At 39.2% G+C, this 975,324-nt stretch overlaps 7 protein-coding genes, 2 long non-coding RNA genes and 1 pseudogene across 20 annotated transcripts; 7 read left to right on the forward strand and 3 right to left on the reverse strand.

Moving 5' to 3' along the window:
* Positions 1 to 1,361: 1,361 nt before the first annotated feature.
* STK38L (serine/threonine kinase 38 like) lies at positions 1,362 to 88,148 on the reverse strand. Of its 2 annotated transcripts, XM_082738522.1 has the most exons (15): positions 87,982 to 88,078; positions 50,274 to 50,390; positions 31,014 to 31,158; positions 27,467 to 27,518; positions 21,277 to 21,399; positions 20,945 to 21,028; positions 13,420 to 13,543; positions 11,801 to 11,955; positions 11,351 to 11,453; positions 11,111 to 11,172; positions 8,193 to 8,310; positions 7,657 to 7,780; positions 6,608 to 6,703; positions 4,305 to 4,396; positions 1,362 to 4,199 (listed from the first exon to the last, which is right to left on the reverse strand). In XM_082738522.1, exons 2-15 carry the CDS (start codon positions 50,278 to 50,280, stop codon positions 4,072 to 4,074), a joined length of 1,413 nt encoding a protein of 470 aa, XP_082594648.1. In that variant the 5' UTR covers positions 50,281 to 50,390; positions 87,982 to 88,078; the 3' UTR covers positions 1,362 to 4,071. The 2 variants fall into 2 exon arrangements, with proteins under 2 accessions (XP_082594648.1, XP_082594649.1); XM_082738523.1 differs by lacking the exon at positions 50,274 to 50,390 and having other exon boundaries at positions 87,982 to 88,148.
* On the forward strand, positions 44,229 to 49,871 carry LOC309868577. The gene is made up of 2 exons (XR_014313732.1): positions 44,229 to 46,030; positions 49,508 to 49,871. It is a non-coding gene; the product is annotated as an uncharacterized lncRNA (long non-coding RNA).
* A 120,456-nt stretch (positions 88,149 to 208,604) lies between the features above and the next one.
* On the reverse strand, positions 208,605 to 215,732 carry MED21 (mediator complex subunit 21). The gene is made up of 4 exons (XM_082738573.1): positions 215,504 to 215,732; positions 210,950 to 211,064; positions 210,288 to 210,388; positions 208,605 to 209,083 (listed from the first exon to the last, which is right to left on the reverse strand). Exons 1-4 carry the CDS (start codon positions 215,543 to 215,545, stop codon positions 208,907 to 208,909), a joined length of 435 nt encoding a protein of 144 aa, XP_082594699.1. The 5' UTR covers positions 215,546 to 215,732; the 3' UTR covers positions 208,605 to 208,906.
* On the forward strand, positions 215,722 to 221,602 carry LOC309868576. Its single transcript, XR_014313731.1, has 3 exons — positions 215,722 to 215,809; positions 215,937 to 216,041; positions 221,453 to 221,602. It is a non-coding gene; the product is annotated as an uncharacterized lncRNA (long non-coding RNA).
* A 3,434-nt stretch (positions 221,603 to 225,036) lies between these two features.
* On the forward strand, positions 225,037 to 267,471 carry TM7SF3 (transmembrane 7 superfamily member 3). Of its 5 annotated transcripts, XR_014313723.1 has the most exons (14): positions 225,037 to 225,677; positions 236,359 to 236,513; positions 238,168 to 238,318; positions 241,055 to 241,175; positions 241,891 to 242,062; positions 246,791 to 246,968; positions 251,973 to 252,059; positions 254,380 to 254,460; positions 255,285 to 255,437; positions 257,979 to 258,076; positions 258,656 to 258,818; positions 260,268 to 260,545; positions 262,919 to 263,031; positions 263,410 to 267,471. XR_014313723.1 is itself a non-coding variant. In XM_082738518.1 (13 exons), exons 1-12 carry the CDS (start codon positions 225,587 to 225,589, stop codon positions 260,528 to 260,530), a joined length of 1,713 nt encoding a protein of 570 aa, XP_082594644.1. In that variant the 5' UTR covers positions 225,037 to 225,586; the 3' UTR covers positions 260,531 to 260,545; positions 262,919 to 263,059. The 5 variants fall into 5 exon arrangements, 4 of the variants coding, with proteins under 4 accessions (XP_082594644.1, XP_082594643.1, XP_082594646.1 ...); XM_082738518.1 differs by lacking the exon at positions 263,410 to 267,471 and having other exon boundaries at positions 262,919 to 263,059; XM_082738520.1 differs by lacking the exon at positions 263,410 to 267,471 and having other exon boundaries at positions 225,382 to 225,677; positions 236,472 to 236,513; positions 262,919 to 263,059.
* A 1,343-nt stretch (positions 267,472 to 268,814) lies between these two features.
* On the reverse strand, positions 268,815 to 299,431 carry FGFR1OP2 (FGFR1 oncogene partner 2). 5 transcript variants are annotated; one of them, XM_082738563.1, is made up of 8 exons: positions 299,151 to 299,408; positions 283,890 to 283,969; positions 282,390 to 282,538; positions 279,733 to 279,850; positions 277,826 to 277,968; positions 275,382 to 275,495; positions 272,637 to 272,750; positions 268,815 to 270,821 (listed from the first exon to the last, which is right to left on the reverse strand). In XM_082738563.1, the coding sequence occupies exons 3-8, from the start codon at positions 282,522 to 282,524 to the stop codon at positions 270,684 to 270,686; spliced, it is 762 nt and encodes a 253-aa protein (XP_082594689.1). In that variant the 5' UTR covers positions 282,525 to 282,538; positions 283,890 to 283,969; positions 299,151 to 299,408; the 3' UTR covers positions 268,815 to 270,683. The 5 variants fall into 5 exon arrangements, 4 of the variants coding, with proteins under 4 accessions (XP_082594689.1, XP_082594691.1, XP_082594688.1 ...); XM_082738565.1 differs by lacking the exon at positions 275,382 to 275,495 and having other exon boundaries at positions 299,151 to 299,431; XM_082738562.1 differs by lacking the exon at positions 283,890 to 283,969 and having other exon boundaries at positions 299,151 to 299,287.
* Positions 299,432 to 299,488: 57 nt separating this feature from the next.
* On the forward strand, positions 299,489 to 328,398 carry INTS13 (integrator complex subunit 13). Its single transcript, XM_082738513.1, has 17 exons — positions 299,489 to 300,113; positions 301,079 to 301,315; positions 303,308 to 303,382; positions 308,106 to 308,308; positions 308,678 to 308,758; positions 310,021 to 310,111; positions 311,882 to 312,010; positions 313,789 to 313,873; positions 316,486 to 316,575; positions 316,753 to 316,842; positions 318,125 to 318,303; positions 319,384 to 319,554; positions 319,806 to 319,960; positions 320,251 to 320,481; positions 322,326 to 322,465; positions 326,940 to 327,075; positions 328,041 to 328,398. The coding sequence occupies exons 2-17, from the start codon at positions 301,091 to 301,093 to the stop codon at positions 328,078 to 328,080; spliced, it is 2,121 nt and encodes a 706-aa protein (XP_082594639.1). The 5' UTR covers positions 299,489 to 300,113; positions 301,079 to 301,090; the 3' UTR covers positions 328,081 to 328,398.
* Positions 328,399 to 347,907: 19,509 nt separating this feature from the next.
* On the forward strand, positions 347,908 to 348,395 carry LOC309868570 (ATP synthase-coupling factor 6, mitochondrial). Its single transcript, XM_082738576.1, has one exon. It carries the CDS (start codon positions 347,982 to 347,984, stop codon positions 348,306 to 348,308), a length of 327 nt encoding a protein of 108 aa, XP_082594702.1. The 5' UTR covers positions 347,908 to 347,981; the 3' UTR covers positions 348,309 to 348,395.
* Positions 348,396 to 407,973: 59,578 nt separating this feature from the next.
* ITPR2 (inositol 1,4,5-trisphosphate receptor type 2) lies at positions 407,974 to 902,116 on the forward strand. Of its 2 annotated transcripts, XM_082738459.1 has the most exons (58): positions 408,028 to 408,547; positions 438,629 to 438,699; positions 496,132 to 496,247; positions 497,059 to 497,145; positions 499,129 to 499,287; positions 505,567 to 505,665; positions 505,942 to 506,025; positions 506,318 to 506,464; positions 511,124 to 511,219; positions 525,335 to 525,379; positions 536,116 to 536,181; positions 538,086 to 538,171; positions 540,862 to 540,961; positions 541,456 to 541,616; positions 552,291 to 552,432; positions 554,865 to 555,026; positions 559,349 to 559,521; positions 561,793 to 561,912; positions 562,028 to 562,213; positions 563,581 to 563,832; positions 564,425 to 564,569; positions 566,375 to 566,525; positions 591,454 to 591,647; positions 595,663 to 595,792; positions 597,732 to 597,789; positions 599,537 to 599,702; positions 600,734 to 600,907; positions 624,653 to 624,742; positions 624,860 to 624,985; positions 628,391 to 628,513; positions 629,144 to 629,344; positions 631,402 to 631,653; positions 634,468 to 634,593; positions 654,686 to 654,814; positions 656,038 to 656,158; positions 672,178 to 672,368; positions 677,729 to 677,871; positions 683,243 to 683,351; positions 738,270 to 738,378; positions 738,909 to 739,096; positions 745,428 to 745,611; positions 746,048 to 746,304; positions 749,684 to 749,884; positions 752,364 to 752,474; positions 756,620 to 756,715; positions 758,731 to 758,853; positions 792,225 to 792,332; positions 801,861 to 802,053; positions 804,678 to 804,803; positions 816,104 to 816,279; positions 823,556 to 823,720; positions 827,030 to 827,225; positions 830,984 to 831,076; positions 842,049 to 842,179; positions 843,280 to 843,445; positions 853,748 to 853,908; positions 898,538 to 898,699; positions 899,415 to 902,116. In XM_082738459.1, the coding sequence occupies exons 1-58, from the start codon at positions 408,456 to 408,458 to the stop codon at positions 899,499 to 899,501; spliced, it is 8,106 nt and encodes a 2,701-aa protein (XP_082594585.1). In that variant the 5' UTR covers positions 408,028 to 408,455; the 3' UTR covers positions 899,502 to 902,116. The 2 variants fall into 2 exon arrangements, with proteins under 2 accessions (XP_082594584.1, XP_082594585.1); XM_082738458.1 differs by lacking the exon at positions 538,086 to 538,171 and having other exon boundaries at positions 407,974 to 408,547; positions 536,116 to 536,267.
* LOC309868829 (large ribosomal subunit protein eL21 pseudogene) lies at positions 541,717 to 546,696 on the forward strand (annotated as a pseudogene). Its single transcript has 3 exons — positions 541,717 to 541,761; positions 542,328 to 542,510; positions 546,204 to 546,696. The product of its transcript is annotated as a large ribosomal subunit protein eL21 pseudogene (transcript).
* Positions 902,117 to 975,324: the final 73,208 nt, after the last annotated feature.

Raw genomic sequence — 975,324 nt, forward strand, 5'->3', positions numbered from 1 at the left:
GTCCCAATCGGTGCTTTCACTGTTTTGTCTTAACAATGGCATTATTGAAACGATATAAGTCAGGAACAGTGAGGAGCACAATTAGGGTGAGCAGGATTCTGACTGGCCCCCTCTGCACTTGGTGGAAAGAGTAGCATGACTGCTTATCAGTGTCTTCCACGGGACAGAACATAATGGTACCTGTGTGCAAACCTAGGCCACTCGCATCACTAGTTTACATACTATTCTGAGGCATTTTAAATTTAATTTTGAGGTTTTTTCAGTTTCTGTTTTCTTGCAAATTGATTTTGGCTTGGTGGGGTAGTTATATACAAACCTGTACAACTATCTTGATTATTTAAACATAATACAATTGAAACTTCAAATATTGTGTTCTTGATGTGATATTTAAGTGTGATGGTTGCATATATTTACAGAAGAGTCTTTCTTGAGTTTTGGATAACACCTGTCTCAAAACTTGAAAATAAAACCAAAACATCTCACCAACAGAAATATTATAAACATAGTTTTTATTCTTTTCTTACCTTCAATGAAAAAAGCCTCATGTCACCAAAACATTTTTTTGAAACTCAGTAACTAAACATAGCACTTGACAGCCTGATGATCATTTTTCTAGACAACTGCTGAATAATTTATATTGCTTTTTTAAAAAAACTAAGAACTATTTTTATTACTTCATTTCTGCTTAAAGTGGCAATGTGCCCTCACATTTTTTCATAAAAATCTAAAATATATCTAGTAGTCCCAAGTGTTTCGTATTTATGTTTGTTCTAAGTGTTTCATTAAAACTTTTTAGAAATAAGTGCACTTCTAAAGAGAAAATATATGTTAAATAAAGACGAGAAGAAATAGTCATGGTTATAGCAAAACAGTTGTTCTGAATATTCTGAAACTTAACACCTCAGAGCGAATGTGATTTAGTTGCTAGGGGACTTCTCTCCTGATTAAAATCTCAACTCATTAATTTATAGATCATCAAAAGATGGATAGCTGGTTCTTCTACAAGTAGATATGGTTTGATTGTCTAAAGGTTTTCTACAAAAAAACCTCAAAAATTAATGAACTTAAAAAATTTTTACATTTACTGATTTACACAAAGATCTACAGATGTTTTAAAAACAGAAGTAGTATGATATTATAGAAATAAATGAAACCCTATCTTCAGACTTAGCAACCAAAGGAAGTTTGCAGTTTTCCACATGTTATTTTTCATTCAGCTATTAGCTTATTAAAATCAGCTATATATTTCATTCAGAAAAGGTTGTTTTATAAGAAATTCCTTGTTTTTAGATAGCACTATGCTTCAATAAATTTAAACTATGTTAGTAAGAAAAGCATAAAAGAAAAATAACATAACTTGCTTTAATACAAAGGTTTTTTTAATAAAAAAGTTGAAGTCTACATTAAATCAGGAAATCAATAAATCTGAATTATACAAGCTTTCTATATACTTAGAAAAACCAAAAACACACAGTTTATAATAAAACTTTTTAATTCAAAATAGAGTCTAATTTAAAGAAAATGTCATTATGCCCAGTTGATTAGATAGGGTTTTGTCATTTAAATTAAATGGTTCACCTGAAACATGGTAAGTGTATAATAGAGAAAATTCGATCTTGAGGGTACTTTGCAAATTACCTAGCTAATTTGCATCATGACTCAAATTCTTAGCTTCCAAAGGGCAGACACAGTCTTTAATTGCTTTTAGATAGGCACTTAAGAAATGCTTATGACGAGGAGGAAACCCCAAAGATTGTGAATCACTCTGTTAACTCCAGAGAAAAATGAGACTCTAAACAAAGTCAACTTTCCAGAACTGCCCTTCCACTGCCAAGAAATCATAACTATTTCCAAGTTCTTCCTGCTAATAAAAATGAGGGAGATGGAAAACAACATGCTCTTCTCTTATTTGATTAAGAAGCAAACAGGTAATTCAGTTCCATTCTAGGAAACCCCCCTCCATGGTCAACTTGAATTATTAATGACATTTTTCTGTGCTAGAATAGTTACCATATTACAACTAGAAAATGATGCAGTTTCCTCCTGTCTTACTCATTCATTATTACACTAGCAAAACAGTCAGTCTTTTTTAAAAGGTGGGGGGATGCGGTGGGGTGAGAAAAATCTCATAAAACTGAGTAGCAGTTGCAGCTTTTTTTTAAAGTTAGAGGGAGTTATAATCAGAAGAACCAGAGCTGGTCAAATTGAGATAACCCTAGAATTTTAATAGTTCTCTCTCCTAGATACTCAGCCACATGATCCAAATGAGAAAAATGGAGATGAACTATTAGATGAACATATAATAAGTACCAAACAAATACTAGAAAGAAAGAGTGGAAAGAAGAAGGAAAGAGAGAGAACGGGGGGAGAAAAGCCAACCAACCAACCAACGAACCAACCAGCATGGCCTTGTTGAAATATGTGGAGCTACCTAGCAGCAGCGTTTATAAAAGCTTCTGTAGATTTGCATAATGATCCTGTGCAGTTCTTCCCCATTAAGAAGAACCTAGCTACAAATAAACCATCACTTTTGATTTTGATCACAGATCATGGTTACAGTTGTATCAATTAACAGTTAAGACAAACATTAGGCCATTCTTTGATAAAGTATTGTTCCTTAACTAGTACTTACGAAGCCAAAACCTCAGAGAGTCATTTTAGAATAAAATGTTGAGCTAAAAAGCGTGACTTAATTCTTCAGGAAAGAGCTAGAGAATCTGATGCTGACATGATCTCCCCTATCCTCCTCACAACCTCACCGGCGCCCCACACCTCCCCCCAACCCCGCCTGCATTTACTTCCTTAATTCCACGTAGGTTAACCATAGTGATGTAGCTGAACATGAACAATATTGCCGTTGAATAAGCTGAGCACTATCAAAGATCTGTCATATCTGAATATGGCATTCCCACAGGAAAGGAAATTTCTTCTCAGTTGTGAACATCCACTCTGTTCAGGATCTTTGGTACATTTGGAGTGTAAGAAAATAATGGCACAATAATACAAGTACTATCAAAGGAAAGATTTTCACCAAACAAAAGAAAAGTTAACCAGCCATGATATGTAACAACTTTCGAGAAAACCAAAGTAGATAGCTCTTTGTTCTCTACAAGTCCATTTCCATGATCAGAAGTTTGACATTTAAAAAAATAGTTTAATAAAAATACACCAGTTCTACAAGCAGCCTTCATGGTCATTTCTTAAATTCAACTCACCATAATCAAATCAAAATAATGCCATGTCCTTTTGTTAAAAAAGAAGTCCTTTTGTCACAAGAAAAGCAACTTTACATTTTATATAATACAGTACATCTCCCTATGAGTATACAGACTACGTATATAAAGGTCATCAGTATTTCTGAATGCAAAGTAAATATATTAGTGGAGTGTTTGAGTGAAGGTGTTAAAGTTCCTCTTTAGTATAAACTTGTCACTCCCGACTGTGCAGTTTGTGAAATAACATGATGATAAATTCTATTTTTTAAATAACCAGTGTATTTCCTTTTTAAAACTTCTTAAAACCATTACAGAAATTGTCTTCATGTCTGTTCATTCTATAGCCGTCCAAACCAATAGGGCAAGTATTCTAACACCAACTATGGAAGATGGCTTTTTTTGATTATCTAGACCCATAAGATTTGCAGTAAAACAGCAATACTGCAGTGTAACCTACAGGTTAGCCTATGTTGCTTTAAATGATATGTTTCTCCTGAATTGATCAGAGGTGTTACAGTACAAAGCCACGGCACACACAGGCAGAATGGACCTTAATACGCGTGTAGGCAGTGCAGTTAAAAAGGGACGTACATTTCTTTTATTCCAGTACCTTCGTATAATAAAGTTAACACAAATAATAAAATATTAAAAAAAACAAAAACAAAAACAAAAGCCAGCTGGCACTGCCAACCAATTCCTGTAGTAGTCTTAGAAATCCTAATCCTGTAGAATTTCCTCTTGTAGTCATAAGCACCACCGTCTTCGGGAGTATTTCAGTGTATTGGTATCTATGCCAAGCAAGCCTGGTGATGCAGCTACCTGAGTTCTCTTGGTTGTGGGCGAACGTGATCTTTATTCATAGTTTTCCAGCTTTCATGTAGGTGGGAATAGAGCCGCGCTGAGTCAACCCTTCAAACCTTTTATAGGTATAATTGAGAAAAACCCAGTCTTTGGATTTGTAGTCCGGTTCTGTGGTGTTTGGCACTAGGAAAGATGGGAAAATTAACCAAGAGCAAAGGAATTTCATTAGCGACCCTGTAGGCATCTTTAGAGACTGTGAAGTGTTAGTTTTGTCATAGATTATCTTACCTGGTTGTAAAATATCAGATTCAGGAAAGTCATCGAAATTTGAAGTATCATCAATGCTTTTGATTTCTATAGGGATTGCTGCTGGCCTTTCCCTATAAAAAAAGGATCAAGTAGTAGCATGGCAAATTTTCTTTAACTCTTTGTTTTCCAAAAATGGTTCTACTTGCAAATTCTGCTTCCTGTTCTACAGATAATAGAAGAGTCGAGAGAATTTATGGTGGACTTGAAAACTGCGAAGTGGATGTCATAGTTGAGTGTAATATTTTCTGAAAACATGACCATTTACTTGGAATTTTTATTCTTTATACCCAGACTTTCTCATGCTGTTTTGTTTAAAGTGGAAAAATAAGAGTTAATGAAAGGGAATGTAGAACAGAAAAGATTTTGTTCAAACAATTTCATAATTGCATAATGTACGCTGGCTATTGTGTGTACTGGATTCTAGCTAAACAATTCAGGAAAGAATTCTTCTACTAAAGGATCCAGAGATTAAAAGTCATTTGGGGAATGTCTGGCTGGCTCAGTAGAGTGTGTGACTCTTGGCCTCAGGTTCATGAGTTCAAGCCCCACACTGGGTATAGAGATTACTTGAAAAAATAAAGATACTTGAAAAACAAAAAGCGCTTTGAGAAACTAAGGGGGGCAAAGGGACTACACATTTGCAATGAAATCTAAATCTAAAACTTTCTGCCATCTAAATGTTAAGGGAATCAGGGAGATAAGGTTAAAAAAATCAGTCATGAAACTATCTTACCATGCTAACAATGTTTAAAAATAGAAATAGTTAAAAGAAGCTATCCATTTTTATTGCTTCTATTTTTTTCAACAAATACTTAACTGGATGTATTAGGGGACAAGTGAACAAAGCCAGTTACCTAAAGTCCTAAGTATTCTTCGCAGAATCATTCCAATTTCTTTATACTTAATGTGATAACTTAATAAATGTATATTACTTTAGTGACAAGAACCAGAGACTCTGGTGTCGTTAACTAACAGCGTGACCTTAGGCAGGCAACTCCTTGCTCTGTGACTATTTCCTTACTATCAAAGCAAGAGATTGCACAAATGGGCTCTAAGCATCCTTCCAACTGTGAAGCGGGGAATCCTCATTCTGTTCAGTGAGATGAGGTATACAGTGTAATGCAGCGTATCAGTTAAGAACCAGGACACCCAGGGGTCCAATTCTAGTTAGAAATTCTAGCTGGAAAAAAAAAAAGAAAAAAAGAAAAAAGAAATTCTAGCTGGATTATTTACTGGCTGTGGCACTGCAGGCAAATTACTTCTCTGTGCTTTAGTTTCCTCATTCGTAAAAGAGACATCATAATGGTACCTATTTTATAAGGTGTATTATGAGGATAAGATAAAAAATGCACATAAAGTCCTCAGAACAGTGCTGGACATAACATTAAGTGGTCCAAACAAACGAGTTGTTATTACAGCAGGTCGAGTGCCTGGCACACTGTGGGAGTTCCCGTGAAGATGTGCCTGGAGCCAGTGACACATTAGGCTGTCTCGAAGGAGGGGCAGATGCTGGCCAGGCAGGGCAGGAATGCGGACAAGAACGAGTGGAGAGAGAAGAGCATTTCAGGCAGAATGAAGAGCAAAGGGCAAAGCCCCGAGGGGAGAGGAGGAGAACCACCCTCGGAGATGCCACTGGGACCCATGAGGCTAGAGCCACACCCCATAGTCCTGAAAGCAGTGCCTCGGCCTTAATTTCATTCTAAGCACAAAGGGGAGTTAGAAAAGGGTATGATCAGTGTTATGTTTTGGAAGTCTCACTGTGTGGAGAGCAGCCCAGAACTACTGAAGGTACTCTGGCCACCAAGTGAATTAAAGGCCAATGCTTACAATTAACAACTGCAAGCAAATTCGTCAAAGTTATTTGCATCATTTCACTTTTCTCACAGTGTTTAAAAAAAGGGACTGTGTCTTCTTATAACTTCATAAAGAAGATGGTATATTAGAGAAAGGAGCAGTATACAGCATGACAGAATAGGACAAAATGAGGGGTTATCGTGTGAAATAAAACTACATCCCTGTTGTGCGGACATCAGCTTGCATCCCGTAACTCTGAATATAAAAATCGAAACAGGTGCGCAATAGGTGGTTTCCCCTTTACAGTGGGCATTCGCTAAAACCAGTCATTTAGCTATAGTCTCGCTTATGTAGTCCAGAGAACACTGGAATAACACTGTAACAGCAATGAGTATTTAGCAGAGTCAGAGACAAACTGATTGCTAAACCTAGTAAAAACAAACAAACATTTTACTTAGATCTCTCCTGTTGGAAGCCTATGAGCGTACCTGATGTGCCCCCAGTCTACACCTTCAAAGAAAGGATGACTTTTTATTTCTTCTACTCCACTATTTCCAATTCTGTTTTCAGAATCAATACAAAATCTAGAAAATGGAAACAGAAATGATCATATGCAAATTACATATACAGTACCCTATTTCCATTTTTTTCCAAACATTTCATTTTTTTCCTCTGTTTACCAAAGTCAGCTCTGTTTCCTGTGGGAAATGTGGGAGAGAACAGAAATCCTCTGTAATTGCACTGTACAGAGAGAACCACTATAAACAGAATGAAGCCATTTCCTTTTAGTCTTTTATTACAATTTTTAAAACTATGTGTTAGCACAGTAGTTGTGTTTTAGGGTGATTCTTTTCATTTAATATACTGAGAAAACTTCCCAAAATCATTATATATTTTTCTTTAACTTCATATTCTAAAATTTGCTTGTGGAAATATTAGTTTATTTAGCCAGTCCACTCTAGTTGAACACTTAGTTTTCAATTTTTCATTACTAAAAACATCATGATAATCTTTACACACATCAAATTGTCTGCATAAGCAAAATTCCTAGAATTACTGGGTCAATGGTCATAGACAGTTTAAAGATTTTTGATAATATGCTGTCAATTAGCTGTTCTCATAGGTTGTCCCAATATATATTCCTTGTAGCTGTTCACAATAATACCAACTTCATCTTAGTTGAGAAACAGAATGGAATCCTTTGCTTAGGAAGAATTTCATATATAGACCTGTGATAGGCACTGCTACTAGCGATTTATTTTCTCTTTTCTCTTTAACGAAATAGGTCATTGCGTACAAACAGGCGTGGCCTTTGAAATGATACAAGACACCGTCCCTCTTCTTATACTTTCACTGCATGCTTCCTTTTAATTGTTTGCAGTTTTTAAAAAACACATTTTCTTTATTGATCTCTTTGACTGTATGGATCAGTAGTGGTCCTTTTCCTCCCACAAGAATAAAATGGACAATTCAATCTTTTTAGGTACCTGTGAAGTTTCAAAATACCATAAACTCCTCTAGGGATTTAAGCACTAACCTAAGAATTAAGTCCTTGGCTTTCTCAGATATAGGTACCTCTGGAGGAAATACCAAAGTTTCTTTCCAGTTCATCACTTTTCTATATGTTTCTTGAGGAGTTTCAGAACAGAAAGGTGGATATCCTGCATATGAGAGAAAATACAAGTTTTATCATCTTTAATAATCAAATATGCTCTACCTACTATGTATGTGTCATAGGGGAAAAAAATAGCCAGAAGTGCTCTATTCAGCAATAAAAAACGTCACCATTCATCGATTTATAATAAAATCGCTAATAAAGGCAATAAAATAAAGGATTCAAAGCATCACCCCCTTTATCCAAAAGGCCATGTAGATGCAATTTTCACACATGGGAGTTCTGGTTAAATACCCTGTTCCTGAATTGCTACAGAGCTCACTGGTATTTATGATTATTGACACTGGGGGATGTCAAGGAGTTCAGACATTTCAGATATTACATATCTGTAATATGCTCCATCCATGGCACTAATGGAAATTTCTATAGTATATACGTAAACAAATGATAAGACATACCTATTAGCATTTCATACATAATCACTCCCAAAGACCACCAGTCACACAGCTTGTTGTAACCAGTCTGCATGAATACTTCTGGAGCAATGTAATCTGGTGTCCCAACTGTGGAATATGCCTACAAAGGAAAAGCTTATCAAACCAGCATTCTTTAAATATTTGTTAAAAGATCCGAGTATGGCTCATTATTGGAAAAAGTAATACAGCAGTTAATTTTGCATTTAATACTTGTTTCACATGTTTATCATGTAGAAAGCTTAGTGACAGGTACCGAATCAGATAATACATTATTTAAGATATGATTTCTGGCTGCCCACCACCCCCTCTCCAAGAAGCTCAACTAAATTATTTATATATTTAGCCCTAAATCCTGTGAAAATTAATAGAAGGACAGCTCACAAAAGTGGCCTCGGGATGCTAGAAGGGGTAGCTATGCTGCTGTACTCCTCACTGTCAATTACAGACCTTATCGGAGGAATCACGAACAGGCAAAGAATCACCTATTGTGGGCCCCAACAGGGAAAGATGTACACTGCGTCTCCTGTGTGAAAGCAGCTACCCCTGCAACTCAGCCAAGGAGAGACCTTCACCACCCTCAACTCCTGCTTTGCTCCAGTGAACTGTTGTTCAAAACAGCCCCTTTCAAATCCTCCTTCTTCTCTTAAAATACAAGTTTTCTTCTTTATTTGTTGGAGTTGCCAGTGGTTTTGCCAGCTTGCCTGTCCCAAATTGCGATTCTCTGTTATTCCCGAATAAACCCACTTTTGCTGGCACAATAATTGTTTCATTTTTAAGGTTAGCCATCCATTTCAAAAAGAATAAAGAGGCCGAACCAGTGGGCCGGAGTCCACCACTCACTAATAATGTGAGTTCTTGGACAGGCGACTCAAGCACTCTGAACCTCGTCTTCTGCTTACAGGAAACTGCAGTAATCACACACAGCTGACAGGAGGATGAAACAAGAAAAGAAATGTGCTTTGGAAACTACAACCTGCTGTATATATAAACAACAGGTATTTTCATGATAAACCAAATTCCAGGGCACTGCTTATCCATCAGAAAGCAATGGAGTGCTTCATTCTTAATTCATATAAAATCTTACAAAAACGACTTCTTTACAGTAGTTGTTCTCAATTAAGGGCAGTTATGCCAGGGACCATTTGAAAATGTGTGCCAGCAGATTTCGTCATTTCAAGGACCTGAGGGTGGCAGGGGGTGGGGGTGGGGGTGATTGCTGATTGGCATTTAGTTAGCAGGGGGGATGCAAGAGCCAAAGGATTTTCCAGCCCCAAACACTAAGAGTCCCCTCTACTTCTCCCTTGGTAAATAAACATTGGAGAAGTCGGGGCGCCTGGGTGGCTCAGTGGATTAAGCCACTGCCTTCGGCTCAGGTCATGATCTCGGTGTTCTGCGATCGAGTCCCGCATCGGGCTCTCTGCTCAGCGGGGAGCCTGCTTCTCCTTCTCTCTCTGCCTAGCTCTCTGCCTACTTGTGATCTCTCTCTGTCAAATAAATAAATAAATAAAATCTTTAAAAAAAAAAAACAACATTGTAGAAGTCATGATAATGGCCACAAGAATATAAAACATGACAACAGGAATCACCCGTGAAGGCTCTGTTAAGTCGAATTCCCACCGTACTTTTAAGCAGTATTCACGTTCCCCCTTAAAAGCAGGAAATACTGTAATTCTTCTCTCAGTGGTAAAATCTAATCTGAAAGTGGCACATTTAAAAGTAGAAGGAAGTTTTTTGTCATGAATTCATAGCTCCATAGTTTTAAAATTCTTTTTTTCTAACTTTTAAAAACACTGAAATGTTTTATGAGCACAGGAAGCTTATAGTTAATTACTTGGGCCACTGACAGAATGAGTTTGACCAAGCAAAGTCTTATTATTTGGTTTGAGAGGGTATTGGACTATTATCGTCCAGTCTGTTAACCTCACCCAATACTCAGACGGAATGATAAATTAATTTCCCTTTCATCACTTGGTTGAGTTTAACAGGTATTTATGGAGTGTCTGTATGTGCCGGGCATACAAGAGATCAAGAAAACAAAGTCAAAAGGCACATTCCTAACCCTGAGAATGTGCATGGACCTAATTAATAGGATAAAGGAAAGAGGAAAAGGGGCAAACAATTCTTATAATTGCTAAGTAATAAAGGAGAAACAGTGTGGGGCAAAAGCAGGTTTTTTTGTGGGGCTTGACTTCCATTTAAAGAGTAATTAAGTTTAGGGCGCCTGGGTGGCTCAGTGGGTTAAGCCGCTGCCTTCGGCTCGGGTCATGATCTCAGGGTCCTGGGATCGAGTCCCGCATCGGGCTCTCTGCTCAGCAGGGAGCCTGCTTCCTCCTCTCTCTCTCTGCCTGCCTCTCTGCCTACTTGTAATCTCTCTCTGTCAAATAAATAAATAAATCTTTAAAAAAAAAAAAAAAAGAGTAATTAAGTTTATCTGTGGTAAAGTCTGCTTTCTAATTTTATTTTATCTGTTTTATCTGTTAATATGCCAAACTTCTTGTTTACCTTGTCTATAAAGTCCTTAGAAACACACAACCACCTTACTTATGCTGACTGGCAGTTGTTTCAGAACAAGTACGAAAAATGGAACACACAAGGCATTCACTACAATCACATTCATCTCAGTGAGTTTTATATTGTGCTAATTACTAGTAAACAGGCTGCTTAATTATAAGTATGAGCCATAAAATGCTATAAAGTTAAATCACAACATAAATATCAGCATTCACTTTTTAGGCAAGGAAATGTTACAGAGAAACTAAGAGAACTATGTGACCCCAGAAGCAGTTCTATCCTTGCTACAAAGTAAGTACTAATGATTGTGAAGATATGAAATGATCAAGCAAAACCCCAGTGAACTTTTAGGACCAGGTCAATCTTTCTTAAGGACCCGGCTAACTTACCAGCTGTCTCCTGTTCTTCTTCCATGTTTCTGCTTTCCTCTTTGAGTTCATGTTCTGAAATGCTAATTTCAACAAGAAAGAATTGTAAATATGAGGGGAAAAACTCCACCAAAAACAAAACCACATACATGTAAATACACTGGTTTAAGGAATGAGGAGAGGAAGAGAACTTTCAGTGCTCAACAATGCTGAATTAAACTAGCTATATTATGTCACACAGAAAAAAAGAATTAAACTTACAGAAGTCACTTGGTGGGTTGTGTGTAAGGTTTCTATAGAATTCGGTCCTATGAGCTTTTTTCAATCCCGTGCATAAACCAAAATCAGATAATTTTACATGACCCTATAAAAAAATCCAGTAAAATCAAGAGATTATATTAACTTTGAAACAAAGCCTTAGGGCAGTCATTATAAAAATTCTTAGCATTATAAAAACTCCTACAGGTGGTAAGTAAAATTATAAATATTTGATGATGACGAATGTTAAAAGTAGTAAATGGAAGAAGACAAAGACAGCCATCCTCCCTTGAGGTCATTTTCACTACCAAGTCTTTTCCTGTCACATCATTCTATGACATCACATAGTTGAGCAATAATATAAATGGTAGCTGCCCATCCAATCACAAAATCAGCTCTATTATTCCATTAAAATAATCATCAACCCAATAATTCACCAGTTTCTTCACATACCTTGGCGTCCAATAAAAGGTTGTCTGGTTTAATATCCCGATGGATGAAACCCAACTGGTGGATTGCATCAATTGCTAGAACAGTCTCTGAAATGTAGAACTGTGTCTCCTCTTCTGTCAAGGTATCTTTCTTCATTAGCAATGTCATCATGTCACCTCCATAAGGGAAACCAAGTATCATGTATTAGAAGCACATCAGGCTTCCTCTGTATCTGTACAACCTCTGCCTCATTTCTGCATTGTACGACCCACCCAGTAGACCGCCAACCATCTCTAGGGCCAAGTAAAAAAAGTGTCACTGCATTAGCAAAAGTTTCACGACATCTGATGATTTTTAAGGCAGAAAGTAGGTGATAATGAAGTACTTTCTACCACTCAACATCCATAATAATTGCTGAGGAAAATATGCTGAACTGGGGAAATGAATCAGAGTAAGCACACCTGGAAATGGGATAAAGTCTTTCAAATTCAAGTTTCAAAAATGTTCAGAGCTGTTCAATCCATCAAAAAATAGAAAATTATCCCACCAAAAGACATTCTTTTATTTTCAAGGAATTTTTTCTTTAAAAAGGGGCAAAGAATAAAAAATGGTGAACTTACAACTCAGAAATGACAACTGTTAATGTTTTTTATGATGCTTTGAGTCTTTTTAAAAAAATGTAGAAGTGTTCTCTGTCCTCCATCCCATTTTATTCCGCTTTCCCTTTTTGCTGAGTAACCATCAGTGTGGACTTGGTTTGGTGGGTATCCTTCTAGCTTATTTTAAAAATATGTTTTCATATACATATATCTTAATCTATGAAATTATGTTCTTTCATATTTTAAAAAATTACATAAATGGTATTAACTGTACATATAATTCCCCAGCTTGCTTTCTTACTCCACTGTTTCTGAGATCTTATTGAAATGATAGAGCACCTGACTTTTAGCTGCTGTAAAATATTTCAGCATGTAATTATGCCACATTTTATTTATCCATTCTGCTGACGGACATTTATCGTTCTTGCAGTTTTTCATGATCACAACAATGCTTCCGTGGTCTCGCAGGTCTCTGTGCGTGTGTCCAGGAGAATCTCCAGGGACTATGCTAGTTCTAAAATTGTAGGATTATGGGCCGCATGCCCTTTCAACTCCACCGGTATCTATGAACTGCTCTCCGTAAGAGTTAGAGATTAACTTAGATAAAAGAGAGGCCAGTTTCTCCCACAGTCTCATCAGAAACAGATGAAATGGTAGCTCATTTTAATTTGCGTTTTCCTGAGTATGAGCAGAGTTGAACATTTTCCTATGTATTTATAGGCCAGCCAGAGTTTCTCTTCAATATGTTATTTGCCCATTGGGTTGTCTTTCTCTTTAGTGACTTACTGTTCTTAACTCTAGACTTGCAACAATCTAACTAACTATACCCTGTTAACCAGACTGATAGTATTTAAAATGTGCCAAATGTATCGTTCCTTCAAAATAATCTGATTTGTGGTAACAATTAGCATTATTATGGGAGGAACTACAGGAAAACCATGACTGCTAGGAATAGAAGGAAAAAACCTAAGCAACAGGATAATAATTACATGTAAAGATGAGCTTGTGTCAGTCTGTCATTGCTATTATGTTTGTTTTTACCTCCAGGGAGAAATTCCATGATCAGATAAAGGTTCCTCTTATCTTGAAAACTATAAAACATCTTCACTACCCAGGCACCATCTGCTTCTACCAAAATATCTCTTTCTGCTCGGATATGGGCCACCTAGATGGATGTAGTTGGAAAAAATGATTTCAACACATTACACATCTTTCAAGTTGACCTCTTAAGAGACCCATCCAGTTCCTTAACAATCATGAAGGAAAGAGGGAGTTTTAGAAAAGATTTGAAATACATACACATGTTCATATCCTCATTATATATACAGAGCCTCAGGAAATCTTTTATCTTTAGGCCTGGAAAGGTGGGATCCACAGGTATGTTACAGAAAGCTGACGCTTCTGAGGTAGGAAAATTATTAGTCCATAAACTTTCCAACCAGAATCCTTCTTTGCTAAGGATCCTGGCTTTGTTATACAAATTTCAGCCCCTGGCCTTTTTTTTTTTTAAAGGTTTATTTATTTATTATTTGAAAGAGAAAAAGAGAGAGAACCGGGGAACCCGGGAAGGAGCAGATGGGGAAGGAGAAGAAGGGAGAAAGAATCTCAAGGAGACTCTGTGCTGAGTGCAGGGCGTGATTTGGGGTCAGATCTCATGACCCTGAGATCAAAACCTGAGCCAAAACCAAGAGTTGGACACTTAACCGACCACACCACCAGACGCCCCTGGCCTGACTTTTGAAAGTTAAAACTAGTAAGCAATGCCTTAACAGGTTGTAGATCCTTAGCAGACTGTTTTTAACTGCTATTAGTAAAAAAAAAAGAGGGGGGGGGGCCTTATGTGATTTTTAAACATTTAGGTTTGTTTCTTTTTCTAACAAGTAGAAACATTTATAATAACTTTGTATTATCTTGACAAATATAATTATATTATTTTCTGAAATATAAAAACCTCTATAATATCTATTAAAATGATCCACAGCAAATTAGTGTAACTTTGGGGCTTTTGCTGCTGACTTGTCAGACATACAATTACTAAGGATACTTTAATATGAACATTTTACAGACTGGAAAATTTTAAAAACTGAGTAATTTATTGGGTTGGTATAATCAATTTTCAGATGTTTTGCATTAATATATTTATATATTTTCTCTTCAAAGGTTAACAATAATATTTGATTTTATCCTTTTGCTGTTCTTATTGTGCATTATTATGAACTCTGACCCAAAGCACATGAGAACCCAGATTTCCTAAGCCTTTTCACAGTAATGAAATATGATCTGCTTAAAATGTCATAGTTGGGATTACTGTATTTATTACCTAGTACAATAAATGCTCTGAGATCAAAGCACAGGAAAAACAGTTGAAAACGAAGAACTTGTTTTCTGGCATGAATAAAACTTTACAATCTCTCTGGATCTGTTTCATAGAGTGAACAATGGTATCAAAATTCCTACCGATGGTTTTTTACAAAGCATTGTAAGATTAGTAAAGGAAAACCCTTAAACCTTTGATGCTGCATCTGCTGCTGTCAGGAAAAGTTATGTCATCAACTTGGCCTGATTGTTTTAAAATATCTTGAAGTTAGATTACAGGATGTTTTTAAAATGGGTCTATGTTTTCAAAGAATAGGAAGTTATTGCACATAGTACCATAATATCAGGGAGATAAGTTGCTACTTTGTGGATTGGTTAGTATTAAAGTAAATGTAATTAAAAACTTCACATAATAACATATTAGAATTGAGTGGGAAAAGGTTTCCTAAAATGAAATTCAGTGGTTGCAAATGCAGATTAATTTATATAGGGGGCAAAACAGACTTGATGTTTGGGCTCCAGTGAGATTTTCCCCTGCATTCCGGAATAAAGTGATCAGAAGCTCTTCAACAAGCTCTTCTGGCAAAATATTCTAGATTAGTGCTGTCCAAAAGAAATACAATGCAAGCCACAGACTTCGTTTAAAATTCTCTAGTAACCACATAAAATATAAAAACAAACAGGTGAAATATTTTTAATTATATATACTTTATGTAACTCCATGTATCCAAAATGTTATCATTACAGTACATAATCAATATAAAAATTATTGAGTTTTATTTGGTAGGAAGTCTTCAAAATTTGATATATATTTGCCATTTACAGCATATCTCAATTCAGACTAGCTACACCGAATAGCCACATTGGCTAGTAGCTGAAGACTATAACTGGAACGAACTGCTCCTTTTGTCCCTTCTCCAAAACCCTATCCAGGACTAATCCCATATGGCTTGGTTAGATCCTGTTTATCTCTTTGTCTCTGAGAATCTACATCTTGACCCAGTCCTTTATTCTTACCATTATCTGTAATTCTCTAATACATTGTAATACTTCGACCTTCCTTGAGTTCCAAACCAGCCTCTTCCCTATGGAATTGGCAGGTCTTCAAAAAAGTCCTCCATCATCTCACCTCTGGACAGTTCCTTCACCTTGTCATCCTAACTGATGATTCTTCTCATCAGGCTGTTGTCAGTTCTGTCTTCCTGCACAGTGAGCTCTCAAGAAGATCTGTTCTCCTCTCATGACTTATGTGGCAAGGGGGTAGGTTTCCTGCTCATTCTCATGCTGCTTCCATACCACTGTGACACTCTCCTTCTCCGCAGTTCCTTGAAGTGCACACTGTGAAACTCCCATCAGCCATCACCTATCCTCAAGGCTATCATTTACAGAGTTCCTAGGCAATTCTTCTCACTCACTCATAACTTCAGCTCCTGGCTCACTATCAACTTCCTTTGCAGTTTCTCCATTCATGGATGGATTTCAACCTCCATAAGGGTGAACCGTCAAATGCCCTATCTACTGACTTCTTCCTCCTCTACAATGATCTCTTCTGCCTCTGCACCTCAGCCACCCATGGTAGTCATCCTAGCCTTCTCATCAGCTAAAACTGTACCCCCTCTAAAATCTCCATTTTGAGGAACTCTATTTTCACCTTTCATCTTCCAGATCTCTTATTCTTATATTTCAATCTCCCTTCCATGGATTCTACAACTTTTTCTCTATTACTCTCCTCAGTATCTCGTATCTTTTTCTACCCAGCCTAGATTCCATCATTATAATCACTCTTTTTGCAAATACTCTGAACTCCCTCGTCCCCTTCCTCCCTTGTATTTGCCTGGCAAAACACCAAATTTCTCAAATTTCTGTCTATTCTCTACCTACCCCAGAGCAATTAAGTATTCTACAGAAAGGTCACCCAACTATGCCAACTAGTTTCGTGGTACAGTTATAACTGCAAATCTCAACAGGCATTCAACTGTATTTCCCCGGGAAGTCTGCTTTCCCACCCTTTAAGTCAATAGTTGTGACTATTTCACAAATTCTCCTTCTTTATGCCCCTAGCAAGCTATCCGTCCTCCTCTACTCTGAGATGATGACGTCACTTATTTGCACTCAGGCAGAAACATGGTACCTGAGGCTGCTAGTCAATCACCTGCATTTGTTCCCATTTTCTCTGCATCTTCTTCCTGTTTTAATGGATAGGTACACGTCCACTCCTATCTATCAAAGATCAACTCTTCTTTTTTTTTTTTAATTGTATTTATTTATTTGACAGAGAGAGAGAGAGAGAGCGCGAGCAAAAGCAGGGGGAGCAGCAGGCAGGAGGGAGAGGGAGAAGCAGGCTCCCTGCTGAGTAAGGAGCCTGAAAAGGGGCTCGATCCCAGGACCCTGAGCTGAGGGCAGAAGCTTAACCCACTGATTCATCTAGGCACCCCAACTCTTCTGTCTTCCAGTGTATTCCTATAGTTATCCTCCCCTCTCCTGGACCTTTAATTTCTTTTCCTAATGCATTCTTCTCATCAGAATCAAAACATTTCCGGTCTTTAAAAATAAAAAGAAAAGAAAATCCTTTTTACCCGAAGTCTCCCTTTATAAACCTGTTCTTTGTACTGCCTCACATGAAAGATTGATTTGCACTCACATTCCCCACTCTTTGCTTCCCATTTTTCTATCTCACCATTTCAGTTAGGCTTCTGCACTGGAAATGCCCTTGCCAAGTTATTAAAAATCTCCATATTGTGACATCCACTGGCTTGTCTTCCTCTTGTACTCTCTCAGCAGCATTCAGCTATGTGGAACACTTTCTTCTCTTGGCTTCCATGACACCATGTTCTCTCAGTTTTCCCCACCTGATTAGAGGTTCCCTCTTGGTCCCTTTTGCTGGCTTCTCTTCTGCCTTTTGTTTCCTAGGACTTGTATATAGGCCCTCTTTCCTTCTCTATCTAGTTTTCTAGGCAATTTCATCTTGTCCCCAATAGATAGTCAATATATTGATGGCTTCCAAATTATATTTCTAGAGAAACTTCTCTCCAGATTCCAGCCAACTGTGAACTCAATATCTCTTGGATCTAACAGGCAGCTCAAACTCAATATGCCACAAGGAGAACTCTTCATTCCCGCTATCTCCAAATGTTCTTTCTTCAGTCTTTTCTAAATCAGAAAACAACACCATCATGTATCCCATTCTTTTTTTTTTTTAAATAAAGATTTTATTTATTTATTTGACAGACAGAGATCACAAGTAGGCAGAGAGGCAGGCAGAGAGAGAGGAGGAAGCAGGCTCCCCGCGGAGCAGAGAGCCCGACGCGGGGCTCGATCCCAGGACCCTGGGATGACGACCTGAGCCAAAGGCAGAGGCTTTAACCCACTGAGCCACCCAGGCGCCCCATGTATCCCATTCTTAAATGAAACTCTAGGTGTTATCCTGATTCTTCCATTTTTTCCTCACTATCCTCACCCATCCTCTCATCCCCCAATGTACAGGACACCACAGGGCATCCTGAGGGCTCTTCCACTAAAACATATACTTCATCTGTCAGACTCTTCTTCAGATTCTCTGCTGTGAGCTACAATCCCATCCTGGCTGAAAGTGGTTCACCAATTTCTAAATCACCTTCTCTCCTTCCCTTCTTGTTTTCCCCATCAGCAGCAAAGGGATTGATTCATCTTTGTAAAACCTCAATCAGACATACTATTCCCCTGTTCAAACAAAAGCGTCTTCCCATTGCATTTAGAATAAAACCAAAATGCTCTATTTTGGCCTTCAGAGGTCTCTGGGATCTGCTCCTTTTCTACTTCTCCTACCATTCTTTGTGCACTGAATTCTAGCCACAAGGACCTCTGCATTTGCTGTCCGGAGATTTGTTCTACATGATCTTTTATGTCATTTTTTCTCATTATCCTTTCATCAAATATTCTCTCTTCAAAGAAACACTCCCTCATCTAATTCTTCCTCCTAAAGCCAGATCATCTGTATCAATTTATCCTTTTGTACAAACTTTCTTTGTAGTCTTTCTCAATCATGACTATTTGAGATAGCTGTCTATGTCCCCAGTACTAGAAAAAAAAGTAAGAATCAGGTTTGTCCTGTTAATTCCGCCTGTGTGTTAATCTACAACACCACAGGCCCATCTGGCACATCGTTGTCCCCCAGTAAATACTTGTTGAACACAGAGAATAGAAATAAAGTAAAAGAATGCAGTGGAAATTCAAGGTGGGTCATATTTGAATAAAAATAAATATTTACTGCCATACTAACTATGGAAGCTTTAGGCAGGACTTTCCTTAGCTGCTGCTAAGGTGCTGACTTCCTTCTGAGGAAGCCAGGACCGAGCTGGGTGAGACCCTCACCTCCTCTGGTGACTAGCACCATGTGGGTACAGCACTGGGCCTCTTGTCTCTGGCTTGCTACCACCATCTACCTACTCAGCCCTCATCCTCCAGTCACAGAGGATAAGATCAATGCCCTCATCAGAGCAGAGGGTGTAGAAGCTGAACCTTTCTGGCCAGGCTTGTCTGCAAAGGCCCCTGGCCAATGTCAACATCAATATCCAGAGCCTCATCTGCAAACAAAGGGCTGCAGATGTACCTCAGCAGGAAATCCGGCTCCCTCCACGGAGGCTGCCCTGGCTGAGGAGAAGGAATTAGAATCAAAGAAAGGAGAATCCGAGGAGTTTGATGAGGACCTGCAGTTTGGTCTTTTTGCCTAAACCTCTTCTGTAACTTGTTCAGTCAAAAGTTGAACTCTGAAGTAAGCGTTAGACAGGGACTGAAAGACTGAAGTAGAACATTAGGTAGAGAGAGGGGCCATCCTCCCTCTATACCCAGTTGTTGAGACCTGCCCTAACATATGATGAGGGAGCATGAGGCTGGCTGAAGACAAAGCAAAAGCTGGCGCCTTGTACCCCCCTCTCCATCGGCTCCCCCTCAGTCCTATGTGCAGCATCCCTCAGGCAGCCCTGACTGCCATGAACAATAAGCAAATAGTTAATTTGCAGAGCTCACATTCCTGCTAGACAGGAGTCTCCCTTGGCTAACAAATGTCCTAAATCTCACTAACAAAGACGACTGAAAGTCTCCCAACTATCTTAATGTTAATGGCTGGTCTAAAGACAACATTGATCAAGCCGCAAGGGGCAAGGCCTCAGGTAGGCCTGGGACATCCTGGCACCTTGTAGGCCCGCTTTAGCATATGAAAACTCCATTGAACCCTTCCTTCCCCTCACCTTCCCCCAACCGCAGGGCACATAACCTGCCATCCCTCACAACCCAGGGCAGCAGCTCTTCCTGCCCACGGGTCCTGTCCCCGTGCTTTAATAAACCACCATTTTGCACCAAAGATGTCTCAAGAATTCTTTCTTGGTCATCAGCTCCAGACCTCAGCCCACTGAACCTCACCTAGGTTCTAGAACTTCATCACATATGTAATCCATTTAGGGTTCTCTAGAGCCTCTATCCAGACTAGAAACAGAGGGGAACACATAAATAATACTATTGATGTTCTCGGATTTATGGCCCACCCTTAAGCTGCATTAAGGCACAGGAAACATAGAGAGTCCAGGAGTATGACATTGGGGGAGGGGGTGGTTTACAGATTTTGGAAATATGTTAAATCAGCAACTTCTCAGAAGACTGGTCTTGCTTATATGTGATAGGGATTTAAAAAACGGAGAACTGTCCCTTGTTTTCACTGAAGTCAGAAAAGAAGGTACTTTGTTATGGAGTAACAAATTCCCGTGATGATGAACCCCCAGGGTGACTGAATGTGGAGGTGGGGCCTCTAAGGAAGTGATTAGGTGAGGTGAGGCCAGAGAGGGAGAGGAGGATAGCATCCTTGTAGGAAGAGGCACCCGAGCGCTCCGTTCTCTCTCTGTACACACACCAAGGACAGGCTATATACCTGGTGGGAAGGCAGCCATCCGCAAGCCAGGAAGACCGCTTCACAGGACTCAAACCCTGCCAGAACCCTCGTCTTGGGCTTTCAGTCCCCAGAACCGTGAGAAAATAAATTTCTGTTGTTTAAGCCATCCAGTCTGTGGTATTTTGTTATGGCAGTCTGAACAAGCTAATACAGTTTCAGATTATAAATTTGGAAGAAATTTTAGCTATAAGAATTGAGAAACAACAAAACAGGCTATCAAAAAATTAATAGACTCTATACAGTAAGATGTGTAGACTTCTTTTTAGAAATTCCAATATTAACACCTAGTCAGTGGTATTCCTTTTGGTTGTGTGTTAAAAGAACTCATACCTGCTCTTTTTCGAGCATATCAGCTTTTCTCAATATCTTCATTGCATAGATATGGCCTGTATCTTTCTTCTGGACCAGCCGCACCTAGAATGTAAAAATTGACCATGCTATCAGTGTTATGCAATCCCTACTATTGATTTAGGAACAAAAGGAAAGTTCTTTTAAAGAGATCAGGGTTGCAATCACCATTGCTTATATTTTTAGGAATTCTTAATATTAAACTATTCTGATACATTAAGCTATTTTAATACATATTAGCCTATTGGAATGCATATGTTAAGCTATCTAAAGCTATATATTTTCAACAGCAGTGCCTTTAAAAAAGAAGTAACCTCTCCAAATGCTCCTCTTCCTATAACTTTCAGAGACTCAAAGTCATCCAGGCCAAGTCTGGTCCTCTTGAGCCGTAAGAACTCTGTTTCCTTTCGGGCATGTTGTGATCGGCGTAATTTTTTCTATCAAAAAAAGACAATTTAAAAGGATGATTCTAAATTTAGATTGCTATAAAGGAAGCCTGTAGTATTAAAAGAAAAGATACGTAAAATGGGGATGAAGTATCTTAAATATTATATACTAGTGTTAGAACTTATTTACCAAAGTTGAGTATTTGTTAAGCTTGGAAAGAATAAAACAATCTAAAGAAAACATTTTTTAAATTTTCACCAATTGATAAATCTTTATTCTTGAGGTGGACTCCATTAAATATTTCATCTTAATGAAGTTCATCTTATATGTCATGTATATGCTAATTAAATCCATAAAGAAAAGTTGAACTTTAGGAAATGCTAATCGTATTCTGATCATGAATTTTACCGTCAGGCAATCTAGTTTGCTTCAATTCTCTAATTTCCAGGTTGTTCTGTCACAACTACTGAAACTTAGGACACCAAGAGAACACCACAGCAGTGTTTCCATGGAGATTTACTTATGATAGAATTTTTTCTCAGATAAATTTTAATAAATTACTTTGAGATTTGGTACACAACTTCCTAAAAATATGAGATTACAAAATAATAATTACATGAAGAATTCATTAAGATATTCAAGTCAGGAATTTCATAATATGCTTTCCAAAGATCTCCAAAAAATAACTAACGCTGATAAAAAACATTATGAAATACCCAAAGGTTACATTTGGAAGGGACATTCACTTTATTGTTCTACATGTCATTTTCCCCCTGACCAAACAAAACTCTGTTGACATTCTGTTAGTTCCCAGTAGAGGTCTCATATATTAGGAATTAAACAAAAATAAAAGTTAAGCACCTGTTCACGGTCAACTGAACCCCACCAGGCTTTCAAGAGTTCCATTCTGAGGGCAAGTCAAGTTGAAGTGACCATTTTAGCTCAGAAACACTGCTTTGTACAATGTATAACCACTGAATGGTGTCTTACTATTCCTGTATATATCTATTTTCAAAAAGGTATGGCAAACTATCAATTAACTGGAAATGGGTAAATGTGCATCACCAGTGCAATGGAATTCTGATACTTCCAACAAAATTAATCTAAGAAGATGTGATCAAGAAATTATATCCTCAATTTAAACATCTTTAAACAGCTGAATGAAGTTATGCACACAGGCACATCAATGGTGGAAACAGTGAAGACTATTTTTTGGTTCAAAAATGCCCACTAACTTGTGGAGCATAAGGAATAACATAGAGGACATGGGGAGATGGAGAGGAGAAGTGAATTAGGGGAAATCGGAAGGGGAGATGAAGCATGAGACACTGGACTCTGAGAAACAAACTGAGGGTTTTGGAGGGGACAGGGGTGGGGGGTTGGGTGAGCCTGGTGGTGGGTACTAAGGAGGGCACATATTACATGGAGCACCGGGTGTGGTACATAAACAACGAATCTTGGAACACTGAAAAAATAAAGTAAAAATATTTTTAAAAGCCCACTTAATAGTTTTTTTGTTGTTGTTTTTTGTTTTTTGTGTTTTACAAATAACTGAATTACTATAGTAAAACAAAAGAGCCCCAAAGAGCAGCTTATTTTAAGACTAATTAAAAAGGCCACATGGTGGCACTATAGTATCATGTCTTTCAAGCAGCAAAGAGGTTGGGGGGTGGTTATTACATAAATGAATAAATGTAAGAATTCTGAAACTCTTTCTGGGTTTCTGATTTGTGGAATATAAAATGGAGTTGGGTGACAGTTGACAACCAATGACAGTTGGGTGTCATTTCAGAAACTTGTTTAATCTGAATGGAAAAGATCTCATTGCATCCATAATCATGCTCAAAATCAACAGGAGAGAAGCCATTAAAGAAAATAATGCTCACTAATATTTAATAGCTTGTGTAATGCAGCAAGTAAACAATGTTTATGCAGTCTGGGATCACACTATAACATTGTCACATTATTTTTTTAAAAATACACATTTTTTAAAGATTTATCTATTTTTATTTTAGAGAAAGAGGGGGTGTAGCAGTGGGAGAGGCAGGGAGAGAGAAGCAGACTCCCCACTGAGTGGAGCCCAAGGCCCCAAAACCCTGAGATCATGACCTGAGCCAAGACCAAGAGTCCAGCGCTTAATCGACTAAGCCACCCAGGTGCCCCACCACCCCCGCCATGATATTAGTCTTAAAATCAGTGTTGCAGTTCAGAGGGAGGTGAAACAAGCTAGCATTAAAAATATATATTGATGAAGCACCTGGGTGGCACAGTCGGTTAAGCATAGGACTCTCGGTTTCCATTCAGGTCGTGAGATGGAACCCTGTGTAGGGCTCTGGGCTCAGCTTGGAGACTCTCTCTCTCTTTTCCCTCTGTCCCTCCTGCACATGCACTCTCTCTCTCTTTCTCAAATAAATAAGTAAATCTTAAAAAATACATTGATGACATGATGAGCACTGAGTATATAGAATTGTTAAATCACTATATTGTACACCTGCAACTAATCTAACACTGTATGCTAGGAATTATACTATACTAGGAATTAAAGACTATACTAGGAATTAAAGAATAAACTCAAAAGATATATTGATAAAAAAAGCATGTTGATGTATCTGCTCATGACTTGTATAGATTAAGTAGCCTTGAAAAACAAATTAACATTTTTGTGGTAATCATATTCTCTTTTGCCAACGAGGAAAATCTGTGGGCAGGCTTAGCATTTCATGGCTCCCTTTTGCAGTTTAAATTTGTTTATTTTGTTTTCCCATTAGAGTGTATAATATTCCATGTCTGATGGGATTTTCTTAAGTGAGATGAAACCAGACATGCATTGTTTTCTTCCTTTCTCCATTCCTTTTTAAATGGGTAATCCTCAGATTCTCAATCTGTGGGATGCTGAGTTTTTGTACAAGACAGTGTACACAGAAGTTCTGAGATAGGAAAGAGTTCTGCTGGCAATTTCATCTCCATATATATCCTCTACATGACCACAGTACATGGTTTAATTTTCACAAGTAACTTTCACAAATTATTTTACAAAAATTTTCTATTATGAATGAATTAAGGATAAATACTAGCTTTCAATTTAAAACTAGATTTTAATAAAACAATTTTATTTTTAAAAAATCCACCGCAGGGCATCTGGGTGGCTAAGTCAGTTAAGTGTCTGCCTTCAGCTCACTTCATGGTCTCAGGGTCCCAGACTGGGCTCCCTTATCAGAGGGGAGCCTGCTTCTTCTTCTCCCTCTGCCCCTCCGCCAACTCGTTTTTTTTTTCTCTCTCTCTCTCAAATAAAAAAAATAAAATCTTTAAAGAGAAAAACTCACCCCATATAATGATAGTTACAACATATTTGATATCAAGGTTAAGAGAGGATGTCTATTTTGTAGAATTCGCCATGATCTAAGACCTAGCATGGGGCCTAATAATAAGCACTTGTGGAATTAAAATTTTAAAAAAAATTTAGAAGTTTTATAGTTATTATGGGCCACTAACTGTTTTTAGGTATAAATCATATCACATTTTTTCCAAGTTGATTAGAAGAATTAAAGAAAATAGCTCTAAATGTATTTTCTCCTTCCTGCTGCAGAACAGAGATTGCAAACTGAAAGCTACTAATTGTATTCAACCTACAGATGTATTTGATTTTACCTACAAGTTGCTCTTAAAACACTTGAATTATTCGCCAGTATTTTAAAAAAGCAAATAATGTCACATAAAAGTCCAGATTTCCAGCCTCTCTTGAAAAACGGGAACTTGGCCACACGGGGCCAAAAAGGCAGTCAGTCCTCTTTTGATGGACATCAGTTCTCTAACTGATGCCAGTCATCAGGTGACATGTAGAACAGGGCTGGTGCTCTTGTCTCTTTTCAGTAAAGTGAAAAGAGGTATGTCTTTATCAAAAGATAAACTGTGAGGATCTGATATTTTAGAAAAAGAAAAAAAAAATAGAGCCTATTTCTTTGTGGAAATCAAAAAACATTCTTGGGAGTTGAACGTGCAAACAAAGTGTGTTGGATCAAAAGAATATATAACCTAAGATATCATGAAAATAATCCAGCCAGCTTCCCTCATTCATGTTATCTGCTTGACCCCTGAGCATCTATTTTTATAATTTCTCTTTTGAGAATTCAAATTAAGATCTTATGCTTAAGATTCATTTATATATATAATGTTTCTCCATATATGCAAATATAATGATGTGTAATATGCATTAATACAATTATATTGTTAATAATAAGGAAGTTATTAATGCTAATGAATAAATGAGAAAAGGTGTGTGCTTTGCTTTATTTTTTCTTTATTGACTGCAATACAGATCTAAATCACTACCTTTCTCCTTAAAGTTTAAAGAATATAATTAAATGAGTTTTAAGACATTTATCATAGTAATTTTATGCAAATAATTTAGGTTTTCTATGCTGAGTCAACTGATTAACAAAGTAACCACATTTGGTACAAATCATAAAATGTTTTATTTTATTTAAACAGTGCCAGCAGAAAAATAAAGGAACAGTCTTAGGAAAGGTACAGGAAAGATTAAATAATGGTTTGATTTCAAGTCATCATTTGGAAGATCACTCTTAAAGTACAGAAATTCCTTTCTGATCACTGAAAACTGCTAAACTGATCACTCTCAGTTGTATCTCCCTATTGCCTGGACATTTCTTAGTAAACTACTACCAGCCAACCTTTCCATATGTTCTGTCAATTTACCTTGCTGTGTCCTTTACTGCCTTCTTTATAGTTCATTGTTTGGCAATTGTTTTCTATTTATCTCTTAATTCTAATGTAAGTCTCCCTATTTTTCTAAGATTCAGATCAGTTGTTGCCTCTTTCATGAAACCTTTTTTGGTCCCTATATTAAAAAATCCCTGTATTTTCAAAGTTTGCCACATTCTATCATGTATACATATTTTTATGCACACACAATCATCATCACTCCTAACTGGTAAACTCCTGGAGGGAAAGGCCATTGTTCCTTTATTCACCAAATATTTATTCCATCTGTAGCCCTCTGCCGTGTCTGGAGGTGTAAAGCTGAATGAGACATCATGAAGTGTCTACTGTGGAAGGGGATATTTTAGCGCTGCTGCGGGGACAGGAATGGTGCTCGTGCAGAACCCAGGGAAGATTTCCCCGTGGAACGGAGGCTCGAAGTGAGGCCCAGAGCTAACTGAAGAAGAATGGGAATTGCATAAGGGTAAAGAAGTTCTAAATGTCAGAAACAGCCTGTGAAAGGTCCACAGGCAAGAACGTGGAAGTCAGAGTAACCCAGCAGTGGCATGGGGCATGGGGCTGGGGGACAAGAGATGAGGCTAGGATGAAACGCGGAGACCTAACTGTGAAGGCTCCTGCACTCATCCCAGAGTACTCGGGACCCAATAATGGGTCATAAGCAAAAGAATGATGGGATCAAACCTGTTTTTAGATAGAGAACTCTGGGTGGGGTGTGCAGAAAAGCTGGGGGTGGGAGTGGGGCCCAGACTGCAGGAAGAGAACCCAGCTGGGGGCAGTTTTTCTTCAAGTGAAACACATAGTAATTTAAAGATGGGGAGAGGCACTGGACTAGAGAACTCAATGGTCTTAAGAAATGTTCAGGAAAAACTGTGAGAAGATTTGACAATTCACTGATTCTTCTTGGAGCCCACTTTTCCTGTTCAGTGCACTTAGGTTACTGTAGACCCTGTTGACTAATCTATGTTCTCAGAATTGAAACGATAAAAAGCTGCCTCCTTTTAAAGATCTTCATCATAGCAAGAAAGTAAGAAGCCCATACTCAAATGATGAAATCCACATTACCTAAGTTATAAAATCATCTAATATCAATACATGAAAAAAGTCACTGGGGTTGTCATTATCCAGTAATTAGTCCCTTCCCCAATAACTTGCTTGGGATATAATTGACATACATATAACACTGCAAGTTTAAGGTCTACAATGTGATGTTCTGATGCACATACATATCATGGAATAATTATCACAATAAGGCTAGTTAAAATACCCATCGCCTCATAGAAGTAATTTTTTTTATAGTGAGAACAGTTAAGATCCACTCTTAGTAACTTTTAAGTACACAGTATCATTCACTACAGTTGCAGTAATTACAGCTAACATTACCTCTTCATCTGCTAATCCTTCCTCTTCCATGGCCACTTCTAATTTCTTCTGCCTTTTCAAAGAAAAAATAATTTAAATTTTAAATGCATTCCTAACTATTCCCATTTAAGAAATGTTCATTTATTTATTCGAGTTTATCACTTCAGTTTGCTATGCTAAAAAAAGATATCTCAAGTTGAATCAAAATAATCATTAAGAATACTTTTCTTTCTCAAAATATAAATCCAACCCAGATTTCACTTTCTCATATTGGCCAAAAGAAAAATTTGCTTCTAATGCTGCTTAAATCAATGATTAACAAAGGTGACTAATATTCTAGTAAGGAAAATCTGTTCTCTAATATGCAAACCACCAAAATCATTAACATTTATCAGTGTTTACATTAGAAGTATATAAAAGTAACTATAGTGACTAAAAGTACAAATATGTTAGGTGGATATCCCTTTTTGAACCCTGATTCTAATACTTATTAGCAAAATGAGCTTGTGGAAGGTCTTCATTTAAAGTCTAAGCTTGATTTCATAATCAGTCAAGAAAAAATGTTCAATGCAATTGAGTGTATTTTATTCTAATTCTTTGCAAACTGTACATTAAAAAACCCCCACTAACCACCAGTGCGTTTGCTTTTCTAGGTACAGCCAAGTCCAGCTATTCCTCGTTTTTAGATGGTATCACCGAAGTTGGTCGAGCTAAGCACTGTGGGGAGATGGGGAGGAGAAGGGAAAGGGCCAGCGGATGAAGGAACCCGGAACTACAGAGATGGTTGTGACACTAATTTTGCAACTCATTTCCAACTGAATATTCATCATTTTACTTCTATCATATTGGTTTTGCCTAAAGATAAACCTGAGAGAGCTCTTTCTGATTAGTTCTGTAGTATGTTAGAGTAAGACTAACTTTCCAGGATTTACCTCCATGGGAATTCAAGGGTTGAGGACTGAAATCATCATATACATTTTTTTAGCATTTGTCATTTACAATATGTCTAACGGTAAGCTCTTTCCTAACCCCTTATTCTTACAGAAAATTCATAAAAATATCTAATGGCTGTTCATTAATCAGTATCCCAAAGGCAATGATACCGAATGGCATGTTCTCTGGCTACTTCCCCAACATTTGTAATAGACACCTTGGTGCGTTATCACACTGATTTTTATCTTTCATTTACACACTATTGTCTGAAGCCTAACCGTCAGCATGGAGTAAGCTCTGTGCCCGCCGTCGTCTTCCTCTGGGCCCCACAGAGCCACTTGCTGAACGATTCTGGTTTTCTCCTCGGCAGACAGAATGCACAGTGGAGGAGGACCTCTAATCTGGGAGGGCCCATTTGCATACAGGCAACTTGATTCTCCCCAATCTCCACTGCCCCCTTTCCTCACTGCTTGCCAAGACTAAGACCTCAGGGAATCATCCCTTACTCTGGAGAGAGAGGCAGTAACCTTCGTCTGTTTCTACCATATCTAAACAAGAAGACCTGTGGCTTCTCTGGTACCTGAAAAGAAAATAGTCTTCCTCCTAAATGTCCTGATACTTTGTTCTGATTGGTACTTTATTTGGGCTATGTATTTACTCAATGAGTCAAGCCTTAAAAATTCATCACATGTAGTCCTAAAGTATAAGCTTTTAGAAAATAGGAGCTGTTTAATATGACTTCCATGGCACCAAGCTGAGACTGCTTCCCCCCTCCCTTCTTGAAATAACAGCAAATACTTTCAGTCTTACTTCCCTTTGTTTGAAAAGAGGGCAAAACTGAATTACTGAAAGATTTCATCAAGAAAAGACAATGAGCCTTCAAAATTCCGATGCGTAACTTCAGTGTCTGTCTCCTGAAACAGCGGTCTTTCTCTCCCTGATTCTCTTCTACTTTGTTCACTCTCCCTTGGTGACTGGATGAATTCCAGAGACTTTCATTGTATTTACAATTAGTATAATTACTCATATGTTTGGATTCATTTCTAACTGATTGTGTAGTTTCTATTTGTGTCAACTTTTGGCGTTTTACTTTTTCTTTTTCCCTTGCCTTATTTTGAAGCAGGATTTTTTCCTCATTCCATTGTTTCCCTTCCACTAGTTTGGAAGTTATAAACTCTATTAGTCTGAAATGAATCAATCTTTACCTCTCTGTATGTTGTGCCTCTACTGCGGTGACACAAAGATCTCTAGGAACACTTTAATGATACTTACTGCCCTCCTGACTGATAGTCCACTGCGGGAAAATATCTTAATTCTATTTTTAAAAATGTATAAGACATTATCATTATTGCTACTGTTTTTACACTATTTGTGTTGAGATTTATCCCCACACTTATATTTAGATCTGTTTGTGATCACTTTCTTTCAGCCTAAATTGAATCTTCTGGAAGTTTTGCTGATGGTGAATTTAGTTTAACCTGCTTCCTTTTTCCTCTCTTCCTTCAGGAACTTAGGTTAAAGATGTTAGCTCTCTTTGCTATTCTCCGTATCTCTCAACTCTCCTTCCTCTCTTTCTGCCTGTGTGTCTCTAGGTTAACTTCTGAATAATGACTTAAGTTTTATTTTCTAGTTCAATTCTCTGCTCAGCTTGGCTGATCGGTAGTTAAACCTGTCCAACATTTCAGACCTAGGCAGGCACCACTTTTGTCAATCTTTCTTGCTCCTCATTTCTATTCTATTGTTGTCACGATCCTTAATTCAAGCCCTTTCTAAGTGCCTGCACTACACATCACTAGCCTTTCCTGTTTCTTATCTCTCCACACACAACCCAGTCTATACATGACAACTAAAGCACTTTTCTGGAGAAACACCGTGATCACAGATTCTGTTCAAAATCTTCAGGCCTCTTTACTCCCATGAGAACAGCTACATTAGCGAAGCATCTTAGGCTCACAAGGAAAGCTGAAATCCAGCTCGAGCTAGACTGGTTCTTGCTTGACTCAGCACCAAAGGCCATTTCCTCGGTCGGTATTATCCTTCTTCCTGCTCTTTCATCCCCCTCTTCTCCCATTAATGCATGTGTAATTAATCCTCTTCCTTGAGAGCCCTGATAAATGCCACCACCACTTATGACACCTTCCCAGTTACTTTAGTCCAAAGCAACCTCTCCCTTCTTTGCCCTTCTCTTAGTGACGCTTTCCACTCTTTCATGTAATATTTATGGGCCTTATCTCCCTCTTCAGAGTTTTCTGAAGGCAAAATAACACGTCGTTCGTTTTTATTCCTCCACCTCCGCTTATACTATACATGTTTTGGATAATTAATAACATTAATTATTCATGAAGTATGAACATAAATCATAATTTCATGGTTAGAAATGTTTTACTGAAGCTAGTAGTTGACGTGATTTAAGTATATGGGGGCACAGGACAAGAAAAATGCTGCAAAAATAACTAGAGACTGTCAGTACAGGAAACCTAAAAACAGCATACATGGATCCACAATATTTATATTATTAGTGTTAATTATATTATTGTTGTTATATTAATTATAATATTAATAAACATTTACACCCTACTTACAACTTAACGGCTTATTAAACCAAATAGAAAATTCTGACCAGCCTTTACTATACCTGGTTTCTCTCTCTTCATGCTGTAGAATTAGGTTGCTGTAAAAATTCTCCAATGTGAGCTTGGCCACGGTCACCCTCTCCCGGGTGTGGTTGCTCATAGGAAAGGTGCTTGTAGTCCCTGCCGTCATTGCCATAGTAACTGAAACTGAAACAACATATAAACACAAATTGTTCAGTAGAAAAACACTTTCTAACCCTCATAATAAACTCTGGAGATGGTTTAATTTCTGCTAAGCAAAATTCTACCCTAACAGTTATGCTATCCAAGTCTTTCACATTATAAATAACACAATACCAGTAAAGAAAGAGGAAGCAGCAGAAATTATTTTCGGGTTGGTACCACCAGGGGTGAATAAGAGTCAAGAAGCACCAGTCCACACACAACATGGACACATTTTATACAAAAAGTTGTACTCAACGAGCACTCAAAACAAGAGGTTCGATCTATTTTGTTGTTGTTTTATTGATCACTAAGTAAAATCTACAAGATTTTGTTACTACATATGCCTGCACTAAACGTAAGTCTCTGTAGAATTAATGTAGTCCAGTTAAATAGTAAGAAGTAGCTTCCACCATATAAATTCTAGGAAACATGAAGCCGTTTATCAAATCTGCACACAAACGTCAATCTGAAGCAATTCTCACATATATAGGCTTTGCAGGTAAACTACTTTTTTTTTTTTAAGATTTTTTTTTTAAAGATTTTATTTATTTATTTGACAGACAGAGATCACAAGTAGGCAGAGAAGCAGACAGAGAGAGAGGAAGGGAAGCAGGCTCCCTGCCAAGCAGAGAGCCCAATGCGGGGCTCAATCCCAGGACCCTGGGACCATGACCTGAGCCGAAGGCAGAGGCTTTAACCCACTGAGCCACCCAGGCACCCCTGCAGGTAAACTACTTCTAAAAAGAAGCTCCTTTGGATGGAGGCTCTGTTGCCCTATTTCAGTCTGAATCCTATTTCATTTCAGAATGTGCTGTAACAAGGTCTGGTGTACTTCTCCAGGCTGTGAGGTCCATTTCATTTCCAAATGACAGTTAAATACCCATAGGAGTCAGGCAGAAAACACAAATGAATCAAGCCAGGTAACAGCAAGGATGTTTTAGGATCTTAACTGGGCAATGTGTGTCTACCTAAAGCTCAAGTGCCAACTTCAAAAAACCATGGGCCAGCCAAATGAAGTACTGGTTTGAAGAAGATAATTTGGACAAAAAGACAAGGACTGTAGCAAAATGGCTGCTTTGTGAGGGTGGTGAGGCAGACTAAACTGTGGTGGCCACTGCTGCTGGGCAGTGACCCTAAGAGACTTGTCTCCTACAGTCTACAGTCTACATCAGGACCAAAGAAAGACTAGAATGGTTTCATACAGTAAAGAGGTTTTTGCTTGTCTAGATAGAGATCATAACAGACCTAGAGAAGATCCAGATTGCCAACAGTGAGCATCCAATATTGCACTATTAGCTGGAAAGCATAATTCCCCTAAACCTGACATCTACTCCCTAACTGTGTGAAGATACAGACCCCTGAGTATGGACCTGAACTGCAGTAGACTCCAGGGTTAATGGAATGAACAAAAGTCCTTTCTTGCTCCTCAATGTCAAGCAAGTCAACTATAGGTTGAAAGCATACAATTTAACTCTGACAAATTCCCGGTTCTACTTCTCTCTTACTGGCTTTATACCTCAATGTACTGCATAAGCCTCAACATCAGTATGTCTAAACATGAATCTATTCTTTTAGACTCACAAACTTGTTCCTCTGCTGACTACTCCAAAGGTTTTTAGAACAAGAAGTTGATGTCACCTGTTCTCATTGCCTATAGTAAATCCAATTAGCTTGGCATGATAAACAAAGGCAACTCCGGGACACTGAATGGTTGTGCCTATCAGCAATTGTATGATATCTTATTCACCGATTTCTCCTTTTTTCTCCAGAGGATTTAAGAGAGTGGCCCTTCCTAAGCATGAGCGTGTCTCCTCCTCACAACAGCCCTGCAAAGTAAGGAACTGAGGCTCAGAAAAATCCCAAGGCTAGTGTGTCGTAGAGTCAGGATCCAACTCCAGGAGCTGTCTCCAACTTGTCTGTCTAGCCTCTCTACTGCCCCACCCCCACCCCTCTTCTCCCAACATACCAACTCTTTCTTGCCTCCAAACCCTTGTGTGATCTATCCCCAACCACTTCTGACCTTTAAGACCCAGGTTAGCTCAAGTCTTCCTGCGATCACCTCTCTAACATTCCCCACCAGAAGAGGCATAATATTTGGTATTCTTCCATGTGTGTTGCCTAGCACCTGTACCAGTAGGTCATCCATCTCTTCCACTGAACTAGGGGAATGTCTGGGCAAGAATCTTCCCCATTCAGGGGCACCTGGGTGGCACAGTGGGTTAAAGCCTCTGCCTTCCGCTCAGGTCAGGATCCCAGGGTCTCAGCAGGGAGCCTGCTTCCTCCTTCTCTCTCTCTGCCTGCCTCTCAGCCTACTTGTAATCTCTGCCTGTCAAATAAATAAATAAAATCTTTAAAAAAAAAAAAGACTTTTCCCCATTCGTTTTTGAGTATTTACCACAATAGCATTGTGTCTGACACACAGTAGGCTTCAATGAATGAATGGGTCAACCTGACAAATGGGGGCTGGAGGGAGAATTGAAAGAATTGGCAAAAAATAAGGTTGGCTAATATGCAACTATACGAAATTAGTGAACTTAGGAGTCAGAAATTTTGAGATCTAATCCAGGTACTGCTGCTAAGGATAGTAAGGTCTTCTTCCAATCACTAGAACACTTCGAACTCAAGAGGGCTTTTATAATATTTGCTTTGCTGGTTCACCGGCATCGTCTAAGGCCATCTGAGCTGATACGCAGCAAAGCCACAGTGACTTATACAAATGTAAGACATTATTTGAGGCACCTAATTAAATTTTTTAAATGTGCTAAATGGTTTAACATAATGCACATTATTTTTAAAAATAAAAAATAAAAACAAATGGAACTCAAGAATTATCATGGCCAAATCATTTTTGAGTACTGAGTTCTCACTCTTCTTGGAATGTTATCGAAAGTAATGCTGCCACACCATCTTTAGAAACCACAGAGTCACTGGATTCATGGTCTGTCCTTCAGGATCAGATGTAGAAAAGTCAAACAAGGACAAGCAGAACAGGCAGGGTATACAGGAGACATTCTGAGTCCCACTTAATTGGGATTTGAGGATGGAGGGAAGGCCAAGGAAGATGGACTAGAAGTTGAGGAGTTCAAATAAATTCAGGAAATCCAAAGTAAATGAAATTAATCACGTGTCATATTTCAAGACTTCTCAGAATTTTTAATATGCTAACATGCATCTTAAATGCTCAAAGGGGGAGAGATATAAAATTGGCAGTAGAATTCCAAGGAGCTTCCTTATGCATGTAAGTTCATAGCTAACGCTCATCAAACACAAAGAACTTTTTTTTTTTTTCAACATTTGGAGGTAGGAAAACTTAGAAGCTCCAACACAGAGAAATATCTAGGGACTTCTGAGGGTTTTCACATTTGTCCAAAAGATCTGTATCTGATAAGGAATTTTCAAATTGGTTTGCCAGTTCCTAGGAGGAAAAAAGGCCAAGACCCAACTATGGCTGTGCATGTTCCTTTCAAAAAGCAAATGGTGAAAAAAACCCAACCAACCAAAATCTTCTGTAGTGCCTCCTATAAAAAGCACAAAGAAATCACACCTAAGTAATGCTTGCGCAAGTCAGAAAGAAAGATGTGTGATGAACTCAGGGTCTGGCCTTGGAGGACAGATTACTGGCTGTCCAGGGACCTCGTGAAGAAAGCTCTGCCCTTCAGCTTCCAGAGATCCAGAGCAATCAAATTCTGGAAGCTACGTTAGCCTAAAAGAGTTCACAAGGGACTGATATGCATGGCATAACAGCAATTTACTGATTTACACAATAAGAAATTGAGCAACAAGGAACAGAGACTTGTATCGTCTGGCAAATGTATTCCAACCTTGAAGGCAAACTAGATGTAAAACCTTAATTAGGATCAGAAGATTGCTTGGTGAGCACGGCATCAAAACAAAGAGAACCGTTATTCAGTTGTTTAATGGCATCAGACTGAGGCAGATTCTAAAAAAACAAATAAATAAGAGATGCATCATGATCTTGCCCAAGGTACTTTAAAGTAGATGGCCAGCATTAAGCTCTCCTGCTGACTGGGCTTTCCCAGAATGAAGCAAAATTGAGGGGCTAGATATGGGCAGAACTATTACTGAGCAAAACTTTGGGGGACATTTTTGTGAAACAAAAAAAAATTGCTAGGGAATTCAAAACACTTCTAAACATCAGTAATTGTGTGCATCAACAGTACACAGCAATATGACGTTGTTTTAGATAAAAATGTAAGAACCTGAGGTCTTTATAAAAGAGGAATAAACACAGGGTCAGGTTTCTCCCACCATAAGATGATGTAAAGAGTTTAACTCCAAAATCCAAAGGTGGATGTTGAGTAATAAAAAACAATTTCCAGACACTGTATCATCTAATCATGATTAAGTCCTTCTACTCTACTTATACATACACAACTGCAAGTCCGTGTACTGTGTTTAAAAAACAAATCAGAGCAAAACCTATTCATCTTTGTATTCGTCTTTGTAATGAAAGTATTACAACACCAGATGAAGTGCTGAGCACACAGTAGGCATTCAGTAAATGATGGTAACAGAATTCAAATTTAATAGAGTTGAAATTACATGTCTCATACATAATAGTTTTCTTTGGATTAAAAACTACAGAATCATTTAGTGTTGGGTTAACTTCAGAAAAAAAAATCCTCCTTGAGAGACAATTGCAGAAAAAGCCAAAATCCTACCCTTAGTCTTGATTAAATAATGCCATTTAGAAATTAGCTTTAAAAACAAGAAAAAAGGGGCGCCTGGGTGGCTCAGTGGGTTAAGCCGCTGCCTTCGGCTCAGGTCATGATCTCAGGGTCCTGGGATCGAGTCCCGCATCGGGCTCTCTGCTTGGCAGGGAGCCTGCTTCCTCCTCTCTCTCTCTCTGCCTGCCTCTCCATCTACTTGTGATTTCTCTCTGTCAAATAAATAAATAAAATCTTTAAAAAAAAAAATAAATAAATAAATAAAAAATAAAAAATAAACAAGAAAAAATAATTTCCTTCTAACTAGATACAAATTGGCTTTAAAAATTTCAAATTGAACAAAACCAACAACAGAAGTGAACAAATTATTACAAAGAATGACCTAGATGACTGGCACTTATTATATTGCAAATTTATTCCTCTAATGGATTTAACACGGTCCTTTGTCTTTTACTGAAGCCCTTTCTTTAGTCAGAAAAAGAACAGGATACAATTTGCAAGTCTAGAATTCCTGGACTGATAAAAACAACACTAGGTGCCCTTGAATTTCCTGTTCACGTGTTTTCGCCAGACTCCCCTATTCATTAATGTAGACAGTACCAATAGTTAAGTCCAACATTCTTTCATTTATTAAGCCTGGGGAAAGGAGATAACAAATCTGGAACTTAAGTTACCTATAAATAGATGTGTCTCCAACCATTTACCATCAAATTTCTAAAGTAGGAAAACAAAACTGTTTTACCTGACTGGCCAAACACACTACTTAACTGGGGAATTCACCTTAGTTTCCACTACTACGTATCAGAGGAATGAGTATCCTTAACGTTACTGTATTGCCTTGGAGTATAAAAACTTTTCTAAATGCATTTAGTCACAACCATAATGCCCCAAGCTACAACGGGTCTTCAGATTGGATACTGTATATGCTGGGTCCCTAAGGATAGAGCAGCCACAGTTTCTTTCCCCTGGGCAGTATATTCAGAAGAGCAAGAAATTCAGTCAGGTGAAGGCTCAAGTTCCAGCACTCACTCTTCGTGGTTGTATTTTTCCAGTTCATATATACTGCAGATTTATACCATGTGCCAGCACTGCACACATTACTGAGAATACTAAGAAGGATAAAATATAGTCTCCCCCTTAGGGAGTTCACCATCTTATAGGCATGCAAAGAAGGGAGAAATTAGCTCTCCAAGGGTTTAAGAGTAGTCAAAGGTTTTACAGAAGAGGAAATACTTGAACTGAATATTGGGGTGGGTGGGGAGGACTAAGGGTTCACAACTCAGATGGACAGGTCAGAGGAGGAAGAGGTGTAAGGGTGTGAAACAGACTGACATCAGAAGTGTAGACATGGCTTGAGTATATTCAGTGAAACAGCAGAAGATGAAGGTGGAAGCGCGGGTAGGAGTCATGATAAAATACCTTTCTGTCATGTTAAAATATACTTAGCACAAATGGGAGCCATTCAGGGCTTTTAACTAAGTAAAAAGTACTGGCCAACAAATAACATTTCCTGAGGGCTTATTACTCAAGTATCAAGAACTCTGCTAAAAATGGTATATGTTTTAATGCAGCCAATCCTCCTGTCACCAACAAGACCATAAGACCTGAACCTTACCACCCACCTGCATGTACCTACCTACCTTTGTCCCACATTTTCCTTAAGTTCTTCTTTCCAGGTTATCTTTCAACTCAGGCAAAGACCTAATGGGCACAGCATCCCATGACAGAAACCAACACTACCCCTCAAGCTGTAACAGCTGCCATGGGGAAGAGCTCCAGAGGCCCAGACCACCCAGACCAGTTTGAACTTACCCACTGACTCACACCTGCACAGATGGACTCAGGGGTGACCCCCCAGTGACCTCTACCTCATTATCATGCTAAATTCTCCACCCAAGGAAGAGCACAAGCCTCATTAACACAATGTACAATGTATGTCTAGGCATATTTCCTTGAGGCACATGTATGACCATATGGCTGCCTCTACATACAATGACAAGGATCCCCTTTCTAAATACTCATCCTAACCCTAAATAAAAGGAACCCGTTCATTCCTGCTTGGGGAATCACAGCTTTGGAAGTTATTCCCTGTGACCTCCTTATGAGGTGCAAATAAAATTGACTTTGTATGACAACTCCACCTGATGTAGTTTCTATGTATAAGTCACCAAGGAGCTAACTCATGTTGTTCGATTACATGTTAGTTCAGTTACATAACTCATGTTATATTTGGTTATACCTCTCAAATCCTATCTGTTTGGCACTTCAGATAGAGTATGCTAGTACAGGGAGGATGACAAAAAAAAAAAAAAAAAAGGCTGGGAGTAGATTAGATTGAAGGGATATAAATCAGGTTAGGGGGATGCAATAATACATAGTCATGGATTACAAACTTGTGGCCTGCAGTCGTATCAGGCTTAGCTTGTACTGTGACTTAGAAATTAGAAGACTTTGGGGCACCTGGGTGGCTCAGTGGGTTAAGCCCCTGCCTTCAGCTCAGATCATGATCTCCAGGTCCTGGGATTGAGCCCCACATCGGGCTCTCTGCTCATTGGAGAGCGTGTTACCCACCCACCCCCCACCCCTGTCTTCTGCTCTGCCTAATTGTGATCTCTCTCTCTCTCTCTCTGTGTCAAATAAGTAAATAAAATCTTTAAAAAAAGAAAAAGAAAAAGAAACTAGAAGACTTCACATAAGAATTCAGATTTTTGGTCCTCTTGAAAAATCAGCTCAGTCAGTTATGAGGCCACATTACTGCCTGTAACGGAGAGGCAGCTGCCCCCTTGCAAAACAGGACATCCTGCACAAGGCCACCAACTTTCTACTCCTTTTTGCCCAGCATCCTCCACACATTTTATTACCTGACTGCTTCTGGTAAGCAGCTGAAATCACAGACTTTGGTTTAATATGAAAGAATGAGGACCTAATTTAAGATAGTAGCAGAAAAGATTAAAAGAGGGGCTCATATATTCAGAGGGAAAGATGAAATCTATAATTACCTCTGGGTTTCAGATTGGGTGAGTGGGAAAATGGTGATAGCACTAATAAGAATAGGAATTATAAGAGCTAACGTGGTAGGAAAGAAAATAAGTTTAAGTCTGATTCTGTCTGAACTATGTCACCAGACTCAGTTTAAAATTTAGGCTTTAAAATGTGAACTCTAAAGATTTACATTTAGAAATGGAAATGTTGGGGCGCCTGGGTGGCTCAGTGGGTTAAGGCCTCTGGCTTGGGCTTATTAGGTCATGATCCCAGCGTCCTGGGATCGAGCCCTGCATCAGGCTCTCTGCTCACCCAGAGGCCTGCTTCCTTTCCTCTCTCTCTGCCTGCCTCTCTATCTACTTGTGATCTCTGTCTGTCAAATAATAAATACACAAAATCTTAAAAAAAAAAAAAAAAAGAAATGGAAATGTTCCTGAAATTAGCAAAGAGAAAGGGATGAAGAACAACATTCATAAAATACCTAAGAATACCTTGATCAAGAACAAAAAAAAAAGTTAGCCTTTTTATGAGGAAATCTAATCATTGTGGAAGGAAGGGAAGAATTACCAATTAATGGGTTGGAACAACTGGTTATCTATGTAAGCAAGCCAGATTCATTCCACTCCAACGGGCAAAATAAATTCAAATCGTTCAAAAGTGTGATCATAAAAACTAAAGAGGAAAGAAAAGAGGAAGTAAAGTAAAAAGAAAAGTTTAACTTCAAAAAAATTACAAGGAATATTGATGAGTAATTATCTGATCTTTGAATTGGCAGAACTGTATTTTTAAAATCACAATAAAAATAATGCTACAGGGCACCTGGGTGGCTCAGTGGGTTAAGCCTCTGCCTTTGGCTCAGGTCATGATCTCAGGGTCCTGAGAGCAGGGTCCTGCTCCACAGAGAGCCTGCTTCCCCCCTCTCTCTGCCTGCCTCTCTGCCTGCTTGTGACTTCTCCTTCTGTGTGTCAAATAAATAAAATCTTTTTTAAAAAATAATGCTACATATTATTACATAAAAATTTGGAATCTACATATATAGATGTCAAACAAGAGTAAAAGACAGCATTCGGGGAAAAAACTGCAAAATAACAACATGTATTTAAAGTATATATTGAGGGGCACCTGGGTGGCTCAGTCATTAAGCATCTGCCTTGGGCTCAGGTCATGATTCCAGGGTTCTGGGATCAAGCCCCGCATCAGGCTCCTGGCTGGGCAGGAAGCTTGCTTCTCCCTCCCCAACTCCCCCTGCTTGTGTTCCCTCTCTGTCAAATAAATAAATAAAATCTTCAAAAAAAAAAAAAAGTATATATTGAAGTATAAAGGTGTATCTTAAAAACAACAAATTCATTTCTTAAAATATATGAAAAGCTTGTAACACAGCTTTTTTTTTTTTTAAGATTTTATTTATTTATTTGCCAGACAGAGATCACAAGTAGGCAGAGAGGGAGAGGAAGAGAAGCAGGCTCCCTGCTGAGCAGAGAGCCCGATGTGGGGCTCGATCCCAGGACCTTGAGATCATGACCTGAGCCAAAAGGCAGAGGCTTTAACCCACTGAGCCACCCAGGTGCGCCTTGTAACATGGCTTTTTAAACATTAAAATTGTAAAGGGAAAATAAGGACCCTAATAATAAAGAAATAATACTGATGGACAATATATAAATAAAAATAGCTAACATCTAAAAAATGTTCAATTTTCCCAAGTGAACCAAGGATATGGAAACTTTAAAATAATACATATGTTCCCTATGTGAAAATAGCCATAATTTAGGGGGAGACCCTCTTGGTCCAGGCTATCATGAGATGACTTTCTCATACATGTGTGTTTGTGTGTGGTTTTCTCCCAGCTTTACTGAGATGTAAATGACATATAATGTTTTGCAATGTTAACAGATACCAAGTAATGATCTGATACATAGATACAATATATGCTCACATCATGAAATGATTACCACAATAAGGTTAGTTATCTATCACATTGTATAGTTAAAATTTTTGTGTGTGTGGTAAGAATTTCTAAGATTTACTCTCTTAGCAACTTTTTAATATACAGTACAGTATCATTAACTATAGCCACCATGCTGGACAGCACATCAACAGAATTTGTAACTGAAATTTTGTACATTTTTGCCATCTCTACCCATTCCTCCTCCAACTGCTCTTACCCCTGGGTCCACGGCACCACCAATCAAACTGCTATTTTTATAAGTTCAATTTTTTTTAGATTCCACATATAAGTGAGATCATACGGTATCTGTATTTTCTGTCTGATATGTTTCACTTAGCCTAATACCCTCAAGGTCTATCTATGTTGTCACAAGTGGCAGGCTGTCCTTTTTTATAAAGGCTGAATGATATTCTATTATATTGAAATACCATATTTCTTTATTCATGTCTACCCATGAGTAGACGCTTAGGTTGCTTCCATGTCTTGGCTATTGTGAATATGTTGCAATGAACACAAGGATGTAACTCTCTCTTTGGGACAATGATTTCATTTCATTTGCACAGATCTCTTGATGGAATTACTAGAACATAGAGTAGTTCTATTTTTAGTTTTGGGGGAAACCTCCATACCAATTTATATTTCAACCAACAGTGTTTGAGAGTTGCTATTTTCCCATATCCTCACCAACACTTGATATCTCTTGATAATACCTATCCTAACAGGTGTAAAGTAATATCACATGGTGGTTTTCATTTGCATTTTTCTGGAGGTTAGTAATATTAGCCACCTTTTAATTTATGTGTTGGCCATCCGAATATCTTCTTTGGAAAAAAAAATGTTTATTTAAGTCTTTGTCCATTTTTAATCAGATTATTTGCTCTTCTTGTTATTGAGTTACATGAGTTCCTTATATATATTAACCTATGTCCTGAGCTTTTTCTTTGCTGGGAGATTTTTGATTACTGATTCAATCTCCTTACTTATTACTGGTTTGGTCAGATTTTCTATTTCTTCAGAATTCGGTCTTGGTAGATTGTATGTTTGCAGGAATTCATCTGTTTCTTCTAAGGCTATCCAATTTGCTCGCACTATGTTGTTCACTATAGTCTCTTAGGATCCTTTCTATTTCTATAGGATCAGCTATAATATTGTCTCTTTCATTTCTATTTTATTTGAATCCTCTTTTGTTCTTGGTTAGTCTAGTTAAAGGTTTCTTACTTTTGTTTACCTTTTCAAAAAACCAACCAAAAGTTTTGTTAAACTTTTCTATTGTTTTCCTCATATCTACTTATTTCTGCTCAGGTCATTATTAATTCCTTCCTTCAGGTAATTTTGGCCTTAGTTTATTCTTCTTTTTGTAGCTACTTGAGGAGTAAAGCTAGCATATTGGAGATCTTTCTTTTTTCCTTAATGTACGGATTTATTACTATAAACTTACTATAAACTCTTAGAATCACCTTTGCTGCATCCCATACGTTTTGGTATGTTGGGTTTCCATTTTCACTTGTTTCATATTTAATTTTTTTTTTCTTTTGATTTCTACTTTGACCCACTGGTTGTCTGGGGTGTGTTGTTTAATTTTCATGTATTTGTGAATTTTCTAGCATTCCTTCTATTACTTACTGATTTCTAGTTTCACACCATTGTAGTGAGAAAGATACTTGATATAATTCCTGTCTTCTTGAATTTGTTAAGACTCATCTTGTGGCCTGTTGGATGGCATGTTTTGTTTTAGTCTGCTAGGTCCATTTGGCCTAGTGTTATACTTATCTGCTGTCTGCTTATTGATTCTCTGTCTGAACGATCTATCCACTATTGAGAGGGGTATTAAAGTCTCCAACAATTATTGCATAGCTATTTACTTCCCTTTAGTTCTGGTTAGTATTTGTGTTATAGATTAGGCACTCTGACATCAAGTGCATAATTATTTATGGTTGTTATATATGCTTTTTTTTTAAAAGATTTATTTATTTGACAGAGAGAGATCACAAGTAGGCAGAGAGGCAGGCAGAGAGAGAGAGGAGGAAGCAGGCTCCCTGCTGAGCAGAGAGCCCGACGCGGGACTCGATCCCAGGACCCTGAGATCATAACCCGAGCTGAAGGCAGCGGCTTAACCCACTGAGCCACCCAGGCGCCCTATGTTTTTTTTTTTTTAAAGATTTTATTTATTTATTTGACAGAGAGAGAGATCACAAGTAGGCAGAGAGGCAGGCAGAGGGTGAGGGGGAAGCACATTCCCTGCTGAGCAGAGAGCCCGATGTGGGGCTCAATCCCAGGACCCTGAGATCATGACCTGAGCTGAAGGCAGAGGCTTTAACCCTGAGCCACCCAGGTGCTTGGTTGTTATATATTCTTAATTAACCCCTTTATCATTACATAATGACCTTCTCTGTCTCTTCTGACCATGTTTACCTTAGTCTATTTTGTCTGATTTAAGTTTAGCTATCCCTTGCTTTCTTTTGATTTCCATTTGCTCGAAATAACTTTTTCCAACCCTTCACTCTTGGTCTATGTATGTCCTTAAAGCTTAAATGAGTCTCTTGTAGACAGGACACCATTGGATCTTGTTTTTTAATTATTCCGTTATTCTGTATCTTTTAATTAGAGAAATGATAGATAAGGACTTAATACTGTCATTGTGTTGTTTTCTGTTTTGTATATCCTTTCTTCTTTGCCTCCTATTTTGCTGCTTGTTTTATGAATAATGACTTTTTCTTTTTTTGGCAGTATGCTTTGACTCCTTTATGATAATCTTTTGTGTTACTACTGTAAGTTTTTTGTGGTTATCATGAGGTTTACACTGATAACATCCTATTTTTTTATTATTACGTTCAACTAGCCAACATATAGTGTATCAGTAGTTTACATCCTGTTTTAAGCTAGAAACAACTTAACTTTAGTAGCTGGCAGACACTTCACACTTTGACTTCTCTACCCCTCATAGTTTAGTTTATTGGTGTTTTAATTTATATCACTTTGATATTGTATATTCAATAATAAGGTTTTATAGTTATGCTTATTTTTATAAGATGCTTATTTTTAAACTAGGGTTGTGAATTATGTGCCACCATTACAATATTTAAGAATGTGACCAGTGGGAGCACCTGGGTGGTTCAGTTGGTTAAGTGTCTGCCTTCAGCTCAGGTCATGATCCCAGGGTCCTGGGATCAAGCACTGCATCAGACTCCCTGCTCAGTGGGAAGCCAGCTTCTCCCTCTGCCTGCTGCTCTCCCTGATTGTTCTCTCTCTCTCTGTTAAAAAACATAAATAATCTTAAAAAAAAAAAAAAAAAGAATGTGACCAGTGAGTTTTTACACATTCGTATGTTTTTATGATGTTAATTAGAATCCTTTTATTTCTACTTGAAGAGCACAACTTTAATATTTCCTATAAATTAGGTCTGGGGTAATGCTTTTGTTGATTCGGAAAGTCTTTATCTCTCTTTCATTTGTAAAGGACAGCATTATGGCATAGTATTCTTGGTTGACAGGTATTTTTCTTTCAATATTTTGAATATAACATCCATTCACACCTGGACTGCAAGGTTTCTTTTAAGAAACCACCTATAGTCTTATGAGGGCACCCTTGTATAAACAAGTTGGTTTTCTTTTGCTGCTTTCAGAATTCTCTTTTTTCTTTGACTTCTGACAATTTATAATGTGTCCTGGTATAGCCCTTTTGGGTTCAATCTATTTGAGATTCACTACACCTCCTGAATCTGGATGTCCATTTCTGTCCCCAAGTCTGGAGAGTTTGCTGCCATTCTTACTTTATTATTTTTTAAGATTTTATTTTATTTATTTGGGGGCAGGGGGAATAGCAGAGGGAGAGGGACAAGCAGACTCTGTGCTGAGAGTGCTGCCCAACACGGGACTTGAGGCTTGATCTCAGAACCCCGAGATTAAGACCTAAGCTGAAACCAAGAGTTGGAGGCTTAACTGACTGAGACACCCAGACACCCCTCTCATTCTTGCTTTAAAGAGATTTCTGTCCCTTTCTCTTCTGAGTATGCATAATAATATATGTATTCATAATATATATTTGCATCTCCTAATTGTGTCTTATAAGTCTGTGGACTTGCTTCACTCTTCTTTTTTCCTATATTTCAATTCACTAACTTTTTTTTCTACTTTGTTAAGTCTGTTACTGAAGCTCTCCATTGAATTCTTGAGTTCATTAAATTCTTCAGCTCTAGAATTTCTGGGTTTTTTTTTAATAGTTTCCATCAAAAAGCTTTGTTGAACTTTTCATTTTGTACATGTACTGTTTTCTGACTTTCATTTAGTTGTGTGTCTGTGTTGTGTGTTCTTGTAGTTCATTGAGCTTCTTTAGGAGGATTACTCTGAATTCTTTGTCAGATAGTTCACAGACTCTATTTCTTTAGGGTCAATTTTTGGAGTTCTGTTAGTTTCCTTTAGTGGTGTCATGTTTACCTGATTCTTCGTGTTCCTTGATTCCTTGTGTTGGTGGTATCTGCCATTTAAGTAATTGGTCTCTTCCCCCAGATTTTATAGGTTTAGCAGGGAAAGACCTTCACCAGTCAGCTCAGCTTGGAATACCAGACAGTTCAGCTGGTAATATCTATGGGCAGGCAGGGCTTACTATCAGGGTCTCTAGTTGGGTGAGGCCACTACCCATGCTCTGAAGTTAGGGTGGGTGCAACTACCTCGTTCTGTGGTTGGGTGAGTCTGCTGGCTGGGTTCCACATTCTAGCAAGGGCAGTAGGAGGGCTCCCTGATCAGGTGGAGCTGCTGGCTGTGCCTGCTGTCAGGTGGGGCCACTAGCTGGATTCTACAATTACCTCTGGTCAAGTGAGGTCACAGGCTGTGTTCCCTGGGATGGTGGTACCACTGTTTGGACTCCCAGATTGGGCAGGGCGATGGCCTGGGCTTTGCAATCACTCCTGTTTGGGTGGGATCTCAGACTGTGCTTCCCGACTGGATGGTAGCTCTGGCTGGTCTCCATGCTGAGGATGGCTGCAGACAGGTCTTTGTGCTTAGACAGGCTTCTGGCTATGCTCTGGAATCAAACAGACTATAGACTGTGCCCCAAGGTTGAGCAAGGTCTCAGGTTGCACTTCACAATCAGGTAAGCTGTTGGCTGTGCTCCATCCACTGTTGGAGAAGATTGCTGGCTGAGTTCTCTGGTTGGGAGGGGCTCTGTTTGTGTTCTATAGTTAGTTGGGCTAGAGATTGTGCTCTGCAAATGGACCGGGTTGCTGTCCAAGCTTCCTTACCAGGTGAGGCTGCAAGCTATGCTCCCACTTGGACAGGTCACTGGCTAGCTGGGCTCCCTGCCTCGGAAAGGCAGCAGGCAGTGTTCAACAATCAGGCAGAGCCATAGTCTGCACTCTGTTGCAGGGCAGGACTTAGGGTGGGCTTGGCAACCGGGTAGTATCACAGATTGGGCTCTAGAGCTGTCCAGGCTCACTGTTCAGGTTCCCAGGTTGTGCAATGTCAGAGACTATACTAATAGTGTACTCACCAGGGCTGCTGGCTTGTCTCCCTGCCCAAGCAGGGCTGTAGGATAGGCCCTGTGGCTGCACAGTTTCTTTGGCCAGATGGGAATAGAGGCTATACTCAGCACTTGGACAGAGTTGTGAATGTCCTGCCCTTGTGGGGCCACAGAACACGCTCCATACTCAGTATGGTTTGTTGGCTGGGCCCAAATAAGGCAGACCTACCAATCAAGCTCCTTAATAGACAAGGCCACTGCCACTGATTTGGCATTGCAGATGGGCAGAGCAGCTGGCTGGGGTCTCTGCTCAGGCACCACTGTGAATAGAAATCTGGTCCACCAAGATCTGAGCACTGGGTGGTATATCCCCAGCCTCCTCCTCTATCTGATCCCCAGTAGTAGAGCCTTGCAGATTTTCCCAGTAAGCCTTGTGAGGTAAGACCAAAATGGGAATCCCTGGATGTATCCCACAAGGTCAGAGGAGCTAGATGTCCACCTTGGGCTCTCCTTTCCACTGGAAAAGCCATAGGCCCAGGGGGCCCTTCTCAGTACAGCAACTGTGCCGGCCAGCAAGGCAGGAAGTGGGGGCCAATGAGGTCAGAGTATGTGGTCCTTCTCAGTCTCTGTGATACAGGGGATTGCTTCAGCCTCATATCTACGTTCTGGGATTATTACAATGGTGATGTCCATAAGTAGTTGCTAGTTGGTCTTCTTAAGAAGGAGGCTGAAGTTGGAAGCAATCTATGTTACTACCTTGATGATATCACTCCCTGTGCTTATGTTAATTGATAGGAATATAATCCCTTTGGTAGGGAGTATAGCAATTGGTATGAAGAAACTTAAGGTTTTGAAGGGTTTTTTGAAATAATAATTTTACCTTTAGGAATCTAATAATAAAAATTGCAGCAAAGATTTACAGAGTTGTTTTTAAATCAAAGCATTATTTAAAATAGCAAATAAAACAAATGATTAAAACTAGGTGAAATGAGGGGCGCCTGGGTGGCTCAGTGGTTTAGGCCTCTGCCTTCGGCTCAGGTCATGATCTCAGGGTCCTGGGATCAGGTCCCACATCAGGCTCTCTTCTCGGCAGGGAGCCTGCTTCTTCCTCTCTCTCTCTGCCTGCCTCTCTGCCTACTTGTGATCTCTGTCTGTCAAATAAATAAATAAAAATCTTTAAAAAAAAATAGGTGAAATGATTGATGGAATGATTATAGCATGAAATACCACAGAAATACTGAAGAAAATTTCCCCCAAAAAATTTGACATGAGAAGTAATATGAAGTAAACAGGATACAAAGATCTATAGGTAAAATATGAACTCAGTGATATGGAAAAAAAGGGGAGTAAATTATGGCATAAAATTATGGATAGTTTAGATTTTGTCCTTTATCATTTTTTTAAAGATTCTAATTTTTCCATAATGGGAAAACAATAATTTTTATAATAAGAAAAAAGAAGTACATGGGAGCAGTAAAAGGGAATTAAACTGAATTTTTCAGCCCACCTGGTTTTCCAGGTACCTCTGTACTTGAGAGTTTTTTCCTATGAACCAAATTCTTAGTTCTGGTTTAGTGGAGGATAATGAGGAACAGCAAAAAGAGTCTGAGTCATGGAATAAAGTTAAATACAAACCACAAGACTAATGAGAATTCTGAAAAGTTTTCCAGTCATATCTTATATTTTTTAGGAAAACAGATTTTTAGTGGTTTATACTCATGAATGTTTATAAGGGCTCAAACTGTTTGTCACTCTCTTAACTAGCTTGTCTACTGGGGAGTCCAAAGGCCCATCTCAAAATCAAAAACACAAGGTAGCACAAGTCTTACCTCAATTAACTTGAAGTCTTATTTAGAGTAAGGGAACTACTCCCAAATCATAAGAGACAAAATGAGAGCTCTAGCTTCAAAGATCTCCACACTCCCCTTTACTCCTTCTTTAAAGGAGATACAGCCTGATTTAAAGCACCAGTGTAACAAAAAAATGCCTATTTTGTGCTAAAAGGTGAAGGTTTGGTGTGACCAGAGAAAAAGCAATGGAATGGTGAGAGGTGGTGTGAGGCACTGTAAAGGGAAGGGAAGCAGCTCACACACTTCCATCACTCAGTTGTCCAACTGGAAGAAGCTGCTCATCTCTGAACTCCTGCCTTTCAATTTCTTAAAAGTAAGTGTCTAAGAGGAAAGGGAATGGGAATGGGAATGGGAATGGGGGAGAGGGAGAGAGAGAAACGGGCTGATGTTCATACCCAAAATGAAACCTGAAAACAGGCTTCAGTTTAAGTGAGGATATAAAATACGAATTTTCTGGAAATGACTTTGATTAAAAATATAAGCTCATGGTTGAATTGTGCCATTCACTCAAAAATATTCAAAACTTCTATGTCACTGAAGAGGTTCAAGAGAGATGTAGGTTCCTTTATTGTACCAATTTCTTTTATATTCCCTAATTTGACTTTTAAAATTATTACTGCGTTCTCTTGTTCACTTTCCTTTTCAAACAACAACCACTCACTGAAAGAGATCAGACTAATCTAACATCCTAAGAGCCAGAAGCAGCAATTCTTTTTGAGGGCAAGAATTGGATTAGACTAAAAATAAAACATGGTATCACCAAGTTCACAATTTTAAGATGTAAGTAGCTCTGAGTTACTTTTAGCTATTTTGAGTCATTTAAACTCTCCCAAGAGGCTTTTTGACCATCACAAGTGACCAACAAAAACTGCTCCCAGCTAAAAGCAGACACACCATGTGACTCATAAGATTCAGATATTGTGTTAAACACTCAGATTACTTGCCTTCTGCAACCGTGAGAAAATCCAGAAGCTACTTCACCTCATTTAAGGCACTTAAATCTTTAAGGCAGAAAAAAATGTTTTTAGTGCTACTGACCTTTATAATTAATACCTGAACAGCTGATTAGCTAAGTACCAAACTGGGTCATACCATTTGATTGGCTTGTGATCTTTAGAACACGATTCCGGTCTATTTGGAAAACAAATATAGGCGAGAGGAAAAAATTCCTAAGATGGAATAAAAAGTAAACTGTATAGTTTGTTGTCATCAAGGATATCCTGTAATTCAAGTGGGTAGACTGGCAAATCCTCCCATAAATCAGTTTATGAGTTCAATTCTGTTCAGTATTTTTCTGGATTTCAGTAAAGGTCTAAGGTGGCAAATTTAGTTCAGCAACACACAAGACTGCTAGAATCACAGCACCCAACAACAGAAGCTGTATTATCTAATCCATCTCCCTCATTTTACAGAATTGTGGCCCACAGTCATCTGGCTACCTGGTGGACAAGGCTTGACTTGAACCAGTCACTCGACCTTCCGCTTGAGCTCGCAACCTAGTGGGAGAGTCCATGGTGCAGTGGGCACCTCTGGGACTCTGTATTACCATGTGGAGAAGCTGGCTCTCAGGACACTGACAGCCCGGGCCAAGTTCTGTACTACATGGTGTCCATGAGATCTAACACTGATGTCCAAGTCCAACGCTAAATCACTGTTTACCATCTTAGGATTACAGATCTGTGGATCAAATAACTGGTTTCGGCCTGCTTTTCAGATGATGAAAGAATGACATTTTTACTCCAAACTTTCTAATAAACCCAAAATATTATGACTAAAGCCTTCTTGAAAGTGATTAGGATTTCGATTACAGAAGTTAACTGCCATGAAGTGAACAAAATTCAGCCTGGGACCCACCTCTATCTATGATGATTTCCTCATAAAAATATTCCCCAAAGTGAGGTTTTCAAAATTTTAGATACCACATGGAATCACAGGCACTCCTTGTCCATGGCAGTTGAGCACGAGGGCAAAGCTAAGTGTACGTACATCCAGTTGTCTGGATTCTGCCCTAGGTATTCTATAACATGAAATAAGATCTCTAAAATATAAAAATGTACTTTTTTCTTTACAAACTGGAAATATCTTTTTCTATTTATGAAAGCAAAATGTTTCCTGTAAAAACGTGAAAATATCCGGAAGTATATAAATTCCAACATGAAAGTGACCTCACACTCCTACCTCCCATATCAGCCAGTTTTAACTGTTGGCTGCCAGACTGGTGTTCCACTGCCTGGATTTAAATTCTGGCTCTGTCACTGAGAGCTCTGAGAGCTCTCAGGGTGTCAGTGTCCTTATCTACAAAACAGAGACAATGATGGTGTGCAAGATTTAACAACTAGTGTTTATTAAGTACTTTATGAAGTATAGGTATTATTCCGAGCACTTAAACCATATTAACAAGTTTTAATAAAGTGGCTGATGGATAGACATTAGAGCACTGAACAGTGCCTGAGCTTCAGTCACATGCTCACTGAATGTCAATGGTTGTTCTGATGACCTTCCCTAACCTTAACATGTACACACACACACACACACACAGACGATTTTAATACAAATGGGCTCCTATAAACTGCTCTGTAACTCGGTTTTCCCCTATTTTAACATAAACAGACCCACTTTATCTTCTTTAGGGAGCATACTGTAATAACATTTTCCAACATACAGTGAGTTGCTTTGTGCTTTGTGTATCATCTCATATAACCCTCATACAAACCCTAAAAAGAATGTGCTATTTATTACTATTCCTACATAGACAGGAGGAAAGAAAGATTCAACTGGGTCAAGTAACTTGCCCAAGATCATATAGCTAACTGTGGTGGAACCAGGATCTGAACTTAGTGACCACAGTGCTCTCCATTCTCTGTAAGGCCCTACTTTTAAACTAAAGTCCACTAAGAGACACTTAGATAGATGGCTTCCATTTTGCATAGGTCTTTATAGCAATGCTGCAGTGAACATACTCAGATCACAGACTACATACTCTTTTATTTCCTTATTGTATTCTTCTGGTGTGCAACTGCTGAATCAAAGAATATTCACATTTTAAATTTTGACACACAAGGCAATATTCCCTTCCAGAGAGATAGTGCCTGAACATCTGAACAGCTGAACATCTACAGGTATGTGAAAGAGGTAACACTGGGTACCGTCCATCTTTTTTTTTTTTTTTAATTTTATTTATTTATTTGACAGACAGAGATCACAAGCAGGCAGAGAGGCAGGCGGAGGTGGGGGGGAGCAGGCTCCCCGCTGAACAGAGAGCCCAATGTGGGGATCAAACCCAGTATCCTGGGATCATGACCTGAGCTGAAGGCAGAGGCTTAACCCACTGAGCCACCCAGGCACCCCACCGTCCATCTTTTTAATCTTTGCCAGCCTGATGGGTTAAAAAAAAAAAGAATCCTACTGTTGTTTATGTATTCCTTTGACTAAAATGAGTTAAGCGTATTTTCACATATTTTAAATATTTCTTCTTTTCTAAGCTGTCTGATTTAAGTTCCTTGCCCACTTTTGTATTGGAAGATTCATTCTTTAATAAAGTGAGACTATATTTTAACAATATAGTTATCATAGCCCAGTTTTAATTATTTTAAATAGCTTAAATCATACCTTAATGCCAATATTTAAATAATTTTGGTTTATACAACTTACAAAAACAGTCAAAGAATGCTTTAGCTCATGTAGGAATTACAGTCATTACATTAGAAGCAGGGCACTTTCCTACAAATCAGTAAGATCAAGTCAAAACTATTATCACACAACTCACAGGTTGAAGATGTAAATAGAAAGAGTTTTCCAGACTAAGTAAGAGTTTCTGTTATTGGGATATGGCATTAAGATGCTATTAATACCATATGATTTCACTTATTTGTGGAATTTAAGAAACAAAACTGATGAACAAACCATAAGAGACTCTTAAATATAGAGAACAAATGAAGGGTTGTTTGAGGGGAGGTCAGTGGGGGAGTGGGGTAACCAGGTGATGGGCATTAAGGAGGGCATGTGATGTCATTGAGCACTGGGTATAATATGCAACTGATGAATCACTAAATTCTACCCCTGAAAGTAATACGTTAACTTGAATATAAACAAAATCTAAAAATAGTGAAAACAAAAAGACCCTATTGTTTGGACCCTATTTATTTAGGACAGCATACATAATTTCTTTTTTAAAATGATGCCAATTGGGTGCCTGGGTGGCTCAGTAGGTTAGGCATCTGCCTTGAGCAGATGGGATCAAGCCCCATGTGGGGCTCCCTGCTCAGTGGAGAGCTTGCTTCTCCCTCTTCCTCCACCTTCTGCTCTGCCTACCTGTACTTTCTCTATCTCTCTGTCAAATAAATAAAATCTTAAAAATAGATAGATAGATAGATAGATGGATAAAATAAAATAATGCCAATTTACTCTTCAACAGATGACTTCCCAGCATAGATAATGACCGTCTGGGAAGCAACTAACCAATGTCATTGTCGTTATTACCACTGTCATCACAGTGGCTTATGGCTACTATCATTAAGGACCTTACCTTCTCTGCACCAGACAGTACTGTATGCATCACCTCACTTAATCTTCACAACTGTCTGAGGTAGGTACTATTTCCCCATTTAACAAATGAGAAACTGAGGCTTCAAGCCATTAAGTTTCTTGCCAGAGGCTCTCAACTAAAAGTGGCGGAGCTGGGATCTGAACCCTGTCTGAACCCAGGGCTACTACTGTTCTGTTGTTCTAACATCACTCCTACATTTTACAATCAGACTCAACCAGTTCAACAAAGCTAAAGCCAAAAATAAATCTGCTAACCTCCTAAAGACCACTCAAAAGAATTACTGGTCTATTCTTACGCAATCACCTTATTTATTCTTAATAAATCTGAAAGCACTGTTATAGTTCCTGGTTTTACAGAAACTGAAAAGAATCAAGTAGCCCATCATCCTAGGAACGAGGCAGTGTTAACCTTCCTCCCACTCAACACACCCTCTTGCCCAAACAGCTGTACAAACTGTTTAAAGAGTTTAGAATCTTTTGGGAACCTTTGCAATTATTTCACAGATTATTTAAAATATGTAGTCTATCCTATGCTATCATCACTTACTTGCCTAAATAGGAGGAAAGTATCAGAATGCTTTACTCTGTGAGCAGGAGGATTAACCAACACTGAGTGGCAGTCAGAAACCCAGCAAAGTTGCCACAGTAGGATTGAAGTCCACGTTTAAGCTGCCTCTAGATGCGTTACCAAGAGCCCTGAAATAACCTCAGAAAGCCGGAGAGGTCTCCAGAGTGGTGACAAAGGAGTGTCTTTGATCTGTTTGGCAGCCTTACAATCAGAAAGTTCTTCTTGCATCTAACCTAAATATCTCCTACTGAAATTCAAACCCATTTATTTTTCTCAGATTCTCCATAAAAATGAACTTCAACTGCAGAAATTAATTTGCCCAAATTCTCATAACAAATAAGAAAAGAGTAGCTAGAAGCAGCACTGGTTTTCTTGAGTCTCATCATTCCATAATCCCAATCTCTTACATTTTCAGTCAGTTTGGCTAAGGGAAAAACTGCTCATCTTCCTCAAAAAAACCGTGAAACTGATCTGAGAATAAAGCTATCCTTCTGAAATCCTTGTGATTTGTATTTATTTAAGAATTTAAAAAAAACAGAAACCCTTCACAAACTTTTAAAGGTCTTTAATTAATAAAAATAAAATCATAAGTAACTCTTTTATCAACTACCCCTAGGTTGGGGACAGTGTGACACGTTTCACAGGCACAACAATCTTTCATCTTCACAATTCTATGAAGTAGATGTTTCTAGACTTAAAGATGAGAGAACAGAGACTTTTAAGTCCCACCCCAAAGATATACAACTAGTAAATGGAACCTGGTCTGCTTTGTATCAGGGACCAAGCTCACAACCCATTTAACCATACTGTCTCTCATGTGACTTTTATTTTCAAATGAGTAAGCCCCACTTTACAGAGTACTTTCTTCCTGAAAGTACCACACTCATTATTACAAATTTGATCTTCCTCATCTCTTTCCATTATAAAATGTGTGGAAAAATAACACCCCAAGATTTCACAAAACTAGAGTCATACTTATGAATACAGCAGACATTATTCATTTTTTTAAAAAAATACCACATTGTACACTGTCTTCTTTTTAAAGATTTTATTTTTAAGTAATCTCTACACCCAACATGGGGCTCAAACACACAACCCTGAGATCAAGTGTCACATGATCTATGTACTGAACCAGCCAGGCACCCCTAGTGGACATTTTTTAAAAACTAAAAAAAAAAAAAAAAAAAATATATATATATATATATATATATATATATGTGTGTGTGTGTGTGTGTGTGCGTGCGCGCACTAAGACTTAGGAGTGAGTATGATCATCTACAGAACTTTTGCACTAGATAATCATCTTGTCACACAGTCCATTCTGAGACTCTTCTTTGTTCCATTCATCTATCCATCCATCCATCCATCCTTCTAACCATCCACCCATGCATTCTCACACCTAAACTAAACTATTTTATTTTCAGAGCTGTAAAAATATTTTTTGGCACCTGGTTGGGCAAACCTCTCCCCTTTTTCCTTGTGTCTCTTTCCTCAAATTTTTACATACTCTTTCTTTTTTTTTTTTTTTAAGATTTTATTTATTTATTTGACAGAGAGATCACAAGCAGGCAAAGAGGCAGGCAGAGAGAGAGGAGGAAGCAGGCTCCCTGCTGAGCAGAGAGCCCGATGCGGGGCTCGATCCCACGACTCTGAGGATCATGACCTGAGCCGAAGGCAGCGGCTCAACCCACTGAGCCACCCAGGTGCCCCTTACATACTCTTTCAAATGAATTTTAGAATCTGCTTGTAAAGTGCAATTAAAAACTTGGAATTTTGATTGGGTATTGTCTTTTTTTTTGTTGTTAAGATTTATTTATTTTAGAGGGAGAGAGAGAAAATGCATGCAAGTGGGAGGCGGGGCAGAAGGAGAGAGAGCGAGGGGGAAAGAAGCAGACTCCTTGCTGAGCACAGAGCCTGACGCAAGGATCCATCTCATGACTCTGAGGTCATGACGTGAGCCAAAATTAAGAGCTGGATACCTAACCGACTGAGCCACCAGGGGCCCCACATATTGTCTTTTTGAAAAGAGGAAAAAACATGGTTTAAACTAAGCCAGCATCAGCCTTGGGCTTCAAATTACCATTTTTATTTTGGTTCTTTGCCAAGGTATTTCTGCCACCTGGGGACAAGTTTCCAGATTGAAGGTTATGGTTTTTTATAGTCCTTCTAAAAAAAACTGCATCCAAACTTACAGTGTCTGTTATTGATTGCAGAAAACAAAATAAGAATTCAATAAGCCTATGAAGTGGTATTTGCAAGACAGTTAAGGCCTTGGGATCACCAAAGAGAAAAATAGAAGAAACCAGCTAAGCCAATACTTCCACAGGTTTCAGGTAAGGCTCATCAAAAACTGGCCATCATTATCACCTGATATACACTAGACTCTTTGCTAGAAGGAAGAGATCCAAACAGTAAGAGATTATATGAGCACTCAAAAATCCCATATTTTTTAACAGAGCAAGACTAACTCATAGAAATAATTAGTACATGCAACAAAGTCTGGATGGGCCTTTGAGATACAAGCAAGGCTTCAGAACAGGGAAAAAATGGGCGCAGGCTGCAGTTCCCAATAAGAACTAGTAGGTTGGGTAGCTCAGCTCTAGCTTCACTGAATGCTTCACAGTAATCAAAATTTAATGACACCTATTCAAAAGTCCACGTGAAGAAAAATGGGATGATCTCAATTTGCTTGATAAAGCAAGACTAAGCCAAGTTTACAACACCTGAATAGAAGGGCTGAGATTCTTTGGGAAAGCATCACCCTTTGTTCTTGCTGAAGCTACTCCCCATGATGTGCACAAACTGTGGCCTGCACGAGATGATCCAACGGGAAATCCCCCCAATGCTTTGTGGCTCGAGGGACTACTCGGTACCAGAACCTTATCCTACTCCCCTCTATGCAACCAGAAAAGTCCCTATTCCATAGGACTTGCATCCGCAAAAACCTCTACCCAGTTTCCCAACATCATGGAAATTTACTAGTTCACTCAGAAGACCTAGTATGTGGGCTCATCTATTTGTGGAAAGAGGTAGTTCTTTCCAAAATTATTGAGTCAGAAAATTTTACCAGCACTAGATTTGTTTAAAAAAAAAAAAAAAAGGGAAAATTTTTTTTTTTACTTGAATAAACAGGATGAACACTGTATCTCCTTCCAAGGAGAAAAAAAACAACTGCTAAACATAGCTGGGAATATTGGTTGGGAGGAATTAGGGTGGAACCTTTTTTTTTTTTAATTTAAATCATATGCAAACTCTACAGTTATTGAATTTAAAAATCATTATTAAATAATGCAAAGTAAGCATCTCACTGATTTCTTTACCACACTGACATGCCAGTGAGCATCATGTTAGGAAGGGTATTTTCTTTGAAAATAAGTAAAAAACTTACCTGTGATTGCTATTAAGGCAGTTTCACTAACATCAGGAAGTTTAAACTATTTAACCCTCTGAGGTTCTTTCCCTTCAGTTCTCCATGTTGTTTATACTTTTAAAAGGTAATTATTAGTACTCTAAATTAAGCAGAATACAGCAGGTGTGAACAGTTCTCACAAGAAGCCCCAGAACTCTGCTTCTAATTAGATACACTATAAATCATAAAACATCATGTCATACTCTATAGCTTTTACTAAGTGAAATTGGGAAGGTTGTTGGGTTGTACATTTTTAGAAATGAAATACTCTATATAGTTCCCCACAAACTTTAAGAGTTGTGAAGGTCAAAAGGAAGAGGCAAATTTGTTTTTTAAAAGTCACTACTCAATGTATGTGCACTGGAACAATAAAAATTCTATACCCAGGATAATGGTTATTTCTGTGGAAGGAGGGAAAAAGTACAGGAGGCATCTCAAACCCTATTAATATTTTATTACTTCATAAAATCCAAGACAAATCTGGCAAAATATTAATATTTGTGCAGCAGACACATGAATGTCCCTTATACTTTTCTCTGTAACTGTACATGTTTATAATAATTCATAATAAAAAATTCGACTATTTTTTTGTAATGCAATCTTAAGAAAAGAAAAATGACAAAGATGCCAAGGAACTTTAAAAGCTTCTTGTGGATTGATTTTTTTAAAGCTACTTATCTTCATACATACATAGAATATCTTATTTTCTACTGGTTTCCTTATTAACATCATCACCAGACAGTTTCAGTAAAAAAGCTCAACTCTCCAGGGACAAAGGAGTCTCAGGGAGTAGGGTGCAGTGAAGGTGATGGGCGTGGGAATAGCCGGGCAGGGGGAGGAGAGAGCCTGGAGGCAGAAGACCACTACTCAGCAGAAGAGGCCCCCAGTTTTCTAGACCTAGATCTTCCGGGAGGCTTCATTATTTTGTTTGAAGTATCATGACTTCCCAGAATACCAGAGAGATCTATATTTAAAGGATTAAAAGCATATCCCATACATACTAAAATATTTCCAGATGAAACAATATAACATCAAGGACTTGCTGTAAGATAATAAGAAGGGAGTAGGTGGGGGTACAGATGAGACAGGACTGGTCATGCTTTGATAGGGGTTCAGGCTGGTGAGGGTCCGTGGAAATACATAATCCTCTCCTGTTGTGTATATTTAAATTTCTTCATAATAAAGTCTTTTAGGAAGAAAATCCAAAACTAAAATAAATGACTGAATGATTGCCACATTAAAAGGCCCGCCCCATTTCAATGTTGGGCCTGTTCATGGCAAGGGGATCAGGCAGCCAGGCCAGGCTCATCCTGACATGACCACCAGTCAGCCAGGTACCCTCATCTTAGTCAGCAGGTACCCTCATTTTGCTTTTGCGTTTATCCAACCGAACAAAAAAACAAAACAAAACAAAAAAAGTTTGGACAAGCTAATATTAAGTTTCCTTTTAACTATAACATGATTATTGGATTTCTAAAACTGACTTACAGTACAACACAATTAAGAACTGCAAATGTTATTAGCGATCTACTACGGCCAAGCGGGGGTTTCCCTCATTTATTTACTTATGTGACAAACACTCGGGGGATGGTATGATGTGCCAGGCAGCGCAACATGTGGGTAGAATACAAAGTAAAATGGCACAGAATCTCTGCTTTTGAGATCCAGTCTAATCGTGGCAGACAGATGTATAAACAAATGACAATACAATGTAAGTGAGATAATAGCACTGCCAGCGGCCTTCACAGTGACAGAGAGCAGGGAACTACAGATCATCTCATAAGCAGAAGGAGAAAGGTAAGTGGCTGGAGATGACACTGGATAAGAAAGTAGGGACCAGACTGAAAAGAGCCATGAATGCCATACCAAGGAATCTAGATGGTATCTTGAAAAGTGATAAGGAAGTTATTTTAAAGATTGTAAGGCTGGAAATGATGCGGTCCAATTTACATTTTAGATGAGCTTTTGGAGCAGGAATCTAGAATTGGTGACGGTTCATGGTGTTTGGGGAATCAGAGGATGGAGAAAAAGAAGGGAAGGGAGGTTTACCTGGTAGTTAGAAGATATTCCAATGGCCCAGCAGGATATGATGAGGACTTGAACCAAGGCAATATTAGTGGAGATTACTGAGATACTGTTACAGCTTTAGAAATGCAGATTTTAGGTGCTCTATTTCTCTCCCCATCTTTCAAGATAACAAACATGTACTGCATGAATTACATACAAACAAATCATGGAACTCTACATCAAAAACTAAAGATGTACTGTATAGTGACTAACAAAACATAATAAAATAAAATAAAGTAAAATAAAATAAAAAACGAGCTACAGCATGAAATAACAATGTCTATTCATCATTGGTGGGGTACCAGCTTCAAGCACAGTGCAATGTGCAGATGCTTAATAAATGCGGGTTATGTGTAGAATGTGATGAGTTTTGATGAACTAATGAAACAGACAGTACCATGTGTCATATTAACAATGTCATGATAAAAAGCACAAGTAAAGGAAGACAAAAATTATTTTTCAGGTGATTTTTGTGCCCTTCTATAACCCTCCTCCCATCCCCCCAAACTTTTAGGCAACATCACCAATAATCCTTACTGCTATTTCTGAAAACAATAGAGTGGATAGTTAATTTGTTGTTAAGAGTTAGACTACTCTCATGTACAGACTATAATAGAAGATAGTTTTTTCCCTTACAAACTAAAAAGTACCTTTTAAGTAACAAAACGGGCTCTTCTAAGAAAAGCATTAGAAGTACTCAGTATAATGTGCCACAAACCATATAAACTTTTGTTTTGATTTTCATAAAACAAAAGTAATATTTTCCCCTCAAAAACCATTATCTTTGTTTAAATAAAAATAAAAAGTAAAGCACAGAAGAGTAGATCATCTGAATAATGTCCTGCTGTCATGACTATTACTCTGAAACTGGAAAATTATGCCCTTTAATTACTACCTTCTTATAATTTCAGATTCTCTCAGCAGTAAACCTGTGGTCCTAAACATCAAACCTTGTAAATTTTATTCTATTCCAAACATAGAACCTTACAAAATGTTAATATCACCCCAAATGTCACTGAAAATAATAACAAATGTATAATTTATAATAAGTATACATAAAATGTATAATTTATAATAAGTAATTTATAATATATAAATATTATATTTATAATATAATAATAATATAATTATGTGCCAGGTATGGAGTGCCTGGGTGTCTGTTAAACAACTAACCGGCTCAAGTCATGATCTCAGGGTCCTGGAACCAGGCCGGCCTCCCTGCTCTGCACTCAGCAGGGAGTCTTGCTTCACACTCTCCCTTCCTCCTCTGCTTGCTTCCTCCCCACCCCAACCCCAGCTCATGCTCTTTCAAATAAATAAATAAAGTAAAATCTTTAAAAAAAGATCGGTGGGGCACCTGGATGGCTCAGTTGGGTAAGCCACTACCTTCGGCTCAGGTTGTAATCCTGGAGTCCTGGGATTGAGTCCCTTGTCAGGCTCCCAGTTCCTCAGGGAGTCTGCTTCTCCCTCTTGACTTTCTCCCCTCTCATGCTCTCTCTCACTCTCTCTCTCTCAAATAAATAAATAAAATCTTAAAAAAATAAAATAAGATTTGTGTGCCAGGTAACAGGCTTAATATTTAAGCTACAGTACCCATTCAACCCTGACCCTCGCATTAACCCTAAGAAGTGGTACCTAAAGTTACTGCCATTTTGCAGTAGAAAAAAATAAATGGGCTCAGAGAAGATTCGTTATCTTATCCAACGTCATACAACCAAAACAAGCTTGTCAGTAGCCCAGACTCTGCCACTCTGCAGGACGGACTGCCTCTCCTGAACTGTGTGAGGTAGGTGGGCAGGTGTTACTAACAGCATTTTAAAGATGGAAAACTAGAGGTTCAGAAAGTTGACAAGACTTGCCTAAGGTAACACATCTAGAAATGGAACCGGCAACTTAGGCTCCTGGTTCAGGGGCTCTACCACTCCACTTCTAATACTGCGCCTGTTCCATGAAAGAAATCCTAACTACTTCATGGGAATCAGCAAAATAGAAAATCCCCACGGTTGTTTAAAAACAATCAAATCAAATCAAACACAAAATGTCTGTCAGCGTAGCACAGAGGTCATGAGGTTCTTAAAAAACAAAAAACAAAAAAGGCAGTAAATTTCTTTTTGACACATCTAGACTGCCTTTAACTCAAATCATAAAAGGAGCTAATTTAGAAAACAGGATTTCCCAAATTTCGAAGGTGTGTATTTACATTGTTTTCCCAGTATTTACTTATGTGTTCCTTCTAAAGGCCCCATTGAACTGCCAAAGTTTTCAGTACTTATCAGAAACTTGGGGAAAGGTTAAAGAGCAATTTTCTGTCCCCCACCCTCAGAGAAAACAAGGTCTACGATTAATCCTCACAGAATCTACCACCAAATAACCAGCAGGTGCAATATTTCTCTGAGGTACTGTATGTATGTGGGGTGGAGGTGGTTTAAAAAAAAAGGGCGGGGAGAAACATTAAAACAAACCACATTCGGGGGGGCTAATTTCTTCTAAGTGACTTACAGCTAATAAGGCATCTGGCTGTTGACAAGATGATCCCGCCCTTGAATACAAGGAAGTTGCACCCAGTCTCACAAAGCAGATGCAATCACCCCAAACAGAAATCTGGACTTCCCTCCAAGACAAATATGGAATTCAATCTGTGTGATGCCTTGAATGTCGCTAATTAATTTGCAATCCTTTAGTATGACCATACAAGGGAGGGAAAAGAGCTACCTTCCTAGTCCTTCCTTGAGGGGGAAGCCATAGAGGAAAAAGCATAATATTTAAATCCCATAGCAAAGTTTTAAAACTTTTCCATTAAGATACACACCCTAGCTGAGTCATCAGCATAATACACTGCAGCCAATCACCTTGGTACTAACTACCTTTCCTATACATGGTTGTTCCAACTCTGCTAATTCTACTCAAAACAGAATGGGTAAGAAGCTATATAACTTGTTTCATTCTTTTCACTTAGTCATTTAACCCTATAATTTTTAGAGGAAATGCATTGATCTTAATTCATCTAAGCACTTAACCTATAGTTAAATGAATAAAGAAACCACAACTGAGTGAAAATTATATCTGAAACAACCAATAGCCAAAGCAATAAAAGCAACCTAAAGAAAACTGCTTCAGGAGCCAATGAAAATGTTTTGAATCCAAAATAAAGATTATGAGGAGGAAAATTCTCTTAAACTAAAAGTACTTGAGGGGTGCCTGGGTGGCTCGGTGGGTTGGGCCGCTGCCTTCGGCTCGGGTCATGATCTCAGGGTCCTGGGATCGAGTCCCGCATCGGGCTCTCTGCTCAGCAGGGAGCCTGCTTCCTCCTCTCTCTCTGCCTGCCTCTCTGCTTACTTGTGATCTCTCTCTGTCAAATAAATAAATAAAATCTTTAAAAAAAAACAAAAACTAAAAGTACTTGATGCCATCTACCACATGAAAAATGTGTTTCCCACTTTCAACATCACATTAAAAGACAAAACAGTTTTAGGTGAATTCTTCTCTTAAACTAAAAATTAATTTTAAAAAAGTAATTAATTCTTCTTCAGATACCAGCTGATAAACCTTATGAATCTACTTCGAAGACTCTGCAACTAGACTGCCTGAGTTTGAATCCCTGATTGCACTCTTGTCAGCTTGTTTGATCTCAGAGAAGTGAATTCATCTGTGTGGGCCTTAGTTTCTTCATCCACCGAAGGCGTCCTTGTGAGTTAATGCAAGTAATACATTTGGAACAGTACCTGACACGGTAAGTGGGCAGTTTGAAGAAACTGTTATCATTTCTCTCACCACTGTTGTTAACTTGACAATCATATTCCCTTTGCCACCTTTAAAGCACGTGGAAAATCTACTGAAGATAATTAGATCTCTGAACTACCACTCAGCTAAAGAAAATAATACATTGACAGTTTGGTCAGCAAGTTATATATTTCAAAGAACTTAAGTCTGTGATTTGACATCATAAGGACTCAACTGTAAGAACAGTTTAGGATTCATGTGGATCTCTTATGGGCAGCTGTTACAGATTTCAAGTGGTCCCTGAGTTGCAAGTATTAAACTATCGAAATTAGGAAGCCAAAAATACTTTGCATTCAAAATAATCACAATACACTTGGTGAGACAGAAGCTACTCTTATGTAAGACTTATGATATTAGGCACTGTTCTAAACAGTGTATCTTAAATACATGAAGAACTTCTATGAATCAATTTAAAAAAACAAATGAAAAAATAAAATAAAAAGAGCAAAAACCCCAAATAAGAATTTCACAAAAGGGAAAACACAAATGGTCCATAAATTTAATGTAAGATGCTCAACTACAATTCTAATCAAGGAAATGAAAATTAAAACCCCAATGAGGTATCATTTCACACCCCTAGGTCAGCAAAAACTTAAAAGGCTGTCAATATCTAGTTTTGCTGAGGAAGTAGAACAATAGGAACTCTTATTCACTGCTGATGAAGGTACAACTGCTTTGGGGAACAGTCTGATACTCCTCAGTAAAGCTCAGCAGACACATACCCAATGAACAGACACATACCCAATGACAAGCAACTGCACTCCCAAGACATAAGCCAAAAAGATACACGTGGAGTACAGGGGGCATTACTTAATGATGGTCACTGGGGCACTGTTCCCACAGACAAAAAACAACAACAACGACAAAATACAATGATCATCAACAGAAGAGGAACAACAACAAAAATAGTGTGGTATGGTCCTATAACTGAAAACTACACAGCAGTGAAAATGATCTAAGTACCACTACGTGGATGAATATCAGAAACAAACATAAGTTGGGAAAAAAAAAAAAAAAAAGAGGCAAGTCATAGAATATAAACTGTCCTCATTTATATAAATTCAGAAATAAACAAACTAAAAGATCACTCAATGGAATATATTCCTAGGTAATGAAACTATAAGTAAAGCAAAGGGATGCTTAAAAAAATTAAAGACAGTTTAAAACTGAGAGACAAAGGGCGCCTGGGTGGCTCAGTGGGTTAAACCTCTGCCTTCGGCTCAGGTCACGATCCCGGGGTCCTGGGATCGAGCCCCACATCGGGCTCTCTGCTCTGCAGAGAGCCTGCTTTCTCCTCTCTCTCTGCCTGCCTCTCTGCCTACTTGTGATCTGTGAAATAAATAAATAAAATCTAAAAAAACAAAAACAAAAAACCGAGAGACAAAAGGCATATGGGAAGCTTCTGGGATACTGGGAAAGTTCTATTTATTAACATCCATGGAAATTATTGCACAGATACATTTTATGTTCTTATATGTAACACACTTTAAACAAAAACAATTTGGGCGCCTGGGTGGCTCAATGGGTTAAGCCTCTGCCTTCAGCTCAGGTCATGGTCTTAGGGCCCTGGGATCGAGGCCTGCATCGGGCTCTCTGCTCATTAGGGAGCTTGCTTCCTCCTCTCTCTCTGCCTACTTCTCTGCCTACTTGTGATCTCTCTCTCTCTCTCTGTCAAATAAATAAATAAAAACTTAAAAAAAAAAAAAAACAATTTAACATATGGGGCGCCTGAGTGGCTCAGTGGGTTAAGCCTCTGCCTTTAGCTCGGGTCATGATCTCAGGGTCGTGGGATTGAGCCCCATGTCGGGCTCTCTGCTTAGTGGGAGCCTGCTTCCCCCCCACCTGCCTGCCTCTCTGCCTACTTGCAATCTCTCTGTCAAATAAATAAATAAAATCTTTAAAAAATAATAATTTAACATATTCCTTTTACAAGAGTTGTGGGGGTGCCTATGTGGTTCAGTCAGTTGAGCATCTGGCTCTCAATCTCAGCTCAAGTCTTGATCTTAGTTAGGGTCATAAGTTCAAACCCTGCACTGTACTCAACCATGGTCATGGAACATACTTTAAAAAAAAATAATCTTTTTAAAAAAAAGTTGTGGTTAAGACTACATAATGAACTCATCATTGAAACAATGTAGACATTTCAGACTAGGAAAGTAACTATTTAAGATAAAGAATGCAAGAAATAAAACCTGCAACAGAAACAAAAATACTGAAAATTTACAATTGAGTCAAACTCATTCACAGGTAGAAAAGCAAAAAAGTAATGATATAAAGCATCTTTTTGTCCAAGTGTGTTCTACAAAACATTTCTTCTTAAATGTCTGAAGGAAAATGGGTTCCAGTAGTGAAATAAATTTGGGGAATAATGAGTTAAACAAGTAAATCTCCTAAAGAACAAACAGAATTTCCCAAATTCTTTGACCCTGGAATCTTTTAACATGGTGAATTACGTAGTGGCTCTTTTAGGACTTGTGTTTCATGTAATACAAACTGGGAAACATTTGGTAACACAGAGGTCATATTAGATACAATATTACCCCCAAAACTAAAGCAGGAGAAAAACATTCTAGTAAAAAGATACTCAAGAGGTCTAAGTCTTCGGTAACTGAGTTGACTAAGCCAAATCCTGGATGGTCGGAAGCAGAACCCATACCAAACAGCACCCTTAAGAACTAAGTGAACCATCATTCTGTGTTATATGAACATGAATACACCTTTATTGTGATAAAAGGCAAAATATGAGGGAGGCAAAATGACAGAAAAGATCTAGATGGAATATCAAAAAGTATTTCTACAGCTTTGGGGTCACGGTAGACTAACAGGCAGAGGTTTTTATTTTATTTAGGTAGAGTCCAGCACAAAAATCTAGGTTTCAAATCAGATCTCTTGGTTAAAGGTTTTTCTATTTATCTTCTAATAAAATTAGAAATTCTCTAATTTCGGGGTGCCTGGGTGGCTCAATTGGTTAAAGCCTCTGCCTTCAGCTCAGGTCATGATCCCAGGGTCCTGGGATTGAGCACTGTCCTGGGATTGAGCGCTGTACCAGGCTCTCTGCTCGGTGGGGAGCCTGCTTCCCTCTCTCTCTCTCTGCCTGCCTCTCTGCCTGCTTGTGATCTCTCTCTATGAAATTAAAAAAAAAAAGAAAGAAATTCTCTAATTTGCTACTAAAGTTTTCCCTAGGTACAATAAATCTATGAACTGAATCGGAAAATTCTTCATAATACACTTTTATTACCATAGGAAAATTACATGATAGTGCTCTTTGAAAGAAAATATAAACACTGCACATTTATTTTTAAAACTTCTTTATAATTAGATGATTATCATAAACTTTCACATACACCAGTCCTCATGAAAACTAACTTTTGGGTGGCAATGAAATATATTTTAAAGGAAAAAGTTGTTGAACATGTCTTTATATATCAAAAATGTTGAAATATTGGGACGCCTGGGTGGCTCAGTTGGTTAAGCGGCTGCCTTCGGCTCAGGTCATGATCCCAGCGTCCTGGAATTGAGTCCCACATCGGGCTCCTTGCTCGGCAGGGAGCCTGCTTCTCCCTCTCCCTCTGCCTGCCTCTCTGTCTGCCTGTGCTTGCTCCCTCTCTCTCCCTCTATCCCTGACAAATAAATAAATAAAATCTTTTTAAAAAAAAAAGGTCCACAGTGTTCAAAAAAAAAATGTTGAAATATTATTTGACAAGAGTCAAACAACTGTCTTTTCAGGGTGCCATTGGGATTCAAATGCGGAAATGTGGTACTGCAATGGGTCTTTACAAGGCGAAGGCTCTCAGACTGTCTTCTTCAAAGGGCTCTTGGTGATTTACTGCAACCTAGGCCCAATCCACAACTTTACAGTCTCAGAAATCTGATTTTTATCAGCATCAATAAGGTAGAGGCAACAAAAATTAATATAAGCCTCAAGAGAAATCAGAATACAAATTTACTAACAGAGAATGACAAATATAACTGTGATAGAAGCAAGAATGTCTGTTTATGGCCATACATGGCCCAAACTCTCCTTATAGCTAGACTTCTATAGGCAGTTCCTGAGTACTCATGGAATTAGAATTAAGGAAGTCAGAGGAATTGAGTATTTAATGATCTTCTTTCATTCTACAGAAAACTTTTATTTTAAATTAAGCAACTACTGCATTCAGTCCTCTCTCAGATGCTAGGGATACACAGATCTCAGCTTTCAGAGACCTCATGTGTAAATAACAGCTGACAGGCATATATTTCAGAAGTCTATTATATTATTATTAATAAAACCAAAAAATTTTGCAAGCAATTTAAATGTTTAATAATAGAACTGTGATTTAAAAATGGCAAATCCGAATGATAAAAGAAAATGCAGTTCTTTAAGAATAGCATATTTAGGGGCACCGGGGTGGCTCAGTGGGTTAAAGCCTCTGCCTTTGGCTCCGGTCATGATCCCAAGGTCCTGGGATCAAGCCCTGCATAGGGCTGTCTGCTCAGCAGGGAGCCTGCTTCCTCCTCTCTCTCTCTGCCTGCCTTTCAACCTACTTGTGATCTCTATCTGTCAAATAAATAAATAAAATCTTAAGAAAAAAAAGAATAGCATATTTAAGCAGCCATTTGTGACATGGGAAAACTATCATGATGCAATGTTAAATGAAAAAGCAAGCAACAAAACATATAATAGTACACAATCATATATACATATATGTGTCACATGTATACATACACATATGTATATATTTCCTATCCCTTTATAACGCAAAAGAAAAAGACCAGAAAGAAAACCAACCAAGTACTGTTAATGGTTGTTTTTCTTTACACCTCTTTGAATTTTCTAATTTCCTAAAATAGCTTGACATGCCTTTTATCACCAAGGGAAAAAAGTACTTGTTAAAGTAATTTCAATCAACATGAATATAAGGATCCCTTCAGATTTATCTACTAGAAGCTATCCACGAAAGCCAGTCCTTGAATCTCCATCTTTGTTGAAGAGAGCTCCTCCTACCTGCCCCCCACAACCTTTACACAAGACTCTCCACAGATGAGTAAATCAACGTACCTTTTCATCCAGCCGGCTGTCTCACATTTCTCTGAACAGTTCCACCTAAACACCTTACAGACAACTCATACATAATTACATCCAAAAGTAAATGCATACTTTTCCTCTACAGCCAACCCCATTTCTGTCCATGGCACCCACCTTTCTTCCAATCAGAAAGCTTGGAAAGCAATTCAACTCTCCCTCTCCTGTTTCAAGTTCATTAACAAATGCTGTCCAAATCCCTCTCCCAACCTACCTTATTCTTCATTCTCATGACCATCATCATATCAGTCCAGGCCCCGCTCACAATGTCAGTGACATAACTGCAGCATCATTCAAAGAGGGTCTTCCTGATGCCATTCTCTGTCATCTGTACATCACTGCTCCTTCTCTAGAGCTTGGATGATGTAATTCCTTGGCTCAAAAACATTTACAGCCTTCTTTCTGCCACTCCAATCTAAACTTCTTTGCCTGGCTTTTATTAAACCCCATCATTTGGTTCCACCCTAACTACTTAACTTTATTTTCCATTATTTGCCAGTCTCCTCCCTCATCAACCAACAGACATACCATAATCAACGCTACCACCAAGCCCTGGAATACTTAAAAATAGTCCTTCCTTTTCCCCTCTATGAATTATTACCTCTTCTAAAAGCTGTTCTTGATTTCTCCTGCCTCATTTATGCTTCACTTCAGAACTTGTCTAGCACTTACTATGACTCTCCCAATTGGGCTTTGATTCCATACTCCTGTGCAAGTGGATTTGCTGTCATGTATATTAGTCTTCTATTAAATTCCACAGTTCTTGAGGACAAGAGCCATACCTTATTCTGTCCCCCACACCATTTAGCATGATAAAAACACAAAGAAAGGGCTAATATTTGTTGACTTGAAGTAATCAACTTCAGCCCCAGCTTCTCTTTCACTATGTTACAGATACCGCTACACACATTGTAACAATTTGGGCAGGTCAAGCACAGTCCTAAGGAATACAGCAGGAGACAATTTCAGTACAGTACTATGGAGGTCCATTAGATATAACACTGTAGTGATGACAAGGGGTCTCCATGTCCCAAAGATGGAACAACAGAGACAGAGTTCTAGGGAATAACTGGCATTCTCAAAGTCTCTTTCAAGGGAGTAGTAATGAGGATCTCAAACACCTTCTAACCTCCATGGCAACAGGAACTAGGTCTTCTGAAGGAGTGCTTTGACTGGGGTGAACAACAAAGAGAAATGCCTATTCAAACAAAAGACCTGAGCAGAGTCCTACTTATTCATAAAATGCTATTACATAAATCAGTAAATCTCAGGTGCCATGCTGCTATCGGTTAAGAGATGATAACTCTTAAATATTATATTAACTCATATTAAATGTTTCTTATATTTTCATGTGCAGAGTAGTAGTACCCATATTTATGAAGTTCGTTAGAGTCTTCAAATGGCTTTCTAAACCATCTTTTATTATCTGACCTCTCCTAAATACAGGGTGAAATGGATACAAAGGGTCACATTAAAATACAATTTATATACAACAACTATTTTGTTTGAGTCTACTTTAAGTATACATATCCATATCATTCTAAAAGTAAGAGCTACTTCAAAACCTGACTATTCAATGACTTAAGGAGTTTTCTCCCATGGAAATGGTAATCTTTTAGAATGCTTAACCTATAAACACTTAGCATAATCTCTATAAAGCTTTCTCCGTTTTAGAAGAGCTATTTTAACTTACCCATTTTGTGCTGAGTCAATTAAAACATATACGGAATTCCCTAAATACAAATGATAAAAACCAGTTTTCAACAACATCTCTATTTATAAAAGTTGACATTTTTCTTTAAACTTAAATAATTTGTATTCAATTTCAAAGTGTAATGCCTGGGTTGTCAATAAAGGCATTATTACTGTCTGGACATTAACCCCAAAATAGAAGTTTTTTGAAGTACTATGATGCTTCTCATGGTTCCTTTTAGCAAGTGGACAGTGTTGAAGGATGATGTGATGGCACATGGATGCCTGGTTCATACCGCAGCATCAGGCATCTGTAACACACTCTTGGCTGATGAGGAAGTATACCTGGCAAAAACTAAGAATGAGGACTTTTACACAGAGCCTGCTGCTCTTGCTAATGAAAGCTGGCACATCCTGACTGCTTCCACAGGCCAAGCACATGCGAAACACACTGAACGTCTGATACACCCTGCGATACATTGTGCTCTTAAAACCATGACTGGCAAACAGTAAACCAGCGTGAAAGTTTATCACCATTATCTTCATGTCACTTAATTCTGAGAAGAGGATGAATATATTTGAATACATTATGAAGCAGGCATCATTTTACTGTAGCTCCCATCCCCTCGCCCATTTACGGATACAAACATAAGTTTAGAAGACATAGCAATTTCATTTGTTTCAGACCACAGAGTTAAAATGGTAGATTCAAAGCCTTTGCTAGTTGCTAGGTAATCTTTTTCCTGTTTGACTGAGATATCGTTGACATACAGCACTCTGTAAGTTTCAGATATGCAGCATAATGACGTGACTTACATATACCGTGACATGATCATTCTTGTAAGTTTAGTTGGCATCCATCACCTCACACACATACAATAAATAGAGAAAGGAAAAAAATAAAACTTTTTTCTCCTTGTGATGTTAGGAGAACTCTTAGGATTCACTCAATAACTTTCCGATATACCATACAGCAGTGCTAGCCACAGTCGTCATGTTGTACTTTCCCTTCCTAGGACTTGCTGACTTGTAACTGAAAGTTCATACCTTTTGACCACCTTTCTCCAATGCTCCTCCCTCCCCTCAACTCTGGTAACCACAAATCTGACCATTTTTTCTATGAGTTTGTTTTATTTTGGTTTAGATTCCACGTAGAAGGGAGATCGTATGTACTTGCCTTTCTCTGTTTGGTTTATTTCACTTAACATAATACTGTTCAGGTCCACCCAATTGTTGTAAATGGTAGGATTTCTTCATTTTATTAATGGCTGCATAATATTCTGTTGCGTGTGTGTGTGTGGGGGTACGTGTGTGTGCATGCACAATTTCTTCTTTCCTTCTATTTTAAAAAATATTTATTTATTTTTAAAGATTTTATTTATTTATTAGACAGAAAGAAAGATCACAAGTAGGCAGAGAGGCAGGCAGAGACAGAGGGGGAAGCAGGTTCCCCGCTGAGCAGGGAGCCCGATGAGGGGCTCGATCCCAGGACTCTGAGATCATGACCTGAGTTGAAGGTGGTGGCTTAACTCACTGAGCCACCCAGGTGCCCCTAAAAATATTTATTTATTTATTTGAGAGAGAACAAGCACCCAGGGATAAGGAGCAGAGGGAGAGAGAAACCCAGACTCCACACTGAGTGCAGACTCCCACACCAGGATTGATCCCACAATCCTGAGATCACAACCAGCCCAAACCAAGAGCTGGATGATTAATTATCTGTGCCACCCAGGTGCCCCACACATACTTTCTTTATCCATTTGTCTGTCAATGGATGCTTAGGTTGTTTCCATGTCTTGACTACTGTAATATGCTGCAATGGACATGGGGGTGCAGACAACTTTGAGTTAGTGTTTTTGTTTCCTTTGGATATAGTTCCAGAAGCCACTATACTTGTAAGTAAGTAAGTCACTATGTCACTTGATTCATTGATCAAGTGGACTTTAAGCTTAAAATTGAAGAACAGGTAGAAAAAGTTTAGCTATTATTGTAACTATGAAAGAAGCTGGTCATGCTCTGGAAAAAAAAAAAAAAAAAAAGACAATGAGAAAGGTCCAGCAAATTATTTGTTGCAGAAAAACAAACAGGAAGGTGTTAACAACAATGCGGTGTTAGGTTCCTGTGAACATAAACCCAGAATACGAGTATTAAAGAAATAAAACTGCCATTTTACAAATAAGTAAATATGATACCATTAAGCATTACTGGGATTTGGGGCGCCTGGGTGGCTCAGTGGGTTAAAGCCTCTGCCTTCGGGTCAGGGTCATGATCCCAGGGTCCTGGGATCGAGCCCCGCATGGGGCTCTCTGCTCAGCAGGGAGCCTTTCTCTCTGCCTGCCTCTCTGCCTATTTGTGATCTCTGACTGTCAAATAAATAAAATCTTAAATTAAAAAAAAAAAGCATTACTGGGATTTGATGGGATAGGACTCTGAACAGGAATAGAGCAATGGTGGAAAGGTAGGGCATAAAAAGTTGCTGATTTGGAATATTCTAGAGACTGAAGCTGACACAGAAATAATGGAACTTTTGGAATATCTGCTAGAATTCTTCCACAGCTAAAACTCAAAGCATCTGATAAATGCCTTGCTAAACCTTCCATCTCTCAAACAGGGAAAGAAATATTCTAGATATGAATGTGACCACAGGAAGAAATTAGCTGATTAAATTGAAGTACTGGTAAACCTGACCGCAATTTTGAAGTTTTGTTACAATAGCTGGGAATGTGGAACATTAGAGAACACAAGTTATAGAACATTCATAGACTATAAAAGCAAATCTTGCCTGAGACTCTAAAAGGGAAGTTGCATGATATGTTTTAGAAAGCTCTCAAGAATACAACTCTGGTTAAACTAGCTTTGATTGAGTAATATTTACTGAGCATCCACAATGGGCCAGGTACTGTTCTTGGCAGGAAGGACACAGGTAACATAAAACACCTGCCCTTATGGAGCTTACATTCAAGTTGGGGAGAGACTAGAAAGTGCAAGGGCTGAGGGAGCAATTAACATTTTAAATAAGGTCATCAGGAGAGGTTCCCTTGAGAAGGAAGTTTGAAGCAGATAAGAAAAAGTGGGTTAGGGCGCCTGGGTGGCTCAGTGGGTTAAGCCGCTGCCTTCGGCTCAGGTCATGATCTCAGGATCCTAGGATCGAGTCCCGCATCGGGCTCTCTGCTCAACAGGGAGCCTGCTTCTCTCTCTCTCTCTGTCTGCCTCTCTGTCTACTGTGAACTCTCTCTGTCAAATAAATAAATAAAATCTTTAAAAAAAAAAAAAAAAGAAAAAGTGGGTTAAACCTGGTGATTCACAGACCTGTACCCCTGGGGATAAAAATATATGTTTATAAAAAATAAAAAGTTAAAAAAAAAAAAAAAAAAAAAAACCTAGGGGCACGGAGGAGTAACTGCAAAGGCCCTGAGGCAGCAGTGTGTCTGTAAGAAACAGCAAGGAGATCAGCATGGTAAGAAGAGAGTGAGTGCACAGGCATAGTAAGAAAAAAGAGTTCAGAGATGTAAGCGGTACCAGAATGTGAAGCACTTGTAGACACTGTAAGGATTTTTGGATTACTCCCAAATTATAACCATTAAGAACTTAAGAACTCACACTTCTTAGGTCCTATTACTCAATGTCTACATGAAATACCTGTATTTGACTAGGCGTTGTGAGGAAAATACAAAGGACGTAGAAACCATGATTATTTCCCTGGAGACAGTGTCCGTTTTAAACTCTGTTTAAAGTAAATTATAAATTGAAAATGAATTTAAAATAATAAGGAAATGTTCTATATATATTCAGGACTTGATCAAGTACCAGGTTTAAACCTCTAGGTTTTAAGGGCACCTGAGTGGCTCAGTTGGTTAAGAGGCTGCCTTTAGCTCAGGTCATGATCCCAGGGTCCTGGGATGGAGCCCTGCCTAGGGCTCCCTGCTTGGCGGGGAATCTGCTTCTCCTTCTGCCCCTCTAAACACTCATGATATCTCTCTCTTTCTCTATCTCTCCCTCTCAAAAATAAATAAATAAAATCTTGAATAAACTTCTAGGTTTTAAAGTAAATAATTTCTAAAATTACATCACCAGAAGTATCCAGGAAAGAAGGGCAAGAGAGAGAATTAAAGAAAGAGAATGAGTTAGAAAAACATGGGGGAGAAAAGTATAACCAAACAGTATAGCCCCCACTCTCCCTAGTCATGTGGGAAAAAAGCAAAACTTAAAATGATTTGGTATAAAAATAATAGAACTCTTGTTATAAACGCAAAGGATATTAATGACAGAGAAAAGGGGAAGATTTGGAAAAGACTGGCTGCACAGAGAGCTCTCCAATGAACTTAGATTTTAAAGACACAGATAAGAGAAACTGAGAAGAGGCACACGTAACATGGATGGCTGTAAAAGAAACAGAGGATGGTATCAGGAAGCCAGATGCCCACAGTGAGCTGAACTTAAGAAAACCATTAAGGGCTACAAAAGCAGCTTTTGAATATTCATTTGGAAGGAAAAATTTGCAATCGGCCTGGGTAAGTTGGTGCAGGGAAACAGTGTAGTTAACATAGGACAGGGGGGAAAAAAAAAGGAAGAAAAACCACTTCTGTTTTTCTTTTTTAAAATACTGCACTTGCATACCCCTTTACAGTTCACATATTTCTATCTTCCCACATCTTTGCTGGGGAGATACAAGCCCTGTGTTATAGAGGAGGACTCCCAGTAGGGTGCCCACCTGCCATCCACCTCTGGAGCTCCGCCTCTCTTCTACAGTGGAGGGTGGGGAACTATGGCCATAAGTGGATGTGAAACCAGGGAGCTGAAGCCCAGGACACGGGAGGCCATCAGACAACTGCCCCCAGTGCCCTGCAAATCTTCTCACCTGGCCAGCTGATTGGTTTGCTATCTCAGGCCCACATGCTCTACATACTCGGATAAACCATGAGGACCAGAGAGCTGCGCTGAAAGACAGGAGACAAACTGCCCAATCTTTCAAAATGAGGAACGAACATGAGCATTACAAAAGAAAATGGACGTTACAAAATGTTACAAAACACTCATTGTTGTGCTTATCATCCAGCCTGAGGAAAATTCTAGAATAGATAATAAAGCAGATGGCTTTTGAACAGACAAAGATGGGTGATCACTAAAAATGTACACAGATTCGGGAGGAAAACATCTTGCCAAGTAACTTACTTCCTTTGTTGGCAAATCTTAAGGACAAATAATCTCTATGACTCTGAAAGGTACCCATCAAGACCCATTCTCCAATTTTTTTTAGGGTGAGGAAGGGAGAAAGATGAAGAAAAATGGACTGAGTATTGGATACATTTATAACTGATTAAGCAACAAAACTAAGAGTCATCTTAAGTAAGTTCTGCAAGGCTCACTGGGCTTGGGCAGTTATATTATCAATGAAATGGATAAAGTTTGATCCTTATCAGATGTATTCTTTTCAAAGTCTTCATCCCAAACTGGAATCGGGAGAGAATAATCAGACAGGGCACAGTGGAGTCAAAATCCAAAACAATTTTAACGAAAAATTAACTTTAACCAATGAAATTTATAGAGAAAAGGTAAAGAATTATGCTTGGATTCAAAAAAATGAAATGCTGGCACAAATGGTGACAAACCACTATATATATAAAGAACAACTAAAGATTTCTGTTGAATAAAGCTTGATATAAACTAAAAATGTAAAATGGCCATCTATGCAATCTTACTATTAGGCTAAGCTAATAGACATATAAGGTCAAGACAAAGGAAGGTGAATGTCATACTGTACACTGTACTGGTCAGCTCATACCTGGAGAAGTTTGCAATACTTGGCAATACATTATAGTCAGTACAAAAGGCCAAGGCGAAATGCCCACCTAATTTGAAAATTAAATCACCCTCTGGGAGTAATATCAGCATGAATCAAATAGAGTGGTAGAAATTAGCTATCAACATAAGTAATTCCAAAAGAATGTGTGACTGAAAATATCTGGAATACCCAACTCTGATCAAAACTGAACAGGATGTAGTTTCCAGGAGGTAGGATTAGAATGTGAATTAACAAAGCTGAAACCTGGAGCACCTGGGTGGCTCAGTGGGTTAAAGCCTCTCTGCCTTTGGCCCAGGTCATGATCCCAGGGTCCTGGGATCGAGCCCCACATGGCTCTCTGCTCAGCAGGGAGCCTGCTTCCCTTCCTCTCTCTCTGCCTGCCTCTCTGCCTACTTGTGATCTCTGTCTGTCAAATAAATAAATAAATAAATAAATAAAAGAAAGCTGAAACCTTGTGGGGCACCTGGGTGCCTCAGTTAAGCATCTGACTCTTGGTTTCAGCTTGGGTTGTGATCTCAGGGTCATGGGATCAAGCCCCACACTGGGCTCCATGCTCAGCACAGAGTCTGCTTGAGATTCTCTCCCCCCTCCCCCTCCCACTCAGGTGATCTCCCTCTCTCTCTCTCTCTCTATATATATAATAAGTAAATAAATAAATCCTAAAAAAAAAAAAAAAAAAGAAAGAAAAAGAAAGAAAGAAAACTGAAACCCTATCAGTTTTGTTTTCTTCTGGCTAAATAAACTGTGCTAACAGTTACATTAATAACAGTTATATTAATCTGGGGGGAAGAAAGCAGGAGTTTAACATGCAAGATTTTGCCTGTGTTCCTCTAACACTGCCCCAAATTAAAATGAGCTGCCCATATCCAAAGTAGCAGTGGGCAGAGGCATCCTTATAAAAAAAGACACTCCATCAAGCTATCATGGCTTATTGACACTTGCCATGAAGACTGTCCTACTGGGTGACAGTGTGTTGGCCAAATGATGCATGCTTCCATTCTATTCACCGTTATATTAATAAGTTCATTAACTGGCATTCTTGTGGTTATATAGTAGTCTCTTGGTCACTTGCTAATCATAAATAAATTTCCATAATCCTAATTATTTCTGGACATACACAAAACAATTCACATTTACAGAGCTGGAAAAGTGAGGTCAACATCTTAAATATTATATATTCTAGGAAGGAGATGGACAACACAGTCCCAGGCTCAGAAGAGGTCTGAGCAGATACATAGATTTCTAAGTGATTATGAGAGAGTGGTCCCTAATGACATCAGAGCACGTGAGATCATCCGGCAACCAGAGCATGTGGAGGGAGAAGAAAAGAGGATCAGGGCAAAAGGCTAGAGAACACTGGCCACCAAAAGAAATGAAAGTTAGGTAACCTGTAAACTGCTGAATTCCTTGTCTCAGCAAGGTACTAAAATATGTAGACATAGACAAGCCATCCACTTGTCAAGGATTAGAGAGAACACACAGTAGAGAATCTGACTCTCTGACCTCTACAGCAGCTGTCAGCTTTGAACATGAGCCAAAGGCTTTCATTCAATCCAGTATTTCTCACAATCTGAGAAATAACTTTTTATCATCATTACAGAAACACTAAAATTGTGCCTATTTTTTTTCTTTGGCTTTGTTAGCTGGTCATGGAAAAACGTTTTGAAGAATTAAAGCTTCTTGTTTCCTGAAAGTGAAATGTACTTGGGTTACCTGGACAGGAGACCACAGCCTCTAGATCTAATTTCTCACCCTATTTTTCCTTCTGTGGGTCCTGTTATATGAGTAGGATGAATACACAGTTTTATCCAAACACATTTTCCTACTTATGCTTCCCTTCCCTTTTGGCCACCTCTGCCTGATGGGGGCTAGATATGTAATTTGTGGTTTTAAATCTTAAATGTTTTACTACCTTTCAGAAATGTACTGTAACTTTCACTAATATTTAAAAATTACTGATTTCTGTTTCCCCTTCTACTCAATACTAAAGACAGAGGCACAGGTATATATACAAATTTTGTTTTTATTAAATCCAGAAATATTTTATTAAAACAAACTGTCGTTTTTGGCATAACAATACACCCAGCGTATTTCCAGACATGATTACTGGTGGTTCAACTTAATCTTAAAATATGGCACATGTCCCACTAAGTGGCACCTGGAACAGGTGTCAGAGGTATTTGACCCCTTCTAAACATTTCTCCAGCTCCTACCCTATCCCTCCCCTGACACTCTGCAAGCCTTCTCTTTCTTGTCCCTCTTGTCTTTCACTTTCCTCTTGGTAGTGCCCAGAAACTTTGATTATTCCCACTAATGGCACTAAACCTAACACAGCTGCCAAGCCCCAGCCTAGAATACAATGGATATAATTCTAATTAACTTTTTGATTGTCCTTAGAAAACAGCTATATTCTGTTTCAGCAGAGCACAAGACAGAAAGGGTAAGTGGCTGTAGAAAAGAAACCTATGTGAAAAAAGAAACCTAGCTTCCTAGTTCTGGCGGTCTAATATAGATTATGTACACATAGTTCAGAATCATAATTTGCCAATGCAGGGGTTTTTTTTTAAAGATTTTATTTATTTATTTGACAGACAAAGATCACAGGTAGGCAGAGACGCAGGTAGAGAGAGAGGAGGGAGCAGGCTCCCTGTGGAGCAGAGAGCCCGATGTGGGGCTCAATCCCAGGACCTTGGGATCATAACCTGAGATGAAGGCAGAGGCTTTAACCCACTGAGCCACCCAGGTGCCCCTCTTTTTTTTTTTTTTTTTAAGAGGGTTTTATTTTTGGAGAAAGAAAGAGGGAAAAAGAGACAGGGAGAGAGGAAGAGCTCGAATGAGAGCAGAGGGAGAGGGAGAAGCAGACTCTCTGCTTAGCAGGGAGTCAATGCAGATTTTGGAAGCCCAGAAAAGTGGGAGGGGAACAAACCAGGGCCCACATTTAAGACCATTTAAAGTTTAAGTCATGCTAATTTATGAAGTATAGTAAGGGTCAGAGTAAAGAAGATTTTAAAAATATCAAGGCTGGAACCAGAACAAAAGGACTTTAGCACTAGATATTACAGTTCTGGGAAATTTTCATAGGTTCCATAAAACTTTATGGGAAAGGTAAATAATTGTGTTCCTACCACAGTCCCCTCCCCTGAGTCAAGTGCTTGGAGCTATGCTCTACGCTGTATTCTCTTTAGAGGACAACCCTAGTGGCTCTGGGCATTCATCAGAGGAAAGGGTTTCAGTGCATTGCTTTCCCTCTTCATCTCTCTGGCTATTGGTATCATTCATCACCTTTTCTGCTTAATTTCACTAAGTGGAAACAAGAGAAATTTATTACTGGAAGTATACTTGCGGGCTAGGAGTGGGAAGCACAGCAGAGTTACCTCCACTAGGCTATAAGAGGCACTAGAAATACTTCCTCACAAAAGCTCAGAGTGCTAGAACTGGATAAAATAAATATATTTAAACAAACAAGCAAACAAAAAACATGGGAGAAGCACCTGGGTGGCTCAGTGGGTTAAGCATCTGCCTTCGGCTCAGGTCAGGATCTCAGGGTCCTGGGATCAGGCCCCAGGAAGAGTTCCCTGCTCAGCAGGGAGTCTGCTTCTCCCTCTCCCCCTACCTACCACTCCCCCTTGCTCATGCCCATGCATGCTCTCTCTCTCACTCTCTGAAATAAATAAAATCTTCGAAAAAGAAGACTTAAAAAAATGGCAAGTAAAATGCTACTCTATTAAGACAAGTCCATTTATCCTATCTAGCCTCACGTCCCAACACTAAAATAACCCAGGATCTTGTGGCTCTCTAAACAGTCTCTTAGATCTCTATGCCATCATGGCCTCCTGCTGCCTTTTGGCCTGAAAAACTCCTACTCACCCTTCAAGTTTAAGCTCACACACTACCACCTCCCTGGAAGGCTTCTTTGATTTTCCTAAACAGGTGTTCATTCTCCTTAGCTGCTCCTCTTACTGTTCCTTTATTACAGCGGCCATGTGCTATTGCAATTATTTCTATCCCTGCGAGTGTGGCTCTCTAGTTCCCTGCCTGCTGTCTGAGGGACCACCAGGTCCTTCCATCTCTGTATCTCCTGGTACATGACATGTACCTCACAGGTAATTCACACAGTGAAAGAAATCCCTCGGTCTCAAGATGGAGGAGCAACAACTATCCATCCAAGTCTCTCTTTTCCAATCCTACCCAGTTTAGAACTTTATTATCTATCTCCTAGGTCATTTAGTCCCTTCAAAACAAAAATACAAATTTAGAAAGATACATGCATGCCTATGTTTATTTCAGCATTATTTACAATAGCCAAGATATGGAAAAAACCCAAGTGTCCATAAATAGATGAATGAAGATGTCATATATCCATACAGTGGAATATTACTCAGTCATAAAAAAGTATGAGATCATGTCATTTGTAACATGAATGGACCTAGAGAGCATTATGCCTAGTGAAATAAGTCAGACTGAGAAAGACAAACACCATAGGATATCAATTATTTGGGGAATCTAAAAAACAAAACAAATAATAAACAAAAAGCAGAATCAAGCCTATAAATACAGAGAACTGATGGTTGCCAGAGGGGAGGGGTAGGGCTGGGCAAAATGGGTGAAGGATAGTGGGAGGCACAGGCTTCCAGTTATGGAATGAATAAGTCATAGGGATGAAACACACAGCATAGGGGACGTAGTCATTGATATTGTAATGGTATTGTGTTGGTGACAGATGGTAGCTACACAGGTCTTGAGCATAACATATAGGGAAGTTGAATCACTATGTTGTACACCTGAAACTAATGTACCATCATGTGTCAACTATACTCAAATTAAAAAAAATTTTAAATAAATATAAATAGTCTCTTCATTGCTCTTCTCATTTCTGGTCCCTCTTCCCTTGAATGAAGTCCAAATACACTAATGCCACTGTATTATTACTAAAGTATGACTTTAATTAAATGTACCACATTGAACAGTTGATGATGCAAAGAATGAAAAGCTTTCTGAAAAACACCTGTTCTCAAAGCTCTGTGGGCTGAAATCCAATAGGGCAGAGAGAAAAGTAAATAATTAACATATAATTTATCAGGTGTTATAGAGATAGATCCAATTCATGCTAATCCCTCTTCCTGGCCTGGCCTTCACTCTTAAATAGCCAATTCATATTTCACTTTATATGGGAAGTCTTCCTAATCTCTCCAGCCAGAAGAAATCCCTTCTTCCTCTGCTCCCATAGCGCCCTGCCATTCACTTATCACTTTCTGTTTGAATTACAGTTTATTTGTACCCATACATTATGTCTCCTACTGGATAGAACCTTTCTAAGTAGAAGTGCAATATATTTTACTCATCTCTATTTTGCACGGTACCTCATACAGTGCACTGCAAATAGACGATAAATGTTGAATTATGATGATTAACCTCACTAAAATATTATGAGTCTGTGGCTCCTTTAGGATTTGCCAGTATTAAGAACATTGATAGGCCAAATACATGCAATTTGGATGGAAATTTTTCCACTCTAGCCACAAAAATAGAAAAAGTCTTTTCAGTTTGGCTAGATAATAGTGGACATATGGAGAATATCCTCAACCAGATTTGAAAGATGTGTCCAAATGAAATGGATCTCTATTGTAAAAACACAATAAAAGGCAACTCCCTCTTGCTATAAACCAGGCAACCAGTCTCTGCTGACAAATACCAAAAAACTATAAAGTGCAAACATGGTGTGGTGTTTCCACCCTGGGGCCAACTTAATGGGCAAATGCTTAAGAAAAAAAATACTCAATTTAGTAAAAATTAAATTTAGTCAAACAAGATACTGGCACAAGATAAAATTCCAAAGATAGATCATTGAATAAGCTCTCTGATCTCTCAAATAATACAACTTGCCAGAGTTCAATACATGAAGCTTGTCCATTCTCTAAAGCTGACATCCAATTTCCTACAATAGTGACACTATAAGATACCTCATCAAGCCCTTGTTAGGATCTCCATCTCTCCAATTTCACTTCTGAAATGATAATCTGTCCTCCCTCTGCCCTATTCCTTCACTGTAATCTTTTAGTTAAATGCCACACTTGTACACAGGATGAGGGAGGCAGCAACTTAACCACCATTCACCTGAATCACAGGGATGGAGCACTTTGAAATTCCATGATTTAAAATGCAGAACTAAAATTCCAACTTCTCAATTTTGACCAAAAAGGAAGCTCAAATCTCAAAACTATAATGCCCTTTAAGAAACTGCTGTGCTGGGGTGCCTGGGTGGCTCAACGCATGAAGCCTCTGTCTTCGGCTCAGGTCATGATCTCAAGGTCCTGGGATCGAGATGGCATCAGGCTCTGCTTTCCCCTCTCTCTCTGCCTGCTTCTCTGCCTACTTGTGATCTCTTTCTCTGTCAAATAAATAAAATCTTAAAAAAAAAAAAAAAGAAAGAAAGTAAAGAAAAGAAAGAAAGAAACTGCTGTGCTGTAATGATATTTATCTGCTCTTAATTGGCTTGAATGAAGTCAGAACATTTGATTATATCATTTACTTCACATTAGAATTGCTGAGAGCAAGAACTGTGTCTCATCAACTAACTTTGCACAGTCTTTGGGAAAGTGTGTGTAGCATCTTTTAATCTAGGGACTTGAGTTAAAGGGAGGATTCTAGGAGGATATGTGACAACAAATGCTTTAGGCAACTCTAAAGCACAATACAAATATAAGGTGTTACAACTAGAATTCTTCCAGTAAGCTCTCTCTAAGAGCAAGTCCCCCTCTACAGGAAATATGAGTAGAACTGAATTATTTCTATCTACTTCTTCTAAAAAGATTTGTTTGACATGCAGAACTGTAAATAATTCCTAAAAACGGGAGGAAGGGAAGGAAAGAAGGAAAACTCGGGTGGGACTAGAAGAAGGCAACAGCAGAGGAGACGTTTTTTAAATAAAATAAAACAATGTAAGAGAAAGCAAACGGGATCTCAGGGATCAAGTTCAAACTCCATCATTCACTATCTACCCACATGACCCTGGTTACTTCTCCAAAGACTCGAGTTTCCTCATGGGTAAGCAGAAATAACTCATACGGTTGCCTCAGGGATTAAATGAGATGATACTTATATAGAGTCCTTAGCATTATGTCTTATACATAGTAAGCGATAAGTGAGTGATTACTGTTGTTGATAAAATTATTATTAGACCTGTACACTGACTGGTGACATTCAGGAAGAAAAAAGAGCCAAGAACATGTCAGAAGGGAAGGTGACAGAGAGCTAAGTCTATAAATTCCTGTTGGGAGACCAAGTTTGAGAAACATAGATTACACAAAGCATTTTTCATGTAACAAATGCCATACTGTGTCTCCAGGATTGCTGAAGAATCTACAGAACTCTACAGAAATCTACAGATTTTGTAGCCAAATTCTCAAAGTCATAAAAGCAGAACAGCCATGACTACATGTAGACAGAGCAAGACCCCCACCACCAACTCTTAGTGATGTGTACCAACACTCTCCTGTTTCCAAACTTTTGATTTTTTAACTTTTCCTATACAGAATGAAAGCTAGGCTCCATAGCAAAGGCACACCAACTCGGCTTGCCAAAAATAGATGGCATTAACAACCATGCATAGTCATTTAGGTTTCTGTTATCTTGTTCTTTATCCTGGGGAAGTTGTTGTATTTGTGGTTGATTTTCGGTGTTAAGTAATTTTTAACTCTATCATCTTTAGTAATTGCAAAAGTAAGGAAAGTGTTCCGAAATTAGGAATCAGATAGACACAGCGAATAATTGTAAAAGGTAAGAAAACAAGGGGAAAGGTATGAGAAACAAGAGGTAGGGGCTAACACTGGATGCTGCCTATGTATGGGGGATCAGACTTACAAGTTGTAATAACGTCTATGCCTGTGGAATCAGGAAGAATCAGCAAAAGACAAGGCAAACAAGAAAGCGACATGTGTGGCCAGAGAATCAACATCAGTCGTCAACTGGTCTGAAGAAGGCAAGGAGCTTGTTTAACAGTTTAAAAACTAAGCATAGCAGAAGTACTACTATTGCAAAACTGCCAAAGTTCGAGGCCTTTTTGAATTTACCCAACATCTGTGTGAATGATCAGCTCACCGTATGAATTGGCACTGCTAAGGTCTTCTGTAAGACCTGTGCAGAGATCATCTAAGAGGTAAGCTACCTGTCTCAGTGGATGTTCAACAGAGACAAGACTCGTCTATTAGGGGAAAAGATGCCCCCAAATTTCTACCAGCAAGGAGGTGAGAGAATATCTGATTTCCCTCTGAGGCATCGGCTCACACCCCTCTTTATTAAGAATAACCTTTCAAAACCAAACCTGTACTTAGAAAAATGTTAACTTTCTTTCTTTCCTTTTTTTTTTTTTTTAATAACAAAGCATAATTGTCTTAGTATCTGCATGAGGGGCACCTGGGTGGCTCAGTCAGTTAAGCATCCAACTCTTGATTTCAGCTCAGGTCAGGATCTCAGGGTTGTAGATGGAGCCCTGAATCAGGCTCTGCCCTGGGCGTGGAGTCTGCTTAATGTTCTCTCTCTCCCAGTCCCTCTGCCCTCCCGGCAACTGCCTCAGATGTGTGCTCTCTCTCTCTTTCAAATAAATAAATCAATAAAATCTTAAAAATTTAATAAAAAAAAAATTTAAGTACCTGCATGAAATTATGGGCTGAAGATCCTAAAAATTTTTGTCAGTCAGGTGGTAGTAAATGGAAATAATACACCATCATTATTAATTTAAGCTGTGTAAAAATACATATATATGTATACCCATATACATATATATTTAAATTTGTTTTGCCATTTTTGTCTAATTGTAATAATAATATATGAGCTTAAATCCTGGCTTTAGTTCTTCTACTCTCCCTATTAGATTTTAAGCTCATCAACCATAAATTATCCTACTGTGGGCGTTTTCTACCATCTTACCCAACTCAGACAAGGAGAGGACACTTACTATATTCAATCTCAGAAAATGTGCGTCTGGAACGCTATGATGAGTTTGGTCAATCAAGACATGGACAAAGGAGCTGATGTATCTGCATCTTAGTAGACGGTACCTCTACCACTGCCGAGATATACTTTCTCTCCTAAACTTTAAATCCACTTGAGTTTACTGTGATCCCAGTACTTTGATAGCCAATTACAAACGTGAACTTTTCTTGGAACTTCATTAATAAAATTATTTGGACCATTCATTCAACAAAAAAGCATTTACTGAGTAGGTCTACAAGAGGCAGGGTACATTTCTATGGCACCTTTTATTTTACAATCCCAAAGAGCTTTCAAAGGTGCCCTAACAGAAAGTATCGGTAACTGAGCTTCTCTTATTTTATACATGTACCACACTCTATTCAAAACCCTGATTCATGAGGCATCTGGCTGGCTTAGTCAAGAGCATACAACTCAATCTAGGGGTTGTGATTTTGAGCCCTGTATCAGGCGTAGCGACTGCTTAAAAGTAAAATCTTTTTTTAAAAAAAAGGAAAAAAACCCCACCCTGATTCAGGCATAATATATTTAGCTGCTTGTGGAAATAAAAACTAGAAGGGCTAAGACTATCAATCATTAACTAAATTCCAACTTCACAATTCAATCCAAAAAATACCCAGTGCCAAGTGATTTTTTATTTAAGTTATAAGCCAAAATATACTATGATTCAAACATTCCATTAGGCAAAGGAGTTAGTAGAGTTACAGTTTCTCATTTCTAAATCCGTATGGGTATGGTACTAGGTAATAAGTCAAATTTATCAAAAGCCCCACTCAAAGGTTACGATTATTTTGCACCAAGAGCAATTTCTTGCAATTGATTATTTCACATTCCAAAAATAACTTACCTACCTGGGTGTTGTTTATTTTGAAGCTCTTTCTACAAAACTGACCACTAAATCTACATGTGCCAGAGAAATGTATTTTCCTGAATTAATTTTTTTAAAAAAGACCTGAGAAAGACCATCAAGAATGGAAGAGAAAATAACAATAGAGATTAAGCAGAGATATACAGGTATAAGCCAGAATGCTTGAGCTGGAACCCTTATTCTATCATTTTCCAGTTATTTGGTCTTGATACCTCAGTTACCCTTTCTACAAAGCGGAAATAATAAAAAATACCTACTCTGTACAGTTGTTATTGGAATTAAACCCAGGTATTAGTACATGTAAGGTTCTAGCAGCAATCAGCATTATATAAAGGGTTTACTTATTATGATTATCATGACTAGATCATCAAATCATCTAAATAAACGCCTTTTCCTATTCAAAACCTTCCTTAATTGATCTAGTACAATTTAATCCCTCCCTCTTAGGCTTCTCCACAAAATGCATGTGTATTACAGTTATTTGGGTCCATTTCCCTCACATTAAATTGTGTCTCTCTAAAGACAGAGATGACAGCTCATCTGAGTACATCAGACAGCAAATATTGTTCACTGCTGTCCTTCTTTTCCCTCTCTCTAAAGGTTCTGAACAATCATACCCTGTCAATTAAGAAATCTTTACCTGGAGACCGGAGCTTTATGTAACCAGTACACTTAAATACTGGTCTTACCTTGCTAAATCAGAGCTCTTAAGACTTAAACAAAATTTTGTGGGTGTGGAGAGAGAGGGAGGAAAGAAGGATTGATTTAATATGTTTAAACAGCTAAGGATTTTTTTAAACTATTTTTTTTTTAATTCTTATACCTTAAAAGCTTATTTGCATTATTTCATTCAAAAAAGCCCATGGTACTTTTAATATAAAAATACAGTAGCATAATTTCTGCATATGTCAAGTCTAACCTAATCATAACTTGCCCATCTGCTGATTTTAATGTAATCCTGGGGCTGCTAGAAGACAATATGCTTGCTTCATTCACCCAACACTATTTATGTAAAATAAAATCATTTTAACATTACATTGAGATGCAAATCATTCTGGCTTTGATTTGTGTCCTCTTTTCCCTCTTAAAAAAAAAAAAAAAAAAGCCCCCCCCCCCCGCCCTGCCCCCAAAACACAACAAGCCTCCAACTTATTCCGGATCACTGAGAAAACACTTTCTAAAGTATTATCCAACTTCACTCACACAATGACGTTGCCCTCACTTTGAGAGAACAGAACTTTTCTGAAAACAAGTGACTGAATTGAGTGCATTTTCTACAAATTTTCCTCTGGTTTTATAGTGTTCTACCTTTTGAAATTAATTTTTCAGCATAAAAACTGCCAAGGACACCTATTCATTTGCACAAATTTTCCTAGTTTCTATTCTTTGACCCATTTTAAAACAAACTAAAAAACAGAAGACTGAAAAAGAATTGTACCCATTTAATGTGGCTTTTCTCATTTTTTTCATTCCTCACTGTCAGGACCTTTCAAAGGAGTACAAAAACTACACCCAATTTATTTCTCATCCTAAACACATCTCAGCCAAATGGAAAACATTATCTATCAGCCATCTTAACCAGGAGAAAACGCAAAGCTAAGCTACATCAAACCTTTTTTTTTTTTTTTTTTTTTTTTTACTTTTGAGATCAGGATTTTTCACACAAAAGTACTTTAATGAACCCATGCGATCAACAAAGGTAATCACAATTTAACATCGTATGTTGAACTAATTTCTCTTCCTCAAACAGTCACAATGGTGGCTAATTCACCTATAATACCTCTCAGCTACGGGGAGAGTATAATAAACTTAATTGTTTTATATATCCTGAGGCAAAAAAAAGAAAGGTTGATCAAAGACAAAGAGGTTCCCAGTATCTTATATACACATATGACTGAGACAAAAAGGTCTGCACAGGGTAAGTAAAATTGGGCTTAAGCAACAATGGATCCTGCCTTAAAGTAGGGAGACCTGACAAATTACCCCATCCCCACCCCCTTGAAGACAAGGTCTCACTCCCATCTTACAACTAGGAGGCACAAATTAAAACCGTAAGAGTTGTCTTCTCAGACTTTAGCCGTAAGAAAACTAATATTGAGGCCTTTTCCCAGCAACTGACTTCTGTCAAAACTTATCACAAGTTACGTGAAACAGACAAGAGCGTTGGTTCTGCATTTTACCAAGTGAGAACAGCTTCACAGCTTTTGGACAAGCCACCACTTCCAGCACCTCCAGCTCTCTCCCCACCCCCCAATTTCTTTTTATATCCTTCCTCCAAACTTGCAATCCGAAAAGTGATCCCACAAAACAAAAGCAGCATCAGTAAACGGGAGGCCACCGGTTTTGGAAAATAAAGTTTGTTCCCTTGCCGTCGACCTGATAACTTTTTAAAGATGAAACGTCTCCTGCTCGACCGGGTACAACCTTTCCTATTCCCTTAGCAAACAAGCCCTCGTCTGCCCCCGACAGTAAAGAGAAAAAAGGGGAGTGGGAGAAAATGATGTTGAAAGGAGGGTCTACCGGGGCCAGGGGCAGGGACCGATTTTGAGACCGGCGTTGAACACTCCGTGCTTCTGGGAGCTAGCAGGCTTTACCGTGTTGTGTCGATCTGAGAAATGTTTAGCAATCTGACGCATCAGTTTTTAGGAACGGTACACAAGCAGCCCCCACAATTTGAGCCATGCCTGGAATCCTCCTTCTCGGAGACATCGGCTGGAGGGCACGGGACGGGCGAGCGGGGGGCACCAGCGGAGGTTCCGCGACATTTGTTATTGTTTATGAAGCCCAGGCAGGGACCGGGATCGGGGTGCTCCGGGGCCGAGGAGTGCAAGGGGAGAGGGGCAGGGAAGCACAAAGATTCCTCCCGGGGCTCGCGGCTACCTCTCCGGGGACGCGGGACTAGTATCACCTCGGGGAACCAGAGGGCCGAGGCCGTCGCTGGAGCTTCTCTGGAGAGACACTGCCAGCCCCGACATTAGCCCGGCTGTCGCTGGACCCCCAAAGACACAGATCTCCTCCGGCTCCTGCTCGCAGAGTTGGGGCCCGCGCCGCGAGCGGGGACCCCCAGCCGCGGCCGCCGCGCGCCGCATCCGCGTACTCACCTGCCTCCGGTCGCGCCCGCGGCCGGCTCAGCCTCCGCACGGACCGCAGCCGGTCCGCGGCCCGTCCGCTCCCTTTTGCCCGCTCCGCCCTCGCCCCGCCCCCGGGAGGTGGCACCCGCGGCCGCGCCGGAATCTCGGGGCGGCCTTCCTGAACTCTCGCGAGCCCTCCCTCCTCGGCTTCTCGGTGGCTGGGCCGGTCAGGCTCGGCCCTGACGTCATACGCACCACAGCCGGAAGTAGCCTTCTGTCGTCAACGCCGGCTCGTCTGCCCCGCCCACCTACTCCTTGTGAATTCCTGATGGCCCTGGAGCAGTGAACTTGGCAGTCACTACTTCCCTCATTCATCAACCTCACCTCACTTACCTTTTCTGTATTCAAAGCTGGTTCAAAAGCTGGTCCTTGAGAGAGTTCCAGTGTGGTGCCATATTAGTCCTAAGTGACAGAGTTTTCCTTAATACTTACCAATGTAATGCAAAGAGTAAGTCACAATGTAAAGCAAAGAAATGGAAAGAGGTCTGGAGATAATCCCCACGAATCCACACATTTTGCAGATTAGGAAAGGGTGGTTAACAAAGATGACTTGGCTGACCAATTTGCTTAATCAGTAGCTGTGGGATCTAAAAGCCTCCCAAGTTCCTTGACCCTTTTCCATCTCACCATGACTCCACTGCAAAGGCTTGAAAGGGATTCAAATTTGGAAAAGCGACGAAAAACTTGCTTAGATGGTCTTGGAAAATCTAAAATACTGACAGTACTGGGATGCTTTAGGATCTGAGAACTAGGAGGGAAAAGTCCCTGCAGTATAACTCAAAAGGGATGGCTTTGTGAAGAGGATGCATTTGACTTTGGAGAAAACACTGGGCAAACCAAATAAGAGAATCATTCACAGTTATTGTCAAAAAATTCATCTTTGATCTGAATATTGGAAGTGTTACAAAATACCCTTGACTTTAGAGACTAAGACAGTATATGAAAATGGTGTTATACTTGTGAAAAGCATAATTATCTTTAGTTTCACCAAGAAGAAGTGATAGATGCAAAGGACATAGGGAAGCATCATGACATCACTTCTCTCTTCTCTCTCTCTCCCTCTTTTTTTACGCCCTGTGCTTTCTCATATATAACTTGGTAACAGAAAAAGCACTACTTTTGTAATTAATGCATTCTTGAGGATATCAGTTCCACCGATATCATATGGTCCTTTTGAGACTCAAGTAACAAATGCTATATAAGGAGGTTTAATTGTGATCAAACATGCTTGACAAAGGCCTGTACACCTCTCTCCTTTCACTATCCACATACGTATATTAATTCAAATGAGTAGAATGGAGAACAGTTTATGGAGTGTTCTATATCAAATTTACACTTTCAACTATGCCATACGTTTTTCATAGCACTGGAGTAATATGGACTAGTCTAGGGTATCAGAGTAGGATAATATGGAGGCTAAAGCTTTGACCTTCAGATTCTAAACTGAGGCTATTCTAAACAAATTCCCATAGGAAGTTGTTGAAGTGCCTAAACTGATATAAATTAAAGTCATATGCCCTTCAGGAAACACGGTGAAGTCTGGGGACATTTCTCAGAATATTGTTCTTAAATGCATAAGATAAATTTTCTAGGGCTACAAAGGAAATTGATTTTATTGGCATACAGTTATCAAAATACTAAAAAGTGAATTTGTGATATAGTTATGTGATAGGCAGTTTCTAAGATGATTCCCAATAATCCTCAGTTCTGGTATTCCTGTCGTGTGCAATGCCCTCCACTTGAGTGTGGGTTTAGTGATTTTGTTCTGGGAAAAAAATACGGCAGAACTGATGGGATATCACATCTCATAAGTAAGTTACAAAAAGAATCTGGCTTCCTTCTTTGCTATCCTCTCTTGCTCTCTCCCGTGTTCACTCTGGTAGAAACCAGCTTGCCATGCTGTGACCTATCTTATGGAAAGGCTCACTTGGCAGGAAACTGAGAGAGGTCTCTGGTCAGAAGCCACCAAAGAATTGAGGCACTCAGTCCAGCAACCCATGAAGAACTGCCAACAATCTGAGTGAGCTTGAAAGCAGATTCTTTCCTAGGTGAGCCTCAAGGTGATGCAGCCCTAGCAGACACCTTGATTGCAGCTTGGGAAGGGACCCTGAGCTACAGACCCAGCTAAACCATGTCAGTTTCCTGGTCCACAGAGACCATGAAATAATAAGTATTTGTTATTTAAGCCCCTAATTTGGGGGTTAATTTATTACACAGTCAAAGATAACAGTTACATATTTGTGTCTTTATTAATGCATTAAATAACAAGATCAGGACCTACAGTAATTTTGCAGTAGCAAAGAACATAAACAGTATTTAAGATATCTGCAACAACTTTAATGTGATAGAAAATATGTATGATTTCTCTTGGGCATGAAGTCACAAGTTGCTAGTATTACCATGGTTTACTGAGTACATGCATAATAGAAGAAATGCTCATTTACAGTTGGGCTTTAGTGGAAAAAATATGTAAATATGCATATATGTTAAATTATAAGTATGTATATTATGGATATGTTTACTTCATCAAGTTTCATAGACCCAAAGTAAGAACCCATGGCCTAAATAACAAATTATTTGTAGTTTCTTCCAAAACTCTTACTATCACCTCACTCAGACATTAGATCAAAGTTCAGGTAATAAACTCAGTTAACAGATATAGACCATGGCCACTGCTAACTTTATTAAACTACATCTAAACATAAATTTTTATCCCTTAGCTTTTGCTTATTCCCTCTTCTCCAGATCTATGTTAAACATAGATAGGCTAAAAACTTGGTCTGGAATGTGAGAAAAATTGTGGCTGAAAACTTCTACAGCTCTCAGAATTCACCTGATTTTTGTTTTCAGCATGTAAGCAGAAATCTTAAGCTCCCTGACCAAAGTGACTCCTTTTTTTAAAGATTTATTTATTCATTTGAGACAGAGAGATAAAGAAAGAGAGCAGGAGCAGGGGGAGAGGCAGAAGTAGAATCCCCGCTGAGCAGGGAGTCTGATGGGGGGATGGATCCCAGGACACTGGGATTATGACCTGAGTTAAAGGCAGATGCTTAACCATCTGAGCCACCCAGACACCCTCAAAGTGACTCTTTACTATTACTCTTACTCTTCTAGGTGTGCCTCATAGTAAGTAGCCAATGAATGCCAAATGATGGCAGTAAATAATAATAGAAGGAAACTATTAATAAAATCTTTCCACTGGGTGAGTAGAGCTGCTTTTCTATATATGTAGCTTTGCAGTTGTGGGATATGGCCAAAGCAGGCTTTAAATGCATTTAACAGAATACACAAAATGTAAAAACAGATGAACCAAGTTCTTAACTCAGGAAACTTGAAAAAGAAAAGAGATCTAAAGAAAGTAGAAGGATGTAAAGATTAGTGCAAAACCCCTTCCAGGGGTTCACAGCCCTTATGTGCACCATGTATTACAGATCAAAACATAATCCATCCTAGGAATGCCCGGGTGGCTCAGTGGGTTAAGCCTCTGCCTTTGGCTCAGGTCATGATCTCAAGGTCTTGGGATCGAGCCCCATGTAGGGCTCTCTGCTTAGCAGGGAGCCTGCTTTCTCCTCCTGCCTCTCTGCCTACTCTGATCTCTCCGTCGTATAAATAAATAAAATCTTAAAAAAATAGTAATCCATCCTAGCTACAACTCTGTTTTTCAAATGGTTGTAAATTCTATTATATTTAACAAATTCAAATACAGTTCTAAAATATAAAGGCAGAAACTGATGCATGAGGAAATTTTTTTTTTTAAGACTGAAATTGATATGTAACAACAGAAAGGTGATTCTTTGAAAAGTCAAGGATGTAGGAAAAAATTTGGCAAGACTAATTTAGGAACAAAAAGAAAAGAGACAAATAATAAGAACAATAATGGAGATATAAATGGTATGGAGAATTTTTTTTAAAGGGTAAGAAATTGTGATTAAAAAAGAGAGACTATTGGGGCACCTGGGTGACTCAGTCGGTTAAGTCTCTGCCTTCAGCCCAGGTCATGATCTCAGGGGTCCTGGGATCGAGCCCCGCATTGGTCTCTCTGCTCAGTGGAGAACCTGCTTCCCACCCCCACCCCGCCCGCCTGTCTCTCTGCCTACTTGTTCTCTCTCTCTCTGTCAAATAAATAAATAGAATTTTAAAAAGAGAGAGAGAGACTATTAAGACAGGCTGGTTGAACACTCCCCTCTGTGTGAATGAAAGAGTAATGTTAATTCCTGATTCACTCCATATTTAGACTAAAGAGCAACTAGTGTTTACGGAGTCTGTGTATCAAGCATTGTGTTCTTTACTTGTACTATCTCATTTAATCTTTACAATAAGCCTGTGAGATAGGTATTACTATCCCCAGTTTTCAGATAATGGAACTGGGGCTCAGGGAGCTATGGTGACTTACCTCAGGTCACGCCAGATAGCAAATGACCAAGGCAACCACTCAGATTCCCAATAGTAGACAAAAGAAGCACAACAGAGCAAAAGCAAGAACAAGAAATCTTGTTTTACCCACTTACAGCACGCACAGTAAATGTTAGTTATTACTGTTACGATAATCCCTCTACTTTAAATGGGTTTATGATACCACCTCAAATATGCAAGAGATAAGGGCAGAAATTCACTTTCAAGGATGTTTATCCCAGCATTATTTATTCATAACTGTGAAAAGTTGGAATCAACCCAGATGCCTAAAGGTAGGGGTCAGTGCAATAAATTATGGTGGATCCACATAGTGTAATAGAAAATATGTATTATAAATCATAAGTAGACCAATTATTGACATGGGAAGATGTTCAGAATATAGTGTTAGGTTTGAGAATTCTTTTAAAGCAGGTTGCCAAGAGTGTAATATCCTTTGTATGAAAATTATTTTTAAAATAACATGTGTATATATGCAGACATTCATAATATGCATGTTCAGATGCATATTTCAAGACTGAAAAGAAAGTCACTAAAATAAAAGTTTTCTCTCAATGTGATTATGAAAAAAAAATCATGATGTGCAATGTTATGCCAGTAGATTTTTAAATTTTTTTTAAATGAGAGAGAAAAAGAATAGGTGCTTTTCAGTTTTCCATGAAGGCTGTCCTGATGGAAATTAATAGAATTAATTAATTTTCTTACTATGGAAAAAAATGAAAAGTTTATGGAATAATGTCTTTCCAGTTTGCCCCTGAGAGTGTTTGATTCCTGGCTCTTCTTCTCATAGTTCTGACTTTCAAGGGGGCTCTAGCTTAGCCAGGCTAAGTGCAATTGAGTTTCTTTGAAAATAAGGGCTCTGTTCTGTAAGCTTCCGGGGCCTTTCACTGGACCATTTGATCAAACACATGACAGTCCATTCAGAACTCTCACTAGACTGCTTTCTGCAAAGCACTTTATAAACCTGGAAACAATGACTTTTAATTGATCTCTGCTTTAATTTTTAACTTGCTTGACTAAATGGCAAACTATTTATCACTGAAGGTCTGAAGCATTCCCAGATTTGGGCTCTTTCTCCCCCAAAGTGAAAAGCACCTACATAAATCAGATGCCTGGAGAGAAGCATTAAGGAAAAGTGAAAAATACATTATGTTGAACTCTCTCTTTGTGTTATGTTTATTGCTCTGCAAAGGGTAATAAATAACCAAATGGGATTTTAATTCCAAGGACCTGGTTCTGTTACTAGCTGTATGACCTGGGACAGATCAAGAAGAGTTATCTGAGGTCTTATTTCTACTTCTGTAAAATGAAGAAAATCAACACAACAGTTGCTGCAAAGATGAAATATGATTATATATGGTAAAAGCACTTTGAGACCTATAAGACCCCATTGCCATAATGGAAATAATATTAGATTGAAGAGAGAAAGATCTCAGCATCAATAGCTACCTCCTAGGATCACTATGAGAATTAAATAAAATTAACTAAGATAAATTAAGCACCTAGTGTAGGACCCAGAACATATTCACATTCAGTTCAAGTAAATTACCATGTCTGCTAATAATAATATTGAGCGATACAACAAAAACACATGTTTCAGAATGGAACCCCCTTTTCTCCTGTCAACTACAAGTCAAATGGATTCTCTGCATTTAAGGAACATTTTTGATGATGTTAACATCCATGAAGAGAAAAAAGTCCCTGTCAGACCTTCCCGGCTTTGATTCTTGTCTGCTTTCATTGATGCTTAGAAATTCCTGATACTAACAGAGATACAGCTATAGTGGATTTTCCGTCTGTGAAATAGGAAATCTAGTGCATGAGTAAGACAAGCCTAAGTGATGCTGTAGTCACAGACTATCACGGAATTTTAGTGGCTTCAAATGGTGAGGATTTATTCATTGTTGATGCTTTATGGCCTTTGTAGGTCATCCATAAGGCCTTGCTCATCAGAGGCACTCAGGTTTCAAGGCCAGTGCAGCAACCATCACCTGGGACATTGTTTGACCTCATGCCAAAAGGAAAAGAAGATTAGAGGTCTCAGTTAGAGATTTCTGCTTACAACACATTGGCCAGAAGTAGTTGCATGACCCTAAACAAAGAAAAGGGAGCCAGGAGATAGAATCATCTGATTCTCCAGGAAGGAGAGAAAACCAGAAATATTTGGCACTGTACCAATGACTACCACACATTGCACACTGGGCATGTGAAATTGTCCTGGATATGTGAAACCCATTGTCCAAATGCTAGCTGTTATGATTCCCTTACCTCCACGTCCTAAAGAAAAGCTGACAGTTTTAGTTTCTTAGAAAGGAAAACTGCAAGACACTATGATATTTTGTGATAATACGTGCTGTATTAAATATAGTTTAAAATTTCTAACATCAGGGGCACCTGGGTGGCTCAGTGGGTTAAAGCCTCTGCCTTTGGCTCAGGTCATGATCTCAGGTTCCTGGGATTGAGCCCCACGTCTGGCTCTCTGCTCAGCAGGGAGCCTGCTTCTCCTCTGTCTCTGCCTGCTGCTCTGCCTACTTGTGATCTCTCTCTCTGTGTCAAATAAATAAATAAAATCTTAAAAAAAATTTTTTTTCTAACATCAAGTTAAAAAAGAAAAAAATTTGTTCGGTGTCTTTGGGTGCCTAAAAATGATCTTCATCGACCTTAGAAATTCACTAACATTACAATTAAAAATTTTTAAAAGACTTTTTCTTCTTTAAACTGAGATGTGGTTTTTCCTTAAATTTTGCTATCTTCTTCATTCCTAATGTTGGGGTTTGAGTATAAGAATTTTGTTTTCTCAAGTAAGAGAAAGAAGCCTCCACCAAAGACTGTTTTTCATCACAATAGTTGAATTTGACTTATAAAAAACCCATTGATGTTTAATGTAGGCAGCCCAAGAAAAGCCGAAATAATTTGAATCCATTCTAGAAAATTATTAAAGTCACTTTGTTGTAGAGTACCTATTCATACTCTGTGATTCTAGCACCTAAAATTATTATACTTTAAAATCAAATACTTTCCAGTTTTAAAAGAAATTTTAACGCTAGCACTCCTATTTTTAACAGTCAGTCATGTGTGTATAGCTTGGTTTGGGATCTGCTCTAGAATTCCTATCCTTTATTTGGCTTTTCCTCTATATTAGCCATTTAATATGGAATATGTAAAACAAAATTGATTTCTTTAAAAGTAATTATGACTCTACTTCAAAGTCTGAATTGTTAGAATTAGCTCTTTGGAGATAGTGTGAGGTCTCCGAAAATCGTAAACCAAGAGGTTTTAGTTGGGCTTTCTTTTTTATACTTTCCATCTTTGGGGGTGGGGATTTCTTTCCTTTTCTTCTAGCCACCAATTCCTTCAGTTATCTGCTTTATTTTTAAATATTTATTTATTTATTTCTATTTGTTTTTTTATGTTGACTTTCCTGGGAGTAAACCAATAGTCCAGATAGAGACTGTCTCTAAATCAAACCCTCCTAGTGGTGTGGGTTCAAGTAGTGTTTCTATTGTATTCTGAGGCCACAGGGAGAGTCAGATATGGGGCAACTAGCAGATCTGTTTTCCATGGTTGGAAGCCAACTGTCCATGCTCAGAGGCAGAGAATGGGACAGACCAAGTGGGCAAGCAGGACAGAGGGTCTCTACCTGGTCACACTGAATGTTGGAAAGAGGACCACATTGGGGTCCACATCTGGACCAAGGGCTGATTCCTTAGCCTTGTGGTCTTGGGTACATTTCTTAAACTTTCTAAACCTCAATTAACTCATCCATAATAGGATGAGTTATCAGAGGAGAATTGTTACTAGGAAATAAAAATTAAGATATTTGAAGGAGAGCCAGTGTTTTTGAGTAAATATAGAAAAAAATTATGTTACATGTATTTTACAATAAAAAAATTTTGTTATTTAGAGTACAATTACAACTATGTAGTACTTAGACTGGGCAAAGTCTGAATCATGTTAGGGATTTTTTAGCATAATTTTTCTGACACAATTATATGATTTAATAGATTGACATCCCTTCAGCTGACATTAGACATTACATCACAATCATACAGAGGGGGTCACTCTTGAAAAAAATACCTGTTTGCTGAGATCTTTTGATGTCCACATTCTTCTATTTTAAACCTTTGTTTTCAACAGTTTCCACTACGTTGAAACAGTTAAAATAATTGAACTCCCTTCTCAGTTATCTCTTCCCACTAGAGGATGTCAACTGGGAGAAAGGGAATGCACATTTTATACTTCTACACTTATTGCCAAACTGCTCTCCAGAAAGTGTACTAATTTCCACTATAACCAGCACACAACACAAGCAAATTCCCACTTCCCCACTTGCTTTTTCATGCTAGACTTTATCCATATTTTTAATCTTGCCCAAGAAAGACAAAGACCTTCGCACACTATTAGAGAGAGACCCTGGTGTTAAACAGAAAAAAGCTTTGTGTGGCAGCTCATTTTGTGATAGGTCAACTGGCTTGTAAATATTTTCATGTTTTAATGACTTGTGCGTCTTTGGACAATCTTACAACTATGGGGATTCAGGGAATGGGTACCCGGATGAGAAAGGTCCTCTTTCTCCATCTGAGAGAGTCGTGAAAGCTAAAGGAGGTAAAGGTACCTAAAATGACAGCTACTTCATAGGGGCACCATCCGAGCTCCTCTTCTTCCGTCAGCACGGAGGCTATGATTGAGGTCAAGAGGGTAGGGAAGTAAGTCACAGATCCTGTGGCTTGTTTGAACATAGAGAATTCACACAGGGTCTGGAGCAGACAAGATCATAGCTAGTGTTGGTTGAAGCTCTCTGATCATTTTCTTTTTGCTGAGTAGTTCTATAAATCTAGACATAGGGATTGTGGAGGAGAAGTTACTGGATCCGCTACACTCTCCAACCACCCTGTGAGTCAGGTTGTTGCTTTCAAAAGGTTACCGCACACATTTTATGCTGATTTGGTTTCCTGGAGGAAGTAACCCAAATAGGGCTTTCAAAAAAATGATTTTTTTTTTTTTTTAATTTCTGACTAGGCCACACAGTCAGGGCCTTGTGGACAAAGTTAAGGAGATTATCTTCGTGTAATAGCAATAGGAAGCTCTTGAAGGGTTTTAGGCAGAGGGGTGACATGTCACATTTGAATTTTAAAAACAGACTGACAATAGCGTGAAGAATTAATTTGAGGGGAACCAGAATGGATAGTAGTGGACCATTAGGAGGCTGAGTTTTATATTTATAAGCACTAAGTTGTATATCATAAATGGCCTGGGGGAATAATACCATGGTAAGCAGAAATGAGTATGTGGTCTACCTCTGCATAATTTCCATGACTGAATGGTGCAAAGATGATCAGATATTAAAAACCAGATAAATTAAAATCAGATCAATTATCTTACTCAAGCTAATTTTTTCTTTCACTTCCATTTAAAATTTTCTTATGGATTAATGGTATGCTAATTAGCCAACAGAAATGGTTTGCTGTACAATTACATTTTTCATTATGAATTGCTAACATTTTTTTCTGACTTACATTAACTTTACTCTGTATTAATTTCTCTGAATTTGATTCTCTCTAACAGGGTTAAATTTCTGGACATGCAAAGCTAAGGATCAAGCTCTGTCCTAAGCAATCTAGACAAAGTTTCTCGTTAACATCTTTGTGTGGTTCTCTGGTTACAGTATTTCCTATGATAGAATCATGCTGGAGTAAAATTCTTATAGGAGGATTAGTACACATATTAACTTTAATCATTTTAATACTTAAAATAGGCCAGTTGTAATGCTTGAAATATTACATTATATATATTACATTACATTACATTACATTACATTACATTACATTACATTACCTCTCATGTATATAATGGCCCAGTTTTAGGTTGGATTTCCTGGGAAGAAAACTCTGAAACTATCAGGTTAAACTGTGTGGGAGATTTATTAGGGAGTGATCTCCAGAACTACTCAGGTGAGAGAGAAAAAGCCTCAGGGGTAGGCAGAGGAAGACCTTGAACTCAGATGCAGGTCCAGCAGAGGCCTCAGTCTATCCCACAGGGAGCTCTGGAGTTGGGATGACCCTTCAGAGTTGTCCCAGTTGAGGCAAAGAGCCAGGCCTTTATACCCCAACCTCAACCAGCCGTTGGGGCGAGGGGGCGGGGAACTCGGCTGTGGGCGCTCAGAAGCCAATGCTCCCAGAAGCCGCAGGTTTGAGTGATGCCAGCAGCATCCACTACGGGCCCACTGAAGGCTTTGTCCTCAGGCCCAGGCTTGTGTACTACATACACCAATAAAATACTGCTCTTCAAAAATGCCCCATTTTGCCTCCTGATATGATATATTGGGGTCAGAGCACTTCTGTATTATCCTGCTTACTCTCAATCTAATCATAAAGAACATCAGACAAACAAAAAGTGAGAGGTGTTACAAAATAACTGGCCTATCCTCTTCAAAATATAAGTGTCAGGGTGCCTGGGTGGCTCAGTCAGTTAAGCATCCAACTCCTGGTTTCGGCTCAGGTTGTGATCTCAAGGTCATAAGACCAAGCCCCAGGTTGGGCTCTGCACCAAGCATGGAGTTCACTTAAGATTCTCTCTTTCTCTCCTTCTGCCCCTCCCCATATACCATGCATGCACACTTTCTCCCTAAAAAAAAAGAAAACAAAAGTAAATGTCATTTACAACAGACAGGCTCAGAATTCGTTCCAGATTTTAAAAGACTAGAGAAATAAGACAGCTAAATGAAACACTTACTCCCCAATTGCTTTTTGACTAGAATTTTGTTATTACTTGCTATTAAAGACATTATTGGGACGATTGGCAAAAATAAATTAGGTTTTTTGATTCTGATCATTGTTCCATGGTTACATAACAGAATATCCTTTTTCCTAAGAAATACACATAGCAATACTTAAGCATAAGAGGGTAAAATGTTCCATTTGAACAGTACCATTTATTTTTATCTCAAATATTCCCAAATCTTCCCTCAGAAAAACCACAGTATCTGTCAATGGAGAACATGACATTTTCAGTACCTAGGACTAATTACATCTCATACAATGTGTTTACCTAAAATGCATGCAAGAAGAATAAATTCTGTTTTCTGAAAAGGCTCTTTCTGGGGCACCTGGGTGATTCAGTCAGTTGAGCATCTAACTCTTGATTTCAGCTCAGGTCATGACTCAGGGTCGTGAAATCAAGCCCCACATCAGGCTCTGCGGTCAGCAAGAAGTCTCCCTAAGATCCTCTCTCCTCTTCCTCTGCCTAATCCCCAACTCGTGCGTGCACTCTCTCTCAAATAAATAAATAAATCTTTACAATAAAAAAGTAAATAAAACAAAGATCCCTTTCTTATGGTTCTTTACAAAAGGTGGCTTCATTTATTTCAGACTTGTGCAACTAAATCCTTCCTGCCTATGTATTTTGATCTTTAGGTCCAAAGGCCCTGCATGATTTACCTTCTTTGATATTTTTTTAAACAACGATTTGTAAAAACAAATAAATAAATAAAAATAAGTAACAATTTGTTGTGAATTAGTTCCATTTTACACAGATATCATTGTTGAACCTCCATGGGAATTACAGTCCCTTAAAAAATGCTGAAGTCATCTGGTTTGTTCGAACAGTAAGGAGCTTTGAATGCTGCTGAGTCTGAATAAAGAAAGAATAACATTGTTATAAACTTTTATAGTTACTTAATGCTTTCTGTAAAGGATTCCAAAGTAATTTACAGGCATTTAATTAAGGAATGAATACTCCTGTGAGCACACTGCATATTATTCTCCTTTTAAAGGTGAGTAATAGATCAGTTGGTTAAGCATCTGCCTTCAGCTCAGGTTATGATTCTGAGGACCTGGGATCAAGCCCTGCAACAGGCTCCCTGCTGAGCAGGGAGCCTGCTTCTTTCTCTCCCTCTGCTGCTCCCCTGCTGTGCTTTCTCTCTCAGTGTCAAATAAACAAATAAAATCTTCTGATAAAATGATTCAACTAAAGAAACATTAAAAGGAGATAGTTACATGTATACATACACACATTATATATTTAAGTTATTATATGTAATATAAAATCAACAGAAAACAATGTCTATAAAATAAGCCTAATCCCCTTTATTTACTTATCTTTATGCCTCTAGCGTGAATTTATGGGGTGACCAAGCCATCCCAGTTTGCCCAGGACTGTCTTGGTTTAGCACTAAAAATCCTGCGTCCTGGGAACTCTTGCAGTATCAGGCAAAACAGAACAGTTAGTGATTGTAACTATACCTTCTTTTTGTCTTTCAAGGTAAATGAATTAAAATTGATTATTAAATGTCAGAGACTCCACTAGTTAATAAATTATAGACTGGTCTTGTGGACCTCTGATCTTAAATGCTCACTCGGTTCCATAATAAGTGAAACTTGGGTCATCTTACACAGGTTTTTGCACTCTCCACTGAGCGTTTTGTCTTTTTTTTTTTTTTTTAAGAAGTGACTATGTAGAGCTACCCTATGGCCCAGCAACTACACTACTAGGTATTTATCCAAAGGATACAAACATAGTGATTCAAAGGGGCACATGCATCCCAATGTTCATAGCAGCAATGTTCACAATAGCCAAACTATGGAAAGAGTCCAGATGCCCATTGAGAGATGAATGGATGAAGTATACATACACATACACATACACACAATGGAATATTACTCAGCCATCAAAAAAGGATGAACTCTTGTCCTTTACAATGACATGGATAGAACTAGAGGGTATTTTGCTAAGCAAAATGAGTCAGTCAGAAAAAGACAAATACTCTATGATTTCACTTTAAGTGGAATTTAAGAAGCAAAACAAATGATTGTAGGGGGAAAAAAGAGAGAGGCAAACCAAGAAGCAGACTCTTAACTATAGAGAACAAACTGACAGTTACCAGAGGGGATGTAGGTGGGGGGATGGGTGAAATAGGTGATGGGGAGTAAGAAGGGCACTTGCTGTGATGAGCACTGGGCATTGTAAGTAAGTATTGAATCACTAAATTGTTGAAACTAATATTACACTCTTAACTAACTAAACTTTAAATAAAAACTTAAAATATGCATATTGTAATTCCTAGAACACACACACACACACACACACACAATTCTTACCCCAGTGTTCAAACCCAACCTACTTTTCTAGCTTTATACGCTAAATTCACTTTCCTGGAACTTGCAGTCTAGTCAGTGTTCAGTGAACACCCCGTCTTGCTTCTGCACTTTTGTCCATATTGTTCTCCCTGTCCCTGAATGTCAAATCCTTTAATTTCTCAGATCCTTTAAGAGTCACCCCAAATATTTTCTTATTCACTCATCTATTCAGTCTTTCTAAAACAATTTTATTTATTCATTTATTTATTTTTGGTCTTCTATCTGCCAGGCATGGTGGCAGCTTCTGGAGAAGCAGTGGTGAGTGAATTAGAGTTCTTCAAGATTTTTCCCTAGTGGTGGAAACAAAGAAACACATAGGATTTTCAGGATCTCCATTCTGTGAGTGGGAAGCTGTAAGTGGAACATTTAACTCAGTTTGGGGTGACCAGGAAGCTGAATCTAAACTAGGACCTCGCCTAGTCTAACATACGTCACAGGGATCCTGCTGTCTCCTCTGAGGTCACTGTACTTATCGTTCACTCCACGTTTGATTATGTGGAGTTCGACAACACAGGCATTTTTAAACTTTCAGTCATAGCTCCCTGATGCAGCTTTAAAACTACTCTTAGTGACAGAGGGCATGATCTTTCCTTTCTTTGTTGTCCTACCCCTCCTCCCAACTTAGAACAACATCTCCTGTATTTTATAATTAGCACCCAGGTGCGTAGAAGAACTCATTTCCAGTAGACTCTTCAGTGTACCTGCCTGAATCTTTTTTATTCTCTCAATTTTTCCTTCAAAAAGTATTTACTGAATACCTGCTATATATCAATAATCACTCTAAGTGTGCAAAATGTTCAAATGCTATGAGAAAATATGTGCAGGATACAAACAGAATAAAGGAAGGAATGATTTCTTCTTGTTTTCTTTCTGTTCCAGTTTTCATTTTTAAGGAACTATTATAGAACTTAAGAAAAGGTAGTTTAATTGCTGTATATAATAGCCATACACATGGCTATACATAAAAGCTGTTTCATTCACTGTTTAACCTCATCTTTCTTTATATATAAAATATGAATAATTTGAAAATCTCTACAGTCCTAATTTATAGTGTATGATTGCTGATGATGGGGATCATTGCTGATCCTTACAGGGCTGCTGCTGTTGCTGCTAGGGTCAAGATCCAGTGTTCCTGCGTGAAGCCGTTCATTAACATAATTCTTCCTTTTTCCAAAGTGGCTGTACCAACTTGCATTCCCACCAACAGTGTAAGGGGGTTCCTCTTTCTCCACATCCTCTCCAACACTTGTTTCCTGCCTTGTCAATTTTGGCCATTCTAACTGGTGTAAGGTGGTATCTCAACATGGTTTTGATTTGAATTTCCCTGATTGCCAATGATATTGAACATTTTTTCATGTGTCTGTTAGCTGTTTGGATGTCTTCTTTGTAGAAGTATCTGTTCATGTCTTCTGCCTTTTTTTTTACTTGATTATTTGTTTTTTGGGTGTTGAATTTGAGAAGTTCTTTATAAATGGTGGATATCAGCCCTTTATCTGTAGTGTCATTTGCAAATATCTCTTTCCATTCTGTGGGTTACCTCTTTGTTTTGTTGACTGTTTCCTTTGCTGTGCAGAAGCTTTTTATCTTGATGAAGTCCCAAAAGTTCATTTTCGCTTTTGTTTCCCTTACCTTAGTAGACGTGTCTTGAAAGAAGTTGCTGTGGCCAGTGTTTAAGAGGTTGCTGCCTATGTTCTCCTCAAGGATTTTAATGGATTCCTGTCTCACATTGAGGTCTTTCATCCATTTAGAGTTTGTCTTTGTGTATGGTCTAAGAGAATGGTTGTGTTTCATTCTTTTGTATATAGGTGTCCAATTTTCCTAGCACTGTTTATTAAAGAGAATGTCCTTTTTCCATTGGCTATTTTTCCCTGCTTTGTTGAAGATTAGTTGACCATAGAGTTGAGGAACAATATCCAGATTCTCTATTCTGTTCCGTTGATGTGTCTGTTTTTATGACAGTACCGTGCTGTCTTGGTGATCACAGCTTTGTAATACGGCTTGAAATCAAGCAACGTGATGCCCTCGGCTTTGTTTTTCTTTTTCAACATTTCCTTGGTTATTTGAGGTCTTTTCTGGTTCCATACAAATTTTAGAATTGTTTGTTCCAGCAGTTTAAAAAATGCCACTGGTGTTTTGGTCAAGATAGTTTTGAAAGTATAGATTGCTCTGGGCAGCATAGACATTTTAACAATGTTTATTCTTCCAATCCATGAGAATGGAATATTTTTCCATCTCTTTGTGTCTTCTTTGATTTCTTTCGTAAGTGTTTTGTAGTTTCTAGAGTATAGATCCTTTACCTCTTTGGTTAAGTTTATTCTAAGGTATCTTACGGGTTTTGGCACTATTGTAAATGGAATTTATTCCCTAATTTCTCTTTCTATTGTTACATTGTTAGTGTATAGGAAAGCAACTGATTTCTGTACATTGAGTTTGTATCCTGCCACATTACTGAATTGATATATGAGTTCTAGGAATTTGGGGGTGGAGTCTTGGGCATTTTCCCCATAAAGTATCATGTCATCTGTGGAGAGAGAGTTTGACTTCTTCTTTGCCAATATGAATACCTTTATTTCTTTTTGTTGTCTTATTGCTGATGCGAGGACTTCTAGTACTATGTTGAACAAAAGTGGCGAGATTGGGCATCCTTGTCCTGTTCCTGGTTTTGAGGGAAAGACTCTCAGCTTTTCCATACTGAGAATGGTAATTTGCTGTGGGTTTTTCATAGATGGTTTTTATGAAATTGAGTAAGGTTCTTTCTATCCCTACAGTCTGAAGAGTTTTAATCAGGGAAGAATGTATTTTATAAATGCTATTTCTGAATCAATTGAGAGGATCATATGGTTCTTGTCTCTTCTCTAATTAACGCATTCTATTACATTGATTGATTTGTGAATGTTGAAGGATCCTTGCAACCCAGGAATAAATTCCACCTGGTCGTGGTGGTAATCCTTTTAATTATTGTTGGATCCTATTAGCTAGGATCTTGTTTTGGCATCCATATTCATCAGGGATATTGGTCTCTAATTCTCCTTTTTGATGGGGTCTTTGCCTGGCTTTCGTTTGCTCCATCTCTGTTTTTATCTAATATTATTTTACCTCTCCTTCCCCTATGTTCTTCTGTTTTGTTTCTTAAATTCCACATATGAATGAAATCAGGGTATTTGTCTTTCTCTGACTGACTTACTTGGCTTAGCAAAATACCCTCTTGTTCCATCTATGTTATTGAAAGAGGCAAGATTTCATTCTTTTTTGATGGCTAATTAATAATCCATTGTGTGTGTGTGTGTGTGTACAAATATATACCATGTCTTCTTTATGCACTCATCTGTTGGTGGGCATGTGGGCTCTTTCCATAGTTTTGCTATTGTGGACATTGCCACTATAAACATTGGGTTGCATGTGCCCCTTCGAATCACTATGTTTGTATCCTTTGGATAAATACCTAGTAGTGCAATATATATCTTCTTTATCCATTCATCAGTAATGTATATAATTTGGCTATTATAGATAATGCTGCTACAAACATTGGGGTACATGTATCTCTTCACATATTTTTTAATTCCTTGAGTAAATACTTAGGAATAAGAATTTTTTACCTTTCTGTTCCAGGCAAAAGTAAGGTAATAAAAAATTTGAATTGGGAGATGATAAAATCAAAGAAATCCTTTAGTCTGGTTGCATAGGAACAGAAGCATTATTGAATGAGGGACAAGAAGACACAGACTGTAGCTGAAAGACCAAGGAAGGGCCCAAGTTAAAAAGACAAGAACTTTGGGGGTGGCCTTGAAAAAAGAAAAGAAAAGACAGATGACAGAGATATTTTGCTAGTGATCCCATCATAAAACAGATACATTCAGGAGAGACTTTGAAGAAATGATCTCTATAGTAGATTGACTCTGGGCAAGGGCAAGAAAGAAATAAAGAATTACATTGTGAGCCTGCATAAGTGACTGAATAAAAATTATAACTACATAACAGAAAAAAGGAAAGAAAGAAGGAGAGAAGAAAGAAAGAAAGAAAAAAGTAGGGAGATGAATTTGGTTTTGAAATGTTACTATGAAGAGGGTTCCAAATAATTCCATCACTCCCTGTACGTTCAAGCTGCTTCTCCCATCAAGAGTTAGAATTTATGACCTCTCTTCCTGAATCTGGCTGGACCTAGACTGCTTTCACCAACAGAATACAGAGGGAGTACTGTTCTGGTACTTCTGAACTCAGGTAGCTTCCACTTCCTCCCTCTTGGAGCTTGGAGCCATCAGGGAAGAAGTCTAGGATACCCTGCTGAAGAGAGATATGTCACGGGAATAAGATGACACATGGAGGATCATCAAGATACCAGATGTATAGGCCCAACTGCTATCTGACCCAACTGCCTGAGAGACTCCAAGTGAGACTTACAGAACTACCCAGCTGAGCTATCCAAGTCAACCCATGGAATCATGATTTATAATAAAAATGGTGGACATTTTAAGCCACTAACTTGCGATGGTGTGTTCGGCAGCAATGGCTGACCACAATGGTTGCTTCTAATATAATTATAGTATATTCAAGTTAAAAAGTACAGCAACAGAAGATAAAGCTAAGTTGCAAGACTGGGACACATGCAGAGGGGCTGTGGCCTGAGAGAGAGTAGACCAGCTGGTCAGAATTCATCATTCTCTTGCCATGGTCCTAAGAATATGGAAATCCACAATTATTTTGAAGGCCCGTAAATTGAACCATCAATCTCTCCTTACTCTCATCTCCCATGCATTAGGCAGAGTGTAGGGTAGCCAGGCATTGACTTCCCATCCATATCAGCCCTGTAGTAGGATTGCAGGTACAATACAGGAGGTCTGTTTAATTTGAATTTCAGATAACAATGAATCATTTTTAGTATAATTGTGCCCCCAAGGATTGCATAGGACATACTTATACTAGAAAACAATTCATCATCTGTCTGAAATCCAAATTTAACTGGGTACCCTGGTTTCTGTTTTTGCTAAATCTGGCAGTCTTATCATCTGCCACAGAATAGAGAGTTCTTTCCTAAAAGGAGAACAAGAACAGCCACTGTGGGTCTGGACTTCCAGTGTTTCCCATTGCATTCAGAAGTTTGGAGGCCCAATAGTGTAATGGCTGGCTCCTGAAGTGAAGTCAGCCAGTCCACAAATCCCACTCAGATACACAGTTAAACTTTCTAGCATTTCATTCTTACATATAAATAGGCAGCCTGCTATTCCATGAAGCCTACAATGTTAAAGAGAAAGATCAGGAGAGATAAATAGAAAAAGTGGTCTTAAACCAAAACAACTAATGCAGGGAATAGGACAAAACTACTACTACTACTACTACTACTTCTTCTTCTTCTTCTTCTTCTTCTTCTTCTTCTTCTTCTTTTAGGAGAATACTTTTATTATTATAGTCTTTTTTTAAAAAACTAACATATAATGTATTATTTGCCCCAGGGGTACAGGTCTGTGAATCATCAGGCTTACACACTTCACAGCAACTACCATAGCACATACCCTCCCCAATAGGACAGAACTTTTTAAAAATGGAAATAAAATCCCTGGAGAAATTGAGGTGATACTGTATTCCTAAAACAAGAATAAGATGGTATGGGGAAGGAAAAGTCAGAGAACAAGCCTCATTCTTGGAATTTGAAATACAGCTGCCAAAACAAAATATTAAAAAGAAATTTAATTTTATCTTGGAAGATAAAGTAAGGAGATTTGACAGAACATAGATAAAAAGACATTAAGATAAAAGAGAGGAAAGAAAGTTAAGAAATGAGGGATCATTCCAGAAAACCCAAACTGGTTAAAAAGCATTTCAGAAAAAAAAAGAAAAAAAAGAATCAGCAACAGAATAGAAAAGCTAAATGGAGAAACAAACTGTCTTTGTATTGCACGCGGCCATTGATTGCAGAACAGCATAAGTGGGGGGAAAACCAAAACTGAAAGAAAGAACCCAGACGTGTCACAGAAATATATAAAGATAAAATCCTAACTAACAGCTTCTAGAAAAAGTTTACACACATACACACATGTGTGTGCGTGCGCACACACATTATCATGAAAGAGATAAAAGGCAGGCATGCCTCAAGACTTATCAATGGTAGTGCTGTCAAAATTCTAAAAAAAATGAGTTTCAACCTAGAACTCTACATCCAGCATATTGATTAGGTTGAAGGCAGAATACAGACATTTACAAGTACATAGGAACTTGGAAATTTGGGGCACGTGGGTGGCTCAGTTGGTTGGGTGTCAGACTCTTGGGTTCTGTTCAGGTCATGATCTCAGGGTCATGGAATCGAATCCTGCATCATGCTTCCTGCGCAGTGAGGAGTCTGCTTGTCTCCCTCTCCTTCTGCCCTCCCCCTGTGCACTTGTACTCTATCTCTCTTAAATAAATAAATATTTTTTAAAAATTTACTTTAAAAAATGCATCCTTTCTTAGCAAGCTACTTGAGTATGGTCTCCAGCAAAATGGAAATAGAAATCCTTAAGTAAGGAGAACAATGAAGGGAAGTACTCAGATGGTATCTATTCAGCAGGTTTAAGAGAGAAACTCCTTCATATAGCCTGCAAGTATTTACTGTGTGCCTACTACATGCTAGGCCCTCTCCTAGGGGATGGAGATTCAGCAGTGGACAAACAAGTCATCATACTACTAACATTCCAAAGAAGGAGGTAGGAAAGAAGTAAGCAAATGTGTATGTCATCTAAATGTACGAAGTGACAAATGCTATGAAGGAAAACAAAGCAGGGGAAGGAGAGGTGTGCCCGCTCAGATAGGGTGGACAAGGAAATCTTCTCTGAGGAGTGACACTTGAGGTGAGACTTGAATGAAATGAGGAATGGAGCCATATGCAACTCTGGGGGAAGAGTATTTCAGGGAGAAGAAGGAACAAGTGCAAGGGCCTAGGGGTAGACACGAGCTTTGAGTGTTGAAGAGTGGGAAGGAGGCCCCTGAGGCTGGGATATTGGGAGTCATAGGAGGTGATGTCAGAGAAATTAACAGGCCCAGATCACAAGACCTTTCTGTGATCAGCTATGATGATAAAATCATTGGAGGGCTTTGAGCGGGAGAATGAAGTGCACAGCCCCACAGAGGAATACAGGGAAAGAAGGATTTCATAGGCTAGAATGTGTAATTGAAATGAAAAATATTAAGGATCATGGCAAAGAATGAAAGTAAAAATAGAAGGTAATTTGCAACTCTAGGGAAAATGGGTGGTACAATAAATAAATATAAATTGAGGACATTATGGAGCTTCCCGCTACAAAAAATTTAATTCAGCACAATAATATAAATAATTTTCATTGACTTTCATCTTTTAGGATGGGATCGGAGTCAGCATTAAACAGAGTAAGTAGAAGAGCACCATCGTTATGAACATGGCTTCTAGAACCAGACTGTCTAAATTTGAATCCCAGCCTTGGCATTTAACAAGGTGACATTGGGAAAGTGATTTAACCTCTGTGTTCTTCATTTTCCTTACCTATAAAATAGGAATAATAAAAGGTATCTACCTCATATGGCCATAAGGCATAAATGAGTTTATATTTGTAATGTAGATGGAACAGTGGTCCCATCTTAGCACATGGTTGGCATTAAATTGTTTCTTTGAATTGTAAAGTATGGTGTGATGAGAGAGCAAGAGAAAAGTGCTCTACCCAAATCTCTGAAATTCCATTATTACAGATTCTGTTGAAGGCTTCACAATCTTTTAGAGCCCCTGTGAAGTAAAAGTTCTCTTGAGAAGGATGACATCTTAAATTCTCATTTGCTCCAAAGTCGTTTGAATTAATCAAGTCCTTTCCAACCTTGATCCTTGCCTGAGTACACAGGCAGCGGGATGGTTGACTGACATAGGGGGAGGGGCTCCGCTCCAGGAGAGTAGACAGCTTCAAAAAGGGATGGGGGAGGAGAGTTGAGTAGACAGCTTCAAAAAGGGATGGGGGAGGATAGTTCAAGAAGGAACTAACTAGAACTCCAAGACAAATAACCTCCCAAGCTGGCCAAGAACCAGACTTCAACCAAGAGAGTCTTGGCTCCTGTTTCCCCGTGGCCAGTCCTGTCTGTGTCACATTGACACGTTTAAACAGGACAGACCAGGGAATGAGTGCCAGGTTTGCCACAGGCTCAAGCTATTTACTAGCAGATGGAAAAAGTCATGTTATTTCTGGGGGTGCCATGGAGCCAAACCCCAAGGACCTCTTTCTTCACATTTATTTTTGCCCAAGGCTCAGTGGCCCCTACAGTGAGCTTGATCCCAAAGGGTGGTCCCTGAACCAGGTCAGCCTTGAGGGCTTGGGATGGGCTGTTTGTTCGGGCAGGAAACAGCTCACAGAAACTCCACCCGCCTTTGGGAGTGGTTGCCTTGGGAGACCTTTCAATCCTCTCGGACTGGGGCCTCTGGCTGGCTCAACTCTCCTATTTCCACAAAAAACAGTGTCTGCGTTTGAGTGGAAAGAACGTCTGTACAAGTTAGGACCTGCCCCTTTGCAAGATGAGAATTTCTGGTCCATAGGCAGTCTGCTTTGGGAGTTGATGAACTCCGAAATGTGACATTTCCAGTAAGCCCTTCCTGGCTTTTAGGTTTCACTTTGAGAGAAACGTGATGCAGGAGAAAACCATGCTGGCTTAAATAGTCACCATCCGGATTTGCATCTAAAGTATAGAAATCATGACATTTTAAACCTGGAAGAGACTTATTATCATCTAATCCCCTGCCTTCTTTTTGTATATGAGGAAACTGAGACATGAAGTAACCGAGTGACCGGGATTAAACTCAGGTGTATTGACTTACAGAATAGAAATTGAGTTCATCAGACACCATTTGTAACCTGGAGAGGACTGGGGAGAGACTATATGGGGCTTGGTGAAAACATTTATTTTCCTTGTATGATAGAACTATTATCCACAAATATGCAAAAATAATTTCAAATGCTATACAATTTTTAATAGTTCTTAAATGCTTTACAGATATTGTAAGACAGCAAAAATTTAAAGATGCCTGTAACCTGTGGCATGCCGACTGAGCGTTGTTACAAATCAACTCACCTTAGGAGCTGGTAAAGCACTCCAAAGTGGAATATAACTTTTAAAAAAAAGATTTTATTAGTTATTTATTTGTCAGAGAGAGAGAGAGAGAGCACAAGCACGAAGAACAACAGAGGGAGAGGGAGAAGCAGACTCCCCACTGAGCTCCATCCCAGGACCCTGGGATCATTGCAGGGCTCGATCCTGGGATCACGACCTGAGCGGAAAAGCAAACGCTTAACCAACTGAGTCACCCAGGCCCCCCTAGAATGTAACTATTGGAAAGAAATAAGTAGGCGATATCTCCCTTACAGTTCCACTCCCACTCAAATGGCCAGGTTTAGATGTCTGGTTGTTTGTGAATGCAAAAGAAACTCAGAAGCTTGGGATTAGCAATGACCAGGTCAGTCCAGCTCCACATGTCCACTGTACTGTGGACCCCGGGGTCCTTAATCCAAAGCACTTGGGAACTGGAGACATGAAAGAAACAGGAGAGGACAGAAAGTTTGGGAGGAAACAGCTAAGAATCAGACATTTAGGATTATGTTCAGCTGGGAACTAGCCCATCACTCTGGAACTCTCAGGAAGGTATGCCCATGGTCTAGGCTATGAAGTGTATCCACCCTGAAATATGGGAATACTAGTATGACATCAGACTGATAAAATGAGCATATGGAGAAAAAATAAAATGACTGTATGCTTAAAAAGGTGGAGACAGGGTTAGAATTGGGAATGCAGAATGTCAGGATAGAAAGCAAACTTCCTTCGGGTAGTATCAGTGAAAATAGGGTAGCCTATTTGCTCACCACTTATCCCCCTCTCTCTCTGACTTGTTGCTCTGCCCCCACCCCCCTTTTTTTTAATGAACTTTATTTTGTAGAGCAGTTTTAGGTTCACAGCAAAGTTGAATGAAAAGTATGGAGTTCCCATATATTCCCCATCCCCACACAAACAGCATGCCCCACTATCCACATGCAGTTCCAAAGTGATGCATTGGTTACAACTGATGAGTTTATATATATTGACACATCATTATCACAGTCTATAGCTGACATTGGGTTTCACGCTTGGTGTTGTACATTCTCTAGGTTTTGAAAAATGCATGATGATAACAAATTTTTAAAAAATGCATGATGAACGCAACCCACCATTATAGTATCATACAAAATTTTCACTCCCCTAAAAATCTTTTATGCTTTGCTTCTTCATCCTTCCCTATCCTATAATCTCTGGCAACCACTGATCTCTTTTATTTCCAAAATGTCATCTAGTAGGAATCATATAATACATAGCCTTCTCGGATGGGCTTCTTTGTTTAGTGATAGGCATTTAGGGTTTCTCCACATCTTTTTTAGCTTGATAGGTTACTTTTTTTTTTTAAGCTCTGAATAATATTCTAGCATTTGGATGTACCATAGTTTATTTATCCATTCACCTACTGAAAGACATCTTGGTTGCTTCTCAATTTTGGTAATATGAATAAAGGTGCTATAAATATCTTTGGGTAGGTTTCTGTGTAGATATAACTTTTCAGCTTTTTTTGGTAAATACCAAGAGATGTAATTGCTAGGTTATATGGTGAGAATATGTTTCGTGTTTTAAGAAACTGTCAAACTGTCTTCCAAAGTGACTGTACCATTCTGTATTCCTCCCAACAATGAATGACAGTTCCTATTGCTGCACATCTTCACCAGCATTTGGTGTTGTCAGTGTTTTGGATATTAGACATTCTAATAGGTGTGTAGTGGTATCACATTGTTGTTTTGATTTGCAATTCCCTGATAACATAGGTTGTTGAATATGTTTTCATATGCTTATTGCCATCTGTACATATTCTTTGGTGAAGTATCTGTTCAAGTGCTTTACTCATTTTTAATCAGATTATTATTTTATTGTTGATTTTTTCTTGAGATCTTTATATTTTGGATAACAGTACCCCCCCCCCTTTTAAAAAGAGTTTATTTATTTATTTGACAATGAAAGAGAGAGACAGTGAGAGCAGGAGCACAAACAGGGGGAGTGGGAGAGGGAAAGCAGGTTTTCTGCTGAGCAGAGAACCCGACACAGGGCACCATTCCAGGACCCTGGGGTCGTGACCCGAGCCAAAGGCAGATGCTTAATGACTGAGGCACCCAGGCATCCTGGATAGCAGTCTTTTATTGGATATATCTTTTGCAAATATTTTCTCCCACCATGTGTTCTCTCATCCTCTTGACAGTGTTTTTCACAGAGCAGAAGTTTTTAACTTTAATGAAGTCTTGTTTTTCAATTATTTCTTTCACAGATCATGATTTTGGTATTTTATTTAAAAAATCAGGTCATCTAGATTTCCTCCCATGTTATCTTCTAGAAGTTTAATTGTTTTGCATTTTATAATTGAGTCTATGATACATTTTGAGTTAATTTTTGTGAAGGATGTAATTAAGGTTTGTGTCTAGATTATTTTTTTCTATATGCAGATGTCTAGTTGTTTCAGCACCATTTGCTAAAAAAGTATCTTTTCTTCATTGTATTGCCTTTGCATCTTTGTCAGGGTAACTTGTTGGGTTTCTACTGAGATTCCATTGAATCTCTAGATCAAGTTGGGAAGAAGTGACATCTTGACAATACTGTGTCTTTCTATCCATGAACATGGAATATCTTTCCATTTATTTAGTTCTTCTTTGATTTATTTCATCAGAATCTTAAAATTTTTGTTCATATAGATCTTGTATATATTTTGTCGGGTTATAGCTATGTAGTTCTTTCTGCGGGTGCCAATGGAAATAACATTATGCATCTTATTTCAAATTTTACTTGTTTGTTGCTGGTATATAGGAACGCAGCTGGCTTTTGTGTATCAACCATGTATCCTGCAGCCTTGCTCTAGTAGCTTATTAGTTCCAGAGGTTTCTTTCATCTATTCCTTCAGATTTTCTATAGACAACTTATACTTTTTTTTAAGTTTTGTTCTGCCTGTGTTTTATTTCAGTTATTCCATTGGAACAGCAGAGTTGAGAGGAGTTGGTAGGCAGACAGTTTCGCCTCTGACTCCCCATACTGAACTGAGCAGAGCTGGAATCAGCTCATTTGTGTTTAGGTCAAAGCATTTGGAATGATGATGAAGGAATGAGATAGTGGGTAAGTAATAATCACTTCACCAATTTTACAGATCTTTTGGCTGATTTTTGGCTACTGTTTCCCCCAAGTGTTTTCTTTACCCAAATAACCATGGATGGCTAGAGATGACTTCTCATTCTCAGACCTGGTATAAAATTTAAAATATGTAACTGGCCAGTCTTTGAGTTTGTCCTTTTGCAACAATGGCTGCCCAGCTGATTTCCAGAAAGATATCTTCTCAATGGGGCAATCAAGGAACTTTAAAAAATAAAATAAAAGATACTTTTGGTGCTGTATCCTATCCCTCACCCCAAATCCCAGAACTGCCGGGTCAAGTCAAGTACCCCCTACAAGCAAATATTCTACAAATGTGCGTTCAACATTGATTTGGTAAGGATATGGATAAACTAATTTTTTAATCAATTAAAAGCATATTTTAAAATGTTTGCTTGCTAACTCACTTCCACTACTGACCTACAGGAAATGCTCTAAAAGCATTTAACAATAAGTTCCCATTTTTCTGAAGTTTTCTTCTTTTCTTCAGTTTTGTTCACTTGTAATTTTATGAACCAGAAAGGATTTGGGGGGTATATGAATGGGTGAGTAAAACAAACCATTTGTTGTTTCTCAAGAAACAGCACTAGGGCACATACAAATAGATTCAGGAAATTTCAGCTGACCACTAGTAAACATGTGCATCTCAAACGTATCCAGATTGGGTGGACTGCTTCTAATAGAGTGTTGTTTCATTTCCTTTTGAGGGCAGTGCCTACCTCAGCGAGACTGGAACCAATTTTCATTTCCTAATACATAAGCAATAGATAGAAAAACCAGAGTTAGTCACTGCTTTCCAATTCATTCCAGGGAAATGTTGGAGTTGATTTGTTTTTACCAGTGTTATTTTAGAATCCTTTTAAAGCCTCCTTCCCCCATCCACCTCCTTCCATAGCTGTCCACTGGCCTGCCTCTTTAATTGTCTCCAAAACATTGGTCCCATCTAGTTCAATCACATAGTTTCTTTCTAAGATACTCTTCGTTGGCTCACTAACTTGAAGTTGACAACTTGCTCCTGAATAATTTAACTCCTTTCTTGAACTGCCTCTTCTTAAGACCTCTTAACTTTCACTTCTAAAGGTGGGAGGAAAATAAAGGTGTTAGAGACTCACTACATAATTGGCTAAGGAATACATAAATCTTTTTACCCCCACCCTCCCTAACAGCAAGGGCTTTCACTCAGCCTGATGTAAGGCCATAATATAACCCCACCTTGGTCTATATTCCTCACATTCCCAACTTTACATACACTTGAGTGTGACGATTTGGCTGGGATGCTTTTTTCTGTTTTGTTTTGTTTTTTGTTTTTTAGTCAGGAAGGGATGGGCTCATGGAAAGAAGAGGTAAGTTTGATTCATACTGTAATTCTACACTGACCAATTGGAACAATATCAACTTCTATTTAAAATTCCATATTTCAGGAGCAACTGGCTGGCTCAGTCAGTGGAGCATGAAGCTCTTCATCTCAGGGTTATGGGTTTGAGCACCATGCTGGGTGTAGAGATTACATAACAGAATATTTTAAAAAGTAAAAAATTAAAACAAAAATAAAATTCCATATTCCACAAGTATATTGGGCAATGTTGCTCTGGGAAGTAATTTGGAACTATGTATCAAAACCTTAAGAATATCTACACCAGGGATACCTGGGTGGCTCAGTGGGTTAAAACCTCTGCCTTCAGCTCAGGTCATGATCCCAGGGTCCTGTGATCGAGCCCAGCATCAGGCTCTCTGCTCAGCGGGGAGCCTGCTTCCCCTCCTCTCTCTCTCTGCCTGCTTGTGATCTCTGTCTGTCAAATAAATAAACAAAAATCATTAAAAAAAAAAAGAAGAAGAATGTCTACACCAGTCAAGTTGCCTAAAGTCAGAAAGCCAGCTCAAATTATTTTAAGTAAAAAGGGAATGTATTAGGTCAAGTATTTGGATAAGTCTAGGGGAACCAGAAACTCAAATGATGTCATCAAAAATCTCCCTTCTCTCTCCATCTCTCTCAGCTCTGCTTTTTCCTTTGTTGGTATCATTATGGCTAAGATGGCCCATATCAGTTCCAATCTTAAATTGTCCTAGGTGCCCATAATTTCAGAAGAAAAGAGATGTTTTTATCCCAGTATCATTATCAGACTTCGAATAATTCCCTCTTACTGGCTCTGCTTAGATCATATGCCCACTCTTGACCCAGTCACTGTGGGGTGGGGGGGTGGGGGTTAATAGGAAATAAGACACTGTGATTAATCCAAACCATGTGACAAAAAGTTCCACCAGACGAGGGCAGAAGAAATTCCTGAAGGGAAGTGGATAAGTGAAATAAGAGCTCAGTTCTTCATAAGAAAAAGAAAGAGGAGGTAGGGGAGAGGGGGAGGAAATCTAGGCAGGCAGAAACAAGAGATATCTATGTTCAATGTTCTATGAACTTACCCTTAGGAAATAATCAAGGGTGTGAAAGAGTTACAAGGTTATTCATCAGAAAATTATTTATAATACTGTAAAATCAGAAAGAATTGAAATATTCAATAATAACAGATTGGCCAAAAAAAATGTTACATGTGTTCAATAGAGCACCATGCAGCCTTTGAAAAGTATGTTGAAGAAGAAAACTTAATGACATGAAAAAACGGCCATGACACATTAAGCATAACAGCATGCAGAGCATGGTCCCAATTTATACGCATTTTTATACATACATACATTTTGTCTATACAAAACATAATATGTAAATATTATGAAAGATTGAAAGAATATATAATGCTCCTTACTTCTCTTTGCTATAATTAGGAGTAATTTTAGTCATTCTGGTACTTCTCTCTATTTTCTATAGTAAATATATATTTTTAAAAATAAAAACATTGAAAACCTTTTAATTACTCACTGTCAATTTAAAATTAATCATACTAAAACTCTCTGTGAAAGAAGGCACTGAAATGGAAATCCTAACTACTGGTAAATAGCAAACTTTGGTTAGACTTAGGAAACTACTTAGGAAAATACATTATTCAGCAGTTTTTGAAGATTAGCTAAGACCCGAAAGTGTTCTCTATTATGTCACATTTCCTTGTTTTGAGGCTTTGTGTATTTGCACACAGCTAAGTCCCTCCGAATTAATCAAACAGCTAGATTCATGCCTAAGCATGGGGCCCAGATACCTGCACAGAGAGTCTGAGCTTCATAATTACTCTTCAGTGTATCAAGAATGGGAAACAGGGGCGCCAGGGTGGCTCAGTGGGTTAAGCCTCTACCTTCAGCTCAGGTTATGATCTCAGGGTGTGGGGATCAAGTCCCGCATCAGGCTCTCTGCTCAGTGGGAAACCTGCTCCTCCCTCTCTCTCTCTCTCTCTGCCTCCTTGTGATCTCTCTCTGTCAAATAAATAAAATCTTAAAAAAAAAAAAAAAGAATGGAGAACATATTTCCTGCTGCAAGGGACAAGAAATTTTTCTTGGTAGCATTAAAAATATTCAGATTAGAGGAAACTACTTCAGCGAAGCAGAGAGCAATAAAAATCCCAAATGAACAAATCTCTAACTTCTAAATTGCCTACTCCCCTTATTTCAGTTTTCCCTGGAGAATTTCTTTTTTGAATAAGATTTTGCATCATCTGGGGTGCCTGGGTGCCTCAATGGGTTAAAACCTCTGCCTTCGGCTCAGGTCATGATCCCAGTGTCCTGGGATCAAGCCCTGCATTAGGCTCTTTGCTAAGCGGGGAGCCTGCCTCCCTCTCTTTCTCTCTGCCTGCCTCTCTGCCTATTTATGATCTCTGTCTGTCAAATAAATATATAAAATCTTAAAACAAACAAACAAACAAACAAACCTGGAAAGAGCCTGGAAAGCATTGTGAAGAGCTCATACCTGCCTTGAACTGTATAACTCTAGGTTTCTTATTTTGTGCAACAAATAACCCTCTTAGTTGTTTAAGCTTTGATATGTCAGGTTTTACAGTGGAATGCAAATCTAACTAACATGTAGGAAAGCATTCTTGGTATTAATCATGTTGTTGAACAAAACCAGCAGGTTACAGAGCAATGTGCATAGCATGTATCCCATTATTTATTTACATGTGCGTGTATATATACATACATATGTATATATTTTATATATGCATTACATATATTATATATAATTAATCTATATAAAGCTATAATATGTGTTTAAGGAAAAAAGGGGGAGGATGATATTCACCTGTCTGGCCAAATGGACTAAATCAGCCTCCTTCAGAAAGAGGATTGGCAATGACATCTAGTTAACCCCTCCCTCTTTTTCTGTAATAACTGGACTTATGGAGGAATAAAACAGTCAACATATGAAATATTTTTTTGTGCAAGACAGAAAGCAGGTGTTTCTCAGTTGTCTTAAACACATATTGATGTGCCCAGGACACTGGAAAGCCAAACACTACATATAATGCAATCCAATCCAATTCTTATCCTAGTAGAGTAGTAGCATTTCAGATTTCTACCTTGTCATCGTCTGGGAGTTCTCCGTGAGAAAGCAAGAAACCCAACCTTTAAATTTCTGAATAAAGAAAACCAGGTAGCTACCTATGTATGGAGTTTTGAACTAGGAATCAGAAAATCTGAATTGTAGACCTAGTATACTGAAAAACTTCGTCTGTAAAGGCAGTGATAGGACTTGTCTTATTCCCTGACAGGAAGTTGTGAGAATCAAATGATATAATTACTATAAGATGCTACGCAAATATAAATTAGTAATAATAGTAGTAAAAACAACAAGTAATGTTCTCTGCATGCCAGGCACTATTCTACATACTTTATACATCTTAACTCATTTAGTACTTGCAACAATCCAATGATACCATGGGATGTGATTATGTGGCCCAGAACACTGGGCCCTCAAATATTCTGAAGTCAATTCTCCCATACAATTTTATGTATGGCCTATGTTTATTAGTATTTTTGCATGTTAACTAATACAGGAAATGTGTTCAGTTATGATCTAGTTGAACACTGAGCTGCTTCTCTATTTTTGCACTTCTAATCATTTTTAAGAAAAGAAGCAAGAAGCTACATGAGTAAGGAAAACTGTTAAAGAGGCAGGGACTTTCATTTATCCTTTCCTTGCCTGTCTGTCTTAATCCCAAGAAAAGAGAACCACTAGTACATTTCCGTCCTCTCTTGATTCACCCTTTCTTGGTTCCTTCTCATGGGAATGAGTGGAGTGATTGGTCAGAGTTGGGCACAATCATTGAACCACTTTCACTGGCAGGCTAGACCTATGTTGAAAGCTAAACCTCAGGGCTCATGACTGTCTTGTCCTCTCATTCACTTCTGAGCCCAGGCCCAACAGACTCTACTTCCTATGGGAGTGACAAGTACATGTGGGCGGGGCCTGGAGCCCATGTGTTAAAAAGGGGCTTGTGGTCCTTGCCTTTTGTCTGCTGTGTGGATTAGTGAACTCAGGTCTATTCTGAAAATCTGCCTATGTCCTCACAATAGCGTGCCTGAATAGACAGGTACAGAGGTCTATTAATCAGTGTGCAAAATAGGGACCCCCAGTTCAGCTAGATTCAAAATGCGGTCTCTAACACTACAGTCTATCTCAGCCTTGCATTTTAGGGGATTTGTGGCTACTGCCTAGATTAAGAGAGTGGTTCATATCCTTTTCATTGGCCTAGTGATCTTTTCATGTATGTTCCTAGAGAGAAGAGGGTTAGTGATATCCTAATCTCCTAAAATAAATCCAAATTGTAACTTAAGAAACTTTATCTCCTCTCCTAGATGAAACCATATAGTCTTCTTCCATGTGTCCAGGTTGTAGCATAGGATTTGACCCAGAATAGTGGCTCAGTAAATGCTTGTTGGGTGAATTAATAAAGTGTGCTAAGAAAGAAAAAGTAGAGTTTGAAAGAAAATTTGGAAAAGAGAAGAGGTTTCCAGAAAGATGAGAATGTAAACTTGGCTTAGACTGAAACAAAGAAGGGTATAGACTTTCATAGAATCAAGCCAAAGTACCTAGAACTGAAACATCTGACTTTGGAGCTAACAGAACTATCCAAACCAAAGGGCCAGGGTCAGAGCAGAAGGATAAAAGCCCTCAGGCAGAAGCAGAGATAACAATTAGCTGTCAATAGGATGGCTGCTCTATGACACATCTCCCCACAGGGAGGTCTTGAAATATCCCCTATCTGACTCCCACTGGTTAAAACATCTTTAGAAGGTCAATGAAGATATTTGTCAATATCATGTATTTTACATATCAAAGGTGAGAAACTATGAGAGTTAAACTTCCTCTTAAACAATAGATGAAAGGCATAAAAGAAATGATATGGGTAATCCTCCTACTTAAAAATACATATTGTTTTAAAAAATACATATTGTTTAATTAATTCATTAATTGTTTATTGAAATAATACATGTATAGTTAAGACAATCAAATAGTGAAAAAAGGCATGTAATAAAAACCAACACTTTCTTCCTAGAAACATCACCAAAGGCAAGGAAAGCAAGGGCAAAAATGAACTATTGGGACTTCATTAAATAAAAGCTTTTGCACAGCAAAAGAAACAGTCAACAAAACCAAAAGACAACCGACAAAATGGGAGAAAATATTTGCAAATGATATATCAGATAAAGGGCTTGTACCCAAAATCTATAAAGAGCTTATCAGACTCGACACCCAAAGAACAAATAATCCAATCAAGAAACGGGCAGAAAAAAAAAAAAAAAGAAAGAAATGGGCAGGAGACACGAACAGACATTTCTCCAAAGAAGACATACAAATGACCAAGAAACACATGCAAAAGTGCTCAACATCACTCGGCATCAAGGAAATACAAATCAAAACCACAGTGAGATACCACCTCACACCAGTCAGAATGGCTAAAATTAACAAATCAGGAAACGACAGGTGTTGATGAGGATGCAGAATAAGGGGAACCCTCCTACACTGTTGGTGGGAATGCAAGCTGGTGCGGCCACTCTGGAAAATAGCATGGAGGTTCCTCAAAAAGTTGAAAATAGAGCTACCTTATTACCACACTACTGGGTATTTACCCCAAAGATACAAATGTAGTGATCTGAAGGGGCATGTGAACCCCAATGTTTATAGCAGCAATGTCTATAATAGCCGAACTACGGAAAGAGCCTAGATGTCCATTAACAGATGAATGGATATACCACATCTTCTTGATGTGGTGTGTATGTATATACGTATGTGTGTGTGTGTGTGTATATAGTGTGTATGTGTATATATATACACACACACATACATACACACATACGTATATATATACACATACATATATATACACATATACATAGATGTGGTGTGTATATATATGTATATATGCATGCATTAAATAAAAGCATGTGTGTGTGTGTGCATGTGTATAATGGAATATTATGCAGCCATCAAAACCCCCGAAATCTTCCAATTTGCAATAACATGGATGGAACTAGAGGGTATTATGCCAAGTCTAAATAAGTCAACCTAAGACTAAATAATCAATCAGAGAAAGATAATTATCATATGATCTCACTGATATGAGGAATTTAAGAAACAAGATCATTAGGGAAGGGAGGGAAAGATGAAACAAGATGAAACCAGAGAAGGAGACAAACCATAAAAGACTCTTAATCTCAGGAAACAAACTGAGGGTTGCTGGAAGGGAAGAGGAGTATGAGGGATGGTGTGGCTGGGTGACAAACATAAGGTAGGGTATGTGCTATGGTGAGTGCTGTGAATTGTGTTAAGACTGATGAATCACAGACCTGTACCCCTGAAACAAATAATACATTATATGTTAATAAAAAAAATAGAAAACCTAACACTTCTTGTTTCACCGTTCATTAAACCCCAACAATGGTTATAATTGGTGACTCTTCACTTTTTAGATATTTCTTTGGCATTTTGTTGTTGCTATTGTTAGAGAAGGAGAGAGGAAAGGGAGGAGGGAAGGAGTAGAGGAAGAGAAAGAATCTTAAACAGGTTCCATGCCCACCTCTGAACTGAGGTAGATCTCACAACCCTGAGATCATAACCTCAGTTGATATAAAAAATTGGTCACTTAACCAACTGAGCCACCCAGGCACCCCAAAACGTGTTTCTAAATAATATGATTTAGAAACTAAATCTTAACTAACTTTAGGAATCTATTAACTTCTTATGGAGGATGAGATCTAACTCTACTTTCTCTATCCTCATTCATATAAGACTTAGGTCATGATTTGGGGGTAAATCAACAGCATTATTATAAAGTACTTGTTTACTGTTGAGAAAAGTAAGTTTTTAAAATTTTACATCTTTTTAATTTTTTAAAAGATTTTTTTTTAAAGATTTTATTTATTTATTTGACAGAGAGAGATCAGAAGCAGGCAGAGAGGCAGGCAGAGAGAGAGAGAAAGAAGCAGGCTCCCGGCGGAGCAGAGAGCCCGATGTGGGGCTCGATCCCAGGACCCTGGGATCATGACCTGAGCCGAAGGCAGCGGCTTAACCCGCTGAGCCACCCAGGTGCCCCAAGATTTTGTTTATTGAGAGAGACAAAAAGGGAGAGAATGAATGAATGAGGGGAGAGGGGCAGAGGGAGAGGTAGACTCCCTGATGAGCAGGGAGCTTGATGGGGGACTCAATCATAGGACCCTGGAATCATGACCTGAGCGGAAGGCAGACACTTAACCAACTGAGTAACCTAGATACCCCTAAATTTAAAATCTTTTTTTTTTTTTAAAGTTAATCACTGCCTCATTTTTTTCTTTTTCTTAATTTCCAATGTTCATAATCCTTATATTTTTCTGTCAATCTCCTATGGTTGTAGCGAGAGTTTTTCTGAATGCCAGACACATCATTTACTTAATCAAATCCCTTCATACCCTGAAGCCCTCTACTCTGGTTCCCCATCCCCGTGCTCCAGTCTTGATGGGTCTTTAGGCACAGGCTGACTTCCAAGGACTCAATTTGTCATTTTCTTTTTTTTTTTTTTAAAGATTTTATTTATTTATTTATTTGACAGAGAGATCACAAGCAGGCAAAGAGGCCGGCAGAGAGAGGAGGAAGCAGGCTCCCTGCTGAGCAGAAAGCCCGATGAGGGGCTTGATCCCAGGACTCTGAGATCATGACCTGAGCCGAAGACTGCAGCTTAACCCACTGAGCCACCCAGGCGCCCCTTCAATTTGTCATTTTCTTATGGCACATCCTTTATTTCTAGATTCCAGATACCATTGCTCGGTTGTATTAAGTTGATGGGTTTGTGCTTTTTGCAAGTATTAGTGCTAGTATTTTTTTTTACTCATTTTTTATCAAATAATAAAGACCAGATGCAATTAAAATATTCTAAAAGTTATAGAACTCCTGTTTAACAAAAATGAGAGAGCCATCCAATAATAAGCAGGCAGTACCAGCATGAAAATCCTTTACTCCTTGGGCATATTTGGTGTATGGAAGATGATGAAGTATTAGAGAGAAATGTGTTATAAATGCAGTCCATGTTGTACTAAGGACACTGTGAAATCTCAATAATCTCTTCACTTGGTATCTCTCCAAACCAATATCTTTAAGGCAACTCATTAACCGTGTGTGTATGTGCATGTGTGTATGTGTATGTATGTGTGTGATTGAAGGATAAGCTAATTTTCTGCAAGTTGAAATTTATTTTTTTTCTTCATGTCCCTAACCCTTATGCCAACAGAATACTCATTCTTAAGTTCCCTCAAAACAAAACTCCATTTGGGGCACCTGGGTGGTTCAGTGGGTTAAGCCTCTGCCTTCAGCTCAGGTCATGATCTTGGGATCTGGGATCGAGCCCCGCATCAGGCTCTCTGCTCAGTGGGAAGCCTGCTTCCTCCTCTCTCTCTGCTTCCCTCTCTGCCTACTTCTGATTTCTACCTGTCAAATAAATAAATAAAATTAAAAACAAAACAAACAAAAAACAAAACTCCATTTAAAAATAAGATAAGTGATTCAAGTAGATTTTTTTTTTAATTACACTGGGGAATAGTGCATAGCTTTTCACAAAAAAAAGGAAACAAAGGAAGAAAGGGAGTCCTTTAGCTGTATCTTCATTCAAATCTCTATATTGGGCTTTCAAACCCCTCTTCCTCCCTGTAGCAGGATGCCTTCCTGACAACCATCCCTGCTTCATGGAGTTCCCCCCTTCTCCCTCCCAAACTCTCTCTTATGCCAGACTCTTGCCCTCTGCCCAGCTCTTGTTCCAAACCTGCACAACAACCGTTTGTGATTACTTATTCCACTCCCGCAGCATGCCAAAAGCTCCTAGATTGATCCTCCAGCTAATTGGGACCCACTTTCTTTAGAAGTCAGTGAAGGATTATTAATAATAAATTTTCTTCTTACATGTTCAAATTCAAACAACGGATTTCTTCTATGCACTAAAATTAGAATGGACTAATTTCAATTTCTGCACTTATGTAAGGAGATGCACCTAAAAATCTAGGTTTACCAGCATCAAATTTTCAGCTTGGGGGGTAGGAGTGTTTTATGCCACTTAACAGACTCATGCCTGGGTGGCTGGCAAATGAACATTGGGAGTGGGTTGGTTGAAAGTGGATCAAGTGAAATCAAGGACCACCATGGAGTCTTCCAGAGAAAGACAAGTCAAAGAAAATACTGCAGGGGATGTGGGGAGGGATTTGCGAGTACAAGGCAGCAGCGCATCCGCTGTTTCGTTCTTCTGGGCTGTGAGGAGAACTGTTGGACTTTCAGGCTGAGAAGTAGGCAGAGACTAGATAAGGGAGAGTCCTGGGGCCAAACTAAGGAGTTTTCAGATTTCATCAATAAAGCAACAGCAATGGATTCCAGTGGGAAGTCTTAGACTCATCTTATATGTAGAAAATAGAAGGAAACGTGAAGAAGGAAGAAAGAAAAAAGGAAGGGCAAGGGCACCTGGGTGACTCAGTCAGTTAAGTATCCAACTCTTTTTTTTTTTTTTTAAGATATTATTTATTTATTTATTTGACAGAGATCACAAGTAGGCAGAGAGGCAGTCAGAGAGAGGAGGAAGCAGGTTTCCCGCTGAGCAGAGAGCCCGATGTGGGGCTCCATCCCAGGACCCCGGGATCATGACCTGAGCCAAAGGCAGAGGCCCTAACCCACTGAGCCACCCAGGTGCCTCTAAGTATCCAACTCTTAATCGTGATCTCAGGGTGGTAAGATCGAACCCCCAATACTGTAGTTAACAATACTGTATTGTATATTTGAGCAGATTTTAAAAGTTCTCACCACACACACACCAAGCTGCAACCATAATGCTTTTATTGGACCGCATACCTTGCCATACCCAATAGCATGGAGCCTACTTAGGATTCTCTCTCTCCCTCTGCCTTTCCCCCCGACATGTGCATGCTCACTTTCTCTCTCTCAAAACAAAAAATGAAAAGGAAAAAATGAAAGAAAAGAAAAATAAGGCAATCCTAAGACTTTGAAGAAGTCTTGACATTTATTTACTTAGTCTCACCTCCTGCTCAGGGCTGGAATCCTTTCTTCAACCCCGTACTAAATGTTCCATGCCCCAGAGTTAACTAAACTTTCTATTTTGAGGTCACTGTAGGTCCACCTACAATTGTAAGAAATAATACAGAGACATTATATATATTCTTTATATAGTTTTTCCCCAAAGTTACCAATTTTTTAAAAAAATTATTTTTATTTTTTTATTTGACAGAGATCACAAGTTGGCAGAGAGACAGGCAGTGAGAGAGGGGGAAGCAGGCTTCTTGCTGAACAGAGAACGCAATGTGGGGCTTGGTCCCAGGACCCTGAGATCATGGCCTGAGCCAAAGGCATAGGCTTAACCCACTGAGCCACCCAGGTGCCAGTTCTTTGCAATTTTATCACATGTATAGATTTACATGTTCACTACTACCACTAGCACAAAACAAAGTAGCTTTATCACTAGGATCCTCCTTGAATGGAAATTGATCTCACATCATAATTATATCCTTCTAGGAGGAAGCTTTTGCCTGTCTCCCCATTTCTAAAGATTTTTTTAAAATTTATTCGAGAGAGAGAGAGAGAACACAGGTTGGGGGTGGGGGAGAGGGAGAGGGAGAAGCAGGCTCCCTGCTAAGGAAGGAGCCCAAAGTGGGGCTTGATTCCCAGACCCTGAGGTCATGACCTGAGCCAAAGGCAGGCACCCAACTAACTGAGCTACCCAGGCACCCCGAATTCCATCCTTCTTGACCTGGTCTTTGATGCCTGTTTCTAGACCTCTCTGATGCAATCACTTATCCATAAGGGTCTTCGCCAAATAACTGCAACTCAATTCTCTGCTGATACCTTCTTCTACACTGCTTGGATAGAGATGATTGCTTTAACTGCAGTTCTGCTCTTTTGATAGTAGCACACAGTGTTTGGGTTAGCACTGAGTTCAATGACATAAAATAGAAAACTGAAATAACTTACACAAGTAAGCCTGTGAGATACATCCAGGCTCTAGAGCGGCTCTGTGATGTCATCAGCATCCAGCAGCCTCCTTCCTCAGTCTGTCATCCTGTCCATTGTGGTGGATTCTTCTGACATCTCCTCGTTCACTCCTATCTGTGAGGGAGGTTGATAAATATACTTTTCAGGGTTGCCAGATAAAATATTGCATGGGACATGTGTCTACTAATGCAAATTTAACTGAGAGCCCTGTGCTTTTATTTGTTAAGCTGCAACCATAATGCTTTTATTGGACCGCATACCTTGCCATACCCAATAGCATGGGGGGGGGGGTTCTAATTGAAAGCTGAGTGTCCACCAGCAGTCTCTCAGTCTCTGCCATGTGGAACCTTCTGTTTTCTTCTGTTGCTTGGTCTTCCAGTTTTAACCCATGTTTCCCTTCTTTATCCCTAGGGTAATATGCCAGTTTTAGTTTTTCCTAGGGTTCCTCATCTACTACTATTTCGAATAAAGTATTAAAATACTTGTATTTTTAGCAGCACAATAAACTCCATGGCGCATTTGAAGTTTCCCTTGAGAGGTGAACTAAAAGAGAAGCATTTAGCTTAAATTGGATGTTAAAGATAACTGAATTCTAATATAATTTGTCACATTAACTTTACAGCCTAAATAATTGGGTTCACCTCCCTATGTAAAATGTCTCCTAGCTTTACTGTTTTAATAGTACTTTATGCTGTGTTTTAATAGTTAAATTTAAGATAACTAGTATAGTATCAAAAATGGTGATGTAATTATATCAAAAGGAGGACAGAGGGGAAATCGAGGAGAGGAAGTAAACTATTTCATCATCCATTATAATAGGATGGGACAGGAGGTGGGGGCCAGGGGAATGGGTAAAGCTGGTTAAAAAGAATAAAGTTCCAGTGGCACCTGGCTGGCAGAGCATGTGACTCTTGATCTCAGGGTTGTGAGTTCAAGCCTCATTCGGGCAAAAGATTTCTTAGGAAAAAAAAAAAGGTACAAACTTCCAGTAATAAGATGAGTAAGTTCTTAGGATGTAATATACAGTATGCTGACTGTAGTTAACAATATCGTATTGTATATTTGAGCAGATTTTTAAAGTTCTCACCACATACACACCAATTATGTCAGGTGATGAATGTGTTAATTAACCTTAATCATGGTGATCATTTTGTAATATATATACATATAAAATCACTACATTGTACACCTTATACTAATAAAATGTTACATGCCAGTTACATTTCATTAAAACTGGAGGAAAGAGAAACAAAGAGATGGGGGTTCAGGATTCGTCCCCTTGGACCTAACAGACCTTTGTAACTGCCTTTGACTAGAAGAATGTATCAGAAGTGATTTTCAGGATTGGTCATAAAAGGCAACAGGCTTCTGCTTGGCTCTCACTCTCCCTGGACATGTACCTCTGGAGCCCCAAGAAGCCATGTAAGAAGTCCAGCTACCTCGAAGCTGCCCCAACGGAAGACCACATGGAAAACCCAGAGGTTTCTAGGAGCTCCACCTGTTTAAGCCTCTCCAGTCCAAGCCCCAGAAACATAAACAAACATTCAAGATGACCCAATCCCAGTCTGGCTATATTCTGAATATGAGAGAACCACTAGCTATAGCTCTCAAATTCCTGATCCACATAAACAGCGAAAACTAACATTTGAGTATATGGCTTCAAGCCACCATATTTTAAGGTGAGCTATTATGTAGCATTCCAGACACCTGGGTGGCTCAGTCAGTTAAACATCTACCTTCAGCTCAGGTCATGATCACAGGATCCTAGGATTGAGTCCCGAGTTGGGCTCCTTGCTCAGTGGGCAGCCTGTTTTTCCCTCTCCTTTAGCTGCTCCCCCTGCTTGTTTTCTCTCTCTCTCTCTGTCAAAAAAATAAATAAAATCTTAAAAAAAAAAGATAAACAGAACAGCCCCTTCATTTCTCACCAAAGATAATATTATAGTTGCTAGTTGAAGGTGTATCCCTAGAGATTATTTTGTGAAATTTCTAACAAACTTAAAAAAAAAAAAAATACAAAGGAGGAGCGCCTGGGTGGCTCAGTCAGTTGAGCCATTAACTCTTGGTTTTTGCTCGGGTCACAATCTCGGGGTTGTGGAATTGAGCCCCGCATTCGGCTCCATGCTTATCAAGGAGTCTGCTTAGGATTCTGTCTCCCTCTGACCCTCCCCCTCATTTTCTCTCGCTCTCTCTCAAATAAATAAATAAATCTTTTAAAAAATAAATAAATTTTAGGGGTACCTGTGTGGCTCAGTCATTTAAACATCTGCCTTGGACTCAGGTCATGATCCCAGGGTGCTGGGATCAAACCCCATTTCAGGCTCTCTGCTCAATGGGGAGTCTGCTTCTCCCTCTCCTTCTGCTGCTCCCCCTGCTTGTGGGCTTTCTCTCTCTCTCTTCCCTCTGTCAAATAAATAAATAAAATCTTAAAAAATAATAATAAACAAATAAATTTTAAAGATTAAAAAATACTATATATTATGGGGATTAAGACACACACTTGTGATGAGCACTGGCTGATGTATGGAAGTATTGAATCACTATATCGTACACCTGAAACTAATAAACACTGTATGTTAACTAACAAGTTTAAATAAAAACTTGAAAATATATCATGGACATCTTTGCCCATCAGCATAGAGGTCAACCTCATCCTTTAATACACACATAATACTTCACTATATGGATGTCACACGATTTGTATTCTCCTCCCTCAGTGCTATATATAAATTTCCAGTCTTTCTGAAATAAATATTTACATCAATACAATTTTATAACAAAATTATAATCATATAATCATACCATTTTGTAAACAATTTTTACATTTGACATTGTATTTCTGATGATATTCTTTAAAATATTAACTTTATTGCTAGAATAATATATATCTTCTGAATGTACCATAATTTATTTAAATAAGTCTATTGCTGGACATTTATGTTATTCCTGATTTAAAACATTGCAGTTAACATCATCATACATTCATTTGTATAAACTTGTCCTTAGACAAGTCTATACAAATACAAATAAATATAAATATTTATTAATAAATACAAATAAAATATTTAAAAATACAAATAAATACAAAATTATTCTCCTTAGAATAAATGTCTAAAAATAAAATGCTGGACCAAGAGGTATGAACATTTAAGATTTTATACAAATGCAAAATGTAGGAAAAGGTCATTCTAATTAATGTTCCCAACAACAGGAAATGAGACTACATACTTTTTATATCTGATCTGATCATTAAACATTTTTTTATCTTTGATGATCTTGGTGGTTAAAATTACTTCACTTTTAATTTACGTTTCTTTCATTATTATATATTATAAAACAGAGCCAACCTCAGTTTTCCTTCATAATGTCCTCTGAGATTATTGAAGTAAAAACTCAGCATCACAGGGAATCTTGCCCAAGGAATTCAGAAACAGCCTTACCCACTGATGACTAGGTATTTCACATTCCACCCCTTTGCTTTAATATTTTTGACATTCCGGGGTACTTACTTGAGGCAAGGATACTTATGAGATGTAGGTGACATTGGGAGACCATTAACGCAGACTGGTGATATTAGGCTACAAAAGGAATTTAGGACCAGTGGGAATAAAACTGCTGAGAGGGGAAGATCAGTCTTGTTATTTGAACGGATCTTGACAGACTATACAGCAAGATGATCTCAACTGCCCATTCCAGTGGCCTCCTGTAGGCTCTTGGGAAGTAAATGTTCTTATGGTGCTGGTTGAGGTACTCATGATTCACACAAAGGTCTTGAGTCTGTACAGATGTTGCTGTTACTCCTTGAGGCCTTGCTGCAACACCTTGCCCCTCTCCCAAAACACATAACTCAAGATACCACCCTCTCAGTCGGGGGCGTGGATGGAACTTAGGTGGTTTGCATGCCATTATTCTCCCATCCTTCCTCCCCACCCATGGTAGACATAGCTAATCCATCTTGTGGCCTTTCCTGAGAAGTCCAGCTGTGGCCTCCAAATGCTCCAAAACAGTACTCCAAATATCCACCACCTATCAAATATCTAACAGAGTAGATAGATAGCAGATATTTGGAATTGGCAAGAGCATGACTGTGAATAGGATCCAAATGAGTAGAGATGGGTATTTTCCTCTTCATCTAGGAGCAACTACTCAAGTATCCATACCTGTTGCCATTATGAGATCTGGTGATAAAGGTCTCAAAGCGGAGGCTGGTTACTCTGAGGTTTCTAACTAAGTTGTTCTCTCTCTCTCTCTCTCTCTCTCTCTCCTTTTAAAATAGGCTCCAGAGGAGCCCAACATGGGGCTTGAACTCACGGCCCTGAGATCAAGACCTGAGCTGAGATCAAGAGATGGAGGCTCAACTGACTAAGCCACTCAGGTGCCTCTAGCCAGGTTGTTTTTAGACGAGGGCTGGATGTCAGGGAGGTAAACTGTACTTATTACTAATTAATGTTACTTCTCATCAAGCCTGGATTTGGCCCCACTACCCTCCTCAAAACAACTCCAGAGGGGCACCTGGGTGGCTCAGTGGGTTAAGCCTCTGCCTTCAGCTCAGGTCATGATCTCGGGGTCCTGGGATCGAGTCCCACATTGGGCTCTCTGCTCAGCAGGGAGCCTGCTTCCTCCTTTCTCTCTCTCTGCCTGCTGCTCTGCCTATTTGTGATCTCTCTGTGTCAAATAAAGAAAATCTTTAAAAAAACAAACAAACAAAACAACTCCAGATGGCCTCTACCAATAGTTATAGGTAAAAGCTGCCTGCATCCCATCAATGTTGACTTTATACTTTTTTTTTTTTAGCTTGACAAATGGGAAACTTGATGGCAAACTGGCAACAAAGGAGTCAAAGGATGGTTTGGAAGCTTATTTCAGCCTGGCCCATCTCGGGCTGAGCAGGCATGAGGTTTGTGATGCTGCACTGATGCAGATGGGCTCGGGGACAGGGTAGTGAAGTTCCTGCAACAGACCCCCAGCAGTGGAAAAGAGTAAACCATATGGCTTTTTCAGTCTGGGAAGGAAGAAACTGAACCAGTATCATTTGGAAGTCAGGTGGGGCATTGCTCAATTATCTGGACATTTGCCCTGATCCAGCAGTCTTACACCCGCAAGTAGAGAGTTTGGGGAGCCAGATCCAGCTCCAAGAAGTATGAGTTGGGAGGTGCCAGTGTAGGTACCAAAGTCATAGTCCTAAAGTGGCATTTGGGTCCTTTCCAGGTTAACTTTGGAGGAAAAATTAAGGCAAACTGAAAGTCTGTCAAAAACAAGAGCAAATACCAGGCTTGGGAAATGCTGTGGCAAAGAAATCTCAGGGACACAACTGTAGGTGACCAGCATGGGTGCCACCAGATTCTGGGCCCCAGAAGTATGACTTTATTTCAAGCCACTTTGGTGAGGCTATGGCTGCTGAGATAGGTCCCCATTAAGGGCCAGACTAATTTTAGAGTGGACGTCCAGCCACGAGGCTCTGAGAAGGGCAAGGACAGAAAAGGTGGGGGCACATAACTGCTTTAGACTTTCCTTCTGAATGTCCCTTGTTCCCTCCTAGGGTTCTTTTGTCCTTGTTCATTTTCTTACGCGGCTTCTGAGTCCCTTTCTCTTTCTTCAGGTGAGGAGATCCTGTCTTCTGCCTTTTCGAAACCAAAACTATTTGGCCCTCACTTAAGACATTCCATTTCATGTCATATTCTGATTATTTGTTTACAGGTTTCCCCCACTGTACTAGACTTTGAACCACATGTTTTGTGTCCTTACGTCTCCCCACAATGTATGGCAGAATATCAGTTAGTTCTTTTTATTAAATGCTCATAACTTTTCTTCTTTCCCTTTTCTCTTTGTTCAGGTGTGGGCAAATGACAGCCTGCATGCTAAAAACAGCCTTCTCACAGCCAGCAAGGCCAAAAATATTTATTATCTGGCCCTTTACAAAAAAAACAAAAACACAAACAAAAATGGAACTTGCTAACCCTTGCTCATTTTTAGTAAGAAAAGAGATTTCCCTTTGAACTTCATTCATCAAACCTCTCACCGTGTTCCCTCTCCCCTTCTAAAATCTATAAGCATTGAAATTGTGAAGTATTTTGAGAAATTGTCATCATTAAATAGAAGCTCAGTTAAGGAGGTGTCAGGGGTTTCTTAAGGGCCCTGTAGTAAGCTCACGTACAACCAAAGAAGCATCTAGAAACTTGTCAGTCATAATTATCATTGAGAAATAATGAACTGACATTTTAGATTCATAGGTAGTTTTCTCTGAGCACAGGTGATATAAATCTGCCATTTGTGTTCCAATCCAGCTGGAACCATTCTCTCTTCCCTCAATGCTTTGAGAACTCTGTTACAGTGTCTATTTCAATTGGCCTTGCCTTCATTTCTTTGCAGGAGTATACTTACAGACTAAGGTTATAAAACCCTGTGGGAAGGAACTCTTTGGTCCAACCCTGTAGCCCCCATAGAGTTTTCCCAAGATAAATGGTGATTGAAAGGGTGTCGTTAATACAATTATGAAAAATAGGTTTATAATAACACCGATCTCATGAAACCATGAGCAAAATTTCCAAAGAGATTCTTCATTCCGAGCTTCACACATACACATGTTCAATCCTGTTTATTCCACTCATATCCCTGTTTACTTTTCTCATATATGTGTATGGAAAGAAAATCATCTCAAGAATGCCTGGTATACAATAAAGCACTCTGTTGTTTGAGGGAAAAAAAAGGCAAGACAAAACAATTCTCTTGAAAAAGTAAATGCCTTGTCTGGGGTCAAGCAGTTTTCTCAGGAAATCAGCATTATTGTGAACCGGAAAACCCTCTGGACCTTATTTCCTTCACTATTCACTTCGCTGTTGAACTTCAGCCCTGGTAATGAATCTTATTTAGCAATCCAAATGACAGACGACCCAATCAACCTCTGGTTTTCATCTGTGTGAAGTCGTATTTATAGTTCAGGCCCCACGGAGTCTAACCAGGAAAACAAAGAATCCCTTTATTTGCCTTTGTTTAGGTAAAACTCTCCATGGTCAGGTGGACAGAAATATGACTTGAATTAGCCTAAGTAAAGGGGATGGGGAACAGGGGTTGGTGGTTCACCAAATCCTAGAAGGAGGTGAATAACCAAATGATGGGGAAAATTGGGAGGCAACGGAGCCTCTGGAACAATGAGAACCACAGAGCTGAGAGCTGCCATAACTGTAGCCTTTTCTATTCGGAATCTCTGCTTCTTTTTCTAGGCTACCGTCATTCCCCACGTAAATCAGCTCTCTCCACCAGGAGGAAAGCTACCCATACATAAGTCTATTTTTTTCTTTTTAAAATCTTATAGTTTTATTCTTAGAAGTGAAGAGTCCCTCTCACTTTTAATAGGGAAAACCTTTGTGCCCAGGTTGAGTCAAACCTAACAGATGTATTATACATGGAAATGACATTCAACTTAGCCTTGAGGATAAGAAGGAAGGGAGGGACGTTGAAGGAGAGACTGTTCCTAGGAGAAGGGTATGGGGTTGACAATTCCAGAGACGTTCTTGGTCCTTTTTCATGGCATGGAATGATACAATTATATAAATCCTTACGCTAAAGAAAAGAAGACTAATAAAGAACAATCATGGATACTTTAGCTCAGAGAAAAGACTTTCCTCATAGCAGTATAGCTAAAGGCAAGGAGAGGTGAAATGTTCACATTCATTCAGAGTATAGAAGCAGAGTCAGCAACTATAGGCGTCCCATCAAGGGCAGGGAGAGAAAATGATAAGGAGGGACTATAGTATGTAGCGCCTGAAATGGACCCTTCCATTAAATACCCTAAGGGGTTTGGTCAATTTTCTTTATGTAAAAGGCCATAATAACCCCAGGCTACCTTAGGGTTCCTCTAAGCCCCACCCCAGGATGGCTGCTAGCCCAGACAGTGGTTTTGTACAAATCTGAAAGGCACATCTTCCTTGAGGCAGACCCAGCCCACTCACCTCCCTGGCACCGCGTCAGGAATCCCGAGCTGAGTGCTGAATTTCGGCCTCCACCCACCCCTCGGCCAGGAACCCTTGCCCAGTATCCAAAGTGTCTATGGCAGTTCTGGCCTGCCCGGAAGAAGGTAAGGTAGTCAGACTATCCCTTGTCAAAGTAAGGACTTCCAACATCTGCAAAAGTAGGCTCAGGTAGCTGGGGCTTGGTGATAGAAGGCATCACAGGAATGGCAACAACTGAATTCAAAGGGATCTGGATGACAACCCACTTCTGGGTACCAGAGCAGAAGGGACATCTCTGGGAGTAGAGAGACCAGCACTGACTGAGGAAGCTTCAGAGGGTCCTGGAAGGAGTCAAGACACACCAATGATGAGGGTCCATGCATGCTTGTCTCTCCCAATGAAAAACAGGGTTCTTGGGGTTTTTTTTTAAATCTAGAAAATTTATGTTAAGCAAAATGCCTTGATGGAGATGAAACTTTTTGTTCTCTTTCTTTTTGCCTCTGAAACACTAAAAATAACTCCCTTTTGAAGGGGATGGTTGTATAAGGATTTAAGGAAGCTATCCTTAGTCACCCTGAACCCTGGGGGATCAGAACACAGTCTTACTGAGAGTGGACAGTCTGCCAGGACCTAAAGCAATGGTCAGAATAGAGAAGCATCATCCCAGTGCCCCTGGTCCAGGGAAGAAGGTCCAGGCAATCTGCCACTGTGCTCTTTTTATTTTATTATTATTATTTAATTATTTATTTTTATTTTATTCCCTGTTTATTTTTGTTCTTCGAAGGAGCCGCCCATGAATATTCCGGTCACTGCATGAGTCAGAGCCTTGTTCCCCAAGAACTGCTGAAATATGGCCTCCATTCCCTCCCTTTCCCCTCCTTCTGGGGCTCAGATTGAGGCAGCGCTCCCCAGTCCCCATGACTGTGCATGAACTGGGAGCTAGGCTGGGTCTCAGAGTCTAACAACATGACGGAGTCCTGGACTGCAGGGCACAGGCAAGAACCGGGTGCTAGCTAAGTATGGGACAAGAATCGACCTTCAAATCACCTAAGAAAATAAGGGATCATTGAAAAATTTGGGGGAAAATTGACCTGCAATTAGGGGGAAAATATTAGATTGTTACCTTACTACATCTTAATAAATTATAGATAGGTCAAAGATTTTAATATAAACATTTTTTAACATAAAAGTAATAGAAAATAGAAAAAACTAAGGCAAATAACATTGAGTATAACAACTAAATTCTTTCTGTGTGGCAAAAAAAAAAAAAAAAAATCACTTAGGGGCGCCTGGGTGGCTCAGTGGGTTAGGCCTCTGCCTTCAGCTCGGGTCATGATCTCAGGATCCTGGGATCGAGCCCCACATGACTCTCTGCTCAGCGGGGAGCCTGCTTCCCCCTCTCTCTCTGCCTGCCTCTCTGCCTACTTGTGATCTCTCTCTGTCTATCAAATAAATAAATAAAAATCTTTTTAAAAAATCACATATAAGGTTGAAAGACAAATTACAAACTAATAATAATAATTATTATGTGGGAATAATAATAATAATGTGAGACAATAGGTTGCTATCCATGACAATAAAAGAATTTGCACAAATTAAGAAAAATTTAAACTCAAAAAAATGGGCAAAAATCACAAACAGGTAATTAAAATTCAAATGGTCAGTAAATACATGAGAAAAAATCCTTAATTTCACTAATATTCTCAGAGGCAAATTGAAATAGTATTGAGATGTCTTTTACTTATTACTTGACAAAGATTTTTTAATATTTCTCAAACTCACACATTGACAAGGTTGGGAGAAACATGGACTTCCCACTTTTTCTGTGGACATGCAAAATGTACATGTTTTCAGAGAGCAATCTGATGAGAAATAATAAAATATAAGATGTATACACTCTTTGGTAATAGTAGTACTTGCAGAACTTTATTCCAAGGAGGTTAGTACATAGTCAGACTTTGTTTATAGTTTTGAAAAATAGGAAACAACTTTAGGATCCCTCAGTAAAAGCTGGTGAAGTAATTATGGTACAGTATCCATGGAACACTACACAGTCCTGAAAAATGATATAAATCTGTATCGACACAGAAAGATGGCTTTGGTTATTGATTCTTTGAGACCCCACTATTCACCTGGATCAACCGCCACCTGTCCTCATTAGCAAAGTTTCATAATTCTCATTCTCCCCCGTGAACCATGGGCTTTGGCACCTGGTTTAGAGTCTTCCAAACAACTATCATCCAAGGTGATTTGAATGTCCGTGTAGATAAATCATCCCATTTCCAGTCTCACGAATTCTAAAATTCCTCATCTACAATAAAATACCGTCAATTAATACTCTGCACTCGCCTATCTTCATGGCTACATTAGGCACAAACCTATCTCTAAATTTACTAAATTACTCTAAAATACTAATTGTCGCTCTCTCTCTGACCACATTTTCTTATCCTCTCAACAAGCCTGTTCAATTCGCATAACACATTTCTCCCCTTGCTTCGGGTCCTCTAATCCACCCCTCTATTCATCGTAGACTTAATGAGCATTTCACACATTCTCTTGCCAATATTTTTAACTCCTTTGCCTCATTATCCTCATTGTACCTGCTGCAAAATCTCCCACCCTTCATGGTTTATTTGGATGATCTGTGTTTTTTCCATGCTTTGGCTACCAAACAATATTAGAGTATCACATGCTGGCAGATAGGTACCACTACAAATTACCACTCCCTAATTTCATCTGGGCCCTTTTCTCGAGTTCAGATCCCACAGAGGCAGAGCCTGAGATGGAGATTGGAATATAAATGGTTTATTTGGAGATAATCCCAAATAGAGAAATAAAGGGGTGGGGAGAAGAGAAAGGAAGAGAGAGAAAAACAGGGGGGTGGGGGAAAGAGGAACCAACACAGGGCATGTTAATGAGCAGACTGTCACTGCGGGTGACTGGGGCTCAGTCCCACTGGGACCTCAGAAAGACTGCATAGAACCCACCTTCGAGTCATCCCACCCCACTCTTCTCTGTTGTTGGTTGAAAAATACTATCAGGGGCTTTGACCCCCCCCCCCATTCCAAGCTGTCCCGTGCACAGGCCCTACAGGCTCCTGGCCTGTGAATCCCCTTAGGCTTCTACCAGAAAGCCACGGGCATGTTCACACCAGAACCGCACATCCCCAGGCCATATTGGTGAGCCACCAACAGCATATGCTGCAGCCTCGGTGTGGCCCAGCATTCTTTCCATGTCACTCTAGTCACCTTCATCTCTCTTCCCTACAACCATTTCAAAAATCCTCCCGTCACTTCAAACCTCTGATGCTCCTGGTTGTGCCTTCACTCTCAGCAGATGACCTTGCCTCCTAGTTCACAAAAAAACAGTGAAGTTCTCAGAAAGGAACTCACCCAACTTCCACCAACAATTCTAGCATCCCATCTATATCTACACTCATCACTTCTCCCTTCTCCCCTCTTCAGAAGAAGGGCTTCTAGCCCCCATCTAAGGCCAATATCTCCGCCTGTTCTTGACCTTGTCCCTTCTGTCCTCTTGGTGACTGTTCTCTTTGCTTCCTTTCTCTTGCATCTTCAACTTCTCTGTGTCCCTTGCCTTCTCTCTCCCATTCTAAAATAAATGAACAATCCTTCCTGGAGTTCACCTTCCTTCCATCTACTGTTCTCTCTTCCTCTTCAAACCAGATTTATTAAAAGAACATCTTATGGGGCGCCTGGGTGGCTCAGTGGATTAAGCCGCTGCCTTCGGCTCAGGTCATGATCTCAGGGTCCTGGGATCGAGTCCCGCATCGGGCTCTCTGCTCAGTGGGGAGCCTGCTTCCCTCTATCTCTCTCTCTGCCTGCTTCTCCATCTGCTTGTGATCTCTCTCTGTCAAATAAATAAATAAAATCTTTAAAAAAAAAAAAAAAGAACATCTTATGTACGTGGCCTCCAGTACCTCCCTTTCCATTCACTACTGAGAGAGAGAGAGAGAAAGAGAAAAAAAGAAAGACTGGGGGGCAAGGGGTGGTAGAGGCAGAGGCAGAGAGAGAGAGAGAGAGAATCTTAAGACTTCAGGCCCAGCATGGAACCCAATGCAGGGCTCCATCCCCCTACGCTGAGATCATGACCTGAGAGTCAGATGCTTAACCAACTGAGCCACTGAGCCTCCCCTCTTCCCATTTCATTTCTCTTGCTCAACAATAACTGCTCTCAGGAGCATCATAAATGACGTTCTTGTGGCAAAATTCATCCTTCTCTCTCTTGACTGCTCAGCAACATTTAATTGCGCAGAATACTTTCTCTCCTGGGCTTTCATGGCATCTAAGTCTTGGTTTCCTCCTTTCTCTCTGGCCACCTCCCCTCAGTGTCTTATTTCTCTCTTAAGTGATGCTGTCCTCAGCAATCCAGCATTCTCCACCAGTGTTCACATCCATGTCAGCTCCTGTAATTACCATGCTAAGGCGGAGGTCTCCTAGATCCACAGAAACAGCCCAAGTTTTTCTGCTCCAGAAAATATCCAAATATCCATTTGCTTAATGCTCATACTCAATTCTGTCACTTTGGCCAAATTACTAAACTTCCCTTAACCATTGTTCCTGGGTATAAAACAGAAATGAAATTTTCAAAATTTTTAAAATTTTAAAAAGGATTTTATTTCTTTACTTGAGAGAGAGAAAGAGAGAATGAGCAAGAGAGCACAAGCAGGGGGAGCGGCAGAGGGAGAGCAAGAATCAGGCTCCGAGCAGAGTAGGGAGCCTGACTCAGGGCTTGATCCCAGCACCCTAGGAGCATAACCTGAGCCAAAGGCAGATGCTTAACCGTCTGAGCCACCCAGCACCTCACAAAAATTTTAAATTTTGAAGTAACTATGGCTTCACAGAAAGTTGCAAAGACAGTACCCTGGTACCCTTTACCCTCTTTCTCCTGGAGGTTGCATTTTACATAAGTATAGTACTATATTAAAAGAAAACCAACATTGTAACAATATGTGTAGCTCCATACCCTTTTATCACCTGTGCAGATCTGCGACCCAGCACTGCAATCAAGGCACAGACCTACTCCATTGCCACAAAGAGCTCCATCGTCTGTGTCTCTTTGTACCTATTTCTTTTTTTTTCAATTTTTATTTTCATTACATCCTTGAGAGAAGGGATGTGTGTGTTATTTGGTTTTGTGTTCTCAGAGTCTCATGGAGCACCTTGCTCTTAGAAGCCCCTGCTAAATATTTATGAAAGCAAGGACGGAAAAAAGGAAGGGCATTCCATCCGTGAAGGCCAGAGACATCAGCCTAGTATCTGGGGCAGACTCTGGTTCTGCCTAGCTCCATGTCTACAGCCAGGCACCTGAGGACAGAGGCCTCCTTCCTGGATTTTTACCTCCCATTGAATGAGATGTTGGCAGATTTGAGAAGAGTCAGAGTGATGAGGCTTGTCTCCCAGGAATTCCAATCGTCACAGCCCCTGTCTGTAGGAGGGAGGAAGGACTTCCTCAATCCAGCACCTTTTTGAGGAATCTCTCACATCACCCGACATGGCCAGTTCCCCATTCCACCTATCTGATGTTTGCCCTGCTCTGCCTCACACCATCAGCACACCACAGCTCTTCCTGGAAGAACAGGGAGCCGGTCCTGACCTCAGCCTCTCTGCTACTCAGTGGGTGGGTGGGGCACGTTTGTCTCAAGGCTTAAGCAAACTGGTCAATCCCAGGACATGATTTCAAAATTCTGCTGAATTGTAATTGATCTTGATGGAGAGGTAATAGTTCTCTTTGCTCAGTAAGTATGATAGTTAAAAGGAGAAATCTGAAGCTGGCAAGGAAAAAAGAGTTAAGAATCTGCACAATTAAAAAAAATAATAAAAAATTTTAAAAAAAGAATCTGCACAATTAAAAGTACACTCATAGCTATAGCCCCCCACACACAGAGAATGTGTGTATGTGTGTGAACCACCAAATTACTACTCCTATTAGAAGGAGAGATAAAGGAGTGTTTATCCAACAAAGATCCGTCTCATCCTAATAGGGTTTAATCAGGGCAAAAGTAAAATGTGTATTCCCGTAAATAGCATGGCTTTAAGTCTCCGAGATGAAAAACCCTAGCCTGGAATCTTTGTGTCAGCAATGAGCAGTTTGTGTTGTCTAGTCGGAAAGTCTCAAGGGGCAATTATTTGATTTCCAAGCTTCAAACTCATTTATCAGTTGTAGTTTATGAACTTGGTGCAGCAATTTGCGAGCTGATGTCATGCTTCCAGCCGGGTGGCTTGGAAATGGTCCATCTGGGGATTCATTTTCAGTGGTGGAAGTGAGGCGTGGAATTAAGGCAATACCTGGGCTCCCCGGCAAGGGGAAATTTGGGGGTTTGGAAGCATAGCATGCCTTGTACATTGTTTGGAGAACGCACTTGATCTCACATCAGAGTGTGTTTGATATTAAAGATCTGAATCGCAGAAAGCACACACAGAATGGTCATGGTTAAAAGGACAGGCATCTTTGTTGTGTTCATGGGTATTTCCTCAGAGCTCAAAATAATGCCTGGTGCATGGTGGGCTCTCAGAGAGTTTATGATGCCTGAATAGTCAAAATGTATACTGTGCGCAAGGGAGAAAGAATAAATCAATAAACCAATAGGGATTAAATTGCCAACAAACCCAGGGCACATTGGGTAGCAATGTTACAACTCAGACTTAGGTAAAAAGCCTGCAGGATCACAGCAAAGTGAAACAGAGGAGAAGGAGAAACCAGGAGTCAGAAAATGGGCGCCTGGGTGGCTCAGTGGGTTAAAGCCTCTGCCTTCGGCTTGGGTCACGATCCCAAGGTCCTGGGATCAAGTACCGAATCAGGCTCTCTGCTCTGCAGGGAGCCTGCTTTCCCCCACCCCCCGCCTATCTCTCTGCCTACTCGTGATCTCTCTCTCTGTCAAATAAATAAATAAAAATTTTAAAACAAAACAAAACAAAAACCCAGGAGTCAGAAGAACAGAAGGACAGACGGGACAATCAGACCAGCTCTGGAACCTGACCACGGTCCAGGGCCAGCCTGCAGTGGGTTTGGGGAAGTTGGTCTAGTCTGGAGGGTGGGGTTCGATGGTGGGAGTCCAAGTGACAGGCTAGACTGAAAGGTGGACAGAGTGTAGCCCAACCAGAGCAAAACCCAGTCAGTGGTTGAATCTTCAAGAGAAAGATTTGGTCTTATAGGGGAGGGACTTGGCAAGAACTCAGCAGGGTGACAGGGTCTAAATATGAGCAGAGAACTAGAGTACAGGACAACAGACCTGAAGTCAAAGCCCAGGCTTACGGGGGTAACGTGCTCAATGGCTGGGGAAGGCTGTGATCTGGTGGGTCTGCACTGATGCACAAAGCATCCAACTTTCTAGGTCATCACTGGCACTTCTAATGCTAAGAGTTCACTAATGATGGGCGAAGGCTCGTATAATAGGTAAGACCGAGCCTACAGGGAAAGGGACTCAGACTAATTCCCTCATTGTGTGCTCCACGGCATCCTTAATATGCTTCTAGGGAACCACTTATCACACTCGCAAATTGCTTCCAGACTTTTGTTCATTGCTGGAGCTAGGGATTATCCGTGTTCATTATCACTTCATCCCCAACACCAATATTGGCACACAGTAGGCACATACTATGAATAAAAGAAAGAATCAGGGTCTCCCCATGGAAGAGGCTTAGGAAAACAGAGATGGACTCGGTAGAGCTGACCTGACTTACATCCCAGAAGTACGCCACCCCCCATCTGCCTTGTATTTCCTTGCATCTGCTGGGACTGGCACCAAGGAAAAGAAAGACCTGAGTCATGACCTGCCTCACAGTGGCAAATCTCTGCACCACTGCCACTTTTTCCAGGAGCAGTCCCAGGTTTTCTGTTGAAATTATCCATATAACCTTTGAACAGCATATTTTCATGCCAGTGTTTTCTTCTCTGGTAAGGAAGAGAGCTAGTAAAACTGCATGAGGTTCAAGGAGAAGAAAAGGGAGGAGGAGAGAAAGGAAAGAGGGAGAGGAAAGAAAGAAACGTAGAATATCCCATGACCACTTGCACGGACTGGATTTGGTTGCTAAGTGCCCCCCCTGCGTGGTCACAGTCCCCATCCTGCCCTCCACTCTCCCCAACACGACAGCAAACCACAGTGTCCTGAGAGCCATCCCAAACAGAGAGGGAGCCCCCTCGTGCTGCTCTGGGCTTCAGAACGTTACAGTTCAGCTCTGTGGTGGTTGCTGACCTCTTAGTGCTTTGGTCCTTGTAATACCATCATCCCTATCAGTGGCACAGAGCTGGAAGGTCTTGTACTTGAGAGCACCTCTGAGGGCCAAGCTAACAGCTGGAAGAAGGGCAGATGGGGTAAGACAAAGACAGACTCTCTGGGTACATGTGTTTTTTTTTAAAGGAATAAGAAAAGTATTATAAATATAATTCCAACTGGGCAAAAATCCTACCCAATAGGAAATTGTAAATGTTTTAAGGAATAACAAAGAATGTAAACTGTTTGCAGAAAGGCCAATAGATGATATCATTGCCTCTACAAGGACTTGGTGTCTGAAGAAAAATAAACTGGCCCAAGAGGCAAACAGATGATGGGAACATATCTGGAATGTGTGATTCTTTGCCCCATATTTGTATACCAAATAAGAGTAAAGGGTTTCAGGCATAATTCTAAGAGTGGGGGAGAAACAAAAAAATAAACCAAATGGTTTGGAACTAGCAAAAGTAAGTTCCAGAAAGAGAGGCTCTAGAACACATGGGAAGGATCAAGAATATCAGCATTTCATTCAGGGGTGCCGGGCTGGCTCAGTTGTTAGAGCACGCAACTCCCAACTCACACAACTCCTCCTCTCATGGGGTTGTGAGTTTGAGCCCGACGTTGGGTATAGAGATTACCCCTCCCCCCACCCCCCAAAAAATCAGTATCTCATTCAGACATAGAAAGGATGGGATTTAAAAAAAAAATTTTTTTTATGATTTTATTTATTTATTTGACACACACACACACACACACACACAGAGTGAGAGAGGGAACACAAGCAGGGGAAGCAGGAGAGGGAGAAGCAGGCTTCCCGCGGGCAGGGAGCCGGATGCAGGGCTCAATCCCAGGACCCTGAGATCCTTAAGCAGAGGCTTAACCCACTGAGCCACCCAGGTGCCCCAAAAGGAAGGGATTTTCAAAACCACAATAAGATACCACCTCACACCTGTCAGAATGGCTAAAATTACAAACTCAGAAAACAACAGATGTTGGTGAGGATGCGGAAAAAAGGGAACCCATTTTTAACTGTTGGTGGGAATGCAAACCAGTACAGCCGCTTTGCAAAAGAGTTGGAGGTTCCTCACAGAGTTAAAGATGGAACTACCATACAACCTAGCAAATGCTCTTCTAGGTTTTTATCCAAAGAATTTAAACATAGTGCTTTGAAGAGGTACATGAACCCCAATGTTCATAGCAGTGATGTCCATAGTAGCCAAATTATGGAAAGAGCCCAAATGTCTGTCGACTGATGAATGGAAAAAGAAGACATAGTATACAAAGGAATATTACTCAGCGATCAAAAAGAATAAAATCCTACCATTTGCAACAGTATGGATGGAGCTAGAGAGTATTATACTATGTGAAATAAGTCAGTTAGAGAAAGACAAATGTCTTTTGATTTCACTCATATATGGAATGTAAGAAACAAAATAAATTAATATAGGGGAAGCGAAGGAAAAATAAGATAAAAACAGAGAGGGAGGCAAAGTACAAGACACTCTTAAACACAGAAAACAAAATAAGGCTTGCTGGATGGGAGCTAGGTGGGCGGATGGGCTAAAGGGGTGATGGGCATTAAGGAGGGCACTTATTGGGATGAACATGGGGTGTTATTTATAAGCAATGAATCACTAAATTCTAACCCTGAAGCTAATACTACACTACATACTAACTCAAAGTTTTTTACAATTAAATTAAAAAAAGAAAGGAAGGGATTTTGATTTTTCCTCATAATGCCTTGTTCTTTTTTTTTTTTTTAAAGATTTTATTTATTTATTTGAGAGAGAGACAGTGAGAAAGAGCATGAGCAAGGAGAAAGTCAGAGGGAGAAGCAGACTCCCCATGGAGCTGGGCGCCCGATGCGGGACTTGATCCCGGGACCCCGGGATCATGACCTGAGCAGAAGGCAGTCGTCCAACCAACTGAGTCACCCAGGCGTCCCAATAATGCCTTTTTCTTGTTAACCTAATATTCACTGAGACCCAAATGGGAAGTAAAGCAGAGCTTCTGGCAAGTTCTACTCAGAGATACAGGTAGTTTTGGAGTCAAGCCCAAGGATCTGTTACTAGGCTACTTTTCCAGGAAGTAGAATGCTAGTTGGAGGCTTGGGCATGGGAGAGGATAGGCAAGGTTTCAGTGGGATGAAATACATTTTAAGAACCTCATAAATACAATAATTACCCTCATGGCATACTTTATTGGTTTGGGACCATGCTTTTTCTTTTTGAATGACAAAGGTAGCCCAATACAGAAATATCTAATTAGTGTGCAAAGGGGATAAGAACACACACCCCATAATGCTATACAACATAAATGCAAAATACAGTTTACTGGAGGAACCTTATAAGCATAGAAGAAGCCGAGAGCAGAGTTCATACCATGCCCTGAGTTATTTCCTCCCAGCAAAGCATACTTAGGCTGAGACTAAGCAGATCTATTCCCAAGAAGAACTGCTATACAATATGGTGCATACTTACAGGGAAAGGTAACAGTGTAATGATGACAGCTTTCAAATCAAGTTGTTAGGAAGGGGAGCTGTCTCTTATCTCTAAAGGAAGGATAATAATAATACCTATCTTATAAAGCTATTAGGAAGATTAAGATAATCAATACATATAAAGCATGCAGAATGCTCTTAAACACAAGGAAGCATTTCTAAAAAAAAATTTTTTAATAGGAAGCATGCATCGAGTGTCAACTATAAATCAAATCCTGTTTTAGGTGCTGAAAACACAATGGTGAACTTGGAGCTTCTTTTCTAGTGGGTATGGCAGATGATAAATCAATAAACCACCAATGTAAAATACAATGGCATGTAATAACAAGTACTCTAAAGAAAATAAAGTTATGAAAGTGTTTTTTCACATTGTGTGGCATGATATTGACAAAGATCTGAATGGAGAGAGGATACAACTCATGAGGCTATCTAGAAGGAAAGGGTATTCTAGGCAAAAGAAACAGCACATACAAAGGTCCTGAGGTGGGAATGCCCTTAGAGCACTTCCAAGACAGCGAGAAGACTGATGTGACTTAAGAGGTGTAATGGGGAAACGGAGGGAAATGAGATCAGAGAAGTATGCAAATCACATAAGACCTTGCAGGCGTGACAAAGACTTTGGATTTTGTTTAAGAATAGTGGTAAGCCATTGAAGAGGGTTGACCCATGAAGTGACATTATCTGACTTATGTTGTAGGTTTGTGGTGTAAGAAAGGGGACAAGAAGATTTGCTCAATGGCGATGCTCCAGATGTGAGAGGACAGCACCTAGGATTGACTGCTGGTGTCAGTAGAGGTAAGAAGTCAGATTTGAGGGGAGAAGTTACATGGTCTAAGTCTTGTTGGCAGGGCTGACACAAGGTTTGAGAGAGAGGAGTCACTCAAGCGTTGGTTCTGAGCAACGTGGAAGATAGGTTGTCACCATTCATTGAGATGAGCATCATTCAGGAAGGAGCCATTGGGATAAGGAGTGAGGGCGCACATGGTCTTGAACATGTTAATTTAAAAATACGAAGTAGACACTCCAATTCAGTTGGCAGTAGCAATGAGATTTTATAGAACTTTAATCAAAACTGCAGCAAGTGTTTCTGAAACAGGTTTGTGGGCCTGTAAGGGAGAGGAGAAGGACAGACCAATGTTAGCCATTCTGCGGAAGGGAAGCATTGAAAGAAAAATGGGGGCACCATGTGTGGAATGTGTGGAATGTTCTGGAATGGTGTAGAGGATGGCACCAGCAAGGTAACAGTGGCAGCGTTTGGGCAGGTAGAGGAAGGGGAGATCTCAGTGGGGTCCAAATAACTCCTGCACCTCACTGTAAGATTGTCTATAGATTCTGAAGTCCAGAGTGTGAGGCAAAGATAAATCACTTCATATTTCTAAGCCTCTGCTTTTTCTCTGTAAAGTAAGGTGGATAGACCAATAATACCAATAAGAACTAATAATTATCAAATATTTTTCTGTATGCTAGGCACCACACGAATCACTTGACAAGCATTGTCTCATTTACCCTTCACAACAACTCTGGCAGATAGATGTCATTTTACAGATGACGTCACTGAGATTTAGAGAGGTCAAGGAACTATACTGGGATCCCATAGCTTGTGAGTGGTTGAGGGACAGAAACCAGGATCAAAATCCAGACTGTGTGACCTTAGATCCTGCTAGACTGTTCTACTTCCAGCTCTCATGCCCTATTACTGTAAGAGAAAAATGCCACCTCCTGTATGTGTTAAGATAGTACAAAGCCCTCTTGAGAAGCACCAGTGTGTTGAATTTAGGGCACCTGAAAATGTAGCAGCTGGCCAGCATCTAGTGGTACGGTAGGCTGGATGCTGGCCCCTGCCCTCCAGCTCCCCACTCCCCGCTCCCATGGACATTAGGATGTCCATGACCTGATGTCTGGAACCTGTGACCATTATAGTAGATAGCAAAAGGGATTTTGCTGATGTGATTAAGTTGGGCATCTTGAGATGGGAAGATGGTCCTGGATTATCCAAGTGGGCCCAAGGCAATGACCAAGATTCTTCTAAGAGAGAAAGTAATGAGAAGATGGAAGTAGAGAGAGTGAGATTTGAACATGCTATGCTGCTGGCTTTGAAAATGAAAGAAAAGTCCACGGAGCAAGAATGCAAGAAATACAGTGTTAGAAGCTAGAAAAAGCAAGGAAACAGATTCTCCCCTACAGCCTTCAGAAGGAAGCAGCCCCCTGCAAACAACATGACTTAGCCCAATAAAGGCAATGCTGGAATTTCTCGCCTTCAGAACTGTAAGAGAAAAAATCTCTCTCTCTCTCTTTAAATATTTATTTCTTTATTTGAGAAAGAGAGAGAGAGAGACAGCATGGGGGGAAGGGACAGAGGGAGAAGACAGAGAGGGAGAGAGAGTCACAAGCAGATTCCACATTGAGGGTGGACTTGATCTCACAACCTTGAGATCACAACCTGAGCTGAAAATAAGAGTTGGACACCTAACCGACTGTGCCACTCAGGTGTCCTGTCTCATTTTTAAGCTGTCAAATTTGTGGTCATTTGTTACAGCAGCAGTAGGACGTGACTGCAAACAGGATGGTGTGGCAGGAGTGGCCACAACTGGGCGAGGATCTGGTGACGTCTAGAAATGATGAGGTGGTGAAAACCCCGGACATCCTCAGGGGTAGGATCATCTGTGAGAAAAAGCTAAGACGTGACCACAGGCTGAGGTTGGCTGTACTTTCTAACATAGTTCCTAGAAGACCATGTTTCCCGAAGGTCAGGACCTGACCCCTTACTATTAAAAGGCAGGTTGAATCAAAGCGACTTCCACTGCTTTGAGTTGGCATTCTTCAGGGTTGAAGACAGCCACATTTCTGCCAAAGGAGATGGGGTCCCAGGCACATTGCAGATGAAGGAATGGCAGCCAGCACTGTGCCCAGTGCCTAATGGCACTCCAACAAAATTCATCTCTTATTTCCTCTAGATGGAAAGAAACATCCACACAAGAGGGAGGGGCGGGGAGAGGGAGAGAGAATCTCAGGCAGACTCCGCACTGAGCGTGGAGCTCAATGCTGCGCCGGATCTTGTGACCCTGAGATCACAACCTGAGCTGAAACCAAGAGCCCCTGGCTTCACCAACTGTGTCACCCAGGTGCCCCAGTAGCCTAACAGGACAATCTAAATTTCCAAGAGTCATCCCTTGTAAAGTCTGCTGGTCAAAAAACAAACAAAACAAAACAAAAACTGGGAATAGTGCTTGATTTCTTCCCAAGGAAAACAGTCTTCACAGAACAACATTGTATCGTTTCAGATCTCTGAGGGTTTTTAGAGAGCTTCAATAACCTTTGAGTGACATTGAGTCAGAATGTAATGGGTTTGGGCTCATAGTCAAGAGAATTTACAAATCAAACAGCAGATACAATGTCATATTTATTATTAAATTATTCTGATTGTTAAAAATACTGCCTGGTCATCTTAGAAAATTTAATAATGTAGAAAAATGAACAAGAAAAAAATATAAGTTACCCGTAAGAGAACTACCTGGATATAGAACTATTAGCATCTTAATAGTTTTATTTTTATTTTTTATTTTATTTTTTTAAAGATTTTATTTATTTATTTGACAGAGAGAGATGACAAGCAGGCAGAGAGAGAGGAGGAAGCAGGCTCCCTGCTGAGCAGAGAGCCTGATGCGGGGCTCGATCCCAGGACCCTGGGATCATGACCCAAGCCGAAGACAGTGGCTTAACCCACTGAGCCACCCAGGCATCCCTATTTTTATTTTTTATAAAGATTTTATTTATCCATTTGACAGAGAGAGAGCGCACACAAGCAGCAGAGGGAGAGGGAGAAGCAGGCTCTCCACTGAACAGGGAGCCTGATGTGGGACTTGATCCCAGGACCCTAGGACCCTGGGATTATGACCTGGGCTGAAAGCACATGTTTAATGACTGAGCCACCTAGGCACCTCCTTACTGCCTTTTTTTTTTTTTAAGATTTTGTTTATTTATTTGAGGGAGAGCATGAGAGGGGGGAAGGTCAGAGGGAGAAGCAGAACTCCGTGCTGAGCAGGGAGCCCAATGTGGGACTCGATCCTGGGACTGCAGGATCATGACCAGAGCCAAAGGCAGTCGCTCAACCAACTGAGCCACCCAGGCGCCCCACCTTACTGCCTTTTTAAATGTACTTTATTTCCAGACAATTTACACACACACACACACAAATACATGTTTTTTTAAATTCAGATAATTCTGAAAAACTACAGCCTGAATTTTTATTATATCACATTCTCCCAAACTATTAAAATATTCTTGAAAAATCTGAGTTTATTGGCTGTATCATATGGATTTACCATACTTACTAAGGATTTTACATTATTGGATATTTAGATTATTTTTTCAAGACTCAGTAGAGTCTTGTACTTAAATGTCTGTGAAAACTTATAATTATTTCACTAAATACTTAGAATTAGAATTACTGGGTTAGGAGATAGTTATTTTAAAGGTTCTGACATGGGGGTGCTTAGTTGGCTCAGTCAGTAGAGCATGTGACTCTTGATCTTGGGGCTATGAGTTTGAGCCCCATGTTGGGGACAGAGTTTACTTAAATAAATAAATAAAGAAAGCTTATAACAGTTTATATTCCCACCAAACTTAAACCCATTCTGAGTATTAACTTCTTAAATTAAAACCTAAGACACAGGAACAAAGAGAAAGACTCCAATAGTTATAAAGACATACTGGACCATAAGGAATCCACCTTTCCTGAACAGACAACTGGGATTTCTGCCTAGGAATTTCTGGTAGAGTTTCACATATACAGGCAATTCTTTATTTATTTATTTATTTATTTGACAGACAGAGATCACAAGTAGGCAGAGAGGCAGGCAGAGAGAGGGGAGGAAGCAGGCTCCCTGCTGAGCAGAGAGCCTGATGCAGGGCTTGATCCCAGGATTCTGGGATCATGACCTGAGCTGAAGGCAGAGGCTTTAACCCACTGAGCCACTCAGGAGCCCCTATATAGGCAATTCTTAAAAAGCAGTTTTTTCCTCTTTACTTCTTTTCTGGGGTGTGTGTGTGTATGTATTTCCAATAAGCATCCTCAATATTTATAAACAGGAAAACAAATTCTCAGAAACATGAAGACAGGCATCTAACTTCAGCGTTCTACAGATAAAGTCTTGTTAAATTAGTATTCCGATCTCTGCACATCATTCCAAATAAAATATAATAGAGCGCAATCAGAACATTTGCCTTTTTCACGCATCCAATGCGATCCAATGAAAGACCATTTTGTGTGTTTGTTGTTGTTTAGTTCACCAAAAGAGATTTTTAATAGAAAAAAAAAAAAAAAGGCAAAAAGAGTCTTAGGTAGGGCAGCTTGAGCTTCTTTGCTCAAAATGGAGGAGAAAACATCCTTTTTCTATCAAAAATGCATTAAAACCCCCAAATCTTCCTTTGGCCCTCTACCCTCCCTATCTCTTCTGCCATCTCTCTCCTCCTCCACCCACCCAGACTTTTGAAAGTTGTCTACACCTGCCGGAAGTCCTCCCTTCCACACCTCCCACTTGGTTCACAGTTACAGCGAAGCTCCATCCCAGCCCTTCCACTGAAACATGGCTTACCAGAGCCATCAGTTAACTTCTATTGAGAAATCCAGTGATGGCTTTTTGTCCTTATTTTAGTGACTCTTTCTGCTGAATGTAATGCCACGGATTACTTCTTCCTTCCTGAAATTCCCAACCCTTGACTTAGGTGACACTGTACCTTCCTGATGCTCCTTAAACCTTTCTAACTCACTCTTCTTGGCCACCTTCCTAAGCAACTCTTCCACTGCCCACTCCGTAAGTCTTGGTGTTATCCCATTTTTGCAGCAGCTCTCTTCTCTTTTTGCTCTCTGTGTGTTCCCTGGCGGGTCTTACACACTTTCCTAGTTGTAACAGCCACCTAAATGCTAAGTCTCCCAAACACATACCTCCGTCAAAGACCTCAGACTCACAAATCTGTCTGTTCAACATTCCTTGAAACCTATCTCCGCAGACACTGCAGGTGAACAGATCCCCATCTTCTCCCCTACATGCTTCTCTACCATTCTCTGTTGGTGACACGACCTAAGGATCTAAGCTGAACACCCGAGATACTTCCTTGGTTCCCTTGCACACCCCTTCAGTGAATTATAAGCTGCAAAATGTCAAGCCATCCATGGTTGAATTCAAACATAACAATCCTAGCCCAAGAAACATTGGTCTGACAAGACTAATTACTGCTAGTTTGTTATATTAGTATAGTTGGTATTGCTGTTTCATTATTTCTTCTCAAATAATGAAAAAGCAACTCAACCCCCTTTAGGGTTCTCTCAAAGAACACCAACTCAAGGGAATCAATACCCAGCCAAACTACATGTTTTCCCAGTCCATCCTTACGGACTCACATAACAGACCGCTGCCTGAGGCCTCACTGTTGCTGTCCACTCTAACCACGCTTTTTACTCTCTCTAAAGTCACCTGCATTTCCTTGACACCATTTCTTCTTAAAAACTCATCCTCCCCTTATCTCTCTCATTTTTGGGCACTGTGTAGATTTTACCACATTGCTCTGGCTGTCATGGCCTTATTTCTCCTTTGTCCCTTATCTAGATTCTAAACACAACTAAACCCGAGGTCTGACCTGGGAAGAAGTGTAGAGGAGGGAAGATAATTTAATTTATAATCCAATATCCTTTCCTTTTGTGCATTTCACATAATCAAACACTCTAGATATCATGACAATATCTATCCTAAATATCTCTTTAATCTGTCCTTTCCTTTCCAAACAATGATCCTTTGTCTGGGCTCATTTTCTCATCTCTGATCTGGACCACTCCATAAGCCTCCAGCTTTTCCTCCCTGCCTCTAGCATTATTCCCTTCAAATCCACTCTCCATTAGCTTCCCAGTGCTCTAATTCAACAACCTAACTTTGTGTTCCTCCACTCCACCACACACACACACCCCGCACACACACACACCATTTGGTTACCAACTCACCAGCCATGGGAATGAACTACCTTGAAAGTGGGTCCCCCATCCTCTAGTAGCAGCTGAGCCACCCAGATGATGTCAGATGAAACAGAGATGAGCTGTGCCTAGCAAGTTCTGACCAAATCACACAATCCTAAACAAAGAAATGAAAGTAATTGCTCTCAGCTGCAAAGTTTTAGGATGGTTTGTTAATCATCATTAGGTAACAAATGAGGTAGTTCTGTTGACTAAAACCAGAGTATCTGTGACCTTTCCTCCTCTGTCAATCATACTGCTTTCTTTCAACTTTGTGTACCTTGATTTTCCCTTGTTTAATTTTTTATAACATGGCTAAGTGATTAGTTAGAATGATTTCTCATTATCAAATGCTGTGGGAAAATGCATATATTTGACGTATGTTATTTCCCACTTTTCAGAAACACAATAATCATTTTTTACTAGAAGATACACTTTTTCAAAAGTCTTACCCAAAAACATATCATGATGACTTTTGGTGCAACAAGCAGGAAATTATCAGAGAGAAATATAAAGGCATGCGAGAGCTTGTATGTCAGATATGTATCTTATATGTATCTTATTCAGGACTGGTGGATACTGGCTGTGTTTTCTGAGTGAACAGACTTTATGAAAAGTAATCTGCCTAATTCACCCAGTCATGTCAACCAGGAGTGCCAACCATCCTGCTTCTGACTTTTTCAAGCACTCCGGCCTACAGACTCTAACACGCTATAAGACCTGAGTAGGATCAAAACTTCCTTCCATTCAGAATTGCTTTGAAAATTCTGACCTGCAAAAGAAGAAATAATCCTGGACAAAAGTTAGTAAATTCAATATCATATCAGATCTGAATGCCAAGAATTAATTGTAATTATTTTCCTATATTTACTACATCATTCAACAGCTTTGCCTGCTACATTAGAGAACGATAAGCTTTGAACTAAACATCTTCTTGTCTTAAAGCCAAGACAAGTTTGGATATCTGCTGGTCTACTCTTCCCTTTCAGGAGGAATGAGATTCTTCATAATCAGCCCTATTCTTATGTCTGCAGTGAGCAATCTTTCCTAGTCTTCCTTTCCTAGCCCTATGACCATAAACACTCCCCACTCCGATTATTATTACCTCCTTCTAGGAGAGATGTAGAGTCTCTCCCTTTTGAGTGAACATCTCCACTCTAAGTTACGTGTTTGGCAACATTACTCATTCAGTCGGTCAGTACTTTTTTTTGAATGTTTGCTATGTTTTGGGCATCGTTCTGGGAACTTTAGTTTTAGCCAGGAACCAAAGAGATAAGGTCTGCTCTCATGGACTTTAAATTTTAGGGGCGGGGGGTGATTCTGTCACTTAAAAAAATCAGTGAACAAGATAATTTCAGGTATTGCTACAAAGAACACATAACCCAGTAATGTGCTAGAGAGGCTGGGCAGCCACTTCTGCTGTGATGCCAAGAGAAGCCTCCTAAAGTAGGGAGTCTACAAAGATGAGCCACCCCTCTTGCTCTGGGCTTGGTCTGACAAGCTCTGTAATATGCTAACAGCCTTCTTCAGTGGCAGTAGGAATAGGAAATAATCTGAGGGGGATTCTTTTGATGTGAATTGGGGTTTTTTTTTATTTTTTTTTTCTCTCGTTTCCTCTGATTGGAGCCAGCAGAGATGTCAGAGCCCTGGGTTTCAGAAAGCGGGCACAGCAGATTAGTTGCCTCAGGCGGCCATAACAAATCACTACACACCTGGTGGCTTGAAACAACAGAAACGTATTCTGTTGCAGTTCTGGAGGCTCCAAGTCCAAGATCAAGCTGCTGGTGGCCACGTTCCCTCTGAAGGCTCTAGGGAAACGTACTTCTTGCCTCCTCACAGCTTCTGGTGGTCTGCTAGCTATCCTTGATGTTGCTTGTTTTGTGAGAGCACAACTTTTCTCTCTTCACATGATTTTCCTTCCTGTATCTCCTCTCAGTCTCTGTGTGCAAATTTCCATCTTTATATAAAGACACTAGTCATTGGATTTAGGACCTACCTTAATCCAGTGTGACCCCACTATAACTTGATTATATCTGCAAAACCCCCTTCCAGATAATGTCACCTTCAAACATTCTGGGTAGACAGGAATTTGCAGGGGAACACTATTCAACCCACAAGAGACAGAACAAACTAGAACTCTAATTAGTGGGAGGAAATACATCCCAGCAACTTGATGGGGCTGAAGAGTGGGGACCTCTTGAGAGGCATGGCCTGTGGAATCTAGAAGCAATATTGTTTACCATACGATTTTTAGTTTGTGCCCAGTGTTATCAATCCCTTATGTTATCCTTAAGAGTTAAGTTAAACTTGTTAAGCCACTAAATGCTCCTAGGAAGGGCTTCAGAAAACGGGTCCCTCATTAAGCAAAAAGAGTGAAGAGATCACGGCAGCCCGGCGAAGCGATTGTTACACGGCCAAGATTAATCGGCAGTCTCCATCTGAGATGACAATAAAAACCAGGACCAGCTGGCTGTCCCCAGAAATACTTGGAGACAGAATCTTTAATGATGCAGGCTTCATTCACTCACCCGACAACATTCATCCAGCACCTGCCATGTGCCAAGTACCATATTCATATTTGTGATAAAAGGCTGAGCAACAGGAGACTGGCCTCTGTTCTTGAGAATTCCACTGGCATCAAGGAGGATGAGAATTTGAAGAATGTCATTTGGATATAAAGGAAACTGTGACCCCATAATGCTCTGTTGACGACACACAACTTGCATTGATTATAAAGTGATTGATAGTACAACAAATGTTTGTTGACTGCCTCCCACATGCCAGGCTCTGTGCCAGATGCTGGCATTCAGAAGCAACATACTTCTTGCTCCCCTCCCATAGTTTCCCCTTCACTGTTCCATGGAATCATTAGACCCAAGAAATCTACAAGATATTGATGTCCACTGATGACCTCCCCAAAATAATTTCTTTGATTGACTTGCTTCATTCAGAAATAGCCCCATCATAGTATCACATTTCATATGCTAACTTACTCATTCCAACCTGAAAAACACCCAGGTCAATCCCTCAATGTCCTTTTCCTTTACTCCTGTTGAAAACCCTATACCACTGCATAAAAACACATAGCACAGTTTGTTGAATAATGTAGACATTCATTCATTCATTCATTCATTCCCATTTATTGAGCAACTACCATATATCAGGCAGTAGGATAGACATTAATTTTAGTTTCCTCTTCTTTCCTAAATAAAGATTGCACATTTGTTTGTTGGTCTTAGGAATAAGTTTCATATAAAAGAGATAAAATTCTGAAAAATGATCTCATTATAATTTAACCAAAAAAAGAATCACTATAGTTCAGAAAAGTTACGACTCTTTGAGATCTTATAAGATCCCATCTCCAGCTTTTCTTTAATTTTGAATTTCCCCATGGACATAGTCCTGTCTTCTTTCCTTTTTGCCTTCTCCTTGTATCTCCCATTGAAGACAGCCACTCATTATTAAGTTTGGTCAACATGCAACATTTGCAATATTATCTCGGAATAAAAGCTAGGTGAGTAATTTGCATCTATGTTATAAAAGCTTCTAGAAATGAATGTCTAAGCCATCACTTGTGAACACACCTGATACGACTTGGTTCACTTTTCCTTTGCAGCTATGGACACCACGATATTTTGAAGCCAGCATTGTGTGGCAAGAGTCCATGAGTTTGGGATCAGGTCTGGCTTTGTGTCCCTACTCATCCGTTTTCTGCCTGGGTGAACCTAGGCAATTTACTTGAGCTTTTTTTTTTTTCCCCTGCTGAAAACAACAGCTACATTTTGGGGCTACAGTGAGAACTGGAAACAATCAGTGAAAACTGTCTGGCACTTAACTCTTTGATGCCCTTACTATGATTAGTCTAGTCACGCCCCATAATCTATATAATCTCTTGGGTCTACTTATGGTTGCTTCTGACATTTCCACTTTCACCTGTTAGGTATCAGGTACGAGGGGTGCCTGGGTGGCTCAGTGGGTTAAGGCCTCTGCCTTCAGCTCAGGTCATGATCTCAGGGTCCTGGGATTGAGTCCCACATCAGGCTCTCTGTTCAGCAGGGAGCCTGCTTCTCCGTCTCTCTCTCTGCCTTCCTCTCTGCCTACTTGTGATCTCTGTCTGTCAAATAAATAAATAAATAAATAAATCTTTAAAAAAAAAAAAGATATCAGCTATGGTTGGATTTGTAAATGTAACCTAGCATCTTCCAAATGCAAAGGGGAAGAACACCGAGTCAAGATGGCATGGCACAAAAGTCAGTGTGCTCAAACTCGAGCTGTGAGATCTGAAACAGACTAACGACCATGGGCTGCTGGTGAGGTCATAAGCCTAAAATAATTTGGCAGAGCTAACCCAGACTAGCACAAACAGACTTCTGAATTGGCACATAGCACAAAAGGTAGTTCTCCTTATGCCCAAATATAGATGTTGACTCACACAGTCTGGGTGAGACAGCTGAGGAACAAAGTGATATCATCCGAGGAGGCAGGATGACATCATTCTGCAAATGTTTTTCGTCTGTCTGGTTTTTGGCATTAGACGTTTTTGACTCCTATTTCTCATGATTTCCGTCAGTCGCTCTTAAAGACTACCCTCCTTGAGGGAGGCAACATCAGCTCCTATCTTTAAATTTCCTGTACGTTATAAATATTTTTCCATGTCTGACACGGTATCTGGTTTCCCCTTCGTTTATTCTACTGAAACTGGTCTCAAAAGGCCACTAAAAATAGGCTTGTTGCCCAATCCACTAGATTCCTTTTTGTTTCCTCCCCTCTGGAACTGTGCACTGCAGGGGACACAGCTGATCAACTCCTCTTTCTTGCCCTACTCTTTCTTTGCTTCCTTATGCTTGTCTTGGGATTCTCTTTCTTCTGAAGATCACTTCTTATGAGCCTACTTCACTTGTCTCTCTTCCATATCTCCCCTGAGATGCTCTCCCAAGCGAACATTCTGGCCTTTTCTCTGCCCACAAGCGCCCCAGGCACACGTGTCTCCCAGCTTCCCCATTCTAGGTGAGCACATTTGCAACAACCTTCGCCAAACCAAACCTGTTCAGGTCACTGCCCCAACTAAGAATCCTCAAATCTTTGATTTTTGCCATTGCCTTTAGAATAAAGCCCACGCACCCTAGGAGGACAGCCAAGCCATTCCTAACCTGGTCTTAGGGATCTTCTGAGCTTTGCCTCCCACCATGATGTTCCTCTGCCCTTACTCAGGCGCTTTCTGTATCTCTGTACTCTCCACCTCCAAAAGTCTTAACAGTTCCTCTGAGATCCAGTTCAAGTCATTTCCTTAATCCCTTTCTCCCTGTTGCCCCAGTAGCATTAGTGGCCCCCTCCTGGTTCCCAAGACAGTTTTTGCCGACTGCTAATGTAGCACTTACCACATTCTCTAACTGTCTGCTCTGCCCTCATCTGTCTCTTCCCTTAGATGGTGACTTCTGGAGAACAGTGACATCACCCTTTGTGGCTGAGTAGTCACACCACCAGCACTGCGCCTTGCAGATAATTACATCCTCAATACAAGTAGTTCTCCATTTCCACGGAACCCGTTTTTCAAAGATCAGTCTTCTAATCAGGTCCAGTTATTTTATTACTTAAAATGGGAGAGACAGAGAGAGAGAGAATAGCTTTGCCATGAATAAAATGTATTCTAGGCCATATTTAGGTTTTCATGGCAGAACTCTTTTTCACTCTCTCTATATAATTAAACTGTGGCCAAAAGAAAGCTGTTCCACGGTTTCTTATGCATGACCAACTTCCAGGTCAGCTAGATTCCAGTGCATAATCACCAGAAAGAACCAGGATGTCTAATCTACCCTTTGCAAATAAAAGGGCCTACTCAATTGTATAAACTCTTCTAAGACAACAGGGTATCATTTAGTACATTTCTTCCCCCAAGGAGATGAAATAAGGCCTGGATGTGTATTATAGCAGATACACATAAGCTCTAATTTTGTTTTGCAAAATAAATGGTTACTTAAAACTAAGCCTGGATCAACTCAAATACATCGCATAGCTAACCCAGACAGAAATAAAGCTCATGATGCTGATCGAGAAGAGCACTGTCTTTCTTTCACCTGCTCTACTCAGTCAAGATCTACTTCAGCAACGATCTTTGTGTAGGATTAGCTAGTGGAGTTCTTCGGCTCAGGGTTTCATAAGAGCAATAGCCAAATCTGTTGTGAGTGACCGAATTTCCACTGTTCGAGGGCATGTACAATTTACAATATGTATCTTCATAAAAATGAATGATCTGTATGGAGACCTGGCATATATATCATGTGGGGATTATTTCATTTCCTCAAAATAGCCCTCTGAAGTTGAAACTATTATTATCTCTATTTTATAGATGAGGAAACTGAAGGTCAAAAAGTCAGGTCACTTCCTTATGTTGCAGAGCCCTTCAGCAGTGACCTGGGAGTTAGGAACAAAGTCCGACTCCAGTGAACTTAGGGGACAGACAGATATTTTTGGTATTGGTTGCTCGCACCTGCTCATGAAGAGATCGATGATAGCCCGTAAGCAACATGGTTAAGGAAATGTGGCCAGCCAGGTTTGAATCTTTATGCACTTTCTTCCAGCCCCATCTCGAGGACTGATTCTCCATCACTTCTAGGTACAGAAGACTTTTATCTCTTTGATGTTAAAAAGAGAGTGGGCAAGGTAGAGATGCCAGGGGGAGTTAAATTGTATGAATGCAGTTTCTAGCTCAAACTTCAGCTTGTAATGACATGCAGATAAGTGGAGACCCTGCTCAAATCCCTTAGGTCTAAGCACACCCTACTAGAAAGACTTCTGCCTTTTCCTGGATCTATCCTCCACCTCCCAGAGAAGCTTTGTAGCCTGGAGCCCAGGGGACTCTGGAACAGGATGGTCAACCACTACCATGCAATCACTTCATTCATATGGACATTTCTTTTGTAAACTGACCCTTCTCTGTCACTCATTGCAGTGTCCACTGGAAAAATGCTCCCTTATTGCTTATGAAGTAGGAGAGCCAACATACTAAGGTTTATCCAACCTATTCCATTTTCAGCAGAATTCTTGAAAACAGCGCTGTGTCCTTCTACTCCCAAGATAAGCTATCTGCAAATATTTCTTCTTAATCTCCTGTTATTATGTTCCTGGCATGATCAGTTTTTTTCCTGAAGAAGATGGCTTCCTACATTGTATCTCCAGGAATAAATGTTACCTTCTCTCAAACAAATCACCTTGAGGCTATCATTTAAAGTTGGATTTAATAATTACTCAGTGCAGAAATTAATGCATTCTATTAGCTGAAATTGAATTTTTTAAAATCTTAACAATGATGATATGGCAAGACACAAAACACACACCATATGCTGAGGATGTGGGAAAACAGACATTCTCATATATTGCTGGTAGAAGTATCCATTGATGAAACTTTTCACAGACAGCAATTTGGCAATATCTATTGAAATTACAAGTGCATTTACAGATGATTCATAGGTGATTCACAGCAGCATTGTTTCATAACAGCAAAAGATCATAGTCTATCCATCAATGCAAGTTTACAATGCAAACTTAAAAAAGACTGAGAAAGCCCCATCAGTGATAGGGAATGGTATTTAAACCACCTGTGTGACTGTGTGTGTGAGAGTACGCATGTATGTGAGCTGCGGTGTGCTGATTCATGTTCAACCTTACTCAGTTCCCTTAGTTCAACACAATTAATTCCCTAAGTGTGGCTCCATGAGTGTTGGTTGACAAGTAAGAGGAAAGTCAAACAATGAAAATATAGTCTGGAGAGGCGCCTGGGTAGCTTAGTTGGTAAGCAACTGCCTTTAGCTCAGGTCAGGATCCTGGAATCCTAGGACTGAGCCCCGTATTGGGCTCGCTGCTCAGTGGGGAGCCTGCTTTTCCTTCTCCCCCCAGCTCATGCTGTCTCTCACTCTCTCTCTCATAAATAAATGAATAAAATCTTTTAAAAAAAGAAAAGAAAGTATTTTCTAGAGCGTCATTTGTTCATCAATGAAGTGAGTGACTTCTTTGCCAAATTGGATAATAATTTCAAAAACTGGAAGACTATTTCCTCAATTTTTGTTACTTTCATGAGGACATACTTAGGTTTAATTTGTATTAACATTTTGCCATCCTTTTCTTAATTCTAGACAATCATCAAAACAAAAATGATTTGTATCATTAACTGATTTCTATGGGGGAAATACTGCCCCCATGGCCAACTTCAACCAAGCAATGTGACATCATTGAATACACAATGGGAAGAGATGAACATACCTACAGGAACAACATTATATAGTGTTTCCATCATATAGATGTAGTAGATGCAAATAAACTCATGACATACATATAATAGTGTTAGGAAATAAAATAATCAGGAAGTGATTTTTTAAAGATTTTATTTATTTATTTGTCATAGAGAGAAGTGAGAGCAAGCACAGGCAGACAGAGTGGCAGGCAGAGGCAGAGGGAGAAGCAGGCTTCCTGCCAAGCAAGGAGCCTGATGTGGGACTTGATCCCAGGACGCTGGGATCATGACCTGACCCAAAGGCAGCCGCCCAACCAACTGAGCCACCCAGGCATCCCAGGAAGTGATTTTTAGCATTTCTTACCTTCTTTTTTTTTTCTTTTTCATTTCTTACCTTCTTAACTTAATTGAAAGTTTACTTATTTTTTCATAGCTGTTGTATTTAGTAACCAGCTCACAAAATTCCTGAAAAATGTAACAACTGGCTCTTGTTTACTTATGACATGGTACCATACTAATTATGTGTATAAATGTTTACAGTTAGACTGTCCCACCAGAAAGGAAAACACATTTGGATGAAAATCTGAAGAAAGTTCAAATGTAGGGTCTTTTAAAAATGTTAAAAGCGAGGCTAAGGAAACACAAAGAGATGCTGAGAAATCTGTGAATACATCAAAAGATGTTGAATTTAAAGTTCAAGTGGATGAAGTGCATGGTATGTAAATTATATCTCAATAAAGCTGTTTTTCAAAAAGGGGAGATACTGAGGCTCCCAGGGACTAGAAGTGGCAGGAAGCCATTACCACGAGAAGAGAATGGTTTAACCAGAGCACTGTGAGAAATAAGGACCAGCAAGAGCTATAGTTATAGAAGGACTCAGTCATCACCTCAACTGTAGCTCAAAAACAGAGGAAATTGGGGATGGGAAGTTTGGGATAGCCCAAACTTCCAGCTTCTACTAGTGCCTCACATCGGCCAAACCCAACTGTAAGTCAGAGAGGACTAGGGAAGATGGCTGATGAATTCATAGGGGTCAACTCCCTAGTGCCCAGAGCAGATATCTAAAGGTTAGATAATGGATCTGAGGGCAAACAGAGAACAGTATTTATTGGCTCCCCTCAGAGACCAGCAGATAGGAATCTGCAAAACTGAAAATAGATTTACCGTTATAGTAGTGAAATTATAAGTGATCCTCCTCTACTACTTTCCTAAATTTTTATTATCATGTTATAATATCTTTTTTAAAAGGAAGGCTTATAGGAAGGCTAGAGCAACAAAGCACCAAAAACAAACCAGAATTACGCCTCTAATACATATCAGCTTAATCTTTTATTACCACAGCTGCTTAAAATTAAGCTGAATTTGAAAAGTAAAACATGTTAAAAAAACAAGGTTTTAAACACACAATAAAAGTGCAAAAACATATGCCTACTTTTAAGTTCAAATGAGGTTAGCATTGTTACCTCACACACACGCGCGCACACACACACACATATTTGCTAATCAAGTATAAGTATAGTATATTTCTGGAAGAAACACAAGAAACTTGTGTTCAGGGAAGGAGAAATACAGAAAGACATAGACATTTCACTCTAACATTTGTAGCTTTTGAATTTTGAGCCATGTGAATATATTACCTATTTTGAAAAAGAAGTAACATTTAAATTTAAAAAATTAAAAATCAGGGATGCCTGGGTGGCTCAGTTGGTTGGATGACTGCCCGGGGTCCCGGGATCAAGTCCCGTATCGGGCTCCCAGCTCCATGGGAGTCTGCTTCTCCTTCTGACCTTCTCCTTGCTCATGTTCTCTCTCACTGTCTCTCTCTCAAATAAATAAGTAAAATCTTTAATTAAAAATCAGGGGCGCCTGGGTGGCTCAGTGGGTTAAAGTCTCTGCCTTCGGCTCAGGTCATGATCTCAGGGTCCTGGGATCGAGCCCCATGTCGGGCTCTCTGGCTCAGCGGGGAGCCTGCTTCCCCCCTCTCTCTCTGCCTGCCTCTCTGTGTACTTGTGATCTCTCTCTCTCTGCCAAATAAATAAATAAAATCTTTAAAAAAAAAATTGAAAATCAACCAAAAAAAAAAAAAAAAAACAAGTAAATCTGTGGTAGTCCACAAATCAAGGCAGGTCACAAATCACTTGATTCTCTACAATGTGTGTCATATCCGGCAGAAGATTTAAGAGTCAGTGTAAGTATTGCCACTTTCCCTTTTTCTTACCTCATAGATCATGGAAGTATCTATCAAGATGGAACTGCTCATAGCCAGAGTCCATAATTTATAAAGAGGAGACATGTTCCCTTCCACCACCACGACACTAACATTGGACATGCAGCATGAGTGCGAAATAACCTTTGTTGCTGTAAATTGCCAAGATTATGAGGTTGTTTGTTGCCACAGCATAGACAAGTCTATCCTCACTGACATAAGATGGAACCAGACGGCTCCTGGAATTATTTCCAAATAAAATATGCGATTTTTAAAAATAGTTAGTCTCTCATATTTAAAACAATACACATGTTAAAACCCATGGAAATATTGCTGTTTTCAATGACAGTATGTATATTAATTTGTGACTACGAATACTAAGCTGACAATTGGCAATTTATATATCAAAACCTCAAAAGTGCATACTGTTAGGCCAAACAATTATGCTTCCATGAATTAATGCTCACAGAATAATAATGATGATCATGGCTAAATTTTATTGAACAGCTATTATGCACCAGGCATATTTTAAGTACTTTACATAAATTACTTTAGAATGTTCATGTAATCCTATGATGTATGACCTATTATTATTATTATTTTTTAAAGATTTTGTTTAAGGGTGCCTGGGTGGCTCAGTGGGTTAAGGCCTCTTCCTTCAGCTCAGGTCATGATCCCAGGGTACTGGGATCGAGCCCCGCATCGGGCTCTCTGCTCAGCAGGGGGCCTGCTTCCTCGTCTCTCTGCCTGCCTCTCTGCCTACTTGTGATCTCTGTCTGTCAAATAAATGAGGGAGCAAGAGATGACAACATGAGGGAGGTGGAAGGAACAGAGAGAGATGGATTAGCAGCTCCCCATTGAGCAGGAGCCCAAGGTGGAGCTCATTCCATCCTAGGACCCTGGGATCATGATCTGAGCCAAGGGAAGACACTTAACTGACTGAGCTACCCAGTCACCCCTGACCTATTTTTTATTACAACACTTTTACACAAGGAGACTGAAGCTTGGAGAAGCTGAACAACTTGTTAAAAATTATATAACTAGTAGAGTATCCAGAACTTAAATCCACCAGCCTGATCCCAGAGCCCATGCTTTCTTTTTTTTTTTTCTTTTGAAGATTTTATTTATTTATTTATTTGACAGACAGAGATCATAAGTAGTCAGAGAGAGAGAGAGAGAAAGAGAGAGGAGGAAAGAGCTCCAATGTGGGGCTTGATCCCAGGACCCTGGGATAATGACCTGAGCTGAAGGCAGAGGCTTTAACCCACTGAGTCACCCAGGTGCCCCAAGCCCGTGCTTTCAACCATTATGATATACTGCTACTTCTCCCTTATTTTAAATTTAATTTTAAAAATTAATTAAAAATAGGGGCGCCTGGGTGACTAAGTTTGTTGGCTCAGTGGGTTAAAGTCTCTGCCTTCGGCTCAGGTCATGATCCCAGGTTCCTGCAATCGAGCTCCGCATCAGGCTCTCTGCTCAGCTGGGAGCCTGCTTCCCCTTCTCTCTCTGCCTGCCTCTCTGCCTACTTGTGACCTCTATCTGTCAAATAAATTTTTTAAAAAATTAATAATAAATAAATAAATTTAATTCTCCCCTTTATTTCTTTGACTTACACATTTCTTAATTTCCAAATGTATGTCTTTTTCTAGTAATTTTTTCCAAATTCATTGAAGAATAGCAATTGACAATAGCAATTGACAAATATAGTTGTACGTATTTAAAGTGTACAAAGTGATGATTTGATAGAGATACACACTTCATAGAATGATTGCCAAGATTGAGATAATTAATTAATATTTCTATCACCCCATACCGTTAATCCCCCCCGCTTTTTTTTAAATGGTAAGAATGCTTAAGATCTACTCTTGGCAACTTTCAAGTACAGATCATCGTCAACTTGTGCTGGGGTTATGTTCCAATAAACCCACTGTGAGTTGAAAATATAACAAATCAAAACTGCATTGAATGCACCTAGCCTACTGAACATCACAGCACAGCCTCACCCACCTTAAACGTGCTCAGAACATTTAACACTGGCCTACAGTTGGGCCAATCATTTAACACAAAGCCTCTTCTATAATAAAATGTAGAATACCTCACATAATATGTTGAATACTGTACTGAACGTGAAAAACAAAATGGTTGTACAGATGAGCAATGGTTCTAAGTTTGTTGGCTGCCGCTGCCCAGCATCATAAGACAGGATCATACCTCATGCTGCCAGGGAAAAGGGGAAAGATCCAAATTCAAAATCTGAAGTATGGTTTCTACTGCCTGCCTTTGTTTTCATGCCATCATAGAGTCAACAAATCGTATGTCTAATGACTGTAAGCTACGGATCAACTGTACACAATAGTGTATTATTAACTGTAGTCACCATGCTGTCCACTAGACCCACAGAAGTTCATCTTTTTAATACTGAAAGTCTGTCTCCTTTGACCTACATCTCCCCATTTTCCCCTGTCCCCTACCCCTGACAACCCGTTTCTATGAATTCAGGTTTTTCTTTATAGTCCACATAAAAGCGATACCATACTTATTGCTATTTCTTAAATAGCTTTAAGGATGTAAATTATAGCACTGCTTTAGAATAACAAATTGGGGAAACAAAACTAACATCCAAATGTGAGAGAGTGTTGAATCAGTTGTGACTATAGAATACCATGCCTATTCAGCCACTTCTTAAAAATCATAAATAAGAGGCACCTTCGTGGCTCAGTCAATTAAGTGTTTGCCTTCAGCTCGGGTCATGATCCCAGGTCCTGGGACAGAGTCCCACATCAGGCTCTCTGCTCATCGAGGAGTCTGCCTCTCTCTCTCTTTCTCTCTGTCTCAAATAAATAAAATCTTTAAAAAATTAAATGAAATAAAAAATAAAAATTATGAAGAACATGAAAAGATGTCTGCAGTATAAAAAATGAGAATAAGTTTTTTAAAATATTGTTCCATTTTTTAGAAAGCATATGCATAGACAACAGCCTAGAAAGCTTAGTGACAGATCTGGATAGTAGATCTTACATGAGCTTTTCTAAGTGTCTCCAGGTATTGTCTGATTTTCCACAACAGCATGATAAATCCTAACATTAAAAATGCCATGCCGAGCTCGCACAGTAGATCCTGAAACAAGAGCTTGCACGCAGTTATTCTAGTTAGTAAGCCACCCCAGGGAATAGGTGTGGGGATGTGGAAGAGTGAGATGGGATGGAGGGAAAGCCAAATCAAAGATTAACTGTGTCATAAAGCTGATCACCACTGTGGGAAACTAAGACGTTTTCTCTAGAAATCTGTCTAAAGAGCCAGGTAGAGTGGACCTCGCCCTGGTCTGCTTAAGAGACATCAGGCAGGAGGATGTAACCACAGCTCCCTTCCCCATTGGTCAAGGGGACTAAGTCCCTCCTATTTCCGGTCTGCACATCTGCCAGAAGGGCTAAGAAGGTTGCTGTAGGCATCGCACTGGCCACAGCTGAGGAGCCAGGGGCAGAACGCTGGCGCTAAGCCAAAATGCTTATGGAAGTGCTGGAACAAACTGAAGTTAAAAAAAAAAAAAAAAGGTGAAATAAGAGGATGAGCACTGGGGCAAAAAAGACGGGGCCTCACATAGCATTGTATAAAGTTGAGAGATTGAAATACCAGCTTCAAGTCATGACTCTTTTCTTAAATAAAACGCGGTGAAATGGGGCGCTGGGTTGCTCAGTCAGGTAAACATCTGCCATTGGCTCAGGTCACTATTTCAGGGTGCTGGGATGGAGCCCTGCCGCCTGCATCGAGCTCCCTGCCTAGTGGGGAGTGTGCTTCTCCCTTTCCCTCTGCCCCTCCCCACTACTCCTATTCTCTCTCAAACAAATAAATAAAATCTTAAAAAAAAAAAAAAGAATGTGGTAAAACCCAAGTTTTATTTCCTTTTTCATTTAGCATAAGAGCTCTTGTAGTAGGAAAGCCTAAGTGTGAGGCATTGAAACTCTTTGTGTCGCCCCATCCAGTCAAGATACTAAATAAAAACCCATATCACATCTCAGAGGGGCATGGCAGAGATTAGAACGAACCTCAAAGATTTAAGGGATGTAGAGGCGTGGCTCCCATTAAACAACCATCCTGGCATTGACAGAAACCAGATTGTGGATGATGTGTACCATCTAGACATTGACAAGGGAAAAGCACCAGTCACAGCTCCCAGGCTGGACGTGGAGTCCTCGTGAGAGCAGACTAGCAGGGCCTCAAGCACACACCACATGGTTATCGGTCTGGTGAGTATATTCCTTTCCATATCAATCAAAAAGTAGGGTGAAAAGCAGTATATACAACAGTATATATTCCCAAGCTTGTCCCAAGACTATGTAAATTCTCCCTTTTCCAGTAATAAGGAGCTGTACTTTAGGTACATTCTACAGAAATTACATTGGTCACTATTTTGAGGATACATGTTAATAAGCAAGATGTGGGATACATTCTAGGTGCCTTATAAGACATATATAATCTAGAGGGTGAGAAATTAACCCTGTGAAGATCTAAAGACATTTGAGTGCAGGCCATGCAGGGATGTCCCCCAAAGTACTTCTTACCTGTAAGCAAGCAGCACACCACTTCTTAGGTCTCTTAGGTTTTGCTTGCAGAATGTTCCACACTGAGGTCCACTGCGTGAAGCCATTATAAGGTGACCTGGAAGGTTTCTAGCTTTAGTAGATCTCACAACAGGAGAAGGCTTTGCAGCAGGTCCGGTTTTCCGTGAAAGCGGCCTTGCTGCTTGGGGCCATGGGTGCCAGCAGATCCAAGGCCATGTGAGGAAGAGGGGTCATGTGGGCTCTTTGATAAGTCCCAATGACAGGACCACCACGCAGCATCTCGGCTTCTCAAAGCAACGCTCTTCCATTTGCTGCAGAGAACTATACACAGCATGGGAAGGGAAGCTCCTGGAAGGCTGCTGGGCCCAAGATAGCACGAATACCTCACTGTAGGACATCAAGGGTCCGTGTGGCCAGACGTGCTCACCATGAGCTGAAGGCTCTCAGCTCCCCAACTTATACAGTGAGGGGGGCCTAGGAACAACATATGGTAAGAGAGCTGGAGGCTGCTCGAGAACATGCAGAAAACACAAAGAAGCTACATGAGAGATGACCCAAGACCTCAGGATCACCGTGCTGTGTACAGACTGGCACCTCTTCCTTGTTACAGTGTTCCTGTGACCACCTAACAAAGGAAGAAAAACCCACGCTGGGTTCATAGACAGATCAGCTTGGAGAAGTTTGTAGGGGTGCACAATGGACTGTTGCCCAGAACATTTTCATTCAGGGGTGGTCTTGAAAGACAGTGGTGAAAGCAAACACTCCATACAGGCAGACCGCTACTTAAAAGAATGATTAAATTATCTTTGTACACATTCACATATTAACTCATGAATCTGTTACTTCTATCCACAAGATTTATATAGGTGGGGCTTAAAAATAACATGTTAGGGACACCTGGGTGGCTCAGTCGGTTAGGTGTCTGCCTTCGGCCCAGATCATGATCCCAGGATCCTGGGATCAAGTCTTGCATCAGGCTGCTTTTTCAGCAGACAGTCTGCTTCTCTCTCTGCCTGCTGCTTCCCCTGCTTGTGCCCTCTCTCTCTGTCTCTCTGACAAATAAATAATTAAAACCTTTTTTAAAAAAATTAAAAATGACATTTGTATTGTTTGTTTAAATTACCTGGATTTAAATTGCATCACCAATAATGAAAATGAAGTATTTTTTAAAAGATTTTATTTATTTATTTGACAGAGAGAGACATGGCAAGAGAGGGGACACAAGCAGTGGGAGGGGGAGAGGGAGAAGCAGCCTTCCTGCCAAGCAGGGAGCCTGATGCAGGGCTCAATCCCATGACCTTGGGATCATGATCTGAGCTGAAGGCAGACATTTAATGACTGAGCCACCCAGGTGCCCCAAAAATGCAGTATTTACATTACAGGTTGCCCCCGCTATCCAAAAGCAGAGCATTCCTATGAAACCTTTCAAAGGAAAGGCATAAAGCAAAGAAGCAATTACCATTAACTTATATGGAACATTTTGAGCATTCTCAGACCCTCAAAATAACCCCCCAATCTGATACCTTAAGACACATCTTGCTAAAAGATGCACCAAACAAATCAAGATAAAGCTCATGCCCACAGAGGCCATTCAAAGCAACAGCAGCTTGATATTGAGGTGCTAAGTTCTTGGGGAAGGAGCTTGGCAGTGTCACTCTTATTGCCTTTCTAACAGCTGGCCACAAAACGAATGCTAAACACTATTTTCAATTTTTGCCTTTTCTCCTAAGAGCAAAAATCGTCTTCAGCTTTCTTTCAGTTAGCGAAAACATGTACCAGTGTAGGTCTTTCAAAAAAGTGAGGTGATGGGACGCCTGCGTGGCTCAGTTGGTTAAGCAGCTGCCTTTGGCTCAGGTCATGATCCCAGCGTCCTGGGATCGAGTCCCACATCGGGCTCCTTGCTCAGCAGGGAGCCTGCCTCTCCCTCTGCCTCTGCCTGCCATTCTGTCTGCCTGTGCTCGCTCTCTCCCCCTTTCTCTCTCTGATAAATAAATAAAATCTTAAAAAAAAAAAAAAAGTGAGGTGATATGGGGCGCCTGGGTGGCTCAGTGGGTTAAGCCTCTGCCTTCAACTCAGGTCATGATCTCAGGGTCCTGGGATCGAGCCCCACATTGAGCTCTCTGCTCTGCAGGGGGCCTGCTTCCCTCTCTTTCTCTCTGCCTACTTGTGATCTCTCTGTCAAATAAATAAATAAAATCTTTAAAAAAAAAGTGAGGTGATGTAATGCAAACTTTCGAAAAGCAAGGCATACCTATACGAACCATGTTGATAAGAAAGAATGGAGGGGAAGACTTCCAAGACCATACAGAGAGCACACATAGGAAGTAACAGGCCCTTTGAGAATGCTATCATTATTGCCTCAGCAGTGGGAGATTTGGTGGTGAGCAAAAGAACAAGGAGGCAAAGTGAAATAGCAGAGGGATAACAGGATTTCAGAACCAGACAAATGTGGCTTTGAGTCAAGGCTCTGCCAATTATGAAATGAATGCTTTTGGAGAGGTTATTTAATCTCTCTAAACCTCAGTTTTCTTTTTTGTGAATCAAGGTTAATGATACTCTAACTAGTTGTGGTTTTATTTGTTGGTGGTTTTTTGTTTGTTTGTTTGTTTGTTTTGTTTTATTTTGTTTTTGGTGGGCAGCACAGCAGGTTTATTGAGTGATGGTACAAAGCTCCCAAAGAGGGAGGGGACCTGAGAGGGTTGCCTGATACTTTAGTTTTTAACTATGTTTCTGCCAAGTATAGTTGTGCAACCTGTGAACTGAACAAAAGTACCCAGGGAAGAGGTCAAAAGGGGCTGACATCCCATTCTCAGACCACTGGGAACATCCTACCATGCACAGGTATTTGCATTTCCAATTTGCAGTTCTCCCCCTGTAGTACTTCATTCCTGACTGTTATCAGGGTTTGAATGAGATAACATATGTAAAACACCTAGTGGGTAGTAATAAATGATAGTTGCTCTTGTATTTTGTTGTCCCCCAAGTCCATCAGTTACAGAAAGCACAAGGCTTGCATGATAAAGATGGTCACAAAAGGAAGGGCATGAAAAGAGACACATAGATGATGGGACAGAACAGAGAACCCAGAAATGGATCCTCAACTCTATGGTCAACTAATCTTTGACAAACCAGGAAGGAATGTCCAATGGAAAAAGATAGTCTCTGCAACAAATGGTGTTGGGAAAAATTGGGTAGTAACATGCAGAAGGATGAAATCAGATCATTTTCTTACATCACACACAAAATAGATTCAAAATAGATGAATGACCTAAACATGAGATCGGAAACCATCAAAATCCTAGAGGAGAACACAGACAGCAGCCTCTTTGACCTTGGCCACAGCAACTTCTTGCTAGATTTGCTCCAAAAGCAAAAATAAACTAGTAGGACTTCATGAGGATTAAAAGCTTTTACAAAGCAAAGAAAACAGTCAACAAATCCAAGAAACAACTGACAGAATGGGATATATATCAGATAAAGGGCTAGTTTCCAAAATCTATAAAGAACTTACCAAACTCAATACCCAAAGAACAAATAATCCAATCAAGACATGGGCAGAAGACATGAACACACATTTCTTGAAAGGACACATCCAAATGGCCAACAGACACATGAAAAAGTACTCAGCATCACTTGGCATCAGAGAAGTACAAACCAAAACCACAATGAGATACCACCTCACACCAGTAAGAACAGTTAATATTAACAAGTCAGGAAACTACAGATGTTGGTGAGGATGTGGAGGAAGGGGAACCCTCCTACACTGTTGGTGGGAATGCAAGCTAGAGCAGCCATTCTGGAAAACAGCATGGAGGTTCCTCAAAAAGTTGAAAACGGAGCTACCTACAAACCAGCAATTGCACTACTAGAGTTTTACCCCAATGATACAAATGTAGTTATCCGAAGGGGCATCTGCATCACAATATTCAAAGCAGCAATGTCCACAGTAGCCAAACTACAGAAAAAGCCCAGATGTCCATGGACATATAAATGGATAAAGAAGATGTGATATATTTATACACAAACACCCACACAATGGAATACTACTCAGCCATCAAAAAATGAAATCTTGCCATTTGCAATGACATGAATGGAACTAGAGGGTATTATGCTAAGTGAAATAAGTCAGACAAAGACAATTATCATATGATCTCACTCATATGTGGAATTTAAGAAACAAACAGAATCATAGGGAAAGGGAGGGAAAAATAAAACAAGACAAAGTCAGGGAGAAAAACCTTAAGAGACTCTTAACCATAGGAAACAAACTGAGGGTTGCTGGAGGGGAGGGGGGTGAAGAGATGGGGCAACTGGGTGATGGGCATTAAGGAGGGCACTTGAGGGGCAGCTGGCTGGCTCAGTGGGTTAAAGCCTCTGCCTTTGGCTCAGGTCATGATTCCAGTGTCCTGGGATCAACACTGCATTGGGCTCTCTGCTCAGCGGGGAGCCTGCTTCCCCCCCACCTCTGCCTGCCTCTCTGACTACTTGTGATCTCTGACTGTCAAATAATAAATAAAATCTTTAAAAAAAAAAAAAAAAGAGGACACTTGAGATAATGAGCACTGGGTATTATATAAGACTGATGAATCACTGACCTATGCCTCTGAAACCAATAATATATCATATGTTAATTAACTGAATTTATTTTTTTTAACTTTATTTATTTGTCAGAGAGAGAGAGAGCACAAGCAGTGAGAGCGGCAGGCAGAAGAAGAAGCAGGCTTCCTGCTGAGCAAGGAGCCCGATATGGGACTCGATCCCAGGATCACGACCGGAGCCGAGGGCAGACGCCCAACCAACTGAGCCACCCAGGCGTCCCTGTTAATTAACTGAATTTAAATGAAAAGGAAAACAAAAAACAAAAAGGGCGGGCATGTCTCTGACCAAACCTGCTTCCTTGGATAGACTTTAAAAGCCAGAAGGGCTAGGGGACCTGTCTTAATCACCTCTAGATGTTCCCAGCACTTAGCACTAAATAAATATTTGATAATATTTGTTAATAAATATTTGAATGACAGCTTGATTGAATGAATGAAATGATAATTTTTTTTTTAAAGATTTTATTTATTTCACAGAGAGAAATTACAAGTACACTGAGAGGCAGGCAGAGAGAGAGAGAGAAGGAAGCAGGCTCCCTGCTGAGCAGAGAGCCCGATGCGGGACTCGATCCCAGGACCCTGAGATCATGACCTGAGCCGAAGGCAGCGGCTTAACCCACTGAGCCACCCAGGCGCCCGAATGAAAGGATAATTTTACCCCCCCCCTTTTTTTAAACAAAGTAAGAGTGACCAAAGCATCTTTGAAAATATTTGCTTGGGGGGCGCCTGGGTGGCTCAGTGGGTTAAGCCTCTGCCTTCGGCTCAGGTCATGATCCCAGGGTCCTGGGATCGAGCCCCACATCAGGCTCTCTCCTTGGTGGGGAGCCTGCTTCTCCCTCTCTCTCTGCCTACCTCTCTGCCTACTTGTGACCTCTCTGTCTCTCTCTGTCAAATAAACAAATAAAATCTTAAAAAAAAAAAAGAAAAGAAAATATTTGCTTGGAACCCTTCTTGAGTGTTTTTCCATCTGTTGGGTTCAGCGTGCGAGTTCTAAGTCTACATTTTCCATCAGTCTTGAGGCCATGCAGAGAATAAATCTGGGTTGATATTCAGAGTATGTGGCTTCAACTGTCTGAAATTTAGAGAGACAATCCTGAAGTAGTGAAACCAAGGAAGTGACAGCCCCACAAATCCTCCAAGCTCCTCTCTCTGTCCCTTTACCAGGTAATCAGCCTGGCTTCTGGCCGGCGGAAGTGAAACGAAACCACCCAATAATGTTATGTTGGTCAAACCTAAGTCTGTTCATTTAGCATTTTTCAGCTGATTCTTGCTGTCACTTCCATTCTTTTAGACTACACAAAGTGAGTCTGGTTCTCTCTATTAAGCTTGCTGAACTATTTGGTTGGTGAAGGCAGCTGCTAGGATAGGGAGGAATTGCCTGTGACCCTCTTTTGGACATTTCCAAACTCCTCCCCCTTCTCAGCTGCGCAAAGGAGGCTGCAACCTGACTGTGGCACTAGAAGCAGCCCAGGGAGCTTCCAAAACAGTCCCCTTGGGGGGCAAAGGAGGGACGCAGGGAGATAGTATGGAAACCAAGTCTTCCCCTAAACAAAACTTTCGGTCAAATCCAGCAAAACAATGTTTTCAGGACAGCAGATTCAATTTTCCTGCAGTTGCCTCTGATTTAGTGTAAGTGATCTGAACGAGCTCTAAAACATGATACGATGGCATAAAATCCAATGTGCATGCCTCCTGTCGGTCATTTCTTCTGCGTGTGCTCCCTCCGCTCTCCCACAGCCTGGTTATATGCCTCTCTTCCTCCTAGTTCACCGCCAGCTGGGCTTATTAACTTGTCAGAATTAAATTTTACACATTGTGCTGACAGTTTTAAACGGCACTGAGAACTCCAGGCCCTGGAACGATAATAGCAGAAAGGAGCTGCCACAAAACTTCCCCATAGAAGGGCAGCCCTGGTGAGGCTCAGAAGGAGCCTTTGTTCTCCTCAGAACAGCTAATCTCTCCTGCTAAATTTGCCTTGCCTGCAATCCCAGAGACTTCTGAGGAGTTCTGTTCTTTGATCACTTCTTCTGTTGCTTCTAACACGTATCTTCATCACAGTGGGCCAAGTCTTTGACTGGTTTTAGCTGCCTGTTCTGAGGTGCTTTTAGGATAGACTGCTTTTTTTTTTTCATAGATTTTATTTATTTATTTGTCAGAGAGGGAAAAAGAGAGCACAAACAGGGGGAGCTGAAGGCAAGAGAGAAACTGGCTCCCCAGCCATCAAAAGAAATGAAATCTTGCCATTTGCGATGACGTGGATGGAACTAAACAAAAAAAGAAACTTGCTTCCATATAAGTAAGGATCCTGGTGTAGGACCCGATCCCAGGACCCTGGGATCATGACCTGAACCAAAGACTGACACTTAACCAACTAAGCCACCCATGCGTCCCTAAGGACAGACTGCTTTTAAATTAATCCTTATTTATATTCATTAACTTTGATGGAAAACAAGCAGGAAGATGCTGTCATTTTTCTAGGAGGACAGGATTTTTTAGAATTAATTGAAGCCCAGATAGCAAACTTTGGGGGCCTTTAAAAGAGCACATCTCTATAAATGCAGTTTAAAATCTTTTCTCATTAAATTATATATATATACATATATATATTTTTAAGATGTTATTTATTTGACAGAAAGAGATTGCAACTCAGCAGAGAGGCAGACAGAGAGAGAGGGGGAAGAAGGCTCCCCACTGAGCAGAGCCCAATGCAGGGCTCGATCTCAGGACCCAGAGATCATGATCTGGGCTGAAGGCAAAGGTTTAACCCATTGAGCAACCAAGGCTCCCCTCTCATTAAGTTATATTAACTCGAGTTACTTCACAGCAAAATGGTACCAAGAAGGAGAAAAAAATTACATTCTGCATAATTATTGTTTTGGAATGCTGCATTATAAAATCACAAAAGATTTGAAGAGAAGGTGATACAGACGTTTTTTAGATAAGCTTTTCTACTTTTGGTTCTAACAAAATAAGTGAGGCCTATCATTCTGGTCCTGATCTAGGAAGTTCTAGGCTCCTTCAATTTCAAAAGAATTGAGCAAGACTCCCCTCCTTCCCAGATTCTTTCCAATGCCCACCAAACATGGGCTAATTAACCCTTAAACCTCATTTCTTTTTTTTTTTTTTCTTAAGATTTCATTTATTTATTTGACAGAAACAGAGAGAGAGAGACAGTGAGAAAGGGAACACAAGCAGAGAGGGAGAACCGGGCTTCCTACTGAGCAGGGAGACTGGTGTGAGTGAGACTTGATCCCAGGACCTTGGGATGATGACCTGAGCTGAAGGCAAATGTTAACAACTGAGCTACCCAGACACCCCTAAACCCCATTTCTCATATAACCCAGAAAACAACAACAGAAAGAGGAGTTGTAAGGGGGTAGGTTACAGCACGGACCCTGGTGCCAGACTAGCTCTACCATTTGCTACTTTTGTAACGTTGGGCGAGTGGCTTAGGCTCTCTGGGCCTCATTTTCCCCACCTATAAAATGGAAATAGTAACAGATTGCAGCACAGAGAATTATTATGGGGATTAAATGAGTTCATCTTCCTAAAAATGTTTAGAATAATGCTGTAGCACTATAGGAGTCTTGTTAAATAAAATTTTGTCTAGCAAAGTCTAATCCTGACTTTTATCTCTGAAATCAGAAGAGTTTTATCCATGAATCCAGTAGAAGAAATTGTTAGTAATTTTTAATGCCTTTTATATAAATAACATATCAAATAAGCACATGCATTACAGATTATAAATAGGCTAGATGTCTAACAATAAACAAATTGTTAAAATATCAAGACATTTAATTTTAATGAAATACAAATTTATTATCAATATGTGCTTAAGTATAAAAAAGGTTGCTTTATTTATTTATACATAATACAAATATATTATGGGGGTGCTTAGCTGGTTAAGCATCAGACTCTTTTTTTTTTTTTTTTAAGATTTATTTATTTGACAGAGGGAGACACAGCAAGAGAGGTAACACAAGCAGGGGGAGTGGGAGAGGGAGAGGCAGGCTTCCCGCTGAGCAGGGAGCCCAATGCAGGGCTCAATCCCATGACCCTGGGATCATAACCTGAGTCAAAGGCAGACACTTAATGACTGAGTCAGCCAGGCGCCCCAAACATCAGACTCTTGATTTTGCTTACATCATGATCTCAGGGTCATGAGATCAAGCCCTGCATTGAACTCTACGCCAGGCATGGAGTTAGCTTAAGATTTTCTCTTTTCCTCTCTCTCTCTGCCCCTCCGCACCCCCACTTGTATGCATGCTCTCTTGCGCTCTCTCTTAAAAAGTAATATGTATTATGATTCTACTTTTTAGTATTTAACATATAATACATATAATATCTTATATAATGTACTATGTAAGAATGCAAAAAAAAAAAAGTCTGAACAGATAAACACCAAAATGTTCATAGTGGTTATTTTGGGGTGATTAAATAATGGATGGTTTTTATTTACTTCTTTTTCAAAAATCTCTATCTTCTAAATTATCTCCAAAAATATTCATTACTTATGAATAAAGGGAAACTAAAAATTAATAACAAAAATATAGTTTTATGATTGTAGAAATATATTTTTTTCTGTGGGAATCTTTAAGGAAAATGAAATATAGGAGCACCTGGGTGGCTCAGTCAGTTAAGTGCCCTCAGGTCAAGTCATGATCTCAGGGTACTGGAATCGATCCCTGCTTAGGAGGGAGCCTGCTTCCTCTTCTCCCTCACCCCTGCCGATGTTCTTTCTCTCTCAAATAAATAAATAAAATCTTTAGAAAAATGAAAATGAAATGATTAAATTCCTCTAATTCCATATAATCACAACTTCCATAAGCTTCAAATTTAGTAAAGATATATATATAGATAGATATAGATATATACATGTATATAAATATATATACATATATTTATCCCATTGCCTTAGATGCTTTAAGGCACTGAAAGGTATTTTAAACAATCTTGCATTTATTACCTTGGATACTTTAAACATTTGTTCTCACTTTTATCATCATTAGCTATAGTTAACTAGTTTTATTTTGGTTTATTAAGTATAACCAAATTTTTATTTTACCTATTTATTTTAACCTAAATTTTATTTATCAAACATACAGTACAATATTAGTTTCTGGAGTAGAATTCAATTATTCATCACTTACATACAAGACCCAGTATTACAACAGGTGTCCTCTTTAATAGCCCATCACCCATCTAGGCCATCCCCCCCCCACCTCCTTTCATCAACCCTCAGTGTGTTCTCTATTGTTAAGAGTCTTTTGTGGATTGTTTCTCCTCTTTTTTTCTTTTCCCCCTTCCAATATGTTCTTCTGTTTTCTTTCTTAAATTCCACATATGAATTAAATTGTATGGTATTTGTCTTTGACTTTTTTCAGTTAGCCTAATGTACTCTAGCCCCATTCATGTCATTGCAAATGGCAAGATTTCATTTTTTGATCACTTAGTAATATTTCATTGTATTCTTTATCCATTCATCAGGTGATGGACATTTGGGCTCTCTCCATAGTTTGGCTATTGTTGATAATGCTGCTATAAACATTGGGGTGCATGTACACCTTTGAATCTGTATTTTTGTATCCTTTGGGTGAATAACTAGTAGTGCAATCGCTGGGTCATAGGGTAGCTCTATTTTTAACTTTCGGAGAAAGCTCCACACTGTTTTTCAGGGTGGCTGCACCAGCTTGCATTCCCACCAACAGCGCAAGAAGGTTCCCCTTTCTCCACATCCTCACCAACATCTGTAGTTTCCTAGGTTGTTAATTTCAACCATTCTGACTGGCATCAGGGGGTATCTCATTTGGTTTTGATTTGTATTTCCCTGATGGATGAGTAATGTTGAGCATCTTTTCATGTGTCTGTTAGCCATCTGGATGTCTTCTTTGAAAAGTATCTCTTCAGGTCTTCTGCCCATTTCTTAACTGGATTGTTTGGTTTGGGGGTATTGAGTTTGATAAGCTCTTTATAAATTTTGGAGACTAGCCCTATATCAGATATGTTGTTTTCAAATATCTTCTTCCATTTATAGGCTGACTTTTAATTTTGTTGTATAACCAAACCTTTAAAACAACTCATTACACTAAATTTGAGAACTGAAGTAGACTTCTATGAATACCATAATTTTAATTAACTTTCTATAATCTAGCAAATAACAGAAATGAAAAGTTTTTAGGCATTATTATGTTGATTATATATATATAATATATATATATTATAAATAGGCCTATTACAATGGGCATGTTATGCTTATTATTGCCTCTTATGAAGCAAGATGATGACTACTTAATTGAGTACATTTTCCAAGAACCAGAGAGAAAAGTTAAATATACCACCTTACCAGTACTATCATTAAGGACATTTTACTAGATCACCTTGATTTGCCCTTCTTCAAATGTGACTTTATTTCTCCTCAAGCTCAATTATTCCATCCAGACTCCTCTGTGATCCCTGTGGTTCTTCGTTCAATCTCCCTTTAAAGGATTCAACAGATTTTTAAGTAAAATCCTTGTGAAAATACCAGATGCGACTCTCTGTTTGTTTTTACCCAAGATGGGAATTACTTTCTCTCTCATAGTGAGAACCTAAAACCTAAAATTCACAATGAATCTGTACCTTGGGGAACTGATAAATCCATATATTTTAATTTGAAGGAAGTCAGACTTGAGGAATAGAAGTTGATTTTCGTTCTCTCACAAAACTAAGAAACCAATTTTTCTCTCTCACTGAATCAGCTATTAAGTTGTTAATTCACATAACTTTGCTAACCACTAGAAAGTTATTTCAACCTTGCTAACCCTGCAACTACCCTCTCTAGCCATCTTACTTCTTTTGTCCCTATGGGAATGTCCCCCATGGCCTGTTGAAAAGTTTCCACCTTACTTCTCTCAAATAGGTTCTCAGATTTAGAAGGAAAAAAAAAAATTCTGAAAGGAAGTGACCCAGTTTTCTAGAGTGAATAAAAATGTTCACCTGCAGTGGAAATATTATAGTATTTTTTCCCCAAGCTGTAAGATGGTGGAACAAGTAGTACTTTGTATTTAGAAGTACTGAATAAACAATGTCAAAATCTTATTTAGAAAATCTACCAAGAATCAATAAAGACAACACAGAAAATGACAGAGTTTTTTAAAAAAGCCTCTTTCTCTTGCTATCTAATTTCTCTATTTACTGAAAGCTTCAATGAGCCTTTCTATTCCAAACCTCACAGTATGAAGGCAAGTTTGTTAACCAGTGATACTAGGTCAGGAAAATATTTTACTCAAGAAAACAGATAGTCCTTTTATGCCATATAAAAAGAGAATGATATTTCAGAAAAACACTCAACTAAAGCTCAAAATATGAAGTATTAAACTTCTTCAATCTATATGAGAAATTGTATATATACATATATATATATATATATATATATATATATATATATATATGCTGAGTTTTTCATACTCATATGCGTTTCCCTTAAATTTATTGACTTTTTATCTCTTGCTGCTAAATCTACAAGGAATAGCTTTAAACTACTTTTTATAGTGCCTAAAAAGTTAACTCCAATTTTTCCTACCACCTCCTCCTGCCTGCCACTCCCAGGAATCCATTCTAATTCCTTACATTTAAGATCTTTCCTTTATTTATCTATTCAATAAATATTTGAAGGCTCACTCTGTTTCAGTCACTTAGGCTCTCAGATGTCATGGTGAGAACAAACGGACGCAACCTCTGCTCTTACCAAGCTGATTGTCAAATGTTCAAATATTAATCAAATAATCACCCTCAGGTAGTTATAATTATGAACTGAGGTTCACGTTCTGGGGAAAAAAAAAAAAAAGAACACAACCCTAGAGAGTGTGAGCAATGGGATCCTCACCTAGACTGAAGGAAGAGGTAAAGCTTTTGAGGAAACAAAGAACCAAGAACCAAACAAGAACCAAAACTGGCTGGATCTATAATCCCAGATTTAATCTCTTTTCATAACATCATTTGGTAAGCCATGCAAACAGCCTATTTATTAATTCTAGGGTGAGCAGAACAACATTTAGTCTTACCCTTTTCCCACAAAAAGTATTCCTTCTCATTGAGGAAATACTTACTATCACTTATCTCAGCATTATATATTTTAGAGGTCCCCCCCCCACCCCCACACACACAAACAGAACCTGCTGGGTATTTCCACAAATTTTCTAAAGGAGAAAAAAGAGTGGAAAAAAAAAAAAACAGCATTTTTTCACCGTTTTGCTTCTCTGTCAAATGAATTACCCTTTTGAAATATTTTCTGTAAAAACAAAGATGTTTCACAGACTCTGATTTGCAAGCTATTCCATAAATATTATTATCATAGATTTCCAGTTTATTCTTTTTAGATCCTCTATGGGAACCTGTAACTCCAGATCAAATTACTCCTCACTTACATTTCAGTTAATGGAGCACATTAGATAATCTTCATTTTCAATCATTGATTATTTTGAAACAATGTAAATAAGATATTTCTTAGATCAAATTTTTCCTAAAACTCTAGATATATTTGGTCACTTTTGCTTTGGTTGTTTTTATGTGTGGGTTGTTTCTTTTTTTTTTTTTTTTTTCAATTTATTCTTATTACAAAGTTAACACATGTAAACAGAGAAAAAAAGTTTTTCAATAATAAAATAAAATGAAAATTTACCAGCCCTGAGCCAGAGATCCTTTCTATTAATATTTTGTTATATGCCCACATATATTTATATATCATTTGCCCTACTTCCTCAGAATTTTCATAAGGTATTTGAGTAAGGAAAATGACATTACTTTTCCTCTCAACCATAATTAATAATCCATTTCCATCTTTTGTCAAATATTAAGTTATATAAACATTTATGGAGTAGCTACTGTGTGCCTACTACAAAAATGATATGATTCCATTCTAAAGCTGCCATGTAAGTCAGTATTGGCACCAGGGTTTAAAAAATACAAGTTTGTAGGGAAACCTGGGGGACTGGGTTGGATAAGCATCTGCCTTTGGCTCAGGTCATGAACCCAGGGTCAGCCTCCCTGTTAAGTAAGAGTCAGCTTCCTCCCTCTGCCCTTCCCCCACCCCCATTTGTACTCTCTCTTTCTCTCTTTCAAAAATAAATAAATAAATAAGATCTTTAAAAAATAGATCAAATTCATTTCAGTTATTTAACTCTATTTTTCTCTTATCATTTTTAAAAATTCTGCCAAGGTTTTCCTTTAACTCATAAATTTCATCTTTTTGTTATCATCACAGCATTTCGATCTACAGAAATCACTAGGAATCCTGATTTTATTATCTGCCATTTTAGCTAAACCCCCCAACACACACTTTCGTGTCATCAGTGAATTTGAAAATAATTTCATCTAAGCCCTCATTTAAATCATTAATAAAAATGTCAAACCATTGATAGGATATGGTAAGACTAGCTAAAAGAGAAAGGACAACAGCAAAGTGGCTCACCACCCCAACTCCAGTGAAAAGACAACAGAAGAAAAGAGGAGGAGACTGTGGACCCAGAAAAGTCTCTTGCTGGATGCACAGCAGGAGTCGGGCATAAGAGAAAGGAGGGAACCTCAGCTACCTTGCATATCAAAGGCAGTACTCCTGGTGTTTTTCAGGCATTATATGAACTGTCCTAACAGCGGAAGCACTCAAAGAGAGGGAAAACTTTACATAAGCCTCTTCAATTAGGGATTATTGCCATAATGAAAGCTATAACACAACAAGGAACCAGCTAGCTTAGCTCACAGGCTCTCCTCAGGGGCTCCTGGTTGGAGAGTGATAAAACCCACCCTACATCTTTTTAAAAGAGTTACATTCCACTGCAATTTACCCAAAGAACACAAAAATACTAATTTGAAAAGATGTATGCACTCCTATATTTATGAAGTATCACTTACAACAGTCATATTATGGAAGTAGTCCAAATGTCCATCAATAAATGGATAAAGAAGCTGGGGGCGGGGGCGGGTGATGGAATATTATTCAGCCATAAAGAATGAAATGTTGCCACTTGCAACATGGTTGGATCTAGAGAGTATGACGCTAAGCAAAATAAGTCAGTCAGAGAAAGACAAATACCTTATGATTTCACTCATATGTGGAATTTAAGAAAGAAAGCAAAGGGGAAAAAAGAGACAAGCCCAAACCACTCTTACATATTGAAAACAACAACAAATAGAGAATAAACAGATGGTTACCAGACGGGAGGTAGATGGGCGGATGGGTGAAACAGGCAAAGGGGATGAAAGGTACATGTATCTTGATGAGCACTGAGTAGTATATAAAATTGTTGAATCACTGTATTGTACACCTGAAACTAATAGAACACTGTTAACTACACTGGAATTAAATTTTAAAATAAAATCTCAAAAAATAAAGGGATATATTAGTCAGAAGTAAGTTATTCTGGAATGACAATGACATTGTAGGCCATTCTTCCAACAATGGCCTACAATGATAACTCTTTACCTATCTTGGAAATTTCCTGGCAGCTGCAAAATCTGCCAGATTCTGCCACAGCTCTGTTTTATGGCTCTATTCAAAATGTCTTCTTCATTTGGGTTCATAGGCCTAAAGTGTTGCCCCCACCCCTTCTCTTGGCAGAGGGAGGACAGAAGTGGAACAACGCAGTGGCTCAGAAGCCTTCTGCTTGAAAAAGGCACGAGTCACCCTTTTTCATTCTATAGGTGGGAGCCAAGTTCATAGGGTCGAATCCCCTCTCAGGTGTGGCAGTTTGGATAAAGGGTTAACAAGATGTTTTCTCTGCTGCTTAATAATTTGACCTTAATGGGGGCACCTAAGTGGCTCAGTTGGTAAATGTCTGCCTTTGGCTCAGGTCATGATCCCAGGGTCCTGGGATCGAACTGCACATGGAACCCCACATTGGGGTCCCGGCTTAGAGGGGGGCCTGCTTCTCCCTCGGCCCCCTGCTGGTGCGTGCTCTCTCCCTCTCTCTCTCAGGTGAATAAATAAAATAAAATAAAATAAAATAAAAGGAATTTGACCTTTATTCATCTCACTAGCTCTGTTCCCCTGGAGCCCCAGATTAGAGTTCTGTATTAGCAATATTCCTCAGCCACATTGCTTATAATAAAAATAATCTCTGACTGGAAATCGCATCTGACCCGAGATGAACTATAAATGCCCTTTAGATGGATACCTGCTGGAGGCGGTGTACCTTTTAGCTTCCCTGAGTGTGACGCAGCTTGTCCTCATGCGGACAAGGAGCTGTTTCTGACGTTGTTACAGAGATATTGACTCCACTGGGGAACAAGATTCTAAGTCAGAGTGATTCCTGCACCTGACCCAGGTGGATCTCGTCTTCCTGCCTTTGAGCTGATCCTGGGCAGCTGTGCGAGATGATGTCCCACTGGCAAACCGTGGTTCCTGTTCTCTTGGTTTTGGGGTTTTTTTTGGGGTTTTGTTTACTTGTTTGTTTGTTTTTTGTTTTTTTCTGATTGAATCTGATGCCAAAGTGGCCGCTGGTAGTTTTGTACATCTAAATGCTGAGTTGAACCTAAGAATACCCCCATGGTGGGCCTTATACACAGAAATTGCCTATTCACACACAGTGAAGCACTACAAGGCAGTATGTTCTTACTGCGAGAGGAGCAACTGACTAGAAACGGTAATAAAATCTACACAGGGGATTCTCCTACGGGACTTTGCTACCTTTCGGCACATGTTAGATTGATGGAGAACTACTGATCATCAGAGGCAGTTAGAAAAAAAGACATGCGTGGCTCAGATACCCGAATCTGCTTTTTACTTCTGGTGAGCACCAGAATCCTCATCAGTGAGTTTACTATTTTACAGGCCATTTTACTGAAGAGAAAAAACCCAATTGGAACTCAATTAAGAAAGAAAAAAAAGTGGACTTATTCATGTAATTGAAAAGGGCAGGGTTGGAGCTATAACCAATGAACTTGAGTCTCCAGGACTCTCTTAGTTCCTATCTCTAATTTTTTCACTCTTTTCTTTTTTATTTTTTTTTTTAATATTTGTTTATTTTTTTAAAAGATTTTATTTATTTGACAGACAGAGATCACAAGTAGGCAGAGAGGCAGGCAGAGAGAGAGAGAGAGAGGAGGAAGCAGGCCTCCCTGCTAAGCAAAGAGCCCGATGTGGGACTCGATCCCAGGATCCTGAGATCATGACCTGAGCTGAGGGCAGGTGCCCAAATGACTGAGCAACCCAGGCATCTCTAATTTTTTCAGCTTCTTGGCTTCATTCTCGCCTACTCCAGGAGGAATTGTTTTCACGTGACAGAGCTAATGACATCTGTGGCTCACATTCTTCCAATGAACATCTATCCTCTTTTCATGAATGATTTCACTTAAAAATATGATGGGATGCTCTTGTCATCTTACTTATCTTAATTGGACTGAGCTTTCATTTTACAGTGATTTTTCTCCCACTTACGGATTGAAGACTTTCTATCCTTCTAGCTAGAGAATCCAGGGGAAAAGTAGAAATTGAGTAAACTGATAATCAGAAAGCTCTACATATGGTAGGGACCATGGTGATCATGTAGTCCATGAGTTCTGCCTTCATCTAACATTATATTGTCCTTCCCAGGATGTCAGCCTAGGCTTTGTTCTTATTCCGATCATGACTTAAAAGTCTATTTTTATTAAGAATATTCACAAACTTACGTTTATTCTGGACTTTAAACTCAGCTTTAGATTGGCTCCCTGGAAACAGTTTCTGAGGAGTCTCATACAAGAAGTTGCTAAACAGTGATCTCAGAAGATACACCTGTAAGGAAGTAAGGAGGGCAGGATTGGGTATTGGGAGAAGTGGTCATAACTGAGGCCTCAGATTTCTACAGGCTGCTCTAAAATTATTCCAAATTGGAGCAAGGTTTTTTTTTTATTCTTGCATTAGCAACACCTGAGAGAGCTTTAAACATGGGTCAGATCAATCCCTGCAGCCAAAGGCAATTTCAAGTCTTGAATGCGCCTGTGAGCCAGCAACAGCCGATATTCCCAGCAGCTTGGAAAGGAGTACATTGGCCCTGAAGATGGGGTCCTGGTGAGGAATGTAATATCTACATACTTCTTTTTTTTTTTTAAGATTTTATTTATTTGGGTGGCTCAGTCGTCAAGCGTCTGCCTTCAGCTCAGGTCATGATTCCAGGGTTCTGGGATCAAGCCCCACATTGGGCTCCCTGCTTGGCGGGAAGCCTGCTTCTCCCTCTCCCCCTGCTTGTGTTCCCCCTCTCACTCTCTCTCTCTGTTAAATAAATAAATAAATAAAATCTTTTCCTTAGAGATTCTATTTATTTGACAGAATGAGAGAGAGAGAGAGAGTAAGAAAATGAGAAGGGGGAGGGTCAGAGGGAGAAGCAGACTCCTTGCTGAGCAGGGAGCCCAAGAGGGGCTCAATCCCAGGACTCCAGGATCATGACCTGAGTCAAAGGCAGATGTTTAACCAACTGAGCCACTCAGGCACCCCCTACATTCTTCTTACACAGACTTTTATGTTGGGACAGATTCCCTTCTTTTCATTCTCCTACTCCTTCTATATCAGACAGCACCTTATTACAGCCATCCCATTATATGTCTCCCCTATTTCTTTTCACTCACATTTATGCGGTTATTATTTTCAATTTTTCTTTTTTTTTTCCCTTGTACATATGGTGTTTGAATCTTCGTAAGCCTGCTTTTCTAAACCTATCTGTTCTGATAGAATGCAATTATTTCATATAGTTTTCTCCCACCGAACCAATCTTTTCTTCCTCATGGGATAGAAATGAGTTAGAATATTAGTTTGCCCTTTGATGTTCTCTACTTTCAAAGGATATTTCAGCACTCTTGGCAGCAGATAAAGAAAACAAGCCTAATCCAGTGAAAGAGAAAAATACTTCTTAGAAGGGCTAAAGGTCACACATTAGGCAAGAACGCTGAAAAGACAGACGGGCAGGGATGGAAGTGAACAAAGCACAGCCAAGATGCTGCAGAAAGAGTCATGGGAGTAGGATGCTTTCCTAGTGCAGACCCCGCTGGAGACCCACATCTGTGCTGCTGGCACCTGCTGCCTCTGACCACCTTCCCCCATCCCCCGAACGCATGGCACCTCCGTAGACACAATGATGATACTGACGTTACCAGAATTAACTATTAACCAGAAAGACTGTCATTCCCTCTCAGCTTCCATGTTATGAATCAGAGCCCTCCATTCTTTATTTCTTCCTTGTGATTCACCCTGAGGGGAGGGGGGGGAGATATTCATGTACTAGGCTACCAAAACAATAAGTGACTTATAGAAAAATATCCAAGACATGTAAGGATTTGTCAGTGCTATTCCTTGAACACAATTAATTTTCAGAATAGTGGTATATTTGGATTCTTTGCCTTACCTCTCTAACTTGTCCCTCTGCGGTGTTTATGATTTATAGTAGGAAAGCATCTTTTATGTAATCTACCTTCCTATGTCCTCATTACACTCCAGCAACAATAGCATTTTTGCTTGTCCCTGTTTTTTATCCTCGTCTGAGGTCCTAGTTTGAGATGGAAAAATGTGTTCTGTTGAGGGAAAAAACAGGTCTTCGGTCCTATAAAATGGAGAAGCATTACAAAGTATATAACTCCCTTTTGAAAAATCTCAAAGCACGGTAGCATATTAAAGGTTTGGGGATTTTTTTTTTTTTTCCAGATTTATGTATTAGAGGGAGAGAGCACAAGCAGGACAGAGGGAACTGGAGAAGCCGACTTCCAGCTGAGAGGCGAGAGCGGGCCTCGAGCCTCGATCTCACCACCCTGAGGCCCTGACCTGAGCCGAAGGCAGTCGCTCCACTGACGGAGGCACCCAGGCGCCCCAGGAAAATGCCGAAGTGGAAAAACAGATTTCATTTTAGTTCAGCTTCGACCATTCTTTACCCGAATATTGTGGCTGTTCAGTCGACGCCGTCCTCCTTCCCGCGCCTCAGGGGCAGGAAGCCCGACTGCTCCCTGCGGCAGCCGCTCTCCTCCGCCGGTTCCTGAGGAGGTGCGGGCGCTGAGGGCGCCGGCCAGAGGTCAGGGAGCGGGCAGAGCGAGGAGCCTTTGTTTTCCTTCTTGTGCTTTGGGCTTGGGCAGTAGCGGTGGCGGGACATTGAGGGCAGCGGCAGACTGCGGCCACGGCAGCGCAGTGGCAGCCACAGCGGCGGAGGACAGTCAGCAGCGGCAGCAGCAGCGCCGACGGGGCTCGGCTTCCGGCACCCTGAGCCGTGAGCGACTCCGGGCTTCCTGCAAAGGCGACCGCTGCGCGACCTCCAGCCCAGCGGGGGCAGCAGTGGTGCCCGGGGAACCTCAGCCGCACAGGGCTTCTGGGACGTGGGCAACACCCCTCTCCCTTTTGCTCCGGCCTTAGGAGAGGGCCTCATCCCACGGTTATTGTTATCCAGGGAGCATCTTTCTCCTCCACCCCTTCCAACCTTTTAACACTTCAGCCGGCAGTTCCCTGTCTTCAAGGCTAAAGGTTGGAAAACCCGGGCGTTGTTTCTTCTTCTTCTTCTTCCCCTTCTCCTTCTTCCTCCTCTTCTTCAAGATTTTTATTTATTTATTTGACAGGCAGAGATCACAAGTAGGCAGAGAGGCAGGCAGAGAGGGAGGAGGAAGCAGGCTCCCCGCTGAACAGAGAGCCCCCTGCGGGGCTCGATCCCAAGACCCTGAGATCATGACCTGAGCCGAAGACAGAGGCTTAACCCACTGAGCCACCCAGGCGCCCCCTTGGCGTTGTTTTCTATTGCTCTGACTGCACACAGAGAGGAACAAACATGGTATTTTCCTCCCAGAAAACATAACAATTTTCAGGACTATAGGATTCTGCCTGACATAGTTTAAGAAATGCCAACAGCCCAAATCCTGTCCACATTTCTTCTATTTTCTAGTTGTTGCTTTTTCTGTAAATAAGTACTTGTGAATGCTATTACTTTTTACATTTTATTCCATATTTTTGACCCAAGTATTACTTAAATTCCATGTTCCATTCACATGTTCTACCTAAGAATTCTCATCGATACCTAGTGGATCAAATATTGTTTATTTTGTTCACCATCATTCTGTGCAATGGTACAGAGATAGATACAACTCTTAACCAGCTTATTTACTTTTAAGATAACTTACACGCAGTTAAGTGCACAAATCTTAAATGTGCAGCTTGATGAATGTTTAAATATGTGTAATATACATGTAGTATACATCATAGATACACACACACACACACACACACACACACCATTATGTAAGCATCAACTAAAGATGTAGAACATTTCCAGCATCCCAGAAGGCCTCCTCATGCCTCTCTGTAAATACTCCATTAAACATAATGAGTACTTTGAACTCTATCACAGATTAGTTCCACCTGTTTGGAATGTCATATAAATGGTATTATATAGTATGTATTCCTTTATGTCTGGTCTCTTGCAGTATTTTGCATGCAAATTTCATCCATGCTATGAAGTACTGGTTTGCTCATGATTATTGTAGTAGTATTATTATTGTAGCACCACTTTATCATTCATTCACAACTTATTTATCTATTCAACTCATGATGAACCTTTGAGTTTTTACCAGGTTGGAGCTACTATAAATAATGTTTCTATGAACAGTCTTCTTATATTTATCTTTTGATGGTTATACCACTCACGTCTGTTGGTGTCATACTCAAAAGTGAAACTACTGGGTCACAAGGTATATGCACATTTGACTCTAGTAAATATTGCCACAAGAATTTTTCAAAATGGTTGTACAAATTTGCATACCCACAAGCAATGTGTTGCTAAACATTCTCGCCAAACCTTGGTGCTGCCATTCTGGTTTTTCAACCTTAGTATTTCATTACAGTTTTTATCTGCTTTTTTGATATTTAAGCATGATGAGAGCCCTTTACACTCCCTGGCTATGTGGACATCTTCTTTCTGTAAGGTATAAATTTCTTCTCCTTTTAAAATATTGGGTTGTTGGTTCTTTTTTTTTTTTATCATTGTGGGAGTTTTTATAATCTAGGATGAGTTCTCTGTCAGATACATGTATTGGAGATATCTTCTCCCGGCCTATGGCTTTTATTTCCACTCAATTGATCCCATCTTTTGATAAATAGAATTTTTTAACTTTAATGAAGTATAACTTGTCAATCTTTGCTGTTATGGATAGTTAAAGGTATTTTTGTCTAGACCAAGGTCATGAGGATATTTTCCTGTTTTCTTGAAAAGCTATTTTTGGGACACATTCAGGTCTTTGATCATCTCAAAGTAATTTTTTAGTGGAGATCGGTGTTAATATTTTTCCATATAGATATCCAGTTGATCTGGCACCATTTATTGAAATGACTATCCTTTCTCCTGCTGAATTCCAATAGGCTCCTGATTGTAAACCATGTGACTATATTTACGTAGATCTATTCTAAATTCAGCATTCTATTTGCCTATTCTTTCTCCAATATTATACTGTCTATTGTAGCTTTAAAGTTACTCTCGATATATGATAATCTACAGTTCCAATCTTTTAACTCCATGATTGCCTCCTTCATTCTCAGCTCTTGCATTTCCATGTATATATTTTTAAAGAGAGTCTTTAGTCCAAGTTAATGTAATTATTGAAATGCTTTACTTTAACTGTACCCGGTTTCTACTGTTTTTTTGTCCATTGGTTTTTTTCCCTTTATTTCTCCTTTCTTGCCTTGTTTTGTATCACAAAATTATTATTACATTTTTCCCTTCTCTTAGCTTTTTTTCCTTTTTTTAAAAAAGATTTTATTTATTTATTTGACAGACAGAGATCACAAGTATGCAGAGAGGCAGGCAGGGAGAGAGGGGGAAGCAGGCTTCCAGCTGAGCAGAGAGCCCAATATGGGGGGGTGAGGGGGTTGATCCCAGGACTCTGAGATCATGCCCTGAGCCAAAGGCAGAGGCTTTAACCCACTGAGCCAGGTGCCCGCTCTCTTAGCTTTTTAAACAGCTTCGTTGAGACACAATTTACATACTAAGCAATTCACCTACTGAAAGTATACAATTCAGTGGCTGTTGGTATATTCAAAAAGTGTGCATCTGTCACTACAATCAATCCTACAACATTTCATTACCTCAAAAAGAAATCTCATAACTTTCAGACATCACCTTCCAATCCCCCATATTTCCTCAGCCCCAGGCAAACACTAATCTACTTTCTGTCTTTATCGATTTGCCTATTCCCAACATTTCATAGAAATGGGAACTCAATGGTTATCAGTATGGTATTATCGTGTGTGTGTGTGTGTGTGTGTGTGTGTGTGTGTAAGACACTAAGAAGGAAAAAGGAGAAGTTGTGAATAACACAGTGAGTGAGGCTAGAGTAAGATTTTATATTTTTTGAGCATGGGCAATTATGCGTGCTTAAAGATCAGATTTATAAATAAGGATATTGAATTTCATGTCCTTGGTGAAGAGAAATTAACATTTCACGGATGAATCAATACTCCTAAGTGCAAAAGTTTTGGTTCTCAAATATCTGCTGACAAAAGACTGTATGTATTTTAGCACGGTAATAAGAGTCAACAAGCTGAAACCAGTTTTTCCCTTCAAATGACTTCAAAGGAAAGGTGGACCTCAGCCACTCCTATCTTTTTTTCTAGAAGGTAAATAAAAATGACTAATGCAGTTGGTGATAGAAAGTCTGTATTTTTCTTCAATGGACAAAAAGACCTCTTAAGAATTTTGAGTTTCATCATTATATGTTACGTTTATTATTCAGATCAACCAAATAATTCTGTATGGTAGGTTATGACTATTCTTATTTTATGATACAATATCTGAGGCACAGAGTAGTAATGTACCTTAACCAAGATCATATGGCTTGTAAATGGTATGGTCCGGGTTCAAACCCAGAGCCTATGCTCTAAATCATTATGTCTTATGTCTCCCAACAGTAAAGAGTTATTCAAAGGTGATGTATCAATAATATTTCTTTAAAAAAAAAAAGATTTTATTTATTTGACAGAGAGAGAGATCACAAGTAGGCAGAGAGGCAGGCAGAGAGAGAGGAGGATGCAGGCTGATGCAGGGCTCCATCCCAGGACCCTGGGATCATGACCTGAGCCAAAGGCAGAGGCTTAACCCACTGAGCCACCCAGGTGCCCCTGTATCAATGATCTTTCAACCAAGAAGTTCTTGCAGCAATAATCAGGAGACTGGATAGTAAGATTCTACATTTCCTAAGCTCAGCTTACACCCATTGAACTTAAAGCCAATGCTTCTGATATTTTTCAGTGGCTCCATTAAATTTCCAACAAAATCATGGGAGTAAGATTCAATGCTCAGTCACCATGTAAGTCCTGCATTCTGCATGATCTGCTTTAGCTGACAACTATTCCTTTGTTTTGATTTAGCCAAACTGAAAACAAAAACAAACAAACAAAAAGACTGACATTGAACTTGCATCTCAAATCTGAAAAAGTCTTTCTGAATTCCCATGTATCAACCATTGTTAGAAAGAATAACTACAAATCAAGGGAATTAAGTTTAATCCCTCTAATAAATAAAGAGAGCCTCAGCAGGGGTTAGGGAGAAATCTCTCCCAGCAGGGCTCTCCAGAAGGATAGAAATTTACTATTCTGCATTATTTGCTGAAGCACTGAGAATAAGCCACTGTCTGAAAGGACAAACTACATCAGGGTGAAACTTAACTCTCTTCCAAACTTAAAGTGCATATTCAATCTTTTACTGGACTTTTTCTTTGGAAGAGGCTTGTCTTCAATAAGCAATTTTTCCACTGTGGGTTGAGAACAATAATTTCAAGATCATAGATATGACCATGGTATCTAGGGGTTTTCTTAAATTTTTAGCTGTGGAAAGAGAAAATTGTAATTTAAGAAGAATTTTCCAGTTTTAGCCAGGTCAGGGTCTGAAACGTAAACATGATGAATGTACATAGTATGTATAATGGACAAGGGAACACTCCACTTTCACCCTCAGCAGGATTCTGTGACTTAAGAGGCTCCCCCATATTGTCAGAATGCTTCCTGCCATGATAAAACAATTAAGATAAAATACCAAGCCATAAAAAGGCCTCAACTACAGGAGAAGAGAGTAAAAAGAAAAAAATGTAACCACTAATAGTTGTATCTCTCCCATCACAATTTGATGTAAACATCTTCTTTTACCTCTACCCTTAACCAATGTTAGCAAAGTAAAGGGATCCTGATGTCTTATCTTTCTTTTGAGACAGCACTTCTCAAACTTTTCCATCTCAAGACTGCTTTACATTCTTAAAAATTATCAGATTCTGAAAAACTCTTCTTGGTCATGTGGATTATATCCATTAAAACTGACAAGCTGGTAAGGTGTTGATTTATTTTGCCATAAAAATAATAAACCCATTATACATAAATATGAATAATACAGATTTTATGGAAATTAACTATATTTTCCAAAAAACATTAGTGGGAAGAGAAAGATTTTGCAAATTCTGGATTGTCCTATCTGCTTCAGCATTCAAACTATTCTAACATGCTGTTTTGGTTCAAGTGTGTGAAGAAAACCTGGATTTGCAATTTGAACAGGGAAAAGTATTTTAATTGTTTTTTCAGATAATTATCAGTACTCCTCTTTGATAATACACTAAGAATCAATAAGTGACAGTTTATTAAAAGTCAGTTTCCATGTGGAATCCAAAATCATTATCAATGAACTTTCTTAACTGCATTACATTAAAATTCATTGCACTTGAATGGATATTGTATCCATAGGTTATTTTGGCCAGTTGGGGCAAATTTAGTTTGCTGAGCTACTCAGATCTTCCATATATTAGCACATTTCATTAAACAATATTTTAGAAATCACAGTTGTTAATATCACCACTGATCTCATCAGAAAGATGTAAGAAAGATGTAAAGATGTTGGGAAGCTATCAAGCTCATGCAGAAGATACAAGCTTTCCAGAACTCTAATTTTTTTTATAAGTAATGGGAGGGTTTTTTTTTTTAAGATTTTATTTATTATTTGCAGAGAGAGCATAAGCAGGGATAGCAGCAGGCAGAGGGAGAGGAAGAAGCAGGCTCCGTGCCAAGCAGGGAAGCCCCACAGGGCTCTATCCCAGGACTCTCGGATCATGACCTGACCCAAAGGCAGACGCTTAACTGACTGAGCCACCCAGCTGTCCCCAGCATTCTAATTTTCACTTGAAAACTCAAATTTAATCATTGGTATCAAATACTGTCAGTTGTGTTCCTTGAAGTGACAGGATTACTTGATTCATTTTCGAGACAGTCTCTCTCAAGTTACATTAAGTCTGAATAACCATAGTTTGTCTCTTAGTCATTAGTAAGTGATGCTCCCTGGAAAAAGCTGCTAGAAGAGCTCACAGGTCAAAAAACTTGTGTAAGTTCTTTTTTCTTGATACAACCGTAATACTTGGATATGCAGCAGAAGTGCGCTACATATGCTTCATATTTTTTGTCATACAGTGTAATAAAAAGATGTATACAAGATTCAATAAAATTAAGTTTTACTGCTTCATCGAGGTCATTCTTAAGTGAACTAGGATAATTTTTTTGTTCCTGTGAGTGTATGACAGGGAAGAAGATCATGACTAGTTTGCTTCCAGGGTCTTGATTCATGCTAAGGCTCCAGCAGTTTTATCCACCATTTCCTTTGCCCATCAGTACAAATGCCAACAGAGTGAAAAAGGTGAGTAATGTCAGCATTTTTATGAATGTAGTTTTGACTTTGCAGACCCAGGGGTCCATGGGCCATACTTTAAAAATGAATCCCTAATAATAACATAGTACATTAATACCTGAGTTAAAAGTACTGCTTTCTAGGGTTTTTTGAGAGGAAGACCTCCCTAGAAAAATATTTTGACTAAATGTTGCCACTGAGATGACCTGATATTTATTTAAGTATATGGGTTGTTTTCACATGTCATCACATAGGCCTATGATCCCCAGACTTTTTAATCAGACACCCATCTAAGCAATGTTGAGTTGATATTCCTGATATAGGCATAATTATTTCTTTATAAACTACATAGGTGGTGTTGCAGTAATATATTCTATACATTATAGGTCACACCTCCAAAGATAGGAATTTTGAAAGGATGAGATAAAAATAAACACTATTCTTAAATGGAATAATAATTTATATATAATATAACATATACATAATTATATATGTAACATATATACAATTCATAATAAAATAGCTCATTTTATTATAAGTAAAACATTTCTTTGCCTTCACCAAAGAAATTTCAGTGAGACAAATGTAATTGAATAGGTTGTTTCTGTAAAATTTGGTTTGGTACCATAGGATAAAGTGATATGAAGTTCTGGTTACTAATTAAGTTTATTTCAATATTTGGTGTTAATGGTTCACACAGCTAAAAAAAAAGATCTTGCAAAGAATTATGAATTCAAGTTGAAGGGTTAGCTGCATTTACTAAATCAATCCACCTGCCTATTGACATTTATGTAGTAAATTTCTGTTTTCCCAGATATCAGTAAGTTGTCTTGCAAGCAGTCAAAGTTTCTGCATTTTCATATTTTAAACAAATAGGTTTACAACTAAGCTTTTGGAATATTTAAAAATAGACTAGATAGTTTTATTTTAGATATATTCTAAGTATTTAGATAATAAAGTTTTATAGATGACATAAATCACTTTTGGCAAAAAAAAAAAAAATCCCTCAATGATGGAAATATTTTAAGACATCTGTTATCAAAACATCTTATATGTTTGTACAATGTCTTAATGTATACAAATGTCTTATACAGAAGAGTTTCTTTCAAAATGTATATACTTATTCTTACTCATTGTTAAATGTTCCCTTTCCCCTGAAATGACAGATTAAATGTGGGTTTTTTGTATGTTTATTTTGATTCTCATTCTTACTTCCATGGAACCACTTTGAAAGTAGTTTTGTAGATTCTTTTAAAAAGTTAAATATACCCCTGTTATACAATTCGATCATTCTACTCCTAGATATTTACCCAAGAGAAATGAAAGCATATGTCCATACAAACACTTGTACATAAATATTCATAGCACTGTTTATTTTGGACAAAAATTAGAAAAATCTAAATGTCCATCAACAGATGAACTGGTAAACTCTGGTAGATCCATACAATCAAATAACACACAGCAGTAAAATGAAAGAACTAGTGATTCATGTTGCAACATGGATGCATCTCAAAATAATTATGCTAAGTGAAAGAAGTTATACAACATACATACTGTATGATTCCATTTATATAAAATTCTAGGAAATACAAACTCATCTATAGTGACAGAAAACAGATTAGTGGTTGCCTGTGGACAGGAAACAGTTGCAGAGAGGGACTAAAAGAAGGAATTTTGAAGGGGCATGAGGAAAGTTTTGGGCATTGCTACTACACATCTACTAGAATGGCTAAAGTTAAAAGACTTTACTAAGTGTTGGCAAAGGTGTGGATCAACTGGAACTCTCATACATTGCCAATGAGAAAGTAAAATGGTACAACTTTGAAAAATACTTTAGCAGTTACTTAAGAATTTAGATACATACCCAAAAATTACTCCAGCCATTCCACTCCTAGATATTTATTCAAGGAAAATTAAAACATGTCCATACAAAGATATGTATATAGAAGCTGTATTCATAAAAACCAAATCTAAAAACAGCCCAAATAATCATCAGCAGGTGGGAGGATAAACACATTTGATATATCCATTAAATGGAATACTATTCAACAGTAAAAAAAAAAAAAAAGAATGGATTACTGATAATCTCAACAATATGCACAAGTCTCAAAATCATTACTCTTCTTTTTTTAAAGATTTTATTTATTTATTTGAGAGAGAGACAGTGAGAGAGAGCATGAGCAAGGAGAAGGTAAGAGAGAGAGAAGCAGACTCCCCATGGAGCTGGGAGCCCGATGCGGGACTCGATCCGGGTACTCGGGGATCATGACCTGAGTCGAAGGCAGTCACTTAACCAACTGAGCCACCCAGGCGTCCCTCAAAATCATTTTTCTTAATGGAAGAAACCAGACAAAGAAGTTATATACTGTATGATTCCATTTATATAAAATTCTAGAAAGTACAAACTATAGTGACAAAAAAAAAAAAAACCCAGATCAAAAGTTACCTGAGAATGGGGATAGAAAGAGGGATAAATTAAAAAGATTCAGGAGGAAAATTGTGGGGTTGATGGAAATGTTATCTTGACCTTGATAATGGTTTCATGAGTGTATGTGTATGTCAAAACTTGTCATCTCCCACCCACATGTATTATCATCAGTTGTACCTGAATAATTTGATAAAAAGGGGGGAGGCTGGAATATGATGGTTGATGCTAAGTGCTATCAATCAATGCATTGGGGGGAAAAATTAAAGGTTAGATGTACTGATTACCAATTTAAGGCAAATCTTAAAAGCCAGAAGTCTTCCTTGGTAGTAGTCACTCAGCTCTTGTAGTCTAAAGGCAGAAGGAGGTGAAAATCAGATTCAGTCTTTATTTATAAGATAAGTGAAACTCCAGAAATATTTGATTCTCAACCCAGGCAAGTCAGCTTTACCAAGGTCAGGGAATTGATTAGGAGGGAGTGATCCCAACACTGAGAATAGGGATTTTGTGGCTAAAGCACTCAAAAATCTTAAATCCTCAAATCCTTCAGGTCCCGCACAAGTGGCTCACTCTTGCCCATTGAACACTAGCTCTACCTACTCCTGGAAGGTGATGCAGAATCTCTGCTTTGCGGGGTAAATGCCATCTCCATCCACCTTTTCCCAGGATACCACCACACCTCATATCCCCGCTACCAGATAATAACCTAATGTCAATCATGATCTGACACAGCTGAGGAGGTGCAAGACCTTGTGAGGAGGAGAAGGTGCTATAGGACCTAACCAAGGTGTACTGGCAGGAGCTAAGAAAGTACTCATGGGGGACGCCTGGATGGCCCAGTTGGTTGGACGACTGCCTGCGGCTCAGGTCATGATCCCGGAGTCTCAGGATCGAGTCCCATATAGGGCTCCCAGTTCCACGGGGAGTCTGCTTCTCTCTCTGACCTTCTCCTTGCTCATGTTCTCTCTCACTCTCTCTCTCTCTCTCAAATAAATAAATAAATAAAATCTTAAAAAAAAAAAAAAAAAAGAAAGTACTCATGGGACTGGGACATGACAGGAGGCTACAGAATCTAGAAGATAGAACATAAAGTTGAACAGGGAAGAGCTTATCAATATAAGATCATCCTTCTGTCCTACATTTAACATCTTCTGTTTAACAAGTAGCTCATAATATTCTTAAAATATGTAACAATCAGCTCTTGCGAGAGTTGAGAAGAGCTAGCACAGCAGCGGCCATGGTTCATGGCAGGAGACCCTGGCACCACACCAGGCTTCCGGATAGAATGGGAATGATACGATCCTTAAAAAGCAAGGACCAGGGGCGCCTGGGTGGCTCAGTGGGTTGAGCCGCTGCCTTCGGCTCGGGTCGTGGTCTCGGGGTCCTGGGATCGAGTCCCGCGTCGGGCTCTCTGCTCGGCGGGGGGCCTGCTTCCTCCTCTCTCTCTCTGCCTGCCTCTCTGCCTACTTCTGATCTCTCTGTCAAATAAATAAATAAATAAATAATCTTAAAAAAAAAAAAAAAAAAGCAAGGACCATGTGGCTGTGCTTAACCATCAGAAGCAAGATGAGCTCAATTATTCCCAATGAGCTGCAAAGTCAGGGTGGCTAGTATGGACTCAGAGAGCTATGGAGATTGCTAAGAAAGCATCAGTCCTTAAGAGCAAGAGAGATAGTCAGCACTGCTCAATCAATACAATCAAAAGAAACCAAGGATGGATGATGAAACTCCTAAGAATACCTGTCTCAAGAGAAAGTCATGATCTCTTCCCTATTTCCAAACCTGAGCCCCCTTTCAGGTTCAGAACCTATTGATTTTATGTGGAGCTCCCAGGAGAAAATCATATAACACCAGAGCAAATGTTTATGATAATTCTCCCAAACCCATGCCAAAGGGACCTGTGGGCATTTATTCAGGTCACTGTCTATAAGGGAAAGAGAAATACGAAGGCATTTTGAGGAACACTGGCTCTAGGATCTGATTTGACATTAATACCTGGGAATCCAAAGCAATATGATGGTCCCCTATTGGGGATGTTCATAATAAATAATAAATGGTATCCTGGCCAAGATCTCACACATAGTCAGTCCATCGGTTCCATGACTCATCCAGTGATCATTTTCCCCATCACTAAACTTTATGGTGAGGACTCTCACATTAGTTTTTCAGACCATAGCATTAGAGTTATGGAAGTGGGAGCTCTGAAACCATCCCTCCCATTCTGCCTTGGCCAAGATAATAAACTAAATTAATGTGATATTATAAATAAAAACAAATATTGTAAAAGTTTGAAAAAATATTATGTCATTATAAATATTGTAAATTAAAAAACAATATTTCTGCCTGGAACTATGGCAGAAATTAAAGTCCCCTTAAAGACATGAGAGATACTGGGACTGTGATCCACCACATCCTTACATAATTCACTAGTCTGGCTCCTACAAAAACCTCTATGTCCTAGAGGATGATGTTGGACTACTGAACATATATAAATTCATTTACTCTTGATAATAATCCCATGAGGTAATTAGTAATATTATCCTTGTATATAATATAAAATATTTTATTTTATAATAGTGCTGAGACACAGGTAACCTGCCCAAAGTCTCATGGCTAGCAAGTGGCAATGCTTAAGCAGTTTTTACATTGCTTTGCCATATGGGGCTGCCCTTCAGCTAGGATGTAGCGATTCCTAATGTGTGCCCTGTATAACACACACACACACACACACACACACACACAGGAACACACACATGTAGCTCCTGCTACCAAACTAGCTAATCCCCAGGTATCCTTCTGGGTCACAAAATATCCTCTCCAACTACCGCGTGAATAGAACCAAAAGTCAGGGTCAAACTGCCCTCTTGTGGTGAAATATCGCTCTTTGGTCTCGGAAGCCCCAAACTGCTGCATCGGGGCCTTAATGAAGACTCCTACCATCTGAGGCCTTCCTTCAGCAACCAGAAAGAAAAAAAAAAAAAATGAGAACCCTAAATAGGCAGAGACAGGATGAGGAGCAGGAATGTGGTAACAGGGAGTTTATCTTTCTAAATCCTACTTACTGTTGAACTTTGGAGGAGTATGGCGGACATAAGGTGGGTCAGTCCTGTGGAGGAAGCCTCTTCCAGCAGGATCTGCAATAGCTAAGAGCAAACCAGTTTTGCCTAAATTCAAACACAGAGGAGGGGCACCTGAGTGGCTCAGTCATTACTCAGGTCACGATCCTAGGATCCTGGAATCTAGTCGCATGTTGGGCTCCCTGCTCAGGGGAGCCTGCTTCTCCCTCTCCCACTCTCCTTGCTTGTGTTCCTTCTCTAGATGTCTCTCTCTCTCTCCCTCCCTCTCTAGATGTGTCTCTCTCTCTTTCTCTCTCTCTCTGTTCTCTCTGTTAAATAAATAAATAAAATCTTAAAAAAAAAAAAAGATTCTCTCTCCCCTTCCCTCTGCTTTTCCCCTCCCTCACTCGTGTGCATGCATGCTCTCTCTGAAAAAACAAACAAACAAACAAAAAAAACCATAAAAAACAGATGAAACAATATAATTATGCTGCTTAAAACTGTCCTGCCTTTATACCTTATTATAGAAAACATGACCTTTAGATGTAGCTTGCTTTAGGGGCACCTGGGTAGCTCAGTTGGTCAAACTCTCAATTTCAGAGTCCAGAGTGCTAACCATTACACAATGGAACCCCACTCAAACTCTTAATTTCAGCTCAGGTCATGATCTCAGGGTCATGAGCTCCTGCTGGGCATGGAGCCTGCTTAAGATTCCCTCTCTCCTTCTCCCTCTCCCCCTCCCCATCTGCTTGTACTTGTTCCCTTGTTCCCTCTTTCTCAAAAAAAAGAAAGAAAGAAAATAAATTTAGTTTGCATTAAATATTGTTTTGGTAAATACATACATCTCAGTTCAAGAATATTATTACAGGGTGCCTAGGTGGCTCAGTGGGTTAAGCCTCTGCCTTTGGCTCAGGTGATGATCTCAGGGTCCTGGGATAGAGCCCTGAATTGGGCTCTCTGCTCAGCAGGGAGCCTGCTTCCTCCTGTCCCTCTGTCTGCTGCTCTGCCTACTTGTGATCTCTCTCTCTCTCTCTGTCAAATAAATAAATAAATAAAATCTTAAAAAAAAAATTTGTCTTTGGAATCTCCTTGTTTTTCTTTAAGTTATATAAACATATATTTATAGGCCTACCCTGAGCATATGTAGCCTTGTTCAAGAACACATGGAAACCTATGGACCACATATCTAAATGTATAAAATTTATAAATCAAGTTAGCAAAGCATTAAATTAAAAAATAAGTATGCTTGTCTTCCTGCCTTGAAAAGCAAACCTTCCAAACCTAGAAAGCCAGATTTAAATTTCTTTGACTACCGATGAGGTGGAATATTTTTGCCTTTTTAATGGCCATTTCTCGACTATGAAATGATGATTTTGCAATTTTTTTAATGGGTTGTTCATCTTTTTCCTACTGATTCTTATTTCTTAAGATGGCTTTATCTAATCTAGATACTAATCCTTTGTGCAGTTACAAGTGTTGCAAATAACTGCTTCCAAGTTGAGCTTGCATTTTCGCTCTCTTTATGTAGTCTTCTGATGAACAGAAGGTCTAAATTTTAATGCAGTTCAATTTAACCTTTCCTAAATTGGTTAATATATGTAAGTTTGAAATAGTGTCTGACACATATTGCTTACCGTAATTTTTGTGTTATTTTCCTTTATGATGGGAATTTTTTGTATCTATTTTTAAAAATGCTTTCCTATCCTGAAGTCTTAAAAATATTTTCCTAAGGGCGCCTGGGTGGCTCAGTGGGTTAAGCCGCTGCCTTCGGCTCAGGTCATGATCTCAGGGTCCTGGGATCGAGGCCCGCATCGGGCTCTCTGCTCAGCAGGGAGCCTGCTTCCCTCTCTCTCTCTCTCTGCCTGCCTCTCCATCTACTTGTGATTTCTCTCTGTAAAAAAAAAAAAAAAATTAAAAATATTTTCCTAATAATGTATTCTAAAACATTTTAGGTATTTGTCCTTCATCTATGTTTTTAATCTACCTGGCATGAATTTTTTAAATAATGGTTTTATTAAGATAAAATTCATATACTATGAAATTAAGCTTTTTACAGTACACAATTCAGTGTTTTTAGTATATTCACAGAGCTGTCATGACTAATTCCAGAACATTTTCATCACCCCAAAAAGAAACCCCATAGTCATTGACTTTAATATATGGCATATATATATCCAGTGTTCCAGCACCATTTCTGTTCTTTCCCCAGTGGTTTCTAGCATCATTTCTGTCAAGATCAAATTTTCCTATCTGTGTGGATTTATGTTAGATTCTATCTCTGTTCTCTTCCATTGGTCCATTTACCTATCCCTGTACTAATATGCTCTGTTAATTACTATTTTTTAAAGGTTTTATTTATTTATTTGAGATAGAGAGAGCAAGAAAGTGGCAGAGGGAAGGAAAGCAGCAGACTGAGCAGCGAGCTCAATGCAGGGCTTGATCCCAGGACCCTTGGGATCATGACCAGAGCCGAAGGTAGTCACTTAACTCGGCTGAGCCACCCAGGTGCCCCTGTGTTAATTGCTCTTAAAGTAAGCTCTGTCATTAATGGTATCTTTCCTAATGAATATCTTCATATCTATTGACAATTTGTACTTTCAATACATTTTAAAAATAACTTGTCAAATTCCACAGAAATCTCAGTTGGAAACCTAGTTAAACTTGTATTAAATCTATGAGTCTGTTACGGAAAATTGTCATATTTACAATATTGACTCTTCTGTTTCATAAAGATAGTATTACTGTCTTTTGGTCTTTAAAAATGTTTTAAAATTAGGTTTTAGAATGTTTTCCTTAATTTTTTTAAAAAGATTTTATTTATTTATTTGACAGAGAGAGATCACAAGTAGGCAGAGAGGCAGGCAGAGAGAGAGAGAAAGAGAGGGAAGCAGGCTCCCTGCTGAGCAGAGAGCCCTGCTGAGCAGAGAGCCCGATGTGGGACTCGATTCCAGGACCCTGAGATCATGACCTGAGCAGAAGGCAATGGCTTAACCCACTGAGCCACCCAGGCACCCAATGTTTTCCTTAATTTTTGTCATACATTTGAATTGTACTTACTCTTTGAAACATCATTTTTGATACTATGGAAAGATTTTATTTATTTATTGAGAAAGAGAGAGAGAAAGAGACAGAGCATGAGGGGCAAGGGGAGAGGGAGAGAGAATCTCAAGTAGACTCTGTGCTGAGCCTAGAGCCTGACAGGGGCTTCATCCCATAACCCTGAAATCATAACCTGAGCCCAAACTGAGAACTGGACACCCTAACCAACTGCACCACAGAGGTGGCTCTGGAAGCTATTTTTTAGAACTATTTTTTCTGGGGTGCCTGGGTAGCTTAGTGGGTTAAGTGTCTGCCTTTGGCTCAGGTCATGATCTCGGGGTCCTGGGATCAAGTCCCACATCGGGATCCCTACTCATCTGGGAGTCTTCTTTCCCTGTGCCCTTCCCCCTGCTTGTGCTCTCTCTCACACCGTCTCTCAAATAAGTAAAATCTTTTTTTTTTTTTAATATTTTATTTATTTATTTGACAGAGAGAGATCACAGGTAGGTAGAGAGGCTGGCAGAGAGAGAGAGAGAGAGAGAGAGAAGCAGGCTCCCTGCTGAGCAGAGAGCCCGACGTGGGACTCGATCACAGGATCCCGAGACCATGACCTGAGCCTAAGGCAGTGGCTTAACCCACTGAGCCACCCAGGCGCCCCAAATAAGTAAAATCTTTAAAAAAAGAAAAAAAGGTATTTTTTTTTCCTACCATTTGTGGCTGGTGTGTTGCACACTGTTTTTATATTCAACAATCATTCCAAAATTCATCTATGGAATCCTCTTGATTATCTCTCCAGGTTCTTATTTCATCCTTAAATAATAATTTTGTTTCCTTTTTTTTTAATCTTATAATTTTTAGGTGGCGCCTGGGTGGCTCAGTGGGTAAGCCGCTGCCTTCGGCTCAGGTCATGATCTCAGAGTCCTGGGATCGAGCCCCGCATCGGGCTCTCTGCTCAGCAGGGAGCCTGCTTCCTCCTCTCTCTCTGCCTGCCTCTCTGCCTGCTTGTGATCTCTCTCTGTCAAATAAATAAATAAAATCTTTAAAAAAAAAAATCTTATAATTTTTATTTCCTTTTCATGCTTAGATGGATTGTTTAGGACTATCAGCACCAAAATGTGTAGATATGTTTATAGCAATCATCCTTGTCTTATTCTCAAACTGAAAGGAAAAACATTTGACCTTTCAATATGATGTTCACTGTATTTTGTAAGACCCTTCATATTTTAAAAATTGTTTCTCCTTTGCCAAAAGTTTTTTTCACAAATAGATGTTGAATTTTATCAACAAGTTACATGATCATATGATTCCAATTTTAACCTACTGTGACAAATTACTATTTTTAATCAAATCAAAGATTCTGGCAATTGTAAAGCATACCATTTTATGTTACAATAAAGAAGAAAAAACAAAATTCCATTGAACAAAAACAAAATCAAAATCCCAATTTTAAGATACAATTAAGAAAAAAATGGTAAGCATCTTATTAGCATTCATAAAAATACAAAGTTATTTATTTATTTATTTATTTATTTAAAGATTTTATTTATTTGACAGAGAGATCACAAGTAGGCAGAGAGGCAGGCAGAGAGAAGAGGGGGAAGCAGGCTTCCCGCTGAGCAGAGAGCCCGATGCGGGGCTTGATTCAGGACCCTGAGATCATGACCCACGCCGAAGGCAGAGGCCCAACCCACTGAGCCACCCAGGTGCCCCTACAAAGTAATTTATAAAGATAAAACTGCCACGTATCCCTAGAATTAAACATAAATTTGTGATATATTCAATTTTTAATATGTAATGGCTTTTAATTTGCTAGTATTTTTGCATATTCATGAGCAAGATTGGTTTTAATTTCTGCACTGTCCATGAAATTTTGACAATGAGCTTTATGTGAAATTAGAATTTTTCCCTCTGAATGTTTAACAAAACTAATAAAACTCTCTAGACTTAGTGCTTTATTCATGGAGAAGACTTTTGACTGTATTTTTTTTAAAAAGATTGTATGACCATGATTTATATATTTCCTTGAGCCTGTTAGTTACATTTTTTTTCTAGGAATATCCTTTTTATCAAAAATTTTCAAATTTCTTAGCATAACAGTACTCAAATTTTCTCATTTGAAAATCAGTGTGGGTACCTGGGTTGCTCAGTCAGTTAAGTGTCTGCCTTTGGCTCAGGTCATGATCTTAGGGTCCTGGGATAGAGCCCGTATCCTGCTCCTTGCTCAGCCGGGAGGCCTACTTCTCCCTCGCCCTCTGTGGTCTCATTCTCACTCTCTCAAATAAATGAATAAAAATCTTTAAAAATATATTTTTTAAATAATGCATAGGACTTTAACCCTTCATACTGTATATTTATATCATCTCTCTTTTTTCTTTGACCAAACTCGCAGAAGGTGTCAATTTTATTACTTTTTCAAGCCCAACTTTGAGCTTTTCATATTTTCTCATGGTATGGTTGTTTTCTTATTTCTTCCATTGCCTTTATTTCCTTCCTTCTTTCAACTGGAAGCTTAGCTCATGAATTTTATCAGCCTCTTTTTTTCCCCTAAAATAAGCAAGGAAGGTAATACTTGCATTTTCTCCTAAATGCTTAGAAGAATGTCACAAGTTTTTACTTGTTTTTTAACAACACTGAGTGCTTTTATTACATAGAACTTAATAATTAGCAAAAACAACTTTGATTTCACAGCACTGTTATGCGAGGAGAAGTTCTTTTTGTGGAGATTGAGATAAGGGCTGCAGCTTTGCAAGGATGAAATTTAAAATTTACTCTCGCGACCTGATTGCAACTGCTCTCTTTCCTCATGAACACATTCTAGACCAAGAAGCAGGACACTTTCATCTGAAGCTTTCAGAGCCCTCAGTAAAGCTCCATCTGCAGTATCCAGCACTATTAATCCCATTGAGAGGTTTTCCTCCTTATAAAACTGTATCCCTCAGGGACGCCTAGGTGGCTCAGTTGGTTGGGCAGCTGCCTTCGGCTCGGGTCATGATCCCAGCGTCCTGGGATCGAGTCCCACATCGGGCTCCTTGCTCAGCAGGGAGTCTGCTTCTCCCTCTGCCTCTGCCTGTCATTCTGTCTGCCTGTGTTCACGCTCTCTCTCTCTCTCTGACAAATACATTTAAAAAATCTTTTAAAAAAAAACTGTATCTCTCACTATCAATAGCTTCAGAGAGGGTCTTCGTATTCTCTTGTGTTGCATGTAGATAACCAATGTAAGCCATGCGAATCCAAAAGCCATTACAGGTTAGGCTTAATGAAGAGCTCTGGTTCACAACTTGAAATAAGGTTGTTGTATGGACCTCTGCACCCTGGATTTTTAAAGTCTGTCTCTTTGGGTGGTTCCTTTTTAAAGCTGGGAGGCTCAGACACTGAAGACATCTTGATTAATGATTTATTACCTGCTGCAAGGTCACCTCCCTTGCACATCTACTGCTCTCCCCATGTTTCTGTACATAATATTTTCATTAAGTTCTGAATTATGTCCTAATCTCCATTATAATTTCTTCTTTCATCCCAGAGTTATTTACATTTCATAGGGTTGGGCTTTTAATATTTACTATTAATATTTTCTTTATGAATTTTATCCTAAATGTACACGTAAGATGTTCTGAGAGATTTATTACTTCACAGTGAATGAGTGCCTCAGCCCCCTTTGCCCCAGCCTTAGCCCCTGGGGGTATGTGATGAGAGAAGACGAGGTTTTTTTTCCTACACAAGTATTATCAAGTAAAAACAAATCCACACTTAGGTACAAAAAAACTTTATTGGAAAATATTGTGGCAATGAGAATGCTCTGAAAATAAGATCTCCAACTGTCTCAAAGATCAGATGGACATAAGGAGATGGTTGATAAGTGGAAATCTTTTTCAGTGGTTAGTTAATTTTCAGGAAGTGTCTGAAGATGTACTATTCCACATTCCAGTGCAGGTTCAGACTGAGGGTGGATTAAAGTTCAGGGGTTTGTGAGGGGAGAAGCCTAAAGTTTGATTAGGTCCTTTTAAGGCATTTTGTCCAGATTGGTCTGTGGGGACAAATAGTTCAACTAACCATTTAAGAGACAAACAATGGGAATTTGGAGGTCTGGGTCCAGCTTTGTCACACATGAACAAAGCCATACAGGGAAAGGTAGTTCTTTGCAGTAAGTCACTGCCAGGAATACAATAAGATGGAGAAACCGTAACTGTTTTCCAGGAGCACAGTACTCAATTGTCAATGGCCAGGTGCTTCATAGACAAAGGACAAGGAGATGGGTTGGCGACTGTTTTACAGATCACACGACTACTTCTCTCCCTTTAGCACGTTCTGAATGCGTGTATCTTCTCTGGCATTTGCATGAGGAATTACAAGGGCCCAGAATGTCTATTCCAATAGTATGTTCATAGTAGAAGCCATGACCAGTGTTATCAGATTGAGCTCAAAGTTATATTTAGCAATAAAGTTATATTTAACATCCTCACTGGTCACTCTACCTAGACCAAAGTTGAATTTGCATGTCCCTTCTCCCCACTAGACCAAGTACGTTAGCACCCATATCCAACAAAGCCATGAAGGGTTGGGTCCCTCCTTTCCTGAATTCTCCAGAAAATTCCAACAGGGATATAGGGTCTATGGTCCTTTGGGAAGAAAGAGACCATAGCCCCATTTTTAAGTTTTCTTCTTAAAACAACTTAAATCTGGGTAGAAAGGGAGGGAAGAATTAGAGGATGAAAGACACAGACATCCATTGTTTTCTGTCCTCCTAAAGCCATGTACCAGGCAGCAAAACTATCACTGCCCATATACCCATTTCAGCTTTTAGGACTTCCTCACCCAACAGCCATGTCCACAAAATGACAGCTAAGAAAAGCTATTATATACAGTCTTTATGAATTATGTCATACAATCTTTACGAATATTTCAGAATGTGTATTGTTCTTTTTCTGTAATACCTTAAACCAGAAAAAACAGGCAATTTCAAATATAAAAAATCTCAGATAAGGATAACAGTAATCTAACAGTTTAAGGCTATAACTTTTTATACTTCTCTCTTGGGGCTAATTGTGTTTTTCAGTACTTTGAATATTACTTTCTTTTATGAGTTATCTTCCACCTCATGCTAGTATTTAAAAATAAAATTCATTTTACAGGGCACCTGTTTCGCTCAGTCAGTTAAGTATCTGCCTTCAGCTCAGGTCATGATCCCAGGATCCCAGGATGAAGCCCTGCATCACTGGGATCCCTGCTCAGCGGGGAGTCTGCTTCTCTCTCTGCCTCTCCCCACCTCCCCACCCCTACCTTGTGTACTCTCTCACTCTCAAATAAATAAATAAATAAAAATAAAATTCATTTTAAATGGGCACCTGGTTGTCTCAGTCAGGGGAGTGAGACAAGTAGGACTCTTGACTTTGGGGTTGTGAGTTCAAGCCCCATATTAGGTGTAGAAAGATTACTTAAATAAATAAAACTTAAAAAATAAAGAAAGCATGATTACTCATGGGATGCCTGACTGGCTCAGTTGGTAAAGCATGTGACTCTTGATTTCAGGGTTGTGAGCTCCAACCCAAAAGATTACTTAAAAATTTAAATAAATAAATAAATAAAATGCATTTTAAGTGATGCCAGAGAGAATAAGCCAACATTTTAAATATCTATTAGTACAGATAACATTTAACATAACTTTAAAAATTAATGACTCTAAATTGTAATTTGGAGTTATAATGTGCCTTTAAGCAGTATTTTCTGAGAACTGTGGAACAGCTTGATTATGATGGGAGTAACAGGCAGAATCTCAGACTATTGTTCTTAAACTTTCTTAAACTCCGGATAGTAACAGATTGCAGGAAATGTAGCTCAGGATATTCTGAAAAATGTAGCCTCAGGAGACAGAATCAGTTACAATGTAGAATACATTTCAACTCCAGCATTCTTGTGGAAATAATCAAAGGATTCAAGGAGAAGGAAGAGTTGGTGCACAATCATACTTGATCACACTGACACAAATGTTAGCAGTAACAAAATAAGGTGGAATGCAGAAAATGTTAAAGTAACTTATGTAGTAGAATTAGGTTCTGGTCATATTAGAATGCAGGAATAAAAACTTAGAGGTTAATAAGATCAACAGAACCTTCAGATAAATAAAAAGGATAAGAAGAGTGGCGCCTGGGTGGCTCAGTGGGTTAAGCCGCTGCCTTCGGCTCAGGTCATGATCTCAGGGTCCTGGGATCGAGTCCTGCATCGGGCTCTCTGCTCAGCAGGGAGCCTGCTTCCTCCTCTCTCTCTGCCTGCCTCTCTGCCTACTTGTGATCTCTCTCTGTCAAATAAATAAATAAAATCTTAAAAAAAAAAAAAGGATAAGAAGAAATCAATGACTCTGGGAACATACTTTACAATGCAAATTAAGAAGAATGGAAAAAGCAGATCAAGAGATACGGGAAAGGATAGCTCAGGATGAAGAAAAATCCTCTCACAAAAGCACAGGAATTCTACAGATAGAGAAGATAATTTCTTAGTAGAAACACATGTGGAGGTGAAGTAGAATGAGTATGAAGTTCTAGAAAAAGAAGAACATTTCCAGAAAAGTGATCTAGTCTCTTATCCAGCCACACTAGCCTTCTGTTTCTTTTTCTTTCTTTCTTTCTTTCTTTTCTTTTTTTTTTTTTTTAAAGATTTTATTTATTTGTTTGACACAGAGGGAGGGAAAGAAAAAGAGAGAGAGGGCACAACCAGGGGCAGCGACAAGCAGAGGGAGAGAGGCAGGCTCCCAGCTGAGCAGAGAGCCTGATTCCAGGCTTGATTCCAGAACTCCAGAATCATGACCCGAGCCAAAGGCAGGGGCCAAACTGACTGAGCCTCACAGGTAGGTACCCCATAGCACTCTGTTTCACCAAAGCAACATGGTTTCAGAAACTTTCCTTGCTCAAGCTCCAAATTTATATAATGAAACCTCTGAAGAGGCAGAAGGATACTAGCCTAAATTGAAATGCCCCATATCTCTACACTTACCATCTCTCCGGCTTGAGGGATGTTTTGATTTGCAAAAAAAACTGTAGAAATTTGATAAAATAAAGATAGAAACATCACAATAGAATTTTAAAGTACATCTGTTTAATTATATTATAACCATTAATGCAATATCTACCTCAGTAATTTCATTTCAATAATAAAAAATGATGGTATAATGATGGTTTAAAGCTGGTTCAATCACAATTTTAGAGGCTTACTTATCAAGAGTGAAAATAGAAGACTATTAAAAAATAGCTAAAAAGGTAACGTGTCATAGTGCTTAATGTTTCTGTAACTGTTGGTAAGGCTTACATCTAAATTTGATGCAGAATTCTTAATGGCACTGAAATAGTTCTTTTCTCAGCCACATGGTATATACCAGTTCTAGGAGTCTGGAAGAGACTGACTATGGGTACCACTCCTTGTCTTCAGTTGTGACTGTGCAATATCAGCAAGTGCACTTTGTATCTTTTCCAGAAGCATGTCCCCTCGATAAACAACATCCTCCAGACATGTAGCAGCTTCGTGGTTTTCTTCTTCCAGCTTATACAAGCTAGCAGCCTTTGTAAGACACAAATTAAAAAATCTTTTGAGAAATGAAAAACTTGGAGGTTAGTAAGAGTTGAGAAGGAAATAAAAAATGAGAGAAGTATTTACTTTTAAATCTGGAGGACTCTGAAACCATTATGATAGGTTTCTTGGTGTCAGGAATTCTAAAATCACATGATTTTTTAAGAGTTATCCCCTGACTGAATTATTTAAAAGAATGAATTTTCAGTCAGACATCTCTGAATGTCTACATATGACTCTCTTCCACACGGCTTGTGGACATTCTACTCCACACCCAGAATACTACCCAAAAGAGTGGAAAAGAGCCAAAATGAGAAAAATAGAAGTTTACTTATAGCTCAAAATTGGACAACCAATATACTCAGCATGGTCTTTAATAAACTACACTACTTTACAATTAACAAAACCTCAATTTTAAAATTTAATCATGGAGAACCTGGCTGGCTGTCTATGGAGCATGCGACTCTTGATCCCAGGGTTTTGAGTTCAAGCCCCATGCTAGGAGTAGAGATTACTTAAAAATAAAATCTTAGGGACGCCTGGGTGGCTCAGTTGGTTAAGCAGCTGCCTTTGGCTCAGGTCATGATCCCAGCATCCTGGAATCGAGTCCCACATCGGGCGCCTTGCTCGGCAGGGAGCCTGCTTCTCCCTCTGCCTCTGCCTGCCATTCTGTCGGCCTTTGCTTGCTCGCTCTCTGACAAATAAATAAAATCTTAAAAATAAAATAAAATAAAATAAAATCTTAAATAAATAAATAAATAAACAAAACAATCTTAAGGAAACTGAATACTATAACAAAAGATATTAAATCTCCTTTGGGGAACCTAGTTGGCTCAGTCAGAGGAACATGTGACTCCTAATCTTGGGATCATGAGTTCAAGGCCCATATTGAAGTAGAGATTACTTAAATAAATAAATAAATCTTTAAAAAAAAAAATCTATCTCCTTTAATCAAAATTCTCTACTAGCGGGGTGCCTGGGTGGCTCAGGGGGTTAAGCCTCTGCCTTTGGCTCAGGTCATGATCTCAGAGTCCTGGGATCGAGCCCCACATTGGGCTCTCTGCTCAGTGGGGAGCCCACTTCCCCCCCACTCTCTGCCTGCCTCTCTGCTTACTTGTGATCTCTCTCTCTCTGTCAAATAAAGAAAAAAAAAATTCTCTACTAGCAAATTTCTCAAAGGAATAAAGATTTTTACCTGTAAAGCAGCTGTAGATTCTTCACTGGGTAATGAATCTATCAAAACATCAATGTCTTTTGCTGTTCGTGCAATCAGTGCTGCAAAAAGCTGTGCATATTCTAAAGAAAGATATCACTCATTCAGAGTATTAGGGAATGTCAAGTTTTCAGAAAAAGAAATTAAATTTGAAGCTAATGAAAGCAGAAAACTTCATAAACTTCTTCTGTACCAGACTTTGAATGATTAAAATGTAATTTTAACACACCAATCCTATTACATGTTTGAGAATTAGCCTTACTATTAACTCAAATTGGGAATTAAACATAATTATTTCATTGTTAAGGACAATATGCCAGTCAATTGAATAAAGAAATCTGTTAATGGGATGTCTTCCTTATTAAGGTCCCTCAAGTGAAATTCAGCTAAATTCATATAAATTCATCTCTAAAGGAGTAACAATCTATTATTTGACATGAATAGAATTATGAAATGTTATATAAATTAACTGTAACAAATTCATTTCTTTTATAACAAAACTTTCAGTAATATTCTCAAACAACAAGACTGTAAAAAAGCTATAAATAAGTTACATTTCTCAATAAACTTAATCTTAAAAAATTACATGTATCATCATGTATATGTATATAATGGTCAAATTAAGACAAGCCAAGAAAATTTACCTTCCGTAGGATTAGCTGGCTGATCTTTGTTAATTGCTGTCTGAATATTACTAAAGGAAGCAGGAGGACCACACTGCTGCAACACTCCAATGGCATTACAAAACTGATCTGCAAGCTTGAGGCCAAAGAAAATGTGTCAGAGTTAGAAAGGATTTATCAGTTTTCAGGATTTTATCTGTAATAGCAACAAAAATAAGTTTCTATAATAATGACCTCTGAGCAAGGGAACAGAACAGGAATAATTTTGGATAAAATTAGCCAGTTATTATTAACAACAATTAAATATGTTAATCAGGCAAAGAAACAAGGTTTGGTATCAACATACTCGAAACAGTTAAAAGGAAATACAATATAATCTTTGTTTTTGTCCCAAGGTAAGAGAATAATAAGAGAAATTATGCCAATATTTGTTATAAGCATAAGTAAGGATTTTGTGGGGGGAGGTAGCGGTGGGAAAGAGCAAATTTGACTGGCAAATAAAAGTCATCCTAGTGCCCTAGGATAAATTTTAAAATGTATAACTCATATAACAAAGTACACAGTTCCCTTTTTTTTTAGACTAAAGTAGTTACAAGGATAAAGAAAGAGCATGGAAAAGACTCCACCTTAAGAAATCTTAAGGCCATTGATGGATGAATGAATGAAGAAACTGTTATACACACACAGAGGAACATTATTCAGCCATTAAAAAAAGGGGGGGGGGGGATACACCTGGGTGGCTCAGTCGATTAAGCGTCTGCCTTTAGCTCAGGTCATGATCCCAAGGTCCTGGGATCAAGCCCTGTGTCTGGGCTCCTGGCTCAGCAGGGAGCCTGCTTCTCCCTCTCCTCCCCTGCTCCTGCTCTCTCCCGCTATCTCATTTGAATAAATTCAATCTTTTTAAAAAGTGGGGAGGAGGATTTTGACATTTGCAACATGAAAGGACTTTGTGGGCATTACATTGAATGAAATAAGTCAGAGAAAGACCAATACTACATAATGTTACTTATATATGGAATCTAAACAAAACAAAAACTGAGCTCACAAAGGACAGACTAGTGGTTATCAGAGATGAGGTGCAGGTTAAAGTGAGCAAAAAGAGTAAACAGGGTCAAAAAGTACAATCTTTCAGTTATAAAATACATAAGTCATGGGGATATAATGTACAGTATGGTGACTACAGTTAATACTGTGTTGTATTTTTGAAAGTTGCTAAGAGAGTAGGAGTTCTCATCAAAAGATAAAAATTTGGGGCACCTGGGTGGCTCAGTGGGTTAAGCCGCTGCCTTCGGCTCAGGTCATGATCTCAGGGTCCTGGGATGGAGTCCCGCATCGGGCTCTCTGCTCAGCGGGGAGCCTGCTTCCTCCTCTCTCTCTCTCTCTGCCTGCCTCTCTGCCTACTTGTGATCTCTCTCTGTCAAATAAATAAATAAAATCTTTAAAAAAAAAAAAGATAAAAATTTTAACTTTGTGGGCGCCTGGGTGGCTCAGCGGGTTAAAGCCTCTGCCTTTGGCTCAGGTCATGATCCCAGAGTTCTGGGATTGAGCCCCGCATCGGGCTCTCTGCTCAGCGGGGAGCCTGCTTCCTGCTCTCTCTCTCTCTCTCTCTGCCTGCCTCTCTGCCTACTTGTGATTTCTGTCAAATAAATAAATAAAATCTTTAAAAAAAATTTAACTTTGTAACTACAGTATGGTGGCATGCTAACTAGATTTATTGTGATCTTTTCACAATATACACAAATATTGAATCATTATGCTGTACACCTGAAGCTAATATTATGTCAATTATACCTCAATTTTTAAAAAAGAGAGAGAAAAGGGACTCCACCTTAAGTATTTGGAAATGTTTTCTCCATGACTCAAGTTGTAAATTCCCACTGCTCTAAAACTATTCCTTAAGCAGTTCTGAAGACTGAGAATACCACTTCCTTACAAGCAGCAAACTTAAGACTCCTATCCTCCCAAACAGCTTCCCTCAATTGTCCTGACCTCTTGAACCTCAGTTTTTTTTATTTCCAATCAGTGCATGACAACTTCCACTAAGTTTCTCTGCCATTAAACAGAACTCAAAATCAACTGTTTCCTTTAATATCTAATTTGTACTGAGAATCTCCTAGTTACTAGCAGTCTAACTTCAGACTCTCACTTTCATCTTCAAATCCTTCTATTCCTTTTTCATTCTATCATAATTGCCTCTGTAATTATCTCACAATAGGATTGTTACAATAGCCTCCTTCTTGTTTTCCATTTCACTATGTTATTTTACCCTGCTTAAAAATTTGGGGCTCAGGGGAGCCTGGGTGGCAAAGTTGGTTAAGGTCCAACTCAGGGTTTTGGCTCAGGTAGTTATCTCAGGGTTGTGAGATCAAGCCCTGTGTCGGGCTCCATGTGGAATATGGTGAAGATTCTCTCCCTTTCCCTCTTCCCCTCCTGCTTATGTGCACCCTCTCTCTCAAATAAATAAACCTTTAAAAAAATTTTTGAGCTCACCCCAACATGGCCTTTAAGATTAATCTCCAACTCTTCAGGCTATTTCAAAACTTTCAATAATCTAACTCAACTCTACTTATTCATTTTCTACTAATCCTTTATATATACCTAACTAGTGATAAATTAATTCCTGACTATACTGTGTTGCTCACATTCTACTACTTGAAATGGAGCAACAGTAAGTGCTCAAAAAATGCACAAATGTGTATTCTAGTTCTGGTTCTGGTAACCTGAATAGGGTTTTTCATTTTTAAGTTGGAAACATTTTCACATTACACTATTGTTCTAAGGAATGGAAAAAACACACATGCACAAAATTCAACACGGTGGCTATCTGCTGTGTTCTTCAAAAGCTCTCAAAATCCACCATTTATTCAACAAATAGTATCAAAAGTAAAACTCTATTGTATATAAACATTAGATTGATACAGTGAACAAGACATAGTTTCTGTCCTCATGGAGTTCTCAAGACGATAAAAACAAATGTTATTTTAATAACTTTACAAATAACTATAATTTAGATCAATGCTAAGAAGATCTGCTCTATTTTAATGCCTATCACTCTACATTCCAATTTACCTCAGCACTTACAGTTGAAGACATTTGATTCATTATAACTACCTAACCAAATACTACTTTCATGTTATTTAAATGTCTCTTGAGTATATGACATCTTTCTAATTAGACTGTGAACTCCTTAAGGAGTATTTCTCTGTAAACATGATAATGCTTACATACACAGTAGGCATTCATACTTGTTAACCCAGAGGTTTCTCCCCAAAATCCAATTGTCAGCTTGCTAACCCTGGAGTTAAGGCCATATTCACTTTCTCCTACTAACTTTCTGGTTACAAGACGTATATGAATATGCAACATTTCTCCTAAAATAACATTTGTACCCAGAAGCATCATTACAATTTGATTTTGAAAAGCCTCAAAGAAGATCTCTAAGAGGGAAGTTGGCTGGCAGCCCAGGCAAGTTACCATAACATAGAATTTATCCTAGTGATTTCATCAACATTTAGGGGCTAGCCCTCTCAGTCCTAAAAGGTCTTATTTTATGTGCAGAGTAGATCAGTTTTTCACAGGCAGATTCACAGCCTGGAAGTGAACAAAGATTGATGATGCAATGATAAGAATCCTCACTTCTTAGCCTCCAGTGTGAAAAAATTGGCAAGGGACCAGATACTTAAGATTTTCCAGTTAACATTTTCTCTCTATACAGACATTTTACCTGGGACATCAAAATATAAATAGAACGACAACGAAAAATATAACTACTAATGGGAACCCCTTTAACTGTTAATGGTAATGAGTATATGAATCCTTCGGTTTGCATAAACTCGCCGGTTAGGCAGAACCGGAAAAATAAGAACGATCAACGGAAGGGGGTCGACTTAAAAGATCTGGCCCTTACGAGGAAGACACATTATGTGTCTGAGACACATTAAAGACGACTTAAATAAGTGGGAACATACACAAGCGTTACAAAATTGACTCTCGTAAGCACGTCAGTTTTCCCCATACTGATGCTAGAGAGCGCCAAGAGACGGAACGAAACCCTTTGTCTATAGGAACCAACTAAGATGAAACAAAACTCACCCCACATCACTCCAGCCTCAACCTGAAAGTCCAGGGAAAGAAATACTCTCGGCTGACATTTAACGAAAACAGCTCATCAGGAGCCCAGTCTCTCTCCCGCGGCTTACACTGATAAGGGAAAAAGCAGCTCCTGCTGCTTCTCCCCTTACCCCCGGAATACAAGAGATCCCAGAAGCGCTACTGACAATAAAATAAAACTGCTCCCAGAGAACAAGACAGGACCGTGACGCCTAAGTGTCCTGACAGACAGAGCCTCTACTTTTCAGGCGAACGAGGCTGCTCCCTCCCTCAGCTCTCCGCAAAGCCCGCAGCCGGCCTCAAACCTCCCAGGACGCCGCGCCGCCTCCCGCCGCCGCCAGCGCTTCTTGCTGAAACCCCGCCTCAGTCCGCTCCCCACTTGCGGGTGTTTTTCTCGGGCCCCTTTTCCTCTCGTTAATACATCGGAAAAGGGAAGACAGAGACTAAGAGAGCGAAATGGCTCACCGAGTTCACCGCGTCCTGCAGCTGTGTGAGCCGGTCCGCCATGTTCCTCCTGCAAGCTAAGGAAGCTAAAGCAGCTGCTCGTACGCGATTGGGCAGTTTCAGGACGCGTGGTGACCAATCACAGAGGAGCGTTCTTAGAAGGGGCGGAGTCAGCAGAACTCCACGCCTGGCGAGAAGAGGGTGGGTGGGACTTAGCTTTATTTAGGCTAGCTCCATCAGCAAAGCATCTCTGCTGCAAGCATTTTGAGTAACTTGGACGTTGTTGGGAGTCCATTCGTGATTTGCGTCCAACATACTGTTCTCGAGGTTTTGGGGTGTTAAACATTCTACAGGGATTGTTAGATTCTGCGGTTTGAAAAGTAATTTTCTCAGCCCTCCCTTGTATTCATGTTTAAACATTGCCTTGAATACTTGTGTTGCATTGGGTTTCCAGGTGGAACGCAAAACATATACACAGCAGGCAACTCAAGAATCTTTGGGGGTCGCGATACGATTTTAACGTCAACAAATCCAAATTAAAATTCACCAGGCAGTCTTGGTAAGCATTCGGGTGCCGCCTCTGTTGCTTTTGGAGGCGGGGGTGGGGAGGATCTCCCAAGTGGAGACTGGTTGCATACTTTAATTCTGAGTGTAGGTGTGCTGGGGAAGCTGACACACATGGGATGGAAAACATCCGAAAAATTAAGTACTAAATCGAACTATATTGATGGTGTAAGAAGAGAATGGTTCTTAGAAAAGAGAGGTTTCTGTGGGCAAAGGTGAGTGGCAGAAGAAGAGCCATTTGGAGTTCAGAGGTAAGGTGTGAGTGTAGGCAACTAGTAAGAATCTCGTTCCTTTGACAGCGAGAAACTCACTGTGGAGAACAAAAGAGGGTTATGGAAAGGAGATTGGAGGTTGCAGTGTGTAGCTGGGAGAAAGAAGATTCCTGGAAAATGAGCCTTATGTGTAGGTAGGGTGGCAACAGTTTTTAAACAGGTAAGATGTGCAATTTAGACTTTAACCTTGAGACCTGTTGAGGGTTTAGGTGTGAAGGAAGATAGTAGAAACTTGGTATCTGGCTTTTCGGTGACTGGAGCATGTGATGCTTGATCCCCTGGTTGTGAGTTCAAGCCCCAGGTTGGGCATAGAGATTATGTTAAAAAAAAAAAAAAGAAAGAAAGAAAGAGAGAAGGGAAAGAAAGAAAAGAAAAGAAAGAGACTTGTTATCTAAAAAAAGTTATAGCCTGGGGATGGTATGGCAAGAAATGAGCCTGAAATCAGCAAATGACTGGTTAGCGGGCCTGGGACAAACTCATCTCTTACACCCTGCTTCTCTTGTTAATTATCCCTGATCAGCCTACTGGGGTTGGGGGAAATTAGGGAGAATTATCCACTGAAAACTCAGCTTGTCGGATTTACCCCCAATGCTAGCTGGTAAACTGTACTTCTGCTTCACCACTCCTTCCTCTCAATCCCTCTTCATATCTGCTGGGACCTAATTAGAAACCTCTCCAGAGGGGCGCCTTGGTGGCTCAGTGGGATAAAGCCTCTGCTTTCGGCTTGAGTCATGATCTCGGGGTCCTGGGATTGAGCCCTGCGTCAGGCTCTCTGTTCAGCGGAGGGGCCTGCTTCCCCCTCCCTCTCTGCCTACTTTTGATCTGTCAAATAAATAAATAAAATCTTAAAAAGAAAAGAAAAGAAACCTCTCCAGATGAGACACCTCCCCTGACCATCATGGGATTAATGAGAAATGACTCTAATTTTTTTTAACCGCAATATGGAATAATCTTGTGATTGTTTCTTCTCAACCTCAGTTTAGAGTATACCTTATTGAATGCTTGCCATGTACCAAGAAATATGTTAGATGCTGGGTTTGCAAAGATGAATAAGCCAGGGCCTCACTGGGAGGAGGGCTTTGCAGTTCCAAGAATGAAATGGGTTGGGCCTAGACTAGGGGGTTGACTCTGATAAGAGAAGAAGAAAGGCTCGTTTTGAAGGAAATGTTAGCAAGAGTTGGGCCCAGTTAGATATAGAGGGATGGGGGCACCTGGGTGGCTTAGTCAGTTAAGCGTCTGCCTTTTGCTCAAGTCATGATCCCAGGGTCCTGGGATCAAACACCACACTGGGCTCTTTCCTCAGCTGGGAGCCTGCTTTTCCCTCTCCCTTTGCCTGCCATTCTGCCTGCTTGTGCTCTCGCGCTCTCTCTCTCTCTCTTTCTCTGTCAACTAAATAAATAAAACCTTAAAAAAAAAAGAGAGAGAGAGAGGGATGAATAAGAGAGCCCATACTGTTTTGGAGAGATCCTGTTTTGGAGAATACTGTTTTGAGGCCCAATTGAAGAGAACTTGGGCACCTGGCAGAGAGGTGCCACTTGAAGACAATCATGTTACGACAGAGCTTTTGTCCTGTCATTATCTTCTTACAGGTTTTCAGTAGCTCCACTGAGCCCTCAGGCTGGTGTCCAGCCATCTCTGCCTAGTTTTCAAGGGTCACTATGATCTGTCTCCAGAGAACAAATCCAGCCAACTCTCCCAATAATATTTTGAGTGAAATCAGAATATTCACCCATGGGGACATCTGGGTGGCTCAGTCAGTTAAGCATCTGACTTTGACTCAGGTCATGATCCCAGGGTCCTGGGATCAAGCCCAGCATCAGGCTCCCTGTTGAGCAGCCTGTTTCTCCCTCTGCCTGCCACTCCCCCTGCTTGTGTGCACGTTCTCTCTCTCTCTCTCTCTGAGAAAATTAAATAAATAAAATGTTTTAAAAAAAGATTATTCATCTATTATTTATCCCTGGACCCCTGGGCTTCTTAAGACTGTTTTGGCCATGGACACCTTTATGAATCAGATGAAAGCTATGGACCCTTTCCCCAGATCAGGCTCAAAATTTTGCATACATCTTTAAGGGGGTTATGAATCTCTTGAAGCTGTGGACTTCAGGGAAAACTCCACTCGCCCAAAACAGTCTCTTGTGTCTAGCTTGGGATTTCTTTTCTTTTTTTTTTTAAAGATTATTTATTTATTTATTTGACAGAGAGAGATGACAAGCAGGCAGAGAGGCAGGCAGAAAGAGAGGAGGAAGCAGGCTCCCCGCTGAGCAGAGAGCCCGACGCGGGGCTCGATCCCAGGACCCCGGGATCATGACCTGAGCCGAAGGCAGCGGCTCAACCCACTGAGCCACCCAGGCGCCCCTTCTTTTTTTTTTTTTTTAAGATTTTATTTATTTGATTGTCGGAGATCACAAGTAGGCAGAGAAACAGGCAGCAGAGAGCCTGATGCGTGGCATCCTGGGATCAGGACCTGAGCCGAAGGCAGAGGCTTTAACCCACTGAGCCATCCAGGCGCCCCTAGCTTGGAATTTCTCAGCAGCAACACTATTGACATTTAAGCCTGATTATTCTTCCCACCCCTTCCACCCCCAGTGCTGTCGTGTGTTTTGTAGAATGTTTAGAATGATCACTGTCCTCTACCCATGAAGTAATGATGGCAAACACCCCTTCCAGTGGTTACAATAAAAAATATCTCCAGATATCCCCAAATGTCTCCTGCAGGGCAAAATTGCTCCCAATTGGGAACCACTTCTTTAACTCTTTCCTTATTCTTTACCTTCATCCAAATGATTTCTTTGCTGTGATTTCTTTACTCTTTTACAGTTTTACCTTTTTTCATATAAATTTTATGAATTACTGGAGTCTACATGGACCTCTTCTTTTTTCTTTATATGATTCTGACACTTTTTCATATGCTTTTTCACTTGCTGTTCTTGCATCTCCAACTGGATTACATGGTTTGAAGAGCAGAAACCCAGTATTACGTATCTCTTAAACATATAATTTTGGTATGTTCTTTTAAACTTCATATTATTTTTGTGGTAATTTTTACACCCCGTGTGGGGCTAAAACTTATAAACCCGAGACCCAGAATCACATGCTCTTCCCACTGAGCTAGTTAAGCACTCTTTTCTTTTTCTTTTTTAAGATTTTATTTATTTGACAGAGAGAGAGAAATCACAAATAGGCAGAGAGGCAGGCAGAAAGCAGGTTCCCCGCGGAGCAGAGATCCCGACATGGGGCTTAATCCCAGGACTCTGGGATCATGACCCGAGCTGAAGGCAGAGGCTTTAACCCACCAAGCCACCCAGGTGCCCCTAGTTAAGCACTCTTAAGCTTCATATTATTATAAGTTTCAAACATATACAAAAATTAAATAATAAGGGACACCTCGGTGGCTCAGTCGTTAAGCATCTGCCTTCGGCTCAGGTCATGATCTTAGTTGTACTGGGATCAAGCTCTGCATTGGGCTTCCTGATCCACATTGGGAAGCCTGCTTCTCCAGCTCCCACTCCTCCTGCTTGCGTTCCCTCTCTTGCCGTGTCTCTCTCTGTCAAATAAATAAATAAAATCTTTTTAAACATAGAATAATAAAGTGGACACTCATGTATTCATCATCCAGCTTTAATTATCAACTCATAGCTAATCTTGTGGTTAGTACTTTCATTTTTTTAAATCTGTAGTGACTCCTTATCTTTTCAGAAAAAAAAATAATTAACAATTCTTTAACCTAGCATTCTAGACTCTTAACTACCTTTATTACCTACTTGACCACAATTTATTAAATATGTAAAACATTTCAAGCACTGGGCTGAAATACTATAAATAAGAATTGGCAGGCGCCTGGGTGGCTCAGGGGGTTAAAGCCTCTGCCTTCAGCTTCGGTCAAGATCCCAGAGTCCTGGGATCAGCCCAGCATAGTTTAGGGAATCTGTGCTCAGCAGGGAGCCTGCTTCCTCTGCTCTCTGCCTGCCTCTCTGTCTACTTGCGTTCTCCATCAAATAAATAAATAAAATCTTAAAAAAAAATAAGAATTTGCTATACTAGATTCCCTTTGTTTCCTTGTTGACCATCCACTTACCTTATTTTAAATATTTCTTGTTTTTTATAAAACCCTCCCTGAAACCCTACAGTAGGGTAATTGTTCCCAATCTTCACCACAATTGTTCCTTATACTTTTGTTATTGCACTTAGCATATTGAAATGTAATTACTCATACATGAATAACTGACTCACTACCATGAGCTGCTTGTGGGCAGAAACATTTAAATTTCCTCCATATTTCCAATACCTAGCATTTACCTGGCACATAGAAGCCAATGCATGCATACTTCTGGACCAAATGAATACATTTTCTAGGATAATAATTTCCATGTAATAACTATTAAGTAAATATTTATTGGATTTAATTTAGTAAACACAGTCAAAATAATGTAACCCATAGAAACAAGAATTAAAAAAAAAATACAGAGCAAAAGTGAGATTAGAGTGAGATAGGATGAACGGGCAAGTTTCACAGAACGTCCTTCTTGCCTTTCCCCTAGAAAGATGGGAATATTCTGTTCCCATCTCTATCCTTCCTTTTTTAAATTTTTTTTTTAAAGATTTCATGTATTTATTTGACAGAAATCACAAGTAGATGGAGAGGTAGGCAGAGAGAGAGAGAGGGGGAAGCAGGCTCCCTGCTGAGCAGAAAGCCCGATGTGGGACTCGATCCCAGGACCCTGAGATCATGACCTGAGCCGAAGGCAGTGGCTTAACCCACTGAGCCACCCAGGCGCCCCCTTCCTTTTCTAAATTTTAAGCAGACTTTAAGGCACTAGTAGTTATCTGTATCTTTGGTTTAGGAATCTTCTCAGTTTTTGCATTTCCTTTCTTTTTTAAGAAATAATTTATTTACTTATTTGACACAGAGTGTGAGAGAGCAAAGGCCAGGGGAGCGGCAGAGGGAGAGGGAGAAGTAGACTCCCTGCTGAGCAGATATCCAAACATGGGGCTCTATCCCAGGACCCTAGGATCCTGACCTGAGCTGAAAGCAGACACTGAACCAACTGAGCCACCCAGGTGCTTCTGCATTTCCTTTCAATTCATAGGAGTGACAAACTCATCTGCAAAGCTGCTGAGCCCATTTGTTTCACAGGTTGCCAGTGGAACTCTGACGTGAGCAAGGAACCTCAGCCAATATTCTTCCTGAGCTGTCACGGTATTTCAGAGCCAAGGTACTAAAGCCCTCTTCTGACTGCTGACACATCTGTCATCAGCTGTCCTCTGCAGGCAAAGGAACTGCGATGCAAAGGTATGGAGGGGAGACAGTGGGATGAGTTCAGGAAACTACAATTAATTCAGTGTGGCTAGCATAGAGGAATTGAGTTTAGTTGCCACACGAACCTGGAGAGGTGGGCAGGGGCTATATTATGAAAACAATTGTGTCATACTCAGGAAGGTGGACTGTTATCCTGAATGTATAAGAAAAATCTTTAAAATTATACATCTCTTTAAAAAATTAATATTTTATTTCAAAGCAATGCATATTCAATGTTGAATTTTTACAGAGTGCAGAAACATGGAATGAAAATCATTCTTGGGGCACCTGGATGGCTCAGTCAGTTAAGCATCTGACTTTTTTTTTTTTTTAATATTTTATTTATTTATTTGACAGACAGAGATCACAAGTAGGCAGAGAGGCAGGCAGAGAGAGAGAGAGAGAGAGGAAGCAGGCCCCTGCCCAGCAGAGAGCCTGATGTGGGGCTTGATCCCAGGATCCTGAGATCATGACCTGAGCCTAAGGCAGGGGCTTAACCCACGGAGCCATCCAGGCGCCCCAAGCATCTGACTCTTAAACTCATCTCAGGGTTTTGTTTTGTTTTTAATTTGAGAGAATAAGTGAGAGAGAACATGTGAGGGGAAAGGATCAGAAGGAGAAGTAGACTCCCCGCTGAGCAGGGAGCCCGATCCCCGATGTGGGACTGGATTCCAGGACCCCGGGATCATGACTTGACCTGAAGGTAGTCGCTTAACCAACTGAGCCACTCAGGAGCCCTCAGCTCATGTCTTGGATCTCAGGGCCATGAGGTCAAGCCCTGCACTAAAGTTAATTATTAAAAAAGTTAAAAAATAATCATTCTTAATCCAATCACCCAGAGATAGCTCTTTAAAACATTTTATTTTTTCAACTTTTCTATGTATATAAATATGACTAAAGTGAAAACAAGATAAAGCTCATACTGGGTATATTCGGCGCTTTTTAACCTGCCTTTTCATAAACACTTCACAATGAGATGCTTTCTAAATCATGATTTGAGAAGGGCTACACAGTATTCTACTATACAGATGCATCATGGATTATTTAGTCAATTCCTTATTGCTGGGCATTTAGACTGGGTTTCGTTGCTCTAACACCTTGATGAAGGGGCCAATGGGTGTCTCAGTCAGGTAAGTGTCCTACTCTTGATTTTGGCTCAGGTCATGATCTCAGGATTGTGGAAATGGGCCCCACGTGGGGCTCTGTGCTCAGTGTGGAGTCTGCTTGTCCCTTTCCCTCTGCTTCTCACACTGCTTATGTGCTCATTCAAATAAATAAATAAACAAAATATTTAATACTTGGTAGTTTTGTGCACTAATTTTATACAGGTACGTAATGTTTGTACATATATATGTACTTAAATCTCAAAGTGGAATTATAGTACCAAAGGTATGAATATTTGTAAGATTTTTGTGCAGATTATGTTATAAAAACTTGTCAATACATTTCCAAAGATTCCAAGAATGTCTGCTTCTCAGCTCTTGCACCCACACTGGATATTCTTCTAAAATATTTACAACTTAGGTCTTAATTTTTTTTTAAGATTTTTGTTTTGGGGGTTCCTGGGGAGCTTAGTCGGTTAAGCATCTGCCTTCCGCTCAGGTCATGATCCCAGAGTCCTGGGATCCAGCCCCATCCCACATTGGGCTCTCTGCTCGCCGGGGAGCCTGATTCTCCCTCTGCCTTCGCCTGCCACTCACACTGCTTGTGCTTTCTCTCACTCTCTCTCTCTCTTTCTGTCAAATAAATAAATAAAATCTTAAAAGAAATAAGGATTTTTGTTTTCAATTTATTTGAGAGAGAGTGCACATGCGCAAGTTGGGGGATGGTAGAGGCAGGGAGAGAGAGAATCTCAAACAGACTCCAGGCTGAATGCCCAGCCTGAGGCAGGGCTCCATCTGATGACTCTGAGATCATGACCTGAGCTGAAATCAAGAGCCGGAAGCTTGACTGAGCTATGCAGGCACCCCCTCAAGTCTTAATTTGATTTTTGTTGTTTTTGTTACTAATGAGTTCAAATGTTTTTCTTTTATTGGCCAGTTTTCTTTCTTTTCTTTCTTTCTTTCTGGTCATTAACTTGGCTTTTATTTCTTCTTCTTCTTCTTCTTTTTTTTTTTTTTTTAGATTTATTTATTTATTTTAGAGAGAAAGAGCATGAGCAGGAGGTGCACAAGGAGAGAGAATGTTAAGCAGACTCTGGGCTGAGTCCAGAACCTGGTGATGAGATCACAGCTGGAGCTGAAGCCAATAGTCATTCACCTGCAAGACTGGGCCACACAGGTGCCCCTTGACTTTTCATATTGCTGTTGGAGTTTTTTGACTTTCATAGAATTTTAATTTTTAAGTAGCTAAATCTACCAATCTTTTCCTTTATGGTTTCCTCCTTTGTTTTTTTGCTGAGAAATTTCCTCCCCTGTATGCTTCTACCCACTTCCTGCTTGGTGCTTCCAGATTCAAATAGATTTTTGCTTAAATGAACTCTTTTAAAAGGAGGTTCCTTCCACTTTGAGATCAAGTTTTGTTTTGTTTAAAAGCATTTATTTCAGGTCTCCTGGGTGCTTCAGTAGGTTATTAAGCATCTGACTTGGCTCAGGTCCTGTCTTGCCATCCTGGGATCAGCCCCACCTCTGGCTCCCAGCTCAGCGGGGAGTCTGGTTGATCGGCTTTCTCTGTCTCTACCCCTACTCGTGCTTGCTCTCTCTCTAACAAATAAAGCCCTAAAAAATAAGAATCACGTATTTCTTCTAATTCTCTTATAGTTTTAACGAATACTTTGGAATTTCATTTTGCTAGGGTGAGATAGAGTTCTAATACTGCCTCCCCAACAGGGTGCAGTCAGTCATCAGACTAACTCATTTGATGATTCAGTTATCATCAATGGTTGGTAACTGAATGGTAGATAAAATAAATCTACCCATTGATTCAAATGTTACCCTTATTATAACCACTCTTACCATCATCCTGGGATTTCATCTACTGAGAGTTACAGGAATGAGGACATGTAGGAGACAGTAGAGGGAAAACAGGAAAAAAATTGTGCCCTTTCAGATTACGGTGATTGCTACTGGTTTTAGTTTAATAGTGGAATAACCGAATGTGTATTTTTCAAGATAGTTGCTCATTAAAATACCTAAATGAAAAGTTTAAAGAGCAGGCAAAAGAAAACAGAGCAATCTTCCCCCAAAAAACTGAGTCTCCATATCCAATTACTCAATTCTGTCACATGGTCTGCTGTCCTTTAAACAGCCCTCAGGTGTCAAGTTTGAGAGAGCAAGCTGGGTCAAGGTCTAAAGTCTTCGAGGATATTTCGCTCAGAGAAAGTGAAACTTTATTGTTAAAAGTGGAGCTCACCACTACAGAAACACGACCCGCCCCGCATTTTCCTACTAACATCGGCCTGAGCAGCGAAGGGAGACCGCCCACTGATCGTGGGTTTTGAGTCCGGGCTTCGTGTCTTTCCCTTTGGCGAAGGGCAGTTAAGCCCGGGAACAGGAGCCTGGAGACGTTAGGCCGCAACAGAAAGTTATTTTTTACTCTAACGGCGGTTTTCGTAAGCGATAAAGATACAAAACTGAGAAGTAGGGGTTACACCACAGAACTTTCCGGGGTCTCCTCTGCCCCCACCTCCCGCGCGCCGGGCGGCGAGGACCCGCGGGTGCGCGGCGCTCAGCTAGCCGGCTGGGCGCAGAGAGATAGGCGCGCGCCGGCCGGACCCGCCCCTCCGCCTTCGCCCGCGGCGCCGGGGGACCCGCGGCGGTGACGTAAAGGGGGCGGGGCGAGGCGCGGTGTGGGGCTGCGGGGTTTCTGCCGGAAGAGGAAACCTCCCGGTGGGACGCAGGCGTGCGGCTAGCCTTGGACGCCCGCCCTGGGGGGCCGGCAGGTGTGCGGTGGGGGCGCCTGGCAAGTGATGGGACCGTGCGCCAGCGCCCCGGGATAGCGCGGGTGAGGCGACAGAGCCCCGCCCGGGCAGCCATGGGGCTCCTTCGGCTCCTGGTCCTCGCGGTGCTGGCTTCCGAACCCGGCGTGGCCGGAGGAGCCGAGACCGTCGGGAATTCCAGCGAGGGTAAGGGCAGGGGAGCCTCAGTTCTGCAACCTCAAGTTGGTTTTGCATTTCTTGCGGGTTCGCAGTCCACCTCGGGATCTGTGCATTTCGCAGGGGTGGGTGGTGAATTCAGAACCGGCGGGAGTGGATCAGGGTCTTTTCCAGCTGAAGGAGATTGCCATTGCCAAGGAGGCCTCACCGTCAACCTACTTTAGGCTGAGGGAATGGGAAGGGTTAAGTAACTCTCCTGGTCAGACACGTTTTTAATCTCCCTTAGGGAGCAACCATGTGTTTGTAGGTTTAAGTTGACTCATGAAAACACTTCTTTGCTCTCAAGTGGTGTATCTGAGACTCGCCTGGGAACTTAGTGCAGAATGAAGGGCTTTATTAATCATGTTCCTCCAAGCTGCTGCGGGTTTTTACACTCCAGAATCTAGATGCTTTTCAGATTGGTTATGCTCTACGGAGTTTGAAAGGAAAAGTGAACCCAGAGTGGGACTTAGGATGGTATAGGTCATGTGCTCGGTGAATGCGTTTTAGCAATAGCTCCTGGTTTGTTAATATAAACCATAAAAAAGCAGTAATTATGCTAGGCTGATGATAATCATGTGCTTTTCCGTGAGCTTCATCACATTCTTAGTTTTATTTTGAGCTTAAGAGACCAGTTGCACTTCTGAACCAGTATTTTCTGAATAATGTGGTTGTGTTCCTAATTGCTCATCTTAGAAAAGCTTTTGTGCAAACTGAATCTTAGAGTCATTGCACAGGAGTTAAGGCCAGAGCTGAAAAGGGCAGTTATATTTATGCAGAGAAAAGCCTTGTTAATGATAGGGCACTGACATTTCACTGTGCGCAGTAAGTGCCAGGTGCTTTCCATGGCATTGTTAATTAATCCTCACAACCCTATGAGATCATCACCCTCTTCAGAGGAGAATGGTAAGGCAGAGGATGAAACTGGGGCCACAATGATGTTCATTACACAGGTCAACAGTTAAGAGGGGGCACAGGTGATATTTGAATTCATGTGTGTCTGGCTGTAGTTTTAATTTTCATGGTCCTTCCACTTCAGCAAAGCTGGCCTCCAATAAAGATATTTTACTTAGTATGGTGCTTTACATTTAATTCTGTGAATTCTCATTCCTCAAAATAACCTTATGAGAGAGGTAACGGGGTGATGTTATCTCCATTTTATTTTTTTTAAAGATTTATTTTCCAGCGAGTGATTGCGTGCAAGTGGGGAGGGGCAGAGGGAGAAGGAGAATCCCAAGCAGACTCCCCACTGATTGCAGAGCCTGATGTGGGGCTGACTCCCCCGACCCTGTGATCATGACCTGAGCCTGTGCATTTGTATTTAATATTATCTTCCATTCTTGTTTTACATATATATTTAGTAGTTTACATGGAATTACAATAGTAATTGGAGTTGAGCGGAATGCCATGTGGGCCTTCTAGTATTTGTGTTATTGCTGGTTCTGGATTTAAGGCAGCAGGCTATTCTTGTGGTTCATTGCAAGTGATCTTTTTTAAAAGTATGTAAAAGGTAGTGTGTACATTTCTGTGTTTCCTTTCAGCTTTTTGGGGTAATGAAAATTCGTAAGATATAAATAAGATATGGGGAGGGGCAGTTGAATGCCTACCAACTTAAGTATCTGGACTGTTTTTTTTTAATAGTTCATCTGAAGAGGATATGAAGACTTAAGATTTCACAGATCTAGAATTTGGTTGTGTCAAAGCACAAACAAGTAAATTTTAGTAAAAAAAAAATAGAGTTGGATAATTATACGGTTCAAGTTTAGGATCTGATTGAGAAAGAAAAGGAAAAGATTAGTACTGGTCAGCTCTTTTTAGAAAGAAATTATTAGAAGGAAAAATAACTCGGGGTGGGAATGGAGGAAGGGTATGAAAAATAGAAGAGAGTTCCTGGCTGTGGGTCAGATGGCAAAAAAATACCTTTGGCAGAAAAAGCAGAGCCATTGTTTTTTAGAGGAGAGCCACAGCCAGAGTGCTCTGTCTCCATGTTATCCATTTGCCTGCAGTATCATTTGATGTGCTGTCTTTTTCCTTCCCACTCACAAAGTCACAAGATCTAATTATGCCTCATAAAGTGAATCCTTTTCCAGGTGGCTTAGAGGAGAAGTTCCTGTTAACTTCTTCAGGGTATAGTTTGGATACATGTCTTCTTTTGCTTTTGTCTGTTTTATTTTATTTTTATTTTTAAGATTTTATTTGACAGAGAGATTACAAGTAGGCAGAGAGGCAGAGAGAGAGGGGGAAGCTGAACAGAGAGCCTGATGCAGGGCTTGATCCCAGGACCCTGAGATCATGAGCCGAAGGCAGAGGCTTAACGGACTGAGCCACCCAGGTGCCCCTGTTGTCTGTTTTTATAAGTAGAAATTAAATGCATTTTCTGCCATTCTATAGTGTTAAAGTCTTGATTTTTTGTATTTTTCCTTGTCGCTCCTTGGAAGTCTCTTTCTCATTTTGATGTTTATGATGGACATGCTGGACATGTATAGTCCCCTTCTTTCTACTAGTTTATTCGTAGGGCCATATTGAATCCCTGACTTCTTTTTTAAGTAAGGAGATGAGTCCCTGAAATGCTGGGAAGCTAAGAGAAGTTCATAATGATACTTTATTGTGTAGCACTGGACAGTTTAAAATTTGTTTCTCCTATTTATTTTATACTTTCAGCAGCCAAATGATGTATGAGGTACGTGACTTCCATTTCACCTTGGGGAAACTGAGGCCTAGAGGAAGTAAATTACTTTTCTGAGGTCATAGCATTCAGCCATCCTTCACTAAACATTTACTGTGTGCCAGCTATGTGATTGGTACTGTACTAGACACCAGAGTGTCAACTATAACAAAGCCCTGCGTAGCCACAGCTGGTTTGGCGAATATTCAGTCTTCTCTAAAATTGCAAAGTGGTTAACAGACTGCCAAGGTAATACTGCCAAAGGATTTTCACGCAGAAGTTAGGTTAAAGATGACTAAGAATGGGAAAAAATGTATTTATCCTTTCCTAATTCATCAAACATCATGTTAAGAGTTCTCAGACGTGGCTGAACATTAGAATCAGCTAGAGAACTTTTTTTTTTTTTTTAAAGATTTTATTTGTTTATCTGATGCACAGAGAGAGATCACAAGTAGGAGAGAGGCAGGCAGAGAGAGAGGAGGAAGCAGGCTCCCTGCTGAGCAGAGAGTCTGATGAGGGACTCCATCTGAGGACCCCAAGATCACGACCCGAGCCTAAGGCAGAGGCCCAACTCACTGAGCCACGCAGGTGCCTTGTCCTGGAGAACTTTTTAAAAAGGCAGTTTGGTGAAGAGACAATTAGAAATTGAAATGTAAAAGAAAAAATGAATTTCTGTTAGCATCAAGGAACATAGAATATTTAGGGGTAATTATAATGGAATATGTAAAGATCTTTACAGGAAAAACCATATACCATTCTTGAGACAAATTGAGAAACTAAGTAAGCAGAGGGATATCTCAGATTCATAAATTAGAAAATTTTATGTTATAAGGATATCATTTCTTCCTCAATTAATACATTCATTGCCATTCCAATCAGATTGCTGGCAGCTTATTTTGTGGAAATCGACAAGCTGCTTTCAAAAATATATATGGAGATGAAAAATGGCCAAAATAGTCAAGACGGTCTTGAAGAGAAAGAACAAATTTGGGACAAAATCGACACCAATGCAATATTGGTGTTAGGATAGACAAATAGACCACTGGAATACAAGTAAGAGCCCAGAAACAGACCGACACATATGGTCACCTATGTGAAAACTGAAATTGCAGAGTAGTAGGGAAATGGTGGTATTTTCAATAAAGGGTATTCTATCAACTCAGCATGCATATGGAAACATGAACCTTGACCCTCTGCCTCACACCATATGTAAAAATCAACGTTATATTGATTTTAGTCTTAAATATCAAAGGTAAAACAAAGGTCTAGAAGTTAACATGGAGAATGTGTCTTCATAATCTTAGGATATGTTGGCAAAGATTGGGTTAGAATGACACAAAAAGGACTAAGCATAAAAAAACCTCAAGAAATTGGTTTCGGGGTGCCTGGGTGGCTCAGTGGGTTAAGCCTCTGCCTTCGGCTCAGGTCATGATCCTCGGGGTCCTGGGATTGGACCCTGCATCGGGCTCCCTGCTCAGCAGGGAACCTGCTTCCCGCCTACCTCTCTGCCTCCTTGTTATCTCTGTCAAATAAATGATAAAAAAAAAAAAAAAAAAGTTAAAACTAAAATTTCTGTTAATCTAAAGGTAGTAAGAGTGGAAAGGTGAGCTAACAGAATAGTAGAAGTACACTGACAGAATGCTCATATCAGTGATGTATAAAGAACTAAAATTCAGTCATGACAGTCTTTTTTTTTTTTTTTTTAAAGATTATTTATTTATTTATTTGACAGAGAGAGAGAGAGAGATTACAAATAGGCAGAGAGGCAGGCAGAGAGAGAGGAGGAAGCGGGCTTCCCGCTGAGCACAGAACCCGATGCAGGGCTGGATCCCAGGACCCTGGGATCATGACTTGAGCTGAAGGTAGAGGCTTTAACCCACTGAGCCACCCAGGTGCCCCAGGACAGTCTTGAACACAGACCTTTTTACAAAGGGAGTGTCCAAATGGCTCATATACAAAACAAGATGTTCTTAACCTCTTTAATGATTAGGGAAATGCAAATTGAAATCGCAATGAGATACTACTACGCATCCAACAGAGACACTGATGATACCAAGTGTTGGTGAGACAGTTGGGCAACCACAATACTTTTCCACAAGTTGATAGGGGTATAAATTGGCAAAACCATGTGGGGTAAGTTTTTGGCAGTAGCTACTAAGGCAGAATGTAAGTGTACCCTATTACCCGATGATTCTACTCGTGGGTTCTATCCAATAGAAATGTGTACGTATGTGCACTAAAAGACATGTACAAAAAATTGCTTGGAGTTACTCATAATAACTTCATATTAGAAGTAATCCAAATGTTGATTAACAGAAGAAAAGATAAGTAAACTGTGGTATATTCCTTTTATGAAGTATACAACAATGAAAATGAGTAAGTCATGGTTATTTAAGAGTAGCTTGGATTAATTTCACAGGTATGCTATTGATTTTTAAAAAGCTAGACACAAAAGAATTCATCCTTTGTGATTCTACTTAATTAAAGTTCAGAAATGGGCAAAGCCCATCTGTGGTGTTTGAAGTTAGGATCATGGTATTTCTGGATGGGAGGGAAGGCTTAGTGATTGAAAGGGACCACAGACCTCTAAGATGGTAGAATGCTCTTTCTTCACCTACCATGTAAACTTCATGTACTTCTCTGTATGTATGTTCAATAAATGTTTTTTAACTGACACTTGTACCCTAGCCCCTTTGATTTTTATTTAACCAGTCTGGATAGGGGCCCAGGCAGCAGTAGTTTTTAAGAAGCCCCTCCAGATTGTTGTAATGCACAGCCAGAAAGATTTCCTTCCAATAAGGCCACCTTATGAGTGCTGTAGGAAATTCGAAAAGTAAAGAAATGTGCAAAGAAAAGGGAAAAAAATCATTTAAAATACACCCCCAGAGGCAACTGCTTTTAAACCCCTACTTATCTTGTAAAGTGATCAGGTTTTCAAATCGTGGATACCGTTTCTTTTATTATCTTGTATCTGCCAGGTTCCTGCTACAGGTATTTGATTGGGGAAAAAGGGTTAGTGAGGCATCATCTTTCACATAGCTTCTGGAAATCCAGGAATTAATAAGTGAAAGCTGTAGTCAGGTGCTTTTCTTAAATTTAGAAGCAGAGACTGTAACTTAATGTTTTGATCCTAATCATTATATATTTTCAAATGGACTGCTTGTTTTTATTTCTGATTTTCTTAGCAGGACTTCTTAGGTAGTTTAACCATTTAGGATGAAAAGTGATCTGTTACACTGTCACAGGAAAAACCTCAGATAGGTTTTACTGCCTGATATGTATGTATGCTTTCTAGTAGACTCTTTTACAGAAAGAACTATTTCTTTATTTTTATGCTGGAATGGTAACAGCTGGTATGTTCATCAGTACGGGATTTGTTGAAAAAATATGGTTACATACAGAATGAAATATTATGTAACTTGTAAAATGCTAGAGCTAGAGTTATCTATGTTGATATGCAGAAATATCTAAGATCTATTAAATGGGCTATACCAAATGTATTTATATTTTTCCATTGTATGTAGAAATATTTATTATATCTGCCAAAGTCCTAAAAGATATATGCCAAACTGTTAATATTGATTATTCCTGCAGAGTGTATTTGCTGTGGATATTGATTTTCTCTGCATTTCTTACCTTTCTATAATAAAGGTTATGTATTATCTGGAAAAATATTACGATTTTAAGGGAAAAAGAAAACAAGTGATGGAAGTGTTGAGAGAGTATCATCATTTTGTCTAGGTTCTTATTTTATCTGTGTTCTTGTTTTTATAAATTTGAGATGAAGACTTGAGGTAGAATCTGTGTTTTGAGTGCTGTCAGGAATGGAGGATTTTTCCAAATTGTACAGTTTCAGTTTTTGGTAAGAACGTCTCACCATCATTATAGAAATTTGATAAACTGTGAAATGTGTAAAGAAAAGAAAAATCCCTTAAAATATACTCGCAGTGATACCTACTTTCAATACCCATACTTACCTTAAGTTACCAGTTTAATAATGTGTTTTAATTTTTTTTTAAGATCTATTTATTTATTTGACAGAGACCACAAGTATGCAGAGAGGCAGGCAGAGAGAGGAGGAAGCAGGCTCGCTGCTGAGTAGAGAGCCTGATTCAGGGCTTGATCCCAGGACCCTGAGATCATGACCTGAGCTGAAGGCAGAGGCTTTAACCCAGTGAGCCACCCAGGTGCCCCTGTGTTTTAACTTCTATGGTTCTTCTTCATTACTGTCATTTGAAACACTGAAAGTTTTGGTTCTCCATGTATTTTTGAGTTGCGATTTACTTTCACCCCTGTGTGATAGGTTACGGGAAGATTAAGAAAACCTTGATACCAAGACTTAACTAGTTGATAGCTTTATTTATTTAGAGTTTTTATTTATTAGAGAGACAGAGAGCATACCCACAAGCAAGGGGAGTGTCAGGTAGAGGGAGAATCAGGCTTCTCACTGAGCAAGGAGCCTGATGTTGGGCTCTATCCTAGGACCCTGGGATCATGACCTGAGCCAAAGGCAGAGGCTTAACCCACTGAGCCACCTAGGCGCCCTGGATAGAGTTTTTATTCAAGGTCTTTGTAATGGGGGATAAACATACAAGATTATCTGAACAGTTTCTAAGATATACTCAAAGGCAATAGAAATCTTGGACAGCCTTCACATATACATTTGAACCAGTTTTGATCACAGGACCCAATAGGCAGAACAGCTGGTCCATAAGAACTTCATAAATATTTGTCAAATAGAGAAAATGGGGAAGAAGAGGAGAAGACTTAAAAAAAAAAAAAAGACTGAAAATATAACTAGAAAAGGCAGTGAAAAATAAAAAATGAGCTTAGTGCTTTGAACAGTTAAAGGATGGACAGTTGAAGGACCAATTAGTTCCTAGGAAAATAAACATACTGCTTTCAGATTGGCAGACTAGAATTTGTGGATATTTTTAAACCTTGGAAACTTGAGGATAAATGGGACCAAAATTAAAGTATGATACATGCAGTATTTTTAGTGCCACTTAATGAGACTTACTTAATTTTATGTATAATTTGGCTCCCTAATAAAATAATCATGATGATGGGAAAGCCTGAAAAATGTAGAAGTGTTTTTCTTGTTTCCCTTTATAAAAAGGGACTTCCCTGTCCAGAGTCTATTAAATTCTTCCTAATATTTTTACCTCTGTTCTGGCTGGAGCTTAGTTTTACATAAAAGGTAAAATGTGGGCGCCTGTGTGGCTCAGTGGGTTAAGCCTCTGCCTTCCGCTCAGGTCATGATCTCAGGGTCCTGGGATCAAGTCCCGCATTGGGCTCTCTGCTTGGCAGGGAGCCTGCTTTCTCCTCTCTCTCTCTCTCTGCCTGCCTATCTACTTACTTGTGATCTCTCTCTGTCAAATAAATTAATAAAATCTTTGGGGGAAAAAAAAAAAAGATAAAACGTGTTTCTGCTTACATAATTGGGAGGAAATATACCATCTTCATTTGTCATTGTTGCCACTAATTAAAATTTTCCCTGGAGTTTCAGAAATTAAATTGTAGCCACCAGTAACTTTTTTTTCCTATAATCAATTATAAAAAAAATAATGAAGGTAATATAACGGCATCACGAAGTTTGGGGAATTTAGGCAGAGTGAACTTTGATCTCAGCCTAGCTTTATTCATTTATTCTGTTCCACTTCTTGGTTAACCATTGTTCATAGTCTTTTTAAAATCATCCAGATGGAGTATTTGTGTTTAAAAAAAAAAGGTGTTGGAAATTAGCCTGTTTGGGAAATAATACATAAGAATGAGTTTGAAGTTTAATGTCTGGAGTATTTTCCTTTACCACCCACTGACTCTAATTTCCTTCCAAAATAAAATGATAGTTCCACAGTGGGACTTACAATCTATTGTCAACTGTTTCATTTTATTTTATTTATTTATTTTTTAATATTTATTTATTTTGACAGATATCACAAGTAGGCAGAGAGGCAGGCAGAGAGAGAGGAGGAAGCAGGCTCCCTGAGGAGCAGAGAGCCCGATGCGGGACTCGATCCCAGGACCCTGGGATCACAACCCAAGCGGAAGGCAGAGGCTTTAACCCACTGAGCCACCCAGGCTCCCAACTGTTTCATTTTATTAAATTTAAATCTTTTTTTTCTATTTTTAGACTTGAAATCTGCCCCACCCCCACTCCTAAGGACTGCTTATGTAATGTGTGGGAGCTCCTCTGTTATTTCTGCAGAAAGATGCCAGCTACAGGGTAGAGGATGGGACGGGCATCCAGGACCACACACATAAAAGCAACCTATTTAGTGGATTGTTTGAGAATTGGGTTGATGAAAGAAAGAACTGGGGTGCAGGTGGGAGAAAGACACAGTGCGTGGATGACTAAAACACAAAGGGAGGCAAGCAGACAGATGACAAAGGCTTAGATGAGGTGTTGTAAAACTCGTGTGGACTTTGAACTTGATTCTTGAACCAAAAGTTCCTTTTTCCAGCATGCCCAGGGTTCAGGACTGCATGTGAAGTATATGGTGTAGGCACTGAGACATTTTTTGTCAGTGTTGATGGCACCTTCCTTTGCAAGCTAGGTGATAACAGACTCATTTGACAGATGAAGAAATAGAGTTTTAAGGGGATTAAGTAACCTGCCCAAGATCACACAGCTTATAACTGGTGGGATAAAATTGAAGCCCCCATATCCCTCTGGGCTGGGCTGACTTCAGAATTCACTAGATCAAGTTCTGTATTTAATATCAGTGTATTCATAATTGTTAGTGCTTTCTTAGGGTTGTTAAACCCTTAAATTCATGGGCTTTGTTTTTGTTTTTAAAGGTTTTATTTATTTGAGAGAGAGAGAGAGATAAAGTGTGTGCAGGTACAAGGGGGAGGCGGGGCAGCGGCCCCAGGACCTGAGCAAGGCAGATGCTTATCCCATTGAGCCACCCAGGCACCCTGTTTTGTTTATTTAATTAAAAAAGATTTGTTTTAAAGATTTTATTTATTTATTTATTTATTTATTTATTTTTAAAAAGATTTTATTTATTTATTTTACAGAGAGAGATCATAAGTAGACAGAGAGGCAGGCAGAGAGAGAGAGAGAGAGAGGGAAGCAGGCTTTCTGCTGAACAGAGAGCCCGATGTGGGACTCGATCCCAGGACCCTGGGATCATGACCTGAGCGGAAGGCAGAGGCTTAACCCACTGAGCCACCCAGTTTATTTATTTAACAGAGAGATACAAAGCAAGAGAAGGAACTCAAGTAATGGGAGAGGGAGAAGGGAGAAGCAGTCTTCCTGCCGAGCAGGGAGCCCAATTCAGGGCTCAATCCCAGGACTCTGGGATCATACCTGAACTCTGAAGGCAGAGGCTTAACAGCTAAGCCACCCAGGTGCCTCAAAATAATCTCTATACCACGTGGGGCTTGAACTTATGACCATGAGACCAGGAGTTACATGCTTTACTGACTGAGCCAGCCAGGCACTGCCTGGGGCTCTGTTTTGACTGGAATTGTTAAGGCTGCTTACAACGGGGGAATGTTCTGGCTCTGGGCACTGGGCATCTAAGGCATCCTGAATACTCTTTTTTTAAAAAAAATATTTTATTTATTTATTTGACAGAGATTACAAGTAGGCAGAGAGGCAGGCAGAGAGAGTGGAGGAAGCAGAATCCCTGCTGAGCAGAGAGCCTGATGCGGGGCTCCATCCCAGGACCCTGGGATCATGACCTGAGCTGAAGGCAGAGGCTTTAACCCACTGAGCCACCCAGGCGCCCCCTGAGTACCCAGGTGCCCCCTGAGTACTCTTTTGTTCGAATCTTTCAAAACACCTATCTTATGCTTTAGTGCTCAGTTACACAATTGAGTAGCTGCTTCCCCTTCTTAAGCTTAACTGTCCTCATCAGTAAAAGAGGGGCAGCAATAATTATCTCCCCAGGTTTTTCTCAGGATTAAATTAAGAATGCATGTATGCTTATGTCTGTGATTTCTACAAGTTGATATTACAGGTATAAATGTCACAATGAAACGTTTCTCCCATGGCAGGTCTTCTTGAATTTTCCGTAGGGAAGTTTAGATACTTCACGCTCAACAGACCCTCTCCAGAGGATGCCATTTTGCGTCATATTTCCAGCAATGCATCTTTCCTTATTTTCCAGATACACTCACAGTATCAGAATACAACAATTTCTTTTACTAAGGTAAGTACGGAGAGTTATTTCTTTAAACACCATTTCCAAATTTGGGGGTCTTGTATTTAGTAGAAACATGAGAATTTGATGCCTCTTTATGTGTGACTTTATGTCCTTCAAAGAAAAAAATCAAGATTGGAGCCTGTCAAGTAGGTGGTTTAGACTGGCTAAGACGTGTGCATCTCAGGCCTTTCTTGAGTGTGGTGACCTCTGACCTAAAGAGGGGGTGAGCAAGTGCCATGTTTCAGAGTAGGGTGGTCTTTACCGTCTCCTGGTCGCAGTTAAGCTTTTCTTGTGATTTCTCACCATTTTTACTTTCTCTTCTGGATCTTTAATGATTTTTACCTCTGCATATGTTTTAGTAGGTTTCCATCCTTGTTCAGCCATATAGTGTTTATGGACTTTAAATATAAAAATATATATTTATATTATATAATAATTTATGTAATATGACAGTTATAGCTCAGTTTTTTTTTTTTTTAAGATTTTATTTATTTATTTGACAGAGGGAGAGAGATCACAAGTAGAGAGACAGGCACAGAGAGGGGGGAAGCAGGCTCCCTGCTGAGCAGAGAGCCCCATGCGGGTCTCAATCCCAGGATCCTGAGGTCATGACCTGAGCTGAAGGCAGAGGCTTAACCCACTGAGCCACCCAGGCGCCCCATATAGCTCAGTTTTTTATTTTATTTATTTTATTTTTTTTAAAGATTTTATTTATTTATTTGACAGACAGAGATCACAAGCAGGCAGAGAGGCAGGCAGAGAGAGAGGAGGAAGCAGGCTCCCCACTGAGCAAGAGAGCCCGATGTGGGGCTCGATCCCAGAACCCTGGGATCATGACCTGAGCCGAAGGCAGCAGCTTAACCCACTGAGCCACCCAGGCGCCCCTATAGCTCAGTTTTTTAAAGAAACTTTCCAGAACATGAATTCTTTAGGGGTGGGGCTCATGTTTTTGTTTTCATAATGATAAAGTTAATTTGTATATTGGACCTACAAGATGGAGTCTGCCTCAGTGGCCTGCTCCATGTCACAAATCTAAACCTGAGTTAGCTTGTACTTACCGGGAAACACCTGTCCAGGAAACCTAACATGACAGTCACCATCCTCCAACTCTGCTCTAGTTCCTTTACGAACCATAGAGAATAGGACCTGCTCTCCTTCCTTATAAGGAAATTCCTGACCTCCTAGCCAATTATGTCCTGTTTCTGTTTCGCTTTTTCTAACACCGTACAACTCACTGTTGCCCCAGATCCCTCAGCTGCTTCTTCACTGCTTCTAAGGCACTACACTGCCCTAATCTGTGGGTTGTTTTTCCTTGACACCAAAAGGACACCAATAAAGGACACTTTACTGAATTGTTTCAGTGTTGTCATTTGACCGTAGTCTTAGTACTTGACATAGTGAATCTTAATTTGGGGAATTGGAAAAATTGGGAATTAAACTGTGCGTCTCCTATTCCTATCAAAGATCGTGTATTGAAATAGTTCTTTGTGCATATGTGTGAGCATCTGTGTGTAGAGATGAATTCTTTAAGGAAGGTCTGTGTTTCTTCCTTCTTGTTTTGAGAAGGTTTGGAATAGGACATACAGACGAAATCCAGCCTAGAGTTGAAATATTTTGCTCAACTCCCTATTCACAATGACTCTCTTCTACCTTATTGCAGACTCTCCTTCACAATACCTCAGGAACAGGCACTGACAAAGGACTGGTTTTCATTCTTAGACCAGAGCAGAGTATGTGCACTTGGCACTTGGAGACTTTAGATGCTGAGCCTGTCCAAAACATGGCCATCCCACTCTCCTATTCAGAAAGAGGTAACCTTTCTATCTTCGACTTCCTATTGACTCTCCAGAATGTGGAACTTATTTATGAAAACTTAAGGAAACTGTAATCCTTGTAAAAGTATTGATTGTAAATACAGTATATTGAATCAAAGATTTTTAACAGCAGGGGAGCCAAAGAATTACATGGTGATTGAAAGCCCAGGTAGGGGTGTTGGAGAATGCAGTCATTAACCCCCCCAAAATTTAAGGAGGCCTTGGAGAAGCAGGAACAAAGGCAAGACACAGTTCTGAACACTTTACCAGGCAGAAGAAGGCATGGTAGAAGAACTGAGAGTATTTGGAGAATGGCAGAATGGGGGGTGTGGCTGAAGCCTGAAGTGTGAAGGGCCTTGTATGTAATTTGAGGTTTGTATTCTATTCTGAAGGAACACAAAGAATTTTGAAGCAGAGGAATGCTATGCATTTCCTCTGTCAGAAAGTTAACTCTAGAAGCGGTGTAGGGAGTGTTGTGGAGCAGGCATAGCAGGGTCAGGACTCAGCTCACCTTTAAGGGCTCAGAGTGAGAAAATGGAGGGTGGCACTGATGAGACACGGTGACCGGTGGTTATGGATTATAAAGGGAAGAGCATAGGCTTCCCATTTGGGCTGCAAGGAGATAGTGATGCAAAATAGGATTGAGAGAGAGTTGTGGTGCTGGGCAGTTTATGCCATCCAGATGGGAAAGATGGTGACTTTGGTTTAGGACACAAGGAATCTGAGATGCTATAGGACATCTGGGTGGAAATGTGTAGTAGGGAGTTTCAGGGCATGGAGTGGAGACCTGAGGTTAGATATCCACCTGCAAGGTTCTGAGTAAAAGCCATGGCAGCGAGTAAGATTGTCCAGGCATATACTCAGAGATTTAGGGGGGAAAACAACAGCGGATACTTTCATAGTGCCTACCACATGTCAGGCACTGTTTCTGGGCGATGCTTACTGCTGAGGAATTAGCATACGACTAAGGAGGAGTCAGGCCGGTAAGAGAAGAGCCCAGAGGTTCTGCTTTAAGTAAGGAGTGTAAATAGTGTGTTGTAGAGAGGTTAAGGAAGTGACTGAAAGTGTCCATGTGATAGTGCAGTGAAGGGTGGCCTTTAGGGAGAGTCATTTTAGTGGCACAGTGGGGACGAAAACTTGATTACGGTGATTGAGGAATAAAGGTGAGCTGAGGGTATTTAGACTACTCTTACATAGTGTTCTAGGGAGCAAAAGGTAATGACCTGGTAGAAAACCACAGACTTTGGGTTTTCATCAAGGATAGTGTACAAAGAAGAATTAGAGTAGAGCTTCCATTGCAATCCATATCATTTTCTCGGGTGTAGTAAAGATTTGTAAATGCAGGAGAAGGAGAGTGTGGAAGAAGATGGAGACAGATATGCATGTTGGGTTTCTCCATTCCAGATCTGGCCAGGGGGCGTCCACCACCAGAATTCCAACAATTGATGGAAACCAGGACCCAACTGTGGAATGATTGCATGAGTGTATCAAGTTGAGATCTTGAAGATCTTTAAATTGATTTACCAGATAAGATCTGTCTTATCTTAACCTTTCCACTTGGGTCTATCTAGACAGTTGTTTACATAGAATCGAACGCATGTTATGTGACTTCTCTAAGTTTTGTCATTAGGATTGTATTGTATTAGGATTCCTAATAAGAAGAGCTGTTTTAACCACATTATTAAGAGGATGAAGTACCTAAAATTTGTATTAAATATCCAAATGCTATTCCAGTACATGGTCTTGGGAGTCTTTTGAGGTCTTTTTTATTTTTACTCTTTTATGTGCACAAAGACTCCTCCAACACTGAGGGTGATGTCATCTTTCTAACAGTTTAAAGGAGCATGTGAAAAGTAGACACCCCTTTCTTTACTGCCAGTGGAGTTCCTTTTCTCTTTGGCACTGTTTTTTCCCTTCTGTCCCTGGATTCTTAAGCTCTTTTTATGGGATCACAGACCCCCCCCCGAAATCTAATAAAAATCTCTCACCTTAAGAAATGCATGCATTCAGGGTGCCTGGGTGGCTCAGTGGGTTAGGGCCTCTGCCTTCGGCTCAGGTCATGGTCCCAGGGTTCTGGGATCTAGCCCTGAATTGGGCTCTATGCTCAGCGGGGAGCCTGCTTCCTCCTCTCTCTTTGCCCCCCTCTCTGCCTACTTGTGATCTCTGTCAAATAAATAAATAAAATCTTAAAAAAAAAGAAAAAAAAAGAAATGCATGCATTCAACCTTTGGCATACAATTTCAAGGTGTTCATGGGACCTCCAAAGCCCATTTTTGGATACCAGCTTAAGAATGTCCGTCTCCAGACCTTTTCAACTCTAGAGCAGGGTTGACAAACACAGACCATAAGTCAAATCCAGCCTCTGCCTGTTTTGTACATAAAATTTTACTAGAAACAGCGGACGTTCCTTTGCTTACATTTTGCCTGTGGCTGCTTTCGTGCCTCGAGGGCAAGGCTGAGTGGTTGCCGCAGAAAACATCTGGTGTGTGAAGCCTAAAATATTCACCATTTTACCCTTTACAGAAAGGCTTGCTGACCTCTGTTCCAGAGCCCTCAACCTCAGTCAAGTTTTCCCTCTTTAACCTCAGTTCATGAGGTAGTTACAAAACCAGAAGCTCTATTATATTTAACTCCTAAATGGAAAGTTCTTACAAGAGTAGAGTTCTGTTTTTCTGAGTACAGTGTGAATGTAGAAGGATTCTGTGTTGAGTAACTTCCTTATTTTTCATACAGATCCTGTCCCTGGAGGCTGTAATTTGGAGTTTGATTTAGATATTGATCCCAACATTTACTTGGAATATAATTTCTTTGAAACAACTATTAAATTTGCCCCAGCAAACCTAGGCTATGCAAGGTATGTCTATCTTCCTATCTCCTAAAACTGCTTATAGGACATCCATGAGTAGCTGTTGTATTGATTCAGGGAACTCCCCAAATCCATGGTTCTCTTTACGGAAATGGTTTAATTTTTTTTGGAATGGAGGTCATTTCAGCGTTGTAAGTAATAGTTGATCTGTCACAATTAATATTGTCTCCCTCCATCCTTAGAAAGAGCTAGATGTTGAGTTTCTTTTGTGAGCTTAGAAGTACATTTAGTTTCTGTAGAGTTTTGAATATAGAAAGCATTCTGAAACCATGAAACACCCTGTATTTTTTTTAAGGATTTTGTTATTTTAATTAAAACTCTGCCTTAGTTTCTACTTTGATAGTAATGGTAGCTAACATTGAGTAACACTTCATTGCTGTCTGTGTATCATCCGTAGTGTTCTTGGTCACTGAATCCTGACAGTTTTCTTAAGAAGGGGTGGTGGTGCTTTTACCGAGTGGCGCCCAAGGGTCATTGAGATGCTCATGTCCACACAGCTAACAAACGGCAAAGCTGGCATGTCCCTCTGGGCCTAACATGAACATGCGGTTATTTCACCATACTCCCCCTCAGTAGCTTCCTTTTAGTCGTAATGCCAAAATTGGAATGGATGCAGAAGTTTGAAATGTGAGCTTTTGGTTCCTTTTATAGATGGGACATGCATCACAAGAGATTGATGTTCAGTTTTGTTGGTTGACTTTAGAGGCACAAATCCTCTGCCGTGTGACATTGGGACGGGCCGGGACTCTAGGTGGAGGTTGCTGTATGATGTCTATCAGTATTTTCTGCCCGAGAATGACCTCAGCCAGGAGGGTTTGCTAAAGCATCTGCAGAGGATGGCAGAGGTGCCTCAGGTGAAGGCCAATGCAATCAAGGTAAATCTGGTTCTTACCATTTGTGTGGCCGAGGCTGTGGCCCTACTGTCAGAGTCGAGAAAGGAAGAAGCTCCTCTTCCTTTACTGTTCCTTAGTCTTTCTGGGATTCTCACTTTATTCTCTTTCATTCTGTTATCATATCTGTTACGATGTCACTATGCTAGTGATATCCCCAAGTAATGTTGGCTTTTGAGGAGGTGCATGTAAATTATGTTATGTTTTAATTGCTGTCACATACATGACCTGGTAATCTTCAGCTACAGATGGAAGTGATTTTTCTTTGTATTCCCGTAACTATTATATAAAAACTTTTGGCAAGTATAGAAGTTACAGTGTCTTTTAAAAAACAAGGAGAAACTGTATCAGGATATACACATTGTCATTAATATTTACTTATTTATTTATTTAAAAGATTTTTGTTTTTATTTATTTTAGGGAGAGAGAGTGTAGATGTGCATGTGGAGAGAGGAGATGGGTAGAGGGGCAGAAGGGGGAGGGAGAGGGACCGGCAGACGTCATGCTGAGTGCAAAGCCCCATGTGGGGCTCGATCTCATGACCTGGAGATCAGGACCTGAGCCAAAACCAAGAGTTAGCTGCTTAACTCACTGAGCCACCCAGGGGCCCCTGACATTAATATTTAAGCCCAAACTCAGAAGTCTCTAACTTGAAGCAGAAGTTTTCTCTGACCTTTGGAAGCCCTGTAAATTCTTGGAATACCAAGTGTGGGGTATGGGCCAGCAGCATTGGTAACACCTGCGAGTTTGTTAGAATTGTAGACTCTTTGGCTCTACCCCGACCTACTGAATCAGAAGTTGCATTTTGAGGGCCCCAGGTGATTCCTATGCATATTAAAATTTGAGATTCATGCTATAGATGATTTTTGTGGAGGGCAGGATTTATGTCTTAAAAAGTACTTGATAGCAGTCTAATAATATAGAAGTTCATCCTTCAGTCTAATGGTTTATGGGTATAGTTTTTCTAGACTACTCTGATTCTTCTAGAAGGTTGATAGGTTACCAGATTTTATAGGAAGCAGTGGCCTTTGTGATTAGCCTAGGCCCTCAGTCTATTGCAGAGCAAGATCTCATTTTGTCGTCTTGTCACCTAAGATGTCATGGTCATATGCTAAGAAGGAGCCTTACACAAGAAAACTCATTGTGCTTATTCACAATGGAAGCTCTTTTGGACAAGTTTACCGGTTGCCTTTTTACGGAGAAAATTTTGAAGATCATTTTATTTTATTCTCATGAAGAGTGTAAGAATCATATACTTTATAACTTTCAGGGAAGAGTTAGAATTTTGTATGCCAGAGTTGAGGGAAACCCTCGTTGACTAATGAGGGCATGTTGAAAAGAGTCAGAGCCTGTTTAAAGAGGCTTGCCCTGACCAACTTTGGGGCAGTTCAGTCATCAAAAAGAATAATGATTGGTTATAAGTTTTGAATAAATAAAAATAAGCCCATATATGGGGCGCCTGGGTGGCTCAGTGGGTTAAAGCCTCTGCCTTCAGCTCAGGTCATGATCCCAGGCTCCTGGGATGGTGCCCCACATCGGGCTCTCTGCTCAGCAGGGAGCCTGCTTCCTCCTCTCTCTCTCTGCCTGCCTCTCTGCCTACTTGTGATCTCTGTCTGTCAAATAAGTAAATAAAATCTTCAAAAAAAAAAAAAGAATTACATGTGATGACTTTATAAAAAAAAAAAAGTCCATATAAATACTAATGAAAGGAGGAAAAAAAGAGAAAAAGAAAACTCCTCAGTTGCCAACATTGGAGGAGACTCCTGTACCAAGTTACTCTGGAAATCAATACAGGGGAGGAATTTATGCTGTGTTTTCAGAAAGAGGCCCTGTAATTCATCCTTCTGGATGAGAGAAGGCTCTTCATGGAAGAGTGCCAGCCAGTAGATGTAGAAGGAATAATAGGATGAGAAAATCACCATATTCCACCCTCAGTGAAATAAGTCAGGCAAGGATCAGCAGGATCAACGACTGCCGGGGAACAGGATAGTCTCAGCATGCTCAGATTAATTCTATTTGCAAAGGAAAAACTTACTTTTGGAATGGAATGATTTGATGGTCTTGGTCTTATCTATATGGTCTGTGGGGTTCACTGATAGTGGGTAGCTGGCCTTATGTGCTCATATGACTCCATCTGACATCGTCATGACCACCTGTGAAATGTTCTAGCAAAACATGTTTAACCTGAATTCAGTCCACTGGAGTTGCTGTTTATAGGATTACATGGGTTTAAAGAATAAGTTGGACACCTTGAGCATATCCAGACTGTGGAATGTTCTTTTTTTTCTTTTTTTTTTTTTAAAGATTTTATTTTTATTTTAAGAGAGAGTGTGAGCTGGCGGTGGGGGGTAAGGGGCAGAGGAGAGGCCAGAGAGGATCTTAAGTAGCTCCAGCACTGAGTGTGAAGGCCATCGAGGGGCTCAATTTCACAACCATGAGATCACAACCTGAGCTGAAACCAGGAGTTGAAGGCTGAATTGTACCACTCTCTGCCTACTTGTGATCTCTGCCCCAAAGTTGGTCAGGGCAAGCCTCTTTAAACAGGCTCTGACTCTTTTCAACATGCCCTCATTAGTGGGACCTAGGCGCCCTTTAAGATTTTATTTTTAGTAATTTCTGTACCCAACCTGTGACTTGAACTTACAACCATGAGATCTAGAATCACAGGCTTTACCAACTGAGCCAGCCAGGTGCCCCTGTAAGATAGGTGCTCTGGGGGTGCCTAGGTGGCTCAGCACGTTAAACAACTGACTCTTAATTTCGACTCAGGTCATGATCTCAGGGTTATGAGATTGAGCCCTATTTTGGGCTCTGCACTGGGCATGGAGCCTACTTAACATTCTTCTCTCCCTCTCCGCCCCACAATAAAAAAGCAAACAGAAAAAGACAACTGCTCTTAATCTCTTTAAGAATCATTGGTGGGGGGGCGCCTGGGTGGCTCAGTGGGTTAAGCCTCTGCCTTCGGCTCAGGTCATGATCTCAGGGTGCTGGGATCGAGCCCCGCATCCGGCTCTCTGCTCGGCAGGGAGCCCGCTTCCTCCTCTCTCTCTGCCTGCCTCTCTGCCTACTTGCGATCCCTCTCTCTGTCAAATAAATAAATAAAATCTAAAAAAAAAAAAAAGAATCATTGGTGGGGCACCTGGGTGGCTCATTGAGTTAAAACCTCTCCCTTCGGCTCAGGTCATGATCCCAGGGTCCTGGGATCAAGCCCCACAAAAGGTTCTCTGTTCAGCAGGGAGCCTGCTTCCCCCTTCTCTCTGTCTGCCTCTCTGCCTACTTGTGATCTCTGTCTGTCAAATAAATAGATAAAATCTGGGACGCCTGGGTGGCTCAGTTGGTTAAGCAGCTGTCTTTGGCTCAGGTCATGATCCCAGGGTTCTGGGATCAAGTCCCGCATCGGGCTCCTTGCTTGGCCGGGAGCCTGCTTCTCTCTTTGCCTCTGCCTGCCTCTCTGCCTGCTTGTGTGTACTGTCTCTGGCAAATAAATAAACTCTTAAAAAAATAGATAAAATCTTAGAAAAAAAAAAGAATCATTAGGTGGGTGGGAGAGAGTGATGGGTAGGACTGTCCTAGATATCGGAGGTAAACAGCATGCATAAAATGGTTGGATTTTGGTTAAGGGGGGAAAAAGCTATGAAAGACATTGTAGGGGCATGTTTCTTCTATTACATATATTACCTTCCTAAAAACAACCTTTAAAATGGAAGGTTTTTTTGTTTTTTGGGTTTTTTTGAATTTATTTTTATTTGAGAGAGACAGTGAGAGAGAGCATGAGAGGGAAGAAGGTCGGAGGGGAGAAGCAGACTCCCCGTGGAGCTGGGAGCCCAATGCAGGACTCTGTCCTGGGACTCCAGGATAGTGACCTGAGCTGAGGGCCGTTGCCTAACCAACTGAGCCACCCGGGTGCCCCTAAAATGGAAGTTTTTTTTTTTTTTTTTTTTTTAAAGATTTTTTATTTATTTATTTGAGAGAGAGACAGTGAGAGAGAGCATGAGCGAGGAGAAGGTCAGAGAGCAGAGAAGGTCAGAGAGCGAAGCAGACTCCCCATGGAGCTGGGAGCCCGATGCGGGACTCGATCCCGGGACTCCGGGATCATGACCTGAGCCGAAGGCAGTCGTCCAACCAACTGAGCCACCCAGGCGTCCCTAAAATGGAAGTTTTGAAGTGAAGAACCACGCATAACAACTTGCATGAAATGTTTTCTTATTGCAGAGTCTGTTGACAAAGATAGCTGGGTCCTCTCCACAAGATGTTAATAAACACTTGTCTGCTGGCAGTTCGTAGCTAGTAGTAATAGCTAACATTTGTTGAACACTTACTCTGTGCCAAGCATTGTGCTAAGAACTGAGGAAAGAAGGACTAGGGAGCAAGATAAATGCAGTTCTTGCTGTTGTGTTGTTTACAATCTAGTAGAGGACAGGAATTTTTTAAAAATTTTGTCCTGATTAGTGTTTACACTTTATATCTTATTTTACTTAAATTGTTACCATTTGATGCTGTGCAAAATCTTTAGAAGCATTTTGTATAAGAACTTGCTTATATTAGCACATATAACTATAACTGTGCAGGACAGTTGTTTGAGAGAGCTAACTGGATTGGTATATATTTTAAACAAGAATTATAATATAATTTAATATCACCTGTAGGTGGGATTATAATAGAATAGCTTTTTTAAAAAAAAAAACACTAATCACACATTATTTTTGGCTTCAGGTGGTTACCCTAACAGCTAATGATAAGCCACGTGTTTCCTTTTCCTCTCTCCGAGGACAAGGTGTCATTTATAATGTCATTGTTCGGGATCCACTTCTCAATACATCTGCCGCGTATGTTCCTGTTCACACGTACGCTTGCCACTTTGAGGCCAAGGAGGGTAATTGTTCTTCCCTTGGTGAGTATGTGGATTTAAACTTCGAAAATTTCTTCTTTGGCTTTGCAGATTGAGGTCAACCAATCCAGAACTTAAGAAGATTAAAAAATGCTTTTGTCTGGTCTTCATTCATTCAGCAAAGGCCTTTTGAGCCCCTCTGTTGTTCCACTCTCTGTTTTAGGCACAGGGATATAGCAGTGGAGCAAACAGACAAAATATCCGCCGTCCTGGAACTTATGTTTTAGCAGGGGAGATGAGACAGACAAGATAAATTTGTAAAATATTCATCATGTGAGAAACTGCTGAGTGCTAAGAAGCAAGCATGAAGTAGGAAAGGTGGGTAATAAGCAAGTGACCGTGAGGGAGGAAGTTTGAGAGCCACGGCCGGGGAGGCCGAGGTGGAAAAGCTAACCTTTAGGTGGAGACGAGAGGCACAGTGGGGAGCGCTGCCCGCCTCTGGGCTGTAGTGCCTGCAGAGGGAACAAAGACCCTCGGCAAAGAGCCTTGCTGGAGGAGGGGGAGAGGTGCAGCCTGCTAGGTCTCGGCTGGGTGGAAGCTCCTATTCAGAGTGAAATGGAAAGGCAGGGAGGGTTGAAGCACAGAGTGCGGTCTGGCTCCTGTTTTGATGGGATCACTGGGCTGCTTTTCTGAGAAAAGTCAGGGGCAAGAAGAGGAACAGAGATGGATCAGACTATCTGGTAATTTCCGGTGAGAGAGGACAGTGGTTTGATTGAAAGGACAGTGGTTTGGATAGGATGGTGGTAGTGGAGGTGTGGCAAGATCATTCTGTGTGTGTGTTTAACATTTTATTCTGAAATAGTTTCACAGAAATGATGCAAAAACACGAAGAATTTCTGTGTAATCTTTACTCATATTCCTCAAATGTGAACATGTTACACTTTGCTTTTTCTTCTTTGTGCTAGTGTGCACGCTCTCCATATGTATGTGTTCAGATACTACTCTCTCTGAGCCACTTGAGAGTAAGTTGCAGACATAGACATTTTTCCCTTAAATATTTCTATTTTTTTCTTATGTAACCATAGTAAAAATGATCACATTCACAGAAATAACTTTGATGCAGTACTATTATTTAACCTATAGACGTCACTGAATTTCACTAGTTATTCCACTGATGTCCTTTATAAAAAAACTTTCGCGTGTTACATTTAACTGACTTCTCTCTTTAGTATTCTGTAATCTGGAACAATTCCTGAGTCTGGTTTTGTCTTTTAAGACCTTGACCTTTTTGAGGAGTATAGGCTCACTTTTTAGAACATCCTTCAGTTTGGGTATATCTGATGTTTCCTCATGATTAAATTCACATTATGCATTTTTGGTGGGAATACAAAAAAATGATATTGTAACCTTCTTAGGAGGCATTAGATATCTATTTCTCCCATGACTCATGGTGATAACCTTGAATATTTGGTTAGTGTTATGCCCGAGTTTTCGCGTCTGAGAGACCACCAAGGAGCCAAGCAGTGATGGAATCACATGAGGGTTTATTTGACCAGCTTAAGCTTGGGCCCAAGTATACCCCGCATAGCGGAGTAGGGACTTGGACCCCGAGCTTAGTCAAGGCAGGGGAATTTATGGGTCGTTACAAGAGGCTGGGGGGGGAGGAGAGAATTTACTAAAGCAGGGTGGGGGTTTCTGGAACCAAAGCAGGGTGGGGCTTCCTGGAACTAAAAGTATAGTAGGGGAAAGTTCAGCCCTTGGGTACAGGGGTCTGAGATGGCTGTACTTATGCTAAGGCTAAACCTGAGGTGGGATGGCCTTAATTTTTCTTGGCCTCCACAGTTAGGGGTGTTTCAAGGGAGTGCTGGGATAAGCCTTCCTGGAGTATGTTCAAGAACAAGTAAGAGGAAAGAAATTGGAGAAGAGTCCAGATAGCACTTTCCAGGAGTTTTGCTCTAAAGAATAAATTCCATTGTGTTCGGGGACAAGGCTTCCTTCTTCTCCAGGAGAGCTGTATCCCATCTGTCTTCCATTGCCATGCTCAGGATCCTGGAGAGTTACAATGTAGGAAACCCAGGCAGTTATATGTTCTGCATTTTTTGCTGATAGACTTAACCTAGGTTCCTCTAGGCCCCTTCCCTTGAGCCCTTCTGCACCAGAGCCTCCCCCAGTCCGAAAGCCCCTCTCCCCTGGGTTTCCATCTCTGTGTGTTAGTTGAGGAGAAAGGGAGCTCTGATCCTATTCCTTCAACCTAGAGTTGACTACTCCTGGTGATGTTGGTCCTATTGTTGCTTTCATTTTCAAGCTTGATGTGTATGAGGACATTTTTCCTGAGGTTGGAGTAGGGAGGAGGTATCCACATTGCCTTTTTTTAAATTTTATTTTTTATTTTTTATTTTTTTAAAGATCTTATTTATTTATTTGACAGAGAGAGATCACAAGTAGGCAGAGAGGCAGAGAGAGAGAGAGAGAGAGAGAGAGAGATGAGGAAGCAGGCTCACTGCTGAGCAGAGAGCCCGATGCGGGACTCGATCCCAGGACCCTGAGATCATGACCTGAGCCGAAGGCAGATGCTTAACCCACTGAGCCACCCAGGCGCCCTCCACATTGCCTTTTAATTAAAACCTTGGCCCTACGTATCATAACCTAGGTGATACTGTGATGAATAAAGACTCTACTAGGACTGTCTTCTGTCCTTCCAGACCATTCACCCCTTTGTCTTCATTGCCCCCTAAAGTGCCCCTTTTGTCTTGAGAATTGTCTCTAGATTCTACTTCTTATGAAACCTGCCATCTGGTTTTTCCTGTATCATTTTTTCCTGTCTTTTCCTGGTTCTGTGATTGGGGTTTCCATTTAGTTCCTCCTTGTTGTCTGGTATCATGGAAGCAAGCTAACTGTGTGTCTGTTTTTATTGGGTTTGAAGATCTTGCTAATCTTGCTGGAAACTGCCACTAGATTTTCATTAGAAAAACACTATCCCAGCAGACTCCATGCTTGTGGTATAAAGATTAAATCATAGAACAACAATCAGCCACAGTTCTGAAATAAGCAGAATGTGGCGTCTTATCTTTTGTTTCGTCTTTCTTTTGGGTGCTTTGTTCTCAGAAAAGCTGCTGCGTGGGTATATATCATGTCCTGCAAATTCTGGTCTTCTGCCTTGTGTTTCTTATTTCAATGTAGGTCTTCTTGGTATCTCTATCTGAGCACTCTTAGGTGTTTTTTTTTTTTTTAAGATTTTATTTATTTATTTATCTGAGAGAGAGACAGTGAGAGAGAGCATAAAAGGTGAGAAGGTCAGAGGGAGAAGCAGACTTCCCATGTTGCTGGGAGCCTGATGCGGGACTTGATCCTGGGACTCCGGGATCCTGACCTGAGCCCAAGACAGTTGCTTAACCAACTGAGCCACCCAGGCGCCCCCACTCTTAGGTGTTTTATGTGTTTTGATCTATGGTTACATTGTAACATTTTCCACATGAGCTTGTATAGGTGTTTTGATTTTGTTTTTAGTTCAGGGATTATTTTCTTCTGTTTATCTCAAAGGAGGCATGATGGTGAATTTAGTGTATTTTTCTCTTTGGTTAGTTGTATCTTTTGGTTCACGTTATTTATATTTGAGTTGGTGCCTATTAAGGGCCATGAGATTTGGGATTCGTTGGCATCATGAGGTATATTGTGCTTGATTGTTAGTTATAATGTTACATTTTTTTCAGAAGCAATATGTGTAATGAATATGGGCAATGATTTGTTCATGTGTGACTTATGGTGTAGTACATGTTCTTTTATTTTAATGTGAGTTTCAGTTAAGATTTTTTATGGTGAAGAACTTCAAAGAACCTTCATATACTAATTTTTCAGCATTAATGATTTTGATTCATGGTTTTGATTTCAGCTATATACCCACCTGAGTCTTGGCCTCCTAGCGCTCCTTTATTACTGGATTTTTTTTTTTTTAATAGCAAATCTGTGGCCAGCATTTTGTTCACAAAATTTCAGTGTGTATGCACATACTTGTGTGTGTGTGTGTGTGTGTGTGTGTGTGTGATATAGGCACAGTAATCACTGACGCAAGTTTCAGTGAAAAATACCAAAGACAATTCCCTAATACCATCAAATTAACAGCCAATATTTACATTTTCCCAGTCATCCCAATTGTTTTTCTGTTTTTTGTTTTTTAATTTTATTTATTTATTTATTTATTTATTTATTTTTTAAAAGATTTTATTTATTTATTCGACAGAGAGAAATCACAAGTAGATGGAGAGGCAGGCAGAGAGAGAGAGGGAAGCAGGCTCTCCGCTGAGCAGAGAGCCCGATGCGGGACTCGATCCCAGGACCCTGAGATCATGACCCGAGCCGAAGGCAGCGGCCTAACCCACTGAGCCACCCAGGCGCCCCTATTTTATTTATTTTTTTAAAAATTTTATTTATTTATCAGAGAGAGGGGGTGGAGAGAGTGAGCACAGGCAGACAGAATGGCAGGCAGAGGCAGAGGGAGAAGCAGGCTCCCTGCCGAGCAAGGAGCCCGATGTGGGACTCGATCCCAGGACGCTGGGATCATGACCTGAGCCGAAGGCAGCTGCTTAACCAACTGAGCCACCCAGGCGTCCCTGTTTTTTAAAAATTTGAATCAGGTTTCAGATGATGTCTATACATTGTATTTACTTGATGTGTCTTTTAAGTCTTTTAATCTGTAGTCCTTTCCATTGCCCTCCTTTCTTCTTGCAGTTTGTGAAGAAATGAAACTATTTTATGCACAAACAATTCCCCAAGAATATGTCAGCAGTAGTGCTGCATATTTTGTCGGAAGCAGAGATTGTCTGGTTCCTCTTTTGTTATAGTAGTAGCATTGATGGTCATTGCCCGCATAAAACAATTTGTTAAGGATGGCGAGGGTATTTCCAAAGTAGGTTTATAATTCATATGCTTATATTTGTACATGATCTATTATAAATTAAAATAAGTGTACATACTATTGTCAGTGCCCTTTGCTTTTTTCATGAAGCCTTGTTCTCATAATTAAATAAAAGGTTTGGATATATTACCCACTAAATTTTTTATTATTTTTAGGAAGAGTATCAACCAAAGTGTTCTTCACCCTTTTTGCCCTGCTTGGTCTCTTCATTTGTTTTTTTGGACACAGATTCTGGAAAACAGGTATTACTGATGTAGTTGCTGTTTACATGACTTATGGGTTATTTTGCTTAAATTCTGCTGGGGTATTTGAATTTTAAGGAGGCGAAGCAACTGCTTATCTCTAGCTATCTTCATAGATTTGTGGCTGGGTTCTTTTCAGTAAAGATTTTACTTAATTTACTTAGTTCAGTAAAGATTTTACGTAGTGCATTTTAATTTTTTCTTTTAATAATGGATTATAACCTCCTCTTACTAAGAGGGGAACAAAACTGGATTTATTCAGTGAACTTCAATTCCTAGGTCGGCTAGCTGACTAAAAGTAACTGGGGTTGGAAATCAGGACATTTGTGTAAGCATGTGTGGATTTTGACAGTGGTGACTGATGTGATTTCACATACATCGAGCAGCAGGTCTGTGGTATATGTATATTGAAATGTCTCCTTAGTCCTGGGAGGTTCAGACTGCAAATAGGAGCTCCACAATCATCTCTGTGAAACCCATTTGGGGAGTGGGACACAGTAGTTCCCTCTTATCCGTGGGGCATACTTCCCAAGTCTCCTAGTGGATGCCTGAAATTATGGATAGGACTTGAACCCTGTACATACATATATATATATATATATTTTTTTTTTTCCTATCCATGCATATCTATGATAAAATTTAATTTATAAATTAGGCACAGTAAGAAATTAACAATTAATAATAAATAGAATAATTATGGCAAGATAATAAATAGAATAATTATGGCAAAATATTTATTGTCTTGCACTTGTGAGATGATAAAATGCCCATACAATGAGATGAAGTGAGGTGTAAGATGCAGGTAAGAATTGTGACATGGTGGGACGCCTGGGTGGCTAAGTTGGTTGGAAGACTGCCTTTGGCTCAGATTATGATCCTGGAGTCCCAGGATCGAGTCCCGCATTGGGCTCCCAGTTCCATGGGGAGTCTGCTTCTCTCTCTGACCTTCTCCTCACTCTCTCAAATAAATAAATAAAATCTTTAAAAAAATTAAAAAAAAATTAAAAAAAAAAAGAATTGTGACATGGTGTTAGGCTATTGTTGACCTTCTGTTGGAACCTCAGAAGGAGGATCATCTGCTTCTGGGCTGTGGGGTAACTGAAGCCATAAGAAGAGAAACCGTGAAGAAGGGGACTACTAGAAAATTATGCTCACTGAATTGATTTGAATTTTAGGGCTGCCCTTTGTGTAACAGTGTTGGCAATCACTAAAAAAAAAAATCCTTATTCATTAACAAGAACTATAACAGAGCATCAAGGAAAGAGTGAAAATAATACTGATCTCAGACTTTTTAAACTTGCTTTAATAAATTATGAATTGTGGGGGTGCCTGGGTGGCTCATTTGGTTAAGTGTCTTGACTCCTGATCTCGCCGTCATGAGTTCAAACTCTGTGTTGGGCTCCATGCTGGGCCTGGAGCCTACTTTAAAAAAAAAAAAAAATTATGAATTGAAATATGCAACCCCTTTATTATTATATTTTCTCCTTGATTGAGTAGAAAATATTCTGAAGAATGTTTAATTCCTCAAAGTATAGAGTGATTCTATAGTAAAGAATATAATTGCTTAGCTCTGGGCAAGGTTCCAAAAATGTTACTAGGTATTTTAATGGATGAAGAGAGTGATTAATTATTCAGCATAGATAAGAAAGGATGAATTAAAGGAAGGTATAGAAATTACTTTAAAAAAATACTTATTTATTTATCTGTCAGAGAGGAAGAGAGAGCGCATGCACAAGCAGGGGGAGCAGCAGGCAGAGGGAGAAGCAGGTTTTCTGTTGAACAAAGGAACCCAATGTTGGACTCGATCCCAGGACACTGGGATCATGACCTGAGCTGAACACCGATGCTTAACAGACTGAGCCACCCAGGCTTCCCAAAAGTCACTTTTTACTTTGAAATATTTGTTATTTTTCCTTACATTTTATTTTTCTCATGTAACAAATTAAATCTATTGTGTAGTTTCAAATCAGACACAATGACAGAAGTATACCATTCTTGTTTTCAGTGGGAAGCACAGGGATATTAAAATGAGCTATGAAATTAACAGTTAACGACTTACCAATTGATACTGACCTCTATGCAGTGTATCTAATAGTTAATACTTTAATACTGTATTCATTTAATATTTACTCCCAGCCACTTGTAAATTTTTCCTGTCTTTCAGGTGTATCTTTCCTCAGAATGTCCTAATATGTGTGAATTCTGAATGCTTAAGCATGTATTTGTAGGTTTGAAATTTAAATTGCACTGTGAAAAGAATACCTAACCATAACTTCTATTTTTTTTTTCTTTTCTTCTTTTTCTGGTGGTTTGCTACTAGAATTATTTTTCATAGGCTTTATCTTTACGGGTTTCTTCTTCTACATACCAGTTACAAGACTGACACTTCTTACGTATGATGGTAAGTGAAAATAATAGAGTTTGGGAAGAAAGTGGTTGTGTTCATGCTCCCCCTTTCTTTCTATAGTTTGAACAGTATTGTGTGTGATAGCTTGTTATGTGTGTAAATAATGAGCCACTTACACTTGAAACAGCTTTTCTATGCTGCTCATTTAGACCTTCTCTTCTGGAATTTTAATTAATTAATTAATTTGTTTTTAAGACTTTATTTATTTATTTGACAGACAGAGATCACAAGCAGGCAGAGAGGCAGGCAGCGAGAGAGGGGGAAGCAGGTTTTCTATTAAGCAGGGAGCCCGATGCAGGACTTGATCCCAGGACTCTGGGGTCATGACCTGAGCCGAAGGCAGAGGCTTTAACCCACTGCGCCACTCAGGCGCCCCCCTTTGGATTTTTAATTTGCTTGGTGAAATCCGTGGTACTTAGGGAAGTGAAGGGCTTTGTTGCTGTAGTCCACCTATGTGGTATATTGAAGATACGCGATTTACAGCTATCAAAATATTAAGATTTTCTTTATCTTCAAACACAACCCATCCTTCTTTGTCACATTTAGCAGAATGCTTATTGCCCCTTCTTCCTTAGCCCCAATTTAAGGGTTGTGCCACACCTATCACTTGCCCAGGAGGTTTGGCTCACCTGCTGGTTTCTGCAGCTCTGACCAGCCTGTCCTTAGGGAAGGCCTCCGCGTGCTGGAGTCCTGACATTGCCTCAGTGCTTGACCCACAGAAAGGCTAAGGCTTCCTCTGGCAGTGGCATCGTGTGTCTAAGGCATGTGGTAGAAAAAGCTGCCTCTGGTCAAACAGTTCATCTTCTCCTTCCGTGCAGTTCGTCTGATTTTGACAGCCGTCGCTGGAAGCGTTGGTGGGATTCTCCTGGTAGCTGCTTGGTGGCGATTTGGAATCCTCCTGATTTGCATGCTGTGTGTTGGATTAGAGCTGGGCTTCCTCATCTCCTCAGTGATGTTCTTTGCCCTGCTGGGTAGGAGAAGTGTAATGTTTTCTGCGTTCAGTTTACTGTTTGCAAGACCTCGTTTGGGTTCTCTAGGTGCAAATACTGCCCCATCAGGGACTTGGGGCCTTGCCTGTAGAGTTCTGGTAATTTCTATGGATGATATGGCACTTGAGGGAGGGCCAATACAAAGTGACTCATGAGCACTGAAGCCCGGTGTATCCCATAGATGAGCTTGCCACAGCTGTGCTGGCAGCTGGTTTGGGAACCTGGTGCTTCATTCCTGGGTTGTCTTTTACCCTGACCTTCACTCCCACCATCTATCTGCCAGACTCCGGGCGTTCTCACATACCTACTAAAGGGTGGCAGCATGGGATGGTTCTGGGGATTTTTTTTTTTTTTTTTAAGTTTTAAGAATGTGGTTAACTTGTAATTTAACTATCTTTTGTAGGGTTGGAGAAATTTCCCTTTATCCTTCTAAGGTTCCTCAGCTGGTCTAATCATTAAATTAACATAAGATAGATTAACAAAAGGACAAATTTAGTTTTGTATGTATAGGAGCCCCTTAAAAATATGGGCCCAAAGGCTGTCCAGCAGCTGAGGCTTCATTGTCATCCTAAGCTAAGGAATGGGGTAGGCGCCTGGGGTTGCAAGGTGGGGAGTGCAAGTCGCAAGCAAAGAAGAGCAGACGTGTGGTAATCAGCTTTTGCCTTCCCAGGCAGGTGAGCCTCTCAGATAGAATAGTTACCATGCGTAGCTGCTCTCTTTCTGGGTCAGGCTCCCTGTATAAATGCTTGTAGGCAGTTAGTGAAGCAGTTAAAGTTTTTCCTGACTCTGCTGGGTCCTGATTGCCTTCAACTCAAAATAATCCACATGCCGAAGTGTGCATTTTGGAGTGGCACATTCTCTCCCCTTCTACTTTGCGATTGTATAAGAACTTAACGTTTCCTGATTGTTGTCAAAAATATTAAAAAAAAAAAAAAGTATTTATATTCTAAGATACTCTGCTATATTGTTTTCTTTTTGTGGTAATGTTTAGGTCTTCTGTTACGTATATCAACATCAGATTAAGGTTGATAGAAATGTTAGATCTAAGAACTATCTCTTGAGGCCGTCATCTCTTGAGCACACATGATATAATTTACAGAGTGCGGGTGGCTCTCTGAAGATATTTTTTCAAGACCAGATAGAATTGACAAGCAGTGTGTTTACTGTCCATCCCAAGTCCCTTTGTTCCGATTTTAGCCAAACCTACAGTCAGGTTCATTCTCACGGGTCCCCTTGTGGGTAGCTTTTTAATCTAGATTGATACAAAGTAGCAGTGTTTAGATCTGGCTAAAGGATAGGTTCACAGGGACATTTGTTGAAAATGCAGATTCAGGGCCCTACTCCCTAAGTGCTAAATGAACTACTTAATGAGCTCCCTTCCCTTTCTTTGCCAGTGCTTGGAGAATAGAGGCATGATTGGTTCGAATTTTTAATAGTTAATGTGTTTATTTGTGAACTGTCTCATTGATGAAGGGCAGTTAGGGTGACCTCCAGTGGGTGCAAAATCGTATTTTTTAAGCATTAAAATTTGAGAAATACTAACCTCTCAGATCTAATGCAATCTCTACTGTTTTCACTTGATGATGTCAATAGCAAAGAGTTTATGCTCTGAAAGGGTCAGTCTTCACATACCTGCATCACAACTACTATTTTTAATCCCTGGATTTCTTGACTTTTTTTTTTTTTAAAGCTACATGTGTCTTTTGTGGAGGTTAATGCAGTTAAACTACAGAATATGATCCATAAATTCACCTCCCTGCAACCTGTTGCAGTTCACTTTCTGAGAACGTGGAGTCCCAAGGTCACATCTTACTATGGAACTCTCCCCCTCTTCCAGGATTTCTGGGTCTCAACATATGGGCCACCTCCAGTTGGACTGAGTGGTGGTGCCAGTATCAGTATAACTGTCTGGCTTACGTCCTCGATATTTAAATGTAAGGGTTTAGTGGAAGCTCAGGCAAGTGGTTAGCCCCCGTCTTTCCTGATCTTCCAAGATGCAGGGCCTGGCAGGAAATTCACTGATAGCAAAAATCTAGTGAATGGATTTTGCTGCTCATATTGGTTAGGAGTTCATATAGTTAGCTCTGAATGCCATTTACTTGCACTTTTTACTTTACAGTACAAAATCATAAAGTGATAGAAACATAGAGCAAGGAAGGATGATATGGAGCTTGGACACGAAATAGTTCAGTCTTCTCATTTTATATGTTAGGAAACTGGGTCCTAGTATCATGACTAGTGAACGGAAGAGCTTGGACTAGTCCAGCCTTTTTTAAATTTTCCAGGGACTAAAAGCAGAGCATTTACCTGCTTGATTGTCCTCTCACTCCTCATCCTTCTTAGACACATCCTTCAAAGGGGATTGTACTGGCAGTTAAACGAAAAACATCAGAATTCATTTCTAATTGCCAGCCTGTTCCCTGGTGGTCATAATAAACCTTCGATGCCTGTCTGTGTTTAGATGTTGAGAAAATGAAATTGAACTTGGTAAACCTGCTATTAACTCTTGCTTTCTTTTTGCAGGAAACTTGAAGATTTTTCAAGACGATGGTGTGTTCTGGGTGACCTTCTCTTGTATAGCTGTTATCATTCCAGTAGTTTTCATGGGCTGCCTAAGAATAGTGAGTGTTTTCATCCAGTAAGATTTATTCATGCTACTGTCCCGGACCTTCAGTTGCTGTTCACTTAGTGCATCACTTTGTATGTTTTATTTACTGGGGAGAGCTACATGAGAATCTTTAGGAGATGATGAATTTTAAATAGGCTTGTTACTGTGAAAGCAAAAGAAGTTCTGATTACAATTAGTACACAATGTTTTTTTTCATCAAGTGAGGCAGATCACCATTGTCTGTATGCTTTAAATGGTGGGAGCAGAGAGGTTGGGCTCATGTAAATGCACAAGCAGATAGATTGTTCATTTCAGCAGTCTCTCCAGATGAAGCGTTCTTCGTCTAGTTAGACTTTATTAATGAGGTCCTTCCCCAGGAAAGACATTTCTATGATTAAAGTAAACCATGTTTTAAGAACTCACTGTGGGTGTCAAAGGTGGTTGTCAGTTTAACCTTACAGGTAACCTTTATTCAGCTCTGAGACTTGACCCCGTTTCCTGTGCCCTAAGGGAACAGAAGTGAGTGGGGAGGGTTAGAATCCACTCCTTGTTCTGCCAGTGGCGACGCCTAAACACTTGTACTCTTCCACAGCTGAACATACTGACTTGTGGATTTGTTGGCTCCTACTTGGTGGTCTTGGCCTTTGACAGTTACTTGTACACAAGCCTTTCTTACATCACTTTGAATATACTCAAGAGAGCACTCCACGAGGATTTCCACAGAGCTTTCACAAATGTGCCTTTTCAAACTAATGGTAAGACTAAATCTGGAACACTAGCCCACTTGTACTAACAAGAACACTTGGTAACTAGATTGAAAGAAGGTTAACTGGACCAGAGGAGGAAACTCACACTATACAGATGCTATTAGAGTCTTCTGTTAATGTTCCCTTATGACCATAGGAGCAGAAAATTCAAATTTGTAAGGAGGTTAAAGTTCATACTTCTAAAAATCTTCTAAATGAACTTTGTTAAGAAATTTCTTAACCAGGATTACTCTAGTTACCTGGTCCATTTCCAGTTGGGGTGGGATGAGAATGACAGTCTGATTTTTAAAGTTATTCCTTTGTTTCCCTCCTTTAAAGAAGCATGTAATTTGCTACTTGAAAGAGAAAAAGTGATTTTCAATCAGTAGGTGTTACTGTTTCTGCAATTTTAAGATGCTACCCATTAAAGCTTCTCCATTAACTGTTTGAAGAAAAAAAAAGTACTAAATTAGATTACTAAATTACTAAATCAGATGTTCACAACGATGTGTAGGATGTTTTGGTTTCAGATATGTTAAAATATGGAATATGGAAAAGCATGTCTTGGAATTGAAGATCTATAAGCATAGTCCTGATTGCTGTGAATATTTAAGGGCAAATCTTTCCCTCTACCATCCTGAGCCTGCCCTCACTGGATAAGAGGTTGATGGTAGAGACCTTGAAATCCACGTGTCTTGCAAGTTTTACATACAAAACAATATATATTTTTTTAATTTTTTTAACAGACAGAGATCACAAGCAGGCAGAGAGGCAGGCAGGAGGGGGGGGAAGCAGGCTCCCCGCTCAGCAGAGAGCCCGATGCGGGGCTCGATCCCAGGACCCCGGGACCATGACCTGAGCCGAAGGCAGAGGCTTAACCCATTGAGGCATCCAGGAGCTCCAAACAATATTTTGACTAACCTTTGCCAGCAGCTGTTAGTCTGTTGAACTGTTGAACCTTCTGTACCTGCTCTGCATGAAGGGGTGGCCCCCGCATTGAGTGGAATGGGAGAAAAGAGAGCAGAGTGGCGTCTCATGGTCCGCACATGTGTTCCGCAGATGTGTTCCACACATCTCATGATGTGTGTTTGTGGGGTATAGCTGGAGGACTGGACTACTTTCTCCCCACCCCAGCCCCAAGAAAACACAATGAACCACCACACCTGTGGGCACTGGTCATAGAGTATTAGAATTCCAGGGATCCAAACAATGGACTTTATAGCCTTTCTGGACTTTCAAGTGCCTGTAACAGAAAATTCCCATTTTAGAATTTAAGACTAGCTTCCTTATTCATTCCTCGGTTATAAGTGAGGAAATACACATTTGGCCAAACTCACCAGAAAGTCTAATATTGCCGAGAAAGAATGACACAGATTTAAACTCTGAAAGGTTAAGTGTTAGAGCTCTTTTAGGTTGCGAAATACAAGAGTTCAAACTGCTGTTTTGCTGTTTTTTTAGACTTTATTATCCTGGCAGTATGGGGGATGCTTGCTGTAAGTGGAGTGACGTTACAGATGCGAAGAGAAAGAGGGCAGCCATTTTTTCCTGCCCACCCGTACAAGTTATGGAAGCGAGAGAGGGAGCGCAGAGTAACGAACGTTCTGGACCCTAGCTACCACATCCCTCCATTGAGAGAGAGGCTCTACTGCCGACTAACCCAGATCAAAGAACTCTTCCGGAAGGAACAGCCAGCTGGAGAGAGAACACCCCTGCTTCTGTAGATGCCAAAAGGCTTGGTCAGTGTGATCTTGAAGTACAAGTCAAGCGTTTCCCCAGCTTTGGTGTATATGCCCAGCCTGCTTCAGCCATCTCCAGTGCAAATCTGAGAAGAAAGTAGGCTTTTGTATCTATCTGTGCTTTGTACTATATTGTGGTGTCCTTATTGATATATTATCAAAAGGTACCCTTCTTTCATTTATTTTTAATTGTGGTAAAATTACATAGTTACTGGATCAATCATAAAGTGTATAGTTCAGTAGGCACTTTGTTTTTGCCTCTTACTGCTTAAAATGCTAATTTAAATATTAAATTATGTCAGTTATTTGAAAACAGGTCAACTTACATAGATAATAAAACTTTGATATGGATATAATGGCCTCCTTTTTTCCTTTAAAGGCCCTTAAAGGAATGTTGACATCTCATTTCCAATTTAAAGTGCATTAGAATTGTTTCTTAGGAAACCAGTTGGCTCCTACCCCAATCTGTAGTCCCATAAGTAAGGAAACCTTCTAAAATTTGCATTTTGTAGTTCTTTCTGCTAAATTGGTGGGTATTAGCATTGATGTCAAATACAGGTTTCAAAAATTTTCTTTTATATACTTTGTACCATCTGTGTTTTTGTGATGAGGAGGGAGTCAAAAAGGAGTCATGTAATTTAAAGGAGCTGCTTTGAATTAGGACCTTGGATTCTGTAAGGAAAGTCCTTTCAGTTTTGACCCTTTTCCTCCATAAGCAAGCACGTGGATGCCCTGCAGTGCATACTCACTCCTCATGGCCTTTTGTCTTAACTGTCAGAGAGGCTGCCTTTGGTTCTGCTGTGGATTGTAAGCTGGGGACTGTGGCATGCCTGAGTCATAGTGACGGTACTTGTTGTTGGTCGCATATATATCTGTGAGTTAACCACTATTTAAATGATGCTGCTTTTCACAGTTTTTCGTAGATTTCTGAAGTTTCAGGTAACTGGAAAATTTTCAGTTTTTGCATTTAAAAGTGTTTTGGAAAGGCTGAAATAAAGTGCAGACATACAAAACTAATCATTTTTGCTTTGCAAAATTAAACACAGGTGTTAACTATTCTGTAATCCTGTTTATATTAACTTCAATAATACTTACTTGAATTTTTTTAATCCCTTTAGGGCTTCTGACTTCTGTCATATCTTTGCACATTCTAACAAAGTTCTATGGAATGTTTGTGAGTTATTTTCCATACCATCAAAATGTATTGCTACTGAAGACTAAAGACAGAGCACACTTTTTTGGAGGCTTGAAACAAATTGTTTAAAAATTTTCATAATTTGAGTAATAAAAAGCCACTTTGTATAATTTTTATAAAATAATAAATGCCTATTTTGAAAAAATGCTGAAGTCTCATTAAATTTTTTTTTATGATTTTATTTATTTATGACAGATCACAAGTAGGCAAAGAGGTAGGCAGAGAGAGAGGGGGGGAAGCAGGCTTCCCACTGAGCAGAGAGCCCAATGTGGGGCTCGATCCCAAGGACCCTGAGATCATGACATGAGCCGAAGGCAGAGGCTTAACCCACTGAGCCACCCAGGTGCCCTTCATTTTTTATAAAATTTTTTGACCAACTCTATTTGTATGATAGCAATAAAGACATGATAGAAGTTTCATAGGTATAAAATGACTTCCATCTGGAGAATTCAATCTTTATCTTAAAAATTAGTTTAAGCCTAAATGGAACAATAGGAAATGAAGGAAATTTGAGGCAGTGTGTATAGCATATCGCTTGTTAGAAGGAAAGCTGGTATCTTTGGTGGATTAATTCATGTTGGTGTCCTTAGCACTTCAAGTTTGTCCAACTGAAGAAAAGTAAAAAGTAGTAGTATCACCAGAAAATTCATTATGCTATTCTTAAAATGTTTTAGTTTTGATTAACCTGTTATAGGTTAGCTCCCAGGTTATCAAACCACAGCAGTTAACTAGTGCTATGCAGAAGGTTGGGAGAGAAAATGGGTTCTACCAAGGAAACAGACTATTAGACCAGGTACAGACCTTAGAGACCATGAGATCTGACCCTTTACTTTATAACTGAGGAAATTCTTTTTTTTTTTTAATTTATTTATTTGACAAAGATCACAAATAGAGAGGCAGGCAGAGAGAGAGAGGAAGGGAAGCAGGCTGCCTGCTGAGCAGAGAGCCCGACGTGGGGCTCGATCCCAGGACCCTGAGATCATGACCTGAGCCGAAGGCAGAGGCTTAACCCACTGAGCCACCCAGGCACCCCTAACTGAGGAAATTCTTGACCAAGGAGTCATTTAAGTCACTATTATCAATAATAGTGCCCAGATCAAATTTGGGATACCTAACTTCCATTTAAATGTGCTTTATACTGTATCAGAATGAAAATATAAATCATTGATTATTTTCAGTTTTCTTCTGCTGGTGAATTGGTGACAACACAATGAGAAGGCAGCCTTCTGCAAGCAGAGGAGAGGCCTCAGTGGAAAACAACCTCGATCTTGGACTTCCAGCCTCCAGAGTGGTGAGAAAATAAATTTCTGCTTAAGCCACTCGTGTATCGTATTTCATGGCAGGCCTAGCTAGAAACTAATACACTTTAGAAATCATTTTACCCTGATTGTTGATTGGAAGACTTCTGGGCAATCTGGCCACTGTGATCATAAGGACCACTCTATGAAGTGGAGGTAGAGAGGGGCTCAAGCTAGTGGAAACTTGGGCTTACCCAGGGACTACCATATAATCATTACATTCCGGAGGTTGTCAGTCTGGATCAGGCTATATCACCACCAACAAGAAATCCCCCACATAAAATGATAGTAGTTTTATTTTGATCTCACTTTTACTTATTACATAAATAAGTGTTGAATTCCTAAGTGCCAGGCTGTGCCTTGGGTACTAGGAAGAAGATGGCGGAATATACTGGCATGGCCCCTGCTGCATCGTTTGGAGAGTGATGAGACAGGTACTAGAGTAGTTACCCAGAGGAGGTACGATATGCAATGAAATTTAAAATGGACGAGGGGGCGCCTGGGTGGCTCAGTGGGTTAAAGCCTCTGCTTTCGGCTCAGAGGTCATGGGATCGAGCCCCACGTCGGGCTCTCTGCTCAGAGGGGAGCCTGCTTCCTCCTCTCTCTCTGCCTGCCTCTCTGCCTACTTGTGATCTCTCTCTGTCAAATAAATAAATAAAATCTTAAAAAAATAAATAAAATAAAATGGACGAGGGGATGGAATCCACGATGCCAGGCGAGAATTCCTTGAAATGACACTGAAGCTGAAATTGGAAGATGAGTAGGAGTAACTAAACCATGGAGGCTGAGTGCATGGTTGAAACCATAAGGCGAAGCTTCGAGGCCTTCCCTTCTCTGTGGAGAGCCCCCAGGGGCATCTCTCCCTCTCCCCGCCAGTCCTTGCAGCCCTTCACTTTGGTGCTTGGTGGGGTCAGCAAGCCCATTCTCAGCTTTCCACATTTCGATCCAGAAAGGATGTTGTTGGTGTTGTTTTTTAAAAAATGGAGATGTAATTGACCTCCCACAGTATGTGAGTTTAAGGTATAATATGTGGATTTGGTATATTGAGGTTACGGTAGGATTACCACCAGAGAGTGAGCTGATGCCTCTGATGTGTCACATAATTATCATTCTTTTTGTGAAAACAGGATCCAGTTTCTTGGCAGCCTTGAAGTTTATAATACAGTAGTGTTGACCATAATCCCTAGTGCATTTGAGCTCCAGATTTTGCCTATTAATTCTGAGTTCATTCCTTCCTTAAATAACATTTCCCCAATTCTCCTACCTTCAGCTGCTGGTCACCACCATTTTGGGGTTTTTGAGATTCCACGCAGAAGTGGTATCATCTAGTGTTTGTCTTTCTCTGGCTTCCCTCACTTGGCATAGTTCTCTCAAGGTCCATCCATGTTTTTGGAAATGGCAGGCTTGCTTTCTTTTTCACGGCTGAACAGTATTTAATTTTATATACACGCACAACCCCTCCAAATCTTTATCTGGTCATCCATTGATAGACGCTTAGGATGTTTCCTTGTTTTGGTTTTTGTGACTAATGCTGCAGTAAACATGGGAATTAGCCATTTTTATAAGATCTTGCTTTTCATTTCCTTTGGCTATATACCCAGAAGTGAGATTACTAGATTGTATGTTGGTTCTGTTTTTATTGTCTTCCTTGTTAAATTTTACCTATACTATAAAACTGCACAGAGCACACCTTGTCTTTTGTTTACCTTTTTCTTTTCCTCCCAAGACCCTAGAATTTAGCAGGTGTTTCCTGGCAGCTGGGTCAGAACACTTGAGTGATCTGCAAGCTGTGGTCGTCAAATTCTTTCCTTTTGTTGGAGTCCTATTAATATACCTCTATATAAGTATAATATACCTACTCCATTGCCCCCAGGGTGAATTCCTTCCTTTGGAAGGAGGTTAAAGGATGGCCATATCAACCTTTTTTTCTTTGTAGTTCTTAGGGGCTAGAAGGCTTGTTCACCTGAGGTTCATGGCTCCTCCTGGTAATGGGTTCTCTATTGTCCAGACTGGCTTGTGTGTTATCTGGCCTGCCTGAACTTGTGGTGAGTGCACTGGGAAGGACATGGATGCCTGTGTCTGGGAGCTTTAAGGAAGGGGGTGGAAGATTAGAAAGTGATGCAGATGGATGAAGTAGTTGAGACACACTAAATGTGCCTTTGCTCCCCAGTTTTCCAGTCAGCAATTGAACTGGACCTCAACACCTTTTTAAAAAATTTTTATTTTAGGGCGCCTGGGTGGCTCAGTGGGTTAAAGCCTTCGGCTCAGGTCCTGGTCCCGGGGTCCTGGGATCGAGCCCCACATCGGGCTCCCTGCTCAGCGGGAAGCCTGCTTCCCCCTCTCTCTCTCTGCCTGCCTCTCTGCCTACTTGTGATTTCTGACTGTCAAATAAATAAATAAGATCTTTAAAAAAAAATTTTTAGAGAGTCGCACAAGGACACAAGCAAGCACATGAGCAGGGGGAAAGGGCAGAGGAAAGAGAGAATCCCAAGCAGACTCCACAGAGTGCTGAGTGCAGGGCTCTATCTCACAACCCTGAGAGGACTTGAGCCCAAACCAAGAGTTAGACAGTTAATCAACTGAGCCATCTAGGAGCTCTAACACCTTTATTTAGAGTAGGAGACCGTCCATATATCAAAATTACTTGACAGTGAATATATGTATTGCTAGGGCTGGGCCTAGGGTCTAGAGGACTATTTTCATGGACAGAATTAAAGGCTTTTCTCTGAGGGGAAAAAAAAAAAAAACAACACAACAAAAAACTCTCATCTTGCTTATTAATGTCTGAAGGTTTTGGGGCACCTGGGTGGCTCAGCCAGTAAAGCATCTGCCTTTGGCTCACGTCATGATCTCAGGGTCCTCGGATGGAGCCCCGAGTCATGTCTGGCTTCCCTACTCAGTGGGGAGTTGGTTTCTTCCTTTGCCCCTCCCCATGCTCATACTGTCTCTCTCTTCCTCTCAAATAAAATCTAAAAAAAAAAAAAAATGCCTGAAAGTTTTTTAACACTAGCCTGTCTTCCATTTCACAAGTAGAACTACTCTTCTTCCAAACCAACTCTCCCTCCTGAATTCCTTCAATGATACATACCGGTGATTCTCTACTGAATTTTCTCCTGAATGATGTTTTTAACCTCTTATATTCTATAGGTCTAGAGTCTGCATGACCAGGAATAAAATTATTATAAAGATTTTTATTTAAATTCAGTTAGTTAGAGATAGGTCTTAAAATGAACGTATTCTAGAAGTTAACATTTGAGGTATTCATTCACTTGATCTCACATCAACCATTGATTTGGGAGCACTGAATATTTGACCACTGAGTGTAGCTGAAATCTAAGATGAAGCTGATACATCCGAGGCATTTTAAAGTAGCCAAGGGCCAGCCCTATTCGTCCTGAACTGTCTGTACAGACAAAAGCAATTTGCTGAGGCTTGGGGTTATGCAGTGACAAGCTCTTGGAACCCAGATTCTAACCAGCTTTCCTCTGTTAGATTTATAGAAAGATGAAAATGTAGCTTTCCTAGCAATGTCTGATACCCAAAAAGTGTATATCCTGTGCTTCAAGATAAGGATGTATTTACTCTGGGTCTAGTTCTACCTACTGTACTGATTTCAACATAGTGAATTTTCTGACAGCTTTAGTTATTCCAAAGCCATGGGGTTTACGCTTTGCCTTTTATGTGAGTTTAATCCTTTATTCCTTATGTGGCAAAAACAAACAAACAAACAAAAACTTGCAAGGGTTATCATTAACTGAAAAAAAAAAAAAACCAAAACAAAACTGAGGAACCAAGGTGTAGTTGAGATTCCAATTGTGTGTGGGGGTGTGTGTGTATGTTTAACAGCACTTAATAGATTAAGTTTTTCTGATTCACAAGAAACTTGTAATTACCTTTGGGAAGACATGGGTTGTAAGAGACTGACTTTGAACTGTAATATTTTCTGTATGCTGGATTTTTAACTGTATACCTTTATTTTTCCTTTATGTAAAAGATAAATTGTAACAAAAAGGAATATAACAAACTCTTGAGAATTTATACACTGGAAATAGGTATAGTACATAAAATACATACATAGATGTTTAGGGAAGCATTGTTTTATGTTAATAAAAATTGAAAACAGTCTGAATTTCTATCACTAGGAGAAATAGTTGGATAAATTATGACATCTATACAAAGACAGTTTGGTTTTCAGGCAACGAAGTTTTTTGTAGCTAAGTGTCTAGTGTATGTAAAACAATGAATTAGAAGCATACTGATGTTATTTGCTTCTGGACATTTCTCCCTATGCCTTTGATTTTTACGTAGTTGTATGTTCAATTTAGTATTAAGGTTTCTGTTATGCAAATTTAGGTACATGTTTTTGTTCCTGTTGCTAGAATCTTTAAGCTGTGGTATATAATAAACTACATTGGGTAGATGTTGATTATAAATTAATAATTGACATAAACTATTTCCCTATTGTATGATATTTAGGTTGAATCTAATTTGTTCACTCTAGCACGAATCATAATGTGTGTTAACCAGGGGAAGCAGTGGAGATAGCCAGAAATGGTAGGATACTGATATATTTAGAAGGAGGGTCAATAGGATTTGCCAATGAATTGGGTGTAAAATAGAACAGGAAGTAGAGACGAAGATGCCACCAAGGTTTTCGGCTGAAAAGATGGAGTTATCATAAGCTGAGATGGCTGGACAGTGAGTCTGAGATCTCTCTTTGATAGTTACACTTGAAGGAGTCTGGAGTTAATGAGAGGTTTAATGAGAGCTGTAAAGCTGGGAGTCATCAGCATTACAGGTGGTATTTAAAGTCATGAGATTGGATGAGATCACCAAGGAAGTGAGTAGGAATAGAGTAGAAATAAGGACTGAGCCCTGGGGCTCTCTAATTTTAAGTCAGAAGAAAGAACAAAAGCAGCCACAGAGGTAAAAAGAAAGCCCCTTCCAATTAGAAATTATTCTTCATTGCTGTTTAACTAAAAACTGACTCCTATTTTACTCAGACTGTCAGAAAAGGTGGAGATCAAATGAGTTAATGATCTATGATCTTCCAATCATTGAGGCAATTTAGAAATAAAATACTTTGTAAGTCACCCTTATATAAAGGAGATCAATTTGAGCAGATAATACTTCATCTGTAAGGTTGTATATAATTGGTTTTTTAGAATAGTAGTGGATAGATGATAAATAGATATTGTTTTTTAGGGTTGCTGTAACAAATCACCATAAGGGGTGGTTCACAATTCTGAAAAATTAAGAAGGCCAGAAGTCTGAAATCAAGCAGGGCTGGCCCCTTCTGGAGGCTCTGAGGGACAAGGCATTCCATACGTTTCTCCTGGCTTCTGGTGGTATAGTGTGGCCCCAAGGCTTGCATAACTCCCCACCTGTCTTCACATGGCTTTCTCCTCATGTGTCTGTTTGAAATATCCTTGTCTCTTATAAGGACACCAGTCATTGGATATAGGGCCCATCCTAAATTCAGGATGATTTTATCCCAAGATCCTTAAATTTTCAAAAACTTAAATTATGGTCATATTCACAGGTACAGAACATCAGAACCAGGACTGGACATACCTTTGAAGGGACACTCTTAAACCCACCACATACAATAAAAAGGCTTGCAGGATAAGGAATAAGTTGCAGGCCAATTCCTAAGAAATACAGGTGTAAGTTGTTGCTAAGTACTAGCTTTGTGGTAAGAGATGAGATGCCATAAAAAAAACCTGTATGTAAGGATAAATGTAAGCATTGTTCTCAAATTAACTTGGAGACCATATCAATTTCAACCATTTGTCTTTATTGATAAAATGGCTCCTATGCAGTACACACTCTCAGACATATATTTAAGGTTTTACTTTAAAAAAAAAATATGGATGGAAAACTGTTGCTATATAGTGAAGTAAATGTCTTTAAACACCAAGATCTTAAAATTATATCCAAGTAAGAAGACCAAGAATAAATTAACTTATTTATAAAAATAACTATCAAGTAACATTTTGTAACAGAGCTGCCTCAATGAATTGCCTCAGACTTAATCTCAACTGTGTAGCTTATTTTAATTCTGACTTGGGATAAAAACTGTATAAATGAATGTGTCACCAAATTAACAGATACTTACCCCAAAACCAACAGAAAAGCTTAAAATAAAAACTGTCATTTATAAAATATCAATTAAGGCCTCTGAGAATCTGTTCAGTGTTTGGGCCATTAGCCCTTTTCAGTCAGCCCCATCAACCCTACTCACCCCAAAATTAGGATAGAAAATTCCAAGGTGAAAAGTAGTTTTCAATTTTATCAATATATGAAATTATACACAAAAATTACCATGTGAATATTTCTTTAACAAATTATATACCCCAAAGTGGAATTTCCTATTGTGCTAATTTTAATATAAATGAATATATTTGATCATATGTGACTTTTTCTTTTATCCTTTTATTTTATAATCACAAAATAAGAAAAATTTAGATTTCAACTCATGTTAAAGTACATTTATGTCTAGTGGCTTTTAAAAATTTACATACTGGATATATATTTTGTAAAAAACAAAACAAATACTTATAAATCCACAGACTTCCTTCCCCTCACCCCCCTTTGACTGAGAGGTTATAAGAAAAATCTTACAGGTTATGAGGACCAGATAGAGGTTAAGAATAGATCCAGAAAACAATTGTTTTTTTGAAATTTTAACTTACTTTCTGTATCTCTTAAGAATACTTAAAAAAAAAAAAAACTTTTAAAAAAGGGTTCAGTGAGGCAGAACAATTCTTAATTTACTCTGAAATTACCTTACCTATGCTGTATCAAACATTTCAACTCTTTCAGCTAAGAGCTACATAATATCCTTAAGATCAACCAGAGAAGAGAAAAATCTCATCTTCATTATTGATTTAGAACCAAAACTTAAATCTTTCAAAGGAGTAGTTTAACCTACTAATATGTCTAAGATCTTCTTTCTTAGAAAGTAATATTCTTTCTCTTTCATTCCTGAAATAGTTCATATACTTAAGCAACTTATGGACAATTGTTAGCTATTTTAACTATGGCAAGTTAGCTAAAATGAAATCACCTCTTGTTTATGGTGCACATAAAACATTCTTATGGCCTTGCTAAATGAATTTTCTTTGACAAAAATTTACATTTCTGGGAAGGTAGACAGGCAATCATTAAAGCTGAAGTCTCATGGTACATAAAGCTCTCTCTTAACTCTGATGCCATACAAGGTGGAGAAATAAAATTTAGTATGACAATCTTTCTTCCTAAAACTGTGGCAAAATGTGAATAATTTCATGAACTCCCAAACATTTACCGGGGATAGTTGGGCTTACCCAAGTGTCATCCAGAATGCCACCTGCACTGCTGGAAGCTCTTGACAGTTTAGCACTCAGAAAATCTTTAGTTTGTTCATCCATTAACAAAGTTTCTATTTTAAATTTTATTTTGGAATAAAGTCTATGACCATTAACTATGCATTTTTTGTTGCTATCTCAAGAATTATCATTGCCAGTGCACTGTACATACTATAGAAAAAAAATAAAGCAAAGGGTAGCTTGAGACAGATTTTTCTGCTAATTCATTCACTTTAGTAGACCAGTCCTGGTGACCATTTAGAGCCTTGTAAGAAGCTCACACACTTACAGGCTCTTCAGCTCTTCCTCAGACTCAGGTCACTATTGGTCACTAATGCTGACAAAGATGAACTTTCAGACATATCATCCTTCCTAAGGTTCAGAAATGATTCTCGAGTTATTTGAAGGATCTCTCTCAAGCCTTTGTTTTCTTGCTAAAAGAGGGCAAAAAAACAAAGATGCAGTCAGCAGGACAGCCCCGAGAATACAAACATATCTTACGCCAAACATATGAAGGTATGACAGAAGGTTCTATCATTGGCAGACATACACTAAATGATATATGCAGTTGAAGTTGACAACTTGAATCCAAAGAATACTTTTTTTTTTTAAGGATTTTATTTATTTATCAGAGAGAGAGATAGGGAGAGAGAGTGAGCATAGGCAGGCAGAATGGCAGGCAGAGTTAGAGGGAGAAGCAGGCTCCCTGCCAAGCAAGTAGCCCGATGTGGGACTCCATCCCAGGACGCCGGGATCATGACCTGAGCCGAAGGCAGCTGCTTAACCAACTGCGCCACCCAGGCATCCCAAGAATACTTTTTTAAAAAAAGATACAAGAACTGTGCTCAGTGTTTTCCACCAGTGCAAAGCCTTCTTTTTTATGCAGCTCTGATTGTAGATGGAACCTGAGAAATTGCCTTATTTTAAACTCACAGTATAGATGAAGAAAATAACATCTAGGTTTATATTTCTATAAACTCAGCAAAGCCTGTGAATAATACCCTGGGACTAGGACCTCCTAGTACTTTAGTCCTTTTACTCCTTTCCATGAAAGCATGGAATGCAGGACAAGCCATCTGGTCTGGTTTGTTTTCTTCCCTCTAATTTGAAAGCAGCAGGGTTGGCTGAGTGAATTGGGATATTTTTCAAAAAGGCAAGTGACCAGATCTAGCACTAATAACTACCACCCCCCCCCCCCCCCGATTAGTTACTGTAAGAAATAAGCAGACATTTAAAAATAACATTTGTAATTCTCAACCACTTTGTCTTCAGTCTTTCTAAATTTTACTGGTACAAAGCAGGGGTCAAACTATATACAGCCTGGCTTGAGGTCTGTTGTTTTTAAATTAAACTTTACAGGAACATAGGTAAACTCAGTCTTTTTTGTGTATATTGCTGCTTTGTGTTACAATGGCAGAGCTGAGTAGTTCCAACAGAATGTTTGGTTTGCAAAGCCTAAAATATTTCCTATCTGGTCCTTTACTGAAAAAGTTTGCTTAACCCTGTTTAAAGAATGCTTAGAGACAGAAATCACTTTAGGCCCTCAATAACCAAAAGTATCTCCATTATGATTTCAAAATGAAACTTTTAAAACATAAAAGTTGGGGCACCTGGCTGGCTTAGTTTTTGGGCATTTGCCGCTGGCGCAGGTCATAATCCCAGAGTCCTAGGATCGAGCTCCACGTTGGACTCCCTGCTTGGCGGGAAGCTTACTTCTCCCTCTCCCATTCCCCCTGCTTGTATTCCCTCTCTCTCTGTCAAATAAGTAAAATCTTTAAAAAATGAATAAAGTATAAAAGTCTGTTCTACTGATCTGAATTATTCAACAACGACTGATGCTTGTGCTGCCACAAATAAAGGACGGAAAAGCTTTTATATTCCTCAGAAAAATACAAGTGCCCTAAGAATATCCGTGGTTTAAAAAAACTTTTCCTGCATCATCATCATTTCCAACAGAATGAAGAAATTTTTTAAATCACTAAATTAAAAAGCATATTCACCCAGTAACAGGAAGCAACACAGGATCAAAACATCAATGTTTTCAAATACTGCTTTACTGATCCTCGACTCTTCTATTACTATGGAAATGGTCCTGCATTATATGCCCATATAACCAGTATCCAGGTTAAGAAAGAGAACATTGCCAGTTTTCCAGAGAAGTGTATACATATATTTTTAAATGGGATGTATTTTCTGGCATAAATCTTTGTATGGACAGTTTTTATCCACATTTGCAATTTAAAACTTACTTCAAGTTGAAATATTCGCTCCTGTTCCTTGCAACCCTGTTGCTCGTCAATTTCAATAGCTTTCCTCATTACTGCTGCCATTTCCGTTATCTGATCAACATGTGCTTGTAATTCCTGAAAAAAAGAGATGGGAGTTGCAAATCAGTGAAATACTTTCGTTTTATTTTTGGATCCTCTCCTTTTTAAAAAGTCTGCATTGCCACTTAATATGGATGTAATATTCTTACATTGCCATTTAACATGAAGGTACTTTATAAACCAGTTTTACCAGAAAGTTGACTGACCATGAATGTGCTTTTGAAATCAGAGTTTTATCAGGGCTACAAGTAAGGATAAACACCACAATATAACTAAACCCACTAGCAAGAAGAAGTGTACTCATATTTCACATTCCTCTCACCCTACAAATGATCAACAACTTTTCCTTTTTTATACCTACATATAGTACTAATTAAAGTAATGGGGAAGACAAAAATTGACATATTTGATCTCTTTACCCCTAACATCTTCATGATTCACAAGTCTTTTCTGTATTATCCATGTCTAAAAACTGATCTCAATCCAACCTAGAAACTTTTCCAGATTATAATCTTCCTTGAGAGCAGGAACTGTATCTTGTTTATATTTGCCTATGTCTGGTACATAATGGATAATAAATATTGAATAAAATGAACAAAAGTCTGCTTTTGAGTATTAAAATATTAAATGTCCTTCTTTGCAAACTGTTCAAATATCACTTAGGTATAAAATGGCCACATTTATTTGGTGTAGCAGGTATACAAATTTCTTCCAATCTCATGCTATTATTACTTTTTGCACACCTATGATATGCCAGGCACCGTGCTAAGCAATGGGAATAGGAAACCTATCAAGACATGTTCCCTGATTTCAAGGAGCTTAGAGTCAAGTGAAAGAGACAGACATGAGGTTTAAAAATCAACAGAAACTTAATAATAATTTTTTCAACAAATAGCTTCTAAGATCATTGTTCACTGGCAGTTGGGGGTGATTTTTATTATATTAAGGTCAAACTCAAAAGCTAAAATCTCCCCCAATAACCTTGTCTCTTAAATTGTATATATCTGATTTGTAAAAAGGATTTGGAAAGGACCTCCAAAACTTACAAAACTAGTAAACTGTGGAAAAATATGGAGAACAAATAGTATCTAGCAAACCACACATTTAGTACATTCTAACCAACAAAAATGCAGATCCTTAAATTATTTTAATGGGGACACCTATACAATGCTAGTATGCAGAAAGGCAAAACAAAAGGACTAATCTGCACTACCCAATATGATGCTATGCAAATGTCAATTAAAATTAAACACCTTTTAAAAAAGTTAATTCAGTCCGAGTTGCACTAGTGACACTTGAAGTGCTCAATAGCCAAGTGGCACTGGTGGCTTCCATGTTGAATAGCACAGATAAAGAACATTTCCATCATTTCAGGAAGTACTATTGGACAGTCCTGGATTAGATTATGGTAGCAACAATAATATCAAGACAAACATCTATCATATTCTGAAATAGTTTTTTAAAAAGATTATTAAAATCTCTCCCTCTGGAAAGGGAGCATAATGTTTAAAACCAAGCTTTAAGTACAGACAACTGTAGCAACAGACTGAGGATGATGAGTAAAAATTCTGAATACCAACATTTTCTTCAGTTTATCGTTTAGTGTCCTTTAAGGGTAAAAGGCTGTACAGGAAGCAAATAATTCTTTGCCTTTAAAATGGAAGAAAATGAGATTCCACTAATTTTTTCAGGATAGAGTCTGTTCTAATTAAATCATGAGAAAAAAAACCCACGAAGATTTCAAACAGAAGAGTTTTATAGGCCCAGTTCACGGAGGGTTCATTTATTACAATAAAATCTTTTTTTTTTTTTCTCTTTTTTTATAGCAGGCTCTCTGCCGAGCAGAGAGCCTGACGCGGGGCTCGATCCCAGGACCCTGGGATCATGACCTGAGCCGAAGGCAGAGGCTTTAACCTACCAAGCCACCCAGGCGCCCCATTACAATAAAATCTTTAGGGAGGTATCCTAGGTCTTTTAGTGAACACAGAGGCTAAGAGCTGTGCTTTCAAAACTGTCTGAAAAGCAAGAAGAGTCAGTAACATAATCCTTGAACTGTCAGTAATACAATCCTTGAACTTTCTTGAAATGCCTTTCATTTATAACTTTTTAGGGTTATTTCAAATTTGCTCAATAAAGACCTGCCACAATAATTAAAACAAAAAAGACAATGTAGCATATATTACTAACATATACATATACATATAGTATGAAACCTAAACAAAGGCATCTTTAGGTTATTGAGAACTCAAACTAAAGAACTACAAACTATTACAAATCTGAGTTAAAACTGTTCCTTTAATAGTTCGAACCAAAACTTCTATGAAATCAGATTAAAATAACTTCCAAGAAAATACTTTGATGTCCACAAAGAGGGTAGCTGTTTACACAATTCTGCAGCAACAAAATGAAAATCTGGCTTGAACAACCTTTAAAGCCTGCCATTACCTAACAGGCTGTGTATGATACAAAGGGAATTAATGACAGATTTAAAGTTTCTACACTGAATATTTTTGCATGGCTATCAAAAGCACAGTATATATATATTTAAGGCAATTTCATTTATTTGCTGATTTAAACTGGCAGGAAAATTCAATGTCAAAGAATGTTTTAAATGGACCTTCCCCCTTCCATCCACACCCCAAAAGTTGACTGTTTTATTTAGTGTACATTCTGATTTGCTTCCAAGTGCCTCCTCTCCAGTCCATGTTGAGATGCTTCAAAGATGTGTCGAGATGCATCAAGGAAGAATCCTTCGGAGCTGTTACGATGTACCATGTCAATCTGTAGTATAGAGTCATTATAATGTTAATACGGATATTATCCGTAATTTAAAAACTGAATGAGTGTTAGTTCATGCGTGTTAGCCAACTGTTTGAAATGTTTGTTTTTTTAAGATTTCCAAAAAGGCATCTGTTCAAAAATAATGTAAAAATGAGTATTTGGAAAAAATGAGTTCTTCTCAAACTTTTTATTGATTTTCCAGTCTGTACTCAAAAACTTCTAAGTGAGGGTAAAATTCTGTACTACAGTTGGTCTTAAAATGATCTCTTATGCCAAAATGCTGTTATGTGTAACTCCGCTTATTACCCCTAAATGCATTATAAAATTTGTGTTTAGGCTCATCAGAGTATCAACACCTAAACACATCTTGGAATATTTCTGCACCTCTATCATACAAGTTTCTCTGCTCACCCACTTCTGTTTGTTGACCCTTCCACCCCAATAATTAATTCAAGGCTAGACTTGGATGAATCTGTCTTCTTGACACCTTCCCATATTATCTTCATGAGAACTTATCTTGCTCCATTAGTACTCCCGTATTAAATCATATCTCTATTTTAGGATTCATCACATCCTACCTTATATATTCTGTTTGTATTTCCCTTTATACTCTAAGCTCTTATGGCAGAGTGATGGAACTTATTATTTACTCATCTTATTATAATAACTAAGCCAGGACAAGTGTTAATAAGTGTTTGTTTAATTGAGATGAAGTGTCTCCTTTTTGGGAAAAATCAAAATCACAAACATTAATATGTATTAGTTGGAATTAACATACAAGTCACTGAACAGTCATTTTATGGAAGGATCAGCACTCAGATGAATTCAATCTACATAATAAAAGATGGTCTACAGTTATCTTAAGAAATGTTTAACTTTCCTAATTAATAACACTGCACTAGTGAATGGTAAAATCTAATGTGTTCTAGAAAATATTTACTTTTGGAATAGCTGCTACCAGATGGAACTACCAACCTGCAGTATCTCATGCTAAACATTCTTTGGTAGAGCAATCTCTTTAGATCTTAACAAATTTCTTAGGTTTTAAACATAAGGGCCTTTTGCAATTTCTCATGATTATATTTATTTTACCAACAATTTCAGTCAATTCATCTTTGTACCTTTAAAAGAAACACTCAAGTTATACATTTAAATTTTTGTTTTTATAATGATCTCATTAAAGATAGATAAATTTATATTCAAAAGATTGCCACTTAAACATCCAAGATTGTTCCTTCTGGTTAGAAGATGAATAGTTTAATTAGATAACATTAAACCCATATTTATTAATTTATTATAAAATTGACACAAGAGTATCTATTACTAATTCTCTTAATAGGAAAACTTGTCACACAAAGATCTATTTACTAGGTATTAATTTTAATAGAATAATTTATAATTTAAAAATACCTACAAGCACCAATATGGGAGAATTAATTTAAGGATTCTAAAATGTGTTTCAGTTATTGAGAAAGATAAATGCATGTCTTAAAACAATATTTCTTATATAATGTTAGTTTTAACTAATAATAGTTAGCTCATCATTATGCAATACAGGTATAACTAGAAATCACAATATTCTAATATTTTTATTCACAGCAGCAGTTAAAATTCAGCTTAAAATGTAAATAGGAAAGAATTATTCTACTTGTCTTCATAGCAGTTGCTAATAAACAAAGGGACATACACAAAGGAAAGAGACACAGGGATGTCAATAACTGAAATGAACAGAGGAGGAAAAAACCAATTTCTAACCAGTTTAGCTCTATCTCTAAAAATGGTGTTAAGTGATATGTGATTGGGGAGTAGGGGTGGGGTCAAATCTTAATATGTTGGCTCTTTTCCTCCTTGCACCACCCCCACCATGGTTTTTCCATCATGATCAGTATAATTTACAGTCTGGATTAATTAGCCTCATTCAGAAAACACTCTTAAGAAAAACAGATCTACCTTTAGCTGGCTTCAGATTTCTGAAAACGTTTTTCGGCATTTCAATTTTTGTTTTTGCAACAAATGTCAATACACAAATTAGAAGAACTATTTCTTAAAAGCAGATAAGCTTATAAAAATATTTTTTAATATACTTACCTTTACTTTCCAAATAAAGTTTATTTTTGAAAATATGTTAGAGCTACTGGGAACAATATGAGCTAAGAGAGTAAATCAAACAAAATATGTAACAAGAAGTGACAAAAATGAGGAAAAGCAGAAAATATCAGAAAGATGAAATATTCGGTATGTTATATACCTGTGATTTAAAAAAAATCTCAACACAAGTTAACCATTTATGCTTCTTTTTCATTTCAAATTATACTTATAAAATGGATTACCTTGGAGTGTTGTTCTTTTAACTTCGTTATTATACCCGGATCATCTTTTTTGCTGGCCATTAGCAGTCTAAACATTTGCTCTCGATACTTGCTCATTATAAGTTCCAAGGCAGACTGATGTTCTTCCAGGGATGTACGTAATTCTATCAGAATCACAAGAACAAGAGTATATTTTACTCAAACCTGAGTTAAAGATGTACACAATAGTCTCCTCTCCACTGTATTTACCAAAAAAGCAACTTACAAAGAGGGTGTTTTGAAAAGAAAATGTGTAAAAATCTTGCCATAAAGCAAGCACACCAAATGGGGGTCCCTTGTTAGTTTTTTTAAATGACCATTTAAAGCTTAGTTTTAAAGAATCATTTCAACAAATATTTACTGAATAATAATCAAGTATCAGATAATGCTCTATATTAGGAATACACAAAAGACCATGGAGCTCAGAGTCTAGAGGAGAAAGCAAATACATAAATAATTATAATACAACGTGTAAAGTACAGAGTAGAGCTCTACCCAAATATATATAAACAAAGTCTGTGAGCAGAAACTGGTGAGTTTCATATTATTGAGATGAACTTGGATTTCTAAAGATAAAAAAGGGAAGGGCATGCTATGCAGGGAGGCATGAAAGTGGGTTTTGTGTTCAGGAACTAGTGCGGGGCAGCAAGAACAAAGGTCTCATGGAGAAAAGAGGTATGGGAAGAAGACAGAGTAGAGGCCTCGAGTTGATGTTGAAAGCTCTGGATAGGGACGCCTGGGTGGCTCAGTTGGTTAAGCAGCTGCCTTCGGCTCAGGTCATGATCCCAGCGTCCTGGGATCGAGTCCCACATTGGGCTCTTTGCTCCGCAGGGAGCCTGCTTCTCCCTCTAACTCTGCCTTCCACTCTGTCTGCCTATGCTCGCTCTCGCTCACTCTCTCTCTGACAAATAAATAAATAAAATCTTTAAAAAAAAAAAAAAAAAAAGAAAGCTCTGGATAAGGAAATAAGTTTACAATGAAGGTTCTAAAGCAGAAAAATAACAACCAGATATATCTTTGAAAAATGAATCTGATGCCTGTGTTGTAGAAAGACTGAAGGGGGAAAAGAGATTCAAATCACAGAGGCCAATTAGGACAGATCAAGCAAGAGACTTTGAACACCAAAGCAAGGGACTGAAGTAGAGAAGAGAAGGAAAGGGAGTTATTTCATAGGTAATAACAATGGCATAAACTGGATATTGAGGCTAAGAATCTAAGATGACTCCACACAAGGTAGACATTCATATGTAGTAAAGGATAATGACGAATACATTATGGTTGGGGCATATGGATCACAAATGAGAATACCAAAAAGAAAATTTAGTTGGCCATTTCCCCATTTTTGAAAATATGAATTGGTCCCAAGTTAAGAGTCCAGTTGTATATTACAGCTCTTTTAATTTTTTTTTTTTAAAAGATTTTATTTATTTGACAGACAGAGATCACAAGTAGGCAGAGAGGGAGGCAGAGAGAGAGGGGGAAGCAGGATCCCGGCAGAGCAGAGAGCCCGATGTGGGGCTGGATCCCAGAACCCTGGGATCATGACCTGAGCCAAAAGCAGAGGCTTTAACCCACTGAGCCACCCAGGCACCCCCTACAGCTCTTTTAATTTTAACTAAATTCAATTTTAACTAAAATCCAATGAACTGTGCCCTTCAAAAGGGTATATTTTATGGTATGTGAAACATCTCAATAACAGTAATAAAATAACTTATGCAAAAGAAATGAAAAATTATTTTATAAAAATAAATGTGAATCTAACTTTAAAGCCCACTCCTTTATTCTCAAAGCATTCTGATAAGCCCCTTAGCAACATAATTCATTATAGCATTCTTGGTTCTCAACTTTAGTTGTCAAACTCCTTTGTTTTTTAAGATTATGTATCTTACCTTTGTTCTCTTGTTGCAGTTCTCTAATTTGTCTGTTTTCTTGCTGGATTCCCATAACTAATGTGGACCGTGGCCGATGCCTTGCAACTTCATTAAGTTCTTGAATTTCTTCCTGATACTAATGAAAAGATCAGAAAAGAACATGTGGAGAGAAAATATTTGAAAGTATATATCTCAGATACATATCTGATAAGGGTCTAATATCCAGAATATATAAAGAATTCTTACAACTCTCAGTAACAATAAAAATAATAATTCTAATTTAATAATAATAACATTAAAAAGTAGGCAAACAAGACGAGTAAGTTTTGGGGAATCTAATGTACAGCATGGTGACTTTAGTTAACAATACTGTATTATACACTCAGAAATCAGTAAGAGTAGATTTTAAATGTTTTCATCACACACGGTAATTATGTGAGGTGACACAGGTGTTAACTAACTTTATTGTGGTACTCATCTTGCAATATACATGTGTATCAAATTATCTTGTACACCTTAAGCTTACACAATGTTATATGTTAATTCTATCTCAATAGAGCTGGAAAAAAGTGGGTAAGGGATCTGACAAGACATTTCTTTAGAGAAAGTCTACAAATGGCCAATAAACATATAAAAAGATGTTTAATATTACTAGTCATTAGGGAAATGCAATTCAATAGAACAGTAAGATACCACTTCACAACTACTAGGATGATTTTTTTTTTTAAAGATTTTATTTATTTATTTGACAGAGAGAGACACAGCGAGAGAGGGAATAGACAAGCAGGGGGAGTGGGAGACAGAGAGGGAGAAGCAGGCTCCCTGCTGAGCAGAGAGCCCGATGCGGGGCTCGATTGTAGGACTCTGGCATCATGACCTGAGCCAAAGGCGGGTGGCTTAACCGACTGAGCCACTCAGGTGCCCTACTAGGATGATCTTAATCAAAAAGTCAAATACCAAGTGTCGGGCAGAATGTGGAGTAATTGTACTGTTCAGTGGAATATAAAATGGTGTAGCTGTTTGGAAAAGTCAAGCAGATCTTCAAAAAGTTAAACACAGAGCTATTATATGACCCATTCATTCTACCCCCCAGGTATATACCCAAGATAACCGAAAATATATGTCTACACAGGAACTTATACACTAATATTCATAGGAGTATTATTTATAATAGCCCCCCAACAGAAACAATCCAAATGTCCATCAACTGATGGATAGACACAATGCACTATGTCCTTATGATGGAATATTTCAGCAATAAAGAGGGATAAAAAACTTATAACATGCTGCAACACGGATGAACCTCAAAAACATTAAAAAACCAGTTACAAAAAAAAGCCACATCCTGTGATTCCATTTATATGAAATGTCCAAAAGAGACAAATCCACAGAGATAGATTAGTGCCAGGGGCTGAGGGAAGGGAGAGCTAGGGAACATCCGTTAATGGAGGCGAGCCTTTTGGGGTAATGACACTGTACCAGAATTAGTGAGTATGGTTACACAACCTGTGAACATACTAAAATCCAATGAACTATGCCCTTCAAAAGGGTTAATTTTATGTTTATATCTCATTAACAATAGTAAAAGAACATGTGCAAAATAATTAAAATGATAAATAAATGTGAGTCTAACTTTAATATTGTTCTACTTCATTTTCAAGGCATTTTGGTGTGCTGCTCAGTAATTTATTTATTCATTATAACATTCCTGGTTCTTTAACTATTATATTCCTTTGTTTTTACAACTCAATTCAGATATATGTTCCTTGGAATACATAAGTCAAGCTGGACAGTTAGGGAGATATGTAATCTGTTTAGGGCAACAAAACAAGTAAACTTGCTCCATTATTTCTAGTAGCAGTATCCCAGGATGGCTTCTTTTTACAAAATGGATGAGTTTCAAAAGAAAGTCTATGAATATACATTTCCCTCAACTCATTACCATCAAAATACAAGAAATTATATAATTCTCTTTGAGTTGAAAATTTTTATCAGAAGGAGGCTTTTAAAATGGTAGCTAAACTCCATGGATCACTGGAAAGTTCTTATATACAAGTTATTTAAGAAAGTTCTTACATATATTCTATGGATTATAAGGATAATAAGAAGTGAAGTGAAGTCCTTTTCATTTCTTAATTGGTAGCAGTAAGTGAAAATGAAGGTAGGAAGTACAAATTCAACAACTGCATAATGTATAAACCAAATATATCTCTGTCCAAAAAGCAAATAATCAAATATGCAGCTTTTAGAATATACAAACGTATATATATATATAACTTGGACATTGAAAAAATTATAGGGTAATCTACAAGTCAGGGTACTTTATTTTTTAATTTTTTTAAAAAAGATTTTTTAATTTATTAATTTGACAGACAGAGATCACAAGCAGGCAGAAAGGCAGGCAGCGAGAGAGAGAGGGGGAAGCAGGCTCCCGCCTGAGCAGAGAACCTGATGCGAGGCTCAATCCCAGGACCCTGGGATCATGACCTGAGCCAAAGGCAGAGGCTTAACCCACTGAGCCACCCAGGTGCCCCAAAGTTTTGGGCTACTTTTAAGTTTTATAGAACATTAAGAAAATAACAAATATTAATTAAGCAGAAGTTTATGATTCAAGCAATGCATAAATGTCTGACTGCTTTTTTCAAAATGGAATCAACAAGAAAGAAAAATCAAACCTGCTTCATCGCTTCTACTCGCTTATTGAGAGCTGTGGTTTGCTCAATCAGAGATTCTGCTGCATCGTCATGATCTCTCAATCTTTCAACAAGAGCTTTGGCATCAGCTAGTGCCTTCTCGATTGTGCAACTCATTTCTAAAGGAAAACCTGTAAAATTAAAATCAAGATTCAAAACGAAGCCAGCATATCATCTTACTATTTTAGTTTCATGTTAACATAGATATGCTTAAATTACATTTGTTACAGGATTATTCACTGCACAGAAAAACACATAAGAACACTTGTGGTTTTGCTTCTGCTGGGATGGCCCAAGCTGGAAAGTGAATTTATAATACTAAAAAAATTAGAGCATATATAAATGATTTGCAGACATAATCAGAGCATATTTAGAGCTCCCTGAATTTATGGTGGGGGAAAAAGTACAAACCAAGTGAATATATTTTATATTATACAGAAATTGTGCTCTTCATGAGAGCACTCCCTTATCTTGTTATTTGTCAAAAAGATTACTTTATTAGTTCGTACTCTGAGGTCCATGTTTGTGAGTTGCTAACTATGAGATCTTTCCTAGCCTCTGCTTGGTCAGGTGACCTGAGACACTATTCACAATACATACTTACTGACCACCCATGGTGGTCTGTATGTGTCATGCTGTGTCAAAGTGTCCTTCTTTTGGAGGAACTACTTCTTGTATGAACTACTATAATCCTCACTCTTGCGCTTCCTTAGTAAACGGTTAAAAAAATATGACTTAGAATATCAGCCATTATGGGAAATTTTCAATACATTAAAATCAATAAATAATATTTTTAAGAGAAGCTCAAAAAATTAGGAGGCAAAATATGAAACACGAAATAGTTAGCTTCTTTCTTCACTTAGTATTCAGAGACCTCAAAATAAAATTGTAAATTTAAAATAATCTCTCTCAAAGACTTTAACCTTCTGAATCTTACTATCTTTGAATTTTTCTCTTTATACTAAGTTTTATCTTACCTTCTATATGAGCCATCCTTTCTTCAGAGCTTTCTCAAAAAGTAAAGTCAAATTACTAGTAAATTATTTTACTGAAGTAAAATTACTAGGCCAAAAGCCAAGTCTACAGATGTTAAATTAAAACTCTGTGATGGATCCAAGCCAAAGGCTATAATTAAGGATTTCACCAGCTTTAGGAAGACAGAAATTTGTTACAAAATGTAAGATTGTTAGATTCTACTATACTAGTTCAAACCTGAATAAGAGGATTTAATTAGAATAAGTTAAAATATATAGCTGCCAACTTAGAAAATACTCAATATATGACATTACCAGAGAGTTTTAAAAATTAAACAAGCTAGAAATTAATATAATTCTGGCTCTCCAGATAAAACAGCCAAAAGACCTGTCTTCTAAGATTTGAGAGATTTAGAAAAAGGTACTTGAAAAAACCATAAGCAAAGGGGTCATTAAAGTTACAGCTGTCCCATACTGGCTAAAACACAAAAGGACAACTATCCAATACCTGTCTAAGATGCTGCTCCAAGGAAGACACTGGATTCCAACAATGCCCTGTCCTTTCTCTTAACTTCCAAGGAGATATACCTAAAATTATAGATGGATAATAATACAGATTTCTTACTCATATGGGGCCACCATATCTCCCCATTAACCCCACTAGTATGACACACCAGATCCTTCAGAGTAAAATTTTGAAGTTATTTGATGCCCCCTCACCAAAAAGAAACAAAAACAAAAACAAAAAAACCAAAACTGGGAGGGGGAAGTGGGGGCAAATTGACTTGAAATGAGTAAATAAATAAAAATAAAGATACATTTGTCTTACAGTAAAGATAACTGGCTGTAACAAATAATGAAAGAAAATAATTTTAAAATTTTGAAAGTCTAGAGAAAACTGTAGAAGACTTTAAAGACATAAAGTTTATCTTGGCTTAAGAGAACAACTCAACTACTAAGAACCTCTAACAATCTCTGGTCCCAGCCTGTAAATAATATTATTGGGACCACTACCTGAAGAATACTTCTTTATGCTCTGTAACAAAACATCTACAAATATAATACACAGGATCTGTTTCCAAATAGAATACAATAAGGCTCCTACATATGATTAGATTATAGGTGATATAGACATTAAAGAACTATACTGTGCATAATTCGGTAAGCATTATGCATAATTCGGTCTCCTTCATCCCCCACCCGTAAAAAAGAGGGTAGAAGGAAAAAAAAAATTAGCTCCTAGATTCCTCTAGGCAAAAGAATCCAGAGACTGACAGATTAATTTGGAAGAGAGCCCTGAATCTAGATGGATTCTTCTTAGGTAATCCTGATTTTCTTTTTAAAATATGAAAAAGTTATGCTGTGTTCTGGGGATATTAACTTCATAACATGACACCAAAGAGCCACTGCTTATTAAATCCTATGCCTTAATTGAGTAGCTAAGATATCTTTTTTTCCCTCAGAGAAATCACAGACTTCAACTAAATTGGTTAAAGCATCTTCCGAACTTACCCTAGGGTCTTTAAACCTAATGTTGCAATGTTGCAAAGCCCTATTGCTAAAGGAAACCACTCTACATTTTCTACTAGTTGAATAATCATGAAATATTGTTACTTTCTGCTTTTCATATTACCATCCATTAGTGACACTCTTACTCCAACAACCAACCTACTGAACAAAATCTCATGATTGTGTTTCCATTCCGTAAATCAAGAACTGTCCAACCCACAAACAAAATTCATCCTCTAGGGATAAATCTTGACATTACTGCTTGTTAATAGGTTTCACAGTAAGCACAAAAAGTAACAATAACTGCAGTCACTCTGATAAAACTAATTTTGTTACTGGAATCCAAACTGATCCAGTAAGTTAACTGTGGTTGTCTAAGATAGAACAACTTGCTTTAAAAAAAAAAAAAAAAAAAGCAAATTTATATACTAAGAGCTGGATCATTTTTGGGATAATTCACTTCTTTGAAATACTGCAAAAAAAAAAAAGTTCCTCAGATATCCCTTAATAAACAATGAATACAATAACTATTTAATGGCTTGATACAACCTAAAGTAGCAGAGACACACAATAAAAAAAAAATACCATACAAGCTAGGATGCTATGTTTTAGTATATATAATATAATAATGGAACTGCCTTATACTATAAACAGATTTTTTAAAAAAATTTTATTTATTTATTTGACAAAGAAAGAGCGAGAGATGGAACACAAGCGGGGGAGAGGGATAGAAGAGGGAGAAGAAGGCTACCCATTGAGCAGGGAACCCAGAATGGGGCTCGATCCCAGGACCCTGGGATCATAACCTGAGCTGAAGGCAGACGCTTAACAACTAAGCTACCCAGGTGCCCTATGCGAGGGCCTCATATATAACAGTAAAATCATCAATCTATGGAGAAGTTCAAAGATTCCATCACAGACACACAAATCTGGCCTGATAAATTCCAAAAAGAAACATGGGATGATCAAGTTGTAAAATCCTGAGGATAAGAGCTGCCACAATCAGAATGGTAACTTGATAGCACCAGATGAAACCTCAAATGGACACTAGAAACTCCAGAAAACATTTCATTCCAGTAGGAAAAAAAACTGGCCACAATATTAGGAAAACTGATGGGAAAATTTTTTGGACAGCAGGGGATATGGCCAGTGCATGCTTTATTTGTAAATAATCTGGAAAAATTTAAAAGATGAAGTGAGGACTAGAACGATTCCTAAAGGATTTTTTTAACATCTCCTAGTGGATTTTATAGAGCTGTCCCTCTATGCTCTAGGAATATGTAACTTTCTTTAATATACTAGTATGTTTATGTTATGGACAGGTTGAAAAAGTCCTCCACTGAAAAGCCATAATAATTGCAATAATTAAAATACTACTATAGTTTGTATTTCCCACCAAAAACATTCTAACTTCTCAATCAAGTACTATGGAAATGTATTTAACTGGCACAGTTATATTTATGAATTTAAATTATGCAACACGGTTTCTTCCTCGGAAATCTTCTGTCTTCATCATTCCTAGTCCTCAAACAGGATAAACCCAAGGTCTAACTCACATACAACATTACCAAATTTCTGAAAACTAAATACAAAGAAAAATTCTTAAAACAGAGACAAACAACACTTATGAAGAACAAACAATCTGAAGGGTAGCTAGAAGCCAAACTGACTGAAATTGAAAGTGGAACAGTTAAAATGCAGAAAGAACAGAACTGTCACCCTAGAATGAAATTGAAAGTAGAACAGTTAAAATGCAGAAAGAACAGAAATGTCATCCCAGAATTCTATATCCAGCAAAAATATCCTTTATATATGAAGGTGAAATAAAAATCACTCCCAGAAGAAGAAAAAGAATTCATTTCTAACAGATTTGCTCTAAAGGAATTTCTTCAGAGAGAAGCAAAATGGTATCAGAAGGAAACTTAGAGCATTAGGAATAAAAGAAGAGTAACACAAAGAGGCAAATATAAACTATTCTTGAATGCTTTAAAATGTCTGATATTTGAAAATAACTGTAATTGCTGTCTGACAGAATTTTCAGTTTACATATACATAATATATAACTATGACATAAAGGTAGAAGGATAAATGTATCTATACAGTGATAAGATTTTAACTTGTCACCTGAAACTTTTATATGTCAACTGTAAGTAAAACAATTTTATATAAGTATATATATATATATATATATATATATATGTACATACATATAAGTATACACACACACACATACATAAATACATAATTCCTAGACAAACTCCTAAAGAACCTGTACAGAGATAATAGCCAAAACCACAATAGATGAATTAAAATAAAAAGTGTTCAATAACACAAAAGAATGAAAAGGAGGAAATAAAGGATCAAAATATTGAAGGAACAAATTACAAGATGTTGGACCTAAATCCAAACATATTATTACACTAAATGTAAATGTTCTAAACACACTAACTCTAAGATATATTATCAGAATGAATTAATTAAACAGGACCCAGAGAGGGACTAAGATGGTAGAGTAGGAAGATCTTCAGCTTACCCTGTCCCACAAACATACCAAGAAAATAGTCACATCTGTACAACTAACTGTAAAAATGACCTGAAGACTGGCAGAACACACCTTCACAGTTAATGGCAGAGATGAGGCTCTATTAGAAAAGGTAGGAGAGGTAGAGACTCATTGGGAACCAAACCCCTGGTGAGACAAACCACAAATGGGACAGATACCATAAGCATGGAGAATCTAGAGTATCAGACCCCACCTCAGACACTCCAAGCACCTCAGGCCCTGGGGCCTTCAGAAGACAAATCCCCTTAACATCTGGCTATGGAAACTAATGGGGCTTAACTTCTGAAATTCTTAAACAGTGGGGCGTACTTCTGGGGACTTTAAAAATCAGTGGGCTTAACAAAAGAGGTAGGAGGCAATAGGAAACTGAGTCCTTGCTCTTGAAGAGCCAGCTTAACAAATAATTCAGGCACAGAAGCAGCAGTTTGAAAAGCGCGTGGGGTATATGTGAAGGAGATTTATTTCCTAGTCTCAGAACATATGCTGGAGGAGCAAAGATCTTCAGGAGATTTCCCTAAAAGAAAAGTGATGGTGGGAGCCATTTCTCTTCCCCTCTCCTAGTCTGGATAGCTGGACACCTGCAGGAAATAGCACTAATACTTGCTAACACTACATGCCCTGCCCCCACATTCCTCTGCCACCTTCCTGTTCCACCCCACCCACCTTGGTAGGCATCCCTTCAAAGAGGTTCCTGCTCCTCCACATCTTGCAGGCAGCTCTGGCAGGGAATGATGCCATTCCAAAGAAACTCCTTCCTTGAGGAAGAGGCACCTAATCCTATAAACTAGCTTGCCCACAGTTCCAGGAGCCAAGTCTTTCAGCAGACTGTACAGAAAGAATGCTCTGCCATATGGCATGCCTGCAGCTTCAGCGAGAGGCAGACTGTAGATATCTACTCTGACTGCCAGTTCTGGCCCTCAACAAAAGCCTCTGTGGGCTCTGTAGGGAGAAAGCCCTTTCTTTCGATGTACCAACAGAGAGGCTAATTGCAGACAGCAGGCCCAACTGCTGACCCTGCCCACCTCTCAGCCAATCACAATCTCACACAGGCTCCCCAACAACTGAGGGACTAAATACTGTCCAGTGTCTCCACAGTAGGCAAAGCAGGTAAACATCAACTGGGCTGAAGGCAAACATGGCTCAGCCACAACAGGAGGGCACATATAGCCCACACAGGGGACACTGCTGGAATACCTGAACCTGGTGACCAGGGGACATTGTGCTACAGGGCACTACCTAACTCTTCTGCATAAGGTCATGAAGATACTAACTGAACTTGAGAAAAAACTGAATGAACTTATGAGAACTTCAACAAAGAGAAAATATAAAACAGAACCAGCAAGAAATAAAGAATTCAATAATGGAAACAAAAAACACACTAGAGGAAATCAACAGAGGATTAGAGGAGGCAGAAGAATGGGTTCAGCGATCTGGAAGACAGGGTAATGGAAAACAACCAAGCTGAACATCAAAAAGAAGAAAGAATTAAAAATGAGATTACATTAAGGGAACCCAGTGACACTATTGAGCATAATAACCTCTGCAATATAGAGATCCCAAAAGGAAGGAAAAAAAAGGGACAGAAAACCTATTTGAAGAACTAATAGCTGAACACTTCCTTAATCTGGAGAAGGAAAAAGACATCTAGATCCAGGAAGCACTGAGAAGCCCCAACAAGATTAGCTCAAGGAGGTGTACACGAAGACACGTAATGATTAAAATGGCTTAAAGTAATGATAGAGAATTTTAAAAGCAGCAAGAGAAAAGAAAGCAATTATATACAAAAGAAACCCTAGAAGGCTATCAGCTGATTTTTCAGCAGAAACTTTGCAGCCCAGAAGAGAGTGGCATGATATATTCAAAATGCTGAAAGGAGAAACTAGCAAAGTTATCACTGAGACTAGAAAGAAAGATAGTTTCCCAGACGAAAAAAGTTCAAGGAATTCATCACCACTAAACTAGCCTTACAAGGTATGCTAAAGTGAATTCTCTGAATGGAAAGAAAAGGCCCTTAGGAAAAAAAATTCACAGGTAAAAACAAAACTATAATAAAGGTAGTAGATAAATCACTTATAAAGCAAGTATGGAGGTTAAAACACAACAATAATAAAATCAATTATGTCTACAAAAATTTGGGGATACACAAAATAAAAAGATGTAAAATATGACATCATATACATAAAATGTGGAGGGGGAAGTACCAATTTAGTGCTTTTAGAATGTGTTTAAACTTAAGCAACCATAAACTAAATAATATAGACTGCTGTACATTTAAGTTATTATATATGAACCTAATGGTAACCACAAATCAAAACCTACACACACACACACATACACAAAAGAAGAAAAGAATCCAAGTCTAACAGTAAAGAAAGCCATCAAACCACAAGGGATAAGAGCAAGAGATGAAGAAAGAAATAGAGAAGAACTATAAAAATAACTAGGAAACAACAAAATGGCAATAACGCAAATACCTATCAGTAACTACTTTAAATATAAATAAACTGCTCCAATAAAAAACACAAGGTAGGGGCGCCTGGGTGGCTCAGTGGGTTAAAGCCTTCGGCTCAGGTCATGATCCCAGGGTCCTGGGATCAAGCACCACGTCAGGCTCTCTGCTCAGCGGGGAGCCTGCTTCCCTTCCTCTCTCTCTGCACGCCTCTCTGCCTACTTGTGTCTACTACTACTGTGTGTCCAATGGATAAATAAAATCTTAAAAAAAAAAAAAACCCAAAAAACACAAGGTAACTCAAAGGTTAAAAAAAAAAAAGCAAGACCCATTTAAATACTGCCTATAAGAGACTTACTTCAGACTTAAAGGCTTGTATAGACTGAAAAGGCTGGGAAAACATATACCATGCATATGGAAAAAAAAAAAAAAAAGAAAAAAGCCAGGTTGGCAATACTTTTATCAGACAAAATAGACTTTTTATTAGTTTTTTAAAAAGATTTTTAAGTAATCTCTAAACATGAAGCTTAAATTTACAACCCCAAGATCAAGAGTCTCATGCTCTACCAACTGAGCTAAGCAGGCACCCCAGACAAAACAGATTTTAAAGCACGGACTGTAGCAAGAAACAAAGAAAAGCAAGAATTTCATAACAATAAAAGGATCACTCCATCAAGAGGATATAACAAATGTAGATTAACTATGCATCCAATATATCGGCCCCCAAATACATAAAGCAATTATTAACAGACATAAAGGGAGAAATGAACAGTAATACAGTAATAGTAGGGGACTTTACCACCACATTTATGTCAGTGGATAGATCATCTAGACAGAAAGTCTACAAGGAAACAAAAGCTTTGCACAACATATTAGACCGGATGAACCTAATAAATATACATAACACTGGATCTCAAAACAGCAGAATACACATTCATTTCAAGTGCACATGCAACATTCTCCAGTACAGATCACATGTCAAGTGGTAAAACAAATCTCAATAAATCTGAAAGGACTGAAATCATACCATGCATCTTTTCCAAGCACAACAGCGAATGAAACTAGAAAAAATCTGGAAAGAACATAAATACATACAGGTTAACAACATACTACTAATGAATGTGTCAACCAAGAAACCAAAGAAATAAAAAAAAATACATGGAGACAAATGAAAATGAAAACAGAATGGCTCAAAATATTTGGGAAAAAGCAGAAGCAGTTCTAGGAGGGAAATTTATAGTTATACAGGCCTACCTTAAGAAACAAGAAAAATCTCAAATAAACAACCTAACTTTACACCTAAGAGAGTTAGAAAAAGAGCAAAGTCTGAAACTAGCAGAAGGAAATAATAAAGATTAGATCAGAAATAAGTGAAATAAAAGCTTAAAAAAAAAAAAAAAAGGAGAAGATCAAGGAAACCAGGCACTGGCTCGGTGAAAAGATCAACAAAGCTGATAAACCTTTAGATAGATTGATCAAGGAAAAAAAGGGGAATTACAAACACTAACCAAAGTTAGAGGGTTAATAAGCACAGGAAAAGATACTCAACATGATCAGCTATCAAAACCACAATGAGATGCTTCACACCCACCAGGATAGCTATAACAAGACAGATAATAAGAATTGGTTACAATGTAGAGAATTTTTTTCTCAATAATTGATAGAACTTCCACACTGAAAATCAGCAAGGATACAAAAGACATGAACAACCAACAACGAGGTGGATTAATATCAACAAGAGCAAAACACATTATTTTTAAGTGCAGATAGGTCATCACTAGGATATATCTTATCCTAGATAATAAAACAAACCTTAACAAATTTAAAAGAATTGCAATCATACAAATTATGTCCTGTGACCATAATGAAGTTAAACTAAAATAGGTAACCAAGAGATAAGAAAATCTCCAAACATCTGGAAATTAAAAAACACAAAAGTAATCCAGAAGTCAAAAAAGAAGTCTTTTTGGAAATCAGAGAATATTTTCATCTAAATAAACATGAAAATACAAGGTATCACAATTCTGTCTTGCATATATAGCAGTACTTTAAAGAAAATTTGTAGCATTAATTTCTTTTATTAGAAAATTTAAAAGATTTCAAATCAATCAATTACCTAAACCTCAAGCTTATGAAACCAGGAAAAAAGCAAATAAACTCCAAAGTAAACAGAAAGAAGGAAATAATAAAAGAGCAGAAATCAATGAAACTGAGAACAGGAAAGCAACAGAGAACCAATGAAACCAAAAGCTAATTCTTTGAAAAAGCAAATGAAGTGGATAAACCTTCAGCAAAACTGAAGGGGAAAAAAATAAAAAAGAGAAAATATGTAAAATAACCAATGTCAGGAATGAAAGAAGGGCTATCACTTCAGACTTCTAATTCATTAAAAGAATAAGTGAATACAATAGTAATTTTCATACACATGAATTGGATAATTTATTTATTTTTTTTAAAAAAGATTTTATTTATTTGACAGAGATCATAAGTAGGTAGAGAGGCAAGCAGAGAGAGAGAGGGGGGAAGCAGGCTCCCCACCGAGCAGATAGCTTGATGCGGGGCTCAATCCCAGGACTCTGGGATCATGACCTAAGCTGAAGGCAGAGGTTTTAACCCACTGAGCCACCCAGGCACCCCAGAATTGGATAATTTAGATGAAATGGATTAATTCTCTAAAAACCACAAACTGCATAGTCACAAAAGAGGAAATAGAGAATTATTAATAGTCCCATAACCATCAGGTATAGCAATTATAACTACTAATATCCTATAACTATTCTATAATAGTCCTAGAACTATTAAAGAAATTAAATTTGTAGTTAAAGATCTTCCACAAAAACGTCTCTATTTGGATGATTTCAATGGCAAATTCTACTGAACATAAAATAAATAATACAAATCTTGTACAACCTCTTCGAGAAAATAAAATACTTCCAAACTCCTAAAATGATACCAGCATTATTCTAAAACCAAAACCAGACACATTCCAGAGAGACAGAGAACCACAATGCAGTATCTCTCATAAACATAAAATGTAAAATATCCTCAAGAAAATATTAGCAACTCAAATTCAACAACATATAGAAAGAATAATACACAATGACCAAGTAGGGTTTATCCTAGAACTCAAGGCTGTTTCTATATTTCAATATTAATCAATGTAATCCATCATTAAAAAAAAAAAACAACAACCTACTTCATCATACTAATTGGTGCTTTTGGGGGGGGATCCCAACGACATCCTTTCGTAATAAAAATTCTCTAGAAATAGAAGGGGATTGCCTCAAAATAAGAAACAGCATCTTTAATATAGTCAACATCATACTTAAGTGAGACTGTATTCAAAAAATGAAATTTTGGGGTATAAAGATAATAAAACATATGTAGGATATGCACACTGATAGCTACAAAATGCTAATTAAGGAAACCAAAGAGGGTCTAAATAAATGGAGACACACTGTGTTAATAAATTGGAAGACTCAACATAGTACGGATGTCAATCTTCCATAACTCATCTACAGACTTAATGCAACTTCCAATCAAAATCACAGCAGGTCTTGCTGTAGAAATTGACGAGCTAATTCTAATATTTCTATGAAAATGCAAAGAGACTAGGATAGCCAAAAGAATTTTGAAATCAAAGTTGGAGAAATCACACCACCAAATTTTAGGACTTACTATAAAGTTACAGCAATCAAGACAGCATGGTATTGACAGAGACAGAAGAGAATAGAGGTCGGAAATAAGTCTAAAGAAACATGGTCCTTTGAAAAAGATGTACAGACACTTCACAGGGGAAAGGATGGTCTTTTTCTTTTCTTTTCTTTAAAGACTTTTTATTTATTCATTTGAGACAGAGAATGAGAGAGAGAGGTAGAGGGAAAGTGAGAAGCAGACTCCTCGCTGCGCCAGGACCAGACTCGACTAAGGGCTCAATCCCAGGACCTGTAGATAATGACCTGAGCTGAGCCCAAGGCAGAAACTTAACCATCTGAACCACCCAAATGCCCAGGAAAGGAAAGTCTTGTCAACAAATGGCTATATGCCAAAAAATTAACCCCAACATAATTCTTACACTTTATATAAAAATTAACTCGAAGTAGACCATAGACCTAAACGTAAAATGAAAAGCGGAGAAAATCTTTGTGACCTGTGATTAGGCAAAGATTTTTTTAGACAGGATATCAGAAGCTTGATTCATCAAAATAAATAAATATATAAATAAATAAATAAAACAAACTAGACTTCATCAAAACTAGAAACTTTTTAAAAAAAACCCAGAAACTTTTGCTCTGGGAAAGGTATTTTAAGACAATCTGAAAAGACAAGCTACAGACTGGAAGGCAAAATTTGCATATCACATATATCACAAAGGACTTTATCTAGAATACATAAAAAACTCTCAGAACTAACATTAAGAAAATCATCCAATTTTTAAAATGAGCAAAAGACTTTAACACTTAACTAAAAAGATATAAAGGTGGCAAATAAGCACATGAAAATAGCATCATTAGCTATTAGGGATATGCAGTTAGAACAAGGAGATCCACTATACCCCTATTAAGGTGGCTAAAATAAGAAGTACCGACATTTCAAGTGCTGCAAGGATACAGTATGACTGCAACTGCCATACAATGCTGGTGACAATGGAAAATGATATGGGTATTTCAGAAAATGGTTCGGCAGCTTCTTATCAAATTAAATATCTAGAGCTAGATATGGTCTTTATGACCTCGCAATACTACTTTGGGCATTTACTGTAGAGAAATGAGTGGAAAAGCAAACTGTAGTACAGCAATACATGGAATGTGATACTGATACAGACAACAATATAGATGAATCTCAAGGGCATTAATGCTGAGTGAAAGAAGATAGTTTCAAAATGTTACATATTGTTTCCATTTACCTGGCACTGCCAAAAAGACAAAACTATAATGTACTTCCTGTCCCCAAGGTTTTGCCTTTGTCATTAATTCATCTGGTTGTTATTTGCATGTATGGTAAAAGGAAGCTATCTACTTATATTTCCTTTGTTTTATGGGGACAACTAGTTGCCTTGGTCTCATTTATTGTATAGTACATTTTTCCAGAACTGAATTTTTTCCTATTGAAATATATTTGACATATAACATTATGTAAGTTTAAGGTGTACAACATATTGATTTGGTATTTATATATTATAATATGATTGCCATTGTAATGATAATTGGCATCTCTATTATGTCACATTATTTCTTTCTTATGGTTGGAATATCCCCACTCATTTTAATGCCACACGTGTTTTCTCAATAAATAGATGGGTATGTTTTTGAGCACTCTATTCTACCTCTGGGTCTTTTTTATCTATCTCCACATCAATACTATGTTGCCTCAACTGTTATAGTAGTAAAATACACCCTTACTATCTGGCATGGCAAGTAACCCTCTTCTCTTTCAAAATTGTTTACTTATTCTTAGCTTTCTCTTAAACCTAACTCAATCCAAATGGACCTCTGGGGCACCTGGGTGGCTCAGTTGGTTAAGTGCTGGACTCCAGATTTCCCTCCAGGGCACCTGGATGGTAACTCTTGATTTCTGGCTCAGGTCATGACCTCAGGGTTATGAGATTGAGCCCTGCATCAGGCTGGGGTGAAGCCTGCTTAAGAGTCTTTCTCTCCTTCATCCTCTGCCCTTCTCTTCCTCTAAGAAATAATTGGAAAACAACAACAACAAAGCCAAATGGACCTCCAGAGCACTCTAGATCAAACTGCTAGGTATTAATTTTAATGAATTCAAATTGTTGGTAGATTTCTAAACCCAAGGAATACCACCTTATATTCTTTTGGTCAACAGGACAAGTGTTATTCCCATTTCATCAATAAGGAAATAGACTCTGGGATCCCAAATGTAAGGAGCTGAATGGCAGCACATGCAGCAAGGAAGGAACCACGCTAGCACCAGAAATAGAATTTCTGATCCTGAGTCTAGCACCATACTTAGAAGCCTTCGTGGATCCTCAGGACCATTTACCTGTAGCTATGTAAAAACCATCTGTCTCCCTGGGTGAAAAAACAAATTCCTTGACCTGCTTCACCAATGGGATTTCCAAAATATTAGAAAAACTGTTTATCAAGCCAGCAACAGAAAATAAAAGGGGGTGTAAATGAAGAAAATATTAAAAAAACCCACCAAATTCCAAATATTTTCCTTTATAATTAATAAAAACCTACCATCCACTTTAAATAGGCATCACAGTTAATTATAAAATCAATTAATGTTTACTGACAGGTTTTTTGAAGTTAAAATTAACACCCACTTTTAAAAATCTTCTCTAGATTGCATAATGAAATACTGTCAAAATAAACTATATTTAAAATTTGCTTTATAACTATAAAAATATACCTATTTAGAAAAAGGAATTCTAAATATCAGGTAATTGAAAGCATAATTCTGTTAACACTTCAGAAAGATAGTGACACAGAGTTTCTAAGAATCTGCATGCTCATTTCCTGTATGTGAAACAACAGAAAAGTTTAAAATATTTTATAACATGCATTTACTTTGCCAACTTTTTTGAAAATCATTGTTTTCTCTCCCCTTTTTGGCCAGTAAGTGGAGTGGGAAGAAGACTGCTTTCCAAACTCTTTAACGATTGTTAAATATTTAAAAATAAACTCCAGTAAAAAAAGGGAGTATTTTCCATTTATCTGCCTATTTTTACAGTGCTTGTCATAACTGGTCACGGTGCACTCACATTGTTTTCTATATGTAGGTAAATTATAGGTGAAATTTTTCTAAAGTAGGTTTTCCCCTGCCTGTACTAGCCATATTCTCGCCCACTTTGCCACCCAAAGATATCGGCAGACTCCTGGCAAAGGATTCAGAACATTCTGCTGCTTATAAAAGAGAAACCACCACCCACTCAAGACAGCAACTGCCAGCTGTTTAGTTTTACATTTTGGTCAAGAAAAATGTAAAGAATTTCAAGTCACTCTTCTTTCTCTTTTAACCACAAATCTACTATCCCATAGCTGGACATACACAGAAATTATGACTGATGGTTATGACTGGTGACTACTGATACACCACAGATTTGTCTTTAAATATTAACAACCACGTTTAGTTAAAAAATTTTATTGGACTGTTTAGGCAGGTACTGCAAATATTAATTAGTAGATGATATTAACAGATACATATTGAGGGGCGCCTGGGTGGCTCTGTCAGTTAAGTGTTTGCTTTTGGCTTAGTTTGTGATCCTGGGGTCCTGGGATGGAGCCCCACATTGGGCTCCCTGCTCATTGGGGAGTCTGCTTCTTTACCTCTCTCTCTCTCAGATAAATAAATTAAAAAAAAATTTTTTTAAAGATACATAAGGAAACAGAAAAATAAAAAGGCATAGTTATGGCTTTCTTAGAAACTTTTAATCTAAAGAAATCAAGAATGTATGTAAATTACATATGTAATTAAACATCTTATACAGACAATATATTATTGTATTTGAGAGCGCAGAAAATTTGCACAATCTTTGAAAATGATGGGAACAACATGTTTGGAGCTTTATGAAGAAGCTAAATTTTTAAAGTTGGAAAGATAGAATTTAAAAGGACACAGGAGAACTTTTTTTTTTTTTTTTTACCTTAGAATTGTAGCTAAATATAAGTTGCCTATACTTATAGATTCAAACAGGTATGACAGGTCAAGGAACTAACCTAATCTAAACCAGTTATTTATAATCTATGGGCCAAGGAGCCATTGGAAGAGTTACATGGATGTACACACACCAAATATGATCTTTAGTCTAAAATATTTTTCTCACATATATAAATATTTCTCTATTTTTCAAATACAGACAGATACTAGTATAATAAAATATAAAATGATTTAAAAGCAGTTTTTTCCCATTATGCATAATCTCAATTAACAAATACTAAAAATACAATTACTTGTGTTGGGGTACAGAGTTTCTCATTTTCAAAACAGGTCAGGGGACTTTAGCTAACATACAATGTTCCTTCTGGCTCTAAAATTCTGTGATTTTTTAAAAGCACTAAGGACTCCTATTATGAATATTTAGAACTACTGCATTATAAATATGTATACATATTTACAAATGTATATACAAATGATGCCTATTATGTATATACAAATAATGCTTGCTATCCCCTAAACACTGGACTAGCTTTTGTTACAAAGATGAACAAGCCAGGATTCCAGACTTAATCTCAAATTGACACAAGAGACAGACACATGAACAAATTATACAGCCTAATAGATACTCCAGAAGAATCATTTCAAGTGCTCTGGGAGCACCAATGGAATTATTGATATCAACTGGGGGAGTCTGAGAAGACAAGAATCTATGAATTGGGTCTAGATGGGTGAAGAGTGGGGTAGAGAGAAAGAGTAAGCATTCTAGACAGATGATACAGCACAAAGGCACAGAGCTGTGAAAGTGCATGACAAGTTTGGGCAGCCAGTTCTGGTTTGGTTGCATATTAAGGTATTTGGAGGAAAAGCAAGAAGAAACTAAAATATAAAATGAACTGGAACAGATAGTTAAAGATCCTGAAGCATATCATGCTTACCAATTAAGACTGAACTCCATTAGGCATAGAGTTAGGGGAAAAGTTTAAGGAAAGGAGTGATATAAACATTTTAGGATGATATCTCTATGGAGGGATGATGGTGGAGAAACCAGTGTGTGTGTGTGTGTTGGGGGGGGGGGTCGGGCAACTGCAATAATTCTGGTGAAAGAAGGAATAATATAGAGCAGAGCGAGTGGAAATGCAGAATCCAGGATAAAGGTTTCCATTGGGACAGGAGAATAGATACTGGTACCATTATCAGAAATGGGATACGGAAGAAAAGCAGGAGAACAGCAGCATTCCCTGGAAGGCAGTTTCAAGAAAGAGGGAATAGTTCCATCCATGAAATAGGCTGCAACGCTGAAAACTGAAAACCGATAGGGTCCCTCTTCCCTCCTCTCCATGGTAAGCTCCCAGGTGGGTTGAGGCAGGAAGAAAAAGAGACACGAAGATGCGTCCAGACAAGGTTCGGACCAGACTTCAAGAAACTTTCCGCACCTGAAAGACCCGGAAAGAGGAGCTGGGGCCCGGGAAAAGGAAGTACCGCTCCAAGAAGCGGGAAAGGAGCCCCGGGAATCGGAGGGCGGCCAGTAGTTCCAGAGATGCGAAGAACGACGGCGGCCCTGGGAAAGGAAACTTCAACTCCCTACGCCCGCTCTTGTCCCTCGATTTATTTCCACTTACTCTGGTCTCAATCCCTCGCAGCCGTCAGTGGTGGCGTTACGACTCAAAGCCTCTGCTAGCAGGAACCTAAGCACCCAAGGGAAGAGATCCCTCTCGCCTCTTCAGCTTCTTCGGCCAGCAGACGCAGAACCCAGCAGGGACTGTCAGTCGAGGGGCGGCTGCAGGGGTCAGCGGAGCTCAGCCCCATCACTGGCCCGAGGAACACCTCCACTGATCGCCTGCGACCAGAGCTCGCAGAGCCCTCAAACCTCGCGAGATTTCCTGCCTCACGTTGCCGGGTGGTGGGGGAGGCAGAGCCAAGAAATTTATTCGAGGCTTCTCGCAGACATGCGCGAGAGGTGGAGGCGGTTCCCTTCTACGTCCCTCCCCATCAATCTACTCAGGCTTCTGCTTGCCTTCTCGCAAAGTGTCGCGAGTTTTGCCAGGGGAAGCCGACCTGGGTGGAGAGGCGAAGAAGGGGAGGCCGGGTGGGAGGGCCGTGCGCCTCAGGGCCGTGGCTGGTTTAGCCGGTGCTGTGGTTGGTACTTCGCTGTTGGGGAGGCTCTGAGTTCGCCCGGATCAATCTTCCCAAAGGGTTATTGGGAAAATTAGCGGGTAGAAAATCTTGGGGTTCGGAGGCATTTTTTTTCTTGGCTCCGCCCTCTTCCTGTTCTGAGAGCTGGGCGTCTGGCCCACCGAGGGGGAAGGGCTGCTTGGCGGGGCTGAGGAAGAGGGCTTTGCGCACGCGCGAGTCCGAGTGTGTGTGAGTGTTTGTGTTCACGCGCACGCGCGCGCGCTCCTGCATTTAGGAAGCCTGGGAAGGACCGGTGTGCTAGGAGATGAGCGGGGAAAGCATAGTCCCCAGTCTTTGGTACCAGACACTCCTGACTGTGCGCTGACCCTCCCCACCCAGCCAGCAGCCTTTTCCAGAGAGGCTGTGGTCCATAGCCTCTGTTCGTTTTCACTGCAGGACCAGGCACGAAAGTAAGCGAACCTCGATCCTGAGGTCTTCCCTATCCACTCACCTTGTACTTTCCACCCCCCACCCTCCAGCAGAGTGTGTTGAGGTTTCTCAAAGAGTTTGCATGAAGGGGAAATGCGTTTGAAAGCAGAAGAAAATAGCTAGGTCGTAGAAAGTCAGTTCGTTTTAATGAACACTTTTGCTCTGCTTACCATGTGCTTTTTGAATGTGGATTGTCTTTTCAGTGTAAGGTTTTATTAGAGAAGCAAGGGAGTTTTTATAAGAAAAAGTTTAAAAGTTTCTCCTCCCCAGCAGTGTGGAATGTAGCAACTGAGTTTTTCTGTTCTACATGATAAATTACTGTGGTGTTACAAAAAGCTAAAGGGGAGACTGTATTTGGGGTCCTTATTCCTAATGCGAAGACCCGATATGCAGTTGTCTTAGGACATGTTTATATGGGGGCTTTTCTTTTGCTGTCACTCCTCTTTCCTGTTAATTCTGGCCCACCTCAACCTTATTCAGAAGTCTTGAGACTTTGGAGGGAAGTCCAACTGCTGACTTGGGTTAGTTTGAGGGTTTTTGTGTGATTGATGTCAGTTAGCAAGAATCATCAGAAGCGTATTTTAAGAGTATTTGTCATTGATTATGTTTGGTATTACATAAGGGAATCAAGTGCAGTTATTTGTAAACATTGTTTTTTCCTGGCAATTTTAAGTTTATTCAAAAAGCAAAATATATATATACTGTAATTTTGCCTGTGACTGATAGAGTGACAGCTTACTATGGTGTAGCTTATCCCTCCAATTGATAGTTACTTTATGGTCATGACCTCCTTAAATCTTGTCCTTTGTTGGATAAATTTCTTTGAATACTGATTATTCATGTTCCCTACCAAATCTTTTTGAGGAAAAAACATTAATTAGGAACAATTTAAGGATATTAAATGTCATATATGAGACATTTGGCTAATATATTTTATCCCTTACAGGTTAAAACAAAAATGAAGATTTTTTCTGAATCTCATAAAACAGTATTTGTTGTAGATCACTGCCCTTACATGGCAGAATCATGCAGACAGCATGTCGAGTTTGATATGCTGGTGAAGAATAGGACCCAAGGAATCATCCCTTTGGCACCCATATCTAAATCATTGTGGACTTGTTCAGTAGAATCTTCCATGGAATACTGTAGAATAATGTATGATATATTTCCTTTCAAAAAGCTGGTGAGTGTGAAGTACAAGCAAAATCATCATTGGGGGCGGGGGATGGACTTAACTGTTATATTTTTTACATAAGAATTTACTATAGTTTTGACTTACAGCTGTTTACTACTTTAAAAAATGTGGTATGTGGAACTCTTTTGGGGGATTAACATGCTATCTATATTTAATTAGGGCCAATAGCAATAATAACAGCTAACAGTTATGGAGCATTTACATGTGCCAGTCATTTCCAGAGTGCTTCATATTTATTAACTTCTTTAATTTTCACAACAATCCTGTAAGGTACCTACTGTAATTACTGGGACAATATTCAAAGTGTATAATAACCAGAATAGAATTGAGAATAACCATTGAGACCGTTGCCGGTCAAAGCAGAAGGGATGTTGGGTGTAAGCAATGTCAGATTGTTTTGGTAGATATCATGTGAATATCAGCTTTGTTTATTATTGCCATGTTGGAGATCTAGAAATTGAGGTAAATAGAAGAAACTTGTCCTGAGGCACACAGCTAGTTAGAGACAGAACTAGCATTTGAACCTAAGCAGGCTGGCTGCTTATAGTTTTAGTGGATACACACTAAATTGCTGCAGGATTTAGCCTTATTACAAGAAAAGCTCTTAAGAATGCTAAGTGGAAATTATTTTTTTCCATAAGAAGAGAGATTGAGGATTGATAGATTCCAAATATGAAAATTATCTTCAGGTTTCATCATCTCAGCTGTTTTATTTTGGGAGTCATTTGGTTACCCACAAATGGATGATTTGCTTTGTCTCATTTGGAGCAGCCTAGGCTGAGACCTAGCCAGTCTCTTAGACTACCACAGGCAGGAAAGTGGCAGTAAGGCTGAACATAGAGAATCTAATACATTCAGATATATTCCAAATTAAAATGTAAATTGTTTTTAGTCCCTCTGCAAATTGTGCATGATGTAGGGTAAAAGAACATAAGGAAGATATGAGGGGAAGATAAGTAGTAATTTCTGATAGAGGCTTTGGTTCAAATTCTGGCATCATTAGCTACCACATTGTGACCTTGATCATATTGCTTAATTTTTCCAAACCTCAGCTTCCTCACATGTAAGCATAACACCTCTTTCTGTGATGTAAGATTTCAGTGAGATAATATAACTAAAATGGCTAGTAGAATATGTCCCTGTTAGAGAAGACTTCAGAGAGAAAACCACTTACCAAATATATTAGGGATGCAAAACTCATATTTCATGGATAGTTAGAAAAAAGATCATGGATTAGATCATGTAGTCCAGGGGAAAGAAATAGTCTTACCCTCCTTCAAAAGGGAGTAATCATCCATCATCTTATATACTTTCTAATATATCCTTCTAATATATCTATTATCATTTTTCTCTGTAGTATTTTTTTGTTTGCTTTTTACTTTAGGATAAAGTCCAGATGGACTATTTTGACATTCAGTGCCTTTCGTGGTATGGCTAGTACCTGTTTCTCTGAGCCTGTCTCCCACCCGTTTGCCTGCTGGGACCTTTTCACTCTTCTGAGGGTACACATTTAGAGGCCTATGCATTTGCTGTTTGCTATACCAGGAATTCTCTATCCCCAGCTCCATTTATGGCTGGTTTCTTTTGGTCATTTGGTTTGCAGTCAGTTGCCAGTTCTGTGGAGAGCCCTTCTCTGACCACTGAACCTAAAGCAGCTAACCAATTTGGTTTTCATAGCATTTATCACTCACTGAAATTCTCTTGTGCATTTACTTATTTGGATTCTTCCTATACTGCCCTCTATCTTACCACTGCCCCCAAATGCCTGACTTACCCCATATTGTGAGTGATAGAACTTTTATTCGTTGCTGTATTCCCAAATACCCAGTGCCAAGGATAGCACCTGGCATATACTAGGCATTCTAGAACTATAAAGTGAATGAATGAATCAGCAAGCCAGTGCTAGAGACTGCATATTAAATATGATATGATTGAGTGGAATTGGATGTGAATACTAATTATGTCTTTGAACTCTGTTAGGTGAATTTCATTGTGAGTGACTCTGGAGCACATGTTCTAAATTCTTGGACTCAAGAAGACCAAAATTTGCAGGAGGTATGGTTAGGTTTTGAGCTGTAGCCATTTCTGAAAATTATCTGAATGTGGTAATAGTTTCTTGGAAAACAATTTGAAAGATTTTTTCTTTTTATCAGTATACTATTTGCCTGTAGTTTTAAAACAATACTTAAATGAAAAACAGCTGTCTTCACTCCAGTCTTTTCCCACTTCCTAGAAGCAAACTTTCAACTCTAGCTCATCTAGTATGTACTTCCGTATTTCTAAATAATGGTTTTTACTGCTATTGATTGAGTTCTCAATTTAAACTTTATTTTTTATCATTATTGTTAATGAAAATTTAACTTTTAGATTTCTTGTCACCCATGCTTACCCTCTTACCTTCCCTCATTTTCTCAGTGTTGTTATATCGGAATTTTTGTTAATTTAGAATTGCATATTTGCAATGATATCTGTATAAAGTGTTATTTACTGCTAAGCTAAGTAGTATATATGGGTATATCCTTTCTCTTTTTTAGGTTTTACTGAGATATCACTGACTTACAGCTCTGTATAAGTTTAAGGTGTACCACATAATGATTTGACTTAAATATTTTTTCCTTTTTTGTGTAACTTTTTGTTTATTGCTTCAATTTATCATTTCCTTTTTTTCTTAATTTGCTTTATTTTATATGTATCTTGCTGCTTTTCCTCATGTCTCTATAAAACCTGTCAATATATAGGGGTGCCTGGGTGGCTCAGTGGGTTAAGCCTCTGCCTTCAGCTCCGGTCATGATCTCAGGGTCCTGGGATCGAGCCCCGCATCGGGCTCTCTGCTCAGCGGGGAGCCTGCTTCCCCATCTCTCTCTGCTTGCCTCTCTACCTGCTTGTCATTTCTGTCTGTCAAATAATAAATAAATAAATAAAATCTTTTTTAAAAAGTTAGTATTTTTATCATAAGTGTATGAGAAATTTAGCAGCTTGTTTTTTGCTTGAAATACTTCTTGGAGCATAGTCTTTTGCTCTAGTTTGAACTAGCTGCTTTCTAGGCCTGATGGTTTTTAAACATTATTTGTCTAAGAATATTGAGATTTGTGATAGATTATGTTCTTTGCTGTTGTTGAGTTGGGTGACAGACTTCAGTTTCCTGGGTTCTTTACTGATGAATATGAATATGAGAGGCATTAGTGAAATATTTGAATACATTTTTTTGAATGATTTCATGTTAAAGTTTTTTTGTTAATGGATATCCTTCAATAGAAATAATTTCATCTAAATATGTTGTAAATGGAACTTTTTTTAAAAAAAAGAATTATTTATTTATTTATTTATTTATTTGTTGGTCAGAGAAAGCACACGAGTGCACAAGCAAGCAGAGTGACAGGCAGAGGCAGAGAGAGAAGCAGGAGCCCGATGCAGGACTCGATCCCAGGACCCTGGGATCTTGACCTGGGCTGACGGCAGCAGCTTAACTGACTGAGCCACCCAGGCGTCCCGTAAATGGAACATTTTTAAAGAAAATGTGTTTATCACAGTATTTGGTCTTAAAATGTGATTAGTGTTGTAATATGTAAACATATCTAATCTTTTATTCTTTTGAGGTAATACACTCGCGCAGTGGGCTTTTATTGTTTTGGCTTTGCATTGATATTACTCCAGAGCATTCTTAATTCTTTCTTTACTTTAAAAAATAATGTTAAAGACTCTGTACATTCTCTCTGCATTTTCTTTTTGAAAGGGCATGTATTTTTGCTTTACTTTTTTTAAGAGGTACTATGAAGGAAGCCTGAAGCCTCTCTAGTTGTGTCTGAATAAAAATCAGTACAAATTTGTATAGGTTTTCTTTACTTCACCTCTGCAGTGCTATAAAACTTGTGCATTTGATAATGGTATGTATAGTAATGATAAGAGAATTGCTACTTCCCTCTGCTTTCTGAATGTGAAGGCACATTGTATCATGGTGATTGCTTTTAAATTGTGAACAGAAGGGGAAAGTAGTTAGGAAGGCAACTATATAGCAGATCACTGGTGTTTAAGATTATATAAAATAATTGACATTTTGTATACATTATGTATAATCTTGTTTGTGTTAACACATTTAATGTTTAGCTTTGGTTAACCATGTCACACCTTTCCCTAATTATTGTGAACAATCATGAGTAACAAGTGAAGTAGACTGAAGATGAATTTTGGGGCTAGAAGGGTTGTAAACATCCTTTGCTTCGACTCCTTTCATGTGCAGGTGAAGGAACAGAGGCCCACGGGAGCCAGACGTGTTTTGACTTATTTATATACCTGGGACCAGGGCTCTTTCTGTTACAGCACATGACTCTATCCTATACATCTTAAATTTTATCACCCAAAATTGTTGGAGTTCAGACGTTTGGGTCTGGTTTTTGTAGGCTCAATTAAATAAAGTTTGAAAGTATTGCACTAATATGGGACAGATTATATTTTTTTCACTTTTAGGTTAGGAGAGATTGACCAGGGTTACAGTGTTTAAAGGCATAGCCAGAATTTCATTCCATCTCTGTCTGATTCCAAAAGTTAAGCCTGCTTTCTGCTACTTTCTCTAGGACCACAACATCCCTAAAAAGCTACTTTTTTGTTTTTTAAAGATTTTATTTATTTATTTGACAGGCAGAGATCACAAGTAGGCAGAGAGGTAGGCAGAGAGAGAGAGAGGAAGGGAAGCAGGCTCCCCACCGAGCAGAGAGCTTGATGCGGGGCTTGATCCTAGGACCCTGAGATCATGACCTGAGCCGAAGGCAGAGGCTTAACCCACTGAGCCACCCAGGCGCCCCGAGCTACTTTTTTAATTGAGTTTCTCCTATGTACCAGGGACTTTGTATAGTCATTTATACACAGTTTTTTTCTTTCTTTTCTGATTACTTTTCATGAATAGGTAATATTTACATAGTTTAGAAATTAAATTTACATATATACATACACATGTACTTATGTACACATATACATATTTGTATGTGTAGTAAAAGGTAGACCTTGAAAACTTTCCAGTTCATCCCCTGACCCAGTTAGTGGTGTGCTAGACCCCGGTTATACCAACTTGGAACAGGTGAATGTGTTCAACTCCTACCAACTTTGTGTTCAGTAAAGCTTGAAATCTGCCATGGTGGGAGTATTTTATTTAACCATACATACTGGCAAAAACAAGTTAGGACTTCCCTGCACCCCCAACTTCAGAGAGAGCTGATTTACCAGCAAATTACTGTTTATCCCCACCACTATTAGTTTTTTATGGCTCATTCCAGAGTGTCTATGCATATACAAGCAAAGTCCTTCCAGTTTGTTCTCTTTCAAGATTGTTTTGGCTGTTCTCTGATTCTTGCAATTCTATATTAATTTTAGAATCACCTTGTCAGTTTCTACAAAGAAATCAGCTGGGATTCTGACATGGATTAAGTTTTAATTGTAGTTGAGTTTGAGTAATGTTACTATTTTAACAATATTAAGTCTTTCAACCCAGGAACATGGGATGTTTTACATTCATTTAGATCTTTCATTTCTTTCAACAGTGTTTTGTAGTTCTCAGGGTATAAAATTTGCATTTCTTTTGTTGATTTTTTCCCAGAGATTTTATTCTTTTTGTGCTATTATAAATGGAATTGTTTTCTACATTTTTGGGTTATTCATTGAAAATGTGTTGCAGTACAATTTTATTTTTTATTATTGATTATGTATCCTGCAAATTGCTGAACTTGCTTATCATTTCTAATAGTTTGTTAGGGGATTCCTTATGATTTTCTACATACAAGATCATATAGGGGCGCCTGGGTGGCTCAGTTGGTTAAGCATCTGCCTTTGGCTCAGGTCATGATCCCAGGGTCCTGGTATCGAGCCCTGCATTGGCTCCCTGCTCTGCAGAGAGCCTGCTTCTCCATCTCCCTCTCCAGCTCCCCCTACTTGTGTGCTCGCTCACTCTCTTTTTCAAATTAATAAAAATATTTTTTTTTCTTTTTAAAGATTTTATTTATTTATTTGACAGACAGAGATCACAAGTAGGCAGAGAGGCAGGCAGAGAAGGGGAAGCAGGCTCCCCGCCGAGCAGAGAGCTCGATGTGAGGCTCGATCCCAGGACCCTTGGATCATGACCTGAGCTGAAGGCAGAGGTTTTAACCCACTGAGCCACCCAGGCGCCCCAAATAAATAAAAATATTAAAAAAAAAAAAATTCACGTCATCTGCAACATAGAGATAATTTTACTTCTTTCTTTCCAATCTGGATTCCTTTTATTTCTTTTTCTTAATTGCCCGGGCTAGGACCTCCAATATAGTGTGGAATAAAAGTGATGAGAGAAGACAGCCTTCTTCTACTCCTGATCTTAGAGGGAATATGTCCAATCTTCACTATTAAAGATGATGTCATCTGTAGGTTTTTTGTTGGTGCCATTTTCTGCTTGAGGAAGTTCCTGTCTATATCTAGTTTGTTGATTGTTTTTATCATGAAAGGCCCTGGATTTCGTGAAATGCTTTTTCTGTGTTTATGAAGATGATCATGGGGTTTTTGAAAAATTTTATTGGTATTTATGTTAATTAATTTTCAGATGTTAAATCAACTTTGCATTCCTGGGCTATAAGTCATGGTGTAGAATTTGTCATGGTGTATAAATCTTTTTATATGTTGCTGAATTTGGTTTGGTGGTATTTCGTGGAGGTTATTTGTGTCCATATTTGTAAGATATACTGGCTGTAGTTTTCTTGTGATGTCTTTGTCTGACTTGTACATACTCTTGTCAATATAATCATTTTCTCTTTTTCTTCAGCTAATGGCAGCATTAGCTGCTGTTGGGCCTCCTAATCCACGAGCAGATCCAGAATGCTGCAGCATTCTGCATGGTCTTGTTGCAGCAGTGGAAACCCTGTGTAAAATTACAGAATACCAACATGAGGCTCGTACTCTATTAATGGAAAATGCAGAACGTGTTGGAAATAGAGGACGAATAATTTGCATTACTAATGCAAAAAGGTGAGACATTAATCACAATAATTCTTTCACTAAGGGAATTTTAATGTCTTATTACAGTTTTTATTTGAAAAAACAGGGGCAGCATGTTAGTGTTTAGGCATATTTCAAGTAGCCTTTCTAATATTGAAGCCGTATTTATCCAGTTCTAACATACTCATTTCAGTGAAATCTACTTAGATTGTCATCATATCGGTTAATTTGACTTTTTTTCTCATTAGTTTTTCAGCTGATTCTTTGGTATTGTGAGTGAACATGCTAAAGACAGTTCTTATTGAAGTAATTTTAAGTGCTTATAACAAGATACTGCAGCTGAATAGTGTGTTTAATTTTTTCACTGTATATTCAGGTTTGTTCTTTTTTATGCCATAGTGATAGTCATGTACGAATGCTTGAGGATTGTGTCCAAGAAACAATTCATGAGCATAACAAGCTTGCTGCAAATTCAGATCAGTGAGTATGATCATAAGTGAAATAAATACTCCATTTTATAGTCCTGTGTTTCATTATAATTATTCCAATGATTATAACAGTAATTGGTAGCATTCCCTTAAATTCTCCACTGGCTCTACAAATTAGCCAAAAAATGTATGTTTGATCAGAAAATTTTTCCATTTTCTCTTTCATGTTAAAATTTTACTTTTTTTTTTGATAGGAAAGGTGATTAGAAGGGTAAAATAATACATATATTTATAAAGCATACTTATTTTGATGGCTTGCTCTCATACTTTGTGTTACAAACTTGTAGTTGGTAGGATTATTTAATATGTACCAAATCAAAACATAACTAATTGCATTGTATGAATTTTTTAAAAGGATTAAAGTTGGGGCACTTGGGTGGCTCAGTTGGTTGAGTGTCTAATTCTTGGTTTTGGCTCAGTTCATGATCTCAGGGTCATGAGATCAAGGCCTGCATTGGGCTTGGCACTGAGCATGGGGTCTGCTTAGGGTTCAGGGTTCTCTCTCTCTCTCTTCCTCTGCCTCTTCTACCACCTCCCCTCCACTCACCAAAAAAAAAGTAAATAAAGCTATTAAAGACATGTTTAGGACAGTTGCAATGTGGAGTTTATATTTGATTGAACTATTACTAATTTTCTTAATTGGAGTACTGGTATTATTGTCAATGAGTGGGATTATTTTCTATTATTATTACCTGATTTTTGTCCTTAAAAATCATTAGTTTTTGTTTTTTTTTGTTTTGTTTTAAGATTTTATTTATTTATTTGACAGCCTGAGATCACAGGTAGGCAGAGAGGCAGGCAGACAGAGAGGAAGGGAAGCAGGCTCCCTGCTGAGCAGAGAGCCCGATGTGGGGCTCGATCCCAGGACCCTGGGATCATGACCTGAGCCGAAAGCAGAGGCTTTAACTCACTGAGCCACCCAGGGGCCCCAAAAATCTTAGTAAAAGAGATACAAATACACAATATATTCATTTTCTCTGTGGCGGTTATCTATTAAAAATTATTCCTGATTACAAGACATTTTCCTTTATTTTTCAAACACAAGAAAGTATCATTTTTGCATTTATAGTAAATTCATATTCGTATTAGTACAGCAATTATGTGGTTTTTCTAAATATTTAGCTTTTATATTAACAGCAATATCCGATTATAGAGATATACTGTTTTGATATATTAAACTTTCAATAGTTTACCAACCTGGATTCTTTACATACTGTGTATTCTTATATTCTAAGTAAGAAGTTTCTCTTTAAGTCTCATGCAGATTCAGAAGTGTGAGCTGGTCTTGATCCATACTTATGCAGTTGGTGAAGACAGCCTTGTATCTGATCGTCCTAAAAAGGAGGTAAGTGCGGAAGTAATGCAAGGACAGATCACTGTTATTTATTAATAAGAAGCGCTGAGAAGGGTTAGCATAGTGGCGCCTGGGTGGCTCAGTGGGTTAAGCCTCTGCCTTCAGCTCAGTTCATGGTCCCGGGTCCTGGGATCGAGCCCTGCATTGGGCTCTCTGCTCAGCGGGGAGCCTGCTTCCCCCTCTCTCTCTGCCTGCCTCTCTGCCTACTTGTGATCTCTATCTGTCATATAAATAAATAAAAAATCTTTAAAAAAAAAAAAAAAGGGTTGGGGCGCCTGGGTGGCTCAGTGGGTTAAGCCACTGCCTTCGGCTCGGGTCGTGATCTCAGGGTCCTGGGATCGAGTCCTGCATCGGGCTCTCTGCTCAGCGGGGAGCCTGCTTCCTCCTCTCTTTCTCTGCTTGCTTCTCTGCCTACTTGTGATCTCTCTCTCTCTCTGTCAAATAAATAAATAAATAAAAATTTAAAAAAAAAAAGGGGGTTAGCATAAAAATGATCATATTGCCAACATTTTCTGCCAAGGTCTTGAGAGTTTCAAAGCAATCTCTATGGCAAAACACTTAGGATGATTCTTATGTTACAATCATAGATGTTAAAATGCTTTCTGTTTTGCTTGCCTGTTGAAATTTAAATGTGTTGCAAAACCATACATAGTCTGTATTGTTCCTAAAATTTCAGTTACTGTAATGGATTTCAGTTGCTTTAATGACTTTTTATTGTATAAGAATCTATTTTTCATCATTAGAAAGGCAATATACTTTTTAACAAAAATAGACTTCGATAAAATTAATTTTACATGTCCAGAGGACAAAGCTAAAACTAATTTTTAATCTTGGTTTTACTTTTTAAATAAATTTGAACAATTTTAAAGGGAAAAGATGAGTCTGCTGATTTTTAAATAGATTGTATCACATAATATTCTCCATCAGTGTTGTGTTTAGAAAATAGATGTATGGATTTATATAGTTATATTAAATGTGTATGTTCTTATGTTCTGGTTTTTCACTTAGCCTTAATTTATATAAACATGGGAAGTATTACCTTACCCAAGTGTTCAATAGTTAAGTGGTATTTTTAGGTCATTAACTCTATCATTGTGTTTTTAGGTGGTTTCCAGTGAAAGCCCCTCCCTTTTTTTTAAAACGTTTTTCTGCCTCTTTTGATAATGTGGGTGCATGTTGGCTTTATTTTGTGATAACTAAAAATTTATTTACACTAAATATTATACCCTGGACTGAGTGAAGGCTTATATAATCTTGTTGTAAGTAACTTTTGGTAGCCTGATTGCATTTTTTGGTGATGAAATATGACATTTATGGCAATTTCCATAAATATTAAAATAAGTAATTTTAGTTACAGGGCTTTTTCCTCTCCACAAAATTAATTGTTTTCTATAGTATTTCTCTCGGCCATTTCAAATCGTTTTGCATATAGATAAATAGAAGTAAAAACTATAAACTAAGATAAATATTTAAATCAAAGACTATTCCACACTTAAGTTGCAAGAGAACAAAGACTTTGCCTATTTGCTACATCTTCAGTTCAGTTTCTGGCAGATAATATAGTAAGTTCTTAGTATTTATCTGTTGAGTGAGTGTATGAGAATTTTTTGCTAAAATAATGATCATAGTTAATTTATGGGCCTTTTTATTTTTTCTAAATTCTAAAAAGTAAAAATACTTATATTCCTATCTGTAAACATATTGGCACTAGGTTACACTATATTAATGTTTTATGGGTTTTTTTTAATACTTTTTTTGTAGTTATCTCCCGTTTTAACCAGTGAAGTTCATAGTGTTCGGGCAGGACGGCATCTTGCTACCAAATTAAATATTTTAGTACAACAGCATTTTGACTTGGCTTCAACTACTATTACAAATATTCCAATGAAGGTAGGCAGCTCCTTTTCTTGCTATTTTGAAAGCTCTGCTTTGCTTTTTAAATTTTTTTTTTGACATGTATTGTTTATTTTAATTGAACCTTAACTTTTTCTCCCCATATCATATTTTCTGTTTTGCTAGCCCACATTCAGTGTCTTTGACCAGGTCAGTACATAGTGAAAAGCAACAAGAAAGTATCACAGAACAAAATCCTGTATTTTTTTTTTTAGTAAGAGCACTGTATATCAGCTTTTTTGTTTTTAACTATGTTCTCATTATTTTCATCAAAATCTAATCTGTGTCTTAAATGATTACTTTTTCTGTGATTCTTTTCCTGACAAGTATGTTACTAGATTTTATTTTGTGCATCCTAGTGGATCTTTTATTTCCTTTATTATTGTTCTTACTCATCTAGTATGAAGGTGTTTGTAACTAATAGGTCTGACGGGGAAAAAATAGCTTGTAGTTTTAAAAGTTTATTATATTCCAGCTGAAACGGAAGATGTAAGTCACATGATTTTACTAATGGATTTTGTTAGGAATCTGTTGGTACCTATTCATTTCCATTATTTTATCACTCAGTTGCCTAGGACCAGCACAACGCCTGGCCCATAATAAGCTTCAGGTGAATTTTTACTGAGCAGAGTTGAATTTAATTTTATTGGTTACATTTGCAAATATGAAGTAGTCACCATATCTAAACATTCAAATTGGCTTTAAGTCCAGTTTCATTGTTTTGCTGCCACATGATGAACACTAAATTTTTTGAGAAATATGATCAGTTTATTATTAATTTCCTCCTTATACCAATGGCTGGTTCTCTAATAGAGATTGTAGCCTTATCCAGTGGAATGGTTTGGATGCAGAAGCAATTATCAAATAAATTAGCGTAATATATTTTAATATATGTAATTTCATGAATTACAAGAAAAATACTCTGAGGGTGACAGATACCTTGCTTTTTAAATTTGATCATATTGGGACACCTGGGTGGCTCAGTTGGTTAAGCAGCTGCCTTCAGCTCAGGTCATGATCCCAGCATCCTGGGATCGAGTCCCACATTGGGCTCCTTGCTCAGCAGGGAGCCTGCTTCTCCCTCTGCCTCTGCCTGCCATTCTGTCTGCCTGTGCTCTCTCTCTTTCCCTCTCTCTCTCTCTGATAAAAAAATAAAAAAAATTAAAAAAAAAATTTGATCATATTTGTGTGCAACTGGTGTGACTCTTTCTTCATATCTTTTTCTTGTAAATAGATAATATTGAAGTTCTTATATACTAATTAGTGAAAACAAGTTACTAAACTTGTTTATTAGTCTGTATTTGCTATTTCATATAACTGGTATTTGCTAATTTCTTATAGGTATTTAAAGATGCTATTTCCTCCTGTAAAGAACTACTTCACTTATAATTTGTATAAACTCTTTCAATTATATAATATTTACATATAAATATTTACATATTTATATGTAAATATTATGGCAGTGTTGGCAGGACGGTACATTTGGAGTAAAAAATCTAACGGTTTGGAAGAGTCATCATTTATGATAATTCTGATGTAAGAAAAATCATTAAATACTTTATTACTTATATATAGCTAGTAATTTTTATATAGAGTTCATATTGCCTTGGAAAACTATTGCATCTTTAAATAGATTAATCACTGAGCAAACTTTCCCATTATAGCTAATTATTGTTGCGTGTATTTTACCTCACTTGAAGTAAGAAGCAAAACGAACAATAAGTAACTTAATTATTTTGAAAATAAAACCAAGTTATTTTAAATTTTGCTTGAAGGAAGAACAACATGCTAACACATCTGCCAATTACGATGTGGAACTGCTTCATCACAAAGACGCTCATGTGGATTTCCTGAAAAGTGGTAAGTAAGAGATGTTGGAAGCTAGTATTCTGTAAGATCTGACATATGAAAGCATACTAACAACTTTGAGAAGTTGGTCAGTAAACAAACCTGATGGATAGTGGCCATTTCCTTCCACACTTATTCCACAGTATTATCTGTTAATGACCATGAAACTAGCATTCTGTAGAATTTTCCTCTGGGAAACACGAGGTGACTAGAACAAATACTGAGAGGGATAGCCATGACAGGCATGTCATAGTTTCCTTTTGCAAGCAAACTGCTTTGGGGGAAAAAAAAAAACTGCTTTGGGAAAGCAAAAAGAAAGAGAACTGACTTGAAAAGTGATAGACTTCCAGCTTGCCTGCATAAAAACCAGTTGTTTTTAAATTTAAATTTGTTTTCTTTCCCCTAAAAATTAATTGAGTCAGTAGATCCCATCGCCAAAATCATTTCTGTAACTGTATCAGCATGGTTTGGGGGAGAAGACTCTGGAGATAATAGATAAGAGTTTTAGCTAAATCTTTGCCACCATCTTAGCAAGACCCATGTCTCTAGACTTCAGTTTGCATACTTTACTGAATTGAAGATTATTAGATGAACTATAATATTCCATCCATTCCTAAAGTTCAGTGATGTTGCCTTTAAGTTTTGGCATTTGTGTTAAGTCCTTTAGAATATTTTCTATGGAAGTTGATGCTATCAGAGAATAAATGGTTGACTTTAATCATGTTGTATACAACTTTTCTGAAGTTAATACCTTCAACCAGTCATAACATTTGTTACATGTATAAGGAATCTTGAAATTAACCTAATACAGATTTCTAACATGAGAAAAACTGTTAAGATAAATGGTTTTATTTATGTTTAACAAAGGAATGTAAATAACTTGTTTTTAAAAATATAGTATGTGGAAATTACTAAGAATCTGAGGTAATAACCAACTTTTAAAATGTTTACTTTTTTTTTTTAAAAGATTTTATTTATTAATTTGACAGAGAGAAATCACAAGTAGACGGAGAGGCAGCCAGAGAGAGAGAGAGATAGGGAAGCAGACTCTCTGCTGAGCAGAGAGCCCGATGCGGGACTCGATCCCAGGACCCTGAGATCATGACCTGAGCCGAAGGCAGCGGCCTAACCCACTGAGCCACCCAGGCACCTATAAAATGTTTACTTTTTAAAACAAAAATATTAAGAGTGTTCTTTGTGACACAAAATATTTCTTTCAGATAGTTATTGATTGACCTGTTGTATGTGTGACATATGGGCAACCTATGTAAAATGCTAGCTTTGCAGTAGGAACAGGGTGCTGTGAGAATGTAGGGATTGCAGGTGATTATGCCTCCATGGTTAGGCAAGCTTTCCAGAGATGACATAAGAGCTGGATTTTGACGAGTAAGCTTACACTTTAGCCTGCACATCTTACCTGAGCTCCAGATCTACAGATTCTACTGCTACTGCCTAATTATATGTACTGCCTCAGAGTCCTAAAACTCAACACTCCCAAAACAACTGAGGAGCTCTGAGCCCTGAATTGGTAGTCATTGTCGCCTTTTTTATTATTTTTTTTCCTTAAGATTTATTTATTTGAGAGAGAGAGTGTTCGCATGTACACGGTTTGGAGGCGATAGACTGAGGGAGAGGGAGAAACAGACTCCTTGCTGAGCTAAGTCCCAGAACCCCGGGATCATGACCTGAGCTGAAGGCAGAGGCATTAACCCACTGAGCCACCCAGGTGCCCCTCTACTTACCTTTTAGATGAAAACTAGTTTTCACTTTCTCAAAGAAACTGTCCCCTGATGTCTTAGATTAGGTCAGATCTCTTTTTATAGATGCTCCTGGTACTGTATACATCTTCTTCAAAGCTTTGTCAACTTTATAGTTTGCATTTGTTCATTATGATTTTATTAGCATCTAGTCACTCTAGATGTTGTGCTTTAGATTCCATTAAGGCAAAACATGCTCACTGTTCTATCTTTTTTTATATTTACTTTGCAGACCGTTCATTTTATGTTTCTTCTCATAAATTCATTAGGATTCAGGATGATCAGTTGTGTATTTTAGATTTCTGAAGCTTTCTTTAAGTATTTAACCTTGTTGTCTTATCATTTAATGGTGTTAGAGGGGAGCAGTTGTAGATTCTTAAAATTTAAAAAAAAAATTGCTCCTAAAGCGCCCGGGTGGCTCAGTCGTTATGTATCTGCCTTCTCTTCAGGTCAAAAAGAGGTCCTAGAGTCCTAGAATCAAGCTCTGCATTGGGTTCCCTGCTCCAACTGGAAAGCCTCCTTTTCCCTCTTCTACTCCCCCTGCTTGTGTTCCTGCTCTCACTGTGTCTCTCTCTGACAAATAAATAAATAAAATCTTAAAAAAAATTTTTTTTTATTTTGCTGTTGATTTTCAGTGCAGTGACTGAAATGATTGATTAATAAGAAATATGGAGGATAGTTAAATAATTTATTTTAATCAAAGCTAATATCTAAGTTTTACTTGGTATCTTTCTAGGAGACTGTATAAAAATGATGTTCTCCAAGAGGTATTTTCTTGCCTAGAGTTTAAACTGTTCTGGAAGTCTTGGGTTAACAATTTGAAGTTTGTGATCTATTTCATATTGTTTTTCTGGCTTATTCTTAAAGGTGATACCCACATAGGAGGCAGCAGTAGAGAAGGCTCGTTTAAAGAAACAATAACATTAAAGTGGTGCACACCCAGGACAAATAACATTGGTAGGTATTTTAAAGAAATTGAGAGAGAAAAGAACCAATCAAAGGTTCTTAAAGTATGTATGTCTTTTTGAATTTTTGTTTTTCATTGTGTTAGGGCCTCAATGAACATTTTTTTCTCTTTTAATTATGGAAATATTTCTTTATATTCTTTCAAATCAGTGTTTTCTTCCATTTCAGAATTACACTATTGCACTGGCGCTTACCGAATTTCACCTGTAGACGTAAATAGTAGACCTTCCTCCTGCCTTACTAATTTTCTTCTAAATGGTAATTTTCAACATTTAGTTGTTTTGTCTGAAAATATTACAAGTGCAATTATTAGTAAGAAATGTGAAAATCTGAATTCTAGAAAGCTCTCTTTAATATAGTCTGAACATATTTTATCTCCTAAAACACTTCTAAAGTTACGTAATAGTAAGAACCCTTTTAGCAGTTTTACTGTTTAAAAATAAGATGAGTTTATGCCTTTCAGATTGTTGTATCTAAAAAAAGTGTTATTTAATATATTTTTTAAGTATTTTTAAAGATTTTGTTGTTAGAATCTAAGTTGATTTTTTTTGTAGAATAGTACAGACTATTTGTTTTGGCCTATTGAATTTTAAATTGCAAGTATATATGAATTTCTTTTTTGCACAGTTTACCTTAACCATATATACTGTATTTTCAATATTATACCATATGATTCTTAACACATGACTTTGAATTCATGGTTTCCTTGTGCGAAAATTGAAAAAAAATTATTAAGAGTCCATTTACTGGATTTAAATTCTTTTTTTTTTTTTTTTTTAAAGATTTTATTTATTTATTTGACAGAGAGAGATCACAAGTAGGCAGAGAGGCAGGCAGAGAGAGAGAGGAGGAAGCAGGCTCCCTGCTGAGCAGAGAGCCCGATGCGGGACTCGATCCCAGGACCCTGAGATCATGACCCGAGCCAAAGGCAGCGGCTTAACCCACTGAGCCACCCAGGCGCCCCTGGATTTAAATTCTTAAAATAGCTTTACCAGTGATCACAACCCAGGTTTGAAAGCACTGATGTGATGGGCCAAAATTAAGCAAAATTTGATTATCAGCCTCCATAAAGTCCAGATTAAATAACCTTTTGTCATGTAAAATAAAAAGTAGTTAGAATAACCATGCTGATATATAGGAGGTATTGTGGAAGTGAATGGAGACTTTTTGCTTTCTCCCCCAAATATTGTATAACTTTGATATTTGAAGAGTTATCCAACAGTTGTCTCCATTTTCTTCTTGATGTCCGGGAGGAAAATCTTACGTACTTGTAATGTATAAATTTTGTAACCAAACGTTATACCAGAGACCACTATACTTACTTTGGAAAACTGCATAACTATGTAAACTTGGCATGACCAAGAGAAAACTGAGGCTAGAATTCAGGCTTTTAGGACTTGAAATGCAGATATACTGAATTAGCCAATGCTGCTTAAAATATGAAGCTTAATGAAATGAAAAATCTAGACATAAATTTTAAGGGAAAAAATAAGAGTTTATTTGAACTTCATCACTGATAGAATAATCTTGTTTTTGACAGGTCGTTCTGTTTTATTGGAACAACCACGAAAGTCAGGTTCCAAAGTCATTAGTCATATGCTTAGTAGCCACGGAGGAGAGATTTTTTTACATGTCCTTAGCAGTTCTCGATCCATTCTAGAAGATCCGCCTTCAATTAGTGAAGGATGCGGAGGCAGAGTTACAGACTACCGGATCACGGTAAGATTCCAATATTTATAAATTTTATGTTTTGACTCTGTCACCATTTAGCAGGTAGTTACTGAATGGCTGTTACATGCTAAGATCTGTTACAAATGGGGTTTGGAGAAGTTAATGATATATTATTCTTCTGATTTGACTTTTCTGTCAAAAGAGCTCTTTATCACTATATACTCTTCCTTATATATTCAGTGTGTATCTAGAAGTATATGGGTAGCAGTGACCCCTGAAATTGTAGGAAGGAATGGAAATTGATTTGAACTAATATTTCAGGTGGAAGTTTATTTTGTTTTAAGTTATTACTTAATGGCAAATAAAAACCTTTCAATATTTGGCCACCGCTGCTTTGGAATAACACTAAATTTTTGTTATTTAAAGGTATATGTAAGGAAGTTTTATTTTGGGTAGAAGTTCTGTTCTGATTTTAATTTTTTCAATCCCCCTCCCCTCTTTTACATTTGGTACTTCAGAGTTGTTTACTTTGAGGTGGTGGTAAAAATTAAATGTGATTAATGTATAGGAATATACTTTATAAATCAAAAAGTGTTACATACTGCAGGTAATTATTTTTGATTAGGCTTTTTTTTTTAATCTTTTTTAATAAGGAGAAAACTAATAAACATTCATCACAGAAAACTTAGGGAATACAGATTTCTTTTTTTAAAATCAAAAACAAAGACTATAAATTACCTATAATTCTGTCATTCAAAGATAACACTGTTAACATTTTGATGTTATGTCAAGGTAATTTTTAAAGTAAGCATTGGTATTCTAATATGATTAATCCCTGATATAAAAGAGTTAAATTATATAAGTGAAGAAAAATGAATGTTCCTTGGTTTTTAAAAAGTAGAACCATGGATGCATTTATGTTTGAGGCTTTCTTCATCTCCCCTGTAATAAAGGCGAATAGGTTTCGTGTTCAAAAAGAAAGGAAAAAATTAGTAAGGGGACTGTTACAGGAAATACTTTGTTGCATATCACAGGACAGAAGACATCAGGGAAACAGACTATTACATGTAATCCATACTGAAACATTAGAAAATAGTTTCTAATTTTATTTTATTTGGTTATCATTAGGATTTTGGTGAATTTATGAGGGAAAACAGATTAACTCCTTTTCTAGACCCCAGATACAAAATCGATGGAAGTCTTGAGATCCCTTTGGAACGAGCAAAAGATCAGTTAGAAAAACATACCCGTTACTGGCCTATGATTATTTCACAAACCACCATTTTTAACATGCAAGCGGTAAGTATTAAATAGTTTTCAATCTTTCTTCTAGATTGGTTATATATTCTTTATAGATATCATTTCTCGAGCAAAGAATCAAATATAGGAATTTGCTGTAGATTAAGAATTACTAATAGAAAATTGAAATGATGGTTATAGGTTATCTCACCATGGTGATGTTTAAAATCAATTGAAGTTCTCCCTAGATGCTTTTGATATTTGTTTTTCAAGACAGATTTTCTTTTTATTTCTTAAAAAAATTCTAACAGGTAGTTCCATTAGCCAGTGTTATTGTGAAAGAATCTTTGACAGAAGAAGATGTGTTAAACTGTCAAAAAACAATATACAACTTAGTTGATATGGAAAGGAAAAATGATCCTCTGCCTATTTCCACAGTTGGTACAAGAGGAAAAGGCCCTAAGAGGTAGTATTTTTCTTACTTTCTCTGTATATCACATTACTTGATACATACTGTTTTTAAGCTAACTTATTTCATATGTAAATTATATGGTTGGAGGTATGATTGAGATGAAATGATACAAAATACAGAATATCAGAACTGGATATTATAACTTAGAGTTACATCATGAACTGTCTAGGAAGAAAAAGTCCATGTGTAATGATTCCTTTTACTTTATTTTACCAGTAGCAAATGACTTTCAATATTATTTAAAGAGTATTTCTTAAGAACCCAATTTTAAATCTTTACTTCAGAGATGAACAATACCGTATCATGTGGAATGAATTAGAAACCCTTGTCAGAGCTCATATCAACAACTCAGAGAAACATCAAAGAGTCTTGGAATGTCTGATGGCATGTAGGAGCAAACCCCCAGAAGAGGAAGAACGAAAGAAACGAGGACGAAAGAGGGAGGACAAGGAGGACAAATCAGAGAAGGCTGTGAAAGATTATGAACAGGAGAAATCTTGGCAAGATTCAGAGAGGTGACTCTTTTTTTTTTTTTTTTAAGATTTTATGTATTTATTTATTTATGTGTTAGAGAGAGTGAGAAAGAGCGAGCATAATCGGGGGGAGTGGCAGCCAGAGAGAGAAGCAAGTTCCCCGCTAAGGAAGGAGCCTGATGTGGGGCTCAATCCCAGGATCCTGGGATCATGACCTGAGCTGAAGGCAGACTCTTAATCAACTGAGCCACCCAGGAGTCCCAAGAGGTGCCTCATTGACAATAGGGTACCATGGTGCATTTTGGTGTATCACATGCTGCATGTAGCACATTCATACATTCATTTAATACATGTTTATTTAATTTTATAACTAGTTTGATACCAGTTTTTGCTTTATGTAGTATGAATATTAAAAAAATGGTTTTATTTCTTTGTTCAGTAAATACTGAATGCCTTGTTTGTGTTGTGAATTTGGTGTAAGATTCTTGCCCTGGAAAAATGTACAATGTTGTGGTAGAGATAGACATGTAAGTCATTGATTATACCAAAGTGTGGAAGATGCAGTTCTAAAAATAGGCACAGGATATCCTTGGGAGCATAGAGGAAGAGCAGTCTTATTTCTGAAAACCTTCCTCAGTAATACACTCTTTTCCCTTAGTTTGTGATTTAGACAGTAACATCAAGGTTAAAATTTTTAAAAAAACATAAAAAGTAGTAAATACTTCTTTTTTTTTTTTAAAGATTTTATTTATTTATCAGAGAGAGAGGGAGAGAGAGCGAGCACAGCAGACAGAATGGCAGGCAGAGGCTGAGGGAGAAGCAGGCTCCCTGCTGAGCAAGGAGCCTGATGTGGGACTCAATCCCAGGACGCTGGGATCATGACCTGAGCCGAAGGCAGCTTCTTAACCAACTGAGTCACCCAGGCGTCCCAGTAGTAAATACTTCTGAATAAAAGTATCATAACATTTCAGCTGGCTTTGGCTTCTACCTCCTTGCCAGAAATCAGAAAAATAATCAGGTAAATATTGTAATGGCCATGTTAGTAAGTCCCTTAAAAACGAAACAGAACCTACTATGGAAAATTTCAAACATCTATAACAACAGAACAAATAGTTACTCATTTATTTTTAACAATTCATGGCAGATCTCATTTCACATATATCCACAGCCACTCACCTCACCACCACCACCACTTTTCCTCCCACATGGGAATATTTTGAAGCTAATTCTAGAAATCATATCATTATATCCAAAAATAAGTAGAACATTTTATTCTCTTTGACCATAGAAGTTCATTTCTTTCTTAGGGCTACTGAATTTCTGGAACACAATTAGCTCACTTTAAGAAGAGTGGGAAAAGGTATTCTCATTCAGACACCACTGATGTTTATATATTTTGAGATGTTTCTGTTCTCTGATGAAACTCAAAATGAGATTAGAGTTTAGTTCTTAATTTGTGAACTGTAAATACATTTCCACAGCATGTAAACTGGGCCACAAATGTTAGTAGATTTCTTAATCTTCAGTGTAATTTGAAATAGTATTTTGTCCATATTTGTAAAAATTAAAATTGTGACATTTCTTCCAAAGATCACACTTCTGACATTTTAAAATTTAACTTCCTAAACTTTCCTCGCATGTTTTCTTATTTTACAGTGAACTACATTAGTGAATTATTACATTATTATGATGAAGGAGAAGGGAAACGTGTTTAATTCATTAAGTTCTCTTACCTGATTTTAGGAGGAGGTTGATATTTAGATTAGTTTCTAGGTTTCCTCTGTGAGAGCAGCTATCTTTTATTAAAACCAATTTGCAAAGTCTAGTTTAATTATTGAACCCGTTAGATTTAACACTTTCAATTTTATTTTTTGTCCCTCTGAAAGATTAAAAGGAATCTTAGAACGTGGAAAAGAAGAGTTGGCTGAAGCTGAGATTATAAAAGATTCGCCTGATTCCCCAGAACCTCCAAACAAAAAGCCCCTGGTTGAAATGGATGAAACTCCACCAGTAGAGAAATCAAAAGGTAGAGTGGGAACTGTGGTGACAACTGTGTTTGTAAAAAAGTTTTCCAATTTAGTTTTTCTGCAGTGTCATTTAATATTATTGCATATGTGAGGAAGAGCTACTAACTGCTTCTGGATGTGGTTTGGGAAATTCTCCTTATAGCCTTGGAAAACAAAGGCAGAAAATGAATTTGTTGGTATTAAAGGAAAAGTAGTGTCATACCTTCATTATCGAAGCCTTTGGAAAATAAACACTTTTATTATAAAATCTGTGTTTTAGGAAATTTTAATTATGTGAACTTGAATTCATTTATATTCTTGACTCTATATCAGGTATGCTAGGTTTACTGAACACAAACTCTTCCTTAAACTCGTACTGAACTTAGGGAAAGATCTAATTTACCTGTCTACAATTTGGTGTGAATGACTTTCAGTAAAGGTATTATAAGTAATGTTTTCATTGTTAAAAACAAACCAATCAACCCACAATGTTTTAATTTCATTTTATCTCTGAATAGAGTGAAATGCTTAATTTCTTCTTTAAGGAATTCTGGCTGTCAGATATGAATTGGGCTTGGAAGCTCCTGAAATTGTAGGCTTTAGTTGTCTTGAAGATAAATTAGAATTAGTCCTTTTAGAATAAATGGCAAATGGTGTAACAAGGACTGTCTGGTTTCTTGCTACTATGCCTTCCCTAAGGCAGTAAGACTTGGGGCTGGATGTATTATGACTTTTGGAAGGTGATCCTAGGGAGAAGCCTTGTTTGTTTTTTATATACTTCCATTGTTTATATATAATGTGATACATGTAAATACCTCTCCATTTACTGATTTCTTTGAAGTCAGAGATAAGGGTGATCTTACCGTATTTGCCCTTCAGGCATTTGCCAGAGTGCTTGGGAAATAAATAAATGTCTGATAAATTACTCTGTTTTTCACAGGCCACAATTTGCCAATTGATTAGGGTGAGAAATTTAGGTTTAATCTAAACAATGTTTCTATGTTCCTTGGAAAATAGAACTCTAAAAATTATTTATGGCAGAGTTAAAAGAAGTTAAAAGAAGAGTTAAAAGAAACCAAAATCCTATTAGTAAAAAATAACTAAATGAAAGTGTGTCCATAGGGTAGAATTTATATAGCCCAAGAATAGTAATTACTGTTCCCTTTTGCTAATGTGTATCATTCATATTTCAACTTAAGCAAATCCTTTTTCAGGAAGGACTTCCCTGACCTCCATTTATAATTAAGTTAGATGCTTCCATTGCATCCCAGGATTACACTAGGTAGCATTTAGAGTCTTGGATTGACATTGCTTATGGATATCCTGCCTCTACTACTAATCTGAAACATTTAAAAAGATTGGGCTTTTTATTTTTAAGAAGGCTCCATCCCCAATATGGGACTCGAACGCATGGCCTGGGGACTCAGAGTCTCACGCTGTACCAACTGAGCCAGCCAGGTGCCCAAAATGCTAGGGCTTTTTAAAATTTACTGTGTGGGACACTTATGTGGCTCAACTGGTTAAGAATCTGCCTTCCACTTGGATCCCTCATTGAGCTCCCTGCTCAGTGGGGAGCCTGCTTCTCCCTCAGTCTGTTACTCCCACTGCTTGTGCTCCCTCTCTCTCTGAACAATAAATAGATCATATCTTTAAAAAATAATAATAATAATAATAAAATAAAAGTTAGTGTTATATCATACCACTCAATTTCCTGGTGCATAGAAGTTAAACTATTACTTGAATGAGTGAATGAATGAAAATATAAGGTAAAGGGGAAAAAAGCAGGCTACGAAAACACATATACCATTATCTCCATTTTATTTATTATTTTTTTTAAAGATTTTATTTATTTGACAGAGAGAGAGGTCACAAGGAGGCAGAGAGAGCGTGGTGGGGGGAGGGTGAAGCAGGCTCCCTGCTGAGCAGAGAGCCTGATGCGGCCTCGATCCGAGGACCCTGAGATCATGACCTGAGCTGATGGCAGAGGCTTAACCCACTGAGCCACCCAGGCACCCTCCATTTTAAGATTTTTTTTTTTTTGACATAGAGAGAGAGAGATCACAAGTAGGCAGAGAGGCAGGCAGAGAGAGAGAGAGGAGGAAGCAGGCTTCCCGCCGAGCAGAGAGCCCGATGCGGGGCTCAATCCCAGGACCCTGGGATCATGACCCGAGCCGAAGGCAGAGCCCCAACCCACTGAGCCACCCAGGCGCCCCCCTCCATTTTATTTTTAAAAAGAAATTTGTGTACACACCTACATCTGCTGGTCACTTTTTTTTTCCTTGTCATTCTAAATAGATCCCTGATGCTTCACAGACTGGAAGCACTAAATAGATTGGCCCCTATGAGAAGTGATTTTGTTGCAAATCACTCTCTTCAACTCTTGTAACTTTCCTTTCAAGGCTGATACTTAAAATTGGGGTTTTTTTTCTGTTCTCTTTTACAACCTAAGTCATATGTCTCTTCTGATTAGCAACTTCTGCGGGTCTTTTATTATATACTTCAGTTTCATCTGGTTTGAAAAATGACTTCCCGGGACTGTCCAAAGTAAATTTTGTGCCAGACATATACTCTGCATGTAAGTTTAGGCTATTCCAAACAGACCCTCTAGATTTGGTGAAAATCTCTTCAGCTCTTGTTTTGATGGGCAGTTCTGTGAGTTAAACAGTTCCATCACCCAGATGATTCTCTAGGACTATGCCTTTGTAATCATCCTACACTCCCCTTACTTTCAGTCCTGCATAATCATTGATACATTTTCTTTTCCTATAATTGTGCCTTTTTCAGAGTGCCCTATAAATCATAAAGTATGCAGCCTTTTGAAGTTGGCTTATTTGATATAGCATAATACATTTGAGATTCATCTGTGTTGTGTGTTTGTCAATGGTTTTTCGAAACACATTATAGATAACTAGTTTTATTAGAATCTGCCAACTTATTTTTCCAAACTGGGGTATCATTGTGTGTTCCCACCAGCAGTTAGAGTTCTGGTCGTTCTGCATCCTCCAGAGCCTTTGCTGGATTTCTTTTGTTTCTCCTCTGATTGGTATGTAGTAGTATTTCATTGTGGTTTTAATTTCCATTGCCCTCATAACTGATGATGGTGAGCCTCTTTTCATTTGCTTATTTTCCATCTGTATATATTTCTTTAATAAAGGGCTCATTCAGATATTGTGGTTACATTTAAATTGGGTTGTTTGAGAGTTTTTTGTTGCATTTTGAGAACTTCTTTTTTCTTCTGGATACAAATGCCTCATTGGATACGTGATTTGCAAATATTTTCTCCCAGTCTGGTTTGTCTTTCTCCTAACTGACTTTTATGAGCAAAAGTTTCCAATTTTGATGAAGTCCAGTATATAAAAAAAAAATTTTATGGTTATGCTTTTGGTGTTATTGATAAGAAAATTTTTGCATTGCCCAAAGTCACAGAGTATTCTTACATACTTTTTTAGGAGTTGTATACTTCTAGATTTTACATTTAGGCCATGATCCATTTTGAGGTTTTTTTAAAAAAAATTTTCCATATGGTGTAAGATATGAGTCAATGTTCTTTTTTCTTTTTCTTTTTTATGTAATGTCCCAATTGTTGCAGCAGCATTTGTTGAAAAGGCTATTTTTTTCTTCATTGAATTGCCTTTGCACCTTTATCAGATATCAATTAATTTTATATGTGGAAGTCTGCTTCTGGGTTTTCTTTTCTGTTCCATTGGTCCATGTGTCTATTCTTTTGCTAATACAACACTGTTAGGATCACTATAAGCAGAGTCTTAAAATCAGGTAGTGAGTCTTCTTTTTTCTACTTTTCAAAATTGCTTAGACTGTGCTAGTGCTTTGCCTTTTTCTTGTATTGTGTAGGAAAGAGATAACATAGCAAACTTGAAACTATTATCATTAAGTTTGGCCATTGGTTGGCATCTAGGAACTTGGCTTCTAACACATTCCCTGAATGATGAAGTTATTTTGTCTTACATCTGAACACTTGCCTTCTACCTGAGAGTCTAGACTTTGGTAATTGTAGTTTGGTAGAGAATGCTTTTCTGTCCAGCTCTTAATAAAAACCCAGGGTTCTGAGTCTTACACGGGCTTTTGGGGCAGAAATTTTCTACATACACAGCTGCATTTTTGCTGCTGGAGGGACCGTGCACTTGGTGTGAACCCTCACTGTAGGGAGAGAGCATGTAAGGCTTGCAAGTGGATTCTTCTGTCCTTTGCTTGGTGTATCTCTTGCTCTTATTGATCTGGCTGTGTATCCTTACTCTGTTGCTGCAGTGGTTCTTAGCCCAGACTGTAACTTTATATTTAGTTACTTTAATCCTTCCAGCAAATCACCAAATTAGTAACTGGTCTTGGGGACCCCTGGACATTTAGAATAAGGGGAAGATGATATTGCTTTAATTTTATAAAATGAACAATGGAATTAAAGGTGAATTTTTTAAATTTGAAAATTTTAAAGTAATGAGTTCTACCTTGTTTCTCTTCTTTCATATGTAACACCAGGGCCAGTGTCCTTATTGTCCCTGTGGAGTAATAGAATTAATACTGCCAATTCCAGAAAACATCAGGAGTTTGCTGGACGTTTGAACTCTGTTAATAACAGAGCTGAATTATATCAGCATCTTAAAGAGGAAAATGGGTCTGTATTATTTATTGTAGAAATTGTTTTTCTTAATTGCTTTATTACAAGTTAAAGTAATAAACACTGCTTATTTGTTGTGTTCAGCATTTTTTTTTTTTTAAGATTTTATTTATTTATTTGACAGAGAGAGATCACAGTAGGAGAGAGGAAGGGAAGAGATCACAGAGAGAGGAAGGGAAGCAGGCTCCCTGCTGAGCAGAGAGCCCGATGTGGGACTCGATCCCAGGACCCTGAGATCATGACCTGAGCCGAAGGCAGCGGCTTAACCACCTGAGCCACCCAGGCGCCCCATGTGTTCAGCATTTTTTTATTGCTAATATAATGAGTTGATACATGTTACCTATAAAGAGAAAAAATTAACTCCTTTGATTCTTGGTACTTATAAAAGACTTGATTATATTGATTGTAACTCTTAGAGGATTGTATTGTAATCTATTGTAATCCTTAGAGGATTTCATTGCTCAATAAACATCACAGAGGGAAAAATCAGGAACACTTAATATACAATACTGACTCTTATTAAAAATGGGAGAGAAATATATTTCTATTAAGTACTACAGTATTAGAAATGTTGATTTTAATTAAATAAATCTCAGGTCTGATGATTTTAACATCCTTTTTGGAAGACCTTTTGAAAATGTATTGGTAAAGGAGTTCTTTAGTGGAAAAAAATAAATTTTTGAGTAAATGGTAGAGGTTTTTTCCTTAGTTTTAAGCTTGAGTGGGTACCATGAAAAAGTAGGGAAAGTGACTTTATTTCTCTGAGCTTCAGTTTTTGCTCTATCTGTGAAACAAGGAAGGTAGAGTAACCAGAGCGACCCAACTGTAGTCCTTTTCTAAAGGACAGATGTTCTTTTGTCCTATGAATATATAGTTTAATTTTGTGTGAAAGTTGGAGAAAAAATATGGGTAGTTACTGAATGTTTTGTTTTACCACTCATTTTTTTCCTTCTGTTTTTCAGAATGGAGACGACAGAAAATGGCAAAGCCAGCCGGCAGTGAAGAATAACTTGCGGAACTAAAATTTACTATACATACATATTTTGGGCAGAATTTGATATAAGTACTTTTACAGCAAGATTGTATAGTTATGTTGCCTGGACTGGTTTTTACATTTTTAAAATATTTCAACTAACTTTATCTTTTTTGTATTAATTGTAAAATTGGCACATATATCAAAAAATATACATTTGAAATTTGTCCTCCCAAATCACACAAATTTATTTTATGGTAAAAGGATGTTCCCTCTGGAAATGTTTTTTAAAAAATTCTTAGGCTTCTCTTTGCCAAATAAAAACTAAAAATTTCTGAAGTGCAAAATATTGGAGTATTCTTTTAGAAGACAGGTAATTTATTGGATGGCTGTCATTTTTAGAAATTTAAAAAAGAACTCTCAGGATTTAGGTGAGATTTGTAATACTCAATATAAAATATTTTCTCTTAATCTGCAGCATATATACAGTGCTTTTCCAAATAAGAATGTTGTTTTTGTTTATATTTTATTTTGTGTAGGTGGTGTAGGTGTTAGCCATTTAAAAGCAGAATTTATATTTATCCATTTGAATAATGTTGCATGTTTTTCCTGCTAAAAATGTACTGTCCACTGACTTCTCATATTAAAGAGAATTATAAAGATTACTTCATAGACTTAGAAGAAAGGAAGTTACTAGGTTGTTTGCTTTTAACCCAGAATAGAATCTTGGTCTCCTTATCTGTCAAATGTCATGGTTACAGGGTGTATGTTTGGTGAGACTTCTTTTGCTGCTTCTTCTGGAGGTTTATAACATGCTACAAGAAACAGGTTTCAGTGTTAAATGCTAATTCTAGGCTTGTTATTTTTCCTTGAGTGTTTAGTAGAGGAGACAAAAGCTTTGCTTAAACATAGAGATTCAGTATTTTCTATTTAAACTACTGCAGTTTAAACAAGGGTTTGGTGGGCTCCCTTGTCAAGCCAGTGAAATTTACATTGCTCTCTTTTATCAACTCCTGTCTTGGTCCCAGCCCTTGCATCTGTCCACTCCTCTAAGCTATAGTGTTTTTATCTTCACAACTGTGTATAAATATACACCTATGCACAGGAATGAGCAGGCCTGATTAGTGACTTGAAGATTTAATTATTGCATCTTGAATTATTGCATCATATATAATTCTGTTTGTGTTCTGATCTTCTGATCTTCTGTCTTGTTCTTGATACCCAGTTTTCAACTTGTGCCCACTTGGAGTCCCTCATTTGTGTCTTCATCCAAAATCATTCCTTTGCAGTGCATCTTCAAAAGCTGGGATCCGTTTGTACTCTTGACTTATGCTTCTCCCTTTCCAATGTGCTGGGACCATGCTACCTGTTGAGTCTTGTCTTTTCTAAACTGCAGTCTCCATTTTTAGGTACTACTTATGAACTGTTGTTATACTCTACCAAGGGGAAGGGGAGATATTTCTGTGGCTGCATTTAGAACTGCTGTACCAATGGCCTTCTGTATTATTCCATGTTGTTGGTTGTCAGCGTTATCCAGCTGACTCTTCAACTGCATAACTGTCTTTTGAGCATCTCCCAATTCACCACCCCCACAGAGTGTCAGGCTATACTTGGCCTTATCTTAAGATACATACTCCAGCCTTTTGATGAAAGTGACCATTTTGGGACAAACATAGAAGAATGACTGTTAGTTGTTGGTTCTTTTGAAACAGGAACTATATTAAGGACTTATTGGTCAAGAGAAATAGAATTTAAATTTTAAAAAAGTTACCCATACAAAACTGGAATCTAAGCTTAAGTCCAGACTTAATGATTGCAGGAATCAAAGTTACTCTAGAGAGAACAGGTGCACTTCTAATTAAAAGATTTTGACAATAGCATTATGGTAGCAAAAGACATCCCTCGTTTTTATCTCTCCCCAACCCCAAAAACAAAAATTTGGCTTTCACCCAAGACAAAAGTACCTTTGAGGGAACTGCGGGATCCAGCATCGGATGCCAAAGAACCTAGGAGGAATCTCGCTTACCTGTGTGTCAGGTAATGGGTAGACAGACCTTGGTCCTAGCTATGGACTATGCACTAGTTTGTGAATTGGATCCAGTCCCTCTCTGCCATGGTCCAGGAGCCCCTAGAATGTATTACCTGAAATAATTACCCATGAACAAAAGAGCCTTTGTGGAAGTCCATATTTCTAGAGAAGTTTTAACACACCACTAGAGCAAAAAACAAAACAAACAAAAATACAGATCTGGACACACTGAAGTGGGTACAAGAAATAGCTTGACTTTACCTGCATCACCCTTCCTCCAAGGCAGCACAGCCTAAGGCTTAGAGAGACCTCAGCCCATTATCTGTCTCACAGGTGAAAGGGAGAATGTGTGAGCGTGCACCAGATTTTCCCAGCTGTGCAGGACACTACCAACGGGTCTCCTTTACCCATCCAGAGTACTGAATCATGAGTGACATGACTGGAAGGCAGAAAAAGACTGGGAGAGTGATAGAACTCTTGGCATTGAAGGTATGTGAATCCTACTGACTGCATTCAGACTCTTGAAAGAAACACACCCACAAGCTGTTGGAAATGTCTCACCCATACCTAACCACAACTGGCCCATGGGCACCCCCAGCACTCTGCATGTCTCAATCATACCCCCACCACTCTGGCCACCTTGCTGTGCACACTCTTGCTAGCAGTGGTGAGAAACCTGATAGATAGTTGGTGGACATAAATGCAGAAAGCTGGCTCAAATTTGCAGGCCAAAGAAAGATCACAAACTTGAGTGCCACATTTGGGGAAGTAAGAGAGGTTGACAGCATTCTGCCCTGTCCGGTGCACTGCAGGATCCAGAGAAGGTGTACAAAGTAAAAAATGTTGCCACAAGGGGGAGCAAGAAGTGTGGAACAGATATAACCAGAGATGGTTTCGAGATAGCCTTAGAATCCAAGAGGGCTGAAAATAATCTATCACTCCCAAAGACAGTTAATAAAGATTGGAAGAGTTGACTGCTACTTGGAGAACAAAGTCAGCTACGCAAAACTTCAAGGCATGTGAAAAATCGAAGTAATGACCTCACCAAGGGATCATAGGCGAAATTTCTGTAACTGATCCCAAAGACATGGAGACCTATGATCTACCCAATAAAGAATTTGAGTTAGCTGTTTTAGGAGACTTCCCATGAGATACAAGAAAACACAGAAAGATAACAATATCTGAAAAACAATACATGAAGAAAATGAAAAGTAGAACAGAAAAATAATAATGAAAAATTCTGGAGAGGAAGAATACAGTGGATGAAAAGGAAAATGCAATAGAGAGCATCAGCAGTAGGGATCAATCAGAAGAAAGAATCTCTGAGATAGAAGACAAAGACTTTGAAATTATCCAGTCAGAGGAGAACAAAGAAAAAGAATGAAAGAGTGAAGAAAGCCTAGGTTGCATTTCAGTTGCATTTCTCTACACCAACAAGACAGAAGAAAGAGAGATTAAGGAGTCAATCCCATTTCTAATTGCACCCAAAACTATAAGATACCTAGGAATAAACCTAACCAAAGAGGCTAAGAATCTATACTCAGAAAACTATAAAGTACTCATGAAAGAAATTGAGGAAGACACAAAGAAATGGAAAAATGTTCCATGCTCCTGGATTAGAAGAACAAATATTGTGAAAATGTCTATGCTACCTAAAGCAATCTACACATTTAATGCAATTCCTATCAAAGTCCCATCCATTTTTTTTCCCAAAGAAATGGAAATAATCCTAAAATTTATATGGAACCAGAAAAGACCTCGAATAGCCAAAGGAATATTGAAAAATAAAGCCAAAGTTGGTGGCATCACAATTCCAGACTTCAAGCTCTATTACAAAGCTGTCATCATCAAGACAGCATGGGACTGGCACAAAAACAGACACATAGATCAATGGAACAGAAGAGAGAGCCCAGAAATAGACCCTCAACTCTATGGTCAACTAATTTTCAACAAAGCAGGAAAGAATGTCCAATGGAAAAAAGACAGCCTCTTCAACAAATGGTGTTGGGAAAATTGGACAGCCACATGCAGAAAAATGAAATTGGATTATTCCCTTACACCACACACGAAAATAGACTCAAAATGGATGAAGGACCTCAATGTGCGAAAGGAATCCATCAAAATCCTTGAGGAGAACACAGGCAGCGACCTCTTCGACCTCAGCCGCAGCAACGTCTTCCTAGGAACATCGCCAAAGGCAAGGGAAGCAAGGGCAAAAAATGAACTATTGGGATTTCATCAAGATCAAAATCTTTTGCACAGCAAAGGAAACACTAACAAAAGCAAAAGGCAACTGACAGAATGGGAGAAGATATTTGCAAACGACATATCAGATAAAGGGCTAGTGTCCAAAATCTATAAAGAGCTTAGCAAACTCAACACCCAAAGAACAAATAATCCAATCAAGAAATGGGCAGAAGACATGAACAGACATTTCTGCAAAGAAGACATCCAGATGGCCAACAGACACATGAAAAAGTGCTCCACATGACTCGGCATCAGGGAATTACAAATCAAAACCACAATGAGATACCACCTCACACCGGTCAGAATGGCTAAAATGAACAAGTCAGGAGATGACAGATGCTGGCGAGGATGCGGAGAAAGGGGAACCCTCCTACACTGTTGGTGGGAATGCAAGCTGGTGCAGCCACTCTGGAAAACAGCATGGAGGTTCCTCAAAATGTTGAAAATAGAACTACCCTATGACCTAGCAATTGCATTACTGGGTATTTACCCTAAAGATACAAACGTAGTGATCCGAAGGGGCACGTGCACCCGAATGTTTATAGCAGCAATGTCCACAATAGCCAGACTATGGAAAGAACCTAGATGTCCATCAACAGATGAATGGATCAAGAAGATGTGGTATATGTACACAATGGAATACTATGCAGCCATCAAAAGAAATGAAATCTTGCCATTTGCGACAATGTAGATGGAACTAGAGGGTATCATGCTGAGCGAAATAAGTCAATTGGAGAAAGACAACTATCATATGATCTCCCTATATGAGAAGTGGAGATGCAACATAGTTAAGGGGGTAGGAGAAGATTAAATGAAACAAGATGGGATTGGGAGGGAGACAAACCATAAGTGACTCTTAATCTCACAAAACAAACTGAGGGTTGCCGGGGGGAGGAGGTTCGGAGAAGGGGGCTGGGGTTATGGACATTGGGGAGGGTATGTGCTATGGTGAGTGCTGTGAAGTGTGTAAACTTGGCGATTCCAGACCTGTACCCCTGGGGCTAATAATACATTATATGTTTTAAAAAAATTAAAAAAAAAGAAGCCCCCCCCCAAAAAAAAGATCAAAAACAGGGAAACTTAAAAGCAGCAAGAGAAAAAAAGGCTTTTAACTTTCAAGTTAATCCCTGTAAAGCTATTAGCAGATTTCTCAGCAGAAACCTTACAGACCAGAAGAGAGTGAGATCTAGCAGGAGTGCTGAAAGAAAACAAAATTCCTGCCAAACAGGAATACTTTGTGACTAAGCTGTCCTTCAGAAATGAAGGTGAGGTAAAGAATTTTCCCAGACAAAAGCTGAGGGAATTCATCACCACTAGACTTGCCTTATAAGAAATGCTAAAGGGAGTTCTTCAAGTTGAAGTGAAAGGACGCTAAATAGTAACATGAAAATATAAAATATATAACACACTGAAACAGTAAGTATAAAGTCAAATTCAGAATGCTGTAATACTACACTGTGATGACGTGCTATCCACTTAATTCTAGGACAAGATTTAAAGGACAAATATTTTTTTTTAAACTACAGTTATCATAATTCGTTAATGAGCACAAAATAAAAAGAAGTGAAGTGTGTCATCAAAAATGGGGAAGGGGAAGGAGTAAAAGCATAGAGATTTTGTACATGCTTGAAGTTATCAGTGTAAAATATACTGATACAAGATATTTTCTGTAAGCCTCATAATAACCACAAAGCAAAAACCTACAGTACATTCACAAAAGAGAAGAGAAGGGAATAAAAACAAATCACAATAGAAAATCCTCATTTCACAAAGGAAAGCAGCAAGAGAGGAAGAAGGGAACAAGAGAACTATAAAATAGCCCGCAAACAGTAAGATAACATTAGTAACTCCTTACCTATCAGTACTCTAAATGTATATGGATTGAATTCTCCAGTTAAAAGACATGGAGTGGCTAGATGAATTAAAAAGCAAGACCTAACTGTATGTTGCTTACCAGAGACTTACTTCAGTTTTAAGGAGACACATAAGCTCAAGTTGAAAGGATGGAAAAAGATATTCCATGCAAATAGAAACCAAAAAAGAGTAGGGTAGATATACTTATATCAGACAAAATAGACTAAGCCAAAAACAGTACCAAGAGACAGAGAAATTTATTGCATAATGATAAAGGGGTCAATTCAATAAGAATATAGAGCAATCACAAATATATATGTACCTCAAATCAGACCACCTAAATATATTGTATATACTAAGTGATCTGAAAGAAAAAAGACAACACAACAATAGGAGATTTGAACTACCCAGTTTCAACAATGGACAAACTCCAGATAGAAAGGAAATATTTGACTGGAACCATATATCTTTTTAAAAAGATTTTATTTATTTATTTGACAGAGAGAGATCACAAGTAGGCAGAGAGGCAGTCAGAGTGAGAGGGGAGAAGCAGGCTCACCGCTGAGCAGAGAGCCCGATGTGGGGCTCGATCCCAGGACCCTGGGATCATGACCTGAGCTGAAGGCAGAGGCTTTAATCCACTGAGCCACTCAGGCGCCCCTGACTGGAACCATATTTTAAACTATTCTATATACGTCTGTTGGTGTACCAAGAGACGTATATAGAACATTCCATCCCAAAGCAGCACAAAATACATTCTCAAGCATACATGGAACAGTCTCTGGGATAGATCACACAGTAGGTCACAAAACAAGTCCTAATAAATTTAAGAAGATTGAAATCATACAGTATACATTCTGACCACAATGATATGAAACTGAAGTCAATAACAAAAGGAATACTGGAAAAATCACAAATATGTGGAAATTAAACAACACACCCCTGAAAAGAAGAAGTTAAACGTGGCCCAAAGTTAGCAGAAAGATCAGAGCAGAGATAAACAGAGGTCAGAAAAAAATTGAATAGATCAACAAAATTAAAAGCTGGTTTAGTAAAAGCAAAAAGAAAAAATCTTTAGCTAAACTAAGAAAATGAGAAGACTCAAATAAAATTATAAATGAAAGAGAAGATATTACAGCTGATACTACAGAAATACAAAGAATAATAAGAGATTACTATGAACAATTATGTGCCAACAAATTGTATGATCTAGAAGAGATGGGTAAATTCCTAGAACCATATAACTTACCAAGACTGAGTCATGAAGAAATGGAAAATCTGAGCAGACCAATAATGAAATTGAATCAATAATAAATAACCTCCCAACAAAGAAAAGCCCAGAGCAAGATGGTTTCATTGGTTAATTCTATCCAAGATTTATTTATTTTTCTCTCTCTTTTTTTTAAAAGATTTTATTTATTTATTTGATGGACTGAGATCACAAGTAGGCAGAGAGGCAGGCAGAGAGAGAGAGAGGGGAGGAAGCAGGCTCCCTGCAGAGCAGAGAGCCCCATGCAGGGCTTGATCCCAGGGTGGGACTTGATCCCAGGACACTGGGATATCCTGACCTGAGCCAAAGGCAGAGGCTTTAACCCACTGAGCCACCCAGGCGCCCCATCTATCCAAGATTTAAAGAAGTAATGCCAAAAAATTGAAGAAGACAGAATACTCCGAAACTCATTCTGTGAGACCCCATTATCCTTATGTTAAAGCCAGATAAGAACATTACCCAAAAACTACATCTGATAAATACAGATAGAAATTCTCAACAAAATACTAACACAATACTAGCAAACCAAATTCAACAGTACATTCAGAAAAAGATTATTCATACACCATGATCAAATCAGATTTATCCCTGGGATGCAAAAATGGTCCAATATATGCAAATCAGTAAATGTGACATGTGACGTTAATAGAATGAAAGATAAAAATCACCTCCATAGATGCAAAAAAATTTTTGACAAAATCAAACATCTTTTCATGATAAAAATGCTCAAAAAAGTGTGTACAGAAGGAATGTATCTCTACATAATGCTATATATGATAAGCCCATCACTAACATTATACTCAATGGTGAAAGGTCAAGAGCTTTTCCTAAGATCAGAACCAAGATAAGGGTGCCCACACTTACCACTCATTAAGCATGTGATAGTGGTAGTCCTAGCCAGAGGAATCAAGCAAGAAGAAGAGATAAATTGCATCCAAATCAGAAAGGAAGAAGGGAAACTGTCTTTGTAGTTGAGATTATCTTATACATAGAAAATCCTAAAGATTACAACAAGAACTTACTGGAACCAATCAAGAATTCAATAAAGCGGGGCGCCTGGGTGGCTCAGTGGGTTAAGCCTCTGCCTTCGGCTCAGGTCATGATCCCAGGGTGCTGGAATCGAGCCCCGCATCGGGCTCTCTGCTCAGCAGGGAGCCTGCTTCCTCCTCTCTCTCTGCCTGCCTCTCTGCTTACTTGTGATCTCTCTGTCCAATAAATAAATAAAATCTTTAAAAAAAAAAAAAAAGAATTCAATAAAGCATCAGGATAGAAAATCAACATACACAATTCAGTTACATTTCTGTACACTAACAATGAAATGTCTGAAAAAGAAATAAAATATCCCAATTTACAGGAGCATCAGAAGAATACAATACTCAGGAATAACTTTAACCAAGGAGGTGAAAGATCTGTAACTGTAAGTTACTGAACTGTAAGTAACTGAAAACTGTAAGACGTTGATGAAACACATTGAAAAAGACATACAAAAAAGTAAAGATATCTCATGTTCATGGATCGGAAGAATTAATATGTTAAAATGTCCATAATACCTAAAGCCATCTGTGGATTCAAAGCAATCCCTATGAAAATTCCAATGGCGTTTTTCACAGAAATAAAACTATCCTAAAATTTGTACAGAACCATAAAAGATCCTGAGTAGCCAAAGCAATCTCGAGAAGGAACAAAACTGGCGACATCACAACTACACTACAAAACTAATTTAAACAGTATAGTGTTGCCATAGAAATTGACACATAGACCAACAGAACACAACTGAGAGCTCAGAAATAAACTCTCACAGATACAGTCAACTAATATTGGAACAAGAAACCAAGAGTACTCAGTGGGGAAAGGCTAGTCTCTAATAAATGGTGTTTAGAAAACTGGATAACCACAAGCAGAAGAATGACATTAACCCTCTACCTCACAAAAACTAACTTGAAATGGATTAAAGACTTAAAACATAAACCTGAGGGACGCCTGGGTGGCTCAGTTGGTTAAGCAGCTGCCTTCGGCTCAGGTCATGATCCCAGCGTCCTGGGATCGAGTCCCATATCGGGCTCCTTGCTCCGCAGGGAGCCTGCTTCTCCATCTGACTCTGCCTTCCACTCTGTCTGCCTGTGCTCGCTCTCGCTCACTCTCTCTGACAAATAAATAAAATCTTAAAAAAAAAAAAAAAAAAACAGAAACCTGAAACCTGAAACACACAAAAAAGGAGAGAAAATTCCTTGATGTTGGTCTTAGCAATGGTTTTTTGGAAAATTCCCACAAAGCACAAATCACAAAAATAAATAAGTGCGATTATATCAAATTGAAAAACTCCTACACAGCAAAAGAAACATTTAATAAAATGCAAAGGCAACTTATGAAGTGGAAAAAAATAGTTGCAAACCATAGATTTGATATAGAAAAAATATAAAGACCTCATAAACTCAATAGCAAATAGGTACTGAACAGACATTTTTCTACAAAAGATGTACATATGGCCAACAGTACATGGAAAGGTGTTCAGCATCACTAATCACCAGGGAAATGCATATGAAAACTTCAATAAGATATTGCTTCACAACTGTTAGAATGGCTATCATCAAAGAGACAAAAGATAATAAACATTGAGAAGGATGTGGAGAAAACAGAACCCCTTTACTCTGTTGGTAAGAATGTGAGCAGGTGTAGCCACTGTAGAAAACAATATGGAGGTTCCAAAACAATAAAAATAGAATTACCATCTCATCCAGCAATCCCAATTCTGGGTATATATCCAAAGGAGATAAAAACATGATCTTGAATAGGTATCTGCACTCCCATGTTCACCACAGCATTATTTGCAATAGCAAAGATAGGGAAACAACCTAGTGTTCATCAATGGATGAATGGATATAGTAGATATGTTATTTATATAAATGGAATATTCATCATGGGAATGAAGGAAATCCTGCCATTTGGGATAACATGGATGGAACTTGTGGGCCTTATGCTAAGTGAAATAAGTAGGGCAGAGAAAGATAAATGCTGTATGATATGTCTTACATGTGAGATCTTAAATTATCCAAACTCATTGAGTATAGAACAATGGTTACCAAGGGTTAGGGGCTGGGGGAAATAGAGAAATGCTGGTCAAAGAGTAGAAACATTTAAGACTGGAGTAAGTTCTAGGGATCTAACACACAGCATTGTGATTATAATTAGTAATGCTGTATTATATACTTGAAAGTTGCTAGAAGAGTAGAAATTAAATGTTCTTACCACAAAAGTAAATTGATAATTATGTGATGTGATAGAGGTGAGAGCTAATGTTAGGGTGATAATTATTTTGCAATAGATGTGTGCATTAAATCAAGTGTATGCCTCAAACTCTCCTAATGTTATATGTCAATTATATTTCAATAAAGGTAGAAAAAAGATTCTACCTACTTAAATCTCCTTTATTTATGTAATCATAGTGTAAGACAAAATATTCACAATCCTCTTATCACCTGATATGTTTGACAAAAAATTACAGTCATAAATACTGTGAGATTTTACTCCACAAAGTTCCATTTTATTTTAATCTTGTTCAGAATCATTATAGGGACATGTGCAAACATCATTATAACAATGTCGCAGATACTTTTTACATATGTGGATTGATTGACATTGACATTCCTAAGTATTAGGAATCAGCCTGCACAATACACACCTTAATTTTGGAGGAAGATCACCAGGTGTTTGAATGCTCAAATACTTCTCTTGTATTCCTGACTTTACGGTACACTTAGGTACCTTTATCTGAGGATAAAACAGTCTATGGTTCTTTGTTCAAGATAATTTTATGAAGCACTGAGTTATCTGTTTTGATATTACTGACACATTTCAATTAAATTCACCAGTACAATTACACTTATGGAGAGGACAAAACTGTCCAGATGCTAATTTTGTTATGGACATGCCACAAATGTAAGCAAATCTGGAAGTTTCCATATTATTGCAAAGATCTGGAAACTTTGGGATCTGAATTTATACTTATCAACTTTGATTACACTGAGATCTCTACTTCCATAATTAAAATCAGCACATTTGATTGAACCATATGAAATTGCCATCTTCATGTGCAAGATGTAATTGAGTATTGGCAATTTCATATGGTTCAATATAAAGACGTAAGTATATTCATTCTGAATATTCAATAGAAACTATAAATGTAGGAAGTTGTGTATATCAAAACAAGTTCTTCCTATGAAACGTGAGAACTTAATTTAGTATCTGCTGAGAAATGTTCCATTTGTCACATTTTAAATTAATTCCATTGTTGCTCTGAATCAGTTGAAAATGGAAAGCTCTAAGGGAGAAAAAGGGATATTAAGTTAAAATGTCCCTGTAATTTCTTTCTTAGTAAGAAATGGGGGTAGCAACAAATCTATTTGGATTAGAATATTAAAAGGAGAGAGAAAATATTGTTCCATTTAAAAACTGATGTCACATTATTTTTATATACTTAACACCTTCAAGGACAGTCATTGGGGATCATGTTTAAAGGGGGTAAAAAAGGGCACCTGGGTGGCTCAGTTGGTTAAATGCCAGACTTGTGGTTTCAGCTCAAGTCATGATCTCATGGGTCACAGGATTGAGCTGTGTGGAGCCTCACTGTGCATACCACACTGAGCCCTCAGTGGAGCCCCAAGTCGGGCATTCAGTGGGGAGTCTGGGATTCTTTCCCTCTCTGTCTGCCCTGCATGTCCTGGCACATGTTTTCTCTCTCTCAAATCAATCAATCAATCAATCAATCAATCTTTTAAAAAATAAAATGAAGGAGTAGAAGAGAAGGAAAAAGAAAAGTTGGAGAAGAAAAATAAAGAAGTATCATAGGACCTGGAGAAGTGTTCAGAAGAGTAAAGCCTAAAAGAAAGCCAACCAAAGGATGTACCAACCAAGATACTGATAAATGCTTCCGAAAAACATTTCCCACGGAATGGTGAGAGCAGAAACTACCTTGCAGCTTGAATAAAGTTAGAAGTAGGAGATGTAAATGTGGTCAGTGGTTCCAGAAGTACAGTAACAAAAGCATCCTTGCCTGTTAAGGTAGCTTGATGAGAAAGCAGAATTGAGAGAAAATTTGCTATTTTTTGGTGGTCTTAAGATCAGTATGATGAGTTTGCTAGCAATCTAAAGATAAAAATACAAAGGATAACTAAAGATTCAATAATTCTTTGCTCATGTATAGTAGAATTTTAACTTATTATAGAATTTATTTGATGTTAAATTATTTGTGTCTTTGTGCTGAAGCTTGTATTGAGTAACTTGGCTTGGCTGTTTATGACATTTTTCACATTTGGAAGGGGCACAGCCAATGGGGCAATTTCTGTCCATAACCAATGAGTCATTACATGGTTTGTTTATGGTAGTGATGGCCTGGATGAGAACAATTTATAATTGACCATCCAAGCTTCCAAAGGGAAATAAGTGATTACAATTGATTGGTAGTGTGTTAATACAATTAACCCAGAGGATAAATTATGTATTGCTTATTTTCTGACAATTTGATTCATCAGCTGTTTATTTTCCCTAATTTCTAGATCAATTAGCCCTGCTTCTTCTGAAGTTACTGATGCACATGGATTTCTGGTAGCATTACTTACTTTTCCTTGGGTTAATGAGATCCATTTCATAATGGAACAGGGGCTAATGTTTTGGAGGTTGGGAGAATGGTGGCTCTTGTTTCCGTGGCAGGGATTCCATTTTCTCCGTAAGGTTGATACTGAGAAGACAGTGGTACCCCTCTCCATAACTGAGGTGAAGACAGAGCTTCACACTCCAGGATAGGTGGGTTTCAGGACCTGAATACATACATTTATTAATCACTATTACTTACTAAATTTCTCCCTTGAAACAGGACTAAGAAAAGTCTTCTATTTCTTACAGAAATGGTACGCCACACTTGCTGTCGCTATTATAGTCAATATACAAATACTTTCCAACAGAGTAAGAAAAAGATTTCTCATCCAGAGACTATTTTCCATGCTAGATGAGGCAAGAATGCTGTCTTCAATTAACGACCCATTGTCTGGCTCCAGAACAAGGCAGGCTACACTCTGCGTGGTATTCTCACTTGTGCCAGTTTTGTGTTCTGATAACACAGCATAGGCAATGTTTGGATGGACATTTCCATCAGGCCTCCTTAAGATAAACATCACTTCCTAGACTCTCCCATTAGGATACAATTTTAGAGAACTGCCATTGACTACACATAAAGCATCTTGATACCAGGAGATAATAGTAGATCCTGTCTCAGAGTTAACACAGTTTGTTCAGAGTTAGTGGAATTTAGATAGTGAATTTAGTAAAAAACCAAACCAATTCTCTCTCTTTTTTTAACAAATAAGTAGAAACTATTTTTTGTATGTGTGTGTGTGTGTGTGTGTGTGTGTTTGTGCAGAGTATTTAACTGTGGCAAGGAGTATTTCTGCATAGCCTCAGTGCAATGGTCAAAAGCATCTGAACAGCTAGGCCCCCAGAATCTGAGACACAAAGAATAAGTTCCTGAGGGGAATACTGAAAATCGAATTCTCGGGGATCTCCATATGGTATTTGATGAGTTGCATTAAATTGCAGCCAGCTCTCTGGGGCTGAAGGCTATTCATTTGCTGATTTTATTTCAAGGGTCAAGTGAGCTGAGTTGCCTGATCATAAAATGTGTCATGAGGGATTGGGAAATGAAGTCTGTGCCAGGTAGTTGCTGTTATCAATTGAATTGGATTAACAACTGTTGGAAATGCTGGTTTGACCTAGGAGGAGCAAACAAGACATAAATTTCAACAAATACCACTCTTCATTTGAGTGCTGAATGTCTTGATGCTTGACTTGTTTCCCCCATATTTACTTTTTGACCTGCTTTGCACAGGAAAGTGGGAAGATGTCTATTGATACTCAGTAGATACATGTGTACCACATAGTAGCCCCCGGGAGGAGTGAAAGGGACTGACTTCTTTCACTGTTTTTGCCTTTGATTTGGGACACTACCTCCATCTACTCAGGAATCCATTTCATCCATCTCAGGCCCTTCCCTTCCTCTTCCCTGTTCTTTCTCCCTCTTCCCTTCTCTCTTGTTCCCTTCTTAATCTTCCCTCATAATCAGTTAGTAGACTTTGCATTTTGGCTTGACGCTGCTTTGACATATTCATGAAGTTTGTTAGTTTCCAAATTTCCTAATTTTTTCAACTTTAAGTTAAGTATGAAGAAAATCTTGAAATTAGCTCAGCAAATAAACTTGGTATCTGAAGTTGTGGAGGCTGTGGGCCCGAAATCCTAAATTGATTGTGTGTGTGTGCATGCATGTGTGTGTGTGTGTGTGTGTTTTAAGAGCTCAACAGGGAAATGTTTTTAAAGCTCAGGATATTAAAGTTATATAATTGAACAAAAATGTAGAAATGAACTGGGGCTCCAATTTCAATTAAGACATTTAATTTCAAAGAAGCTAGAGAACAGCTCAAGCTCAGCTTAGCTGTGGTGTGGTGCTGTCTGGGAAGGAAGATGAGGTGACTGGTTATCACAAAAATGGGGATACGCTGCAACATAACAAGCATAGGGCCTTTACGTACTATGGGAAGCACTACGTTGGCAAGATGAGGGTCATACTACCAGAAAAAGAACAATAAATTTAGAAGGCAGAATGGGACCGTCACTTAATGAACAAAAAGACCTTTGTATTTATTTTTATTTTTTATTTTATTCTTTTTGGAGAGAGAGAAAGTGTGTGTATGTGCACATGTATGTCCATGTGAGCTGGCGGGGGTGGGGGTGTGGAGAGGCAGAGAATCTTAGGCAGGATCCATGCCCAGCAAGGAGCCCCACTTGGGGCTTTATCTCATGACCTTGAAATTATGACCTGAGCTGAAATCGGGAGTTGGATGCTTAACCAGCCGAGCCACCCAGGTGTCTCCAAAAGGACATTTTAAAAGTGAGACCTGAGCACTGCTGCATATTTCATGAGACTGATTAACAGTAAATGTTCTGACTTCTAAGGAGACGAGCTTCAAACAGACTCAGGTTCCATTAATCTTACCAATCCTTGGTGATAGAAAAGCTTCCTTGTGGGCATCTGGGTGGCTCAGTGGGTTAAGCCGCTGCCTTCAGCTCAGGTCATGATCTCAGGGTCCTGGGATCGAGTCCCACATCGGGCTCTCTGCTCAACGGGGAGCCTGCTTCCTCCTCTCTCTCTCTCTGCCTGCCTCTCTGCCTACTTGTGATGTCTCTCTGTCAAACAAATAAATAAAACCTTAAAAAAAAAGAAAGAAAGAAAGAAAAGCTTTCTTGTGTGTGGCATGTCCTCAGGTTTCTGAGATTCAGAATGGAGAGCACATGCCACAGTCTTTCTTGCTTGAAGCAATTCATATTTATTAAAAAACAAACTGGTTGAACCTTGTCTAAGCGACGTTTCTAGAAACCTGTAGCAAATCTATATAGAATGGTGCACAATTATTTAATTTAGATATTGAATCACACATAGGAAATCGCCCAGAATTAAAAATCGTCTGTGAAATTTCCCATGAAAGTTACCATACAAGTACGTTTCCATATGAAACAGGTTCTAAGAAAATCATTCTGGGGGTGTCTGGGTGGCTCAGTGGGTTAAAGCCTCTGCCTTCAGCTCAGATCATGATCCCAGGGTCCTGGGATTGAGCCCCGCATCGGGCTCTCTGCTCAGTGGGGATCCTGCTTCCCCCTTTCTTTCTGCCTGCCTCTCTGCCTGCTTGTGATCTCTCTCTCTCTCTGTCAAATAAATAAATAAAATCTTAAAAAAAAAAAAGAAAATCACTCTGATATGAATTATCTAGTTCAGAGATGAGAAGGTGAGCAGGGATAACAGCTTGTATTTCATAAACATTCACCACACACCAGGCATTCTGCTAAGTGCATAGTTCATTTTATCTTCACAACAAATATACTGGGCTGTTATCCTTTATGTATACATGATGAGTGTGGAATAATAAAATTAAATACGTATCCAAGGTTACACACATAGTATATTATAGAGCTATATTTTAAATTTCTGTGTGACTGTAGATATTGAATTCTTAATCACAATACTGCAGGTGTTTATCGTTTATCATGAGACAGAAGCTAAATGAAAAAAAATTTACCAATAGAAACTGAGTTTGTTAGCAAGCATAAAGATGCAAAAGATGATTGATTAATGTTTTTCTGAGATAATGTAGAAATAATAGTAACTAGACAGAGCATGTTCTAAGTGATAGCTCAAAGTTCCTTGCAGAATTGTGAACCTTTGATATATCCGAATATTGCATTTAATGTGTATAGGGCATAAGATGGTACTGTATTTTCTTGTTGACTTTTCTTGTGTAGTATATCTTAAATTTATTCCTCCTGAAAATCACTATGTTCCTTGTAGAAATATTGAAAAACACAGAAAATGTATAGAGGAGGCAATAAAAAAAAAAACTCTACTTTCAGCACACTGAACATTTAAAGTATTTTAATCTTAATATTTTAATGAACATTTGCTGGTTCCCACTCATTACTATAAAGATTCATTGAAAAATAGAGCAAATAGAGAAGTGAGCAAGGGTGGTCCAAGATGGTGGCAGCAGAGGAGGCCTAAATTTCTTCTGGTCCCAGGAATTCAGCTCGCTAAGTATTAAACCATTCTGAACCCTTACGAACTCAACAGGAGATTGAAGAAAAGAATAGCAGCAACTCTATGAACAGAAAAGCGACCACTTTCCACAGGTAGGAGATGCGGAGCAATGAATCTGAGGTGATATATGGGAAGACAGACTACGGGGGAGCGAAAATTCATCAGTCAGCAACCCCCAAGTGACAGAGCAGCGGAGCGCAAAATCAGAACTTCCAGAAGTTTGCTCCAGGTAGGGACGTCACTCTGGTGGCTAAACAGGGGGTGGGGCCCTTGTGGGGACAGTGTGGTGTCAGGACCCGTGGGGTCACAGAAAGACTGGGGATATCGGAGTGTAGCAGAGCTCCCAGGTATTAGAGCGGGGAAGCTTCTGCATAGACAGAGCCAAGGAGGGGCTCTTGACTCCAGGTTACCTTAAACCATGATCCATGGCACAGTCGGGCCACAGCTCTTCTAGCAGGGACACAAAAAGTGGCAGATCCAGCGAGACTTATCTTCCTCCCCTGGGAGGAGTGGTACAAGAGATTGACGCAGGCATCTGCCATAGGAATCTGCTGGGTTTGGAGACTCCAAACACGGCTGTGCATCAGACATAGAAGTGCTCGTTCACAAGCTGGATGAGCACAGAGCTTGGCTAGAGACCAGGGAGATGGGAAGGATGGGCTGCTTTTGTCTGAAGGCACACTGAGGAGTGGGGCCCTGTGCTCTTGGCTCCTACAGGCCAGAGATTGGGAGGCCACCATCTTCATTCTCCTCCTCCAAAGCTCTACAGAAAGCGTTCAGGGAACAAAAGCTTCCAGGAGCAAACCTGAGCAGATTGCCTAACCTTGCCCTGGGCAAGTGTGGTGCAATTCTGCCTTGGGCAAAGACATTTGTGAATCACTGCAATAGGCCCCTCCCCCAGAAAATCAGCAAGAAACATCTAGCCAAGACCAAGTTCACCGATCAATGAGAACTGCAGAACTCTAGAGTGAGGGGAAAGCAACATATAGAATTCATGGCTTTTTCCCATGATTCTTTCATCTTTCAACTTTAGTTTTTAAAAATTTTTTTATTTTTTTACTTTTTTTAAAATGAAATAGATTTTTTAATTTTATTTTATGATATGTTGAATTCTTTTTTTTTTTTAAAGATTTTATTTATTTATTTATTTATTTGACAGAGAGAGAGAGAGAGAGAGATCACAAGTAGGCAGAGAGGCAGGCAGAGAGAAAGGAGGAAGCAGGCTCCCTGCTGAGCACAGAGCCTGATGTGGGGCTTGATCCGAGGACCCTGGGACCATGACCTGAGCTGAAGGCAGAGGCTTTAACCCACTGAGCCACCCAGGCGCCCCTATTTTTTTACTTTTTAAAAATTTTCTTCTCTCCTTTTTCAACCAACTTATTTTATCAATTCCTTTTTTAAAATTTTTCAATTTTCATTTTTTCAGTCATATTCTATCCCTTCATTGTATTTAAACTTCTTTTCTAAACTTTATTTTATTTTTTCAGTGTTCCAAGATTCATCGTTTCTACATCACAGCCAGTGCTCCATGCAATACATGTCCTCCTTAATACCCACCACCAGGCCCACCCATCCCCCCAACCTCTTCCTCCAAAACCCTCAGTTTGTTTCTCAGAGTCCACAGTCTCTCATGGTTTATCTCCTACTCCAAGCATAAGAAATAACATAGAGGACATTGGGAGAAGGAGATGAGAAGGGAGTTGGGGGAAATCGGAGAGGGAGATGAACCATGAGAGACTGGACTCTGGGTAACATTTTTTTTTTTTTTAAGATTTTATTTTTTTTATTTGACAAAGAGAGAGTGAGAAAGCACAAGCAGGGGGGAACAGCAGAGGCAGAGGGAGAAGCAGGCTCCCTGCTAAGCAGGGAGCCTTATTCAGGACTCCATCCCAGGATCATGGGATCATGACCTGAGCCTCAGACAGATGCTTAATCAAGCCATCCGCCCCATGTATTTAACCTTACTTTTTGTATATATGTAAGTTTCTCTTTCCTTAAAAATTTGGGATGCAATTTCTTCTAAAAGACCAAAATACACCCCAAATCTAATGTGTGGCTTTGTTCTATTCACCAGCCTGATCACATTCTTTTTTCTTTTTTCTTTCTTCTTCTTCTTCTTCTTTTTTTTTTTTTTTTTCCATTTTCCTTTTCCCCCTGGCTTCAGGTCTCTTCTGATTTGTTTAGTGTATATTTCTCTCGGCTCGTTGTTACCCTTCTAGCATTGTGTTCTCTCATTCATCTATTCTTCTCTGGACAGAATAGCAAAACAGAAAAACTCACCTCAAAAAAAAAAAAAAAAAAAAGAGAGAACAAGAAGCTGTACTGACTGTCAGGGACATAATCAATATGGACATTAGTAAGATGTCAGAACTAGAATTCAGAATAACAATTATAAAGATACTAGCAGGGCTTGAAAAAAGCATAGAAGGCACTAGGGTATCCCTTTCTGGAGAAATAAATTCTAACCAAGTCGAAATCAAAATGAAGTACAGTGAAAAATGGAGGCTATAACTGCTAGGATAAATGAGGCAGAAGAGAGAATTAGTGGTATAGAACACTAAATGATGGAGAATAAAGAAGCTGAGAAAAAGAATTTGTGATCATCAAAACATCCCTACAAGAAATATTTGAAAGTGGTCCCTGAAGCAAAGAGAGAACCCAAAAGCAACACAGACTAGAAAGGAACAGAGACAATATACAGTAACAGTTATCTTACAGGCAATACAATGGCACTAAATTCATATTTTTCAATAGTTACCTGAATGTAAATGGGCCAAATGCCCCAATCAAGACACAGGGTCTCAGATTGTATAAAAAAGCAAGACCCGAGTAGAACGGTGGCGGCCGCGGAGGCTCTGGCAGCTCCGGACTGAGTGCAAGGTGACTCGGAAGAATCACCATGATTCTTCAAAGGCTCTTCGGGTTGTCCTCTCTCATTCGGTCTGCGGTCTCAGTTCATTTGAGGAGGAACATTGGTGTTACAGCAGTGGCATTTAATAAGGAACTTGATCCTGTACAGAAACTCTTCGTGGACAAGATTAGAGAATACAGAACTAAACGACAGGCATCTGGAGGACCGGTTGACACTGGCCCAGAATACCAGCAAGACCTAGAGAGGGAACTTTTTAAGCTTAAGCAGATGTATGGTAAAGCAGACATGAATACATTCCCGGACTTCAAATTTGAAGATCCTAAATTTGAAGTCATTGAAAAACCGCAGTCTTGAAGAAATAATGTAAAATTTATTCGAAAATTTGTTCTAGATTAGTTGTACAACTGGATCAGAATAAACATACATTTCTCAACTGTCAAATGTTCTTTTAATTCTGATTCCAAATAAATTATTTGGTGATGTTGGGAAAAAAAAAAAAAAAAAAAGCAAGACCCACTGGTGTGCTATCTGCAAGAGACTCATTTTAGACCCAAAGACACCTCCAGATTGAAAGTGAGGGGGTGGAAAACCATTTATCATGTTATGGACAAACTGCTAGAACTCATATAGGAATTCAGTCAAGTGGCAGAATATAAAATCAATGCACAGAAATCAGTTGCATTTCTATATACCAACAACAAGACAGAAGAAAGAGATATTAAGGAGTTGATTCCATTTACAATTGCACCCAAAACCATAAGATACCTAGAATAAATCTAACCAAAGAAGCAAGGAATCTATACTCAGAAAACTACAGAATACTCATGAAAGAAATTGAGGAAGACACAAAGAAATGGAAAAATGTCCCATGCTCATGGTTTGGAAGAACAAATATTGTTAAGATGTCTATGCTACCTAGAACAATCTACACATTTAATGCAATCCTTATAAAAATACCATCAACTTTTTTCACAGAGATGGAACAAATAATCCTAAAATTTGTATGGAATCAGAAAAGATCCCGAATAGCCAGAGGAATGTTGAAAAGAAAAGCAGAGCTGGTGGCATCACAATTCTGGACTTCAAGCTCTATTACAAAGCTGTCATCATCAAGACAATATGGTACTGGCACAAGAACAAGCACATAGATCAGTGGAACAGAAAAGACAACTCAGAAATGGACCCCCAACTCTATGGTCAACTAATGTTCAACAAAGCAGGAAAGAATATCCAGTGGAAAAAAGACAGTTTCTCCAATAAATAGGGTTGGGAAAATTGGACCACCTCATGTAGAAGAAAGAAACTGGACCACTTCCTTACACCATGCACAAAAAGAGACTCAAAATAGATGAAAAACCTAAGTGTGAGACAGGATTCCATCAAAATCCTTGAGGAGAACACAGGCAGCAATCGCTTTGACCTCAGCTCAGCAACTTCTTCCTAGACACATTGCTAAAGGCAAAGGACAAAAATGAACTATTGGGCTTCATCAAGTTAAGAAAAAAAAAAAAAAGCTTTTGCAGAGCAAAGGAAATAGTCAACAAAACCAAAAGACAACTGACAGAATGGGAGAAGACATTTGCAAATGACATCAGATAAAGGGCTAGTAAGCAAAATTTTAAAAAATGTATTTAACTCAACACCTAAGGAACAAATAATCCAATCAAGAAATTGGGAGAAGATATGAACAGACATTTCTGGAAAGAAGACATCCAGATGGCCAAAAGATACATGAAAAAGTGCTCAACATCACTCAGCTTCAGGGAAATACAAATCAATACCTCAATGAGAGACCACTTCACACCAGTAAGAATGGCTACAATTAACAAGTCAGGAAATAGCAGATGTTGGTGAAAATGCAGAGAAAGGGAAACCCTCCTACACTGTTGGTGGGAATATAAGCTGGGGGACCCACAATGTAAAACAGGATGGAGATGTCTCAAAAAGGATAATAGAGCTACCTTATCACTGAGCGATTGCACTATTGGGTATTTATCTGAAAGATACAAATGTAGTAACCTGAAGAGGCTTGTGCACCCCAGTGTTTATAACAGCAATGTCCACAATAGTCAAACTATGGAAAGATGTCGTGTATATATATATAATGGAATATTATGCAGTCATCAAAAAATGAAATCTTGCCATTTGCGATGATGTGGGTGGAACTAGAGTTTATTATGCTAAGCCAAATAAGTCAATCAGAGAAAGGTAAGTATCATATGATCTCACTGACATGTGGAATTTGGGAAACAAGGCAGAGGATCTCAGGGGAAGAGAGGAAAAAATGAAACAAGATGAAACCAGAGAGGGAGACAAACCATAAGAGACTCTTAATCTCAGGAAACAAACTAAGGGTTGCTGGAGTGGAGAGGGGTAGAGGAAGGGTGTGGGTGATAGACATTGGGGCGGATATGTGTTGTGATGAGCACTGTGTAGGTGTGAGACTGATGAATCACAGACTTGTACCCCTGAAATAAATAATACATTATATATAAATAAATTAATTAAATCTTTAAAAAAAAAGTAAGCAACTACCACAATCTTTCCTTATATCCTGTTAACATTATAAATAGTCTCATATCTTGTCAATGTGTTTTTGGAGTTTCATGGGTGACATCACCATTTCAGTAGAATCTGGGTTAAACACTGTGTTGTATGGCAAAGGTTTGCTAGTTCATAAGAATTTGCTGAAAGCTGGGCGCTTGGGTGGCTCAGTGGGTTAAGCCACTGCCTTCGGCTCAGGTTGTGATCTCAGGGTCCTGGGATTGAGTCCCGCATCAGGCTCTCTGCTCAGCAGGGAGTCTGCTTCCCTCTCTCTCTCTCTCTCTCTCTCTGCCTGCCTTTCTGTCTACTTGTGATCTCGCTCTGTCAAATAAATAAATAAAATCTTAAAAAAAAAAAAGAATTTGCTGAAAGCTATATGTCCTATGACTCAGTACTAGTCAGCAAAAAAAAAAAAAAAAAAAAAAAAAAAAAGAATTATAATCTTTGAGTCCATAGTTTCTTGTATCCTGCAGGAATTTGCAAGTTTGGGAAACTCAGAAAGGAAGGAATCAGATAAATCACCTAACTGAGTAAAGGATGAGGTCACCTTAGAATAAGATTGAGTTTTCATAATCATCCCACATGTTGAGTCAGATATCCTATCCCATAGAAATTTTGTATTTATGCTCATGCCAAGAGGTAAAATTGTTTCTGTAGAAATGAGGAATAAATGAATCTGTTGAGAGACTGTAGGAGTCTCTTATGCTTATGCTCATGAAGATGCTTTTGGTTTAGCTGACTTGACAGGTGCAACTGGCTGAATTCAAGGGGGGAAAATGGGAGGCTGCCAATGTCTCCCTTGTTGTTTCTGAAGGTGTCAAGAAACTGTAAGATGACTGTGCAAATCGCTCCAGGTAGACTGGAACAGAGCCATTCCAGTGGCTGAGAAATGTCATTGAAGACAGTCCTTCTAAAGGTGTGGCTATATTCTGTATGACTTCATCAGACATACAGGACCCAAGAAAATGAGAGTGCTTGGATAAGGCAAGGAGGGCTTGTGAATGCCAAGCTTGACTGATTGATTCTGAGACAAGGTCAGATGAAACAGGAGGCTTTTGTATTTTTGTTCTGTGGATTAGGGTGTGTTCCTGTATTTCCCATTCTGTAGAGTCTGGTTTTTCTAATAATATTAATACTGCAGAAGTTCTATTCTGAAGGAAGTCAACATTTGTGAATGAAGTAGCTGATAATACCATAGAAGGAATGCCCTCAGAGAAAGCAAAAGAGGGAAGTTTGGATGGCTCAGTCAGTTAAAGCATCTGACTTCGGCTCGGGTCATGATCCTGGGGTCCTGGAATTGAGTCCTGAGTAGGGCTCCCTGCTCAGCAAGGAGCCTGCCTCTCCCACTCCCTCTGCTTGTGTTTCTCTCTCTCTCCCTCTCTCTCTCTCTCTCTCTCTCTCTCAAATAAATAAATAAATAAAATCTAAAAAAGAAAAGGAAAGAAAGCTAAAGAGTATTCTAGGTTTGTTGTCAAGGCACTTCCTTAAATGAATTTTGCGATACCACTGTGTGTAGTGGGCTTTTAATCTTCACATGCCTTAGAGTATTTGGCATAAGGTCAGGATCAGGGTTAGGAGCGAACTAACTGTCTTAAGGCAGCAAATAAGCTAGGAATTGATGATGCCTCATCTTTAAGGATCCAGTGATCTACTTTAAGGTGGGTAATGAAACAGACAGGCTTGCTTAGTAACTGTTTGGGTCTTCTTTGAGATTTTTGAAGTAATCTCCAACCTTCAATACTATATCCTAAAATTTGTGGAAGATACTTAGAGGAAGCTTGATATTGAAAAACTTGCACTGGCTCCGGCACTATTGCAGAAACCTCATATTCCATAGGCCAGTAGAATTGTAGACAGTGACCTCGTGAAGGAACAACATGCCCAGGATCTTCAGCCAAGACTGGAAGATTCCACAGGTGCTTGCTTATCTTACTTTTGAATGGGTTCATAGTCGCTAAAGAAGGATCCAAGTGGAAATAGTCTGCCAAAGAGATGCTTTTGAACACCAAGAACTTCAGCAGCTGCTTTCACAGTAATTTCAGCTAAAATGGTAGAAACTCCTTTGAGCCTCCTTGGACCCTGACACTGAAGATTTAAAAGAATAACACAGCATGGATTATTGCTTTATTAGCATTCTTTTAATTTTATGTAGTTCTTTAGAGTATATATAATATTCTCACATATCGTCTCATTGCTATCTCTAGTAATGAGGAGGGAGGGAATGGCTAGTATTATAATCCCTAGTTTATAGTTGGAGAACCTGATTCAAAACAGCTAAATAAAATGCCCAAAGACACACAGTAAGTGCCTGATGCTGATTCAGGTGTTCTGACTTCAAACTGGAAGGTAGGGAAGTCAGTGGAAAAGTTGTGGGTTTTGGAGTTAGAAAGTTTACCAATTCAGTTTGTCACTTGGATTAGTTATATGATCTTGAGTTATTTAACTGATATGAACCTTAGTTTCATTTTCATTTTTTTTTAAAAGATTTTATTTATTTATTTGACAGGCAGAGATCACAAGTAGGCAGAGAGGCAGGCAGAGAGAGAAGAGGAAGCACGTTCCCCATGGAGCAGAGAGCCTGACGCGGGGCTTCATCCCAGGACCCTGGGATCATGACCTGAGTGGCAGGCAGAGTCTTTAACTCACTGAGCCACCCAGGCGCCCCTAAACCTTAGTTTCTTAAAGTAGGTAAAATGACGTTTACCTTGCAGAGCTATTTTGAGTATTAATTGATAGAAGGCACTGTGCCAGTTCCTTGGCACACAGATAAGTCCTTTACTCTACTGTGCATTTCCTGTTTCTTTCTTTCCTTTTCCACTTTGCTGGGAGCTTTCTTATCCTTCTCCTCCCTGTTTGCCTCCTTGTGTCCTTCTGCTCGTCCTACCTTGTGTCTTTTCCCCCCTTTACATACTTCCTTTTATCCTGCATCCTTCTCTTCCTTCCATCCTTCCCTTCATTTTGCTTTGCTATGTTATACTTCTTTATCTCACACCTTTTGCATCTAGAACAACAGTGGATCTCCTCTTAGATGGAAGTACTGGCTTGGGAGTTACCAAATGTGCTCTTTGAAGGAAAAGTGCCCATGGTTGGGCTTCAGTTCAGAGTTGAGTCATGACACCAATGACTAGAAGACCTTGGCTGTGCTGAATGAAAACTCAAGCAATAACTCTCACAGATCCCAAAATACTTTGAGGGTGGAATAGCCCCAGGGTACTGTTGAAACGAGCAGGCATGCTAAACCAAAAGATTAAGTATATAAAACTATAAAAAGTATTCTAGATCTTTGAAGAGTAGGAATATATGATTTATTTTTAGGGTAAAATGAGTGGGTTATGTCTGTGATGCATTCTTTTTTAAATTTTATGTATTCATTTCAGGGAGAGAGACAGAGAGAGAACAAGCAGGAGGCAGGGGTAGAGGGAGAAGTAGACTCTCCACTGAACAGGGAGCCAGATGCAAGATTCGATGTCAGGACCCTGAGATCATGACCTGAACAAAAGGCAGATGCTTAACCACCTGAACCTCCCAGGTGTCCCTTGTGATACATTCTTAAGGCTTGCATTTCTTCCTTCGTCTCCAAGGCTTTCAAATGTGGTAACTCCTTGTGGAAACCACAAGGCTTGCTAGTCTCTCCATCCTTATTTTCTGCCACTCCCCCACTTGCCCTGTGTTCTAGCAATACCAAATTTCATGTGGCTTCCCAAATACACAGGTTTGTTGTAACCATTGGTTTTTGTAACTATTAAACAAGTCTGTACTTGTAAATCACACCAATGGTTTTTGTAACCATTAAACAAGTCATTCCTTCCACCTATAGTGCCTTTTCCTCCTTTTCTAGCTAGCTTCTTCAACTTCAAAAATATGTCATGGACATTACTCATCTCAAAAGTTTTTGCCAACATCCTCGCCCAAAATTGAGTTAAGCTACTGATTTTTTTTAAAAGATTTTATTTATTTATTTGACAGGCAGAGATTACAAGTAGGCTGAGAGGCAGGCAGAGAGAGAGGAGGAAGCAGGCTCCCTGCTGAGCTACTGATTTTTTAAAAAATATTTATTTAGGGGTGCCTGGCTGGCTCAGTGGGTTAAAGCCTGCCTCTGCCTTCGGCTCAGGTCATGATCCCAGGGTCCTGGGATAGAGCTCTGCATCAGGTTTTCTGCTCAGCAGGGAACCTGCTTCCTCCTCTCTCTCTCTGCCTGCTTCTCTGCCTACTTGTGATCTCTGTCTGTCAAATAAATAAATAAAATCTTAAAAAAAAAGATTTATTTATTCATTTGAGAGAGAGGCATGGGTGTACCACGCATGTGTACAACTTGGGGAGGGGCAGAGAGAGAATCTTGGAGCAGACTCCCTGCCATGGAGCCTGCGGTGGGAGCCTGAGGTGGGGCTCAAGCCCATCGCCGGTGAGATCAAGCCTGAAATGGAAACCAAGAATCAGACACCCAACCAACTGAGCCACTCAAGCTCCCAGCTACTAATTTTACCTCTGTATCTAGCATATGGTTCTGTTACTTCATTCATTGCACTGAGATTTTTGAGTTATTATTATTAGTTATTATTTTTTACATTTCTGCATACCCTTCTGGACTATTAGACTGAGTTCCTTAGTGGCAGTTTATTTATTTTATCTCCTACTCCTAGCTCAGGAAACTGGCAAACAGTTGGCACTCAGAAAATTCTTATCTAATGAATGAATGAATAAATGAACAAAACAATGAGAAAAAGTTGCAATCATAAATGCAAGAACACTTTATAAATTGTGAGTTGCTACATAGGAGTTAGTTATTATTGGCCTGAAGTATACGTTTCATAGTTTTGCATAAAAATCCTTTTAGAAATGAAAAGCAACTTTGCAAAGATAAACTTCAACATTTTAGGTTAAGAGAAAAAGCAAATGACAAGGTTTCTTCCATATTGGAAAGTTATTTGAAGAAAATTAAAAAATATATTCAATATGTAGAACTGCCTTTTGATCTATTTTTTCATAGATACTACATGAGCACAATATAAAATTCACAAGGCACTTTTTTTTTTTTACCCCCTATCCTGGTTGCCCAATCTCCAGTTTCTCTCCTTCCTTTATCATCATAAATATAGGCCTTTATAGGCCTGAATATGAATATCATCATATTCAGACATAGTCTATGTTTGTAAGGCATGTGTATACGGGATGCTGCCTTTTGAAGGAGAAACAGAGAAAGGAGTTTTTTCAATTAATGCATCGGTCCTGGGTATAAAATAAAATGGTATAAAAAATAAAAAATTTAGTTCTCAAGATGTTACTCATCTGGAGAGGTTTTTTTCCCAATTCAATGAAATTCTACAATAAGCTTTAATATCCCAGTGAAATGTCTCTACTTTTGTGAAGATCTTCTGTTCCTCACTCTTTCCCCAATGTAAGATTTTATGTCAAATCCTGATGAGGCAAAGATTTAGATCTTTCAACCAAACCCATAAGCTAAGCATCATATAGAGCTGCCTTGGTATTTTTAATGAGGACACTTACCCATTTGGAGAAGCAATTAAGCAATTAAGCTTTCTTACTCACTCAATTCCAGGCCAGCATGTGAAGGGTAAAGATGATGGAGGCTGTTTGTGTTTGCTGAAACAGAAATCTCCAGTTATTAGCATCGTGATTTCATAATCTTCTCTCATCTTAGAGGTCAGTCCTTGCAAGGTCTTGGTAGGAGAATTGTGTTCCAGCTCTTGACAGTTTGATTTTATAAACAATATAATGTTCAATTTCACATAAAACAAAGTATGACATTGCTATAGAAAGGAGTTTTAAGGGGCACCTGGGTGGCTCAGTGGGTTAAAGCCTCGGCCTTTGGCTCAGGTCATGATTTCAGGGTCCTGGGATCGAGGCCCGCATTGGGCTCTCTGCTCAGCAGAGAGTCTGCTTCCCTTCCTCTCTCTCTGCCTGCCTCTCTGCCTGCTTGTGATCTCTGTCTGTCAATTAAATAAATAAAATCTTTAAAAAAAGAAAAAAGAAAGGAATTTTAAAATTGCTTGCTTTGTCTCTGTGGCGGAGCATTGATAACAAGAGTTAAAGATCTGTTGAAGTCTTTGTCAACTTTAACCATAAATCCAGTTTAAAAAAAAAAAAAACCCTAATAATAAATACTCTTTCATCTCATGCTTTTTAAAAAAAGATTTTATTTATTTATTTGACAGAGATCACACGCAGACAGAGAGGCAGGCAGAGAGAGAGGAGAAAGCAGGCTCCCTGCTGAGCAGAGAGCCCGATTTGGGGCTCGATCCCAGGACCCTGAGATCAAGACCTGAACTGAAGGCAGAGGCTTAAACCACTGAGCCACCCAGGCACCCCAGGCTTTTTTTTTTTTTTTAAGATTTTATTTATTTCTTTGAGAGAGAGGGAGAGAGAGAGAATGAGTGGTGGCGGGGAGCAGCAGGAGAGAGAGAGAAACAGACTCCCCGCTGAGCAGGAATCTAACAGGGTGCTGATCCCAGGACCTGGAGATCATGACCTGCGCCAAAGGCAGACACTCAACTGACTGAGCGACCCAGGTGCCCCTTATCTCAGGCCTATTAAGTCCTTATGAAAAACACAAACTTTGAGAAGAAATCACAATATAGTCATTAAACTCCTTAACATACTTGGCTAAGTATTTCGCCAAAAAAAGTTTTACCAAAACCTAGCAACTGTTTAATATGACTGACAAGGCTTGTGTATAAAAATGCTATATTCTATTAAATTTGGATGTTGAATTATTTTTCTTTTCAAACTGGCTTCTTCATAGTTGATGTTATTTATCAGCCTTTAAGAATACTTTAGTTTTCTGGGTGCCTGGGTGGCTCAGTGGGTTAAGCCGCTGCCTTCGGCTCAGGTCATGATCTCAGGGTCCTGGGATTGAGTCCTGCATCAGGCTCTCTGCTCAGCGGGGAGCCTGCTTCCTCCTCTCTCTCTCTGCCTGCCTCTCTGCCTACTTGTAATCTCTCTCTGTCAAATAAATAAATAAAATCTTTAAAAAAAATACTTTAGTTTTCTTAGTTAGTGCTCTGACACACCTACCTATAAACTATTACAGGATCAAGCTGGAAAATTTTAACCCTATTTATTTTTACTATCTATATGGATGCAATGCTGAACAGATAGGTAAGAGCTACTTGGGTGCTTACCTGACTTATTTGCCCTTGGAAGGCATATGGAGAAATTGGGTAATAGAATAATTTTCCAATAATAGCATCTACACCTAGCATGCCACAAAAAACTTGAATCCCCTCACGTGTGGGGGGAGCAGGAATAGTCAGCATATTCAGGGGCGCAGATGTCAGAGTCAGCCCAGGATCTGGTATCACTGAAACTCTTCTGATCCCAACAAAGGGGCAAAGCAGAACCAGCATTGTCTACCATGTATTTCTTACTGGTATCCACTGCTTTGGTATAGTTAACTCCATTTAGGCTACTGGATATCACTGTACTGAACCTCAAAGTGTTTGAAAACAAACACAGCAACATTTGAGCTCAGCCAATCAGTATTTCCTGGGAAGGGGGAAATAGATTTTATCTATAGAACAATAGGTAAGGTTTAGAATCTTTTTGTGTTTATATATCACTGACATCAATTAATGGAGAATTAAAATAAAAATTCTGGGGGCACCTGGGTGGCTCAGTCAGTTGAGCCTGGCGTCAGGCTGCACGCCAGGTGGGGGAGCCTGCTTGGGATTCTCTCTCTCCCTCTCCCTCTGCCCTACCAACCTCTGCTTGCTCTCGCGTGTTCTCTCACTCTGAAATAAACAAGTAAATCTTAAAAAAAAATAAAAATAAAAATTCTCCTCGCTTAAAATACGACTGCTCTGCGGTGACTGTCAAAGGAGTAAGAGAGGGAAACTCAGTAGTGTGCATTGTGACATAGTATCCGCTCTGTACTGCTAGCTGTTGTGACCTCCATCTAGCTCTACCTAGAGATTAAGGTGAGACTCTTCGAAGAATGAATGAATGTGATAATATCATAAAAAAATTACAAAATAACAACACCAAAAAGCCTTCCTCAGAGACAGCCTTATTCTCACTTTCATCTGTCCAGGTATTAGACACCAGAATGCTCGTCCCACTTTTGCCCATGTCTCCCTCCCTTCGGGAAAACTTCCCTCTCCTACCTTTGATGATCTGATGTAGCTGCCAATTACAGGGACTCATCTCTCTGGCCAAAGGGGTGAGCAAATGACTCAGTCATTTGGTCAGTCATGATACCCAGTGCCTCTTGCCACCAGGAAAGACCGGATTTGGGTAGGAGACCCAGGCTTGGCTTACCAAAGTCTTTTCCTGTTTTCTGGGATTTTTAATCTGAAAATGTTGGGACAGAAAATTTCTCACTTTCTTCCAGGTTGCTCTGTCAACCTCCAGCTACCTTCCCCAGTCCCCCACCAGCTCCTCCCTCTCAGCCTCTCTTGAGGCTCAGAACAGCTTCAGTCCAGATGAACAGTCCAGCTCAGAACAGCTAAGTCATATTCAGGCACTTTTGAAAATGTGGAATAATCCTCGGTGCCAGTTATCAATTTATTTCTTTCTTGTGAGAAGGAATTGATTTTTTTTTTTTTAGAGAGTTTTTTTGTTCTTTGTTTGTTTGTTTGTTTGAGGGAGAGCGAGAGAGAGTGCATGCACACAAACATGGGGAGGAGGGGCCGAAGGAGAGGGAGCGAGAGAATCTTAAGCAGGCTCCACCCCGAACACCAAGCCCACTTGGGGCTTGATCTCATGACCCTGAAACCATGACCTGAGCCAAAATCAAGAGTCAGAGGCTTAACCGGCTGTGCCACCCAGGCACTGCACTGAATTGCTGAATTGCTCTTTACAGCATTTCCTCATTACGGTGAGTACAATGCCAGTAGAGGGTATGGGACAGACATCTCAGGAAGAAGGAGCTTTGTGGTGTCAGGGGTCAGTGTGCACTGTTTCGCTCTGTTAGCTCCTGCTGAAAGGCGCATCCACGTTGTGTGGAGGGGGAGGTCCAGGGACACCGAGACATGCTGGCCGCTGGTGACCTTGCAGCCACGCCCAGGCCCAGCTGACCCCTTCACCACAACTCTTCTTACAGGGACACTGGATTGTTCTGGACCTCCTGTCAGCAGTGGCACCTGGACCCTCTCTGTGCGCCATCTGACCAGCCTTGGCTCGTCTGTGCCCTGGAGGGTGCTGCTTGCAGCCTGGTGACTGAGGACAAGCTTTGGTTCAGGTAACCCAGCAGATGTCCCTGCCACTCCACAGGTGGCAACCGTACTTTCCTTAATGAGGTCTAAACCCTACCCTTGGGGAGTGGGCCCTCCTCCAAGTTCTCTCTTCCTTGGGAACTCTCCAACAGCCTAGATACCCACCCTCTAGAGTTGTCTTTATATCTTTTAAATTTACTCTCCTATTCTAGTTTAATAATTCTTTATATAAAACTTCCCTTATTATTAGTGTGTATTTTCTGTCTCCTGATTGGACCCAAACAGAGTAACCCATTCTTATTCTTTTCTTTTCTTCCTTTTTTTCTTTTAAAAAAATTTTTTTTTGCTTAAATACAGTTGACTTTTTTTTTTTTTAAAGTAAGTTCTGTACCCAATATGGGGCTTGAACTCATGACCCCGAGATTGAAAGTCACGTGCTCTACTGACTGAGCCAGCCAGGCACCCCTAGCCTGTTATTCTTTTTTTTTTTCTTTAAGATTTATTATTTTTATTTTTGGTGCATCTGGGTGGCTCAGATGGTTAACAGTCTGCCTTCGGTTCAGGTCATGATACCAGGGTTCTGGGATCAAGCCCTGTATCAGGTTCCTTGCTCAGTGGGGAGCCTGCTTCTTCCTCTTCTTCTGCCATTCCCTCTGCTTATGATCTTTGGCTCTCTCCATCTCTCTTTCAAATAAATAAATGAAATATTTTTTAAAAAGCTTTATATTATTTATTTCAGAGAGGGAGCAGATGGGTTGAGGGGGAGGGGCAGAGGGAGAGAGAGAAAAATCTCAAGCAGACAGCCCACTGAGTGCAGAGCCTGACATCAGGCTCAATTCCAACACCCTGAGATCATGGCCTGAGCTGAAACCAAGTTTGGTGCTCCACTGACTGTGGCACCCAGGTGTGCCCCACTAACCTGCTATTCTTAATATTACTTTTAGTTTCTGTGATTGGCTTGGATCTTTTCTGACCTCTGTGTTGCTTATGTTTTTATTTTTATTCTACCTCTGGAGTTCTTTATAAAATGGGAGAAGCAATGGCTGTCTTATGTGCTATCATGCGTAAGAGAGAGTTTGTAAATTATAAAGTAGCATTTTATGTGTGTTGTTCTTATTACCTAATGATGCTTCTTATCTTTCTGGATCTTCTTTCTCCTCACCCTCTGTCTGAACGTTTCTGGAAGGCTGGTTCTTGACTTTTGCCTTTTCCCTATTCCCTTGCTTCCCATAGCGTCATGCCAGTCTCTTGCTGGAACTCTGGGCTCACATCTCCATTACTATCGTCAGTTATTCTTCACTGTCCAGAGGTTGGAGGATAATGTCCTAAATGTTTAATTTGACAGTCAAGACCCCATTAATTGCATAATGTGCAAGGCACTGTTCTAGATGCTGGGCACACAGAAGTAAGTAAGATAGGCAAAACCTTTACTTCGATGGAGTTTATATTCCATAGTTTAATCATAATCTATCCATTCAGACACATCTCCATCAACTTGTGTTTCAAGGGAAAGTGAACATTTCATTGTTATTTTCCTGTCCCTTTACTAAGTATTGTACCTGAAATGATCTTCACCTTCTTGGTCCATCCAAACCCAAGCTTTCTTCAAGATCTGGTTTAAACCCATCCATGAATCCTCAGTAGAAACCCCCAAAGCACTTTTTATAGCAGTAGTTCACAACTTTGCCCCATGACAACTAATCTGAGAAATAAAATATGCCCTTTTGTAATAGTGGATTCATATGCATCTATTCTCAGTGGGTAAAGGAAGAGTTTTTACCAGAATCTCAGCACATGGGTGTGAAGAGTCTCCTCAGCCATAGAAAGCTATGGCTTCTTCCCTGTTGAGAACCACTGGTCTATACCTTATGCTTCTCAATGAAATGTGTGCTGCTTTTAAAACATTTTCATCATTCAGGGCACCTGGGTGGCTCAGTGGGTTAAAGCCCCTGCCTTCGGCTCACGTCATGATCTCAGGGTCCTAGGATTGAGCCCCGCATCAGGCTCTCTGCTCAGCAGGGAGTCTGCTTTCTCCTCTCTCTCTGCCTGCCTCTCTGCCTATTTGTGATCTTTCTCTGTCAAATAAATAAATAAAATCTTAAAAAAAAATTTTCATCATTCAGATTCTCGTGCATCATCTCTTTAAATAAATGGTAATGCATTAGAAAGAAGTCAGTGGAGGGGGCACCTGAATGGCTTAGTTGGTTGAGCGTCTGACTCTTAGTTTTGGCTCAAGTCATGATCTCAGAGTTGTGAGATCAAGCCCTGAGTCAGGCTCTGTACTTGGTGCAGAGTCTCCTTGAGATTCTCTCCCTCTTCTTCTGTCCCTCCCCTTGCTTGCATGTTCTCTCTCTCAATAAATAAATAAAAAAGAAAAAAAGAAAGAAGTCAGTGGGTCTACTGCTTCTTGACAGTCTTCTCAGCCCACAATTCATGGTTGTATGTACAGAGGGCCCCCAATTTACAATGATCTGACTTACAATGGTTTGACTTTATGATGGTGCAATACGTGTTTAGTAGAAAGCACATTTTGAATTTCAAGTTTGGATCTTCTCCCCGGCTAGGGATATGGAATGTGATCCTCTCTTATGATGCCAGATAGAAGCAGCCACAGTTCCCAATCAGATGTAGGATCATGAGGTACATGGCTGGTTTACTTATGCAAACCCTGTGTACCCATACAACCATTTCAGTACAGTATTCAATATGTTACCTGAGATATTCAACACTGTATTATAAAATGGGCCTTGTACTAGGTGATTTTGCCTAGCTGTAGGATAATGCAAGGGTTCTGAGTACATTTAACATGAGCTAGATTAAGCTATGATGTACTATAGGCAAAGTGTATGAAATGCCTTTTTGACTTACAATATTTTTCAATGTTCAGTGGGTTTGCCAGAACATAGCTCCATCATAAGTTGAAGAAGATCTGTATTACACATAGAATGTTAAGGAATATTGAAATGATCATTGGTTTTAATTGTAAATTGCAAATATATATGTAGAAATAATTATATATATAAATTATATATGTGTGTGTATATATATCTCACCTTAACAACCATTGCTAATGCTTTCCATTTTTTTCCCCAAAGGATTTTGAAGCCCATTCTTTGGTCTTGTGCACTAACTTTCAGATGGAAAAATCAAGGTTACAGCTAAATATAAGAGTTAAAGCTATAAAACTTATAGAAAAAAACTTAGGGAAATACTTCATGACCTTGAATTAGGCAAAGAATTCTTTTTTTTTAAAAGATTTTATTTATTTATTGGACAGATAGAGATCACAAGTGGGCAGAGAGGCAAGAAGAGAGAGAGGAGGAAGCAGACTCCCTGCTGAGCAGAGAGCCTGATGCTGATGTGGGGCTTGATGTGGGGCTTGATCCCAGGACCCTGGGACCGTGACCTGAGCCGAAGGCAGAGGCTTTAACCCACTGAGCCACCCAGGTGCCCCTAGGCAAAGAATTCTTAAATAGGATATAAAAAGCACATAATTATTAGAATGATTAAAAAAATTTAAGTTGACAATACCAAGTGCTGGCAATGATGAAGAAACTCCTGCATTGCTAATGAAGTTGCAAAATGGCATAAGCAATTTGAAAATTACACTGAGAGTTTTCTACAAAGCTAATCACATACTTATAGAATTTATCAAATGTATAGCTTATTATTATTATTTTTAGGGGCAATGTAATAATACAGAACCGCAAATATGAAGCTACCTTAAGTATTAACATTTTGTGGGGCGCCTGGGTGGCTCAGTGGGTTAAAACCTCTGCCTTAGGCTCAGGTCATGATCTCAGGGTCCTGGAATCGAGCCCCGCCTCGGGCTTTCTGCTTGACAGGGAGCCTGCTTCCCCCTTTCTCTCTGCCTGCCTCTCTGCCTACTTGTGATCTCTGTCGGTCAAATAAATAAATAAAATCTTTTAAAAAAAGAAAGATTAACATTTTGCTTTTCAATGAGGCAATCTTTCCTTACATCATCTCTTAATATATTTTTTTTCTGCATTTAAATCACCACCTAGCTGTCTCTTTCAGGTAGACATCCCCACCTCATTTGTCTCCTAGAAACACTTCCCATCCTTTAGGACTTTTAGCTGTTTATCTTATTCCCTCTTTAATTTCTCCACATTCTTTCACACAAGGAGAGTGAACGTAGCCACTAATGAAGGGCTTCATCTTTTTTTTTTTAAGATTTTATTTATTCATTTGATAGACAGAGATCACAAGTAGGCAGAGGCAGGCAGAGGGAGGGGGGAAGCAGGCTCCCTGCTGAGCAGAGAGCCTGATGCGGGGCTCATTCCCACGATCCCGAGACCATGACCTGAGCTGAAGGCAGAGGCTTCAACCCACTGAGCCACCCAGGCACCCCATGTTTCATCTTGTGTAAATATAAAAAGAGCATTTTAATAAAATGATTACTAGGGAACGAATGTAATAAAGTACTAGCAACATGTTTGAAGCTGCCTTTGGAAAATTAGCCACTTCCACCCTTTCCCCATGTCTGCTGGTTCTGAGGATCCATCCTTGAAATCCCTAGGAATACAATGATGGTGCCCGGAGGGAATGAAAGGGAATGTGAATCTGGACAAATTGCCATTTGCTTCACAGTAGCTTCTTGAAGATAATGACCCAAGAAAGTTAGAATCCCTCATCCTGATGAGTCCTGAAAACAGAAAGCTCCCTCCAACCCACAGTTTGTAGTCTTCTTATTAGGTATTTTATTTTATTTAAGATTTTATTTATTTACTTGAGAGAAGACAGTGAGAGAGAGCATGAGAGGCGAGAAGGTCAGAGGGAGAAGCAGACTCCCCATGGAGCTGGGAGCCCGATGTGGGACTCGATCCCAGGACTCGATCCCGGGACTCCGGGACCGTGACCTGAGCCGAAGGCAGTTGCTTAACCAACTGAGCCACCCAGGCGCCCTTATTAGGCATTTTAAGTTTTAACTATAGAATGCATCAGTCAGAGAGCGGCAAATACCATATGATTTCACTCATAGGTGGAATTTCAGAAACAAAACAAATGAGCAAAGAGAAAAAGAGAGAAGGGTGGGGGAGAGGCAAATCAGGAAACAGACTCTGAAGGAGAGAGAACAAACTGCTGGTAACCAGAGGGGAGGTGGGTGGGGGGTGCAGGAAATAGGTGATGGGGATGAAGGCGCACGCTTGCGATGAGGACTAGGTGATGCATGGAAGGGTATTGTACCTGTGAAACTAATATGACACTGTATGTTAACTAACTGGAATTAACATTTTTTTAAAAAATGAAGTTTTAACCGCAGAATGATGAAAGGAAAGTGGTGGAATGAATAGGAATTCTTTGGATTGAAGGGAGTTAGACCTGGATTCTTGTCCCGTATGCAATTAAGGAGCTGGGACACCTTGGGAAAATCTGTTTTCTCGGAGTCTCAGTCTTGCAGTTGTTAAGTGAGGGAGGGTCAGACTCAAAGCTCCCTATGGTCCCTTTTGGCTCTTGCGATTTCTGATCTTGTACTTATAGGTGTCACGAACATTACTAGACTGAATTGTTGTCTCCTGTGGCAATCTTAAGAGCATTAACAGAAGTAACTTCTCTTGCTTACTTGGCTCTCAAGAGGGAAGCACTTCAGTGACTTGAGAGGGTTGAAGAGAGGGAACACTTCAAATTCCCTTTCATAACATACACTCTTAAAGAAATCCTAAGCCAGGTTACTGGATAGTTTGAGAATATGTCATTGAGTCACTTACAAAGGGCTACTAGCCATTTAAATATGTAGAAACTTTGTTTTTTTTCCCTCTATTCCTTGCAACAAGTGGTAGCAATTAGGATTTAAGTAAGTCAGGCTTTGCCAGAGTTTAAGAATCTGTATTCCTTTTGGGGAACAAGATGATCGAAGAAGTAATTAATAGAGAAATGATCTCACAGTTTAAAAATCTTGACTTTAAGGTCCTCTTCCAAAAGAAAAGGACATTTTATATGCAAGGTCTAAAAACCATGCCAATACAAAATCTGTGGCTAGAAAATTCATGAAGTTTTGAACTTATAAAGATTAGAGTTTGCTTCTTTTTCTTTCCTGAGCACTCTGCATGCAATGTTGCTCCATAACTGTTTATTTACAGTGACTGTGGGGGTCATTCCTTTTTAGCCTAATTCCAAAACTAGAAAATTCAGAGACAAGAGAGTAAATGATTTGTTTCATTGATTATCAGTTTGGTTTCCATTGATTTTCATCTTTCTGTATTCTTATATTTTAGGAGTATTAGCTTTAACAGCTGGATTTTTATTTTTATTTTTTTAAGATAGCCTCCACGAGGGGTGCTTGGGTGGCTCAGTGGGTTAAACTTCTCCTTTTGGCTCAGGTCATGATCTCAGGGTCCTGGGATTGAAACTCGCATCAGGCTCTCTGCTCAGCAGGGAGCCTGCTCCCCCCCCCCCCCGCACCCCCTGCCTGCCTCTCTGCCTACTTGTGATATCTCTCTGTGTGTCAAATAAATAAATAAAATCCTTTTTTTTTTTTTTTTTTTTTTTTAAGATAGGCTCCATGCCCAATGTGGGGCTTGATCTCATGACCCTGAGATCAGGAGTTGCATGTTTTACCAACTGAACCAGCCAGGCACCCCTGAAACCTGAATTTTTAAAAATTCAGTCTGACATTTGCCTTTTTTTAATGGGAAAATTTAACAGATTTTCATTTATTAGGATTATAGAAATAAATCTTATTATGTCTTTTCTTTTTGCATTACCTTTCTGCCTCCCCACCTCACTATTGCTGCCTTTTAAATTCATTAAGTTTTCTTTTCTTCTTAGCTGGTTGAAGATATTATTCCAATATCTTCTGGCTTCTATCATTGCTGTTGAAAAGTCAGGAGTCGGCCTAACTGTTATTTCGCTATGAGTAATTATTATTCCATTGTGGATTATGTGCCTTCTCTTTGCATGCTTTTGGAGTCTTCTTATCTTTCAATGTTTGCAGCTATAACTAGGTATAGGTCTTTTTTCCCTCTCATTTTGCCTTTTTCATTTGTTTCAGTTTGGTTTTCTTGGTCTGTGTCTTTTAACAGTTCTGGGAAATTCCCATCTATTATCCTGACAAATACTATTTCTTACTTATTCTATTACCTCATTCTGGAATGATAATTATAACTCTCTACATCCTAGGTCTTTCAAATTTCTATTTCAAATCCTTCATCTCTGGGATATATTCTGAATTTCTTTGTATCTTTCTTGCAGTTCTCAAATTGTCTCTTCAGGTGTAGCTAACCTGCGATTACTTCAGTGTCCCTTGATATTTTTATCAATTTAATTTTTGACTTCTTGAAATTCTATTTGCTTCTGTTAAAAATCTTTTCATTTATCTCTAGTGCCTCATGTTCTTTATTTATATTTTGAGTTTTCACTTTTATTCCTTTAAACATATTAGATATAGTTATTTCATATTCTGTGTCTAATAGCTCCAACATCAGAAGGCTTTTTGGATTGTTTTCCCCCTGTTGTCCCTGCCATCTCTTATTCATGGCACCTTTCTTTCTTGTATTTTATGGGATTCAACAGAGTTATTCCTTTTCCTTGGATCTTTATGCAAATGTTTGAGGCCTGGATTTTATTTTCTTTTGCCAGACATCTAAGGGGCAATAAATCTGAATTAAATTTTTAGCTTAAGTTTGCTTTTTTGTATTTTTGTCATTTTAGATCACAGTCACTGTACAAGTTCAGGCTGGAAATCCTGGTGAGAATCAGACCATTAGTTTCTGTCAGAGAGTGCTTTTTACTTGGTTTGAAGGTCTGAATATTTCTTACTTTCTTGCTATCTCAGGACTTTCAAAAGATATTTTTATCCAACATTTTGTTGTATTGGGAGAGTCGTTTAGAGCATCTAATCTGCCAGATGGAAGAGTCTGGATATGGTAGAGTCTCATAAAATTCCAAGTTGATGCAATTAGTTTTTTGTCAGCAGCACTGCTTTTTTAGCACAAGGATCCCAGTGACTAAAATGCCCCACAATTTGGACTGAGCTTAGTAAGAATGAATAAGTGAGAATTTACTACACAGTAAATGAGACTATAGTTCTAACTCTGTGACATCCACAACATAGAACATGACACTCACCAACTTTTAGGAGTCACTATCCTTAAAATCTGTACCACTGACTTTGAAATGTGAAATGTGAGTTTTAAAAGAGACTTGGAAGACATTTCTCATAATAACTTAGTGAACAAATTACATTGATTTAAGTGGAGGAACTACTGTGGGAATTGTCATAACCGATGCTGGATAGGAAGGAAGGTATAAATTCCCAAGGATGGATGTAGCTGGGTGTGTTGTGTGGACACCGAGAGAAAACATTCCTCTTTGCCTTCTTCTATTTTTTCTTTCGACTTGATCAGTTGCCCTGTGGTCAGAAACAGGTACTGTTTTCTAAGAACATTTCTAGAAAATAGTTCACTTAGGAAATTCATGTGAATAAACTATCCTTAATGCCAATATCAAGATGGTAAACACCATGAACTAGAGAAAGACAGATGACTATATCCCTGTTTCTCCCTCCAGAGAACATAATGAAGCCTGTTGTAGTAAGAGTTCCACCAAACCAAAGGAAAGAAGGAAGTCCTATACTCAGCTGTGGCTTTTTGTAGCCAATGCAGATCAAGATTTCTTCTACCGTAAAAAGGTTTCATGTCTTTGATTCACTGAAGACTGCTATTAGAACTTCCATTATCTCTAGGAAAGCAGTAGCTGAGTGTGGCTACTCCCTAGAGGGAGAATAGCTCATGGCCAGTGATGCCCCCACCCCCAACCCCCAACTCCCAGGTCCTGATCAGGCAATCTGGAATGCTGGTCAAAGACAGACAGTCACGCAGTTCAGAATGTGTGTGCATAATTCTCACAAATAGCAAAATGGGTGAATAGGAGTGGGAGAGACTAGCTTCCAGGTATGGAATGAAAAAGTCACAGGAATAAGAGGCACAACATAAGGATTATATAGTCAATGATATTGCAGTAACAGTGTATCAGGACAGATGGTAGTTACACTTGTGGTAAGCATATAAACTTTTCCAGTCACTATGTTGTATACCTGAAACTAATGTAGCATTTTGTGTCAACGGTACTCAAAGAAAAAAGAAAAGAAAATCTCAGATTGAAGCTTATTCAATTATTCTGTTCCCACAGTGGTCTGGCATTGTTCTAAGTACTAGGAATACCAGAGTGAACAAAATAATCCCATCTGTTCCATCTGTAGAGACAGTTCGCTCCTCTGGTGGGGGACAGACAAAAAGAGACAATTCCATTATTAGAGTTTTTTTTTTTTTTTTAAGATTATTTATTTATTTATTTATTTGACACAGAGAGATCACAGGTAGACGAAGAGGCAGGGAGAGAGAGATAGAGGGAAGCAGGCTCCCTGCTGAGCAGAGAGCCCGATGCGGGACTCGATCCCAGGACCCTGAGATCATGACCTGAGCCAAAGGGCGGCTTAACCCACTGAGCCACCCAGGCGCCCCCCATTATTAGAGTTTAATGAGGGCCTGGAGAGGAGTGGTAAGAACGGCTACCTAAACCATCTTTATGTCCATTTACTGGTTTTGCATTGAGCTTTGTAATCAAAATTATAGTATCTGTCACAACAAAGCATATAAAATGGTATGCTAGAAATGATCTCCCCAACATAACAGAGAGGGGGAAGGTGGGGTGGGAAAGGGAGCAAAGTAAGATGATGGAAAATATAATCATTTCACCCTTTTTGATCTTTCAGAGAAGTTTTCAATATATTATATCAAGAAAGGCTGCTTAATCAGTGAAACATTTGTACATTTGTCTGACATATGTAACTCTTAGACAAGAGTGGGGAAAAAGAAGTGAAGAAAATTTTTAGTTTGTAACTAAGGAAATCAAATTTTAGTATATTTCCACGTTCACAAAAACAGTCTTATTTTAAAAATAAGTTCTTTACGTAAGGGATATTTTTGGGGGTGCCTGCGTGACTCAGTGGGTTAAGTCCCTGACTCTTGGTTTCGGCTCTGGTCATGATTTCAGGGTCCTGAGATGGAGCCCCAGGCCAGGCTCTGTGCTCTGTCGGGAGTCTGCTGGAGAGTCTCTTTCCTCCCTCTATCCATTCCCATCTGCTCCTCCCCCTCTTGCTCTCCCGCTGCTCATGCACACACCTGCTCTTTCTCTCTCAAATAAGTAACTAAATAACATCTTTTTAAAAAGGAATATTTTTAGGGCAATGCAAAGAATTCTGTATAATATAATGATGAACACTTGTCATTATACTTATACAGAAAACTATGTGTTTGTCCAAACACACAGAATATACAACATCAAGAGGGAGCGCTAATGTGAACTAGGGCCTGCAGGTGATGAGGACATGTCAGTGTTGGTTCATCAGTGTAACAAAGGCATCATTCCGGTGGGGGAGGGATACTGTAATGGGGGATGCTATGCCTCTGTGAGGGCAGGGAGTATACGGGAAATCTGTATCTTCCTTCCAATTTTGCTGTGAACTTAAAACTGCTTGGCAAAGTTTTGATTAAAAAAAAAAGAAGAAGAAGAAGATTTTCCATCTTGGATGAGGTTTTTTTTTTTTTTAAAGATTTTATTTATTTATTTGACAGAGAGAGACCACAAGTAGGCAGAGAAGCAGGCAGAGAGAGAGAGAGGGAAGCTGGCTCCCTGCTGAGCAAAGAGCCTGATGTAGGACTCGATCCCAGGACCCTGAGACCATGACTTGAGTTGAAGGCAGAGGCTTAACCTACTGAACCACCCAGGTGTCCCTTGGTTGTGAGTTTTGAGCACACCCCTAACAACACAGTCATGTAAGGAAATCAGATACTACAGACTAGAGAACCCCATCAACACACAAGCTCTTCAACGAACAAGAATGGCTCTAGCACTCAAAAATGTTGGGAGTTGTCTTAGGAATAATGGCTAAATAAAGCTTAGTACTTCCCAAGGGGCATCAAGACCATTTTATCTCCTTCAGAAGCCAAGCCCGAGTGCTGGCTTACCGCACGAGCCCTCCCTTTATACTCATCTTATAATTTGGTTCTCGCTGCTTGTCAGCACCTGCGCTTCTCCGTGTTCTAGCTACTGGAGCTCTGGGCACAAAAGCAGAGTTTGATAAAGTTTAAGTATTTTGGCAACTGTCTCCCTGGTGGCTGGGGTAGGAAATAACCTTTGACCTCTCCTCCTTTGTAGTGAAAGTCAGGCTTGGGCTTGTGAGCTCTCTTCTGCACTCTCCTGGAAAAGCAAGGCTGCCATATTTTCTCCTGGGCCCCAGCCATCTGGCCCACTCACCATGCATTGTTTTCTTGGATCAGGAGATCGGGGCAACCACCATTCTCCCTGAGGGGAAGCAGGTGAAGGGAAGGCGGTGGTAGGAGTGGGAAAGCCTTGTTAAGGAATATTATGGGCATGATGCTTGCCAAGATAGCCTCGCATGATGAGAAATCTTTATATTTTCATATCTTCAATCGCATTCTTCTGCTCTGTGTGCCTTTCTCATGGCTAGTCCTATCTGAAATTTTTACTTGTTTTCTCTTACTGAGGAAAAGAAAAAGTCTGCATTTAGTTAAAATCATTACAGTGAGAGACCTAACTGTAAAGCACCTGGCCCTTTGTTTCACATTGTCAGGTCCCAAAGATAAGTTGCGTCAAAAGTGGGACATAAAAGAGGGTTTTCGAAGTCTTAGGAAGACGAAATGTTCGGATACAGACTGTAGACGGGATGCTGGATGGGAACCCTGGGTGCTGGTGATAGTTGGTAGAAGGGAGTCGGGCGTCAAGAGAAAGGAGGGATATAGCATGAAAGAAGATACTTAGCCTACCTCATACATTTTGTTCAGGGCAAAATTAACAAGGATCACATAGCATACATTTACCCAAAGGCAATTGTCCTAATTACCAGCAGGGGGACCTCCCTTAGTCGGGTGACTGCATTTTGAATGTTCCTTATGGAGTAGGAACACCAATTGGCTTTTCAGCATTAATATGGGTACCATAGTTTTGCATGTAGCTTTTTTTTGTTTTTAAGATTTTATTTATTTATTTGACAGAGAGAGATCACAAGTAGATGGAGAGGCAGGTAGAGAGAGAGAGAGAGAGGGAAGCAGGCTCCCTGCTGAGCAGAGACCCCCGATGCGGGACTCGATCCCAGGACCCTGAGATCATGACCTGAGCTGAAGTCAGCGGCTTAACCCACTGAGCCACCCAGGCGCCTTGCATGTAGCTTTTGAATAAGAGGCAACTTTATACAGCTTTTTATTGTGGGTTAAACAGATTGATTAGACGGAGGTAGACTGAAGTTTTTATTGCTTCTTTTTTTAAAGTAAACTCTATGCCCACAGTGGGGCTTGAACCCAGGATCCCGAGATCAAGAGTTGCGCGGTCTACCCACTGAGCCAGACAGGCATCCCACAGGTTTTAGTGTTGTTGATTCCATGACAGGTTTAATTCTCACGAAGTTAAAAAGATATTCATTCAAGATTCTTTTTATTTTATTTTATATTTTTTCTGTTTGGTTCCTAGTTGGTTAATTCCAGTTTTTAAACTTACCTTCAGGCACATTTTGTCCAGTCATGGGAAATTCCAGTTGAGTGTCCAGTCTTGCACAAGAATCAAACCTGACCCTTTTCTACATCTCATATCCTATATCCAAGTTCTGTTGGTTCTTACTTCCCAAATATAGCATATTCCTAAATCAAGTATGTCTCAACATTACCATCTTAGTCCAAAACACCATTACCTATTTCCTCGACCACCGAACTAGCTTTGTAACAGGTTTCTTTATTTCCATTACCCCTTTGCTTCCATCCACCCAGCTGTCAGGTTGAGCTGTTGAGTCTCCGAAGGTTCAAATGACAATTTTTTTTTTCTCAAGGAAATCATGTTGGTGGTCACCTCCCCTTCCCCAGTTTGTTTTTGCCTTATCTGGGTGGTCATCCCTGGGTTATCACTGGACAGGTGATGTTTGGGAAACTACAGGTTGCATAAGTAAGTACAGATTCCTGCTGTGGAGTGTAGAGCCCCAAAAAGAATATTCTAGTTCATGTTGGACAGGAAGAATTTTGCCAAGAATTCAACCAAAAAGTGATACTCACCTTAAAAACTTCTACTTCAAAATAAACAAGTTCCAGGACAAAATCTTAATGTGATCAGAGACTCCAAGGGTGTGAGTAGAAGGTCATATATCTTAGAAAGAATAAGGTCCAGGATGTTTCAAGGAAAAATAAACTTCAGGCTATACAAATAGGATGACCTCAGTAAATGCAATAGCATTAAGCATGGGCCAAGTTGAAAGGAACATTTGCTTTTTTTTTTTTAAAGATTTTATTTGACAAAGAGAGACACAGTGAGAGAGGGAACACAAACACGGGGGGTGGGAAAGGGAGAAGCAGGCTTCTTGCTGAACAGGGAGCCTGATGTGGGGCTCAATCCTAGGACCCTGGGATCATGACCTGAGCCGAAGGCAGACGCTTAACGACTGAGTCACTCAGATGCCCCAGGAACATTTGTCTTAAAGGAATTTCTTTTTCCCTCTAGATTTCTATTTGCAAGCTTCAAGTAGCATTCTCTTCTCCATCTGATCTGAGGTATGACTATATCTAGCCCATCTATAATACAGCTGTAGCAGAATGAATGCTTGTCCACAATCTTCACTGTATGAGAAGTCTACATTTATCTCTTTATAACCTAGATTCTGTTCTAAGCCCTCATTCTTCCAATGCAGGAGAAATTGATCTCTGTTAAATTGGGCTAAATTGGTGATTTCCTCCCAACCTTCCCAGAGTTGGCTCTAATTTCTGGAGAATGTTCCAAGTGACAAGATATGGGATCTGGGGGCTGAGGGTTTGAGTCTGGTCTCTGGCTGTCATCTGTCCATGCGGGAATCCACTGTGACAGCCAACCCTGGGAACATAGTACCTTCGGCCTCCGTGGCTCCCACAGGGACTACCCCTCATACCTCTCTGTTGGCCACACCTCAGAGTCATTTCTCTTTGAGGCCATTCTTGCTCTTTCCCTTTGATCTGAGAATCCACAAACCCATCTGGAGCTTCGGTAATCTGCTCTTCCTGGCTGACCCTTGAACGGGGAGAAGCAGGGACAGCCCCTGCTCAGAGGACACATTAGCATCTATGTTCTGAATTCTTTCTAATAACTCTCCTTCCACAACACCTGGGACAGCTTTGTGTCATCTTGGATGGGAACTTGTTCTCTAAATTACCACGTAAACTTCTATATCTTATTTATCCCCTCCTTATATCCCATTCCCTTTGGGGCCTGAATTTTGAAGATTTCAATGCCAAAAGAAGTTTATTTTTTTCCCTCTGCTTTCTGTTAACTTAGTCCACCTGGGAGTAACAGAACTCAGAATAACCTATCTGCTGTTTGAAAGAGGGTAAGAATGAGGAAGTAGAAAAAATTTTAGGGGAAAACAATGACTAAGACTTTGTAAGTGTATTCTACCTCATAGATTTCTGCTGATCAATTCCCTAAACAGAGGTAAGTGGAATGACATCTGATGAAAGAAAGGCTCAATATTTTGATGCATGCTAAATCATGCATACAAGCTCTAATAAAATTCATAGGACCTCTTAAGAAAAAATATTATTTGTAACAAATGGAAATTATTTAGGATATAATCAGCTTATATGGGGTTCATTTCTGCTCTGGTCTGACTGCAGAACCCTACCTAGGCTAATCATTTTGCCTTCTAAGCCTGGATTTCTCCTTCATAAAGGGGGAATAATAACCCCACCTAACAGGTTTTTTTTTTTTTAAAGGATTTTATTTATTTATTTGACAGACACAAGTAGGCAGAGAGGCAGGCAGAAAGAGAGAAGGAAGCAGGCTCCCTGCTGAGCAGAGAGCCTGATGCGAGGCTCGATCCCAGGACCCTGGGATCATGACCTGAGCCGAAGGCAGAGGCTTTAACCCACTGAGCCCCGGCGCCCCCTAACAGGTTTTAAATAAGATTTAAATTATCTTAGGGGTGCCTGGGTGGCTGAGTCGGTTGGGCTTCCGACTCTTGGGACTCTTGGTTTTGGCTTGGGTCATGATGTCAGGGTTGTGGGATCAAGGTCTGGAGGGTGGAAGGGTAGCCCTTGGCTCTGCATTCAGCAGGGTATAAGCTGGAGTTTCTTTCTCCCTTTCCTCCCTCCCGCCATTTGTCCCTGGTTTTACGGGCATGCGCATGCTCTCTCTTTCAAATAAATAAATCTCTAAAAAAAAAAAAAAAAAGATTTACATACATTATTTTATTTACTTATTTGACAGACAGAGATCACAAGTAGGCAGAGAGGCAGGCAGAGAGAAAGAGGAGGAAGCAGACTCCCTGCTGAGCAGAAAACCAGATGCAGGGCTCGATCTCAGCATCCTGAGATCATGACCTGAGCTGAAGGCAGAGGCTTTAACCCACTGAGCCACCCAGGTGCCCCAAGATTTACCTTACATTAAATAATGAAGGTGATGCATGATAGTCACTCAGTAAATGCTTGTTTGTTCATTCATTCATCCATGTGTTCATGTGTTCATCCTTTCTTTCATCGGATATGCATGCCTTACTCCTATAACAGCAAGACTACAGCCACTGTTAATAAACCTTTTGTAATATGTACAAACACATGTGACTCTGCCCTAGCCATTTATCTAGTCAGTAATAGATATGAGCCCTAAGAAAGTGCAGTGCAGGTAAGCCCGCTCACATTCTCGTGGGTTCATACTCTCATGGATCTGATGAACAATACTCATGACCAGGGTCTTCTGCTGCCTTACTCATTTTTAGCAAATGAGATCTGAGCAGAAATAGTACCTTTGGTGACAGAGAGCCTTTGTTTGTGCACAACGTGGACAACATCATCCCCCTCACCTCTTCTCTAAATGGGTGATATCAGTGATGTGTTCCCAGCTTCACATAAAGAGCTGGATGGGATAAAACCTTAGGTGAAGAGTGGAATTCATAACTATTCTTTTTGTTTTAATTGAAGTATAATTTTCATACAATAATATGAAAAGTCTTAAGTATTCAATTCAATGAGTTCGACAATTCTATAAACCCATTCAACTACCAGCCAAGACAAGAATTTAACCTTTTTATCACTCCCCCAAATCACCCTCATGCCCCTTCCAGTCAATCCCCAATATGGCAGAATTTTCTATTGTAGGATCTCCCAAATGTTCTTAGGGATGTCGTCTACATTACTTACCATTTGAACTCTCATAACTTTCTTCTATTGGAAGTAAACTAATGAGAGGTTTGCATGAATCATCTCAATATTCATAACTATTCTATGAGGTAGGATTTATTATTTCTTCCATTTTATAGATGAGAAAACTAAAGCTTAATGAGATGAAATAAATTGCCCAAAGGTCAAACAGGTGTTAAGCTCTTAAGGTCTCAACAGCTCTTAATCCCAGAGCGGGGATTTGAACTCAGATTGGTCTGATTCTAGCACCTGACTTTTAAATCACTATTCTAAAGAGCAATTACATCCTGAAGTTTAGCTGACAAGTGCCTTTTTCCTGGATCTGGATTTTGTACATCTGTTACTGTGACAAAAGGAGAAAAAAGTCAGCTGGTTGATTTAATACCATCTTACAGGACAACTTCCATTCCTTTTATGATACCTTGTAAGTTCAGTTACTCTTTCATTAACTTGTGCCTGCAAGACTTTTGCCCGTTGACCGTGAAGAACCATGATGGAGATCACCCTGACGTCGACAGTTAGAAGGCTGAACAGTTATTTTTTTTAAGATTTTTAAAATTTATTTGACAAAGAGAGAGACAGCGCGAGAGAGGGAACATAAGCAGGGAGAGTAGAAGAGGGAGAAGCAAACTCCCTATTGAGCAGAGAGCCCGATGTGGGACTCGATCCCAGGACCCCGAGATCATGACCTGAGCCAAAGGCAGTCGCTTAACCAACTGAGCCACCCAGGCAGGGCAAACAGTTTGAGCACTGACTATGTGTCAGGTGCTATGTAAAACACTGCATCGAAATTTCCTGATTTAGTTCTCCTAATGACTTTCGGGCAGGATCTATTATTAACAGTTTTACAGACTAAAAATTTGCAGCTTAGCGAGCATAAGTGACTTTGCCCAGTGCTACACAATTAGAACGTGGCAGAGCTCATTCTGAATCTTGTCCTGAATGCCTGTGTGTCATCCCCTGTTGTAAACAGCCTTTTAATCCTCTAGGTAGGTCCTTAGTCCTATTAATAAAGAATGGTCTCAGTTCCTGCCTGAACTAGATTTCACCACTATAAATATGTGAGCACAAACTCTGCCAGCTGGCAAGCTTTTAGGTAAGATCCTGTTAGTCCCAAACACTTAACTCCACCTGGTCTTCAGAAACTTGGAAAACAGCTGGCCCTTGGCCAAATTGTGAGGTACATGAAGTTTGTCTTAGACATTTGATCCTCCTCAGCTCTCTGCCCCTACCCTCAAAGTATCCTCTCAAACAAAGACTCTCTTTCAATTCCTGGAGCCCAAGTCTTGCCAGAATTACTGAGTTTACATGTTCGGACCCTCTGATGCTCCTCGGGCTCCTTCCCTGCCCCTGCCTGTTGATTTTTCCATCTGTACCTGAGCCAGTTTCATTCTGGCTATCCCACCCAAGCTCGTGCTGATGTCCTCTTGGAGGGAAGTTGGTGAAGGACCTCCAGATGCCTGAGGCTCTCTAGAGCAAGGCAGCCTCAGGGGTGTGTCTCCCAGGACTGATAGGACAGGAAGACAAGGCAACTTTAGTGGCAACAACAACTAATAAATAGACATGAATCTGCTCCTTGTGCTGTTCAAAGGACTTTATATGTAGGCATTTATTCAGTCCTTACAATAGTCCTATGAGGTGTGTTAGTCAAGGCTCCAGCAAGAAAGAGGAGGTGCACACAGATGGAATTCTGAAGAGAAGTTAAAGAGGAAACGTATTGGCAGATGTGTAAGCAGATTTAAGGGAATCAATCAGGAACCTTGAGGCACCGAGCAAACTAGCTGCAGTCAAAAGCTGTTCCCACTCACAGGCTGAAAGGGCAAGCAAGGAAATGGTGTAACTAGAGCCTGATGAAGAGCTATTATTCTAGGAGAAGCTGCTCTAAGAAGCCATCTGCAGTCATGGAGGTATGTGGCCAAGCCCCAGGGTGTGGAGCTGAGGGTAGCAGGTGAAGAGAGAGAGAGAGAGAGGAGCTCAGGGGTTGGTGATGTGTTGGGGGAATTAATACTCTTATACTCCCTTCCACCTTCCAATTTCCCTTTGACTGAACAACTAGAAGTCTGACATCAAGGGAGTCTCGGTGATATAGACTTAAAGTATCAGTCGCCATGGGGCTCGGTATGGGGCAAAATGACAGTGAATAACTAGTCCATAAAAAAACCAGGGCACAGAGAGGCCAAGTAACATGTCCAAAATGGCAGAACCAGGATCTGAACTGAGGTTTTCACGTTTGGTCTAGTGTTAAGTTCTCCCACACTCGTGGCTTACAGTTTCTCCAACTGCCTTCTCCAGAGAGATTTTAGAAGATTCCTGTGGGAGGTGTTTTAGAGCAGGTGCCCCTAATCGTATTATTCCCAATGAACTGGGACAGACTCTAGGACCAGGCATGTGGGGCTCCAGTGGATGACATTGTTGGGATGAATCTGGGCCAAGCATGGAAACTCATACAGCTCTTCAAATTGTTCCCACTAGTGACAGAGAGGAGTCCTTGTTACAGATAAAAGGTTCCATTCACCTGTTCAAGATATCCCTGAACACAGTAGCCTCTTGGCAGAAATTACTTCATGACAGACACAGGTATTACTCGTAGGCTTTGGCCAATTCAGTGGGTTAATGGTAACTAACACGATCAAGTTTATGAAACAGATCACAAAATACTAAGTTTGTCAGAAAACCCCTGGTAAGATGGGGAAAATCATTTTGCCTCAACTTAGGAGAAACTGAGACTTGAGGTTTCTGTGTGAGAGAAGCCAGTACTCAATTTGAACTTCTGCAAAATAAACAAAATAAAATAAAGAAAGAAAGGAAGAAAGAAAGAAAGAAAAAGCCACCCACCTGGGTTGAACCCAATCAAGGCAGACCAACTGATAGAAAATATCATTGTGTGGAGACGTTTCCTGTGAAATAAGAAGAGGAGGTACAGAAAAACACTCTTTTGTGCAAAAGATAAAGAATACAAGAGAAATGAAATGATTAACCTATGTCTTTTTAAATTAAAGAAGGAAAGCTCTAATGAGAGCCTTTTAGAGTTTGGTCTTTTATTTCAATTAAGTTTTTTGTTTTCTCCTTTGTAAAATTAGGCAGCGAGCTGGTACTTTTTATATAAACCAGGACTTCTATCAGGAAAAACATGAGGCTGGGAAAGAGAGACGAGGCCCAAGATGATGCACAGGAGAGTAAGGAAAATACCAACATTTCTTATGTAATTTAGCAACAAAAGTGTGTAGCATGTAATAGGATATTAAGGCTTGGCATTATCACTGTAATTTGAGAAAGGAAAGCAGTCTTACTGACCTAGTGATTTTATGATAGAACTCTGTGAAAAGTAAATGAAGTGTATTCAGCTTATGATCAACTGAATGTTATATCCCTAGACAACGTTCTTTTCTACTAGACTTTTTTCCCTCTCCCATCATTTGTTCAAAAAGTGTTCTTTTAAAATTCTATCCTACTAAACTACTTGAAATATGGCTTTAGGGAAGCAATCTTCATTATTTGTCATGAGAGTGGTATTTAATTGGCTTTACTGTTCTTCTTTCCACAAGTTAACCATTTCTAGGAGTTGGTTATTAACAATGTTTATTATACAATACAATTTTACATTGCAGCTGGTTTCTTTTGAGCCGTAAACACTGGAGGTGTACTCTACATAAATCGTCATGCACACATGAAAAATGTGCTCCCCATATTCCTTTCTTCTGGACCCCAGATTTGTTAGGATGCTGTGGGATTGACCCTGTGGGGTTTGGGGACCATAAAAGGTTGTTAGAGGGGGCTCCATTTGAGCAATGATCTCAGGAAAGAAGAGTCACAAAGGTAAGCAACCTAATCTGCATGCATCCAATCCTCCCAAGGACTTGGAGCTTATACTTGCATTTAGAAGTAAAAATAAAAGGGGAGTCTGGGTGGCTCAGTTTTGGCTCAGGCCGTGGTCTTAGGGTCATAGTCTCAGGGTCGTGGGACCTAGCCCGAGTTGGGCTCTGCACTCTGCAGGGAGGAGTCTGCTTGAGATTCTTTTCCTCTCCCTCTGCCCCTCCTCCTATTTACATATGTGTACTCTCTCTTTCTGTCTCTAAAATAAAAATAAGTAAATCTTAAAAAAATTAAAATTAAAATTAAGGAAGCGCTAGCAGCCAAAATGAAGTCCAATCCTTTTATGACTTCTGACCATAGCAAGAACAGAAAAAGTCATTTCAAGGCACTTTCCCACATTTTCAGGAAGATTATGCCTTTTCCTCTTTCCAAAGAGCTGAGACAGAACTAGAACGTTCAATCCATGCCCATCCGAAAGGATGAGGAAGTACAGGTTGTGCAAGGACACGACAAAGGTCAGCAAACTGGCAAAGGAGTCCAGGTTTACAGGAAGAACTATGTCATCTAAACTGAACAAGTACCTTGCGGGAAGGCGAATGGTCCAACCGTTCATGTGGGCATTCATCCTGGCAAGGGGGTTGGCACTATTCTATAACTGGACAAAGACTGCAAAAGGTCCTGAACATAAAGTCAAATCTCACCAAGCCCGAAAGGAACAGGGCGAATCAACGGAAGAAACAATTGAAAAAATGCAGGAATAAAGTAATCTTAGACACGACTTTAAATAAAAACTGTTAAAATGAAAAAAAAAAAGTGAAAAGTAAGAATGAAATAGGAATACCATTATCTCATTTATAAAATGGAAGATACAATTGAGTAATGTCTTTAAGAATCCTAGAAATGCTTTACCTTTAAAATACTATTTAAACCAAGGGGAGGGGCACCGGGGTGGCTCAGTCATTAAGCATCTGCCTTTGGGTCCTGGTATCAAGCCCGCATCAGGGTCCTGGCTTGGTGAGAAGCCTGCTTCTACCTCTCTCACTCTGCCTGCTTGTGTTCCTGCTCTGGCTATCTCTCTCTCTCTCTGTCAATAAATAAATAAATAAAATCTTAAAAAAATTAAAAAACCAAGGACATTTGTTTGTAATTAATACATATAGGAACGGTGCCTGGGTGGCTCAGTCAATTGGGTGTCCAACTCTTGATCTCAGGGTCATGAGTTTAAGCCCTGTCTTGGGCTCTTCTTTGGTGAGGAGCCTACTTTAAAAGATACAAGAAGTGGCCATGTTATGGTCTGTAACCAGTTAGAAATAAAATATGATCAACATTGTTTTTCAGATTTATATAGGTAGTGATTTGATTAAGGGGATAGAGAGGAAAAAGAAAAGGGATTAAAAGCATGCATTGTTTCTACTCTTTCATACTTTGGGAGGTAGGGAAAACCATGTTTGCTAAGCTATGACAATGCATCATCATCTACCTGTCAACTCTCCTGTATTTAGGGTGGAAAAGCGAACTTATCCTTAATGGGGGAGGGGCTGGATAGTTGCTAAGCCACAGGCTGTGCTATTACAATAGCAGTCCCCTCTAGGACTTGTGTGCTTGTTGGTAATGCATGGCTTCCATAATGCACATCCACTATTTTTATTCGCCTAGTGTCTTTGGCTAAAATCTGGGACCCATCTTTGGGAACCACGTAGCCCTGGGCACCAACATATCCTCAACAGATGGCTGCTGTCCCACCAAGCCGTCTTCCTGCCCTAGACAGCTGATGTCCTTGTGGAGAGGACAACACCCAGCAGGAGGGATGAATGTTGCCAAAGGTAGGCAATTTAAAAATATAGGCTGTTTTGATTAGATAGACACTACTATTAGATAATCGATATTTAATTCCTCGATTCAGGATAAATTTCCCTTTTATCTCTGCATATCGTGATTTCAATGAGTGTAACTTTCAGCAAGTTACAGATTTAACAAAGAATAAAATGGTATAAGCTGTTGCGGGACTGTCTTGATATTTATTTATTTATTCCATTTTATTTCTTTTCAGTGTTCCAAGATTCATTGTTTATGCACCACCCTCAGTGCTCCATGCAATACGTGCTCTCCTTAATACCCATCACCAGGCTCACCCATCCCCCTACACTCTCTCCCCTCCAAAACCCTCAGTTTGTTTCTCAGAGTCCACAGTCTCTCATGGTTTGTCTCCCCATCTGATTTCTCCCAACTCACTTCTCCTCTCCATCTCCCAGTGTCCTCAGTGTAATTCCTTATGCTCCACAAACTTGACGTTGAACTCTATCCATCTAATGAAAATACCGTGATTACATTCGAAAGGCATTGTAGTTTGCTTTATCTAGTCATCTCCATACTGCTGTCAACTTTCCCTTTCACCTCCACAAACCCTTGAAAAATATGGTGAATTTCATTGACTCTCTAACCCACTAGAAACTATGTACTGACTTTATACAAGTACTGACTCATGTAATCCTCACAACAGCCCTGTGAGATGATAGCTCTTTTCCTCCCAGTTTATAGGTGATGAAAATGAGTCAGAGAGGTTCACTTTCCCAAGGGCACACAACTAGTGAGAAGAGAACAGGGATGAGGTCTCAGACGGTCAGGTCCTAGGGCCCAGGCCCTCACCTACTACCTGAAGTGTCTCTGCATGTTGGTTTGACTTATTCTCATCTTTGCTCTCACGCATACTGATTTATAAATAGGGTTGTTGGCCTAAGGGTTCATACCTGTGTCCCCTTCCCTTTCCTGCTCTGTGTCCCGATTCCTGTCTATATCCATCCTGTTCTCCCTGTGATCACACCATCTGATTCCATGGTACAGGTATTCCCCTATATGAGGTGAAGTCCAGCCATGAGGTGATTGCCCATTCTGCAGATATTTGAATCCTTGGGAAATCTCATGTCAACCAGAGTTATAAGGAAAAAACAAAGACTGGGTCCTGGATCCAAGCATTCTCTATAGATCTTGGAAAAGGGGATAGCCCTTTAAGATACATGGTCCCTTTGGATTGTCTATGATATGTGGCTTTCAAAATTCTTGACCACAGCTTATCATGAGGAATATATTTCTATTGCAACTCACAGCACATATATTCACATACAGAGAACTAAAACAAAAGGTCATAAAACACTTTACTAGGTGAGATGTGCTTCGGAAGTTTCTATTCGATTTTACTTGTTTTTTTAAAAGATGCTGGTCCAGATCCAGTAAACTGATTTCATAACCCACTAATAGTTCATCACTGGCAGGTTGAAACATACCACAATAAAAAAGTATTTTTAACTCATTGTATAATGAATTTTCACTAATAATAAATTTAGGCTAAAAATGATTCGTTCGTTCCTTGATTATCCACAAAAAGTCTTGCGACTTATTTGTGTTCTCCTCTGTTTCAGATCCTTGTTGGAGACCAAAATGCCAGTAAGGGCAACATCATGGGAGAGATACATGAGATAAGACATGTGGGTGTCAAGAAGGTATTTGTACTTTCCTGAATGCCAGCTAAAATTGCCTCTGCAGAGTTATCATCCGCTAAAATATTAAGATTTGGTCAGTTGCATTCATGTAGGAAAGCATCCTCTCTAAGTGTTGATAGTGAAGTGTTTATGGGTGGTACACCACAATGTCTAACGTTTATCTTAAAATAAACGTGAACACCAAAACAAAGACTGGGGACGGCAGTTAGAGAAGCGGCACCACACCTCAACGACAGCAGATGCCACCATTGTCTTGCTGCCACTTCCCCAGTCCCCTCTGTAATTAGACCTCCAGTTGCTGAGCCAATGAGTACAAAAGAGGAGGTGGGGAGAAACCATCACTGACCTACTGAGAGTTAGATGTTGAAAAGTCGGCATCATGGTTCTGGTTCTGGGATGGAGGTAGCAAGCACACGGTCTGTGTTTCCCACTGTGTGCATCTGTAACACCTGAAAGGCCCACATGAAACAGCTACCTGAGGATTCTGAAAAATAAGTAAGAACAGGCAGCTCGGGGAAGAAGACCAGAGTTTGTAGGTATGCAAAAATGGTGGTGGGTTTATTTTTTAAAAATTTGCGTTGCCCAGCATGATTCAAGACTATTTGAAATGGGGGGTACCTGGGTGGCTCAGTGGTTTAAAGCCTCTGCCTTTGGCTCAAGTCATGGTCCCACGGTCCTGGGATCGAGCCCCGCATCGGGCTCTTTGCTCAGCGGGAAGCCTGCTTCCTCCTCTCTCTCTTTCTCTCTCTCTCTCTCTCTGCCTGCCTCCTCACATACTTGAGATCTCTGTCTGTCAAATAAATAAATAAATTAATTAAATCTTTAAAAAAAAGAAAAGACTATCTGAAATGGGGGCACCAGTCAGTTAAGCTCAGTCAGTTAAGCGTCTGCCTTCGGCTCAATTCATGATCCCAGGGTCCTGGGATGGAGTCCCACATTGGGCTCTCTTCTCAGCAGGGAGCCTGCTTCTCCCTCTGCCTGCCACTCCCCTGCTTGTGACTTCTCTCTCAAATAAAATCTTAAAAAAAAAAAAAGACTATCTGAAACTGGGATGTGGACATCATCATGGACAGAGGTCCTCAAGTCTCTTGTTCAGGCACAAGGAGCAGGAAAGAGGGTAGACAATGAGTTTCTAGATGTAAAACTGAAGGCAACATTTTTAAAAGAATAAGTTGGCCAATTATACTTTATCAAATGTGAAACTTTTACTCTGTGGAAGACACTATAAAGGGAATGGAAAGACAAAGTATAGACAGGGGAAATTTTGTAAATTACATAGTCAACAAATACTTGTGTCAGGAATAGTAGAAAGGACTTAGAAAATTAATAATAAGGAAATAAACGGTCCCCTTCCCTCAAAATAGCCCAAAGACTTGAACAGACACTTTATGTAAGAGGCATATGGATATAATTTTTGGACAATAAACAATGTGCAGAAATTTTGTATTTTTTTATTATTAAAAAATAATTTTTAAGTATTTACACTCATCAAACTGAAGCCTATGAATGCATCATTGGTTCTCAGCTAAATTCTTGATTATATTAGTAAATGAATGACTTATGAGAACCTAGAAAAGAAAGCTGTGCTAGAAACAATCACAGATTCACAAAGAGCAAGTTCATTCTCCTTTGAAAGAATTGCTATCAGAAAAGTATGAACCAGTTCAAGGCCTTTGTGAAAGCCTCATAAATTCTTTCAGATACAACTGAAAAATGTGGTTTGAGCGTAATACAATTAAGCCATTGATAAACATGATTTCCAAAATCAGGAGGGAGGTACACCTTTCTTGTTTTTTTTTCTTGACTTCCCTTAATAAATATTTTGCTTGGTGATTTGATTCATGATAGAGAAAGAAATTCTTGTGAAAAGATCTGTAGTCCATGAAGATAGAAGGATTATGCATACTTGGATATCATGATCAGATTTGAAGTAAATTATTTTTTAAAGATTTTATTTATTTGACAGAGAGATTACAAGTAGGCAGAGCAGCAGGCAGAGAGAGGGGAATCAGGTTCTCTGCTGAGCAGAGAGCCCAATGTGGGGGCTTGATCCCAGGACTCTGCGATCATGACCCTAGCTGAAGGCAGAGGCTTAACCCACTGAGCAAACCAGGCACTCCAAATTTTAGTAAATTCTTGATAGTGGAAGGGATAAGTTGAAGGGATGAGATGAAGCAAGCAAAATAAAATTGATGTCAATGATGATTAAGGGTTTTGTTTTTAACTCCATAAAACCAATCATATAATTGTAATATGGAGTTTTGCTATAGTATTTATAAATAAGACCTATATTAACTTAAACTAAATCTGAGTTATTTCATTTCCTATTTCTGCTGTATAAAAACTGTCACAAGTTGAGTGGCTGCAAAGAATAGGAATTCATTCTGTCACAGTGTGGAGGTCAGCAGTCTAAAATGATTCAGCAGGGCTATGTTTCTTCCTGGGACCCTCAGGGAGAATATCTTCCCTTGCCTGTCGCATCTCCTAGAGGCTGCCCACACGTCTTGTTCTGTGGCCCTGCATCTCTCTGACCCCTGTTTCTGTCGTCATAACTCCCTCTTGGACTCTGGCCCTCCTGCCTCCTTCTGGTAAGAACCCTTGAGATTACACTGAACCACACACATCATCCAGAATAATTTCCCGTTTTCAAGATCCTTCACTTAATGGAATTGGCAAAGTTCTTTTTGCCATTTAGGGTAATAACATGCTCACAGGCTTCAGGGATGAGGACATGGATATCTTTAAAGGACCATTATTCAGCGAGCCACAATGAGTCAACAGTGTGATGTTATCACCAAAAACTATCAGATCATTGGACACATTAATATTTTGAATGAAATACCACTCTGATAACATGTAATAACTATGTTAATCATATAACAAGCAATAAATGGAATACTTCAAAGGAAAGGTTATAGTTTCACTCTAGTCTTCCTTATCACACACCTTACTTGGATAATTGTGTCCAGCTCTGAATACCACACTTGAAAATATAATCAAACTGGGACACAATCAAAGAAATATTCTGAAAGAACATAACAAAGAGGAAATAGAATTAAGAATAAGAATTATCTACAGAGAAAAGAAGTCAGGAGAATGTCTGGTTGCTGTCTTCCCACTTTGAAGGGACAGCATATGGGATAAGCATCAGAGCCGTGAAAAGCTATAAAAAGGCAAACTCGGAAAGGAGCTACACATCACGGAAATGAGTTCAGTTCCATGGAAGGAAGAGCTGCCCAACCCACAGTGGGTGTCGTGCAGAGCTACGAAGTTCTTTCACGGGATACTTCTGTGCATTAACTCCTTATGATTTAAAAACATGTTTTCATTTAAATTCAATTAATTAACATATAGTGTATCATTAGTTTCAGACATAGAGGTCAGGGATTCATCAGTCTTCTATAATACCCAGTGTTCATTACATCACATGCCCTCCTTAATGCCCATTACCCCATCCCCCCAACCCTCTCCCCTCCAGCACCCCTAAGTTTGTTTCCCAGAGTTCAGATTCTCTTACGGTTTGCCTTCCTTATGTTTTATATAAAAGCAATGCGAACATATGGAGAGTTCTGAGCCAGATGAATTTCAATGCCCCTCCCACATTTCAAGTTCCTGTGATTCCAATGACTAAATGTCTGTCCCTTTTTGAGGAAAGGAAAGAAAAATAGCCAAAGCAAGAGAGCCAGTGAGCAGATAAGGGCTTTGCAAGGGTCTGAATGGGCTGTTTTCATGACGGACAGATTTATGATGGAATAATTTCCTCTGTTTGTCTTGTAATGAGTGTTTGTACCTTGTGCTTGCAGCAAACTCCTTGCCCCGTGAACATTTCCAGCTGGATTTCAAAGAAAGGAAATGGTTTTGCTTAAGTGACAATTAACAGAATTCCTGTTGATTAATTTTTTTCCTTATTGTTTTCAGCACAGCTAATAGGTAGCTATTTTTTTCAAAGTAATAAACCTAAAGGCTTATAATTTTAAGATAAAAGTTTACATTTAGTTTGTGTACACAGCATATGACTTCCTCAATGCCCAAGCTTTCCATAGATCCTTTTACCGTGAACACAGAAATGTAAAATATGAACCCAGCATAGCAGGCGGTACTTCCCATCAATCTAGTCATTTTTCTTTCTACAAAGAAGACTTTTCTGAATAAGTTCCTCTCTCACCCTCTCACTCTCTTACTTGTCTCACACACTTCCTTGTCTCTTTTAGCCTTCTCCCTTTCTCCCCCTTCTCCCTCTCCTTCGCCCTAGTTTGTTAAGAAAAGAAGGAATCAGATGGTACACCCTCATTTTCCCACGAGCAACCCCATGACGTGCTTATGTCTGTGCCCATCCCTTCCTCTTTCCTTCTGTTTCCATGAAAGAAGTGTTCCTCCCTCTCCTCCTCCTTTTTTTTTTGAAAAGCACTTTTTGTAAAGATGAAAGGAGAGTTAAGTTCTATGTTTATGAAGAATTCGGGGATGTCGTGGTAGAAAGGAACAGGCCACAAATGAGTGACAAATGTGAGCGAGGCTTATTTTTGCCCCCATAAAAAGAGAAAAATAAGATGATTTCAGAATTCTTACTAAAATTTGGTTGCAGGGCACCTGGGTGGCTCAATTGGTTGAGTGACTGCCTTCAGCTCAGGTCATGATCTTGGAGTCCTGGAGAGTCCTGCTTTGGGCTCCCAGCTCCATAGGGAGTCCACTTCCTCTGACCTTCTCAGCTCTCATGTTCTCCCTCACCGCTCTCTCTCTCAACTAGGTAAATAAAATCTTAAAATAAAACACCACAAAATCTTAAATAAAATAAAATTTGGTTGCATTCAGCTTGAGACAATTGGTCCACAAGCATTTACTACCCTTTTACCTCGTATGAGGACACAGTTCTGTTTTAGAGGCAGACGTGTCGGAACTCAGGTATAGTGATCACAGCTCTGGAGTCTGCCTTCACTGCAGGCATGAGCTTATTATCCATTTCCTGAGTCTGCCCAGAGTCTTTTCATTTTTTATCGGATAGTCATGTATTCGTATGCGAAACTTTTCTCCTGAGATGAAGTTTTGCAGGTACTATTGGCTGGATAAGCAATTAGTGAGCATTACATGAAAAATAGAACTTTGTCAGGAAATTGACTGTTAGGAAATAATTGGCCTTAGAAAGTTAGTATCATTTCACTATACTTCGGACCTATCTTCCCACAGGATAATTTGGTTCATTTTTTCTGAGAGTTTATCATGACCCTGAACATGAGGAGATAATGTCTTTTACAATAATTTTTCTCTTCCTCGCCACCTCCGTCCAATCCATCATCAAGTCCTTTGACTCAACCTTTGAGATAATTTTAAGTGGGTCCACTTATTTATAACTCCGTCACCACGACTCGAGTTCACACCAATATTACTTTTTACCTGGACTACTACCTTAACTCTCACTAGTGTCCCTTTATCATTTCTTGTTCCCCTTGAACCTCCCCCCGTCCTCCCCACAGAAGCCTGGGCATTTTTGAGTCAAATGCTAGCTGACCAGTCAGATTGCAAGTTCTCCATCAGACAACCAAATTTGGATGTCTCGGCAGATGGATGTAGACTTTGGAATTCAAGCTGGAGTAGAAAACTTGTCAGTAAAGGTAGACTGGTAAGAGAAGGGGTCCAAGGTCTGAGGCCTGGGTTCCCCCTTTGTTTAGATATTGGGGATATGAGAAGGAACCAGTAAAGTCTGAGAAGCGCTCAGTGAAGTACAGGGAGAACCAGGACTGTGTGGTGTCCAGGAAGGCAAGTGATAAAAATATGCCAGACAGAAGGGAGTGGTGAACTGTGTACCATGCTGCTGACAGGGCAAGGAAGAGGAAGTCGGAGGACCATGGATTTAGCATCATGAAGGTCACAGAGGACTTTGACAAGAGTAGCTTCAGTGGGTCTGTGGGGCAAAGCCAAAGGGTAAAAAGGATAATGGGAGGAGGAAGACTTGAAGCAGCAAACAGGCACAACTCTGTCCAGAAGATTTTCTGTAAGGCAGTGAGTTCCTAACAAGAGGACAGAAGGCACAGGAAATGACATAGAGGCATTGGCAGGTTCTTTCGTAAGCTCTGTTTAACTTGCTTCTGTTCTCTCGTGAGCCAAGAGGCCCAGCTCTCAGCAGGATGAAAGTTAAGGATTGGGCAGGAGCTGTTGGCATTTGAAGAGGGAGCAGAAGGTTTGAAGGAGTCATCTAGAAGCCTGGAGAAATGAGCGGATAGAGAGAACATGTTATGACTGCCACATTCCATTGAGGTCCAGTAGTTAAGTGTTGAGAATGGGCTGGGTCTGTGTGGTTTTACCTCTCTCTCAGGTACTGGAAGTCAGCAGCACAGGTAGAGAGCAAGCTGAGCATCAGCTTTGACCAGGGATGGGGTTTACTAGGTGAGAACACAGAGAGAGAGGACAATGAGAGTTGAGAACAGTACATGGAAGGATTATAATGATCAATTCTAATCCAACTGAGTAACACAAGAAAATAGGACGTGGGAGAGGCAGGGTGCCCTGGAATCATGGGGAATCAGTGTGATTATGGGGATTTACAGCTGTAGGAGTGAGGGTAGTTGGAGAGATGGGAAGTGGATGGCAGTAAGTGTGCGAGCTGATTGAGAATGACATTGCGAATAAATAAGAGGTAATGATAGGATGGATGGCATACCCGTGGGGCGAGCAGCTGAAGCAGAGAGGAGGACTTGGAGTGAATTACGTTGGAGGCCTGAGCGGGAGAAAGACCATTTACATAGATATTGAAAGCATTATGAGTTATGTCCAGAGAAGTGTTGGCAAGGGTAACAGTGAACCCAGAGGTAAATCTGCAAGGAATGATTCAGGGGTCTGGTGATGACTGCGACAAGGATGATGAATGCATATTTATAGTCTGATGACATAGAATATTCCAACCTGGGAGCCATAGAACAGTAAAACCAAGACCTTAATTCTGGAATATAATAGATCTCGTAGAAGAGATACAAAGCGTTATGACAGTGGTTCTCAAATTTTAGCAACTGTTCTGATATTTCTTAAGTGATTTGTTAAAGTACAGATTGTTGCTTCCCCTTCCCAAGTTCCTGCTCAATAGATCTGGGAGCGAGCCCAACAATTTGCATTTCTTTTCTTTTCTCCCTTTATTTATTTATTTTTTTTAAGAGAGAGAGAGTGCTTTTGTGTGTGCGTGCGAGTGGGGTTGGGGGGCAGTAAGGAGGAGAGGGAGAGGGAGAGAGAGAATCTTAAGCAGGTTCCATGCTCAGTGCGGAGCCCGCCTCTGGACTCAGTCTCACGACCCTAAGATCATGACCTGAGCCAAAATCAAGAGTTGGACACTTAACCGACTGTGCCACCCAGGTGTCCCAACAATTTACATTTTTTTTTTTTAGATTTTTTATTTTATTTATTTGTCATAGAGAGAGAAGCGAGAGCGAGCACAGGCAGACAGGGTGGCAGGCAGAGGCAGAGGGAGAAGCAGGCTCCCTGCCAAGCAAGGAGCCCGATGTGGGACTCGATCCCAGGACGCTGGGATCATGACCTGAGCCCAAGGCAGCTGCTTAACCAATTGAGCCACCCAGGCGTCCCCCAACAATTTACATTTTAACAAGTTCTGAGGTGGCACTGATTCTGATGGTCTAGGGGGCCACATTTTAAGAACTTATCTGCTATGAAAATTCAGAAGGGAGATGAATTGCTTTTGGCTGCAGAGATCAAGGAAGGTTCATGGAGAGTAGTCTTTATTTTGCTGCAAATGTTTAGAGACAGCAATTTGACATCATCAAATGCCATATATTGACTAATAAGGAAAGTCATACTTTTGGGTATTTTGGGTTGACTTATTCTGCAAGTTAGAGATGCAGAGGAAATGTAGTTCCTTTATTTCTCTAAAACTTCATTGTATCCAATCAACACATGGTACACCTTCAACTTATGGAATGACATGTGCCACTTATATCTTAAAAAAGCTGAAAAGAGAAAAATACAACTTCCCAATTGTCTAAAGCAGATCTGCTCTTCATCAAGGCTCCACCTGCTGGATGACCAGGAAAATGCTGACTTCCGTCCATTTCTGTTTAAAATTTGATCCATTGCATACATTTAAACAATCTCTTTAGGTAAATGTCGAATGTTTGGTCTTTTAGATATCACCTGGCGGGATGTGGTTTTTGACTTTGTGGCTTTGGGGGGGATGGTTTCCCTGTTCTGTATTTTGGCTTCTCTGTTCCGTGTGGTAACGTCTCTTGTCTGCCAGGGTGCTGCTTGCTTGGCAGGCAGTCTTGGCTGAGGTCTGCCCTGCTGTAACTCATGGTCTTGTCATTTAGCTTGACTGGAGCTCAGTGGTTCTCCTTGACTGACTTGGCGTTATCTTGCTTACTGTAGTTCCTTCTGACTTTCTGCCCTGTCCTCTAACTGGCCACTAGCCTACTGGATCTTGGATCATCTCACCCTTCAAAAGAGTGCAAAGTGATTTGTACAGCGGCCCTATGGCAACACGACGGGGTCTCAGTTCACATGCCATCCCATTCTTACCCTTAGAATCAGCATGTTGGGGTCCCATCTATACCCCATGGAGTAGAAATAAACTTTGGGGACTTGGTTTCAAACTGCCCTCTCTGTCCATTTACACAGGGTCACTGTTTTTTTCTCTGATGGGACTTCCTGCCTCTCCCATGAGTGTGGCGATCGCATGAGGCAGCCTCCTTTGGGAACTCTAACTGAGACCCCCTGTCTGTCCTCAGTGCTGCCCTCAAACTAGCCAATGGGCCTTCTTCCCTGCCCCCTGTTACTAAAGTGAGATTCAGAATGTCTTGCCTCCCTCGCCTCCTGTCTCGCCCATTCTTTAACCATATGTTGTATATTCTGAGACCGTCTTTCCACCTCCCTCCCTCATTATCCCTCTTACCGTCTCCCTTTTCTTTTCCCTCTGTGCCTTTTGCTTTTTTTTTTCTTTCTCTTTCTCCCCCACAACCCCTCATAGAATGGTAATTATTTCTATGAGAATTACATCCCAGTGGTTTCTATTCTATTACATTTTTTAAAAGTACTGTCATCACCGATATCACAACCTAGCAATTGGTCACAGTTTGCAATTTTCTTCCTCTTTCTGTAACTTTTAAGTTTATTGAATTTAAAAAAAGTCCCTCTTTTGTCTTGTTTAGAACTGATAAAACATATATATTACATGTCAAGATACACCACCAAAATAATATTTAATTATAAGCCTTGTTATTGAACTAATATGTATTAAATATACTTATTATGTATACACATATACATATTCTCTATGCCGAATGAAGGGTGTGAACTCATGACCCCAAGACCAAGAATCACATGTTCAACTGACTGAGAGCTAGCCAGGCATCCCTAATATATTTTTAATGTGAAAGTATTTGACATCCCTTAATTGTTATACAGAACATGAAATCTGCCTTTTTGTCTTTGGGCATCTCTATAATTACTAATCATCTTAATGATATATGTTTTTAGAATTTTTTAAATATATGCTTTGGAGGGCATGTGCCTCTATTGATATTGTTCATAGGTGACAATACACGATTTGATTTTTTTTCCCTTAGAGTACCAATTTTCTAAACTGTCATCCTCGCTCCAAATGATTTCTTAATAACATACATGACAATACATTCCTATCAGTGGTAAGTGGCAATCCAAGAAGTCTAGGAGCTTAATGTTTTTTTAAAAGATTTTATTTATTTAATTTGACAGACAGAGATCATAAATAGGCAGAGAGGCACGCAGAGAGAGAGCGGGGGAAGTAGGCTCTCCACCAGACACAGAGCCTGATGTGGGGCTCAGTCCCAGGACCCTGGGATCATGACCTGAGCCAGAGGCAGAGACTTTAACCCACGGAGGCACCCAGGCACCCCCAGGAGCTTAATTTTTAAAAAAAGATTTTATTTATTTATTTGAGAAAGTGTGCTTGGGGTGAGGGACAGAGGGAGAGGGACAAGGAGATTCTGTGCTGAGTGTGGAGTCAGAAGTGGGGCTTGAGCTCATGACCCTGAGATGATGGCCTGAGTGGAAAACCAAGAGCCGGACACTTAATGAACTGAACCACCCAGGGGTCCCAGAAGCTTAATTTGTATTGTGAGTTTGGAAAGGTAATCCAATTTAACTTAAACTTTAATATTTTGTTCAGAAAATAGGGAGGAAAGTAGCAATTTGAGTAGAAGATGAGATTTTGTGTGCTTCTCGGTGGGTGTAGCTCTGTGAGAAGGGAATTGTTCATTTGTTCCTCTCTCTGTTTGAGTGACCTCATATCTTGGAGATTGTTGAGTATATGACAGTTCTTGATGAGATTCTGATGTTCAAAGGATAATGTTGTTTTTTACTTTATTCAAATTTTACCTTAATTCTGATTTTAGCATTCCATCTTCAAGCCCAATGAACTGGACTATAAAATTCATTATTTAATATCAATATTTTCTTTTTTCTTAATACCTATCCAATTTTACATATTTTACATGACTTACAAAAATAAGCTGACACTTTTTTTTTTAAAGACTTATTTATTTATTTGAGAGAGAGCGAGCAAGCCTGAGCATGCACACTGAGGGGGGGCAAAGGAGAGGAAGTCTTAAGCAGACTTCCATGCTGAACATGGAGCCTAACCCCCGGCCAAAACCAGGAATTGGTTGCTTAACCCACTGTGCCACCCAGGTGCCCCTAGGCTGGCACTTTCTAATGGATGTTTAGGTCAAACTCCTTGAGGGCAGAAACAGTTTCTTTTCTCTTTTGGATAACTACCATTTATCATAATTCTTGGCACATAGTAGGTGCTCAATAAGTATTTGTGGAATAAACAAAAAGCCAGTGTGTCCCATTAACTTTGAATAAACAGTTACATTTAAAGATTTCAAAAAGCTCATGTCTACTTGCTTTATAAGAACATTTTCAGGTGGATGACAACCCAATTAGTTTTGTTTCCAAATCCTGTCTTATTGGGTCCAAGTTGACTTAGTCATGGATGAAAAGAGCACAGAAAGACTCTGTCGGGGAAAAATGTTAGAGACTGATACTTCCATCAACTTGGTGGGAAGAAATGGGTAAATATTCAGAACTGGAGCAGCACGAAAGCATCTAATGCAACATAAACCTTAATGGGGCTCTAGAGAAAGGACAGAAACTCTACCAGAAAGACATATGACTGGTGCTGCGGATGATATCACTTGGACTGGTGGGCTGTGCGGCAGTAGGGACAAGAGTAGAGAAAAGGAGATTTCTCCCTCCATTTCTCTGTCTTTGGTCTAAGAATAGGGCTGACAAGAAGAAAATCTGTGAAGGAAAAAATAGAAGGTTATGTAAACAGTAAGTTGGAAGAATGTCTTAATGACTGAAAGATGACAAAAGTCTGAAAATGTAAAGTTAATGTAGATGTGTAATATAGCTGCTGAAAAACCAATGTGGTGCAAATTTTCATGGGTGTGTGCATGCTTGTGTATTCGGGGAGATGGCATATAGCAAGAAATCCTAGTATTAGTATTGGACATATGGGAAGGAGATTTCAAGTGCCGTGGGAAGGGAAGAGTTATAACCTGTGAGTAAAAGAGCATGTTCATCAAAAGTAAAGAGAACAGATGCTGCTAAAGTTTTCTCAAATTTTCTACCCCTGTGCCCTGGCCACCCTCTGATCCTACCCACTGCCATTGATACATTCAGAAATTCTGCCATGCAAAGGCAGATGTTTAAACAGTCTACAAGGAAGTGAGCCTGTATTCAAAACCTGGGGTTGGGATATGTTAGTTTACACACAAACCCCATGGGTAGGAAGTGACGTCTGAGGCAGGTGTCCATCCTTTCAGGGAAATGAAAGTCTGTGTGAGACAGCTGTGATGGGTGAGTATTTGAAGGAAAACAGAGTACTAGAGAAGATTAGTACAATCGTCTTAAGGCATTCTTAAGAGTGATACCATCTGGTTGAGCTGAATTTAGGTCCATATATTTGAATATCTGTACAAAGCTCCTATTGAGAAGAGCTTAGCATTTATCTTTCTATCAATATTTCTGTGTCATTTATTGCAAGGCTTAGTCAATATCATGCCTGCTCCAGTTTGATAAGCAGAGATTGCAGGGGTGATCGTGGCTCAGCCCAACGCCCATAGCTAAGGCAAAACAGTAACAAGTCTAGTCGCAACACTTTCCTGGAACATGGTCCCCAGAAATAAGCAGACTCCAAACACCGATAAGGTTGTTATGGAGAACTGCATTCCGATCTTAAATCTATTTCTGCCAAGAAGGGTGGATTCAAATTCTACAGGCCTCTTGGATTTTCACTTGGCACCCTTTTCTGCAGAGATGTTCTGAGAGATGCCAGGAGAGTGGCCCTGCAGAAACTGAATTACTAAAATGCCATGAAGGTGTATGTGCTCTGTGCATGATTTTACTATGAAGAATGTAGTCAACATTTCCTTGAAATATATACATATATACATTTCCTTGAAAATATACGTTAATAGGAAAAGTTAATTAAAATACCATGATCAAAAGTTTCCAAGGATATCTTCTGCACAGCTGAATCTGATGATTCCCTTTTTCTATTTCCTTGACTTCATTCTGCTCTGTCAACTTAGACTTTCTTCAGAAAAATCCCGTAATTTATCTCAAGCTTTTCAACTTAAAATCAAATGTCATTTATTGCTGTTTTAAAAAATTTTTTCATTAAAAACATAACATATATGTCTAAAACATTTAAAAAGTAAAAAAAAAGAATACCCATAGGTTTATCATGCAAGTCTTTTTTTCATTTATTTTTTCTACATTTTTGTGACCATACTCAATATAGAACTTTCATCCTGCTTTTGAAGTCATGATATAAATCATTTTATATATTATCACATATTCTTTTTGTTTTCTTTAAAGATTTTACTTATTTATTAGAGAGAGAGAGAGATCACAAGTAGGCAGAGAGAGAGAGAAGGGAACAGGCTGCCAGCTGAGCAGAGAGCCGGATGCGGGACTCGATCCCAGGACTCTGGGATCATGACCTGAGCCGAAGGCAGAGGCTTTAACCCACTGAACCACCCAGGCGCCCCACATACTCTTTTTTTTTTTTTTTTCTTTACATTTATTTATTTATTTCAGTGAGACTGAGAGAGGGAACACAAGCAGATGGGGATGGGGACCGATCGAGGGAGAGGCAGGCTTCCTGCTGAGCAGGAAGGCCGATGCAGGCTCAATCCTAGGACCCTGGGATCATGACCTGAGTTGAAGGCAGATGCTTAACTGACTGAGCTAGCCAGGTGCCCCATATTATTACATATTCTGAACAAGAATCATTGGCTACATATGTCAGCAGCTACAGTTTATATCACTAATTTGCTATTGTTCAATGTTTACTTTATCTCCAATGTTTGTTTTTATTAGTACTATGATAAACACAATTGTGAATAAAGTATTTTTTTCAAATATAGGATTATAGCCTTAAGATATATTCAGTAGTTCCATTTTGCCATTTAAAATGGTTGTAGAAGATTTGAGTTTGGTTGTTTCAATATCAGCCTTGGTTATCATAACTAAAAAATATTTTTCTAATCTGATACGTGAGAAATGGCATCTCATTATTATATGATTTTAATTTCTTGCCTATAATCAACGTTTTGCCTATAACATTTGTTGCAAAGTTTTCCCATTTTTGTCTTCTACTTTTTGATTTTATTAGAGTTTTGACATAAAAATTCAAAGTTGTACAAATTAAACTTACTTGATATTTTGCTTTATATTTTTATATTAATGCATAAATATTTCTAAGCTAAGAAATCCCTCATTCATAGACTGCTGAATTTAAATTCAATTTTGGGGGGGATATTTTAGAAATATTGAATGATAATATATTCACCGGAATTTATTTTTATCTTAAAATATTATGTGATATCCTAAAACAGTACTAAATTGATTTTCATCATATAAGTGAATAATCACCTCAGCATCTTTTCTTGAGGAATCTTATGCCTTCTCATTGCTTTTTGATGCTTCCTTTATCAACTACTGAGTTCTTACAGATAGGCTTGAAGACTGTGGCTATGTGCCCATTTGCACAAGTAGTTGGCACCACATGCCACTCCCCCACCCTCACAGGTGGGTGAGTGCAGGTCACATTTCCAGAAGCATTCCTTGGGAGGGCCAAGCTTCTGATCTCCCTGAAGTTTACTTCTTTGGTGATTGATCAATGTGCCTATCATTTAAATAAACACTCACCTGGCTCCTCTCAGTCCCTCAGATTTACTTGGCCCACATACCACCAAATGACTTGAAGATAGAAAAGCCCACAGAAAAAGCCCATTTCCAGAGCGTTCATCATGAGCAGCTCATGGAATGGAAGAATTATGACCAGGATTCTAGAGTATTTCCTGCATTACTCACTTTAGTGTTATGTGTGGGTGTGAGGGGAGATGCAAGGGAAGTACAGGACAGAGTTCTTGCCTTGAATGAGGGTGATCTGGATGCACATGCCTGAGATAACGCACACGAGCAAGCCCACAGGTGCACACTTAACACCGTGCGTATGAAGGAGAGGAAACCACAGCATATTGGGGAGGGGCTGGGAGTGGGAAAAAAGAACTTCCGGAAGTTCTCCCTGAGTCTCCTCCCTGGTGTTTCCTTTATCTGAATTATGGTGCTATTTTCTCTTTTCTCTCCATGTATCTTACCAACTGAGGGACTTTGGGTTCCCTAACTTCTCTAAGTCTCAGTTTCTGCAGCTATAAAATGGGGTTAAGAATAGCAATTATCTCATGGAGGTTATTACAGAATGTATGAAGTGTGCTCAGCACAGAGACTCAAACATCAATGTTGTTAATTTATGTTAGTTTCCTTCTTCACAGTGCGTGCCTTTCCCCTCCCTCAAGACTTGTTCCTAATTCTTTTATTCCCATTGGCATTTACTATTGGCAAGTTTGGACTTACTTGTCTGTGTTCCCTCATCAAGATAGTTTAAAATTCTGAAGTAGACATTCAAGAGCCATCAGAAATTCAGAAATCAGGATCTTGGGACCTGGACTGCACTTTGAGAAATTTCTCTTAATTTGGATTTTAAGACCGAAGAGGTCAAGCTGCCCGTCTTATGATCTCCAGAGGTCTGCAAGAAGCGAGAGATCATCAAAGTTCTGCATTACACCTTCCCTGTTATTTCCCAGGGGACCACAAGCGTGACAGTGGTGTTATATGGCCGTTTTCTCTGTGGGTTTTATCTGCTCCCTTCTGTGAAGAGATAAAAGCTGTCAGCTTGTGGAAGACAGAGATCCCATCTGACATTCTTTGGTGGTTTTGGAGCACCACGCTGGAAATTTAGTCACTTTTGTTTCTTTTGTCTCAAAATTTATGTTTCCTATTATGTCTGAAATTTTCTTAGTAAAAATCAGATTTCTTTCAAAAAATTCACATATCCCTGAAAGAGATAAAAATTTCAATAATTATCAGTGATTACCACTGTTTACTGAAGGGACTGATGGGTAAATGAAAAAACGATGGACTCAGTCTCCGGAGGTGGGCGCTGACTCAGTCACTAACGTGTCTTCTCAAACAGGTCACAATCTCTGATGCTTGGTTTCTTATGACCCTCACAACTGCTTTTCTCTCAGATAATGATAATCAGAAAAGTAATTAACATTTATGGAGCACTTACTTTGTGGCAAGTACCAGGTCAAGCCCTTTAAGTGTATTTTCTAATTTAAACCCCTCACAGGGGACCATAGGAGGTAGGCACCATGATTGCCTTCATTTTACAGTAAAGGAAAATGAAACTGTGGTTAATTTTTTTTTTTTTTTTTTTTGGGAAAGACTGGCAAAGGGGAAATTAGCGACTTAAATCAGTTCTATGTGATGCTTATATTCTTAAAAAATTCTGCTGTATAGTCATGAGATCCTCTGAAATGATTGATAAATGCTATCCTGATATATAGATGGAAATATAAAGTTGCATTTGGGAAGTATCATTATACACTGAAGTAGGAAAGATTTAAAATACTGATATATTTTTCTGCAAAATTTCTGTTCTCCTTTGTTATCAGAACTAGGCCATGAGCAATTCAATGGCAGATAATATAAGTATCTGTAGGTGCTATGACCCTATCGAATAAGTTGAAAGAATATTTTAATAGGATATTAATTTGGGAATTTCAGCAGAGGCATCAAAGTACAATGAGATCAAGATGCAAATTTTTAAAGGAACTATTTGAAAACCAGGGCTATAATGCTTAAAAACCCTGCTGCCAGATCAAAGATCTAAAACGGTTGCACTGTTAGAGATAAGAGAGGATTCTGCAATGGTGAGTGCTGTGCTATGAGTTGCTGCTGTGTTCTGAGTCCTGCTCTGCCCCAGGGCATGGGAAAGGACCCTGGTGTGGAGGGGTGGAGGTAGTGATGGACTTCTAGTCTAGTGAGAGGAACTTCAAAGGCTCCACTTGAGAAGCATGGTGTTTGTCTTCTGTAGGGAAATAAAGTAGACTGATTTGAGAATCCAGCTTTGGAAATAGAGAAGTGAAGGGTCAGGAGATGGGCTGGACAGCATTCTTGGCAGGAAAATCAGACTTGCTGATGCTCTGAGATTGGCCTGCATTTCCAGAGCTTTCTCAGTCTAACAGATTGTTTCTTGTGAACCACGCCTTAAAAAGAGAGCAGGTCTGAGATTATTCCTAAACTTTTGTCTAACAGACAACACTTAGACAGTGATCAAAATTTATATCCTCAACAAGGGGCAGATGGCATCTGGGGAAGAACATGTCATCGCTTGTTGAGTATTCTGTCTGGAAAGGCTGCACTTATCTAATTCTGAAGAAACGCAAGACAAATCCAAATTGAGGAATACCCTAGAAATAAATGGCCTATATTCTTAAAAAATGTCAATGTCATTAAAGGTGAAGGATGGCTGAGGAATTGGTATAGATCAAAACAGTCTAAAGATATTTGACAACCAAATGTTACATGTGATCCTGAATGGGGTTTTCTGTGCCAGAGGAATAAACTGCTTTAGATTTTTATTTTCTTGTATTTATTTTATTTTATTTCTTTTAAGATTTTATTTATTTATTTGACAGATAAAGAGATAGCACAAGCAGGGGGAATAGCAGGCAGATGGAGAAGCAGGTTTCTCAATGAGCAAGGAGTCCTATGTAGGGCTCCATCCCAGGACCCTGGGATCATGATTTGAGCTGAAGGCAGATGCTTAACTGACTGAGCCACCCAGGTGCCCCAGAACAACCTGTTTTAAAGGACATTATTTGGACAGTGGATACATTGGAACATGGGCAGTAGATTAAAGTTTTAGATCAATGTTACATTTTCTGAACTCAATCACTGTACTGTGGATATATAGTAGTCCCCCCAGATTTCATTATTCACAACGGTGTTGGTTACCTTCAGTCAACTGTGGTTTAGCAGCAGGTGATTCTCCTGATGAATCATCAGAAGATCAGTAGCCCAACACTGTCACAATGTCTATGTCACTCACCTCACTTCATCTGATCACATAGGCAATTTGTCATCTCACATCATCATGAGAAGAAAAGGAGTCTATGTACAGGTTGATAAGATATTTTGAGAGAAAGATGTCACATTCACATAAATTTATTATGTATATTGCTATAAATGTTCTTTTTATTATTGTTGTTGTTAATCTCTTACTATGCCTAACTTATCAATTAGACTTTATCATAGGTATGTATATATGTATAGGAAAGAACATAGCATAGATAAGGTTTGGTGCTATCTGTGGTTTTAGGCATCTATTAGGGATCTTGGAACGTATCTCCTGAGGATAAGTGGGGACTACTATATAAGAGAATCTCTTTATTCTTAAAAATACATGAAGTATTAAGAGATAAATGGGCATGATGTATTCAACCTACACTCAAGTAATTCTGAAAATAAATTGTGTGTCTGTGTATGTGTGTGAGTGCGTAGAGAAAGACAATTATAAACAGACAAGGCAAATGACAAAAATGTTGAATTTGGGTCAAAGTTCTGTATTCTCTTTATAACTATTCTGTGTTTGAGCTTATTTTAAAATGAAAATGAAAAACAAGTCATTTTCTCAGCAAGGCCTCCCACTAGCCAATGTTTGTTTTAACCTTGTCTTGTACAACCTGTGCCCATGCATAGTTCCCCCTTCAGACATGCGAGTACCCGCTAAATCAGAATCTCTGGTGATGGGGCCCTGGGATCTGTGTTTTAACCCTCTAGATGGTTCTCATATACACTCAAGTTTGAGAAGCACTGGTTTTGACTGCTCAGGGGCTCTGCCTGGAATTGGGGTGTGGTGTTAATTCAGGCATGGGGGAAAGGTGATGACTCTCAGGGAGCTGACCACAGGATCTGGCTCACAACAGTGGCTGAGGATAGACACGAGATTCTCTTTCTTTATTCTCTCCAATACCATCCACGATTCCTCAAGTACACAGAATTTTTTAGTCCAAAATTTCACATCAAAAGTATCAATGACTAATGTATATTTATGAGAGAACAAATGCATTGATTCTCCATAGAGAATATACATCAGTTATGGTGAATTGGCGGTGTTGTCCATTTTCAGCTGAGATAGTGAGGGGAGGTAGAGCTTTTTCCTCATCTCCATGGAGGATATTTTGGAGGGGAAGATGTGAAGAGTGCTAGCGCTCATGACTCTCCTAACTGGAGATAGGTTGGTTCTTGGTATGTCAGACTTATTGATCTATCTGAAAGGGAAAGGAAATTGGAGAAAGATGGAAAGATTGATGGAATGAGGGGGCCCATGGAGTATTTTATATGCTCATTCTGGTGCAGTAAGGACGCCAGAATGCACGGCAGGCTACAAAATTTTCAGGACCCAGTGCAAAAGATAACGTGGGACTTTTGTTCAAAAATAAGAATTTCAAGATGGTGCCAGGGAAATATCAAATCAAGCATGGGGCCCTTCTAAGCACTCGACCACGTATTACAGCACAGGTTGCACAACTGTAAAGCAGACCCTGCCTGAATCTCCTATGGACACAAGGAGACCACAGCTGCTAGGACTCTGCCCAAGGGGAGAGGAGAGGACTCTGCCTGCGGGCTACACTGCCGATGATGGAGCTTCAGGGTTTGCAGAAGGTCATGCCAGGGGCAACTCTCCCACTTCAAAGAACTGTGCACTGCAGAAATCCTTCAGAGTAGCTAAAAACATCACTCGTGGGCCCAAGAGAGAGCTAACATTTGATACTGACCTGAATGCAACCAGTCAGTGCTGACCAGACAAACAGCAAAGAGGACTGGAATCATGCATCCAGTTCAGAGTGATATGTTAGCCCATTTCGTCCTGATTCTACTTCCCTAACCCAACATGGAAGGAGCTCAAATGCGAAGATGTATGGGGAGGAGAAAAGGACAGCCCCACACTCCCTTCCTCATGGCTGCCGCATTAATCTAAGGAAGTCAGGAAGAGATGTGACCAAGTTTTCAACTGACCTGGAATGGGGTATGTGTGTATGTTTAATAACTGAAAATAACTACATCCAAGGGCTCTCCTTGAAATGTCATTACGGAACAGAACATATAGATTTGATGTTGCAAGGCTGTCACTTAAAAACTCATATTTTATTTGTACTTCATGAGGCAAACTGCTCAATAAGCCAGTTACATATTAAAAATTGTATTTAGTACTAGGCAGGGAATGAGGAAAGCTACTCATGATTCAGTTGACAGATCACAGTTTTCAAACCCTTTCACTTCTAGTCTTGATCTGAGGAATCCAAAAAGTGAACAGTGGCTATAAATCACCCTGAAACTATCTCTGATGGAAGAACTTTTTTTTTTTTTTTTTTTTTTAAAGATTTTATTTATTTATTTGATAGAGAGAGATCACAAGTAGACAGAGAGGCAGGCAGAAAGAGAGAGAGAGAGAGGGAAGCAGGCTCCCCGACGAGCAGAGAGCCCGATGTGGGACTCGATCCCAGGACCCTGAGATCATGACCTGAGCTGAAGGCAGTGGCTTAACCCACTGAGCCACCCAGGTGCCCTGATGGAAGAACTTTTTATTGCACTTATTTTTTGATATAATCAATCTTTTGGGAGTAAACATTTCCAATATTATACTATGCTCTATCTATTACCTCTCTTGTAGATTATTTTAGGGCAATGATGACTGGACTTTTGGTGAAGTGATTCATAGTCTCAGCACAGGAGACTCTTTAAATGTCATTTGGTTGAACTGATGTTTGTGACATCTTCTGTTATTCCCATCAGAGGTAATAAAAATATTTAAGCATTAAAAAATTCCTTATCAGGTGTGCCTGGGTGGCTCAGTCAGTTCAGCATCTAACTCTTGATTTCAGTTAAGGTCATAACCTGAGGGTCATGAGATCAAGCCCTGAGTAGGTCTACTTGCTCAGTGTGGTCTGCTTAAGATCCTCTCCCTCTCTCTCTATCCCCCTCCCCCTACCCCTCACCTCAAGTGTGTGTTTTCTCTCTCTCTCTCTCAAAAAAAATTCCATATTAGTTATTATTACATCAATCTATCAACTCTTTATTGAAGCCCTGAATGAGGACTGCTAGCCCCATAATGGATAAAACATGAATTAGACACTCATTCTCAAGAGGTAAGGCTCAAGATGTATGGAAATAACCAGAAGGCAAGGTGGAAAGTATTGAATGGTACCTAAAAAGAGATGTACCCTTAGGCTGGGCAACTGGGCTCCTTCCCTGGGCTTTGAATTGTAGAGGGCCCTATTCTGGACCAAGGAGACATGCCTACCATCAGCCCAAGTTTCCTCCCACTCCTAGAATATGTTCTGGGTATATGAGACCCCAGAATCCTACACATAGATGGTCCCTTACCCATCCTCCCGAGTGTGGACTGGACATCTGGTATGTGCAAGGTGGGCCCAAGAAGTGGTTGAGGAATGACTCAACCACTTGTAGAGATGTACATGTAGAAATGTAGAGAGGATGAACTCAGAAATGTAGGCCAATTCTCCCTGTACTACCTGTAACAGTTACTTAGCTTCATTTGCAACGTTTAATATTCAGACTGTTATGAGTGTCTCCCATTACTCTTGCCCTGGAGACCCACAAATATTAGGGGCAGGGTGGTCTGGCTATGGGAATTCATGAAGAGTGAGAACTTGGCCTTGGCCAAGAATCCGAGAAGCCTCACTGGGGAGGTAGAGCTTGAACAGGCAGAGATGGGAGAAGGGAAGGAGGAGGAGGAATTTCTGGCAGAGGGGGACCTCACATTCTAAGACATGGATCTAAAAGTGCCAGCTTGTATGTGGGAAGTCTAGTTTTCTGTGAGGATATCAGGAGTGGAAGAGGGAGAAACCAAGGCTAGAGAAAGAAAAGGAGACTGGATCATGGACTGCCCGGAATGTTGGGACATGGTGAAGTGTCTTGTATTCTCAGCACAGGAGATTCATTTACATGGACTGATGTTCACAACATCTAATATTCACTCCAGCAGGTTAGGGTCTTTGAACTTCCTTCTGTAGACAATGGGGCATCCTTGTAAGTTTGAAAAGTTTTGATCCTATCAACTTTGTAAGAAGACAGTGCTGGTTTGCCATGAGGATGGTGAGTAGGGGGACTGGAAGGGTAGGGGACAATGATCAGAAACACTACAGAATGGAGCAAGGATAGTGGGCAAAGTGAGATAATAGAAGAGGAAGAAATATGTAGAGAAAGGAATAAAGAGTGACTCCAAGACTTGGTACCTGGATTCTTAAAGAGGTTGGTGAAGCCATTTGATGAAAATATGATTGCTAGGGGTGTCTGGCTGGCTCAGTCAGTAGAGCATGCAACTTTTGGTCTCCAGTGGTGAGTTTGAGCCCTCACGTTGGGGGTAGAGTTTACATTTTTTTTTTGACATGAACTGAGCTGAAGGCAGATGCTTAACCAACTGAGTCACCAAGGTGCCCTGATAGAATTTATTTAAAAAAAAAAAAAAAAAAAAAGCAAAAGTTGATTTTTATTGGAAGCTGGGACATTTTTGACCTTGCATAGTTAGTCAGATGATTAGTGAGGAATGAAGTGATATGTTTTACCCTACTTAGCGTTTCACTGAATCTTTTCAGTTGTACTCTAATACCTTTTCCTGGTCTGAGCAGCTAGATATGAGGCCGCCCTTGCCCAAAGTAGGGTCAGTTAGGACCAAGGGCACAGAGGTCAAGTTAAAGAAAAAAAAAATGGCCAAACACAAGTGTGAATTTGAAGAATACTTTTTGAGGGAGTATCTCTCTCTCTCTTTTTTTTTTTTCTTCAAGATTTTATTTATTTATTTGCCAGAGAGAGAGAGAGAGCACACGCACAGCAGAGGCAGAGGGAGAAGCAGGCTCCCCTCCAAGCAAGGAGTCCGATGTGGGACACGATCCCAGGACGCTGGGATCATGACCTGAGCCGAAGGCAGCTGCTTAACCAACTGAGCCACCCAGGCACCCAGTCCTGAGGGAGTCTCTTTTAACCTTACCTTTTGTTCCTCTCCATCCCCGATCCTGAGACTGTTTTTTACTGACTTTTTTTTTTTTTTTAAAGATTTATTTGAGAGAGAGAGAGAGCATGAGAGAACATGAGCAGGGGAGAAGGGTAAAGGGGGAAGAAGAAGCAGTCTTCCCACTGAGCAGGGAGCTCCAGGTAGGTCTTGAGGAGGGGCCTGAGATGGGGCTCAGTCCCAGGACCCTGGGATCATGACCTGAGCCGAAGGCAGAGGCTTTAACCCACTGAGCCACCCAGGCACCCCCATCCCAATATGTTTTAACATAGCCACAGAGATGTACAACCATCACAATTTTAGAACATTTTCATCTCCCCCCAAAAGAAACCCTGTGTGCTTTATTTACCTACTCCAAGCCCTTTTTACCACCGGCCATAGATACACTTATTCTGGACATTTCCTATAAATTGAATCATATATGATCTTTCACTTAGCAGAATCTTTTTAAGGTTCATCCATGTTGTAGCATGAATCAGTACTTCATTCCTTTTCATGGTCAAATAGTGTTCCCCTGTGTTTATCTATTCATTAATTGATGGACATTTGGGAAATTTCCACTTTGGGCTTTTATGAATAAAGCTACTGTGAACATTTGTGTACAAGTTTTGTGTGCATATATAAATGTTTTCATTTCTCTTGGATATATACCTAGAGATGGAATTGCTGGGTCAAATGGTAACTTTATGTTCAACTTTCTGAGGAAGTCCTAAACTGTTTTCCAAAGCGCAGTGCCATTTTACATTTCCTCCACAGTGTTTGAGGGTTCCAGTGTCCAAGGAAAAACATTTATGACTTTGAGCAATAATTGTTGAGTATCCATTACATGTATGGCACAGCACCATGCAGTAAGGTCAACAATAGAATGAAATACCCAGATCCCCCAGATAAACAGAAACCTCCATTTTCAGGGTCATCATTTTGTTCCATCTGAAACTTTTAAATAGTTCATGTTCAGTGTCTCAGAGGCCTCAAATAATAGTACCATTTCTTAGACACAGGAGGGTTTCTATCATGCAACAGGCATTTCCAAGTTGCTTAGTACCCTTTTCCAAATGAGAACATGGAACTAAAGAGATCTGTCAGCTGCATGGAAGGACAGTGACTGGGTCCAGTTTATCTCAGCACTTACAGGCTTTGCGGGGGCATTTCCTGGATTCTGGGTCTAACACTCTATTCTCTTCTTTCCTGCAAGCTTTTTAAGCATACACATTTGAATATGAAGCTTATTTTTCTTCCATATTCCATTATGTGATTATAAGTCTCAACCCAAACCATCAACGAACTGTAAGACATGTAAGACATCTCTGCACTATAATTTAAGTTTTGGTCAGGTGCACAATTTGACATACCCTCCTCTGCAGGCACAGCCCCCTCCTCACCGTTTCTGGAGACCTTGCTCTGTGGCGAGTTGCAATTCTTTGATTAGTTCGCTAGTGTCATAACCCATGTTGAAAAGGGTTTGCCTTCTCCAGGTCTTCCAGAAAGGTAGGGCAAAAGACTTCTAAAATGATAAGAGGAGGGGTATTAAAGCACAGAGGTGTGGAAACGTGTCCAGCCACTACTACCATTTGTGACTGCTGGAGTTTTAACCGTCAGCATCTTTAAATTAAAACGTATGAAGATTTTCAGTGCTGACAATGGGCTCACGAGGTGGAAGGTTAAAACTGGCTTGGAGTTAAGGAAGCAACAGGAGGCCTGTCCTTGGAGACTAGCGAAGGTTCCCCACTACCGGTTGGCTACAAGAATTGCTGGCTCGGCCATGTGAGGTTTACCTCCATGGAAGTTCGCGTCCACCTGGACACCTACTGACAGGTCAAGTTTCACTAATGCCACATACTTGAGACAAAACCTACATACTCCAAGGAACTACACATCCATCCATCATCCTCCCTTCCCTCCTCCCTCTCCCTCTTCCTTATTTTCTTTATTATGTATTTATTCTTTATTTCCACCCCCCCCCCCCCTTACTTCAACACCTTCCTCTGCCTGCGTCAGCAAATTACCCACCCCCACCCATGGTCCCCGGCTCCACCTTTCCATCTTCAGGCGTTTGGCTGGCTCACTCCACCGCTCGCGTCCTCCGCGCCCGGCCCAAGGCCAACGGTCACCCTCCCTGCCCCTTGAAAAACTCGGGGAAGACGTCTTGGCCCCGCCATCCTTCGCTTTCCCCGGCGGGGAATGTCGCACGCCAGGCCCGGACGCTCCAGGGCGACTATCACGCGCCCTCTCCCCGGCTCGGGGGCCCCGCTGCCCCTCCAGCGCCCGCGGTACACCACAGCGCGCGGCTTCCCGGGTGGCCCGGCCTAGGCACAGTCGCCCCGCCCGGGCCCAGCTCCTCCCCCGGCCGCCGCTCGCTGATTGGCCTCCCACCCCCTCTCCCCCGGCTCCTCTCCTCCCCTCAGCCCAATGGGCAACGCCACCTGGTCCAAAAATTCCCCCGAGGGGACCGAGGGGCTCTGCAACCACCAGCACCCGCGGGGCGGCGGGAACGGCCGCGGTGGGGGCGCAGAGCGGGGAGGGGACACGGAGTGGGGAGCGGAGGAGGCGGGAGGAGGAGCAAAGGTGTTGGAGAGAAAACTTCTGAAAGGAACAGGAAACCTGCCGGGGAAGCGGCGGCTGCAGTTCTCGCGCCGCCGGGGCTGCGCACGTCGCGGGGTGTCCACGGCCGCCGCTGCGCTCCTGGCCCGCTCCCCCGGCGCGGGGGCCCGGCTGAGCCACGACACTCGGTCACTCGGGCCGTGCCCTTCGCCGCCGCTGTCGGCGCTGCAGCCGTGCGCTCCGTGCCGCCCCCGCCGCGGCGGCTCCCCAGAGAGGGCGGCGAGGGCGCAGGAAAGAGGAGGGACGTCTGCTTTCGAGCATGAAGCAGCATGTCTGATAAAATGTCCAGCTTCCTCTACATAGGGGACATCGTGTCCCTGTACGCGGAGGGCTCGGTCAACGGCTTCATCAGCACCCTGGGGTAAGCCGGGGGGCGAGGGCTGGGCAGCGCCCGCGCTCCGTCTGCGGAATCGTCCCCGCCCCTGCTCGCGCCGCCGCGTCCCCCAGCTTCCCGCCGGGGGGTGGCCGGGCCGCGCGGCTGTGTCTGCGCCCGCGGACAGCGCCGGGCGCCCGGCTCGCTCGCAGGAAGCTGCCCCGAGCGGCAACACTTTCTCAGCAACTTTGTAATCTCAAGCTCAGAGACTCATCAGAAAAGGAGGAAGTGATTCGAAAGCCCGGAGACAGGCCCCGGGGAGAAGTCTTCGCTGGCTTCTCCGTGGGTTGTTTTCGTTAAAATGTTTGTTTTCCCTTAAAGGTAAAGCAAAACTGCACCTCTCCCCGGGTTTGCTAGCTCCCCACTCTCAAGCCCCTGTCTGTCGGGGCCGGGTTTGTGAGAGCCGTGGGTAAAAGTCTGTGGCCTCGGACGTGAAACCCCAACGATGTGGTCGTGAGCCCCGGTGTGGCTTTGCCCCTGCGCGGGTTGGTCGCTCACCGTCCCGTCGCCTCTGAAATAATTTCCTCGGGACTTCGCGCATCGGGGACTTGCCCCCCGCCTCACGGGTAGTGGAGGGGCGAGTGCAGCGCCGTGACCCCCGGGGGGGGGGGGTCTCTGAGGGCCTCTTGGGTTCTAGAACTCAGACGTGCTTTTCTCCTAACCGGGTCTTGCCTCACTGAAATCCTGAACCTCGTCTGGAACTCGGCCAAGTGCACGGCTCTCTTGAGATTCGAGTGATTTATGAGTGGGGGAGATATGTATATAAACATACCAAGTGCTAGTTGGTTGAATAGGACTTCCTTGATTACTAGCATTTTTCTCTCTGTCCTGATTGTGAATACAAGTTAGCAGTTTAAACGCACAAGGCAGTGTATTTCGATGCGCACGCATTTTTCTGGGTTACCTTATGGCCTCAGTACTTCAGACTGCCCCGTCTACAAGATTTCAGGCTGCGGAACTGGTGTTTCCACTCCTGGCTGGTCACTGTTGTCTGCTGGTAGGTTTTAGGGCACATGACTGAACATGCAGTGTCCTTGGACCGTGACTGCGAGCCATATTATAACGGAGTGGTGCCTACACGAGGAAGTCACCTAACTTAGTACAGCGTGTGTTAATTGTGCATCTCCCCTAAGAGGCGAGAGAAGGGAGGGAGGAATAATTTAATGCCTTTAAGGTCAGTGTTAATTGTGAAACTGCAGTGTGGAAGAAAAATGTATCAGCGGCAACTGCCCGTGTTGGGTTTGTAAATCAGGAGCTACCGTTTGTTCCTGACACAGTTCACAGTGTGAGGTCAGTTTGGGCGCCCCCAACAACATTTTGCAGATGAACTCCGCTGCACTTCACCTTTTCCAATCATAGACTCTCTGGGTGGGAGTTTGGAAATGCTCCAGGGCCAAAATGTTCAGGGTCAAATCCTGGCAAATCCACCTGTGAATCTTATGACCCTGGGCAAATTACAGAATTGCTCTGTAACTCAGGTTCCTCCTGTCTAAAAATGGGAATACTACTGGCTTCTGCCTCATAGGACTGTGTTGAAGAAAGGGAGTTATTATATGCAAAGTGCCTAGCCCAGTACCCGGCACCTAATAAACACTTATGTGTTTGCTCTTCTAATCATCACTACCTTGGTGACTGTGGGCAATAGTTACCCTTGTGGACAAAATAATGAAAAGAACTAGGAATAGAGTATAAAGCCTGGGTAAATAAAGGGCTATGTTTTTGTAGAGTCTTGTTCAGCAAAGTGATGTGTTTGTGTACCTAGACCCACATGGGGCTAAAGGTGAAAAATCAGGAAGCTACAACTCTAGCAGTTGTAACTCCATGAGAGTTTAGCAGGTTCCTCTTAGAGGTACTTCCTACTGCAAATATGAGAGGATTTTCTTAGGCTCTGTGACCCAGCTTCTAAGTTTGATTTTTCAGTCTGTGAGAAATTAGAATGCCCCAGTTGCAAAGATTTGCATTTCCTCTTTTTTCTCCAGTTATCCTTTAACCAATACCTACTTGATGTTTCTGAATCCCAAATTAATGCTGACTGAAGTATTGTTCTCCCAGCTTGTGTAGGTGCCAGAGGGGCCTAATATGTATTTTCTCAATTAACTTTTCATCTAAAGATCTATTTAGGAAACATTTATATCGATTTAAGGAAAATTGCTTTAAATCCTGTAGAATGATGCTGCTGCATATATTTTAAATAGTCTCTTTTGCTAATGGTATGTTTTAGGGTTGTCATATTTATTTACTTGTGAGAGAGATCACAAGTAGACAGAGAGAGGGGGAAGCAGGCTCCCCACTGTGTAGAGAGCCCAATGTGGGGCTCGATCCCAGGACCCTGAGATCATGACCTGAGCTGAAGGCAGAGGCTTAACCCACTGAGCCACCCAGGTGCCCTTGTTGTTTTTACTTTTTAAAAAGGAGGGAGGCGGGGCGCCTAGGTGGCTCAGTGGGTTAAAGCCTCTGCCTTCGGCTCAGGTTATAATCCCAGGTTCTGGGATCGAGCCTCGCATCGGGTTCTCTGCTCAGCCGGAAGCCTGCTTCCACCTCTCTCTCTGCCTGCCTCTCTGCCTATTTGTGATCTCTGTCTGTCAAATAAACAAATAAAATCTTAAAAAAAAGAAAAAAAAGAAAGGAGGCACTAGGGATGCCTGGCTGGCCCAGTGGGTTAAGAAGCGATCAAGCGATCAAGTCCTATGCTGGGCTGCTTGCTCAGTGGTGAGCCTGCTTCTCCCTCTGCCTGCTGCTCCCCCTGGTTTTGTTCTCTCTCTCTCCCCCTGAATAAATAAATAGAATCTTAAAAATAAAAAAAAAAAAAAGGGAAGGAGTTTGGGGATCTGCTGTACAATGTCAAATATAGTGGTAATTGTTCCATCTCCCCTTTTAAATTTTCTTTACCCTGAGACTTACTTCCCCAGTCATTGCTGTATGTGACACTTCATATTTCTGGGTCCATCCACTTGACCAAATGGTTAGATACCATACAGTGGGAATGAGCACGGCAGAACTCCCAGGATGGGTGGGATAGAATAGTGAAAAGGTGTTTAACTTCATTGTCTATCCTCCACACGATTGAGAAGTTAGCAAATGACACGTGTGATATGTGTATTTGTGTGTGTGTGTGTGTGTGTGTGTGTAAGTGATTGCTGCCTTTGGTTTGAGGTTTCTTTGTAGGATCTACCAAGAATCAACACCTACTAGTTAAGGTCTCAGGAAGCCATCAGTGGCATCACTGATACAGTGGCCACAAAGTATCATCGTCTCTTAGCCAGAGTGACACAAGATTGTGTCCCTTATTTCTTACTTTCTGCTTGATTTTGGCCAATTCAGTGAACTTTTCTCTTCCCTCTTTCCATGTTCAGTGACGGACATTATGTAGGGTGGTGGTGTGTCACACAGTTTATAATTCTGGCTTCATTCCTCAGATGAATAAAACTGTAAATGAGTACCTTTTATTGTTCCCATTTATAGTCCCTTGAATTTGCCTTCCTGATCTTTTACTCTGTTTAACATTTTTGATATTCAAATACTTGTAAATTTGATTTATTATTATCTTTTCTTCTTTTTCCTCATTGAATTATATGGCTCTTTTTATAGCTTTAAACATCTTTCCCTTCCTAGGACTGGCTGATCAGTGAAGAGTCAAGTAGATGACACAAGGAATGGTTATAGTCAAGTGTTATTTTAGAATAATTTGTAGGTTATCTTTAGTCTTCCAAATAGAACTCTTTAAGTTAACACCCAGTATTTCCTGCTTTAACTAGCTGTATAAACTTAGCTTTGTTTTGGCTAAGGCATATGTTATTGTGATAAAAATATCTAAAAATCCATTGAATATTTGCATGCGTGTTCACTGGGGAGGAAGAAGACAGTATAATCTTGAATACTCAGTTGTTTTGGAAAGTCTAAGGGTTAGTAGTGTCACCTTATGGAACTTGAAATCTGCTCAAGTACGAAGACAGTTTCTGAAGTGGTGAACATAAAGGCTATTTTAAGCTAAAATGTCAACTGTTTCTTAAATTTATAAGTTATTCCATAAATAACATTGCAGCTTTTAGACCCTCTCTTGTGGAGAAAGCTCAGTCAGGTAAACAACCGTCCCTCCTAAATGCCCCCGATGCTTCCTTCTGATTGACTAGAATTCACAGACAACTGCTTGGCCTCGTTCTAGGTTTAATAGATACTTTTTTTTTTTTCTTAGGTAGCACGTTTCATAATCTCATTTTCCCTTGGAACTGTTCTTGTACAGATGGAATATAGATAACTCACAAATATAGACAGAATACAATAGACTCATAATTTAAAACTCAAATCCCAGGCACAGGGTGTCTCTTCATATATAAATCTGGAAGAAGAAGTAATAATGGACTTTTATGACAAATTAATAGCATAAAATAAGAATGAATTTTACTTTTTTTTTTTTTGAACACCTGATCTTGGTAACAGATCATCAGATTATAATGAGAAGTAGAAGTTTAATGACCATTCATTCATTCATTTATTTAGTAGGTAAAACTGTACCTTTCAAATGTATTGATGCCTTTTTTGTTTATGGTTCTCTTTCTTCTCCCATGTAAATTTAGATAGGAAAGTTTTAAAAATATGTCTTCAGAAAACCATAATTCTAGTTAAAAAATACAAAACAATATATATGGAAAATAGTGAAAGAAAATAGAATAGCATATTAGCAGTGGTAGAACTGCATGGTGAATGAATAGGTGATTTTCATTTTCATTTTTGTATCTCCTGTATTTCCCAGATTCTAGATATGTTTCTTAAATTAAACATCTATTACTGGTGTAGTCAGGAGAGTTAGCTAAATTGAAAGTGGTATTTTTAAAGATTCTTCAGTTTCTTACTACTGTTAGTCAAGAGTATTTATCTTTTTTTTTTTAAATTAAGGATTTTATTTATTTATTTGTCAGAATGAGAGAGAAAGAACAAAAGAGAGGGACCACAAGCAGGGGGAGCAGCAGGCAGAGGGAGAAGCAGGCTCCCTGCTGAGCAGGGAGCCCCATGTGGGACTTGATCCCAGGATTCTGTGATCATGATCTGTGCTGAAGGGAGGGACTTAACCTACTGAGCCACTCAGGTGTGCCAATAGTATTTACCTTATTAAGCATAAATAAAATTTTGTCCTCCTTATGGTCAATGAAGGGAAACTACAAACTAGTTCAGTAGGTGTTGCTGAAATAGATGGTCATTTGTCTATCATAAACAACATTTATTCCTTATTATTACTGGTTTTGAAAATGTATTATGAAAAAATGTTTGACCAGTAATGCTGAGCAATTCTTAATGATTGATTTAACTTATGCACTAACTAGATAGATTGTTTTATTTTAGAAGTCTGTTTATTCATGAAGTAAGAAGTGTGCAGTTTAGCACGGCTGACTTGTTCATGTTTGTAATCTCAGTAGTCACTATGATACTTTTAAATCCTGAGTCACCTTCTATAGGCAATAGTTTGTGAGGGATTTCTTTTTGTGTATGTGTGATTGAAATGTTTTTGTTAAGTATCTTCAAAATGGATGGATTAGATTTTTTTTTTAAGATTTTATTTATTTATTTGACAGAGAGAGAGAGATCAGAAGTAGGCAGAGAGGCAGGCATAGAGAGAGAGAGAGAGAGAGAGAGAGAGGGAAGGAAACAGGCTCCCTGCTGAGCAGAGAGCCCCATGCAGGGCTTGATCCCAGGACCCTGAGATCATGACCTGAGCTGAAGGCAGAGGCTTTAACCCACTGAGCCACCCAGGTGCCCATGGATTAGCTTTCTTAAAATAAAAAGTAACAATTGGTTAGCAAGAGCTATTTTGTAGTTTATACCAACACATACTCACAGAAATCCAACCCAGAATTGAGAATAAATTATGAGGTTATTAAAAAAAAGCATTTTAATCATAAAATTACAAATGTACTTACATCATGAATCAAGTCCAGGTAATTTTCCTTGTGATGTGGTTTATACTGGAGCATGCCACAGATAGAATCATTAATTCATTCAACAAATATTTAGTGAGCCCTGACTATGTGCTCGGGATACAGTGGGAAGAGATGCTAGATTTTTTTTTTTAAAGAGATTTTATTTTTTTGACAGAGAGATAGAGAGCATAAGGAGGTAGAGGGAGAGAGAGAAGGAGGCTTTCTGCTGAACAGGGAGCCCGATGCGGAGCTCCATCTCAGGACCCTGGGACCTGGCAGACGCTTAACGACTGAGCCACCCAGGTGCCCCAGAGATGCTAGATCTTAAGTGTTTAATTATCTCAAAAACTAAAATTATCTTTGGGAATTTGTAGTATGAGATTTCCTTTGAGAGCTTGTCTAGGATCTATGGGACTAACGGTATTGACACCTTCTTTGCTCTCCGTGCTAAAAATGCCACAAGGCAAGGGAACTGTCATTTTTATCTTTGTATGCTTAGCACCTCACACGATTCCTGCTTAATAAATATTTGTGAAGTAACTAGTGGTTACCAGTTACCATTAGTAACTAGTGATGGAGGTAAGGCTGATGTTGTTCTAAGTGCCTTTTAAAATAGTAATTGTGGGAAAATACACAATTTACCATCTTAACCATTTTAAGTGTAAAATTCAGTGGCATTAATCACTTACAATGTTGTGCAACCATCGCCTGTATCCATTTTCAGAACTTTTTCCATCATCCCTTTCGACCATCACTCTGTCCACGTCCCCTCCTCCTCTCTGTAACTCTTAGTCTACTTTCTGTCTCTATGAATTTACCCATTCTAGGTGCCCCACCTAAGTGGAGCCATATAGTATTTGTCCTTTTGAGTCTGGACTTATTTACAAGCATAATGTTTTCAAGAACCAACCGTGTAGCATGCACTAGTCCTCCATTCCTTTTTATTGCCAAACAGTATCCTGTTGTATGGATTTAGCATATTGGGTCTCTCTGTCTATCAGTTGATGGGTCTTTGGGGTTGATTCCGCTTTTTAATTATTATGAAAAATGCTGCTATGAATATTCATGTATAGGCTTTTGTGTGGATATATATTTTTAATTCTTTTAGGTATATACCTAGCAGTATATAGAATTCGTGGGTCATTGATAACATATTTAACATTTTGCCTCAGCCTTTCCTATTCTTTATTTTATTAAAAAAATTAAAAAAAATTTTTTTAAGATAAAAAAATTTATTAACATATAATGTATTATTTGGCCCAGGGTTACAGGTCTGTGAATCATCAGGCTTATCCATTTCACAGCACTCACCATAGTTCCTATTCTTATCCTGCTTTACCTACCCCCCCCCATACTATATCTCAATACACACAATATAATTTACTCTTTAAATATCCATTGTTTATCATCTGTCTATAAACTCTTTGAAGGCAGGGATCTTTCTGTTTTGTCACTGAGTATCTCAAGTGCTTGGCTCCATAAATATTTTTGAATTAGGATATATGTATTCTCAAATCTCTAAGTAACTGTTAATATCAGTTCTTCTCTGGAAAAAAAAAATCAATGAAAGTGCTCTTACTTATTAAATGTTTCGAGAATCCATACAGGTAGTCCTTTCAAAAAAGATGGAAGTAGTCATTAGTTTTATGGTGCCATTAAATCTTACTATAATAGGTAGTTTAATAATGTCTTGGGTCATATCTCTGTGCTTTCCTGCAGTCTGGAAAAGGTACTGTATATAACCTTATTTAATGGTTTGCCTGTTATAGCCACATTAAACTAAAGTTGATATTTCTGAAAGTTCAGTTTTGTTTTTAATGTGTACAAAGGGTGAATTTGTAAGCATTTGATGAGACAATTTCTTACTTTAAATCAGCTCTTTCTCTTTGTGGATAGTATATAACACATCTGGAGAGACTTTTTAAAATTTTAACTGCTATTGGCAAAAAAGTTTAGTTGGAAATAATTTGCTAATATGAAACCAGAGAACAGTGGAGGGAATTTATAGCACTTAAGAGAAGAGAGCATATGACAACTTGTAATTTTTATTTTTGAAATTTAAGAATAAGTGTCTGGAAAAGGATAAGCATTTAAATATAGGTTGAAGAAAACAAATTGCTGTGTTTTTCTTCTTCATTAATTTATATTCCATCTATTGCCTGAGTCTCTTAGAATGTGCTTTGCCTTAGGCTTATTCCAAATTACACATGTTTGGCCATTCTCTTTTTAAGAACATAAAATTCTCCAGTGTTGTTATTTGCTCTTATTCTTGGAATCTTCACTGGTAGCAATGTACAAATAAGAACTTCATTGAGGTATATTTGCACATAGGACAGAGAAATAAAGTGAAAAACATAGATATGTACAAATTACAAAATAATTTCGAAGTAAAACAATGTCATTCTATTTCCTCTAGTTGTAATGCACCATGATCTTCTATGATAGGTGTTTAAAATGTAATATCTTTAAAAAAGTACTTTTGAGATGAAATATACAAAACATTATCAGAGTTTTGCTTCATTTCCAATTAATTCCATGGAAGCACATCATACCAATTAAAGATAGTGACTTAAAAAATATATCACGCAAATCACCAACATAGTTACATTAGGGATCCAAAATAAGTTAATGATTTAAGGACTAGTTACTTGTGTTTGGCTGAAGTGTTCAAGGTCATTGCTGATATCAGGGACATAACTACTTAAACATTTGCATTTCAAGTAGATTTTTGGCTTCAGCCACATTTTCAAAGAGGGTAATTTCAAACCTGGTTTGTTAAAATAGGCAGGAAAAGTAAGGAAAGGAATTTTGTTGTACTGAAGACTCGATACTTGTGGCTAGGAATGGTGAATATTGTGACATTTAAATCAAATTAAGTCTCATTGTCAATGAAAGTCAATGAAACTTATTTAAAATTTACTTAATTATGGGGCACCTGGGTGGCTCAGTGGGTTAAGCCTCTGCTTTCAGCTCAGGTCACGATCTCAGGGTTCTGGGATCGAGTCCCGCATCGGGCTCTCTGCTCAGCAGGGAGCCTGCTTCCCCCTCTCTCTCTGCCTACTTCTGATCGATCTCTCTCTCTGTGTCAAATAAATAAATAAAATCTTAAAAAAAATTTACTTAATTAATCCATCTCTTCCATCTCTAGGATTACTAATAAATGAGAAAAAGGCCTTTATTTACCTTTCTTCCCTATTTACCTGGCAGGACATGATTTAATAGTTGAGTTCCAATTCTAAACTCATGTGAAGAATGGGCCTCTTTCCTGATCAGTACAAATGAAGTTATTGTTATCTGTTAGGGTGAAACCCAGTGCTTATTTCTAGTTGTAGCTGCTAAAGTATCTTTCAGAAAGTCTTTTAAAATATTATCAAGTTGCAAGTATAAAAACACTGTCATTATTGAGGAAACTGGGTAAAGAATTGTTTAGGTAAATTGTCATGTAGGAGTTTTTTGTTTTTTGTTTTTTTAAAGATTTTATTTATTTGACAGAGAGAGAGATCACAAGTAGGCAGAGAGGCAGATGGGGGTGGGGGGAAGCAGGCTCCCTGCTGAGCAGAGAGGACCCTAAGATCATTACCTGAGCTGAATGCAGAGGCTTTAACCCGCTGAGCCCCCATGTAGGAGTTTTGAGAGGCAGTGATTACTTTGGCAATAGTTAGATAAAGTTGTACTATGACAGTTTTCTAAAGAGTAGATCAAAATTCATTTTGCACATTTTTTTGAAATGGAAATTATAATTAATGTGATAAACTCTAAAGAATTGACGCCAACTGCAACATTTAGTTTGAGCTCTGTTTAATTTAGCAAAATGCATTTTTTATTTCAATTTCTGTATCATAGACTGCTAGTTATTCCCTCAAATTCATTCTTCCTTTCTTCCATACTAACAGAAGTATTTGACTTTATGGGTGCCCAGAATAAAGACCACATTTCCCAGCCTCCCTTGCAGCCAGGGTGGTCATGGACTATACTTCGAGGTCAGGTTTTTAAAGGAGGCTTTGGCTGCCCGCTACCCTCCCTCCCCTCCCTTCCCCCCATTTCATTTAATTGTTATATTAGCTGTAAGAAGCCATCTTGAATCTTGCTGATGGACCAATATATTGGGGATAATAGAGCATCCATAAGTGAACCTGATCTCTGGACATCCTCAAATCCTGGCTCGACTTTATTCTAATAGAAGATGGAACTGGATAGGCAGACAAAGGCCAGATCATATATTCCTCATTAAGTAATGTGAAGTCATTGGAGGAATTTTAAGCAGGAGAGTGAAATGATCAGGTTTTGTGCTAGGAAGATCAGACAGTGGTAAAGAGAAAGGATAGAATGAGGTTGCAAATGGTAGGCATGGGCAGAATCAGGGTCTTACCTGAAGGAGGCCTGAACCAAGGAGCTGTACTGGGGATGAAAAGTAACTTGTCTTAGAATCACTGAAGGGACAGTAGTGTTTCACTTTAGATCTGAAAAGTTTTATAGATTAAAATATTCAGTGTGACTTTTGAGGCTTTATTTTAAAAGTGAAACACATGGACTTGAAAGAAGTTTCTCTTTCATTTGCTTATGGATGGATGAAAGGTCATTAAACTTCAGGCTTTCCTGGGCTCTGAGATACAAGCCTCATCTTGTTCATGCTTTCTTCCCCTGGCTCCCTGCTTTGGGAGATGTCTCCCTGTGCCTCCCCCCATTTTTTTTTAGTTGCATATATATTCTGAGTTTCCTCTTACCACAGGGGCTTTTCATGTGTTTTCTTCTCTGTCTGGCAGATATCCCCCCTTAAATCCCTACCTTTCACCTAATTTGTACCTATTCCTTATCCAGATTTCAGCTCACTGACCGTTCTTCAGTGAACTTTTCCTGATCTTCCAGACGGTGTGAGCTCCTTTTTTGTGTGCTCCTACAGCACCATATTTTTCCCCTTCAGAAAATTTATCACAGTTGTAGTTTTAATTTTACTTAAACTCTGTAAGGACAGGGCCTGTCTGGTTTTGTTCACAATTATGTTCCTAATGTTGCACAGAGCATCTGTCAGGTAGTAGGTACTCAAGAAGTTTTGAGTTTGGTTCAGACAAACCTAGTTTCAAATCACAACTCCAGTCTTCTTGGTGTGACCTTAAGAAGTTGTGACCTGAATGCTGAAACCTCAATTTCTTTATCTGTAAAGTGGGATTATTGCTTAGTTTTTACGATTGCCCTGAGATTAATGGCAATTAACATTTGTGAAACATTTAGTAAGCATCAGACCCTTAGCATTGGGCACCTAAATTAAGTAGGTAGAAACCACTGTTATTACTATTGTTATTATTATTATATCAAAAAAATCAGCATGAATCTCTTTTTGGAAACTTGGTTGAGTTCATAGGGCATCGATGTTGAAAGTTCTGCTGCATTATGTTTATAAAATTTTGTAGTAAACCAGTATAAGCTGGTATTTGCTTAATAGGCTGTTCAAAGTCACACTTCCTTATCTATTATTTATTTTGGTTTTGGCTTTTTTTTTTTTCTTCCTCATTTTGATAATGCACATTACCAAGTTGCAGGCACTTATATTTATCTTTAATTAGTGGGTTTGATGCCTGCTATCCTTTTGATGTAATGCAAACACCTGAAGTGTATCAACATTAGTAATAACCTTAGAATTGCTTGGCATATATATACCCTATCTTCCCGGATTGGAATTTTGAAGTCTTGTTACATTTTAAAGACAACCTGTTATTTTAGTTGCTAACATTCCCCCCTCCCCCTTCCCGGTAGAACACAGTGCTCAAAGGAAAGAGTTTTGTTTTATTTATTGAAACAAAAACAAATGTTTGCTTTGGAGCCATTAGGATAGAGATTTTGCACAATTTTCCACTGAACAGCTGGTGCTACTGTAGCTTCTCTTGTTTCCTATTGGCCAAGCATTCCCAGGGAACATCTGTGACTGGTAGAGGGATTAGCAAAAACATTTATCTAATTTGGATAATTAATCAGTTTATAAATAAAAAATTAGCCTGGGATAATCTTGTTAAATTTTGAATAGTGACCAATCAAGTGATCATGGTTGCTTATCTTGGGAATACTAATGACTTTTAGACAAAATCTTAGGGATCTGAAAGGCATGGAGGGTGTTCTCACTCCTGCCTCTTGGATATAGTTAATGAACAAAAATAGGGAGGCTCTAGCTTTCTTTTAGTTATGTCATAAAAGGAGATTTTACTATAACTGGAATCTTAGTATATATATCACACAAACTGTTGAAGAATCCTTATAAATAAAAACATTAAAGAAAAACACTTCACACACCCCCCCCCCCCCTTATAAACTCTTTTTTGAAAGTTTCTCTGTGATGCTTCCTTTGAGCTCACATTAATTCCTGACGTTGCAGTTAATCCCAGTTTGCTATTTCTAGTCCTACTGGAGTAATGGGATAAGAGCTCCAAACATGTCACATTCCTTGTTATGACAGGACTGGTGAATCTGAAGACCCTCTATGAATCAGGGTGCAAGAAACAGAAAACCCAGCTGGAACAATGGTCAGCAAAGAGAACTTTGTAATCAAAGTAACCGAAGAGTGTATGCATAGCATTGTTATAAACTCTATCTCTTGATTCTGTTTTTTTGTTTTTGTTTTTTTTAAGATTTTATTTATTTGTTTGACAGAGAGACACACACAGAGAGAGAGGGAACACAAGCAGGAGGAGTGGGAGAGGGAGAGGCAGGCTTCCCCCTGAGCAGGGAGCTTGATGCGGGGCTCGATCCCAGGATCCTGGGATCATGACCTAAGATGCTTAAGGACTGAGCTACCCAGGTTCTCTTTATTCTTGAACTAACAAGTGTTAGTTCCACCCTTAGGCAAGCTTCTGCCTATGGTGACAGCATGGCTGCTAGCAGCTTCTGCCTATCCTCTTACCCCCAGAGCTGAAAAGAGTGCCTCATTTCCTCAGACCCCAGAAGTACAGCAGTTACCTCTGTTGCTTGACTGGGATAGTGGTCCCACTTTCAGCCAAACACTGTGGCTAGGGAATGAGATGCTAGTGCTTCCAGAGATGACATGGTCATGCCCTGAGTGGGAGAAGAAGAGCCCTTCTCCATTATTCTGTCAGGGTTTTGTTGCCAGAGAAAGACAGTGTACAACCGGATGGGAAGGTAAAGACAACACGTGCCCCCCGCAGCCGAAAAGGATTACCCATTAACCTCAAGGAAGCTATATCTCCTATGTCCTCACAATCAGGTTTTCAAATGTGAAAATTTAATTACCTTTTGTGCTTGTAGAAGACTGTTCTCTTTCCAGCTTACTATTTTTGGGCTTTTTATACTAGCATTTCAGGTGGAGTTTACTTCCTGATGAAGAGGAGAATTATCTGAATACTTTTACATGCTGTAGTAAAACCTCAAGTCTGGTCCAGTCCATACTTCTTTGGGCATCAGCTCTTGGAGGAAAGGACTTTGAGGAAATCTAAGGGTGGGGGTCATGGTGAGGGGTCAGAGGTAAGGCAGCAATGTATTGCACCCAGGTAATACCCCAATATTGTTGCTATGAAGTAAAAAAAAAGAGAGAGAGTTTATGAAACAGACTTTTTCAAAATAAAAACATTATTCATAAGCACCTGAATAAACATGCTTTGATATATGAATGTCATCCATGAGAGTATATACATGAGACTCTCTATTTCTTACAGTAAATTTTATTGTGAATGTATTTCCTTTTAATGTAGATAGCTTTTGTTTAGGCACAGGTAGCTTGTCCACTTTGGAGTAATTGTGGCAGCTTATGTGCATACAGTGTACATGATTAATTATTATGATGCAGATGTATACAAAGCAGGGTGTGATGTAGCAGGATTTAAAATACAGATTTGGGGGGCACCTGGGTGGCTCAGTGGGTTGGGCTGCTGCCATCGGCTCAGGTCATGATCTCAGGGTCCTGGGATCGAGTCCCACGTCGGGCTCTCAGCTCAGCAGGGAGGCTGCTTCCCTTTCCCTCTCTCTCTGCCTGCTTCTCTGTATGCTTGTGATCTCTGTCAAATAAATGAATAAAACCTTTAAAAAAATACAGATTCTGAAATAAAAGATCATTATTTTAGATCTCAAAAATTAGAAAATTTTGTTGTGAAAATAGTTTTAATTAAAAATTCCCTTGTAAAACAAATGTATTTTGTGCCAGAGCTAGATATGAATTATGATTCCTAATTAATATGTAATATTGAAATGTGATATTTGTGTAACCTTTTCAGAAATGGCACAGTAAATTCTTCTAACTCTTAAAAGTCAATGTCTTCAACTCAATTTTTTTCCTATTTTAATATTTAAAACTTAGGTCTACTTGACTATTGAAGAAATCGGTTAGTTATGATATAATTATCTAGAAATCATATTTAATTTCAAGGTTGAAATCAAATCATTAAATAAATAGATGTTTGATAATGAGCTTTTAAAGGCAATGTGGATTTTGGAAAGAGCTGTTGAAGTACTGAGGTTTGAATTCTATTCTGCCCTGAAGAGGTTCTGAGAACTTATACAGAGTATTTAATATCTGAATTCAGGTCCCCATCTTTATGACTGAGTCTTCCAGGTGCCCCCCAGGTCCCCATCTTTAAATTGGGATTATAAGTGTATGTGTCCTCTGTTTTTCAGTGGTTCTTTGGGGGGGGGTGAAATGATGTTATACCTGTGTGAATGTTTGGAAAGCTATACTGGTACATGCTGGATGTTCAAAAAATTCATATATATTTTCTTTAAACAATAAATCCTAAGGAATTCACCTAAATCTACTCACTAGCATGAGTTGAATCATATTATACATTTAAATATCAGCGGTTTCTTTTTCCAGATTTGCTATAATTTAAAAAGCCAGAAAATGTTTCCCCTATTTAACGTTTCCCAGAAAATGTTTTCCCACTGTTGTGGCAGTGATGTAAATAAAATGAAAATTTTGATTTAAGTACATAACCCAGGATTTTCTTGATTTTATTTTGTCTTTATTGATGAAGGAACATATTTGGAAAATAGAAATAATTTATTTTAGTTATGCACATATATATATAAATTTACATATAACTAAAATAAATTACTTGTATATATATAAAACATATGTATATATATGATTAAATATCTTGTTTTAGGCAGCATTTTTAAAAAATTTCTTTGAGAGAGTGCAAGCAAGACAGCAGAAGCACGGTGAGCAGCAGAGGGAGAGGGGAGAAGCAGACTCCCCACTGAGCTGGGAGCCTGCTCTGTGGCTCCATCCCAGAACTCCAGCATCATGACCTGAGCTGAAGGCAGACGCTTAATGACTGAGCCACCCAGGTGCTTTCCACCTTTCTTTCTTTTTTTTTTTAAAGGTCCAAGTAGTGGTTTTTAAAAAAATATATTTTTAAATTTTTTAAATAAACATATAATGTATTATTAGCCCCAGGGGTACAGGTCTATGAATTGCGAGGTTTACACACTTCACAGCACTCATCATAGCACATACCCTCCACAATGTCCACAACCCCCCCCCCCCCAACCCTCAGTTTGTTTTGTGAGATTAAGAGTCTATTACTGGTTTGTCTTCCTCCCAATCCCATCTTGTTTCATTTATTCTTTTCTTACCCCTCAACCCCCTCACGTTGCATCTCTACTTCCTCATATCAAGGAGATCGTATGATAGTTGTCTTTCTCCCGTTGACTTATTTCACCAAGCAGTGGTTTTTAAACTACACTCCAAGTATCATCTGATTACAATTCAACAGATCAGCCATGGTATTTGGCGTGTTATTAAGGTATACTTTATTACTTTTTTCTTTTTTTAACGAGGCATGAGAGAGGAGATGAGATAGGATTTAGGGTTTATTGATTGTTAAAAAAGACATCTGGCCAACTGTTTCTTCTAACTCCAGTGTTCAGGGAAGTTGAAAGGGTGAAATACCCAGCACAATTATGTGTGTAAATCAAGATATCCATAAATTAAAGGAAATGTAACGTTGAATGAGGGAAAATAAAACATTTCCTATCACATCCTTTCTTTTCCTGTTTTTAAATTCCAAGCCCTTTAAAGAAAATTCGGCTACTTAGCAGTTCTTCAGGCCCTGTTTGGAATGCTAATGAGCCTGGCCTAGTCACAGCCCCAGCACTGCCAAGTTCTAGGAATTTAGATTTTCTCCAGGCATGGAAGGGGCTTTTGACTGGTGTGTGAAAGGAGGGGAAGACTGAACATCCCTTGATGCTGTGCTTAGAAAAGGGGAGAATTGAAGAGGGTGGACACGGGGAAAGTGGCGAGACGGCTTTCTTCTGTTCAGAGAGAATTCAGTGGTTTAGAATATTGAATAAGGCAGGGAACCAAAGAGGTGTCATTTCAGTCACTTAACATTGAAATACAGGACACTGTGGGGAAAAAAAGCTATAAGGATTTTTGGAGACCTTTTACTGTAGGGACTATCCATCAGATTGCTTTGTGATAGGAAACTGAGAAAGGAAGGGGGGAGGGTTCTCTCAGTAATGTGCAATCTTGGTCCAGAGGGACTCTCCTGCCTTTCACAGACCTTCTTCTGATAGGACAAGACTAAGGGCCAAGGGGGACCGTGAAGGTTTTTTATTCTTTATGATTCAGGATAATTTCTCCTCATCCTGGCAGAAGATGCCACGTCCTGCGTGGATATGGTCTCTTATGACAAAGCCCTCAGTGTACAACCCAGAAACAACACACAGTTGAAGAATCATATCTTTCTAATGGATGTATTTTTTTTTTCCATGTAATTTGTTTTTGTGCACAGCATTATAACTCAATGTGCAGATCTAGAGGAACTTTACAAAAAAAAAAAAAAAAAGGCTGAAAGCTGTGTTGGTTTGTGGGGGAGAGTGAGTATATTACTACATCTACAGGTGTTTCTTATTGCATGTCCCGTAAGATAGGGTGACCGTGGAGGTTTGTCTTTTCCTTCTTGGATTAGGAGTTGGGCTGGAAACAATCAGTTTGACAAGATAATTGGACCCGAAACACAGTTGCTTAAAAAGATGGTCTAAGGGGTGTCTGGGTGCACAGCTGGTGGTGTCAGACTGTTGATTTTGGCTCAGGTCATGATCTCAGAGTCGTAAGATCAAGCCCCATTTTGGCCTTAGTGCTCTGGTCAGAGTCTACTTAGGAATCTCTCTTCCTCACCCACTGCCCCTACCCGCCATGTGCTCTAGCTCTCTCTCTCAAATAAGTAAATAAATCTTAAAAAATTTTTTGGCTAAGTTTGAAGCTTGACATCATAGAAGAGAAAGAATGAGAGAAACAGATACAGGTAAATAAAAGCGCGTGTTACCGAAAGATAGTAGCCGGTTTTATTCTTGGGACAAAATGGCTGTTGGTGATGTTGCTCTTCCCTCACCTCTTCCGGGAGGCAAGAGAGTCGTACCAGATGGAAGAGGGTTGGGAAATCTTACCAACATGTCAGGTGAGATTGTCTATCCCGAGGGAGACATCTTTGAAGAGAGAAGGTAGCGTGTAGCTGGTAAATAGGAATCAATGAATTATTTGGGAAAATCACCATAGACATTTGATTACTTGGTCTTTAGTTTCATTCCCAGGAATGGCGGGAGGTTGAGAAAGAAGTTGTTTCACCTTGAAAAGGAATCTGCTTTTGGTAGTCTCAGAGTAGGAAAAGCCAAATCACATTCTTAGAGGAAATTTTTGTGAGAAGATAATTATAATGAATCAGCTGCTATGAAAACATCTCCAAGAGACCATTTTGGGTAAGAGAAAGCAGTGACTCTTGTTCCTGTGTGTGTTTTTCTTTTTCTTTCTTTCTTTCCTTTTTTTTTTTTTTTAAACCAAATAGAAATCTGATCAATATCAGTTTAGTTGAAAACCATTTTGCAGATGAAAAGGAGATATCTTTCCTTTTGGGTTCTGGAAATACACCTGTGAAACAGATAACCTGTATATATGCTTCAAAAGGAATTGGAAAGTGGGTACTGAGATCCACCCAAACATTTAGATGATGGGCAGACTGTAGAAGATGATACCTTTCTTGAGCTTGTCTTTGTAAAATTATTTTCCTCTGATTTAAAATTCTACAGATGGAGCTTATAACTTCAAGAGAAGCTTCTCTAATTTTAATTTCCCCTATAACTTTTCAGAATTATTGACATTTTGCATTTTGCAACTTGATTGCTCTTTGGTTCTATCAAATTATAAGAAAGACATGTTCAAATTCAAATTAAGTTGCTAAGGAAAAAAACAAAGTTGCCTATTGATGATAATGATGTTTGTAAACTGGGCCCTTTATAACTTCACAGTAGGGGGAAATCCTCCTTTTGAAGAGTTATTTCTTTGCTTCCCATTAGTTTTTTAAAAAAATCATTGAACTATATATTGGTCACAAATAGCATCGTAAGAAGAGAAGACTGTATATGATCTATAGGAGAGGGTCTAAATCCTCTTCTCTCTTCAGCCTTTAAAGGGCTAATATTTGAGACACTTTCCAGTTTATTAGGCATTAAGACAATCAGCTATTAGCTATTAGTTTTATTTCTATAGAAAAAGAATTATTAAAGGAGTTCACCTCAAAATATATTTTAAAAGAGAGTGAGGTTTCTGTCACATCCCTGTTCTGTAGAGTGTCTTCTCTGAACAAAACTGTGCTAAGCTTAAGGGATGAAAATATCCATAAAAACTTTGAGATGTCAGGATTCTAAGGTATGTTTGTGTTCTAAGAGTTTTCCTTAATCTTTTGGGGGTCATATGTCACTTTGAGACTGAGGAAATTCAAACAAGTGTTCAAAAACACAAGAGTTTATGTGCATTTGATGGTGTTCAAGATTCCCTGAAGATTAGCCATCGGATCCAAGCTTGGGAATGCTTGTGCTAATGTGTACTAATAGCTCTTCATGAAGCTGGAAGCTTTGGGTTTGGTTTGTATTGCACTCTGTTGTTTCCTCAGTGCCTAGCACAGTGCCTGGCTCATAATCAATGAGTATTTGTTGGATAAAATGGATATTTTTTTTTAAAAAAGATTTTAATTATTTATTTGACGGACAGAGATCACAAGTAGGCAGAGAGAGAGGGAAGCAGGCTGCTGAGTGGAAAGCCTGATGTGGGGCTCCATCCCAGGACCCTGGGATCATGACCTGAGCTGAAGGCAGAGGCTTAACCCACTGAGCCACCCAGGTGCCCTAAAATGGAAATATTTTATTTTGGACATATTTGGTATGTGGTTCATCTAATCTGGATCTTCTGGTTGCTTATAATTTACCAGTTCTGCACTCTATAGGACTTTTTTTTACTTCTTTTGCAAGGGATAGGAACCCAAGTAGTTTAAGCACAATAGGAGCTTTTTGGTTTGCATTACTGGGGAGTCCAAGAGGAGGTTCTGCCTTCTGGTTCAGCTGGGACTAAGGGTTCACTTGAGGGGACCAAGGATTCAGTTGAGGAGACTAAGATTTTGTCTCTCTTTCTCTCTCTCTCTCTCTCTTTTTTTTTTTTTTTTTAACTTTTGTCCTTCTTGTAGGACTTATTCTCTGGAAGACTTTTTCCACTTATGGTGAGGAAAAATGATTTCTGGCAGTTCTATGCCTACACTTTCTCTCATAATGCTTGATTTTATAGGGAGATAGAACCCTCCCTTTTCCTTTCATTGTTCATATCTGCTTCTCTAGAGGCACTTGGGCCCTGCTGGGGCTGTGTTCTCTCCTTTGGACCAAGCACTGTTGTTGTCTGGTGTGATGGGAGAGAGAGGGGGTCCGGCTAGGTTTCATACCCTCCCTTGAGTTGTGGAGGGATCCCATTGTTTCTTAACCATGCCATCTTAAGAGTTATTCGGTGGGAGGGGCACCTGGGTGGCTCAGTCATTAAGCGTCTGCCTTCGGCTCAGGTCATGATTCTAGAGTCCTGGGATCGAGTCCCACATCAGGCTCCCTGTTCCACGGGAAGCCTGCTTCTCCCTCTCCCACTCCCTCTGCTGTATTCCCTCTTTCGCTGTGTCTCTCTCTCTGTCAAATAAATAAATAAAATCTTAAAAAAAGAAAAATGAGTTATTCGGTAGGAAAGGGAAGTTTCTATAAGAAGCAGGAGAAAACATAACAGATGTCCAAGACACATTTCATATGTGATAGTTTAATTAAGGTTGATATTGTGGTCTTAGGATGTCAGTGGGTCCATTGAGTGTCCCTTACCGAGCAACTGGTTTTCTGGATATTGTCATCAAAGAAACATAGGTCCTCAAAGAAGGACTTGCGCTTGTAGAATTTTTTAGGATTAAGAGAGTAAATACCAACATTTGTGCAAAGGGAGGAAGAAGTAGGAGAGCATTATAGGAATCTTGTGAAATCTGTCATACAGCTGCTTTCTTCAGACTTGTAGGGGCAGTAATTTGGATTTACTGAATGTGATGTCAAGTCTGGCTTTAGCTTTTCACTTGCTCTGTGGTGTCTCCAGCAGAATGTTGGTGTGGACTGAGTGTACTGTCCTTGACAGGGCTTGTAAATGGAACCAGAGCAGGTTGACTTTGGTTGGGGAAGGAAGTACTTTGGAATGTATGGGGATTGTTGAAACAACTTTCTGTGTGCTTTACTAAAGGAGAAAACACTCCATATTGATGACCAAGATTCCAAATGACTGCAATTTCAATTATTCTTGAAGATCTATTTCACTAGATATTGGTTTTCTAATAATTCATATATTTTTTTCTTTAAAAAGAAGAGGAGTATTTTTGTAATACTCCTTTTGTGGCCCCAGACCCTAGAAGATCCTTTCCTTTTTCTTCCTTCATCTACCCATCTCCATCAGACCCTGTATTTTTTTCTCCTCTTCCTGCCCCTGCTGGCCAGGCTTAAATCTAGGCCACTAAGTTCCCTGGTTCATACCTATTCCCCTAACTAAACCTCCCCACCCCTAAGAAACATATATTGTTAAAATTATTATTATCCAATTTTTGTACAGTTCTAGCAGAAGTCTGTATGTCTCAGGGAACTTTTATGTGTGGTTATGATGATCACTGTGTGAAGAACTAGTATTAGGATTAAGAGTGTCCTTGCATTTAGAGATAAAGTCATTACCTAATACTAAATACAACATCTAACTTAGGAGTATTACTATTTCTGTCTGCAGGAATTAGAATTTTTTTTTTTCCTGGCCTGGAAACAAGGGAAATAATTGAACACATGCATGTGTAGCTTTCTTCAGTTGTCAGACTTTTCTGCTTATTTTTGTTTATCTTTGATTTTACCCTCAGTTGGCTCTGCTTTCAGAGGTCATGGGTGTTGCTTTATTTTCAAGTTAGAATTCATTTACCCCATCCCACAGAGGTCTTTGCTTTTTAGTTAAAACACTCCAGAAGAGGATATATCTCTCATTTCAGCCACAATTAGACCCTTGCCAATAACACAAGTATGTCTGGGATTATTTTCTTCCTGCACAGAAAAAGCTTAAAAGGGGGTCTTATGCCCATTGATTCTATCCTTCCCGATTATTAAGTGTGACTTGAAAATGACAACTGTGTTGTTGTTTTTTTTAACTCCCGTTTATTCACATTTAGCCACTGTTAATTAAATGTTGGAAGCTATGTCTGTGGGAGGTATTTTTTTAAGAGTTTTGAGCTCTTCCCTTTCCTGGTAGTTCTTAGAAATGTCCCAGGTCCTTATTGACTCGAAACAAGAGTCATCTGCTTGTAGTTTTAACAAAGAAGTTGTTATACCCTTCAACTTTCTGGAAAAGAAAAAAAAAAAAAGTCCAGGTTCTCATGCTAGAATAATTGTGGGAATTAGTCTATAGCTGTCAGAGGTTTTTCTGGCCAGGGAACTTCTCTTGCCAACTGTTTCTTCCTAGGTATGTTTCTCTTTTATGTGTAATTAGCCAGGAAGTGGTAGATGATTCTCATACTCATCTCCGTTTGGAGAAGGTAGCATACTTAAAGGGAACAGGGATGAGGCATGTCCTTACAGCTATAAAACTTAATCACCAATAGCATTGTGCTCTGAAGATTTCCAAAGAAGGAAGTATTTTTGGCTAACTTATGTTCTGCTTTGCCTAGGAGCCCTTAGTGATTGGCTTACTCTTTGAAGTCTCTTTTAGCCATTCCCTTCTAGAATGTGTAAACGTTATTATATGATTTGCTGAGGGGATGAGCCAGGGATGAACGGTTAGTTGTATCATCATCACATATTTATTTTATCTTTCCTGCCTATGATCTTTCTGCTGTTTCATCATCAACCTCATTTTGTCTTTTGCAATTTGGTTTCTTGACCTTCCTGATTTGCTCATTCAATTCATTCAGGAATGAAGTACCCATTCATTCATTCAGTTTTTTTTTGTGTGTGTGTGTGTACTGACTGCTTGCTAGTCACCGTGCTACATAGTGAGGGTATAAAGATTAAAAATACACTGCTTCAGGGGGCACCTGGCTGGCTCAGTTGGAAGAGCATGAAACTCTTGATCTCGGGTTTAAGGTTTGAGCCCCATGTTGGGTGTAGAGATTACTTACATAACTAACTAACTAACTAACTAACTAACTAAATGTAAAAAAAAATATACTCCTCCTGCAGTCCTCAAGGAAGGTCGGAATGACTAAAAGCAGTAGAAGTCTGGGGTGGGGTAGGTGTCTATACTTGGAAGAAACGAATGTCACTAGGGTGAGTTTTCCATTTTATGACTTTTTTTTCCCTGAGAACACCTCCAAATTGGTGCCAAATTGGTTTGGGTGGCAAAAACTCAGAAAGGAATGTCCGTCTGGTAGGAGTAAGCCTCTGGACCTGAACCTTTGCCTTGTGAGTTACTTTTTCTAGGGCCAATGATTTTCTAGCTCTTGACAGATGATTGAGAACTGATAGTAGTTAAGGTCAACTCAGCATCACTAAATAATTGGTCTCAACTGATAGAGAGATGCTCATTCATATCTGGAGGAAGGCATTTTGCAAATGCTTTTGATTTTTAGGAAAACAGTAATAGGCAGACTAGGAGAAAATGCTGCACAAACTGACTTGCAACATTCCCGGATTCCAAGAGGTCAAGGAGGCAGGGGAGAGAGGATCAAGAAAAGGAAGTTATCAGATGCAGAAGGAAGATCTGAGAAGAAAAAGCCATGATTTCTTTCTTTAGCTGGATTAGGGCTTTAAGTTTTCAAAATATATGGACAAATTCTCTCTGAACTCTTAGTTACATATTTCCCTTTGAAAGGCACCGTGTAGTTTACTGTCTCCCTATCTTCTCCCCCACTCCCAGTTTCATCAGTATCTATGCTCTGAAGGTAATTGCTTCACAAAATGACGGCTTCCTACAGTGATTTCTAAAAAGGATCATATATGCAAGACGTCATTGCCTTTGGAGTCCACACGACACCGCCCTTTCTAAAAGGTCTTTAAGTCACTCACATGAAGTGATAGCAGTGATCAAAAAATTTAAACACAAGGATTCATCCAATCTTTTTAGGAGCTTCCACACAGTAGTACTTCAACATTGAGAGTTTATACTATGAGTTAAATGTGATTTAAATTGATTTGGTCTTTCATGGAAAAATAACTGTAGACATTTTCAAGACCTAAGAGCAAGGACAATTTCAATTTTGGAAGGAACCAGTTTTAGAAATATTAGCAGCAGCAAACATACTTCAATATGGAATTAAGCATATTTTTAATATATAAGCTTAAAATATTTGTGTTAGTAAAAAATGTTATTGTAGTAAGGCATATAAAAGAAGAAAATAAAAAAAAGAAGACACTTTTATTTTGTTTGTTTGACCTTTAGAAACCACACATTTCATTTTCTTTTTTTTTAAGAAGAACATTAGCTTTTTTTTTTTTTTTTAAAGATTTTATGTGTTTATTTGAGAGAGAGAGAGAGAGCGAGAACGCGCTCACAATCAAGAAGAGTAACAGGTAGAGCTAGAGGGAGAAGTAGATTCCTCTCTGAGCAGAGGGAACGTGGTTTGGGACTTGATCCCAGGACCTTGGGATCATCACCTGAGCTGAAGGCACACTTAACTGACTGAGCCACCCAGGAGCCCAAAACCCCATGTTTCAAATGACAAATGAAAGTGAAATTAATTCTTCTTGTCATTATAGGCAGGCAAAGCTGGAATATAGCGATGAGTGAATTTGGTATGTTGCATTTGTTTTGCTTTTATAAATAGAACACTTTTTGGCAGAAAGTTTTGACAGTGTTTATTTCCCTCTTTATGGGATTTGAATTGTTCATGGTTTGGCAGGGATATGTTTGAGAGACCTATCAGTTATAAGGTATGAAATTGGACATCTGAAGAATTTTCTGTTTAGTTACTCTGAATTATGAGAAAAATTACTAGGCATATAAACAAGAATCTATAGGCTTGAGATTGGTTCTTTACTTGGGCAACATGAGTTCTGTAAGTACAAAATGTCTATACTACTAAGTGGCAAGCTCTTAAGGTTGGTTTTTTTGTTTTTTTTTTTTTTTTTTTACTTATTTGACAAAGAGAGACACCGCGAGAGGGAATACAAGCAGAGGGAGTGGGAGAGGGAGAAGCAGGCTTCCTGGGGCTCGATGCTGGGCTCGATTGCGAGCTTGATCCCAGAACCCTGAGATCATACCACGAGCCGAAGGCAGACACTTAATGACTGCCAGGCGCCCCAAGATCTTAAGATCTTTTGACACTATGTTCTAAGACCATGGTGAGTGAACAGAACAAAATCACATACTCGTACTTTGCTTGGAGTGATAAAATAATACATCGACTTAAAACCATTGATACTAACCAGTTAAACATTCACTCTATACTGAAAATATTATAAATGTCAGAGTTTGCTATTGAAGAATGATACCGCAGGCCAGCTCTAATTACAAAATAGGAGAAATGAAAAAAAAAACTACAGAAGGAGAAGGCACTTGGGAGATCACAACTATCTATCCCATTTAAGAAATAAGGCACAGAGAGGTTAAAGGACCAGTGTAGGCACAGCTGATTTTGTAGTGGCAGACCAAGGATTAAAACTTAGGGTTTTTTTTTTTTCCTTCTGTTCTAGTGCTGTTTCTTTCTTTCTTTCTTTCTTTTTTTTTTTTTTAAAGATTTTTTATTTATTTATTCGTTATATATAGAGAGAGAGATACAGAGCGCAAGCACAGGCAGACAGAGTAGCAGGCTAGAGGCAGAGGGAGAAGCAGGCTCCCTGCCGAGCAAGGAGCCCGATGTGGGACTCGATCCCAGGACGCTGGGATCATGACCTGAGCCGAAGGCAGCCGCTTAACCAACTGAGCCACCCAGGCGTCCCTAGTGCTGTTTCTAAATGAAGGTGAAAGAGGGAGGTGAATGTGTGCCAGGGCTGTGGGGGCTGTCGGGTGGCAGGTGGTGGGGACGTGTGGGGAGGAGGGATAGTTTAGGTAAGATGCCAAAGGGTTGCAGAATTTATGAGAAATTTTATATGGCCAACAAAGTGAACCCAGATTTGGGGATAAAGTTATTTGTGGTCAAGTTCTGGAAGAACTTTGAGGGCAATTCTTTTCTCCTCCTCTTCCTCCTCCTCTATCTCTTCCTCCTCCTCCACCTTCTTCTTCTTTTTTTTGAAGATTTTCCTTATTTATTTGTTAGAGCAAGAGTGAGAGAGTGAATGAACACAAACAGGGGTAAGAGCAAGCAGAGGGAGAAGCTGGCTTTCCACCGAGCAAGGAGCCTGATGTGGAACTCAAATCATGACCTGAGCATTCCATCCTGCTTATGAACCTAGCAATTCTAACCCCCTTACTTAGTACACCTTTTTTATAATATCCATGGTGTAGTCCACACTGTTTCTTTCCCCCTAAATTCATTTCATTTAAATGTGCTTTAGAGTTATTTCATTAGAAGTGAACTATATCACTTAATGGTATGAGGATCCAGGGACACACAGTGGGGAAACAGCAGGAAAATAGTATACTTAGTTTATAAAGTATTCACACTGGAAATAGTTTCTTTTGTGGTTTCTGAAGGAAAAAGGTACAATTGTTAACTCTAAGGAAATAAAAGTTATTTTATCAGCAAAATTGGGTTTATCTGGGGATAACAGAGAATTGCAATTTGGGTCAGGCAAGCAGTGGCAAAACCATAGGCAAGTCCAACAAACAAAGGGGAGAACCATTGTTTTACGGAGAAGGAGGAAGAAGTTGGGAGGGGTTGTTTTGAATGAGAATCTATTGGAGAAAAGCATGAGTCCAGGTTTATGATAATTTCTTGATGGTTGAGTTTCAAGGGTTGTTGATTTCTTATAGGAGATGCAGTGTGTACAACTTTTCTTGTTGGGTCCTGTAATTAATGATTATTTCTATTGATGGTTGCTTTTTTTTTTTTTTTTTTGTTGGGGTCTATAATTGATACTTCTTTATGAATTGAGTGGTATGGTTTCCCCTTCTAGTGTCCCCTTCTATTCTCCTCACTCCGTTTTTGTAAGATTTCCCTTTATTCACATGACTAACATATTTTACCACTATGTGACATTGTCTTTACATTTGGGGGAATAATAAGGGACTTATTATCAAAGGATAATTTGCTTTCTTTTGGAAATCTTTAAAAAATCTATAGTAGCCATGTATTTTTTTTTTGGAAATCTTTAAAAAATCTGATAGCCATATATTTTTATACACCAATTTGTTTATATTCCATGCATATTTCTAAAATGCTGCTATTTAGTTTTGCCCCTTCAATATAAATGGAATTATATAACAGTTACTAGTTTGGGACTTGCTTCTTTTAAGCTCAACTTTATGTCTTTGAGATTTTTTCACTGGGTTTAAAGGGGCTATATGAGTTACAGTTATTTAAAACAGGCTATCTTGGCCTCGTTCAGGATTTGATATTTTTGATAATTTTCTGAAACCCATCTGGATGGGGAATGCTTCCCACCTTCCTTTATCTACATTTAGGCAACTGTTTGTTGGTTCCAGTTATTTTTACTGTTTATTTGATTTACCAAAAATAACATTATTGACCAATTCAGTGATTCAAAAAGTCACCCATTTACTCAATGAATAATTATTTAGTATCTTCCATGTTTGAGGCCTCATGCTCAAAGTTGGCATGTTATGGTGAACAAAACAGAAATGGTCTGACTCTCTTGGAACTTATAATTCATAGCATTAGAGACTTATGTTTGAAAATTATGATGGAACGTGAAAAGTTTTATTGATAGAGGGTAGCCTAGAATACAGTGGGAATGCAGAGCAGGTGTTCCTGATCCATTTAAGGAGGGAGAGTGATTTTAAAAAGATTTATTTATTTATTTGAGAGAGAGAGAGAGCAGGAGGGGCAGAAGGAGTGGGAGAGAGAATCTTTCATGATTCAAAAATACTCAGGAGAGACTCTCCCCAGAAAGCATGGAGCCCCACCTGGGGCTCAGTCTCATGACCCTGAGATCATGACCAGAATCAAAAACAAGAGCTTTGGAGAGATTTTTTAAAAATACAGATTCTTGGTGAAGTTCCCTGTGGAGGAGCCATTGGAGGGTACATCTGGACTCATGCAGAGAGTCTAGAATCGTACTTCAGGGGGAGGTTGACACTTGAGGTGTATGAGAGGACATTGAGCTCCTTGATAAATATCGTTATATGAGAAAGAATTGGAGAGAAATCGTCTTATTCATCCCAGAAAAAGAAAACTTAGTTTACATAGTTCCAGAGGAAAGAACTGGGACTGAAAAGGGAAAGTTATTTGGGAAGCAAGTCTCATTTTATTCACTGACTCATTTATTCATGTAATAGGTATTTAATATCTACTATAACTCATTCTCAAAGTTGCCAAAGATATAATAGTAAACAAGATGGATTCAGTTCCTGACTTCATGAAGCTGCAATTTATTGAAAGATTCAGACAATTAAGCAAGCAATTTAATGAAAATGTGATAAGTATAGTAAAGGGAAACACGGGGTGCTATTTCCCCTCCATATAAAACACCTCTCTGATATTAATACTCTCAGAAAGATGGTAAATGATGAATACTCTGACCTTGGAGGTACTCACGAAGAGGCTATGGGGGTAATGAAGAAGTAGCTCCAATAAATACCATTAAAATCCCATTTAACTTTTAGCATCAATGATTGTCTATGTCTTTGAAACAGACTCACACTCCTCACTTTTTCCCCCGTTCCTATCCCCACTTTTCCCTTTCTTCCATTCTCATTTGCAGTTATTTAAGTCTTCATGGTGGAATGATTCTGGGATTTTCACAGATGTTTTTCTATAATGAATAGGACTAAGTCTTAGAACTGAAGTCATTCTTAGGTATTATGTTTTAATCTGGGCTATCATGTAATTGAGGATAGGCGCAAGTATGTAAATGCACTGTGATCTGACATAGAGCTTCAATTTTACCCCTTCCTCTTGATGATTAACCCATGCAGGCAGGGACTCTTAGTAGGCATTATAGCACGATTCTGTATTTCTGGGGGAATGGATAGGCACAAAGAATGAGTAGAATGTCAATGCTACTTTTCATGTAATTTTCTAAAAAGATTATCATTTTTGATCATTATATTTTGAATTCTTAACATGTTTTAAGTAATTAGAAAAGCTGCCTTTTAATTCATAGCTTTTAAGAAAAATTAAGTATTGTGATATTCTCAGGACTCTCTGAGCCTTTCACATTCAGTGTTCTAGGCTGAAGCTGGATATTGTGGAGGTTTGGGTTTACTTTCTCTTGACCCAATGTGACTTCCTGTTTCTAAGAAAAACAGTTTTAAAGACTTTTAAAAGGAATATCTTGCATGCTTGGCAACTCTTGTAAAACCACATGTTAGTAAACCAGTGCAAATGAAGTATATATAAAAAAAAAAAAAATCAAAGAACCATATTGCTTGACCAAGTTAGCATTTTGTTTTGTAGAAATTGGATGCCATAGAAAAATTTGGTGATTTAGGAAGTGTCTGCTTTGGGTAACCAGATAAATCAGGAACCAGAAGTTTCATTTTGATTTAGTTTGTCATCCTAATTCAAGGGGACATTTGATCACAAATCGGGGTTTCCTCAGTTCTGAATTGATGTATGATACTATTGATGATACTAGTGATCTTGGTTTTAGGTTTTTGTTTGTTTGTGTTTTGATTCGTTGCAACTTGGGCACCTCCTTTCAAATGAATTCACAAATTTAGAACTAATTCGCATGCATTCTTACAATATCCTGGAAAACAATCCAGTTACTCCTGCCACTTACTCAGTGAAGAAAATGAATGTTAGTGAGTAAGCTTTGGTAGTTAGATAATTCTCTTTGAATGGGAGGTTGATGTCTCCTGGCTCTCAGGTCGGATTCAGCTCTTCTCTTGATATTGTCCTAGAAATTAGCCTCCAATGAATATTTTAATAAGAATTAAATATGTTTTTATAACTATAAGGGTGATTTACTCATTTGGTTAGTATTCATTGAGTACCTAGTATGTGTCAGACATTCTTCTAGAAGAGACCGTATGGTAAAGAATAAGTCAGGCAAGGTCCTTGATTTTTATTTAGCTATTAAAGACTTATTTAAAGACTTACTATGTGCCAGAAACTGTACTAGGTTCTTTAGAGATATTAAATCATGTAATTGTCCTAGCAATGCTATGAGGTAGGTATCTTTATTCTACAGGTGTAAAGAAGGAGGCTCAAAGTCACATAGCTAAGAAGCAGCTGACCCAGGGTTTGAATGAGGGAATGAGAGCTCATTACCACCCACTTTACGGTCCCTGTATGATCTCCCTAGCTATCACACATTCCTTGTTAAAAAACAAACAAACAAACAAACAAACAAACAAACACCCCTCCCCCGCCAAACACACACACATAGGGAAAAAAAAAAAAGGAAAATCAAAACTATGTAATCTGACCACTGTTAATATTTTGGTGTCTGTGTTCCATTCTTTATATGTGTATGTGTAGAGGGTGTGTGTGTGTGTGTGTGATATCTTATTGGTTTGCTACCAGTTATTTTCATAAACATATTATAAATATTCTGCAGGCCAGTACATTTTAAAAATAGACTTAAATAGTTTTATAGTATTCGTCATTTGTTTATATCATGATTGGTTACTGGTTTCCTTCCACTTAGCAAAAATTTTCAGTTTCATAAATGCTGCTTCAATTAGTATCTTTATGACAAAATCTTATTACAAATTTATGATTGTTAAAAAGTTTCTTAGTGAAAAATGGTGTTCATACTCTGAGTAAGTATGTATACAGTAGCCACATGTGGTCTGTGCTTTCTGAACATGACAAGGTTATCAGTATCAATATGCTTTGTCTTCCAGGTTAGTGGATGACAGATGTGTGGTGCACCCGGAGGCGGGAGACCTCGCCAACCCTCCCAAGAAATTCAGAGGTAAGAAATACATATCTGTTTTTTTTTTAAATTATGTGACATAAGGGCCCGAGATTATTTTTGTGTCTTAAAATAAAGTCATGTTAAAAGTTTATTGAGTGTGGGGGCACCTGGGTGGCTCAGTGGGTTAAAGCCTCTGCCTTCGGTCAGGTCATGATCTCAGGGTCCTGGGATCAAGCCCCACATTGAGCTCTCTGCTCGGCAGGGAGCCTCCTTCCTCTTCTTTCTCTCTGCCTGCCTCTCTGCCTACTTGTGATCTCTGTCTGTGAAATAAATAAATAAAATCTTAAAAAAAACCCAAAACTTTATTCAGTGTGAAACTTTCACATATAAATGTGTCCACTGAAAAGTCTTTCAAAAATTTCTTTGTTGTTTTTCTTCTTTTACACATTGAAGGATTTACAGGGAAAGAGTAGTTTCAATTTTTGTTTTGCTGGATGATAGTCCATCTGTTGAAAGGAAATCTTGATAATGAATTCTGAAAGCCTACTTTCTAAACTAATAAATACAGCCAAATATTTATTTATGTATTCCTGGGGCAATTATGCTGTAAAGATTTGTGTTTCATTATCAGCTCTTTATCTTAGCTTTTAAAATGTCACTTTGGATGACATGTAATAATGAACAATTGTTTTAGAGTTCCTTTCTAAGTATAATTTTAGAGTTAACTTGATAATATCAATTGAGACATTGGCCATAATAGGAGACCAATTATAATTCAACTCTTAGGGAGGATTAATGGAATTTGCAAAGAAACAAACTAAAACCAGCAATTAAAAGCCTGTTAAAATCAATTTCATAATTTGTTTGTACTTACAATAATAGAAATAATTTTAATTGATTAATTTTTAAAAGATTCTATTCATTTATTTGATGCAGAGAGAAAACACGAGCAGAGGGAGGGAGAGGAAGAAGCAGATTTCCCACTGAGCAGGGAGCCTGATGCGGGGCTCGATCCCAGGACCCTGGGATCACAACCTGAGCCTAAGGCAGATGCTTAACTGATTAAGCCAGTCAGGCGTCCCAATAAAAATAATTTTAAAGCAGCATTCATTTTGAACACACGGTGGAAGCATTCCTTCTCATAATGGCGAAACGCAATTTTAATGTGGGATAAAATTCCAGAGAGAGAAGGTAGAAGGGATTCCCCAGGTCCCCAGGCCCAAGTCAGGCTGTGCTACTTCCTACATTGGGGAAGGGAAGTATTTTTCACATTTGGCAAATATTTTCCTTGTCTCACTCCCCGTGATGGACACTTTCCCACCCAATTCTCATTATAAGAATGTATATATTTCATTTTCTTCCTACTCAGAACCTTGAGGAGAGAATGACAAGCCCGATAAATATTTTTTGAGTTAAATCTGTCAATCTGAATGAGAACTCCCATTTTTTCCTCCACGTGGAAAAATTAACATAAAACCGCTGTGGGAGAGACACTGGCCATTGGAAGCACTGATGGAACCAGTCACTAGGGACTCTCCCCTCACTCCGAGCATGTGAGGTGTTCCCTCAAGGGTCCTCACTGAGGACGAACTCGCCATATAGCCACCAGGAAGGAGAGTCAGCGGTGTGACCGATGAGTAACTTGCCGTGTGGTTGGAGCATCAATGATAAAAAGACAAGTTTCCAAGGCAAACGCGGACAACAAATCTTTCTCTGTACCAGGAAAAAACATGGGGTTCAGGTTTTGACTGTGCGGCTCACTGGCTGTGTCATTTTTAAGTAGGTCACCTAACCGCTTTGAGCCTCAAAGGGCATTTGTCGTTGGCTGGTGAGAGCAGGGTGGGTAATAATGAGAACAAGGCACGGAGAGCCACACAGAGCTCAGTTGAGGCTGGAGACCTCTCAAGAGAATAAATGGGAAGTGCTTTAAATCCTGGTAGAAATGACAGTTTACTTATCATCGAAAGGCATAATGTATTTCCTTTTAACATATTTGACTCAGCTCTTACGTTGTACTGTCTTCGAGGGCAGGATTCTGCTTTTTCCTTGTTTTCTAATTATTGGCCCATGCTAGACAACCCAAAACTAATCGTTCAGTTCTTTCGGAGGAGAGACCCAAATGTTCCCTGGGGTCATGGGATAGAACTTGGTTCTTCAGGGCCCCTCCACACCTCAACGCCGCAGGTGGGGCAGTCTTATTCCTTTGTCAATCAAGGGAGAGGAATCTTCCAAAGACAACCTTCAGGGTGGATGGCCACCTTTTTTTCCTTTTCCTCTTTCCCAGCGAAGCAAATTGTTTTAAAGCATGAAGATCATTGAGGCAGCCCCGTGGTAATACTCCGTGCCCAGCAGATAATTATATACAGATGCTTGGTGTCATGTTTTTCGACGGGCATTGATTCAAAGTATGAATCACTCAGGTGCTCCAACCCACCCCTGGAAGGCTGGCTTTTCCTGTAATCTAATACTCTCTGCCATTGTCCCTGCTAGGTTGCTCTGATTTTTCTACCTCTAGTTTAAGACTGAACCATTTTTCTTACCCCCTTCATTGTCAGAGAAGGAGGGTCCCTTTTTTTTTTTTAAACTGGGGATTGAGGGTTTCCTTTAGTCTTTTCCCCCCCAAGATTTAGTATGTTTTTTTATTAATTATTGTTGTTAACATGTAACGTATTATTTGCCCCAAGGGTACAGGTCTGTAAATCGTCAGGCTTACACACTTCACAGCACTCACCTTGGCACATACCCTCCCCCACCCTTGGTCCATAATCCAACCACCCTCTCCATACGTTTTCCTTTTATCTTTAAAGCTCTGGCTCTTCTGTCATGATTCTTGGAACCCCGGCGTGGCAGAGTCCCAGTAAATAATGCCCTGCAGTGGGCTTGCCTTGGTCTTCAGACTGCTCAGCAGCCAGAAGTGTGCCTTCTTGTCCCAGATGCCTTGTCTTTTCACATAGATTTCACAGTTCTTGCATTTCACCATTCTCTGCCTGCATGTATACCCTCTGGTTTTAAAAATCATTGTTCTTTTCATGGACTGGCCTCCCAGCATTGCCACCCCTGCATTTCCAGACTCCTCGGCCAAGTTTCCAGGGCACCCTCCCTCATTGTTACTTTTTAGATAAGGTGAAGAAACATTAGTGTATCACGGTTCTGCTACACCTCAGTTCCTCTGGCCTCAGCCATACAAATGATAGTCTCAAATTAATTTGGAAAGAGTTTTGTTTTTCATAGTCTGTTGTTTGTCCGAGCGAATCCTACAATTTTAGAGCTGCTAGACAGTTCAAAGTTAATCTAGTGCAACTCCTCTAGTTTTTGGAATGAGGAACTGGAGCTCCAAAAGGGTTAAAATGATTCTCTCCAATACCCAAAGTTATACAGTGAAATATTCTTTTGACTATGTCACATTGCCTCCTGTAGGAATAGAGGAAACCAAGGTTTAACAACAACTTCCTGAGGGCTATTTAAAACCTGATTGACGGCCATTTCTCAGTTGAAACCACACAGTCAGACTAATATTAACTGATGGGCAGTGGCTTTCTCTTGCCAGTGCAAAATTCCTCTCCTGGTCAAAGACTTTCTATTTTCTTTAAAGATAACCCTTAAACTTTGGAATAAATTCTGATGGACAGAGGAGTTGTAAAACTACTATAGAGGATTCCTCTTCACCCAGTTGCCTCTTGTGTCAGCCTCTTCCATAGTCACGGTGTATTTGTCAACGCTAAGAAATTACCTTTTGAATATTACTATTGGCTAAGTTCCAGACTTCCTCTGGATTTCACCAGTTTTTTGACTCTTCTCCCTTCCTCATTCCTGATCCCATCTGGGACCCCATGGGGCATTTAGTCATCCTGCTTCTTAGTCTAATCTGGTCTCTGACATTTTCTCAGTCTTTCTTTGTGTTTCATGACCTTTAAACCTTTGAAGAATGCTGGCAAGGTGGATTTTATAGAATCTCCCTCATTTGGGGATTGCCTGATGTTTTTATCATGATTAGGCTGCAGTTAAGTTTTTTTAAGATTTTTTTTTTTTTTTTAATTTGACAGACAGAGATCACAAGCAGGCAGAGAGGCAGGCAGAGAGAGAGGAGGAAGCAGTCTCCCTGCCGAGCAGAGAGCCCGATGTGGGGCCCGATCCCAGGACTCTGGGATCATGACCTGAGCCGAAGGCAGAGGCTTTAACCCACTGAGCCACCCAGGTGCCCCTGCAGTTAAGTTTTTGAGATGAATACTACTGAGGGGACGCCTGGGTGGCTCAGTTGGTTAAGCATCTGCCTTCAGCTCAGGTCACAATTGCAGGGTCCTGGGATCAAGCCCCGCAGCGGGCTCCCTGCTCACTGGGGAATCTGCTTCTCCCTCTGCTTCTCACTGTTTGTGCTCTCTTTCTCTCTCTCTCTTTCTGTCAAATAAATAAATAAGATCTTAAAACAAAACAAAACAAAACAAAACAAAACCAAAGAATACCACAGAGGTTCACTGCCCTTCTCTTTGCAAACATATCAGGGACACATAATATCAACATGTTTTATCACTGGTCTCATTATAAAAAAAAATTTTATTTATTTATTTGACAGAGATCACAAGTAGGCAGAGAGGCAGACAGAGAGAGAGGGGAAGCAGGCTCCCTGCTGAGCAGAGAGCCAGATTTGGTGCTCAATCCTAGGACCCTGGGATCATGACCTGAGCTGAAGGCAGAGGCTTTGACCCACTGAGCCACTCAGGTGCCCCTGGTCCCATTTTTTGTCATAGAATGTAATCCTTCTCATTCATACTAATTTATAGCAGTTGTTTTATTGACTTTATAGTCTTTTGGTTTTCCTTTCTCCCCCATAGTTCCTTAGACACTTCTTTTCCTACCTCCCTTGCCCTCTACTCTCTAGAAAGCTCTTCTCTGATGTGGATTTTTCCTGAAGCCTGTGCTCTATTAATACATGTGCATTCTCTTTTAGGAGAAAAAGCTAATATAAATCCAGGCAAGACAGGTTTATGTGTGCCTTTATTACCATCAGTGTGATAAAACACAGAAGTAGTAGAGAACCCAGGAAGCCACCCCCCCAGAGCGATGGAATGAAGAGAAGATAGCCCCTTCTGGTGGCTTAGGTATTCCTCAGGGTTTGTCCCTTTGGTCTTGAAATGTCTAACTCTGAGATTCTGTGCTCATTTGACATGTGACTATTTCATCATCTACCATACCTATCAAGTGGACACATCTGGCAAGCAAATAGTCATCCCGAAGCAGCAAGTTAAAATGTTTCTGGAAGTAGAACTTAAATAGAGAAATCTTCTGCTCTGTGGTGCAATGCTAACATAGGTAGTGAAAATCATAGTCTTTGGAGAAGAGTGACAAGATTATTTTTTCAATTCAGTTCCGTCTCTTTGTATAATTCAGGGAAGTCCCTTTAAAGGCTGGGACTCTCACTTTTTGCCTCCAGTCATGAAAGTTACACACGCAGGCCCACAAGTGAGAAAGCCATCTTGCTACATAGTAGCTTTGAGTTTTTATGTAGTCGACCATGTCTATCTTGTCTAACACAGTGATTTTCTAGTATAAATACCTCCTTTACCAGTTTGACAGTTGCTGTGCTGAATTTCTTCAGATTTGGGGTTAGTGTAATTTTTAAAAAAATATTTTATTTACTTTTTTATTTGACACAGAGAGAGAGAGACAATGAGGGTGGAAACACAGGCAGGGGGAGTTGGAGGGGGAGAAGCAGGCTCCCCACTGAGCAGGGAGCCTGATGTGGGGCTTGATCCCAGGACCCTGGGATCATGACCTGAGCCAAAGACAGATGCTTAACAACTGAGCCACCTAGGTGCCCCCGTTAGTGTAATTTTTTGATGAAGGCTGAAACAAGTTCAGGTTTGAAATAACTAACACTTATGGAACATTTAATACATGCTACACTGTGCTTGGGGCTTCCTATGCATTATTATGTGGTAATCACAATAACCCTAAAAGTGAAAATTGTTGTTATTCCCAATTTTGTGGTTGACAGAGTTAAGTATAATGAGGTTATGCAGCCATCTTGAGGTCCCTGACTCCAGAGCTGTTTGTTTGTTTGTTTTAAAGATTTTATTTATTTATTTGACAGTCAGAGATCACAAGTAGGCAGAGAGGCAGGCAGATTGAGAGGGGGAAGCAGGCTCCCTGCTGAGCAGAGAGCCCGAGGCGGGGCTCGATCCCAGGACCCTGGGATCATGAACTGAGCTGAAGGCAGAGGCTTAAGGCACTGAACCACCCAGGAACCCCCAGAGCTGTTTGTTTTTAATCACTCTGCCATATTATGTATTGAATTATCCTCTCCTATAAGTTTTACTCAGTGGTTCTGTATACTCACATAGATTAAATCTAATCCCGCTTCCACACAACAGTCCTTTAAAGTATTTGTTTAGAACGATCACATTTCTGCACATCTTTCCTTCTATAGGCTTACTTTTTAAAACGTCTTTCACTTGTGGCCAGTCACAAATTCTTCATGGTGATTTCTCTAGCTTTCATTACACTGTCTTGTTTGTTTTCTGGTTGGGTTCCTGTTTGTCAGTGTAGTTCTTAGAGGTGTGGAAAGAAGAGAACGTAGTACATCTGGGTGTAGTGTGATGAGAATTTTCCTCTTTTTGGGATCCCATGTTTGTGGCTCGAGAGTCTTGGGCAGTACTCCTTCCCTCACCTCCAGATGCTTTTCCTGATGCTTTTCCTTTGAGTCTCTGAATCCTCATTGTCTTCCTCCTGTGCTGTATAATTGGTTCTTTGAAACCAAGTAGAGACTCTGTTACATTTCCTTTTATTGGCATTGATTGGCTTATTATTCCAGCCTGCCACTCACCCTGTCTCTCACTCTAGCTCTCTCTCAGATCTTAACTCTTATCCGAATTATTTATTCAAATTCCCAGCCTTACAACACCTTGAAATTTGTTCAGTTGGTAAAAGGTAGATGTGTGATCCTCTGAATCCATGTTTTATTTCAGTGTTATTGAATATCTCTGAGGAGAAATAGAGTAGGATTGCATTAGTCAGAGTCTCTACAAATCAGACTTTGGAAGACATGGTTGGAGGTACTCCATTTAGGAGGTAATCTCTGGAAGCCCGGATGAAGCGGTGGGGGAGAGTAAGTCTAGGGAAAGAAAAGGCAACAAATTGTTCATTGATGTCCATCACTGTGGCAACTGGAACTCTGTGCTGCTAGGGCCTTCTGAGACTTCCTCAGGACCATGCCTCAGAATCTCCTGCCCAAGGACAGAAAAGCTGGGGCCAACTTGCATCTTCTGTGGGTTACGGGTTGCCCCTACAAGGGTGTTATCACTCTCTTCCACAACACTTCTGGGCTGCTCCTGCTTGTACCTAAGAAGTTCTTCAAGTAAAAGGGAAAGCTTTCAGGGAAAGCTCTCACAAAGAGAAGAGAGATGGGGGAACTGGAGGTTGGAAGCTCTCAACATGCTGGAAACTGTCCACTGTAGTTGTCAGTGAACTTGGGCCTGAAGACACATAGTCACATTACTTGTACATGTTCAGAAGCTGCACCTGTTTCTTTACTTGAAAGACCTGCAGTTAGGCTATAAACTGTTTGAGGGTAAAGATTGTGTTAGCCTTGCCTTCTGGGGAGTTACCAAGATCAAGAACAGTGCTTTGCATATTGTTAGTGCTGAATTAATTTTTGTTGAAAGAATGAGTAAGTTCTAGAAAAAATTATAATTCTTAAAGGCAATATAATTTCAGGCCTGTTGTCAGATACTCTTTTGGGGGGGGCGTGTTTTAACACCACCCAGCATATAACAAAATTGCTGGCTGATTAGTTGTTTTATAATAAAGCAATGTGTAGACCTGTTACTTTGTTATAGTCTTCAATTCTACTCCTCTAGATTTAAGTTCATTGGTGTCAAGGATGCCGTCTAACATATTAATCTGTAGGGTGAATAGCAGAAGATGAAAACTTCTACATGTATTGAGTGAAGTTTATTAAGGTTATAACATTTTGTGGTTTCCTACAAAGAAGTCTAGAAAATTCCAATGGATTTCCAAGCAACAATTACATGATTTATACCTAAAAGTCTTTAAAGTCTCCAGTGGCATGTTACTGCTGCACTGATCCTGTGTATTTGTAGTACGTTGTCATAGTAAGATAAGTCCCTATTATTAAACTCTTAAGAGGCAATGGAAATTGGATAATAAACTTACTCTTCTCAGTGAGGTTTCAGAGAAGGGCCAAAGGATGAAATGGAAATGGACTGCTTTTCCTCTTTGCTTCTTCTGTTGGATCTGGTCAGGACTGTAAAAGTGCCTGGGCTGTAAGATGCTTCAGTCTTTAATGGAGGAAGTTGCTGTGGTTCTCAACGGTCAGATAGGACTACTTTGCAAGCCTCACGAATTGGATATGTAGGCTAGCACTGGCATACTTAATTATGTATCTAAAATAAATATGGTACACGAACTTTGATTTGTGGCTCTAAGTTGTGAAATTTAGTTCTCTCCCTTAAGAGTAAGAACTAATGGGCAGAAAATGAACACTTGTCCTGTGTGCATTTCGTGGCATAAGGACAACTCTGACACCCCCACTTTCTAATCCTCTCTCCAGGGGCTGATTTTCCTGTGCTGCTAGCTCATTGTAAAAATCTCGCTTCAGTATTGGGTATGAAGTTAGTTTGTGTCTACATTCCTCGTAAATATTGAATAAATACCCTTTGTATGAATTTTAAGAGCCAAGACTACTCTTTCTGAGAAAGAAAGTTCTACATGTAAATTTCTTAACTTTGGGGGCACCTGGGTGGCTCAGTGGGTTAAAGCCTCTGCCTTTGGCTCAGGTCATGATCCCAGGGTCTGGAATCGAGCCCCACTTCGGGCTCTCTGCTCATTGGGGAGCCTGCTCCCCCCCCCCACCTCTGCCTGCCTCTGTGCCTACTGTGATTTCTGTCAAATAAATAAATAAAATATTAAAAAAAAATTTCTTAACTTTGAGTGGTTATGTCGGCCTTTATCCATGTTACCTTGTTTAATTCTCAATAGCCCCGTTTTACAAACGTGGAAACTACACTTTAGAGAAGTCAAGCAACATGTTTAACATTACACAGCTAACTAGGTGGTGAGGCAAATTTGTTCTTCAACATTATCAAGTCTTGGGATATATTTCGTAAGATTTATTCAATATCCATTGTGTGAAATGTAGCATGCGAACTCATTGGTATGGCTCAAGTGAGTCAGAAATGAACACTGCTCTCAAGGAATTTATAATCTAATGAGGGAGATAAGATGTACATACATACAATTATAGCACAAGGTAGAAGCGATAAAGCCTAAATAAAAAGGTGTGGTGAAGGTATTGTAGGAGGATGGAGATTTTAATTTCCTGTTTTGAGAGATGAGGAAAGCTTCTTAATAAAGATAGCATTTGACCTGTAGCTTAAAAAATTTGTATCCACAGGGAAGGGAGATCTTGATTTTTCAGGCTGAGGGTGAACCTTTTCATGAAAATAGTTCCTAGGGTAATAGTTGGTACACCAAGCTGAACTGCATCTTCTTTTCAGTGACAGAATGCTTGTCATTCTTTAACTGTAATGCTGAGATGAAAGCACTAAGCCATTTACCTCAATACATTTGGTGTTCTAGGAGATACAAAAGTTAGCCAATGATACTTAAATGTCACCAAGCCTGCTCTGCTGCTACCACTGAGGATGTCACGTTTATTTAGTTTTTACTATATGTCTGGTGATGTTTCACATTCTATTAATCCATGTGATTCTCATGTAACCTTAGGAGGTATGTATTATTATTGAAACATTATTATCTGCATGAATTAGATGACCACCAATGGCTTATATAAGGTAGAAGTTATTTCTCTCCCATTTCATAGTTCCTAAGTGAGTGGATCAGAACCATCTTGGCAATTCTACCATCCTCAGCACATGGCTCCCAAAGTTGTTCCAGTAGTCACCACTTCCCAGTCAGTAGAAAGAGGGAGGGGCACCTGGGTGGTTCAGCTGGTTAAATGTCTGCCTTCAATTTGGGTCATGATCCCAGCATCCTGGGATCTAGCCCTGTGTCAGGCCCCTGCTCATTCTGTTTCTCCCTCTGCCTCTTTCCTTGCTCATTCTCTCTCTCTCTCTCTCTCACTCAAATAATAAAATCTTTAAAAAAAATGAAAGAAAGAAAGGGGGTAAAAGAAATCCAGGGCAAGTAGATTTTTCTTTCTGGAACATCTGGAACTTCATATATCACTCCTTCTCATATTTCTTTGTCACATGGGTAGCCCCCCAAAATTAAGTCCATATCCTAATACCTGGATCCTATGAATGTTATCTTATTAGTAGGAAGAAAGACTTTTTGCAAATGAGATTACATTAAGAATCTTGAGATGAGATCATCTTGGATTACCCAGGTGGGTGCCATATCCAATGACAAATGTCCATGTAAGAGACAGAAGAGGAGAAGACACAGAGAGGAGAAGGCCATGCAAAGACAGACACAGAGCAACCAGTTATGTTGCCACAGGCCATGGAATACCTGGGGCCACCAGCAGCTGGATAAGATAGGATGGTTTCCTAGATCTCTCAGAGGGAATATGGCTCTTTTGACACCTTGATTTTGGACTTATGGCCTTCAGAATTATAGGAGAATAGTTTTTGTTGTTTTTAGCCACCAACTCTTTAGCCATTTGTTATGGTAGCCACAGGGAACAAACACATATGGCCACATCTTGTTGCAAGGAGCCTGAGGAATGTGGTGGTTAGTGGGCTGACAGCTGACCATTTGCCTACCTAAACTTAGGAGTTCTGTTACTGAAAGGAAGAAGACAATGGATACAGGGGGTGAAGGGTAACATTCTCTGTCACCCCCCATTTTACAGCTGAGGAAATTGAGATTGGAGAACTTCAGTAACTTGCTCAAGTTTTTATAGAAGCAAAGCTTTGATTGAAATCCAGACCCTTAACTATTAACTGTATTGCTTTTAAGCCCAAGGGGCTTCAGAAGCACGAAGAGGATTGTATTTGATTTAGGAATTCGGAAGAATGGAGGTGAGCTGGAGCTGTGGAAGAATGTGCGGTTGTTAGCCAGGTGGAAAGGAGCGGGTCGAGGAGAAGCATTTCTGGCTGAGGTGCAGAGGAGTGCAGTGGCATGACCCCTTTGTGTTTGTGGCTTTTCAGAGTGTTTAAAGCTTAGGAGAATGTGGAAGAGTGGCAGAGATGAGCTTGGAGGAGGTCAGATGCCCCATGGCCTTATATGCCGCATTGAGGCATTGGATACTTATGTTAAGACAGTGGAGGGCTATTAAAGAATTTTAAGTTGGTCTGAGACATGATCAGAATTGAAATTTTGAAATACTGTTCTTTTACATGGAGAGGTTGGAAATATATAATGGGATATCAACGAGGAGACTATTAAAAATAGTTGAGAAAATTTGATAATGGACTAAGCTAGTAGCTTTGGATGGTGAGAAGGGGATGTATTTGACCATATTAGGCCTTGGTAACTTATTGTGTGAGGAAGTGGGGTAGGCCGTAGAGGCGAGGGAGAAGCATATGTCCCAGAGTTCTCCCAGGTTTCCGTTTTGGGCAATGTAGTAGATGGTAGTAGCATGTATTGAGATAGGGAATACAAAAGAAACTACTTGATAGGGGAAGGTGATTGTATCAACTCTTTCTTTCTTACTATCTGTCAAAACATCCCCCAACTGAGTGACTCACTTAGCATCCATTTATTTAATTCATGAATCTGTGGTTCCTTGACTGATTCTTTGGTTCTGAGCTGGCCTGGCTGATTTCTGCTAAACTTGCTCAAGTATCTGTAGGTATTTTGCAGCTGGATAGTCTGGGATGGTTTCACTCACATATCTGCCTGTGGATAGGCTGTTGATGGGGGGTGCTGAGCCATGTGTCTTACTGCCGGGAGGCTAGCTCAGGTTCTTCACATAAGGATAGTATGACAACAGCAAAAAGGGCGAACACCAGTGCTCATCACTGTTCAGACCCTGCTTGTGTCACAGTTACTAATGTGACACAAGTATATTCAGATGCAAAGCATGGAGACATTGTCTGTGCCTTTTGATAGGCAGAGCTCCAAAGTCACCAGCAATAAGATGTGTGTACAGGGATGGGAAGAACTTATGGCCTCTTTGCAGTTTACCCCAGTAATGAGCTTGGTTCTGGCATCCTTTCTGCCAGAGAAGTAGATTTAGAAGATTGCTGGATATATTGACCTGGAGGCTCAGAAATCTAGATGGAAAAATGGAGATTTGAAATTTATTAAAATTTGGATTAAATTTAAGTCTGTGAGAATGAGAAAAAAAGAGTACCCTAATTGGAATCTCCAGGAATATCAACATTTCAGGTGCCAGAAAATAACATCTCAGTATCAAGAGCCACCATGAAGTACCACTGCAAAAATGGTTTAAAAAAATATTGAAAATACCAAGTGTTGACAAGGATGCAGATCAACTAGGACTCTCTTACATGGCTCGTGGTAAACAAGATGGTACAGCCATTTTGGAAAAGAGTTTGGCAGTTTTTTTATTAAGTTAAATATGCACATACTATATGACCTCCAAATTTCACTCTTGGGTATTAACTAAAAGCAGTGAGAAATTAAGTTCACACAAAAATTTGTACATGAATGTTTATAGCAAAAACTGGAAACAATCAAAATCTCAACTGGTCAATGGATAACCAATACATGCAGTGATATATCTGCTTAATAGAACATTACTCAGTAGTAACGATTGAAGGATTGATATGCCTGGCAACACAAATGAATCCCAAAAGTGCTATCTAAGTGGAAGGAGCCAGTCTCAAAAATCTATGTAATATATGACTGTGTTAATATACCATTCTGGAAAATGCTGAGGCAGGAGGGATGAATTTAGCCAACTCAAGATAGAGTATCCCTGAGGTGGCTAAACATTCTGTTGACCCAGAAGTACTCTTGACTTCACTGAAAAACAAAACAAAACAAAACAAAGTCTCTCCACTCTACACTTGTGTGATTGTTTTTATTTTTTGTTTGTTTGTTTGTTTTGCCTCTATGGCTTGCTGTGTGGAAGATGGAGAGAGACCTTATTCATTTAGATCTCTTTGCTTGTCCTTAGTGATGTCTTCAGATATTTACATAATAGCAGTATTAATTTTGGGGAAAAGAATGATCCTTATGTTATCATTTAACCACTTTATTTTAGTCACTTTAAAGGATGTTTGCTCTTCTAAATGATCTGGAGGGTTAGAGGTTTTCCATCTATGTAATATTTATTTTTTGCATTATATTAACCATATATTTAACTTTGTGTTATTAGAAAAATAACCTAGTTGGGCGCCTGGGTGGCTCAGTGGGTTAAGCCGCTGCCTTCGGCTCGGGTCATGATCTCAGGGTCCTGGGATCGAGTCCCGCGTCGGGCTCTCTGCTCAGCGGGGAGCCTGCTTCCTTCTCTCTCTCTCTCTCTGCCTGCCTCTCAGTACTTGTAATTTCTCTCTGTCAAATAAATAAATAAAATCTTTAAAAAAAAAAAAAAGAAAGAAAAATAACCTAGTTATTTTATTCCTGTGGAATTTCCTATAGAAAGTGCCTTCTTTTTATAATGTAGTTTCTAGGAACATATGGTAAGAAGCATGGACTGTTTGTAGAACTGAGGCTATAGCTCACTCAAAAACTCTTCACGGAAGTAAATAGTGGTGATTTTTTAAAAAAGAGATCTATTTATTTCTTTGAGAGGGAGAAGGAGTGTGTGTGTGGGGGGGGTGGGTAGGGCAGAGGGAGAGGATCTCAAGAAGAACCCTGCTGAGTGCAGAGCCCTACCCAGGGCTCCATATCATGACCCTGAGATCATGACCTGAACAGAAACCAAGAGTCGGTCCCTCAACCAACTGAGCCATCCAGGTGCCCTAAAAGTCGGGATTTTTAAAACATTTCTATTATCCTGTCTGGTAGGCATATTAAAAGGCGTGTTAAAAAGTCAAATCACTTCAGTTTTCTCATGCTCTAGAGCATAAACTATGTTCATGTTGGAGAATGTCATATACATATTTGTTAAGTGGAAGTATAAGTGAATTAAGATTGTACTTCTATGGTTTCTGGTAGGTGGCCCTTACTTGTTTCACTCTCTTACAAGTATTAAATAAATTAATACAAGTTATATTTTGTTTATGAAAGTCTCTGTGTATCTCCATGAATCTTACAAATCATTAACTTATTTAAGCTACCATTAAGATAAAAGTTTGATTTGTACATTATGTATTCAAGTTCAAGTAAACTGCCTTTCCTTTCCAGGTGTTGATTTAGTGAGTGAGCCGTTTAAAGATCTTCTCTGATCAGGTGCCATTGTTTACATTTTGTGGCTTTCAAAGTAAACACAGCAATTTCAGAATAAAGCAAACAGGTGCTGGCGGGTGTTATTATTTGTTTTACAAATGCTTGGAAATGGTTTGGAAACTTTGTCTTTTAGAGAATAAAGTAGGTAAAAACCTAAGAAAGCAGCCCTCAAAAGTAGATCCAACCCACTTGGCAATGCGCCACTGACTCACCCTTGTTCTTCCTGAACTTGCTTGCCTTTTTCAACTGGAGACCTCTACAAAGAGAGAGGGATGTCCTGAAAATTAAAGTGGGAGTCCCCAGGAACTCACTGAGTCTTGGTAATTCTCTAATGTTGATCTATATGACTGGCTGCCATGTGTGTGCATGCGTGTTTGTAAATGTGTATGACCATCTTCCACTGGATGGACTTCGAGGTGGTGAGACTTAAATTTCCATAGGCTCTCAAGGGACATGTGGAACTGGGAGATAATAGGCTTATCTAAGAGCCTCCTCTCTTGAAATCATAGGTATGGGGAGGCTAAACCTGGCTTTTTAACTAGCATTTTCTAAATGCGAGAAGTTTCAGCTCCTGTTTGGAAACAAGAATTTGTCCCTCTGATTCTATTTAGATGTATTTCATGAAGTACAAATGCAGCCAGAGTTGTAGAAAGCTTCCCAGTTATGCTGCGGTCCTTCTGATTGCATCTGCATAATTAGATACCTTGATGTGGGTCAATATTAGAAGGAACGGAGTTAAACAAAGTTAATTGTGGGTCACCTGGGTGGCTCAATCAGTTAAGCGTCTGCTTTCACCTCAGATCATGATCCCGGGATCCTGGGATAGAGCCCCACATCGGCCTCCTTGTTCATCTGGGAGCCTGCTTCTCCCTCTGCCTCTGCCTGCCACTCACCCTGCTTATGCTCTAGCTTATGCTCTCTCTCTCTCATAAATAAATAAATAAAATCTTAAGAAAAAACCCTCAAAATAGAGTAAATTGTGTGGCCAGGTTATGAAAGAAAAAATCTGATACCCATGAAATACCATGTTAAAAAAAGTGTGACTGTCCAGAGGGCAAGCATAAAAACAAAGCAAAAAGCACCCAATTGAGCGTAACTAATATTTTGATTTAAGGCATTAACAATGGGGCACCTTGGTGGCTCAGTCGGTTAAGGGTCTGTTTTCAGCTCAGGTCATGATCCCAGGGTCATGGGATCAAGGCCTGCATCAGGCTCCCTGCTTGTTGGGAAGCTGCTTCTCCTTCTCCTTCTCCCACTGCTTGTGTTTCCTCTCTTGCTGGGTCTCTTTCTGTCAAATAAACACAATCTTAAAAAAAAAAAAACCACACCAAAGACATTAACAATGGAATTTCTTTAATTCCTATTTCTTTCTCACCTTATTTTCTTTCTATATATTTCGTCAACATTGCTAGTAAAATGAAAGGCTGGTATTTCTATTAATTGGCTTATATGTATGTAAGCCAGGGGAAAAGGACAGTTCCCCACTTTCATCCTAACACAAGGGATGGGTAACACTGTTCTAGAGGCTTCTTTGGATATATTGCCTATCTCTTGCTTGCCTTCCTAAGTAAAATTTATTCAACAACCTGGAATTGAAGATTTCATCACTTAAATAGCCTAGAACTTATAAGTAGCCTAGAAACACTGACTTAGTTGGATAAAACCTTTGGGACTTGGAAACTGATCACTTACAGAGCAAAGGGGCAACTGGGAGCACTTATTACACGTGCCCTGTGAGCCACGCCATGGTGGTGTATGGCAACCAGCCTCGCTGAAGACAATCCCCTCGTGGTTGCCATAGGCCATAAGAGATGGTCAATGCAAAATGTAGATTAGGTAACAGAAGTGGTCGAAGGGCAAAGGGCTTCTTGTGATTCTGTAGCTTGGAGTCCTCCAGATCCTTTTAGGATGCTCTCTAAGATAAAACTTTTTCATTACGAGACTAAGACATTAATTGCCTTGTTTATTCTCTTTCTTGAGTGGATAGTGGAGTTTTCTGGAGGCGGCATGAAGTGTGGTGGTGTCACCTTTCTATTGTCTAATGGATTATGTGCTTGTGATTTACTGCGCTAGAAAGTTCTCAGTTTAATTTGTCATACAGTAAATAAAGTAGAAATGGCCACAAAAGGAAATATCTTTGGGGTTCTCAGTAATTTTTAAGACTGTAAAGAGGTCTTGAGACCAACAAATTTGAGAACTGTTTGCTAAAGGAACAGTCAGGGAGCAAGAGTTAGGAATAAATTTCACTGAGCTCTGGGAAAGGGCATGTGTTAAAAGCAGTGGATGGACAGGGAATAGGCAAGAACTGTGGTCTGGAAAAATAATTAGAAGTCAGGATGCCAACAGGTATACCAAGGAGGCAGAATAAATAGAGGGGACAGGAGAAATATCTATTTTCTGTGTGCTTTTCAAGGTTCAGCGTGGTATCTCTAGTGCTGTGCCTACAGTAGGATAGGCTTGTGAGGAATATTTGTGAAAGATTGAATTTTTAAGTATAAAGATTGTAGAACCAAATAAAATTTTGAGAAACATATGAGATGCAGTATTTGTCGCAGTAATACTTTTAATGGAGGGAATGAATATACAAGAGGAGGAAAAAGATTTATATGTCATCATGTGTCCTAAGTGGGAATTTAATGTTTTCAAGGTAATGTTTAATGACATTAGAAGATGTGAAGTTTAAAAAAGGCTTTATGGGAACTGGATATATTTTATATACAGTTTATATAAATGCATTTCCAGTTACCTAAATATGATATGCCTGCATAAGTGTGTATTTTAGTAAATGTATATGACTGCTTGTCTCGCAAAATGATAAACCTGGTTAACCTTGGGGCATGAAAAGAGTGTTTTTTTTTTTTTTCTTTATACTCTTTAGATTTTCCCATTTTTTCCAGTGGTCATTTATCAGTTTTATATTCAGAAAAACCCATTTTTTTTACACACACAGACATATACACACATTTTTTTAGTTTATGAGGCTAGAAAAAACTAAAGTTGTTTTATATCATGATAGCTTTTCTACCTAAGGCTCAGAATTTTTAAATTTTTTCACTGCCTCTGTGAGGCTGGCTTGAATGTCTGGAGGGAGCACAGGCAAGCGAGAATTCCAGGGAGTGCACTGGAAGCCAATTATTGCTGTTATCAGAGAGCTTTAAAGCAAAAGGTTACTTGAAAACCAAATTCAACAATACATGAAAAAAATCATTCATGATTAAGTGGGACTTATTCCCTGGATGCAAGGGTGGTTCAATACTTATAAATCGATTAGTGATACATGACATCAACAAGAGGAAAGATAAAAATCCATATGATCATTTTAATAGATGCAGAAACAGCATTTGACATAGTACAACATCCATTCATGGTAAAAACCCTTAACATAGTAGGTTTAGAGGGAACACACCTCAACTTAATAAAGCCCATATATGAAAAACCCACAGCTTCTAGAACTAGAACAAATAATCTTAAAATTTGTATGGACCCACAAAAGATCTTGAATAGCCAAAGCAATCTTGAAAAATCCTTAATGGGGAAAAACTTAGAGCCTTTCCCCAAAGATCAGGAACAAGATAACTATGTCCACTCTCAACCACTTTCATTCAACACAGTAGTGGAAGTCCTAGCAACGGCAATCAAACAAGAAAAAGAAATAAAAGACATCCAAATTGGTAAGGAAGAAGTAAACTTTCACTATATGTGAAGTAAACTTTCACATATTTTCACTATGACATCATACTATATATAGAAAACCTGGAAGACTCCATCAAAAAAATACTAGAACTGGTAAGATAATTCAGTAAAGTGTTAAGATACAGAATTAATACACAGAAATCCATCGCATTTCTATACACTAATTGTGAAGTAACAGAAAGAGAAAGTAAGAGAAAGAAATCCCTTTTATAATTGCACCAAAATTAGCAAAATACCTAGAAATGAACTTAACCAAAGGTGAAAAGTTTTCTGTACTCTGAAAACTATAAAACATTGATGGAAGAAATTGAAGATGACACAAACAAATGGAAAGCTATTGCATGCTCATGGATTGGAAGAACAAATATTGTCAAAGTGTCCATACTACCCAAAGCAGTCTATCAATTTAATGGAATCTCTGTCAAAATACCAACAGTATTTTTCACAAAACTAGAACAAATAATCTTAAAATTTGTATGGACCCACAAAAGATCTTGAATAGCCAAAGCAATCTTGAAAAAGCTGAATGAAACTGAAGGTATAACAATCTCAGATTTCAATTTATACTATAAAGCTATAATAATCAGAACAGTATAGTATTGGCACAAAAATAGACACATTGATCAATGGAACAGAATAGAGAGCCCAGAAACAAACCCATGATTATATGGTCATTTCGTCTTCAACAAAGGAGGGAACAATGTGCAACTGGAAAAAGTGTCTTCAACAAATGGTGTTGGAAAAACTGGAAAGCCACATGCAAAAGAATTAAACTGGACCACTTCACATCGTACACAAAAATAAACTCAAAATGGATTAAAGACCCAACTGTGAGACCTGAAACTGTAGAAATCCTATAAGAGAGCACAGGCAGTAACTTTTCTAATTTTTCTGCATCAGCTATAGTAACATTTTTCTAGATTTGTCTCCTGAGGCAAGGGAAACAAAAGCAAAAATAAACTATCGGGACTACATCAAAATAAGCTTCTGCAAAGCAAACAAAGGAAATATTCAACAAAACTAAAAGGCAACCTACTGAATGGGAGAAGATATTTGCAAATGACATATCCAATAAAGATTTAGCATCCAATTTATATAAAGAACTGATACAACTTGACACCAAAAACCCTCAAATAATCCAAGAAAAAAATTGGCAGAAGACATGAATAGACATTTCTCCAGAGAAGACAGATGGCCACCAGACACATGAAAAGATGCTTAACATCACTTATTATTAGGGAAATGGAGATCAAAACCACAATGAGATATCCTCTCACACCTATCAGAATGGTTAAAATAAAAAACACAAGAAATAAAAAGTGTTGATGAGGACATGGAGAAAAAGGAACCCTCTTTCACTGTTGGTAGGAATACAAATTGGTGTAGTCATTGTGGAAAATGGTATGGAGGCTCCTCAGAAAATTAAAAATAGAACTACCCTATCATCCAGTAATCACACTACTGGGTATCTACCAAAAAATTTACAAAAACACAAATTCAGAGGGATACTGGCACCCCTATGTTTATTCCAGCATTATTTACAATAGCCAAGATACAGAAGCAACCCATGTGTCCATTGATGGATAAATCAGATGTCCATAATGGATAAAGAAGATGTAGTATATATACATACAATAGAATGTTAGCCGTAAAAAAGAACAAAAGCTTGCCATTTACCACAGCATGGATAGAGGTAGAGAGTATAAATGCTAAGTGAAATAAGTCAGTCAAAGAAAGACTACCATATGATTTCACTCATTATGGAATTTGAGAAACAAAAGAGCAAAGGAAAAGAGAGAGAGACAGAGACTCAGACTCAACTACAGAAAAGAAACTACTGATGGTTATGAGAGGGGAGGTGTGTTGGGGGATGGGGAAATAGAGAATTGGGATTAAAGAGTACACTTATCATGATGAAAAAAATAAAATAAAATGATAAAAAAAGTGAAAGGACCATAGACAAGAACTAACTCAAAGAACATCATAGAGTTAAATATAAGAGTTAAAACTATTAAACTATTAGAGTCAAACCTAGGAGTAAATCTTTGTGACCTTGGGTTATTTCATGATTTCTTAGTTCTGACACCAAAAGCACAAGCCACAACAACAATAACAACAACAACAAGATGATAAACTGGACTTCATCAAATTAAAAACTTCTGTGTTTCAAAGGACAACATCAAGGAAGTATAAAGACAGCTCACCGTCTGGAAGAAAATACTGCACGTCGGGTATCTGGTAAGGGACTTGTATCTAGAATATATAAAAATCTCTTACAACTCAATGGTAAAAAGATAAACAACCCAATTGAAAAATGGGCAAAGAATCTGACTAGATATATCTTCAAAACAAGATATAGAAATGGTTAGTAGTCACATGTAAAGATGTTAAAAATAATTAGTCATCTGGGAAACGCAAATAAAACCCACAACAAATATCAGTTCACAATTGTAAGGATGACTGTAATCAAACAGGCAGATAATGGCATGTGTTGGTGAGGATGTGGAGATATTGGAACCCTTATACACTGCTGGTGGGGATGTAAAATGGTACCTGACTTTGGAAAAGAATCCAGAAGTTCCTCAGAAAGCTGAAATAGAGTTACTGGGGACCCAGCAAATGCATCCCTAGGTATATACCCAAGAGAGATGAAAACATATCCACCCAAAAACTTGTACAGAGATTCATAGCAGCATTATTTATAATAGCCCAAAGTGGAAACAACCCAAGGGCTCACCAACTGATGAAAGGGTAAACACAATATGATATATCCCTTCAAGTAAAACATTTTAGCCACAAGAAGCCATTTATTTAGCCATAAAAACCAATGAAGTACTATAACATGGATATACTTTGAAAACATTATGCTAAATGAAACAAGTCAGTCACAAAAGATATTGTAGGATCCCCTTTATATGAATTGTCTAGAATAGGTAAATATGTAGAGACAGAAATTAGATCAGTGATTGTCTAGGGATGGGGAAAAGGGCATAGGGTTGATGGTGTTGAGTACAAGGTTTCTTTTTGAGGTAATGAAAATATTCTTAAATTCGTTTATGGGTTGGTTAGCACAACTCTATAAATACACCCAAACCACTGAATTGTCCACTTTAAAGGAATTTAATGGTAAGTAAACTGTATATGAACAAAACTGTTATAAAAGTAGAAGGTATGGAGCTAACATGTGATAAAATGTTAAAACTCACAAATAGTTACCCAGTTGAAACAATTTAGTGTACCATTGTGTCTGTCCAGTCAGCCAAAATATGTAAAAATTATAAGCTTTAAGAAGGGCTATGTAAAGAGAGAGAACAAGAGAGAGTGGGGCTTTGTGGAACTAATCACTCTCACAGTGGAGGAGAATCTATAAATTGGCATAGACTTTCTGGAAAGCTATTACATGAACCAGACATACTTTATAAGGCTTTGGCTGAGGGAGGAAAATATAAAATAACCAGCAAGCAAAGAATTCTGATCTTAAACGTTAAATAATAAAAGTTCTATCTCTGCCTGCTCATGAGTTCATGTTCAATGATGAACTTGCTCATAAGATGTATTACTAACTCATAAAATGTATAATTAACATAGTTTGTGGAGTCAATACCGTATGGGGGAAATTTGAGGACAATTTTGGTGTGTGTCCCATAGAAAATACTGGCTATTTGTTGGGTTTTTGCACACAACTTGTGGGTATTACCGGAGTTCCACTTACACAAAAAAGGGTTCTAAGTTCAGTCAGTGTTTCCTTGTGGTCTGATCTAACAAGATATTTAGATGGGAAGGGCTGATAATCTTAGTCAAAACCTCTGTTCCAGTTGGGTTTTAGAGTTGTCCAGAAGAGGCCAAAGAATTTGCAGAAAAAAATTTAAAACCATGTTCCTCATTATAGCTAAAAAGGGAAAACAATAAAAATATTCAACAACTTAGGGGTGGGTTAGTAAACCATGAAGTATCAGTGCCTTTAAAAAGAACCATGTACTTTTCTATACACGTTCATGGGTATACATTTCCCCTACTTAAGGAAGAGCTTCACGAAGGGAGAAACTATAAATGTCTTGTTCATTTTTCATCCCCAGCAAGTATAGTGTTTGGCACATACTAGGTACTCAGTTACTGACTAATAAATAAGTCTGCAACATTTTATTTTTTGTTAACAGTTTTTCCATATATTTGAAGTATTTCTTCATTAAAAATTAAAAAAAAAAACCAATGTACCTACCATTATTTTTACTATATATAACATTTTGTTTTTAATTCATTGTTTGATGTTTTGAAATATTTTCCTTTAAATTTGTTAGGCTATCTCAAGTAAAAAAATAAAATAAAATTATTAGTACAATGAAAAAAATAAGAGCAGAAAATACTTTTTTATCATTGTAGAATACTAGGAGCTGCTATTTGGTGCAGATTCTAGTTGTTCAGTCAGTATCCCACAAATGACAGCCCAGAGCCCATGATCAGTTTTCTGCTTTTTGGTGGAAGGGCAGGTTTAGGGTGTTAGAATTTTTCTTTTTTCTTTTTTCTTGTTTTTTAAAGAGAGGGAGAAAAGAGAGAATCTTAAGTCAACCCCACGCCCAGCATGGAGCCCAGTCTCACAACCTTGAGATCATGATCTGAACTGAAATCAAAGTGGGATTCTTAACCCACTGAGCCACCCAGATGCCCCGGGCATTAGGATCATTTTACAATTGAAACAAAAAGCCTGAGGAGTAGGAAAGCAAGAGGGCGAAGGTAAATACTCCTCTTGCTTGATAATTATCGCTTGTTGGAGGAGTAGAAAGGGAAGAGGAAAGACAGGAGTTGCCAATATTAGACCAACATCAGCTTCCTCCTGTTTGTCTCCTCCCTGCAGTTGTCCTTGTCACACTTGGGGCTCTGCCACCTACGAAGCGCTCACTTCAGCCCTTGGGGATGTTTTCCAAGGCTAATTTTATTCTTCTTAAGGCTTAACAGATTTATATTCTGATTTTTTCTTTTAATTTTATAAGTACTTTCCCATATGGCTACAAATTCATTATAATGATCATTTGTCTTTGGGGGTCATGATATCCTAACTTAAAAAAAAATTCTATTGTGAAGTAAAGCATACATTCAAAGATATTAATGTGTATACCTCTGTGTGTATGTGTATAGATACGTGTATAGATATATGCCAAAATATGGGCATAGATTTTATAGATAAAGTAATAGAACTAACTGAGCAGAGCCCAAAGTAACCCTGCTCTCTCTCTCTCTCTCTCTCTCTTTTTTAATACCATTTTTAGAGCAGTTTTAGGTTCACAGCAAAATTGAGTACAAAGTTTAGAGAAGTCCTATATACCCCTTGCCTCACACATGCCTCGGGTCCCTTGGTGTCAGCACCCACTATCAAGAGTGATACATTTGTGGGGCGCCTGGGTTAAGCCGCTGCCTTCGGCTCAGGTCATGAACTTGGAGTCCTGGGATCAAGCCCCGCATCGGGCTCTCTGCTCAGCAGGGAGCCTGCTTCCTCCTCTCTCTCTGCCTGCCTCTCTGCCTGCTTGTGATCTCTCTCAATAAATCTCTCTCAAATAAATAAATAAAATCTTTAAAAAAAAAAAAGAGTGATACATTTGTTATCATTCATGAACCTATATTGACATATCATTATCGCCCAAAGTCCACATTTTACACTAAGGTTCACTCTTGCTGGTATATGTTCTATGGTTTGACGAATGTATAATGATGTGTATCTACTGTTGTCCTATCACATAGTAGTTTCCATGCCCTAAAAATCTTCTGTGCTCCACCTATTTATCCTTCCCTCCATTCTAAACCTGTCAACCTTAATCCTTTTTCCCTCAGTTTTATTAAGATGTATTTGACATACAACATTGCATTAGTTTAAGGTGTACAACATAATGATGGGATGTGTGTATATGTATATCAAAATCATTACCATAATAAGTTTAGTTAACATTCATTACCTCACATAGTTATAATTTTTTTCTTGTGATGAGAATTTTTTTTTAAAGATTTTAAAAAATATTTTATTTATTTATTTAAGGGAGAGAGAGAGTGTGAGTATGAGTGGGGGGAGGGGTAGAAGGTGAGGGACAGAGAAAATCTTTTTTTTTTTTTTTTTTTTAAAGATTTTATTTATTTATTTGACAGAGAGAGATCACAAGTAGGCAGAGAGGCAGAGAGAGAGAGGAGGAAGCAGGCTCCCTGCTGAGCAGAGAGCCCGATGCGGGACTCGATCCCAGGACCCCGAGATCATGACCCGAGCCGAAGGCAGCGGCTTAACCCACTGAGCCACCCAGGCGCCCCGGGACAGAGAAAATCTTAAGTAGACCTCACATTGAGCATGGAGCCCAATGTGGGGCTCTATCCCACGACCCTGAGATCATGACCCGAGGTGAAACCAAGAGTCATACACTCAACTGACTAAGCCACACAGTCACCCCAAGATTTTATTCTCGTAAGTAGGGCTTGAGCTTACAACCCTGAGATCAAGGATTTCATGCTCCACCAACTGAGCCAGTCAAGTGACCTTCTTATCATGAAGACTTTTAAGATTTACTTTCTTAGTAGCAACTTTCAGGTATACAATACAGTACTGTTAACTATAGTTATCATGCTGTACATTACATGTACAGAATTTATTTATAACTGGAAGTTTGTACCTTTTGACTGACTTCATGTACTCTCCGTATCTACCTCCCACCACAGCCATCACTAATCTGTTTTCTGTCTCTATGGCTTCAGTGTTTTTAAACTCTACATGTAAGTGAGATCGTACAGTATTTGTTTTTCTCTGTCTGACTTATTTCACTTAGTGTAATGTCCTCAAAGTTCATCCTTATTATCACAAATGGCAAGATTCCTTTCCTTTTTAATGGATGAAAAATACTCCATTGCATATTCCGTTAATACTCCATTTCAATAACATTCCGTTGTATATGATACATACCACATTTTTAAAATCCATTCATCAGTTGATAGATATTTAGGTTGTTCCCATTTTCCATATGAGGAATAATACGATGAACGGAAGTGCAGATATCTCTCAAAGTGATTTTGTTTCTTACAGATATATATCCAGCAACAAGATTGCTGGATCACATATGGTAGTTCTCTTTTATTTTTAAAGATTTATTTACTATTTTATATATAGAGAGAGTGAGAGCATACTTGGGGTGGTGGGGGTACAGAGGGAAAAGGAGAGAGAGAATCTCAGTCAGACGTCCTGCTGAGCACAGTGCCTGATGGCAAGGATGCATCCCACAACCCTCAGATCCTGACCTGAACCCAGAGTCAGACACTTAACTGACTGAGTTATCCAGGCACCCTGGTAGTTCTATTTTCAATTTTTTGAGGAACCTACACACTGTTTTACATAGTGGCTGCATCAATTTACATTCCCACCAACAGTGCACAATGGTTCCCTTCTCTCCATATCCTCACCAACACTTGTTATCACTTGTGTTTTTGGTAGCCATTCTAACAGATGTGAGCTTATCTCCTTGTGGTTTTGATTTGCATTCCCTTGATGATTAGTGATGTGGAGCACCTTTTCATGTGCCTGTTGGTCATTTCTGTGTTTTCTTTGGGAAAATGTCTATTCAGAGTCTCTGCTCATTTTTTAATCAGATTGGTTTTTTCTTTCTCTTTTTGCTACTGAGTTGCATGAGTTCCATATATATTTTGGATATTAATCTCTTGTCAGATACATGATCTGCAAATATTTTCTCCCATTCTAGCCTCCTAGACTTTGTCTACAGCTTTGCCTTTTTTAGAATGCCATGTAGTTGAAGTCATACAGTATATAGCGTTTTCAGACAGTCTTTTTTTACTTAGTCTATGCATTTAAGGTTCTTTCAAGTCTTTTCATGGCTTGAGAGCTCTTTTCTTTTTAGTGCTGAGTTATAGCCCATTGTTTGGATGTCCCACATTTTCTTTATCCATTCATCTACTGAAGGACATATTGGTTGCTCCTAAATTTTGACAGTTTGCGTTGCCACAGACATCTGTGTACAGATTTTGTGTAGAGATATGTTTTCAATTCAATGTCATTTTGCATTTCCATCAGCAGGGAATCAGAGTTCCTATTGCTCCACATTCCTACCAGCATTTGATGATGTTAGTGTTTTGGATTAGGGGTGTTCTCATAGGTGTGTAGTTGTAGCTCATTGTTGTTTTAATTTGCATATTTCATATGATGTTGAGCATCCTTTCAATTGGTTATAATACCATCTGTGTATCTTTTTTTTTTTGGCGAGACATCTCTTTAGGTCTTTTCCCAGTTTTTAAGTGGGCCATTTGCTTTCTTGTTCAGTTTTATGAGATTTTTTGTGTATTTTGGATAATAGCCCCTTATCAGATATGGTGTTTTTTTGGGCAAATATTTTCTCTCAGTCTGAAACTTGTCTTCCCATTCTCCTGACTGTTTTTTTGCAGAATAGAAATTGTTAATTTTCATGAAGTTTAGCTTATCAATTCTTTCTTTCAAGGATTGTGCCTTTGATATTATATCTAAAAAGTTATCACTATACCCAAGGTCATCTAGGGTTTCTCCTATGCTATCTTCTAAGAGTTTTAGAGTTTTGCATTTTACATTCAGGTCTATAATGCATTTTGAGTTAATTTTTGTGAAGAATGTAAGGTCTGTGTCTAGATTTTTTTTTTTCTTGAGTGTGGATGTCCCAGCACCATTTGTTGAAAAGACTGTTTTTTTCCTCCATGTATTGCCTTCCTTTGTCAAAGATATAGTTGACTGTAATCATGTGGGTCTATTTCTGGGCTCTCTGTTTTGTTCCATTAATCTATTTTTCTACTTTTCACAAATATACTCTCTTGATTACTGTAGCTTTATACTAAGTCTTCAAAGTTGGATAGGCCTTTTCTTTTCTCTTTTCTAAGGACAAATTGAGCTGAGGGTGGGAAGATGGATACCAAAATGTTACCTTTTATATAATAGAGGCCAGGTTTGAGGATTTGGTTTTAAGTATTTTGGCCCAGTGGGTATGCTAACTCCGAATTTAGAATGAAGTAGAACTCTACCCTGTCATAGGCAGCACTCGGGTTATGAGGAAGCCTCTTCACTTCTGCAGGCATGGGTAAACAAAAAGGTAGAAAAATGACAGTTTGACTCTTTGACTTCCTGTTACCAGGAAGAAGCAAGGAAAGTGGGGAAGAAAGTCTTCACTAATGGTACTTTAAGAAAAACAACATGAGTGCCTGCTTAAAAACTAGAACCACAAGTACCTTGGAAGCTCCTTCTTTACCCCTTACTTTACTGTGTCTGTCCCCTTTCTTCTTCCACATAAGTGACTGCTGTCCTGACTTTTGTGTTAACTATTCCCTTTCTTTGGTTTTATTATTTATGATCCACATGTATATTCCTAAATTGCATGTACATGTCTCATTGTTTTCTGAGTCCATGAACTTGGACAGAGAAAAATTCCATCTTTATTTTCACTAGTCTCTTTTTTTTTCCCCAGGAGTTTCATTATTTTTGCTAATTTATTGCCTTTAATTTTGGATGTAGGTAATAAAATACTCTTGTGAGCAAAGGGCTTTACTAGATTGCCAAAGATCCATGGCACATTCTTGATAGGGTATTTCCTGAGCAGTAGCATTGCTGGATCTTGGAAAACATGTTTTTACGCAATTGCTAGGAAACCGGCAGGCACTCTGCTCTATCCTTTCTCACCAGGATTCCTCATCTGTCATTGAACACAGATAATGTGAGTGTCTGTTAGTTCTCCGAAGGATGGTACATAATCAGTCCATTCTAGAAGCAGAGGAGAGGTTAATTTTTTTTTTTTTTTATATATATACGATGAATTCCTTAAGGTATAGGGCTTGCTTCTCTCTTGGAACCACAGTTTTGGCATTCAGCTTCTGGTGGGGGTCTTCTTTTTCCTGCTTTGGTGTAATACAGTCAGACAAATTGAGCTTTAGACCCTGGCTTTGCCTCTACTAGGAATGTGGCTCTGAGGGGTTATTTCACCTGACTCTGTCTCAGTATACCCACTGTAAAATGATGATGATACAGACATTCAAGGGTTATTTGAAAATGAAATAAAATAATTTGTGTAAAGTAACTAGCATGCATGCTGGCAAAGGTAGGATCACATTTTTTTTTTTTTTTGTTTGTTTGTCCTAACCCCCACCCCCTATCTTATAAGAAATCAGAGATATAGATGTTAAGAAATAGTTAAAGTTTCCTTCCTTTCTTCCTTGCTTCTTTAAAATGCTGACAGTTGTTTTTTTAATTTCATATTTATTATTTTAATGTAATCCTAGATGATTCTGGTGACCTCTATCTTGCTGTGAGTTTCTTTAATTCAGACTTCACATGGGCTTAGTGGAAGGGTTCCCAGTAATCAGAAAAGGGCAGCTCTAGAAAAGATGGTGTGGACGTCACATACTGTGTTCCTGGGCTTCCCACAAGCTGCTATTCCTGTGTCTTACGCTTTCTCCTTTTGTCTTCCTTCACCACCTGTAATGATGTGTGCATTTTTGAAGACATTGTTCTCACCTTTCATGAGGTAGCTTGTGTGTGCCAGCTCATAGTATTAGTAATTTTGTACTTAATTTGTCTAGATTTGCCTGGGGTTTGCAGAGCGAGGGTAATTTCCTTAGGTAAGATATAATTTACAACAGAATGACACCTCACAATTTAAATAGCAGCTGTTAAGGGAAGGCAGACAGTAACAAACTACTCCTGCCCTCTTAAAAAAGAGGTATGCTGTGGTGAAATGAATAGTGTATTTTGGAACATACCTGGTTGTCCTACTGTGGCTTGATTTACGTGGACTAAGGGCAAAAACAAAACAAAACAAAACAAAACAAAACAAAAAAACAAAAACAAGAAAAACACCAAACCCTCCTCATTTGTCTTTGTTTTCAAATGTAACACAAGTTCCATTTCCGTGAGGGAGTTTTGAAAGAATATCTGTTTTGTTACGAAGAGAAGGAAATTCTTTCAACTGGTTCATGTAATGCGTATGGCCCATGATCTACTTCTTGGGAGGGGTATTTCTTTCGAAAGGTGAGAATCTCGATGTCCGCATCATTCATTGTAAAGTATTTATTGAATCCTTCTGAAGTGTTAAATATTTTGATAGATCCTGGATATCTTATTGTAAAATAATTCAGATACTTTTTCTGCCCTCATGGCACAAATGACCTACGATGTCCAGTTTGAGCTTGGCCTTCTGACCTTGATCACAGAGAAGACTATGTGCAGGGTTGGATGTGGCCCACAGAGTATCAACAACCTGTTGTTTGAAAAACCATAGATTTTGTAAATATTTCCTTTGATATTTCCTTTGGCATTTAAGAAGAATGTTAAAAAGGAATGCTGGCTGATTTCCTCTGAGCTAAGGAGAATATGGAAAATCCCTCTTCCCATCCTTGTGTCCAGGTCAAAAGACGGGTATGTAGGTTGCAGCAGGAGAAACAACCCCCGTGGGACCTGAAATTCAATAGTATAGTCCAACTCCTGGGTCAGATATCCTGTTCTACCTGGAGCTTCTTTCACAGTCTGGTCTGTGGAGTTTTTAGGAGCCATCATGGCTAGAAAGACTGTGGGAGAAAGGCTGGTGTTAAGGTGGGAAATCTTTTCTTCTTCATTTAGGGCAGTTGATCTTGATCTTGACAAACTGGTCAAGGAAGGGCCAATTGCAAGGCAAAAACAACAAAGGGGGGAAATTAATGTGAACTAACGTTAATAATCATCTATCATGTACTAGGTAGTATTTAGTTATTTCTACCTTTTCATCTTCCACTTATATTTTTAAAATTGAGAAGAGAAGACATTAATGTATGTTAGGTGGGTATTTAAAATACAGATTTAGGGGCGCCTGGGTGGCTCAGTGGGTTAAAGCCTCTGCTTTCGGCTCGGGTCATGATCCCAGGGTCCTGGGATGGAGCCCCACGTCGGGCTTTCTGCTCAGCGGGGAGCCTGCTTCCTCCTCTCTCTCTGCCTGCCTCTCTGCCTACTTGTGATCTCTGTCTGTCAAATAAATAAATAAAATCTTTAAAAAAAAATACAGATTTATATCTGTGTTTAGTTAATGAAGAAAGAAGATTAGAAGTGGGGAGTGGAGAGTGAGAAGGGTAGAGAGAGGATGAGGAAGAGACTGGCTCTCCATTACCTAAGAAAAGAGATGGAAGAGAGAGCCATGTGGAAGGGAAACCAGGCAGGAGGAGATGTCTCAGCTGGACTGTTAATTTGGGCATTTTTCTTCAGAATCAAATTATACTAACTACTATTGTCCTTTGGACTCTAATTAATACGTAAGTAATTATTCTCAACACTTCTAGAACTGTCTTTGAATTTCTACAAATTCTTAAGTAGAAGAGTCACAGCGGCTGCCTCCTACCCTCATGTTCCCACCTTGCACATTCCAAAGAGGTATTTTTTTAAGGACTCTACCTAAAGTATCATCACACCATAAAGTAATTCTGAAGAGTTGCATAAAATCAGAGATGAATGTGGATCAGTTAGAGAAAGAACAGTAAGCTAAAGAAACATTTTCATGTATTTGAGAAGGTATTATGCATAGATGAAAACTAGTCATTATCTCAACTGAGAATGCAATAGGAGAACTATCTTAACCATTCTGAGGAACTTAGCATAGGCAAGAAACACTTTGTTACAAAAAAGCAGGCTGTTGAAATTAAGGTGAGTTTTTAGAGGTCTCAAGTGAAATCTTTAAAATTTTTTTTTAAAAAGGAGACTGTTCACCCATGGTAGTTAATTATCAATCCTGTTTATGCATTTGAGCCTCCAGACTGTTAAAAGGTAAGCTGGGGCACATTAAAATTTTGAAGTGTTTATGGGCAAACATCAGTTGGAATTGGGCAGTAGTAGACTACAGTGGTTAGGAGTGTTCCGATGCCACAGCCGGGGCGAGGTTTTTACAGGGAAGGTGCAAAAGCAAAGCGATTATTTGATTGTTTTTAGTTTCCAGTGTTATGCAATTTGGGAAAGCCTAGTTGGCTTTTTGTTATTGGTTTCATTTTCTTGGATTCCTGGGCTTGGACTCTGGCTTAGGTGGTTTTTTGCTTATGTAGGTTACCAAGCCACTGGAGCTTGCTCAGTCTTATGGCCTCCCTGTTTACTTTAACAAGACTGTAGACACATATTTCTCTAATTCTATGGGATTATGCATGTGCTAAAAAGAATTTTATGTCTGGGCTTGAAAGCATATTATTTTAAACTTCTTTTAAATAAAAAATAAAACATATTATTTTAAACCTTTAAAACTTCTTGTATAAGATGAGGCTTTTGACATTTTAAGCTCAGTTAATTGAGTTGATGGGAGTTTGTTGTTAGGGCCTGAAATAGAGAAGGGAGGGAGATTACAAATCAGTCTGGGTCACCACCATCTGGGCCTTGTGGCTGCACCCCTGGTTCTAGTAGTTTGAGATTAGTCCTGGTGATGGCACAGTGACTGTGGGAACTGTCCCCTCAGAAGTGGGCACCCATTGTTCTGAACTCTAGGGCAGTGGTTTTTCAACAGTTTGATCATATGCCCCGTCAGAAAGACAGTGAGCGTAATAAATATAAGTTGACTTATAAATTCTTTATGTTTATTACTATAATACTGAGTTGTATATATTATTGAACATACACAAAAATAAATTTTAAAATAGAAGATAAAAAATGTAAATTTAATTTCTAGCATTTTCTTCCACACTCTACTATTTTGTCTGGGCATTCCTCTGGAATGTGCATACCATTTTTAGAACCTTTGCCCTAGTATTTTGCCATTAGGATGACTCAGCTGTTTTTGTTACCTGGGTGATGTTAACAAGCTGTGTGATCTTGAGCAGCTATCCTCACTTCACTTATTTGTGAAGTGGACGGTGATCGTAGCTCTCTTATAGAATTGCTTTGGAAATTAAATACAATGAGATATCTAAAGTTGTTAGCACAGTGTCTGAGATATTAAGCACTTTTCCTGATGCCATGGACAAGTTTTTCTCCACTTCTATCTCACCTCTTCTGTTTACCTACTGATTACCTACTTCCTTTTCTTCTGCCTTAGGATTTTTGCTTCCTGCCTTCACTCCGTGTGTGTCTGCTGGCTTTCTTCTCTCATGTACAGAGAGGATCTCTTTGGGATAATTGGTTATAATCACATGTCCTATTTTTCTGAGACAGTCCTGGTTTTCACCTATCGTCTCAGTATAATTACAAGGTTCTTTTAACTTTAAAGGTGTCTTGGTTTGGAAATAAATGGAAAGCACATGGTCATCCTATTAATCAGTCACTGTCAAGTATAGTGGACCTCTGTGGGGAGGATCTCTTGAAGGAAGACCACCTCCTTGGCCTTCATTCATCTGTAGGTGTAGCCTAGAGGTGGTTCTCCTCAGATGAGGTATGAATCTCTAGTTTGCCCTAGCTGATACCCAAAGAAAGAGGTTCCATAAATGACTATCTATAAGGAGGTGGCAAGGGGAGTGATAAGTATGGCGCACCTCAGAGAGATGTCTAGTGTAAGAGGTAACCATAAATTACATCCAACAATGTATTGCTTTGAGAAAGGGCAGGGCAGTTGGAGTCTATAGCCTTGAAAACTGTCTGCCCAGATTGCACAATGAAAATCGAGGATTTATTGGGTATTGAACTTGGAAGTCTAAACCCACCACCTGAAGCTCAACATTATGGTGAATATTTTCCAAACTGAGAAAAAGTTCTTTTGGTTTGGAATGAAATGTGCTACTATTATATAAGGTCATGCTAAAGTTCATAATACAATTTAGAAATAGGCCATTTTATTCTTCAGCAGGCTGTCTGGAAGGAACCAGACAAGTCTCTTGTTTTCTAGTGGTTCATGTTCTCTCCTAATGTTGTTCCTCGTCTGGTTCCATGTTTTATCCCTGTGGGACATTTGGCAGATATTAATTAGCACTTGTGAAGGTTATTCTAACAATGTTGGTGGGGGGAGGGAATAAATGATTAATAAGTTATGTACATCTTCAGTTTCAAGTGATTCCTATAACTGTGTTTCTGAGGCATAGTATTTAAAAAATTATTAGTTATTTAGGGAGTCATAGATGAGAACATATGTGATAATAAGGAAAATTTTTGATGTTTACTCTTCCTTGGATGACATTTATTGGAATTGATAACATAAGAAACTGATGGATAAATTAACTTTTGCATTCCCTGAAGTCTGCAGGCTTGGTTTCCTAAAATGAACATGATATTTGGTTGTGATTTTTAGAATACTTATAATCCTGGCACAATACTTGAAAACAAGGATCTTTATTTCCTCTCACAGAATCAAGAGCAGGTAGTGAATGTGGTAGAACACAATGAGTATATTTCATTGTTTCCCCAGGAGAAAAGAAAATAGAAATTGAAACTGTATGATTACCCCAGTTAGGAAATCTGACTAAAATATGGCTGCAATTCAGATTTTTCCACTAATGCTTGACATTTTACATTATGAAATAAGCAGTAACTTTTCCTTTAGAAGTTTTCATAAGTACTGTGTCTGAATGACTGCTGCTTTGGATCACAGTCCATTTTTAATTCTCTGACCTGGACATTCATAAGTCAATGCCAACACATTGTGAGTTTAGTTTCTTCCTCTAGTTTTCTATCTTTAAATTGAGGAGTAGGTATAACAACCTATAGGAACTTAATAGAGAATCATGCTAATCCTGTTGGAGAAGGGCTGGAGTTACATGTGCTGTGTGACACCTTACAGTCAGATCCCAGCAATGAATCTCACTTGTTTTTGTCCCTCAACATGTACTCAAAATTAGGGATTTCACCAGATTTCTCTTCCCATTCCTTTACTTCCATTTTTTAAATTTCATCTACTCCTGTGGTTGAAATAGTTATCTTTGTTCTGATAGATTCTAAAATTTCTATTTCAAACTTTATGATTTTCTCAGTCTATCCATTGACTCATCATCCATGGGTTTCCTGAGGGAAATGGTATTTTAGAATCTCATATACTGTTTTGCAATTTAAAAAGTATCTTACTGTGGGGCACCTGGCTGGTTCAGTTGGTGGAGCATGCAACTTTTGATCCTGGAGTTGTGAGTTCAAGCCCCAGGCTGGGTGTAGAGGTTACTTAAAAAAAAAGAAGGGACACTAGGTTGCTCAGTCAGTTAAGCATCCAGCTTTTGACTTTGGGTCGAGTCATGATCTTGGTCTTGAGGTCAAGCCCTGTGTCAGGCTCCACACTCAGTGTGCTTAAGATTCTCTCTTCCCCCTTCTCCTCTTGCCTCCCCCTTGCATGTTCACTTGCTCTCTTTCTCTCAAAAGAAAAAAAAAATTATCCAAATATCAAGGAATGACCGTCATAATTGCCACTAAGATTAAAAAGAAGGTCTTATCTCCTGTGGAAAATGGGACCCTCCCCACCAGTGGATAAGTTCTGCAGACATTTTGGAAATCATGTTACTAAAGTTTTAGTGAGAACAAGGTTTGGAGATAATATAGCTAAAATTCAGGTGGGAACAAATGTGAAAACAATGAAAAAGAATGATTTCTTTGTAATAGTATAGCATTGATGGAGTGTTTTAAAGTTGATTAGGGAAGGCTTCCCCGAGGAAGTGTTTCTTCAGGGCTTTGAAATTATAAGGGACTTGAATTGGTGGAAAGCTGATAGGCTAAATAATTCAGAGGACAGACTAAAACACAGGAAAGCCAGAGAAGCTAGGGGTTTGTTTCTTTTCTAGAGAAAAGAAGAGAAGAGAATCTGTTACAGGATAACAAGAAGAGTTAATGAAGAAATGGCACGAGATAGATGACTTGGTGAGGAACACTCAAAATGAAGTAAACAAATTTTTATCTGATGCAGAATTCTTGAATTGGAAAATATGTTAGAAGCATTGTTAAAAGAAATTGATCCAGTGGTGTTGAGACTGACTTGGAAGGGGAGATACAAATGATGGAGAGACATGCATAGACATAGTTACAGTTGTCCTGCTGATAGGTAGTGAGCAACTCATTTCAGGGCAGTTTAGCAAATGAACAATGATTGCTATGAAAGTAGAACAAAAGACATATTAGATAAAGCTTATGGAATTTGATTAGATAAAACTTCATATTTGAATGAGTAGCATGAAGAAGAGAGGAGTTGAAGATGTTTTTAAGTATATACGAGGTTTGAGCTGTATGAAATTAACAAATTCAAACTTCTTAAATCTACCAAAATGGTAGTTTTATATGGGTCCTTGTATACACAACTAGTTGGAGGTGATTACTCTCAAAAATGGGCAGTGTTGGGGTGCCTGGGTGGTTCAGTCTATTGTGTATCCGACTCTTGGTTTCAGCTTGGGTCATAGTCTTGGGGTTGAGGGATGGGTCTGTAGGGTTCCACGCTCAGCAAGGAGTCTTCTTGAGATTCTCCTTTCCCTCTGTCCCTTCCTGGTGTGCACATACATGCTATCCCGCTCTCTCAAATAAATAAACAAATTTTTACCAAAAAAAGGGGTAAGGGCATCAATGAGGAACCAAGAATTGTGAAGGTAGCAATATTACCAATTATGTGAGAACAAAAATTTTAAGTGATTTGGGATATTTTCAGAGCTCTGAGCTGGGAGCAGAGTACATTGTAGAGCTGAGAACTAACTAACTAACTACATGCAAATATCATGAATAATTTTGTTTTTTTGAATTTTAAACATGTACACTTACATGTACTAACTGGAAGTCCAGTAGAGGAACTTTGGAAGATTGGTTACCTCTTTGGGGTTTGGTTCTGACCTGGGCAACTACTCAGTTTTGAATTATTTGGCTATTTGGTAGGAAAAAGTTATTTTGTGAATTTGAAAGAGAGTCTGGAAACATGTTTTTCTCACGTTTATACTCATTCTTATGAGTATACTCATTCTTAGCCACTAAGAGAATTGGGCTCAACTAAAAAATGAAACAAAAATAATTCTCTGCTTCTCTTTCTCACTTACACACACACACATGCACGCATGCACACACACTCACACACACGCACACCCTGATGAGAGAACACTTGAGATCTTTGAAGGAAAAAGCAGGTACATACAACAATGCACTATTTGTTTATTGAGATATAATTGGCATACAGGATTATATTGGTTTCAGGTATAATGATTTGGTATTTGTATATATTGTATATATTGTGAAAGACAACCACAATAAGGCTAGTTAACATACATCACCGTATTATTTTTTGTGGTGAGAACTTTTAAGACTTACTCTTAGCAGCCTGCAAGCACACAATACAGTATTATTCACTATAGTCACCATGCTGTAGATTACATCTCAATGAGTTATTTATTTTAAAATTGGCAATTTGTACCTTTTGACCCTTTCATCTGTTTTGCCCATACCCAGCCCTTGCCTCTTGCCTCTGACAACCGCCAATCTGTTCTCTGTATCTCTGAGTTTGTTTTTTTTGTTTGTTTTAGATTCTACATGTAAAAGATCATAGGGCATTTGTCCTTCTCTGTCTAGTTCCCTTAGCATAATGCCCTCTCAGGGTTCATCCATGTTATCACAAAAGGCAAAATTTCATTATTTTTATGGCTAACAAAAATTCCACTAATATGAAATATATATATATATATATATGCCTCATTTTCTTGATCCATTCATCTGTTAATGGACACAGGTTGCTTCCATGTCTTGGCTATTGTAAATGTTGCAATGAACATGGGAGTGTGGTATATCTTTTTGAGTTAATGTTCTTGTTTTCTTTGGGCAAATACCTGGAAGTTAGTTTGCTGGATCATATAATTCTTTACTTTTTTTGTGGAACCTCCGTACTGTTTTCCATTGTAGCTGCACCAATTTACATTCCAGCCAACAGTGCACAAGGATTCCTTTTTCTCCACATCCTCGCCAACTCTTTTTCTTGTCTTTTCAATAATAGACATTCTAATAGGTGTGAGGTGATATCTCATTGAACAACACACTATTTTCAAATACCCAACTTGGCTGAATTGCCTTGATAATCCTCTACTTTTCTTCATGCACATCTTAGTGGTGAGTATTATTCAGGAGTGGCCCACATTTGCTTCAGTAATAAAGAAGATAACAGCAAGGCTAGATTAAGTTTGTGATGTTCTACAGCAAACCAAAGTGGTGTGAGTCTCTGGAGGAAATCTCCCAAAGGAAAACACCTTTGAAAAAGTTGTGTCACTAGACCAGCCAGCTCTCCAAGGAGGCATGCCACATTAAACAGGAACAAGTAGCAGCGAAGGAAAGAAGCTTACATCTTTAAGAGTGGCAAATTGTCAGGTTGTTTCTTCTCATTTTTTATTCAGACTCACGTCCAGTGCTTCCTAAATACCACAGAAACACTAGCCCTGTCTTCTCTAAGCTCAGTGAATGTGGGGCATGGGGCTCAGTAGAATGGGCTCATTCTCCAGGTTCCGTCCATTTGCATGCATATTTTATTGGGTCTTTAAAGAAGCAGCTCATGAAGAGCCATGCAAGAATGGGTTTGTGTGTGTGTGTGTGTGTGTGTGTGTGTGTGTGTATGAGAGAGAGAGAGAGAGAGAGAAAGGGAGAGAGAGAAAGCTTAAGAGAGTGAGAATCAGTGATTACATTTTGAGCTATTTGTGCTCTCTTTGGGCGAAAGGGGTGAGATGTTTTGTATTTGTTTATTTATTTATTTATTTATTTTAAAGATTTTATTTATTTATTTGACAGAGAGATCATAAGTAGGCAGAGAGCAGGCAGAGAGAGAGTGGGAAGCAGGCTCCCTGCTGAGCAGAGAGCCCGATGCAGGGCTTGATCCCAAGACCCTGAGATCATGACCTGAGCTGAAGGCAGAGGCTTAACCGACTGTGCCACCCAGGCGCCCTGATGTTTCATATTTAATTCCACTCTTTGTTTGCCCGTGGCTAGGTACTATTGGGTTAGAAAAAAATTTAATGCTCAGTCTCTGAATTTGAGGGAGTTGGGAAATAATTGAGGAGATAAGCATCTATGTATAAAATAAAGAACAACAATAAACTATTTGTAATCATTATTGGGTGGTAAGTATTATATGGGTCTGAGGAAGGGCTTTTTTGTGAGGTGATTTAGTCAGGAAAACATCTGGAAAAATAAGGTTTATATTTTATTTTATTATTTTTTTTTAAGATTTTATTTATTTATTTGACAGGCAGAGATCACAAGTAGGCAGAGAGGCAGGCAGAGAGAGAGAGAGAGAGAGAGAGAGAGAGAGGAGGAAGCAGGCTCCCCGCTGAGCAGAGAGCCCAATGTGGGGCTCGATCCCAGGACCCTGGGATCATGACTTGAGCCGAAGGCAGAGGCTTTAACCCGCTGAGCCACCCAGGCACCCCTGGGGTTTATATTTTAGAATTGAATTTCATTTAAATGAGCATTTATTGAATATCTACTATGGCAGACTGTGTTTTCAGTAATGGGACTAAAATTTGAATTCTGAGTGAAAAACCACTCAGGTGTGATTCTCTTTGTATAGTTTAGGTAGAGCCACTTACATGATTTTTTATAATTTTTTCCCCACAAAACAGCATTATTATGAGTGCCGCATTATTGTCTTTTTTCTCTCTTTTTTAAAGCAGACATTTTTTAATTTTTGCTTGGTTAAATTGTGATTTTCCCATAGACTTCTAGACATTCTCTAAGTGAGGATTTTGTTGCAGGTATTTCTTGCTTTTTGAGCCTGGGGAAGGCATTCAAGGGTGCTTCTTCAAATAGCATGAGTCAGCTATCTCGGTGGCCATTGTTCTAAAAAGCAGATAGCTCCACTTTGCAGTTTGGGTTATCGAAAAATAATCCTGTACCCTTTCCCGGATTGTTAGCGTATCCAGAATTTGTGCCTCAAATAAATTTCTATGTCTGTGGTGCTGAGGGTGGCTCTCGTCTTCTGCCTGGATTCAGTCGCACAGAGTGGGAACATGACAATGTGTAATCCTTAGAAGTGCAATCCAAACCATCAGTTGAATCAGCTCCGACTTAGTGAAGTCATATCTGCTTTGTGTCTGTGTTTGTTCAAGGATAAAAGGAAAGAAGCACCAGGGCTCCTTTATGTTCTCATGTTTTCATCTAGCAGGCAAGGAGCACGGGAGGTCTGTTGTTCGTCATTCCTGGATAAGATCAAAGCCCGCCTGTTCTGGCAAAGCCGTTGCTAATCTGCAGGCAGGATAGGCCTCTATGACCCTTGAGAACGTTTATAATGCTGCTACCTGGGAAATCTCTCTCCCTTTAGCAGAACATTTTATCTGCAAAAAGTTGCACCTGCCATCATTTGCCTAATTTTAACAGAACTTCTGCTGATAATCTAGAAATGAGTAACATTTGGCCTGCAAAATTACTTTTCTCCACACTCAGTTTTCCCTTTGAAGGATCATAGTAACCACTTTCTTAATAAGGCCAAGTAGAGGGTAAGACACTCCAGAAAGAGCGGGTTTCTTCTTGCTTTATTGGTTTCTTTTATTTTTATACGCATATCACAAAGAGGATCCAGTAGATTGTTGGCTCCTAGGACTGTGTTCTGTGTCAAAATAATTAATGCTTATGACAAAAATTATAGATCGTACCCAAGGTTGTGGGATTTAATTCGACATCCACGGATTAATGGAAGTGACTGCATTCATTTCTAGTACTCAGTTATTCATGTGTGTGTTCATTCATTTAGCGCACATCCTCTGAGTGCCTGCTCAGTGCCAGACATCCATCGGGTTGTGCTGTGCTGTGTAGGAAACTGAAGCAAGGTAGCAGAGTGTGGCTTGGAAAGGGGTTGCTGTTTTTGCAGTGCCCGTGCTGGTCTCACTGATGTTTGAGCAGAGGATGACTAGGAGAGAGGGTTAATTCTGCAAAAATCTTGGGGAAAAAGCAAAGGCGGACAAGAGCATCCAGGTCAGAGGCCCTGAGGTAGAGGTGTCCTGCGGTAAATGCCAGGAACAACTTGCAGGCGGGGTGGCTGGGGTGAGCTAGTGAGTGGCCTGAGGGTAGCAAATGGAGTCAGGAAGGTTGTTGCGGGTGGTGGGGGCAGAGAGCAGAAGCTGACTTCTTTGAGAAGAAGGTGACTGGATCTGGCTTGTGTGTTAATAGGCTTACTCTCTCTGCCACCCCTCTTCCCCCATCATATGGGGAGTTAACAGGCAGAGGGCAGGGGTCAGGAGGATTTTGCCTTATCAAGGGGAGAAACTCTGGCTATTTGAATTAGATTGATGAGTTGGTGAGAAATCAGATTCTAGGTAGGTCTTACAGGAATTTGATTGTTTTGGACTTGGGGTACAAGAGATGGGATGCATACTACGCCGGCTCTTTTGTTGATAATCACGGTGACTCTTCACCATTGTGCCTGTGGGATTTACGTTGTTGCATGTGGAAGCAGTTCATCCTTTTTCATTATTTCTTTTTAGGATTCTGTTCTATGAACATACCACAATCTGTCCATTCTCTGATTGATGGTCTTTCGTGTTGTTTCCAGTGTGGAGGGCTTGGATGAACAATACCGCTGTGAACATTCTTTATGTGTCCTTTGGTGGGCAAAAGCAGTCCTTTCTCCTGGGTAGACACAGAGAAGTGGGGTTGCTATGTTGTTCTTTCTCTGACTTTCCATGTCGTTCTGGTGTGCTTGCTAACGTTGCTGCAGGGCACTCCCTTGGCTTCTTGTGGACCTGCCCTAGGAGTTCTTCCCTCCCTGGGCACACGTTTGGAACTGACTTTTCTTTTCTTTTCTTTTTTTGGTTTCCTGTAAAGCATCTTGTAACCATCCTCTCTTTCTTTATGCATTTTTGCTTCTCTTGATTAGCAAAGCAGAGTTCAGCTCATGCCTGCCTACAACTCACTGTTGGCAGCCTGGCAGCCCAAGATGATTTGCAATGGCACATTTTCTAGCGGGAGCAGCTGCTACAGGTTTTTGAGGGGCCTGGATTCTTTCCTCTCAGGGTGCAATAAAAGCTGTTGGCTCTGGTAGAAGATGCACCTTTGGGGGCCACCTGGGTGGCTCAGTCCATTAAGCGTCTGACTCTTGATCCCAGCTCATGTCTTGATCTCAGGGGGGTGAGTTCAAGCCTTGTGTTGGGTTCCAGACTGGGTGTGGAGCCTACACTAGAAAAAAGACAGAGAGAGAGAGAAAATGCACCTGTGAACATACACACTTTTTCTTAAAATTTTTCGTACATTTTTTGGGGCAATCTGTGGACCTCTAGGAATCCCACCAAATGGTGGATTCATGGTGCCAAGGATGAAGAATCTTCTCTATTTTGTAATGTCTTAAAAATGGGTCAGTATTGGGGCTCCTGGGTGGCTCAGTGGGTTAAGTCTCTACCTTCAGCTCAGGTCATGATCTCAGGGTCCTGGGATTGAGCCCCACATTGGGCTCTCTGCTCAGCAGGGAGCCTGTGTTCCTCTCTCTCTCTGCTCACCTCTCTGCCTACTTGAGATATCTCTCTCTGTCAAACAAATAAAAATTGAAAAGAAATGGGTCGTATTCTTCAGTGTGCCCCAACTCTTTAAGATCTGCTCTGAGCTGTCACTGTCAACAGATGTGGACAAAGGACCATGTATGCATAGATAGAAGACTGACTAATTCAGAAACTCTGACGTAGCTGGCTGAAGAGGTAAGAATTACTAGCACTTAGAAAAGTCATTGTAATTATTGTGGAATCCTTATTCTGTTCAGTTCTGCAACCATCTGAGAATTTTTCTAATTGTATCCTTCACCACTCTTGTTAAACTGCCTAACTAGAGATTAAAAGAAAGAAATTGCAGTTCAACTGGACCCTCCCAGGCCAAGAAGGCCTCGCCTTGGCCTCAGGGACAGCTGGCAAGCGATGGGGAGGTACCCGCCTCCTGTTCCCTCCCTCACCAGGAACCTGCCCCTCCTCAGCCTGGGCGCATTTCCTATTTTCTTAGTGGGTGAATAATTGGGTGCTGCTCCATCAGAGAGGTCATGGAAAAGAACGGGAAAGGGCTCAACGAAGCACACAATTAAACCATCTGTAATCAGCTAGATCTTTTCCTTGGAAAATAAATGTGTTTTTGGTTTAAAAGTTACTGGTCTGACATATTTACAAAAGGAACAGGAAGGACGAAGGAAAGATCCCTTCTCCTTGTCTGCAGTGACCGTTTCCACTCTGCGAGGGTAGCTGCCGCTCTTCGTAGTTTCTCTTCCCAGAGTTTTTAATCACGCATATGAAAGCTGGTATAGATTTGTTTGTTTTTCCTGGGCTGGAATCACGTTGCACAGAATTATGGGGCCTGTGTCTTCCACTTTGCAGGGTAGCACAGATACGCTTTTGTGCGTGTGCTGCATTTGTGCTGGTTTACCTTCCCCTGATCTTGTTCATCTTTTTAAATGTGACTGTTTTCCTTTAGCTGTTTTTAGAGTAATGAGCTGGGACCCTCACTTTCAAAGATGACCAAAAAGGTTTTTTTTTTTTATACTTATGAACTCTTGGATTTTAGCCTATTCAATGTGCTTTTGTCCAAGTCAGCTGTTAATCTGGATGATTAGATAGTCTCACCTTTGTTCAGTATGAGCCTTTTCTTTGTTCTTTTTTTTTTTTCCCTTAAGATTTTATGTATTCGACAGAGAGAGACACGGCGAGAGAGGGAACACAAGCAAGGGGAGTGGGAGAGGGAGAAGCAGGCTTCCCGCCGAGCAGGGAGCCCGATGCGGGACTCAATCCCAGGACTCTGGGATCATGACCTGAGCTGAAGGCAGATGGTTAACGACTGAGCCACCCAGCCACCCCCAGTGTGACCCTTTTCAAGTGTTGCTGATGTGACTCAGTGGTCTGAGCTGAATTCCTCACTTTCGCCTAAGGCAAGGTGTTCTAGCCTATTCTCTTCCCTAAAATAAAATTAAATTTTGGAACAAGGCTCAATTTTATTTTGTGCTGTGTTTAGGAAAATTTGTCTCACAAGATTTAACCAGATCTACCTGCTGCACCCCTGGGTGTGCCTTATCAGTCGATCTCCAAATATTTTTGAAAGCTGCTGTGTGCAGGAGAGCCAGCTAAATCCTGTTATGTAGCAAACAAGTCACCCCAGTCTTCTTGCTCCCATAACAAACTATAACCTGAACAACAAAAATGAGTTCTTATTATATCTTTAAAGTTTAACTTTTATCTTAAGAATATTTTTGGGAAGGGGTGCCTGGGTGGTTCAGTGGGTTAAACCTCTGCCTTCGGCTCAGGTCATGATCTCAGCGTCCTGGGATCGAGTCCCGCATCGGGCTCTCTGCTCGGCGGGGAGCCTGCTTCCCTCTCTCTCTCTCTCTCTGCTTGCCTCTCCATCTACTTGTGATTTCTCTCTGTCAAATAAATAAATAAAATCTTTAAAAAAAAAAAGAATATTTTTGGGAAACCACGGATCCATAGAAAGGTAAGCAATTGAAAACCATATGCAAATATAATAATATTTTTTTTCAAATTTATTTTCTAGTAATTTACATACCATAAAATCTACTCATTTTAAGTGCTTAGTTCAATGAGTTTTGGTAAATGCATACAGTTGTGCAACCAACACTACAATCATACTTTCATGACCACAGAAAGTGTTTTCTCATCTTTGTATTCATTTCTTGTCCTCATCCCATTTCTAGGCAACGATTGATCCTTTGGATGCTATAGTTTTGTCCAGTCTAGAATTTCCTGTAATTGGCATCCCATAATACGTAGTCTTTTGTGTCTAGCTTCTTTCACTTAGTAAGATGTTTTTGAGACTCATATTAGTAGTAGTTCAGTCTTTTTTTTTTTTTTTTTTTTTTTTTGAGTATTACATTAAGAGTTGAGTCCCACCCTCCCCTTTTGGACTATGATGAATAATGCTGATATGAACATTGCATACAAGACTTTCTGTGTACATATGTTTTTTTTTTTTTAAAGATTTTATTTATTTATTTGACAGACAGAAATCACAAGTAGACGGAGAGGCAGGCAGAGAGAGAGAGAGGGAAGCAGGCTCCCTGCTGAGCAGAGAGCCCGATGTGGGCCTCGATCCCAGGACCCTGAGATCATGACCTGAGCCGAAGGCAGTGACTTAACCCACTGAGCCACCCAGGCGCCCTGTGTACATAGGTTTTAATTCTCCTTTGGAATGGGATTGATGGATTTTATACACACACACACACACACACATATATATATATTTTAAGAATTTACTTGTTTATTTAGAGAGTTAGTGAGCTGGGGAGGGGCAGAGGGAGAGAGAAAGAATCTCAAGCAGACTCTGTAGGGGAGCTCAGAGTTGATGCAAGGCTTGATCTCACAACCCCAAAATCATGACCTGAGCTGAAACCAGGAATCCGATGCTCAACCAACTGAGCCACCTAGGTGTCCTGGGATTGCTGGATCATATATTAAGTATATGTTTAACTTTTCAAGAAATTACCAGCATATTTTTCTAAGTCTTTGAACCATTTTGCATTCAGACCATGATTGAGGATATGATCATATATATATATATCAATATGAAGGTTCTAATTGCTCTGTATCCTCGCCAACATATGATATTATCATCCTTTTTAATTGTAGACTTTCTAGCAGGTGTGTAGATATATATAATCAGAGTTTTAATTTGTATTCCCCTAATGAGCAAAGATATTGAGCATCTTTTCTTGTGCTTGTTGGTTTTTTATCTATCTATCTGTCTATATTTATATATCTTTCCTTTGTGGTTCCTTTGGGTTGTATGTGTTCCTTATTGTGGTATAAGATTACTGCCTATATTCTGAATCCAAGTCCTCTGTTAGATATATGTATATGTTTTGCTTTTGCAAGTTAATTTTAAGTTCAATTTTGATAAGAAAATGTCCAATTCATTTACATTTTTATTTGAAATACAAAATATATAATCTTATCCAAACAAAATCATAACATATTTTGAGCACAATTTTATGATCATGTGAGAGAACAAAAGAAAAAGAGTCAAGAGAAAGTTCAGAGAAGAGATAAAGGTTAAATACTGGGGAAAGAGCAAAATAAGAGAGTAAAAGGAAGACGTAAGTAGGAAAAAAGAAAGAATTAGATAAAATGAAAAAAGAGAGATGGAATGAGAGAGACCTCAAGAAACAGAGGAAGAGAACAGCATACACGTTTGAAATTATGGGGGGAAAAAGGAGAAATAGCTGTGAAAGGAGAAGACCAAAAAAAAAAAAAAAAATCCAGGGAGAAGAAAATGCCAGAACAACTGTTTCTTTTAGTTTCCTTGTCCTATATCCTGCATCTTCTACTGATGCTTCATCTCTCCATTTCTGACTTCTCACATCCAGCCTGCTTTCTGGAAGTCTCACTTTCCTTTCCACTTCCCAATTCTTCAATATTTTACTATTCTGACTTCCAGACATGCAAAACAGCTGGGTTGTCCTTTCCATCTTCAGAGTATAAAAGCACAGACTCTGTGGGCTCCTGGGTTACACAGTCCGTTAAGCGTCCGATTGTTGATTTCAGCTCAGATCATGATCTCAGGGTTCTAGGATCAAGCCCTGCATCAGGCTCTGCACTCAGCTCAAGAGTGCTGAGTTTCAGCACGAGTTTCCCTCTCCCCTTCTCTCTGTTCTCTCTCTCTGTCTCAAATAAATAAATAATATCTTAAGAAGAAAAGACCCCACAGGCTCTGAACTTAGGTGTTTAGGTTTGAATCATACCTATGCTACTTGCTAACTGTGATGCTGGGCAAAACCTACCCTCCAGCTCCAGTTTCGCTGTCTGCAAAGTGGGAATGGCAGTGCTACCTGTCTCATGTTTTTCTGTGAGGATTAAAAAATGCATGTGAAGCTCTTATCATAGTGCTTGGTATGTGTGTAGCACTCGGTTATTGAATGTTAGCTGCTAGTGAGGTGTGTGTGTGTGTGTGTGTGTGTGTGTGTGTATTGAGGGAGGAGGTGTTTCTTGGTTATCATTCCCTTTACTTTTGGTTCTTCATTCATCTTCTTTTATCCTGGCAGTATATTACCAAACTAAAATATTTATGTGACACAATATCAGAAGTATCATGCTTCCGGAACTCCCAGATAGAAACACAACTGTATTTGTTCATCTGGAATGTAAAGTTGACAGTAATAATAAAGAGTATTTATATAGTGCTTTAACTTAGAACATTTTAACCTAGTACTGATGGATATTTAATAGACTTACAGAGTCCAGGGCTAGAATTTCCTGGTCTCTGTAATAGGGAGATGCCAAACCAAACCATGGGGTGATAAATACAGCTGAGGAAGGTGAGAAGTCTGAGCTTTTTATCAGTAAATGCTGGACATGAGCTCTACCCTTTCCACACCAGTCACCTCTGCCACAATTGCCATCATTAAATAGAAGGTCATATTTGCAAGGGGCTCCTTCCCAATACAAGATCCCCTTTTGTAACATTTCTTAACTACCTCTGTCTGAACATTATTGTAGAAGTTTGCTTGCTTGTGATTAATTTGTATTTTTTGGATTTTTCCAATTGCTAGCCCGATTTTCTTCGTACTTATAAATACACTTACACACTTAGAAATTTTGCTTTGATCCTGGATCAATATGGAAAAAACATGTCTTCTATTATGTGTAGACTGTCAGTTATAGAAAGTGAGATTATGTCTACTCTTCTTTTACTCTGTTAGACAACATTTCCTGGTTCCTACTCTTGTTCCTCAAATAACATGACTTCTATATTTTGCTTGCTTTCCCACTTGCCTAACTTTGGACCCAGGTAATTTGTTACACATTTTAAGTGGTGTATATAAGTGAGCCTGATATTCTGTCTATGTATAATTGAGCCCAATGATCTGGATGCATTCCTACTTCCTCTGGTAGTGATCTCATTCTTCTGTTAGTGAGCCTAAAAGGGCTACATCAGCTTTCAGCTCTTACATCAACAGTATTCATTTACTATATTTGGAGTGATTGTATACTTTATCATCTAAGCCAGGACACTGAGAGTGAAAGGGGACACAGTTAATAATTAGGCTCAGGCAACAGGCATAAACCAGAGTTGTCCTGGGGAGGGATGTATGGCCATTGTAATTATATTAATTTTAATTAAGCCTCAGGTCTGGCTTTATTTATTTACATATTTATTTATTTATAAAGATTTGTTGCTAATACCCCTTTGGTTCCCCTCTATCATGTAATTAAGTGGTTGAAGTTTTTTGAACATAAACCCAGAACTTTATATTTAGGTTTGTTTAAAATTTAATTATGTTAATGTTTGCCCTGTGGAGATTATAAAATCTAGATTTTTATCTGTCAAATTAGCTATTGCTTCCCAATCTGCGTCATCTGAAAATCTGATAAACAACTTTCCTGAATACCCTTCCCAGTCCTTGGTAATGAGAAAGGTGCCTTCCCAACACCCGCAGCACCTGTCCGCCCTCAATCTCAAGGAGATATCAGGCAGTAGGGGTCAACTGAGAACCAAGAGCACAATTGTTCTCTTCTCATGTTCTCCTTTTAACAAGAGAAAAGGGACCCTTAAACCTTGAGACCCTCAAAGCTTCGGGAGCAGAAAGAAGAGATTCTAATGATTGCTTCTCAGGTATCTAGGCAGAAGTTTCCTTCTGCAGGTTCTGAGCATTTTCTATATACCAGATAATAGGTGCTGAATGTAGAGTTACATGCAAACATGTTAATTAGTGCAAGATACTCCAGTAAAGAGTGGGGGTAAGAAGGAGGAAGACAGTTTTAACAGGGCATCTTCCTGTTCCATTGTAATTGCCTATGTAAAAATTTGATGCAACAATTAATAAAAGGATAGTTTTGGGGGGTTTCCAAAGTCATTCATAGAGAAAAAAAAAAAAAAAGTTCCTTTGGTCCTCTCCTGTCCTCTCGACCACAGAATTTCTTTCAATCTCTCTCCTATTATGACATATCTATTATAAATGCATTATGTATCTACCTAATGTGGATCTTATACATTTGTACTAACTTGTATAATATTTGTACTTTTATTTGTATTTATGTAATATGTGCAGATATAAATATAATACATTTGTATATATATAATATGTATGTTTTAAGTTTTTCAGTTCTGTTAACCATAGCTGGTACCCATGTGTAGTCCTTTAGAACAGACTTTCAAATACTTCTTAAAGCAACTGTCAGTAAGAGATACATTTTACATTGTAATCCAGCACACACACACACACACACACACATACATCCCAGAAACAAGTTTCTTGAAAGAGTACTTGCTAGTTGCAGTGTCCTCTATTTCCTTTCCTTCCCCTCCCCACTGCCTTCCCCCAACCCTTCATGTTCCATTCCATTTCAGTCCATTCCAAAGGGGCTAACTGAAGCCATATAAATTAATTTTAAACCTGGTTTGCACAATGACAGTTGGTAAAACACTGTTGTAAACTTATTTATTTTTTTGAAGATTTATTAATTTGAGAGAGAAGGGAGGCAGGAGGAGGGGCAGAGGGAGAGGGAGATCGAGAACCTCAAGCAGACTCCCCGCTGAGCATGTGGAGCCTGACCCTGGGCTAGATCTCATGACCCCAAGATCATGACCTGAGTGGAAATCAAGAGCCTGAGGCTTAAATGACTGAGCTACCCAGGTGCCCCAAGTGTTTTCCCTTGACTCCTAAATTGTCTATAGTGATAGATACTTTAATCATGGTAGTAGTCAATAGAAAGCTAGTCTTACTTGGGCATAAATCAACAATGATAATGCTGATTAGGACTCTATGATCTTTTAAAAAATTATTTTTAGTTAATTAATTAATTTTTTATTGTGCTATGTTAGTCACCATACAGTATATCATTAGTTTTTGGTGTAGTGTTCCAAGATTCATTGTTTACATATTACACTCAGTGCTCCATGCAATACTGCCTTCCTTAATACCCAACACAAGGTTCACCCATCCCACCACCCTCCTCCCCTCTAAAAACCCTCAGTTTGTTTCTCAGAGTCCACAGTCTCTTGTGGTTCGTCTCCCCCTCTGATTTCCCACTCTTCACTTTTTCTTTCCTTCTCCTAATGTCTTCCACATTATTCCTTATGTTCCACAAGTAAGTGAAACCATCTGATAATTGACCTTTTCTGCTCAACTTATTTCACTCAGCATAATCTCCTCCAGTCCCATCCCTGTTGATAGAAAAGTTGTGTATTCATTCTTTTTGATGGCTGAGTAATATTCCATTGTGTATATGGACACATCTTCTTTATCCATTTCTCTATGGAAGGACATCTGTCTATGATCTTTTTTGTTCATATGGATACATTGCTGCCCACAAAATACCTAGTACAGTGAACTGGTTTTGTTTGAGGTTTTCCATATGAGAATAGCAGTTAATTCTGTACCTAGATGATGAACAGCAAGCAATTCTTCAAACTAGATATTTCTATTACATAACTATATTGGCATAAAATAGCCCGTTAGACTTTAAAAGTTGTTTTTTTTAAATGCCTAGAGTTATAATTGCCATGCTAAAATTGATTAAAAAAGGGGAGCTATCTCTATAAAGTTAATTTATCTGTATTAACAGTTTAATTGTTCAGCTATTTGAAAGTTGTTACTTTTGAAGTAGAGGGTGTGATGCTCTAAAATTCTCTGCCCAAGTGCTTCTAGTTTGCTACTTCGCTGTTCTCTTAGGTCAGAGCTGCAGATACGTAGATACTCTTAAATATTTTTGGTCCTTATAGAAGTTCAGCATTTCTTGGAGTATGAAACCAGGGAAAGATAGACTGTCATATTGAGTGTTTTAATTTGAGAAATACAGAATGCCTTTGATTAAATTGTGGTGGGCTTTGGGGACAGATTGATGTGGATTAGGTCTAAAAACTAGTTTTGAGACTTTGGGATGAATCACTAAAATAGGCCAAGTTTCTCTTTCTTCATTCATAAAACTAACTTTTATCTTAAAAGATTTTTAGAATTAGGGGCGCCTGGGTGGCTCAGTCGTTAGGCATTGCCTTTGGCTTGTGTCATGATCCCAGGGTCCTGGGATCGAGCCCCACATCAGGCTCCCTGCTCAAGCGGGAAGTCTGCTTCTCCTGCTCCCACTCCCCCTGCTTGTGTTTCCCTCTCTCGCTGTGTTTCTCTCTGTCAAATAAAAAAATAAAATCTTTCTCAAAAAAAAAAAAGTTTTTTAGAATTAAATGAGGGAATGTATGTGGTAACCATTGATATATGAGACACCATAGTATATTATAAACATAAATAAGAATATAAATAAAAATATAGAACATATTATATAAAAACTATTATATATGTGTATCTATATTTTAGGTATATATATACATACAAAGCATTTATGTTTGTATAAATTCACTTCTGTTTGTTTTTTTTCCAAACTTGGTATTTGTGTAATTGGGTTCAGAAACTTGCATTTAGGGGCACCTAGGTGGCTCGGTCAGTTGAGTGTCTGCCTTCGGCTCAGACTGTGATCTTAGGGTTCTGAGATGGGGCCCCATGTCGGGCTCCATGCTTAACTGGGAGTCCGCTTCTCCCTCTCCCTCTGACTCCCCCTCACCTCGCAACTGCTCATGTTCTTGCTCTCTCTCAAATAAATAAATAAATAAATAAGATCTTTCTTTTTAAAAAAAGAAAGGTAACTTGCATTTAGACTTCTGAACCAGTCTGTCTATGACATTCTTGATTATTAATGTTAATATGACACTTTGAGAATGGGATAATTGATTGCAAAATTATACATTATGATTTTCTGATAAATATTCCACTTATCTGTCGTATAATGGTTTGTCTAATGCTCAAGTTTAAAGCTTGACTAGAATGAAAATTAGCATTGATGCATTTGAATTTTATTTTTCTCTGTACTCCCAATGAAGCATAATAAATTTCCATTTACTTTTGAGTATTTACCCATTAATGTATGAATGAGGTGATTAATGTTTTTGAGACTAAGATTTTTGTAACATATTGATGTTTTAAAAGATTTATTTAATTACATATGCCTATATGGCATATTTCCCATGAAAAACTATTCATTAGTTTCTTTTCTTTTCATTTTTTAAATTAGTTTATTTTGAGGTATTATTGTAGAGATATATGTGTGTGTACACACACACACACACACACACACACACACACACACACACACAAACACATTGCAAGACTGTGGTAGCATGGAAACCGAGGCACATCTCACTCTCTGACCAGTTTTTTTTCCCCACTGTATATACTTGCTAAATACATTAATAATTGCTTTAATAAATTCTTTAACAAGTCAATGTTTAATTGGCTAAAATCTCATATACTGTGAGGAAGTACTCTTCTTATTTGGCAATAAAAATGGAATTTTGTGAGGAGATCATGCTGTGGTAATCAAACCAAAGATGAGCTCAGGATGTGAGATGGATGCTGTTTTCACATATTTAGGGCCGTGGTATAGAAGTCAGATTAGATTTGTTCTAACTGGCCTCGAGGTGTCCATGTACAATTTTAATAGCTTTTCAAGTGGTACAGATTTTGCCTTTGTATGACACACTTGCTCACAGATGGTGTCATCCCAAGGTGACAGAACACTGAGTTGGGTTCAGATGATCTCAGTTCAAATTCCAGCTGGATTCCTTACCAATGGTGTGGTCTTAAGAAAAGCCTCCATTTCCTTCTCTGGGATGGGGGTGAAATAATCCTGATTAACTCTCAGGGTCTCTTGACTATCCATGTATAGTACTCTTGGTGTTATACAAGAGTACTAGTAAACTGGAATGAGCAAACCTAGTGTGGTCTGACCATCCCTACTACCATGAGGCCAGACTGTCCCCTGTGAAGGCATTCAAGCACCCTGTGTGTGGTTGAACTTGTTCATATTGACGATTTACTTTGATCTGGAGTTTCTATCATGAACAACCTCAGCAGCTCATTCTGAATTTTTACTTCTTTATCTCAAAGAAGGAAAAGATCAGATTTTATCTGAAGCCCCTTGGAGTTTGAACATTTTAGCCATCTAGGAGTCTGTAACTACAAAAAGCTATTTCTCTCTCTCTTTAGTAGTAAAATAGCTGACTTTTGCCTAGAGGAAGTTATCCTGCATCTTCCTGGTTGTCCACCCAGGGACTTTGATAAACTTTAATGTCTGATAATCCCTGTAATAAATTTTCTTTGGCCTTTGTAAAATTCTAGAGAACTTTTTCACTCTTACACACCCTCTCTATCCTTGCCTTAGGCTATGACCCAGGGAGGTAGAGGTTTCCTTTGAGATTTCCATGCCTAAGCGAAACAAAACACACTCTTTTTAAAAATACACTCTAAACATAAAGAGTTTTTATACAAACACAGTATTTCAGGGTGCTTTCTTAGAGAAACTAAAAGACAAAAGAGAGCTACAGTTACATTTTCAGTTAATGAATGTGTTACCTGTCTTCTGATCAACTCTGAATTCTAATTACTAGTGTCGGATGGCCCCTTGTGTGCCTGTCTCTTACCCTAGGGAGAGTTTTCTTACTACTTTCCATTTTATCATTGGGAAGGTCCCATAATATTCATTGAATGCTGCTGCGTCCTGTTTATGTCATAAAGAGAAAAAGGAAGGCTCCAGACGCCCTCTCTCTCCACCTTTCTCCACGTGGAAATAATCAAGCCCTTGGCAACCATGTTCCTTGTAATCAGTATGAGGTAATTTTATAGGCTACCATGAAAGAGCCATTTGTTGAATGCCTGCTTTGTGACAGGCATTTGCTGATGGTTTAATGTCTTGTGTCATTTAAATTTGACAACATCTCTAGGAGGGTAGAGAAATGAAAGTTTTCTTTCCACCATTACCAAAGGAAGTTGTTGGCCATTACATAATTTTGCATCTAGTAGTTCAAATGGGGTCCTATAGACAGTTTCTAGGGATGTAGAAACTGCCTTAGATGCAAAGGTGTAGTACAGATACAAAGCAAAACATTTCAGAACTATTTAGATAGGTGTTGTTAAATGGAGGTTTAGACTGGTTTCCTACCAGATTTACATGGAATCATGTGGAAAAGGTAGTTCTTCGGAATGCACATTGTATGCTCTATACTGTTTGAATGGCTTTCATATTTCTTTTCTCCACTAGCATTTAGAAGCAGGCAAAAAATGCTACTGATTCTATCAGTTTAAAGTGAACACTTTTGGGAGGCTTACTTTCCTTCCAGAGTAGTTAAAAAAAAAAGGTTTTAATTCTAAGGCATTGTTCTTATAATATTGTCTAGCTGAATATATCATGTTTTATAGGATTACTCACATTTCCTGAGCTGCTGTAATTCTGCACAATTATTGACCTTAGGTCTTCAGGTTAAGCTTTTTAAAAAATTTAACTCAAGTTACTTCCTTTAATTTGTGCTTTTTTAGTGTTGGCTCTATGAGGCAAAACTTTCCTTTAAAAAAAATTTTTTTTGAGTCTTGAAATGCTGAAGAGAATGTTGTTACTGAACTAACAAAAGACACTGGGTTGCTTTCTGACTGGAAAACCTTTGTCTTTTTTTTTTAAATTAACTTTTTTTTTTTTTCTAAAAAAGATTTTATTTATTTATTTGACAGGAGAAGAGAGATAGCAAGAGAGAGCAGAAGCAGGGGGAGCAACAGGCAGAGGGAGAGGGAGAAGCACACTCCCTCCTGGGAGCCCATTGTGTGGTTTGATCCTAGGATCCTGGGTTCATGATCTGAGCCGAAGGCAGACACTTAACTGGCTGAGCCACCCAGGTGCCCCAGAAAGCCTTTTTCTTATATACCTTTGAATTTAGAGAAAGAGCAGACCAACAAATACTAGAGGGCAGGGTGAGAGAGTATAGCTCTGAAAGAGTGGGATTTCTACTTGGGGGGGTGGTGAATGTGGGATGTTTTGGGAGGGGGTGAATGTGGGACGTTTCCACCTGTGCTGGTGTGAGGGATTGTGTCTGCATATGTTAAAGGTAATAGAGATTGCCTCCTCTGCTCACTGCCATGCTGTTTTGGGAAATTTTAGAATTTTATACTATCACACACTGTGGCATCTTAAACCACAGTGAACACCTTGTTGTGAATTGAGCGTTTTTGGTTTGTGTTCAGGTTCAACCCGAGAAATCTGCTTCTTGTTGCTCTTTGCTGGGAGCTCTGTAAGGATTCGGTCATTTCTTAATCTTTGGGGAGCAATTGCTGAATGAATGAAGCAATATTAATAATAATATCTTACATTGATAATAAGGCTTTCAAGTTCACAGAGTACTTTCACAAGATTTTCTTTCTGCGAATCTCAGCAGTCCTGTGAACGAGGCGTGGCAGGTATTAACACCTTAATTATGCAATAAATTGAGAATCAGACAAGATATGTGACTTGCCCAAGACCAGTAGATCTTTTTTATGTTTTCTCAAAAAGGAAGAGAGACTTAAACACACACACATACACACCCCCGTCACCATCACCACCATCAACAAGAAAAGCATTTTTACGGACATCTGTGTATGCCCCACATTCTTTCCCATCAACCAAAATAGTCCCTTGATACTAGTTCCCACACAGAAACGGACCCGTTCTTTATTTACTGTAGCGGGGAATGAGATGTGGCCAGTGGGGGGCTGCTGAGGATGACCAGGGAACCAGGGCCCTTACGATGGAAAAGCTTTTGAAATCTGAGGCTTTGCATCTCAGACACCGTGGACGAAAGCTTGTTCATCTGGCCATCTTCACCCTCCTTTCTTCTCGCTTCTCCCCACACCACATCTCACTGGTTATTCAGCTTGTTGACTCTGCTTTTTTCTTAGAAGTCTATGGCTAGCCCCCGATGACTGGACAGCCCACATTCAGATGCTCGCTGTCCCCCAGCATGCCGGCAGAGGGCTTCCTGCGGGTCCCCTTGACTTTCCTTCACATCCTTTTTCACACACTGTGAAGAGCATCAAGTTCTTTAAGAGTTCGACAGTCCCTTCTCTTAATCTAGCACATAGTGCTCTACAGATCCCGACTTTGGGCAGCCACTCCATTCTCAATTCATAGCCTAGGCTGTAGTTTCCTATATGGCTGACAGGTCCCTTGGCAGTCTCCTTCTCTGCCATCGGCTCTGTGTGGCATGCCCCTCCTCCCCTGTGTGCATTTGAACCCCCTTGGCAATGTGCTGAGTTAATGTTGGCTCATTCAAACTTGGTTTGTGTCTTCATTGGGTGGACTACTCTGACCTCCCCTGGTGAAGTGGGCGACATGCATCTTTGTGTCCTGTGGTACCTTCTGAAGAGCCCCAGCGTGAAACTTCCAACACTGTCTCATCCACAAGAATGTGAACTTTTGGGGGACAGGACCTGGTTCTTAGCGCCTAGCAGCACAACCAGGCCAGTCAGCATGGTTTGGCTGAATGTTTGGCTTCACTTCACAATAAACTCAGCCACAATGATCAGGACCGTGACGCTCCCAGTCTGCTTGCCAGCTACCCAAAGATACCACTAATTAGGAGGGTGACTGGGGTGATCTAGAAAAAATATTTTCTCCCTTAAAGGACCATTTCCTAATGAATTTAGTTAAGAATCTGAAGTAATGGAGGGACACATTTTTCTTTCTTTTCCTGGATGGAGGAAGTCAGAAGTATAGGCTACAGGTCATGGAGTTCAGTTCAACTTGAATATGGAGCTGTGTTTTTGCTACACTTAGACAATGTAGAATTCAACTTCTGGCCTATACAGAACAGAATAGTCTCTCCCATTACATTAGGAGCATTCCTTTTGTGATATTCACAGCCTCTATATTGGTGTTAAAAAAAATTTGTATATTTTCTTGGTAGTTACTGATATGTAGGAAATAATTTCTAGGGCTTATAAAATATATTGCCAAGGGAAACAGTTTTGAGGTCTAGTTATTAGGTTCTCACACACATGTGCCAAGTGGTGATACCTATATCGTACTATAATTGTGATGGCCTCTCCGCCTACTTTCAGTGGGTGGAAGGTGTCTGTTTTCCCGCTATGTATGAAATGTTTACTCCTCCAGTAGCTTTTAAGCCAGAAATGAATAGTTTTCTGTAGCCTGTATGTATATCAGGTGGGAGGACAATCAATAGAACTTGCTTATAAGTACAAGCTGTAGAAAGGGTCACTGCTTTTTCTGTGTTTTTAAATTTTCTTTAAAAGTGTATAGTCATATTTCTTGGTCATTTTATGCCATTTAGAACTGTAAGAGAGATTTGAAAAGAGATCAAGTCCATCACTTAATTTAGTAATTATTTTTTTAAAGATTTTGTTTATTTATTTGAAAGAGAGAGAGCATGAGCCTGAGCAGGGGGAGGGTAGAGGGACAGAGAAAAGCAGGCTCCCCATTGAGCAGATAGCTCAATGTGGGGCTCCATCCCAGAACCCCAAGACCATGATGTGAACCAAAGGCAGATGCTTAACTAACCCAGCCACCCAGGTGCCCCAATTTTATAATTATTTTTAAAGAGAAAAGATTGAGTATATATAATATAGTCCAGAATGTAGTGAAATTGAATTTTATTTTATTTTTAAAAAGATTTTATTTTTTTGAGAGCGAGTAAGAGAGAGCACAAGTGGGGTGAAGGCCAGAGAAAGAAGTAGACTCCCTGCTGATCAAGGAGCCCCATGCAGGGGCTTGATCCCAGGACTCTGGGATCATGACCTGAACTGAAGGCAGCCCCTTATCCAACTGAGCCACGAGGTGCCCCCCGAATTTTATTTTTGTGATACATATTTAAAAAGTGAGAATGACCCTAAATATTAACACATCAACCAAAATAAAGCAAGTATATCACATTAAGTTAATACAGTTTTTTTGTGAAAAAAAAAATGAAGATAATGTTGGGGTTTTTTGCATCCCTACTTCTTTATCATAGAATATTGAGAGTTAATCTTTATTCTGGTTTGTAGTCCATTTCACAAACATACAAAATCATTAGCATCTGGAAGGATTCTTTCATCACATTTGTAACATCCTCATTAAAAAGAAAAAATATATTTGGCTTTTGACTTAGAGATAACACTCCCTGTATTATTCCACTGTGATGTCCCATCTTGATATTTAGTACAGATATAAGGAAACTTGGGGAATGGGTGACCGAAATGCGATTTAATTAATTATTTATTTTTAAAAAGATTTATTTATTTATTTGAGAGAGAGTAAGCAAGCATGAGCGGGGAGAGGAGCAAGGGGAGAGGGAGAGAGAGAATCTCAAGCATCGCAAGGAGTCTGATGCGGGGCTTGATCTAATGACCCTGAGATCATGACTTGAGGTGAAATCAAGAGTCAGACAGTCAACCGACTGAGCCACCCAGGCACCTCTGAGATGTAATTGTTGTGATTGATTGTTTCTACTTTTTGCATCACATTGGCTGTCAAAGATACATACCATGAATAAATAATTAAATTTGCAGGGTGAGGTAAAGTAGTGAGAACCACTAATCTCATTCTATTCACTTCCTAAGACCAGGTACCTCATTGTCATTAAGAAGTACCTTATATATAATGTAATGATTATGTTGACTTGACTTTTTAATAAATTACACTAGCTATGTTAGCTTTTCAAAAACCTAAACTAATGAAGCAGAAGGTATTTTAGCAATCTAAATAATTATTTGGAATGGATGTTATGGGGGAGTTTGGGAGATGGGCTCGGTGTTCTTTCTACTCAGGGATTAAAGGTTCCAAGGCTAGGCTAAAAGGAAAATCTAAGAAATGCTGGTTGCCTTAGTTACAGTGTTTTTGTTTGTTGCTTTGTCATAGACTGCCTCTTTAAGGTGTGCCCTATGAACCGATATTCTGCCCAGAAACAATATTGGAAAGCTAAGCAAGCCAAACAGGGGAACCACACAGAGGCAGCCTTACTGAAGAAATTACAGGTAAGGGCTAGTTTCCATTGGTCTGGCTTAGGCTAGACCCAGAACAGCAATAACAAACCAGCTATTTTGTATCTTAGTGATTTCACTCAATGCACAGAGATTTAGAATAGATGTAGCAACACATTGAAAGTGGAAGGGACTTTGAAGTCACAGGGTGTGATCCTCTCGTTTCCTGGCATGGAGCTAATACACTCCTGCTGCTAATTCTTAGGGTGTGCCAGACTAATTCGGAGATTCACATCAAACTGGAAACAATTCAGAATCTCTGTAGGAATCTCAAATCCAGTTATATTTTACTTGGCATAGTACTTAATTTTTTTCTTGAAAGACTAGAAAAAGAAATTGAAAGTCTGTTGCTTCTGGTTTGGGCTGAATGTAAATTTGATAGAACTTAAAATTTTGTGCTATTAAAATTCCTGTTACTTTCAGAACTGAAACTATTTTGAGTCTTTTGAAATTCACCTGCTATTTTTATATTATTTGGTTTGTCTGACAGTATTCCTTCTGAAATTAATTTTGTAAGACCAAAGAGCCTAGTACTTTTCTGACATTTTTAACCTAAAAGCATCCCAAGATATTTTTTGGCCACATTTCAGCATCAAATTGAGACCGTTATCATACTGTATTACAGTCATTTATTTAATGGTTGGTCCCTTATCCACAGTACCAAGAGTAAAGCAACCAGCCTATTTTATTCATGGTTATAGTCCTTGTTCCTAAAATAACCTGTTTTCTGTTGTTGTTGTTGCTGTTAATTGTTATACTCTGTTTACTATGTTTCCATGCTGAGTGTTTGATAATCATTTTACAGCATGCTGCAGAACTGGAACAAAAACAAAATGAATCAGAGAATAAGAAACTGTTGGGAGAAATTGTGAAATACAGTAATGTTATACAAGTAAGTCTGTTTACTCTCTCTTAAAAACGGTGACTATCTGATGGGTAATTTTCATTTGTATAGGCATGTCAAGCTGCATTAAAATTTGAGGATATAATAGTTCTTTCATGAAGATTACGGATATCATGATATTTTCAGTTGATGTTCAGCACAGTTTTCTCTATGTTTGTGAATGTGTCTGATGCATACACATAAGGAAGTGAATTATTCTGGATAATATGCACAGGTCATTATTACATCAAAAGGATGAAGATGGGGAAACATAATTTTTAAAGGTCTCTACTAAAATCTTCCTTTAGAATTGATGGGACCACCATGTAACACCCGAAGCTTTATTTTTCATTTTGTAGAGAGAAGAAAAGTTTCCTATTGTACTTCTATATGGAAACCATCCTTGAATTGTTATTAAACAAGTTATTTCACTGATTTATCTCAGGCTGCATCCCTCTCTTGTGCTTCTCTTAGATCTTTTAGCTTTTTACTTGCTTATTTGTTAATATGTGCCCCACCTTGTTCCAAAAAGAATGCAAGGCATTTTCAAAAATACATACCACACAAGATAAAATAGAAATAAATAAGGCAACTGGGTCAAAGGGAAAGAAAGGTGGTTCAGCGACTAAGGTGAAGTCAGGGGGGAGGCGTGTTTATAAAATCCATGTTGTAAAGTCTGCTCAGCTTTGCCTGGAAGTCTTATCCTTGCTGTAAGGGAAGCAGAGTATCCTACAGCACTCCCCTAGGAGGCCCTTGACATAGAACTGAGTCAAAGGTCTGGAAGCACAAATGTTGCCAGGAAAACCAGAGAAGTATTTCTCCAATGAGCTCTCATAAAGAGGACACTGTTTAATAGAGTCAATAACAGCCTTAACAACTTCCTTACAGTAAACACTACAATGAGGTGTTTCATAGAGCTGTTTTAAAACATAGTATCGCCCGATGTTTTGTTATTGGCCAGTGGCAGAATGGCAGCCCACAGGACCATCCAAGCAGCCCTCTCCTGGGATAAGATGAGAGCGCCTGGCTCTGTAGCAACCCGGATGTAGGACCTCATCTAATGGCAGATTATAGGACGCCAGTGGGTGGGTTGCATGTCCCTTGAGCAGTCCTCCATTAGTAGAGTTTTTCTTAACCAAATTTTGATTCATATGAAGTGCCAGCAAGTGGAGTCTATTTTTTTTTTTTTTTGGTCAGGAGCTGGAAGTGCAAATGTTTGGGTGGTCAGTTAGGGACCAAGCCACATGCCCTATCAAGGTAGATTCTGAAGGAGTAGGGTTGGGCCGTGAGGGTTTCGTTGGCTCAGAAGAGAATTTCTTTCTTATATTGTAAATATGAAAATGACCACTCTGTTTTGAAATGATTGTCATAATAGACAGGAAAGGTTATTTGTTTTAGCTTTCTTGCTTAGTCGAATAAAGTCTTGGGAAGGTTTTGTCCACAGGGTCCAAAAAGTCTGAGAAATGGTGTTTCCTCTGCTCATCTGAGAAGGGAGTAGGATCAGTGTCCTCCTGCAGGAATTATTTGGGATGCAAAGCCCGCCTCTTCACAGAGGAAGAAGTAGGGCTGCCCGTGGCAAGGATAGTTAATGACACTAAGAGGTTTGGTCCATTATTTAGCTTCTTGGTTATTTTTCTTAGTATATTCTGGTTTTGTGTCTGTGCAAGAATGGAGAGAATGAGATTTCAGGGCATTTCCTGGTCTCCTTTGGGAAGTCTGGTTTTATCCTATTATTTATCAGTAGATGAAAATTTTCGGAGATCTGCTCTGGTTTGATTTCTCCATGAGCCCTGTTCATTGTGGGCTGGAGGTGAAGGGGAACCTGAGAAAGTCAGCTTGGGAAGATGGCGAGTATAAAGCGAGAAAAGAGCACCTTTGTTTAACCTGCACTCGAAGCTATAGCATGTGGACACAAAATATATGTACAAATGCATACATGTAATTAACAGAGGACATGGAAGAATAAAGGCAGTTATATCTTTTCCCCCACAGCTGCTGCATATAAAAAGCAACAAGTATCTGACTGTCAACAAGAGATTACCTGCTTTACTGGAGAAGAATGCCATGCGTGTGTCCTTGGATGCTGCAGGAAATGAAGGGTCTTGGTTTTATATTCATCCCTTCTGGAAGCTGAGAAGTGAGGGTGACAATGTATGTAAAAATAAAATTAAGGGAGAAAGAATGTGTTCCTAAAGACAATAACTGTTAATAAGTGAGAGAATCCAGATAGCACAAAGGCACAAAGAGAGGATGTGTGATTTTCAATCAACACATTATTTTTATGGTAATCTCTTTAATAGGCTAAAACTATTTATAGTGCAAATTGTGCTTGGGAATCATACAAAGACAAAATTCAGGTTAATTAAAAAATCATCTTCCAGCTGGAATTCATGTGAAAGAATTTAAGTAATGTTAATATTGGCTGAACCTTTCAAAGGAGAGAGTTTGCTTCCTTTCCTAATCTGAAGGGAGCATGGTTGTAAGGAGAGAAAGCTATGCTTAGGAAATGTTGTTTATCCCTTTGAATTAATAGAGAGTAACAGTGACTTACGATGATATTTCATTTACTGGCTCTATCTTCAGCTATTTATGGTCTATACATCTTAAAGATGTATGAAGTATGAGGAGCTATATAGATGGGCACTTGCTTATTGATGACAATATTTAAAATATGTTTGGGAATACATATATGTTGTATCATGTAAATTTTAGTAGTTGCTTAAGCATTTCCCACTAGTTTATAGAGTAGGGAACATAAAAATTATGTGAAATGATTCAATAGGGTCAATTGTTGGATATTTTTGTTTGTAATAAAGTAGCTAGTGACAATTCCTAGCACATGAGAAATGCTCAATAAATACTGAATAACTTTTGTAAGTAGAATACCTTACAAGTATTGGGTCAGGTGTCAAGAAAAAGAGTTGAGATTTAAAAAAACTTAACCTTATACATTCAAAGCAATATAAAAATATAATTATTCTGATGGGTTTCTTAATACTTGGATTACATTTCAAATATGTTTTGGATATTTCTTGTCCTAGAAATACCCTCTTTTATAGTGAATCTCTATTTTCAGTGAATTTTGAAATACAAATTCAATTCCACAGGATGCAAGCTTCATGGTTTAATTTGGTTAATAAATGATCTGATGATATCTTCCTTAGGTAAGGTTTGGGAGATGCATGGCATGCAGGAATGCAAGGCACCTTAAGTCTTGTGTTGGATTCCTTAAAAAAAAAAAAGTCCTACTTGTTTATTTTTTGGCATCAAGTGAAGTGTGCTCTGAGCATGATCTATATGTTAATTTCAGTAGGTAGTTAATTACAATCAACTCTCAATTATTTAGGGACTGATTATGCAGTTTAAGAACACCCCATGTCTTCTGGTGCCCTTTTTTGGAAATGATTGAATAAATGAGGGCCTTTCGATTAGCTGTGGATTTTATAAATTCATTCTATTTGTTTATTTATTTGTATATTCTAGTCCTTTCTTGTTCCCAAAGGCCTTTATAGGATCCACTGAGAGTTGAATGTAATGAACTATTTCAAATAATTAGTTTTACTGGGGTGGGGGGAACCTCCTACCCAAGCATTCCGTCTTGGTAAAATGGACAGTGTAATTGTGAAGTGCAATATAGAAACCCTCCTTCCGTAGATGTTTCCATAAAGCATGGCTACAACAACCTTCCACATTGCTTTTTGCTGGAACAGCTCACTGTTGTCGCTCACCATTGTGTAGCTATTGTATGTGATTAAGATTGCTGCGAAAACATAAGCACACCCACATCCACCTGTTTGCCATACAAATAATTGTATTGTAGTGCTCCTTTTCTTCTCTAGGATTGGGTGGCATTCCCTAGCAATAAGTATCATTCTAAAATTCTAAAATGTATTTTATTGAGGGCAGTTGGAAATACTGTCACTTCATAACAAGTGATTTAATTACTACTCATTTTCTTGAAAAGCATATTAAGCTAGGAAAAGGAAATTGTAAGGTTCAAAGGATTTTTAAAATTACATGTTACTATTAAGCAATTAGTAAGTTGAGATTCAGGTTGTGAGTATCCAATAAGATGTTTAGTGACTGAAATGAAATGTTAAGAGAGAGGCTGATGATAGTTTGGGGAGAAAAATGCTCATAGCCTCAAAAATCTGTGGGTTCTACTATTTATAGAATGATGAGTTGGATAGTTTTTGGGGAAAAATAGATTCAGGGATCCCTCAAAATTTCGGCTGTAAGGAGGATCTTGTTTGCTGTTGTGTAGTTAGAAAGTCATTGGGGATAGCAGAGTACATAAATATTTCATTTTCATTTATTTTCCCATGATTGAGTGGTTAATTTTTCATTTTCAACTTTGATCTGAGAAGACATGAGTTTTTTACTTTGAGAGTAGATTTTAAAAAGGAGAAGAGCCCAGATAGTCTTTCAGTGAAGAGAAAAATTCAACTCTTGGACAAAGAGCCTCTTCAAACAGCAAGTAGATTTTATAATTTTGCAAAACTGGATCTCTTAGAATTCTAGCGAAGGCAGGACTAGATCCCTGCTGCATTGGTTTCTACTGCAATGCCACGCCAAGTGTCACTTCCAAAGAAGGGTAGCTGCCAGTGGTATTATATTGCTCTGTATTTCCAGTAAAATCTCAGCTTGTATCTTCATGGCTGTTGCATAGAATCAACAGAAGTGCTTTTGGAATTGGAATTTTTTTAAAAAAGATTTTTTATTTTTTAAAGATTTTATTTATTTATTTGACAGACAGAGAGATCACAAGTAGGCAGAGAGGCAGGAGAGAGAGAGGAGGAAGCAGGCTCCCCGCTGAGCAGAGAGCCCGATGTGGGGCTCCATCCCAGGACCCTGAGATCATGACCTGAGCTGATGTCAGAGGCTTTAACCCACTAAGCCACCCAGGTGCCCCTTTAAAATATTTTTTTTATTTGTTTATTTGACCGACAGAAATCACAAGTAGGCAGAGGCAGGCAGAGAGAGAGAGGAAGAAGCAGACTCCCTGCTGAGCAGAGAGCCCGATGCCAGGCTTGATCCCAGGACCCTGGGACCGTGACCCGAGCTGAAGGCAGAGGCTTTAACCCACTGAGCCACCTAGGTGCCCTGGAATTGGGATTTTTAGAAGATGTTTGTGTACTAGGGTGAGTGTGATGTGGCAGAAAATGATGACACCCTTAAGTTCCTTATTAAATACACAGCTTCTCAGAAGGCATCAGACCACATCAGTGGACTAGTCCCAGGCTACATGCTTCAGAGCATATTATCAAGTTTGATATTTTCCAAGTTGTCTAATTACGTGTGAATTCCCTGAGAACAGGGACTATTTGTCACACTTTTGTATTCTTTTTGCACTCATCTGTTCTTTTTATTTCTTTTGATTAGCATCTGGTCCATTGCATGTACAAGATTTTTTTTTTTTTCCCACCTTGGTTAGTCCAAGTAACCATTGTCAAGAATAAGACTGAAGACTTGGAAATGAGTGAATTAATGTTAGATTCTCTTTGTTATTACTGTTTTTATGAACCCTTGCTGTTTAGAGCATTTTGGCTATATGGCTGATCTCTTAAAAATATATAGTAGAAGACTTTCCGGGTGGTGTTTTGAAATAAATATTACATATGGATTGACCCAAAACTTACAGAAAACTATAAGAAAATAGTAAATAAGAAAGGAAATAAGAAATAAGAAAACTGACTCAGATCAATGGATATAGGTGCAAACAAAAATATTCTTTTAATTGGAAGGACATAGCTAGAATATATCATTATATTTAGCAGTTCATTGGCCAATGTTTCTCTGATGCAAATAAGAAAGACATTGTAGACCAGATCCAGTTGTTCTTTGAGAACTTGGAATATCAGGTATAGCACCAGCATGATGTGTATTAAGTCCCAATATTCATAGTACGGATGGCTGTGTGGACTTCCTTCTGGCCCTGAGAGTCGGAGCTACCGTGGTATCATGTGCGGTGGTATCAAGTGTGTGTGTGTGTGTGTGTGTGTGTATGTACGTGTTTTGGAAGGGGATGTTGGACGTATGTTTATGTCACATTGACTTTTATATGTTTCTGCTTATACTTAATTTTTAAAAAATACTTGACCCATTTTGGTTCAAAGATAGAAAACAATATAAAGATACATTGCTTAAAGTCTCTTAACCTTTTTTCCGGCTCCCCAGTGTCTTCTGTCCCCTGTACCACAGTAAACTTCTAGAAAGATTTCTGATGCTTGTACTCTTCCTCCCTCATTCCCCCCTCCTTTTTTTTACACAAAGAGAGCCCAGCTCTGCCCCCTCCCCTTCTCCCTTCACATTGTTTTTTTACGGTATTCCCTTATCTGTGCATAGAGAGCTTCTAGGATGGCTTTGCTGAGTTCCAGCACCAGCATCCGACTGATGATGGACTTGAAAAGCAGGTGATGAATAGAGACCAATCCTGTGAGCGGTAGAAGCTACTCTGCAAACCTAAGAACAACTTCCCTCTGCTTGAATAGTGAGCTTGAGGCTTCTTTATCATAGTTTGTGACAACAGAACTATGTGTGAATGTAGACTCCCGTATATAACCCATAAAAGCTTAATTTAAATTGGAAATAGGAAATTATGTTCCTGAAAGCCTTGGTCTAGGTTAAGATACAGGGAGGAGAAGTTTTGTTTATTTTTATTTTCTGAGTCCTAATTTGTTCTTTCAGTTATCTGTCCAACTAATATAGTATAATACTTGGTAAGTAATATGCAAAGAGACATACTAGTTTTCATTTCTGAGATGGTGAGCAGTTCTATGTGAGAATTGAGCGTATAAGTCTTACGGTAATAAGTCTTTTTTCAAAAAGATTATTTACTTACTTATTTGTTGGAGAGAGAGAAAGAAAGAGAGGGAGAGGGGGAATACAAAGAAGAGCGGAGGGGGAGGGACAGGCAGGCTCTCCACTCAGCATGGAGCCCAATGTAGGACTCAATCCTAGGATCTCGAGATCATGACCTGATCTGAAATCAAGAGTCAAAGGCTTAAGTGACTGAGCCACTCAGGCGCCCCATACAGTACTAATTCTTCTAATGGATTGTAACAAGAGAAGCTCTAGCAACTCTAAAATTAAACTGCTTATTATTACCATTAAGAAAGCAGAACTTTTGGGGCGCCTGAGTGGCTCAGTCAGTTAACCATCTGCCTTTGGCTCAAGTCATGATCTCAGAGTCCTGGGATCGAGTGCTGCATCGGGAGCCTGCTCGGTGGGGAGCCTGCTTCTCCCTCTGACTGTTGCTCCCCCTGCTTGTGTTCTCTCTTTCTCCGACAAATAAATAAATAAAATCTTTGGAAAAAAAAAAAAGCACAAGTTCATTTCCCACAATTTGAGTTATGAATAGAAATTCTTAAAGATAAATTGGACGTTGTTAATGATAACATAAATGAAAAAATCAACTTAGATTTAATTCTCTAGATCATTTCTCCCAAAACCAACTAAAAATTTTTTTATATATGTTTTCTTTATTTTTTTCAGTAATCTCTACTCTCCTGAGATCAAGAGTTGCAGATTCTACTGACTGAGCCCCCCGGGCATCCCCTAATTAAAAAAACAAAAAAATATTAATTCAACTTAAATTTTTTTTTTAAATTTTATTAAACCTTTTATTTTAATTCCAGTATAGTTAATATATAGTGCTATATTGGTACCAAGTGTATTACATAGTGTAAAACATGCACAACTTTTAAAAATTATTGTTCCAACTTAAATTTTAAGGCATTTAGATTTTAGAGAATATTTAATGAAAAGGTGGGCTTATGACTGAAAACTAGCAAGATAAATATTTTTACCTTAAACATTTTTTTTTTAAAATTTCATACTGAACTCCAAAGTTTAAAGAACAATTGGATGTGAAAGATAAGAGTGAACCAGATGCTTAAGGACCAAACAATAAGCATATTTCTACAGGGTCATACCTAATTGTGCACTTCCTGAATCCAGATGACATTAGGATGTTTAATGTATTTAATGTATTTCAAATTTAATAGACTTGTTTTTAATCCCACAGATAACAGAAGTGAGTAACGCTTTCTCCTTGCACTTAATGTGCTTCTAATATATAGGCAGATTGATGTGGCAGGTGCTCTGCTGTGCTCACGGCATAAGATCCAGTGTGGAGGGGAGACATCCTATTTATAAGCATTAAAAAAGTTCTTACCGAAATGGGAGACTGAGAAAAGGGCCCGCATGAGCTTTATGAATCCAGGCTGATAAGTACTGTGGAACATAATGACATGATCATTTACCAGAAAATATTTTACTCTAAGAGAAAAAGAACTGAACTAATATTTGTGCAGAAGCCAGACCAGGTGTTGCGTCAGTAACTGGACTTCCCTGCAGTTATTTCTAGCTTCAGATGTGGTACCACAGTTCTGCCCGGTGTCTCAGTTGCAACTTATTTCTAATTCCTAGATTGTGGTGGGTGATAAAGTTGTTCTGATGCCTGTGAACGCGGGACAGCCGCTGCACGCCAGCAACATAGAGCTTCTCGATAATCGAGGGTGCAAGGAGGTGAGTTCGGGAGGAAAAAAAATGGGTTTGTCTATTTTTATCATGAGAGGAAGAGAAGTCATACAGCTTCATTCGTTGTTTTCATGAATGTAATTGTGCTAATTAATATTCCTAAGATCTGGGTAGGTGGTGATTGCTATTTTTGCGTAGTATTTGTGTTGAGGTGCCTATCTTATTGGCCACAGTTATCTTTTTTCTCTTTTTTACTATTTGGAGGAACAATTTCTGGTACAAATGAAGCTGCAGTTTTATAATTTAACATTTCTTCATTAATAGGTGAATGCTGTTAATTGCAACACTAGCTGGAAAATCACTTTATTCATGAAATACAGTTCCTATCGAGAGGATGTACTAAAAGGAGTAAGTATGTGCTACATGGAACATTTGCTTGAAGAATGGAAGGTTGAACTTCTGGATGTAAAACCTGTGTATTCACTAGTATTCATAGTTCAGGAGATGTTTATAAACCTTGATAGTCACTAAAGTGTTTCACTGAGTTTTCTTCTCTATAGTTTGACATGTGTACATAATCATTAAAAGCCAAGTAAGTAGTAGAAGGGCCCAGAGTATCAAAACCAGGAGACATCTGCTTCTTATGTGTATTTGTTCTGACTTTTCTTGGAAATGCATTGTTCTCTTCCTGTTTTCCTAGGGTGATGTTGTTAGACTGTTTCATGCAGAACAAGAGAAGTTTCTGACTTGTGATGAATATGAGAAGAAACAGCACATTTTCCTTCGGACAACCTTGCGTCAATCAGCCACTTCTGCTACCAGTTCTAAAGCGCTCTGGGAAATAGAGGTGTGCAAATAATGTTTGGATTTTAATAAATATTTATATAAAAAGACAAGGTTACTAAGCTGATTATTTTATTGTTATAGACATCATTTATGATAAATTCATAAAACAGTAATATTTGTGGACTAACTTGTACCTCTTCATTACTGTGATGAATTTGAAATGTTGCTACTTCCTTTTCCTATACTCTCTGGGGCATCTCTTTTCTTGTCCCCTCTCTTTCTTCTCTCATCTATTAAGGGAATGGAAAGATGCTGCCTTTAAAAATCCATTGTGAACTGTTGTCAACACTGATCTGACCTCAAATGATGTGCCTCAGATGGCATTGGAGTTATGATGGAACTTTGACTCACTTCCGGTATCAGAACTACACAGGCACTGAGAAGAACATTTGTTTCTTCTGGAGATGCCACTTTTATTGGCTGAAGAGACCCATAGTTAAGAATTCATCCATCCTTTAAAAAGTTTTTCTTAAATGTTGCCAATATGGTAGAGTAATTAAGAAAATGTAAGGTGTGGATTTTTCTTTTTTTTTTCAAAAGATTTTATTTATTTATTTGACAGATAGAGATTACAAGTAGGCAAAGAGGCAGGCAGAGAGAGAGAGAGAGAGAGGAGGAAGCAGGCTCCCTGCTGAGCAGAGAGGATGTGGGGCTCGATCCCAGGACCCTGGGATCATGACTCGAGCCAAAGGCAGAGGCTTTAACCCACTGAGCCACCCAGGTGCCCTGTAAGGTGTGGGTTTTTCTTTGGTGTCTTTATATATGATGAAGGAGATAAGAGAGACATGATTACCTGTGAACAAGCCAACATACGACGCATTCCATCCTGATTTAATGGACATCCAGACTTATAGCTGTGGTTCTCAACCATTTTAAACCCATCACTTCCCCTTTATAGCATGTATTTTGTGATACTTCTTTAATTTTTTAAAATGAAATATGTAGGTAATATTATTTATAGATTTACATGAGTAAAAATGAATAATATCCCTAAGTGACAATTTAGAAAACATGAAAGGAAAATAATTTATAATAAATAATGGATAATAAAAACAATATGCATTTCAATATGTAAATAATTATTCTAGTAGATATAATATCTGTACCCACCTTGAATGAATACATTTGGATTTGAAAGGCAAGGTAGAAAATGAGGATCAGAAGACATTCTATGCAGGGGCACCTGCATGGCTCAGTCAGTAAAGCATCTGCTTTCAGCTCAGATCATGATTCTGGGGTCCTGGGATGGAGCGCCTTCGTGGGCTCTCTGCCCAGCCAGGAGCCTGCTTCTACCTTTCCCTCTACCTTTGCCTCTGCTGCTCCCCCTGCTTGTCTCTCTCTCTCTCTCTCTCTCTCAATTAAATAAAAAAATCTTAAAAAAAAAAAAAAAGATCTTCTATACAAGTACAGGAAAATGAAAGAGCAGGGGTAAAAGTGGGCTTGTAAATATCTCATGATCTCGTGTTAGGGGAAGTAATAACAGAATGCACTTATTTGTACATGATTTTAAAAAAGAAGGAAATAAACATTAATATAGGGATAACAACACAAATTACAGACTCTTGAAACAGAAAATGAGGAAGTATGATGTTTATGCCAATGAGCTGAGCCTTAGTTATAAATGTAATATCAGAATGATTCTCTAAATTATGACATGGTTTAGAATAGAGATGAACTAGTACAAAAAGCATGTTTTCTAACTTGAAGCCCTAGTACATATTGAGGCATACTTTCAGTCTCTAGCATTCAGAGGAGACCTTATCCTTCAAGAGGATAGGTTTACAGGGAATTGAGAAAATCTTAGGAAAAACCACCATCACCAAAACTACATGATATTCTTTTAAGAAATCTGACAATGTCTCTTATCAGGGTGAAAGATAACTGGCAGCTCCCAAATAAATACATAATTAAAATATGTATTTTTCACACCATAGATTTCTTATCATTGTGCTCTAAAGAATTAAAGAAATACAGGGAGAGCAATAATGTGAGGTATAATTTTAAAGCTTTCTTAATGAAATATAGTCATAAAAAAGTCCTATAGTGACTTCCCTATACAACGAGTTCCCTTATTTCCTATGTCTCTGCCTACATGGTATTTGGCTCTAAGTCTTTTAAAGGAATTGCGAGTCTTCTCTCTTATATATTTACTATTAGTTTTATAGATTTTGCTGTAACTGTATCATTGTGTTGTCATCCTTTCCAACAAGGCGTGTAGTCGAAAATACTGTAACTACTACAGCCCACCAAGCAGTCATTATGGAGAGAATGAATCCATTATTTAATAATTCTGAAATAATGTCTCAAATTCATTTAAGCTTCCCTCTTTGTAGTGGATTTCCCTTCAATTATTGGACTTTTCATCTGACTTGTTATGAAAACGTTTTAATACGATTATATGTGAAAGTGTTACCAGTTTATATTTGTGGATGGTTCATTTGTGCAGGAGGCTTGAACGAGGTGGGCTGTGGGACATTTCTCTACGGTGTGCAGCATCAGCCAGTGTGGTCGAGGCGAAGAGATATTTGGTGTAGCAAATTAGGTTTCAATGTTACTGGAAGGATCAGACAGGGAAAACCAGGGTAGGGAATGCAGTCTTTTTCTTCCTTTTCTTCCTTCCTTCCTTCCTTCCTTTCTTTCTTTCTTTTTAAAGATTTTATTTATTTACCTGACAGAGAGAGAGATCACAAGCAGGCAGAGAAGCAGGCAGAGGGGGAGGGGGAGAGCAGGCTCCCCACCGAGCAGAGAGCCCGATGAGGGGCTCGATCCCAGGACCCTGAGACTGTGACCTGAGCCAAAGGCAGAGGCCCAATCTGCTGAGCCACCCAGGGGACAGTCTTATTGGAAGATCGGGCAAGGCTAAAGGTCTCACGGCTCCTCCTCTGAGCCCTCAGACCTCTCCCCCCCTTGCTTCAGGAGGCTGCCCGAGGCACCTGCCACCCCTTTACTAGAACCTGAAGAGGAAGCGTTCTTTACTTTTCTCTGCTTTCCATCGTAATGGAAGGACCCAGAACCCTGCTGCTGAGGCTTCCCACCCCAGGATACAGAGAGAGGAGCACTTGGAGGGGTGGGTGGGTCCTGAGTGCCACAGACAACGTCCAGCCTGGGCTTGATCTCCTGTGACCTGCAGCATATATGGTATTTTAGCCAATACCCCATAATGTCCGTAGCATCCCTCTTAAATCACTGTGATGGATGAAAACACCCTCCTTTCTGTATGTCCAATTGTCCCCTAGTGAGTTGTACCGACATTGCTAGATCAACTATTGTCTCGGATATTTCTTAGTCTGGGACCCTGGGGAGCTTCCGGTTCTGTGTGAACTTCTAGCAGCTGTACACAAAATGTGTGTGCGTGTCCGTGAGACAACCAATAGATTTGATCAGTGTGTCAGAGGTATCTGTGCCTTTGCCAAAAGTGTTCGAGGGTAGCTGGTGTGATTAGCAAAAGATTTGTGGAAGAAGTTTGATTTGAGAACTTAGAACTTAGCCTTGGAAGATGGGTAGGGTTTTGGCCACAGGATTTTTTTTTTTTAAAGACCTCATCCACTTTTAAGTATTTTCCTAATTATTACATTATTTGAGCCACCAGGGTAGGGGAAGACCTAGAAGCTAGAGTCTAGCAAAAGCATTAGAAAGTTTATATGTAGTAGCACACAGAATTTGAGGCTGGGGCAGGAGTCCAACCGGGGGTGGGGGTCAGCATTAGCAAAAAGAAGGTAACCTGTTGGGGGAGAATAATAAAAAAAATTCTCCTAGTACTTAATCTTCAAAACAATTAAAAATCATTCTGCATGTGACGAAACTGGCTTGAAGATGTCAGATTACTTGCCGTGATCATACCATAGGAATTGGCGGAGCTGGGACTCAAGCACAGTCATCTTCAGACAGTAAAATGTTGGCTTTGCTGCTGCCCCAAGCCGCCTGCTTCAGAGCCTCTCCTTTTACTCTCAGTGAGCCTCGTGGCTCAGCATCTGGGGCAAGGCCACTTCCAAGGACAGGTATCAAAGGCCAGGGTATTATTGAAAAAGCACTTGTGGAAAGGGCCAGTAATTAAGTTCATTGAGAGCTCCAGGCCTTGGCATTTGTGGTTCCCTCTGTCTGGAATGCTATCGTCCAATCTCTCTACGTGACTGTTCGTTCTTATCCTGCAGGTTTCAGCTCACATGTCATGTCAGAGTGGCCTGGCCTAATCACCACATCTCAAGAAGCCTTCCCTAGTTACTCAGTCACTTGCTCTGTTTATTTCCTCGTGGTACTTGCCGAATCTTATTTAGTGAAAGCTCTAGTCTTCTCCATTGCCTAGAAGAAGGTGTAGAGTAAGCTTTTAATATGATTTGCTCAGTGAATATTTGAGGGACCGATGGGAGAGAATCCCTCAGCATTTCCAGTTTGGGCCTGGGAAGCCTTTCTCTTGGAGTAAGACTGTATTTACACATTTAAGGCCTGAGCATCACGTGTGCACACACTGAGTGAACTTACGTGTCTTTACTCCTTTGTGGGGGATTTTGTTTTTCTGCCATATCGTCCTCTCAGGCAAACATATATTGGATTTGACAAGGGAGCCTTAACAGGCAAATGCTTTGTATGAACTGTTGGCACTGGCTTGCCAGCAGCATGAATATCTTTGAGACTTTATTGTCGTTGCTCTTTTTTTCTGTAGGTCGTTCACCATGACCCGTGCCGTGGGGGTGCTGGACAATGGAACAGCTTGTTCAGATTTAAACACCTTGCAACTGGGAACTATTTAGCTGCAGAGGTAAGACTGATGGATACAGTGCTATTACATCTCTGTCTCTGAAATAGTGAAATAAGCAATTGGGTTCTCCAAAAGAAGCTGTATTCGTAGGAACAGTCATTATGCAAAATTTGATTATTGTCTTTCATGATCTGGATTGGCATATAAATTATTGTTAAAGTGTGAATATTAATCGAAGCACTGCAATAATTTTTGTCTTAAAAATTTAGACAACAAGGGGCCCTCTGTGATTTGTGACTTGTGATTTCTGCTCAGATCATGACCTTAGGGTCTTGGAACTGGCTCTGCATTGGGCTCTGTGCTCAGCCCCAAGTCTCCTTGAGATCCTTTCTCTCCCTTGGCCCCTCTCCACATTCATGGGCACGCTGTCTATCTCTAAAATAAATAAATGAATCTTAAAAGAAATGAAAACAACAGTAACAACAGAGCACTGGTGCTTGGTTTACTTTAAGGTCAAGTGCCATAGAGTATCTGATTTGCATATTGTATGCTGTTTGTTCTAGACTTTTTTATTTAGCTTCAATCTTGCAGAATGTCTGCCTTGGAGACATGATCAACTCATTGTTGGTGAAGTAGAGCCTTGATAGTTTCAGTCATCTTCACTGAGCCTGGTTTCACTAGTGGATGACTTTTATTGTTCAAACCATTGGAGAGGAAAGGCGTTTCTCCCTGAGGCACTGAACTGTCCTAATACTGTTAATAAAAATGGTCAAAACAAATAAAGGTCTTTTCTTTCTCCACTAAAAGCATGTTGACAATCAGGTAGCTACGTAACAGCATAGAAGTTTTACAAATGACTTAATTAAAGTTTGGTTATCCAATGTAAAAATAATTTTGAAAATATTTGTTTTTTAGATGGTTGAAAATACACATTCATTCTACTCTCCTCAACTCTGTTTCTGTTTTTCAATTTAAGGTTTCCTCTGGGATGCAAAGCCAGACTTGGCCTTAGGATTTTTAGTATTCTTATCTGACTTACGGTTTTGGATGTGAGGGAGGATAAGGAACTGGGGGGGCAGAAGTGACGAGAAAGAGGTGTGGAAAACAGGATGTTTCTGTTAACGGGCTGAGCCCTGAGTACTCAACACCATTACCCTTTATATCCTATTAACCTGCGACAATTGTCTTCATAGTGCTTACCACTGTCTGACTCATTGTACATCTTATTTTCTCAACATTCTCTGTCAGAATGTATGCTCTCTGAAGGCAGGGATTCTTTTTGTTTTTGTTTTTGTTTTATATCACACCATGTCCCCAGCATGTAGGGCAGTGCCTGGTACTTACAAAAGTTGATGAATATTTTTTGAATGAATGAATGAGTATATAGAAGCCATTCAGGCTTCTGTAAGCTTAGAGGATGGGAAGAAGACTTTGGGATTTGTATCTGAGTGGCATTTGGAGCCATGTGTGGGCAAATTAGTCTCTCTAAGATCCAGTTTCTTCCTCTGGAAAATGGGGATAATCACAATATTTATATAATACGAGTATTAGGAAAATTAAATGAGGTGAAATGCTTGGCATGGCATGTGGGCCATGGTAAGCCTCCAGGAAGTGACGCTGGCATGGTTATATTTATTATGAGAAATAGGGACTACTCTTACTTTTATAAATATCTGACTTATTATTTATGAATCTGTTCAAATAAATGAAATATAGCCTTGTAATTTATGGCCTGTTTACATCATGAGTGTTTTGAGGTAACTTTTTTTGAAAAATAACACTTTGATGCAAAATTAAGCCGGAGAATCTTGCCTAAAATAAGAGAAGTCTATTTTATGTGGTGTAAAAGATAAGAAATTAGTATCAAAATTCTCTTGAATCTTTTATTAGTGACTCGCCCTTAATTTACTTTAATCAATGGCTGTTTTAACTACTGACATTCTATAGAAAACCAACATGATTATACATTATGAGTTTCTTAGTTAATTTCTGCAATTAAAACTTTATCATTGACACATTCAAATGACTGAATTATTAAGAATTAAATTGTTTATTAACTTTAATGAAGCTCTAAGACCTGAATATATAAAGGAATTTATTAAAAATTGAGAAATAGAAAGCAGCTCATTCCTTGAAAAGACTTTGAAAGACTCTATTCTGTCTTTAGAGACTATGACTTTAAATGCCAGATGCTATTTTGTCCATTAAAAAGTCTGGTGTACTTGGAGGAGCTCTTCTTTGACCTTTAATACTTGCGATAACATCTTTTTTTATGGCAAGGTGAGAGAAGGAGAATTAAGCATTAAATCATCTCTGAAAATGGAAAGCTAGGAATTTATTTTCTACTGGTTTTAACTAGTAAAATAGAATGGATACTTCTGTGTAGTGTTCTACCATCAAAAGAGAAATCTTAGCCTCAAAATACTGGCATCCATAGGTTAGGGTTTTATCTTTCATTTGTTGTCTAAGGTCCGGTAAGATCCTGGTATAGTCACATCACAGGATGTGTGTGTCCTACTGGTGTGAAAGTGTTTACAGGTGTGGCAAAATCAGTAACTGTCGTTGTCATGTGGTAAAAGATTGCTATCCAGTTCTAGTTCCGCAATAGGTGAAATTAGCCTCTGACAACAGTTAAAACACAATGCTTATCCTTTTATTATTTTGCTTTTTAAAAATGCCTAGGTCTTTAATTTCAACTCATTCCCAACAATTGGATCTGCAACTTCTTAGCTTTATTTATTTTCTCATATTATATACTTATTCAAAGGAGAGAAAAGGCTCCATGGCTTTTATTTTACTTTTTTTGTATTATCTTTAATATCTAGATGCTTCTTAAAAAAATAAGACACACATTGTAGGAAGTTGAAAATGCAAGAGTTGGGAATAATTATTTTTGGAATTCAGAGCAGCGGCAGACACCCTCCTTCAGATTTCACATCATCTTTAGTATATGCTTTTTAAGTGATTGATAAGTGCAGAGCATGATGGAGAATGCTGCAGGGAGAGAAGGAAGCAGGGCGGTGAGTCTCTGCTCTCAAAGAGCTGACCTGGTTTGGAAGTGGAAGACGGTCTACAGTGAATGGCCACGGGATGGTCAGCAGTATGTCAGACTGATTCTGTGTTCATGGGGAGCTAGGTCAGCAGGAAGTTAGCCAAAGAAGACTCTTGCTTGTGGTGAACTTGTCCCTGTTTCTCCAAGAAAGGAATAAACGCAGGTGGGTAGAGAAACAAAAGGACAACCAGTGTAGAAGTTGCCACGAAGACACAGACAGGGTTGTAGAATGTCCACATCACAGGCAGACAATGAAAAAAGGGCAGCCTGGCTCAAGGAAAGGGGGTCTTTTTTTTTTTTTTAAGGAAAGGGGTTCTAAAAGGAATTACTGAGTGACAGATCCCTTTGCTTAAAGATTTAGGTTGAAAGGTTTGGGTTTGATCTAATCCGTAGGAGGAATAAGGTTTGAAGTAGTTACCTTTGGGGCTGAGGCTGGATGGGTATTTGTAAACATTTGGTAGACACCGGTGATGTCCCTAGAAAATCTAACTTCTGTCCTTGAGGAGCTCTCAGTACAGTGTGATAAGTGTAGTATAGCAATAGGAACAGTGATGTGCTTATGGGGCGGCATTAGGTGCCTGGGAGGCACAAGGAATGGTCAGGAGTCTGGAGAAGGTGCTGCTTGGTGGATGGGTAAGGCAGGTGTGTGTGAGGGGGAGAGCACATGTTCAGGCAGTGAGGACGGCATTTACAAAAGGAAGGAGGTGTGTGCTGTTGTACAAACTAGTTTCATGTGGCTAATATACATGTGGATCACACAGAGGCTGTGTGTGAGATTGGGAGTGGTGCTGGAAGGTGGCAGGGGAGTAGTAGGGCCAGACATGTAGGGCAGCTGGTTTTTTTAGGCCATATTGTTAAACTAAGGAGAATTGGTTTTATTTTTAAAGCATAAAGAGCAGCGTTATAAATAAATTTGTGTTTAAGGACAACCACTCTAGAATTGCCTTGGCATATGTTGGTTCTTTTAATTAAAATAAATACCATTAAAATGAAAAAGTCAGTTTTTCAGTTACACTAGCCACATCTCAAGTGGCTCAGTACCTTCAGGGTGTTGGAGGGTGCAGATACGGAACATTTCCATCAGCACCAGGAAAGTTTCAGTAGACAGAGCTGCTCTGGAGCCTTAGCAACTGGAAGGGATTGCCTCTGAGATGGGGAGCCCGGAGAGGAGATCGAGATCCGATACCTTCAGGGAATATTGAGGATTTGAACTGAGGGAGTAGCATTGGTCATGGCAAGAAGGGAAGACATTTTTCAGACATGGAAGCAAAAGAGTCGTAATCCATAGAATGTTTTAGGTGAAAGAGTTGGAGGATTCTGGCTTTGGAGAACTGGTGATGTCATTCACCAATTCAGGGAAAATGGGAAGGGGTGCAGCACGGATGAGGCAATAATCCATTCAGTTTTGACTCTGTTTGATGGAGGTGCTATAAAATGCCCAGGTGAAAATGCCTGATAGGCACAGGGTTCGCATCTTCTAGAAGTTTGGGGATTGGCTCAACTGACAAGCATCAGCATGGAGGAGATCATCAGGCATTATGAGGAGAGTGAGAAGGTGTTTGATGCTGAAACTGTGGGGAACATCATCTTCCAAGGGTGGACGACAGACGGGGAGCCTGAGAAGTCAGAGAAACCGCTAGAAAATCCGATGGGTTGAGTCACAAATGTCAAGCAAGGGAGGACAGAGTTTCAAAAAGGAGAGAGTGCTACCCGAAAGGTCTGGAACACACTGTATTTATGGCATTTGGCAAGAACACAGTCATTTTGTGATTGAGAGCATTTTTCGTGGAAACCAGAATCCAGAGGGCAGAGGAATGACAAGGAAGCCAGGAAGCAGAAATAAGGGTGGACTGACTTTTCATATCAGGGCTTTGAAGGAGCAGGAACAGTAATAAAGGGAAAACAGTCCTATTAGATAGGTTTTTAAAGGTATATTTAAAAAATATATATATAAGATGAGAACAGAGCCGTTTTTGCCTTAAAGGGAAGTTCCTGTCAGAAGACCAGGATCTGGCTGTGCATTCCCCTTTTCCCTCAGCCTTTCCATTCTCAGCACACATACTGATAATTTGAAATATTATTTTAATGTGCCTGAGGCATTTCTGGTAAATTGGATTATGTAGTTCTTGAATTGCCTTTGAGGGTATGGTGCTTATATTGGCCAGTGTGGCAAAGCGAACCTAGTGTAGTGGGGGAAAAAAATCCCACGTATACTGCTCACAATCTATCTGACCTAAAGCAAATATTTAACTTCTATGAACCTCAGATCCCTTGTGTGTAAAGAAGATGATAGTATATATTACATGGGATTGTTTTGGAATTAGGGAAGATACGGAGTGTTCAACACCTCGCACATAAAATATATTCAGTAATTCTGAAGTCCCCTCACTTCCATTGAGAAGGGGACAAAAAATGTGGAGTCGCGTTGTTTATTATTACTTTCACTACTTCTACTGTTATTATGGTTACAGTTTTTATCCAGCACTGGTATTTTTTGGCAAGCCAGGTAACTGAAGGCGGTGGGGGGTTGGAATTCAGGGGTTCATCACTGGTTACCTTGTACATGGGAGATATATTCAGTAAATACTAGATAATCTAATGGATGAATCAGGGAGAGAACCTGAGGCTGTAAATCCAATCCTTTTACTTTATAGAAAAGGAAACAGGTTCAGAGAGGTGATTCACTTTGTCCAAAGTTCAAACACAAGGTAAGGACAATCGGGTTCAATGGCAGGCTTGTGTCGCTTTATCTACCCCAGTGGTTCTTAGCCTGGGGTGATCCTGTTGCCCAGGGGCTATATGACCAGGTCTGGGGGCATTTTTAATGTCAGAACTGGGGAGAGGGAGCTACTGGCATCTGGTGGATAGAGGCCAGGGGTGCAGAGAAACATCCAAGCACGGGACATGGCACAGCCACTACAACAAAGAATGGTCTGACCCAAAATGCTGGTAGTGCTGATATCGAGAAACCCTGACTCATGTTACACCAACATGGCCACACTCATTTACTGACTGCGTACTGGGTGGAAGTACCATTTTGATTTCATGGAAGCAACGGAGTTGTGAAGAGGTGATACTGTGAAGATAACCAAGGTGATGAACGCTTACTTGGTCCTTGTCCTTTGGGAGTTTGCAGTGTAGAGAAGGACATTCATTTAGTCACTGGGACATCTCCTTTGCAATGATTTCCAGCATGTGTGCATATCTGAGAGCACCAATTTTGTGTAATGTTTAAATTATGGCCATGTTAAAGCTCACAGTGAGTTTAAAGGGCTGCGATCTTAAATCTAAGCACAAAGGAGAAAAGAAACCCTCAAAATTTTACTTATACATATACTTCTTAAGCATGATATTCTAATTTAACTCGTACTTACAGGGAGGCCAAGTTTTCCAGAAAAGTGTAATGAGACTATTGTTTGTGGAGAAATGAAGGGGACACTATCCAAAGGAAATTAGACTGTTTCATAGGCTGATGCTTCTGTAGTCTAATTATAGAGACAAAGCACGTAAATGGCAAGCTATTTAAGAATAGCACTATAAATATAGTGCTATTTTGTTTTAGGGAATTCAGAATTCATTTTGGAGAAATATACAGTGCTAGAAGCTCATGGACAAAACGTGGAAAAAAAGTATTTAATTGTGAATTAGAGAACGAAGCCATTTGTGGCTTTGTCAGATAATGCCTTCCAGAACACTTACAGTGCCGTATGGTTCAGTTGTCTTCTGTGATGTCAGTTTCCTTGGGCCATACAAGGGAGAAGGTACCATGAGGGGAAGGAGCGCAAACAGCCATGAATTTTTGCCGTTTATACACTGCAGGGTTGTAAGCGCACTCATGGCCATTTGCCCTGGATCTTTTAGTTGTATTGCTGTACTGGTGCAGGAGAATTCACAGCCATATCAATGGGAGGGACAGGACTTTTATCACATTTTGAAGGGGATAATACAGGAATCTCAGGAAACCATTCTTCTCTAGTCATGGGAGCAATTCTAAATCAAGTATCACAGTTTCTGATCTACTGCTTCTACATTTTCTTTCTTGGGATATTATTAAAGCCATAGGATCCTTCCCAGAGCAAGATAGATCGAATAGTGCAAGTAATTTTATTTGTTAAAGATATCATTACCCTTTCAAAGCCAACTAGCTTATTTGTAGATGGGCCAGACGTCCACCAGATGGCAGTAAACACTTATTTCCTAACGATGCAATGGATTTTGGATTTAATTAATTAGTTAAAAACTTTGTACTCAAGAACCTGTACATTGGTATAGAATCCTATGAATATTAGGTTTATAGTTTTGAATACCTCTGTGTTTAGTTTTCCATGCACTATATCAGCCATAGTTGGTGGTTTGTATGTTTGTGTATACATATATATAAATAAATATGATGGAAGAATACACAAACTAGGTCCTCCACACACACACACATAAATGTTATATATCAAAATATAAATTGCGCTGGCACATATAAGCACTTAATAAAGGTTATTTTTTACCTTCTTTTCTTTTCTAGAGTTGTCGGTCAGAATAATAGATTGTCTCTGAAATGTCAGGCATTGGAGACAAGAACATATACATATATAATTATTTGAAAAAATATACAAGTGATGATTTTAATGTTATATATCATAAAAATTGATCAAAACACATTTCCTCATAAAAACCAACATTTTTGTTTTAAGGAAATGAGCCTATATTGTGGACTTGGGAGGGGTCTGTCTGCTTCTTACTATTGTTTTAGGTGAAAGTTGTACTTGTCTTTCATTTGATTGTGGCACAATCATGGTTTTCACTGCCTAACTATTTAGGGTATTTCTCTGTGCCTCTCTCTTTCTTTGCCACTTCTCTCTTCTGGCTTGTGACATTCTCTCCTTGACTTCTTCCTTTGGGCATTCAAATGAGGGCTCCCTTCAGGAGTTTGTACTGGGTCTTTGGTCTTCATAGTCTCCCTGTTATTCACCCCCACGGCTGCAGTGGGCCAGGAATTTGATCTCAGATATCCCACTGCCATTGCAACTCAATAAATATGTCTATGATTGACAAATCTATCAAACAGTGCATTTTCTTAGTGAAATGTTGAAAACCTGCATCGTGGCAAACATACTTTTCTGTCTCAGTTTACACATTCTAATTCTACTGACTGTGTCTCCATGCCATCTTCTGCATTGGCTTTTTCCTTTATTCGGCATGATTATTTTTGTCAAGGCTCTGCTGCCTTCCTAGAACCAACTCGCTTGGTTTCTTTGCCTCTTTCATCCCTTTTCTCCATCTCCTACTAACTATGACCAGTCGAGGATTTTTTTAATGTAGTGTTTTTGCAAATGCTTCCCCAGTGATATTCAAAATCTTCCTGAAGATGTAAACCCATTAGTTTATGGCTTAAAAGACCCATTGGTCTGGGCTGACTTGGATCCACCTTGGATCACACCCCTCCTCTTTATGGAGGCAGGAGGGATGTAACATGGTATTGTAACCAAAGGATGGAGTTTTGGAATCATAGGATCTGTGCTTCTGAGTGACCCTACCACTCACCAGTGGTATGACTTTGTACAGAAGACTTCACTTGATGTGCCCCAGGGGCCTCATCTATAAAGTGGGGTGAAGAATCCCTCCTACGAGGGGATGCCTGGGTGGCTCAGATGGTTGTGCGTCCAACTTGGATTTTGGCTCAGGTCATGATCTCAGCGTTTGTGAGATCGAGCCCCGAGTGGAGCCCCATACTCCAAGCTCAGCAGGGGGAGTCTTCTTGAGATTTTTTCTCTCCCTCTGCCCCCCAGCCCCATGGGCTGGCTCTTTCTTTCTCTAAAACAAATAAATAGACTTTTTTTTTTTTTTAAACAAAGGTATCCCTTCTAATAGGACTGTAAGGGGAAATGAATTAACCTTTAAAAGCATATAAAAATATTCCATAAATGATGTTAATGGGTCTTTTCTGAACACGTGTCATTTTCTCATCTCTGTGCTGCCTATGTCCTTCCCCTGCGCTGCCTGTGTCCTTTACTCTTTTCTTTATCTGCCAGTTATGATTCTACCCATTCTTCAAGGCTTATCTCAGATGCTACCTTATCCATTAACAATTCTTTTTTAAAAAATATTTTACTTATTTATTTGAGAGAGAGAGCATGAGGCGGAGTGGAGCAGCCGAGGGAGCAGGTGGGGCTCGATGTGGGGCTTGATCCCAGGACCCTGAGATCATGACCTGAGCTGAAGGCAGACACTTAACTGACTGAGACACCCAGGCACCCCTCCATGAATAATTCTTGGCTAAATTTGCCCACCACAGATCCCTCCTTCCTCTGACCTGTATTATTTATAAATTATTCATTCTTGTCTTATATCTCTTGTCACATTCTATTTTGTATTACAGCTAACTGTATTTATGTCTTATTTTCCTTCCCAGATTGTACTCTCTCATGGTCAGGGACCATATTCTCTTCATCTTTGCTAAAATACCATATGCCACAATGCTTTGCCCATTATAGATGTTCTATTAATATTTATTGAATAATGATTGAAGAGCATATTAGGTCTCTCAAAGGGAAAAAAATTCTCTCTCTAATGCCAGATTTATAATTTATTTTTTAACATAAGGAAATATTTTCTTTAAAGTCCTGAAAGATTCAGGAATCTTCACATGCCCATGTCTTTTTTCCCTTTCTTTAGAAATAATATTTTTTTTGGCTCACCCTTAGTCTAATTACTTTAATAATTACTGCTCTCATATTCAGAGGAGGAAAGCAGCAGTATAATTAAAACATACATAAAAGCATATATTTATTTGGTCTTCAATTAATACTGGTGAATTTATATAGGCATAGATTATTTGGGTGGCTTCTCCCCTTCCTCCTTCTTCCCCTCCTCTTCTTCTTCTTTCTCTTTGTTATTATTATCACTTTAATGAATTTACTTAAGCAGTAACTCCACATTAATCATTTAAAAAAACCCCACGTTACAGCCAGAGAGACACAAGATGAGGCAAAGTCTTAACGGATCAGCACCATCTTTAGTCTTATTGCCAAAGACATGAATATATAAAATTTGATGAAATATAATTAGTATGATTAAGTTTTGGTCATAGACTCTTCTCATTGAACAGATGAGGACTCTGGGTTCCAAGGTTAGGTGACCTTTCCTGATGCTCATGGCTATCTCCTGCCAGGGCAGAGCCTGGAGTCCAGTTCCCAGACTTCTCTTAGGGATTGAACTTAGGGGTTGAGAGGAGTGACCCAAGAGGGTGAAATATATGAAGACAGAATTTCAGAAAGTAATGTCTTTGGGATGGAACATAACTTACATTTCAGAGGGCATACATGATTTTGTGTTAATTCCTGTTCCTTTACACATTTTAGGTAGGACACATCATGGTTTCCAGCACGGGTTCCCTTCACAGTGTCTGTGGCCAACTACTCAAATGTTTATTGAATGAATGCTTTGACCATGAGATATATCTTTGGCTAAACATGCTACATATATTTTGGAAATAATTTAACTATGATTTTAGTATGGCTATTTTTTTTAATTTGAAAAAAAATCTGAATTGTTCAAATTGAAAACAAATTTAAAAATGCGAACCAGTAATGCTTGACTAAAATAGCTAGATAAACCCCTCCTGGGCACTGTGCTGGAACTGTCATGACGACTAAAGAAAAGTGTGTCTTCTTGTGTTTGATTCATCAGTACATGAGAAGCCAGTTAATTCCCTATTTTTTTGGCTTTCTACCTTTCACTCTTGGATTCCAAAAGCAAGAATAAGCCGGTTTTGGAATTAATTCTTTTATTTGTCATTCAAGGGAACTTAAGGAGCCTGAGATACATATCTCCAAAGAAAAAGTCCTGCCTCAAATCTGCCTAGTTTCTGGCCTAACACTCAGGGGCAGCTTGTAACTGGATTCCCCTTTTCTTGCCCCCTCCCCTGCCTTCCTTTGTTAGTCAGTTTAACTGAGACTCTGGCATGTGACTCTCGGGCTGGGTTCTCTGCTTTCTTTCCACTCCTCTCCCTGGTACCTCTTTTCTCTCCCCCAATTTCTGATTTGTTTAACCACAATTTAGTTTTATCTGACTTTCAATTTTAGTATATGTGCTGCCGAAGCGAGCACTTTATCTGACTTTCAAATTGGTGTAAATGGAGTCATACAGTGTCTGGCTTTTCTATCTACAATATCTTTAAAAGTTAGTATATAACTGACATATAACCTTTTATTAGTTTTGATGTACAACATAATGATTTGGTATGTGTCTATATTGTGAAATGATTACCGCAGTTAAGTCTGCCTAACGGCCATCACCACACATCCTTATTGCATGAGAACTTTTAAGATCTACTCTCTTGGCAGCGTTCAAACATGCAGTACAGTATTGTTAACTATAATCGCCATGCTGGGCATTGATTGTATCCTCAGGACATATTTTCTTCTAACTTGAGTTAGTACCTTTTGACCACCTTTACCTATTGCGCTCATGTCCCATCTCCCACCTCTGGGAACCCAGCACTCTGTTCTCTGTATCTCTGAGCTCAGTTTGTTTTCGATTCCACAAATAAATGAGATCTTACGGTAGTTGTTTTTCTCTTACTTTTTTCAGATAGCACAGGGTTGTTAAGGTCCATCCATATCGTGGCAAATGACAGCATTTCATTCTTTTTTATCGCTGAACAGTATTCCATTGTCTGTGTCTTTGAGACCCAGCCTTTTTGCCATATCAGTAGCTCATCGTGTTTATTACTGAGTAGTCCTCCATTGTTTGAAAATGCCACACTTGATTTATCCGTTCTCCTGTTACATGGTAAGCATTTTTGTCTAAATCTAATTTCTGGCTCTATTTTATGTCTCTATCATTGTTTTCCCTTTTGTCTCCTCTGCTCATTGTCCTCAAATGAATGTGTCAGTCCGTTTTAGTGGATTTTCCTGGGGTATGGTCACCTCTGCATACACAGTTCTTCAGCTGGGCAAAGCTTTATTTTCTATTATCTTTGATCATTGCTTGTATCCCACTAATTTTCTCTTCCTTTTCAGTACACCTGTTGTCCATCAATTGATAGGCCCTTCTCTGGTCCTCCCAGGACTACTTGCTTTTTCCTAATTTTTATTTCTTCATACGTTTCCTCTATATTGAGGGATGGCTGCTCCATTTTTTTTTTTTTTTATGCTCTGCATCGCTCATTACCTGCAGCATCAACTGTGCTTTTATTGCTGCCAAAATGGAGTTTAATTTTGTATTTGCGTTTTCATTTTTAGTGAAATCCTTCTTTTTATAATTCTTTATATTTGTATATTATTATTTATGTCATTTGTATTATGTTTTCAGCTGTTCATTTTATTCTGTTGTCCTTACCTAGAGGAAATGTTTACTTACACTTTCTTGAATATGCCAACCATTTCCTGAAAGTTGATTTTGCATCCTACCATAGAAGATATTCAGAAAGACTCTGGGAAAATAATGTCCCCTCATAACATGGTTTTTAATCGGTCCCATGTTGTTTTTTCTTTTCCTTCCTTCCTTACTATCCCCAGACAAGGGGGCTCTGTGCAGAACCAGATGGGTTGAGTGGATGGTCATTTTGTTCTATTTTTAAAAAATTCTTGATCCTTTTTCTCAGTCGTTAGCCGGAGGGCTACACTGCCGTTGTAGGTCTTAGGTCCAGCACATGGTGACTCTGCCTACCTGGGCTCTACGGTCCTTGCCTCTCTCTTCTACCCCTTTGCTATTTCTACAATGTCAGGCAGTGTAATTCCCCCATACAAAGCCACTCTTCTTGCTCTTTCTTTCTTCAGGAAGTGTTCTTCGAAAGCCCTCTGCTATCATCTGCCCCCTTGACTCTCTGCCTATTTGTTTTCTAAGCTTTGTCACATTTCTGTGGTCATGAGAGGACAGAGGTAGCAGGGACAGTGAATGGGAGTCCTGGAGAGACAGGTTTCTGCTTAGTCTAACAAGGGCTCCTCAGCGGTACACACTTCTGTGTGGGGTTTTGGTGTCTGAGTGAATGGACAAACAGCGGCAGCCATAGCAAGTATCCTGTGTTCACAAGGCTGTTAGCTTGAAGTGAGGTGGAGTGAGCTGAGTCCTCAGAGAAAACCTTGGGGACGTGTCTGCTTCTCCCTCAGCACCAGCTGCTTTGTGAAAGACCGCCAATTCATTGTAGATTTGGGAGTAGGTTGTTTTTCAGTCTTAGTTTTGAATGAAATTCAGACTTTTTTTTTTTTCTTTTGCTCTGTTTTGCCTTTGATCCTTTTCAGCACCTTTGCTGATATTTAATAATAAGTTGTGAGACCATTCCTCGGAGCTACTAGCCAAGTGCCATTCTGAGGAAGACTCTTGACCTTACATTTTAAATGGTGACTTTAATGCCTGGGGTCACATGTTACAGACACCAACTGATTCATGTTCAAATAGTTAAAATCAAGTGAACAACTCATTATTTAGAGAAAAAAACACCTTATAAGTCTGTTGTTTTACAAATTATGAACTAGTTGTTTCAGTACAACACAGACATTTTTTGGGACTGTGTCATCGGACGGGAGTCGGGAGGTATGCATTCTGGCCAGCTGGAAATGTGTGGGCCGACACTCGGCATATCCGGAACTCATCTATCTTTGTTGACCCCTAACACCCACACAACACTCATGCACTAATCTTCATATCCGATATATATATATATCCGGTATATAGCTCTTTTTTTGCTCAATATTCTCTTCTTGTGTATATAGCCTGTGGAACATGATACTGAATCATTGTCACTAAGAGTTTCCTTTGGTCTAATTCTAAAAAAAATTGAGTTATTGGTTAAAGGCATATTTTGTGGTGGGCAAGATGATGAATTCTCTTGAAGGCTTTCTTGGAGGATGCGAGATTGTCAGCTCTTAACTTGTTCAAAGATGTCAACTATTCTAATGTAAACAAAAGCCATAGACATGACATTTTAGCTCATGTCTCCTGCCACTAGAGTTTGAAGGTGATATTTTAAATTGTAATATTTTAGTAATGGTTTCTTTCTTAGTTTTTTTTATATTGAATTTAGTTAAGGATACAATAGTGAAATGAATTAAAGATCATTGATCTTGTTAATTTGTTTTTCATAAAGATTCAAAACTGTTTTTTTAATTTTTAATTTTTAATTTTTTTAGCTTAATCCTGATTATCGAGATGCTCAAAATGAAGGAAAAAATATGGTGAGTGAAATTTTTTTCCCCTCCAAAATTCCAAATATATTGTTTATATTTTATATGAACAAATTGAGAAGTTAATAGAAAATTGAAGACGAGGGATTCTGAGAGATTCTCTGACTAGAGTCTGTGGATCACAGATAAAAAGTAAAAGATGACATGGCTTACATTATTAAAAAAATGTTCAGTAATGGGTATTTAAGGAGATTTGTAGCAACTTGGAGGCCATTTATGATAGAACACTGAAGGCAGTGGGCATCTGGGAGATACGGTGTAGGTTTAGTTTTCAGAAGTACACAGATGTTTAGGAAGGAGAAATTGAATTATGGCATGATATTAAAAGAGGACAATGGAACAATCCTTTCTGACTGAAAATAACTTGAGTTCTATTTACGGGGAGAAATTGAGGCATCAAACAGCTGTATGACTGATTTTTCTGATACTCTACAACATGCTACTCAGAAAATCTCAATCTTATTTTAAAGCCAACTTTCATTAAGATATTTATTATTATGCAGTCGGCTCTTTCATCATCGTTTGTAAAGAGGATGACTGATTATAACAACATGACTTAATTCAATAGAAAATTCTGAAGTGGAGGATATTTGATGTGTTACAGAAAAAACCTGGTTGATGGGATGGATTTATGTACCTATCTCTATGTGTTTATATAGTTTAGCAATCTAGCTAGACATTTTAATGTTAAATAGACACAGTCTATAATTTAATTTTCTTAGGAGTTTAGCAGTCTCTTTCAGAATTGCTAAGGATTATTACTGCATCATTCAAAATTCCATCCTTCCACAGAGAGTGTTGTAATATTTAATTGAAATAATTTCTGTCTTTGCATTGGCTCTCAGCTTTATGTTTTATGAGAATATTGATATGGGGGAGGTGAACCAAATCAGAATTTCTGGACCTGAGTCAGTCCTGTTTGACTTCTTTCTCCATCTGACTATTAGATTTACAATAGAAATAAAGCTGAAGTAACAAGTCATTGGCCTAAGGAAAACTGTAATTTGTGTTAAAATGTCCCTAAACACAGAAGTAGGTTTCTTAGATCAGTTGGATCACTCATTTCTAATTCAGTTTTATGCCCTGTGTGGACTCTTCTCTCCTCGGTTTTCAAATAGCTAGCCCAGGATTGTTGGGTTCTCATTTTCCTGTGATTTAGAAAAACACCATCCATAATCACATTGAAAAGCTTCTTTTGAGAGTCTTTGGTTCTTGCTGTAAGCTGGGCAATAGTCTCTAACCAAAGACTACCAGAAACACACCTGTTCTTGAACGAGTGGAGTTAATGACACGTTGCACTTACATCCCCTGGGAACTGTGGGGCCTCTCAGATGGCGATAGAAAGAACCTGTGGATTTGGAGTTATACAAGATGACTTTGGGAGGATTTAAGGAAGGGGGCTTACTGTAGATAGGAATGCTGTCAGGAAGAGACATTTTCTCTATAGGAAGGGCAGGTGAGAGCTAGGCTAAGGTTGTAAGTGCTATAGGAAGCAGCACCCATTAGGGGAGAGGGATCTTAAATAGTGTCTATGGCTGGGACAACATTCCCATTTTGTTAGTGTTCAGACACGATTGTGGAGTGGCCAGGTCTGATGTTGACATTCTGTGAAATTGGTCGTGTTCACAGGAGGACACTGTGACCTATCCACAAATGTTGGGGTGCTCCTGGCCACATTGAGCCTGCCTGATCATACTGGGCCAAACTTCAGATGTCAGGGTTGCTTTTCTCTTGCTCAAGGGTCTTTGTTTATGATATTCTATGTGAGTTCAGCATTGTTATGAACCAGGGGAGTTCTACTTCTCACACCACCGTTGACTTGTGTCACTTTGGACATGTCAGATAGCCCTCCCGAGACTCCTTTTCCTACCCAAATGCTGGGTTGAGGAGGTTTGCTGTGTGTGTCACCTATATGCCATGAGGTTAACATTCCATCAGATAAAAGGAAACTCTTTGAATCCAAGATGTTAGTAGATGAAAAATGTATGTTATTTCTATTGAAAGGGCATCACCCCCAAGCTTCAAATTGTGCAGTTGAATTCCATCTTTTTGCTTATCTCCTTTCAGCTACATACTGTTTGGTGAGGCTATTGATGATGGTTCTGGGCAGAGCTGACTGGAGAAGAAAGAGTAGGGAGGTTTAGGAAGCAGTATAGGATCCATGAGGTTTGCTGTTTGCGTCGATCAAGCTTTAAGTTAGACTTTGTAGACATGTTTCCTTTATGTTTTGAAGTACAAGTTCTTCCTTCACCTGTAAAGGTGACAAAGAGCACTTTTCTGTGAGAGGGTTGTTACCAGAAACACTTTAATTGCATATAACACAGGTGGGTCTGCTTTGCCCTAGAAGTTTATGGCTGGATCTCATCTGCCATCCGAGAGAGGACCAACTGGAGATATTTGATTTCATTTTTTTTTCTATCCTTAATTCCTAGCTTGAAAGTAAATAAAACAAAAAATATGGAACAGTAAAGCTAACAATATGGCTTCTCATTTTATAGACCATTTTCCACCTAGCAGTAATTATGTTTCTGTCTAAAAAAAGAAAACGAAGGAGCAGTTAGAGCTTAGCCTGTGAAAAATGAAATCAATTTCCCCAACCAGAATGCTATCTCACCTCAGATCTGGGTTCCAGTAACAACTGAGTTCACTGTGACCATGCTAATTATTTTTCTTTCCAAATTTTCCCTCATGTTCTCTATTTAATATCCAGTTAATATTTTTCCTGTAATTTAGAAACCTTTATCAAAATGTTGCCTTCCATTTTTGAAGTCTCAAAGGTTAATGCATGGTGCCACTGAAATGAGGCGGTGTGTGTCGGAGCTCCCATTAAGACCCAAATTGCTGTATTTATTCTACAAAGGAGCCTATTATTTCCAATCTTACAAATGTACAGCATCCACAGGGACCCTGTAAACATTGGAACTGTGTCAAGCCCAGCTGGGAACCTGACAGTCATTAGTTTCTTCTCCTTGAAAGGCTGCATCTTTTCAAATGGCTCTTTGAAGGGGATTTTTTTTTTTTTTTGGACTAACACCACCCATTTGCACATTACCATATTGATGTGGAATGTGATCTGATTTTTCAAGGGAGTGTCTTTGTCTATGCTGGGGATTCTCAACCTTAGCCATATTGATAGATTGGCCTGGAGAATTCTTTGTTGTGGGGATGTGTCCTTTGCACTGTCAGGTGTCTGGCAGACCTATAGACTCTGCTCACTAGATGTCACTGATGGCCTTCCTGCCCCCCCGTTGGGGCAACTAAACATGCGTCTGGAAATTGTGAAAGCTCCCCCTCCTCACCACCACCCTCCCCAGGATCTGGGCTCTCTCCTCATTGATGACCACCAGTCTTTATGCATAGACATACATAAATAGCAGTATTCTAGGAACCATGATACTTGGCTGACATGCATTGGAAAATTCTATTTTATTGGCTTTTTTTGGGGGGGGCCATATTATCAACAAAGGCCCCCAAATTTCCTTAAGTTTATACTCTATACTCATGACTGGTAAGGTGATAAGGAAAAGAATGGAAAAGGGGTCATTAAGAATGAGTTTAAGAGTAACAGTGTCTTAAGGAACCTGGCAAGGGAAGAAGTGTCTGCACCTTTAAATGGCAGGGTTATGTCTGTTACATAAAGTCAGCAGCGAGAGCCCTGGAGGGTCTGACCAAAAACACAGATGCCTGCACATCATTATGCTGCCTTGGCTGTGACCGCACGCAGTCTGCAGCAGCCCCGAAAATGCATACGTTCTTTCTTACAGAATGTCTCTGGCTCCTAACAACAGAATTGCAACGTGATGTCTCTGCTAAAAATTCGGTGACTCACAAATGAGTCATCAGAGAAGGTGTTACAGGAGGCTAAGGGCTATGACTCCACTGGCAGGCCCCAGGCCAGGCAGGAGAAGCCGGGAGAGCCATTTGTATAACCCGAGAGGCTGTGTGCCTTTCCTTCCACGTGAAAATGCCAGTTTTATAAGAGACCAGAAGACTAGGTTAACATTCAGAGGCTCTGCATTCCCGAAATTGAGGGTTTTGGATAGCTAGCTGATAGGAAATCTAACACCTGTTTAAGCTCTGTTGTACTTTAAATGTATTTTCATGATGCAAGAAGGGAGGGCGTTTCGCTTCGGTAATTCTGTGTGGGGAACTAGTTTTTTTGTGTCTTGTTTCTTATTTAAAAAATGTATGGGTTTACAAACAGAAGCCACAGGCATACCATTTTGAACAGAACTGCCTTTCTATTATAGAAATATAATGTTGATTCTTCTTATAGATTGAAGCTTGAGCCATAAATTTAAAAATTATATATTTATAACTCTTCATTCACGTTTTATTGTTTACAAATTTTGAGGGGCTGTCTTGAAATTTACTGTGGAACTATTTCCAAAGCAGTGTTTGTTAAGCAAAATATCAGAGTGCGAGATTAAAAGCAAAATGTATAGCACTGCTTTAAAAAACTGCAAAAGATCTTAGAAATTCTTTTGCACATGTAAATAATTGTTATGCTATTTGTAAATGGAATTTATCTCTTCATTAATCTTCTTTCTCCTCCTGCCCTGGGACCTAAGCAAATTATTTAGGGGTGTAGTGGTACATTCCACTTATCCTATGTAATTAAAATTAAACCACAGGTCCTCAATAGTATGAGTAATTCAGAGGAACCTCTTTTAATTAGCCATAATAAGTGAGGTTTTCCTATGTTTGGAAAAAAAATGTTGTTGTTAATTGTAAGTGTCAAAATAGAAAGGTTCCTTACTACTCTTGTTGGGAAACTGCATATTACCAAAAGGGTGGGGTAGGAAGACAATCTAGGAACCTGGATCTGCTTTCTTTTTGTAAGTCTAGAAAATTTATTTTCTGAACATTTCAAAAGGAGGGTATATACAGTAAGATTGACTTGTACTAAATGAACTCACAGGGGACTGATATATAAACCACAATGCCAACTTTCATCTCTAAGTAAATCTAAATCATTGGGTCAGTTCATGCATTTTCCTTGATAGAAAATCTATAGCAAAAACTAAGTTATAATTAGAAGATTGGTGTGCAAGAGGCTCAGGAAATTAGATGACACATATTCTTTTTAGGGATATGGCATTCCTCTGAAAAGACCAGAATATTAATTTTTTGCATCTGCACTCGCAATGATGAAAGAAGCTATCAAATCTTATTCACTGAATCTCTGTTTATTTAGGTTACATGTTCCTCTTCTGTTAATAAAGACTTTCTTCAAACATGGGTCAATATAATTGATTAAATTATATTTTCCTTAATTAAAGTCATATTTTATTTGTGCGTTTCTTAAAATCTACTGAAGCTACTTGTTTTCAAATTCCTTTGCCTACCTATTCAAAAAATCCTTTGGGTGATTTCTACAACTGACTGATCTTGTCCATTATTTCTGTGTTTTACAATGTGAGTCAGTCTCCTCTCACATGTATTAATTAACATTCGTTATGTTGGTGGTTCTTTCTTTTGGCCGCAGTAGCATTGTAGAGTCTAAAAAACAGTTCTTTAAGGGTATTTATTTGTGACTATAATTCTCCTGGTCTGTTTCTCCTCAAGTTTTTATCTTATGAGGATTATAACTGAAGCAAACTTCCTCTTCTTTCTTTCAGAATTATTACTTCCTCTTCTTAAACCTTCTTCTTCTTCCTCTCTTGGTTTTCTTCTTCATCATAGTCATCATTTTCAATATCAAATGTCACCACCATTTTTACCACTGAGAAGGAATTCCTAGTTGCATGTGGTGTTCTCCTGGGCCCCGTATAAAAGGATTCTTTAGAGCTTCTTGAGACTTTCTTGCCTTCAGCTATTTGCAGTTAGGCAGAAGTGTGGTTCCTGTGTCACCATTATGATCCAGGCAAATGCTTCTTTGCCATCCATAGTTTAGTATAACCCCTGAATTTTCATGTCGAGCTACATGGCAGACATCAATGAAACAGTGACCTTCAGAGTTCGTTTGTTCATTCCTTCCTTCCTTCCATTTCTTTCTTTCCTTCCTCCTTTCCTCTCTTCCCTCCTTCCCTTCCTTGTTCCTTTCCCTTCCCTGTCATTTCCTCTTCCCTTCCTCCCTCTTTCCCTCCATGAGGTTAACATTCCATCAGATAAAAGGAAACTCTTTGAATCCAAGATGTTAGTAGGTGAAAAATGTACGTTATTTCTATTTTATTGAGATATAATTTTATTGAGATATAATTCACATTCTGTAAAATTCTATTTATAAAATAGAATAACTTTATTGAGATATAATTCACATACTGTAAAATTCTTTATTGAGATAGAATTCACATACCGTAAAATTCAATTTATAAAAATATATAACTCTGTGGCTTTTAATACATTCACAGAGCTCCAAAATTATAGCCACTATCAAATTTACAACTTTTTTCTCTCCTTCAGGAGAATGCCTAAATCCATCAACAGTCACTCCCCATTCCTCCCTGCAGGCTCTGGCCACCATGAATCTAATCTCTCTATAAAGATTTGCCTATTCTGGACCTTTCCTATATGGGCTCATAGAATATATAGCCTTTTGTGTCTGACTTCTTTCACTTAGCATAATGTTTTCAAAGTTCATGCATGTTGTATCTTGGATCTGTACTCCATTCCTTTATAGCAGATAATATGCCATTGTGCATATATACCCCATTTTGTTTGCCCATTCATTATCTGATGAACATTTGGATTGTATCCTCATCTTGGCCTTTAGAAATGCTGTTGTGAACATTGATGGACAAGTTTTGGTGTGGAAATGTATTTTCATTTTTCTTTGATAGAAAGCCTAGACTTTGAATTGTTGGTCGTATTTTTAACATTCTGCCAAACTGGCCAAACTCTTCTGAAATGGCCATGCCATTTTATGTTCCCCCAGCAATATATGGCTGTTACAACTTCTCTGTGTTCTCACTAACACTTCTTGTTGTCTGTCTCTTTGGTTATAGCTGTCCTAGTGCATTTTACTAATTAGTAATGATGTTGGCCATCTTTGCACGTGTTTCTTGGCCATTTGAATATCTTCTATGGATAAATATCTATTCAAATCTTTTGCTCAACTTTTAATTGGGTTGTCTTTATTATTGAGTTGTAAGTGTTCTTTATGTATTCTGGATATAGTCCCCTTCTCAGGCAAATGACTTACAAATATTTTCTCTCATCCTGGTTTTTTCTTTTTTAATGGACACAATTTTTAAGGGCAATTTTAGGTTTATTGCAAAATTCAGTGGAAAGTACACATTTCTCTATATCCCTGCCACCACACAAGCACAGCCTCCCTCGTATCAACATTTGACACCAGAATGGCACATTTGCTACACTGATTAATCTATTTAACATATTATTACCATCCAAAATCTGTAGTTTACATTAGGGTTCACTCTTGGCTTTGTACGTTCTTTGAATTTTGATAAAAGTAGCCATCATTTGATATGCATCCATTATTAAAATATCATGCAGAATAGTCTCACTGCTCTAAAAATCTTATGTGCTCTGTCTTTTCATTCCTTTCTCCCCTCCCCCCACCACTCCCTGACAACCATTGATCTTTTTACTGTCTTCATAATTTTGTTGTTTTTGGAATGTCATACGATTGGAATCATATAGTAGGTAGCCTTTTCAGACTGGCTTCTTTCACTTGGCAATATATATTTTAATGTTCTGACATGTCTTTGAGGTTTGAGAGCTCATTTCTTTTTAGCACTGAGTAATAGTCCATTGTCTGGATGTCCAACGGTTTGTTTATCCATCAGCCTACTGCAGGACATCTTGGTCCCTTACGTGTTTTGGCAATGACAAGTAGAGCTGCTCTAGACATCTATTTGCAAGTTTTTGTGTGCGTATTTTGTTTAATACTAAGGAGCATGATTGCTGGGTCATATGTTATAGGGTATGCTTTGTTCTGTGGGAAGCCACCAAATAGTCTTCCAATGTAGCTGTACCGTTTTGCATTCCCCCAGCAATCAGTTTGAGTTTCTGTTGCTCTACATCCTTGTCAGTATTTGCAGTCCTCAGAGTTTGGGATTCATTCATTCTAATAGGTGTGTGTGTGTGGTTAACTCATTATTGTGAGTGGCATCTCATTATGTAATTTGCAACTCCCTAATGACATATGATGCTGATCATCGTTTCACATCTTTATTTGCCATCTGTATGGCTTTTTCAGTGAGGTGTCTGTTCAGGTCTTTCACCCACTTTTAAATTGGGAAATGTGTTTTATTAATGCTGAATTTTGAGTGTTTTTTGCATATTTTGGGTAAGAGTCTTTTATTAGATACGTATTTTTGCAAATATTTTCTCCTAGTTTGTGGCTTGTCTTTTCATTCTCTTGACGGTGTCTTTCACAGAGCAGAAGAAACTGGTTTTCATGAAAGCCAATTTATTAGCTGTTTGTCTCAGGGGTGGTGCCTTCAGTGTTGTACTGCTCTTGTATACTCCTGTTTTTCTTCTAGAATATCACATTCCTTTCCCTTTCCTTTGCCTTGCTTCCACCTTTCCATTCCAACTATTTCTTTTTCCTTGAGGATCTTCCTCCTAATCCATTCTGAGAGTTGAAATGCAGGAAATAAACAGAACTGTACAAAGGCTCTTCAAATTTCAGGAGGGAATAACTAAAATTAAACCTAAATGTTTTCAAGACCCAGAAGAATATATTCCAAATGATAGAATTTCACTTGAGTAGTTACTGTCAGAAATTTATTTGGGAAGAACTCTTAGCTCACAGATGATCTTTCAAGACCCTTCCCAATCTCAAGATTCAGAAGCCTAAGCTTTGTGTTACCTGGGTAGCTGTCTCCCCCAACTCATTTGTCTGGCCAGGATACTCTATTTAAATGTCTATTTAAAGACATTTAGATTTTTTTTTTTTTCCTCAGGATATGAGGGTGTTTCTGTCCCTCACAGATTGTGTCTTCAATTCAGATCTCCATTCCCTCAACTCAGATCACTCTGAAAATGTGTCTCATGACCCATGAGAATTTTTTCAGAAGACCTAAGAAAGGTTCTTACTTGTGAGTTCTTTCCTGCCCTTTGAGGAGTAGGTCAGTGAGTGTTTGAGGCCTCAGTCTAGGCCACTGGCTTTGGTTGGCTTTGGCTTTGAGGGGTGGTTAGTTGAATTTGGGGTTGGGTATTCACTACCACAACCTACTGCTCCCTTCTTCTTCTTTCCTCCTCCTCCTTCCTTTTTCTCTCTTATTTCCCTCTTTTCTGCTTTCCTCATTCTTCATCACAGGTAGGCAATGGCATTTATCTCTTGGTTTGAAGGAAATGATAATATTCATCTTACTTCCTTTCAAATTTTTGTTGTAAGGTTAATGAGAACAGCAATGGCTTTGGTATTATGAGAAGCTCTGTGTAAATTCACATATATGGTTTTCTTACTGTTTTTGCATTTTCCTCTGTATCTCTGCATTCCCTTATAATGCACACTAAGTTAGTTAAGTGTGTTTTTTCTTCTGATCAATAAGTATAGTTAGTTATACTTACTGATTAGAAACAGCTTTTATGGCTAACGGGGAGAGTTTGCCAGACTCCTGCTTTCATTTAACTCTGAATTTTGGTCTCGTTAGAAGACATGTAAGTCAAAGATGTCAGGAGCTACCAGGTACTTCTGGGCTATGTGAGATTTAGCAGCTAACAGTCTTGCTCCTGCTTCAGGACCCTGGGGGTTCCTCTGCCCATTCACAGTTCAGTGGTGCTACCAATTTGCACACCATTTGCAGAAGACATAAGAATTAAACTGCATAGGAAATGACATTCACAATCTTGGGATGGAACTTCAAGTGAATGTTTTGGAATGATTGGGTGTGATATCTCATTGTCATAGTGGCCATTAAACACTGCTTGTCATTGGGCATAGACTGCTTTCATCTGCCTTTCAAATCCCCCTCCTCTTCCCCACTTTCATTTGGCTTCTTTTGATGGTAGAGTGATACTCTCTCTCTCTACTTCTCTCATTTTAAAATTTCATTTCTTTCAATAAATATGTGTAGTAATTATATTTATGTATGTAATTACCAATCTCATATTACATTTGCTGTATCAGCTTTTGGTTTCTGGTGCATCATGTTCTTCCACAGGGATTGAAACTTGCTTCAAATAAATATATATAATTACTAATCTTATGTGGTTACCAGCTTAAAATGGGGAATTTTGGAAATACTGACTGAGTTTTGCATCATCATGTGGGCTTTTGCTTGTGAAGATCCCATTTTATTTCACTGTATTTGCCATTATAATATGTTTTTGGATTTAATGGAATAAGCCAATGAACTGAATAGGAATATTGCTGTTGATTCCTCTTCCTCCCTGTTGTGTTCTGGGAGTTGGTCAGGAACTCTGAGATACTGCCATGTTGACTCTTGAGTTTATGAAATCTAGACGATTCCACACACTATTTCTTCACTCTGTTTGTTTTAAATGTGGGATGGTCAAAACTACTATGTAAATTGGTTTAAGACATGGTAAGGGAATTCACAACTATTATGACTGTTAGTGCTTTGATATTTGCCCAGATCAAGCCATCTCTCCAGGAGTGTGTGACTTAACACTATTGATAATAGCTACTTCAAGGGCTGTCAGGCCTGACCTGCTCTCTCTGGATGATGTGAAACAGACATCTCTATGATCTAATGAAGAAATAACGGGCAGATTTAAATCTTATCTCCTGATTAATTGGAGAATATAGTAAGAAACCTGTTAAAAGTAAATAATTTGTACCTCTGCAACAGAGAGATGGAGATCTTCCAACTTCAAAGAAGAAACGCCAGGCCGGGGAGAAGATCATGTATACTTTAGTCTCAGTCCCACATGGAAATGACATTGCATCCCTTTTTGAGCTGGATGCCACAACTCTTCAGAGAGCTGACTGCCTGGTTCCAAGGTAAAAAAAAAATAAATAAATAAATAAAAAACAAAAACTATACAATAAATAGTAAGATATCTTTGAGTAATTTCTTTGAGTAATTGTAATGGTAGGTAAGGAATTAACATCTAATGTTGATAGAATTTTTGTGATATCTAGGGAGCAAGCATAAGAAAAGAATAGTGTGTAAAAATCATGCGAGGTTCTTTTGTGAGAAGATTCACATAGTTTGTTTTATTCTCATAAATAATTAAAACATGCAGGACCAAAGAATTCTGAAAAATTCATAAGAATTATTTATTCTTATTACTTGTATGGCCTTTGCTTACTAACATGAAAAATGATCAAGGAGCATTTCTATTCGTATTTACTTTTTTTTCCCCTATCAGTACTTATATCATTTATTTCTATTATGTCAAGTTCCAGGTTTCTTTCATTCATTCATTCATGCATTCATCCATTTGTTCATTATTTAGTCATTCAGCCAGTAAATCTTTATTGCACTTAACAGACATTGCCCTTGGCATTGGGAAGAGAACTGAACAAACTTAAATTCAAATAAGGAAGAGAGGCAATAGACAAACCATAAAATAGGAGGTCAGGTAATACAAATGCTTTGAGAAAATAATTGCAGAGAGAGTTGTATTAGGTAGTATTACTGTTCAGAAATGGATTCTCTGATTTAGGACATTTGAGAAAAGACCTGAATGTTTTGAGAGATCAGGTCCTCCCCATCGGGAGTGTCTCAAGCAGCAGGAGCATGAAATGGAAAAGTCTTGAAATTTAGTAGGTGTGCTGAAGTACCAGCTAGGAGACCAACTGGACCTAAATGAGTGATGGGTGAGAAAGTGGAAGTGGTAATGAGGTAGCCAGAACTTAATGTGAGACGATGTTTTACATTCTTTTGCTTGGATTTGATTATTTTAATTAATCTCTTTTGCCTGCCACTGTCTCTCTTCCAACAGTTGCACTATGATATACTCTCTAAGTGTATGAGGGAGTCTTGCCCATATCCTTAGATCTAGTGGGATGGTTCTAAACTGTCTTTGATAGAGCATTATTGTGCTTGGATTTGAGAGGATGGCAGTGGTTATACTGAAGGTACCCACATAAGATGCAGACACCATTGTGTAGGTTACTTCCAGGGAGGGTTGCTGCACTAGCACTGTTTAGAAACACAGCTCCTTGAGCTTCCCAAGGCGTTTCCTGGTTATTCTTGTTCATGAGAAATGGTTCTAAACTGTCTTTGATAGAGCATTATTGTACTTGGATTTGGGAGGATGGCAGTGGTTATACTGAAGGTACCCATATAAGATGCAGACACCATTGTGTAGGTTACTTCCAGGGAGGGTTGCTGCACTAGCACTGTTTAGAAACACAGCTCCTTGAGCTTCCCAAGGCGTTTCCTGGTTATTCTTGTTCATGAGAAATGCTGCTCAATCTTAGCTTTACATCAGCTATTGCTCATGCTTTCCTGTTCCACTGTTATAAGCCTGTAAAGATCCCATTGGAGGGTTTTGCCTGATCCCTGTTGCTGGCCTTCTCTTCTGAGTATTAGAATTTTAATCAACAAGTTTAATCATTTTAGATTTAACTCAGCAGAAATGGAGACCATCTTGAACTCTAAACAAGAATGTTTGCATAAGAAAATGATAAAAGAATCTCCCTATAGAACACACAGATCCATGACGAATGATTAAGTAAAGTAAAGTTAGTGGCAAAGGAGAGGTAAATTAGTGGCAAATTTCTGATTATTTGTACAAGGATTGGTTTCTGCTACTTTAGGTTTTTGAAACTCAGTTTCTATTGTATCTACCTTTACGAATGTATACTTTAGTCTCAGTCCCACATGGAAATGACATTGCATCCCTTTTTGAGCTGGATGCCACAACTCTTCAGAGAGCTGACTGCCTGGTTCCAAGGTAAAAAAAATAAAAATAAAAATAAAAAACAAAAACTATACAATAAATAGTAAGATATCTTTGAGTAATTTCTTTGAGTAATTGTAATGGTAGGTAAGGAATTAACATCTAATGTTGATAGAATTTTTGTGATATCTAGGGAGCAAGCATAAGAAAAGAATAGTGTGTAAAAATCATGCGAGGTTCTTTTGTGAGAAGATTCACATAGTTTGTTTTATTCTCATAAATAATTAAAACATGCAGGACCAAAGCATGATGAATCGCTCTTTCCTGGAGGCCCTTGTTTTATTTGGTTCTGTCTTACTGACCTTAATGCTTTTTGCCTCATGTTATATGATTTATTTATGTCTTATCTTTCCTACCAAACTCTTAGCAACTTGGAGGCACAGAACTTACCACAATGCTTTTGTTTGAACAGATATTTTTACACATATTTGTTAAAGAAATGATGATAATAAGTGATTCACTAAAATGACAATGTTGGAGTTGGATGAAGTTCTAGCTGTCTTTTCTCAGGTGTTTCCTCACAGTTCACATACGGTTGATTCTTGTTTTTCCCAGTACATTGAATTAGCAAATACTGAGCCACTGTTCCTAGAAGAAATATGGGGTTAGGTTCCTGTGAGCCTCTGGTCACAATATTTTTCATCAGTCAGTACCATATAACCTTGTGTTATGTATATTTTTGCTTAAAGGCACTTTATTTAATACATATTGTTGATTCATTAACATTGAACTTACAGCAATCAGCCCTATAACTTATGCCCGAATGAAGCTTATGGAACATGAGTATTTTCTCCAGAAGGTACATAACAGCCTTATCCTGCACTTCAGCCCTATGCTTGGGACTGTTTTAAGCAATAAGCTCATCAACAAAAAGCACAGAAATGTGGAGAAACATGGCCCTAACTAAACCATGAAAAGGATGCTTGTTTATAGTATAAGCAGAAATGAGAAGACAGAGCATTGTATTGTCCCCCCTCACTGGGAATGTGCACACTGGGGACTCAAATTTTTTGCCACTCTGTACATGTTCAAGAATGATTGCAAAAATGCCCAGACTGTTGCTCTGGGGGCTACAGATACATTTTCTTGAGTAGGAGAATTCATAAATACAGAATCGGCAAACAATGAAGATTGGCTGTGTATACTTTTATATGCAAATGATTAAGCTACAGAAAGGACTAAGATCAGATAGCAGTGTTAGCTGAGGTGGCTACTTGGTCAGTGGTTCTCACATCGGCATTACCTGGTGAGGCTGCTAAAAGACTCATTTTCTTTTTTAAAAATTTTTATTTTTTATAAACATATAATATATTTTTATCCCCAGGGGTACAGGTCTGTGAATTGCCAGGTTTACACCACTCACCATAGCACATACCCTCCCCAATGTCCATAACCCCACCCCCTTCTCCCCCCCCCCCCCCCCCCCGCCCAGCAAGTTTGTTTTGTGAGATTAAGTCACTTATGGTCTGTCTCCCTCCCAATCCCATCTTGTTTCATTTATTCTTCTCCTACCCCCTTACCACCCCCATGTTGCATCACCACTTCCTCATATCCGGGAGATCATATGATAGTTGTCTTTCTCCGCTTGACTTATTTCGCTAAGTATGATACCCTCTAGTTCCATCCACGTTGTCGCAAATGGCAACATTTCATTTCTTTTGATGGCTGCATAGTATTCCATTGTGTATATATACCACATCTTCTTTATCCCATTCATCTGTTGATGGACATCTAGGTTCTTTCCATCTAGGTTCCATTTCCATTCTATTGTGGACATTGCTGCTATAAATATTTGGTGCACGTGCCCCTTAGGATCACTACGTTTGTATCTTTAGGGTAAATACCTATTAGTGCAATTTCTGGGTCCTAGGGTAGTTCTATTTTCAACATTTTGAGGAACCTCCATGCTGTTTTCCAGAGTGGTTGCACCAGCTTGCATTCCCACCAACAGTGTAGGAGGGTTCCCCTTTCTCCGCATCCTCGCCAGCATCTGTCATTTCCTGACTTCTTAATTTTAGCCATTCTGACTGGTGTGAGGTGATATCTCATTGTGGTTTTGATTTGTATTTCCCTGATGCCGAGGGATATGGAGCACTTTTTCATGTGTCTGTTGGCCATCTGGATGTAAAAGACTCATTTTCACCCTATGTTCAGAGTTTCTGATTCAGAGAACTGGGATGAATACTCAGAATTTGCATTTTTTTAAAAGATTTATTTACTTATTCCAAAGGGGGCGGGGAGAGAACACCTGAGAGGTCAGGGGAGCAAAGGGGGAGAGAGAGATATATATATAGAGAGAAACCCAAGCAGACTCCATGCCAAAGCACTGACCCTGACACAGGGCTGGATCCTGGACCCTGAGATCATGAGCCCAGCTGACACCGAGGATTGGCGCTTAACCAACTGTTCCACCTAGGTTCCCTGAATCTGCATTTCAAACAATTTCCCAGGTGATGCTGGTTCTACTGGACCAGGGGCCACAATTTAAGAACCACTGGTCTAGGTAAAATACCACAAGCTTTGAAATAGTCTTTGACTCAAAACTTTTTCTTAAACCAGACTGTCCCATACTTGAGTTAATTCTAGTCTGAAAACTACTCATATAATGTATGAAACTCTTAAAATAAGGTAATGTGTAAGTGTGCTAATTTTTTATAAGCTGTTCTTTTGTGTTTTGCTTTTAGGAACTCTTATGTTCGGTTGAGACATTTATGTACCAACACATGGGTAACAAGTACTAGTATACCCATAGACACAGATGAAGAGAGACCTGTTATGTTGAAGGTAAATGCTCCTGAGAATGGTTTAACTTTTCACCAGATGTGTGATTAGGATCAGGGAGTGATTGACATGGTCTTTACAATTCATCTTTACCAATATCAGAGATTATTGCAATTAATTTAATCAAGTATTCATTCTGCCGGTTGCTTATATCACTGAACTAAGTGGCTTAGATGCTGTGCCCAAATCATAGGAGTGGCATGTAGAAAGGGGAGAAGGTCCCAATAGTACATTCTCTCTACACTGTTGACACAGAAGAAAAGGGCAATGGTTCTAGGTGGGCTTTGGGAACAAGGCAGGAAATGGGCATGGAAAATCTGTGTGTCCCTATGGTCTTTCATAGTGGATGATGCATGTGGGAATTATTGGGTGTGGGTGAGCAATTCCTGTCTTGTATTTCTTAAACAGTATAACGATGTGTTAGGATCTGAAAAATATTGCACAGCTATTTAAAAAAAAAAACAAAAACTAATCTGAATGGAAAAAACACATTGCAGATTGGAACTTGCCAAACAAAAGAAGATAAAGAAGCATTTGCCATTGTGTCTGTCCCATTGTCTGAGGTCCGAGACTTAGACTTTGCCAATGATGCAAATAAAGTGCTGGCGACCACAGTTAAAAAGCTGGAAAATGGTACAATAACTCAGAATGAAAGGAGGTTAGTAACTTTTTAAGATGACTCTTAAATCATTAAGAGTCAGTTGTCAACTCTTGTGGTAAACCTCAAGTGAATGAATGACTCTAAGGGAATATTTAGAATGGTCTCCATAGCAGCACACCTGCTTCCAAACGAGCAGATCATGGTAAGTGAATGAAAATGGTGACATTAAAATCTGGTGGAATATTCACTTTTTCCATTTTGGCTTGGCTTGAAGACAGTTGTTTTTTTACTTGCTGATATTCCCTTTTAAATGTTTCGTAAAAGACTTGCCCTTCATTTAATATTTTGGATTTAAGAGTTCTAAAAGTCCTGAAAGAAGTTTCATGTTTTGGTATTCTTATTTATTTATTATTATTTCTTATTTTAAGAGTTCTAAAATTCCTAAAAGGAGTTTTGTGTCTTGGCATTCTTATTTATTCAAGACACATCTTTCTACTCTGGTACCACCAAATAAATACATGAGAAAACAATCTGCAAGGTCTAGCACTCTGCCCTTGTCCCAGAGAAACTGGATCCTTGATTCTTCAACTCTGGCTCTGGAGATAGTTGAGAAAGAGAGTGCTACGTCAATTTTGTCATTCCTACTTTGTGTCAGTACTGTAAATCTATTTTATCTATTCCTTCAAGTAGTCCTGAGATGGACATTATCCTCATTTTACGTAATTGGGGATTTGATTATGTGTGGTTTTAAAGTCTGTATGTTTTCAGTGTCCCAGAACAAAAGCACTCTTTATTTCCCTTCTTGATGATCTGTTTCGTACCTTTACATCTGAACAAGAAAAAGCTTCTTGCCAATTTCCCAGGCATTCCTACACTGGAACTCTCATCACAGCTGGGGAGATGATAATTGGTGTAACCACTTTGGAAAATAGTTTGACGGTCCCTTGCAAAGTAAAAGAAATCACTCCCCATATAAGTAGAAACAAGCAGTGTGTGTTCTGTGACTGGCTCATTTAGCATAGTGTGATATCTTCTAGGTTTACCCATGTTGTCGCATATGACAGCATTTCCTTCTTTTTAAAAGCTGAATAATATTCCATTGTGTATATAAAGTAACATTTTCTTTAAATGCTCACCCATCAATGGGCATTTAAGTTGTTCCTGTGTCTTAGCTATTGTTAACAAAGCTGGAAAATAGTCCAACTCAAACAGAGTAAGATAGTGGTTGCTAAGGAGGGGCTGATGGGAGGGGGGGAATGAAGAGTTCTTGTTTAATAGGTATAAACTTTCATTTATACACAGTAATCTGTTGTGCAATATTGTGCCTATAACTAACGGTACTGTATTGTGCGCTTAAACATTTGTTAAGACGGTAGATCTCATACACGTTCTTACCACCAATGTGCACACATACACACGATCCATGACTCACCAGTTCTTCTCCTCGACTACACATTTTTGAGCATCTGTCCAAAAAAAACCCCTACACATGTGCACCAGGACCCCTATATACAGCCTTATTATCAACAACCCCAGACTTCAAAAACCATCTGATGTTTATCACCAGTTGAATAGATGAATACAAATTTGGTACATTCATGTGATGGGATACAGTATAGCGATGACAATAAATGAACTACATCTATGTGTAATAACATGGATAGATCCAATAAACTTAAGACTGAGCTAGGACCAGACACAGATACATTCACTGTGATACTATTTCTACAGTTCAAGAGCAGGGAAAGTGAAATTCTGTTTCTTTCGAGTGCTTAAGCAATGGGCAGAACTATAAAGAAATGCAAGAAGATGACTGTCACAAAAATCCGGGTGGTGTTTTCCTGAGAGGGAAGGGATTCAAGGAGGCTCCTGCCATGTCCAATTTCCTGCTCTGGGTGGTGGCTTTATGCGGTCGCCTTAGAGGTATTCCACAACTAAACATTTATGTTTTATGCATCCTTAGATGTATCTTATAATACAAAGGAACAAAAATCCAACTTGCTTTTTCCCACCACTATCTGTAGAAAAACATCACAAATATGCAAACAAATGGATACCTGTTACTCCACTTACTTTCTGTTCTTACCTCTGTTTTTCCACTCACAAATGTGAATTTGAAAATAACTCTTGTATATTCAATTGTACCTCAAACTTCATTGGAAAAAATGAATGAAGCCCAAAAGCTGACCCAACTGCCCAACTCTTCTGGACTACAGACAATTAGATATCTGAGCTGGATCATCAGAAATACTTTTTATCTGCCTGTTACTTGTCTGTTAGTACTTCCTTTTGATGAATCCATTTCTTTGTCTCTGTCACTCTCATATATGCACAGAAATTTACTCAGCCTCACCTAAAAAGTCTCCCATGCTAATAGTAAGGTGTTTCTTGAGGAAAAGGACAAGTAAAGAGTAGATATGAGCCCTCCCCCATAGCTGGTTGTAACCGGGAGCAAGTTGCTTGTCAGTTTCTGCCAGAGAGAATCTTGCCCCCTCATGATTCCTTTTTTTTTTTTTTTTAATATTTTATTTATTTTTTTAACAGAGAGATAGAGTGAGAGAGCACAAGTAGTGGGGAGAGCAGGCAGAGCAGGCAGAGGGAGAAGCAGGCTCCCTGCCGAGCAAGGGGAGTGATGCAGGACTCCATCCTAGGACCCTAGGATAATGACCTTATCTGAAGGCAGATGCTTAACTGACTGAGCCACCCAGGCGTCCCTCCTCCTCATGATTCTTTTTTTTTTTTTTTTTTTAAGATTTTATTTATTTATTTGTCAGAGAGAGAGTGAGTGAGAGCGAGCACAGGCAGACAGAGTGGAAGGAAGAGTCAGAGGGAGAAGCAGGCTCCCTGCGGAGCAAGGAGCCCGATGTGGGACTCGATCCCAGGACGCTGGGATCACGACCCGATCCGAAGGCAGCTGCTTAACCAACTGAGCCACCCAGACGTCCCTCCCCCCTCATGATTCTTAAAGGAAAGTCTGGACCCAGGACTGAGCAGGGATCATATGTTTTTATTTTCCCTGCTTCTTTCCCATGTTTTAGAGTAAGAAAGAAACATCAGAAGAAAGAGAAATATGCCCGAGAAATATCAAGTTGCAATTATTGATTTTAATTTAGTAATTTTAGGAAAGTCATCTCCCACTGATATTCATTCAAAGCTGCCTGTCAGGACAGTGGAGCTTATTGGCATACTTGAATGCATTTACATTATTTTCTCTGTTTTAGAATTCAATATAAAATTCTTTCTGAAAATACCTCACAACTCAGACTTTTTTCCCCTCTAGAGAATGAAGTTATTATTAGATCTTCTTTTACTCAAACCAGAAAAAATGAGACAAGGTCAGAGGGAAGGTGTTAGAATATTGCAGATCTACCTCAAAATCCCGGCATTGTTAGAATTCTCACCCATGGCTCCCCCTTCACTCGCCCTAGGATGGCCTCTAGAGGCACAAGCCACTCTGCTCCAAGAGCCTCAACCTCAGATATTTTTCAGTGGAATTTTCTCATCTTACTGCGCAAAGTTGCACCAACAAAATAGAGAGTATTGGGAACATATTTGCGGGTGGGAGAGGAGGGAGCCTGCCGTGGGGTTAACTGCTGTTCAGAGCTGAAAGAAGTGACGCATAGAGTCCTCAACCAGAATCTCTGCGCCATGTTTTACCTCTGAGGGTACAGAAAGAGATGTGGGCTTCCTCAGCGGCATTTATAGTTCAGAGATGTAATTAATTCGTGTATATCGAACTCCTGGTACACGCCAGGTGCTGTGACATGCAGCAGGCATACACGCTCATAATGTGGCAGTGAACAAAGCAGCCCATGGCCATGTTTTTATGCAGTTTACTGGTTTGAGGTTGGTTCTGATTCCTCACGATAGAAACTCAGGATCTAGAATAGTGGTCATCCCACATAGAGTCACCACATCTGATGTCCTTGTTTGTTTGCTTTTTCAGATCGGATATCCTTGTAATTCAAAGTTAGTATCTTCCTTAGCAATACCATTTGTCCTTAGATTTTATTTGCCTGATGATACTGTTGCTACACTATCTTCTGTTGAGTATGTGTCTAAAGCCGCTTTTTGAGTGTCAGTTAATTTCAGATTTCCTGGTCATTTTGTTTTAGTCTCTTGTAAGCAACACAGAACTAGATTTTGTTTTTAATTTATTATTTATTATTATGTTTTTTATTTATTATTATGATTTTAAAAAATATTTATTTATTTATTTGAGAGTGACAGAGAGTGAGTGGTGGGCGAGGGGCAGAGGGAAATGGAGAGAGAAGGAGAGAATCTCAAGCAGACTCCCCGCTGAGCACAGAGCCCAATGTGGGGCTCCATCTCATGACCCTGAGATCATGACCTGAGCTGAAATCAAGAGATGGACACTAATTGACTGAGCCACCCGGGTGCCCTCAGAGAACTAAATTTAAAAAATCTAATCTGATCCCTTTCTTTTCTCCCTCTTGTTGTGTAGTTTGTGCTCTCAGTTCTCAGATCGATTTCTTGGGTGTTCAGAATGATTTGATACTTATCTAGATGTGTTCGAGGGATAAGACAAGCATAGGGTCCCCCTACTACTCCACCACTTTAACTCCTCACCTAATTGGATTCCTTTCATCTGGAGTCCCCATCTTCCAGTAATTCTCCAAAAAGACCAACATAAAGAGAAAGAGGAGGGGCCCCCACTATATTCTCTAGGCTTTTTAGAAAACATGGAGTGGTTCCTTTGGCCACGTACATGCAAATATACGATTTGTGAACATCAAGGGAACCAGCACTGTTCGAAAAGGAACACCCACACATGCTACCATGGCAAAGCTGGAAGAGTCTACAACATTTCCCAAGATGCTGTTGGCATTGTTGTAAACCAACAAGGGTAGGACTGTTGCCAAGAGGATTAATGCATTTTAAGCACTCAAAGAGCAGAGATAGCTGCCTGTACAGTATGAAGGAAAATGAACAGAAAAAGAAGGAAACAGAAGAGAAAGGTACTTGGGTTCAAAGGAAGCTCCAGCCTATTCCACCCAGAGAAAAACACTTTGTGAGAACCAATGGAAGGGAGCCTGAGCTCCTGGAACCCACTCCCTATGAACTCACAGCATGATAAGTGTAAAAAAAAAAAAAATAGAAGACCTGAGGCCAATAAATAAATAAATAAATAAATCGAATCTGATAGTCTTTAAATCGTTTTCATTTAAGAAATATGTGTTCGGGCGCCTGGGTGGCTCAGTGGGTTAAACCGCTGCCTTCGGCTCAGGTCATGATCTCAGGGTCCTGGGATCGAGTCCCACATCGGGCTCTCTGCTCAGCAGGGGGCCTGCTTCCCTTCCTCTCTCTCTCTGATCTCTTCCCTTCCTCTCTCCTATTGTGATCTCTCTCTGTCAAATAAATAAATAAAATCTTTAAAAAAAAAAAAAAAGAAAGAAATATGTGTTCAAGTGTGCGTGTGGGTAGCTCAGTCGGTTAAGTGTCTGCCTTCGGCTCAGGTCGTGATTCTGGGCTCCCCCTTGCGGGGAGTTTCCTTCTCCCCCTGCTCCTTCTCTCTTATGATCACTCTCTTTCTCTCTCTCTCACTGATAAATAAATAAAATCTCTCCTTTTTGGGGCGCCTGGGTGGCTCAGTGGGTTAAAGTCTCTGCCTTCGGCTCAGGTCATGATCTCAGGGTCCTGGGATCGAGTCCCGCATCAGGCTCTCTGCTTGGCAAGGAGCCTGCTTCCTCCTCTCTCTGCCTGCCTCTCTGCCTGCTTGCGATCTCTGTCTGTCAAATAAATAAAATCTTAAAAAAAAAAAACAAAAACTCTCCTTTTTAAAATCTCTCTTAAAAAAAAAAAAAAGAAATAATGTGTTTGGATTTATTCTAATTCTTTTCTTTAGTGTAGTTTCTTTTTCCTGTACTGGTTTAAAAGCTTTAGGTCATGTTGCTATTCTTTAGCAATTGCCCTTAAATTCTTGCCATTCATTTTAACTGCATAACTGCATACTCTTTTCTATAAAATTTGAAGCTATTAAATATTTATTTCTTCTGCTCATGGGAGAAAAGTACTTTGTGCTCATGGGAGAAAATGCACTGATACTCTCCTTCACATCTTTCTTGGAATATTTGTCTAGAACCATAGTTCTGTGTTAATTATTTTTGTTTAAAATTTTCATTTAATAATAGCTGATACGTGCAAAGAAGTAGGTGTATCCTATAAATTATGATATACCACTTATTCATTAAATTTTTTATTTTTAAAAACTAGTTTTACTATGAATTGTATTTCATGTTATATTTTACCTCTTCTGCTTGCTGAAATTTATTCCGTAAAGCTGTTCAGTCAGGATCTATGGTAAATCCTCTGAATTTTTGAATATATGAAAATATATTTATTTTGCTGCCACTCTTAAGTACTATTTTAACTATATATAGAATGTCAGCTTGACAGTCATTTTCCCTTAGTATTTTAAGGTTATAATGTAATTATTTTTAGACATATTTTGTTTTCATTAAGAAGTCTTTTGTTGATAGAATTTTTACTTTATTGACCTTTATGCTTTACTTTTTGGGAATTTTGTACATTTTTTCTTTGTCTTTAATGTCCTGAAGTTTTACTCTTGTGTATTTACAAGGAAATTTTTAATGCATTTAAAAAAATTGAGGTACAGTTGACATACAACATTATATTAGTTTCAGGTGTACAACATAATTGCTTGATATTTGTGTATATCATGATATGATCACTACAGTAGGTCTAGTTAACATCTGTCACCATATAGACTTAGAGAAATTTTATTTTCTTGTGATGAGAGCTTTAAAGATTTACTCTCATAGCAACTGCTGGATATATGATAGAGTATTTTTATTGCCACTATGCTGTATATTACACCCCCAGGACTTATTTATTGTATAACTGGAAGTTTGTACCTTTTGAGTTTCTTCACCCATTTCACTAACTCCTTTTACCTCTCACTTCATGTCTGGCAATCTGTTCTCTGTATCTGTGAGTTCATTAAAAAAACCTTTTATTTTTTAAACATAAGGAAATTTAATTTTTGTTTTTCACACCTAACATTTAAGGTATGCTTTTACTGTGTGTACTTATGTTTTCCTTTAATTCTGAAGTTTTCAGCCATTTTCTTTCAAATGCTACTTCTTAATCTTTTCCCTCTTTCCTCTCTCTTGGAACTCCTATTAAATACATGTTTGAGCCTCTTAATTCATCGTCTTTATCTCTTAACTTTCTTTTTACAATTTTCCTTTTTAAATCTCTCTGTGCTTTCTGGATTGATTTTTTATACTGTCTTATGAATCACTAATTTTTCTTAGAAAGTGTGCAGAATAGTTTAACTTCATGAATTAGATTTTTATTTAAATGATTATAATTTTATTTCTCATTTTTCTGTTGGTTCTCTTGTGTATCTACCTTTTCATTCATATCTGCCTTTTTAAGATGTTTATCTTTTTTGGTATATAATTGCTTTCTTAATCTCTTTGGTGATGGAAAAAAAACTTATTTAAAAATAATTTCGAAATTGTTCCGTTACTTGCATTTTGTTGGTAATGAATTGGCCTCTTGATTTTCTCTTATAGGCTTTTTTATTTATTTGGGAGAAGAGAGTGCTCAAGAGAGAATGAGTGGGGTGAGGGCATAGGGAGAGGGAAAAGCTCAAGCAGGCTCCATGCCCAGCTCAGAGCCGAACATGGGGCTCGATCCCATGATCCATGAGATCATGACCTGAGCCAAAATCACGAGTCAGACACTTCCCGGACTGGACCACCAGTGTCCTGGGTCTGGCTTCATGTCCGTTTCCCCCTTATGCTTTGGAATTTGAATATGCAGGCTCTTCTTAGGTGTGTGGTTTTTGCTTTTCCTTTCTTTTCATTTGTTTATCGCCTCTATCAGTTTCACGGTTGCCTCCACTTGGCACGTCTCAGCTAGTTGAGAAGTGAAACTGAGGACGAAGAGTCCGAGTCCTGTGGTAATTTGAGGCTCAGCTGTTGAGATCACAGGTGGCGAGGTCCAGTCCTGTCGTGAATTTCCTCTCTTTCCTGCTACCACTGCATAGCCAGAGCTGAAAAGGAGCCACCAAGTTTTAAGGTTCTTTTAAGAGGTGGAAATCCTCCTTTAATACCTGCTTTCATGCCTTCAGCTTAGTTCCCTACCATGTGCTTTTAGTCCCAGTTATCTGGCAAGGATTGAACAGTATCCTTGCTTATCACTGTGTTTTTTCTTTTCTTTTCTTTTCTTTCTTTCTTTCTTTTTTTAATAAAGATTTATTTATTTGAGAGAGAGTGAGCACAAGTTGGGGGTGGGGGAGAGGAAGAGGGAGAAGTAGGCTCATTGCTGAGCAGGTAGCCCAATGCGGGACTCGATCTCAGGACACCAGGATCAGGACCTAAGCCAAAGGCAAACACTTAACTTACTGAGCCTCCTGGGCACTCCTTGCTGTGTTTTTCTTATTTTGTTCCTAATCCACAGAGCTTTTTATTTTTTTAGGTATATCTTTCAAACAATATATTTTAGTTATCATTTCCACGTATGACAAAGTCTCACAAATGTCTTTAGTACAAGCAAATAAGATTGAATGATTTAGTAGGACAAACCACTTCTGAGTATAGAATTGGAGTTTGATCTAAACTGAAAAAACCCAGTTGCTTTGCCACAGGTGGGGTGTTTGAGGTGAAAAAGGGGAAAAAAGTTTCAGAGGTTAAGAGACAAGACTGGTTTTCTTGCCTTCCATTGCTCCATCAGCAGAGCAACCAGGCTGTGTAAGCAGAACTAATGTATAGTGATCCTCCATTAAACTGTTGATTGTCATTCCAGTAACTGTCCCCAGTTGAGGCCATTTGGAAGACTTTGAAACTGAGTGATTTGTAGCTGTCCCACAGTTGTGCTTTCTTAGATGTTGAAACATTGCAACACATTTAACTTGAAACAGGAGAAAAAGAATATTAATAATTTTAAAAGAAAATACATCTATTTATGCTCAAACTCGACTTGTAGATAGAACAGATAGCAACTGAAGTTCAACTTTATTTCAGTTGGTTGAAGAAACCTGGGCTGAAAATAATTTTTATTTTTAGGAATACCAGAATGATTTGGAGGACATTAAGTCAAAATTTCAAAAGAAATTCACACCACATTTCAATGCACACAAATCATAGTTGACATTTCTGTGGTTGCCCTCAAAGGTTATGAGAGTGAATCCTACACAGGCACATTTTTGAAAAGAAACAGATTGGGTTAACATTTAAAATAGGTACCCCAGGGGTGCCTGGGTGGCTCAGTTGGTTAAAGCCTCTGCATTCGGCTCAGGTCATGATCCCAGGGTCCTTGGATCAAGCCCCACGTCGGGCTCTCTGCTGAAGGGAGCCTGCTTTCCCCTCTTTTTCCCTCTGCCTGCCTCTCTGCCTACTTGGGATCTCTGTCTGTCAAATAAATTAATAAAATCTTTAGAAAGAAAAAAAAAAGGTACTCCAAGAAAACATAGAATCTCTGGAGTGTTGGAGTAGAATTTATGATTCCTGGAAATAGGCTAAAATTTGGCTGTAGATGGCTAAATTCTGGATTAAGGTATGTCCATTTGGCTCCAAGAAAGTTACTTTCTCTTTTAGGAGGTAGATCGGAGACAGATCAAGATATTTCCTAACTGAATCCATTCTACACTTTTCTGGATTTGTTGACTCTTTTATATTGTAGTTTTCTTATCGATGTCATCATGATTGACCATGCTAATTATAGTGAATGATATGCTGACATGTATAGATACATACATGTGTATGTATTTGCTGAACAAAATTTTTCAAAAATTAAAAAATTTATATGGAAGATGATAAAGAGCAGACAGAAAGGAGAAACAAGACAGCTAAGGGAGGAAGGGTTTTCAAGATACTTAAGGTTCTAAATGCCTCTGAAATTCAAGTAATATTTAATAACTAAAATGTAGAGTTTAAGGTGAACATTAGTGTATGATTTTAGACTGATATGATTTTTGTAGATCAGGTAATAGTTTAAGAACAGTTTTTTTTTTTACTACTAAAAATGATTTTTTTTAAAAAAAATTCATTTATTTGACAGAGAGAGAGAAGCACAAGCAGGGGGGGAATGGCAGGCAGAGGGAGAAGCAGCCTCCCCATTGAGCAAAGAGCCTGATGTGAGACTCAATCCCAGGACTCCGAGATCATGACCTGAGCCAAGGGCAGATGCTTACCTGACTGAATCACCCAGGCATCCCTAGTTTAAGAACAGTTTAGAACAGCTGATTGCTTGCTCTGAATCTGTTCACAGATCATTTTAGGTTTTTCCTGTTCTGTTCACTGGAGATACAGAAGTGTGGTGAGTATTAGAAAATGGAGTTTGAGTCAAAAGTAGAAAAGTGATTTGAATTTAGAAATTTAGAAATTGAGCTGTCCTCTGTTAAGCAGAAATACTCTTCTTTGCTGGTTAGTCATAGAAAAGGATCTGGTGGTGGTAGCCTATCAACTCTTCTCCTGTTGGGGCTCATGTGGCTTTAGTTCATAATTGTCTTTGCAAATACTTGACTAGAAACTTGAGGCAGGACTGGGGGCTGCAGGAGCTGGAGAAGGCTTTGTAAATCTTTGTAAAGATTTAGGTAAATGTCAACTGAACTAGGTATTTTGTTGGTGAAAGAATGTTTATTACAAAATACTCTCAATGTTCTAATGTTTCAGTCCTTAAGTATTTATTAAAAAATATTTTCCAAAATTAGAGTAAAAATTCCTTTTCATTTTACGATAGGTTTGTAACCAAATTATTGGAAGACCTCATCTTCTTTGTGGCTGATGTACTCAATAATGGACAAGAAGTTCTGGATGTGGTTATCACTAAGCCAAACCGAGAACGTCAAAAATTAATGAGGGAACAAAACATATTGGCACAGGTGAATGTTTTCATATACTACATTGGCATATTTAGTTTTTTTGAATTGTAGCATCAGGGAAGTCCTTGTGTTAACTATTGCCGTGTAATAAATTACCCCAAGACTTTGAGGCTGAAAACAACAGATACTAATTACACAGTTTCTGAATCTGGGAGTGGGTTTGGAATCTGGGAATGACTTGGGTGGTGGTTCTTGCTCAGAGGCTTCCACAAGGTCGCCTGTCAAGGTGTTGCCTGGGGCTGTAGTCATCTCAGGCTTAAACCGAAGAGGATTCACTTCCCAGCGCACTCCCACGGGCCTCTACTAGGACTGCCTTGAGACTGGGAAGCTTCTTTCCATAGAAATGAGGGATCCAAGAAAGAATAAGAGAGGGCACCTAGATGGAAGCTACAGTCTCTTTTATAACTCAGTCTGAGACGTGACATCTTACCAGTTCTATTGTGTTCTAGAGTCAGTTCCAGGAGGCAGGGATCAGTGGGGCCATGTAGAGACAGCTTCCTGCAGACCTCTCACAAAACCTACAGGGTCAGACTATCTCCAGAAAACACGCTGGAATAATTTTCTAGGTAGAATTTCCAGGATGACTTGGAAAGTGCCATCTCCATCTACTTCCTACTTCTGTCTCTCTCTTCCCTAGAAAGTGGGGCAGTCTAGTCATCAGCTCACAAGTCCTCTGTACAATGTTCTAGTTTTTTCCCTGGAAGTCTAGAGCTGCACTTATACTATGTCTTTCAGAAATTGTTCTTAGCACACCGGTAAATTAATTCCTTCCTGATAATATACACATATGGGCATGCCTACTTTTCTCTGTGTGTGTTTTTTTTAATTTGGTTAATTGTCATACACAGTAATGGGCTTCTGCAAGGAAGATACTTAAAAAATAAAAAAAAAAATCATGTTATTAATATATGTATTCTTGTGGAGTTGGGAAAGGAGAATAGTATATATATTGCCAATTAATATTCCATGGCTGATTGTCTGAAAATATAAAATCAACATTTCTCTCAAAGAAAATAAAGGTTGCAAATCTAATGAGACAAAGGCTTTTCTGACATTAGCATTCTTTTGTATAAAACATTTGATTTCAAGGACTTTTAGGACCTCGAATGATTTATTAATATTATTTCAACTAACATATGTCTAATCTTTTATTTCAGTATTTTAAATATAAAATGCAAGGTTTAGTGAATATAAAATTATTGAAGTAATGCTAATTTGTACTATAGTTCATGAACTTTCTGTTTTGGTTTCTTGTATTAATACTCATGCCCTTGTATAGGTGCATCCTCATAAAAATTTACTCATCCTACCAGCTCATCCCTGGGTGACCTTACCTGCTGTCCTGTTGCCTCAAAGAGTTAGATTCCTCAATACTTTTTAGCTGTTTCCCAGCTGCTCACCTTGGTATGATGTGAGTCATTACATACTACCAAGTGGCACTTTATTTATTTGAATCCTGATACATTCATTGATTTGGCGACATTGTTTTGTACCAAGAACAATAAATGAACTCTTTCTGAAAGAGGTTTGGAGGCAGTACTTGGAGGTCATTCTCTGATGTCAATTTCAGATGAAAAGTAAATGTTTCCTTTATATTATTTTGATTTAAAAAAGTTATAGAACATTAATAGAAGTAATTATAAAGCCTACAGAAATGAAACTTTTTTAGTTCATTTGATTATGTTCACATAATTTGGTACAACCCGACATCTTTATATTTTTAATTTAATTTAATTTTTTAAAAAGGTTTTATTTATTTATTTGAGAGAGGGAAAGAGAGAGCATGAGTGGGGGGAAGAGCAGAGGGAGAGAGTGAAGCAGACTCTCTGCTGAGCAGAGAGCCTGATGCCAGCTGGCTCCTGAGATCTTGACTTGAGCCAAAGGCAGATGCCCAACAGAATGAGCCATCCAGGTATCCCTATGTTTCTTCTTCTTCTTCTTCTTCTTTTTTTTTTTTTAAAGATTTCATTTATTTATTTGACAGAGAGAGAGATCACAAGTAGGCAGAGAGGCAGGCAGAGAGAGAGGAGGAAGCAGGCTCCCTGCTGAGCAGAGAGCCCTATGCTGGGCTCCATCCCAGGACCCTGAGATCATGACCTGAGCTGAAGGCAGAGGCTTAACCCACTGAGCCACCCAGGCACCCCCTATATTTCTTATTTTAATAAAATATAATTTCTAAACAAAATTAAGTATTTTATTGAAAAGTTTTTGTCAATTTAAGGAATCCTTTAAATCCTTAAGGTATTTTTTTTTGTTGTTGTTGTTGCTTAGTATGTTGGTTCTATATTCTAAATCTTCTTTTTCCTTTACCTGAATTCTACTCAAATATTACAAAAGTGTGTTTCAGTCAGTGTATTTATTTGTAAAACATAAACCTCCCGTTCATCAGAATAGGTGTTTTGTTTGTTTGTTTGTTTGTTTTTTTCTAATAGGTATTTGGGATTCTCAAAGCACCCTTTAAAGAGAAGGCAGGAGAAGGCCCAATGCTGAGACTTGAAGATCTGGGGGACCAAAGATACGCTCCCTACAAGTACATGCTGCGGCTGTGCTACCGTGTGCTGAGACATTCACAACAGGACTATCGGAAAAACCAGGTGGGAGGCTGCTGTCGTTGTCTCTGTTTAACGTTTTTGTTAAACTGCTTTGCCTCTGCTTCACATTTAAAGTAAAAGCAAGGTTCTTTGGTTACTGTTCTCAAATACATAAAATAGGAATGGGAATTTCCACTCTGCAATGAAATGTTTTATATCGACAACACATAAAAATGACCTGTAAGTATTTTTGTGCTGACGTATGTATTTATTCTTCTGTGTATAAGTAGAATCTCTGCGGGGAAGATGTCTGAGGTCCTTGTGCATGGTTAGCTTTTGCTAGGCAGGAGGCATGCTGGATGTGTTATATAAAGAGGAGGGAGACATTTCTTGATATTTCTAGGAACACGTGAAGATCCACATCCTCATGTGTAGGCCAAAGACTTCCTTGTCTGGGGGTGAAGATGTGGCAGGTATATCTGAAACATAAAGGGAGAGGTGAAATGGAGACATGAGAGAGAAAAGGCAGCATTCTGGGAATTGAAAAGAGAGAGAGAGCTCAGTGCGGCTGAGTGCCCAGGCAGGATGCTTGGAGAAGGAAGTATTTGAGGAGGATGAGACTCATTTTCATAAATTGTATGGGAACAGGCATTTCAGTGAAGAACAGTGTATAAGGAGAGAGTGATGGGTACTAAAAAAGGGCACTTTTGTTCCAAGAGAGTCATAACTGTGGAGGATAGGGAACCTAGGGCTCAAGCTAAAAGTTACTAATGGCAAATGAAATTTCTTTTAAGTCTCACTTTTATCTTAAAAATACACAATATTGGGATGCGTGGGTGGCTCAGGTGGTGGGGCAGCTGCCTTCAGCTCAGGTCATGATCCCAGCATCTTGGGATCGAGTTCCACATCGGGCTCCTTGCTAGGTGGGGAGCCTGCTTTTCCCTCTGCCTCTGCCTGCCACTCTGTCTGCCTATGCACACCAAAAACAAACAAACAAACAAACAAACAAACAAAACCCCACAATATTTTCTAATGTGTTTAATAATATGCATTTGTTTAATATAAAGTTATTGAAAACTAATTATCATTTCCTAAATTAGCATCCTGTGTTTCTCTTAGCCAGTTTGGGAGAAAAGTGTGGATTCAGTAAATTTCATTGATTAGTTTAGTGGGAGAGAGAGAGGCCTGGTGAGACAGGTTGGGCTGAGCCACGTAGGCCAGGACATCAGGCCCAAAGGCTGGCATTTATTTGGGAATAGTCAGTTGTGTTAATTGAGTGCTTACTTCCTACCAGACCCAGTTCTAAGCACTTTTCATAACTTAACTCAGGTAAGATGAGGAACTGAAGCACAGAGAGGTTAAATCACTTGCCAAAGATTATACAGTGCTAAAATCAGAGCCAATATTCAAACCCAGACTCTTAATCACCACATTTTGCCTCTTAGTAGTTTGAAAGTTTTTTGGCAAGAAAAAAAAATTTGCCTTAAGAAAAATCTGTTCAAATACATTGGCTTTGAAATTCTATTTCAAGATTGAAGAAGAGTCTAAAAAGAATATGTAAAATAGACTAGTTAGAAGATAAATAATTTGGCAAGGAGCAAAGGAGCGAGGGAGAGGACAATATAAACAAATCTTTAACGACTTCTGAATATAATCCTATTATAAACAGCCTTTCCTTCATTAGAAATACTGCTGTTGAAATTCTTTCCTCCAGCTTCCCTGCATTGCATTAAAATGGAAGAGAAATCAAGTTCCAGGATGTTAAACGGTGGACCTTCAAGCCCTGAGAGAATAGATGTCCCAGAAATCCCCCAATATTAAGGCTCTTGTTATTCTGTGGGGACCTGAGGTGGAGATGGGGGCTAGAGGTTGCTAACTGTATGCCACCTCGCCTCATTTGTCTTCTTGGGTCTGGAAATACCTACTTTGCTAGATAAGCCACAGCTCCACACACATGAGCAGTGCATGTTAGAGAGCTTGGATTAACTGGAGAAACCAACAGGCCTACAGAATTTATCTGGTGCTCTGAGTCCCATGGGCTCAGAATGTATGCCATTCTTGACTGTGCTCAGCCTTTGGAGGGGTCTGAGGAGCTTCCATTCTATAGCACTGCCCTGGCTTCAGTGCCCCATCTCCTTGGGTGTGGTTGTTCAGCTGGTCCTGGTAGATTCCCACGGCAGCACATCTTAACTGATGTCCTTTCTTCATCTGGCACACAAAATGTTTTCTCACTCTTTTTAGTCTTAGCTGGGGACTCCTGCCCCTAACGTGTTGAGGTGTCTGCAATTTCTCCTCTGAAAACATTCATTCTTCTGATAAGTGGAAACATACGCACGTACACACACGCACACACACACACACTGCCCCTGTAATTCTTCTTCTTTGTTCTTAGTTTACCTGACCCAGGCACATCACTACTCCAGGTAAATGATTATTCCCTTTAGGGGACCTGCTTTCTGGGTTTCTTTAGAGCATATGACTGTAGGGGGGCACTCTTTGTCTCATTTGGGCTCTCTTTCCAAGGTGTAGATCATCGAGCTGACAAAAGAGTAGAAGAATCACCAGTACCCACTGGGGGTTAGATTTTATTTTCCTTTATGTTCTCATGCATGCTCCAACTCAATTTCAGTGATAGTTGAATAATCTTGTTCTCATTTGTTTTGAAGCAGGAATGCTTTTGTTAAGCATAGAGCAGCTTTACTTTCTACTTTTTGTGTAATTGTCTTGTTTTCCTTTAGCTCATCTGTATTGTACAGAGTCTTAAGAGGGAGTTCTTTTGTGATTTGCTAACCCAGGTCTTTAAGGTTGAGGGTCTACTTACTATTATTTATAGAACCTCTAACTTGATTTGATTTTTTTTATCAGTATCTTGATCTATTTATCAAATATCTTGGAGGTTTGCCTTATACTAGGGTATGAATACAATAGTCATGAAAGTGTATAAATCAATACATGTCTTTAAAATGATACACTAACAGAAGACATTTACTTAACTGGTTACTCAATATAAAGCTATCATTTTGAAAGGCCACAAAATTGCTGCTTAGAGTATAATTAGATTTGTGCAACCTGTATCATTTTCAAGGAGTAGCTAGGTTCCAGTAAATTTTACCTAAGGCAAAAATACTTTCCAATCAATAAATATGCCCATTATAGAACCAGAAATATATTCCCAACGAGAATCCCCAAGAATCTGAAGTGAGAACTGTGGAGTGTGGAAGGGGTTAGTTACCAGGTCTGTCTATGGTTGTGTGGGATTCTTGCTTGTACACAGAATGTAGGACATGAGCAATAGTGACTTGGAAGTTAGAAGAGTCAGTGTGGAGAAGGAGGAGCAGACTAAGTCATGCATGACTGAAACTCTCTGGCTTTTTCTTGCTCTTAGAATAACATTTTGGCCCTTTACCCTGTCTCCCAAGGACCTACCTCTTCAATTTCAGCTCTTGTTTTCTGCTTCATGTACTACACTTTAGCTACGCGGGCCACCTTTGTTTGTAGAGCACAAAGAACGTGGTTCCACTGCCTACCTAGATTTTTCTCTCCCCATGGCTTCCCCCTTTTGATCATTCTATTTTCCATCCCAGCTCAAGCTGTCCCTTTGTTTCACGTCACTTATTAACATATAAAAGGATCATATTTATTATCTCCTTTACTGCCTTTTTTTCACAGTGAGAGGTAAGCTTCACGAGAACTCACCTATCTTGTTTGGTGCCATATATACGTCTAGTCTCTCAAACGGCCAGGAATGTAGTAGGCTTTCAAGAAGTACTTATGGGATGAATGACCTGGTCACTGAAGTGATTGATTATTCATATTATCTTGTATGGTAGCTTTTTAAGATAAAAAGTGGTATGGGATTTTATCTTTATTTTGAAGAGAAGATTTAATAGATTTGGATATGCACAAAAAAGAAATCACTGCAAGTCAGCCTGGGCTCTTCATGTAACAGGATAGATGTCAAGCCTCATGAATGAAATATCAGAGTCATTTTCTTTCTGTAGTTATGATACAGTCAATGGTTATGACTTTTAGTTTGAACCAGAAGAAGGGCCTCTGTTAGGCATGCAAAATTTATCATGTCGAAAGAAATTGTTATTTTAACTAGGTTTATTTTTGTGTTTCCTACCTATGCTTTCAGAATATAAGTACCCACATTAAATATTTCTATGTATATAATTTTCTATTATAATTTAAATTAGGCATATGCTCATATGTTTCAATTTCCTTTCGCAAGAAGCCATATTTATCGAAAGATTATTGCTTTTCTTTGGACGATGCAGTTGAGTTTTTGTTATGAATAAATTAATCGATATTGCTGACTCTAATAGAACCTGTTATTGCTAAGCTGTTTGGCAGCATATTCTGACAGTCTTTCTTCTTTGCAGGAATATATTGCTAAGAATTTCTGTGTCATGCAGTCCCAGATTGGCTATGATATTTTGGCAGAAGATACCATCACAGCTTTGTTGCACAACAACAGAAAACTACTAGAGAAACATATCACAGCAAAAGAAATAGAAACATTTGTCAGTTTACTCAGGAGAAATCGTGAGCCAAGGTTTGAAGTGGTTATGCAGTATCTTTACTAGTGGGGATTGTGCTTTATTTTATTTTATTTTATTTTATTATTATTATTTTTCTTTGCAAAAGAGCTTTTTGCTTTATTTTTGGAAGGTTTTAAAAGTTGTAATTCTTTTTTTTTTTTAAGATTTATTTATTTGAGAGAGAGGCTGCATGAGTGGCCGGGAGGGGCAGAGGGAGAGGGGGAGAGAATCCTCAAGCACACTCCCTGCTGAGTACAGATTCTGATGCAGGAGTTTGATCCCATAACCATGAGATCATGACCTGAGCCAAAATCAAGATATAGACCCTTAACTGATCGATCCACCCAAGCAGCCTGTAAAAGTTGGAATTCTTTCACGTCACTAACTTTCATGGACAAAACTATGTTAGGTTTGCTTTTATAATAATTATGAATCATAGAGTTATTACCTTATAGGAAATTAAAACATTTTATAGACATATTTAAATATGAGTGACTTTCATTTTGATCTTTTATGTTTTTATAGCAATTCTAGTTTTTCAAAATATTTTCATGTACATTGCCTTAAGTCCTTGTACATTTCCATGAGGTACACTGGTTGTATATTATTGTAATATTATCAATATATTATATATTCTTTTCATTTTATTTTATTTCTTTCCAGTGTTCCAAAATTCATTGTTTATGCACCACACCCAGTGCTCCATGCAATACGTGCCCTCCTTATTACCCACCATCAGGCTCACCCATCACCTCATTCTCCTCCCCTCCAAAATCCTGTTTGTTTCTCAGAGTCCACAGTCTCTCATGGTTTGTCTTCCCCTCCAATTTCCCTCAACTTCCTTCTCCTCTTCATCTCCCCATACCCTCCGTGTTATTCCTTATGCTCCACAGATAAGTGAAATCATATGATAATTGACTTTCTCTGCTTGACTTACTTCACTCAGCATAATCTCTTCCAGTCCCATCCATGTTGATACAAATACCCATGTTGGGTATTCATCCTTTCTGATGGAGGCACAATACTCCATTTTATATATGGACCATATCTTCTTTATCCATTTGTCTGTTGAAGGGCATCTTGGCTCTTTCCACAGTTTGGCGACTGTGGCCATTGCTGCTATGAACACTGGGGTGCAGATGGCCCTTCTTTTAACCACATCTGTATCTTTGGGGTAAATACCCAGTAGTGCAATTGCAGGGTCTTAGGGAAGCTCTATTTTTAATTTCTTAAGGAATCTCCACACTGTTTTCCAAAGTGGCTGCACCAACTTGCTTATTATCGTAAATTATTATTCACACTTTAGAGATGAGAAAACAGCCTAGATAGCAATTTGCACAAGAATACCCCAATAGTAAGGAATGTTACCATAATATCATCTTTACTTATGAATAATATTATGGTAATATTCCTTACTATTGGGGTATTCCATCAAATTCACATTTTTTTTAAATTTTAATTTTTTTATTATGTTCTGTTAGTCGCTATACAGTACATCCTTAGTTTTTGACGTAGTGTTCCATGATTCATTGTTTGTGTATAACACCTAGTGCTCCATGCAATTGGTGCCCTCCCTAATTCTCCTTGCTGGGCTAACCTATCCCCCATACCCTCTCCCTTCAAAAACCCTCAGTTCTTTCCTGAAGTCGATAGTCTCTCATGGTTCGTCTTCCCCTCTGATTCCATGTCCCCCTTCATTTTGCCCTTCCTTCTCCTAATGTCCTCCATGCTCTTCCTTATATTCCACAATTCTGTTCCACATACAGCTTTACCTAGAAGAAATGAATGCAGGTAAATCAAGCAAATTGAGTTTTCTTTCCTCATTAGCACAGCAAATAAATGTTAGAAGGTAAAAATGGGCCTTTGACTCAACTAGGCCATGTTCACTTTTGTTAACTGTGCTGTTTTCCTATTTTACTCAATACAGCATTAACTTTCATCTGCTTTTGTTTTGTTATCCAGTTCTTGGATAGCCTCATTTTAGGGCAGATAGCTGATTTTCTAAATATAGTAAGTCACAGTGCTGTGGGAGGAATATCACCAGATAAATAGAAGAAAACTTATATCATTTTTTGAAACAAAATTTATATTAAACACAAATAATTGGATGCTTAATTTGCTTCTAATGATGCAGTACTCAACGACATATTAAAAATGTTGCATGGAGCTATTAAAAATAGATATAAAAACTTACTTTCATTATATCCCCAAGGATATTTTTATTGTGCTGTTTTATGAAGTACCTTTTCTTAGTGTTCAATTTATTTTTTTTTTTCTCTTGCCAGGTTTTTGGATTATTTGTCAGATCTATGTGTTTCTAATACCACTGCTATACCTGTAACTCAAGAACTCATCTGTAAATTTATGCTGAGCCCAGGCAATGCAGACATTCTCATTCAAACTAAGTAAGCCCAGATAGGGGAGAAATCTTTTTCTGTTCATTATTTGTAAGCGTCGTAACTCCTGTCATATTTGTGAGTTAGCTCCTTAATTGATTTTATATGTATAATTTATTTCAAGGCTGGTTTCAATGCAAGTAGACAATCCCATGGAGAGCTCCATCCTCTCGGATGACATTGATGATGAAGAAGTTTGGCTCTACTGGATTGACAGCAACAAGGAACCTCATGGCAAAGCTATCAGGCACCTTGCTCAAGAAGCAAAAGAAGGCACCAAAGCTGATTTGGAAGTTCTTACCTATTATAGGTAAAGAATCATAATTATCAATCTTACATGTTTATTGAGAGAAAATTCTCTGAAACCTCTAAAAGTCGGGTACCTATGAATAGGAAATTTTAAAAGTCATGTCAAAACAAAGGTAGTGGAAATATATAATATTATTTAAAGTCTTCAAAATAAAAGGTAACATCTGTGATTTCCACCTGCACAACTTGCAGTCTTCTGATTATTTTTCACTGATTTGGTTTTGTTGGGCAGCAGAGGGTTTTCTCCCTGTGATTGATCCATATGAGATGAGAGACATGATGGGACCATGGTGTTGGACTTGAGGGCTGGTGCTGAGCTGGGTGTGTTGATCCAGCTGCAGAGGTGGCCTCCGAGAAAGTTAGCCATCAGGAATGTAGAGAGTGTTTACAACTATGTGGAGTACTAGGGCTGGAGAGAAGCTGGTATGTATAGTTATGAAAGTTCAGTGGTGGCACTTGGCAGCAGAAGTCACCATGGTAGTTGCCTAAAGTCAGTATGTTGGGAGCAAGAACCTAGCTGGTATCTTTGAGTTTAAGGTATAGAAACCTCTAATGGGTGCCCTTGGAAAAGGTTGGGCCCAGATGACAGGAATCTGAGAAAGGCCAAGCGTGCCTTGTGTTCCCCAATTTCTACAGGTATTGCAACAAAGCCAAGGCTAATTCTTGATCTCAGAGGTTATTGAATCCAAGTGTAACTGATGCCATTTGGATAGGTCACATTTGGTTTGAGAACTGAGTGGATCTAAAGATAGAGCGTAGCTAGATATTAGGGCTGGAGCTGATTGGGATTGGGTAGGTGAGATGGTTTTGTGTGCACTGTTATCCATAGCCTTCAGGCTTAGTGTATTTGTAATCCTAGGAAACCAAAAATGGAGAGCCTAATGTGCTTTCTTTTCTTTCTTTCTTTACTTTTATTTTTTGAAGATTTTATTTATTTCTTTGAGAGAGAGAAAGAGAGAACAAGCAGTGGGGAGGGGCAGAGGGAGAGGCAGAAGCAGACTTCCTGCTGAACAGGGAGCCCTATGTATGGCTCGAATCCCAGGATCCTGAGATTATGACCTGAGCCAAAGGTAGATGCTTAACCGACTGAGCCATTGAGGTACCCCCCACCAATGACACTTTCCAACAGATACTTGTTGCTGGAACAAGTAAGAGAAATTGTAACATGAATAGATGTAGAGATAATTTCGTGTATTTGCTATCCTTTGATTACTTCACTCACTACTAAAAAAATTCAATTCCAGTGTCACGAACACTCAGAAGTTTTGGTGTTGTATGAAAATAGTTGGTAGATATTGATTGATATTGTGCTGTTTAAGAACTTTATCAAGAGAAGACGAATAATGTAGCATGTTTCATATTTTAAAGGTACCAGCTAAACCTCTTTGCAAGGATGTGCTTGGATCGCCAGTATCTGGCCATAAACCAGATTTCTATGCAGCTCTCTGTGGATTTGATCCTGCGGTGTGTGTCGGATGAGAGCCTGCCTTTTGACCTCCGAGCGTCTTTTTGTCGCCTCATGCTCCACATGCATGTTGACCGGGATCCCCAGGAATCTGTGGTGCCTGTTCGCTACGCCCGGCTGTGGACCGAAATTCCTACAAAGATCACAATTCATGAGTATGTCTGGAAACATTTCCTGAGCAGTTTCCGTTCAGTAGATGAACTCAAAATCAAATGTCTTCAACTTTGAAATGAATATATGGAAGGGCATTTTTGGGTTGAGACTCAGGTTGTTAGTCTTTTTTTTTTTTTTTAACTGCTTTTATTTTTTAATTATTTTTTTAAAGTTCTAATTTTAATTCCAGTTAGTTAACATACATTGTTATATTAGGTGTACAGTATAGTGATTGAACACTTCCATACGTCACCCTGTGCTCATCAAGGCATGTGCATGCCTTCCTCCTATCAACTTGTTTAGCCCTCCTTCCCACACACCCAGGTTGTTAGTCTATCAAATACATATAAGATATTCTTTTTGGAGAGTAAAATGACAACTCTTGGTAATAGAAGCATTCTGGAAACCAATAAGCAGAAATCGTATTTATAATAGGAGTAACAATTTTTTAAGTGCTTAATATTATGGTAGAATCATCTAGAAAGTTTAAATAAGTTACCTAAACTTAAGAAGCTGGGAAGCTAATGTACATATATTTTCCCATTTTTGAATGATTGCACTCAGTTGAACTTGCTTTATATTCTTTCTTTCTAGATATGATTCTATAACAGACTCTTCCAGAAATGATATGAAGAGGAAATTTGCACTGACAATGGAATTTGTTGAAGAATACTTGAAAGAAGTTGTAAATCAGCCCTTTCCTTTTGGAGATAAAGAAAAAAACAAACTGACATTTGAGGTATTTAATATAAATGATTAATTTGTGAGGTTATTCAGTTTTCCCTGTCAAGAGTTAGATACACTGAGCATCAAAGATTTTTTTCCCTCTAATATTTAGGATGTTTTTGGATTTGGGTAGTTTAGTTGATGAGTGTATGATTCCCTCTGCCATTGATTAAAAGACAGATTTGATGCTTTAATTAGACCTGATGTTCAATACAAAATATTTTGTTTATAATTACCTGTTACCTTCTGTTTTCCTGGATTTTGAGGGTTTCATTTATCTGTATAAGTTTTATTGCTTTTCATGAACAAAGATAATTTGCATACATTGTAATTTGTTTGGATACATTTTACCCCCATCTCCGTGGAAGTGAAATTTTTAGCCTCATTAAACTGAATTGAAATACCTTTGGTTTAATATCACTTGGGGGATATAGTGACAAAACTAGAGAAAGGATGCCATTACCTGATACCTGGTGGATTAGGTATCTACTGGTGTACAACAGATCATCTCCTAACTTAGCCGAAAGCAACAAGCATTTATTATTTTACAGTTTCTCTGGGTTAGGAGTCTGGAAATTCATGGTTGGGTGGTTCTGGCTCAGGGATTCTCATGAATCCCTAAAACCATTGACTGGGGTTGCACTTATCTCCGGCTAGATGACCTGCTGCTAAGTTCACTCATGTGTATCTTGGTGGCCATATCTCTTTGCTGCCTGTTGACCGGCGGTTTCATCTTTTTGCCATGCAGGCCTTTCCATAGGCTGCCTTTTCCATAGGCTGCCATGGCATGGCACGCAGAGCAAGCCATTAGAAAGAGAGAGAGGCTAAGATGGGATTTGCAATCTTCTCAAACCTAGTCTTGGAAGTGGCATGCCATTACTTCTGCTGTATTCTGTTTGTCACACAGTCCATCCTTGGTGCATTGTGAAAAGAGACCATACTTTGGGGACCATGTTAGAAGCTGACTGTCATACCTAGAATGTCTTACAGTGTCCAGAAGACCACATAACAGCATAAGGAACAATTTATTTCTGGACAAATTCCTGTATAAAATCCATTTATTAAAGTAACTCATTAATGTAACCATTTATTAAGTGATATTGTGACTTAAATAAGTTAATATTTAGTTAAGTAGATCATTCTAATGTAAATTTCTTTAAACACCTTAATACATCTAAAATCTCTTTTTGGCTTCTTTGCTGGCTGTGGACCAGACTACCTCATCATGTCATCTGAGCATTTTTTTTTTTTTTTAAGATTTTATTTATTTGTTTTACAGAGAGAGAGAGATCACAAGTAGGCAGAGAGGCAGACAGAGAGAGAGGAGGAAATAGGCTTCCAACTGAGCAGAGAGCCCGGTGCAGGGCTCGATCCCAGGACCCTGAGATCATGACCTGAGCCGAAGGCAGAGGCTTAACCCACTGAGCCACCCAGGCAGCCCGTCATTTGAGCTTTTGAGAGAGATGGCAAACTGACCTTATTTGGATTTGATTATAAACATGAATAAATCAGAGTTCAGTGGTTGCTTTTGCAGGCATTTTAATTCCTAAGTATTAGAGAATTAGAAAGTTTTGAAATACCTGCATTAATATAAAAAAAATCAATGTTAATTTCAGGGGTACCAGGGTGACTTAGTCAGTTAAGTGTCTGACTCTTGAACTCAGCTCAGGTCTCGAACTCAGGGTCATGAGTTCAAGCCCCCCACTGGGCTCCATGCTGGGCATGGAGCCTACTTAAAAAAGAAAATCAATGTTAATTTCAGTTTGTAATGTTTTTCTTTTGTTTCTTTCCCATTTCCCCTCCCTTTTTTTTATTAAGGTGGTCCACTTGGCTCGGAATCTTATATACTTTGGATTTTATAGTTTCAGCGAATTGTTAAGACTAACAAGAACACTTCTGGCTATCCTAGATATTGTACAGGTCCCCATGTCATCGTATTTTGAAAGACTAAGCAAATTTCAAGATGGTGGTAAGAAATTTTTTTTTTTTTAAGAGATTGAAATCAATTTTTAGCAATAGTATTGACTATTTGCTATAACAAGAGAAAGGTATTTCTGCCTCCCATCACCACTTCTTCACCTGCTTAGTAGTTTTTAAAAAAAAATTAAATTAAAATTTTTTAAGTGTTCCAAAATTCATTGTTTATGCACCACACCCAGTGCTCCATGCAATATGTGCCCTCCATAATACCCACCACCAGGCTCACCCAGTTCCTCATCCTCCTCCTTTCCCAAACCCTCCATTTGTTTCTCAGAGTCCACAGTCTTTCATGGTTTGTCTCCCCCTCCAAGTTCCCCCAACTCCCTTCTCCTCTCCATCTCCCAGTGTCCTCCATGTTATTCCTTATGCTCCATAAGGAAGTGAAACCATATGATAATTGACTGTCTCTGCTTGACTTATTTCACTCAGCATCATCTCTTCCAGTCCAGTCCATGTTGATAAAAAAGTTGGGTGTTCATCCTTTCTGATGGAGGCATAATAGTCCATTGTATATATGGACCATATCTTCTTTATCCATTCGTCTGTTGGGGTAGAGATGGCCCTTCTTTTCACTTCATCTGTTTCTTTGGGGTAAATACCCAGTAGTGCAATTGCAGGGTCACAGGGAAGCTCTATTTTTAATTTCTTAAGGAATCTCCACACTGTTTTCGGAAGTGGCTACACCAACTTGCTTTCCCACCAATAGTGTAAGAGGGTTCCCCTTTCTCCACATCCTCTTCAACACTTGTTGTTTACAGTCTTTTTAATTTTGGCCATTCAAACTGGTGTAAGGTGGTATCTCAATATGGTTTTGATTTGAATCTCTCTGATGGCTAATAATGATGAACATTTTTTCATGTGTCTGTTAGCCATTTGTATGTCCTCTTTGGAGAAGTGTCTGTTCATGTTTTCCACCCATTTTTTTTTTGACACGATTATCTGTTTTGTGTGTGTTGAGTTTGAGGAGTTCTTTATAGAGCTTAGATATCATAACCCCATTGTCTTCAGTGTCATTTGCGAATATCTTCTCCCATTCCATGTGTTGCCTCTTTGTTTGTTGACTGTTTCCTTTGCTGTGCAGAAGCTTTTGATCTTGATGAAGTCTCAAAAGTTCATTTTCACTTATGTTTCCTTTGCCTTTGGAGATATATCTTGAAAGAATTTGCCATGGCCGATGTCGAAGAGGTTACTGCCTATATTCTCCTCTAGGATTTTGATAGATTCCTGCCTCACATTGGGGTCTTTTATCCATTTCGAGTTTATCATTGTGTATGGTGTATGAGAATGGTTGAGTTTCATTCTTCTATACATAGCTGTCCAATTTTCCCAGCACCATTTATTGAAGAGACTGTCTTTTTTCCACTGTATATTTTTTCCTGCTTTGTTGAAGATTATTTGACCATAGAGTTGAAAGTCCATATCTGAGCTCTCTATTCTGTTCCACTGGTCTATGTGTCTGGTTTTGTGTCAGCACAACTTTGTAGTAAAGCTGGAAATCAGGAAACATGATGCCCCCAGTCTTCTTTTTCTTTTCCAACATTTCCTTAGCAATTTGGGGTCTCTTTTGGTTCCATACAAATTTTAGGGTCGTTTGTTCCAACTCTTTGAAAATTACTGGTGGAATTTTGATTGGGACGGCATTGAAAGTATAGGTTGCTTTTGGCAGTATATAATTTTTGAGAAAAATTATGATCTTTTTTGTTGTGGGATAAAAACAAATCTATGGAGAAGTGGTTTTTAACATATACTTGCTAATGCATGTGTACAAATGAACAATGATTCTATAATGGGACTAAGTGATAATAGGCTGGATTTATGAACTTTCTTAGCTGTTTATAAATTAAAAATTTGGAAGAAAAAGTCATAGATCAGTGAGTTCCATCTTTGGCAACTAATGTTATGGCTAATTCATTAGTGAAAATATTATGTGTTAAAAAATAAAAACATCTTAATATTTGTGATCATTTTGGTATGTGTCATATGATGGTTCTGCTTTATAGCAGGGCAAAGAGAAATGCAAAGAATTGGAACAGTAGTGGTTATACCAGAGAAGCAGTGAATGAAAAACTAGTGGGAGAGGCAGTATAGTGAAGTGGATAAGAGAATGGGGTTTTGAGTCAGAGTGCTGTATTCAAATCCTGCCTTTACCATTTATTAACCTAGGCAAGGTACTTATTTTTTCCAAGAGTTTCTTTTCTCATCTGAGATATGAAGATGATAATAATAATATCTTCCCCACATCTTCCTTATGAAAATTAAATGAATGTATACAGTATACTCAAGGTTCTTACAACAGTGCTTATCTGATAACAGAATAATTTTATTTTCTTTATTGGTGATTGTCTTAGGTTGGATGCTTTGCAAACAGTGAGAGGTAGAGAATTGTTTTCAGAGGGTCTATTGAAGAATGTGTTCAGGATATACACCTGTAAGGAAGTGAGGAAGGTAGGATTGGGCAACAGGAGTAGCTGATCCACACTGCATTTACAAGTGAGACATCAGCTGATCCTATAGGTTAGCTCTAGAGCAGGGTGGCCCTTTATAGTTGTCATAAATTAAGGCAAAGGTACTGAATTTTGTATTCTTGCGTCAGCCAACCATTGGTTGATGGCTTATTCATGGAGTGGGGTGTGAATCCCTGGGTAAGACAGTTTCCTTTGGCCAAAGGTCATTCTTAGTGAGAGGTGTCATGGGAGGTCAGCAACTATGATGCTCCTCAACTGGGAGAAAAGAAAGGTGTCTTAACTCTAAACTCTAAAGAGGGGACCTGGGTAGAGCACAGTGTGTCCACTGGAGTCTCCACTACAGAGTTAAAAAAGTTAAACCAGAAATGTAATTTCATACTTAATGTATTTACTTAATCTTTCTGGTTAAGGAAGATTAAGTGAGGAACTTACAGGTAGCTAAAGTAATTACTGCTGCCTAAATCTTTTTATTTTACTTTATTTTATTTTAAAATTTTTTTATTTATTTTCAGCATAACAGTATTCATTATTTTTGCACCACACCCAGTGCTTCATGCAATCCATGCCCTCTATAATACGCACCACCTGGTACCCCAACCTCCCACCCCACGCCCCTTCAAAACCCTCAGATTGTTTTTCAGAGTCCATAGTCTCTCATGGTTCACTCCCCTTCCAATTTCCCCCAACTCCCTTCTCCTCTCTAACTCCCCATGTCCTCCATGCTATTTGTTATGCTCCACAAATAAGTGAAACCATATAATAATTGACTCTCTCTGCTTGACTTATTTCACTCAGCATAATCTCTTCCAGTCCCGTCCATGTTGCTACAAAAGTTGGGTATTCGTCCTTTCTGATGGAGGCATAATACTCCATAGTGTTTATGGACCACATCTTCCTTATCCATTCATCCATTGAAGGGCATCTTGGTTCTTTCCACAGTTTGGCGACTGTGGCCATTGCTGCTATAAACATTGGGGTAGAGATGGCCCTTCTTTTCACTACATCTGTATCTTTGGGGTAAATACCCAGGAGTGCAATGGTAAATACCCAGGAGTGCAATGACTGTTGCCTAAATCTTAATAATTTCTACATTTTCCAGAAATCTGTAGAGACCAATAAGAAGCAAATTTAACCATATAAATCCCTCACCTTCAGCAGAACTAGAAGACAGAGGACAATTCAAACATCAGGTGTAAGTAGAAATGTAGCATCAGTTTTCAGTAGAGCTGTCTCACAGGTTCTCAATTCAAGCCTTTGTAGACAGAAGGTTTTGGAAAAACTGTGCAGAAGAGATAAAAAGAGATTGTCTGCAAAACACCCTCAGAAAGATAGTCTGTGCTAAGTGTGGAAATACTGACGTAGAATCTGGTAGACAAGAGCACTGAATAAAAAGGAAGGGGCTTAACAGTACTCAGGTAACAGCTGTGGAAATGCAATGCTTCTAGAGATGAAGTGGGTTAATGTTCATCCCTAGGGATGAGGGAGAGTCATCCTTTGGAATCTCATGTTGAAGGGAAAAAGAAGCAAGATGATGAAATCCTAAGTTCCACAAGATAAACAACAACAACAACAACAATAACAACAACAACAACAACAACAAATTGAAGGAAATGTATGTAATTCCTTTCCATTGCCACCCACCATGAGCTAGAATTTAAAGGAATTGCACTTTGCCACTCTGACAGGAGAGGGTGTTCTTGAACTGAAGTTTATGTGAACCAGCTCAGATTTTCAGACTTGTCCAAGAAATGCAGACATGAAATCAATCCTCCTATATATGATGCTACTGTAAAATCAAAATAGAATGGAGAATCAAAACATTTCAGTTGATGGAAATTCTGCTCTGAAAACCAACCATGGAAGAAAAGAAAACTGTAACATGAGACTCTAAAGTGAATTAAGTATTTTCAAACAAAAATTGGGATTTGAAAACCACTTTGAATCATAGATTAAAAAACAGGTTAGATGTAGACCAAAAAATCAGGAGGAGATGAAATGAAAGTTTATTGGACACAGGAAAGATCTAGATACTAAATTACATTATGAAAAGAATAGATTTGAAGAAAAGCATAATATGCACAATTGAAGAAAGGCAGGAAAACAATAATGAGAATGTCAACGATATGAAGAAACAGGTAAAAAGAGTCAGAAAGAAAATGGTTGAAATGGAAGAAAGGCAAAGAAGAGCCATCATATGAATAATTGGAGTTCCTCTGAAGAAGAAAATTAAAACCATGGAACAGAACTTATATATAAGATTACAGTCCAAGAAAACATTCTGTAAATAAAGAATAACCTAAGCTCTCCATGGTGTAATTGTCTGGAATGTTGATTTTAAGACATAGCATGATAAAACTGTAATATATACCATATATTCAGAGAGAGTTGTGGTATGTAGGGGGAGTTGCTATGAAAGCAAGTGGAGAAAAAAACGAAAGGGTGTATAAGCATTCTATATTCTTCTTGCATCTTTTATAAAAATTTAAATTTTTATAAAAATCAAAGCCTATTAACAATATCTGAATGAAAACAAAGGAAAAGCCAAGAACAATAATGGTAAATCAAAGAGCAGGGGACTTGCCAGTGGTCTATCCTATTTCTATTTTCTGAATCTCACCAATGAGAAACTCTTCTTCTTAACAGTCCCAGAGGGTACATAGGAGTTGAGATATCCATATTAAAGATTCTTCTTGGCAGGATCCTTTTATAATCTCCAATTTACTCTGATCTAAGTCATTCTTGATAAGTTAGAAATTGATCTTCTCTATTGGTCTCTTGGTTTCAGTGCTCACAGTCTGCTTTCAGAGTTTTACCCTAAAGGAAAGTTTTATTTTTCTCTCAAAATTTGTAAATATCTTGTTTGCACTGTCTCTGTCATGTCTGTGTTGTGTCTGCCCTGTAAGATATGTATATATATATATTTACTCTTTTATGTTATTTATAATTCTCATATTTTTCTCATGGACCCCATTCATCTCTGGACTTCTTAATCATTCTATCAGCAATTTGAGAATGATTCATTTTTTTCAACAAGAATTTATTGAGTTACTATTACATACCAGATACTGTTCTACTTACTGGGAATAGAGAAGATAAAGTCCTTAGCCACAAGGAGGACAGACAATTAATAAATACAGAGGCAGAATCCATCTTTTTTCCCTACTGGAAGACAGGTGATAAACAAATAAATGTATACTATAACATCCCATGATATGAAGAAAAATAAAGTGGACAATATGGAGAGTGGTAGAATAAGTGGGGAGGAGGGCAGAATAGACTGAGTAACCTCTGACATTTAAGCAGAGATCTACTTAGGTCAAGGAAGCCAGCCCTGAGGCAGAATAAGATTGACTTGAGGGAGGAGTAGCCGGAAGGCCACTTTGGCTGAGGTAAGTAAAATGGGGGACAATAATAGGAGAGAAGGTTGGAGAACCCTGGATTATAGAGCCTTGCATACCTGTGAATTTGAATTTTGTTGTGAGTTTGTTGCATGTCTTCTGGGAGGATTTGAGAAAGGATTGATACGGTCTGATAATTTTGCTTGCTGAGTAGAGAATGGAGAATACTGATGTGGGCATAATGGTAGGAAGACCATAGTTTGGAAGCTTTTAGGGAATTGAATGATGATGATGAACTAGAAGAAGAGTGGTAGATTAGGGGAAAGGGGATGATTTGGGAATTTTACAGTATTAACTGATAGGACTTGAATGTGGAATAAGAAGGAGGAGAGTCAGAGATTATTCCTAGGTTTTTTTTTTTTTTTTTTGAAGATTTTATTTATTTATTTGGCAGACAGAGACTACAAGTAGGCAGAGAGGCAGGCAGAGAGAGAGGAGGAAGCAGGTTCCCCACTGAGCAGAGAGCCTGATGCAGAGCTCGATCCAGAGCTCGATCCCAGGACCCTGGGATCCTGGCAGAGGCTTCAACCTACTGAGCCACCCAGGCACCCCTGTTCCTAGATTTGAATTACCTTTGGTGTGAATGTGGTGCTATCATCAAGGTAGGAAGGACTGGTGGATGAGGGGGTTGGAGAGAAAAATCAGGATTTCTGTTTGGGCACATTAGGTTTAAATACCTGTTGGGCATCCACGGGGAGATATTATGTCGACAACTTCAGAGTAATGTCAGCGTAGAAACTATAAATGTGAGAATTAGTGCATAGAAGACGCTCAAAATATCAAACTGAATAAGATCACTTTGGGAGTGCTTGTTGATTGGGAAGAAATAAGGTCTAAAGATTGAATCCTGGGACCTCCAACATTGAGCCATGAGATGAGAAGAAGTCAGCATGAGAGACCAGGACAGAACAGCCAGGGCGTAAAGCAGGGCCCCCGGACAATGGGATATCTTGGAAGTCAGCAAAAAGTGATGCTAGATAATTGCAATTGTTTGTTGACTTATATAAATATACTTTCTACATAGCTAATATTCATTGAGTACTCTATGTGCTAAGTGGTTTTACATGGATTAACTTCCGTGTAGTGTGATTTGTGCTTAACAACGACACACACTATTATTAAAATATGAGACATCACAATTTTACTCCAGTATTAAAATAAATTCATAATAGTTTTTATGAGCCAATTCTAATTCTCTAAGAAACTTTGTGTTGTATCAATGGGAAATATCTATATATGTCTCAGTATAAACCGAGACTCAGAGGCTTCTGCTTTTTAAGACTCGTATGTTAAGTAGAAGAGTGTCTCTTGATTTGGGGAAATACCTTTTCCTAATTGGTAGAAAGGGGTTTATGGATTTTGGCTAGATTTTTGGAATCTGAAGTAATGTGCTTATTCCCTTTTAAGTAAATACCCAAGAATTCTGTTCTCCTAGTTTTTGGTGTATTGAAATTAATTTGAATTTAAAGACCATTTTTTCAAGATTCCTTCTCTTGATATCTGCAGATCAGGGAGTAAATTATTTTTTATACATTTCTGTGATTGGATACATAATACAAAATGTGAGAAAACATAGTTTATAATTAAGCATGATTTGATAACAGTTGTAATTGAATTACAGATAACCTTTGAGAGATGTTATGCTGGGCTTTCTTCCTTCCTCTCGCCCCTAGAAAGCCTTTCCAAGGAATTATTTTTGCTTTTACTAATGTTCGTCCTTTATTTCATGTTAACTTGCATTATTAGCTTTCTAGAAAGTTTTATTTAAATGTACAAATATAGAAAAACCTATTCAGGGAGATTAATTAACTTGCCCAAGATGCACTAGTAAGTTAGCAACATTGCTAAGAGTTAAACCATAAGAAATTAGTTTTACTATCATTCGTATCACTTGATTATTTATTAGTCAAATAAGCTAATATACATAGATATATTTTTCTTTATCTAGCCTTCAAATTTATTGATTGAGGAATGATGACATAAAGCTAGATTAATCATAACAAAATCTAGAGATAAAATCACAGTTTTATAGTATACAACGCTTAGGTGTATCATGTTGCTACCAATATTGAGCCATACAATGTAAACGTAATGTTCTTTATCCAATGACTAATATCGTTTGCCATTCCTGCTTGGGGCCTTTGGAGATGCCTTAGTTATCCAGAGCTTCTGGAAAGCCATGATGATATTGAGGTCTATGGAAAGTGCTACTCAAATGGGTATTAGTCAAAGTCCAACCAGGAAACAGCACACTACGTCAGGAAAGCTTCATATACAAAGGTGTGGGAAAACCACAGAGACAGTGTAGTACCATTGGACTACCATGAGGCAGTCCAATGAGCTAATATTTTAGAAAAATTGTAACTGAGGTTAGAGTTTTTGTTCATAATTTTTTAGAAGTGTATCAGTTTAGTCTCAAATACAGATATTTCTTTTTTTTAAAAAATATTTTATTTATTTATTTGACAAACAGAGATCACAAGTAGGCAGAGAGGCAGAGAGAGAGAGAGGAAGAAGCAGGTTCCCTGCCGAGCAGAGCGCCCGATGTGGGGCTAGATCCCAGGACCCTGGGATCATGACCTGAGCCAAAGGCAGAGGCTTTAACCTGCGAGCCACCCAGGCTCCCCAATACGGATATTTCTTAAGCTGAGTAAACGAAATAGAGAGTTTAAAACAAAAGGAAATTGGGACAAAGCAATGTCATATGCCTCTAGATGTGAGCTACTAAGAAGGACATATTTCACCCAGTAAGTATCCTTGACAAAAATTCAGTTTCCAGTTAATCATGGAGAATTATGAGGCAAGTATAAATTGTGGGGTATTTTGTGGAACAACTGGCTTGAACTTTTCAAAAATGTCCATGTCATGAAAGAGAAAGGCTAAAAACTGTTCCAAATTAAAGGAGATTAAGGAAACACGACAACTAGATACAATATGTGATTTTGGATCAGGAAAAATAGCATCTACAGAAGACATTATTGACACAATAGGTGAAATTCGAATATGGATTGTATATTAGGCTGTGGTAGTAGATCAGATTTCTTGAACTTTATAATTGTACTATGGTTATGTAAGAGGATGTTCTTGTTTTTACTGAATACAAGGTGAAGAATTGAGAGTCAAAAGGTCAGGATGTGTGGAACTAACACGTAAATAGTGCAGGAAAGATATATATTTATGTACGTAGTGAGAGAGAGAGAGAGAGACAGAGAGAGGATGCAAATACAGCCAGATTCGTGAATCTCATAAAACTGGGCAGAAGGTATTATAGGAGTTCTATAATACAAAGAACTATTCTTGCAACTCTTCCCATAAATTTGAAAATGTTTCAAAACAACATGTTAACGACTTAAATAATGAGCCACGTAGGAAAATGATTTATTATGTATAAGATGACACCTCAAACTTAAAGCATTATTTTTTGTTCTAGGAGGTGTGTTATTATAGCTGAGTTCTATTAGACTATAAATTCCTAACAAAGGTTCTATTAGACTCTTAAAATTCTTAACAAAGGAAGCAAGAGAGAACACATTTCTGGAATCTCCAAATGTGGAGACAGGATTTTCAGGCCTGGGAAAAATTCCTGTGGTACAGGATGAGACAGAGGTTGATGCCAGAGAGGAAATCCCAGATTGTGGAAAGTACCTGGCTGGGGGGGGGGGGTGTGGTGGTGGTAGAGAACTCTTACTTGAAAGGACAACTCATGGGAGCCAGAGCAATGTGGCCAGATTAATAATACCCAGTGTAGCATCATATTGGCTTTTTTATATTTAAGTGATCTGGATTAAATTTTCCTATTTTAGTGAAACCTTATTCAGTTGGAAGTCATTTGCAAAGCACAATTTTTTAAAAATAAGAAGTAATTTTATAAGCATTGTTGCTAGATGAACCAGTTCCTTTAAGTAAGCGATGATCATCGTCTCATCTCATACTGTGTCTGGAAAATTTTTTGCAATCGAACTACGTCTTTTTTTTATCCTTCTGATCTACTTACCACTTACTAATTGTGCTCCAGCACGGTTGGGGTTGGACATTCAGAGAAATGTGTTTGGTAGCTGTTTGGTAGGTCAGACCCAGTGGAGCGGAAGGAGAGGCGTGTCCAGAGGGAAAGGGCTTAGAGTTCCTGGAGTTCCATTTCATGCGGGCCTCAGTGGCGCCTGCCTTGGAGGGTGTGCACCTGTAGCATTCATTTGTTTTTCTGGGAAATCCTGTGGGTTTAGAGGTCAGTGATTAGTGTTTGAAATTCTGGGGATGGCTGGGTTGGAAAGTGGCAATTCCAGACGTTTGCCTCTTTTGGGTCCTTGGGAACAGTGCAGCCCACTGTGTGCCCCCGTGAGTCATCCTTATCCTAGAGTTGGTTGTGGGTCTGAATCTAGCCCCCAGACTGTGACTGCTCACCATCCCTGTGGCTTTCCATCGGCATCCTCGGCAGAAATTGCTAGGTCAGAAGCAGCTTTTCATTTTTGTGCCATCGAGGGGGTCCGTTCAGGAAATGATGCAGGCATACTAATATAGAGATGCTGGGAGCGGGCACTGTCCTGTCCTGTGCTGTAGTGATATAGAAGGTCCTGACCTTCAGAACCACACATCCCATACCTTTCATTGGCTCTGTTCTCACTTATGAAAAGAAATACTGTTTTCAGACAAATGTATTCACTCCCAGCAGGCTATGCTGTTGAGTCAATTTGCTTTGCCTAATACCTATCATTTGCTCTCAGTGATTTAGAATACGCAGGCACCATTCAGTGTAATTGATCTTTTGGGTGGGAGGATTATGTCAAGCAGGGCTCTTTGTCACGTATGCAAGTGAAAAGCCAGTGCATATGCTGGCTGGTAAGTCAGATATTTTCTTTCTTTAAAAATTTTTTTATTTAAATTCAATTTAATTAGTTTCAGAGATAGAATTTAGAATTAATTAATTCTAAATTTAGAATTTAGAGATTCATCAGTTGCATGTAACACCCAGTGCTCATTCTGTCAAGTGTCCTAATGCCCATCACCCAGTTTCCTCCTCCCCCAACCCCCTCCCCGCCAGCAACCCTCCGTTTGGTTCCCAGAGTTCAGAGTCTCTCATGGTTTGTCTCCCTCTCTGATTTCGTCTTATTTTATTTTCTTCTCCCTTCCCCTATATCAGTTTTGTTTTTTAAATTCCATATATGGATGAAACCATGTGATATTGTCTTTCTCTGGCTGATAGGTCAGATATTTCAATATACTTTTGAAAGTACATTCTATTTAAAAAATTGTACTTTTCTTTCTCTTTATGCCTGCTGAAGGATGTATAATCCGAGGACTGATACTACTACTGATTAAGATCACTTTTTTGTAGCGGGGTGGATATATTTTGTTTTCCTAGAGAGTCTTTCAAATATTTGGAACAAATGTGAATACAACTTACATTCGTCTAATGAACAACATAACATGTTAACTCTGCGTCGTGAGAGAGAAAGTCTCATCTTCACTTGAACAGAAAGCAGAAGGTGACACAGTCTTGTTTGGGTCTAACTCAGTATTTAGTTATCCTGTCAGTGTCTTTCCACTTGTCTGTTTGTGGTTTGGATGGGACTGGGATTCAAATTTAATCCTCCAACATGGAGCAATAAAGTCTTAACCCAGGGTATGATGTCGGCCTCGTTAGGGTGTCTAGGCCAAGACTATCATTTCTTTTCATAGTTGTCTCCCCGGCCTTGAACTTACCAGACTTTGAAAAGGTGATATATCAGAAAACTACCAAAACACCAAACAAGAGCCGAATAGTTTCTTATAATCTTCCTCCGTTTTGCTTTTTTTACAACTTCAGATTCTTGGGAGTTTCTATAGTCAAGCCCTGAAAGGTGGGCCAGTTCCTAATCAGTGACCAGACAATCTCTTTGGTTGGTGTACATAGGTTAGTGTGTTGAAAATAGGAAATTGCTACAAAAGTCAAATGGAGAATCCCATTTACTTTTAGGATTCCCTTTCTTTGGGGCTTGGGTTTGGAGCTGAAAGAGGTTTTAGAGAATAAGAAACAGATAACCACAATGTCCTGAAAGGACTGGAGCTCCCCTGGGTGACTTTGAGTCCTGTGGGTCCCACCCAGGGGAGGGAAGAGATAGGACAGGCAGGTGGTAAGAGGCCCTTTGGATATGTGTCTGTCTGGGAGCTGACTGTCTATCTCGCAGCAAACAACTAGCCATTTCTTCACTTGAACTATTTTTGTTTTTTTTTTTGTGGGGGGCCAGAGAGCATTTTGGAAGGGACTTTACATGATCCACCTTGAAATATGCTTTTTCTGGCAGCATAGTTGCTGTTCAAAAGAAGGGAAATGGAGATGGGAGGTGGAGCAGAAACATTTTTAATATTGTTATATGGGTGGGAAAGGAAGAAAGTATTTGCAGGCAAAATAGCTGCCAGAAAATAGTTTCTTCCTTTATAAAATATGGTTAGTCTCACTGTGATCTTTACGGTCTCTTTCAGTTCAAAACTGTGAGTCTTTGAACATTAGTGTGTTCACTCGCTGAATGCTGTTCTTTTTAACGTGTGTTGCAAAACACTCCTTTTAGCCAGTATCCACGAGGCCTTTGTCTCCTGGTTAATAGCGGTGATAGCTCTTTGTAAAGCCACCAGCTTGAATGCCTTGAAATCAGAAGTCTTTGTTCACTAAGAACCAGAGTGTATCACAAAAAAAGCAAGCAAGCAAGTAGGCAAGAAAGCCAGGATTCACCTGGATGCAGGTGAGGCTGAGGACATTGCAGGTGGATGACGACAAACAGAAGTAAGGTTAGTACAATGCCCGTTCCCGGGCAGCCAGTACAAGGTCCAAGGCAGCTTGTATTTTCAAGACTCTTTCAAGTGTGCCTTCATCTTCTTTTAATTTTTGATCTGACTGAGCTCTATCCAGGTCTCTATAAAGGATGTAAGTTCACGGGGGAGTTCACAGTGCTCAGAAGTGTTAGCGAAGTTTACCTGTAGGGAGAAGATACCACTGTTACCATTCATCATGTGAAAATCTCTTGCAGGGATCTCCGGACTTCTTTTTGCCCATTCTCCCTCTCAAGAGTCTCCTTTGGATGGCCTTATTCTTTGACCTGTCTCCCCTCGTCTCCGCTTCCAGGGATGTCCCTTTGCTTCAAACACATCTGTCTTATCTCCAGAATGTGTCTTGTTCCTCACATCTCCCAACTACCTGTCTGCTGCTCCCTTCTGCCTTCTCCTTCTTCCCATCGGAATCATGTATTTCTAGTAAGGGAAGCTTTTGACTCCAAGAAGAGGCAGAGACACGCATGTAATCCTCTTCACAGAGCTAGAGTTTCTCTTGTCCCTTTGTGTATGTGAGTGCCATTTAGATGAGTGTGTTCTCATAACACCTTGAGATTTTTCCACTAACTTTTTTAAAAAAAGATTTATTTATTTATTTGCTTGAGAGAGGGAGAGAGAGAAAGAGAGGGTAGGGGTAGAGGAAGGGGGAGGAAGAGAGAGGGGAGGGGCAGAGGGGAACAGAGAGAGAGAGAGAGAGAGGGAGGGAACCCTCAAGCTGACTTCCTGATGAGTACGGAGACCAATGCAAGGCTCCAACCCAGGACCCTGAGATGATGACCTGAGCTGAAATCAACCGTTGGCTTCTCAGGTGACTGGGACTCCCTGGTGCCCATCTTCTATTGATTTTTAAATAACAACAATGGCAGCAACAGTGATAACAATGTCCCTGAGTCTCTGGAGTTATTTTTTGCAAGTTGTGTTTCCCAGGAAGCAGACCCTGAGCCAGAGATTAGCATGAAGGAGGTGTTACTGGTGACTCTTTAGGATCAATGCCAGTGAAATGGAAGGGAAAGGAGCAGGATCGGCAAAGGGAGAAATTGGGTTGTGATGCCAACCTAGTGGCAAACTCTGGGGTGAGGGGAGATGTCTGCATTTGGGATGTTCTTTCAGAATCATCTGCCATTGGAGTGAGAGTTGGGGCTGAGCCTTTATGCCTCCATAGGCTGCACTGCAATGGGTGTGCCACTGGAGGCAGCTCTCTTCAGACGCATCAGTCCCCACACAGGGCTGACATTTGAGGGCTGTCCTCAACGTAGCTACTCAATGAGTAGCACTCCTAGCAGGTGAGACCATATATTGTCCCTTATCCCTGAAAGAGCATCTGGGCAGGACTATCACCTTATCCACTATAGGCATCTTCCAGAAAAATACTGTGATTGGAAAAATTGTAGCTCAAGATTAAGATCTCATAGGAAATGCAGATTAGAAAGAAAAATAAAAATGATTATGATCTCATAGGAAATAGAGATTAGGGAGAAAAGTAAAAACAACCTTAAAACATAATACATACAACCAAGTTCTAGATAGGAAAAATTTCTAGAAGCTGCCTACTTCAAAATGCCCCAGAATCACCAGCATCACAAACCTGTTCTGGAAAGCAAGTCTTTTTTGGTCTCTTCTTCTTCAGTTATGAAGGAAGAATTTCTGTGACATTCTGATCTTCTGAGTCTGGTTCTCCTACAGCTTTGTGCTGTACTGGCTCTGCCCCTGAGTTCTTTCTGGCTTAATGTGCCTGCTTCCCCCCTCCCCCATCCCACCACTGCCAGCTTTAAGCTTTCATAAGTTTTAGAAAAAAGGCCTATGTAACTTCACAGTTTTCTCTTACTTATGAATAAAGCCTAAAAGGACTTTACCCTCTCTGGGCTTTCCTCTCTCCATTATCCAGAAAGTTTCAAACACAGGATCTATGTTAAATCATGTTCCTTTTTTAAACTCAAATGCATGTCTAAAAATAGGTAGAGAATAACTATGTAATATATCTACTTTATACTGAGTTTCTACCATGTGCCAGGCCACACGTTGGCAAAACATTACTATAAAAGGGATGTATTATTTATATTCAATACTGAACACATCTTTAGATCTTTTGCATACTTTTACTTTTTTTTAAAGACTTTATTTGCTGGGGAGAAAGAGAGAAAGAGAGAGAGAGAGAGAGAGAGAGCACACAAGCACCGGGAGCAGCAGGCAGAGTGAGAAGCAGACTCCCCACTGAGGAAAGAGCCTGATGCGGGGCTCAATCCCAGGACCTTGAGATCATGACCTGAGCTGAAGGCAGATGCTTAACTGACTGAGTCACCCAGGAGTCCCGTACACTTTTACTTTTAATCCTTATTGCACTCCATCAATTAGTTATTATGATCACTGTTTTGCCCAGGAAATTGCCCAAGATCACACAACTTATAGCTTGCTGAGCCAAATTTTGAATTCAGATTTCTTTTCCTTTTCCCCACTTCCTTAAAAAACCCACAGCCCTAGAGTTGATGTTCTTTCTGCTATTATTATATTACTTTCTATCTAGATGATTTCTTCATCTGCAGGGATGCTATTTTCTACTTTTTCCAAGTTTAGTGTCCAAGAAAGCTTAGCATTAAACAGTAGGTGTTTCCCAAAGAGTTTTGAATTTACTTGAAATGATTACAGGTCAGATCAAAAAACCTTTTTAAAACCAATAATCATCTCTTCTTGAATGGTTGGCTTGTCTCAGAAACAAAGTTTCAATCACAGGTCTTAAAGGTTTTACCACTTAAATATCTCTTGAAGTTGGATGTCCCTGTTCACTCCCTACAATAAATTTCTGGCTGGTCTCCCTGAGTCCGTTTTTGGCCCTTTTCTCCACATTCCATCCTAAGGATCCTTCTAAATCACATACACTAGCTCTTTTACTAGCTCTCTTCTTCTCTGGAGAATAACTCAGTTCTTTAAGTTGGTGCCCAGGGGTCTTCACAATATGCTTCAGATGTCTCTAGCTCTGCCTCTTACTGTTTCCCCAGTAATTCTAACCAATTTTATCTTCTTAGACACATTTCTATATCTCATATATACTTTCATAAATTTATCATTAGGACAAGTGTATGTAAGTGCCACACCCTATGTAAATATGCAAGTGTTTGGAGGACAAAAGTACTTCGAGGTCCTAATATTCCAAGTATATATTTGTGTCTTTCTTTTCTTAACTTTGTAATTATGTTTTGTAAGTCTGTCTTTTTGTTGTTATTGTTGTTGTTGTTTCCCTAGTAGACTTACAAAAGGCTCCAGACTCTTAGATTTACTATCTGGATAATTCCATAATAGTTTCAGATTTATTGACTGAGAGAGCAACCTAGAGGGGAAAACTATGAAAACATATTCTCTTTCTGTTTCTATAAGCTGGCATGTACCATGTATAACATACTATTATTTACATACGAGGGTTACCTATTGAGTGAAATGCATCTGATGAATGTATGTAGACTACATGTTTTTATATAAATATTTAAGCATTTGAATGTTAAAAATATCTTCTGGACTGTGACATTCCCAAACTAGGATTTTTTTCTTTTATTATTGATGAACTTCTAGTTTCCCTTTCCAAACTTGTAATGAAGGAGACAGAACATGAGAAATGCCAGTTCATGATAAAATACTTCCTGGGATTTTGTTCCTGCAATTTTATTTGAGCAGTTTGAGTGAATAATGTTGTACCTTTTCAGTGATCTCTGATGCACTGTCTTAATAGAGTAATATGATTGAAATATTCACTTGCTAACTGTGTAAGTTAATAAATTTCACAAGAACTTAATGGTTATGATGCGCGCATAATTTACATGACACACTAAGTCATGAAGTACCTCTTCCTTTTGGGAGTATAACTTTCTTTTGGTTCTCTCAGTCAGATATTACATAAACTTATAATACATAAAATTATTTTTGTTCGGCTTCATAATTAATTGACCAGTAGAGGCAGGAGACTGATTTTTGTGTTTGTTGGTGTTTCTGTGGGATTTGTTAGAAACAAAGGCATCATGTGTCGTTTTTGTGTTTGGTTTCACAAAGTTATCAGGTACACAGTGGGTGGAGCACCTTCCACAGTTCAGTGTGGAATTTACTCTTAGTCTTTAAGCTATAGAGTGATGCTGGAGCCTCCAGAGTTATCTAGGAAAGACATGAATGATTCCTAGCACCCAGGAAGAGTTACTACTGTTACCATATTGAGTTAATAGGACAGAATCAATTACCCAGGGATGCCCTCACAAATAATGAGAGTGACTGAGGAGGGCCATGTTGTCCTCCCCTCTTCCCCAACTCTTTTCTCTATTTATAAATACTATTTGAACCTCAGAATCTGATGCCTTGAGCTGTCAATACACTGGGAATGGCTCCCCAGTTTTCTCAATTTCTGCTGAAGAGAGTCCACCAGTGACCTCCAATAAGGTACACTGTTGGAACCTAAACATAAATGCGTAGAATGTTAGCATGTAAAGGGATTGTTGAAATCATCTATGCAATATACAAACTTCAAATCTTCATACAACACCCATTACAAATGGTCACCTGGGATCTCCTTGAACATTGGAGTGACCAAGATTTTGTTGCCGCAAAAGGCAGGTCTTTCTTATTTCCAAGAGCTCCAATTATTAGATTTCTTTTGTTATGTTAGGTCTGTTTTGTTAGATTATCCTAAATATATCTGCCTCTGACTTCCAATTAGCAGTCCTACTTTTGTTCCCTGGAGGCACATTGAAATTGAACATCAATTCCACATGTCTGTTCCCTCCGTTTGAAAATGACCAGCATGTTGCCTGTGTGTCTCCTCCTCTCTGCGTAGTTTCTTTAACTATTCCTTTTAGGGTTCAGGTGTTACTGATCACTGGTCTGACCAGCACAGAGGCAAGTACAGTTATTTTCTCTTTCATTCTGAACTCTTTACTTTTGTAATGCGGTCTAAGTGAACTGAGTGTTTTTGGTAACAATGACATAGTGTAGATCCCCATGGGACCTGAACAGAACTCAAATTGTATTTGTGCTCCAGTATTTCATATTTTCCCATCAGATACTTTACAGATACTTTAGTTGTTTTTTTGGGGGTTCTAAATACAGAGCATTTTGTTTTGATTTTATCATGTTGTTGGTGTAGTTTGGGGATTTGGTGGAATAAATCACTATATTAGTTATCATTTTTGTTTCATGCTACCTTTACATTTAAGAAACATGCTGTCTCTGACTTCACCAGTCAGCAACAAAAATACTTATCTGGTTGAGGCAGTGGTACAGCAGCAAGGAGCTAGAAACCTCTCTGAACTTTAACAATGATAGATGTGCTAGTACTAGTACTCTTTGGTTATGATCATTTAATTAAAATCATACCTATGAAACTACATTATTTAATGCATGTATCTATAGTGTGATGATGAATCAGAATAGTGGTTGCTCTTGGTGGTGGTGGTGGTGAGGGGGAAGGTAGAGGAGAGGAACTGGAGAAAGGTACAAAAGAGGTTCTGGGGTAATGGAAATATTTGGTATCTGGATGACATGTGGGTTCATAGGGGTGTGTGTCCTTCTAAAGCAGAACTGCTGAAAACTTTCATTTAAGATCTGGGCATTTTATTGTATCTAAATTGTATCTCAATTGAAAACAGTATGTAAATTCATTTATTGGTTAGATTACCAACAGTTAAGAATTAAAATCAGCTTTGCAAATTAAAATCTTGAGGTTTGGAATATTGAAATGCCTTTGTCAGTATTTGACAGTGATGAAATCCAAAGTAGGATGTAGAACTCAACCACTGTTTTGTATGAATTGCTTTTTAAATTCATCCTTTGAATAACACTTCTTTAGAGTGTGGGTGTGATGGGAAATAATTTTCTTTTAAGCAGTCTACTTGATATTCAAAAAAAAGATGGATAATAACATTACTATATTTTGGTAGTGTGTGTTCAATAGGTTTTGCTTTGTTCAAATTCTAAGGTTTTGGAAAGCTAGAATGTGTAAATCGTTTATCAGCATACTCTATTCAATGAGTATTTATTTAGAATGAAGAAAATTTGGTGTCATGTTGTCTATTTTGTTCATTGAGTATTCTTTATAAAGCACTTCTCTGAAAGTCTTCTTTTTGAGGTGATATTGTATGTCAGTCAAGACAGAGTGTAAGAGATCATGAGCTATGAAGGAACCACACATTCCTTAGTAGAATGGTGGTTACTCTAACAGAACATGATGAAATGGAGAATAATTGTTTTTAAGAGATGTAGTGAAAACATGCACATGTCCTCCACTTTCCATTTTGAGGTAATACGTTATAATTATATGATACCTTTTATTCTTCATGATGTTTTTGTACGTATTATACAATCTTATTCTCACAGGACTTGGAACATATTTTGTTAGATTAAGAGTATATACATAGGATGGTGAAATAATTTGAGGAAGATCATACTAATCTAAATCTTCAACTCTGTTCAAAGCCTAGTTCAAAATTGTGTCTCTTCAGTGAAGCTGCCCTTCACCCTCCTTACCTAAAATAATTTAAAAAATTAAACTAAAAGTTTAATTAAAAAAAAATTTAGAGGCCCCTGGGTGGCGAAGTTGGTCAAATGTCAGACTTGATTTCAGCGCAGGTTATGATCTCAGAGTCACACGATCAAGCCCCACATCGGGCTCTGGAGCTTAGTGTGCAGATTCTGCTTGAGATTCTCTCTTCCTCTCCCTCTGCCCCTCCCCCTGCTAGTGCGCAGTCTTTGTCTCTCTCAGTAAATTTAAAAAACAAAACAAAACAAAAAAAAAACCTTTTTTTTTAATTAAAAAAATTTCTTAAGGAATCTTCATCCTGCCCATGCTATAACTCTCAGCTGCCTTATATTTCTTCTTAAAAATTTTTATGGATATATTTTATGTTTTATGTTTTCCTAGCCATGTTGTTAGTTCTGTTTTTCCTATGTCCTCCCATCCCCACTATCCTTAGAACAGAGCCAGATGAACATCGGTTATTTAATAATACTTACTGAGCAAGAGCTGCCCTTAAAATGAAATTGTGCAGCACCAATAAAATGCTCCAAGTAGTGTGTGGCCCATCATATGTAATAAAAACTGGTTGGATAAGTTCACTTGGGGATAATGTGACCAAATTCATTATACGATTAATAGTAATTTCACATTTTTACTGCACAGTTTTAATTAGAATCTTTGCTTTCTGGGGGTGCCTGGCTAGCTCAGTCAGTAGGTCATGTGACTCTTAATCCCAGGGTTATGAGTTCAAGCCCCATGTTGGGCATGGAGCCTAATTAAAAAAAAGAAAGAAAGAAAGAAAGAAAGAAAGAAAGAAAGAAAGAAAGAAAGAAAACTATTAAAAAAAGAGAATCTTTCCTTCTTGCCTTTGCTAGATTTTCTGAATTTGAGTGTAAAATCTTTGGAAACTTGCTAGGTGATTGTCTATTAGCAAAGCAGCATGGTTTGGGGGGAAAAACCTGCATATTGATATCTGTTGACCTCTCTCTCTGAAGTTCTGCCACTTTCTGGCTGAGTAAAGTGGGATGGGTCCCCTAAGCCCCCACCCTACTGTGAGCGTATATGTGGCCTAGCAAAGTACATGGGATGTGATTTGCCCTTGACGAGGGCAGATTTCACGATTCCCCTTATCTCACTAATATCTGTCTTATTACTCTTTCTTTTCTTTTTAATGAAGGAACATGAAGTTACATATGCTTTTTGAAAAAAAATTAGAAAATTTGGGAAAATATAAAGGAGAGGAAGCAAAAACTCACCTTGAGGAAAGATGGAATATTTTTAGTATATACTAAGATCCCATTTTTAAAATAAAAATGTCAATCTCATTTTTAAAAATTTTTATATTTTATTTTATTTCTTTTCAGTGTTCTGGAATTCATTGTTTATTCATTTGCTTATCAAGTCTTTTTTTCTTTTATTAGTGCATTAATCTAGCACACATTTATTGGATGACTCCTGTATGGCAGGCGCTATTCCAGGTGTTGGAGATAGAGCAGTAAACTGGGCAGGATCTTGGTTTTTCATGGAGCTTTTGTGTTTTTTTTTTTTTTTTTTTTGAGGGGAGTATGTACAAGAAGCACGTAAACTAATATAAAATATGACCTGAGATGGTGTTAATGGCATGGCTGAAATGTAAAGCAGGTGTGTGTGTCCAGAGTGATGGCAGTCCTCCTTTAGAGAGGGTAGCCACCTCAGGAGGTGATATTGTACCAGAAATCATAAGCATAAGTGAGAAAGCAAGTTGAGTGACCATCTAGTTAAGAGAACTCTAAGCAGAACAGCATGTTCCCAGCAGGTCCAGCACAAGGCTTACAGACCCGATGGAGGCTAGATTATCCATCTCTCTCAAATCCTGTGATCTAACTTTGAACTGGGAGGGCTGGCTACTTTTTGTCTTCTTAGGGTGTAAAATCTTGATTTTCCATTTAATCCAGGTTGGTACCATGGTACCCATGGCTCTGCTTGTATCACTAGCTTCATTAAGGCGTTGATCTTGTGTTAATGTTTTTGTTTGTTTTGCATATAGAAAAGTCCTTTTAAAACTAGACCCTCAACCACTGGGAGGAAGCACTGCTCCAGAGAATGTTCAAAATAGAAAACCATTCCAGTTCTAAAGTGTAGGCGTCTTCCAGCAAGTGGAGGTTTATAAGGAGCTGCTGAGCAGGGATAGGAGGAGGAAGATTTCCTGAGACCTGTCTTTATGGTTTAACATCATTCTGTTTCAAATGAATTATTATAACAACAAATGCGTTTTTCCTTCTTTTTCTTTTTCAAATTAAACTATGAAAATATGTTTCAGGGAAGGAAGAACAGTTTCTGGGTTATCCATTCGTTAGCTTCTATTATAAAACATTGAGCTGACTTTAGTAGCCACAGAACAATTAAATTGCTGTGAACAATTATTCACAGAGCTCTTCTAATCAAATATTTCTATGATCTCTTATAAATGCTGAGAAGGTTGCAGAAATGTCTACTTGAAATCTAAACAACTGGAAAATTCAAATGATCGTTTCTTGTGTTAGGTATTTCTAATAGAAATAGATAACACATAAAGATGACTTTAAATTAAATAAAATAAAATACCAGTAGTCATAAGGTAAATTTCAATCAAGTAAGATTCTGTTAACTCTCTCATGCTTTCTAGAAATCCACTTAACTCTTAATGATTGTTTAGTGTAGTAATGCTCACAAAGCAGTAATATGACTTCTGAACAGGTACAATTAAAGTGTGATCAGCTCACCTTCCTGGCTGTGTGGATCTCTCATTGCTTTTTATTTTTCTGTGATTGGTAATGGGAACTTGACTCACTGGAAACATCAAACAAACAAAGAAACAATGTATTCTCAATCCACTCCTAGCCACCATTCCTGTTAGGCATTTTGTATACGCTTTTACTTTCGGGTTTTTCTCTTGAGGGAATTAGGATGGGTAAAGCTATCTGTGGAGTCATGTAATAAAAAGACCTGAAAAGTCCATCTGCTTTTCTTTCTAAGCAATTCCTTCTTTCTTATTTTTGTTTAACATTTTTTCAAACTATCTCAACACCCTTTACATATAAATACAAATTCTGGCTACTGGGTTAATATAAAAGACATAGAAAAGCTGAATTTTTATGGGTTAGTCTGTCCAGAGGATTTATATCGTTACACAGTAGCCTTTCCACTGAAAACTTTTTAGTAGTATTAACTAATTATGATTGAGAGGAGAAATGGTAAATTTTCTTCTTTGGCAGTGTTGAAAACCGATGGCCTCTGATTTATCTCAACAGTCTAGAGTTGGGAATTTTTCTCTGGAGAAATGGATACTTGGGAGATTCGCATGTATGTGATTTATGTGGCATTTGACTTACGTTTTCCAAGCTGTGATAGTTCACAATTTAAGCACTTCTCATCACCACCAAGCAACTCCAGAAAATAGAGCATCTTTTAATTTGAGCCCTCGCAGTTGGCCATACATGGAGAAGTCAGGAGAGTTTTGTGGTGACCACGTGCCACAGGCATCTAAGGATGTGGTAGAACCAGAATGAACCCCCCCCCACCCCATGTCGTTGACAACATGTGTTACGTATTATTATGGTTCTGGCCTCTAGATTTTAATTTCTTGGTGACAGGATCTATATTTGGGGAAAAGAATTGTCTGGGCTAACTTTCTGTGTAATAATCACTTGGATTAAATGATTATTTTCCATGCAAATTTAAGTAAGATGCAAACACTGGGTGCCAAGGATTTCTGTGTGAATCAGGGGTAGGAATAACAAAGGAGCCTGTTCTGTGTTAGTGGTGAGAAATCATCTCCTGGAGGCTAAAACATACATATGCTCGAGTCAAAATTCGGGAAATGTACTGGTTAAACACTGGTGACCTAAAACCATTGCCAACCTCCAGATGTGCTTCCCTGCAATCCACGTAGCAAACAGTGGAGGGATTTGGAAGTAGTCAACTGCTGTGATTGCCTGAGAACCGCAGAAAATGAAGTATTCTGCCTCAAGGTTGTTCTCCTGGAAAACAGGGCTTTCTCGAATTCTTTATCTCAATCTTGTCTAAACTTGGAAATGACCTTTCATATACATTTTTTCTCCCCCTGCCGTTCTTTTTTGGTTTATGCCAACAGCAGTCAAATAAAGTTCATAGACTCTCAGAAGAAAAACCAGTTAATTTTTTGCCTGGAAGATGCCACTCGAGGAAAAAAAAAAATGTTCCTTCTCTGCCTACTCCAAAATGTACTATTTGAGTCCCCCTCTCTTTTCTGTACATGAATTTCATATATGGATAAGATAGTAAGTTTTAAAAGGCATTTCGCTTTTCACAGTGATTACCAGTGGCTTGTTGATATTTGTGGGTTGATCTGTGCAAGAGCATCAAGATTATTTTGAGTCATCCTTTCAATATTTTCCTTTCCTTTATTTATTTGCCTTTTGGTCCTGTAGGTATCCCTATAACTTAGACTCTTCACTTAGAGCTGAGAGTTTTATCTCATCTCATCTTATTTCCATTTCCATTTCTCTTGGTTTACACCCTGAGACACTCAGGGAAAGGAAAATTATTTGCCAGATTCTTGGGCCTTTGCTTGAGGTAAAGCTCCATAAAGCAGAGATCAGTGTTCCAAAAGAAAAGTATACAGTTGTTCTTTTGGCTCTTGGCTGCTTGTTGTGGGAACTTAGAAGTGAGAAACAACAGTCAGGCTGGAGAACAGATTGGAGCAGCATCCGGAGGATCCTTGGGTTCAGCTGTTTGTGGTCAGTGGAAGGCGTGAGGGTATGTGCAGTTTTATTGCAGGACAAATGAATGAGAAGTCAAATCAGAGAGAGACAAACCAGGAGAGACTCTGGACTCCAGGAAACAAACTGAGGGTTACAAAGGGGCGGGGGGGACGGGATGGGGTAACTGGGTGATGGGTATAGAGGGGGGCATATATGGTGATGAGCACTGTTCTACACAACTAATGAATCACTCAACGCTACATCAAAAACTAATGATGTATTACATGTTGGCTAATTGAACATAATAAAAAAAGATGAGGGAATTTACCTTCTAAAAAAAAAAAAAACAAAAACGAAAAACTCAGAAGACACAGAAAGAGAGCAATCCCATTTTGGAAATGATCATGTTGGTCACTAATGTGTTTTCCTAATTACCTCAAACATCATTGCTTTTTGTGGATTTGGAATACGAGTTTTTTAATTCCAACTGGATGAAGGAATGGGAAGTGTATTGGCAAACATGCTTCTCTGGATGAAACTTTCTTTTTCTTCTTTCTCTTTCTTTGAAGTTATAGCAAGACTCCTCATGAGCTTTTCTCACAAGCATTATGAAAGCAAAGCTGTAAAGTCCTTGGGTTGAGGGTAGGATTAGGATGCTAGTCACCACTTCTGTGTTTTCCTGTAATGCCTGTGTCCTCCCCTGTAGCTCCTTTCTCGTAGAGTTCATTCACATTATGGTAAAAGAGCCTATTGGTGTGACAGCTGGTAGGGGCTTCCTGGGTTCCAGAAAGACCTGGGGCGGATGTTATCAGAGCTCCCACCACTCAGTGTGGTGCATCCTGGGAAAGCATTTTCTGAGAACAGTAAACTTCCATTTTTTAAAATTTGTCATTTTGAAATGCGTCTGCAGCCTCTGTACTTTGTAGGGAAGGAGCCAGAGTAGAGCTGGTGCTATTCTTTCCTGTCTTCGTGCTTCTGCGGTCCTGCTTGCTGTCCGGTTCTGACCAGCTGGGTAGGACGCCTGTTTCTCCAGCTGTCGTGTGTGTTGACTTAAAGACTTTTCTTGTGCCAGGAAACAATGTCATGAGAACCATCCATGGAGTGGGAGAGATGATGACCCAAATGGTACTCAGTCGAGGCTCTATCTTCCCCATGAGTGTGCCTGACGTTCAGCCCAGCATCCACCCCAGCAAGCAGGGGAGCCCCATAGAGCATGAAGATGTGACCGTGATGGACACCAAACTGAAGATTATTGAGATTCTGCAGGTACGTGGCAGAATGGGAGTGAAGGAGCGAATACCCAATTGTGCATCTCCAAATCACTGGGAATATTCTGAAATGCTATTGAACTCATTTATTTCTGTTAAGTGAACGGCACTATTTAAAATGTTAGTGACATGTGTTCATTTCCATTAAATGTATTTCTGATGGTATCTAACAACTGTGGAGTGCTTTGAGGGTCACAAAACCTCTTTCATACACATTTTCTCATTTAGTATTGACCCTGATTTAATTTTACCTTCACTTCAGGGTTTCAGAGCAGGCAAACTTGAGATTGAATTCTAACTTGATTTGTATTTTTAATTGAATTGGGCATGTAATTCTAGGTATTCAGATTTATCATTGTTGCAAGAAACTCAAATGAAATTTTATTTATTATTAACAAAAATGTTAATATTGGTCTCAGTATTTTATATAAGGGACTCTCTTTGTGTTTTTGTTTCTAAGAGGCTGAGAATAATAGATTTTTTAAAATGAATATAGTTTAGGGACGCCTGGGTGGCTCAGTTGGTTAAGCGGCTGCCTTCGGCTCAGGTCATGATCCCAGTGTCCTGGGATCGAGTCCCACATCAGGCTCCTTGCTCGGCGGGGAGCCTGCTTCTCCCTCTGCCTCTAGCCTGCCATTCTGTCTGCCTGTGCTTGTGTTCTGTCTCTCTCTCTCTCTCTAAAATGAATATAGTTTAATACCTAGCTCTATGAATTTAAAGAAGATAAATTATTATTTCATGCCCACTGGTGTAGTGAATAAATTCCCTATTACTGTAACTGTGAATTCTTAACATTTTTTTTTTAAGTTTGGAAATAGTTTTATGATACTTTAATTGTAGCATTTATTCCAGATTTGGAAAATGGGGCCTGGAGTTTTCAAGAATCTATTAAGATTCTGGATACAGTTTACTAAGTCTTTCATCATAATTTAAAGTAAACTGAGCTAACAGAAGTGGGTTAGTAGTCCTGGAAGGATCTGTACATTTTTATTTAAAGCAACTAGGCTTATAATCATAAAAGTTTTCACAGTTCCTCCAGAAATTCCAAAGGCTGAATCCTGAGAAATTTTGGCAGGCTTCCGAACCCCGTGTTCATGACCCTGAAGAATCACTTGGTTCCCCTATTCTGAAACGGAGAACACTAGTGATCACCCGACCCATGAACCTACTGAGCCCATAGCTTCCCTTCATCCTAGTCATGGGACAACCTCTAAGATATGTGACCTTGTTTTAGCCCACAGTTATGGAAGTTTAGCATTCGAAAAACAATCTGACAGCTAACAAACGAGGAGATGGAGCTACTGCAGTGAGGCCCATGAGGGGCTGACCTCTCCTTGCTGCCTCTTTTGGGTTTTTAATATATTTCTTGTTGAGCCTCTTTTCTCGTTCTGGTTTTTGTGTTGCTGTGTATGGGTCTGATTTAGTCCGTGTTCCTAGTGCTGCTCTTCCAGACATTTCTGTCTTAGAAACTCCCTCTTCAGGAGTTTCTTTGGAGGCGCCTGCATGGCTCAGTCCGTTAAACACCTACCTTTGGCTCAGGTCATGATCCCAGGTCCTGGGATGGAGCCCCTCGTCAGGCTCCCTGCTCAGTGGCGAGCCTGCTTCTCCCTCTCCCTCTGTCCCTCTCCCTGCTCGTGCTCTCTCTCTTTGTCAAATAAATTAACAACATCTTTAAAAATAAGAGAGAATTTCCTTAGAGCCATGTTCCTCATACAAATCTCCTGCTTCCTGCCAGCTTTACCTCTTCACAGGGTCTTCCTGCCTTTTCCCCATCATTTTATGTCTCTCTCTCTCTTTGTATCTCTCTTTATTTCTCTCTCTCATTTTCTCCCTCAGAGAAATATTTAAAATATTTATTTATTTATATGAAAGAGAGGGGCTCCGGGGCTCCTTCTCGTAACCTTGAGGTCATGACCTGAGCCCACTCCAAGAGTCAAATGCTTAACCTACTGAGCCACCCAGGTGCCTCCCCTCCCTCTCTGTGTCTTCGGTTCTCTCCCAACTGTCTTGCTCTGTCTTTGTTTTTATTCTTCCCTCTGGCCCTTTCCTACCTTCCATTTATTTTTTACAGTTAAATATATTAAATATAATTAATATTTAATAAAATTTATTAAATTTTAATTTAATTTAATAAAATTTAATAAATAAAATTTAATAAATTTTAAAATTCATTTAAAAATTTTATAAAATTAAATATATTAAATATATTAAATAAATTAAATATATCAGAAGATGAAAGTTTTACTTTGGGATATATTTATAAAATATAACACTATGAGCACTAATCTTCACTAACTGAAAGTTAATAAGTGTTTCACTAATTAGTGTCTTACTCATTTGCTCTTTACATAGGTTTTTTTTTTTAAACCTTTCTTTTCAAGCATGTGCCATCCAGTTTCTGTTCCCGTCTAAGACTGTCAAGTCCAATGGCCCTTCTCAGCTCTGTTTTCCCACGATCTGTCCCTTGCTTTGAAAATGCTCTTTAGCTAGAATCTACCCAACCATGATGTGTTGCAGTACATGGAGTACAAAGAGACTCCTTGGTGTTTGTTTTTCCTTCCTCATTATACATTCTTCATAGGCAAGGCTTACCCTTGACACCCCTTTTGTACCCTCAGCACCTTTCTTAGTTCTTGGCTTCACAAATGTTTGTTGAACTTAAGTGACCATAGCTGACACAGAGCATGTTTCCTGCCCATAAGAAGCATAGGGGGCTATCAGAGGAGAGAAAGAGAGAGGCAGAGGCAATAATAGAAGTATTAGGTTGACAGTAGACAGGTGTAAATCATATTTTAGGTGAGCAAAAAGGAGAAAAATGGATCTAGACAGGGAATCAGGGAAAGCTTCATTTAAAAAGGAGTTTAAACTGAATCTGGGAGGATATCTGAAAAAACTGGTGACTCTAGGGTAGAGGAGAACATTCAAGGTAAGGTAGACATTGAACACATGGGAGAAGGCAGGAGAGAAGCATCTAGTGCTCCTGGAACAGAGCAGTATGAGAAGGAGTGAGAGGAGGAGGAGAAAAGAATGGGGGAACAGGGCTGCTTCAGGAACCACAGAGATCCTGGCAGATCAGGTCAGACAGTACCATGTGTGACCATTACTCTTCACTGTCCAAACAAGGCTCTTTTCCGAGTGCAGGGGGCATAGATAGTAGTTACACTGGGACAAAGTGTTACACCAGGCTTATCGCGTGCAAACTGGGATGGGTGGGAACCCTGTGTAAAACCACTTCTCTGTTGTTTCCCTTCTCCGCTCAGAAATCTGTAGCACATCTTTTCTTTCTCGGGTCTCCACTGAATTTTCTATACTACATGATCAAGCCCTCAATACTTTTCTAATTGTGTTAACAGTGCTATATTTTGTTTTGCCAACTCAGACTTTGGCTTCTTCAGGGCAATGGGCTTCAAGTGTTTGCACTCTTCCTAGTGCCTAGCACACATGGGAACCTTACTGACACTTAGTTTCTGCCAGTGTGTTAGTTAAGGAAGACAAGGACAACTGCACAACCCAAGGAAACACAAACACCATTGAGGTAATCCATGGTATATTTGGATGCTGTTACTTCAGCTGTCCTTTTGTAGCCGAGATCCAAGACTGACTGTGGTATAGCCAGAGTCTATACTATTGTACCTGGAATTTCGGCCTTTCTGTGTGTGGTTGAAGGTCATAACTCCAGCACTCTCCTCCCAGAGCCAAAGGTAACTCTGCAAGGTGCAAAAAATTGTTACCTCTTCTTCCAGACTCATTGGATACCTTTATCTGGAATATTCAAAGAGTAATCATGGGAAGTCAAGTTTTCTTCTTCCTAAAAAACTGCTTTGGGATCTTACTGACATTGGCTAATGGAACTGTGTCACTTCTCTTCATTTTATGACTGATAATCATGTGTGCAACTGAGATTTCTAATTAGTTCATGTGCAACGTTTAAAGTTTTGTTGTTGGTGTAATGAATTGTAGTTTTAACCACTATGTTAAGAAAATAAAAGTATTTTTTTAATGCTTTTTTGTAGTTTATCCTGAGTGTCAGACTAGATTATAGGATCTCATATATGCTGTCAATATACAAGAAGGAATTTGGAGAGAACAATGAGAACACGGAAACGTCTGCCAGTGGCTCTCCAGATACGGTACTACCATCAGGTAGCTCCTTTGTGACAATATTTGCTCTGTAGCTTTCATATTTTGTCTATGAGACAAAAATGTGGAAATAATATCCACCAGTGACATGAAGGGATTGAGACAGAGCAACGGACTTGCCTAGGATGCTGGGAGGATATTTCCAGTTACTTGGTGCTCCGCCCCTCGAATGCAGTTTATTTTACCATCTTCACAACTCAGTGAGGTAGAGGTACTGTTTATTGTGCCATTTTATAGATAAGAAAATCGAGGTCAGATGGGGTAAATTACTCACTGAAGATCAGGAAAGTAGTAGAGCGGGGATTTCTTCTGAGGTCTCCCCAGTTTCAGAGCTTGAATCTTGTAAGCATCATGCTGTTTTGGTGAAAGTCCAAGGGAACCTTTTTGCTTGATCAAAGAGCTGCATGAAATATAGCTGTGGGGAAAAAGATGTTTTGTAGGAAGCTGTTGCCCAACTGAAGAATAAAGACATGGTACGCCCCGAAGGTCTAAATGGGGGTATTTGTGTGTGTGTGTGTGTGTGTGTGTGTGTGTTTACTTTGCATGGTTATGAACTGGTACTCTATGTCAGTTTTTCACATTTAAAAAATGTGAGAATGAAGCCAGTTTATCTCTGTGTATAGGAGCATAGTGAAGAAAGAGCATAAAAATTGTTGTGAAAATTTTGTGGCTGTAGAAAGTGTCCTATGAAACCTGAGAAATATTAAATTTCCATTTTTCTGGGTGGATCAGGCCAGTAACAACAGGCTAGAAACTATGTCGTATTAAAGATTTAGCCAGGTCACAGAATTCTTTTTCTGAGGAGAGGATTTGTACACAGATATGAAATTTTCTTCTAAACACAACCACCATGAAAATATCAGGTAGCCTCCTTTTTTTCACCCATCAATCAATTTGACAGGAATGATTCAGTGATTGTAAGGGTGTAGTTAAAATGGATGGGAGACCCATGTCCTGGTCCTCCGACTCATTAGTAGGATTTGAAGGGCAGCTTGCCTCTGTAGACAGAGTTAAGCTTTCCTAAGGGACAGGGCGCTTCTGGTATCTTTGCAACCGTGTTGTTTTTATGCTTCCCAGAAGTATAGAACCCTAAAGGGCTCTTTCCAGGAATGATATGGCAGAACCAGAAAATCTTGTTGGCGGTTGCATTGACCGTATCATAAAAATTATTGGCTCTCAGAAGCCAGACTTCTGGAAATAGAAGCTCTAAGTGTCATTAAAGTATGGGGGGGAACCCTCAGAAAACCAATTCTCTCTGATTTACCTGATCTCTTTCATTGGTTGAGAGAGCTTTTTCTTTTTCCTTTTTTTTTTTTTTTTTTTTTTAAATCTTGCTCTGTTTTCTTTTTATGCTTTAGGGATAAGAAATAAATAATATCCTTATTTAAACATTTTGAGAAAGATATCCTCAAAATATTAGTGGTGAGGATGGGTGGGGAATCATGATTGGTTCACATAAAAAAATTAATGTCCCATAAGAAGAAGGGATGGAATTTTAGAAGAAAGTGTGGGGAAAAGGATCATGTTGTTTGGAAGTACCACATAGTAATAAGGTTCATTATTGCTACATTTTGATTCTTTAAAGAACATGTTTGAAAAACACCCTTCCATATCATCACATCATTAAATAATATATATTTACATGTATGTGTGCGTGTGTGGAGTTGATGCATATAGATACATCTAGGGAGATGAAGCAACTTTTTGAATGGTCCTTCTAGATATGTCTTTGACTATAGCAATATAGATTTAAAATGTAAACTTCTTTTAAAACATTGATCTTTAAGTGTAATTAAGAACTGTGACTTTTTAAACTGTTAATTGATATTTGGTGGCATAAAGAAATTAAGACAAATATTTTGGGTATGCTAATATTGATATGAATACTGTGACTCCTAAATAGGATAAGATAAAGAATGGAATTTGCCATTTGTCTTTACAGCTATTGTTCCTGATATAGATGAAATTGCAGCCCAGGCAGAAACTATGTTTGCTGGAAGGTATAGTAACACTTACGTATCTTTACCTTGTGGATAAGGTTTTGCTTAGAATTCTGTTGATATTTTGTTATTGTTTACCTCCCTATATTTATTTAATTTTAGATCCTTTATTGTTGCCAACATAATTTCTGCCAGAAATGAAGTTGCTAATTTACTGTAGAAGAGAAAGCATAGCTTTTCTTTAGGTAGGTCAGGGGGAAAAGACGAGAGAGATGAAATCAGCGTATTGAACTTTTCCCTGAATTCTTTGCTTTTCTTTCCTCAAATAATGACAGCACATGGATGCCCTTTAAGTCCCTTGGTATAAATAGCACTCTGTCTTGCAAAACATTGCTTTCCTGCATCTGAGAAATTTGAGGCAAGAAAGTGACTTCTTTCAATGTTATCATTAACTTCATTTGTGAGAAATAAAGCTATTTTCTGCCAGTTGGAAATATCCATGATTAAAGGAAACAAAATACCTCTGGTATGACTACCTTCCTTTGTTTTCTGAAACTCTGACATTTATTGTTTTTAAGTTGTTTCTTTCTTTTTCAGAAATGAAATTAATAGCAGTAAAAAGGAAAAGTAAAAAAAGCCCTAAGGTGTCCAAGCTACTAATTATTTTTTCTTACGTTCATTTCTTTATACATTTGCCATGAGAACTTAAACAATTTCACACCAAGCCCTTTGTTGCCTTTTCTTGGGTTAGAAAGACAAACAAGAATGAAGAAGGGAACCCAAAAGGATTTTTTTTTTAACTCTAGTGAACATTTGGTTTAACTTTGTTTTTATATTGTTTTGACAGTTTTTGTTGGTGTTCTTGTTGTGTTTTCCTATTTAAGTATTTCATTATTCCCAGGAAGAGACAATAAATCAGTGCATGATTTTTCACCTTAAGACAAACTGAGGGTTACAGAAGGGAGGGGGGTGGAGAGATGCGGTAACTGGGTGACAGGTATTAAGGAGGGCATGTGTTGTGATGGGCGCTGGGAGTTATAGGCACCTAATGAATCATTGAACACTGCATAACAAACTAATGATGTATCATATGTTGGCTAATTGGACATAAGAAGAAGATAAAAACTTACTAAAAACTAAACTTCAAAAAAAAAAAAAAGGATCTCTTATCCCATGCAGTCTTGCCCAGGATCTAAATATACCAAGCACAGAGAGTGGCTCTGGTGATGACTGTGTGCACATGCATGTGCGTGCACGTGCCCATGCCCTTGTCCTTGCCGCTCATCACCTGTTGGTGAGAGGTCTCTAGGGCTCTGGAGAAAGTTAGTTTTTTCTATACATCTATCTTAGTATTTCTTTTCAATATTAGAGTTGAGATTTTTTTGGATCCGTTTTTTTTTTTTTGGATCCGTTTTTGATCCAAAATTATTTTTGTCTATGTCGAGGTGAGGGACTCATCCTGCTTTGCTTGATACTTTCCCAGAGCAAGCCCTGAAAAGTCCTCTGCCTGGGATTGCCTTCAGCCTTGGGCAGATGGGGACAGTTGGTCATCCCTGCTTTCATGGACAAACCCAAGTTTCCTTTTGTCTTTCTTTATGTGTGTGTGTGTGTGTGTGTGTGTGTGTCCACGCGCGCTTTGTTTCTTTATCAGTTACATGAGGGGAAAAAGGTAAAATGATCTTCTTTTTTACATTTCATCTTTGAGGGGGAGAATGATATAACTGAGAATGTATATGCAATTTTAACCACATAGGAGTAATTTTTTTGGTAAATATAAGTTATTTTAGAATGATTTTTGGTTTTATAGAAAGGAGAAAAATCCAGTTCAACTTGATGATGAAGGAGGCAGGACCTTTTTACGTGTCCTCATTCATCTGATCATGCATGACTACCCTCCTTTGCTCTCAGGAGCCCTACAGCTACTGTTCAAGCACTTCAGCCAGAGAGCGGAAGTCTTACAGGCATTTAAACAGGTAAGACTGGGGAGCCCTCACTGGGGCATGGCAAATGCTCGGAAAATATTGTTTATACCATTCCACCGGACTTCACAGCTGCAGAGTTCATGAGACTGTGTGTCTTCTCCTAGAGACATTTTCTATTTTTAAAGACAGATGTGGTCTTGTCCTAAGCCAAGACATGATCTATTTTAGAAAGAGTTCCCCACGAAATGATTTTCAGTTAATATCTTTAACATAAATGACAGGCACAAAGATTTAGGAAGGCACTGGGGGATAAGACCATAATAAGAATTTTGTTGTCCCTGCTATTATTTTGACACCAGATTTTACTCATAAATTTGTATGGGACAAGCAGTAATGCAGAAATATATATTTGGTGATTGAAAATGTGTAAATACCAAAGAAAGTAACTGTTTTGGATATAATCTTTTTCTTTGTCATCCGAATGACATCAATCTTGAGACTATTGGTGAATAATACCTAACTGCTTACATGTGTGTTTCACTATATTTATGGTATTTAATAAAGCATTGATCTTTGTTAAGGATGTTTTATAAGAATATATTAAAATATGAAATAATTGTAAGTGTAATTATACAAATAGATATAATTATGCATAATTTATTTATCATGCAATACATATAAATTATTATAAAAGTTTATAACATGAAGCTTAGACCATATCAGAATTTTCTTCCACTTATGTCTATATTTCTACCTCTTTTCAGATAGAGTCTTGGGAAAAATTAACTTTAGCAGTGAAATTAGAGTTAAGGTATCTTTTCTTTTGAACTACTCTTTAGTACTTTGGTAAAGTTCACTTTTTAAAAAATATATAATTCTTTATAACATATGACTATATTAGATTGTGTTCACAGATATTTCCAGGTAAGTTTTCATGGTCAATATACATCTAAACTATCCATAAATGTTCTAGAAATATTAAACTTCAACTGTTAAAAGACTTGGGATTTTTTAACATCAGTAAAATAGGAATTAAGGAATTTCCATAAGTAAACTGAGGGTTCAAATTCTTCTGTTTCCAGGTGCAATTGCTAGTGTCCAATCAAGATGTAGATAACTACAAGCAAATCAAGGCAGATCTAGACCAGCTTCGACTAACGGTGGAAAAATCTGAGTTATGGGTTGAGAAAAGCAGCAGCTATGAGAATGGAGAAATGGGTGAAAGTCAAGTAAAAGGTGGTGAAGAACCCATTGAGGTTTGTTTTCAAGATATATTTTGAAGTAATCCAAACAATATCTTCTAATCACAGGCCCCATAGCCAAAATTATTCAAAAAGAAAAATTTTATTCTGAGTAATGGAGCATATAATTTTCATTTGCCAAATGAATTAACTCCATAAGCCTTTATTTTGCTTAATTCTTATAGGTCTCATAGGTCTTAAGCATAGACCTCTAAAGAGGTGAACTTTTGCTGTTATCATTCAAAGTGACTGTTTATTACCAATCTGTAAATCATTTTTTTCTTTACTGCTTATCCTTATACAATATGTAAAAATAGTTAAATGAGGCAGTACGCTTTAATGCCAGCATGAAAATACCAAATGTCTGTTTTTACTCTAAAGAGTGGTAAGATGGTGATCCTAAGTCTTCTGTTGAATAGGTATTAGTTTTTGGTGGGTTAATTATTTGTTGTTTTCACATTTTACTAAATACTAAATAACCATTTAAAGTTTTTAAAGCCATGTTTTTTGCAGTAATACTTGGCAAGCCCATGCCAACATCCTAATTGGTAAGATACTGTTTCTTAAATTCCTGTCTTGTGTTTTATTTAGTTGTTTTTTAATCTGCAGGAATGTAGACTATTCAGAGAGGTTTACCTACCCCAGCTTTTCTGTTTGTTATAATACCCAAAATATTGTGTAGTGAAAGGTAAAGACAGAGTAGGAGATAGTTTCAGTCCTCAAAATGTGGAAAAGTCTCAAAGGGAAGTTCATCTGGTGGGTTACTATTTCTTCCTTGTCTCAGGACTACTTACCACTAATCTGCATAAAATTTTTAACTTAATCTTTTGGTAACTTTTTTCTGTGATTTTATAATATAAGTTATTAGAATGTAGAATTCCTACTCCATATAAATTTGTTTCATGACCAGCTCTTTTGTCGTTGTTGATAAAGAGTTCTTCTACAGCATATTTAAGAACTAAGAGGACATTTTACATTTAGGTAGTCCTTGCTACACGTCGTCTTCTAGCAGACATTTTCATACACGGTATCTCTTTTTAAATGTTACGACAAACTTTGGAGAGAGTTAGAAAGATCACATTTCTAAGGATGGATCAACTGAAACTCAGAAAACCCAAGAATTTCTTCCCTATCAAGTAGCTCTGTGTGACCCAACTGAGATTTTAAGCTAGGTCTTTCTGAGGATAAGTTCCAGGCTCTTTAATGTATGAAGGCAATTTCTGATATAATATGTAAAGATGTTAAGAGATGCATTATGCCTTTACAAAGCTGGAATACCTCTTTTGCAGATACATGCTGTGCTCATCTTCTGGAGAATAAACACAATACTGCTTCCCCTTTTAGAACATTGCATTTTAAAAAATAAAGAACGACTCTAAACCATAGGAAAATGTTCTTTGTAAAAGTTTGCAAAAAAAGTCATGTAAGAGTACAGATGAGATGTTCCATGAAGGATTTAGTCCTTCGTCTGTAGTTTAAATTCCTAATCTCTGAACGAACTGGAGAAAGACCCTCTATCAGTGTATATCCATGGTATCCCCGGAGCAGTTTAATAAGCAATTTGTACTGATTAAAGAAAGAAGATGAATGAGTTGTCTGATTGTGGCTACCTTCAAAACAAAACTATGTTCCATGTGGCTTATAAGTTCATTTTTCTAAATACTTGAGATGAATAGAAGTCAGTGAAGCTGGGATTTATTTACTCTTTGTTGTATACAGGATTTATCTATTCAGAAAATGGTAATGATTGTAGCTACTTGAACCAGGAAGTGATTTAATACAAGGAATTAAATTTTGGAAAGTCTGGAGGAGTACAGTTTGGAGGCTGCCACTGGACTGTAGACTTCAAGGTCAAACAGTCATGGGTACAATTCAGAGGTCTAGAAGCTGCTTTGGCTGCTGCCAACGCTGCAGCTCTGCCACCACTCACTCACACCTGAAAAGCACGTGGCTGGATGATGGAACACTCACATCTCTCAGGATTTTCTTCTTAGCCCTTCCAGCCAAAGGACGATGGCATTGAATGGATAGGGCATTAAGAGCATGGGTTTTGACATCAGATTCCTTAGAAGATGCCACTAATTATATGTGTAACTTTGGGTAACTTATTTTACTACCCCCCCTTTAAAAATATTCATTCAGCGGACATAATAATGGTACTTAGATCATGAGAATACTAGATCAGATGAGCAAATTGAGCATATGGCATGTCAGTTAATACAACTTCAGTTGGAAAATATAAGCAACAAGGTAATATGTTATTTACCAACAAGTCAAGAAGTAAGGCTCCAGCTTTAATTAATTCATTTTCTCAATGTGGTCACTATGGACCAATAGACTTAATTTTGAGACTGATCTTTTCATGGGTGCATCACAGCAGCAACATCCTGGACATTACATCTATGTACAACAACGCCGAAAAGAATATCTGTGCCTTTTTTACGCATTTCTGAGTGTCCTGTATAGGAACAAGGAAACCTTTTCCAGGCATCCCTTAGTAGAATCTATCTCATGTCTCATTGTCCAAAGCAGGGCCATATGTTTACCTCTAAAGCAATGGATTATAAGATTAATTTAGCCTAAGTAAAGGATAACCCTCAAGCTCTAGAATACCTACTCCTGAATCACATGGGGGAAAGGCTAGATAGCAGAATAAAACGGAAATCTCCTATCAAGGAAGAACAACAAAAAGCAACTGTTGGTCCGCAACTGACAGTGTCTGCCGAATTTGGTAGTCAGTGCCTGTTTGTTATTATTATTGGTTTTTATTATATGGTTTTTATGATGGGTATGGAGTTATGAGATCTCAGAGTTAAATTATACTCATCAGGGTTATGAAGTCCAATTCCTGTCTGATACTTATTTTCTCTCTAAATAGCTCACATGAGTGAGATGTTTCTCAAAACAGAACTTATGTGATGGCAAATTCAGTAACTCTTGAGGTAGTACATTCTATTGAAATGAACACATAGCTTAAGGAATAGAATATTACTAGTAGGGAGTCCCTGGGATTCCAACATGTATGCCGGATGAGACCGTTATTGTGAGTTTCTGTTCATTTCCTTGCTTTTCTTAACAGTTTTTGCCACAAGGATTTTTATTTCTAAAACATGAAAAAAGAATGAAAAATATTTTATTTAGTCTGTCTTGGATTTTTAAAAAATTTTTATTGACATATAATGTATTACTTACCCTGGCCGGGGGCGGGAGGGTAAACTCACAGGTCTGTGAATCGTCAGACTTACACACTTCACAGCACTCACCATATCACATACCTTCCCCAATGTCCATAGCCCAAGCACCCTCTCCATATGCCCCCTCCCCCCAGCAACCCTCAGTTTATTTTGTGAGATTAAGAGTCTCTTATGGTTTGTCTCCCTCCTGATCCCATCTTGTTTCATTTTTTCCTTCCTACCCCATAAACCCCCTCTGCCTCTCAAATTCCTCATATCAGGGAAATCATATGATAATTGTTTTTCTCTGATTCACTTATTTCACTCAGCATAATACCCTCTCGTTCCATCCACGTAATTGAGAATGGCAAGATTTTGTTTCTTCTGATGGCTGCATAGTATTCCATTTTATATATATATATATATATATATCCCCCCACACACACATCTTCTTTATCCATTCATCTGTTAATGGACATCTAGTTTCTTTCCATAGTTTGGCTATTGTGGACATTGCTCCTATAAACATTTGAGTGCACATGCTTCTTTGGATCACTACATTTGTATCTTTAGGGTAAATACCCAGTAGTGCAATTGCTGGGTCATAGGGTAGCTCTATTATCAACTCTTTGAGGAACCTCCATGCTGTTTTCCAGAGTGGCTGCACCAGCTTCCATTCCCACCAACAGTGTAGGAGGGTTCCCCTTTCTCTGCACCCTCACCAACATCTGTCATTTCCTGACTGGTTAATTTTAGCCAGTCTGATTGGTGTGAGTATCCCATTGTGGTTTTGATTTGTATTTCCCTGATACAGAGTGGTGTTGAGTGCTTTTTCATGTCTCTGTTGGCCATCTAGATATCTTCTTTGCATAAATGTCTGTTCATGTCCTCTGCCCATTTCTCAATTGGATTATTCATTCTTTGGGTGTTGAGTTTGATTAGTTCTTTATAGATTTTGGATACTAACCCTTTATCTGATATGTCATTTGCAAATATCTTCTCCCATTCTGTCAGTTGTCCTTTGGTTTTGTTTTTACTATTTCCTTTGCTGTGCAAAAGCTTTTGATCTTGATGAAGTCCCAATAGTTCATTTTTGTCCTTGCTTCCCTTGCCTTTGGTGATGTTTCTAGGAAGAAGTTGCTGCGGCTGAGGTCAAAGAGGTTGCTTCCCATGTTCTCCTCAAGGATTTTGATGGATTCCTTTCTCACATTGAGGTCCTTCATCCATTTGGAGTCTATTTTTGTGTGTGCTTTAAGGAAATGGTCCAGTTTCATTCTTCTGCATTTGGCTGTCCAATTTTCCCAACACCATTTGTTGAAGAGACTGCCTTTTTTCCATTGGACATTCTTTCCTGCTTTGTCAAAGATTAGTTGACCATTAGTTGATCCATAGTTAAGGGTCTATTTCTGGGCTCCTATTCTGCTCCATTGATCTGTGTTTCTGTTTTTGCGCCAGTACCATGCTGTCTTGATGATGACAGCTTTGTAATAGAGCTTGAAGTCTGGAATTGTGATACCACCAACTTTGGCTTTCTTTTTCAACCTTCCTCTGGCTATTCATGGTCTTTTCTGGTTTCATATAAATTTTAGGATTATTTGTTCTATCTCTTTGAAAAAAATTGATGGTATTTTGATAGGGATTGCATTAAATATTAGTTTGCTTTAGGTAATGTAGACATTTTCACAATATTTGTTCTTCCAATCCATGAGCATGGAATGTCTTTTCATTTCTTTGTGTCTTCCTCAATTTCTTTCATGAGTACTTTATAGTTTTCTGAGTAGAGATTCTTTGCCTCCTTGGTTAGGTTTATTCCTAGGTATCTTATAGTTTTGGGTGCAATTGTGAATGGGATCGACTCCTTAATTTCTCTTTCTTCTGTCTTCTTGATATATAGAAATGCAACTGACTTCTGTGCATTGCTTTTATATCCTGACACTTTACTGCATTCTTGTACAAGTTCTAGCAGTTTTGGAGTGGTTTCTTTTGGGTTTTCCACATAAAGTATCATATCATCTGCAAAGAGTGATAGTTTGACTTCTTCTTTGCCGATTTGGATGCCTTTAATTTCTTTTTGTTGTCTGATTGCTAAGGCTAGGACTTCTAGTACTATTTTGAATAGCAGTGGTGATAATGGACATCCCTGCTGTGTTCCTGACTTTAGGGGAAACGATCTCAGTTTTTCCCCATTGAGAATGATATTCGCTGTGGGTTTTTCATAGATGGCTTTGATGAAATTGAGGTATGTACCCTCCATCCCTGCACTTTGAAGGGTTTTGATCAAGAAAGGGTGCTGTAGTTTGTCAAATGCTTTTTAGGCATCTATTGAGAGTATCATATGGTTCTTGTTCTTTCTTTTATTAATGTATCACATTGATTGACTTGTGGTGTCTCGGATATATTTTTGCCCTCCTTCCTTGCTGATGTATAGCTGTAACTCATACATTTTTTTCTAATAGATATTGGAGAATGTGCCTTACTTACACTTTATGTACATGTTTACCTAGTTAACTGTTGGTGGTCATTTTCATTCTTTACAGTGCAAGTGTTTTTTTTTTTTTAATTTTTAATTTTTTATAAACATATATTTTTATCCCCAGGGGTACAGGTCTGTGAATCGCCAGGGTTACACACTTCACAGCACTCACCAAAGCACATACCCTCCCCAATGTCCATAACCCCACCCCCTTCGCCCAACCCCCCTCCCCCCAGCAACCCTCAGTTTGTTTTGTGAGATTAAGATCACTTATGGTTTGTCTCCCTCCCAATCCCATCTTGTTTCATTGATTCTTCTCCTACCCACTTAAGCCCCCATGTTGCATCACCACTTCCTCATATCAGGGAGATCATATGATAGTTGTCTTTCTCCGCTTGACTTATTTCGCTAAGCATGATACACTCTAGTTCCATTCATGTTGTCGCAAATGGCAAGATTTCATTTCTTTTGATGGCTGCATAGTATTCCATTGCGTATATATACCACATCTTCTTGATCCATTCATCTGTTGATGGACATCTAGGTTCTTTCCATAGTTTGGCTATTGTGGACATTGCTGCTATAAACATTCAGGTGCATGTGCCCCTTTGGATCACTACATTTGTATCTTTAGGGTAAATACCCAGTAGTGCTACACTACAGTGCTAGTGTTTTTAAAGAAAATTTGCTACCAAAAGCAATGCTGCTTTAAAACCTTTTGTATGCCATCTGATGAACAAGTTTAAGAGATTCTTCAGGTTAAAGACTTAAATGTAAGACTTGAATATATAAAAAGCTTAGAAGAAAACCCAGTAACTTCTTTGACATTACTGTAGCAACATTTTTTTTTCTAGATATGTCTTCCAAGAGAAGAGAAACAAAAGCAAAAATAAACTATTGGGACTACATCAAAATAAAAAGCCTTCACACAACAAAGGAACCCATTGACAAACAAAAAGGCAACCTACTGAATGGGAGAAGATATATGCAAATGATATATCTGATAAGCAGTTAATATACAATATATATAAAGAACTTATGCAACTTAACACCAAAAAAACTAAATAATCCAGTTAAAAATGGACAGCGGACCTAAATAGACATTTTTCCAAAGAAGACATACAGATGGCCTAACATGATTAATATGTTCAACATTACTCATCATCAGGAAAATGTAAATCAAAAGCACAATGAGATATCACCTTACATGTGTCAGATTAGCTAAAAATAAAAAAGATAGAAAATAACAAGTGTTGATAAGGATGTGAAGAAAAAGATACCCTGTGTACTGTTGGTGACAATGTGAATTGGTAGAGCCACTGTGGAAAACAATATGGAGTTTCCTTAAGAAATGAAAAATAAAAATACCATATGATCCAATAATTACACTCATGGCCATTTACTCTTAGAAAATGAAAACACTTCAGAAAGGTATATGCTTCCCTAGTTTTATTGTACTATTATTTACAATAGCCATGATGTGGAAGCAACTTAAGTGTCCATTGAAAGATGAATAGATAAGGAAGATGTAGTGTGTATGCACGTGTGTGTGAGTGTGTGTATGCGTGCATACACGGGAATATTATGCAGCCATAAAAAAGAAGGAGATCATGCCATTTGCAACAGCATGGATGGATCTAGAGGATATCATGCCACGGGCATTAAGTCAGACTGAGAAAGATGATACCATATGATTTCACTCATATGTGGAATTAACAAAAATCAATGAATAAACAAACAAAAAGCAGAATCAGACCTATACATAGAACAAACTAATGGTGGCCAAAGGATAAGGTAGTGAAGATTGCGCAAATTGGATGAAGAGGGATAGGAGATACAGGTCTCCAGTTATGGAGTGAATAAGTCAAAGGAATAAAAAGGACAGTATAGGGAACATAGTCAATGATAATGTAATAGTGTGGTGTGACAGATGGTAGTTATACTTGGTCCCATGATATATGGTACTTCTCCATAGAAGTAGAATCACTGTGTTGTATACTTGAAATGAATGTAACATTGTGTGTCAGCTATCCTCAAATAAGAAAAGAGATTATTCAGGATATACATTTAGGTGTAAAAAATCTAGAATGTTTAATTTTTTTTTTTTAATAGAATGTTTAATTTTTACCAAATAAGGCTACTTGTTTTCTGAAGACCGAGTGACACTCCCTCCAGTACTGTATGAGAGTTCTGTAGCCCCATATCCTCATGATGGCTGACTTTCTCACTTTTTCATTTTTGATGATTGGGTGAATTGACATATTTTCTCTGTTGTGATTTTGTGTGATTCTTCATGAATTTGAGCATATTTTCATAGGCTTATTGGCCATTTCACTTCCTCTTTCATTTTAGATTAAGCTAAATATTGTATGGACAAGATACAATGTTTATCTCCTCCTAAAATTAAAAATATTTTTGACTTCAAGTCATGGTGATGCTATAGTTCAAACTTGAGTACAATCTTTTCATTTATTATTATTTTTTTTTCTTCTTGGTTGTATTGGTCAAAATTTCCAGTATGATGTTGAATAGATGTGGTATCCTTGTCTTGATTCAGTTTTTAAAGGGAATGATTTTAATATTTCACTATTGAATAGAGTGTTTATTGTCTGTGTTTGTAGATACCCTTTATCAATTGTGGAAGTCCCCTTCTATCCCTAGTTTGCTAATTTTTACCGTGATGATTATTGACTTTACTTAAACACAGTTTATACATCTATCAAGATTATGTTATTTTTCTTTAATCTCAATCTGCTAATTTTTAAAAAGTTTTCATTTAAATTCCAGTTAGTTAACATGCACTGTGATACTAGTTTTGACATCCATACATCACCCAGTGCTCATCCTTAATCCCCATCATTGATTTCACCTATTCCCCCTTTATCGGCTAATGTTAATAACAAGAATCATAAACAGAGCTTCTACCATAAAAACCTTGCATTCTATAATAAATTTATCTTGTTGATAATTTTTACATTGCTAGATCCAGTTTGCTGATATTTTGTTTAGGATTTTACATCTATGTTGTCAGTGAGATTGGCCTGTAAATTTCCTTTGTTATACAGTTCCTGTCACATGTTGGTAACAAGGTTAGATTAACTGCATAATAACATGAGTTGCAAGATCTTCCCCTTTCTTTGCATATGTTTAGATATGTATTCTGTGAATGTTTGATAAAATGTATCTGTGAATCTGCCTGGGCCTTGGATTTACTTTGAGGGAAGATTTTAACTACTGATACAATTTTTAATGGTTGTAAATTTATTCAGACTTTGTATTTTGAGTCAGTTTGCTGTACATTTTTCTAGCCATATGCTTTAGTTTTCAAATTTATTGGCATACATTTGTTCATGTTCTTTCATTATCTTTTAAAATTTCTGCTCTCTGTAGCTTCAGGACCCCCATCTCCTTTTTTAAAGATTTAATTATGTATTTTAGTGGGTGAGGGGCTGAGTGAGAGAGAGTCCCAAGCAGACCCCACTCTGAGTGCAGAGCCTAGCTTGGGGCTGGATCCCACCACACTGAGATCATGACCTGAGCCGAAGCCAAGAGTCAGACACTTAACTGACTACACCACCCACGTGCCCTGAGACCTCTTTCTTATTCTTGATACTGTTTACTTGTGTTAACTTTTTCATTTTGACCCTTTTGGTTTCACTGTTTGTGTTGTATACTTCTGTGGGTTTTGGCAAATGTGTAATGTCACGCACGTATCATCTTACCAGCACTGCCCATATTTTATTCATGCTTTTTAATGAATCTATTTTTGGCTTTGGTGAGCTTCTGGGTTTATTTTATTATATTTATTCTACTGTAACCTTTTATGTTGACATGCTTTTCAGACTTTTAAAAAATTTAATGGTATAATTTCCTTCTAAGGAATTGTGTTCCACAAATTTTGACAAATGCCTTTTATATTATTGTTCAATATTGGATATTTTAAAATTTCCATTATGATTTCATCCTTCTCCCAGAATTACTTGGAAGTGAATTCTTAAATTTCCAAATGTCTAGACGAAATTTATCCCTTTTTGTTATTGAAGTCTTAATTAATTCACTTGTGGCAACTGATGCCATCAGTTCTCCAAAATTTATTGAAACTTGCTTTTTGGCTTCTTAAATAGCATCAGGTTTTGTAAATGTTTTATGTGGACTTGAGGAGAATGCGAACAGGTAAAAGGTTCTTTGTATATGGCCAGTAAGTCAAGCTTCTTATGTTTGAATCACTTACCTACTTACTAATATTTTTGTTTTCTTGATGTATCAATAGCTGAGAGAGGAATTTGTTAACATTTTCCACTACGATGGTAGGTTTATACATTTTCCCCTGTAGTTTTATGAATTTTTACTATGTTCTAAGGCTATTTTTGTTAGTTTGGTTTTCTTGCACTTGGGTTTTTTTTTCTTTTTTTCATTTTTTTGGGGGGCATAGTTGACACATTTTTTGGCTACTTTATTTGACGCCCCTAAATTTAAAATTATTTTTTTGCTGGGAGCAAAAACTTATCTGTTGAAAAGTATTTTTCCCACTTCTGATTATAATACTTCATGTCTTCAGGCTTCTGTGGCTGCTATTGAGAAGTTTGCTGTGTGTGGCATAGTGGTGCTGTAAATTATGAAACTCATTATTTGTTAAACCTTATTATTGCCTCAATATCTGTTAATTTCCTTTTTATATTTTCTGTATTTGGGACTTTGTGCTGAATTTGAGTAATTTCTTTAGACTCACATGTGTCTCCCTTAAATTTATCTTATCTGCAGTTTACCTTCGGACTTTTTAATTTCAGTCATTATATTTTTTCATACTGGCAATTTGATTTTTAAAGATTATTTATTTATTTATTTATTTGTTAGAGAGCGAGAGGGGGGGAGAGAGAGAGCGCGAGCACAGGCAGACAGAGTGGCGGGCAGAGGCAGAGGGAGAGGCAGGCTCCCCGCTGAGCAAGGAGCCCGATGTGGGACTTGTTCCCAGGACTCTGGGATCATGACCTTAGCCGAAGGCAGCTGCCCAACCAACTGAGCCACCCAGGCGTCCCTGCAATTTGATTTTTAAAACAATCTTTCTGGTCATTTTTTTGACCACCTTTTGTTGCTTGCCAATTTTTGTAATTCCATATGGCTATTGTACAAACTGTGTATAACAATGCCAGGATCAGAAGTACTTGGGAATTCTTTATGAATTCTCACATTGCTGATGCCTTAAATATTTGATCATCTTTGATTATGAGCTCATACCTTTTTTTAAGAGACTTTAGTTTTAGAGAAAATTGTACACTGAGTGTAACAAATTCCTGTATACTCTCCCCATTTTCTTATTATCAACATCTTGCATTAATGTGGTGCATTTGTTACAATCGATAAGCCAATATTGATACATTACTATTAACTAAAGTCCATAATTTACTTTAGGTTTCATTATTTGTGTTGTACAATTCCGCGGGTTTTGTATAAGTCACGTACAGTACCATACAGCATAGTTTCACTGCCCTAAGAATCCTCTGGGCTCCACCTCTTTGTCCTTCCCTTGTGAACCCTGAGTCCTGGCAACTGTTAGTCTTTTTACTGTCTCTATAGTTTTGCCTTCTCCAGAATGTTGTATGCTTCAATGTTTATATAATTTTTGCAGACTGACTTCTTTCATTTTGCAATATACATTTTAGGTTCTTGTATGTCCTTTTGTAACTTGCTAACTCCTTTCTTTTTATCACTGAATAACACCCCATTGTTAGATGTACAATAGTTTACCCATTCACCTGCTGAAGGGTATCTTCATTGCTTCCAGTTTGGGCCCATTATGAATAATGCTGCTATAAATATTCAACTGTTGGTTTTGGACTCTTAAGTTTTTTGACTTAGAACATGGGGTTGAAATTGGGCATGTTTTCCTTTTGAGTATTTATGATGACCTTGGCCTATTGCCAGGGGTCACTGCTAGCCTGAGACCATGAAGCTTTCTTCTCCTCTATCTGTCTGAAGGCAGGAGTCTCAGGTTTAGTTCCCTGAATTTGACACTAGATTAGAACAGACTTCATCTTTGAGTTGCCAGTACCAGCGTTTAGCTTCAGAAAACCTTATCACGTTGCCTTGAAGCTTAGAGTTCTGGTTTGGTTTCAGTTTACCTTTTTTTATTTTTATTTTTTTTGGTAGATGGAAGGTGGGGTTTTGGAGTCCTTCTTTGTTTTCTGTGAGCCCAGAAATGTACTTAAGATAGGTTCTTTATCTAGGATGTGGCTGTTTTGTAATAGGAGGGCCATTTGCACTTTTAAGTTTGCCACTCTTTGCAGGGGTCTGTGGAAATGTGTTTACTTAGATATTTACTAATTAAGAAAAGTATTATGAACTTAGATTCTTTGTAACTTTATATGTATAATTCTTCTGAGTATTATGTTTAATCCAGAGAAAATTTCACTTGCTTCTGTGTGGCACTTTGGATTGCTATATTTTTTGTAACCATATTAAACAATGTTTTTGGCTTGGGACTTTTGAGACCCCTTTATTAGTGGAAATTCTAGTCCGAAATCTTAAGTGAAAGTGGTCTTGCCCTATGGGCACTCAGGAGAATTCTTCTCTCTTTTTTTGGCTTTGACCAAGCTAAGGCTAAGCTGGGTAGCCCTTTGTTCTTCTGTGGGCCACATCTTTTTGTGGGTGTCTCCTCTAAGGATTCCTGGGTCTCTAATCAGCACTCTGTCTTGCTTGCTTGTCCTAGGCTTTGTTTCATTTCCATTGTGTGTGTGTGGGATAGATTCAGACTCAGTCTCCATGTTATCAGATATGGATGGATGTCCTCCAGGTCGGCCCTGCTTGAATCTAGTACTTGACTACTGCTTGGAAATTTTGGTGAATCTTGGTGAATCTTTATGTTTCTGGCCTTCGTTTACTTCTTTTTCTTTACTAAAAATGGATTTTTTTTTAACTAAAAAGGAACATTTGAAAGATTTTAGCTATCACTCTTAGATGCTATATACTTGGAGGGGTTTCTCTGCAATTCAATTTTATCATATTTGACAGTTCTTAAGTTTTCTTTAAACTCTTAGAAACTTTGGGTACCTGGGTGGCTCAGTTGGTTAAGCATCTGCCTTTGGTTCAGGTGATGATTCCAGGGTCTTGGGATTGAGTTCTGCATTGGGCTCCTTGATCAGTGGGGAGTCTGTTTCTCTTTCTGCCCCTATCCACTGCTCTCTCATTCTCTCTTTATCTGGCAAAAATAAATAAATAAAATCTTAAAAAGAATAAACTCTTAGAGACTCTTCCTTATTTTGAGCCCATATATTTATCTTTTTAATGTCTGTTTACTAATGCTAGGTTTGAGGCAACGTAGACCATAGCTAAACCACCTCTATTTGATTGCTTTGTGTCTCTCTAGAGCAAAATCCTTCTTTTGAACATTCTACGTAAAGTGTGATTTTGGTTCCTTGACCACCATGCCTGTGTAAGGCTTTGTACACACCTGAACTTCCCACTTCCCTTCCTATCCCCTTTTGATACCTGTAATCAGATCTAATGTTCAAGATATGGTTCTTGCCCTCAAAGAATGAACATGTAGAAAACAATATGCCAGAATGTCTAATGAAATACCGAGTTGTGGTGAGACGAGGGAGGAGTCGGTGTGGGCTGGAGCACTTGGAGAAGGCTTCACTATTCTGAAGGGTCAGGAGGATTTAGTTAGCTACTCTATTCAAGAATAATAAAAAGAGAATTGGAGTTCACGAAGATGTGATTTGTATTTGAAGTATCTGGAAATTGGGAGCCTCTGACAATTCTTGGGTTGGGAGGTGAGTATACTATCTTAGAAAATATAGTCTGGCAGATCAAGAGATTAAAGGTGGGGACCAACTAGGGGCCTCTTGCTTAAATGGAGGTGTGAGGTTATGCAGGCATGAACTAGGGTGGCAGGCATAGAAATATACACAAATGGGTAGATTGGGAGGCCAGGAGAATGGTACACTTATAATAGCTTAATATAAAGAGACAAAAGTGAGAAGCTACAAAGTTGCTAACTTGTACACAGCCAAGTAATCTACGGTTTGCAATGAACCAACTGCCATAGATAGTGACAATGTATTGTAAACAGGATGAAAGCTGTCACAATGTCAATGGCAACAGCCAGTAGCAGGCAGCAGCACTCTAGCAGGCCAGTACAGATAATAATCCTTTGTTGTTTAGGAAATCTTTACAAAGGCTCTAAACACAGAGTAATTAGCATTGTTTTAAAACAGATCATAATGTTCTAATGTTGTGCCTGCTTAGATATCAGAAGACCAGATAACATTAATGTGATTTTTAAAAGTATGACTCTTCATCTTAGTAATAAAAACTTTTCTCCTATAAGATAAAGTTTTTGTTTTGTTTTATTTTGTTTCCTCAGTGGTCTGTTCTCTTTACTCTGGGCATAAATGGGAATGGACAATCTATGTACTAAGACTAACAATTTCACCATATGATCCAAAATTATCCTATTATTATAGGATATCTATAGTAATAACTATAATATCGTATTACTATAGTTGATCATATATATGTATCTATACATACATATATATGTATGGAGGAGGATGGGATGGATTTGGTCATCTGGTAAGCCCATTGCCTCCCTAGCATCTATGAACCTTACTATCTATTGTATATGATAATATTTTCTTTTATTAAACTTACCTTCCAGGGACGCCTGGGTGGCTCAGTTGGTTAAGCAGCTGCCTTCTGCTCGGGTCATGATCCCAGGGTCCTGGGATCGAGTCCCACATCGGGCTCCTTGCTTGGCAGGGAGACTGCTTCTCCCTCTGCCTCTGCCTGCCTCTCTGTCTGCCTGTGCTCGCTCGCTCTCTCTCCCTCTGTCTCTGACAAATAAATAAAATCTTAAAAAAAAAAAAAAAAAACTTACCTTCCAGGGCATTAAAAAAACTATACCATCCTTGTTGAAACATTAAAGGCTGGGGTATAACAAGTTGACAATATCTGTGGTATTATTAATTCATCACATTCAAATAGGTGTTGAGGGGTGCCTGGGTGGCTCAGTGGGTTAAAGCCTCTGCCTTCAGCTCAGGTCACGATCCCTGGGTCCTGGGATTGAGCCCCGCCTCGGTTCTGTGCTCTGCGGGGAGCCTGCTTCCTCCTCTCTCTCTGCCTGCCTCTCTGCCTGCTTTTATTTATAAATAAATAAAACCTAAAAAAAAAAAACCCAAATAAGTGTTGAATTCTAACTATAGGAAGGAAGGATTAACTCAGAGAATCATATCTGAACAGGCTAAGTCAGGATTGTCCTTCATGTTCATCCACGTCTTCATTTAGGGCTGAGAAGCAGGTCACTTGGTCATCATGGCCCTCCTAAGAGAAGTTCCCGCTCATGTTATTTATTTTGTTTGTTAATTTTTCTTCACAACAATGGTGCTTCTGTATCGGTAGGTCTCTATCTCTATATTTATTTACCCACCTGTATTTACCTGTTTCTTTTTAAAAAGCGTACTGAATGTGTTATTGATCTAGAGTCCAATGTTTGAGCAGTCTATCTAGTTTTTAGCTCAGGGACCATTTTTATTTATTTATTTATTTATTTTCATTTTCAGCGTTTCTGTTTTGTTCTTTTTCACACACATGCATTCTAGATTCATATCTGCCTGCTCAGCTTCACTTCGTTGTTGTTGGTGGTGATGTTTTCATGGATTTGCAATGTAAGGAACAGAATTAACTGAAAGATGTTCCTGGGGGGCTCACTCTGGGTTGTGCAGACAGTAAGCTGGCTGGACTGTTTGTGGGGGTGAGCGTGGGGAGTGTGGGAGGGAGTGTCTTCTCCTCTGAGAGGCTGTACACCAGGTTGGCTTCTGATGGGATCTGTGGCTTCCACTCGGCAGCAGGAGCTGTCCAATTTCTATGGGCTCCCTAGGTGTGTCCTTGATAAATTCCTGTAAACGATGGGCACCTGAATCCACAGCCTGGTGCCCAACTTGTTGGTATGTTGTTCTTGCACTTGCCCCATCAGAAGTGACCACAAGGTGGAGATAGGAGCAGTTACTCAGACATCTAGACCCATCCCGGTGTTTGGCAGAGCACCAGCACCTACTGTGGAAGTACAGAGGATGGGGGACACTTCCCTTCTTTTGCTGGTGCTTGGCTTGTAGTTTCTGCCTTTCCCGATGAACCTATCCTTGATCTATGCTAAGTGGTACTGTGGAGTCAGCCTGAGTGTGTGGCAACCACAGAGGGAGCCACGTGGTATGAGATACGTCATTCCTCACTTTATCTCTGTGATTATTTTAAACAAACTTATAAGTCCTTGAAGATTTCTTGACTGTTTGCATTCCACTGGGAATGATATACTCTCATTATTGAGGTTTCTTGTTGTCTTAGCATTAACTTTCCTCATAGGCATTTGGATTTTCTGCGAATTTACCTTGGTGAGAGAATGAATTTAATCCCTTCCTTTCTTCTCTCCCTCCATTTCTTTGCTTCCCTCCCCTCCGGTGATTTTTCTCTATTTTTCTCAAGATGTACCTTCCTTGTCTCATGATTTTTGTTATCTCAATATGCTATTATTCTTTTAAAAATGTTTTACATTATTTAAAAAAAATTTTTGAGAGAGAGAGAGTGCAAGAGCAGGGAGAAAGGGGCAGAGAGAGAGAATCTTAAGCAGGTTCCATGCTGGGCATGGAACCTGACATGGGCTCCATCCCATGACCCTGACATCATGACCTGAGCCGAAATTAAGAGTTGGACACTTATGACTGAGCCACCCAGGTGCCCCATGCTATTATTCTTCAGAAGCAAAAACTGTTTTCCACTCTTTGCCCACCACTTCTGATCTTTTTCCTTTGATAATGCAAGCAAGCAAGAAGGCAGATCCTCTAGAAGGATATCTGCAAAGAAAACTGCTTTTCTGAGTGTTAGTACTTTGATTCTGCACAGCAAGGAAATTTTTTATTTTATTTTTTTTAAGCAAAGCTTACGATTGACTAACTCTCGACAAAAGCAACTGGTAGAATGTCTAAGCTTCATGGCTTGGTTTAGATGGAATCCATGTGCTTTAGGCAGAACCTTCCTACATGACCTGATCAATGAGGAACACTGTGGTCATTGCATGAAGAATTTTTATCCGTTAATTTTGGAGCATGCTTTCCTGAATTTTCCTTTTCTGAAATTTATTTTCTTATCTCCATTAAAAAAAAATTTTTTTTTCTTTTTGCCCCAGACTTCATTGTATATTTATTTCATTTGTTTATATAATGTCACATATACCTGTCCTTGGCCTCTGAGCGAATGCTGCAGGAGGTGATTGCTATAGATGAGTGCCACAAAAATAAGTCCTTTCACAAGACATACTTCTAAAAACTAATTTTTGGTGTTGAGCCAAATTATACTTTTACACATCCTCATTCTATTTGGTTGTCATGCAAATTCTTAAAGGTAATGCTTGTATCTCCTGAATTTGTTTCTTTAAATTACTTCCACTGTAATAATCTTTTCCCTTCTTGTCCTTTGGGCTTCCATTTAAAATTAATGCTGTTTTACTATATACTTAATATTTCTCTTCTTGTTTTCAAGAACAGTTACTGTCTCACTAATTTTTTTTTCTTCACTTTGCCAATTGTACTCAACCTAATGTAAATTGTTAGTGAGGATTCTAAGTTCCTATCATGGTTTCTTTTCCTCAGCAGGTGGCTTAAAAGAAAATTGTAGAAGTTGATTCAGTTACATCAGAGTGTGCAGATATTGTTAGACCAGGCGTCAACATTTCTGTAGTGATTGCTTGCTGAAGAGGGAGTCTGAAAGAAGGTGCTGATGGCTTTCTCTTCCATTCTTTATGGACCGCCCCCTTCTCACAGCTGTCTCAGAGAGTGTTGTGATATGATTGTGAGTGGGGAAGCTTCTTTCACCTAACATGTTGGGTAGCGGACATAGTCTCTAAGGGCTCTATTATATTGCTGTTTTCATTTCCTGTACGATGCTTTGTTATTCTGTGTCACCCTGCTGACTAGAGGCTTGCCTATCCTTTCTAAGTTTTATATAATAGTGGTAAGGATTACATAAGAAGTATTATATGTTATATAAATAAAGTATTATAAAAAGTATTAGACATTGCTGTACTATAATGGGTTCCCGTTGCATTTTTATGAAAACAACGATGAGTTTACATTGAACATACCCAACATCAATATATTCCTGTTTTCCTAATATCCCTCTAATACAATCTAGTGACACATACCCTTTTTTGGTACCTTATTTATAGATGGCTGAGGAGATTTGGATGTTTTCTAGGACATCCGATTAAACATCATCAAATACTAATTAAAATGATGTCAAGCGAGTCAGAAAATACCAATATTGTATTTGTCTTGGGACAAAGGGAAAGGAAAATAGGTTTAGGGTCAGGTTAAGAATATGTTTTTACTCTCTAGAAGGGAAACTATTTGGGCTTGAACTGAGGGAAGTGTGAGGGAAGTTAATCGCTGGTAATGGTGGACACCACCTCTTCTGCACAGTGTGGATCTTGGGCCAAGTCTTCAAGCAGCCTTAGATGCCATCTAGGAAGCAGAAACTGTCAGCCATGACCCCATAGTTGTCCAAACTACCTTTACGTGCAAGGTCAGGTAAGTAGACTTAGGGTGATTTTAGGGGTCTTCGACCCTCTAGGTATCTTCCTACATGACTGGGATGTGATGTTAGTCTTAGATGGGAGAGAGAAAAAACATCTATCATTCCACAGTGAGGTTATCATTCAGTTGTCTGAAGGAGGTGACATTTGTTATGAAGAGTTGCAACTAAATTATAATCTGATTAGGTAATCAAATATAAAAGACTGATGATTGGATTTTCTTTCATGTTTTGGAAGAAGGTGGGAAGGAGAAAGGAAGGGATTTGACATCCGAAGTTGGGAGAATGGTAGTTAGTAAGTGATGCCACTAAATGAGTTAAATAATGGTTATAGGAAGAAAAAGCAAGGGACAGAGATGGAGAGCAGAATGCCTGGCAGACTTGCTGCCTTGACAACATTGCTGAGGAAGGACATCTTTTAACTTCACTGGGGTGGGGACAAAGAGAAGACATGCACTGAGCTATTTTAATCATGCAGCTGTGGATGCAGGCAGTTCTACATCCTGGGATTTAGAAAGTCCTTTCTTCTTCTTCTTCTTTTTTTAATAAGCATGATGGCCCTGGTTGAAATTAATTCAGATTCCCATTAATTGGTGCCAATATTTAGTTCGCCATATAGCTCATACAATATCACTTCCCTGTATGATTTTTGCTATTGCTATAAATGTTTGCTTGACTGACTCAAAGTAAATTTGCGGTAGCTGTATTTCGAACCAGTATTTGTTTAGGTATTCATTCTTTGAATCTCTGCCTAGAACTCTGCTACCCATCCAATTTCTAGACTCTTCTAGAAATATCTAGACCCTTCTAGACCATTCTTGCTATATGGTTTCTGAACCTACTGGTTTATGTAACAGTAGATGCTATGCAATTAAAAATCTAGCTGCCTCTATGAAATCATTGAACTAAGTGGTTTCCCATATTCCATTAGAAGAAATAAGTTCAAATTCTTCCAGATGACAGGAAATAATTATAATAAAGTGTAAATACTTTTGGAGTGCCATATTTATTCTTCATCACAGTTGTCAAAAGGATAATTCAGTTGTATCCTACTGCATGCATGGCACCATTCTCAGTGTTATGCATTTTTTTTTTTTAGTGTTATGCATTTTTAAAAATAGATTTATTTATTTATTTGTTTATCTGACAGACAGAGATCACAAGTAGGCAGAGAGGCAGGCGGGTCGGGGGGAAGCAGGCTCCTCACTGAGCAGAGAGCCTGATGTGGGGCTCGATCCCAGAACCCTGGGATCATGACCTGAGCCCAAGGTTGAGGCCTTAACCCACTGAGCCACCCAGGCACCCGAGTGTTATGCATTTTTTTCTGAGTCTACTCAGCTCTGGAATTCTGCATAAGTTGTACTTCTGCATTTTGTTCCTTACTAATATTTTGACATTAAAATGAAGTCAGGGCTTTGTAGATTTTGCCACTGACCTAAGATCAAAGTTACATAGAATATAAAAAATATAGTCAATTTCTGCCCTTTCTGGAGGAAAGCTTTTGGAATACCTTTACTTAGAGCATTTTGGCATCAAAATAAGAAAATGAAACCTAACTGTAATTGCATAGTTTACATTTTTCTTAAATTCCCCTGATCTGCTTTGGAATCATCCAGATGTTCTGTGGGTTAATATTTTTGTTCCGCTTAATTACATTAAATTATTTTCTGAAATTGAATGGGGCGGCTTATTGAATTCTCCAGTGCTGCCTCCTTTTGTTGACTGCTGGCAATATTAAATTAAAATAATTATTCTTCATAATTCCCATACTTATGGAATTTAGCATTGTCTGTATCTTCCCCTGGGCTGACCTAGAGAGCCTAGCTTTTTGTAATGTAGTACATTTTGCCCAAGATGACTTTTCTTAAAGCAAGACAGTTGCTTTTTCTTCAGGTCGTTGTTTGAAAAATGGACTTAAATATATCTGCCAAAGCTTTGCCTGTGTTTTCAACTGATTTTTTTTTTTAAAGATTTTATTTATTTATTTGACAGAGAGAAATCACAAGTAGATGGAGAGGCAGGCAGAGAGAGAGAGAGGGAAGCAGGCTCCCTGCTGAGCAGAGAGCCCGATGCGGGACTCGATCCCAGGACCCTGAGATCATGACCTGAGCCGAAGGCAGCGGCTTAACCCACTGAGCCACCCAGGCGCCCTCAACTGATTTTTTTTTAAAGGTGACATATATCAAGAAACATCTCCTTTCCATTGTAGGAGCTTTATCAATCTTTAGACTTGGTCATATCTTAATCCTGGTTTGTAGTACAAACTTGGTTTTCTTTAATATTTCTTTTCTTCCAGAAAAAAAAAAAAAGAACATGGCCTTTTAAAATTTCAACAGCCACCTTTGTGATCAGAAAAAGGAAATTTCATTATATTTCTAGCTTTTGCAATTTCTACTTCTCATCAATAATTTTTGTCATCACATAGAAACCCTGTTTGTCTCATTCTCCAACCCGCTGTCTTTTTCCATCTAAGTAGTTTCCATTCGTATCAGCACTTGGGCTCCTTCCTGTACTGCACTGGCTTCTCTTAGATATGTAGTTTACACTTTCTTCTACAACTTTCTAGGATTCATTTAGTGTTTGTTGTCTCACAGGCAGTCTCTCTGCATTCTCTTTTCTCTTTTATTTACCTGCCGGGGAGGTGGGACGGTTTTCATTTCCCTCCGAGCATTTGCTAGGATGGATAAATGACACAACCCTGGACTCCCATAGTAACATTAGGAATGTTTTCAGCATTCATGGTCTTTACTTTTCACAGTTCCATTTCTGTTGAGTGAAAGAGACAAGGTGGTCAGAAAGATAGAGTAATTTTGAAGACTATCAATGGCACGATAGAACAGAGGGTGGGGCTTAAGGAAAATGAAAGCGGACTACAGAATCAGATGCTAAGGGAAGTTTTGGTGATTATGAGTCTTTGGCACATAAATCAGTTTTAATACACTGTGGTACAGAGTATTCTTTTGAGAAATCTAGTGGGGACATAAGCTTAGATGCATGACTCCTTCCAAGGATGGGCAATATCACTGAAAAATGCTTGGTTAATGTCAACTTGGCCATATTTTTAAAGAGGAGAAAGAATCAGTAGACAGCAGAAACTACTCATGCATAGGAAATAGAGATGAAGCAGGGAGAGGAGGCAGAGGAGGTGGAATTTGGAAAATCTATTAATCAAAAGTTTTTTGTTTTTTGTTTTTTTTCCCTCTGAAACACAGCAGGAGTGATGGATGTAGATATGTAGTTTACACTTGAATTTGCAGGTGGAAAAGAGGACATGTTCATATGCTCTGTAAATTGGTAGGGGAGGCTATTTGCTAAGATTGCATTGGGATTGGACGCTTCTATCTTTGGTCCAGTATTGGCCTGGAACAGAAGCAAAGACAAATACAAAGCTTGCTAAGGAGTAGTGATGGGTCAGTACTGGGCAGCCCACTCTCCTACTTGGGGGAGTCCTTGAATTCTCTACTCAGAATTCTTTGACTAGCATGGGCAGTTTTTTTCTTTTTCTTGGTTTGATTTAACTTTGTGATTTGTCAAAGAAACAGCTTGGGACAACTGAAATTACATTGATTGGATTTGCATGTTTTTGTTACTTTTTCCTGAGCTTAGATTGGGGTCCCCTTTAACTGTGAGAACCCAATACCATCAATATAGTCAGAAGTTCAGTGTGTTTTTGAATCAAGTTGGACTTAACATTCATCCCCGTGCTATTTTGTACATGTTTTAAATCAGGAAAGCAATCAGGTCCCACTCTGCTTCGTGCTCTCTCTTGCAACATGCTCTGACTCTTCTTACCACTTTCTATACACGGTTATATGTGCTCTTTCTGCAGGACCTTTGGCTAAAGTGACTTCTTTACCTAACAAGTGCCCCCATCCCTCCTCCTGCCTCTCATACTTAAATAAATAAATGGTTTTCATCTTTCAAGACATTGGCTTCTCCTTGACCTCTTCATAAAGCTTCTAAAGCTAGAGCTATTCTCCCTTTCTCTCTCTGAATAGTAATTCTGCTCAGTTCAAATCTTTATTTTCTTAGACTGTAATTTTCTTGTGGAAATGACCACATATCCTATTTGTTTCTTTTTTTGTTTGTTTTTTTAAATATATTTTATTTATTTATTTATTTGACAGACAGATCATAAGTAGGCAGAGAGGCAAACAGAGAGAGAGGAGGAAACAGGCTCCCCGCTGAGCAGAGAGCCTGATGTGGGGCTCGATCCCAGGATCCTGGGACCATGAGCCGAGCCTAAGGCAGAGGCTTTAACCCACCAAGCCACCCAGGCGCCCCTATCCTATTTCTTTTAGATCCACTCACCTTTATGTAGTACCAGGCATGTATTAAGTCTTAATAAATGCTCATGCATTAAATTATTTCCAACATGTTTTATTTTTATTTAGTAATTATAAGAGTTGATATTTAAAATATGTCACTCTCTATATTTTTTTTTTATTGTACTGCTACAGATAATGGTTGTTACAGTGAAATATTGTTGGCATTTCAGGACCTCTTAATAAGCTTTATCAATTTAGTAATTTAAAATTTTAATTTAAATTTCATTTTCCTTTCTTCATTTTCATGGTTCTGTACATGCTTTGCTGGTCCCAAGTCATGACTCTTAAGGATGTCATGGTAACCTGGTGGAGAATTCTTGGGTTAAACTGTTCTTACAATCCATCCCTGAAATGTTTCTTTCAGCTGTTATGATATGCTTCTTCACCTTTTTTCCCCCTATAGTTTAACCCTGATGATAAAATTCTTATTTTTTCTTCTTTTTTTTTTTAAGATTTTATTTATTTATTTGACAGAGATTGTAAGTAGGCAGAGAGGCAGGCAGAGAGAGAGAGAGGAGGAGGAGGCAGGTTGCCCACTGAGCAGAGAGCCCATTACAGGGCTCGATCCCAGGGGACCCTGAGATCATAACTGAGCCCAAGGCAGAGGCTAAACCCACTGAGCCACCCAGGTGCCCCCAAATTACTTATTTTATCCCCTGGACTTTTACTGTTCCTTCTCCTGTCATCTCTATAAAGCGATGATATATGTGGTATATTTAGCATAGGGAAATACACTGCTAATATTATGTGTAATAACTTTTCCTTTTTTACTTAACTCATTAATTATTAGTAGTACCATCTATCTTGTAATTTGGTTGTTATTGGGAAATGGTAATTTGCCTGACTCCCTCAAGCCAAGTAACTTTTTATGGGATAAAAAAGTACAAAGGAAACATTTAGGGGCACCTGGGTGGCTCAGTAGGTTGAGCCTCTGCCTCTGGCTTAGGTCATGATCTCAGGGTTCTGGAATCGAGCCTCAAATTGGACTCTCTGCTCAGAAGGGAGTCTGCTTCCCCCCACTCTCTCTGCCTACTTGTGATCTCTATCTGTCAAATAGATAAATAAAATCTTAAAAAAAAGGAAGGAAACATTTAAGTCGAATCACAAATTACAAAGTAATTATCAAACATTTATTATTTACTACAAAATAAATTTTTTATAAAGCTATGCATGGGATAAAAATATATACTTGTGTTTACTTTAGGACTCAAGCATTTTAAGTCCAGTGCAGGATGGAACACGGAAACCTCAGATTGACAGCAATAAGAGCAATAACTACTGGATTGTGAAGGAGGTCAGTCCATGTCAAATATTTTCATATGGGGTTGTATTTGTGTGGCAAGTGACTTTTGTTTGCGTATTACATTTAATGTTATAGACCTTATATTTAATGATTTTCTTCTTTTTAAAGATTTTGATTAGACTAAGTAAACTCTGTGTCCAGAATAAAAAGTGTCGGAATCAGCATCAACGATTACTGAAAAATATGGGAGCTCATTCGGTGGTGTTGGATCTTCTGAAGATACCCTATGAAAAGGTTAGTTACTTCTTTTGAAAAAAAAACCCATTTTGATATGATCTCAGATGCATAGCCAAAGTACAAGAATTTTTTCCCTGAACTACGTGGAAGTGAGTCACCAAGCTGATCAGCCCTGAGCCCTTTAGTGTGTGATTCCCACAAAAAGGACGCCCTTCTTTCTGCACAGCCACGTGTCAAGCTTCCAGAACAGGAAAGAGCATGACACTTGACAGCCGCTTCATCTTCAGGCGCTGGTCACATTTCTCTCATCATCTCAACTGTGTCCTTTTTGACAAAATGGTTCACTTCAGAAACAGCTGCTGTTTCGTTGTCATGTCTGTTCCTCTCCTCTTGCTGGAACTCTAAGGAAATTGACACTTTGGAAAACAAAGTGTTGCTTCATTTGGGCCAGTGAATGTTGCCTTATGATTAGACTCATTTATGCATCTTTGGCAAGAACATAACAGAAGTGAGGATCAGTTCTTCCCACCACTCCCCCCTAATAGGAGGCACCCGATTTTGATTTTGGTTTCATTCCTGATGGTGTTTACTTTGATCACTTGGTTAAGGTGGTGTCTGCCAGGATTCTCCACGGTGAAGGACTCATTTTCCCTTGGTAATTAATGAGTATTTTGTGGAGGGCTTCTTTGAAACTGAGTAAATATCCCCTTCGTCATCAAACTTTCAATCTATTTATTCACTTATTTATTTTAATCTGTGTAAATTATGGGTGCTCTTTTTATTCCCTAGGTTATGCTAGGCATCTCTGATTAGTGCTTTGATTCTCAGATGCTCCCCTTTGAGCTAGCTTTTCTGTCCTCTAACATGTGCATCATTCTTAAGTAGTTCCTTGTTTTTCACACATGAGGATGTTCCAGGATCACCTTAAATTTCTTTCTTTTTTTCTTTATTGGTTCCAACTCTGGAACCAGCCATTTCTTTAAGTGGTTCCAGTTCCGTTTTGGGGGAGAATGATGTGTAGAAGCAAAGTTCTGAGAGCTAAGTGTATATATTGCTTTTGGGGTTTTATCCTTCTAGGCCCCCTAAATAGACAAAGCCAGGGACCATATGTGTGTGTTGAAATAGTTACTCATTTGTTAATACTGTAAATAGTTCATCTTCCTAATCTTCCACCACTGCAGTGGGCCCTTCTCCATAGGGACACCCTCTGCCCTTCACTCAGGCTCTGACAGCCCCAGGGTGGGTGCCCTCCTTATCTCCCAGGTGCTACCTGCCCTGCCAGGCCTCTCCTGGTGCAGATGTTCTCCCCACCTGGACTTACACTACTCCAATGGGGTTGCTCTCCAATTCAGCTTATTTTTTAACACGCAAACTCAGTTCTACCCTTCCTTAGGTGGCATAATTCATTCTATGGCACAGAATACAATAAAAGAATTATTGAAAGATAACAAAAGGTATTAAATCCTCAGCATTTATTATCCACATTATTTCATCTTTGATATTGTAAATGGGCATTGGACACGTGATCGAGTCCCTTCTTCTAATAATAAACCTTGGTGCTCAGTATTTTACTACTACATTATGTTTATAGATTTGCTCAGTTTTAATAACTGGGTGGTACAGAAACAAACAAACAAAGAATAAGAGGAGAGGGCACCTGTGTGGCTTAGTGGGTTAAGTCTCTGCTTTCGGCTTGGGTCATGATCTTGGGGTCTTGGGATTGAGTCCCGCATCGGGCTCTCTGCTCAGCGGGGAGCCTGCTTCCTCCTCACTCTCTGCCTGCCTCTCTGCCTACTTGTGATCTCTCTCTCTGTCAAATAAGTAAATAAAATCTAAAAAAAAGAGGAGAGTTTCAAAGAAATGTCGAATACAATGGCACTGTGCTATGTTCTGTCTTGGCCAGTTTTTCAGTGGGAATTGGGTATTCCTGTGGCTGAAGTCTCTTTGATGTCTTTGAACCATCCCTGCATTACACAAATAAAGGAAAGTGTTAGTAGATTTTGAATTAAAATTTCCTATTTTTAGGTCAGGAATGAAATTTTTGGTCCCATTTACTCATCTAATTAAATCATCCCTATTTTATATATGAGAAAATGAGTCTATTAATGATCTTGGGCTGTTCGTTTAGCTATAGATGGCATAAACTATAGACTCTTAGAAAAAAACAGAAAACATTAAGTTATTTATTAAAACTACCACTCAAAACATGAGTCTATTTTGTATCTCTGATACTGACTACATGACAAATTGGATAATCAACTACCCAGAAAAAATTTAGATGGTTTCAGTAATACTGTTGAAAGGCTACTATTAAGGAGAGAAGTTTGCATTCTTTTTGAATTTTGAGACTTGGAATTTCTTGTTGAGATTCCTATAAGTGAAAGATAGTGTTACGGAATTTTGGAAAATGACCGTGAATAAGGAAAGCAACTTATGAATACATGTGTTCAGAAAGAGGGGGGCCCCAAAAGTTCGAGGAATAGAGGAGATCAGAAAGCAAAGAGGAAAGGTAAAACAAAGAGGTGGAAATAGATGAGATAAAGAGCAAAAGGATGGGTATTAAGGACGGCAAGTGTTGTGAGGAGCACCAGGTGTTATACACAACTAATGAATTGTTGGACACTACATCAAAAACTAATGATGTAGTATATGTTGGCTAATTGAACATAATAAAAAATAAGAATAGCAAAGGGTGAAGGTGGGAGGAGGGGAAGCTTGAGATGAGGTCAGAAATACATATATAAATATATATATGCATATATAGATAGAGAGAGGGAGAGAAATTTACAGAAGGGTGGGAATAGAGGAAAAGTGAATGGAGAGAAGAAAGAGACTAGGGACAAGACAAGAGTATGAGGGATGATGGATTCTGGGAAAAGCAGCAGGAAGGGAAGAGTTTGAGAAGGAGGATCTAGAAGGTAGGGAAAGAGGAAAAAACAAGGAACAGGAAGATTCAGATACATAGAAGTACTGGGGAAAGGGCAAGTCCCAGAGAAGGGAGGGATGAGAGGGATGGGGTGAAGCAGAAAAGGGAGGGAACAGAGATATGAGGGGACAGAGAGAGAGAGAGAGGAAGGCAGGACAGATGAACCATGGGCACTAAGACTGGACACAAGGGTGGGGAGAAAGATGCAGCCGTGGGCAGATGGGAGAATGTAGTGGGCAAGCAGAGAGGTTGGGAAGAAAGAGAGACTGAAACGAAGAGGGGTTGAGATAGTGGAGCAGAACATGTAATTGAAGGAAAAATAAAGAGAAAGTGAGAAACATCTAGAAGATGGTGGGGGGTTGATGGTAAGAGCGGGGATTATGGGAGCTCAGGGGAGGTGTAGAAACAGAAAGGGCACATTGGAGGAGCATAACACAGTAGCAGAGAGGGAAAGAGTCCATGTGGGAAAGAAAATTCTTTTTTATAATACTTGGTATTATGGTTTATTTGTTTCATCACTACTCTTTCACTTATAGAATGATGAAAAGATGAACGAAGTGATGAATCTGGCTCACACTTTCCTGCAGAATTTCTGCCGGGGAAATCCACAGAACCAAGTTCTCCTTCATAAACATCTGAATTTGTTTTTAACTCCCGGTGTAAGTATTTTAGTGACTTCTAATATTGATTGTAAAGTGTCCATCCGATTAAGTGTCCATCCGATTCATTTTAGCAGCATCGATGAATGGAATTTTATTAGTCTTCACCAGCTTATTTTTTTCCTTATAGGGGTTTCCTCCCTAAAAGTTAATCTTTTTTTTTTTCCATTAAGGAAATATTCATAGAAATATGGAACTGGAAATACTACCTGAATTTTACCTGCAAGTGACCATTTCCTTTATATGTATATAGTTTAACGTTAGGGAAAAATGTGGTAGGACCAATAACAATGGCAGCCCTGAGTGAGAGAAATATAGAAAACTGTAAAACATGTCAGTGGATACTAGGGAAGAGCTGACTTTGAGTAACTGATAATGAATCTCAAGAATCCCATCGCCAACACGTCGACCTTTATGATAACTCTTTTTTCCAACTAAATTCCTTTGTGAGCTCAGTTTGCTTTTAATGGTGAATGAGCTCATTGCATCTCGTAGAAGGCTTGCCCAGGAAACTCACTATGGCTTTGCATAAAATATAAAGCTGATCACAAGCAGGGAAAATAGTGTAAGTACTGTAAAATGGAAAATTGATCTTGTCAGAATTACAAGGGCATGTTCCTCTCTGGTTAGCTCCTGGAAGCAGAAACCATGCGGCACATCTTCATGAACAATTACCATCTCTGCAATGAGATCAGCGAGAGAGTTGTGCAACACTTTGTGCATTGCATCGAGACACACGGCCGCCACGTGGAGTACCTGAGGTTTCTGCAAACGATTGTAAAAGCAGATGGTAAATATGTGAAGAAGTGCCAGGATATGGTAATGACAGAGGTATGTGCTTGGTTTGCGTTTTAACAGCTTCACATAAGTCATGTGTGCAAGTGTGTGTTTTCTGTAAATGTGTAGTGTGAAAAGCCCCCGCAACATAAGTGGGGAAAATAATTTCGTCCTGATGTCTTACGCAACAAGTATATTTTGTTTAAATCTAGTGAAGTAACATACCATTAAGCTGATTGCATAATTTCCCGAGTTTATTTTTCCTTTTGATCCTTAAAGAATTTGTGCATTTTAGTATATGTGCTGCCAAAGCGAGCACAAGAATTTGTGCATTTTAAAGAAAAAAATTCTGAGAAATGTTATAGTTGAGAATGAAAGTGACACATTTTTATATTTTTAAAATTTTCAAGCTGTAACAAAGATGGTGTAAGTTTGTTTTCCCACTGCCTTTTTTTTTTGATCTATTCCTGAAAGAAAGAATTGGTGTTCTCTGTTACTATTTGTAGAAGGGTTTGAAGGGAATTGAGTTAATTAATAGAAATTAGCCATCAGTGATTTATTATATGTGGAAACATAAGTTGAAAATTTAAGAAACACAGATGGTTGAAGCCCCTCATTTATTTTGCTCTCTTCATTGTGATGTTTGACGTTGAATGAGATTTATGCAATGAGTAACTTACTCACTAGGAACCAAGTGGTACTTTGGAGAAATTGAGCCCATTTGGATAAATCATTGCTCTGTGACCTAATAATTCTATAAAGGCCTGTATGGATTAAGGCAGCTTTCAACCGTGGCTATCAAACAGTTATGTAATAGATTATATTGATATGAGGGGATTTTCACAATTATGTACTTTCGGTTTATAGTAGGGAGGGGGGCTTCTACATTGATGTAATGTGAGTCCCTCCTACCCCATAGAAATCTTAAAATTAAATCAGTTTAAAGCCTTGAATTTTTAATGCAAATTATTGCTATTAAACATCTTAAAGAACATTTTAAACTTGTAAAATTTACCTTTTCCTTATCTATATTTACATTCGTAATTGTTCTTCATTGCCTAGAAGTGTGGGAGCTAATTTGATTTTGCATTATGATCACCAAGGAAAGGATTAAAATGGGAAAGTAGCAAATAAAAATTAGCAAAAATTTATGACACCTCTTGGGGAAGTGTTTTTATGTGGAAAGAAGTATTTGTAATATTATATTGTGTTGACATATAATACATATTTTGACACATATGCATTCTCTTTCCACAAAACATTCAAAGCAAGCCAGATGTCTTATCAATTCAAATCTGTTACCAATGTAATGAAAATAGAGAAAAAAAGATATCCCCCAAATATCCCTATTGGGGTTAGAAAATTGTTACTGAAAATAGACAGATATTATGGAGTTGGAGCAATAAAATTACCACCTGCTAGAACTCTCCAATAAAATTGTAAAAACAAAACAGGAAGGAAAATGTATATCCTGAAACCACTGGCTTATTCATTTCTTTGTTTCTTTCTCTCTCTCTTTAAGTCTTTTTTTTCTCCATTTCTCTTTTCTCCAATTTTATCTCCATTCTCTGCTGGTGCCCATGACACATGGAATTTCCAGATTCTTGTGAAGTTGCAAGTTGGCTCAAAGTACATGCTTTTTTATCTTCTGTCACTGTTGAAGGGGGTGGGAGTAATGTACTCTGCTTTAGTAAAATGAGACTTAAGAGATTTCTCATGTCTTGGCAATGGCATCTTCCATTTTGAAGTAGAGGGAAGCAACTTTTTTGAAATATTTTGTGGGTTTAATTTCAGGGGATAACTCACTGGGGAATGATTAATTATCATCCACGCCATTGAATTCCTGTCCCCATCCACCTCTCCCCATCTCCCTGACTGTTTTTGATAGTATTCATAAATAATCACTTGGCATCGGACTAGAATCTTTTTACCATCCTGCCTTGGTGTAGTTCTGCTTTTGCAATATTATCTCTGTGTGTGTGTGTGTGTGTGTGTGTGTGTGTGTGTGTTCATAAAGAGATGCATGTGTTTCCAGATAGACCAAATCTTTGGCAATAGTTTCAAGGACGAACATTTGGACTGCTATGTAGACTCTCTTATTATCATTTCAGTTGATAAATGGGGGTGAAGATGTGCTGATATTTTACAATGATAGAGCATCATTTCCCATCCTTCTCCATATGATGTGTTCAGAGAGAGACCGAGGGGATGAGAGTGGCCCCTTAGCCTACCACATCACCCTGGTGGAGCTGCTGGCAGCATGCACAGAGGGGAAGAACGTCTACACTGAAATCAAGTGCAATTCCCTTCTGCCCTTGGACGACATAGTGAGGGTGGTGACCCATGATGACTGCATCCCCGAGGTAAGCCTGGGAAAAGCTTAGCAGCCATGAAATTGTTATTAATAAAGAGTGTAGAAGTGCCAGACGCCCCCATACTGTTTACAATGAGATAATGTATTTAGTCAAGAAATTGTACTTCACTATATAATTAGGAAGAGTTAAAAGAGCATATAAAGTTCCTTTTCTTAGTTGTACAAGAAGCTCTGAAAGACGATAAACTTTTTCAGAGTAGAGCCACTGTGGGTTTACTGGAAGCTACTCTAGGAGTCTCTTAAATTCTAAGTATGGCAATGTGATAAAACAGAGATTGGACTTGTTACCTCTGGTATGTTCTTGAGCATGTAATAGATGCTTCATAAATAGCTCATGATCACTGATAGGCTGGGCTGGGCTGGTGCAGCAGTATCATCTATTAGACTCTGTAGGTTTACCTTGCTTGATGGAATAAGTGCATTCTTGGAAATACGGACACACATTTTGCTTTATTCACACATTAGTTTTTATGCTCTGTCCTTGTTTGCCTCTGATAATAGGGAAAAGCTCATTAAAAATTGGTTGTCTGCCAACAGGATTAATGAGGCTTCCAGGAATGTACATTGCAATAATCTCTTCCTTTTCTACTGTTGTGGTGTATTGTTGCAAAGTTTTTAAATGTGTGATGCATCAGATATGATAGAAATCCAAACATTTTAATTTGTAGTAACTTAAAAAAGTGTCAGATTAAGTTAACTTCTCTAACTTCCCAGTAGTCCTATGTAGTGATGGACTTAAAAGGATATTTTTGTGAAATTTTGTGGAATTATTGACACTTCATATCAAGGGTACTGCATGCTCTGATTGCTTTGAAATGAGATGGCCAAGAAAGGAATACTGTAGTGATTAAATTCATGGGTTCTGTCTGTATTTGAGATCCTGATTCTGACTGTGCTTCTTCCCACATTCTGGTCTTTCTGACCGCACCACTCTGGCCCCTTAACATTCACTTACTTTATTCCTTTTCACCCTTCTTATCTTGATTCAAGAATTTCTTCTGCAAGGAACACTTCCCTGACCTCCCACAGCAGAATTAGAAGAGTCTACAATTTGAAATTTGGCATTTGAATTTTGTTAATAAAGGTCTGCATCCTTCACATGCTTTCCCAAGATTGTAAGTGTGAGGAGAGTAGCAACTGGGCTGTTCTGTTTACCATTGTATTACCTGAACCCAAGTCTATACTTAATAAATGTGGTTTGAATGAAGGAACAAATGAATTAAAGAATGAGTCAGAATCCTGGATCCATTACTTCTAGATTTGTGACTGATTCCAGCAGGTTATTTAACCTATGTGATCCTCAATTTGCACTGTTTTAAAGTGAAACGATTATAGTATGTAACTGAGAGGATTGCTGGAGGATGGAACTAAGAAAGATATTACATACAAAATGCTGAAGGTGTTTGGCATGTAGCAAACAATGAATAAATATAAGCTGCTGTCAAGGTGATTATGATAATGCACTGAGTGGTTCTGATGTGTCCCTACCCTACAATCAGTTCTTGACACAGGCACCCCATCTGCTTTTTGGCCTTATGAAAGCCAGTCCTGTATTCCTTATATTCTAACTTGGATTCTCTGAATCCTTGAAATTATTTACATGATTTTGTATGTATATGCACTTGGGGTGGTTTATAGCACCCATCCCATTATTTATTTATTTATTCATTTATTTATTCTTTTAGAGAGAGAGAGAGAGAGAGGGAGTATCTGTGAGCTGGGGAGAGGGGCAGAGAGAAAGAGAGAAACCCAAGTGGACACCGCACTGAGCACAGAGCCTGAGTTGGGGCTCGATCTCATGACCCTGAGATCATGATCTGAGTTGAAATCATGAGTCAAATGCTTAACTGACTGATCCACTTAGATGCCCCTCATCACATTTTCATTTAAAAAAAAAAAAAAAAGGGAAAGAGAAGAAATGCAAAAATTACTCCCCTACATACCTTAGAAATACTCTAGGTTGGTGAGACTCATCTCAGGCCTTTATGAGGAATTTTGTTAAATATGAGAATGAATGTCGCTACATCTCAATATGATTTTTTTTCTAAACTACAAGCCTGTTTCTTCTCAGAAATAGTAACAAATATTTCTGAATGGCAATAAAGTACTATTTCATCAACACATTTAAATGTTATATTAGAACTCTCTTGATTGCAAATGACAGAAAGCTAACTTAAACTGCTTAAATAAAAAAATGACTTTTTTTGGCTCCCATATTTGGGAATTGGAAGGATAGTTGTTCTAATGGCTCAAGAGGTTCAAACAGTGTCAGTTTCCATCTCTTGTGCCATTTTCCTTTGTGGTTTTGCCTCATTCTTTTCTTCTGAGCATAATTGTCCTCCATGTACTTGCAGAAGATGGCCTCTTGGAGTTTGGGTTTAACTTGTTCCATTTTCATAATGAGCGAGAGAGAGAAAGAATGACAGAGAGAGAGAGACAGAGAAAGAATGATAGAGAAACAGAGAATGTCAGAGACAAGAGAGAGAATGACAGAATGTCAGAGACAGCGAGGAGGGGAGGAAGAGGAAGAGGAAGGAAGACAGGGAAAGGGAGCGCAGTTGACTCTCAGTGTCTCAACTAGGATAGACTCGGTTTAAGTCTGGTGTACTTGTGCATTCCAGTCGCTGGGGGCAGGGGATTTTAGTTAAGAAAAGGGATATGTGAATGCTTTCTTACGTAGACATAAAACATGCTATAATCCATGATAGTAACTAACCCAGATTTTATTTAACTTTTCACATTTGATATTTGAAAATGAACAATGAAGAAAACTCACTTTCTTTTGTATTTGAAACTTGCACAGGTTAAAATTGCTTATGTGAATTTTGTTAATCACTGTTATGTGGACACTGAAGTGGAAATGAAAGAAATCTACACGAGTAACCACATTTGGAAATTATTTGAGAACTTCTTGGTGGACATGGCAAGGGTGAGTTACACTTTCACCATGAAACACGGCTTTATGGTTAGTTATGTTTTTGATACATATTTTGACTAAACAGGATCAAGGATCTGGATGAAAATTTGGAATTAAACCCTCCAAATTTGGATGTAATCCATGACTTTCAAAAAGTTGCACATGCATTCATTTCTCAAGATTGTGAATGAGATTTAATGAGTTCATATACACAAAATACCCAGTGTAGTATGTATAGAAATGAGGTATCCATTTCTACTTTTACCACTGGCTCTATCGGTATGTTACTAGGTGGAATTTCAGTGGCCTTTTTACACGGAATGGGGAAGACATTGGCAGAGATCAATTTGTATTCAGCCCCTTATCATGGATGCAATTACAAACCATAGATAGAAGAGATCTCGGGAGGCCTTGACCACAGCTTTCAGACAGACGGGTACTTGACCAGACTACCCAAGGTTTAGCATTGCTCAGTGCTGCCTATTCAAAGTTTTCTTTGGGAAAGAGCTCCAGAAATTGAATCATCTGGTTTGACTCGTCAGTCAAAATAGGTCCTGCTTTTTACTGAGTCCATTTCCTCCCGTTTGGCCTTTTGGGGGAATTGGAGAGGACATGTAGAGCTGGTTGGCATTCTCTAGATATTGTCTAGCATGTGTTTTTGAGTGAAATTGAGTAAATGAATGAATGAATGAAGAAAGGAAGGAAGGACTCTTGTTTATAGGTAGCAGTTAATTTTAGTTGATATATCTTTGCCTCCCCTCAACATTTTTTGGCATGTTGAACTGTCATAACATATAGGGTCTATTATTTTAGCTTTTTTGATCTTTAGTTTTCCCTTTGAAATGATGGGATATAATGTTCAAACAAGAGTTTCACTAATGGGGGGTGCCTGGGTGGCTCAGTGGGTTAAGCCTCTACCTTCGGCTCAGGTCATGATCTCAGGGTCCTGGCATTGAGCCCCGCATCAGGCTCTCTGCTCAGCAGGAAGCCTGCTTCTCCCCCCTCCCCACCTCTCTGCCTGCTTTTCTGCCTCCTTGTGATATGTCTCTCTCTGTATCAAATAAATAAATAAAATTTTTGGAAAAAAAAAAGTTTCACAATGGATGATAGTGTATAGATAATCCTTAGACCTGTGATGACTTATGGGGGCTGTCCCAGTTTTTTGACTCTCTACATTCCCAAGTACTGGCAGCTTTTTTTTTTTTTTTTTTTAAAGATTTTATTTATTTATTTGACAGAGAGAAATCACAAGTAGATGGAGAGGCAGGCAGAGAGAGAAAGAGAGGTAAGCAGGCTCCCCGCCGAGCAGAGAGCCCGATGCGGGACTCGATCCCAGGACCCTGAGATCATGACCTGAGCCGAAGGCAGCAGCTTAACCCACTGAGCCACCCAGGCGCCCCCCAAGTACTGGTAGCTTTACACATGCCTTATTTCGATGTATTTGGAGGGAAGGGGGGTTAGTGTGGTACATATTTCCACTGTCTTAGAAGAATGGATGCTGCCTGCCTCCCTACAACCCTTTTTGGAAGGAAGGAAGACAAGAGGGATATAAGAAAACACTGACTCAGACTCAGACATAAGGGCTTTGTGGGTGAAATGTGGTTATTTTACCTTCCCTGTGGTGTGGGCTAAGCCAACTCCACCATGTTCACACATGCGTGGAGTAAGGCAGTCCTTACTTTACTTCATTTCTGTAGAATGAAAAGCCACTCGTTGCCTTTGGCAGGCAAACCAGCACCTGTGGAGAAATCATCTTATTTTACATACGGTTTTCATATCCCTCATATTGACCCCCATGTCCTTGTGAAAGCCCTTGCATCTGTTGGGCTACAAGGATCGCTAGAGACCTTGAAGTAAAGGATGCGTTTATGCCAATGACTGAGCTTTAAAATTGCACGTGTGGGAAGATATTAAAGAGATTATAGACTGATTTGCAGAGCTGCACAGTGCCACGGACTACAGATAAGTTTGACAAGACCAAGGTCACATTCTAGGCAGCATGAGCTGCAAAGCTACAAGGAGTTTTTTCTTTTAAACCAAAGAAAGCTGGTGGTAACAGCCGTTGGTTATGCCACTCTGGAAACACCCTTGCTGCTGATGTGTTTCTAAAGCTATGATGTATGTATTCTTTTTTTTAAAAAAAAGCATGCATGCTAGGAAGGCTTTTTATTTTAACCATTTTGATTAAGTAGACATTTAATGTTATTATATAAAGGCTTGAAGGGAATTTTGAGATCTTTTTAGTTTATTCACTCATTATGTCTAACCACAACCTCTTAGCTATACCGTAAAAAGCATTTTTTTCTTTCCTTCTGGTTTCGCTCTTATTTATATTTTAAAACAGCAGCTCTCTTATCCCTTCACCAAAAATGACAAAGAATCACCCTTCCTATTTCAGGGAAGGGAAAGGAAACCTGGATTTTCCGTAACTGGGCTTTGTCTTTCTGCCCTTGAAGAGAGATTGAGGAGCCGGCGACATACTCAAATTCAAATACAAAGCATTGTTTAAATAAAGTAGAAGTGGCTTCCTAGGCAACTTTTTGGTTGTGTAGATCAGTAATTCTCAAACTTCAGTGAACATCAGAATTGTCTGGAGTGTTTCTTAAAACAGATTGCTGAGTCCTACCCCAGAGTATCTGATGCAGTAGGTGTGAGTCTTTGCCTTTTTAACACGTTCCCAGGTGATGCTGAAGCTGCCAGTCCAGGGGCCACACTTTGGGAACCACTGCAGGAGAATATAGTAGTTTCAGAGTAGGTACTTGAGAGGCATTAGCCAGACCAGAGTTCAAGTCCAGATTCTGCCTCTTCCTAGTTCAGTTACGTTGAGCAAAGGACTTACCCCTCTGACTCAGTTTCCTTATTTGTAAATGGATCCAATAACACATTCCTCATAGGGTTGTCAGGAGGCTTCAATGAGATAATGCATATGCACATGTGTGGCCCTTACTCAGAGAGCTGGTAATATCCTCTATTTTATCCATATCATGGTAACGTCACTGGTATTTTATTACAAGGGTATATGTAGGCTTTGAAGCAATTTCAACAAGATTCCTCAATACCTATACCAGTAACAATGTTGAGGATACCCAAAAGGAGGACCAGGCAGTACAGGCAAGAGCCAGAAATCATGTCTTTGAAACTGGACATGCGCAGTAGTGACTTGACAGAGAGATGGGCTAAATGCAGATGTTCCCGTGAAACGATGACATCCTGGACCAGCTGATTTATGTCAGTGGGGAATGGTGAAGGTGATCTGAAGGAAAGGTAGGTGGCGAATTGGACTGCAAGAATCATAGGCTCTTAAGGTTGGAAGAGACCAGCAGTCCCATGGCTCACACTCTTCAGCACCTGCCTGTGTCTTTCCAGCAAGAGTCCTCTCACTCTTATTTGAGATAACCGTTTTCATTATTGCATAACTTTAATTGTGAGAAGCTTTCGATATTGAGACAAATTGTTATGATTATACCTTTTGCCTATTTCTTCCTTCTGTAGCGACATAGAATGATTCAGTTCGGTAGGTATTTACCATAAGTAACATATTCTTCTTACTGGTCATCTACTTTCAAATAATAAAGTCATGCAAGTTAAAGAACTTAAGACCGACATCATAATTTTGCCCCTGAGTTCCAGAGAGATTAATTCACTGGCATAGGGTGACTTGCCTAGCCAGAAGCAGAGCTGGGGCATCTGCTGGCGTCTAACCCGGTGCCTTTACTCTAAAAGCTTCTCACATTTGTTCCCCTTCCTGTTTTCAATACACTTTCAGGTTCTCTCTATGTCAGTGTTTGGAAAAGATGGCATTTAGGAAGGGGTTTCTGGTGGGATCCAGCCAGCACAGGGCAGATGATTATTTTAGTAGAAGTTTGGAGAACAGTCTTACTTACAAGGCAGGAGAAATATTAATATGTAGTTGCATTCATACTACCTTCCACCTTTCCCTTCATGTTGTGCTGGAGTCATTTCTACCAGGTTCTTTTTGTTTGCTCTTAGGTAAATCTCTCTAAAGAGTCTTAATTAGTATCTTTCATATTCCTATTCGTACTTCCTTGTCTTTTTTTTTTTTAATTTTATTTTTTTACTTTTTTCAGTGTTCCTAAATTCAGTGTTTATGCACCGCACCCAGTCTTTTATCTTGCTAAGACCCATGTGAGAAAATCTTTCTGAAGGATTGTTTTTAATAAGCCTGTGCTGGGTTTCCCACATGTAATTCCATTCTGATTTCTTGACAGACAGTACCTGTGTTCTGTAAATATGCCAGATTTAGGCAGGCAGCAAAGGTATTAGCTTCACGAAAAGTTGTTCCACTGTATTTCAGAGCATTAAACAGCTGCCCACTTTGGTCTGTGTTCCAGTGTGGCTAAACTTGGAGTCTGGGGAGCAGAAACACGTTCCTCTACCTTTGTAACTGATGATTGTTTCAAAATCAGGGGATTTGGGTCATTATGAGAAAATACCTGAACTCCCATCTCAGCACCTTTGCATCTGCCTGGGGTAGTACTGGTTCTCCAAGTCTCCTCAAGACTTCTTTCATGTTCCTGCTTAGAAGCCCTCAAAGGGGCCTTCACTTACCACCCTGTGTGTAACAACTTCTTCCCTCTGCTCCCCCTTCACTTTCTTCATTTGTCTTCATCGAACTTACATCCCCATGTGACATTTTTATATGCATTTGTATTTGTTCCTACTGAATCAGAGGGCAGGTAGTGTGTCTGTTTGGTTCACTGCTGCACACCTGACCTTGAACAATGTCTCACACATGGTAGATAGTATGTATTCGTGAAATAAATAAATGTCCCCTGAAGTGAAAAATACTTATGAAGTGAATTTGAAAACAAAGTTAAATCTCAGATGATGACTCAGCCCAGGGCTATTGTCCCCAGTCCAGCAGTGACGGTGGCCAGGGGAGGAATGTGAACCACACGTAACATCACTTCCCCTTAGACAAGGAAACAGATGCCCAGTAAAAGGATGAACACTTACCATTGACATCAACGGAGATGGAATTGGAGGGTGTTATGCTGAGTGAAATAAGTCAATCAGAGAAAGACAATGATCATGTGCTTTCACTCATATGTGGAATATTGGAAACAGAGCAAAGGATCATAGGGAAAGGGAGGGAAAACTGAAAGGGAAGTCACCAGAGAGGGAGAAAAACCATGAGAGGCTCTTAACTCTAGGAAACCCAGGGCTGCTGGAGCGGAGGTGGGTGGGGATGGGCTGACTGGGGGATGGGCATGAAGTCTGCGAGAGAGGCCTCTCCTGTTTGCTTAATTTAATTCCATACACTTGCCTCAAGCGTAGTGTAGGCTTAGCATCGAATTAAGTGGGCATATCAATGGGATGAAAAAACAGGCACAAACAGATTTTTACATATGTAAGATATTAATATATAACAAATTATTACCATTAATAAGGAAGTGATTGGTTATTTTCAAGGATGAGCACACTTTCTCCATGAACAGCAAGGTAGTTAATAATTTAGCTTTTCAGGCCTCTGTCCCAATGGTTATAGGAATTACTTAAGGGAAAAGAGCCATAGACAATATGTAAGCAAGTGGCTATGGCTAGATTTGCCCCCGGAGCTGCAGTTGGCTTACCCTGGTAACATTAAAGTAATAATACAAGCTCCACTAGAGTAGTGATTCTTATGTATTTTATTCATCAATAGATCTTAGGTACATAGAACATTCTTGGTGTGGAATAGATATTCAACAAAACTTGATTTGAACTAAATCAAAATAACACTTGAGGACACTGGCTATTTGGGGTGAAATGAACTCAGTTTCTTTTTTTTTTTTTAATATTTTATTTATTTATTTGAGAGAGAGACAGAGAGAGCATGAGCAAGGAGAAGGTCAGAGAGAGAAGCAGACTCCCCATGGAGCTGGGAGCCTGATGCGGGACTGGCAACCAACTGAGCCACCCAGGCATCCCTGAACTCAGTTTCTAACCTAAATATACTATTAATATATATATATAAATATACTATTAATATATATAATATATATATTTATGCAATTATATAATTGCATAAATTGCAATTATATATATTGCAATTTATATATATTATATATAAATAGCATATTTATATATATTATATTATATATAATTTATATTATAATAGCATAAATTGCAATTTATATATATTATATATATAAATAGTATATTTAGGTTATATAGGTAATATATATATTATATATAATTTATAATATAATAGCATGAATTGCAATTAGATTAAAATTTTAGAGATAAATGTGGAGTAACAAAAATTGATGAAAATAATGTGTAGCTATTTATCTATCTTCGGATGAGGTTCTTCTGCCCTTTTTTTCTTTTTTTTTTTTTAAGAGATTATATTTATTGGGGTGCCTGGGTGACTCAGTGGTTTAAAGTCTCTGCCTTCAGCTCAGGTCATGATCCCAGGATCTTGGGATCAAGCCCCACGTTGGCCTCTCTGCTCCATGGGGAGCCTGCTTCCCCCTCTCTCCGCCTGCCTCTCCACGTACTTGTGGTCTCTCTCTGTCAAGTAAATAAATAAAATCTTTAAAAAAATGTATTGAAAAAAAGAAAAGATTTTATTTATTTATTTGACAGAGAGAGACCACAAGTAGGCAGAGAGGCAGGCAGAGAGAGAGGAGGAAGCAGGCTCCCCGCTGAGTAGAGAGCCCAATGCGGGGCTCTATCCGAGGACTTGAGATCATGACCTAAGCTGAAGGCAGTGGTTTTAACCCACTGAGCCACCCAGGCGCCCCGGATGAAGTTCTTTTTAAGCATAAAAGCAGTGAATGAGAATAGCTAAGGAGAATAATAGATGGTTTGTTTTTTGAAAATTTCAAATTTAAGTACATAAAACATCACACATAGCAATAAAAAAATCAAAATAGAAAAAAGTTGCTGAGCATTTTAAAAAAGGCTTAAATAATCTTTACATAAAGATTTTGGGACACCTGGATGACTCAGTCGGTTGAGCTTCAGACACTTGGTTTTGGCTCAGGTCATGCTCTCTGGGTTGTGAAATCGAGCCTCATGTCTGACTCCATGCTGAGTGCAGAGCCTGCTTGGGTTTCTCTTTTCCACTCCCTCTGCTCCCAACACTCTGAAATAAGAAAATAAATCTTTTCTTTTTTTTTTTTAATATATGGAATATTTTTACTGACAAAAACAACTAATATTTACAAAGGATCATACAACAAATACTGATGTACTTCCCATTCAAAAAGAAAATAAATCTTTAAAGGCCCAATGCTTGAAAAAGAAAAAAAGAGAATATATATATATACACACACACATATATATATGTATATATGAATACATCTATGTATATATACATATATAATGTATATATGTACATAGGAATGTATATAGGAATGTATAAGAATATATATAAGAACATGCTTTTTATATATGTATGAAAACCACTAACAATCTAATAATGAAATAGTCAAGACCCAAGCATTCATGACTTATAGAGGAGGAAATACAAGTAAACCCCTGAAAAAAAAGTCAACTGTTAATAATTTTATATGTATGTATATATAAATATATAAAGAATACATATGTATATATACATATATAATATATATATACACATATGAATGTATATAAAAATGTATAAGAATATATATAAGAACATGTTTTATATATATGAAAAGCATATATGTATATATGAATATATGTATATATGTATGTATGCATATATGAATGTATTAAGACTATATATGTATATATACATATATAATGTATATATGTACATATGAATATATATGAGTATATATAAGGACATATTTTTAATATATATATGAAAACCACTAACAATCTAATAATGAAATAGTCAAGACCCAAGCATTCATGACGTATCGAGCAGGAAGTCAAAGTAAACCCCTGAAAAAAAAAGTCAACTGTTAATAATTTTTTAAAAATACAAAGAATACGATCCAGTTTCTAACTATCAAATTTGTAAGGGCAAAAGATAAAAGTAAAGAGATAATATTAAATGTTGGTTCACATACTTTGCTGATGAGAATGTAAATTCATGCTATCTTTCTGAAAAGCATTTTGGTAATACATTAAAGGAAACCTTCATACCTTTTTAATGTATCAAATAATTACCTTCCAAGAATCTGTCCTTGGAAATAATTAGAAATGATATCAAGGATTTATGGTCGTAGGAGCTCAACATGCTGTTATAATAATATACAGTAAGAAATAGTTTCAAAATTTAATAATAGAGAAATGGTTCAATAAATTATGATATATCTATGAGATTAATGTTATAGAGTCATTGAGATTATTTCTCGAGGATTTTTAATAATGTGGGTAGTGCTAATGGTTGAGTGAGGAGTATGAAAAGGAGAAGACAAAACTGATTATCTAGAATAATTTCAGTTATGGAAAATATACATGGTGGAGCACAAAGATTAAGAAGAAAGGCTTCTAAGAGGTTTACCATTGTTTTATCTGGATTTTTGTATTATAAATAATCTTCATTTCCATTTTGTGCTTTTCTGTATTTTTTCAGGGTTCCTACAATTAATATTAAGAAAAATATTAGTTTAGAATTCTAAGAAAGCCAACTGAGTGTATGAACTGATGACTCTCTAAAAAGGAGATGTTTAGGGATGCCTGGGTGGCTCAGTTGGTTAAGCATCTGCCTTGGCTCAGGTTGTGGTCCCGGGGTTCTGGGATCGAGTCCCACATTGGGCTCCTTGCTCATTGAGGAGCCTGCTTCTCCCTCTGCCTGCCTCTCTCCGTGCTTATGCTCACTCTCTCTTTGTCTCTGACAGGTAAGTAAAAAAATTTTTTAAAAATAAAAAAAATTTAAAAAAATCTAAAGAAAATAAAAAGGAGATATGTAAAAGCAAATGTTTGGAAGTTCTGGCCCCATAAATGAAGGGATGCAAATTAAAATAAATATATGATATTACCTTGGCTCTTTAGAGGAGCATGTGTACTGTCTACAAGGATCTTTAGGATTTGTATTCCTTGTTCTGTGTGATCGAAGTATGTTACTGGCACTAGAGCTCCTCTATCCTGTGGGGTAGCAGCTTGCCACATTTAAATTTAAATTTTAATTAGGTAAAATTAAATCGGATGGAAAATCCTGTTCCTCGGTAGCACAGAGCCATCTTTCAAGTGCCCAGTAAGCACATGTGTTGGACATCACAGATACAGATTTCCATCATTGGCAGAAAGTCCTATTGGACAGTGCTGCTCTAGCATCTAACTTTTAAAGCCCATCTGTCATCTTTGGAAGAGTGGTAGTCATTTTAGATTGGAAGAGAAAAGGGACATCATACATGCACGGGGAGAAATGTCAGACATAATCATGTCTAGACATGTTGTTTCATATTTGCTTTTCAACAAATTATTTTATACCTACTGTGTGCTGAGGTCCTGCGTGTGCGGTGGTGAGCAAGTCAAGCTAGTTTCCCAGGTCCAGGGACTTATGTTCTACTGATGGAGACAGATTTTCACTTGCTCTTTCCCCAGAACCCTCCATGGCTGTTTCCTCACTTCTTTCGTTGTTTTTGTTAAAATGTCATCTTATCCAGAGAGGCTCCCCAAGCAAGTTAAGTGAATGGTAATCCTTAACCTTACCCACTCTTCCTGCAGCATAAAAAGGAGCTATCGTCCTCCCTGTACAGCTTGCCCTTTTTTATTTTTCTCTGGAGTATCCTCTTTGCTCTATCTTCTACTAGTATTATCTATTGTGTGTCTTTCTTGATTAGGAAAAAAGCTCTTATAGAGTAGGGACTTTATTTTATTTGGTTCACTGTCCTATCTCCTAATCCAATAGTTAGCTTTAATTAATTTTTAAAAAAAGTTTTATTTATTTGAGAGAGAGAGAGCACAAGCAGGGGGAGCTACAGAGGGAGAGGGAGAAGCAGGCTTCCTGATGAGTAGGGAGCCCAATGCAGGGCTCAATCCCAGAACCCTAGAACCATGACCTGAGCCAAAGGCCGATGCTTAACTGACTGAACCACCCAGGCACCCCAATATTTAGCTTTAATTTAAATAATAATAATTTAAACAAACAATTTGAAAAATAATGATACATGGAGTTTGGGTTTCTTTTAATATTTTATAATACTTTACAGAGATTTTTAAATATTTTAAAAATAATGATATATGGAATATAACGGAGAGCTTTAAATACTAATTACTGACATGACAAACCTCAAGCAACCTAAGAGTGAGACAAGAAATCACTGTTTAGTAAATGTTTGGAGGATAGTTGGATATCAATGTGGGAAAAAGTTGATCAGAATCAGTAAATCAGGTCACCACAGCAGCGAACTCTCAGATAGCATAAATAGTTGAATGGGAGTCAGGATACAGGGATGGAGGAGGATTCCAATAAAAAACTAGAACAAAATGTGTAGAATGTCCTTTGCTTTTGTGGAAGGGAGGCTTTTTTCTTCTTTATGTTAACTAAATAGAAATGATCTAAATAAACTATAATGCCTGAATGCTAAGAATTACTTGATACAATGAAATGTAGTAAAATGAACATTCTAAATAAAAAAAAATCTGAATATGAAAAATATATGGGAAAGAGCTCAACAAGAGCTTGTGAAAAATGTTAAAAGATACGGCATGTACCAGTCGTTATCCAGGCCTTACTTAAAGTGGTTAGAAGATTTGGAATCATCCATACATAACAAAATGTAGGCAGGAAGTGATTACATGGAAAGTGCCAAGCCTCATTAGCAATGTCAGAAAAACAAAATAACTTTTTTAAGTGTCATTAAACTGGCGAAAATAATAATTTACAGAAAGAACAGTCAGTTTCCGTGGGAACCAGATGGCCTCCTCCAGGAGACGTGGGCATGTGAAAGGGACCAAGAAGGCACAGGGGTGCACCCAGGAATTGGGAACACTGCAAAGCTGTTTGCACCTAGGCATAAAGGGCCTAAGGCAGCACCATTGTTACTGGGGACACTGCCGATGGACTCAGTGAGGGCTGCTTCCGGTGATGCAGACAATGCTGAAACCTCTGTGAGGAAGAGGAGATGGGGTTAGAGGCAGAGCCCCACTCAGGCCTCTGAATTCTTTCTCACCCCTTCTGTTCTGTCATCACATCAGCTGTCTCAATATCGAAAGCTGATCCCAACTGGAGCTGAAAACAAGAGTTAGTTGGTAATGATGGGGGACCGTCTTGTGTATCTACATATAAGCTTTTGCTAACATTGTAAATTTATTATTTTCGAGGATCAGCAACAGTATAAAACTGCCTATTTAGCCTCATCCAATGATTCCTCTTTTGGTAGAATATATGCCAAAAATCTGAAAGCAAATATAAGAATTTTGCACAATTTGTTATAGTTGCAAAAAGAAAAAAAAAAAGTAGGGAAATCACATAAAAGACCAGTAAGAATGAAATAACTAGGAAAACAGGAAAGTGATTTGTATTTTTTGGTTATGTATACCTCAGTTTACTCCAAAAATGGATTAAAACATGATGGTGTGTTGGTATGATGGAATAAATACAAACTTTAATTTTAATTTTAATTCTTTAATTTTCTTATAAACATATATTGTATTATTAGCCCCAGGGTATAGGTCTGTGAATGGCCAGGTTTACAGACTTCACAGCACTCACCATGGCACATGCCTTCCCCAATGTCCATAATCCCACCACCCTCTCCTTACACCCCTATCCCTGGCCCCCCTCAGTTTGTTTTGTGAGATTAAGAGTCTCTTATGATTTGTCTCCCTCCCAATCCCATCTTGTTTCATTTCTTCTTTTCCTAAATCCCTAACCCCCCACGTTGTGTCTCCACTTCCTCATATCAGGGAGATCATATGATAGTTGTCTTATTCGGATTGACTTATTTCGTTAAGCTTAATGCCCTCTAGTTCCATCCACGTCCTCACAAATGGCAAGATTTCATTTCTTTTGATGGCTACATTGTATTCCATTTTATATATATTTACCTCATCTTCTTTATCCATTCATCTGTTGGTGGACATCTAGGTTCTTTCCGTAGTTTGGCTATTGTAGACATTGCTGCTATAAACATTCGGATGCACGTGACCCTTTGGGTGACTATGTTTGAATCTTTAGGGTAAATACCCAGTAGTGCAATTGCTGGGTCATAAGGTAGCTCTATTTTCAACTTTTTGAGGAACCTCCATGCTGTTTTCCAGAGTGGTTGTACCAGTTTGCATTCCTACCAACAGTGTAGGAGGGTTCCCCCTTCTCTGCATCTTCGCCAGCATCTGTCATTTCCTGACTTGTCAATTTTAGCCATTCTGACTGGTGTGAGATGCTATCTCATTGTGGTTTTGATTTGTATTTCCCTGATGCCAAGTGATGTGGCGTACTTTTTCATGTGTCTGTTGGCCGTCTGGATGTTTTCTTTGCAGAAATGTCTGTTCATGTCTTCTGCCCATTTCTTGACTAGATTATTCTTTGGGTGTAGAGTTTGCTAAAATCTTTATAGATTTTGGATACTAGCCGTTTATCCGATATTTTGTTTGCAGATATCTTCTCCCATTCTGTTAGTTGTCTTTTGGTTTTGTTAACTGTTTCCTTTGCTGTGCAAAATCTTGATCAAGTCCCAATAGTTCATTTTTGTCCTTGCTTCCCTTGCCTTTGGCGATGTTTCTAGGAAGACGTTGCTGTGGCTGAGGTCAAAGAGGTTGCTGCCTGTGTTCTCCTCAAGGATTTTGATGGATTCTTTTCTCACATTGAGGTCCTTCATCCATTTTGAGTCTATTTTTTCATGTGTGGTATAAGGAAATGGTCCAACTTCATTTTTCTGCATGTGGCTGTCCAATTTTTTCAACGCCATTTGTTGATGAGACTGTCTTTTTTCCATTGGACATTCTTTCCTGCTTTGTCGAAGATTAGTTGACCATAGAGTTGAGGGTCTATTTCTGCACTCTCTATTCTGTTCCATTGATCTATGTGTCTGTTTTTGTGCCAGTACCGTACTGTCTTGATGATGACAGCTTTGTAATAGAGCTTGAAGTCTGGAATTGTGATGCCACCAACGTTGGCTTTCTTTTTCAATATTCCTTTGACTATTTGAGATCTTTTCTGGTTTCATATAAATTTTAGGATTATTTGTTCCATTTCTTTGAAAAAAAAAAAAAGATGGGATTTTGAGAGGGATTGCATTAATGTGTAGATTGCTTTAGGTCACATAGACATTTTCAATATTTGTTCTTCCAGTCCATGAGCATGGAATGTTTTTCAATTTCTTTGTGTCTTTCTCAATTTCTTTTATGAGTACTTTATAGTTTTCTGAGTAGAGATTCTTTGCCTCCTTGGTTAGGTTTATTCCTAGGTATTTTATGGTTTTGGGTGCAACTGTAAATGGGATTGACTCCTTAATTTCTCTTTCTTCTGTTTTGTTGTCGGTATAAAGAAATGCAACTGATTTCCATGCCTTGATATTACATCCTGACACTTTATTGAATTCCTGTACAAGTTCTAGCAGATTTGTAGTGGAGTCTTTTAGGTTTTCCACATAAAGTATCATATTATCTGCAAAGATATGACTTCTTTGCCGATTTGGATGCCTTTAATTTCTTTTTGTTGTCTGATTGCTGATGCTAGTACTTGTAGTACTATGTTGAATAACAGTGGTGATAATGGACATCCCTGCTGTGTTCCTGACATTAGCAGAAAAGCTCTCAGTTTTTCTCCATTGAGAATGATATTTGCAGTGGGTTTTTCGTAGATGGCTTTGATAATATTGAGGTATGTGCCATCTATTCCTACACTTTGGAGAGTTTTGATGAGGAAGGGATGCTGTACTTTGTCAACTGCTCTTTCTGCATCTATTGAGAGTATCATGGTTCTTGTTCTTTCTTTTATTAATGTATTGTATCACATTGATTGATTTGCGGATGTTGAACCAACCTTGCATCCCTGGAATAAATCCCACTTGGTCATGGTGAATAATCCTTTGAATGTACTGTTGGATCCTATTGCCTTGTATTTTGGTGAGAATTTTTGCATCTGTGTTCATCAAAGATATTGGCCTGTAGTTCTCTTTTTTGATGGGATCCTTGTCTGATTTGGGGATCAAAGTGATGCTGGCCTCATTAAATGAGTTTGGAAGTTTTCCTTCCATTTCTATTTTTTGGAATAGTTTCAGGAGAATAGGAATTAGTTCTTCTTTAAATGTTTGGTAGAATTCCCCTGGGAAGCCGTCTGGCCCTGGGCTTTTGTTTGTTTGGAGGTTTCTGATGACTGTTTCAATCTCTTTACTGGTTATGGGTCTGCTCAGGTTTTCTGTTTCTTCCTGTCCATTTCAGTGAGGGGAGTGTTAAAGTCCCCTACTATTATTGTATTATTATAGATGTGTTTTTTTGATTTTCTTATTAATCGGTTTATATAGTTGGCTGCTCCCATGTTAGGGGTTTAGATATTTAAAATTGTTAATCTTCTTGTTGGACAGACCCTTTGAGTATGATATGCCCTTCCTCAGCTCTTATGATAGTCTTTGGCTCAAAATCTAATTGATCTGATATAAGGATTGCCACCCCAGCTTTTGTCTGATGTCCATTAGCATGGTAAATTGTTTTCCACCCCCTCACTTTAAATCTGGAGGTGTCTTTGGGTCTAAAATGCGTTATTTGTGGGCAGTATATTAATGGGTTTTGTTTTTTTATACATTCTGATACCCTGTGTCTTTTGATTGGGGCATTTAGCCCATTTACATTCCGGACAACTATTGAGAGATATGAATTTAGTGCCATTGTATTGCCTATAAGGTGACTGTTACTGTATATTGTCTCTGTTCTTTTCTGATCTACTACTTTTAAGGTCTCTCTTTGCTTAGAGGACCCCTTTTAATATTTCCTGTAGAGCTGGTTTGGTGTTTGCAAATTATTTCAGTTTTTGTTTGTCCTGGAAGCTTTTTATCTCTCCTACTATTTTCAATGATAGCCTAGCTGGATATAGTATTTTTGGCTGCATGTTTTTCTTGTTTAGTCTCTGAATATGTCAAGCCAGTTCTGCCTGGCCTGTTAGGTCTCTGTGGATAAGTCTGCTGCCAATCTAATATTTTAACCATTGTGCATTATAGACTTCTTGTCCCGGGCTGCTCTCAGGATTTTTTCTTTGTCGCTAAGACTTGTAAATTTTACTGTTAAATGATGGGGTGTGGACCAATTCTCACTGATTTTGAGGGGGGTTCTCTGCACCTCCTTGATTTTGATGCTTGTTCCCTTTGCCATATTAGGGAAATTCTCTACAATAATTTGCTCCAATATACCTTCTGTCCCCCTCTCTTTTTCTTCTTCTTCTGGAATCCCAATTATTCTAATGTTGTTTCTTCTTATGGTATCACTTATCTCTTGAATAATCCCCTCGTGGTCCAGTAGTTGTTCATCTCTCTTTTGCTCAGCTTCTTTATTCTCTGTCATTTGGTCTTCTATATCACTAATTCTTTCTTCTGCCTCATTTATCCTAGCAGTGAGAGCCTCCATTTTTTATTGCACCTCATTAATAGCTTTTTAAATTTCAACTTGGTTAGATTTTAGTTCTTTTATTTCTCCAGAAAGGGCTTTTATTTCTCCGGACAGCGTTTTTCTAATATCTTCCATGCATTTTTTGAGCCCGGCTAGAACCTTGAGAATCATCATTCTGAACTCTAGATCTGACATACCGATGTCCATATTGATTAAGTCCCTAGCCTTTGATACTGCCTCTTGTTCTTTTTTTTTTTTGTGGTGAGTTTTTCCGCCTTGTCATTTTGTTCAGATAAGAATATATGAAGGAGAAAATAAAACACTAAATGGGTGGCAAAGACCCCAGGAAAATGTGCTTTAACCAAATCATGAAATCAGAGGAGACTCCAAATCATGAGGGGTGGGGGAGAAAGAGGGGTAAAAAGAAGTTCAGGGAAAAAAATTTAAAAAAGAAAACAAATAAGGAAAAAATATAAAAATGAAAAAAAATTATATGTTAGACTGGTAACTAGAACAGGGTCACCCACTTAATTTTGGGAGTAATTTGGTCTCTTAGAAGAAACTACCTCCCCAAATTTTTAAGAATGAAAAACATATATAAGGGTAAACACAATTAAGGGATGGAATATGACTATAAATATGAAAAAAATTTTAATTTCTAAAAAAGGAGAATAAAGAGAAAGAAAGTGGAGAGAATTTGCTCAGGCTGGAGACTAGAGCAAGCCCGGTGCTAGATTTAGGGTGTATTTTGATCTATTAGAAGAAGTTGTACCCCATATTTTTCAGAAGAAAAAAACCCTATGTGTATACAAAAAATAAAGTTAGATACAATGAAGGATGAAATATGACTATGATAATGAAGGTTCAAAAATATATTTTTAGGAAAGGTATTGTTAAAACAAACTAGTTAAAAAATGTTTGAAGAGGAAAAGGTAAAAGTTCAAAAAAATTTAGCAGAAGAAAAAAAATTAGAATTAATTAACTCTGCAAGACTAAAGAATCATGGGTGAAAGCCATGAATTCAATGGTTTTCTTTCTCCTCTTCTGGAATTCCACCCTTCTCCTTGGTAAGTGAACTTGGTGTTGGCTGGATTTCTTGTTGATCTTTTGGGGGAGGTGCCTGTTGTAGTGATTCTCAAGTGTCTTTTCCTGAGGCAGAATTGCACTTCCCTTACCGGGGCCCAGGCTAAGTAATCTACTCAGGTTTGCTTTTGGGAGCTTTTGTTCCCTGAACACTTTGCATAGAGTTCTGGAGGATGGGAATGAAAATGGCGGCTCCCAATCTCTGGCCCCGAGGAGCCAAGAGCTCAGGACCCCACTCCTCAGTGTGCCCTCAGAGAAAAGCGCTCAATCACTCCTGTCTCCCTGACCTCTGGCCGCACTCTGACCTCACCCAGCCTGTGACCAAGCATCTCTGTCTCTGGCACATAGCTCCACCTGGAGTCTCTGAACCCCGCAGTTCCCTGAGCTCTTCCAGGGGTGTCTCCCTGGTTCTTGTGGGACCCCACTCACAGAGCAATGGCCTGTGCCACGGATTACAGTTTAAGGTAACCCTGAATTGAGAGCTCACTCCTCGGCTCTGTCTCTGTAGCCAGTTTCCTTGCTCTGATACCTGCGAGCTCTGCAATACTCAGACACCCCTGATCCTTCTTTGACACTGCAGGACCTGGGGCCACGCCATCCCTGAGTGGGCTTCACCCCGGTTTAGCCTCTGGAGCAATGTCCCTTAGTGGAACAGTCTTTTAAATGTCCTGGTTTTGTGCTCTGTTGTTCCACCACTTGCCGGGAGCCAGCCCCTCTCCCTGTGGTCTATCTTCCCATCGCTTTGGATTCACTTTTCCACCAGTCATACCTTTCAGAAAGTGGTCGATTTTCTGTTTCTAGAATTGTTACTCTTCTTCTCTTCAGTCTCCTGTTGGATTTGTTATGTGTTTGGAATGGTTTGATAAGCTATCTAGCTGATCTCTTGCTACCTGATGTTGTCTCAGCCTCCTACTTCTCTGCCATCTTGACTCCTCCCCTGTGTTATATTTTGTAATTGTTTGAAGTTCCAACTATATTTATTTATTTTTATTATGTTAATTAGCCAACATATAGTACATCATTGGTTTTTGATGTAGTGTTCAATGATTCATTAGTTGCATATAATACCCAGTGTTATTACATAGCCTTTTAAAATAAATGTTTAGAGAATCACATGGGGACATGTTTTATAGGAAATAATGGTATGCAAATAATATGTGGAAATAGATCAAAACTTTGAAAATGCATGTAATACACAAAAAAGTTAATTTAATGTGATATCATTTGGGGGGATCACTTCCAATATATGGGAATGAGGCATTTAAAATTAATAAAAGAAAAATGGATAAAGAAATATTGTTATTTTGGTGTTTTTTTTTCTCAAAGGCTTTTTTTTTTTAAGATTTATTTATTTATTTGACAGAGAGAGGGAGAGATCACAAGTAGGCAGAGAGGCAGGTAGAGTGAGATAGGGGGAAGCAGGCTCCCTGCTGAGGAGAGAGCCTGATGTGGGGCTCAATCCCAGGACCCTGAGATCATGACCTGAGCCGAAGACAGAGGCTTAACCCACTTTACTGGAAAGTTGCCCCTTTACTGGAAAGTTGTAATAAGTAAAGTGACTTCTTACATGTTTTGCCTATCTATGATATTGAAATGTAGGCTGCAAGGTTTTGGAAGAACAAAAATGTTATCATTTGTATGGGCAAGAAAAAATATATTGAAAACTGAATTTCTTGTTCAAAGGAATTGAGGAATAGGTTCCACGTAGTTTTGTAAACCTAGGATTTTGAGGAAAGTCTTTATACTAACCCACTAACACAAATTTCTGAGTGATTCTTTAGCAAATGTCCAGTTGCAGGTAATTCAATATGGTGCTGCAATAGGTCTGTAGAGCACCCCCCCCCCCCCACACACACGCCATGATTGTGTGAAATGTCACTGGATGAGGAAGAAGGCTATTGGGGTTGGTTATGGTAGATTCAGTCAGCTACCTTTTCAACTGTAATATATTTTTATCCTGTGAGTCTGAAAATTTCAGTATATCAAAGCCAGTGCTGGAAAGATACTAAATGAAATAAATCCTATGTCATGTCCATCATGGGAAAACTAATTTGATATTAGTGCTGGGATCACGTTCAATTTTTAGTCCCAATGTTCCACAAATACATCCTAACCCACAGTGAACCTTGAAACAACGTAAGAGTCTTTCTGTTCTTCTTATTCTTTCATTTTTAAAATGAATTGATTCATTCATGCCCCAGACATTAATTGAACATGCTGTATATGCCAGGCACTATGTTACCTGCTGGAACACTAGCTTAAAAGATTGCATAATTTGACATCATTTATTTCCTTTAACTGCACTGGACCCTGCAGAACCGGTGGGAGTGGTTCTAATTCAACCCAGTCAGGGAAGTGTCACTTCATAGATGAGGAAAAAATGAAGAGCCCTGATGGGAAGTGATTTAGAAACAAAGCAATCCCTGTGCTCTTTCTTTTACCTGCATTTAGCAAATACTGTTATTTCCCCAATGAAAACATCAGGACACACATTTGAGATGGGAATTTTTCCCTTTTGTGAATTTATTTGTGTGAAAGGTTTTCAAAGCAGTATCAGATTAAATTATAGTTATTTATTCTTTTGATTAATCACCTTACTGAAAAGAAAAAGAAGTGATGTAGAAATTTGGATTGTCTAAGAACATCTGGAACATCTGGCCACCACATTTCCCCACCGTCACTGTGTGAATATTGAAATGTTGTTACTCTGCCCCAGTTTTGCAGGGTTTTCTCACACCCTGTGCTTTGCCCTCCCATTTTCTTTTCTTCTTGTTTTTATCTTCATGTTTCTTTTTATTGCCCAGCTTTTTTTTTCATTTGTTTTTAATCATGTATCTTCGCTTTTGCAATTTGTCTACCCAGATGTATTTGGAAATTTGTGGCTTGTTTCAGAAAATGACCAATTTCTGCCTCATTTAATCACATATGAAAATCAGGGCAGGAACCAGGCCTGTATTCTTTTCTGGTTTATCTTTAGTGTGAGTATCATCTCTTCGTGCTCAGCGCTACAGGGAAGGAAGCAGGGAAAGGCTCACTTCTGCCCACGTATTTATGCTGCGGATGAAAAGGTCTAAAGTGTTGGAAAGAGTTTTATCTTCTTTTAGCTTTCTACTTTCCTTGCCAAATGTCTTCTCTTGGCATCCTCCAATCTGGGCCAGGTATTATAAGTGAAAATATGTAGAGATACAAAGCATTGCTAATTACATTCACCACTTTCTTATAATGACTGTTTATTCTTTGATTTCCTCACATTGAGTGAAAGGGCGTTTTCCAGCAAAGCCTTGCTTGGGGACAGAAGGAGAAGGTTGGTGTGCCAAAGTATGGAGAAGCAGAGCAGGAGGAAGGGACTGGGGGCATTTGCAAAAGAATTCTGGTCCAAGATGAAATGACAACCAAACTGAAAGGAACAGCTACAAAAGAATGATAAATTTTTTAGTAGATTTTTGGCAGAAATGTACCTATTCAAATCAACTTTCAAAAGCAGAAGAAATGTTATAGTTAACAATTTCAGAGCAATTTTTACAAGGTTTCAGTACTGAGTTAGAATTCAAAGATGTGGTAGGAGCGTATTGAGTTATTCAGTTTTTCTCTCCAGGTTTGCAACACAACCACGGATAGGAAACACGCAGACACCTTCTTGGAGAAGTGTGTCACTGAGTCAATAATGAACATTGTGAGCGGCTTCTTTAATTCCCCCTTTTCAGACAACAGTACCAGCCTCCAGGTAATGTAAACTAAAAAATACAGGCACATTCTGTCACACAGAATTTATCTTATTTGAGTTAAGAAAAATTTTAACATGGTCAGGAAGTCATTTCCTATACTTCTGAAGGCCAGTTTTCTCTCATATTATTTATTGTTCTGCCCCTTTCTGAGGTTACCAAGCTTTATTTTATATAAAGAGGCCCCATCTTCAAACTGAATTATTCCTATTTTTCCTCCAAGCATAACAGAAACATTCATATCAGTATATTGGCTGTTTGCCAAATGTTGCAATAAATGATTTTTTCAATGGATAGACATTTTGACTCAATAAATCCACCTTAGTAATTAATCCTAAAAGAATTAGCAGGGATTTATATACTAAGATTTTCATTCAAGTATTTCTAATACTTAAAAAACTGACATCAGCCTTAAATGACTACAAATAGGGGAATAGCTAAATAAATTGTGTCCATCGGGTGGCTTATTACATAGCAAAGGGAAAATCACGTTTTAAAAGAAATATTTATGACTAAGGAAAATGATTATGAAGTAATATTAAGTGAAACAGTACCCAGCATTGCATTAGAGTACCATCCAAATTTGTGTGTGTAAAGGACATATGTGCCTATATACCTAGAAAAACTCAGGAGGTAAATATCTTCAAAATGTTTATACTGATTATCTCTACATGGTAGGGTTATTGTAGATTTTCATTTCTGTGGTTCCCTAAAATTCTATAATGACTGTGTATCACCCTTATAAAAATTTCATTTTCAATTATACTTTCTTTAGGGAAAACGTTTAAACTATGAGAACCATATGAAATTGTTTCTGTAGGTCAGAATTGGTGTCTCCTATCCTAGCACATCATATAAAACCAAAACATGCAGTCAATCAAACAAACTCAGAACACCTGCTCTACTTACACTTGGAAATAACCCAGAGATTATTTTAAAAATATTGAAGTTCAAGTCATTGGCTTCAAGAAATGCCAAATTTTTTCTGATTAAGTCTGTAGTTAAAATGCAAATAATTGATTTTCTGTAGCATCTGGCATGGTGCCTGTCACGAAGTGGGGACATAATGAATATTTGTTGAATGAGATATTCTATCAATGGTGCCGCTGCTCAAAAAAGACTGGATTGTGTTTTATTTTGATGAGCCTTTTTGATAATGCATAGATGTCATGTTAGGAGTGTTAATGGCTTAGTGGCCTATTTGCATACTCCTTTCTGCTTTCAGACACATCAGCCAGTTTTTATTCAGCTGCTGCAATCTGCCTTCAGAATTTACAATTGTACCTGGCCAAACCCAGCGCAGAAGTCCTCCGTGGAGTCTTGTATCAGAACTCTGGCAGAAGTGGGTAAGTCAGAATGGCGGGTTTCACTTGCTTTTGCATTTCATGAAAGAAATTTTTTCTTTTGGCTCCTGGCCAACACAAGCAGGTTTCCAGTTTACGACTTAGTGAGAAAAATTTCTCTCAAGCTAAAGAGCAATGACCAGCAAACGCTTCTGAATGTTGCGGCATACGTTTTTGGGAGGGGAAGATGATTCTTGCATTTCTATTTTCAAAATTTCAAAATTCTTTTATTTATCTGTATTTCTAATCATAATGTTATATATGACACTTTACTATAGCTCAGAAGATTTCACAGGCATGAGTTTAGTTTCATTGTTGTCTCAGACTTCGTTATGGAACTGTCTTGTCCATTAAGTAGCCTGATGTGCTAATACCTTCATAGGGCAGTGGGACCTTTTCAGGGTTTTTTAGTTTTCCAATTTGGTCTGAAATCTGTCAGTGTTTACTAAGAGCCTTCAGAAATTATAAATGAAATGGAAGGCAAAGGGATTACAGCAAAAGGAAGGTTAATAGATTTTAGAGGGAGTTTCTCATAAATTCCTCTTCCTTCCTTCCATTTTAAAGATTTTTATTTAGTTAGTTATTTGAGAGAGAGCACAAGCAGGAGGAACAGCAGAGTCAGAGGAAGAAGCAGGCTCTTCACTGAGCAGGGAGCATGATGTGGGACTCGATCCCGGGACTCTGGGATCATGACCTGAGCGGAAGGCAGATATTCAACCAACTGCGCCACCCAGGTGCCCCTCTTGAAAAGTCCTTTCTTTCTTTCAAGTTAATTAGGGCCATTCTCCAGATGGCAGAGGGGAGGCAGGAAAAGAAATATTGGACTTAAAAGAACAGACGAGCTTGACCATTGTCTCAACTGATGCAGCACTGGGAAGGGAAGCTTCTAGTGTATGTCATCGCCGCTGCCGTTTATTGAGAACTCGCCATGTGCATTGCTGAGCAATTTGCCTGATTTGTCTCATTTAATGCTTGGATAGGTTCTTTGATTATTTACATTACACAGCTGAGAAAAACAGAATTATCCAGATTAGGTAACTTGGCAAGGACTATAATATATGCTCAGTAAATATTTGATAAATGAACCAATGATTTAACTAATTAATGGCCATTTAAATTTTTTTTGTTTTTCCCCCATCTGCGATTGGACACAAGTGACTGTGTATTAACAAGATTTAATAACTGCTCAATTTTAATTTGAATTAAAAACCTAAGATAACCTAAGAGGATCAATTTAAAAACATTAGAGCTAAGAAACTAAGAGAGTTCATCTCAGTGATTAATTATAAGTAAGTAATAAACTGGATGCATTTTCTGTATGCCAAAAAGAAACAGTGTATAAAACACATTATTCATAATAATAATAAAAATATTAAATACTTAAGAGAAAAATTAAAAACATGAGAGAATATTATACTATTATTTTGAGGGCTATAAAATTGTTTAATAAAGGAAGAGCTTTGCTATTATTGGATTTAAAAGTTCCTTTTGTGGGGTGCCTGTGTGGCTCAGTTGGTTAAGTGATTGCCTTCGACTCAGGTCACGATCCTGGAGTCTCGGGATTGAGTCCCACATGGGGATCCCTGCTTGGCAGGAAGTCTGCTTCTCCCTCTGACCCTCCCCCTTCTCATGCTCTCTCTCTCTCTGTCTCTCTCTCAAGTAAATAAATAAAATCTTAAAAAAAAAAAAAAAAAGAAAAAAGTTCCTTTTGTGAGGACACTGGCTCTCCTCAAATACCTGATGAGTTGAATGCTTCAACCGCCCCGGGAACCCTCCTCCACACACATCCACCCTCCTCACAGCCCACTTGGGCTTAGGTACCACATGCAGGGCCAGACCCCACAAGGATGTGTCCCCTGGCAGCGCGGCCCCTGACACCCCTCTATGGAGGCATCCTCCTCACCTCCAGTAGGTTCCCACAGTCTACCTCAGGCTGCCGAGAGACCTTTTTCCATGGGCTTGGCCTCTGACTCTGCTGGCTCACTCTTTGGTACCTGGGCCAGGCTGTCCCCCAGCAGCTGATGTGCTCCTCACCCCACCAAGTTCTGATTGTCCACTGCCTGGCCAGCCTCCTGCGCAGGCACCTTCCACTTCTTTTTGCACTCGAGCTCTGGATCGTCTCATCCTCGTGTGTCCTTCTTGCCCAGGGCTGATGCTTAACTTTGCTGTGCTCCTCTGGCAGACTTTAGGACTGAACATTTCAAGAAGGGAAGAAATAAAGAGGACAATAGGTATTATGTCAAAAATAAAGAAGGGCACAAAAGAGAAGCTAATTCTTGGGGTCTCTGGGTGGCTTGGTTGGTTAGGCATCTGCTTTCAGCTCAGGTCATGATCCCAGGGTCCTGGGATCGAGCCCTACATTGGGCTCTCTGCTCAGCAGGAGTCGCTTCTCCCTCTCTCTGCCTCTGTTCTCTCTCTCTCTTTCTCTCTATCTCTCTCTCTTAAATTAATACTTCAAAAAAGAAAAAGAGAGAGAGAAGCTAATTCTTACTTGAAAAAATATACATAACAAAATGTCCAGAAAGATAAAAATAAAATATTAACATTGATTATCTCTGAATGGTAAAATTATAGGTGAATCTGGTTCTGTTCATGCTTTAGTATAACCTCTGAGTGTTTTAATAATATACTGTTTAAGCTATAATGAAACAGTACTAACAGCATTTTTATTTGGATGAAGTCATCAGGGAAATATACTAACCATTAAAAGATAAAATCCAAAGGAAAAGCAAAGACATAAGATGATTTTTTTTTAACATAGGAATACATTGTCCTAGCTGCCAAGTCTATTTCTGTATTTTAACATTTTAAGGCAGCCTCCCCTCTTCTTCCTTCTTTCTTTCTCTATCCTCCTCCTCTTCTTCCACCTTTTCTTCTCGTCCACTTTATCCTCCCCCTCTTTCCCGCTCAGTATTTAACAAATGCAATTGGTGGGGTGCAGGGGACACCAGTTGGCCTCCGCAGAACATAGAAGGCACACTGTTTATAACATTTAAAAACTGACATGAAGAACTTTCTGCCACGGGGGAGACCCCACGCTGTGTTTTCCATCTAACTTCCCACTTCAGTGGTATTTCTTGTACTTTGGGGATTTAAAATAGTCACTGACATTATATTAGTCTAAAGATATCTTTTATTTCCGTTATAAGATTTCATTTCCTACCAATCCTCTCCTGGCCCAAACCTTGTGATTTCGCAGGATATTTTAGTGGCTTTCTGTATGGTTTAAAGACATGTGTGATAGCAAGGACGTCAAAACTTATATCTAAGTCTGTAATCAAGGTAGGTTTGGAAGAATGATGCTTTCGTGTAAAATCACATTTTATCTTTGTGAGAAGGCACGTTTGTTCTTTCCGTCTGAGCGGTTAGGAAGCTCTAGAAATTTTATTCTCACTCTACCTCGGCATTTGTACCTCCCTTCCCCTTCCCCTGTTTCACCCCTCATCACTGTAGGAATTATTCAGTGTTCTCTCTTCCTGTCTTTCTTCACCTAAAGAAGTCTGCTAACAGAGTCATCTTGAAGTGAAATGCTCTCTGCTGGTTTAAAAACATCAACAACAATGTCCTCAGTCTTCAGCGTTGTTCCTTTGTCTAACAAAGTCAGCATCATGGAGTTCTCATTGTCCCGATCATGGCCCCTACAGCTCAGCCCTACCTGACCTCTCCGACCTCCTTCCTCGCTGGTTCCCACACACCTCCTGTGACAGCGGATGGATACGACATCCCATGCCTTGCTCATGCTGTCCCTTACTTTCTCAGTCTCTGTTTTACTTGTTCTCATTCTCTGTTTTGTTCATTTTCTTTCTCTCCCCAGTTTCCACCACTGCTACCTGCCGGCATCTTTCCCATTATTCAAAGTTTTTGTTCAAATTCCTCCCTTCTTAACTCCCATATCCAGAGCGGAACTTGGCCCCATTTGACCACTTATACTTTTCTAACAGTCTTCATTTGGTCGTAGCCTGTCCTGTCCTAAGTCCTCATCTTATTTCCCCTGTTAGTCTCTCAGGGACAATGATTATGAGGTGCTGATCCCAAAGCTATTGTCTAGGATGAAGAAGGCGGAAAGCAAATCCTGCTTTGTGATGGAATTGTTTGTTCTTGAATTGCTGTGCATAGAAAAACATAATGAAAATAAGAGACATTCAGAGGTGAGCAGCCGTTGTAATAAAGTGAGCTAAACCCACCTTAGGATGATTGAAAGCATTTGAAATATTTAGGAGCAGGAGAGAGGTCTGAGGGAAGACCTAAGAGTCTCAACATTCAGAGTTGATCATGAACTTCTTTTACAGGACTAAGATTATAACAAATCCAGGGCGGCTGCGAAGAGGCAGATTTTTGCCCCGCTCTAAAGAATAACCACTTTACAGTTAGTGCTCTTTGAAAACCTTACTGGTCACCTTCGATTGTCCTCTTTTGTTCACTCCCATTAAGCGCCAGAGCAGGTTCTACTGGCTTTCCTTCCAAAATATATTTTTTTTCTTTATCTTGCATGACACCGTTGTCCAAATTCACTGTCTTGTGACATGGATTACAGAAGTATCTTCTTACTGAACTCCCCACCCCCACTCCTGTCCTCCTGGCATCCATTCCCGACCCAGCAGTTAGAATGACCTTAAAATGGACATCCAATCATATCGCTCCCCTACTGTGCATTGCGCTGGAAATCTGTATTCCTTACCGTGGCTTAGAAAGCCCTGATCATCTGAGCCTCTTCTTTTTCTACCTTGTGCTTTACTCGTCCTCCCCCAGCTCTGCTGCTCCGCCCACACTGGCCTTCCCCCTGCTTCTAAACTACACCAGATTTTTTTTCTCATCTCAGGGCATCGGTGTGTGCTGTTTCCTCTCTCTGGGTCCTCTTCCCCACAACGGTCACATGTTCAGAACCGAAGTGCTCCGTGAAATGTTGCCGAACATCCCACACAGTGTCCCAGCTTCTTCCTGCTCCTTATCCCATCTTACTACTTCTTTTCCCTCTAAGTACGTAGCACTATTTGAAAGCATTTTGTTTACCTATTTACTTATTTTTCCTTCTTGTTGTCTGCTTCTCCCATTAGAATATAAACTACAGGGGCATCTGGGTGGCTCAGTGGGTTGAGCCGCTGCCTTCGGCTCAGGTCATGATCTCAGCGTCCTGGGATCGAGCCCCACATCGGGCTCTCTGCTCAGCAGGGAGCCTGCTTTCCCCTCTCTCTCTGCCTGCCTCTCTGCCTACTTGTGATCTCTGTCTGTCAAATAAATAAATAAATAATCTAAAAAAAAAAAAAAGAATATAAACTACAAACGCAGGGGCTTTGCCTGACTCACTGACTGGTAGGACCTGGAAGTGTCTGGCACTGACCACACAGGTTAATGAGTGTTTGTTGACTGACAGTAACCCACGGGCTAGGGATGGTGCAGACAGTGAAATGTAGGCTTAGAAAGGTTAAGTAACTTGTTCGATGACTAAGTAGTTGAGTTGGGTTTAAAATCCAAGTTTCTCTGAATAGGGAGTTCATGCAGTACTGTGTTACCCCAGAAGGCCTGTCTTAGGAAGCCCAAATGTATAAACTAGAACTTGGCAGTTTGGCTTGCTGAATAGGGATTTATCTGACCTTTTATAGCTCAGGTGCAAAAACATTTTTATGCTTCAGCAACTCCTTTTTTTTTTTTTAAGGTTTTATTTATTTATCTGATACAGCGAGAGCACAAGCAGAGGGAGCAGCAGGCAGAGGGAGAGGGAGAAGCAGGCTCCCTGTGGAGCAAGGAGCCTAGCATGGGACCCCATGACCTGGGATCATGACCTGAGCTGAAGGCAGATGCTTAACCTACTGAGCCACCCAGGCGTCCCTCAGCAACTCTTTTAAGAATACAGAGAGGCAGTACAATTTAACACAATTCAAACATGTAAGAATTTATAATATTGGAGAGAACAAAGAGGATACATATTTAAGCAAAAGTCAAGAGAACAAAGTCAGGAGAACACAAAGCCAAGGTTCAGGGCATTCACAAATTTGTCAACATATTTCCTGTACATGCAAATAGCTATTATAGCTATAGCTCAACTTATGATGGGGTTACATCCCTATAAACCACTCCTAACTTGAAAATATCTAAGTTGAAAAGTGTATTTAATATACTGAACCTACAGAACAGCATAGGTTGGCCTAGCCTGCCTTAAACGTGCTTGGAACACTTACATTAGCCTACATTTAGGCAAAGTCACCTAACACAAAGCCTTTATTCTTTAGTAAAGTGTCGAACTGAGATACTCACATACAGGTGCAGAACTCTCCTGGCCGTGTGGCTGTCTGGGAGCTGCGGCTGGCTGCCACTGCCCAACATCCCAAGATAAGATCCTCCTGCATGTTGCTAGTCTGGGAAAAGGGAAAAGATCAAAATCCAAACTTCGAAATGCAATATTTCTACCAAATGTGTATCGCTTTTGCACCATTGTAAAGTCAAAAAGTTGTTAAGTCAAACCACTTAAACTCAGGGACCTTCTGTACAGTTACATTTACATAACACATTACAATTTGTAAAGTGCTCCCAGCTGTATAAGCTCAACTCATCTATCACCAAAAATTCTTAATTCTAATTCTCTTCGTTGTTTGTACATTAGATACAAAAGGTAGTGAAAAGTGGGCGCCTGGGTGGCTCAGTCAGTGAAGCATCTGCCTTGGGCTCAGCTCAAGATCGCAGGCTCCTGGGATTGAGTCCCCATGACAGGCTCTCTGGTCTGCGGGGAGACTGCTTCTCCCCCTCACTTTCCTTCTGTGTTTTTTCTCTCTCTCAAATAAAAAAATAAGATCTTAAAAAACAACAAAAAAAAAAACAAAAAAAAGCCACCAAAAGGAGTAAAAGGCAAGAGCATGCACTTCCTTGGTCAATGCTGACATTCCTGAGAGCGGTGAGTATTTACTGAGTATTGGCCAGTGTGGTAAACCTTAAGATGCTACCATGGGGATATGAGGTCATCAAGGTTAGGCAGCTTGCCCAAGGTCACACAGGCAGGTGGGGAAAGAACCAGACTTTTGAAACTGACAGGCTAGCAGGCATTTGTGATGGTCTGCCATCACCAATCGGCAAAAACAGGCATTATCTGTTTGATGCTTTAAGATACAAAATGTGGGTCAAAATGCTAATTTAAGCTGTACATGAAATGGACCCATCCAGTCTTCAGATAACTTAAAAAGAGGGAAAGGGATTAGTGAATTAAGTTAGTAAGGGTTTGGTGGGGGAGGACATCCTTACAGAAAAAGAGTGCTTCCTATTGTTTATCTGTTTGCTTCCTATTGTTTATCTGTTTAACAATATCTTCCTATTGTTTATCTATCCTTTTTTCCTTGATGAATATTCCAGAAATTTTTATTGCTACTATCGAATGTACTGAGGCTGAGATCAATTGTGCATTTATTATGTCCTGTTCAGTTTTTCTGGTAAAACTTCATAAACATTTAATACTGAAGCCATGATCAGTTGTGAATGTATCATGCGGATCACGTTCAGTTTATCTGAACAAACTTCCTAAGCTTCTAAAAGCTGAGGGGCTTGTGAGTGATTTGTATCTGAGGAAATTACCGATAGCTACCTCCATTGCTCACTTTCTCCCAAGTTATGTCAAATTTGAAATTGAAAGGAAGATACAGGGTCTTAAGTGGTAATAAATGTGATTTCCCAGGCGATGTCATTCCCTGCGGGGGTGTCTAGCTGGAAGGTAAGGCAGACACCTGTCTATCATTCTCTACTCTCCTCTCCATGAGATAAGTTAAGGCTGGTTTGGGAACTGGTAAGGATGGAGGCTTCTGCAATAAATGCACACCATGGTGTTCACTGCGGTTTGAGAAATAGTAGGGCCATTGAGGCTATGCAAAGTTTTAAATGCTCTTGGTCAGTTCCTGTTCCTCAGTTTACTCTTTTATATAAAACACAATAGCACATGTTAGAAGTAATTTGAGAAAAAGCATCCAAAAATTACTTCCATATTATTTCACTTAAAAAAGAATTTTGCTCCATGTGTTTCATAATCTTCAAATGATTTGGGGGGATTAATGTTGGGTACTTTGTTGGCAACAGAATCTTTTTTCCAAATGGAAATTCTGTAAAATAACTTCTACAAATGGTTTGAATAATGAACATCAATCTTCAAGCCAATTGTTCCCAAAAAATTTGAACATGTAGAAAATAGTAACCCTTTGAGGAGAGAAATTCAGTGTCTATTAAACGAACAAAAAATCTGTTTTAATCTACCTAGGAGGTTGTAGTTGATTGTAAGACGAATTTGACACAATGTACCCCCGTAGTTCTGGTTTTTAAAAACATCATTATTCCTTTTTAAAAGTTAAATCTGAATAAGTTACAAGATGAGACAAAATATTATAATTTTTTTGCATATTGATCCATTGGATCTATACCTCTTTATCTGAAACATATTGTTTTAATAGTTTGGGAAATGTAGTCTCAAACTGTATTTTCTGCCCCCAATAAATTTTTATGGGAATAAATATAACAGGTACAGAAATCACAAATAGAATAAGTGTTTTAACTACTAAATAGCTTATCTGTTATTAAGTTTTAGAGCCTGAGATAGTGCCTAGAGCTCAGTAAGTACTCAATAAATATTTTTTACATAATGAAAATAAATGGATGAATATAAATAACTGCATGAATGTCCTATTCCTGTCTTTGGCTACATAGTAGCTTATGGGCCTATATTCTAATTTATTTAACCCCATTATGTTGTTTCTAATCATCTTGCATATGAAGGAGAATAAGGGGAATACCTACAAGTAGAATTTTTGAGTATTTTAATTTTGACAGACACGCTCCTCTGTAGAGATCATGTAATTTACTTGTCACCAGTGATGTGGGAGAGCATTTTCCTCCTCAATAATGTGTCGTTATCAAATTCTTACTTAGATCTTTGCCAATCTTATAATTAAATATCGTTATAGATAATATCCTTATCTATTGTTATAGAAAATATCATTATAAATAAAAGTATTATTAGATATGTGTTTCTCATTTTATGAGTGAAGAAAAAAAATCTGTTCATGCGATTGAGTCATTGGCATTTCCTTTTCTGTGGATTGTCACTTCTTGTACTTTATTTTTTCTAAAGGTTTTTTTTTCCTTAACAGTTTCTCAATCCTTATAACCTTTTATTTACTAAGGAAAAATGCTCTTTGCCTATAAGTAATAATTAAAAATTTTTTTCATTTTTTATTTGAAATTTTATTTTATTATTTAATTTATTTTTTCATTTATTTTATTTTATTTTTATTTTTTATTTTGTTTTTGTTTTTTATTGTGTTCAGTTAGCTACTGTATAGTAAGTACATCATTAGTTTTTGAGGAAGTTTTCAGTGATTCATTAGTTGTGTATAACACTCACTGCTCATATAATTTTATTTTATTTTTTTGACATACAGAAATTTATTTTCCATTGGGCTTATAGATTTTCTTTTATCTTCAAAATGGCCTTGATCAGTCTGAGATGTCTTTAAAATTCCTATTGAGAATTTGCATGGTTTTCGTTTCTCTGCTTGTTTGTGTTTCGGGAGTGGCTGTTTACAACTGCGAGGTGTCTGGACTAGATTTAGTTATTAAGGTAGAAGGTATGGAATCAACTTTATTTTTTCTAGATGACTGGGCAGGTGTGCCAATGGTAGTTACTGCATAACCCATAAAATTATAGTCTTTATTCAATTTGGGGATTAATTCAGTGTCCTTGGAACGCCAAACAGGAAAGATGCATTTCAAATCTCTAATGTTCTTCACATTTAACACTAGTGTTTCGGGAGAGTCGTAGACACTGTGACATAGTATAGAAGAAATACTACACCATGCCCCGCATTACCCCTTCCTTGTGCTCCAGCTGTTCTAATGCTTACGGGCCCGTCCAGTGTGGCTTGACAAGCTAGCAGGGCTTCTAATTCCTGCCGATACTCTCTGTTGCCTTTCCCCCCACCTTAGTTTATCTATCTAAGCCTTTTTTCCATGGCACCTATCACTGCAATATGTGTGTTCTCAGAGATTTGGTTTTGGCAGATACCATCAGTGATTTTGTCTAATTAAAAAATTTCACCTACTCTGTAATATTTAATGAATAATAATTAGAAATAAATTTCGATTGTGTCTTAAAATCACAGCAAAGATGAGTCATATCCAGAGAATTTTCAGGATTTATAAGCCTAATTAGTAGCTTAGCCAAATCATCAAAATACCGGTGAATAAAGATGGCTCATTTTAGAGAGCTAGCTATCGCTAGGCAGAGCTCTACAAAAGATAAATGCATTAATAACAGCCCATCCTTTCTACTATTAGTTTTTTTTAAAGAACTGCATATACTTACTCTCTGACAAAACATCCTTAACAAGGTAGTTTCCCAATTTCATTCTAATTTAGAAGAGAAACAGGAACATTTCTTTTTGAAACATTTTAAACCTTAACGTGACTCTTTCTATTAAAGCACACAGTCGGAGTTAATGCCACAGGCCAGAAAAATGACTGCTGTAGTAAATTCGTTAGTTCTTTCTTAGTGAGAGAGATGGGGGCAGGGAATAACCAGGAATCCCAAAATATATCCTAGTTCACATTTCACTATATGGTATTATTCATACCAGAATTTTCCTAACTTAGTAAAAGTAAGCTAAGTTTGGATTACATTTGAAAAATATTCTAGTTATTGTTTTTGTAAGTGAGATCATGAATTAATTCTTTTCTTTTCCTGGTAACAATTTTTTTTTCTGCTTTAACTTTTAAACAATATATGGAATGCTAATTAGCATTATCAGCTCTGCTTTAGAATTACTATTTATAATATATTGATGGTGCAGAGAATCTATTTCAAGCCATACTTTTAAAGGAATTAATATTTTTATAATTGCTTGAAAATTTTTTATCGTTATTTCTGACTTACTTTAACTCAAATTCTCTTTTCCCCAGTTGCATAGTGAATTTTCTTTTATTACTTAGAAATTGTGATTTAGCCCTTGGCTAGAGTTCATCTTAGGCAGGTGAAAGTAAAGAGCTTTTAATGTACTCCATTAATTTATAATGCACAATTTGTCTTAGGACAGGAGACTAGAAGATACCCATTAAAGTAGTACAGTTTGGGGAAAGTAAACAAACAAACAAAAAACCCTTTCGACAAAGCTTGAGATAGTGAATTCTCCTGAGTCTGGTCTGTCTGTGCCGTTGGCTGTAGTGGATTGTGGCAGAAATATCTGGAGTGGGTGTGATTCTCCTGAGATCACTAATTAGAAGTCTGTACTGCTGAGACTAACAGACGTCCTGCCATTGGACTGCATCTCCACTGGTGTCATTAGAAAAATATTCATTGAGTCCTTCTTTGTGTAAGTTCTATTCATAGCAACAACACTTAGCTGATGGTCAGTTGTAGCTAATGTACTTGATTCCTAAAGGGGAGATAAATCCCAATCCCCTCCTCAATTTTTTTAAATGTTAGCATAAACTCGGTTATGATACATGTTGAGAAATGTTGACGTTTATACATTTTTTGTTTCTTCGTCGCTTAGAAAATAACATATAACAGCGTTGTCTTCTGTTTGACTTCCGAATGTGCAGAGTGAGCCCAGCTTATGTGTAGCAGCCAGACAGGGATCAAAGTCTCGCCAGGATTTGATCATGGTGCAGGATTGAGTATTTAAAAAAATATGTGCAGCCTGGCAGTGGCGAGGCCGTCTGTCCTTCAGATGGAAACGGAGTGCGGTTGCTCTGCTGTGTGTAATGGACATAAACAGATACCATGTATGCTTTGGAAAAGGGACCTTTACCATGAATATAGGAAAACATTCACGAGGGAAATTTGGGCAGCGGTGCAATTGATGGTTTAGGGTTACCTTAGAGCTTCAGTATTTCCTTAGATTTCAGCTACAGCTCTTGTTTAAATCGGTAAATTTTTGCATTGGTAGCTAAGGTTATCTGTTTTCAAAGAAGTTTCTTTTTTTAAAATTAAATTAAATTAAATTAAATTATTTTTCAGTGTTCCAATGTTCATTGTTTATGCACCACACCCAGTGCTCCATGCAATATGTGCCCTCCACAATACCCACCACCAGGCTCACCCAACCCCCGACCCCACTCCCCTCCAAAGCCCTCAGTGTGTTTCTCAGAGTCCACAGTGTCTCATGATTCGTCTCCCCCTCCGATTTCCCCCAACTCCCTCTCCTCTCCATCTGCCAATGTCCTCTAGTTATTCCTTATGCTCCACAAGTAAGTGAAACCACTGATAATTGACTCTCTCTGCTTGATTTATTTCACTCAGCATAATCTCCTCTAGTCCTGTCCATGTTGATACAAAAATTGGGCATTCATCCTTTCTGATGGAGGCATAATACTCCATTGTATATATGGACCATATCTTCAAAGAAGTTTTAAAGTATCCTTCTACTTAAGAGAATTTTCACTGGCAGAAGTAGTAAGGCCAACTGTTGTTGCTTTCCTTTCATTATATGAAGCAAACCAGATTCTCTCACTTTCTCTCTCTCTTTTCTGTCTTATCTAGTTTCATTCATTAAAAACATCTTCCAGGAGCGCCTGGGTGGCTAAGTCGGTTAAGCATCTGCCTTCAGCTCAGGTCAGGATCTCTGGGTCCTGGGATTGAGCCCTCTGTTGGGTTCCCTGCTCAATGGGGAGCCTGCTTCTCCCTCTGCCTCTGCCTCTCCCCCCATTCATGCTCTCTCTCTCTCAAATACATAAAAAAATCTTTTGAAAAAAGTCTGACAAAGACTATCATGATAACTTTAAATAATATCCTTACATCTCTGTCTTTTGACTTAACAGCTGTAAATAATACCTATATTTCCACACTGAAAAATAAGGAACATAACATATTGCCTTCATTTTGACCTCTTCTTTCCTGCCCTATATTGTGATTATTGCTTAGTAGTTTATTGAGTTTATGTTGTTATGATTTCTGAAATTTGTATTCTATTTGGAAATATAATGAAATCTTTTAGAGGATGATAAGATTTAAACATCAGCGATCGGACCTTACCATATTATGATAAGTAAATATTTTTCGCTCTATAAGCATTAGAGACAAAGATGGAGTGTAATGGTATTGAGACTTTTCCAAATGGAAGACAATTTCCTAACCATGAACATCTAATGGATCTTCCTTCACGTGTGTCTTGCTTTATTCTCTTCTTCAGGCTCATATTCATTTTCCAAAGTTTCTCGTACTCATGTTGACATTTTCTTGGATTCCTTTCTCTCTTTTTTTTTGATTTTTATCATGGGTTTAGAGAAAAAATTCTGAGACTTACATGTTCTGAAATGTTTTTATCCGGGTATCACTTCTGATTTTCAGATTAGATGGGTATAAACTCCTAGTTTCAAAATTTGTTATCCATTAGCTCTTCAACATATTAGTCTACTGATTCTAGCATACAATATTGATGGTGAGAAGTTGGTGCCTGTCTCTTTTCTGTAGGAATCCTCTTTTTATTTCTTGGCTGTTGGCATTTCTATTAGTTTTGTGGGGCAACCATATCAAATTTCCCAAGTGAGGTGGCTTACAAAAATAGAAGTTTATTATTTCACAATTTTGGAGGCTGAAATCAAGCTGTCAGTGCACCATACCCCGAGACCCCATGCCTTCCTCTTCATTTCCAGTGTTTGCTGGCAGCCCTTGACATTCCTTGAGTTGAAATTGCGTAAATCCTTCTGCCTTGATCTTCACATGGTGTTCTTTCCTCTGTGTCCCTTTCCTGTGTGTCTCAGTTTCCCTTACCCCGTTCTTATAAGGACAGCGCTTGTATTAGGTAAGGGTGCGCCTTGGTTGGCCTTAGTGAGGTCAAGTTAAGATGACTTCATCTTAACTTGAATACATTTGCAAAGACCCTATTTCCAAATAAGGTCAAATTCACAGGTATCTATGATTTGGACTTGAACATATATTTTTGGGTGGCATGACTCAACCCATGATAGCATTGTCAGTTTTTACCAGAATGTGGTCAATATGCTTATTTAATCCTGTTTCACACACAGTGGATCCTTTCAGTTTAAAGACATAACATCTTTCTTCAGATCAAGTAAATTGTCATTTATTATGTTTTTAATAATTTCTTCCCTTCATTGTCTCTGATATTTCTTTCTGTAACTTAGAGGTTTTAGATATTTGACTTCCTGGATGACTCTATCCATTTCATATTCTCTCTTTTTTACTCCCCTTTTTGATCTTTTATGCTTTATGTTCTAGAAGGTAGTTTGACTTTCCTAGATTATTACCTTGGTCTTTATTCTTATCTTTTTCTTTTTCAGCCATTTTGAAGTGTTTATTTGTGCAATTATGTTTTAATTTCTAAAATTTCTTCCTTTTTCTGAGTTGCTAATTTGGGGGAAGTAGTGTCTACCCACATTTTCTGAGTACAAAAATCAGAATTATTTAAATATTTTTGGTTCTTCCCTGAATCATTTCTGATTTCAATGGGGCCAGTTATTCTTAACATTCTTAGTTTGTGCTATGATTCTTGGTCATGTGCTTACGGTTGTAAAGGTCTGTAAGGATTGCATTGGACCCACTCCAGTTTTAAGGGTCTGTTTCTTTACTAGCATGCTTGCATAAATGCCAGGTCTGACCCAGACTTCTGGGTGAGAGGCTGAATAAATGATACACAGGTATTCTGTGTGTGTGGTGTGTGTGCGTGTGCGTGTGTGTGTGTGTGAAGCAGAAGACCAGCTGAGAATACTGATAATGTTGAAATAGGAGAGCTTTGCTCAGGGCTTAGAGTCTTGTATATTTTTTCTTTGTGCTGCCTCTTCTCTGTCCCCTATTCTACGTATTTGATGAAGATCTCCCGAGTTACTTCAAGTTCTATTCTGCTTCTCTGTCAAGTCCTGACACCTTCTTTTGGCATTTTCTCCAGGCAGGTATTTTACTTTCTGTGATTCCTTAATTTTATATACTCTGGATAAATACTGCTGTTGCTAACTGCACTATTTATGCTAGTCGGAGCGGGGAAGACCTTAACTTCCAGCAATGCACATACTGTTCTTTAATATGTTGCCCAGACAATTCCCTTATCCCCGGTTACCACCCTTGGTGTTGGTTGATCTGTTCTGGGGAAGATCTCTTATCGCTTGAAGAGCAGTGAATGTCCTCCTTCTCTGAAGTACTAATCCTGTCTTCATTCTGCTTGCAAAAATGCCTCAACATTTCTGTTTTCCTTATGGCAAGCATTCTCATTTTTTTCAGTGCTGTGATAGAAGTCTGATAAAATATACATTTTAGTGAATTTTAGAAAGAAGGACATGCACAATGTGCTCCTTTCAAATGCTGATTTTTATACTCTCAAAGTTTTTATTTCTTTTTTCAGCTGTTTTACTACGTGAAATTTTGTGTGTGCACGTGTGTATGCATATACACATACACATCAATTATACTAATGAACAGACTGGCAGGATTTTATCATGTGTTTTCTGTCTGCTTTCTTATTTTCCATGGCAGCTGGGAAAGCACAAATTGGCATGGTCATTTTATACTGTTTTCTATATTGATGCTGTATGAAGTGCATTTCAGACATTAATCAGCAAGAAATCAAATAAGGTCTTGAATGTTTAATGAACTTACTTTAATAATTGGTCTTAAGAATTCAGATGCTTTCAGGTTAAAAGCTTTTGTAGTTATAGAAGATAATTTGATGGCAGAGTTTAAATATTTGAATTTTTTCTTGTTTTATTGAGATATAATTGATACATAACATTATATTAATTTAAGGGCATAACATAATGATTTGACATATGCATAATTAACAAAATGATTATCACAATAAATTTAGTTAACATCCATCACCTCACATAGTTACAATTTTTTTTCTTATGAGAACTTTTAATATTTACTGCCTCAGCAAATTACAAATAGATAATACAGTATTATTAAGAATAGTCACATACTGTTTATTATATCACAGAAGTTATGTCTTTTACTTTATTTGTTCTGTTTATAAGATTATTTCATTAATGTGTAAGAACCTGTAGTCAAATTAAGAGAAAAAATATTTTAATTCTCTCTTTTTCAGCAAAGAATCGTGGGATTGCTATTCCGGTGGATTTGGACAGCCAAGTCAATACCCTTTTCCTGAAGAGCCATTCCAATATGGTGCAGAGAGCTGCCATGGGTTGGAGACTGTCTGCTCGCTCTGGACCACGCTTTAAGGAAGCTCTTGGAGGGCCTTCTTGGGATTATAGAAATATTATTGAAAAGTTACAGGTACGTTAAGAACATGCAGTAGCTTACCATTTTCTAAATTATAATTTTTAACATAAGTAGAATATGGTTAAAAATACATTACCATTACCATTATCATTTTCTAAATTATAATTTTTAACACAAGTAGAATATGGTTAAAAATACAAAGTTCTAGTTGGGGACCAGGCTTTACTTTACAATTCCCTATCAATATTACTCTTTTTAAAAACATGGCTTCCAGGTAAAAGTTGTTATTTTTAGTGAGTATGTATTATTTAATGTGTTTGATAGTATAGTAATGGATCTTTATATCAAAATAAAACTCAATAATAAAACTTGGAAAAATAAGTTACCATAAGTTCTCAGGTAACAAATTAAATATTCATAACCCTGCTGTAGTTTATCTGTTAGAATTCTTTTATACTCCTTTGGTGAAAATAGTGGAAGCACCATTATTTTCATAGTATTCCAATCCTGTGATTGGCCTAGATTCTGGGACATCAAGTAAAGAGAGACATTGTATTCAATTGCTTAGGCTGCCATCACAAAATACCACAGATCGGCAATTTAACCAATAGAAATTTATTTTATCACAGGTCTGGAGATAGAAGCCCAAGATCCCTCTCCTTGGCTTGCAGGTGGCTGCCTTGTCACTGTGTCCTTATATAGTCCTTCCTCTGTGCACATACGTGTTTGTATCCTTATTGCCTCTTCTTATAAGGACACCAGTCATATTGGATGAGAGCGGCCCATATGGATTCATTTTACCTTAATTATCTCTTTAGAGGTCCTATCTACAATTATAGTCACATTCTGAAGTACTTCAACTTATGAGTTTTGTTAGGGAGACACAATTCAAAACCATACCAGAAATCTTCCCACCCACATAATTGCAGGTGATTTCATGGAGTGAATTAGGATATGGTTTGAGGAAATTGTTTGGCTTGGAGAATAGTCAAGACATGAACTGGAATAAATATTGTGAGAGGTCACATGTAGGATAATTGGTGGAGGTTCAGAGTTTTAATAGTTGAGTGCTATATGGACTCAGTATGAAGAACTTGAAGGCTGTAACTCATTGAAAGTTTGGGTGAAAATGTCATTATAAGTTATTAAACAGATATTGGAGGGGGTCGGGTGGGAGGTTGGGTGAGCCTGGTGGTGGGTGTTATGGAGGGCACATATTGCATGGAGCACTGGGTGTGGTGCATAAGTGCATAAACAATGAATTCTGAAGCACTGAAAAAATAAAATAAAATAAAATGAAAACAGTTATTGGTTTGCAGAAAAGAGTTATCAGGAAGAGACTAGAAGAGGACAGACCAGTTAAGAATCACTGAATATCTGGGGTGCCTCGGTGGTTCAGTCAGCTAAGCCTCTGACGCCAGATTTCCACTCAGGTCATGATCTCAGGGTTGTGAGATCCAGCCCCATACTGGGCAAGGAGCCTGCTTAAGATTCTCTCTCCCTCCCTCTGCCCCTTCCTATCTTTTCTCTTAAAAAGGGGAGGGGGGTGAGGAGGAGGAGGGGGAGGTTAAAAGAAGAAGAGGAAGAAGAGGAAAGAAGGAAGGAAGGAAGGAAGGAAGGAAGGAAAGAAAGAAAGAAAGAAAGAAAGAAAGAAAGAAAGAAGGCATCACTAACTATATCAGCCAGGTGGCAGTGTGAATGAATTGAAGGAACAGGGATTATGTTCAATAATGAAGGGAGGGTCAGCAGAACTGCCTTTGGTGGAGAGAGGGAGAAAGAGGTGTTTAAGAGGCACTGATGATTGGAAACTAGGTGTTATTAGTAAGACTTTTTATTATAGAGGTGAAGGAGAGAATACAGTAGAAGGAGGTTGGCTGTGGTCATTGCTACTATGCTGAATCACATTAACAGGCTATTACATGTATTGGAAGTTAAGCCTATATTCGGAGATATTCGTTGGAGCAAGGACAGTGGATGGTGTTGCTAAAAGGGAGAATATAGTGATAGGGAAAACAAAGAGAATCTTATAAGAGGCCAGGTGTGGCAGAATGGCCAAATATGAAAGATAAAAGGCAGGGTTAGGAAGAAGAGGAGTCAGGTTTATGAGAGTGAAAAGAGTAGAATATTTCGGATGAAAGATGGATGGAAGTGTTAGCCAGCATAGAGAGGGCATGGGTTGGTACACTCATTAAATAAATACATATTTAGTAAAAACTCAATACCAACTACTGTGTGCTAAAGATAGAGCCATGAGCCCTGTGGTCTCATGGAACATGCATTCTCACCTCTTAGATGAATGACATAATGTTGGGTAATTAAAACTGCTGTGAATAGGGCATCTGGGGGGGGGGGCTAGTCATTAAGTATCTGCCTTCTGCTCAGGTCATGATCCCAGAGTCCTGGGATCAAGCCATGCATCAGCTCCTCGCTTAGTGGGAAGCCTGCTTCTCCCTCTCCCACTCCCGCTGTTTGTGTTCCCTCTCTTGCTGTGTCTTTCTCTGTCAAATAAATAAATAAAATCTTAAAATAAAACTCAGCTACGAATAAAATAAGGCATGGTAACGACATGGTGAAGACATACTGGGAGAATGATCTTATAGTAGGGAACTCTTCTCTGTTGAGGTGACTTGAGACCTGAACAAAGTAGAGGAATAATCTATTCAAGATTTGAGGACAGAGATTTTGACTGGGAGGAAATAGTAAATGCAAATGTTCGTAGGCAGGAGTGAAGTTGGTAGGTTTGAGGAGCCAAGAAAAGCACATTGGGGTAGGAGTAGAGTGAACAAAGGAGAAGATTATGATATTAGGAGCCAAATCAAGTAGAGACTTGCATAGTAAGGCATTTGGATTTTATTCTAAGTGAGAGGGCAACTCATCGGAGATCTTCAGTAGACGATAAGCATGATGTTACTTTTTAGAAGATCACTGGACTTTGCATGAGGAGTAGATTATAGAGTCCAGACATAGAAGCAGTGACTTTCTTGTATTAACTGCAGCAAAAAATGATGGCAGCTTGACTAACGGGGGTACTGATTGTACTGAAAAGAAGGAGATGAATTTTAGATGTATTTGATTGTAGGGCCAAGAGGACATGGTAAATGGGTGGATGAGTTGTGGGGTGTTGGAAAGAAGAAGAGAAGATATGACATGACTGAATCACTTGCTAAGATAGGGAAGAATGGGAGAACTGTAATTAGGAATTCTATGTGTGGGATTTTAAGTTTGAGATGTCTCTTTTGATATCCATGTGGATATGTCAAATAGGCACCTGGATATATGAGTCCAGAGTGGTTTGGAAAGATGTCCAACAGGAAATATAAATTTGGAAGGTACCAGCATATATATGATATTAAAACCATGGATTTGGATGAGATTTCTCACAAGAAAGGACCAGGAGCTACTAGGAGTTGGTGAAGGAAGGTTGGGATATAGGTGGACAATAGAGAAAATGTGGTGTCCCAGAAGCCACAAGTAGAAAGGGTTTGACAGAGTAGAAGCAATTGTGTAAAATGCTTCGCAGTGGTTGGGTAAGACAAGGACAACAAAATAACCACTGGATTTGTTAAGAAGGGTCATGACTGCAAGTAACTAGTACTCAACAGTGACAATTACAAACATTTATTGAGGAATAATAAGTGATAGCTATGTGTTAGACGCTGTTCTGTGTACTTACCTTTAATCCTCACAGCAAACCCACGTGATTGTATGATTGTATCATTATCCTGACTTTTCACATGGGGGAAGTAATGAGTTAGAGAGTTACATAATTGCCCCATAATTAAAATAAAAGCTAAAGACAGAATTCACATCATAGGAGCCTGCCCATAATTTGTTTAGTAATGAAATGAAGAGAGGTAATCTGAAAAATAAGCACATTTTAGTGACATTTTATTAAATTTGGTCATAAATTTGTTAAGCATGTTCTCTTCCCACATTATAGAATATCTGGTTTCCCATTTGTGTTATTGCATTCCTGGTAGTTTCTTTTAACTGTCATCAGAATTTTCTCAGAAAGCTTATTAGAATAGTTGAAGTAGAAATAATCACTTTTGCTAAGAAGGGAAGCAAGAGTTAAACGAGAGTTCACTACTGAAATCTAGCCGTAAGAAATCAAGAGAGATGGTACCCCAACTGTGTTGCCGTAGCTGAAAGTAACAATAGCAATTGACAAAGTTTTCTGCTGAACAAAATATGTCATAAGTATGAGTGAATAAAATATTGCTCTATGTGAGAATATTTTTTTTTGTTCTTTTAACATAGTTATTTTAAAAACTCAAAGGGGATGTTTTAGTCATTAAAGAATGTTTAGTAAATTGTCATGCCCACAGCCCATTTTACAAACATGTCAGTGAGAATGCTTTCAGCTGTAATTGATACGATTTTAATGAAAAGTGGCTTAAACAATAAAAAATATGCCATTTCACATAGCAAGGACTCTGGAGGTAGGACTCTTCTTGAGCTGATTAATTTAATAGTTCAAGAGAGCAGAGCCCTGACACTGTTGGTCTGTTGGCTTTCTCTTAAGGTTGGTCTCCAAGAGTCCTATCAGGGCTGCCTCACATCTTGGGTTCACATTCTTAAGCTGTCTTAAGAGCCATAGGTAGTTTCAAGAGTTGGTCCTGCCTCCCTTAACACATATCACTGCCTGCTCAACTGATTTCACCCAGTGTCCTATTAGCAAGGACAGTGTCACACATCATCATGTCTAGACTAAGCCCTGTCAGAGGACCTGGAATGACCATGACTGACATAAACTAATCCACTGTGATCCTAAGCTGAGGGGGCTCATTTCCCTGACAATGTTGCTGCCTAATTGAGAAACAACGTAGGGGTCCTATTAGCAAGGAAAAGGATGAAATAAGGCTGTTGGGTAGGGGACCAATAATATCTATCAAAAAGATGTAATTTGAAATAGTATTAAATGTCATCAAACTCTTGGGAAGTGCTGATACTGCTTCAAAGGATATGTCAAGGAGTCGCCCCCATGGGAAGATAAGGTTGGTTCCAGATGACCAGAAATACATACGGACTCTTTATTTAAGCTGTTCCTCAAGCATACCTCAATTTATTCTAATTTGCTGAATACCTGTCCTGTGTCCATTAAAATCCTAGATACTGGTAACAGTGGCTTTACTAACTTTACTAACTTTTCACCTTGTATATATATATCCTTGAAAATCATATACCTACCCACCTGTCCCTTACCTTGTAAGTGAAAAAGGTGACCAAGCAGTGTTCATACAGACAACCAGACTCTATTTAAAGTTCAGACATTTGATGCCACGGGAAGGTAGGGCACATCTCTGAAATTCTAACATCATGTTTCTGGTTAGTATTCTCAGGTTTGTCATATCTTTACATGATGAAATCTGAATTAGATCTTCATGTGTGTTCTCTTGTGCTTTATTTCTTAGGATGTAGTGGCCTCGTTGGAGCAACAGTTCAGCCCGATGATGCAAGCTGAATTCTCCGTGTTGGTTGATGTGTTGTACAGTCCGGAACTACTGTTCCCCGAGGGGAGTGATGCAAGAATAAGATGTGGTGCCTTCATGTCCAAGTAAGTGACTTCAATCTGAGATTCTGCTAGTGTTCTCAAGCCAAGATGGTGTCTAACACAGTTCTGCTTTCTCTAACACAGACTGCTACACGACAGTCCACAGACTATGTAAAGGATCTAAAGTCTGTGTTAATATATACTTTCAGAATTATTAATTTGGTTCAATATAAATTTTATTTTGGTGAAAGTCAAGTAAACTAAGTTTACTGAAAATAAAATGTCATTACTGGGCACAAAATATCAAATGAAATAATATTTTGCTTCTAAGTCCTCTCTGTCCTCTCTAATCCCACTTACACTATGTGGTGTGGCCTTCAAAAAGGTTCCTGTTTAAAGTCACTTATTTTCATTAATATAGAGGAAGGAAGGGGAAACTAGCATTTATTGAGGTCTTGCTGTGTGTGTTATTGTCCTCTGTGTGCTTGCCTCTTGTATCTGTCTGCACAAACACTAAGAGACTGAGGGCTCAGCCTCCTTTTAGCAGTGGGAAAGGCTGAGGTGTGCTTTAGGTGAAGAGCCATGACGTCTCCCTCTGCCGTGCTCACCCAGGGCGTCTCACTGGGCCTCTCCTCTACTCATTTCTCTCAGCATTTTTATGTTATTGTCAGATCTAGTACAACAGATGTGTTTATCCTAGAATATTTTCATTTGTTTCCACGTTAATGGTAAATGAGCAGTTCCCAAGGAAGGGCTGTAGGTTGTGAGACAAAGTGTAACCAGCTCCTCAAAAAAAAAAAAAACCCAAAAAACGATGTGTCTTAATGTTGAGGGTACTCATTGAGTGACTCATTCGGGATGGCCAGTCAGAGGTACGTGGTTTTCTTGGATGGGGAGCTGGAGGAGGTTGCCAACCCCCTTGACCATATCTATCACATCTAATTCCTGTGTGGTTGAGGATATTGCTGAAACCCCCTCCATTGACTGTGATGCACTTGAGGCAAAAATGGAATGACTGGAAGACACAAGAAGTGTGTTCCTTCCTTTTACCAGTTAAAGCTGGGATTTGTGGAGAGAAAACAAGGTATGGGATGAGAAGAACTGACTGCAGGAATCATTTTGAAGAATAGGCAAGCTTTCTGTACTACGGCCAGAATTATGGATTCTTGGCTCTGGCCCCCTATGTCTTATGGGGACTAGGAAGACTGTGTTCATCTGGATACTTGCCAGTCTTATAATAAGAATTTTTAAGTGAAGAGGTCTATTGTATCTGTAAAACTGATGACCACGGAAGCCATTAGAAAAAAAAAAATTAATTAGACTTATTCACTAGTAACTCATTATGAAAGTAAAGCCTTTGAGAAATACCCTTTACCTCCTATGAATATATATCAAATAATAGAATATGAATTAAAAAGCAAATAGTAAATGAGAATTATAAGTCCAGGAAATTAAAATACTATAGATATATTCCAGAAAACTGACAGTCTAGGACAGGGGCTGGCAAATTTACCCCATCAGAGTAAATTGGTCCTTTTGATCATTTTTGCAAATAAGGTTTTATTGAAAGAGAGATACACATGTTCATTTACTTGTTCTCTGTGGCTATTATAGGATTGTCACCTAGTTGCCACAGAGATTGTGTGACACACAAAACCTAAAGTATCTGTTCTTTGGCTCTGTAGGAAAAAAGTTTGCTGCCTCAGTGTCAAGAATGAGGCTGTCAATACGGTAGTTACTAGCTATGCATAGCTATTTAAATTAAAAATTAAATTAGATTGTTTTTCTGAAAAACAATCTGAGGGTTTTGAAGGGGCGGCGGGGGGGGGGTGTGGGTGGGTGGGAGGTTGAGGGATCCAGGTGGTGGGTATTGGAGAGGGCATGGATTGCATGGAGCACTGGGTGTGGTGTAAAAATAATGAATACTGTTACGCTGAAAAAATAAAAAATTAAAAAAAATAAAAATAAAATTTAAATTAATAAAAATACAAAGAACATATTCAGTTCCCATCACATTTGCTACATTTTAAGTGCTTAATAGGCATAGATGGCTAGCAGCCAACAAATTTGATAACACAGCGAATGTCTCAATTATTGCAGAAAAAGTTATGTTGACGGCACCAGTCGAGAACTTAAAGATGTCGATCTATGAAAAGATGACATGAAGTAACTCAAAATGCCAAGAAAATATTGGCCTGTGCTGAACATGTGCTAAAAGCAAATCTGTTGCAACACCAGGCACCTAAAAGGAGAGAAACAGAGCAATATAATAGTGGGAATATATTACCGATAGGACACTCGGATGGAAAAAAAGATGTCACATACTTTAGTGGTTAGAGAAGAGATTTTTGTGCTATTATAATTGTATTATGGCCAGCGGCTCAGGAATGTCTGTTTTCTGCTCTAGCGCTTATCCTGCTCCTTCCCTAACTCTGTGAAAATCCAAGGGTTTTATTTGCAGGGATATCTAATAAAATTAGAATCCAGATTTATTAATAGCTATGCAAGGGGCCCTGGATTACTGTGCAGAGCTCTCTGGTAAAGCTCAGCTAGAGAAGAGAGTGTAGATCCAACGCCTTTGTGGGGCCTCTGACTTCCTCAGATGAGTTTATTTCTTGGAAATTGTCGACTCATGGGTCTGCTGGAGAATGTGGTGGGTAGATCCCAGGAAAGATCCCCAATTTCCATATCTACTTTGTCAAATAAATTGAGAGAAGAGGGGCACCTGGGTGGCTCTGTCATTAAGCGTCTGCCTTTGACTCAGGTCATGACCCGGGGTCCAGGGATCGAGCCCCACATCGGGCTCCCTGCTCGGTGGGGAGCCTGCTTCTCCCTCCCCCACTCCCTCTGCTTGTGTTCCCTCTCTCGCTGTCTCTTTCTTTCTATCTGTCAAATAAATAAATAAGATCTTTAAAAAAAATTGAGAGAGAAGAGAATAAAGAGCGTGTAAGTCAATGTGGGTGTTAACATTTAAGGCATCTGGTTACAATCTATTCAAATTAACACTTACTTGTCCTTTATGAAGGATAATCTCAGAGTTTATCAGACTGTGGGATGTGACTCCCTTATGGATTTAAAAATTAATTTAGGGAGCAGAGGCAACCATTAAAATGAGTTAAAAATATAAAATATCAGAGTGCATCTCATATAATAAAAGTAATTTTTATGTTAATTTAATACATGATACACATGTATTTATATGGTACATTGTTTCATGAAACTTATTTTTTCCTTTGATCATGGAAAGCAATGTTAGAAGGTCACAGATTTTACTCAACCAGACATTATGTAACAGATGAATACCTTGTATAAGTCCCTAGAAAATGATATTCACCTTTATGCTTGATATTTTCAAATGGTGAATGAAGTATTTATCTAAAGAAAAGTTAAAGAAAATTAAACAGCCTGAGAGGAAAAAAATATCAAATGAAATTTACAGTGCCCACCAAAACTATGTCCATGAATTCGAGGACGATCCCACAAAAGGAAGGATGAAATAGCAGAAGTGTCAGGACAGCAAGTGTTTTCCTTACAAGGAGTATCTGCCTGCTGGACCTGATCCCATGTCTGAAAGGAAATCACTGTCCTTTCACTGTGTGCCTCCCCTTCCGCATGGCATGGGTATCGTTTAAAACTATCACTGTCCAGCTGCTCATCCTGTCCATCAATGTCAGATGTCTCCTTCCTCCTCTTTTTTCCACTTCTAATTTGTCATTACTTACCATGTCCTGGATATTTTATTTCTATATTGCTTCTTGTACAATTACCCCATCACATGTTATCCCTTGCCTTGTTCTTTCTTTTCCACATCATCTTCTACATGTAGACAGGGTCATTCAGGTCCCTTAAAACAGAGATCTCCTATTTTCTACGGAGTAAATTCCAGACTCTTTAGCATCGTATTTTCTGTTCTTCTTTTCAGATTGCTTCTCTTATCCTCTCTTGTTTCCTGTGTTCATGTGTCAGCTGGAGTTAGAGTACTTATTATTTCCTGGACAGGAAGGTCAGCTTTCTACCTCTGCCCACTGTTCACATCATTCCCTTTGAAGGACACCTTCTCTCTCCACCTTTTCCTGCTAGGTAAAATCTTCATCATTAACAGTTATCTCTTTGCTGGAACCTCTTATCAGCCCTAGGAAACTTCCCTCAAGAAGGTAGTAGTTTCTTTATCTAGTTTACAGTGTTTGCCATTACCTGTGTTGTAACACTTATCATATCACATAAGATATGGCTGAGTGGGGACTCTCTTCACAGGAATTCTGAGACACAGGAGATTAGTAAATGGGTTATGTCACCACAGAGTGGTGCTTCACAAGCTTGGCTTTGTGGTCGTTGGGCTTGGGTCTATTTCTAGATCCCACCACTTAATGACTGTGTTACTACAGGCAAGTTGCTTTATCTTTCAGGACCTCTGTTTTCTCATGAGCCTAATAATAGAACCTGTGGCACTGGCTTGTTGTGAGGATGAATTGAGAGAGTCCATGGGATGTCCTAGTACTTCATCCTGACCCCTGATAAACAGCGACTAGTCATTATCTAGTGAAAGCTCACTTTTCCTCGGGGTTATGTCCCATGGTACTCCTGTCACGTCACTGAAATGGGACCATTCCATTAAGTTCGACATCCTTCTGTTTTTCTAGGAAAATGTGTCTTACAGGTCATTGTGAGAACCAGCTTTTTCAGAGTTACATATGATAAGCTATGCATTCTGGTTATAAACATTTTACTTGATTTTGAGTTCTTGAGGATGGTATATAACTATGGTCCTCAAACTTTTCTCCTGACAGAACACCAGTGCAGAGGTTACCACTATAAAATTAGAATTTCTACCCACATTATAGTAAAAATAGTATGTGGATAGACTGTCTTGATGTTACTTTGTTGTTGTGGTTTTTTTCTTCTAATCACAAACTGCTTATTTCTCTAAGCCCTAGTGGAGAAAAATACAACATCATTATTATTAACAGAAACTGGAAAGCAACCCCTTATGATAAGGTTGCAGTGTTTTAGACTGCTACTGAGCCCATATAATTAAGGTAATATAGTCTCTAGAAAATAATAAAGTATAACATAATATAATAAAAGGTAATATGCTGTAAATATTTGTATTTCTCTACTAGTAAAGTTGTTTTAGTTGATATGGTGGGATTAAAGATAATCAGAGTCTCATTGTCTTTTAGAGTATTATATCCCACTAAAAGTCTGCTACTTGAATAAATTTAAAAGCACTGAGATATACTGCCTGTTGAGCAAAGGGTGCTTTATAATACAAAGTCTGTGAGCTAAAGTGTGATTTTAAGTTTTGAAAATAGGATTAGTGTTTACTTCATATTCTCAAATAATAGCATGACTTTTCCCCCTCTAGTTCATGATGTTAGTATACAACCTGAAGAGAAAACACTGTTGTACTTAAGATGTAATATTCTGCTTTAAGGTTGATTAATCATACAAAGAAACTAATGGAGAAAGAAGAAAAGCTGTGCATTAAAATTCTTCAGACTTTACGAGAAATGCTAGAGAAGAAAGACAGCTTTGTGGAAGAGGTATATTTTTTAAAATTTTTAGTATTTGAAAATAAAGTAGAATTTCTAGTATACCATAACTGATGGATTACATGGGCTATGAGATGATTGCTTATAATACATACTGACGGCATGTGTACTTAAATGAATTAGATAATTTGTTTGTATGGTACTCATCTTTCAACTCTGCTTTGAATTGAGAAAAAACTGAGATCAGAATGGCCCAAGTATTTGGCTCATTTGTTTTATTATATTCTATCTTGAATACGTGTATTTTTCTCATACAGATCAAATGACTTTTTTTTTCAATGAGTAACCGAGATTCATTATTAAAATTCTGTATAAACTTGTGCTACATATTAAAATGGTCTATGCGGTTTGTGCATATGTTGATCGTTTATTGTAAATATATGTCCCTTTCGTTTTCTATAATATAATGCCACATATTATAAAATATTACTATTTTTTGTAGGCGGAATAGTAAGTTTCTGTTCTTACCTATATTAATTTAAGTATTGCACAAATGATTTTCAGGGAATATAACTTATAGATAATAATTGTCATGCTGTTATTAAAAATGACAGCTCAGGTGCTCATTAAGAGATAGCTGGCAGCATGTCTAATACCCAAGGTGATACACTTAAATATAAAATAGAAATCTAGTGAGGTAAGGTTTTTTTTTGTTGTTTTTTAGCTAGCTACCTATACTTATATATTAGGTATCAAATAAAATTTGTACCATGTTCCTTAATAACATTTTGATCTGTATCTGTAAGTACTAATCATCTGATATGTTTAAAATCAGAAGAATTTTTTTTTATTAATTTATGCATATGCTATCTAATTTCAAAAAGAACATAATGGTAGGTTGTTTTTTGTTTTAACTTTATTCTTGTGGAAAAGAAATGCAAAGGGATCTTGGATATTAATAGAAAGGGGCATAACTTCAAAATACTCCATTTGAATCAGATGCTTGCTTTATAATCAAAACGACTTTTGCTTTGCATTAGTTCTCTTCATCATTTAAGCTATTGTTGGGAAACAAATTGCAGAAATAAAGGTGGTCAGTGCAATTTTGGCAAATGCTTCTATGACTTAGGACTCAAGAAAAATGCTTCTAAGCCTGAGTATTTGGTATGCTTGTAAAACATGGTCAATTTCAGACTTTTTTGTTGTCTTTCTCTGAATTCCTTAAAATACTGCTATAGATGGTTTGATTTTGATTCAAGTACTAGATCTTAAAGTAGAAAAATGGGATCAATATAAATTTTGACAGAAGAGTGAAGTTTATAATAATAGTAACTTGTACTTAACAGGAGATACCTAAGAGTTCCGATTTTATGTAACGGATTATTATAGAACCACTCTAAAGAAAATAAGAAAGAAATAAAGTAAGATTTTACTTGGACTAGTCAAGAGTATTAAAGTGTATCTCCCGGACCACCCTAGAATCAATCATGCTGGCACCTGTTTCTTCTTTCCATTCCTGCTGCTATCACAAGTTCAGACTTTCATAGTTTCTTGCTTAGAAAACTCCCATAGTCCAACGCTCAAGACAGAGCATGAAAGGAGGAAGAGCTGCTCTTTTCAAAAGTCCAAGAGACACCATTCTCATATGATATGATGTGAATGGCACCCCCAGGACATAGCCCTTTGAGGAAGACTTAAGATGAGAAGGGCTAGTTTGCGGTTATTCACTCAATCATTTAACACATATACTGTGGACAGTGTTAAATACTGGTATTGTGCCTGGGCACCGGGGGTAAGGAGAGGAATGACACAGCTTGCCAGAGGCCACTGTGGGGTACCATTCATGTGCTAATGGACTCATAGAATATAGACTGCAGGGGTGCCTGGGTGGCTCAGTGGGTTAAAGCCTCTGCCTTCGGCTCAGGTCATGATCCCAGGGTCCTGGGATCGAGCCCCGCATCGGGTTCTCTGCTCAGCAGGGAGCCTGCTTCCTCCTCTCCCTCTGCCTGTTTCTCTGCCTACTTGTGATCTCTGTCTGTCAAATAAATAAATAAAATCTTAAAAAAAAAAAAAGAATATAGTCTGCAGAGATCATAAGAGTCTTTCAGAAACTCTCAGGGGCTCTGCACTGCCTTGGTGTTCCAGACCCTTCATTATGTCCCCAGTGCCTTTTACCCCCACCCTTCCTCATCCTCATCCATTAGCCACCAGAAATCTGTGTTGTTGTGTGCTTGAAACGTGCCTCAGGCTTATCCTGCACCAAACCTTGCTACATTTGGAATCATGTATTGCTAAAATCCAAACAAATCTCAATAACCCCTAGTGTCATCTTTGTGGAGGAGCTCTAATGGGTAGTACTTACCACTTGTTCCAGCCAGTGGTGATTACTTTCTCAATAGAATTAGGAAATACTTTGTGCCTCTCTTTTATGATGCTTCAGGCCATTTCTGAATATTTTGTCCAAGCATTCATAAAGAATGTCTTTGAGACCCAGAGATGGTATGTGATTTGCCTGAGGTCCCACAGCAAATGCTAGACCAGGACTTTACTTAGCTCAGTTATTCATGTCAGTGGGAAGAGAAGTGGGGAGTGAAATGATTCATCGGTCTGGGTGAAATGGCACTGGGTAACAGATTGAGAAACTGGTCAAAGATACTCTACAGGTCTTTGTGTGCTCTCAGAACAAAACCCTGATTACCAGTAGCAGGATTATAGGGGTCTGTATGTTCACAATTGTGTTAGTTTTCCATTTACCAAAAATCTCGTGGTTTAAAACCACACAAATTCACTATCTTACAGTTTTGGAGGTCAAAAACCTAATATCAGGGTGTCAGCAGGGGTAGGTTCTATCTGGAGCCTCTAAGGGAGACTTTCTTTGCCTTTTCTAGTTTCTAGAGGCTTCCTTCATTACTTGGCTTGTGACTCGGTTCTCCATTGTCAAAGCCAGCAGCATAGCATCTATCAAACTCCTCCCCATTCACACTCATGCACACATGTGCACACACAAACACACACACTCCATTATCACCTCTCCTCTCACTCTGACCCTTCTGCCTTCTCTTGTGATTACACTTATATTGGACTCACTGAGATAATCCTGTCTCTTCTCCCTATCTAAAGATGCTTCCTCATACCTGCAAAGTCCTTTTGGCAATGGGAAATCACATATTCACTGATTCTGGTAGTTAGGGCATGGACATGGTTGGGGTAGGCCAGCGTTCAGTATATCACAGTGATTCTTTTACTGACGGTGAGAGATGATGTGTGGTATGTAGATGGAGAGTTTATTTGTGGCTGGTTAAAATTGCTCTATAGGACAGTTTGAACGTGAATGAATGTAACAAAATAAATCTCTTGCAATGTGGAGACACTCAGAATGGCAGTAAGTCACAGAGGGTATCTAACATCTGGTTGTCTAATTTTGGATTTCTACCATCAACTGGTTTTCTACTGTTTGTGTTCGAAACATTTCTAACAGATCTCTCAGAAGTAAATCAAAACAGAGAATTCACACCAGGTACCGGAGTTTGTCTGCACTCGCTATCCTAATATACGTTTCCCCTGCTAGCCCAAAGTGGATTATTCCTATAAAACCTTTGATAAGCTAAAATGGTATAAAGCAAATTAAGTGAAGACCATTAATTTATATGGAAAATTTTTATGCATTCCTAGACTTAAGGTGTAACCTCTCTTAGGCTTTTCTGATACTTTGGGATACCTCTTGCTAGCAAATGCACAGAATAAATTGAAACAAAGCACAGGTGCTCACAGACACAGTTCAAAGCTCTTGAGGGCTTGATGCTAAGATGCTGAGTGTGGTTCTGGCGAAGGAGCTTGGGGGCGCCACTCTCACTGCTTGGGGTGCTCGCTAACTCCATCAAGGCTTTGTGGCTAAATGAATGCTGAGCCCCGTTGTAGCTCTTGGCCTTTTTTTTTTTTTTTTTTTTTTTTAAGTGAAAATCTGGGGCACCTGGGTGGCTCAGTGGGTTAAAGCCTCTGCCTTCGACTCAGGTCATGATCCCAAATTCCTGGGATGGAGCCCCACATTGGGCTTTCTGCTCGGCAGGGAGCCTGCTTACTCCTTCTCTCTCTGCCTGCTTCTCTGCCTACTTGTGATCTCTGTTGGTCAAATAAATAAATAAAATCTTAAAAAAAAAATAAAGTGAAAATCTTCCTCAAATTTCTTTCAGTGAGCAGAAACAGGTACAAATGTAGGTCTTTTGTAAAAGTGAAACGGCAGGATGCAGAGTCAATATACAGAAATCAGTGGCTTTCTTATACACTAAAATGAAAATACAGGAAGGGAAATTAGAAAATCGATTCCATTTACTATAGCACCAAGAACCATAAGATACCTGGGAATAAACCTAACCAAAGAGGTAAAGGATCTGTACTCGAGGAACTATAGAACACTCATGAAAGAAATTGAAGAAGACACAAAAAGATGGAAGACCATTCCATGCTCTTGGATCGGAAGAGTAAACATCATTAAAATGTCTATACTGCCTAGACCAATCTATACTTTAATGCTATTATGATCAAAATTCCACCGGTATTCTTCAAAAAGGTGGAGCAAATAATCCAAAAATTTGTATAGAATCAGAAGAGACCCAGAATCCCTAAGGAAATGTTGAAAAACAAATAAAATGGGGGGCATCACGTTACCTGATTTCAAGCTTTACTACAAAGCTGTGATCACTAAGACAGCACGGTACTGGCATAAAAGTAGACACATAGACTAGTGGAACAGAGTAGAGAACCCAGATATGGACCCTCAACTCTATGGTCAAATAATCTTCGACAAAACAGGAAAAAATATACAGTGGAAAAAAGACAGTCTCTTCAGTAAATGGTGCTGGGAAAACTAGGCAGCTATATGTAGAAGAATGAAACTGGACCATTCTCTTACACCATACACAAAGATAAACTCAAAATGGATAAAAGACCTCAATGTGAGACAGGAATCCATCAGAATCCTAGAGGAGAACATAGGCAGTAATCTCTTCAATATCAGCCACAGCAGCTTCTTTCAAGATATGTCTCCAAAGGCAAAGGAAACAAAAGTGAAAATGAACTTTTGGGACTTCATAAAAATCAAAAGCTTCTGCACAGTAAAGGAAACAGTCAAGAAAACAAAGAGGCAACCCACGGAATGGGAGAAGATATTTGCAAATGACAGTATAGACAAAAGGTTGATATCCAGGATCTATAAAGAACTCCTCAAACTCAACACACACAAAACAAACAGTCATATAAAAAGATGGCAGAAGATATGAACAGACACTTCTCCAATGAAGACATACAAATGGCTATCAGACACATGAAAAAATGTTCATCACTACCTATCAGGGAGATTCAAATTAAAACCACATTGAGATATCACCTTACACCAGTTAGAATGGCCAAAATTAGCAAGACAGGAAACAACATATGTTGGAGGGGATGTGGAGAAAGGGGAACCCTCTTACACTGTTGGTGGGAATGCATGTTGGTGCAGCCTCTTTAGAGAATAGTGTGGAGATTCCTCAAGAAATTAAAAAATAGAGCTTCCCTATGACCCTGCAATTGCACTCCTGGGTATTTACCCCAAAGATACAGATGTAGTGAAAAGAAGGGCCATCTGTACCCCACTGTTTATAGCAGCAATGGCCATGGTCACCAAACTGTGGAAAAAACCAAGATGCCCTTCAGCGGACGAATGGGTAAGGAAGATGTGGTCCATATACACTATGGAGTATTATGCCTCCATCAGAAAGGACGAATACCCAACTTTTGTAGCAACATGGATGGGACTGGAAGAGATTATGCTGAGTGAAATAAGTCAAGCAGAGAGAGTCAATTATTTTATGGTTTCACTTATTTGTGGAGCATAACAAATAGCATGGAGGACATGGGGAGATGGAGAGGAGAAGGGAATTGGGGGAAATTGGAAGGGGAGGTGAACCATGAGAGACTATGGACTCTGAAAAACAATCTGAGGGTTTTGAAGGGGTGGAGGGTGGGAGATCGGGGTACCAGGTGGTGGATATTATAGAGGGCACAGATTGCATGGAGCACTGGGTGTGGTGCATAAACAATGAATTCTGGAACACTGAAAAGAAATTTAAAAAATAAAAAAAAAATTAAAAATGCCATGTAAGGATATGTATGTTGACAATTTGGGGGGGGGGGAAGAAGGAATGTTTGTCAGTGGCTTTAGTGGGGGCACCTGGGTGGCTCAGTCAGTTCAGTGTCTACCTTTGAGTCAGGTCATGATCCTGGGGTCCTGGGATCCAGTCATGCATCTGACTCCCTGCTCGGTGGGGAGTCTGCTTCTCCCCCTTCTTCTGCCCCTCCCCCCTGCTCAGGCACACACTCTCTCTCTCTCTCTCTCTTTCTGAAACAGATAAATAAAACATTTTTAAAAAATAAATAAAATGGCTTTAGGGCAGTATGATTTCAAATGTTCTCTATCCTGAAAGCCATTTTGTCCCACTCTTATTTCTATGACCTCTCTACCATGGAAAAGAAATACCTGAGAGGATATGTGTGCTGTTGGACAGGGCAGTGTGACTGTAGCACCGCACCATTGTTTTGTGTCTTAAAGACATATCAGGTCCAGATCTGAGCAAGGGTTTACCTGAGATAGTAATGGAGGCACAAGCTATGGGAGTTGCATAGAGATGGTCTGATGAGGGGGGGCAGGGAACAAGAAGGACTGTGTTCAGAGGATTGGTTTGGTTTTAAGGATTTTCCCCCCTTCATCTTATACTCTTTAGTATATTGTCCATTAAGATTTTTCAAGCATTACAAATTATTCCTTTCATAAAAAGGGAGAACTGTATATAAATCATAAATACAGATGTCTATAAGCTCTGATCCTAAATATATAACATTTGTAGCTTCTGTACTTTAGAACTGGAAAAGATACCGAGTACTGAAAATATTTACTGATAACCTGTGGAACTGGTAATTTAAAGGTGCTTTCCTTATGCTGTAGTGAAAGACCCTATTTCCTTATGCTGTAGTTAAAGACCCTATTTACTTTTTAAGCAAATTAAGACTCTATCCCTTATGTGTAGTTAAAGACCCTATTTACAAAGCCAGTCATAATTTCCCCTGAGAATATGTTGCTATCTACTCATAAGTTACACTGACATACAAATGATCTATAGGAAAACAACAAAGATATTTCAGTCAAATTCAGTATTTTTAAAATATTCAGGTTACAGTGCTATATATCCTTGCAATAAATAGAAACTGCCTCTGTAATAGGCATGGAGTGATTTAACGCACTGATTTTTGTGAAATGGTAACAGGTAGTATTTTTCAGGAGCTTACCATATATCAGATGCTATCCCTGATCCTTTTTATGTATTGTCTAATTTTCATCTTCCAGCCCGTGTTAGGGGAGGCATGATTACCTCCCTTTCACCAGTGAGGAAACAGGTATAGAGCTGAAGATCACACGTCTGACAGGTGGAAGAGGGCTGGTAAGCCCAAACAGTTTGGCTCTTGAGCTCACACTCTTAATGAGCATATTAGAGCCAAACAGGATACATGACTGGTGATCATAACCTTTTATTTGCTCTGATATTCAGCTAAATCAAATGAGGAGTTCTTTGATTTTATTCTTAATAAAATTTGCATACATATGTACTGGGAAGCGTAAAGCAGTTATTCAGTGGCTACTAGGAAAAAAGGCTTGAGATTTTAGACTAAGTTGATTGGGAACAGTATAAAACAATTGTTGTGGGATTTTTCAGGCTTATTGTTACAGACCTACAGCTCAATATCAGAGCTCTCCACATCCTACCCTGGGATCATAGTCTGAGCTATTGGGACCCTGCATATTAGATTTAAAAGTTCTAAACAGTACTTGATAAAATGACTATCATAGGCAGCAGCCCCTTGCGGAAATGTGGCATTCAACAAACAGCACAGCATCTAATTGAGAGCTGTGATCTTTACAAATGCCCAAGTGGGGTGGGTGGTATTTACACATCGAACAGTGATGGCAGGTAGTGGCTTCTTGAGCCAAAAGTTGGTATCTGGAGTGATACGGAATAAAGGTCTTTAAGAAATGATGCCTTCAGTTATTTTTAAGCTATCTTCCATCATTTTTTTAAACTTTAAATTTTTACTGTCAGCTGAGTTAACAAGAATTTATTCTTTTCCTTAGCATGGGGAAAAAAAGTCATTGTAACTAATATTTTATTTCTGATTTTGAGGAGCAGCAAAAAAGAAAAAACTGGAATTATACCAAGGAATTTACCTCCTACATCAAATATGCAGACCTGTCATTCTCCGCAGTAATCACATTGTTGCAAATTTGTAAATTGTATCAAGTTCCTTGTGTGGTAAGAGTCTGTGCAGAATCATTCACTTTCTATGCATAGACTCATCTCTCTTTCTAGCAGGCAAATAAACAAATTTAAGTAGAATTGCTATACAGAGTGCACAGAAGCTTAGGAAATTGATAATAACTGTTTTGCTAAGGGAAAATAAATTTCAGTTTTTAGTATCAGCTGCATTTTGTAGACTTTCTTATTAAATATACTTTAGAGGTGAGTGAAAAAAATTTTTTTTGCAATGTTCTAATGCTATTTTAAACTAGGTACAATAAGTGATGTTGCAAACATGTTGTGCTATCTTTTTTTATGTTGTGCTATCTTAATCATTTATATATTGTGTATATGTGTTGTTTAAATTTAGGTAACTAAACGGTTGAAAATATGAAAATATGTTGATGTTGCCTTATAATGAAAGATCTGTTTTAGAGATATAATTAATATACTCTTTAACTTGGGAATCTTTATTTTATATTTTCATCTACGCAAAAAGACTGTGATGATTAAGGTGGGCATAAAAAGCATAAATTTTTAGAAATCTTACTTCTTTTAATTGCTGAGCTGGCTGGTCACTTGTTAAGCCATAAAATTACCAGACTATAGTCATTGTAATCTCATTATTGCAACAATTTACAAAATTATTTATTACACCTTGCCTTTACTTTTCCATTTAAAAATCTGGCATGGTAACATCATTGCTACAGTGGTTTTTGAGATACGTTGTAATAATGTAGAGATCATTGACTAAAAAGATCATGATGAAAACATTATTGGTACTCAAAATTAGTCAACCACTCATTGCTGCTAGTAAGTGTAAGACATTTGATAGTTAATGACTGTAGGCGAATAATGGTATTGTGATCGAAGAAAAAAGAACAACAAGAAAAATGCATGGAAATGAATATATTACGAAATTGTGATATTAGTTCTTTCTACCTAAACCCCTGTTAGGAAGCATTTCATGATTATTTTCTTTTAATTTCATGTTTTTCTGGTTTATAAGCCTTTCAGCACTTATAAAAATTGTATCTGTCTTATTAGCTTAGAAATTTTAAAAATTATTTTTATTAACATATAATGTATTTTTTGCCCCAGGGGTACAGGTCTGTGAAATCATCAGGCTTACACATTTCACAGCACTCACTTTGGCACATACCCTCCCCTATGTCTATCACCCAGCCACCCCACCCCTGCCCTCTAGCAGCCCTCAGTTGGTTTCCTGAGATTAATAGTCTCTCATGATTTGTCTCCCTCCCAATCCCATCTTCTTTCATTTTTATCCCTCCCTACCCCCACAACCCCCTCCTGCCTCTCAAATTGCTCATATCAGAGAGATTGTATAATTGTCTTTCTCTGATTGACTTATTTTGCTTAGTATAATACCCTCTAGTTCCATCCATGTTGTTGCAAATGGTAAGATTTTGGATTTTTTGATGGTTGCAATGTATTCCAGTGTATATATCCAGTGTATATATATACCGCATCTTCTTTATCCACTCATCTATTGATGGACATCTAGGTTCTTTCCATAGTTTGGCTATTGTGGACATTGTTCGCATAGACATTTTAATATCATGCCTATGAAGAGTTTCTTTGCTGTATGTTGTTATTTTAAATAAATTAGAAACGCAATACGTCTGATGCATAAGATGCAGAAATGTCTAGAAAGCCTTTCAGTGCTGAGATTCCATGAAAGTATAGTTCTGCATTTCTCTTCAGTCCCACTCTATTCTCCATAAGTGTTGTACCTCGTGAGGGCAGAGACCAATTATTCTATCCACTGGGGTATTCCCATTGTCTAACATGGTTTCCTGCACATAGTCATTGCTCAGTAAGTGTTTGTGGACTGACCTATTCACACATGGTAGAAATAAGTGTTACCGACTATCTGCTAGTACAATACATTGACCTTCAGTAGTTGTATCCAAGAAGTAGCTTCTAGAATTGCCACTTCAAGTTCCACTTTACATCTCTTTGCAGCCCAGGAAATGGCAGATTTCTTGAGACTTGACATGCAGAGTGGGGCCAGCAGTGGACAGAGCAATGGCATTGAGGCCCAATGAGGAGATTATCTTGCAGAAAGCATGATGTTGGATGGACTGTGTAGCCTTTGATGCTGTCTGACTTGGAAAGCAAAAGGGGAAGGAGTGGACGGTTCCCACATCCTGCACAGTAATGGTGGGAGCTCACCCAAGGGAGGTTGGAGAAAAGGGAGCATGACCACGTCTGAACAAGCAAATGGGGTAAATGTTCCAGCCACAGGGCTTCTCTTTTAGGAAGGTCTGAAAGGGACTTGGAAGAGCTAGCGAGTGACTCGAGCTACAGAAGGAGGAAAAGCCTGCTGTAAAACAGGAGAATGTGGGAACAACTGGGGCTCTGGAGAGTGGCTGAGGCCTAGTCACTCAAACTGGGACACGGAGTCAGCTCAGCTAGAGTAACTAGCTAGAGCGTCCAGCTGTGATCTCCAGTGGCATCAGGGTCTCTTGCCACATGGAAAGTTGGTGTTTGGAGCTGGTCTGTGTTGTTCCTGTTGTAAGGAGGAAAAGGTACATGGAAAACTTGTGAAGCAAATTGGGCCTGATACATTTTACCTTTCTCTCAGTACATTCATTTCTGGACTGCTCTTTGAACAGGTCCTCCGACAGGGGACATATAATCTGGCTTGTGAGGTACTAAAGCTCCATTATTATTATTGCTCTTGTTGTTACTTTGTTGACTGTGAGACTCTAGGGAAGGTATTTGCGGAACAACTATGTGTGTGCTCTTGTATTGTCACTGCAACTCTCTGAGGTAGAAAGTTTAAGATTTTATTTATTTATTTGAGAGAGAGAGAGAGTGAGAGAGAGATAGAAAGCATGAGAAGGGGCAGGGTCAGAGGGAGAAGCAGACTCCCTGCTGAGTAGGGAGCCTGATGCAGGACTCGATCCTGGGACTCCAGGATCTTGACCTGAGCAAAAGGCAGTTGCTTAACCAACTGAGCCACCCAGGTACCCTAGGAAGTATTTTTTTTAATCTCCATTTTATAAGTAAGAAGAGTGAGGCCCTGAGGCCTTAATGAGAGTAAAAGGATCTAATAAGAACCAAACAGAGCAGGGATGTGAATCAAATTCTTCTGAGTCTGCTCTGTATGTGATGCTTCTCTACACGGGAGAGAATTAAAGAATGTTGGGGGAAATAAGCAATAATTTAAATGTGCTTTTACCTTTTTTTTTTTTTTAAGATTTTATTTATTTCTTTGTCAGAGAGGTAGAGAGAGTACAGGCAGGCAGAGAGGCAGGCAGAAGCAGGCTCCCTGTGGAGCAAGAAGCCTGATGTGGGACTCGATCCCAGGACAGTGGGATCATGACCTGAGCTGAAGGCAGCCTCATAACCAACTGAACCACCCAGGCGCCCCTGCTTTTACATTTTTAAACCACCTCTTTGAGTCTTTTACTTCTTTTATAGGAGGAGTTTGAATCTGAAAGTTCAAGAAATCTTAAAATAAAAATTAAAAAAAGAAAATGTATTTTTTTTTTAATTTTTATTTTTTTGACAGAGGGGGAGACAGGGGAAGAGGGAACACAAGCAGGGAGAGTGGGAGAGGGAGAAGCAGGCTTCCAGCTGAGCAGGGAGCCAGATTCAGGCTCAATCCCAGGACTCTGGGATCATGACCTGAGCCACCCAGGCACCCCAAAAATGTATTCCTTTTTTAGAAAAAGATTTAATTTATATGAGAGAGAAAGAGAGTGAGGGAGGGACAGCGAGACTGAGTAAGGAACTCAATGTGGGGCTCGATCTTACCACCCTGAGATCATGACCTAAATGAGCTGTGAAACCAAGAGTGGGATGATTAACTGAGCCACCCAGCACCCCCTTCCCAATGGAAACGTTTTTTATCCACTTTTAGGTACAGGCACTAAGAAATAGTAACAGCTAACACTTTTAGGGTGTTTACTATGTTACAAAAGCCAGATGCTTGCATAAATGTTTTAAAATGTTACTTAATTTAACCCTCATAACAACATGTTGAGAAAACTATAGCATAGAAGGGTTAAACTTGACCAAGGTCATACTGGAAAAGGGAAAAAGGGATGAAAACTCAGGGTGTCTGTCTCCAGTGCCCATAGTTATCATCACTACATGAGACTGTCTTTATTCTCTTCTGGGATCAATTTACAAAGCTGTAGGACTGTCACCCATGGCTTTCAAAGGAAAATGATTTTCCTGTTTAAAGTAACACAAAAAACCTTAAGAGATTTCCTTTTGTGTGTAATGATTTTGAACGTCTACTGTTCACTGAGTTTTTCAGAGTAGGCTTGGTTTTTGCACATTCTGTTTGGTGCTTGAAAATCTCAAGCGGTTTTAAATAAATCTTAGTTACAATGAAACAACACACATTTTGAGGATTTGCAGATCGCTCAGTGCGACTGTGAGGTTTATCTTTACTTAGTTGCTCCTAACCTTTGGCTGAATTTTTAATTAAAACTCAAATAGTAGACTTTACGACTTCTACTGTTATGGAAGAAAGAAAACCAATACGATGTGTTAAAAAACACAACATAGCAGTGACAAAAAATCTAAATGAGGGCATGTGGACAATTATAATCAGATCAAATGCTTATAATTAATATTAGATAGATGGCATAATGTTGAAGATAGTGACTCACAGACAGGTACTGAAATTCTATCCCAAATATCATGTTAATTTCACTTTCTCTCAAATATACTAGAATGTGATAATCAGAGACCAAAAGGTAAGTGGTAACCAGCAATAATCTCAAACATGGGCACAAGCTTGGAGAAGGATGCTTGCTTAGGCTTCTCACCACCTACCCACCTACCACCATGGTATGTGTGGCTGTTGAGTCATCTGTTCATTCACCTAATAGGTTGCCCTGAATGCAAACTAAGAGTCCCTCATCTCCTTGGTAGAGTTGGACAAGACCTCTGGCCACTAGGCCTATCTCTCACTCCCTTGGGAGGAGCTGTTGAGATCAAGTCTACCATGTTTCTTCCATTCAGTGCACGAAATATAAGGACAAGATCCCTCCAGCCCTGGCCCCATGTAGCCATGGTGTTTCAAGTCTCCTTGCCCTGACTCTGCCATTTCTCTTCTCCTCAGTCTACCAGGTTCTTCCAGTTCCAGTCCCACTGTCCCACTCAGCAAATACTCCTGTGTCCTTCCTTAACTCCTTCTCCAAGGGTTCCCTCCACCTTCTTGCTTTAAATGAAGACTCACTCTCCCTTCAGACCTGCTGGCTTTCTCAACAGCTCTGTCAAGTGGAGTTTTTTCCCTCCCTCATGCGAAGAGGTCTTGTATCCCTGTTGTGTCTCGTTGCTACTTATAGCCTGATTCCCCTGCCCTCTTTTAAATTCTGAAGCTCCTTTGAGGTGCCCCCCCTTCTTTTTAAGATTTATTTACTTATTTGAAAGAGAAGGGGGCACCTGGGTGGCTCAGTGGGTTAAGCCTCTGCCTTTGGCTCAGGTCGTGATCTCAGGGTCCTGGGATTGAGCCCTGCATTAGGCTCTCTGCTTAGTGGGGAGCCTGCTCCCCTCACCCCCACCCTGCCTGCCTCTCTGCCTACTTGTTATCTCTGTGTGTGTGTGTTAAATAAATAAAATCTTAAAAAGGGGGGGGGCGCCTGGGTGGCTCAGTGGGTTAAAGCCTCTGCCTTTGGCTCAGGTCATGATCCCAGGGTTCTGGGATCGAGCCCCACATCAGGCTCTCTGCTCAGCAGGGAGCCTGCTTCCTCCCCCCTCTCTCTCTGCCTGCCTCTCTGCCTACTTGTGATCTCTCTCTCTCTGTCGAATAAATAAAAAATTAAAAAAAAAAAAAAAAGGAAGGAAGGAAGGAAGGAAGGAAGGAAGGAAGGAAGGAAGGAAGGAAGAAATCACGAGCAGGGGGAAGAGGCAGAAGCAGGCTCCCCGCTGAGTAGGGAAGCCCGATGGGGGACTTAATCCCAGGACCCTGCAATCACGACCTGATCTGAAGGCAGATGCTTAACCGACTGAGCCACCCCGGTGCCCTGGATTAAGGCTCTTTGACCGTATTACCCTGGTGTCTGGCAACATCCTGGTCATTCCCTCTTAGCCATCTGAGTCTGTGGCTCACATTCTGTGTCTTGGCCTCCAGATCTATTATCATCAGGGGTGACTCTAGTCTGCATGGGCTGTGTCTCCAACACACTGGCTGCTCAGGCCCTTGCCCTCTGTATCTGCACTGACCTTCTGGTCTCCAGGTCCACTACCCACTTCTTCTGTAACACCTTGCAAGCCCAGTCATCACCAGGAACTGCTTCTTCCCCACAATAGCCAATTCAGGCATCCCACTGGCTGACCTTAATTTTTCCCCATGCAGCCTGCTTGTTTGGCTACATCTGTTGTGACTGTCCTTTTACTTTAACAGATCCACTGACCCCCGGGAGTTCTAAGTTGCTCATTTTGCTCCTTTCCTCAGCTTATGAACACCAGATTCCATGGTCACAAGCCTAGTGACTGAGCAGCTGTTTAAGACAAGACACTGACACAGAGTCCCAACAAAAGAGCATGGATGGGGGAGGGAAGGTTTCTTATAAGGGAATCTGAATATTGTTGCCAAAAGGTAGAAGGAAGGATACCAGGCAGGCCAAGATACCATCAATGACCACACCAATTTCTTCTGCAGTTTCTCCCCAACAGACTGAGTTATTTAGATGATCTGAGTTATTTGGCTCGTTTTCTGTTCATGTTCTACCTCAACTGCATATGCCACATCTTTCCAACTGGAACCAGAAATCTTGGCTCCAAGTCACCTTACAAAAAAAGCTTCTACTTCACTATATACACAGGCACTCTGTGTTCTCCAAAATTGAAATGACTGAAGATATCTTTCCTCAAGGCTGAGAAAACATATGGACGAGAGTATGCTACTTCTCATCGTCTGCAGCCTTTTGACAAGACATCTGCTACAACATTTTTTGTTCTTGGATCATGGACTGTTGTTTGCCAATTGTTTTCATAAATATTAATCCTTGAAATCTTGACTGACATCTAAGTTGTTCTTTTTGGATTCTTTTCTTCTTCTTCATATGCACCATCTTTAAATAATTGTGTCACAATATAATAAGTTTTTTTTCTTATGAAGAGTGCCTATGTTAAAATTGGAGGCTAAAATTTCTAATTCAAAAACTTGTGTTTTCTCTCCTTTTTTTGGTCTTTACATTTGAATTCTCCTTGCTTTTTCTTTATTTAACTGGATTTATTGCTGTTGGAATACTGCTTCCGCATTAATTTTGCAAATAGTCTTTGACTTGAGTTCTTAGAAGCACCTCAGGAAGACATTTAAACTCAGCTTCCCCAAGTACTTGGTTGATTAAGTCCTAATGTAGTTAACTCTTCCTCTCAGCCTAAAGTTAGGAACTTTAGAGCTGGGTCGGGATTTCTTTTTTAAGATTGATTGATTGACTGACTCATTGATTTAGGAGGGATAGAGAAGGGGAATGGGAGGGAGAGAGAGAGGGAGGAAGATTGAGAGCACAATCAGAGGGAGGGGCAGAAGGAGAGGGAGACAAGCAGACTCCCCACTGAGAAGGGGGTCCAACGCTGGGCTCCATCCCAGAACCCTGAGATCGTGACCTGAGCCCAAATCAAGAGTTGGATGCTTAACCGACTGAGCCACTCTGATGCCTCAGTCTGGGTCAGGATTTGGGGCTGGACAATGAATCACCTATTTAAGAAGTTTACTAATGACAGTCAGTGCGTGTTAATTTCTTATCATACCTTTGCATGAGAAGATAATCTTGAAGTCTGTGATGGAAGAAGGATGAGCACATCCTCCATCAAAAGATAGTCTTTAATGACTATTGATAAAGGTCTCCTGGCCTCTACCATGTTCTAAGTAACACAAATGAAGCCCTGTCCTTGTTACGTGCAGCCTTCGGGGCTCATTCTTATTATGCCTGGTCATTCCTGATTTATTTTGCTGTTACCTCTAAGGCTCAGTAATTCAGCACATTTTAAATTATTTCAATTATTTCTCAGTTAATAAAACAACCTAAGAATGAAAAGACTTCCTCGTAGGTATTTGCCCGTGAGGTCTGCTAGCAGAGTCGTGTGTATGAATCCACTGGTGCCAAACATAGCCAGTGATTAATTGAGAGGAAAGTGAGTTTGAACAGAACGCCAGAGGATCTTTTCTCCTCAGTAAACTACTGTTCAATATTGAATTTTATCTCTGCTTTTAAAAATATGTTATAAAATCTCAAGAGGAATGCTCTTGGGGTTTCATATGAGGTTTAAGGTTTTTTTTTTCCTTTCTTTTTTTTTAAAGTCAGGTTACCCTATTACTAAAGGAGAGCTAATAAATTGGAAAATATAGTAACTTATCAACGTGTGTGATGAAATTGTTATGTCTTTGGCTCTATCTAGAATCATGTAAAATTATATTTAGAGTAGAAGAGATCTTCATATTTTGCCATCTCTAGAGGCTGTGTCAAGGATTGGGAATGCATCTCACAGTTGAGATCAAGCACAGCTTCCTCTGAGGTCTATTGGCAAGTGTCAGCTCTCTTCTACATCTGCCATTTTCTGAGAGTAAAATGAGATTCACATGTTTGCATACCATCTTGCCCATCCTTGCCAGGGATACTTTCTGGAAAAAGCATATTGAATATTTTTGCTGTGCCTCTATTTTAGGGAGAAAAGTGAATCTCACAAAAATTGGGAGCTGTTCCAGGGTTGGGCCAGAAGTTGAGGGGTAGACAAAGGGCCCATTCTGGGGGCGGGGGCGGGGGGTGGGTGATGACTGCTGGGACAGCTAGTGATTCCATGCAGTTAGGAGGATGGACGTGTTGAGCAGTGTTCTGCCATGTCAGGGATTAGCACCCGAGAGGATTATTTGGAGACAAGCGTGGCCTTATTTGCATGGTTTCAGTCAATGACCAGTACCTATTGAGTGTTGTATCATACTCAGTGGTAAGATACAAAGGAGTGAAATGATACCACCTGTATTCATTTTCTGAGGCTGCCGCAATGACGCACCACAGACTGGTAAACAATAGAAATTCATTGTTCTGGAGCTCTGGAAGCTGGATGTCCAAGATCAAGATGTCAGCAGGATTGGTTCCAGGCCTCTCCTTGCTTATAGATGGCCATCTTCTCCCTGCGTCTTTATGTGGTCTTCCCTATGTACATCTGTCTGTGTCCAAATTTCCTCTTCTTATAAGGATACCAGTCACATTGGATTAGAGCCCACCCTAATGACCTGGCATTCAATTTAATTCTCTCTTTAAAGTCTATCTCCAAATATGGTTCTACTCTGTGATAACGGGGTTTAGGACTTCAACATATGAATTTTTGGGTGATGCAGTTCAGCCCATAATACCACCTCAGTTGTTAATCTACTCATACATAGGGCATGTACAGAAGTTTTCTGTGTGCTTCTCCTGTGCTTATTTTGTCGAGGGCAATCAAATGCCCTTAGCTGATTGCTGGGATCCAGAAACAGACCTTTAGGGAGTTATGTCTAAGCATTATTATTTAAGTCAGTCTAAACCAACAAGGAGGCATAGAAAAGAGATTTTGCTTTTCTCTTATTTTTAACTTAGGCTAATGGTAAAAGGAAATAGTTGATTGGCATTAAGATTCCTGTGGCACTGAGAAGTACATTGGTAAATGTTTGAGCGTAAAATTGAAACATTATATATGGATCTGACTAGTCCTGAAAATACAAAATGGGAAAATTTGAAAATTTGATATAATTTCAGTTTTAATATTGGTGATATTCTTTAGCTTTGGACTGTCTCTCGAAAGTACAGTTGAGTTTATTTCTTGAGCACTTTTGACAAGTGTTTCAGCACAATCATGAAAAATTGCAAGTTTCAGATATGATCTTTAGAGTTTCTTTATTCTTACAAGTTGAATTAAAAAATTATTCTGGGGGCGCTTGGGTGGCTCAGTGGATTAAAGCCTCTGCCTTCGGTTCAGGTCATGATCCCAGGGTCCTGGGATCGAGCCCCGCATCTGGCTCTTTGCTCAGCAGCGAGCCTGCTTCCTCCTCTCTCTGCCTGCCTCTCTGCCTACTTGTGATCTCTCTCTGTCAAATAAATAAATAAAATCTTTTTAAAAAATTATTCTGGGCTGTTGTTTTGGCAATTTATCATTCTGTTTCTCTCATAGCAAAATACACACTTAAAAATTCTTCCTTGAAAAATGTCCCTTTTCTGGAGGAGTGTTTCATCCTGTTTACAAGTATTTGTAAACTCTACATGCACAATTTTACTATTTATTTTGCTAAGTGACCAGTTTTTATTTTTTATTTTATTTTATTTTTTTGTGGTAGTGACCAGTTTTTAAATGGTTATTTCTAATACCCACATAAAGATCAAGTGATTTAAAAAAAAAAAATGACACAGGGACTCTACTTTTAGCCTGGTCCCAGTGCCTTATTCCTTGTACCCCTATGTGGGAGATAACAATGGAATGAGAAATTCTCACTGTTTTAAGAAAGAAAAAGATGCAAATTACAGGATTAATTACTTTTATAAATGTCCTGGTTTATAGAATATTTTTCTGATATTTTAGGACAGCATTGTTTTATTTTCTTAGGTGCAAAGTTTTCCTACTTGTATGTTTTAAACCAGTTCTGTCATACTGACAAAACTAGGATAAGCAGCGTCCAAAAAATAGTAAGAGTTCAGGATACATTCCAGACTAATTCCTTCTGTCCTCAAACAAGTGGCTATTTGCACAGCCAAGTTAAGATTATTGCTTATTTTTATTTTGATGCTGGTATCATCTTTCTGATGAGACTCTAAGTCATTAGCTCACTTCACTAACTGCGCAGGAAAAGGGAATTTTTCATGGATCGTTCAGATATACGTTTATACATATAGGTAAATGCAGTAAACATGAGGCATAGAACTTGGTAGCAGGAAATCAAAGGTGTAAGTGAGAAAATACCTCGTGTTGAAATGAGACTAAGGCTCATTATTCTGGAAGTGGAGGGTCAATTTAAGCCATCTGAGAATAACAATCACCGGAGCGTTGTTACTGATGTATCACGAAGCTAAGAAGGGTGGAAAAATCCAGAAGCAGACTTTAAAACCAATAATTTTCTAAATTTGGTTTTTACTTCAGTTTGATATACATGACCAATATGTGCTAAATGATTAGAAGCAGGTTACAGAATTTAATGTGAAAACCATGTGTCTGATTTTATAGTTCACTGTTATTTTCTGTGCATTGATTGAAATGTCTTACACACATAATGCTGCAGAGTGTTATGCTTGTTTGTACTTCACATTTGCCTCAGATATTTCAGTGGGCAGAATATAATAAGGTGCATTAGAAAAGTCCAATGAATATTTATGGTAATCCAAGGGAACCACACGCAGAAATGAACTCGCTTGGTTCCCAGACATCTATCTTTCATCTTACTCTTAAGGGTATTTAAGATAAAAACAATTTACTATAATTGGTTTATTTTACCAAATATACAAAGCATTCAGTGACTATATCCAAACCTCAAAATATTGATAGTTCACCCCTAAAAGTGGGTTTAAATTGAATCATAAAAGGATTTACTCTAAAAAGTTTCATTTGGGGCTTTTATCTATCATCAGGTCTTCTTTGTTGAATATGATTTTTTATGATTTAATATTTATAAATTAGGTAGCATGCATTTAGAGAACCCAAAATGAGAAAATAAAATATTTCTAGAAAGAAGTATTCCTTTTTTTCCTTCTGAACATATTGATACAATCCCATGTAGATAAACTACAGTGTTTGACAAAGCTACATGCATGTGGGGGTGCCTGGGTGGCTCAGTCAGTTAAGCAGCTGCCTTCAGCTCAGGTCATGTTCCCAGGGTCCTGGGATTGAGCCCCATGTTGGGCTTCCCCTCTCCCTCTGCCTACTTGTGCTCTCTCTCTATTTCTCTGTCAAATAAATAAATAAGAACTTAAAAAAAAAAAAAAAAAGCTACGCACATGTGGCCTTTCTATTCAGAACAATATTCATACCATTTAAGAACCCGGTAGTGGGGACCGTAAGGTTGAGACTGACCTCAGAGAATCCCACATCAAGTATAGTTCCTGATACTGGAAGTAGAAGGCAGCAGACACTGTGTGTGGAGGTGATGGCCATGTTGACTACAGTTGTTCATAGCCCCTGTTGGTGGGCCAAAAGTAAGAGTCCTTCTCCTACATTTACTTCCGAACAATCAAAAAAAAGAAAAAAGAAATCTCTAGGATTACTGGGGAAAACGATCTTCAGCAAATAATATTATTGGAAGATTATTAACATTGGCAACACGAAAATGACGTGTCTGTGATATAAACATGAACACAAGAGAATAGTCTATATAATTTTAAGTATTCTGTAGCATCTGGGTCTTTCTGTGAGCCTTCAGATCTGCAGAATTCCAGAATGAATGATTGGGAAATCAGCTAGTTTTCTGACCCCATATAGATGAGAAAAAAATATATCATCTATATAGATTCTTGACTGAATAGAACTATTAAATATGAACTTAGTTGACCTGACTCTGTACACAGATCAAATATGGCCTTTAAGGTAACCTTGCACAATGTCAAGAGCACTGGTCTGGAACGTAGGGGCTCTCACTGCATCATGATTAGCTGGGGGATCTTAGGCCCCTCGGTTCTCACCTGCCTCACCCATCAAGTTAAATTAAATGCCACAGCCAAACCAGATGATCTTCTGAGGTCCCTTCTCATGTTTCCCTGACTTTCCTTCTGTTCTGCAGATTTAGATTCTTAATGTCACGACAGAGTAAATAAATTCCTATTCAGAAATATCAGAGGATAGACTTAAGCTGCCCCCCCGCCCCCGATCAGAATCAAAAAAATTTATTAAGCTGCTTCACAAGATTATCATAAAAATAAAAATTTGAGCTGTCCAATCCTCACAATAACTATTTGACATATGTGTAACTTCAACCTCCATTTTGTAAGTGATGAAACTGGAGTTTAGGGAAGTTAAGTCATTTGCCTCAGGTTTCACAGACAGACCCAGGTGACCCAGCTGGGATTAACACTGAGGCAGTATGGTTCCTAGGATCTTTGCTCTTTAATACTCAATGACTTTGTGTATCTCTTTGGGCACAAGTGTTTGTGAAAGGGGATGGGAATTTGTGTTTCATGTGGGCTGTTACGGGGATGCCTCCCTGACAAGGTAATAATACCTGACGGAGACTTGAGGAAGGTCAAGGGGCACACCAGGCAGATATGAAGGGACAGGAAGCAGTGAGTGCTGAAGACCCAAGCTATGAGCTGGCTTCCTGTATTTGAGAAGCAGCAAGGATGACCGCGGGGCCAGGGAGGAGCTGGTGTGGTGATGCGTGGCACTAGGTCATGAGACCAGAGAAGTGTGAGAAGGACCAGATCATGTAGGGCTTTTTAGGACATCATAAGACCTTTGGTTTTTCCCCTGAGTTAGACGGGAAGCCAGTGGAGGGTTTGGGGTATAGGAGTAAGTCTGATTAATGGCTTACAAGGACGACGGTGTATGTGTCTGCTTACAGAGAATGCACTGCAGAGAGAAACCTGGGAAGATTGTGAAGAGGTTATTGCAGTCATCTGGGTGAGAAGTGAAGGGATGGACCAGGGTCATAGCAGTGGATGTGGGAAGTCAGAGGATTCTGGGTATATAATGAGGCTGGAAGGAACAGATTTTGCTGAGGGATTGAATGTGAGGTATAATAGAAAAATGAGTCAAAAATGACTCCAACGAGTGTGGACTGAATGACTAGAAGAATGGAGATGCCATTTATTGTGAAGGAGAAGACCGTGGGAAGAGACTCGCCCACCTTGTGTCACTAGGGCTCAGAGCAGCAAATGGGGAAATTATGGAAGTGAACTGGTTAGGCACAGACTTCCTCGTACTCCTCAGATGAATACAGAAAGCGAAGGCAATGCATCCTAGCCAAGTAAGCGTGTCTGCTTTGTGTGGTATTTTGAGCAGGCAAATGGCAGCACTATCAAAAGGGAAAATACAGCTTTAATTTGGAGGAAGATTGAATTTCCTGAGTGATGAACCTGGAATTAAGAAAGATATGTAATATAAAGTTTCCTTCTTCTACAATGTACAGTGATTTTAAGCAGGATTTCTGTGACTGGCGAGGAAGCGTTATTCTGGTATATTTTCCGTCTTTAGGTTTTCATAAGGATGAATGTTGTTCCAATAAGTGACTAAGGACAAATTTGGAAGAGGATGATAGGACAGACACCATTATCTGGGATAGATGCAGTGTTCCTAGACCATCTAGGTGTGTTGGGTCATATACTGAGCTCTGTAGTCTCCAAAGAAAGTTTGACAGCCTCTATGGCTCTGATTCAAACTATGGTTAAGCTTAGGGCTCATGTAAGTTAGGCTTTATGTAATTCCCTCTCCCGGGATTTAGAACAGTTGAGAGACAGGAATCATTTAGATCAAGGCCAGAATGCAACTTATCTACAGTGTCCAACTGGAAAACATCCTTAAGATCCATGGATGTTTTCACTGATATTTTGCTCCAACCTAGTAACACCACCCTGCTCCCTCAAAGGGTCAGGCTTCTCAGAGTCTCACAGAGAGCGGGGCAGAGCTCACACACTCTTGCGGTGGGGAAGAACTCGGGAGGGGCTTTCCCAAGCATCCTCTTATTCCTTCTTTTCAACTCACCAGTCAGATAAAGTACTTCCCCTTTTCAGGGGCGTGGGTGATGAGTGAGTGGACTTGTATTAGCAACTGCCATTGATTCTGCCTAAAAATGTTTTCTGGAACGCACTGCACCTGGTCGCCTGTCTGCCCTGCGACCCCCTGATGAGCTCATTACCCTGGACCGAGGCATCATCATCTCCTGTCCCGACAATTTATTATCTCCCAATTCACCTCTCTACTTCCAGTGCTTGTAACCTCCAACCCATTATTTCCATAGAATTAGAACTGCAAATCATGGATCACATTATGCCATTCTATTAAAAGTCTTTGATGTTTTTCTCTTGCTCTTTAAAAGAACATTCACGTTTTTACCAGAATAAATAAGGCCCTGCTTGACCTGCTTGTGCCACCTTCTTAACTTCTCTCCCTTATTTTCCTATAGTGTAGCCACAGTGGTTTCATTTTTGTTCCTCTGCCTGAAGTGCTGTTCCTCCGGCTGTTTATGCACCTGACTGCTTTTATCCTTCAGATCTCGGCTCAGATGCCTTCCTTGACAACTCTGTCTAAATACCTTCCCAGGAGCACATAGGTGACTCAGTCAGCTGAGTGCCTGACACTTGCTTCTAGCTCAGGTCATGATCTCAGGATCTTGGGATTGAGCCCTGCATGGGGCTCCGTGCTTGGTGCGTAGTCTGCTTGGAATTCTCTCTCTCTCTCTCCTCCACACCTTCCTCACCCCTCTCACTCTCCTTCTCTCTCTCTAAAATAAATAACATCTTTAAAAAATAAATAAAATAACTTTTTCCTCTTGTTCTTTATCAAAACATCCTGCTCATTGTCTTTCATAGTACATTTTAGAAAATGCAAACACGTAGATTCACTTTTTGTTACTGTTTACCTGTTTATTGTTTCCCTCACTAGACCCGTAACTCCATGAGGGTCAGAATTGTGTCTTTTGCTTTAGTGACTGAGTCTGCAGTACATACCAGTGCCTTGGATTACTTAGGAGCCGTTTGTAAAATGAGCAAAGAATGCAGCCTGCATACGCAGAGGAGAAAGAAAGTAGCAGAGCAGGCTGGGTGAGTGTGAGCAGAGAGAGGGCTGGAGACAGTGTGCAGAGAAATGTAGGAGTCGCGCCGGAGTCCCCTGGCTCTGGGTATCGGGCCAGCCTCGCCGCAGTGTTAGCAGTGATGGCCGGGGCTGGAGAATGGGGCCTGGGGCTGGGCTGGAATCACTGAAAGTGAAATAGTGTCACGGGTGAGCGGGAATTGTGTTCGAAGAAGGAAGCAAGAGATGAGTAGCAGAAGAACCATATTAAGCAGCAGGCCTGATAGGGTGAGTTCAGGTTGTAGAGGGAAGATGCCAGAGAACGTCGGGAGTAGTGCATTGCGTGGAAGACAGAAGCATAAGCTCAAAGCTGTCCAGGCTGTTGTTTATGAACAAATCATCCCAAGCACTATTCTTGTCGGGAGTAATCCTGTTTATAGGGTGCAGAGTTGTATTTCATAAGTGCCAGGACAGAAATTTGGAGAGTAAAGCTAACTTATTGAAGGACTTTTTTTTTTTTTTAAGATTTTATTTTATTTACTTGACAGAAAGAAACACAGCAAGAGAGGGAACACAAGCAGGGGGATGGGAGAGGGAGAAGCAGGCTTCCCGCTGCATGGGGAGGCCGATGTGGGGCTCCATCCCTGGACCCTGGGATCACGACCAGAGCTGAAGGCAGACGCTTAATGACTGAGCCACCCAGGAGCCCCCTTATACAAAGTCTTAAAATCAGAGCTGTAGAAGTAGAATTCGCCTTTCCCTCATCCTGAAGCTACTGAGAAAGATTTTTGATCAGTAAAGGTAATCCTGCAGGTAGCATTGGTGACAAATACTGGGAGCTGAGAGGTCAGGTTAGGGGCTTCTTGTCGTAAGCCAGCTGAGAGCTTAGGAAATATATTTCTGAGGCCGTTTCATTTTGGAAGGATGGATTTTTTATGTCTGTCATGAATCCTGAACTAAAAACTATTCATAGGAAGCTATTGTGCAGTGAATGGAATGAGGACATGGCCTTTGGGAAGCTTTATGAGTAGAAAGGTGAGCGGGAACGTAAGACAATCTCTTCTCCGCCATTCCTTGCCTTCCGTGTTGACACTGTCCTCATCACAGGGATACTCAGGTTTTGCATTGAAATTGAAATTTCCTTTTCCTGTCTCTTCTCTAAGATGATTAATGGACAAAGAGCCTGTAAAGCTGGGCTGTAGTATTCCAACACATCAGTAGGTGTCGCCATCTCATAGAGTGCTTTAGCCCACTCAGGCTTCCTCCAGTCTATGGCTTTAAAGATTTTTTTTTTTTTTTTTTTTTTTTTTTTTAAATCAGAGGGAGAGAGGGGGAGAGAGCGAGCACAGGCAGACAGAATGGCAGGCAGAGGCAGAGGGAGAAGCAGGCTCCCTGCTGAGCAAGGAGCCCGATGTGGGACTCGATCCCGATGTGGGACTCGATCCCAGGACGCTGGGACCATGACCTGAGCCGAAGGCAGCTGCTTAACCAACTGAGCCACCCAGGCATCCCGAGTCTATGGCTTTAAATGATGGAAAATAAATTAGTGTTTTATTTTATCCCCTATTTTAAGTTCTCACTCCATAGTTATAAGGATTTATTCAGGTCACAGGAAATCAAATTCTTTCCCTAAAATTGTAAATGACTGTAAATAATCTCATTATTTACAATGACATAGTCACATTTTATTCAGATTTTTTTGGTGATAATTTTGTGCAGTTGGTAGGCTGCTTAATTTTAGCTACTGTAATATTAAATCATTTATTTTAACAATAGTTTAATATTTGGTGGAGCTATAGGCACAACCAGAAAAAATATAGTTTGTGTACTTGGTTTTCATTTTTTTCCCCTCTATATGTAACACTTCCACCATCACAGAAAGTTCTATTAGACAGCTCTGGTATAGACTAAACTGATCTCTTTCATCTTAAAAAAAAAAAAAAAAAAAAAAAGCAACACTAAAACTGCAGTCATCACTGCGTGCCTGAGTTCAGGATCTTACACATAGATATGTTTTAAAAAATCTAAAACAAAATAAGGCTAGGAATTTATTTTCTAAGTATATTTCATTCTCAGTTTTAGATTTTAGATTTTTTTAAACATTATTAGGGCACAATATTGCAATAAAATAGAAAGAAGGCAAGGTTTAAATGTCTAGGTGTGTGTGTGTGTGTATGTATATATTATATATATAAACAATGTTTATTTTTAATTAGGTTTTTATGCATACAATGGAATATTACTCAGCCAGTAAAAAAAGGAATGAAATCTTGGCCATTTGCAATGACATGGATGTAGCTAGAAAGTCTTATACTAAGTGAAATAAGTCAGTAAGAGAAAGACAATTACCATAGGATTCCACTCATATGTGGAATTTAAGATACAAAACAGATGAACATAGGGGGGAAAAGAGACAAACCAGGAAACAGACTCTTCACTATAGAGAACAAACTGATGGTTACCAGAGGGGAGAAGGATGGGGGGATGGGCTAGATGGGTGATGAGCATTAAGGAGGGCACTTGAGATGAGCACTGGGTGTTGTATGTAAGTGATGAGTTACTAAATTCTGCACCTGAAACTGATACTACACCATACGTTAACTAGCTGGAATTTAAATAAAAACATGGAAAAAGGCCAATATTTATAAATCTAATAGCATTTCTTGAAAACCAGATATACTCAATATTTTAAAAATGCATCTGACCCCTGGAAATAAAATGATAAGAGGAAGAGGCTAGGAACTTCTGTGGCTCCCATTTAGGAACAGATAACTCATGTTGGACAACTGATTATACTCTATGTTGTGCATTAAATATATTTATTATTCCCCTGCCTTCCCAGTTTGAAAATTTGTTTGAAATGGCAAAGATAATTTTGTATATCCTTAATGTCTAGGAGATGCACACTATTTTCCTTTACTCTCAGACTTTACTTCTGGCGCCAATTGTATGAGCTTTTCCCCATTGACCAATTCTCTACCACCAGCTGGTGTCCTTCAGTATAACTCAGTTCTGCGCCTTCTACCTGGTGGTAGTGTCAGACCCCACGGCCTGAGGGCTCAGTCCCACAAGGCTACTCCCTTTCTGAGATGCCAATCACAAGTCTAGGTTTTTACCTTTGTTTTTGACCAACCCGCCAGAAACCTGAGGTTCCCGGGACCCCCTCCTCAGGTTTGATAATTTGCTAGAGGGCCTCACAGAACTCAGGAAAAAACAGTTCACTTACTAAATTATAAGGTTATTCTAAAAGAATACAAGTTAAGAAGAGCCTGATGGAAGGGCCACTTCAGACACACCACCTTCTCAGTACCTGCACGTGTTCACCAACTGGAAGCTTTCTAAACACATCCTTTAGGGATTTTTATGGAAGCGTCATCAGGCATGATCAGTGGCTTAGGCCATTTCCAGTCCCTCTCCCCACTGTGGAGAATTGGGGTGGGGGTGCGGGCTGAAAGGTCCAAACATCTCATTGTGAGCTGGTCTCTTTGGTGCCCAGTCGCCATCCAGCAGCCCACCAAGAGTTGCCCCTTCGCACGAAAGATGCTTCTATCCCCCAAGAAATTGCAGTGGATTTAGGGGATCTGGGTCAGATGCTCTCTCACTTGGGCAATGATGAGAGTTTTAGGGGCTTCTTGTCAGGAACCAGGGTCAAAGACCAAATACCAGCAGGAACCGGGGACAGAACCCCTTATATGGATTTCTTATTATTCCCGACTCCGTTGTTTGAAAAAGGACAGAATATTTGATAGTTGCTTTCTCTCTTGCTAGCTTCGAAGCTGCAGCGTTCTGTCTGTCTTTTATCCTGGTAAATGTTGTGTGCTGAATGACTGGTTTTATTGAACAGTTTCTACCAGTGGGGAAATGGCCCCTGTTTTATTTGCTGCTATGTAAGTCTCAGAACATGTGACTGTCCATGTGAACACTCTGTGCAGATTAAAACTGCAGGACATGATTGGAGGAGACACGAACTGCCAAGCCACCGAGGCGGCTAAGAAGGCGTCCAGTGCCAACGACAGCATGGGCTTATGTAAGACCTGCAGTGTCTGGCACAGGGCTCCACTAGAGACACATCACGTGTTGTGCAATGCTCTTGGCCCTGAAATTCAATTAGATTGCTTTGAACGATCCGTGAGTCTGCATGAGATAAGCTTTTACTGCTCTACACTAGAAAGCAAATGGGTTGATTAGCTGCACATAAATTGATAAATGGCCATGGTAATTCGAGGCAATGTAATATTTGCATTCTCTGTACATCATCGTGCCACCAAGGGGCAGAATTTAAGCATTATGTAACCTGGAGAAATAATGGGGCAGAAAAACCCAACCGTCACGACTAGATAAAATACATTTTCTTACAGACACTTAGCAGTAGTTTTTTTGTTGTTGTTATTTGTTTTTATAGATTTTGCCATCATTTGGGGGATTCTGCTTAGAGGCTGCCGGTATTTTTTTTTTTTTTTTTTTAATGCCATGATCTGTGAGTGAGAATAAACGAACTGACAGGGTGATAATTTTGGTGGGGTGGGGAGGAACTTTTATTGGACTGGATTTTAAATTGTGAGTTCAAACAGCCATTTAATACTGAGCAGATTTAGTTTCATTGTGAACTTGCCATTGATCAATTTAAGGAGTTGGGAACCATTAGAAATTAACCTCATATTGTTTGGCTGAGACCCTTTGATATCTGTTCACAAAAGGAGATCTGGTATGAAGGAGGAAAAGTAATAGTAAATTTGGGAAATTGAGATCTTAGAAAGAAGGTGAGGATGATTATCATACTAAGGGTTTTAAAGAACTGCTGGGAAACCACTAAAATCAGTGATGTGAGCTTTACTTCCTTTCTTCTATCACCATTTTCCTCCAAATAGGACTTAAGATTTTTACTGAAAGCCCTGGTAAGAAGTAGATGTTCATTAGAATCGTTTGGGACACTGAGTTGAAACCTACGCCCGGATACTTATTCAGAGAGCTCCCATTTTGTTATATCTACAGGGATTAAGTGTACAGTTCCCTTTGTGACTTTAGGTGAAAAGGTCTTGAATTGTAGTAAAACCAGTGCCGTTGTAATTTCCTCCCTGTTGGAAGAAGGCTTTTATTTCTGACCTATCTTTTGAAATAGGTCTCAGGACACAAATTTTCTCCATGTAACCTTATATCCGACTTTAATTCAAATGGATATTCATGAATGGGTTTTTTTTTCCCCCTAATTTTAAAATTTTAATTTAATTTAATTTAAAATTAAAATTTTAAAATTTCCCCTAATATTAAAACCCAGATTTTAACAGGTTTTTATTTCAGTAGATTACCTTAATTTTGTGAAGTTCAGCATGCATGGGTATTTCCCATTCATTAATTTTTCTAACTCTCTGCGGTAAGTGTTGTTACTCCATTTAACCAAAGGGGAAACAGACGTGCAGAGAAGTCTAATGAACTGTCCGGGGTCACGGTGCAAGGAGGTGACTAGGTAGGGTTCCAAAACAGATTGTAAACATTTCATCCCACTGTAATAACGACCCCCAAATGCAGTTCTATGGACTGGTACCAGGCTGGCCCATATTTCAAGGAAATTCTATTTTATTATGCCTAGAGTAAAGGTCTGGGAATTTATCATTTTTTAAAAGCTTCCCAGATGATTCAGATGCAAGATCAGAATTGGTAGCTACTTCATGTCCAATATTCTGAGCTGTAGAGATAGCATCAGAACATCTCTATTTATGCTGTAGTTCACATATATTTTTCTGTTCATCCTCCTGATGTGTACATAAATATATAATTTCCATGTATATAATGTGTATATTAATATTTATGTCTGTATATATGCACATATATATATGTTCTTGCAGATTCAAACCAAACCAAACAGTAAAAATAGAATTCATTCTCTTTTGTCTCTTTGTAAAACTTTAATAAAAGTATATTTTTCTAGAATAGACATGAAATATTCTGTGACTAACATAGTAGTGTTTTTTAATAGTTAAAAGAATAGAGTGGGAAATGTAATTCAGTAAGTGGCATATGCTGTAAAAAAGGCTAGTATCTAGGTCTTAAATAGATGCTAAGCTGGTGTAACTTTATTAATGAGTGAATTCAGAGTTGGTTTAATGAGTTGGTGATAGAGAGATGGCTTGTTATTGTCAGTGAATGTAACTTGGTGATGGGTCTTTACAAAATAATAGAAAGGGACTGGCTCATCCCTTTCCCTGCCATAACTGAGTCTGTGTCTCCCCCCCCCCCCACCTTTCCTGTTTGCATCTTTATAAAGATGGTATATATCCATCATTGCTGGAGCTGGGACTCCATGAACACCTTTCTTTTCTTTATCCCCCTCGCCCCCATCTTTCTGCAAACATCCTCTTGTTTTGTACCACAAACATCTGTTTTAAAGGGGAATGTTTGAAAAGGCCAAATTAAGTCTGTGAAGCTACATGTTTCATGACCCAAGTATCATGGCTCAGGCTTTGAATAGACTCCAGAGGGGGCTCTGAATGCATACGACAAATCTGAAAATTTTTGACAGTTCTAAGTTAATAAGCTGGTTACAGCTAACTTTGCAGATGATGCTCTTTCTAGGGACATAGTCTTAATGTTTCAACTGTCATATTGCATTTACCAAATGTATGGCTGGGAGTTAAGGCATTTTTTTTTGGCTTAAATTTCATTATTTACATAACACCCATATTACATAATAAATAGTAGTAATTTTTCATTTCATTTCATTCATAAATAATAATGTGTGTTATGGTTTTCTGAACCTCAGTCATGAGTGAATAAACTTTTCTTTGCAAATGAACTAAATGTTAATCTCAGCTTTGCATAACTACTAAAAATGCACTGCTGCGCAAAAATGTCTTCAGGTAATAAAACAAATGAAATCAGCATTATACAGGTTGCTTAGGTGAAGTTTCTTTTTGAGGATTTATATCATTGAAAGGAAGCTGCTCAAGGACACAGTGTCTGGGTCTTCAATGTACTTTTTCACCAGTAACTAATATTGCAACATTAATGTGAAGAAGTTTGGTTCAGGATATAATTTATCAAGGTACTCTAAAAAGAAACAAATTGCATTCCTTACATAAATGAATTTCCAATTCCTGACACATTCTGCTATAATTTTTCAAAGTTCTACCAGCCTATAAAAGATCCGCACCCACAAATGTCTAATAAAATTCACAAGTAGTATGTGCTTTAAAAAAATAAAAAGAAAGATTTCCTTGATGCATTAGGTTTGAGTGAGGAACAACAACAACAACAACAACAACAACAAAAAACACAAGGTATTTTAACAGATTATTTAATGTAAAGAATTGCTAACTGGGAATTGGAGAAAGGAAAGAGAATACCACAGTGTTATTTAGATAGCAACTTTAAAAAGCAGCTGTCACCCCTAGGGCTGGAGCAAAGGGAAGAGACTGGAATTGCTAAAACTTAAAAATGCAGAGAATTGCATTTGTGACTGGATGCAGATATCTGAGACCACCAGCAAAGACCATGTTCCTGGGCAAAGGGTATGACTGAAAAACTACAAATTGGGTTAGCTAACTAGCTATGGACAGGAACCACCCCTGCCAGAGTACTGTGTGGCTGGAATGCGACTCCCAGAAACCAGGAGCAAAACCACGAAGTCAACAGGAAGCCCACCGGAAGCAGACAAGAAGGAACACGTATCTTTCTCTAGTCGTGCAGTTCCCATTTATGCCTTCTATCAGCAGAGCCTTCCCTAGAGCCAGTCAGCCAAGTACAGATGTGATTTATAAAATTCCAGCCCCCCCATCACAAGGACCTGTCTGGAGCTGAGAGGCAATAGCTTAATAACGGGCATGCTGAAGTTTCTTTAAGAACCTTACAATTCTTTCAGGGCGCCTGGGTGGCTCAGTGGGTTAAAGCCTCTGCTTCACAGGGAGCCTGCTTCTCCCTCTCTCTCTCTGCCTGCCTCTCTGCCTACTTGTGATCTCTCTCTCTGTCAAGTAAATAAAATCTTAAAAAAAAGTCTTAAAATTCTCTCAAGTTATTTTATATTTTTAGGTGATATACCACATAGAATAAAAATGTAAAGAGAATAGTTTCTCAACTTCATGCCCCTTGTATCCTGTTCCCACCCTTCCGCCTACCTCGGACTAGATAATCACCATGGTTAGTTTCTTAGGCATATACAAGCAAACATAAAATTGTAATCTTATCTCTGTAATCATATTAGTTATCGTACCCCTATTTTGCACCTTGCCCTTTTTTGCTTAACAATATAACTTTGATTTTGCTGAATCAGGATGTAGAGAGCTTCTTTGTGTTTTTAAATCTCATTACCTTAATGAAGTCTCTTACTGTTTTCATAGCTTTTAACTTTAATCTCTTTGGTATTCACAGGATAAAGTGACATCATCTGCAAATACTGATAGTTTCCAAATTTTCTATCTCTAAGATCATTTCTCTCCACTAATTGTTTTGGCTTGTACATCTAGAACAATGTTAAATATTAATGGTAATAGTGAACATCTTTTTCTCTTTCCGGTCTTATTGGGAGTGCTTCTAATATTTCCCATTAAGCATGGTGTGGATTTGGGGATAAGAGAAACATATTTTATTTTGTTAAGGAAGTATCCATTTATTGAGCTTCTTTTTTAAAATCAGAAGTGATGTTGAATTTTGTGAAATGGCGTTTCAGCATCATTAGAACATGACCATATGACTTTTCTTTTTATACTTAATATACGATGTAATATATTTCCTTACACTTAATATACGATGTAATCTATTTCCTCACACTTCCTACTTTGTTAACACATTTCCCAATATTTCTAGTCTTGAGCCATCTTTGGATTCCTGGAACAAACTGCACTGGGTCACAGAATTTGCACACACACCCCCCCAACACACACACACACAAACTGATAATTATAAAAAGGTTGTAGGGATTATTATCGTTGATCACTATTTGTTAGATTTTTGTATCAGTTTTACTTGTTTCATAAGAAGAATTTGAAGTTTTTCTTGTTTTCCTCTGCTCTGAACCCATTAAAGAACATCAGAATAATCTCTTTTTTAAAGTTTGGTAGAATTTCCCTGTGAAACTATCCGGGCTTTGTACTTTTGGGGTGTGTAGCTCTTTGACAATTTCCTCTGTTGGAAATCATCCTTTGAGATTTTCTCTCTCGTTTTGGTACAATTTTGGAAATTTTATCTTGCTAGAAAATTATTCCTTTTGGCTTTCAATAATTTTTTTTATGGAGATGAAAAACTGTGTTGACCATAGAGAATCTTACGATCATTTATGTTTTGTTTGTTTGATTATTTCCCCTTTATATTGTGTTACTTAGTGCTTTAACATTTTATTTTTCTTTCTTTACTGGATTGTCCAATTGTTAATCTTGGTCTTTTTTTCCCCGCCAAAGGGCAAGTTTTCAAAAATTTACTAATCCTATTTATTTTCTTTTGTAACCTGTTACAATGTACTTCTATATTTAAAAACTCATCTGACTTAAAGTTTTACTATTTTTTATTTTTGATTATGGCATTTAACTTACTTTAATTGCTGTGAATATTTAAGGCTGTGGCTTTTTCTGTCAGTACCACTTTAGCTCTATTTTATAGCATCTCTTTCTATATAGGAATTTATTTACTGTTGTTTTCTAGAGATTCTGACTTTCAGTTTGAATTTTCTCTCTTGCTCAAAAGTTGTTTAATGAGAGTGTATTATTTTCCAGACAGAAGGGATTTAAAAAAAATTTTTTTTATTATTGCAGTAGCATTGACATACAATGTTCTATTAGATTTAGGTGTACAACATAGTGATTTGACATTTCTATACATTACTCAATACTTTCATATCCTTTTTATATATTTTTCTGTTGATACAACCAGTAATTTACAGGAGGTCTTTGAAGGTGCAAAAGCTTTTTCCTTTTCTGCCATCACAAAGATAGAACAGACCCTATAAATATGGCCTACTCTGATGATTGCTTTTGTAGCCTCTGTATCTCTGACATTGCCTTTCCTCACCCTCATTCTGACTTCTAGTGATACAATATGGAACGGAGCTTTTGTATTTCTGGTGGGCTCCTTAACTTCAGGAGATACATTTTTGCCTTTCCTTCCTGGGGCTGCTGCTGGGCGGTTTGACCTCTCTCATGGCTTCTTCCCTTTACTTTGTCCTCCGTGGTTTCTGCCTGACGGCTGCTGACACGGGCCGCCCTCACATGGCCTCTGGAGCCTTCAGATTGTATCTGTCTCTTCTTTTTGCTGAAAATGAAGTTTTCAGGGCTTCCTTTTATTCTCCTTGTGGTTTTTATTGATTTCCATGGAAGTATCGTGATGTCAAAGGAATTAGCCATACGTAGACTGGAAGTCAAGATGTGCTCTTAAAGAATAGCATTTTCATATTAGGGCTTTGATAGTTTACACAGGTGATGCAATAATTGTGGCAGGTGCTGTACAAATGTGGAAGTGAAATAATGTTCAGACTTCCCCAAAAAAGTCACTGTGGAAGATGAGAGAGATGCTACTTTTGCCTTTCATTTAAAAAAACAAAACAAAACAAATTCTTTAGTATTGGACTTTGGTACTAGTTTTTGGATAGTCCAGGAAGATTATTTTCATTAGTAAATGATACAAAGCTTCTGGGGTTTTTGAGTTATTTTTTCCCTATAGTTTCCTTTTTTCTCCTAAATGCATAGGTTAGGTTCTTTTTTCTCTTTCTCTTGTTCTCTTGCTGGTACTGGAGCAAATTTGTTCCATCTGAGTAAAATTTTTATGGACCCTGTTTTTCACTGTTCTATAGGTATCTTCTTACTTTTGATAGTGCAGAATAGGTTACTGAATACTGAGGTAGAAATTAATTTGTACATTTGCTAAACTGTTCAGAGTTTCAGACAGTACTTTTCTACCATCTTACTTTTAGTTACTGGGAAAATACAGAAATCGTGTTCTGTTTGAAGGCTGTCTCCCCACCCCCAATCCCCCAGTCTATTGTTATAAATCCAGACCAGGGTAGATAATCATGTTTTGCTTGAAGAATTAATTGTAGTTTAAATGTAAGTTGTAATTGATAAGTTAAAATGAAAAATTTAAGGTCAGCTGTTCATGAAATCTTATTTCTTTTTGGTTATTGTTAGTAACCAAGGTTAAAGTAGCTTGAATTAAGATGAAAAGTGAAGCTTTAGAATTAATTTCTTTTTTAAAATACAGTTCTCAGCAACAGCCAGAAAATAAATGAACTGATGTCAGTGTTCCAACAGCATAACTATCGTACGGTGGCAAGTTCCTGGAGCTGACAATTTTCAAATGATAGTAGCTGGTTATATAAGTCACCCAAGATGGCTTAATGTACTATTATTTCCAGACAGAATTGGAAATAACACAAGCCAAGGCAACAGGCAGTCAGACGAAAACATAACAATTTACTTTCCAATAATTATCATCACCTCTAGCCAGGCTGGAACTTGATTGATCCAGGACAGAGGAATATCTTTTGTATGGATTTATTTCAAGCTCCAAAATATCCTGACTGTAGCCAATATTCCTATTAATCATTTTCTGGACTTTAATAGAAGAAATGGTAATAATCACTGCATTCCTCATATATCAAAGTAAACTGATACAAATTTTAGCCACTACAATTCACCCGTTCATTTGTCCTTTTTCTTTCCCCTTTCCCTCACTCTTTCTTTTTCCTCTCTCATTTAAAAATTACAGTTAGCTGGAAGTCTTCTTTTTTTACATGCAGGCCGATTATACTAAGGAATTTAGCTCATACTTCTTCCATAGCTGGTAAAATGATACAAAAATAAAAGCAAAATCTTGCCTCATATTGTGCATAAGTATCACATTGTGCTTGGAGTATAAAGTTAATTGAGGGATTTCTAAGTACTTTCAGTGGTGTGTTAATCCTTAAGCTAACACCGTGGAAGGAAAATATTTTCAGAGGTTCAAAGGCAGGACAAACGAAAATGGACAAATGACAAGGTTGGTGGAAAATAGCTCAAAGCAAGTGTTTGAAACAGTTGATAATGTCCATGTGGCCTGCAGTCAGGTGATTTTCCTTCTGTGTGACTTTTATGATACTGGATCTACTCAGGGACAGTCACAAAGGGGAGAAGAATGTGTGTGTGTGTGTGTGTGTGTGTGTGTGTCTGTATGCATCTGTGTGTGTGTGTGTGTGTATGAATTGTAGTAATGGGGATTTGGAGACCATGGAAAAATAGGATAGCAGAGATAAGGCAAAAATGCTGAAAAGACGGAAGGCAGTGACACGTTAAGGGAAACCTGGAGAGACTCTGGTGTTGATAAAATCATATTCCCAGATGACTTCTCATGGCTGCTTCATGACAAGATTGTGCCCAGAGTTGGAATTTCTTCAGACAGTGGTGGGTTGGGGCAAAATACCTTGGGGAGAGTCACAGGTGTTGCTGCTCAGCAATTGCCCATCCGGGCTGACCCACACTGGCTTGTCTTGGTTGAGGTTAGCTCTTGCTGACAAAACAGAAGCCTGGAAACCTCTGGGGCTTCATCTGATACAAGTTTACTTAGGTTATTATCGTAAAAGTTAAAATCCCCGTGTGAGTGTTCTGCAGGGCAGCACGCCTCCTACCTCGCTCCCTGGCAATTCCAAGCCCTAGCTTCCTTCCATTTCGGGGTCCTGCCTCTTCCCAGGCTGTTCTCCCTTTCTGCGTTGGGCTAGAGCAGAGGAAGGAAACACAAGATTGCCACATGGGCCAGATTCGTGTCACTTCTGCTTGCCTTCAGTCTGCTCATCCTCATCTGTCACGCCCAGCGTGACATATCGACCAGGAAAACGTGAGGGTTAAGAGGATGGTGAAAAGAAATTAAGAGACAAAGAGATGGGGGCAGGAGGGACACTGAGGATGATGTCCAACAGTGCCGATTTTATTCCACATCTTACAATCATTTATAAGGCAGACCACAATAGGAGGAGTAATATATCAGTTCCTAGTCAGATGACCGCAAGTTTCTATAACAAGTTTACATCAACTACAAGCAAATCTCGTGATGCCAGGTGGTCTCGGCTAAAGCCATTAGCAAGACAATCAACCAGGGAGTGGGTTATGGGAGGTACAGGAACAACAAGGACCAACTAAGAATTCATGACCCTGACCACATTGTTCCCTTCTGTAGGGAGAGTATGTGGGAAGTCACGTAGGCGAGTGCAGGACACATAGCACAGACCCTTTCTCAGTGTTACTCCACTTTCCTGTCCTTAACCTTGTCAAGCTGTCCGGACTTTGAGGGAGACACAAGTCAGGGCCAGGTTTGATCCTTGACTCCAACCATGCCGTAGCCTCCGTCACTCATCCCGTGGCCCCACGTGACTGTGCAGAAGATGGGGTCATGCAGCCTTGTTGGGTGCAGACGGAGAGGATGTGATGAGCAGCCGGCCGGCCTCTACCTCCTCTAGCAATAAACCAGGGGGTGATTCCTTTACTGTCTTGGATTGTTCATGACAAGTTACAGGTCGGGACTCCCTGCTGGTATCTTTAACAATGGGTGTTTTCCATGAACGGTATGTTGTCCACAGGGAACAACTATAGTAATATTCTCTCTTCATGGAACTCCAGTGTTAGCATCATGGCAATGTCCTAATGAATCTTAATTCTGACTTAAGCAGAGGCTTTTTGAAATGTAGGATGGAAATGGCTTTCACCAACTTGAGAAATCCCCTGGGCATAAATGCAGTACCCCATTCTTCCTGATGCTGCAGAGGGTCTCCCTGTAAAGTGTTCGTTCACATGCTTTCGAGTGACAAATTGATTCCCTCCTCCACTCATCAAGAAGTAAAACGAGGGCAGAGGGATGTTTTCAGTCGAGGTTTGAAATGAGTTGAAAAGAGTAGCTGAGGCCGAGTGGTACCAGGAAGTTGGTTCAGGTGACAGAAACTGCAAAGCAGATTTTGGGGCCAGGAATGGTGAGGCTACGTGGAAAGGCATCGAGGAGGTCAGCGCTGGAGGAACTGAGGCAGGCGGAAGGGTTAAAAGAGGAAGACAGAGAGGGCTTAGTCTTCCAGACTTCATTTTCAGCTAGAGCGGCCGTACAGAAATTCCCTTCCACCCTCCCAGTGTCCAGTTCTTGGTACACTGGTCCCACACGTGTCCCAAAATGGACACGCATATGTTTATACATTGGTCCCAAAAGTGCTTCCCGGGGATGACTTTCTGCCCAAAGGACGTCAAGGTAGGATGAATAGTATTTATTTTATAGTATGACTTTTTAGGTGATTTTGAAAACAAGCATCTGAGTCTAAGAAAAGTCATGAAGATGACAGAAATCAGAGGTATTTGGAAATAAGGAAATGCAGGAGACACTATATACTTCTAATAAATTATTGAATGTCTGCTGTATCCTGGAGATATGTCAATGAGCAATCTATTATACCCCCAAAGCATGGTGACTGTAATGAGAAAGTCAGGTACCAACCAAATAGTTGGACAGGGGTTGATTAATTTATTCCCATTACTTAATTGTTCTGAGACAGAAATCCTGAGTGCCATAAGAGGGTGTATCTGGAGGCTAGGACAGGCGTATGCAGAAGATGATTTTTCCCAGGAATGTGACACTGAAGCTGAGACTTGGAGGAGGGGGCTTTGTTGGTGAAGACAGGAGAAGTCATGCTGTGGTGCCCAGTCGAGGCAGCATGTGTTCCAAGACCACTGTACCTCGAGTGATGCTAGTAGAGATCTCTTCCACCCTTAAAAAGCTGGATACCTGGAAGCCACAAGGGTCAGCAGAGTAGGACTTGGTTACAGTTCAGGTGAAAAGAGATTGGGAAAACAGGAAGAAAGTGAGTGATTCAAGATGGTAATGAATAAGAGGTAGAGGAAGAGAGTTGATAACACTAAAGAAAATTGATTAAAGCAGAGTTCTATTCAATATGCATATTTTTCTTGGTAGAGTTCTTTATTGTGTTCTTCTACTACCAGTTCCTGCCCCCAATACTTTCAATGAACATTTTCTAATTTTTCAAAAAATTGTCAGTATTTTAACATTTAATTAAAACAAATACACACTTTTCAAAAATATTTGGGAATGGAATAATGCAGTTGTCATATTAGTTTGCTATGAGCATCAAATGAGATTGTGAAATTGTCCTTGTCCATAGTCAAATATTGGTTTAATTGGATGAAAACTTACTGATTCATTTGTCTCCTTTGTTAAAACAAGTTGTGTCCTTTTCCCTCATTCATGTTGGAGCTCATGTAATGATTAGACTAAGTGGTCCAAAGAAAACAGCTACATTTCCATGCATGCTGATTATCTCTTGGGTTCTGGGAATAAATCCCAACTTGATTGCCTAATAGTGGAAGTGATCTGGGGACATGGAAAAAGCTACGGCTCTGACTTTCTCAGTCTTCCTTCTCTAACCTGTTAAAGGTGTGTGGTCAGGTCTTCTCCACAAAGTGGTATGAGAATGTCTTCTTTTCTTATGGAAGAAAAGAAGTGTGTTTATAATGCTTTATTTTGTCTGATTCCACCATGGTTCATGAATAACACTGTGGCTTTTATGCTACATCTGGAAGACATGCAATCTTATTTCATGGGAAGGAGCAAAAGGATGGTGGGTGGAGTAACCTGGTTGTAATTACAGTGTACATTTATTTGGAAAGATCAGCATATTAGTTTGCAGTGGCTCGATCAATTAAACTCAGCTGGAGTAATTCAATCTAGTTGGTTCCTATAAAAGCTAAAAATCTTTAAAACTCTCGAGGTTTGCTGTAAACTTTATGATGACAGAAGCGCTTTGAATATGTCTGTCCCTCTCCTATGAATTATAAAGGAACTCAAAAACGAGCCTTTGAAAAATTTTGCCTCCCTCTCCCCTCAAAAACAATAGCAACAACAACGACAAACCCTTATCCATTTATCAGCAAAATAAATTCTCGCATCTTCCTCTGGGAAGATTGGTATTTTTTTACTAATATATTTTTGAAGCATAATTTTTGTGAAGTTATTTATAATTTTTAGTTTCTACACCTTAAGTAATGTGAGGTATCCATGGAAACTGTCTAGCCCATCTTCAGTGCACTGGACTGCCTTCCCACACAGGTCAAGACACAAACAGTCCTAGGTACAAGCTCAATTTACTGCGCCTTAGCCATTAGGCAGTTTTAACAAGAAATTGGCTTCTAATTGATACATACATTTTCATATTTAATTAGCAGTTTGAGCCTCTGCATTATACTAACAGATGTAACATTCAAAACATATGCCATTGTGGTACATCTGTTGCACAGATGTACTTAAAGGCAGGGACTTTGTGGCAAATAGTGTTGATGTCTCTCAGCTGCTCAGTAAGAATTTGGACAGAAATGACATAATTTTCTTTAAAATATGTTTTTTGAAATTATATAAGGCGTCCATTTCCTCTACCAATCTAATGGATTTATTTTCCATTTCTCTAATAGCTTTATTGAGATATTAATACACCATACAATATTCACACACCCTGCTAAAGTCTACAGTTCAGTGGTTTTCAGTATAGTCACAGATTTGCTAACAGTGCTCACTGTCTAATTTTGGAACATTTTCGTTACCCCAGAAAGAAACCCCATACCCACTGGCAGTCACTGCCCATTCTTCCACCACTGACTCCTTGCCACCACTAATCTACTTTCTGTGTCAATGGATTTGCCTCTTCCAGACATCTCATATAAATGCAGTGATAAAATAGGTTGTCTTTTATAACTGGTTTCTTCCACTGAGCATAATATTTTCAAGGCCCTTCCGTGTTATAACATGTATCACTACTCCATTCCCTTTTTATTGCTAAATAATATTCCACTGTATGGATATACCACATTTTATTTAGTCATTTATCATTGGATGGATATTTGGGTTGTTTCTACTTTTTAGCTATTATGAATGCTGCTGCTGTTAACATTCATGTAGAAGTCTTTATGTGGACATATATTTTTGTTTCTTTTTTGTGTATCCCTAGGAGTAGAATTGGTAGGTCATATGATGACTATTTAATTTTTAGGGAGTGCAAAACAGCTTTCCAAAGTGATTCTACCATTTTATATCTCCAACAGCAATGTGTAAGGGTCCCAATTTTTCCACATCCACAAACTTATTATTGTCTCTCTTTTTTATCTTAGCCATCCTTGCAGGTGGGAAATGATATCAAGGGGCTTTTTTTTTTTTTTTTAAGGAGAGCAATTTATCATTCATGCTTATAAGTTAACTAAATGCATCCCTATTACTTATTTACTTATCCACTGCTCTTAATTTGTAAGTAAATATGCCTCTTATCTCTATCTATAATATCATTTTCTTTACTAAATCTAATGCAGACCCAACTCACCATGTGAGATCAAAACTTGAGTTGGTGGTGAACTAAAATGTCATATAAAACATGTAGCAATGACAAAGGACAAACACTAAAAACAAATAGTTTGGATATAAGATTCATTCCCCAGGGGTGCCTGGGTGGCTCAGTGGGTTAAGCCGCTGCCTTCGGCTCAGGTCATGATCCCAGGGTCCTGGGATCGAGTCCCGCATCGGGCTCTCTGCTCAGCAGGGAGCCTGCTTCCTCCTCTCTCTCTCTGCCTGCCTCTCTGCCTACTTGTAATCTCTCTCTGTCAAATAAATAAATAAAATCTTAAAAAAAAAAATTCATTCCCCAAATTTCTGCCAGAATTTCCTCTTGCTGAGAAATAGATATGATAGTGATGCCCCGTGCTCCGAACCTTTATCAGTTTACAATGCCAGATTAAATTCATTCAATATAATATATCTCATCAATTCTAATATGCCATCTGTTATATTACTAGAAAGAAAAAGAACACTGCTAATTGAGCGATAACACACTATTGATTTTGGAGTGACCTGTATTCAGAAATGTTACAATGTGTGTTACAACATTGTTACAATGTTACGATGTGTGTTAGAATCATTGAAATTTAATAGAGAAGGAGGTGTGATGTGAACAACTTCACCTCCTCCACCTCCTCCTCCTTCTTTTCCTTCTCCTCCCCCCCCCCATCTTCCCCTTCCCCTTCCCTTCACCTCCCCCTCCTCTCGCTCCCTTCCCTCTCTGTCTCCTTCTTCTTCTTTTCCCTTGGAGACAATCCAGTCATCTATGCTTACCAATACCCAGGAGTAAAAGCAAGATGTTTAACACCTCAAGACTTGATAAATACCTTTTACAAATAGGCATTAATAACCAGGAATATAAAAATGATGTATTACACATACACACACACAGAGGAAAAGAAGAAAGAGGTAGTTATTAGTTTAGGGGTATGAGATCAGCAACTTAGGCTTCCCTGAAATGATTTCTTTGTAAGCTTTCTTTTCAGCCTGAGAATGTTCTGTGTTGTTTCTTTAAGAAGCAGCATCAACAGGTAATTCATAAGCCTGTGAAAATTGTGTTTGTAATGCAGATGTCTAGCACCTCAATATTACCAAGAAGCTTTCATAACAGCAAATGTGCTTATTAGCACATTATAAAAAATAACAGGTTACTTTTTTAGTGTCCTGGGTTCCAGTTAGGTTCTAGGTATATAAGGTAGTGAAATATATGCTGTGGTGTATGCCAGAAGGAATCAAAGTGATCTTCAAAATCAGGTTCAAAGGACTGTAATAAGTCTACTCAGAGACGTTCTGAAAAAGCCAGCTCCAGAGGTGGGCATTTGGCCTTTAATCACTTCAGGCATCTTTAGGTTTGTTTGAATTCACTCCTCTTTTTTGGGAGGTAATAATTGTATTGGTACTTTGGAATGTTGATGAATATTTAAGGAACTCCTAGTTTCCACTGGCTCTTAATCACTGTCTCATAGTTTTTTACTGTGAAATTCCTTGAAAATTATGATTAACATGGGACACAATTAGGAGCTTGTGAGGGCAGATAATAGCTTATATTAAATTGGGCAAAATGAATCATCTTATGGACAGTTTGATGCAGGAATTGATCAAAATTAGGTCTACATAATTTTTTAATGTCAACAGCAAACACTAAAGAAAGGAAATAATTTTCATTTTATGAAGGAAAAATGAGATAAAATACAATTATCTTTAATTTTTTCTTGTATTAAAAATTATGACAGGCTCAAACATAATATCTTAAAAAGACAACAGTGGCTTTGTATCTTTTTAAATGACATCTCCTAGGGCGCCCAGGTGTCTCAGTTGGTTAAGCGACTACCTTCGGCTTCGGCTTCTCCCGCTGATCCTCTCCTCTCATGCTCGCTCTCTCTCTCTCTCTCTCTCAAATAAATAAATAAAATCATTAAAAAAATTTTAAATGACATCTCCACATAATAGTAGAAATTATGTGGCTAAGTCAGATCCTGGTATGGATGTGCAGCAGCAAGTGGTTTCTATGTTTATCAATAAAGCATAAAAATTCCCATTACAATAGACATAACAAGGAAAGGCCTTGGACTAGACTTTTTAAGTATTATTGAATTCTTCTGCATTAGGTCATATCTGTAATCATGAATTAATATTTTATACTCTGACTTTTCAGAATGTTGCAATTATTTGTCTTTACTTTTAAGTGTTTTTAAATTTGCTTACTGGATTCCAGCACAACTTCTTTCTTTCAGCCAGAGAACCATAGTTAATGAGCTTGTACACTAAAATTATTTAATATGCAGGTAACATTGAATACATCCAAATATTTGCCAAAGTTATAAGCCATGATATATATATCACAGTCTTTAAGTAGATGACACTCAGAATCAAATTTTGTTGGTAAATGTAGTGATCTCTGTTGCAGAATCATGGACTCATTCATTCACTCAAAAATATTTATTGAGTAGTTGATGAGTCAAGGTTTGCGTAGATGTTGGAGTCAATGACCAACCAAAAAGGGAAAAAGAAAAAAAAAGCACTCCCTGTCCTTGTAGTGCTTACAGTCTGGTAGAAGGATACTGAGATCATTCAAAGATTGATATAAATAAATATAAAACTGAACCACATGGTGAGGCATATGGTGTTATGAGAGGGTTGAATGGGAACTGACTTGGCAAAGTTGAAGAGGATAACTCTGACATGGTGGAGCTGAGACCTAAAAGTTGAGCAGGAAGCTGGAAGTATTAAGCAAAGCCGGAAGTACTGGTATTACGGGAACATCATCCACTAATGTCCTGAGGCACATGGTGAACCACTAAAAGGCTTGGGTGGCAGTAGGAAGACCTGGATTGGCTGAGAGAGCAATGATGATAATGGTTCAAGATACTTGGGTGCTGGATTCTGGATCCTCACCTAAGCCATGCAATGGATCGTGGTCAATATTCAGAGGGGTGAAAAGCAACAGAATATCAAATGTAGGAAGCCACCACCATTTTGATGTTTAATATTTCATGAGTATTTTCTTTTAATAGAATGTTGAATTCATATGAAATAATATGTACAACATCATTTTTTACTGTAAAGCATTATATTATTATGACCTATGAACCCTGCAGCCAAGTGAAGAATGAAAAATTACCCATGTGCTCTGGCCTCCTTTCCAGAGACAAATGGTAGCTCGTATTTTTAATATCACACTAGATATTAAAGTGTGGTGTCTTCTAGGACTTGCTTTTTTCCTCTCTCTCAACATTATGCTTCTAAGATTCATCAAAGCCGTGTGTTGCTGTGAGGCTCTAGTTCATTTGTGTCTGCATCGTATAATATTCTGCTGTGGGAATACACCACAATTTATTGATCCATTTTCCTTTCAGTGGGTATTTGGATTCATTTCAAGTTTTTTTGTTTGTTTTGTTTTTGTGTTGTTGTTGTTTTTGCTATTGATGCTAATATGAATGTCTGAAGTATGGTGGTAATATGTGTCTCTTGGGGGCACACGTCTCCCTGGAAATGGGATTATGGGGTGGGAACATATGTTTTCCAGAGTGGTTGTACTGATTTTCATTCCCACAACTGACCCGCATCCATTCCGGCACTAGGTTTTTTAAGACTTCTTAATTTTTGCCAATCTGGTGGGTATAAAATGGTATCCTGTTATAGTCTTACCTTGTATTTCCCTAATTGCTAAAAAAGGTGAAGAATTTTTCATATTTATTGGTTGGATGTGTGTCCTATATAAAATGCCAGCTCAATCCTTTTTTCCACTTTTCTACCAGGATGTTTTTTTTTCATTGATCTGTAAGCATTCTTTCTATATTCAGATATTCTGAATTCTAGTTCTCTGTTGTTTCATATCCCTGTGAATACTGAGTGAAAAATGAATCAGAGGGGCACCACGTGAATATAAGGAGATTAGTTAACGCTCTCCTGATGAACAATCATTGCATGATAATTTTGTAATTGTATTTAATATCTTCTTATATTTCTTATGTTAAAAATATTAGGAACATGGGCCATTGGTTTTCCTACTGACACTGCCTTAAGACAAGTTGCCCTAAATTGGCTTCTGATGAATTCTGTGTGCTGTGCATACATAGGGATGGTTGAAACATATGCATGTATCGGTGTTGTTTTTATGAAAGCAGCCTGCTGATCAAAGTGGCTTCAAAGCAATCTTCTACAGAATTAATGCTGCTTTCATTTTCCTTCTCTTAAAAAATTGTAGAAGTTCAGAGCTGGATATTGATGTGAGTGGGTTAAACTCTGTCTTCATGACCCTGAGCATTGCAATGTCCCATACCTGCTGTGAGTTGGACAAGTGTTATTTTCCTATAAATGTTTAAAAAAAATTAAAGTAACTGTTTATTTAGTACTTATTATAGACTAAAGCTTTTTGGATATAATCTATAATCCTTAAAGTAGCCCTGTGGTGAGGATTTGATTGTTCACAGATGGGGAAATTGAGTCTCAAGGCAGTTAAATAAAATTCTTGAGATCACAAAGCCATGGCAGCACCTAGATCCAAACCAGTTACATTGGTCTCCGAGACATTATCTAAGTACACAGGCTTTCCATGCCTGGAGTTTCATAAATTACATTAATTATGTGTTAAACTGTGCATAGATATTATCTCATTTTAATTCTTAAGAACTTGCTTTGAAATTGTGCTAGGCAGAGCTCCTCATGATTTCATCAACTCCATAAATATTTCTCCCCGATCTAAGGATCTTCTAAATATGTTCTGAATTTATTAAAATTTGGCTTTATATTTCTTTGGTCAGAATATTTGCATTGATTATAAGTAATGCAAGTGTTAGTTTTCTCCCACCGTTTTAAAGACAATTTCTTTCTAGTATATGGGAAGAGGGATGAGGTCTGCTGCCCATCCTCTCTCTCACTGTGTTTGTGGCTATGCGGAGGTTCTCTACAGTGTAGTTCCCTTGAAAACTTCAAGGTCACGTGTTCCTCTCACTGACCTGTGGACCAGCACTCTCTTGGTTCTGGTCAGTAGTTCACAGGTTGAGCTGACAGACTGCCCTTAGAACGTGAGACTGCAGAGAAAGAGGAAGGTGTACACAAGGCTGATGAGTGCAGATATTACCTCTTTTCATGTATTGTTTCTTACCTCTTGTTACATCATCTTGTGAAGTGGGACCTGTATATCGACCTTTACTAAATGGTTGTGGAGATGTAATGGTGATCGCAGCATGTGAGGACTGGAGACTACAAGGTAGATAGGACTTTTCCCATCATCCAGGAGTCAACCTCTCCCATTGCCCTTCATTTGTTATTCAGATCGAAGTTGGTTCTTTCCTTTATTCCCGTCTTCTCCCACTCCTGCTTTATCCTCTCATTTTCTCTGGAGCCTCCGGTAGGCTGAGTCTATTACTGAACTACATGCATCACCATACCATCCCTCAGGGACACACTCTTTGCAGAAGCTTTGAAATGACCCCTTGAAATTCCATCCTCCCCCCACCTTTGGTGTGAGAGCACATGTTTGCATTGCAGCGTATTGATTCCTAATCTTTTCAGTAACAAATAGCACTCAGTAGGTTTCTATACTATGTACCAGAGGATTATGGGTTTAACCTTGGTGGTTGTGTACACTGCCATTTGAGCATGATTTGATGAGGTAGTGATTTACGATGTGCGACTCTAGTAGTGGTGTTTCAATAGGGAAGTGCTATCCCAAGTTTGTCTGTTTCTTTCTTTCTTATTTACTCTTTTTTCAACTCTTCATGTTCTGCAGATCAGATAAATACTGCTTAGTTAGAAAACTAAGCAATCAGAAGCAGAAAAAAAAAAAAAATCCATTCTTCAGTACTAGGGGGGAGGGATTGCATACAGTCTCAACCCCTCAATTTCAGCAGACCCTGTATTGAAACCATTGAGATATTTGAGTCTGTTGAGTTTGATATCAGTCAGGATACTTCTTCTAAATCACATACCGAGAGTCTTTTATTATACCCCAAAGAGAAGAAATTGTTTCTTTTACTCCTCACTAGTTATGGGGTACAGAGTCATCCCCTAACACAGCAACCCTGTTTGTCTAGAGGCTAGGACATTTGGTAAACCTGGAGTGATAGCTGCAGTCATTTTTATCTCCAGCATCATCATCAAATTTTTAAGTATCATGTACTGTTTAAATGTTTAAATTTCACAAGTGGAATCAAATGATCTGGTGAGGATTATTTATATTGAGAAACACTGCCATGTGTCTCAACTCTACATATTTGGAAGTTCTTTTAGCATATGCTGCAGAATTGTTTTTTGCTCTCCCATTCCCAGTTCCTGACCTGTGGTAGAAATGTAGTATGTCTTTACAATGAACATGAAAAAAGGGAAGGAAAGAAGGAAGATAGAAGTAGATTGTCACAGTCGTGTAGGAATCATTTATTTTAACATTTTCCATGGTCTTTTTTTTTTTTTTTTATAAGCCCCTTTACTAGAATTGTTGAGACATCCATATGTTTTTCAGGATTATAATCATTGTGTTGTTATATTGATGAAGAGCATCTTCTGAATGTATATAATAACTACTCCTATTAAAGTTCGTGTTTTTCATCTTATGAAAGCTGGGAAAAAGTATCAGGAGAAGGAACTGGCTTTCACTCCTTGGAGTTAGTGACTAAGGAATTCGAACCATTAGATCACTAGATTATAGGACATTGGCCACATTTTCCCAAAGGAGTCCCTTGAAGATGTTGTCGATTATAATGATGGGCCTAATATAATCCCATTTAGGATACAGCTGTTGCAATAATTTATTTGAAATTAAAAACGTAATTTATCCCTGGGGATTCAAATGAGGAAAAGATATCTAAGCAGACATGCTATCATTAAACAAAAAGGTTAGGGAAACACCAATTAGGCTAAACCAAGTTTATGTTAAAATGAGACTATGTGGGGACAACAGGTACACACCATAGCCTCCATACAGATCTTATCCACACTGATTAGTATCTGAGTATTAGTTTTTGAGGGGAAACCCTAAATTAAGCATCTCCAGGTTGCAGTTTTCATTACCTTTTGAATTTCCATTTGAGGACTCAGGTTTTTTTAGGATTCTCGTTGTGGTTGTCATATTTTGATGGTGTCTTCATTATATATTATACAGTGGAAAAAATATTATCATTATACAGTGGAAAAAAATATTACTTTATTGTGTCATTTTTCCAAGGGAAAGGGAAGAAATGTGGAATCAGTACCTCAAATATCACATCCTTGAACTTTTCACTCTTAATGCTATTAATTCCTATTCAGGCAAACAGGGTTGTGCTTTCTCAAAAATCAGAGAATCTTTAGTCCTTTCTAAGACTAATAAATTTTTGTTATTCTTTCTGTCCATGGAAAGCAATAATTTCTAAGCTTGATTTTTGATACATTGGAGTTGGTGCAACAGGAAGTGGCCAGGAAAAAAAATGGTTCTCCCAGATCATCACAAACTGTCAGCATGACTGCCCTGGCCACAGAAGATGTCTTTTTATGGAGATGTTTTGTTGTAACTTCAGAAGGTGGTTGTTAGTTATCTTGGCTCCATTACATTTAGCACATCTGGGATGTGTTCACATGAAGACATTGGCTAAAAGCTGTGTCTTGTGGCCTGGAATTGACTCTGATATTGAAAAGACTGGAAAGGACATTTCTTGCTAGTTGGCCTAATCCAGCAAGGACACCTTCCATGGGAAGCCCACTCCGGAATTCATTTTGGAATTAAAGAGTGAGCATAGAAGTCAAACTTCTCAGTGTTGTAGAATTCTTTTCAAACTGGCTTTACAAATGTACTTTTAGTTCTTTCCCACATTTCTGCCTTGACAATGTTAGCTCCAAGACAATTATTTACAAGCCTGGCACAAGAATTTCTGCCAGTGATTCCACCATTAATTTACTGGAGTTAAAGGAATTAGTGGAAATGACTTGCCTCTGAATTATCGCCCCTATAACTCATTACAGATAGTACCGGCTACTGAGGCTGTCCCAAGACAAATTGGAACACAGCACTTGCCTCAATCCCTCAAGTCAGAACTCAGTATTTGACAAAAGCAATCATTTCTGCTAAACTTGCCATGGAGCAATAGCTGAAGTTTTCCAGTATTAAGTGCATAACTAAGATGGTCAGTAGAATCTTGTTGCATCTGTACCTATTCTTTGTTCATTTTTAGTGCTGAAGTTTGCCTTTGTTGGAAATTATGGAGTTTGAAGCACAGTAGAATTCATCCACTTTAGTTGGAGTTGTAAGGTCCATTTTATGTAGTGAAGTGTACACATATTAGCTCACAAGGATAGAATTCCAAGGATTGATTAATAGTGGACAAATTAGGATTTTCAGGTAGTTTATCATTTATAATTTTTTTGCCATTTTCTTACTGTATGTATATAGAAATACTTCCACTTTTGTGGGAATAAATGTTCACTTATGTTTGGTATAAAATGAGGGGCCCCTGGGTGGCTCAGTGGGTTAAACCTCTGCCTTCAGCTCAGGTCATGATCTCAGGGTCCTGGGATCGAGCCCCGCATCGGGCTCTCTGCTCAGTGGGGAGCCTGCTTCCCCCTCTCTCTCTGCCCGCCTCTCTGCCTCCTTGTGATCTCTGTCTGTCAAATAAATAAATAAATAAATAAAAATTTAGAAGTGAGAAAGTGTGTATAAAAGCACTTTGTAAACTATCCACTGTTGTGTCACCTGGATAATATTAATACTAGCAGCAATAGCATCAACTCTGCACAACTTAATGTAGCACCTACTATGTGCTGGGAACTGTTCTAAGTGCTTTACATATTTTTACCTATTTAATGATCACAGAAATCCGAGAAGGATGGGTGTAATGACTACTTCGTTTGACAGTTGTGGAACTGAGTCCCAGGGTGGTAGAGTAATTTGCTTGAGATCCCCCAGTTACTATAGGGCATAAAGGGGATTGGAACCCAGGCAGGGTGCTCCAGAGTTAAGAACAGGGATAGAAGAAATCCTTCCTTCTTTCTATGGCATTCTTTATATTACAGAGTTAGAAAATATATGCTTCTGGCAAAGCTGGAATTGGGTAAGAAAAATAATTTTTAAAAAATCAAATTTCTCATTTGATTTTGATGTTTATAAATCTGATAAACACCTGTGATTTTATTTTATCTGTCCAAAGAAAATTTAGAAATAATAGCAAATTTGATGCTTATTTTAATTTGATGTGACACTCTTCTACTCTATGGTTGGTTTTGAACAGCTTTATTTTTCCAGCAATATAAATGCCCCTTATAGGGCAGGCATTTTTAAAAACAAAGGATAAAATGCAGCTCTCTATTTATCCTTCTCCTTTTTAAAAAAGACACACTATTGTTTTTATCTCTTGGTTGGGTCCTTAGAGAAATCTGGTTAAAAGACTCCCTTATATAGTATGAAAAGGGAGCTAGTTGGCAAGGACCCAGGGTTCTGCTCACAGTAGGTTCTCTTCTAGATGGTGACATGGACTTGTGCAATTTTAAGAAAAACAGACCTGGATTTTTTTCATGTTTTTCAGCTTTATTGTAGCTGGGCAAATTGTGTCTTACAGGGTTCGAATGAGAAGCAATACATCGGTCCGTAGAGATGAGAAGCATGATTAGTAGAACAAACTGAGCTACCCGTTATAGAAATTTACTACTTAAGTGAAAATATTCTCAAATTTCTCCCCCCAACTTACAACTTCAACTCTGTAGTTTGTGGTACTAAAAGTTCTCTTAGAGCATCTCTTAGAGCTATAATAAGATCCAAAGCAAAAGCCCATTTGACTTCAAAGAAATGTTTTATTTTGTTTTCCCTCCCCATTTGGAAGGATCATTTTTGCCTTGATGAAAATAATTCAACTCAAAAAGCTTACTCTTAAAAGAAAAAAGAAAAAGAGAGATACTTTTTTTCTTATGTATTCTCTAGATTTTCTATTTCTTTCAAGACTGGCCATTACTTTCACTCACTATAGCACTACATGAAAATGTCTTGAAAGAAGAATACAGGAAGTAGGGAGTAATACTAACTGTCTGTGTTCTAAAAACTTAATCATCAGTAAATTGAAGTCACTATAAGGATAAGAGCCCCAGACACTCTAAGTTTCTATTTCAATTCTTGGTACTGTGACATTTAGGGCATATTTGTTGTGTATAGGACAGCTTTGCTCTGATGATCATATGGTTAGTAGGGGAGATACGCATGTAAAGCCTCTTCAAAGTCAACTGTTTTCTTTTGTGTGCTTCCCTAGGGCCATATATATGTGCCTATTATGGAAGTGACTTTATCGTTAACACTTTGAGGGGCAAGTTATATCTTATTCACTTAGAATAGTGCCTAAGACACAGTGAGTACCTCATGAATATATGTAGAATAAAGATGGGGGGATAGGACATGTCCATAAGTAAAACAGAAGGAAAGCTTTTCAGGCAGAGAATAGGATATGTGAGCAAAGCAGAAAGATAGAAAACTGTGGTTGAGAGATCATCACATTGTTCTGTTTGGTTAAAATTTGTGTGAAGAGGGCACCTGGGTGGCTCAGTTGGTTAAGCAACTGCCTTTAGCAAGTCCCACATGGGGCTCCCAGCTCCATGGGGAGTCTGCTTTTCCCTCTGACCTTCTCTTCTCTCATGGTCTCTCTCACTGTCTCTCTCTCAAATAAATAAATAAAATCTTTTTGAAAAAATCTGTGTGAAGACACTATATGAAGCTACAGTCGAAAAGATAGAATAAGTAGGATTTCAGAAATCATTGTCAAGATGAGGGGGTAGTAGATGAGCCCTCTCAGTGATGTTGAGCATCTTTTCATGTGTCTGTTGGCCATCTGTATGTCTTCTTTGGAAAACTGTCTATTTAGGTCCTCTGCCCATTTTTTGATTGGTTTGTTTGTTCATTTGTTTTGATGTTGAGTTGTGTAAGTTCTTTCTTAAGTTTGGATATTAACCCTTAGTTGGATATATCATTTGCAAATATCCTCTCCCAATCAGTGGTTTGCCTTTTTGTTTTGTTGATGGTTTCCTTTGCTGTACAAGAGCCTTTTCTTCCGCAATAGTTCCAATAGGTGATTTCACTTTTTTTTTTTCTCTTGCCTGAGGAGATGTATCTAGAAAAATGTTTCTATGGCTAATATCAAAGGAATTACTGCCTATTTTTTTTTCTAGGAGTGTTATGGTTTCAGGTCTCACATTTAGATCTTAAATGTGTTTTGAGTTTATTTTTGTGTATAGTATAAGAGTGGTCCGATTTCATTCTTTTGCATGTAGCTGTTCAGTTTTCTCAACACCATTTGTTGAAGAAACTGTCCTTTGTTCATTGCATATTCTTGCCTCCTTTGTCATAGATTAATTGACTGTATAAGTGTGGTTTTATTTCTGGAGTCTCAATCCTCTTCTGTTGACCTATGTGTCTGTTTTGAGGCCAGTACCATATTGTTTTGATTACTACAGCTTTGTAGTATACCTTGAAATCGAAGAGTATGATACCTCCAGCTCTATTCTCCTTTCTCAAGATTGCTTTTGCTATTTGGGGTCTCTTGTGGTTCTATGCAGATTTTAGGATTATTTGTTTTAGTTCTGTGAAAAAAAAATGTTGGTATTTTGATAGGAATTGCATTAAATCTGTAGATTGCACTACTCATCAGAGAAATGCAAATTCAAACCACAATGAGATATCACTTTACACTTGTCAGAATGGCTAAAATCATAAGCACAAGAAACAATAAGTGTTGGCAAGTATGTGGAGAAAAAGGAATTCTTGTGCACTGTTGGTAGGAATGCAAATGGGTGTAGTCCCTGTGGAAAGCAGTATGGAGGTTCCTGAAAAGATAAAAGGAAAAGTATCATATGATCCAGTAATTGTACTAGTGGATATTTACCCAATGAAAACAAAGTTACGTGTACCCCTATGTTTATTACAGTATTATTTACAATAGCCAAGATATGGAAGCACCAAGTGTCCATGGATAGATGAATGGATAAAGAAGATGTGGTATTTATATATACAATGAAATATTACTAAATCACAAAATAGAATGAGATCATGCCATTTGAACAACATGGATGGATCTAGAGAGTGTAATGCTAAATGAAATAAGTCAGAGAAAGACACATATCTGGAATTTAAGAAACAAAACAAATGAACAAGCAAAGGAAAACAGAGACAAACAAAGAAACAGACCCTTAAATACAGAGAGCAAACTTGTTGTTGCCGGAGGGAAGGTGGCTGGGGAGGCGGGTGAAACAGCTGAAGGGGATGAAGAGGACACTACTCTTGATGAGCACTGAGTAATGTATAAAATCCTTGAATCACCTATGTTGTACCCCTGAAACTAATATAACACAGTCTGTTAATTACACTTCAAGACAAAGAGAACAATGGAAAAAAGTAGAGGAGACCATTCTGTTGTGAAAAATTGAGTTTGAGGTGCCAGTAGAACCTCCAGATGAAGATAAGGCAATCTAAGTGGAAACAGGATGGGACGCATAGGAGAGCTGGGTTGAGCTGGAGCAAAGACATTTGGCAGCCAGTCCACAGAAGGGGGTGTGCAAGCAGGGATCAGATAAATAAAATTGCTGATGGGGAGAGGGAGGATGAGGAGAGCAGCACAACAAGAGAACTGAGGATAAAATCTCAGGGCTTGAAAGGGAATTATGACCACAGCATGAGAGAAAGAGCAGTGAGGGCCACGTGTCATGGCGCCATGCCAGCAACAGTTGTGCCTGGGCAGGGGTGTGGAGCGCAGTGCGGGACGCAGTGGAGCCCTGAGTTAGGGTCTTGCTCTACCACCTGCTAGCTGAATGAGCCATGTCTAGTTACCTGAGCTCTTGGGCTCTGGGGTCCTTACCCGCAAGATGGGACTACGCCTCAGTAGTTGCTGTGTTAATTTTGTTATTAAAAGCAGTCTTTAAATAATACCTTAAAATCACTCTCATCTATTAAAATAACAAGAACCAATAAAATGGAAGATTTGGAGTTATCTGTATTTCTTATGTATGTCAAGCAACAATATTGCAAAGTATAGTATTTTTAAAATGTCTTTTAACCAGGATAAGATTGAAGACTTAGGAGTATTTGAATTACATGTTTTAGAAAGGAATACGCTGTCTTTTACCCATCATCTTCTGAATGAAGCTTTTGGAATTTAAGTACAATTCACTGTCCTATCAAGCGTAATTTTTGGAGCATCTGCTGTATACCCACCATTTTCCTATCTCTTAACAAGTCAAGAAACAACAAATGTTGGCAAGGATGCAGAGAAAAGAAAACCCTCTTACACTGCTTAATAATGAACAAATCTTGACTTGTTAATTTTAGCCATCCTGACTGGTATGAGGTGGTCTCTCATTGTAGTTTTGATCTTTATTTCCCTGGGCATCACAAATACCCTTAACAACACTAAGATCCTCAGCTTCTGAGGCAATCTTGAATTTATAGTACGTAAATTTTCCTAGTACAACCTATTGTGATTTTCCCAGTACATTTTGTTGACATTTCTGGGAGAAGCAAAATCACTATTATTTTCTTGGGAAACATTTGCAAATGTCTGTCTCAGAAAATATCATGCTGTATAAAATTAATTTTTCCACGTCTCGCCATCATTGGTAAAATGCATTTTAAGTGGCATTTTGATGTACTGATACTTCCCCTTTCCATTAGAAAGAAAGAACAGTAAGAAACACCTTTTCTTATCCTTTGTTTTAGGGTAACACATTAAGAAAAATACTCCTGAATCGCTACTTTAAAGGAGACTATGGAGTTGGTCCGAATGGACACCTCTCTGGGACCTACTGCAAATCTGCACAAGGGGCAGGTAAGACCAGTTATTTTCTCATCATTCTGAGATTCTGGTCATATGTGTTCACACTGGGGTTATGCTAGCATTTTACTGAAAATAGAACAAAACAAAAAATTCACTCAAAAAATACTCTTAAAAGCCATTGTACAAAAATTTGCATTCAAAACACAATTGGTTTGAATATCTAATTTTGCTCTTTGACTCTGGAAAACAGTAAACTACGTAAGTTTTACCCAAGTTTTACTTACATAAGTATGTAAATTAAGGACAAAAATAAGGCTAGTTTTCTTTTTCTGAAGTATTTATTATTAAGAAAAAACACATGGAGTTAATTACAGGTGTCATACATTGAATAGAAAGCTATGTTTTTGCAAACTTTTGACATTTTAAAAAAATCCCCTAGATTCTATTATATTTAATGCTGAAGAGAAAAAATTCCAAGGATAAATAATATTCTTAAGGTCTAAGAATTTCAAAACCTTATGTGTGAATAATGTCTGAAAATTAAGGGTTTGTTTTTTTTTTTTCCATTTTCCTAATCACAGGGAGCTTTTCTGGACAAGATTCAGATAAGATGGGGATATCAATGTCAGATATTCAGTGTCTGCTGGATAAAGAAGGTGCATCTGAACTTGTCATTGATGTTATAGTGAACACCAAAAATGACAGGATTTTTTCGGAAGGCATTTTACTTGGCATTGCCTTGCTCGAAGGAGGAAATACACAGACTCAGGTATCTTTTTATTATGATGAGCATTATTGGTTATTTGTATCTCTTATTTACTTGTCCTAGGAACCAAGGAACGTGATATATTTTTGCTTTTGACTTCTCATGACTATCTGAAAAAAACAAACAAACAAACAAAAAAAAACCACCCAACAACCCAACAACCTTGTGTTACATTTTCCTTATAAATGTATTTGATTTACCATAGAAACTACAGACCTTCACAAATTATTCAGTGAAGCAGAACATTCCTTAGAAGCTTCCTTTCTGACATTATACCAGAAATTCTGATTTGTTTAGGGAAATTTTAGGTCTATTTTCAACTGATAAAAACAACATTTTGACTAACCTAAGAATTAAACGTAAAAATAAATAAATACATAAATGCCTCACACCATCTTTGGCTTTGTAATGGATTTCAGTGCTATCGAACAGCCCTCCCAGCACAGCCCCTCCCATTTACTTTTTTCAGAAGTTGAGAACAACAGCTTTACTTGATGCCCCAAATCTCCCAGTGCTTATTAACCAGATACCTCGGAGTGAGTGAATTTTCAGTGATCTGGAGAGAGAAGGAACATTTCTTTGCAGTTAAAAGCAGCCATTCATCTATTCCACATGCAGGCATCATCACCATTTCCAGAAGGCACCTGTAAACGCCTACCAAGTGCCCCTGGGCTCTGCCACTCCCAAAGGCAGAACACCCTGAGAAGGGGGGCCTGAGAGCAGAGCTGGGGAGAATTTCCACAGAACACCCACCTTGCTTCTAGTCCCACCGCTTGCTCACCTGCCCTTTCTGCGTTTGTCTTGGTTGGAGAAGGAAACTTAGCTTGTAACTCGCTGGAAATTTCAGAATCCACTTTTCTTATTCAGGGCAAATAGCAGCCGTATCTATCTGAAAACTAAGAGAGTTCCTTTATTAATCCAGTAAAGGCAATGGACAACAGGAATTTCGCTAGATCCAGGAGCGGGGCCTTTACGAGGAAAGGTGTCAGGCACAGCAGATGTCACAGTGACCAGAAAACAAGTCCCAGACACTGATCCTGCAGAGTTGCAAAACATCATGAAAATTCTTGTGATATTGAAGCTACAATACAGATTGCTCTGAGGGAAGTTGGGGAAGTGGGTGGTGGAGGGATTTGTGTGGGTTTTCTTGGAACGGCTCTTGTCTACAACCAGATATCCAGTGGGGACGTTCTAAAGAAATTGTCTAGGCAACTACATAATATGAGAGGTAGATTATTCAGAGGGTAGTGAAGGATTTTTTTTGTTTTTGATCTCTTTATAGAGAGATGTAGTTAAAGTGCTTTCTAGATTCCTGTTACTGGACCACAGAGAGGGTCATCAGATGAGATCATCTTGGACCCTACCTACACGTTTATGTTTATTTATGTCCTCATATCACTGTGGAATAAACCAGCTTCTGCCAGAAACTGCCTGTTCCACTTTCAAATTCCTGACAAGGTCCCTGCCTCCCTTTAGAGCCCAAATACCTTTCAGTCTTTTTATCACATGGTGTTTCTGTGGCAGTTATCACTGGTTACTTATTTTTTTGTCTTTGAAATCTTTTTTTTCCCCATTTTAAAAATAATTGTTATATTCAGTTAGACAAAATATATTATACCATTAGTTTTTGATGTAGTGTTCAATGATTCATCAGTCGTGTGTAACACCCAGTGCTCATCATAACACGTGCCCTCCTTAATACCCATCACCTGGCTACCCCATCCCTCACCCCCTCCCCTGTGAAACCCTGTTTATTTCCCGGAGTTCAGAGTCTCTCTTGGTTTGTCTCACTCTCTGATTTTCAACTTAGTTCTTGGGACACCATTCTCTTCTCATTTTACCTTCGGCCATTTCTTCTTAGCCTTCTGTGAAAGCTCCTCTTGATCTATTTAACTCTTGAATCCTGACATCTCTCACATTTCTTTGGGATCTCTGTTTATTTTGCTTGTTCCTTCAGCCTGACCTCATTCATTTCTGCATCTTTAACTTTCATTCAATGCTGATGATTTTCTCCACCCACTTGATGCACTTCTAGACTCTACATCCAGCTATCTTCCAGAACGTTTCATGGGACGTCCCATTACTAATGGGACGTCCCATTAGTACCTTCACCTCAGTGTGTCCCAAACTGAATCCACTGTTGTTCTCCATTCACCCACTCCTGGTTTTACTTTGCCTCCCTCAGTGATTGGTGGTCCATCCACCCAGATATCTGGCTGGAAGCTGAAAGCCCACCTTGACCTCATCTAACTCACCCTCACTACCTTCCTGAGCATCTCATTGAAGGCCATTCTGTGGTGATTCTGCCCTGTTCACAACTCTTATATCCATAGTCTGCTTTCAACCTCTTCATAGCCAACCCTCTTATCTTTTCTTATTTTATCTAGGTCTTCTGGGAGGTATCCCTGATCCTGGTTTTTCACTTCCCCAAATCATTCTCCACTCTGCCTCCAAAAGATACCTCTCCAAAAACACATGTTATTCTCCTGCTTAAAGTCAGTCAGTTGCCCTATAAAGGCCAAAACTCCCTAACACAGTCCATAAGATCTTTCATGATTTCATCTCTTCACTCTTCATATTTTCCTTCCTTATTCCACCTCCTCCCTCCTCCGTCCTCTCTCTTGTGCACCAGCTACACTGAGCTCTTCCTAGTTCCTCATATGTATCATGCTATTTCTCACGTTGCTTTCTCCTCTAGGAGGACCCAACTCATGAAGTTCCCTTGGAAGGCTTTTCTGATCCCATGTCCCACTCGGCAGAATTGTCTACTAGTTGTCGCATGCCCCTGCTGTATCCTGCAGAGGTCTTCTTCAGTGGCATTTCTGCCTTTTCATGGATGTGTCAGGCTTGGTCTAGCAAATTATGAATCCTTAACAATTGAAACCACATGCTGGTCTTCTTTGTGTCCCATGCGTCTGACACCATGTTTGGCCCAATAAATGTTTAGGAGTGATGGCTGTATGAATGAATGGTTTGAATCAGATTCTAACCCCTTCACAAAGTCTTCTCCATCTGGCTTGAGCCTTGACAACCACTCCTTTATCTGAGCTCCCATACATTTGTTTCCTTAATATCCATTTGGCACTCTGCCTATGCTACTTTGTTTTGTTATTTGAATGACATTTTGCCTCTCTAGCTAAATTTCATCTTTTTCAAAGTGGATCATGTCCTAGTTCTTCTAGCTATGTGCTTTATCACCATTCAGCAAATATTTGTTGATGAAATAGCATTAAATTATTTTTGTATGTGAAAGCCTTGTTTAAAGACGGGTTCTAACAATGTCATTTACTAGCCACCCCTATTTAAGTTTGTCAGTTTTCTACATCACTTTATATAACTCACATAGCAGCTATGTCTCTGGAAGGTCTAACCGAGGTCAGCCTAACTCCTATTACTTGCCCTTGAGCATTCTAAAACCCACTCCTCCTCAAGACTCCTGCCGATCCCCAGGGGCAGGGGGAGGGAGGTGTAGAGAGAGGTGGGGGTGGAAGGTGGTGGGGTGGGTGTTACATTCTCACAGGGCCCTTAGGCACTAATGTTTGACCGCCCTACTTCTGTAGGAATCTGATTCCCTTCTTTAATTTATACCACCCAAGCTACATAAGCCAGTTTATATTTTTCATGACACTATTGAAAGCAATGCCTGCTACATACCAGGCACTGTGCTTTGTGCTTTCCATGCACTGACTTGGTTAATGCTCGCGACAACTGATGAGGTAACATGTGTTAACTCACCTTACCAGAGAAGAATCTGAGACAGTCTGAGCTCCTTACTGAGCTCACGTGACTAGTGACAGATAGACTCAGGACTCAAACCCGTGCAGTCTGGCTCCAGGGTCTGTGCTCTGAGGCACTCTAAACATCTCTTTTCTTTTCTTTTCTTTTTTTTAAGATTTTATTTGTTTATTTGACAGACAGAGATTACAAGTAGACAGAGAGGCAGGCAGAGAGAGAGAGGGAAGCAGGCTCCCTGCTGAGCAGAGAGCCCGATGTGGGGACTCGATCCCAGGACCCTGGGATCATGACCTGAGCCGAAGGCAGCGGCTTAACCCACTGAGCCACCCAGGTGCCCCTAAACATCTCTTTTCTGAAATAACATTTTACTTCCTGACGCCTGGGAGATTTCGCTGGCTGATTCACCCTGCACCGGTGCCCTAGGCTTATACCATCTCTCCAGTTCCTCCCTTCATTTTCCTTCTCTGCTCCCCTCTTCTGGTCCCCCATCCTTCTTGGGGGGAAAGTCATTCCTCTGTCATACAGATTGTTGACCCATCACTGTTGGTTCCTGAAAAAACCTCAGAGTTTCCCCTTATACTCTGAAGCCTGTGAAAGCAGTTTCCTAATCAAAAACCATCTCTTTCACCAGAGAAATCCGTATGCTGCCTGTTGAGATTATAAACACATTTATATAAAACGTTGCTTTTTATCTTTATTAAAGTCATACCGTTCAGCTTTGTAACGCCCTGGTTTTCAAAAGATGGGGGTCTGTGTAAGTAACCTGTTATTTTTTAGCTTAAGAGGTTACTTTAATAAATTTAATGATTTAGACTCAGAGAATCTAGATTTAAATCCTAGCTTTACCACTTACTAGTTTACGTAATGTTGGGCAAGTCATTTAGTAAACTTTATCATTTGATCTGTAAAATGGAAATAAAAATGCTTATTGTTTACCCCACAGTTGTACTGAAAGTACCAATGAGATAATGTATTTCAAGGCACTAAATAAATTATAAAACTTTGTTTTAATTGAGCCACAAAGTTCCTGTAACTTCCTCATTAATATATTGGAATCTCCTTTCTCACCTTCTAACCCGACTATATTGGAAATATTAGGGTATAAGCATCAGCTTAATTTGTGGGCCTGGAGAGGTCTGTAAGTGCTGCATTTATCCTTTGAATTAACAGAACCAGCTTCACTGTTTCACTGTTGTTGCTATGGTTACTGTGGCTTTTTGCCCTGCTTTCTTGAGGGGTTGCTAGCCTCCTGCTTAGAGCTTCCCCTTGTAGGTATGAATCCGACTCCTAAGGCTTCATAAATTGCTCTGTACTCATACATTACCCATATTGAAAATTGCAGGACACGCATCCATTTCAAGACCTGATGTCATTAGAATTTATCTGCAAGTCCCAGGACCTCTGGGTCATGGTTCCTGACATTCTTTTAGCAAAGCCTATGTATAGGAAGCACACAAACCAAAACTGTCTGTTTACATTTATTGGATTATGGTTCATTGTACTGGATTTAGGAGTCATTGTTTTTCACATGTTTTCTTCACACTGTCTCTCATCAAGGTTACATAACTGTCTTTTAATCAGTACAGTCAGTACAGTTATTAGAATTATTATCTTTATTAGGTTTTTTTTTTTACTTTATTTCTATTGTATCTATTGTGCCTATCCCATGATTTTCATATTGGTAATGTACAGTTTCCCCACCCAGTACAACTTCCATCTTCTCTGGAGTGTATCACCTTTCCCATCACCTACCTCTTCTGGACATGTCCATAAGTCACTAAGCAGACAGGAATTTGGCAGGTATTTTCAAGGTTCAGTATTTCTGCCTCACTGTGATATACTTTATCATCATTTTGGTGTGGAATCCTTTCTGTATCATTATTCACTCTTCGAGCAGAATCCATTTTATACATTTTATGGCAGGCTTGTCCTAGACCCCATGCAAAGCAATGTAGCTAATGAAGTACCGAAAAAACTTAGTGCGTATCTATCAGTGGGTTCCTGTGAGTGAGGCTGCCATGGTAACACATTCTAAATTAAATGTACTGTAATTTAGATAAAGAGAAAAATAACTCTTTGTAACTCTGAGTAAACTCACATTTACCGAAACAGGAAGCTTATTGGATTTGTGGCTATTTTCTACTCTAGGTGACAGACTCAGAGGGCAGGGATTGTGGTAGATTTTCCTTTTTGCTCTATCCCTAGTAGTAGCCAGGGCCTGGGCACATAGTAGGCATTCAATAAATACGTGTTGAATCGAGACATGAGTTTATAGTAATGTAAAAAAAAAATCAGAGAACTCTTTGGATCAACTTCTTACAATGCCCTTGTAAATTTTTCAAATAAAATATTCAGCAAGGATGAATGAAATAACACGAAAATATATTGGATTTTAGTGGAAAGTGCTAAGCAAATACAAGCTATTATTAGTGTATGCTAAATAGTACAGGAGACTGGAAAAAGCTGCTAATTTATGAAATAATAATGGGCAGCACATTAAATGTGTGCTTTCATCCGTGATGTTTATGTTTATTTCAAGCATGCAAGCACTCTTTTTCTCCCCTTGGGTATTAATATCTTAAAATATGTTTTCTTACAGTATTCCTTCTACCAGCAGTTGCACGAACAAAAAAAGTCAGAAAAATTCTTTAAAGTTCTCTATGACCGAATGAAGGCTGCCCAGAAAGAGATAAGATCAACAGTGACAGTTAATACCATAGACTTAGGTAACAAAAAAAGGGATGATGACAATGAATTGATGACATCTGGTCCACGAATGAGAGGTAAAGAAATATTTGAGTACTTGGGGGTATAGAGAGAACAGGAGGGCACACAACTTCTAAGTCTTGTTGATCTTTGTCATCGCACTTACCTTGGTCTCACTGTCCCAACTGTGGTTCCATGTGTGGAGCTCCATTCTTAAATTATCATGGCCACAGGGTTGACCTTGAAACAGCTGTGCAGGACCAAACTCAAACAAGGGATTATCAGAGCAAAGTAACTAGTGACATGAAAATGTTGGCTTTATAGTGGAGTGCACAGTAAAGAGCCAGTTGCCCAAACCTTTGGAGCATTGGTGAAGTCCAAACTTTAAGAGTAGAAATTACAAGGGTTTCTGGGTGGCTTGGTGGGTTAAGAATTTGGGAACTGGTTATCTTGTGTTTTAATTAGCAAAAGGAAGTTCCTTCAGAAATAAATAAGAGTACTGTTTGATTTCAGTAAGAGATTCATCATTACTTTTGAAAGAGGGAATGAAAGGGCAATTAACAGAAGCTTCTTCGGCGACATCCAAAGCATACTGTGCCTACCGAAGGGAAATGGATCCAGAAATAGACATTATGTGTGCAGGATCGGAAGCGGGAAACGCTGAGGAAAAGTCTGCGGAGGAAGTCACGATGAGCCCTGCGATTGCCATCATGCAGCCCATACTGCGGTTCCTTCAGCTGCTGTGTGAGAATCACAACCGGGAACTGCAGGTACTTGTTCTAGTTTGTGTAAAAGCTGAGAAGACAGCCTGTGACTGTAGGTAACTACGTTCAAATAAAACTAACGGGTCCTTTAGAAGAGAAAATAAAACCGATAGTGCTCTTCTGAGTTGGGAAGAAACATTTGCATCTAAGTGAAGAAAAATGCGGAGAAAACTCCTTTATGCGTGAAAAAAAAAATCAGGCTTGTGTATGATCGTCCATTGCAGCCTCAACTCCTATCTTTTTAGCCTCAGTTAGGGTCATTGAATCCTAGTGTTCTGGTATTTGTTGAGGAAGGTCACATTTGCCTCATCTATACCTTTCAGAGTTTTGTGGGTTTTTTGTTTTGTTTTGTTTTGTTTTTTTAAAGATTTAGTTTATTTTTTGACACAGAGAGAGAGAGAGAGAGAGATCACAAGGAGGCAGAGCAGCAGGAAGAGAGAGAAGGGGAAGCAGGCTCCCTGCTGAGCAGAGAGTCCAAGGGGAGGCTCGATCCCAGGACCCAGAGATCATGACCTGAGCCAAAGGCAGAGGCTTAACCCACTGAGCCACCCAGGCGTACCCCTTTCATAGTTTTAAAATTTTTTTTAAAGATAGATAGATAGATTGATTGATTTATATTTTTGAGAAGAGGGGGTGGGGCAGAGGGAGAAAGAGAGAATCCCAAGGACTCTTGCTAAGCGCCGAGCCTGCTGTAGGGCTCCATCTCAAGACCTTCAGATCATGACCTGAGCTGAACCCGAGAGTCAGATATTTGATCAACTGAGCCACCCAGGCTCCCCTGCCTTTCATGGTTTTATAGCTACAGGCGCTTTCATCATTTCCAGCTCAATTCATATATCTTGCGTGAGATACAGACTCTGTTTCTACATCTCTATTAGAAACAGTTAATATAGAAGTGTATGTTTTAGGACAGTAAAGGTCGATACCTTTGTAGATGAATATAGTCCCGGTCTTACATCTTCTTTGGTACATTTTTCTTTGTCAAACAGCTGGACTGAGGAGTACCCAGGAATTTCGGGCTTTTGTTTTTTGCATTATTTGCGTGCTGCTTACGTCACCATGGCTTAACGATATGGGAGGTGAAATCGTCTGTAAGAGCTCATATCCAGGATGAGGGAGAGCAGAGTTTGAAGCTGTGTTCTCTAGCTAGAACCTAGAGTGCAGGTATTCTGAGTTGGTAAGAGATGGTAGGTTAATACAAATGGAATTAAATATCCTCTAAGGACATAAGAAGCTCAGGACGTCGTGAATGGTAGAAACCATGGGTTTTGTGGACTACCCCATCACAATGAGGAGGGGGCTGCTACAGAGCTGCGGCAGGCAAAGGCCAGAAGTATTACTTCTGGAAGGAGGACACTGGAAATGCACCCACCTGCTCATCCTGGTCCGTGTGGTCTGTCCATGTAGGAGATAGGTGGATAGTATCTGATAAAAATATTTTTCTAATAGGAGTATGGGATCAAACAATTTGGGAAATGCTCCTATAAAATAGTTTTGAGGCTCTCAGGTGACTGAGTTAAGCAGCCAACTCTTGGTTTTAGCTGGGGTGGGGATCTCAGGGTTGTGAGATGGAGCCCCACATCGGGCTCCACACTCAGTGGGGAGTCTGCTTGAGATTCTTTCCCCGTCTCTCTCCCTGTCCCCCTCTGCGACTCCCCCCGACTTGTTCGCTCTCCTTCTCTCCCTCTCAAATAAGTAAAATGAAATCTTTAAAATACTTTTGTTTTAATAGACTAGGTAGTAGAATCATTCACAATAGCTATTATGTAGAAGGAACCCAGTGTCCATTGACAGATGGATCTACAAAATGTGGTATATGCATACAATGGAATAGTATTGAGCCTCACAAAGGAAGGAAAATATGCCATGTGCTACAACATGGATGACCCATGAGACATTATGCCTCAAGTGAAATGAGTTAGTCACAAAAAGACAAATACTGTGTGATTCGATTTATATGACATACTTAAAGTAGTCAGAATGAGAGAGAGACGGAAAGTAGAGTAGTGGTTGCCAGGGGGAGAGAGGGAAGAATGAAGAGTTGTTAATTGGTATAGAGTTTTAGTTTTATAAGATGAAGAGTTCTAGAATCGGATGATGGTGATGGTAGTTCAGTGTTAAGAATTTATGTAATACCACTGAGTGGTACACTTAAAGATGTTTGAGAAGGTACATTTAATGTGTATTTTGCCATAATAAAAAATTGGAAGGCACCTGGGTGGCTCAGTCAGTTTAGCATCTGCCTTTGGTCAGGTCATGATCCCAGCATCCTGGGATTGGTCCTGCCTTCTCCCTCTCCCACTCCCCCTGCTTGTGTTCTCTCTCTCTCTCTCTCTCTCTCTGTGTCAAATAAATAAATAAAATCTTAAAAAAAAAAACCTAAAAAAAAAGTAAGTGGTGGAAATAAATTCAAATAAGTAAATTAAATAATAAATTCAATTAATAAAAATAAGTAATAGATAAAAATAAACGTTTCCCCTCTCTGCTTACCTTTCACTAGATTTACTCATCCAAAGAAATTACTCTTAGCAGATTATACTTCCTTCCAGGTACTTTTATGCACATAGAAGCATATTAATCTGTAAATGTAAAATCTTTTTAAAAACTCAGATTATGTAATGTTCCTCAGATTATGTGATGTTACTTTCCATTTAGTAATACACCTTATTACTAGATTTTGTTTAGATTAGTACATACTGAATTACCTCATTTTTATAGCTTTGCAATATTCTAATGTTTGGATATACTGGTATTTGTTAAATTGGTCACATTATGACAGGTAGATATGGTTTCCAGTTTTTGCTATTATAAGAAGTGTGCAGTAAATCTTTTTGTAGTCATGTGTGTGCATCATATATAGAGAGAGATGTTATATATTGCATATATATATGCACATATGTGTGTGTGTATACATATATATATAAATAACTTAGGAATCAGAACTGTATGTTAACTGAATATTTTAATAGGGGCTTCTAAGTTGCCCTCCACAATGGTTGTATCATTTATTGTTTGAAGCGGTACTGGTTGTGAGGGATCATTTACTTGAAAATTGCTTCTCTCCCTGATGAACTTCTTTCTAGCTTCTTTTTTCTTTCTCCTTTTCCTATTATTTATTTTTTGCCTTCTCTGTATAGTTTTGAGGTAATGACATTGTTATGAACTATACTGATAAATTTAGATTCTTGACGAAAAAACTGGATGCTTTTTTCTTAAACCTAAGGGAAATTTAATAAATGTGAACACTTTCTTATAAAGAGCAATTCTATTCCACATTGCCTTGGGGATATTTTTGAGTCAGAAAAACACACATAGTGAGAGAGCTGAAAGCAATTAGCACAGTGATTTCTTTTAACTCCTCAGGTATATTTTCTTTTGCTTTCAGAACTTTTTGAGGAATCAAAACAACAAAACAAATTATAACCTCGTCTGTGAGACCCTTCAGTTTTTGGACTGCATCTGTGGAAGTACCACGGGTGGCCTGGGCCTGTTGGGTCTCTACATCAATGAGAAGAATGTAGTACTGGTCAACCAGACTCTGGAGAGCTTGACGGAATATTGCCAGGGCCCATGCCATGAAAATCAGGTAACCGTGAAAGCAGTTCTTCACGCAGAAGTATTCATGACTAATTAGCAAAAGGATCAAACTGGTGAAGGAGCCAAGCTTTGTCCACATGTAAAAGATCTTTCTTGCTTTGCCAGATATTTTTACTCTTCTCACGAAACATACAAAGACTGAATTCTGGACTAGTAAATACTATGCCCTATTTTTATTTAATTTTATCATAAAAGAAAATTCCCATGAAAATGTTCCAGATATAAATCAGACCTACCGAAAAGAGTGAAATGTGTTTCTTCACCGTTGCTCAGTTTTCATCTTTAGTGACTCTCAGGATTTGTGAAACACACTCCTTTTGGCTTCTACCACTCCATTGTGGTGTGTCATATATATATTAGTCTCCTTTAGACTCGCAGTAAACCTATGAACATTACAAAATAGGTCTTATTGCTCCCATTTTGTGGAAGAATATGTTCTGACCCAGAGATGAAGTGATGTTCCACAGCCTCGGAGTGAGAGAATCAGTATATTATAGAGCCATACTTAAAACTCAGGACTTTTGATTGGGTCTAAGTAGAGTGCTCTTTTGACTACATTACGTTTTCAAGGGTAAAATTTTACCTCTCTTCCAGAAGGTTTGCCTGATTCCATTTTCTTGGACATCAAGGACATAGAAGACAGGACACTTGAGGGCATAGAAGATAAGACACTTGAGCTAGTCAAGAGCGGGTAGTCACCTGAGAGTTTGTTAATTGACTGTTCACAAACACTTAAGTGTTATGGGGCTATCATTGCGAGCATGGATTCAGCCTGGAAGAAAAGAGTTTTCGAGTGGTATACATCTCTGGATATAAATCTTAAAGAAGCCATCAAGACTGAACATCGGTGCATAACATAGAAAAGAAGTGTGGGGGGGGGAACAGGCTGCTTTTCTATTGCAAATTATGAAATATGCACACACACGTATAAACAGGTACACACATATGCATGCCTAGGTATGTAGAATAAAAACTCAACATTTATTGATGTAAAGAATTTGTTGTGAGGATACTGCCCCCCTCTGTAATGTGCATATTACCCAGTAAAGGAGGTAACAGATTTTACCTGAGGTTTTCCTGGATTATATTTCAGTCTCCTAGGGTAATGATACAAAGAAACTTAACTGTGGAAAGTTGAGGAAAAATATACAAATTTGGAAACTTGGTTTTGTTGTTGGAAAAAACATGTATATCTATTTTATTAAGCACGTATTCCCCACTTTTGGTCTTATAAAAAGATGAAATTGAGTTTTAAAATTAATTTACTAAACTAAGCTCTAAAAGTACAAACCTAATAATAAAAAAACCAATAGTAATAAATAATGATAATAAACACGAATCCCTCATACTCTAAAAATATAGTTTATTTGAACCCCAACTTCTGAAAATATGTGGGAGAAAAGATGGTTACCAGAAAATTCCAGAAATGATCTGCAAATTGATTCCCTCTAAGTCTAGCAAGTATCTTAATAATTAGAAGAACCTCAGGAAATGTGGAAGATGGATGGAAGACACCTTTCCTTTGTGTCAGGGGAGTAAAAAATTCTTTGTGCAAAGGGAAAAATGAAGCCCATTCTGAAAGATAATGGTTATTTCAGAATTACGTTGAGTTTACTCTTTCTCTTTTAACTCACCTGGTTTCCATTTTTTGGATCCATTGATACTGGCTGCTGCATCGTAATGTGTGGTTCCACAAATTCCAACCCACAGGTTTCTGATGCTCAAGTTCTATCCATTGCATTAAGTTCAGGATCCTAGCACAATAGACCCTAGCCTTCAAAATACTGCTTATCTCTCAGGATGTTTTATAAACTTTTCCCAAGTCAGGTCCTTCTATAAATCACTCAGGTTGAAAGACTCTGCAGAACTTGTCTTCCACCACCATACCAGACAGATGTCCCCAAAATAATAGAAGGCTCCTGTCTTCCTTGTCTGCTGCCCCCAGAAGTGCAGTGGCATCATGTGCTTCTCACTCAATATTAAGTAGCAGCTGAACTGATAAGCCCTATCAGTGCCAATGACATTGACATACCACAAACATACCACGTGGACACTCCTTTCCTAAAGGGGAATATTCTCTTAGCCAGGAGAGATCAGATCTTAAAATTCTGAATTTAAGACACTAACTTTTCTATTGGCGGGTATATTAGAATTTGTTGTCTGAAAGAATATTTAACTTCAGTTTTGAAGTTCTTTGAAATTCTATAAAAAATGGTTCATTTTAAAAATCTCTATTTACACACATTGTCTCTTTCAGTGTCCTGCATTCAAAGCCATTTAATCAATACTAATCAATTAAAAGATTTAGTATGAAAGAATAAGTCAAATTTAAACCCTTGACTTAATCTCAAAGTTAAATCTTAATTCTGTTTTAAAAGTCACTAAGGTGACTGTTCTTTTATGTCAGATGATGTCTAGCACTTTTATGTTGTAAGTAAAACGTTGTTCGTAAACATTTTGTTTTCCAGACGTGTATTGCTACTCATGAATCAAATGGGATTGATATCATCATTGCTTTGATCCTAAATGACATAAACCCTCTGGGTAAATATCGAATGGATCTGGTGCTCCAACTAAAGGTAGACTAAATCCACTATTTGGATGGTGGGGGTGACATTTTCTATATAAAACTTCATTTCAGAATTGGCTCTGAATCCTCTAGTAGCTCTTGTAAAAACCCAGGTATTATCATTTGTTCAGCTAATGAATTGACAGAAAGGGAGAGTGAAAGTACAATGTGCACTAAATCCCTAACAAAAGTCCAATAAGCTTTGAGGTAGTATCAGTCAAGGGTCCTTTACTGAAAGTTCTTTTAAGTAGCCACTTTGTTTCACTATTTCTCTTTGTTTTTATTGTATACTTTTTATTATACAGAAGAAAAAATGTGTTAAACATTCATTATACCATATATTTTTAATTCATCTAGACTACAGAATCCTATCTAGCAAGTCACAATGAATTAGACCATGTAAAAGAAGGGCTGCATTTTAGTGTCATGGCTCTCTTCTCTCAAAAAGCTGGTTTCTTTTACATAAGAATTGTGGTTTTTGGTCAAATACTATTAGCAGTGTTTACACTCCCTTGGAGAAGCTGCTTTAACTTAAGCTGTGTGCATACTTCCCAGTAGTTCCATTTATCAGAGCCTAGGAAGAAAATGACATTTAAAAAAATTTCTTCAACTTTTTCTTTAAATGGAAATAGACAAATGAATATACACAAGAAGCTATATAAATAAATCCCAAACTCAAAGGCATGATATTCAATACAGATGAATTAATAAAGATCACATTACTGTGTTTAGTGTTAAAGAGGTAAAAAAGAAAAAACGGTTAAATATAATTTTTCTGTAAAGATAGGTCCGTCCAGTATCAGAACAAATTTTTTTTTTTTTTTTGAGGGAGAGAGAGTACACATGCATGAGTGGGGGTGGGGGTGCAGAGGGACACAGAGAGAGAATCTTAAGTAAACTCTGCGCTGAGCATGGAGCTTGTGTGGGGGCTCAATCTCAGGACCCTGAGGTCATGAATTGAGCCAAAAGCATGAATTGGGCACGTAACCGACTGAACCACCCAGGCGCCCCTAGCAAATACAATTTAATTAAATTTTGTATCAGTAAATTTATGGCCAGAGAGAATAGAAGTGTAGATCTTGTTTCTAAATGTAGATTAGATATGTAATGGAATGCACATATGTCTCTTTTATGTGAAGATTGTGCTAGGGGCTCCTAATAAGCAAATGTTTCTTTTCATAGACAAGGTGAATTTTTATTTTTTTACTGTTTTCATTGGCAATATGTATAAGCCTTGAGTCTTTCTGTTCATAGAATAGAACTAAGGTGATCCTTATGTCGATTGAATTTGTGTCCTTTTCCCCATGAGCATTATGTTTTTATTAGTGAAGCCAGCCTCGTCCTATATGACAGACAGCTTCAGCTGAGTTACTAGAAAAATGTTTATTTCCCCTTAAATTCATCTTTAATCACAATTCATAAAGAAACAACACATAGAAGCCTTGGCCTTTGGCTCTTTAAAACCTTTATTGGCCTAAAAACTACCTTTAAATCTCATTTTTATTTGGTATAACTTAATGGAGAAAAATACTGAGTGATTGATTGATTGATTTGAAAGGGGGAGGGGCTGAGGCAGAAGAAGAGAATCACAAGCAGACTCGCTACTAAGTGCAGAGTGGGGCACAGGGCTTGATCCCACAACCTTAAGATTATGCCCTGAGCTGAACCCAAGAGTCAGATCCTTAGCTGACTGAGTGAGCCACCCAGGTGCCCTGTGATTCATCCATTTAAAACAAAGTATTAAAAAAAAAAAAAAAAAAAAAACAAGTGTAGGCATACAGATTATTTACAAATCCAAACATATGTAAAAAACTAAATGATGGGGTATTACTTGAGAGTATGTAGATAGTTTTAGCTATTTAATGAAAATGCTTTTTTGAAAAAAAACTATTTAAAATTTCATTTGTTACTAATCACTATTTATGTATATGTTTTTGAAATGTGATGTTGGTTAAATCAAGGTATATATAACATACCAGGTAAATGGACTTGACTTGAAATATTTAAAATATAGTCTTCTACTTAAAGAACAAGGCATGTGTGCCTTTCCCAACAATCTGTGAAGCTCTGTATATAATGGCCAATATGAGAACAACGCTTTTAAAACAGAATAATATATATTGCCAGATTTTAGGAGGCTTCCATGGGTAGAATGCTTTTAATTATAAGATCTCTGTAACATCAAAGAGTAAATCATATTAAAAAATGCTAAATTAAGGTTTATTTTGTATCATTCATCCTTAAATTTAATTGTTTAATCATTTATACTTTCATTTAAAATTTTAAGTATATTTAACTCTGCATATTCATTTATTGTGAAGTCTTATGCATTTTTTCATGCATATGTCTTGTTCTTTAACTTTTAATTTACATTTCATGACTAACCTGTGACTGCAAAGTTTTGAATTTGTAAATAGGTTTTTTTTTTTTTTAAAGGTCTCTGGCTTCCTTTGGAAGAAAATCTTCTATTAACACCAACGCACACATTTGATTTCTTAGTGTATATAGGTTCTTGTACTTTCAATTTGATTCAGATTTGAGGTCATTTACAAGATTTCTATTCTTTGAAGATAGTGTAAAAAGATTGGTTGGAAAAAAATTGTATCGCCACTGGTATTCTAAAATTGGATGTATTTTTAAGCTATTATGTATTGGGCCTCCTAAATGAGGTTCATTAGAGAATACTGTTCGTGTTGCCAAGGTTTGAGCTTTGAGTTCTGTGGGGTCAGTTCAGATTACTCTGAGTACTCCACTAATCGTGGAGCCTTGTTATTTTAGGTATGTTGTTTGTATAGGATGCTACATTACAAAAATGGATTTTAGGATTGATGCAAATCTGCAAAAATTGAAAATGAACCATAAAAAAATAATGCCACTTCCCTTACAAAATACTAATTTTTTTTTTCAGGATGGGTCTATGACATTGTTACCATCATCACCAGACATCATTGCTTCTAATATTAGTTTTAAAGATAATCTTTAGGCTGCAGTCCTAAAAGAACAAAATAGTTGGATAGAATTTGGTACTAAGCTACTCAGTCAAGTTAATTTGTACAAATTTAACACAATTTTTGTGATGAATGTCTACATATATCAGACAGCTGATTCAATTCAAGTTTTTATCCTACAGGATGTTAATTTTGAGTCACTGAGAAACATCTTAAAGACATTAAATGTTACTTTTCTTGTGCTCCTATCAAAGATTGTGTGTGGCACTTGAGATTTTTATCTACATAAATATTGCAAAAACACTGTAGAAATATGTCCCAGGTAACTTTTTATCATTTCACAGTTTGCCATAATTCTGGGGCAGTGCTATTGAAAACAGTGTAAAGAAACATCTTTCCAAATGTTGAGGATATTGTGCTTTGTGTGATAAGACTTTGTATAATTCTTTGGATTATAAATCAACTTTATCAGAAATATTAATGGTATCTACAGGTTAAATGTTTGAGAATATATGCTTATAAAAGAACTGGAAACATCAAAGACAATATAGACTATTTTTAGCCTCTATTAAACAAAAGAAAATATTGTTTTTCTATAACACAGATGGTAAACATGCTGCATATTACTGCCAAATAGTGAGACCAGTAAATTATTACCAGTAAATTCTTATTTTTACATCTAACTCATGAATTTAAAATTTTATAGATTAATACTCAGTAATTATTGCTCATATTTATTAAAAATTTTGATATGCTAATACATATTCATGTTTTGCACAAAAAGCAATTGTGCTAAGTTCTTTAAATGATATACCATTTCTGTAAAGTACATCATTGATACTGCTTCACATTACCATCTTGTAAAATGGCATCAAGACAATGTCTATTTAGAAAATGGTGATGGAAAATAGTATATTTTAAAGCATTATATATAAGGTTTTGATTTTGTATTGAAAACAGCCTTTCACCAATATTTAAAATATTCTTTGGAATACAACTCTCATGACTCATTTTTTTTATTTTGTGTTGACAATGGAATAAAACCTTCTATATTAAAATATGAACTAGCCAAATGAAATTAGCAATTTAAAGTTGTGTTTGTTTGTTTTTTAAAAAAATGGTCCTGGTAATATCAATTAAAACAAACAGGGATAGTTAATCCATGAAATAGGCTTTGCATGTGCATTAACTCAATCTGTATCTCTAGAACAATGCGTCTAAGCTTTTGCTGGCCATTATGGAAAGCAGACATGACAGCGAGAACGCGGAAAGAATTCTTTTTAACATGAGACCCAGGGAACTGGTAAGAAAACTTTTTTTAAAAAAATATTTTATTTATTTATTTGACACAGAGAGAGAGAGATCCCAGGTAGGCAGAGAGGCAGGTGGGGGAGTGTGGGGAAGCAGGCTCCCCACCAAGCAGAGAACCCGATGTGGGGCTCGATCCCAGGACCCCGAGATCACGACCTGAGCTGAAGGCAGAGGCTTAACCCACTGAGTCACCCAGATACCCCAAGAAAACTTTTGAAACTGTATTAATAATGTTCATCCTAAAAGGGATGAATTTGCAGTATGCATGTCAGGGAAAAGGTGGCTTTTTCTAGTGGCTTCCACTACCTCACCAGGGCATAATGGCACATCACAGCTTACCTTTGCAGGTGACTCAGGAGGCCCCATCATGGCAAAGCCTGTGTGATTTGAGTCCTTACTTCATTGGTTTTATCTTCTCTAAGCACTTTTCCTAATCAGATTGTCACATCTGTTATACTATGTGAAAATTCTTTTTTTGCCAGAAAAAAAAAAAATAAGTGTGCTTTAGTTTGTGTATTGGAATATAGGAGAAAAGTGTCTAAAAAATGTTTGTACTCCTCAAAAATTTTATTTATACCTCTTTCTGAACAATAAAAATAAGACCAATTCCTTTTGAACTTGTTTCTATCAGTGAAATGTTGTGCCATGCTTGGCCTAAAGGAAACTATATGAAGACTTGATGGGAATTCTGCAGAGATCGTTAGTGTGTCTTCTTATTGTAAAAGTTATATTTTCCTCCTCAGGTACATGGAAATTAGGAAGTAATATCAGCATGCTTTAAAAGCACTGAGTTTCTTTTTCTTTAATTTTAATTCCAGTGTAATTAAAACACAGTGTTCTATTAGTCTCAGGTGCACAATATAGTAATTCAACAATTCCATATATCACCCAGGACTTGTCACAACAAGAGCACTCCTTCATCCCCATCACCTATTTTACCCCATCCCCATCCCCACCTCCCTTCTGGTAACCATCAGTTTAGTCTCTATAGTTAAGAGTCTGTTTCTTGGTTTGTCTCTGTCTCTGTCTCTCGCTCTCTCTCTTTTTTTTTATTTGCCTTGAAAGCACTGGGTTTTAACAACATTGCAAACATTCTCAAACCCACATCACTTGGTGGTCACATGACTAAGTCCCAGTCTTAGGAGCACCGCTGTTGGTACTATGGGGAGTTTTATTGAAGGCAGTCTTTTGCTCTCTCTTTCAGAGTCAGGAATGGTGTTGAGGAGGGCTAATAAAGATAAATGTAAGAAGTAATTTTATTTAACACATATTTATAGAGAGTCTCATATCTGTAAGGCAGGGGGTTAAGAGAAGCAAGATATTCTCTACTCTTATGGTTGAATGGGGCAATGAGTTATGTGTTCATTCAACAATAGCACTGTACAAGAGCTTTGAAAATACTCTCTTCTCTGCCTACACCTTTATCTCATGTGACTCACCATCAGTCTCTTGCCTGAGTTCATGCCCCTGCTCTGTTTTCACTTAGTGTCTCACACTTACTGCTGTTGTAGAACTTTTTCATTCACCTCTTGATGTGCTGACTCTCTCACGGGACAGTGAGCTCCTAGAGGAGGGTACATACTGTATTATACCCAGTGGGGGGTACATACTGTGTTATACCCACTGTTGGGTCCTCAGTGCAGTGGACAATGTCCAGCTTCACTTGTCCCTGTTACCCAGTGGGCACTGAGTATATAATGGATGGTTATCAGGGTTCCGGAGTGTCCTAATTCATGGGAACTTTGGCATTGTGAACATTCACACATCAAAGGAAGACTTTTCAAGGAAGTATACAATATTGTAGGAAAATACTTTCATATTCATTTAAATGAAGGTGGTTACCAAGGTCATTCTCATTTATAGTTCTTTTATGCTTTTCAAGTCTTAGGAAGTGTTCCAGTTTTTAATTATACCTCATAAACAATGTAAAATGCTTGTTGTTTGTAGCATTTCAAATATTGTTCCTATTTGTTTTTTGTTTTTTGTTTTTTTGGTTTTTTTTGATAGGTGGATGTGATGAAGAATGCCTATAACCAAGGACTGGAATGTGACCATGGGGAGGATGAGGGCGGAGAGGATGGTGTTTCCCCAAAAGATGTTGGACACAATATCTATATCCTGGCTCATCAGGTGTCACATTTTATATCTTATATTATTGCTAATCTTATCAATTGTGTTTTGTGTCATGACTTGTTATATTTTCAAGTTCTGGTCCCATCATTTATACAATACCTGCTCCCTTGCTCTGGGCCATGGAGAGGGAAAACGTTCCCAGAATGCCCAGTTGTGTTCCCAGAGCTATGCCAAGTGTTGATTCATAAGAAAAATGATACTTGACACCAAAAACTACTGGGCCAGGAGACAGAGACAATGCCAGGTCAGAGCCTGAGAAACAGACAAACCATGACAACAAATGGAAGCTTCAAGGAGAGAGGAGGAGAGGCCAACTAAAAAGATAGAGTGTGAAATAAGGGGGGTACATTTGGTCTAATCAGGACAAACCTTGGAGATGCCTTCTGGCCTCTTTGAGTTAGAGTTTGGCATGTCAGAAGTGGCAGCCTCTAACTAGTTTCCACTAGACTTCTAACAAGGATGAGGCTAAATTTTAAAATTCCTTTGGAAGACCCATTTCTATTCTATAGTTCTTGATGAACACAGGCACTTGGTAGATGTTGTGTGAGGAATTTAATTTTATTAACATGAAGATCAGCTTTAAATTTGTATCATCTAACGCAGATTTGCTTAGAAGTTAAACATTTTAAATGTACAGTGCCAATTTGATTTTGTCTGTAGCAACTCCCTCTTTTTTATGGGATACCGTTCTAACTCTGTAGACTTTCCCCAACCTGCCTTTCTAGTCATCTTCTCGCATGGTCTACCTCTCTCTCTTCCTTCTTTCCCATACAGCTTACCAGTAATTGAACAAACACTGATACATATAAAGTACATGGATTTATTCTCACTTTTTAAAAATTTTTCCAGTTTTATTGAGATATAAAGGACATATACAGCACTCTATCTGTTTAAAGGTGTTAAAAAGTTGCTTTTCAGACACTTCTTGCCCTTCTCTATAGAGCTGTATAAAGTATGTAAACTCAAGCATAGTCTTCACAAAAGATTCTGGGAAGGAGTCGGATTTTAAAATATATTAACAAAAGAAGCTGCTCTGATTTTTTAAATACAGTTCAATCACTGGAAGATTTGGGGGCCTCTCATTGTATAGCAAAATGCGTATGTAGACCGGACACAGATAAGGGCAGATGGGTTATAGCTAGAAAGACAAAAGAGAATTTTAGGTATTGAGGAACTGAAAGCCAGAATGAAGGGCACATTAAAGGAAGAACACAGAGGTTTAAGAGGTAGAAAAGGTGCCATTTTAATTTTATTTTTTTAAAAAAGATTTGTTTATTTGAGAGGGAGTGAGGGAACACAAGCAGGGGGAGCAGCGGTCAGAAGGAGAGGGAGAAGCAGACTCCCCGCTGAGCAGAGAGCCCGACATACAGCTCCATCCCAGGACCCTGGGATCATGACCTGAGCCAAAGGCAGACGCTTAACCCACTGAACCACTCGGGCGTCCCAAAGCTGTCATTTTAGAGAGAAAGAGAAATTCAGGTGACAGGAATTGAGTCACTCTAGACAAGGAATGACTAAAGATTGAACGTGAGTGGAAAGAAAAAAAAGTCACTGGCTGAAAACGAAAATCAAATTGGCTACTAGGAGGAAGAGAAAAATGTGATGGCCCAGCATGTGCCTGGGGAAGGAGCTATTTCAGAAGCTGTAGCATTGTGGAAGGAAAACAACAAGGGAGAGTGGGCCAGAGTGAGCAGTGAAAATTTTAGAGGAAGGAAGTAGGGGAATTCAGCCGCCCATCTTTTCTTGACTGAAACCTGGTCTCACTCTGTCTGGAGAAATGTCCCCTCTTGCACGAGTGAGAGGCTACACAAACAAGTCCTGACCTGACAGGCTTGCAGTGGGAAATGAACAACCAGCCTGGCTAAGCCAGCCTTGGAACCAGAAGAGTGGCAGATGTTTGAACCAATCACCCCCATCCGTGAAGAGGAGGTTTAAAAATGCCATCTCAGATTACCCGTATAATGTGTGGAACAGTACATATGTCAAGGTCAAGAAGAGACTTTTCTAGGTCAGTTCATTTTTAAGCAGATGAAGTGTAAGAGTAGAGGGTACAGATTTTAAAAACAGGCTATGGAGGGTGTGGAGGAGAATGGAGAATGAGTATGAAGAATGCCAGAGCTGTCATAGAAGGAAGGATAATGATAGAAAATATAAAAATGATATAAAATATGAAAATATGAAGTTAAAAATGCAGATGGCATAAGGGGTAAATGATCTTGATGGGTTTAAATTTATGACAGTGCTTGGAGAGAAGAGATGAGATTCAAAGACAACGGTGGAGTTGTCTAAGGAGTGGGAATTCAGTAGTAAAAAAGAGGAGTAATAGGATACAATTTACTGAAACAAAGAGATGAAATCACAGATGGGAAAATGGCTTGAATGGAGAGAAACCTCTATATAGAGGTTTCTTAATTTTGCAAAACCAAATCGTTGAAAAAGCAGTAGTTTGTAGAGCTGGGGTTGTACAACACAGAGATACATGAGTAAGCCAGACGGAGTATAGGGAAGAGGGAAATTCTGAATGGCTGAACACTCCAAGCCTTGGGACTCAGTTGTAGAGTAACTATGAAATGAGAGTAAGTGGGCGCTCTTTGAGGAACTCAAAAACGGGATAGGAGTGGCAGAATATAAAACGGTATATGTAACTGTGTAGAGTTAAGCAACTGTCTGCTTATTTTCTTAGAGTGATACAGAACATTGTTACCTTCTTACTTTTTAAGGTATTTTCTTGGGTGACTCCTCCCACTATTGTGTGTGTGTGTGTGTGTGTGTGTGTGTGTGTGTGTGTGTGTGTAAAAGAGAGAGAGAGAGAGAAACTCAGTTTTCACTCAGCTTTCCACAAGTGACTCCTTTGGGGTTCTCTAGGCTGGCATGTTACATTGGTTTCTTGGGAGGCCAGCCCTGGTTGCTGAGTACCTTATGAATCTGCTGTCCAAGCATCAACCACACCAAAGAGGAGGGGTCATGTGCTTTGCTTTCAGGAGAAGCCAGGTAGGAGTGCTCCAAGGGTTTGGTTGAGCTCCGCTTTTGCTGCTTTCACTGTGGGTATGGAATTATTTCTCCCCTGAATGCTGATGACCATGCAGATTGGTTTCTGCCTTTGCACAGTTCAGTAATTCCAAAACCAAGGTTCAACTTCCTCCTTGTTTTACTATAATCATCTTTTGTACAGACAGTTTATTTTCGTGCACTCAGACTTTCAATTTTTGTTGTTGTTCTTTTCATGGTAGTGAGGTAGTTCTGCTTTTTCTACCGTGACATCCTTTTTAGCCCTTCCTGTGGTTGGTGTTACAAGAAACAAATAATGCTTCTTTCTTGTAAGTGTCTTGTCTGATCTACATAAAACTATAAATACATCAAAAAGGGAATTTCTTAAGTTCTACTACTATGGTGCGTGCAGAACATTTCCTGAAAATTCAGCTATGGGTCCTTTTTGATTTTCTGCCATCCACATGTTCTCCTTCCATATCTCTGCCTTGTCTTTCTGCTGTGGGCTTCTTCTTTTATATTTTGCCTTCTTACTGTTCCTTCTCCTCTTTATTCCTGCCTTTCCATAGAATAGTCACTGCCTACAATCTAGGACATTCTTCAGTACTTTGTATGTACTTACCATGTATTAAACCATATTGTTTTTCTGGTCCCATGTAGCAATTTCTGTTTTTCCATCTGAAAAACTTGATCCCCCTCTAGCTTTATTGAGATATAATTAACACATAGCATTTATAAATTTAAGGTGTATAATGTGTTGGTTTGACGTATTTATATGTTGCAAAAGGATTAACCACCATTAGCTTCATCCCATTGCATCATTATTTCCTTTTTGGTGAGAACATTTAAGATACAGTCTCTTGGCAACATTCACTATATGGGATTACAGGAGTATTTGCTATAGTCACCATGCTGCACCTTAGATCCCCAGAATTTGTTACTCTTATAACTGGAAGCATATACCTTTTAACCAACATCTCCCCATTTCTCCCAGCCTTCAGCCCCCTAGTAACCATCATTCTACTCTCTGTTTCTCTGGCTTCCACATTTTTAGATTCCACATATAAAAGATCATATGATATTTCTCTTTCTCTGACTTATTTCACTTAGTGTAATGGACCTCAAGTTCCATCCAAGTTGTTGCAAACGGCAGGAACTCCTTCTTTCTCATGGCTAAGTAATATTCCATATTGTGTTTCTATATATACACACCACATCTTCATTATGCTTCATCCCTTGATGGACACTTGGATTGTTTCCATATCTTGACTATTGTGAATAAGTCTTCAGTGAACATGTAGGACCCTTTAATACAATACCTACTAGAATTAAGATGTATATGGAGAAAAGTATTAATGAACAAGCCTTTGGAAATCAGAAATGACCCTAACCCCTGGCTCATAAGGCAAGAAAGGATGGATCACTTTAACTGGCTATGTGAAATTATTTTTAAAATACAGTTTTTAAAAATTTTCATGAGTGTTTCCCTATGTCACTAAATGGTCTTGGAAACATAATTTTACTGTCTGCATAATCATTCATTATTTGAATGTGCCGTAATTTATTTAAGCAATCCTATTGTTGGACATTAGGTTTCTAATGTTTTTGATATTATAAATTATGCTGTGATTAGCATCCTTATACATTAATCTTTGTCTGCTACACTGATTACTTCCCTAGGATAAATTCCAAGAAGTTTAATTACTAGGTCACAGGTAGTAACTATTTTATGGTTTGATGCATATCATAAAATTGTTATCATAAAATTCCAAATGTGTGATGGTACTAATCTTACTCAATCCTAAAATCACTATCATTTAAAAAAAAAATTTGCCAAACTTACAGTGTTTGGAACATAGTGACCACTTCACCACCATTTGTTAAATGAATCAATGAATTATAGTTGAAAGGTGATCTCACTTTATTTATTTTTTTTAAAGATTTTATTTATTTATTTGACAGACAGAGATCACAAGCAGGCAGAGAGGCAGGCAGAGAGGGGGGAGCATCTCTATATGCTGAGCAGAGAGCCTGATGCGGGGCTCGATCCCAGGACCCCAGGATCATGACCTGAGCCGAAGGCAGAGGCTCCAACCCACTGAGCCACCCAGGGCCCCAGGGATCTAATTTTAATTCACACTTTTTGGATTACCAATAAAATGGACTCTTTTTTTTTTGAGAGAGAGAGAGTGAGAGAGTGGGGGAAGGGGCAAAGGGAGAGAATCTCAAGCAGACTCCCCACTGAGGCAGAACCCAACATGGGGCTTGATCTCACGACCCATGAAATCATGACCTGGGCTGAAACCAGTGCTCAGCTGCTCAACTGACTAAACCACACAGGTCCAAATGGACCCTCTTTTCATGTTATTTAGTGTTACTATTTTTTTTTTTTTTTGGTGAATTGAAAATGTGTTTCTCCATTCTTCTGACAGGGTTCATTTTGTGTTTGTGAATTTTAATTAACAGTAACAAATCTTAGTCATAGTAGCTATATCTACTTCTTCCTGATTAATAGCTTCTTAATGTTTTAATGATAGGTTTCTTCTTCCCGTTGAGATCTCTTAAACACTCACGTAGATTTTCTTCTGGTGTATAATGAATTAAGTTAAGTATTTGACTATATAATCTTCCCATGTCATAATGCAGAATAATAAAAAAGCAATTTCTGAGGTTAAGCTATCTCTGAGGGTATAGCCCCAGATTTAGTAATAAGAGGAGTTTATAAGGGCAGGGTTTATAGGAGTCACATGAATGTGATATAGAGCATGGGTCACAGAGAGAGCTTTAGCAGAATAGGTCAGGGCCAACTCCAGACCATCTTCAGGGTCAGACTGGGCATGAGAGTGAGCACTGGGGGAGCAGGTGAGCCTGGGACAGCCTGGTGATCCTCTTCCAAAGCAGGCAGCCTTTACTCACATCTGCTAACTTTCCAATTCAGATTATAGACCCGAGATTTCCACTTCTTTCAATATTTCAAAAGAAACCTGAATTCTGAAATTTTTTAAAAATGTAAGCTCTCTTAATTTTTAAATGTTGGCAGTTCATTTGGTATTTTTAAAGACACTGAGCAGTCCAAGCAGAACTCAGCAGCAAGTGGAATGTTGTCCACGATCCATAGTTTGCCACTTAGAGACTAGAGGATCCAAATTTCTCATTGATTCCTTATTCAATTCCATGAATCTTTTGAGTGTCTGCTAGATGCCAGGCTCTGGGCTGGATATTAGGAGTACGACTGTGAAGAATAATGGGAGATCAGCTCCCAGGGAATTTACATTGTGACTGGGAGCAATGATGAGTAGACAGACCAGACAGACAGCAGAGAGTGTTACAAGCCGTGCAGTGAGTGAGAACAGGGTGTGAGGAAAGGCAGTTCTGGAATGCTAGTGTAGACTGCTGATCCGGAGGGACTTCTCTGAGGAGCTGAAATTGAGGCTTGCTCTGAGTGAGCAAGTAAATGCCGGGAGTATGAAATGGAGAGATATGGCGGGACATCCCAGAGAATGGCTCGAAAGTGTCAATGATCTTGGCATGTTTAGAGAAACAAAAGACCTGTGTAGCTAGACCTTCAACCAGCCGTTAACACTCGAATATTGTAATAATCATATAAATGCACCTGAGGCTCATTTATTATAAGATAGTCATTCAAGAACACTTATATTAGGCATTGTTTCAGTTGCTAAAATGGAAAGATGATAAAGATGCTATCCTGAAGCTCATAACAATAGGCTTTTGTTAAAATAGAGGTAGGCATGAGACGCATGTTCCTAGGAGTCAGGAGAGGATTCATGGAAGCGGTGACACTTGAACTGAATCTCGAAGGATAGAAGGAGGGGCGGGGAGCACATTCCATCAGAGGCAACAACTTCAGTGTTTTAGAGAAAGGAACTTCTTTTGAGAATATTGATAGGGTTCTTGTGTGGTATCTGTTGATATCTTCATGTGAAATGAATTATAATAATTTATATTAAATCAACATCTTTGATAACTGTGAAGACCTCTAATAAATGTTGCTTGAATGAAATAAGTGAAAGAATGAAAAATGGAGAAATGAATGACTAGGACATGACATACTCTAAAACTTTAGTATTTTTAATTTCAGTATTATAACAAAAAAGCTGAATACAGATAATTTCTTGTTATCATCATGCTCAAAATTAATGATAATTTTTTCCACTGGAGTGTAAATTCTATGTGCATAGACACAATTTGTTTTTCTGGTCCCATGCCAACTATGTACTTTAGCATATAGTAGACACTCAAGAAGAGTCTGGGGAATAATTTCCTACGAAAATTCATGCAGGCTGATAATATTTTCATGTAATATAGGTACTGGGTAAGATTAAGAGCGTCCTACCACACTGGTATTAGCATGCTGGCAGTCAAGGATCTCATTCAGTTCCTATGGGCTTTTTAATTTTGTAGAGCACTCTTTACCAATCATGTCAGCAAATCCTACATAGAGTCCTGTACTATCTCCCTCATCCGAAGCACTTTTTTTTTTTTTTTACTTTTGTTCATGATGCCACCTCTAAACTAATAAAATATCTCCTCCTTTTCTTAAAACTCCTGTTAGTACTGCCTTCATTTTTCTGGGATCCAAAATGAGACTGACTTACCCCATTTCTTAGATGAATTTCAACCAATGATCTCTTCTTTGTATTGAATTCTTACATCTGTCATGTTCACCCAAAACTGCATACATACATACTTTCACAACAGTTTATGCTGTATAACATCCTAGAATTGTTCTTTGTTTCATGTGTATAGGACTTGGCTACTTAATTAATAGTAGATTGTCCAAATTTGAGCATCCATGAGGCCTCATTTAAAAAAAAAAAAAAAAACAAAAAACAAAAAAAAGGAAACTTTCCACAAAGAAGAGTATCTTGGGGAAAAATACTTGACATAATAGATTTAAATCCTCTAATGGGCACCTACATATCTTTCACCAAGCAACAAAGAATCTATGGATGACTGCCATTTATATGACCGCTCAAATTCATGGTTAATGGGAGCAATAAAAAATGCAATCCAGGAAATGGATTGAAATTGGACTCTGTAATTGTTAGTTTGGTATAAAGATCATGAAGCCAAGTTTAGTGGAAGCAATTATTTTTCTGCTTAACATTTCATGTTTGGTAGATATATATTTATTTCTGAGTGACATAATTGTTAGAGCATCAATCTGAATTCTAGCAACTTAGAAGGCCTTTGCTGTGTCTTTGGCTCCTCCTTATGTCGGCTCTGATTTCAACTTTATCCACTGAATTAAAAGTCTCTTAGGAGAACTAGAGATATCAGGCAGGGAGGCTTTTACATATTTTTTTTTTTCCATACAGAAAAATACATAGTATTTCCTAACCTATTTTAGACACTTGGGTTGTTACCCTGTCCGGAGTGGAAGCCGGTATCTCTTTCTTTCCCTTTAGGAGAGAGAGAAAGCACAGGAGGAATAGCCATTGTGTTTTAAGGATGAGGAGTCCTTTTGTTATGTTATGCTGATAGAATTTGCTTGGTGTCCTGAGGGTCCTCATTCATCCATTTTCTTTTCCTTAAGAATTTAATCTCATAGCTGCGATTGCTTGAGCTATGTTCATTTTAAGGGATATGCATATACATACTCTAAATAGCTAAATTTTAATTTATACTGAAGTGGTATGAAGTGTATATATTACTCAGACTACTTAAAATGTTTTCCTTAGAGACTTCGCTACTCACCTCTTTGGGGCTTCTATTTTCTTATGCTAATATATAGTAATCAGCATTGCTTCATTTACTTTATTTGTAGAAACAGAAGGATGGGTTTGTAATTGGATACATAACTTCCATCTTTAATATCTTTGAAGGGTTTTAACTAACTTACAATTACTTCATCTTTATTATTGCTTGTAGTGCAGAAAGTAGAAAACACAGCTGGGTTTTTCAGCTCCCAGAAGCACTTGTAGCTCCGTAACACGTTGGCTAGAATATTGTACAAACAGCTTAGCTGTTATTCACCCTTGCACCCTGTGTTTTCTCCATGAGCCAATGACGTCACTCAATCTCTGACTTCAGCTTCCTCCTTCAGCTTCCTCATCTACAAAAATATGAGGGGTATCCATCAACTGTGCTTTCAGAGTAAACTTTCAGAGACTTTTATGGACCCTAGAGTAGTTGGACCATGATGGCCCCTTTACTAGTTTAGGTTGTGTTTTAAATAAAGAGACACTAACCAGCTATTGGATATTTTTGTATTTATGTATATCTTACCTACTTATGAAAGGAATTTGAGGTTGAGTAAGAAATGTACTTGTAAAATTAGACTGTTAGAATTCAAGATCAAAAGCCTTAGAAGGAAAAGGAATCAAAGTATGCTAAGTCTCAGCTAATATTCTTACTGTTCATCGGTAGGACTCAGAGTGAAAAATTATGGGCAAGACTACTAATATCTGTACTATTCATTCATAATCATCTTTTTGTCAGTACTTACTTCTAAAAGGGATCCATGGAAGGAAGGGAATAGCAGGGTAGACAATGTTTTCTAAACAGCTCTGCACAACACACCAGATTGAAAAAAAATGCACAGAGCTTTTTTTCAGTCCTCGGGGGTGAATAGGGTTCAGTATTTCTGAGTTATAATCAAAAGCGAGTATCGATAAATAGGAAGTATGAGGAGTACAGTAGTCATTGTGAAAATAGGTATGTAAGGTCACTTCCTAGGGAGATTTGGATAATGTAGGAACTTGCTAATATGTGTACTTAGTTGAAAAAAACTCTCTCAATATCAAGAGATTATCTTTCTAAAATCTCAGAAAATAGACTTAATGGCCAGCTATGAGAAAAAACAAAACAAACAAACAAAAAAAAAAGCAAAAAACTACTGTTAATCTTGACAACAGATACGTAGAGAGATACAGGCAGTTAAAGGAACTTTGCCCGAAAACTTAATATAACTGCAAATTTTCTTTTCTAAAAGAAATAAGAAACCCAGGATCAACTCTTTTCCCCCCATCAAAAGATATTTTTCTTTGTTGCCTTCACAAAGCAATTTGAGTTAATAAAATAGATGGTTATTAACTAATGTTACTTTGAGCATTAATTATTCTGTGTTTCTTGGCAACCAAGGCAAAAAAAAAAAAAAAAACCCACTCATATTGATTATTAGTGAAGCACAAAATTTCTTTGTACTTTATTTGAAGAGGAATTTATTGAGGAAACCCTTATGAGGTAATATTAATTAATGGTGTTATAACAAGTTAAGATTAGTAGGCCTTCCTCACTAATATAATTTAGAAATAAAAATTGCCTATTAGACACCAGATTTAAAAAACAAAAAAACAAAAAACAACCTTGTTGTGTCCTGTTGCCATGCATTCTCTGTGGTAAAAAAGGTAAGCAGATTTTCAATTAAAATTTTAACATAATGTAAAGGTTGAAAATTTTCTCAACAAACATTTCTGCTCATGCTTCCAGCATCTACATAGAGCCTGGCGCCTAGAAAGTGCTCCCTAAATGTTTAGAAAGACTCATCAGAATTACTCTCGTGACTTTCCCCAGCTACACTCATTCTTTTTTTTTCTTTAAGATTTTATTTATTTATTAGACAGACAGAGATCACAAGCAGGCAGAGAGAGAGGAGAATGCAGACTCCCCGTGGAGCAGAGATCCCGATGTGGGGCTCGATCCCAGGACCCCGGGATCATGACCTGAGCTGAAGGCAGAGGCTTTATCCCTGAGCCACCCAGGCGCCCCAGCTAAACTCATTCTTAATTCATTCTTTATTCAGAGTCTATTTATTGGTTTCCTTATGAGAGCCATGCTCCTCTCCCAGTGCTGGGGATCAAGTACTGCACGACACACCCAAACTCCTCCCCTGGATGAGTTTACATTCTCATGGGGAAGTCTCCCTCCTTGTGATCACATTATTTGCTCCTTCTGGGGTCAGCTATTCCAGAGACACGTTTGTGCCACCAACATGAAGATGAAGGTGTGGAAATGAGATAGAGTCTCTACCTTCAGGAAATTTACCATTTATTACAGGGACTCAGAAAAACAGTCACAGTGTGCCAAGCCCTGTGGAAGATGTATGTCTGGGGTGCTCTGGGGTCTTGGGTTAAGAGTGGGCCTAGGAAAGTGAGCTTATGACAGAGACAAGGGAGAAGAGAGTCAGGGGAAGAGAATATATGCGATCATTCCGTACTTGCTCTGTACTCAAGCATGCAAATCTGTTTCTCTAAAACCCCTAATCCACTGGACCATAACTCGGCTCCCTTTTATACCAAAACTTTTCAAAAGATGATACACAAGTTGCAATTTCCAATTTTTCTCTTTCTCTTCTCTCTTGAATTCATCCCTGCTGGATTTTCATCCTTAGCACGACACCAAAACAGCTCCCAGTGAGGTCACCAGTGACTGCTCTCTTGCTAAAACTGATTATTCCCATTCCTCATCATATTTGACCTGTCTCTAACATTTGAAACAGCCAGTCACTCTCTTCTTCTGGAACTACTTCCTTCCCTCAGACTTCACATCACACAGTCTCTCTGACTTTATTCTTCCTTATGGGCCCCTTCTCAATTTCTTTCATTGGTTCCTGTTCCTTTTTTCTGCTTCTATCAGAAGTGTTCTAGTCAGCGTGTTCTAGGATTCATTCCGTAGATCTCTTGTTTCCTCAATTGACACTCCCGAGATAATCTCATTCAGTCACATGACTTTAAACACCAGCTGTACCACAATAAGTCCCAAATTTATATCTTCAGCGTGGGCCTCTCTTCTGAACACTGGACCGGTACATCCAACTGTTTGTTTGAGATCTGCATTTAAATGTGTTTTTAGGCACCTCACACTTTATATATCCATCATGGAACTCTTGATTTTCCCACTTTTTTTCCAAGCTGGATACCAATCCAAACCCTCTGACTCCAGAACCCAAGCTCCTTACCATTTCTTTAACCCAAGTCTGTTCCCGGGCGCTCACACTGCACACTCTGCTTACCTGTATCCCTGAGTTTTTGTGGCCTACTTAGTTGTTTGTCTTCTCTGCTAGACTTCAAACTGAGTAAAGGCAGGAGTCATGTTTTATTCATGAATGGGTTGCCTAGTGCATAATCCTTGTGTTTGATACAGTAAATTCTTCTGAGTGAGTAAGTGAGTAAATGAGCAAATATTATAGTCAACATGTGAGTGTCAGAGATGACTAGAAAGGAAATAGGTTAATCTTGGCTGGAGTTGTGGTAATGGACTTGGTGCAGGGGCTGACATCTTAGGTGAATATTATGTATTGATGAGATTTAGATTAGTAGACAAAAGAGAGGGAGGCCTCTCCATCATAGGGAAAGACTGAGCATAAACCAAGGTGATAGTCACCATGATATGTGTGGGGGGGTTACGTGCTCTGGGACATTATCTTAAAGAGACCGAGAAAACAAGAGTGGTGCAGATGTGGGAGGCAGCTGTGGAGGACATATCTTACCAAATTTTAAGGGGCTCCTGGGACCAAAAAATATTTCAGTTTATTGAAATGTTACTTAGCAGAGTTTTCTGCTAAACTGTTCCTCAGGGTACTTAGTTCTTCTTTATGTTGCCCTAAAATTAATGAGACATTAATGATTTTGTAGAATGCTAAAACAATAACACAAAAACAAACGGCACTGAAATCTGTTTTAGAAGGTATCCAGCAACTCAAAAGCATTATTACAAGACTTTAAAAGATCTTTTAACAGTTGTACTTTTTATTCATGCACTAATTCATGCCCTGACATTATTAAGCAAGTATTTAAAGATAAATCAATGAAAAACAAACCATGAGAAAATATAATTAGTAAACACATAAGCCAATATAAAAACACAATGTCAAAGCATTAAGTAATATTCTGGGCATGTGTTTGTTTGTGTGTGTGCTTGTATGTATCTGCCTATGTGTATTGATTAACTTGTTTTTCTAGCTAAAACATAAGTGTAAGAAAGACACACCATAGCTGACACTTTATTCTGAAGACACATTGTAGAAGTATGAGGTCGGATGACAGGGTAGAGCGATCCAAGTAATATTTTCTAGTCAACAGATCCAGTGCCAGAAGATTTAGCTAGTGTAAGAAAATAATTTTTTTTTTTAATTTAAGAGCTGAGAGAGTCATGGGGGTATGGGAATCTTCCGAGCAACACAGTGTGCTTGTTCAGCATTTGTGTTTTGTGGCCAGAATTTTTGTTGTGCATTTTGAATTTCAGAATTTCTTACCTCAGAGGCACAGAAAAATGACAGGCCATTGTAGCAAAATAAAATCTGGAAGATCAGCTGTTGAATTAAAAAGTCAGGTTTCAGAAAGGGAAATAGTTATCCCCAGCCAGACCACAAAAGTCCCCCTTCTATATCACAACCAAGTAGTTATGTGAAATTATACATTAGGGGAAAGTTCTGGAAAGTCCCTTGTGGAGATTTATGTTATTAATGAAATAAAAATCATTTTTAGAGATATAAAGTTGGTTGGTTCAAAAACCATCTTCTGGAAATCTATGTGCATGTATGTAGCTATGTATCTTTCTGTGTAGTTGTCATTTCCACATCTGGTTGATTCTGTAAGACCTGCAACCTCTGTGTGTTACTTTTATAAAAGGTTTGCTGACATTTTGCAGGGGGTCACGTAGTATTTTAGGCTGTCTCTGCTGCAGATATTCAGCTCTGCCATTCTACTGTAAAAACAGCCGTAGAAAATACGAAAACAAATGAGCATGGCTGTGTTAAAATGAAACTTCGCTTAAAAAACAAAAAACAGGTGGAAGGCCCGATTTGACCCATGAGCTGTAGTTTGCCAAACTCTGCTTTAGATAACTTTTATAATCTTCACAGCCACAGTTTCCTGTGTCCCACATTTAAAATATCATTATGAGCAAGAATTGATAGGTCACGAATTCGTAAGTAATTTTCATATTTATTTTTATAATATTTAATTTGTTTTGTGTGCGAGTGGAATGTGCACACACACACACACACACACACACAAAGACAGATACTTAGAGTTTCTGACTGGAAAGAAGAGAATACACTGGATATTCTTTCCTTCTGTTGCTGTGATTCTTTGATGTCAGTGTTCTGTGACCAGTGGGAGCCTGATCATGTATGAGATTTGATTGACCAATTGATGGGGCAGATATATGTTCCTTCATTAGATTAAGCATATGAATGAATCGAGTATGAAATGGGAGTGTGAATGAATCCAGTGGACCTGAAGCAGAAAAGGGGGATGGGAAGGCAGAAGTCATTGGAGTGAGACAAAATATGGGGTCAAACTGGAAGAAACTTCACTGGGGGGATCTGCTTGCATCTGATACCCAACTTAGGAAAAACCATGTCTTAAAGTAGAGGTCAAAAGCAGTGGTTCTCAACTTGTAGTATGCATCAAACTCCTGGACTCCATCCCCAGAAACTTTCATTAAGCCTGGGGCACAGCTCCCAAAAGGTTTTTACCATAAATTCCTGAAATTTTTATTTATGTTGTCTGCAGCCCACATTTTAAGAAAAGTTATGGCAGATTTTTTCCCTCCTCAGCTTCCTTCCCTAATTATGTGAGAGCCAGATCACCTGACCTCTTCTCTTTCCATTCCTTTCCTTCTCCTTTCTGCTTTCCACATTCCAAGCTAATCTGATTAGCACCTCATTTCTGTTAACGTTAACCCACCCTTTCTCAGAAATCAAAGGAATTAATCTTTGTTATTTAGTAACAGGACGATATCTTTTTAAACATGTTTGCAGGTGCCTGGGTGGCTCAGTCGGTTAAGCATTCAACTCTTGATCTCAGCCCAGTCTTGATCTCAGGGTCACCAGTTCAAGCCCTGCATTGGGCTCCATAAAAAAGAAATTAAAATTTAAAAAATAATACTGCTTGCATCAAAACAAACAGATGAAAACCATCACTCTTTTCTAGGCATATATTCCTTGGCCCTATAAGGCAATGTGGGAATTCAGTTTCTTGCTGCTTTATATATAAAGTCCTTAATGGCCAGATAAAAAGAGAAGGCCAGAATGTTGGGCACAAGAGGGAGAAGGCCAGAAATGAGGCTGAGGAAGTAGGCAGGGTCAGTTGAGGAGGGTATGTAGGTCTTGCTAGGGGTTTTGGCAGTGAGAAGCCATCACTACCACCTTGGCCCAAACACTACTTCATCTTTGGGAGTGGCATGAGGAGAGTGGGAATGTGTTAGTCTTGGATAACTCCCAGGCACAGTGTTGGTAAGTGGATAGATGATAGTGCATTTCACAAGATTGGAAATAGGAAAGGCTTGCAGGTGGAATGGGAAGAGAAGAAGCTTGGTTCTAGAACTTTGGTATCCAAGAACGTAAGGAACATTAGGTTGGAGTCATTTAAGTGTATGCAGTCGTTTAAGAGATTCTCAGAAAAGAGAGTCAGGCTTAGGATATTGATGTACAGAAATGTTAGTATAGATGCTATTAGAAATGGTGGGTGTAGTTGAGATTTTCCAGGAATAGCTATTGGAATGAGAGGGATAAATGAAATCAAGAATGAAATCCTGGGTAATATCACCCTTTAAAAGAAAGGAGGAGGAAATGTTGAAAAAGAAAAACAAAGTTGGGGGTATCACATTGCGTGATTTCAAGCTGTAGTACAAAGCTGTGATCACCAAGACAGCATGGTACTGGCCCAAAAACAGACACATAGATCAATGAATAGAGAGCCCATATATGGACCCTCAACTCCGTGGTCAACCAGTCTTCAGCAAAGCAGGGAAAAATATCCAATGGAAAAAAGACAATCTCTTCAATAAATGGTGCTGGGACAGCTATATAGAGAAGAATGAAACTCAGCCATTTACTTCACTTACACCATACACAAAGATAAACTCTAAATGGATTAAAGACCTCAATGTGAGGCAAGAATCCATCAAAATCCTGGAGGAGAACATAGACAGTAAGCTTTTGGACATCAGAGAAGATAGGCAGTAACCTCTTTGACATTGGCCGTAGCAACTTCTTTCAAGACACATCTCCCAAGGCAAGGGAAACAAAAGTGAAAATGAACTTTTGGGACTTCATCAAGATAAAAAGCTTCTGCACAGCAAAGGAAACAGTCAACAAAACTAAGAGGCAACCCACAGAACAGAAGATATTTGCAAATGACACCACAGATAAAGGGCTGGTATCCAAGATCTATAAAGATCTTCTCAAACTCAACACCCAAAAAACAAATAATCAAGTCAGAAAATGGGCAGAAGACATGAACAGACACTTCTCCAAAGAAGACATAGGAATGGCTAACAGACATCTGAAAAAATGTTCATCATCATTAGCTATCAGGGAGATTCAAATCAAAATCACATTGCAATACCACCTTATATGAGTTAGGATGGCAAAAATTGACAAGGGAAGAAACAACAAGTGTTGGAGAGGATGTGGAGAAAGGTGAACCCTTTTAAACTGTTGGTGGGAATGCAAGCTGGTGCAGCCACTCTGGAAAACATTGTGGAGGTATCTCAAAAAGTTAAAAATAGAATTACCTTTTGCCAGCAATTGCACTACTGGGTATTTACACCAAAGATACAGATGTAGTGAAAAGAAAGGCACCTGTACCCCAGTGTTCATAGCAGCAATGTTCACAATAGCTAGATTGTGGAAGGAGCCGAGATGCCGTTCAACAGATGAATAGATGAAGATGTGGTCCATGTATACAATGGAATATTCCTCAGCCATCAGAAAGGATAAATACCTACCATTTGTACTGACATGAATGGAACTGGAGGAGATTATGCTGACTGAAGTAAGTCAAGCAAACAAAGACAATTATCATATAGTTTGACTTATATGTGAAGCATTAAGAGTAGCATGGAGGACATTAAGAGAAGGACGGGAAAACTGAAGGGGGGATATTGGAGGGGAAACAAGCCATGAGAGACTGTGGACTATGGGAAACAAACCGAGGGTTTCAGAGGGGAGTGGGTAGGGGGATGGGTGAGCCTGGTGATGGGTATTAAGGAGGGCATGGATTACATGGAGCCCTGGGTGTTATAGGCAAACAATGAATCATGAAACACTACATCAGAAACTAATAATGTTCTGTATGGTGACTAACAAAACATAAATTTAAAAAAAAAAAAAAGAAAGGAAAAGGAGAAATCTACAGAAATGGTTTGAAATCAGGTGGTCTGAAAAATGGGACATGAACACAAGGTAGCACATTGACTCACAAAGGGGACTGGGACCAGTGGCCCCAAAGAACTGAACACGCAAGGTACAGCCATAATTGTGAGTCCAGGATTCAGCACTTAGCAGGTCACCAACGGCCTTACCAAGAGCAAGTGGGAGCCCCACATGGGCATCGGCAGTTGGAGTAGGCTGTGGGATTACTACCTGAAAAGTCCGTACGCTGCAAAACCACATCGGAGTCAGAGAAGCAGTGATTTAAAGCAGCTCGGTCTAAATGTCCTGTTCTGATCCCTATCTTACGCACGATGAGAGTGAAATATTAGTTCTAGAACTCAGGGGGAGGGAGAATGAAAGAAACATTGGCGCCATTACAACTCACATTGTCTCACTGTCACGCTAAACAACGTCACTGATACCCTCAATACACTGCACTTGCTCTTTAGAAGAGATGATGTATGCATGCGTGTGTGTGTGTGTGTGTGTGTGTGTGTTGGTTAAAATGTCCTCCAAGGTTTCCCACGGCTCCTCGTACTTATACTTGCTCTCCTAGCTCAGCGGCCTTGCCTAAAAGCAGGAGCAGTAAAGGGCTAACAGGAAATCCTCACAGGTGCCAGTTTGTAAAAGCAGATCTTGATCTGTCAGCCGGGGCTTTGTTCTAGCTTGTACCCGCTCTGTGTGGTGCTTTATGGTTTTCCGGGAAGGCGTGCTCTGGGATCACAGCGATGCTGCTAATTAAATGTCAGTGGGCCTGGGAGCTGCAGCGAGGCGTTTGCGCTGATTGCTGAGACAGAGGCAGGAAGGAGAGGCGCATCCACCTTCCCAAAGCTCATTAGGGTAGGCAAGGGCTCGCCTTCGGACCGCGTCGGCGTTCAGACTCTAAATGGATGCTGCAAGAGGGCCCACAAATGAGCTCCAAAAGGAATAAACAGCATATGTCTGTATGGTTTTAACAGAGAACACATTCTTCTGGCAAGTTTTCCTTGAAATTGTTCCCTCTGTCATCCCCTATTTTATGGACTGTTTCACTGATTCTGGAAGTGCCTCCTATTTAACTTGTTTTTAAAGTTGATCACTCGGGGCGCCTGGGTGGCTCAGTGGGTTAAAGCCTCTGCCTTCAGCTCAGGTCATGATCTCAGGATCCTGGGCTCGAGCCCCGCATCGGGCTCTCTGCTCAGCAGGGAGCCTGCTTCCTCCTCTCTCTGACTGCCTCTCTGCCTGCTTGTGATCTCTGTCTGTCAAATAAATAAAAAAAAATTAAAAAAAAAATTTTACTTATAAAGTTGATCACTCCCCCATGTTCAACATTGACACACAGCTAAGCGAGAAGTTCTCCAAAATAATAAATTGAACGTATATCTCGAGAAAAGATCAATGCTTTGGATGTAGGTGATGATAGGCAGCCGGGTCGTTTCTTGCTCCCCCCCGAAGGCCCTGACATTCTCCTTTCTCACGGCTGCAGTCAGAGCCCAGGGCGGCCCAGGAAAACTCAGTCTAGAAGTCGTCATCTGCCTCCGGCTGGGGTTACTCTGAGCTCCCTTTCTCGTGAGTGGCGTGCTTAAAGAATTAACCAGTTATCAAGCTAGAAAGCTGGCATTCGCTGTGACCCTTCCACTACCGCCATTCACACAGCATGTCCCCTCCGTTCTGCCTTCTGGATGTCTCTCAGAGCTGCCCCGCTTCCTAATCTTCCTGCCTTTCCTCCTCTTGACTCAGGACCTTATGTCCTGCCCGGACAACAGCAGTGGCCTCTTGTTTCTCTGCCTCTGGTCAGATTCCTTTCAGTCCACTTTCCACAGTGAAGTTAAAGGGATTATTTTCAAAGGTGTCTGTCTCCTCATTCAGCATTTCCCCTGGCTTCCTATAGAATAGCGTAGGCACTCGCTGGCCTGACTCGGAGACCTTTTTACCTCATGTTCTTCTTACTTTTTTCTATTTTTTGAGTTCATATTTAGTATAACTTACTTTGTATCAGGTGAGGTGTCTCATCCAATCCGCTCTGAGGTGAACGTTAAAGGTCGTCATTATTAACCTCATTTTGCAGAAAAAGAAAGTGAGGCTTAGTGAAGCTGTTACTTTGCCCGTGTTGGTTTGTTAATAAGTTGGATGGAAAGGATTTGAACCTGGGTTTGTCAGAGCCCGTGATGCTAACTGTGCAGTCCTCCTCTCTAACCATCTCTGTCATCATCTGTGCTCTTTTTTGCACTGTATGTTCTAGAATCTGCCCACAGTCCTCACTACCCCCTTGTCCCAAACCACCATCTCTCACTGGGATTATTGTATTAGGTCTCTGTTCTCCCTGCTTCCATTCACCCGTGCCTTCCTTTGTGTCTTCTCTAACACAGTGGCTGCTCTAAACCCTTGAAAACATAATTGAGATGACGTCACCTGTCTGCTCAAAGCTTTCTGATATTCCCAGTTTCTGAGCAAAAGTCAAATCTTGGCATTGGCCTCAAAAGCCTCTCAGGATGACCTGGCCCCTCTGTCCCCCTCACCCATCTCTCTGGCTACCTCCGTCCTGACTCCTCAAGCCTCGTGGCTGTGCCTTGAAGTCAAGAAATATTGCTGTGTGTCATTGAATTTACTGTTGCATCTCCCTTTTAACTTTCTGCTAAACCCGTCAGACCATTTGATCTAAAACGGCAGCCTCCATTGCCCAAGGGCTCGTTACTCCCAATCAACCACTTCATTTCTCTTCTTAGCACTTGCCCATCTGTTTGTGTCTCCTCCACTAACAGAAAGTCAATCCATAAAGGCAGAAGGTTTGCCTGTGTTGGTCACTAGTATAACTCCAGTTCCTGGAGAATTTACTAGGCACACATCAGGGATTCACGAACTGTTTTGTAGTGAGCATACCAGGCATGCCCTAACTGTTGTATTCAGCTCATGATTGCTTAGGTTATAAAGAACATCGTTTTGTTGTTGTTTTGGATTGGAGTAAGTGATTCTCCGTGTTATGCCAAAATTACATACGACCTGCGTTACGGATCTAACAATTTATAGATGACTAAGGACCTCATTATATATCACCAAAGAAGCTTGCCATACAGGCAACAACTGTCTGTAGTATCTATACATTTGTATATGTATATATCCATACCTGTACCTTTCAGTGTCTTCTCCACCAGTTAGCTGTATAATTTTCCGAGACAGGAGAACAAGGTTTCCTAAATGAGTTTGTCTCTGAATTTGATTTCCTCCCTTCCTTTCTCTTCTTTTCATGCCCTCCTTTGTCTTTTCATTTGCAACCTGGGTAATTTAACTTCTGAATGACGAGATAACATTTAAAAGGGTGTTGGATGTCACAGAACGAACAAGTAACAAAATACATCTGTTCAGAATTCTTTGTCTCTTTCCACTTTGATTCAGCTGATCTGAATCCTTACTTAGAGTTGAAATTCACCTTGCCACCTCATTTCCTCCTTTATTAGGTTTGCCTTTGAAATGCAGAGGTTCACTTGAGCAATAATTCTCTCCTTTTGAGAACCACTCTAGCCAACAAAAGCTGACCTTTTTTAAAGCAGCTGTTGATTAGACAGTTAGAGGTAGAGGCAGCATTCCCTGATATTTCTCAGTCTGATGTAACTTGGAAATAGAAAGCCGTAACAACCTGAGGTGGAAATGCTTTCAAGCAATTGAGCTTCAAGTTCCTGAAAATTGTCTCGGAGCCCTTCTTCTCAGTTCCCCACATTCTACCCCCGATTTTGCAGCTGGCTAATTTGTGCACTTCCATTTGGATTCCTGAGCACACTGGCAGTGTGAGAACTGTTGTGGAACTCATCCTTATAATTCCAAGCCTTTAATTAACCCACTCAAAAGTGGCTTTGTCATGTCGATGAGCAACAGCAAAGCCATTGACTCGTTCTTAGACTAGGTGTATCGTAGAGGAGAGGAGCCAAGTACGATCGCGCTGCTCGCTGAGCCTGGTGGGTTGGGGAGCGCAAGGACTGTTAAGAACGCGGATCCCCCAGTCATTCTCTTTGATACGGTACTGCAGGTATTGCTGTGATTTCACCGTTAGGTAAATTAGACATAAAAAGGTCAAGTGGTTTGTACATGTTCCTGCGAAAGGTCAGAGGCAGAACCAGAGATAATCCCTCGGGGTGAATAATAAGCCCACTCACTCCGACAGTCGCTTTGAGAGCAAGGACTCTCTTAAGTTTTGCCAGTCAACCGTAAGACCTATTTTAATATGGTCAAAGACCTCAAAAAGATGATTCTTTTCACCTCTTGACGCTTGCCCTGGGGTGGGGGGGAAGAATTACTAGGAACAGTGAAAGAATTAGAATGCTTTTGAAGAGATAAGTGATGGCATCATTCTTTTTTTTTTTTTAAGATTTTATTTATTTATTTATTATTTGAATTCAGTTAGCCAAGATATAGCACATCTTTAGTTTTTTATAGAATGTACAATGATTCATTAGTTCAGTATATCACCCCATGCTCATCATATCACGGCCCTCTTTAATGCCCATCACCCAGTTATCCCATCCCCAGACCCACTTCCCTTTCCGCAACCCTCAGTTTGTTTTCCCGGAGTCAAGAGTCTGTCATGGTTTGTCTCTTGCTCTGATTTCTTCCATTCAGTTCCCCCCCACAACTAGCCTTATTATCCTCTGCACTATTCCTTATTTATTTATTTGAGAGGAGAGAGAGGGGAAGAGAGAGAAAACATGAGGTGAGGGGGGAGAGGGAGAGAGACAAGCAGACTTACCACTGAGCCGGGAGCCTGTCGCAGGATCCTGAGATCATAACCTGGGCCGAATGTAGATGCTTAATCAACTGAACCACCCAGGTACCCTGTGATGGTATAATTCTTACTTTCTTTATGTTGTAAATAAATAATTACTTTATTCCAGAAGTAGGAATTAAAACATCTTTAACATTTACAAATTGTACTTCAACATTTCCTAAAAATCAATCTCTTCTGGAAAATTAAACACACATACAATTAAAAATTGATCATGCAGAAACATTCCATGCCAATCATCCATTCAATAAATATTTATTAAGGACCTGTTGGGTATTGGACACTATTCTGGAGGTATGGGATACAACAGTGAGTGAAACAAAATTCCTGTCCTCCTGAAACTTATATTGTAGGCAAGGGAAACTTACTAAAATCAGATAAATAATACTGCACACTCATGTATCATTATCTGAATTGACATGGAGAAGGATCCATGGGTTTTGCTGGTATTACCCAGATCATGTTTGAAAAATCACTGGGGGGCTACTGGGCTGTCCTTCATGGTCCGAGAGAGGCTGCTGACTGGGGCACTCAGAGGTACCTTCAGTCCCAGCTCAGTGAGGGGTGTGGGGGAGTCCCCCACCTATGGGAAAGGAAGGGCTATGTGGTGACCGCCATCAAGCATCACTGGGACTGGGGTGAGGGTACGTGCCATTGGAACTGCCCGGCTGTCCTGAAAACAGAGGGCCCACCCCCTAAATGCCTTTACTTGACTTAGATATTGAACCCTGATTATAATATCTGTATGGCATCTTTCCTAATCCAGCCCTGAGCCCTAGGGAAGCAGGAAAGCGTGGCTGGCCTTTTGCACTGCTTTGTCTCCAAAATAAACTACTAAAATAAAATAAAAAAATTTTTAAAGGAGAAAAAGAAGAAAAATCACTAGGGAGGGAACATGGATGGGAAATATCCAACACATTTATTTGTAGGTACTTGACGGAGCTATTAAAGTAATATTATCCTCTCATCTCTGGATCTGAAGAAATCCATTACTTCCTCTATAGGAATAGCGAGACCTAGAAATTTCAAAGACTTATCTTTATGAACATCAAAAAGAAATAGGGTCTGAAGAAATGTCTGTCTTTCATCACTTCTATAGAACAAAAGCAAAAGCTCCAAGTATACATCATTTTGGGAGTTTCCTAGAGATTAGTTGGTTGCTACTTTCTTTTTTCTATTAATGTTTATTTGTATTTTGGATAACTACACAAAACATGTAGAATTCATTTATTTTCTTGCTTCTCACCCAGAAATATTTTATCTGTTTTGAATAGGACACTGCAACAATGATTAATATAGAATATATTTGTGATATACCGATTTTAGATAAGATGACCTACTTACTATTTATTTTCATGTAGTTTTAGTCATTTAGGAAATATTGGTATATATTTATCAGAAGCAATTAAGCATTAAATTATATAATTAAATTTTGCATGAAAATATAAAATGACAGGTATTTTCCCTTAAAATGTTAAATTATTTATAAAGTCCTAATATACATAGCTTTTGAACTATTGAAGCCAAAGAAATTATGACCTGTTTTAGTTAAGCAAAATTGAACTCAAGAATAAATTTCACTTAAGGGCACCTGGGTGGTTTAGTTACTTAAGCACTTGACTTTTGATTTTGGCTCAGGTCATGATCTCAGGGTTGTGAGATTGACCCCCATGTCAGCCTCCGCATTCCGTGTGGATCCTGCTTAAAATTCTCTCTCTCTATCTCTCTCTCCCCCCAATCTCTTAATAAATAAATAAATAAATAAATAAATAAATAAATTGGACTTAAATAATCATAGGGAAAAAGCTTGTTTTAGAAGGTAATATTGCTCATCTATACTTTTCATGAAAATAAGCATCTAAACTAATTTTATAAGCCAATGTGTAATGTATATTTTGATATATAATTATATCAACCTCCTTATAAGCTAATTTTTACTTGAATGAGACTTCAGTACAGAAATATTTTTAAGAGTGCAAAGTGAGTTTAGAAATTAAAGCTATAACCAAGAAAAGCTATAAATGACCAATATTTATTTATTTATTTATTCATATTTCTGGTTTTTGCTTAAATCCCAGTTAGTTAACAAATAGAGTAATATTGGTTTCAGGAGTAGAACTCAGTGATTCATCACTAACATACAGCACCCAGTGCTCATCGCCAGTGCCTTCCTTAATGCCCATCCCCCATCTAGCCCATCCGTCACTCACCTCCCCTCTGATAACCTTCAGTTTATTCTCTATAATTAAGAGTCTGTTTCTTGGTTTGCCTCTCTTTCTCTCTTTTTTTTTCTAAGTTCATCTGTTTTTTTTTTTTCTTAAATTCCACATATGCTTACTTTTTATGTAGAAAAGGGAAAAACTCCTTTAAAAACAGTTGCTTCTTTAGTTTTTAATTTTAAAAACAGTGGATTCCTATCTGGAATCTAAGTTGGTCCTGGTGGTAATATTTTCTATCTATTAGGACAGTGGTTCTCAAATGTTGGCAGGATTAAAATCACCTGGAGGGCTTGCTACCAGCGATGCTGGGCTCCACCCACGGAGTTTATGATTCTGGAAGGCCCTGAGGTAGGGCCCACAAACTTGCATTTCTGATGAGTTCCCAGGTGATGCTGATGCATTCGGCCCAGGAACCACATTTTGAGAACTGTTCTGTTCAATGAATTTTAGCAATCATTAGGAAAGCTAGATTCTTTATTACAACATTTTGAATGCTTTATGTCAAAACCATAGTGCAGGGGCACCTGGGTGGCTCAGTGGGTGAGTCCTCTGCCTTCGGCTCAGGTCATGATCCCAGGATCCTGGGATTGAGCACCGCATCGGGCTCCCTGAGTCTGCTTCCTCCTCTCTCTCTGCCTGCCTCTCTGCCTACTTGTGATGTCTCTGTCAAATAAATAAAATCTTAAAAAAAAAAAAAAAACCAGAGTGCAAATATAACTTACTACTTTAAGTCATTTCAAAATGCATTGGTTTCTCATGGGCCATTTATGTTGTTTTTTCTTTCCTTCTTTGCCTTGCTTTGAAGGTTGATCCAGCAAACATATTTTCAAACTTACTATAATAAGACTAAAGGTCTTTTATTGTTTTTACTGCAATTTTAGACAGACCCTAATGAATAGGAGTCTAGATCACCTGAAAATTGAGGGGTTTTGTTTGTTTGTTTTTTTCTCATTTTGGTGAACTTCTTGTTATTTTTTCACATCTTTATCTTAGTTTGGCTGCAATGGAAATAATAAATTTTAGATCTATAAGATCAAAATTTTTTTTTGATCTTTAAGAACTGTAAAAAAGTTATTTTAGATCTTGGATGAGTAAAACTTACATATTTATATATATATATATATAGAGAGAGAGAGAGATTGATTTGAGAGAGAGTGCACACGAGAGAGAGAGACCGTGGGTGGGGGGGGCGGGGCAGAGGGAGAGGGAGAAGCAGACTCTCCCCTAATGTAGAGGCCGGGCTCCATCCCAGGACCCTGAGCTCCTGACCTGAGCAGAAGGCAGACATTTAATCCACTGAGCCACCCAGGCACCCCCTCAAAACTATATTTTTTCTAAACTCTTTTGATGAAGAGGCTCTAGTGTAGGGTAATGCTATCATTCTAGGCTCCTTCCTTCAGTTCATGGAAGGGGGGATGGGTTGGATTCTTTTCTTCTCTTTGGTTGTGTATATGTGGCAGGGATGAGGAAGTGTTTATTTTCCTTTGGGTCTGAGGCCTTTTGTCTGGTGGTTCACACATCCTCCACAGCCACCTCACAAGGCTCTCCGGGATTTATATCCTTTCTTTCCTTGGTTTCCTGAACCACCTACCTCAGAATAACACCCACTCTCTTCTCTTTCTTGCCTTTGCCACGCTTTCCTCTTGGCCATGCTTCCTTTGAATTCTCTTTGAATTCTCAAGAGACTATTTGGCAAATCCAGAAAAATAAACATTATGTCTTTCTCTTTCCATTCCAGTTACAATCCAAATTCCGCAAGACAATATAGACAACTGTGTTTGACTAGGGAACAAGGAAGTCTAGGAAGGAGAAAAAAGAATAAGAATTAACTTAAGAAAGACAGACTTTCCTTCTAGTCCATTTCATGACACTCTTTGGTGGAGAGTCCTTACTTTCCTCTGCTTCCCCGTCTCATCTACAATACTGTATGCGTATTGTATATGTAATATCAAACCCATTTCTGAAGTACTCTTCCACATTTCCTCCCCTCCCTTCACCCTTCCCCTCCAACTCTCTAATGTTCTCACTCCTCTTTTGGAAATGCCACCATTTCTGCATCTTTCACTGTTTAACTTCAGATGTAAGTTGGATATTAACAGGGGTTTCCTGAAGCCTAGATTCTATGGCCTGAAGTGGAGAGGGTGTTCTCCTGTTGTCTACTGGGCATGCCAGAAGCTGATAGCATTGTCAAGTGTCTAAGCGCAAATATTCCTCCCACAGTGACTATCTTCTTGCTGAAACCACACAGTTCAGTCTCATGTGAGAAATCCTTTTCTTCTTCTTCTTTTTTTTTTTAAAGATTATTTATTTATTTATTTGACAGAGAGAGATCACAAGTAGGCAGAGAGGCAGGCAGAGAGAGAGAGAGGAGGAAGCAGTCTCCCTGCTGAGCAGAGAGCCCGATGCGGGACTCGATCCCAGGACCCTGAGATCATGACCTGAGCCGAAGGCAGTGGCTTTACCCACTGAGCCACCCAGGCGCCCCATCCTTTTCTTCTTTATAGCATGACTTTGGTCCTACTACTAAAAGAATAATAATTCTAGCATCGATATTCTAGAGGAACAGTTGTTTCTTCTTCGGGCTGTTTTCTTTATAAGGAACTGTTTAGTACTGAGGAGCTCTGGACAGTTGGCATCATTCCTAAATCGATCCTCTTTATCCCTCCATTTTTTTTCTCCCCCTAATAGAAGGGAAAGGAGTGGGTAAAAAGATCTTAGTTTATCATGCCACAATAAATAAAAGCATTCCTTTACACCTGGTGTGGTATTGGCTTCTTCTATAGACTGAATGTTTGTATCCCCCACCCCAAATACATATGTTGAATCCCAACGTCCAATGTAATGATGTTTGAAATTGGTGCCTTTGGGAGGTGGTTAGGTCATGATGTGGACCCCTCATGAATGCAGTGAATGCTCTTATATGAGAGACCTGAGAGAGCCCTTCCCTTTCCACCCATGAGGTTTTAGTGAGAAGATACCTGTCTATGAGGAAGCGAGCTCTCCCCAGACACCAAACCTGCTGGTGCTTTTTATCTTGGACTTCCCAGCCTCTAGAAGTGTGTGAAATGAATTTGTGATATATATATAAATGAAGTGTGATATATAAGCCACACAGTCTATGGTATTTTTGTTTCTAGCAACCCAAACAGACTAATACAGCATCCCAGGATTACTGTAACAAATTACCATGATTTTAATGATCTAAAACAGCAGACATTTATTTGCTAACAGTTGTGAGAGCCTTTCCTTAAGATCAGGGACACAAAGATGCCCACTCTCGCCACTGTTGTTCAAACATAGTCCTAGAAGTCCTAGCAACAGCAATCAGACAAAAAAATAGAATAAAAGGCATTAATATTGGCAAAGAAGAAGTCAAACACTCTCTCTTCACAGATGACATGATACCTTATGTGAAAAACCCAAAGGACTCCACCTTCAAATTACTAGAACTCATACAACAATTCAGTGATGTGGCAGGATACAAAATCAATGCACAGAAATCAGTTGCTTTCCTATACACTAGCAATGTAACCGTAGAAAGAGAAATTAGGGAATCGATTCCATTTACCATAGCACCAAAAACCTTAAGATACCTTGGGATAAACCTAACCAAGAAGGTAAATGATCTATAGTCTAGAAACTACAGAACGCTTATGAAAGAAATGGAATAAGACACACGAATATGGAGAACATTCCATGCTTGTGGATCAGAATAATAAACGTTGTTAAAATGTCTATGCTGCCCAGAGCAATCTATACTTTTAACACCATCCTGACCAAAATAGCGATGGCATTTCTCAGAGTGCTGGAACAAACAATCCTAAAATTTGTATGGAACCAGAAAAGACCCTGAATCGCTCAGGAAATGTTGAAAAAGAAAAACAAAGCTTGGGGCATCAGTATGACCTCATCTTAACTGAATACATCTGCAAAGACCCTATATTCAGGTACGATCACATTTATAAGTATTTGGGGTTAGGACTTGAACACATCTTTTTGGTGGACACAGTTCAACCCTCAGCAGTACTCTCCATTCAAACTCCTACTTGGGCATGTAGTATGGTTGCAAATTCTAGGCCTGTGTCTTGCTAGCCATCTTCTGTGACTTTCTTCATGCAGGTCCCTCTCTCTGCCCTCAGAACGGCTTCCTCACACCATCCTCCCTACCTCCACCCCCACTTATGGACATTTTATCCATTCTTTAAACCTTTTTCAGACACATTTCTTCCATGATTCTTATCCTAATGCTACCAACCAGATGGGATCCCTGGGATTTCTGTCCTTATTTTTCCTCATATTAATTACATGTCAGTAATTGTTCTCATGCCACCAACCAGAAAGTAGATTGCTTGAAGAAGGAGAATAAGCCTTATTTATCTCTATAACCCCTCAGTAGTTTTTTTTTTTAATTTGTTTTGTTTTGCACAGAACAGAATCACAAAATAGAGAAAAACAGATGTTTTGAAAATATAGGGTTTGTGTATTTTAAGCATTTTAGAGAAGGGAAAACCTTAGTTTACGCTCTCTTCTGCTGATTTCTCTCTTCTCCAAATAGGAAGAGTGTTTGGTGTAAAAGCATTGGACAGTTATTAACGTAAGCGTATGAGCCAATTATTCTGACTTCAGGCTCCAGCTCACTTTGTGATCTTTGGAAAGGCAGTTGCTGTGTCAGTTTTACCAATTAATAAAAGTGGAACTCACATGAAAAAAATCACATATGAGAAGTGCCAAAGAATAATTATTGTTGAATATCATTCAAGTACAATTGCTTGATTTTTTTTTTTACCCCATCCTTATTTGCACCCAAACTGAAATGAACATCAGAATCCTAATGATAAGAAGATAAACGTGAATGTTTTAATAAGGGATGCTGCTAAAAATGAAAAACCTAAATCTGTCATCTTTATTCCCCAATCTTGGATTTAAAAACTGCACAGTGTTACTTAAAGACTCTGCTGGAGGTTTTACGTGTTTGTGTGTGTGGCTTGTACTTATGAGCATATATGTATTTTATGTATATGCACAGATTTTCATTCCTGTTTAAAGTTGCATATGTATTTAGATTACAAATATGTCATTAGTAATGAAGTGCATGAGTTTCCTTTTTTCTTCTTAACACATAAGGAAAGAATCCCTATCTGTTCATGGAAGTCTTTCCCTATAGGAAATATGTCTTTATTCTTTTATAAGGCTAACTATCTACCAATGCTTTGATTCCTTTCTCACTAATATATATGCATATATCTGCCCATGTATTACATTGCATTTTTAAAACTTTAATGTTGTGGAAGATGATAAATTATCTCAGGCTAGTTTTTCTCTTTGTAACAATGAACTACTAAGTGTTTTTTATTGCTCAATTCTTTTGTCACTACTAAGTAGTTACGGCAGATGTAGGCATTATCTCCACACCATGTATAAAACAATTGCTACAATTTTGCCAAATAAAGAGTGTCATGGATTATAAGAATTTCTAGGACCCAGAGATTCCCTACCTATGACATTATTCCTTTTTAGTATTCAGCGATGATGCCCATATTCAGATTTTCATTATTAGCAACACTGATTGATGGCTGGTTTTCCAGACCATGTTGTGTAGTGTCATCAGCAAATTTTGAGTGCTGTTGTGAGGGTCTCTGTGAGCTAAAGTTGGATATCATAAGATGACTGTCCTTGTATGTCTTCATTAACTCTTTTTAAGTTTTTAATTAAGATTTAAATTAGAGCTTCATTGTGATGGATTTCCACAGATGTGCTGCACTTGTCTAGAAACTCACCAAGGCTTTTCACATTTGGTTCCCCAAACACACAATATTAAATGATGCTATTGCTTCTTTGGATTCTGGGCTTGTCTTTCTTTATTTATGTCATATAAAAGGGAGTAGGAGAGAAAATTGGCTGAACTAAAGAGCCCATCACTAAGAAAAAACTGATCCTTTTGATTGGCAGCCTGGCCATTCTAGATAACATTTTTTAAAGGCCTGCATATATAGGGTACTAAATCTTTTTAAACAACTACTGGGCAGGTGTTAACTAGTCTCTGAGAATTTGTACTGTGCTTCTAGTAAACTATAAATTTCGGCCCAAGAGCTCTATATTGATATCAGTCATTTTCACATGTTTTAGAATCCTTGAGATCTTCTTTATTTCTTTTGGACCTTATCTATATAATAGAGATGCTACCCTTGCTTCACAGGGTTCAGGTCCATGTTTACTAAGTACTCAGTTCCTTTTCCAAATAGCTTAAGATATAGCAGAAGAAATGTAAGTATACAAAATGACTATGAAAGAAGGAATAATATTAAAAGATTTTATTTCTGCAAGCCATACCATCATCTGATGTCTAATTGTGTTTCTTTGCTCTATCTTTTGTCAAGGAGGAAAAAGAGAGATAACTCACTACAGTTTAAGTTTTGCCCACATAAAGACATGATGAATGTCATTCACTGACTTGTTTCTTTGGCAAATACTCATTGTGTTTATTTGGTGTACCAAGTTCTGTTTTTGGCTCTGAAAATCTAGAGGTTAAGTCCAGACCCTCTTCCTTAAAAATGTCATAGGCCACTTGAGAGCTAATATCTACTAAGATACAGTAGGAGGAGTTTTGCTATCTAGGTTTGTGTAGGGCACTATCTGAACATAGATCGAGGAAGAGCAAACTAGCTTACTGAGTCAGGAAGGGCTCTCAGTTACAAAGAATGTAAAACATATCCAGGTATAAAAATGGTACAGTTATTTCTATTTCATTTTTCCTTAGAGCTTTCAAATTTTCCAAGCTAGGTGGAGATGACATATAGAATCATGGATAAAAATATTTTTTAAGTGTTTCAACATGTGAAAGGAGGCCGAGGCATCTTGTTTTTTTTAAGTACCTTTTAGAGTGCCACTTATCTGCAAGAAAACAAGACAAATATAGAATCATCTCATTAGCACTGCAGGAAAGAAAAGTCCTGGTATGTTTCTGTGAAATAGGATATACTAAACGAACATTTTATAATTCCCATCTTTAAAAAACCCTCCTTTTTACCTTATCCATTTCTCTAGTTTCCACCCTATTTCTTAGCTCCCCCTTTTCAAGAGTTGCCTATATTCATTGTTTATACTTCTTATACTTCATTCTTATGTAAACTCACTACAATTGGCCTTGGTATCCACTGCTCCCTGAAACTGTTGCTGTTAAGACTTGTGAGCTGCTCAACCCAGTGGCCAATTCCTGGTCCTCATTTGATTCAACTGCCTGTTGTGCCTCTTGACACAGATGATCGCTCCCTCCATCCTGAACTTCTGTCTTCCTTTGGCTGCCAGGACACCAGGTGTCACAGGTTTTGTTCTCACCGCCCTCACCCAAATTTCTCCATCTTCTTCAGGATGATGCCTCTCCTCGTCCTAGCTTTGACTGGTAATCTTTGGATCTCTTTTCTCTGACTCAGCTCACTTTTAGGTCATCCCGTGAAGAATCATGATTTTAACTAGCAGGCATGTACTGACAACCTTTAAATATATAGTTCCAGTCCTGACCTCTGCTCAGAACTCCTGAAAAACATATCCATCCAACAGCCTGCTCTCGTCTCCTTTCGCATGATACATCAAATTTCACGTGTCCAAGACCAAAGTCTTGATTTTCTTTCCCGAAATATGCTCCTTCTGCATTTTTCCTTAGTAAAAGTGTCATTTCTGAACCTTTGCTTGTTCAGGTTAATATTTTTGCAGTCAATCCTAACTCCTCTTTTTCTCATGCCCCAGATGCAAACTGTAAACAAATCATGCCAATTTTACCTTCAACAGACTTCTTAAAACATATGCTAATGTGCCCAAATGATTACAATAATTGTATCTTTTGAAATGCATTTAGATTTTTAGAAGTATTTACAAGTCGCAACAAATTTCACGACTACAGTTTGTAATAAAAATCTACAATTCACATTTAGTCGAAAATGAAATGTAAATGGTGTTCTTGAGTGAGATAGAAATACCCCTCCCTGCAAGCCAATTCTAAAATAATAGTTTCAAAAACGATTTGCTCTAGAACAGCATCAACGGAATGGATATTTAATTTACCATGTTATCACTTAGAAGGACAATGCTCATTAGGCTTTATAGGTTCTGGATTATTCTTTAACATTTATCTCCATTCTTTATAATCACAATTTGAATTATCATCTCAAATGTACAAAGATTTATTTCTTGCTTTGTAATGCTGATAAGAATACTGACTCTGGAATCATTCCGCCTGAGTTCAGTAATGGCTTTCTCATTTTCTAGGTACATTATCATGGACAAGTCCCTTAAATGTTTGGTGCTTCAGTTTCCTCAGCTGTAAAATGAGGGTAATGCCAGTGCCTACCTCAGGATTTCCTCGAAGGATCGAATGAGATCATGTTCTTAAGTGTTTAAGATAGACACTGGCACAGAGTAAGAGATAGGAATGGGGCCAGGAATAAAAGAATTACATGGAGATTCTTTGATTTTGGAAGCCCTCAGGGAACTTGAGGCATAAATAGACTATCTGAAATGTTAAAGACATTGCAGTGTTTCAGGAATTGCTCAAGACAGCCAGAAAAATGGCATGTGAAGACAATATGTATTAGTTATCTACAAAGTGAGAGAACTAGCTAACAACTGTCATAAACATTCAAATGAAAGAGAAAGATTACTTCTATCAACGGCAGTTGAAGATCATTTGTGGTGAAATTTTCTCTCTTTAAATGCCCATTTCGAATTACAATAAAACTGAGATAAAGCATCCATTTTGACATATGAATATTCAGAAGCATAGGACTTCAGTACAAACTGCTTAATGTAGGGTTTTGATTAGATGCCATAAGAGAAATTCTTCTATTTATTTATGTAACTAGGAAGCTGTCATTTAGATTGGTACTGCTACCCTACTGAAGTATCACACTCTTGATGATGTTTGATGTGCATGTGGCTTAAATTTATTATAGGGAGCATTGGTTGTATATCTCTGTGGGCATTATTTCTTCCCAGTGCAATCATACATTTATCTAAGATACTAACTTAATCAACAAATATTAATTGAGCACCTACTCTGGGCGAGACACGGTCTTCTCATGCTAGGAACATACATATAGTAATAATCGCTGATCCTCATGATTTCTTTATTCATTCCTTTCCATGGACATGCTTTCCCGAAGCATGATTAATCAGCGTTAACCCCACCACTGTGATGCTATGAGTACAAGTAGGCAAAGTAATTTCAAAGTTTGACCTCAGAAAAGGGGGAAAAAGAGACCTAAACCCTTCTCCTTCTCTTTCCTTCTAGTTGGCTCGTCACAACAAACTCTTACAGCAAATGCTCAAACCAGGATCAGATCCAGATGACGGGGATGAAGCCTTAAAATACTACGCCAACCACACTGCACAGATCGAGGTAACCATTTCTCAAAAGGGATCAACTGTGAAAATACATATTCCCTTTCTCTTTCAGACCATTTTCATAATTGTTTCCTAGAACAGTGAAGCGGAATTAAAAAACAGAAACTGTAAAAGTATACATCATGTGTTAAGATGCAAGAAGTGATCTGTAAGAAATTGAGGTGTATTGCCTTCAAAGTCATCTTTCTTTGTTGGCCAGAAGAACTCTGTGTAAATTTTCTTTTGTAATTAACCTTATTTGTGTTTTGTGTTGGTCATGGAAGCAATCATTACGGAGCAGTGATGTTTTGATGAAAAAATTATTATAATAGAAGCTATCATGCAAGAAAAACATTCTCAGTAAAAACTTTAAAAGGCCCGTTACAAGAGAGATCTCTGTGTAAAACAGGGTTCAAAAGTGTGGAAGGCACTATGAAGTTTCATGGCAATAACATAGACCTGGAATGCTTTAGCAATTCCCATTTTCAGTACGCAACAACTGACCTCCCCGCCCCCCATGAAATATTATTTAATAGCTGTTGGCAGTTCAAGATGAATAGGTCAACATGGACCTATCATTATGTGTTGTGAGACCCATCTGGCTGTCATTTACAAGCTCTGGTATCATTTTGACACTAGTTGGCAGAGCTAATCAGGCAGAAGTGAGCAGAGTAGTTGATGCTTGTCACTCGTAATTTACATTCATACATTTATTCATTTTGACGGATATTTTTTAGTTTACAGCAGAATGCAGGATGTGTATCACTGCTATTAACTCTCAGGATATATCATCACTATACCTTGCAGTTTACTATTGCCAAACGTTTGGAATAATGAACATGTCACAAAATTGGCCTTTTGCTCATGTTTATAAACATTAATGGTACTGCAGCTTTGGTGGGAGACTCGACCTAGGAACCCATAAGCTGGACTGCACCAGAAACATTGCTTATTGCATCAGGTGCTTGGAGCTGGAGAAGCTGGCCACCTCAGGAAGTAGGAGAAGTTGATATGGATTTATCACCAAACCACTAAGGTTTTAAGGAAGCTCCCAGAAGTCATGGTCCAAAGCTATGTAATTAGAAGGGATAGGAATAGCAGGTGGGCCGAGAGGGCCAGAGGAAGGATTCAGTCAATACCTGTGTCAGAGCTGGGACTTTCGTCTAAAGTTGGGCTTTTACTGGTTCCCAGCAATGAGGGGGAATTTCACTGGAATTACATAAATTTGGTAAATGTTTGCTGATCGTCTATTTACTTTCTATAATTACATACACATACAGAAGACAATTCCATGTAGTAAGTGCATAAACAGAAGGCCAAGGAAATGTAGATAAAACATCAATTAACTGTGCCTAGAGAATTTCAGGATGGGTTTCACAGAGACAGTTGCTATAAAGAATATATTAAATATTGAGTAGAAATTTCTCTATTGAAGATTGGACACAGAATTTCAGATAGAAGTAAATAAAGGGAAGGTGTGAAACCATGAGAGACCCTTGATACTGGGAAACAAACTGAGGGTTGCAGAAGGGGAGGTGGGGGATGATCGGGTAACTGGGTGATGGGCATTAAGGAGGGCATGTGATGTGATGAGCACTGAGTGTTCTACAAACTGATGAGTCATTGAACACTATATGATGTAGTATATGTTGGCTAATTGAATTTAAATAAAACAAACAAACAAAAGAATATACTGGGGGGGGACTCTTTTCAAAAGATTATTCTAGTTGCTTTTGGAGAAAGGATTTGAAAAGAGAATGGGGGCATTGGATGCAGGTAGATCAGATGAAAGATATATTGTTTTAAAATTTTATTTATTTATTTACTTATTTATTTATTTGACAGAGAGACAGATCACAAGTAGGCAGAGAGGCAGGCAGAGAGAGAGGGGGAAGCAGGCTCCCTGCTGAGCAGAGAGACCAGCTCATATGCCCTACTCAGAGAGACCTCTCACCCATCAGGTAATCAGTAAGTTTATCCCATTGTCTTCCCATAGCACTTTGGTTGTGCTGTTAATATAATATATCATTTTGGAAAATGTATCTTATGTATCACTTGTCCCTTGCTAACACTGTGCCTGGAGCATCCCATGATAATGGTTATTATTGAAAATCATAATTTTTCTAAAGTTATAGACTCAAAGACTCTGAGAAACATGAGGACTTTGTGGATTATCTGGTTTACTTACCCATTCAAGGAGAAATTACTCTGTAATCATCTTTACTTTATTTTTTTTTAATTTTTTATTTTTTATAAACATATATTTTTATCCCCAGAGGTACAGGTCTGTGAATCACCAGGTTTACACACTTCACAGCACTCACCAAAGCACATACCCTCCCCAATGTCCATAATCCCACCCCCTTCTCCCAAACCCCCTCCCCCCAGCAACCCTCAGTTTGTTTTGTGAGATTAAGAGTCACTTATGGTTTGTCTCCCTCCCAATCCCTTCTTGTATTATTTATTCTTCTCCTACCCACTTAAGCCTCCATGTTGCATCACCACTTCCTCATATCAGGGAGATCATATGATAGTTGTCTTTCTCCGCTTGACTTATTTCGCTAAGCATGATACGCTCTAGTTCCATCCATGTTGTCGCAAATGGCAAGATTTCATTTCTTTTGATGGCTGCATAGTATTCCATTGTGTATATATACCACATCTTCTTGATCCATTCATCTGTTGATGGGCATCTAGGTTCTTTCCATAGTTTGGCTATTGTGGACATTGCTGCTATAAACATTCGGGTGCATGTGCCCCTTTGGATCACTACATTTGTATCTTTAGGGTAAATACCCAATAGTGCAATTGCTGGGTCATAAGGCAGTTCTATTTTCAACATTTTGAGGAACCTCCATGCTGTTTTCCAGAGTGGCTGCACCAGCTTGCATTCCCACCAACAGTGTAGGAGGGTTCCCCTTTCTCCACATCCTCGCCAGCATCTGTCATTTCCTGACTTGTTGATTTTAGCCATTCTGACTGGTGTGAGGTGATATCTCATTGTGGTTTTGATTTGTATTTCCCTCATGCCGAGTGATATGGAGCACTTTTTCATGTGTCTGTTGGCCATCTGGATGTCTTCTTTGCAGAAATGTCTGTTCATGTCCTCTGCCCATTTCTTGATTGGATTATTTGTTCTTTGGGTGTTGAGTTTGCTAAGTTCTTTATAGATTCTGGACACTAGTCCTTTATCTGATATGTCGTTTGCAAATATCTTCTCCCATTCTGTCAGTTGTCTTTTGATTTTGTTAACTGTTTCCTTTGCTGTGCAAAAGCTTTTGATCTTGATGAAATCCCAATAGTTCATTTTTGCCCTTGCTTCCCTTGCCTTTGGCGTTGTTCCTAGGAAGATGTTGCTGCGGCTGAGGTCGAAGAGGTTGCTGCCTGTGTTCTCTTCAAGGATTTTGATGGATTCCTTTCTCACATTGAGGTCCTTCAGCCATTTTGAGTCTATTTTTGTGTGTGGTGTAAGGAAATGGTCCAATTTCATTTTTCTGCATGTGGCTGTCCAATTTTCCCAGCACCATTTATTGAAGAGGCTGTCTTTTTTCCATTGGACATTCTTTCTTGCTTTGTCGAAGATTAGTTGACCATAGAGTTGAGGGTCTATTTCTGGGCTCTCTATTCTGTTCCATTGATCTATGTGTCTGTTTTTGTGCCAGTACCATGCTGTCTTGATGATGACAGCTTTGTAATAGAGCTTGAAGTCCGGAATTGTGATGCCACCAACGTTGGCTTTCTTTTTCAATATCCCTTTGGCTATTCGAGGTCTTTTCTGGTTCCATATAAATTTTAGCATTAATTGTTCCATTTCTTTGAAAAAGATGGATGGTACTTTGATAGGAATTGCATTAAATGTGTAGATTGCTTTAGGTAGCATAGACATTTTCACAATATTTATTCTTCCAATCCAGGAGCATGGAACATTTTTCCATTTCTTTGTGTCTTCCTCAATTTCTCTCATGAGTACTTTATAGTTTTCTGAGTATAGATTCTGTGTCTCTTTGGTTAGGTTTATTCCTAGGTATCTTATGGTTTTGGATGCAATTGTAAATGGGATTGACTCCTTAATATCTCTTTCTTCTGTCTTGCTGTTGGTGTAGAGAAATGCAACTGATTTCTGTGCATTGATTTTATATCCTGACACTTTACTGAATTCCTGTATAAGTTCTAGCAGTTTTGGAGTGGAGTCTTTTGGGTTTTCCACATATAGTATCATATCATCTGCGAAGAGTGATAATTTGACTTCTTCTTTGCCGATTTGGATGCCTTTAATTTCCTTTTGTTGTCTGATTGCTGAGGCTAGGACCTCTAGTACTATGTTGAATAGCAGTGGTGATAATGGACATCCCTGCCCTGTTCCTGACCTTAGCGGAAAAGCTTTGAGTTTTTCTCCATTGAGAATGATATTTGCGGTGGGTTTTTCATAGATTCATCTTTACTTTAAATTGGTCCTGTGACAGAGATCTCACGACTTCAGAAGAGAACAGGTCCAATTTTGAATAACTTGAATAATTAGAAAGTTACTTTTTATAAAGAACTCACACTAGCCACTTTAATGTCTCCCCACTCTTCAGAACATTTGCTCCTCTGTTAGCATGATGGCTTGGCTGTCACATTTGAAGAACCATGATGATTACTGAACTAAAGGCTCTTAGAGATTGGGATGTTTTGTGTTTTCACGTTGTGTTTTCATTTTGAATTCCCCAGAGTTCCTCAAGGAGTAAATAAGCTTTTGTTGAATACATGTATTGAAACAATTATCCATTTGGCTTTTTACAGTTAATACACTCCCACTGTCTGCCGTAATTCCTCCCATTTGTCAGTGCCCCTTGTAGAATGTGATGACCAGAATCAAACGTAACATTTCATAAGGGGACCGAATTGTTGGATCTATAATAATGAAAATTCTATTTCTTTTTTTCAGATTTATTTATTTGAGAGAGAGCATGTGCACACAACCATGCATGAATAGGGGGTGAGGCAGAGGGAGAGACTCTCAAGCAGACTACCCACTGAGTGTGGAACCCAGTGTGGGGATTGATCCTACAACATCTATGACATTATGATCCAAGCTGAAATCATGAGTCGGGTGCTTAACCAGCTAAGCCACCCAGGCACCCTTCTGTTTCTTTTTTTAAATTTATCTTTATTTTTATTCTTTTTTTTTTTTTTTTAAAGCAAAAGCAATGCATCCTTTTTTCCCACACCCCATCCACTGACTCTGGCAACCACCAATCTATTCTCTATATCTATGAGCTCGTGTGTCTATATGTGTGTATCTATATGTGTGTGTGTCTTTGTATATATATATATATGTATAGGTATATATTCAGATTCCACATATAAGAGAGATCAGGTGGTATTTGTCTTTCTCTATCTGACTTATTTCACTTAACATAATGCCCTTGAGGTCCATTCCTGTATTGTCACAAATGGCAAGATATCATTCTTCTTTATGGCCGAATAATATTCCACTGCAAATGTGTACCACAATTTCTTACCCATTCATCCATTGACAGGCATTTAGGTTGTTTCCATATCGTGGCTATTGTAAATAATACTGCAGTGAACACAAAGGTGCTGATATCTTTTCAAATTAGAGTTTTTGGGTTTTGGGGACAAATATGCAAAAGTAGAATTGCTGGATAATTTAGTAGTTCTTGTTTTAATTTTTAAGGAATATCTGTATTGTTCTCCACAATAACCACCCCAATTTACATTCTCACCAATGGTGCACAAGAGTTCCCTTTTCTCTATATCCTCATTAATATTTAATATTTCTAGTCTCTTTAATAATAGTCATTCTAACATGTGTGAGAGGATATCTCAGTGTGGTTTTGATTTGACTTTTCTTAATGATTAATGATGTAGGGCATCTTTTGGTGTATTTGTTGGACATTTTTGTGTCTTTTTTGGAAAACTGCCTATTCATATCTTCCACCCATTTTTTAATCAGCTTAGGGTTTTTTGCTATTAAATTCTTTTTTTTTCAAGTTTTTATTTGAATACTAATTAATGAACATATATGGTGAAATTGGTTTCAGGTGTAGAATTTAGTGATTCACCACTTTGATTTAACACCCAGTGTTCATCACAACAAGTGCCATCCTTAATGCCCATCACCCATTTAACCCATTCCTTATGCACCTCTTTCCATCAACCCTTAATTTGTTCTCTATAGTTAAGACTCTTTTATGGTTTGGTTCTTCTCTTTCTTTTTCTTCTCCTATGTTCATCTGTTTTGTTTCTGAAGTTTCACATATGAGTGAAATCATGCAATATTTGTCTTTCTCTGACTAACTTATTTTGCTTAGAATAATACTCTCTTGCTCCATCCATGTCCTTGCAAATGGCAAGATCTCATTCTTTTTGATGGCTGAATAATATTCTATTATATATATTTACCACATCTTCTTTATCCATTCATCAGTTGATAGACATTTGGGATCTTTCCATAGTTTGACTATTGTTGATAGTGCTGCTATAAACATTGAGGGGCTTGTGCCCCCTTCGAATTTGTATTTTTGCATCCTTTGTATAAATACCTAGTAGTACAATTCCTAGAATGTAGAGTAGTTCTGTTTTTAACCTTTTGGGTTATGTGAATTCTTTATATAGTTTGAATATTAGTCCCTTATTAGATATTTGATTTGCATATATTTTTCCCATTCAGTAGCTTGCCTTTTCATTTTGTTGATGGTTTCCTTTGTTGTGCAAGAGCTTTTTAGTTTTATATAGTCCCATTTTTTTTTTTTAATTATGGCTTTTGTTGTCTTTGTTTTTGGTGTCAGATCTAAATAATCATCTTCAGGACCAATGTCAAGGATCTTACTGCCTGTTCTCTTCTAGGAGTTTTTATGGTTTCAAGTATTGTGTTTAAGTCTTGATCATTTTGATTGATTTCTTTTACCTTTTTTGTAAGGTAGTGGTCCAGTTTCACTCTTTGGCCTGTAGCTGTCCAGTTTTTCCAAAACTGTTTATTGAAGAGGGTGTCCTTTCCCCATTGTTTATTCTTGGTTCCTTTGTGGTCAATTAATTGGCCATATATGCATAGGTTTATTTCTGGGCTCTCTATTCTGTTCCATTGATGTGTGTTTCTGTTTTTATGCTAATACCACACTGTTTAATTACTATAGCTTTGTAATATAGGTTGAAATCAGGGAGTGTGATACCACTAACTTTGTTTTTCTTTCTCAAAATTGTTTTGTCTATTTAGGGTCTTTAATGGTTCCATATAAACTTATAAATTTTAAACCTGGTTGTTCTTTTTTTTTTCAAGGCTCTTTGCCCTCTTTGAAAAATGCCTTGGAATTTTTATAAACATTGCATTGAATCTGCATATTGCTTTTAGTAGTATGAATACTTTAAAAACATTAGTTCTTCCAATCCATGAGCATGAAATATTTTTCCATTTATTTGTGGCTTCTTCAATTTCTTTCATTAATGTCTTATAGTTTTTAATATATAGATCTTTTTTCTGCCTTGGTTAAATTTATTCTTAGGCATTGTATTCTTTTTGATGCAATTCTAAATGGGATTGTTTTCTTTATTTCTCCTTCTGATAGTTCATCATTAGTATATAGAATTACAACAGATTTTTATGCATAGATTTTTGTAGACTGTCACTTTACTGGACTTGTTTATTATTTCTAATAGTTTTTTGATGGGATATTAAGAAAACTTAATACCATGTCCTTTAGATATAGTGACCATTTTACTTCTTTTTTCCAATTTGGATGACTTCTATTTCTTTTTCTTGCCTAATCGCTCTTGCTAGGACTTAAATACTATGTTGAATAAAAGTGGTAAGTGATAACATCATTGTCTTGTTACTGATCTTAGAGGAGAACTTTCAGCTTTGAACTGCTGAGTATGATGTTAGCTGTAACCTTGTCATGTATAGCTTTTACATTGAGATAAACTCCCTCTATACCCCCTTTGTTGGGAATTTTTAATCATAAATGGATGTTGAACTTTCTCAAATGCTTTTTCTGCATCTTTTGAGATGATTATGAAATTTTTATCTTTCATTTTGTTACTGTGTTGTATCACATTGACTGATTTGGGGATGTTGAAACATATTTGCATCCCTGGAATCTATCCCACTTGATTGTGGCATAGAAACATTATTTCTTAAATGCATCCTGAGATTTTTTTGTATGTTTGTTTGTTTGACACTGTTGGATCAAGCAAAACTTTCTTCCTGCTACAATACCAAATAGATCCAATTTTTCTTTTGTATGATTGATTTCTTTAATCTATGTTCAAGAATTTTATTTATCACAACTAAATTTTATTTTGTGTGTTTTATGATAATATCCTAGTATGTAGTTTGCATATTTAACATATCATTTAGGATAGCTTCAATTACAGATAACAGAATAGAATACCAGATTGTCAGTTGTTTGAACAATAAAAATATTTTATTATCCCACATAAAAGAAAGTCTAAAGGTACCAGTAGTTCTACAGTTGAGTCAATGACTCAATGATGTCTTTAAATATGCAGGTATTTCCCATCTTTCTCTAGATGTTCCTCATTATACTGGTGATATCTTACCTCGTGGTTGCAAAATGGCTGTGAGAATTTTAGGCATTGTGCCCTTATACTACCTTTTGTTCTACATGGAAAGAAAGAAGACACAGGCCAGAAGAAGAGTTTTTGTGTTGTGTATATAGTTTTTTGTTGTTATTATTTTATTTGCCTAATGTGGCTCTCTGCCTTTTCTTGATTCCCTTTCCGCATATCACCAGACTGTTTTTACTTGAGCCACTGTATCAGCCCAAGGTGGTGGGAAATAAGATGACCCTTCTGGTTTACACCAATCCTGATTCTTTCTTGAGGGTTGAGCAGAATATATGAATAAGAATCTTGAGATTTAGTCTATACCAGACCCTTGTTACATAGTAAATTTCTGTGAAAATATTCATCCTGGTTTTTTTTGTTTTAGTCTAACATTACACTGTCAAGGATACCAAATAAGACAAGTTCAAAATAATGAATATTTACATCTGGTGATATACTTGAATGGTTATGAAACCTACAAAAATATGTTTTACCATGAGTAGGAAAACATTTTAATGATAAAAAGCACCTTTCTCTGCAGAAGTCAGGGCACATCATGTTGAGTATGTCCTTTGGTCGCCAACAGCAACAGCTCTTTTAGGAAGACCAAGCTAAGAATCAGAGACAGATATACCAGGAGCTGTGTTTAAGGTTATGAAGCCAATCACTTAGTTCTTAGTTTTCTGATGTAATTCATGAAAATAAAAAGTGGGCCAAAGTTTAACATTAGTCTAGAAAGAATAAGGATTTGGGGTTTTGTTATTTATAAGATATTCATGATAGATTCATCAATTAATTTTTCTTAAAGACAACAATAAAAAGCAGTACATTAAAGGATTACTTCAGGTATTTCAAGCTGGTATATTTTTCCAAACCTGAATTCAAAAGAAACATTCATAAGCTCATGCTATAAACAAAAAATAGTACAAGACTGAAATTTCCAAAGGCTAAAAGAAATGCAAATTAATATTTTCAGATTGTTCGGCATGATAGGACGATGGAGCAAATAGTTTTTCCTGTCCCCAATATATGTGAATACCTTACACGAGAATCCAAGTGCCGTGTGTTCAATACAACTGAAAGGGATGAACAAGGAAGTAAAGTGAATGACTTTTTCCAGCAAACAGAAGATCTCTACAATGAAATGAAGTGGCAGAAGAAAATCAGGAGTAAGTACAATAAGCCCAAATGGTTAGTTTTGAGCATTATGATAGATAAATTGGTTCTTTGGAACACATAACAGCATTCATTCAAATCGGTTTTTAATTTCTTACCATCTGATGTTACTGAAGTCACTTATAGGCTTAAGCACATAAGCTCAGTCTACACCTGGGCGAGAGCTGAGACACCTGCGGCTTAATAAAAACAGAAGACTAATTAGATCATCTTTTAGTGCTTATCCTATAGTTTTATAAATACTATGAAATGCAAGGTTGCAGCTGTCTATTTCAGCTGCTGACAGCTGAGCTTTGCAGTCCTTGAATAGGTTCGGACTGGCCTTCACAATCAGTGAACAGGATAGAGAGACATCAACACCAGCTCTCTCATCCTCTGTTGTCTTATGATCTTACGATGGAGTAGATCGTTTAATGTTTTCTTGAAAGTCATCCTTTCTTTCAACATATCTTTACCTTGCCAAATCAGACTAAAAATTCTGTGACACTTATATTCCAATAAGGCAATGTTATCATTTTACAGTTAAAAATCAGTGTGATATAGTTCCCATTACTTATATCTCAAGGGTCAAGTCTTTGGAAATACTGAGTTTTCAAACTTAAAAATTTTGAAGTTTACACTAAGTTTTGGTTTATTTTCCCAGATACAAAGAGTTTTAACAAAATATAGTAGGGAGACACTCTTGATTAGGTCTTTTTTATCCTTAGGGGAAGTTTTTTAGGCAAGCAGGCCTATGTTCTCAATACCTCTATTCAACAGTGCTTCTAGTTTCCTAGGAGCTTTAATGATCATGGTTTATGAATTTGAATGGAGCTTGAGATGTGCTGTCTTTGGATATAAGATTATGGCATGTATTGTTAGACTTTCTTATCAGAATATTTGAAAAAATAAAGAAATTACTCTCCCTTGCCATTTGGTCATGAAGAACCTTTTGGAGTTGAGAGAAAATTCCGAGTGTCCAGAATACTTATATAAAGGCTCAATAGTTTTATTTGGGACATTTGAAAAGCACAGATTTTATCCTTGAAAAAAGGAAATTGAATAAGAAACGTGTTTGTGTGGTTTGTTCTTTTTTGGATAAATATCTTATCATTTACTAGAAAACAAATCTTAAAATAATTTCCAGTGTACATCTTACATTGAGAATTTGGAAGCAACTTACAAGGAGGTTACAGATAGAAACTAAATCATTAGAAACTAAATCATTAAATATATGCATCAACATCTTCTAGTTTTGTCTTAATATTCTTTTTAAATTTATTTTTCCTGCCTTATTTTCTGCCTTTTTTTTTTTTTTAAAGATTTTATTTATTTGACAGAGAGCTAGAGAGAGAACACAAGTAGACAGAGCAGCAGGCAGAGGGAGCGGTGTGCTCCCTGCTGAGCAGGGGGCCTGATGCGGTGCTTGATCCCACAACCCCAGAATCATGCATGACCCAAGCTGAAGGCAGCCACTTAACTGCCTTAACGAACCAGACACCTCAATATTCTGCGTTTTAAAAAGAAGACTCCTGAGTCAAAAATGATGGAGATGCAGATGTTTACAATGTAACATACATTAGTCAACTAAATGCCATGGCAGATCACAGGCTATTCCAGTATTGGAATAGAGAGGGGAAAAACGTACTGAAAAGAAGTACAGTTTAGAATTAAGCAGAAGATCCCAGATTGGAATTCACAGAACCTAATTTTAAAAGTTTATACTTTCTACTTGAAAGTTGTAGTGCCTTTCTACCTCAAGCAACTCCAATATTTTAGATTTGATGTTTAAATATTAAGAGTTAAGAATGGATGAAACCTGAAAAGTCATGTAGCCAAATTTGTATCCACTGCCTATCTGTTCAGTTAGAAGAGGTAGAAACAGCAGATATTGGGTTAGGGTCAACTTTGTTCATTTGATGAGTTTATTAATTCACTTCTGAAGATAGATATGGAGTCTCTTTTCTGAAAATATTTGGTAAAGACTCTCCTACATATTAGTACTTCCTGTTGTGTCTTACACATTTTTTTCTGCTGTTCTAAACCCAAGTGCTTAGGAAGCATTATGATTTAAAACTTACATACCATAAATCACTAGTTCCCAGTAAGCAGATCTAGGCCATGCTGTTAAGTTTCAGAATTTTAGGTAACTATGACCGGGTCGTAGGTATTTTCACCAGACATGTATCTGGCTTGGGTTTTTTATTTGACTGTAAAGCATGGGGGTGGGACTAATTTATCAATATTACTCAGTTATAAAGTGATACATACTATTCCATGAAGAGGGGACTCAGGAAGCCACGGACGTCTTTCTCCTAATCTGCTCCAGGGTTGTATTAGAGAGAGTTATTACAGAATCACTTTTTCTGACCATGTTTAGCAATTACAAAATTACTCACCCTTTTACCACGGCTTAGGTATAGGTTGGAGGAGCAATAGAAAAGTAATCAAATTGACAATTCCCTTGTGGTGTTGATTATAAACTTCCTTATATAAGTCATTTGGAATGTTTGTTTAAATATCACTTTCATACTACCTTGCCAAAACACATTTGGTAATATGTCATTTCAGTAGGATTCATGTGTTGAAACCAAAATTAATTATTCTATTTTGTCCCACCATACTCTTTGCTTACTAGATAACCCTGCACTGTTCTGGTTCTCGAGGCACATATCCCTCTGGGGGAGCATTTCCTTCAACTTGGCTGTGTTCATCAATTTAGCTGTTGCTCTCTTCTATCCATTTGGGGATGACGGAGATGAAGGCAAGTGCTTGTTTTTCTTTAAAGGCTAAATAGGTTAAAGTTCTAAAAACAATACTCTTGATGATACTTTCCTCAGCTATTTATAGAGCTTCAAAATAATAATAATGGAATTCTTGTTAATTTTTTCTGTATTCGCTGAAGGTAGAGAAAGATGCTAAGAAGATCAGGCAGAAAACTATTGTCAGTAGAAATGTTAGTATTCAAAAAGCTCATATGCAGAAGAGCTATTAGAACTATGCTATACTGGCAAGCAAGGCAATGAAAAAGAATTCTTTCTACCTAATTAATATGAGTGAAAGCATTTTAAATATGGTACCTTGATTATATGGGGGAAATGAGTGCGAAAATATTTATTGTGATTACCTGAAGTAGTGGAGTTTATGTTTCACCCTCTTCCTTACTTTCTGTCTTGTTTAAAGTTTCTAGAATGAGTGCATGTGGACGCTGAGAAACATTTTTTTAATGTAGAGCATAGGAAAATAGGATCATAGGGAATATTTCAGATCTCAGATTAGAAGGGTAACTCTTGTTTCCAATCTAGGATGTCTCTACATAGATAATTGACTGAAATTAATATTATTAAACTAATAATAAATGAAGTTTTACAAAAGCAAAGACAAGAGAAATTATCCCGTCTTAGGTGAAACAAGAGATAAAAGTGAAATATACTAACGGTGGAACCATGGGAATTGAGTTTTGTTTAAATCTGGCAAAGTACATGGGAAAATACATTACAGCCTTGGGATACAATTGGGAAAGTAGCTTCGAAATGTGTGTGGAAAGAAGGGCTTGAAGGAAAAGATGAGAGACATCAGCAAACACGAACCACAAATTGCTTTCATATCTCACCTGTAGGACTGTTGTAAGAATTTAATGAGATGCTATACAGGTAAGGCATTTAGAATAGTGTCTGGTAAGCATTCTGTGAAGCTTAGTTACTGTTGATGTCATTGTCATTACAAGGTTAATGTTAATACTACAGAGGGAAGCCCAGTGAAAGTGATGGTAAAGTGATGGTATGACGAGAACAACACGTGTTTAAGCCTATTTCAGATGGACTGGAGGTGAGCATGAAGGGAAGTGAGAGTTCAGGAGAAATCTGCTATTTCAAGGCTCCATTACAGATGCTAAATATCAAAGTCCTAACTTTTAGCTGTAATTTGGGTGGAAATATCTATCTATCTAACTATCTATCTATCTATAATTGGATCTTTCCGAAGGCATGCCAGTGCTGAAAGAAGACTATTCGGCAGTGGAGCAGCTGTGTAATGAGGGAAATGGCAAATGAAAACAGAACAAGTATTTGGCCATCCATTGTGGGAAGTTGCAAATACAGCAGGAAGTGGAAACAACTTTCTTTTCACTGTGTTTAGTCTTATTTAGTGATGATAGCACTCTTGGCATAGAGGAATGTAACTCTTGTAAGGAGAGAAGTCCAAACATGAAATGATAAATTGGTATCATCTGCACACAGAATGTGGAGAGTAATTGTGCAGTCCCAGTTAATAGAAGCATAAAGTCCAAGATATGGAAGCAATTTTCAAGATCATCTAATATCAAATCCTCATTTGACAGATAAAAAGATGGAATCCCAGAGACACTGAAAAAAAAAAATGGTAGATCTTAGAGTAGAAGGTTAACTCTTTTGTTTCCTAACAAGATCTTTTCTACATAGATAATTGAGTTGAAAGCATAGAGATAACAAGAAGAGAACAAATCTTCATACAGAACATTTTTTTTAAGAGTTCCATCCATGATAACCCTTACCTGACCACAAGAGCCAATGTACGTAGCCTCTGCTGCCACCTATTGTACGTGAACTATAATGGTAATGGGCAATGCCACCCCTCTAAATATCTACTTTTTACTCATTCAGGAGAGGGTAAAACACCGGATACATTTTTTATACTTGCCTAGTAACAGTTACAATAGTAATATTGATAATAATAATAGCGGCTGATGTTGTTTACCACTAGATTGGGTCAGACAGAATGCTAAGCACTTCCCATGCATAATTTCACTTACTTTTCCTAACAATTCTGTAAAGTAAGCACTTCATCTTTATGGATGAAGATCTGAGGCTTTAGAAGATTTGCCCAATAATTCAGGAGTGGAGTCCATAAATATGTATTTTTTTAACAAGCTTCTGAGGTATTGCTGATGCAGCGGGTCGTTGAGCAAGCACTTGAAACCACACATGTCGTAGAATTGCAGTAAGGCTCCGAGAGAAGAGAGCAAGAAGACTAACCAAACAAGACTGGAAAACAAGTCTTATCATCAGGTGACGATGCAGACTTCACTCTTCAAAAAGGACTGGATAAAAGTTAACAGTAGTAACCAAGGTGGAGGCTCAACCTTTGGCATCTGCGTTGGTTGGAGAGCACTGACGCGGAGAGAGATGAGAAAGCATGAGCAGCCATTTTGGCAATATGGACTACCAAAGTCACATTTGGGTAATCTAATTGCAGTTCCGGGTGAGTTATTTAATGATAGCTCTAGGAATACAGTTAAAATTTTGGTCAAGATTAGCTCAGTCTCTAACCTTCAGCTGATACTATGAATAGCTGGAAGACTGAGAAAACAAAGTTAAAACTGAGAAGCATACATGGACATCAGAACCGTCTGGAGAAGGGAAATCCTGTGCTGGATATGCAAGTTCTCGAATGCCAGATTTTGTCAAACAGAGTCTGGATGACTACTTGCCAGGAGCACTTCGAGCTGATTTAAAGGTGGATTACTTGAGGTGGAATAGTTGAGCATTAACATTCCTTCCAAAAAGTACTAAAAAATGATGGAGACGTGTCAAAGAAAACAAGATTCAACTTGAAAGGCCTTCCAGTGTCCACATCTGCAGACATTTTGAGAGAAAAAAAAGTGTTGACAATAATACAAAATAACCCGTAGATCAAAATGAGAATGCAGGAGTCCATATGGATTGTGAGAAGAGAAACCTCCTCCTTCAATAGTATTTTAATTAATAAATGTAGAAGGAGTGATAGAAATAGAATAGCACCATTTGGCCAGCAGCACTGTAGTAAGAATCATTAGTGGATGCTAAAATTAATAGGTGACTATTAGAGGACAAAGAATAACGAGAAACAGGATATTGACATAGTTTCAAAGTATTTCAACCAACGTACTTACTAATTACAGGAGGAAAAACAGTAATGTGGAGAAATCACTCAACGTGATCAATGTTAATGTCACCAGTAATGAGACACAGCAACACTGAGCATCTCTTAATATGATGCACTGACAAGGGCACGGTAGTTTGTGCCAAAAATACATAAATCGAAGAACCTTTAGACAAACACAAAATGAAAGACATTCTTCAAAGTAATTGGTCAATAATTGTGAAGCGTATGAAGATAAAGATAGAGGAATGGTTCAAACTGAAAGAGACTAAAGAGACATGACAACTAATGACACTATGTGACTTTAGTCCAAGATAAGAATTTAAAAAAAATTTTTTTTTAAATTTTTCTTTATTTATTTGACAGAGAGAGAGATCACAAGTAGGCAGAGATAGAGAGGAGGAAGCAGGCTCCCTGCTGAGCAGAGAGACTGATGCTGGGCTTGATCCAAGGACCCTGTGATCATGACCTGAGCTGAAGGCAGAGGTTTTAACCCAGGCGCCCCCAAGATAAGGATATTAATTGGGCAAATGATTAACTTTGTATAAGGCCTATAGATTAGATAAAAGGGATATATTATAATAAAACACATAGGAACAAACTTAACCAAGGTGGTGAAAGACATGCATTCTGAAAGGTATAAAACACTGATTAAAGAAATTGAAGATGGGGCGCCTGGGTGGCTCAGTGGTTAAGCCGCTGCCTTCGGCTCAGGTCATGATCCCAGGGTCCTAGGATCGAGCCCCGCATCGGGCTCTCTGCTCAGCAGGGAGCCTGCTTCCTCCTCTCTCTCTCTGCCTGCCTCTCTGCCTACTTACGATCTCTGTCTGTCAAATAAATAAATAAAATCTTAAAAAAAAAAAAAAAGAAATTGAAGATAACACAAACAAATGGAAAAAAATTCCATGCTCATGGACTGAAAAAACCAACATTGTTTAAAATAACCATACTGGGGCACCTGGGTGGCTCAGTGGGTTGAGCCTCTGCCTTCGGCTCAGGTCATAATCTCAGGGTCCTGGGATCGAGCCCTGCTTCGGGCTTTCTGCTTAGTAGGGAGCCTGCTTCCTCTTCTCTCTCTCTGCCTACTTGTGCTCTCTGTCTGTCAAATGAATAAATAAAATCTTAAAAAAATAAAATAACCATACTACCCAAAGCAATTTACAAATTTAAAGCAATCCTTATCAAAATACCAACACTGTGTTTCACAGAACTAGAACAAATAATCCTAAAATGTGTATGGGACCACAAAGACCCTGAAGAGACAAAACAGTTTTGAGAAAAAAAACCCAAAGCTGAAGGTGTCCCCAGATTTCAAGTTGTACTACAAAGCTGTAAAATCAAAACAGTATGGTAGTGGCACACACAGAAAGGACACATAGATCAATGGAACAGAATAGAGAGCCGAGAAATAAACCCACACTTACATGGTCACTTAAGCTATGACAAAGGAGGCAAGAATATGCAGTAGAAAAAAGACAATCTCTTTGACAAATGGTACTGGGGAAACTGGACAGCCACATGCAAAAGAATGAAACTGGACCACTTTCTTACACCATATGCAAAAATAAATTCAAAATGGATTAAAGATCTAAATGTGAGATGTGAAACCATAACACTCCTAGAAGAAAACATGGGCAGTAATTCCTTTGACATGGGCCATAGAAACATTTTTCCAGATATGTCTCCTCAGGCAAGGAAAACAAAAGCAAAATTAAGCTATTGAGGCTACTCCAAAATAAAAAGCTTTTTCATAGCAAAAGGAAACCATCAACAAAATAAAAAGGCAACATACTGAATGGGAGAAGATATTTGCAAATGATACATCCAATAAGGGATCAGTATCCAAAATATCCAAAATATAGAAAGATCTCAAAATATATTGATTTATATATCAAAATATATAAATAACACCAAATAATGCAGTTAAAAAATGGACAGAAGATGTGCATATACATTTTTCCAAAGAAGACATCCAGGTGGCCAACAGACATTTGAAAAGATGTTCAGCATCACTCATCATCAGGGAAATGCAAATTAAAACTGCAATGAGAGATCACCTCACACCTGTCAGAATGGCTAAATCAAAACAAGAAATAGCAAATAAATAAAATCTTAAAAAAAAAAAAACAAGAAATAGCAAATGTTGGCGAGGATGTGGAGAAAAAGGAAGCCTTGTGCACTGTTGGTGGGAATGCAAATTGGTGCAGCTGCTGTGAGAAATAGTATGGACGTTCCTCAAAAAATTAATTACAAGAAGATATAGTAATTCAACTACTGAGTGTTTATCCTGAGAAAATGAATGCACGAATTTGAAGAGATACATGCATCCCTGTGTTTATTGCAGCATTTTTTATAATAGCCAAGATATGGAAGCAACCTAATTGACCATCCACAGATGAATGGATAAGTGAAATAAGTCAGAGAAAGACAAATATAGTAGGGTTTCACTCATATGGGGAACTTAAGAAACAAAATAAGTGAACACACAAAGAAAAAAGAGACAAACAAAAAGAATCTTTTTTTTTTTAAAGATTTATTATTTATTTTAGAGAGAGAGCGCAAGTGGAGAATGGCAGGGGGCAAAAGGAAAGAGAGAGAGAGAGAATCTCAAGCAGCCTAGGCGCTGAGCAGGGAGCTCAAGGAAGGGCTTGATATCCCCACTCTGAAATCATGAGCCAAAATCAGGAGTTGGACATTTAGTCAACTGAGACCCCCAGGTGCTCCCCACTAGAAACAGACTCTTAAATTAACAAACTTGGTTGCTGGAGGGGAGGTGGGGGTGGTGGTGAGTGAAATAGATCAAGGTGATTAAGGTAAGTACACTTGATGACACGGAGCATGTACAATATTGTTGAATTATTATATTGTTCACCTGAAACTAATACAACACAGCATTTAATTTTACTTCAATTTTTTAAAAGAGAAGATAAAAAGAGTGTATCATATTACTTTCTTGATATAGATTACTGTAATGTGGTTATGTAAGGTGAAATCCAGGTGAGGGGTATATAGTAATTTTGCATTTTGTCTGCCACTCTTATGTAAATCTGAAAGTGTTTTGAAATGAAAGGTTAAAAAAGAAAAAATAAGGAAGTATGAGGATTCTATCCAACCTTAAAATCCGTGGATTCTGGGAATAGATGTTAATCATGAAATCACCTGGGAAATCCGGGGCCAAAAAACAAAAAAGACCTTTGGTCCAAATGAGCCACTTTCCCCTACCCCAGACCTGCTCAAGGCTGGTTGAGAGTCACTGTGTCCTCTGTGAGGACTGGGGGTTGGCAGAGGCAGTGGGCTGTGTAAGCTTTCTCCAAGTATGTTTTCCAGCCTGATCACAGATAAGCTGGGAATGACTTAGATCTGGTTCACTGTTGGGTTGTAATATTAACTGAGAGAGTATTATCTCCCTTCCACCGGAGTGGTGCTGTTGAATAATCAAAAGGAGATACTTAGGGGGAAGGTGATTCTCAGGGGATCAGCTTATAGTGCACTACCTCCCCGACTCCTGCTTAGATAATCCCCTTTCATGGCCGGGCTTTGAAGAGCTCAGTTTCATTCATTCATTCATTCATTCATTCATTGGTGGAGGGGAACACTAAGCAGTTGTTTTTATTCATTCAGCTATACAGCAAGTTTTTTATTCATAACACCTTAGAGTAATGCTAATAAATGTGGTTGAGAATCAGAATAGGATTCAGGAACAAGGGAGAACAAGAACAACAAACATCTTCAAACATTGAAACAAAGAAATACTTTTTTTTCCTTTAATTAAATGCAGCTTTCCCATAGACATCCCTAGCCTGGTTTGCAGTCTGAGGTGATGGGAAACGAGGCTTTGCAGGGTGAGCTATGGTGCTAACCAGGAGACTGAAACCCTGATCGGAGTCAATCTTAGGCATGTTCCGGGACCAGAGGCAGATTCTCAAACATTTCCCAGTGTTCCCTCTTTTTCATCAATCGAATTTCCCCTTCCCTGCCCAATTCAGTGCAGTGAGAATCCCCTTACTGCCTTTTCTAGTTACACTGTCGCGTAGAGGGAAACTGACAGCGACGTCTGGCTTCTGCTTAGGCTGGAAAGACAACTGGACTAGCTTCGATCCACCTTCTCCAAAGAGCCTGAATGGTAGGGAGGCGCCGAGGAAAGCCCCTTTGGGCAACTGAAAGGCCTAGTGCACCCAGAAGGGCACTGCTGACCTTTGGGAAATGGAGGACATCTCAGCCCGAGGCTATGGACACTTGAGGGCAGTTCCAGGTCACCTCTCCTTTATCCCACACAATTCAACATGGTAACTGGGCTTTAGAGAACTCATAGTTAGAGATAGTAATGAAAAGAAGTTTACAAATACCACTTTTTAGGCCATTCTAAATATTTCTGGCTTCATCTCTCCTCATTTCCTCTTTACATTTTTGGAGGGGAAGCCATTTTTTCCCTTGGCCTTTCCCAATCATATCGATTGATTCTGAGAGGTCGCTTCCACTAGGAATCACAAGCCTCCGATGCCAGGTTTCCTAAGGGGGTGAGCTCAGTGTGGATTTATTCAGGAATGCAGGGCTTATTTGTGGCTATAGGTTTTGGTTTGTGTGATTGGTTTATTTATTTAACATATGCTTCTCTAAAAAGGAAACTTGTACCCAAAGTGGAGGAATGAGGTGTTGCTGGTGTGGGCTGAGGCAGCGGCTGTTGGTGCTAGAGAACATCCCAGATGTCCATTCAGAAGTTGAACGTTGGCCATGCCAACTGTCCCTTTCCAGTTTGGCAAAGGCAGACAGTGGAGAAACTGCTGCCATGTGAATTTCTTACTTCCAGATAGCATATGACTTTTTTTTTTAATTACATTCAAATTTAGAGGGAAGTTCTTTTCTTTTCTTTTTTTTTTCCCCTCAAATGCTTTGTGTTAAAGAAAGTTAAGTTCCTCAAGGTGATTTTAATTCATTTGACTGAATAACAACCATTGATGAAGTGTGGCTATATGCCAGGCACTGTAGTAGGCCCTAGAGATGCAGAAGTTGATAAAGATGTCCTGTCTTAAGGAGCTCATGATCTAATTCAGGGATGAAGAAATGCATAAGGCTCAATAGTAAAGAGCACCCATGGATTTATGGATAGATATCCTCTTTAGCTGGATTGAGATGGGGGAAAGAGGGAAGACTTGTGAGTTTATGTGGGAGGCAGAGAAATGGAGAGGGACTGGAGGTAAGAAGCAGCATGTTCTGTACAGTGAGCTGTACAGAAGTCATGTGAGGCAGACAGGAGAGTTCCAATACGTGGCTTGAACTGAGGTCTCCAAATTGGCTGTTTAAATTTTCTTCCATAAAGGACAAACTTCATACTTTATAAGACTTGAAAATATACAGAGTGAATTCTAGAAGATTTTTCCATTATTAAAGTAACAATGCTTATTATAGAAAATTGATACAAATATAGAGTGTTAAGGAGAGTCTCCTCTCCTACCCTTAGTGGGTGAAAACCGGCTTTAACAATCCATACAGTCTTCTCTAGAGTTTGTCAGAGTTTTCAATTTAGTATTTTTTTTTGCATTAAGTCTTCAGCTAAAAACTAATGTGACCATTCTAACAGAACATGATTACAAATTATTGATAATTGGCAATATTGTCAATAGCCACTTTAAATAACTTTTAAGTTTATTGATTTCACAAATACATGTTTAGTATTAAACTGTGTACAAGGTGCAACATTAGATGATCTTTGAGTTCTGTCTACAAAGGGATCAAATGCCCAGTTTTAAATGCATGGTTATAATTTTTTGTTTAATCAGGAGGAAATCTTGGCAAGACAGATATTGCCGAGGAAAAATAGTCATTATGTGGTTAGTTATCAGGCATGAATAATAATGAAGAGTGTAACTCTCACTGTCAATGCTAGGACTTTTAAAATAAGGACGTCACGCCAAGACACTGCTTATGAGTTATACTGAAGAGTCCAATGACTCGCTAAAAGTCATTAAATGTGCATAGATGTTGGAAGTTTTAGTAAACTTAAGAGTAAAGCTCCACAACTTGGCAAATTTGTAACTGGAGACTTAGTTACTTACTCAAAATGAGCTCACAGATTATGTTTTTGCTTATTCATTTAATCAAGAAATAGTTACTTGTTGCTACATGCCTCGTACCAGGATAGCCCCAGAGATGATCTTCGCTCTTCCAAAGCTTCCATTCTGATGTCATCCAAAAAAGCATGAGAGAAAGTTAAGATCTCATTCTCTCCATGGCTCTTTGAGATTTGTGAAATCAGGGTAGTTGGTGGTCAGGCTGTTTCGGTAGACACAAAGTGCTTTTAAACCAAATTATAATAAACATGAGTTGGGCACCCATTTTGTTAGCATTGCCAGAGGATGGGAGTTAAGGTAACGTCCAGAGAGATGTACCCCTTTTCCTTCCCTACCTCCAAAGTCATCTTATCAGATCATAAATTTGGTGAAGGGGTGGGACGCCTAGGTGCCTCAGTTGGTTAAGCATCTTATTTCAGCTCAGGTCATGATCTTGGGGTCCTGGAATCGAGCCTCTGCATCAGCTCCCGACTGACTGGAAAGTCGGCTTGTCCCTCTCCCTCTGCCCCACCCCCACAGGCTCATGGGCAGAATCTCTCTTGCAAATGAATGAATGAATGAATGAATGAATGGATAGATAGATAGATAATTAATTAATTAATTAATTAATTTGGTGAAGGGGTTAGATCAGATCTCTCTTCCCAACCATCCTTCATCACTCTTTGCTTGGGACAACGTGATGAGGACAAACATTGCAAAAATAAACCTGTCTAAGCTAATGTTCTTTGCTACCTGACTTGTTTTGTTTTTTAATGTCTGACAGGCTTTTCCTACCTACTTTTGATCTGTTAGCACTCACTATGAACTGAAGGCTTACACAGAATTCAGTGAAGGAATTCAGATAATCTCAGGGCTTCACTGATAATACAGAGACTCTACACACCAAAGCACATGTGGTGTTTTGCATGCAGAAGTGAATTTTATAAATAATAAAAACTGGCCAAAAGAAATAGCTGGTGGAAAATCTCCATTTTGTTGTTTCCCCTGAGACTTCATTAGCCAATAGGCATGTGTTTGAGGTCCTATAGCTGATCTAATCAGCCCAGGAATGTGGCCCCTTACTTTACTTCTTCTGCAAATACAGCACCACATGACCTTCAACAGGGGATTCTTTGAATCTACATAGTCAGTGCAAACATCAGTAAATTATATATATATATATTTTAAAAGGGAGATATATTTTTAAACTGCTTTTGGACAACAAACTGAGAGTTTCAGAGGAGGAGAGTCTGGGGGGATGGGTGAGCCTGGTGATGAGTATTAACGAGGTGGGGGGCACAGATTGCATGGACCACTGGGTGTTATATGTAAACAATGAATCATGTAGCTCTGCATCAAAAGCTAACGATGTACTGTATGGTGAATAACATCACATAAAATTTTCAATTTTGGTCAATTTCTAAAGAAATTTTGATACAATTGGGTTTATTTTTTGAATATTTGGAGCTTTTGTTTTCTGATGACTTTTGTTTTGTTTTCTGATGATTTAAAAGCCCAACATTTTTTTAGAGCTTGAGTTGGCTTTCCAGTACACACACTCATACATATATACATATATCACATACATTTATACACATGTATATTTTAACAGGTAAAGCTTGTGTCTATTTTATTAAAGACGGGATATTTTACATTCTGAACTCTTTAGAAGAATCTGCAAGATAGAAACTTTATAACAATAGAACAAGACAAGGTATGAGTTCAGTGACAAAACCCTTAGTTTCACATGATTTAACTATGCATTTTACACTCATTAACCATAAGTTTTGAATTAAAGTTCCCAAGTGAGATACATCTAGCAGAAGTATTTAACATACAACTCTCATAGGAGAGAAAGATGAACAATTCTTAGAGTTAATGGAAGCCACTTTAGTGAGTATTTAAACATCCTGAAAATAATCACAAACTTTCTCGAAATGCAATAATGAGTAATGTGCTCAGAGACATTTCCTCTAAATATACAGTGTGTAGAGTGGGTTGTTATGAAATTCAGTGTCTTATGGCTGGACTTGCTATGTTATATAAAGTGGAGTGGCAAAGATTTTAACATTTTCTACTTTTGTTCTTAGTAAAAATAAACTTCTTCCACATTTTACAGGTACACTTTCTCCGTTGTTCTCCGTTCTTCTTTGGATAGCCGTTGCTGTCTGCACATCTATGCTGTTTTTCTTCTCCAAGCCTGTGGGTATTCGGCCATTTCTTGTGTCAATAATGCTCAGGTCGATATATACAATAGGTCTTGGGCCTACATTAATACTTCTTGGTGCAGCTAATGTAAGTATTTTATTTAGCTTTGTCCTTTTGTAAATTATTTGAAAAAGTGTACTAACTATAGAAATGTAGCTCTATATCTTAATTCACATCTACATAGTAAATTCTTATTTATTGTGAATTCAAATTAATGAGAGTTTGATTTGTATGTTTGTAATTTTGAGAGAGAAGGAAAAAATGACAAGTAAAAATTTTGATATATTTGAAAAGGTGACATTTGGGGCATGACCCAGTTCTGCAATCAACTTAATCCAATCCACTTTTAATGCCTTCTGTATCCTATACCCAAAGATACTGACAAAAATGACTCCAAGCCACTGTGAACACCCTCAAGTGTCTTCTAAATCACCCAAGAAAGATTAAATTATAGTCAGTAGAATTTTGAGTACCTTTTATAAAAGTGAGTACCTTTTATAAAATGACCAAAGAAAAAGGATTGCTACATGAGAAAATAGGAAATTTGGCTCTTTATGTGAACAAAACACCTAAACTTGTGAAAGGCGTACATGAGATTAATATTTTTTTCACTAAATTTTTAAAATATTAGAACAAGGGAGCATATTTCAAAACCTCAATTAGGTAAGTTAAGAATAAGTAAGCAGAGCACTATTCCAAATAACAATAATGTACCCAAGAGATACAATTTTAAAGGGACTAGACAGCATTCTACATGGCATATTCATAAAGGGATAATAAAAGAAGGGTAAATCATCAGGTTAATGAAAGAAAAAATGTCCTGACAGCAAATAAATACTGCTAATATATCTGCTGAATCCCTAAAGCACTGTCTGTACCTTGTATGGGGTTTCTAACATAGTGTCCTTCATTCTGGTATCTGCATATAGGCCTTATTTTCCCTACTACATTATACAGTTCTCAAGGATAATGATTGATCATTTCGTGTCTTGGAATGTCTTTGGTATCCAACAGGGTTTTCTTTAATAAATTAGCTAATGTGTGAGTGAAAGAATGAGTGAAAAATTATCTTTGTATTCTTATACATTTATAATACTTTGTACATAAAATACGTGGCAAATATTTATTGAAAATGAATAAATGAAATAGCCAGCCAAACTTTTGAGAATTATAAAGCTGAGCTAGAATAACCAAGTCTGTGTTTCTGACCACTATTATATTATACTTCTTTGAAAGTTTGACATAATATAAATGACAACTCCCAGTTAACTAGAACATTCACACAACCAAATTACCAGTTATCTTCAATCGCTGTTAATAAAGGGAAGTGTACTATACATGCAAAGAGGTCTATCACTAAAGAATTCTGTCAAGTACCAAATGTAGGATTCTTAAGTTTCTTGAGGGCAGAAGCTGTCATGCCCGTACGTAAAATCCTGCCTTCCTCACTCCCTCACTCTCAACTCCAAGCTTATTACAAAACTGTCTGTGACTTACCATTTCCCAGGGAGGGCAAGGAAAAAGTGAAATGAAAACATAGATCAGTCACTTTTTGTAACTTAGGATTTAATATATTTATTAATTTATACTTAAATGTTTGCATTGTGTGACAGGTAAAGCCATAGGTGCTAAAATTGTAGGTATCGGAAGCAGGAAAAACAAAACAAAACAAAAATATCTACCTGACGGTTAAGCCTGAAGAAAATCCAAATTCTAGACCACAGGCAAATGGAGCCTCTGAGTTTCATTTTTCTCATTAGTGAAATGAAGATGTCAAAGCCTCGTCTGCACTCACAGTTGTTGAGAAGATGGGTTGAGAGGATCAGTATGAAGGTTTAGAGCAGAGCAATGGCAGTGATGATAGAATAGCAACGAAGGCTACCATTTCTCCAACGCCTAATACGTGAAGTACTACTTAATTGTGAAACATCGGTATCATAATCCGAGAAGGATTTATATTTCAGTTCACAAAGAGTTATTGTTTCTGGACTCAGTGTCTTTTGTAATGTTAAAAAGTTGCTTTTCTGGAAAAGGAATCAAGTGGAAGGAAAAAGCTCAATCTGTGTTCCGAGCATTTAGTATTAGCAGTTTCTGTTTATTATGATGCCTCATTTATGTCATCTTCACTCATTTCTAAAAATCAAAGTTTTGTTTAGACTGCAACTAATTTCTCCGTCTTGTCACAAGGGTATCTCAGTATTTGAGATGTTTCAAAAATTCAGATGTTTTTCTCTATTTAAAGCATATCTTAAAACCCAGTACAGTTTTCTTCTCACCGTCTCCATTGCAATGGAAATTAACATATTATTTTGGCAAATACAAACACCCCTCTTTATAAACTTTAGATCACTTAGTATTTCTATATCACTAATAATGATAATATTCCTAGTCACATGGATACTTTATGATCTGTTTAACCATTAATTTTTATTGTTTAGATTTTTAGATATTTTTCATAATAAATAATGCAGTAAATACCTGTGGGAGATCTTTTAATATCTTCTAAACACTTCTTATGTACAATGTTTTTTGTACCTACAAATGTATAGTAGTGCCTACAAATGTATAATTTATTTAATGGCATTTGTAAATTATTTGCTTTTCGTAAAGTTATTTGTAGTGTGGAAATGTTTCCTTATGCTAAAACTTGGTCTCACCATTTTGCAGAGAGAGGCAAGTGGAGTTTAGCAGATAGCTTTCTATTAGCAATAAGCCATAGTGTTCACATTAAATAGTGTCATGCCCTTAGTTACTTACCTGCAGGTAGTTCCCTGGGAGGGCTCATGTTACTGCTAATCTGTAAGGTTGAGCCCCACCATATGTTCACTTAACATACACAAATTCAATTATATAATCTGAGACAAAACATTCATTCTCTTTCTCTCTCTTCCCCCTCACCTCTCTCTCACACACACATACACACATACCCTATTTTTCATATAATATGGTCACTGAATGCTTCTAACTAATTCTGATATTCAGTTGTAGTAGCAGGAAACTGCTTCAGTGCTGGGGGAAAACTAGAAATGTTGAATTTATTAAAAAATAGTATATCTTATACCACCCTTGTTTATTATACTGTTTTGTTGGCAATTTAAAATATTTCCAGAGTGATGGTGGCCTGAAAATCTTGCCTTATGCTTTGACCATAGAACCTTATCCTGCCTAAGATGTAACACTACTGAAATGGAGATTTTTTAATGAAATCCCATAAATTTTAGTAAGGTTGATGTTGATAGCAATACAATAATGTAGTTAGTATGTAGTTCAATAAATTCACTTTTCCTCTTCAAGGAATACTACAAAGTATTTATTTATTTACTTACTTACTTAGTTACTGGCTATAGTTCATTCCTGGAGAATAGCTCATGTTTTCCCATGGCCACAATTAAGATCAGAATAGAATTCCTGGTCAGAACATAGACCCAAATGAGAAAAAAAGCATAACATAAAGGCAGTTATAAATTTCTGTGATCCCATAAAAGAGTAAAATTTAAAGGGCATCCTATAGAATTCTAGAACTTTGAGACACCTTATGGATTATTCATTTCCAGGCATTTTATTATTTTTTTTATTATGTTATGTTAGTCACATAATAAGTTAGTCACATAGTAAGTATGCAAAATCCTATAGAGACAAGAAAGATTTACCAAAGCAATGGGTGGCAGAGCCAATACTGGAACCCCGATGACCCAATTTCTAGTCCAGTGTCCTTCCGTTATGCTGCACTGTTAAAAGTCCTGCAAAGACACATCAATTAATTATGAAGTATATATGAAAACAGTACTGTACTGTACAATTAATTTACCCAATTAAAAATAATGAATTTGATTCACTTTACATTAATTAACAGATGAACGTTAATTTTGCTTTTGTTTTCAGAAGATCTACTAGTAAATCATCTTTTTAAAAGGCTGCTGGAGCTAATAATACATTATATGCTTATAAAAAAATATTTAAAAATAAAAGGCTGCTGGGGGTGGTGAGCAGGGGCATGGGCTAAATAGGTAATGGACATTAAGGAAGGCACTTGTGATGAGCACTGGGCGTTATGTAAGTGATGAATCACTAAATTCCACTCCTGAAACTAATATTGCACTATGTGTTAACTAACTAAAATTTAAGTAAAAACTTGAAATATAAAAAAATAAACAACTAAAAGATTGCCCATAAAGCTTACATTGATTGTTTGCCTACCCCTCTCCCCACTTTCCCCCACAGCCATCACATAATTCACCCCATCCTCAACAAAACAGAACATATACGAAGTGCAATTCTAAGAATAGATGGAAAAAGATAAAAATATTGTGGGCCAGTTACGGTCATTTGTATTGCTATTTGTAGGCTGATTCGAGTCTTTTCAACACCAAATCAGAAGGGGCTGGTCTCTTAGCCACCTTGCCCGGTTCCCACGCTCTCCTCTCTCACTGCCCGCAAGGATCTTGCCATAGAAACAAAGATTGCCAGCATAATGACATTGACAAATGAAGGACTGGTTAGACAACATCAAGTAAGGGCATGAAAAGGGAGAATAAGTTTTTGTGACTTGTTTATTTCCATAAATATCCCCAACCTTCATGGAATTGCTCTATAAAAACAATTTATACATTTCAAGTTCATGATGCAGAAAAAAGAGTTCAAACTTTTTTTCCTTCCCAAATCATTTATTCTTGATTTTATTTTTTTTTTTTTCTTGGTGTGAACACTTCAAAACAAAAGGACAATCTCCTCATTTCTGATCTCTACAGGAATAGATGATGTCAGTGCCAATATCAACTCCATTCTAGTTTGAGACTTAGTCAAGAGAACAGGGATATATCCATCAACACCAAGCTCTAGATCAAGGTTCAAAGAAAATAAAAACCAACCTCTACATAGAGAAGGCAAACCTTTATTTTTTATGTAAAAATGGCAGAGGCCCTTTTAGGGAAAAATGTGTTCTTCCTTTTGCATTACTTGAGAACTGAAACGTATTCTTTTTTTTTTTTTTTTTGAGAACTTGAACTCAACATATTACTTTTCCTGAATGTGTAGGACCTATAAATAGTTTTCCTGCATAATTTTTTTACGATTCAGTTTAGAGAAACAGAGATCAGTAAACAACATATGAACAACTTGTCATGAGCATATCATCCATCCTTCTGAAAATTTTTTACTTAATTTTCTTTTACTTAATTTTTTTACTTAATTAAGTAAAAATTAAAATTTTTTACTTAATTTTAATTTTTTACTTAAGTTAAAAATTTTAACTTAATTTTTTATAGAACTTCTTATTTCTATGTTGTATTGATGAATTTAGTGGGTGAATGAAAGCAAATAACTTAAATTTAAATAGTCCCTTAAAATAATTCAAAGGGTAAAACACTGACTATTACTTCACCTAGACATTCTGTATTTTCCCATTTTCATGGTTGTTTATTATCAAATACCACACTTAATCTGAGCACCTTGTATATATTTCCTGAGCTTTTGAAATGAAGACCATTTATAATATTAAATTTACTCTTGGTTACCAATCACAAAGGCATCACTATACTGTAGCTATGTTAAACAATAACGTAAATATGTGATGATGAAACTAAGTAGTGAAATATAACTTTCTGTCTGACATTATTCAAATTATTCACAAGATGATGAAAGAATGGAAAAGACTGATTACTGAGAGGATCATTAATTAGCACAGGGAAAATTGAGGAGGTTTGAACTTCCGTGTTGTTGATTTGGTTTGGCTATCTTCACAGCATGCAGTGTTAACCCATTTCTCACGTATTTATTGATTTGAACTTCAGGAAGCTGAAGGAAATGTTTTTCCAACCTCTCAAATTTCACTTCTGCCCATTATTTAAAATCATTTCATAATGCAGTTTTTTTTTCACGTATGAAAAATCAATGTTGATGCAAAAGACAACATGTTTTCCCAAAGTTAGCTTTGGATATGTAAAGGCAAATATGGTGCCACTAGATAGCTTGAAGAACTCAGGAACACTTTAGAAAAACTGAAATTTGAAATCTGTAATTGTTTCCATGATGACTAAGTTGCAAAATGAGTTGTTCAGTTTATAAATAATGCAGTGACTCTAGAACCAAATATCAGGCACTAAGTTTCTGATAACTGTGTTCTTTGGAAATCATTGCACAAAGATTTTATTTATTTATTTGACAGAGTCACAAGTAGGCAGAGAGGCAGGCAGAGAAAGAGAGGAGGAAGCAGGCTCCCTGCGGAGCAGAGAGCCCAATGCCCGTCTCGATTCCAGGACCCTGGGATCATGACCTAAGCTAAAGGCAGAGGTTTAACCCACTGAGCCACCCAGGTGCCCCTGGAAATCATTGCACACATTGTTGTTATTGCCAAAAAATCTCTATGTACATTTCTATATTTCAAAATTGTGCCACAAAAGGCAATTTTAAATAGTGTTAATATAAATACATAGCACCAAGTGTAATAAAAACTCCAAAATGCTTATTGAATAACTACCACACATAGAGCTTAGAAAATAAATGCATGCAGCGTGCCTGGGTGGCTCACTCGGTTAAGCATGTGACTCTTGGTTTCAGCTCAGGTTGTGATCTCAGGGTCATGAGATCAAGCCCCACATCAGGCTCTACGCTCAGCTCAGAGTCTGCTCAAGATTCTCCCTCTCCCTTTGTCCCTCCCACTTGGGCTCTCTCTCTCTCAAAAAAAAAAAAAAATCTTAAAAAAAAAAAGAAAATATATGCATGAATTTTATTTACTTTAACCCACTTACATAATTATATATGTATTTTTATGTATTTAAATGCAAAAAATCTCTTTTAATGGCTTACTTGTTTACAACAACATTCAGTAGAGAAAGTCTAGGTCAAAAAAATCAAAGATAGATATTTCCTGAAAAGATTTTTTTCTATTACATTTCCAGTATAATAAAAATATTACATCTCTTACTTTTAATATGGAAAATACAATGAGTAGTATCTAAAGAGTCGTTGTACTAAGTGCTTCATATACGTTATGAATTGTTTAATCCTCTGAAGAGGGTCAGAATCCTTTTCCTCTAATTTTTCCAAAGAAATGATCAAGGCCAGCTGCTGCACAACCTTGTGCAACAGTAGTGAGCAAGCGAGGGTTTAAATTCAGGTCTGCCTCGATTGCCTAGCTGGGGCCCTTAATCATCCTCCTCTTTTTTTCCTGGAATTGCAAACATTACAGCTTTGGGATGTATTATGTATACACACAGATTTGTAAGCAAGGCCAAAAGTTACCAGACAAGGAAAGATAAAAGAAAACCACAGACTTGGTGAATACTAGGTTTTTGTCAATGACCGATATTTACATGACTTTCGAGGATAAATAAGACAGTAAAATCTAATCTTTTTCTCCCTGTAGCTTTGTAATAAAATCGTATTTCTGGTAAGTTTCGTGGGCAATCGTGGCACCTTCACCCGAGGCTACCGAGCGGTCATCCTGGATATGGCCTTTCTCTACCACGTGGCGTACGTCCTGGTTTGCATGCTGGGCCTCTTTGTCCATGAATTCTTCTATAGCTTCCTGGTGAGTACTTCTCCATGTGGACAATCCCTGCTGGAAAAAATAACACAATGCTCCTGCTTCTTATGCTTCTTCCTTTGATATATATATATATATATATATATATATATATATATATATATATATATTTTTTTTTAAGCAGGGCCTGACATTTAGGACAAATTATGTAATTTTTAGGATTTCCTAGGAAAATCATGCATTAGTATTATTTTTCCTCCTTTCCTCTAAGAACCCACATCAGCAGTGGCAATCTTTTATTTCCTCCCTGAGAAGTCACTGATGACCCCACCACCCGACCCAGGCTTCATATAGCAGCTGCTTTTTGGTTTCAGCCAAATCCTTCCCCTACGTTTAGAGATTCTCCAACACAGTGTAGAAGAAAAAAAGTGGGGATGTATTTTCTTAGCCCTGGAATCATTGTACTTTATTTATAACAAATATTACTGTGACTTTAGAATGGCATATAAGTAAAAGGAGGGGTAAACTATCAACCTCGCAAAAAGACAGTGAGTTGTTCAAAATCTTCATTTCAGATTTAACGTGTCATTGCTGTGAAGCTTATCTACACATGTCTGATTCATTAAGCAGAATTCCACGTTTCTTCTAGATGTTTTTTTCAGGTTATCAGTTTTACTTCCTACGTATAGACTGATCTATAGCCATAAACTAGGAGAGGAGGCTATATAAATACATGATAATGTTTTGAAAACTAAAGCACTACCAGGTTAATATCATGATGTCATAGGAGCCGTTTATTTATATCTCCAACCCATGACGGACATGCAGTGGAGACCACTACCCAAAAATATAATTCCCGATAGCTCAGTTGAAGATGTAGAAACATTATGCTGACCCTGTCTGCTTGGCTCTCAAGGGACAAATCCATCGGCTGCTGCTTTCCTGTTACCTGGCTAGCAAACCCATGCAGGAAGATGGAAAAGAAGCCGATTTTCCATTTACTTGTCAAGCACTTGAAAGAGCCCCTGGGAAGAGTAGATTTGTCCCTTCTGCTCTGATACAAAGTTATCTTTTAGGTAGTTAAGTTAGAGGATTCAACAATCAAAAGTAGTTTTTTCTGTTCCAGGGATACAACTGAATTCCCTTTCTGCTCTAATTTACCACCAAAAAAAAAAAAAAAAAAATCCATTTTTTTAAAAACATGTTCATGATATATGAAGTCCCATTACACTCAGCACTTTGACCTGACTATGACATGTAACACTCTGTAATGTATTTGTGCTCTAACCTTCTTGTCTGGAAAATGCATATAGGTCTAGTATGATAGATTTGTACTATCAAGATTCATTAAAGAGATAATATGAAAAACATGTGAAAGGATTTATTAGATCTTTTCCAAAGAAAGGCAACTGAGAAAATAAAGGTATGTTTGAATTAGCATATGAGCTATTGATAATAGTGTTACTTTTAATTTATGTTACTTAAACTTATTTCCTAGTTGTATTTTCCTCTTGTTTTTTATTGTTCTAATCTTACATTAGTGATGCTAATTTGTGTTCACTGGGTTGCTGGTGAAAAGGATATTGTCCATTTTGACACTTAGAGATTTAGGAGGAAATTACAATGGACATAATGCCAAAATGGCATTGAAACATATTTTTAAAAATATGTTTTATATTTTAAAAAATACATGATTATGTGTTTCTAGTTTTATCCACAAATACCAATCTTTTATCCAAAATAGTAAAAACCACACTCTAGATTTTCCTTTTAGAAATAAACAAAAAGAACAATCAATCTGTCCAACATCTTACACGTTTTTTGCCTCCTCAAGATTCTGATTCCCAGGTATGGAATGGGGCCCAGAAATAAGCATTTTTAGCAGAAATCCAGTGGGGCTCCTGAAAGCTATAAACTTTTAGAAACCATGGGGAAGTGACCTAAAGCCCGTTTCCAGGCCTTTTTTTTAAGTCACTGTTGAGCTAAAGTAAAGAAAAATCTACTTTTACATCAACTAAATGCTTAAGTAAGTTAAATAAGGCAGTGTCAATAGTTTGGAAGTTGAATTTGCATTAATTAATTTTTCTGTCCTGAGAAATATTGACTTTGTTTCTAGAAGTTGCTGCTCCCTTCAGAAGGCTAAGCACATAGCAAAATAGTTAAACTTTTATTTTTTGCATATGGTATTGATAAATATCAGTTTCCTAGGATGAGCAAAAAAGGTAATAGGTTTATAGCACTTATTTGCAAAACTAGAATTAAACTGGACAGTAACTCAGTACTCAGTAAAACTGAGTAAAAAGTAACTCAGTAAGACAGGGGACAGGCCCTGGTGTTTCTTCAGCTACTCTGACACTGATAATGCATCCCTTCAATTAATTCAGAAATTCTAATCACTACCCACAGATAGCAGGAGACAAACCTTAATTATTTCAATTTTTAAAATACTATTCATTTCCAAACAGATATTTGCGACTTTTTAAATGAATGTTCACTTATTGCTTTTAACCAGCTTTTGATAATATGACATATACTTGCTAATTAATGTATAATTTCAACTTAATAATATAGCAATAAATAAAACCATTCTTGGTGTTGACTCCAGAGAGCAAACACATACCTAGGTTCTTAACTAGTGCAGAGACTTTCTACTACTGAACACAAAATGAATAATAACCCAGTAAAGGAAGTGAAAATTTTTTTTAAAAAGTGTCATATTTTTGCTTATATTTCTGTTTCCAAAATTACATACTAAAGTAATAGGTTTTGCCCTCACTATACTGCTTCAGTAGGGAAAGGTGCTTCCATTTCTCAAATATTTTAAAATTTCCCATCTTTTCTGGGAAAGGCTCAAAAAATTGTTTTAACAACTTCACTCCTAATTCCTTGATTAAACAATAATGGCTGATGACTCTGTCAATTATTCATCACTTAGGTAGACATAATTCAGCATTTTCACTTTAGGTATCTTACGTATTGCAGAGACAACTGCAGAATATCAGTGAGGCTAAAAATAAGGAATAAGTCGTTAAGTTGGTTAAGTACAGTATTATAATTTTTCTAAATTCAAATTTGAAGCTATGCTATTTCTGTATCGTACAAAATTGAAATTATGTTGGTTATGAAACCAACAGATGCACACAATGTGCTGTGTTAGAGTTATCGTTATTGAAAGTTTATTAATGTGCTCCAACTGTAGACAACACATGCATCTTGGTGTGTTTTTAAGGTATCGGTCAGGTCGTTATTTTTTTCACATAAACCAAAATGGCTTACATCTGTATTCGTAACCACTTTTTATGTTTATTCAGCTTTTGCACCGCTGCTTTTTTTTTTCTTGTTTTATTTCTGTAGCTTTTTGATTTGGTGTACAGAGAAGAGACTCTGCTTAATGTCATAAAGAGCGTCACGCGGAATGGCCGCTCCATCATTCTGACCGCCGTCCTGGCGCTCATCCTCGTCTACCTGTTTTCCATTGTTGGGTTCCTTTTCCTGAAGGACGACTTCACCATGGAGGTGGACCGGCTGAAAAACAGAACTCCTGTGACAGGTATTGCTGCTCCCACTACAAGACCATTCTTGTGGCAGATTCGACTGGTCCATAGCTTAGGAGAGTTACAAATGAGCACTAATGGAGGAGGTGTTTCCTTTCATTCCTTAGAAAACGTGTTCTCGTTCACTGAGCGCTCATGAATGTGAAGGGTTCTCCCGCCATCCGCTGTCAGTGGGTATAGGAAAATCATGATTTAAGAAGCATCATGTGGGCTCCATCTCAGGGAGTAAGTTTCACCAGTGCTGATTCTATTCCCACACGGCCAGCGACGTCAGTGGGGGACAATGGCTTTGGGATTCTCTTCCTCCTTTTTCCTGTCTCCCCCAAGAACATCTAGCATCATTCATAACCATTATTCCATATATGTTTGCTCACAGTACATCGTATTGATTATACTTAAAGAATTGAAAATGGTAAATGTTTTGATTTGGAAACCATCAGGTAGTAAGAAATTGGATATGGAAAAAATGCTCAGAATACTATCATTAAGGAGCTGAGTTCATCAGTATATGTTGTCACAATTTCTGGACAACAATTATTTCTCTTGTCTGATTGGTTAAGCATCACCTGTTTACACTTACTGTGAATCCTGGGGTGTGAGGGCTTATTCTTTCCATCTTACTTTGAATTTTTATTCATCATCTTTTCTAATGGCTTCTTCTTCCCCCATGCCTACCTTTTGTTGTTCAGGTTAAATTTCTTTGTTACTCTTTTTCCTCCTCTCCTGCTTTGCTGGATACAAATCCTAGTTCTATACTTTGCTGCTTGTTTCTCTGGATGATTCTGTAGCCTATGAGAATGGAAACCACAAAATGACTTTCCCCTCAAGCCCTTACATTTAGAGGTATGATTTAATTAGTGGTGATTTATTAACAATATTCTTTCTTGCCTTTAACAAACATTTCTTGATTATTAAATTGATGACATTTGGTAGTATCTTTCTTAGGCTATGGGATAATTAAATGGTATACAGAGCTATTATTAAGTCTATGATCAGAGCACAGAATAGGAAGGTCATCTCCATAGATTCGGTTGTTAACCTTGAGACCGAATTTACACGAAATATTTTGTCCCTACCTTTCCTCTTCTCCCTTAAATGTTACTTTTTCCAGCGTTTTACCGATGTAAATATTTGGAAGAAAAGCTCCTATCTATAAATAGCCTCCAAAACTCCACTTTTGCAAAAATAGTGATTCATACACTATTCTCAAAAATCTTCAATTTTAATTATTTATTATTTACTAGGCATGATCACATTGAGTTATTCAGTATAGGGTGAGCCTGAAGCTGAAGTGTCATGATTCCTGAATCCAAAGTTGTTCCATAGTTATTGTTTTATGAATCTAGTAGTAAGTATTTTTGTGTTATATAAAAAGGCAGTGCCATTATGAATATATTTTTCTTAGATATACAAAAATATTTTCTCTCTTTTTTATTACAAAATGGGTAACATTAGACCTAAATTGTCAAGACCTTTATAAAAAATATGCATATTTATTTAAAAAAACTGTTAAATAAGAGAAAGCATTCATAAATACTATCAAAATCTTGATTACGAGAACATTTAATAAAATTAAACTCTTTGATTCTTCAAAGATTGAGAATTTTTGTTGCATTGGCTGAGAATGAATGTGATGCTGTTCTCTGGGAAAAGCACCCTTGCTTTCATAATATTTTTAATTTAATTTGTAATGCCATCTAGCATGTCAGTTGGTAAATAGCATAAAGTTTATTTTTTCAAGTATTGAACGCTATTGACTCCCAAAGTTGAGTGAAATTATCAAGAATAACATGCCTAGCAAGTGACATCTAGAGTGCAGAAGTCCGCCGTTGCTCAGGGAGTAGGAGGTAGTCGTCGGAAAGCCAGGAGACGGGAGCCCCGAGGGGAGGTTGAGAGTGCCAGAGCCCAATCGCAGTGCATCACAGGCGCCTTTGAGAGTGGAGGATGGATAATTTGCAAATGGCATTGGGAACTGAGGAAAATGCAGATCCTACCTCTGGGACCAGTGGAACAGGCCCTCGATAGAGGAAGAGCGGCCGCTTGACAGGGTTAAAAAGCCCAGGGAGCTGGAGGCAGTTTCTGTTGACAAGCGGAGATCACGGTTTCTCACATGTGTCCTTCCTTCCCCATTCTCAGTGCCGCCCTCCAGTTTCCCATCCCCGTGTCCTCTCAGCAGAAGACTGCAGGAACCTCCCCTGTGGCTCCCTCTTCTTCAGCCTGTTCTGCTCGATTCATTCATTCTAAGCACCGTTCTGATTGGGTCTCTCATTGACTCAAAAACTTCGCTGGGATCTCCCCTGGCTTGGTTTTAAACATCAGTCTGGGAGCTCAGGTCACTCTGCTCCCATGTCTGTGCCTTTGCTGGCCTCTGGGCCATTTGTGATACAAACTGCATCTGGGATTGCCCCCCCCCTTTTCTGTATGTAAATCCTATGTCTCCTTCAGTTTGACCCTTCCCCCAAAAGCCTTGTATTCTTTGTTTTCTTTCTAAAATTCACTCTCCTAATGCACTGAATAACATGAACTGTCCTTCACGCCTACCACTCCAGTATCATCCTGTCTCTGCCCCTTGGTATTCCCTAGTTGTTAGGTCTGCAAGGCCTCCGCTGGGCATCATCAGAGCCTCGCATGGATCAGAAAGTATAAAGTAAGGGAATGGCCACCAGGACACACTCAGAAACCCCATCGCTTGCTTTCTCTCTCTCTCTCTCTGACCACCAGAAACCCACTCCAGCACCAAATGATGTACCTACCCTTTCCCCCAAGTTTAGCCCAATGAGGGGGCAAGGAGTGATGGCGGCAAATGTGTGGCTTCCCTTCCCTGGCTGGGCTCCGTCTCTCTCAGCTCCAGGGCTATTGAGGCAGACAACCTAATCCTGTTGCCTGGTCCTTCTCCCGATCACACGTCCTAACTCTAGCTCTCCCTTTTGCCACTTCTACCCTCATCTCATCAAAGAATCGGGGTAGCCTTGGTGTGGTATTGCTCTCATATGCACGTGAATATTTTCTACCACTTTGTATATAAAAATGAACTTACTCCTGTCCCTCCAACTTATGGACTTTCCTTGATGACTTTGTTTGCAACATTGGTGTGAGAGGTACTAACCTCTTTACTTTCAATTTGTTACTAAGAAAAGCAATGAAATGTTTTATTAAGTTTTCTCACCAGATAGGAAGGTTACTATCTTCTGTTCCATTCTGGCCAGGGAAGAAGGTGGTACATGAGCAAGCAGGTGGATCTTTGGGAACTAAGGAAGAAAAGAAAGATCCTGAGTAGGATCTGACAAAAGATTCTTAAATTTATAAACCCTGCTCTCTAAACCCCCAACTTCACTGTTAGAACTGCCGTGATGGGCAAGTCTCAACCTGCTATAGGGACTGACCAGTGGGTTGGAGCTCAGGGAACACCAACTGCTTTGGGGGAAATGTGTTCCTGGCATCCCAGGTCTGATCCGTGAATGCACTTGGCCGTCAAAACATTGTTACACATAGTGGTTAAGGTCTACATTATTATTAATAAAGATAAAAGAAGCTTATAGTGGATTGGCCTGTGAACCTATTCTCTATTTATAAAATTGCTTCCATACACAAAACTGTGTTCAGAGTTCCAAACCAACTTACTAAAGAAGACTTCAGAAGCACAGCTACATTGGAGTGGTAGTGCCTTTGATTTATGTGCCTTTACAAACGTATGTTCTTTGCTTGTCATTTGCATATTTGTCTCTATACCATATTCTGATTTGTGTGTTCTCAGGTAGTAATGAAGTTCCTACTATGACTTTAACTTCAACGATGGAAACATGTGGAAAGGACAGCTGCTCACCCACAATACCGGCTTCAAATACAGGTCTGTGAAAAGGGCCCCAGAACAGTACTAACTTGATACTTTGCAGTTATGTTTTTTTGGAAAATGTTATTACTGCTAAAGGAGTTGCTCTAAGAATTTCATGGTGGGTTGAAATAGAATCACGGCATTTAGGTAAAAGGACCCAAAAATTTCAGCCTAGAGAAAGGATTCCTGTATCTGTCATTTTGCATCCTCACCCCCCGCTTCCTTATATTATTTCTATTCATGAGAATTTATCAGATTTACTCTGTGGGACTGCTGCTAAAAATACTGTAACTATATTGCAAACCCATGCCACACGGAGACCCTTCTAATTATACAGCCTTTAACAAAGAATCAGGAAACGCACGGGCTTAGAACTCAAAAGGCTTGGTATAATCCTGGGCTTTCCACTTTCTAGCTGTCTGTCTTAGATACGTTATGCAAATTTCCTGGACCTAGTTCAGATGGTTTGCCCAGAGAGGGAGGGAGAGAGAGAGAGCAGACAGAGAGACAGAGAGAATATGATACTTTCTCTGTTTCCAAAGGAGCAAATGGAACCGTGCTCATAAAAAGAATTTTTTAAACTCTAAATTGTTCTCAATGGTTTGGAAACTATGGCGTATGTGAAATTTAATGAGCTGTAGAAGGAATTAGTGATCTCTTTCCAGAAGCAGCAATGATTTAGAGAGTATATATCTTTAAATATTTCAAGAGTTTTATATATTAAAAAAGGAGTGGCGTTAGTCTGTGTTACGTCTAGGAAGGGCAAAATTGGACTGGGGGGAGACGAGGGATGGAAAAGTAAATAAGGCCAGTGTGGGGCTGGAGTCCTCCGTTTCCATCTGGGAGCACAGATAGTAGTGAAAGGGCGGCCCTTCCCAAGCTACCTTTTTCCTTGAGATGTTGGGTTGCTGCACTAGGGAAAATGTATCATACCTTCTACAGACAAAATCTTTCATGCTTTATGACCTAAAGGGAGAAACACATACATGCACATTCCATCCCAAAGTCCCAGCAGCTCTAAGAACTGAGAACAGCTGCCTCCAAGACTTCTTCCCCCACTAAAGCCTGGCTAGCCAGTGCAGGCTTCCAAACGACAAACCAGCTCATTCCTTGCTTGCGTAGCTTTACTGTGCTCTGTAATTTCTAAAATCCTGTTCCATGCATCCTCCACTTGAAACAGCTCCAGTTTCCGCAGCCTTCCTCACACAGTCTACCAGTGACTCTTGATGTCACACTCCAGGGCAAGAAGCTGAGCGGAGTTATCATATTCTGGATTGTGGAATTTGGAATCACACCCTACCCTTGACCCATATGTGGCTGACTCGGCTAAAATGCCTTTCTTCCCTGGTTCAGCTGTGAAGCCATAATTGCCTGTCCCGTACCCATGTAATTAGGAGTTTGGGATTTCAAATATAAAACGATGCATTTATTTTTATGTATTTCTGCCAAGTAAGAATCCAAGGCCATCCCAGCTTGTCCCAGTAAAAGATGAGGGATTTCTTGGACTAGGTGATCTCTAGGTTTCAAGCCCCTTCCTGTTCTCACATGCCACGGGGTTCGTGGTATCTTCGTGGATCCTGATTCTATGAAGCAATATGTTTACTCTCTCTGTGTCATCCTCGAGCTGATAAGCTATAGAACAGGAATTGGCAAACAGCCCACACGGAAATGTGACTTGCCACCGGTTTTTGTATAGCCCTCTGGGTAAGACTAGTTGTAACCTTTTGAAAAAGTCTTTTCTTTAAGGAAAAAGATGCCATGGAGACTTTATGTCACCCACAAAGCCTAAAACATTTCTTCTCTGGCTCATGAGAAAGAAAAAATCACCAACTTCTGCTCTGGAAAATTTTCATTAAAGCTGCTAGGAATGTTGCATGGGACAGTGCTAAGGACAAATTCTTTAGCTTGTTACTAGAAATATGCTTTCAGACCGACATAGTCATGTTCCATGCAATTCTTCAGCCACAGAGATCTCTGTCTTAAATAAATGATCAGTTAGCCCATGCTTCTCCATCTTTAAAAAAAATCACAAGACTCCTCAGAGCCTCCTTGCCAAAGTCCAGATACACAGTGTCTGTTGGCTCCCCAGTCTGAGGTTAGTGTGAACCCTTACTGGCTTCCCTTGATGCCACCTTCTCCCACACTATCCTTTTTAATGATCCATTTTGGTATATTGTCTTGAGGAACAACATCTAGCTCATTTGTCAGCAGCTTGCTGAATCTGTCACAATCTCATTCAGGTCTACACATGCTCCTCTCCTGTTATTATTTAGGATTTTTAAAAATACCACAGTAAAAACTTGGCTATCATTTTAAGTAGCTGGGTAAAATTAAATAGCTCTTAGGATCCTTTGGCCACCTGGAAGTTCAGGTTTTTTTGTCTCTAGTACTTGCTATCTTATTTTCAACTGGACACTCTTTCTCCTTAACAGAGTGTGAAAAATAATAGGTTTTTTTTAAAAAAAAATGTACTTTCTCCTTAGCGAGAATGTTCTAATAGCATGGTCCCAAAGATATTGTGACTGTGTTCCTGCCTTACTCTTCTCTCTCTGAAAATGACCTTAGAATTATTTCCTTTGTATTAAAGCGAAGTCAGGTCACTGCCTGAGCCTCTTCTTCTGGAGTGAGATCTTCCCAGTCATCCGTGGTGTGAACATATCCCAGGATGTGGCGGCCTCGCTCTGTGCAATCTTATAAATCTTAGGCTCTATACAACCGTTATTGCTAATCAGCCTGCTAATCAGTCTGCTGTCATTGTTTTATGTGCTATTACTAATTTTGACAGTTTGACCTTAACATTTAAAAAAAAAAATGAAGTGCATATTTTTGTAAAACAGGAAATTCATTAAGTCAATTTGGCACAAATCCTTGATCATGGTAATGGTGATGGTGATGACATTATCCTAAAACCTTTGTTCATTCCTTCCTTCATTCCTCCAGCAATATTTGTTCAGCCTGATCTATTGGCCTGCCCCCATGCTGGGTGTTCAGGACGTAGTATGGAGTAGACAAACATAGACCTGGGGAACTTTATAAAATAGTAGGGTGGGGGGGAAACACAAAAAGTTATAAAATATGGTGAATATGACCAGCGGTGCTATGACCTATAATCACAAGAGAGCTTGGCTGTAGGCAGAGCAAACAGAAAGGCCTTTCTGAGGAGGGATTATTTAAACTGAGACTTAGAGCATGAGAAGGATGCAGTCACACCAGGGACCAGCATGAGTAAGGGCCCTGAGGCATGTCAAGGATAGATAGATACTATTAATTATCCTCACATTATGGGTAAAAACACCAAAGGACACAAACTTTCAGTAAGATCACATTGCTAGCAGAATAATCTAGATCTCTGATTCCAAGGCTTATTCTCTCATCTTCTAAGTCTTAGTGTCTTCTAGCTCAAGGATTAATCTCTGTACATCTTTTTCTTCCCTAACCCAAAATTAGATTGTTAAAATTCTGCCTATCAAATTGCCTTTCAACTAGAATGCTTGGGTGACTTTTCTGTATGCATGCTCTCCTCTAAAGGCAATTTTTTAGACATAAATATTCTTTTTTTTTTTTCAAAGATTTTATTTATTTATTTGACAGAGAGAAATCACAAGTAGATGGAGAGGCAGGCAGAGAGAAAGAGAGGGAAGCAGGCTCCTTGCTGAGCAGAGAGCCCGATGCGGGACTCGATCCCAGGACCTTGAGATCATGACCTGAGCTGAAGGCAGCGGCTTAACCCACTGAGCCACCCAGGCGCCCCTAGACATAAATATTCTTAATTATGTATTTCACCCCCTGGCCCTCCCGGCCATTCCCCCACCTCAAGACGTTTGACCATGCCTGGAGACATTTTTGGTTGTCACAGCTCTGGGAGGAATGTTTCTGGCAAGTAGTGACTAGAGGCTAGGGGGACTGCTAAGCTCCCTCCAATGCACAGGACAGCCCCCCTCAGCGAAGAACTCTCCAGTCTATAATGTCAATAGTGTTGATGCTGAGAAACTTGGTCCCATCACAAAGTCTGTTCGGATATTGGTTTATAAGTCTGCATACAAACTCATAAAAGCCTCTACAACCCATTTCTCACCTGATTTATTACACAAGGAACAGAACTTCCCTTTTCTCTATGGACAGATGGGGATAATTCTTCCAGGCTTATTACCCCTGGAGCAACGTCTCCATGGTTTTAGGCTTCACCTGAGCTGGGAGTAGGGGAAGGTGGGTATGATTTTGTAGTAAATCTCCCAGAGAAGGAAGAAGAGGATAGTAGGGGAATGTCAGTGCTGGAGGTGTGGCAGGGACACTGTTGGGAGCCTGAGCTGATGGCAGTGGCTTCACACCATCTGGGGTCATTTCTAAATCAGTGTTTTGAAACTCCAGGAATGCCTGTTATTCATGTACCTACTCTTTCCTCTGTGCCCTCTTTTGCATTTGTTATAGTAAGTGGTAAAATTCATCTGACTGAGAATTCCACAGATTTTGATCTTCTAGCCCTTGCCACCTTTAAATCTCAGCCACATGTAGCATTTAACCGCAAGGGTAGAGGAAAAGCTAGAACCTGGTGTTTGTTGTGCAGCATGGGTCGCTTAGGTTTAAAAATAACTTGTCCGTGTCTAAGACCAGAATTAAATTTTAATTTGCAAACCCTAGTGTGCATTTGTGACGGCCCTTGGTTTGTTACCTTGTGGACAGCAGGTCCACATTACAAAAGGCCCAGACCGATACGCAGCAGCAGAATAACAAGCCTCGTGGTGATTGGGAAGCCCAGCAGCTGGTCCCCGAAGAAGCTCCAGTGGATGCTGATAGGGTCACTGTCCCAGCAGCGGCACATTCGCAGGGTAACGGGCAACCAACAGTGGCGGAGAAAAAAAATAAAAAGAACTTTTATTTTATTTGCTGCAGACCTACCTGACTTCTTAGACAAATATAATCACTTACCAAAGGGGAAAAAAAAATTAAAAACAGGCTTTCTACAAAAGTGAGGCCTATTTTAAGGCAATTTACAAAATATCATTATGATTATTTTCTAAGTAAGGGTCATTTGTACAGAAGGGGGAGGAAGTGCACAGGTATCTCACATGTATGAGCAATTCAGATTTAATATGTTTTGGTATTTTACTTTAATAAAATAGACTGATGAGTAGCTGAAACTGACCAGCCTTGGTGCCGCTCTATGTTTTGGCTTCCCACAGAGTGCCCAGCATTTTAAATTTCTCTTTCTAGTTAACATTAAAAAAAAAAGAAGAAGAATTTCCATAATGAATTGATTAGAATTAAAGTTTAAAACTAACAAACAAGAGGTTTTCAATTGCACTCAGACTTTCAGCTGTTTTTCAGTGGCCATCTGAGCCATCTGTTGTTTCTAAGAAATCATAAAAAAAAAATGGGTACTTTAATTATTAAAGCAGAAAAATAGCATTATTAAATACTCTTATTCAAGCATGTCCAATACTCAAAAAAACGTTTAGGCCAACAGCTCAGATCAGAGTAAACAGAATATATTTTATCCCTTTCTTTATATAAAACACTTTAATTTCTGTTATGAATTAAGAAAGGTACTCTATTTTACTAATACTCAATTGAAAATGAGGGTAATTTAGTCTCCTCTTGTTCAAGTATAAAGGTGGCTATGTTAGAACTTTAATTTTCCATAAGATTTTATAGTCATCTCTCAGTAATAATGATAATTATGACCCCTAGATTTGTTACCCTTATGTGCCAAATGATGTTCTAAGTTCGTTACATGTATTATATTTAGTTTTTAAAATGCATCCACATTGCACATCTATTTCCACTAATTCAGTTCTTTCCTTTCGCCTGTATGTAAGAATGCACTCTCACTTTTTTTTTTTTTTTTTTAAGATTTATTTAGAGAGAGAGAGAAAATCTCAAGCAGACTCTGCTGAGCGTAGAGCCTGGTGGGCAGGGCTCAGATCTCACAACCCTGAAATCGTGACCTGAGCGGAAACCAAGAGTCTTAATGCTCAAACCAACTGACCCATCCAGTCACACCCCTCTCACCCCTTTTAAAACCAGCTGATTTCGGGGCGCCTGGGTGGCTCAGTGGGTTAAAGCCTCTGCCTTCCGCTCAGGTCATGATCCCAGAGTCCTGGGATTGAGCCCCACATCGGGCTCTCTGCTCAGCAGGGAGCCTGCTTCCTCCTCCTCCTCCTCCTCCTCCTCTCTCTCTCTCTCTCTCTCTCTCTGCCTGCCTGTCTGCCCATGTGTGATGTCTGTCAAATAAATAAATTTTTTAAAAAAATCTAAAAATAAATAAATAAATAAAACCACCTGATTTCATCGTTACTGCCTTGCCACTATTCGCTAGCCCATTATTTGGTCTTGTACCTGAAACCTCCTTGCTTCCTCAGTTTGAACCACCTTCTGCACTCTTGTTACCCACCCACACAAACTGGTCTCCTCCTTTTCAGGACCAGAGTTTCAGATATAACAAATGATCTAAACTCTCCTTTCATTTCTGCACCAACCGTCTTCTGTTTCACTATGTGCCATATTCCTGTCATTTCCTGATGATCTGAATGTTCACTCCAGACACCTTTTCTTGCTTCTCATGGCTTTTGACTCTTCCCGTAATGGTTACTTTCTTTCTTTCTTTTTTTTTTTTTTTTTTTGGCATCTTCTCCATCTTTACATTATTTTCTTCCTGAATTTTAGATCACAGTACTCTCCTAGCTCTCTTGTGCTCTCTAGCTTTAAAAATGTTTTCTCACCTTCTCGTCCTCCAGCATCTGGAATTCTTGTGAGATCTGAGCCCTGCCCACCAGGCTCTGGAATTCTTTCCTTGTCTTCATCACAGCACCTTGCACCCAGCTCTTCCTCCTCAGTTGCCCATATCTGAATGGGGGGCCTCATAGGACCCCCCCATTCCCGAGTCAGCTCTGGCTGGAAGCTCCAGCAAGATGTATAAAAGGCCTTCTCCCTCGGGCCTAGGGTCCTGCCGGCTCCTGTTCATCCATCCTTTCTATTCTCATAGCCGTCACCCTGGTTGAGGCACATAATGAGACACATTATACCTCCTAAGCAGTCTTTGTACCTCCAGTCATTCTCTCCTCTTCCATTCACCCCCTGTATCACCCCCAGATTGCTCATCAGAAATCACTGCTTTGAATATTTCCTCTCCTACCCCCAACTCAAGATTTTCAAGATGCTCCAGTACCTGCCAAATAAAACCCAGACTCGCACAGATCTCCCAGTTTATCTCCCCAACTTTATTTTCCATTCCTTTACATGCTGGCTTATTCGATGTTCATCGTATAAGAATAGAACTTCCCATCTCCCATGCTCACTGGCCATACCATGGCAATGCCTCTCCACTGATGTTTTAATCCATTGACTATTCAAGACAAAAGTCAGAGTCTACATTAGAGGTACTCACCACTCATTATTCCTAATATTAAACATTCTCTCTCTATTCTGATCTCTTTGCCCCACTTCGGTGGCTATAATCACATGTTAATTTGTCTTGTATTTAAGTAAATTTTTTTTCAAAGATTTTATTTGTTTATTTAACAGAAAGAGATCACAGGTAGACAGAGAGGCAGGCAGAGAGAGAGAGAAGCAGGCTCCCTGCTGAGCAGAGAGCCCGATGCAGGACTCCATCCCAGGACCCTGAAATCATGGCCTGAGCCGAAGGCAGCGGCTTAACCCACTGAGCCACCCAGGAGCCCTTAAGTAAATGTTTTATCTCATACTGTTTTGTCTCATACATAGCTAGATGACAAACCACCTTGCTCTTGTTTGAAGCGACTCCCCTTGGCTTTCAGGATAAAGTTCAAGCTCTTTAGCTGGGACTGTGAGTCTCTCCATAATAAACAGCTCCCTCCCTGTTTCTCTTCTCACACTTGTCTGCAGGCACCAAAGGCCCAGTCATTCTAAGGCACCTGCAGTTCCTCAAACACCTTCGCTCATCCTCTTTTCTCTGCCTAGAATGCCTTACTTTGCTGATATTACTGGCCAGGCATGCGTCTCTTTCCACATTCACCTCAGGCGCCACCTCCTTCAAGATCCTGTTCCTGATGTCCCCCCATCCATGAGACACACACTTTCCTGGGTGCACAGTATCCTGGGGTAGGCCATTGCCTTTGTTTGTCAGCTGACCAATGTTTCCTAGGAAACCGTAAATCTCCAAGGGGCTGCCACACTTCCCTCTTCCCACCTGTATACCTAACACCTTGTCCTGGGTCTGTGGAGACAGTGCGATCACACAGGTTTAGCATGGGGAAGGCCAGCTGGTTATGTAGGTAGGTCTCCACAAGGTGGTATTTGCTTAGGTGAATTTACTATGACTCAGGGCCTGGCTTTTAGGCTTCAGGCCTGGGAACTTGGCTTAATGTATTGCAAGTAAATCCATCTCTGGACAGTGGAGCCTTATTCACCAAACTTATGGAGGCTTCTGTAGAAAACAAGCATGGCCGATGCCCCGATCCTTACAGAGTGCGCTGACTGGTTGGTTGCTGTTACTGACCTGACCTGGGCATTTTCTCCCCCTGGGTACGTGCCACACGGAAAGTCTATACTCTCCTTTGTATATTCACAGCCCATCTGTTTTACTTCTCAATGACTAATCACATGAATTGTGGGTGGATTTCACTAGCTCACCTGTTAACGAATGAGCAACCTCATTTTTAAATTCTTAGGGCAAGATGGAGGACTTTTGTGTGGCTTCTATGTGCTGACTAACCTGGCACATAATTAAGTCTTTGGTAAACATTTAAGTGACGTGACCAGGTGGTTGCTGATTGAATATATGAATGCAGATCCTGCCACTAGATATGAGATTGCTTTGACTGAACGTCTGACCATGGCTAAGTAGCATAAAGACCTATTCCCTATGAATGACCTCATTACCAAAAACCATATTTCTCTGTAAGAATGCCTTTAATTCTCTTATGTATTTCTTTTTTTTTTTTCTTTAAGATTTTATTTATATTTGACATAGAGAGAGAGCACAAGTAGGCAGAGTAGCAGGCACAGGGAGAGGGAGAGGGAAAGGCAGGCTCTCCACTGAGCAGGGAGCCAGATGTGGGGCTCAATCCCAGGACCCTGAGATCATGACCTGAGGCGAAGGCTGCTGCTCAACTGACTGAGCCACCCAGGTGGCCCTACGCATTTCTAACCAGCTTTCTTCATTCGGGTGTCGGGAGCCTAACTAGCATGTTGCAGAGTGAGCTTTCTCTGCCTGCCTTGTCTCCTCTGCTCCGCTGCCCCCACAAGCCTCACCTCTTCCCCATTTGTCCCTCCTCCAAAGGCACCTTTATTTCCTCTCCGTTCTAAATCAGAATGTGCCTTGAGGCTCACCTCTAAGGTAAGTGTCTGCACAGCCTCGGCTGCTAGCTTTGATGCTGCACCTTCGTGCTTGCCCATCTCTGACTTCCGTCCTCCTCTTGAGGTATATATTTATGTTTTAAAAAGAAACCGCTCTGAATAAAGTGAAAATATCAGGATCCTCCCATCCATGTGAAGTTAAAATAAAGTCAGTTCACAAGAGGAAAATCAGCCTTTTTGTAACAAAGTACCAAACAGGCAGTTGGTCCTGGATTATGTAGACAAAATTAGACTGTTTCTTTCCTTTTCTTTTTTCCCCCCTTTGGTTGTTTTCATATTTGCGCCCGTGGTTACACAATTCCAAAATTCGACACCACTATGGTTCTCTGACCTTGTAACAAGAAAAACACATTTCTACTCACTTACCAATTTTAGGAAATCTTGATTCTTTTTTTTTTTTTTAAGATTTTATTTATTTATTTATTTTAGAGAGGGAAGGTGTTTGCAAAGTGGGGGAGGAGCAGAAGGCAAGGGAGTGGGAGGTGGGGAACATCTCAACACACTCCACACTGAATGCAGAGTCTCATGTGGGGCTCCATCTCATGACCATCTCATGATCATGACCTGAGCCGAAACCAAGAGTTGGACATTCAACCAGCTGAGCCACCCAGGTGCCCTACAAATCCCGATTCTAATATAGTATGAACTTTTCACTATTTTAAATGACTGGGAAATTATCACCAAGTTTACCTATAAACGAAATAAGGGCAGGAATTTTTTTGTCACATTATAGCTTTTCTGTCTCTTTGTTTCACCCTAAATATTTTCACACAAGTACATTCACGTAAAATAAACTGTTCACATAAATATATTGTTCTTCTTGTCATGGCTCAAAGCTCATCATTAAAAGAGCTTAGATGCTTAACCAAATGAGATAATATCTGCCGTAAAATTTTAAGCACCCACCATGTGTATGCTAATCTCTGTGCAATGTTTCACATATCCTAAATATAATCTTCTGAAGGGTTTCATCCTTAATTATAACTCCCCATTTTACAGATGAGTATAGTGAGATCAAGTGACTGCCCAAGTCTCAGTTATGGGACAGAGTAGAATTTGGAGCCATGCCCCTCTGGCTTCCTTGTGCGTGCTCTTTTTCTTGCAGTATCTTTGCTTCCTGGGTGAGTGGACTGTCTTCCTGAGGTCTTACCACAATCTCCCTGCGCTACAACAATGCACAGGGCAGACGAGCTTTCTTATATGTTGTCCTTTCTGTTCTGCCATTTTTCACTCTTGGAAGAAAACAAATATTTCAGAATACTAGTGTGTGGGCTTCTCAGCCTGTGTCAGTCATAGGCTACTACAAGTCGAATATGTGTTATGTGCTTCAAAACATTGTGTCACGACACAGTTATAAAGGAATGGCTCTTTGGATGTAGACAGGAGCATATTTAAAACAGGAGTTTTCTGGGATGCCTGGGTGGCTCAGTTGGTTGGACGACTGCCTTCGGCTCAGGTCATGGTCCCGGAGTCCTGGGATCAAGTCCCGCATTGGGCTCCCAGCTCCATGGGGAGTCTGCTTCTCCCTCTGACCTTCTCCTTGCTCATACTCTCTCTCACTGTCTCTCTCTCAAATAAATAAATAAAATCTTTAAAAAAAAACAAAAACAAAAATGGGAGTTTTCTGCCTGGTTTAACTTGTATGTTTTTACAGCTGATGAAGAGTATGAGGATGGAATTGAAAGGACATGTGACACTCTCCTCATGTGTATTGTCACCGTCCTGAACCAGGGCCTTCGGAATGGCGGCGGTGTGGGAGACGTTCTCAGGAGGCCATCGAAAGATGTAAGCTGGAAAAAAAAAATATCTTTTCAAGAAGAACATAAGCATTCTTAAAGTTTTCTTAACAACATCTACAGCACAATATTGTTTGCTGTACCTCTGCGTGATTTGCTTTAAACGTATAATGGTGGCCATTAAAAACCAATTAATCATATACTAGAACTATACAGAAATAACTCATGTCCTAAAAGATCAATGTCTGTTAGTAGGGTTATGAAAAGTTTCCAAGTTTGAACTGTGTATTGTGTTACAGCTATGAGATCATGACTACCGACTTGGTAGAGGAGTTAATTGTGACATAAATAACAGGAAGTAGGCTGCCTCTTGTGTCTCAGGCTTCTCAGGAGTGAAGATTTACTCTTTGCCTCTGAATGGTAATAGCGGTCATTCTTTCTCCTTGATGAATACAAAATTTGAACAAATTCTAACATGATTTCATATATTAAAATGGCAAGGCTAAAAAATTTCTCATTTGCTGCAAAAGCTCAAACTCCAGGCAGAAGGCTTGAAAAATCCAAGTCCTGCGACAGGCAAGCTGTGGATTATTGTCAGTCATCTAAGGGTTCCTCGTCTATGAAACGACTGGATTGCAGCGTCTCTGATGTGTGTTTTAATACTGCCCATCAGGTGGAAGTAAGCTGGAGCTGTCTGTACTTGACCCTGTAAGGCCAAGAACAAAATCTACTCTAGAAATGGACGAAGCATTAGGTCCTTCTCAGCTCCAAACGGCTGACCTTGGGAATTTCTACTTGTCTACCGTTAGTGCGGCTAGAAGGGTATAGGGTCCCGATGTGCCAAAATGCATTAAGCAGAATGATATAGTACAGTGGTTTTTAATAAAATGTACGTTCCCCTGTTGGTGGGAGGGGTATAAATACGTCCTGGAGAAGGGAAGGTGCTCTGGGAACAGATGTGAAGTGTATCTCACAACACTCAGAAAAGAAAATGAAGACAGAAAGTGGGTCTTATTTTTTCCAGCTCGGAGCACTATTTATATTCATTCAGTAAACAGAAACTGAATGTATTCTCTCCTAGACCATGTGCCACATCAGCGTACCTTGAAAATATGTATACATATATGTTCTTTAAAATTTTTATTTCAGGAGCCTTTGTTTGCTGCCCGAGTGGTGTATGACCTTCTTTTCTATTTCATTGTCATCATTATTGTCCTAAACTTGATTTTTGGTGTTATCATTGATACTTTTGCTGATCTCAGAAGTGAAAAACAGAAAAAAGAAGAGATTCTAAAGACAACCTGCTTCATCTGTGGTAAGTGGCCTCAAGGTACTAAAATAATGGGTGAAGAAACTGTCTAGCAGGAAGGAGGGGCTAGAGTGATTTTTATTTATCATGCTTTGGGAAAAACAATTTCAAAGAAAGCTGGACAAAAATTATGTAACCAAGCAGTAGACTAGGGTTCTCTGCTTCCAGAAATAGATAGAAGAATGATATCCGAAAGTTATCTTGTCATCATTTCTGCGATTTGTATGATTCTCTGACTGTAGAATGTGTTGCGAAATTTCAAAAGGTTATACCAACTGGCGAACAGATTTTTAATCACAATAACATCTTGATTAAATGACAGGATAGTTTTTATTTTATTTTGTTGGATTATGAATCCACGGATGATGTTTCTAGCAGCTTGGACTTCTATTCACTGTACCTTCTCTCAGTTTTTCATATCTCTCTCTCCCTCTCTCTCTCTCTCTCTCACACACACACACACACACACACACACACACACACACACACACCATGCTCTCCTTCTCTTTCCCCATTGTTAGCTCTCAGACTCACCCAGCTCTCTACTTGCCCTCATCATTCCCTTTTGTTCTACCATCTTCTCAATATTCTTCAGCCCTTCGGTAGTCTCTGCAGCTGACCTAGCATCCTGGAGTTCTTCCCTCTCTTTGAATAATCACCAAGTCCAGGTTATTCTCACCATCTCTTTCACCACGTTGATTCTTCACTACATTGAGCTGAAGAATCTTTTGTTTAAAGTCACGTAACAAGTGTAAGGGCTTCACTATAACATTACTCTACATAACTCAAATTGGACTTCAATAAATCCCGTTCTCTCTTGATTCCCCTTTTGTCAACTGTCTCATTCTCTTAATGGGTCTCCCAAACTTTCCAGTATTCCTCCAACACTCAGACGTGTACCCAGTACTAACCTGTAACAATGAACTGTATCCCAGTGAAACAAACATGCGTTGTACATGCCCTTCTTCAGGGTGTTCACAGTCTATTGTGGAATACAAACACAGTTCAGTGTCATTGCTGTCTAGTGTGTTAAGAGACATGATAGAGAAGTTCGTAGGCTGTTATACCCCTTCAGGTTGTAATGGGGACAGTCAGGAAAGGCTTTTAGGAGAGACGGTCACTGAACTGATGGTAAAGATGGAACATATCTAGTCATATTATATTGTGTAGAAGCAGGGTGCCTGGGTGGCTCAGTGGGTTAAGCATCTGCCTTTGACTCAGGTCATGATCCTGGGGTCTTGGGATCAAGCCCCACTTCGGGCTCCCCACTCAGTGGGGAGTCTGTTTCTCTCTCTGCCCTTCCCCCTGCTCATGCTTTCTCTCTCTCACACATAAATAAATCAAATTTAAAAAATAAAAGAAAATAAAGTGGGTAGAAGCAGAGGGACCATCCTAAGAACAGGCATGAAGAGAAGAACAGCACAATGGGAGTCCTCAGTTCCTATAAGGAGCTCAGTGTTGCTGGAACATGAATTTCAGTGCAGTCTGTGCCCCGAGAAGAAGGTCACCAGGACATGGCCTTTTATGTTAAAATAACTTGGACTTTGTCCTGTAGACTTACAGAGGAGCTGAACCATTAAAGAATTTAAGTGGAGGAGTACAGGATCTAATTTTTGTTTTAGAGCAATGGGGCAGGTTGTTTGTCAGGGGATATAGTCCAAGTGAAAGGTAATGAAACTTTGCTGCGAGAAAGTTAGGGTGGCAGTATTAAGGGTAGAGGACAGGGTCGTGAAATATTTAGAGACAGAGTTTTTAAAAATCTCAGTGGTTAGGAATGAATAGGTTAGGAATGAATATGAAAGAAATATTTATAGACAGAGTTTTTAAAAATCTCAGTGGTTAGGAATGCATAGGTTAGGAATGAATATGAAAGGTAGTGGTGTGTGGGGGTGGGTGGTAGTTCCAACAGTTGAGTTTGAGAAGAAAAGAAGAAGAAAAAATTTGGAGAGGAATCTGCTGAGCTTGACTTTGGAAATACTGAACTTGCAGTGTGTGTACTCAGCATCCCAATGGGCCACACCCAGTACAGACGTCTGAGCCCCAGAGAATGAGTCTACACTAGAGAGAGTAACTGGGGAATCCTCCATCTGTGTGTGGTAGCAAAAGCCAGAGCATGGGGAAAGACATCAGAGGGGCATGAGAAAATGGTGGGGTTTAGAGTGGGAAATATCAGTGTTAAGAGAATGAGGGTCACCCATGTGCACACACACACACACACACACACACAAAACACACAGATCTTCAGTCAGCGTGGTGTGAGGAGAACTAAGAATGTGTGTCACGTGGATATGAGGGGCAGACACAGCCTTGGGAAGAAGGTGATTGGTTATCAACTATTTCAAAGCAGAGAAGCCAGTAACACATTATGCCAAATAGAGCCTTTGGATTTCTCATTCAGGTGATTCAGGATAAAGATGGAGTCCTTTTCATGAGGATAAGTTGCACAACACTGGGGGAGACCTACTGGAAGGAAATGAGGCAGACAAAAAGAGTATTTATAGGTGCAGACTAGATGGAGGGAAGCAAGATTGAGATGGAGCCAAGGAAGATACCACACAATAATTTGGGGATTTGGATGGAAGAGTGAGTTCTGTGGAGGAAAAGAGGTGCTGCCCTTGAAAATCTTTCTATGTGTCTCATGGTCTTGCTTTTACAGTGCTTCCTCTAAGTCCTTCACTTCATGATCATAGTGACTATTGTGTCAGTGCACAACCTTGGGAGAAAGGGTTCTTTGGGAGAATGTATCAGTTAGATGTGAGCCCCATTTGAGGCCATGATCCTGCCTCTCATAGTCTAACAAGAAAGATGAGAAGCAAAGCAAGCCCAACACTTAGGTACCATTCCTGCTCCTCTAGGCTTTCCCTTTGCTGTCAAAATTCTCCTTGGCTTTTCCCAGTTACTTAAAAAAAAGAAAAAAAAAAACCCTTATAACCTGTAAATTTCTTAAAACATCACAGTAACCCTCATCACCACACTGAATGTTTTTCTCAGCTCTCCCCGTTAGTTTTCTGCTGACCTTTTCTTCTGCCTTGGATTGCCCATTCTCTCATTCCATCACAAGCCTTCTTTCAACCACTGGATAAGTGGTTCGGATTTTATTATTGCCAAATGTGCAACCGCAGGTCCAGCCTCTCTCCAGGCTTTTGTCCTTTGTTTTCAGTTGTTGTCTGACACCTATACAGGCATAACTTTTGGCAGCCAAATCTACCATGTCTAAAAACTGGTGCATCTTCTGTTTTCCTCCTCTGACCTTGCAATTTATTTTGACCTCCATATTGCCATTGATGATATCCCACTGGGCCTTCAGTTTTCTGGGCTGGGAGCTTCTCCATCATTTTTGACAACTTCTTTTTCTAATTCCAGGTGCACTAGTTACCATCTGCTAATGAATCTGTGTTCCCAGTCTCACTCACTTCCTTCCATATATCCCACAGCCACACCTTGGTTTTTCAGGCTCACCTTGGTTCACACCCCAAAATGTTCTGCCCAATGCTGCCAAACTAATTTTTCCAGTTTGAATTCATCATTTCCTTACTCAAAAGTCTATCAATAGTATTGCACAGACTGTAACTCTAAACTTCCAAATTTCCTGGCACATAAGGTACTCCATAGTCAAGCTCCCTTTTTGCCCACCTTTTCACCGAATGTTCCCCTGTTTATACATCAACTTCCAGCCCAACTGCATGACTCATCTTCAACTTAGAGACTCTCCACGTGTTCTCTGTTATGGTGTTTCCATTTGGAATGCCCAAACTCCTAAGCTATTGAACTCCAACCCTCTCTCTAAGGCCAGCTCTAATGCCATTATTTCTTGAAGCCTTCTCAGATTCCATTTACCAGCAGCAAACATACCACAGCTTCTAAACTGCTGACATCATACTTAGCAGTATGGTACCATACTTATTTTTTGTTGTCTTACCTCTGTCGGATGGTATACACCATCACATCATAGAAAGGGCTTGGACTTTATGGTTAAGTAAACACACTGGTTCCGTATCCTGGATATTTGATCTTGGCCAAATTTCCTTTTCACCTTGAACTATTGTTCCCTCATCTGAAAAATGGAGAATATATAATGCCATCTTCTGTGGTTTGAGTGAGTATAATTGAGATCATGTGTCTCAAAATTCCTAGCTCAATGCTTGGCTGAGTAAGCCCTCAATGCACATTAATATCCCTTCTTTAAGAGATCCATGTCATATTTATTTTTTATGCTTCCATAGTATGTATTGAGGACTATTCATAAATATTTGCTTAGTGAATGATTATTCAATAAATCAGCCTAAATTAGCATTGTCTCTATATTTATGTACCTTATAACCTACAAAAGGGAGATAAAGTGGTTAAGTACTGGATTGATGTACACTGCAGACAAGAAAACTAGGTGTACCAATTCCAAGTTATTTTAAAATTTTGTTACATTCAGAGTGTTTTGGTAGCATGCACATTATCACAGAGATATATGGTGATAAATCAGGAGGCTTAAGGAGGAGATATTAGATCAACATGGTCTATTTTCTAGAAGCTTCACATTTATTCAAAAATTTGAGAGGACATTTAGGTAATTTAATCTCAGAGTTAATTTTAATATTATTTTTTACATTAGAACAAATAGTATGCTACAAAGTAAAAGTTTTTTTAAAGTAAAACAAATTTAATATGAACATCTAAAATAAAATAGGATTAAAAAAAACAAACAAACAAACTGAAAAGTATTCCCAGGCACTTATAACTGCTAACCTCTGTGACCTCAGCAACATAAAGTTTCTCTACTCTCTGCCCTCAAAGGACCTTTAGCAGAAATATGTGAGAAGCATTATCATAATGTGTTATCTAGATATGCATGCGTTCCTGGAATTGCTTACCATGTATAAGATCTAATACATACCATATACGTTAAAAGATCTTAATTACAAGAATGATTTAGACAGTTGGGAATTTGGAGGTTGTACTAGTAGGCTATAGAAGAGTTGTGATAAATTGATAAACGGTTCTTGTAAGAACTGGGCGTTAAGCTGTGATCCAAAGAGGGGCATCTTACCAAACAGCAGAGGAGAGAATCTACACGGTAGGAGAGAATTGGCTCCAATAGCACACGTACCAAGTGACATCCATAGTAGCAGCAGAGGGGGAGGTAGATTCTGTGACAGGCAATGAGAGCAGATGGGATGTTCCTAGCCTTGAAGGCAATGACCAGATGTTTCAGAGTTATGACTCAGAAAACAATTGCTAGTGATCCAGAAGGCAACCATGATAGGGTGATGATTAGCAGATGACAGAACTGAAGCAGTAATCAGAGGAACAAATTGGCACCGGTATCCATATTAATTATTAATTTTGAGTTACCAGAGGCTGAAGGTCCAACCAGAAGGAGATGTTGACAGACCAGTGTGACAAAATACCAAAATGGAGAAAGGATTGATGGTAGTCAGGTGCCTCAAATGAAAGATCTTTCTAGGTGATTTAATAGGAGATAAAGACTATATGTCAGAGAGAGGCAATGTGTTCTTCTCTTAGTATATTAGCTCTTTATCTGTACTTGTGCCTTAAGGCCATTTATACATTAATTTGTTCAACAGTTACTTACTGAGTAACTTAGTTTTGTTCTTAGTTCTACCAAGTTTTGTTCTACTGCAGTGAACAAAAAAGGGCAAAATTTACTGCCATCATGGAGCTCATTTTTCAGCACACATGCAATGTGTGAGGCTAAGGGCTATGCAGAAAAACAGAACTGAGAAAAGGTATGGGGATACCTGGGTGATGGGTGGATGTGTGCCCTCACCTTAGTCAGACTGTGTGGGAAACACAACATAGGTGTAGGATTATTTTTTTCTGAAACCTTTGTGTAGAACACACAGAGTTCCTCTTATTCTTCCTTTCTTTCTATCTTATCATCTCCTCCAATACCCTGGCTTTCATTGTTTATTTTATGTCACTTATCCTTGAATTAGTATATTCATACCTTGACCTCTCTGTTTAAGACAGATTTTTAGCTTTAGATCTAACAACCCAACACTGGTTGTTCTATAGGCATCAGAAATTCAGCACTTCCCCAATCAAATGTATCTTCCCTCCAAAGTCTCTTCCTTCTTTTTTGTTTTTCCTTGCTGTACTGATATTACCATAAATTCAATCATTCAGGTCAGGAACTTTAGGGTCATTCTTGATTCCTCCTAAATGTGTCCCTCTAATTGGACATCAAGCCCTCTTAAATTTTCATACAAAAACTTCTCTTCAATCTCTCCCTCTTATTCATTTTTTTTTTCAATTATTCTGTCAATGTTAGTTGAATGCCTACTGTTTTCCCAATACTAAGCCAGGTGCTAATACAAAAATAGATCAGACAGTAAAGTGTAGAAGCTACGATAGAAATAGATAAATTTTCATAGCAAAGTGTTATGGGCACAGGAAGGATCCACCAACTCTTTGTGTTTGTGTAAGTCACTGGTAGTTGAGCTGGGTCTTGAGGAAGGAATACCTGTAAGGCAGGAAAGAGAGGAGGTAGAGACATAGAATTTTCCAATCTATTCAGAGTTTAGAGAATGGTGAGAAAGTCCCAGTCGTTCTAAGAAATGTGTACAGAGTAGATTGTCAGAGTATGAATTCAAGGATGACTTCAGGTTCCCTGGTTGACAAGGAAGAAGAAGAGCTAAAGAAACAAATTTTTGGCGAGCTGAGTTTGACATGCTCATAAGTGAGCCAGGGGGATTCACCCAGAAGACAGCTAGAAATAGAAACAAGTTGAGAAGAAAGGTCAGTGCTGGGGCTGCCTCACCAGCACAATGATGGTTGAAACCGTGGGAATGGCCAACAAAACTTAGAGAGCAAGAACCAGTGGAGATGAAAGACAACCAGTTCCCTGCCTTTACACCCCCCACTGCTCTAGTCCCCTGGTCTCCCCACTCTCAGCCTCTACTCCCAGTCTTCTTCTAAATCCCACCACAGGAAGTTACCTGAAGCACCGCTCTGAACGGACTAGTCTCCACTCAGAGGCCTTCAAGATAAAGTGCAATCTCCATAGCTTTGCATTTAAAGCTCTTTACAGTTAAAAATAAAAATAAATAAAACTCTTCATAATTTGTGCCAAATGTACCTTGACATCTTAATTTCCAAGTGTTCCCTTTGGAGGAACTGACCAACCCCCCACCCTCACCTCCCCCCAAACAGGTCATCCACTTTGATCTGTAGCTTTGCCCTGCCATTGCCTTTGCCCAGAAGGCCAAAGAACATGGCTTTAGAGCTAGAAATGTTTTTGTTTAAATACCGACTGACTTCTCCACTAACAAGAGGTGTTAATTTGTGCAATTTATTGAATTCCTCCGAATCTCTTTCCTCACATACTGAAAGGTCAGATTGGATTATTGTAATTATAAGAGCCTATTTAAACATCTTTATGTTGTTGTTGGCACAGATAGGTGCTCAATAAAAATTAGCTAGCTTTTATTACCGTTCATCTCTTTTCCACTTGCCATTATCCTGTTTCAAGACTAGACACTTAAAGCTTGACACCTCTTTTAAACCTTTTGAAATGTACCTCGTCACAGTTCTTATTGTCCTTCTCTGTGTTTCCCTGGCAGTTTCTACCACTTCAGGATATAATGCAAGCTGTCTGTTTCCTCTACCATATTACAGATTACCTGATAGTAGACACATTATTTTATAGCCCTATGTACCTTGCAATAGGAATGTAATTGTTTGAACTGAGTTCTGGAAATATCTACTTTAACATTCTCTCTCTCTCCCTCCTTTTAAATAGTTTAACCTCTTGAGGAGCTGCCAACATTGTTTTCCAAAGTAGCTGCCTCCTTTCACATTCCTACTGGCAGGATACGAGGGCTCCAGTCCCTCCACAGCATCACCAAGATTTGCTATTAATCTGTATTTGATTATAGTCACCCAAGTGGAATAACATTTTATTAGTGAAATATTCTTAATTCATTCCATAAATACTGTATTCAGGGCTGACTGTGAACCGGACACCCATGTTAACTATTCGGACCAGTGGTGGAGAAAAGAGACAAATGTATCTGCTCCTGGACACAATAAATAATAAACACAGAAAGTTCTTCTCTAAGCTCCTGAATAAAATGGTGTTCCTTTCTTCTGTACTGATTAGCAGGCAGGCTTCTCCTCACACCATCGTGTTTACTTTTTTATCTTAGACACACAGTCCAGTTTAATGGAGCGATGATATGGCTATGTTCATTCTGTGAGGAGGTGATAAGCACTCTAGGAAAAAGAGCATAAAAGAGAAAGAGTGATTGAGGTGCTAGCAAAAGGGAAGGGGCAGGTTGTAGGACTAAATAGGGTGGTCAAGTTAAGCTACAGGGAGGTGAGGTTTGAGCAAAAGCTTGAAGGTGAACAAGTCAGTCAAAGAGACACCAGAGAGAAGAGCGCTGTGGGCAGAAGAAGCGACCAGTCCCAAGGCCCTGAAGCAGGAGTCTGCGTGCCAGGAGCAAGGAGGCCAGTAGGGGAGTTGACAAAGGAGAAGAGAGAGTGAGAGACAAGGTCAGAGAGGCTATAGGGCCAACTCACTTCGACTTTAGCAAACCAATATTACACAGAACCTACTTAGACTCAACAATTGGTCGTTATTCATCTGAACTTCAAACTTAACTTGGCCTCCCCTGAGCACCTGTATTTTATCTGGCAACCCTACTCAGAGGCCATCGTAAGGCCTTTGACCCTTACTCTGAGTTGGTGGAGAACCACTGCAGAGTTCGGAACGGAGGAGAGACACCATCCTGCTTCGGGTTTTGAAGTTTCTCAGTGGCCGCTGTGTGGAGTATAGGCCACAGAGAGTAAAAGTGGAAACAGGGAGGCCTGGAAGGCCATCGCAGTAGCCCAGGCGAGAGACGATGAAGGCTCAGATGAGAGCCGCAGCTGCGGAGGTGAGGAGAAGGGACCAGATTCCTGGTATTTGCTGAAGGCAGAGCCAAAAGGATTTCAACATGAATTGGATATGGGTGAGAGAAAGAGCGGATCCAAGGATGACTCCTCGGGTTTTGGCTTGAACAACTGGAAGACTAGAGTTGCCGTGGAATGAAGAGGAAGACTGTGGGTGGAGCAGTTTTGTGGAAGAGTATGGATTTTATTTGGGCCATGCTGAGCTGATGATGGGTCAAATAAGACGAGGCGTCACTATCAGCCAGCGAATTTTATGGTATTTTCCATTAAAACAGCCAATAATATAATTTAAAAGGTGGCCCTTCCACTAGGGACAGATTTTTTTCTTTTTACTTGCTTATTGTACTTTGTATCTTGTTATTTAAAGGGTCTTCTTTGTTCCTGAATGGTTTTTTAAAAATATGCTTAGGAGGGACGCCTGGGTGGCTCAGTGGGTTAGGCCTCTGTCTTCAGCTCAGGTCATGGTCTCAGGGTCCTGGGATCAAGCCCCCCCTGCATCGGGCTCTCCGAAGGGATCCTGCTCCCTGCCCCAACCCCGCCACCGCCTTTGTGATCTTTGTCAAATAAATAAAACCTTTTTTAAAAATATGCTTAGGAAAGAATAGCTGGGATTGGAATTCAATTTCCTAGTTTCTTCTCCAGTATCTGAACTGCAAAACCAGACTGTATCCCAACACCCCATTTTACTTGGCAATCAAATTCACTTTTCCATAGATGTTTTTCTCCATCTCCATTCATTTTCTTTCATCCACTCTTCAACCCTTGAGAAAGGAATCTTACTATGCAGAACCTCTCCTCGGTGTCCTTCCAGCAGCTGAAAATCTGCCCTGGATATTGAACAGACCATCGCCTCCTTAAAATGCCAGGAACACAGTGGTCTAAAAGGTTGGAGCCCTTACTCACCAGGAGCAAAGATCACTGTGGACGTTGGCTTACCCTTCACTGATTACAAGTGGTTTTCAAGATGACTCTCTCTGCTGCCTCTCCTCTTTTTACCCAAGTTCCTGGATAAAATAACATTTTTTTTCCTGTCCTGATTAGCAAGTGTGCCTTTTATTGCATGACCATTTTTACTTCTTTTTCTTAGACTTGTGGTCCAGTTAATTGGACAGTGTTGACATGGCCATATTTAAAATTATCTGCGAATTTTACAACGGTATCAGGACTGTGCATCTCCAAGGATCCATTTGGGGGGTGGAGGGGTAGGAGAACATTACTTTGGAAGCAATCTACAGGCTCTGGAGGTCTTGTGTCCTATGCTGTTTTGGATCATGACATTCTAAATCAGCACACTCATGGAAAGCCTTTATTCACAGAATTGTGATGTCTTTTTTTTTACACTAAGAAGTGAGTGCTGATGAACTGACAAATTACATACGTTGTGCTCTCTGTGTTTTGCAGGACTTGAGAGGGACAAGTTTGATAATAAAACGGTTTCATTTGAGGAGCACATCAAGTCAGAACACAATATGTGGCATTATTTGTACTTCCTCGTCCTGGTGAAGGTTAAAGACCCAACTGAATACACTGGACCTGAAAGTTACGTGGCTCAGATGATCGTGGTAAGTGATGAGAGTGTTTGAACCTACGACTACGTTGCCTGTGTGTGCTCTCCCCTTCTCTACCCTGCCCTTCTCCCAAAACATAGACGTTCTTCCAGTCATTTTGTTAACGTCTAAACAGGACTGTCAGTCACTGAAGAACCTTCATGCTGCCTAAATCACTGGACTTCTTGGTTACAGACACTAAATTGAAGTCTTAAGTGCAAGAGGATATTTACTGAAAAATTCCCTGGTACCATCTCAGTTCCGACTGTCATCTTCTGACCTTGTATCATTGCTCGTGTCTCAGTTTTCCAAATCTAGAACTTTCCCATTGTCAAATGGGAACAGAAGAGTCATACTCTAAGAAATTCCTTGTATTTCAGGAGTTTAAGAATAGTGTTTGGTCTCAGTGGGATAACACTGGCGTTCTGTCTACATACAGTTTGGGTTGTTGCTGACGATTGGCACTGATTCCGCCATACCTACTTGCTTCTAACTCCTTAGTAAGATCGGTTGCAGAGGCTATGGTTGTCCATAATTTGGCCTTTCTTCTGTTTAACAGAAGAAAGGCCAAATTATGTATATGAAAATTATGTATATTAAAATTAAGTGGCTTAAAGAGAAGTCAGAGTTACATTAGTGTCATAATGCACATTTAGTATCAGTGCATCTGAATTCAATGCCTATATTCTTATAATAAGCACGCTGTATGTTGGACTTTCTTTCTCAAAACCATTCTTACAAAACTATTTGAGAGTGAAGCTTTAGAAGAGGCAAGCTCCTCCTTGCATCCTGGTCCCAGGGTAACATGTAGTTAGCACCAAGTGCTGAAGCTGTGGGAGAGCCAGATGACGGTAGCTGTGAGTCCTCCCTTCTGGAAGCTGGACATGCCTGTAGGAAGACATAAACTATAGAGGGAGCAACCAAAGACTATGTTTGGCAGGTAACATATTAGTAAGAGCAAGTTAACATTGCAGTAATGTATCTCATTATTTATGTGTCACAGGAGAGCTACATGTAAATTGAATTTTTTTATTGCTAAGGATTTTTCATGTTTTTTTTTCTTTTTGACTTGTGTCCACTGTAAGTTGTTCTTTTTTTTTTTCTTTTTTAAGATTTTATTTATTTATTTATTTGACAGAGAGAGAAAGATCACAAGTAGGCAGAGAGGCAGGCAGAGAAAGAGGGGAAGCAGACTCTCTGCTGAGCAGAGAGCCCGATGCGGGGCTTGATTCCCTGACCCCAAGAACATGACCTGAGCCAAAGGCAGAGGATTAACGCACTGAGCCACCCAGGCGCCCCTATAAGTTGTTCTGTGTGTACGGAAGTTTGCATCCTGCCATGAAATTGTCATTATTTATGGGACAGTGGGCAGAACTTAATATTGTTTCTTTTTTTTTTTCCCCCATGTTTCCTTTTCTGCCCTCTCTCCCATCTACATTAGGGAAAAAGGTAATCATTTTGAAGATAGGGATTCATAGCCATTATTTAGACATTCTTGATCTCAAGATGCCCAAGGACCATCTTTGTGAAATAGTTTGCATCTGCTTGCTGGGGAAAAACACATAGAATGTTATGTTAAAAATGTAACTTCACATTGCTGTATTTTATCAAAGTTTGAGTCAATTGAATGAATACATATTTACTGGGCATCTGTTGCATCCCTTGGACTGCAAGATTTGGGGGAAAACACTGAGGAGTCCGACACCTTCCCTCTCTGCCAAGGAATCTGGAGTTTAATAAGAGGGAGAGGAGAAAAACAAGCCAAAAGTAGAATAGGCGAAATTCCGCAAGAGTGGAACAAATGAAAATCTGCGAAGGCTTAAGGATACAGAGTGACATCCAGCTGAGAGGTGGTGGAAGGGAAGTGTTGGGGGGGGTGTTGGGGGCAGGGTAGGATTTATGTAGATTTGTGTAGATTGGGGCTGTCTGTGGGATTAAGACTGATTTCCAGTACAGGGAGTAGCCCAAACAAAGGCATAGAGACGGAACACTCAGACACCCAGGGGGCATTGGCCCAGTTTCGCTGATATATAGTCCACTTGTAAAGAAGCTCTGAGACATAGGATAGAGAAAGTAGGTTGGAGTTTTGGTGGTAAGTGTCAGCTTGGGTTATCATTTCATCAGGAATGGGAAGCCACTGAAGGGTTTCACTGTGGGAATGATGTGGCATAGGACAGTAGTCAAGCCACGGTATGTAGGCTGGTTGGGAGAGGGGAAAGATGAAATCAGAGGTGGTATTTGGCCGTTGATGAGATTAGGAGTAGGGAGGATCAGGAGAGGCAGTAGACTACAAGATGAGGCCAAGACACCTGACGTTGTGAGCCTGGTCATTGGGAGAAAGGTGTTGTATCAGTTACAGAAGGTCTTCTGCAAGAGGAAAGGCTGGTCAGAGAAGAACACTTGTTGATTTCGAAATGAGTCTAGAAGCTGAGTCATAAATCAGGAGGGTCAGGGTAGTGACAACACCACAAGCCTTTGAGCCAGGAAGATCTGGGCTCAGATCTTAGCTCTGTCACTTACTTGCTGTGTGGTCTGGGATATCTTGGGTCAGTCTTTGAACCTATTAGGGCCTCTGCCTCCTCATCCAAAGGGAAGATTGGTGTGAGATAAGTGAGATGATCCTTTAAACGTGGATAGCACAGTGGAGGTACTTGGGAACTGACAGTTTTCACTGTGACTGTCTACATGAAGTGACAGGTGAAGCCATCAGATTAGGAAGAGAGGTGAGAAGAGAACATGTGTAAAAAAGAAAGGAAGAGAAAGCCCAAGACAGAACCTGGGGGATCCCCCGTTCAGGAAAAAGAAGAAAGACAAGTAAAAGAAGTAGAAAGGAAGACATTAAAAGAGGCAAAAGGGGAACCAGGATGTGGAGTGTGTCAAAAGCCAAGAGATGAGCCTCGCAATGTCAGAGTTTCAACAGCATTAATTGCTGCAGGGAGGGCATGAAGAAGAGACTGGTCAAACAGAGCCTTTGGGTTTTGTAATAAGGAAATCACCAGGTGGCTTTTACCACAAGACACATCTTTCACCTTAGCATGAAAACCAGCCTTTGGCCGAGCACCTGTGCTTGAATCTTTAAGGATCCATGTCATTCCATGTTTCTCCCCTTCCTATGCCGTCAGCTCTCTCCAGAACCGTGACGGGAGGGAGGAGCCCTCCCCAGCTTATTCCAATATAAACTGTCTCATTGTCATCCAAGCAGGCCATGGCCAAGACAGCAGGCACCGTTTCTGAATTTCAATGGCCAGGAGAAGGAAGAGTGAAATTATTAAGCTCAGGACCGATGGAAACAAAAAGTCATTTACACAGAAGAGTGCTCACTTACTGGAAGAGCCTTTTTGGGAACATTTCAAAAAGTCTGTAGCTAATGAATCCAAATTAGAAAATCTGTTACTCCAAGCTCTGTGGAGATTATGGCCTTAAGTCCTGATCCTCTGGGAGGAAGAGAGAGAGAGGAGGAGAGAGAGGGATTGGGATTTTAAAGCACAGAGCAAGTTGAAGCAAGTCAGTTCAAAGACTATGTATTTTCTCTCTCCAGCCCAGAGGCAACTACTCTCAACAGTTTGGAAAGAAACCTTACACACATTTCCTTACCACTTTTATTTTTGCTCCTTAAAAATAGCTTCATTTACCAAGTTGATTTAAGTGCTTGTTTATCAGTAGAGCTTTGAAAGCAGCTTTAAATTCCTCATAATTGATGTACCTTTTAGCCTAAAGGATTTATGCAAAAGAAAATGAGGAAGTTCCTCATATTCATGAAACAACTCATCTGAATTCCACTACCCTGTTTAAGTGCAGCTGATTTGTACTTCAGACCCTTAGGAAGGGCTTCCTGCCTTATGCTTGCATGAGGAAAAGGAGAACATAACAAGTTTGGGGCATGTTTCTCCCCTCGGTGTGTTTTTCCACCTCTAGTGCTTCACTTGATTACTAGGTCGATAAGGAGTATTTATATCGATATGCATGGAATCATACATTGTAAATAAATTGATTTCTAGAGGTTAGAATCTAAGGAAATATACTCGTGCCTCCATATCCATCCAGTAATAGGATCAAGACTCTGAAATGTGAAGAGAAATTGAAATCTTTTTTCCCGGGCCTTCAGAAGCTCAGCTAAGCTGGTTGAGTATCAGCCACTGTCCAGGTACCTGAATGAATACAAAGCTACTTCTGGGATATTGTTAGGGGAGATGTGAGTTGATCAAGGCGTTTGGGAAACATATTTTCCCCTGGCAAGCGGACCCTCATCTTTGATAAGAGAATTGATATTTTGAGCTTGTATTTATTGGGAACAGAAAATGAGAGAGGAAAAGGAAGGCCCATGCTGGAAAGGAAAAACCATGAGAGGGAATCCGATAAACCGGAAGAAAGGGTATAAAAGGATAAATCTTCTAGCCTGTACTAGTAATGGCCTTTGAGCATCACTAAGCCCTTTTGCTTCTCCCATTACCCAAAGGATGATGACTGGGGAGGAAAAAACAAAATTGAGATCATTAGAAAAAAATGCCCAAGGCTTTTAGATGTTTCTCTAACATGTTGAGGACATTTTCCGATTTTCAGTGTTCATTTGCTATGATAGGGTTGGGGCCATCACGGATATTTATGACTTAATTTGGCGAACAGCAGGATCAAAACAAAAGGTGCCCATAAGAGAGGTATTGTGCCCGTTCAGAGACCGGCTACCTTATACCTGTGTGCTCTGCTGTGCTAGGCTGTCACCGAGACTCTGGCTGGCCATGCCACCTCCCCCCCACCCCCACCCCCACCCACCGCCAGGACCATCGGTTTCTGAGGATCACTTCCTCGTTTTAGTACAGGGTTCTTTTAAGCTCTTCTATTTACCCGACTCCTGTCCGGTGTCCCGCTATCATGGTGATGTCTGCTAGGACAATTTAACTCATGCTTTGCTTAACATAATAATCATCTTGACACAAAAAAGAGTTGTGAGTTTCTTGAAGGCCATAACCAGGAACAGCACAGCCCTTTGTTCTCTGTAATAGGAGAGCAGGTAATATCTGTAATATGCCTTAAAAGCAATTTGATAAACAGTGAGTGCTTCCTGTCTCCTAGCAGCTGTTTATGGGTTTGATACAGAAGGCTAAGTAAGAAATAGTCTCTTTCCCCCAGGAAGTTCGACACATTTATTGAATGAATAATAAAATAACTAGGAAATTAACAAATGAATTTTTTTTCTTAGCCCTCTGGTAATTGGAGATAATTTACAGAAAGATATGTGACAATAGCTGCAGGAGTTTAGAACATGAATTTCTCATTAGTCCAATGTCATCTTTTCCCCTCTTTTTAAAATTGGAAGATAAAGATGCAGCAGGAAGGGGTAGGCCACCTGAACCAAGTAGAAGGAATGCGGTATTAGAAATCACGTGGCTGATTTGAGAGCCACTTTCATCCCCTCTTGCCGTCTTTCTCAAGCCCAGTCCCCCCACATTCATGCCTACATCCCAGGAGAGGGCCTGAGCCTGCTCCTGGCCAGGGGCACACATGTGCAGTGGAGGGTTTTTACAGTGGAACTCACCCTAAAGAATAAATTCTTGCAATCATCTGTTGAGATGTCTGAAAGAGAGGGATGGTCCTTTCAATGAGATAGAAATCTAGTTACCCCCTATTTCAGCTCCAGAAGGGAGGAAAAGAACTAACAATTTTCCAGATGTTCTCTGTGTCTAGAACCCCAAATCAGTCTTGTTTATAGTTAACCCAGGTTTCGAGCAGGAACTGTTGTATGGGGAGATGTTTGGGTTCCTGAAAGACATCGAGTCTTCAAGGATTTGTACGCGCCCTTCTTCTGTTAATTTGCCGGCTTAATTTCTGTATTATTGTTATGTGTCATAACTATGAAATTATATGTCCTGATTCTATTGTTTCTAATTTATGCTAATTGTGTAATTGGATCTAATTAAGCCAATGCTCAATCTTTAAAACCTAAGACTTCAGAACTTCATAAGACACTGTTAAAATTGTTTACATTTCAAGACAAACCAAGGGGGTCTTTGCAGCTCGGAATGCACAATGAAGAAGTAAAAGTATATCCTGAAGGAGATACCACCTTTCTTTCCATATTTTTAGTCCAGACATGTGTCTTCAATTTAAGAGGGATCCTTTTCGCTTCCCAGCCCTGGATTTCATTGTCACTGTGAGGTCTTTCTACATTATTCTAATTTCTTATTTCATATGCATATATAATATTCATGAATTACCACATTTAACCTGATTCTCCTCTTCTTTTTAGTTTGTAAAAACAGAGATAGAAATGGTAAGTACTTCCCAGGGGGGGCTGTACACAGAGGGTAAAGGACTGGGGCCAAATCGTGTTTGAATGAGCTTTGTGGAAGGGTGTGCGACTGGGAACAGAGACCAGAGCCTGAACTCTTCAGACAGGGAATCTGCTGGCAGCCAGGGGATAGTTCTCCAGGCTCAAAAAGCCAAAAACTGGCTTTTGTTAGTGTTTCTAGTCAGTGCTGAACCGAAGGAGTAAGCTGAGGTAATCGATTCTGAAGTTTAACTTCTTAGGATTTCGGTTGACACGATGGGTGACTTCTCCCCTCTGCACTTCGCTTTACCCATCCATGAAGCAAGTACGACCAGCCAGTCCACACTAAGAACAGAACTGACTGAATGTGGCTGGTCCCGGGAGGCCTCCTGCTGTCAAGGACCCTGTCCCTGTCCCTGTGGTTGCTGGACTGAGGGTGAGGGAGGGGAGGATTCCAGGGTCCCAAGGAAAACACCTGAGCAGAGAAGGCTGCAAGGTCCTAGGGAGAGAGGAGCATTTGGAGGGCTGGGACAGTGGCTCATTCAGCAGCTAAGAAATATTGTAGTAGTCTTAGCAACTAGTACAGTTATATCTATGTGTCCCAGCTGAGTGTTGGCCGAGGATATAAGAAGACTTTCCTTGCAGAGTTGCTATGAGGACCAAAGGAACTCACGAGCACTAACCACCCTACCACTGATATAACTGATGTTTGATGAGTGCTGACTCTATGCCAGGTGCTGTGCTAAGTGTCTGATGTGTGTCCTCTCTTTTACGGCCCTGGGAGGTACTCTGCTAAGACTGTGGCCATCCCGCCCATGAGGAAGCAGGCTTAGAGAGGACTGATGACTTGCCCAAAGTTGCACAGCCAGTGGAAAGGCACGCCGTGTCTGTAATGTGCCCGGCACATGCAAATGGTCACTAAGTGCTCTGTTTTTATCTGATGCCATGTGGTGTCCAAAGCTAGAAGCCATGCTTCCTTTGAGAGCAGGCCAGGCCGGCTGCGCAGCGGGCCTCGTGCTCTGCAGACAGTGGGAGGTGGAGGGGGAACTATACACATTCCGTCCAGTGCAGGGAGTGGACCTGGGTGGGAGACAGGAAGTCAGCTGACGGCCCTACAGTTGCAGGAAGGCCTGAGAGGAATTCAAATAGGAAAAATGTGCTCATTCAGAGCTGGGTGGCAGCTGCAAGCTTCTTACAGTGATTTGAAGGATTGCAATTATAATTACTACAATTGCAAGCAAGAAAGACAGAGGCCGCAGGATATTTCAATTTAATTTGGCAAGAATTTGCCAGGGAGCGCTGCGCACAAGGCACCGATCAAAACAAGAGTAAAACTTGGTCACTGGCCTCACAGAACCACAATTTGATAGAAAAGACAGCTACCGTCGCTGGAAACAATAGCGTACATCAGAACTCTGGAGAGAGGTCAAGTAGATGTACCCACACACAGCATCTGGAGAAATCTCAAACGGTGCTGTTTTGCCCTGCCTGAAACCCTTCCAGTGGTACTTGGAACAAGAGCCATACTCTTTCGCGTGGCCCCTTATGCCATCTGGCCCAGCCTACTTCACCAGTCTTGCCTCATTCCACCTTCTTTAGCCAACTACAGTTCAACGACGTTGGCTCTTTTCTGGGAAATTCGCACATCTTCCCTGGCCAGAGCCTTGGCACAGAGCTGCCTGCTCTTTGCAGTTTCTGTTCCTAACTCTTTCCATGCCTGGCACCTTCCCCGACACCTCATTCCAGTTACTTCTCTCCTGTCACCCTTTCGAGCACCTAAATTAATCTGACCCTAATATTGTTTTTATATGTATTGATGTGTTTATTCCTCTCTACAATGACATCAGTATTTACACACCTGGTTTGATCATCACTGTATTTCCAGCACCTAAATTCACGCCCAGCATGCTGAGTGTAGAGTTGTTGGGCAGAATGAATAAGATGTGGAACTGCTGGGGCACAGATGACACAACAAGTCTTTGTGGCTGAAGAGACTGGGGGCAGTGACATGGAGAAGATGATGAGGAGAGTTGGACCTTGAAGAGGATTTTGACAGAAGGGATAGAAGGGAATATATTCCAGACAAAGTGTTTATCTTAAAGGGAAAGCGTGCACAGCCAAGAAGAAAGGAAACAAAATTTAGATATGTGCCAGCAGCTTTGCATGTTATTTAATTACACCCATTTTATGGAAACTGAGGCTCAGAGAAGTTCATTACTTATCCAAGGTGCTTGGCAAATAAGTGCTTGAACCCAGCTACAAATTTTGGGGGGCCAATAGCTATGATTTTTACCTTTATGCTATGTTTCATCTACTGAAGAATCAGGCAAAACTTGACTAAGATCAATTATTATGTGAAACAAGTGTTGGAGAAAAGGTAGGGGGAAAAGACCAAAATCAAAAGACCTCTTTGAAAGAAGGAAAGGATGTCTCCGATATTTTAAGGAATTAGAATTCTTAGACTCTCACTTGAGATATGAAGTAAGATGCCTTAAAAATGCAGCCAATAAATTACTTCCCATTGGTGAAAAGTTTGCTGGTCAAACAAACACAGGCACTGGGCCGCCTAGGGTTGAAGGCTGAGCTTCCTTCAGAAGCTTTGGTGAAACCTGAACAAAGGAGAGATGATGGCTTAGTGCAGTGGCAAAACACACCGTGGAGCGGACAGCCTGGGAAGGAAGGCTTCCTAAGGCAGTTGGGCCTGTGTAGAGAAAGAGTGGGGCTAAGCAAGGGGACGGGAGGTAAAGGAGCCACCAGGATCCAGATCACAAGGGCCTCTTGCTTGGGAGTCTTTACTCTATCCTGAAAGCTAATCCTTCAGAAATCTTAAACCAAAGAGACAAGGTCAGGCGTGGATATTTAGAAAGCATGTTCCATGGGAGTGAGAAATGGATACGAGGGGACCATCAAAGAGCAAGAAAACGAGCAGGTAGAATGAGTTCATTACCCAGGAGCCATGAGGAGGGCTGATGTGAAATGCCCCTGGAGACTGAGAAGAAATGGCGGATGTGAAGGCGTGTAGGCAGAGGATTTACTGAAGGCAAGGGGGAGGTGGTGGCTCAACCTAAATCGTGGGGGTTCCACAGGAGTAAGCTGGAGAAAGGTGATAATTTCAACATGCCTCATAGTATCCAAGTGTCTAGGTCCAGTTTGGGTTTCCAAGTGCATATGACCAATAAGAAACTGAATACGTGGTTCTGGAATTCTGGTGAGAAGTCTAAAATGGACAGGCCATTGGAAAAGATAAACTATCACAAATATAAGATTTCAGTCTTCTTTGATCACTAGGATGCCCCAGGAGCATCAAACAGTGCCTGGTATATAGTAGATGCTCAATAAAAATTTATTAAATGAGTATAAATATTTATTAAGTCACTAGAGAACACAGGATACATGACATTACTGATTAGGACAAGGCCAATCAAGGGATACTACGTAGAGTGAGTAAGTCAGAAAAAGCATGCCCTTAGCCTAAAAGATAAAGAGGTATAACTATTAATTAACATGAATAATTACCAATGATGATGATGATGATGATATCAAGAGTCTTCCACAGAGGTTTTACTTAACAAAAAGTAGAAACTCCAGAAAGGAGAAAACAATTTTCATAGGACTCTAAAAGAAGATTTTAACTTCTCATCAGCAGGTGAACCTAGAAGTGCTTTGGTCAGCTTTTGGAGCTCCTAACATTGATTAATAAGCTTTAGTATGGAATTATGTTGCAAACCCAAATGTTTACAGCAAAATGATTTGGATTTTGTTCAATATCCAGAAGCCTCTTTGAAATGGTGACCCATCCTAAGTTATTTATTTTGAACTTACAAAGGGGTGCTCCCATCTCTGATTCTCATAAACTTAATAAAAGGATTTCTTCCCACTGTGCTGAAGAAAATTCTTGTTTCCCAGTCCTACTCATTACTGTAAGATCTTGTTCAATTCTCAGTTGGCTTTCTGGAATAATCATGTCCACATTGTTAGGACTGATACATTTTATTCAGAAGTACTGGCTTTCTTCCAGAGAGCAACAGATACCATCAAAATGTAAGTTGTGGGAATGAGAACTATATACCGTAAAGCCCCATGACTTCTGTCTAGTGGATTTTAATAGACTAGCCATTGCCCAGGCCATGTCCTGAGTCATTAGCGGAGATGGTAATTAAGCTCTTGTGTTAGGTAAGGTTATCAGGCAAGCCAATTGCCATGGGGTCTTGGACTAGTTTTAGCTAAGGGAACTCCTGAAAAATAAGTGCTGAGCTTTACAAAAGTGATTCAGCTCTTGTATGACTTGTCATTAATGTCATGTTAGTGGAATCTGTTGCCTTTTGGGGGATTTAGAGATCAGGGGGTTTTGACGCAAGAATGGTGGCTGAGGTAGGTTACCTCAGCTCTCTGAGTCTGTTTCCTCATCTGTAAATAGAGGTAGTATTCTTTAGTAAGATTCTTGTATGGTTTAAACAAAATCCCATATATCCTAGTGCCTAACATGATGTCTGGCTCAGGGTTATTGCTCAGTAAGTTTTTGGTCTTTCAACTTCTACTTAAAATATTTAGCTACTTAATAACAGTTTAATTAAATGCAACTTTGCAGATTCAGAGCATTCTTAAGCCTTTTAATGTTCAAATCACATTACTGATTCTGTATAGTGGTCCTCTTAGGGGTTAGGCAATGGCCAACTTGCATTCATTCATTGAACACTTACTACCTGCTGTGTCCCAGACACTATGCTAGCCCCTGGAAAGGGGTCAGAGGACATCAAGACAGGCATGGCCTGTCACAGAGCTTCCTGTTCAGAGCAGAAGGCAGATCCTAAAAAGCCCCCACTGTTGTTACATAGTCAAGTAAGTGTCACCACTAGGACAGATGGTGCAGAGGAACCTTCCTCTCTTGTGGCCTGACTCAAACTCCAGCCCATTTGCCACCTGTTTCTTTTTTAACCCAGAAGTCAAGAGCTCACTTAACCTATTTCAATTGCTTGAACCACTGATGAATCCATCTGAGCTTTACAAGTGATGTTAGGACAGATCTTCCCACAGAGTATGGTGAGATAGTGCCAGGAGTGTCACCAAGAGCACATGGGGACATTGTGAAGGGAAGCTGTAGGAGTTGCCATTGAGTCAGAACAGAGATTGTATAAGAACAGATTTTACCTCCCTTACTTAATATGCTCACCCCAGGGGATGGGAAGGACACGCTTTGCCTTTTTCTTGGCTCTGTGATGGGAACAACAAAGGAAGTCAATTTCATTTTCCAAAGAGTGCCTTCGAGCTCCTTCAGGTGAAGAACTTGCTGCACATTTCAGTCATTCAATCACCTTTTCTGTCTCTTTCAGCATTGGAAAAAGTCCCTGTGAAAGCACACACATTTTGTTTTAGATAAAATATTCTAGCTCTCTAAGTTTCCTTCTGCACTGGTGTACTGCTGTCATGATGAACTCTCAAGAAAGGTTTCAAAGTGTTTCTGTTGCTCTGAGATTATTGATTAGCATCTCAAATGCAGCTGACATTAAAAACACCAGTTCACCAGAATCTGAAGTTCAAAAATAGCCAAGCTCAAGGGTGGTTTATTTGCATAGGTGCCTATAACTTTACAAAGAGATAATCGTCCAGGGTTTTATTCTAGCTCTCTGGGTGCAAGTTGTGCTATCAAGGCTCTTGGCCATGGTTCTGTCTGTGACTTAGAAGAGGTCTGACTTCCATGCACATGAAGTCCTCACTCATGTGAGAATCTGAGGGGTTTCCAGTCTCTTCTGTCCCAGTTCTAAAATTCTGACAACTCTAATATCTACAATATTTTTATATCAAATTCTGAGTATGTTACTCTTAGTTTTATATTACAAATGGGAAGCTGTCGTGGCAGGAGTTCTGGAGTGGTCAGCATTGAACTATTTCCATTGTCTTCACTGGGAGGGCATATATGAACTGCCCCTTCCACCAACCCCAGCTGGAGTCTGGCTGTTAAATCCCCAAGGTCTCCTGCTAATATGATTACACCTCTGTGCTGCTGGCCATCTCTGTAGGATGACACTGATTTGGGACCAGATCATGAATTTTCCTGTAAGACCTGAAGCCTAAAGCCCTTAGAAAATTCAACTGTGATTCTGGCAGGGGTCAGGAAATTTCTGCTGTATAAGGCTGCACCTATGCCGTGGGGTATCAGAATTTCTGTTTCCTGAGCTAAGGGCCTGGTACTATGTGGAAGCCCTGAATCCAGTTTGAAAGTATCATTAGAAGACAAGGACTTACCACTGACAGATAAGTAAAAAGATGATTCCACTTATCAGGGATTGTAGAATTGATTCTTACTTGAGAGCAGCATGTTTGCCTCACTTTGTTTTCTAGCATGTAACTCACTTGTTATGGCCCAAGTAACCAAGAATAATGTAAGAGTCCGGTGTGTTGAAAGAGAGTTGGGATAGGGGTGTTGTGTGTGTAAGAGAGACACAGCGTGGCCTAGTGCTTTCAACATGGACTGAGGGCTTCCAGAGCCTTGGGCAGGTAACTTAACCCTCCTATGTCTCAGTGTCTTCATCTGTAAAATGGGTAAACACCTCTGCCTAGAGGGGTTTTTTTTGAAGATTAGGCAAGTTGATATTTTTTATGAAGATTAGGCAAGTTGATATTTATAGAATATCTGATACATGGTCAATGTTACATTCAATTTTAAAATATATATAAGATAGGATCAGAATAGCACTTCAGGGCTCGAAAGATTATTTTTTACTCAACAACTTTAATTTAGTGCCTACCATGTCTATAGCAGTGGGTTAGATATGGTAGGGGAGGACAAATGAGAGACAAGTAAATTTCCTGCTTAAAGAATCTAGGGCCTAATAGGAAGAGCATGATATGTTGTCCTGAAGGTTGGATGGTGATACCAGGCAGTGCCATTTTGATGAGTTACAGATGAGGAGATGTCAAACAGGCTAAGAAGAAGAGGCTGTGTATAAAAGAAAGCAACAGATTTGAGTAATATCAAAACATACACAGGCCCACCCACCTGGATTAGGTTGGGGCTAACTGGTGGCAGTAATTAATTGCTCAAGGTAAGAAGTTTCTGCTTGACCCCACAAACAAAGGAGAGACATTGATGACTTTTAAGTAGAGGAATTACATGATTTTTTTAATAAAGCCTCCAACAGTTCATAGTAGGATATAGTAAAGGGGCAAGAGGCTGGAAGAAAGAATGACCAACACACTAATGTAAAATGTGATGGAAGGAACCTATAATAGAAAGCAAAAGATGGGTGTGGTGGAAAGACTTGACCAAGAGTGACAATGGGCTATTGTCCTCTTTCCACCACCCATGAACCAGGTGGGACCACACTCCTCCCAGGGCCCAGCCTTCCCGGTTTTCTTTCTAAGGTTTCCAGTTCTGCCAACCTTGTCTCCTGCTCTTCCCGTCACCTGGAATGCTTATCTTTAGAAATTATAATCCTCCTCTCCTGGCCAACCCAGCTAAAGACCCAGGGCTACCTTGTCATCTCTTACCCAAGGCCTGCACCCTTATCTGAAATGATTTCCCTGTCAGTTCATTTAACTACTTTTAAAAATTATTTGTTTTCCTGGACACTGGGCGCTTGATGGTCTTTATCACTGTTTCCCTAGTACCTCGAACAGCTTCTGGAATAAAAAGGCTCTTAAAAAACATTTGTTGAACAAAGTCATGAAATAACTGATCTCCGAGGTTCATCCACACCAACTTTTAACTCCCTATTTACAGGTACAAGATAAAGTAAGAAAAATGTTTGCAGAAAATGCATTTAGGAGAAGGGAAAAGAAGTCTAAGGCTTTGAGTTTGGGTGATAAGAAGAATCCTTTTATTGACTGAAGTATCAGTAGTTATTCCTTCCCCCAAAACATTGGGGGAGACAGTGATTTGGGTTGCCAGTCCATTCCATGTATCGGTACTCTCACCAATGATTCCATTGGTTCTTAGAAATAACAAAACTGGATTTAGGAGGGTAGACTGCCCAAAACTGAAGATGGAGTTTTGAAATCTTTGCTAACTGATAATAACAAATTTGTTTCAAAGTATTAGTAGAGCTATTGATATTTGGATGAAAATTCCACATAGGGGAAACCCTAACGGAAAGTGGTAAGAGACTTTAGCACGGTAAATCAATGTTAACATGTAATATTTACATGGATTTGCTCATTGTTTAGGACAGCAGGGTGGCGGGACGATTACAGCTTGGCTATGGATAGATCACTCTGCCCAGTCCATTCTGTCTTGTACAGTGGCAGTGACCAGGAATGCTCTTCTGACCCACAGAGGTGTAGTATAAACCATCCTGGCATGAGTAGGACCGCCCCCATTACGAGTTCATTGGACAGTCACGGAACCACAGAAAAAAGATGGTTTGCAGTACCATTCTGATGCTAACCACCCAGAGTTAGCTCAGACCCCGCAAGTTAGAGGGCATGGTCCCCAATAAGACTGCTCTGACTTCAGGTGCCAACTGCACTTTGGGTGTCCCTGGACCCCTGCCCATCTGAAAAACTGGCTTCACATTCAGAGTTTTCCATGGCTTCTTCGGGTTTGTTAACTCACTAGACTGACATACAAAACTCAAAGAAGCACTATACTTCCAAATTACAGTTTTATTATAAAGAATGTAGATCAGGGATAGTCAAATGAAGAGACATATGGGGCAAGATGTGGGTGGGTTTCAAACAGTGCTTCTGTGCCCTTTTTCTGGAACAGGGCACATCACCGTCCAGCACAACAAGGTGTTCACCAACCAGGAAGCTCCATTGAGTTTCAATGCCCAGAGTCTTCACTGGGGTTTTATTATATAGGCATGGCTGACTTAATCATTTGCCATAATGCTGAACTCAGACTCCTGCCCCCTTCCTCTTTCTGGAGGCTGGGCTAATTCAAAGCCCCAACCCTCTAATCCCACAGGTGTTCTTACCAGTGACCAGCCCCCACCCAGAGTGGTCCCAACTATTAACATAAACTCCAGTGTGATCCAGGGGGGCTTATGAATAACAAAGACGCTTCTATCCGTAGGGAAATTCCAAGGCTTTTAGAACCTCCCTTTCTAGAATCAGGGACAAATACTAGTCACAGGCTTTATTAGATAGCAGATGTATTCCCTGTTTTCTGAACATGCATTGGTTGTTTGTTTGTTTGTTTGTTTGTTTGTTTTTGTTTGTTTGGTTGTTTTTTTGTGTTTTTGAGCACATACTTGGAAAGGAGTTTTAAACCTTTGCAGGAGGTTAAGACTCCTCATTCTTCTCTCTTATATACAACATACACTTAATCAAAATATCTCCTCTACCTCCACAATCCAATGGAACAGATGTGAATCTGCTGCTCCCTGAGACCTCTAGTCTAAATGACCTTCAATTCTCACCTAAACTGTTGCAGATGCCCCTAAACTGGTCTTTCTGCTACTGTGCTTGCCCCTACTGATTATTCCTCAGAGAGCAAAGTGATCATTTTAAAACTGTAAGTCAGAATATGTTGACTGCTCAGAACCCTTCACTGACTTCCTAACATGTAGATTAAATTCAGACTTCTTGTCCAGGTCTCTACACTCGGACACCTGCCATCCTCTGCCTCTCCCTCATTCACTGGCTCCAGCCCTATTGGCCTTGCTTTTTCTATCACAACCAGGCTTGTTTCTACCTGAGAAACTTTGCATTTATTCTTCTCTCAGCCTGCAGCATTCTGCTTATCTTTCCTATTCTGCAAGTCTCTGCTTAAATGTTACTATCTCAGAGATGCTTTCTCTGGTCACCTTTTCAAAAAGGGTCCCTTCTCCACACTATATCTTTTTTTTTTTTTTTTAAGTTTTTTGTTGTTGTTACTTTTTTTTTTTTTTTTTTTTTTGGAGAAAGGAGCGGAGGAACAGAGGGAGAGAGAGCCTTAGGCAGACTCCGTACTGAGTATAGAGCCTAACGGGGACCGATGCCACAGGCACGATCCCAGGACACTTAGATCATGACCAAGCTAACACCAAGAGTCAGACATTTAACTCACTGTGCCACCCAGTTCCCCCCAACACCCCTCTATCATTCTTAATCCTCTTAGCATGCTTTCTTACTTTCCCAAAACACTTATTGCAATCTGTGTATTTTTTATTGTGTGCCTCCCTCAAAATAAATATAATCTGTGTTAGAGCAATAACTTCGTTTTGTTCATTGCTGTATCATCAGGACTTAGAGAAGTGGCTGGCACTTACTAGACGCTCAGTAAATATTTACTGATTGAATGGACGGCTGAATGAACAAACAAATGAGTAAGAAATAAGTAATGATATCTCTTCAGTGACTTAGCTTAGCTTCCTAATAATGCAGATGATGACTAGAAAGCAAAACTTTGTTTAAGAAAAGCACAGATATTTGACTGAGTTTACATCCCAGGCTGGCTACTTCCAAGCTGTGGGACTTTGGACAATTTGCTTAACCTCTCTGCCTCAATGTCTTCATCCATTAAAAAAGAAGACAGTATTATCTATTTTAACTCTTAAAACTGTTTGAAGCCCTCCAATAATGAAGAGATTCCTCTCATTCTCTATAACTCTTCAGTCTACACATATTCAGGTGGAACCTCTGATCAGAGGCTCTAAAGCGATCTAAAATCAACCTCTTTTACCTAGAAGACTGAGTTAGAAGTTTAGAGACACAAGAGAGCTTACCCAGGTTATTTAACCTCCTCCTGCTTTCTTTTAATGAAAAACAAAGGGGCTGAATTCAATCTATCAAATCTATCAAAAGACCCTTCAAACTCTGCTATTCTGTGGTTTTATAATCAAAATCACAAGTCTGGATGGACTTGGAAGCCAAAGGATGCTAGGAGGATCATGTATCCACCTTAAAAGATTCTGCTTATTCCAGTGTCTACCAGGTAGTCCTATAGTGTCAACTTAATATAATTCACAGGACATAACTTGTCACTGTAAACATGGGTTGGCTGTGATTAGGTGGCCGGCTCTGGTCTACTCAGGGAAATGACAAAGAAAAAGGAGCCAAAGCTGGAGTCAGATTTGGAACAGCAACCTATGTCAGCCATCTCTTTTCTGTCTTACTCTTTGTCTAATCAATTACTACCTAAGAAGAAATAGAAATTAGTTTATAGCATTTGGGTAAGATAGGACACTAGGATGAATTAGGTAGAAATGTGGGTAGAATACCAGTGAATGCAATTTTTCCATCTGGCAACATGCAGATTTTTTTATCTGTTCAAATCAGAGTAACAGAGTGAGTCTCCCCAGAATAAATAATTTGTTCTGACTCCTCGGTTTCTCATTCTGAGTTTGTCCAAGTATGTGTCTTAATTTATTTCTATTCCCAGATTTCATTTCTTCATATAAAGTCGTTGTTTCATTAATCTTGCATATCAGCTTTATGAGTCTTTGTCAGATTTTTATACTTGGTTGCAAATCTGCCTTGTGAATCTTATCCTTTCCTATCTTCAGCTTTTCATCTCTCTCTTGTCCTCAGTAGTTTGGTGTATATGAATGTGATAGAAGCTAAGATTGCATCACCTTTAATAAAGGAGAAAATAGCGAGTATGTAGAAATCAGGTGAAGTTATAGAGAAAGAAATCAATCAGGTTGGCAGATTGCATCTATGGGACAAAGTGCAAAATGCATGTTTCATGGAGTACTTTTTGAGCAAGTTTGTGGAAAAGGTGGTTAAAATGTATATGGAAAAGTAAGGAACCATTTTGTTCAATTTAAATGACATAGATGTATTTTTACATCATGAAATCCTTCCATGTTTCCAACTATCCTTGGTGTGGTATTTTACGAAATTGTCTCAAAGGGCTTTCAGAGATAAAAGTATATATCAGTATATATCTAACATTGTAAATTGGTTTCCAATCTATATATAATAGAAGCCTCCAGAGTGACTCCACAAAATTCAATAGGTCAAGAATTGCATGATAGGAAATTTGGAGGAAGTTGAGGTTTTGAATAACCCTCAAAGACCACAGTTAATTGTTTTTCCTTTTAATCAAGCTCAGTTCAAATGGCATATGGCTGATTTTCTGTCGGACCATGAGTCATGTTATACTTTTTTTGTTCACTATGGAAAAGAAGTCATAATATTGGTTTTATAGAGCCAAAAAATTAGCCAAAGTGACAAAATGACTTTTCTTTCCTTATGGTTATTGGAACTACCAATATAGCTATCCTTTCTAGAAGTGACTGCTCAATAGATTTTTTTTTTTAAAGATTTATTTATTTTTTAAAGAGAGACAGAGAGGGCAGGGGCAGAAGGAGAGGGAGAGAACATCCCAAGCAGACTCTGTGCTGAGCATGGAACCCAGTGCGGGGCTCGATCTCATGCCCCAATAGATTGTTTTTATTGCTATTTAAAGCAAACATTCCGGCAAAGTACACCTTCCCAGATCAAGTGGGTGCATTCCTCCTATGACGGCTGTAAGTAAGGGTATACAACAGGAGGAGTGATGTTCTTATAAAAGCTGGCATTCTCTTTCATCTTTTTATCCTAAAAGAAATCCTAAAACAGGGTGCCTGGGTGGCTCAGTGGGTTAAGCGGCTGCCTTTGGCTCAGGTCATGATCTCAGGGTCCTGGGATCGAGCCCCGCATCGGGCTCTCTGCTTAGCAGGGGGCCTGCTTCCCTTCCTCTCTATCTGCCTGCTTCTGTGCCTACTTGTGATCTCCGTCTATCAAATAAATAAATAAAATCTTTAAAAAAAAAAAAAAAGAAATCCTAAAACAATAGTGGAGAAGATCATGGTAGATTGTATTTGAGCTATTCCAAGAATAGAAGAATGTGTTTGTTTTGAACATAGAGCAAAGATGAGACTGGAGTTGGGGGACTCCTGATCAAGACATCTCTGCTAATGAAAACCATAAACATAACCCAAAGCTACTTTCTGTAAAACAGATCTCGAGTAAACATCAAAATATCAGACTAAAATTAGCAGAATGAATTGTCGGCAAAGGCTTTATTAAAAAACAGTTGCAACAGGGTGTGAAATTGTAGTTAAAGCTCACATAGCCCTTCACTACTTATTTGCAATTTTAGTTGGATTTTCTTATTTCCCCTTCCTGTGGCTGTAATTAGCCATTAAGCTAGGAGAAACTACATTTTCTGCATCACACAGGAGATGCCTTGAAAGTTTGCAAAGAGACGGAGAGCAAACAAAACAGTTTCATGGTTTCATGAAGAGACCAACTAATGTAGAACAGAAGAATATTCGTTGCATAATCCCTGAAAACTTGTCAGCAAGTGGAGGATACTTAACTGGTATTTAATTTAAAATAGATCTCTCTTGTGTCCTTCTAAAGACATGCTATCTGTTATTTTTATTTTCCAGTTTAAAATAATGGATAGTTTTCACGGTAAATTGGACAATGTGCAAGAATAATGTTATATTACCTAAAAATGCTCAGGTCAGAAATGATTTCTGTGTGGGCAGCAGCTGTGGGAGTGTTGGGACAAGGGTTCCCCCTCGCACGCTCACTGGCTCTTGTGGCCGGAACACCTCAGCTGCTCTCATCATATAACACTGTCTTTTTTTTTTTTTTTTTTTTTAAGATTTATTTATTTATTTATTTATTTGACAGACAGAGATCACAAGTAGGCAGAGAGGCAGGCAGAGAGAGAAGGAAACAGGCTCCCTGCTGAGTAGAAATCCTGATGCGGGGCTCAATCCCAGGACTCTGGTATCATAACCTGAGCTGAAGGCAGAGGCTTTAACCCATTGAGCCCCCCAGGCACCCCATGTGACACTGTCTTAAGCGGAGACAGTTGTTTTTAAGAAGCATCCTGCTTAAACTCTTTCAATGTTAGGTTTTTTTTAAATTCAAACATTGTATTTTTAAAAATAGTATGCAAATATTTTCCACAGTTTCTTTCCTATAGAGAACATTTTCTTTTCTGCTCCTTACCTTCTAGAATAATGCACAGATGGACAAATTTATTTTAAGATTTAAAACTCTAAATTCATGTATATCACAGTAAACAAGCACGGACAATTTGAAGTTTCAAGGGTGTCATGTGAACTTGATGAAAATTCTGATCCATGACTTTGAACTCCTGTGTCTTGAGTCTGGGAATACAATATGTCAAGGAAAAAAGGAAAAAAATAAGTTTGCCCCTGAAAAGATTCGTGTAATTAAGGTTACAGGCGTCATTTCTGGAACCCTGGCATGTTTGGGGAATGTACAATGCCCTACTCTGATATTAAGAATATTGTTAGGTAGGCAGGCTACAGGAATTACCAAACATTAGATTTAATTTTCATTCTATCTAGCTGCATCGTTCGTTTTCCTTTCTTCGAGTTCTCCGAGTGCAGGCACGAAAACTGTCTGAACTGCTTGGGGTTTCCAGTTGAACCTTGCTGGTAAAACCTGAAATAAAACTATGGCTTCCTTCTGTCCTCTGGCTGAGCCAGCATGATACCAATGAGCTTCATTTCACAATTCATGTTCATCGCTGTCCTTCCCAAATTATGCCAGATAACTGCAGTCAGAGTAGTACTCTGCTAAAAATGCTTTCTCCTGGGTCAGACTGGAATACAGCGATACGGGGCTGCCTCCTGGGGAGGCTGACTCACTGCAGGTCACCAGGTGGTTTTCCAGAGATGGCATTCCTGACAGGCCCTAGGTGATAAAGTTCTAGATCCAGTGCTTAACTTTGCAATCTCAGACACTTGATACCGTCAGAGGACACAGAATGAACTGAGCTGGGAGCACACTCATCAGAGTCAAGAGGCAGAAATGTGGAAAAATCAGAATGCCTGTGGATTGATTTAACAAGATAAAGTGTAATTTCCAAGCAGACCTGACATGCGTGATGGCTGGTCAGTGTTTTTTTTTTTTTTTTCTTCCTGAGAAGCCAGATTATAATCAGAAGGTTGCTTAATGAGCAGAGGTTTGGAGCAAAGGGAGTTAGCTGGCTGCATGATTTGAATGTTTAGTGGGTCAGATGAAAATGAGCTGATGCAACCTCATTACGGTGCACGGCTGCAGACTAGTGTAACACAGAGAGTCCCTCCTGCATGTGAGCTCTGGCTCTACCAGCGACCAGCTCTGTGACCTTGGGAAACAATCCCTCTGCATGTCGATCTGCTTCTGTGTAAAAGGAGCTTGGACTAGCACCTACCTTAGGGTTATTGTGAACTTTCATTCTTTCATTGTGCCTTTCCGACTATTTATGAAACACCAGGCACCGGGAATTACTTTAGGCACCGAGGAACAGCAGTCAACAAAACTGACAGAAACCCCTACCCTCATGAAGTTTATGTTCTAATAGCAGGCAATCAAAAAGTCAGTAACAGGGGCGCCTGGATGGCTCGGTGGGTTGAGGCCTCTGCCTTTGGCTCAGGTCATGATCCCGGGGTCCTGGGATCGAGTCCCGCATCGGGCTCTCTGCTCAGCGGGGAGCCTGCTTCCCCCTTTCTCTCTGCCTGCCTCTCTGCCTACTTGGGATCTCTCTCTCTGTGTCAAATAAGTAAATAAAATCTTTAAAAAAAAAAAAGTCAGTAACAGCCTGCTCGATCACATTGGTTGCTACAGAGAAAAAAAAAGCAGGGAAGGGAAAACAGCCATGGTGGGGGAGTTCCTTTAAATACAGTGAAATAATAGATAGAGAGATGGCAGCACCTGGACCATCATCGTTTTTATTCTAATTCATGATTATTACTACCACTTGCATTTTTTCTTCCACGAGGAGCATGAAGAGTTTAGCCAAATATCCCCAGGAGAGTGCTAGGCACACAAACCAGTTCTGCTGCCTTCTGTCCCCTGTGTTCCCAGCTAACTGTCTGCCTTCTTGCTGAGAGAGTTGCTTTTAGATGTGTTAGTTCCATTGATTAATTCAGAGTGGGGGTTGTCTTTGTTCTGGAAGACGTCTTATCCTCAAGGTATACACATTCCATTGATCACAAGTTGAGTTTTTAAGTCTAACTTAAAGCATTTTAGAAGTGTCTATACTTAGAGCATTATGTAGGACCCTTTTCTAAGATATGACTGTGAAAAAGTTTCTGATACTTTATAAGCTCAAGAAAGGGTCTAGGGCAGGGGATTGGGGGTGGGGGTGCCTGGATGGCTCAGTTGGTTAAGCATCTGCCTTCGCCTCAGATCATAACCCCAGGGTCCTGGATTGAGCCCCACATCAGGCTCCCTGCTTGGCTGGAAGCCTGCTTTTCCTTTCCTAGTCCCCCTGCTTCTGTTCCCTCTCTCACTGCATCTCTCTTTGTCAAATAAATAAATAAAACTTAAAAAAAAAAAAAAAAAGGAGAGGGACGCCTGGGTGGCTCAGTGGGTTAAAGCCTCTGCCTTTGGCTCAGGTAATGATCTCAGGGTCCTGGGATCGAGTCCTCCATCAAGCTCTGTGCTCAACGGGGAGCCTGCTTCCTCCTCTCTCTCTGCCTGCCTCTCTGCCTACTTGTGATCTCTCTCTGTCAAATAAATAAACTCTTTAAAAAAAGAAAGAATGAATGAAAGAAAGGGACTTGGGAACTGGAAACCAGAAGCCTTTATTCTAGCTCTGACTTTCTCATTATCTCGGTGACATTGGTGAAACAATGGCAGCTGTACCTTAATTTTATTCTCTTGTGTCTTGGGGACACCTTGGGCTGCCCTTCACAGGGTTTATGAGAGAATAGAATGAAATAATAAATATGAAAGACTAATGAACTATTTAAAGCATTATGTGATTTAAGTAATACCAATTTTAATGTTATTAATTATTTCTCCTCTACTTTTCCTTTCATATCCATCCTGACTTTTTTGCTCACAAACAGAAGAGGAGTTGAGATCATAAAGCCTGAGCTTTAGGGGATCTCAGGGTTGTGAAGAACTAGTCCAACCTCCCAGTCCAGCTCAGGAATCCCTCTCCTAAGGGGAGATCAGAGAACAAAAGTGACTCACCCAAGATCAGATGCCAGGACTCCCTATCTTTTGCCCTCCCTATTATGCATTCTTCATGCGTTACAAGAAGCGATGAGGGAGGGTGAGGTGCTGAGCAGGATACAAGGGAAGGTAAGCTGTCGATGAGGTGGGTTGGCTACATACTGGTTGGCCTTTGATATTGCACCAAGAGACTAAACAGTTTAGATTTGATCAGTTAGGAAGTGGTGGTGATTGAGCAGAAGAGCAGCCCATGGTGATGGTTTTGTTGTTTTGTGGGTGGTTTTTTGTTTGTTTGTTTGTTTTAAGATTGATTTATTTGAGAGAGAGAGAGAGAGCACAAGCAGGATGGGCAGAAGGAGAGGGACAGAGAGACTCACTCCCCACTGAGGGTAGAACGCAATGATTGGCTCCATCTCACGACCCTGAGATCCTGACCTGAACCAAAACCAAGAGTCCCGATGTTTAACCCACGGAGCCATCCAGGTGCCCCCGTGTTGATGGTTCCAAGGACCGTGGCAGCACTATGGTAGAGGAAAAGGGTATGATAGGAGGGACGTGATAGGAAACAACTGTAAGTAAGCAGTGACTAACCAGAAGGAGCAGGTCGGGGAGTGATGATGGTAAAAGTCTATCCATGTTCTCGCCTGTGTCCATCATCATCCCCAGATGTCTGAGAGCTTGCAGGGCTGAGTGTGCACAGGCAATAAGCGGGAAGAAATCCGAGTGGTCTTTATGTATGGTCTTTATCCTGCATGGGACAGCAGGGAGACCAGGAAAGATACGTTTTCTAAAATGTCAGGCTGGCTTTTCAGTGTCAGAAGCACTCCGTGAATCATTTTCTTTTAGATAAAGAAGACATCCTTGTGAGCCCTGGGTTTGCTCTTCAGCCTAGGCTGTAGATAAAGTGCCAGTGACCAGCTCTGGTGGGGAGTCCGTGCAGGGCTGTGAACAAACTAGGTCATCTGGTGACATGTGGCTGCAAGCAATGGCAGCCTCTTTAAAGGAGCTGTAGCCCTTTGACCCCAGCTGGCAGCCTGGGAATGCCGTGCCCTCCAGCCCCCGCTTTGGGGCACGTTAGAAGCATCTCATCGCCTTGCTCTAGCTCCAGTTGCCCTAAGTGTATTTGCTCCAGTGGAATTCTATGCAGTCAGGCAGTGATAACGTGACTCAGGGAAGGAGCACGGGAGACGCTGGATTAAAAGCAGGATTTGGCTGATGGAACGTTTACACTACACATCGCATCTGCTACTTTCGTCCTATAAAATTTGACTTTGCAATAAAATGGTTGTCAGTACAAATAAGATCTTTCTAAATTAGCTGCCTAACCTGATAGAACACATCAAAATAATCTCTCCCTCACTTTTTGCAGTAGGCATGTCTTTGGAATGTTGCATATAAATGTATTTTGTATTGAAAATTGAATCATGCTTCGAATGCATCGGGGGAAATTGTTACTTAAAGAAATTTTATGGTTATTCCTTGAGGAAAGAAGCCTTTTGAAATGAGTAGTAAATAATGTATTGTGGGTTCTTTTATATATCACATTAGCCTAAAGGCACCTGTAACTTAAGTTAAAATAATTAGATAAACTTTTTCCAGAAGTAGTTGGTCATTGTGCAGAATCTAAACCAATACAATTGACATTACGTAAGAGTATTGTCACATCATTCCCCACATTTTTCAGCAAATTAAAAAAGAGTTATGAAGCAATGGGGTGGGGGGAGGTAGATTACTCTGAAGAAAAAAATGTGGGGAAATTATGTTAAATCTTATGTGATACATAAACCATGACCAGGGATGTAAACCAAAGCCAAATACCTTAAGTAATGTTGAATAGATGTTGCTATAATTCCAATAGTTAGCGTCATTCCCAACCCAACCCAACACAATGAAATGTGAGGCTATTGATAACATTCTTTTAAATTCTAAACAACTACCCCAGATTCCAAAAAAATGATTAAACTTTGGGGTAAACAACTATAATATCTTTTTAAAAAATATTCATGACTGGCACATAAGGATGTAATTAAATTACACTAAAATCTTAATAGAAAGAAAAATATATATTCACATCTGCCTGGTGACATTTATAGGATGTAACAAAATATCTCTTGGAGAGCTAAGGATAAATTGGAGTTCAAGAGGACCTTGGAAGTCTTGGCTACTAACACTGGCAAAACCATCAATTTTCCATTCCTGGTGATAAATTTTACATCCAAATAAATCTGTTTGTTCGGCCATTAAAAAGCCTTGTGAGCTCCAAATTTAAGTAGGCACACATTCCCTGGTGGTGAATTGAAGCCACAAACTGGGCCCAAGTGCAGACATCTCCTGTAATCTAATTTTCAAGCACAAAGTTATGGCGAAGCCAAAAATGGCTTCAAGGGCAGGTCTTCCTTAACACGATTCATAGCACACCCGTGCACTTTGGGGCCAGGCAAAACTAAAGGTCAACATCATTTCTCCAAAACAGTAGGCCCTGAAGTGAGGTGACAAAGAGGCCAGAACAGGAGAGGGAACAGAGACACTTGATGTACGGAGGTCGTTCTCTGCGTCCCGTTGGGTAAGATAAGTAAAAGAGGATTAATAGTGTATTTAGTAAAATATGGAAGGACTAAAACACCCTGGTGGGGGGTGGGGAGGAAGCCTCATAGCTTTCTCTCAGAGCAACTGTCCAGATACACAGATGGGGTCAGCTCTGTCTGTGTGGGCCTAGGAAGCCTGACCACAGGCTGCTCTTACAAAGGAAGTAAGGCAAAAATAGAATTTTCCCATTCTGGGGTGGTGTGCCAATGATTTTCAGACAGTTGATTTTGAAAAGCCGTGGTGACTTGAGAAATTGACGTTTTAGAAAGTGGGTATGTGGAGGCCAACGTTGTGTTTGAGGACATGGAACAGATGAATGGGCTCCTTATTCCCATGAGGTCCCTAAGCAGTGGGGGGCGGGGGGTGGGAGGAGTGTAGGGAAAACCCTCTCAGACTCCCAGATAGCAGCAGGCCTGGGGAAATTGAAAAGGTCACATTGGGGTGACTCCTTGTTCTTGTCTATTGACTTCCGGGATGTCATGGTCCACGAGGCCAGTTACAGGTGACTCCTTTCACTCTCTGGGTCCCCTTTGCCCCAAGCTGTATGTCCCCACATCCTATGCGCACACCCCCCTGCCCTAACTCCCATTCCATTCTCCTCTGCCAGAAGCGTATCATAAATTCAGCTCTCTTTTTCCCCACAAGGAAAAGACATTGCACTACTTCCTCTACATCCTTTTATCAAGTTCTGACAGAAATCCTGAAAGATAAGCATTGTTATCCACATTGTCCAAGAAAGAAACTTAAATAATAATCTTCTCTGATCACAGACCTGATGAGAGGCAAAGCTGGGATTCAGACAAATACTGAGCTGCCTCCAAAACCCTTTCCTCTTAAATCACAGCTCGCTTTCCTCATTCCCTGCCCATCTAAGCAGCCTCTCATTTGGAAGTCTCTGGAAACTACTGTCCAGAGTGGTTTCACTTCAGTTGGCATTAACATCGAGGAAAGACCCTCCCAGCACAGCACAGGCCACTTCCCCCCTTCCCTGAATATCCCCCACCTCTGGACCTTTGTAAAAATTGCAGCGGCCAGGGCAGAACACTTTTCTTGCTCTGTATTCTCCATTTTGACCCCTGCATTTATTCCGCCATCATTTATTGAAAGCCTACAATGTGCTGGACACTGTTCTAGGCTCAAAGAACACGGGGACAGATCCCTGCCCTCCTGGAGCCCATGCTCTATTGTTGGGAACAGACAAATAACTGTTTCAGGTCAGGCATGTCAGGAAATGAGGAAGAAGAACAAAGCAAGGTAAAGGAATAAACAGGGACAGGGATCTGTTACATTGGACTGTTAAGGACAGCCTCTCTGGGGAGGTACTTAGAGCAGAAACCTCAAGGAAGGAAGTGAGCAAGCCATGGAAAGATTTAGAACTAACAAGAGCCGGCCTCTGACAGGAATGGGCTGGACACAAGGAAGGTCCATCAGGACGGCCCACACGGCTTGATCTAGTTAAGAAGACAAATGGAGAGCAAGGATGTGGGATGGGAGAGGGATAGACTGGATCATGCCAGGGCCCTCTGGGTTAGGAAAGGAGCTTAGATTTTATGCTGGGGAAATTTATTCTAACAAAATATATCATTGCTTTCACTTTTGGGTACAATGTCCATTATTTGTAGTACACAAAATTCACTCCTGGCAAGAAAATGGGCAGAACATACTAGAGTACACAGTTCAGTCCACAGAACATTCACGGGCTGGTAGATTTTAAATAGTTCCTGGCCCCAACGGCAGGATGAGTAGTGGGTAAAAGAGAACTTATTTAAGATTGCAACCCAGTAGCATCCTTTACAATTTATTCTTCCATAAACACACCCTGCACCAATCCTGCCTTGTGTGATTGTATCTGTATAGAGAGCTGTACGTCTCTGAGTATGTTCTGTTTTCTGTAGCTCTTATTAAAGAAATACAGTGGAATATTGACTGTTTATAGGTTTCAGAGCAGCAGCGATTAGCGAGAGCAGATGTGCATCTAGCTCAGTTACCTGGACTGCTTGTCCTATGGCATCTTCATGGTTGCAGAGCTGATTCCCCTTCTAACACCTACCTACTTGCTTTTAGGCCTGGCCAGGAGTACCCCAGTTCAGCTCCGGCACTCCCCACTGAGAGCTAGCGCAGATCCCGTAAGTTAGCAGGTATCATCCCCAGTAAGACTGCCCTGACTTCAGATGCCAACCACACTTTGGGGGTTCCCAGGCCCCCTGCATTTCTGACAGACTGGATATAAATTCAGGGATTCCCACGACCCTTTCAGGCTCAGTGATTCACTAGACCGACTCCCGAAACTCAGGGAAGCACTATACGCATAATTGCAGTGCTATTATAAAGGATACAAACCAGGAGGGCCAGCCAAATGGAGAGATGGATGAGACGAGGTCTTGGGAGCATGGGGGGGACACAGAGCTCCCAGGCCCTCTCCTCACAGAATCCGGGCGTGCCACTCTCCCCGCACATCAGTGTGTTTACCGACCAGGAAATTCCACCGAACCTCAGTGTTTAGGGTTTTTATTAGGTGTTTATTACCTAAACCTGAATTGTTGAATCATGGACAACATGACTGAACTCAATGTTCAGCCTCCCTCCCCTCCCCAGAGGTGAGCTGAACTCAAAATCCCAACCCTTTAATCATGCGTGCTTGGTCTTTGCAGTGACTCTCCCCCATCCCGAAGCTGGTCAGGTGTGATCCAAGGGGCTGGTGAAGGATAAAGACATTTCTATCATTTGGGAAACTCCAAGGACTTAGAGTCCAGGGCCAAAGACCAGCCTGAGACTTTATTATACAATAGTGCCCCAGCCAGGGAGCTGGACGGGTCTGGGAGCCTCGAATCAGCAGCTGGAGGGCAGTGGAGGAAGAAGCAAGCTAGAGGAGAAATACAAGACTTAGAAGAGCTTGTGTCGCTATGGGAGCTGTGAACATTTATATATATATGGTTTCAGCTCTCAAGATGTGTACCATCTAACTGAGGAGTCAAGATATATTCTTATTGCAGGAAGCCATTGAAAAGTCAGTCAATGTGTGCTGTAAAATGTCTCAGGGCAGCATCTGAGTCTTCATCAGCACCGAGCCCCTGCGTACAACAGCCAGTCATAACCCGCCATTACATTATCTCATCGGACCGGCTCCATCATGTGTCAGAAACAAGTTCCGCATGTACCCATCACTCTAGTAATTCTTTGAATTTTTTCATCTTCTCTCAGATTGATATTCTATAAAAAGCAAATAATCAGGGAAGTGCTTCAGAAATGGAAAAATGGATAAAAAAACGTAAAACCCAAATAGCCCCTTTTTAAAAATGGAGGAATATATTGGTGAAAATGCCCCAAAGCTAGGAAGGCAGCAGCTACCATGGGATCAACAATTGCTTCCGTGTTGCCTTTGTGTAAGCCTGCTTCATGGCTCATGGCTGCAATTCCTATTCACCAAAACTCTGTGCTTTTGGTGACTTGGCATTTCATAATTATAATTAGCCAGGAGCCAGCACTCCGAAAGAACCACCATCCTCTGAAGTTACTGTATATTTGACTCTTCTTGCGGCCTCACTTGTGTCCCGGCAGCCCATACCTCTGCTTCATCATTTGCAAGCCCTCTTGTTCATCCTACCTAAAATGACCTCACTTCTTGTCACCATGTAACAACTGCTTGGCAGAGTTACAGGTCATCACCTATGGCTGATCTTGCTCACTCTGTTCAGTACTACATGGCCCAGCAACCCAGCTAGTCAGCTGCTGGCGCATTGAAGACCATGGTGGAATTCTTTTTTTCTGCTGGGCACCGTTCCGTAGGTGGTCCAAATCCTGGAGCCAGCTAGGCAGTGGTTACGGCTGTAGTCTGCAAAGCTATCTTCTGGCTGGCGTTTAGTCCCATTGTGACATCCCATGCACGTGCTCCGCTCCCAGAAGAGTATATTGGTTTGGACTCAATTCAGATTTTTTTTTTTTTTTTTAAATTCAGTGTCCCTCAATCCACACAATGTCCTATTGGAAGAATCTAGTGAAGGAATTTTGGCTTTTTGACGCTAATGAAGAAGTTTGGCCTGAGTGTAAGATTTCTTTAGTAAACCGGGCCCATCATTTTGTCCAGCTTTAAGTTTTTTTTTTTTTTAAAGATTTTATTTATTTATTTGACAGAGAGAGATCACAGTAGACAGAGAGGCAGGCAAAGAGAGAGATAAGGAAGCAGGCTCCCTGCTGAGCAGAGAGCCCGATGTGGGACTCGATCCCAGGACCCTGAGATCATGACCTGAGCCAAAGGCAGCAGCTGTAACCCACTGAGCCACCCAGGTGCCCCAAGTCCAGCTTTAAGTTTATTGTTAGATCTGTACTGTGCTGACCCAAAAAACCACTCCAGATCTTTCTCCTGACCACTCCCCAGTTCTTTGGTGATGGACTTCAATTCAGAGGCTGGTAGAGAGGCCAATGTTGATAAAGTCCAAGGGAAAAAATTTGGGTTTTCCAGAAGGTCATTAGAATCAAGAAGAAGTCTTGGAGAGTGTTAGGGTATATCCATTTTATAAGAGAGATGGGAAATAATGAAATGAGCATGGCAAATATGGACTACTCCCACGAGAAATATGTCAGAACCCATATTTATGGGCAATTTACAAATGACCAAAATACTTATGACTTCCTAGTTGATAGCATCTCAAAACGGTCCTCTCAGCCATTTACATACGTAAATGAAATTTTCTATCTACAGAGACCACTCAGGTACTGTAATGGAATTCTGTCACTCTCCTGAAGCGTTGGTCCCAATACCGTAAGTGATAGCCCAGGTTTTAATGGAACCTAGAGAGACTGTAGTTTGGACTATAAGAGTTAAGATTATGCCCCTGTCTCTGCATTATTTTTTTTTAAGATTTTATTTATTTGTTAGAGAGAGAGAGATAGAGATAGCATGCAAGCAGAGGGAGCGGCAGGCAGAGGGAGAAGCAGGCTCCCTGCTGAGGAAGGAGCCCAATGTGGGACTTGATCTCATTGGGATCACGACCTGAGCCAAAGGTAGATGCTTAACTGACTGAGCCACCCAGGTGCCCTCTGCATTATTTTTAATAGCATTCTTTTCATGCTCAGATGTGTCCCTATTTACCCAACAAATTGTGTGATTATTCCATCAGTGTGTAAGATGAGTACAGGTAAGGATTTCCGTTAAGTTTCATCCAATGATTAGTGGTGTTAAGGTATCATTGGTTAGGTTTTAAAATACCTGGGGTATTTTAAATACCTAAGTTGGTTGCTACCAACTTCAGGTCAGAATCACCCAGTGATCAGCATCACCCAGAGTGCTATTAAAACACAGATCACTGAGCCCCAACCTTAGAGTTTCTGATTCTGCAGTTCTGGGGTGAGGACTAGGAACTCGCATTCCTATCCATTGCCCAGTTGGTACTAATGCTGCTAGCCCAGAGGAGACACAGTTTGAGGACCACCAGCTCTTTTCCTCTGTTTGGGTAAAGACAAAGGGGAAGACTTCAAGATAGCCCATAAGTTAAAAGAAACATTTGAGGAAATATCTTAATATGAGGGACTAGTGAAAGAACATCAGCTGCCGAGCTGGCCAGCTACAAACTCATTATAATCGGATTACAGTGGTTAAAGCTCTGTGGGGATGAGAGCGACACAGCAGACTCAGCACTGAGCTGTGCTGGGTGATTTTGACATTTGGTGACCATTCCTTAGCATGTTCTCAAGGAAAAAAAAAAGAACACTCATTATTATCATTATTATTATTGTTATGATTATCCCAAAGGAGGAATTTTAGTATTTTAGAAGATTTACCCATGGACACATGTGAGGAAAAAAGGCAGTGAAATTCAAATGGTAGTAGATGCAGTTACTACAACAGATTTTTTAAAAAAGATTTATTTATTGGGGCGCCTGGGTGGCTCAGTGGATTAAAGCCTCTGCCTTAGGCTTAGGTCATGATCTCAAGGGTCCTGGGATCAAGTCCCGCATCGAGCTCTCTGCTCATCGGGGAGCCTGCTTCCTCCTCTCTCTCTGCCTGCCTCTCTGCCTACTTGTGATCTCTGTCTGCCAAATAAATAAATAAAATCTTTTATTTCTTAAAATAAAAAATATTTGAGAGAGAGCGAGAGAGCACGCACCTGGTTGTGCACATGAGGGGAATGGGCAGAGACAAAGAGACAGAATCTTGAGCAGACTCCCCAGCGAGTGCAGAGCCCGATGTGGGGCCCAGCCCCACTAACCTGAGAGCATGACTGGAGCCAAAATCAAGAGTCAGATGCTTAACCAACTAAGTCACCCAGGTGCCCCACCACAACAAATTTTAATTGCATTTGTTATTGCCTTTGATTCTGGTGTTAAAAATTGGGGGAAATGTTTTTTTCTCTAGATAGAGCATTTTCTGTAGAGATATTCTGTAAGGACTATATAGACATTCTTAGAGACTCTGTATAGAAAATTATAGACATATCTTCTCTGAACTCCATATATAAATCTATTATTATTAATTCTCCTAATAAAAATAGAGATGAATATGATGATTATATTTGAGAGAAATATCAGGAGAGTCCTGTCAAAATATCTGATAGGATTACAGAAAAGCTGTTTTGATTTGCCTTTTAAAGGGAAATATACCAACTTGTAGGTTAACTGAGACATGCATTGAGCTGAATTATTATTTTTATGATTAAAGCACAAAATGGAACATATTTGAAGCTCAACATGGTTTGAAAATCCAAAACACTCTCTTTAGATTGCTTCTAGAAGATGAGTGCATGAGGATATCCAGACAGACTCTTTTATAAAGTTTGGACAGACCCCTCTGTAAGAGTCTAGCCCCCAAAATGCTCGGATGTATCTTTCTCTAGGCTGTTGTGTTTGCTGCCACAATGACTATCCATCATTTTCCCAATCATATTTGAAATACAAACATACTTTTTGTTTCTATTGTTGACATTTTTTTATTTTATAAACAGGATGATCTTGATGTAAATATGCTTTTCATCATCATAATGCAGGAGAGTGGTATCCAAAGTACATATGTAAATATAAATAAAAAGATTCAGAAAAGAGATTATTAAACCATGAATCCAGTAAACTAAAAATAAATTCAGATCATGGTACATTCTAAGGTCAAGAGACTTTAAGTTTTTAATTTTAATTCCATTATAGTTAACATATAGCATTCTATTAATTGCAGGTGCACAATATAGTAATTCAATAGTTCTGTACATTACTCACTGCTCATCATGATAATTATACTCTTTTTCTTTTTTGGGGATACTTAAACTTTATTTTATTTTTTCAGTTTTCCGAATTCTTTGTTTATGTTTCACACCCAGTACTATGTAACGGAAGATGTGTCTTGGGGCACCTGGGTGGCCCAGTTAAGTGTCTGACTCTTGGTTTTTACTCAAGTTAGGATCTCATGGGTCATGAGATTGAGCCCTTAGTTGGTCTCCATGTTTGGTGGGGAGTCTGCCTGAAGACGCCCCCTCCCCCACTCCAAGTATGCACTCTCTCTCTCTCTCTCAAATAAATAAATTTTTGGAAGGAAGGAAGGGAGAAAAGGAAGGAAGGGAGGAAAGAGAGAAAGGAAAAGAAGGGAGGGAGGGATGAAGGGAGTGTCTTTGGTGTATTTGGAGATTTCCACCATCATCCTGGTTCTGCCATGATCCTCCAGTATGTGACTTTGGGTCAGTAGTTTAATTTAAACTATCTTTAAGGATCTCCTCATCTCTATTAGTAAAGGAAATTCTCCAGTGTGTTTGTTAATGTGTAACACCCAGTCCTGTTTTCCATTGTGTAAATCCTCCCACCGGGGCTGATTTTAGGCTACCAGCATGGGGTTACTGAATGCAGATGTTGAAACACAATGGCACGACCCAGTTCTCTTCTCTGGGGGAACAGCCATGTGGTTCTGCCCTAATAAATCATTTAGAGGCTGAATTATCCAGTCTGTTTGCTCACATTAATCATGCTAATGAGATATTTTGATCTCTGAATATAATCTTATCCTACAAGAAATACTGCTGTCAAGTATCCATTCTCAAACACTCATTTACTGACTTCAAAGCCCCCTTGGCTGACATCATTTTGGTAGCCTACTCCTACCACTCTTGCCAAAGCCACCATCAATGCCCAACCGGAGACAGTGGTCTCCCAGTAAGAGTCTCTACCATGTCCATTCTCCATGCAGCAGCCAGAATGTCCTGTTTTATTTTATTTGTGTGTGTGTACATACGTATGTGTATGTATCTTTGCTATAAACCAGGAATTGCCAATCGTCTGTTGGAAGCCAGAACCCTCCTATAGCTACCTCTGTATACCAGGCTGTCTATAACTCATGCCTGTTCATGTCTGGTTCTTGAACTCCTCCAATGCCCCATCTTTCAGGTGGTACCTCACTCTGATCTTCTTTCTGTCCTTCAAATACATCAGCATCGTTTTCAGCATTTGGACATTCACATTATTTCCCCTGCCTGAAACTCTGTCTCCTCATTTCCGTGCAAAGTTATCTCCTTCTTGTCAGTCAGACATAACTCCCCAATAGCCACCTTCATGGCCTACCCAGTCTACAACAACACCCTCTTCCCTTAAGATAATTTCCCTTAAGATAATTTTCAGACCATCATTTTCTTCATAGTGCTTACCCTTACCTGAAATTATTTCATTTACATTTATTTATTGTCACCTCCACCCCCTTTCATTATTCATCTTCCATTAAAATATTAAGCTCCAAAAAAGCAAGGACTCTTTCTGAGCTGTTTACTGTTTTATCCAGTACCTGGAAGAGTCTTTGCTACTTAGTAGGTGCTCATGAAGTATATGGTGAAGAAAAAGGGAAAGGAAGGATTTTGGTTTTGGATTAGTAAAGAAAAAACAAAAAGAAAAGTAGTTTGTCCTAATAATTTAATCTTATAATCTAATAATTTATCTTACAAAAAAAATAGGTTGCCCAGTTTACCAATGCTCATTACTACCACAGGCAACAACTAATCAGCTATCCAGTTTACCAATAACACGTGGCAGGTGCCCATGTCGTGCAGGTTCTGTCAAGTGGAAGGCAGAAGAAGAAATCAGAAATGGATGCTCAAAAGTTTATAAATTGAAATGTGTCCTCTGTGTAAGTGTTGACCCCATTATTAACTAATGATATCATAAAGGTTATCCAAATGGGACAGGAAGAGTAAAACTATCACTATTTGCAGATGATATGATATTATATGTAGAAAATCCTGAAGACTCCACCAAAATGAAAACCTGTGAGAGCCAATCAACAAGTCCAAAAAAGTTTCAGGATACAAAATCAGTACATAAAATTCTGTTGTGTTTCTATTCACTAAGAATGAACTATCAGAAAGAGAAATTTTTTTTCAATGTCATTTCCAATTGCATCAAAAAGTATAAAACACCTATTAATAGATTTAACCAAGGATATGAAATATTTATATAATGAAAACTATAAGACAATAATGAAAGAAATGGACAAAATCACAAATAAATGAAAAGATACTCCATGCTCACATATTAGAATGAATATTGTTAAAATATCCATCTTGCCCAAAGCAATCTAGAGATTCAGTGCAGTCCCTATCAACATTCCAATGGCGTTTTTCCAAGAAATAGAACAAATAATCTTAAAATTGGTATGGAACCACAGAGAAATCTCAAGTAGCCAAAGCAATCTTGAGAAAAAAGAACAAGGCTGGAGGCATCACGCTCCCCGACATCAAGCAATAGGAATCTAAGGGAATGCTGGTGCAGGTCCTTTGACTCCTTGCTCAATCACATCTGCCTGGACACAGCCTCCTGCTCACTGCATCATCAAGACCCATGACTGGGTTCCAGTCTCTGGGTCTTGTACCGCCATGGTTCTCAGAATGAGCTGGCCAATGGCTCAAAGGAGCCCGGAGTGCTGGACTCCATCCCCTTCTCTCTGGTTGTGGCTCCAGGTTGGCTCTATGCCCTATCCCTCAGAGTCCCCGACTACCCCACTTCCCAGGCACCCTATAGCCAGAGACTTCTGCCCCTTAGTGTTCCTGCTTCTTGACCAGCAATCCTATGAGTTATTGGCAGCAGCCCTAAGCTACTGTTGGGCCCAGGCCCTCTTGGCCTCCCAGCCAAGGATCACTCTCTTTCTCACATGGCTCTGCCCCTGGGTGCCTGGTTAGTTGGGAGCCGATCAGAACCCTGCCATTGGCAGATGTAGCTGACATGTTGTGTAGACACCTGGTGTTAGCTGTGTCAGGGGTGAGAAGACTTGGGCCAAGAGAACTACCCACACGTAGTTTTGCTTTTGTGTGTAGCCAATTACTTGCCTCTCATCAGGGAGAGCAGGAAGCTCCTAAGAGGGAGGCTGGGAAGTAGTTCAGGACGAGCAACCGGAATAGGAAACAAGGTGGGTTTTCGGGGTCCATAGTTTCGGCTCACAGTCCAGCCTGCTGTCCGTGGTGGAAGCCGCCACCAGCCACGGTGGGCACAAAGCTAAGCTGAAGGGTCCTCATCACATCTGTACCAGCAGCACCTGTTTCTCAGGTCACTATGCAGAGCCCTCCTAGCCAACATGAGTGCGTTTTTAGGTTACCTGGAGTGGGCAGGCTTCAGAGAGCCCAGTTCTCAATGTCCTAGACAGCCAAGGCCTACCAGCTGGCAGGCAACCCCCCTCCACAGGGAGTCTCTGGTCGGCCTCGCGCCTAAGTGCCTCCGCCCATGGCAGGAGGCCGCAGCCCTCCTTACCAGCTACCATCACCACTTCCTGGCTCCCCCTGCAGTTTGGGAATGTCAGAGGGCAGGTATCTTGACCCGTGAGTCTCCGAAACTCCAGAGCCTAACCCTCTAAGACAGTTTTGCAAAAGTTTGTTCCACTGTTTTGACCCCCTTCTCACCTGAGGAGGCCCACACTCACTTGCTTCACTCTGGCTCACTAAGCTGAGGAAGCCACGGAGAGGGGGGGCCTCTATGTGTCCACCTCTGCCAACCCTCGAGCCTTGGGGCTGCGGAGCAATGAACATCCCTGTCCTGCTGCGCACCACACATGGGCCATGGGTCATGCCCCCTCCCACCTTGGCTGTGCTGCAGAGGAAAGAGGGGGTTGTGGGATTGAACGAGTTTCCAGTCTCTCCGATTGGTCGCTTTTTGATTCCAAAACTGCAGCCCCGCTGAGATAAAGAGCTTTGTTACATTGTTTCGTAACCATACACCACTCTTACATGGGATCTATTTCTCTCTCTGCCTTCTGAAGCAATGACTACTTCCTGTCAGGCTTCCAGGCTAGCAGCCCCCTTCCCATCCACTCACTGGAGGTGGTGCCGTGGAGGGGGGCCAGATAGGAGCAGAGCAGGGACACCAGCGGTCATTGTCACTGAGCATTGGGTTAGGTGCCTTCCAGAGCTAAAAGGTAGGGGCCCCAAACTCTATACCTCTCGCGTCAGCAGTCCAAGGATACTTTGTGTTTGTGTAGTGATTTGTAATGTTCAAACCACTTTTGCCTACATAATGCAGACTTGATCTCTGAGCATTTAGATTTTTAAAATATTTCAAGGTTTGACAATGCCACTCTAAAGGGATTTTGTTGCTTTACAAAAATCATTCGATACAGATTTGCTTTGGATAACTACCACATTTCAAATTGTTCAAACCGCACAAATTTGGTACTCTACTGCACTTGTGGGAACCCGCCAGTTGCAGAAGAAAGATACAGGAAGATATGAATACAGAATAAACAGAGAGATACAGAAGGAATATACAGTTCAAAGGAATCTTCCAGTTCTGTAACATGTCATTTTTTTTTTTTTAAACACATAAAACGAGTTACCGAGTTTTTCATTTATTTGTCAATCCTGGAATAGTGTTTTAATTTCAAAGGACACAGCTAGATTCTTTCTGTCCCCTCCAGTCCCTAAAGTTTGTCAGACAAGTGTATATTTTCCAGCTCATCCTTCCCTCCTCATGAATGAACCCAGGGTCTGCATCTGAACCCCCATGAGAACCAGCCTTTTTGTTTCCCACATTAGCAATACTTGTCAGATGCAGGTGCGGTGTTTAAGGCAACAAGGCTAGAAACCCAGATGCCAGTGTTATGGGTGTCCCTTAAGTTTTTGAGGTCATGCCTAACCTGCCATTGAGGTCACCATATTGGTGAGATGGCGGGAAGATCCCATGTCTCTACTCCATTGAGCAGAGACTGGGTTGGGATACATGAAGCATTCCCCCCCTAGCCAAAGTGATTCCTTCACTTCACAAAGAATCCTTGTTGCACGTTATTTGTGTGGGTTTGAAGTTCCCAGAAAGGAGCAATGGTGCTGCCCCTCAGCGACCTTCCAGTAAGTAGGTAGTATTTGCGTTGCTCGTGTTCCTTCAGAGAGCCATTTCTGCTGACGTCTTCAAACCAGAAGGCAAAGAGGAATGCAGCGGGTGATACTGAGGCTTTGGGGAAATGGTTATACTTGTCAGCCTAGGAGGGTTTGTAAATGATTTCAGATTGGAAAATGCAGTATAAACAGAAGGCTTAGAAGAGAGATGGTAACCAAGACCTTAGCAAAAATGGTCTTGTGGCAGCACATTCTAAGCATGGTCAGGGAGAGTGGAAACAGAGGTGAAGGTCTATATTAAATGGTTTATTGGCATTCCATGACAATACAATACATGGTATGTTCAGTGTGTAGCCCCATTAACAATACTTTAGGGCACTCTGCAAAATTGCCATGAATGTCAAGTGTTGATACATTTTCATCAGTGTCTGCATATGGATCTGAGAGACTGCCTAGAGGCTTCGTGTTTCTTGTTTTCAATAAGTAAGCCTCTAGCATACCCCAGAAGTAACTAAGGGGGCTCAAATTATTATATTCTCACTGTGGTCTGCTTTCCTTGGCAAGTTCAAAAGCTAAGCAATGACCCCTCCGTTAGTTGTGGAGTAGTCGTCCAGTGCAGTTAAAGGAGCACAAGATTTCCAGTTGCACAGGGTGGAGGCCAAGGGCTGGCCCAGCCGCTTACAACACCTGTGTGACCTTGGCAAGGAACAAATCCTTTTCCTGCCTCAGTGTTCGCATCTATAAAATGGGAATGGTAATATTCTCCACCTTGTGGAATTGTTGTAGACTTTTGCCAGAGCATAACTAAAGTGCCTAACACTTGCTAGGCAGCCAACAGCTGGGATCAATTACTATGATGAAGAATACAGACCTTGTTTCCTCTTTAGCTTACAAAGAGACAACTTTTAATGGGTACCTAGTAGAGCCTTCACCAAAGCTTGGCTCATCCATCCCCTTACTACTACTGCTACTACTACTACTACTACTACTACTACTACTACTACTACTACTTCCTCTTCTTCTTCTTCATCATCATCTTTAGTTAGCCAACATATAGTGCATCATTAGTTTTTCATGTAGTGGTCAGATAAAGGGCTGGTATCTGAGATCTATAAAGAACTTATCAAACTCAACATTCAGAGAACAAATAATCCAGTCACGAAATGGGCAGAAGACATGAACAGACACTTCTCCAAACATACAAGTGGCTAACAGACATACAAGTGTCTAACAGACACGTGAGAACCTGTGCAATGTCACTAGCCACCATTACTTCTTAATCTCGCTCTGATGTGGGGAGAAATCCTTATAATCCTGCATGTTCTTGAGCCCATGGCCAGTGACGCATCATCATCATTATGTAATGTGCATGAACTTGTCCAGAGGTGGAAATCAAGTGCAGGGACATTTGCCACTGTACTTAAGACCTCCAGGAAATCTAAACTTTCTAGGTTTCAGGCTGGGCATTTTTAACAGGCTGAGCTTGGCTTATGTGGTTTCAAGGGTCACGTCTAGCCTCAACACTGTTTCTGTTGGCTCCCTCGGGGAGCTTGAGGCTTGTCTCAGCAATTTGATTTGTGGAGCTTGCCTTGAATTTGTGGCTCACAGAAGGATGAGCTGGAGGAGACACAGAAACCACCTGGGTTCATATTTCTGGCCTTACAGATGAGGAAACCGGGACTCAGAGAGCCAGGCTCCTCCATTCCCTTAAATCATGTAGCTAGTTTTCAGTTATTCTAAAACCAGAACCCAGGAGTTCTGACCCCTAGGTCCGTAATCTTTCCATCAGACCACATTGCCTCTTTGGCACAAATGGGGTATCATGCTGAAGAATTAGACATGAAAACAGCACAGCTAACCTTGAGGGACAACTGACCCCCTAACCATTTTATTGAATAACTGCAAAAGTAGATAAGTCAAATTGATCTATTGAATGTACTATTTGAATGATTTTTTTTCATTTCAGGTCATCTAGAAAGATACATTATTTTTAGAATCTAGGGGTAGCTAGAGGGTGCCAGTCAGCACGCTCTGGGAATCCTTTCTCAGAGCCATAACTGGTTTATCTCTGAGCTTTGCATTTTAGAACCTTCGAGAAGCTCTGAATTTCCACTCATCGAAGTTAGGTTCTTACACTGTAGCCTCAGAGCCTAACAGTTAATCTTGAACTTCTCCGAGTTATGCTACCCTGTGGTCAAATATTTTTATTCCTGGTGGAAGAAGGAAATGATTTCATATTGACTAACAGAAGTCGACATGGGAATCTGCTAGTCATGTGCGTGATCACAAGATGTACACAGCCTATATGAGTAACTGGGAAGTAACGGATCAAATCAATCTGCTTTGTTAGATGGCAGAAACACTACACGTCCATCTTGCAGTTCTGGCTTGGACAAAAATCCAAGGTCTCACCTGCTCAGTCTGAGCCTTCCATGGAAGCCACTCCTTTGTGCCATAAGAGCAGAAAGAGAAACCTTGGGGCTTTCTTTTTTTTTAAAGATTTTATTCATTTACTTGACAGAGACAGAGAGATCACAAGTAGTCAGAGGGGCAGGCAGAGAGAGAGAAGGAAGCAGGCTCCCTGCTGAACAGGGAGCCTGATGCAGGGCTCGATCCCAGGACCCCAAGATCATGACCTGAGCCGAAGGCAGAGGCTTTAACCCACTGAGCCACCCAAGCTGGGGGCCACTTTTGATGAAAAGTATATGCAGCATTTATTCTGAGCACATTATTGCATTTGAGTTAATTTTGGTGAAAAAAAAAAAACCTACTTCCTGCACTCATTTGAAGAAACATCAGTTGTTAACATTATTTTTAAAGGACTGGCTTTACTTATAAGAAAGAGGACAGAGAGCAATTTAGGTTGGGTTTTTTTTTTTTTTTCCCCCATTTTGGTGAGAGATGTAAAACATTCATGTCAAGTTCCTTAAAAATTAAGGAAAGAATCTACAGAACACTCAATGCTGAAAAGAAGTCTTAATTACACATGGTATGTAGGTTTCAGATTATGGTCTGTTGATGTAGAGGGGAAGGCCAGAATAAAACAAAAGCACAAATGTGGGAGAGAAGAGACTGAAACCGGCAAACAGGCAGAAACAGAGAAAGATAAAAGCGGCAAAAGAAAGAAAGGTGAGGAAAACCAAAACGGGATTAGAAACAAGAACAGCTTTGGGGGACTATGAGAAAGGACCATAGAGCCCACAAGCCCAGGCTCGTCCTTACTTTCACCAGCCTTTGGCAGATGTCTTACCCTCCACCTAGTCTGAACTATGCTTAGGTTTGCTGACTGTTCTCCCGGTGCCCAGCACAGATGCGGTAAACCCAGAAAGAAAGAGTAAATGAATGGATGAACACAGGGACAAGTGAAGGTTGAGGGTGTAGGGAGAGTCCTGACCCTGGGACACCTACCATAAGATCTCTTCAAATTTGGTTTCACAGAGTCTCACCCATGTTCTCTTTGAAGTAGTGATGTCATTGGCTAAGTATCAGACCAGTGGTTTCCTTCTGCTTCTTTTGGAGACTTTCTGAAAGTTAATGATCTCACTATCCTGACCCTGGGTGTCATCATGTCCATTAGCACCTGCTTACTCCAGACCCAGCTGTCGGAAGCTCTCCAACCCTTCTGGTCCATCAGCGCCCCCTAGAATCCCTATCCTGGTACAAACCACCTCTCCTGCCCCAGAATACTGCCTTCCTAGCTCTCCCAAGACTATCCCTAGTCATTCAGCCCACTTGCTGGCAGCTGCCTATTTCCGCAGCCCTTCCAAACTGAGGGCCCTGCTGACTGGGTTGCTCTGCACTAAGGACTCATCACATCTTCACCCACACGTGAAAATGCCATTTTAAACCCTTTGTCATCACTTCCCCTCTGATACCTCCTGCTCACTCCTGTACATTCCAGCACAGATTTTGGCCCTTGGCCACCCACAGCCTCCTTATCCACCCCAACCACTGATGTCCTTCAGGAAGACCTCAGGGACTTTGTGCACAATTCACCCAAAGATTAGCCCCTGCAAATGCAGTGATTTTTTTTTTTTAATTGTAAAGACACATAACATAAAATTTGCCATTTTTAAGTGTACCATTGTTCGGGATTAAATACAGTCACATTACCATTACTACAACCCATTCCAGAGATTGCGTCTTCTCTAATGGAAACTCCATACTCACTAAATACTAACTCCCCCAATTCCCTGATACTTCAGCAGACTGAAGGTGCTTTCGCCCTAAAATCTCCACTTCCTGAAGTTCTATAAACCACGTGCTAGCCTCAGTTTCTTCATTTGTAAAGCTCCAACCATTGATAATACTGCGAAGAATACAGATACTAGACAGATAAGAGAACCGAGTTAAGTGAGCTATTCAAAGGAGTACGTGCTTATGGAGCTGGGAGCCCAGGTTGGTTCTCCATCCCGCCTGCCAGGCTACGGCGGCAGTAGCGTGTTAGTGTTAGTGTGTTAGCGTCCCACACTCCAGCCAGCACTCTGTGGACTCTAGCTTCCCCTCACCGTGTCTTTCTGGTCCCGTCATTCGTCAGTCCAGCTCTCTGCCTCACCTGCACATTAACCTAGCTGTTGGGAAATCATGGTTTTTGCGGGCGTTATGACAGAGCGTGGTTTCCCACTTTGCTGGGGCACCCATCCTACCCTAGAAGTGTTTCAGGGATCCTTAATTGGCTTCCTCCTCCTACGCGCACCAACAGCTCTTCCAGATCTTTCCCCTTCCGGTCCATCTCCCTACCCTGCTACTACTCCAGCAATTAACATGAATCCCTTTCATCTGCGTAGACCAAAGCTCCGAAACTGGAGTGCATGTAGGATTCATGAACTTCGCCAAACATGTCCTGGTTTGGAAAAAGGGAGTGGGATTGAAATCTACAGTTTTAACAAGCAACCCGTGAGGATTTTGACATATACAATGCACAGCCCACTTTTCGTAGAACGCTATCCTAAGCCACAAGCCCCTTGGAGCAGATACCTTATCTGATTTTCACCTCTAAATACCAGGCCAAAGATGCTGAAGGGGAGATTGAATGAATGAATTTGGCTGTCACTCTGCTCTTCAAATTAAGTTACCATCCTCCTTTGAAATACTAATTAGCCACAGCTCTTTAAGTGCAGTTTCAAATTCTTTAATATGTTTCCTCTTTAATTCTTTATCTGCCCTTTATATTGCGTTGGGGGTAGGGAACCATAAAGAACTTGTGGTTTTCTGAGCGGTGACAGTAACTACAGGACACCAGCAACAGCCCCATGGCTGGACAAGGTTGAGAAAGAAGGACAGAGATAGTTCCGACCTCAGGGGAGGAAAGTAGGTACTTGTGGGCCCTCATTCTAGTGACTGGCCAGGCAGAAGTCATGGCAACCACCACAGTCAGTGGGATTTTCTGAAGTGGGAGGAATTTTTTTTTTTAAAGGATGTTATTTATTATTTGACAGAGAGAGACAACAAGAGATGGAACACAAGCAGGGGGAGAGGGAGAGGAGAAGCAGGCTTCCCACCAAGCAGGGAGCCGGATGCGGGGCTCAATCCCAGGACCCTGGGATCATGACCCGAGCCAAAGGCAGCCACTTAATGACAACTGAGCCACCCAGGTGCCCCTGAAGTGGGAGGAATCGTAAGCGGGGAGATCATGCTAGAAATGCTGGGAAAAGGTGACCTAGAGAAATCGGGAGGTAAATAGCGATGCAGGCTGACATCCCCAGTCGGTAATGGAAAGGTTCACCTGGCTTCCAATCCTAGCTCTGCCATTCCCTCGATTGTCAAATGGGTGTTTAAACTGTTGGGGTGGCTCATTGTCTCATCTGTAAAATGGGAGCAATATGATTTACCTTGTAAGCTCTTTTGAGGATTGAAAAGTTCACTGTAAGTAATGCAGGGTGCTTCTATGATGTTAAGCAATCAGAATTTTCAAGAGAACCGGGCATCGGGTAAGCTCCTTATTTCTCCAACAATGGAGGGCTACACACACACACACACACACCCCCCTACACCCAGTCTGCCTAGAAAAACAGAAGTGGTACCAGCTATTGCCCTCTGGGGAAGTCTAACTCTGAAACCTCATCCTCACTGTAATAAAATGTTTCCAAAGGGAGCAGACAGAGTAACCTAAGGCCATGCCCTCCCACTTCCCTCTTGCCTGAGCGGAGTTCAGAGCCTGTCTTGGGGAAGTAGGTGGTGAACTAGTTTGGCATGGGTGGCCGGAACTGAAACATTTCTTTTACCACCCTCCTATTCTGCCCCTTTCTTTTCTGGGGTGAGGGGGTGGGGATAGGGGAGAAAGAGCTCATGCCTCTACTGTACACACACGTATTTGGATCTGTTCTCCGTAGCCTCCAGACCCGACCTCCTCATTCACCAGGATTCACTGGATCCCCTTTGAGTTCAGTGTGCTCTGCTGAATGATGCACCCGGGACCTACCTGGGAGCCCACAGGAAGTTTGTGCCAATATTTAAAATCTTCCTCCAGCTCATGAAAACCAAAGCCTAAACTGCCCTTCATTCCCACCCACAGACCACCCCAGGGCCTGGCCAGAAAGAGTTCCTTTGCTTTGAGTACTAAGAAACTTTGATTTAAACATTTAATACTAATGAGCCTCTATGACCCCTCTTTACAGAACTCCAGACTCCCTTCCAGTACTTATTCCCTTGCTCTTGAACATGTATTTGCTTCTAGGAGAAGAATTTAGACTGGTTTCCTCGGATGCGAGCCATGTCCCTCGTCAGCAATGAAAGTGATGGTGAGCAAAATGAGATTCGGAACCTGCAGGAGAAGTTGGAATCCACCATGAGCTTGGTCAAACAGCTATCGGCACAGCTGGCAGAGCTCAAAGAGCAGGTCAGTGTGCTCGGGGAGTTGGAGCTGCCGCTGGGTGGGGTGAGTCAGGGGAGACCTGCGGCTCCTGGGAGCAGGACTGTTATTCACAGAGAGCTGTAAATTCCAGTAGGGACCCCCGACACTGTGCTGTGAGAACCACATCTCTGCAGGTCACTAGGGTGACTCTTCTCCACCTATGGGAGTAGGGGGGATGAGGGGAGAAGGCACAAAGCACGAAGTACAAGGGCCTCTTTGCACTTTTTGATAGAAAATTGTATTTTCTGCCATTCTACCAATTACTAAACTCATCGGGAAGGCAGATTGTCATCCGGACCTGTCATTTCAATGCTATAATCAGCCCCTTCATCGTGTGAAATTATTAGCAGTAGTAAAAATACTATCAAAAGTAGCTGTGATAAGTATTCAAATGACTACCATGATGGTGATGATTATCTGACAAGTCAGAGCTGCTTGAAAAGAACCATGGTTCCTGTTTTTAAACCACAGAGAGGGATTTGCCTTTTCTCTCTCTCTCTCTCTCTCTCGGTGGAAATTCACTTTAAAAAAAAAAATCCACCCGCCTTTTTTTTTTTTTTTTTTTTTTTGGTAACTATATTCTGGAGGATGCCAGACAGACTGCAGGTGCTTGGGAAATATTAACCCCACATTGCGTAGCCCACCAGCACTGTGGAAAAAGGGAGAAAATGAGCTCAACACACTCTCTCTTTCCCTCCAGATGACAGAACAAAGGAAGAATAAGCAGAGACTGGGCTTTCTCGGATCAAACACACCCCATGTGAACCATCACATGCCATCACACTGAGACCATGGTGGGGGAAGCCGTGACTAGCCTTTCATCAGTGTCCTGCCTGATCACTGAATAAAGAACTGAGACGGAGGGGAGTGAACAGTGCCTATTGTTGAAAGTTAAAAACAACCAAGTGCCAAGATGTTGAGTGGTTTAGCTCTGAGAACAATTTATAACTGTGTTTTCATGGTTGAGAAGACCAAACTTAAAAGCTAGAAAGCGCACATCACGCATTCTTAATGTAACGTGAAGTAGCTTGCTTGGAAATGGGAGGAGGGGGAGGGGGAGGCAGGGTGCGCGGGGGTGCGGCTGGGACAGACGACCTTTGGCTAAATCAGTAAGAGTCAGTTTTGTCTTAAATACTGACGGCGACCTTCATCGCGGTCGGTTGGGATTTATTTCTCTTAATTACGGCGAATAGGTTAGTGATACAGGAATTCATATGGGAGCTAAGTTTTCCTAAGGAAAATAACAGTAGAGATTAAAAATGAGAGTTGCAAAGAAAAATGTTAATTCTTCCAAACTGTAGCTGTCACAGGGCAATTTTCTTATTTATAATGTGCAACACAATGGATTTCCAGCTCTTTGGAGCTCGTGCCCCTCACACTGACAGCACAACTGGAATGTGATTGCTTTCTCCCGGGTGCTGAGGGGCTCTGTCATTGCGGAGCACAAAAGGGGATTTTCAGATAACCCGTTCAAAACATGTTTTAAGTCGTGTAGAGGGGAAGATTTTAAAAGATTTGGGGAAGAAAAAGCTGGTGGTAAGCCCCCGGGAAGAATTTTTTTTGTGTGTGAACATATGTATGCTATTAAAATGTATTGAAAATAATAAATGGAAATGCTTAAAGATAACAGGGAATATTGAGAAACTTATGATAGTCGCATTGCCTTTTATAAATATGGAGTAAAAGCTATTTGATTCATGTTTGCTGTGCTTAAGGAACTGAGTGGTTTTATTTATCCTATCTGTGCAGTTAAGGGGGGGGTGGAAATCCAAGAAATTTATTGAGTACTCAAGAAAATGCGGCATTTCAATTGTGGATTTTAAACTGTATCGGTAAGAGCTTTTCAGAATGTAGAGAGATAATCATCTCTTCCTCAAATTGTTTTTATGTTAAATTATGCAACCAGGATTTGTGGAGGGGGAAAATAACCTGCCGTGCTCATAATATTCGTAGACACTAAACACTTAGGATGTTAAAGCAGAATACGGGTAATGGAAAAATGGATGCATGGTGAGGGGACAAGGCTTCTGAACCCAAAGTCTGGGAGATGCTTTGCAAATTGACCTCTGGCCCTTGTCTCCCAAGGAACAATTGCGTCCAGAGTCTTAAAACTCTCAAGTTATTACTGGCAAAGTTTAAGGTCTGGGTAGGGTTTCCTATGACCATTTTTAAAGTTTTCTGGATTGCTGCTGTCATTTAGTTTAAAGCTATTGGCTCTTCAAATTCTTGAGTCATGGTCTGAGTAAATTAAAAATGGATTCCTGAACCAATCCTTCCACAATGTTGAAATGTAGACTTGGAATGAATGTGTGGAAACCCAGAACAACAGTTACTTAACTGACTCTACTAGTACCTCCCACCTCCCACCCCTCTACCCCTGTACTTCCCCCACATTAAGAATTCTTTACTGTGACACCGTAGTATTTTTCCTTACCAGACGCGGAAGAGCCATGATCCCAAAATACTAAGAAATTGAGATATATATCTGACTGCAGCATAAAACTTTGAACCTAGTAGCTGTTCAACAAACGTATGAGAAATTTCACAGCACTCACCAAACCACTCACTGTGGTTCAGTGACCCTTAATTCTTTATTAAAACTTTGAATGATATCACATACTTGATTTTTTTTTAAATGGCTTCCATCGTTGTTATAACAGTATTAGATTAAAGGAGACTTTAAAGTATTTTAATTAAACAGAGAGTTTGCAGATGGGTAGAAGAAGAGGAAATTGGTAAAGATTGACCCTATTCCAGGGTAGGAACCCATCTCTGTTTTAACATGAAACAAGATATTTTTGGTGTCTGAACATTAAGAGAAGAGATTAATTTGTCCAGAGGAGAGCAGCCTGCTTTTCACTTGATGGACTATCTATTCTTTCCTGGGACCATGCTGGTTCTTTTTTATAGTGAATAAGCCATTGGGTATATAACTGCTATCAACAAATGACCTAACCTCTCCACCCATTGTCAGGCGCAGCTCACCATTTTATAGCATATTTTCTCGAATGGGAAGTACCCGAATGAGATTGCAACTGACCTCTTACTTGTTCAAAACGGAAATATTTCTCAGTTGTGTTTTTCTTTCCTGCCTAGATACTTAGAGATTACAGAGCAAAATAAACAAAACAAAACAAAAAAGCAAACAAAAAAGTCACTCTCCAGGCTCTTAAAGTCATGATGTCACGAGAAGATAATGATGGGGAAATTTGACACTTGATATAAATTCATACTTGTTATGTATATGTTTGGTAATGCAACTGGAATATTTGACCTAGGCAAGTGTTGGTTAACATTTTTATATTTATATAGTGATATTAAAATGAGTACAGTAATCTTTGATTTTGATGTTAAGGGAAATGTCTTACTTCTTAGTTATTAAAATATGTTATCAGTTTAAAATCATCAGTTTCTGCTGCATATAATTTTTAATTTCAAAAAGATTTTATTCTCCTGCATGCTACATTCTGAGGCCCAAGAGTTTAATAGAAGTGTGTTTCCTAATTTATAATATCATTTGAGATGAGAGAGTTTTTGTATCAGATAAGACTATAATATTAATAAATAAATTATATACATGTAAAAATTACTTTTTCAACCCCTTGAGAAAGTTCATTGAGAAAGGGCTATTTTCTCACTTAACTGAAATTTTTCTGTTGATGATGAAGATGCAGTTTCTAGTGGGTTATTGATTATATCAGGAAGATATTCCATTCAAGTCAGAACTAATCATGTGCTTATTTCCATATCTTCAGCTCACAACTCATTGTTTTGGCTGCTCTTTTTAGTTTCTAGTTGTTCCATTACCAAGAGTAATACACCAGGGCTCACCCCTGACCCCCACGTGCCAGTGTTGAGATGAGTGGACAGACTGGCGGTCTGAAGATTTGGCCAGGGAAGGTGAGGACTGGATCTTCATTATGTTAGGGAAAAGGAGTAAATGAGAGAATGTCGGAAGTGGACTAGAGGGTAAGCAGGTAAGTATTGCGTGGGTGTAGTGATGTAACAGATTACAGACTGGAGAGCTAACTTTTTTTTTTCATTGTTTAAAAATATTTATTGAACATTTACTCTTTTTTATTAAATTTTTTATTTTTTTATAAACACATATTTTTATCCCCAGGGGTACAGGTCTGTGAATCGCCAGGTTTACACACTTCACAGCACTCACCAAAGCACATACCCTCCCCAATGTCCATAACCCCACCCCCCTTCTCTCAACCCCCCCTCCCCCCAGCAATGCTCAGTTTGTTTTGTAAGATTAAGAGTCACTTATGGTTTGTCTCCCTCCCAATCCCATCTTGTTTCATTGATTCTTCTCCTACCCACTTAAGCCCCCATGTTGCATCACCACTTCCTCATATCAGAGAGCTAACATTTAAACATGCTTTGAGCAGTGCTTTATGCAAGGGCGGCTGTAAGAGGCATATTCCCCCAGCTGTTCTTAAATCAATATGGAATAACCCCCAGACCCCTTCCAACATGCTTGACATATGATACCACTCAAAAGAGTGGGGTGACCTCCTTAAACACAAACACACATGTCTCTGGGAGCTAGGCCAGGCACTAAAATGTGTGACATTGTGGAGTGTGTACCATTTGTAGGGATGGGGAAGCTCAGGGAGCCTTCTATTGGCAAAAGTCAACAACTAAGTCCAGGTTTTAGAAAATGCCTGAAACCGATTGAGGCCCTCCAGGCACTCATTGGCTATCTGTGAAATAATCGTTGGTCAAGCTCTGCCATTTAGTAGAAGAAAACACAATACCAAAACCGAGCAGAGGAGCTAACACATATGCAGAAGTGGAGAGATCCGAAAGCAAAATCCAAGTGACATCTCTGACTGGGAGTGTTTCCACAGGCTGGAATCATCTATAAAATTATCAGGCCGCTACTTCTCATATCATCACCAGTAGACTTTTTCCCCCTGCAGTCGAGTATTACTATATTTGCCTCAAATAATATGATTCCAATAGAATATGTCAAGACCAGATAAGCATAATTTACAAATTATGAATAAAATGGGATTGGTATAACTTTTTTGCGTGTGATACTTTAAGTGCCTTTTTCCTCACTTACCATGTTTCTACATAATCTGTCCATCGGTACGGAAGCCCTTGTTATTGCTATTTTACATAGCGAGACATGAAGGACAAAAAAATTGGGTGGCTTGAACCTCATTGCACTAATCCAAACAGAACATTGTGCCCAGCATTTATTGGGAACTGGCTAAATCCCCAATTGGCCAACACTGGCAAATCTATATCCTGTCTGGTGCCCAGCGTGGGCTCAGTGGGCACAGGCCTCTTGGTCATCTAGCACTTCCTGGTTCTTAACACTCAGTGCTTCAAGATGGTAGTTCCCCTCCAAAGACAACCAAGCTTGCAACAGCTGAAATCAAAATGAGTGGCATGAATCACATGCAAACCAGGAATAGAATTCTTTGCTCATGTGGGCATTTTCCAGTATGCCACAATTCCTTGAAGCAGTGTGGCAAGAATTGTTTTGTTTTGCTTGGAATCGGAGGAAAGGTTGAGGGAGGGAAATTGGACAATGAGTTCCTCTTCCAGTAAGAATAATTGGCGTGAAGGGCAGGAGTTTTCCTGTGGAGGGGAGCAGGATGGATGTCTGCAAGTCACCCTGCCTTTGACTGGTCAGCAGTGTGTTTTGCAAAGTCTCAGGAAAGCCTCTAGCTTCATAGCAAGCCAGAAATCTGTGCACTTGAGCATGTCCCGTGTCTTTCTGCAATAGCAGAGCTGCTAATACCTTCCATGGAGTCGGGCACATACCAAACAGAGAAACACAGAAACCAGACTTGATGCAGGTAGAAGACCTATAAGAACAGATTAGTTGGGGCACCTGGGTGACTCAGTGGGTTAAAGCCTCTGCCTTTGGCTCAGGTCATGGTCCCAGGGTCCTGGGATCGAGCCCCACATCGGGCTCTCTGCTCAGCGGGGAACTGCTTCCTTCTCTCTCTCTGACTACCTGTGATCTCTATCTGTCAAATAAATTTAAAAAATCTTAAAAAAAAAAAAAGAACAGATTAGTCATTGAACTTATTTGAATCCATTTAACGGAAAATTCTGGTTTTTACACTTCAATGTGAATTTCCCCTAGGTTAGCCCATTCACTTTTAACACTGGTTCTTGGATTAAAAATCACCTCCTGGAAGAATTACCTCCCCACAGCAATGGAAATGTGGATACAGGTGCGGATTTCTTCTGAAATCCCCTGCGACACATCCCTTCAAAGTCCCCCTCACCCCTGCTCAGTCACATGTGTTGGCACAGGGAAAGTTTTCTGAGGCTGCTGCCTGTTCTAGTAACTGCTTTTAGTTTTGATGTTACAATTGTCTTCACTTTGGACAATTGTATCTGCTTGTCTGCCTGGCGTAACCTCTACCTTCTTTTTCGACATGGATAAAATGTTTCTTTGTGATCCTGGTCTTCTTGGCAGTATAGTCAAATAATTCTGTGTGCACAATAGCTTAAAATTAGACTCTGCTCTGTTAAAAAAATAATATTAATGCATTTTACATCAATTAGGTTTTATCAGGAAGCCAAATCATGATGACTTAGATTTATTTTAGGAGTTTGACGTGATATAGTGGTGGTGAAGAGCTCTGTGGAAGGCTGGTGCTTCTGCATCTGGCTGTGGGTCTGAAGTCACTAAGTCAGGGGGGCTGGCCGTCAGGAAGAAAAGCTGGGTGTGAAGCAGGAAAAAAACAAGGACAGACTGGGACCCAGGGGGACACAGAAATTTGCATCTAGCTCTCACCACCGCCAAACTCCGTAGCCCATGTGACTGAAAAATGAAGCTGGCGTTCTTCACCTTGGGGCTGCAGCTGCGTGTGAGCCAGGAGTCGGAGAAGCTGAAGGAGATCTATGGGCACTGGGGAGTGTGAGCTGGCCGCTGCCCCGCACCCACAAGGTGTGCCAGGAGATCAGGCTGTGAGGTGCCGGGGCGTCTGTTGCCTACTCTATCTGAACTTGAGGGCTGTTGCTTCACTTCCATCTACCACATCTTGTGAAAGTATCTCCTGTGTTCAAAATTAACCGGTAATCCTATGAAGAAGGGGATTCTGGAAAATTATAGCTCCAGCTAAGCTTGATTGACATAGTACCTAGCCACCCCACTGGAGTAGACCTTAATGCTTACCGAGAATGATGCTCCTTTTCTAGTGGACGCATACTAGACACGTTTCCCAGCACCTACCACAGTTGAGTGGAAAAAGGCATGACTAGTTCTGACGAATGGATTGTGAGTGATTGACAAACTGAGACAGGAAAAAAGTCCCTCCACAATGTCCAGGTCTCCTCACCACCTTGATTATGGAAACCAGGATGGGACCAGTCTGAATCCCCAAGTACCTTCTTTGAAGGGAACTACGCTGAAGAGCTTGATAGGTACAGAAGAATTGCTATGACAAGAAAAACTTTCATGTGCTAAGGCATTAAAATTAAAGAAGTTTTGGTTGTTGGTAAATGAGATTGGGGTATGTGTAATTGTTACTGTAACATAACCCAGCCTTCCTGACTAGTACAGATATGCGTATTAGACACCAGAAAATTAACCCAAATACACTGCTTCTGGGATGTAGCCAAGAAAAATAGAAAGTAAAGAAAAACCTATATATGAAAAATATCCATCATATCATCATTTATAATTCAAAAATTGAATACAGTCCAAAGTCCAGTAATTTTGGTATGTTTAAAATTTATACTTCACTCATAGAATGGAATGTGATGAAATCTATGAGAACTATGCAAACTGAGGCAACATTGGAAAACAGGTAGGATGAACTTTAAAAATAGCTATAATTATATGTTCACCATTAACTGCATAAAAGCATGTTTCTCAAAAAGACATGAACAAAAACTATAATGATATTGTTTTAAAAGAGCTAGGATGATACATTATTTTCCTTTTTCTATATTTTCTCTATTTTTAATATTTCTTCTATGGTTTAATAACATTTTTTTAAAAGTAAGTAAAAGTGATACTAAGTCCAGCAAATATTTCCTGAGAACAAGTTTTCCCAAACTCATTTACATTTTTATATGATAACAGGAATTGTAGATGAAGTGAATACCATAGCCACAATTTATATTGATTTCAACAAGACATTTAAGAAAAGTTGCATGATATTCCTATAGACAAGATGCAAAAATTGGTTCTGGATCAGAGTGGAGTTCTACAAATCTGTATGCAAGTGAATACTTTTATTTAATGTGAGGTTAGAGTAAAATATCCTTGGCGTATTGTTAGATGTCAGTCCTTGGCCTTCTCTTTACCAACATTAATTTCAATGTCTGGAATAAAGAAATAGATGGCAAAATTACAAAAAGTGGAGATGACATAGAGTTGGGGAATAGATTGAGCATGACGGATGACAGTAACAATAATGTCAGAAAACTGGAACAATGAACAAGTCTATTCTGATGAGTTTTTAACGGCAATATATAAAATTTAGCTCCAAAAAGCTCAGTTGCATAAATATATGACAGGGCAAACAACCATTCATGTAAAAACCAAATAAACCATGAAACTTTGAATACAATCTAGCTCCATGTTGATATATTAATTTATTTTAACATCTTTATTTAGTGCTTACTATATTTAAGGACTACTTACTATATTTAACGACTACTACCAGGCAAGATATGATAAGGGTTTTATCTTAAAGAGTAAGCACTGGGGATAGAAAGAGAGGTTTGCAAGAAATATTCAAAAGGGAAAATCCATGGAATTTTGGTGCTCAGTTGGGTGAAGACTTAGAAAAAAATGAGGAATCCAGAATGACTTCTGGGCTTTGGGCTTGATGAATGGGAAAATAGTGTTGTTGTCCATTGAAATAGGGAATACGGGAGGAGTAGAATGTAGGGGGGAAGTATGAGATGAATTTATTATTGGTCATACTACAGTTTAGTTTTTTGAGACATCAGGAAGAAATATCTGCTAGATAGTTGAATATATAAGTTTAGACTCCATGAAAGAAATCAAGGTTAAAGAGAAAAGATTTAAAAGTCATCAAGACATACATGGCAATAAAAAAAAAAAGAAAATAAGAAAAAAAATAATATATATGGCAGTGAGAGAAAGGAATAAATGAATGCTCAAAGACAGTGTGGACATTAAGAAGAGAAGATTATAGACGAGCCCACAGAAAATTTAGCAAGTGAAGCTAAGGAAGAAAAAAAAAAAAAGGTGAGTAAGAAAAGTCAGAGAACCAGTGTGAGAACAAAAAGAAATGAGGTTTCAGAAGTCAAGAGAGGATTTTTCAAAAAGTATGAGACTTCCTATCAAATATGCTCATATCCTCTCAGATCCGCATATATCCCTTCTAACTTTCTATTCATAAACATATAAAAAGTCTAAGCATTACCACACCTAATAATATAATATAAAAACAAAATAGTAAAATCAAACATAAACTAGGTAGCTTGATCCCCTTACTAAAGCTAAAGGAAGTTTAGTAAGTTTTTCTAAATGTATCTGGGCCACGTGCTAGGCATTCCAATCTCAGAATCAGTTTGTGGACAACTTAAGGTAAGAAACTAGGAGAAAATTTTTATATAGTCTCACAATTTATCTCTAATTCCTTGACATGGACCACCCTCATCTGAGGAAGAGGTGGCCATCAACTTTTATCGGAGAACTATGGTCTGAGTCAGTCAGTTCTTCTATCAACCTTCTTTATCTCTCTTCTGTTCTCACCAAATCTTCTTATTCTACCTCTAAAGGTGAACTTCCTGCTTACGACACTGCAGGAAGTCGAATGGATGGCCAAGAAGCAAGGGAAAGCGGTATAAGGCTGGACAGGAAGGTTTCTAGCATTGGGATCTTCCACATAGAGTGAATTAAAAAAACAATGCACTGCGTCTGACTCTAGACTCAACGTAGAAGGAAAGCTTTTCTGCTTCTTCAAGGATTGCTTTTTGGGCAATGCAATTTGGGCTGCCAGCAGTGCCTGTCAGCCTGCTCGAGGAAGAGAAGTGGAATGGGAATGAAGAGAATGACCTTCTACCTAAAGAAATTCGTATTCTCCTCCCAACAGCATTGTTGACAAAGGGCAGCTGGAAAGATAGCACAGAATCAGTTTGGGTAGCACAGATCCCCCAGGAACCAAGTCCCCACACTTTCAAGTCAACCTTTTAAGTCCACCTTCCCATTGTCCAGATACACCCGAATGCCGAACTGAAAAGGATGGACCAGAGGAGGCTTCTCTGCATCTGAACTTTTAAATTTAGTTCCATGAAGAATTACAGAGAAGTATAAAGTCAGGAGATTCGAAATGAGAGGCGTATTGCCATCATCTGTTCAAACTTGCTTTGTGATTATAGGCTTGAATGATCTGCATAACAATTAACCTGTGGGTTTTTTTTTTTTAATGGATTTGTTATTGTTCTATTGATTAGACATGTACATTGTGGTATGCCCCTTTTCTTGGTTTAAAATAAAACAGCAGTATTGTGTGTGGATGCACATATAGAGAAACACAGATAATAAGTGTGTTATACTATGAAGTGTTGAGTCTGCCTTTGTACCCTGCACAATCTTTTTAGTGTAAAGTCACCTTTAAAGACCCTGGCTGGCTCAGTGAATAAGCTATGTGGGCAGCAGGCCCAACAGCGCAATGGCCAAGTCAGTGAGGGCCATGCCTACCCCTGAGTGGCCAGACTGCACTGTCTCTGGATTAGAAGCATCTGTTACTCAGTAATCACGTCTTTAAATTAAAAATAATTGTGCTGTTTGTAGAGGATGGAGGAATGAAGTAGACAACAGATTTCAGAACACATTCTGTAAAAAAGCCCTGATTCTAGGAGAAAAATGACCATGGCATTCTAGCATTTTCCCATCGTTTTGGCTAAAGGTCAGTGATATAGATGCCTAAGTGAATGAATTCTTTGAATGCCAACTTTGTGCCCAATGTTATATTCTAGGTGGAGAGCAGCAGGCAGGGAACGAAGAAGTAAATATAAAAAGACATGAGATGTCTTAAAAGAACTCAGCAGTTACTCAGAGATAGTGATACAGAGACAATTGCAAAGCCAGGTGGTAAGTGTGATAAGAGAGGTAGGTTGTGGAGGCCAGAAGAAGGATCATGGAGGAGAAACCAGAGTTTGCAGATGGAGCATTCCCCTCTGAACTAATACGAGTAGCAGCGAACATTTGAGTGTGCACTAAAAGTCACCAAAAGCTGCACATGTTTTAAATCATTAATCCTCATTCAACCCTATGAAATAAAGATTAGATTCACCTCTGGATTCAAAAGGAAACCAAAGCACAGGGGAGGTAAGCGATTTGCCGAAAGTTCCGCAGCGTATAAGATCTGGACCTAGCAGTCTGCTTCTCAGATCCATACTCTTAACCCACACGCTACCACTTGCACTGAGGAAACAACTACAAGATCTAGGACAAGTAAAGTTCCAGGAGAGATGGGGAGGTAGCGCTGCCATTTAATAATTAAAGAAAGGTCGACGCAGGAGAAGGAGAGGAGGGAGGAACACTGGGGAGCTCTCAGAAGATGAAGATCCATGGCACCGGCTTGAGGGACAGGAGCAACTCCTCTTCATATGTTTATTGATGCATCAGACATCTTCCAGGGTTACACACGGGGCTACGGGACTAGGCCCTAGAGATACAAGAAATAAAACACCAACACTGTTCTTGCAGAGCTCACGCTTCAGGAGTAAGACAGTCCAGAATGTATTTGAGTACAATGCAGCTTGTGCTATGGTCCAAGCGCAGGGGGTGCCATGGGAGCTCAAAAGAAGAAGAGGTCCAAAGTGCTATGTCCAAAGTGTTGAGATGACCCAGAGAATGTGACACCAGGACAATTAAATGGGTAAGTTAGAAGCAGTCAAGAAAGTAATCAGGGAGAAGGGTCATTCTAAGTTCCAGGCAGAGTGAAGGCAAGCAGAGAAAGAGAAGAAAATGAATTGTGTTCATGGAATGGCCAAAGTCACAATGGCTGGTATGTCTTGGAAGAGTGGTAAGAGTCAGGCTATGAAATTGTTCCATGTTATTAATCTAAGGAAAAATGGGGGCAGGGGAGAGGGTAGCAGAAGCTTTTAGAGGAAGCAGAACATGATCATGTTTAGTTTTAGGAATATAACTAGAGGCAGAGTGAGGGATGGCTTGGAGAAGAAGAAGCTGGAGACAGGAAGGTCAGTTTGGTTAAGAGGTTCTTGCAAAGATCCACCTGGGGGAACAGAAGGGCTGTAGCAGGGCCGTGGTCATCTGACAAAGAAATATGGACAGACCCGAGAGACACACATGAAGTAGAGGTCCAGGATTTTAGAACAATAGATGGAGAATTGTTGAGGATTAATTACCTTGAGGTTCCAATCTGAGAAAGAGGGTCAATGTCCATTAGCAGAGAAAGAAAATTCCTAACGGGGTAGTTTGCGATCTGTTGAGTTTGAAGAATCGACAAGGCATCCAGATGAATATTATAGTAGAATCTATAATTGCTGAGGCAAAATAACATCATTGATATGATCTCCTAACACCTTGTTTTGGGTGTCAGGTAGCTTCACTGTAAAGACACTAGCAATGGATAGTAAATATTCAGCAACTGAATCTGTTTCCTGAACATTATAAAGGAAGTTGCAATCATCTCCACGTACTTTGATTTCAGTTAAAAAGAAACAAGATTTGTATGAAGTTTTACAGTGCTTTGACATATGTTATTTTTACTCCCTCCCAACAATCCTAAAGGTAGGCATTTAATATTGCTCCAAGATAAGATTTAAGATCCTTCCAATTTTACAGATGAGGAATCCAAGTCCAATGTCTTAATTACCACACAGAGAGTAGCAGAGCTAGGACTGGACAGCCTTCTTCTACCATTTCCTGTAGAAAATCATCTTCTTGAGATTGCAAAACCACCGAAGACAGAACTGGTCTCTTTAGTTCTTGTGATCTTGATATTTTATCACAACGCCCAGTGTGAATCACTGGATTTATTCATTTGTAGATGGGTTCTACACATCTACCTTCCAAAATGCTCTACTCTGTTAAATAACATGACCGTGTCCCTGAGTCAATATTTTAATGGAAATGAAAAAATAAAGGTATTAGTTAGGCGGGTGTTACCTCATGTGGAAGAGCTTGGGAGAGTGGGTAGATTCCATTAGCTAAAATCACACGTATGGGAGAGTTCACATTTTAGAGAGAATATATACAAAGAGATATTTCCATGCAACCTAATTAATTTCCGCAACTGCTGGCAGGAAGTCCCTTTCCTGAACCTCACCTGAACAAGTGTCTTCTGAGCTTACTTCCCAAGGGTGTGTCTCCACACCTGCTCTCCTTGCCTTCTCTGCCTGCCTCTCTCTATTTTATTATGTGACATTTTCATTGAGCTATTGAAATTGGATGTGTCAGACACATTAAAAGCAATGGCAGTTGTGGCAAGTTATTTGATATATTTTAAAATAAACCAAGAGGGCCATGTAGATGTCAGGGGAATAAATTGCTCTGTTTAGCAACAAGTGATTTATTTAACCACTGTGGACAGGGTCCAGGGGATGCCAAGCTGCATACATTTTGGGAAAAGCTGAGCTATTTTCTCAGAAATCTCTCATGTGGGACCAAAATAAAAGCAGGAGAAGTTTATGAGAAAATTAATTAAAATCTTGATTTGGGAATGACCCTAAGGAATGGATTTTATTTCCCATGCACAACAAGATTGACCTCGTAACATTTCTGAAGGTGAGACACGTTCTGGAAGCCTCAGGTATGAGCACCGACCCAGACGCCCTGGGCTTCCCTCAGACTGCAGCGGCAGCATTTCTCCTTGGAGGGGGTGGTTCCCACCAAAAGCCCGGTAAGCGGAAAGGCACAACATCTGGAATCTCACTCTTCCTTACTCTCACCACGCGACCTTGGTTGGTGACTAATGGCTACAAGGGAATCCGTCTCCAGGAACTGATCGGAATCTCAAGTTTCAGAAGAGTCTCTGGCCTTTCTGTACCTCATTTTTTTCTTCTCCATGGATGAAGATGGTAACAGTACCAACCACATACCATTGATGTGAAGTTCATGAGTTACTACAAGGGCAAGAGGGCCTGCTGCCGTTATTCCTTCTCTTATCTCTCACCATCGATCATTCCCTCTGACGGGTTCATTCCCCTCAGCGCACACACCAACTATCCTAGCTCCCTTGACAGAGAATCCTTGATCCTACATCCTCCGCCCAGTTTTGACCTTATTCATTTTCTCCCATGTACATCAAACTCCTAGAAAAACGTGTGCCTTTGCTCTTTGATCCACCCTAGCCGGACATTTGTCTCTGTTATTCCAGCCCAACTGTTCATCAAAATCACCAATGACCTCCATCTTGTCTAATCTAAAGGTCAGTTCTGAAGGTCCTCTCGTGGGACACAACTTTTCAGCAGCTTTAGACCTATTCCCGACTCCCTCATTCTGAAACACAGCTCTTTCTTGGTTCTCTTTCTTGCACAGGCCACTCTTTCTTGGGCTCCTTTTGTAAGCACTTCTTCACTGGAGGGCCCTGAGGGTCAGCCTCTGGCTCTTCTCTCCTTTTTCCACACTACCGAGATGATTTCATCCAGTCTCACACCAACCGCAGCTACAAATCGAGATACACTCCCTAACCAACACCTCCGGCCCCAAATTGTCCCCTGGAATCCCCCGAACTGCAACTCATTTTTCGTATTTCTACTTTGATGGAGAACAGGCCTCTCCTAACATCAGCAACCCTCATTATTGCTGGATTCCATATTTGCAGATTGGCCTCTTTGCAAACATTGATATGTGACCCTAAAATCAACATCCCTGCTGCTTTCACAGTCATTTGCAGACATGTGCAGAGCTCCGAAAAATGTGAGACACTCAACATGCACATTCCAGCTGAGGCTGAACATGACAACGCCCTCCTTTCTTGTTTCAGCGCTCATAATAAAAATAAGCATCCTTTTGTGATCTATTTAATGCTACGTTCTTTGCATTTTTGCGCTTTTTGTTGGTGTTTTGACTGTTTAAAATGGTTCCAAAGCATTATCTCAAAGTGCTGTCTAGTGTTTCTCAGTGCAAGAAGGCTGTGAGGTGCCTTATGGAGAAAATATGTGTGTAGGTAAGCTTCCTGGAGGCATGAATTGTAATGCTGTTAGCCATGAGTTCAAGGGCAAGGAGAGAGCAATATATATTAAAGAAGGTGTCTTTAAAGCACACATAAAGTAGAGGTTCCTGGGTGGCTCCGTCAGTTAAGTGCCTCACTCGGGGTTTTGGCTCAGGTCATGATCTCATGGTTGTGAGACAGAACCCTGCATGGGGCTCCATGCTCAGTGTGGAGACTGTTTCAGATTCTCTCTCCCTCTCCGTCCCCCTTTTTCCCCCTCCTACCCACCCCTCTCCACACACTTACTATCTCTTTTTCTAAAAATTAAAAAAAAAAATCCTTTAAAAAATAAAGTATACATAAAGCAGATCATGTATTGATCACTTGACAAAAACATTTGCCACTAGGGGCTCACAGGAAGCTAACCCTGGGACACCTATGTGGCTCAGTCCGTTAAGAACCTGCCTTCAGGGGCGCCTGGGTGGCTCAGGGAGTTAGGCCTCTGCCTTTGGCTCAGATCATGATCTCAGGGTCCTGGGATCGAGCCTCGCATTGGGCTCTCTGCTCAGCAGGGAGCCTGCTTCCTCCTCTCTCTCTTCCTGCCTCTCTGCCTACTTGTGATCTTTGTCTGTCAAATAAATAAATAAAATCTTTTTTAAAAAATCTTAAAAAAAAGAAAAGAAAAGAAAAGAAAAGCTAATCCTGTACTTCCCCAGGAACAATTCAGGATTGATTGATTCAGTGTTCATGGTGACATTATAGAATACATTATTGTGAATAATGAGGACTGATGGCATACCTAAAACTTGACTGTGAATTCCTCTCACCCAATTCTTTTCTCGGAAAATAGCTTCATTCCTCAAGTTGCTTAGGCCCATTCCCCTTGTTATCTTTTCCCTTACCTCCCACATGCCATGTATCAGCCAATCTGCTTGTATCTTCTTTTGAAATGGCTCTACTTCTTACACCTACGTTGTTCCAAACCAGGTCCAAACCATGATCACTTTGACAGTGACTGTAGTGACCTCATTGACTACCCTGATCCCATCCAGGCTCACTCCCGCCCCCAAACACACAGCTGAGTCCTGTCATGTCACTCACCTGAGAATCCTCCAATGGCTTCTCGACTTATTCACATGGCCTTGAGCCGTACTGTTTTCTTCACTGACCCTCTAACACATCATGATGGGCCTCAGCTGAAGGCCTTGCACTTGCTCTCTTCTCTGCTTGAGGCATTTATCCTGCAAGAATTCACATGGCTCACTTCCCCACTGCCTCTGTGCCTCTCTTCATGAATCTCCCAGAGGAACTCCTTATAAAATTACACATCCCTTTTTCTCTATCTGCTTATCCTGCCTTATTTTTCTTTATATGAGTCATTACCTGCTATACTATAGATCTGCGTGTTCCCTCTCAAAAGAATGTAAATTTTTTGAGGGTAAGGACATTGTCTGTTATATTCACTGCCATTTCCCCAGGGCCTGAAACAAAGTAGATGCTAAATAAAATATATCAGTAATCTGAGAGGTTTTTTTTTTTATTTCTTTTACATGAAATGGAGATAAATATTACCCCAATTTCACACTGTGATGTGCCTGTAACAATGTTAAAATATACTTTAGACTGCCCTTCCTACCTTCCTTCCTTCCTCCCATGCCTCTGGGCCATCTTCAACAAGTCTCAGGGAAGGCATATGCTTACTGTTGACCCACGCAAGGCAATAACACACACTCCATCCCAAAGCCAGATATCAGGAATGTTGAAATTATCTGCTTCCCCTGCCTCTTGGCTTTGGTAAGGGGGAGTAAGAATGACTGAATTGCTTTAGAAAATATCATCTTGAAAGCTGTATAGGTGATGAGCTCTGTCTCATAAATTACCTGTTTTCTTTCCAGTATGCATTATGGAGGAGACAACTTCCTTCTCAACAGAGGTGTGCCATTTGAAAATTTTTGTTGCCGTGCAGGGTGCATCACAGTGAGAACACTATCCAGCCAACCGTGGTAATGTGACTCAGGAAATTCACATACACTGAATGCTTGAAAAAGTTAACTGCATGATTCCCAGGTATTAGGACCTTTACCAAGGTTGTTTGCTTAACTTTGGGGTTTTCTTGTTTGTTTTTTGGTGGGTATTTTGTTTTTTGTTTTTTGTTTTTTGTTTTTTGTTTTGAGAGAAAGCAAGAGCAGGGGTGGGGAAGATCAGAGAGAGAAGGAAAGAGAGAGTCATAAGCAGACTCCACGCCCAGCATGGAGCCCAACAGGGGGCTCAATTCATGACCCTGAGATCATAACCTGAGCCAAAATCAAGAGTTGGATGCTTAACTGACTGAGCCACCCACCCCGGCGCCCCATTTGTTTAGCTTTGAAAGAAATGTTTCCTTTGGAACAGACTTCCTGGTGAACAGGATAACTTGTTGCTTAATATATATTAAATAGATACAGAATAAACCATGGGCGTATTTAGGGGAATTAGCTGCTTCGGCAAACTCACTCTTCAGTCTTAACCAGCAAGCCAGAATTTTGGGGCAGTCAGGGCTGGAAGCCACATGCACTGAGGATCTGAGAAACCACCCACAGAGGCATCATTCTTCCAGGCTCAGTCTCCTCAAACAAAAATCCCACTCTGTTCCCAGGCCAACGAGCCTCTAGGGTTGGAATTGCTCAAGCTGTGGTTCACAGCCCTGTTACTGTGTTCATCTGCTCCATAGGTACACATGTAGGTTGGCCCCCATACCATGGTCCAAGTGAACAGAGACATAGGGAATTGATATTTATGGCAAAATAAACACACAGTCATTATGAAAATTTTGGAGCATACAGCAAGAATCATGAATCAGAAAGGGACTCATAATTCTAGAACTCAGAGATGAAGTACTGTTAACAATTTAGTATATGTCCTTCTAGTCATTTTTCTGTATGTGTGGAGGTATGTGTAGTATTAAATAAGTCAGATCATTCTCACAATGTTGTTTGATAATTCTTTCTACTTGCGGGTTTACTGTGGGCATTTTACCAGGTCATTAATTTTTTTGCCACAGTGACCTCTTTTCAGTGGTTGTCTAGCATTCCAACAAATGAATGTACCATATTTTATTTAATAACACTTTACTGTTAAACACTTAGCTATTTCCCAGTTTTTCCCTGTTAAAGATAACAGTGAGATGCACATTGTTGAACATAAATACTGGTGTGTATCTGAGAATCAAGTCACTCAAGTGAAATCATCCAGTCACAAGGTATGAATGTTTTTCAGTCTTCAGAAATTTTTGCCAATTTTAATTCTATTCATGTAGGGTGAGTGGGTCTCTTTTCCACAGGTGGCTTTTAGAGAGGCTATTCTGGGAGTCTCTCTTAGGGTACCCTTGCCTCTGATAGAGTTGACCTGTGCCCCCGGACGCTACCCCCCGGGGCAGCTGTGTGCAGAGGCTGTCTCTGCCCCTCAGGGCCTTCCGGGCCACGTTTACTCATTTCTCCAGCTGGGCCAGCTGAAGCACGTGGAGGTCAGGTGATGTGTACGGGGTCATGCAGCCAGGCGGTGACTCAGCCAAAACCGCTCTGGCTCCTAAACCTCGCTCAGATCACAAGGCTGAAAGCATTCACTTCCCTGAGGCCCATTATACTCAAATAATTAAAAGAGGCCCCATGCCCTTGAGTTTGTGGATATTAAGTTTTGGAAGGACTGGCCCCCATGACTTTGCTAATCGGTGACACTAAATGCTATATAATCCTGCCATCTTTTCACTTTGGGGGGATTAATCAGGTAATGATTGGTAGAGTTTCCCTTCACAACACAACTTGCAATGAAACTGTGTCATGGGTGTATCCACGTGTCCATCTGAGACTCTCAGACTCAGAGACGTGACTGCTGAACTGGATCAGAACACAAATCTTGATTCATTATGACTCATATGTAAGGTCCAAGCTATTTGGTAAGGTGCACCCTCACCATAAACAAACAAACAAAACCCAGGTGATACAGAAGAAGGTTTCTTGTTTACACCACCTATTATTCCACAAACTGAATTAAATTCAAGTGACCCAGTGTCAGCCAACCTAATAATTAAGTCTCTGCAGGTGGTTGGGCCAATATGGGGAATGACTATAGCGGGTCTGTTGGGTCTGTGCTTCTAGTGGATTACCATCCCTGGATTCCTCCATGGAAGAGTGCCTATAAATTCAGGGTCCTGGGGTGCCTGGGTGGCTCAGTGGGTTAAAGCCTCTGCCTTCGGCTCAGGTCATGATCCCAGGGTCCTGGGATCGAGCCCCACATCGGGCTCTCTGCTCAGCAGGGTGCCTGCTTCCTCCTCTCTCTCTCTCTGCCTACTTGTGATCTCTGTCTGTCAAGTAAAATAAATAAAAATCTTAAAAAAAAAAAAAATTCAGGGTCCTCCTTGAACACGGCTCTGTTCTGACCCTTAGCCATACCTAGTAGGAATTGAAGCGAAATCCCCCTTAGATGCCAGTCCCCCTTGTGCAAAGGGTAAGAGAAAGTGGTAGAGCACTGACCCATCCCCACAGGTGACTCCCGGCTCTTTTTCTAGGAGGGTAGATCAGTTACAACCTTTGCATTAACAGATGAACCTGCTGTATTATTATCTATATAATGTATTAAAGCAAAATAAACCCACTAAAGCTGTAGCATAACTGTCAAGATTATTTAGCTGGATGTATAAATACAAAAACACACACCCCAGCTGATCCCAAACTGGAAGACAGGGGGTTGTTTCTAAAACCATGGACTAGGAATTCCTTTCAGTACCTACTTGCATGAGGTTGAGTTTCAGGAAGGCTTTTGGTTTTTCCTTAAAGGATGGTGATGGCATTTGGCGAGGAGTCCCTGAGACAGCCAGCAAGTTGGGAGGGATGAAGGCAAAGGAGGGATAGCAGGGCATTTGGTTCCTGTAGGAGCCTTGAGACTACTTTCGAGCCCCGAAGGAAAGAGTGATTCCAACCACTTCCACTCAGCACTGTTCTGAGGTCAGCAGATTTGGAACCTTGGGAGTGTGCTCTGAGCATGGACCCTGAGGATGTATGACAAATCCTTCCAGCAATGGTATGAGTGAGGTACCTTCAAAGGGTGTTGAGAATGGAGGATACTAAAGAGAAGGAGGGGGAACGAGAAAAAGAGTAGGGCAAAACCCACATGTGATTGTATCAACAGACTGACTCCAGCTCCTGCGCAAGATCTTTGGGGACTCACAGAAATTCTTGGGTCAGAGAGAATTTACACAATCCTGGAAGGCAGGTTAGGGCCAGAAACAGGAGCTTAATTGTCGTTGCTAATCTATCCATCACAAAAGTCCTCCTCTGTTTTAACACATCCATCCTTTACTGCTTGGTATTTAGATAGTTTCCAGTTTTACATCATTAAAAATAACACTGTGATGAACATCCTTAAATATAAATATTTTTCATAATTTTTATTCATTAAAGCATTTATTCATAAAGCAGTTTTAGATTCATGGCAAAACTGAGAGGAAGCACAGAGAGTTTCCATCTACATCCCTATACCCACACATACATAGCCACCCCCATTATGAACATCCCCCACCAGAGTGGTACATTTGGTACAAGCAGTTGTCCAACAGTGACACATCATTATCACTCAAAGCCCATGGTTTACCTTAGGGTTCACTCTTGGTGTGGTACATTCTATGGATTTGGACACATTTTTTTTTTTTTTAAGAGCACGAATCCACCATTGAAACAACATCCAGAGATGTTTCACTGCCTTAAAAAAAACTTCTGCACTCTGCATAGTCATCTCTTCTCCATCCCTACCCTTGGCAACCACTAGTATCTTTACCATTTCCATAGTTTTGCCTGTAGGAGTCAGGTTTCTACATAGAAACAGAACCAGTATTATATATATATACAGATAATGATTTATTATGAGGAATTCACTCACATGATTATGGAGGCTGAGAAGTCCCACGACTTCCCATCTGCAAGCTGGAGACCCAAGAAAGCTCATGGTATAATTGGTCTGAGTCCAAAGGCCTGAGAACCAGGACAACTGATAGTGTACCTCCCAGTCCAAGGGCCAGGGAATATGAGATGAGGCATCCCGGTTCAATAGGCAGAAGCAAAAATGGGGGAATTCTTGACTTGTTGATTTTAGCCATTCTGACTGGTGTGAGGTGATATCGCATTGTGGTTTTTGATTTGTATTTCCCTGATGCCGAGTGATATGGAGCACTTTTTCATGTGTCTGTTGGCCATCTGGATGTCTTCTTTGCAGAAATGTCTGTTCATGTCCTCTGCCCATTTCTTGATTGGATTCTTTGTTCTTTGGGTGTTGAGTTTGCTAAGTTCTTTATAGATTCTGGACACTAGTCCTTTATCTGATATGTCGTTTGCAAATATCTTCTCCCATTCTGTCTGTTGTCTTTTGATTTTGTTAACTGTTTCCTTTGCTGTGCAAAAGCTTTTGATCTTGATGAAATCCCAATAGTTCATTTTTGCCCTAGCTTCCCTTGCCTTTGGCGTTGTTCCTAGGAAGATGTTGCTGTGCCTGAGGTCGAAGAGGTTGCTGCCTGTGTTCTCCTCAAGGATTTTGATGGATTCCTTTCACACATTGAGGTCCTTCATCCATTTTGAGTCTATTTTCGTGTGTGGTGTAAGGAAATGGTCCAATTTCATTTTTCTGCATGTGGCTGTCCAATTTTCCCAGCACCATTTATTGAAGAGGCTGTCTTTTTTCCATTGGATATTCTTTCCTGCTTTGTCGAAGATTAGTTGACTGTAGAGTTGAGGGTCTATTTCTGGGCTCTCTATTCTGTTCCATTGATCTATGTGTCTGTTTTTGTGCCAGTACCATGCTGTCTTGATGATGACAGCTTTGTAATAGAGCTTGAAATCTGGAATTGTGATGCCACCAACTTTGGCTTTCTTTTTCAATATCCCTTTGGCTATTCGAGGTCTTTTCTGGTTCCATATAAATTTTAGAATTATTTGTTCCATTTCTTTGAAAAAGATGGATGGTACTTTGATAGGAATTGCATTAAATGTGTAGATTGCTTTAGGTAGCATAGACATTTTCACAATATTTATTCTTCCAATCCAGGAGCATGGAACATTTTTCCATTTCTCTGTGTCTTCCTCAATTTCTTTCATGAGTACTTATAGTTTTCTGAGTATAGATTCTGTGCCTCTTTGGTTAGGTTTATTCCTAGGTATCTTATGGTTTTGGGTGCAATTGTAAATGGGATTGACTCCTTAATTTCTCTTTCTTCTGTCTTGTTGTTGGTGTAGAGAAATGCAACTAATTTCTGTGCATTGATTTTATATCCTGACACTTTATTGAATTCCTGTATAAGTTCTAGCAGTTTTGGAGTGGAGTCTTTTGGGTTTTCCACATATAGTATCATATCATCTGCGAAGAGTGATAATTTGACTTCTTCTTTGCCGATTTGGATGCCTTTAATTTCCTTTTGTTGTCTGATTGCTGAGGCTAAGACCTCTAGTACTATGTTGAATAGCAGTGGTGATAATGGACATCCCTGCCGTGTTCCTGACCTTAGCGGAAAAGCTTTGAGTTTTTCTCCATTGAGAATGATATTTGCGGTGGGTTTTTCATAGATGGCTTTGATGATATTGAGGTATGTGCCCTCTATCCCTACACTTTGAAGAGTTTTGATCAAGAAGGGATGCTGTACTTTGTCAGACGCTTTTTCAGCTTCTATTGAGAGTATCATATGGTTCTTGTTCTTTCTTTTATTGATGTGTTGTATCACATTGACTGATTTGCAGATGTTGAACCAACCTTGCAGCCCTGGAATAAATCCCACTTGGTCGTGGTGAATAATCCTTTTAATGTACTATTGAATCCTATTGGCTAGTATTTTGTTGAGTTTTTTCGCATCTGTGTTCATCAAGGATATTGGTCTATAGCTCTCTTTTTTGATGGGATCCTTGTCTGGTCTTGGGATCAAGGTGATGCTGGCCTTATAAAATGAGTTTGGAAGTTTTCCTTCCATTTCTATTTTTTGGAACAGTTTCAGGAGAATAGGAATTAGTTCTTCTTTAAATGTTTGGTAGAATTCCCCCGGGAAGCCATCTGGCCCTGGGCTTTTGTTTGTTTGGAGATTTTTAATGACTGTTTCAATCTCCTTACTGGTTATGGGTCTGTTCAGGCTTTCTATTTCTTCCTGGTTCAGTTGTGGTAGTTTATATGTTTCTAGGAATGCATCCATTTCTTCCAGATTGTCAAATTTGTTGGTGTAGAGTTGCTCATAGTATGTTCTTATAATACTTTGTATTTCTTTGGTGTTAGTTGTGATCTCTCCTCTTTCATTCATGATTTTATTTATTTGGGTCCTTTCTCTTTTCTTTTTGATACGTTGGGCCAGGGGTTTATCAATTTTATTAATTCTTTCAAAGAACCAGCTCCTAGTTTCGTTGATTTGTTCTATTGCTTTTTTTTTTTTTTTTTTTTTTGGTTTCTACTTCATTGATTTCTGCTCTGATCTTTATGATTTCTCTTCTCCTGCTGGGTTTAGGGTTTCTTTCTTGTTCTTTCTCCAGCTCCTTTAGGTGTAGGGTTAGGTTGTGTACCTGAGACCTTTCTTGTTTCTTGAGAAAGGCTTGTACCACTATATATTTTCCTCTCAGGACTGCCTTTGTTGTGTCCCACAGATTTTGAACCATTGTATTTTCATTATCATTTGTTTCCATGATTTTTTTCAATTATTCTTTAATTTCCCGGTTGACCCATTCATTCTTTAGAAGGATGCTGTTTAGTCTCCATGTATTTGGGTTCTTTCCAAACTTCCTTTTGTGGTTGAGTTCTAGCTTTAGAGCATTGTGGTCTGAAAATATGCAGGGAATGATCCCAATCTTTTGATACCGGTTGAGTCCTGATTTAGGACCGAGGATGTGATCTATTCTGGAGAATGTTCCATGTGCACTAGAGAAGAATGTGTATTCTGTTGCTTTGGGATGAAAAGTTCTGAATATATCTGTGATGTCCATCTGGTCCAATGTGTCGTTTAAGGCCTTTATTTCCTTGCTGATCTTTTGCTTGGATGATCTGTCCATTTCAGTGAGGGGAGTGTTAAAGTCCCCTACTATTATTGTATTATTGTTTATGTGTTTCTTTGATTTTGTTATTAATTGGTTGATATAGTTGGCTGCTCCCACGTTGGGGGCATAGATATTTAAAATTGTTAGATCTTCTTGTTGGGCAGACCCTTTGAATATGATATAGTGTCCTTCCTCTTCTCTTATTATAGTCTTTGGCTTAAAATCTAATTGATCTGATATAAGGATTGCCACTCCTGCTTTCTTCTGATGTCCATTAGCATGGTAAATTTTTTTCCACCCCCTCACTTTAAATCTGGAGGTGTCTTCGGGCTTAAAATGAGTTTCTTGGAGGCAACATATAGATGGGTTTTGTTTTTTTATCCTTTCTGATATCCTGTGTCTTTTGACAGGGGCATTTAGCCCATTAAAATTCAGGGTAACTATTGAGAGATATGAATTTAGTGCCATTGTATTGCCTGTAATGTGACTGTTACTGTATATGGTCTCTGTTCCTTTCTGATCTACCACTTGTAGGCTCTCTCTTTGCTTAGAAGACCCCTGTCAATATTTCCTGTAGAGCTGGTTTGATGTTTGCAAATTCTTTCAGTTTTTGTTTGTCCTGGAAGCTTTTAATCTCTCCTTCTATTTTCAATGATAGCCTAGCTGGATATAGTATTCTTGGCTGCATGTTTTTCTCGTTTAGTGCTCTGAAAATATCCTGCCAGCTCTTTCTGGCCTGCCTGATCTCTGTGGATAAGTCAGCTGCCAATCTAATATTTTTACCATTGTATGTTACAGACTTCTTTTCCCGGGCTGCTTTCAGGATTTTCTCTTTGTCACTGAGACTTGTAAATTTTACTATTAGGTGATGGGGTGTGGGCCTATTCTTATTGATTTGAGGGGCGTTCTCTGAACCTCCTGAATTTTGATGCTCGTTCACTTTGCCATATTGGAGTACCACACTGTTTTGATTAGTGTAGCTTTATAGTAAATCTTGAAGTTGAGTAATATCATTCCTCAAACTTTGCTCCTCAATATGGTGTTAGCTATCTTGGTTCCTTTGCCTCTCCATATACACTTTAGAGTAAATTTGCCAATATCCACAGAATAACTTGCTGAGATTTTGATTCGTATTGCATTTAATCTATTGATCAAGCTGGGACCATTTTAACAATATTAAGTATTCTTACCCATGAACATGAAATCTCTCTTCATTTTTTGGTTCTTCTTTGATCTCTTTCATCAGAGTTTATAGTTTTGCTCATATAAGTTTGTACATATTTTGTTAAATCAATACCTAAGTGTTTAATTTTAGGGGGTTGCTAATATAAATGGTATTGGCTTTTTTTCTTTAAGTTTTTACCTAAATTCCAGTTTGTTAACATACATTGTTAATATTAGTTACAGGTGTGGGATTTAGTGATTCATCATTCATCTACAACACCTAGTGCTCATCACAAGTGCCCTCCTTAATATCAATCACCCATCTAACACATTCCCCCATTCACTTCCCTTCCAGTAACCCTCAGTCTGTTTTAAGAGTCTGTTTCCTGGTTAACCTCTCTTTTTTTTCCCTCCTACGTTCATCTGTTTTGTTTCTTAAATTGCAAATATGAGTGGAATCATGTGGTATTTGTCTTTCTCTGACTGACTTATTTCCCTTAACATACTACTCTCTAGCTACATCCACGTCATTGTAAATGGCAAGATTTCATTCTTTTTAATGGCTGAGTAATATTCCACTGTAAACGAACAGCCATTTCTCCAAAGAAGACATAGAGATAGCAACAGACTTATGAAAAGATGCTCAACTTCACTCATCATCAGGGAAATACAAATCAAAACTACAATGAGATATCACCTCACACTTGTCAGAATGACTAAAATTAGCAATACAGGAAATAACAGATAATGGTGAAGATGCAGAGAAAGGGAAATCCTCTTACACTGTTGCTGGGAATGCAAATTGGTGCAGCCACTCTGGAAAACAGTATGAAGATTTCACAAAAAGTTAAAAATAGAAATGTGCTACAGTGCAGCAATTGTATTACTAGGTATTTACCAAAGGATACAAAAATACTGACTCAAAGGGATACATGTACTCCCATGTTTATAGCAGCATTAGCAACAATGGCCAAATTATGGAAGGAGCCCCAAAGTCCATCAGCTGATTAATGGATAAAGAATATGTGGTATATATGCACCATGAAATTGTGTTTTTAATTTCAAACTTCATTTGTTTATTGCAAGTATATTGGAAAGCAATCAACCTTTCTATGAGACTTTAAGCATTATTTTTTTTAAGGAGATGCATTTATTCATTTGATAGACACAGCAAAAGAGGGAACACAAGCAGGAGGTATGGGAGAGGGAGAAGCAGGCTTCGGGTGGAGCAGGGAACCCAATGCGGGTCTCGACCCCAGGAACCCTGATCATGACCTGAGCCGAAGTCGCTAAGCAGATGCTTAGCGATTGAGCCACCCAGATGTCGCAATCAACCTTTCTTTATTAAGATTGTATCAAGCAAGCCACGTTGTTGTAATTGTTTCTTAGTTCTAAGAGGTTCCTTTTTCTTCCTTCCTTCCTTCCTTTTTTGTTTGTTTCTTTCTTTCCTTTCTTTACTTCTCTCAATTCTTTTGGATTTTCTATGTAGACAATAATGTAATCTCTGAACAAAGACAGTTTTATTTCTTCTTTCCCAATATGCATATCTTATGCTTCCTTTTCTTCAATTATTGCATTAGCTAGGACTTCCAGGACAATGTTGAAAAGAAGTAGTGAGAGTGGACTTACTTGTCTCGTTTCTGATCTTAAGGGGAAGCTTCAAGTTTCTTACCATTAAGTAGGATGTTAGCTGTAGGTTTTTTGTAGATATATTTTATCAAGTTGAGGAAGTCCCCTCTATTCCAAGTTTACTAAGAGTTTTACTATGAATAGGTGTAGAATTTTGTCAAATGCTTTTTCTGTCTATTGATGTGATCATGTGAGTTTTCTTTTTCAGCCTGTTGTTACAAAGGATCTCATTAATTGATTTTCAAATGTTAAACCGGCTTTGTATGTCTGGATAAATCCCATTTTCTCATGGTGTATAATTCTTTTCTTTTAATACATTGTTGGATTTAATATGCTAATATTTTCAGAAAGATTTTGCATCTGTGTTTATGAAAGATACTGGTTTGTAGTTTTCTTTTCTTAATAATGTTTCCAGGGGCACCTGGGTGGCTCAGTGAGTTAAAGCCTCTGCCTTCAGCTCAGGTCATGATCCCAGGGTCCTCAGCAGGGAGCCTGCTTCCTCCTCTCTCTCTGCCTGCCTCTCCACCTACTTGTCATCTCTGTCTGTCAAATAAAATATTTGAAAAAAATAATGTTTCCATCTGCTTTCATAGTACAGTAATGCTGACTACATAGAACAAATTAGGAAATATTCCCTCTGCTTTTATCTTCTTAAATTTTTTGGTAAATTTACCAGTGAATTTATCTGGACCTGGCACTTTCTGTCTTGAAATGTTTTTTGATTTCTTTGATAGAGATAGTCCTATTCAGATTTTCCATTTCTGTTTGTGTGCATTTTGGCAGGTTGTGCCTTTCAAGGAATTGGTCCCTTTCATTTAGGTCATCATATTTTTGGCCATAAAGTTATTTATGTCATTCCTTTATTAGCCTTTTAATGTCCATAGGATCTGTGGTGATGTCCCTTTTTTTGTTTGTGGTATTAGTAATTAGTGTACTCCCTCTTTTTTCTTCATTAGCCTGTCTACAGGGGTTATTGGTTTTATTGATCTTTTCTAAGAACCAGCTTTTGGTTCTATTGTTTTCTTCTATTGATTTCCTTTTTTCAATTTAATTGATTCTTGCAGATCAGTTGAAAGTGCACATTTGAAGAAGAAAAATCACATAAGATTTTGAGTCTTAATTCCACACTCTCAGATTGCCAAGAGCAGGTCCAAGAAACATAGTGGGTGAGATCAGGGCTTGAGATTGGCATGATGAACACAGCAAAATGGCAAATGGATAGAGGTGCCTAGAAAGAGGGGGGCAATGTTATAATAGCTGACCATGGAGCCTAAGTTGAATAAAGCATCAAGAGGAGTTAGAAGGGTTCTCATGTGCTGTTGTGGTCGGAAGAATGATAAGTAATTAAAGCTAGTATAAGGGTAGAAGAGGACTTTTAGTTCTTATGAGTGAATGTAAGAGACAATAGATAAGGAAGTTGCAGTAAAAAGATGAAAGGACCAATTTGAGATCTTCGTTGGGAAATGTGCAAAGACAGCCAAGATATAGCTGTGTGGATGGGAACCTTGTATAGCCTAGAGACAAAGGCCAGTAAAGTCATATAAGGCAAATGGACACGAAATCAGTGAGTCATCATCATTGTTGTCATTAATAAGCTTTTAGTAAAGGCTGGAACGATCAGATTTGAATTTCAGCAGTTGCACAAAGCAGCGTGATAGATGCCATATCTGACCACTAGAAATTTATCATCTGAAACCCCTGGGAAGAAATGAAAACCAATTTCCCCTTTCCTAGAGAAAATACTTCACTTGCTTTTTCTAAATTGAGAGGAACCCGGAGAATGTTTTGGTGACAAGTATTGTCTAAAATGTTTAAATATGTTGAAATCTACTTTGGTGAACTGATGGTCAGAATACATTTTTAAGAAACAGACATTGAATGGCTTCTTCTTTCACTTTCTACCACAGTGTCTGCTAGGCAATGAAAATGACTCATTAATAAATTTAGCATCAGAGGCCTGACTCATTCAGAAACCTCTTAACAACCACCTCACCCAATCTTACTATACTTTAGCTAATGATATTCTCCAGCTTAGGGTGTCAGAATTATGCCTCATACATGGGTAATGGGTTTTATAGATTGTACTAGAAGTAAACCAGTAGTATTAATTCCCATTTTAGTGATGTAGGAGCTGAGCTAAGTGAATCACCTTAGGCTAGACATTGAATAGCGGGTAAAACCATACTTCTTTTTACCATAAAAGTCAGCAAAGTGTCCATAGCAAAACACTTAGTCCTAGAGCAGCCACTCCAGGTGATGATTTGAGGTCTAAACCCAGTAATCATGAAGAAATGGCTTCTATCAAATTTGAAATAGTGATAACATATCTACTAATGGGGCACCTGGGTGGCTCAGTAGGTTAAAGCCTCTGCCTTCAGCTCAGGTCATGATCTCAGGGTCCTGGTTTTGAACCCCGCATCAGGCTCTCTGCTCAGCAGGGAGCCTGCTTCCTCCTCTCTCCCTCTGCCTGCCTGTCTGCCTACTTGAGATCTCTGTCTGCCAAATAAATAAAATCTTAAAAAAATATATCTACTACTGAGTAACTTCAGGGAGGGAATAATTTCTTATCCCACTTTATATTTTCTGTACCTATACAGAGATTGGTAGTAAGCATTCAAAGGCATGTTTGTTAAATGAATAAATGAATAAATGAATAAATGCATGAAACATCTCAAATGTCAGTTTTTGTGATCATTGTCTTTCATGAGAGGAATATAATAAAATGCATGCTTTGTAGTTATGGCAAATGTTGTAGTTCTCAGCAGTGAAGTGTAATCAAATGCAAGTATCAAGGTTAAAAAGATCGATGGCATTACAGAATTTTTAGTATCCTTGGTCTTATTTCTCAATTAGGGTTTGATGATAATATCCATGAGGTTCTGTAGCCAGAGGTAGGGAAGAAGTACAAGGTAATTCTTTTCTGGACTTAGGGTCCCCAAAACCTTGTATTTTTGTGCTTATCATCAGAAGTTTGGAAACTTCAATTGCATCCACTATAGTGCTAGTAAGATAGAGAATGTAGGTGAATCTCAGAGAAGTCAAATGCAATCAATAAATAATTACCAACAGCTACATCTATAATAATACTGACACATTTGGGGGTTACAAAATGTAAGATATAAGTTTTCTTTCAAAGTGTTTGCAATATACTTTGGGAAAAAAGATATAAGAAGTATGAAAAGGTGGCAATAAAAAGCACAAATAGCAGTTCAAGATAAGAAACACTTGTCATAGGGCAACTTAATAACTATGCAGCATTTATCTCTCTTCTTCTTGATTCTTATCAGAAGCCCAACTTTATTCAAGTATCCATTCCTCCCAGCAGTTGGGGGAGAAGATGACTCTCTCGAGACCAGGTGATAGTCCTAATTAGTAAGGACCATTAACATGTGACATTCTCTGTACTACTGTTACTGGTTCAGAGGTAGGCATATGACCAATGCTGGCTCAAGCCAACTAAGAGAAACAGACAGCCACTGCTCAGGGAAAGGGTTCCCACTCTCTGCTGCTAGATGTAAACAAAGAAGAGTGTGGTCCCAGCTGCTTTCGAAAGCCCTCTTATGACCATGAAGAAACCAGATATGGGATGGCAAAGTGGAGAAAACTTGGGTCTCCAATGATGTATTTAGTCCCTGAATCAACCTTGGAGCCTGTCCTAACTCAGAGCTTCCTGCTACATGAGATAATTAATTTATTTATTGCTTAAGTTGGCTTGGTGGGGATTTGTTTCCAAAAGAATCTCAAGGAGACAATGACCAATTGCCAAATGCGTGGGCAGATAATAATGACTGTGAGAGTTCAGAATGGGGAGAGTTCACATCAGGCTAGAATGGTCAGGACAACATTCAGAGAAGCAGAGTCTTTAAAAATGAATAGAATTCATACAGAAGGAGAGGCAGGAGAAAGGCATTCCAGGCAAAAACCAGAAGATGAAAGGAATTTGAGGAACAATAAAGAAATAGAGAGTGCAAAATGAGGAAGGAAAGGTCAAATCATATTTTAGAAGACCTTGAAGAGCAAGTTCAAGTACCTGGGACTCTGTTATTTAGGCACTAAGGCTTCAATAAAGAGTTTTGAACAAGCAAATTATCTGTTCCTGCCTGAGCATTTGAAGTCCGTTCCATCCAGCACACATTATACTCCTGCTGGTCTATAACAACAAGTTTCAAACATTATTGGGTATTTTAAGCAAATAGCCGATACCACTGCCCTTTCCCCATGACCTACCTCCACTTTGATCTTCGATCTCATCTCTCTGGCTCCACACTCATGTCTCTGGGATCCTAACTTGGATTCTGTGTCCTGTGTCTTTGCCTTCTTCAGATTAGTCTCTCATCACGCTCACCCCACCAACTAGTCTTTGTTTCTTCTGTCATGAACTATGGGGTAACATGTCTGCAGTGGAACCCCACTATGTTCTTGTTGGGTGCTTTACTTCCTCATAGGTCAATCTCCATCCAAGGTACTCAGGAGACAAGAATAGAGGGAAAGATTCAGATAGAAATGACAGTGCAGAAGTGAGCCAAACGTGGTCATGCTCATGGTTTGGACCAAGTCTGTGTTAAGTCATGTAAGGTGTTAATAATGCAAAGAGTGCTTAGGAGTTGACAAGAGAAATACAAACCACCCATTCGAAAAACGAGTAAAAGACAACCACCATGAAAAAACTCTCAAATTCCTTAAAATTATGGGAATGCAAATTAAAGAAACAATGAAATATCACTTTACCAATACCTGTGACTCTGGCAAAAGTTACAAAGAGCTGTACTACCTATCGTTGGTGGGACTGTAAAGAAAAATGTACTTTTATACATTACTGTGGGGAAATAGGAAGATTTACAGTCTTATTGGTGAGAGTTGAATGACAACATCTCTTAAAATTAGAAATACATCCAGCCTTCAATCCAGCAATCCACCCCTGTTTTACTCTCACAGACATAAAAACAGTGATACAAAAGACATAGGTACACGTATATATTGCAGTGCTATTTGTATGAGTGGGAAAGCCAGAAAAAAGAGAATACTCATCAAAAAAAGAGGGACTGGATAAATTATGGCATATTCTGTAGCCATTATAGTCGATTAGTGCTGTGCTACTTGACATAGAAAGATTTACATGGAAAATAATAAAGGCTCAGATCTATCTAGTGCTTATTGAATGCTAGGTGCAGTTTTAAGCGATTCATGTGTGTTAACTTACTGATCCTCATAATAATCCTTTGAACTAGGTATTATTACAGAAAAGTTAAGTAACTTGTCCAACGATGTAGTTAATAAGTGGCAAAGCTGGGATTTGAACCCACAAGGGTGTAGAGCTGCTAAAATCAGTGGGTTGTGGAAGCTAAGAGAGGAAATTCATTTTTTTTAAGAGAAAAATCATCAGACTTTACTTGTTAAATAAACCAGGTATGACATAATAGCACTTATGTATTATAAAACTAGATAGTTGTGTGTATAAAGAACTTGGTCTTTTAAAAATGAGAAGTCATGGAATCATAGAATCTTAGAGTTGGAAGAGAATATAAGTCATGTAACACAATCACCCATCTGAGGCTTGAGGTGCCTCCATAACTTTCTAGCAGTTAGAAAACATACCAGGAGGAGAAACTTAATATTTTTCATTAATTAATTAATTTTTCAGGTAGCCCCTACTTTATTTGGATCTCTGGTCTTTATCCATTAGTTCTTGTTCCATCATTCAGTTCTCATACAGAATGAGCCTATTCTGTCTTTCATGAAGGGCTTGTCAAATATTTTAAGAAAGGTATCATATTCCATCTAGCTATTCCTTTCTCTAAATGCCTAATTTCTTCTATGAGCCTTCAACTTGATTTCAAGTTTCTGTTAAATCGGTCATTTATTTACAAATATCTGGTTTGTTTATATCTCTTTTCAAGCATGGTGCTCACAATGGGACACAGTACTGTCTAGGTGGCTGGGACACAAGGTGGTCACTCAAGATTCTGACCCCACATTGTGGCAAACTAAGATAATGTTAGTTTCTGTAATGACCAAACCATGCCGTCTAAATGGGCTTACTGCCAGCCAGAACCACTGTTGTCTTCACCACAAAGTTTTCTTACATACATTTCACATCAAGAATTGTTTTTCAGATGCGAGTGACTGTAGAATGATCTTTAGAGAGATACTGACCTGGTTTGGATCTTGGCTCCGTCGTATCCTGTGACACTTCAGGAAAGTCAAATGCTTTGTCTAACCTCAGTTTCCTCAACTGTAAGGTAAGTATAAAAATTCAACTTACAGCGTTGTTTTAAGGATTAGAAATAAAGTGTATAAGTGCTAATCCATATAGGTACATAATACAAAAATAGTTTTGTTTTGTTTTGTTTTGTTTTAACAAATTACTGTCATAGGTAGATTTAACTTGCCACACCAAAATTTGGTGATTGGGATAGGTTCTTTCTGTTAACCCTTCACTCCTGCTTCCTGTCAACTCTTTTCAGAAACATCTTCTGACTGATTAATCTTCATCCATTGGGTAAAGTCAGCAACTGTTTATCTTTCCCTCTGATTATCCTTTTCTCTGGTAGTCCTTGGGCTATTTTGCGGAGAAAGAAGGTACCTTCTTTCTTGAAGTCAGAACTTTTATCTATTGCTGATATTACTTGATTTTTTTCACAATTCTACAACATTTACCAGTAGTGGGTTCAGTGATCTCATGAACCAGGAGAATTAGGAGAATTATGTTCATTTAAGGGAACCAGACCATTTTCCTTTAAAATTCCCATCAATTTTCATTTTCACGAAGACATTCTTCCTTATTAAACTAGAAGCTCCCCCATCTCTACCTCCATTAGTGATTGATAATTCTGTCAGCTAAGGAAAACAAGAATTTGTCAGATGCTCCAGTTTTAGCCAAATGAGACTCCCTGTAGATGCCCTCCTGGTTGGAGTAGGCTTCTCAGCTGTGTTACGATCTGGGTCAGGAAAGTATCCTGTTTGCCAGCTGGCCCCAAGTGTGTTCTCCTTAAAACCACCCATATGCCTATCTTGTGTTCTCATCCTCAGATCTCTACATTTCTACACAGGGATACAGCTTCTTGACATGCAGCTAAACTGCATCCCCTCTTACAGGGCTAGATCTTTTTCAAGCTACTGAACCTAGAAATTTTTCATTATTCATTATCCTCCCTCATGTCCCTACTTGCCTGCTTAGTCAGCTTAAATTCCATCATTAGAAAAACTCACACGCATCTCAAATATCTTGCTCTTTTTTTCCCCTCCATCATGCTTACTGGGTTAAGTGCTGGTCCTGATTACATCCTATATTGGGCCTACCTCCTTCCATCTTAAAATCACTGGAAAAAAATCACAGAACTATACTGAGTAGTTTCACTTTAAATTTATGACCACAAACTTCAAAGAGGCTCACAGCACTGCTCAGCACGACCCCTTCATTTCTCTGGTAGTTGGTTTGCCTCTCCTAGCTATAGTTGTCATATGCCTCCTCACTCGCTGAATACTCAACAACTCCTTGTCTTTCCTGCTGACCTTCTTTGTGCTAATGCTCTTTCCGTTCCTTTGTGTTTGCTGTTGTTTCTACCTTGAATGTTCTCTTGCACCCTACCTTCTTAACTTCATGATTTGCTCCTTCATTTCATCTATATTTTGTTAGCATTTCTAGGCCTTTTCTAAATACCTTAGCTAGGAGGTCACCCTCCATCACCAACTTCTTTTTCCCTTCATATTACTTATTTCTACCTGAGTTGTTATTATATACATATGTTATATATATATAACATAATGTGTTATTGCATATATACATATGTACATGTACACATATACATATATGTATATTCACATATATGTATATATTTAATAATATATGTTATATGTATAACATACGTGTGTGTGCATATGTTATATGTATACATACACATATATGGTAGGTATTTGCCTCTGGTAGATTTAACTCACTGTACCAATATTTGGGGACCAGAGTTATAGGGACAAGAAGTACATACATATGTGTAAATGTATACCCAAGCACGCACACTGATATATTACCTGATTGTAAGAATACAGTTATAACACATATAACATACAAAAAATAAGTTAACCAACAATTTATGTTAATCATTAGGTATCTGGTCAACAGTAAGTTATTAGTAGTGAGGTTTTAAGGAAGCCAAAAGTTGTATGTGTATTTTTGACTGAACAGGGTGTTGGTGTTCTTACCTCTGGAATTGTTCAAGGTCAACTGTATGTGTAAGTCTATATATACTACTCTTTAGCCATATCTATTTTGTTCTTTTTTAAAATTTTCATTTTCCTGATTTCCATATGCATAGTCTTGGTTTTTTGCAGATGTTCCATCACATAACCATCCATAATATCTACCCTATAGAATTTGGATACCTGTCTCCTAAGCTCCCCATCCCGCTGTTCCAAACTGTACATGGTACTTTTCAATTTAGGTTGTGTAATGATTATCCTAAGTCTTCTCTCCACCTTTCTCCTAAGTTGAACCTACTCTGTTCTAGATAATATGTTTTGTTCTTTCTTGGTTTACTTCTTCTTAGTGCTGGAGCACATCTTCTGGGAACTAGGATTTCCAGACTCACAGAGTCCAGAGTTATAGGAACAAGAAGCCTAAATTTCCCAAATGGGTCACTGAGAGTGATGATAATAATTACCATTTCAGGCCGTGAAATGTGTAAGACTGATGATTTACAGACCTGTACCACTTGGGCAAATAATACATTATATGTTAATGAAAAAAATAAATTAAATAAAAAAATAAAAAATGAATTACCACTCCACATACATATACAATGGAATATTATGCATGAAATACATAATATGCAAAATGAAATCTTGCCATTTGCAACAACTTGCATGGAACTAGAGGGTATTATGCTAAATGAAATAAGTCGATCAGAGAAAGACAATTATCATATGATCTCACTGATAGATGGGATTTAAGAAACAAGGCAGAAGATCATAGGGGAAGAGAGGAAAAAATGAAACAAGAAAAAACCAGAGGGAGACAAATAGTAAGAGACTCTTAATCTTAGGAAACAAACTTAAAGTTGCTGGAGTAGAGGGGCTGGGGGGATGAGGTTACTTGGTGATGGACATTGGGGAGGGTATGTGTTGTAATGAGCACTGGGTAATATATAAGACTGGTGAATTACTGACTTGTACCCCTGAAACAAATAATACATTATATGTTAACAAATTGAATTTACATTTTAAAATAAATAAATACATACTAAATTAGAAAAAAAAGAATTATCTCTCCTATTTTCCCCCTTGTTTCTTAGACCCATTTATTCCTCCATTGGAGGCACAACACCTTAAATGGTCATTGATATAGCAACTATTCTTAATAAGAATTCTCCATGATCATTAAGCTCTACTGCCCTAGTATATCTATTACATATAATGAATTAACTTTCTTCCTAAGAGTCTAAAATGGTACCAGCTATGGACTATCCTTGGGAAAATTGAAAAAATAGTCACTTAACTTTTGGTGTGGTTTAAATCTCTCGTGGAATTCTGATTGAGAAAGACTAAGGTATGCCATATACCCTAGTGGATGACATCTATACAAGGTAGTTATGTCCACACACTGTATTTTCAAAATACCACTTTGTCACTCTATCAGGCTAGCAGCTTCTTGGTAACACAGTACATGATAAGACCATTAGATATTGTGGTCATATGCCCAACCCACATCTTTTTTTTTTTTTTTTTTTTGCATTCATGTACATAAGAATCATTTAGAGAAGTTGTTAAAACACAGATTTCTGGTCCTTACCTCAGTCTCATCTCTAATAAGTTCCCAGGTAATAATAGTACTGATCTAAGGACCATACTTTTGAGAGCTACTGTTATAAAGTGAATTCCTTGGTCCAATGTATTGTTATACAAGATCCCAAGTCAATGGATCCCTCTATAAGCATTTGGATGGCAGTGCAGGCTGAAGGCCTAGGAAAGACAAACTTCATAGCCAAAGTATGTATGTGCCATTTCTATTTCTAGGTGGAAGGGGCCCAATGTAATCAACTTGCCATCAAGTGGCAAGTCAGGGACTTAGCATTGGTTTCTCTTGATGGCATATTCGACATTAGACAGCGGAAGTATCTAGATCAGGCTTGGTGAGTGAGAGGAGTGAGAGCCCATGCTGTTGAGCCCATGAATAGCTTTCAACCATGTTACTGTTGTATTCCATTCATACTCTTATTGTGTCAGCACTAACGTGGCTAATGGCAGAGGTTGCTGGAGTCAACTAGCTAAGTGATTCTACTTAATATTTTAGTGCTTTGTGGCTGATGCCATTTGATATGTAGATAATATGTGATACAAAGATTTTTTACAGTTTGTGTTCAACTCCCATAAGTACATCCATATCTTAAATTTGTTGAGACTTGATTCTCTGTTATACAATGGCCTTCATTTTTCTCATGATAAAGGGTCAATTCATTAAGATACGACAATTGTAAATACTCATGCATCCAACATTGGAGCACCTAAATAAATAAAACAAATACTAATAGAACTGAAAGGATAAATAAACAGCAATACAATAAATAAACAGTGACTTTAATACCTCATTCTCAACAATGGATAGATCATCCAAACAGAGAATCAATAAGGAATCATTGGATTTGAACAACACTAAAGACCAAATATACTTAACGTATAGACAGAACATTCCATCTAATAGCAGCAGAACATACATTCTTCCCAAACATACATAGAATATTTTCTAGGATACATCATATGTTAGGCTACAAAACAAGTCTCAGTTGTCTCTTAAAATTTAATTTGGTATGTGTAAGTATAACTATCCCTATTTTCTTTTGGTTATCTTTAGTTTGAAATATCTTTTTTCCATTCCTTCACTTTTAGTCCTTGTGTGCCCTTAAAACTAAAGTGTAAGCAGCACATTATTGGCTCTTGTTTTTGTTTGCCTGTTTGTTTTTAAGATTTATTTATTGGGACACCGGAGTGGGTCAGTCACGTAAGTATCTGCTTACAGTTCAGGTCATGATACCAAGGTCCTGGGATTGAGTCCCACATTGGGCTCCCTACTCAGCAGGGAGTTTGCTTCTCCTTCTGCCCCTTCCCCCACTTGTGCTCTCTCTGTCTCCCTCTCTCTAGCTCACTCTATCTCAAATAAACAAATAAAATCTTCAAAAAAATAAATAAAGATTTATTTATTTATTTCAGGGTAGGGAAAGGTAGAGGGAGAAGGAGAGAGAGACTTAAGCAGACTCTGTTGAATGTGGAGCTGGACATGGGGATCAATTCATAACCCTGAAATCACCACCTGAGATGAAACTGAGAGTCAGTCGCTTAACCTAGTGCACTACCCAGGCACCCCAGATCTTTTCTTTTTTAATCCATTCAATCATTACTTTTGATTATGGATTTTAACCCATTTGCATTTAAAGCAATTATTTATAGGTGAATTTTACTATTACCATTTTATTGTTTTGACAGTTTTGTAGTTCTTTTGTTACTTTCTTCTCTTCTTGCTGTCTTCTTTTGGGATTTGATGATTTCTTGTGGTGGTATGTTTTGATACCTTTATCATAATCTTTTCTCTGTGTGCTACAGCTTTTTCCTTTGGATTGCTATGAGATTTAGATAAAAATCTTTTAGTTACAACATCTTATTTTAAGCTAACAACTTAACTTTGATAGCATACAGAAAGTCCACACTTTAACTTCTCCCCCTTCCTCACATTTTAGGTTACTGGTGTTACAATTTATATCTTTTTTTATATTGTATATCCACTAACAAAGAGTTATAGCTATAGTTATTTTTGATATGTTTGTTTTTTTAACTTTTAAACTAGATTGTGAGTTACACATCACCATCACAATATTAGAGAATCTGATATTGACTATATATTTACCTTTACTGGTGAATTGTACAAATTCATATGTTTTTGTATTGTTAATTAGCATCCTTTCAACTTGAAGAAGGCAGGTCTAGTGGTGATGAACTCTCTCAGCATTTGTGAATTTGGGGAAGTCTTTATCTTCCCTTCATTTTTAAGGACAGGCTTGCTAGGTATAGTATTCTTGGTTGGGAGGATTTTTTTCTTTCAATATTTTGAATATACCATCCCACTCTCCTCTGGTCTGAAACTTTCCTTAAAAAAAAATTTATTTATATGACAGACAGGGAGAGAATAAGCAGGGTAGAAGGGCAGAGGGAAAGAGAGAGAGAGAGAAGCAGACTCCCCTATGAGCAGGGAGCCCAACACAGGGCTCAATCTCAGGACTCAGATATCATGACCTGAGCTGAAGGCAGATGCTTAACCAACTGAGTCACCCAGGAATCCTTGACCTGAAAACTGTCTGCTGAGAAACCCACTGATATTCTTTTTTTTTTTTAAGATTTTGTTTATTTATTGACAGACAGAGATCACAAATAGGCAGAGAACCAGGCAGAGAGAGAGAGGAAGGGAAGCAGACTCCCTGCTGAGCAGTGAGCCCGATGCAGGGCTCAATCTCAGGACCCTTGGATCACGACCTGAGCAGAAGGCAGAGGCTTTAACCCACTGATCCACACAGGCGCCCCCTCCCCCCACTGATATTCTTATGGGGGCTTATTGGTTTCTTACTGCACTTAAAAAGAAATCAAAATTCCTTACCATTACTCTCAAAAAACTACCTGATCAAGCCCCCCAAACTACTTTTACTACCTCCCTTCTTCCCACTTTCTCCCCACTTACTATCTTCCAGCTACTTTGGCTTATTTCCTTTCTGAGGGGTAGAGTTCTTCCTCAGGGTCCTTGCAGATGTGATGCCCTCTGCTTGGATAATTCTGTCCCCATTTCTCCACATTGTGGATCCCTCTTTCAGGACTTTATTCACATGATACATTTTCAGAGTGCCCACTCTCACTACTTCCCCATCCAAAGTTAATTGTTCACCTCACTACATCCCCACTGTCAGCCTCTCAATCTTATTACCTTTTGGTCATAGTAAATTTCACTATATGAAATATCCTTATTTATTTAATTGCTATCCTGTTTATATTTTGTCTCTCACCCTTTGTTAGTAAACTCCATCATTAAAAGTTTCTTGTCTCTCTCATTCAGTGTTTTATCCTCAGCACCTCAATAAAGTAGGCACTCAATTTGTATTTGTTGAATAAGTAAATGACTCAGTAAGAAACTTTACCTGATTCTTGAGTCTTGTTCTATCTCCGTTTACTAGTATATATAAAAGCAAGCCCAATGATGTATTTATGGCCCAACTGTAGGCCTATCAAGTCATCCTTCACTCATCCTCTCCCAAACACATACATTAGCCAGTTTCAGTAACCCTTGGCAACCTAGAGAAGAGCACAGACTACTTCTTGAACCCAGTCACTACAAACTACTTCAAATTCACAATCAGTTCCTGTATCTCTGCATCCTGGAGTCTTGCTCCATCCCACAGCTATGCTGTACTCTTGTTCTGAAGTTTCTTTGGGCCCCAGTGACAGAAAACCAGATACCTGCACCATCATCTCAGCTCCACTGTGAATTTCCTATGGTCTGTGCACTGAAATTGAAGACTACTCACCATTCCACTTGTGACTCACCATGCCCTTTCCCATTCTGATTTTTCTTTACCTGTTTCTACCTGCCATCTTCCATGGTAACTGTTTTCCCAGATTTACCTGACTATTTTTCTCCGTCTCCCACTATACTGACTTTAAAGCCTTCTGGTTCTGTCAGTCTAGCCTCTAGGCAGACACACTTCTTTTGTGCATATGAAATGTGAACCACCCATGGCCAAGAATCTAGTATTCCAGCATCGTAAGCCAACGGGCACCAAATCCAAATCCAGTTCATCACCACTATCTGGACAGACAGTCACTGATCTCTTAGCTCTTTCTCTTTCATCTCAAATCTATAGTCTCAGTAGAATTAAGTGATAAAAAGAGCACCTGTGCCCCCAAGTAATTCCGTTGTTGTTCGAGAGTTTGTATTCTCTAAAGACTCTTTCCTAAGACCCTCTGATTTTCTCTGTTTTGAGACTCAGATGCTGCCTCTATTTTGTCTTTGCCATAGCCAGGTTTCCTGTGAACAGGTCTGGGCTTTGAGCATCTCCTTACAATCAATGCTGACGTATGCCAATAATTTCTTTGTCCCCATACTTCCATATACCTCAAAGATCTTTCCATCAGATATTACAGAAGGATTCGTGGTTTAAAATGTAGTTCTTTATGGAGCTGAAATCCCCAGAGTCGGGAGATCTGTATACCCCACATCTAGGAGAATGAGCATATGCGGGGGCTGGGGTGGGGGGTGGGGAGATGACACAGAAGAATGAATCCAGTTCCTAGGCAAGAATTATAATGCCCATGGCCTATCTGGGAACTTTAAAGATCGCCGAATGGAAACAGAGGGATCAATGTGTTCATCTCATGTTGTACTTTTTTGCTTTAGATGGCATCCATAAACTTTGCAGAGTAATCTGCCTCTGAATCAAAAATTTTGTTGGACTATCTCCCACACTTTAGTTATAGATACAATATTAAACAATAGTAACTACTGGGAAATGTGAACATCAGCCTCTTTTTTGAATTGATCGGTTTATTTTGTATTAGTCTGTTTACTAATGTAACTATGAATGCAGTTAATGTTTCACACCACAAAGCTATTGCATAAAGAACTGGAAGAAACAAATGGTTCAAAACAGCCACCACCAAGAGACTAGAAACCACCAGGACCATGGGGTTTAGAATCAGATCTAGGTTCAAACGTCAATTCAATCAGCTGAGTCCATAACATTAAATCTCCCTGAATTTTCCTAAATTCATATATAAAAATAGGAGTGAAGACTTTCTGCTGAGTTGTTCTGAAAACTTTAAAGACATATCCACAGGAAAGGAGCAGCACAGCGCTTGATACCTGACCCTTCAATGTTTGCTTACTCTTCTTCCTATCAGATGATCATTCCAAACTCTGAGATTTTAGACCACATACAAATTTTAGACATTCAGAGCTATGTCCCTTTAAAAAGTAGAAGGAAATAGCTTTGTTCTGCCTCCGTCAAGGCCATTGGTTAAAACAACCCCCTTCTATACCTACTTGACAGTGTTTAGAAAGGAAAAATCTAAAGTTTCTTCTTCCAGGTGATATTTAATGTTGGAATACAGGGAGTTTCATGATATCTATTTTTCAGCCTGATGGGAATTTCAATTCAGACTTCAAACCAGAAAAATCTTAATCCGATCAAAAACATATGTACATGGAGAGGGAGCAAGAGAAGTGGATGGATCAAAATTTGATGAGAGAAGAAAAAGGAGGTCTACGGAGAGATGGTGTTCATTTGTTTAGTGATGAAGGCCTAGACTTTCCCAGTCAATCTCTCCTCAATGTCTTTAATTTGCATTAGACAATTTTGTTTACATTCACATAGAGTAAAATGTAAAACTGTGACCTTTATGTCATATTACAGGCTCACTTTCAACAAAGCATTTTGCTATCTTTGTAAATTTAAAGGAATCTTTAAATGAAGCAAAACCTTGGGAAGAATAAAACCACGGCCATGGCCAATGCGTCTTGTTTCCCCTCCTGTTCCCATGGCAGACATCACACCATGGCACTCATTCCCACTGACCTTGGATGGCTTAGAATTTCAGCCAAGATTGTGGAGTCCAGGACAGCTAAAGGTAGGCAGGCAGCTCTGATCACAAGTCTTCTGTTCTGTCTAACCATACTGTGTCCCCTGTGGGCCACGAGCAGGGTTCCTTTCACAAGGATGAGGAGAAACATACTCTATCCAATGATGCCAATACTGATTGACTCCAAAGAACTCGTTCTTTTTTGCTACTCACTTGGTTTGGACTTTTGACCTCCAACTCCTTGGCTATCACTGGCTTTGTTCCTGCGATCCCACACACCCTATGTGGCACACAGCTCTGCTTCCTCCCTGGCACACGCTCAGCTCCAGACCGCACTTCAGATGCTCCATTGGTGATGCTCTTGCTCGCAATGAATGTTGGTCTCCAGGACTTCCCCAACAACCAACTGCTTTCTGCTAGTCCTCCTGGGTAGAGCCTGCTGTGGCCTTAGCGGGCAGCCACTCACGGTTGTCCTCACCTGGTCTGATTAACCTAGTTCTGGGAAGCTGCTCTGTGGGGTCCATTCTTGCCTTCCCTAGCCTTGTCCAGCCTTGGCACCGGAGGGGTCTTCACAACCCACATCTTTCCTCAAGGGACAGCCTGTACCTGAGTCAGCCCCGCCAAAAAGGCAGCCTCCTCTTCCTTTTCTGGATCTGTGGTTCGCTCATTATTCCTCAACCCTACCACAGCTGCCTTGGCAGCAACACACCCTAGGGCCTGCTGGGAAAATTCCACACTCTGATTTGGCACCTGCTCCTGGTAGCAGACAGGCCCAAACGGCTGGAAGAACACAGGCATGATGAATTAGATACTGAACCGATTGGAGCAACAGTGGCGTCCCTTTGCCTCAAAGTGGCCTGCAAAGCAGAGTTAAGAAAAGGACTTCTTTTCTTTCTTCTGTTAGCAATAAATCCCTGCACCCCAGGACAGCCTCCTCTTGGCAGGCTGACACCCAGATGATTTCTGATGGTCTACGTGCCGACCGCAAGGCAGGCTTCAGCACTGCCAATTCAGCCCCCACAGAGAATCCCTTCTCTGGGGATGAGAGGTGCTGTTCCAAACCCCGGCGTGCTGGAATGTGTCCACTCCTACCCCTTGCATGGAGCTCCAGTGAACAGTGGTCAGCCGGATCGGGGGAGCCGAGGCCTGGCCTGTCTGTGCAGGAAATGTCAGTCGTTGCTCTGAAATCTGAAACATGAAGAGAGATGTGGCCATGGAAGAGCTGTAGTTCCAAAACTGATAAAAATATTCCCAAATCTTGCTCTATCGTATGCTTGATGACACCGATCCTCAGGATGGCAAATGAGCGTCTATCTTAATTATAGCTTGGGAAAGGATGCATAGACAGTTCTTTGACTTCTGTCTTACTCTGTCTATCCATTCCAAATTGCTGCTTCCAAGAGGAGGAAAGAAGAAGAGACATAAATAACACTCCACGGACTGTCTCATTTGCTCTGGAAAATCTCCTAAAAGGTTAATATTGCTCCTCATGCTTCTGGGCATGTGTGGGTCACATGCTGGGAGCCGGGAAGTGCCTCCAGGCTCCTGCTGTGGTGATGTCCAACCAGGCAGATAGGAAAGGACACCAGGCAGCACAGACATAAGCTTTGGCAAAGCGGGGTTGAACTCAGGGTTATGTCTGTGACTAGCAATCACATGAGGAGAGAACTCCCAGTTTCCTTCCTTGGGAGAAGCATGGTCTAAGAGAGGGAAGGGCAGAGGGAGCCCCTCAGACAATGGACAAACGGAAGGACTATCGGCCTCGGTGATGCTGGAAGTATCGGGATCCCCAAGGAAAAGGGGGCATCTTGATTCCTAGTTGGCACATGACGATTTCCAGGGCCAAATATTCTGACCAAGGCATTTTGTGGCAAAGAGAAAGGAGATAAATAAATGGGTCAAACTCCACTGGAGACTGTCTCGTGGGAAAAAGCCAAATAGCTGAGTTACTCTGTTTCTCTGGAGTCTGAGAATCTTCACACTACAAGGCAGGGAGCCCGTGCCCCACACAACGGCATAGGCAATCAGGTGCCAGAAAACCTGGCCGAGGAGTGCTGCATTGCTGTGGGGAGAGAGTGGCTACATCCTGCCAGAAAGTGTGGGGATCCTGTCGGTGAGGATATTGGTAGAAGAGACATAGAACTCAGCCCCACGAGACAGAGAGGTGGGATGCCTGTGACAGTGAGGTAGGAACGTAGCTGGAGCAGCCTGAAGGCAAATGTAGCTGCAGATGCAGCTGCCCTCAGCAGGCTAATGGAGGAACGAACTAAAGCCTCTGAGGGCAAATGAAGCAAGAAGGTATGTGCGGGGCTGGCACCAGGATGGCCTGGGCTTTGAGAACAGCTCCCCTCCCTGCCACTTCCCTGCCCCCTCCTAGCCTCATGCGGTTCTCATGCGCCAACAGAGGCTCTTGGATCCGTGTGAAATCTGCTCCCACTGGCGTTGGAGGTGGGCCGTGTGCCCGGATGCCCTATGAATCACCTGCAGCGGGAGGAGATCATCTCTCTCCCATCTGCTGTCCCTGCTCTCAGCCTCCAAATAGAGCCTGCAGCTGGGAATCAGGCAGAGGACCTCAGCCTTCTCCTCCTTTCCTGCCCTGCCCACCGGAAGTGAGTGAGCTTGGGCTGCTCACCTTCGTGCTCTCTGGCTGTCCCTGGTGGGACCATCCTCGCTGTTAAAGACCCCAACAAGGCCAGTTGCTTGTGAGTGACACTGCAATGGGTCCATCGGAATCAAGAAGTGTGCCATCTGTCTGGGAACTCTGGGACAAGCACTTTATGCATCGAGAAGCTTCATCTTTTCTTCCACTCTGGCTGGGAATGCGGCAGGGGCCTGCTATCTAAAGGAGGCCTGTTATCTCTTCCTGTTTTAGTTGTTTGGGAGGGAGAGACCAAGAGGTAAATTCCTGTTGTGCTTTTGCGGCTCTTAATATTCTTCAACCTGAGCACATTTTTTTAAGAGAATGGTATAACCCGAAAGGTACCAGGGACCCCAGGTGGTCTTCTGGTTCGGTCTCTCGCCTCCAGGAAGCTCTGTAACATGAACTCATTCAAGACAGAAAAGAAATAATTTTTGCAGGAAAGGTTTGCCCTCCCCACTACCTCTAGCATCTGCCAGATGCCCTGAATATTTCTCAAATGAAAGTTGCTTTATTAAAAAGACGCATGTACTCAAACTAGACAGAATTGATAGTGGAGACTAGGATTAATTTCTTAAAACAAAACAAAACAAAACAAAAACATACTGATTGCTTAGTATATGCCACTCAACAATGAAACGGAGGCCTAGGGAGACTTATTGACCTCACTGTAGACATAGCTAGTAAGTAGGAGTATCGGAGTTGGAATCCATATCTTCTCAAGTCCCGACCCAGTGCTCCGGGTTTCAAGGAAATATATTTCTGACTTCGCAAAACAAACAAACAAACAAACAAAAAAACCCACAAAACTTCTCCAGTAAAATTCATAGGATCCCTACACCCTATATAATATAATCTAAAACTTAAAGCAACATTTTTCACAGACAGGGTGAACATGGTCCTGATAATTTGGTCTTCTGACATGGTGCTTAGCAAAACCCTTTCTCTTGTCCATTCCCATCTTAATGACTACAAAGCCAACAAAGTGGGGCCCCACGTAAGGACACAGCCCAGAGAACGAGGCTTGTGGCCTCTCCTATGATGAGGTAGGCTTGCCATATGGCCACCTGATCCACAGACAAATGTCCTTCAAATATCAGAGAGCACTTAGAGTTTCCACCGTTGCACCTTTTGAAGAGATGCGATCAAAAGCCAGTTGGCAGTTGTGTCCTTCTCAGCATGTCTCCTACCTCAGAACTGGCACTCTTGGGGAAGGTAAGCTGGGACTCAGCCATCCTTCACCCTTGACAGTCGTAGCTAATCTGGCATGGCACTCTTTCCCACTGACCTTCGGTGTGGCTCAGAATTCTCAACACAGCACTGAAGACATCAGTTCAACAGAATGAATTAATGTGTAAACTGACATGCAGTCACCAACATGGTTTTTACCTGCTCCTTTTGACTCAGAAGGATGCTGGCATCTCCCACCATTTTCTTCAGTTTGCTCCTTATTTTCATTTAGCCGTGGCAAGGTCACATGTCATTGTACATGGAGATCCCTGGATAAAATACAGTTTCATAGGGGCGCCTGTGTGGCTCAGTGAGTTAAGCATCTGCCTCGGCTCAGGTCATGATCCCAGGATCAAGTCCCACATCAGGTTCCCGCTCCCTCTGCCCTGCCCCCTGCTCATGCTTACACACACTCTCTCTCTCAAATAAATAAATAAAATCTTTTAAGAAAAATAGAGTTTCTTATTATTCTATGGCTGGCTTTGTTCCCCTCATTAGATGATGGGGAACAGACAAGGAAAGGTTCTGCACTTCAAATCAGCGTGCCTCAAAATTTTATGTCCACATGAGTGAATCCCTAGTGATCTGGTTAAAATGAAGATTCTGATTCATTAGGTCTGAAGCGGGTTCTGAGTTATGTATGTCTAATGAGCTGAAGCTGTTAATTTAGGGCCCACATTTTGAGTTGTAAGGCTTTCAGACATGACAATAAACTTAGTCTGGTATTATCATTTAAATAGTCTCCTTATGTAATTTTGTAGTCTCTCTTACATAAAATATTTATTCCTTTGGAGTTCTGCCTCCTCCCCCTGTTTCTCCCAGGGATAGCATCTGAGTATATGGGGAAGAGATATGGCTTCAGTGACCTCATGGGGGAGAGGGAAATGGTATCTATGAGCCTGCATGGAACCCTCTGGATCGTACCCCTAGCCTCTACTGTGGAGTGGCTGGTCCGGGCTGCTCTCTGGACTGGTGGCCACCAAGGTTTAACTGGTCTCCTCTCTGGGCCTGACTGATTGTGCTCAGAAGCTAATCTGATAAACTGATCTTGCAAAGATATTATGCATGACATTGACTTCCTGAGTCTCCTGCATCAGAGAATCTGTGAGCATCTAGAGCATTGGAAGCAACTGAATTTTGGGAGCAGGGGGTTCAATGCCTCCCAAATTACAGGTGGCTACCTAGGGATAAGACCACACTAAAATGCACAATGTCTCCAAGCCTTAGTTTCTCTTTCTGTAAATCATACCCATAGCACAGGGGTTTTGTCCTACACAGACAAAACTTTTTAGTGCCCTCCACAGCGACAGGGAAGCATAGTGAGTCTGCTTTTGGCTTCATGTCGATCCCAGTGAAACCTGAACTCTGTTGAAGTAGGAAGACAGAAGTTAACACGAAGTTGCCTGGGGATCCTAAATCTCATGTCTGGAGGGTTCCAGAGCCAGGTCAAAACTTAATGACAGGTATCTGTTTCACTAACTATAATTTTTTCATCTCTTCACCCATTTATCTCACCAGAAATACTTGTTAAGCATTTAAATGTGTCACCTGCAGAACGCTGGACTAGGTGGGAGTCAAACTTTTGAGGTAATTGAACATACAGAGTTCAAGGCCACAATTCAAAAACACAAATTTTCTGTTGCCTTAATTTGAAAAAGGAATATAGCATAATCTCGTTCCCACGTGAAACTCGCTTCGGAGTGGTCTTGACTTACGTTTTGTTGAAAGCCCCTTTAAGAAACACTGTGTTGTTGTTTTTAATATTTTATTTATTTATTTGACAGAGATCACAAGCAGGCAGAGAGGCAGGCAGAGAGAGGGGGAAGCAGGCTCCCCTCTGAGCAGAGAGCCCAATGCAGGGCTCCATCCCAGGACCCTGGGATCATGACCTGAGCCCAAGGCAGAGGCTTTAACCCACTGAGCCACCCTGGTGCCCCTTTAAGAAACACTCTGAAGAGTCCCTGACATTTTCTCGGGATGCTGCGAACCAGAACCAAACGTGGCTTTTAGAATGTTCTACAGATTGCTGCTGAGAGCTCCCATTAACTTGCAAATCCACTTGACTATCAAAAGTGAAATGAGGATAGGAGCCAGTGTCTTGTAAATCGAAAGAGGTCATTATTGCACAGGATGGAACCAAGTTGCTCAAACCTTTCCACCAAACTAATGAATCCTCCCAGCCCCTTTCCACTTTGGAAAGAAAGAGCAGACAGACTGGGTGACTTGCCTGAGGCCACAATATGGGCCACTGCTGGGGTTTGTAAGGAGACACATCATCCCCTCTCAGGACCTTTCCTTCAGAGTCCTACCTCTATTTCGCCACGGGTTTTATTACGAAGACAAAAAGAAATGAACATTTGGTTACATTATTTTTCTAGCCCTGTGATATGTGACATCTGCCCCTTCAGAATTCGCTCAGTAGACGAGGGCAGCTAAGGATGTTGTGACTCAGACAGAGAATAAGGCCTGGTCACCAGTCCTGAAATGGATGGGAAGCCTGCCGGCCCTTGAGTCTTTGGAGAGGGAATGCTAATGGGCCTTGCCATGGCCTTGCCTTAGTTTGAGCGAATCACGAATCACGCGAGACAGCTGAGCTCTCTCCATGGGGCAGGAAATTAACTCATGACGTCATTAGTGTCTGCATGGGAAGAGTGAGTATGTGAGTGAGCAAGCGTGTCAGGACCACTACCTCTCCCAAAATGTTGATCTACTTTACAAAATGAAAATGAGTTGTCTTGCCTAGCACCCTCATAACGCACTAAGAAGGGGGAATAGTCTTAAGCCTCAAATTTCTTAGCTGCCTCTTGCTAACTCCCAGCCCTTCGGGCCAAAGGGCCCTGCATAGATCCTACTTTTCAGCCACTCAGCACCTGGCTGTACCTGGGCCTAGAACAAGTGGTCCCACAGAAGCCATGGTGCTTTTCGCCTCCCTGCACATCACTCAGGGTCTGGAACTCCCCTTTGTGAACACAGCCAGAGACATGGCCTCCACAAGCACTTAAGTGAACCATACTGAATGTTCCAACCCCTTAAATGCCCATGGGGCCCTGTGCATCAGGGCCAGGACTAAGTTAGCTGTGGTTTGCCTCTGCAGGTAGGTTGCTTCTCTTTCACCCAAGCCCTCAACTTTGCTTTCTTATCCTGCCCACCAGGGTCAGTTTCGGCAAGTGTAGAAAGGTGCCTGTTCCCATTATAGCAAGGCCAACAAAGACCAAGTGCAGGTCTTTGTTGCAGACCAGGTCCTGGAATTCCTGTCCAAAGAGTTCAATGTCCGTTTTGAGGACTCCAAGTTCATCGCTGACTGGTGGACAATGAGTGCTATGTATGGGCGTGGGTGGAGGACATTGGAGGTTGTGTACAAGTGGGCTGGGGGTTCCACACATACACCCATGAGTCCCCTCCTGATATGACTTAGTGCCTCTGCGAGTACTCAGGGCCAGGGGCCCATACAGGCCAGAGCACGAGAAATCCCCAAACAGTCCTTTCTGGAACACTTTTCTACTTTTCTACTTTCCATCTGCTAGGGCAGCTCATCAATTCTCATGGGTTCAAATACCAGCTTCTTTATGCTAATGACATCTTAATTTATACTTTTCTCCACTGAGCTCTAGAATAGCTACTTGATATTCCTGCTTGGATCAATCAGATATCTTAGACTTAACGTGGTTAAAACGGGTTTCTTTATTTCCGCCCGAGACATTGTGCTCCCATCTCCAGGCTTCCTCATCGTGGTAAATGGTGTCACTCTCCACTCAGCTGCTCAAGCTGAAGGACCTAGGAACACCATCCAGGAGATCCTGGAAGGATCTCCCCCTATCACTCCACATCAAATCTACTAGCAAATTCAGTTGGTTCTCCCTTAAATCTCTTCCTTCTCTCTCCTTCCACTGTTGTCCCATTGGCTAAGGCCACCATCATCTCTTGCTGGACAACTGAAGTAACTTCCTAACTGGTTTTTCTACTTCCACTCTTGCCTCCAACAGTCTGTTCTCCCTAGAGTGACAGAAGTGCTCTTCTGTCCATATAAATGAGATCTTTCCTGTCACTATGTAAAAAGTGGAAATGGCTTTACTCAGCCTAACAGATACGGCCCTTGCCCGCCTTTCCAATCTTATCTCATGCCTCGCTCCTTCTCTTTCACCATCTAATCAGGCTGGTCCTTCAGTTCCTTCAGGCCCTAGGCTTTTCTACACCTTGCATGGCCAGAAACATCTCATCATAAGGTCTCAGCTTAAATGTCTCCTCCTCAGAGAGCCTTTCCGGAGTGGTCTAGCTAAAAATGGTCCTGATCTGCCCACCTCCACATTAAAGCCCCTAATTTCTCTTTGCATAGCACTTACTATACTTGAAATTAGTATTTTTAAGTATTTTTCAATCTATCCCACCAGAAAATAAGACCTTTAAAGGCAGGATGATGTCTGTCCCCTGTACCCAAGGCAGCACAAGGCACACAGTGAGCACCGGGGAAACGTTGACTGTATGTGTAATGAAGTCTGGAGCAAGATGGGTGGGTGTGGCAGACACATAAGTAAGAATAGCATTTATGTCCCTCAGGGACCCAGACCTAGTCATTTTTCCACACTCCAAAGAATCAACCGCCAATGTTTCAAGTTCCCTTTTCTCCTGATCACTCATGTTGGTTTCTAGATCCTCTGTACGCGCCCTCAGAGGGCCCCTTCTAATCTGTTTCTATAGAAAGAATTTAAGACCCTGGCTAAAGCCTAAGCTAAGAAGCTCCCCTGGGCCTCAGCTTTTGAGAGAAACCAGTACCCTGAGAGTGACAGGTTAGGCCTCCGCTCACGGGGGCAGCCCCGTCCTCAGAGAGCCCCGTGGGGTTCCTTGGGCACAGAGATTACAGAGAGCCTCTCTGTTTGGGGTGGGTTTTCTCTGCTTTGTTTTCTTGTGTGCTCAGTGGCTTGTTCCTAACTGGCGGCCAATCACCGCACTGCCAGATGGTGCGAAAGATTTACCGGAATTTCATTTTCAAATAAACCACAAGCTTGGATGAGCTAATGTTGTTCCACATAAAAAAGCCACAAAACTGGACAAATTAGCGTTGTTTCAAGAAAAGAAACTTGTCCAAGCCATCAGCTCTGCCCTTCTCAAAGGGCTCTGATAGCTGCATGAAGGCACGGGGGGCTGGGGTCATTCTCGTGTGAGGCCACCACACCAAAGGATGGGTGGGAAGAGAGCACCCCTCCCCTTCCCGCTGACTCCACAGAATAACTTGGCAGTGAGTAGAGAATTGCATTCTCCCGTGGAACTGAATTGTCTCTGTCAAGTTCGTCTCAGTTACGCCAAGAGCTGGAGGATGGCAAGGGCCTCCTCCCGCCTGTTGGCAACGGCTGCCGTCTCTCCTCAAACACAGACGGCCTGTGAGCTTTCCTGGACAGCGGGTCATCTCATGGCTCCTGAGCAGGGGCATGAAGGCAGACGACATATACTCTGCAACTGCGGGGGCTTTTCCAGCGAGGCCCACCCTCAGCAGTAACAGCAACAGAGCCTGGTCAACCCAGTACTTCCCCAGATTCTAACCCCAGCTGTACCACATACAGCTGTGGGATCATGGGCATGTTGCAAGCCTCTGAAGAACACTGTTTTCTCGTCTTAGGCTAGAGAAAATGATATTAAGCCAAAAGGGCCATCTTAAGTATGAAATTGAGACAAATGTCCTTGGCACTGGACCTGTCCCATAGACTAAGTGCCCTCTAAATGTGGAGGCTCTATGGGGTGATGATGAGGAGGGTGATGTCAGTCGTGTGGCTGCTCTCCTCAGCTTCTACCTCTCAGAGCTGGTCTCTGAGGAGGAATGTCATCTGCTTCCTGTGGTCAGCCGAAGTCAACAAAATACCATGGAGTAAATCAAGCCAGAAAATCAATCAATATAACCGAGGCCAAAAGAGCCCTTCTTTAAGAATCTAAAGAATTGCTTTATCTTTTAGCATTTCTTTTCTCAACCAAACACCAGAGGAGGACCCTTGTGACCTTTGGGTTGAGTTATAATTCTAGAAACTCACCTCCCTGTGGAAAGTTTATGTCATAAATAAATGTAGAAATATTTTAAAGGGGTGTTTGTGATGGGGGGGTGGAATTTCATCTTACCATGTGGGATAAAGAAATCTGAAATGTATTTGAGCAAAGATTCCATTTTATGGGCTAGAAAATATAATAACCAAAATAGCTACTGTTTATTGTACTTCACTATAAATTTTTAGTATTTCCCTATTTTACAGATGAAAATGCTAAAGGAAATTTTTACCAGTTGTATAAAGGTCACATCTGCTTGACCTTAAAAACTGCTCCTGCTATTCTATTTCACTAACATGTTTTGGGGTAGAAATCACTAGAGATGAAAATTATGCTAACATTAGATAATGATGATAATGGTAATGATACTGATAAAATCAGTAATGAAGGTTTAAAAAAAACATCAGAATGCTTTGTGAGCTTTCCCTCAGAGCTTGTACCCACCCCTGGTGAGGTAGAGATTCTCAGAGCCTCCATTTTACAGATGAAGGAATCAAGGAGAGAAGCTAATTGTATGTCAAAGTCAAGGAGCTGGTGGTAGGTAGCCAAACTGGGATTCAAAGCCAGGCAGTCTGACCTTGACCTCTAGATGCTGCTTCTCATAAGCAGAGCCCTCAGCCTCCTGAGGCTCTGTACACTGAAGAAAATGTTCCCTCCGTGGCTGGTCAAGCAAGCTGCTTTGACGTTCTTGCAGTACCCTTTACCGCAACATCAGGGAGAACCACCAGCTCTGTAAGAGACCCCTGCATTCTCACACAGACTTATTTGGGTGGTGACTTGCTAAAGAGGGACAATGGTGGCTGTGACTTTTTGCCACACATGTTGAAAAGCATCACGGGGCGGGGTGGGGGGTGGGAAGGAAGTTACAAGAAATTATTTGCTGATGTGAAAAGTCTGTAAACTTTGACTGGATTTCTTAGGAGAGGGACAAATAATTCTCTCCTTGTGAAGAGGGACCAATAATTTCTGGTCCATTTTCATGCAGGGCTTAATTTTGTTTTCTTGGGACTTTGTTTAGCTCAGAATGTGATGAAAAATAGAATATTTTAATTTTTGTTTCTGGCTGAAACCGAACCTTTTAGCTTCTCAGTTGATATAACTATGTGCTGCCTCCCTAGCCCCCCCCCCACCACCTCCTGCCACTTCTCAGACTCTTTTCATTTCTGAGAATTAAAATGAGGTTTGGAGGAAGCTCCGGTCATTCTGAAGCTCCCGTCTTTACCCCGGCACTCCCAGATCCTGACTGGGGCCTGGAAAAAGGCTGCAACTGCCCAAGATAGGAAAATCCCTGTCAGGTCAGCCATGGGCCTCAGTAAACAGTGAATCTCCTCAGAGTTTGCCCAGCAAAGCTTCGAGTGCCCCTCAAGTCCTCTTCAGCAGCTCAACACGTGAGCGCTCTGGGGGCCTGTATTTCAGAGGTGCTTTCCCTTCCCAGGCCAGCCCCCACCCCCACGCCGGGCACTGACTCAGTGCTTATCACTCTTTACTAGAAGTTCCGGATGAAGCAATGCAGGGGAGAAATTCACTGTTTCTACTCCCTAAATCTGACCATGACTCATTATTCAGCAAACACCAAATGGTTCCACATCCTCCTCCCAGGGAGGCACAGAGCCCGTTACATAAGCAGCAGCCTACAGCTGCTCTTGGGTAATTGAAAGCGAAGCCTTTCTGACTGGAAATCGTGCTGGGAGTGACATGACTCTTTCTTCACCCCACGATACCAATCTTTACAAGGGGAGAAGCCTCTCCGAGAGAGGGCCCCCAAAGCCTGGGTGTGCTGCAGGGATTGTTTCTTGCACAGTAGGCCTGAGGTTTGGAGTAGCTTGTATTTTCTGCCTTGTTAAAACACGGCCCTTCTTCGGTGTTTCTGATCTTATCTCTTGACGAGCTGGAGCTGAGCTTCCAGAGGCTGACTCTCCCCCGGCACGCCAAGCAGCAGAGGAAACATGGCACGGGGCTTGGGTGCCCAGGGACCCACCCAAGAAGGACCACCCAGGAATCATCGTCTTAGGGAGAGGGAGGATTCGCAAAAGCTGTTTTGTGTAATAAGCTCAGCACTGTGATCACAGAAAATAGAGTTGAATTGCAGAGCCCAGAGGAAAGGAGACATTTGTTTATCTGGTTCCGGGAGAGAAGTGATTTTTAAAATTGCTCTTCGAAAGAAACAGAGGGGTTAGGCGAGAGATCATCTGTGGGCTCGGTAATCCTGTCTTCTTTCCTAGCCTGCCTTGCCAGGGAATTACTTTTGAGTAGTGGTCGGAAGCAAAACAAATTCTGAAAATCCATTTCTGGGATCTGCTTCACACAGAGAAGGCCTGCTTATAAACACCACAGGAAGCACAAGCTGATGAGGAGAAGGCTATCTTTTTTAATGCCACCCCCGGGGGATTTACGGTGTGTGTTTACCTGGATCCTTAGGCAAGAACACAGCCCTCCTTCATGGGGCCTTGCTGTCCATCTAGGCTAAGTTGGGAGGGGCTTGTAGAGGAGGATGGGGGTGGGGCAGACCATATCGGCCACCAGCATGGCAATGCTGTGGTCCTCATGAGGAACGTTCTAGGCAATATCCCCGACATCACTGAGACATTAGATACTGAGGAGACTGCCCTAAGGAGCTTAGGAAGGTCAGTAAATTTGGGGCATTTGGGTAAGAAATGGAGATGGAATAATGTCATTGAGTTATCTAAATGTGATACACTGCCATGAATGGGGAATTTCCTTGACGTTCTCAACCATCTCAGTCAGAGACATGGTATTATAGGTTGAATTATGTCCCCCTCCAAAATTTGTGTGTTGCAGTCCTAGCCTCTAGTATCACAGAACGTGACTATGCTTGGTGAGAGAGTCTTTAAAGAGAAAATTAAGTTAAATCAAGGTCATAAATTGAGCCCTAATCCAATATGACTTGTCTCCTTGCAAGAACGAATCATTAGGACACAGACACAGGCAAGTGAAACACAGGGAAACGACAGAGATCTGTAGGCCAAGGAGAGAGGCCTCAGAAGAAACCAACACCACTGACACCCTGATCTTGGACTTCCAGCCTACAGACCTGGGAGACAATACATTTCTGTTGTTTAAGCCATCCAGCCTATGGCAGTTCGTTGTGGTAGCCTAGCAGACTGCCATGTAGTGACCCTGCAAACCCCCTGAAGGTGGAGACTTTGACTTTTCTGAGCAGCTCAAAGCCTGACCTTTCCTACATAGTTCTCAGAAGACAAGCTAGGACGTGCAGAGAAAGAAGTCTCCCTTTCCCCATTATAGCCCTTGAGTGTGAATGGAGCTATGGAGACCAGCTTCCTGGGATCTTTGAGAAAAATACCAAGGCTCATAGCCCAGATGAGGAGAAGCAAAAGAGTCTTCCAAGGCCCTGCTAAGTAAATATAGTTACGTGGGCTTTCTAGGCCAAGACATTTTAACCGGCACTGTCTGAACAGACTGTGCTCAACCTACAGGGCATTTCCCCTGAGCTCCAGTTTACAACCCCATTTACCTGGAGCCTGGCCAAGCCTCCGGAAGCCCCTGCTCAGTTAAGAAACTGCCAAAGGAGGGGTTTATCCATATACCTCAAGTATATCAAGGGAAACTAATTTGAGGTTTTGACTGAGAAGATCGCAGTGGACCCTTGAGGAAGGAAACCTGCCTCAGACACAAGACTAGATAGTTGGCTGTTAGCTTTGGTAGAACTTGGTTTCATGTTCTGTGTCCTGTGTGAGGTGAGTATGGACACCGGCATCGGCAGGGTAATACCCCTAAATAAATCAGGACTGCATTGCACGACCCCCACTCCCACTGTATTAATTGCTTCCATTTTATCTTTTCTAACCTTCCAGAGATCTGACATTTTAGCTGAACCATCTAGTTTTGCCTTCTTTCTTTCTTCCTTTCTTTTGTAATAGTCTATTTTAATTAAATGTTCTTTGGTTCCTGGCAAAGCTAACCTCAACTGCTAACGTTCCTGGTGTGGGCAGGCAAGGTGGAGTTTGAGCTGTCCTTTAAAGTTGCACCAGTTCCTTGTCCCTTCTAGAACACCCACATGAAGAAGAGGACAATAGGGCACTGTGAGCCAGTGACTCAGGACAGGTCCTTGGAGCTACTTGTCCTCATGCTACTCGCAAGGCTGTCAGGCATGGGTGGGGTCTGACAGAAGCTTTGTCTCACCTGAGACAAAATCTAAAGTGGCCTCAAGAAGAAAACAGAGCAGGAAGAACATCTTAGCATGTGCTGCAGTTCAGAGATGAAGTGTATTTTAGAGAAAAAAATTAAACCCTAAACCCATAGGTAACCACTAAATCCTAACATACATGCCTCATAAACTTGGAACTTCCAGCACGGCCCTGAGAATGCCGCTCTCTCCCACGCGCTGACGGCAAGCCTGGCCTTCTGCCAGGGAGTTCAGTTGCAAAGCTGGAAACTCCCTGACTTAAAACAATGTCTGGGTGTTTTCTGCTTCATAGGACTTCTTAAGGAGAGTAAAATTTTAATAAATTTGTTGTTTAAATCGACTTCTGTTTTCGGTGCCCCTGTGTTTCACCTGCCTTCATTGTCATGCCTGCTGTGAACAGGCCAGCCGTAGACGCCAGGAGTATAAAGAACCTGCCGAACCAAATGAAAGGATGGTCACTGAGGAGCAGTGTGCATGGGTACTGTTGAGGACAAGCCCCTCTCCAAAAAAATAGGATAGAGTCCCTGCTTGGCAGGAGTTCATAGGTCAAGGAGGTCTGGATAAAAGATTAATCATCCCACTAGCTACATATTTCTAGAACTCATCTCCTTTTATTCTTCACCTTCTTCTCTCCTTTCACACTCTCTCCCCTTCATCCATTCTTTTTTTTTTTTTTAAGATTTTATTTATTTATTTGACAGAGAGAGATGACAAGTAGGCAGAGAAGCAGGCAGAGAGAGAGGAAGAAGCAGGCTCCCTGCTGAGCAGAGAGCCCCATGCGAGGCTCAATCCCAGGACCCTGAGATCATGACCCGAGCCGAAGGCAGTGGCTTAACCCACTGAGCCACCCAGGCGCCCTCCCTTCATCCATTCTTTACCCTCTTCCTCCTCCTTGACTGGCCGCAGGTAAGAGCCTGTCGCTAATCTTTTATTGCTTCCAAGGTCAAGGAAAAAGGAAGTGAGTCGAAGTTGTCTTTGAAGTAATCATCCCTACCCAACCCAATTACTCTTTTTCAAAGCTTTTGGGAGTGAAATCTGAACAAGGAAAAGAAGTGGACGGAGGAACACGTCATGAAATAGTATTTGCTGTCGGGGAAGCACGTCATGAATGCACAAGCTGTAAATCACAGAATTTAGAGAGGAAAGAGGGATATGGGCACTTGTGAATTGACTCTCTTACCTTTAAGATAAGGAACAGAAGACCCAGGAAGGTTGGAGACGTGTTTAAGGAGAGAGGGTAAACACCAAAGGGTCTAAGACTTGTGTTTTTCTATTTCTAAGTCCGTTCTCTTTCCCTAGGCAGATTTCCTCTGCCAAACAAATATAGGTGATTGGGGAGGCCATCCAAGGGCCTAATACCACCCCATCGTTGTCCTTACTCTCACCTGCAAGCTCTTTCCTCCTCACCCATCCCATTCAATGAAACTGCCCAGGGATGTCACTTTAAGCTGTTATCTGTCAGTCATGTCTCCATGTGAATGAGTGACGAGAGGATGGTGGGATGAGGCATCAGATCAGGAGCCATGAACACTGACCTGCCTCCACTGCTTGGGTGGCCTTGAACAATGCATTTAGCAGGATGATCTAGACCAACGTTGTCCAATAGAATTAGAATGTGAGCCAGTTGTATAATTTTGAATTTTCTAGTGGTCGTATTATAAAGGTGAAGTGAAACCGGTGGGATTCATTTTAATGATATATTTTATTGAAACTAGACTAAGATATTATCATTTCAACCTGTCATCAATAAAAAACTGTATTAGTGAGATACTTTACATGCTTTTTTTTTTTTTTAATACCAAGTCTTTGGAATTTTGTGCATATTTTGTCCTTACAGACCACTTTAGTTGAGACTAGCTATTTCAAATGCTCCCTGATCACCTGCGACTAGCGGTTACCATATTGGACAGGGCAGATTTAGACCCATTTTGTCATCTACAAAATGAAAGGATAAGACTATCAAACTGACTTTGCTTAGACAGCTAGGAATTCTTCAGAGATATTTCAAGGAGAGTGTGTGTGTTATAGATTTGGGAGGGGTACATAGATTTGACCAGCTTTGGATCATCTACTTTCTACTTCATGCCAAATGCTTCCAGAGCTAACTGGAAGGATTTAAATATTGGACTTTGGTGTGAGATTTTGACAGGAGAAGAAGAGTCTCCCTGGCTAAATAAAGACATGGAAAACCCTTGCACAGCATAACCTGTGAGTTGCACCAAGAGCCCTGGCCCAGCTTCTGGAGATCTGGAATGAAGCGTAAGCAGTCGCCGGCCAAGAAAGAGAAGGGCAAGGTGACAAGCATGGGAGTGGCCCCCATGCCGCAGCTGGTTGCACAAGACATATGGCCCCATGGCTGCCGCCTGTAAATCAAGAACAGACTTGACTCCTTTCCACCTGGTTAAGTTAATGGTTAACAATCCCAGTTATCAGCTGGGACTTTGGTAGGGCTGCTCTGGAGCCCTAATCTTTCCCATCCACTAGTGTGTCTGGAATCTGGGCTGATTGATACACAGCGGTCACAGAAGGACAGGATTTTGGCAGAACACAGAACTCTGGCTCTCTGGCTCCCTAAGCACTTGGGGAGTGTGTGTGTGTGACCCTCACAATTCTTCCTGCTCTCATCATTTTCAACTGTAACATAGAAGAAGATACACACCAACAGCAAAACAGTTGCAAGATTCAAGTAGCTATATCAGCAAAGGATGCAGTGTTGGAGGGTATTGTTAAATCCAGCTTCCAGCCTGATACCCAGCATACCCACTCACTGCCCAGGCCCAAACCAGGATGAGAAGGAACTCATGGTGGCAGTGCTCTGAAACCCACCTGCTTAGGAAATTCTCACATTTTTGTTAGGTTGACTTCAGTAGGCCCACGGAGTTCGGTCTCTATTTAGTGGCATTCAGGTCTTTGGGTTGAGAATGAACAGAAATCCTGAGAGAGAGCTCTGGATGTTTCTTCAGGTACAAGGGAAGATCCTGCCTAAGTGTCTAGCAACATACATATCATAATGAATCTTTCGATGAGCCAGACGCTGTGGTGCACATTTACTGTGATACGTTACTTCATTTAATTTTACAACAACCTTCGTTCATGCCCCATATTTATAGAAAAATAAACTGTCCTAGTGAGGATCAGATACTTTCCCAGGATCACAAAGTTGAGGTGTGACAGAACTAGGATTCTAACTCGAGCTTAGGGTCTATGTACCTTACAGATAGCATTCTCTTGCCACCCTATGGGTGGTCCAATGCATTTTTTGAAAAAAGAAAATTCTATAGAAATTCATTGGCCTTAATAGTAGAAGAGAGAACAAGTGAGTATGTTCCTGTTCAGTAGTTATTAATTTAAAAGGGGATATTCATTAAACAACATATAATTAGATTTGATAGACACAGAGAAGGTCCCCATAATTGTAACACTTATTGGCCTAGAACAACTCCTTATCTCCTATAGGAAGCCCCTTTCCCCCCTTCTAAGAAAGAGTGTCTCTCCTCACCCTACCTCCTTGACTCTTGCCGAGGGCCTGGACTTATGTCTTATTTCTATAGGGAAAAAATTGGACAAGTGGTTTGATGAATTATTTTTCTAATGTGAATCTAATGATATTAAGTCTTGCAAAACTTTTCAAAGGAATTACACGCATTTTTCATTTAACAATGTTCTTTTATTGAAAAAAATAAAATGAAGTGAAATTTAGATTTCCCAGGAAAAATAGAATATAAGCATCATGACCTGAGAAATCTCACTCTCCACCAATTGACAACTCAGACATCTTCTGATACAAATGCATTATTATCCAAGAAAAGCAGCTAGCTGAAGAGCACTCGGGTTTCTAAGTATTTGCCCTTAAAAAAAAAAAAAAAGTTATTTATTTATTTTAGAAAGAGAGAGAGCATGAGAGGGAGGGGCGGAAGGAGAGAGAATCTCAAGCAGACTCCGCACTGAGTGTGGAGACCCACGCAGGCCTATGGCTTGATCTCATGACCCTGAGATCAGGACCTGAGCAGAAACCAAGAGTTGAGTGCTCAGAGGACTGCACCAGCCAGGTCCCTCAGTGTTTGCATTTTAATAGGGGCCTCCTGAAGACCAAACTTTTCTAAACCCAAATAAAGAAATTGTGATGATAGAAGGTCCTGTGGGTGGCTGTTATGGATCATAGTCCTCATTTCCCTCAAAATCCTCAAAACTCCTGTACTTTTTCTGAGCTTCTTTTTTGGCACATGACCTTTTCCCCACATCACTGCAAAAAACATAAGCAATCAGAAGAGAACATCCAGAAATGCCGACCACATCCGCCACATAACCGTGTGGATCCCCACAGATCCTGCCTTTTCTCCATTGCTGAGGATGAACTGTCTGTGCTTCTAAGTCCAAGCCCTGTATGTTATCATCCACTCTCAACAGCTCATTAACAACATTTCCTCTTTCCTATAGCACCATTGTTTTTTCCTTTTCTACTGGACTATTTCTCCCAGCATACAAATACGCTGTTATTTCTCCCATATTTAAAACAAAGCAAAATAAATAAAACAAGTGTCCCACTCTTGACCCCATACTCTTCCCTGACTGCTGCCACATTTCCCCATGACTCTTTATAGGAAATGGCATGGTATAGTTCTCTTTATTTACCATCTCTTATTCTCCTCCTCCAGCTTTCTCTTGAACCCATGACATTCAAACTTTCATTTCTACCACATAAGGAAACAGCTCTTTTCAAAATAACCGATAAATAAATTCTCAGTTCTCTCTTACTTGACCCATCTGCAGTATTTAACCCAGCTGCTTTCTCCCTTCTCCTTCCAATACTTCCTTTACTTGGCTGCCAGGATCCCAAGCTCTTTGGTCATTCTTCTGTCTTCTCTGATAGTCTGTTTTTGTGTCCTCATACGTAAATGCTGGATGGCTCCCAGCCTGGTCCTTGGTCTTCTTCTCTTCTACATCTACACTCCCTTAGAGATCTCCTCCTATTTCATGGTTTTAAACTATCTTTATGCAGATGTCCACTCTCCTTAACTCCAGACTTGTATAACCAACCACCTGCTTGACACCACACAGTTGTTTCAGTCCTGTCAACCTTAACCCATCAACTTGAACCTGCTCTTCACATGGTCTTCCCTATTTCTGTAAATGACAGCTCCATCCATCCAGCTTCTCAGAGCAAGAACCTTGAAGTCAGGAAGTGAGAACAAAAATAGTAGCTATCTCATAGGGTTATTGCAAAGAGTAAATGAGTCAATATTTGTCAAATTTTGGAACAGTCCGTGGCATTTTAATTAGTATTACATAAACTTTTGTTAAATGATCAAAATTAATATTTATCTTTGGCTCCTCTCATTCTCTTACACCTTGTATCTCATCATTGGCTAATCTTGTTGCCTCTTCCTTGCAAAATATGGTCACTTCACATCGCCTCCATTGCTAACCCTGATCTAAACCATCCTTACCTCTTGCCTGGATTATTAGAATAACATCCTAGCTGGTCTACCAGCTTCTGTCTCTGTCCTACTATAATACATCTCAACATAGCAGCTAAAGTAAGCCCTTTACAGCAGAAGTCAGATTGTGTCACTTCTTTGCTCAAGACCCTTCAGAGGCTTCAATTTCACGCAGAGTAAAATCAAAAGGCCTTAAGATGTCCTGCACGTCCCTTCATGCGCTGCAAGCCCAATCACGTCTACTTCTCCAAGCTTATCTCTACCACATAACCCCGTCCACGCTGTGCTACAACCAAACACTTGCCCTTCTTGCTCTTACATTAACATACAAGAAGGCCCCTGCTTATAATCTTTTGTATATTGGGTTTCTCTCTGCCTTCATTGCTTTCTCCCAGGTTAGCTGAGTGATTCCCTCCTTCATTTCCTTCAGATGTACTAAATGTCATCTTGTTAGAAAAGCTTTGGCTGTCCCTTCCACCTACAACGGTAACTGCCATTTCAGCATTCCCCTGTACCCCTTTCCTGCTTTTCAGGGCCCTGCAAAGTCCCTACATACTAAACGTCAGTAGCTATTTGTTCATTTGCTTTCTTCCTCAACTACAGCATGAGCGCCATGAGGGCAGGAACTGTACTTCCAGTAACTAGAATGTTCGGCACGGAGGAGACACTCAGTAAAAGTCGATTGAAGAATTAATGAGTGAAGCCCTAAATTAGCCCAAGAAACCGCATTTTGGAAAAATTCTGATACATGAGGTCCTTCATATTCAATTTTTGCTGAGGAAAAGAAAAAGATTACTTCTATGACTGTGAGTTAAAGTTGTCCAATTATAACTGGCAGAGAGCCTCGGCTTATGACTACTGGAGTGAGAAATGGCTTGTTTACGTGATGTGTCTCCCTCTTTGAAATCACCCTGACATCTGTCCTTGTAGGAACAAAGCTACAAGAGCCCAAAGTACCACCTAGTGGATGAAGGGCACAGCATGAGCAAAGACACAGACATGAAAAAGTGGGTCTAAAAGCTGCTTTGATGGAAACAGAGTAGATAAAAGAGAATAAATTGCAGCAAGAACATGCAGCAACTTGAATGCCAGGCTATAGATTACACAGTCCATGGAACATGTTTCACTTTCTAAAGCTCAATAGAATAAATTACTAAAAATTGATTGAGTGATCTTGAGGAGTTGTGTTCTAAAGAGAACATAATAAAGATACTCTTCTTCCCTATAGTAACTTCTATTGATAGAATTAAACACCTTAGACATTTTCAATTTTCTATGATATTTATATTGAGGTAAAGTTTATATACAGTAAAATTTACCTACTGTGAGGACGCCCAGCTGACTCAGTCAGAGGAGCGTGTGACTCTTGATCTCAGGGGTCATGAGTTTGAGCCCCCCATTGGGTGTAGAGATTACTTAAATAAGTAAATAAACTTTAAAACAAATTTATCTATTGTAAATTCATTAGCCCCCCAATTAAATTTTTTGTAATTTTTTGTAGTAAATTTTGTAATTTGTTTGTAGTAAATTTAGAGACATAAGCAAACACCACATCCACAGATTGAAGAAGTTCTCTTTGTTCTTAGTTCGTTGAGAGTTTTTAATAACGAATGGATATTTGGTTTTGTCAAATGTTTTTTTCTGTATCTGTTGAGATGATCAAGGGCTGTCCTTTATATTTTAGGCTTATCTCTGGGTCTTAAACCGACTTTGCATTCTTAGGATAAATCCTACTTTATCTTAATTTTATATATTGCTGGATTCAATTTGCTAAAATAGTATTAATGATCATTGCATTTGTGTTTATGAAGGTTATTATTGGTCTGAATTCTTTTATGTCTTTGACTTTGGTACCAGGGTGATCGTAGTAATAATCATAAAATGAACTGGGGGTATTCTCCCTTCTACTTTTTATAAGATTTTGTGAAGGACTGCTATTATTTCTGTACATTGTAGCCAAAATTCACCAGTAAATTCTCTGGGTCTAGGCTTATCTGTGTGGGAAGATTTTTAATTACTAATACCATTTCTTTATTTGTTATAGATCTATTCCAATTTTCTACTTCTTCCTGAGTCTATTTTTGTAATTTGTGACATTCTATGAATTTGTTTATCTCATCTAAGTTGTCTAAGTTACTGTCATACAGTTGTTAATAATATTCCCTTATAATCCTTCTTAGTTTCTGGAGGGTTAGTAGTCATATCTTCCATTTCATTCCTGATTCCTTTCCTGATTCTTCTCTCTTTTTATCCTGGTCAATCTACACAAAGATTGACTTTGAATTTTCTTAATCATTAAAAAAAATTTTTCTTAATCATTAAAAAAAAATTGGTTCCACTGATAATCTCTATTTTCCTTGTGTTTTTTATTTCATAGACTTCTGCCCTAATAGTTATTATTTACATTTGTCTATTTATTTGGGGTTTGCTTGCTTTTCTTTTCCTAATTTCTTAGTGAAACTTAGGTTATTGACTTGAAGGCTTTCTTCTTTTCTAATACAGATATTTAAAACTAAATTTCCTTCAAAGCACTACTTTAGCTGCATCTCTTAGATTTTGCTATGTTATACTTTAGTTTCATTCAGTTAAAATATTTTCTGATTTTCATTGTGATTTCTCCTTTGAGCTGTGGATTATTTAGAATTGTATTTTTAAATTTCCCAATACTTGGGAAGTTTCCAGATTTCTTTCTGTTGTTGATTTCTAGTTCTGTTGTGACTGGAAAGTGTACTTTGTAAGATCCTTACATTCTTAATCCTCTCAAATGTATTGAGACTTGTTTTAGGTCCCAACATATGGATGTTCCTGGTCTAACCACATGTGTTTGAAAGGATGTACATTCTGTGATTTTTGGGTAGAATGTCTCCATATGTCAGTGAGGGTGAGTTGGTTGATGGTGTTGTCAAGTCTCCTATATTCTTGCTTATCTTTTGTCTCATATTTCTATCAGTTATTGAGAATGAGGTATTGAAAACTCCAACCATAATTGTTGAGTTTTTCAATTTTATTAGATTTTATTTCATGCAACTTGAGACTCTATTGTTAGATGCATTTACATTTATAAGTATTATATTTTCCTAATGAAGTCACATAAAAGTCTCACCATTTTCTGTGTTTAAGATTATGTTGTCCTGACTCTGAGCTGTTGCCTCAATTTCCTTACAAGTCAAATAGAGTTACTAATACCTATTAGATTGTTGTAACAATTAGTAAGTACAATAGAGAATCTCTAGCACATTGCTAGGCAGGTAGCAAGAACTCAATGAATATCAAGCCCCTATCCATTTTTCCTTCTCTTCGTGTTATGGGAATGGGTAGAGTTGGCTTTGAAAATAATTCTAAAAAGGGCAACTGCTAGTATTACTTTTGTTTCTGTAAATATGGTTATACTCAATAGGAAAGTGGAACAAAAGGCATTAGGCAAGCTGATCACTGGGAACATGGCTTTATTTTTCATCACTGCAAGATGCTGGAGAGTAAATAGTATACTACTTTATTAGTTTCTGTACAGTTTCTGCACACTATATCTCTCGATAAATATGAAATCAATCCACCAAACTTTCTTGGGCAACTTAGAAGTTATCTCAGTCTTGCTAGAGGCACCTCTCTTTAGGTGGTAAAGCTAGAAGAACAACGTGGGGAAGCATCTACCATATGAATTAAGACAATCAAAAATTAAAATTAAATACCAGTTATCCTTACAGTAGAGGAAAGTGTTTCTGAAGGAGAACTCAATGGGGAAAGGAGAGTGAGGGCTTTTGGATGCTGGCAATGCATTTTTTTTTTTTTTAAATCTGCGTTTGTTATCTGAGCAACATTTTTCTGTTCATGATTAAACTGGACATTTACATTTTAGGTGTCTTTTATTATGTGTTTTATATTCCAGATTTTAAAAGTTAAAAATAAATAATTTTCTTCAAATGAGTTAAGTGCTACGGGGGTGACTAGCTGCAGTTCTTGACTAGTAATGATTATAGTTCCCATTTAGTAAAAGCCTACCACGTAATGGGTATCACGCAGGGAGTTTCATACTCGTTATGTTGTTTAATCTACCATGTACAGAATTATCAGCCATGTACTGTTACCCTCCGTCCAAAGATGAGGACATGGGGGATCTGAAAAGTTCATCCTTTGCCTAAACTCCCATAAAGAAGAAGTGCTATAGGTAGGATTAGATTTCAGGATTGTCTGATTTCAAAGCTGGCCCTCTGCCTTCTGGGAGCCCGCTAGCAATTTGTGATTATCATACTGACAGAATTTCCCAGGAAAATGTACTTTATGTACTATTTTGGGTTTCTTTTTACTGACAAATTGAAAAAAAAGTGTTCCAGTATTGACCATAAAATCGCAGGTTGACTGCTATTTCACCACTTTAAGAAGTAGTCCAGATTGGAGCTAAGAAATACCCTTGAAGAGAAAAGAGATTTTAGCAAATTTTGACTTATTAAAATACCTCAGTTTGAGGTATTATGAACAAAATTTCTTTTCAAGAAGACAAAAAAAAAAAAAACCAAGAAAGTTATTGTCCAATACAAAGTAAACAAAATATGACAAATTTTTGAGAGACTGATGACATACATATATAAGAAGAAAAGTATCCATTTGACCTTGACACTAGGAACATTCTCTTTCGAATAGTCCGGAAGTTATGACACTGGACCTGCAGATAAGCCTATTCATACTAACACATAATTTGGCACTTCTGTGAAAAGCACTTAGTCCTATTTATGTAAATGTAATTTGTTGGCTTTTAATTTTTAGAACAAATATATTCAAATCACAAAAATATAGACATAGTAACAAAGATAGCAATACTTACTGAACACTGATGATGATGATGGCAATGATGATGATGATGATGATAATTGATGGGCTAGTCTATCTTGTAAGGCCTTTTCATGCATTGACTGACTTATTTCTCACAAAATCACTATAACATAGCATATACTTTCCTGCCTTGATAATACAGATAAGGAAACAGCTACAGAAAGTTTACTTTGCTTACCCAAATTTAATATGCTCGTGTTGGGGCTCCTGGGTGGCTCAGTTGGTTAAGCGTCCTACTCTTGGTTTCAGCTCAGGTCATGATCTCAGGGTCCTGGGATGGAGCCCCGTACTGGGCTCTGCCCTTAGCAGGGAGTCTGCTTGAATATTATTCTCCTTCTGCCCCTACCCCCACTCAGTGCTCGCTCTTTTTCTGTCTCTCTAAAATAAATATATTTTTTTAAATATGCCTATGTTAGGTGAAACTAGGTTAAAATGTAGCCAATCTGATACAGATCCTCTTCTCATGCTACAACACTATTACTGTTGTAGAACAATATATAAACATTATTAACCTTGAAAATGTGAAAGTAAATGCACGGTTGATAGAAACTGGGATTTGGGAAACAGAGAGGTGGTACCAAGGAAATCATAAGGGTGACTATATCCTCATCTTGCTTGGTTAGTATATTAGTTTTCCACTGCTGAATTACCACAGAGTTAGTGACTGAAAACAATACCCATTCATTACCTCATACTTCTTGTAGGTCAGAAGTCTTGGCATGGATTAACTGGGTTTTCTGCTCAGAGTCTCAACAGGCTGATATCAAGGAGTCAGTCTGTGATCTTATTGTAGGCTGGGGTCCTCTGCCCCTCACAGCTATTTTTATTTCATATAAGATGTCAGTGAGTATTAATTCAGACTAACTTTTTGTGTTAGTTTCTACGGCTGCAGTAAAAAATTACCAGAAGTGGAGTAGCTTAAAACAACAGAGACATGATCTCTCACAATTTACGGATCTGGAAGTCTGAAATCTGTTTCACCACACCAAAACCAAGGTGTCAGTGGGGTTGCATCCCCCAGAGGCTCTAGGGAGGAACCTACTTCTGGCCTCTTGAAGCTCTGTTGGCTGTTGGCATTCGTTGGCTTGTGGGCCCACCATACCATTCTCTGGCACACTGTTTTTTAGTCTTCTGTGTCAAGTTATCTCTCTTCCTTATGAGAATGTATATGATTACATTAGGTTCCACTCAGATAAGGCAGAATAATCTACCCAGCTCAAAATTCTCAATTTGATCACATCTATAAAGTCTTTTCTTTTTTTTTAACCGTATAAAGTAACATTCATAGGGTCAAGGGACTATCTTTGGGGGTCAATATTCAATCTTCCATATTTTCGTTCGTGAGATGTTTAATCATTGAGCTAAGTTTCTACTGTCTATTCAAAAGAAGCAACTATCTCTGAGGTAAAAATAAGGTGTTCAAATCTAACATTTTTAGGGCTCTGGAATCACTATGAAAGTAAAATACAGGATGGCAGAAACTATCCACATTTTCCAGTGCTAGGTAGTTTGCTTAATTATGGTAGCTTCTTTTACTATTTTATGTATACTCTCCCTACCTTATTTAGTATTTGACATCTGCCTTTTTACTCTTTTTAAAATATTTTGTCTTCCGTTATATCTTTAAGTTGATGGGGGATAAATATGATGAGCTGAAAAAAAAAAACGTATCTACAAAGTAACATGTTTTCATTTATTTTTTGTTAAGAGCTACTCTGCTGAAGTCCTTCAATTTTCTTCAGACATTAATTTTTTTTAAAGGGACTTTTTTGACTTTTAAACATATTTTGTGGGTATGCAGTCTCTGTTTACTTGTAGTCTGAAGAATGCCTCTAATCACCAGGTGTTTAAAACTCTATCCTTCTACAAAAATAATATTATGTCATATTAGCCAAGTTAGACATAATCACAGAATTCATAATAAAAATCATGTCCCCTTTATCTCATATTTGTCTTGCCTTTTCTTAAAATTTGTGAAAGAAAAGGAAGAGAGAAAGAGAGAAAAAGTAAGCCACATAGAAAAGGAATATTTGGAGGAGTTTCACAGGTCAACACCCCAAAACATCTATTTGCCCAAGCTCTGCCACTGACTGGGTCTTCCAAGGTGGTGCCAATGTCCCGGAGCAGAGAGAGACCACTGTGGTTAAGCAAGTGGCTAAAACTGAAGGTTCTCGTCTGGATCTCAGAGGGAGACCTGGTACTCTGTGCAAATATGGATGAATCCTGCCACTTGTGAATCACTGATTATTGGTTTCTTCAACCAAGTCTTGCCTTGTCTTAATGAATACGTAAATTCTAGGGACTCAATGAGAAAGATACTGTTTTCTCTCTCCTGTTGTGTGTTTGTTCTAATCAATTCAAAATATCTTAAGAGTTGGTTGACTCTGACAGATTAATGTCCAGCATGACTTGCATGTGGAGGGTGTTGTTCCCTCTCAGGTGTTAGTTTTACAAAAGGGCTTCGAGAAAACACTTGCCTGATTTTCCAACCTATCCCTTCCTTTGCAGCGCTGAGAAACTGTTCATCCTTCTAAATATTAAATCTGAAGTGACATTCAATTATAAAAATATGATATATTTTCATATCCTTAACTTGGTTTCTACCCTAACCACGTGTCTTCCCTGTGTTTGTGTGTGTGTCTATGCATCTGCCCCAGAGGGGAAGGAGGAATGGGAAATGGGATAAACATAGGTCACATCACTGCTTACACACACTCTGGTGGCTCCCAAGCTCCTCCTGTGGTCTACAAGCCCCTCTGTGATCTGACCCCAGCTTCCTCCTCTTTCAGATCGAATAGCAGCCTGTTCCTCCAACACTGTGATCAAGCTCTTCTCTTAGTTCTCCTGATGGCCTCCTTTACCCCTGGGCATTAATCCTTACTGTTGCTTCTACCTGGAATGCTTTTTCTACCCATTGCATGCCTCACCCTTTCTTTTTACTGAGGTCCCAGATCACATGGTATGTCCCCAAAGGGGACTTCCCTTCTCACCCAGTATTACCCCAACCCTTAACTCTCTCCCGTAAGAATATTCTCAGGAATACTCAGCACTCTCTAAAATGTTCAATTTATTTGCTTATATTTTCATTTTCTATTTCTTCCACATGAATGTAAGCTTTATTGATCCCTATACACCTGGATCCTGGAATGAAGACTATTATGAAGTATGTATTGCATAAGCACATATTGGAGACTTGAGTCTTTTATATTTCCTTCCCTTCTTGCTTTGTTTTTTAATTTTGTGACCAAGAGGTACAGGAGTTCTGGAGAAGCTCAGAGCATTCCAAGTATGGATCCAGGTATAATAAAAGGTGCCTTCGGGCGGAAGATCAGGGAAGCACTTGGAGTGCTAGGATCTTGAACACTTGGGGATTTGGAGGTGAATCCTGCCCCTCCACCCACCACTTTCCCATCCACCCACACCAACCTCAGCTGGCCTAGCCTGGCCAAGAAACATCTTTCTGGTCACCTCTTCCCCCAAAAGACACTTGCAATATGGAGCACATACATCATTTAATCATCTGGGTGCTCTTGGCCACTTCCAATAGATGTACTTCGGAACAGCATGTGTAAGCAAGCTGGAAAGATGGCACAGACTTCTACAGGCGGGCAATGCACACCCCTGCCCTGTTCCAGTCCTGGAAGGGGCTGCTTTGCTGAGTCACTCTGGTAAGGCCAGGCCGAGGAGACAGCTGCAGGGACAGCCTCCTTTCTGGAGCTGTTTTCCTGGCCTCAGAGGAGGGGAGCCAAAATGGAAACTTCTAGCTAAATAGAACTGAAAGGTGGGGAGCAAGGACAGTGGTGGTCCTGGCTTTCTGCCCTCGGTTAAATTACTTTTATTATTGCTCAATTCGAGTTAGGTTAAAAGCAGATAGATTGTCTTTTTCCTCTTTTTGCTCCTTCCAGTAGGTATCCAAAAGTCTAAAAATTGATATAATTTAAAGTTAATGAAAAGAAAGTTCAGCAGCTGCATCAGATTTCATGCCATTCTTTCCCTCTCTTCAGTCTGGCCTCCCCCAGCCCCTGCAGCCTTCTGTTGTGTGGCCAAGGGCACCGCACCGAGCAGAGCCCGTTCTGAGGCATGGCAGGCTTCCCCGTGGCTCAGTCCACAGTAGCAACTCACTGCGCAGAAGGCAAGTGGGAGTCCTGTGCTTTGCTCAAGTTGAGTAGGTGAAGAATATTTCTAATTGTTCTGAAGGCACAACCTATGATGGTGCTCATTCCTGTTTTACATACTGTCTCCAAAGTGCACTGTTTTGGGTTGTAATTTGCATATTTGATTCCTTCCACCTATGCAGTGGGGACGGGTAAGTTCTGATGGCTTTGCAAGGAGCTTGCACAATTTACCGGATTCTCCAGTCATTGCAGGCATTGCATGTTGGTGTTAATGGTTGTACACAAGACATAGATTAAAAAATCAGAAGCGGTGGAAGGTTTTCCTGAAGCATGTAATTATGTGATACCTTCCGAGTGGTCCACTGCAACCCTACGAAAGGCAACAGGACTGACACAACACTGGAAAGATGGATGATCTGACGATGAAGAAAAATGGTTCATTATTTGCACACTGAACCTTTCATGCAGCGAGAAGGGCTGGCTCTGAAATCCTTGTACTCCTTAGAGTATGTATGTTCTGGTATGTATCTCCCCAGAATCTGAGTCCAGCTTTGAAAGGGATATCACCAAAGGCAAAGGAACGTGACTGGGAAGGATTCCCCAATGCCAACTGGCAACTGAAGCATTTGGAAGAGAGTCTATAAGTGAATCCACATTTGAAGACGTGGGGTTTTGTGGGACGTGCTTCCCTGCTGCAGATCTGGAGCTACAGTGAGGAGACTTGGTTCATACTAACCATAGAGATGCTGATTAGATCAACCCAATACCTGACTCTAATCTAAAAGTCTTAAGTCTACTGGAGAGGTTTCTAAGAAAGCACATTCTGGAAACTGTTCTCTATTTTGAATGCATACATTAATGGTTTAAAAAAATTATACATAGCTATAGGAAAAAGGATTTTCCAGTGTCAAGTCAGGTCATGACTGTGTTGATTTCCTAAGTACCTGGTCAAATATCATAAAACAATTCCCCTCCTCTTCCATCTTTGGCCCAGATTTTCAGATCAGCTGGGAAACAGGGTTGATAATAGGTAATGATAATGCTAAGCATAGATTATGCCCTTAGAATGTTCCGGCACTCTTTCCAGCACATTATAAATATGAAGTCATGTAACTGTCACAACAACCCTGTGGTAGGTTGCTTTTATTACTCTCATTTTATGAATTAAGGAAATTAGGGATAGAGGAATTAAGGAATTTGTCCAAGAGTCTAGAGCTAGTAAATGGTAGCAAAACCTAGACATGGACCCCAGGCAATCTGACCATTTCTGGGGTCTGTTTTTAACCAAGGTAAACAGGAAGCTCCCTTGGGGATTCCAGTCACCAATGTCATATAATCACCACCATATGCAGGCTCTCAAAGAAAGAGGCTGCTTTGGCCACCCCCCTCAGTATTCCTACTAACATTTATAGCTACTCTTCTTCAAACTCTTGGGTTACCATGAGTCACCTTTTTCATTTCATTATTTCCATTCCTTCAGGGTCACTGAGGTTGAGATCGGATAAGTAAATTTTATTTTATTTATTTTATTCTTTTAAAAAAATGTCCCGGAATACACTGGCAACATGAATCTGGAGTTTTCACCCTGTCCCTGGCCTTGCCTAGCCTCCATAAGAATACCGAGCAGGGGTTTGCAACTTGTCAAAATAAGAGTGTGTAATTGCAGACCCCAATCAAACGGTAAAATATTTTAAAATCATTTGGCAAAGAATAAAGAAAAACATCGGGAAGGAAATTTGTGCCAGTTTTGAGTCAAATGTTTACATTAAAAAGGTAAGAGAGAGAGAGAGAGAGAGACATTGAGTCACATGACCTTGAGCAAGTCGCTTCCTCTCATCTGGGCTTCAGTTTGTTCTATTAAATGAGTGAGTTGGACAACAAGGATTTTTTCCAGCTCTAATACAATGATTTTAAGATAAGACATAAATATTAAGGGAAAGGTTTGGGAGTAAACAAAGAGATTTGTAAAACATTTTTCCCCTTTTTATATTTTCCCTTTTTTGGTAAAACAGTAATAAATAACATTTGACTGTAAATAATCATATTCAAAATTTACATCTTAAGAGCAGAAAAACATTTCTCCCTTTTGCCTTATGTCAAGGGCCATGACTGCCCTGGGAGAGAAAAGCACAAATGTTTAGTGTGATTGGAAGTATAATCTGGGGGTGGAAGAGAAGTATTATTCCTGAAAAACATTTAAAAATCGGATAATTTCATTTAAAAACCCATCTGAAGCCTAATTGCTCTTACAAAAGAGTATAGGAATCTTCAGTAAATCTTAGGCTCCCATACAACACTGGTGCCTATCTTAGAGTCACTCTGACCTTCCAACTCTTCTTCATCCAGAACCACTTTTGTGTCATAGGAGGAAAGAATACAAAAAGCTACAGGCAGATGTCCAAAGGCTCTTATGCTAATGTCTCTTTGGTCCATTCCCACTGGTGGTGGTGTTTCTTCCTCAGCACGAAAGAAAAGCAGAGGAAGAGAATAAACTTGGAGCAAAAGGGGAGGTAGTTTGAGGTCAAGTGCAGTGTAGACCATGTCTCCTTTTTGATATCAGAGTTCTACTACTGTCAAAGCAATGGGTGTGGCTTGGAGTGTCTGCTTGTGGTCAGATGAGATCCTATTACATTTCTTCTTAAGGCAAGAAAGTCACCTCTCCTCCAACAGGATGGTTTGCTCATGTCTGTGTTTCGTTTCTATTTTTAATTCACAGGCATGCTGTGAATCTGAATCTCGTCTATCTTAGCTCTTCAGAGTACCCAAGATGTCAATTTATAGAACTCTGCATTTAGGTCTGGACTAAGGAAGCTTGCATTTTGGGCCCACTTCTGGGACCAGCCCCAGGGGCCTCCGGCACAGACAATGTGCCACTGAAGACAGCTTTGGACAAGTCTTCTGCTGGTTTTATCTCTTGGATTCCCGTACTGACCATCCATCAAATGCAAGGATCCCAATTTGCTCCAAACCATTCTATTTTCACATAAAGGTCCCTACTAGGATGTTCCTCAAATCCTGCCCCTATAGGGAGCCTGAGGTCCTGCTGCTGGGCAGGGTTCAACTAGGGGATGGTATGAAGAAATGACTCTGCCAGCTAGCTTTGAGGTCAGATCTATCTGTGCAAACACTTAATTCATAAGCCTGCCAGTGTCTCCAAAGCAGAAAGGTTGGGTTTGCCCTTCCCAGTATGCCTGGGCTACTACTAAAGCTCTTTGTTACCTTTTTACTCCCTTAAAGTCTACATGAGGCATTTGGTATAGCCTGTAGTCTCCTGTATCTGTGGGAGTAGGGAAGAAGCCCGCAGGATAACTCTGGGCCCTAAAATTCTTACTCTGGCCCTTGCATGTCACTCCCCCCGGTCAGTGAGCCTCAGGGCTCCCAGATGCCAGGACTCTGAAGCTCCAGTTTACCCACTGAGTAGAGATCATGGCTGGGGAACAAATACAAGAGAATTATCTACATTATACTTCCCATGCTTACAAGAGGCAGGGGGATGACTGGTCTGTACATCGGCTGTTAAAGATAGAGACTACTAATTTGTGTGTTTCTTCAAAGTTCTTTGCTCTAGAAATTTGAGGTTACCAGTTTTCCTGGTTTCCTAATGAATTTCAATTTGTTGACAGTTCCTACTCAACATCAAACACTTACATAGTATTACTCACAAGCACTCTTTCTGAACCTATTACAGATAATCATCCCTTCACTCATTCATTCACTCTTCACAAATACCCAATGATTATCTTTCAAAAAAACTGAGGCAGGGAGGTACAGAGAGAGTTGGTGGTTTGCTCCTGGCCAGGTATGCCCAAGAATCAAGTATGATTCCAAAACTCTACTCTTAATGGCCATAATATACGGACTCTCAAACATACATCGACACTGAATTCAAAGCATTCTTAAAATATCATTCTGAGATTTTCCAAGCCCAGTTAAAGAGGACCATGGTGTTGAATGTTATTTGTATGTACGTGCTTAAAATATGTAGTCTATATTGAAAGAATTTTTAACTTTAATTTTTTTTTTACTATTTTATTTATTTATTTGACACACAGAGAGAGGGAAACAGCAAGCACAAGCAGAGGGAGAGGGCAGTAGGGGAGAAGCAGACTCCCTGCTGAGTGAGGAGCCCAATGTGGGACTTGATTCCAGGAGCCCGAGATGACCCAAGCCGAAGGCAGAGGCTTAACCAACACCCGCCCAGATGCCCCTTAATTTGTATTTTTGTCACTAACTTGAAGTGATAATTTATTGATACTTTAATTCTACTTTCTAGGGCTGGCCCCTTAACTTCTCTATTTTTGATTCTGTCTCCAAAATTCCTAAGCCAGAAGTATTTTTAGACATAGAAGAGGCCGAGGGACATGTAAGAAAGGATGGCAACACAATTAGAAGTCTGTTGGCTTGGTAAATTCCCAGGAATTCCAGTTGAAAGAACTGTTTTTCTTAGGGCTTTTAGGTAAGGTTTGAAAAAAAAAAATTCTAGGAGATTTGTGTACTTTTTTATTAATAACTCTTAGATAAAGTTATTTAATATTCTATAGAGATAGGGACTCTACAAGTTCCATTGGTAATCGCTTCCATACTTTACACATTTGTGGTTAGGAATTTCTTCCTAATGTCTCTTCTAAATCCTTCCTACATAGCAAATTAGCATTTTAAAAAATTTATTATTATTATTTATTTATTACTTGTTTTTTTTTTTTAAGAGAGACAGGGAGAGAGAGAATCTTAAGCAGGCTCCATACCCAGCAGGAAGCCCAACACATGCTTGATCTCACCACCTTGAGATCATGACCTGAACAGAAATCAAGAGTCAGACTTGCTTAACAAACTGAGCCCCCCATTCCCCCAAGTTCCCCCAACACCACCACCACCACCACCACTCCTCCCCACCCCTGCCCCGCACCCTATCCTGTTAGCATTTAAAAGGAAAACAGAGCTCACTGCCTTCTGAACTATTCTTATATGAGTTCCCATCCATTTTTTAATGCATTCCAATAAAAGGGCAACTACCCAGTTTTTTCACTTGAGGTCCACTTGAACTCCACCTTGTCTCCTGGAAATAGGAAACCAAAGAGGATTTATTCTTATTCTTATTCTTATTCTTATTCTCGTCCTTATTATTTCAAAGCTGCTGTTTCCAGCTTATGGGTCTTACAACTCTGCCGTGTCATGTAGGGAAGCAGCTTCTGCAAGCCGCTTGAGCTTCAGAGATCCTTGTGGAAATCGCTCTTGGAAACCCAGAAGGGAAGCTCCTTTGTACTCTCAGCTTTTTCCAGCTCAGTGAGCCCAACAGGACGAGACGTGAGCCACATGAGTCCCAGAACTCAGCAGGGCGACATTTCACCCATGCTCAGTCTGGCTGCTGCGGTCCAGAGATCCAGGCGTGGAACTTGGTGGATCGGTCCGTGACGCTGAAGTGTTGAGGGAAGTGGGAGGGGCAGCTGTCACCAGCTGTCACCTTTTCCCTCTGTGCTTCCTGGGTAAGCTTCCCAAGACGGTTGGAAATGGCTGCACTTCACCAAGTTCTGGGGCCCCTTTTTGAGAGCTTCGGGGAAGACTCGCAGGCCACGGAGCAGGGGAAGAAATGTGCTTCCAACTGGAGCTAATCACGTAGCTGGTCCCCGATGAGAAAATGTCTGCTGCTGCAGAAAGCAATCAG

This window comes from Mustela nivalis (genome assembly GCF_964662115.1).
Source record: "Mustela nivalis genome assembly, chromosome: 7".
Classification (NCBI taxonomy): domain Eukaryota; kingdom Metazoa; phylum Chordata; class Mammalia; order Carnivora; family Mustelidae; genus Mustela; species Mustela nivalis.

Bases quoted from the DNA above. Each gene is read 5' to 3' on its own strand.
- STK38L (XM_082738522.1), bottom strand. The intron at 13,544-20,944 runs GTATGAGTTCTT...ACATCCATCTAG, and splicing joins ATATGCTCGAAAAAGAGCAG to GTGGCCCATATCCGAGCAGA. The intron at 7,781-8,192 runs GTATGTCTTATC...TCTCATATGCAG, and splicing joins TATGTATGAAATGCTAATAG to GATATCCACCTTTCTGTTCT.
- MED21 (XM_082738573.1), bottom strand. From the start codon at position 215,545: ATGGCGGACCGGCTCACACAGCTGCAGGACGCGGTGAACTCG. The intron at 211,065-215,503 runs GTGAGCCATTTC...TTTGGCCTCAAG, and splicing joins TGCAGGACGCGGTGAACTCG to CTTGCAGATCAGTTTTGTAA. The intron at 209,084-210,287 runs GTAAAAATCTTT...TGTCTTACAAAG, and splicing joins AATCTACAGCTGCTTTACAG to GCTGCTAGCTTGTATAAGCT.
- TM7SF3 (XM_082738518.1), top strand. From the start codon at position 225,587: ATGGGGCTCCTTCGGCTCCTGGTCCTCGCGGTGCTGGCTTCCGAACCC. The intron at 238,319-241,054 runs GTAACCTTTCTA...TTTTTCATACAG, and splicing joins ACTCTCCTATTCAGAAAGAG to ATCCTGTCCCTGGAGGCTGT. The intron at 252,060-254,379 runs GTATTACTGATG...GTTTGCTACTAG, and splicing joins ACACAGATTCTGGAAAACAG to AATTATTTTTCATAGGCTTT.
- FGFR1OP2 (XM_082738563.1), bottom strand. From the start codon at position 282,524: ATGAGTTGCACAATCGAGAAGGCACTAGCTGATGCCAAAGCTCTTGTT. The intron at 277,969-279,732 runs GTAAGATACATA...TGATTCTGATAG, and splicing joins ACTGCAACAAGAGAACAAAG to AATTACGTACATCCCTGGAA. The intron at 270,822-272,636 runs GTAAGTTTTAAA...GCCCTCTTTTAG, and splicing joins AGCGAATATTTCAACTTGAA to CAAGAAAACAAAGGCTTGAG.
- INTS13 (XM_082738513.1), top strand. From the start codon at position 301,091: ATGAAGATTTTTTCTGAATCTCATAAAACAGTATTTGTTGTAGATCAC. The intron at 301,316-303,307 runs GTGAGTGTGAAG...GAACTCTGTTAG, and splicing joins TATTTCCTTTCAAAAAGCTG to GTGAATTTCATTGTGAGTGA. The intron at 319,961-320,250 runs GTAGTATTTTTC...TCTTTACTTCAG, and splicing joins AGAGGAAAAGGCCCTAAGAG to AGATGAACAATACCGTATCA.
- LOC309868570 (XM_082738576.1), top strand. From the start codon at position 347,982: ATGATTCTTCAAAGGCTCTTCGGGTTGTCCTCTCTCATTCGGTCTGCG.
- ITPR2 (XM_082738458.1), top strand. From the start codon at position 408,456: ATGTCTGATAAAATGTCCAGCTTCCTCTACATAGGGGACATCGTGTCC. The intron at 597,790-599,536 runs GTATAGTAACAC...TTGGTTTTATAG, and splicing joins GAAACTATGTTTGCTGGAAG to AAAGGAGAAAAATCCAGTTC. The intron at 843,446-853,747 runs GTAAGTGGCCTC...TGTGTTTTGCAG, and splicing joins GACAACCTGCTTCATCTGTG to GACTTGAGAGGGACAAGTTT.